The sequence below is a fragment of the Rhinolophus hipposideros genome (assembly GCF_964194185.1).
Source record: "Rhinolophus hipposideros genome assembly, chromosome: 4".
NCBI lineage: Eukaryota > Metazoa > Chordata > Mammalia > Chiroptera > Rhinolophidae > Rhinolophus > Rhinolophus hipposideros.
The window spans coordinates 27,657,590-28,811,022 of record NC_138050.1 but is presented as its reverse complement, the minus strand read 5'-3'; the positions used below and the strand labels follow the sequence as shown (position 1 = coordinate 28,811,022).

Sequence of the window (1,153,433 nt, the reverse complement as noted above, 5' to 3'; positions counted from 1 at the left end):
CATTATATAACTAAACCATAAAAGTTGTTTAATCAGTCCCCTATTGATGGACATTTGGATTGCTGTCAATTTTCAAATTGACAAATTACGCTGCAATGAACTTGCTTGTACATACATGTAAGAGTTTCTCCAGGATATACAAATGGAATCCTGGGCTACAGGAATGCACATGTGTAAACCGACACAGATTGCCAGTTGCTCTCCATAGTGGTAATATTAATTTACACTACTATGAGCAGTGATGAAAATTCCCATTTCCCCACATCCTCTCCACACTTGATGTGATCAGGTTTATTAATTTTAGTAAATCTGATGGAAATGAAATGGTATTTCTTTGGAGTTTTACTCTGCATCCTTCTTATTACTAGCGAAATTGAGACTTTTTCCCTCATACATTCACTGACCATTCTGTTTTCTTCCGAGAATTGGCTATTATTTTTACCCAATTTTCTTCTGTGTTCTCATTTACTATGTCATACAGATACCCAACTACCTATAATTTTCTAAAGGCTTAAAATCTTTTCTTCCATGTTGATTTTCCACAATAATCTACAAATTTTTGTATATGGGACAGCACAGGGATCCAAATTTTGTTTTCTAATATAGAAGGCCTATTGTACCAGCACCATTTACTGAATAATCTATTCTTGCCCCACTGATTTTGTAATTTCACTAATATGTAAATAATGTTTATAAATCAGGAATAAAAATAGCAACTATCCAACCACAAAAAAGTAAAGAATATGAAGACTTAGTTCACAGAAAAGTAAAAATAAATGGCTTTTAAGTAAATGAAAAAAATGTTCCACCTCACTCATAATATGTGGAACACGCTATTTCACTGTCATTTTAATTTACATTTTTTCCTACCAGTAAAAAATACCTAATGTTTTGAAAAACAATGTTTGGCAAAGGTGTGGGATACAAGCACTTATTCACTGGTTGTCAGGAATAGAAATGGGTACCACCTCCATGGAGAGCTAGTTGAAGCAACCTGATTGTAAATGCATATACCTCTAACCCAGCCTTCCACTTCTATGAATCTATCTGCAAAGAGACTAATATATGTTAATGTCAGTAAACCATCGTTTGTAACAGAAAAATAAAAACTGGGAGGAACATAAACGTCGATCAATGAGGAAATGGTTCAAAAAGGGTCGGTACATTCACGAAATACAATAGTAAGAGGCAGATTATATGCAATGGAATGCAACAATCTCTCAAAACATAATAAGGGGGAAAATCAAGATTCGAAATAGTATTACAATTGTATCAAAAAACGAAAAGTTCAGATATATGTAGATACATATATATGCATAAGTATGTTTGTATATGCAGAGAATATCTCTGGAATATACAAGAAACTGGTGATAGCTGTCTCCTTTTGGGGAGGGAATCGAGGCACCAAAAGTGGTAGGAAGGAGACTGACTTTTCACTGAGCCTCTTTTTACTCTTGAATTTTGTAATATGTATATGTTACATCCATTCAAAAACAAAATGAAAATTTTTATAATTTAAAGGGAAAAATTGCTGATTGGTCCTGTCTTTGCTAAAATAATGGGTTACCGTCCACCTTTCAGTAGGATGGGGAAAGGAGACTTCATTTATTTTGCCCCTAAGACTGAGGACACAAAAGGAGTAGAGCTGAAGAGCCCAGGAAAGACAGCAAAGATGGGACAGGTAATAGAATTTTTCATATACAAGTGAATAAACAAGCAAATGAAGTTAGGAGGCTAACGTCAAAGAATATGAACATACCTACTACCTGAAGGTGTTGTAGTAAGAATTAAATGAAGTAATACATGTGGAGTGCCTAGAAGAGTTCCTGGCTTATAGTAAACACTGTAAATGTAAGATTATTATTATATAATCTAGGTCATACATACAGGTATATACCAATTTGTAGTTACCCATCAAGTAACATGCAGTGCTGTTACTTGATTTTTCATTCCAACCTTCAATAAATTTATCATTTAGTAGGAGAGACAGGAAACATGCACATATAATTATATAAACACACACACAGTCACTCATAAAAGTGACACACATTCCACCTTCAAATAGTTCTTGTATTGGATAAGTGCTAATGACCTTTTGATTTCTCAAAAGTGACAAACTACCTTAGCATAGTGGACAAATTTAAAGCCAGGGTCAAATTCTGGATCCCTGACTTCTAGTTAAACCTGTTTCTCATCTATAGGGGTAAGAAAATTGCTATGATATAAAGACAGACAGACCAAGGGAACAGAAAAGTAAGTCCAGAATAAACCCCTGCATAGGTATATGGTCAAATGATCTTTAACAGGGCTACCAAGGCTTCTTGATGGGAAAAGGTAGTCTCGTCAACAAGTGATGATGGGAAAACTGGATATCCACAAGCAAAAGAATGAAGTTAGACCCTTACCTTATACCATATACAAAAATTAACTCAAAAGGGATTCAAAATATAAATGTAAAGCCTGAATCTATAAAACTCCTACAAGAAAAGATAAGAGAAAGATTCATGATATTAGATTTGGCAATTATTTATTGGATATGACACTGAAATCACAGGCAACAAGACAAACATAGACAGACATATGAGACTACCTCAAACTTTAAAACTTTGCACAGCAAAGAAAACAATCAAGAAAGTGAAAAGGCAACCTATGAATTGGGAGAAAATATTTGCAAACCATATATCTGATGCAGGGTTAATATCCAGAATATATGAAGAATTTAATAGCAAGAAAACCTCAAGCAACCCAATTTTAAAATGGTCGAAAGACTTGAAATTTCTCCAAAGAAGATTGATAAATGGCCAACAAGCATATGAACAGATGCTCGATATATCACTGATCATCAGGGAAATGCAAACTAAAACCACTGCGAGGCATCACCTCACACCTGTTAGGACGGCCACTATATTAAAACAAACAAAAAACCAAAATCCCAGAAAAAAACAAGTGCTGGTGAGGATGTGGAGAATATTATTCATCTTTGTGTACTACTGGTGAGAATATACAATGGTGCAACCTCTATGGAAAAGTGTGAGGGTTCCTCAAAACATTAAAATAGAATCACCACATGACTCAGTAATCCTATTCCTGGGTAAATATCCCAAAGCAGGACCTAAAAGAGATATTTGCACACCTATGTTCATAGCAGCATTATTCACAATAGCCAGGAAGTAGAAGCAACCTAAATGTTTATCAACATATGAATGAAAAATACATGGCACTGTATATACACATGCTGGAATATTATATACAGCCTTCAAAAAGGGCCTGTCACATCCAATAACATGGATGAAACTTGAGGACATTACGCTAAGTGAAATACGCCAGTTACAAAAAGATAAACATTACTTGACTCCACTTTTAGATGGTATCTAAGTAAAACTTAGAAACTGTCAGTAGAATGGTATCTAAGTAAAACTCTTAGAAACTGACAGTAGAATGCTGATTGTCAGCGGCAGGGGCGGGAACTGGAGCTGTTCAACTGATATAATCTGTTTTGCAAGATGAAAAAGTTCTAGAAATCTGTTGCACAACAATGTGCATATTATTAATCCTATTGTACAGTTTAAAATAGGATGGTAAATTTGATTGTATGTCTCTGACCACAATAAAAGAAAATGCTCTGATAATTAGATGAAATAATGTATTTAGCACACCTAACATACTTCTAGGCACATAAAAGACCCTCAATAAAAAATTGGGTATTATGATTATCAGTTCTGAAGCTCAGTTAACGATGGCTAATAAAGATACTAAAATAGCAAAATGAAATTTAAATCAAATAAGAAAAAGTAAGCAGAGAAAGAATAAGAAGTAGGTTGGTTTACACACACACACACACACACACACTGCTATAGATATAGTACACATGCTACAGGCAGGCCAAGTTATTAGCTTAAATGATTTATCAAGAAGGCTCAATGTAATCAACAGTTTTCCACAAAGAAATACACTTCTACTTTTTTTCACCATGTTTCCCCGAAAATAAGACCTAACCGTAAAATAAGCCCTAGCATGATTTTTCAGGATGACATCCCCTAATGTGTTTTTTGGAGCAAAAATTAATATAAGACCCGGTCTTATTTTCGGGGAAACACAGTATATTACCTTGAGCAATGCGCAAACTTTTTGTAAAATGGGCCAGATAATAAATATTTTAGCCTTTGTGAGCCATACAGTTTCTGTCTCTCTTTGCCTTTACAGTGTGAAAGCAAAAACAAGTACACAAATGAGAATGGCTATGTTCTAATAAAATTGTACTATGGACAATGAAATTTGAATTTTATATCACGTTATGAAATAAATATTCCTCTTTTGATTTTTTCTTCAACCATTTAGAAACATAAAACCCAAGAGTTCCAGAGTAGGTAAACATTGTGCTCGCCCTCTCTCATGACCCCATCAAAATTACAACTAAATTATAAAACAACCATCACGGAGAATCGCCTGAAATCTTGCTAAACTGAAGCCCTACAACTAAGGACACACAGAAGAAGCCACCTCAAGACTGGTAGGAGGGGCAGAGATGCAGAACAAGCTGGTCCAACACCCGTGTGTGACCATTAAAAACTGGAAGGGACATCTTGGCTGCAGAGGTCCCTCCCACAAGGAGTAAGAGGTCCCAGTGCTCCCCAGCCCAGGGTTCCAGTGCTGGGGAGAGAGGTCCCCAAAATTGCTGGTTGTGGAAACCAGTGGAGGTTGTGGCTGAGTATGATGGGGGGCAGTTGGAGTCCCAGATGCTACTCTTAAAGGGACCATGCCCAGACTTACTCACTGATGGACTCACCGGCTCTGAGCTCCATCGCTGAGGCAGCAGCTGGAGAGGAGATGGGGACGCGCAAGGGTCGGGGGCTGAGTTGTCTGACTTCAGAGCTAGGACTGGAGGGACAGCTTTCTCCCGGACGGAGGAGCTAGTGGAATCCACTGTTTCTTTGTCGAGCCCTCCCCTTCCCAGGCACATACACAGGTGCCTGCCATATTTCAGTCTCCATCAAGCTGGCTAATGCTGTTCACTTGCCACACCCTGGTGATGCTGAGACCCCACCCTGCCCAACTTTCAGGCACACCCAAGCCACTTTCAGTGGCTTTTTCATACAAACTGCCTGCCTTGGCTCATGCTGCAGGCTTTCCTAGGGTCTCTCAAAGGTTCAGGGAATGCAAACAAGCAGCACCTGGCTTAAGCATGTCCCATACCTCTGAATGAGCTGCCCCACGCCCAGCACTAGCAGCAGCCAGCCGTGGTTCACGTGGCTTGGCTTCTGGAGGCATTTCCAAGCACGGCTCAGGCAGTGGCCAGCTGCAGATTACTTTGTGGATCTTCTTTGGTGGGCCCAGGTGGGACATGGGCTGCAGCTGAACTTGACCCGCAGCAGGGCCCCTCCCAGGTGGCCCGGGGCAGGCACCCCCAGTGGCCAGCTTTGAAACAAGCTGGAGCATCACCCAGTTGTCTCCAAAAGCAACATATCCAAGTGGCAGATTGGGCAGGTACCAGAGCACTGCTGAGGCAAATCCTGCTCTGGAGGGTGAGCCCCAGCACCACAGCTCCTCCACGGTAGTCATGGCCAGTCCTCACAAACAGTGAGCCCGAGGGTCAATCCCTCCTATTATGTGCAAACAGCAACCAAGGCTCAACTACAACAGGAGGGCACACACAACCCACACAAGGGACACATCTGGAGTGTGCGGCTCAAGTGACCAGAAAGACTGTGCCACCGAGCCCCACAGCACATCTACTACATAAGGCCACACTAATAAGACTGGGAGACATCGCAGCCCCACCTAAAACATAGAAACAAACACAGGGAGGAAGCCAAAATGGGGAGACAAAGAAACATGTCCCAAATGAAAGAACAGAACAAAGCTCCAGAAAAAGAACTAAACAAAATGAAGACAAGCAATCTACCAGAGGCAGAGTTCCAAACACTGGTTATAAGGATACTCAAGGACCTCAGGGAGAACTTCAACAAAGAGATAGGACACATTAAAATGGAGATAGAAAACATAAAAAAGAACAAGTCAGAAATTAAAAGTACAATAACAGAAATAAAAAATACATTACAGGGAATCACAGTAGATTAGATGAAGCAGAGTACTGAATCAGCGATTTGGAAGACAAGGTAGCAGAAAATACCCAATCAGAACAGCAAAAAGAAAAAGAATCCAAAAAAAAATGAGGACAGTGTTAAGGGGCCTCTGGGACAACATCAAGCATACCAACATTCACATTATAGGGGTACCAGAAAGAGGAGAGAGTACACAGGATTGAAAACCTATTTGAAGAAATACTGACAGAAAACTTCCCTAAGGTGGTGAAGGAAATAGATATACAAGCACAGAGAGTCCCAAACAAGATGAACCCAAAGAGGCCCACACCAAGACACATAATTAAAATGCCAAAGGTTAAAGACAAAATAAAAATCTTAAAAGCAGCAAGAGAAAAGCAGTTAGTTACCTACAAGGGAACTCCCATAAGACTATCAGCTGATTTCTCAACAGAAGCTTTGCAGGCCAGAAGGGACTGGCACAAAATATTCAAAGTGATGAAAAGCAGCAACATGAATGGACCTAGAGTATTGTGCCAAGTGTAGTAAGGCAGACAGCGAAAAACAAATGTCATAAGATTTCACTTGTAAGTGGGCTCTAAAGAACAAAATATAAAAACAAAACAGACTCATAGATACAGAGAACATTTTGATGGTTATTAGATGGGAGGGGGATTGGGTGGGTGAAAAAGCGGAAGGGATTAAGAAGTAAAAATTTGTTGTTACACAGTAGTTGTGGAGATGTAGAGTATAGCATGAGGAATATAGTCAATAATATTGTAATTATGTATGGTGTCAGATTCATACTAGATTTATTGGGGTGGTAGATGGGAGGGGGTTGGGAGCAGGGTGAAAAGGTGGAAGGGATTAAGAAGTACAAATTGGTAGTTACAAAATAGTCACGGGAATGTAAAGTACAGGGAATATACTCAATAATATGGTAATAACTATGTGTAGTGTCAGGTGGATACTAGTCGGGGGATCATTCATAAATTATATGAATGTCTAACCACTATGCTGTACACTTGAAATTAATATAAAATTATATTAAAGGTCAACTGTAATTGAAAAAGGGGGGGAAGATATAGAGGAATAAGAGGTTCAAAATTCCAGGTATAAAACAAACAAGTCATGGGGATGTAATACAAAGCATAGGAAATATAGTCAATAATAATATATAGTGTGGTACAGTGTCAGATGGTTGCTGGATTTACGAGTGATCACCTTTTTAGTATAGAGAATATGAACAATAATGTGGAAATAATTATGTACAGTACCACTGAATAACTATGATGTATACCTGAAACTAATATAATACTGTATGCTAGCTATATTTTAATAAAAATCTTAAAAAAACAAATACAAAATAAAGATGAAAACGTAAAACCCATTGTTAGGTCACAGGCTATAAAAGAAACCAGACAAGGGCAGGATCTGGCCCCCAGGCCAAAGTTTGTCAACAACTGCCTTAGTACAACAGTTCTCACTGAAACAAAAGAGAGATATTTTGTGTTTAGATGTTGTTCATAGCATAAAATGTTTTCCCAAAACTAATTTTGTAACTGAGTCATTGACACTGGATAATGCTTAAACTATTCTACCTGGAAAAACTAAAATATGTAGATATTAAAAATGTTCTCTCCATTGACAACCAACATATCATAGATATTTTCCTACCTCTACATTAGGGTAACAATCATACAAAAAAATCACACATATCAACAATATCATTGTTTTCCTCCACAATGTTAGTTTTTTAACTATGTTGTATTTGTTCTGTCACTCTTATACCAGAGGAATTTAAGAGAATTTCCACTCAAAATACAGACAAGCTAAAGTAAACAATATTAAATGTAAACGGAAATTTGGGAATATCATGATTAACACTTTAGTTATAAATATGAAATATTTGAATTTTTTCTTCTCTGTAAAAGAAACATCAAATTATGCACATAATAATAATTCAAGTGGCCCAAAAGTAATTAGATAAAATCAAATCTTTTCCCCCAACCTGCAGTTCACTCCACAGAAGTAATCACTACTAAAGATTCCTGTTCAAAAGCATTCTAGTTGGGCTGGCCCGGTGGCTCAGGCGGTTGGAGCTCCATGCTCCTAACGCCGAAGGCTGCGGTTCAATTCCCACATGGGCCAGTGCCAGACAGCTCAGTTGGTTGGAGCGCCGGCTCTCAACCACAAGGTTGCCGGTTCAAACTCCCACAAGGGATGGTGGGCTGCATCCCCTGCAACTAAGATTGAACACGGTTCCTTGAGCTGAGCTGCTGCTGAGCTGCTGCTGAGCTCCCGGAAGGCTCGTGTCCTCTAAACCACAAGGTTGCTGGTTCGACTCCCCCAAGGAATGATGGGCTGCGCTCCCTGCAACTAACAATGGCAACTGGACCTGGAGCTGAGCTGCGCCCTCCACAACTAAGATTGAAAGGACAACAACTTAACTTGGAAAAAGTCCTGGAAGTACACAGTTTCCCAATAAAGTCCTGTTCCCCTTCCCCCCCTCCAAATTGACAGATGTCAAATATATGAAAATAAGACTGCATGCATGCATGTGCTAAATTAAGTGAAATCGTAGTACAGGATCTCTGTATCTCAGCACCTATACATCTTTCTTATCGATTCAGAGTATTTCATTCTATCTGCCATGGTTATGTAACATGAAAAAGGTGTTTTTTCAATAAAATTTATATAGTGTATACACACCCTTTTAGGCAGCCGGCCTTCTCACCCTGAAAATTCTAAAATAACTGGTTTTCCTACTAACTGATTTTTCATTTTCCTCTTAAAGACCAGAAAGGAAAATCAGCTTTCCTGTTTTTTTCAACCCCCAAATTATTAATTAACTTAGAAGGATTTAATCTCAAAGTAGTGAAAACATTCTTTCTTTACCGCAAAGGTAACTTTTCATCTCCACAGCTAGGTTATCACTTCTGTTATCTTGATGAAACCAGATGATTTGCATTTCCATTGTGACTTTCTTTAAAACCCATCAACCAACAAATTCAAGTTCTTTGGGTGGACTGCTTAAGAACTATATAATTGTCACCATGGATGAATATCAGAATAAAGAATATGGGTATTAAAGAGGGACCTGGGAACAAGAATTGAGAATACTGGAAAGGAAATGAACTTAGTATATAAGAGGCATGGTCTTTTATGATTTACACATTAAAACCTTTTCCTTAATGAGTTCAATGAATACTCATCTCAAATACGACATGTTCATTTTAAGTTCACACTCTTATCCCAGAATATCTTTTAGAACTAAAAGTACATCTGTATTTTTAAAACAGGTATTTTTAACAAAAAATATAAAAATCTAATTTAAAATTTCAAAATTAAAACCAAGACTTTTGTTTAAAAAAGAAATCGCTGTTCTCCAACAAACAAAATTCACAGCTACACAGAGGCACAAGTGTGAGGAGGGGTCCCACACCCACTCCTGCAGAGGGTTGAGGCCTGCGGGTTCTTCTGAAATCTTCACGGGGAAAGTTGTTTTCTCCCTACAAACTGTGTAAAGGACTGGTGCTTCAGGGTTCTTCTCCGGAGGGAGCTGGGGAAAAGGCGAGAATGCAGGAAGAGCACAAAGGGCATCTTATCACAGTCCTATATTCTCAGAGGAAGAATTAATTACATTATCACTATAAATCCCTAAATAGGCACGTTCCCAGACCTCATACCTCTAACTGGGGAGCTGGCTTCTGTCATCCAACCAAATTCCTAGCACCCTTCTGGAGAGTGAATCCATGGAAATCTATCAAGCAGCACTCCTGCTACAGCAGGGCCAGGGCAGGCGCTCGGTTTTCATTCAAATGGACCAACCTGTGTCCTTTACGACCACCACTAATTTAAGTAAACACTGCTAGTTTAAACAGCACAAAAGAGTATAATCAAAAAATCACACAACAGAATCCAACAGCAAGTCTAAGCAATCACCAGGAATCAGTAAAATGTAGACTGAAGTAGGGTGGAAAGCAATGAAGGAAATGCCATCAGGACAAAAGGAGTCTTTAAGAATAGTGTTGTGTGGGGAGGACCAGAGACAAGGTTTACAGAAAGAAAAACGTTGGGAAGTTTCAGATAAGTCATGGCCTTTCTGTGCAAACCATTACACACTGCTTCTTTTGGGCCACAATAGTAACCCCGTCAGACAACTGGCTAAAAGGACTCAACGCTTGGCTACCCGGCTGCAGCCCCTTAAAGTCTTTCCTCATTTGAATAGTATTTTAGGAATGTTTTGTCAATGTGTCGGATGATTATTCACTTCTACTGCATTCTTCCCTTCACCATGATAATCATAGTCATCGTAACAATTTATTTTATAGGCAGAACATTCACAACCCTAAATGATGACCTTTTTTTAACCTGCTAAAATTCATATATTTGTCCACATTTCTTTAAAAAGGTTAACTTTAACAACTGTTGCTCATAGCAACACGGGAACAAAAGATTTTTCACATGCATAATCTAAGCCTTTAATTAAAATTCACAAACTTGGGTCTCAAACCAAGCCAAAAGTAGAAATGTAAGAATACTAGATTCCCAAATAGAAGCAGATACATACATAACATATTGTTTAGCTATTGCAAAGACAAAATAAGAAGTGCAGCAACTTGTGTCAGGGATAAGGAATGTACAAGTTAAAGGGTTCCTTTATAATGACCGTTTTAGTGACCGCTTCTGTTCTTCCAGGTAAGCTTCATGGCCTAAGTAAATCAAACAAAAGTACACGATCCTCCCTCTTAGTTTCCAAATGGTAAATCACTCCTCATTTATGAAGGTTCTATAGAGCCTGAATCCAAATCTAAGCAGTTTAAAGCAAATTATAACATGGCACTTTATAGAAAGAGATTACTTTCCCCCAAGACTTATACTCAACTAGAAGAGTCAAGGTAAAAAAGAATTCCAATTAAGGTCTGTAACTTACACATTTACGGTGAAACTAAGGCTTTCTCAGACAATAGATTGTCCAAGCAGGGTTTAAATCAATGAAAAAGAAAGAGCTCTAGAAAAGAATCTGTAAGAGTTGGGTGAGACTCAACTTCATCGCTTTGAAAATTCTCCATCCTTAATAATCAGTTCACCTATCCGCAAATGAGAGAGCGGGTGTGAAGGGAACAGAGTGTAGGTGGCACATTTGCGAAAGGGAGGGTTCCACAGAAGCCTGGATGGTGCGAAGGCTGTGGTACAAGGTCAAGCGCTTTTAGAACCAGAAGACAAGGATAAAAAGGAGGTACAGCATATCAGATCTCAGCCTCCGAAAGAATGTAAAGTACTGGAAAATGGCAAAAGTGACAGAATCAAATCAGGCTTTACTTGAGCACCTAATACATACAAGACATGGTGCTAGATGTGCTGTGAGGGGGGTATAAATAAACCATAATGGGCATGATTTGACCAATGGAGCCCAAACAACTTGTTTGAGAAAAGAAAAACTAAATTCTGAAAAATCAGTTCAATTTGGAGAGTCAAAACGTCACATATAATTTAGTTTTAATACAGATGCTAAAAACAAGTACAAGAATTAAGGCACTGGAAAACTGAGTGGGGCTAAGTTGTTAAGAGAAGCTTCAAGTATTGAAACTTTGCTAAGTCGTAAAGGATGGCTATGATTTCCAAACCCCAAACAGGTGGCCAAGAGCCCTTCTGAGCAGTATTTAGAGGAAGAACACAAGTTAAATGCAGATTTGACATCAGGCAGATGTGGCTGAATTCTGCACCACAGTTTAACAACAGTGTGCCCTTAGACAAGTCATTTAACCTTTTAAGCCTCATTTCCTAAAATGGGAGCACTGGCGGTACCTATCAAAGGTTTCATTTAATTAATAAACATGTATTAAGAGTGTGCATGGAGCTAGACGCTGAAATAAAACAGAGAACAAGACAGACACAGTAGTGGCCTCACAGAGCCTGAGATAACATATGTGAAGGGCTCAGCAGACGGTACTTATGTCATCATCATCATCTTCACCATCATCTTTTGCACAATGGTGCAAAGTATAGTATGTTCCAGGGAGAACAAATAAACCATCGTAGCTGGAACAAGGATTCACAAAAACATACTGGCATGCCTCAGGGCTTGGTCCTGGAACCTCTCTCTTCTTTTCCTTCTCTCCCAGGAATCTCATCCCATCCCACAATTTTAAAATACTGTCTGTGTATACCCAAATTAAGTACCTCCAGCTCTGAGCTGTCTCCCAAACTCCAGACTCCTCATCCAGCTGCCTATTACATCCCTCCATGTGGATGTCATCATAAACATCTCAGGTCTAAACCTGAAACAGAACTCGGGCATCCTGATCCAACTGGATATCAACCAACCATATTCTTCCCTGGGTCTTGCCCCATCAATAAATCAGCAAATCCTTGATTTTTCTCTTTTCCTCATGCTTCACATATCCAAAGCATGAGCAAGGTCTTTCACTTTTACCTAAAAAAACGTATCCCCAATCTATTCACTGCTCTCTGTTGCCAAAGCCATCATTCCAGCTCCAGATCTGGTTTCTCACCAGATTATCTCCCTGCAATAGCTTCTATGATGACGCCCCCATAGAGCAGGGAGCTCTTGTTCAAAAATGAGTACGGCTGTCTCACACACACACACGCCCCATTATTCCTCCATTCAACTTAAAACTCTCCAATGGCTCCCAAATACCCTTAAAATGTTGATGGTCTACAAGGCATATATGATTGGACCCCTTTTTACCTCTCTGCCTTATCTCCTAAGACCCTCCTCCCCCTGCAGTCACACTGGTTGCCTTTCAGTTCCTTGAACATACCACCCTCCCTAGTATTTTAGGACAGCGCAGTCCAGCAGAACTGACGGAAATGTTCTATATCTGTGTGGAAGGCTATTGAGCACTTAACATGCGGCTAGTGAGACTGGGGAACTAAATGTTTATTTAATTTTGACGAATTGAAATAGCCACATACTCCTTGAAGCAGGACTAGCCTTTCCTCTGCTGCACTATTCTCCCAGATCTCCACATGGATGGCTCTTTTCTTATCCTCATGTCTTAGCTCACTGTCAGCTCCCCAGAAAAGCCCTTCCTGTCCACCCCACCCAAAGTAGCTCCCACTAAAACTATTATCAGTGCCTTGTTTATTTCGATCAGAACACATTTGCTAACCACCTTTATGATTTGTCTTCCTCAAACTGGAATATAAAATCCATGAGAGTAGGGACCTTACCTATTTCATTCGATGCTATGTCCCCAAGATATATGTGCTTGGCATGTAGTGTTTTCAGTGAATGGCTGATGCATGGCTGCATGAATGAATCAGTGAGTGACTGACTAGGGAATCAAGTCTGTAAAAGCAGGCTGGGGACTGATTACACAGGCTACTGGAAGAAGGCTAGGGTCCTTAAAATACTTACGGGCTCTGCAGTGCTCTTAAGGAGCCCGTGGGGGCAGGCAGGCTGCGCGGAGGGCACTAAGGGAGGAACCAGGTCTCCATCCTCAACTGATTTGATATCAGTTTTAGGAGAACACTAGTGACGCAGACACACAAATACTCCTTACATATGAGACATCAGGAAATCTCTCCAGAAGGTATCTACATACTCTCAAAAGGCATGTCTTTACAGGGGAAAAAGGACCAAAAGGGGCATTAGACAACCAAGTTATCTTTGTAGTGTCTGGATCTGCACTAGCAAACCAGGGCATTAATGTTACGTTGAGCATTCAGCCACGTCACATACCAGCTTATAGTCATACTGTCCTATGAGAAGTGTCATTAGGTGTGTCACTTAGCAGAAATGGGGAAAGGGAAGCAATGAGGAGAGAAAGTAAATAATCTGTTTCTAACAAGTTCAAACACCCTGATAATCAGCAGAAAGGAAAGAACACACAGCATGGACAGAATTACTGACCAGCCAAAATGAACCCAGACCTATAAGCTGACACAACTGATAACCCAGGAATATCGTGTACAATATGGATTCCACACATTCATTCATTGTCACAATTTCAAGGAAAAAGATTGGCATTTTAATTTATCTCTATTAAAAACCGTAACACTACGGAAAACTGCAAAGTTTTGAACTAAATGAAACTGCATGCTCTTCAAATCCTTTGCAGTAAATGTTGTTCTATCATGCTTTAAACTTGACTGATTAATGCCACTTAAAAAATATTACCTTCTCACGAAACGGAGCAATGTCAGTAAAGTACACGACACATTCTATATTCTATACCTAAGTCAGAATTTTAATCAGGAGTTTACAGCACAAATCTCTGTAAGTCAACGTTTACGAGTGCTGTCAGCACTCCCCTTCAGAGCCGGTGACCACTACAACCCAGGCCACGCGGGAGAAAACACGGCACTTGAGAAGCAGCAACAGTCAGCAGGAAGGAAAGTCTCTCTGCCTGCTGAATCCTGACACACTCATTGTACAGAAATGCCAGCGACACTCTTTAACTAAAAGTAAGTCGCTATTCTAGGAATCAAAACACTGTCTATGTTTCTATAAAATTAAATTTCCTACTTCCAGCCCCAGTGAGACCAAGGCAGGTTAAACGTACATCTCTGTTCCAATTTTCTGTTGGGAACCACTGGAACGGCTCGGATGTTGCAGCAGTGAAAAAAACAGTTCCCAAAGCTTAACTTTGTTACTGCACTACTACCCACTTTCCAGCTGGCTCCATTTTCAGTGCTACTCACTCCTGTCTGCACAGAAACATGATTTCTTTACTGACATCAGGGCTAACAGTATAGGAAAAATTATTCACAGAATAACGGTTTTAGCTTTTAGCATCTTTGGAACACTCTTAACTGTGACAGGCACCTGCTTTGTCAAGATAATACGTGGAATTATTTTCCATTTGCTCATCACCACCAACTTTGTGATTTCATAAATACTAGCAACATGTCACAGGAAAGTCAGTTCCCAACTACTAATACAGATTATTGTAATACTTACACTTCCAACAGTAAACCGTAAACAAACAACTATGGTACCTCCAAAGGTCCGTTTTTGCCTGTTTTTCTCATATCCCTATGTACAATTCCAACTATTTCAGAGAAGACCGGGTTTGTAAAACTTTAAGTAACATATTGCATTTCATGAAAAGAAAAGCAATGTGAGAAGCAAGGCAACTCCCCAAGTTCACATCCGTGTCTGATTCACCTTTATACCCACAGGGTCTGGAGTCCACCGTACTTGTGAAATAAATGACTGATCAATGATCACTGATAAACATGCCATTTTGTTATAGAAGATTAATATTTTTTAAATTTGTATATGAAATATTTTAAAGACTTTATCATCCCACTTTATATTAGAGGTTGGCAAAATTTTTCTGTAAAGGGCCAGAGACTAAATATTTTAGGCTTTGTGGGCCACATGCAATCTCTGTCACATATTCTTCTTTGCTTGTATTTATTTGTTTATAACCCTTTAATGATGTAAAACCCATTCTTAGCTGGAGAGTTATACAAAAAGAAGACCGCAGGCTGGGATTTGGCCTTTGGGCCATAGGTTGCCCACCCCTGCTTTTCAAGTATACCAAAAAACCATAATTATATAGTATGCTCACACTTTGACTAAAGAAAAACACTTCCAACTGTTTTGTGTGTTTTTTATAATTTTTTAAAAATAAACTATTTTTTGGAACAGTTTTAGATTTACAGAAAAAAATGCAGTCAGTACAGAGTTTCCATATATCCCACACTCACTTTCCCCTATTAGAAAGGTACATAAAATTAATGAACCAATATTTATACATTATCATTAATGAAGATTCATACTTTTCTTAGATTTCCTTAGCTTTTTACCTAATGTCCTTTTTCTGTTCCAGGACCCTATGTTACATTTACTCATCACGTCTCCTTAGGCTCCTCTTGCCTGTCACATTTTCTCAGACTTCCCTTTTTTTTGTTAATGACAACAGTTTTATAGAACAGTGCTCAGATATTTTGTAGAGCATTCCTCTACTGAGATTTGGTGGGTGTTTTTCTCATGATTAGATGGCGGTTTGGGGGTGGAAGACCACACACACAGAAAAAGGTACCACTGTCATCACATCTTATCAAGGGTACATCAACATGAGTGACTACTGTTAATATTTACCTTGATCACCTGGCTGAGGTAGTGTTTGTCAGGTTTCCTCCAACTTTTTTTAAACACAATATAAATGAATTGAATTCTTAACACTTATAACTAGCTAGAAGGTTTTAAATATCAAATCATTTTGAACAGGCTCACTGTATACACACATCTTATGACTCATTATCTACGTGATCCACATCTATGCCTCATAAAATATATCACATGTGAGATGAAGACAAAAATTAATATGTACTTTGCCAGTATATTTGACTTTTAATTCTTCTCAACTCTTCTTCCCTGGAGTATTAGAAAGGAGGGAGGTAACCATTAGGCTGAATCAAAATGGTATCTAAAAGTGTAATGGACAATACTCGAATTTTCTTTTACTTTTTAAACGATGATTATGTAAACTAGATTGGAAGCAACATGAGCTGGGACAAATCTTATCGGCTTTATCTCTTTCAGAGTCTAGGGTACCTACCTGGCTGACACAATAAAAACTGTTTATTAATTTATATCTACAACTTCAGTGTTAAAATAATTCAAAGCAATCAGATATGGGAGACAGGGTAGAGTGATATAAGACTAAAGAGAACTAATTTATCTTATCTAACTTTTTCTTGGTCAAGTTATAAGTGAGAGGACATGGAAAGATGGGGAGAGTGGCAAGGGCCAAAAGGCTAGAATACAGGGGAAAGCTTGGGTCAAATTAAGGCTATCAAAACACTCTGAAGAGGGAAATGCAAATCAAAACCACAGGAAGAAGCTACCTCCTACCCACTAGAAATGGTTAAAAAAAGACAAAATAACAAGTGTTGGAGAGGATGCAGAGAAACTGAAACCCCGGTATGCCGCTGGTGGGACGTTAAATGGCGCAGTTGCTGCGGCAAATAGTTTGGCAGATCCTCAAAAAGTTAAACATAAAATTATCATATGACCTAGCACTTCTACTTCTAGGTGTATATCCAAGAGAACTGAAAACATATAGTCATACAAAAATTATACACAAATGTTCATGCAGTGTTATTCTTAATAACCCAAAAGTGGAAACAACCCAAATGAGAATCAGCTGAGGAATGGATAAACAATTCCGTTGTATGTCCATACAACGGAACATTATTCAAAGGCATACAAAGGAATGAAGTACTCACACATGCTACAGCATGGATGAACTTTGAATACATTATGCTAAGAGACAGAAGCCAGACACAAAAATCGTATGATTCCATTTACATGAAATTTCCAGAATCGGCAAAGTCATGGAGACAGTAAATACCACAGATTTGTGGTTGGTGAAGGCAGCAGGGGTGAGAAAAGAATGGAGAAGAACTCTTAATGGGTATGAGGCTTCTTTTGGGGGTGATAAAAATATTCAGGAATTACATAATGGTCATGGCTGCACATTGTGAATATAGTAAAAACCACTAAGTTGTACACTCGAAAATAGTTAAAATGGTGAATTTTATGTGTTTTTTTAAACCTCAATAAAAATTAAAATAATTGGACAAAACCACTTAAGACACTGGAAACACTTTGCACTTTTATTTGGTAAATCATTTTTAGGCCACAACTTAGATACATACCGTGCCTTTAAAATCCCTTTCCTATTCTATATTCTTCGGTGGTAATTCTTCAAAAATGGATGAAAGAATTAGTCTAAAATTCTAAATAGAAATCAGTTCAACCAATTGTCAATCAAGTTCATAGGACTGGAGCATGCACAAACTCAGGTCCCAGCTCAAGAAATTTACTTTGTGTTAGGGCTAACGGTTTCCTACCATTTCAGTATCTCCCACATCAGCAAAATGACGCTGGCCACGCCCCTCTACAATGGTGGCATCCTTTTCCCACCGACATTTACTCAAAAAAAGTAAGCAAATGCCATTCCCAAGGCAACAGCTCCAGCTCCCACAGGCAGGCAGCGCAGGACCTGGTCCGGCCACAGGGCAGCTTCCACACTTACCCTGGTGCTTCGGGCTGCTCCGCAGGAAATCTCCACAGTGGCCTGCCTGAAGGCCAGTCACAATACCTGACTATGTAGCTGACAACTTAGTGATATGCAGCTAAAAAACATTACTTATTTATAAATAATAGTTTTTCTTGAAAAAGCAATTATTGCCCTGATTCTTCCAACAAAATTAAACTGCAAATTATGGACTATTAAAGTCACTGAAGAAATCTTAGTCATATACTAGCAACTACTGCTCACTGCAACAATCATTATAGCAAACGGTGTTGAAAACAAGAAATATTTCTTTGGGAATTTTTGGAAGATAGCACAGTTTAGTTTAAGTTAGTGCTTCCCAGAGTGCTTTAAAAAAAAAAAACACAAACAAACAAACTTCTTTTAACAATCTCTCCCTCTCCACATTTCAAATACCATAATCACTCAAATAATTCACAGTAACCACTTGGCACCCAGACCCAGAACCGTTTCCAGCAATCTATGACAATGGCAGTTCTGAATAAGACTATCAGCACTGACTTTGTTTTCTTTGCACTTAGAAGTAATTCACATCTTTATACTATTAGTCAAAATGTACCAGCTTAATTCTCTCATTATTTTTAATCTAACTGGAAAATCAATTGTCTTTGGTTGTTGGTGGTTATGGGCATATTTTTTTGAAAGCCCAACAATAAGAAACTGGAAATTAGTAGCTCCACTAGTGTTCTTTCATTAATTTAACAACCATCTCCATTAACTGAACTAACTGACAGCTAACATCTACCATACATAAAGGATACAGAAAGCAGTAATAAGCAATCGGGCCTCTTGACAAGTTCACACTCTAGCACTAGGTTTAGCAAAATTACTTGCTGTGACTTTGAAAGAGAGACAACAGAGTTCCCCGGCACATCCTAATCATGTGCTCCAGACTGGGCATAGAATGCCACAAGTTAACCCAGTCATCAATGATACCCATCTGACGTCCTCTTCCTCCTCCCTGTCACCCTCCCCGCCCCGCAGGATTTCTTCCCTTCAATGAGAAAGTACAGATTGCTCAACATCTGACACTAGCCATAAACCAAAGAATATGGTCTATCAGCAAGTTTTAATGTAAAGTCACTGCGTGGTGGCAAATCTTTTAAGTTCAACTAGACAAAGTTATTACATCTCTGGGTAACATTCAATCCAGGGACAGAAAATGAGCAGAAGTCTACCGGGAGTCTGTAAAACCACTCACCCGGTCTCTGAGGCCTGCCCAGCTTAGCCCCCTACTGCTCCAAGAGGCAATGAATCCATCCAAACTTTTTCTCCTGTGTGGAATTGCTGAATATAGTCTTTTTTTTGTTTTTCTTTAAAGCACCAGACCATTTGGCTATGATCTATGGCCCACCACAAACATCAGTTGGTGTGGTCAAAGAGTACCCGTAGTGAGCAAAATAAAGGTGAATGATGGAGCAGACCTGCAGAGTAACACTCCTGGGTGAGTGGCCTACTGTGCGGTGGGGGTGGGGGGCAAAAAATCATGGACAGGGATTCATTAGGGGGGATGAGGAGGGCAAAGCCAAGACTGCTATAGTAAAATTGTAATCTATTCAGGGACAAAACAGAGCCCTTAACTCTTCCCCCAAATAGAACTTCTAACGTGCCCAAGAATACACTGAATTTTCAATTATACCTCAACCTGAGCTGTGGTTCAATGGAGTCAAGTTGATGGGTTCCCAATCCACACTCCCAAGGTATTCATGAATTAGACCCTACATGTGGCTAACTCAGGGATCACAGAATCAGACAAAGTCAACAGAAACCTTTGAAGATCAATAAAGAGGGATAAATCAGCCTGAAAAATCAACACTGGGCAAAGAGGTTCTACTCCACCCAGAGACTCCTGAGCCTGTCCAAGTGTCCAGACAGTGTAGAGGAATGACAAGGACGAGGGCAAGGGCTCTAGTACCAGACTATGTGGCTTCAGATCCTGGCTGCACATTTAACAGTAATGGCAATCTCTCTGTAACTCAACTTTCTTATCTGTAACTGCAAGATAATAATAGCACCTACCTCATAGGACTAATGGGAGAATAAAATGAGATCACAGTAAAAAAGTTAGCACTGTGGCTGTCACACAATAAACACTGAGTAAATATGTGCTAATACATCTACTATTTTCAGGGGTAACCTAAACTACCATTCAGTTCCTAAATTAGAATGACAACACTACAACTGCTACTATTTGGCTGCGCCCTAATTATGGGCCCCCCAATGTCCAGATGAGGTAGATGGTATTATCTTCATTTTAGAACTGAAAAATGGTGGTTTACAGGGATTCATAAATTCACATAAGCTTACTCAATTAATAAGTGGTGGAGCAATAAAAACTTTGATCACATCTCAGCAAAATTTTCATTGTCATCTACCTCCAAAAGCTTAGAAGTACTGGAAAATAATACTTCAGTATTCTAAAATGAGTACTTATTGAATAAAATAATATTGGCGTAAAATCACCCAAACTTTCCCCACTAAATCTGCATAATTATTTATACAATCAGAAATATCTTTCAAATTCTAACAGACTATCAAAAACAGTATTCTTTTCCTTAACATAAATATGACTGGATAAATCACCATGATCATTTTAATTAAATGGCTTTAAAAGTTCAAAAGTACTGCAGACCCACAGTTTATCAAGCCACTTTTCTTTCAGGGTTTGTAATTTGATCCTGTAGAAGAATGGGCACACTCCAACCGGCCTGTGTAACATCTCTCTTTCCATATGTTTGGTGAGTGTAGAACAAAATTGACTAGAGTTACCAGTTACTCCAAATACCCTCTCCCAATATCTCTTATGTTATTTAGCAAGACTTACAGACATCTCATTGTCCTAAATGGAAACACAATCAAATATGTCAATGTTCACACTGATCTCATGGAATATTTTTTTAAAACTTGAATACTTAGATCCGGAAATATTTGTAACCAAATTTATAAATACCTAAAGAACCAACAGCTTTAAGAAAAAGTGAAATAATAACAAGTCATCTTAGTCAAAACTGTTTGTCCCCATCAAATGAACTGCTTACCCAGTTTCCTGAAAACAGAGTTCATAATAATTGTTAATCCATTAATAGTTTAAAAGACATGCTTAACTTGCTTAAGAAATAGTGATATGGATAAGCCAAGCCATATAATTTTACTTCACTTTCTATTTGCGTTACCTCGGCATTACACATTCTTATAATCCTGATTGGTAAACACAAATGAAATGACATAATAAAACGTGGAAATAGAAGCAGAAGAGAACCTAAAATGCCTCAATATGTCAAGAATTCCTTGCAATTTCAATGATCTAAAACTCCAAGTATCAGAAAGCAGAAAGAATTACCACACAACTGTAAAAGTCAAATATTTATACAGGTGCCTTAAAAGCCACTGTTGGGTGCACCCCGTCATCACTGACATTTACTATCTGTTAAGTAGTTTCAAAGTGCAATAACTGGCTTGAAGCGTGAAGTTTATGACAACAACTAATATGTCTGGAGAGACTGTGAAGGTGTGATGCTTGTCACAGCTTTCATCAGGCCAGCAACAGGCAGCCAGGCTGTAGCAAGAGGGAACCTCAGCACAGGTGCCTTTTCTCATTTCAGGAGGGAAACCTAAACCGATACCTTCATGGATAATTTAATAAGGATTGTTCCATAAATTTATAATGTCATTTATGACTTTCTCATAATTGCTCTTTAGTAGCTTTCAAAAACAATATTCTTTGGATAAAAGTAACTGGGAATATAAAATATGAAACTATTTCAGCTTCAAACTGAGAAAAGAGGAATGTTTCATGGGAGAAGCACCTACAAAGGTTATAATACCTTTCCATAAAAAGCTGGAAAGAAGTTTCAGAAATGAAGAAAGACCAAATGTTGGAGTTATCCCTAATAATATACATATTATTTAAACTTAAACTTAGTAACACCTCCTTAATGGACAATTTACAAGTTTACAATTAGGAATATTTTCTATTATTCTTATAATAATTCTAACTATAAGAAATTTTCCTTGTAAAGATAAAAAGAAAGATGGGCTAGAGGAACATTTGTGAACAGCTCGACTTCAGCTGCTTAACTTCTTAAAGGATGATTCTGTCATGCTTCTCCTTCACCTCTCAACGGGAATTAAAAAGTTTGTGTTGCAAACTACAAGAAATCATGCTAAACTCAAGTCAGAGTTCTTGAATAACCAAGGTTAGTTTCCGTGTTCATTTCACCACTTCTTCCTTCAAAATAGAAGCTGCCTATTCAAAGTCTGAAAGTCAGTTCAAGTTTTCAAGTGAAGACGAACACTAGGCAGTAACACGCCAAACAAACGTTTCTAAAATCGGAGGGGCAAAGCCCATCACACCCACCACCAGGGCCCAGGGAGGAAGGGCGCCTGGGGCTCCGCTCCGCGCTCAGGACCTGCAGGCCCCGTCAAGAGCTGCCAGTCAAGGCTGAGAGTCAAGGGCGCCCGGGAGATGCCACAGGTGGCCCGGACGGCCGGTTCCCCACCTCGCACTTAGGCCTCCTCCGGGGCCCAGAGCCCGTCCCCGCCTCCCAGACCGAATGTGCCCTCCAGCCTCAACTCAGCCAACCTCAGGCGGGGGCGAGCTCGGAACAGGGCTCAGGTGGCCCCTCTGGATCCGTTAGCCGGACACAGAGCGCCAGCCCGAGGCGCCGAGTCCGCCGATCCCCCCGGGCCCCGAGCGTCTACAGGTCCCGAGGGGCGTCGGGAAGCGGACGGCACCGGGGCCCTGGACGGGGCGGTTCCAGCTGCGCCCCGCAGGGCGCCCGGCCGGCTGACGCAGCCCGGCTCGGGCAGGGCGTCCCGCGCCTCCTTCCCGGGACCCATCCCCGTACCCGGACCGGCGACGCCCCCCGCCCCCCGCCCCCCGCGCCGCGGGCGCCGCCGCTCGGCCGGGTCTCCAGGACAACAGCCACCGCCGCGCCGACGAGGCGGGTCCCCGCGCCCACCGCGGCCCGGCCGCCCACCTGTCCCGGGGGTCGACCCAGCTGGTCCTCCTGGTGTTGTGGTCGATGTAGAAGACCTTGCCGTCGTAGTCCCTGGCCTCCTCCCAGCCCCGGGGTAGCGGCAGCTGCCCGCTCCCGGCCCTCCTAGGCATGGTCGGCGGCCTCGCCGGCGGGCGGCGCCTCCATAAGGACCCGGCGCGAGACGCGGCGGGAACGCGACTGTCCGGCCCGGCCGCCGCACCCGACGCGGGCGCCGGCTAGGGGCTGCCGGGCGCGGGACGCGGCGGGGCCACGCGCAGGGGGCGCCTCGGGAAGCAGTCCAGGAATCCGCCGGGGATCAGTCCACCATGTCTGCGTCGGAGCAGGCGATCGAACCCTCCTCCTCCTCCTCGCGGCCGCCGCCGCTGCCTCCGCCTCTTCCTCCTCCTCCTCCTCCCCGTCCCCCTGTGGACGCCGAGGGTCGCGGCGCCCGGGCTGCCAGAGCCGCCGCCGTCTGGGCTAGGACCGGGGAAGCTCGGCAGAGCGGCGGCCGCGGCGGCAACGGGCCTCCTCATTTGCATGCTATTAGCATGCGCCCCGCCCGGGCCCGCCCCCTCCGCCCCGCCCCTTGCCGGGTTCATCTGCATGCACATTCCTCGCCGCCACATTCCTGGGCTTAACCCTGCCGCTCCCGGGGCGGGCAGCACGGGCCCGAGCGACCGGCCCATCCCGGGCGGGGGAGGGGAGCCGAGGGACCAGGTGGGAGGGTGAGGGCCGAGGAATGCGCTGCTTGCTCCCTCCCCTTGACCCCGAATATCTCCCTGCGGCCAACGTCTCGGGCTTTTAGAGTTTGGGGACGGGGAAGATAGCTAAAGAGAAGTCTCCGCACCCTTCTCCACCTCTTTCCTACTTCTAGGGAAAGCACAGGACTTTCGAGAGGAAAGGGGTGGAGGAGCTTTCTGCGGAAGGAAAAGGCCCAGCAAACACCGAGGGCACAAAGGCTCCCCCAAGCCGCTCCCTGAGCCTCTTCGGGCCGGAGGGCGGTTCCGGGCGGTGGGAAAGTGTGAAAAGCACCGAAAGCATGTCCGTGACGCGTCCTGGCGGCGTCGCCCCCAGGGCCAATGCAGGGCGCCTGGCCCTCCGTGACCTCAGCCCGGAGGCCTCGGGCCTCGCGGCGGAAAGCGAAGGCGGGTCCCTTGGTCCGAGAGCGCAGCGACAGGCCTGCCCCAGTGGCCCGCGGGGGAAATTCCAGCCTGACCCTGGGAAGCGACTGGGCCCCACCCCCCGTCTCCCGTGGCCTTGGTGGCCACCCAAGCCTCCCCCCAGGGCCGCGGCGCTTCACCCGCGGGGCTGGGCCAGCCACCAGAGCCCCTGTGCCGCCAGCCTCCGCTGCAAGGGGTTTAGGACAGTTGGACGGGGACGCACCCCGTATCCAGTCCCTTCCGTCCAAGCCCCTCGGGAAGTCCCCCACCCCGAGCCCGCTGTGGCCAAGAAGGTGTGGGCGACACGCTGGAGGAAGTCCACGGCTGCCCGGAAGCCAGGCTTTCCTGGGCCCTGGATGTGGCTGTGATGAACAGGGGTCTTTTCTCATGCCTCAAGCTTTTATTTATTCAGCAGCTACTAAGTACCGGTCGGCACTGAGGAGGGGCCGGACGTTGGGCTCCGGGGATGACAGTGCCAGGAGCAGCAGCACTGGCAGGGCCTGGACACAGAGCATTCCCTACCCTCAGCCCCACGGTCTGGAAGGGAACCTTTCAGTCCCCAAATTCCCTTCCAGCCGACTCTACTCCCCCGTCGCCTACTCCTATTCTTCCGGGTTACTAAGTGGCGTCTTTTAAAAAATAAAACACCCAAGGAAAGCGCCAGAGCTCAGTCATTCACCTCTTGGTGTGAATTTGCTTAACCCTCCCGGTTAATACGCAATGACTTCCCAACTTGTGCAGGGCACAGGGTTGGGCACGGGCTTTCAGAGGATTTGGAACAAGGTCCTACATTCACAGACCCGTCAGGGAATCAAGTGGATTGAGATTCACTAAGCAGCACCTCGGATCTGACGCTGGATCCCAGGCTGGTCACAGCAACTGCGGTCGACCTTCAAGGTGGAGAAGGGTGGTCCTGGAGAGTAAGGAAGGAGGGCCAAACTTGGAGCAACTTGACAGTGAGAACTGAACCTGCCTTCTCTGGCAAGGGTCTTAAAGGGGCCGTATCTGCCCTTGAAGCTGTCTCAGGGAGCTGAAGAAACTTGGAAACACTAGAAACTCTGGAGAGCTGGGAACACCGGGAAGGGAGCGACCAGAGGGAGCAAGAGGTGGGGAAGACAATCACTCAAGACGAATTCGATCACTTCATCTTTCTGGGGCCGGCCTCTTCTGGGTACACCCAGGAAGCTAGGCTTTACTCTTTGTAAAGAGAGGCCCTCACCACCTGGACGGCGTTCTGCTCACTCCATTCATCAAGAGGTGATTACACAAGGCCAGCTTCCCTAGTTCCTGGTGAGATTGCACATCCTGGTAGGTAATCTTAAGGTTGGACATCTGAATGCTGTGAAAAAAGATGGGAACTGTCTACAATTAATCTCCCACATAGTGAATGAATGTGCTTTATTTTGGACTCTTCTAAATTAGCCCATTTGCGTTGTAAAATTTTCATTAAGGTATATTAATATCACCATTCAGCAACCCAAACAAACCATTCTTATTTAGTCCTTGCTTCTGGGCTCCTCCATCTCCAACAGTTAGAAAACATGTATTATACTAAAACGTCTACTTCCTACTATTTAAAAAAAAAAAGGCAATACACTTTGTTGTTGCTACAATGTAATTTGTTTCACTGGGATGAATTACAGCACCATACTTCTTGGTGTAATTTCAAATTTGATCAGCTTTCAGATAAATATTTTTACTCAACTTCTAAAACCAGCAAAGATTCCAAAATAGCACACAGCGGTAAATGGCATTTATTGTTCCATAAATCTTGAGACTTCAAAAAGGAGGCTAAATAGACAAAGTCTAAAGCAATTAAGAGACAGGCTCACTTCTCTCCCTCTGGTTGGCACGGGAAACATTTGGTCACACAAAAGCAGTTAAGAGGACAGAAAGGAAAGTCTCTGTTTTGCAGGATTCTTCGTCTTGATCCTGTTTGAACTCTGCTGTTCTGAGGTTCACACAACTTCCATTCATCCCTTTGGAGAATTCCGGATGGTTAAGACAATGAAATTTCATTTCATTTATATACATAATAAGTATAAAGATTATCCCTATTTGATAGTTGGATACATTTAGATTTGATTTGGGCTTCAGTTGATCGTTGGCAAAGAAAGACGATGCAATCTGCTGTCCTGGATGCCGGGTGACCCCAGTCTATGGAAGTATACACTAGCCAATGCGTGTCTGTCTCCAAGCCTTCAATTTCCTCTTCTCCTGGCTTCACATTTTCTCCTTTACGAATATTCTATGGGAATGAACCTCCATTAAACATATCTCCCCCTCGTCGACGTCCAAATTCTGGGTAGCAGGAAAAGTAGTGGTATCAAAAATGGGAGTAGTCAGTTAAAATTATTTCAAAAGGTAATTTAGTTATATCTATCCACATTTAAAATATACACATATACTTTTAATCCAGCAATCCCAGGGCTATTAAATTTCCTAAGGATGTTCACTGCAGCATGTTTGATAATGACAAAACTGTAGAAACTACCAGTGTCCTTCAGTAAGAGACTGATTACATGAATTATGGTACGTCCATATTCGGCAGGCATTTAAAAAGCATTAGATAAACATCTGTATGCATATAGGGAAAGATATCAAGGATATAAGTGAAAAAAATCAAGTGCAAAAAGACACTTGTTCACTTCTTTGGACGTAGAGCTAGTCATAAAATATAAAGAACAATGCAGACTACTACATAATTCCTGGTGTCAAAGGAAGAATTCAGATAGCAAAATAAGGGAGTTATTATAGAGAATGGTGGCTGTCAGGGAGGTCCTGTCAAAGAATTATACGTGAGGAAAATGATCCTTAAAGAAAAGGGATGTGGTAGAGATGAGCACTGACATGATACCAAAACAGACAGGTGTGGCAAGGCATGCTTGTAGAAAGAATTGGATATGCAGAGCTCAAAGATGAATCTGGCATGAAAGGGTCCAAGACTGGCTGGAGCCATCTAGTGAGGAGGCTGGCGTATGATAGTGTAGGTATGAAAAAGATAAGGGTCTGGATTAGAAATAAGGCAAGGGGGAGAGGGGATGAAAAGAAATGATCTGGCAAGAATGTGCTACTGATTAGATTAAGAAGGGAGAGGTGAATAGACCAGAAGGAGGAATCTGGCATGATTCCAAGAGTTTAGGCAGTCAAGAGAGACTCAAATAGCTGAAATAAATGAGGAAGTCCAAAGGGGGATCTGATATGGGGTTTGCTTTTAGAAATTAGAGATACCCAGCAGAAAGTTAAAGGTCAGAACTCAAGCTCAAACAAAAGGTCAGGACTGCAAATATGTGATTGGATGTCACCCATATGAAAGTCTGTAGAGGGCTGAGGATTCGGGACTGAATCTTGGAAAGGAAACATCAGTGCAAGTCAAATAGAATTAAGTAACCCATCTATAATTCTATTTTTGGCCTATAATTCTTCAGTAATTTGATATGAGTTAGTTTATTTCTTTGTAAAATGTGGTCTCCATTTTCAGTGATGTGTAAGAATTACACAAGTTACTTGTGCGGAAACCATCTCTGAATGAATTATTATTATAAAGTTTATAGTTAAGTTAGTGAATCAACTCATGTGAAGGACAAGATGAACTGGTTTTTAATATTTTAATACCCCTGTTTCCTCAAGGAAATCGGGGATTATACTGGAACTTCAGAGAACGTTTCTTTTTTCTGAGTCAAACTAGTTGATTTTTTTGTTTTTGTTTTTGCTCTCCTGCAACCAAACTGGTTAAAATAAATAACACCTCTAATTATGGTCAATAGGTAACCCTAATCCACAATTCCTAACTTTTATTGTCTAGACAGACCTTAAGAAGACTGGCATGTGATCTTTAAGATTTCCCAGTTCTGGGCCAAACCTGAAACCTTGATTACCATAACCACTTCCCCTCCAGTTAATTATTATACCAACACCTTAGGCAACAACAATCATTCCAATTCAATAATAGACAACATCCAGCAGATTGGTTTTACCTTTTTCACTGCAAATAGGAGACCCACACTAAGCAAATTCTGTGGTTGCTCAGAAGATATTGAACATTTAAAATCTGTTTTATTAGTGAAAAGGAACAAAAGCTCAAATGCCATGTGTATATGGGTGAGGCTCTCAGATGGCATCTCTTGTATATTTTGTAGTACAGACTCTTAGAGTAAATATTCATTTGCATACTTTCATATATATATATATATATATATATATATATATATATAGTGAAATAATGAAGTTCTATTTTCCTTTTACCATTTTTAATCTGCATTTTCCTCGTTACAATTTTACAGTCTATGAAAAACAGCTTCTGTAAAAAATGGATTGTCGTCCCTCATCCCTACCTTTTACTAAAACAATTTTACCTCTTCTGCTATCCCTCTGGATTTTCCATTAAAACTTTTATTTCTACTTTATTACCCATTAATTTCTCTTCCTTACTTCATCTTCTCTCTTTCCCTCAGTTCTTGATTCCTTGATGTTGACTCAATGCTGTGAATTTGACATTATGAAATTTAGTGAAATTATAATCTCCCAAATTTATGTGATTTGGGGATATTCAAACGAAACGGGGAGAAAAGGTCTATGTAACAAAACATACTCAAAGAAATATATTTTGCCAACATATGGAAAGGTACTCAACATCATTAGTAACCAGCGAAATGAAAACTAAAATCACAATAAGATATATAGCCACCATATTGCAAACATTTTAAAGTTTAAGAATATCAAGCATTGGCAAGAAAGTGGAGCAACAGGAATTCTCATCAATGACAGTGGGAATACAAATTGGTACAGCCACAATATGGCCTTCTCTAGGAAAATTAAGGCTATCCACATCCTATAACCTAGTGATTCCTAGGCATATCCCTAGAAAAACGCACACATACTGCATCAGATTCATGTACAAGAATGTTTCTAGCAGTATTACTTACAGTAGCCCTAAACTGAAGCAAGCAACTGTCCAATGAAGAGTACCGGGGATAAATAAATTGTAGTATATTTAGACAATGGGGTAAAATATAGCAAGGGTAAAAGAATTTACTACACAAAACCTCCTGGGTGACTCTTTATAAACATAATGTTGGGTAAAAGAAGCAAGAAACAAAAGAATGTGTATGGTATGATTTCATTCATACAAAGTTCAGAAAAACAGGTAAAACCAAACCATGCGGATTAGGGATGCAAACATAAGAGGTAAAGGTATAAAGAAAAACAAGGAAATCATTATCACAAAGATCAAGATAGTACTTACTGCCAAAGAGAAAGATGATGTTGAACTTGGGGAACAGAACATGGGGACAGGAATTCTGATAATGTTCTGTTCTTTTACCATTTGTTTTATAGTTATTTGTTAAACTGTATGTGCATATTTTATACACTTTTCTGTATGCTATATTTTCTCTCTCTCTCTCTCTCTCTCTCTCTCTCTCTCTTTCTCTCTCTCTCTCACACACACACACACACACACACACACACACACACACACACACACTATAGTTTTATCTTGAAGTGTGAGGAATACCCAACACCTACCCCAACATCTGGGAAATCTGCTTTAATGAACAGATGAAAAATTTGCTTACAATTGGTACATTTACTGTGTGACTGCACATGCTACACATTCTTTTTAAAATAGACTGAGTCCCCCTGTTTATTTATTTGCAGATTTTGGGAGATACATACAAATCAAATCCAATTACAATAAGTTCTATAACACAAAGCTGTGACCCTCAAATTTTTATTCTGTACCAGAACTTTTTAAAACCATGATAAATTATTCACAACAATAATTCTACATATCAAATGCTTTATCTGGTTATTAAATACTTGCAATTTTAAAACAGCCTGAACGCGGATCCACTGGCACCCTATGGTGTTGGTGGTGGGGGTGGTGGCTGGTAGGCCAGTGGGTTCCCCTGAACTGTGCAGTGCAGACCAGTTTTGGTAGCTCCTACCCTTCAGTTCATCTCATCTCTTTCTACATAAAACATCCAAATCACCTCTTCTAGGAGTTACCCAAACCATCACATCACAAAATAAAACAAATTCCTGACTCATCCATTCAACATTTACTGAGCAGTGATTATGAACAGAATCTGAAAGCTAAAAGGTGAATAAGAACAAGGTCCCTGCCAGATTGCAGTACTATTTCTCAGTATTTGGCTATTCCCAGGTATTGTGCTGTGTCTAAGTCTTTAAATATCTGTAATTTTATTGGTGTAATGCTGTTTTTTGTATTTTTAAAATAAGAAATCTGAACCATTTACTCTTGAGACACACCCAAGAGAGTTAGACTCTACTTTTCATTTTGAAAAATGTGAAAACTACAGAAACATTGAAAGGATAATAAAATGAGTACCTATGTATGTAACTATTTTCCTGATTCACCAGGAGATATTAACATTTGGCACATTGCTTTTATTTCTCTGTCTATACATAGAGACATAGGTGTTTTTACTCAGCCATCTGAAAATAAATTATAGGCTTCATGACATTTGACTCCTAAATACTTCTGTATGTATCTCCTAAAAATAAGAACATTCTCTCACATAACCACAGTATTATTATTAAACTTAACAAACTCTAATTGATATAGTAAATATTATCTAATATACAGTCCATGCTCAAATTTCCCTAATTGCCCCAAGATATCCTCTGTAGCTATTTGTTGTTTGTTTAAAACAAGATGAAGTCAAGGACATCATATCGTATTTAATTGTCCTGTCTCTTTAGTCTCCTTTAATCTTTTTTTCCCCAAACTTTTATTTATTTTAAGTGTGTTTTTCCAGGACCCATCAGCTCCAAGTCAAGTAGTTGTTTCAATCGTGTTGTGGAGGGTGCAGCTCACAGTGGCCCATGTGGGGATCAAACTGGCAACCTTGTTGAGAGCACTGCGCTCTAACCAACTCAGCTAACCAGCCACCCCCTAGTCTCTTTTAATCTTGAACATTCCTCTGCTTCTTAAATCTTTCATGACAATAACAAAGTCTAAGCTAGCAGTTTTGCAAAATATCCCACAATCTAGTTTTAGATGAGATCCTTGTGATTAGATTCATATTAAAATTCTTGTCAAGAAAACGCTATGGTTAGATTGCATGCCTCCCACTTTATTAAGTCAGAAGTCACATAAAGTCACTTTTGTCCCATCATTGGTGATGCTCAATTTGATCACTAAGTTAAAGTGGTGTCTGGTACCATTTTAAAGTTACCGTTTTTCCTTCCAAGTTAATAACGGTCTTTGGGGTGACACTTTGAGACTATATGAATATCCTTTTCCCCGCTAAATCTTTCACCCACTGGATTTGGCATTTAATGAACATCCATGCTGACATATATCAATTATTACATTGATAGTTCCAAAATGGTGTTTTTTTTTCCCTACATTTATCAGCTAGCTTTTTTATTTGAAGAACATTACCTGTTTTTGCCATTAGTATTATTATTTTTTGACATTAGAGACTCATGGATTACTTTATTCAGCGTGTTATAAACAACTACCATCATTTTTATTGTGGTAAAATATACATTGCATAAAATTTACCATTTTAACCAATTTGCGTGTACTGTTCAGTGGCATTAAGTACATTTACATTGTTGTGCAACCATCACCACCATCCATCTCCAGAACTTTTATGTCTTCCCCAAATGAACTGTGTACTCATTCAGCACCAAGTACTCTCCCCCTAATTCCTGGTAACTATAGCAGCTTTTTTTTCAATGCTCAGATTTTTTCAGATTTGGCTGATGGGAGGGAGCTCCCTCAATCCGTTTCCTGTGTCCTCTGACATATACACATCATTCTTTGAGCACTTCCTTGTTTCCTGGCACAAGAAGATATTCTAGGCTCCTCTTATGTTTTCCCCATCCCAGAGCTGGAATTAGCCATTTCTCCAAGGACCCCTGGTCCTTTTAGGAATAAGATTATGAAACTGACATCTGAGCATCTAGGTGAACTTACTGCTCTTGGAAGGTCACCCAGACCCTCTTAGTAGACACCTTTGCATGTATATGTATTTATCTATCAAAACCATGAATTCACATGAATGCCTCCAATTCAAATCCAACACTACAGCATCCATTCTAGTTTGGTTTGCTTTCCATATTTGTAACTCCCTTCTCGAACAGAGAGAAACCTGACCCTCCTTAATGAACTTAAATATTTAATTAATATCCCTGAATGGAATCAACCTCCCAAGGCTGCCACTGTGCCTTCTCCAACGCGGTGCCCTCCTCACCCCGTCTGGCCTGCAGACCTCACTCCTGGCCCACCCTTCCCAGAAGCCTTTCTTACCCTCTGGGGCTCCACACCTGGTGCTGGGCCACCTTGCTGTGCAGGGGGCCCTGCCTCACCCCACTCAAACCCCACCACCCCATGCCAGGGCACCCTAGCCCGTCCAATGATGATCCTCTTACCTGCCGGGGTTCTGACATCCCATTTTAGACATCCCCTCCATGGTGACACTGTTTTCACCCTATTTGTTTTATTCCCCACCCAAGGGCACACTTTTCTTACCCCTCTTGGGCTCCGATATCCCACACCAGGTTGCCCCTCTATGTGGCTTCCCCCTCACCTGGCCAGGGCTCTGACTCTCCATGCTTGTTAGTGCAGCATTTCTTAAACTTTAGTGAACAGAAGAATCTGGAAGACCTCATTAAAAATGCAGATTGCCAGGTCCCACACCCAGAGATTCTGCTTCAGTCCGTTGAAATGAGATGTTGAATTCTACATCCTCAACAGGAACCCAAGGTTGCTTCTGATGCAAATGGTCTGAGTGAAAATTTAAGAAATGCTGTTTTCATCCGGAATTATTGGAGCAAAGGGTAAGCACGTTTCATATTTTGACATGTATTGTGAAACTCTGCCTGAAAGGTTGTACTAGTTTGCAACTCCATCAGCAGCGCCTAGCAATGCACCATCCCAAACCTGTCCGCAATACTGTACTCACGTAGTGCCTTGTAAGTGGTGCTTAACGCATGTTGGGTGGGCAGGTGGAGAGGTGGATCCTCTTCTCTGGGCCTCCGTTTCCTAATATAAAATCAGGATCTTGGAATAAATCAGTGTTGCTGAATCTGCCTGGTGTTGAACATACCCTAGAACTCTTGTTAAGAGTTCAGATTTGCAGGCCCAAGTCTATTGGACCAGATGTTCCAGGGCGGGGGTGTCCACACTTTTTTCAACGTTTTTCACCAAGGGCCATAGGCGGTAAAATACACAAACAGCCGGGCCACTCACTCGAGGTGAAGTACGTATTGCCTCACCTGGTTTAGTTAAGGAAACAAAATATATTTTTGGAATTTGCTGCGGGCCAATTAACAATGGATTGCAGACCGCAGTTGGCCCGAGGGCCGCAGTTTGGACACCCCTGCTCCAGGGGAAGGGAGTGGGAATCTGCGTGTTTACAATAATCTTGAGCTTCTCTTGCATAAATTCCACGTTACTCCTTTTGATTAAGTGAGTTTTGTAAATATTGCCCTGATCAACTCTGAATGTTCTTGCTGGTTCTATATTTTGATTTTGCCGGTCTCTACAACATCTCATGTGATTTCGAGCCAAGGGCCATGAACGTTAAAGGAAAAGTGCAGGAGGTATATAGAGTTGGTGTAACACTCCGATGAGATATGTATGACGATAGATTCATAACGTATCTTTCATATCTTTGTCAAGGCTAAATATTTCAGATATTTTTACATTTTTAAAGAAACTGCCACTGCAAAGATTTAAAATATTCCTAAAATGTCAAGGTTGCATACTGATACTTCCGTGTTGCTTTCTCATTGGGAATATTAAAGTGATGGAATACGGCATAATAAAATAAAAACTTCAGATCTGAAGGAAGGTCAGACTTCAGGGGGAAAAAAGTTTCAATTTTCTCAGTGAAAAGGAAATAAGTTCAATAGAAAACAATAGTGATGCTAAAAAGGATTGAAAGTAGATCCTATGACGCCACACTAAAGGAATGGTGTGTAATTTGGAGAAGTTATGGTTAACGGTTTGCCACAGAGGAATGCGTTGATTCACACAGAGCAAATATTAAACAGCCGAAGATTTTCCATACTGACGTGATTTTTCTTTATGCATTATATTGATTGGTGAATCGTATTTACAGATGCTCTTAAAATTCAAAGTCATTAGGTCACTGTTGGCTGTTAGATACTTGGGTCAAATAAATTTTCTGGTATAGACTTTTTTTTTTTTTTTGAGTTAATTATTGAGCACTTACCATGAGCCAGACACTGCTCTAAGTGCTTTGCTTATATAAACCCATTTACTCTTCTCATCAGTCCTATGGAGTAGGTACTATTATGATTCCTTTTTGAGAGGGGAGCAAAATGGAGGCACAGATCATTTAACTTTTTATCCAGGGCCACACAGCTATTAAATGAGGAAGCTGGGGCTCAAACCCAAGGAGACTGACTCCAGTGCTTATGTTCTTGGCCACGTCATAGCAGAGCAGTGCTTAATGCAGAGTTATTATGAGGAGCACGTTGACTCTTTACATTTTGTCTCCATTCAAAATTGAATCCTTATTATTAGCAAAGGTTTAGGTAGAGCTGAGCCAGTTTCTCACTGCCAAAAAAAAAAAAATGAAATAAAAAAGAAAGTACAAATAAGGAAGGGGGAAGTCTAGAATGAACCTGTGGTACTAGATTAGTGTTGGAAATATCAATATGAACTCGTGTTTAGTTTAATATAGGCAGACATCACTTAAAATAGGGGTGTATCACTAGTTTGTATATATACTGTATTGCTTAGTATGTCTTCTTTCAGGATCTAGAAATAATTATACCTTAGTAGCCAGTACCATACTAGCATCCAGATCTTTGTTTCTAATACTTTTCTCCAATAAAAGGAGGCAGAGATCCTTGTAAAACTGGCTGATTCTAGGGATAGAGCAGGGAAAATACAAGATGAGCCTGGAGCACCTATAGTGCCAGCAAGTAAAGATGTACTCAGAGAACAAAGCAATGGGGGATATCAAAGGGACACAGGAGCCCACTGTTATAAGCGTGTTTTCTTAGGTTCTGTATTCGTCTATTTGGCAGTCAGGAATCAGAGGGCCAAACTAACCACCAAAGTAGTTTGCATGTCCCCTATGATCCAGCTTTTGTGGGTGTGTGAAAATTATATTACAAACCCTCCAATAAATCCCAAATCCATGTCCCCAACCACTTCCTTTATTTAACTCTCACACAACCAGCCAATATTTCCCCGGCCTTATATCAACCCAGCGCCAGACACCAGACAACTAGGAATAGCCCTATGCCCAAAGCCCACACTAGAATTATTCAAACTAGCCAATCCTAAGCTGTTTTCCCTGCTCTGCCTTGCCTTTCCCATGGAAAGCCCAGTAAAGTCTGTGGCTGATGCCTTCCCTCACTCCTGGGTCCACCTCCTGATCAAACCTAGTGCTTCCCCATGTGGCCCTGCCCCCTTCTCTCAGGAACTGTAAGTGACAAATTCTTCTTTCAATGGCAGTCTCTTCATGTCGTCATTCAGTCACCTCTGTAAATTCAAATCCCCCAGGTACATTTTCCCACACCAACCTAACATAGTCTACAATGGCCAAAGCTTGAACAATCCGCGCAGCAAAGTAAATATTACAGTTCTGGGTTATAAACCAAAATAAAATAAATACCCAAGTCCAATAATAAGTAAATGTTTAGATAAATAAATAAATGTGGAGAAGGAACAAATCTTCCTTACAGAAGAATTCTAAATAATTCAGTGGATACTTCTCTCTCCGGGAGATGAAGCGCAATCCCCTTTCTCCTGAGTATGAGCTGAAGTTAGTGATTCATTTTAAAGAACAAAGTAGAGAAAAATAGTGGAGAACTCTGGCAACACTAAGTAATCAAGGTGTATGTTACTAGTAATGGAATGTTGGTAGCGTGTGCTCCTGATGGGATGTGATGAGAAAGCCATTTTGTCCTGTGGTATGTTTCCACAAAGCCCCTAACCCCAGTCTAATCATGAGAAAAACAGCAAACAAACCCAGACTGAGGGACATTCTGAAACACCGCTCATGAAAGACAAGGAAAGACTGAGACACATTTACAGGCCAGAGTAGACGAAGGAGATATGACTAAATGCTATCTGGTTGGATCCTGGAACAGAAAGAACATTGATGCAATCCTAATAAAGTCAGGAATTTAGTGAATAGTGATGTACTGATGTTAATTTCTTAGTTTGGCAAAGGTACAATGGTGTTATAAGATTGTCACATGAGAGCAGATGGGATGAAGGATATGAATGATCCATACTACAACTTTTCCATAAATCGAAAATTATTCCAAAGTAAAGAGTTGACTGAAAGAAAAACAGCTAGGGTAAACATAGGATACCTTTTGTTCTGTAACATCAAATATTGCAGTAGGGCAGGAAATCAAGTGATGTGAAATCTTACTTTGCAGAGACATTAAATGTGCAAAGACCATCACGGCCTTTTATAGCAGGCAGGTTGTTCCACCCCTAGGGCAGGAGGCTGCACCATTTGCTACCTTGAGATTTCTTCCAGATCTATGATTCCAACTTGATAGGAATTTGATTTAGTAAATTCATGCAATGTTGGCTATTAATCTATGAATGCCAAGAAATATGTCATATAGACTATTTTGAAATATTGTATGTAACAATTTTTATTACATTATATAATCAAACCTCATAAAATAAGATTTTTGGTACAAACAAGATAATTATAATTTTTTAAAACACACAGACAAAATCTTTAAGTAGTGCTAATTCTAAATAATTTTGCTTGTTTTTCCATTTTATGTGGACTAAAAATGCCTTTTAAAAATCCAATATTCTTGAATAGCTCTTTTGTGCAAGACACTGTGGTACATTTGCTGAACTGGCAATAGTCACATGTTAAATGCTCAAAAATGATAACTCCAGAGAACAAATATACTACATTATTAAAGATATAAAAATGATGTGCTTATAAAGGTCTAAATATGTAATGCAACACATCTGTACACAATCCTTAGATAAAAGTTTTTGTTCTTAAAAGTTCAGTATAATGTAGAGGAAATACAGCTCAACCCTTTAGACAGCCAAATAGCAGATGAAACAGATGGACTCTGAACTGCTTTAAAGGCCAGAAAATTCTCCTGACTATTTTGGCTCTTACATTGTAATTGGCATGAAAAATCCTTCCTTCTGCCATTGTGGTTGTAAGTTGCATAGCCTTATGCTTTTTCATTCTAACATATTGACCCATCAAAGTCTGTATCACGGATAATAGAATAATGATTTATAAAGCATTCACTTAAAAATAAATATGGGAAATTGAGCACCATAAAAATAATTTGGGCTCAATGCCCAGAGAAATCACATATTGAGATATCCTTGACTTAAATATATTCACTAGAGCTACATAATAGCTAAACCTCTTGGTGGATTTCTGTTTAACTCCATAAAGGCAGAGAAAAGTATCATAGGACCAGTAATGATTTTCATTGAACTGTAGAAAGGTTGTACATACTGCAGTGATTTTGTATGGGAACATACATGTGTGTGCAAACACACAGTTAAAAGCCATGGTCACCTGATCACTGTTGGCTTCTAAAAAATCTGGCTGGTCTTTGGTGTTTGAGTGAAACAGCTACAAAGTTCACTCGTATGCTTTGCTCTGGTTTCTCAATGCAAAAAAAAAAAAAAAAAAGTGTGTTGACAAGTAATGACAAAAAGTATGTTGACAACAGGGGCTTTTCCTGTTAGAAGAGAGAACTCTTGGCCTCTTTTGAAAAGTCCAAGGTGAAAGCTGGAAGACTCTCCCTACAAAGGGATAAAGCAACCTCTTACCTATTGGCCCAGTCCAGCTTTTGGCTCCATTCAAGAAGTTCCTGGAGTGTGAATGCCTTTGCTATCCTAACTTCATTGAGAATTAGTAACTCGCCTGGCTGGAAGTCCCTGCAAATGTCCCTGCGAACGTCCAAGACCAGGACCATACAGGTGCAGGTGTAAAGAGCTGTTGAAAGACTATAAAGAGCAGACCAGTCATAAAAAAAGAATGATTGAATCCCACAACCTTTGTGCATAAAGAGATGCAACTAGAGAGCTTGACTATTGTTTCAGAATCTGCTGAGTTTCTTGCCTTCTTACTTCGTTCTCTTTTCTTGGCCATGGAGATAACAGACATAATATATAAATGTGGAGATAGATACATGTGTGTATTCCTTTCTCTCACTTTTTTTCTGACTGTATTTCTTTCTGTGAACACATGCTCAGCATCTTTTCTTAGGAGCACTAGATGAAGCTGCAGTACCCAGGGCAAAAGCTTGGATTTTGGGGGTCAGAAATATCTTGGCTGGATTCCTGGCTGCAACACATACCAGCTGAGTGATCCTAACAATCTCTTTACTCTGAGCTCCAATTTTCTTAATCGTTACATGTGAACAAAAGCACTTACATCACAGGATTGCAGTGAGCATTAATATAATGTGTCTAAAGGTGCCTAGAGTAGCGTAAGCAGCGCCATTCAGAATGAGTTTACTTTCCCTTCTTCTTCTTCCTCTCCCGCTCTCCAGCTGTCTCATGGCTCTCTGCCATCCCTCTCTGTTAATCTCCTTACCCCAAAAAGTAATTTGCATTATCTTGGAAAGAAACTATATGTTTTAAAATATTTGTCCTTACTGAATATATTTAAAAATTCTAAGATTTTAGAAATCTTTGTGATTTTAAACTTTTCAATGTCTCTTACAATAAATGTTTATAAATTGTAATGGACTTTCCTCCTCTCCCCACGCCTCCCCACCCCAACATCTGGACTCTCTTCCTACGTTTGGTTACAGCCCCATGTGGGAACCTTGATGGAAGGCATGGAATGCCTCCTGCTGGAGAAACCAGAAAGGGAATACAGGTGGTATGTCAGCTTCCCTCAACCCATCAGACACTCCCAATGTGGTACTGAACTGGGCTCAGGCCATCAGATGCTCCCAATGGGTGAAAGATTCAAAGAAGCCAGCAGCCGCCACACCTGTGTGCAGGTACTGCAGAGGTCTGGTGCCCAGGGTCCGTCGTACCTGTGATGGGCCAGGCGTATAACAGTGGCTACAGTTCAGGGTTCTGATCGCAGAAGAGGCCCCTTTCACCCTCAGGCAATTTCATCCAGACTCCTGTGTCTTCTTGTTCTATGCTTCTCTGCAAAGGGATCTAAGAGGTGAAGTGTGTCTGAGACTTTTCTAGAGCCATTTCTGTCTTTTGTGTTATTGCCTTGGGAATCTCCTAGATAAAAGCGACAGGTTACCAAGCTTCTCTTAGGAACCTTCACTGGTGGGTGCTGCTTGAAATGTAATTTTGGTAACCTGACTTTATTTTCTTCCTCTCACGTCTTTATTTCTGTGTGTATGTGTTGACTATATACGTGAGTGTTTTAATGTATTTCTTTCTCCTCAGTCTTCTCATGTGAAAGTCTAACCTGGAGTCAAAAGAGTTCATACAGTTATTTCTGAGTAAAGACCAATAAAGCCCAAACCATAGAAAACCCAGGATTAAAATGAATGTGCTTATACATACTACAATTTTTAATCTTTATTTTAAGCATATAAATGCAGTGTTGAATATTTTCTCACTACATTTTACAGTACTTTCAGGGCAGACAACCCCAAGGTAGGAAGTACCCTTAAATAAATCTACAGTCATAATAGATGTAATACATTTGAAGTCATAATAGGGTTGCTTCCATTGCATTTTTCAATCAGAGGCATTTTAACCATCGATTAGTTACTCTTTCTTTTCTTTTCTCCTCAAGCTGCAGCACCTATCCACCAGAATTCACCTCACACGCCAGAGAAAGCCTGCAATCGGTGTCGGCTCATGGAAAAATGCTTCCATTCCGCTTAGTATTCAGCAACCTTGCTACTTCTTTGCAGCTCTGCTGCTGATAGCAAACTAAGAAATCACTGACCAAAATCCACTGTGTGGAAGCGAAGCTCGTGGAATCTGCCAAGTGGTGTGACCTCAGGCAAGTTATCTCTTGGTGTCTTTGCTTCTTCCTCTGGTAAAAGAGGTAATGATTATAATAGCATCAGCTTCACAGGGTTGTTGTGAATATTAAATGAGTTAATACACGTGAGGTACTTACCACATGGCCCTGCGTATGGGTATGTGCTCAGTGAGGTTTAGCTACGGCCATTATCCCTTATCCCCCAGCTAAGGGATAATCCATATCCCTTAGTTCACCAGAGAGGCCTTTTCAGATCTCGCAGTCTATTATGAGCTGTATTGTGTCCCCCTCAAATTCATATCTTTCTTTTTTAAATTGGGGAAGAGTGTGTTTCTCCAGGGCCCATCAGCTCCAAGTCGTTGTCCTGCAATCTAGTTGTGGAGGGCGCAGCTCAGCTCCAAGTCCAGTCACCGTTTTCAATCTTTAGTTGCAGGGGGCACAGCTCACCATGCCATGAGGGAACTGAACTGGCAACGTTGTTGTTATGAGCTTGTACTCTAACCAACTGAGCCATGCGGCCGCCCCTCAAATTCATATCTTGAAGTCCTAATCTCCAGTACTACAGAATGTGAATGTATTTGGAGAAAGAGCCTTTAAAGAGGTAATTAGGTAAAATGATAGGCCCATATGGATGGGCCCTAATCCAATGTGACTAGTGTCTTTCACAGAGGAGATGAGGACACAGAGGAAGAACCGTGTGAAGACATAGGGAGAAGGTGGCTTTCTATAAGCCAAGGAGAAAGACCTTCAGAAGAAACCAGCCTTGCCCAACACCTGATCTTGGACGCCCAGCTTTCTGAAAATAAATTTCTGTTGTTTAAGCCACGTAGTCTGTGGTCCTGACGTTCTGGTGCTTTGTTATGGCAGCCCTAGCAAATGAATGCAAGCCCAGTCTCAAGCTCTGTCCTCAAAACTGGCTCCGACTTTGGGTTTCCTGTCTTTGAACCCTGCAGATTTCCCCCTCTCTCTGGATCCTCAGTCCTTCCCACTGATTCCTCTGCCACTTTCTTTGTCCTCGAATGTAAACTTTCCTTGGGTTCTCTCTCAGCACTCTTTCTTTCTACATGGTTTCTCAGAAGGTAATTTATCCATTTTCATGGCTCTAACTGTGGTCTTTATGCTGAAGAGTTCCAAATCGGTAGGTCTAGTTTCACTCCCCCTGAGATCTACAACAGCCCTTCCAAATGCCTGTGAAATATCTTCACATAGTAACACCCCAACGAATCTATTGTCTTTTCATCCATACTTTCCCCCCCTGTTTTCCCTCCACCTTTAATTATCTGCCTAGTGACCAAACCTATGAAATCACTCAGCTATCGTTTATTTCCCTCCTTCGTCACACCCTTGTCCCCATCACTAATTTTCTACAAAGTTTCCCTTACTTTTCACCTTCTCCCCATTCTCACTCAGTGTGTGAATCCAGGACTCATCATCATCTGCCCGATATTTTGCATTACTTCCGTACGATTTCCCCTGCCTTCAGTTTCAGATCTTCACCCTGTTCCTTAAGGAGCTTCAGTTTTCTAAACCACGCATGATATTATTTTCCTCTCAACATGTCTTAGCGGCTTTTTGTTGCCTAATTTAACAAATAAAGCCTAAGTTACTTCCATTGGCATTCATGATTTTCTATGATGCTTCCTTAATTACACTCCTTGGAAAGTGTCAGGAGTGCAAGACTCAAGTTCATTGCCATCAAATGCTTTTCCTGTGAAGTGAATGACCCTTGCCTGAATGTTAGAATTCTTTTGAGAAATCTTGCATAGTAATGAACAGGAAGTGTAGTATAACTTCTATCTTGTTCTTGGGGGCTCCAAGATCCCACGGTTTCCCAGTGATAGATGTTCAGCAGACAGAGAGCTGAGTCTTGGTAGAGATGGGGAGATCTGTGTGAGGAATGCAGTTTTGCAGTTTTCCACACATAGGAGATAAACAAGTGTGAGGATGGATGTACTGTTATGTAGCACAAGGAGGGGAGGGGCCTGAACCTTCGTTTGCACGTGGAGAAAGGAGAATTCACACAGAGTGACCCCAATCATGCAGACGTCCTAGACTGGAAAAAGTGATCCCAATCTAGTGATCAGCACTTAGATAAATGGGAGACTAAGATAAAAGAGGCATATCTCTCAGTGATGTCTTCTGTCTTCTTAAGGGCTTCTCCAAATCTTTACCAACACATGCTGAGAACATTTTGTTTTACTCTCTACTTTACTTGCTTTAAACTTTCAAACTATTTTGGTATCATTCTCTAGCATGGGCAGAGAGAAGGTTTTGTAAAAAAGGCTTTCTTTGGGGACCATTAAATATAGTTTTTAATCTGTTTCACCTGATTTTTATTTTAGTAATACCCAGAGGAATAGTCATATATGAATCGGCCTGAAAAAATGGAGCTTGGAATAATTGTATTTTGGGGAAATAGGTCAGTTCACAGCTACCATTAAAAAGGTAACATCTTGTAGCAATAGTTCTTTCTGAATGTTGGTTATCAAGACTGTTGCTATGTTACCCACTCCATGTGTTTTTAATTTGATATTAATGGTTAGAAATGTAGTTTGGGGTGGGTGGTGGTGGCAGTTTTTGAAGAACAATGACTTCACATTAAAATACATGCGGAGTTTGGGGCCAAAATTCCATCAATAAGGTTACTCCAGCCTTACTTCACTGGATTTGAGAAAGTCCATAGAGAGTCTTCCCAAATTATGGATACTTGACTAATGAGCATTCATACTCAAAAATCCCTATTTGAAGACTGGCTCCTTCTCCTGTCCCCTGGATTTTATCTGGGACACCTGAGGGGGGGGTCTTAAGATGATGCTGCCACCTGCTGGTCAAAAGGGTAACTAACACCTACCCCCGAACTGTATATTTGTGGGGCATCCTACATCCAGTTCAGTTGGGTCCTGCTCTGTTTACTAGTAAATATTCATTAGGCTTACCTGCATGCCAGACGTTGTGATAATCACTCAGGGGACAGACCTGCCTCTATCTACTTTTTTTTTGGTTTTTACCATTTACAATTCAGTTTATTTAATCTCATGCCATTGCTTTCTTGGGAACAGACTCATTCTCTTTCACCCTTTCCACAGTCCTTTCCTTTCTCAGTTCTTGCTTCATTCCTTTAGAAGTGGTTATTTCCCTTCCCTTTCTTTCTTAGGTTCCATTTGTGCACCAACAATGACACTAATCGTGACTTAAAGTGAAAATGTTATGCTGTTAGACATTGTTCCAAGGAAAAAGGAAATCATAAATTTTATGATTTTTCCACGAACTTCTAAAGGACTCAGAAGGGCCCAGAATTCCACAAAAGGCTCTTTATTTGTCTTCTCATTTAGTTGTGTCTACACTACTTTTACCCGCTTTTCCTGATGCACCAACATGGAAGGAAAGATTTATAATTCTTTTCATTCATTTTCCATTTTCTAGCAATACTAAATGTTACTTTTTACCACCTTTCATCATACGTATTGACCATTTAAGCTCATTGTGGGTTAAACCTTGAGATTATTTGTAAACATAATCATTTGTATTTACGAAAAATTCATTTTGAGTTCAAACAAGTAGCTAAGAGTTTTTGAAAGGCAGTCCACTTCAACATGAGAATTTCCTGCAATTAAAAACATAAATTAGGGGCTATTTTGTTTATAATATAAAAAGATTTGCTACTTCATAGATCAATCTATCATGGACTCTCTAAATAACATGATCTCCTGGATGCATTTAAATTGTGATTCAATTGTAAAACATTTAGAAATAGAAGTAGTTACAAATCCAGTGGGGGTAAATACAGATAGAACTAGTAAGAATCAAAGAATTTGGTAAAAATTACACAATTTCAGAGTTTTGTTAGTTCCACTAAGTGCGTGCATATCTGAAATATCCTTATTTGCAATCAAACCAATTGGGAAGACTAGTTATGTAAGAAATATGTCACCTTCAAATAAATTTCTAGAATTTCTGGTAGAATTGCTAAATCAAATGGTATGTACGTTTGTAATTTTGATAGATATTGCCAAATTTCGCTCTATAAAGATTACCCCACTTGTGTTTCTATCATTTTTTTTTAATCCAGAAAAGCATCATTATTATTGTTTATTAGATTTATCCAAACACCTAAGGTTTCCTTTGCTCATCATGCCTTCCTCATCTCTGGCCCTCCATATGGGGTCATTTTCCCCTTTAAAACCATATCCTTTAGAATTTCCTACAGTGACTTTCTGCTGGTGGTAAACTCTGTATTGTTTGTCTGAAAATGTCTTTATTTGCCCTCCTTCCTGACATAATTATAGGCTGACAATTATTTTTTCACATCACATTAAAAATCTAATCCATTGTATTCTGGTTTCCTGTGTTGCTGTTGAGGAGTCAGGTTTCAGTCTGACTGTGTTTTCTTCCAAAGTAATTCATTTTTTTCTTCTGGCTGCTTAAAATTTTTTTCTCTTTGGATTTGTAAAATAGTTGTTACTGTTTTAGGGCTTTAAACACAGCTTTGTTTGTTTTATTTTAGTTTCACTTGATGTGTGTACATGTGGATTTTTTTTTTTTTTTTTTGCCTGCCTAGGATCTGATGACTTCTTAACTCTGTGGATTGGTCTCTTTGATCAGCTATTATAATTTTTCTTTATTAATGTAATCTTCACGGTTTCTGCTTCCCTGGAGATATTTTCAAGCTAACTTTTACTTCTTAATACATACGAATAGTTGTTTCATAGTATGTGCCTGAGAATTCCAATATCTGAGGTGTCTGTGCGGAGGCCCTGAAAATGCACCTCTCAGATCTCTGACTGCAGGGAGCATAAATGGTTGATGGCGCCAGCTGCTGTGCTCCGATATTCACGACCACATTCACGCAGAGGACTCATCTCCTCCCATCCAAAGACTGGGCATAGCAAGGACCCTGAGGGAAGCCTCTTTTTGAGACACAGGACGCCTCTGACAGGTGACTTTGCCTGAAGGACCCCCCATCAGCCTTATTGAACGTTCTTAGAACTGCACTGCAGTTTTAGACACTTCCACTTATACTTCCTTCCTTCTCTCCTTCCCAGGGGCCAGATGAGAAATGTGGATTTGAGATTGCCCCATGCACCGCCAGCTGGGCCAAGACACCATTCTCCTGGTTGGTAAGTGGGGCACAAATAGTCCTTGGCACAAGGTGGAGGCACAAGGTGAAGAGGAGACACAGGAGTGTTGATCTGGAAAATGCCCCAGTGGAGGAACTGCAGCAGCGATGCAGACATTCAAGTAATACGGGGGGAGCTCGGCCCACAAAACAGCGAGATGGCACTGATGCCCTGCAGAGGGATGCTGAGAAAGAAGGCCGGTAACAAGCAGTTCATGGCTAAGCCTAGAGCTTCAGTGGTAACTTGCAAAGAGGCCCTTCTCCCCAGTAGAGGAAGAACAAATAGTGAAGCAGCAAGCTGAAGATAGAGCTGGTAGAGATCTTTACATGCTGAACCAACGCAGGTCTGTCACACAAAGCTCATGGCGCTGTTGGAGAAAACCCGGGCTCTAACACAGGGGATGGGGACATCTGAATGAAAGGCCTGTGGAGGTTGGCTCAGTAACCCCACCCCCACCCCATCCTCAGGCTGACAGAGGTGGCCCACCTTCCCTAGTAAGTTAGCACTTCTGTTATATAGGAAGACACTGCAGAGACCTTTCCCCCATGGGCAACAGTTGTTCCCTCTTGAGAGTGCCCCGCTTCCTCTCTTGGCTGCCAGATAAATAGGACATATGAGCATGATAAGGGGGGAAAGAGACCATACACCAAGGGAATGACAAGAATTCGCCAGTATATACTGGCGGGAGTCAGGGGAGTAGCTCTAGTACTGAATTTTAAGACGTGCTCAGTCAAGACTAGTGGAATGTGAGACTGGATAAGCAATTTCTTGGGAGGTAGGATTTAATACCCTGGCAAAAAACCCAGGAGATGGGCCAAACTCCTTGCTCTGGTGGCTCTTGGAAGTGTGGAGAATCGGATGATCAAGATGCACCTAAGGGAAATGCTGAGTGGTAGAATATGTTGTCCCTCGGGGAAAATAGGTGGGCAGGCAACAAGGTTTTGCTTGATAAACTATAACCCAAAACAGAGGCAAGAATGGAGGAGCAGGAGGCTACGGCCAGTCATCCCAAAAAAAGTCACGATCCCTTGCTCAGTTCCCAGACCAGAGCCAAATTCCCGACCCAGAACCCGTTGATTACAAGGTGGCCAGGGCTCTAGGAGGAAGGCCCCGCACCGCGTAAATGTATGTTCTACAGATAACTCCACAGTTCTTCCCCGAAGAGACCTACGGCATGATTTATTTATTCTATTGTCGTGCCACCATATTTTATGACAATAACCTCCTTGAAATACCTGCTATTTACCATTGTGCTCTCTGACTCCCCCACCCCTGGGCTCTCTGACCCCCGCACATCCAGCTCTTTAAATACTTTGGACATACTGTATCTTCCTTTTGTTTTCCATACTCAAGAGAATCTGAAGTTACTTAACACTTCCCTTGAAATTTTTGGAATGCAAAGAGTTGCGTGCTTCCTAATGAATAATATTTTTAGAGTCATTTTCCTCCCTGCAATTCCAGCTGTCATTTAAGATAAGGCACATAGTGAGTGGTCAGCGAGTTCTCCTGGATGATAATAACTGGCAATGGTGCGTCCGTCACCAGGAGCACTTTAAAGTAGGGTTTTGAGTTAGATGTTTAAAAAACACATCTTTCTTTTCCACACTGAACTGAATTATTATTTTAAGATTTTTATTAAAAATATAGCTAACATACAACATTATATCAGTTTCAGGTATACAACATAGTTGTTCAATATTTCTAGACCTAAAGAAGTGATCATCGTAAGTCCAGCAACCATCTGATGTCGTACCACGCTATCACAGTATTATTGACTATATTCCCTATGCTGTACTTTACATCCCCATGACTTGTTTGTTTTATGCCTGGATATTTGGACCACTTATTGCCCTTCACCTTTCCCCCCCTTTTTAAATTTTTAAATTACAGTTGACATTCAATATGATTTTGTATTAATTTCATATGTACAACATAGTGGTTAGACATTTGTATAAATTAAGAAGTGATCCCCCTGACTAGTCTAGTACTTACCTGTTATTACCATATCATTGACTATATTCCCTGTGCTTTGCTTTACATCCCCATGACTATTTTGTAACTACCAATTTGTACTTCTTAATCCTTTCACCTTTCCACCCTGTCCCCCAACTCCCCTCCCATCTATCACCCAGAAACTTGTACCCATCTGACACCATACATAGTTACTACAATATTATCGATTATTCCTTACGCTATACTCTACATCACCATGACTACAGTGTAACAACCAATTTGTACTTCTAAATCCCTTCCCCCTTTCTACCCATCCCCTAGCCCTCCACCACCGACCATCTGGCAACCATCAAAATGTTCTCTGTATCTATGAGTTTTGTGTGTTTATTTTGTTCTTTAGATTTCATATATAAGAAAAATCATATTGCATCTGTCTTTCTCTGTCTGACATATTCCACTCAGGACAGTACCCTCCAGGTCCATCCACACCACCACAGATGGCAAGAACCCATTCCCTTCCTTGCCCATTGTTATATATGTGCCACCTATTCTTTCTTTTTTAAAAAAATTTTTTTAAACTGCAGAATATTGGAGAACAGTGTGTTTTTCCAGGGACCATCAGCTCCCAGTTAAGTCATTGTCCTTCAGTCTAGTTGTGGAGGGCACAGCTCAGCTCCAAGTCCAGACTCCATTTTCAATCTTATTTGCAGGGAGCACAGCCCACCATCCCATGTGGCAATTGAACCGGCAACCTAATTAAGAACTCGTGCTCTAACCAACTGAGCCATCTGGCAGCCACACTGGCAGCTCAGTGGCAGGTTGTTGTCTTCAATCTAATTGTGGAGGGCGCAGCTCACTGGCCCATGTGGGAATCGAACCGGCAACCCTGTTGTCACTCTAACCAACTCACACTCTAACCAACTGAGCCACCCGGCCACCCTGTGCCACCTATTCTTTATCCATTCATCCATCGATGGACACCCAGGCTGCCGCAACATCTTGGCCATTGTAAACAACGCTGCAATGAACTCGTTCTCTTGAAGTAGCATTTTGGGTTTCTTCAGATGAATACCAGGAAGTGGGATTACTGGGTGCTTATTTGTCTCTTGTTATAGCCTTTGTTGTTTGTTTGTTTCCATTTTCATGAAATAACTTTTTCCATCTCTTTTCTTTCAGCCTGTGTGTCTTTCAGTCTGAACAGAGTCTATTGTAGGCAGCATATGTAAAGGTCTTATTTTCTTATCCATTGAGCCACCCTATGTTTTTGATTGAAACATTTAACCCATTTACTTTGAAAGTAATTGTTATTGTCATTTTATTATTCATATTTTTATCTGTCTTAAAGAAGTCGCTCTAACATTTGTTGTAATACTGGTTTGGTGGTGATGAACTCCTTTAGCTTTTTCTTGTCTAAGAAGATCTTTATCTGTCCTTTGATTTTAAATGATAACCTTGCTGGGTAGAGTAATCTTGGTTGTAGGTCCTCACTTTTCATCACATTGAATATTTTGTGCTAATTCCTTTTGGCCTTCAAAGTTTCTGTTGAGAAATCAGCTGACAGTCTTATGGGGGCTTCCTTGTAGGTAACTAACTGCTTTTCTCTTGCTGCTTTTAAGATTCTTTCTTTGTATTTAACCTTTGTCATTTTAATAGTGATGTGTCTTGGTGTGACTCCGTTTTGGTTCATTTTTGGAGGACTCTCTTGTGCTTTCTGGACTTGTATATTTATTTCCTTTGCCAGTTTAGGAATGTTTTCAGTCATTGTTTCTCTAAATAGGTTTTCAATCCCTTTCTTTCTCTCTTCTCCTTCTGGTACCCCTATGATGCAAATGTTGTTACACTTGATGTTGTCCCAGAGGTCTCTTAAACTGTCCTCATATTTTAAAAATTCTTTTCTCTTTTTGCTGTTCCAATTGGGTGTTTTCTGCTACCTTGCCTTCCAAATTGCTGAACCTATCCTTTACTTCATCTAGTCTGCTGGTGATTTCTTTCAGTGCATTCTTTATTTCAGTTATTGTATTCTTCACTTCTGACTAGTTCTTTTTTATGGTTTCTTTGTCCTTTTTTATGCTTGCTATTTCTCTGTTGAAGTTCTCACTGAAGTCCTTGGGCATCCTTATAACCATTGTTTTTAACTCTGCCTCTGGTAGGTTGCTTGCCTCCATTTCGTTTAGTTCTTTTTCTGGAGTTTACTCCTGTTCTATCATTTGGGATGTATTTCTTTGTTTCCTCATTTTGGCTGCCTCTCTGTGTTTTTTTCTATTAGGTAGATCTGCTATGTCTCCCAGTCTTGCTGGGTGGCCTTATGTAGTAGGTGCCCTGTGGGGGCCCAGGGCAAGTCTCCCTGGTCATCTGTTCTGGGTGCCCCAGGAGTGTCCCTTGTGTGTTTGCTCTCCTGTTATAGTTGAGCCTGGATTGCTGTTGGCACATGAGTGGGTGGTATTGACCCTCAGACTGACTGTCTGTTGGATTTGGCCATGTCCACAGCTTATGGGGCTACTGTGTGTGGGGCTTATTCCATGGAGCGGGACTCGCCCCAGTGGGCTCTGGTGCCTAGGATTTCCAAGTGGGAATTCCTGCCCTTTCTCAGGAATTTTTTTCACTTTCCCCTTCCCAAATCCCAAGATATAAACTGTTTTCTCTTCTCCATGATGAATCGTTTCCACAAAGTGATGGCCAATACTACCAAACACCTGGGTTCAAGGAGCCAATTTTTCTGATTTCCTGACCAACTTTTCTCGGTATTTGGGAACAGAAAAGTGAAAAAAATTCCCAAGAATGGGCAGGAATTCCCACTTGGAAACCCTAGCGATAAATAGGAAAAGTGTCTAAGAGATACATTGAGAGTAGTACATTTATTTCCAATTGTGGGCATTATTGGGTTCAAGGAGCCGATTTTTCTGATTTCCCGACCAACTTTTCTTGGGATTTGGGAACAGGAAAGTGGAAAAAATTCACGAGAATGGGCAGAAATTCCTGTCCAGAAACCCTATTGGTGCCTTTTGATATTGCCCTTTGTGTATGTTACTAGTGAGACTAATTTGGCAGTGCTCTGCTGTGATCTGAAGTCAACCTCCAAGAATGTTTGTTCTGGGACCTCTTGGGAGTTGCACTGATGTAGGCCCTGGTCAGCCACTGCCTGTGACTGGCTGGGGAGTACCTGGTAGGAGCTACAAAACGATTCACAATTGGTTGCTGCCTGTGGTGTACGTGGAAGTGCATGGGAGAAACCATGCTATGAGCAGATGACAGCTACCACCAGTACTGGTTCTGAGGTAGCGCTGCAAAAAGCCAGGACACTCTGAGACCTGCTGCCACCTGCCGACTCTTGTAAGGTTCAGCTACCTATAAAGCCTCTTGTATGGAGTTGGATGTGGCGTGGTCTCAGTGAGTCACCTGGGTGGAGTTAATGGAGCTCACCAGACCAATCAGCTTCAGATTTGGCCTGTGGGGGTGAGCTCAATGCAAGAAAGATGGCGCCTGCCTGCTCTCTGCAAGGGAAGAGGACCCCACACAGGGAAAATGGCAACTATCCCTCAGTCCTCGCCCCAAAGTTACAACTCCATTTCTCCCCACATGTCTCTGACACCCCCGAGTCCCCATCCCTCTGTCGGAGCCCAGGGTGAGTGCCTGCGAATGAGTGAGTCTGTGCACAGACTTTTTGAGAGGATGTCTGTTTCCCACAGCCTTCCATCCCACCGGACGGTTAGAATCCCCACTGTTTTTTATAACCTGATGTTGTGGGAGCTCCTCTTTCCAGCACCAGTACTCTGGGCTGGGGAGCCTGGTATGGGGCTGGGGTCCCTTGCTCCTCCGTGGGGAACCTCTGTGGCCAAGCTATCTCTCCCAATTTTCAACTGCCACATGTAAGTGTGGGACTAGCCTGTTTTGTGTCTCCGCCCATCTTACCAATCTCAATGTGTCTTCTTCTTTATATCCTTATATAAGGATATAAAACTTATATATAACAGAAGTTATAAAATTTCTGTTCAGCTAGACTTCCACTGGTTCTCCAAGTTGATTGTTCTATAATTAAATTGTAATTTTGATGTGTTCACGGGACAAGGTAAGCACAGCGGTTGTCTACTCCACCATCTTGGATCTCTGAACTAAATTATTAAGGTTAAAAAAGTTCACCTGATGCTTTCTAATAACCGAAAAATTGTGAATGTAGTGTCATGAAGAGGTATGAAATAAAAATTAAGCCTCAGATCCAGTTCAAAGACCAGTCTGCTGGTGGTCCCTTCAGCTTCTTCAACCTCCTGGCATAGTGTGTAGGCAAGCTTGCGTGATGTTGGTAACTGGAGAGCTGCCAATTGCAAACCCACCAGAGAGAATGGAAAGGAGAAATCCTAAAGCTATTTTGGTGGGAGGCTGTGAGGTTTCCAGCAAACTATTAGTTGCTTTTTCCACATTACTGTCTGATATAATAATCTATAGCAGTAAAGTACTTTACACTTTTTAACTATGGAATACATCAAATAGAAAGAATGCCTAAAATATATGTGCAATTAAGGAGAGTAATAGAACAAACATGCACATAACAACCCAAACCAAGAAAGAGAATATAGCCAGTACCCCAATAGTCCCTCTTCATCCCTTCTCATCCCCAATAGAAACAATCACTATTTATCTTGACTTTTCTAAGTCATTTTCTTGCTTTTCTTTGCAGTTTACCATTTATGAAAGCATAATTTTGCCTGTTTTTGAATTCTATGAAAGTGGAATTTTATTGTATGTATTATTTTGTGATCTGATTTTTTTTAAATTGTGGTAAAATACATTTAGTATAAAATTAACCTTTTTAAAGCATACCGTTCAGTGGCATTAAGTAGTCACATTATTATACTATCATTACCATCATCCATCCACAGACCTCTTTTTGTCTTACATAACTGAAACTCTGTACCTATTACACAATAATTCCTCATTCCTTCCTTCCCCAGGTCCCTAGATACCACAATTCTACTTCTGTCTCTACGAATTTGACTACTCTAGGTGCCTCAAATAAATGGAATCATCTAGTATTTGTTCTTTAGTGTGTAGCTTATTTTACTCAGCACAGTGTCCTGAAGGTTTGACCATATTGTAGCATGTATTAGAATTTTATTACTTTTTATGGCTCACTAATATTTCATTTTGTGTGTGTGTGTGTACTTTTTTTTTACCCGTTGATCCATTGATGGATACTTGGTTGCTTCCACCTTTTGGCTATTGTGAATAATTCTGACATGAATATGGATGTACAAATATCTCTTTGAGTCCCTGATTTTAATTCTGTTTATTATATACCTAGAAGTGGAATTACTGGATTGCCTTGTTGTTCTAGTTTTAATTTTTTAAGGCACTGCCATACTGTTTTCCAAAGCAGCTGTCTAATTTTACATTTCCACCAACAGTGCTCAAGGGTTCCCATTGTTCCACATCCTTGCCAACAGTTGTCAACACTTGTTATTACCTTTTCTTTCTTTCTTTCTTTCTTTCTTTCTTTCTTTCTTTCTTTCTTTCTTTCTTTCTTTCTTTCTTTCTTTCTTTCTTTCTTTCTTTCTTTCCTTCCTTCCTTCCTTCCTTCCTTCCTTCCTTCCTTCCTTCCTTCCTTCCTTCCTTCCTTCCTTCCTTCCTTCCTTCCTTCCTTTCTTTCTTTCATGATAGACATCCTGATGGGAATGAATATCTCACTATGGTTTTGATTTGCGTTTCCCTAGTGATTAGTGATGAACATCTTTTCATGTGCTTATATCTTCCTTGGAGGAATGTCAATTAAGCCTTTGCTCATTTTTTAATTTGCTATTTTGTTGTGTGGTAGGAGTTTTGCATATTCTGCATATTAACCCCTTATCAGATATATGATTTGCAAATATTTCTCTAATTCTGTAGATTGCCTTTTCACTCTGTAATTTGTGTCCTTTGATGGACAGAAGTTTTTAATTTTGACGTAGTCTAGTTTATCTAATTTTTCTTTTTGTATGTGCATTTTAAGTATCATAGCCAAGAAATCATTGCCAAATCCAATGTCAAAAAGCTTTTCCCCTATGTTTTCTTCCAAGAGTTTTATGTCTTATGTTTACGTCTTTGATCCATTTTAAGTTAATTTTTGTGTATGTATAAGGTGAGGGTCCATCCTTATTGTTTTGCCTGCGGATACACAGTTTTCCCAACTATTTGTTGAAAGACTGTCCTTTTCTCATTGAATGATCTTATCCTTGGCAAAATCATTTGACTGTATATGTGTGGGTATATTTCTAGGTTCTCTATTCTATTTCATTAGTCTATATGTCTGTCTGTTGGCCAGCACTGCACTGTTTTGATGACTACAGTTTTGAGTAAAATTTAAAATCAGGATGTGTGAGTCCTCCAACTTCGTTCTTCTTTTTCAAAATTGTTTTAGCTATTCAGGATCCCTTGAGAATCCATATGAATTTTAGGATGTGACCTGATTCTTTTGCTCAAACTTATGCTTGTGAGTTTCTCCCAGGTTACTTGTAGTCATGGTTAATTTGTTTCCATGGCCACATTTATCCAGTCTACTATTGTTGGACATTTGGGTTCTTTCCACTGGGGCTACTAAGAACAGTGCTGCTATATATATTCTTATATGTGTCTCCTGGCACAGGTATGTAACACTTTCTCTAGGATATATGCCTAGGCATGGAATTAGTGAGTTATATGCTATGTTCATTTTTAACTTTATAGGGTGGTGTCAACCTATTTTCCAAAGTGTTTATACCTATACTCCCACTAACAGCATATAAGAAATCCCATTTTTCCAAATCTTTGTGTATTTACCAAATTTTATTTATTAAAGTAAAAAAGATATTAGAAACAACCTAAATATCTATCAGTGGGCAGTTGGCTAAATAAATGATAACATAGCTGTACAGTGGAATATTTTACAACCATTAAAAATGACAATGAGCTAGGTGCCAGGTACCGTTCTAAGTACTTTATAAATATCATCTAATTTGATACTTATAATAGCTCCACGAGGTAAATATTATTATTCTATCCATGTTACAAATGAAGAAACTGAGGCACAAAGATATCAAATTGCTTGCCCACTTTCACACAGCTGATAAATAGAGGAACCAGGATTCAATCCCAGGCAAACTGACTCTGTAGCTATTATTATATGGTCCAAATCAAATTTAAAGCAAATAAAAATAATCAAGAAAACAAAAAAATAAACAAATCCTTTTAGTCTTCAGGCTACCTAACCTTTACATGCAATTTTGTGGATTTCTTCCAACCAAAGCTCTGCAAAAGAAATACAGAATTTCCCCCAGGGCCACTCTTCTGAGGTACAACCAAAAGTGTTAGGTCATTAGAAGAGTTACTAAAAGTTTAAATAATGTCAGAAATATCTTTATTTCTCATGCATAACACAGAACCATTCAAAATCCTTTGTTTGTAGTGTACTCAAAATGTAATACATTTATGCCTTTTCAATCAACGCCAGCATTTAAGTAGTTTTTAGAGATTGAAGAGTCAACTCTTATTTTAGAACATCTTTCTCTACAAACGCCTGTTTCCTCTTACCACACTGTCTCCTCCTCCCAGTTGATTGCTTTGTGTCCTGCTTCATAAAGACAGGTAATAACCACCATGTGGGGACCACTCCAACTTCCTGTCACTTAAACTAAAATCTACCCACATCTGCTGCCCTCTCCCCCTCTTCTCCACCTTTTCACAGCAGAGAACATCTTTCCTTATAGTAAATGTCAGATCTCTCACATCCTCTCAACCCCACCACTTCCTGTTCTCTTAGGTAGCTCAGTGAACTAGTTACCCCCTTCCTCCTTCAAATTCTTTTTCTCAGTTCAGCCTTCCCCATAAGCCTATAACTATGCTATGGTGGCTCTGGCCTTAGCAAACAAACACACAATCAAACATCCACACAATAAACCAGACATCTGGTCAAGATGGTGCAGTGATTTACACTTTGATGCATGCCTCTTCTCAAAACATATAGTAATGAGAGACAAAATACAAAAATGGAAACCAGAAATTCAAACTGAATTCAAAAACGAGAATATATATCTGCGGACCAGAAATAAAACAAAACTACAAAGCAACAGGCCAGTTGGACTCCAGGTCCAGATGAAGGCGATGAGGTATAAGGTTGGGTTCAGCATAGTAAAGGGGCTCAGCCAGGCTCAGGGCTGAAGCTGGGGGTGGGTTTGTGAAAGGAGGTGGAAACAAACTGTTCTTGAATACTGCATCAACCGTGTTTTTTATTTGCTGTGTTCTGATGTTTTTGACATCTGGGGCCTGGCCTCCTGGTTCATAAATGACGATCTTTTCATTGTGTTCTCTCATGGTGGAAGGGGACTTTCTGAGGTCCCTTATAAGGACACTAATTCCATTCACGAGAGAGGTCCTCATATTCCAAAGGCCCCACCACCTGCTACCATTATGTTGTGTATTTAGGTTACAGCATATGAATTCTAGGGAACCTAAACATTCAGTCCATCGCAAATAGTTAGATGATAAATATATAAAGGCCCCCCCAAAATTGGGAAATAGAAAAAAAAAAGGTGGACACTTATAAAAAATAGAAAGAGGAGAAATAATGAGAACAAAATAATCTACATGAAAAATAGAATGAAACAAAATGACAATTTGAATCTGGTAAAATAGCTTTATGGAGACAAGAAGTATTCATTTTAAAAAGAAGAAGAGGGGAAAAAACCCACCAACTCTGATAACATATTAAATAAAATGCTCTTATTGGGGATTAAGGGTTTTTCTCCCTACCTATAGGAGACAGGACTGTCAGCCAGACAATATCTCTAATTGGGGGTGTAGGCAGCCAACTGCTGATTGTGATTTGGGGGCAAAAGAACAGATGCCCTGCCCCAAAATATCACATGCATGGCACAGCACTGAAAATTAATGTTGGTTAAAAATCTGTTGTATGAAAATGCATTTAAAATTTTAACATGTTATATAAGTGGCATTACAATTATTGAAGGTAAGATAACACATATTATAAGGATAAGTGTTAATTTTGCAATAATACCTTATCAGGCATTACTATGTAACAGCCTTTTAAAATTTCTTTATTCCAAAATCTTTCTTGAGTGCCTGTTAGAGATGAATGAAACAGTCTCTATCTCATGGAGTTTGCAGTGTTTTAAGGGTGGTTGGATACTAGTATACAATACCAGATGGAGGTGAGTACCAAGAGAGCAATAATGCCGTGCTATGGGGTAGAATTTGGTCAGCTGTGAGCATCCAGGAAGACTCTGAGGAGGACGTGACGTCCTCCTCCTGGACCTTGAAGGGGAGGGAACACTTGAATAGGCAAAAATGAGAGAGGGCTGTCAGAAGCAGTTCTCTTTCCTTTCACTTGACATTTGGATAATTTTGCCAGTTGTCCATCCCTGCCGTGAGGGAAATGGACACAGGTCAGGCACATTTGGATTAGGAAACAAGAGGTAAAAGTCTGACATGGGGACCTTCTTAGGGATCCTTGAACACTTAGGAGAAGCTGGAGTATAAAGGAGGAGGCAGCTATTCATCTAAGTACTTCCACTTGGCCAGGGGCACTCTTGGAATTTCGTGTCAGATCCCTACAAACTTTTCTTCTCATCTAGCCACTGGAGTGGTATCCATCCAGCCCCTGCCCTCTAGACACTGGGGAATGCTGGTGGGGTGGCATGGATCTCCACACCAGCTCCCCTGTTCACAGGAAGTAATCTAATTATACAAAACGATCTCCATAGCCAAAAGCAAGTTAGTTCACTTCTTTATGAATAATTTGAGAAAGCAAGTAAGTAGAAATCTTTTTACTGGACTACTTTAAAATATTTCAGAATACAGAGGCTGCTTTATTTAAGTCATCAGAGCTATAATACCCTTCCATTTTCACACTTACAATGACCAGTTGGAACAGTTATGTTTCTTAGAGGACCAGGTTGCTGAGGTCTTCCAGGCAGCCCTGAGTGGTCAGTGACAGGCAGGCGTTTCCTGCTCCCAGCTCATAGAGATTTCCATTGGGAAGTTTGCCCTGAAGAACAAATTTCTCTAAAAAAATCAGTGCTAAAGGACTGATAATAAATTAGGAACCTGTCTTACAGTTGCTTATCAATGATTTTACAAGCCAAGGTATATAAAGTATGAAATACGTTAAAGGTCTTCGGTGGCTGATGGTCCAGATCTTGTTACTCAAAGTCCTTGGACTAGCAGTTTAGCATCTCTCTGAGAAATGTAAGCTCAGGCTTACACTTGACCCCGAGCCCTAGGCAATTTGTATGCACATTAAAATTTGAGAAGCCCTGGCTTAGATAACTTTGAGAGGAAGCCATAAATTACCCTTCCCAAAACCCTAGTAAGGTTCTCTATAGAATGAAAGCCAAACATTACTATTATATTTACTTTAATATTAGTGTTGATATCAAAAAGGTCAAACAAGACCCTAATTATTTCCCACCAATATACATGATGCCACTAGTTCCACTGGTTTTCTTCGGTCCTCAGGAAAAAATATTGAGGAATGAGGAAATTTAGTATATTTAAATGAAAATTAAGCTCTGGTTTGCAATATTCACACTATGAAAGTGTATTAAAAGTCAACACAATACTTCTGATTATATGGTTGTTGAAAGTAAAATACTACCTTAAAAAGGCCTCAGCTTACCATTTTATTTTTCTCATATAAGGTCTTATTCATTAAATGGCTGAATGTTTGTGAATAAATATCATTTTTATTTTTAAGATCCAAATACAGATAATTAATGAACTATATGGATAATTATAGAATTTTAATATTTATAGACATCTGTCACTTTATATTTTAAGATAGTCTTACCATATGTGCATTTCGGTAATTAAAGTTTATGAATATATACTGAAAATGTAACTGTAACATTGTCAAATTGATTGTCAGGGGGTTTTCTTACTGATAAGCTGTCTATTTTTAAATGAGGAATTATTACAAAGATTAAACTTTTCCTATAATCTTGTTTCTCTTTTATTAAAAAATTTGTTGTGCACTTTTCAAATCTCTTAAATTCGGCCTAAAAATACACCCTACAGCCCTGGGTATCTGGTTGTATCGGGGTGATATCTGCACTTGGTATCATTATTTACCATGTGAAATGTGTTAGTAATTGGCCAGAATTTCTGCCTAATGAGGAAAACTCTTGTTATTCCTGATCTTCACTAACTTTTCAGTTTCTCCTGAAACCTCTCAGAGGACACACTGCACAGGTTGGGAAATGCTCTTCCAGCTTCTTTCACTCACCACCAAGTAGAGCATTCCCAACTGATTATTGTGTGGTTGATGTGGGTAGGGTTGTTTTTCCCTTTTTGAGCTTGTCTTAAATATCTCCCCAGGCTGGATTGGAGTCTCCAAATCCAGACTGGATTTAAATCAGCCCTGAAGCATTAAAAGCACTAGACACATTTTCACTGAAGTTTTAGCAACAAAGACACCAATTTCTCATTACAATACAGTCTATACAACATTGGTTCTCCTGGTGCTTTGCAAACTATGTGGGTGCCATTTACAGGAAAGAGGAGGATACCTGGATCTTTTCAGGGCTCTTGACTATAGCACTGGAGTTGACACTGATGCCCAGAGAGCCAAATGTCCTTGTGACCTCTCTGTTAGAGCGGGGAACTGTGGGTGTCAGAAAGTCAAGTCCTTGGTAAAATCTGTCTCACATGGGGCCACGTAGCCTGCTCACTCCTCACCCCCACCCCTTCCCCAGTGGTTGTTTCCCTGGTTCCAGGATATAGAGTCAGGTGATCACACGTGGCAGCTGGCAGAATCCTCACATTGATTCCTTGACTATGGAGTAAGAACTATCATCATAGGAAAGGACAAGTAGAAATTCTTAAAACTACCCTCTTTGACCGTAATAGTAAATAATCTCATTTCAGAGGGAGAGCAGAGGTTAGTGCCACCCTCAAAGACTTAAATAATTCAAAGTTTGACCAAATAATTCAAAATGATGGTCCTCGTGAGAGCCCTATTTCAGTCACCAGTCTGGCTCCTTCACAATCCAGATGGCCCATGGCAGACAATGGCAGACTATCACAGATTAACATGCAATAGACCAATTTTGGCTGTTCTGGATATGGTATCTTTACTGGAGCAGATTAACTTGGACTGGATCTATGGTATGCAGCTATTGATCTGGAGAATACCTTCTTTCAATCCCACTAGGAAGGATCCATTCTCATGCCATGGGAACTACAGTATGCTTTCGTTGTCTTGCTCCAGAACTCTGTTATTCTTCCACTCTATTCCTATTACATTTCAGGTTTTCAGGAGTGGCAGCAAGTATCTGATGGTGTGTTAGCTCGTTCTGCGTATTAAGCTAGAACATAAACCTAGAAAATACGATGAGCTTTTTAGCCAACGCCTGTGCTCACTGTTACATGGGTGCTAACCCAGTAAGCCTGTCACAGTCAGGGCTGTAAGACTGAGAGTTCCGACGTGGGAGGTGGTGATAAATATATTTCTGTTAAATGGCTGGCAATGAGTCCCTGGAAATCATAAAATTGTTATGGGTATTAACGACATTGTGAAAACTGTCTAAAGACTTTGAAATCTGGTGTGATCATCTTTCCTTTAAATCAGCAGCGCAGCTCCGTGTAGGAAGGCAGTCTACATTCTGTCATTTTCTTCACACAGTGTACCCCTTGATGATATTTACATGTTTCATTATTTCCTTCAACACTTAGTTAAGATCAAAAGGCACCTTTTTGTCCACCAACTGTTCTCCATGAAGAAGCATGGGACGAATTGGCTGAATTGTCATTTAATTGGTTACATAACCATGAACGAAACAAGAAAACACCTATTTATGTAGTGTGGGTTTTCAGAGTTAAATAGAATCGAAAGCCATAGAGAGTGTCTTCCCCACAAAGAATGTCTTCCTCACATATGCTGGGAGCAGTCCCACGCTGATCCTCAGGGCTCCTGTCCAACAGGAAAGAGAAATATCTGCCAGCCGGAGAACATGGTAACAATTATTCTTTCACTTTGTCATTGATCTGCTATGATCTTCACCAGTGGCCTTTGATAGAGGCTTTTTGCCAAGAATTGTTCTGCTCTCTTTAAGCATAATGTTGGCCATTAACTTCAGGGCTGGTTTTACGTTTCTTAGTGGTTGTTTCTTAATGTTTGTGTCACTGTAACCTGCTCCTGTCATTCCCTCTTCTTTACCTTTAGGGATAAAACTTGGAAAGCAATAGTTTGCTTTTATTCCAGGAAACCTTGTATGGATGCTAGTAAGGTCACTGACTTGTTTGAAAATGATGGAATGTTTTGATGGCTTTGTGTCATTATGTGACAAAATTTCAATATAGCCAGTGCCCTAGGGACAAAGAGTGAATGGATTATTTGTTGAAGGAAATCCAGTTTTCAGATATTCATCATCCTACATCCTAGTCACACTTTTTTTTTCCACTGCTTGTGTGACACTATTGTGAAACCTCCCAGGTTCACCTGTCTCAGTGTGCTCAAATTCATATTCCACATTCGCACTGGAGTCTTGTGCACTATAATGTGTATGATGTCCTGAGTTGTAGCACGTATATTATTATTTCATTATTGTTTTATACTACTTCAGTAAAGCATTTTGAGCCACGAATCCACTTTCATGACATGGAGCTGCAACGCAACATGCAAATGAAGCTAAAAAGGCATGTTTTTTTTTTTTTTAAGATTTAAAAAAATTTTTTATTGGGGCAAGGGAACAGAAGTACACACTGTTCCCCAATAAAAAGGCATGTTTGATGACGGAAGCAGTACCATGGAAATCATTTGGAAATACCTGAGCGAGAAGGTAGCAGATCCTCTTTACTGGATGACGCTCCTTCCAAAATGCTCAGCGCAGTTTGCAGTTATGTGCAATCTCTATGCCATTACAGTTTTAGTACTTCAATGACATTCGTGTGAGAATCATAGTTTATCTTACATTTAAAATTTGTGATGTGCATATGCACAAGAGTGGTTTATAAGCTTTTCTTCTGCAGACATCTGCAGGCTGCTTGGGAGACTGCTAAGGACCACCTGTGCTGGGAGCCACACTGTTTTGTGGCTTCTGCCTTCCCTACCCCAGAGTGTATATAAACATCTGCCTGAATTTTGTAAAAGTTCTTTTTTTTTTTTGAACATCCTTCTTACTGTGGTTGGGGTTAAAAGGTTTTTTTAAAAAATAGTTTTATATTTTGCACTTAATTCTTTAATTCTCTGGACTTTATTTTGGCACATGAAAAAATGTTAGGATCTTCCCTACCTCCCCAAATAGTTTACTGATTATTTTAGCGTTATTTGTTGAATACATTTTAATTCCTCTATTTATTTCCAAGGTCACATTTATCACATATGGTACTCTCTTATGTGCCTTCGGCACAATTTCAGGGGTTCCATTCATATCAGCCCTGCATGTCGATCTTTCTTTACTTTCTGTTCCACTCATTGATCATTCATTCTATTCTTTCACCTGCACCATACAACTTTAGGTAAGCTTAATATGTTTTAATATTTGGTAGTGCACCACTTAATTTCTTTCCTATTTTTAAAAGTTTAATGGCAGATTGTATTCTTTCCCAAGGGATGTGTGCATTGCTTAGTGGTTTTTGGTTTGGGTTTTTATTCACAAGACTTTGGAATAAGTGGGAAACACTCTACCAATATGAGATATCTTCCTGCTTGTAGTCTTATTACTATTAACACAACACACAATTTTAACAAAATAAAAAACTTGATCTCATTTTTGACATCTCAGGTTCTGATAGTGTTAGCAATATGAAACAAATTATAAGTACCTCTTCATATTGTGACTCTTTAAGCTTTCCTAGTCTGCGATGCTGAGAATAATCAACCGATGTGGATATCATCAATTAATGCAACAGGCCAGGGGACTGTGGAAATTCTGCCACAATATACAAACCAAAACAATTATGACTCTGACTACATTTCTGGAACGTTAAAATTGCCAACTGAAAAATGAAAAATTAAGTCAGCCAATCAGTTTGTCTCTGTGATGGTAAGCAATCAATTTCTGACATTCTCCCCTTTCCATGATTGAGTTACCCAACTCAGCAAGTTCAGTTTGGGCCTGGGGAGGCACAACTTTACAGTAGCACCTTGTTGCACACACACACACACACACACACACACACACACACACACACACACACACAACCGGTAGGTCTTACGAAGCATTTGCATACTCTAGAGAGTCAGAGCAGGCATTTTAGAGATCCAGATGGTTCATGAAGCCGCTTGTGATGAAGTGACCTGGTTCAAAGGACCCATCGGTGGCCTTGCATTGTTAGTAGTTAAATATGATTTGGCTTCTGTAATCAGAATTCATGAAATGAAAACAGAGCAGATACCACAGTTTGTACTTGTTATGCCAAGTTAGGTTTCTCTGTGGATTCAAGAGATTTTTTTAATGTTGTTTTGGTGTATTTGTAATTAGCCCTTGTGAAGACAGGCTCTTTTTGATTCTGCAGTGATGCATTGCATCTTTCGTTACAACAAATATCCATGACCCCTGGTGCCCAACTGTAAACAGTGATAGTTACTAGCCTCATTTGGAGACTAGCAGATGGCTTATAAAGTCCTCATTGGAGCTTAAATGCATTTGCAGCTTGCAGTGCACAAATGTTTATCTTTAAACAGTGTAAAATGTGTCAGAATGGATCTGCGTGCTGTTTTCATTAGTATTAATGCATTCTGATCCTAACAAGAAAAATTTCTTTAATTACACTTTTTTGGTTTATTTGTTGACTTGCTTGCTTACACTACGTGAAGTGATTCTCAGAATTTTTTTTCTGGCTTCTTACTTTTTAGAAGAACAAGCAAAGTTTTGTCAACATCTTACTTTTATCTTTTATTCATACTACAAATATTTATTGAATTACTACTATGACCCTGGCCAAAATTTGAGAGATGAAATGATGAACACAATATAGTAGATATACACTTGCTCAATAAATACTTGCTGGAAGAATTAAATTAAAGTTAACAGCTTTATTTTATATAATGATGCTCTTCAGCTAAGTAGTACTTGAACACAATTTCCCGGATATAGAACCATATTATTTTTGTCTATAAACATTTCCTTTAAACTACAAAATGTTAGAAATTGGAGAAAGTGCTTTGTGTTAAAGACTTTTCTTAATCCAACACATGAAATTTTGAGTGCTGAGAATTGCCTGGGTAAAATAATAATAGCGAACATTAATTAGGTACTTACTATGTGTCAGCACTTACCTACGATAAAGCCTTTATATTTATGACCTCACTTAATTCTGTAAAGTCTAACAAATCCATGGGGAAGGTACTATTTTCCCATTTTACAGATGAGACTAAAACTTAAAAATATTAATCAAGTTGCCCATGTTCTCCCAGTGGCACAGCCCAGATTCTTTTTTTTTCCATTGTTGAATAGTATTTTATTGTGATAATTGATCACAATTTATTTATCTAGTTTTCATAGTTCCTTTTTTAAAATTTATTGGGGTGACAACTGTTAGTGAAATTACATAGATTTCAGGTGGACAATTCTGTATTACATCATCTATAAATCCCATTGTGTGTTCACCACCCAGAGTCAGTTCTCCTTCCATCACCATATATTTGATCCCCCTTACCCTCATCTCCCACCTCCCACCCCCTTACCCTCTGGTAACCACTAAACTATTGTCTGTGTCTATGAGTTTTTGTTTCTCATTTGTTTGTCTTATTCTTTTGTTGTTTTGGTTTATATACCACAAATCAGTGAAGTCATAGGGTTCTCTGCTTTTTCTGTCTGACTTATTTTCGCTTAGCATTATAATCTCAAGATTCATCCATGTTGTCACAAATGTTCCTATATCATCTTTTCTTACCGCCGAATAGTATTCCATTGTGTATATATACCACAACTTCTTTATCCATTCATCTATCAAAGAACATTTTTGTTGTTTCCATGTCTTGGCCACCGTAAACAAAGCTGCAATGAACATTGGAGCACAGATGTCTTTATGGATAAATGTTTTCAGACTTTTTGGGTAGATACGCAGGAGAGGGATTGCTGGGTAATATGTTAATTCTGTTCGTAATTTTTTGAGGAACCTCCACACTGCCTTCCATAACGGCTGCACCAGTCTGCATTCCCACCAACAGTGTATGAGGGTTCCTTTTTCTCCACAGCCTCTCCAACACTTGTTACTATTTGTCTTGTTGATGATAGCCATTCTGACTGGGGTGAAGTGATATCTCATTGTGGTTTTTATTTGCATTTCTCTGATGATTAGTGATGTTGAGCATTTTTTCATGTGTCTATTTGCCATTTGTATGTCCTCTTTGGAGAAATGTCTCTTCAGGTCCTCTGCCCATTTTCCAATTGGCTTGTTTGTTTTTTTGTTGTTGAGTTTTATGAGTTCCTTGTATATTTTGGATTTTAGCCCCTTATCAGAGGCACTGTTTGCAAAAATCTTCTCCCATTCAGTCAGTTGCCTCTTTATTTTGTCGATGGTTTCTTTTGCTGTGCAGAAGATTTTAAGTTTCATATAGTCCCATTCGTTTATCTTAGCTTTTACTTCCATTGCCTTTGGAGTCAAATTCATAAAATGCTCTTTGAACCCAAGGTCCATAAGTTTAATACCTATGTTTTCTTCTATGCAGTGTATTGTGTCAGGTCGTATGCTTAAGTCTTTGATCCATTTTGAATTAATTTTGGTACATGGTGACAGATAACAGTCAATTTCATTCTTTTGCACATGGCTATCCAATTCTCCTAGCACCATTTATTGAAGAGGCTGTCTTTCCTCCATTGTATGTTTTTAGCTTCTTTGTCAAAAATTGTCTGTCCATATTTATGTGGTTTTATTTCTGGATTCTCAATTCTATTCCATTGGTCTATGTGTCTGTTTTTCTGCCAATACCATGCTGTTTTGATTATTATAGCCCTATAGTACAAGCTAAAGTCAGGGAGTGTGATATCTCCAGTATTGTTCTTTTTTCTTAAGATTGCTTTGGCTATTCGGGGTCTTTCGTGGTTCCAAACAAATCTGATGATTTTTTGTTCTATTTTTTAAAAAAATGCCATTGGGATTTTGATGGGGATTGCATTAAATCTGTATATTGCTTTGGGTAATATGGCCATTTTAACTATGTTGATTCTTCCAATCTATGAGCACGGAATGTCTTTCCATTTCTTTGTGTCTTCTTCAATTTCTTTCAAAAATGTCTTATAGTTTTCAGCATATAGGTCCTTCACATCCTTGGTTAAGTTTATTCCTAGGTATTTTAATCTCTTTGCTGCAATTGCAAAAGGAATTGTTTTTTGTATTTCTTTTTCTGACATTTCATTGGTAGTATATAGTATATAGGAATGCAATGGACTTTTGTACATTGATTTTGTAGTCAGCAACTTTACTGTATTTGTTGATTGTTTCTAATAGCTTTTTGGTAGAGTCTTTAGGGTTTTCTATATATAGCATCATGTCATCTGCAAAGAGTCATAATTTAACTTCTTCATTCCCAATTTGGATGCCTTTTATTTCTTTCTCTTGCCTGGTGGCTCTGGCAAGGACTTCCAATACTATGTTGAAAAACAGAGGTGATAGGGGACAGCTCTGTCATGTTCCTGAACGTAGAGCAAAGGGCGTCAGTTTTTCACCATTAATTATGAGATTAGCTGAGGGCTTGTCATATATGGCCTTTATTAGTTTAAGGTATTTTCCTTCTATACCTATTTTATTAAGTGTTTTAATCATAAATGGATGTTGTATCTTGTCAAATGCTTTTTCTGCACCAGTTGATAGAATCATATGATTTTTGTCCTTTATTTTGTTTATGTGATGTATCAAGAGCCCAGATTTAAATAGAGGCATCTGATTTCAGACCCCATACTACTTTTAACTTTTAACCCCGTACTACTTTTGTTGTCATTAGTTACAACAGCTTTCACATCTAGACATCCATATGTCTACAATAGTCCATTTCTACCCAGCATCTTTTGGGAGACTACAATTGCTAGTACGTAACCATTCAGACTTTGGAGCCAGACTGCTTGGTTCAGATCTTGGGCTGCCATTTAAAGCTGTGTGACTTTGGACAAGTTACTTAACCTCACTGTGCCTTATTCTCCTCATTTAGAAATTGAAGACAATTATAGTACCCACTTCATAAGGTTGGCATGGATTAAATGTCAATATAGTATGTGTTATTATTATACAATTAGCTAGCACTGCTATTATTATTACCATAGTTAACAAAGAGACAATAACTCTTATTTGAGCTTATGCTCAGTGTTGTTACATCTTCTGATTTTAAAGTGAAGATGAAAAGCTAGATGTTTAAAAATCTGAGGTTTCCCAATTGTTAAATGTCAGCACCTAAATGCAAATTTTCAACATTGCTGAGTGAGGAAAAGAAATTGTGTTTGTGGGCCATGTTCAGTCAACTGTAGCAGGTTTGTGACCTTTTGGTGGGAGAACAGTAGTGAAGACCCACAGAAAAAGGACCAGAGACTGAAGACGTGTGAATGGGGAGGGTCTGAGTCACCTGGAATGGCTCAGTGTCTACACAGGTCTTTGGGAGACTCTTACTCAGCATATAATTGGTCTGACTGGCTTGGTCCACTCCATTATGTTTTTAGCTGGTAAGAATTCTTCTATTAGGTGCCCTATCCTTCATGTATTTTTTTTTTTTTTTAAAGATTTTATTGGGGAAGGGGAACCGGACTTTATTTTCCAAGACTTTTTTTTTCCAAGTCAAGTTTTTATCCTTTCAATCTCAGTTGTGGAGGGTGCTGTTCAGCTTCAAGTTGTCTTTTCAGTCTTAGTTGTGGAGGGCGACTCAGCTCCAGGTCCAGCTGCTGTTGCTCATTGCAGGGGGCGCAGCCCACCATCCCTTGTGGGAGTCGAACCGGCAACCATGTGGTTGAGAGCCCACTGGCCTATGTGGGAATCGAACAGGCAGCCTTTGGAATTAGGAGCACAGAGCTCCAACCGCCTGAGCCACCGGGCCGGCCCCCCATGTATTTTTTTTTTCAAAGATGATTGATTTGAGCCAATTACCTAAAATAAATCAAAAAGGAACTGAATGATAAGTTATAAGATTTCCATTTCTGAAAACTGGAATCCTTAGATTAACCACAGAGAAAGTGTTGTTTGCGTGAATAAACCGGTGTTAAAAGTTACCTTGGAGCTTAAAGTTATCATACAATGATTTCCACTTCTATGATGGTTATACTGGAGTGTGTAGGCTCTACCATAATATATTGTGGTCCATAAGACGACAGGAAACTAAAAAATGTTATCTAAATTGAAGTTAGTGTAGCTTCCGGCTACAGCAGCACGTGAGTCCTTTACGACCTGGTTGTCAGCAGGCACAGCTGAAACCACTCCTGCCCCCAGTGCTATGCTCCAATTGCAGCTGTTTTAGCAGCTGCCCAGGGACGCAGTCCAGTGGATACAACTATCTAAGATAGATACGTGGTTTGAAAACCTCAGCGTGGCTGATGAGTATCCATATTAACGTGAAGAATGAATAAAATAAAAGGATTCATAGGACACTGTGTGCTCAGATGTCATGAAAGGAAGTAAAGGGCTCTGTACGTGCCAACCACACCTTTCCTCCACGGTGTCCAGGATGGGTAAATATACGTACCACTCAACAGGGAAAAACCAGATGTGACGTGTTCCAGCATCTGTCTTCTCTGTTGACGAATACCACGCTCAGCATTGTGTTGTTATGAGGAATACTTGTTCTCTTCATGCCTTATTCATTGACTTATCGTTCCTTGACCTCCTACCATGTCCCAGGCATCCTAGGGGGGCAGTAAGCAAGCTGTGGTTCCTGCCCTTCAGGGGCGCAGGAGCCGGAGGGAGACACAGCCACATTGAAACATGATGCGCAGGAATGACAGCTAGGAGAGGGGCCATCAAGGACACTGTCACAGAGGAAGACACATGTATCTCCTTTACCTTTCAGTGAAGTCTCTACCTTCCAATGCAACTAGCTCCGTGTGCCTGATTAGAAGGCAGAATGGCCAGCCCTGCGGGCAGTGCACTGCGCTTTCTCTCCATCGTTCTCTTCCATCAGTCTGAAGTTCTTTGTACCGATCTCACTGCTAGCCCTTGCTTTTGACTCTCTTTACTCCCCCGCCCCCCTTTTTTCCCCTCTCCATCTCTCATTCACTTTCTTCCTGGGGTAGAGCATTTCCTTTTATTTCCGGATCTGGGTAGGGTGGGGTGAGAAAGGGGCTTGTGGGCCCCCAGTCCCTTTGTGACTGCACTTAGCTGCTCAGACTCTGCCATCTTCAGGAGAGGGACTGCCCTGCAAGGGGATTCAATACGATTTCTTGCTGGTGTCTCAAGAACTGAGCACAGCAGCTAGGTGAGCAGCTCACGTGGAAGAGCAAAGTCTTTCCTCTCAGTTGTGTGTATCAGCCTGTTTCTGTTCTGGGTGTGAAGTTGGGGGATCAGGAATACAAAGCTGTCTAGGCAGCCAAATGTCAAGCAATTACACTGTTCCAAAGGGGGAAAGGCTAAATGAGCACATCACACTCAAAATACAATTGTGCTAAGGGCACTTGGAGAAATGAGTGGCTATTTTAGACTAAACCGCTTCTTAAAATAGGAATGCTCACTTGCCAGGAATTGAAGGAAGACCACGGATTCCCTTCAAGGTACAGTGTTGTGGCTTGCCAGCAACATGCTGTGAGCGGGCAAGGATGGGGCGGGGAGTGCTCAGGGAACTGATGAGTTGGGTTGGAGTGAAAACAAGAATAGAAGACTTGGTATTCAATTTCCACTCCCTTGAAACACACAACCCTGTGGGGGCCATGCATAATTAATGATATTACCACGCAATAGTAGGACTACAGAGATCCACTCACACTGATAAATCTTTTTTCATTTTTATTGCACTTTTCAAGTATGCCAAAAAACATTAAAAGTTCATAAAAGAAAATAACTTGGCTCAATTGTGACTGATCTCATACCTGACAATGAGTTTGTGGTACCACAAGCTTACCAGCCATCTGCGTTTACTGGGACAGTCCCATTTTTCACTATCTGCCATCCCAGGTGTCTGGATGTTCCAGACAAACTCTTGGGTGGGGTACTGGCTTTTAGCAGTAGCAACACAGTCTTGCGAGACTAAATCCTATTTGATTCCAAAAATACTTTGAGGAAGGAAGTAGACATTGGTAAATAAGATGCTGAATGTGTCAGCTGATGAGAATTTATTATATCAAGCGCTACCAATTGACCTCTTCAGCTTAAATTTTATTCCTCAAATTGTAGCTTACATATGGCAGACCACACAATAGCTGAGCCCTTGCTCGCTCAAAGCCCCTACGGCTCTAGCCAACTGTGCTGCATTTTGGCTGCTCAGAAGCAGGCAGGGTGCGAATCTCTCCATGCTATGCATTTGGGAGGGAAATAGGTTTCTAGTTCTTTAATAAATTATTCTAATTAGTCTCCCATCCCCAACACACACAGAAAATCAACAGGGTGCACATGAGGAGGAAGCATCACCTGACAATGTTGAAAGGTAGATTTAAGGAAGTCTACCTGTGTGGCACGGTCATCACTGCTCACCTACACACTCAGCACCTGCACTTCGGCAGAAACGAAGTGGATGATGTCACTGCTGGATGAGGGGTGTAAGAGCCAGTGGCAGAAGAGCCACTCTTCTGCCTCAGCGGTCCTGGAAGCTGCATGTGGAAGAAGGGAAGCCAGCAGTTTGAAGCGACCTGGCACAATGACATGGAGGACATCACACTGAACAGTCACCGGTCCATATGGACCTCGTGGGAGTGGGAAATGAACCTCAATCACTGAGATTCCTATTTGTTCTGACTTCTGTTTTTGACCCAGGCATATCATCACTTACGTACATTAATAGACGGTTTATCTTTTCTAAAGCAAAAACAAAAACACAGATCAGTCAGTATTTGTTGTGTCCCTATTACGTGCAAGGAGACATAATAGTGAACTCCCTCCCTGGGTAGCATTTTCTCCTTGGGAGACTCTGACACACTAGTCACTGTTCCCAAGGGTATCTGTCACCCTAAACTCTGAAGGCTAGTGACAATCCAAATCAGGAATATCTGTCACCTACCATCCACTTCTTGGAGCAAGCATTGGCTCTCATGCCAGAAACTCAAATTAGCTTTTGATGTTTAATGTCATCTAATCTTATCTATTTTTTTATAGTTTTTAAATTAGTTTCAGGTGCACAAGACAAGGTAATACTTAGACGTTCATCATTTATATCCCTCACACTGTGGACCCCTCTTCCCCCATCTACTATCCCTCCTACCTCGCACCGAGCCATCACATTATATATATAAAATTATAGTCGGCATTCATTATTGTTCAGCTTCAGGTGTACATTGCAGTGATCAGGCATCTACATCTTTCCTGAGATGGTCTCCCAAATGGGACACGTGTCCATCGGATACTCTACAAAATCTTTACAACATTATTCATTACATTCCCAAATTAATTTTCAAAACCCCGTGGCCATCTTGTGGTTACTGACTGTTTTCTAATCCCCTCACCTTCCCCCCTTATCCCCACCACCCCACCCATCTAACAACCCTCAATTTTTCCTCTTTGTCTCCAAAACTGTTTCTGATTAGTTCATTCACTTATTTTTTTCTTTAGATATTGACTTATTTAAAACCACTGTGACTTTCTTAGTTTTAAGTATGTATTCAAGCACATGTTGTACTTGCTAGCAGGTTAGTATTTCTTAAAACACATCATTTGAAATAATTTCAGATGCCTCATTTTCTTCCCAATTTATAGGCTTCCACGAAGCCCTACTGTTCCCTCATAAAATTTCCAAAGCACCCCTGGCCCTGCACCTTCACCCGCAATAGGCTAACTTTAAAAACTACCTGTGACTTTTGGGTGTAGAGTAAGAGGTGGGGGTAGGCAGAGCAGAGAAAGTCAGTCATCTTTGAGTTGTGTCAAATTTTTTTGAGTCACGTAACTGATGGAGCTTACCCTCACTCGGAAAGAAGAAACTCTTTGTGTCCTTATCTTGGACCCTTAAGTAAAGAACAGCGAAAGTTGATTGAGGAAAAAGAGTAGGGAGAAGAGAGTGATTAATATACTCAATTTCTCAAGTGCAAAGAGATTTCAGTGAGCTGTAAAGTTTGAGCATGTGTGTAACTTTTTATTTTCCCTTGATGTATGATTAGGTTTACTAGCTCTTGGTAGTTAACATTTACACACCAGCTGTAGCAGCAACACATTTTATATTCATTTGCAAATTAGTTTTCAATCTAGTGTATCTCCAGAAAAGGGAATAAAATCCTACTAAATAACACAAAATAGGTCTCATAAACCAGAATGTTATATTTTCGACAGAAGCTAAAGGGAAGAGGGAGAGATGAAAACTCGAGATTTGCTAAGCGTGTAAAGTGACGGATCCTCACTGCTGCAACACACATGTCATCATTTAATTCTCACTGCAACCCTGGAGGTAGAAATAATCCCCATTTTATACAGGAGGATACTGAGGCTTGAGAGAACATGGAGATTTCCTGTGGTCAGCCGGCTGGTCCCTCTCCGGAAGGGTGGAGCTTGCATGCCGATCCTGGTGTGTTAGCTTGCTTTGCCATTCTGCCAGACTGGCTACAGGAAGATGCCACACCACAGTTCTGTCTTCAGGTCACATCTGGTCCAACTGGCTCTCCAAGGGAGTGAAGACGTACACTTTCAACAGGGACAAAAATGGCTTCTTGGGAAGGGGCAGAAATCTCTTTCAAAGCACGAATATACACATAGTGCGGAATACCTCCAGCATACCTGTGCTATGAAAATTTCACGGAAGGGGGGGTGATTAGGAAAACAATGTCTAAAGAATCTCCTTACGGGGTGATAATGACAAAAAGGTTGACAACAGTGGGCAAGGGGAAGAGTGGAGGCCTGAGCGGTAGGGGTGGCTGTTCAGTGAGCTCTTGGACCTGCTGTGCTGCCCTTGGTGGTCTGGGGCCATCATGGGTGTGATCTGGAGCCCCAGGCTCCTCCTGCTCTTTCTCTCCCTTTCTGAACATGGTAGTCCACACAAGGTACAGGCCACAGCCAGTAACGAGAATCTGTTACCAGATTCAATCTGACCTTTGAGAACTTCACTGGTGGGTTTATCTCCCACACAGCAAGGGCAAAAAGGCTTCAAGGGAATGAACCGTAGCTCCCTTTCTCAAGCAGCTGGGAAGTGGGAACACTCCAAAGGGCAAAGATCCAAAGACTTCACATCTGTCCCATTCACAGAGCCCCAGGTGTGGCAGCGGCCAGCGCCCTGTGTGCAGTTCTCTAGCTGCTCTGCTATAATTGGCAACAGGGTGACGTAGGTGGGAGGCTTTTCAGAAAATGAGACTAATCTTGAGGTGTAGCTAAAGATTCCTCCACCAAAGTAGGATTTGAAGAAGCTTTACTCCTGTGATCTCAGGGGTCTGTCCTCTCCCTCCCACAGGGGACTGTGCCAGTGGCTGCAGTGACTGATTCTTTTGTTACTTCCCTGCCCTTCACAGAGTAGAATTTAAGGCAAGCATCGCCTGGATTATGGTCTTACTCAGTTGTCATTTAAAAAATTACACGAGCTGTATGTAGTCCTAGGTACAATTAAGAAAAAAAAAAAAAAGAAAAAGCAAAAAATGGGAACAAAAGAACAGTTGCTCCAATATCTGTGCCTTCTCTGCCTGGTGACAGGGTACAAGGTGCTTTCACTAACTTGGCTTTGTCTAGAAGAAGGGAAGGACTATTAAAGATTTTTAAATGCGAGATGAAGGAAGAGTTCTGTTAATGGTAGGAGGAAAACTATACATTTAGGTCACTCACTAACACACTTAAAAGAAAATGTCTCCAGTGACCATAAATAATTGGATTTCTTACAGAGGGCACACAATGCTTCAGATAACTCCTTTCCCCTTTATCTGGGTTTTTGATACCTGGTAGGAGGGAGTGGGGGAGAGACACTTCACAGTGGATGGAGGTAGATAAAAGGGAAAGATCTGACAGTTGCCTTTATTACCGTGCCATATCATTTACCTCAGCCAGGAGTCACTAACATGCCAGGTCACCCCTGAGGTCGAGGGCAAGACGAGAAGTTTACACAGCCACACGGAGTAGCTTGCTGGCTGGAGGCGTACATCAAAGTGTGACAACAAACATGAGAAGAAGATTTGTTCAGGTACAGAGATCAAGATAACAGTGCTTTTCTTGCAATATTCTACCACTTTGGTGGAAGGGGTGCTTTACATTTCACCATCAGTTCTTTCTGTGCTTTTGAGACCGAGCAAACACAATTAAGCGTGCAGTGAAATATCCTGTTTCTTTAGAAATGAGCTCTTCCTAAAAATGTATTGTTTCACTAATGTCTTCCTCTGTACAAACTTCAAGTCTGAAATAGAAATCTCCCCGTTTTATTGTGGTAAAATATATAGAACATAAAATTTATCATTTTACCCATGTTTAAGGGTATAGGTCTGTGGCATTAAGTACCTTCACATTGTTGTGTAACCAACACCACCATCGATCTCCAGAACTTTCTCATCATCCTCTACTGAAACCCTGTACCCGTTAAACACTACCTCCCCATTCCACCCATAACCCCATAACCTCCCAGCCTCTAGTCACCACTATTGTACTTTCTGTCTCTATAAATTTGATTAATAAGTACCTCACCTAAGTGAAATCATACACTATTTGTCCTTTTGTGTCTGGCTTATTTCACTTAGCTGAATGTCTTCCAGTTTCATTCATGTTGTTGCATGTGTCAGAATTGCATTCCTTTTTTAAAAATAACAATATTCCATTATGTGCATATAGAACATTTTGTTTCTCCATTCATCCACTGATGGACATTTGGGTTGTTTCCATCTTTTGGCTATTGAGATAGTGCTGCTCTGAACATTGGTGTAAAAGTATCTGTTTGAGACCCTACTTTCAATTCTTTTGGGCATATAATCAGAAGTAGAATTGGTGGATCACACAGTAATTCTATGTTTCATGTTTTGAGGACCAACATGCTGTTCCCCACTTTTTTTGCCCCTTAAACCTACATGGCTTTTTTATTGGGCACTATGTGAAAATATTTTATGAGAGTAAAGTGGTTCTGTAGACTAAATATTTTGAAATGAGGTATACTTTCCACAGTGGCACTGATTACCGTGTTTAGTGTCCAAACGGAGGTATCTGGTCAGACAGATAGCATGTGAGAGATGCCCAGTGAGCGTTGTTTCTCACGAGACACCGCATTTCAGTAAATATCAAGCATATTGTCTTCAATATTAAGCCAAAGGCAGCAATCGAGTAGCTATCACTCACCCAGAGTGGCCACTCTCCACTTGGGACCTGGATTTGCTGCCACCTGAGAAACCCAATGACTTCTGATTTCAGTTCATCAACGCCCAGTTCCCTGAAACTTTAGAGTAGTGGCAGTACAGGGAGACTTAGGAGAGCTGGATGCTAATCCCGATCCCCTCACAAATTAGTGTGTGACCCCGAGAGGGTCCTGTAGCCTCTCAGAGCCATAGTTTCCCTAAGGACATTTGAGTTCAATACTCTCTAAGTGGCCTTAGAGCTTTGTAATTCTGTGATGTAACAGTTACTTTGCTACTATGCTGTTGTCAAACATGAAAGACTCCTAATTCTGGCTCCTTTAACAAATCATATAATTTTTAAAAACCTGTAATAATTCCTCACTTTTTGTTCCTGGTGACTACTAACAACTTCTGGCTCGGTCATGGAGGATTTCTAGTTGCACCAACGTTTCAGCAGCCCACTGGTACTTGTGGGTTTGCCCATTTATGAATACCTAGTAGTTGTGAGTTCTTCTGGTCTCACCTCTCTCAACATTATGAGGTCTGAAGAACACCCTTAGAAAGAAGAAGACACTGGGGACCTCCAGTGGGTGTCTATAATTGACTATATGGAGATACGTACCAATTTCCCTTCAGTTAAAATTCAATTCAGTGCAGAAAGTAAGATTGTACAGGTTTTACCCTCAAAGGCTACTGTGTGATAAAGATGATTTCCCAGTTGTTGTTGTGTTTTTTTTAAATGAAAAAAGTGGTTTGAATATTGGGTCTGGAGTTCCAAGTTCAAACTAGTTGCTTATTGTAGTTCTTGTTATAACAGTGCTTGGAGGCTGGCCAGAATTTCTAGGGGCCATTGGGAAAACCTGCTGATGGGAGTTTTTGATTTGCAAGAAATTAGAACAACACCAAGTGCTGTGCGGGGGACCCTGCTCGCTGCGCCATGTGTCGTGAGGGGCGGCCTGCGGGGTCTCTGGTCCCGCTCCCCACATAAGAACGCAGGACATGGTGAGGCCAAAAATGAACACCCACGGAGCCATAGGTAGGGGCGTCAAACCAATATATTCTCACTGGCGGCTGGGCTGGAGACACAGGAAGCAGGATCTACATAATCTGCAACCCGCCGTCCTAACAGCAGTCCGCGCTTGCCAGCCACCATCTTCTTGCTAGCCCCCATTTTTTCTGCTAGCGTACCCACAGCAGTTATATTAGTGGCCAATGGCTTACGGGTTACAGCTGACGGCCAACTAGTCACAGCTGATGGCCATCTGATCACAGTTGATGGCCATTTACTACCCGAGCCAGCACCTTTCTATGTGAGGCCGAGAGCCTGGAAACTGCTTTTTGGGGCTTTGTCCCCACACGAAGGGTAAAGGGTACTTTCTTTTTTTTTAAAGATTTTTTTTTTAATTGGGGAAGGGGAACAGGACTTTATTGGGGAACAGTGTGTACTTCCAGGCCTTTTTTCCAAGTCAGGTTGTTGTCCTTTCAATCTTAGTTGTGGAGGGTATTGTTCAGCTTCAAGTTGTTGTCCTTTCAGTCTTAGTTGTGGAGGGCGTAGCTCAGCTCCAGGTCCAGTTGCTGTTGCTAGTTGTAGGGGGTACAGCCCACCATTCCTTGTGGGAGTCGAGGAATTGAACTGACAACCTTGTGGTTGAGAGCCCACTGGCCCATGTGGGAATTGAACCAGCAGTCTTCAGAGTTAGGAGCGTGGAGCTCAAACCGCCTGAGCCACCGGGCCAGCCCCCAAAGGGTACTTTCTTATTAGCTAAAATCTTGGCCAGGCTTGTGGAAAAGGTTGATTCTGTGAAATGTGCTATCCGGGTTGTCAGATTCTGTGATGGGTTCATTTGTTCAAGAAGATAGATGCGGATAGTTGTGTTTTGTTTGTGATGTTGCTTAACTTTATATGATGAGTAGTAGGACTTCAAGAAATCTCAAATTTCTGCAGCGATTAACAAAACCATCCAATTAACTTTAGATTAGGGAGGTAATGGTATGATACATAATAAAACTCCTGCACTACCACTATTAAGGGGATATTTAATTGTGTTATACACATATTAAAATTTAAAACACAACAAAGTCTATAAACCATATGTGTATGATTTAAAGAGTAATATTTCAAAGATTCCATCACACAAATGAAAAAATAGAGTATTTCTCGTACCTCGGAAGCCCTGTGTGCTCTTCCTCTCGCACATTCTACTCTCTCCTGCTGGAGGAGTGGTTTGTAACCCTGGCTACACATGAGAATCCCCTGAGGGGCTTTTGAACCATACTGATGCCAATCCTGGTGACACATTAGAATGAGGGAGTACACATATAAAAAGGATGTAATATGATATGGTATGATAGGATATGATCTGATATATGATATGACATAGTATGTGAGTAATAAATTTTTTTTTTAATAAATTTTGATTTTAATAAACAGCATACAGCTAAGGGTAAAGGCCACTGAACTAAAGAGTTCTTCTGAAACTTTAATCTTTTAACCTTGTTAAAATGCAGCCCTTAAAGGGTTGCACATTCTTTGTTAGATCTCTTCCCTGGTACTTTATATTTGTGTTTCTATTATAAATTTATCTTAAATGATTGTTTCCAGTCTATTAAAATATATTGGCTCTTTCAGATTACTGTTATCCAGCAAACTTGCTGTTTACTCTCTACAGCCTCTGTAAATATATCCACATGTTAATTCTTAATTAGTTTAATATCTCCCTCTTGCTTTCTTTCTCTTTTACTAATGTTACTTGTCAAAGACCCAGCTTTTGACTTCGTTGATTCTCTCATTTGCAACTATGTTTTCTATTTCATCCATTTCTGCTTTTATACTTACTATTTCATTCCTTATACTTTTGGGGACTTATTCAGCTATTTTTTTTCTGCTTCATAAATTGGACGCATAGGTCATCAAATTGAGACTTCCTTCTCTTCTAGTCTAAGCATTTGAGGCTATAAATTTCTCTCTCAATATCACTGTATCTCATATATTTTAATATATACTAGTCAATGATTGTTCTCTTCTAAATATTTTATAACTTCCATTATGGTCTCTTCTTTGAAATTGTTTAGAAGTGGGTTTTGTATCTCTAAATGTATCAGGATTTTCTACGTTTTTTGTTATTGATTTCCAATATAATTGTCTAGTGGTGTAAGAATATATTCTGAATAATAACAACCCACTGGAATTTATTAAGGTTTCCTGTAAGCCTAGCATGTTGCCAGTTATTTAAGTGGGTGGATGTATACATGATAAGAATACATATTCTGAGAGAGAGGAGGGGGGAGAGGGCACAATAGCTACTGTTTGTTTACTGTGCTGTTCAAATTTTTCACATTACTACTGATTCCACTGGAATTGGAATTCCAGTCTATTGAGTTATACCTTCTGACACTAACCTCTGTCTCATAACTTATGTTTCATATTTTTAGCTCTTGGTCTGTACTCTGGGTTTTTCTTTGAATCTGTCTTCTGGATATGAAGATATACAGACAGGTCTTATACTCTAACTTTCCATTGAGTTTCTAGTTTCAATCATTAACTTCTATCTCTAAAAGTTCTAGAGAGTTCTTTTCTAAAATCATTGCATACGTGATTTAATATTCCCACCAGCAATGTCTAGTATTCCACATTCTCACCAATACTTGGTATGGTCATATGTTTTATTTTAGCCATTCTAGTTGGTGTTTAGTGCTATGTCATTGAGGTTTTCATTTACATTTCTATGATGCCTAATGATATCAAGCAGCTCTTCTTATGCTTTTTGGCTATTCCTATATCTTATCTTGTGAGTATGAAACACTTTTACCTATTTTAAAAAATTATCTGACATTATTATTACTGAGTAGGAGGAGTTCTTTATATATGCTGTATATAATTTTAGTCATATATATGTATCAAAAATATTTCCTCCTAATCTGTAGTTGTCTTTTAATTTTCTTTTTTTTTCTTTTAATTTTCTTAACAGTGTCTTGTGAAGTATAGAAAACTTTGATTTCATAAAGTCCAATTTGTCAACTGTTCTTTTGTGTTTAGTGCCTTTTGTGTCCTGCCTACAGAAGCTTTGCCTATCCCAAGATTATAACAGTTTTAATGTTTTCTTATGGAAAATCTATAATTTTAGCTTTTACAATTAGATCTATGATTCATTTAGAGCTATTTTTTGTGTGTGATGTGAGGGAAGAATAGGGTTTTATTTTGTGTCCCACATAGATAACTTGTTCCCTCACCATTTATTGTAAAAGCTGTTCTTTCTCTCATTGAGTTACCTTGGCACCTTTATCAAAACTTAGTTGCTCATATATACACGTGGCTCTATTCCTGGACTCTATAACATTGATCTAAATGTTTATCCTTATACTAAAACCACACTGTCTTAATTTCTGTAGCTTTATAGTAAACCTTGAGAGCAGCTAAGGTAAACCCTCTAACTTTGTTGTTTTTCAAAATAGTTTTGGCTCTTCTACATCTTTTCATTTCCATATACAGTTTAGCATCAGCCTATCAGTTTCTACAAAAGAAGAGTCTGCTGAGATTTTTATTGGTGTTGTGTTTAACCTATACATCAATTTGGAGAGAATTAATACTTTAACCATATCCATTCCATGAACAAGGTATATCTCTCCATATATTAAGGTCTCTAATTTTTCCCAATAGTGTTTTATTGGTTTTGAATGTGTAAGATATGTCTTATGTATATCTTATCAAATTTATCCCTAAGTCTTTTATTCTTTTATGCTATTATAAATAGTATCATTTAAAAATCATTTCCAGTTCTTTATTGTAATATAGAAACATAATTGCTTTGGAGGTATTGACATACCCTGTGACCTTGATACATTAACTAATTAGTTGCAGTAGTTTTTTTTTTCTTTTGTAAATTTCTTAGTAGATGATCATGTTACTTACAAATAAAGACAGTTTTACTTTCCCCTTCCAATCTGTATATGCTTCTTTTTTGATTCTTGCTTTATTGCACCGATTAGGACATTGAAAAGAATGTCGAATAGCAGTGGTAAGAAAGCACATCTGAGAGAGGACATATTTTCCTGGTTCCTGATAAGGGAGGAAAAGCCTTCAGTCTTTCACTATTAAGTACGTTAGTACTAATGTTTTTGTAGATGCTGGGCCAATTGAACAGAAAACTCATTCCAGGATTTCAGTGTGGCAGAACTAGCAACTGATAACAGGACTTCTCTGAGCCTTCTGTGTAGTTGTACAGATTGATGCTCAAATTAATAGGAGACGGACAAAGTTCTCACTTCAGAGTGAGGATTATGTCATGCTTATCAAATCTGTTCCCAAACCTCGTTAGTGCTTACATTACAGAACTACTCTAACACCTTGTTCTATATATAAAGGCGTCTGGGCTGAGAGAATCCTGAACATCACGGTGAAAACTATGATGCTTAGAGTAGCTAAAGCTGGTGAGCAGCACCAGTTACAAAACTATTCAGCCTTAACCAGTCATATTTTGCTCTATACGTGCGATACATTTATTATGTTTTCAGTTTTCGCTTCTCAGGGTTAATTGTTAATTCAATAACGGGTTTCTGGTGTGCCTAACTACCGATGAAAAATGCTGTCTTCACAGTTCATGCATGTTCATGGACTTGCCCTTCTCATAGGGCATTTCGGACAAAATCCAGGTTTTAAAAGAAAATTCTTGGTGTTTCTAGAACTTATATAAATTGTTTCTTATACAAATTATCCTAATTAACACAAAAATCTGCAAGATTTTAAGATGCATGACTTTTCCAATTATTCTTCATTTACGGGAGAGGTTAGATTGAGTTTGGTCTTTGGCCAGAATATATGTAAAATACGTCCAGTGGATGCAATATCATTTACCTTTATTGTACTTATAGATCTTGGTTAGAGAAAATAACTGGATTTATTGTGTGTTACACAGAAGAGAAAATTATTAAATTATTGCTTGCCAGGGTTCTTCCTTCAAACCTTTTCTGGAGGAAAATTGTCAACTCAGAATTTCTCTTATGGGTCTCAGAGGCTAGTAACTTATTGAATACAGAAAATGTCTTGTTTTAAACTTATATACATGTGAAAAATCACCTCTTTAATAGTCTCTAGTGTGATATAATGTGCAGCTTAGGCAATAGCTGTCGGTAGATTTAACTATATTTATAGAGAGGCACAGATACATATATTCTTGGACTTCTCCACATGTCTTCAAAAATTTTTCTTCTGAGGCCCATTCCCGGGGCTTTTTGTTTAGATGAAAGGAAGGATGACTATTTGGCCTTCACTGACAGTCCCCATTATTTACGAGTTCCAGTGTAAAATTTAGTCTAAAAAGCAAAATGTGCCTTTTTTTCACCAGAGCATTCGAAAAGGCTCTACAGCATTGAATATTTATAAATTTGGGGAAATTGAGAAACTGCATTTGAAGGTTATTGCCTGAACAAGTAAACTAAGAATTTGGTTTTACCTTCATAATTTGACATAGCTGGTACTACAGATATCTGATGGAATTCTACTGTCTATGACAATAAAATCATGATTCAAGGTTACTGTTTGTTTCGGGCCCACAGGAAGAGGGGGCAAGATGAATCTTTGCTGCGGTTTTGGTTTGCAACCATAAAACTCTGGGGTGAAACCACACAATCAGGCATTCATTTACGTAAAAAAGTGCATCTAGCAGGAACTAATCCAGCTCTGTAAAAAGACGTCAGAGAATACTTTTTACAGAATATTAATATTAGGAAATATGGTTACATGCAGCATTATATTATTGGATTCTGACTCAGCCTTTTTTGTCCATAAACAAATAAAAAGGATTTTAAGGCTGCAATATCATTTTAGCAATCCTGGAAACTTTATAGCAACAAAAGTACAGATTTGAAAGCACCCACCCTTCTTACCTATGCTCAGATATTTTTAAAATAGTTCTTCATGAAAATCCTAGATGGTTTCAAGATGCCTCTGGGCATATGCCTAATGCTAGTGGGAAAACAGCAGGTTCCTTCGCTTTTTTTCTGATAGAAAAAGGAGCATTAGGACTTTGTGTCAATGGGGGGCTTGCCAAGTGTCCAGATGCCAGAGGAATTAGCTCAGCCAGCTTTGTGTATATAGGCCACATCTGCCCCTGGACATACAGAGTTAAACATAACAGTAAAAGAAGAAATACTGAGAACTAGGATCAATATTTACTTACCAAAGTAGATTGGCTTGGAAAAATTAACTTTAGCCTTGTTATGTTATCACAGTAAGAGCGACAGTTTCTAGCTCTTGGTTCTGTGGGAGAACAGATAACAGAGTTGCAAATATGAGGAAAGAATTCTTCCTGATAGGTGTAATTGATGCTAGAATAGGAGATTGAAAGTATGTGGAGTATGGCTGGGTGCCAGCCAGACAGGTCTTTTTTTCTTGTCGAGTAGCTGCTTCAAATCCTCCTGGCTTCTGTGGTGAATTTTCTTGCTGATTGATGAACATTGGGAGCCACAGCTTCAGGTGAGAGATTTATCTCCTTGAACTGTACAATGTCAGAAGGCAGAAGAGCAGCTTTCCGATTCCTTTCTGATTCTAGCGACTACCATATTAGTTGGGGAACTACTATCTGCTGTAACAAAGGACACAAAAAACCTTGGTGACTCAAAAAGATGGCAGTTTATTTTCATTCAAGTGGCATTTCAGGGCATGTGTTCTGTGTCGGCAGGGGGCTCTCCTCTACATGTTTGTCATTCAGAAACTCAGGCTGACAGGAGCTCTACCATCTTTAGTTCCTGACTTCCAAGGTCAGTATAGACTGAGCCATCTTAGCTGACAGGAATGGTGAAGTTCAGGGTTAGAGATTTTCTCTTAGCCGTGTGAGAAGAAAATTGTACTCATTACTCCTGGTCTCATTTCTTCAGCAACAGCCGAGTCACTTGGACACACCAAACTGAAGAGGGCTAAAAATGGCAATCCTCACTTGCACGGTCTTTGAGAAAGTCTACACTACATCTTAGATCTGTGTGTGGAAGATTTTTATAGAACATTGACTCTAAAACTGTGAAGGGTCTGAGATGTTACCCTACCTACAGTTACACACATTCTCTCTCTTCTCTCTCTCTCTCTCTCTCTCTCTCTCTCTCTCTCTCTCTCTCTCTCCCTCCTCTCACTCTCAGAAACACTAGACCTCTGGATCAGAGGGGGGAAAACTGTTTATTTACTCACAGAACATCACAGCCAGATCTTAGAAAATATTCTAAAATATTTAAGGGTAAAAATGTCATGATGTCTGCAATACTTTTGTTTGTAACAGCTTTGTGAGATATAATTCACCCATTAAGGTTTGTAGATTTTTGAAAGTGGTAACAGGTCCATAGGTAACCAACACATAGAGCTTATTTGGTGAATCTTCATCCTCATCATGTCTTCTGGGCAATGGCACCTGGATACAGTAATGACATTTCTTGTTCCTTTGGCCCAAACAGCTTTGTTGAGTCTGGTATCAATGCGCACATCTGGACATCCCATTTCCTTCATGGCAAATTTCCGGATCTCTTTGAGTGCCCAAGGGTCATGGTTCTTGAAACCCACTCCCTGGATGTGCTGGTGACTGTTAATGGTGTATTCTCTGGTCACTACATCAGTGACAGCAGAACAGCTCTTCTTCTCACCACCTGTCTTTGCAGGAGCCATTCAGCCAGGCCCAAGTTGGAAAAGATTGTACATCATTTCTTTTTATTGCCAAATAATATTCCATTGTATGAACATATCACATTTTATTTCTCCATTTATCCATTGATGGACATTGGGGTTGTTTTCATCTTTTGACTATTATGAACAGTGCTGCTGCAATGAATATTCTTATACAACCTTATGGATGGACATGCTTCTATTTCTCCTAGGAGTGGAATTGTACTTGAGTGTTTTTATTGTGAAAGCATGCTGTGTTTTGTCAAAAGCTCTTTCTGCATCTACTGAAATAAGCACATGACATTTATCATAAATTCTATTGATAAGGTGTATTACATTAATTGATTTTCAGATGTCAAACCAACCTTGATTTCCTGGAATAAAACCCAGTTTGCCATGATGTATAATCCTTTTTATGTGTTGCTGAATTGGTTTGCTAGTATTTTGTTGAGGATTTTCATATCTATATTCAGAAGGAATATTGGTCTGGAGTTCTTTCTTCTTGTGATATTTTGTTTAGTTTTGGTAATAGGGTACTTATGGCCTCGTTGAATAAGTTGAGCAGTGTTCCTTCTTCTTCTGTTTTTGGGAAGTGTTTGTAAAGAATTGTTATTAATTCTTCTTTAAATCTTTAGTAGAATTAAGCAGTGAATTCATCTGGATCTGAGTTTTTCTTTGTGGAAAGTTTTATTTCTTTTTATTTTAATTTTGTTATTAATTAAACATCTTTAATGTTATAGATGGATGCAGATTTTCTAATTCTTCTTTAGTCAGTTTCAATACTTTATGTCTTACTAAAAACTTGTCTATTTCATCTAGTTGTCTAATTTATTGACATATAATTGTTCATAGCATTCCCTTATAATTCTCTTTATTTCTTTAAGGCTGATAGTAATATCCTCTCTCATTTCTGACTTTAGTAATTTGAGTCTCCTCTCTGTTTCCAGGTTAATCTAGCTAAAGATTTGTCCATTTTGTTGGTCTTTTTTTCATTAATTTCCACTCTAATCTTTATTATTTTCTTCTTTCTGTTTGCTTCAGGTTTAGGTTGCTCTTCTTTTGCCAGTGCCTTAAAGTGGAAGTTTATATTATTGATTTGAGATGTTTCTTCTTTTTAACGTAGGCATTTACAAGTATAAAATTTCCTTTAAATACTGTTTTAATTGCATTTTATGAGTCTTGGTATGCAATGTCTTCATTTCCATCTCAAAATGCTTTATAATTTCTCTTGTGTTATGAGTTGAATTGTGCCCCCTCCCCTCCCACCCAAGTTCATACATTGAAGTCCTAACCTCCTGTACTTTAGAATGTAACCTTATTTGGAAATAAGGTCATTGCAGATGTAATCAGTTAAGGTAAGGTCATAACGGAGAAGGGTGCCTTCAAAATATCTTAAAAGTTTAAAAATCTATAAAAATATACAAAAAAGTTACAGAATATATATGCAATACATCTAAGAAATTGTTTCCAGAATTCACACAGGATTCCTGCAAATCAATAACAAAAAGATAGACAATGTACTAGAAAAGTGGACAAGAGTTTGGCTCAGGCCATTCACAAAAGGGGGATGTTTAAGGAGCCAATGAACATATGAAAAGCCCTAGCATGATTTTTCAGGGGGATACAATTATAATCCACCGAAATAACCAAAGTTAAAAAGGCTGACACTACCATGGGATGGCAAGGGATACCTGATGGTAGTGTAAATTGGTATAACCACTTTGGAAAACTGGCATTATCTATTAAAATTGAATATGTCTATATGCATCTTATGACCAAACAATTTCCCTTCAAGGTATAGACCCAACAGAAATGCCTACCCATGTGTATCAAAAGATATTAACAATAATGTTCTTACAGCGTTAGTCAGTCCAAACTAGAAACAACCAAAATGTCCATCAACAATAGCATAGATAAATAAATTGTGGTATACCCATATGATGGAATGCTATCAGTGATGAGAATGAACAAACTATTGTTCTGTATAACAAAGTGGAGTAATCGCACAGAAATTGCTGAATGAAAGGAACCAAACACAAAAGAATATATAAGTCTACTTATGAGTCCATTATAGGAGAATACATATCTGTTCATTTATATAAAGTTCAAGCATAGGCAAAACAAATCTGTGGTGTTAGACGTCAGCATGGTCGGTAACTTCAGGCAGAGGGAAGGAATAGTGAGCGAGTGGGGCCAGGGTAAGGGGGTTCTTGGGGGACTGTCATCTTTTATAGACCTGGGTGGAAGTTACATGGGCGTGTTCACTTGGTTAGAGCTCATTAAAGTTTGTGCTGTTTTCGTATCATGCACATTGCTATACTTCATGTATGTATGCTTCATAAGCTATACACCAACATTAAAGTGCTTTTATAAACTGGGACTGAGGAACTAAGCAGAGTGTCAGCTGAAAGATACAATCCATTGTCACTTTCGGTGACTAAAGCCTTTCACCTTACAGCAGTTTAGAAAAATTTAAGTTTTATTTTTCTAGGAGTGAACCAACATCTTAAGGTTGAATCTGCATGCCTAAAGCTATGAAGCTATGACAAATGTCATAGGTCTTCACTTGTGCTTTCTTGTGTGTGTGTGTGTGTGTGTGTGTCCAGATACAAGGACAACTGAGCAACATCCCAGATGAAGTTCCTTATCTTCCTTATTCATTTTTTGAACTCTGAGTTACTTTTCAAATTTGCAAATTGCTGCTAAGCACATACTACCATGTTTCCCTGAAAATAAACCTAACCTGAAAATAAGCCATAGCATGGTTTTTCAGGAGGACACCCTCTGAACATAAACCCTAATACACCTTTTGGAGCAAACCTTAATATAAGACCTGGTCTTATTTTTGGGGAAACACGGTAGCATTAAATACATTAACATTCCTCAGAACAAATGTCAGAGTGAATACAAAACCTGTCCTCTTACCTAGAACATATGGTTTTAACAACAACAGTGGTAATATTTCATGTACCAAATATGAACAGTTTGGCTTGTGCCTTTTTTATGAATTCAATCTGTTCCTGGTCCCAAGCCTGTAGTATGCCTCTTTCTTTCTGAATGGCTCTCAAAAATGACATGACAATCTGTACATATTTCCCTTTACCACCAAGGGTACTAATTTTTTGGAAGACATGGGAACAGACGAGAGTGTTTGGTTCTGGGAATGGAAATTACAGATGGATAGAATCCCATTACAATGAGCTTCACTGGCATTTTCTATTGAGCAATTAGCCCTTGTCTGAGTGGAAAGGCTTCCTGCCATGTCCTGAAGGGAATAAGGCAATATGGGTTTCTATTTTTTCTAGAAAAACAAATATTTTGTATTTCCAGCTTCTTTAAATTTCAGATAGAAGTATTCTTTTGCCAAAGAGGATGATTTTCTATATCAAAGGCTAAGGCTCTGTGTGTGTGTGTGTGTGTGTGTGTGCATGTGCGTGTGTGTGTTTACAAAGTATATATCCTTTATCCTGTGGGTGGTGTATAAATGTGACTGTAAATGAAAGGCGTATTAAGGATACTTATTTTGTCATTAATTTACTTTATAAAATATTTTTAAATCCAATTAATTTAATCTAATATTTAATATAGCAGAACTGACATGCCATCAGATTGCTGTAAGTAATACTGTAAGTAATACTGCTGTAAGTAATGCTGTAAGTAATAACTCACTTAAAGCAAGATTTTGTAAAAGTATCATAGGCACAACAAAAGTCACCAGGTGTCTCCTATTTTGGTAGGTGCTGTCATTAGTCGAAAGTAAGCACATACGCAAGTAAAACTACTAAAAAAGACTTGTCTGTTTTATGAAACTGACCAAAATATTGACGGCATAGCTCCTTTTTGTGGATGCTCTGAGACCTTTTAGAATAAAGGGTATCATGTACTTCTATCACTAGTTTTCTTTAGTCTTTAAAAGGCTGTGTACACTACTCAGACATGCAAAGAACACACAATTTATTTCTATAACTGATATAATCTTGTTCTCAAACCTTTGGTCTAGGTGTGCAATAGGCTTGTGGGAGGGGTAGGAAGAACTTGCCAATTAAAGCTTTCTCTTCTGGTTTAAATAACTCTCTTCCAGGGTGGTCGATTGGCTCAGTTGGTTAGAGCGCAGTGCTCTTAACACTCAGGTAGCTGATTTGATTACCACACAGGCCAGTGAGAAGCACCCTCCACAACTAGATTGAAAAAAATCAACGACTTGACTTGGAGCTGATGGGTCCTGGAAAAACACACTATTCCCCAATATTCCCCAATAAAAATTTTTAAAAAGAAAGAAAGAAAAAAACTCTCTTCCAGGTAAATGGGTGTTCAGAGTCTTTCCCCTTTGCCTTCTCCTGCTCGAGACAATGTTTGGGTACAGAGACAAGCTTCAATGGCCTCATGGTTGCCTGGAGAGGAGGCCTCAGGTCTTCAAGTTTAGCTTTGTGCTGTCCTCTGAGCCTTACCAGTCTCAGTGTTGGTGTTCCCACCGCCTGCTCCCTGTACACTGCTGGCAGTCACTGCTGACTCCGTGGCTGATGAACTTGTGGTATTTTCTTGGTCTGGGCCCCTTTGACGTCCTCACTGCCTCAGTCCTACCTCAGCTCTTGTTACCATTACTGACTATTGTCACTCTCAGTTGTTTTCCCCTTCTGCCCGTGCTTCCACCCTCCTTTTCTTTTTCTCTTCCTGTCTCCCTTTCTCCATTTCTCTCTCTCTCCTTTGTTTTCTCCTCCACTAGTATTTATTCAGTGTCTACTATGTGAAAAGCCCTGTACTAGGCACATGGAATTCATGAATAAAATCCCTGCCTTTTTGGAGCCTCCATTTTAAAGAGGGGAGTTGGACAATTAGCTGAAGTAAATTATATAATAGATTTAAAGGTGAGGAGTGCCATGGGAAAAAGAAAAGAAAAATGAAAGCAGGGTAAGTGAGATCAGGACTGCCAAGAGGGGGAAGGGCAGGTGTAGTGTTAAATAGAGTGGTTGGGAAAGGCAGGGCAGCGAGGTTCTATGAGACCCAAAGCTTGTACAAGTTGGGAGGATGTCCACCTTAAGAAACAAATGTAAAATTGTCAATAACAACTGAGTCTCCAAAGTGAATATTTAGTTAGATTGAGAAAAGATTACAAGCGATTACTGTCACGTTGGCTTTATAGGTCCCTGGTTTGTGAGTAGGTAATTTACCAGAAGCGTTTCCATAGAAAATGCTTCCTAATTATAAATGGGTGTCCCCTTCTCCACACTGCACGGCTACCAGCACCTTCCAGCACATGCAGGGGGTTGTGCGAGTGACGTTTCCGGCAATGTAAGCTTCACACATAAATCTGCCCCTGTTGGGGTCTCTCACTAAGAAGGGGAGATTTTTCCAGGACTTGAAGGAGGGGAGATAGTCCTCCAAGGACACAGATATCTAGAGAAGACTGTTCCAAAAAGAGGGAACAGCTAGAGAAAGCTCCATGACAGTCCTCCGTCTGTGCCACGATGTCTGTTCTGTTCATGAGCACTTTTGCAAGCGCTGGGGTGGCACAGATAGAGGCTGGCTAACACCAACTGTTGAGCCGTACCATCTGCCTAGTTGTTTAATGTCTCTTTTGGAGCAGAAGCTCTGGATAGATTTTACCACGCAACGGAGAGGTCTTCATATTTTGTGTCCCTAAGCTCATTCATCTGTCTCTTCCCTGGATCTCCTTGTCCCCATCCAAACGTATTCCTTCCCTGCCCTTAACAAAACAGCTCAATCCATTCACCACTGCCCAAGAGTCCAAGTACATATGTACCTCGAACCACTTCTCTCTCAATACAAAGGGATCACTAGGTCCAGCACCCATTACTTTGCTCAATGGGAAGATTTCTCCCTCATCACCATCTTTCAGGCCTATCTCTGAGTGGATCTGTAGTGTACAAACAGTCCATTTTTAGTTCACTCCAACTTCCCCTGATGACTTATCTTTGAACCAGGCCACATTTTCTTCTTGGTCAACTGGTCATAGGCGTGAGATAAGGGAGAGGTGATGGTGTATGTATTAGTTTCCTAGTGCTGCTGTAACAAAATACCACAAACCGAATGGCTTAAAACAACAGAAACTGTGCCCTGTACAAGGGTGTCTGGTCAATGGCGTGAATGGAGACTGAAATCCAGTCAGTGATTTTGGGGCTGCATCTACACTAAAAGAGGACCTTTTTCTATTTGCACAAGGGGTAGCAGAGGTTCTGGGGAGAAGTTTAAGCTACACTGTTGTCATGTACTTTAGTTATACTTTATCATGGGTAGAGCCAACGTTAAGGTGATTTGATGGTTACCCAAAGGTTTTGTATCGTAAACATCCACATTACTTTGTGCTTTTGGAGTCACAAGAAACAGAAAGAAACATATCCAAGTTAAAAATCAGAAAGAAATTTGGAGGAAAAGACTTAATGGCAACAAAAAATTGTTTTATTGTGCGTTTTACCAACAAAAAATAAAAACATATTTCAAAGCACATCTTGAAAACAGTTGAAAACAGCAGAGGAAGAACCTGAAATGTTCCCAGTGTATTATAGCTGGCAAATGGAAACTAATTACACATATATGTATATATACATACATATATATATGTATATATACATATATATATACATATTTCTTTAATTGATTGCTGTTTCTTATCTAATATTTATTACTTATTTTGTGGACATAAAACTACTAGAGGAGTGTCAGTATTTATTATTTTATTTCTCTGAACATAAAAATTCATAAGGATTTCACAAGTTTGGGTGCAAATACCTGCTCCCCAATCCTGCTTCTTCCTGTAAAGTTTTAAGTTATTCAACTATGTGTTTTCCACTGTGGGCATATTTAGGATTTTAATTCTCATGTTTAAGAAGATAATACTGTAGATTCTATATCAGGGGTGTCAAAACTGTGGCCCGTGGGCCAACTGCGGTCTGCAATCCATTGTTAATTGGCCTGCAGTAAATTCCAAAAATATATTTAGTTTACTTAAATAAACCAGGTGAGGCAATACGTACTTCACCTCGAGTGAGTGGCCCGGCTGTGTGTGTATTTTACCGCATATGACCCTTGGTGAAAAACGTTGCAAAAAGTTTGGACACCCCTGGTCTATATCATTTGTGGCCCTTTTGTCAGTGGCAATTACAGTGTAGTTTGAGTCCGAAAACTGATGACCCTTGTGTCATGCAGGGACTCATGGCGGGGTCTCAGCTCCCGCTCCCCACATAAGAACGCAGGACATGGTGAGGCCAAAAAGGAACACCCACGGAGCCATAGGTATGGGAGTCATAGCACTATATTCTCGCTGGCAGGTGGGTTGGAGACACAGGCAGCAGGAGCCACACCATCCGCAACCTGCAGTCCACTTGTCTCTGCCAACCCACCTCACTTGCTAGCTGCAATCCGCCGTGCTAACTGCAATCCACGCTTGCCAGCTCAGCCACCATCTTCTTGCTCGCCCCCATTTGCTGCTAGCGTAGCCACGGCAGTTATATTAGTGGCTGATGGCTCACTGGTTACAGCTGACGGCCAACTAGCCACAGCTGATGGCCATCCAATCACAGTTGATGGTCATTTACTACCTGAGCCAGCACCTTTCCACGTGAGGCCGAGAGCCTGGAAACTGCACTCCTGGCTTTGTCCCCACACCTTGTTTTGTTTTTTTTTTATTTCCCAGCCAGCTGAGCTGAGAATTTCCACATAGTCTTTGACATTTTTTCACTCTTAACATTTGAGATTCTTCTTTTACAAGAATAATTGTAAAATCTTTGCAACTCTGGCTTTCTCCAATGCCACCAGCTTAGTTGTAAAATGCCTCCAATGCCACCAATGCCACCAGCTTTCTCCAATGCCACCAGCTTAGTTGTAAAATCTTTGCAACTCTGGCTTTCTCCAGTGCCACCAGCTTAGTTGATATTCAGATTCTTGCAATACCCTCCTAACAAGACTTCCTAATTTCAACATCTACTCTTTGCAGTCTAACCTCTATATTGCTTTTAGATTATTTTTCCTAAAATTTCCTTTTCATCATGTCATTACCTTGGCCAAAATTTTCTGTGGTATCCCATCATCTCTAGTAGCAATCTCAAACCTTATATGATTGTGTATGTATCAGTAAAAGCATATTGAACATGTATCATTAATATATGTATATGTATTTATTTATAATTATACATATATATTCCTGTCTATCCACATATTTAATATTAAGTTTAATTTAAAAAATTTTTAGATACAAATAATTATAAATGTGAGTTTTAATTTTTTATTCTGGCACCCCAAAGGATCATTTAGTATGATTCATTTTGCATAATGGAATGTAGGCAGAATATTTTTTTAAAAATCAGACATGGGGCAGTGCAGGACTGTCCCCCTGTCTGTGGTGCTAAACTATTGTTACTGTCATTGCACACTACCACATAATTGTGTCTCCTGTCCTTTGGATACTGGAGATCCCTGTCTAACTTTCCCCATATTTAAGAAACAAAAGGAAATGTTGACTATAATCTCACTAGGGTTCCTAAAATGGAATTTCATAGCAGTAAATTAAGAATTCTCTGTCCTCCATGCTGAAAGAACAAAGTATCTCTTTCCCTTGGAAAGAAGCAGACTGATAATAAAAAAAAGAAAGAAGGGTTTAAATAAGTCTCCATATTAGCCGAAAAATTTCACTTTTGAAAAGACACAGTCAAGGAAAATGTTAAAAGAAGATTCTAATCCTCATGTTTTCATAATTTTATCATTTCATAACCAAGAATGATTGAAAACAGGAGAAAGAATTGCTGTCAAAGCTTGTACAGTGTAATGGAGTTACATAGTGAGGTTCAGGGATATAAATGCTAGCAGGTACGTGAATACTTCTGTGGCTGCTGGCTATTAGGACAAGACTGTAAATTTCTGCCTTGAGGAAGATTCTGATGATATATAAAATGTCACCTGATGTTGTCACAAATCAGTGGTTCATATGAATCTCATAAAGATTATAGAAACTGCAGCACTTGTTATACAAAGATGAAAGAGTATTACCACTCTAAATCTCCAGCTAGCTACAATTCAACTGAATGCAAATCAGAAAGCTTAAGTGAGACCTGGTGTTGAAAAATAGTTAGGTTTCTCATATAAGTAAAAATGTATTGATAACTTGGAAAAACAGAACAGTGTCTGTTATTAATGGAACTATCATAAGGCCATTGGAGAATTTACAACCATTATAACAGCTTTCTGAAGACCATTTAAAAACTTTTTCCTTTCTATTGCAACAAATCTCTGGTCATCTGAGATACTGAGAAAAATTGATGTTTGATTGTGGGAATCACCACGAATGTTCAAGTTCAATATTAACTATAATTCTTGAATGACTCAGGGCACTGAAACTCTTCTTTGATGCAAGTTGTTAACATAGATTTCCATTTAATAAATGTTTGTTTGCCCATGCAATTTGCCAGGCCATGTGGATATAGAGATAAAAAGACAGAGTCTGACACTTAGGAATTTCACTATCCAGTGAAGGACACAGAAAAGAAGATAAACCAATATCACTACATTGTATTGCCTGATAGACGTGTAAACAGAATAATATGTCAGCACACAGAGAGACAGCTAATCAGAATGAGATAGTCTTGCCAGAAGAGATGATGCTTGACGTCAGTCTTTGAGGACAGCAGAATCATCTAGGCAAGCCAACGGAAGAAAGTCATTCCAGAGAAAGAAAGCAGTGTGTGCAAAGAGGTGAGAGGCAGTGCAGCAGGATCTGGAAATTAAACGCAGTTCACTATCATGGCACAATGGGTGTGAATGGGAAAAGGCAAGCGCAGAAAGAGCTGTGTAGAGTAGTTTAAGGAGTTTAAATATTTCCCTGAGAGTAAAGTGGGCATGTGAAAGGATTCTGGGTAGTGAAGAGACCTGATATTATCTGCATGTTAAGAAAACCCTTCTGACAATAATGTAAGGAGTAGATTCACAGATAGACTTTAAAGGAGGGAGACACTTTTGGAATATTACAGAAATATTAAGTCATCCATCAAGTCATTGAAAGTGAAGATGGAGAATAAGAGAAAGATTTAAAAGATTTCTAGTGTTGGATCACTATATTGTACATCTGAAAGTAATATAATATTGTATGTCAACTGTAATTAAAAATAAATTTAAAAATAAAAAATATAAACTATTTAGGCTATACTTTCAATGGGGCATATTGAACAATTAGTTCTGGGGCAAGGGAGAGAGAGAAGCCTCAGGCAACCCCAAAGTGTCCTGTTGGGAAAGGATACCACTTGCTGAGCAAGGGGATGCAGAAGAAGGAACATATTTGGGGGAAAGATGACATGAGTTTGGACAGGTTGTGCTTGAGATGCCCCTGGATCATATGAGTGGAGATGTCCAGCAGGAAGACACATACTTGATTTTCACATTCTGAAGATCAACGTTGGCTCAAAGAAGATATTTGGAAGTCATCAGCGGTAGGTGAAGTCAACCGTGGGACCCCGAGACAAAAATGTGCGAAATGAAAAGAGAGCCAGGCAAAGTCTCCAGGGAAAGGTAATAGTTAAGCAGTGATTGGAGGAAGAGGACCCATTAAAGGAGAAGAAACTCGAGTAGACAGAGAGGTCAGAAGAAAACAAGAGGATGTGTATCATGGAGGCCAGCGGAAGAGGAGTTTTTAAGAGGGGGAAATAATCAATAGGGAATAGGAAGACCAAAGAAGTCTATACCTTACTGACCCTTATTGTCATTTCTGACCAATTAAAATTTGTATTTACATTCTATTTATATTGTCTTCTAAATATAAAAATATATGTCTAAATAAATTACATAAAATGCACGTAGTCCTATTTTATAGATATTATAGCTAACAAATATGGCCGTATCAGGTGACATCTTCCCTTGCATTCTTAGAGTAATTCCAGAGGCATTCTCTCCTGTTGTACTCAAAAGAAAGCCTAGAAGCATATAAAGCAACTATTTCTGAGATTCCCCAGTGTAAAAATGAAATTTTATGTTATTGAAATGAACTCTAACATATGACTGAATGGATCCTTTTGAGAGATACTTTATAATAACATAATGTAACAACTTTGTACTCACAGGTTCGGTCATTCAGGTTTTTATATTTGTCATAATGTCAGAAATTACCCTGAGATGCCCAGAGAGCAGGAATTGTTTGAATATGTTGGAAACATATTCAGAGTTCTCAACACTGTCACAAACGTTGACCCTAAGTAATTAAATGAGAAAAATACATTTTAGAGGGCTTATTTCGTGAATTAAGGTCACAGCACTTTGTAATAGCCTCCGAAGGAATGCTGAATCTAAATCTGGGATACTGGTCTTTCAGGGCTAGAAGATAAGTTAGTTGAAGATCAGAATATTGTTAGGTGTGGTGCTCCTCTGTGTGTATATTGGTTTTAGGGGATGTCTGCCAATGGCACATCTGGGGTTCAGACTGCCTAAGAGGCAGGGTGGCGTATATGAGCAGTAACTGGTGCCCACTTCCCAAGGGGATCTACATTTTAGTTGATGTTCGGTTCCCTTCTGGTTTTTCAAAGGGGAGGCATTCGGATACCTCTTATATCCATCCTCTTAAACAAGATGTGGACTGAAGAAGACAACCAATTCCATCACCGCTAGTTAATTTGTTAGAAAATAAGCATAGATCTCATATCTGGGGAAAAGTGATGGATGCCATAAACCATCACCTACAAGAAATGTGATAGTTCCCTCAGTTTACTATTTTGAAACATTTAAAAACTGCAGAAAAGCTGAAAGAGTAGTGCATATACCTTTCATCTAGAATCACCAGTTGGTCACATCTGGCCTCATTTGCTTGATCAGTCTGTATGGGTCTATATACTGTATTCTTTGAACCATTTGAAAATAAGTCATAGATCTCATGACCCATCACTTCTAATTACTCTGTACTCCTAAGAATGAGGAAACAGCCCACGTAACCATAGCACTATTCACAGATCCAAGAAGCTTAACCCTGGTATAACATTATCTATGCATATTCAAATTTCCCCAATTGCCCCTTTAATATCCAGGATCTAATTAAGAGTCACACTGCATTTAAGTATTGTATCTCTTTGGTCTCTTTCAATCTAAAATAATACCCCATCCATTTCTTGTGTGGTTGTTTATGGCATTGACATTTTTAAAGAATCAGCCTTGTTGTAGAATATCCCACAGTCTGAATTTGTGTTATTAGTTTCCTAGAACTGCTGTAAAAAAGTACCACAAATTTCGTGGCATAAAAAGTAGAAATCTGTTGATTCACTGTTCTAGAGGCTAGCAATCTAAAATCAAGGCTCTGGGGGAGAATCCTTCCTTGCCTCTTCCAGCTTCTCGTCGCTCCAGGAGTTCCTTGGTTTGGGGAACCATCACTGCAGTCTCTGCCTCTGTCTTCACATGCTCGTCTTCCCTGTGTACCTGTAAGAACAACATTCATTGGATTTAGGATTTACTTCAGTGTGACCTCATCTTCACTAATGACATCGGCAAAGACCTTATTTATTTATTTATTTTATTAGTTTCAGGTTCATAAGACAAAGTAATACTTAGATGTTTATCATTTATATCCCTCACACTGTGGACCCCCCTTCCCCCATCCACTATCTCTCTGACATCGCACCGAGCCATCACATTTCCACTGTCTCCACTCCCAATGCTGTACTCCACCTCTTGTAAGTATATACATACATATATATACATATATATATATATACATACATAAAATTGTAGTTGACATTCATTATTGTTCAGCTTCAGCTTCAGGTGTACAGTGCAGTGATCAGGCATCTACATCATCCCTGAGGTGGTCTCCCAAATGGGACACGTGTCCATCGGATACCCTACAAAATCTTTACAACATTATTGATTACGTTCCCCAAATTAATTTTCAAAACCCTGTGGCCATTTTGTGGTTACCGACTGTTTTCTAATCCCCTCCCCTCATCCCCCTTATCACGCCCCCCCCCGCCCATCTAACAATCCTCAGTTTTTCCTCTTTGTCTCCAAAACTGTTCAAAGACTTTATTTTCAAATAGTTACATTCTGAGGGATTGGGCATTTTTAATATGTGAGTCTGGGGGGAAGACGATTCACTCACAACAGTGTGATAGTTCCCCTATGACTGAAATGAGCTGAAGAGTTTTGTCAAGAGTGCTTCATAGGTGATGCTGTGTACTTCTCGCTGCATCCGTTTGTCCCATTTTTGGCGTTGCTAAGTCTGTTTGCTTGTTAAGGGGGTGTCTGCCAGATTCCTTTTGTTTTTAATAAGTCATCTGTGAGTGTGGGAACAAAGCTGAGACAGGATTCCTGTGCAAGTGTTTGTTTGGAAGCTGCTGTAGGACCAGAGAAAGCCCTCCGGCCTCGGGGGCTGCTGCCTCACAGGTTCCGGCTGAGGGGGATGGCCAGGGAGGTGACAGCATCTGCTACAATGGCCTTTTTTTCTTTTTCTTGTAAAACTAGAGGTTTATTGTTATTTCATGATTAATAAATGGTCAAATTGGTTAGGACACTATCTGCCACTGTACACCACTATTTGCCGTGTGTCTTTGCTTTCTCTGCCTTCTGCCTCAATCTGGTTTGCAATGACCTATTCCAGTCACTTGATGAATAAGTTACAGACGTCAGCTACTTGGTCTTTCGCTACATGTTCAGGAGTGTTCTCGTACAATGTCCTGCCATCTCAATTTCAGTTAATTTTGTATTCATACATTTATGACCTCAGGAACTAGAGTTCATAAAGGGTCTGCTTCTCACACACTACAGATTCTGAGTTATCAATACCATGGCAGGGGAGCCATGATGTAAAGTGAAATTACAGAAGAGCCAAGAATGGATGGTGAGGAAATGCATATGGTGCTGAAGGCAGGCCAGGCGTGTGTCCCTCTCTAGCCAGGCATACCGCATGTCCCTGCCGCTGCCCTGCAGCCCACACTGAGTACCACTCTGAGTAACAGTTGAAGCACAAGTCTTCTCATGGACTGAATTGCATCCTCCCACCAAAATTCATATGTTGAAGCCTTAACTGCCAACATGGCTATATTTGGAAATAGGGCTTTTAAAGAGGTAATTAAGGTTAAATGAAGTCATAAGGGTAGGGTTCTAATCCAATATGACTGGTGTCCACGTAAGAAGAGGAAGAGACACCACCGAAGATGGCCACTTACAGAGGAGACACCACTTACAGAGGAAAGGCCACGTAAGGACACAGCAAGAAGGCAGCCATCGGCCAAAGAGAGAGGTCTCACCAGATGCCAACACTGCTGGCACCTTGATCTTGGACTTCCAGCCTCCAGAACTGGGAGGAAATAGATTTGTGTGGTTTAAGCCATCCAGTCTGTGATATTTTGTTATGGCAGCCCTAGCAAACTAATACAGTACAGTGTGAATTTTTTTATGCTTTGCTCTCTTTTCTCTCATGTCGCTGCATCTACTTTCGTATAACTCTCTTTGAATGTAAAGGAAGAAATACCTCTCTTCCTGGGTCTAAATCCCTCTTCCTGCCTGGGAGGTATTCTACTCCCTTACATATCTCATCTGTTGGCTTTCCCGTCCTTTAGAGAAAAAAGGCAGAATTTAAATAGAAATGGATATTACATAACTTTCTTTTGTTTTCTTTCTATGAACTTCATACTCTCCAAAGACTCTGTTCCTTTCTGGCTTGAGTCATGCAGATGGTTGTCATGTAAGCAAAGCTGCCAGGACAGGAGATCAGGAGGAGGTGCCCTTGTCACCAGAAGGAAAATGCTCTTACCGTGAATTAATGACAAACGTGAATCTAAAGCAATGCTTCTCAAGTAATCCATGAAGAAGGAACCAGAGTTTCCCCACAATGTCTACCAGATCTATGCTTTTGTAAAATATAATAAAAATAAATTTCTAGAAAAAAACAAAAGACATACAATATAGAAGTCTCACGTTTCAAGAGACAGAAAATTACTCTGTCAAATTGCTTAGAAAGTGTCTATTACACTTTGTGAAAGTGTACTTATCACACACACTTAACAAATGGTTCAAAGACAAGCCCAGTAATAAACGAAAGGTTGAAGGACAGTAATCTGTATGTGCTGACACCCTGAGAGTTCATGGCCAAAGCCAAAGGACATGGTAGTACTCACTATTTCCCATCATTACCAGACAACAATCTTTACTGTTCTGTGTCTCTCATTTATCTCATAAACATATATGTGACAATAGGCCCCTAGTGAGGTCAGCTTTATAAGGAGTCCCCTGGAAGTCTTCCAAGTAGTTTAGAATGAGTATACGAGACCACCATGTCACTATGTTGTTTTCCATGCCAGGGGACCCTACCTTATATCCAACCAGAGTACCTGATTTCTGGAAGAGGTGATGCAAGCACCATCCCTGTTCTCTTGGATGACTAACAAGGATACTCCAGGAGCAAAGGGGATCCTTTTGCATAATCAGGATGTAACGGATGTGGGTAAGTCTAGTCTAGGCCTAAAGGACTAACCCTGACAGTAGCTGATTCCAAAGAAACGTGGTCCCATCAATTAACCTACTTCTTGGCCTTGCCTAGAATATGTTAAAGTGTTAAAAGGTGGAAGATTTTGTGTTATTAAGCCATAGGAAATGAGTTAAGGAAAAATTGGCATTGTAAGAAGAGATAACTAAGGAGCAAATTCCTTGAGAGGGGATGAGATCCAGAAAACACACAGAAGGACTGGCCATTGATAAGAAAGGAAGCTGCTTCCTCAGTTGCTAAAAGAAGGGAAAAATAGACAACAGCACGTGTGCAGACAAGTGGGTGAATCTGATGGTGGAAAGGTGAGGGAATAATCATCTGATGGCTCCTATTTCCTCAATCAAGTATAAGGTTCCCCAGATGCAGGAGGTGAGACAGCACTAGGGAGAGTAGGAGGCACGAAAGGAGAGAAGAAATGGTTCTCTTGCAAACAGGACAGTAATCGTACCAGCAAAAAAAGCGCTGGGTTGCTGAGTTGTAACGAGAGCCCACCTGGGGTGTGGAGTCATGAATTTTAAAATGAAGCCAATTTTCCCATGTTGTGTGCATCTTGCAAAGTTCAACTCCTGGGTGCAGATTTGGAGCTGGAGGGTGTCTGGGTCTGTTCAAGCAAGTGTGCTGGAGGCTAGGTGATTAAAACGAAGGGCTATGGAGTCTAATCTGGAGAAGAAATGTGAAGAAAGGAAAAGGAATGGAGATTAAGAAATCAATGGATTTCACGTCATGTTAAAGGTGATATATGGTGGAAGATCTTGATGAAATGTTATAGAAGATAAGAGGTTAGGGTTAGTGTAGGTAATGTGTTTGAGGTGACACAAGTTTTGGTGATGTGTGTTTAATTATGTGAGAGAGTGACAATAGTGGAGTAGAGGAAAAGGTTATTCCTTGGCAATAGGAAGCCAAGGAACTGATTGGCCAGGGTGTTGGATGGGTCATCCACGTAGGTATTGAAGTTGTCAGGAAAGATGATGAAGATGGGGGAAGGACACATGAGGAAGAGAGACCAGCTTTGTGGATGATAGCATTCAGGAGGAGGAGGAAGTGGTACTGACAGATGCTGTGAGTGTCAAGGGAGCTCCACATCAGCCTGGTTGCAGTTATGGTAAAAAAGAAAAAAAAAGGGGTGAGCCTGAGACAAGAGGCTCAGGATAGAAGGAGAGATTTGCTTACCACAGATTGGGGCTTGTAGAAGGCACGGTGGGGCATTATGCACAAGTACAATTTTTTTATATTATTAATAATGTTTTCATTAATTAAAAAGAAATAAATGTTCATTAGAAAAAAATTGGGAAATATGGGAAAATATTAAAAAAGACAATAAAAATCATCTATAATATGACCCTTGGTGATAACCGCTTTTAAATGTTTTATGTATTTCCTTCTAGTCTTTTTTCTTCCTGTGTGTGTGTGTGTGTGTGTGTGTGTGTGCGCGTGTGTGTATTACCCAAATTAACATCATACAGTGTGTATGATTTTGTGTCCTAAGAAACAATATAGCGGGGGCGGCCGGATGGCTCAGTTGGTTAGAGCGTGAGCTCTGAACAACAGGGTTGCCGGTTCAATTCCTACATGGGCCAGTGAGCTGCGCCCTCTACAACTAGATTGAAGACAACGAGCTTGCCGCTGAGCTTCCGGAGGGGCGGCCGGATGGTTCAGATGGTTAGAGCGCGAGCTCCCAACAAGGTTGCTGGCTGTGCCCCCTGCAACTAAAGATTGAAAACTGGCAACTGGACTTGGAGCTGAGCTGCGCCCTCCACAACTGGATTGAATGACAGTGACTTGGAAATGATGGGCTGTGGAGAAACACACCGTTCCCCAATATTACCCAATACAATTTATTTAAAAAATTGAATATATTAAAAAAACAGAAACAATATAGCCTAGTGGTTAAGTACATGGGCTCTGCAGTCAGTTGACCTAAGCTCATATGCTAGCTCTGCTATTTATTAACTGTGTGTTCTTGACCAAGATTCATAAATCTCTGACTCAGTTTCTACATTTTTAAATGGACATAATAGTAGAATTAATTATGCCATCAGTTAATGAGGATTAAATGAGATGATGAATGCATAACAACTTACCACAATGTCTGGCACACAGTAAGTACTCAAGAAACTTTTATCTTTTCTTTAAGATATTACGAGATGTTCTCATATATACTATTAAATATTCTTCAAATACAGGATTCATTCTTAGTATCCCATCATATTTATGTATTCTATATCCATCCATTCTTGATGATGGAAACTAAGGCAACATAGCATGGTGGCCGGCTCCTCAGTCAATATACCTGACTCCTGGCTCCAGCAGTTACTACCTATGTGACTTTGCATGAGTAACTTATCTTCTATACTCTCAATTTCCCAATCTGTGAAATGGGTATAATTATATTTCTCCTGAGTTGTTATGACAATTAACTGATATAATATATGTGAAGTACTCAGTAAATCTTAGTGATGATGTTTTCTAATACTAAATTTGTTTCCAATGTATGTCAATTGAATTGCTGGTTTTATTATTTTTAGAAAGTGAGATTAACTTAAAGTATAGAGTTTACCAGAAAACAGGAAGCTCTGGTTGGCCAATGGTCCAAATATACTTCAAGATTCCGAAAGGTGCAGGTAAAATAAAACTTGTGTAGTAACAACTAATACGTCATATTTTTTTTTAGTAGGACTCTTGAATCAAAGCAAAAGGTCAACCACTTCAAGAGAACATGTGATTTGATTATAAAGTAATGACACAGACTCTACCACAATCAGTCTTATTATTTTTGAGTCACACCTAGAATGTTTACTTTCCTCTAGAAATAGGAAGTTTTGGTAAGCCTAATGATTATATCACTGGATGTCAATTTATGATGAATAAAAATATACATATCGGGTGGACGGGTGGCTCAGTTGGTTGGAGCGGGTGCTCTCAACCACAAGGTTGCTGGTTGGACTCCCACAAGTCCCACAAGTCCCACAAGGGATGGTGGGTTGCGTCCCCTGCAACTAACAACGGCAACTGGACTTGGAGCTGAGCTGCGCCCTCCACAACTAAGACTAAGATTGAAAGGACAACAACTTGACTTGGATGAAGCCGATGGGTCATGGGAAAAACACACTGTTCCCCCCCCCAAAAAAAAAAGTCCTGTTCTCTAATAAAGTCTTGTTAAAAAAAAAAAAAAAAATATATATATATATATATATATATATATATATATATATGTACACATATCTATTAGTATTCTTTTTGGCTTCAAGCCTTGGTACTAAAAATATGATCTAGCATATGTCATACTGGTTTTCATGTGATCACTAAACTCATTATTTTCCCCAGATATAATCTTCTATTTGATGACCCATTACTAATGAATTCAATACAAGTATACTATCTGTTGTTGTCAGAGAAAAATTTTGGTAGAATCTTAGTTATTATATCATTTGATGATATAGGCCTGAATTCAAAAATGTAATTCAAATTCTTTTGAGCTGTGTGAAATCTGTGTGCTTCATTTTCTGCTCCATGCATAAAGCAATTAACTTTGGTTAGATTAATGCAATTCTGTCCCACAACAAAAGAAAAATTATTCCAACATTATTCAAACTTTTTTTTAATGTTAAAATCCTAGACCTTCCAAAAATAGTGGAAGGTAGAACCTGGCCAAACAACTAACATATTCAAAATTGTTGCCTGTCAGCCAAATATTGGTACTAAATTGGAGGTGGGGCGGGCGGAATAGGTTATGCTCCTTTCTCACCCTTCCTTTGATTGGTGTTTCGATGGAAACACTGATAGAAAGCATTTGTGCATAATGATGAAGGCTGTGTCTACATGAAATAAGGGATTGGATTGGATTTTTCACATTCTGTAGACCATGGTTTATAATAATCTAGAGTAGTGAAAACATCGTTTGTAATGATAGGTTACAAAACGACCCTATGATAGCTAAATTGAGTTCAATTACATTAACTGAAATAGAGTACGTTTCCAGATGGCAGGAGTTAGAAAACACAAAGGGAGGAGCGTGACTATGAGAAGAGCAGCTGTTGGCCACAGGATGGACCCTAAAGAGCTTGAAGGTCCAGGACTAGCCCTCATTTCTGTGGGGTGCCTTCTCTGGGGTCTTCTTTATAGAGTCCTTTGGAGAGTTTAAAAGTCCTCATGACAGCGGTTACTGCAGAAGTACATTTCGTTGAGCCTCTGGTCTATGATTATTGTCTGTGAGGTTTTCCCTTTTTTTAGAAAAAAACAAAACTCATTTGTTCCATATTTCTTTGTTTCACTTATTTCTTCTATTGTCACAGCTTGAGACAGGCTTTAATCCCTTGTACATAGATCATGAACAATGCTTTGTATTTGTATACATTTATGGCAAATGTTTGCACATATACCCCATGTCAGGCCTGTACCTGGCTGTATTGTGGGTGTTCAGTGAACATATATGGTGCCTTATGCTTTTCAACGCACAGCACTTTAACTTTATCACATTCCCTAAAATAGCAACTTTTGCTTCCAAGATGGTTTTGAAGCCCAGTACAGAGCATTTGCATAGTCAAGTAGATGGACAAGCTAAATATACTTTGTATTCGATTTAGAAATGCCTTTCACTAATGAACCTTCTAGAAGTGCAGAAGGATTAATTTAAACCTAAGTGCTTACCCATTAATTTGATAAACCTCTAATAGACAGTATAGAAATTACATAGCTGAGGTTAGTAAGTGTTTTATGGGTAGCAACATAATGATTGGAAAAGGCAAATTTGCTCATAAAATTCTCTCACAGATCCAGGAGGTGCCGATTGCACTAGAGAGCACCTCTGCCTTGCCTTTCCAAGTTCTGAATCCTTCTCGCAGCACCTCCGTGCGTGGAGAATTTTATGTTCATCCGGCCACTAGAGAGCACTTTGAGACTAATAAACGTTGGTCTGGGCACGCGGGCCTCCGTTTGAACCCTGGTATCCAGTGACGGAGGGGCTGCGCCGTTCAGTCACGGCGCCATCTAGCTACAGGCGGCGTCTTACAAATGGCCATCAAAGCTGATAGATGCATTTGGTGAAGCTTAGTGACCTGTGGTAGTGATAATGAAGTATTCTGAAGCCCAGATAACATTTTATTCTGTCACTATGGTTTTCTGCCTCTGTTGACATCACCTAATTTGTACTGCTTTACAGCATATTTCTAAAGCAAGCATTTTAGCCAGGGTCCCAGGTCCCTTATTGCTCCTTCTCTTTTCTGTCAGATTGAATTTCTCTCAAAGAGAAAATATTGCTCGATATTGATTCCAGTGCACGAGATAATTTCAGGTTCTCACTCTGCAGTTCATCCAAAGCCCTGTTTAAAATCTTGAAGAGGTTTTCCAAGGCTAAGAGGCACAGTTCAAAAGAACAGTTCTTAAATGTGTTTAAAGGACCCTAGGCTACATTTTCTGATGTTTCTTCAGCAGTTTGCACTGATACACTTTCCATTGTTATTACGACTGAACCATATCATAGGGAGTTGTACCAGCAAAACCATTCAGTTTTCTAAAAAGCTATGAAGTTTTGATGTTTTCAAGCCTATTTCTTACTGTGCTCTTAAAAATGTTTAGCTTCTGCTGAGCCAAACACATACCTCTAAAGACATATGCAGTGAAAAACTCTTCAAGCATCTCAGTTACTGCTGCAGTATGTATATACGGAGAAGGAGGATGAGATTCTGTTTGGATGACATAAGGAGGGAGCGGTGTTCGACGTACAGCTGGGCCTCGGCCCACCAACACCGGGGTCTGGCTGTGTGTATAGAAGAAGAAGTGGTCTGCTTTCCTGACCGCTCTCACAAGCATTTCCCTAAGCCATTCCATTCTGGTATTATTGTTTGCATCAAAGTGAAATCAGAAGTGTCAGTTCTAGCCCTGATTCCTACACTGAATGTGGAGTTTATAAGGTTGGTTTGCAGGGGATTTCTTTGATGTTTTAAGAAATCCTAAATACTTTCTCCCTCTTTTGAATGACACTTGACTTTCAAATAAAGAATATTTCTGCATGTGAGATGTCAGTTCTGTCTAATAATAACCTGCTTAATGTGCCACTAAAATCACTGAAAGAATTTGCCACCATTTTTTTATAAAATGAAGTTCTTTCCTTTCTCTGGGTGCCTGGCTTGTAGAATCTGGTTAGAACAGTGGCAGACTGTTGCAAACAGATTGCTTCATAATGAAATTACACTCTAAAATGTAAACCCGCTATCTCACCTTTCGCCAACACATACCATTTGTGATGTGACACCAGAATAGCAAGGGAGTGAATAGGCTATTAACAAAGACTTTCAAGAAATAGACTCCTTTGGGTTTCACAGGGAGCCATGGATATGAAAACATAAAGGGTGGAAGGCACAGATAAGGAGTGTACATGGGGTATATGCATTATGGTGCAGATATTGTTGCTTTTCAGCAGCCAGACTCCGTTTTTAGCTACCAGTCTCTATGCCAGATCTAGACACAGCCCTTTCCCCTCCTAGAAGGGTACTCCCTGCATGCTTTTATTTATTTATTTATTTATTTATTTATTTATTTATTTATTTAATGTGATGTGGGTGAAAAGATAGTGGAACTCTCTCTACAAGATAATGTTATCCCTGGGATTTCAACAAGGATTGAATTAAATAGTACAAAGCAGAAAAGTCACATAACTGTGTGACTTTATATATATATAGTCTATATATATGTGTGTATATATATATATATATATATATATATATATATATATATATATATATATAGTCTCTCTCTCTATATATGTATATATATATTTGCCTGAAACTCCATGCTTCTTGGGGGCTATGATTATGTTAGGGACATATTATCATTTGATATTTAGTGAATGCAGAGAGATGGCACTCACTCTTCTTTGTCTGGGCTGACCCCCAGATCTAGAGACAAATTTAGATTTCGTCAGATGGGACCTTTTCCCTAAGTTGTGCAGGACTTTAGTTTGGGCAACTTCTTATAGTCAAAGTTGAGATGTGAATGATTCTGTATATCTTTGCAGGCTCTCATTATTTGCGTCTTGTATATCTTGCACTTCTAAAAAAAAAAGCTAAGTTATAAACAGAATATTGTACTAAGTGGAAGTAATCACAAAAGAATCAGGGGGACCTCTGTGCTCTGTGTCCCTAAAATACTTCCTCGGTGGGCAGAAAGAGATTTTTATTTTTAGGTAGAAAATACACACAAAAAATCATGTCGTACTTTGGGACAATTATTGTTGTCTTACACTGCTACTTAGCCATTGACTGTTGGTTAACCTGCTGTGTAGTTTTATCTTCTCTTTGCCAAAGAATCAGAGAAAGCTGATGCAGCTTTCTTTATACTTCTGGAGGGCTTAGCAGAGTGCCTTCCATAGAGGCTTTTAATAAACAGCTGTGGTTTGATTCACAGACTCTAAGACTGGGGATGAGCACTGTGGCAAGGAGGAAACCTCACTCAATCACCTGTGTGAATGGAAGCAAGCTAAGTCATCTTTCTGGGCCACTATTTCCTCATTGGTAAAAAGAAGGGGCCGGACTCAGTGATTACTGAGGTTACTTCCACCTCTGTAAATTCTATGCTTTTAAAAAATACTCCAATCCTGAAAGAAGAAAATCTTGGGTTTCCAGACAAAAGAGCCCAGGGTGTATTGGTGCTTGACCTCCTACCACATCCAGACTTTCTACTCTAATGAATCTAGGTTTATTCTTCAGTTGAATGGCTCAGCTCCAGGAGCCCTTGGTGTGATGCTAACACTGTGTAGGTATTGATTTTTCTTGTAGGATAGTGGTTACTGTAACCACCAATCTGTTAAATTTCTCCCATTCTCATAAGGATGATTTCACGAGATCGTTCCACTCCCTTTGGTTGGTATTTAACTCAATCCAGGGCTTGTTTGAAGACAGCATCACTACCAAAGTATCTCAGAAAGCTTTGTGATTGACAGTGGTCCACTTTTCATCATCTCTGGGTTGTCTATCAGTCATGGCAGCGGACCGAGGTTGGTCGAATTGAGACTTTGGAAAACTCTGACCTTGTCAATGCCATGTTGTTCTCCATCACCTCCTGCATCGAAGCTCAGAATTTCTTACTGTGAACAGTGTCAATAGTTATTCAAATAGAATAGGCTTCCTTCCTTATTTTATTCAGTCGTTCCTGTAAAAGATGACTTTTCACCTCACAGCATTGATTGTTGTTGTCATGGCAGGACCACAAATGTTATCCTCAATACACACATACACAGTGTGTTGTGATACTAAAATATTAATTAGATCCTTGCTTTCTCATTTTAGAAGTTTACCCGCAGTGTGCTCTCCAGTTAGCTGAGGGAAGGCTCAACATGTCGATCACGTTGTGATAGCCGTTAACTTCCAAGTACAATTTAACAAGGGCTTTCATTGCAGTGATTCTTGGGCAATCATCTTGTTACATCTATTAAAATACACACTACAAAATGAGCAGGGACTTTGATGTCAGTAAAGAATTCTATATCCAGAACCATAATACCTTGTTGATTACCTTTCCGTGGGTTCCATGGTGACCCCAGAGTAGAGGGGATAATTTAATGAGATCGTTACTATTTCTATAAAACCAGCAATCTGATAAATTCTCTTTTGGTAGGCACTTTTGCAGCACTAGCATAAGTGACTGTTCCACATGAAGCATTATCTTTTCTTGTACAACACTGAAAGCTTGTACAAAGCTTACATGCCGCTTGACGAATTTGAATTTTAAAAAGTAAGAATGATTGGCACTTGGTAACTTACACAGAAATAATAAAGTGGTACAAGAAAATTGCCCATTTTAGATTTACATTTTACGTTTTTTTCTTTTACGGAGTGATAAGACATGTAATTTCCATCAACTTCAACCAGTTATGTATGAAAAAGGCTACAAGTTCAGCTCCGTAGAGAAAAAGCAAGTCGTGGGGAGAACCGACATACCACAAAAAAGCACACATCCTTGCCAAATGCCTTTCGTTCTGGTAGTAGGGATGCTTATTTGCAGGCCAAGCCCAAAATCCTAAGACTGAGATACCACACATCTTGAAAACAGCTCTGCTTGTTCTTGGTTCCCGACCCACCAACCCCAATGTTTCACTTATTAAATGTCTTTCCAGGTTCATTAAATGCAAGGAGATAAAGGAAGCAGATAGACAGATATAACCAGAGTTTACAAATGAAGACTTCTCTTTACACATTGAATGATCCAAAAAAATTGGTATAAAGCAATTATTGTTTGTTAATTCCTTTATTTAGTCAACATTTATTGATATATAACAGCAAAGAATCCAGCTTTGTTCACATGCCAAATTAACATTTCCTCATTGATCTTCATTATAATTTTGAAAATATGTAATGATAAAGATAATTGGGAGCCTAGACCCATAGCATAAATTCTATTTAGGAATCTTTAATTTTTTTTTTGATAGGAATATTCTGTCATATCAATTTGTAGTCTATATATGTCTTTCACAGAACGTGAACAACTGACCTCATGCTCTAACACACTATAAAAATGTATCTATTGACAAAACCACATACTTAATCTTTTTCTAGAATTTTCATTGACTTCTTTTCTGATTTAGCAGATATCCCAGTCTTCCCCTCACTTACATTTAAACAGTTCTTTCTAGTATAGACTGCTAAATGAAAACATACACAATTGTTTCTTTGAAAAACAGTAAAAGTGATATTTTGCCTCTAAAAATAGCTGTTGGGCTATGAAGTTTTCGGTCCTGACAACCACTGGATTAAGAACAAAGCTATTACAATAGGCAGTTTGTCTTATAATAACACTTATTATAAGGCAATTATCTTGTGTTAACTGAGTCAGCAATGAGGTTCATTTATTCAGCATTTATTTGAGGTAGTGCGGGGAGGGTAAGCCCGGTGAGGGCAAGAACTGGTTTGTCTTGTACATTGTTGGTATTCATAGAGAATTAATAAAAAATGATCGAATGAACGACTGGTGTTGATTCACAGATGAGGAAACAAAGACTCCAAGAATGTGAATACCTTCTGAAAGTCACTTGGGTGGTAAGAAGTTCTAAGTCTGGTTCGACTCCAATGCCTATGCCCTTTCTCTCATGACAAACTTGATGTTCAGGTAACTTTCCAGACTCCCTGCCTCTGTTTCCTGGTTACAAGTCACATCCTTTCCTGGGCAAGCAGAGGCAGTGGGAGAAGTGGTAAGTGGGATCCTGGTAGAGCAGACACCCATAAATGCCCGCAAAATCCTTTCTGAGGTAGTGCCTGAAGAATCTACTTTTACTTCTTTTTAATCTGGATTCCCCCACCTTCGAGGTACTGAAATATATTCCAGGTTATGCTATAGACCAGACATAGATTACCTGCAGGCCTGTAAAAAGAGGAGCCAAGCTAACAACTGAGACAATGGTCCTTACGAATGTTTGATTGTGTTCATCTCATGGGAAACCCCTGCTCGTTGTTTTTGATATGGCTGAAAACATAGTGAATCTCTGTGTCTGTGCTTGGGGGAGAAAGATCTTCGATTATAAACCTAAATACAAGGTATTAAAAAGAGAGACTTAACACCTACAGCCACAATTGGAGTTACAAGATGTTAATGAGCAAGATAAACCAAGAAATGCATTTTTCCCCCTCTGTGGCTGCCTGGGTTTGCTGTTGGTGCAGAATAATTGAAACCTAAAATTTTGAAACTATGTATCAGGAGGATTTCCTGTATTATGAATGATATCATCTTATAAGACTTTCAGTGAAATGCAGGAACATTCAGGGTAATGTGTTTGCAGCAAGCAGGATCCTGAATTTATTGCTGAGGGGAGTGTGTGAGTTGACCAAAATGGAGAACGATGAGAAGTAACTAAATTATGTATGACAGTCTTTACAGAGCAGAGGAAGGAAGAAAGCTTAATGATGTTGTGGTTGAAGGACCAGCAGCAATTGGTGATGTATAGGTTGGAGGTTGGTAAGAAGAGAAATGGATCTATGAAGACTCAAAGAGTATGCATGACTGTGACAAAGACCCACCAGTGGATTTGGGAGGGGGAGGGGAAACAGGAGCTCAGCATATAATAAATTTTAGGGCAACAAGATGGCCAACTAAAGTTAACTTGACATTAAAAATCATCATCTTAATCTATGTAGCTCTTTCAAGCCTGAGTCTTATCAAGGAAAAAAAATCTATACTTAACGATGAAGTATTTTTCCCCTTTGCTTTCCCGGCAGCCACCAAATGCAGTACATAATTTAATTATTGAATCTACAGGCTGGACGATGGAGATGAAGAATGATGTGTCTACTGTAGTGAGAAATTAGATAGAACCAACTGTTTATTCTCATCATTCTTCCTCCGTTAGGCTAAATTAATATAGTTAACAAGCTTTTGTTTGGATTAGTGGCTCAGATCTGGGATGTGCGGATCAGAACTCGTGATTATTACAGTAGCTATTATTTATGGAGTGCTGACAGTATCCTCAAGCCCCATGTGTAAAACAATAAGGGGCTCTTTTGTCATTCTCTGTGCTGGAACCAATGTTACACCAGACTTAGAAGCTAGACGTCTGAATAATGAGGTTCAAGAAAATCAGATTTAGTTCCTTGGGACATATAACTTTAGAAATGTCACTGAAGGCCTTTGCTTTTGACCTGTGACATGTTTTTCTAATTTTTAAAAAAATTGTAACAAAATATGCACAATTTTATAGCCGGCAACCTTAATGGGGAATACCAAAGAGGGGTGTGTGGATTAGTGCTGGGAGTTGGGCAGGGGTAGCAGGCTTTAGCACACTACTCAGGCCCGTCCACAAAATTTGAGTAGAACCAGTAAACTGGCCATGCAAAGCACAAATGCAAATGTAGTTTCCAGGCATTTGTGCCTGGAGGCAGAGAGCGTCCCTATCCGACCCTGTGAAGCTGCCACTGGTCAATATTTCCCTCGAGGACACAGCAGGCCCTTTCCAGAGGACAAAGCCACGTCTCCTCATTTCCTGCCCCTGTCAGTTTCATTGCATTAGATTCTTTCGGGTCGTTTTTTATTCACGTGATATGTGTATAATTGTAGCAAGAGCTGTAAGTAGTTGACGGTAGATTCAGGTGGGGGAAAAAAACCCTCACCATCAACAGGAACCACCCAACCCTCAGGTTCAGAGATCTGAAAAAGGCCAGTTATGAAGTCAGAGGCTTGGAGCGGCCGGCGCCCACACCGGGGTCCACGCACGCGGGCGGAGGCTCCGGGATCTCAGGACCAGGGTGGCGAGGCGGCCTCGGGGAAGGTTCGCGGGTGCCCCTGCGCGAACCAGGGCAAAGTCAGGGGGCAAAACCAGAGGCCGCCGGCCAGATCGCAGGCCGAGCCAGCTCACTGTACGACTGGGGCGAGGAAGCCGGGCAACCCCGCCCGGCCCGGCCCGGCCCGGCCCCGGCCCCAGAGCGCGTGACCCGGGACCCCGGCCCCGGCCCCAGAGCGCGTGACCCGGGGCCCCGGCCCCGTCCCCAGAGCGCGTGACCGCCCGGGCCGGGACTACCTTCCGGCCACGCGGCGGCCCCGCCTCTTCCCCGACTTCCTCCCCTCGGCGCGGCGGGGACCAGCGCCGGCCTGCAGGTCGCGGAGCGGGACCGGACGGTGGGGGGGCCGAGCGTGCGGGTCCGCGGCCGCGCGCCACGTGGAGCGGCCCGAGCGCGGGGTGCGGGGCGCCGGGCTCGCGGCGGGGCTGGGGGCGGGGAAGCCGGAGCCTGGCCCCTCCTCGGTTAAACCCGTTCGGCACGCGAATGCGGGGTCGGAAGTGCTCGGCTAACTCCGTGGCGGGCAGTGCGGCCTCCGAGAGGCTTTCCCCGCTTCGGGAAGCCGGGAAGAGAGAGTAGATGTGCGACTCTGAAAGTGGCAGTCACCTCTTGCCTTCGCGTGTGCGGTGGTAATGCGTGATTTCGTCCCGGGATCGGAATTGAAGGGGGTGGGAGGAGCTCGGGTTCTGTCCCGGCCGGTGACTAGGTGTACCCCCCGATTAGTTGTCCCTCCTCTCTTTCTGCAGCTGGGTTTGGGGCACCAATGAGCGTTGAACCAGACTTGGGAAGGCGCCCGGTGGAGGATAAGTTCCTTTCCTGCTTCTCCTTCCCTTCCCCAGCTCCTGTGTAGTGGGCACGTACCTGGCACCCTACTGCAATCATGATGGTGCGAGCCCTTTAGCCAGGTTCCAATGCTGCATCGCTTGAGTTAAGAGGGTTTACAGGCGTCTCAGGATTTGGGCCACATAATCAGTGGGTGACCCTGGTTTCCAATACCCACCAGTTCACTGCATCCCAGCCTTGAGCAGCGCTGCTCTGCACATTGGCATAAGCTTCCCAACTAGAAGTGCGGGGAAATACTTTAGCTCAAACGTTGAGGCTTTCTGGAGACTTCTCAGTGATACCTACCTACACCTTGTGTCGTCTTCCTTGTCCTTGAAAGGACCCACTTTACTGGAAGTTTTAGGTCCCCTTCAGGGGCCCTCCCTGTTGTAGCAACAGCTTGTGCCTGCCCATGCATAAAGCTCATGTTACTAAAACGTGACACTTTTCATAGCCTCTCTTCATTTGATTCAGTACTCAGCGTTGGTAACGGTCCCATTTGGGGAAACTAAGACGAACTGAAAGGGACTAATTTTCTGGTTAATGTCACAGTTGGGACAGCTCCAAACTGAGTTAGACTGGCATGGATATAATCCTGTGTGATTTAGGGGGAGTTACCTAAGTGTTTGGAGTCTCTGAGATGTTACTATCTACCTTAGCTAGGAATGAGGTTTGAGTACGGTGCTGTGTCTAACCTTTAACAGTATCTGAAATATATTAGGTGATCAATAAATGTTTTCCTTTCCCCTTCCCTCTTGTGCTGGCTCCATTTTATAAGAGAGAGGTGAAGGCTGAGAATTTGTAGGGCAAGCGCTTGTATTAAAAACAACAAAAATCCTATGACAAAGCAGTAAATGGATGTACTATTTGGAAATGTGAAGCTCTATGTGCCAAGCTTAAACTTCTGAAATAGTACCTTAATTTCCTAAATTGTTTCTTAAGGCCCGAAACTGTCTGGGGTCCATGTTCTGTGATTTCTGATTTATAAATGTAACTGAAGGTGTCTGAGTTTGGAGATGCAAAGTTTAAATGTGGTTGGTTTGAACTGGAATGCAGATTTACCAGATTTACCAGCTTTTCTCCACTGCTGTTTTGTCATGTTTTCCTTGTAGATCCATCATGAGTGAAATTCCTTGCAAAAAACGGGAGGACTATTTGGAATGGCCCGAGTATTTCATGGCAGTAGCCTTCTTATCAGCACAGAGAAGCAAAGATCCAAACTCCCAGGTGAGTTTTATAGGAGAGCATTTGGACCCTCACAGACACAGAGATACCTGTAAGTGAGCAAATTACAAAAGGGAGAGACTGGGTTTATACGTGTCAGTTTTCAAAGGCTGAATAAAGCTGCTGTCTTTTGTGCTGCATTCCACATGCTTACATTTTCCTATGAGAGAGTTAAATTGTCATGTGCCATCGTTCACTGCCTCTTGTACCCTCTCTGGGGCCAGGAGTGCTCTTTTCTTTGACTTGTGGGAACTGCCACTGAAAACAAGCAAGGAGACAGAGCTCTTAGCATCTCCAGAAGCTAAGAGTAGAGGCCCATTTTGGAGGTCTGCAGGCCTCTGGTTTCATATGCTGCCTCTCCAGTGGCAGACCAGCTACTCGAAGTCACCAGGCCTTTGGGTATATTTCCCTGTAGGTTGGAGCCTGCATTGTGAATGCAGAGAACAAGATTGTCGGGATTGGATACAATGGAATGCCAAATGGGTGCAGCGATGACCTCTTGCCTTGGAGTAGGACAGCGGAGAGAAAGCTGGATACTAAATACCCGTATGGTAGGTCAGGCTTTGTGTTCCATTCTGCATAGTGGCATAGCCCCGGTGAGTGTTTAAATGTTATAATTGGTCAGAAAGTGCCGTCTCCCTTTTCACTTAGCAGCAGCTGGAAAGAAAATAAATCCTATTGAATTAGGATTTTTCTGTTCCCATCCCTTAAATTCCAAAGAGAGCCAATGAATGGAAACATCGTGGTGGTGGTCACACAGCCTGTCCCTGAGGTCCAGGGCTCTATTGATTGCGATGGGTGACCTGGCAGGCTGTTCAACACCAGCATTGACGGCAGGCTTCCCTGCAGAGGGCCACCTCTCCTGGCTGAGGAATGCGTATGATAGCTGTGCAGGTTGTTTCTTTGCTCCTTGGAGGCAGAGCCAGCTAACCAAGTACTGGCTGGGACTTTGCTCTGATGAGAAGCAGGGTTCATTCAGCCCCTCTATCTACCCAGGAAATCTGGCTCAAGCTCATCTCTGGGAAGCAGGAAACAAACTGTGAGTTAGACATCAGGAAACAGATGATGCAGTAGTCTCTTCCTGTTCCCGCGTGCTCTGCAGTCCCAGAGTCAGTTGTGGTCAGACCATAAGCCAGATGTGTGGGACTGAACACTTTTGGTTGGGTCAGCTCTGGTTTTCATCTTTAAATTAGAGTAGGGTGCCTTTTATAATTTGTTTCCTATCTAAGCCCCAGGAAGAATCACTTCAGAGATAATCTGGGAGGGACAAGCCATAGCTTCACTTTTCCTTTAATGCCCTGGGAGAATTTGTGACTAATGCCATAAAAGAGGCAAATTGGGCTGCATATGCTGGTTGCTAATTTTTCTTAATGTTAGGGCTTGTATTTATGTCTGGAAGTAAATAGACCAGCTCTGGTGGAAGTCAAGTAGATTAAGGCCATCCAAATGGGAGAGATTGTGCCTTCAGGAAACATGGTTCAAGGAGTGATGTAAGATCGTTCTGCTCTGTTGACTCTTTCCTAGTAGGTTTTCCTCTGGGTTTTTCTCATGAAGAATTCCAACTCTACTTTTAGCGTAATTTATATATATATTACTAATGTTCCTGGACCTTAATCATGTTAAATAAACCCTGGAAGTGTTTTTTTGTTTTTTTGGTTTTTAAACTACTCTGGGCAACTGCTCTGTTTTGGAAAGAAAAAGAAAAAAGATGCCTGGAGGTGGAGAAGGAATTGAGGAATGTGGGCGTGGAGAACTACAAAGCACTCAGGATTTTCAGAGAATAAAACAAAGTTTAGTGATTAAGGGAATTTAATAGTCAGATGAGTCCATTTAACTTTACCCCTTATAGGAGCTGGAAGAGTAGGATTCTACCTGGGTGTAAAACTGTCTTCTCAGCCTCTACTTTCTAGCTGATTGGAGTGGGTGAAATGAAAAATGTGCTAACATATTTTAGAAACTTTTTGTCATCCTGACTTTGATTCTCTAAGCTTTTCTATGGTAAGAAAGAAGGGAAATGATTACTTGTTTGTGGGTACATTCAAAGGTAATTTTTCACAGTATAGTTCAGTGTCTCATATAAAAATGGCAGAAGCGAAAGGGTCTACACTGATGTGTTCAGGATCTATACTGAAATATATGATTGCCACAGTCGTTACTCACGGAGTCAAGACAGTGAAATATCAGTCCTTGTGCTGAAATCCCATATGAAGGAATTCGTAGGAGGTGTCAGTCTATGGCACTGAGGCTGGTTGCCAGTGGTTGGACCAGTATAGCGAGGTCCTCATTGGTTAGTGAGTGGCCCACCCAGCGGGACCTGTGAGCCCCAGGCAGATTAGTGGCAGTGACCTAGAAGCTAGAGGCTTTGTAGCACATTTGCAATCTCCCCAACTTCCCAGTGTTTCGGAACCTCTCTAGTAGCTGATTTTGTTTGTTCTGAGACACTGCCTTTTGTCCAAATGAGGGAGAATACCTTTTAAAGCTCCTTTCCAAAAGGAATTAAAAAAAAACACAAAAAACACACACACACCCACTCAGGCATTTGTCCAACTTCACTGATTGTTTTTTATTGAATAGTTGCTGAGTTTCTGGGCACTGGTTGTCTGTCTGCATTATTTTTTACTATCCGTATGATACCTCTAGGTTTTCAAAGCTCTTTGCCCTCATTCATCAATTATTCATTTTACATGTAGCTGTGTTAGAATGTAGACAATTTTCTTTCACGCGAGTAAGCTTGTAATTTGATGTACCGTAAAAGTCGTAGAAGGTATTAAATGATTTTTAAAAGGCACTTAGTATTACTGCCATCATAATACACATACAGATGGGCTTTCAGTCTGAATAACGATGACTGGCGAATAAACTGTGCACTCAGTATTGTCTTTTCAAGGGATTTCGGGCCACAGAGTAATAAATGTGGAGATAGCCTTGGATGAAATAGAAATATTTGGTGATAACCGACTGAAATGCAAATTCTATTTGCTTCATTTTAAGACTTCAAAAATTAATAAAATAAATGCTAGTGTCTGGAATTGGATAGGCTTAACCCTTTCTTTTGTCACTGACATTAACGGTGGCTGAGCTGCTCTATTAGGAAGGATAGATTATGGATTAATCCCTGTAAAGGAGCTTTAGCGATTATCTGACGCTCTAGACCAACGACTCCTCATTCTTTTGAATATACAGGGGACCCTCTTTTAAATGTCAAGAAAACTTCCAGGACCCCTACATAAGGCTAGTTAAACTGTTAGTATCTTTGAGTCAGAAAATTCGTGTGATGACAAAAAGTTACTTGATATCAGTAATGCTTTGCATTAATCTGGACTTGCTCAAACGGCATTTTTGTGTGTTTACAAAAAGTGTGTTATGTGCTGGACATGATGTTGAGACCCTGTCAGTGGCCCATGCTGGGCCGCTTGCCAGAGTCTCAGTAGTGCCCTGGATTCTGTGCCCGCAGGATCCAATTTTACCTATTTCTTTTACGGATGGGGAATCAAAGGCCCCCCCCCCCCTAAACATCAACTAATTTCTGTAATGCTGCATAGGTAGGTGACATCTCCTACGTCCGAGGTCAGTGCTCTTTGGTTCCCCACTCTATCTCATGAGGGCACAGGCATTCAGCTTTTCTGAAACGTTGCCTAGATCCTAGCACGGTGGACCAGCTCTTCTCTTCTCACTGTGCACTGGAGCGAACAGAGGCTTAGATGAAGTCACTCCCCAGTGGGCAAGCGCTGGCCGTGGTGGCCTGCACCTAGCATGAGGCAGAAAGCCATTTACATGGCTGGCTTTCACGTTTCTCCAAGGGGGAGCTCTAAATGGGACTTGTGCAAGTTTGAGTTTACCAACAACATATATAACTTAATTTTCCTTATTAATGCTGTAAGTTTGGAAGTCATTAGTCTTGATTGACACTTTGTGGAAAGGAGGGAGACTGAATACTTGTAACATAATAGGAAGATGGAGCGTTTCCCGGCTGTGTCTCTGGAGAGGCATTTTTAAAGGCTGTTTTTGTTCTTCCAGCCTTAGGATCAAAACTTATGAAACTATTTGATTATAATGTAGTATTAATACGGAAAATGAAAATTCCCCTGCCAAAGGAACTGCTTTTTATCTCATCCCTTTCCTGAAAAATCCAAAAGATAGTGTGATGTCAGTAACATTAATTGGCAGGAAGAAGTCAGAGCTATTAACAGTGACACCTTTTCACATGAACGACAATTAAAAAAACCAGGAAGTAGCAGATTTATCTAATTTACTATAAAAGAAAAAACCTTGGAAGATTTTTATTTTTATGAGGAGGTGGTTGTTAAACCCAGGATGAAGTATTCAGCTGACATTTTTAGTTCCTTCCTCTGTGAAATTCATCACAGTGAAGCACATTTAATCAAAATACCAATTTTATAAAATGGAGGTAAAATACTCCTGGTAATTCAGATATTACTCTTTCCTTGGTTTTTTGTAACCAATTTTGATGATATAGTGTACAGACCAGAGAGTTGGAGTAGAATCAACTTCTTTCATCCTCGAGAGCATTGTTCAACTTCACAATTTTAACAGCGCTTGCTACACTCATCAAGTTGCATGTGTTTTCCTGCTGTGCTGTTCTTGTTGGTGAAGGGATTTGTGGGTAAGCATGCCTCAGCTTGGCCTCCTCTTCTGCCCCAGTCATTCAGGAATCCAGGATTGCTTTGCCTGTTGCATCACACTTCATCATGGAAGGGACTATAGTCTTAATGTCCCAAAAGTGGGTGGTATCCACACGCTGGATGCATCGGGCAGAAATGGAGACATGAGGCTGTTTCCAGAGTCGGTTCATATTTCTGCAGAAATACTCTGAAAAGGATAAAATGCTAGGAAGGAAAGAAAGTGCTGGAATTAATTAAGGCGAGAGTTCAGCATGGCAATTTTAAACAGTTTTGCCAGTGTGTGGCAGTGCTCCTTTAAATTTTATATTTAAATTTAATCTTTATCTTTTAGATTTAGCATATTGTTAAGCATGCATAGATGTCATTTTAGTGATTACTTAGCCATTTACCTTACCCCCTTGAACACTGACATTTTCCTGACTGCCATGCATGTGATGTATTTCTTTGGCATCCAAAAGGTTAGTCTTGAGAAACTAATTTATCAAGAAGTTAGGAGTCTGATCCTTCTTAAGCTGTGACTTCTTTACAACTTGTAAGAGCTTCTTAGTAATTAAGATCAAATTTGTTCCTTCAGCCCGTTGAAATTGAATGCCCTCTGGTTTTGTTAGGCAGATCCATGGATTTGATGACTTACTGTGTCTTTTCCTGCAGAATTCTAATTTCACTTATAGCTTCCCACCACTCCTCCCCTGCCTGGCCATCTCGTAGTTGTGGCCTGACAGTAGGTCTAATGATGGACTTTTGTACAAAACAACTAGTATAATCAATGGAAAACCTTTGAGCGAGTTTACAGGAAAGAAATAAAGTAGATGGTTTTTATAAATCAAGACGCACACTCAGATTTCATTGTGTGATGTTCTAGATAAACGGAAACACAATAGCTTATGTATGAGGCTACCTTCCCCCCCAAAAAAAAAATTCACTTGCAGGTATAATTCTTTATAAAAAGTTTTCAGAAAAGAATAAACAGTGATTTTTTTTTTTGGTTAATTTACTTGATTCTTATCTATGTATTTTAATCTATAGTTTGAGGGTTAATTATTTTTGAAGAGCTAGATATTCTTATTTCACTATGAATATGTACAAAGGATGTATGGTAACACCTCCCTGTTCTGATGAGCAGATGCAGGAAAAGCTGAACTGCTCACGTCTGGGATCAGATCTACCATGAAAAGGCACATGTTTGTCTTCATTTTTTAAAAAGTAAGTTTACCTCATGGAAGTTTGTAATAAAGCTTAAAATAATTCAAGGTTAGCGACCCCCACGTTGATGACCAGAAGTGGCTGAAATTAGTCTCTGTCCTATCTCTCAAAAGAAAAGTTTTTGTTGAAAAATTAATAACCTCAATAACACTTCAGGGACACGCACACCTTATTTTAGATTGTGGTAAATACGTGGGCACATCGATTATCTGAATGCAAAAGGATATTCCTAATGATAAGTATAACTTCTTTCATTCTTTAAGTCTGCTAAGTCTCTGTTTCAATACTCTGGGACACCGTGGAGCTTGGTGCAGGGAGCATGTGACACCGATGACCCTCATGGTCTTTATTCTGATTTTGTCTATGGCCCTTATGCCAATTTTGACTGACCTCTAAAATTGGCCTAAATTCCTAGTTTTATTTTATTTTGAGGTTTTTGTTTGTTTGTTTGTTTGTTTTTTAAAAGAATCTCTCTTTCATAAGCTTTGTTAATATTGGTATTAAAATAAAATATATAATACTATTTGCTCCAGAAATATGAACTAAAACCTGGTTCGTAGGGATTTTTGCAGATAGTATTTATATTGTGTTTTACTTTTACTTCTTAGGACGTTTGTTTTCTATTTGGATGGGAGTATACATGTCTTTAATATGTGTATCAGCTAAGAGAAGCCCCACAATTGTTTCAAACAGCAATTATCAGATTCAAGTGAAACGATCATGCACTGGCCATCCAGAACCTGCGTTCTAGATCTGGCGTTTATATCCAGGGATCGTGGGACTGTTAGGTACATGACTTAACATTTATTTTTCAATAGATTTATGAAATAAATGACCACTGAGGACTCTTCCAGTTCTAGAATGCTAAATAAAAATTAAACAGTATAGCTTTGATTGCGTTGGATGAGGGTACTGTTTCTACTGGTGAAAGTACAGAGCTGTAAAAAGCTGTCGGTGGCAGTGACACAGAGACTATGCACCTGTGCCTGTGAACAAATGAACGGAAACAGGCTTCATTCCCTCCCTCCTTAAAGGTTCAAATCTGCTCCAGTTCTAACATGAATATAAACCAGAGAGACTTATGCACAAGCAGGAGGGGCATTTGAAGAGTGTAAGTTACCCCATAGACACAGAGGTTAGAAGACATTGGATGAAAAAAGTTTGGAGTACAGCGATGAAGAAAAACACCCATGTCTAAGTACAAGAAAATACATGACTAGAGGAGGCGCACTTAGAACTCTTTCGGGATAAAAGGTTATTCTAAAACCAAATGGAAAGGAGTTTTGAGATCCTTTTGTAAACCAGTCAATGTGCCAATGTTTGTTGGAACATGGATGCTTGCCTGATATTAGGAATAAATGGAAATAAGTAAATCCTGTGATAAATGGAAAATATTAGTGAAAGCAAGGGAGTTAGAATGTGTGGGAGCTCACTCTTCTCTCTGTTCAGCAGCCGGGAGGGTAGGTACTAGTCAATTAGTGGAGGTGTAAATTTTATCTCTGTGCTTCTTTCAAATGATAGATGCCATAGTAAATTTAAAATATTGAGTGTGATAACTGAGCATGAATTTTTTAATTCTGCAATTAAAAGACTTTGCTCAAAATGCCATTAATTTTGAATTTAGGTGAAAGAGGGAAGCAGAATTCCTCATTGTCGTTTTTTCCTCAGTGAGTGAGTTATAACTTTTTAGGAATTGAAATAAATACTAATGAGTCATCATCTATTCTTTTATCCATTTGAGTCGTCTGTTGGTAATGGGGGAGTTCTCCGATCATCTTGCTTCCTTTTGAAAAATTATAACTAATTTTATAATGCATCACATTTTCCAGGGTACGTTCACCTGTCGCCATTCATTCACTCAGGAAATCCTTACAGGGTATCTAATATCTGTATTCTGGGCCAGGCACGTGGCAGTGGTAAACTTCCAATGTCCCGCTTTTCAAGGAGTGTGCAGACTGAAGTGGAGGAGGTCGACACTAATGAAATAAACAGATGTTATTGACTACTATTCTGTTCTGAGGAGGTGACTTTTAAGCTGAGCTCTGAAGGCTTAGATGGGTCTCATCAGGTAAAGATGGGGTCATCAATGTTTGGGGATATGAAGAGCATGGGAAAGTACATTCCTTGCAGAGAGAGTGCTTGGGTGAAGGCCCTCAGGCAGGAAGGTATTTGGAATGCGTGGAGGGAAAGAATTTGGCTCAAATTTAGTGGGTGACGTTAGAGTAGTAAGGTGAGGTTGAGGGCCTATAGGGTAAGGAGTTTGGATTTAAAAGATGATGTTGGTTTTGCGTGGGAAATGGGTTGGAGGGAAGAATGGAAACAGAGAGACCATCTATGAGTTGATAGCCACAGACTGGGTCGGGGCGGGGGGTGCGGATTTAGTGGGGTGGGAGTGCTGGAGGTGGAGAGGAAGGGTGAATGTAGGGTATGTTTTGGAGACAGCATCAAGAGGGCTAGGTGATACCGGTTGGAAGAGGGAGACTGGTTTCCCCCGAACAGTTCCAGCTTAAGCACCTAGGTTTGGGGAAAGATGAAGGAAGATTTGGGCTCCTAAAGTTTGAGATGTCAGTAGGAGCTCCCAGGAAAGGTGTCAGGTAGTCAGGTTGGGTATATGAATGCAGGGAGATATTTAGGTTGGAGATATCAGTATCTGCATGCTTGGCATTTGGGTGACATCAGTGCCATGGAAATGGATGAGGTGATCTAAGGAGAAAGGAAAAGGCTGACCCTGGCCTGATCCCTGAGAACTGCAACATTGAGAGAGGTTGGCTGGAGGAGGAAGGGCCTGCAAAGAAGCAGCAGGATATCATGGAACACAGGTCAGTGTTGTAAAAAAAAAAAAGGAAGGAGCAGTCAGCTATGTCAAAGGCTGCTGAGATATCTAAGGGGATTGAAACCCATCCCTGGGGGTTAAGGAGGTCACTTAATGTTTCAAAGAGCAGCTTCCATGGGGTGGCAGGGTTGGAAGGCAAATAGGAGCCGTAGAAGGAGGAACAAAAGGTGAGGAAGTAGGAACGGCATATATAGGATACTGGACAATTAAGTTCACAAACTTGTTGCAACGATACTGCCAACCTATTTTGATTACAGAGGGATCATTCATCATGAATTTGTACCAAGTGGACAGTTAACCGAGTTTACTATTTGGAACTGCTGAAAAGGCTGCGTGAAAAAGTTAGATGACCTGAACTTTTTGCCAACAATTCATGGCTCTTGCATCATGACAATGCACCAGCTCACACGGCACTGTCTGTGAGGGAGTTTTTAGCCAACAAACAAATAACTGTATTGGACACCCTCCCTACTCACCTGATCTGGCACCCAATGACTTGTTTCTTTACCCGAAGAAAAGGAAATATTGAAAGGAAGACATTTTGATGCCATTCAGGACATCAAGGGTAATACGATGACAGCTCTGATGGCCATTCCAGAAAAACAGTTCCAAAATTGCTTTGAAGAGTGGACTAGGCGCTGCCATTGGTGCATAGCTTCCCAAGGGGAGTACTTCAAAGGTGACCATAGTGATATTCAGCAGTGAGGTATGTAGCACTTTTTCTAGGATAAGTGCGTGAACTTAATTGTCATACCTCGTAGTCATGGTTTTGAGATGTTTGTGAAGAGAGCAGAACAATAGGGTCATCGCTAGAATGGGAGATTGGGCTAAGAGCAGGTTTATATTGTCTGTAGGAGGAGAGAATCTTTTTTTGTTTCTTTCTTTCTTTGTTTTTGCAGCACACATTTGCTGATGGGAATAGGGAGAGAGAGACTGATGTACAAAATGGGGAAAAGAGGCACATTGATTAGTAGCCAGAAGAACATGAAGAGGGGGCGATGACAGCAGACACAAAGGTTCATAGCGTCGCAGGTCGGGATACGTATGATCAATTACAGCATTTCAGTGAAGGGTAAGGCAAGGTTGTTGTCAGCTGAAAGAGGAGTGAGGAGCATGAGCAGGTTTGGACACTGGGGAGAAAGGAAGAAAAGATTGTTGTGTGCAGTGGAGAAGGCCTGCTGGAGAAATGTCCCAGGAATGTAGGGCAGTATCAGGAGCTCTATCTCATATCAGAATCCTGAGTTAGGTCAGTTAAGCTCCATTTTCTACCCACTGAATCAGGATTAGTGAGTTGCCTGGGGCGTGCCTCGTAGAGCTGGAATTAATTAGAACACACACATCCTGACTCCTAGTCCAGTGCTCACTGCTCAGTTCCAGTTTACCCTTTAAAAGCTATTAACACAAGAGGGAAGCTTTGAATCTTTATAGTATAGATTTGCATTACAAAGCTGTCAAACCATGATTGGTGTTCTGTTTCTATTCGTGTTCTTTACTACATTTTAGGCATCAAAGGTATTTCACATGAGCAGTAGAAGGGAGTTGGGCACGGCTCACCCATCGATGAAATGCAGCATTTCCATGTCCTCCTCCTTCTGACCTGATTGTTTGCCCTTAGTGCATAGGGAAGCAGTGTAATTAGAGTTCTGGGGGCTTTATTATCAATAATGGAATCTCAGTCAGAAATCTCTTTAGCCCTAAGCACTACCATTGGGGCTAAGTGGCTCCCCTGGGTGCCGTGAGTTGCTGCCAGCCAGCCTGAGCAATAGGCAGCAAGGAAGGGGGCAGGGGGTGGGGACTAGAGCAGGGGAGAGAGAAAAAGAAATGTCTGCTCTCTCCCATCCCCTGAGTTGAGCAGCTCAGGGTTGACTGGTGTCAGGTGGGTGGCCAGCAGGAGAGGTTAGGGAGCACCAGCATTTGTCAGGTCCATCTTCACAGATGTTAGTCTTCACGATGGTTCTCAGACGCATGTCTCAGCAGGTCTCATTCTCCATTTCACGGGCCAGGAGGCTGAGGCTCACAAGATCCTAAGGTCATAGAAGTACCAGGTAGGGGAGGCAGAATGTGTGAGGGGGTGGCCGAGGGGACATATAGCGAGGAAACACAGGGAAAGGCAGAGCCGTGGGATGGCTCCGAGAACTGGGCCCATTCGGACAAGCCCCAGAGGCGTGGTTCCAGGAGTGGAGATGGGATGTTAACCTGCCGTGGTCCATGGGGCCGGGGCTATTAGCAGGTGGGGTGCCCTTGGAGTTGGGGCTGTACTAATTGGAGCCTGGAGGATTTGGCTGCCTTTTGAATAAGCGGCTCATCTTCAGATCCCGGATCCAGCCAGAATTCCTTTCTGCTGTCACTTTCTTCTAGCAAAGACCTCCTCTCTGGGCACAAGGTAGTAACATTCCGGACTCTAGACATTTTCGAGGCACAGGGCTGGCTTCCTCTGCTTTATCACTATTATCTGTTTATATTTTCACACGTAAACTTATCTGTAATAATAAATGTCTGCAATAATAAATGTCTCTCCACTGGAATTGTGTGACCCTAAATGCCCAAAGGTTGTGGGTCCAGTTATGTTCTCTTCTGAACAGAAAGGCCACCGACTGTGCGTGGATTGGGGTAGAGGGGGCACAGTGTCTGTTGCTAAGCACAGTTTGTGGAATGGTTGCGGCTCAGGAGGGGCAGATGTGCTGTCACCTCTGGTCAGGAAGACCCTGTCCCTGGCTGCTGATTCCCCCAGGACCCCCTGGGGTGCGGCTGTTCTTTCTCAGAAAACAAGCCCCGGTCTGACTGTTGGTAACAATGATTCCTGCGCAGAATTCTTTCTAGTTCATAAAGCTTTTCCCTACCACATTCGTTCCTCGTGTGCTCCTCATTGTAACCCCAGGAGATAGGAGGCAGGGAGGATGTTATTTCTCCTATTTGTAGTTGAGTGAGGCTGGGACTTGAACCCTCTTGTGGGCGGGTCCCAGAGTTTAGACCCCCTTTGTTCTGAAAAGCCTTTTGTAATCCAAATACATTTTTTTTTTTTACAGAAACAATATTTACTTGCAGATTCAGTTCAGTTTACCTACAAACAGTGCACTTAACCCCGTTTTTCCTGGATTTTTGCAACACTTTGCCTCTTCCAAGGCCCTTCTTTGGAGGTACTTGTAGCCTTCGCTTAGCACTCTGGTTGTTTCCGTGCATGGGCATCTCCTGCCTGCCTCTGCCATCCGTCCTTTGAGGGATCTGCCTGGGCAGGGTCATATTGCAACCAGGTCTTACCACTGCACATCTATGGGAAACGGCTCTAGTTGTAAACACTCTTCTCTCCCTGCTGCAGCCCAGTACAAAGGGTGCTTCTCTGGCCGAGGAAGGGGCAGGGTATGGGCCGAGCTCTGTCTGGGAAGCCATAACAGTGGAGTAGGCTTTGGTGCACACCAAGAACTTCTCAGGACGGGGAGACTGTGAACAGGGGCTCTGGAGCTGAGGGGTGGGGAACAGAGGCTGAGAACAGGAAGTGCCTGGTCGGGCCTGTTTGGTTGGGGTTTCCTTAGAGAACTGTTATAACCGTTGGAGCAACTGTAGGTGCTTCTGCCTCTCCCCTATGCCACCTTTATCTCAAATCCTTTGAAAACCCTGATAATGAATCCCATTGCTACTTTACAGATATGGACACTTCGCGGAGGGAAGATAAGGTGGAGGAATGATATTGTTTGGGACCAAATTTTAGAAATGTTTGATTTGTATTTTGGGGTAAACATAATAATGAACATTTTATAATCTCTAGGAGGGTTCTAGGGGTGGTGGTAGGTAAGAGGGACTTAAATATAGTGACTACCCTATTGTTAAATTATTGACTTGAAGAATAGGTACTTTGGAGTCTGGCAGTGATATATGAGGCCCTGTCAGGATATCTTTCAATAATTAAGAAATAAGTAGTTGAAATTCCATTTTGGCTTCAGGAACAGTGAAACAGTTCCCTAAATGGATCTTTTAGAGGAATGAATGCATACCCTCCACCACCCACCATTGGAAGCGTCTGTGGGGCATTTGGGGCATCGAGAGCAGGGGAGGGCGTGTCCGTGTCCCAAGGGAGAGATGTGCCCGGATTTAGTGACTCATACTTCTAGGACCCCAGAAGTGAAAACACTTAGACCTATATTTCAAGAAGTAATGACAAAAAGCTTTGTCATCAGAATAGCAGTGGAATATCTTACAAAAATTAACATTGAGTTATTTTTAAAAATGCACAGGTCAACCTTGAACTTGGGTACCCATTTCATGTCAATTGTTAATTGCAGGGTGAAGCTTCCCACCTTTTTATTCCAGAAGGCCGTGAGCAGACGATTCTTGGCTCTTGGGTCCTGACCTCTGTCTTGTCAGTGAGCCGAACTGTCTGTGCTTTGAATGTGGGTGGCTGCACAGCCCGAGAACCTTCACGGTCATCAGTCAGGGGCAAAGGCGCGTTTCCCCAGAGACATTCTGAGGCTTGTACGATACAGCATGGAATATGTTGGCAGAAGGTGGTACAGGTCTGGGCAAAGTGGCAACAGGTGCTCCACGACTGGCCCTCTAACCTGACCGCAACAAAGCTGCCACCCCAGACTCCACACTTTTCAGCTCAGCCTTGGCAGAATACCCTTCAGGCCTCAGGAAGTAATGTTCATCAAGTAAAGTTCTGTACCTCTAAATATGAGGATTTTTGAACAATCTGGAGAGTTTCTTTAACTTGAATAGAAGCTTAGTTTTCCTGACTCCAAATTTTATCCGGTCCCAGTATTTCCCATTATGTGCTGGTAGCACATGAAAATCAGTTGAGGGCAGAGTCATACTATTGCTGCTAAATGATGTGTTCAGCAATTAGCATTTGTTTAGCATTATTGAAGGTTTTTTTTTTAAACCTGTTAAAGTAACCTTAATAATACTACTGTCTAAAATAGATATTGTATTAGTCTTAAAGCAAATGAGATGAAAGTCAAATTTATAAAATGTTGAATGTCTTAAATCTAAATCTAACCAAGGATGGAATATATCCTGTTAATTTGTCAAACTTGGAGAGAACCGCCTACATGAGACAGTAAGGATTAATCAAGCCTGAGTAAGAGGGAATTTGAAAAATACAGTTTTCTAATTATACAGTCTCTTCTCCATGGTCCAAGGTTAATGCAGTTCTGAATTCTGACAGTTAGTAATAGAAAAGAAAAAAAAAAGACCAAAGCATATGAATTGTCTTATAATTACCTGAAACAGAGGTTCTCCTTCTGGCAATGGAGAACTTTTTAAGTGTTAATCTGATATTTTTAGCTTTTGATTCTTTTCTTTTTAAACAATGTTGAAAATAACTGAAGGGTTTTGTGTTACTCTTTGTGCTTATCGAATATACTTGTAGTATTTGGAGAGTTCTTTTGCTTATTGCTTAGCCATAGATGAGTAGGTAAATAGTTGGAAAATTTGTCCTTTTCTGGGACAATTTAGCTATCTTATAAGTACTTCCTAACCACTCTACCTTCGGGATACTTGGTCCTTATTCCTACTAAGAATGTAAAAAGTATGCTCATCTCAAGATCTCGATGAGAACTATCCTCCTTGGTTGGTTTTGCACTCATATGTTTGTGGCTCTTACAGCATTTTTCCTGAGGCAACACAATAAAAATGCTAGCACTGCAAAAAGATAAATTTATTCTTTAACTTCTTGCTGTCAGATAGTGGAATGTTTATTATAGTGAGAAAAGTTACAGAGAAGCCTCAGACCACTAAGCGAAGAGTCCTGAGAAGATGGGACATGGGGATTAGAAATGTAGGTTTAGGGTTTACAACTAGATCTGCTATCTGAGAATCTAGGAATGGATGAGTTGTTTAAGTCAGTGACTGCTGGAGAATAAGAGCAGGATTGAACCTTGGGAAGTGCCCAGGAAGGCAAGAGAAGGAAAAGGACCCACAGAAAACAGGAGACCACAAAGGGGCTGGCGTTCCTGAGACAGTGTAGAATGGGGGGGCAGTCACTAATCGGGCCAGAGGAGCCGGCTGATCCCTGCAGCCACATGAGACTTTGGATTTAGGCCAAGACAAGGCCATCCAGTGGTGTGACGGAACTGGCTCTTACCAGTTCACCCAAACAGATGTGCGCATCTCTCTCCAAATCCGTGTCATGTTGGGAGCTTGAAATAGGCCATGTGGGAGTGTTTTCAGCACAGAAATGGGCAGATGCTACAAATCAGGGCCATTAAAAAAAATGTTTGTAAACATTACTAGCAGATTACAGAGGTCAGCGGGTTTCCATAGAGTAGTGTTTCTTAAATGTTTTAATATGGCAACTCAGCAAACAGCTTCTTTCTGAATTTCTTTCACACACACACACACACACACACACACACACACACACACAGGGAACAGTTTTTAGGAGCAGTATCTCATCTTGCCATGTGGAGTGCATTCTGATCGCATCCCTTCTCTTTTCATCCATGTATTCAAAAAGAAAAAAAAAACATCTGTTTATAACTCACTAAACTGATTTCATGACCCACAGTATTGCTTTAGAGACAACTAGAGGTTTTATATGCATTACAACGTCAAGAGACGGTTATTTAAAAAGTTAGAGTAGCAGTTGTAGACGGTATGATTTCACCTTGAAAGAAAGAAAGAAAGAGATCTAAAATGCTGAAAAGATGGCTTCTTCAGAATGGAGACTAAATATGCATGTGTAAAGGAGAAGAAAAATGGAGTAGAGAGAAGTCAGCGCCATCAGAAATAGCCCGGCCTGCATGAGAGCTGGGCTGAGAGCCGGGCCTTGCTCTTGGCAGTGGGAGAAGAGACTCATGTTTTTCGGTTGGGAGCCTGCCTTGGAGAAGATCAGCTGTTCTAGAGGATAGAGGAAGGAAGGTGGATACATTAGGAAAAAGCTAAAAATTGGATACTTGGTATTTTTAAAATTGCTTTTATTTATTTAGTTGGAAATGCACTTTCTGAGAGCCAGTGTTATTCCTGGAAACCTAAAAGGCACTTAGTACCTTGTTGTGGGTCACACAGCTTTAAGTGGCAGAACTGGACCTTGAACCCCAGGGCTGACTCCTGTTGCAAAGCTCTTCTATACTTGCCCTGCAGGTGGAGAATACAAGGGTGGTGGGTATGCTTAGCCTGTAGTCAGGTCAGCCAGGGCCCAGAGCAAAGCCATTACAGGCCAGGCGTGTTTGCTCCCCAGGGCTCTTTGTGGCCTGAAGCAGATTTGGCAGTTACCTGTTATTTGATCAGTTTAGATGGCCATTCCAGGTAAATTAGTCCCCAAATTCCATTCTGATTGACCTACATTAAATAAATCAAATGGACAGTTGCCAAGTCGTTCTGCCGAGTCTCCTATGTGAGGACAGTGTAGGGTCCTGAGTCCTGAGGCCTGACTGAGGAGTGCCTCCTGATGGATGAGTCCTGAAGAGAAACACATTGTGCTTTTGGAAGGGAAGCTGAGGGTCAGAGGGGAAGCCGAGGGTCAGCGCCACAGTGGCTGTGGATATCGTGGACCTTAGAGGCCAGTGCCAGACCAGAAAGGTGACGCCTTTCAGACTTCAGGATCTGGACAGACAGCACATGGGGAGTTACAAGGTATGCAGGGCCAGAATGAGGTGTCAGGTGCTGCCCTGGGTGGGGTTTCTCCCTACAACCCTGTAGGAGCAGACCAGGGAAGCCAGTGTCGTTGAGACAGGGCTCTCCCTGGGGGAGGCGGGAGTGGATGTTTGTCATGCCTGAAGTTAAAGAGGTTAGGGATGAATCAGAGAAATCAAGTGTGGATGGAACACTTGAGTTCTGTTTTTATCTTGTCTGGTTTTGAGTACGTGGCGTTGTGGATTGTGAATTATTCCCTTTAAAGAGCCTCACGTGTGCTTGACGCTCAGCTATTCATGTTACCTCTAACAAGAAGCTTTGTATTTTTCATCTTGTGACTTTTGTAATTAAGAGAAAGGAAGTCTGTTTATGGTCCTGTGTATTCTTTTTATAAAATGATACACCCTTTATACAGGGGTGTTGGATGCTGTCCAAGAGACTCTGTTTCCTATGGTAATTTTCATTAATGAATCTAGACATACAATGTTAAATTTTGCCCCAACTGCCTAGGATGAGTTAGAGGAAGATAGTTGCAGTCAATGTGACCCTTTTTGGAGATTCGAAAGAGGACAACATAATAGGTATCCTAACAGATTCAGAAACTCTGTAATTCTACATATTAATACCAACACTATCAAAAAATATTTATTAGATGCGAAAGCATAGTTTTGATATTTGAAGATAGGAGGACTTTTTCCTATCGCCATCAATAATTGGAATGTGCATTTCCTCCTTTATTCGTTCGATAAATATTTAACACCTATTATGTTCGTGGCATCGAATTAGACTCTGGGGAAGTTACAAAGAACCTAGAAGACTGGTGTCTGCCCTCAGGGGGGAAATAGAAGAAATAATTACATCTAATTGTTGTTAACACAGAGCTGTGTTAATCCCAGTTTGCGAGCATCCTGGTCATCAGGGAAGGACATGGGGCCAAAGGGTCCTCTGCAAGGCCAGCACCCTCACAGCCACTGAGCATCAGAGTCTTTCTCGCCTCTTTTCTGTCCTCGAACCCCCTCAGGGGTTATAGGCCAGTGGGGCTCAGAGAGCTGGCCCAGGTCCCTCTCGCCCGTGGCATTTGTCCTCTGATGGGCTGTGATCTGATGACGCTTTTTTTCTTTAGATTTTCTTACAAAGCCAGAGACCGTTCATTTCCACACACAACTAAGACGTCCTAAATTGTGGTCTTCATTGACTAAAATGAGCACTCCCCAACATTTCCTGGGAGGGCCCTACGTCAGCTTTCTGCCTGCAGCATTGTCGAGCCGCAGCGGGACACACACACACAGACACACACACACAGACACACACACACACACAGACACACACACACACACACACACACACACACACACACACACACACACACACACACACACGCTCTTCCCCCTGAAAGCGGGAAGCCTCGAGAGGAAGGTGGGCCAGGGTACGTATCCTGTCTGAGCCGCAATTGCACTCCATAAAGGCTCATTGAGGGACGACTTCATGGCCGAAATGTGGGAGGGCCACGAGATTAGGCCTTAACACTCCCAGAGGAAGGTGTTACATGTAGAAGGCTGGTTGGTGGGTTGAAGAGCGTGGGGGAGACCTTTGAAGGCCCCATATTTATAATTCTAGGAGATTGTGTGATTTGGACCATGGCCAGATAGTCATTAATTTGTTCAACAAGCGTGTATTCTAGCACTTGTGTGCATAATGTGTGTTAAGTCACCTAGGGGATACCAGAGGATTTTGTAAGGCACTGTTTCCTAATCGTGTCTACATGTTAGAATCATGTGGGGGAACCTTTTAAAAATTTCCAAGCCCAGGCCACACTCCAGACCATCGCAGCTCCAAATGTGGGACACAGACATTGGTAATTTGGAAGCTGCCCGGGGGATTGCAACATGTAGACAGGTTTGTGAATCACTGCCACAAGGAGATTATAATGACATCGTAATATAAGATAGCAGACAGTGACCTCGCAAAACAGGTGGGGGATTCCAAACTAAGTTGCCGTGGTGAGTATGACTCGTCCCTTGAGAGAAGCCCCCTGTGGGTTAGGTGGTGGGGACATCCAGCCAAATGGCCTGGGAAGATGGGTGGGCTTTGACAGGTGCGGGCGGGTGAGGAGGGTGCTCCCTTTAACCTTGAATGCAGGCAAGTCTCTGGAGGACCTCGAATCACCGTATGGGGATCTGTGGTGGAATAAGCCAGTATAGCGAGAACTTGACTTTCCATTGCCATTAAGTGGATGAATGTTTTTTCCATAAAGACAAACTACTGGTTATCCACTGGCATCTTGCTTGTGTGTATGAGTATGTGGGCTGAGAACCAGGAGGTAAAGCAAATCCCTCGGGGTAGAAATGCTCCGCTTCACTTCTTGTTTCTCTTTCTCTTAAAATTGCTCCCTGCCCTCTTACTAGCTCCAGCAGTGAATATCCCTGCTTGTGCATAGCAACACACAAATGGGCCCTTTTATGTGGGCAGTTCCATACCCCAGGGTCTTGTGGAATGGAGAGCTATTGTTCTGCTTAGGGTGGGTGAACATACTTGACCTTGGCCCCTTCTGGCTGCTCTAGGTGCTTACAGACACAGGGCTGCTGCGGTGAACCATTTTTGCTGCTAATTGCCAACCTGTCAAACCACATGGCCCTCATTTGGTATTCTCAGTACTTTCTATTTCTAATCAGGTTTTTTTTTTTTTTTTAAATCGAGTCTATTATATGTTATTTCAGAGGGAGAATGGAATGCTTCAACACTATTAGTCAATTCTTCATGAGCTGCAATCTAAGTTTTTCCTTTTTTCCGGTTCACACCTGCAGTGTGCCATGCCGAACTGAATGCCATCATGAACAAAAACTCGTCTGACGTGAAAGGCTGTACTATGTACGTGGCCTTGTTCCCATGTAACGAATGTGCTAAGCTCATCATCCAGGCAGGTAGGAACCGGCCGTTTCGTTTGTCTCATTTGCATCGCTGCCTGCTCATCGGTAGCTCATTGCAGATGTGTTTGATCTTAAATTGCCATTGTTTATTTTAGATCTAAATTAATTGCACTATCAACTTTGCAAGATATTTCCCGTGTTTTGTTTTTGAATGGTGCCAGGTATTCTAAGACTAATTGCATCCTCTGTGATTCTTAGCATGTTTTTAATTTAGTTTGCAACTTCTTAAACTGCAAGCTGCCAAAAAACAACACAGGCTTTGCATATAATTACTGTCAGTTTACTGTTCTCTGACATATTGTGCATAGATTAGGGGGGAGGGAGAGAAATGAATTTCTGTCAGAAACAAGGTCACCTGGGACTCTGTATGTGAAATTTTAATTTGTATCTAATATATGGTAGATATGTGAGGACCTAAACATACCTTTGCACAACAGTGTCATAAGACGCCAACGGTACTACTTTAAGTTTTCCTTACCGTAAATCTGTGCCATAGTAATTTGAATATTTCACCTTTTTCAAATTGTCACATCTAAGATTCAGCTGTACTTTATCTCCATAAAACTCTCGGCGTGAGATTTAAAGACTTATCGTGTTAGCCAGATGTGCGATTTAAAAGGGCTGTTTATCACGAGCCCAGGGATCTCTGAGCAGAATAGGACTGGTGGTTATCAGAATCAAAAGTCTCCATTTAGGAGTAGCGTGGGCTCCCTCGCTGGTGGTGCGAGGTCCTTCAGAAATTTTCCTTGGCCGTCCTTAAGCATGGAGGTGGTGGCAGGCATGTGGGAAGAACAGCAGGTGCCCTGTGAGGCCATCTTCCTGCTGTTCCTTCAGAGGCTGGTGGAGAGCAGGATGGTGTATCGAGTGCCCTCCAGTTTCTTGGCCCTCGAGTCAGCACTGCCTGATGAGACAGCCAAAGAAAATGGATCTGCTGTCCACGGTGCTGCCTTGAGTTGGTCTGTGCAGCCATTCTTGGAAGCTCGGGAGCACGTCTGTCTGACTTTGCCAGCCCTCTCCATCCACTCCGTTCGCCTCTTGAGTTAAGAGTAGTTGCCCTGTGAATAAAGAATATTTGATTGCCTGAAGTCAAAAAAATTCGTTAATTGGATCAAGGCTTGACGACTTGACATGTTTTCACTTTGCGTCCGTTAAAAAAAAAAATCCATAAAGACTGGAGGGCAGATTAAATATAATCCATCCACTGCTGTATTCGAGACCAGCAGCGATATAGTTCAGTAACTGGACATTGTGTGCAAACGCACTGGCAAAAAGTGCTGCCAGGGCTCCGGCTGCTTCTGCAGTATTGCTGTGTGTGTATACTAATGGGGCTTCTTCCTTTGTTGCCTTTTAAGGTATCAAAGAAGTTATTTTCATGTCTGATAAGTACCATGATAGTGAGGAGACAACAGCTGCGAGGCTTCTGTTTGATATGGCTGGGGTCACGTTTAGGTAAGTAGGAAGAACTTGGGGGAAAGGTGGAATGAAAGCCTGATGGAGAAACAGATCTGACCTGGTCTGGTCTTTAATTTCTACCTTTGCTGCCTGACTTGCACACTTGGAAGCATCTTTTTCAATGAGATAGGCTAAGAATCAAAGAGTTATTTTAGGCATAGATTTTTAAGAGCAGTGACAGAAGTATTTGAAGACAATCTGTTTAGTGATCACACTTTTTTTTTTTTTTTTTTTTTTTTTTTTTAGTGATCACATTTTAATATTAGTAGCCTTCCAAGGGTTGGACTAATTATGCTAGTAGCGAGACATTTTTAAAAATTCAGAAGTTGTATAATATTAACATTAAACCTTTGTAAATTTTGCAAGTGTAACAACTCCGGCATAGAAAATTTAGGATGAAAGTAACCTGCCATGTTTGAAACACCGGGAATTCTTTTTACAGCAACATTTTAAATTGAAATTTGAAGTCATTTAGATTTTTATGATTATCTTTGCTAGGCAAAATTGGGAAGTATGTTTTACTTGCAAGTAGGCTCAACCACCTTTCATTCATGGTGGAAACTTCTTTTGAGACTCTGAAAGCTTTCAAAACAATTCCTTTACAGTTTCGTGGTCAGCTGTGGGCCCTTATAAATAGTGACATACCTGGCCTCTTGTCATCATTAGGGATATAGGTTATAGGTCTTGATTCTGTTGTGCCTTGTGAGACACGAAATCTAAATTACTTACATAATAATAATTAGATATTTACTCTTTACTGAATTTTAGAAGAATATGTTTAGTATCCAAATAATTTCTTTTTAACTATTTTAGAGGGTACATTAATGAGTAAAAAAAAATAGTGGGTTTATTTTACTTCTGCATTTTTTTAGAACGTGATTTTAAAAATGACTCGTCACTAAACCTAGTTGTTTTTTTGCTATGTACAAGAGGCAGAAGAAAATTTACTCTTTTTTTTTTTTTTTTTTTTTTTGTTTAGAGTGATTCCACACTGGAAACAGAAATTTCCTAGAAAATAAGCTAAATCTGGTGGGAAAACTAGTCATCGGGTGTCATGGTGTGTAGCTAACTTGTTAGAAATTCTTTGACTCCCCGATAACTCATGAACTCAGCTAGCTGAAGAATCTCCAAATCAGACCGCCCCATGCATCTTCTTTGGTCTTAGTCTTTTCTGGGCTGTGTTTCTCTCCGTATGGTGCACTGTAATTGGCTCCTATAGGATAAACTATCAAGTGAATCCTAGGAAAAATTTTCCTCCCCACAGAAAATGTAGGTTGAACCAAAGTAAACAAATTGCTTTAACTACTCACTGAATAATATCATTATATATTTTGTTTCTTACATTTAGGAAATTCACGCCGAAGTGCAGCAAGATTGTCATTGACTTTGATTCAATTAACAGCAGGCCGAGTCAGAAGCTTCAGTGAGTTACATCTCATTAAATCTCCAGAAGACTGAGATTATCCTCTTCTAAGGAGCTGCTAATGCCTTTCATCTTGAAGTTACACATAACTTTTTAATAGCCAGTGCAGCAAAAGTAGACATCTAAAGAATATAAAGCCTCAAATCTTCCTGACTCCCCCTCCTATCACATGGAATCTGCATCTGTTTAAGCTATTGATTTAGGGTTTAAAAGGGCTGGAGTGGGGTCACAAAGGGCTGGAGTGGGGTGCCTTTCCCTTTTGTGTCCCCGTTTGCTGGGATGCTGGTGGCTCTGCAGAAAGGGCGTCAGCTCTACGTCACCCAGTGCATCTCACAGCTGCTCCACGCCGCCACATGTGCTGGAAGGCTGGAAGGACAAATAAATAATTGTTGTGTTCCTAGCAGGATGAGCAGACACACTGATTTGAACATCTGGCCCAAATGAAGCATAACATGTAGTGTCCTTGGGGGGGAGTGGGGGAAAAGACCCACATGACAGTAGTATTTAAGTATTTGCTTTAGAGAGTTGAGGGAAACCCCTACCCACCCACTCTCCCAACAAACCTAGAGAAGATGGCACATCTGTTCTGACCGCCAATGGGTTTAAATGAGCTCTGGATACTTTCTCAGCTTCTGCTGTCCTGCTACCCACAGGGTGGTGGCCTATTGTCCCTTTGGGTGTGGGGACCCCTGTTGGTTTTGCCTCTTACTTTTGGTTTGTGGGTCCTACGGAGCTCTCCCATTCATTTATCTGAATAATGGGTTGTTCCCCAGAGGAGATGGCCCCCAAGACCACGCCCTGCTGTGCGCTGGGAATGGTGGATGGGAGGGTGGGCCAGGCACCACTTCTGGCGCTCGGAAACGTGTTGTCATTCCTCCACGTGCCAACACGGTTTATCTCCGCAGCCACTCCCCAATGGGGGCGTAAATTAGTTCCTACCCTGTAAGTGAAATGTGAGGACATTCAGCCCACCTCGAGGCGGTTTATTCCAGCTGTATTGGTGATGGGAGCTCATCTGTGCTCCTGGTCACGTGCCTTCCTTCACAGGTGTCACCTTCCTGATCGCTGCAACTTGGGGAATGTGTGGCTGTGCACCGTCTCTTTTATGTCGTTTAATTTTTATTAAACATGCTCCGTACATACCTTTGAAAAAATGGTTTCTTTATCCTAAAGATAATTACTGTTTTAAAATGCTCTTATATTTTTATGAGTTTTTATTTTGTCTCTGAGGTTTTGTACTCCATATTCTGGGGCATTTTGTAATTTGGCCGCTTCCCAATATTATTAAAATCTTATTAAAATCTAACCCAGCAAAGTATGTTCATATTTATATTATAATTATATGCTTAACTCTCTGTTTCTGTCATTTCTGTATGGTCTGTGAAGCACATCACATATGTTTTAATGCTCAGAGATCAATTGGAGACACTGATGCTGTGTGCTTTCCCCAGGCCTGATGGATGGCACTTCTTTATGGCCTAGACTGATGATGTTAGGAAAGGTTCTCTTACCTCTCCCTCCTGTGTGCCTGCTCCTGGTCTCAGGGATGGCCATCTGCCAGGTCCTAGGCCTCCTCACTCCTGTGATACTTCAGGCTCCAATTCTGGCTTCTCCTGCTGCTCTCCCGTCTTATTGTCTTCCTAAATCTCTCTTGTCTCCTCAATGTTTTCTCTCTTAACCTTCTCCACACCCTTTGCCCTCCTCTGTTTGCTCCAAAATGCATAAAACAAAAGGTATGTAGAAGAAAGAAATCAATGAAGATACTTATAGATAGAATATACATTTGATTTTTATGTGGCTGCAAATTCTGAGTTGTGAGCCCTGTTAGCAAGGAGTGTGTAATTTTCATTAGGTCACATTTGTAAATATATCCAGGGGCTCATAAGCCAGCAGTGCATCTTAATGTGTTCAATTTGACACTATCTTATATTTTGTCGCATTTTGTGACCCTGAGTTTTAGTGGAGAAAGTCTTGTTCTTTTTCCTTTTGGGAGGAGGTTAGCAGGAAGGATCCTTGCTAAGAAGGAAGTACATCTATTCACAGGCAGTCTGTGGTTGGGTTGTTTATGTGGAGGCAATGCTCTCAGTGCAGGTGTATGAGGCCTCCACGTAGACACTGTGTTGTTGAACTTGATTCTTGGTGACTGGAGTCTAAGTAATTATGTCTCAGTTTCTGGCGTCACTCACTGTAGGAGTAGTGGCATCTTCCTGTCCAGAGACTTCTGCAGATATCAGTGTTCCAGTGTCTAGAGGTTTGCTTTGAGATGTTGCCTTCGGGCAGAGCATTTCAGAAGGAAGGGGTTTTGAGCAGTCTTCTGCATTACAGGCGGCATGAGATCATTGTGGTGAAGGAAGACTATCTGAGAGGAGTATTCCTGCCTGTCACGGCTAATAAATGACAATGAGGAAATCCTTCCATCTTTCACTGAACTGTTGGTAGGAGAACTACATTTAAAAGGCAAAATTTGTGAAATGATAGGAGCTCCATTTCCCTGACACACTTTATGCTTTTCTTATTTTTACAAGTTTGCCCTTCACACACTTCTGAAACCCAAAAAGACCCCACCATGAAAGGGAGGTAATATATTAGCCATCTTAAACTAAAAATGAAGCAAAATAAGGGAACAAGCATAAAAAAAAATTGAGAAGAGCTCGAATAGACTGCTTGTGTGACCAGTGATCTAAACTTCTTGTGTGCCAGACGTAATTTTTGATCTTCTGATGTCCATATTTATCTGCAGATTAAATATATTTAGGATGAATAATAGATTGTTGCAGAAGGGCCCAAGACGGAGGCCAACAAAATAACCCTGGGCCCAGGATCACATTTAGAAGAGAAATCTTATCACATTTAGAGTAAATGAGGGTGCCCCCAAATTCTGAAAAGACCCAGAGCTAGCCTGATTTTCCTTGCAAAACTGTTGGTGGGGTCTAAGGCCATTTCACCACAAGAGCATATGAATCTCCAAATAGTTATTGAGTGCTACTGTGTGCTTCACGATGGATTCTCCACTGGTGCTTCGTTTAGAGTTAGAGAAGATGTAGACGGTTAGATAATAGAACTGTTACATGAAGCCTATGCTATTGATTTATAAGAAATATGTATTTGGTCTTTGTTGCCATTTCTGGCACAGAGCTAAAACCCGTGGCATACCGTAAGTGATGAGAATAAGGAAGGTGTCTCTTGTTAGGTTAGTGAAGTGACTTTGGGATCCCACCTAAGGATGAAGGCTGGTTGGTTCCCAGGAGAACCAACCGGTGTGATTAGAGGGTTGGAGCTTTCTGTTCCACCCTACCCACCTCTGGGGAGGGGAGAGGGGCTAGAGGTTGAATCAACAGCCTGTGGTCAGTGATTCAATCAATCATGTCATGGTAGTGAAGCCTCCATAGAATCCCAAAGGACAGGGTCTGGAGAGCTTACAGGTTGGTGAACACATGGAGATTTGGGGAGAGTGACACTCCTGGAGGGGGCATGGAAGCTCTGTGCCCTTCCCTTGTGCATCTCTTTCACCTGGCGGTTCCTGAGTTCTACTCTTTTACCCTACATTGGTAATCTGGTAAGTAAAATGTTTGTCTGAGTGCTGTGAGCCATGCTAGCACATGAATCAAACTCCAGGAGAGGGTGATAGGAACCTGATTTATAGCCAGTTGGTCAGCAGTCCAGGTGACAACCTGGACTTAGGACGGGCATCTGAAAGTCCGAGGAGGGGGTCATGGGAAACTCTGCTTTATAGTCTTATCAGTCCGAAGCACAGGTGAGTTTGGGCTTGCAATGGGCATCTGAAGTGGGGGGGTGTGGGTTGCAGTTCTGTGGGTCTGAGCCCTGTTGGATCTGATGCTGTCTCCAGGTATTGGCAGGATTGAGTTGGGTTGCAGCACATCCAACTGAGAATTGCCTGGTGGTGTGGGAGAAAGTCTCCCCCTTCCAACATTGAAATTGGGTTCAGGAACCCAAAATAAAGCCTGACTTTGCCAACCTAAAAGTCGAAGAGCTAAATAATGTTCCTCAACTGCCTGTGCTATGCAGACGTGACCGGCACTTTTTTTTCTCTGGGACTGAGTTGTCTACTTTTCGTGTCCACATCTGAGTAACCGGAGGGCAGGCTTGGGTCAGAAGTGTCTGTAGGTGCCCAGCTCTTACTCACTTCCAAGGTCAGAGATTTTAGAATTTAAATGTCTTCATTAAATTAAGTATTTCCAAAGAAAATGGGGGGAGGGGTTCTGTCTACCATTTGCTCACTACTCAGTAGTGGAATTACTAGGTGGAGCCCATGGGTCTCACAGACCTTGATCCTGAAAAAGATATTGTCCTTATGAAAAAATGCTCAACATCGCTAATCATCAGAGAAATGCAAATGAAAACCACAATGAGATATCACCTCACCCCAGTCAGAATGGCTTTCATCAACAAAACAAATAGTAACAAGTGTTGGAGAGGCTGTGGAGAAAAAGGAACTCTCATACACTGTTGGTGGGAATGCAGACTGGTGCAGCCGCTATGGAAGGCAGTGTGGAGGTTCCTCAAGAAATTACGAATAGAATTACTATATGACCCAGCAATCGCTCTCCTGGGTATCTACCCCAAAAATATAAAAGCATTTCTCTATAGAGACACGTGTACTCCAATGTTCATTGCAGCTTTGTTTACGGTGGCCAAGACATGGAAACAACCAAAATGTCCTTCGATAGATGAATGGATAAAGTTGTGGTACATATACACAATGGAATACTATTCGGCGTTAAGGAAAGATGATATAGGAGCATTTGTGACAACATGGATGGATCTTGAGAGTATAATGCTAGGTGAAATAAGTCAGACAGAAAAAGCAGAGAACCCTATGATTTCACTGATATGTGGTATATAAACCAAAAAGAACAAGACAAACAAATGAGAAAGAAAAACTCATAGACACAGACAATAATTTAGTGGTTACCAGAGGGTAAGGGGGTCGGAGGTGGGTGATGAGGGTAAAGGGGATCAAATATATGGTGATGGAAGGAGAACTGACTCTGGGTGGTGAACACACAGTGGGATTTATAGACGATGTAATACAGAATTGTACACCTGAAATCTATGTAATTTTACTAACAATTGTCACCCCAATAAATTTAAAAAAAAAAAAGATATTGTCCTTATTTTTGGCGACCAATTGCCAAATCTCTTCTCTCGAGCCCTGTGCTCCCTCTTGAATCCCAGTCTGTATCTTCGCTTTCTTGCTGCCATTCTCTGTCTCTGTTTTTAAATACAGAGGGTGCCAAAAAATGTACACACATTTTAAGAAAGGAAGAAACTACTAAAATTGTAATATATACTGATAACAAAAGATGAATACAAGTCATGTGTATACATTTTGGCACCCCCAGTATATATATTTTTTCATTTGTTAAAATACGCATAACATAAAATTTACCATCTTAACCATTTTTCAGTGTACAGTTCAGTGATACTAAGTACATTCACATACAACGTTGTGAATCACGACCCTCCATCTCCAGAACTTTTTTGTCTTGCAAAACTGAAACTCTGCCCATTAAATACTAACGCATCCATTCCCCACTCCTCTCAGTACCTGGCAACCGCCATTTTACTTTCTGTCTCTCTGATTTTGATTTCTCTAGGGACCTCATATAAGAAATCATACAGAATTTGGTCCTTGTGACTGACTTATTTCACCTAGCATGGTGTTTTTCAAGGTTTATCCATATTGTAACGTGTCAGAATTTTTTTCCTTTTGAAGGCAGAATAGTAGACCACATTTTGTTTATCCATTCATCTATTGTGGGATTGTCTCTGCCTTTCGGCTGCCATTTTATTCTGAACCTCCATTGTTCCTCTACAATCCAGCATCATCCACCTGCTTCCCTTCCTACACCAGTCACCCAACATCTTGGAGGATTTCTCCACCTGGAAAACCCCCAAAAAAAGTCTTTTCAGGAGGCTGTTAATATGCTCACTCTGCCCACCCACAGGTTTAGACGCATCTTTCAAGATTGAGCAGGGATTCCACTTTCTCTCTAAAGTCTCCCCCAGGCCTTCCTCAGCTCGAAATGATCTTTTTCTTTGAAATCCTGCAGCAGTTATCGTCAGCAAGGGTCTTTTCTGGCAATGAATCATGCACTGTTTTATGACATCTCTTCTACTGTCTAGAACTATTATTGAAACCTTTCATTGAGCTTTTCGCATTGATCTCGTCCTGCTCTAACTAGAGATGAACTCCATAAGGGCATGTGTGTGTCCTGTCTATCTCTGTACCCACCTGCCCCCCCATCTCACCACCATGTTTGCATAGCGTCTCATGTAGACGCATGTAATATACATGTTTTACATTCCCATTTAAAAGTTATAAACATGATTGCACTTTAATTCAGTGAAGTAGCTGATCAGGAGTGAACTTCCTAAATTATTTTTTCCATGATTTCCTCATGAATGACTTGGGGGAAAAAAAGTTCAAATAGAAGGTAAGAGAAAGAAATCTTCCTGTTAGCACCAGGGTTAATGGGCACATTTATCTTTGAGAGGGAAGGGAGATTACTATTTAAAAGTCTTATTTTTAGCTCCTGTGTTTCAGTTAAAGCATTCTTATTATATGGCTTTGAATTAGGAATTTGGCAATAATGTATGCTCTTGGCAGGACACCCAGAGATGATGTTTCCATTTAAACCCATCTGATTAGAGGATGTCTTGACCTTTTCAGGTCTTCAATCACTGTAGAATGCTTACTGTTGCAGGTGTTCTCTATTTTAACTTTTGTTAATGAAAAGTGTTACATCTTTGGTATTGTTAAAAATGCTATTCGTTTAGGTGTGAAATGGGCATTTTGCTACGGAATTGCTTCCTCTGCACAGTGGTGCATTGCGTGCAGCCTTTTGTATTTATTCTCTTGCTTTTCCCCAGGTCTTCCTGAATAAGCAGACAGTAGTAATACATGCAGCTGTAAGTAACAGACACCTGACTCTCAGTGGCTTAAACTATTAGTATATTTTTCTCACATAATAAGTACAGAGGAAAGCATTTGCTGCAGCTTGTTCAGCTGCTCAGTGATGTAAGCAACGATGTAAGCTTTTTTATTATTTTCACTTGGCTATCTTTAGCATTATTTCTTCAAGCTTATTTTGTCAAGCTCCAGGCATCTTCGTTAAATGCATGAAGGAGGAGATGGGGTCTTGTGGTGGGCATGAGATTTCTCCCCTCTAGCCTGTCCTTTCTATGAGGAAGCTTCTAGCAAATATTCTTTTATGTCTCATTGGCCACAGGTGGGTCCCATGGCCACCCTTAGCTGCAAGAGAGGCTGTCAGGGCACCTGGAAGTCCAACTTCTATAGTGGAGGCTACACAGGAGAAGGGGGTTAGTAACACCTGTGGCTACAGCCATGTACCTCATAATGATGATTTGGTCAATGACAGACCACATATACGATGGTGGTATGTGTACCGTATAGCCGAGGTGAGTAGTAGGCTCTACCATCCAGGTTTGTGTCCGTGCAGTCTATGACATTCACACAATGACAAAATCGCCTAACGATGCATTTCTCGGAACAGATCCCCATCATTAAATGGTATATGACTGTCAAGATATTGGTCACAATATATACCTTGCTTGGGAAAGTGTGTAACAGTCTAATTTTGGAGTTTCTGCTCAGCTGCTTTTCACATTCTAGATGTTAACGTATTTGTTGAGTTGAAGAGATTTTATGTATTGACTTTCAAATTCCTATGTAGAAAGTCTTAGTTTCTTAGTTGGGTGGAGCTACACACACACACACACACCATTTGAAGGTAAATTACATGATGGCCTTTGGCCCCTAAATACTGTGTGTATTTCCCAAGAATAGGGCTATTTTCAAATATAACCACAGTATATTTAGTGACTTCAGTAAATATACTTTACTATACTTTACCATAAAATACTTTATCATAAATATTCCAATTTTGTCGATTGACAATAATTTTCTTTATAGAATTTTCAGTATAGGATCAAGTTTAGGGTTTGGTATTATATTTAGTTGTTGTGTCTTTAATCTGGAACATTTCCACAGTGGCAATGCTTCGTAATAGAGCCCCTTTCCCCTGCTGCCTTATGTTAAGATTCCTTAGAAGCAGCAGTTTTCAAAATTTTTGTTCTCAGGGCCCCTTTACACTTTTAAAAATTATTGGGGACCCTAAAGCACTTTTTGTTTATGTGGGTTACTGATATTTACCACATTAGAAATTAAAACAGATACTTAAGAAACATTGTAATTAATTTAAAATAACAATAATCTCTTACATGTTAACATAAGTAGTTATGAAAAATAACTATTTTCCAGAACAGCAAAAATAGAGAAAAGAGTAGCATTGTCTTACATTTTTGCAACTCTTTTTAATGTGTCACTTAACAGAAAACAGTTGGAATCTTATTCCTGTGAGTGCTTTCTATCTGTTGTGAGATGTTATTTTGGTTGAAGTATATGAAGAAAATTCAGCTATACGCAGATATGTAGCTAGAAAAGGGTAGAGTATTTTAATAGTCTTTTCAGAAAATTGTAAATATTCTTCTTTGATACCACACTACAACTTGGTAAGTGGTAGTTTCTTAAAGATTAGTTGCTATGTGAAATCTGAAACCATATTAATGAACATTTCCTGGTATCGTACATTAAGATCCATGGATTTATCTTGTACCTTGAATTGACGTTTGACTCATGCATGATATTATATCGTTTGGAAAATGCTGGTTCACTGAGTTATGTAGGTCTTCCAAATGTTGACACGTTTCATTATACAATATCCAAAACCCACTTCTGTAAATATCACAACTGAGCTCGTTAGAAAAATCTTCTAAGTATTGGGAGGCTGTCAAGCTCACAGCGCCAGATACCAAGTTTTCCAAAGCTAAATGTATCTTGAAAGCTTGAGTTTCATCATTTCATTTTCCTTGAAGTGATAGGCTTACTTTGTTCACTTTCAAACGTGAGTAACCAGTTTGTCAGTCTTTCTTCAGGTAAAAAAATAGTGTTTCATGAACTGAGAAGCTAGTTGAGCTTGCAACTCCAACTATTTGTGCACATGCTTCTCCAGAGGACATTGCAGTATGGACTCCGTGTGCAGCACACGTGGCGTACGCACACTTCTCATCTCTACCCGGGAGTGTTAAAACAAAAGACTTCAGGGTTGAGATTTAATACAAGTCATACTCTTTTCAGGCTTCGCCAAGGACATTCTTAAGTGAATCTGGCCTTTTTTCCTTTCTTTTTTTCTTCTTTCCTGAGTGTGTGGTGGTGGTGACTACTCAACACATGTTGATACCACGGCCCAGATTCATTCACCAGCACTGTAGCCATCTATGCCTTTGTCCACCTGTGCAAATGTCAACACAGTGAAAAGGGCGAATAACATCTCAGCAGTATAATGAAACTAGTTTTGACAATGCAGACCCCCTGAAAGAGTCCGCTGGACCATGCTTTGAGAATCGTTGCCCTAAATGACAGTGAGGTGCCAGCCGGACCTGCACTTGGAACCGTCTGTTCATCATTAGCTCTGCCCCTTTCTATTTTTGCATTTCTTGGCCTGGGTGATATTGCCTGAGATTTTTTTTTTTCAAAGAGTTGATCATTTGTCCCCCACCTGTAATTTTATCTCCTATAATATCATAGTGAGTATGCAAAGTATCATTAATCTCATTGCTTTTAAGAGAAAACAGAGGCGCTCTCCATATATACCAGGCTATCTTGGTTTGCTGCAGCTGAACAAATGTTAACAGTCTGTTAAGATTTTGCAAATTAAAAGACCACAGATGCTCGTCTTATTTATTGCCCCTGTGTTAAAATGTCAAAAAGGGGCAGTAAATTGAGTCAGTTCACAGCAGTACATTTTCAGAGGAGGAATGTTCAACCCAGGCCAGCTGCTGGGAAGCTGGGCTTTGAGTTCCAGTGAAAACTCTGTACACATGTTGGGGCCTCCTTTTCATTGAGTAGGGAGGGACAACAATTTTTCTAACTCCAAATGCGGTTGATTGGCCATCTTCGTGGTAGAGTTAGAGCTTTTAATTATCTGCAGCAGCCCTAGAAGAGGCGATAAGCAACAGAGCCATCAACACTTGAACAACACATGTCGGCGCTGATTAGCGTGGCTGGTTAGAGTGAGGACTAATGAGACCAAGGTCACGGACGAGGCCCTGCAGCCCAGGTAGCCAGGCCACCCTCCAGACTGCCGCCCCGCCCTGTCAGCTGCCTCACAGATGCTCACTGCATTCTGGAAGGGGGCCAGGGAAGCCACAGCCAGCAGTCAGCAAGGGCTCCTTTTGTTTAAAACCAAACAAAATAAAAACAGGTTCTCTAATGTACCACCCCCTGTGATCCCTCTCTAGGAATATCAGACTTAATTATTTAAATTTAATTTGTTAGCCATTTGGTGGTTAATTTTTAAAAAACCGAATGATTTATTAGCATTGTATAATAAGCAACATTTAATATCTATTAATGGGAGTTCAAATGGATCAACTATTTAATTTCTTAATAAAATGAATCAGAAAAGTATTACTTAGAAGAAACTCCATACTGTGAGCATGTTCTCTGCCTGTTTTGTGACCTTGAATCTTTCCTGCTATTAGAGGAGTCAGAATTGGAATGGAGAATGATGCTGATTTGTCCTTCTGCCAGCAGCTCTGACTTCTAAGGGGGGAAGGACGGGATCAGGTAAGGGGCACAGCAGAGTTTTCATTTAGCCCACAAATATCACAAATTAATGACAAGGAAGTTGCTGTGTCCCCTTGTCTCTTTTCATATACATATGTGTGTGTGTGTTTATATATATATATGTGTGTGTGTGTGTGTGTGTGTATATATATATATATGTATATGTATCTATTCAGTGATGGTCATGAGGCAGGCTGGCCCCTTGTCACAGCCAGCATGAGTGGGAGGAAGGTGCAAACTGGCTTAAGAAAAGGACACATATTTATATGTGACAAAAATGAACATATAAATAACTCCATCCCCTCGCTGCCTAACTTGAGCCTCAGTCTTCACTGGCATGTTTTGATTGAACAGCTGCTAATATCTTTAAAAAGGGGTGTCAGATGGGTACTTGTCTTATTAGGGAAACCACTTCATGGACAGTGTAGATGCCTGACCCCTGCCGTGTACACCTGAAGCTGAATAATACTGAATGTCAACTATAATTCAATATATATATAGTCACAGGATGTGGAGGACAGCATAGGGAATAGAGTCAGTGGAACTGGAACAGCTGTATATGATGTCAGATGGGTAGTAGATTGGAGGAGGGGGGTTATCACTTTGTGAGGGGTTTAAATGTCTGTTACATTGTTTTATACACCTGAAACTAATAAAATTAAAAAAGAAAAAAAAGGGAAGGAGACAGAGTTGGCTTCTGCATGCAGTTCCAGGTGGTGAAATTCAGAGGAAACAGGTACCGAGCATCATTATGACTTGGGCCTCCCCTGCGCCCCAAACGATGGTTCCTTACCAAACAGCAGCCCCTGATTTAAAAGCAGCATGGCACACTATCTCCGAGTAATAGGTGCTGGGCACAGAGAGGATTCACCGAGGAGTGGGCCCCTCCTACCACAAAACCCTCTGGTTAAACATTGTCTCTTGGGTTGTAAGTGGGAGGAGCTGAGTGAGATCAGTGCAGGCAGAAGCCCGGCCAGAGCTCTAGGTCCTCTGGGGGTTTGCAGTCTCAAGGCCAGCCTGGGTCTCAAGTACCGTGTTTCCCTGAAAATAAGACCTAGCAGGACAATGAGCTCTAATGCGTTTTTTGGAGCAAAAATTAATATAATACCCGGTCTTATTTTACTAGAATATAAGACCGGGTCTTGTATAATACAATGTAAGACCCGATCTTATATTAATTTTTGCTCCAAAAGATACATTAGAGCTGATTGTCTGGCTAGGTCTTATTTTCAGGGAAACACGGTAGTACCTCGACCCTCCAGGGAGGGGCAACATGCCACCTTGGAAACCTGTTTAATTGATTAAAGGATTAGCTGTTTCAGCCCCAGGTGGTGGTGCCGTTGAACTCCCTGCTTCCGACCATCGATGTGCTTTGGCCCAATTAGGGAGTCAGCTGCAGCCTCGGGCACAGGCAAGCCACGTTGCCTGCTGTCTGATGTTTTGCCAACTTGCTTTAGTGCCATCACTCCGCTGAACTGGGATGATGTTTCAATTTAGACTCCTGCTCAGTCAGGACTCTTTAAGAGCCTCATTGTCTGGGAGTGGGCGTCCTGCCTGTTACTGCTCTCTCCTCCTGCCTGTCCTCTCTTGGACACCACCGTGACACTGCTCACCGGCCAAGTGAGTTGTTAGTGTCCCTGGGCTGCGGTTGGCAGGTTTCCACTCTCCCAGGAACGGCAGCAGGTTTGTATAGGAAGATCCTAGGCTCTTGAAATGCAAGCTTGGCGCCTTGGTACTTGGAGTCCTGGCATTCTTTGTGAGTGCGTTTGTGGATGAGCAGCGTTTGCATAGTTGTCGCTGGAGAATATTAGAGTTTACAATCATCTGGTCTTGCGCTCTTGCTTTGTAGATAAGAAGCATACAGTTGACTTACCCAGGCTTCCGCAGCTCCAGAGGTAGAACTGGGATGAGAATTCAGGCTTCCCAACTCCGAGAGCAGTGCCCTGGGCTGGATACTGGGCTAAGTCACCTGGACAAAGTGGGTAGGTCATCAATGGAGACATTTCAAAGGATAGGACCTCCAGAAGAAAGAGGTCAAGGACAATCCTGATCAGGATGTAGGGAGCGGGGTGCGGAACTTGTAGGAGGAAAAGGCATGCTCAATCTTTTCAGGAGGAGCCAATGGGGTCACAGGGCACATGGTCTGCTCTGAGTGCTGCTATAATGCCTGACATGTCTGCTTTATAAAACAGCCGCCCACGCCCATTGCACGGCAGCACTAGTCACAATAGCCAAGATGTGGAAGCAACCCAGGCGTCCACGGTTGGATAAATGGGTACGCCAAATGTGATGTATATGTGCAATGGGATATTATTCAGCCATAAAAAAGGAAGAAAATCCTGACACATTGTGGGGACAGAGCCAGGAGTGCAGTTTCCAGGCTCTCAGCCTCATGTGGAAAGGTGCTGGTTCAGGTAGTAAATGGCCGTCAGCTGTAACCCGTAAGCCATTGGCCACTAATATAACTGCCGTGGCTATGCTAGTAGCAAAATGGGGGCTAGCAAGAAGATGGTGGCTGAGTTGCAATTGCAGATTGCAGTTAGCACAGCGGATTGCAGCTAGCAAGTGGGGCTGGTTGGCAGAGACAAGTGGACAGCAGGTTGTGGATCTTGTGGCTCCTGCTTCCTATGTCTCCAGCCCAGCTGCCAGTGAGAATATATTGGTTTGACGCCCCTACCTATGGCTCCGTGGGTGTTCCTTTTTGGCCTCACCATGTCCTGCGTTCTTATGTGGGAAGCGGGAGCTGAGACCCCGCAGGCCGCCCCGCACGACACACATGCTACAACATGGATAAAATTGAAAACAGTATGCTAAGTGAAATAGGCCAGCCACAAAAAGACAAATACTGTATGATGGCACTTATACAAGGCATCTAGAGTAGTTAAAATTCGTAGAGACAGAAAGTAGACCGGTGGTTACCAGGGGCTGGGGCTGGGGGTGGGGGAAAGGGGCGTCATTTAATGGATATAGAGTTTCAGGTTTACAAGATGGGAAAGTTCTGGAGGTGGGTTGCACACCAGTGCGAATAGAGGTAACACTACTGAACTGTACACACTTACAAATGGTTAACATGGTACATTTTATGTGTTCTTACCACAATACAAACAAAAACAAACAAACAAAACAGCTGCCCCTGCCCCTAGGGGGCCACCAGGGGCCCCACAGAGGGTGAACTTCCTCACAGTTTGGGTGAAGTTGTGAACTGCATCCCTTATTTCTCCTCCACCCCCCACACCCCTGTCCTGTTCTGTCTCCACCATCACTCCGTCCCCGCCCATCCTTTCCCCCAACTCAAGGATTCAGAGACACACATGTACAGCATCCTGCTTTGGGCTGATTTCTCCCTCCACCACTTGTCTGCCTGAGCGTCTTGGCGTGTCTTGGGAACATCTTTCCTGATTCACCTGATTCCCTAGGACCGGCAGCACATACACTGCTGTGAATGCTGCCCTGGCCCTTCCATGCAGGGCTTGGCCAGCTGTCTTGCTCTCATGGCATAAATGTGATTGTCGTGTGGCTGTGTGTGGAATCAGGGCCTCTCGGCACCCCCCTCCCATCCCACTCCCCACCCCCTGCTGTGCTCCAGAGAATTCCAGGCGGAGCAGCATTTCTATTATCACTTCATAATTGGAGTTTCGCAGGCTTGGGATTACTGCTAATGGAAAGCAAATGGGCTAAGAATCAAGAAATAAGTACTTGAACAGCACCACCACTCAGTAAAGCGAAGAGGCTATTATGCCACTTTACATGGCTAGAGATCATCATTTGTAGAGAGATTGGCAAAAACCTTACCAGCCCATGGAAACGATGCCCTACTAGGCTTCCTACTGGCCCTGCCCTCCCTGCCCAGAGCGCTAAGTGGCTGCCCAGGTAGGAAGCCTCCTATGCAGCGTGCATTGCTGCCTGAGGCCCAATTTTGTCTTTGCTTTTTCTCTGGAGCCCACATTTCAGAGAAGCTCTCAGAACCCAAAGCATGCTCCTTCTTAGACTTTCTTAGCCTTGTCACTAACCACGGCCCAGAGAACAGGCAGTGACAGGCATGGGATGGGGCTACCGTGGGCGAAGAGCCCAGAACAGTGGCTCTTGACTCAAAGAGAGAGAAGTGGCTGTAAAGAGTGACGTTTCCCGGGGTTTGCTGACCCCTGGGCTCCCGGCTAATCTTGCCCTTTCTCCTCAGTAGGGTGGTGTCAGCAGTCATACATTTACATGAGAGGCCTTTTCTCCACAGATCACGCCATCCCCTTCCTAGTTGCTAAAAGGCAATTTAATATGCAGAAGCTCTGCTAGAACAGCATTAGGTTATGACATGAGGAAATGGAAAAAAAAAAAATCTAAACCCAAACTCTGCCCTTCAGTTGTCCTGAGGGAATGTGCTGGCTTTGGCCAAGGACAGAGCAGGTATGCAGTGGTTCTTGGGCCCAGCAAATAGGAGGAAGACTAAGGCAGCTTCAGCTGTTTGCAGATGACTGTCGAGGCTCACGTGAGTTCTCATGTTCTAGATGGGTTGAGGTTCTTGATGGGTTCAGGTTTTCAGCCCCTTGTGCTGGGGGATGCTGGGATATTTTCAGACAGCCTCTTGCAGGTGGGAGAGGAACACTAACTGTGTAACTTAGCCCCTAGGAGAGATGCCTCCACTCACCAGTGACTACCTCACTTAGCCATTAAATGTCACTGCAGCCCGTTCACGCCGGGGAAAGAATCTACATCTCGCAGCAAAAAAGGTGATGAAATGAAAGAAGTTGTGAAATGACATTTTTTTCCAGCAGGTTTGTCATATCTCCTGCATGGAGGAAAATTGCTTTCTGTAAATCTTGGTCCAACAGAACAAAACACCTATTTCTTTCCAGTTGGGGAGACAGCCATTCTCATAGGCATAATGAAGGTATTGTAAGCTGTGACTTTTACAAAGTCTGAGGGAAACCAATCTGCAATCTTGACAGATATGATCTTTCCAGGATGCACTGTTCGTTTACGGCAGCGAGAGACCTCAATTAATTTATGAGCGAGGACAGCAGGATGTGACCCCGTGTGCGCAGTCTAGGTGGAGCTGTCCCTGTCTGAATTTATGTTCTGGTAATTTAAAAAGATTTATATTAAGCTTTTCTTTCATTTTGAGAGTAGATTAAAATTCTAATGGAAACCATTTGTATGCATTTGTTGAATTGAATAGTATTTATGGCCGTGTAAAAAAAATGCTGCAAAATTTTGCCGATAATAAAGTCAGTGAAGCAAGAATAAGTGTAAAAACAGGAAGGAAAGACTCAATAGAAACCATACTGTATTATACAAGTATAATGAGAGAGCGAAGCCGAGCAGAACGAGCTAGGGATTAGACTCCTGAATGGGATAGTTTTCCTTATTTAGTGTAAGGCTTTTATAGCCCTTTTATGACTTAAAACCAAATTTAAATTTCAACATACGCCAGATCGGTCCTCGCAGATCCCATGGCCGTGTCGCCCTTTCCTGTCATTCTTGAACTCCGACCAGTGTCCAGGACACACGGGCAAGAAAGAAAATCTAAGCAGCGTCTCAGAGAAAAGATGCTGCTGATTCCAGGAAAAGACGACACATCGTGCAGGAGGAGGTCAGAGGTGAGCGAGTAAGGCACAGATCTGAGCTCAGGAGTGCAGTGCAGGTGGAGGAGAGCTAGCCCTAGCACCTTCTGGGCAAGACCAGGGACATCTACTGCTTGGATCTGTCAGTGTGCTCCTGGTACCCACATTTATTGCCTCGCCCACTGGACCAGTGCCCGGGCTAGAGCCATCGCTGTCACCTCTACAGTGAAGGGCGAGGCACAGACCACAGCCCTGTCAGTGGCCTTTCGCTGGCCAAGGAAAGAGTGCCAATTCCATGGTGATCTGTGAACACAACCCTCTGAGAGGACAGCATCCGCACAAAGAAAGGGAGAGAAGGCTCTCTCGCTATCACTTTTCCCAAGGTAGAGAAAAGGAGGCATCCTTGAGCCCCTTACCTTGATAGAAGGGCAAAAACATTTGGCATTCTGTCAACATCCATCTCAGAGCTGAGAGCAGGAGTTTCACCAGGAAACATTATCTCCGAAACAGCAGCCGTGAGAGCCTCTTAGAGCCAAAGAACACCAAGCATGATGGTTAACAGCGCTATGGGAGGTGAAAAATGGAAATTTCCTGAGAGCCCGCACTGCTCTGATCCTGGCTTGTCTTTCCCTCCCTGCTGTAAGCATGTTCTTGAACAGAGCTGCACGGATGTCATAAGATGCCTTCTGATGCATTAGAGCAGAATTGTGCATTAGCAAATTCCACAGATACAAAGTGGTACTGCTGTCAATAGAAGCCTGCATGGAAAATCAGGAGGATTTTAAGAAAGTAGTATCTTCTCAAAATTACACCCAAACCGGAAATGCAAGAGTTCTGGCCTAGGCAGAACTGGTGCAAATACCATGCCCATACTGCCCAAAGCAGGCCCCTTCCAGGACTCTTCGGCCTCAGAGTCCAGTCAGCTCTGCTCTATTTAGTTCATGTCATGTCTGTGAGGCCAGAAAATGGGTCTGTGTGGTCAACTGTGTACCTCTGGCATCTAACACAGTTCCTGGCACATGGGAGACAAGACATACTTGTTGAGCTAAACAAATATATCCCAGGCCCCATGGGAGTCTCCAGAAGGAACCAGTCCTGCTGACAGCTTGATTTTATTTCTGTAAGAATCATTTTGGATTTCTGATCTCCAGCACTGTAAGGAAATAAATCTGTGTTGTTTTGAGCTGCTAAGTTTGTGGTCATTTGTTACAATAGCAATGAGAAAACAAATGCACGGCATATCTACGTGTGTGTGTGTGTGTGTGTGTGTGTGTTCATGACCTGTCTCCCTCCTCTGGAATGTGAATTCCACGAGGTGAGGGAGGACTTGGTCTATTAGAGGGACTTGCCTGTTGTATTCCTGGTGCCTAGAAAGAGGCCGGCCCAGGAATGGCTTCCCATAAGTGCTTGTTGAACAAATGAAGGCAGAGAGGCCGTGCAGGAAGAGGGACCTCTGTGTGGGTAAAGGCCCTGAGGTATGAGAGATCATGGTATACTCTGAAATGGCACGTCAACAAGGCTACTTCCTGAGCTGAAATGGGGGAAGTTGCCAGGGCTGGGGGTGGGGGTGTGGGGGTCATTGGAGAGAGCTGATGCTGGAGCATTCACTCTGCACGTGAGGAACAACTAGTGATGGTTTTATGTAAAACAGAGGCATGATCATATATGCTTATTGCTTTTTAAGTAATTTCCCCGTTTATTGTTAAAAATTGGGACAATACAGAAACATGGACAAAAAAATTACTCAATCTCGCTTCTACTGTTAACATTTTGGTGGGTGTACGTGTATTTTTCCTTTCAAAATTGGGATTATACTTTACATACTACTTAGAAACTGGTTTTTCCCCCCTTAGTGTGAATTTCCCCATGTCATTAACTGTTCTTCCAAAAACATATTTAATGAGTAGAGTGTTATATCATAAGACCATAACTAAATTTATTTAACCAATTCCTTCTAATTGGACAGCTCCCTTATTCTCCTGATATTTTGTTATTATAAGTAATAATAATAGTGCCTGGCCTATACTAGGCAACCAATATCTGTTGAATAAATGAATGAATGATTCAGAAAATATTCTCATAATAAATCTTTCTATGTATCTCTGTTTCTTTAGGAAAAAAAAAATTCTCGCAAGTAAAAGTGTTGGGTTAAAGGCTATATTTTTTAAATGGCTCTCAATACATATTTTAAAATTGCCTTTCAAAAAGGTTATAAAAATTATAACCCCCACAGTAATATATGACTGCATAATTCCACTGCATCCATGGTAGTATTGTAATTTTTTAAAACCCTTATTTGCATTTTAGGAAAGTTTCTATGGGGAGAGGGAGGCAGTAGTAAAAGGGTCTTGTGAAGTTGAGACAAATAGTGGTAAGAACCTGAATTGTAGCCATGGGGGACATACTAGAAAGTAGACAGACCTGAGAGGCAGGCAGGACACAGAATCGCTAGGACTTGAATGCAAAAGGCTGAAAGAGATGTTAAAATGATCCTCGGGTTTCTGCCCTGGGGGGAGTATGGGTTAGGATGCTTTGTTGCAAATAACGAGAAAAACTGACTTAACGAACCAGGGAAGGATATGGAGCAGATCACAGAATCAGAGTGAAGGCACCAGGCCCGAGCAACACTAGGAGGCCAGCACCATTCAGGGACCCCGGAGGCACAAAGGAATGCACAATACCTCCTCAGGACCCTGCCTCGGGGTGTGTCCCTTTTTGTGTCAACTGCTTAAGATTCAAATTCTAAGGTGTACAATTCTGTATCACATCATCTATAAATCCCATTGTGTGTTCATCACCCAGAGTCAGTTCTCCTTCCATCACCATATATTTGAATTGTACACCTGAAATCTATGTAATTTCACTAACAATTGTCACCCCAATAAAAAAAAAATTCTAAGGCGAAGCGATAATCTAGTCTACTTTGGGTCCACTGCCCATCCTGTGGACGGAGGCAGGGGGCCCCTTCACAGACAGTCCTACCAAGAAGAGAGAGGGGTGTATATATACTGTTACCAGCAAAAGACCATTTAAATAAATGCCAGACATACAAAAATCCATGGCTGACCTCTTCATATGGGGTGCATTCATGGGAGCAGGGCATGTGGAGGTGGAATATTTGGGACAGTGGGTACACAGAGGTGACCAGATCACGGCTTCCTAAGTTTACAGCTCCTGCTCCCATTGAACACAGGGTAACTCCTTTTTAAGAAGAGGAGATGAGGAGGAGAGTGATAGAAACCCCCTTCTTAACCTTGTTGGGGTTTGGGTTCAACCCCCCCTGCCCTTTGTCCTCTAGCTACCAACAAACAGCCTTTACTGAACCCCAATGTGGCAGTCAGTCAGTGACCACTGATGTTTTATGTTCCCTCTATCATGCCACCATGTCGCTTCTGAGAAGCAGTGCCTACCCAGAGACATTTCTTCCAGCCCCACTTGCATTGGGATGGAGCCATGGGACTAGTTCTTATCAATGGAAAAACCTGGAACAGGGTTTTTAAGAAGCAGATGTGCCTTCTCCATTTTGTTTTCCCCTTTTCATTAGCTTGAAGCAGAGGGGATGTTTGAGCCACAAGGTGCAAGGAGTTGGGGACCCCAAGTTACCACACGGGGAAAGCTACATGGTGACCAGGAACACCCACATTGGACTGTTATGTGAGTGAGAACCAAACTTTGAGTATGTACACCATCAAAATGTTGGGGTTTATGTGTTACCACCACTAATTGGTTAATTAATAACTTCATAAACAACTTTAAGTTCATAAACAAATTAACTTCATAAGTTAATTAATAACTTCATAAACAACTCTGGATACTTGTTTAATAAAGGGCTGAGAGGAATTAAATGAGCAAAGTGTGAAAAGTACCCCATAAGATTCCAGAGTGACATGTTTCTTAAAAACCAGGAAATAATCCAGCAGTTCCACTCCCAGGTATGTACCCAAGAGAAACAAAAACATATGTCCACACAAAAGCTTGTACATAAATGTTCATAGCAACGTTATACATAATAGGCCCAAAGTAGAAACAACCCAAATGTTCATCAGCTGATGAGTGGATAAATAAAATGTGGTATATCCATATAATATTATTCACTAATAAGAACAAAGCAAGTATTGATAAGTGCTCTAATATGGGTAAACGTTGAAAACACTATGCTAAATGAAAGAAGCCAGTTACAAAGACCGCATATTGTAGGAGTTCATTTATATGAAATGTTCACAGTAGGCAAATGTATAGAGAGAAATGGATTAGTGGTGGGCGGGAGTGGGGGGTGGGGAGGGGAGTGAGTTGGGTGGAAATGGGGTGTGACTACTCATATATAGGGAGTTCTTTTTGAAATGATGAAAATATTTGAAAATTAATGGTGGTGAAGTTTGCACAACTCCTTGAGTATACTAAAAAGCATTGAATCCTGCACTTCAAATAGGTGTGTTGTATGGTATGTGAAGTGTATTTCAATAAAGCTTGTTATTTTATTTATTTTAAAAAGGGAGGAATTTTGGGAAGAACAACACAAAGAGATCAGCCTAAGAAGAAACAAGTAAACATGACAGATCACCTCCTCCCATTCTAACAGCCATTCTGTCCTAGGGCAAGGAGAAGCAGTGCTGTGACTTCTAGGCAAAGCAGAGCCATCTTGCAGCTCTAAATAAATAAGCCCCATGCTTGCTTGCTTCCCCTGGTGGAGGGGGGTGTTGGATTCCATAGAATAACAAGGCTGTGTTTCCAAATAAAATATGTATGTGAAAATCAAAGAAGAGCTGACCAAAGACCAGTCCTACAGGAGTTCAAAGAGACCGTAGATCTTTGCTCGTAAAAGTATTAAGAATAAAACAACAAAACCAAAGACGCTTTGCAAGAGACTGAAACATAAAGAGGAATGACTTGAGCTCCTCGGTCTAGCGCGACTTGAGAGGAGATCCATGTTGGTTCATGGACTGTGTAAGCAGGGTAGTACAACTGAGTCAAGATTCACTCAGATGCACATCATAGGCTACCAAATGGAAACACCCTTTTGAAAAGCATAAAGTGCTGTCCGATGGGAGGGATTGTTGGGATGTGTGAAAATTATTTTCATTTGACTAGAAAGAGAAAAACAGACAGACAAATAAAAGGCATAGGGCCTTTTAAATATTTTACCATGAATTTGTACTTTGAAAGGACAATAAAACGGAATTCATAATAACTAATTAAAAACATACCATTTATTTGCCAGCAAAGATCAAAAGTTGGCAAAATTGTAATGCCTAAATTTTGAGGGAACTTTGCTTGCTGCCAGTCAACAAATCTGGGACCTCTTAACCCCTTTACTGTAAAATGCTCATGGAGCTCTGAGGCATCCCTTCTCTCTCAGAGGGTTTGTGGACCCTGATTTCTGGACCTTGGCACACACAAAACAAGGTTTTGTTGAATAGATTTTTCTGCTTTGTGGCATTAGCAAGTCTTTAGGTGCTCACCAAGATCTGCCTGATTCTAGAAAGGACACCTAGAGGATTTCTGGAAGAGGAGAGAGGCTGATACAGCATTGATAGGGAATTTCAAGTTTGAAGAAAGAGAAGGAGAAAGATTTACTTTGTTCCTAACAAGCACGTGGTTTTGTTTGTTTTGTAATCTTTTCTCCTGAGAAGACACCTCTTGTTGCCTTTTTGGGGGAAGAATTCCTCTATTTTATTATGATGGAAGGAAAGCGCAGATGTGTGCTGGGCTTTTCCATCCTGCAATCTGGCAGGTCAGCATTATTTTATAGATGAGGAGATTGGGATGTGGAGATGTTTATTAACTGTCCCTGGGCCCAAATTCAAACCCAGCTCTGACCTCCAAGTCTGTTGTCTTTCTATTGCTCCCCATGGACTCTTGAGAAAAATGGCTTCCCCTTGTCGTCTTTGTCCAAGAAAAATGAGTTTCCCTTGTTTCCTCTGGACCGGGAAATAGTGGGAATAAAATTACTGTGTTTTAGTAGGTAATTCATGGGCTACACTGAATTATTTTTGACAGGTCCAGGCATTCTGAATTCCAGAGACTTTTGTTTATGGTTTATTTTCTGGAGCAAGTTAAGAGTAAAGCTGGTATCCATCCTCGAATTCTCTCAGACACTGAACTCGGCAAAAGCTGAAGGAAGTCTGTGAAATGGGATCCAGATTCACTTTGCCATCTTAAGTCCTTGCTGGGATAGAACACTATGTGGTCCTTGAGATTTTTATAAGAAACCTGGGGTAATGGGATTATTTTTGTTCCATAGCTTTTTCAGGACTTGAGTCTGTGTTAGAAGAATGTAGGTTGTTGTGCACTTCGTCACCAGATTTGAGCTGGTCCATTTGCTAAACAGAGGTGACTAAATGAGCAGAGGTGCTGCTCATTCATCAAGGCCAAGTGTGCCCAGCAAGTCTCTTGGGGTGTTTCTTGTCCTGAGCTCACCTCATGCCATTTCTGTAGTGTGGCTGCTTATGTTTTCCTCTTCTTAGCCTCTGTGGCCTGCTGTCACCCTAAATAAATATACAGTGTTGTTTGGAGTGTGATTTTAAAGCATCCTTACACTTTCTTTTTTTTTTTTCCCTAGGGACCTCTTGGCAGTCTATAGACCCTTTTTCAGAATAATATTTTTACATGCATAAATAGAATACATAAGATTACAATGGAAACCAATTGTAGTGATATATAGTTATCAAAATATTTTAAAAACTCATTTGTGATAGAGTATATGCATGCTTTTTATTGAATTAAATAGTAAGATCTAGCCCAGGCTTAATAACCACCATAATTTTGAAGTAGTGATAAGGGTAAGTAATATTTTGAGATATTTGCAGCAATTGGTAATGGGATATGAAAAGATCTGTGATTTCTATTGGGAACAAACCACAGGAATTGCTAAAAGTACTGTGTCTCAGTGCCCACATTTATCATGAAAGGAAGTGCTAAGTTTCAGCTATAGGTTAGTGAAAATAAAGATGAAATTCTTTCCTTACCCAAGTTGAGGGTGTTCAAGGACCTCTTCAATCCCCTTAAAGGATGAAGGGGTTCAGAGCAGGCCTCCCCAAGGTATGCCACTTTGGCGTGTGGGTTATTTTGAGCTGAAGGCAATGGAGACCCTTTGGGTTCAAGAGAAACTTCTTCCCCCCCTCCCCTTAACTACCTAGAAAAAGTTAAATTAAATGCCTTGCCCATAATAAGAGTTATTACCAGAGGTAACTTGTATAACCTATCAATGCAGGGCAAACTTCTAATTACTTAACATCTGCTCTTCTTATTGTCCTGTGAATTACCTTCTCCCCTCTGAGACCTCAGGGCTCATACCTCATTCCTTAGTGCAGGATGTCATATATACCTCATTTTACCTTTCTGTCGCTGAATCTTTCGGGTATGTAGAATCTCTGACTCTCATGTATGTTGGCTTTCTGTATGTATGCATGTAATTAAATTTGGTCATTTTTCTCTTGTTACTTTGTCTCATGTTTATTTACTTATTAGACCAGCTGAAAGAACCTAGAAAGGTAGAGGAAAATTTCTTCCTCCCTTATAAGGGACAGCCTAGCTTTCTTTCCTCAAGATATTTTTAGGGAATAAAACTAATTTATCATGTTGTTGTTTTCTTGCTCTTAAAAATCTTTTCAACTTCTCAATCTGTTTGATTTCTCTTGTTCATCCACTCTGCAGTCTTAGAATTCCTTCTTCAGTCCTTTGAACACCTTTCCTTTCCCTTTTAAAAAGCCTTTTACTTCTCTCAGTTCTGTAATCACAACAGGAAATCCAAAGAAACACCTTGAAAAGATCTAATTGGCAGAAAATGGGAGAGAGGAAGAGCTAATATGCATGGTAGATAATTTCTCTGTAACATGATGTCATGTTGTATCTGGGTACCTCTCACTAAGTCATCCTCCTGGGCTCCTCAGCTCTGCATATTTCCTTGTCATTGCAGATGGTCTGGGATTCTCCCACCTCCAGGGTCTGGCTTCCCCCCACCTCCAGAGTGTGGGGTCCTCCTGTCTCTGGAATTTTGGATCCTCCCACCTCTGGAGTCTGGGGTCCTTCTTCCCTCTTGTGTCCCTTTCCTGTAAAATCAGGCAGTGGTCCCAACTTTTTTCTTGTATAGCCCCAAAAAGAATTTTGAAACACTACGTATCTCTTCACGTAAAGAGGTCAAATTTTTAATTATAAGTTTAAATCACTTAAAAAGATTTATTTTCTTACGTATTGTATATGATCTACCTGCTTTAAATACATACTTTATTACAGCCTTGGAGTTATAGTATATTTTAGCTCATCTGTTTATGTAACCAATGACAAAGCCAGACCTCACTGTCAAAACAATCACCTAAATCAGACTTATTATTTGGCAGAAGAATTTTGAGTCCCCATGAGGACCCTCTTAGTTCTGAATTTGAATCCTGACATGGCTTGGATGTGGCCTCAGATAGAGAGGTGGCTCTAGTGATAAACATAGAGAGGTCGATGGTAGAGAGATGGATGACAGGTAGAAGGAGCAGGCTGCATCTGGGTTCTGTGCTGGAGTGCACTGCTCCCTTCAAAGATTCTTTCTAAAATTCTGCTTGCCTTATCCTCAGGGTGTCCTTGGGAATAATGCATTCTGGAATTATCCCTTTTTTGATGTCCTAGAGGTATTTACACTCTAGGGCAATTCAGGATTTGTGAGAGGAAGGCCTTACTTTAGTTAACTGACAACACAAATGTGCAATGGGGATGGGGTGATGGAAATACCCTGCATAACACTGGAACATTCTTGAACTGATCAACTGTAGAAGTTGAGAATCTGGAAATGGATTCCCTTAAAGCCACCTATGTCCACTAACGAGCCATTGTGGGCTTTGATTTCACTGAAGACTCGTGAAATAAAGGAAGGGACTTTGTCTTTTCTTGACTCACTTCTTCATATCTGTCGTGATGTAAGCACTTTATACTTCCTCAGTCATTGAGAACCTACTACCGTGTTTCCCCCACAATAAGACAATCAGCTCTAATGCATCCGTTGGAGCAAAAATTAATTAATATAAGACTGGGTCTAATATATCATATCATATCATATCATATCGTATTAGGTATAATATAATATAATACCAGGTCTTATATTAATTTTTGCTCCAAAAGATGCATTAGAGCCGATTGTCTGGCTAGGTCTTATTTTTGAGGAAATATGTGCCAACACCAAGTCACAGTTTCTGCCCTGTCTTCAGAATCCGGGAAAGGACAGATGCAGTGGTGTGGAAGGGACACGGAGCACAAAGGAGAGAAACTCAACTCTGGCTGGCAGCAGGGTGTACTCAGGAGGACAGGGGAAGGTGTGGGGACAGAGCCCCAGAGAGCAGTTTCCAGGCTCTCGGCCTCACATGGAAAGGTGCTGGTTCAAATAGTAGATGGCCGCCATCAGTTGTGGCTGGGTGGCCATCAGCTGTTACTGGTTAGCCATTAGCCACTGATATAACTGCTGTGGCTATGCTACGGCTTGGTTGGTTGGTTGGCAGAGAAGCATACAGTGGATTGTGGATTGTGTGACTCCTGCTTCCTGTATCTCCAACCCAGCCGCCAGCGAGAATATAGTGGAATGAACCCCCTATCCATTGCTCCGTTGTTTCTTTTTGGTCTCACCATATCCTGCGTTCTTGTGCGGGGAACGGGACCAGAGACCCCGCATGACAGAGGGTTTCCTGGGAAAAGGGTATCCACTCTGAGACCTGAAGGGCAGGCACGAGCAAACTAGAAGAGAAAGAGTGGGGATGGGGGATGAGAGTGGGGAAGAGCTCTGCAGGAGTGGGCACAGGCTCATGGCTAGAGAGTGAACTCTAAATTACAATGTGCCGGAATTGGCCCATCCAGACAGAGAGCAGGAAATCATAAGGCAGATTTAGTCAACTGCCTGCGTTGCAGAGAAACAGAAAATCAAATCCATACACTAAAATTAGTGGCTAGTCTTGAATTATGATCCAGACATCTTAGCTGGAAGGCCAGAGCCATGACTTGCCTTTATGAGAGGTGCTATTTTTTTCTAGCATTTTGTTGTTGTTGTTTAATTTCGAAGTATTTAATCACTGTCAGTTAATTAAGCCTCTAAAGGCAGCTGAAAGCAAGGTGGGATTATCTCTAGTTCAGAGAGGGGGAAAGTCAGGGTCAAACAGAATAACACAATCTGTTTCAGATTAGCTTCAATTTGGGGTGTCAGTAAGCCTGGGATTTCTCCTTCTTGGTGGGTGACAACTGTCACACATTTTTGCTCCCCTCTCAAGTCCTGCCTTGCAGGTGCAACCACCTCCTGAGAAGGACGGCCTGGCTGAGGCTCTGCCCTGCCACTGAGAGTCGGCAGCCAACCACCCGCCCATCAGGCCAGGCGGACGCAGCCTGGCACTTTTGTTTCTGCCTTTGCTTTGCTTTTCTGAACTTGGCACAGCAAAGCCGGTCCCAGGAGGAGAATGCTTTCCCAAGAGGAGGTTAAGCTTTTTGGCTTTAGTTTTAAATACGACTCTCTTTACTTTTTTTTTCACTTGACAGAGAGAAGTAAAAATCCCACAGGTGGGAATAGTTCTTCCAAAAGGACAAGCGTGCTCAGGCTTTGCCAGAAGTCAGGGAGAGAGATGACCAAGTGGCTGGTCACAGCCTGAGTCACTGCTCAAGGACACAGAAGCCCGAGGAAAAAGCTGGGGTCAGTGGGAAACGCTGGGGCATACCTGGGAAGTTGTGTGTCGGACAGAGGGTCTCCAGAGTACGAACAGCAGCGGTGACTTCTGCTATTTTGTCTTATAAAGGCTGTCAGCTGGTGCGCAGCGTGGTCTATTTTAATTTCTGGTTTGCTGGAGCAGCTGCCTTTTGGATGAGGGGGAGATGGGGAACTACCCAACTCCTGGTGGCTGTGTTCACCCGAGTGTAGCAGTCAGAGCAACGCTCTGCCAGAACTCAGTTGTCAGCAAGGAGGCCTGGGGAGGCGGCATCCTTTTAGCCAGAGAGATGCATTTTTCTCCATTTGGCTTCTGAGTTGCAGGAGAGCAGGCCTTCCTTGTTGGTATCCTCCTGGCTGAGGTGGGCCGCCTGCAGTGTCCTAATGTGGCTGCAGTGACAGGCCTGTGCAGGTGTGAGCCAGGCGCGGAGAAAAGAGATGGATGGCAGGCTCTCCTGCCTCTTGCTGGCCTTTGGCTAGTCACTGTGATTTGCTTGCAAATGGCCTTTTACCCAGAGCCTCCCCAGGAGACAGGCAGTTCCTGGAATAAAATAGTACGCCGAGATCCCTCATTGGCCATGCTCTTTGCTAATTTTCAAGGCTTTGACAAAACATCTTACAACACATAATGCAGAGTACGGGCTCAGTCATTCTTTGACTGAGTTAGCAAATTAAAATAAATGGCATCGTGGTATCACATGTTGGCCTTGGATTCAATGTCCCAGAAAATAAGAGCCATGGCTTTTTAATGTGCTTTGTGAGCCTCTGGCACACTGGAATAGGAGTTTTCGAATGTTTTTGATGATGATGATGATTAATACTGCAATACTGATCTAAAGAGTAATGGAATAGTGGAGCTTGATAAGTAAGAATTATGTGTATTCATAAGGAAAATTGGGATGGAAAATTTGAAATCAGAGCATCCTAGAAAATTTACTAGCCCGATACAATAGACCCCTCAACGTGGTAGGCCCCTAAGGGGACACGTGATTTTTTCCTGTCCCAATTTAATCCCTCTATAGATAAAAAAAAAAGTGAGTAGAAATGTGTATTAGTTTCCTGGGCTGCCATAACAAAATACTGTGTGGCTTAAACAATAGATATTTATTGTTTCACAGGTGTCAGCAAGTTTGGTTTCTTCTGAGGGCCGTGAGGAAGAAACCATTCTGTCTCTCCCCTGGCTTCTGGTAAACTGCTGACTGTTTTTGGTGTTTCTTGGCATGTAGAAACATCACCCCAGTCTCTGACGTCATCTTCACATGGTGTTATCCCTACGTGTCTGTCTGTGTCCAAATTTCCCCCTTTTATAAGGACGACTGTCATATTGGATTGCGGCCAACCTCCTCCAGGATGACCTTATTTCAGCTTAACTAATTACACCTGTAACGACCCTATTTCCAAATACAGTCAGATTCTGAGGTATTGGGGTTAGGACTTCAACATATGAATTGGTTCAGGGAGGGGGGACACAATTCAGCTCACAACAGAGCATTTCCACAGCTTTGAGAAGGGAAGCGAGAGACAAACATCAAACAGGCAACTCCATGTGAGGGCGATGAGGGAAAGGAGGGAGATGGGAAATGAGGAAAATGAAGAAGAGAGCAAGGCGGGGGGGCAGCCATGGTGGCAGGAGGAAGGAAAATAGAGGCAGCAGCATCAGAGAAGGGGTTCATTCATGCATTTAGTCATTCATTCCCGAGCCCCTGCTCTTTGCTGGGTGATGCACTAGATGGGGAGCATGAGGTCCATTTCCTCAATAGGCTTCTAGTTTAGTTCATTTATGTTGCTATTTAAATTAATTGGAATTAAATAAAATTAAAAACTCAGATCCTCCGTCTCACTAGCCACATTTCAAGTGTGCCTTGTGATTACTATTTTAGACAGTGCAGATATAGAACATTTCCAGCATCACAGAAAGTTCTACTGGACAGGGCTGGTCCAGAGTATTGGACATGGGAAATCTGGGGAGGGACCAGGCCTGGAAGAGAATCCCATCACTTCCACAACTCCAGTGTTTAGGGAGGTAGGACCGTGAGGAGGAAATGTGCCTGGCAGAAAGATGGAAGTGGGTTGGCAGGTGGAGGTAGAGTGTTGTAGTAGGACCATAGCTAGCCTCCAACTCCAGCAGCTAGTGAGCTTGCCGGGTGTAGAGATCAGTGAGGAAACCAACGCACCTGGAGAGCTTGAGGTGGGGAGTAATGGGCTGAAAGACTGGGTGACAGGTCAGGTGATCTTGGAGTTGGCTTTTATCTTACAGCCCTCTTCTGAGAAGCGTTTACTGTATCCTCAATATTGGGGATGCTCTGGAAATGCCCCCAGAACCTCCAGTTTGGGAAACACTGGCCCAGAGCAGAACAGAGCAGGGCTGGTGGACCCTGGCTGTCCTATTACTTCTCTGAGGGCCCGGAGACCTGAAGTCTGGGGCTCCCTGTCAGGCTGGAGGAGGTGGTGACATTCTTTCCTCCTGCAAATGCCTCCGAATTAGCCCAACTCCGAGGACAGGAACAGAAGTCAACATAGCCTAGTTAAAGTAGACAGACTTTTGATGAAAAATAAGGTGTCTTTCAGTAATAACATGGACAACATGCTTTTAAGGACTAGATACAAGCTATTTTATGCACAGCCAGGTGGGAGATAGCGCAGCAGACAAAACCTCGGGGATTATTGGGTCTCGGAAGCAGAATGTGACGGTTAGTGCCACACCAGTATTGACAGAAGGAGTGTGCGTGTGGCCAGGATGAACAGGGGGTGACACAGGATCACCAGGGAGCAGTCGGCGGGCTGTACAGACACAGCGGAGGTCAGGCTCGGTGACAGGACTTCACGCCGTGCTTTGCTCTCTGAATTTTAAGAGCTGCAAATCACAGGCTCTTGATTTAAAGTAAAACTGAGTAAAACTCAGTAAAACTGCTGCAAATCTCAGGCAGAAACCACAGAGCGAAGGTTACAAAGGACTTAAAGTTATTAAACTTGTGTAAGAGAAGTGTAAGGGCTGCATAATACAGTGTCTTATTCGCATGTGTACGAGAAGCTATGACAAGGAGACCGGAGCACGGAAAGGTTGAGAGAAGCTTCACTTCCTGCTTGAGAAGATGGATGTGGGGAAGCACGCTGAGGATGGCTAACATGTTCATTAACAAGCATCTCCTAGGGAAAGTCAGAGCTTGTGAGCTACCCAGGGGCAGGGGCCTGGGCTGCCCATACAGTGTCTGGCAGTGAATATTTTTGCATCCACAAAATAGCATTTTCTTGAGATGCTCTGTATTTTCATGACCAACACCTCGCACTAACCAGCCATCACCTCTCACCTGGGCTGGGCAGAAAGCCTCTCCTCCACAACTGGTATTTCCTTCTATGCTGAGGAAGCTCCTGGCCTCTCCTGGCCCTCAATGCCCTCAGCTGCAGCCCTGGCTGATGGGTAAATTTGGGGAGCATGGATTGGGCCTGTTCAGCTCAGCTTCACCCTGTACTCTCTGCTGAGCCTCCAATGCCTGCCAGCTCTTCCCAGCACGTCCCCCCTTGGACGTGGAAGATGGACTGATGGTGGGGGCCAAATTAAGAAGTCCCTTGGCTCTGACAACTAGCCATATCAACAATAAGGATGATGGTTTAGCCTCCATCTGCCACGCCACTGTTGGTTCTCAAATGATTCAGGACTCAGGCAAGAAAGAGGAGTACTATTTGGAGGGCCCCTTCAAGAGGCCAGCGGCCTGGCTGCAGTAATATCACAATGGGCTCTCCACTTTTCCTCTCATGGAATCCGTTCTCACTGCCCATGGGAGCTTTACAAAAATACAAATCGGATCATGTCGCTTCCTGTGTAAAATCCTGCCCGAGTTTCCCATCGCAGCTGGAATAAAACTAAACTCCTGTCCATGACCCCAGGGTCTGGCCTCCCACTCTCCTGCTCTGACCCAGGTCACTCTCCCCCTTGCAATCAGGGATCCTGCAGCCTGAACACCCAGCTTGATAGGGCCCTGGGGACTTGGCAGTCGCGTTCCCACTGTATGTAATGTTCTTTGTCATCATGCACTCCTCTGCTTACCTCCCCAGAGAGACGTTTTTCATCCCTCGCTCCAAAGGTGTCCCTGCCCCTATTCTTCCTTATGATCCTTTTGTTCTCTTGATAGCACACACATGACTAATGACATTACTGTGTATCCTCTGGCTTTCTCATTTACTATCTGTCTCTCTCACTAAGAGGGAGAACCTGCCCATGAGAGCAGGGATCTGGTCCCTCTCCATTCTCTTTCTATCCTCAGCTACTGGGATGGAATAGTCACTCAATAAACATCTGTGCAATGGACAGAGGAGGGTAATGTCAAGGAGAAGAGCATCCTCGCTAGTACAAACTCTGTACTGGGAAGAAGTGGCTCTTTAGACACCTGCCCACCACTAATAATTGTGTGCCCTTGTCACTTACCTCTGATTCGTCACTTCCTTTATCTCTAAAACAAGGAGGTTTCACTCTCTGCCTCGGGAGAGTCTTGGAAAGGCCAGAGGTCCTCTTTGAGGAGTCTCTTGCTTTTTAGGAAAAACGTGTTTCCCTGGCGGGGAGGCTGGCGCTACCCTTTCCCCTGCCTGCTCCTCTGTACCGTTAATGCGCTGCCTGAACTCTTTCACTGTGAATGTTTGGGGACTGAGTTTGAAGGGCAAATAAGATAACAAATGAAGCAGTGCTGTTACATCTTTCTTTCCACTGCCGGGGATTCGGGAGCTTTGATGTTTCTTGGGCATCGTGACTTTACCAACATAAAGAGTAAACCAAATCACGTACACCGAGCACACCCCTAGCCCTGCCTTAGCTCTGAACAGGAGCGACTTTAAATGAGAAGATTATAGTGGAAGCTAATGGAGCAGGAGCGAGAAACACTTGCACTGGGCTGGCAGATCCAAATGCCCCTTATCACCCTCGAAGAGCATATTATTTTAATGTTAAACACAGAAAATTGCGAACTAGTAATGTCACATTCAGACGCACCTCCCCTCTGGTTGTCCAGCGACAGGGCGCGTGCATTAATAAGTTTCCCCTTATTGTGAGTTTCTTCAGCAGCCCGAGTCCTGTTCTGCTGCCTTTATCTCCTTTGGTACCTTTCGTTGAACCATGGAATAAAGTCTTCTTTTTAAAGTACAATGCAGTTTCCCCAACCCTATTCTTCTGGGGCTTTTATGACTCACAATTGACAAAGGCCTCACTAATGGAAATGCAAATTTCCTACCTGTCAAAGACTGAGAAAGCTTTCTGAAAACACAGGCTGGCGGGGCAGAAAGTACATTAGCATCTGCCTATTAGGGAGAGAAGCTGCTTTCCGTGAATTGGTGGGATAACAATGTTTATTTGATGCTGAGATATCAATAAAATAGCAGTGGTTAGATCTCCCATGCAGGTAGGACAATTCTTTGGGAATTTCAAACTTTTATTATCCCTTTGGTGTCAGCACATGTATTACTCAGATTCAGATACCCTGATACTGCTTTCACATACAGGCTGTGATTTGGGGACCTGGAAGGTGGGTGCCCTGGATCTCCCCTGCTGTTTTGCTGAGTAAAAACTCAGCGGAAGGCCAACCTATGTCTGGTTACCCTGGAACCTATCACTTCTGAAGCAATGCACATCTTTCTTCCTCTTGCTCATCAGTGCCCTTTCTCTTCATCATCATCTTCTATTATTATTATTATTATTATTATTATTAAACTTTGTGTGTGAAGAACAGCAAGTGAAATATAGTCTTTGCCTGGGATTTTAGTGGGGAGCAGGCTGTGCAGATGGTTTCTGAGAAGCAGCGATGGCTGCCTATATTATTGTTGTGCAAGGGCTGCTATAACGAGTACCTGCAGAGGGGTGGCTGAAAGGACAGAAATCCATTGGCTCTCAGTTCTGGAGGCTGGAAGTGAAAAACATCAAGGTGATCAGTGGTGTTGATTCCTTCTGAGGGCTGTGAGGGAAGGGTCTGTTCCAGGCTTTTCTTCTTGGCTTGCACAGGAACTTCTTCTCCTTGTGTCTCTTCATTTCATCTTCCCTCTAGGCCTGTCTCTGTCCAAATCTCCTTTTCTTATCGGGACACAGTTATATTGGATTAGGGCCCACCCTAACGACCTCATTTTAAATTGATTATCTCTGAAGACCGTGTCTCTAACAAAGGTCACACCCAAGGTTCTGGAGGTTAGGACTTCAATATATGAATTTGGGGCAGTGGGGAAACACAATTGAACCCAGTAACACAGCCCATCTGGAGAGGTCCCCTGGGCCCTGGCTAGCAGAGCTCTCCTTCAGGGAGAGTGGGTAGAGAGATAAGAGATCTGCAGGGCCACCCCTGCCCTTGGCCCCTGCTCCTTGTTACTGCAGCCTGCCATGGAAGTGACTAAAGCTTTCCAGACCCAATTATGGGCTTCTCCTCAGGGGCCCAGCAGAAGTCAAATGTTCACTACAACATTTCACTTACTTTTAAAATGCACCCTAATCACAAAGACACTGCCATAGAGAACCTAAGCAAAGTGACTTTCCCAGGAGAGGGCCATTCTCTGTGAAAGGAGGCTGCTCTCAGGGACGGAAGCAGGGGCATAGCTTGGGCATTTCAAGGGAAATGAGGGCAGGAAGCCCTCACACCCTCAGTGAGCAGCAGCACAATTTGGATTTCTTCTCCCTGGTTGAAAGGGTGCGGAAATGTGGAACACGGCTCAATGTCACGCTGCAAACAGATGGGCTGGCTGTGGTGTGCTATCGGTGCATAGGGCAGTCCAAGCTGTCTGACCCAGGCCTCTGCAGCGTCCTCTGAGGCAGAGTGATTTGTCAGAAATTTAGAGCAATGGGATAACCTGATGGAAGAAATTAACTGAATCTCATTTACTTGGATGTGTCCTCATAAATGGGAAAGAAAGAGAAAAGCGGTTGCCCTCCTCTTTCAGTGCTGGAGTATCTCTAGGAAGAGTCAGAGGGTATTATTATTATTGTTGGCGGTGGTGGTGGTGGTGGTGGTGGTGGTGGCGGTGGTGTTTACTTTAACAACAGAAATTTCTTCTCACCGTTCTGCAGCCCAGAAGTCTGAATTCTGTAAGGACTCCTTTCTTGCCTTTTCCCAGCTTCTGGTGGTATGCTAGCACTCTTTGACATTCCTTGGTGTATCACCCCAATCCTCCATCTTCACATGGCATCCTTCCTGCATTTCTGTCTTCACCTGGATGTCTTCTGATAAGGAGCCAAGATGTGATTTTAAAATGTCTGAGGCCAGAAGCTGGAGAAGACATACGGCTTTTATTTTTATGAAGGAAATTCCAATGTGCTTAGATGGGGTGAGTCTGCTCCACTTTACCACAGTCACCTCCACTCCCTATTGTTGCTTTTAGTTGCGATGTGGCCCTGGATTGTGAGATTCTAACTTCCAAACTTTTGGGAGTAGGGACTGCTGCTTGAGGTTGGAGAGAGAGAGAGGAGTGGTTACCTCACAGTGGGAGGACAGTGAGTAGGAGGTCATGGCAATGGCAAGCATCTGTGTTCTGCTCCCACCCAAAGCCTGAGGGCAGCAGGACCTCCCTGGGGAAGGTGACAGAGATCCCTGGGGACTGAGTGCCATGAGTGGCCTTGGGTAGCCTCTGGGAAGCTCTGGTGGGTGACTTGGTCATGGGGAGAGGAGACAGGAGGAAAGGAGCCATGTGCCTTTGGTTTGTCAATTAATCTCTGCAAACCCCAGTGGACTAAGGACCAGCCATCTTTTCCACAGTGCCTCAATTACGTGAGCCATGTAGACAGGCCCTTGGCCTCAGAAAATGACTGAGATGGGGAGAATGGGTGGAGTTTAGTCAGATCTATTTATAGGTATTTTATTAATTTTTATATTATAATATTTACCTTATAATATAGAGTTTATTATATACAATGTATTTATTATATCACAGAGTATGCTTATTGTAACATAACATTGCATTTCCATTTTTAGAATATAATAATGTATTATAAAATAAATATATACACATACAAGGTAAGACAATTGAGTCTGAGAACTCTCACTAGAAAAAATACTATATAACCTCATTGCTGAATATCACTACAGTCACCTTCAAAATACTCCCCTTGGGAAGCTATGCACCGATGCCAGTGCCTAGTCCACCCTTCAAAGCAATTTTGGAACTCTTTTTCTGGAATGGCCATCAGAGCTGTTGTTGTACTATCCTTGATGTCCTGAATGTCATCGATATGTCTTCCTTTCAATATTTCCTTTATCTTCAGGTAAAGAAAGAAGTCATTGGCGGCCAGATCAGGTGGGTAGGGAGGGTGTTCCAGTTATTTGTTGACTGGCTAAAAACTCCCTCACAGACAGTGCCGTGTGAGCTGGTGCATTGTCGTGATGCAAGAGCCATGAATTGTTGGCAAAAGTTCAGGTCGTCTAATGTTTTCACGTAGCCTTTTCAGCACTTCCAAATAGTCAACTTGGTTAACTGTTTGTCCAGTTGGTACAAATTCATTATGAATAATCCCTCTGATATCTAAAAGTTTAGCAACATCGTTGCAACAAATTTGAGAACTTAGTTGTCAGACCTCATAGCTAAATAATACATTTATTTTGATTTTATAATGTTCCCACAGTGTTTTTATTATGCGGAATTTTGAACAAACACAGAAGTAGACAGGACAGTACAAGGATGTGTTCTCAGCACATCATGATGGAAACAGCTCCTTCGTCTCGCTCTCTGAACAATGCAGGACCAAGGCCTCCCTAGACTTCTATATTTGTGGCTGCTAAGTGATGGAGTCACCTCTTCTGGTTTGAAGGAGCTAGATGAAGACCCCATTCCTGAGCCCTGGTGTGGGGAACACAATGCTGATGCCACCGCAGGGCTCCTGGGAAGGGGGGGGGGAGGCTGTCACAGAGCCCCAATGGTCCAGACAGCGTCTACGGGACATGAATGCTGAATGGCTACTAAATTCCTGGCTTGGCTGGCCTTTGGATCTCCAATGAGGTCTCCAAGCAAAAAGCTAGAGCTTTGGCAAAAAGTAAGCATTTTGTTTGAGTCATTATTTCCAGCTCTGCCTCGACTCTAAGGTGTGAGATCAGGAATCTTTCTTGCTTGCTCACCTCTTCACTGTTGAGCAGGTCAGGAGAGACCTAAGCCAATTTGTCCTCACTCTGGAAAATATCACGAATATCCCATCACTGCTGGGAATTACATATCTGCCCTCCTAACCTCCCTACCAGGTGGTGAGTTATAACAAAAGTGCATCTCTAACTGATTGCTGACAACCAGTTATTAGCAAGCCCAAAACAAATATACCCCCTGTACCTGCAAGGCTAGGTAAAGTCCCAGCTCATGCCCTTCAGGAAAGGTTCACTCCAAGACACACAAGAATATTCTGATGGTTGAATAACCATGATGTACACGTGAAACTAATATAATATGGTATATTAGCTGTATTTTAATAAAAATTTTGAAAAAGAGAGAATATTCTGACTGTAGGATCAATAACCTTCTGGATGAATCTGGCAACAGGTTCTCTGTTGACTCTTTGGGGTGGAAAGAAGGCACACCCAGACCAGTCAGAATTCCCGACTTCAGTGTCTCCCCAAAAAGGAGTCTGGGGCTTTAAGACTCCAAAACGCTATTCACACAAGTGCAGAAGACCTGTTTCTAGGCAACCACATAGCCTCAAAACCAGTAATTTCACCAGGGTAAATAATTTCTGAGACGCCAATGCCAACGAATGAACTTTGTGGTACAGATTTAATTACAACATGGAGTCTTCCCCTGAAGGGTGGACCTTAGATCATATTTCTGGGAATGCCAGCCAACCCCTTCTGGAGAGTGGATTAGAGTTAATTCAGACACACACACACACACACACACACACACACCCACACACATACACACCTGCACTGTCCTTACTGAAATGCATTAACATAAATTATGTGAACTCTAACACCAGGCTGTGCCCAATGAATATTTGTTGAATGAATGAATGAGTTTTCCATTTCTTAAAATCAGGAGACCTTGGTCAAAGGGCCACCAAGCCTGCAGAGAAGGAAGGGTGGGCTATGGGGGCACACTGGGCTGTGGGTCAGGTGACGGGGTAGGACAGACCAGCATGATAGTAAATTGTACTTGTTGGCTGGAAGGATGCTAATTCTAATTCTGGACAGGGGAGGAAAGGTTTATCCTCTCTCATGTAGAACATTGCAAGGAAACATGGGGAACTCCCTTTCCACTTCTTATGTTTCCTTTGGGAGGTCTTTCTTCAACTCCTGGAGAAGGTCTTGTCACCTGCTATTTGTAAACACAAACGTGAGGTGTTGAGAGAAAAAGAAGCTGAAGGACTAAGAATAGTTCACATAGCTGGAGTGAGCGGAGTGAGGGAGAGAGGGTTTTGAAAGGAGCTGGAGAGGTAATGGGCAGGGCAGGGGAGGGGCTTGTGGGCTCCTGATGATGATCTGGGAGCTCCCTGTTATGAGTTGAGTTGTGTCCCCTAAAAAAGGATGTTGAGGTCCTCTCTCTCAGTCCATCAGAATGTGAACTTACTTGGAAATAGGGTCTTTGCAGATGTAGACAAAGTAAGATGCGGTTATATTGGTCATCCCATAGGACTGATGTCCTTATAAAAAGGGGTTTGGACACAGATGTACACAGAGGGAGGACGATGTGGAGGGACTTAGGCTGTGCATTAGATCTCCAGAACTTTTTCATCTCCTGGTTGCAAGTTTGTGCCCTTAAACAACATTTCCCCAATTCTCCCATTCCCCAGCCTTTGGTAACCACCTATTCTAGTCTCTGTTTTCACAAGTTGGGCTTTTTTGTTTGTGTGTTTTTAGATGCCACGTGGAAGTGATACCATGCGGTATTTGTCTTTCTCTGTCTCACTTATCTCACTTAGCACAATGCACTCAAGGCCCACCCATGTTGCAAATGGCAGGCTGACCTTCTTCTCTTGACTGAATAGTATTCATTGTAGGGGTACATACCCCATCTTCTTTACCCATTCAATATCTTTTTTATTTTACTTTTTTAAGGAGGGCACAGCTCACAGTGGGCCATGCGGGGATTGCACCAGCAACCTTGGTGTTATGAGCACCACACTCTAACCAACTGAGCTAACCGGTCACCGCCACCGCCACCCCCCACCCGCCTGCCATTCAGCCTCTTTGATTCTTATTTCCCCAGAACAGGAATGGGCATTCCTTGACTTCACTAAGAAGAGGGGTTCTTGTTGTCACTTTTATTTCACCTGTTTCTTTTCTTCTCCCCCTTTTCTATCTTCCTCTCTTCATTTCCCAGTCTTCACTCGATTAAAGAACTGAATGGGGTTGGTCACTGTCTTCCTGGTCAGGTGCAGCCTTTTGAGAGAGGAAAAGTGGGAGATGAGATGGAAAAGGAGCAAGGTGCTGGCATGACCAGTGGGCCAGTGTCCTGGCGGGAGCTGGGTGACCAAACTGGCCTCCAATGTCTATGGTTGTGTGTGGCTATTGATTTGAGTTTGTAACTGTCACTTATGACTAATGGGGCTCTGGCGATGAACACGTTTGGAAAAGAAAACAAACAGGGGACAATTGACTTATTACAGAAAATTAATTAAAACAGGATTTCAGCAGAGGAGAAGAGCAGGAAGATGTCAGAATAATTTAGAAGCAAGGTAAGGGTACGTCGTGGAACACTTGATGTAGCAGCATGTTCAGTAATCGTCATAAAGGAGAACCAACTTGTCCGTGTTCGTTATTTCCAGACAGAGCTGACTTGGGCTTCTAGGGCTTGGCGAGACCAGATTCATCTCTGCTGAAGTTTTAGCCAGAATCCGACTGGCCTGCTTCACCAGGGGCTGTGACTCTTTTCCAAATTGGGAAAAAAAAAAAAAAAAAAAAAAGAGCATGATTATTCTGTGGCACTTCACAGCCTCCTCACCTGGGAGGTAGACTAGTTTCACCCAACTTACTTCTTTATCTGTTAAAAAATGTCTTTCTAGGTAGAGCTGAAATGCAAAGTCATCTGAAACAAGATAAACATTTCTAATTTGGACTTGTCCTCTTTAGGTGATCTTTCAGAAGGCTCTAGGGCCCTTAATAAATTAGTTCTCTAGCTCTGATTTCAGAGGTGATTGGAAGGGAGATAGAGAAAAACTGTTGTGAGGAGAGGAATTTGGAGAAACTTTTGTTTGTCAAGGTCAGGTTTACAACCTGTCGGAGTGAGGTGTTGGCTTGCTCAGCCTGGCCTTTGGGGTATGTCCCTGGTGGCACTCGAGTGGGAAAGGGCAGGGCCAGGGCCCTCGTTGGAAAACATGGGGTTTCTTAAATCACGTGGCCCTGGATTCAACACTTGGCTTTTCCACTTCTGTGACATCTGCCCTCTGGCAGCTGACTTCCCGCCTGAACATTAGTTCATTATAAACTTCATTATAAAACGGGGGATAATCACATCTACTTCACAGGCTTATTCAGAGGTTAAATGATAACGTCCATACAAAGCGTTTAGAATAATGATCTCCTTGCAAGAAGGGCTAAGTTAAAGGTATTTCCATTTACCTCTCACACAGTCCAAATGGACCTTCACCTTTCCATCTTAGAAGGCAGGATTATGCCTTCTATTTATTCTTTTATTCATCTATTTAAACAAAAATTTTGTGTGCCAAGTAGGTGCCAGGCACTGTTTTAGGTGTTGAAGCTGGAGTGGTGACTAGAGGGACGAGGCCTCTTCTACCACGGCGCACACGGGCCAGCTGGGGAGCAGGGCGTGGACAGGCAAACACTGCAACAAACCCATCGGCTTACAGCTTACGTGGGGTTTGTATTAGGGACAAATCACCACAAACTGCGTCGTCTAAAACAATCAGAATTTATTCTCTCACAGTTCTGGAAGAAGTCTGAAATCAAGGTGTTGGCAAAACCATGCTCTCTGCGGGCTCTAAGAAGCAACCCCTAGCAAGAGCCCCACTCTCTAGCTGCCAGCAATCCTCGGCATTCCTCCGCGTGTAGAGGCATCAATCCGACCTCTGTCTCGTTTTCACTTGACATCCTCTCTGGTATGTCTGTGTCCAAATTTCCCTGTCCTAACAAGGCCACCAGCCACTGGATGAGGGCCCACTCTCATCCAGTATGCCATCATCTTCACTTGATTACATCTGCAGTGACCCTATTTCCACATAAGGTCATATTCACAGTTTCTAGGTGAAAACTGGATACAGTGGCAGTGCGTAGGGGTGGGGTTACTATTGCTGGGGAGGAGCCGGGATGGAGATCGGGGAGAGCCCCTCTCAGATGTGACCTTTGAGCTCACACACAAGGACAACAATGTCACAGCTGTGGGTAGAGTGTTCACTTCTTAGGATAAATTTCTTTTCAGACAATAGGTGTTTATTCTAAGCCGCTATATCACCACATAGATGACACAATACAATCAACTGGGGAGCTTCAAAATTTATATGCCAGTTCTTAGAGCATTTAAACAGAATCTTTCCAGACCAATTAAACAGAATCTCTGGGGATTGGGCTCAGGTGGGTGTTTTTAAAAGCTCCCTATTGAGAAGCCAGAATGGAGAACCGTGGTGAAACCCTGGCCACTTGATGGAATCATCGAGATGAGACATGTGGATGTCCTTATTTCATCATATTCTTATTGAAAATGTACATCTGCCTGGGTCCCAGAGGACTTGATGTATGGGCCCGGTGCTGGCTTGCTCAAGCTCCCCAGGTTGTCCTGAAGCCCCTCCACTATGGCTGCCTCCTGAAGGTATCTGGGGCGAGGCGTGGAGAGTAAGGTAAAAATTGGGTTGGAAAAGGGCCCCTATGATTCCAGGAGTGTGACTCTTTGGCAGCTGGAGGGTAGCCTGAGGGTTCCAGCCCCCTGACAGAGGGTTTGCAGAGAAGGGGCTCCCAGAAGTAGAGGTGAACTGCAGGGTGCAGTAGTTCTTGCAGGGAGCCTGGCCTCCCACGGCCTGAATTCAGGAACTCAGCGTTCAGGCCCAGCGTTTCCCACCACCTTGGCAAGCTGCTTAATCCATTTAGCCTTAGTTTCCATCTATGAAAGGAAAATAATAACAGTGCCTGATACACAGCGTGTTGTAAAACGAATACTCAAGCATACTGAGAAAGCACGTCCCACAGGGCCTGCCAGGGGTAAGCCCTTAGTAAACAGCAGCCCGCCTGTTTAACAAGAAGTACCTGTCAGCACTCCACACTCTTGCCGAGGCCCCTGGAGCTGCAGAATCTCAGCGGGGTCTTCGATGACCATCAGCTGGCCACCTCAGCCCAGATTGGTGATCCTCCGGTTTGAGATAACACTGGTGAGGGCATTTCTGACCTTGTCATCAGTGAAGGCCCCAAGGCACCGATGGGTGTAAACTGGCTGAGGCTTGGAGCCTAAAGGGAACATCTTCCTTGTTTTTCGGACGGTGCTTGAATCTGGCTTTGCTGCCCATCTATTGTGGGGGAGTCAAGCCAGGCAGGAGCACCTATCGGCCCCAGCCTGGCCAGTGGAACCAGCAGGATGGATAGTTTGAACGGGTCATCCCCACCCTGTCAGCACAGGAAGTGATAGGATGAGGAGGCCCCCTTTTTAGAGGCTCACAGATGGGGTCCCCACAGTTGGGGGCCCCGAGCCTGCCTGACTCGGGGGCCAGCCTGCATGCTGGTTCCCAGTAAAGTTAATAAAGTCGAGCTGTCTTTTGCCACAGCAGGCCGCATCTGTCTTCATTGAAGCATGCCCTCGGTAATTTCATTGTGGGGTTTTCCATTAAAAAGTTTGATTAATTCCATAAATATTAAAATAAGACAGATAATTAGAATCCAGGTACTCACTGTTACACAAAAGCAGTAAAGTCTGCACTAAATTATTATTATTAATAATAAGCACTCATATAGCACTGGTAATAAGTCCGTAGTAAAAAAATTGCCCACAATCACTGTTATTAATATGGTCCCCTCCAAGACAGCCTGGAGCAGTGGCTGTAAGTGTCTCCGAGTTGTTGCAGGAGTGAGACAAGCCCCCAGATGGGAAGGCACTTGCTGGGACAAGCAGGTCCTCTGGCACGCGGCAGTGGAGGACCGCTGGTTGTGCTTGAGCTGTGCTCACCTCCCTACTAGTCTCCGGCTTCTGGTCCTTCGAGAGTCTCTCCCCTCTCTCTTGACTGGTTTCCTCCCATGTGGGAGGCTGTTTGCACTTCCTTTGCTCCCTGATTCTGCTCCTTCCTTTGCTCTATCACAGGAGAGGGGCAGTGATGGGGAAAGCGGCCCAGGCCCATGACGGTCCCTGGGGTGTTTCTTTGAGAGCCGGGGCTAAATAATAGGTGTCTCTAAGCCTCTCTATAAATCATGCAGACAGGTTTAAACTATGAATCATTAAGGTAGAAGGGAGGGGACACTGAATTGATAAATAGTAAAGGAAGGGGAAAACTCTCTGCACACTTTAGCTGAAGCCCCTATTTTGTTGTGTTCGGTCCCAACTGTAATTGTTTCTCTAATCACTTGATGGTGGATTCCCAAAGTGGCCACCTTGGAGAATGAAAACAAAAAAAGCCTGTTCTTATTTTTAATCAGAGGAACAAGACAACTACCCAGAACATTGTTTCTTTTTTCTTTTTAAGTACTTGTTTACAAAGAAAGAAAAAAAAAGCCTTCTCAGTAGCTACCTGAGGATGTGGCCTGACTTTTCCATATCTAGGGCTTCAATATCTAGGCCTCAGGTGGGCCTGTTTCCCTCGCTGCTGGACATGGATGGGGCATCACTAATACACGGTTTGGACCTGGCACAGGGCCAGCCAACCATAGGAGATGAGGGACTCCATCTGTGCAGACAGCTGCTGTGCCTCTCACTCGGCAGAAGCACAGGCTCTGGCTGATCTGTCCCTTCTCAGAAGGTAGCAGAACAGATAAGGGAACCAATATGCCATCTCTGACAAATACAGAGTGAAGTGGGTGATAGAGAAGGGGAGAGAACTTGCATATGCTCTGAGAGGTCTCGGTAGTCAGGGAGAAGGGTGTGGATTTTGAAACGAGGAGGGGTCCATGACTGGGCTCTGAGAGGGAAGATGGGCAAAAGCAGTGCTGGGGTGATGGTTGCACAACCCCATGAGCATGCATCATGCCGCTCAACTGTATGCTTAATAATGATAAATGGCATGTCTATTTTACCGCAGTTTAGAAAAAAGGTCGTATCAGGCCATCTTGAAGCCTGAGGCAAAAGCAAAAATACCGGTAGGGTGTGATGACATCCAGGGCCCCGAGAAAGCCCAGAAGAACATTCAGCTGCTGGCAAGCCGAAAGGGACTGTGGGTGCCAGAGACAGGTTCTCTCCTGTTATAAGAACAAGAGGAAAGTGAGACAACCGGTGAGTATCATGTGGGGCCAGTCAACTATTAGAACACATCAACCCAGGTGTGTGATCATCAAGACAGGATGTGATAAATGTCAGCATAAGGCTGCCAAGGACGAATCCTGTCCCTGCATATTTCTAGGGGTCATAGCCTGATAGATGGCAGGCATGTGATAGACACTGCCCATCTAAACCAGCACCAGAGCTTCCTCAGTCGTCTCCTATTTCCATACTTATTCCTGCTACAATCCTGGACACTTAATTGTTTTTGAACCACTGTCTGAAATTATCTCATTAAATTATTTACTTGTTTGTTGACTGTTGCCTCTCCCTCTCCCACTTCATGAATTTAAACTCCATAAGAGAAAAAACATCATCCATCTTGCTCAATACAGTATCTCCAGCACTTGGAATAGCACCCAACACATAGTAGAAGCTCAATAAGTATTTGTTGAATGAATAATACATGACTGAGTGAATGAAAAGCTGGATTTCAGCATGGTCTTTGACCGATTCTTATGTACAAGACGGAAAAAGGAAACTGAAAGATGGTGCATTTATGTGGACAGTTAACTGGGTGAATGAATAAGGAGTATTGCCTAACGGATAACAGAGGTCTCTAGTGGAATGCCACAGGGCTCTTGGTATTACCCATCCACTGTCAATGACTTGTGTTTGGGCATCTTAGGATGTACTCTAAGTGCAGTATTCAGAGCTGAAATGGTTCCACCACATTTAGGTTGCTAGGCCAAGTTTAACCAAGACTAGTGACCCCTTTAAATGTGTAGGTATTCGGGAGAGAGTGGCTGGGTGAGGAATAGGAGAAGGTAGGCTTCATGGGGATAGTGACTAGTATGGGTGGTCTTGAGCAGCCAGGATGACCCAGACATTTGTGGAAGGAAGATTAGACTTATTCCATGCTGTCCCATGGAGCCAAATAAAGAACAGAGGTTGGAAGTGACAGATACAGGGTCAGTACAAGCCAGATATTTGTACCATTGGAGCTGGCTATCATGGAACTAGAAGACCTCATGATGTTGAGAGTTCCTTGTCACTGGGGCCATCCAAACGGAGGGCCACCCTGGCCGGTGTGGGTAGAGGGAATCCTTGCATCCAAGCAGGCCTTTCCAGAACCTACAGAGGTTTCTTACAGAATAAGTTTAGCTGGAGCCCACATCGGCTGGCACTGTCCTCAAAGGAGTTCTCCTTGATCCTTGTGTCACAGCCCACACACCTGGTAGGCCAAGTGCCTGGGGGGATGAAGCTGCCTCTTGAGCAACCTGTTTCTGATTGGAGATATGGCTCAGGGCAGAGAGGCAGAGAGGAATGTTTGTGGCCATTCTGTGTACTTTACTTTTTACTTCCTGGCAAACTAGGCAAGTGAGATGGGGAAACAGAAACACTCAGAAATCTCACCTCTCTTTCTCCCCCTCTCCTTCTTTTGTTTTGTTTGCTTGTTCTTATTTTAATGAACAAACTGTTCTAAAAGAACAATCAATCCAGGAACATGAGGCTCCTTCACACACAGGACTCCCCTATCTATGGCTCCATTGTTGTTCCTTTTTGGCCTCACCATATCCTGCGTTCTTGTGCGGGACAGGGGAGCTGCGACCCCACATGACAATAATGTCACTTCTTTGCCAACAAAGCTGAAGGACTCAGGTGATGTGAGAGATGCAGGTGTGGCACTAAAGTCACTGGCGAGGGTAGGACACTCATTATTTCCCCAGGTCAGAACATCCATATGTCTTTATCTAGCCTCTTTCAAGACTCAATGTCTCCATCTGTAAATTGGGAATAAGAGCACCTTTTTAAATAGGGCTGTTGAGAGGATTAAATGAGGTAAGAAAAATAAAGAGCTTAGTACAAACCTTGACAAGGTTAAGTACTGAGTAAATGACTCAGCATTTCTCCAGGAAGGGAGCGGATTTTAGGAGTTTCGTTGACCGCCACTAGGGGGAGCACTGGCCCAGTTTCTACCTCAGCGTCCGGGCTCCCATGCTCCCAAAAAAGGTGTAGAAGGAAGAGTGGGTGGTGGTGATGCTGGGAATAAACGTACATGCGATGCCCCAGGGATCCAGGGCATTTGCAGAACCAGCTGGCAGTGACTGAGGGATTAATGGTACAGACATCTCCGGGAATCACCAGCAGCCCACAGAGGAAGCCTGGTGTCTGGAGACCCGCGAATTTCCTGTCCTTTCCAAGCCTCTGCTGCTCATTCCTCACACCTGAGCAAGTGGGGTGCTTACAGAGGACAGCCATCTGTAGATGTCCTCTACAGACAACAGAATTTTGCAGTGACCCCAAGCTATAGATGTAATTTGAAATGTTTCCTGTGAAATATCTTTTTGTATGATGGTGTTTTGCACACTTCTGGCAGAAGGAAGCACTTGGCTCTCTGGAAGGTGAAGCCAAATATTAGAATCGGGGTCTGTTGGAAACAAAATGGATGTTCCTGGCATTCACCTCCCTGGCCTTCCAAACTCAGTCTCCTGTTCTCAGCTCTGTGCTGCTGGGGCTGGGACTGCCATTGCATTTCTCCTTTGCAGGCTGACTCCTGCTGAGAGTTAAGCCAAAAGGGTCTACTGGGAGCCAGGAGAGGGTCAGGAGGAGGAGAGGGGACTTCCTGGTTCTTACTTGTTTACTATTTCCGTCATTGTTGCTGCACCAGTGGCACCTTGTCCTGTCCTGGTGGCAGCAGCAGTTTGTTCCAGCTGCCAGCTTTTGTCGATGCTCCCAAAAAGAACCAGCCTCATCATGCCTTCTTAGAGGCACAAACCAGCAGTAGCTGGGCATCACCCCCAGTTCTTAGGTCTGTGTCCCGGCTCTGTGGGGCCAGGCCCTTTCCAAGCTTCTAGCTTTTGATAAATCCAGCCCTTCCCTATTATTCTGTTAGCACTCCAGATAGTACCTGCTTCTTCTTCTTACCTTTTGTCCTTTGGTGTCCCTTGCTCCCCCTTTTATTTTCTTCCAGCCCTCTATTATCTATGTGACCAATTCCTTATGTTAAATTCTCATTGTTGAAATAACTGTTTTCCTGATTGGAACCTTCTGGAGGTTTTACTTCTGTAAACGGAAGTAATTAATACCAAGGTTACCCATCTGGAGATCAGAAGGAACTCTTGGGCTTGTGGATGATTACGAAAGTGGTGAGAGGAGGTAAGGGAAGAGGTTCAGAGGGGGATGAAGTGCCCATGGACACACTTAGCTAAGTTTTGTGATTTTGTCCAGAGGTAGTGTGGGCAAGTGGTGCAAATGCCCTGGTCAGGATGCCAGGACCAGTTTTAAAGATCGTAAAAACCTGTTTCCCCAAGGTAGCCATGTCTCATGGCTATCTTGAGAGGAAAAAGACGAGAATAAGAACCACAAAGAAGAGGAAGAAATGGAGATGTATCCTTACAAACCCTTCCTTCATTTCTTTCTTTTTTATGAACACAGAAATGTAAACTATCGGGAGACTACCTAGCTCAGGTTCACCTGTAGGAGAAAGGGAGTTTTAAGAATGGGAGAGAAAGAAAAATTCATTAGAGATTACAGGGCTTTTTGTGGGAGGCAAGGGCCAGATGGGTGCCAGGGAGGGGAGTCTGGACAGAGGGCAACACAGAAGCTTTGGAGTCCTGAGAAGCGGGAGAGAGATCCAAGAACAACTTTACTTTGAAATTTTGCTATGACATTGGACTCTCCATTTTGGATATCATAGGTAAAGAAAGAGAATAGTTTGGTTTTTTTTTAGGCCAGATCTAAACTATATTCCACCACATGTTTTCTGTGGCACACCATCTGGAATTCCTCTACATTTGTACTAACAAATAAGTGGCGCTGAGGAAGGCGGGGGATGGTGGCCATTCAGCCATTCGTGGCTCAGTGTGAGGTGCTAGACAAGCAACCCTATTAAATGGGTTCATTGAAGGCACTGGAGGTTCTGACTGGTGCACAGACGCCTTCCCTTACATGACACTTTCTTTCTTAGTTACTGTTAAGAGACATCCTGAAAAGAAGCAAAGAAAGGTAAGTTAATAGCTTTTAGTTTTAGTCTGGGGGATCTTCTGCCCAAAACCAGGAAGTGCTGGACCTCATGGGTCTGGAGAAGGGTGGCAGCGCTGCTGGACTGGGTTCCATTGAACAGACCCAGAAATGCTCAGTGTGTCGTGGAAAAGGCGTGCTAATTGCAGTCGTTTAGGGAAATTGATTACCATTTAGGCCTAAGTGCCAACAGTACAGTAATGATTCTGCCTATCATTATATATGTGTCAGATGAAGTTGACTGTAAGCTTTATTTGATTACGGCAATAAATTCTCTTCTGTTTCAGGCTTTGTAAACTCTGGCTTCAGCTGCATTTTGCTCACATGACTGACTTGTCACAGATCCTCAGGAAGGCCCCCTGTAGAGGAGGGAAGGAGTTACAGAGCGACTGACACCCTGGAGCTTTCATGTGGCTCCTTCCATAAACCCTCCCCCCTCCATATTTGGCTGTGACAAGGATTCTTTCTGGGCTTCTGTTGTCTGGGGTCTCCCTGTATCACGAGATGCCAGCCTCCTTTGTTGCACTGTCCTTTCTGGCCTGGGGATAGGGAACTGTGGAATCTCAAGAATCCTTTGTTTTCTTTCCAGCAGTTCTCCTAAGTTGCTTCTCTCTTGTGCAAGGGTCTCTCTGTGCTTGGCCCTCCCTCTGGAGAGGCTGAGTTGTCACTTCCCCATCAGAGGAAGGCAGTCTGTCTCTGAACAAAGTATCCTGACTGAAAATACGGCCCCAGTGGAAGTGTGCAAGCAGATTACTCAGAATCGAGTTACTCCTCTTTATATGAAAATACGCCGTTAATTATGTCGGGGTTTATCATGTTCACGTTATGGCACTTGACAAAAGATACACAAATCGTGGCGCAGTAGGCTCTTGCCGCCAGAAGACATGCGAGGCACTGAATACTCAATAGAACCTGGAAAGATCAGAGAATCTTAAGTGCTTCAAAGACCCACCCTTTTGAATCTCTCGATGTGAGATGGAGCCATTAGCAGCCAGCACATAATGGAGGATTCAAGCCTTTGAATCCGTGCTTCTCTGAAGAATCCCACAGATATGAACGGTGACCGTCTCAGGCTGGGAAGAAGGAAAGGAGGGTGTTTTGAGCCTTTACCTGAATAGAAAGAAACTGCCACAGGCCCAGAAAATCAAGTATTCCCATACAGACCTAGCAGATGAGAAGAGAAACCCAGCATGGCAACTCCTAAGGGAGATTGTCAGGGGTCCAGGGCAAGAAGGGTGCCGTCTCCTTCTTGTCCAGAAGGCGAGGGAAGCAGACAAGGCCCCTGAGAAAGAGCTCTCCGCATGTGTGTGTGAATGTGTGTGTAAGCATATGCCTCTGTGTGTGTACGTGCGTGGTGGTTTTAATGCAATAAGTCACAGACTACTCTCCATTCTGTACTAGTTATTATGGTGACCCAGACCATGGGCTCCATGAATGAATTATTCATACTAGGTATCTGAAGTGAGGACTTCTCCACCCAGAAAGGCTCCAAATAATACGTGAAGCCCCTCAGGCCTGTTTGTCAGCTCTGCAGCATTGTGGTTTTTCACAACATAGTCCAGGCCTGAACCACATATATTGGTTGGTGCTAGAGCCCCCATTGTGTTGCGTTGTGTGGGCCAGGGGCCTGGGGCTCTGGGGGCCTCCCAGGGGAGCGGCATCTTCTAACCAATCTGCTCCTCAGAGGGGATAGCCCAGGAGGCTCAGTCCCTTATCTGCACACCCTCCTTTCACCAGCCCACTGGCCAGGCCTCAGGCCCCTGGTCAGAGTAGAACTGGGGCTGAGCCAGGGGTGCAGGTGCTGGGGCCATGTAGCCTTCAATCAGGCCAGATGCAGTGTCTACCTTTGAAGATGTTTCCTTTTCTTCTGCAGGGACTCAGTCTCTCAGTCTCACACAGACCTTGATCAATGGGCATCAGGCACACGTACACGGCGTCCAGGGTTTTCTTGTGGTGCTGTTGGTGACATGAGGCTTGTTTCTGTCACCCAAGTGGGGTGCCCTGAATGATGGGCTCTTTGCAGGAAGAGGAGAGAGGCAGCTCTGGCCTCCTTACTCACGCCGAGGTGTCCCAGAGGGTCAGCACCTGCCGCCCTGGCGTCATGTGAGTTTGGCCTTGTGAACTTTGTGAGCAGATTCTGGGCGTGTTTTTTTTTTTTTTTCCGGTCAAATTTTATCATCTAGATCTGAATGTTTTCGGTGAGGTAGATGTAAGTGAATGCAGAGTGAATTCTCTACTGGGTTGAAGAGTGTCCCCCAAATTCTTGTCCACAAGGAAGCTCAGAATGTGACCTGATGAGGAAAAAAGGTTTTTGCAGAGGTAATCAAGTTAAGATGGGGCCGTATTGGATGAGGGTGTTAGTGGAGAAAACAGACCAGAGCCACACAGGGAGGACGCAGGGAGGCAGAGATTGGAATATGCTGCATGGGCCAAAGGACGCCAAGGATTGGTGGCACCCAGGAGACGCTAGAGAAGACAGGAAGGACCTTCCCTCACAGCCTGCAGAGAGAGTGTGGCTCTGCCAGCACCTTGATTTCCTTGATTTCAGACTTCTAGCTTCCAGAACTGTGCGATGATAAGTTTCTGTTGTTTAAACCACCCTGTTCATGATACTTTGTTCTGGCAGCCCTGGAAAAGTACACATCCTCCCACCCATTTCTCTTTCCCTCCACGGTGCTAGAGGGGCAGGCACGGTGTGAGGAACAGGCCCCCGCAGGGTGTCCAATAGGTGGTGTTGACCTAGGGTTGCCCGATTCAGCACACACACATACCCAAAACAAAACAAGATGCACAGTTAAATCTGAATTTCAGATCAACAAAAAAATACATTTTTTTCAGTGTAAGCATATCCCAAATATTACATGGGACATACTTACATTGGCAAATTCGTTATTTGTTGTGGATCTGAGATTTAGTCTTAACTGGGCATCCTGCATTTTCTCTGGCACTCCAACCCCACCCCCTTCCCGCTGGCTGCCTCCCTACTCCACTATTTCTCTGGGTCCTTGGCTCACAGAAAGGCCTGCAGGGCCTGCTCTCATCTGCACCTGTGGAAGGTTTAAGTGGCAGCCAGTGAGCTCAGTAGGGCTGCTTCTAAACCCATTCCTGCTCCTCCCTCCGGGCTCCCTGAGCCCTGCCAGCCGCCTGTAGTCTGAACATCATCTCTACCAGCTGGATGCAAGTCTGGCAGGATTGGAACATACGGGAGAGGAGAGGAGAGGAGGGGAGCACGCTGCCTGCCTGGGGGAGGCCTTCCAGCAGGAGGGAGCCAGGCCTCCCAGTGATTCCTACTGAGCCACACTTGGCATCGGCCTCTGCTCTTTGATTTGCTTTATTTTAAACTGTCTTCAATTTCCCTCCTGGGGGAGAGGGGGTAGGCTGAGTTGGGGTGTGGAGTGATTCAGGGAATTCGGGAGCGGTTGGGAAATTGGAAGCCAGTTGTGGAGTTGTGTGGAAGGAACAGGAATTCTAAGGCAAAGACAGGGAGAGGAGAAAGCTGGCAGTCAGCTGTGGCTGGAGGACAGGGCTCCTGACAGGGCTCAGAGGGAGAGAGAGCAGAGGAGACACGGAGAGGACCGGGGCCTGCGAGCCCGACCAAGCCATGTGGAAGGAACCTGTAGGACCTGGTAACCGATTTGGACATGGGGCCGAGGTGACGCCGAGAACACACGCCTGCATCGTGAGCAGGACTGTGGTGCCAGTTCCCAAACACAGCTCCCAGGAGGAGGAGGAACACTTTGTAGAGACTCCAACGCAGCAGCACGGTGAAAATGTGTGCAGGTAGAGGGAGAGGCCCACAGCTGGTGACATTCCGAGAGAGCATTGTTAATCAGTGTGTGGCATATTCCAGAGAGCCCCGGGGCCAGTGGGAAGGGCTTCCACCTGCCTTGGGGCTGGGGGAGCCTGCGCCTGCAGCATGGACAGTGTCACGCTGGGCGGCCTGCGGGGTCTCTGGTCCCGCTCCCCACATAAGAACACAGGACATGGTGAGGCCAAAAAGGAACACCCACGGAGCCATAAGTAAGGGAGTCATACCACTATATTCTCACCGGCGGCATCCGCCTCTCTGCAATCCGCTCTTGCTAGCCCCCATTTCTTTTTTTCTACTAGCGTAGCCACAGCAGTTATATTAGTGGCCAATGGCTCACTGGTTACAGCTGACGGCCAACTAGCCACCGCTGATGGCCATCTGATCACAGTTGATGGCCATTTACTACCCGAACCAGCACCTTTCTGTGGGAGGCCGAGAGCCTGGAAACTGCTTTTTGGGGCTTTGTCCCCACAGGCAGGTCCTGGTCTGCAGGGCTGGGGGAGAGCAGAGCCAGCCCCTCGTTCTGTGAGTGAGGGCAGACTCTGTAATGAGAAGGGACTCTGTTATAGGTGAATGTGGAAAGGGGAGTCTGTAGGCTTCCAACCTGGCCCCAAGGACATCAGAGAAAGGGGCTTGGCGAGTAGAGCATCACATTCTAGATAAAGAGCAGTTCTAGAGCTCTTTGGGCGTGGTTTGTGCCCTGGCTTCTGGGCCAGTAGGAACAGAGTTCCAGTGAGGAGGCCTCGACGTGATCCTGGATAGAAGGGCACATGGGTTAATCAGGTGCGGTTCATTCTTCCATTGCTCACTCACTTATTTACCTAACAAACTGAGTCCTGTTACCTGCCTGACACCACGTTGGAGGCTGATGACACAAATGTGAGTGATCTCACCGAATCTAGCTCTGGGGGTCCATTGTGGAAACCAATAAGCAGTTTCATCGCCATGGAGATGGGGAGAAAAGACTCACACACTTGAATTCACATCCTGGACCAGCTTCTCGCTAAAGAGCTGCGGCTGCAGTTTCCTCAGCTGTAAAATAAGGGGAGAATCAAATCTTTTCAGGGTTGTTGTTGTGGGATTAGAGATGCTGTCGAGGGTGGCTGGGTGGCTCGGTTGGTTAGAGCGAGGTGTTGATGACATGAAGGTTGCCAGTTCGATCACCGCATGGGCCACTTTGAGCTGTGCCCTCCTTAAAAGAGAGAGAGAGAGAGAGAGAGAGAGAGAGAGAGAGAGAGAGAGAGAGAGAGGAACAGAGAGAGAGATGCTGTCTATAAATTACCTTGCATAATTCACAATACCGGGTAGGCTCTCAGTGAATTGTAGCTACTGCAGAAATATGTGTAGGGAGCACAGTGAGGCTGAAAGGGTGCCTGGAGGTAATAATATTTGAGCTGAATCTTTTTCCCCACCCTTTTCTTCCGCCGCCCTCCCCCCCCACTCCAGTTCAAGCTGTTGTTTCTTGGTCTAGTTGTGTAGGGCACATCTCCCTGGGCCATGCTGGTATTATGAGCCTTGCACTCCCCCCAACTGAAGCAGTTGGTCGTCAGGGAGCAGCACATAGCAGCCCCGGCAGCACACGCCAACCTCCGGCTGCTCACTGCAGCCCAGCTCCTGGGAGAGCTGTTGTTCACAATCTTAGCTGTAGAGGGCACAGCTTACTGGCCCATGTGGGAATCGAACCAGCGACCTCGGCATTAGGAGCACCGGCACTCCAACCACCTGAGCCACCGGGCCGGCCCTGAGCTGAATCTTGAAATTGGTTTCATGAGGACTTTCTTATTACAATACAGGGCCAGGAGGAGAGGGACTTAGCTCCTTATGTGTGACCTGTTCTCCCGTAACAGACCTTTATTAATTATTTAGTATAGAGCCTTATTTAACTTTCATATCATATCTGGGAGGCAGTTTAGATTTTGGAGTCAGGGCTGTTTGGGTTCAAATTCTAGTTTTGATATCTGTGAGCTGTTTGACCTTGGATAAGTTATTTTACCTTTCTGAGCTTCAGATTCTGCAGCTCAGAGAGGGTGATAATAATAATCTATCCATCGTGTGGGGATTTTTGTGAGCATGAGTTGAATACTGTCCACCCAGCACACACAATAAGCACTGCAGATGTTTGTGATTATGATTATTATCCACAATGTATGATGGGGACATTGGTGTGGCAGGATTCTGGAACATGCCACAGCCCACAGCAGGCAAGTGCAGAGCTGGAATGCCCTCTGGGGCTGTGCTCCCCACAAGCCCACGGTCTCCCTTCTTGGTACCACAGTGGTCTACGGGGAGACCCCTCTCTCTAGAGAGGTCTAGCAGAAACCAAGGCCAACCATGGAAGGGTGAAGTAGAGGGAAATAGGTAAAAGGAACAGTGTCCCCACTATGTACCACCCTTCCCAGCGTGAGAGGTCACAAATGCAGGGAGACCAAGGACAGATTCTGGGAAAGTACACACTGGGGACAGCAGCCAATGGGGGAGGGTCCATAGAGAAGCAGGGGATGGGGAGAAGAGAAGGGCTGGATGCTGGAGCAGAGGAGGACTGAAGGAGGAGTGGTGGAGGGAATCAAGGCGGCAGAGAAGGAGGGGGGCCCAGGGAAGGCAATGGCCTTGATGAGAGGATGTTAAACAGCTGTGGCAGCAGTAGAAGGAAGCGTTCAATTGTGGAAGAATAGAGTTAACCCCATAGAAGCATAGAGGTGATGAGAGCAACCATCTTTAGGGACTGAAGGAACCACAGGCCTGGAGGCAGTACCACAAGGGCCTGGTGCCAATCTGAGGGGAGAGCTGGCCCAGACGGGCTGTGGGCTTGGTGGCTGGTACCCTACTTTCATTAAAATGGGGAGGGTTTTCTTCTTTCAAGGGTTCCAATCCCAGGTGGAACTAAAAAACTGAAGCCCCCTCCCACCCCTCCAAGTAGTTTAGTTTGTCTTCTGCTGTTGGTTGTACCTTTGAATCTGAAGACCAGCCTGGATGGACATGGCTCTCTGGACCTGGGTCTCTGCACCTCCCTCAGCGCTTGCTCCCTGCTGATGAAGGAACTGAATTGGCATAAGATCCACAACTCAAATCCATTACAAACCATGGGATGGGGGTTCTCAAAGGTTCCTCAGGCAACGGATCTCTTCAGGGTTCCTTCTGGCTTCTCCGGAGATGGAGATGGAGTGCCTCATGGTGCCTCTGGGGCCTTTCTCTCCTTGTGGTGGACAGCTCCTGCCTCCCAGTTCCCTCTTGACAGGGATGAAGGAAGATAGGAAGATAGGAAGATAGGAAGGAATAGTGCACGGCCATGCCTGGAGCCATGAGGAAGCCCATTGCTCTTGGGGTGGGAGTCAGTCTTAAGTGAGTCATGCCCTCAAAGCTTCCAGCAGGCAGCACTGTAGACCCTATTGCCCAGTTTTACAGATATATAACATTTCTCATGCGGGTTGTTATGCAGGATCTCTGGTCCCGCTCCCCGCATAAGAACGCAGGATGTGGTGAGGCCAAAAAGGAACACCCACGGAGCCATGGATGGGGGAGTCATGCCACTATAGTCTCACTGGCAGCTGGGTTGGAGACACAGGGAGCAAACATCGCCAGTACCCCAACAAGGGGTCTTCCTGCACCCCAGTCTCCATGGCGGCTGGGCAAGACACACACAGGAAGTAGGATCCACACAATCCGCAATCTGCTGTCCACTTCTCTGCCTGCCAACTAACCTCCCTAGCCTAGCCACAGCCATTGTACCAGTGGCTAATGTGCTAACTGGTTACAGCTGATGGCCAACCAGTCACAGCTGATGGCCATCTACTCGAGCCAGTACTTTTCCACATGAGGCCGAGAGCCTGGGACTCTGTCCCCACAACACTGTTATCTATTAACTTAAAAAAATAAAAAAGAGGGTACCACACTATGCAATTTCTGTGGAAACAACAAAGGCAGTGTTTGCTCCCTTCCTAACAGGGCCAGCCAAAGGAGAGGAGAAGGAGGAGAGGCCAAACTGTTAGCTGCAAGGAGGGGGCAGGACCCCCCAGTCAGAAGGAGCCCACAGACCCCAGCATATCTGCAGATGGAGGCTGATGGCAGCTTCAGGTTCATGTCTCATGCGGAGCTGTGCCCCTCAAGCCCAATGTCTCTCCGCCAGTGGGCACCACAGGAGCCTGTCACCTGCTACAGCTTTCCTTTGAGCTGTTAATTAGCTCTTCAATAATTTAGACTGTTTCTATACTATAGATGGCTGACGCTTTAAAATTTAAAGTTTATTTTTGAAATAAGGGCCAAGTTGCCAGAGGCGTTCTGAATGCTTCGCCGAATGGCAGCTATGTGGGATTTCACAATGCGTTTGGACCACAAATGTAGTGGGGATTTTCTAATCCAGGCAACCTCCAGGCCAGCACTGTCTGCCTGCCTCATGGAGGCCCAGGAGCTGGGCCTGTTCAAGGCTCCGGTAGACCACAGTGCTCCCCCTGAACCTGGACTTGTCCTGGCGGCCCTGCCCCAGGCTGACGTCCCATGCTGCACGCTGCACATAGACAGGTTCTGCCCTGAGCTGCCCTGGGGCCAGGAGGCTGGGGGCCCTTGTGCTTAGGGCAGTTCTGGCCCCTCGGAAGCTTGGCTGAAGGTGGCAGGGGCCACAATGTGGCCGGGACTGCATGCCTGCGTCATACACTTAGCAAACGCTGAATCTAGGTGGGAGCTGTTGCAATCTCTTGACATCTAATTCAGTGAGTCTCACAACATTCCCCATGGAGCCATAATCCTCAATTTACAGAAAGGGAAACTGAGCCACAGAGATGCAAAGTAATTCATTCCAGTGGCAGAGCCAGGAGACCCAGTTGGTCTGGCTCTTCACCCCTGTCGCTGCTCTGCTTTGCACAGCCTCCCCCTGGCCACTGCTGCTGACTCCAGGCCCAGCTGAGCCCCACCTCCTCCAGAAAGCCTGCCTGACTTCCCTGGTTAGGCTGCAGTCTCTTAGTCTGCTCCCAGCAATCTCCGCTCTGTTTAGAAAGAAACTGTCCCCCAGCTAGCTGTGAAATCCTAGAGGACGGGGTGTTTCTTTTCCGGGACCTTCCTTATTGCCTCTCACATATAGGGTGGCCCGACCCCCACTGCTACTTTACTCCCAGCAGCTGGGCCTTTGTCTGTTTTGGTTTCATGTAAGATCTAATTGGCAAAAAAGACCCACACCTAAAGACCGTTGTGAACCATGGAATGAAGGTTCTCAAAGGATCCTTAGGCTCTCGCCCTCTGCAGGGTCTCCTCTGGCTTCCTGTGGAGACACACACTTAAACCCCAGTCAGGAAAGCATCGGGTCTCCCAGGTTGTCCCTGGTTATGGGTGCTCTGCTGTCAGGTTACCGTGACCGTAGCAGAGGGCTTTCCCAGCTGGGCAGACCCCTCAGGACAGCCACTGTCAGCAGGGAGCAGGGAAGAAGGACCTATCCTCCACCAGGATAAGGAGGTTCTCTGGGCTGCTAAGCATTACCGCATTTCCATCCCTGGGCACCTCACCCCAGGAAGCCAGAGGGAATATTCCCTTCCTCTCCAGGGAGTCCTCCTAATGCTGTTTCACTTAGTGACCATTTCCTTGGGCACTGAAATGTTGTTTAAAGAAGTCTGGATGATAACCTTAAAATCAGCATAAGCTCCTTTTCCCCCAGTTTTTTCCTTCTCTCTCTCTCTGTGTGACACACACACACACACACACACACACACACACACACACCTTATGGGCATTGGAGGGTGGGAAGGAGAGGCTCAGGAGAGAGGTTTCGGCTCATGTCAAAAATGGAGAAAACTGAGGTGCAGAGACAGAAGCTGGTCGCCTCACTTGGGTCAGGCTGAGTTGGGAGTAACAAGTAGTTCTCACCGCTCTGGGGCTTCTCCCAGCTCACTGCCTCTCCCGGGAATTGCTAAGTTTGATTAACTAGAGCACTAATTGGCAGAGGCCGCAGAAAGAGCCCTGAGTTGTGGTAAGGCTAGTCCTGTTTCCCTTTGATTTATAAGAGTGAGGTAAGTCTGCATCCCCATCTTAACAAGCGGCAAAGTAATTGGGGAGTAATTGCCTCCAGGAGTCCAGAGGCCCCGTTCTGCTTCCCTTTGCAGAGACTCCAGGTCACTCTGGTGGTGGGGGGGTGATGGGGTTTGGGAACGAGGCTGGGAGCATGTTTATAAAATGGGCCTCCTCATCTGGAGGGCTGGAGTCCGCTTAAGAGATGATACTCATTTTAGGACTGGTTTCCCAGGCAGCCACCAAGCACACCCAGTGATGTCAGAGCAGCAGAGGGGTGCTGGACAGAGGCCCAGAAGGGTGAAGTCACCTGATTGAGGCCAGAAGTCACTGGTGGCAGCATCAGGTAAACTCGAGAATCCTGAATACAATATTCTAGGTCCCACTGCCTCCCTGGTGACTGAGGGGTGTGTGTGCATGCACATGTGTGTGCCTGTGTGACAGAGAGTGTGTGTATGTGTGTGAGTGTGAGTGTGAGACCTCACTCCTGGCCCCTCTCTCCCCAGCACTCCATGCCCAAGGGGTCAGGGGAGGAGCTAACCCTCATTGGTGAGTGGGGAAGAATGAACCAGGCACTTTGGTTCATAAAGACACTGGGGCTTCCATGCCTCACCAAGGAGGCCTGCCTGGGGCCGGTCCTACCAGTAAGGTGGGGGGACATCTCTCTACCGAATTTTGACATGCATTTGGGAGACTGTTTTTATCTAAGGTGAATATTTTGGCTTTAATGTGCCAACTTTGGTTTTCTTTCTCGCTCCCATGAAAAATTGGATAGGGGAAAAGGGGTTCTTTATTGGGTCCCCACAGGCCTTCAAAAATGACAATGGGCTGTAGTCATGGAACATTTCGGAAGGCAGGCCACCAGTTCAGGCTGCCACTGAAAAGTAGCATCCATTCCCTTTTCTTGGTGACAACATGGGATCAAGAGGTTGAATCCCTGATTCTCTCCTCCGGTGGCTAGTGCAGAGCTGGGGAGATGACGGAGACAGATGTCTCCACCACTGGGGGGCCAAGCAGGAGGGCGGTCCTGTCAGGCCTCAGCTGCCCCTCAAATCAGGAGGGAGTTCACTCCAGCACTTACCATGAGCGCCTGGCTCCTTCAGAAATAAAATGCCACTCTGAATTTAAGTGATCTGTCCTTCTGGGAAATTCTTCCAAGCGACAGGATTGTTCAAACATGAAAAGTAAAAGGGAAACAATGTGATAGTTCAGAAATCACTGTTTTTGGGAGCTGCAAAACTCCAATAGCCCGCGGACAATTCCTGGGAGAAAGGGCATTATTTTGATCTGCCAAGCAGGAGGAACACTGTTTGACAAAGTTTCTGCTTAATGTGAAGGGAAATCTTATGGGAGCGATTTTTGCAAGGACCAGGGCCTGAGGTGGTGCATGAAGCAGAAGTGATCGTTTTATGTGTGAAATTCTGTAAGCAGAGCAAAGATGGGGAAATAGAGGATAATTGGAACTGGCCTAGCCAGGGAGAGGGGCAAAAGATGCCTGGAACAGGTGATTTCTTTTTAGTTTCAGATCCCAGGCGCCGCTGCTTCTCCAACGACGCTCATCGCCAGGGGGCGCTGGAACCCTTCCCGAAAGTGCCTGGGACGCGGCAGTAACCTGGAGAGATGTCAGAGGACTGGCCCCTGGCCCCAAGTCCTCCCTGCTCTGGACCCTCCTTGGGATATCAGGAAGAGGAAGTGTCCTAAAGGCCCTGCCCACTGTGCCACCTGATGTTGGGATGGCTTTTCATTCCCGCAGGAGCCAGACCTGTGGAGACTGAAGGGCAAGGCGAGAGGGCAGCCTGACCATGGAGGGCGAACCTAGGGCAAGGCGCTCCTCCCTTTGCTGCCTCCCGTGGCTGCTTCCCTCAGTGCTAGCAACCCTGGCCATTTCTCTTCTGAGTCATCCCTGCATCTCCTTTGTGTTCTGTGGGGGGCACTCATAGTCAATCTGGAGCCTGAAGCATAAAGGCCTTGTTTTCTTTTTGCTACAGAGTCGAACCTGGAAATAATGTCATAGCTGGAGATTTTTCAATTTGCTTGTGTATAACCTTTTGTAAATAAGTTGGTGACGAGGGACTCTAGTTTCCTATGATGTCCTGCGTAATTATTTGAAGTCAATTTGGTCTATCAAGGGAGCCTTATGGTTTTCCTTCTAAGCCCTAGAAAGATACATGTTTAGACACAACCGGAGCAGTTTCAGCCAAGACACAGCTTCCAGGGTAAATCCAGTGAGGGAGGGGGAGGGGAAGGAAAGGGGGAGGGGGAAGGGGAGGGGGAGGGTGAAAAAGAGGAACAGGGGGAGGGAGAGAGAGAGAGAGGGGGGTATCATGGGTATAGAGACAGGAGTCCTGGGGCAGAATCTCCTGGTAATTAATTTTAGAGGAAAATTTGACATAGGGCAATGGCTTCACTTATGTGGTCACAAGTCACTTATGTGAGAAGAACACCAGGTGGAAGTGGGCCTTTGGTGTATTTCCTCACCGGCTTCCACTGAGCGGTTCCATTTTCAGCTTTTCAGTCTCGTTGAAGAACTTGTTACTTCAGTTCTTTGGGTATTTATGCTCCCCTCACACCACCACTGATGAAGTTAACTTGTGAAAATTTTAAAAGAATTCATTTTGACCCATTGGACCACTTGTAAATTTTGTCAGTTCTATGCAGCGACTGCCACTGTACAGAAATCGCCATTGTGGGTGGAATTCAGGAAATCTCTGCACACATGTAACAGAAGGTGATTTCCCTTCCTAAAGGCAGGCTGAATGTCTGTGGCGAGGGCCCGGCTCACAAGTCACCCTACAATCAGGAAGACTAGTCTGTAACCAAGCCACTGTCTTGCCGTAGAAGTCACAATTTATGCCTCTAATTTTAATTTTCCTCAGCTTCGGTCCCAGAAGGATTTATTAAATTTGCTTTGTGGAACCCATTAACTCTAAACTGAATAATGATGTTACTCTAGGCTTAGAATTCGTTTACAATAAATTCTCTATACACAGGGTGCTAGGAATCCTATATTCCTCCATGACAGAATTTTAAGTCAGTTCATAAATGAAAAGGTTTACTCAATTTACCTAACAGTTATTAGTAATTAACTGACATCAAGAGACCATTGCTTACAGAGGTGGTGAGAAGCAAATGAGAACTCTGGCAAGAGAGGATATTTATTATGTGGCTCAAATTAGAAGGTAGAAAATTCAAACGGCTTACCAGTACCTCTTCAGTACTTTGGCTTACCTTTGTGGTGAACATGGGTAATCATGATTTACAGCTAATTTTTATTTTGTCATTGGTTTGGTAAGATGACCAAAACCAGATGAACAGCTTATAGAAAATCTAGATAGTCTGACACATGCACATATGCAAATTAATGGTCTTTGTTTCAGAAGTCTTTTCAGAAATCATGAAGTCATTAACACTACATGGCAGACTTTCTTATCGAAGATGAGGGGGACTGACGAGGTAGAAATATCAGCAGGCAGAGGGGAACTCAAGACTCATGCCCTGTTAGTGAATCTGGGACATTTTTACATCATGGAAACACGTCATGACTCTACATGATGGCAGCTTTGGAAAGACTAAGTGCTCAGAGGGAATGAGGGTGGTAGGGAGTGTCCCCAGTACCTTCCTGGGAAGTGTTCTTAGGAGAGACTATATGATGAAGTGGTAGGTACTTGCTGGTATAGAATCTCTGCTCACCTTGGCTTGAACCACTTCTGTGAACCTGCACAACTGCCCAAAGTTCTGTAAGTCCCTTCTAGTTCCAACTGCGAGACTCTGATACATTTCACAGACTGGGTGCTGGAATCAGCTCACTCCTCTGAAGGAAAGTGGGGCCGATCTGGGTATTTGTGGAAGGGGTAGGAACTATGCTGCCCTTCAAGGCTTCCCAGGGATGGGCTTCTCTGCTCTGCAGTTCAAATGGCACCCAAGGTGGGTGGGGGCAGTTCTGGGTCCCAGGGGACCTCCTCCTCCTCCACTGTGCTATAGCAAGGGAGCTGCTGCCAGGGCTGCGAAGATGGTTTTGCCAGACAGAGCATGGTGAGGATCACTGCCTTCCTGACTCTCTCTCGTTTGGAGTCCTCCATTTCAAAAGCACTTCAGCCGATTTGCTGGTCAGCCCGAGAAACAGCTTCATTTAGGAGCAGGCCAGGATAAAAGAAAAGATGGTGAACAGAGGGAGCAGTGGGCATGGTTTGAGAGTACATCAAAAGCACAAGTCTCTCTTTGAAAGTGTTTGGGGACTGGGGTCGATTTGAGGTGTTTATAGTCGGGTGTTGGACTTACGTTCAGGTCCAGCACTTAAAACCACTTGCAACTAGTAATGTGTGATAAATGTCATCAGATGAATGCAAATCTCACAGGATGTGGCAGCAATATACCCCATACCCAGAAAATTCACTTTTAAGCGACAATTTCTACCTACGTGTACAGTGTTTTTCTTTGCATTTGTTCAGACATTACTTTTAAGGGAAGCAGCATAGAAAATGAAAGTACGGACTTGTATGTTTTTCTGGATTTCCCTGGGTTGAGCTTGTTAAATTCTAATTCGAAGAGAAAAAATAGACCAATTTGCCAAGTAGAGTGACCTGATTCTTGTTGGATCAACATGTTATCAAGTCGAGGTTGTCATTACAAAGCAAGTATGATGAAGCCTGCCTTTTCAGACTGAAATCAAAGCCCTGGCCTGCCAGCTTGGAATTGCTGAACCAAGCACCCCCTAGTCTGCTGGTCTCCATTGTAGATTTAGTCATCTCCAGGAGGCTGGGAGCCTATCAGGCCCGAAATGATTATTCTAATCAAGTGTTTTAATTAAGCACTTATTGCCAGGATCACAGGAATGAGGCCTGCTTTGGAGTAGTAATGGGCAGTATTTATTTTTTTAAATTTTTTACAGTGATAATGCTTGTCTTTGTGGGGGTGTATTTAACGTTTTTCTAAAGTTGGCCTTGGGAGAGTCCCCTGTGAAGTGCACACTGCTGAGCTGGCAGTCTGGCCATTGGACACAGAAATAAAAAAATAAAAGATGTTACCAACTGGGTTGCAGATGAATCAATACCCCAACAACTGTATGTATTTTCATCCTTCACTCTAACATGCAAAAGCAATGCTGGCTAGCCCAAGATTTAAAAAATAAATAAATAAATAAATAAACACACACACATTGGGTTGGCTTTTATTGGAATGCCTAGATGCAATCTATAGTCATCAAGTTATGGAAAATTCAGGTCACATATAAAGTTAAGAAGGCAAATGAAAAGAACAATACAAATCAGACAAAATTTACATCTCAAAATATCATGAAAGCATTTTGACTGGCTTTGCCTAAAATACTTTGAATATCAATTTCTTTTTTTTTGTAAGCTAATTCTTTTCATTATACAGTCCCCTATCCCCCCAACTCTTAGAAAAAGGTCTTTTGTTTACATATTCCCCAAGGTCACTATTTCTTGTAAAAGCATGTCCAGATCACAAGTCTTTTTAGAAAGAAATAGGCTCATTATACCTACTAACAAGACACTAATTGGGTTGATTTGACTTTGTCTAAAATAAGCACCAGGAGATACTCTAGGTCTGTTAGTTATTGGTGCCAGTGTAAAGGACCGGTCCATGTCGAGAAGAGGGTAAACTATGATTTCACTTCTGTCATGTGGTACAAGCTTTTCATGTCAAGACATCAGAAACATTTCTGAGAATTTAGACTCAGAGCCTATTTCAACCAAAAGTACTTACAGCATGCTAAATGCAGTCCTGCAGAAATTCCATCGAACAGAACTGCAAACACCTAAGTTAACAGTTAAAAAATAAAATGTAAAACAGAGCCATGTTTATGTTCTTTGAAATCTCATAGTTTTCTAAATTTGGGCTTCATAATACTTGCCAAAGGATTTCCAGGATAAAAAATATTAATGCTAATCTGTGCTTTCATTCTAATAAAATATCAGCATTCATTAGAAGATTAATTACTTCGGTATGCTCTACCAAATACACAAAGACAGTAATAGCACTGATACTGTAAATTCAGTAGCTATTTTGAAACTTTCCCAGCCAATCTGTTTAATAAACACGCCTACTGTGCAATTTAGAGTATGTGATACATACAAAGCAGTTAGAAAATTATTTTCAATACATCACTTGAACCTTTATATTTACGACATGTTCACTTGCTATATTTTATCACCATTATACATAGAGGAAAACAGTGTGTACTATAGCTCAATGAACTGAGAAATATTTTCTAAAAATATTTTTGTGGCTGCATTTAGTGTTCACGAAAGAGATTTGCGAGAGCTGCGGAGCCGACACAGAAGTACAGATGGCGGCTGTGCTGGGTCCCGCGCACGCGTGCAGGAGGGCACGGCTGTCAATTCACTTCCAACTGGAGCTGCTACCCTCGGCTTCCCCGACAGAGCAGAAGCTGCCATTCAAAACCATCTCCCAAGATGGTTGGGTCGTGTGGGCTTACAGGAGTTTTTGTCTCCCTTTTTTGTCCCTCTTGGTGACCCGAGGTTGCAAACCCAAGACTAGCAGAGTGACCCTGACCTACTCCATCTGGCTCTCTCACCACTGCTGGGTTTCTGCTATCTTCCCTAGATCTTAAGACACATGTTTACGGTCAGGACTACCTCAGATCCTTTCCTTCTCACAGTTTCCGCAAGCATCTGATATGGTCTCCTCCATCAGGAAATGGAGCTTCAAGGAACGGGAATGATAAAAACCCTGTGGTTACTTATATCAACTCCCCATCGAATTTTAGGGCCGACACAGGGCTGGAGAAACCCTCCTGCCCCGTGTTTTGTTTTGTTTTTTTTTCCATACCTTCCAGGTACATTCCACCAGCCTTAGTTTTATACTGTGCCTCTTGGTTGATTTTGGTGAGGACACTGGCCTGATGAGAAAAAGAAGGAAGAGAAAGGAGCCGTTCTCTAATTAGCCACCCACTAGGATTGCACTGTCCTATCCATCTAGTGATAGAAACTTGCACATTTTCAACCTAATACAAAAATATTAACACTTTTGGACATTATAGGCATAAGTCGTTATATCTCTACAATATAATAATTTATACTGTACAGCTATAACAGATAACAAAAGGTGCAGTCCTTTTAAAAAAATCACACAGTTCACATGTTTTTATCATTTTATTTTTAAGTATAAACTTTTTAAACACTTTACATAAATTAACTCCTCTGAGACTAATATTTGATGTACAGTAAATTGTAATTCATATAAAAATCCATAAACAACTTGTCTCACATAATTTACAAAAAAATCAGGGGTTCCTTTGCTTATCAGTGACAAGGATTGTATTTGCCAGTTCCCCCCCCCCCCCCAGGCAAACCACGATGGCATTGTAAAATGCATCATGAAACCCGCACGGAGTAGAAGTCACTTGTGCCAATGTCCTTTTACAAAGCAGCACAGGGAGAGCAGTTGGGTGGTCTAGAAACCGTGATTTCGCCCCACATTTAAAAATTAACAGAGATATCTATCACATCCTATGCAGAGACTACTTCTTGTAAGCAAAGGTCGACCATTCGGTAATATTTGGAAACTCTGTAGGCATTTTCACCGTCGTTAAATACAGTGCCTCACAGGAACAGAGGGCCCAGAGCAAAACGTGTAGGCCTGTTTTCCTTTTTTTTTTTTTTTTTTTTCCTTTTAATACTTTCAGTCCAACGGAGTGCAGCGATATGCATTATGTAAACATATTCTTTAAAGCCGATCACCTTTAAGGTCATTCAGAAAAAGGTTTTTGTGTGTGTGTGTTTATTCGTGGATTTTTTGTGTGTGTTTTTTTTTTTAAACAGCGGCATCATTCTCGCGGAAGGCTCTTCGGCGTCGGAGAGTCCACGTCGGATTGTGCTCCAGACCGTTCTGAGCAAAGTGGGCGTAGGCTTGCGAGACGCGCGGCGCCCCGCCGTCCCCGCCCCCGCGGGGGCGGGGTTACCTCTTGCCAATCTCGCTCTGCCGCAGGAACTGGATGTTGTTGGCGCTGTCGGCCAGCTCCGGGTACTGCTCCACCGACAGCACGTAGTACCCGTCGTAGCCCTGCACCTTGCCCGCGCTCAGCAGCTGCCGCTTCTCGCCCTCCGTCCAGAGGCGCGCGCCCTCCTCGCCGTCGCGCACGCGCTGCTGCTCGCGCGCCCAGGCCCGGGCGAGCGCGCGCTGCCGCGCCTGCTCCAGGATGCGCGCCTTCTCCTCGTCCAGCGTCATGCCGTAGCGCACGTGCAGCGCCAGCGCGCCGAACTGCATCTCCACGTCGGCGAACCTGCGCGTCCTGCCGTTGACCACGGTCGTGGACTGCGACACGGTCACGTTGATGCCGTTCTCCAGGGCCTTGCGGCCGCTGGTGAGCCGCAGCGTGCCCAGGTCGCTCTCGGGCGTGCTGGTCTTGATGAAGTAGTGCGTGTCCTTGCCCTCGATGGTGAAGTGCAGGTTCTCCAGGTAGAAGGCGTTGTTGAGCACGGCCGCCACCTTGATGCAGTCCTCGTTGGCGATGTTGAGCACGTTGGTCTGCACGCGGCCCTGGCTGACGGCCAGCATGACGCCCTTCCCGATCAGCGACTTGACCGTGGCGAACCACAGCCACGACTGCGCGCCGCCGCCCCTGCGCCGGCTCGCCTGCACCTCCGCCATCTTCCCCAGGGACAGGAAGGCGCTGGCCTGCCGCGCCACTTGCTGCTGCACTCCAAAAATGGGCTGGAAAAGCGAAACAGAACAGGGGGGGTGGGTGAGAGCACGAACAGCTGCAGCTCTGGGTCGCCGGGAACCCGGCTGCCTGGCGGCGCTCCCAGGCCTGACCCAAAGAAAACGAAAAAAGAATAAAAAAAAAAAAAAAAAAAAGAAGAAGAAGAAAAGGAGGGTGGGGGGAGGGGGGGGCTTCGTTGCAGAGCTCCAAGGCATTTATTAAAACCTTCATCGGTTCTTTAGAGATGAAAAGGCTTCAAAAACCCTGGGTGGAGGAATGCACCCGGGGATGCCCTCCCCTCCAGCTGATCCAAATGTGTTTGGAAACGGAAGGAACTCCAAGTTCAGAGCTTTTTTAGTTTCTAACGTGTGCAAAATATTCACGTTTGTAGCTTTTCTCTCTCAATTGCTAGATGCCCTTTTCCCGCGTCCACCCCGTTTAGGGACCTCAGCTTATCAAGTCCTCCATGCCAGCGGCTGTCTCCGCGGGAGGCTGAGGGGAAGGCAGCAAACACAGACGGATTTGAAAGGCTCCGGGTGCTCAGGGTGGGATCGCTGCAACCCCCTTCATAGGCTTTGAAGTGCCTGTACTTTAAGTAAACTCTGTGCCCGCTCCTGGTGAACACAGGTTTCAACTGAATTTCGCTAGTATAACTGCAGCACTGAAATGTGCAAGGATGAGTGCACAGCGGGATAGCGGCACATGAGTATTTACTACTTTGGGAAAACATTTATTTTTTTTGGAGACCCAGGGACAGTGCAACCATCTACATTGGCTAATGTTTTAAATTGGGGGCATCGTAACTCAGCCATTTCTTACACTACCAGATGTTTGTCTGGCCAGTGTTTCCCAAATGGAAACATCTGTTTCGTTTGCAGCAGTGAAAGAAACATTTGTTTTTCCGCACTTGGGGCGGCCTCAATGTCTTTGCTGGCGGTTCCCTAAGCTGTCCTTATGGTGTGGGTCTCTTGACAGAGAACGTGAATGGTATTTAAAAAGCTGCCCAGGAACAAAGTTGGCAAGTCCGTTTGTACGGAGAGACTTAAATGTTTTCAGACATGTTGGAAAGTCATACACGATTAGGATGTGCTTGTTCAAATGCATCAGGAAACCAGTATGTCTTCATGGCACTTTATCAGTGTAGATATATTTGCAATTAGAAATGATAAATGGCTCCCAGACTGTGGAAACTTGATGGGTTTTGCATTTTAAATGCAAAGATGACATCTGGAAAAGGAATTTTATGTTATGAAACATGTACCAGAAAACAGGTATTGACACTATACGTGTGTGTGTGTGTGTGTGTGTGTGTGTTTTAGCCATGGTGCCTTTTTGTAGTCATTGAAATTATAGGAAGTTGCTTGAGGGGGGGAAATTAATCTAAGAAACTGCACTCTCTTATTATCACGGGGTAACCCAATTTCTTGATCTTTAATTATTCTTGCTTTAAGCTAGAAATTCTAGTGTTTTGTTGTGCATTTCTTTCTGATCTCTGAAGGGTGGGAATTAAAAAGTACCATTTTCTAAAATGGCAGCTTTGCTTTGCAATTTTCCATTTTTTTCTTGTATTTCTCAGAACAGTTACAGGCCTCATGATCTGTTTTTTTTTTTTTCTGGAAAATTCCATAAACACCTAGTTGTAGCGGCAGCCTCACCAGAGGACATTTTATTTTCATTTTTAATTGTTTTCCATGAAACACTTAATATTTTTAAAAAGGTGAACTTTGTGGCATTGTTTGTGGGCTGCTAATTTGTAACATAGATTCCCTGCCCTCCTGTTTATTGTATCTTTGCCTTCAGGTCCCCAGGGCCATAGGTGTGGGTTCATGGGGTTCTCTGTAGAAACTCTGCACTGAAAAATGAGCTTCTGCGTTTTACTGCCTTTTGATAATGTCTTTCTATGTTTTTATTAGCATCACTAAAAACAGATTTAAGCCTGTTTCATAGGCCCCTGGTTTGCTGAACAGAACTGCAGAAGGAAGTGTTGCTTTTTCCTGAAAAGAGGTTTCAAAACATTAAAAACTCTTTTTGGTACAGTTTTTACAGGGTAGTTTGATTAAATATGGGTAAACAAGACACAAGTAAGCAATTTATCACGTTTTCATAGTTTTGTTTATTGTTTCTTACCGGTATATCATCCCACTGCTGACTCTTCACAAGTTCGTAAGAAGGCTCTGTTAAATCAAATTTGGGAACAGGGAATCCAGGAATAGCATTGTGCAGATGGAAGCCAAATGTCACCAGCCAGCTGTTAACATCTAGGAGAAGAATGTTCCAAATGAAAGGGGTTAGAGTTTGTTCTGTGCTTTCATAAGTTTAAATTCTTACCTTAAAGAAAACCCCAAATTCACAAATATTAACCCAAAACAGAGCACGTGTTTGCCTCTGTCTTACAATTCAAAACCTACTCTCTATTTTTAGACATGAAGACAATAACCTCAATAGCAGAACTATGGCAAAGGCTACAGAAAATGCAGAGTAATAGTCACTTAGACATACTGGATAAACTGTTGTGTGTGCCAAGTTGCAACTTGTGTAATAGTGATTAAAAAAAGGCAATAATAGTGCATAGCAGCAGGAAAGAGCCACAGTGGTTAAAAACAAATGAAATTTGTTTTGTAGTTAGTAAAGGCTGATCTTAAATAGAAGTGTATTACTAGCTTTTAAAAGTGACTGCCAAGGATATGCAGAGTTCCACAACCCATTTTCTATTAAATTGCGTGTATTAAAATAACAGTTGATTCTTAATCAATGATGAATGCTGAAAGCTGGTAAACTGGCCAAGGGCACAGAATTTCTGATTACCATCAGGACTTCAAAGGCTCACTGTGCACAGGTGGAGACAAACTTTTTGGGGAAAGAACCTGGAAACCTTTAAAATGGTATTTTAAAATATTGCCATGTGACTCCAAAAGCCATTAAGCTCAGAATAAGGCTTTCATTCTATTCTGGAGGTTATAATGTTACAGAACTACTCAGCAGGCTTGCAGCTTTATGAGTACAGTTGGGTGTAGATTATTTTATATATTAAGCACATTGCTGGAAAATTTGAAATTGCATTTCACCTAATATATTTTATGCTGTTCCATCTCTCTTTTGATGTTTTTCAGAAAATGCTGCTACGGCATTCCCTGCAGTCCACATAGCTAGGAGAGGATGAATTCAGGAGCTGTGGGCTTTCCCGCCTTTCATTCAGCCCCATCAACACCTCTTAAATAACGAGTGGTAAACTACTTGTCAGAATGATGGAGAGCCACTGTTTCCTATTTCCTTCTCTAGGGCACAAACTCTCACCTTATCGCCAGGCTGGCAGGTCCTTTGTCCAGACACCATATGACTCTAAAATCAGTGGTATTTCTCCCTCTTTTAAATGGAGGGAGGTGGTGGAGGTGGTGGAGGTGGTGGTGGTGGTGGTGGTGGTGGTGGTGGTGGTGGTGAGAGATAAACCCCAAGTTCATCATGTAGGATAGAAAGTGATCTATATCTATATATCTGTGTACCTATGTATGTATCTGTCTTGTGTTTTGGAGAAAATTCTTTCCATGAATGGTGGAGTATTGAGGGCAAGTGTTCTCCTCCTGTGAACAATGTCTGTAACAGTGAAAACCAGAGGGGCTAAGTATTGAAAAGTATTGCCAAAATAATGGAACTTGAATGCAGATGTGTACTGAAAAACCCAGAAGGATACTGCCAGAAGGGTGTTTCTGAATTATGATACTGAAAGAATGGACTTTCAGCTGGTTCACATGGAAGAGAGCTATGAAAAGCTTTAGGAAGTCTAAAAGCAGGAGGCAGATGTGAAATCAACAAAGGGCAGCATTTTGAGAGCTGTATGGACAACTGAGAAAACAGACATCTTGGTATGCCTCAAATATTGAGCAAGAAAAGAGACAGCCTGAAGGAAAATATATCTGACACAAGCCAAAACCAAACAGAACAGAAAATCACCAAACCAAACCAAACCGAAAATAAAAACAAAAAAAACAGGAAGGAACCTTCCTCCAGGAAATAAATGTAGTCAAGAGGTCAATTATGGCAGTGTAATTCAGGAATGAGACGTGGAAACAGAAAGATTCAGAGTCCCTGGAGTAGAGGATGAGTGAAGTCCACTAACTAAAGGGAATGAGAGCAGTGCTTCATAGGACCTTATCTGTTTCACATCCAGGTGGTTCTGTGGTGGCAGAAGTGGGATCTGATGTTTTAAACTGGATCATGCACTAAACTTGGAAAGGTCTTAAATCTGTAACCTGAAAATTACCCCATATTGGCAGGAAAATTAGTGTCTGTTCGTAGTGTCAGAACTGCATTAAATGGCAATGAAGTCGGTAGTAGAAGAGGCTAGAACTGAGGACCCATTAGCTAAGCAATTGATGGGAGAAACTGTTCGTTAATTGTCCTGAGGTGACGGTGGTGAAAGGGAGTTAAACGTCCCCCAGGGATGAGATGGTGAGCCACAGTGTTGTAATGTGTTTCACACTGATTCTGTCCATTAGAACTTTACACATGCATAAAGGAAAAACCAATGTTACACATTTGTAAGGCAGTTATTATTTAAACCAGAACTGCATACATTACTGTATTTTATACCATTAGGGCAACATGATCATCCCCATTTTATGGCAAAGGAAACAGACTGAAAAAAATTAACATGACTTCTACAAAGCTACACAACTTATAGGAGAGGAGTTGAGGTTGTAACTCCAATTTGGGGACTCCCAAGTTCAGCAGTTTTTAAAAAAAGTTATTTTCAGGTGTACAAAACAATGTGATAGACATTTTACCCCTCTCAAAGCGATAACCCCTCCCCCAATCTACTGCCCCTCTGACATCTATATCCAAGTTCAGCAGTTTTTTTGCACTTCCATGTCAGTTCCCTTAAGTGGCTGGATTCCATGTCATTTCAGAAAATTGTGGCCTTGGGCACTGGCAGGCAGAATAGGAAGTTAACAAACTATGTCTCAGTTTCCCTTTGTGGTTTCCATGTGGTTCCACAGAGAAATAACTACATTTAAGAAGTTAGGCATTTGATTTTGCTTGTGGAAAGTGTGAAGTTAAAAAAAAAACAACTCCAGTTGTTTTGTGTATTAACCTAGTGATTAAAGTAATTCAGTACTTGGAAAGGGAAAAAGAATTGTGCTTACCTGTGATATAGTCTTTCACATCATGGATTTTGCTTGCAGGGTTGTTATTCCTAAACATATACAGGTTGAAAGGAGCTGGGTCCTTGCCAATTCTCTTCCAGATTTCTATGTCAGGTGTTGTCCATCGTCCTGCCAAAATGTCATAATCTCTTTCTCCGAAGTGGATTAATTTTGTGAGTGGGTCATACAAGCCACCGTGAAATCCAATTACCAGTTGAAAGTCAATATTGGAGTCAAAATAGATTTCACCATATGCAGTATACTGAATCTGTTTTAGCATAAGCCCATTGCTACTGAAAACAGCCAATGGTGTCCCTGTGTTATCTGATGCAATGTAGAATTCATCCCCACTGCTAATTTCCATGGCAAAAAGATGTCCTTGGAGATCATAATAGAGGGAGGTAATTTCTGAACTTGAATGGTTGTAGACATGAGTAATCCTAGTGGGATAAGTTAGGTCAGCATAAAAAAACTGTAAGTGCTGTCCTAAACTGGTTTTGCTAGAAACACGCCTTCCCAGGCCATCGTAACGATAGATCACTGTCCAGCCACTGCCTTTACTGTAAACTCGAGTTAGAAGCCCCTTGGAACTATACTCAAAGATCTCTGTGCCCCTTTGACGCAGGAAACCATCTTCATCCAACCGATACTGAACATCACCCAGTCGAGTGATTCTATCTCGCAGGTCATAGCGAAGAGGTGTCAAACGTGCACTGTTACTTGGGTTCAGTAAATGGAGGTTTCCATTCAGATCATAGTTGTAACGCCACATGATCTTTTCATTTAGATAAACTGTTTGGAGCTGTCCATCAACATCATATTCATAAGCATATTTGGTAGTGTTGGCAAAGGGCCCTATTTTAATCTCTCTTTTTGTTACCCGACCCATGTTATCGTATTGAATTGTAATCCAGTACATGAGTGACCTGAAGATCTCATACTGAATTTCCTTGATGCGGCCGTGAGCATCAAAGTGCTTCGTGTAAGTCATTACAGCTGTGGAAATGATCTGGTTAATATCATAATATATAACTCCAAATTTTCCAAACTGCTCAACTTTGCCAGAAATGTCATCAAACTGATAGAGATCAATGGGCAATGGAGTTTCATTGATGACACCCTGCATGCTGGTTACTCGAAAGCTGTTGTCATAACTATAGTCAAATCTCGCATTTACCATCCCATCTTCACTAAAGCGGAAAATCTGTCTGTCAATCAAGGGGCCAATTTGCCTGTATCTAATGGTGCAAATAAAACCATCACTCTGGAGGTTTACTGTTTTTAGGACTCCTGCTGTTTCATCATAGGTAAAACTGACTCTTGTGCTATCATATAAAATTTCTGAGAGCCTGGTCTGCCTTCTATACTTGAATAAGACCCTCCGACTTGTACCCAAGAAAGCCGTTTGCAGAAGCAGCCCTTCCTCATTGTAGTCTGTGATGACAGAGGCATTGCTTTCTGGCGGGTTGTATATATTGCGGTAGTAGCCAATGGATCGGATGGTCTGCATGGTGTGGCGAGCCACGCTGGGCATGGTGATGGCAGACAGCCGGTCCCACATATCGTATTCAAAGATGTACTGCCGCTGGCTGTGAAGCAGAAGAACCATGGACTGCAACGAGAGAACATACTGTTATCCGATATCTGTGAATGGGGGAAGCAAGCGCAGAGTTAGTGACCATGGATACATGGAAACAGTCCGCTCAAGAAAATGATTTTCATTTTAATTGCGTTACCCTTAACCTTACATGTTGTTAACGATTCCCTGCCTAATTTGCTTGGATGCTTAATTGTGAGGGGTTCTGCAATTAGTGGCTCAAGATTCATAGCGTGCTACCTGTCAGGACTGTGCCATGCCTTTCCAGGCACTCACAGCCAAGCAGCAGAATGCCAGTGGATTTGGATAAGTCATAATGCAGCACGAGTAAAGCTGTGTTAAAGACAATATTTCAAGGAGACAACAGCATATGGGAAATGCAATGCTACCCATGATTAGCAATTATTTAGTAAGGTGGCTTTTCCCTTCAGTTGATTGAAGAGCCACTCAAATCATGTTTTTCCAGTGGATGTGGGGAGGAGCAAAGCATTCAAAATATTATTTTATGAAGAAGAGAGATAAAATTAGCCAAAATGGATGATGTGTACATAAAGCATCAAAGTCAACAAACATTGCTAAATTAATCACATGGTGAGTGAGCTGTAAATGCCCTTAATAGAAATATGGACCCAGATACGGCTTTTTGTTTGTTTGCAAATTCTTGCATGGCAGAATGTCATTTGTTAATGACAATAAAATCTACATTTTGAAATTTCCTTTTGTGAGTACCAAATCTGACTTGTACTTGAGGAGCTGTAAGAATGGTTTTTGGGCTGCATACTGCTTTGGTGCTACATTGTGACGTGAATAAATACATAAAAATAAACTTTGCTTATTTTGCAAGTAATTGCAGAAAGACAAAAAGACATAAATTAGGCCAACCTGAGAGTTGGTTAAGGGAAGCTCCCAAGGTATACAGAGTATGGGCAGTTCCTCTGAAGTAGCTTCCTCTAAACCCTCTTAGACCAGATGGAAAGATGGCAGAACCGGGAGGACGCTTAGGTCAGCAGCCCTCCTGGGACTTATGCTTTGCTTTCGACATAGAAATGCGTAATCCCTTGTCCAAGGCTGATTCTGTTTGTCTTTACTGTCTACCATCTTTAGAAGCAGTCTGCATGACAGGCTTCTTCTGTGGAGTATCCTCAGTGGGCATATCTTGGGCACTTTTTATATGCAGGCCATATAGTAAATGCCTTGAGTGCTGTTCCTAATGGTTTGCGTTCTTCCAAGGGGGCTTGGACTATTGGCTGAATTCACAGGAACCAGTACCTAGTTTTGCAATCATTTAAAATCACATCTGATGGTAGTTAGTAAAATATTACTTGTTTTGCTCTGATACGTTTTGGCTTAGTGTGTCTATCCTGGCAAGGGAATGGAGATAGTTTGGGTGGATTTCAGGGATTTTGGAGAGATGATAAGAAAGTAATTGTTGACTTTTCTGATTCCCATTGATACATGAGGGTGATCTCAGTTACTGCTGGTGTCATCAGTGCTATGTTTCTTGGAGCCCCTTAAACATTTTTCAGTCACATTATGATCTATCAATTTTGGGGGTCTGGATATTTATATTTCTGTTACTCTGTAATATACTTAATTTAAGCTGGGAAAGGTGTTCTAGAATGAAGCAGTGGTTCACTCCGTTTCTTCAGGGAGAAATTGTCTTGGGGCTGGTTAGGTCCGAGGGTGAAATATTTTCCAGGTGTCAGGATTTGTTCCCAGGAAGGCATGTGTACAAGGGGCTTACTCTGTAGTCTCTCAGCATATAAGCAGTTGACTAACTGTCGAGTGCAATGGTTAGTATGGAGGGAAACTGTCATTTAACAGGCATAGTCCATTGTCTGAGGGGTGAATGTCTTCCATGGAGATCACTTGGCAGGTTTGCAAGAGGAGAGACTGGCCAGTAAGGTCCTCCCTGGAAGCATCGCAAAGTTGGGAGGCTGCCAGAAGACAGGTGGCCTCCTACGGTGAAATGGGAACCGGAAGCTGGTTGTCTGGGAGAGCAGTCAAAATAGGCCATCCACAATAAGACGGCTGGCTCCCAAGCAGGGGTTAGGCTGATACTCGGGGGCTGTGCAGAGCACCTCTGCGGAAGAACAAGTGTGTGAGGTGAGCACAGTGATATGGATGTGAGCTTCTGGTGGCAAAAGTTATTCTGTGTGAAGGAAGTAAGGGTGGAGGCAGTAACCTCAGAGCTGAGTTTGTCACTCGGGCTGTTGTGTGACTGGTGATGAATGCCCTGAGGTTTGAGAGGTATCAGAACTCAAAACCCAGTCATTTTCTAGGGCTGCTGTTCATCTGAAAGGCCTATGAAGCCTTCCATGACTATGCTCTTTGGTGGATTATATTTCATAAGGAAGGAATTACAGATACATGGTCCTTTCTCTTTCCTTCCTTTCTCTTTTACCTTCATTCCTTCTTGGCCCCAGTCACTACCCCAAACCTTGTATTGTATGACTTAGCACTTTGCAAATGTGTAACTTTAAGTCTCTTTTGGTATTGTGCCTAGTTCTTAAGAATGGGGAACAGCCTAAGCTAGGAAGCTTGCCTCTTACATGCAGAAGAAAGACGATATGCCAAAGAGTACCTGAAATGTGGCTTTCTGAAAAGTCACCTCGTTTGGTTAATAACGCATAAATAGGATTTACCTGCTTTTCATGGTGAGGTTGACAGCGCTGCCAGCAACAGCACAAACCTGGCAGCTTTAACTATGCTAACGTAAGGCTCTTGCTTAAATGAAAGAACTAGCATGGAGATTATTTACAAATGATTTACATACCCAAGGTCTAATTTGTGAATGTTATCGATGTATAAGCTTGGCAGGTGGACAGTGTTATTGCTTGTTTGTTTACAGCATCAATCACTTAAAAGGGTCTCAGATAGTAGAACTTAACTCAGGAGAAACTACTTTGCTAATGCAGAAATTCATCACTGCTGTACCAATGTGACTTACATATTGATACTTAGAATAATAAATGGTAGTCAGTCACATGCCACTTTTTTCCCTCCTGTAGTGCTCGGGGAGATTGCTGAAAAGTACTAATCATTGCTTCCCTATTTTTATAGTTAGTGTGCAGACATACCTTTTCTAAGTATGTGTAACTCCATGTTTTACCATCAGCAAAGACCCGAGATACAATCCTCCCCTGTCCGTCATAATCTACTTTCTCGCTGGTAGTTCCTCGCTGGATGCTGGCAATTTGACCTGTGGATGAATAGGTGACATTGACGGCCATCAGCTTACTGCTTGGCAGCCAGAGAGTTGGATGCCCTGACGTGTCATAGGCGATCCTCAGGAGAAATTTACGGTGGTCGTCATAGATCTTTTCTGTCTTTGTTGTTCGATCAAAGTCAACTGAAAGGAGGTTTCTGCCATTAACCTGTTACAACACAAACAAGATGATAAAATAAATCATGCTATTCCAATACCAGTCCCTTATTAGTCTTCAGAGTCCCCACTATTGTTTAAACACCTTTTATGGTAATTGATTCTCTTTGTCAGTAAATTAATTTAGCAACTTCTTGGTTACAAGTGCAAGGCAGTAGATTAACTGCTCTTTTAAAAGGTTTCATTAAGCAGAAAGACAGCCTGGCATTTGTTCAAAACCTTTTCAGTTACATTTTGTAAACTTAAGCAACTGATAAAAAAAATACCAAAATGTATTTACTTGAAAGTTGATTCGGAAGCTCTGAAGGTGGTAAGCATGACATCTCCGTGAAGTCCTCAAAGCCCCTCCCCCCATAAGCACTGGAAAATGATTGCTTCGTGGATTAATCAGGGTTACATGAACTAAAACAGCGGTAAATGTGACTAGCCCTTTGAAGAGCAGTTAAGTATAAGTTGGAACCCACAGTACTGTACATTATTAATGAGTTTAAATAGCAGGAGGTTACAAACACGATCATTGCTTTTGGCCAAGTGCTGGAATATCACAACGTTTTTCGAACGCCTTTTCTTCGGTAACATCTGGTTAACTGGCAGGGACTTGAGATCCTTTACTCCCATGGCTACACAGCCTGACTGTTGTGCTTCATTTACAAATCTAGCACCATGTTGTTGTGATAGGGTCTCTGTGTGGCTCTGTGCCACGTCCAGGAGCTTTGACCACATTTGGCTCTTACTGTCCGAGATCCAAGGCATATGCACACCAGTGTTTGTCACTGTAGTGGGAATGTGGCCCTGGTTAAATTCTACTTGACAAAGGTCCGTGGTGTTGGCACACTGGGGACCCCCTCGGAGTGAGGCCACGGCCTGTCCATCCTCTCGTCTGCTATGGCACGTGTGGCCTGTACATACCAATATCTTGTTAACTATTTGGATTGCTAAAAATTAAATGGGAAAATCTTAATTTTACATGACCATGTCCTAGCTAGAACCTTCAAAATGGACAGCATTACCTGATCAATGATACACACACATACACACCCCCTATATATATGTGTATGTACATATATAATATACATATATTTATGTAAAATGTGGAATAAAACTAATTTGTGCATTCTATCATTGACATTAAACAAGTGCCATGAAAAATACTCCTTAAGTTTAAAGTTTTCCAATTAGATATTCAAGAAGAATATTAGGAATTCCATGGAAAGATAAAAGATATAAGCTATAAACAATTAATGCCTTATAGGCAAAGTGATTTGGGGGAGAAAAAGCACCCAGGGAGATGATTCAGAGAAAATGAGAAAGCAGGACTCTGGATGGAAGTTAGGATATATTACTATTCCAGCTCTATCATTTAAGATCCACTATTGGGGGAGACAAAGTACAAAACCACTGCACCATAGCAGAAGTTGGTAGGTATTGTGCTGTGTGTGTGTGTATGTTTGTGTGTATGTATGTGTGCATGTGTGCATGTGTGTATATGTGTGTGTATGTTTATGTGTATGTATGTGTGTTTATCTGTGTGTATGTGTATGTTTATATGTGTATATGTGTGTATGTGTATATGTGTATATGTATGTTTATATGTGTGTGTGTGTTTATGTGTGTGTTTGTGTGTGTGTGTACACGCACGCACTGGGAGGAGGACCCCAGGAGTCAAAAAGCCTGATCTCCATACCTGACAGAGCCTACCAGCAGCCTGATGGGCTTCTAACCCCTCTGAATCTATAAATAAAGAGGTTCTGTCCATCTATAAATAAAGAGGTTATACTAGAGGCTTTAGACTCCGTCTTTCAATGATTCTGACTAGCCAGCTGAAAGCCTGTGGTCTTCTGTTTTCCCATGTGGAAGCCTCTGCATATTACTTGCTCCCTGCCTCGTGTGAATTCTGTGAAACTTTAATGAGTTTAGGTCTGCAGAATGCTTTGTGTACCTTGGAAAGACGCTACCAGCTAATGTTACACATACGTATTTTAAAGTCTGTAGAAAGATTTGATTTGATATCAAATTAACTCAACACTGAAGCGGCAGAACACAGCTCTTCAGATTATATTTGCACAAAATTTCTGATGCCATAAGAAGAGGTTTTGCACAATTTAAATGGTTTCCCAGGGCTCTTGTGTTTCCCAGATTGTGAGTTAAAAGAAAAAACACACACAAAAAACCCTGAATGTTTAGGTTTGCCCTCTTCCCTTCCTTAGGTTATTCTAGGCTGCAAACTGCCCTGCCAGTCTGACGGCAGTTTCTGTGGACTACCCTGCTCACAGTACCGCTCCATCTGTTTGTATTTTACTTTGTATTCACTTTAAGTTGTATCTCAATTCTTTATTGACACCCTTAGGCCTCCTTTATTTTTATAATATTTCCTGTGGTCAGAGCATAAAAAATCTGGACTGCAGATTTAGTATAATTGTTTGGTTCCTGAAGGGAGAAGGGCAGAAAGACAGTTCTGGAACCCCTTCTTTTTCACTGCCTGCACCCTGCTACTGGGCTTCTGATTTGGTTTTTGGATTGTGAGTATGGCTACACAACCCCAACACGGTCAGGTGACAGTCTTTAATGTTGCTGTTGTGTGAGTGGTCATACTGACCACCACGTGGACACACGTGAGACCAAACATCTGGAGGGAAGTTTACTTTTTTTTTTATTCAAATATTGTATGCATTGCCTTTCTTGTCCCTTCAAACTGAAATAATGAGGAAACCATTAGAATGTGGCTGTATTTCTCCCTATATTCCCAACGGGAGCCAAGGTTTTAACCATTCTTACTGTTTCCAGACACCAGCCACTGTGATTTAATGTGTAAAATTTCAAAAGATACTAACAAATCTTTCTTTGTTTTACTATCCCTCCCAAATATGTGCAAACTTTCTCCTTTGGGTTGTAAACGAAGTGCAGAAGTCAAAGGACATTTCCATTCTACGACATACTACCACGTAACTACATCTTTATGAAATCATGGCAACTTTGCAACAATTTTTTTTTTTACAATCATAAAGCAGCGGCATTGTTCCACACCCCAATGGCCTTTTAATAAATATTTTTTCATATAAAAATATCACATTAAATTGAATAGTTCACCTGCGATGAAAAACCTGACAGATTGTTATGATACCTCCAGGTATCATTCATAAACATGAATCCAAATGTTGGGTCTGGCTAAGAGATGACCATGAATTCCTTTGTGATGTACAGCATTCCTTTTAAGGAAGCACAGAAAATCCCCACTTTCAAAGATCATGTCCAGCATGATTGTAATTAATCACAATGTCCCTTTGATATTGGGGGGGTAGTTCTTGTCCCTGTGGAATCCTTGAAAAACTAAGGCATAAAGACATTAAAACAATGTCTTTATGTTTAAAGATACAAAGCACAATCGGATTATATTCACGTATCTGGGTATCTGGAATGTTGCAGAGGGAAATGAGGAAGGGCTGGCTCATTACCCAGTACACTCGGAAACAGTATCTCGACTCGCTTGTATCCCTATTAGAACATGGACTGGCTGCAGACTGTTTTGTGTGTCTCCACACATCAGCAAGTGCTAACTGCATTGTACAATCCCACTCCAGGCTGTGCTGCTTAGATTAAAGTGAGACATAGGATATCACACAAACGCAACAGGCATAAAAAGGTTTACATATGCTATCACCTTTATGTACGCCTTTAAACACACTTTCAAAGGTTGAGAATTTCTTTTCTTAATAATTCACTAAATTTTCTTTCTTTTAAGCACCTCAACTCTGTGCAAATATAGAAGGTGAATTTTATTATTAGGATGCCATCCGTACAATTTTTTTTTGTAATGGATTAAAGGCTGGTCCCAAAGTCTAACACTTGATAAAAATTAGGAATATTTACTAAATATTGTAAGACAAAGACCAGCGACTAATATGTGTGTGTCTTTTTAAAACAAATTTAGCTACAAATGAGTAAGCTAAGGAATTGTCTAATCTTCATTCTGCTGTGCTTTCCCACATCTGTGTCACGATTTCATTTGCTTGTTATTTCCTACTGCATCCACCCCCTTTTCCCTTAGTGCACCCTTTCACAGAAAATGCTTTCATGTTGCCATTGCCTTATATAATTTTTTCTTTTCTAATCCTTGCCTTTTCTTTTTTACATTTTAAACTCCTCTCTCTAGTGTTATATCTATCACACCTATGCAATCTTATATCTGGTGTTAGGTTTGTTTATAGCAGTCAAACATTTGCAAGGATGTGAGGTTCTATTTACATAGCCCCTCTCTTAGGAAGATGTAGATGCAGTGAAATAAATAACCCATATTATAAGGTTGGCTTGTCCTCATTCTTTCATTCATGAATAAATATTGTAGCGTCCATCCTGTGTCAGGTATCCTGTGCCATCCTGTGTCAGCTACACTGAGGTCAACATCTTAAAAATGAAAAGAACGTTCTGCTAGAAAATAATGAGAGGCAAGAGAGGAGACGTTTCCAGTTTCAGAAAAGGGTAGAATGCAGATGGGTGGCTTTTCATCTGATTCCGGTGCTAGGGTGGCCTCTGTGTCGTCTGCTCTCCTCTCTCCCCTATTTTGGCAGACTCCAGGTCCAGTCCTTAAACCAGATTTTTCTATCACCACTTTTTTCCTAGAATTTCTCTCTTAGAATCCACAGAGGAATGAAATTAGCAGTCAGAGCTGGCACATCCAATCTTATCTTGAAAGTAAGAAACCCTCCCTTGTGATCTTGGCATTGTCTCTATGAGAGCAATCACACATATCAGCTGGAAATCTCCTTTCAGTGTGACTGCACAGGCCATTTTAAATAGTATATTTTCTGCAATGTCTTGCTGAGGCATTGTGGTTTTGCTATTTAGAAGGAAACGAACACCATGCCCGTGTGTACTAGTCCTTCCTCCCCAAGGTGAGGCATTTTCTTCATTTAGAATCAGACAGAGAACCAGGGACTTCAGATTGGATTTCCCCTCCTTTCCTCCACTCTTCCTAATTTCTTTTTATGTCTAGAAAAGCAATGAGCAGTGTTACAAAAAAATAAAAAAATAAAAATAAAAAAGGATACACTTAGATATAGCTTGTCTGAAAGAACAGTGGGCAACATATTTCCCCTACTCTTCCCTCATCTGGACTGACATATTCCTAACCAGCGAGCTAAACAGCTTTCCCATCTACCTGGTGGGTATAAGTGCCCAACATCTGGGTATGTGGCTGAGATTCTCTGGGTTAGGGTTAGGGAATATACAATCATGCCTTTTGTTTTCCAAGTACTTTCACATTGTCTCATGTGATTCTGTAACAGTGGTGTGAAACAGAGGCAGGGTAGGGTTAACTTCATTTATAATATAGCTCTATATATCATGTCTGTGTCATAATGTTAAGATAATATCTAGATAATGTTATATTATTTAGATCATAATGTAGATATCATGACATAGATAAGGAAAATGAGATTTACAGATGTTACAATTTTCCCAGAAGCTTTATTATTAGTATTAAGTGGAGCCTTATGTAGAACCCCTAGTTTTTGAATTCTAGTTCAGAGCTGTGTCTTTGGGGTATTTTTGTGTCTTTTGATGAAGTCAGTGCTGTGCCAGAGACTCTGTGTGTGTGTGTGTGTGTGTGTGTGTGTGTGTGTGTGTGTGTGTGTGTATGTACATTATGCCTGCTTTAAGGATAGTCGAATAAAATAAAGCCTGTGAACGAAATTCTAGTTTGCAATGGCCCAAGGAACCACAGGTCCTGGGGAAAATTAGTAAGTGGTGGCCGCAGACAGGGATGCAGGCAGCTACGAAGTCCTAGTGTCAGTAGAAGAAAAGGCAGCAGCTGGAGTTTACTGTGGCAATAACAGCCTGAGACCCAAGAAAAGTGACACAGAACAAGTCTGAGCTTGTTTTCTTGCCCGTCACTTTACCTTCAACCTTAATCCTATTCCTCCCTCTGGTGTTTTATTGCTTTTTCTTCTCCCTCCTCTCACGGAACTGACCTCCCTCCAGCCTCCCTAGTACCTGCCAGAACTCCTAATCCAGGGGAACTGGAGCTAGGACATCCTGGCGCCCACTACCTGGGAGGTGGTTAGATGGGAGCACATGGCATCGGTTCCAAAAGACCATGTATTTAGAGTCCCAAACACCTGCCTTGCAATTGTATTGGAATCAGAATATAATCCGTAAGTTGGATACAGTATGTATTTGATCCACTGATTCTTTTTTTACATCATTTCTATTTTTTGGAAATACAGACAGTATGTAGTAGCTGTTTCTTACCCTGAAGGATTGTCCAGGTAAATAATGTTGACCTGTTATAATAATTTAACATTTTGATGCAGAAAAAAAGACATAAATAGTATGCTCCGTGTTTTATTCTCTCCCGCCTTCATTTTACGTACTTGTTTTTAATGGCAAGGGAAGCAATTTTAGGAATAGTTATCTGCAATTCTCCGATAAGCTGACATCTGTTTACCAATAGGAAAAGTGAATCAGGTTCAATTTATAGTGGTCTGAACGTGGTTTTCTTGTAACTTGTGTTTTAGTACTTCATGTTGTCTTCACCAAAGAGGTGTCATAAATCACAGCTTCCTTCCTAGATATATTTGGCCCACAATGTGAGAGGGAGAAAAAAACACCTAACAAGGCAATGCAGAGAACATTTTGCAAAGATTAAGTACACTAGCATAATGAGAAATAGTACATTTCTCCTAAAAATAATGTAAATCAATAGTGAGGAGGCAACAGTTAGGTTCTGACGTCGATCCTCTTCTATGTGCCCAAACTGTACTTTAAAAATATTGAGAATGCAAAGAAAAAAATCCATCTTTCAGTGGCCAGCCCATCTCTTTCAATATACATATTTATGAGTTGGAAAACTGTCAATATTTAAGCCAATTCTTTCTTGTCTCCATCCCTCCAGAGTGGGTAAAAGGAAAGTATGAGATATTAAGATAATATTAGTAAACTAAAAATCAGTTGACAGCCAGGCTATCTGAGATTGTGCTACATGCAATTTCCTAATTTCCTAGGGAAGACTTATGTTTCATTATAGATATATTGCGAAAAACCTTTTCTCAAATAGTTGGCTTTCACTATAAATGATCTAAGGGCTTGATGGCTGGATGTAAGTCATGCTGTAAGGTAAGGTGCTACACTGAGTGTGGCCCCGGACAGATGACGGTGGGAGGAGGTGAGTGGAGGCAGGTCATGGACAGCCGATGACACAGCATGGAGGAGAGGCAGCGGTTACCTGCCCTCTGACACTCACCCTAAGCTTCCGACCAAAGACGTTGACTTTTCCTTGGGCTTGCTCTTTTCGGAATCTCCATTCAACCAAATTTTGACCATTTTCACCAGGAAGAGTCATGTTTCTTTTGGCAACTGTTGGATTAGCTGTGCCAGCCAGAACATGTGGCTCTGTTTGGTAGTGTGAATCGAGACCACTGGCATAGATAATTCTCAGGGAGCCATCGTAACCAATCTGGTAGCTATTTCTTAACTGATCTAAAGAACAAGAAGCAGAAAACATGAACTATAGATACGGATTAAACACTTGGTCAGTGAAACACTAGAAGTGACACAAATTTCTAAAATAGTGACTGAACTCTCTTTAGGAGGAACTAAAAAGTACTTAAAGATGTCTTCTTCGAAAATAACAAAACAACTTTGATTTCTGGCATTTCATTCTATAACAAGTTCGGCTGAATATTAAAGGAAAACTTTAGGGGAATTTGAAGTATTTCTCCACTTTAATAGATTTCTTCTTCTTCTTTGCCTGACAAAATAAATGAGGCCCCACCTCCATGGAATGTGCAGTAAATGTTTTGCAAAGAGCCAACCAAGTATGTGCTCTTTGGAGGGTGTGCGTCATCCCTAATGTCTTACAAGACTCCATCCCTGTATCCTTTATCGAAGAACTTTGAAAAGATTTACAATCTATACCTTGTATCCCAAAAATGTAAGGCGACCTTCCCCCTGAAATTGACTTTAAAAAGGGAGTCATCTTACATTTGGTACAAATACCCACTTTCCTATTGTAGGCTATATCTCAATTTAAATTTCTTGCATAATGTAGCACCATTTCGGGAATAAATGAGTTCAAGCAATAGTAATTTCAGATGATTGTAGAGATTACCAGACAGAACTGGTATGAAAATGAGTCAAAGAAGTTTAATTCAGATTTAGTAATTATTCTTAGAGCTATGGCCTCACAATTGCAACTGTCATTTTCCAAGATTACATCAAAAAGGAATACGGCAGAGGTTCCATGATGGAGATATTGGATATACATGTCTATAGAAGGAAGACACTGAAAGGCCAGATGTTACTTAAAAGGGTATTCAGAACTGGGATAAAATTTCCAGTGACCGCAATACATGTGGATTCAGAAAGTGATCGGCCTCAAACCACTGTACTTCCATGGTAGTCAAGATGACATGCTTGGGGAAACTGTGAAAGATGACGCAAAAAGGGTCTGATGATGTACATGAAGGGTTGGAAAAAGACGCTGTTTCCAGGTTAACATATTGTTTCACATTATGTAATTTTATAATACGTATATATAAATAAATAAACATGACATGTAGACATTAGATTATTTCATCAATATTTCTAGAAGTTTATATTTTCACGTTCCCTCTTCTGGTTCATTTTAGAAAATGGGGGTTGTCACATTCTATTTGGGTGCTACTGGTATTTTAAAACTAACAATTTAAAATGATGCTTTCGTGTTTACCTTGAACCATGGTGTAGAAGGAATCAATTGAGGACAAATTTGAAGTGATACTGACATCTTCTTCTCGGCTGGATGACTCAATGTCCACTGTGATAGCTTTGTCCATGTCCCCATGAAGGTTTGTGACCACTCCAGTTGGAAATGTAACGTTTGTCAGACGACCTTCGCTGTCATAGCTAAATAAAAAGGCATTAACTTGGTGTTAAACAGGAAATGGTAAGTTCTTTTCATAAATATAATGCACAGCAGTATTAGCTGCACAAATTTGGGAGAATATTTGTCTTTGTGTAGGAACTATACAGAGTGAGGACTTCAAACATGCTTTGAAGTAATCAAAAGCCTGTTTAACATAGAAAAACCTCACCGGTGAGAGCAAGAGTAAACAGAATAGCTCTCCATCTCAGCATATTATTCTTTGAAGTGTGACCAAAATCCTCCTGCACATCTAATTTGCTGTTTCAAAGGGAACATGTTTGCTGATATTAAATTCCTTAGTATTTCTCCATATTTTCTACAAAGTAGATTTAATTCACCGTTATATCAGTCTTTAAAGTTTTACTAACTTACGCTCTTTATGATAGTGCAGTATGAATATATATACAATATTTTTAAAAAAATATTTTTAAAAAAAGGTATTATCTACATGTATATATTTGCACATGTAAACATATTCTTTTAGTATCTTGAGACATCGTCAACAAATGAATAGTCTTTTAAATACTTTCTTATTTCTCAGTAACATATTTTATAATGGTAAATTGGGGCTTAAATGGTGGTAGATATGGTGGTAATCTATCTTGTTTATGCTGACATTGTAGGAATGGGTGATATTTTGAATGATCATTTATGTTTACTGAAATGAGATGTAATATATCCTGACAATGATACTTTGCTTTTTTATTACACACTTACTTTTTGAGCATATAAATATCAGAGGGACTTATAATTTAAATGTTAGGATACATTTTAAAAAGCTGTCCTATAATTATAAATATGCATTATAGATACAACATTTTACTAGATAATTGATTTTTGTGTGTGTGTGACTTTTCTATTGGTGGCAGCACCAGAAAAAATTTCAAAAATGACAGTATGGCTTGAAGAAAGAAAAACATGCAAATTCTGGACGACAAACCAGGGATTTCCTTGGGACAACAATATACTTAGGCTTGGATTTCAGACTGATACCCAGGCTGAAATTACCCAGGCTGAAAAGGCTGAAATACCTTTTATTCATTAATAAAAGGGCTGAGCAAAATGGAGACAAGAATCATATCCTACCTAAAATAAGCCCAGATGCAGAATTAATAGAACAAGAATCTTAATAGTGAAAAATAAGTTACCAAAAACAAAACAAAACAAACAAACAAACAAACAAACAGAAAAAACAAAACAAAAAAGGGGAAGAAAAAAGTGGAGAAGATAATAATGTTGGGTATAAATATGAGTTGACAAGGGAATAAAGTGTAGAAAAAAGGACTTAAATAATATTTGGTAATAAAAGAATAGAGGGCTTTTAGAGTATAAAAAATCAGCTGTGAAAAATGTGGTTAATAGGAGAAGATTCTAGGTAATAAAAGTAGAGAAGATTCAGCAAGGACAATGGTGGTAGAGATAGGAAGGAAGAAAGGAGGAAGGAGAGACACTGACGTCTGGTCAGGCCCAGGGATTAGTTGGTCCCATTAATTCAGTGAGGACAATATCAGTCAGATCGTGGGTCTGACTGACTTGTTCCAACAATTTGCCACGCTGCTTAGCCAGCGGCAGGAACGGGCACTCAGGAAAGAGACGCTCGACAGAAAAGCAAAGAGAAAGCAAATGTGCCATTAAGTGCAATCATTGTTTGGACCTACAAAAGGCAGAGCTGAAATAGAAAAGCAGACTCCGTCCTCTCCCCACCCGCCCAAATGCCCCTAGCCGATTAAGGCATCAATGCAAGAAGCTCAGCATGGTTTACTGATGTCATTGCTGTTTTGAAGAAATTATTACTCCTGAAGAAATAAACATGCATAGGCCTATTTATACAGAATTATCGACAAAACCAGCCTAAAGTTACATCTTAACCTGGACGTAATTCTTGCTTCACCTAACGTTTCTCATAGTATAATGTGAAGAACACGTTACTGTGTATTAAAGACATTAACATCCTTTTGAAGACGCCTATATAAAAGATAGTTCAGTGCTCCATTATCCCCTTCCCTCATTTGACAGATCGAAAAAAGAAAATATGATGTGGTTAGGTGACTTGGTCAGGCTCTGACTGCATCTCATGACTGGGCTGTGACTGGAACTTTCACGCACTGGACCCCAGGCCCATTAGCCCTGTGTAAATCACAGTGCTTGATTTAAAGTGCAGAACTATATAGCTTTCTATAGATGATGCCACCTGCCAGCACTCTGCTGATTCATTCTTGCTGCTGTCACTCACCTGCCCTTTTTCAACCCCTTTGCTGGTTTATGTTTTGTAGCTCCATTCAATCTAAAGTGGGAAATGTCACCTTTCTCCCGCAGCAAGCATTTCTCCAACCTTTGCCTCTGCTTTCATTGGCTTACCACATGTTCCATGTCCTGCTGGGTAGGCATTTCGCATCACAAGATGCCGAGCTCCCTGCGACAGAGCACAGGGTGCTGCACGTTCAGACTCTAACCTATTAGCCTTTGGTTCTTTGGGAAATAAAAATACAAGTAACCTTTGTAGGTAGTGCAATTAGAATGACATAGGGTTAAGCTGGGATCTTGGTGGCCCAGTTGCACAGCTTAGCCCCTGGAGGTTCTGAATTTTGCTTTCAGAGGAGTGGCTGAATCGAAGTTAAGGCACTAAGAAGGGCTGACGTGCTTGCACAAGGCAGGCCAGGAAAGCTGCCATGGTGGAAGGGCCCTCGGAGCTTCTGCCTGACCAGTCTGAAGAAGCTCTATGTGCAAGTTACAGCGACAGGGTATGATGGATGTAAAAGCGTCTGGTTGGGGAAAGAAGTCAGACATATGAAAATGTAACTACTGAAAACGAGTGCCATGAAAATAGCACAGACCTCCAGGGCACTTGCAGTGCAGGCAGATGTGAACATGCTGGAGTACTGAAGACAGGGCCACATCAAGGTGGGTACCTAAGCGGAGCCTTGGAATAGATGTGGGACTTAGACAGGCAGAGAAGGCATGGGACGACATTCCAGCCAGGAAAACAGCCAGGGTGAGGGTGTGGAGGAGTCAGGATGGAGGGGCTGTGAGGTCAGGGGGTGGAAGAGACCGGCTGAAGTAGAGGGTCCACGTAGGGTCCATTGCGGGCAGAGGGAGGCTGTGGGCAGGATTCATCATAGGCGACTGTGGGAGCTGAAGGACGTTGTAAAGAAAAAAGCAAGGATTTAATCAGACTAGTGAGATGGCAGCACTGTTGGAGCTGAAGGGTGAGGTGATATGTCAAGCAGGGAGGGCTTCTCAGACTTTCCGGTTTTATCAACCAGGAAAAAATAAATCAGGGGCCAACACAGGGGTTTTTAAATAAACAACGATCCTATGTTACCTCCACCACTTCAGAAAGAAAGGACAGGCAAACATATCAAAGACAGAAAGAACCTAACTTCAGGATGAGAGACAGTTCTTTAAAAGGAATAAGGAAAGCTTTATGAAAAAATTCTCTGCATATCATTATTATTTTTTCATTTCAGCGTGGATCAGTGACAACTTGTTTTACAGATTAGCACCTAGGTCAAGAGAAATAAAACAAGATGAGAGACATTAAAATCACCAGGGGACTCTGGAATTAGGGAGTGAGAGAAGAAAAAGTAGTCAAGGATGACTTCAGGTACTTTCAGAAATGTCAGGTGAACCCTTTACTTGGACAAAATTAGAAAAACAACACACCAGCAAATGTCCAACTGTCCTCTGAAATACTGGGGCCCTAGGTACTAAAAGAGGCCTTCCCACAAAAATATGCCTCCGGACATAGTCTCTGCTTATGTGCGACTTGGTGGCTTTACTTAATGTTGCTTGGCCTTGGTGGTGAACTTGCCCTGCCTGCCCAGCTTGTATATTTGAGATGTAGTTTTCTTTCATTAGCTTTTTGAATTTACAATGCATTAGGCTCTAGGGAATCTGGCTAGAACATCAACTTCATGCTCTCCACTCCTCTCATGTGGTCTTAGCCTCCCAGCTTCAAATTCAGAACACAGCACATTCTTTCTGCTCCCGATTAACCCTGCTTCACAAAGGACTCTCACTGGAAAAGACAAACTCCCTCCAGCTCTTACTGACCTTCTGCTCTTTCACTGATGGGATGCCCTTATTTGATGTGTATCTATTTGTTCGTCTTTTAATTTTGATTGTGTTTTTGCCTAGACTTGCTGTTTTAGCCTTTGTGGTATATTTTAAAATCTCTTTTCAAGTTTTCTAAGCAGTGGGATTATTGACAAATGCCCCAGAGACCAGAACTTCAGCCATTCTCAGTTGAAAATGCTGTTCTCATCCTGACATTTTCTCTCTGTCCCCCTCATCGACACGCAGTTCCCAACTCTTCATTTTTCCTTCATAATATCTCTTGGATATTTATCTTCCCATTCTCACAGCTGCCCTAGATTTAAAACTGGTCTTTTTGCTTTTCCTATCTTCACTGATACCAAGTTAATCTTCTGAAACACCATTATGATAATACTTCTCTGCTTACACATCGTTAGTGGTTCCTGAACTGAGAGAAAATTTACTGACTTAGACTGTTACCCACACATGTCAATAGACTATCGATACTGCAAATTGATTCAAGTGGAAACAATGTGCAGTTCTTGAAAATTTTCTTTAAAATTCAACAACAGAATTATCTATTGTCCCCAGTGCTTCCCCACAAAATGGCTTCTTTGATAGAATGTTGTGTTTTTAAAATTATCTTCTGCTTTTGAGAAAAATCTGGGTAAATCAGAGCAGGGCTTTAGAGAAGCAAGGAAACCAGACATGAGAACAAATCATAACTTTGGAGAGGTAGAGTATGTGTTTTACCCCTTGCACTGGTTATAGGCTTATAACGCGCCCGACACTGAATTGGTCTGTCTGAAAGATGAGACGGATTTATGTATTTGCTGATGTACTGTTGGCAGTGCCTCTCTCCCAAACCTTTCTTCTCTTCACCTAAGAAGAGTGAATGAGAGCCAGCTAAACGTATGTTATCACTGACTGTTTTCTCCTGTCAACCTCAGCCTGTTCTGAGAAGGCAAGATGTTGGTTTGGGTGTATTCTGGAGGTCTCTGGATGGAATCATGTTCAAGTTTAGTCACGATTGGCTCTTCTGTGTCTTCCCCAGGGCCATCCCAGAATAATCCTCCCCTGAAAGCTACTTAGTGGGGGTACATCTGTCTGCGTTCACACTTGAATCACAAGAAGGACTCCCATAAAGATGTACCTAACCTGTCTTTTCCCCCACGGTCCCCCATACACAGAGGGAGAATTTTTACTTCCATCTATTGGGGTTCCTTAGATTCAAATTTCCTTTGACAGTTTAACAATCAGCAAACTCCCCCGCCCCCAAATTCCCTCAGTCTTGCCAGCTTTCTGGAAACGCTTTTTTTTCATAATGCTAATGTGCAACAACTTCTCTGTCACTGTGTAAAGCTGAACACAATTCCTAACCCGATCATAACAAAAACACGTGCAATCACTCCTTGATCCTCATTCCTGAGGAAGGACGTGCAGGAACAGCAAAATCAGAACAGAACCTGATTCAAACCTCTAAGGGGGATGGGTTTGGAATCCTAAGAGCAACAATGTGATTTGTAACACTAATAGCAAAAGAATTTACATGTAAGCATTCTAGGGATGAATCTGAGATTTATGTACCTTAATAATTATTTCATAGACAAATTATAATTTCTTTGAATTCAGCAGTGTTGCTATCAGTAGGAAATCCTCAAAAATCAGGTTCTGTGTAGAAAATGCAAAATGCTTTCATCATTAAGGTAAGTAGAGCAATCAAACAACTGCTAAATGATGGGTTCATCTGGTACTCAGCTGACTGCTATCTACCAAAAATGACAGGGAAAATGCAAAATAAGAAAGACAAAAGAAAGAATTATTTTGCATGATTTCTGTCTCAAGTGCTAAAAGGATCTTGATTAGAAAGGGTGAAAATTGCATGGTGGGATGGAGAGTGGGGTGGGAGGTGGTTAACACCTATTTAAATTTCTTTGTTGCATTGCATTTCATTCACAGGTCTTGCTGATGGGGCAAATTCTGACCAGTGCTTTGCTCTATAAAACCAGAAAGGGCAGTAGTCTGCAGTCAAGCCACTATTCCCTTTTTTCCAATGGCCCAGATGACATGAGTTCAGGAACACAGGCAAGGACAGATCCCCACCTCTGGCTCAGCCCTTTCTCTGAACATTGAGCCTAATGATAGATGGTCACAGACATGACATAGTTTTCAAAAACTGAATTCAAGAAAAGTGACCCAGTGCCTTTTTCCTTACACAGTCATTACCACCTCAGGGAGAACTGACAAAGCAATAACGCACAGCTATGAAATTCTGAGGCCTTGAGTTAAAGGCATGCAAATCAGGACATTCCAGAATTAGTTCCCTTTGGGGTTTGAAGGATTCTGCGTTAGCTACCATTATGGGAAGAATCATGTAGAAGTCATTTAAAAATATTGTTTATTGACCAAGGAAAGTTGATGTGAGCAGGACACATCTAATTTGTTTAGATAACAAGTCTTGTGCAGCTCTTGAAATGTAGACTTCCAAGACAGCTGATGTCAAGGGGAATTTTTGTTTCAAACAATCTGTAAAACAGAACTGTGTATTCCCTCATTCGCCTGGATTTATTCCAAGAGACCCTGAAGGGCTAAGAGGACAAACCCATCCTTCTCTTTTGTCTTCCTCTTTGTATTCTGGCACTTGTTCCACCAAACAGAGACCACCACCCAGGAGATGGCTGTGCAGTAAGTGAAGACAAGGAGGGATTTGGGAGGCTTACGGTAAGTTGGAAAGGTTGTTTTTTTTTTTTTTAGAGAGTAGGAAGCCCATTTGGAAAGAGAAATTTAATTTATTATTATAAAGTGCTATTACTAGCACTAGCATAATATAAAAGATAACAGGTTTGATAAAAATGCAATATGCCTAACTATTTTAGCAAAGGAAATTTGGTAATTTGTTAAATGATGTTTCTTTTGAAATAAGCCTTGACAGGGGCTTATGAAAAGTTGGGGAGAAATATTAGCATCGTAGATTTTTCAGAGTAGGAAGGAATTTTAATGATTAAGAAGGCTTTCCTTTTACAGGTAAAGGCACAACATTTTAAAGAGGTGCTGTGATTTGCCCGAAGTCACACCATTAGAAGTGACAAAATCAGTACGTGATCCTAGGTTTGCAAGCCCAAGGCTTTTTCCAGTCAGCCTATGCTGTCTCTCAGAAAAGAGAACAGAAAGAAAGGGGTATCAAGGAACTAATGAAATGTCAATGATTTGGGAAACTGAGGTGAATATGAAAGAATTTCAAGTGAAAACAATTGCAGTAATGGATAGATTCAAAATCCAACTAAAATGTTGTCTATTCATAACAAGCTTGAAGAGAAAATATGAATATTGTGCCAAGTGTGAGGAGTAAGGGAAAGCAGAGGAATAGGCAAACTTGGGTAGTGAAGGAGCAAAAGGGAGTAAAGAAAGGGGAAAAAACTATAGAAAATGATGTAATGTACAAGGGGAGGCACAGATTTGAAGGTTCCAAAAAATTAGGGATATGGTATCCGGTAGTAGAAGGTGGACCCTAAAGTATTAACAAAGATTTAATTACTTTATTACTGAGCCGCAGGAAACTCCAGTGTGCAAATTCATATGTGCACACTTTTCCCCCCTTGTCAACTGGACCTTCCACATTCCTTTTCAATGTGATTTCATTCACACTCATGGCTTTAGTTCTTGCCATCGCTCTCACGTCCACATCTCTGGAATTGGCTTCTATTAAGTTTGAAGCAGCCATGTTGGACCACATGTAAACTGTCCTAATGGTAACCTCGAATTCATAATCTCCAAATCTGAACTCATCATTTGTCTGCCAACCTGCTTCTTGCCCTATTTCCCCACCCACGAAGTCACCTAAGTGAGGTGATCCTCCTTCTCCCTCGCCTCTTACACTCAGTCACTGAGTATTACGTCATCTCCTAAGAATGAAGCTACCTCCTTTCTTGTCATTTTGGTGCTCATCCCAGGTTCAGGCCTGCATGTCTTAACTAGATTTACTGCCTCCTTACTCCCCCTGCCCTTCTGTAGCCCCATACTCTTCTACCTTCAATCCATCCTTGTACTGTCACCGGACAGACCACGTCACTTCCCTGTAAATTCCTTTATAAGAGCCCTGTGTACCCAGGCGGAAAGAGCCACCAGATACGTCAATGGAGCCCCACTTGATCAGAACTGTGATCTCCCTTTCCAGTCTCATTTTCCCTCTTCCCCACTGTCGCGCAGGAGACCCTGCTCGCTGCGCCATTTGTCGTGCGGGGTCTCAGCTCCCACTCCCCGCCCAAGAACGCAGGACACGGTAAGGCCAAAAAGGAACACCCATGGAGCCATAAGTAGGGGAGTCAAACCAATATATTCTCGCTGGCGGCTGGGCTGGAGACACAGGAAGCAGGATCTACATAATCTGCCTAACAGCAGTCCGCGCTTGCCAGCCACCATCTTCTTGCTAGCCCCCATTCCATTCCTGCTAGCGTAGCCACAGCCGTTATATTAGTGGCCAATGGCCTACGGGTTACAGCTGACGGCCAACTAGCCACAGCTGCTGGCATCTGATCACAGTTGATGGCCATTTACTACCCGAGCCAGCACCTTTCTATGTGAGGCCGAGAGCCTGGAAACTGCTTTTTGGGGTTTTGTCCCCACACTCCACCCCTACAGGGTCTCGCCTCACAATCTACGCGACAAGCGTCTTCTGCGAGGGGCCCTGTGCAAGGAGCCTGGAGGTAAATGCACTATCCTGAACACAGCCAGGCTCTCTGGGCACAGCCAGGGTTTCTCAGGGCACCACCACAGTACTTCTGGGCACAGCCAGACATCCTGGGCTTCTTAGGGTACCACCTGTCTCCCCGGGCACAGCCAGGTTTTCTCAGGGGACCACCACAGTACTTCTGGTCACAGCCAGACTTCCTGGGCTTCTTAGGGTACCACCTGTCTCCCCGGGCACAGCCAGAGTTTCTCAGGGCACTGCCACTCTCTCTGGACACAGCCAGACTTCCTGGACTCAGCCAGGGCCTCAGGGCACTGCCACTCTCTCTGGGCACAGCCAGACTTCCTGGACACAGCCAGGGCCTCTCAGGGCACTGCCACTCTCTGGACACAGCCAGACTTCCTGGACACAGCCAGGGCCTCAGGGCACTGCCACTCTCTCTGGACACAGCCAGACTTCCTGGACACAGCCAGGGCTCTCAGGGCACTGCCACTCTCTCTCTGTGCCTCTCGGGGTACCGTGCTGGAACAACAGCGGCTCACATCAAGGTGCTTACATATTATCAATGGCGGCCAGTCAAGACACAAAAGCAAACATCAACCAGTCCCACTACATGATGGTATGTTCCCAAACAGTCAAGCGTCCATTAAATTAGGGATAGAAGGCAATTCCCCATAGTCCATAGTCATTCGCCAGGGCTGTCCTGGGGGTGAGGGATGACCTTGACCTCACCCTCATCTCCCAAGGAGGACTCAGGAAGCGTTTCCTCCTGGGACAAGTCCCGCATCCAGGCTGCGTCAACAAACAGTTCCCAGCCCACAGGGCAGCAACAACCTTCGCTTTCTCCGCTTTCTCCGGCCTCTGCTGGTTGGGGAACCATCCACATCTTTCCACCCCTCCACGGGAATCGAGCTCTCCGGCAGCTGCTCCTCCTGGTCTTCCTCGGACTGAGCTTTCACACGCACAAACTGCTCCACTGCCCTTCGGAAAGCTTTGGCTGGCACCGTATCCTGCCGACTACGCCATGTGTCAGGCAGGGAACCCTGCTCGCTGCGCCATTTGTCGTGCGGGGTCTCAGCTCCCACTCCCCGCCCAAGAACGCAGGACACGGTAAGGCCAAAAAGGAACACCCATGGAGCCATAAGTAGGGGAGTCAAACCAATATATTCTCGCTGGCGGCTGGGCTGGAGACACAGGAAGCAGGATCTACATAATCTGCCTAACAGCAGTCCGCGCTTGCCAGCCACCATCTTCTTGCTAGCCCCCATTCCATTCCTGCTAGCGTAGCCACAGCCGTTATATTAGTGGCCAATGGCCTACGGGTTACAGCTGACGGCCAACTAGCCACAGCTGCTGGCATCTGATCACAGTTGATGGCCATTTACTACCCGAGCCAGCACCTTTCTATGTGAGGCCGAGAGCCTGGAAACTGCTTTTTGGGGTTTTGTCCCCACACCCACACGCATTGTATGCTCTGAGCTAATGTTCATTCCAAAACCAGCCACGCTCTGCCTCCTGTGGAAGTGCTTTCTTCCAGCCTGAAAAACTCTGCTCCTGCTTGCTAACCCTTATTCATACCTTTCAAGACCAAGCTGTTATGTGGGGCAGCTCTGCGACCGCTCCCCACATAAGATCGCAGGATATAGTGAGGCCCCCCAAAAAACCACCCACGGAGCCATAAGTAGGGGAGTCATACCACCACAGTCTCACTGGAGGCTGGGTTCACACGACATGTGACCTACTGTCCGCTTTGCTGCCAACCGACCGACTCTCCTCGACTCTCCTCCCCAGCGTAGCTGCGGCAGTTATGTCAGCGGCCAACGGCTCAAGGGTTACAGCTGACAGCCAACAAGCCACAGCTGACGGCCATCTACTACCTGAGCCAGCACCCTTCCACATGAGGCTGAGAGCCTGGAAACTGCTCTCTGGGGCTCTGTCCCCACACAAGCTTATAATTTTACCTCCTCGGGAAGTTTGCTTGCCTCATGTCTGTCCCTAATCCCCAACCTGATTTAGACGACCCTCCACACAGCACTTTAAAAACTCTATCTTTGCACTTCACACTAGAATTATTTACTTCTCTGTCTCCCTCAGTGGACTCTGAGCTCCTGAAAGAAGGGAATGTGTCTTTTAGCTCTGCCTTCTCCAGTGCCTCACACCAGTACCTGGCACGTAATGAATTCTTACTGAATGAATAAGTATCAGTGAATAAGTGAATGCCAGGAAATTAGTGGATACATGGGAAATGTTTGATGACCAAAGGGCACAGACAAAATTCCCAGCTTATGGGACAAAATGCCTATAAGGCTTGAAATAATTGAATAATTTGCCAGTTGGTGTGCTTTTGCAATGTAACAGTAAAACATTTGCACTTTCTTTAATGACTTTCATGTGCTCAGTCAGCGTACCTGCTTTTGGCAAAAGGGCCTCCCTGGGGGGCTGTTGCCTAGACCAGTCCCAAATGGGACTAATCGTGTCTGTGGGTACACCTTTATGTTAAGGAGAATGAAGTATACTTTAAAAATAAGTTTTAAAAAAGCAGAACTCTTTATTAATTATTAAGGCAGGAATGAACTAATCTTTAATTGAATATGCACAGGTTAACGTACATGAAGCTAAACTGCAGATATAACCTTTCTCACTAGTTCTAGATTATAAATAACCACGGCATAAACTCATTCTTCCAGGTCTTAAAAGTTTAAGATTTAGTCATCCTCTTTCTTGGTTTGTGTAGGAACTGTCTGATGCATTTACGTACTCAGCCATTTTACTTCTTAAGATTGTAACATTTTCGCAATCTTTCTTTTGCTAATATAACTCTAACTGATCGAGTTTAAAAACATCATCTATGGGTAAAGAACTTTCTTCTAATTTCAGAGATTTATGCTTATTAGAACTCAGTTCCTTCCTTCTAGAGTTTGAAATAGAATGAGGTCTTCCTATGTCTAGCTCATGCTTGACATCTATTCATTCAATTTAAGTATTTAGCTATCCCTTTAGATAAACTACAAATTTTTTCAGCGTTTGCTTTTTATACTATTTTTCCTTAAAAGGCTTAGAGATGAAAAACACAAAAAAAATCTTAATCTATATAAGACAAATTCTTAAATAGATTTACAGGGACAAAAATCTAGTTTTCAGCCAGAGTTATAAAGTCGTATTTTTTTACATCACCATTTCTCAGAAGTTTTGGGGGTCTCACTTGAAGAACCACAGATTTACCAAACTTTGGGATGGACTGAGGTCTATGAAATGTGTTTTGAAGTGTGTGAGTGTGTGTTTATGAGATGTGGTAGGGATGATGGATGGGAGGGCTGTTAAGTGAGGAATTGGGGTGACTTGAAAAGTGTGGAGGGTATCCCGAGTCATCTTATCGCCTTCACAGATGGCCTCCCACAACCCTGGAAGAGTTTAGGAAAGAACAGTGTCCACATTAGTTCTGCATTTGCAGTTTCCGGACCTTCTGAAACCACTCCAGGATCCTGGAATGCAGGCAAGGGGCTTTCCCTGGGAGGCTGAGTAGTTGGGGTAGCCAGGAGTGAGGGCTGCTGAAGTTACTTTTATTTTAATATGATTGGAATGAGCCAGAAATGCCAATAGGTCTCTAAAAAATACCCAGCTGTCGATCTTCAGTTCTGTGATTGTAAAATCAATAAATAAAAAGTTCCCTTTTCCGGGTTGTCAATGTGTTAATTTCTTGCCCTGTTTTCAAACAATCCTTTAAAATGGCTGGTGTATAACTCAGTCTTAGGGTAAACCGTTTGATAATCACTGTGCAAGGGAAGCTGCTGATGCACACAGCTACCAGGCTATCAGATCAACTGTCTAATTCACACAGTCACGTAATTAGTTTAAACAGGGAATGCAACACTTTTGGAAGCTGCATTTTCTTACTCCTGAACCATTATGGGGCAATTTCGCACATCTCACACATTAATTTGCTAAATGGAATGCACTGCAAGAGTTAATGTAGCCCCACAACTATTGATACCTTGCAAATTATACTGAGAAATTTTATATTTTATTATGTACTGAGGTATGTAGAAAAAAATCAGATGAATCTGTTTTTATTGGTTTTTTTTCTGGGATTATTTCTGAATAATCTGAATAACATACAATTTCCCCATTTCCCATTCTGCTTTGAAACCTGAAGAGAACTACCTATTTCTCTAAACAAGACTGCAGAAGAAAACTGGATTAAACAGGTATTAATAACAGCATTATCTTAGTCCAGAGTTGATGTTTGAAATGTACGGCAGCTACTTTCATCACATTTTTTTACTGATATGTCGGGAATATACATTCTGGTTAAAAATTTGAAGCAAAATTATTAAACAATTAAACCAAATAGCAAAAATGAAAATCAATCATAGCATTGTCCCATGATTTTAAGTGATCTGCTGATAAAATCTCTTAAAAATCATTCTTAATGTCCAAAATGTTTTCTTCCATGAAGAGAGAAGAAAAAGAAAAAGGGAAATAAAGGGGGGGAGCCGAGCACCATTTTTAGATAAGTATTTATAAAATGGGTGCTTTATTTTTAATTCAGTTTTTGGCAGAGACAACAATGAAATGTAGTTTCAACGTTTGAGTTTTTAGGGTTGGATGTCAGATGCCCATCGAAGGAAAGGTTATTCTCTCAGTTTGGTCCTGTGGAAGATGCCTCTATAATTTTGGTAACATCAGAAGCTATTACAGTAACACATATATAAGGAGAACAACATGGCACCGATGTCAGGCTACTTAGACATGATTCAATGTCACCGAGAATGGACACATCTTTTCTAATGTGGAATAATTGTCACTGAGTTTTCCAAATTATCTGTGCTTTCTGTGCACTGTTTTGAATTTGTAGCAGATACGCCTCACACTGCCTATCTCTCCTCCTCTGAGATCCTTTCTTTGATTCTCTCCCCGAGTATCAGAACTGGTGTCAGTGGGAGTCGTGGGTTTGCCGTGGGCACAGAGTTAAGTTCATTATAAAGAAATGGTTGAGAAGCTCTTTCTGAAATTGCTAAGCTTGAATGAGGGACAATAAAGCACTCAAATGAGAAGCTGGAGACCCATATATACCTACATAAATGTGTAAAAGCTAAAACTCATTTATTTGCTCTGTAAATCTGAATATAGCTCACAAAAGATCACAGAGTCAGTTCCACAAATATAAAAGCTCCACATATTCCAAGTCCCAGGATAGAAAAACTGTCACCAACCTGGAAGTGTGCACATCAGCCAGCACTTGTGGCTTTATTTTTTGTTTTTTCACGTTGTCTTCTTTAACCAGACAGAAGAGCCTCTACTATGCCTAAATGATTTGTATTTTATGGGGGTAAGCAAGCAGGGAACTGTGAAGTGCCATTGACTATTCAATAATTTATCCTGTTGCCCGATTCAATATACTGGATTTGCTTTTGTGTGCATTCAAGTAGAAGAACTGTGGTTTCGCTTTGGGCATGAACTTTTTAAATAATACATTTTTAGCAGGTGAGATCTTTTTGGTCTCCCTGAAATTACTCTAGCTAAAGAATCATAACATGGGATAATTGTTTTTAAATGGTATGAAAAGCAGCATGAGATAGTCCCTAATACTAAGTGAAGGGAATAACTAGACTTATCACAGTGTCATCACACAAAGAGACCCTCTTAGCTAGCTGGACATCCTGTCACTGCCCAGCGTGTCAATGGAAGAGGAACTCTTGGACAAGATGGCTGATTCAATCAGTAACAAATAATTATTTAGTTCATGAAACATATTCGTCTAACTCAGAGATTTCAAAGCTAAGTTATAAACCATCTCGTACTCGCTGTAGTCTTCCTATCATACCATCCAGCAACACGTCTGAGGGTATTGGTCCCTTCTCTAACAAATCACAATAGGGACGTAATAATTACAAGTACATAGAGAGAAACTGCTGCCAAGAAGAAAATGAAAGGAAGGTTTGTGTGCTTTAAAAACTATCTGTGTACCATAAAAAGTCATCCTTGTCAATTTTATAACTGATAATATTCTCAGGTTGGGAATCAGGTTTTCTTTTCCTAGAATCATTCTTTCTGACACCAGGTACAATATTTTAACTGCATTTTGCACAGGAGATGTTTTCTGTTTTTACTCTTTAACGCCTTAACACTGACATTTCAGAGGAAAGTGCTATCAATATGAAGTCATATTTTTTGCTAATTATTTTAATAATAAGACCAACTGAGGAAGTCCTTATTGTACAAAGAAAAAGAAAGTGAATAAACATGTAATGCTGGGTAAATCTATTATAAAAAGATCACCAATAAAAATGGAAGTGTTAGTATTTTCAGCATTAACTATTGCAACAGAGAGGTGTGGACTAGCTCAGAAAGCAAGCGAGCATTTATGTGGGACCCTTTCCATGGAGTCTTGGCCAGACCCAGCTATAGGTTTTATCAGATTCATCTCTACATATAAATATTCATGTGACTACATCTTTGGTTTATGCCTCTATTCCTTCATCCAACAAATAGCTATTGGGAGAGTTCTATAAACATTACAACATTCCAGGAGTTGTGGGAGCCACAAAGATAATTAAATAGTTTGCACTGTATAAAACACTTTCAAATCTCATTCTATACTCACAGCAATACCATGACATGCTAATGGTAAACTAAAATTTGTACTGAGAAAAAAAGTAAAATAAAAACATATAAGTAATTCGAGCTAGTTCTCTTTTTAAATTTCTGTGATAGAAACTACACCAATGATCCCTTTATCAGTAGGCAAATTTATTGATTCCAGGTCTTTTTCCATCTGTTTCTATCCTATAAAGCTTTACTCTCAAGGCTTTTTAGACACTGGACTAGCTAGAAAACTGGGCATGTACAAATGGGAATTTGAGCTGAAAAGTTTAATTTCTCTTGTAAGGTATTTGGGCAGAAAGATGATTATGAGCTAGTATTAGCTCTACGGAATGGGTGTCAGGAGAGCGAGTGAAAACAGGTGTTTTTAACTTGGGAATGGTGCTTCTTTTCACAATCTCCTCATGGTTTTGGCAAAACTCTGACCATTGTGAAACCTTTACATTTCTTCTTTATGAAAATTTCAAGTACCCTTCAAAGGTCTAAATTAGACACGCAGTACTACAAAAATAGGAAGGAAACTTACAGATATGTACTAGCACTTGGGGCATCTGCCAGCCCATTAGTGACTACAAACACCAAGAAAGTCTGACAAAGATTCTGAGTTCCCGTGGGCTCCACTGGGACCTCACATCCACTCAACGTGTCCAAGTTAGGATATAATAAACAGCGACTATTGTTGTCAAGGCCCTGATGAGCAGAGATGGGGGTTGCAGTTATCCATCAACAATCTCAAACCTCCCCAGACAAAATGTGCCACTCTGTCAGAACAGCAAGTACCATGCTTTGGAGGGGCTGCCTGATAATGACACTCCCCTCCCTTCTTTTACGTAGTTACTGAGGAAAGTGTTTTAGAGTTTCTCACTCTTAGAAGAGGTGGGCCCTTGCTCTTTCACAGCCAAATTATAACAATGTATGGAAAAAAAACAAATGATCATTCGTCATTCAGACATGATGATTCAGAATTAGGTTAAGTACTCTCTGTTTAGGTTTAAATTTGCTAAAGTATTAAAGAAAAACTTTATTTTGTAATAGTTGCCTTTACTGTATCTTATCTAGTTATAAGACTTAATAAATATACTTTAAGAATGATATGTCATGAGTTGTATTAGTGAACATATGATTGTGATATATTTAATTAAAAATATTTATTCTTTAAAACAATGCTTGCCCATTATATTCACAAGATTGGCTTGCCAAGTCAGCCTTTACTTTAGCTGCCATGCTGATTCTTGACTAATTCTGAATTTTTTGGAGGGTGTTTGTTACCAGAGAAATGTGTTTTCTTGGTGCACCACAATTTAAAAAAGTAAAAATCTCCAAATTTGTTTATACTAACTCCAGCAGTGGAGCACATCCTTTTCCAGACTTGATGAAAATTCATTTGTAGGTCATAAGTAATCCACTGTGTCTGCTGCAAGAAGTTCATGTATCAGCAGTAACACACATGGTAAATTTTGAGTGGTATCAATTGCAGGGAACAAATAAGAACACACTCAAAAATGGCCCACAGAGCAGAGCTTGGGTCCTAGACTGTACCAAAAACTTATTTCTCTATTTTTCCCCTTGCTTTCAACTAAATTGAAACCCTACCAATGCCACCATCATTTCCTGAAGATCTTATAATCAGAGCAGCTCTCCTGCCCAGTCGCATCTGATGGGAGCACTTTTTCTGTACTCTTTTTTTTTTTTTTTTGCTTCTTTGGCAATATAGCCTGCTATCACTTTGAAAATGGTGCAAAGGAAGTGCTTTCCATTAACTTCCAATTTATTCCTTTCCTATTGCGATCCTAAAATGAGCAAAAGGAATGTTAAGACCAGAATTTTAATGTAATTCAGTTGAAAGGTTTGTTCCCTTGACAAAAATCATGCTGCTGGGTAACATTCATTTTATTAAAAGGAAATCTGTCAAAAAAGAAAAGCAATTCCAGTGACCAGAGAACTAAGCTTTACGTATATGACCCATTCCAGAAAAGTTGTACAAAAATATTTGTATATTAGATCATTTTTTCTACTGACTTTCATAAAAATTTAGAGGTGTGCTCCTATAGGAAATACGTTTGCTTCAGCATATCATTATAAAAATCATACTAAGGAAGTCAATATTCATTTCAAGGACTATTTTGCATTTGTCAACATGCCATCTCTGTATATCTAATTTTCCCTTATGGTTTGTGCAGCGAACAAGTCATCGAAAATGATTTTACACATGCATTCACTGCAAAGTACATATACCATAAACTATACAATGGCTAATTTTCATTTCATTGTGACTGACCTCGCAAAATATGACTGTTCAAACTGCACATTGCCTGGGCCACTACTCCACATATTTAGTAGCATACTCTGGCTGGATGAGCCTCACACTTTGTCATATACTTTCAGAGCGACCAGCAATTCCTGATTTGCATTTAGTGGTAAGGTTCTTTTAAGTGCAATTTAGATTCTCTAGTAACTGATTATAAAAAGTTAAGTCTTTCTATTGGATAAGAATAACGTTTGTGGTTACCAGAGGGTAGTAGATAAGGGTAAAGGGGATCAACTATATGGTGATGGAAGGAGAACTGACTCTGGGTTCTGAACACACAATGTGATGTATAGATGATGTATTACACAAGTGTACACCTGAAATCTATGTAACTTTATTAACAATTGTCACCCCGATAAACTTTAATTAAAAAACAATGTTTGTATGGGCAGAGGACCTGAAGAGACATTTCTCCAAAGAGCACATACAGATGGCCAACAGATAAATGATGCTCAACATCACCAATCTTTAGGGAAATGCAAATTAAAACCACAATTAGATACCACCTCACACCTGTCAGAATGGCCATCATTAATAAATCTGTAGACAACAAGTATTGGTGAGGATGTGGAGAAAAGGGAACCCTTGTGCACTGTTGGTGGGATTGTAAACTGGTGCAGCCACCATGGAAAACAGTACGGAGTTTCCTCAGAAAATTACAAGAAAGTACTACCATATGACCCAGGTATTCTACTCCTGGGTACTTATCTGAAGAAATCCCAAACACTAACTTGAAAAGATATCTGCATCCCTATATTCACTGCGGCAGTATTTACAACAGCCAAGATAAGGAAGCAACCTAGGTGTTCATTGATAGATGACTGGATAAAGAAGTGGGACATTTATACAATGGGATACTACTCAGCCATAAAAAAGAATGAAATCTTACCATTTGCAACAACATGGATGGATCTAGAGGGTATTGTGCTAAACGAAATAAGTCAGACAGAGAAAGACAAATACCATATGATTTAACTTACATGTGGAATCTAAAAAACAAAATAATAAAGCCAACAAAACAGGAACAAACTCATAGATACAGAGAACAAATTGATGGTTGCAAGAAGGGAAGGTAGTTGGGGGGCAGGAGGAAAAGGTGAAGGGATTAAAAAGTACAAAATGGCAGTTATAAAATTGTCAAGGAGATGTAAAGTACCGCATAGGGAATAGTCAGTAATATTGTAATGACTATGTATGGAGTCACATGGGTATTAGACTTATCAGGGTGAACACTTTGTAAGTTGTATACATGTCTAATCACTATGTTGTATACTGTATACTGGGAACTGATACAATATTGTATGTCAACTATAATTGAAACATAAATAAAAAATGAATAACATTTGTAGTACTGACATAATAATTAGCCAAGTTCATTGTAAATATTTTAAAAATTCCTCTTCGGTGGCAGCTCTCAACATAGTCAGCCTTATCACGTGGGCAAATGTAAACCCAAATGGTTTATGCCTAAAAACCAAAGCTGTAGTATATTCTCGAAAGGTTTGCTACTAATATATTAGATCATCATGAAGCAACACGTTAATCCTTAGACAGAGGCAGATTTACCATGATGATAATGAAACTTAAGCTTCAAGGCTTCTCACTTACATGGGTCCTTTCCAAGGCTCTGAGTCTAATTTTGTCTTCTTTTTCAGAGTGGAGCCAAAATTATAGAAGCTCAGGCTCCCTTAAACCTGGATCCCTTTAAGATTACATTATTAGTGTTTCAGATTGCATTATTATATCACGGTATTTTATAATCCAAGTAGAATTCTGATATACTTACTCAAAAAATGTTGTCCATCCCGTTTCATCGCTCTTCGTGGCTAAAAGGCCACTATTGCCATGGTAAGTAAACAAAACTAATTCTAGTCCTTGAGCAGTCATACTTTTCAAACATCCGTTTGTTCCTATGGTCAACCATATCACTTGGTTATCTGGAGACACCACTCGAACTGGCATCCGATTCGGGTCCCGTCTAATTCTGAGGGTATTGCCATTGCTGTCGGTCACAGCAGTGATATCGTTATCATTGCTGTAGCTAAAATTGTACAGGTAGTCACCAGTGACTAAACTGACAGTATACTGGTGGGTACCATTGATGTCAAAGATATAGAGTTCTTGATCAGTTGGAGAGGCAACTTCATAAAAGTTCATTGAGTTAAGTAAAGGCTTATTCTTTGACACAGCACGGATCCGGATGTTTCCTAGATCTGCGATATACAGGGTACCGTCTGGAGAAGCAGCGAGGGAAGACGGAGCGCTAAGTTTGGCGTCTTTGGCATAGCCATCACCACTCTGATAACAGTCACAGTTAGCGTCGTTTTTGCAGTCACATTCTGAAGGTATTCCAGCCACTAGGGAGATCTCCCCATCCGTTGTGACCTGTCTGATTCGGTTAATTTTCTTTTCATCTGTTTCTGTAATGTACAGGACGCCACTGTAGGACACAGCGATGGCAGTGGCTGATTCCAGTGTTGTCTGAACTGCGTGTTTCCCCACAGAATATTCCACTCCTGGAACCTGACAGTGCATGGGCCGTCCAGCAGCAATGCGCACTTGACGGTTTTCAGTGATCTGTAAAACTACATTATTATCCAGGACATAAATGGAGTTATCCATAGGGTTAATGGCTAGGTCAGTGGGCCATTCCAGACGTACCTTAATAAAAAAAAAAAAAAAAAAAAAAGGCCTGCTAAGTCAGTTATTATATTGCAGTTTAATTTGCCAGTAGAGTAAATTAGAACATTTGGCGAAATTAATTTGATAACCTGTTTTAATTTGATAACCCTAATTTGATAACCTGTTTTAAAATTGTTTGTTTTGAATACCTACAGTAAAATAAACTTGAAAATTTTGAATGAAGACAATTGTAGGAAATAACATTTTATTTAAAAATGCAGCTTATCGAAAAGATTTGCAAGTTACAGCCAAACAGCTAATGAAACTCTTAATAGTGATTTACTAAATATCAGTGAGATATGAACACATATGTTCCTTTTAGCAGTAATAACCACCACATGTCAAAGCTTTTTACATTATGCATACATTAGTGTTCTATTGTGTTTTCAATCAGGCCAATAGTAAAGTTCCTAATTTTGAATGTAAGTCCCATTTTGAATGTAAGAATCATAGTGGGTTCTCTCTACTGCCTAAGAAGTTCATGCATTCAAAGGATTAGAGATTTAAGCTGGTTTGTTATTTTTGGAATATTTGCATGCTGCTACTTTACTGGTATTTTATTACAAATGCTTAGCATTTCTTGGTGATAATTGTTCTGTATCTCACTGAATTCATCAAATGCACAAGTATAGAAGAAAATACCTTTTTATTAGCTCCTGAGATACATTTAATGAACAACTTTGTCACAACTACTGCCACACATGATGCATGCGGTTTAATATGGCGCCATCACAGTCTACTGACATAGTAAATCAGGTCACTTAGAGGAAAAACAAACAATTCAGCTTAATATTTTAGCTACCTGGCTGATGTGCATGCTAGTGTCACAAGTTAAAGGTCTGGCTGACGTCAGGTCATTAGAGCCCAGGAGAGTTGATATGATTCCATTTTGATCAACTTTTCTGATCATGGTTCCATCAACAAAGTAGATTAATCCATTCTTATCAATTGCCATTCCTTTATCCAAGAGAAGTAAGTGTTACTAAGTTTTCAGAAATGATTACTTTGATTAAACTTTTAGGCCCATCATTAAACTCAATATTTAACCCCAGTGATAACATGGATGAAAAGTAACAGGTAGGATTGTAGATTACAAACACATTAGTAAAAAACCCAACATAGGCATTTACAATATAAATAAATGTAAAATGTAATTAAGAAATAAACCAAATTTGTAAGAATTTCCACTTTCTGTGTGAATCAAATATATAGTACCTGTGTTTTAAATACAAAATTACAGTGTCTGTATAATGTTGTCTATAAATTATAGAAATAGGTCAAATTCTGTTACACTGAACTTAGAGCAACTATATTCCAACAAAAATAGATCTAAGCCAAGGTTAGTGTTTTGTTGACTTTGTTACAATGAAATTTGCTATTATGAATAATTCAATATAACCAATACCTTTTTCCAGTCCTTGTTCACATAATAGTTGCTAGCTATCATGAAAAAGAAAATAAAGCCCTAAACCAAAACCACTGTAATGAATGGCATAATACATGAGCAAGGAGTCAGTCCTGATTTGTGTAAAAGCTAGAAACCTTTATCACGTAGAATTTTATCCCATGTTACCTCTAGAAATTCCTCACAGCAAGCATTTTTTCCCATGGCATAGAAACAGAAGTTTAATAGCTCCAAACTGGGTGAGGGCTAATAGGGTTGCTTAGTGATGGTTTTTCAAGAGGCTTGGGACTCATTCATGACAAAGAAATTCCAGGACAATGCAAGAATTTGGGTACTTCCTTGAAGTTTAACAGGATGTGACCTGAATAACATAGAGTGGCTATTTTATTCTTCGAAAAGTTGAAAAAAATGGTACGATAATAAAAAAAAGTGCCAAGAACCTAATATTTACTGTAAAATCAACTTAGGATTCTAGCAGTTTCACGCTAAAAGGCTTTTAAAAACACTAGATGTGAACCAGCTTTCCAGAACACAGCTGAGGATAAAATGTTAGACTCAGCATTAAACACAATGAGGCACCAACTGGATTTTCCACCTTTTTTCTTTTTTAATAAAAAGAAACCCCCAAATTGATAAAAATCAGTACCTTTGGGACTCATGAGTGTCGCTTCCACAGCCTTCCCTCCATCCCCACATCTGGCTTCATCGAATGGGAGGCATTGCTCCCCTGTCCCTGCAACCACTTCAGCATTTTTCGTCAAGTCTTTTGCACCCGTAAGTGACTTTGGGCGGTAAATTCTGCGGGTGTTAGTGTCAGAAACATACAAATCTCCTGTGACCGGATCAGTTGCAAGGTAGTATCTATGAGCTGGGTTGCTGCTGTAAAAAACGGATCATACATAAACATCACAAGAGAGTTACTCCTAATATGCAGAGAGAAATTACAAGCAAAATAAAACCGATCTTGAGAAACTGATTATACACTGAAATCCATTATCAAAGATTGGAAAATGAATAGCATATTTAATAATGACCTAAAAGAATGACTGAAAAGAATTGGTAGCCATCTCTGGTATGATTGTTTTCCTTCCTTGCCTGTTGCTAAGGATTTAAATATTTATTAAAACAGCCATCTTAAAAATAATTACCTTTAGTAGGCAAAATGTTTCTAGCCTAAAAGATAGAAGCAAATTCTCTAAATCCTTTTGGTTTGATGCAAAGCCCTTAAATTGCCCTTGAGTGACAGACATAAAGTTAATTCCAGGGGAAGGTTATCTCTGTCTAACTCTTCAGTGAAATCCAATATATTTTTAATTTCACTTGTACCTCATCATAGGGAATTCTTCTGTTTTCTTCCTACAAAACCAAATCAAAATGAACACCTGCCCCTGAAAAAAAGGTAGCAAGTCTGGTTGCTCTATCATAATGCAGAAATGTAACATGTTGTAGTCACAGTATTTGTCCTGCGCTATGGGGTAAATTCTATAAAATGAGGTCATTAAAGTGCAGGAGGTAGGCTCAGTAGGTGGCCTAACACACACAGTGTGTCAGAATGGTAGATCCATCAGCTAGATGGATTGAATAATTGATTGATCGATTGATTGATTGATTGATTGATTGATTTTCGAGTGTATAAAACAATGTAATAGACATTTACATCCCTCACAAAGTGATAACCCCCCTCCTCCAATCTACTACCCTTCTGACATCATATACAGCCATTACAATTCCACTGACTCTATTTCTTATGTTGTACTCCACATCCTGTGTCTCTCTATATATTTTATATATATATAATTATAGTTGACATTCGATATTATTCAGCTTCAGCTTCAGGTATACAGAGCAGTGGTCAGACATCTACACCGTCCATGAAGTGGTCTCCCTAATAAGTGTAGTGCCCATTTGATGCCCTACAAAATATTTACATTATTGATTATATTCTCCAAACTGTATTTCATATCCTTGTGGCTATATTGTGATTACTAATTTGTACTTTCTAATCCCTTTACCTTCTCATCCATCCCAGCCCCTTCCCATCTAGCAACCTTCAGTTTTTCTTCCCTCTATATCTCTGAGTCTATTTCTGTTTTGTTTGTTTGTTTATTCTGTTCTTTAGATTCCACATATAGGTGAGATCATATGGTATTTGTCTTTACATCAGCTTTATTTTTAAAGTTTGTACATTGAGTTGCTCTAAAACCTGTCTATGAATTTGGTGAGATACAGACATATGTTTGTAAAACACAGTGCCTCAGTTGTATAAACTAGTGCAAATATATAATATTTTATGTTCCATTACCTGTAAAAAAAATGGTAAGGCCAACATTATCAAGGAATGGACAAATTCTGACATACAGTTGAAATTAAACAGTTAATCTCCTTACTAACACCTCACACCATAGTCTTAGAATTAATGTAATTTTGTACCATGTACAAGTATTGCCTTCTGAGAAAACAGTTCTAAAAAGAATTTAAATGATTGGCTGTTGCAATAAAGATGTCAACAGATAGGAATTTGCCAGGTTTCACCTATCTTCTGGTGACAAACCCAGTTTTACTGATTCATTCATATTCTCTTTCTCTCTCTCTCACCTGCTTGTTTCCATTTATTTTATATGTGAATATCTAAAATATGTAGTATAAATCTAACTATGTAAAGATATTTAATCTAAATTATGGTGTAGTAGTTTTCTTATTGCTGGTTAGGTTCTAATGAAGCATTCTCACTGTTGAATGCTCTTCCTTTTAAGTGGTGGAATATATGTCCTTTATTACTCCTGTAAGATTCTATTGTTAAAATAACAGATTCTAGTTTCCATAAGTGTTTCTCACATTGGTAGAGGGCATGGCAGACCACCCACGGAGTCCGTAGAGACCCACTGGAGATCTGGAAAGCACCATGGCTGTGATGGTGGTGTCCAGGGAAGCGCTGAGACTCACAAGAGCCTGAACACCTGCAGTTTTGAAGTCTCCCTTCCAGTCTTTAATATCTTTTAGTGAAAAGAGACAGATCAGAGTGAGAGGTCTCGAGTGTGTAAATATGTGCAAAAGGTTGAAAGGGTGAAAAGTGAAAGGAGAAACTCATAAAGAGATGCAAGTCATTTGAAAAAAAAACATTTCCGAACTTCTGGGTTATACCACATGATCAACTTGCCATGCTAAGTGTTATTATATTACGTTTTCTAAGTTGATGCCTAGCATTTTAAATGCAGCAAGACACATTGTGCTCCTTGATGTGGTAGTTTATTACTTTGTAATGAAGTGAAAAGTTATACATCAATATAAACATTCAGAGCAATTTTAGAGAGATTTTTCTCCCCTTATAAACAGTCTGATATTAACAGAACTGGTCTTTCAGGTATGTATAGCTAGTGACAGAATTGCAGCCCAATCAAGCTGACTCTATTTTGAAAGACATGACATTAGAGAGAGTTCTGTAGTCTTTGTCATCTCCCTAATTATATACCAATTATGAATAGTTCTACAGTTTGTTATGAATACACATACACACGCATGTGGTTCTTGTCAGTGTATCTCTGAGCCTGACCTCTGGACCAGATTGCCTGAGTATGCATCCTAGCTTCATTACTAACTGTGTGACCTTGGGCAAGTTATTAACTTATCTGTGCCTCAGATCCCTTATTGGCAAAGGTGATAATAATAATAATGCATATTTCATAGGCTGCTCAGAGGATGGCATGAACTGATAGCTGCGAAATCCTTAGAGCAGTGCCTAGCACATTACATATACTCACTACGCATTAGCTAGTCTTAATATTTGCTTTTGTCCTATCTCCTCTTACATTGCAATATATCTTTTGTCTTGTAACCCTATACAATGTAGGAGTGCAATAATCATTGTTAACTAACTAAAATATTACTTGCCTTCTGAAAATCTTAATACAAAAAATAACGATCTAAACTTGGATAGATTCAAATTAGTTTCCTTAGTCCTGCTGGTTTAGCAGAAAATACAAAAATATGGTAGACCCTTTTTGAAATATCCACTCTGAATTGTTTGCAGTGATGATAAAGGTAAATGAATAATGCACACTTTCTCATGACGTCTCCCATTTTGAGAAAACAACAACAGACTTTTGAGGTGGCTGCTTGAGTAGAAGTGGCACACTCTTTAGCTGCAGGACATTTTTTCTTGGAGCAAAAAATCATGGACAGATATTGAAATCATAAGCTCTGCCTTTCTTGGCATCAGTTTTACTCCAGTGGGATAGTAAAAAGAGAAATCTCCAAGGTGGTATTTCTGCTTGCTCTTTCCTGTCCTGAAGCATTTCCTTCTTTGAAGACACAGACATTTCTAAATCAAGAAACATATGTCAATGGTTTTAAAAATGTCCTCCAATGAAAGCTCCAATTTTGCAAACAACTCTATTGCCCAGAAGAACAAACATGGAGGAGCATGTGACCCTGGAGCAGAGACCTTGTCTCTGGAAATATTCTCCACAGAAGGGTAGTAAATGAACCGAATAATTTCCCTGCAGTGCAGCCTAGCACGGCAACAGAGAGCTGCTTCTCAGAGTCCAGCACCTCTGAAATGGAGATTATGGATCAGTACTGACGTATTAAAAACAAAACAAAATGTGAGCTGGGAAATTTTTCGTTGACAGACTGGTGGCAGAGAAGCTCTGAGCTTATCTGTGAGGGGCCTGGGACTCAAGGACACCTAATTTAAGCACAGAGGTTTCTGATAGGATGAGCTAGTTTCTGCTCTCCACCTGCTTGAAAAGCCAAAGCCCTAGAGAGGCTGGTGTGTTGGTACAAATGGGTGGTGAGGTTTTAGATCAGTAATTTATCTCGTGTGAAAATGTGAGGCTACAATGCCTGAAAACAGTCTGCTGGCAGCTGGAGCGCAGGCACTTACAAAAGGCAGGATTTGGGGGAATCTGTATGATTGATTGAGATTTTCATTTCAGAGAATTTTAAAATAACATTAAGATTTGGACTAAGAGCAGCAAAATCAAAGAAACTGACATCAAGTTTAGACGCTTTGGTATATTGCATCTTGATTCTTAACTCATCCCGCACTGCCTAGATTGTCACAATTATCAAGCCATCTTCTCTACGGTCTTATTTAATTAGACACAGATCCAGTGGTAAATACAGACTGGATTTGATCGTTTGTTTTGTCAACTTTCTTAGACTAGAGAAATATTAGCAAAGAACAAGCTATATAATAGATATTATTAGTCCTTTTATCTTTTTAATTGGAAATTGTGTCATAGCCTTGAGAACACAGAGGATTTGAAGAAGCATAAATTATATTTAGATATAAAAGTAAACTATCTTCTGGCTGCCAAAAGAAGACTGTTTAGATTATTGCAGCAGGGCTTTTGGATGTGATATTTCTGTGCCCGCTTGATTTTTTAAATATTAAGTCAGTAAGAAGTGCTGAATCAAGTTTTTATGATTTTTGTATCTAAACTTTAATTGATTCAAATTCACAGACCTGTGACTGGCACTTCCTTTGATTTTTCAGTTGGTAATATAAAATTCACAAAGTTGATTTTTAGTCCTACATGTTTAAATGCCCTGTGGCTGGTATTAATTAAGTTCCTTTATTTTAGAATTTTTAAGAATTGGAACAGAGATGGACTAAAACTTACTACCTAACATTAGTTAGCTAACTAATACTACAAGCATCACAGGGAGAAATATTTAGTATATCTAAGAGAAACTTATTTTTTAAACATTTCACAACCTTCCACTTATCTAAAAAAATTCATGTGTTGAATAGTATTTATATCTATTCATTAAAGTATAGCTAGGGACTTTAACTTGATATAATATCCTGTTAGTACTTAGTAACTTTGGTATGACACAATACTCTGAATTTTAAAATAATAAGACTATGTGCTTTCATATTTATTTCGTTATTCAGTATTTTTATTTATTATTTCCCCCATTAGTCCAATTAATGAGACTGTTGATAGTATATGAAACATAGTAAGAGGACCAAAAAGCATACATTTTTATATTTGACTTAATCATAAACAACTGACTACAGTATTCATTTTTATAGATATAGACATATTTTTCAATTTCTTTTTCTTCCTATCACCTTTTCCTAAGCCTCTCATTACTTTTATGCTAGGCAGGAAATTGGGGATAAGGAGAAAGCTAGGTAGGATCCCATCAGCCTATAAAAGAAAGATGGTATAGGTAGGTAAATAGAAAAAAGCATCTGAAAAGAATGTTAATTTTTTTAAGCTAAACGAAGAAGCTCCAATAAGCTCAAATATCTTGGTTTTGTCAAGTCAATTTTGATTAATTAGTTATTAGGCAAATGGAATCCCTATTTTTGTCAATGATTTTGTTACCTGTTTGATGACTAGGGCTCAAAAACCTTGGATATTTTCTACATCTTCCTGTTCTTTATCACCCATATACAGTGTATCCATTTTCTGACTTTCTTTATTTTATTGGTTGATTTCCTTCTGCTAGCCATATTATTTTAGGTACCTCGCATCTCATGGTTTCACACACAGCTTTCTAACTGATCTTTAAAAGTCATCGTGAACATTGATAATCAGATTAATCTTCCTAAAAGGCCACTTTGCGTATGCTGCTATCTTGTTCGAGATCAGGAAATCTTTCCCACTGTCTCTGTTATCCTTTAGGATAAAAGAGTAATAATTCTGTGGAGCACTCTGGGCCTTAAGCAATCTGATCCTAACCTGCCTTTCTACCTGTATCTCTTATTAGTACCAACATGAGTCACCTGCTCAGATTTAGGTGGATCTGTTCCTCTCAGAACATGCCTGCAGACCCCAGGAACTTTACTTGCTCTCCATTCTTGCTTCAGCCCTGCCCTCCTTTCTTCTTGTTCTGTTTAAGCAGACTTCGGTTTTAGACTTAGGCCAAGTATCAACACCTCTAGGTTACTTTGCTTACCACACTCCCATCTCCCAGTAGTCTCTTCCTCCACAGAATTACTCCCACAGCATAAACTGTGGGTCTAATTAAAGAATGAGACTGCTAACGTTATTTAGTCTGTTACAATATGTCTTTTCCCCCCTACTAGATTGTGAATTCTGACGGTATGAACATTATCTTCTCCTATTTGTCAAGGGGCTAACACACGGTAAGTGACCAGTTAACATTGATTTAATGACGATGAATATCAATATAAAACCCAAACAGTGTATTTTGCATGCATGGAACATAAAGGAAATGCAGGAGCCAAAATTTAGCCAGGGTAACGTACAGAGGAGAAAGGTTAGGAAGGATCACGAGAGAGGGATTATAATGAGTATCATCACCAAACACCATGAGTTAGTGCATAATGAGTTCATATTATGGTGTTAATAATAATGTAGCTGTAACCCCACAGATTTTTTCCCCAGATACAGATTATAGCTCTAAGTGATTTGTCAAATGATTATGCAATACATCTAGTTTTTGGAACACCCAGGGAATAACCCCATAGAAACCTAGCCATTTGGACACATAAAAACTGGCTGACTGTGGTGCAGTGGAAAGAACACACTTTTTAGAGTGCTTCAAATCACTGCTCCATGTTTCTTAGTTCTGTATCTTGGGGAAGATATATAACCTCCTTGAGCCTTAATTTTCTCGGGTGTAACCCTGAGGACTGTTGTGTGGATCTGCAATAACGTATATAAAATATCTGGCACTGTGCCTGGCATGGAATAGGCCAGCTTGTTAAAAGGTAGCTGTTTTGGTAGTTTTTTTCTGTATTGCCTCCAGCATTTTCACATTTAGTTGGTGCACACGCCTGTTTGTCTTTCCACTTTTCTTCACAGTTACCAAGAAGGCAAGGTCAGAAAAATTGACATTCTGCTGTGATTTTTTTAATTTTCAGAATTTATCTTTATTTATTTTTTAAATTAAATTTATTGGGGTGACATTAGTTAGGAACATTATATAGGTTTCAAGTGTACAATTCTGTAATACATCATCTATATATCACATTGTTTTCACCCCCCAGAGTCAGTTCTCCTTCCATCACCATATATTTGATCCTGTTTACCCTCATCCACCACCCTCCTCCCTCCTTATCCTCTGGTAACCACTAAACTATTGTCTGTGTCTGAGTTTTTGTTTCTTTGTTTGTTTGTCTTGTGATTTCTAATATCAGAAATATTAGAAATGCTTTTTTTCCCAGTAGTCTGGAGAAATTTAGTGTTAATCTTTGCATGTGACTGAGCTGTTAGCTGACAGTACAAGATGAATAGGGGATCTCAAGAAAAGGTCATGGGACCATGCCTGGTAATACTGATATGCAATAGCTACACATTTTTCAGTAGAATGTTGGATTTTATTTCCTAGTTGTTAATCTCTACACAATAGTTTAAATGGGTGATGTTGATTGATTCATCTCAAGGATCTCACAGAAACTACTGTGAGTCTTCCCATCTGGTATCCTTTCATTAGATATTTTAATGGCCAAACTGGATATAGCATTGTCCACTATATCTTGCTTTTTGCTAACTTTATTTTAAAACATAGTTTTCCCCCCTTTTCTGCTGTCCTGAGTGCAGTTTTCAGTCAAATGTGTTCATATACAAGCTGTTACTGTACCTTCTGCAACTAAGTGTACACCATGAACAGAATCTGAGAAACTTTTGAGCGTCTATATTTGCTTCAACTGTATTCATCCTGGCTTTGAAGAAAGCCTTTTCCTCCATAATGATGTTAATAAAAACATTACTACTTCAAACTCAAATCTAGTTACTTTTTTGATTTAGGAAAATATAAACTACAGCAATGATCCATTTGCCAGGCAGTCAATAAACCTAAAGCTTTAGGGAACTTCACTTGTCTGGGATCCTTCCAAGCTTAGTGTGGGCCCATGGCAACACATTCACATGATCTTATGTCTTTCAAAACTTGCCAGAGTAAAATATTTTTAAATTCTTTGTCTTAAACAGAGTCCCCCAAATTAAATAAGCTTTGGGCCCAATAAACCAGGATCTGCTTTGGCTATTGGTCAAATCAACCTCTCCTCAAACTTTCCTAATGTGTTTCAAATTTTGTTTGTTCATTATGGCTTAGATTATGTGAGTCAGTAACTGAAGTTTAGGAATATCTTTTGTTATACAGATATGTTCATTGTCATAATTTTTGGTGGCAAAACCTATTTAATTAATCAACTTGAAAATATTTTTCAAATTACATTCATAATATAATTTGCAACATATTGAATAACAATAGTTCTTTTAATCACTTTTAATTCCTTAGATGTTCTGTGATACTGAGTTTCCTCTCTCATGATGATGTCAGACAGTCACACCGAGATGTAAGAAGACATTTCAAAATATACAATAACCAAGATGCTTGGTTAAGCATGCTTACCTATGTCTAAAATCTTTATTTCTTGGTGGAAGCAGATAAAAAAGGTGAAAAAAAGAGCACAGTTAGAAAAGGTTTCCAAGATATAATGAGTTGAATACTGAAACTTTAATTCTTTGTGTGGAAAATTTCCAACTTAAGCAGAAATAACACTGGAAATAAATTTTGTAGGTCAAGGCTTATCAAATAACTTACAGGACAGAATGATTTTGATAATCACACTTAAATGAACAATGCAACGACAACTGTTTGTTACTTGAACTACTGGTATTATAACTAATTATGAAAATAACCGTAAGAAAATATTTTATGTCTTAATTTCAACCACTGTGAAATAAAAGAGTAATGATATATATCACAAGGTTATTCTAATGACAATTAAAGGTTTTTAAAAATCATAGTTCTATCTGATTGGACCACAGAAAAATGCACTAGAATCAATGAGACATTTTATATATTAGGTGACTTTATACTCTTCTATACATTTATGTCACAACATATATGTGTCATGTTTTTCCTAACTTTAAGAATCTATCGTCTTTCTAGGGAGAATTTTAAACATTGGGAAGGTATGTTTAAATAAATAAATTCACATTAGATTTAATTTTTTCTTTCTTTCTTCTTTTTTTTTTTTTGTAAAGGAAGGTTTAGATTTGATTAAAATCCCAAATTAAGGAAAGACATACCTTAGTTCTAAAACACTTGTTACATTTCCGGAGGGGAATATCCGGCGCACATAGTTGAAATCCCCTACATATAGACTGCCATCGATCCCACAAGCTAATGCCACTGGGGCCAATAGTTTATTTCCATCTGCTTGACCATTGCAACTTGGGCATGAGATGCTGCGTCTTCGTCCATTGCCCATGATACTACTGACAACGGGAGGCTGTTGGGAGATAAACTGGTTTTCCCCATTTCCCTTGTACAGTATACCTAGAAGAAATAAAATGTATTTTTCTTACAATAAAAAGAATAAAGATAAAAAATAAACAGGTTCACTATAGATCTAACTACAATCCAGTGCCACTTAGATTTGACTGGAGAAACTTATTTAAAGCTCTACTAGAAAGAACCCCAATTACCTAGTATAAAATATTACATGGCAAAATACATAGGCAACATATAGGGTATATATATATATATATATATATATATATATATATATGCTGTCTGTTATGAATTTTAAAAATGTCTGTTGAAAAAAAACAAAGGATTAATAAGAAAAATAAAAAACCCAAATTCTCAACATCAGTGATTCTCAAACTTGGCTATACATTGGAACTGACTAGGGAACTATGAAAAATACTGATGCTTGGATCTCACCCCAAGAGATTCTGATTTAATTGGTCTGGGGTTCAGTTTTGGCATTGAGATTTTAGAAAACTCTCTAAATGGTCCTAATGTGCAACCAAGTTTGAGACCAATGCTCTACACAATGTTCTTTAGGGAATAACAAGTTTGCCTAACTGTTAAATGATATTGAAAACATTACATATTAATCCAATTAATGAAAATGTGCACCATAATATGAATTTCTTCCTTATGACTTTGTCATTGGGTTTTAAAAATGCTTTATGGAAAACAAAGTTAGAAATTACATATCAAACCTCCAATATACTGCTATACTGTCAAAGAATATTCTTCTTGCTTATACTCTTGTCTGATATAAGAAGACATATATCTGTACTTATTCAAAATTTTAAATATAACAAAACTGTTGTGGAAGGGAAATTTATTGTTTAAAGTGAATTTTCTTTCATGGCATGAAAGTGTCAATAATTTTAAAGAAGACAAAATGCCAATCTGTTGTTCCATTATGGCCTACAATGAAAATCTGAGAAAAAATTCCAAATGAATAGTAAATATTTTCAGTTAGAAACTAGAGTGGAATTGAGATTCTAATTTTATTCATTTACCATAATTATATATAGATCAATGGTTCCATTTTGGTCTGATGTACACTGGATGATCAGCTGTCATTGTTCCATGCATGTATCATGACCCTTCTCAATGTGTTATCTGTATATACCACTTGTTGCTTTGACTATAGAGCTGTAGATATTACACTTATTGGATGTTCTACATTTCAAAGCACTTCTCCAAGCCGATTCTTACACATTTTTAGCAGGTATACTGTTAAAAGAATCAATCCTATGAAAACAAGAAACTTGAGAAAAAAGTTTTTCCTCCCACTTAAGGATAATTTTAAGGTGAGGAAGAGATCAAAATAATTCTGTTCCCCTTATAGCTCAGCTATTTTAGGTGGATTCTAGGATTACTTTTTTAATGCTTTGCATTTGGGTGATATAACAATCACACCAAATTTACATAAGGAAAGCAGGAGAAATTAAGCAGGTTTATTCAAATTTAAGAAAAAATAATCTAAGGCTGGGTCATAACAACAGATGGAATGTATAACAACAGAAATACTGCCTTAAATATTCAAAGAATACATGGATGACAGCTAAATTCCTTCTTTCTGGGATTATGTTATTTGAAAATTACTGAAGTATAATTTTCTCTAAGAGCCAATTCTGTAATTTTCATCAGAAGAATCCTACAAGCCAGCCTATGCTCTCTTGCGCCCGATTTATTCAGTTATGACTTTGAACAATTGGTCTTTCATGATTCTCTTCTATTATGACAGGATAGAAAGATGAACATTAGAATATTTATTTCCATGTTCCAGGGTGCCTGCACAAATAGCTGTCACTATCTACATTTTTGCCTTCTCTTCTTCCTTAATATGTTTTCATAGCTCATCCACCTTGTCATGATTACAAATCACTTTGTTTATTCAATTAGACACATGTCACTTTGAAAAGTCACTGCTTGTCAAACTGTTCTTGGATAAAATTTGAAATCACAATCAGTTCACTACACAAACAGGTTACTTCACATTTAAAAAATAACATTTTATAATTTATGACATTGTTTTGTGTAGTCCAGTTTTCACATCTGACCTGATATTTTAATAAACGCTAACTATATATTATTCTGGCATAGTGTGTGTGTGTGTGTGTGTGTGTGTTTATCATATATACATACATAGAATATCTGCAAGTTTCTTAATCCACCTGAACACTATACTGAGTGTTGGGTATCATAACTGTTGAATTACACAGGTCTGGGCTTTCCCAGAGCTCTTTGCCTGTACCTACTGGTTCATAGTCTTTTGGATACAGTCTTGGGGTTAACTGGTGATGAACTTTACCCTATAGACTCAATAACTAAGATACATCTAGAGAGATTTCCCCCAGTTTTGTTTGTAAAGCACTTCTGAAGGACTATAGCAATATGTCAAACTGCGTGAAATACAATTTTAAATAATTTAATCAAGAACAGCTACGACTAGTATGGTTGGCACATGGCTTTGCATTTTGAAAGACCACGATTAAGCTTTGTGTTACCAACATAACAGACTAAAGCTACCACTGCTCAGACACTGTGATGATGAGAGATAACACCGCGCATCTTCCATGGTTGAGAGATCCACTTTTCCAAAGTGTGTGCTACATAGGGCACGAGTTATTGGCTCTGCTCCTAACCTTCTGGAGTGCCACCTGAACTAAAACCTGATGTCCTGATGAGGACCCAACGGGAAAGAGAGTAGAGCTCAGTGCTGTCACAAAATGGGAAAGGTGAGAAGGGTTTTTCTGTTTTGTTTTCTTGCTACTGATTTGCTCAGTACTATTTTCTTCTGGAGGTAAGTAAGGTACCGACAGTATTTACAAACACTGGCTGGGAAACTGCTTTAAATTTAAAGCATAATTGGAAACTTAAAATCCTTTCTAACTCAAACTACATATCTATCTATATATATCTAAATCTAAATCTAAATCTAAATCTATATCTATCATCTATATCTATATCTATCTATATCTATTTATTTTAAAAAAGTATGAATACCAAAGCAACACTAATCTGAAAAAACAGTGCCCATTAATTTAGTTCAAACATTTAGTTTTATTGCATGCTCAATTCAACATTCCGAACCATCCAAAAACCTCTAGAAAGTCAAAAGCTAAATTAGTTCTACGAGACTATGAAATCTCCTTCTCTGGCTATTTGTGAAAGGAGAATAGAGTTACTACAGTATTGCCCCGAAAACAAGACGTAACTTGAAAATCAACCCTAGCATGATTTTTCAGGATGACATCCCCTGAACATAAGCCCTAATGCGTCTTTTGGAGCAAAAATTAATATAAGACCCGTTCTTATTTTCAGGGAAACACAGTAGCATGACATGCTATGGGATAGGAGGCTAGAATAAGTTACCTTGAGGTTCTGCTTTTCTAGCAAAGTACTTACAAATTATCTGAGATATAGCCAGCATGTGGGCAAAATGTAAAGACAACAGCATTTATTTAATATAAATAATATTATTTATGAGATTAAGCTGGCCAAATTTTCCAAGTGATTGATTTCTTTGGGTTTGTGATAGCTGAAATATGTTTTTTCAGTGCATATTCACTTATAAAGTCTACTACAAGTTACACTCTGGATTTTTGCTTTTTTTCTCAGATTATTCATTATTTTTTTCCCTAATGTTTGCAAAGTCAAAAAACAGTATATAAGTAACCCACTTTGAGTAGAAGGAAAGTTTTTTCTTAAATACAGTCTAAAAAGAACAGGAAAAATTTTAGATACTCAGACTAATTACATAAGGATAAAGATCTAGTAGAAATGGTAAAGTCACAGAGGTTTTTATTTTTTCTTTTAAGAAAAGAAAACAACCCTCCCTCCATTTTTGGTAAACCTTCTGAAAACACTTTGGCTCAATTCATTGACTTCCTGATTGTAGAATTAGACATGCCTTAGGTGAATCTGTGGTGAAGATACCCACAGAGAGTTCTTTTCAATACAGCACCAAAGTCAGTCAGATTTTAAGGGGAAAACGACTTTGGTGGTGAATATATGAACATTTAAAAATTAGTGAAGAGTATTATGTAGTCCTCACTTCAGGTTTTTGTAGACTTTAAAAATACAGTTGACCCTTGAACACAGGTTTGAATTGCACGGGTTCACTTACATGTGGATTCTTTTCAATAAATACGTATAGTACTATAACTGTATTTTCTCTTCCTTATGATTTTCTTAATAACATTTTTTCTTTACCTTACTTTATTGTAAGAGTACAGTGCATAACACACAAAACATACAAAATATGTGTTAATCGACTATTTATGTTATTGGTAAGGGTCTGGTCAACAGTAGGCTATTAGTTAAGCTTTGGCAGAGTCAAAAGTTATACACAAATTTTCAACTCTTCAGGGGGTTGGCACCCCAACCCACATGTTGTTCAAGGGTCAACTGTATATCTTTATTTTTTACTAATTCTAATCCTACAGCATATCTGAAATAAAATGTTACTGCAATCTAGTCAGTTTGAACGTGAGCAATATTAACTATCTGTGAACAAGATCTTACTTACCATTCTGAACATCCAACACATGATGCTTGTCTAATGTCCAACCACCCATGTTGGAAGCATCTAATTCATAGCCTTGCAAAATAGCCGTTCTCTTTTCCCACAGAGTCAGATCCAAACATGACTCATATTCATACCCAACTGACACTGGAATCAAAACAAATCATAGTTCATTTTGTCAACTACAGGCAGAAATACAACTTGTTTTATTATTTTGATACAACTTCTTTTTTTCACAATTGTGTTCTGAGACTATATTTCATCTTATTTATGAGCAGTTTTTTTTAATATGAGGAGATTTAATCACACAAAAGACATTTTTCTAAAAAAATTGATTTCCAAATATTATTTTTGTACTGATTTAATGGAAAACTAGTATCTTTTTCCCCATGCTAGTCTTTATAAGGGATTCACAGCACAACATGAAATTCAGATTGGGCACTTGGTTAAGTAGTTAGATCAGATAAGTCAGCCCCAAATGCTGGCCAGATTACAACTAAAAATAATATTTGCTATCTGAAAAATTAGAGCTGTTTAGTTTCCAAGAGTATTAAGTTATGGAAAATGTTTACTGTAAGTTCAAGTAAGGTTCAATAGAGCAAAAAAGATAGATAATGACATTATATTTACATGTTATTATCAGGAATGAACAATAAAATTAACAGTAAATTAATATAAATGAATCACAAATGAAAAACCTCAGAATTCACAGTGAAACATGGGTTTTAAAATTTAGAACAAAGTGAAGGAATAAGTGGCAATTTTTAGATTGATTTGAATTTATTCAAGTCCAAATTATATATTAATTTTAGAATAAAAGATCTTAGGTAAAATCCAATGAAACAAAACACATTTTATCCTTTAGTTTTTGACATTCTGAGCCTGAGCTTGAAGCTATATTATATATATATATATATATATATATATATATATATATATATATATATGTATATATATATATATATATATGTATATATATATATATATATCTCAACATGTTAAACTTTGCTTACACTGTCCATTTAGTGAAACTAGTTAGACTGATATTTTAAGAATATTCTTTCATTGAATTGATTGGTCCTTCTAACCAAAAGAGCTAAAATAATTTTTAGGTACAAATGTTGTTTGATACCCTACTCAATATCATTATGAATTGAAGCTATACTAGTTATTAGATACAGAAAACTTAAAAAAGATAAGGGAAGCTAGTGAGATAGTTATAAAGAAAAACAAATGAAAAAAGAGACACAATAAAGGAAATAAAAACATGACAAAATAAAATGACAACCTGAAATCTCATTCAGAACATTTTTCTAAGATATAATTTCAGCCAGAAAAATGGACACTTTCTCCTCATGTGGAATACATTCCTTTTTCCTATGGTAAATCTAAACCAACCAGCGTGGGACTTCCCTGTGGCAACCTTACTGCCTTCCTATCTGTTCATCCATTGTTTTCCATGGGTTACAATTATTTTCATGTTAGTTCTCACTTCAAGATAATTTTTTTTGATGTAGAATATATTTACATGGAACTTACCAACAGCTTCAGACAGGCCATAGACCTTCTGATTATATGCATCTGTTTTATCCCATATAAAAGTATAGGCCAAGTTAGGTGAGGCAGGAAACCACTTTTGAAAGAGTCTTCCTACTACAGCTACCATAAGATGAACCTTCATCAAATTAAATGGTATAACGGACTGGGTCATGGTGATCTTGAGAACTGACTTATATCCTGCCGCTCTGGAACTCAAGTAGGAAAGTTTCAAATCTGTTCCTGGAATTGTGGTTTCTTCATGGAGGACCTAGGTTTGAATAAAACAGAAGCTCCAAACTGTGATCATGTACAACTGTGAGATAAAATGTATTTAAAAGTACCGAGTAGAACTACTAACATGACACCAAAGAGTCACTATTCACAAATATGCATTTGAGCTGTTATTTTATTCAATAATTAAAAACACCTCTGCTGCCAGCCCAATTTTTCTCCTCCTGAAAAGCTTCTTGTCATTTATTCTGAGTTAATTGTATCTCAGGTGCTACTCCTTATCCAAGAGACACTATAACTGCTCCACCAGGCTAACATGCACTAACTTGTTAGTTTATAGTCACAATGGGTTCTCCTAACCCATCTTTCACCCCTGTTGCCCTGGAGAATGGGAGCAGACATTTGTAAGATGGTTGGTTCAGAAGAGAGATGTGGTCTTAGGCCAAAGATCTGGCCTGTGCCAGCCGGTTCAGTTAGGGATTAAACCTGTACTGTGGCCTCATCAGCTGACTGGTCACAGTCTATAAAGACAGGAATAATAAGAGACCAATTTATTTGGGTTAAATTATAGCAAATTTCATATCCATGTTTAAAGGTAATATAGTAATAGCACATTCTTATAATTAGTTAAACATTGAGGTAGGACTGACAACTGATTTTTGATATGATGGTAAATGAACAAATAAACCATCATAGCAGCATTAAAGTTTCCCCAGTGAACAACTAAAGTGTTATTGAATGCACACAGGAGACACTCAATACCTTGTTTCCCCGAAAATAAGACCTAGCCGGACCCTCAGCTCTAATGCGTCTTTTGGAGCAAAAATTAATATAAGACCCGGTCTTATTTTAACATAATATAATACCAGGTCTTTATGATATAATATAATGTAATGTAATGTAATATAAAATAAAATATAATATAATACCGAGTCTTATATTAATTTTTACTCCAAAAGGCGCATTAGAGCTGATGGTCCGGTTATGTCTTATTTTCGGGGAAACACAATATATACTTTTTGAACTGAAACTGGATTGTAAAAAGTTAGTGTAATTACATGCATAAGAATTATCTAGTTTTCAAATTTTTAAAAATCATGTTCTTAACCCCACAATTTACCCATCACTGTGACTGGCTTCATGAGTGCCAACAAATTTATACTGACATATGCAAAATGTATTATGCCAAAACATTATTTAATTATTTTGAAAAATGTATTTCACATAGTAAATAAAATCTTTCTAACCAGTTCAGATTCTCCTTACTAATGCTCCTATTAGTTTGGTTAATAATAATAGCTCTTCATAGGCTTCTACATATATTGTGAAGTGCAAGGCTATCTTTGTTCAAACCAGTGCCAGGAATGCTCCACTTTCTCTACTAAGAATTACATGGCATTTTCAAAGGCTTCCTTACATTGCCCCATCAATATTCATTATTCAGACCTAACGATTGCCTTTTCATGTTAGAAAATCTTAAAATAGTGATTCAGTGTTCAGTAGTGTTTGCTTCCCCCCAACTCCTCTCATGGAAAACAGTTTGGAATGCTGTAGATCGGCCATCTCCAAATTTTAATAATTTAAGTAGAACCCTTGGTACTACAGGTGTAGCTGTCAGTTTCAGTGTAAACAAGCGAACAGTTGGAAGTAGCACAAAAGAATGGACTACACAAACTCTCATTTTGGTGTGTGAGTCAGTGTTGGCATGAAGAAGGGCATGATGGCATATAATAGATTAAGAAGGTATTGCGATGTTACCTTAATATACATCAAGTTATTCCAGTTGGGGTTTTCTTCACTGAACACACTGACTGAGTTCAGCCACAGACCGTCTTAAGCAAAATAGTTTATGAACATATAGAAACTTTTTAGAACTCAGGGAAACCATTACATTTAAGATTGACAGCACTTTGGTAGGACGGTAAGGTATAAGGTGAACGATCTAAACAGAACTTATTGTTCTCTCCTCACCAGAGTGAAATAGCAATGGGTTAGTTTGAAAAACTGATTCTGTGACTCCAGAATGGCCCTGAAAATATAAGGAATTGAAACCTAAAGCATATACTTTATTTCTTCTTAACTTATGTTCAAAATAATTTCTCAACAATTTGATAGGTTTTCTACATGTAAGGCAATCTTTCACTACTATATTTCCTGTATTCCTAGTCCTTAGACAGGAAAGTATAAGGAATACAGGAAAAAGGAATATTTCCTGTATTCCTTTCATTCCTATATATTCCTACCTTCTAGGAATTGTTTGTCTATTTCAAAACATCATCTGTTATCCTACTTTTAATAACTATTATCTTTCTCATCATTAACCTACTTCCATAGAACCAATATCTGCAGTTTAGTTCATCACAACATGCGCTTCTTCTATGTAATTTAACTTGGCCATGTTATTTTGCACTAGTGGGAAAAGTAAATCCAGCCAGAGGGGGAGAATAATCATTAAGCCCCTTTTTGCCAGCTGCGTGATCCATAAGTCCCGTTCTTGACCCCATTAAACATTCAGTTAGAAGCTACATCCTGCCAATTTTACCTTCCAGATCTCTGTCTAATGTATCCCCCTTCTCCATTTTCACTACCATTGTGATTGGTGGGCTCTCTTCATCTGAGAGCTGGATATCTATGGAAATACAGTGAACATTAATTAGCCTGTTCACCGATCTGTCTCCTTCTATCAATCGTGCATTTTGTTACTTGAGCTAGTTTTTGAGAAATGCTGAAAAACTTCATCAGTTCATTGGTTCTATATTGCCTAAACAATTCAAGGTCTCCATTGTATGGTACTTCAGGGCCATTCATAATCTGGCCCCAATCTTTCCCCTTGTACCCTACATTTAAATTATTCACCAGTTTTATACAACACTGTTTTTACCACCACACTGTTGCTCACACATTTTCTTCAGTCTGGAATATCCTTTCCCCCTCTGAAGGCTGACCTCCTCAGGGATGCTTTCTTTGGCTTCCTTAAGAATTGACCTCTCTTTTGAACTTTCACAGTTCTTCATTCAATTCTTTATCACATTTAGAATAGCAGAATACATGTCTTACTATTCTTTTTATCCTAGCAGAGTACCTTGTACATAATAGGCTCTCAGTACATTTTTACTAAATATTTGCTGTCTCTATGATGTCATGGAAAAAAAACTTTCATGTATTCATGGAACTGTTGACTATTCGAAACCTATTTCAATGACCTGGTTTGCTCGAAATCTGCCCCCTATAGACAGATACACCACGTCTAGGTTAAGTCTATTTTAGGACTGGCTAAGGAGTTCACAATTACTGCAAGGTAGACCCTCGGGAGGAAGTAGTAATTTGAATAAGGTTTCAATGAATTTCTTAAAGCTTCAGCTCAAAGTGTGCTTGACTGTTATGCAGTAAATCAATGAGGTGCCTCTTTTGTATCCTATTGTCTGTGAGCTTTCTCCATACTACGTTATCCTAGACCTTCTGGGCTCATCGCTTTTAATCTCTATCTACACTGCCTTCTTAGGGGGGCCCATCCTAAGCTTTAAGTATATCAATAACGCTGATGACTCCCATATTTACATCTTTACTTCCAACCTCTTCCCTGGACTCCACTCTTACATGGCCACTTCTTACCACTTCGACCCCAAGCACCTTTGTCCAGGCCACCATCCTTTCTTCTGTGGACTGCTGGGCCTGCCTCCTGACTGGTCTCCTTATTTCAGCCCTTGCCTGATATAGAAAATTCCCAGCACTGCAACTACAGTGGTCCTTCTAAGAAGGAAATCAGTAACTGTTACTGCTCTGCTTAAAACCTCCAATGACTTCCAATTCCTCAATAAGAAGTTCTTATCCTTGCCATGGTCTTCAATGATTTGTGATATGTGTATCATGAACTTCACTCCAGCTTCACCTGCTGACCTCTGACATTCCTTGAACGAGCACTGCGTGTTCTTCCCTCGGAACATTTGAACTTGGTCTTTGCTCTGCCTGGAATGCCCTTCTGTTTTTAAGATTTGGTCTTTCACTTTCTTAAAGTTCCTGCTGAAATAGCATGCTATCAAGACATCTTCCCAAACTACACTTTATAAAATTGCACTTTCATCCATTTTACCCTGCTTTAGAGAATGATATTCCCAGCTGTGATCTGGGAATATTGTTAAATATTCCCTGGGAATATTCTCTGGGAATATTGTGATCTGGGAATCTGGTTCACAACCTGACACATATTCATACAGTTGATGTTTCTCTCTCCCTATTAGCTGGTAGGCTCCTGGAGAGCAGGTACTTCATCTGACTGGTTTACTGCATTAGTCCGTCATAACTGTCCCTGGTTAAATATCTGAAGGATAAATGTGACAAAGTTGATATGTACTGCTCTATTTTAAAGACCATGTATTTATACTTAGCTATTTATGAATAAAGTCCATTATTATTGTACCTAATGTCCTGCCTTTAAGATCTGAAAGTTACTTCTAATTGGAAACACATAGGAAGGAAAACGATTCCAAGATATTTCAGCAGATAAAAGGAATAGTGAAAGCATGGCTATTTTAAAGAAAATTATAAGGTTTTTTTCCCCTTCAATAAAGCTTTATGAATTACAAATTATTAGAGCTTAAGACATGATACTAAGTTTTAAAAATAATATCTTGAGAAAATTCACGAACATTTTCTGTCAAAAATCATCTTTTCTAAAACATTTTTAACTTATAATAATAATTAAATGGTAAGCTATTGAGAATAATGACTATGCACAATAACATTTGTACAAAGTCAGTCAGGAGGTTAGGTACAAACCGGCACCAAAAAATTTTCCAACGAATGAATAAATGAGCAAAGACATTATTAGCTGTTGAGTTTAAGCTGTTTTTCCGTTTGGCTACAACTAATTAATATATAAAGATGTAGCCTGAAGAAAAAGTATTTTGAATAGATCTTTAAGAAATAACTAGATAACCTACTATAGCAATGCCTGTTCTAGCGCACATAAACACATACACACACACACACACACGCAAACACCCACACAAACACCCACACAAACCCACATTCTATATCTCATTCTATAGAATGATTTAGAATAGCACTGGAATTTTGCAATCTTTTTTAAAGAGTTGTTGGAAACCACATGATCTGAAAATGGTTTATTTGAAGATACTGCCTGCTAAAATATTTTACCTGTGTTTCGGGGATAATGGGACTGTCTTCAGGAGAAGATCTGAAAAAGGTGGATAAAGGTGATGACACAATGATAGGATTTGGCCTCACAAATCCACTCAGATCACAGCTGGGAATATCATTCTCTTCTTTCTTCATCACCAGGGTATCCATCACATAAAAGACATTCCATGGAATCCACACAGTATGATACTGAGTGAGGAATGGGGATCGTTCAAATACCAAAGTTAGAGAAGCCCCACCATTTGCCACCAAGTCAAACCTAAGAAAAACAAGATACACTTAGTGAATTATCTGGATCACATATAACTTCCAAATTAATTTAATTTAACCTCCTTAAATTAACATGCTTTACAAAGAAAATCAACTTTCCCCCCAACTTTTATATGAAATAGATTCAAATGCACAGGAATATTAAAAGAATTATCCAGTGAACACCCATAGACTCTTACATTTACCAATTTATTAATATTTCCCCAAATTTGTTTTATTTATTATCTGCCTATCTAATCCTTTTCCAGAACCATCTGAGCTTAAATTGTAGATATTATAAAATGTCACTCGTAAATATTTCAACAAGAATCTTCTAAGATAAAGAACATTCTCCTACAAAACCATACACTATTATGCTTTAGAAAAATGAAATCAACTTTTAAAGAACTATATGAATATATGACTCTAAGTTTCTGTCACATGTATTGTCACAGATTTCTGGAGTCTAAAAGTTGTTGCATTTCTATAAGGGACATGCTGGGTGATACAAGAATGTCTAGTTTTTATACTTAATATACTTCAAACAGAGACAGTGCATTGGGACTAACTCACATTCCATCCTGGCGGGTAATAGTATATCCATATTCTGGGTAATGGAAAAATGAGACATTTACTCCAATAAGTGGAGTTCCATCAGCAGTTAGGACTTGGCCTCTGATGACAGATGCAAGGCTGTGGGAAAAGTAGAAGAATTAGAACGAACATTTGTCTTCTCAGGCCAACATTATCATGATTTACAGATAATTCAACCTCAGGATAAAATAACAGTATCACAAGCAATCATTATTCACAAAAACCAGACCTGAAATACTCCCAAGACAATGTCCCTTTTAATTCAGTGCAATTCACATTCTCTAAATGCCTAGTGTTTACCCTGGGTTTTAAATCGTTGCAATCTGGTTTTTGGAGAGTTATCCAAACCAATAATTTAGAGATGAATTTTTAAAATTATAAACTGCGCTTTTTTTCCATAAGTCTTATGTCTGGTGCTCACATGAAGAAAAGTATACTTTCCAATTAATTCTGAGGCAATCTGTAAATCTGCAGGGACCAAGAAGTACAGGATTTAAGAGGGCAATAAGGAACATTTGTGCAACAACTTTTAATCAACTGCTGGGTCTAACTGCATTAATGCTGTGAAATTACTGCAGACCCAGGAGTTCTAGTGTAAATCATCTTCTTTGCTCAGTGAGACACAAGACACCGGCTTTCACTTACGGGTTTATTTTCAGGTCATTACTGCTCTGTAAAGCACCAGTCAAACAGCTTATGCAATCTCACTGCCATGCCGTTAGCAGTTCCATTACATTAATTCATAATTTATATTATTTAGTGAGCTCAGCTTAAAAAAAAAGTGCATTTCTGTTTTGCCTTTTGGGCTCTTTTCGCGGCTCCTTTTGAAACATTTCCAACTGTGCTAACTAGTTAAATGAAGATTTACTGACTCCTTAATGGGATGTCCTGTTATGTCGCAGGTACTGAAAAAGACAAAGTATGTGAACTGTGTCAAAAATGCTTGAAATGTGAAGTTTGGTGAAGAATTTGCCATAGGAGGAAAAACTGCATTAAAAAAGGCACTTTCCTCAAATTCACAGTCATCAGCATTTCATGTAAAGTGCATATAACTATTGATACCACCTTTCCCCGAAAATAAGACTGGATCTTCTATTAATTTGTGCTCCAAAAGACCCATTAGGGCTTATGTTCAGGGGATGTCATCCTGAAAAATCATGCTAGAGCTTATTTTTCTGGTTAGGTCTTATTTTCGGGGCAACACGGTATCACTATGAATCTATGTAAGGAAAAGGTGCATTAACCTCTTATTGAAAGGACTTTCTCCAGGTATAACATGGGTGCTATCAGATCCTATAAGAAAGCTGATTCGGTCGTAGAAGGATTTGGCAGCTTGCTGAGATGGTGATTGTAAGCTTTGGCTGATGACATCCTGAGGATCAGGCAATCCGCGGCAGTAGGGCTGGTTTTGGCAGGAACTCTGTAAACAGCAATCGGGATCCATACAGTCAATGAGTCCATCTGTAGAGAGAAACGTAAACCAGTAAGAGAATTCCCCTTTCTATGATGTGATGTGGAATACGTTTTGTTTGTTGATTGGTTTTATTCACATGGAATGATTTGTCCAATCTGAGAGTAATTCCCATGAGGTATACTTCATGAAAACAGATGTATTTGCTGTACCTGCAAATACAATACGTTCAGCAGCTTTTGTATAAAGTACATATTTGAACCGGAGATGGATGCAAAGAATCAGATAATGTTGATTCTGAGTGAGAAATAAAAAATTACCGAATTACAACAGTCTATTAGTAGTATGAAGTAATATGGGTTAGCTGTATGTGTAATTACTCAAGCCTTCCATAGTTTAGAGAAAATGCACAAGGAATCAAAAGAGTATGTGTGTATGGTAAATGGATAGAGACCTGTCTAAAATTTGGGAAAGGGTCAGAAAACAAAAGTCTGTGAAATACAGCAAATAACAATCAAGACAAAATAAGATTAGCCAGCCACCTTTTAAGAAAATCACTCTCCCAAAGAAGGTAAAATGTGTTCCAAAAAATTAAGGCATTTCTCAAATTTTAAACAGAGTCTGAGCCTCCAGTATGCCTCCCTAGAAGGGAGGTGTGAATTTAAAATGTGGCAAATGTAAATAAGCCATACTATTGGAAATTATAAGAAACCTATCACAAAAAATTGATCTACAGTGTTGGTGACATAAAAAGAATAGTGGATAGAAGAGACTTAGCTAGTGTCTTCTCCAAAAACATCGAAAGGAAACCACATTCAATGGCCCATGTTAGTGTTTTGTTTGAAACACAGAAACTAACCCATTAGTGGATAAGAGTGTCAGGTTTGATGCCATTATCCTTTAAAGTCATTTATGACTGACCAGTTGATACATGAGTTTTCCTCTGCTTGCCAACTACATTTCTCAGTGCAGATTAATCAAACCATTGGTTTCTGAGGACTTTAATCACCGTTGGGAGAACTGACAAAATCATTTCAAAATCTTCAAAGCTAAGTATCAGGTCGTAGTGTGACCCTATTATAGCAAACTCAGTTGAAAATATCTGGTTTACCTATATATTTTATTTACACAAGTGTTTATAAATAACTTGTTTTTAAAAAACCACACTAGTCATTTTCTTTTGTTGCTTTACACCACTCTTATTAATAGAATGTAAGCCTGCACAGTTCACTACCTGATAGCAAACTGAGACAAAAGAAAATAGACTCAATCTAGAAGTAGGTCAACAACAAGGTAAGAAAGGTAAGAAACAGACAGGAGAGGAGGGGTCCCGGTTCAGTGTCCTTAAGTTTTAACCACTTAAAGAAGAAGGTAGTGAACACCTATGATTTCTCCTAACACCCATCCCTCCTTCTTTGAGCAACAGCCCTAAATTCTCATTTGGTATCCCTCCCTCCTCAGAAATGTACATGTGACCTAACTTGTCTAACCAGAATGAATTTCAGGAGCTATCTGAATAGAACTCCCCCTAACCCTCAGTTTGTAGCTGTAAGGCTGTGAGGCTGGGGTTGCTGCAACCACCTTGCTGGCACCGCAGGAGAACATGCCTAGAAAGGGGGCTTCTCAGAAGAAGCAGAGCGAAGAGCTGGAGAGAAAAACCACCAAGCCATAGTGACATCTTTGGGGTTTTTGCCATAAGCTGTACCTGACCTCATGGGCTTTTCAGTTTTAGAAGCAAAGGCACTGCCTTCTTCCTTATGCCTGTTTGGGTTGGATTTTCTGTCACTTGAAACTGAAAGAGACTCAGTTCATTAGGAGACGGTAACTAAAAATCTCTTTCCTTGTAGTTGGAAAAAAAAAAAACACCTTAATAAATGAATACTTGAATTAAATTTATGATGTTGCACTCTTTTTATATTAATATCGTAATTTTTTGTTATAATTTCTACAAACATGAAGATAAGTCAGAATTTCTGATAGGCAGCTTTATTACACATTATTTCCTTCTGATAGTTAGATTTTCATGTAGATGTCTGTCATACTTCTAAAAACATGTTTATTATTTGAAACTGCATATTATTCCTTTGATAGAAATTTGAAATCGTGTTTTAAGAAAATCCAATGTAACGGAACTTTGAAATTTCATATGAATTTATCAAAATATTACTTTCTTAGCCAAACAACCAGGGAGATGACAAATATCTAAATATTTCTCAATATTTCTAGTAGAAGGAAGATGAAACTATGCTATAGGCTTATTTTTTCATGAGGATATAATATAATAATGTAACACAGTATATTTTCTCCATTTCTCTCAAAGAAATAGATGCACAGTTATTAAGATTCAGATTTTAAGGTGGCAGACTATTGAACTATTGCCCTAATATCATTTCTGCCTTCAAAAAAAAATTAAAAAAGCAAAAACCTTTAAGTAACAAGTCATGATTATAGATTGAGACTTTGTGAGAAATCTTTAATGTGTGTTTTATGATATATTTAAGAGATCTTACTCCATGGATTCAGAATGGGTGTGCATATGCTTGGGAGAGTAATTTGACATAAATATTTGATATTCTTGCAGGTTTTCCCCTTATATTCACTCTTTAACATAAGTAGAAACTACCCATAGAGAAAGTACTTCCAAATGATGTATTGTATTTAATCTCTATTATCCTGGTAAATTAAGGGTTAAATGCTCCTCACTTTCTTCTCTTCCCCCACAATACTCCCACCTTGTCTTCCTTGAGGCAATATATGGTACAGTTGCCAAAGAGGAATACTCAAATTTAGTCATTCATCTTTGTTAGTTTATAAAAAGCAAATGTGCATCTGGCATGTAGTCTGCAGGTCATAAAACTGCATGAGATTGACACCTTCTGAACTAATCAGCTGGAAATGCATTTTTACAAGCCTCTCTGCTAACATCAATCAGAGAAAGAATCTCATTTTCAACAGCCAAGATGCAGGGACACACTGTTTGTTATTTTTCTGCAGAGTTTATCAGTAACTTGCCCAAGCAAGTGACGGATGGTCATGAATCTGGCTCCCTATAACTTGAGAAAACATTTTTTTATTCTTTGTCTGTACTTATAAGGCTAGGGCTATCTAGTACAACTAAGTTGATTACCCAGTTGCCCATATGTATACTCGTACTGTAGCAAAATTGTCTTCGTGGAATAGCTTCTCAAAATCATCGAGATTCCATTTTAGTCTCAGGAATATTAGGTCGGCTTAAATTTATATTGGCGTAGGAGCCATGTCTAGTAGAATCGATCATAAAAATCTCAAGAAAATAAAAAATATTCAAATCCACTGAATGACGATGTCAATTATCAATTAAGAGCCTTTCTTCAGTGTAAATTTCGCAATGTAAGTAGTATTTTGATGTAGACAATATAGTTTATGTTTCCAGTCAATCCTTAATATTATTGTTCTAGTTCTTCTTTTTAGTCAGAGTAATCTTTACAGAAACCAAGTCTGATTATTTCACTTCTTTAGCTAAAATACTTTCTTTACTTCGTCCGCACTGCCTTCTGAGTAGTTACAACTCACTCCTTAAAATAGCTTATAAGACCTTTCGTGATCTATATTTCCTCTGCCTGGAAACTTCTAACCTGCTTCTACTCCCTACTCTCACCCCCAATTCCTTCCACAATCAGCTCAGACAATGGTTTCATGAAGCTCCATGAGGGCTAATCTAGTTCACTGTTGTATTCCCAGCATCTAGTAAAGTTCCTGTAATCAAGTTGACATACAATATAGTTGCTGAATGAAGAGCAGAATGAATTCAGTTTCTAGGGATTATGAGATTTAAACAGGTCAAAATAATGTCTTAAAAGCATATTAGAGATACCTACTGGTTTTCTCTTATCACCTTTTTCCTACCTTTAGATACTATGCCATTCCTTGGATTCCTGTTTCTTTTTTACTCTAATAGATATTTTAAAATATTCTTGATTACTTGGACATTAAGCAATTCACAAAATTATAAAGAGAATTAGAAGAAATTATATGAAATACTATGTAGAATCTTACATAGAGAAAGTTCCTACTTAATAATAAATACTTACAACTCAGAATTCATGAATGAGAAGATAAACATTATATTTACTTCCCATCAATTGAAAACTTCTGCATGACAAAAGACACCATAAACAAAGTTAAAAGATAAGTGAAAAGCTGGGAGAAAAATACATGCAACACACTTAACAAAGAATTAGTAAGGTCAATAAACACAGAAGTCCTAAACATTAAAAAGGATACGTCAAGTAAGCAACTCAATAGAAAAAAAATGAGTATGAGAAATAAATAAGCAGTTAGCAAAAGAAGAAAAACAAATGGTCAAGAAATGTATATAAAGATCATCAATCTAATTAATAATTAGGGAGATGCAAATTAAAACAATAAAAATGGAGTCATTTTCAGCTGTCAGACAAAATTCATATTTTTCATTTTGTTGGACAATTTTGTTTATGTACAGTGATTATGTGCAGGCTACGAACAGGGGGAAATAAACACTCTCATACTGATGCAGTGTAGAATGTAAAACCTACTTACAAGGCAATTTGGCAGTAGCTATCAAAATTAAAAATTAAAATACCCTTTGAACCAGCAATTTCACTTCTAAAAATCTGTACAAAAGAAGTATTTGTACATTTACACAAAGATTTATATGCAGATATACATACACACAGACACATACAGATTCACTAAATATTTGTCTTCATACTAAGGGCAAAAAAATAAAAAAAACAACTGAAGTATTATTCATTTAGTAGTGGTAAAATTAATTAGTACACTTATGTTTCTGTTATAAAGAATGAGACAGATCTATGTGTAATGGTATGAAAAAAATCTCTAAGATATATTCTTTGGCAGAATCAAATTTATATCAGTACCTATCCCATTTAAGTTTAAAAACATAAATGTGCATACAAATTCACTGAAGAAGTACACATAGGCTCACCCAGTTGTTGACAGTGGTTAACTTTTCTGACAATGAGTATGTAAAGTTTGTGTACTACTCTCATCACTAATGCAGAAGTTCTTACCTCGGAGCTAAATATAACCAGGAGACCTGTTTCTACAGAGACACTCTGCAACGCCCATTCCTACATTCGAAGCTTGAGGTGAAAGCTCATGGTAGTGGGTGTAAAGTATAGGGAAGACATTTAGTTCCAGCTTGTGAGGCTCTGGTTTTCCTCCCCTTCTAAAATTCACTCAAAAAAGTGCTAAAACCCCATATTCCTTGTGTCCTGCTGGGAAGCTAATGGGGTCCTTTGCTTTTCAGGGCACAAGCTGGACTTTTCTTTCATTGAATGGGGTGACTATGCTCTAAAAATTCTGTGAATAGCAAAAGGCTTCAGACAAACTTGATTCTCTTCCTTAAAATAGGATCGAGTAGAGTCTTTCAAAGTCATGGTAATTCCCCACCTGCACCCACCCCCACAAATCTTCTCTACCAGCACAATATATTTTAATGCTCTGAGACTCTGAGTGACATTTTATGTTTTAATATTTGAATTCTTTTTGGGAAGTACGTTTGATCTCTTGTAATTCTCTCTCTCTCTTTCTCTCTCTCTCTCTCTCTCTCTCTCACTCTCTCTCTCTCTCTCTCACCATTTTCCCTTTCTTTTCCCAGTTCTGTTACTCTCATTTAATTTTTAATTTTAAATATGTTTTTGGAGAACACAATACACTCATCCTCCTGCTAGAACTTTTAAAAAATCTATTTTCAAATATTTCCTTAGTTTCACTTGGTAGTCTGCAAACTTAGACCATCTCTACCGATTCATCATACTCATTTTGATACTTACATAACAATTTTATTCATTTTTTTGCTCTTCTGTTTTATTCCTTGCACACCCTTACTTTTTCTTGCAGTTTGAACCTTCCATTTGTACTCTCTCCCTTTCTCATTACTGTTTCTATCTTTCTAATTTCTGAATAACCTCGATTGAATTGTTCTTTCTTCTTTACTAACATCAGCCTCCAAATACTTTTAAAAAGCATGTTATAGGTACATCTTCCTTCCATCCCCATAAACTAATAATTCTGAAGGATAAAGAATAACTCTTATCTACTTATAAGTAAGATGTATCATTCCTGGCAGGATTTGTGTTTTTGCATTCCACCATTCTTACACAAAGTTTAGTATGAAGGTTTGTTTAAGCCTTGTGCCCTCAACAATCTAATCTCCAGGAGAGGGTTGAGTGTCATGTCTCAAGTACCCACAGGGGGCTATCCACTGAAGGACCAATCAGGGAAGCAAGGTATCAAAGGGAAATTTGACTAGATCTTTGTAATGGGAAGAAAGATGGAAACATAGTAACAATTGCAAGAGATAATGTATTTTGGAGAAATCATCTTGTTAATAAATATGTTAAGTTTCTATAAAGATAGAATTGTCTTTGGCAAGCTGTTGCAGTTTTATGCTTGCATAATGGGACCACCATATGGGGAGCTATTTAACATCAAGAAACCCCCTATCGAATGAGATTCTTAGTGAGTAGGTAAGGTAAAAGTAACAATGCATATAAAAGTACATAGGGAGAACTGGATAGCTGCCATGTCAATGGAGAAAGCACTTCAGAGGTTCAGCACTGGTTTTCTTGTTCTCAAGTGAGAAGGCTGTAATTTTGCGGGAAGGGAGGAGATAGAGAATAGAAGATTCCTTCTGAAAGTAATACGGTGTTTCCCCGGAAATAAGACCTAGCCGAACCATCAGCTCTAATGCGTCTTTTGGAGCAAAAATTAATATAAGACCCGGTCTTCGTGTAACCACTGCAAAAAGCATTCACCTTGTACTGGAGTTGTTATATTGATGGAATGTAAACCTAGGGCTGGTGATGGTCATTTTGGGAGAGAAAGAATCAGAAAATGGTGCTAATATACAATAAAGCAGAGCTGACAAATGAATTAACCCAGATTTCCACTATCATTGTTTGAACACCTAGATACACCGATGTCTGAAATTTGCAGTTATACCATATAAGCTAATAATTTTGTTTTAAAGCTTCAGACTGTTGGAGTAGAGTTTCGATCACATGCAAACAAAGAATCGTTCCTAGCTAGAATAACAAATAGAACTTTTGAGATTAGAAAGGATTTCTTTGTTGAGGAGAAGTTAAAGTCTGAAGTAGAGTGTGCTGTGAGACAGACTGGGCCTCAATTCCTATGGCTGACTAAACAAGGTACTTAAGAAACTAAAGAGTTTGCAGCGCAGGGTCACTGTCTTAAACCCTGCTCTAATCACACAGCCTTTAGTAGTGAACAGTTCCCATCCCTTCACCTGTCTTCGTTCTGATCTTGGCAACTTCACCATCAGAGTGAGTTCTGGGATTTGAACAAGAAATGGCTCCATCTGGAGGGAGGTTGACTTTACAGGTGAAAATGGAATTGAAGAAGAAATATTTATAAGCCAATTTAGCCATACACTGTTGATCACTTGTCTGAAAGCTTTCTCAATATGACAGGATATCTTGTAGTTGTTTCCAAAATGTCTACATGCCCCCTGGGAGATGATATCTGCAATTATCTGGTCCAGTGACTATTTGTTTCTGACTTCCATTGTGTGATTTAAAAATCTATTATTGGCCCCAACAGCATCTGTTTAATACCTGGAGCTAGATTTGAGAAGTGGATGGGGGAAGCACCTTGTCAATTCCAGGGCCTTTACTGTCGGTAAAAGCTAGCCCATAGTTTTGAAAAGCTAGAGTGACCCTGCGTACATGACAGTGGTTTATTTGAGACCTAAAGAAACAAGGTCCAACTGGACAGGAGGTTTACTTTTTAGGACTGTGGAGGTGTTAAGACAGTGGCTAAAGGTTAAGTTCCTCCAATCTACTTTATTGTTCCTCTTATTCCTCATAAAGAATTCCCTTCTAGAGAGATCCAAAATGGTGGAGTAGATAAACACTGTGCATGCACCTTCCACGAACATATCAAAATTATAACTAAATTATATTAATAGAACAACCTGAAGAACCATCTGAAGTCTAACTGCACAGAAGTTTTATAACTAAGAATGTAAAGAAGAAGCCATGTTGAGACTGGTAGGAGGGGCAGAGACATGAAACGGACCAACCCCAAACCTGTGTGTGGAGGATAAAAATTGGGAGGGGATATCTCGGTTGCAGACATTCCACCCAGAGGAGCAAGGGACTCTGGCCCCACACCATGCTCCCTAGCCCGGAGTACTGGTGCTGAGAACAAGAGCCACCACATTTGGCTGTGAAAAACAGTGGGGATTTCGACCGGCCGGGTGGGACAGAAGGCTGTGGGAAACCCAGAGGTCCTCTTAAGGGGCCCGCACACAGACTCACTCACAGCAGGTGCTCACCATGGGCTCTGGCAGAGAGACATCAGGGGACATCATAGGCAATACAAGGGGCAGACTGAGGTGTGTGGCTTTGGAGCAAGGGCTGGAGAACAGTTATCATTTTCCCAGTGTGGGATCTTTCTCTTGTGCAGCCGGCAGGTGGGCGCCAGCTTTCCTGTGTTGAGCCCTCCCCACAGGCCAAATCTGAATCTGAATCGGTTTTGGTGAGCTCTGCTGGGACCCCCAACTCCCTCAACACTGGAGGCACTTTCTTGGCAAGCAGCCAGCCCCACCTGCATTGCACTCTTTTTTGGAAAACTGTTGGAGTACAGCTGGCTCAAGGCAGGAAGCAACTGGCCTCAATGTGTTCTGAGACTTTTTTACATTAACCTGGTGACCACAACTTTTACCACTCTAGTGATTTCCTGAGACCCTGCCTCACCCAACTTGCATACTGCACGAGGCTCTAACGTGGCTGAATCTTAAGGGAGCCAGCAGGTGGCAGCAGGACTTGGGGTGTCCTGGAGTTTTGCAGAGCTGCCCCAGGCCCGGTACTACTGGCAGAAGTCCTTGGTTCACAGTGTGGCCTCTCCCATGTGCCTCCAGGTACAGCAAGGCAGCGAACAACTGCGGATTGCTCTGTAGCTCCTACCAGGTAGTCCCTGGCTGGTCACACACAGTGGGTGACCTAGGCCTGCATCAGAGCACCTCCTAAGAGGCTGCAGAACCAACACACTTGTAGGTTGGCTTCAGACCACAGCAGAGCAAAGCCCAATTAGCCCCACAAGCAGCACATACAAAGGGCAACCTCCACAGGCACCAAAGCCCACGGGGGCAAATATCACTAGGTGAAGTAAGCCCCCCACAAGCAGCCCATAAACTGTAGATGTGGCCAAACCCCACAGCCAGTCAGCCAGAGGGTCAATCCCACTCACCGACATTCAAATAGTAATCAAGGCTTAACTATAACAGGAGGGCACACACAACACACACAAGGGACACTCATGGGTCACATGGAACAGGTGACCAGGGAGACTATACCAAGGTCCCACAGGACACCTACTACATAAGGATATCCGGCCAAGACTTGGAGACATAGCAGATCTACTTAATACATAGAAACAAACAGAGGGGCAACCAAAATGAGGAAACAAAGACATATGTCACAAATGAAAGAACAGGAGAAAACTCCAGAAAGAGAGTTGAAATGAAATGAAATGGAATAAAATGGAGGCAAGCAACCTACCAGAGACAGAATTCAAAACAATGGTTATAAGGATACTCAAAGAACTTAATGAAAATTTCAACAAAGAGATATCAAGCAAAAAATAGAACATAAAAACCATAAAAAAAAGTGAAGAATACAATAACTAAAATGAAGAATGCACTAGAAGGAATCACCAGCAGACTAGATGAGCAGAGGGCCGAATCAGCGGTTTGGAAGACTCAGTAGCACAAAATACCCAATTAGAACAGCAAAAAGAATCCAAAAAAGTGGGGACAGTTTAAGAGACCTCTGGAAAAACATTCGTATAACAACATTTGATTCATAGGGGTACCAGAAGGAGAAGAGAGAAAGCAAGGAATTGAAAACTGATTTGAAGAAATAATGACTGAAAAGTTTCCTAACCTGGTAAAGGAAATACACATACAAGTCTAGGAAATACAGAGAGTCCCAAACCACATGAACCCAAACAGGCCCACACCTAGACACATTATAATTAAAATGGCAAAGGTTAAAGACAAAGAGAGAATCCTAAAAGCAGCAAGAGAAAGGCAACTAGTAACTTATAAGGGAGGTCCCATAAGATTGTTAGCTGATTTCTCAACAGAAACTTGGCATGCCAGAAGGATTGGCACAAAACATTCAACGTGATGAAAAGCAAGGATCTACAACCAAGATTACTCTACCAAGCAAGGCTATCATTTAATATCAAAGGACAGATAAAGAGCTTCCCAGACAAGAAAAAGCTAAAGGAGTTCATCACAACCAAACCAGTATTACAAAGAATGTTAGAGGGACTTAAGACAGAAAAGAAAAAAATCAAAATTATAAATAATAAAATGGCAATAGCTACATACCTATCAGTAATTACTTTCAATGTAAATAGATTAAATGCTCCAATCAAAAGACATAGTAGAGCTGAATGGATAAGAAAACAAGACTCTTATATATGCTGCCTACAAAAGAGTCACTTCAGATTGAAAGACAGACTGAAAGCAAAGGGATGGAAAAAATATTTCATGAAAATGAAAATGAAGAAAACAAAAAATCAGCAGTAGCAATACTTATACCAGACAAATAGACTTTAAAACAAAGGTTCTAAGAATAGACAAAGAAGGACCCAGTAATCCCACTTCTGGGTATTTATCTGAAGAAACCTAAAAAGCTACTTCAAGGGGACATGTGCATCTGTATGTTCATTGCAGCCTTGTTTACAATGGCCAAGATGTGGAGGCAGCCTGGGTGTCCATCCATGGATGAATGGATAAAGAAGATGTGGTACATACACACAATGGAATATTTTTCAGCCCTGGAAATGGGATAGGTTCTTGCCATCTGTGGCAGCAGGGATGGGCCTGTTATTCTGTCCTTGTGCTGAGTGGAGTATAAGACAGAGTGGAGTATAAGTGGAGTACAAGTGGAGTATAAGTGCTGAGTGGAGTATAAGACAGAGAAAGACAGATGCAATGTGATTTCACTTATATGTGGAATCTAAAGAACAAAATGAATAAATATAACAGAAACAAACTCATAGATACGGAGAACATTTTGATGGTTGTCAAGTGGAGGGGGTTTGCAGTGGTGCAAAAGGGGAAGGGAATTAAGAAGTACAAATAGGTTTTTACTAAGTAGTCATGGGGATGTAGGCATAGCATAAAAAATGCAGTGAATAATATTGTAATAACTATGGATGGTATCAGATGGTACTAGATTTATCGAGGTGATAGATGCAAGGGTGTTGGGAGGCAGAGTGAAAAAGGTGAAGAGATTAAGAAGTACAAATTGGTAGTTACAAAACAGTCATGGGATGTAAAGTACAGCATAAAGAATATAGTCAATCATATGGTAATAACTATGTATAGTGCCAGGTAAGTACTAGACTAGTCAGGGAGATCACTTCTCAATTTATACAAATGTCTAGCCACTATGTTGTACACATGAAATTAATGCAAAATAATATCAAATGTCAACTGTAATTGAATTATTTGAAAAGGGGAGAAAAGAAGGGGAATAAGAGGTTCAAATGTCTAGGTATAAAACAAATAAGTCATGGGGAGGTAATGTACAGTATAGGGAATATAGTCAATATTGTGATAGCGTGGTACACTGTCAGATGGTTGCTGGACTTATCATTGTGATTACTTCTTTAGGTATCTTGAATAACTGTGGGGTACACCTGAAACTAGTACATCGCATGTTATCTATATTTTTAATTAAAAAATCCTAAAAAAATAAACATTAACTATTAGTAATAGAACATAATAAACCTATGAATGTTTACTATGATACAATGATATAAACATCCCATCTGAGCTTTAAAAAAAAGAAAGAAAAAAAAGGAACAAAGAAAGAAAAAAAGAATGAGAGAGAGAGAGAGAGAGAGAGAGAGAGAGAGAGAGAGAGAGAGAGAGAAAGAGAGAGAGAGAGAGAGAGAAAGGAAGAAAGAAAGAAAGAAAGGAAGGAAGAAAGGAAGGAAGGAAGGAAGGAAGGAAGGAAGGAAGGAAGGAAGGAAGGAAGGAAGGAAGAAAGAAAGAAAGAAAGAAAGAAAGAAAGAAAGAAAGAAAGAAAGAAAGAAAGAAAATTCCTTTCTAAGGCTGCTTGTCCTTAAGTGTTTCAGAGACAAAAAGGGCAGGTGGAAATCTATAGGCAAAGAGGGACACCGAATCAGTGAGATCCAGGTTTTGAGGATCTTTAGGCTTAGATAGTAGAGATGGGGGGAACTGGATTTGGTAAAGGAAAGTATGTTTTGTAGGGGAAGGAAGATGCTTGGTTTAAGTAAAAATATTTACCTATTTCTCCATATGTAGCCTTTCTTTCTAAACAATTTTTATATGTCTTATTCAGTCTGGGAACAGTAAACAACTTTCTTTTTAATTTTTTTTTTTACAAAGATTGTATTTTACAAAGTTGCTCAGACTAGACTAGTAGCTGTTTACATGGCATGTTTAATTTCTGAGTAGGGCCAAATCAAACTCTCAATCCTCTCTTCCTCCTTAGTTATTTAATGTGTTAAATCAAATTACTTAGCTTTCTAGCTAATTTGCTGCGTTGACACCAAACTTAATTTATCCAACACATCTATAACAGTGCAGTTATCATATGCCATAGAATTTCAGGTATTGTCTTTGTTTTAGACATCCTGCTCTACTGTCCTCATATAAAGATAATGATGTTCTTACTTGCCAGATTATGCGTCATTATTTGGGGTTTATGTGAAAAACATCATCTCTGTACTCGTAACCCATGCTGAAGTTCAAGGAAGCCCTCCAGCTCAGGTTATAAGGCACCCAAGGTTACAATATCAGGGTACAACAAAGGTGGCACTGATATTTCTTCTTAGAAGATGAACAAAATTTGGTTAGGGACAGGAATACAAATTACATGAGAGAAGCAGAGAAACCACAGGTCTTCTATCAGCTCAGACTTCCCCTTGGAGAGGGAAGCCTAGAGATAGCATAGTTCAATACTAACAAGAATAAACAAAGGGGAAGGAGGCCAATTCACAGCTGATAAATTTTGAGGAAAAGGAAAATCCTCCTTAGTTGATAACAATACTAAAGAGTTGATTAGCCCCTAAATTACTCTGCAGTGTCTCCCCCCACTTGGCCCTGCAGGTTGCTTCCCTCTGAGATAGCAGTAACCTACCCTGTGTAATCCCCTTCCGGAAGACAAACTCTGAAATCTATGCTCAGGGAAGAAGAGCAGCTCTCCTTCCTCCCTAGGCAACCAGAAACAATGGGGCAAGGGCTCCTTGGGGAACAATGATGAGGCAAGGTGGAATCTGGGTTGTGGCTCAGAGAGGACTAATGCTACCGTTTCTAAGAAGTGTAAGGTTACCAGGAGTTGTGGCAACAAGCTATTAGTAGGTAGGAAAAGTTGCAAGGGCTAAGGACCTCCTAAATCTATCGGGAGCAGAAAGGAAAGGGGGCTTTAGCTCAGAATTTGTGGCTCAAGTTTCTTGATAGTTCAGGTTGAAAGAAAATAGGGAAAACAGTGAAGTGTCTGCTCGAAAACAAAGGGAAGAATTATAGCTTCTTGTTAGGAAGAAGAGACACAAATAACATTGGGTTTGAGAATGACTGTAGGCCTAGTTTAGCACATGTGTATGTGCATGCGTGCGTGCGTGCGTACAGGTGTGTTGAGGGTTGGTTCTGGTCACTGTGTTTCCTAGAGAATAGTAGTTAGGTCGACTCTATGTCGCAAGGAAACGGCTGTTCAACCTTCTCTGACAGCCTTCTATGAACTGCAATCAGTCAAAAGTGACTATTTTTGAAAGCAAAGGGAGGAAAATTGGATAATAATTGCTGTTACATATAACATACTATGTGCCTGGCGTTATGCTAAGTACTTTACATATGTTCTCTCGTTTAATCCTTTCAAAACCTCTTGTGTTCCTATTTTACAGGTGAAGCAACTGAAGTTCAAAGAGATCAGAATCTTGTTGTAAGATCACATAAGCACTGCGAGCTGGAGTGAAAATCTGTCTGACTCTCAAACCTGCACTCTTAACCAACATTCTATTGCCCATGGGGACATTCCCGAAAGAGCAGGTGGAATGAAAGAGGGGGTAGGGAAACACCTCCTAACCCACAGAGCAAGTGACCACAGAGGCCCAGATGGAGACTAAGTCCTTTCTAAAAACTCAGTTCTAAAGGCATCCCAAATGGAAAGCTATCAGGACCAACTCCTCCATCACTGGAGGAGTAGTCGCCAACTGTCACGCTCCATTTTCTGAAATTAAAATACAGCGGCAAGAAGAATGTGCCCAACAGGGAAAATAAGTATTTCCTAACCTAGGGCTTATGTTGGACGGCATATCACAACCTTTTTAATAAAGTGTAAAGTTAAGGATAAAAAGATAGTGAAATTACAGCTTCAAAGGGGACTATTTTTTGTTACTGTTTTATTTTGTCATCTATGCGTTTCATCAGAAGAGCTTGGAAAATACCTTGCATCTTTTGGGTTGTTTAGTTATTAAAATACTGCGTTAGAGCTTCCAACTCACAGGGCCCTAAATACAGTGGTGAGGACAGTCGTCACCTAGAGATTAGGAAAAGGACGGAGAACAATGTACATTATACAGTAGCTTGGTTACCCTGTCTTTTCCCTGAATGATAATAATCTCACATTTGTTTCAGGGAAACTGGGGAGCAAAATCACTCTACCAGTGCTCATACATTTTTCAACCAATCTTATCTATGGGGATCAGATTTTTTGGCAACAGATACCTAAGTACTCATTGTACATTCTAAACCTGTGGTCTGGCACACACTTGTTTTCATGCTCAGCCTTTCCTACCTCCTTCGTTGTCCTTGCTATCTGTGCACAGAGTTTCCATGGCCACATCGCATCCTGCTCCTCTCCACCCTGGCTGGCAAACACAATGCCAGCCATTTTGGTCCAGTGTACATCTTCCATTGCTGTTGCACAGACCGGGACAACCCTCTGTCAAAAGAGACAAAGAAGGAAAACAAGGGATTTGAGTATTGAAAGCTTTCGCAACTAAAACGAACAGATAAGGGACACTGAGTGGGAACAGGCCTTTATAAACAGCACAAATACTGTAATTGCACATGGATAGAACCAGCAACGTTATCCAAGGACTCTAATTCTTATCCAAGTGGCATCTTTGATTGGCCTGACCCTTGAGACACCACTTACCTGGGCAGGACAGAAATATATGCAACAACCCACTAAACAGCTGCAGGCCAGACAAAATTAACTTAAATTTTTTTCTTTAGCAAAGCAACAAGGTCGATTGGTTGATTGCACAGTGTGAAAAAACATCTCAACAAGATAATTTCAGAATCCTTCGTATAGATTTTTAATCTGTGGTAAACATTACTGGTCACTCATTAGGACATACCTTCTTAAAGCACCTTGTTGCTTTAAAAAATTCCCTCTGAGTTCAAAAGCATGAAAGTGAGGATGAGGATATGAAGGATGTTAAAAACAGAACATTAATTTTATCTGGCCTCAGAGTTGCCGTATATTCATGTGAAATTACAGTGCATTAAATAATTGCACAAAGTATAGGCCAGCATTAATGACTATACTTTATGCCAAGAGTACATTCCTTGTCACAGAATAAGCAAAGCCCAGGAAATAGTGAAGCAGCTTAGCATCTATTCTAACAAACATTAGGATTCAGGCTGCATACGGATGGGACAGGACCAACAGGATTTCCAACTAAATGTAATAGCTGTGCATATTTGATTACTTAGGACGGACAAAATGAAATACCATAAGGACCACAATAAAACACTGATAGACTGAACAAAAACACGGTAGTGACGTGCTTCAAGACAGATAGCGAAGAGTGATATTTTGTGACAATCTCCCTAAGGCTTTTATGCTGTTACCTTTATATCCTATCTTGTCTGCTTTTATGGGCAAGGAGGGAAAATTTGGGAAACAATTAAAATAATTTAATATATCCAAAATCTATAATTGTTTCAGTCTAACATGACATTAAAAAAACAAAAAACAATTTTTGTCACTTCCTACTGATGATATCTGGCATGCAGCCAACATGATCTGTTTATGAGAATGACACAAAAGTAGATTCTGGTGTTCTTGTCTATGAGTTTGATATGACATTGACAGAAATAAGGATATAAATGCTCTAAAATTGTACGAGTAATTGGCTATTAATCAGATCTCTTTGGACAGAATGTTTTGTAATTTGGTATGAAATATATATTGGTAAATATACTTGCTACAGCAATTGGGGTTCGTTATACATTTTCTCAGAATGCTACTCTTGTTTTGGTGACAAAATTTAAGGGAACAATCTGTTTAAAGATGGTTATTTTAAGTCTCTATTAATAGAATTATTCACATATTGGCTTCCCCTCCTCCTCCACTGCAAAACTTGAAATGAAAATATCTCAAAGAGACGTTCTGTCTCTTAAGATGAGCGTGAACAGAAAGAAGAATATTTTGACAGTCTCTTGTGGCAGGGTATAATAAAATTATGCTTATGGATACCATCAGGTCAGGATGAGATTAATTTTGCTGCTTCTTTCAGACAATTACTGTCTGCATTTCTAGATTATTCAATATATAAAAGGTGAATTTTCTTTATGGATGTTTTTGTTTTGTTTTTAACGAAAAAGAAAGATTTAAGTGCCCCCCCTGACACAGAGGTGCAGCAGCTGACTGTGTGCACACATGAGTTATTATACGAAAGCCTGGATATTGCCATGAATATTTTCATATTCTAATGAAAAGCACAAACAAAGAATAGAAAATAGGAAATCTGAGGAGAGAGGGAAAGGGAATTTTCTGAAAAAATATTTTTCACCTATTTCTACGATAACTGAAGACATGAGAATCTGCTGTTTTCTGCTGAGCAGTGTTATGGTTTCTGTTTTACAAAATACACAATATTTTGCAGTTTTTTAGAAAATCGCAAAACAAATTATGATAGCACATACATTTTGAAACACTTAGAAAAAGCCAAAGAAGTTTCCATATAAGGATAAATGAGATTTCTCTCAACATGTTAACCAGAATCTTCTTTAGATTGGCAATTTTTTTAGTCTATGATAAGAGAGTGAACAATTGTGATCCTTTAATTTCAAATTTAAAGCTCATTAGCTGAATTGCCAACAATGAAGATCTTAAAACAAAACCAAAAAATAATAAAGAAACAAAAAACAGCAAATGTACTGTTATCTTCAGTTTTTTGGTTCCGGTGAAGCCTTTTTACAAAGGAATGAAATCTGTGATAACCCAAAATTATAAAAATGAGACACAGACATTTAAGTCTCAATACTTTAAATCCAAGGCATTTCACATAATGTAAGCCTGATTTATAATTTACAAAAATATGCATGAAAAACAGTCTATTTTCATACCTAGTACAATTTGATACATGGTTTTATATATATATGTAGATATGTCAACAAAGAGCAAGTATACAGTACCTTTAACTATCTTATCCAAATAGTGAGCTTGAGAGATTAAAAAGGAAAAAAGAACAGACAGACATTTCAGAAGTGTCACAAGGGACAAGAAAATTTTCAGAATTTACATGCAAATCGAGTCGTTGCAGCTGACATAAGACTCACATCACACGACAGAGATGCACTTCATAGCTTCTAAAAATGCAATATACGTTTTAGCAAATGTAGTCATGACTCCAGGAAATACTCAGCATTTTCAAAAACATATGCAAGTCAACTGACACGACCTCTCACAGATTATTTAGAATGCGCCCACTCTGATGCTTCTTAAGATTATACTTTAATAGCTAAGTAGAACAAATGGAATCGATTCTTTATTGCTAAAGAATTTTGGAAATTTACAGCTATGAGATCTACAAATAGTCAAATTTATTTTTGGGGGGGGAGGGTGAAAAAATAATTCTATTTTTCAAAAGTTTGTTTTTAACAACGTCGTTTCATAAGGGTTACACAGTAGAAGGGCAAAAAGGACACCATAGAAGGCCTGGAAGAACCATTTATACATGTTCTGATGCTGTCTTTCTTCAACCTGAGAGAGAAACCCACAGAAGTCCTGCTTTGTTCACCTTCTCTCCTGAGTTACTTGCATATTTACAAATTGTCAAACTTTAATGGTAAACAGGAAAAAAGAAAAAAAGAATGAAATTGAGAATCCTTGAGCAAATGGAGAAAATTTAATATATTATGAAAAAGGCATGTGTAAGTTCTGTAGAAAATGAGTACCCAGTCGCCCTTAACTACCTATCAGATGGACAATAATGTATCATACATGTAGTCCATTAAGAAATATGAGCTGTTCTAAGATCCTGTTTCTTTTCAGGATTCATACGGGAACAGGCTTTTTTTCTCACAAAAGCTTTGTAGGAGCAGACAAGATTAAGACTCAGTCTTTCACTGTATCTGTCCATTTAATCTTTCATGAAGTTACAATTAGGCTATACCTTGCCTCTTGAGCAGGGGCATAAATACCTCTCTCCCTTCACTCAATGTACAGACCTAACATATTCTTAATAAGCCTCAAATCTTCTTGCTTTGTCAAAATTCATACATCTTTAATGATCTAAAATTGCTTTTCAAAGATACTTATGTTGATTTTTTTCATTACTGACATATGCAAGTGATAGCAGAACTCTGAGCAGAATGATTTAAACTACAACTTTCAGTTGAGCCACTCAAGTCTGGTAGTTCTGTCATGTGCATGAACAAAACCATAAATGGTTTTGACACATCTGTAGTATGTACAGAAAAGGATTCTTCACTTTGCCACAGGATTCCATTAGAGGTTTCTGAATTGCATTTAAAAATAAGCGTGTTTATAGCTAATTGACAATATATTACAGGAGAAATTAATGTGAGGAGGGAACAGTGTTAGGCACTAGTCTGAAATTATAATTTAATAAAAATAATTTCATTTTCAAGCATAAAATAAAACTATATTATTTAACATTATCATTCATAGAATTTCTTAATAATTCCTTCTAAACATTATGTCATCTAGTGGAGCCCATCATTAATAATAGCTCATAAGAAATTCTTGAGTTTTTGATTGAGACAGGGTAGTATTTTTACGAAAATTCTTAGTTTACAAAAATTAATAACACTGATCATATCTGGAGTGTGAGACTTTTGTTTTCACATCAGGTCCACTTCAGTTAACACAATCAAAATAGATTAATTCTGATTTGGATTAGTAGTTTTAAAATAGGAATAAATTATGTCTAATCTAGCTAATCCCATTATTTTAGCAAACAGAATTAATTATTGAAAACAGTGGATTGATTACAGGTTAAGGTAGATTTGTCACTGAGTCAAGAGAACATCGAAAGTGAAGCTGAAATTAGAAAATACATTTAAAATATATGGCAGTTCAAAATTTACACAACACTTTAAACATTAAAAATAATTAACACACAAGTTTTGCAAAAAACTAAAACCAACAATAAGAAAAATATTTGTACTGAAAAAGGTTACCAAGGTTTGTCATTTGCATTTTATATCACAGGAGATAATTTTGAGGCTGATAGTTTAAAACTCAGACAGAAAGAGGGAAAAACAACCACCTACATCTTGGCCTTGAAGAGTAAAATTTCTGGCAATACCACAAAAGCCTGGTTCTAAATAACGAAGCAGTTAAAGGGAGATGTTGATATATGAGGTTCAAATAATTACTAAAAATAATAATTGCAAGAATAAAAACATTATATAAGCCACTGTAGGAAATAATCAGAAAAATGCAGACATGTTGTAAGAAGCCTTAGGAACAATAATTGTAAAAATAATACAGAATATTTAAAAATTAATATGCCTAACAAATGCTGAAATGCACATTAAGTTGTAAAAAATTACTTCGAAAACTAACGAGTGTGTTCTGACACTGAAGGAGTTATTCCTATTAGATCTACTAAGAAGTTTTAAATTTGTTTTATAGAAGAAAACTTATAAAAATGAGTACTAGACATATAAAATGGAGCCCTTTAAAAAACTATTTTCCAGTAAAATGTTGTATTCATAAAATACTTTCCCTGGAGTTTCAATTATTTATCTTTTAAAAGACCCATGTGGACCACAGAGTGTGTTACTGTATTTCCTGTAAGATAGTGATGCTTAATCTTTTGGGGGTCTCAGATCTCTGAGAAAAATGATGAGTGATGGAGTCTCCCTCCAGAAACAATGCACGCATGCTCACAAACACAGAATGCTGCCTATGATTTCTGCTCTTCCATGAGCTCTCGTTCCGTAACTTGCAGATTATGAACACCTGGCTGATGTCTTAATGATCCCCAAATTTCTAGCTCTGGCCCAGGTCTCTTTGCCCTGGTTCAGACCAGGTTCAGCATAATCCAGGGAATACTCCTGAAGTACTTGGATCCCAGTCTTGCTCCCTGAAGAGAACAATATAGGCTTACTTTGTGTCAGGTCGTACTGCTCTAAGTGCTTTATATTATTCGTTCATTTAATCTTCACCACAACGCTATGGTGTAAATATAGTTGCTACAGTAAATACAGATAAAGAAACTGAGAAGAGGAGAGCCAGGTAATTTGTGCAAGACCCTTGGCTAGCAATCTAGGCTGTCTGGCTCCAGAGCTTGCTCTTAACCACTACGTCATAATGCCTCTTCTTGGAGATTTAGAAACAAACAAACAAAAATTTTTTTCAGTAGAAGAAATTGATGAAAGGATTGCAGATACTATGCAATCATTCCTGACCTAACATGAATTTAAGCAGCTACTTCTTTCCCCAAAATGACAGGGTTTTACTACCAGCTTTTAGATGTCTTCTATATAGCTTCCTCGGGAAACTATCAGGTGCGTCTACCTTAAAGGGCAGAATGTAGGTGAGTGTCTTTTAAAGGCCAGGGCTAATTCTTGGCCTTAATTGTCTCTCTTTCAAAACACATTCAGAAACACAGTCATCCCTGAAACATAAATGAAACACCTGCTCAGGTATCAAGCCCATGCATTGCGGGTCCTTGGTCTATTTATTGGTACAGGTGGGCAAACAAAGACTCAGAGAAATACTAGGCATGGGAGAAAGGCTTGGCTTATCAAAAATATTTTTATTACATAATTAGCCCATGAATGTCCAATATCACCAAAGCAAATGACAAGTACTATATCCTATTCACATACTCCCCTCTAAGTGCTTCTTTTTCACACGAATTCTTTCTCTTTTCAAGGTCCCTATTTACCACATTTCCCCCTTTGTGTTTTGGGGAAGATGGGTGGAGGTGGACCCTTTAGTAATGGACCGGGGTTTTAAGGCCCCTTAGGCGGAACATTGCACAAACACAGTCTCATCGTACCATTTTAACATGTTATAGGGAGGAAGAGCATCTTTTTGGAAATTTTACCTACATGTTTCTTCGTCTACTTATCTTTTAAAATTATGGGCAGCCCCCTCCCGCTATTTCTTTTCGTTATCTGATTCTCCCTTTCTTCCCCTGAATGCTTCTCATAGGAGTATGAATATCAGGGTAAACGTAAAAGAAGAGAAGAACCAAGAACTAGTTTGGATCATTTCATTTCAGAGATTCCATGAAAATACATGACTTTCATGATGGATAGACATATGGGACCTAATGCATTAATCTTTGCCATTAGATGAGAACTTCACGGCCTTACCAATCACTGTATTTTCATTGCTTGCCTCATAAGAGATTCTTAATATTTGATGAATAGAACGATTAAATGTACTTACTTTGGTGGTCCCAGTATGTCCTACGTGTGTTTACAGCTTTTGAAGACATTCTATGAGTAATAGAGGCTACCTTTCGAGAAAGAAGCAAATGTGAGCAGTACCTCATTTACAATATCCTTCCTCTCTCCTTCATCCATCTGCCCATCTTCCCTCACCCAATGCATCTATCCCAACTATATACAGCAGTATTAACAGTAATACCATTTACTGGCTGTTACTATGTGCTGAAAACTATGCTAAGCATTTTACAGGATCTAGCTGATTAACTTTCACCACTCTAAGGGGTACTTCACAAATGAAGAAATTGAGGCACAAGACATTAAATAACTTTCTCAAGGTCAAAATGATAACAGTGACAAAGCTGAAATTTTAAGCAGGTAGTCTGAGACCAAAGTCCATATGCCTAACAAATAAGTCGTATTTACGACTCAGAAGAACCAGAATTGTGTACCTGGGTAAGGTAGACTAGAAGCATCATCTGTTTTTGGCTTGGTCAGTGAACTTATTTGAATGAAAAAATAAGATGAAAAAATATGGAAATCCTTAATTCAACATTGACAAATAAAGGGAGACGCCAGGAAGTAAGATTAAAATCCAAACTAACTGAAATATTAATCTGTTGACACAGCCTGATAAATGAGAGTACTTTATGTACAGAAAGCTTTATAAGAACTGCTGTAATGGGTTCTAAAGGCTCATAGTTTGGAAAACCAATTGGCTAGATATTAAAACTGGCGATAAACCCAGGAAAAATGAAAACAAATGAGTTTGAAAAATCAAAGAACAGAAGCAATTCAGTGGATGTATAACTGTTGTACAAGAAATATCTGTTGAATAGTAGTCCCCAGAAGGCTGCTCAATTAAAAATGAGGTCAAATGCAGGTATGTGCCTGCTTTGGGGAGGGACTGGGAGATTTGGAGGTATATATGGAGTAGGATTAATTCCAAATTTGCTTTTCTTTTACTGTCAAACTGATGTTTAAAAACACAGAGAAGAAATGATTTGGCAAACCAAGTTGGTGTATATATATTTATGAGGCAGCTCACAAGGAAAAAATACAAATTGTACGACTGTGTACACATAGCTGCTGATGTGTATAGTTATGAACTGTTTCTGCTGTCTTGGACAATGTTTGCTTGGAGCATATTAAGTAGTACAGTATTTTCACTGGGCTACTGAATTGACTCCAGGGTATAGCTCAGACACAGGCAAATAATGCAGAATCCAGAATGGTGAATATACAAAGGGCGCCAAAAAACTGTATACACATTTTAAGAAAGGAAAAAACTGTATTAAAATTATGCTGATGGTAACCACTCTGAGCACCTCTTGTAATTGCAGAAGTGGAACGTGACTTGTAGTCATCTTTTGTTATCAGTATACGAGTATGTTTAGTATTACAATTTTAATACTGTTTTCCCTTTCTTAAAATGTGTATACATTTTTTTTGGCACCCTCTGTATTTTTCAGTGTAATTACAACAATAAAAGCATAGAGGCCCATCTTCAAAAAAGGATAATTCAATCAGATGAGTACATGATATAGATATATTCTTCACTATGGCTATGATTGAAAAGTCCTTGAAGGCGAGGACAAATTTTTGTTTAGCATATCGTGTTTCATGTTCTATAACAGACTTTAAAAAAATGATTCACATTAGTATCTCATTAAAGTTGTAAGTAGGTATCTTCTTAGATTATTCATGTACCGGTTTGTAGGATGACAGAAAAACTACCATCTGCAAATAAGTACGTATTAAATCTATTCATTCCAATCAGCGACTGTCTAAATTAGCATGCAAACTGCATACCCATTGATTTGATGTTCCTTAATTGGTACACACTGCACTGCTTTATTACTGATTACCCTGTCATAAAGGATTATGACAGTGACATAATTTTAAAAACCATAAAACAATTTACTCAGTCCCCTTAAAATGTTCTCCTCACCATAGAATTAGAAGATTAGGATAAAACATCGCAAATATTTTATCCTATTTAGGAGAGTCAATTAAATTGAACTTGAAAAACTAATAGTGAGGCTGTGTCACTAAAGAAAAACAGTTTGTGTTTTTCTTTATGTCACGCACATGCGTGTGTGCACACACACATGTGCTTTAAAGAGTTTCTGCTGCTCTAAAATTGTCAATACTTTTTGAAAACCTGCGTCAAATAAATTTGTTTTTGAAAGTTTGCAGATTTCATTCTTTTTAGAGTTTGGAAATTTGGTGTAAAAATTATCTGTACAAATACATTATTGCTTCTTACATGCACCTACCCCAGCAAAATACCTCAGTTTGGAACATTATTTATAGCAAGACATTCCAAAAGAATGAAAGACTATTTTTCCTGATTTAAGTCATTCCAGAAATATCTGTATTCTACGGAATAGGTGCTTTGAGATAACCAAATTTTTATAAAGTCAGCACTGCTGAAACAGTGTCATTATAAGCTGCAGAGCTTTGAACAGACAACCAGTAGAATAATATTTGGTACTTTCCTTCGGTTTAGAATGTCACGCCTTGCTGTAGACTACATCTACATAATGGGAGTAACAGTGGAACACTCCATGCAGACAGCACACTTGCTGACTCTGCCATGTGCACAGCCTGTGGAAAGAGATGACTATTGTCTGGCATGTGACACATGCGTTTGTGGTAGTCTTTGCACATGGCATGATTTCATCCCCTGGACCACACACATCAACATGTTAGGAACCCAAGTCCCCTTCAGATTTTCACTCCTTGTTTGAGTATACTGAATGACATAAGCAGAAACACATTGTCGTCGGATTTCCTGGATTTGAAAAAATCAGGACTATTTCAGCACCCCGATTTGAGAACTAAATGATTCAATGACTGCTCTTAACATCAACGAGTAAGAGTTATAACATGAATAATTTTTATGCTAAATGAATATTTGGATCTTTGATGTTTCGATACAATGCACTTGATTATCACGCCTATTGAAGTGGTGTCTGTGTAGTGCTAACGAGTCGCATGGCAGGAAACCACAAAAAACGATCTACTGAGGTGGTCCCTATCAACAAGTGTAATTTCTTACCCATCATTGTTACTTTGGTGTGTTCATAAAATTTAATATTGAAGAAAAACGTATAGAATACGACTTATAGATAAGTATGTAAAATATATGAATACTGGGGTTTTTCCCTTATTAGTTTTCTTGGAGATGCCAGGGGAAATAATGAATAAAATTAAACGATCCTTTTAACTCACCTAAGATAAACTGTCATTTGTTTTGGGAAAATCATAGAGAAAAAGACTCTTTTCAAAGGTGATTTACACAGAGAGTAATTTTTTTTTTTTATTTGTGCATGAGAGACAGTATGTAAAGATGTTTACCACTTGTATTTTGGGCACTTCTCTGAGCTTTTTTCACGAGCTGAGAGTGGTTAGCCAAATCATCGACCCACTTTCCGTATTTTTCAGTGGTCAGTGTCTGTACATGGTGTTCGGCCTGCTAATTTCAGCTGACAAAAAAACCAAAGTAAATTTAAAATTTGGAAAGTGCTATGTAGAATTTTCAATAAACAGCTTACAAGTGTCTTAAACACTTCATAGTATAAACTGATTTTCCTCAAACTCTTTTTCTTGGTTGTTGTAACTGTTATTTTTATTTTGGCAAACTATGAGTCCTGTTATTAGCTATAATTCAAATTCTCCTGAAAAAAAAAAGTGCTATTTCATTATTAAGACTTCACTATTACTGGATCCATTTCTATGACAATTCAACCTTTTGTGATAGATACATAGATATTAATTTCTCTTTACTGCTGGAAAAAAGTAACTTTCCTCTGTTCCCCTAGACACACATGCACAAAACAATTTAAAGGTAATTTAGGAGGCAGCATTGCTTCGCGCTTAAGAGTAAGGGCTTGGGGATGGCTCACAAGGGGTTTGGGTTCTGGCTCCATTAGTTACTCGCTGTGCATCCATAAAAAAAGTACGTACCCTCTCGGAGCCTGGGTTCCCGCAATGGCGATCGTAACAGCTGTTACCTGATAAGGCTGTTGTGAGGATTTAATAAACTAATGTGGGTAGAGAACTTTGCACTGTGCCTTAGCACATAGCAAACATTCACAAACATTAGGTCTTATTAATAAAGATAGTTTTAAAAGGACAGACGCATGATATAGCTGGTATCTATTAAGAGATTATAAAGTCAGGAAGAATCTGACTAAGCAAAGGAGCTTGGGACTGCCAGCGATTTGTTTTCATAAACCATGAGTACGGCCTGCCTGGGTAGTGCCAGGAAAGGCTGCCTCATGCTCTGCCTCAGGATACATTCCCTTTAATGGGAATATTCTTTCCATAAACTGTCTAGTTCCCAGAGTGGGGACAACTCTATTTTTGTGTCTGGAAGTTTTCTTATTCCTTGTCTCACATAAACCCTCTGCGAGTGTAGACGCACAATTCCCAATCAAAATGTGATTCTGCTTTTTGGAGTAAAGAACACACAACTTATATATTTTGTGTTCCCTACTTAGTAATTTTATTTGAACCCGGTAAATTAATATTTTCTAAAGTATAAAGATCTGTACATATATTCGCATGATCTGCTTGAAAATTCAGAAATACAAGTCACTTTTATAGTATGTACTTGGAAACTAAGACATTTAAATTATTTTACATGCATATTTTTATCCTTATATTGTGATTTTGCTGAAAAATTTCACTGTATTTTTCATTATGAGATGTGCTAAGCAGACGTGACGGAATATGTATTGCTAACTTTTGGAGCAGAATGATCTAAGTTGGTGTGTCTCCATTCCTAAATGCAGGAGGAAACCCGCTTTTGGCTGAGAAAAGCTTTTCCAGTCACTGGTTGTAGTCACTGGGGGTGACGTGCTGGTATATGCAGTCACAGTGGCACAGCCAGGCTTTTACTATGTAGCTTGCACCTACGCTGGTCACAGTTCACCGGATAATGCTTTTGGGGGCAGGGAAGAGTTAGGGTACGTGCAATAACCACATAGTTTTCTCTTGGCTTTTCATAGAAGCTATATGGTGATTTTTTCCCCTGCATCCGCCAATGTATTTGGAGTGAATCACTCACATGCATAATAATCACTACCGGGACCCATCTCAAAAGCCAAGAGTTGGAGTGTATGTGAAAAGCATTATTTTACACTTCATTGTTCATGTGGGGACTAATTAATGAATACCTAATGCCATTAATTCACAATTAGATCACTTATGTTTAACCACATGCTTTCTATGCATACATATATAAATATTAATTTTGGATAGAATGATATTCATTCTGCTCCATGACAATTAAACAGCTGTAACCTGTCCCATGTGTTAAGTGACGGAGCTGCAGGCCAGCTCCATGAGCAGATGGTCTTACCCACCCAGGCTTAATGTTAAAAGACTTTTTTTTTTTTAAAGAGGTGTTGACAAATCAGAAGAAGTAGGCATAGTTTTAATGCAAATCGGCCCATTTGCAATGTAGATTACCCTGAAAACTAATTTGGTGTATAGGAAAAAATTAGGCTCTGTTGTTAAAGGAAGACATTATATTACATTTGGATATAGTAGATTCCCCACCAACATAATTATTTCCTAATTTCATTCAACCAAAAGAGTTTAATGGAAAAGCAGCTGGCAAAGTATTCATATTTATGGACCTCCTTTGACTGCTCCTTAATTTATCCAAGGCACATGTCTGTTAAATCCCAGAAATAAAAGCCGTATTTCAGACAGCTGTTTCCAAGCTTCTCTAAAGAGGCACTCAAAAAGAAGAGGGTCAACAAACTCATCACGAGCAAGAGCAAAAGAAGAAAGACTGGATCTACTCACACCATAATCTGTGACTACAGTATAGTAAATATGAAAATAGAGAAAGTTATGGCTTTTGCATAAACTAACCCGATAACTAAACTTGTATTTTAAAAACAGGAAGGTGGAAAAGGAACTGTTTTATGATGAAAAGAGGCTATTTTCCACTTGCCATATTTAGGACACAACAGAGATATATTCTGCCATTGAAAGGATACTAATGTACCATTGTGGGAAGGAATAATCATATTCTTTCAAATTGTGGGCTTAATTCTTCCACCCTTACATTAAACTGAGTGCAAAGTTCTGATGTTTTATTTACTCACCTAGTATAGTAAGATTTTCTGCATTTGTGAAAATTACTTATAATTCACATTAACACTTCACTAGCTGGCTGGCTTGAGTTTTAGGAACAATGAGACATATTTATAGCCTGGCATTAGTTATACTCTTTCTCTTCCTAGCTAATATTGTAAAAAAGCTGACAACATATTATTTTGCACCTGGTTTCACTCTCAAGTGCCTTGGACCTAAACTTCTCAATAAAAGGCTCTGATGAACTTGGCAAGAATTGAAAGGAGTGTTTTTCATCTTTATTTCTGTAAATGGTAGATCCAGTCAATTGAGCTTTACAACCTCCTATATACTGGATTTTGGTGGAAATTAAGGTCTTAGATGGTTTTTTAAGAGATGCAAATCTATGAGGTGTTTCAAACTGAAAAAGACGTTGTACAACATATTAGTAGAGGAACACAATGACAGGCTTTTAATAAAACAATATAATATAAAATTGACATACAATTTAACGGGCTTTTATTCAAATATCATGTCTCTCCATAAGTTTTTAAAAAAACAATTTGAATTGACTTAAAATGAGAAATGAGGTTTAAAGAAGTAAATGAGAAATCCTAGGCATGGGTATATTCATATTTTAACAATCTGTCATGGCATATAACATTTTAATTCAAATTAACAGATTCAAAAATTTCCTTGGGATAATGATTATAGTTTCTCTCAGACACAGAGCACCTACACAGTAAATTATTTTTAGAGACGGAAAAAGACTAGCTAGGAAACCACTAAGTTCATAGTGAGAAATAAATACAAGACAGTAAGAAAGGAAAGAATCAGGTTTATCAAGCCTAGAAATCAGGCATATTTGAGTGGCACCTAAGTGATCATAACTGAATACAAATAACCAGCATTTTCTTATACATTGATCACAGTTGATAAAAAATGACAGTGGCTTTAACTCTCCATTTTTTTTTCTGAATACAGCTGCCTCTAAAGCCAGTGGGACTTAACAATAAACTGAGTAGGAATATACTTAATTTATAATAATTACTGGGACCCAAATTATACCACAGGAGGAGACTGTAGGGAGAACTCGTACACAAATAACCATCCTACTATAGAATTCATTATTACGTGACTCTAAAGTACGTAAAACAGATTCTCATCCTCATAGGCTATGTGTCAATCACCTGAAAGGAACGATGTATGTTAAACCCAGATATATTCACCCACAAAACAATTGCCTACATTCAGAATTGATTTTTAGAAGTCCTAAAAAAAAAAATGCCCCTTTTCCAAAGCATAGAACACATGCAACATTTCCCCAAACAATACATCACTGACATTTACCTCTCAGTAATACGGCTACCATGTGATTTTAAGCTCTCATGCAGCTTTAAGCTGTGCTTCTCTTTTTAGAGAGGATAAATAACAGCATGGAGAGGACAGAGCAAAATGGGGACTTAATACCTAATGTCAATAGTGAAAGTTGCTTATGCCTACACTTATTCCCATTCTTAGGGGTAAGGAGAGATGTCCAGGGAAATAAATTATCAATAGGATGAGAGTACATTTATCAAGATGGCCCTGGGGACTCTGATTTTACTGAAGGTCCCACAGCAAATCAGATGCAAAAGTTATGTGAGGATTTGAATCCAAACTTTCTAGAGGATTTGTCTGATCGGAGGTATAATTCTAAGGGGGCTCTTGAGACATGATGTGACTTGTGCAGGCAGGTTAACAAAGATAAGTGAGGATGGGATGCTACAAACTTAAATGTGCAAGGTACTTCACAAAAGTGTCAACATTAAGACACCTCTGAAGCTTTATAGGATAGGGGTGGCCAAGTTAGTAGAAATTAAGAGTAATTCAAAAACTTTAACATGTATCGTTTAAGAATAAAATACGATAGAAACATAGTCAAACTTACTAAAGTTTCAAATTCAGACCACTCTCTCACTCAACAGATTATTAACACTGAGTGAAAGAAAAATTTCGTTTAAAGTTCAGATATGCCATAGCTTGCAATGCTGGCTTCAACTAACATAAAACCATGACTTCATGTCCTGGCGTGCTGAAACTGTTATATGAAAAGAAAAACAAATGAATACAAAAGAACAATTTACTTAGTGAAGAGAAAAACTACTGAAGGGATAAATGAATTAAAACAGCACAGTAGCTACTGTGTTTCCCCGAAAGTAAGACCTAGCCGGACAATCAGCTATAATGTGTCTTTTGGAGCAAAAATTAATATAAGACCCAGTCTTATTTTACTATAATGTAAGACCGGGCCTTATATGATATAATATAATATAATACTGGATCATATAATATAATATAAAATATAATAAATATAATATAATACAATACAATACAATATATAATATAATACAATAAATATACTAAATATAATAAATATAATGAATATAATATAATATAATATAATATAATAATATAATACCTGGTCTTATATTAATTTTTGCTCCAAAAGACTCATTAGAGCTGATTGTTTGGCTAGGTCATATTACAGTAGCTACAATTTCTGTAAACAACATACCACCCACTATCCAAGCACTTCACAAAAATCAAACACCAGCAAATATTCTTAAACTGACAAGCAAAATAGACATTATTTTTGCGATAGCTTAAAAAAATATTGAAATTGAGTAGAGAGAGCATTGACAACTTAACAAAATAGGGCCTCCATCATTCAGAAAGGTCAGAGAAACTAGTTTTGCATTTTTAGAGATTAAGTGACCTCATTTAAAAAAATACCAATTCTGAGGGGATTACAGAGGATAAAGCACTGTATATAAAACTGTTAACTGAATAAATTAGACTAAAATGAACAAGATAATATTGAGAGGCCCCAAATGGATACTTAAGTTATCTGAAAGGAAGAAACAGATGTCTAAAAATCAGCCTGGTTTTCAGAACATGGGTGATACTCTATGACCTCTGAAGGGAGCTGTCCACGGTTCTGGTAGGAATCACCATCTTCTCTGTCATGTCAAATTACTTAGGGTCACTGGGACTGTAGAGCAGGAAGGATCTTAAGAAGTTCTCTTTTTTTTGCACACTTCATGAGAAGTTTTTTTAGCTGGTTTGGATATCCACTGCCGACCAAGTCAGTTTAGCAGAATTTCCTTCCACTCAACACCATGACTGCTGATTCCTGATGACCCACCCTCCATTGCGCATGACAGATGGAAGCATCTGCGTCCACACTGTTAGTATATCAGGAAGAGGAGGGAAGTAGTATGTATCCTGTATGCATTCCTGCTTTTCTTTTGGCTAATTCCTCTCCATATAGACAAGACTCAGTCACAGTCACAGCCAACTTTGTATTAATTTCAGACCAAATCCTCTAGCAACAAAAACAGTAACAATGTGTACTATCAAAATGGTGTTTACTTTGTACCAGATACTGCTCTCAGTGCTCTGCCACGTGTTTCAAGTCATTTAATAGTCTCAGCAACTCTATGAGGTAGGTACTATTTTCATTCCCACTTCATAGGTAAGGACATGGAGGAAGAGGGAGCTTAAATGATTTCTCCAAGATCACACAGCTATCAAGTAACGGAGCTTAGAACAGAGGCAGATCAGGTTTTGTGGGGTCTAAGATTATATAATCTGGGGGAGGGGACTCTTTAAGAAAAACAATACCAAATAATGAATAAGAAATTAGGTACAAAAGTGAGTAATTATTTAGAATGAGAAAAAAATCACAATTATAATTTTTAAGCTGATAAACACCACAGATATCAGAATGATGTATGCATTTTTTAATTAAGTGCCTGACATGTCTTTAAAGAATAATTTCCAATATGTTTGAGGCTGTATTTACTATTTGATTGCCTCCTTTGTTAGACAGTGATTTTGTAATATTTTCTATGGAGGGAATAGAAAAACAATTTGGGCTTTATTCGATGTGACTGTTTAATATGGTTTTCATTATTGACACGTTAGAAAAGTTTCACTTGGCTTCAAAATTTATTAGTAATGTCATGTAATTATTGACATTACTGTTAAATTTGGGAAGACTTTTATTGTGTAATAAACTAATCTTAAATACTCTTTGAATTGATGACATTCATTAACCCTTTTGTTGTGATGTCGTGTGATGAGTTTTATGTTACCCTCGTAAATATCAGTACTTCATGTTGTATAAGAATTCTTTTCTGGGCATGGTCACGTGATTCAGTGATACACTGGGATTCATAACAGCTGTGACTTCACATACTGATGAACTACATTTTGTAATACCACTACAGGTTTGTGCCCGAAAAATACAGGAATCCTGATAAATTCCTCAGAAAATATTCATCAAAAAGAGAAAATCATGGTGTTTATAATTGTGTAAGTCCCATTATCAAGTATCTTCGATAGGAGAAAACTTCTGTTCTGATCATACATTTTATAACACATCTAATTACAAGAAGAATTTTCTACCGATTTACTTCTGTTTCCGTACATTTCAAACCTTATTTCTCCTCCACTATCTATTTACTTCTAATGCAGGGCTCCACAGGACAAATTCAGTTCTTCATATAATCTCTGACCCTGTACTTTCATGTCATTAGGTGAATCAGTGGGTGGTAGGAATATTCCTGGATGGCTAGCAATAACAACCACATACAGCAATGATTTCACACCTCATAAATATATCCAATTAAATCTAAACTAAATGTACCCCCAGCTCAAATTCCCCTTAGCTATTCAGCTAAGGGGAATAGCCACAGTCACTCCAGCTGCCATCCTACACAAGGAAAAGTGTGATGGAGCGGAAAGGAAGAAAGACATTAACTGATTTGCAAATTTTATATTAACATACAACTATATAAACCTATGGTCCCTTTTGGAGATCTTAGAAGGGAACTGTGCAAGTGAGGGGTCCTGATGTTTAAGCTTCACCAGTTTCACAGTAAATATATCAAAAGCCCATCAGGGACCTAGGGATGTGGCACTAGAGACCCCTGTCTTAACTATTACATTACATCAACAGATGTGAAAACAAATTATCTCCCAGAGCAATCATTTGCAGGTGTAAGTGCTACCCTATGTTCACCTGTTAGGAGGGAACTCTAAAGTTTGAATAAAAGGTAAAAAGATAGTTTTGGAACTTCCATAATATATATTATTATATTATGAATATGATTCCCAATTTGGAAACATTACAAAAAATGTTGACTTTGTAATCTAAGTGAAGTTTGTATCAGAGTGGTCATTTTTTCCCTCTAAATTGTCACCTACTTTTTAATTTAACAGCTAACATGTTATTCTTCAACATTATCCTGAGAAAAGAATTAGACTAACAAATCTAAGCATGTCCACTCTGGTATACTTTTGATCTTTCTCTCTTTTACCCCCGTATCATTTAGTAGATAACTCCCCAGCTGTGTGTATTTCATTTTCAGTTTCTAATCTCCAGCATCCCACAGCCCAGAGCAACCATGGTATTTAATAGAGGTATGCTGAGCACTATATGTCTATGTTTTGTCTGAACAAACAAAGCATGTCTTTGTGATCATTAATGATCTTGTTTCCCAATGTACGAAAGAATTAGAATAAAAACAAATAGCTGGTCTTTTGTAGCTTAAAAGAATTAGGATCTCCCCTAGGCCAAATTTCCATTTGAATTGTCTGAAAGTACATGGAAATCAATGTAGCTCAATAAACAACTCTTATGTTTGAGACATTACTTGAAGAAAAATATCACAATAGACTCTACCTTTCTTTCATCACCATGATTTTAAAAAGCAAACCTCTCTAACCCAAACCCAAACATATTAACTTCTTGTTAAGCCATATCCACTCTGAGATTAGGTTACGGTTTTTAAAAATGCAACAGAAATTCCATTAACTCTTTAAGGTAAATTTGTTGGACAGAAATTTTGTGTTAGTTTTTTTTTTTTTTAATTTCAGCATCCAAAATATTGTCTGGGTTGATGTTTGTCTCTTTGATACTTAACAGCAAATTAGAAACTCTATTTGCTAGGCACTTTAATAAATGATTTACATTCTAGTATTTCATTTGATTTTAACAGCCCTATGAGGTACATAATATTCATACGTGAGGAAACACACGCAGAGAGGTTAAATGACTTACCAAGGTCACGTACTATATAAATGACTCAAATTCTAAAAGCTCTTAAATAGTAGAATATTCTGCTTTGAAATCTCATGGTAAGTATTAAAACCATTTTACATTAAAAAAAAAACAACAACTGAGGTTAAGAACAGTTAATACATGTTATAGTGAATAAATCAAAGAATTGATCTGAAAACATAAATTTTTAAAAAATTTCAAAGCCCATGTATTTTTTCCATTGTTATGCTATCAAAAGAAATAGTATTCAAACATCACAGATGAGACAATAATTGCTTAATGGATAAAGAAATGATTAAATGAAATGAAAAGTAACTGAGGGGGGCCGGCCCGGTGGCTCAGGCCGTTAGAGCTCCAGGCTCCTAACTCCGAAGGCTGCCGGTTGGATTCCCACATGGGCCAGCGGGCTCTCAACCACAGGGTTGCTAGTTCAATTTTTCGAGTCCCGAAAGGGATGGTTGGCTCTGCCCCCTGCAACTAGCAACAGCAACTGGACCTGGAGCTGAGTCCACAACTAAGATTGAAAGGACAACAACTTGACTTGGAAAAAAGTCCTGGAAGTACACAGTGTTCCCCAATAAAGTCCTGTTCCCCTTTCCCAATAAAGTCTTAAAAAAAAGAAAAAGAAAAAAAGAAAAGTAACTGAGGCATGCAAGGAAACATAAAAATAAAAGCTGAATGAACTTGAGAATAAAAAGGGAGCTCCATGCTTAAATCTAACATTTTTCCAAATAAAGCAGAAATGATCAACAAATTCCATAATTGCAAGAGACCTTAAGGGGTAGAGAGGAACACTACCTAAGAAACTTAAGTGATGGAAAGAAGTTAAAAAGGATGCCCTTCCCAAAAACACTCCTCAAACTAACACACACACACACACACACACACACACACACACACACAAAACTCCACAATGTTTCACACTTAAATAATGATGGTATTGCTAAAGCTTATCGGAACGGAGATTCAAAAATTTCTTGGGTTCTTGGGATTTAAATATGTTTTTCCACCTGAGGTTCTTCATTATATTTAACCAACATTTAAACACTTAAGCCCATTTTCTCCATTTCTGTTTGTGAGGAAATGGGAAATGCCAATCAGCCTTCAGAAGACCCTTTTTCCCTCTACGGAGCTGTGAGCCTTTTTTACGTTCATAATCACCCTCCATGGTAAGTAACAATCAAGAGTGTTATTCAAAATCAGCGCCTCCCTCCCTTCAGTTCACAATCTCACCTACAGCCTCCAATATTCTCAGAAACAAACGGATGGCTGTTGGGACAAATGTATTCAGCAATTGCTACAAAGACTAGTTCTCGGGGAAGCTACAGGTTAGTCATATTCAAAATTTGGAACTTAGGATTTATCATTGCCCAGGATGTTCAGTTAGCATTCAACTTAAAGCTACGGATTCTGCCTACAAACATCTGTTCAAACATCTGATTGGCCTCTACAGCCAATCAGCTCCAGCCACAGGCCAATCAGCAGTTTTCCCCTCTCTTCCTAAGCAAGAAGAAAAGAGACAAACCAACCGAGTTGCCTTTAAATGATTTTAGATTCTAGTTACAGTTAAATTCATTAATGGTGAAGTTACGGAATTAGGCCAAGACAAGTATCATCTAATTTGCATATTTGACCTTGATCCATGTCAACTCTCACAATATACAGAACTGTTTAAGTTAGTGCTAGTACTATTAAAATATGTTAGTAATAATTGCTGGTCCTTATTTGATGTGGGGTCAATCATATAATTTCTCTTCCTGAAAGGGTCCAACCATCATCAATGCTTTTTTGGGGAGGAAGGGAGAAATATTTATTTTAATCATAATATTGTTAAAAGTAGACTTCCCTGTATTTTCTCCTGAAAGGGTCCAACCATCATAAATGTTTTTTTGGGGAGAAAGGGAGAAATATTTGTTTTAATCATAATATTGTTAAAAGTAGATTTCCCTGTATTTTCTATCTAAAAATGAAATACTAGTCAAAGTCTAACCCAGGAAACAGGAAGAACTTGGGACACGTGATTCATAAGGACAGGAAAATATGAACACACTAATATCAGGATGAAATCTTTTCAGGTAGATAAGGGTGTTCATTGAATACTCTAAATTCATAACCTATTTTACTACCACAATGCCTATGGTTTTATGCAAGCATGAACAGTTATGAAGACAGTAAGATGACTAATGAAGAATATTCTTTGCTTTCTATTGGGAACTTCTGTTTGCTTCTAACTGTTTAATTTCTCCTCCATCTCTCTTTCAATTAACCTCCCTGTTTGTATTCAATGAGATGGCACATAATATGCAAAAAGAAAAAAATCTTGCTGATTTATGAGTATTCCTTCATAAAGTGGCAGCTTTTTTCAGCCAGATGCCTAAGTGCTGAAACTGAGGGGAAACGCACGCACAGTAACTATCCTGAATGAGAAAACATACTCTAGTTTCCTAGGTTGTTTAATCAGTGGCTCACAAAGGCCTCTGTTAAAATGGCCCTGAGGCATCACTGTGGACATATTACATATACAAGTAGTGAGTAGACACAGGAAAAGCAATGGGATCTTTGCATACCAAAATTTGGAATAACAGCACTAATAGTGTACAAAAGCAAAACAATGATTTAAAGGTTCTCTACATCTTTTAAAAGGCTCACTTCTAGGATTTATTTTTAAACAAAGCAGGTCCTTTATTTCCATGTTGTTAATCATATGCAGTACAAAAACAACAAAATAAAATGAAACAACAGAAATGGAATTGTTAACAACCACAGCACGATATGTTACATTATGGCAAAAATCCTGTTTGTTGTCAGACAACTGAAAAGTTGCTCCAGAAACTCTCAACTGTGAGAAACTAACTTCGTAATATTGCCAAGGCTAGTGAGGGCAACAATACAATGATTTGTTTAGTAACTGTTAGTTGGCAAGTTAAATCTGCCCATGGATAATTTTATAGTATACTTCCTGGTTTTCCAAGCTCTATATCCATGTGTTTGTTGTACTTCCGAGGAGACATGTAGCCAAACTTTCTCTCCAGCTGGAATCAATTCACTTCTTCTGACTGGATATGGGGATGGTAGGGTCATAAAACATGAGGGAGCATGGTCAGAGCCATATTTTTCCTGCCTTCCTTTGGTATATGGGCATTCTGGGATTTGGGCATGCAGCTGTTTGGTCACAGGGGTATTGCACTGTTTTCTGTATGTCCACAGAAAGATACACAAACTGTGGTTGTCAACTTTTTTCTGCTTTAATGTATTTCGCATGCACAACAGGCAGCCATTGCCCTAGGAAGCCTCTCTTAGAGAGAAAGGGGGGGTGAACCCTATCGGGATGGTGGGGACGAGCGCTCTGCAAGTGCTGTGACTATGTGCACTTGCACTTGCCCTCATGAGAACCACACGTTTCCCCAGGTGTAGGCAGTAAGTTCACATTCAATAAGTGAGAATCTAAGTATGTTTCACACCTTGAAAGTTAACATCTTTAGGAGTTTGCAGGGCTGGCCCTTTGCTGACATCTGGAAAGTTGGATGTCCCCTACACTGATAAGGTTATGTTGCCCACTTGAGGCACCAAATACCTTCTTTTCTTCTCAGAGCGGGGGATTTTGGCTGACAGAGGCTGCCACCTCTTTGAGTAGTTCCAATAAAAACCTTTAACCCCGAGTCTCCAATGGGCTTCCCGGGGCAGAAACACTGTACACATGTTGACGCATTTCACTGCTAGAGAAAGGAGCAAACTCCATCTGACCTTTCCTGGTGGGAGAGAAAGAAGATAGGAAGCCTGTATGTGGGTTTCTCCAGACAGCACCTGATGGATCTTTCCCCTTCCTGACTCCTACTACAGCCGTGAGCACAATGACCCCGAGCCCTGTGAACCCTTCTAGTGGTCATCAGTAGGCGCGGTAGTGGGATCCTTGAAACAAATATCAGGAATGTCAGTAAGATTAGAAAGAAGTTTTGTAAAGATATAATTGTGACAATTTACAAGATGTATGTCATCTCAATTTCCCCAGGATAAAATTCCTGGCGAACCAATTCCTGTAAGCAAAAAAGTGAAGTACGTAATGCAGATGCATTGCAAGAAGCAAACTTTTAAGGTATTGAGACTCCCCCGAACACCTGTATCTCATTTTACACTACGAGTAAACAAGGTGGAGAAACGTAGTACCTCAACTTATGAAATTTTTGTAGGACTGTGCCATGTATAATTAATATGGTACGCTTTCACTGAAGAGAGGTAGAAATTGATTACAGTTGACCCTTGCACAATGCATGTCTTACGGGTACTGATTTCTGCACAACTGAAAATCTGCACATGCAGATTCCCTCAAAACTTAAGTTGCTCCTCGGTATCCTCGGAGGATTGACTCCAGGACCCTCCACAGATAGCAAAATCTGTGGATGTTCAAGTCCCCTATATAAAAGGGGGGGCTATTGCCTATGTAAAAGGCATAGAGCAATATACACCACAGATTGAAAAGAGTACAGGTATTTACTGAAAAAAATCCACATATAAATTACCTGCACAGTTCAAATCTGTGTTGTTCAAGAGTCAACTGTACTTACTTTCATTGTATTTTAATTAAATGTTTTATTTTTAGTGATGCAAATGATGAAAACAAAGGCACTGAATACCTTGAAAATATGGTCCTATGTATGTTCTGGATACTTCTGTATCCATGCTAAAAACCACTTATGTACGAACACTTCGATCTTAAACACCTATTTGATTGTTTTATGTAACCTACAGACATTCATGAACATCATATTTTTAAGAATTGCTAGGCATATAAATTTGTTTCAGAATAGCGAGGCTTGTGCATTTTATTCTGCTTTATTTCTTGTGGTACTACAAAATAAATTATCAAAAGTTAAACCTCTTTTTTAGAGACCCAACCATATCGACATATGATTCTGGAATCTACAGAGGCCCAAAGGCCATATATTGGAATCTGTCTTTTTTTAAGTAAAAAAATATGGCTGTTATGCAATGGCTCTATGAAATACTAAAAAGCAATACTCAATGGAAGCTTCTATAGAAGCAAGAAATGAAATCATCTTCACGTATGTCAGTTTTTGTGGCCATCGCCAAAAAGAAATGAATAAAAAGCTCTTGTATCTTGGACTTATTACAATGGTTCTAAAAATAACTAAATTGCCATTGTAAAATAACCTTACTTAAAAAGTAATTCCTGCTTAAGAAAAATGAGTTAAAGTTAATGACAAGAAATCAGCTTTTCCAAGTAGAAAAATAGCAAACACTTTGAGCTCTTTTATTGTGTTTGGAGGATAGATACAGAAGGGCCGGTCGCCTACCTATAGTACAGTGCTCTCCATTCCATCCCTGGCTGCATTCACACTTGCCATCCTTGCAGGTCCCGTGTTCAGCACAGCGAGGGTGGCAGGCTCTCTGGTTACATGCTGGGCCCGTCCAGCCTTCTTCACAGCGACAAGTACCCCCCATGCAAACACCATGTGAGCCACAGTCCACGGAACATATTTCTATATTGAAAAAAGAGAAAGTGGAAAAGGAGAGAAGAGTGGTGGGGAGTGAGAAGGGAAATTAATAAGCACTGTTACATCTGAAACTCAGATTTGTGAAGGTGAAAAACCCAATCACTGAAAATCAATCATAAGTATTCATATGCTAAATACATTTCAGGACTGACTACTAGGAATATAAATGGTGGAAGTTTACTTTTTTTCCCCATTTACTTTTATATGCTCTCATAATTGTGCATAAAATACACGTGACAATTTTGTTATAATTTCCTGTGTCATATGTATGTGTGTATACACATACATACACTGGTTACTAACAAAACAGAACACATGATTCATAATGAGAGGAAAATATATATATACACACACATACATATATGTATCTGACAGTATCTTTGGGCAGCCAAGAGCACATGCACACATACACACCCTACGTCAAATTAATACAAAATAATGCAATATTTCAGTGCTTAAGACATCTAAGAGGAGTTGGGTTTCACCCATAAAGCAAGAATTGAAAAGGGATTACTTATAATCCTACAGTTTCAATTTTTAAAATATTCAGAAACTTTCTTTAGAAAGAATCTATTATATACATTAGCTTGCTTCTGAAATACGTACATGGTGGTTAAATAAAAGAAATTGTGTTTTTTCTATTCAGTAAATTTGTCTTGTTGACAGATACAAGTTGCTCAGCAAAACCTTAGTGGAAAACCAGTTTAATCATATAATTATTGACACTGTCATTTGAAAAACAAGGTTTTATTCAATTACTAGAATTACGGAAAGGAGCACACGTGATTACAGGACTTCAAAAGGTATAACAAAAGGTTAGGTCTTTAAAAAGAATTCAGGTGTCAGCAGTAATTGTTTTTTTTTTTTCCTTAAAAGCTTTATTTAACTAGGTTCACTTGAGAGAGAGAGAGGCAGAGAGAGAAAGAACTTTGAAGGTTATTTTATTTTTTACGCTGTACATATAAAGTTAAATAAAATTAACTATCTCCTTTTTCTAAGATTGTAAGACTACTGTTTAGTTTTGGTTTTCTTGCAATACAAATGCCTAACATTAAAACCCTGAGGTCATTTCTAACACACAGAAAATGGACTACAGAGTTATTTTTAAATTAAAAAATAGTAACTGTTTATGTAGTCACATGTCCCTATTTTCCCTATTCATTGCCCAAATAGCATTTCTTAGACACCATAATTCTCTGTCTCACATTGCTGCAGAATTTTAAACACCCTATCAAGGCACTATGAGAGTTATAACATTTCTTATAAACAACAGGCAGGACTATTAACTGGAAGAGAGTGGTGTGTGTTTTTCATGCCACATTTTCTATCTCGTTTGAATTAAATTTTTGATTAAGAGATCTAAGATGGTGTGATTAACTTCAGAGGAATAGAACATCAACTCTGCTCCAGAACAGAGATTTCTTTCTGAGGTACCCTTTTTATTCAAGCTAATCAATTTTTCATTAGGGTGAAGGTGTTTATCAGCGTTTAGCACACTAGCTTTGAGCAAGGTGCGTCGATCTTTGTAATGAACTTATTAATTAGAGTTAATTTAATTGAAGTGGAATTGAAGGGCTAATTAATGGACAAACTGCTGATGAAGATAGAGGGAAATCCTGTTACTTTCAAACCTACAAACTTTCTGATGGAAAGAATTCATTTCTTTTCTTTTAGCATCTTAACCAAATGTTTCTTCAGGTGTAAAATCTACTTTTATTGAATTTAGATATCTGAAGGTCATTTCCACAACAACAGGAGAGGTAGCTGGTGTATTGCTTTAAAATTCAGTTAGTTAGAAATTCAGCATTATACTGCTGGTAAACTTTTAGTCACAGATGTAAATTAACAACGTTTGTGTAAACTTTAAATGAGAACTGCGCAACATGCAGATAAATTTGAAGCATATAAATCCAGATATGTTCACAGGATGTATATGAGTATTTGAGATTGTTAGTAATGATTTTAAGTAACTTTTCTTTTTTGCAGCTATAAGCAAAGTTTATTCAGTGCTTACTTTCTTCCAAAAAAGCATACTATACTCATTATTCAACTCTCTCTATACCGTGTTTCCCCGAAAATAAGACCTAGCTGGACCATCAGCTCTAATGAGTATTTTGGAGCAAAATTTAATATAAGACCTGATATTATATTATATTAATTATATTATTTATATTATAAATTATAAAAATTATAATATATAATTTTTGCTCCAAAAGATGTATCAGAGCTGATGGTCTGGTTAGGTCTTATTTTCTGGGAAACACGGTACATAAGAATTTAGTTTAGAGGTTGCAGTGGGTAAAAGTGAGGGTGCGGGTAGTAAATTTTCAAGAGGGTAAAGTGGGCCAAATATATGGTGATGGAAGAATTAATTTTGAGTGGTAAACACAATGTGATATATAGATGATGTATTACACAATTGTACACTTGAAACATATGTAATTTTACTAACCAGTGTCATTCCAATCAATTTAATTAAAAAAAATGAATAGGATGAAGATCTTCACTATTTCTAAAAAGTCATTTTGTATACAGGTATAACTAGATTTTCCAATAGCAAAATAATTACATCAGCATAAAAAATTAGTATAAATATGTAAAATAATGATAGTGATTTTGGCAGCCAATTTAATCTTTTGATTAACATTTATATCTTTTTTGCTATTCAGAGCACTATCATTTTATGAAGAAGACTGAATTATGTTTTAAGTTATATAATATAAATTACAAATTATCCTTTATAAAACAATTCAGGTAATATTAAATAACTTTATATGAAACAAAAAAGGGGCTATTTTGCTATTCCTTTCCTACTTGGATAGTTGTGGGAAACAGATTAGAATGCCAATATTTCAACAACTATTACTTTACAGCTAGCATTATTACGCCTATTTTAATGACGGAGACATAAGAAACCTTAGACATAAGAACTAAGAACTACTTAGACATAAGAACTAAGTAGCTTTACTATACACATAATTATATCTATAAACTTTAAGTGGATATTTTTTTGGGATCCATTTTTTGGGGTAAAAGCTGGAAATGTAAATAAAATAAAAACTCAACAGAAATAACTGAACACCTATTTTGATTCTTGTAATTACAAAATATATATTTGAAAACAGAGGATAAAACAAGTTAATGTGTTATTTAAAATGATGCCATAAACCCAGGCTTGATAAATGGTTGGTGATGATTTCCTAAAAGTCTTTAGTGAGATATTCAAGGCCCTCTACAACCCAGCCGCCAATTCATGTTTTTACCCGTATTTATCTTACAAGTGTTATTTGCTCTAGCAGTCATGCATTTTCTAACCAGAGTTTTGGTTTGTTCAAGTTATCTGAATCAACTAATATTTCTATGAAGAATTAAAAAACATACTATCAACCTTTTCTGTCTCCAAAAATGTATAGCCAAAAGATGAGGGAGGTAGAGGAAAAGGAAGAGAGGGAGAGAGGCAGAAAGGGAGGGGGAAGGAGAGAAGAAAGAAAGGAAAAAAAAATGAGAGAGGGAAGGAAAGCAAGGAAAAAAACCTCAAAAGTTGTTTGTTCAACTGGGACACTTAAGGGTTCAACAGAGGTTTTTCAATATTACCAATCAGCCTATACAAAACTTTCTTTAGCTTAGGTTTTCAGGATTCAATGTGAAGTAGGTGAAGAAGTGTGGCACAGAAATCTTTCACGCTGTTATTGATCCACAGGGTAGCAGACATGTCACCCAAGTTTCTCAAGATGCCAGGAAAAAATGATTTGTAAAAATTACTAGTCTTTCTTTTTTCTTCTGAAAATAAGCATGTTTATTTAGATACCTAGCAAGATTTCATTTAGGTTGATGCCATTAGGTTATAATAATAGATGAAATAATTTGCATTTCATAAATTTCCTATCTGTAGAACTACATCATTTCCATACTTGTATGTGGAAACTCCCCTTGAACTGATAAGGAATTAAGTTTGACAAACTACAGTTATCCTTTAGAATTCTATTATCATAACTATTTAACTATTACCATCACCATCACTACTACGTCTATTACTGGTTAATATTTGCTGAGTATTCACTATGTGTAAGGCACTATTTTAAGTGCTTTTTACATTATTAACTCATTTACTTCTTACGGCAATTGTATAAGGTAGTACTACGTATTATTATCCCCATTTTACAGATAAAGAAACAGAGGCACAGAGAAGTTATATAACTTGACCAACATCAAAACGGCTAGTGAATGGCCAACGCAGGCAGTTCAACCTCAAAATCACTGTTCCTAACCACTTGACATTTAACAATAGAGGTTCAGAGAAGAGGGCAGTCAGCTGGGTAGGATTAGGAGTAGTCAGACTCCTTTACTAAAACTAAATTCTGTAGAATGCTTTTATTTACCCAACACTGCTAAAAAATATGTCCTTTGGCTTTCTCCTCCTTCCTGTCTTTCTTCTTCTGTTTCTCCTCCTCTTCCTCTACTTTTCCTTTTCGTCTAATCGTTCTTCCTATTCTTTGTTTGTAACATTTAATTTGGTTCAGATAGTTTGAGAATCCAGGCAGAAGCCATCATTTTCTCTATTTCTCACTTATCTTCCCAGCACCTCCATGACATCTTGCCTGCTCGGTGAGCCTCACCCCTTCCCAACTTTCTTGCCTCATTTAGAGACATGGACATTAACTCCCATCTCCTTTGTTTCAGACTTTCAGCTCTTCTCACCAACTTCTATATTCTGTTTTTTTTTTTTTCCCAGCAAGTCCTGTCTATTTTTCCTTTAAAATGTCCCTCAGATCTATCCTTTTCATTCCTATGAACTCCAAATGAATTCATGCTCTCCTCACTTCACTCTTCTGGGAAAGCTCTCTGACTTGTCTTCCGGTTGTCAAGGTATCACCATTCACACCCCGACATGTAATCTACATGTTAGTTCTTACATACGATTCTCATCATAGTAGTGGGCACACATCTTCACTATCAGTGAATTCTCCATTGTCTAAACCATTGTTTCTAAATGGTGTCCCTCATAATTGGGCCCAGCCCCATTTTTACCTCCTCATACTTTGTCTTCACTGTCCCATATAGATAGATATTCTCACTGTTGTATCTTTGCTAATAATAGTAGTGGTGGTGGTAGCTATATTTAGAATTTATTTTGGGCTAAGCACTATACTAAGTTCTTTATATACATTAATTCAAGTAATTCTCACAGCATCTCTGTGAAGAATGGCTTATGAGTAAATTCATTTTATAGATGAGTAAATTGATGCATGTAGTAATTTGCCTAAGGTTACACAGCTAAGTAGTGGAAACTGGACATGAACCCAAGCATCTGATTTCAGAGTCCCTACTCTCAAGTATTTTCTAATACTGTTCCTGTGTCAAAAAGTATTCCTCCCCATCCCCACACTGACTCCAATCTTTAAAGAAAGGCAAGAAATGTTAATAAAAGTCTCCTGGAAAACTTTCAGTAAGAGTCAAGACAGAATCACTCCTCTACATGCTGTTTGAATTCAACATATTATTCAATCTAACACTATAAATAAAATAGTAAACTGGAATGCATTGGTTTCTAGGTATTTCATGTGTGTTCGTCTTATCTTCCCAGTAGGTAATTTAGGTCAAGGTCAAAAAATTTGAAACCCACTCTCCTAGAGTACAGGAATGATTCATTATTCTTTTATCCCTACAGAGCCTATCGCAACGCCGTGCAAGTTAGTGCTCAATAACAACCGATTGAATAAAACCACTACGTGCGATTTCTATCACAGTCATATTATAAGCATACCTCGTTTTATTGCGCTTCACAGATGTTGCATTTTTTTTACAAATTGATCATCCACCAGCAGAAAGATTCCAACTTGCTTTATTGCAATATGCACTTGGTTGCTGTGGTCTAAAACCGAACCCGCAATATCTCCAAGATATGCCTGCATTATAACTAAACACTCAGTGTTGAACCATTATATACATTATAATACTTATATACAGAGGGTGCCCAAAAAATGGATACATATTTTAAGAAAGGAAAAAAAACTGTATTAAAATTGTAATACTCAATATACTCGTATACCGACAACAAAAAAAGAACACCAGTCATGTGTATACATTTGTTTTGGCACCCCTGGTATGTATATTCTTTATTTGATGGTTAACCTCATGTGGTCAAATAATTTTTAATTGAGGCTTCTCTGTTAGGAGACAATGTGCTTAAATCCCCAAGCTGTACACAGGCCTTGCAGTTAAGAAGCCAGAGTACTTTACACAAATGAAAGATTCTCCTTTACCATAATATTAAAGGAGAAGTTTTAACGCCAAGTTGACTAAGCCTGTTTCTTTCCTTTTGATAAGACAACAAATGCCATTTAAAAAAAATATTTACTTCTCTACTCACTTTAATAAAATCTGTATTCCATTTAATAATACAAATTACAAGAGCTTCATCTCTAGCTGGACAATATGAAGCGCTCAATTGTACGGCATTTGTGAACCTCACCATTTGAGCAGTCTGGGCCAGTCCAATTAGGATCGCAAGTGCAGGAGCCACTCTCTTGAAGATACGTTCCATGGCCTGAGCACTGGTCTGGACACATGGTTTTGAGTATTTCACAATTGCTACCACCCCATCCTGGATTGCAGTGACATTCCCCGTGGATACACACACCATGATTAGAACACCCAGGGTCTAGACAGTCAGCTAGTGTAAAGAACAGAGAACAATTTCATGATTAAATCTAGATGATATGCATACTACATGCAGAATAAAGACTTAAATCCCAATGTAAGTTATATAAACATTTTGGATACTCAAATATTTACCTACCACGTGCAAGAACTTGTTTCTGAAAATGCAGAGCACCATACGATAAAGCATTAAGAATCATGCCATTTAGGTAACTGAGACATTTATTTGCAAGGATCTGTAGTTTCCATGAATTACATACATATGCACGTGAGATTTCAGACTATTGCTCTTGGTTCTGCCTAATCAGGGAGTAATAAGTATTGGCTTCTCTCTAACAAAATTGTATCGGCTGACCTAACCCTCAACTATTAAGTGCTGACAGCTATACGGGACCCTCAAACTGTTTGAGAAATAAATGAGTTGCATACTCTCTATCCTTCTTAATTCACGTTAATGTGCTTTAGATGACGAGATTTAATTTAGCAATTTGACTCAATAAAACTTTACACTTGTAGGGTCAATGGCCTGAAAATTTAATTCCAGAGACTTAATTGTGTTACTTTGTGTGTGCAGATCAATAAAATCAATTTGATTGAAGAACGGAAATGGTGCTTTTCTGCTTTTTGAAAAAACAATTCAACTGCACTTCATAGTATAGCATCTTCACTGTCATCATTATATACACTTTGGAACAAACCCATGATATCATACTTTTTTTACTAGTACATTATGTTCAATATTCTGTCTTTCTAGAGATGCCAAAAGGCTTGATTTAAAAGCTGCCATCAATATGAAAAACTGTTAAAAAAACCCCAAACGAACCCAAACCAGTCCATTGTTGGTTTCAAGACTCAAATGTCTGCTTACTTTCTCAGAGTAAAAAAAAAAAAAAACAAATTATTCACACTACTGAAAAAGAGCAAAGGAGCTTTTGGTATTTGTTCTTTTTATCAGTTCAAATATTAAGAAAGCAAGACATCCATAAATATGGAAATCAAAATTACTTTCCTAAGAAGGCATATAGAAAGATTTCATCTGCCAAACTATAGAGTACGATGATAATCTGTTTCTTTTTTACGAAGGTAACAATAGACTTCTGTAAATATTGACATGTTTACCTTCTTCACAATTTTCTCCTTTGTATCCTGAGTTGCAGGCACAAGAGCCCATGATGCAAATCCCACGACCCCCACACTGTGGGTCAATACACTGGGTCGTCGGCACATCACACTCGGTGCCCTTCCAGCCACTGAAACAGAGGCAGCGGCCCTTTGAATACTGCCCATTGCCACTGCACAACACCGGACAGGCTGCTGTGAAACAAAACACGACAGAAGAATGAACAGCCACATTTTCAATCAAGATTCTGAAAGAAAAGACATCGTTGAAACAAGTAGCATGCCAGGCTTTCCCCTTTCTTTCCTGTCTTGGTAGTTTTCTGAATTACTCATGTTTCCATGGCTTATTTATATTGGCTTAAGGAAAAAAAATCTAACTCACATACCTCTTGAACAATCCGGACCCAGAAATCCTGGAAAACAATGGCAAGTTCCAGAAACACACTCTCCATTTCCATGGCAATTTCGGGGGCATTCCACCACAGACTCTGAAGAAAAGAGAAAGAAGAAATGCTTATTGTACAGTCTGCTTCTCACACTCGGCACACTGTGTCACTTTGATCATTTTAGCTGCACACTGAAGGAAGTATGGATGGCTTGCTTCATAACCAAAAAGGATTCATTTATACTAGATTATTCAAAGAGTAAAGCAAAGCATTGCCATTTCACATGCAGACGTTTTTTAAGGGTTTTCATGATGCACTGTTCTCCTACAAGATATTTCTGAATAATGTTTTCTTTTGGTGCTTCATGGTTTGTCACATATTCATAAACGAAAAATTTGAAAATATTTCTCACAGTTAATGTCAGGCTTTCACACCCTAGGAATCACTCAAAATTGGTGAAGACAATTTAGTTTTTGTTCAACACAGTCTTTAGGCTGTAGCCTGGAAAAAGATGCTCAGAAGACTTTCTTACCTATAACAATGGTATTAAAAGACACCTGCTCCGCATTTTTCCCATCATTATAAAAAGCGAGATGCCATATTCCAGAATCCAAATACTGGATAAAGCCAGCCTCGTGAAGACTGATGGACCGCGCCTGGCGCCCTGCTCTTTCAGACTCAAGCAGGTTCCGCTGTTCTCGTGCGATCAACCTGCTGCCATCCAGGAGCTCGACAAAGTCATACTGAGGATGAGGACAAGTAAAACGGTTTAGTAGTCAGAAATATTACGGTTGTGGCTGCTTCTCTCTTTTCTTCTTTACTTCAAACTTTTCTCCTTTGCTCCAGTAAATACAATATTTGACAAATGTTCTGATTGACAGGTTGTCTGTGCATAGCATTTACAGGGACGATGAAAACTGCAGTGTTGTTGTCTTTAAACATCACAGGTCACGTTTTCCCTTCTGGGGCAATATGGTTTCCAAATTTATATTTAATTCTTCTGACTGATTAAAAGTTTGATGAGTTTAGGCAGTTTGGAGATACACATATAAATCTGTAACATTCCAAACCCAGCAGCCTTGTTTTCGTTAGACCACTAGATACTCTCTTAAGGTTTTCCTCCTAGCTAATACTCATGTAGTAACAACTACCAGTGAATACTTACTCTGTGCCAGGATTATTTTTAATCCTCCTAGCAACGCTTCTGGGAAGGCATTAATATTTACACTTTAAATATGAAGGAAACTGAAACTTGAGGAGCTTAGGTGAGGTCAGATACCTAGTAAACAGTGGAGTTGGGATGTGAACTCAAGTGAACTTTGCTCAAAGCCTGGGCTGTTTCCTCCATACCTTTCTCTCCCTTTCTGTGACCTGATGTAACCATCCCACACACTGTGGACAAACCCATGAGTTTTGACTTAGTTACAGTTAGATTAAAAACATATAACAAGATGCCTTTACAGCTCTGATCAAAAGTCTAAAAAATTAAACAATGGAGGGTTTCTGAAGAGATGACAATAACAGTAAGCATGCCCAATTATTATTATGATAGTCATCATTACACTCAAGTTTTGCTTTAGTAAGATGAATCATGAACATTGGGTAGCTAGAAGAATTTAACTGGCAAATTTAAAGATAATTATAAGTATGGAATGCAATTGATTAGAGTCGGGTAAAATTTTGTAACCGGAGATGATGCAGTGCATTTGGAAGACACTGCAAAGACTTTCCAATATAGTTTTAATGAAATTGTTATATAATAGCTTCTTAAAAAGTAGAATGATTCCATTTCTATAGACTCTTACCAGTTTCATTTTATTCCCGAGGCATGTGCTTATGGTATAAGTATACTACAGTACTATATATTAGTCATTAATATTAAGGTACTATGCATGTGACTTATCAATATTCTACTTTCTGATAGATTCCTCAAATAGAATTTCATCAGGATTCTATTTAAAGAAAAGTATACTATATGAATCCCTTAATACAATCAGATTGGAATAAAATACATTGTTGGGATTCTGGGAATTACAGTTAAATATGTTGCCGCAGTATTGATGACAGACCTCTACTGCCATGTTTCCCGGAAAATAAGGCCTAGCTGGACAGTCATCTCTAATGCGTCTTTTGGAGAAAAAATTAATATAAGATCCAGTCTTATTTTACTATAAGACCTGGTATAATATAATATAATATAATATAATATAATATAATACCGGGTCTTATATTAATTTTTGCTCCAATAGATGCATTAGAGCTGATTGTCCGGCTAGGTCTTATTTTTGGGGAAACAAGGTGTTACTAATGGCCAGAATTTAGAATATCTAATTCAGCTTCTGACTTATTAAAATTTTTATTTCAACATAAAAGCATTTTTGTGTGTAGTAAAACTGCATTATATCATTATTCAACTGTGAGAAATATATGAAAAAGCTACAACTTAATTGGTATTCAAAAAAATTTTTGCATTTATATCTTGACAAAGATGAAAAGAATAACTGGTGTGGCTACTTGACCTGCAAAAATTTCACTGGAATTATATCCCAAAATTACCAGAGGAAAATTAATTCAGTGCCTCTTGAAAGCTGCCTGTATCTCAAACCTTTCATTTTTTCATCAGATTTAAATATGTGTATTAGCATAGCAGAGACAGGAAAGAATTTCTTTTTGTATGCAAGTTCCCATTGCATATAAATATTTTTCTTCTTTAACATTAAGCACTATAAATGAAAAACTGAAAGGGAGGAAATGTTGAGTTCGAACTGGTCTTTCCAGATCATCCTCATCATCGCCACTTTCATCATAGAAACCACCATTGCATCACACTATGAACAATAAAATAAGGGTGGAGTAGCGGGCGTGAAGGTGGAAGTGGGAGTCCCTGACAGTTCTGAGTATCTACCCAGTTGTAGGCTGCTCTGTAGGGGCGTTTCACACGACTTCAGGAGGGTTATTCAAATACCTAAAGACAAATTCCCCACTCAATGCTAAAACCATCACTACAAGAAATAAACAAATTATATGGAATTTAATATATTTAAATAATCTTTATTCTTAGGGTGTAAAATAATCACTTATGGGCAAACTTGAGTGTCATGAGGTTTGGTTTGTAGTACCTATTCAAAAGGTAGAGACAAGGATTTTATTGTGGGGGCAAGTCTTAGGATCTTATGAAATTTTTAGGGCAAATTTCAGCTTCCCCACTTTGGGGAGCGATCATGAGACAATACCTATACTTGATAAAGGAATCTTCGTGGTTCATTTTTGAACAGTTAGGCTAATCTGTATGCTTAACTCAATTCAGTTACTAAAATGATGAGAACTCAGAATCTATGAATACTTAACTATGTTCTTGAATAACTTTTTGGTAGTGGCATAGTCTTGTTGTAAATCTTGGAAATACAAAGCAGGAAGAGATTTTGCAGATCATCTGACCCAATTCTTTCATTTTACAGCCAGACACTAAGGTGCAGAGAAGTTAAGTGATATGCTCAAGGTCACAAGGTCAAAAAGTGGGAAGGGTGTATGCTTAGAACCCAGGTTTCCAACTCCCATTCTAAAATAGCCTTCATGCAAATGCACTTAAATGATACAGTCCACTATTAATGATAAAGCGTTAAATTGCTCCTTAGACTTCTAACTGGCCAGGAGAATAAATTGGGCATCAGGGAGAAGAAAGTCAATTGATTCCTTGGCAAGAATCAAGCGGTCATTTTTTTAAAGGGTCACAAAGACTTTAAAAACTCAAGTGACTATTCTGAATGGTTGGCCAATTTTAATTATTTCAGGTTGATGTATTTAATGTTCCCCATAAACAGAGAAATGTTCAATTTGGGCTGCTTTATAGCATATTTCATGTTTAAACACTGAACTCAGAAACAGTTGTTTGCTCTGCTGATCTTGAATACACCAGAAAAAGGAACTCTAAGAACTGTGAAGCTTAAGAAAATGTGATAGAAAAGAAAAGTGGATAACACACACATTTTGTTTAAATATCAGAAGAATTATGAAAAAACCTTCAAACTGCACCTTTTATTTCCCTAATCTTATATGGTATATATAACTTGCAAAGAATCTATCATAAATCTTTAAATAAACCTATAAAGTGCATGATACATTACTTTTTTCCTGAAATTATTTTTGCAATTTACTTTTATAGGTTACATGTTCACTGTTGTGTTATCTATTAGCTTACAGTTATGTGTCTTGAGTTATATGAAAATAACTTAATCACATGCGTGGTTTCAATGGACAATATCTATTTTTTCTATTTCATTGGAATATTGCTATAAATGCAATCTAGCTCTTATCATTGAAGTTACAGGGGTCCACTTACATTTAAGAAAATCTGATTACTACAGCCTTGTTAGTATTGCCTATAACATAAAGGGGAGACAAATGTAACTGTAATCTAAAATGTAAAATTGGACACTAGTACACAATAAGAAGTATTTGATGTGTAAGATGTGTAAGATTAAAGGCATTTACTTTAATAATCTAGATTTGAAAAACGTTAAATAAAAAAATGAATACAGCAAAGCATGATAGTCAAAAATTTTACAACTGTATACTTCATGTATATATATGACACTTTCCCTTATTCACAATGACATTAGTGAAGTCATGTTCAAATTTTCTTACTTATCTTTCTTTAAATATAGAATTTTTATGCATATGTGATTCATTTTTCTTTATAATTTCCTATTTTATATTCCTATGTTATAGAAAAAGCATTTCTCACAAAATTACATAACATAAAGCATACATGAAAATCTCCAAGTCCTCTCTTTAGAAATCAAATTAAAATCACCATGAAATTCCATGGGTTAAAAAAACTGTTTATTAAGTATAACTTGAAGCTCATCCAATCGTCAGTTTAAATTAACCATCTATTTCAGTTTTTGAAGTCTTGTATTTACTAACATCATTGTTGATCTTGGGAGAAGTCTGAGCTCCAATTTTACGGTAGGTAATTTAAATAATTTCTCTTATACATAATTGGACCTCCTTTAAACCACAATTTCCAATTTATACACCATGACCATATTAGATTATGAAAAAGCCTGTGAAATCATTGACAGTACCTCTCTATCTATTATTGTGAAGTGATCTTCATGAAAGGAATTGACTTTTATGTTTGAGTCTAGTCTATGATATAGGAATGTTTGAATTGTTTTGAGTACCACACTAATGTGATTATCCTTGGTTATCTATGAAAGCTCTTTTGCCTCTTTATTTCACTGTTCCTCATTTGTAGATGAGCAATTGTGGCTTGAGTTGATGAAGTTCATATCATATTTATATTTATGTTCCAATCATTCTTTACTAAGAGCAAATCTGGCATTAAGGAAAAATATATACAGAGGGTGCCAAAAAATGTATACACATTTTAAGAAAGGAAAACTGTATTAAAATTGTAATACTTAATATATACCGATAACAAAAGATGAATACAAGTCACATTTGACTTCTGCAATTACAAGAGGTGCTCAGAGTGGTTACCATCAGCGTCCAGACACTTCTGATTATGGCGAACTACTGCTTGAGCAACGCTGACCAAAGTGTCCACTTGTATACATTTTTTTGACACCCCCAGTATATATAAAATATATTTTTAACAGAATGAATATATGTTTGAGATGAAATGTTAATGCATCTATAACATGAAAGGAATAAGATCATCTGAAATAACCATAGGATCTTTGTAAAATACTGGAAAAATCCCTGGTGCTCAGATGATGTTCCATATTCATTATGTTACAAATTTTAGCACATTTTAATCAATCAATGGTTAAAGCAAGTCAGGAAGAAAATGCTGTTCTTCCTACTAATTCAAAAACCTCAAGATAAGTGTAATCTACATTCAAAATTCTTCTCACTGTAAAAGATCAATACAAAAGTGGTCAAACAGTTAAACAGCTGAACTTAAGAGACAGACTAACTTTAAAAATGCAAACTAGCCGTTTTCATTTTATTGACAACAAAGTCTACTTTTACCTGTGTATGGGAAGGTGGTAAGCCTTTTCGGCCATACACTCCAATCAATGCATCCTTCTGAAGAGAGATATTGAATTTAAGAAACTGTGGCTGATCAATAAAGAGCTGTGATCTCCAGAAGACCCCGGGAGGAACCTCTTGGTTTGCTCTTCGGCCAATATCAAGTTCTCCGGAATCTATGGTGTTATTTTCTTGCATAAATCCACCTAATTTTCCTGAATGTAAGAGATCCATTGAAGAATAACCCCAAATTAAAACAATAACAAACAGAGATACCCCAAACAACCTTCCTTTCAAAAAAGTTATTTCTCTAGATGCTCAGACATTTCACATTCCTCTGATAAATGAAATGCTCTCACGTACTTTTCACTTTAAAAGCTTTTTGTTAGATATTGTTCAACTAACACATTTTTGAAGACATTTAAGTCAAAATCCTTCGACTTCCTGCAAGGTATGCCTATTATTGAAACTGTTTTCACACCTACAGTTTTTCTTGATCACTTGAAACACAATTATCCCGCAAATTATATGTCTTGTTATTTCTTAGGAGAGATTAAGTCTGGTACTTACCAGTCATTCTAAACATACTGAAGTGTAAAGTAAGGCAGGATGGATTATGGAGATTTTCAAATCAATCCTTAAACAAACAACAGAACCAATCAATGGCCCTGATTCAAGTAGTTGCCTCTACACTATTTATCAGAATGAATGAAAAATCAGATGCTGGAAGGGAAATAGAGAAGGGGTAGTGGGAACATCCTGAGGGGACGGGAAGAAGAGGTAAGTTTAAATTCTTACAAAGTTTTTGATGTAGGCTGCTACAACTTTTCCTTTTTCTTTTGACCCTCATCTCAAATTCACTTTCAGCCTTAGCAGGCACACTTGAATGGTCTCTCTCAATGACCTTCAACCTGTAGGAACAAAGACTCTGCTGCCTGAATTTCTGTAACCTCATAGAGACCATCTCCTTTCTTTCTGCATGACCTGGTTTTAGGAAACAGATCCAAGACTCCTTTTTCTTTGGTCTGCTGTTGCCCTCTGTCCCTCTTTGCTAAGTTTCTTTCTCAGTTATTCTGAGGGGATTAGTGATAGAGGAGGTTTTATAACTTGCCTTAAGAGAAATAAACACAAATAACTTGCCTTAAGATAAATAAACAGAAATAAAAACACAAGCCTAAGGAACAGAATGAAACTGGACAAATCATTCTCTATCAGGTCAATCGTTTTAAAGTCATAAGACTGACTTACTACTAAGTTTGTCTCTTTTAAACATTAACCTGAAAATTAATTGAGATAGTATATAATATTATACAACATCTATTATATAATAGCCTCCAGAGAAAATGTTAATTCCACACTTAGAGGACTAAATTTCAAATCAGAGACTTGTGAATGATCTTAATTTAATGACAAAAGAGTGTCTTCTGACTGTCTATGAAGAGTTCTCTCCTTAACATTGAGTTCATTTTTGAGTGTCTACTAGGGTCATAGAACTGTAGGTGATAGGAAGAAATATAACCCAACAGGTAGAACCTTCGAGATTGTCGACTCTGGTTTCCATGACTTCTCCCATCAAGCAACTAATTACCTGGCTGAGAAGACATCTACAAACTGATAAATTAAAGGACAATCTAAAGTAATAGATGATTAAAGGTCAGAGGGAGGTGATAGCACTGTAGCTGGAGGTTGAAATATTTCACAGAAGAGTTAATTAAGTTCTGAGGTAAACTTTAAAGAACATGACATGTAGGACAAGGTTTCTGAGTTGGGGTGAACATCACGATTAAAAACATGGCATGTGTTAGGGTGATGATGAGCGGAGAGATCCATTTGGCTAGAAAAGCAGTTGAGAAACTGGTTTTGGGGTCAGACAAACCTGGGTTTGAATCCTTGCTCTGTCACTAATTAGCTGTGTGACCTAAAGGAAGATACTAATCCTCATTGGTAAAATGGGGATAGAAATAATGCAAATCACAGGTCTATTGTGAGGCTTGCATTATACAAAGTGTTTGGCTCTCAGTTGGTATTGAATGAATGGAAGTCAGTAATGGCTTTGTCCTGGGAGTAATGGGCGATAAGCTGGAAAGGGAAAATGACCTTAGTTTGTGGAGGGCCTTGAATGACAGGTTAAAGAATCTAGTTTTTATATTGCATGTTAGTGATGTTTTGTATATTTTCAACTCTATCAAAGAGCATTCTTTTACTCTTTTCCCTGAAGATATATATATTTACTAGCATTATGTTACTATGCATATAATGTATGGCATGTTTTAAAAATAGATACTTGAAGTAGACTTAGTATGGGTAAATTGTATTTCAGTGTCACAAAGGCAATTACTTGTTTGTTCCTGTGTTGTGTATATGCGTGTGTGTGTGTGTGTGTGTGTGTGTGTCTGTGTATATGTGTGTGTTGGGGAGGGCACCCCTTGATCTAATTTATAGCCATAAGGGTCTATAGATAAGTGTGATAGATAAATGTGAAGTATGAGGGAGAGTCTATTAATTGTAAATGTTGGGACTGTTTTCTACCTGGACTAGTGTATCCTGCAATGAAACATGTACCGTCAGGTGCAAAGGACACCTACAGTGAAATGGAGGCCCATTTAAAGTTCTGATCAGGCTAAAGGTGAAATGAAGTCATTGTTTCAATGACATTCAAGTGCAGTAGTGTGGGAAGCATGGGAGTGGAGAGATGAGTTAGGATACAGTGCAGATAAGGTAGATATGAGTCAGGAGAAAGCTTAGTTAAAAGACAGCTTAGTTAAAATCCATTATTTACAATTTCACTTCTCTGTTTTCCTGATGTGCATAATCATAACTGCTAACAACTCATCAGCTCTCATATCTATTTTTCTTGAACTAATTTAGTAATATAAAATGCTCTAGGGAAGAAAAGTTAGAAATTGGGTTACAGTAATTATTGTAACTTTTCATGTATCAACACAAAGATAAAAAAATATAATCTTACCACCCAGAAATTATTTTTGCTTCCTATCTATCCAGACATCTTTCTTTATTTTGTAGAAAGTTTCAAATACCTGTGACCAATTTCTAGTTTTCATTTTGGATGCTTCTGCATAGGTACCTACCTACATTTGTCACAAATTATCTTTTATTGAAAAGATTGAAGAGGGGGAAAAGAGAAATGGAGCTAACCTTTACTGAAAACCTACAACATGTCAGATGGTTTCACCTGTATTATCTGTTTTAAAATTCAAATAAACTCTCTGAAGTGGATCTTATTTTGAGATGAAGAAACTAAGGCTCAGAAAAGTAATTTATGTGGCCAAAGTGATTGGAAGAGTCAAGATTAAAATTGAGGTCTGCATAATTCCAAAACTATGTGTTTTGTACCGGGGGTGCCAAAAAAATGTATACAAGTGGACACTTTGGTCAACGTTGCTCACGCAGTAGTTCGCTGTAATCAGAAGCACTGGACACTGATGGTAACCACTTCAAGCACCTCTTGTAATCGCAGAAGTCAAACGTGACTTGTATGTATCTGTTGTTATCGGAATATATTGAATATTAAAATTTTAATAGTTTTTTTTTCTTTCTTAAAATGTGTATACATTTTTTTTGGCACCCTCTGTATAATCAGTTGTATAATCTTTGTTTTTTATTAAAACAAAAATATTATTTTAAATTACTAAGTTTTAAATTTATCTATTTCATGTAAAATCAGACATATTAACTGACTGAACCACACTAGAAAATCTGCTTCGGTTTCAATTTTAAGACATAAAGTTATAGTTATTTTTATTAGGAAGAAATGACCAATTCTTGTGTAATAAAAACTACCATGGATAATATGACATCATATTCTTTGTGTTATAATTTATAACAGGTTGCTAATTTTTGTCTTTTGGTTGACTTCCACATGAAACTATTTTTATATACTGAATAGAGTAGTCTTTATTTCCCCACTAAGATCTATTAGTACATATGTCATATTTAAATATGGAAATGGTTCATATTTGGACACATTCATCAAGTTCATACATTTGTAAGGCTATCATTATACTTTATTATTATTAACAAGCTCTATTGTTATTATCTGAAGCTAATGTGGTTTAGATTTAATCTACAGTCTGGTGGTGATCTTATCTACTGTTGCTATAAATGGTTTTTAGTGGCTTTAATAGCACACCTGTGCTTTGAAAGCTGGTAAGCATAAACTGGCTCCAACCACAGGTTTCTTTTTTCCCCCAAACATCATTTTTGCCCAAGAGAGTTAGCTTTGGAAATAATAGTCAAGTTCTGACTTGTAGGATTTCAGAGGTTGTGTTTTGCTGCTTTCTCTCCCTACTGATATGGAGGGGTTAAAATCTTTTTCACTGAACTATGTGTGCCCACTGTTGTGTCAGTAAGCGTATCTACTTATCCAATTAGTCCCATGGCTAATTTAACAGGTGGCTCTTTTTCAGAAAGATGGTTCTTTCATTTGTAAAACACAAGAACCAAGGTTGACTGAATGTGCTTGAATGAGTAGTAGTTACTATCACTGGTATTTTTCTCCCTATAATGAAAAAGCCGAAGTAACCATAACATCATAGAATCTCAGAGTTCAAGTGCCCATGGAGGTGACTGGTCCAGGAATCTTCAGACAAGAGTAGTGACACCCTGAGGTATGATGACTGCATGAAGACTTTTCAATGAGGAGAGGGGCAAACTGTTTTAAGGGAATAATTTCTAGAACTGCATCAACTTCCACACGTAGACTCTCGTTACAACAGAAAGGCATACATCCAGAATCTTACTATAGCACCCTGTCTTGAAGCATAAATCTTCTAGGGTGTCCAACAAAGGCACATTTTAAAGTATTACTCTAGACGAAGCCCCCTTTATTCAAGACACCATGAATCCAAGGTAAGGCTTCAGTGTCTTTCCCTGTTTTATACACATTTCTATTAATGACAAACTGTGGCGTTAAGAAATGAAGTATTTAAGGCTGCTGGTAGGTTTTGAAATCTGATATATCACGGGGGAGGTAAACATTTTTGTTTAATGCCCTCATCGCCCACCCCAACCATTGTCAAACAACGCTTTTCAACTGCTGAAGAGTTTCGTGATTGCAAAGAGAGCATCAATAAGGTAAAAATTAAAGGCAGTGATGACTTTTTAAATCAAACTCATGGCAAGGATTTGTGCTTTATCTCTCTACTACCATGTTTCCCCGAAAATAAGACTTAGCCGGACAATCAGCTTGAATGCGTCTTTTGGAGCAAAAATTAATATAAGACCTGGTATTATATTATATTATAAGACTTGGTCTTATAGTAAAACAATATAAGATTAATAATGATATAAGACTAAAAAAAGATGCATTAGAGCTGATTGTTCGGCTGTGTCTTATTTTCGGGGGAAACACGGTATCTCCCTAGAGTAGGAATCCAGAACTGAGATGGCTGTGACAAAATGTATATTAATTTATTTGAACTGAAAAAAAAAATAAGTCAGACTTTTTCTGACAGGAAGTTTGGTTTTAATGAGTACTAACTCTGCCAGTAAATTAGATAGTAGGCATTTCCCATAAATTAAATGAGCCAATTAAATAGAGATATTTGAAGCATATAATATGATAGAAGCCTTCAAAAAGAATTATAATAACAAAAGTGAATGGAAATGAACAATAGTTCCATTTTTCACCAAATTCTGCACATACCAGATTAAACAAGGTGCCGCTAAGTAAAAGAATACAGGTATAATTAACAGTATTTTGCTAAACCTTGGTACAGCCTTTTTTAGTACACTCCACAGAAACAGAATATAGATTGATTCAGAAGACGGTAACAAATCCTTTTGAAAGTAGGTAGTTGCCAATTCTTTGTTTTTAATAAAACTGAAGAAGATATGTGGTGGAATTGACAGCTTGTAGACCACTACACATTCTTTTTGAAAATAGATCACAATGTGATTTTTGACATATAACTAAGAAGGATTTTACATAATTGAACAGCATCACTCTAAAAAAAAAAAATCCTTCCATTCCCATGTGCTTATTTTGTAGCAAGATTTTTCATGCTTATATTTATAAAACAGGAAAACAGGAATAGAATTCCTATCGAATTGTGTTTTGCTCTTATAATAAACAATATTCATACATGAATACATAAACTTTGAAAAACTCCCCATTTTTCTCATTCAGAGTGGTATTTTCAAGTTTTATATTAATAATTATCAAAATGTTTAACATGTTTATGTAATAATTAGGTTGATTTCAGTCAAATGTGTACAACTAATACTTATAAGCATGATTCAATACAGAAAAAAACAGCTTTTTTTAAAAACAGGTTTTTAAAAACACTTAAGAGTAGTATGGTCACAAGAAATGAAATTTAATTTAAATTTGTATACACATTTTGTTTTAGGGGTACAAGAACAAAATAGTTGGAAGATCCAAGATCCAGTCTAGCTTTTGTTATGAAATACAATTGTCATTTTTTTTCCTTTAATTTATTGGGGTGACAATTGTTAATGAAATTACATAATTTCAGGTGTACAATTCTGTATTACATCATCTATAAATCCCATTGTGTGTTCACCAGCCAGAGTCAGTTCTCCTTCCATCACCATATATTTGATCCCCCTTACCCTCATCTCCCTCCCCCTACCCCCCTTACAATTGTCATTTTTAAGTGCCTATCGAATTTTATTTGCTTGAAATGATTACACTATTTAGAATGAATTTCTTTTGAATTGAAGTCCTAGAACATGTCTTTTCTAAAAGGTAGGTGCAGGCTTGATTTCTCATTATAATCAGTGATGTAGCTAGAAGGACATCACTGCTTTTTCTCTACTGAAATTCACTGAACCGACTGCTTAGATTAGTATTAATATAATGTTCCTACTAAAGCCTGTAGTTTGACTGTCAGGGGACTAGAGTTCTATGAAGGGGCTTTGTCTTTTTTAAATCATGCAGTGTGGGTTTTGAAGTCATGGCCATTCTCTCATTTGGCCAACTGTGGTCACTCCCATTAGTATTTTCAAATGCTGTGGACTGATTGTCAACACACCTGGCTGTCTGTGTGCCATTGACACAGTTTGATAAACTTGTAAATACTTGCACAACCTTTTCCTCTGAAGCTCCTCAGTCCTCTTAGATAAAAGCCTGGACACAGATGTCTTTCATCATGTCCTGAATTCCAGAAAACTTTGGCTTCAGAGGAAATTAAAGGAGGGCTGGTTGTAGTGCTTTCTCCTCCCTCACTGAGATCACTCCATCCTTCAATCCCCAGAGTCTGAACCTGGGAATGATCATAGGAAACGCTAAGGTTGTCTGTAGGTTTCACTAAGAGAAAAAGGAGGAAAGATGGAGTGAAAAATAGACAGGGCAACAGAGTGCCCCTTGGTTATTCTAAACTCAAAGCTTGTAGGTTAGGAATCAAACCAATTAAAGCCATCACAGTAAGAGTGAGATGTACCATGTCTTCAAACACAATAGGGTATCATCTTGAAGATTTTTTTCAATGTGTCCTGTTGTGCCTGAATGTGGGAGCCACCAGCAGTCTTTTCACCTACTAACTGTGATGTTTTCTTTTCATCAGCAAGCATGTGTCACAACAGTCTTAGTGTCTTAAAATATAGTTGTCAGAGGCCACATACGCAAAGCTATTGTTAGTCGGCTCCTGCTTATTTATGTGATACCCAGTTTGTATGAAAACACATTAGTAAAGTGGCATTTTTCAGACAATGCCTTAAAAAAAGTACTCTGCATCCTGAGATATTTTTACAAATAATAGTTTACCAATGCTCAATGTCCTAAGGGCAAAACACCGTATTTGAAATCATACCGATAATTAGTAGGTTTGGTATCTATCTGAACATTATCTTGTGACATCAGAAAAATACTGAAAGTTCAAAAACACTAAATGTTTTGCCATATATATCATGCATTTGCTGCCTGCATATGATGTCAGTAAACAAGCCTATAATGACTAAAATGGAAAGGCAGAGAAGAAATCCAACTACAAAAGTCTAACTCAATTGTTGATGGGATAAATGATAATATCATCTTAAGTCCCACAGAGGTACAAATAATTAAGATGGCAGGAAGCAAGGTTAGGCATTTATAGACAATCAATAGCCCACCCTCCAATTCTATCACCTAACCTTGGATTCATACCTTGACTTTGAGATCTCTGATAAAACAACACATGTTTTTATAAACCACCGCATGCCATAACTTAACATTGCAGATAGAGAGGGTTACATCACAAGCTAAATGAAATAAAACATTACCTTGCAAAAAATAGCTTAATGGACAAAATCAATACTGCACCTAATTAAGGAACTATTATACATTGTAACAACTCAAATACTATAAATAATATTGAATAAAGCTCAATGCTCCAGCAACCCTGTTAATCCCATCACTTCAATTCACAGGCAATCTTTTAACTTGCTCAAAATCTAATTCTCGTGTAGATGCTCAAAATCTAATTCTCGTGTAAAATCTACTCTCGGGTAGATGAGGGTAAAGGGGTTCAAATATATGGTGATGGAAAGAGAATTGAATCTGGGTGGTGAACACACAATGTGATATATAGATGACATATTACAGGATTGTACACCTGAAATCTATGTAACACTACTAACAATTGTCACCCCAATAAACTTTAATTAAAAAAATCCAATTCACTGAAATTGTCTAGTATTTGATTAAAATGATACATGATGAACAATAATGAAAATTTAAAAACAATTTGAATTATTTTGTTTAAATAGGATGAACCAAATGTACACACACACACACACACACACACACACACACACACCTTTTCTAAAAGGTAGGTGCTAAAAAAATATATATACACATTTTAAGAAAGGGAAAAATTATTAAAATTGTAATACTCAATATATACTGATAACAAAAGATGAATACAAGTCTTGTGTACATTTTTTTGGCACCCCCGGAATATAGACATAGACACACACCTAGTTTACTACTCATACAAAAGAGTTTTCTTTTTCTTTTTTGGATTGGAGAACTCATTTGTCAGAGTTATACTAACCAAAATTTATGGCCTTTCATTTTGTTTTATATTATCCCAAATTGTACTATGCTAAATTTTGGCATGTGTCTTATTCCTCCTTTCAAATAAATCTAGTACTGAAATGTCCTTGGTTGATTTCTGTCTTGCCTAGAAATTCACATGCTCTGGGAACAACAACTGTGACTGTCTTGTTTTTCAATGCTGTGTTCTAAGAACTTAGCTCTGTGCATGGCACGTAATATATGCTCAATAAATAAATAGAATGAATGAATACTATGCATTCAAAGGAAGATTAAGGATAAGATTCCTTTCATAAAATCCCAATAACTAAAAATATAAATAACAAATGATAGGGATTCTATTATTGCTTTAGAAGATATTATTGATGCTGATTTAAGTATCTATCATCTTAAGAAATTTGCTACAAAAATACAAGCATATATTCTTGAACTGCAGAAAAAAGAGTGAACGAGTAATTACTGACATGTATCAAATACTTGTCATGTTCGAATCACTGCTTGGCAGCCTACATGTATTATCTGATTTAAATCTCACTATTATCTTATGAAGAAACTGGAGGTTAGAGAAGGCAATTTGCTTAAAGCCATCTAGTGAGTAGCAGAGCTTCAATTCTTAGCCACTGTACTGAACCAACATTTGCTTCGTGTATACTTTATACAAGACCTCTGTTGGACCCTTTATATACTTTACGTCATTTAGTCCTACTGTTTTCATTTACTCATTCAACAAATACTTACTGAGTACCTATTACATGCCAATGATTGCGTTAAAAGCTTGGGACAGAGCAGTGGAAAAATAATGATGTTTGTCTTATACTTTAGCAAAGAAGGTAATTAAATAGTAACCGCGATAATCACCAACATTGGTCAAGCATTTACTATGTGCTGTACACCATTTTAAGTATTTACACTGACTACTCAAGACCACTCTAATGGATGAGATAACTCAGGCACAGAGAAGCTATATGACTTGTCACAAATAATAAAGGCACTAAAAATCAGAACAAAGATAAGAAACAGGTGGTTTAGTTCAAGAGCCTATACACTATCTCCCTGCTATATTGTTTTTACATTATAACATGGGGTGATGAGCATCTAGATTGTGGAGAGCTCCGTAAGTCTTTTAAAGGCGTCTGGCCAGAATCTAGGTTACCGAAAGGGGTCAGGCAGGGTATTGACACCTCAGATTTATGTTTAAAGAATGGATGAGCAAGACTAGAGACATACATCCCAGACAGAAAAGAGTCTGTAATCCAGGTGAGAGACAATGGGGTCCAAGAGATAGCTTGGACTTAGAACTGACAGAATTTGGTGACTAATTGAATGTGGGAGTCACGCGAGTAGAGAGTAGGAGTAGTCAGGTGCGACTCCTAAACTTCTGGCCCACGTCACTAGGTGAATGGTGATGCCATTTGCTGATATAGAAAGCCCTGAAAGAGAGGAAAATTGGGAAAGAAAGATGATATGCCAATAGTGTTTTCCAAAGATGGCCACATCTTCCATCTCTCTTGGCCTAATGCAACATGTCCCTGCCATTTCCCCAGTCAATAGAGAAGCTCCATGTTTCTTTCCATGAATCTGGGCTGATCTTAATGACTTTCTTGACCAACAGGATGTGATGGTAGTGACACCCTAGAGTGTCCAATATCCTAGAAGCCTTGTCTCTTGGAATGCTCCCTCTTGAGACAGTCCTCTTCAGAACTAGCTGCTATGTTCTGAGAAGCATGAGCCATATAAAGGCCATGGTTAGATGTTACAGTCAGCAGCCACAACTGGGCTCCAGCCAACAGGTAGCATCTACTGCCAGCCATGTGAGTGAGCCACCTTACAGCTCATACAGCTCAGGGGGGTGTTCACACAAACCCGGCTGGCATCTGAGAGCAACTGCATGCGAGACCCACACAAAAACACAAGAATTGCCTAGTCCATCTATAGAACCCTGAGAGATAACAGATTGTTCTTTTAAGCTACTGAGTTTTGACATGGCTTGTTATGCAGTAACAGATAACCTAAGTAGTTGATGGGTTCAGTTTGAGACACGTGGAGTTTGAGATGCTTGGAAGACAGCCAGATGGACATGTTCCAGAGCTACTTGGATAGATTTTATGTAGTTGATGTCTGGAGCTCGAGGAGGGAGATCTAAGCAGCACTTATTGATCTGGTAGCACACAGAATGTAACACAGCACATGGAATGCAACAGAAGCCAGAAGAGTGGATGAGAGAACGCAGCGTGATAATATTCTGAAAAGAGGAGAGTCCTGAGCAACAGCAATGTTTAAGGATCAGGTGGAGGAAGGTGAGTCAACTAAATAAAGTGTCGCTGTCAAAACATCAGGAAGAAAGCTCAGGTGAATGTGGTATCACAGAAGCTAAGGGAAAAGGATATTTCAGTGAGGAGAGACAGGCTAACTATTAAAGGCTATCAAGAACTCAAATGTGATAAAGACGACAGGGTATTCATCGATGCTATTGACATAGCAATACCGATTACTCTGGAAGCTATCCGTTGTAATGAGTGGTAGTGGCAGAGGTCGGTTATGAGAAAGGAGTACTGCAGAAGCCAGACTGTGCAGCAGGAGTAAGGGGAAGGTAAAGACAGGAAAATAGTGAATGCGCATCTTCTGTGCAGAAGCCTGGTGGTCAGGGGAGAAGGAAAGGAAGGGTGGAGATGGAATAGGTGGTGGACTCAGGATTTATTTATGTATTTTTAAAAGACACTGAGAAGCTTCAGCATGTTCAAATGTTGACTGGAAGGTGCCAGCAGAGTGGGGTAATTTTGAAGATATAGGATGGATCAAGAGTACTCATGAAAAGATTAGCCTTGAATGTGATGAGAAAAGGGTGGAAGGGTAAATCCATACATATAGGGACCGAGATTTGTTTACAGGAAATTAAGAGAACTCCCTCTGAAGGTTTCTGGGTTTGTTGTTGTTGTTATTGTCGTTGTTGAATAGAATGCAAGGTCATCTGCTGAGCGAGCTGAGGGATTGGAGTTTTGCGTACAGTAGGAAGATTTGAAATAACTGTTGAGTGGTGTGGAAGAGCGTTTGCAAGTGAAATGTAGTAGGGTTGCCAGACTGTTGAAGTTGGTGAGCCAAGAGATAGGTATGATTATTCCCTCTTTACTTGTGAGGAAATTGAGGCTCAAAGAAATTAAGTAACTCGCTCAAGGTTACAAAGTAAATAAAAGCAGGAGCTAGGACTTGCATATAGGCCTGTGTGATTCTTTCCAGTACATTAGGCTAAATGAATTCCTTGGTCCAGGGGAATAATTTTAGTTTCTGGAAAGGGACTGGTGTTGGAGCTAAAGACTTTGTTCTCTTTAGTTGTCCATGTCCATCGGTTTTGGCTGAGACCCCATACTTCTCACATGTCATCTCTAAACTTTGTAGTCAAAGCTCTCAGGAATCATCATTAAAGGATCATGGCACTTAATAGAAATTCTTTTAAACAGTAGATATCATTTAGAAGCTTCGGTTCAGTCTTCACTTAAAAGCAAAGTAGGCAGTTTACTGAACCCTTAGCACCATGATCATTCCCTACAATTATATTTATAAAAAAGAATAAAATAGGACGGCATGCTAAGAGTTTTGCGTTTAGAAGCCATGAAGCAATTTTCTCATTATGCTTAGCACAGTTAATCCTTCTAGTGAGCTTCGTTCAGAATTCTAAGGCTTTCTTAAGGGTTGTCATCTAGAATTTCTAAAGAGACGATGTGATCTGCTTCTTTGGACAGATTATGAACCTGAAGTAGTGGGTGATAGTACATATTTCAGAGATACATAAAGAATCTTTACCTGGAAAAACGGAAATAAGAATTCCTTACAATTTAAGGTTTTTTGGGTGGCTATTTGAGAAATAATAAACAAGACACCGAGTGACTGCTATTGAGGTCACACTGTGATCAAGGTCTGAGCCCAGAGACAGAAATTCCTACAAATCCCCTAGTCTAGTTGGCAGGCTGGAGGGTGAGTTCTTCCGCGGTGTACTTACGGTAACTCATCCTGGGGCACCTGCTATCTATTCCTTATATGGGAGGCCAGGAAAAAGGTACTTTATTCTCACGTATCACAGTTGTGCTACCAGCACCCATTAACTGTATGCAGAGCTTTCTATGGTCACGTGGGGGAACTTCAGTCCCTCTGGGAGAAGGGGACTTCCACAGCAGTGTTTTTGAAATGGTGGGCTCCAATCCTTTGTACATCGTGAAATTATCTGACTGAGTTTCAACTAGCATTTGTATAAATGGGGAATGCAATAAAAAATAGAATAGAAAATACCAGGGCACACTTCATAAAATGAGGATTTGTACTATTCTGGAAAACATTTCAGATGTAAGTGTATATGCATATGTGGGTTTTGATGTACCATGTATTTCTTACTGCAGTAATGGAGAATAGTTTAAAAGTCTATTAGCTCCATTGAGGTTTATGAACCCATAATTTATATGACTTTATTCCAATGTCTGGGCTGATACTGTTCTAGACAGTCTATTCCAGGGTTGTCCTAAAATTTTCTGCAGATCTGAACTGCTAAGCAGCTTGACCAAGGTTACAAAGTCAGTTGGTAAAGGAGCTAGGATTTGCGTATAGGCTTATGTGAGCTAAGGAATACTGACTGGAGCAGAGGTAGTACCTGGCAAAATACCAGGAACCTGCACCCAGCTGTGGGGGTAACGGAATCCACAGCTTTCTCTTTGTCATGCTTTCCAGCACTGTGAAATTTTCATTTTAATCATTAACAAAAGGTCAGGATGTTGTATAATAAATAAAACGTCTACAATAAGCATTTTTCTCTTTACTATAATTTATTCAGTCTGCAAAAACATTCCCTACATGTGTGGTTAATAAGTGCTACTGGACCATTTTCAGAGGAACCATCCACTTTAAGAGACGGTCTAAATTTTAATCTACGCAAACCAAAAATAAATACTCTTAATTTCTGTGTAGTTACTTTATCTGTTAATATGTATATTATCACTTATTAAAAAACAATCGTTTAACGTAATTGCATTTTATTTAATTGACATTTCCCACCTACAGTTTTAATTAGGGAAGTTTTTCTTTTCCCCCCACTTCTCTTTAATCCATGGTGTAGTGACTACCACTGTTGACTCCCGGTGTGGTGACATATCATAGTTACCATATTCTAGTTTTGGGGAACATGTAGAATTTTGTACCAAAAGGCCCCATACAGGATTGGGGATGGGGTATTTATTATTATTAATACTATGAAAATCTAACGCTTTATAAAATTCCTCAGGCTCCCTAAGAAGGAAAAGAAGTGTCACAAAGTATTATTGTTAAAGTAAAACAGAAGATGGGAAAGCAAAGAACAAAAAAATAGTAAAAGCATTAGTCACAGTCAATGGGTACATGTAACACAGCAGCATATATATAAATAAAATCAATATATTATATATAAATATATAATAGCTTCTTTCTAATCTTACAGAAAAACTAGCCACATGAGGATAAGCATAATTGATGCCAAAGAAGAATACAAGGACACTAGATAAGAAAACATGAAAAACAAAACCTAGGGAAATACTTTAAGGCAAAAATATATTTATCATGTGACAGAAAAAGGTGTTTTGATCTGTTTGCTTTGAGATATAAAGCATTAGGATATTTTGCAAAACTTCAGAGGATGTCAAATACCAAGACATATACACGCACACAAACATATCAAATAATAGACAGGAATATATAATATAAATATACATACACATCAATACATTTTCCTAGGTGTTCATACTGAAAAAATGAAATACCGTATTCTAGGAGTTTATGTTAGAAAAATGAAATACATCTTCTTAAAGTCCATTTTTAATTCAGAGCCAATTGATTAGAAAGCCTGTTAGTTCAAAGTGCAAACTTTTGTAGGTTTAGAGAAAAGCAGAGGAAAGGTCAATAAGTTAACCCTTTAGTGTGTTTTGTACTTTAAAGCTTCTATAACAAAATTAATATAGTATTCCAACTCCACATACGAGTCGAGTGAAGCAAGCTTAATATACCCAAGGTAATATAAGAGATGATACACTGAATTATAATCTATTCACAGACTAACAAGAAAACAAAATACACACTTGCAGGAGGAAAAGAAGGAAAGGCCTAGTCATCAAATCAGAAGGCAAAATATAGTATTATTCCTATAATAAAAATGTAAATTTTCAATCTTTCAAGTAAACAAATAAAAACTATGCATTAAAAAATGACATCTGTGATTTCAAAACATTTTCTTGCTCCCATGTAAAACTGGATGTAACATGGGTAAAAATAAATTTATGGAAAGAGATGTCAAAAGAAAAACACAGGACACATAATTCTTCCTCTTACCATTGTCGCCAGAAGGTAATGACACAGTGTTTGTTGGCATGGTATCAGAATTCACTTTTCCATTTTCAAACGTGTCATTTTCAGTCTGCTGTAACTGCCAGTTGAGGCCAAAAAGATGCATTGCTGGGGGTAAAGAATACAAGTTGTTTAAAGGTCTGCTGCTTTTAGCTACAAAGCAAATGGTAAACACATCTATAACGAGAGTCATACATAAAGCTGAAATGTCCATGTTCTGAAACACCAAGGATAAGTGTAGAATAAAAATTAGAAAACAAACAGTTCCTTACACAAATACAATTGAGGTAGCAGCTCAATGCAATAAAGAAGTCACTTTAATAATGATTTGATAGTATTCAATTAATTGGTACCAGAAAACTCTTAGGGATGAATCATTATTTGCTCTGCTTTGTCTGAGTTCCACTCTTCATCATTTAACAAGTGGCGCAATGCTCTATAGTGGAATTTGCCAAACTTACTTGACCACGGGCCACTCGAACATGTGTAATACTTTGTTGCGACACCTATAGGTCCACAAGAGACATGATGCTATTCATTGGATTAAGGTGAAAAGTAAAGATTGGTTTCACAGATGAACTTGTTGGCATATGAAACAATCAGAATGGATTCAGATGCACAAAATATAATACTATAATACTGTTTGAATATTCTAAATTTAGGATGAATTGTTCTGATTTTATACATACGATTCAGCAATGACACAGCTCAAGCAACACTCATGTGTCAGATAATTTCATGTAGAGTTTCTGATATGGGTACGAAAATCTTATAAATTTATAAAAGCTTTGGAAATATGTTTACTTATTTTCTGTATTTAAAATATTTAGAAAAAAGACCACTAGAAGACTACATAGTCATAAATTTATATATGTAATGTAATTTTACATTTCTATATATTATTTTTCTTAATTAAAGTATTTAGAATAATAATCAGTCATATTACCCATTACAACTTACTAAACATTCATCTGTGTTCCACAGAACGTAGTTTAGGAATTAATCATAAGGAAAGATAAATAGGGAAACTTAGTGATGGTCCTATAACCTATCACGAAAGATAATTTTTTTTTAACATTATTTGACATTCTTTGCTCACCATACATATTGGAATTTACCTGAGAGGTGGAGAAAGACATGCATGTTTAAAAAGCATTGTTAGAAACAGTGTGATCAGTACCCGTGTCAAAAAGCCTTTATTATATATTCAATATATGTAGTAACAAAATTAAATTGGCCCAGTGTATCGAGCAGGAGCTTTAGATGTTCGATTTTGGCTCAGTCCTCAATTGAGGGTTTAACCTTGGACAAATGATGTAATATTGTTAAACATTAGGTTTCCTTAAAAAATAAGTCTGGTTAAACCTACCTTATTTAACAGATGGCAACTTTCTAGGCAGTACATATGAAGGAGCGCTGGCACAGAAACAGGACAGTTCTTAGTATGTAGGTATTTTATGTGTTCTGTATTCCAGATTACTGAACTATTTGAAGTCACCTGACCAGACCATGGCACCTCTCAGTAAATAGTGTCTCTGTCTGTAATGCTCTCCACTCACTGTAAAATACCCATTCCTCACTCAGATGTTAGGTGTCGACATCTTGGGGAAGCCTTCCCTAACTGAATTAAGCATCTCTCCCAAGACTTTAAGTTCACTTGAGTATCTCATTTACCTTACTCAATGCTTGATACCTACCGTAGTAGGTCTTGATAAGTATTTACCAAACAAATGAATTCCATTTTCTGAAATTTTAAAATCTAAGAAAACAGTGTTGTGGATAATAATAGTTATTTAAAGGAAAAGTTAGTAAGTAGAAAACAAATACATACATGGCTAGGAATAGTGTTATATTATGAATATTTAATTGATTGTCTTAGTGTAATGCGATATGAAAAGTAGTGGAGTGAAAGTCCACTAGTACTATATATAAGTGATTCATTTTTTTTTTTCTTTTTAAGATTCAACATTTTGGGGACCTTCTATTATCAGTCTCACATTCTTTCGTTAAAAATACCTGATGTAAAGTCACGCTATAGTAAGAAACATACCAAATACAGATACAAACACAACTACATCTACCCTGTATATTTGTAACTAATGTTTATACTCATACTCCCTGCTTGAATTATAGTCTGCCAGTAATTCCATTTAAACTCTGATTTTTCAAGGATTAAGATATAGGTTATGGAATTCTTGAATTTATAAATCATCAACTTGTATAACTTCATATGTCATTTTGAGTTAAATTATGTCATGTTTTGAGTGGCAAAATGTCAAGAACTTTCTAAACATTTATCACTTCATACATTTTTCAAGCTTCAGATATTTCAGCAATTTTTGAATAAAATGGAAGCTACTTCTGCATACAGGAAAAGGTCTGACAGACATACTTGGGCATAGCAATGATAAATATTTCCAAAGGGTAAAAGTTCCTATACAAATAATGTGTCATCATTGTGAGCTTTTATGTAACATGAAAAGTCTTCTTGAATCATAGATTTGCTCATTTTATTGGTTTTTATTGACTTTGAAGAGGAGAGAAAATCCATGAGATCACAGAGATGTCAAATGTTAGAAAGTAGCATAGTGTTTTGAAAGCTATTTTATTTTTTTGCCAGATGAGCAACATCTCTAACATATGTTTTTACTACAGAAAATCTCAATAAAATGGGATTGTGGTTCTATAATACTTAAGACATCATATAATGAGAACTACACCCAGTAATATATCTTGTTTAACACTGCATTAAAAATAGAGACCAACAAGTCGTTTGGTCTCAGAATATCATGTACTTTAAAAATATTGCTGTTCGGTATTTAGTGAAGCTCTTGACCCTCATGAATAACTTAAGATATTTATGCAAATACAGGGTGTTAGTCAGATTGACTCCATTGTGAGAGAGAGAAAGGGTGGGGGTGGGGGAAAGAGAGAGAGAGAGAGAGAGAGAGAGAGAGAGAGGCAGCATCCAAATAAAAGTCAAAATGCTACAGACATTTCTGAGCACTGGTGTAATAAAAGTACGTGTGATGTCTTGGCAGACAAACAAAGGAAAAATCAGTGAAATAAAATACTTCTGTAAATAAAGAAGGATGAGCCCAATTCTTCAGTGCTTGAGCTGGAAAGCAGATTTGAACCCTTGGGAAGTCATGCGCTGCCACTCTTCATGAATGGTACAATGATCCTTGGCTTTACACATGACTGAATAGAGGAGGTGGGAAAAGTGTCCAGAAATGGTTGGGAGCTCTGTGCTCTTCTGAGTCCCTTAGCCCTCTGGGTGGATAGCTTACGTGAGGAGGTACAGGCTGGCAGAAATCCCAGGCCTTCTCTCAGCCAGTGTTCTCTGTGCTGGTGGTAGAACATTGTGATGCAATGTTTTTAAAAAACAATAACACATTCACTGAACACTTACTCTGGGTCAAGTGTTGTGATAGTGCATCACCTGTATTATCTCATTTAATCGTCACAAAGACTCCACTGAATAGTTGCTATTACTTTTTTTCCCTTCATTTTAAAACTGAGAAGACTAAGGTTTTTTGAGAGTTTAAGGTTCCAAGTAAGTAAGCAGTGGACCTAACCTTAAATCCCGACCTAATAACAAAGGATATACCACGACACTCCTCTCTGTTTTACCATAGGGCTATGGAGTGTGAAAATCCATACAGAAGGAAGTGCACTGGGACTTCTGCGAGTGCCACAGGCTATAGAGAATGCTTCTTACCAAATATAGAAACTGAAGGCAGAGACAGCATTTGCTGGTGGAGTGTGGGCAAAGATATTAATAGGCAAGATTTGTGTATTCCAGGCACTGTCCTTCCACACAAGTACTTTCCCACTATACTTACACTGTCTTCAAAGATTTTTTTACAGTAATGTGATGGTGATGAAATTCAGAACAGGCTATTTTGGTTAACTCTAAGAGTCTTAAAAATAACAATTTAAAAATTACATAAACACTATACTTGTGTATTTTAAAGAAACAGAAACAGTATTCATGTAGATTTAACCTTTACAAATTGTTTATGATGTAGTGTTTCATAGTTTTATATTGTTATTGTCACATATTTTTAGGTGTTATTGTCACATATTTTTTGTGTTATTGTCACATATTTTAATGTGGGGAGGCTGGATTCATATTCAAAATGTTATCCAAGGAAAAATGGAATTTGTGAATGACAGCGATAATATCATATGTCTGTTCAGTGTGTTTTTCACATTTTAAAATATCTTGATGTCTGTTATCTTCTACCAATGTAGTATGGGAAAAGGAGTATTATTCCTGGTGGATGAGACAGAAGCAGAGGGAAATGGTGAGTTACCCAATATCTTTTAAAAAGTTACAATATGAAGAATACTCGTGGTACCAGATCTCCTAACCCTGTTTCAGGATTCCTTTTCCTACACTGTGCTATTTTTCTACCTACCTGGATTGCTATGTATTAAAATGAAGCATTCATATTAAAGACATTTAACAATTTTTATCAGAAATTGTTAATTGATATCTTTTTTGACAGTAGCAAATATAATCACAAGTTTGTCCATTTGTGAAAATTGGCTTCTAAATACAAGATGTTTACCAAATATAAATGGTTGTATTTTGCGAGATCATTCGTAAGTTTCTTCGGAATTGAAACGTATTTTCTCCATGTTAAAAATCTTAGAAATGGTGGTTAAGTCCCCAGTTGGCTACAAAAGTCTGTCTATCCAGTAGGAATATGTATAAACATAGCATCCAAAGGCATGAACAAGAATGTTCACAGAAGCATTATTTGTAATAGCCCCAAACTGGAAACAATCCAGATGTCTGCCAGCAGTAAAATGGATAAACAAAGTAGAGTACAGTCCTACAATGGACTTCTATACAGCAATGTAAATGAAGGAACCACTGCCAAATGCAACAATATGAATAAATCGCATAAACATGATACTGAGCAAGAGAACCCCGTGAAGACTGTGTGAGTCTGTGTGTGTAAAGTTCAAACGCAGTTAATACCAACTGGTAGGAACAAATATAATCAGAGTGATTACCTTTAGGGAGGAGGGGGCAGGTTAATAACTGACAAGAGTCCGTAGGGGGCTTCCGGAATGCTTAGTCATATTCTATTTTTCTATCTGGGAGGTGGTTCCACTGAAGTGTTCACTTATGATATGTATAATTTTTAAATGTATATTATACTTACATTAAAAATTCTATTTAACTGTAGTACATATAGCACAACTAAAAAATGTATATTTTCACCTTCCCTAAACCCTCCCTGTAGGTGCTTTTCTCTTGAAGGTTCCCAGGTATTACTTCCCATAAGGTTGCAGGTGAGGCAGTTATGACAGCCTATGTTACAGCCCCCTGAAATCACAACAATAAATGCATATAAAGTAAAGACACAGTGCAGAGGGATGGTAACTGACTCCATCAGGTAGGAGGAAAAGAGAAGAGTGAAGAGAAGTTTCTTCAATGCAAATCTCAGGTGTTAGAAGGAAAAGCCACGTGGCCTTCCCAAAATGATCTGTAGTTTAAAAACTATGACTTGTCTTGGTGAGGAAGTGGAGAAATTGTGCGCTATTGGCGAGACTGTAAACGGTGCAACTGCTATGGAAAACAGTAAGGCAGTTTCTCAAGAAATTAAAAATAGAAACTACCATTTGATCCGGAATCCCATATCTGGGTATATATTCAAAAGAATGGAAAGCAGGTTTTCAAAGAAATACTTGCACTCTCATATTCATAGCAGCACTGTTCACAATGGTCAAGAGGTGGAAGCAAACTAAATGTCCACTGACAGAAGAATGGATAAAAAAATTGTGGTATTAATATATCCAATGGAATACATACATTAGTTTCCTATATATCCATGGGGGATATGTTCCAAGAACCCCAGTACATGCATGAAACCTAGGATAGCACTGAACTCTATATATACTAGTTTTTTCCCCTATGCATTCACACATACCTATGGTAAAGTTTAATTTATAAATTAAGCCCAGTAAAAGATTAACGACAATAAGTGATAATAAATAGAACACTTATAATAATATACTGTAATAAAAGTTATGTGAATGTGGTCTCTCTCACAATCTTATTGTACTGTACTCACCCTTCTTTACAATTTTTTTTCTTTCACACACTTTCACAGATGGAAGATTCATTCTGACCGTAGATCTTAGCAACCCCAGCATATGATTTTTTTTTTCTTTCCTCAATAAGCAGAGAACTTGCCCTCTTTCACCGAAAGGAAGCACTTTATGGTTTCACTTTGGCATATCCAAATTGCCAGCATCACTTCTCTTTATGTTTTGGGGTCATTACTAAGTAAAATAATGGTTACTTGAACACAATCACTGCAATACTGAGACAATTGATCTGATCACTGAGATGGCTACTCAGTGACTAACGGGCAGGGAGCATCTACAGCATGGAGACACTGGACAGAGGGAAGACTCATGCTCCGGAAGGGATGGAGCAGGATGTCACAAGATTTCATCACGCTGCTCAGAATGGTGCACAATTTAAAACTTAGGAATTTTTTATTTCCGGAATTTTTCCATTTAATATTTTCAGACTGCAGTTGACCGTGCGTAACTGAAACCTCAGAAAGTGAAACCGTGGATAAGGGGGTACTACAGCATAATTCCTCCCTTTTTCTCTGGGCAGAAGAACAACGATTTCCAGCTCTAATATCTGACATTTGCCATCTACAAAATTAATAAGCGTACTTTTTATACTATCACCTAAGTCAGTAATAAAAAATTGTAATGATAAGAGTAGGAGAGACTCACATGAATGTTAAGCCATCAATTACTATTGCAACCTATGTTACTAATAGCTCAATGGTCTGCTCTAGACAACATCTTTTTAAGTTGCTTGTGGTAGTCTTAGATTTTAACCCATTTTAACATGCTTAAAATTAAAATATTTCCTATATGCTTCAAAAGCCTTTATTCTATAATCTCTTAAGTCTTTTTTCTGTAGGCTTTCCCAGTAAATGTTAAGAAACAAACGTCATTAATTGAAATAATTTTGAGACAATATACTAGTAAAGATTTATCAGTGAAATTTCATGAAGAAATTTTCTTTCAGGCTCAAAGACCATTCGAGTAAGAGAAAATTACAGCATACATTCCTCTTATTTTTTATGGTTGATGGAGATGAAAAGAACGCATCGTATTATAGTTATTTCACCTCTTCCCCATAGAAAAAAAGGGCATGCCATTGTTTTTAACCAATATATATTGGTTTGATACTTAAAAGCCAGCATGTGGAACACTTGAAACCAAAATGTGTAATTAAAGAAAATGATATACCACCAAGTAGCTAAATTCAGTGCCATTTTTAGGTCCATGTTGAGAGAAAAGGTGCCAAAATTTGATCTTGTCCCTGGGGACCATGCCATTGAAGTTGTTATCACAGCTACTATTATTTTTACTGGCATGCCTTGTGTTCTCAGATGCTGCCAAATATGGATGGGAAGGAGGGGTGGTGACAGCTGGTGACATGGTCCAGCAATCTGCCAGAACCTTGGAGCAAATTACAGGGGATGTTGTGAAGTGAACACAGAAGAAAGCCCCCTTGCCATCAGAAACCCAAATGTAGCTTCTGCCACCAGAACCCTGAAGAGTACACTTTCAGGTTTTGGCATTTGAGTATAGTTCTTAGCATGCCTGCCATTATTGGCTAAATGCTGTTTAATATTACAAGATCAAGCAAACATTCTCACAAAGATAGAAAAAAACAACATACAAGGTAATATGAGAACCAGAATCTGGTAAGAAAAACTGACTTAAAAAAATCTCAATCTGAAAATGTCTGCAATTCAGCTTTGTTTAGCCTCCAAAATCTTGGAAGTTCATCTAAGCAAGAGTAAGTCTAAAGTTTCTCTTTCTTATAATTCACCTCACATCCACCATGGTACACTTTCCCCAAAATAATCTTGGAGAAAGATTCATGAAGAACACGTTATCAGATGCTGCAAGAAAAGAAAATCAGAACCTGACCTTTTATAGTTAAGAGCACAAATTTTAACACAGATTATTGGTGGCGTCTTGTGGAGCCTTTTGTTTATATTAAAAGAGACCTGGATCCCAGTCTCAACTCTGGCTCTAAATAGTTGTGGAACCTTGGCAAGTCACCGGGACTCTCTGAGGCTAATATTTCTCATTTACATAAAAATGTGAAGAGTTTGCACTAGAAGGTCTTTAATGTGTCTTCCAGATTTATATTCTAGGATATGTCAATGTATTTAAAAAATATAAATGTTTAACCTAAATCATTGAGCAGAGGAAAAAACATCTGGCATCAATAAGGCATCAACATATTAGAATATCAATGTTGTTGTTCCTTTGTTTTTATTTTAAAATAAAATATAATTACATGAGGTCAACCTATCATTGTATGCATATGATACCTTGGGTATCTTGGGTTTTGAAAGCCAAATTTCTTCATTTTATGTTTTAGTTTCAGGAATACATAAATATATAATATGCACATGTACAATGATTAGATTTTACAGAAAAAATAAGAAAAATACTTTTACATATAGGGCAATGATTCAATGATTTGATTTGATATATGCACTTAGACGCAACGAAGTTTTCCATGTAAAATGAAAGCATCTCATGTAAAGATTGCAGTTTGTAGCTTGGACCCCTACTAGTCTAAAGTGTCATTAGGAATACATAGTTTTCCATAAATTAGCTTTTGTTTTGGATTCCCTGCTTTGTGCACATACATGTTGACATTATGTGTTAGGCAATATGCTATTCCATTATTATTTGTTATTATTTTAAGGCTAACATATCAACAGTCCAGACCTTGGTGACCCAAATACAGTGATTTAAAAATCAATATTTCTTTTGAAAGCTTTCATGTTAACATGTACTCAAGCTGTCATTAAGAAAAAAGGGAATTATTCCAACTAAAAGAGACTTCCATATTCAAAGGAACTAACATTTGATGTAGCAAGTTCCTCTGAGTATTATAACACATTGAAATCATTAAGGTTTATGAACTATGGTATTTTTTGCAGGGGGTAGGGAGCAAGAAAGTAAGAAATGGTTGTGAATACTTTATATTTCTATGCTGTGTATTTTTCCTTTCTATCCTTTTAGCATTTTGTCTTCAATGGGAAAGTAAAATCAGATTGACTATCACAATGTCTTCATGAACTAAACAGTGATTTAGCTATGTACCTTTGTTTCTGCTAGAATATTTGACTCATCTTTTTTTTATAAAGATATTAATCACTATACTTTTAAATTTAATTGATTTTTTTCTTCCTTAACTATGTGGATTCGGTGTAATATGTTTAAAGATGCTGCTTAGGAAATAGTAATTCCAGCTGCCCACTGACAGCCAGTGCTGAAGCCGACAGAGGCTTATGAAAATCAAGCTGTTATTTGTCACCTACAGAATTAAGTCAGGATTTCTAAAACAGACTGTTTTCCTAATGTGTCATTAGTTTTCTATTGTTTCCAGGTTCTGTTCTCTGAATGAAAGAAGCATTCATTCTCCAATCTCATGGAAAGAACAAAGTGTTCACCATCATGATTAGCTGCCCAAAGGGGCCAATCATTATCAATAAGCTGGAGAATCTTTGAGGTAACAGTTGTCAACATTAAAGAATATGGTAAGAGGATGTTTGTCAAAAACATTCAAAATGCAAAGTGAGATAATTTACATGACTTATAGACTATTCCCTGCTTGTCAAAATACTGGGTTTGTTGTTATCATGAAACGTATGTAACAGAGGATTCATTAGTGACAGTTATTAGCAGGCTTTAATATTGAAATGCTATGAATGTACTTATTCAAAGGCGTGTTGTACTGACTAAATTTTCATCTGGATTCCTCTCTTCTGTAACAGCGTTAAGAGCTACGTCCTACATTCATGTAACAAATGTGTATGTATGTTAATAAGCTATTTAAGCATAAATTTTTTTCGTGGCTTGTTTTGACTTTTGGAACAAAGTAGTAAAATAGATCTGAAAATTACAATTCTTTGAAAATTTAATCATCATTATTCAAAGATCTATTAGTGATATGGAGATTCTTAAAGGAAGTTTGTTATATTCAAATATGGCAAAATCCAGAAAAATATCCCCTTCATATTAGTCCAGTTCTCCTCCAAAAGGTTACATTTGAGAGAGATAATAGGATTTGTGAGTGTGTGTATGTGAGTGTGTGTGTGTGTTCACATGTGTGGTTGTCAAGTGGCAACTTTAAACAAAATCAATGGCCTTTTAGGAATCCAGGCACAACTGATTTGTGTGGGTTGTTGTTCACTATCCATTCATCAGCAGACACTTAGTGTGCACCTTATCAAGTTCTGCTTCAGGAGAGAAGCAGTGAGGGTGGTACCCACTTGACCCCGCTCCAGCAGATAATGGTAACTTTGACAGATCATGTAAGTCTCCTTGACCATCTCAACTTACCAGTCAGGGTAGGACTGGTATTCCAGTATTCCAGCTGCCTCATTAATCTGGGATCACTTGGAAAGGCCTTTCCTTAGCTATAAACTTATCTTAACTATTATGAATGGATATTAATGGAGCATTACTAGAAATGTATTTCAAAGCACAATACAAAGGAAAAGTGTCCTTTCTGATCCCCGGGAGACTTGCTCACACTGTCAAAGTACTTCTGTATCTGATGATCTCAGTCTCCTTTCCTAAAAATAAATGGCCAAGTTTCCCACTTTAAACATGCATTGCTGCTCTCTCTGTGATTCTTTTCTAAGATTACAAAGCATTTCTTTGAAGAAGTAAGAAGTGCATAAAGACATTTTTACTCTAAAAATAGAAAATGATGGTTAACATTTGTGATTATTTGAAATGATTGAATAATATGGATAGTTTTTATGTTCAAATTCTATGCAATTCACATAGGCTAACTAACCACATCATGCAGTTAGTTAAATCTACAAATATATTAATGAAAAGATTAAGGATCTAGAATGAAATTAAATGACCCAATGGAAAAGACCTATAGCATTTTCAGTTACCTCAGCAGTGAGTGATTCCAATACTTTTTTCTAAAAAATGTGCTTACCACCTTTATGATATAATTATGAACCTGGTATTATTATTTTATAAATATTTTTATATGTATATTTTTTCCAGGAGATAATTGACTTAAAAATTCAAATACTCTTATTTTAAAAGGAAATTTTACAGCATTACTTTAAATGAAAAATCAGTATCTCCTAATACAAATAGAAGACAACAATAAGAATAAATGAAAGAAACTGTAAACAAAGTTATTAAAATCTACATAGAATTTATTGTCAGTCAAATTGTTATTTGTGAAAGAAGTGTGAAAGACGTGTCATGACATGCTAACATCGACTGAGACCTTCCTCATGACATAATTAGATACAACAGAATAAGCATTCAAAAAAATAATAAATTTCTCATTTTCTCATTCAATCTTATTTATTCTCCTGTCCACGTACCACCTGTAAATTCTTAAATTTTATGAGAAACAATGCCCTATGATATAGTGGGGAAAACTTCCAGGCTCAAAATAAGGACACCTAGATTATGGTCCGTGTTTTAATATTTATTGGCTGTAACATTGAATAAGTCACTCATTGTCTGGGCCTAAGACTTTTCTTCCTAAGACCTGTGGATAATAATATTTGGTTCACTAGGTTCTTATAAGGAATCATAGCAGTTAACATCAATTGAGCACTTACATTTTATCAGGCACATTAATTATTTTGTTAAATATTCCCAAGAGCTGTATTATTTCTAATCTTGTTTATATAGACGAGGACACTCAGGTTTATGGAGATTAAGCACTTTGCTCAAAATTACACAGGTAGTAAGTGACAGAGGAGGGATACCAACTCAAATCTTACTGCTTTGAGGGCCTGTGCTTATACACAGTACTTCTAAAAATATATGGCAATGTCATATAAAAATTTAACATTCTATTTTCTCTTATAAGATTGTGAGATCATTGTGGTAAAGACTGCGTCTTACGCATCTCTGTGAATTCAGTGTGTGGGAGGGATATTCAGTAATTGCTAAATTTAATAGACTTAAATTGACGATGTGATTGGAAACAATCAAAAGGAAATACCTGTGAAAAACAGATAAAAATCTGCAAGAGACAAAACTACTTGTGTCCTTTTTGTTCTCAGCACGAAGGGTCCCATAACCTACACTCAGGTGCAGTGGGTAATCTTGGCTTTCCTTCTATTACCCTGGGAAATGTAGCACAATCTGTGAAAGGCTTCCTCTTCTATAGTGGCACAGGAGGACTACTGAAAGTGATACAGGGGAGAACGAGCTCACTCACGGAGGAAGGAGCAGAAAGGATCAGCCTGTGGCTAAAGTCATACGAAGAAAAGACAACCCCCAGGTTAGAGCCAGCCAATGTCATGCCAGGCTGGATGATGGAGAAAGCTACCAGGAGAGGAGAGCAGTTCCCTCTTAGGAAACCTTCATAAGTCACCAGGGATAAAATCTAATGGGTAAAGATGGTTTTGAAGGTCTTATCTTTAAAAACACTGGATATTTTTTCAGAAAACATCTTAGCACTACACAAAAGTCAAAAAAATACATTTGTTCTTTGATTCGCTGTTGGATGTGTGCCTAAAATGCACAATGGGAGGGTCTCAAAGTAATATTCTTTTCACGTTTAGGCCCAATTCAATAATGGCAAGTGCATATGCTGCCCGCTTTGATTATCAAATGCAGGCAAGAAGAACTGTATCTCCCAAAAACTTTTGAAATACAGAAACACATGGATTTTAAAATTTCCTCGAAATATATTAATAGAGTACTCATAAATGATTGGAAAGAAACAAGAGATATCATTTCTTTTCACAGTTTTAAAGCTATTTACTGGGTATACTTTATAAATAAAATTCTTAAAGCACGTATGTAATATTATCTAAAATTAAAGGAAAGGAACAAACAGAAACATGACTATAAGTTCTCATGGGAATTTTAAATCTAGTTAGCCAATAATCCCAAAGTAACATTTCTTTTCACTTCTAGATGTGAACTACAAAAAGAATTCTAGCTAGACAAACTCAAAAAAAAAAAAACCCAATGAATATCATAACTTGTTTCCCTCAGACACATCTAGATGATATTCTATCACAATATATTGATTTTAATATACCTGAGAATTGATTTTCCTGGCCACATTTAGTTTCATGTGGTAATACTTAAAATTTGTCCTTATGTCAGCTTTTGTCAAAACACATAATCCTAGTTATAATTCTGGTTTTAGCAGGAAAATCTTACTCTAATGCTCAAACTGCCTTTTATGCACTCTCCTAGTCTCATACCGTTCTCCTTTCTAAATAGTCATCAGGAATATAATGAAATGTTCAGTGTTTGTATTCTCTGAAATATAACCTCAAAGAGAGCAAGAACTGTGTTGTTCACTGCTGGGTCTATCATAGTGTCTCAATAAATAAATGTTGTCGCTCAATAAACAAATTTTGAATGAATGATGGAAGGATGGATGAATGGTCACTTCCTTTTCTGGTGTTACATTCCTAAGTCGCCGAAGAAGAAACTGTGGAATCTTATTTTTAAGGAAGAGAGACAAAGCATATAGACATTCCAACTCTGTAGACATTCTAAGATTATGTAGAAACAATAAATAAACTAAAAGAGTACATGCATTTGAATTTTATTTTATCTCTTGTATTCTAGGATGAGAACTTTGTTTGAATATAGATTGAATGGAACTTAAAGGTATTATGCTGAATTCATTCCTAAAATTCCTAGCAATCTATTTTTTAACCTTATTTATGCCAGTTACTTTTCCTTTCACTTCTCTTTATGTAGCTATTTTTCTCAGACTATACTGCTCTCAGTACCATGAATGTAAAAGCAAATGACATATGCAACACCAATTAAATATTTATGCAATGTAACACTGACACGGTAAATATTGTATTATGCTTTCCACTTGTCATTAGTCAGGACATGTTGCTACATTCTGCAAAAATGATAGCCTAAAACAGAGAAAACAGCGCTGTATTTCACACACAAGATAAATTTGTCTGGCACAAACTGAAGTTTAGCTGATTTTAAAGGTAGTTCTTATTTTTGCTGTCCTTGAATGCTTCTCAAGTCAGGGAGATCCTTATATTTGAATGGTAAAAACGGTCTGTTTTATAGTACTTCCCATATATTATTTATTCAGCTGACTTCATATTGAGCTAAGAGTAAAATAAATTATTTTGGGTGAGGGGAGGAGGAGCATACTTCCTACATTCATATCATTTCTCGAATTTGGTAGGGATTTCTTTTTTATATACAGCAATAAATATTCGGATAAACTTAAAACTATACATTTTTACGCTGTGCTAATAAAAAACAACAATTTATAATGTCAAAAGAATCAATTGTGCAATATGTAGCTTTTCCCCACTTTAGGTTTAATTCTGAAGGCACTGATAGGATTATACAGAGTTGGTTACAGAATGAACTGAATTTTAAGTGACCTCTCAATCTTTTGATATGCTAGACAGAGAAAACTAATACTGTGTACGAATTAATAGAGTTCATTTTGAAAGTTACAACAGACTGCAAACATGACAAGATAGCCAAAATTTCTATAGGGGTGTGTGTGTGTGTGTGTGTGTGTGTGTGTGTGTTGCACAACTTCATCCTTACGAAGTGCTGTCCTTAATATGGAAAAAAAAAATACAACCATCTAGAGTGGGTTTTTATTGGTTTTCTCCTTTTTGAATTTGCAGAATCAGAGTACTGCAGTAGTATGCTTTATCATATTACTATTATCCTCCTTTCCTCGAGGTAAACTGTTTTATTTGGAGTTGTCAATCACCACCGAATCAGGTTTAAATATGTCTTTAATTTCATGTATGCAAGGATAACATACAATATTGATTTAAAATTTTTAGTTTACAATTTTCAATCCTCCAAAAATAGGCAATATATTTTTTCCATAATGTGATGAAATCACATTAGTATTAAAATGCTACCATTCCATCTCAAAATGCATTTTCTGAATGTAATGCAACTAGGAGTTAAGAGAAGAAGCTGTAGTGAAAAATGGTATGTAATTCATTGCTCAGTTGTGTTCTATTACCTAATAAAATAGCACTTTTATTACAAAGAAATGTCCAAAAAAAAAAGGAATGTCACATTTTATTTTGCTACATATATTTAAATGGTTGATTTTTCATGAAGCATAAAGGAATGGCGTATTTTTCTTTCTGACCCTGAGTTGCATATATATAGCTAGTACCATAATCAATTTCAAGGTACACAGAGAGGTAAAAATGTTCATAAAATGCAAATAGACACAGAAGTAGGACAGATAACCGCTACTGAATCATACTGCAGTGAACCTGGATTCGACAGGTTATGTTTTGCTAGATGTAGGGAACGCTTATGTTGTTAAACAGCCTTTTTAGCAGACATGACAACATCTATTTTAGGAATCAGTTGGTAGCAGCTGTTCAGAGGAGATAAATAACTACATATGTATTTTTTTTTCAATGAAATAGAACATTGAAAATGTAAGTATTTCTTTAGTTAGCAGCATGTCAGGAGTTCCTAAGAAAAACAATGTTGCCTTATTTCTTGTCATTGGGAAATGAGCTAATCAACCAGTCCCTTAAAAGTTCAGATTTTTGTGGGGGAAAGAAAAAAAAAAAACAACTACGAAGGGTTTAGTGGGAAATGTGAAGTGACTGTTAAAGAATACAAAGAATACAGGGTTTCTTTTTGGGGATGATGGAAATGTTCTAAAATTGATTGTAAAACTGTGTGAATATACTAAACAGTGTTAATTTGAATTGTACATTTTAAATGAGTGAACTGTAGGGTGTGTGAATTATATCTTAATAAACCTGTTATAAAAATTGTTGTCAAATAAATTATTGGCTGGGATAAACTAAGCTAAAAATTGAGAAAATATGCTAGCATAATATAACTTGATACAATTTTTGTTCGCTCTAGTTTTCTTTAAATTTAAAGAAAGTGTTCAAACTTTTGATGCTACTTTATATGGGAAATTATCTGAATTTTCAGACTCTACCTGGCAGTGTCTGGAAATGTTAATGAGGTGAACTGCCCATAAATGGAGTTATTTGAACTTTGATTTGACTTTGTTGCAGTTTTAACTGGCGTTAACCTAATAATCCAAACATTTATTTTGATTTGTATTTAATATTTCAATAATGTTTTATGCTTTATAAGATGTCTGGGCATTTTTCTATGTGTACAGCATCACAGTTTCAGGTTTTCCTCCATCTTCTGTAAGTAAAGAACAATCATCAAAACTCCTACTCATTCCATAACTGAGAACAGAGGCAGAAGCAACAGTAATCTACAGACTTTCTTTTTAATCTATTCTTTGATGAGCAATTGCTAGCTATTGCCCATCTTTACAATTTCCTAATTATTAGAACAGAAAAAAAAAAAAAGAAGACGGATGAGTAAGTTAGGGACGCAGAAAATGTGGAACAAGTATTTTATCGATAGGTCTCTATCACTAACTATTATTATTGAACTTAACATTTGTGTTCAGGAATCAGTAGAATTTTCATTGTGCACCTTAAAATTAACTTAAAGATTAAATTTAATCATAACTTAAAGATTAACGTATTAGGGAAGGATTTTAATTGGGAGCTCAGCAATGTAAAGAAAATCATAACGTGACTGCCGAAAAGAAGTCTGCCATATGTCCAAGCTTGGACATTTGATTTTTAAGACTTAGGATATGATAAACCACGGCTCATCTATTATGTGTCAGCTATAATTCTCAATTCTGCTCACTCCTCTATCCCAACAGGGCCTCGTCATCTCCCAGGTAGGTTGTCTAACAGGTTGTCTGTACTGTCCAAATGATAGTCATTAGCCACACGTAGGGTTTCCCGGCGGGAATTCCCGCCCATTCTCAGGAATTTTTTTTGCTTCCCTGTTCCCGAATCCCAAGAAAAGGTGGTCGGGAAATTGGGAAAATTAGCTCCTTGAACCCCTAATACTCACAATGGGAAATAAACATACTATTCACAATGTATCTCTTAGACATTTTTCCTATTTATTGTTAGGGTCTCCAGGCGGGAATTCCCGCCCATTCTCGGGAATTATTTTTCTTTTTTCTGTTTCCGAATCCCAAGAAAAGTTGGTCGGGAAATCGGGAAAATTGGCTCCTTGATCCCAGGTGTTTGTAGTATCAGCCGTCACTTTGTGGAAACGATTCATCATGGAGAACAGAAAACAGTTTATATCTCAGGATTTGGGAACGGGAAAGTGAAAAACATTGCTGAGAACGGGTGGGAACTCCCGCCTGGGAACCCTAGCCACACGTGGCTGTTTGAGTTTAAGTTACTTAATGACAGTAAAATTTAAACTCCAGTCCCTCAGTTGCATTAGCCACATTCCAAGTCCTCAATAGCCACGTGTCTAGTAGTTACTGAATTAGTGAAGACACAGGATGTTCCCACTATTAAATGTGACATTTGACAGGGCTGCTGGCCTAGAGCCTTGCTAATCCCACTGCGGTCTACAGCTGCACCACCTGGGAGCCCATCTGAAACGAAGACTCTTGCTTCTCACTTCAGATCTGCTGCATCAGAATACGCATCTTAACAAGATTCCCAGGTGATTCCTTGGCACATTAAAATTTGAACAGTACACGTCTGGACTTCCTTCCTTCACATGCCACGTTCTGGCATGCCATAAAGCAATCTTTTACAAACAAATGGGATTCTTTTTCATTGCTATGCTTGAATTTCTTCAGTTGCTTCCCTATTTTCAATTCTTCCAAAAACTCATGGGAAACAGTCGAGTGTAAAGGGGTCCTCGGTAGTTCCCAGTCCAGTCCCATCATTTACCGGCTGTGTGACTTCAGGTGAGGTGCCTCTCACAGTGACAGATTCCTATGTGTTAAATGGGGATAACAACTCATAGGGTGGTGGTGAAAATTAAATGAGGTGATTCATACACAGCTTCACACACAATGCCTGGCACACTGTGCGCTCCCCACATGCACCACTGGAGATATTTCATGGTTCTTCCTTTCCTTGCCTTGGATGACCTCTTCCCAAGATGATCTCCCACTAACCATTTTGACAGTAAACCCAGTGAACTGAATTTCTCTTCATCTTTTAAGTATCACCTGCTAGATCAAGTCTTTCCCCAATATCTTCACCAGAGATAGGTATTTTCCCTTTTCTTTTGTTTTTTGCTATGAACCAAGCTGCTATGAAGTCATGTACTGTTAAGTGTGTTTAACAGTGTTTAGAACGAAGAGCTAATTTGAACCTCTAACATCCAGCAGAGTGCCCAGAAAATGTTGACCTAGAAATGCTTATTGAACAAACATAAAAGTACCGAAAGAATATTTAAATGAATTTTTTAAAAATAATGGAGTAAATAAGGACCTACAACATAAAAATCAGAAATTATAAAAAAAAAAAAAATTGAAAAATTTGACTACTTAAAAATTCTGTATGGTATATGGCATAACAATTATGAACAAAGCTAGTAAAAAATTGGAAAAAAAATATAACATATTTGACAAGTGATTCATATCCTTTATAAATAAATACTTGCAAGTCACCAAAAGGAGAAAATTTACAACAGAAAAAGGGGGGGAAACTTGGCTCTTCACACACACAAAAATAAATACAAATGGTCAATAAGTACATGAAAAGATATTCAGCACTACTAGTAATAAATGAAAAGAACAATAAGATGTTTTGACTTAAGAGATTGGCAACAGTTAAAAATACTGATAATAAGTAGCTTTGGTAATTGTGTCAATTGAGGGTACTTTGGCCATGGTGTGGAGAATTTAAAACATGCTTACCCTTTGGCACAGCCAATTTCTATCAAAGAATTTATTCTGATCAAATATTTGATCAACTGAACACACATGCACACACAACACACACTTACATGCATAAGAAAATAGTAACTGCATTTTGGGGAACTGATTCATTTGACAGTCACTAAATAAAATTATACACATAGGATGTTTAATGAATGATGAGTGAGAAAGCCTGGTACAAAATGCGTTCAAATTATGGAACTCTAGATGAATAGGAAAGTATCTGGAAGGGCATACACCAAATAGTTAACAGTGATTACCCATGCAAAACACAACTTATGGGAATTTTCACTTTCTTTTTTTGTTCTTCCTTTAATCTCTGAAATTTTTATGGAAATAGGAAAAACAAACGAAGAACAAAGCCTGTCCCCCTCCATCCTCCATTTCGTAAGTTATTTACCTTTACTGTCTTGAGAAAACTTTATCTTAGAGAAGAGACATGTTAATGCTACATCCTTATAACTTCTCATGACCTTACTGGAAGGTGAGAAAGAAAATTCTGGGATTTTTGCAGAAATACTTCCTCAAGCTTCTAATTTTACTTATTTATCAAGTCTTTGACGTTATATTGACAGTCAATATGAGAGAAGGGGACACCTAAGGGGATGGGGAAAAATGTAAGGATGATTGCACTTGTGTGAAAGGTTGTGAGGTCAACTTAATGATGACATTGGTTTCCCCAATGATTCTGGAGTTTATCAGAGTCATCTAGCTGGACAGGCAGTGTCCCTTTCTTTCGCTGCTTTACATGCACACTCAATAGAAAGGACAACCTTCCCTGAGAGAAGTGCCCTATTCTTTTTTTTCAAGGGTAAAGGTGGTATCTTCAGTCTGAAAAGATTCGTCATGCTAACCGAGGAAGAAGTGAAATTCGGCCCTTGATTTAAACAAAAAACACTGAGTTAGTGTGCTAGTCATTTAAGCACAGGAAGACTAGTAAAAATTCTAAGTATATTTGTGCTTAATCAAAGCAAAAGTATGAGATAATTCTTTGATGGTAACTTTTGCCTGGTAACACTTGGATTGTATCACCTTAATTTCTAGCACAATAACTGGATCATAACACAAGCTCAACAAATATCTCTACATGAGTAGACTAACTACAAAATTTGTATGTTTCCATGTTGGGAAAGAAAAATCAAAGGAGACTTTTTTGGGAGTGGCACTAGTAGGAAAACAAGGAGGACGCTATCTACTAAATTGTAAAAACAGGCAATTTGAAAAATAAACACATTTGAGTTTTTACTTAGAAGTCTAATACTCAATTATATCCACTAATGGATCCTTGAAAAGAGTACAAGTCTCACAAATAATACTGATCTAATCTCACAGCAAAATGCTGTTTTTTTCATGTTAGTCACAGAGTGTAAAACTATTCAATGGTATCAGAGCTGATTTTCAAAATATTTAACTACTGGTAGGACACGGGCACTTAACAATCAGAAATGATGGCCGAGAACACATCAACAGCACAGACACTGAATTCCAGCCCTGCACAATATTTATCTGTTAGACATGTACTACTGTTAGAAAATCCCCTACAAATATATCTGCTTAATTTATTCCATGCCATTTATGACTGATGCATTTCAGGACCATTAAAAATTCTTTAGCAGCACACAGCTGACAAAAATAAATAATTTATACAGCTAACTAGGAGAGATTCTCTTAATGGCTGGATACTTTCTAGCTGAATCCTAGAAATCCGCCTCTGAACACCGATTTTTTTGTTGTCATATTCCTCATTTACCTTGAGTGTTATGAAATAACACAGCATTGTTTCATTACTGTGTGATCTCGGCCATGTACCTGGTTTGACCAATTTTATAAGAGGGAGTTAACTTAGACTGAAAAAAAACAAAAAAGTTCCATCTTGCTTTTATCACTGATGGACAGTGACTCCAGGAGGTGCTGCGTGAAGCACTGCGTTAAGGATAATGAGGCTGGATCCCAGGTCAGTGGGAAAGAGGGCCCTGATTCATTAGTGACGTCGGCCAAGGCAGACGAATTGGAAGTAATAGTACGTAACAGGCCTCGTTGCCGTTCCTGACTCAGTTATCTCTAAAGTTCTTTCACGCTCTAAAATTCTGCATTTCTCTTAAATGTTGTGCCTCAAAATGGTTATTTCACTTTCCAAAGTACATAATTTATAACTAAGGAGTATTGCAGTTAATGATAGAAACTGGTTCACTACACAAGCATCATTCTATTCTACATGCAGCTCTGTAATAAATACTCTGATTCAGTTATAGAATTTCATGGGGCATCACAAATAGCTTTGTAAACTTGAAAATGCATCACTGACTGTTGTTCTTGTCGGATAAACCACACAGCCTGAGATTTATCTCCGGGGACACCATTAGCATTTTGATGATGTAGGACTTTCCCTACACTTAGAAGTAGATGAAACATCTGATGTGGTCATTTTTGACACTTTAAAAAGCGACTTCCAATAGTTTGAATGCTCGTATATGTTATAAAACAGTTAAACAAAAGGAATATTTATAACTTCGATTAGAGGCTTCTATCATTCGGGTTACCATTAAGTGAAAAACATGATCAACACTACATCAGAAAAGCTGAAAAATCCACAAATATGAACTAGCAGATAATGCTGTCACTGTTTTACAGATGTACAGTTCTCAGGAGATGGTTTCTGAGTGCAAGATGACGGTCCTGAGTGATGAGATTTACACTTAGAGAGCTGAGGTAGCGGAATGGCAGTGATACCACAAGCAGCAGAGTTCCCTATTAACTATGCATTGTGGGGGATTCCTGCATTGTGCTCCTTCCTGCAACTGCGTGAATTATTTTATGTGCATGAAATGACACAGAGCTACCCATGTTTCATGAGGGATAAGTCAAGCACAATTGTACACTATAGTCTATGTCCAAGAATATAACTTCTTCTTCAGGCAAGTGCAGCTTTCCTACTTATCTAAATTTGTGGAAGATAACTTCAAATACCCTGTGATTTATCATGTATTATTATGAACCCTTTCCCCAGGAAATATAGCCTCCTAATATACTTCTTGACCAAATACATAGATAAAACCCACCAAACAATATAACATCCCGAGTTACAGACAAAATAATTCCAAAAATTGGTTCTTACCTATAAAATACGATAGAAGTATTGCCAGGAGCACGGAGACCCCTACGGCACACAGTGCGGTACACTTCCAACTACAGTACTTGGAGGACTTCTTGAATTTGAAAGCACTTCTTGATAGGGTGTTTCTAGGTAGTGGCCGGGTAGGCGGTGAATAAACAGAACCAGATGCCATTGTGTATCCTGGGGTTGCAGTACTGAACAGTGGCGTTGTCCCTGTTCCTGTTTTGAATAGGAAATGCCTGTGGGACAGGAGAATATCATTATACAGTATCAATAGAAAAGTATGTGTATTTGATACAACTATGTTAAAATGTGGAGAGAGAGACAGCTATGTATTAGCTCTCCTGTCTTTTAATCCTGCCTGCAGATAATTAAAAAAAAAACACAATTAGAAATTAAGTAAATGTTTTAACGAAAACAAACCCAACTCACAAAAATGACTCGGATGAAAGAGACTGATTTGTAATGTATACAGCAGTATTTACGCACACAAGTGATGAGTGTCCCTTCAAGCAGATATCTTGAGAATCTATAGAGTTACTCTGATTTTATCATTTCCTGCACAAAACTATTTCGGAACTTCCCTTTATGAAGTGCCTGAAGAACATCTTCACATTTCGTTTAAGAAAACCCATCTTATTATTTTATAGCTACATGTGTAATTATTATTATTTGAGAATACATACTCATATAAACACAAGAATGCATGACCACACTGATGCTCTGCAGATTGATGTATTCTCTGGATATCCACCGAAACATTCTAACCCCAACCTGCTCCCCCACTAACGGGTGCTATCAAGTTTGGGCACAGCCCGCTGATCAGTTCTCAAGGGATGGACACCAATTTTATTTTTCCCTTATGTCATACATAACCAGGAAGGTAAATATGCTGGGGGGAATAGAAAGGAAGGAACGCTTTCCAAAACCAACCTAAATAAATGAAGAGGCTGGTGAAGCAGGTTTCAGATCAAACTTAGAACAACTGAGCCATAAACAGTGGAGCAAACTGCCTCTAAAAGTTGTATGCTCTCTGCTGCTGAAAATGTTCAAGCAGAAATTGAATGATCACATGACAAGAGTGCTGTATAAGGAATTCTTTAGGAAAGATGACTAATTTTAAGATACCTATTAACAATAGAAGTCCCCTGATTTAAAAAAGAAAGCACCATGTTTTCCATGGTTTCCATTTCGTATTATGCTGGTAATTTATAGTGTATTCAGTTTGTGTCTTAACAGTTATTATTACGTTCCCTAATAACACATTCAATGAAGTTAACACACTGTGCTCTTTCTTCCATATTCAGGGTTATAGGTTTTCTGGAATATTTTACCATGGTACAGTACAGTCTTTATACGAGATGATTTTAGGTGGTACACAGCTGAATATTTTCAAATTTAATACTTATGTACTCATTTTAATGTGCATTAGAAAATAGACTGAATATATTAAACAAGTTAAGGGCTAAAAGGACTGAACTTGGAAGTTACACTGCTAAGGTTCAAATCCTGCTTTACTGCTTACTAGGTACGTGTCCTTGGGCCATTTGCTTTACTTCTTTCTGAGTTTTGTTTTTGAATTCGTAAAATGGGGACAGTAATACTACCTTTCTCTCAGAGGTTGTTATCAGGTTTAAATAAGTTAACATTTACTGTAAAGTGCTTAGAATATATTATAGTAAGCACAATATAAGTGTTTGATAAATTAAAGAAGAATCAAACTCATGATTTTATGTATATTATTGCTTAGGAAAGGCAAACCAGGTATTTAAGTAACAGAGTCCATTTCCAGAAAATTACAAAGTGTAGCTGGTGTACAGATATGGAGAAAGTCATGAAAGTTTGTCTAACACAGGTATAGAGAAAATAATTCAGGATTAGAAATCAGATGATTGGGTTTTAAGTTCTTGGTCTTTCATTTCCTAGTTATATGTATCTTAACAAGCTTAATTTTTTTTTTTTTAATTTGTAAAACCGAGCGAATTATTTACTTATCTCGTAGGGCTGTAAATCAGTTAATGCATCTAAAAATGTTTTATCAACTACAAAATTAGAACAGATGCAAATGATAAGTTACTATTTCTGTACTATGAATCCATTTTCCCCATGGAACTCCTTTCTAAACAAATGTAAAAGTTTATAGCCTGAATTAAATAGTATGTTGGAAGCAGCATTTTTAGCACCTACTATCATACTCATATTCAGCTTGGTTATTGAGAATGTGGGTTCTGGAATGAGACTGCCTGGGTTCAAATCCAGACTTCATCTATAATTAGCTGGATGATGTTTGGTAAGTTAGTTAAACTTTCTGTGTCTTGGTTTTATCATCTGTAAAATGGCAATACTAATAGTACCTCCTATTATAGGCATTTTATGAGGATTAAATGAAATAACATAGATGACATATTTACATGCATTACCGCTCAGTATCCAGCACAAGATAAATGCTCAATAGGCATTAACTCTTTTTCTTCCTGAATTCTCTTATGTAATATATATTCCAAAAGACCAAAAATGACCATTTGAAGACTTCAGAGAAATCCCAATTCAAAATGTAACACCCTCAAAACCAATGCATATGATTGGTTTTGAATGAAATTCCCTGACTTTCCCATGTCATGAAATAGTCTTTTTATTTTTTTCAGTCACTTAAAGTTGTAAAAACCATTCTTAGCTCATGATCAAAACAGAAACAGGTGACAGGCTGATTTGGCCTGTGAGCTGCAGTTGACCCCCAATCTAGATTCCCACTTTTTTGAGGATTGTACGTCAAGAATGAGCAAGACCCATAGCAACAGACTTTCTCCTCAGTGCCATTGGAACTGATTTTTAAAAAGCATTCCAAAGGATGCATATCCACTCCTCTTGGAGCAGGAGAACGTAAGGCTGGACGGATAAGTGTAAGTGGATAAAGATCTCACCAAAGCCCTGTTCCCTTTACTCGCGTATTTTCTTCAAAGCGTTTATTACAATCAGGTATTCTCTTGTTTATTTGTTTACTAGTGTGGTGGGTTACATGTTTAAAATACTATTTAAAGTGTGTTTTTTCCTCCTGAAATATTCCCCTTGCTGTCCTTACTCTGCCTCACCTCTCTGAATTCCAAGAGCTGCTATATTGCATTGCCTCCAGGAGAGTTGAGACAGGGTGAGAAGGAGCACTAGATTGAGTGTCTTCCTGATTTCCTAAGGCTCAGTCTGCTGAGGGAGGTGGAGTGGACTGGAGTATAACCATAATGTTTGGAGGAAACAGGGTAGGAGATAAAAAGAGGTTTCCCACCAGACAAGGAGAGTATCTTCAGGCTGGGAGCAGGAAGAGAACCAGGGCAGGGGGCAGCTGATGAGAGCAGAGGACTCCACAGGGCCCAGGGAGAGAAGCTTGCTCTCTGCTTTGTGGCAAGTCTAGGGACGTAGCAAGACTCAGAGAAGCTTGAGGCTCTCTCTACCACTCCTATGCCACGCTGTGCAGACAAAAATGGCAGACAGAGCTACCTGATGATGCTATGCACAAAGAAACAAGGAGCATTGGAATAGCAACCAGTGTGTAGGTCCGCGGCCAAAGACACATTGCCTTGCTTTAGTCTTTGGTACCAGGAAGAACCTCTAGGGGAAAGTAGAATTAGAGATGATTTGGATTAGAACCATAATGTTTGAAAGAAATAGGATTTAGGAGATAAAGATTCCCCTTAGACTAGGAAATATCATGAAGGGTTAGGAAGAGGGAAAAGGGGGGGAATAGATGAAGGCAGAAGGTTCACTGTGCCTCAGAGACAGAGGCCCTCCTCCTGGCTCCATTGGCTGAGTCCTGGCGAAGCAGACACCATGTAGTGTATTGGGAGACCAGAGGAAACCTGCCGGGTAACAGGACCCCACAGTCCAAACTGATGTGTGGAGTGTCTAGGTGGTGCGGTTAAAGAGAACCTCCCTGAGATTCCTGTTTCTCAGAATGATTTGTAAGAAGGACAATTACCTCCATAGTTTCCAGAATAGCATAGAAGTGGTAGAGTTGCCACAGGACCTGAGGAGGCCAGATAGGAATGTAGACTAGCTCTGTAAGGTGACCAATAATGAAGGAACACATTGCATGAAAACTCAATGTGTTGGTGAAGAAGACTCACGCACCAGTTACTCCTGCTGTGCTCGTGGTAGCACATACGGGAGTAGGGTAGGAGGGAGACACCCAAATCATTTGACTAAAGTTTTTAGGAATGAGGGCCTCAAATTAAATATAAGAAGCAGTTAAAAAAAGAAGTTGTTTAGCATAAAGATTGTTAAGAATAATATATCCACTGCACAAATGTATTGTCTGTCTTTCCTCATTAGAATATAAACTCTATGAAGTCTTATTCACCTCTTAGTATTTTTAGGACTTAGAAAGTTCCTGGCATATAGTAGTAGTTGCTCAATAAATATTGTAAAATAAATGAAATGGTGACCATTGTACTATATCAAACTAAAAACCTTCTGCACAGCAAAATAAACCATCCATAAAACAGAGAGGTAACCAACTGGATGGGAGAGATATTTGCAAATAACACCTGTGATAAGGGGTTAATATCCAAAATATATAAAGGACTCACACAACTCAACAACAAAACAACAAACAATTCAATTAAAAAAATGGGCAGCGGACCTCAACGGACACTTCTCCCAAGAAGACAAACTAATGGCCAACAGATATATGAAAAAATGCTCAACTTCACTGGCTATTAGGATGATACAAATGAAAACCACAATGAGATACCCCACACCTGTTAGAATGGCTATTATCAACAATACAAGTAATAACAAGTGTTGAAGAGGTTGTAGAGAACACGGAACTATTATACAGTGCTGGTGGGAATGTAAATTGGTACAGACACTAAGGAAAACAGTATGCAGGTTCCTCAAAAAATTAAGAATAGATAAGAATAGATATACCATAAGAATAGATATACCATAAGAATAGATAAGAATAGGTATACCATAAGACCTAGCAATCCTTCTTCTGGGTATCTACCCCCAAAATCTGAAATCGTTAAAGAAATATGCACTCTTATGTTCACTGCAGAATTATTCATGGTGGCCAAATAATGGAAACAACCAAAGTGTCCTTCGATAGATGATTGGATAAAGATGTGGTACATATACATAATGGAATATTACTCAGCCATAGGAAAAGATGAAATATTGCCATTTACAACGACGTGGATGGAGCTTGAGATTATCATGCTAAGCAAAATAAGTCAGACAGAAAAAGTTGAGAACCATATGACTTCACTCATATGTGGATATAAAACTGAAAGCAACAAACAAACAAGACAAACAAACAAACAAAAATCATAGACACAGAGAACAGTTTAGTGATTACCGGAAGGTAACAGGGTGTGGGGAGGTAGAAGATGGTAAAGGGAGTTAAATATATGGTGATGAAAGAACTGATTTTGGGTAGTGAACACACAATGCAATACATAGATGAAATATTATAGAATTATACACTTGAAACCTATATAATTTTACTAACCAATGTCACTCCAATAAATTTAATGAAAATTTAAAAAAAAAAAAAAAGGTTCCCATTGTGCAGATGTGGAATGTGAGCCTCAGAGAAATGAAGTACCTTGGACAAGGACCCACTGCTAATAAATAAATTTTAAAAAAAGAAGAGAAAAGATAAATAAACGTTGGAAATTACAGGAACCAAAGTGAAAAGCATTCCTAGAAAATGTGTTATAGCTTTATTCACAATAGTATGGGTCATTTCTTCATGAGAAACGGGATTTGAACTTGAGCCTATGAACTCTACATTATGATCTTAGCTTTGACACTAAAAACATGTACCTACCGTGTGCAAGACAATGAGTTAGACGCATGCTGACTTCAAATTAGACATCTGTTTCAATTTCCAAAACTGCGATAGCAATACATGATGTCCATCTGCTTTGGTGATACTGGCAAAGAACTCTTTCAAGAACAAGGCTTGAACTGCTATGAAATTATTTTCCTTAGAGCAAAATGCAACTTTGAAATACTGTTGAAAAGAAAGATGTGATGCTCAAAAATACACTATTCATGAATATTAGTAGAACTGAAGACCACTTTACCTTAGAAGAGTTTGTAACTTACTTAATACATAAATTTGCTTTTGTTGTTGCAAGAGAAAATAGAATTCAATTGTATTTTTTTTGGCCTTTAAATCTCAGAAGTACATTTCCCCTTCCGCTGTCTTAATGACTACCCATATCAGGGGGCCTCACATTGGTGCTTTGGAAATATATGTATGTAATAAATACAGAAACATTATAAAACTTCGAAAGAAAAGACAAATCACCAGTGCATTATACTTTACAATCACTGGTCTTTGATATTTTCAAATGGCTTTCTACTATGTAAGTATAGAAAGAATTTGTAAAGTGTTTAAGCTGATGCATTTTGAAACCAATTATAAACAAATGGTGTCATTTACGTGAGGACAATTCCTTTAGGTAAATTAGGCCTCAAAATAGGTATACTAAAATACACATGTAAAGACCTCTTAGACATAAACTAGAAAAGTAGAAAAGGTCTATGTCAACATATTTTCTATAGAGGAGAACATTTGGTTTCATATTTGGTAGGAATCTTGTTATTTTTTAGGTTCAGACAGGAAACCTTCTTTTCCAAAGTCAACAATGTCCTTTCTACTGCAATGTAGAAGATATAAAACACTGACAAATGTATATTGTGACTAACGTTATGTCTTTAAGCCTAGAACTTTTTTTTAAAAAACTGTTTCAAGGTCCAACAGACTGCTTAGTTTATGTCCAGAATTTCACAAATATTTAATGAGCGAACAGATAAATGAATACGGAAATTTGGCTATGTGAAAATTATACAATGAGTTCATGAGAAAATGATTTTCTCACCTAATTTTCTATAAGGCACATGTATCTGTGGGTCATTACAGTCTTTCCCTGGTTCTGTGACTTTTGCCAGGCCCTACAACCTTGGGAACGTGCTTCTCATGTTTTAAAAAAAAATTCTGCAAATTTACTCTCAAAAACATATGGTTCTGACCTGGCATCCACATGAGGTGTGTAGAATAAAGGCAGAAATTTTCTTTACTTCTCAGACCATATTTGGGAATGAAAAACATGAATCCTGTGAGAATATTCCCCATTGTATCCAGCAATAAAGCAGCAACAGCAGCAGCTTCTTTTTAACAGAGCACACCAGAGCAGGCTGATTTGGTTCTGATGTTTCTAATGAAGCCCTGCATGACGCCTGCCTCCAGTTCCTCAGCTATTTGCGCCACCGTTTTCACTCTGGTGGTGAACTAGAGAGGGACACTTGAAGAGAGACTATCAGAGACTGAGATGAGGAAAATCAATTTCAAAGCCCCAAAGACAGCGGGTGCAGAAGGTCACCAAACACTAACAGCTGCTTTGTGGCTTTGGGATCTGGAGGGGGATTCTCTTTAACAACAATAACAACCAGCCACGAACTGTGGAACTGGGTGGCATCATTAACTGGAATGCCATGTCACGACGAAAATGTAAATGGCAAGGATGGCACTCACATGGAGCACAATTAATAGCGGCTTGTTTTTCTTCTTAGGCTGAAAGATCTGTTTTCTCTATTGATCTGCCTTCAGACCAACCTTTTCCTTTCAGCTCCCACCTTCTGTTCTAGCTCATGTTTCTAACAGATTCTCTGATGTATCTTTCTATGGGTCATGTCACAAATTGAAAATTAGAAGGGACAAAGGCTGAATTTCCTCATCTTGCTTGCTGCCCCCATTTCCACCTTTGGGTCCCTGCAAGTAACTCTGTCCTTTAGGTCTCTCTCTCGACGGACATAGGGATAATTTTCAATTACTCCTCTATCCTGCCTGACTCCCTCCTCCTACCCAGTATTCAACCTGTCAGCGAATCTTGTATTCTTTCCTTTACAGCATTTCTTTCTTTTCTTTTGTCCTTTGTCTTGTCTTTGTGTCAGGGTGGAGAAGTTCTTCTGAGTTCTTATATCTCAACTTCCTCTTTTTAATTGATTTGGCAGAGGCAGAGAAGAGGCAAAAGTAACATTTTCATTTCACATTTTCATCTACTCTCAAATGAAATGTCATGTTTTAAAAACTGGACCTGCATGGGACACTGAATTACTTCTGTACGTCTCTTAACATCTATCTATTCTTATGTCAGTCCACTTACAATCACTTCTTATAATTTATTTTGCTTTTCTACATCATTTCCCAGCAGATATGCTTTGCTCTTTAGTAACTCTTCACTTTGGATTGATTGTGTTTTTCAAAGTAACCACTACAAAACTTACTATCATATTTAGTGGAAAAAGAATCAGATCTTTTTGGGTAAATTTAAAGGGGCCTTCCTATAGTATATCATATATAATATCACCATATCAATGCTCATTTAAATAGATCCAAACATCAACTACAATATTAAATAAATCATAATATATAATTAAATTGTAAGCTTAACAGAGTCACCAGGAAGCAAATGGGTTAACAGCAATTTTTTTTTTGTTCAGGAGGTTAATATAATCATGGTATTCCTCTAATATCAAGAACATGATTTAAAAAGTTGGAAATTTTACACACCAAAATGAAAAGCATCCCTGTAAAAGGTGTTATAGCAGCATTCAAAGTGGTTTGAGTAATTTCCTCAGTGGGACATCAGGATAGAAAATAAAAGTCAAAAGGAAAGTGTATAAGTACTGAATGAAATTTTAACTAGATTAACTTCATAATTGGTTAGCTTCATAGAAGCACTTTTTCCTTCAATGTTTTATACCGTGTTAAAAACCTTTCCAAAAACTAACAAACAAAGGAAATGATTAGAATAAAAAAGAGTGTAGTCGGTCAGTTTCTTTCCATAAGGCACACTTGAAATCTTTATTAATGACATACAGACATCTGGAAAAATATTTCTATTGTATATAATCCATTATATCTTATGGGGAGAAAGGGTCTACAGAAAATGTTGATGCTTTCTTCCTCTTTCCTATATTCCTTGTGAACAAAGAGTAATTTACACCAAACTACATGTGAAATGTTTAAATACAATGTCTTAATGTCCTGCCTTCTACTTGTGTGTCTATGCAAATCAATAAAAAATTTACTTAGAATATAGATTGCTTGCTTCAAATTGATGCTCTGATTTCAAAGACAATATGCTAGTGAGAAGAAAGATGGGCTATATTTGGTCAAAGTTGCAAGCTTTTCAGAATCCAAAGTTCTCACTTAAGAGCTAAGGAAATTTTAAGGTATAGGTTCCTTTTCCTTCAGGCAAAATATAACTTTCTGGATTTAAGAGGCTTATTAAAGGTCTCACAAGATTTCCTCAACATCAAATGACTCTACCAAAATGACATTTTCAGATCTAAAGCAAATGAATCCCACACTTGCGGATTAAATTTACCTGGAAATACATGAAGGCTAAAATTAACTACTGAGTTCAAAACAGTTTTACTCACTTTATAATGCCAAAACAATGGACGGTTTGCCTCCAAATTCACTTTAAGATAAAATACCTTTTACAAATTGTCTAAATATAGAAAATTTAATGATTGTGTATTGTCTTCCCTTGATATTGCCCAGTATCACTCATTTAATTACCAGTGGTCTATAACTGAGAGTGTATTTATTAAATACTGCAGAACTTATAACAGCCCCAAATATTTGTGAGTATATATTTGAAAGAAATAATATATCTGAAAGGTGATATTAAGCATTATCCAAGCCTTTGAACACCTGTGTTTCATTATCTGTCTAGGATTTTCACTATCACATTCTGAATTTCAAATTCCATAGCCACCTGGATTATCTGTTAAACGTGTATTTAGCAATGTGTTTATAACCAATTGAAAGGCTGAACAAGCAGTTTATTTAAAGGATGTGCTTTAGATAATAATGCAAGAAAATACAGAATTTCTGGCAGCTATGACACAGAAAACTAAGCAAAGCAAGCCCATACAGAAAATTATCTGTTCGTATTCATGGCTGGGTTCTTGTTTGTTTTCCTTACCTTTTAGCAACTGATTCTCAATAGCTGCCCAGAGACATCTAGTACAATTACTTATTGTGCTTAAATACCTAGCTATTGGAAAGACATCTCCATCAGTCCAGGATGATGGCCCTCAGAAGCTCTGCAAGTTTCCCCAACTAAGAGATTGCCGAGGCTGCTATGAGTTTTCAGGGTGAAAATTCTAGCCCCTGCATTAAGAGTGCAAAAGGTATTCCACAGTCACCCATCTCTCACATGAAAACAGTTCAACCAGCCTGATTATTGAATCACAGGTTCTGCTAAGACCTTGTGGACTTATGTAGTCAAGACTTAGGTCATGAATATGAGCAGAAATGGAGTTGGAGACCATTCGATACATTAATGCAGCGATTCTCAAACTTGGCGCACACCAGAATCCCTTGAAAAGGTTTGTTAGAACAGATGGTCTGGGGTGGAAGCCCAGCAGCTGAGTTGCTGGTCCAGGGACCACACTTTGAGAACTGCTGCAGTAAGCTCTTGGCATTATTAGTTTCTAAGCTTCTGTATAACTTCAAGACTCGCATCAAGACTGTATAACAAATCAGATCAGTTCAAAAGACTCCTGCTTAGAAACCCACTGCTGGCAGCTCACTTCAAGCAGTCAAATTAGAACCAATGGAATTTGTACAACACAAGGCTCAATCCATCTGATCTCAGGATCAAGTAGCTTAAACATTTTTCATTGTTTGCTGTCATCTCACTCTTAATTTTTACGTCCAATATTCCCCTTTATTGTTCTTCCCTTTCAATTGTACCTATTTGTTAAGAAGATTTCCTCATCCTTTCTAATCTCATTGTTACTTTTAATTATCTCCCCTGTTTACTGGCATTTATCTCTAAATAAGACACCAGGATATGTTCTCTTTTGGTTCTTTGTCTTCTGTATTTGTATCTATATTTCCATGTGCTTATAAAACATTCACCACCATATTATCTTACTCCACAAGTACCTTCCTTAGGTGGTTCTCTTCCTTTTCACTTTGAACTTAATACTTGGATTTGTGAGCCATGAGGAAGTCTAGCTGATAATTCACCTTGTCTTTGTTACAACTTCCCATAAGGTTTCACTACTTTCTTCATAAAGATCACGCAATTCCTCTACTCATCACCTTTTCCAGCTGGACTAGTTTTTATATATCGTTTTGTCCACTAAAAGCTTTGCTTCAGTTTATTACCTGTATTAAAATCTATATAGGACAGAAAGCTGCCCCTACTCATTCCCTTTGTCTATTAGCAGAGACTTCGGGAAAACTCAATTCTAAGTATTTTAAAAACACTGCACACACACACACACACACACACACACACACACACACAAAACCTCTTTACCCCTTTACACATCTGCTATTTTGAAGAGAAGAAAAAGAAATAAAAGTATTTTTCTGCACAGCATGCCTTTTTCCTAACTTTTCTTCTTCTGTCAGCTGCTGAGGACAAAGTAGTGACAATCAAGGTTATGTTCCTAGTACTGGTTACAATGGATGCGGCACTACCCTACCCAGACACAGTTGTAGAGTTGGTAGCTTCTGATCTACAAAACAACATTAAAAAAAAAAATTTCTCTTACTAAGGTTCAGAGGGAGCAGAATTCCAGCATCACTGAAGAAAAAAAAAATCCCACTGTATCTTCATTATTACAGTTAAAGTTTTCTTTCTTTCATCCTTTACATATTATTTTAAAACATGCTTTCGAGGGTGGGGCGCAGGAGAACCTAGAAGAGTACTTAACTGGTATGAGGAAAGTAAAAAGTATTTGAAGGATCAGTTTTTAATTAACTTCTTTAGTAACCACTATGGTGTCAGTAGTCCTTGACAAAAGCTATAACTAAGAATCAAAATAAGCAAATGGAATCTAAAAACCGAAAAGCCTTGTCTCAAGGGCTGATAAAAAGATGAAACAGTTAAGAGATAATACAATTTGACTAGAGCGAGTAATAATAAACTATTAAACTTCAATATTCTTCTCTTCACATTTGGTAATTTAATCTCTGCTAATTTTTAAATAGGATGAGTCTAGAAAAGGTGCATGTGCACATATGTGTGTGTACGTTTTCTAACAATTGGCCAAGCTTGCACAAAATGGATTATTTTCCTTCTAATATAATCTAAAGGTCTCGTTATTCTAAATTTAATTGAAAATACTTTACAGTAAGTGATATACTATATACCCCTGAATTGTAAAAATACAAAACTTTAGGCTCCTAATTAGAATGATGTTTTTATAACCTTGAAGTTCATTGTAGTATACAGTTTAAAGAAAAAATATGTTAAATAAAGAAATTAAACATCCTCCATGTAAGTAACCAACATTAGAATGTAAATTATATATTTTGACTGAAAACAAAAGAACAGAGATGTAATGATTCTAGCTGTGACATAGTGAGTTTAGTGAGACTGATAAACTACTTCTTTGTGCTGATAGCATGTTGTGATCTCAAATCTAGTACACTTTTGAATTGATGTGCTATTATCTTTGGACAACTTTCACGCCGGGTGATCCCAGCAAGAAAAATGTCTTAAATGAAAAGCTTATAAACAAGATACATTTCACTGCTGTTACCTGAATTAATATGAGCTATTAGTAGTTGTAAAAAAGCGGTTTGAAACAAAATTGTTTTTAATATTTTACCAAAAATTTGCAATAAGAATGTATTAAATTATATATCTTAGCAATTGTTTCAGTATAGGTTCGTAATTATATTAAATATATGTTCATGGTAAGTACAGCAATATGTGTTAATTGATCTCTGAAAAATAGGAGGCAAAATTCTAGAGAGTATTAAGGTGATTTGTGGGAAATATATTTTAGTGAATTCTTTACTATCTATTTTTTTTAATTAAAGTTTATTGAGGTGATAATAATCAACAAAACTATATAGGATTACAGTGTACAATTCTATAATATATCATCTTTACTATCTTTTACATTTACTTTTCAGTCTTACGTGAGAGACATATATAAAATTTGAACATAACTACAGCTATATAAAATATATAGGGATATAATAGGAAGCAAAATATTTTTATTATGATTTATTTTAATTTAGGTGTGTCTATAATCAAGATCCAAATCAAGTTACAGAGTTTGTTTGGAAGCATTAAGAACTGAAAAACAACTGAACAACATTAATTCTGAAAATATGCAGATTTTTTTTACCATTATCAAGAAGGCTAAAATAGCTTAACAGTATTTGCTTCACATTTTAGTTATTTTAATAGTGCAGCCATGGTATCAAATGCATGAGTCTATATTAGATATTTTCTTACATGCTTTAAGATATCAATTACATCTACTTTTGGCAGTTATTACATACTAAATATATTAAAATTAAAGTGGAAATGAAAAAGAACATCTTAAAATTCCTATATGCTATTTGAACAAGACTTACCCTATTTAATCATTAATTCATTTAATTATTGATGGCCATCTATACTTAAAATTGTTCAGCAAAGTTCTTTCTATAAATTTGAGAAGAAAGCGTGATCTAGATAAAGAATTTCAGGTGTAGATGTAATTTTTTGGAGAATAAAAGAATTTCGGGGTTGTAAGAGATGCTAAAGATATCTGAGTCAATCAGATATGTGATAGATAGTAAACAAGAAATAGTTAACAAACAGAAAACAATCAGTCCAAAGAATAGAAAATGGTTTAAGTGAAGCTGATTGAGCACCTATTACTGTGTGCAAATAAAATGTTATCTAATTTAAACTTCACAAAATTCCCACTGTCTGTATACGTGAGTGTGTGTAAAAGCTACTTTTTTTAAGATGAGGAAACTGAGCCTTAATATATCAGTTTATACAGAGACAAAGCCAGGTCTTTTTTTGTCCTAAAACTTATATTGTTAACCAGTTACATAACATTGTAGTAGTCTCTGTGTGAGATGTGTGCCTTGACTCTTGTGTGAAGCACACATCTATTTGTATTTATCACTTATCTAAAAGCTAAGAAAGATATTAAGCTTTTATAATAGTTAATACACTGATGATAGTGGAGCCTGTACTCAACCCTTTTGTTGCAAAGTCCCTAATGGCTATGAGGGGACTGAGAGAAGAGTAAGAGCTTACCTACTAGAGAAGTTGACAGTAGTGTCCTCACCTCATAGTTTCTGCGTCTTGTTGTGATTAGTTAAATAAAAGATTCCTCATAATACTTGGGGATGAATTGTGGAGTGATCTCGAAAATCTTTTCTAACCACATAAAGGTTAGCCACTTAGCTCACGGCAAAATACCCAAAAGAGTTATAAACCTTAAAAAATGAATGAAATATACAGAAAGGAGAAGGTTCCAAATTTGCTGACCTTTTCTGTGATGACAAGTAGCTGTCACTAGTCGGCTACCAAAAATATATTTTTGAAACAATTATTAATCTATCTCTTCAGGGTAAAGGTAGTATTCAAGAACGAGTACGAAAGCATCGCTTCTCTAAAAACACTCAGTCCAGAGAGAATCTTTTTTAAACTTACATTTGGGAACAGTCCATTGATATATGATTTTGTTGCCAAGAACAATGATAGTTATCCACAACAATTTTCAATTTTCCTAAACTGCTTGCAAGTCCACAGAACATGGTATTTTAGTGAGTTTTGTCCTTATTTATTTCAAACTGTAAAAATGTAACAACTGCCAATTAATTGGCTAGCATGTTAGAGAAATTCGCCAGATTTCAACAGATACTGTATGATCTCACATATATGTGGAATCTGAAAAAGTCAAACTCATAGAACCAGAGAGCAGAACGGTGGTTGCCAGGGCCCGGGGCTGAGGGGGATGAAGGGGTGGGAGTGGGGTTGGGTGGGGGCATGGGTAGATGTTGGTTGAAGGGTACAAACTTTCAGTTATAAGATGAATAAGTTCTGGGGATCGAAAGTACAGCCTGATGATTAGAGTTGGTAACACTGAATTTATACTTGAAACTGCTAACAGAGATCTTGAATGTTCTCAACACACACATACACACAAAAGGTAACTATATGAGATGATGGATGTGTTAATTAATTTCATTGTGGTAGTTTCACACTGTATATGTACGCATACATTAAATCATCATATTGTATACCTTAAAAAAAATGACATTATAGAACCTAAATACATATAACTGTCCAAAGAAAGTTTACATAATTGTTACACAGGATTGAAAAATGTTTAAAGTCTGATTAATATTTGATAAATAATTATCTTATAAATTTATATTTAATAAATAAATGATTCATTAAATGAACAAAATTAATATTGAAGTTAAATTATTTTTAAATATTTATTTCATTTTTATCCTTTCAGTTTTTAGTTTTCTATATGTATGATAATGTGCATAAGATTAATACCTTGCTACATCTATATACTTTATAATTTAATAAATGCATTTTGGGATTAGATAATTTGTTTTCCTTTTAGATATAACAGAAATAAATCTGGAGACACTACAAGAAGAAAAAGCAATGAATTTAGAATTTGGGACCTGAGATCTAGCTAAATGCTGCCACTAACTAGTCATGTGACCTCTGGCAGCTTATTAAATCTCAATTGGCCTTAAAGAGAATTAAAAAGATTAATTTCTAAGATTAATTCAAATTATGAAATTTATTCTGGAATAGAGTCCATCTTTGTTAAAAGCAGTCGCAACTTCTACAGGTCCTCTATAACAAACTTGAATTTTTCACACTGGTACATCGTATGAGTTTCATAAATATCTGCCAAATGAATGAATAAATGGATTCAGGCTTTATTTTATGAAATATCACCATGCCATCTCATATAGTTCCCTCCCCATGCTATCACTGTTACCTTTTTTTCTAAAACAAATCCTATCTTTGAAAACGTACTTCATAGTTTATTTCCTTTAGGAAGTCAGTTAAATTGAGAATACAGCAATTATTCTCATAATACAAAACTACTTATCTCCAAAGCAGAAAAAGTTATTGTTCACAAAAATCAGTCAACACGTTAAGTTTTGGTAGTTGTCATTTAGTTTCATAAATACTAAATCAATTATCTTACTTTTAAATGTGTAGCGTAAGAAAGGAATAAAGAAAAGCAAAGAAATTAAAGTGCCAGCTACTTTACATATGACATTTCAATGAATCCTTATGAAAATTTTGTGAAGAATTATCAAATCCATTTCATGAAAAGAACAAGATAAAAATGTATGAGTAATCTGCCCAAGATTACATAGCTAGTAGGACGTTGAGATTTTTTAACCCAGATCTATCTTCCCCAAACCAATGCTTTTTCTAGTATTATGGAGTACCAGAAAGAGGCAATACTATTATATTAGTACAGGATGTAATTGGAACAAGGTGACTTCTGGTAGTAGTATTTTAAGTGGTTCAGAATGAGGTGAGATGCTAAGAAATCATAAAGAGGGTCAGAGCAGAATCAGAGGGGTTTTCAAATAGAATTTATTAAGCTTAGTTGTTAACTGCATGTCCAAGAATTTAATCTTATGGGGTAAGAAGAAAGGGTTCTGAGAATGGTGTGATAGAAAACAGGCTGTACCTCAGGCTTGAAATTAAAGGAAAAAGAAACTAGGCAAAAGTATGTCATGGCAAAATGAAGAAATGCAGGAAAAGAAGCAATTATCTTTGACAAGGTATTTATTAATTGCTAATGAAACCAGAGGTTGGAATTTTAGAGAAAAACACACAGTTTTAAAATTGGAAAGAAATTAATTCTAGGGAAAGTTAAAATCACCATGTATTAGGTTGGTGCAAAAGTAATTGTGGTTTCTGCAATGATTTTTAACCTGTTAAACTGCAATTACTTTTGCACCAACCTAATAGTAATGATGGTAAGTAAAGATGAAATATATATGGAAGGAGGACTAAAACATATTTCCACAGACAACGTTTGTGAAGAGTAAAACAAAACAAAACAAAACAAAACAAAACAAAACAAAACACACACACACACACAATAGTTGCTGAGGAAAACGAAGACAGGTGCCTAAAAATGAACAGATCGTATTCAGAAAACGATTATGATTAAATCACAGTCATCAGCTATGACCGGAGTAACGGCACAGATGACCTACCTTGATCATGTTCACAGAAGTGACTAGAAATGTGTCAGAAGTAATTAAGAATTCACTTCCCAGGGTACTATGAAAATTAAGGTTATCATATATGAATATGTTATATAGATTGCTGGTTATCGAAAGCCAAACGTTATCAGAGTATACAGTATTTGTCATTTGTTAAAATTATGATTTCAAAAATCATTTAGAACTGTAGTAAATGATTAATGCTTATATCCTTGGTGTCTTAAGTGCTATTACAAAGAAAGTGTGGTTCACTGAAACAAAATAACACTCCTCCTCTATTGTATAGTATCTTCATCATGCTCAAAAGACACGTAAAGCTTTAAATACCTTAAAGAAAACGGGGGTCTAACTTCTGACTGATGTGGAGACAATACATCTATCAAGGTTTTTACTGATTCATTCCAAACATTTACTACTTTAGTTAATTAAATGTTTCAAGGATATGAATAGTTGCCTTTCATTATAATTTGAAGATTATTTTTTCTTCTCAAGAACAAAATCTTCAGACTTGGGGTTTCTACCTACAAAAATTCACCTACTTTTTGAGTGACAGGAGCATTTAAAAAAAATTTTATTCTGGTAAGATCATGGTTTAGGCTTGGTTTACCTAACATAAAGGTAAATTTGTTATTTATTACTGTAAATATTCCAGTTAAGCCAAGTACTTTCCTTATCCGTTGGAGAGAAGAGAGCTATTTAAGAATAAAAGATATTTGTTCAAACTGAACTGTTAACCAATTAGGCTACCTTATCTTATGCAATGGCTATTATTATTATTATTATTATTATTATTATTATTATGTCAAACTTTTAAAACATTTATGGAGTACTAATCATGTGCCAGGGGCTTTATTTACATTATTTCACTTAATATAACACTATTTTGAGTAGATATTATTGCATTGAAATTGACCTAAGATTTCAATAATTTGTAGATGATTATATAGATAGTTTAAGTGATACTTCTAGGATTAAAAACCAAATCTATCTGACTATAAAGCCCACACTCTTCTCATGATGCTAAACTGTGTTTGTATTTCTACGACATCTTCTAGGTTTTATTCAGGAATAGCTATCAATATTGAATGCTGGGAATGACTCATTTTAATTATCGGCCTGATGCCTGCTAAACAACCAAGTTGAGGCTGTAGCATTACATCTGGTTAATAAAATCTCATATTTAAAAATCATGCTTTTGCTTTCACTTATCTTAGTAATCATCTTTGACTCTATCTCATACTTTATTTTAGAATGAGGTCTGTATTTCAATATAAGAGAATGGTTTTGGAAACCAAATTGTAATGCTGCTAGAGATATATGGATGTTCATTCTTTGAACAAATTCAGGACCAAATTTTAACTCTGTTTTACGCTTTAGTGAATATATGATTTACCTTCAAATCTAACATTTTACATTGAAAAAATTAAATTTGAACTTTTTGAAAAAAATTTCATTCATTATGCTGACTTCAATATATGCTCCTTCTTATTCTCTTGATATTGTGAGAAGAAAATAAAGACAAATATTTTTGTATTATTTCAGGAGTTACAAATTTTGGTGGCCAACAGAAGCTTTTTCTGTGAAGGAGATGACGAAGGGTTAAGTATTTGCTATGAGTTGGCAATAGAAACTAGAAAAGTTCAAGTTGGGACTTACACCTATATTCAACTAATGGCTGCTTTTCTACTGCCTCTCTCACTTGATCTGTATCTTATTATTTCTTTAGGTATAAGATAATACGGGCTTCAAAGCAACTTTACTCTTGGGAATAAAACTTAGTAGGGCAACCATATTTAATAAACCATATGTCCCTCTTTGCCCAGGGCAGTCTCAGTTTATGCCTGTAGTTCCAGTGCAATTATTCTTATTCCCCTTTCATTCGCAAATTGTCCTGATTTGAGATAAATTATAAGGTCACCATAGAGCATAGTTATCAAATTAGGACTACGATAGCTTCCTGAATTATCCTCCTGACAAGAATTTGTAAGCCTCAAGTTGAAATGAACCTTAAATATAAACACCTCTTAGCAAATCTTTATATATCATATGTCCCTCTTCCTCTTTGTTCCTATTACTCTTACTAATGCACACACATCCCTTTACTGGCCTTTTAAGAAATACCATAAGTTATGAAAGGTGAAATATTTCAAAAGATCAAGGGTCCCATTGATTTTACCATTTACAAGTATGTAATTTTAAATGAGTTTTCAGGGGTTTTTATTTTGCTGTTGCTTGTTTTCTACAAATGGAGATGGTGAGACTCTCAAAGATCAATTAAAAATTTCTTAGCTTGCCCAGGTCCAATTTTGAAGTTTGTGTCCCATAACCTTAACTTCTTCATTTTTGCATCGCTTTTCCATATTCTGTGATATTCTCTTTCCTCATCAGTGCCTTTGAGCGTACTTTTAATCAAATAGTATGACATTAGTCAGTAATCATTATGTGTACTTCCCAGCGATATTTTACTTAATATTTCCAATTATGGAGGATCTTACTACTTAGTATCTTGCTAAAGGTAGTTGGTTATCAGCATGTAGGTGGAGGTACAATTTTTCAATTGCCAAGTTTTGCCCTGGTGCTGTTAATGCCACGATGTGGCATTAGACCTCTAATTGGCAAGGCTGGCTCAGACCTGATGCTTGTAGGATTGTCTTGCCTTTCTGTAGCACTGTTTAGAGCGAAGATAAAAGAGGAGAAAAGACTATCTTAGTTTAGTAAATTACACCACTGTTTAGGTATTTTATGTTTTTAAAGATGTAGCAATTGATTTCACATTAAAGCAGCCTAGGACATGGTGATAGTTAAATTAAACATGCAATAATAAAAAGGTAATTTACTATGCAATTTCATACATTAATAATTAGCAAAGCATTACCGAATAATAGGTAAAAAGCTATGGGAACATAACTAATGAACTATCAATGCCAAAGTAGACTTCATAATAAAACAAGACTTTAATAAATGTTTTATTAAATGGCTACAAATGAACCATTTTGTTAACATCTAATAGGTAACTACAAGGCTACTTAATTCACATGTATAAATGAGGAACTCGCAGGCAATTAACTTTACAATTGCTGAAGGTCAGCAATCCTCAGTGAGAGTTACTGTACTATACCTTTAAGTGTTGTGCTTTACTGGGTCAAGTCCAAGCTTTTTCTCAGCTGCTCTACAGTCTAGCAGCAGCTATTATTATGCACTGCAACAGCTGAAGTATATAATATACAAAGGGGAAACTATAGGCTATCCAGTGACCTAACGGTGAAGTATAGAAAGCATAAGAAACAGTGAGCTCAAAGAAAAGAAATTTTAAGGAAAATTCTAAGCAAGTGTTGGTATTATATCTAGGCACTGATTGTTATATATAGGCTATGATGAGATAATAAAAATATGTTTATAAATTGCAAATGCTTATTTGGATCTTGATATGACTCTAGGAGATCTGAAACTCACTGGAGATGATAGATGAGAACTACTCTATTTACTGAGTAGAAATGTACAGTACACAACAATATTGTTTCCAAGCAGCAACAAATGTTAAATTCATTAGAGAAAGGAAATAAACATTTTTATGGAAGCAAGAAACTGCTGGTGAAAGAAATGCTTTTTAATAAATCAAAATGAAAGCTACACTGAAACAGACAGGACAAGGTAGAAAATCTTTTATGTCTTCTGTATCAATTTACATAAACCATAAGTCTACAAATTACTGAGGTTTTCATGGGTTTCTAGATACCAATTTGTAACCAACTACTATCAATATACATGCTGAAAGGAAAAAAGGGGAGGAGACAAAGAGAAAGAATAGAGATTCTTATCGCCACATAACTGAATTTCACACTTTAAAGTTTATATCCTTTAAAGGAAAGTTTCAGAACAGTGAGAATCAGTAAAATGAGTATATGTATAAATAGAAATAACTGTCAAAGATGAAACTATACACTAGATTAAAAACTCGTTAAAGGCAGACAAAGTCTAGATAAAGTTGTTAATATAGCTGAAACTGAGCCTGAGAATTATACTCAATAGGGAACCTTAACTAAAAAAGGAAAAATCAATGATAAATAAGACTGGTTCTTCACCTCAAGAGTTCCAACCAAGTGATACTATTAAAGAAACCACAGAAGCACTGTATAAGTGTGGTGTGCGATTTTCACATCACTGCTTAGGTTGATTCACTGAGTACTGGCAAGGTGAAATGCCATGTCTTCTGATTAGCAGTCTTATAATATGTGAACATTGAAAAATGAGAAAATAACAAAACTGTACCACAGATTAAAATTTAAAAAAATTTTAAAAGTGATGTACAGTTTTTTAGATTCATTATTCTTTATATCTATATGAGATAATATCAACTGGTAGATTTTCTTCCTATGTCAACTCATAAAACTCTAAAATGTAATTCCATTGATAGTTCAACAACGGTATTGCTTTGAAATGGAATTTCAAATGGTATTGCTTGGATAGCACTCTGAGAGTGATTTCTTACATGGTCTGAATATAGAGAAATCAGCTACAATTTCACATACAGCTACAATGGGTTATTCTCTAAATAGCTACTTTCTTTCCTAATTTCCCATCAACCAAAATTCTTCAGTGCAATAGGAGGAATAACAAGAACACATTTTATTTTTCATCAAAATTATTCCAAATATCTTCACTAGAAGACATGGCTTCAAGGAATAACAGCAATTCTCCTTGCAATTGACACTCACAGTTTTTGAGGCTTGGTGCTATATACAACTTCCCTAAAATTAAACACATTTCGGATGACTTAACTTGACATATTTCATAAATATTTGTCAAAACAATTATTGTCAACTACAATGCAATTATCCATATTCAATTTGATGACTCAACTATAAAATTACTTTTTTTCCTAACACATTTTTTTGCAAATGACAATAATGAATCAATGTTGATTAGTTGTTCAGTGTGTGCTAATTAATTATACTGGATAAATTTAGCTCTGTGCTAAAAACCATAGAGGGAAAATCTGTATAAAAGATTCTGTCTTATGTGAAGAAATTTGCTGTTTGTCTACTTTTCCTGTATTTCCTCTTTTTAATTTCTTTCAGAAGGGTGCTCAGTAATACAAAATAAACAATAAAACTCAATTACTCTTGGCCAACACTGCAGAGAAAAAGACAAGAATACTTTGGAACCTTGTTTTTAGGTAAAGAGTAAAAAGAAAAGACAGAAAGATTTTTACTGTTGACAACTAACTATGAGGACCTCCTGCTGGCTCCTCCTCAGGGCAAACTGGGTTTAGATCATGCATTTAATGGCCAAAAAATAAATAGCAATGTATTCACTGTGAGACCCGTTTCTTCATCCAGAAGCTAGTTTACATGTTGACATTGCCCGGGGGGTGTACAGGACAGGGCATTTTAGGGGATATTCTCCAATGAGTCCAGAGCCCTTATTTTTTGGCTTTTTGGGGATGACGATCCTTCTCTGAGCCTAATAGAAGCGTAAGGCAGGGTAGAAATAATTACTAATGAGTATGGTCAGGGAATGTTGCTGCAAAGGGGCCAAGAAGAGAGCAGTGAGATAGGACACTACACTCTTTTCTTGTGTAACACATGATATGAAGGAGACACTAATCGTTGAGGTCTGTCCAAAGAAAGAAGATACAACTTTTTGTACCCAGAGATATTTAATAATGAAATGGATTAGCTTACAACAGCTCTTACTGATCTCTCAGTATGAGCAGGTTGTCACCTGTGGGCCAACCTTTGCCAGAGTCCTATTTTAAGAAGCTCAGGGAAACACCAGTATGTGTATAGCAAAAGAGCATTAAGCTGGTGAAGCCTCCTGAAGACGGAGAGAAGCCACCATATAGAAATGGGAAAAAATTATTTTGAAAGTTGTAGATTACTAGTTACATGGTTACAACCAGAGGATGGAAGTTTCAGAAAGGAAGATTTTAGTTCATCATAAGGAAGATTCCTAACAGAATTATCTAAGAATGAGTGGAATGAATGCTGATAAGGAACTAAATTCTTTTTCCTTAAAGGAAAGAATGCTAAAAGGAACTTCAGAGAGTAGGTCCATCCCCCTCATCCTGTAAGAAACTGAAATATGCTTAAGGAACAGTCACCGGACTTGTGCTAAAGTATCATCCCTGGGAGTCCACTATGATTTTATAATGGCACAGTGCTGTCTGTGGCAGTGGGATATTTAGCACCAAGTATATGCTAGACATGTTCCTAGAACGGTGGGACTGAGAATCATGTTTTACACCTCTATCCTTTCTCTACATGTCTAAGAAAAAACTAGCAGTAAGGGAAAGTTCATTGGTCCAGCAATCAAAGAATTACCAGTAACCTGGAATTGTTCTTTGACAAGACAAAACACAGAATATATAAGTGTGATAAATTTCTCTTAGTAGGAAAAGTGTTGGACGAGCTTATCTTTAAATTGTATTGACTACTGTAGGGTATGCAGGTACGTTGTGCGATCCTAATAATGAAGGGATCTGAAAGTCTCACATCTAGGAGTTACCTGCTTTCCAGTGGTACATTACTGCCAAGGACCCAGCTGTCCTGCAGCTGGACGGACTCGGGTGTGGTTTGCAGCTCGGCGGGCAAAGCAGCCGGCGGGGCCGGACTCTGGTTCCTTCTATTCGTCAGGGAGTTTCTATTGAGAGAAGTGATGGATGGATGATGCTGTGCAGAGTGTTGCTTTTGGGAAGGTGGCAGAGGCTGCAGGGTGGACTGGCCTTGGTTGTTTGCAGGTTGCTCTGAAAAAAGAAAGAAAAATCATTACATATTTATGGATGTGTACATACACACCTATACGTACTACCAATTTCATGGGGATCTGCTGTAGGTGAATTAGAATTAAAAACTGCATATAAATCCGTAATCTAATAAATTTGCATATTATTCTATTAAGCGGGTGTTCAGTGACATTCTCTAAGAGCAAGTTTACCCTTGATACACAAAGTTCTAATTAATATACAACAGATGGTAAAATTGCTTTTGGTTTTAATTTGTTTCAGATTTTTTTTTTTTCATCTGGTTTTATTAACACCTACAGAAAACAGCATCTGACAGCTCCCCTAACGTGCCTGTAGAGTTCAGCTTTTTTTGACAAACCAACCCTGAAATTAAATGGGTAATTTCAGTAGAACAGAAAGGTTTTTGAAATGCATATAATCCCTATAATTATTTAATGGAATTTTTGTAAGCTTTATTTAACTGCAATAAATTATTACAAGCTAGTTGCTAAACAGCAGTAGGCTACTCTATTTAGTGCATTCCAAATAAGGCAGATCTGCACTGTGATCCACTAATAGACACTAAGTATTCTTTAGCAGAAGGTCACTCTGTGAAGCAGATGTTGTTTCATGGATATTTAACAGACTGAATCACATCTGATTACAACGTCAGAAGACTCATATACTTAATGACCGTTACATCCATTAGAACACACACAGAACAGATTTTCCAATTTCACAGTATGCAGTAGAAGTACATTTTGGAGTAAGTCATAGGTGACCAGAGCGACTCATGCCACTATGTCAGTCGTCCAAAAGTTCTGTTTTAAACCAGACTCATAAAGGATCCAGCAACTTCAAAATATAAACACAGTGCTAGATGGTAACCATGAAAAAAAATTCCCTAAAGCTAAGAAGTCATGAGGTAAAGTTCATAAGTTATTGTAATATCGGAGACCTACTTTTCAATCTCTACTTTTACCTAGTTTTGGACGTACTACAATTCACAAATACTACATTTTAGCAAACAGATGATTTCTTAAGTCAATGCCAAACTTATTATAGTTCCATACACAAAACATGTCAATTTTGACTAAACGCAGTTCAAAGTGCAATATAATTTTTAAAGTGATGTATTAAATCACGCTATTAATGTAAATGAACCTATTAAAAGAGACTAGGAAACACAGGGACTATCTTTCATCTACAATGTGAACTCCAGCAGTGATTGTTAAGCCAAATAATACAGTCTAACCTTGTAATTCTAGTTACATTAAATGAATACAGGATATGTAATAGTTCGAATACGTATTATCAAATCTCTTTACAGAGTACAACAATTAACTTCTCTCATAGCATATAATATCAGTAATTACTGCATGTTTCTAGTGGTCTCTAATTATCCGTATCATACCGTTTAACAACTGATAATTTCTTACTCTTGCAATGAAGGACAGATCTATCACCTAAATATATGAAATATAAGCTGTTTCCTTGCACAGTCCTTATTCTTGAAGATTCCCATGCTAGAAAATACAGATATCTTGCTCTGTCCATTGCTTTGGTGCTCATGAATGTGATGTGTCTAAATCTCAGTTAAATTGAAATTAGCTTTTGAGGGAACGGCAGGGTTAACACAGCACATAGTTTTAATGGTGCAAGAAAAAAAAATGCAACTAACAGTTTAAAATTCAGGGGAGGTTTATGCTTCAGGTACATAAAATCATTATTTAGCTTTGTCCTCCCCACCATCAGTGCATATGATTAGAATCTCTATGGATATCTTCAAGGAACATTTCAAGAAGGTGCTTATAGGACCATATAATAAGCTACAGTTATGAGGGCCTAGACTAGATTGGTGTTGATGGAAAATAAATAAAGAGAGAAACATTTCAAAGGGAAAAGTATTAAGATTGTGCCTGAGAAAAAAGTAGAGGCATGGGTCAGATGGCTGTTTTTAAGCACGGCACCGGGAAAGAGTGGTATTATATTATATATGTCACATAGAATAATTATACATTAGATATTATACTAGGTAGAGGAAAGTACTGAATGACAGAAGTCAGAAAACCAAATTTAATTCCTAACTCTGGCAGACATCACGACAATGATCCTCAGTTTTTTCATCTGTAATATGGAAATATAATTGCCCCATCTATGTAGATATTAGTGCAATCTAAGGATTTGATGAATTGCGCTCATTCATTCATTTATTCATGCACTTAAGTCTTTCATCCTACAAACATTTATCAAACCTCTAGATTCCAAGGGTATGCTATCAGTAGGTAAAAGCACTATGTAAATTATAAAATGTTATGGATATTAAGATTGCTATTGAAAATTAAATGATTTTAAGATCTATTATCATCACACATTGCAATATGTTAAATTTAAGATTCTTAATCTTAAAACAAATCAAACATAAACAGTGGGAAGAGGCTTCCATTTAAGGTTTCAAAAATAAGTAGTGCTGCTGTGGCTTTCTCTAGGTTCACTCATCCATTCAGCAAACATTTATTGAAAATTCACAATGTACAAGACATCATGCAAAGATCCATGCTCTTTCCAGCTGTCTGCCAAGGATATTTCAGTATAGTGTGTTCCGTCTGCTGGACCTCATTTGATTTGACTATGTAATCAGGAGATCTACCAATAGGACAAATCCAGATAATAACAACTAAGGTCAATCTAAAAGTTGATGGAACAAATAAATGTGATGGAACAGAGTCTGAGTGAGATGAGTTGGATGGCCAGAAATTTAAATTCTGCAGTAGATCACAAACAGAAGCGAAATCTGAGGATTCAGCAAGCGGTCAAGAAAATGCTAGTTCTAGAATATTGGGCTTATAAGATATAAAAGTAGTTGGAATATGTATTTACCTATATCAACTTATTCAAGATAGAATAAGTTTACAAGGATAAAAAGATAAAATAAAATGAAAAATAATCAGAAAGGAAGATAGAGTAACAGAAAAGCTGAAAGTGGGAAAGGTAAGATAAAGCCAGATATGACATTAGTGGACAAAATGCCTACTGCGTCATTGTATATATATATTTTAAAGTAGGATGCAAATCTGGTTCTAAATTATCTCGTTGCCAACACAAAGAGAAAACATGATCAGTTCCATGATTTGGAGTCTTTTCAAGATCAAAAAGTTTGCTTAGAAAAGTATAGCTATCACGGTACTGAGAACACAGAGAAGATTCTCTTTGAAGTCCTCATAGGAAGCACAACTGGATACCCAGCGAAAGTTTCATGACTAATTTTCATGAAACAGAGAACAGGGTCTTGGAGACAAGCACTGAGAATCTAACACAGGGGGACAGATCCATACCACAGCCACCAGCACATCAACCAGAGCCTTTGCTCTATGCTAACCCATGGAATAAGGTTTTGTACAGACTTGAGAAAAAGTTTTGGATATAATGACTCTGAGATACAGATGGGACAATTAGACTTTACAGAGTCACGAGGTTTAATGCTCCTGAAACACAGCTCTGAACATGTTAATTTATTCCTGGAAACTTCCAAATGGCTTCCCAGTGCCTATAAAACATACAATGAACTCCAAAGGTGAACGTTATACTTGCTCAAAGATAGCCCCCCAAATATTTTTGCAAAAGTTTCCCCATGAATCCTCTTCATGTATCTTTGTGCCAGTCAAGCCTGTCCCCACTATATCCCTCTCACCTTTCCACTTATGCATAGTAGCTTCTATCCAGAAAGAAACTTTTCTCCATCTTTCTATATCCAAATCCTACAGATTTCAAGCTCTAAAAAAGACTATTTCTATTTCACCAAGTAGAAATTACCGTGTTTCCCTGAAAATAAGACTTAGCCAGACAATCAGCTCTAATGCATCTTTTGGAGCAAAAATTAATATAAGACCCGGTCTTATAGTAAAATAAGACCGGTAGTATCATATATCATATATCATATCATATCATATCATATCATCTATCATATTATATCATATCATATCACTATTATAGTAAAATAAGACCAGGTCTTAATTTTTGCTTCAAAAGATGCATTGGAGCTGATTGTCTGGCTCGGTCTTATTTTCGGGGAAACACAGTAGTTATTTCTTCTGAGTCTTCTTGTTTCACCTGTTCCTTTTTTCACAGTTCTTTTTACTTTCCCCTCTGTATTACAACTATTGTATAGGTGGGTCTCTTGTGCCTTGTTAGAGTCTCTATGGGTAAGATTCACGTCTAATTCACTTTTGAACCCCTAAGGACGGCACACGGATGGATACTCAATAAGTATTTGTTGAATGAATGATGATTTGTGAAGAAGTTAATGTAGAGAATGTTGAAGTGATCAAAAATGGAGTCTGCCTACACCGCTTTTAATTGTAAGGTAATTTACAAACATGTCTTATTTCTCCAACTAAACAGATACTGAAAGGCAGGGACTCTAACTTAAATTTCTTTGGAGTTTTCAGTACCTTTACTGCAGTGTTTCCCCGAAAATAAGATGTAGATGGACCATCAGCTCTAATGCATCTTTTGGACCAAAAATTAATATAAGACCCGGTCTTATTTTAAGTATAATTATATAAATATAATTATATTATACTGGGTCTTACATAAGACCCGGTCTTATATTAAAATAAGACTCCACTCCAGAAATAAGATACTCACTCCAGAAACTGGTCTTGGGAATATTTCATTGGAATCATGGCAGATGTTCCAATATTTAAAATCTGCCTTTGAAGATGTATAAATAATGGAAAGATTATATAACATATATACAATACATAAAATGTAATTATATAAGATATGAGATAACATATGAAATATATATTGTAGTTTACTAAATACAGTATGTTTTCCTTGTATTTTAAAGCTTATGACTATAAATGCTCAAAATTAGATATTTTAGAGAAGGTATAGGTTATTTTGTCAAAATATCCTTCCCCACCTTTAAAAAAACATTGGGGGCACTGCATTTACTGGAAATTATATATTATACTTAACCAGCGCCTTTACTCAGGTCACTGCCTTTTTTCAAGTTTCTACTGCTCATATAACTTTCATGACAGCCTAACTGTTGCTGGTTTGGTTTCATAAACTGAACTGAAATTATAGCAGATATTTTAAAAAACTCACATTTTATTATTAAATATTAGATGGATAAGACTTTGGTCATTTTGCTCAGCCCTTTACCATCACACAATGTAGCTCTTCACCAGTGTCACTGACAGCTGTCACCTTACCTGTCAGCATGGGGTAGTAGCTTGAGGATGGTACAGACTGAATAAAGTGTGCTGACCATTAGATCACGAAAGTGGGAGGAGCCACAGAAGCTACTTGACAGTGGGGTAGATGTCAGTTTAAGCAACTTATAAAACCCCAATTCCAAGAAAACGTAGGGCATATTAACTAACTCTGCAGCAAGGAAGAAAAGAAACTTTTAATAACTTTTCCTGGATAGCGACTCTCTGCTGTTATGAATCAGTGAGGTGAAAGGTGCCCCAGAGACAAATGACAGTAAAATGGGGTATTTGTGTCTCAAGGGATATTTTCCTGAATGAGTTAGACAACTCTCCGAGCTTCATTTATTTTATTGTGCTTATTTAAAGGACCTAAAAGATACAGTGCTTGACATACAGTAAGTGCTAAATGGTAACTTATTAATGGTTAGGAAACAAACAACTCCCTTCAGGGCAGAACATCATGAGTAAAAGAGCCATGTCAGCAACTAATACCATTATCACAAGAAGTAAGAGCACACAATCAAATATGTCTGAAGAGAAAATGTTTTTCCTTTAACAGGTGAGAAAACAAGAATCAGAAATGTCATAGGAATCGAAAACAAACAAATGTCGTGCCATTCCCACAGAAAAGGGAATTTGCTTTCATAGTTGTGAGGTTAGTCTGAGTTTCTTTTCCCCATTTAGTATGACCACTGAATCATTTCAAGAATTAAAAAAAAAAAAAAAGAACACCTGGTTTTTGAACATATCTGGGCCTATTTTCTTGTTTGAATTTTTTAAATTAAAAGCCTAGACTACTGGCAGCTTCCAGAATGCTATCAGCTCCTGCCCCTGTCTGGTCACAGCTCTGGGCTGCGGTCTTCCGGGAGCAGAGTGGAAATGGACTTTCAAACAGGAAAGCTGGGAGAGAAAATAATCCCTGCTGGGAGATGAAAATACCTTTGTGTGAGTGTATGTCTGCATTTGTCTGCGTGGGCCTCTGTTCACCAGGGAGAAACTGACAGGTGAGTGTGAGATGAGAGGTGAGGAGGAAAATGGGGCTGGAAACTGCTTTGAGCAGGGTGTCCCAAGGCTACTCCAACTGCTTTGTCCCACCCACTTCCTTCACTATTCTGTCCTACTCTTCCTTGCCTAGATCTCAGTTGTGGGCTGGCTGCAAATGTCCCCAGGGAAGAAGTACTCTAATTTAGCAGGCAGACAGAAGGTAGAGGCTGATACCTGTGCCGCTTTAAAACAATGGTTTGCAGTTTGAGTCAAGTCTGCTAACAAAAGACGAATGGGGGATGGGGCGATAGAGCGAGGGAGTTGGAGGGAGGGTAGGAAGGGGAGAGGTAAGGGGGTGGTGGAGAGAGAAACACAAAAGAACAAAACCGCTTTTTAACTTGACCAAACTGAGAAGTGTAACACAAAACACCTATTAGGCATTCATCTGCCTGTAGCTTGCTTACTGTTGGATGCTAACAGCAGCAAGTTGAACAAACGAATAAACTCAGGTTCCTGCCCTCTAAGTCTACAATATGATACTAGACCCTGTAGGACTAGACAAACATTTAGGAGCCAAGCCCATTTACCGGTGATTAGCAAAGGTGGGTTAAAGCCTTTGTTGCTGCGTCATAAAACCGATTCATTCTCACTTCCTTCCTGGCTATGTCTTTACCTCCTCTTACCTGTCTCAAACAAAATGTAAGATTTTTTTTTCCCCCAAAACTTAAAAAGAAAAATCTTTCTTAAAACAGGTCACCAAAACAAAACATATACAACTCTTTTTGTTGTATATTTTAATATTAGTTCTAACTATAGTGACCAGAATTTGGAGAGAATGTTCCCAGTGTACAAGTACAAAATCATTGTTAGCTTTTGATTTTGAAAATCACAATCTAATTCTTGGATTTAGCTTAATCTTTTGTTCCATTATCAACTAGCTTGGTGACCTTACTAAGGAAACTGCTTTCAAGGAAAACTGCTTTCCCTTGATTTTTTAATGGTAAATTTAGGTAACAACATCTCCATCTGGCTACCTTTCAGAACCTATTAGGAAAGATGCATAATACATTCAACACTGTTTATGACATTGAAAATAGTAAATTATATATAAAAGTGTCTCTTTTGCCCAGAAAAATCACATATATATATAGTAGACATTTAGTTGTCATTAACTCCCTATGAAGAAAAAAATTAAGCGGTGAGAATTTTCCTTATAAATGGGGAAATGAGTTAAGGAAAGATGTGATTTTCATAAGACCATAACTCAGTGAAACTCATATTAGAACAAAAAAAAATTTAGATATTCAGGATGCTTTCTCCTCCTCTCCTTCCCTACCTGACCTCTCATATACAATATTAATGAGGTAACCACGTAAAATGATATAATGGAAATTGGAAAAGAAAGACTTCACCTCATTCAGAAAATCACGTTCACACAAACTTACTCCTCTGGTTCATTATTTTATCTAGTGAAGTATTTGAAAGCACATATCTCTGCAAGCCTTTGGTTAAAATATGGTGCTGTGTAAAAACTTACACCACAAATTAGCTGTCACTTAAGCATTTCAAATAGTACATGCAAATGAAATGAAAATTTCAAAAATGTGCTTTAAAAACCATAAAATCCTATATAAGTAAACAATATTGTTCCTATCACCTTCACCATCAGACAACTGATCGTAAGGCTATTTATATAAAGACATTAGGGTATGAAAACCCTTGAGATAAATAAGATGTAAAAGGAAGATTTGTACCGACCAGAGGACCAGACGGTAGTATTTAAGTGAGCACAGATGAATTGATTTATTGTACTTATTGAGTTAATGAGAATTTGGTTTAGTTTCTTTAGGGTCATTCTTTGAAATGAGGATTAGAAGAAATCATCAAAGTATGAATCTTTAAATCTTTGCATTCTCTTGTTTCTTTGAGAGCCCACTATACTCTATATTTCAAGCCATGTGGCAACCTAGATAACCTGTCAACGCCACTGGTATAAAATACCCAGAATCGCTGGGTGAAATATAATACATATCTTTTGGATTAATTCATTTAGTGTAGCTATTGATTGTCTAATACTTGCCCTCCTCTGTTCCAGGCATTGAGAATACAGCAGTGAACAAAACAGCCAACAATCGCAGTGCACCATTGGAACTTATATTTTAGGGTACTATAACTGAATTGGGAAGAAAGGATGGGCCAGTAATAGAGGGGGGATAAAAATGTTGAGAGCATCAGGGCTGGCAAGATCTGCCAGTCTCTGTAGCTATTTTAATACACAAGGAAGAATTAAGAGAGAATGCCTCAATTGTTACTGAGATCGTACATAAGGTCTAGCTCTTTGAAGTGCTACACCCCCAGTGTAAGAGTAGACTTAAAAAAAATCTCCTCATTGCAAATGGAACAATAAGGAATGTTACTGTGTTGTCTTAAGCTCTGGATGGGGAACAAAACAACTCCTGCAAATTTAACCACTGGCCTGGGCTTCTCTGGAGAGTATGAGGTTGAAACTTACACTATCAACAGAGTTCTGGAAGACCAGGCCAAGAAATTAATATAAAAAGTGGTCCTGGGGCACCTGGCAGAAGCAAATGCAAAACTTCTTTAAAAGAATATGCTCTCAACCAAGTCAAATAGAATTTCCACAGATAAAACTCTGTTTTCAATAAATTTACAGTATAAAATTACAAAGTTTAAGAGGAAACAATCCACAGTGAGCCAAATGCTACACACAAAATAAACAGCAGGGATTTTTATCTTCCCCCAAACTTCAGATGATCAGATAAAACTATAGTAAGTTTAGAACGATTAAGTACTTAAGAAAATTAAAAACATAATAAGACATCATGCAAAAATAAGCGGCAGTTTTAAAAAAGAAAAATGTGTGCAAATATGAAAAATGCAGCCACCGAAGTTAGAAACTTACTGGATCATTTAAACAGTGTATTAGACACAACAGTAGAGAGTACTGGTGAATTGGAAAAGAAACCTGGGAAAATCATTCAGGTGGCATCAGAAAAATCAAGCATGCTTAAATATGAAGGAGTAAAGACAAGAGAGATATAATGGGAAAGCTCACTATTCCCCCAATAAGAGTTCCAGAAAGCAAGAATAGCATTTTCTTTAGAGCTATTTAAACAGCTTTTTTTCAAAGTTCCTAATACCACACTTATGGCTATGAAATGAAATGATATAGAACATAAACTTACTCATCTCTTTCTCATTTCGTATAAATTATCACTGCTTTTCTTTTTTGTTATTACATGACAGCTTTTTTTTTTTTAACTTGTTTTATTTAAAAGGAAATTTCTTTAAAATGGCAATAACCTTTCTTTGAAGATATTCTGGCTTCTATGGCTGCTGCACAAAAGTGCGTAATCTATACTGTCAAGCACCTTAACCTATTTTAGTAGGTCGAAAGAAATGTAATTGGCTATCTTTTGCTTATTAAAATACCTCACCTTTTAATGTGCTTAATGCTATTAATGCCACAAACAAATTACTCTCTCTCTATTGACGCTTTTAGTTTTGCATAATTATTTCTTACAGAAACATACATAAAACTTACCTATTATACACGAATAAAAATACCTTTAAAATGTTTCAGTGTATTTTTCAGGATATTCTACCCATTAAAAATATTTTTACCTGAGTAAGCAAAAGGGGAGAAGCTATCTCAATCTTGACAATAAAATTGTTGGCAATCAATAAACACTTTTCTCTCCTCTCACATTACCTAATGAGCATTAGATTTTTGCACAATTTTTGTTAATTTTAAATAGATATATGATATGATATAAATGAAACACATATTTGAATATAGATAAGGACAGGCAAGAGGCAACTAAAAACTCTTACAATGTGACAATTGCCTTATAAAGAATAAGAAAAGCAAACAATATTCCAAATAATAATTTCCAATTTTTCATATTCTTTATCAGAAAGTAAATGTCTGGTATAGAATACAGAACCAGGAAAGGACACAGAAGACAGGATTGAGCATTTGCTTTGATTAACTAAATGTAATCACATATAAATCAAGTAACTTTTTTGGGTCTTGGTTTTTCTGTTCTGTAAAAAATAGTGGTTGGGGGTGGGGTGTACGGTAGGGTCATGCAATGAATTTTAAAGTTTTTTAGCTTTAAAATTCTCTTGATTTCTTGTTATACATAATATTTTCTGAAACAAATTAGCTGTGCTATAAATATTAAAAATTTAAGGTAATTTAAAAAACTCATCATATTATCTGAAGTTACACATATAAAACATTTAAGGGATAAGGAGTAAAAAAATAGTTTATTTTCAATGTAAATAGTATGAAAACTCCACCATATTAATTCATGCCATAAATACCCTACCATATTATTTTGTTATAACTATTAAAATATTTTATTTTTAAAATAAACCACACTATATTATCTTATGTTGTAGACAGTAAACTCTTAAGGTACATAGAGTGAAAATCATTTTATATCAATTTTAAATTTACTTCCAATTTCAATATTAAAATTGCTTATGAAACTAAGTATGTAAAAAGATAAGACGAAACTTTTAAATGTAAAATAAAATTAACCTGTTTTTAAAAAAGTTTTGATGACAATTGATACATTTTAAAAATTACAATGAATCAATTTTAGGAAAAGAGATTTTGCCTACTTTCCCTGAACCTTTTTGTAATTCTTATTTTTAAATATTTCAGCAACTATAGAAGAAATAAATGATCTGAGAACACACAAAAATTACCCAGCAACCCTGCTGATCTTGTTTCCCCCCCAAAATATAAACTTTGCCATTGATTTTTTTCCCCTAACATATAATTTGATACCATATTTGTCTGTAAATGTCGTACATTTAAATATAATCAGATTTTTTTAAGTTTCCTTCCAATCATATTATGGCCTCTTGCAGAGATGTGTGTTGTCACAAACATGAAATATTATGTAGATGCAACAGACTTCAATGGAACCCATGCATCTTTTCCACTCTTGCCATGTGCAGTGAGGGTGATCTGTTGAGTGGAAACCATGTAATGATGCTCTTGGATTAAAAGGGAAATAGGGTCATAGTTGAAGCTGACACATGCACACTGCTGAATTCCCTTCTCTATCATTAGTAATTTTGGGGTAAGTGTTTCTGTGTGTATAACTCTAAAAGCCTCTTCCAAATATATATATGCTCCTTTAGAGTCCGTTTCTGGTGAGGGCTCTCTTACTGGCTTGTAGACAGCTGCCTTCTCCCTGTGTCCTCACATGGTGCAGAGAGAGAGCAAGGGAGTTCTTTGGTGCCTTATATAATAAGAATTAATTCTATCAAATCAAGGTCTACTCTTAGGATCTCATTAAAACTTAATTATGTCTTTAGAGATTTCATTTCCAGACACAGTCACACGGGGAGTTAGGGCTTCAACAGATGAATTTTAGGGGAAACAAAGATTCAGTCCATAACACCTGTGTTTAAACTCTCTGAAATTTAATAACTGTGTAACTTTCAGCAAATCAACTTCATATTCTAAATTCTCCAATTCTTCCTCTGTAAAATGGGGATAATAATCACTCCTCTACATACGTGTTGTGAGTATTAAAAGAGATAATATATATTAAAGTGTTTTTATAAATTGTGAAGTGCTACTTTAACATAAGGTCTTATTTTCCAGACTTTTCCCATTTATTCAAATAAAGCATTAAAATTCTTTTACCATATAGTTTTTTTTTAGGGCCAAAGACATTTATGTGTGAGTATACCCACAAAATAATTTTTTTCTATGGGAAGTCTTTAAAAACATACTATATTAATTTCTAAATTTATAAAGGTAAATATACACTCAATTCTCAAAAACGTCTCTTAATATCATTTAGAGTGTTTACTTAGGATAATATATTACTAGCACAAAAGATGGAAAGAATGTACATTTTTATAGAAATAATTCCCTGTGCATGTAGGGTGGCTGGCTGAAATTTGCTTCAGTCCTGTACACTGAACTCACATGTTTTAGGTATTGAAAGTGTATCTTTGCATTTAAAGCAACACACTAGAAAATGATGCTCCCACCGAAACACATGAAAATGTAAAGATGAATGAAACAACTTTATGTTTTATGGCATTTACTTTGAAAATCTGATTAAGATAGATGTCTTTAGCGCATAATTCTTCAATGTCACGTTGTCATAGTTCCCATCAGCAAGATGTTTTAAAGGCTTTCGATTAATATTGCATGCCAGAACTGAAATTACATCCTTTGTCGTTTAGTTCTTAATGGTGCAAGTGATATCTATCAAGTAGTGTTTTATGAAGCGTGTGTGATTTTTATTGCAGGCTGTTTTCACAAATCTTTTTCAGGTTTCAGAAAGACTGCTCAGGGTTTACAATAAATATGCCCTTCCATTGCAAATCATGATGCTTCTTAAAACTAAGGTGAAACTTGTATTATTAGAATTTACTTATCAATAAAAACATTTTCCACTTGAATCCATTGCATTCTCATTTGCACAGTCTTAATACATTTGCCTTTACCCAAATATTTTAGTAAATTACTTTATTATAATATAATCAAACTATGTGCCAAATACAAATAGCTCACAAAACTTTCATCAGTTACCATGTATATTATCTTCCTAGTAAGAAAAATATGTTGTATATGGATATAGTGTATCCTAACTATTGAATGCTGACTGGGTTTATGCTGCAAAAATATATGACTTATTTTAAAAATATAATTACTAATTTATGCTTATTTTTAAGAGGACTCTAGTATCCTGACATTAATTTCAAAATTTCTGAATCTCAAACACAAATATAAATCATTTTCATTTATTAATCACCCAGAATCATAATAGAGTCTTACTTATATATAAATTAAGAGGATAAAAGTGAAAAAAAAGAAAATTCTTATGTCTGATAGTTTTTCTTTGCTTTGAACATAAATCAACTTATTCAGGTCCTGGCTCTATCACTAATGTATTCTACTCTTTCAGTTTTGGTTCCTTTTATCTGTAAAATGAGGTGATAGATTATAATTTCTACAGTCTTTTTTCAGTTTATAGAGAAAAATCCATTAATTCTATAGAGTTTTTTAAGAGAGAGAGTGCGTGCGTGCGTGCGTGCGTACGTACGTACATACACACAGTTTAAAGCCCTGGCTGCTAATTTTAAGTCTCAAGTGTTGTTACACTTTATCACTTTTCATTTTATAAAATATAAATCTACCTAAGATAAAACAGCTGACCAAAATCATAAAAGACAAAAGCCAGGGTCTTATTCTGGGATGTGTCTCCATAGTTGATGTAAGATAAAGCTGACTACATCTCTCTTGAGTTAGCTGTGATCTGTAGGGATCTCACAGACATGTGGCTTTGGCCAAGTATATGTCTATTATAAGGGAGAATAAAAATATTAACATTAAGATCGACATTCTTATCCAGCATTGCCCTGCACATTCATCTTGTTTGGATAATTGCACATTAAAAATTAGAGTCTACTTATCTGGTTCTACACATTAGGGAATAATGCACATGGAAAAGGTTTTTCAAATTCTAATTCCCCGTGGCAGATCACTGCAATTCTCATTAATTTTATAAGGAAGAGCTTGCCTCTCCTTCAATGTTTACTTGAATTTTTTCTGCTGTGTGTGGTTCACTGAAGGAATGGCAACAGTTCACTTTAAAAACATTCTCTCCATTAGCTAGAATCGATTTTTTAAAGCATTCCAACACGTCCATATCCAGTCTATAACAATTCCTTTAACCCCTGACACTCAAAAATACTGTGTGCTTAAATATGATGCTCTTCTCTAAAACAAAACAACAAAAAAGGAAAATTAAAGAAAGGAAAAAAGGAACTACTGTACATGTTTTCCTCTTTTTTTTTTTTTTTGCTAGCTATAATTAAATACCAAGTAATTCCACAAAGAAATTACTAAAAATCTAAAAAGAAATTACTAAAAGTCTAATTTCAATATAACTTCGTTGATTCCAAGTGTAAGATGGGGAGGGCTGTGTAATAGAGGGAGGAATCCACACAATAAATTTACACTCATTAAAGCTTTCAAAACTCATTATGCTCTGTGCTCAACACACATTATTTTATATACTCTCACAGCCACCTTAAGTTTTCAGTATTTATTCCTATTTCACAAGCAGGGGGAAAAAAGTTCACAGAAATTGAGAACTCTGGCATTGGCCACAGAATACGACTCCAAAACCTTCCATACTAATTTCTATGGAAATAATAATTATAATTTTTGTTAGTTTTGATTCAGGCATGTTGCCAAAAAGAAAATGAAGAGGATATGTTATCTTTAAGACAGTACTACAGAAATTTCATTTTAAATTGAAGACAGGCTCGTGTTCTACTGAGTCTGGGGTCAGCGTGGCATTAGTAAAGGCCAGAGTAGAGAGGACAACACAGCAGGCATAACAGAACTCATTGATTATAGGGAAATTGTTGCACTTTAGATGGGGAATACAGATGAAAAATAATTTGGATGTTATCTTCCAGTTTTATGTGTTTAATATTATTTAATATATGGGCAGGGTTTTGTTCTCACTTTTTAATTTTCTGAAGCCAGTTCATCTCTTTCGTATGCTAAGAAACAAAAATATATTTTAGGTTAAAAAAATCTCTAAAAATAATAATTTTAAAAAATACAAGGTCCTAGACATTATTCCTTTTCTTCTTGTTCTTATAATACATCTTAGGGTTGGCAAGTTATTTTACAAACTCACAATAGTTGTTAATGTAAGCATAAAATATTTTCCCTAGTGTTCTTGAGGGATTACTAGTTATCAAATCAAACAATACTACAAAGCACAATCCCATAGGCTCATCTTTGATTATCACCAGAAATTTAAAGACAAATATTTGAGACAGCATTATTAAAAGTTAATGGCCTCTGGCTTAGAAAACACTATTAACTCTTTATTTTCTTACTTTGATCATGTACTGCTCTGTTGATATTTTTGTGCAGGCATCAAAATAAGGTCAACTGCACATATTATATTCAAAACAAAATAATATCTGCTTTCGTAATAATTTCTTACATCTTATCTTATGTTAAAACACTGGGTACTTTTAATTTTTTAAAATCTACACGTTATAGAGTATTAGAAAAGCATGAAAGTATAATTTATAATAACATGTTTAGTAATTGGCTCTTTGCATGTCAATACAATTAAATGTAGCACCCTTTAAATACATAAATTGACTTAAAAAATATTCACCAAAATCAAGTGACAAAGACAGAGGCAATTAAATGATTACTCAAGCAAAGTAGAACGTATTCTAACAAAGAGTGCTAATTAACTTTCAAACAACGAATATGGTGAAATCCAAGTTATACACAACACATTACTGCACGCATAAAAATGAAAAGTGACCTCAGAAACACTCTTTACATTGAAAAACGTATCACATAATTAGCAATCAAAGCTGAATCATCACGTTTAGCAATAAACATTTTGCCCTGGCACTGAGTTAAAGCAGGCAAGCTCCTCGAAGAAGATGTGATGTCTGCCAGCACTTCATTCATGCTAGTTGCTCACCAAGACTAGCCTAATGAAAACACTTTCTGATTTCAAGGCAGGTCAGAAATATGAAGATTTATAACTGGGCACATCTAATGGAGCTGTCAAAAAGGGAAGTTACACTCACAATGAAACGGTCACATCATGATCTAATTTTCATCCTGATTGAAAAAAAAAATCTTTGTGAAGAACCCTGGAAATGTTGTTGCAAGAAGCGACTCACAATAAAAAAGGAAGGGAAAGGAAAAAACAGAGCTCAGGAAGGGTTCTTTCTACAAAGAATTACAGCTGAGGTCAGAGACAACGCGGTGCACAAAGAGATCGTGAGTTTAGTATAGTACCTTCCGTTAAGTGCTTTATTCCCCTTTCATTTAGAATGTAGAGGAGTCAGAACAAGACAAAAGACAAGGAAAGAACCAAACTTCCAAAATAGCATTGCACTACATTATTAATAGTGTCACACTAAGAGAAATGACAGCTCTCAAAAGAGTACTTTTGTCTCTACTTACTTTAATTAAACTCTCTAAGTTTTAAAGTGAACTTGAACCTCTTTAAGGAAAAAAAATCAAGACTGATTATAAGATTTGATATCTGCCTTCTAATGGTCCCCAACCATAGTTATGTCCTATTTAAGGAAACAGCAGCAGTTAAAACAAACCTCAACATCATGCAATTTTATCAGAAGAACCAAGATTTCATCTGCTGCCCCTCTGCCTTCTCACAGGTAAATTAGTTCCCAGTGTGTCTCATCCTTTGCAGCAGATACCGATTTATTAAATTTAAATAGAGAATTACTACAACAAAATTATACTACTATGAACGTTTCAATGAACTTTCTTTATACCAGAGTACCATAAAAACTGTTCTTTAAAATAAACTAATGGGATTTTAAAAAATCACTGTAAAGTATGATCTCTGAAAATTAATGTAGATAAAACATCTGTATTGGAGGGAAAATACAAGTTTTTCAAATCTGTGGATACAATTCTAAAAATCCATTGTAGCCCACGTAATGCCACTATTCTTCTAAAACACCTCAAAGGAACACCTCTTTGTCTTCTCTATATAAACTGTCAATCTGCCCAAAACGAAGTTTATCATCCTCCTTCTATACACTCTGCCTAACCCATCTCCTCTATCTTAACCCTTTCCCTTTTCCAATGAAATCACCATTTTCTATTCAAAAGTTTTTTTTTTTCATAAATTTATTTATTAGTTTCAGGTGTACAAAACAAGGTAATACTTAGACGTTCATCATCCATATCCCTCACACTGTGAACCCCCCTCCCCCCATCCACCATCCCTCCGACCCCACACCGAACAAAAGTTTGATGATGCTTCTGACTTTCACTCTCTTTGATCCTTTATATTTGATCACAAAGTTTGTTGTTAGTTTATTCAAAATATCCCTGGTTATGTCCCTTCCCCCAGATTACCATGGCATCACCCGATATATAGTTCCTTATTAGCCCTTCTTCTCTTTCTCTCATTTATTAAATAAAATCCTTGTCTGTTGACTAGGGAGAAGCCCTGCAGAAAAAACAGTATGCTGACATCTTTGCCTATTGACTCCATTCTATCCTGCATACAAATGACAACTTTGTTTTCATAAATTTATTCTCCTTCTTGAACCAACAATGGTTCACTGCTGCCAAGCCACAGTCCACATTTTATTTACCCAATAATGTTCAAGTACTGTGGAAAGTCAGAAGAAGACAGGTTTATTGGCTTCCAGGAGCTTATGCTCTTTTTGGAGACAGGACTTACATCCCTGAAGCAGCTAGAACACATATTCCATGCAAGTACAAAAAAAAAAGCAAAGCATTCAAACTGTATGAAGAAAGTGCACAAGGAAACATTTGCTTTGTGCAGGGATAGACTGGAAGGCTAACCTTTAGCTCAACTTTGGAGAGAGAATTTAGGGCAGTCAAGCAGCAATCATAAAGAAGTCTGGGCGTGAGCAGCTACAGTTGTTTGGAAAGCAAGCTGAGAGAGAGTTCTGGATGGACAAAGTGGGGCCAACTGATGGCTTTAGACTCCAAGTGGAAGACTTTGTACTTGACTCGGTAAGCCACAAAGGTTCCTTGGAAGGGATTTATTATGAGAACAGAAGTCGGAGGAAGATTGACCTGGCTGTTCTTCCAGGTTACAAGGATCTTGTGACTGCAATTTGCCTGGGAATTGATGACCAACATTTGAAGCGTGGAAGCTGAGCAGGCTCATTTGGTAATAGTTCATTCATTCATTCCACAAATATGTACGGAATACCAACCATAGCATGAGAGCTATATTAGTTTAAACAATAGTAAATTAGCTTTTACTTATGGCTTAGAAATGTTTCCATATTAGGATATTTTCGTGAGATATCTTGTAAATGTAAAGATAATTGAAGCTGGAAAAAGGACGTGCTATTATTTATGTGCATGATAACCACTGTTATAGATTTTAAAGCAAAATAAATAACTCAAATTTATATGTTTTCTTCCAGGTTCATTAAGTTTTCTATATTGTTAATACAGTAGATCTACTTGATTGTTGATGACTCCATTGCTATTTCTGAAACTAACTATTACAGCTTCCTAAGTAACCTACTGAAGGGGTAAAAATTCCCTTTAGATATTCATTCCAAACTTCATTATAACACTACTGCAGAAGGGAGTCAGCATTTAATATCTTTAGAAATACCTCCTGGGCTGATATCACACCCAATTCTAAAGTGTAAGACACAATTATCTCCTTCAGATATTTATGAATTGTTTCATTCATACAACACATAAACACTGAACTCCTAAAGTATTTTAGGTACTCACCAGGTACTAGTAATTCAATGATGAGTTAAACAGATACTTTTGTCTGACTCCAAAGCTTTTTTCCTACTACACTATATTGCCCTCCCACTCTTGGGTATACAAACACACAAACAGATTAAACATTATCTTATAAAAAAATCTAAGACATAAAGTATGCTCACATAAGGCTTTTCTGATAAAATAATGCTTGTTGTCTTGAGGAATGCATATTTCAGGCAGAGAAGCAAGCCTTCAGGACAACTGGGAAAGAGGCAAAAGCATGGAGGTGAGATGGAGTACCATGAAGTAATCGTTCAGACAGGCTGGAGCATAAAGAGTGTGGGTAGATGTTGGGATATGGCAGAAAAAAGGCAAATGGGATAGGAAATGAAGTTGGAAAGATAGGGAGGAAAATATTTTGACGGTGTTGTATTTAGACTGCAGAATTCAAATATTACTGTAATAGCAACAGGGAGCTAGTGAATGGTTTTAAGGAAATGAAGGTCAGAGATGCATTTTATGAAGATTACTCAGGCAGCAGCATAGAGGATGGATTGTGTGTGTGTGTGTGTGTGTGTGTGTGTATCTGTGTGTGTGTGTATATATACGGTATTTGGGTGAGTGGTGGGTGATGAAAGTTAGTAGGTATTTGCAGTATTGTATTGAGCACATAATTGAAAGCCCTGGCAATGGGGATGAAGATGGAAGCTCAGATTCAAAAGTAATTAAGAGATAAACTGATTACTTTTAACAACAGATTAAATGAAGGGCAGGGTAAAAGAGAGGGATGTACATAGAGTTTTCAAAATATTTTCAGAAATATCTTTCATCTTTTAAAATTACTTAAAAATCATGAGATTTCATCATATTAACCTTAATCCTATTTAGCTCTAATCACAATAATCATTCTGGAAATCCATATAGGATTGCTTAATATTTCTATTCCATTGTAGTTACTGAAAATTTTCCTTTTTTCTCACCAGTGCATTGCAGTGTTTGTATTGCATCTTCCTTTAAATTGCAAAGTCTATCTTTGAAACACTCCACGGGACAGATCAAAAACTAAATGCATATGTCTCTTTAATGCAAATTCTTTTCTTTTGTATGCCATATCCAGGGTGCTTTTCCACACAAGTCACTCACATGAAAAACAGATGAAGAGGACGGAAAAAGAAACAGACTGGGAGAAAGAAACTTGGTATTGATGCGGAACTGAATTGACTTCTTAAAACTATGCTCATGATGTGGCCTAGTGGAGAGGAAACAAAAGATAACCCAAAAAGCTACTGAATACATACCTCATATAGTAGACTTTCTTAACGCTGTCTGAAACATAAGCCTGAGTGCACTCTAATATAAAGCTGAATTCTGCTGATGGTGATGCTTTATCATACCCTAAAAATGAGACTATTTAAGCACAGCCTAAATTCTTCCAGAGGATGCTCAACTCTCAGATATAATGAACAAAATGAACAGAAAGCACAGAATGTTTATTTTTCAACTTAGAACCTTACTCTTTAACTGGTTACTATTCATGTTTACAAATGAGATTTTTAGGAGAAATTCCATATTATTTCTTCCTTGAACAACACAGTGCTTGGTCTAAAAAGATTTGTTATTTTTGTAAGAGAGAAACCTGAACTCAAGTAGTGCTTTGTAGAATATTTAAAATATATACATATATTTTAAATATATCTATCTATATTATATATATATACATCTATAGATATATCTCTATATATAAACTTTATGTATAAATACACAATTAAAAAAATTTTGAAGACAGAGATAAGCTATAAATGGAATTATAAATCTATAATTAGCTTTTGTTACCATTTTTTTTTCCTCTGGGAGGGAGTAGAAGATAGAATATTCAAAGCTATCGTCTCTTTTCAAACCAGATGTCTACAAACTACAAGTCCATTGCCACCTGTTTTTGTAAATAAAGTTTCAAAAGGACACATACATCCATGCCCATTCATTTGACTGCTTCTGCTTTTGCACTGTAGCAATGGAGATGAGCCATTGCCATCTCATGTCCCTTAAAGCCTAAAATATTTACCCCTGGCCCTCTAAGAAAGAGTTTGCTAACCAGTTTTTTAACTGAAAATTTTGAGACAATTTTAGATTCACATGTAGTTTTAGGAAATAATAGAGAAATCAGTGTCCCCTTTAGTTGGTTCCCTCAAAGGTAACATATTGCAAAACAAATACCAGGATATTAACATTGATACCATCCACCTTTCTTTTTCAGATTTATTTGTATTCCTGGTGTGTGTGTGTGTGTGTGTGTGTGTGTGTGTGTGTGTGTGTTTTGTTCTACAGAATTTTACTATATGTCTACGTTGATCAGTTTCAAACATAAGGTTGTAATTGCTTCCTCAATGACTTTTCTTACCCTTTGTTTAGAAGGTAAAAATTGTGCTTATAAAACCGAAAATTGTAAAGTTCACGCTAGCTTCAAGTTTAGCAGAAGTTGGGTAAAGATTTAAGGCCTATCTGTACAGTCCTTAAAAAATCAGGAAACATATGCTCTGTCTGTGAGCAGAATAAAATGTTTTACCATCTGAAATTGCATTGCAAAGAGTTTCCTTTTTGAAATAAGTTTTATTGAGAAGCTTACCTCCTTACTTCCAAACCTTGTGGGGAGGGAAGGTTTGCAGGGTAGTGGCAGGGTAGGGGAAAGAAAAAGAGCAAAACTGTAACCAAATTTAAGTGTATTAATAGGTTATCTGTTACCTAACATTACAACTTTATCTACATGTACCATTTGAAATTATTATCACAAAGGCAAAAATAGTATATATATACTAGTGCTTAATTTGAATTAAAATATATAATGGCACCAATAAATGGCTCAATGAAATGCTTCAACATTTTAAATAATTCTTTCTATAGTGGCTCAGGAGAATTCATTTGCTTAAAGATGTTTTCTTCATTTCTAAAGCAAGGAACTAATAAAGCAGAAGCTTCATAAATATAATTTAGTAGTAATGGCAATAAATAAATGCATGAAGTAATGCATACCAAATGAAAACAATCCATAAGTAAATTCTTTCATTGACTTCCCTTTCTAGAATAGAGAATAAATTAATGAGTAAATAAATAATAAATAATAAAACTGTGGTTAATTGCAATTCTGATAGGAGTAGAAACCACATATTATGGGAATCAAGTGGACATGACTAGTCATTTTAAAAGACTGAAAAGAGACATTGGAAAGAATATAAATTTCTAGCCTCACATAAACAAACTAAATTGTTGTTTGTTGTAATAAAAATTTATGGGACATAAGTTGTGAGAAAGCATTTTGAGTCACAAATGGAGAAGTCAGCATCTTGAAGAACTAAGTCTTTTGTGAATTAAAATACTCTTCCTTGCTTGAAATGAAATGGAAAATACCTTGAACTAAAGGCCTTTAAGAAGATTTCATTTTAGTTGTTCGTATTTTATTGTAGTTAATCTATTTATTTTTATTCCTGAACAACAAAATATATGTTTTTAGCTCTAAAAAATGAGCAGTAGTAAATAACGATGAATGTGAAAAAAATTTGCTGGTATTTTATTGTTCGTATTTTAATGTATTTATTTTTATTCCTGAACAACAAAATACACGTTTTCAGCTCTAAAAAATGAGTTGTAGTAAATAGTGATGAATTTGAAAAGAATTCCTGCTTAAGTACAATCATTTCAATGATGTTGTGAAAAATATAAATCTTAATATTTGTCCTCATTAATAAATAAAACATTATAACATGGGAATATCTGGAAGTAAACTATAACAATTATATTAGATCACAAACAAAAATAAAAAACAAAAAAATCACAAACAAAAAATTCAATTCTGACACAAAGCTTCAGTGTTCCCTTTTCTATATCTGTTTTTCTAGTAGTCATCTTAAATCCTTGAGAAAATCTTCAGAAGTTTAATGGATATATGTCATTGAAGTCATAAATATTTGTGGTGTTCATTCGGTGTAGGAAACTAGGCTAAAACATAAATATTTCAGTATTTCTTTTCACTTTTATTATATCACTCTTTCTTTTATAAGTTGTTTCTGATGGTGTCACAGAGAATTTCATTATTTTATTGTGATACTCTCCTAAACATATGAAGGGAAAAAAAAGTGTGAACAAAGATTAAAAGCAACTTTTATAAATGGTACAAAGTATGACTGAGAGACTTGATTCCCATTTTAAAAAGCATACTTAAATGTTTACTCTGAGGAGTATACTTGAAAACTTGTCAAAACACTTTACAGAAATTTCTTCAAAATTAATATTTTAAATTTATTTGACAAATTTATGTTGTCACTATCAGAAACGTGTTTAGTTCATATGAATATATACACATATACACACATTATTGGCTAGATTTCCCCAAAGTGTCATTATTCAGGTGAGCCCTGCTACTCAAATCTCAACAATACTGAGATATAAAAACTAAGCAATGTCTTTAGAGTCTGGTCACCATCAAATCTCTGAGTCACATTTTTTCTAATGTAGAAAATGTAGATTAACAGCTCCTACCTCTGGAGATTCAAGGAGAATGAAATTCAGTGAAATCATATCTGGCATAATTTGTAATTAATAGATGATACATAAATGATAGTTTTTTGAAATTACTGTTTGACCTAAACAGAATCAGCAAAACAATTTCCTAGAACAGAGTTGGACAATGGGAAACCCTCATTACTTTCCCTGCCATTACCTCATTCCTACCCTAGGTCTGCGTACTCTTGGCCCCCAATATGGCCCTAAAAGTTTCTCAAAACCCTGAATCACATAGGTATCAACAATGAATCTGAGTTAGTATGTGACTTTAAGCCTCTTTATCAAACCTAGGGGCAACTATGTCTACTGTTTTTTAAGGCCACTAAAAGAAGTTTCTTTAACTTGAATACCTCTAATTTTGTTTTTTCTACTTAGGTCTAAATAGAAGTAATTGAGATATCAGTTTGGTAAAAGTTAGGAAGAATCACAGGTACTTCCATCTGCACATAAGCAAGTTTATGGACACTGACTTATGTCATTAAGACCAACTATGCTGTTGGAAATTATTCAAGGGCATTGCGCTTCTGAAGGTACTACTAATTAAATGCACACCTGTGCCTGAGATAGCCACAGTGGTGCTGTAATAAGTAACTCAGTGCACTGGAGTATTATATTGCTATCTTTGGCACTTACAGACATGCTCCGTCAGAGTGACAGCTACTTATGTGTGGCTGAAAAGACCAATGTGATAGATAAGCAACTGTCTTTACAACAATGTTCTCATTTTAACACTTCTCTGGTTTGTGGCTGTTTATAAAATATGCTGTTGTGTGCAAACCTGCCACTCACTCTAGTTTTGGTTCAAAGTCCTTGTTTTAAAATGGGCCATATCATTCCTAATTGCTGTGTGCCAGAATGGTGCTTGGTTTTGGTTTCATAGCAATTTATATATCACACTGTTTGAAATTTTGCAGTCTTGTGTGTTAATTATACAGAAGGTGCCAAAAAAATGTATACACATTTTAAGAAAGGAAAAAGAACATTCAATATATACCGATAACAGAAGATGACTATGAGTCACATTTGACTTCTGCAATTACAGAAGGTGCTCAAAGTGGTTACCATCACATCCAGACACTTCTGATTACGGCAGACTACTGCTTGAGCAATGTTGACCAAAGTGTCCATCTGTATACGTTTTTCATTTTTTTGGCACCCCCGCTATATATCGGGGAAAATATATTTGTACATTCTTAAAATGCTCATACCAATGGTTTCTTATATAGGTAGTTACTTTTTTTTATATTACCGAAATGTATTACCAGGAAAATCTAATGCAGGTAACTAGAATTCTCAGTTAACTGGAATTTTTCCTATCCTTCAAATTTTAAAAGAGGAGGAATTGCAAAGTATGATTTATAAATATTAAAGAAATATGAATCAGGCCTGTCTTTGTGATAATAGATTCATGTTCATAACCTGTGTCTTTATACCTCAAAGATAGTAAAGCATTACAGTTATTGTCTATGGAATGTTTAATAGGCACTGTCCTTTACTCATAATTGTTTGAGCTGTTTTTATAAAACAGTACAGATTTGGTAATCTTGCACTGAGTTAAGAATCATCCTTCCCCAAATGAATCTTGCCATTTCTGATTATTTATTCCAGGTTCATCTGTCAGTTCTTACAACAAACTATAACTACGGCACACAGCATTCATGCAATGCGATTCAGGGTAAGTACACTCGTCACTACTTATAGAACCGGAACTATCATTTGTTCATTGACCCCTCCCAAGTTTTCAAATCATTTAGAACCACTACTGGTGTGGGTTTGAATCCACTTTTCAGCTGACTGATTTTTGACAAAGTGAATAACTTCTCTGTGTCTTCATTCCTTACGTGTTTGCAGACATTAAATTGATTTAATATGTGACAAGTGGGCAAGTGGTTGCAATTCAGTATGTGGTATTTATTTATTCTTTCTTCCTAAATGCATTACGAAACTGCTTCTTTTTCCCTGTTTTCTCTAATGTGGTATATGACATCCCATCCCAACCAAGATTATCCAAGTTATAAATCTTAGAGCAATCTTTGACTCATCCCACTTTATAACCCTTGACCCACCAAACATAATCATGAAACAAGGCCAGTCAATTTTGTCTTAAGAAATATCTCTTGAATTTTATTGCTCCTCTTTTCCCCTACTGCCATTATCCTACTCCAGCCATTCATCATCTTTTGATGGATGACAATAATTTAACTAATCTGTATGCCTCAAGGCCAGCCATATCCAAAGAAATATAATGTTAGTTATATATATAATTTAAATTCTTCTAGTAATCAAATTAAAACAAAAAGAAACAACTGGAGTTAATTTTAATAACACAGTTTAATACAATACAGAGGGTTCCAAAAAATGTATACACATTTTAAGAAAGGGAAAAAGTGTATTAAAATTGTAATACAATGAATGACGCTAGCATTCATTTGATTAATGCCATCTTTTGAGTGAACGTCATACTACACATTGCTACCGTAATTCAATTCAGCTTCGGAAAGTAATACATAAATAACACCTCTTAAGATGTGTACATTTTTTTGGCACCCTCTGGTATATGTTACTGCATTTTACCCAGTAAAATTCAACTTATTTTTTTCAGGCAAAGTCAAACCTCACCTCTCCTTAGGAGACTTCCAGAAAGACACAAATACCCAATCGAGGCTCCAATTGTCTCTCTGACTTCCTCACTAGCTCTTATCTAATTTATTCACCCCTAGTCACAAAATTATGCTGACTGGTTCCACAGTGGCATAGTCATACAGTCTGCTTCAGCCAGGCCCTCAGTTCTGCTCATTAATACTTTTATTTTCTCTTGACTTCTTGTCACATGCCTTAAAGTAGCTGGTCTAAGCTTTCTCTAATCTTCCAATCTAATCACTCATGCATCAAGCTCAGGAAATGACTTTGGCATCTGACTTTTCTAAAATTTGAGATCTCACATTTTCCTTCCTGTTAATCTCAGAATCTCACAATATATGCTCATTTTTATTATATATGCTTTTATTGAGGTATAATTTACATAGAGGGCACAGATTGTACCAGATTGTAAGTGTTCAGTTTGATGAGTCTTGCAATTGTGTGCACCCATCTAAACACCATCCAAAGCAAGATATTAAACATACCTTCACCCAGAAAATTCCCTTGTGCCCCTTTCCAGACAATTTCCTTCTTCCTCCCTACTCGCCTCCCCACTCTAGGCAATAATTCTCTGATTTCTGAATATATATATATATATAAATATATATATATATACATATATATACACATATATATGTATATATATATATATATATTCCTGTGTGTGTGTGTGTTTGGGTGTGTGTGTGTGTGTGTATTCTTGGGTTTTATGTATTCACGTAATTGGAATCATATAGAATGTATTCTTTCATGTCTGGCTTCTTTCACTTAATACAATGTTTTCAAGTTGCATTTATAGTATTGTGAATAGCAGTGGTTTGTCCTTTTTATTGTTTAATAGTATTCCATTGTAAGACTATACCACACTAGAGTTGTTTCCAATTTTAGGTTATTATGAATGAGGTTGCTATATAAATTTTTGTACAAGTCTTTTTAAACATGTTTTTCTATCTTTTTGGTAAATTTCTAACAGCGCAATTACTGGATCATAGAGTGGATGTTTAACTTTACATACAGCTGTGAAACAGTTCTCCAAGGGTTTGAACCATAGTAACTCGTCATCAGCAGTGATGGAGGAGATGACGTTGCTTTACTCTCTTCTTGATGTTTGGTGTTATTAACTAGTTTCTTTGATTTTTGTGGGGGTAAGATTACTCAGACTTTCTTGGTCTACTTAAGCCAGTCCCCAACAGTTCCAAAGAAAAGGCAGCCCTGCTCTTTCTCACTCTGCTTTTAATCTTGATCCAAGCTTCTCCCACCTCCTTTCAGACATCTCTCTCTTAATTATTCTGTCTCTTCTGCAGCTACTGGTTTTCCTTTTCCCTGGATCCTTGCCTTCCAACTCACTGTGTTGAGTTTAAAATATGGTGAGGGGTAAGGTCCAAATCAAGGTGATTGCTTATGGATCCTCCTGAAAAAATCAGGGTGAGAAATGATGGTGGCTTGTATGAGTGCCATAGTCATAGAGAAGGTAAAAAGTGCTAAATTGTGAACATAGGTTGAAGGTAGAGCTGACAGGATTTGCTGGTGAATTGGATGCACATGACTCCTATAACTAAATCTATAGCCCTACCGTCTTTCCAATGCTCTACTGCTCACTTCTAAAACTTAAAAGAACAACATTAAATTTATATCCTTCCCTTTAAACCAACCCTTCAACTTTACTAGTTGCTGTAATTCAATTCATTCTCTCAAAAAAACCCATCGGTAGATGACTGGATTAAGAAGCTGTGGTACATTTATACAATGGAGTATTACGCAGCCATAAAGAAGAAAGAAATCTTATCATTTGCAACAACATGGATGGATCTAGAGAACATTATGTTAAGTGAAATAAGTCAGAAAGAGAAAGACAAGTACCATATGATCTCACTTATATGCGGAATCTAAAGAAAAGAATATGTGAATGAACTACTCAGAAACAGTTTTGGGGACACAAAGAAAAAACCGAGTTGTTAGATGGGTGGGGGGGAATAGGGGAAAGGTGAAGGGATTAGGAAGCAGCTGGTGACCACAAGATGGCCTCAGGGTTTTTTGAAAATTAATTTGGGGAAGGTATTCAATAATGTTGTAAAGATTTTGTTGGGTATCCGATGGACATGTGTCCTATTTGGGAGACCACCTCAGGGATACTGTGGATGCCTGATCATGGCATTGTACACCAGAAGCTAAACATTAATGAATGCCAACTATAATTTTATATATATAATGTGATGGCTCGGTGTGAGGTCAGAGGGATAGTGGATGGGGGAGGGGGGTTCACAGTGTGAGGGATATAAATGATGAACGTCTAAGTATTACCTTGTCTTGTACACCTGAAACTAATACATTAAATTTTTTTTTTTTTGAGTACTGTCTTTGTATGTCCCAGGCACTTTTCTAGACATTTGGGTTACTTCTTTGAATACAGAGTAAATCTCTGTCTTTTTGAGGATCACATTATTTGGGGGGAAGACAGTAAATAATACATATAACTACAAAGTAAATTATGTGATAACTTAGTAGGCAATAGTGCTTTAGAAAAAACAGAGTCGGGTAGGGGGACTCCAGAGTGTGTGGTAGGGGAATGGGTTGCAATTTTAAACAGAGACATCAGGGTAAGCCTTCATGAACAAAGAATAAATGAAGGAGACGTGAGAATTAAACAGGAGGAAACCTGGTTTCAGAGTGTCTCAGGTAAGGGACTAGTACAGTGCCATGCAAAGGCCTAAGCAGGATCACGCCTGGTATATTCCAGGAACAGGAAGGAGGCCAACCTGCCTATAGTTGGCATAACCGTTGGGGAGGAAGGGTAGGAGAGGAGGTTCAGAGACAACAGGAGCCAGATCACGTGGGAACTTGCAAGCCCTTATAAAGAAGAGCTTTCAATTTCAGTGAAATGGGAACTGTGGAGAGCTCTGATGAAGTAAGTGACATAATCTAACACATAAGGTCGGACAATTAAGTTAGAGAACTCATCCTAGAAAATGTGCTACATACCTCATTGCTTAATATCACTACAGTCACCTTCAAAGTACTCCCCTTGGGAAGCTATGCACCGACGCCAGTGCCTAGTCCACCCTTCCAAGCAATTGTGGAACTATTTTTCTGGAATGGCCATCAGAGCTGTTGTCCTACTATCCTTGATGTCCTAAGTATCATCAAAATGTCTTCCTTTCAATATTTCCTTTATCTCCGTAAGTCACTAGGGGCCAGGTGCGTGGGGAGGGTATTCCAATACAGTTGTCTGTTTACTGGCTAAAAACTCCCTCACAGACAGTGCCGTGTGAGCTGGTGCCTTGTCGTGATGCCAGAGCCATGAATTGTTGGCAAAAATTTCAGGTCGTATAACTTTTTCATGCAAACTTTTTAGCACTTCCAAATAGTAACTTGGTTAACGGTTTGGCCACTTTGTACAAATTCATAATGAATAATCCGTTTGACATCAAAAAAGGTTAGCAACATCATTGCAACAAGTTTGAGAACTTAATTGTCACACCTCATATTTTAAAAGAATAGTTCTGGCCACTGTTTTGAGAACAGATGGGGAGAGAGTGACAAAGATGAAAGAATACCAGATGGGAATCTTCTGCAATCCAGGTGAGAAATAATAGTGACTAAGGCTAACATGCTAGCAGTAGCACTCACAGGAAATTGTTGGATTCTTAACATATTTTGACAATACAGTGAATTTACACAAAATTTTCATACACAAGTCATTCCATTACACACACACAAAAGAAAACGGATCTTTAAAAGCAAAATCCCTTTTGAGATTTACTATCTATATTCAGCCTTCAAATATATAGCCTAGATTATGTCTCATACATTTACCTTCTTATTTAAAAGTTATTATTTTATTTCCCTTTCCAGATACCCTTTGTGGTATGAAGTAATAAAATATATGCTTCATTTCTTTTATACATCTTTAGGGAAGAAAACCTTCATCACAGTAAAGAAGAATATGGCCTTTCTAAGTCTTAAAATACGTCATTGTAGATACCTATAAATTTAATCTTGAAAGCAGTGAAATACTATAAAAAAGAACAGTATTCAGTTAAGCAGTTTATTGTACATCTTCTATAAAAAGATTTCAAAGAAATTTTGACATCCAGTATTTGAAAAAAATAGCTTTAGATCTAAAATTTGTTAATTGTGCAGACATGAGAGCAGATTCCAAGAAAACATATCTTTGTAAATCCATACTGACACTCATTTGGGAGACTCACTTCAAAGGGAGAGCACCCATTTTGCAAATGTAAGAGCTCTCGGGCTAGCTGCACAGTTGCCAATTTGACACAGTGCATTATATTCCGGGAGAAAGAAAAAACAAACATAACACCAGCATGATAATTCAGCACTGTGATCTATTTGGAAGTAGACAGATTTAATTTTCATATTCAGTCATTCAGCTGGTGTTTTCCATGGAAGGGCGAAAGTTGTATGTCTTGGTTTTCCTTTGTTCATTTCCTGAGCTGCATGTGATGCCAGGTTAAGACTTTATTCCATAGTTACAAAAGGTCATGAAGCCAATGATGCAGAAACTATCAACAGAATTAAAGCCATTGATTAGGATGCACAATTCGTGGCAAATGTGTGTCTGGTAACACTACCAAATCACATGAGAAAATCTGCTCACTTTTCTGAATTTGTGTTTTACTCACACCAAATAGCATATTGACATTGAAACGTCTTTTACTCAGCAATATAAGTCACAAAAGCAAACATGTGCTAAGGCCAAGGGAAAAAAGCCCTGGGGTATCTTAGCACCCATCCAAGTAACACACAATTGGTAGCAGAGATTATTCTCAGAGGTGTAATGAAATCAGAGAAAGACACTCTATCTGACCTTTTATAGACCATTTCAGAAGCAAAATAATCAAATAAGGAATGCTTTCAAAAACAATGGTGTACAAAGTACATGAGTTCCTTTGATCAGGGTGGTGGAACGAGGTAACTAAATCCTCTACAAGCTACTGAAATATGCAATAATTAAGGGGCCCTTCAAGTTTACTTCAACAGCTGGTCTTAAGTTGGAAAAAAAAGACAGCAATTCAATCCTACATGCTAATGATTATTTAACAGATGTGAAAATCCCACTCCTGTCTCTCCCCTTCTTCTTAAGGAATGCCAAGAAGAATTTTCTTTAAAGCAGGTTACTCTGGATGTCTAACCCATCTATGTATGCAAGCAGGAAATGTGTTTTCAAAGTCTTTTACTTAATAGATTAATCTGGATGCTTAAAAGGGCACTATAAAATTAGACACTGTGATTTAAGACAGAAAGTTTGAAAACATACTGATAAATGACAATTGGTATGAGAGACACCGATTTCAAAGATGCATAATAATTTAAAATCATTTCTTGAGATATTTGGCTTTATATTTTTCTTTTAAAATTTTGTTGTTGAATAACCAACATAGTTGCAACACTACATTATAACCTCAGAGAGGACCTAAATAGCTGCTCCAGAATGATAATTGTAAGAAATCCAACTACAGAAAATTTTGATTAATTGAAATAACTGGGTATGGATACGATTAAAAGTCACATATAATTCAGTGTGTAGTATCAGTCTTCACAGCCAATACATCTGTTATTAGAAAATAATTAACTGATTTAATACTTTCTCAGTTTTTTTGGTTTTATTATCATGGAGGTAAAAAAAAAAGTCTGGACAGTAGAAAAAAATAAGTAAAGGTAGGTGGTATAATTTCACCAGGAATATCTCTCATAATTCAGTCCTATTATTTTAGGATGTGAACTTTATAAACTGTATGATATGGCGTTTTTACTAATAATGTATTAACCTTATTTTACTAATGATATAATTAACATATATTTTGCTAACGAACATATTAACAAAGCCTTCATTTTAAGTGATGGCCTAATTATACATGACTACTAACAAAAATTGGAAATTTTCACACACTATGCGTAAAAACTCAAATCAAACAGGAAATGTTTCAAATGTAGCAGACAAGTACGATTGCATATATTCATTTAAGCAATTTATACTGTTATGCTGGAATGTGCTGTTCAAAAACAACAGATATAAAAGCGAAGAGAGGAAATAAACTTATAGATTTAAAATTTACCCTGGCATAGATATATCTGACATTTCTGTGAAGCTAAAAGAAGAGACAGAAACAGATGTTATATCATTGCAGGAGATACTACAGATCACCTACCAGATGGAGAATATGTACTGATGCTTTCCTTTACAGATTATAAAACTGGAACCAAAGCAATACTGTAATGATAGGGTAGTTTAACCATTCACGAAACAAATTGGTATTGTAAACACTATATGTCATGAACTGTGGTCCTCTCAGAGGCACAGAAACAAATAAAACAAAGAGGAACTGGGGATGCCAAGCCTGGCTGAAGAGAAGAACTGAGGTGGGAAGACAGAGATTCTTATTTTTTGTTGAAAGACTGTCATTCACAAGAAAGACCTGATTCATTTTGCATAGACGTTAAAGGGAAACATTCAGTAGGGCAGTAAGAAGGGACTTTCTAACACTTGAAGCTCTCTAAAAATAGGATAAGCAGCCTCATAAAATAGCTCATCCCTATCCAACTGTTCAAGAAACGGTTGGAAAATCACAGGCCAGGGACCCTCTAGAAAAGGTCCCTGAGCTGTGCGAGGGGCTGTGTGTGAGAATCTTTCAGTTCTAAGCCTTGAGGATTACATGATCCAAGCAATGTTTCAGTGGCATCTACTGGTATGAAGAATGTGTTAGAGCAGGAATGAATGAACAGCAGCAGGAAAGTATAGGGCAGTAGTTGAAACATGAAGCCATGAAGACCAGAATGAAGGCGGTACCTCTGGGAATGAAAGGATAGTGCAGGTTTGTAGCTGAAGAGCTCTATGATTCAGTTCTATTCTGTCCCCTTCAGTTGAAACTACCAGTGTCTTGCTGGTACAATCCCATCTCTATTTTTGGCTTTGGTCGAAATGGCTGATGAAATCTATGAATCACACCCATGATTTTCTTATCAAATGTTTGTTCAGCCACACACCCTTAGTGTTTTCCTCATAGCAAGCTTTCTCATTCTTTGCAATGTGGATAGGCTGAGAATTTTCCCAATCTTCCAGTTCTGGTTGCTTTTTGCTTAACAATTCCTTCTTCAATTCATCTCTCTCCTTTAGCATTTTTCTATAAGCACTGAGAAGGAACCAAGCTGATCCTTCCACACTTTGCTTAGAAGTCTCCTTAGCTAAATATACAATTTCATCATGCAGAAGTGTTACCTTCCACAAAACACAAGAACACAGTTCAGCCAAGCTCTTTGTTACCTTATAACAAGATCACCTTCCCTTCAGTTTCCAGTAACATTGTTCCTCATTTCCGTGTGAGACCTCACGACAATCACTTTTCCAACTCAAAACGCTTCTAGCTTCTACCCAATACCCAGTTCCAAAGCTGCTTCCACATGTTTAGGTATTTGTAATAGCAGCACCCTGTCTCTTGAGATTAAAATATATACTGGGCTGCTACAACAAAATACCATAGACTGGGTGGCTTAAAACACAGACATTTATTTCTCACAGTGCTGGAGGCCGAGACACCCAAGATCAAAGTGCCAGCCAGTTGGGTTCTTGGTGAGGGCTCTCTCCTTGGCCCCTTGCCATGCAGACAGCTGCATTCTTGCTGTGTCCTCACATGACAGAGAGAGCTCTGGTGTCTGTTTTTGTTATAAGGGTAGTAATTCCATTATGAGAGCTTCACCGTCATGACCCCATCTAAACCTAAATATCTCCCAAAAGCCTCATTTCCAAATCCCATGACACAGGAAGTTAGAACTTCAACATATGAATTTGGGGGTACACAAACGCTCCCACAGTACCCACCGTCATGTGACATTACTATAATCCTATTCCTAGGATGGGAATATGAAATTTGTAAGAAATCTTTATTTGACTGTATGTTTAAAGAAATAATTTCTATCACTTGGTGGAATGGCAGCTCAAAATTGAAACTTACTTTATTTAAAACAATAAAGACAGCTATATTTCTTATATAGCCTAAGTTTTCTTAGACACATACACATTTATTTATTGAAAATACAATTAATCTTATTTAGATTGGCAAATTGCTTTTTTAACCGTTCCACAACCGAACATAGGTTTCTTCTCAGGTGCGTATACACACACACACACACACATTTATATACACACACACATATTCTTATATATACTTTTTAAAGTTCTTTTCATATAACAACTATCATTATATAGCATGAAATACCTTTTGATAGGCATCTAGGTTGCTTCTAATGTCCACCTAGTACTTAAACTTTTAATCACTTATACAACTATTTCTATAGGACACATCCAGAGACATGAGAAATGAGATACCAAGTCATAGCTTCTACACATAAACAATTTTGATAGGTACTGACAAAAAGCTTTCTCATTAATTTTTTTCATCATAAAAATATTACATGTTCAGTATAAAAACTGAAAAAAAAACAAAACTAGAGAGAAATAACAACAACAACAATAACCACAACCAACTAGGAAAAGAAGAAAACAAAAACCATCCATGCACCCAGAGACAGTTTGGTTTATTTCTTTTCTGTCTTCTTTTTCTTTTTCTTACAAATACAGTCACAATTCAGATCATATAGTTCTGTTCTGCTGTTTTCTATGTATCATTAAATCATGAGCATTTTCCAATGTCATTAACTATTTGGAATAATTCTTTTAAACTCTAAGGAACAATGAAGATATAAGCTAATTAAAAAAAACACCTTAATTTAGGTATCATTTATATACTATCAACTTTGTAATTTCGAAATTTGAATTCATTAATTCAACAATTTTTAACAAATATGTAGAATTTTATGTCAGCCAATTCAGTTTTAGAATATTTCCCATCAATGTTATTTTGAGCCAACTTCCTGATATTCCATTTGTTCAATATTAATTATAATTGTTCAATCCTCTTTGACTCTTAAATTTGGCCTACCAGGTCTCTTCTCGTTTATAGATAGTGAGAGCAAAATCAGAAGTGACCATCAGTTGGAAGTGGTCCACAAATTAAACCATGCTTTCTTTACATAGGACTAAATCTTTGCACATATATGGAGAGATAGATACACCCGATACTACTTTTTAAAAAATATAATATAAACACTCAGATTTTATACCATGGGGATACGAACTCTAAAACTCGGCCTTCTCTGACAAGTTAGATTTTTGCTCATTTACTTTTCCTTTGTAATCTTTTTTATTTTTTAATGTGATTGTTGTTTAATATTTTCTTTTCCTTTCCTCCTTCTCTCGAGCTGGTTTTCTGATGCCCTCCTGCCTTGTTTCCCTTGTGGTAGGTACCATCAGAACTGCTGTTATATATGTGGTGCTAGCCCTTGGGAATTAGAGAAGCAGCATGAAACAGATGTGATGCTTGTCAGTTTTATTCCTGCTGCTTCTGAGAAGAAAGTCTTTTGTTCAAGAACAGAGCAGGCATGACCACCCACTGATGGCATTAACCAGTAGGAAAGAACTAGTGGAACTGCCTTTGCTTCCCTTGAAAATCTCTTCCCTGGCAGAGTGACTGCATTATCTTCACTCTGTTGCTTCTGCTGACATGACTAGGAAATCAGTGTTTGCAGGAGAAGCAGCAAAGGAAGTGGGCTCTCAGGAATAACCCAAGTTTTGAAATATTAAGTGGCTGAATAACCTTCCAATAGAATCCCTTCTCAATTCAATATGTAAAAAAAATTGAGGAAAAATTGTGGAATATGTATTATTATTCCAATTGTCCCTTACATTTTTTCAGTTTCTTAGCTTTTGTCTTTTGATTTTTCGTGACTAGAAGTGTGTACTAAGCATATGCAATTGTGTATGTTTGCATTAAAATACTTTTGAAATTTTAATTCTAAGAACTTACTCCTGTGCACTGCAATGTTGTCAGGATTCAGGTGTGTGTGAGTGTGTATGTGTGTGTGTGTGTGAGAGTGTATGTGTGAGTGTGTGTGTGCACGCGTGTGTGTGTGAATGTGTTACATTACACTGTATTGTGTTATAATGTGGGGAAAGTTACTCTTGATAGAATGTATGAGGATTCCAAATTCTCTATTTCTCAAATTGAATTTTAATAAAAGCATGTGCTTTAAAGTAATGGTGAATGAAATAAAGCTTAAAGTGACCAGTAGAGTGAAAACACTTCATGAATAGAATACAGCGAAAGCTTGGGCATTAAAGAAATCAATAGAAAATCTTCAAGTTTATTATAGGGTATTTGCATAAGGTGCACATTTTTCTTCTCAATTCAAGCTATCACATTGCCATTTTCTGGCTTTGCTATTAGAAAGTAATCCTAGAAAGGCAGGTAGATATGTTCAGAAGAACAAAAGTTTGAATTCTAAATAGCACAAAGAACCTTTTGATTAGTGGTTACTATTTTATTGTAATTAAACAAAAGTAGCATGATCTGAGTAAAGGCCAAAGAACAAGGCGCTCCTCATTTCTATGGCAACTAGGAAAATACCTCCTTTCAGCAGTTTTAGGAAACCCTTTGCATTATACCACCTCTGACAATTTTAATTATATAATTCAATCCTAAGCACTATTAGTTTCATGATTAATTAATATATATGTAAATATGAAGTGCTTTTAAGATATAAGTTAATGTAAGCACCACAAAAATCTTTTCCCTGGATTGACACAGGAGGGTTGACTTTCAAAAATCAAAAGTTAGATATAAAGAAAAAAAGGAAAAGAAATGAAAGGGAAAGAACAAAATAGAAAATGCAGAGAGTAATGTTAAATAAAGAATAATCTAATTTGACTGGAGACTCAGTGGTCACAGCTGCCACCCTGGAGAATTACGATGCCAACTGAATTGCATTAAGTTCCAAGCCTCATTGATTATGCCTTAAATAACCATCAGGGTGGAGTAGTGTGGATACTGGATTATTCTTACACATTATAATTTTGGGTATGATACTTTTCTCTAGCAAAATTATCAATTTTACCCTTTTTAGAATTATAACGCCTCAAATAAAAAAATAGGCTTCTCTGCAAGAAGCATAAAAACTGATTTATATCTAATGACAAATCAGGACAAGGGGCGTGAGAGCTGAAACTACAGAAATACAGAATTTGTTTACAAGAGGACAAATACTTTAACGTGTGCCATTTTGTATCATATCATAGGAAGATTAAAACTGTTATCTTTTTTGTTTTGTTGCATTGATGAGATTAACATCAAGTGTCTTGACTAAAGAACAGCGTGTTATGTATTCCCCAATCTACTTCTCTTACTCAACTGATGTACAGTATGCTTTATGAAACATCTTTCAGCTTTGCCATCTTTATCACCTTCATCTCGAGTGCCTGCTGGCTAATCAGCAGCCCGTCAGAAATGGGTGAGGAACATGAAGACATACAAGTGTAAATTTCATGAAGCCCGATGTTCCTACTATGCCATATACTTTTGGCCACTAAAACACTACAAGTACTTAGCTTCAGCACCCCATGTTGTGTATCTCATCCCAGCAGCAATTACAGCCAGAGTCCAGCTGTAAAACCCTGATAGACACGCTGTGCAGACTCAAAGAACCAAAAGCGCAATTCATCAGGAGTGCTTCACTTGTTTTCTGAAGCGTTTTCACTACAGGCATGTACTGACAGGGCAGGGTTACTCTCATTCTTTCGTCTTCTACATTCCAAGGAAGGCAAAGTACTGAAAAGTAACTGAAAAACTCAAGACTACCTCACATGCCATTTAAGCCCTTCCTTAATACATTAAAGGGAAATCAGACTGTGTAATAGCTACAGATGAAAGCACGGCCAGGTAAAGAGGCCAAGCCTGCCAAGCCTATCTACAAGTTTTCTCTCTTTCTACTTACTCTGAAAAAACAGAATATATTTGATCAAGCCAGAAGTAACCCAGGATTGCAACTCAGCAACGGGCAGATAACTCTAGTGGAAACTTGGATGGGTAAATATGTCCGAATGGTGCAGACAGCTAGGGAAAAGTATTCTGATGCACAGAAAAGCATTGTTATGCCCGAGCAGAGCCGAGGAACACCATCAATTCAGAAGTGATTCTGATTCTCAGCTGGGGTGGTGAGAGTGCAGCAGCTGGAAGTTGGTGGGGAGAGCATAGGTGGGTGCAGGAGTGGGGAGAAGGGTGAGGATGTCTGCCCTGGGGTGTGATTAGAATATGTAGGGTGAGAAAAGGGAGACTGTGTAGTTTGAACTCCAATTCCCATAACTTTGTGCCCTGTGGCTTCTCTTTCTGAGTATCACCGGATAGGGATCATATGCAGATTAAACAGAGCAGGGACAGATTCATCACTAAGAAACTATTAACACAGGGACTAATAAGGTCTTGCTTAGGGTTCTCTGGGATTGATGGCTCATTTGATAGCTGGAACAAGACACGAGTGCTTTATTAAAAGAAATGAGTGAAGATATTGCTTAAGAGTTGAGCCCTAGCTTATTTAACAAAATGTGAAAAATAAACATAATTGGGGAAACTCAAATATATTATCATTTACTTATAAACAATAACTTTAATGACATTCAGCATGTTTAGTGCACACAAAGAAGTGATTCGGGTTGGCATATGAACAGTAAATAGGGTCCCAGTTAAATGTCATAATCATTTTGTACAGTTTCAATAATATTCTTGGAAATGTGCAGTTTAATCTGACTGGTGTAAACAGGATTGATTTATAAACAGATAATCATTAGAGATAATGTTGAGTGCAAATGAGAAGTCATTCCATTTTACATTTTACATGAGATTTTATAATTTTGTTTTACGGTCATCTTCCCCAGTAATATTTCCCTTCCCCCCAAAAAAACAGATACAAAATGTAGGAATCTTGTAAAAATAATAATGTCTGGTAACCATATTTAGCCATTCATTCTTAGCACATAATAGATGTACGATAAAATTTGGCTGCAGGAATGCATAAAGTCACCTACAAAACGAATACTTCTAAACTACCCTGATGTGCAACCTTTGCTTTTCCTGCCTATCTTCTAGGGTCTCTGATGAAGTAAAGGAACACAATGTGTGTGCAGTTTACCTAGCTCAGCATGAGTCAGGATATTTAATTGTTTCTGTATGTCTACCAGTTATGTCTTTCTCTGCCTGTATTGTACTCTTTATTTAATAACATGGGGTTGGTATGGTCAACACTTTCTCCCATAGGAGTGGGTCAACCTCATTTCAATGTCTGCCTTGCAATCTGAAGTGCATGCTTATGACTCCCCCAATTAATTCAACAGAGTGTGGGCTACAGCAGAGTGGGAAGGAAAAGGAGACATTTGTACATGGAGGACCTTAAACTTCAATACTTAAATAAGGAAAACCATTTAAGAGATAAGTTGTCATTCTCTAAATGGAAATCTTTTAGTGATTCTTTAGAAAAATTTTACTTTTGAAATAGGACGATTCATGCTTCTGAATTCTAACAACCAAATTATTTCTCTAATTACTTTGTTGCATTCAATTTGGAATAATTTGCATAGTTGAGTGTGTAATGCAATAAACTATGCCTGAATGGTCTGTTTACGCCACTGCAAGTTACAAGAATTCTTTTTCCTTAAAGGACTGGTCTCTTTGAAATGCACAAAGTGGCAAAAAGCCAAGGGAAGCTGGTGCTTAAGCAACCAAGACTGAGCAGTGCCAGTGTGCATTTCAATCTCAGCCAACCGAAGTAATGTTATTGCAGCTTTTGTGCCGTAAAATTGCTGCTTTCATGCCCACTGCATCCCTGCATCGTACAATAGGAATCCTTGGTCTAGTAGGAACCAGGGAGGTTTTTGTGCCTTCCAGCCAGATTTCTGCATTCCTAAGAAAAGGGTGGAGAAGTAAAACTTCTGCGGCTCTTAATAGGCTTGGGACAGCGAGACTCAAGTCAGCAGTGCATCCGGACAGACAAAGAGACCAAACAGAAAAAAAGTAGTGCTGTTATTTTTTGCATCAAGCAAAAAATTGTGACCTGGAAAGTTACTCTTTTATAATATCTTTTCAGCCTTAGTAAAAAAAAATTAATTTGGGAGAGTACTGAATTAATGAATTAAATTTTTAAATTCAATTTTCAGAAAATTATTAGATATCATACTTTAGAAGTCATAAAATCAAGATTAATAAATACACTATTGAATTTTGAAGGGTAACAATTTAAAACTCATATAATGCAGTTAATATCTGCATTTGTTTGTTTGCGAGATTAAATTTCCTTGACATATTATTTACTTGATTTTTTAGTTTATATTAATATTTTGACTATTCATTCAATGCTCGCTTATTGAGCACCTACTATGAATCAGGCACCAAATTTCTGTTATAATGTTGCAGTTTTAAATGTATTTTAAGCCCTAAATCTATGTTTAAGCCCCAAGCCATACAGATATTTTCCCTTAAAAGTACTAAAAAATAATTTTTTAAAAGCACCCACTGCTACTATTAGGCAACTAATTTTTTTCCCAAATTATACTAACATAATGTCTACCACACAAGCATGATATTTTAAATAAGACTTAAATAGCATTATAGTTACTAGGGACTAACAGTATATGCATTCATTAAAAACAACAAAAAAAGTTTATGATAAGTTGTCAGTGGTTCCAACACACAGTTAAATTTATACCTGATATCAAAAAAAGAATTGTATTAAACAATAAAGAATAATTTGGAATTGCTTGCTTCATTTAGTCATAGACCAATTCTATCAGAATGGTTTGTTATGTTTATTATGCCATTACTTTGAATTTACCATACGTTTTCAGCATGTACTCACGTGGACATGAATGTGAGCTAAATAAGTAACCATGTTCACTGCTTTTTTTGGAAGACTGGGGATAGCATGGCATTGTACGCTTGAGGAATAAAAACTAAAGAGACCACAATAGTTCCACCTCCCCGTTCTCTCTTTTGCTTAACCTTTTAAGCTGTTCACTACTTTGTCTTTAGAAAGAGCAAAGCAGAAGAGAAATGCAAATCACAAAAAAAGAAAACCGGAGCTTGAAAGAAAAAGGAGAGAAGTGGAAACAGAATTAAAGCTGCAAAAAGACAAATCAGACACTGTTCATTGTCTCCCAAGTACTCGTGATATGATAAAGTGGGCTTCTTATCAGAAATCTTTTGATTATTTTTTCTCTATGGAGTTTAGATAGATCTGCATTTTAACTGCACCTAATAATCCTATGACCTTGGGCAAGTTATTTAACCTCTCCATGCCACAGACTCTTCATCTACAAAAGCGGGTAGTGATACTAACTCCTCAGGTCTATGAACGTTAAATCACACACATACACACACACACACACTGCCTGGCATACTGACTGGTTCATAGTAGTCATGCAATAAATCACACACACACACATCTTACATTTCTCACTGTATTAAAAATAATTTTTATTTGAAAGAGTAAGGAAACATTAAAATTAATCATTTTGAATGTTTAAAAGGTAGATTAAGAATTAAGTTGGTCTTCCTAATTACCCCTCTAATTATGGAGGTTTCTGATTTTTATTTTTGTATTTTTCACTGTACATTTCAGAGTAGTTTAAATAAAACATGAATGTATAGCAAGAGTAGTACAGATATTCATATAGCTTCAATTATCTGTGTAGAGCTATCTGCAACCAAGTTTCTGAATCCTATCCTAGTTGATATTTGAGATAATTTTGTCCTTTAGTTTAAGTTATTTTTTAGAAATTTGAGTACACATCACTTCCATTATAGAACCAATTACTCCCTTTCAAGATTCTTTGGATCTTATCTTTTCTTATTCCATATCAACATGCCTTTATCTTTGGATATTATCATGTCTCTAGAATGTTACACTTCTGGCAGGTTAGCCCATCTGGGAGGTAGTCTCTTTGTGAAAGGAATCATTTGTCATTCCAAACTTCTTGATCTGTGAATAGGTTTGAATCATTCTTAGAGAAAGATATACAGTTAATGATAGAAGTATAGAGGACACTTTTCTCTTAAAGCTGAGAAGCCCACATTTAGAGGGGACATAATTGGTATAGTTTCTATCAGTAAGAAAAAAAGGAGAAAACTACAATTCTCCCAAAATATGAATTACAAGAATAATGTAGTTCAAGTAATTGTTCAACCACAACTACAAAAGTTTTTGCAAGTCAATGGTCTGATGTGATGAGGACAGTAATTACCTTTTGGCAAAAGCTGGAATACTAAACTAAGCAAATATATATTTTTCATACATTACAAGAACAATATACTGGCTTTCGCATTGAAACTAAGGAATAAAAACATAAAAGAAAAGATTAATCAGACCAGAGATCAAGAAGGAATTTTGAGAAATCGGCTAGTCATCAGAAAATCTTTGTTATGTTTAAAATGTTTCTCTCCTCTCCCAAAGCAAAAAGAGAAGAAAAATGAACAGCTTCTTACCTAAGGGATAGTCACCTTCGCAGGCTAGTTTTTTTGTCAGGTATCACAGAGGTGCATATATTAGAGCCCACGATTAACCATAAATAAAATGATATAGAAGGTTTTTACAAGGAAGAATTCAGACCCCTTCCTAAGCATATCACTGAATATTATAGTTCAGTGGCTGTAGGTAAGGGAGCAGACACAAAGTTGTTCGTTTGGCAAAGGGGAAAGATTGAGTTAAGGGGTTTTGTGCTCTGAGGAAATTTTGCACCTGAAGTGAAAGGGTTTAAAAATCAGAGGCTTTGAAATAAGTTAACTCACAAAGCAGATGGACTCTAACTCTCCATTTTCTCTGAAGACTGAGATACTACCCCAACTTATCAAGTTGTTGTAATTTGAAAAAAATGCTACAAAAGCCAACAGCAAGAATTCCTTTCGATTCTACAGGACAGACAATAATTCTCCCTTACATGTTTTCCCTAGCAACACGCAACTGAGCAAAGGAATGAGAAACCGATTAAAATAAACTGGAATCATTAAAAGATCAAAATCTTGCCCTGAAGTTTATCTACAGTATATTTCACTTTTCTAAATGATTCATTAAGATTATAAACGTGAATTAGGATGTATTTCTTTTAACAGGGCTGCCCTTGCTGTGACCATTTTTTATTGATTCAATGTCATGTATCTCCTGGAACTAAGTGTTAGCTTTCTCCCTATTCAAGCTCTATAATTTTCTGAAGGACTACAGAGAACTTTGAACATTCTTCTGTTAGCTGAACTCTAAATTCAGTCCGGATTCAACTCGGGAAACAAAAGATATTTTACAATTTAAAAATGTTCTTTAAAAATGTAATGTATGGAGTATATTCATTCATAGGAGCCATATTAAAATAATTTACTTGGTCTTAAATCTTCGTTTAATTACATATCTGATTCTATGATTTAATCCACTTTTTCCTTTTCCCATCTTTGGCCAAACACTAGGACCAGATGGTCACCATCCACAACATCTTCAAAACCACTAATACATCTCGCTTTAGCTTTCTCTCCTAACTACTAAATAATTCTTCAGTTTATTTTTTTCCCCACAGAAGTCTCATTTTCTATTTCTCTAATTAGCTTGGTGGGCCTCAGAATACTTTTCAAGTTTCAGAATGGTGCAGCAAAACTGAATTCTGATATAGATTCAACCAATGCAAAATAACAGTTTAAATATCACATAGTTAGACTGGGAGATCCCTGAAATTAGGGACCAACTTCTGTGCATCTTTGCAGTATCTGAAACATAGCAGATGTTCAATAAATGATGAATTAATGCGTCAGCAATCACTGGAACTCAGAATGTCACCCAGTACTGGAAAGCAATTCAAGAGTTATTTTGTTGTTGTTATTTTTTAAGTCATAGTGGGGGAAAGAAAAAATGCTAACACTGAAAAAAATTACAACCAAGGCAGAAGCTGATGAACAGTCTTCTCACCCTGCAAATATCACAGGGCATTAACTTTAAATAGAGCAAAATATTCAACCGTAGAATACTTCTACATGATAATCTAATTTTACTAGCCTGCATAATGGACGGGGGGGGGGTCATATTAAATCAGATAAAACAGTAATGACATTTTCAGTGGGTCTTATTAAATTATATTTACATTATTAATTTTATCCTTATATTAATTTTCCTCTCCTTTTCCATACTTTATAATGGATTCAATGCACTTTATCAGTACCATTTCTAATCATTAGAATTTGAAAAGTTACTTCTTTATGCAAATGTACTTAGTTGAGCATTCATCTGTACAGTTTATATAGTTGTCCTGCAAACTCCTGTTCTTATATTTTTATAAAAGTGATTGTTAGCATGAACAGAATATTGTCAGTCAGAAAAGTGAGCCTAAAAGCTTAGTTGAAAAGAAGGGGTAACTTCGTCATCTTACTGACGGGGGCAGGAGGTACAATTACATAAAGATTTTTTTTTTTTTAACAGAAACTACTTAATCCCATTCTCAACTGGCTTACTCCCTGAAGGTCAGCCCCTATAGTAGAAGTTGAAATGAACATCTGTCTTTCCCATCCCAGCACCTCAGGACACATTTTCATTCAACACTCAGGAACTACTCTAGGTTAAACACTGTATTAGGTATTGGGGTTACAAAAATAGACACCTTGTATTTTAACCTCAAACAGTTCACATTACAGGAGGGCAGATTTATAGTAACAGAAGATCCTCCATATACCTCTAGTGCGAGAGGTATTAATATCCTGTCTCTAGTGATGAAAACCAAGGAAATCTGAAATAAACATTTTTAAGCAAGCATCAGAGGCTAACAGTTAAAGCCAGAATAAGATTTCACAGAGCAAAGTCAAGAACAAGTCCACCAGATGTTGAAGTTATTCACATCTGCAAAAGATGTTACCACCTGAGAGAAAAGACACAGATTTATTTACAGCAGGAAAGAGAAGAAGGAAATAGGAGTTATTTCAGGAACTGTGACCCCAGTGTTTAGTTTTAGTAAATAGAGAGAAGCTATAGTTTAGCTATATATGATATTATTCTGTGGATTAGCCCTCAACAAACGGCCTGCAAATACAGCTACTTTTCATATATTTGTGAATGCAAGTATACTAAAATTCTCAAGCTCTGTATTTAAATGATAAACTTATTTATATATATACATACATAGGACCACAGGAGCTATTCTATGGATTGCTATTTTTCTGTTCTAAAACCTGCATTAACAATTTATGCTGACCTTTTTTAACTTAAAATTGCTAAAAAATTTTACGGTCATCTTGGATAATTTTTAAAGTTACTCTTCATAAAACAATAGGTGTTGGATTTGAGTAGAATTTGTATTACACCTTCAACTATTTTCTTATACAAGATTCCAATACATACTCACAACCCCAAGGAAGGACTCCCGGTTTGATTTCTCACTACATACAAAAAAAAAAAAAAATTCAATTTCTCAATGAGCCCCCAAATTCTCATTTTCTTTGCCTAAATTAAAAAGATTTTAAAAAAAGCGCAGGTTTATAATTAGACTACAAAGATTATTCTTCCAGAACCCTCATTCTCACTGTCCTTAATGCCCCAACGTTTTTAGCCATACTTGACAGTTACAAGAATTCTGTTTCTTTATACTATTTGAAAGACTAATTCTTTTAAAGAAGAATGCATGATATTTTAAAACAAAAATATTTCTGAAAGGATTTCAAAGGTGGAGAAAATTAAGCAAAGAAAATACTTCAAAAGCAGACTCATCAGTGAAAAGTGCTGAGCCCTGAAAGCCTGTTTCAAACAATGGGTGGATTGCGTCTGTGCTTCTCAGATGCTAAGAAACCTAACATTTGCCTTCCAATTCTCTACAAGAACTCACCTAACACATTTTCCTAATCTGAAAAAACACTAGAAGCTAAACACTTAAAGAGTTTTGAAATCCCACAAGATGAGCTGGAAAACTCAAACAGCACGCTCCTTCTTATCCAGAAGGATTTTATGCTATTATAGACTTCATTGTAGAACGGTAACTACTCCACCCATCTTTCACTGGAAAGGAACTAAAAGAAAATGCTTTATTTTAAAATAGGAGTTTCCAAATCATGAATTTGCCTCTGAACTGAATTCATTCTTTAAAGTGAACTTTTTTGGTCTACAATTACTGTCCTGACATTTTACTTGATTGTAACAGCCAGCACATGCACACACATATAAACACACACACCACAGTAATACATAGCTCTGGAGAATTAAAATTTTCTGCAGTGTCACTAGATATAATTGGTATTATATCTGGTATTATAATTGGTATTATATACTTTCTAAACGTCTGTCTTACTTCACCTACTTTTCTGCTTATTTAGGTAAGCTATTGCTGGGTTGCAAAGTAGAAGAGAGAAAAAAGACATCATCTCTGTTTTTCATTTTGTAAAAGCAAATGACAGGTTGTTTAGAAAATATCATAAAGCAATCATGAAAATAAGAATCTAGTTGCTGTCATGGGGGCACGGGTGGGGTGAGGAGAAACAGACATAAAAACAGAATAAGAATTTCTCAGAGTTAGAAGAATTCAGGGAGTGCAGATGCTTCTTTCTCAAAACAAGGTTGGCAGTCGATACTGACTGTTGTGTTTGATTCCAAGGCTGCCTAGGACTGCCGTGAGCCATCACTGATTCCTGTTATAAGCATCTGAGTTGGGAGTGGCAGCATACGTGCCATAAATCCATCATCTCTGGAGTATAACATCTAAATCAGGTGACTAACCAAAGAGTGACAGAACCGACAGCCCCCCACCCACTGGGGGCATGGATGTGCCCCTTTCCCCAGCAGAGTTGCAGAAGCCTGAAGGTCAATGAGAGTCCTGGTTTTCCCTCCAAAATATCTGCAACTTGTGTTGGAGTTGTTAGAGTCTGTGTTCTAAATATGGACAGTCTTCAAGTTTCTAAAACTCCTATGTTACTGTGAATACTGTGCAACTGAAGGCATCCCATCTTTTCCTAAAACAAGACGACAACCTGGGTTTGGACTGGAGGAATTCTAAATAGTAGACATGGTGGGTCTCTTCTCTATTCTAGTCAGATGTGGGAAGCAACTTTTTGAGGGAGATGGCAAGGAAAATTGCTAACGTATCTACTATAAAGCATTTATTTCTTCTCAGTCCCTTAATAGCTGTAATTACAAAATATTCCTAGGATATTTTGCATAAAGAGATATCAAGGAAGAAGTTTAGAACAAAAATTTGGTTTCTTATATAATATGAAAAATAGAGAATTAGTAAAAGTATGAACAAGTATGAAAAGTATGAACATCTACTTGCAATGGAATGGAACTCCAGCAGGAATATACCAATCCGTATTAGACAGGGTGGGTAGTATACTGAGCAGTGGCATCTTAACAGCCTGGATGAAACCAGCACTTAGCAACCTCCTCTGGTTGTCATGGAGATTAGACAATGGAGAAGGGGAAAGTGTATGTTCAATAACTGATGGACCAGAAAAGTAGATGATATAGAAGGAACTAGGGGGAAGAAAACTAAAAAGCTAAAATATGGGTTAGGGTATTATACAAGAGAAAGTATGTGGGTTCACCATTTTATTTTGAAGTAGTCCTATTCACATTTAATAATAATGAATTCACACTCATGGTAAAATATAAACAATTTATCAAATAGTTAAAAAAGTACAATGAGAAAAAGTAGCTAAAATGTAGTTTAGAACTAAATTTATAAAAGATTGTACGCCGTTTTCTATCATCAGCAAACCCAAGAAAATCTAAAATTAAGAGCTCACAGCATGTTCTAGGCTGAGAAAGGAGAGGTGTTTGCAAAGCAAACACAATACACTTGCACCATTCCTCAGCTTTACCATAATTCTCTGTTCTATTAAACAAATAGGCAGATGTAAGGTCAAGAGCACTGCTTGTTCATGAAAATTAATCACATGAGGTAGATCATAAAATGGCAGAGGATATATTTATTTTGTAAAAACATGTATATTCAATATTTGAAAAACTAACACATAGAATTAATTCAGCAGGGATCATACAGATCAGGTATTACAAATCTAAACATGTTGCAAACCTACAGTTAAAAACTTTCAGTCATATGTATTCAGATTCCAATATGCATACATTTTGAAGTGATCTCTGCTAACTAAAGGGGCATGGGTAGAACATTTTCAAACACAGATACTTCTAGGTCATTCTTTGGACTGTCCATATGTAACTCATCCATTTTCTGGATGAGCTGTGATCAAATTAAATCTCTGGTTGGCTTCTCTATTTCTTTGCACATTTCCAGACTCTAATTCAGTTGCCGGGATAGTGTGGGTTTTCAGAGACTAAAAACTTATGTTAATTAACTGAAGCTCAAACACAAATAAGAAGTTAAATGTTCAATTTGTTCAAGGATTCAACAAATAGTTGTAGGGCACCCACTGTGTTCCTGGCATGGTATCAGGTGCTTGGTGTACAGTAATGAACAAAGCAGACATGAACACTGCTATCGGGAGATTTCCATCTTTCTAGAAAAAAAAAAACGGAAAGGAAACAAATAACAAGTTAATATAACTGCTATGAAAAGATGCTAAGAAGACAAAAAATGGAATAAACATGGTCCCCACTTAGATAAGGTCGTGCGGGATCTCTACTGTGGAGTTGACATTTAGCTGGAATCTAAACAAAGAGAAAGAAGCTCACTACCAAGCCAGGTGGGCAGAGTCTTCCTGGAAGAGGAAAACAATTGTGCAAGAGCGTTGGCGAGGGAGACCTTGGTAAGTTTTAAAACCACAAGGAGGTCAGAAGGCATGGGCAAAAGGAGAACAAGACAAGACTGGAAAGGAAGGCAAAAGCCAGGTCAGGCAGGGTTGTGTAGGCCACAGGTAGTTTTGAGCAGGATAGAACTAAGAAGTGGTTTTGATTGAAAAGATATTCTGCCTGCTAGAAACCAAGCCAGGAGGCAACGGAAGAGGTCCACGCAAGAGATGATAGTGATTATATTCCCCAAACTATCTTTCGTATCCCTGTGGCAATCTTGTAGCTACCAATTTTTGCTTTCTAATGCCCTCACCTTCTCCCTCATCCCCACCACCCTCCCATGTAGCAACTCTCAGTTTTTTCTCCGTGTCTCTGAGACTATAATGAATAACGTTGTAAAGATTTTGTGGGGTACCGATGGACACTTGTCTTATTAGGGAGACCACTTCATGGATGGTGTAGGTTCCTGACCACTGCAGTGTACACCTGAAACTGAATTATAATGAATGTCAACTATAATTTAATATATATATATATGGTCACAGGATGTGGAGTACAGCATAGGGAATAGAGTCAATGGAATCGTAACATCTATATACGATGTCAGAGGGGTAGTAGATTGGGAGTGAGAGGTTATCACTTTGTGAGGTGTGTAAATGTCTAATTATTACATTGTTTTGTACACCTGAAACTAATAAAAAGAAAAAAGCGAGAGATGATACTGAGTGGCTCAGACCTGGGTGCCTATAGTGGGGCTGAAGATGAGTTGGTACATTTGGGATATTATAGAGACGCTAACAACAGTTTCTTGATATCCTATCTATCACAAAATATGCCTCCATGAATGAATTCTTACCACCCAAAAGGAGGTATTTCCATGCAAACCACAGGCACACCCAATAAATCAACTGATTTTTTTATTGGTGTCTTAACGTTTTCTTTCTCAATTTTACTTGAATCATATGAGAGAATCACAGCTCTGTAATTATAAAACTGGATGGCATCTTAGGAAACATCCTAGCTAAAAACGACACCTATTTTATGAGGAACAACAACTTTCCATCACTTTTTATTTCTTCAGAGATGTGGAGTAAAAATGTAAATCCCTGAGGGAAACTTAGTCAAAAGAGGTTTGGCATGTTGGCTTTCTGGTAGCTACTATTAGATTCTGGTGTACTGGTTGAGAGCTCCTGATCTACTCCAACTCTTGTTCAGGTAAGAAAATTGATGCTAAGAAGTATTTAGAGACATCCATCCACATAAGAACTAATCATGTATTAAGTGAAAGCAATCTCATCTACACCCACAGTTTCAATTATCATCCATATAATGATCATTTCAAAATTTATATTTATAGCTCCAACATTTCCTTTGAGCTACTCACTTATATATCTAACTGCTTACTTGATATCTCCATTTGGAGGCTGCAAAATGCTTTGTACTCAATATGCTCAAAACAATACTAATACGTCACCCAGCCCCCAAGCTTTGTTCTTTTCTAGAACAATCCATATCAGAAAGTGGCACCACCACTGTTCATCCTTTCATGCAAATCACAAACGTAGGTGTCAGCTTGGAAACCTCCTTTTTCCTCACTCTTATATTCAGTCTATATTGATATCGTCTCATGAATATCTTCCAAAGTCCACCTACGGATTTTCATCCCCACTTCTACCTCACTTCTACCTCTTTACCGTCTCCAATTTGCTTTTCTATATTATAGTCAAAATACGAACCTAGTCACATCCCTCCAAGCCCCAACATCTTTGTTGCTTTTTGGTTAAAGATCCAAGTCCTTATATATAGCTTCCCATTGTATTACACTCCCCTTGGCTCCTGCCACAATTATATATCTCTGAATTCCTCAGAGGTACACTCCCTCCTAGTACCTTTGCATATACACTGCCCCTTACCTACAATTCCCTTCTTTTGCCTCCTCCTCTGTCTCTGTCTCACCCTTCAAATCTCTGTGTAGGTAACAGTTCCTGGAGCAAGCCCTATCTCGGTGGTGACTTTACATTTGTTTGTGTGATCACTCATTGAGATGTCTTGTTAGATTGTGAGTTCCTCGAGGTATGGGGACCTTATCTAGATTTGCTTATTGTATCTTCAGCATTTAGCAAGCAAAATGCTTCATGCCTCTAGGCACTCCACAAATGCTTGTAAATAAAACTGTTTCATCAAACTTTTCCTGGGTAGACCTTTGGCAACATAGCTGCATTTCTGCCCATTACCATCCATTGCTCTAATCTGCCAAATAAGGGCTATGCACCTACCTGTCTGACACATGAATTTTAAAAAATACTATAGAAGTTGATATTGGACCAATTAATTTCTATATATTAATATTCAAACGTTAGGCAATAATAGCACTGTCTACAAAGAACAGTTCAAAGCAAATGGAAAGTGCTTAAGAAGACTCACTTAATAAAAACATGTTAAGCCACTGGGAAGATTACAAACAATGCACTCCCTAAAATAGTGGTCAATGAGCCGCAAGATGAGTCAGCTGTCTTCCACAGACAAATACATGTCAGTGTGCTTCTGTTCACATTCAGAGAGCGCTCTGGGGTGCTGTGAAACTTAAGACACCACAGCGTACAACATCAGCAGAGACAGGTACACAAATGGATACACAGGCTGTCAATACAAAATCAACAATAACTAACCAGTCATAGCTACATAATTCAACAGAAGCGGACATTTTAGAATTACTAGACGCCATGAGATCATGCAGAGACAGGATCGCAGAGACGAGAAATTTTGAACAAAGGCAAAAAAAAAAAAAAAGGTCCCATATTGAAGAGAAAGGAAGCCATTCTGCATGTGAGTGGAAAGGCTCTGCAAGAGCTGAGGTCAAGACATAGGAGAAAGTAAGGTACCTGAGTCGGGAATGGTACTTAAGTTTACTTGACTGAAGTTGTGAATTTGGTTTAGGAAGTACTGGACCATGAAAGCAGAAGCATAAAGTAGCTGGTGCAAACATCTGGTAAAAGCCTTCCACGTACATCGTTAGAAGAGAAAGAAACCAGGGATATTTATATAGTGAGACTTTATGTACTGCAATTACAGATTTTGGTTCATGGTGAACTGTATGAGGTAGTCCTGACAACTGACTTAGGAAACCACCATGGACACACTTTGGATTTATTTAAGAGTTTCACTGAGAGAATGGAAGAAGGATGAGACAGGGAAAGTCTACAAAGGAAACCTGGTATTCTTAGAGTCAAGAAATGGTAGATTTATATTGGAGCTTCTATAAAACTTTACCCATACTGCACTTCCTTATAATCTTATTCCTTTCTTAGGAAACATATAATTAACTGTATTTATGTCTTCCATTCTTCTGTACACTCCTTCTCAGTATCTAGTATATATGTATCTTGCCAACTATCAGGCTTTTAGTGAACAATCACTGAATACATAAAAAGTAAACAAGAAGGGAAAAAAAGAGGTTCCCTGACAGACAGCTACCATACAAACAAACAAAATATCTAATAGTTATGTAAGTTAAACCTAAGCTTTCTGAGACCTGGAAAGCCAAGAGTTGAAATTTTCACGCATATGAGATAAATAGTGACTTCACAGAAACTTTCACCGTGAACTGGGAGACAAAGGCTCTGTGCTAAGGAGTGAAACCTAAAATAACATGAAATGTTCCTGTGTGCACAGGGTTCTTCTAAGTCATCAGAGCAGGAAACATGGGAGCCTAATCTGAACATGAGCAGCAGGCACTTCTGCTTATTTCAGCAGCAAGTCGGTGGTTTTTTTTTTTTTTTTTCTTGGCAGAGGAAAGGGGAAAAAAACGTGTATACTTTCCCTGGCAGCCAGGAGTTGATCCTCTGACCCACTTGTGACTGTCATCAGCCACTAAGAGACCTCACAGGATTTGTTACTGGAGTTTCACTGAAGCTAAAAAGCATGGCATGCATATTGGCAGCTATTTTGCTCAGATGCCCAGTAGAGGCATTAGCTGTGACATCCCCATTCAATGGTCTTGTAGCCCTACTGTTAGAACATGGTCACACTGATAGAAGAAAGACTTAAGAAGCTATTTGGATGTTAATTTTATAAGAATGGCTTATAAAACTCAACCAAGGTTTCCCTGGCCAGTGCTGCTTGACACTGGTTCCCTAACGTAATTACAAGTTACAAACGTAATCTAGCCAGCAGAAAAGCTTCTGTACAGAGGAACTAAAAGTCATAGTAATAATAGTAACAATAATAGAAATTGTTAATAAAATAGTAATAATAATAATAGAAACAGTTAATGTGTGCAAATCTAATGTGAATAAAATACAGCATATTCACAGCATTTACCTACATATTGGACAGAATTCTTCACTGTTATGAAGTCAACATGCTGTTTAAAAATTGATTATAAATACTTGTACAGTGTTCAGCCAATGATTCTTTGATGTGTTTTACATATATTAACATATTTTAAGTCATTTAATGCTCACATTATTTCTGAGAGGAAGGTGCTATTATTAACATGTAACAATATGTAATACATAATTCATTATGGAGCAAATGCCATTACAGTAAAAATCCTTTATAAAAAGTGTAAAGATTCATAACCATAAATATTTGATCTATATATTTGAAGAAATATTTGCTAAAACTAAACAACAATAACAACAAACAACAGTCACTTGAGAGAGTGCGGAAATGCGATTCTCTTCTCTGCTCAAATCCTGGCCTAAGATGTATTCTGTCTTTGCTATAGAATCTATTAGCAGTATACAATAATCATAATAGTTCTTTTTAAAAACAGAAATACCAGTAAGAATTTCAGGAGAAATATCAAAATTCACCCAAATACATACTAGGGCATAGTTAGAAAATAAGTACCGGATCCCACTGAGAATTTGTTTTCCATAGGAAAGGTGAAAGATTTTCTATCTGAAATTCTCTACAGGAGTTCCTGAGGCAGGGCTACTCATCTAAGAAGAATTTACAACCTGGATGCTGTTTTCCTGTAACACTCCACGCTACCTTTTCCAGATACATATATTAAAAGGCTTACGGGCTAATTTGAGGAGGAGGGAACAAATTACAATGCCAGAGCAATCCTGACTGTTACTATATCAAAGAAATGTGTTATAAAACAAAAATCATCCACCCACTTTCCACTTGCTTGGGCAGATGAATAAATGGTTATCCCAGAGACTACACAGCGTATGAGGGAAAAAGATCCATTTTGTTCTCTGGGACATCTCTAAGACTACCACTGTGAAACCAATGATTGCCCCTATTTCCACCTCTAATTAATTCAATTACAATTAGAAAACATAATCTGGTCTTACTCTGCAAACCAACATTTCTAAGTACTCCCCTAGTCACATTCTCTGTTGCAGTTGGTACAAAACCTGACTTGTGTTTGTATAATGTACTATAACTAGAGTGGTCATATAATTTCTCACCCAAACTGGAAAATTTCTAAGAGTGAAAGATGGTGTTATTAGTAATTATGCCAGGGCAACAGGTGACAATGGGCACTGTCCAGGGAAAACTCGCATGCCTGCTCATGCCATCTTTCCCCAAGGTGCTTACACGATTGTCCTTCTTCAATAGCCCGTGTTTACTGAGCTTTTACTGTTCCCTCCCAGCCTTCCATGTAAATAGAATCCATTTTCAACACTGCCCTCATGCATGTAAAAGAGCATTTAACTTGAATACCTGCTCAGCCACTTATTATGCAATGCTGGGCAAATTATTCAATCTCTTTGAGAATCTGTGTTCTGGAATCCTGTAGAATTGAATTCCATATTCATCTTTATTCTCTCTGCATCCTTGAGTAATTTATTTAATATTTCTAAACAATAGGATCTTCATTTATAAAATTGGAGAAACAAAGTACCCCGCTCATGGGTTTTGGGGAAGAATGTATACAATAATGGACGCTAGTGACTTAGTGTTCACTATACATAATACTGTGCACATCGTGCACAGACATTAGTTTTCTCTCTCCAATTAGGTTTAGAAACTCTAGCAGATTTAATCCATAGCATCACACTGATCTGACGTCTCCCTTCTTATCCAGCCTTGCTTTCTGTTTTGCAAGTGGCATTCAGCAACAAACCATCATAGTACCACCAGTCCTCTGCCCCTCATTTTTCTCAACTTTGCACCTTTATATTGTCCCCCCTGTAGAAATACCCGTGGTCCTTAGATGACTCCTACTCATGCTGTAAGAGTCAGCTCAGCTTTATCTCCTGCAGGTTAATTTTCCCTGACTCCTTCTAAGCTGGGTTAGGTCCCCTCTCTGACCTTCCTAAGTAGCTAAACATATTCCTGATATTTCACTTCTACAGGTACAGGAAACATAGTATGATGTCATCATTAATCGTCGTCCAAACCAAACTTCAAGTTCTTTGATGCTTTTTGTTGATCTTTGTATTCTCAGAGTACGTAGCAATGGCTGGCTCAGTATCTACTGAATGAATGACTGAGTAAGCCAGTCAGACATTTCTTCTGTATCACTCAAACCACTTAACATAATACTACTCATACAGTGAAGACTCAGTAAATACTTAGTAGCTCATAGATTATGAGACTATAACCTATTAACGAAAAGACAATCTTTTACAAAAAAAAAAAAAAATTAGTTTTTCAGCAGTCAAGTATTCTTTCCAAGTGTGTGGTAATGATTTTCCCAGTCTACCTGGAAAAAAATATTCGAGTAAGAGATGTAATTTTAAGAACTGACTACAGGTCCCTATTCACAATAAAGAAAGGGCCACTCTTGAATAATTAAAAGCTGTATGAGAATTAGTAGTAAAAACACATCCACAGGGGGACTGATCATGCATACATTATAAAAGGGCAGGATTCCTGCCACACGAAAGTTTACTATGAGACATAATTCTCTGCAGTGCTCAAACACTTAGGGAGGCACATTAATATGGCATCTTGGTACTCAGACCATAATCAGGGAACCCCCTGTGCCCTTGGAAAATAATGCTCTTTTTTAGTGCACTGTGAACGATGCATTTATTATCCCCTTCAGATTATTTTCTATGTCATATAGTAAACATCGATACAGTAAATCCCCTTAGAAGGCTTGTGAATGAACTCACCATACTTTTCATTGAGCTTAGAAAGTCTATTAAAAATAAATAACTGTATCCAATATTTCATTTTTAAAGAAAATGACAATTACAGGAAGAGAAACATTTAATATAAAGAGACAGATTTGATAGTAAGAAGGTAGTAAACTGTTTAGTCTGTTGGTGCATTATTAACTCTTTCTGGTCACTTGGGTAACATTTTGAGTACTGTACTAAAAGAGGTAATTTACTAAATGGTACCCCAATGGCCAGAAAGAGTTAATGTGGTAATCAAAAATGAGCAATTTACTTCTCATCAACTAATCAAGCTCAGTAAAAATTTTATTAAAATGCCTCTGATACTGTTCAAGTGAAGTTTTAATTGAAAAACTGAAAACCATTTAGCTGAAAATACGGTAGGGCAGATATTACAACCGATTAATCCAAGAAAAGTAATGGCACATCTAACCGAAGAAAGACAATAATAAAAACGACTATTACTGCAATTATTAACACTGATACCAATGCCTCCACGATTTCTGAATGCCTATTATGTGCTAGTCACTATTCTAAACATTGTATGTATCTCACTGGATCTTCAAAATGGTAGGTTTTCGTACCAGAAATGGAGGTACAGAGAGGTAATAAGTTGCTGAGCCATGACTAAAAGCTAGGTTTGTCCGATATCACAGTCTATGATTATTTTATTATATACTAGACCGCTTCCCAAAAGAGAGACACTTTTTTTTTTTTAGCTTACTAGCTATCCAAATGACCTAGAATATGTTAAAAATAGTGTATTAATCCAATGTTTATTCCAGAGACATTTCGATTAGGGTCAGTGCCAGAAATGCTTATATTTTTCCTGGGCTTTAGCCTGTGTACGAAAAAAAGTTAACACAGCTGTCCTCAGTAAGGCCTGCCTGCATGGTTGGACCTTTGCTGGCATCTGGAAACTCAGATTTTGGGAGAGTTCCCACCATTCCCGGACTGATAAGAGAGGCTCACTGTGCTTAACACTTATAATTAGTGTGGTTTATGTTGAATACCTGCTTTCCTTCTATGAGTCTGAGATTTTGGTACATGCTAGGGAGAGGCTGCCTTTATGACCAGCCCCCAGGAAAAATCCTGGGCTCTGAGTCTCTAATGAACTTCCTTGGTTGCCAGCATTTCACACGGTTTGTCATAACTCATTACTATAGGAATTGAAGTGGGTCCTGTGTGACTCCATCAGCAGAGGACTCTTGAAAGGTTGTCCCCTCTGGACTTCTCCCTAAGTGCCTTTTCCTTTCCCGATTTTGCTTTGGATCGTTTCACTGTAAGAAATCTTAGTTGTGAGTATGTCTATACACTGAGTCTTGTGAGTTCTCCTAGCAAATCATCTAACCCAGGGTGGTCTTCTGGACCCCTGTCATAGTCTGTTTGTACTTTATGGTCATCATGACCACAAATAACTAACAGTGTAAAGTCTAAAGGCTTTTAGAATGTGGAGAGCCGAGATTTGTAGCACAGCCAGAGCAAGGGTGTAGGTCTTTCTAATTGGTACATTTTAGCATTTTAATTTTATTTCATTTCATAGCCCATTTATGTCTCTATTCCTGTCTTTATATTTTCTTATTGGACCTAATTTCTTAACAGCTAAAAATAATTTTACTTATTTGTAATAATCAAATAATAGCTGACATATCACATTGAATGTCTCAGACACCTTTCACACAGGTGAACACACCTCGCTGACATACATTCCTCCTTTGGTTTTCCTGATAGCATGGTGTCCTATTTTCTTCTTGACCCTATCTCCTTCACTGGGCAGTTCTTCTAATTCTCTAACCACTCTTAGAGCTTGTTTCCGAGATCACTTTTTTTTTCTCCTCCATCGATACTCTCCCAATAGGTGTTCTCATCTAGTCCAACTGCTTTAGAAAATTCTCCCTTGAGGCTCCAGACTGAAATTCCATTTGACATGTCTTTTGGATTTCTAACACAAATCTTAAACCTGGTATGTCCAAATCAATCAAAACTCATTGTATGCAACAGCCAAGATATGGAAGACAACTAAGTGTCCTAAGTATCCTCAGTAAATGATTAGAAAAAAAAGAGATGGTATGTATATAAAACAGAATATTATTCAACCATAAAAAAGAATGAAATCTTACCATTTATGACTACATGGATGGACCTAGAGAACATCATGTTAAGTGAAATGTTAGAGAAAGACAAATACTGTATAATTTCACTTATATGTGGAATCTAAAAAAAATAAATAAATGAACACACAAAAGGGAAACCCATAGATACAGAAAACAAATTGATGGTCGCCAGATGAAAGAGGAGTTGGTGGGATGGGTGAAAAAAGTGAAAGGGATTAAGTGTACAAATTGCCAGTTATAAAAATAATCACCAGGATGTAAAGTACAGCATAGGGAATATAGTCAATAATATTGTAATGACTATATGTTGTGTCAGATGGGTACTAGACTTATTGGGATGATCATTTCCTAAGGTACATAAATGTCTGTTCACTATGTTGAACACCTGAAACTAATACAATATAGCATGTCAACTGTAACTGAAAAATAAACAACTCTCTGATTCCCACTAGCCCATCTCCATACCACTTTGTACTCCCAGAGTCTTCCCTATCCATCTCTGTCTAGTAAATGGCATCAAAATCCACTGAGTACTCAAGCCCAAATTCTTTTTTTTTTTTTAATATATATATAGTGTTTATTTATATTTTTAAATTGTGGTAAAATACACATAACACAAAATTTGCCATCTTAGCCATTTTTAAGTGCAGTTAAGCAGTGTTAAGTATATTCACATGATTGTGCAATCAATCTTCAGAACTCTTTCATCTTACAAAAATGAAATCCAGTCTCCATTAAACACTAACTCCTGATTCCCCACTCCCCCTGCCCCTGGCAGCCACCATTCCACTTCCTGTCTCTATGAATCTGACTGCTCTAGGGACGTCACAGAAGTGGAATCATACAGTATGTGTCTGGCTTATTTCACTGAGTATCATGTCCTCAAGGTTCACCCATGCTGCAGCAGGTGACAAAACGTCTTTCCTTTTTAAGGCTGAGCAATATTCCATTGTATGGATGGACCACATTGTATTTTTCCATTCATCATCCATTGATGGACACTTGGGTTGCTTCCACCTTTTGGCTACTGTGAATAACGCTGCTATGAACATTGGTGTGCAAATATCTTTAATTTTTTATTTATTAGTTTCAGGTGTACAAGACAAGGTAATACTTAGACGTTCATCATTTATATCCCTCACACTGTGAACCCCCCTCCCCCCATCCACTATCCCTCCGACCTCACACTGAACCATCACATTATATATATAAAATTATAGTTGGCATTCATTAATGTTTAGCTTCTGGTGTACAATGCCATGATCAGGTATCCACAGTATCCCTGAGGTGGTCTCCCAAATAGGACGCATGTCCATCGGATACCCAACAAAATCTTTACAACATTATTGAATACCTTCCCCAAATTAATTTTCAAAAAAACCCTGAGGCCATCTTGTGGTTACCAGCTGCTTCCAAATCCCTTCACCTTTCCCCTTAATCCCAACCCCCCCACACACACACCCATCTAACAACTCTCGGTTTTTTCTTTGTGTCCCCAAAACTGTTTCTGATTAGTTCATTCACATAGTCTTTTCTTTAGATTCCATATATAAGTGAGATCATATGGTACTTGTCTTTCTCTTTCTGACTTATTTCACTTAACATAATGTTCTCTAGATCCATCCATGTTGCTGCAAATGATAAGATTTCTTTCTTCTTTATGGCTGCGTAATACTCCATTGTATAAATGTACCACAGCTTCTTAACCCAGTCATCTACCGATGGTCAAGCCCAAATTCTGGGACTCATTTCTGACACTTTCCTTTTCCTCAACCTCCACAAAGAATTTATAAGTATGCAAATTCTACCTCAAAACAGATCCACTTCTCTATATCTAAATTCTAGACTAGTAGTTCTCAATTGGGGGCAGTTTTGCTCCACAGAGGATATGTGACAATGTCTGGAGACATTTTTGGTTGTCATGACTAAGAGGGTACTACTGACATCTAGTAAGTAGAGGTCAAAGATGCTGCTAAACATCCTGCAACGTATGGACGACACCCATAATAAATACTTGAGTGGCCCAAAATGTCAGTAATACTAAGATTGATTAACCCTGCTTGGGACCAGGCAACACACACTACTGCAACACTTAACTGCTTCTGCTTTTCATTTATACATTCTGTGTCTATTTTACATATCCTTCTAAACTACCATCAATCCTGTCTGGAACAAGATGGAATATAAGTAAAATTGAATATTATAAACAGGGAAGGGAAAGTTCAACTACAATCTACAGTGTTTTTAAAAGCAATACATTGGAGAGGTGTATACATTGGAGAGGTATATATAGTCTGTTGAAAAAGTGTGACATGCGTAAACTTTATAGTTTATATGGCAGAAAGAAAATATGAGACTGCTATACTAGTTCCTTTGGGTAGTATTTTTTTCCACATGGATCAAAAAAAAAGTAAAAGGAAAAAAAATCACTGAATCTGATATGAACATGTTTGTGAACAAGTTGAGATATAGGCTGCATCTGTAATGTAACTTTAAAATAGAGGAAATTTCTCACTGAGCAGTCTGAAACTCCTAGTTATCTCAAAAATTAATTTTCCTTTGTGGGTTGATGTAGGATATCTTGCTTATATATATACCAACTAAATACATAAAACCAACTAAACACATAAAAATGTACTGATACATGGGATAGGGCAAAGGCTGAAAACCATGTTTGTCTCTCCCTCACTGCAGTCTAATTTAGACCATGGGCACCTGGACATACTGTATTTATCACATCATATGGTACCTGCTAGCTTACTTTTCTCCCCAACTATACTATAAGCCATGAGTGTGGGGTCAGTGGCCAATGTAAATTTATATTCAGAATACCAGGCCCATAAGGTAGTGCTGAACAAATATTTATTAAATGAACATGTCAGTGAATGAATGAATGAATGAATGAATGAATGAACGAACGAACGAACGAACGAACAGATGGATAGGAAAGAGGGACTGTTCACTGGTGATGGCCGGGGAAGGTTTCTGGTTTGCCTCCAGTACTATCTCTAGCTAGGCTCCTGAAGCAAATGGAGTGGAGTGGGAAAAATTTATACAACTCCCGCAGAAAGGAAGAAGAATGAAATGGGACCTTAAAACTCATTTTGGATCCACAACTCTAGATAAACATTAGAAGTTAGTGGAGCAGAGCAGAGAGAAGAGCCCTGTCTTTTCAAAATGATTGTATCTATTATGTCCTCACAAACTCCTAAGTGATAAGAAAACTCGTACTTAATAACAGGAGAAAAACAGATATATATACTTTAAATTTTGGTTCATTTTAGGGTTCCTCCCTAGAATACCAACTTTCCTAGTGTTCCTCTCCATCCCTCCCAACTCCTTTCAAGTTCAATTATTGCACTGACCCCAATATGTCATGTGCTTCCCCCTTCCATGTAAAAATACTGGAAACTACCATCTACCCTGAAATCACTTCAAAATTATAGGACTAGAAATCAGCAAGCTCAGGAGCCTACGGGAGTTTTAGTTGCAAGCACAGCAATTACAAAAATTTGTCACTAAAGCTAAACACTGATGCATTTAAACAGTGCACAATAATGTACTAAGTATTCAGGGTACAGAGTAAATGTGAGTACTGGATGTCTAAAATCAAAAAAGAATTGTTTAAGTAATTTACACTCACAGTCTGAGTGATTCATGTTGCTACAAAATGGGTTTGTTTTAGAACTAAAACATAAATTACCAGAATAAATTGTTGTAATAAAAGAAACATTCTGGTATGAATAAATGCCACCCTCATTTGTCCTTAACTTCTAGGTTAATGTACTTGCTCATAAATAGTCCTTTCCTTTTTCCCAAAATACATAAATATAAATAGATCAGGGAAGAAGTCTATTTTTTTCCATTTTGTGATTTCATTAAAAGACAATATTTCTATAATTTCCTTTGTTGAAACAATTCTTTGAGCAAGTACTGAGAAACCCTTGCAGGCTATAGAGAATGTGATATTACTAGATGGCAAATAGGAGTTTTTAAATCTTGCTAAGTTTTGAAGACTCATTTTCAACATAAGAAAAGAGGAATATTAGGGTTAGAAAGGAGCTTGAAATCTCCTTGGCATAACGCCTTATATATAGGTAAAGACATCATGCTTCGAAAGGTTAAATGACCTACCCAAATTCACACCACTACCATATTTCCTCTATGTGTGACATCTTGGATTGCAGCACCAATTACATCTTGCATGGTGTAAAATGCTCCATTAAATGTACACAGTTGTGTTTTTTTTTTCTTTTAAATATCAACAGGTAATAGTCCCCCTTAATCTATATAATTAAATACCATTTTTGCTTTGCTAACACAATCACATGCCTTCTCCTCATTTAAAATCAAATGATTCTTCTGAATTACTTTTGATCATCTGTAAATAGGCACAGCACCATGGTGACAATGATGTCACAATTAACTCTGGCTACAGGTAAGTTTGTTTTTTAAATGTCAATTTAAAAAAAAAATTCCAATTTCAGAAAGCTAAAACAACACAACAAGGAAGTATGTTTTAAAATTGAGGGAAATAAGGTGAGTAATGGCAAAAATATGGCAAGGACACGTTTCCTAACTTTCTACTCCACTGTAACCCTCCTTTGGCTATTAACTACTTTTGACTCTAATTGAAATATTTGTTTCTATATCTAACACTGCAGACACACATTCTATCTCTAGAAAAATACAATAGAATTATCCAAATTTCATTTGTCAGAATGTCTAATACACAACCACCAGATTTCACACATTAGTAGGAGCTCAGAAAAGGTCAAAGAACACAGGAAGGAGAAAACAGGGCTAGTCTTAAGAAGATAAAAAATAGACTAGTGGCCATGTCAACAATGTCACATATAGTAGTGACGATAAAGTCAGGACTATCATTAGATAGGCTCACACTCCAAATGTGAATCAAATGCAGTTCAACAAGGAAGCCCAAGAACGACAACTACAGGTATGTTATATGAATAAATATTTGTTGCCATGTTGAATCTGCTAGAAAGCAAAAAAGAAATGAGCACCTATTGTAGCTTCCTGGTATATTAGTGCAATTCATTCATTCATTCATTCATTCATTCATTCATTCATTCATTCATTCATTCAAATGTGTTACTTGTTCAAAGAGAGTAAATTATAGCTCTACCTCATAGAGTTTATGTTCTAGTGAAGGGGCAGACATTAAACAAAATGATATTCATCCTTCCCACCATTTCCTTTATCTATTTCACTTGCTGTAAGTTGAATGCCTTAACAATCATATCAGGTGTGCACTCCCATTCAAGGAAGAAGACAGTCGTGTTTGATTTGGGCAAACAGAAAAGTGAAAAGAGAAGGGGGAAATGCCAAGCAACTGGCCTAAATGTACAGAGCTACTGAGAGGACTATAAACCACAATGTAGTAGTGAAAGGGGATGTCCACTTTAAAAGGGATGGTCAGATCCTGCCTCTAGCCAAGTGTAGAGACGCATGAGAAGGTGGGAGATGCAACAGGAAAAGGTGTGTCAGGCATTGAAAATGGTGGAAAATAAGCCAAGTTAATCACAAGTCATTCAGTGCTTTTCCTGATTATGTCCTCTCACTCGGCTTCAACATTTCCCATATTCCTTATCAAAATGTCTTTGATTTATTTGGAACTCTTGCTGGGTTCATTTTGATTACGGCATGCCACCCAAGGAAACAATTAATGTCATTAATTGACAAAAAGTCAGTAATTTTAGACCTATCAACTTTTGCAGGATGATGAGAAAGACACAGCAAATAATAAGCACGGAGATTGGCATGATGTGGAACTTTTACGGGTACCAGAAATTCCTCAATATAACTGATACAAGGCAGATGTTAGTGAGATGGGTGGACATACATTTCTATCTACCTTATAGTAGTAGTGCATTCTTTATACATGCGCTTTGCTTCATAAGAAACTAATTTTTTAAAAAGTATAAAGTACAGAGGAGACAAAGCAGTGTGTAATGGAAAATGGATGGCCTTTGAAGTCAGGCAGGATATAAATTCTATGTTTTGGCAGCTTTTATTGTATGACCTTGAGCAAATCATCTAACTCCCATCTCTAAGCCTCTATATTCTAATCTGTAAAACTGGAGATAATAATGTATTAGACCATGGTGCTAATGATTAATTTTATGTCCGGAACTGGTAGCGACTATAGTTTCTGTTTTTGTTTTCAATTTTAAAGTTACATCTTTAATACACTACAGAAGTCTGTTTTGTAAAGTAACCCTATGGTCAATTCTTTTGTGAATTTTATGACCACCATATTTGTTCTCTACTCAAGTCCAGAGGCCCAAGCAAGTTGTGGAAAGCAGAATTAGGCTCCCAGAGCAGTGTGACTATATACATTACTGGGCCTTTCTTGGGACTTTGGCTTTGTTATTATTGTTGACGATGCTTCTACATGTAATTTGATTCCCTCTTATATTAAAAAGCTATGACTCTAGGTCTGGATTTACAAATACCGATTTGGTTTTAAAAGAGATTCATCAGCATGGAGGTGTATTAAACTATTATTCTGAATGAACTGAAAGATGTTACTCTGGTTCTCAATGCAAGATTTCAGATGTCACTTGAAATGATAACATATTCAAGTATTTAGCAAAACAATCAGTTGCATAATTTGACTTTTGCTTCCCTGTTGTAAGAATGCTCTTTTTTTGCCCTTGTCCAAATAAACCTAAGTAACTACTGCCTCTTAACCAACTGGACCTGTAAGCACAAAAGGATGATGGCTTCATCCAAGTTATAGGAAAATGACTGATAACAGAAGTAGTAGGAAAACAGAATATGAAAGGCACTACAGGAACCCTTCGATTTTTAGGTTTTCTAGCTCCTTTTTATGGCAAGTTAGTCCCTGTAAATTGGTTATCTTCCCTTGTAGTATGTTATGATACATAGGAGGAAAGTAAATACCCCACCTACATGATGTCATACAAGAAAGTAATAAAGCAAAATGCCTGGTTTCTACTCTCCACAATTATCCAATTTGTCTCCCACTATAAGAATTATTTTTAAATGAGAAAGTAGGGAGGCTTGGCTCAAAACCTACCCTGTCCAATCTGGGTGTGCTAAGATATATACAGAAAGTTTCAACCTCAAACCAAAGTCAATCATAAAAGACATCAGAAAATATACTGTTATTAATATAAACATTTTCAAATTCTCTAATACTTCCTTTTGAGGAAGAAAATTTGCCATAATTTTTAATTCTTCGATCAAGAAATAGATTATAGATAGATTACGTTAAATTTAAGTTGTTACCTTATGGAATGGCATGGCAATTATTTTCTCTTCTTAGTACCCACTCATTTACTACGAGAATAGAGAATGGGAGGTTGTCCCACCCATCATATTGTGTATAATGGAACCTTACCTGTTCCAAAATGCTTATAATTGGTTACGATAATTGAGGACAAAGTAGAAATAATTACTTGGTTGACAGGGTGAAAGCAGAAAGAAGAAATAGTGAGCCTTAGAAGACTAACAGCCGTGAGGCGAGAGCATTCTTCCTTTGATCTATGTGTGTGTAGTGTGAATTTAGATTGGAAATCTCAATTAAGTCGTATTCGAAATGCACCTAAAATGGGTAATAGGCTCAATGAATAAATAATACAGAATTATTTAAACTTCATTTTCCCTCCTTATGTATAAAATATTCCTAGCCACTAGTTCTTGATAGCTAATCTGAGTTAGAACTTCATCTGAGTCTCTTTTCTGAGTGATTTTTGTAGAGAGTAAATTAAGACTATCTTCTCTTTGATCTAAGTCACTTTAAAATTCTTTTGTGAACGTGGAAGGACAATCCTGACTCTAATGAATCAGAGAAAAATGAGAAACAGATTAAATATACTTGGATCATAACTTTCATGGTTAAGATTTATTATCCGGTTTAGAAATGTGCCGAAATTAAAAAGAAAGAAAGAAAGAAAAAAAAAAAGCCCTACGGGGCAGCAACATTCAGAACACTTTTAAAAGGCATTAAAAGGAATGAGGGATTATTTAAAAAATAAGTGAGTGCATTTACATATTTTTATATTATTCATTAAGTTAGAAAGAAGTGACTATTATGCTTTTAATTACAAGCCTATTTTATGTTATCTACCCCCCATTTGCTACCCAACCTGTAGGACTTGGCACTGGCGTCTCTCTCTCTGCTGGAGATTGTAGCCTTCTGCAGCCAACCTGTGGTGACAGTTATCTCTTAATTAAAACCCTACATGCAAATATAGCAGTATTAAAAAGTGTTGTTGCAAAAGCACCTACAAAGCACGATAATTTATAACTGTACAATCCTATTCATCTAATATTTGAATACCGATGAGAACTACTAGAGTCAGTGTGAAACTTGCCCTGAGGAAAAATCTGCATAGCCTGTTCTTTCTACATATATTAAAGGGTACGACAGTATAGATCTTCCTATTGTCATGTCACTTCTGGGAAGAAGAATGGTTAGTTGTGTTTCCCCGCAAGAGATAACACTTTGAAATATGTGAAACATTGTACAGAGGGCATAATCCTTCTTATCATAACTAATGATGACCCATTTAACCTTGAATTGTGAAATATATTTTCTAAGTTTTGGATACTTCAAGTGTTAATGAACTGTCATTACCTATCCGATGCAAATCTGAAATAAAAAATGAAAACCACCTTTAATGGGCTTCTGTACAGTTATTATTTATGTACAGAAGAAGTACATCACTTTGACATATATTTGAACTTGGAGATTTTCAATTATTCCCAAGAAAGCTAAGAGCAAAAAAATTCTATAAAGCTGCCATAGCAAGGGAATTCACCTGGTTATCAATTACCATTAGAAAAAATAATTAGAACTATGGCTCAGGAGAGAAGGAAAGAGCTAATGTATGAATTTCATGGTACTATAATTATTTTTCTTTTAAGCCATTTCGTTATAAAAATAATAAATCACATACGATCTAGAAGACATAAGCCTATACTAACTTGTCCAAAACTGATTCATAAAGAAGGAAATTCAATTCTAGGGGGAAAAGTTTGTGTTTATTTTGAAATGCCAACATCTGTTGTGCAATAAAAATCAGCCGTAAACTGTCATGCCAGCTCCTACATTTAGCAGAAATAATTAATGCTTAACTTTTTTGTTTGCGTTTACAAAAGCTAGCACGAGAAACAAGTTACTCCCAGCTAAATTCAGAAATGAATACTCAAACTTAGTAATTTTTATTCTGAACTCAAAGCAATATGAAACATTTTAATTTGAGGGTAAAACACCGTAAACCCACCTCTGAGATGTTGTGTACACACCAAGGAATTGTACCTGCCTGTGGCAGAAATGAACCTGATTTACTGCTATGATTGATTGTTTTCTTAATTTCATTTTCAGATGGTTTATTGCCAGAATATAGAAATACAATTGATTTCTGTATATTGGTTTTATGTCTTGTGACCTTGCTAAATTCTTGTTAGTTCTATAAAAATTTTAAAGACTTCTTAAGATTTTCTATACATAAGGTGATGTAGTCTGCACATAAAGCTTTAGTTCTTCCTTTCCTATCTGGACGACTGTAATTTCTTTTTCCCCCCCCACAAACTTTGTCTTAAAAGAACTATCTCTAAAGCCATTATTTACTCAATTCTCTACATACCTTGTAATAACTGCTGGTATTAACAAACAAAATCGATTCTAGCCAGCATCCCCTGCCCAACTATACCTCTTGAATGTATTCTAGAAAAAAATTTTATAGTCAACACCGTCAACATTGGTGACTACTTAGAAATTTCATAAAAATATAAACCTTCAGGCCCTGTTTTCTTTCTGTGTTTAATACTTTCTATAATGTAGTACAGTGCGAGTCAACTTTTAATTTTTCCTGTAAAGATTTTTCAGGAGAGGTATTGTGGTATAGTAGAAAGAACATAGATTTTTGGAGGCAAATGGATTTGGTGTAACAAAGACAATGGATTGGATTTCAGCTCCTTCATTTAACAAATGTAATATCTCAGGCAAACATTTTAAACTCTCCTGGGGTTTCCTTCTCTTGCCCTACAAACGTTTCTTGATATATTGAAATAAACTGTGGAAGCAGAGAAAAATTTATGCCTTAAAAATAACAGAAGGGTAGTACATAAAAATATTAACAATGGTTATTTCTGGGTAGTAGAAGGGGAGTTTTGTTTTCTTGTTTTCAAATCTCCTCTGTCTAACAGAAATATATGTGAGACATGCACATAATTTTAGTTTTTTTATGACCACATTAAAAAAGTAAAAAGAAACAGGTGACATTAATTTTAATAATATAATTTATGTTAATTTATCATAACTATTTCAGCATGGAATGAATTTACAAAAATGACTGATATATTTTACATTCCTTTTTGGGCACTAAAGCTTCAAAATCCAGTGTTTATTTCACTTACAGTTCATCTCATTTTGGCCTGGCTACATTTCAAGCGCTCAACTGTGAAACATGGTCTAGAGAATGCCACACTAGACAGTGCAATAGATAAAGTGAAGAAAGTTGGGCAAGTTTGGAACTGTTACTGTGTCTTAGTTTTCTCAAAAAACCTGCAATGTAATTAGAGAAAACTTCCAGTATGATGCCCCGTATACAGCAGGAACTAAATAAATGGTAGTTATCATTAGATATTTTTCTGAATAGGTTTGGGATTCTCATGTAGGCTGATTTTGTTCTGTGTTACTTTATTAGTTTTCTGCTGCTGAGCAACAATTTGCCACTTAATTAATTTTAAATTTATTATCACAGTTTCTGTGGATCAAGATGGTCCAGGCATGTGTCAACTGGGTTCTCTATTCAGCATCTCCCCAGGTTGAAACTGAGCTGTCAGCCAAGCTGTTGTTCTCATCTGGAGTTCAAGGTCCCCGTCCAAGATCATCTAGGTCATTGACAGATGCCCTCAGGCCTAGAGGTCACCTTTTTCCATAGGCAGTTCACAACATGGCCAGTCTGCTATTTTTTTTTCCTTGAGGCTTACTGGAGAGTACCTGCTGCATGTTTTCTTTTTTAAGGGCTCTCCTAATTCGGTCAGGGCCACCCAAGATAGTAAACTGATTAAGGACCTGAATTACATCTTTAAAATCCATTTGCCACATCATGTAAGATAATAATATTCATAGATCCCACTCACGCTCACGGGGAGGAAGTGACACAGTGTATACACACCACAGGGTGGGAATAGGGAGGGTCATCTGAGAATTCTGCCCCACACGGTCACTTCTTAGTACGCTGCCTTATGTTTCCTGATAATTCCTGGTTCAAATCATATTTCCAAAGATTTTTGTTGTTTGTTTCTCCACCCCACCCCCCTTTTCTTCTGGACCTAAGTCTATGCATCTGAATTGGAAGGTTCCAAAGCTTCAGAATCAAAAAGAACAAGAAAAGGTAAGGAAAGAATATCAAGGGAAAGAGAATCTGGGGCCTTTTTATCAAGCCATGGTATGGTGAACTCAGTAGGGGCAGAAGTAAGGGATAACCTGTATTTCTTCCCATGTAGATTAACACGTAGTTTCTGTCATGAATTGGTCCTATAAGCATTCATAACATTTCAAGTTTTCAGGGAACTATGGCTATTTGCAACACATAGTTTGAAATCATTGAAGACCAATGTTAAGTTTAGGTAAACATAAAAACTGGCTGAACATTAATCTCTTCTCCTAAACCTGCATTTTGTTTACTATCAGTCTATCACATTACGATGAACTTCATTTTTTTTTTTTTTAAACAGAGTAACAGGCTACAGAAAAGAGGAAAAAGACTCCATTGGATTTCAATGCTGCAGTGAAGCTCTGAGATTTCCAGCAATGATTTCCAACAACTTTGGAAGCTATTCCCTTACTTTTAAATTATGCTTTTGGCAGCTACCCGAACTTTGTCCGACTTACGTTTTTTTTCATACTGTTCTTGGCTGGGTTTGGACATATCTTTGCTTCTGGCTGCATGTTAAAGTGATGAAAGAAGTTCTTTAAAAATGCAGATTTTTTTTTATTCCCTTCTCTTTTTTCTTTTAAAAAACCTAGGAATCATTTCACCTGCATCATAATTTAAAATCCACTAGGAATTACCTATCTTGAAATCCTTCTTTTCCTGACATAAAATGCACTCATTCATCTAACTCCGTGAGGAAGAACCCAGAGAAAACATGAACCAATCGCTTCTCAGGTTTTTCCGTTATATACATAAATCCTACCTAATATTTTTCATCTGCTCACATATCACTGACTTTAATGAAGTAATGCTCGAAGAGCTCACAAAACTTTCCTATCACTAATACATATTAAGGAAAGCACAGCCGCCTCTAAAAAAGTTTATGGTAACTTTGGAAAATAACCCTAATGAAAAGTCTACTTGGCTACCTGGGGATTTTGGCAGAGGATGAGCCAAAAAATTTTAGAACTTGCTGTTTTAAGCAAATCGGACAGAACTATTTAGGTGGATCTATCATGATACAATACCACTGCCATTTATTTCTCTATTTATTAACTTACTAAAGTATTTCCACACTCATCACAATCCTATGAGATAGGAAGTATTTTCAGCCCCATTTAAAGATGAGATTGACATGCTTGAGGCCATACAGAACTGTAGCTCCTAACTTGTCATCCAGTGCTGTTTCTCTGACTGCCAGGACTTCCCCATTCCATTCTCCCACAGCAGATCAGGTGGGGAAGTATAAGCCACTCTAAGCCTAGTGTCCCAGCTGACCAGCGGTATATTTAAATTCGTGGTGAATGAACAGCATCATGTTAAAGTTTTGCTTCGACATGCTTTTCTCTGTAAGTCAACAATAAGCTGTTTGCTCTAGCACGGCCACGGTAAGCCTTTAAATTGGAAATTAATGCAGGGTGCAAGTGTGGTCACGATAGAGCTGCTTCTAAAAGCTGTGAGAGAAATCAAAAGCATTTCTTTTTTATTTAAAACGCAGAAAAATGTGTATAGCAGGTTTTACTTAAACCTTTTTAATCAGTATTAGATTAGACTTTTACTGTAACACAGATAAAATCACAAACGCATAGGAGTGTAAATAACTTACAGTAGTAATTTACCATTTCTTCGCAGTAACTGATTGTAAATCATCCAAAATGTGTATGAAAATAAGTATTTCAGAAAGCTTACTCAATCTCCACTAACCACATTCCTATGCTTAACAAAGCTTATATTCATTAGGTCTCTTCAAACCAATTTACATCAAAGGAATTATATATGCATTAAAAAATAAAATATATAAATGTGTGTACTGAAAAATACATTATACATGTATATTCAAATATATATTAATTTAACCAGACTGTATTTTCACTTTCTTAATCTGGGGCCATAACTATTATATGATTCTTGCTTCTAGTTTCTAGGTTGTCCATTTCTAAGCTAAATAATTGAATGGTTGCAATAATGGTTGCAATCTTATTTTAATTTTTCCTATTATTTTTCCAGCTGGTGGTCACTTTTACCTGTTTCCTCTTAGACTTTTTAAATCCCCTTTTCAAACAAATTTAGCAAACATTTATTCAGCCTTTAACATGTATCCCTGGCAAAGCAACCAGCCTGCTTCAAGGATTTCAAATGAAAAGGTAATCCTTTTTTCTGCCCCTCCTAGTTACTGTCATTCATATATATATATTCCTATATATATCCCTCTCCCTGGAACACTCCACTGAAATCACTCTCATTTACCACCAGTGATGTCTTTGATTAGAAATTCAGTTTTGTTATTCTTCATATTATTTGGTATCATCAGCATTTGTTGCTGCTGATTACTCCCTCCTTGAAATGCTCTCCTTTCTTACTTTCCTCACATGACTGACTCTACTATTAGGATTTACTCTTCTTTATGACTTTCTTTTGCTGCCCCCCTTTCCTTTATAAGCTCTAAAATGCTTAAATGTTTGGTATTCTACAAAGCTATAATCTGGGAAATTCTCTGTCTTACCACCTTGGCCCTTAGAAAATGTTCCACAACTTCAAGTACGATCAGTATATTTATGACTTCCCAATCTCTTCAAGTCTAAGTTTCTTTTATGTTCCAAACTAGTGTTTTCTGAAGAATGAGTTGTGATCTTTTAGTAGTTCATGAATTTAATGGCTTAAAACACACATTTTAAAATGAAACAAAATGGATGGCACAGATACAAACTATCAGAGAGCATCACACAAAGAAAGGGCCACTGCTTTGTGAAATATGAAGTCATATCTTTGTATAGGGTCAGATGTAAAAATGTACATTATTTTGTGTCATTGTTATAAAAGATTCAAAAACCATTGCACAGGACATCTCTTTATTACTGCCTAGCAGATATTTCTTCATGGATGTTTTTCAGGCACCTGAACTCTACAAGTTCCAAATCAAATTCATTCTCTTTCCCCATCAAAACCTCTTCTAGCTTATCACTACTCACAGTTAATATCAAGCTAGAAACCTGTTAGTCATCATTTGTTCCTCCCATTTCCTTAGTCCTCACATCCTATCACCATCAAAACCTGTAATTCTGACTCCTAAACATCTCCCAACCTTGTTCACTATCCCCATTTTCACTCCTTTAATTTATGCCTACACATCTAGTTTTAAAATATAGGGTCCTCATAGAAAATTCAAGGACTAGCAAGGCCTACAGGTGAGGAGATGATTATAATTGAAAGGATAGCCTGTTACAGTTCCCAAGAGGAGGGGTCACTCGGGGAAGCACCAAGGTCAGCCAGGAGGCAGAGGGAAGTGGGCACTCTGAGGCAGAGCCTTTACTTTGGTTTCCACAGGAAGAAATGGACAAAGGAGGTCAACAGGTTTAAGATTGTCTAGTCTGAATCATTTAAGCAGGCCATGGAGCACAGGGGCTGTCCCTACCTGTCTGGTACCCGATCTGGGGGTGATTAGGGCAGGTGGATAATGGTCCAGTGTGTGAGATCCTGCTAAAGATGGCAGTTATGTGAAGGCTCTGGATTGGTTGGTTTGCATCTGAAAAAGGTTCTCCTTTTTCAGGCCAGTATTTATTATCTTTAAGAAGTGGCCAACTCTGGGAGGGACACTCCCTCCAGGGAAAACAAGACCCCAGACGTCAAAGCATCAGAATACAGAAAACAAAAGACATGATTAATTCATGTTTGCCACCATCTCCTGAATTACTGCAATAATGTTTGAATATGTCTCCCTATTACTACACGCCCTCACGATAAATTGTCTTTTAAAAAGCCAGCTCCTACGTATCACAGATCTATATAAAAATCTTAATATGCTAGTGATAGAATTATCTACCTACAGAATGCTATCCAAAGTTTTCTTTTTTCACTCAAGATCCTTAAATAGTAGCCCCTACATTCTTTTCCAGCCTCTTTTCCCATGTTGCCCTGCAAATCAATTGAAAGGGAAAAAAATTCTATCACTAACTTATTAAACTGTTTTCAATGTCCCATGTATGTTCCCTTCTAATTCTTTGCTAAGTATCAATTTAATTTTCCACACTTTTAATGAAGACATAGCTCCAATTTTGTGCTTCAGGTAGTTATTCATGACACTCATATCATTTATCTTATTTGCATTTATTTATTTCTGAGGTATAACTGAAATAACATTATATTAGTTTTAGGTGTACAATACAATAATTTGCTATTTGTCTATATTGCAAAATGATCACCACAGTAACACCCACTAGCCCACATAATTTTGACTTGCAATAAGAATTCTCAAGATCCTCTCTCCCAGCTACTTTAAAAGTGCAATACAGTATTTAACTATAGTCACTGTGAGTTATTTACCTTTTAAGAGGAAAACTTTGAAGCGAAGCAACTGAGTCTACCATACTTTACCAAATCACTCCTTCACATTTAGATACTTAGACTGTTTCCAAAGGCTCAGCTAAGGTTTCTGTTACCCTATCGTAACTCATTCCCTCCTTTCCTTAGATTATTCATAAACGAGGCTAAATGTTAGTACTGGACCAACTGGAATAGGTACATTTCTAGTGTTTGACTCAAAATGTCAAAATGCTTTCTAAAAGGATATGATGTTCTATTCCATCAGAAATTCACTCATTATGCATTGACACATCCTCTGTGCTCACACAGTGCTATACAGATACACAGATAAACTTGACACTATTTCTCAAGAAGCACACGCACCACTGTGTTTCAGTACACTATTACTCTAGCAATTTGACTGTTCTCTTAAAGAAGCTAGATTGTTTCATTTTACAGGTTTGGAAACTTAGGCTCACAGAAATTCAATCATTTGCTCAACTAATCAGGCAGTTCATGGACCGGGTGACAACTATCTTGACATCACACCCAATATGCTCATATTTCCATAGTTTTTTACTTTTTATAAAGGTCATAACAATATGTGTTCTTTCACATATGCAAGATAACAATCTAATCTTGTTAAGTCTCAAAAGAAGTCTCAAAAATCAGTAATGCCATCATGATTTCATCAAACATTTAAATATCTTCTAATGCTCCTAAAGGTGATATTTGATCACTTCCATTTGTCTTAGTAAGGTAACGTGAACTCCTGTACCAGATAAACTCTGAATAATAGTGATATAACATCATAAAAGTTTTTCTATCTCATTCTAATATTAGTCCGCTGCTGGTGTTCAGGGGGGCGTGGGCTTCCCCAGGCACCTCAGAGACCTGGGCTCCTTCCAACTTATGACTGGGTTATCTTCTACGATCCTTGAAATCCTTTGCTTTTAGCAAGCAGATGGGAAAAGAGACCAGGGGGAAGGCCAACATCTGCCCTGGTATATCACTTCTGCTCACTTTCCATGTAGAGAACTAGCCATGTGTCCCTATCCAGATGCAGGAGAAGGGCTGGGAAATGTAGTCTTGCCTAGGACGATAGAATAAGATCTGGTGCATGTGAAACAGGTTCTGCCACATCTTCCTCCACTTTAACTGTTACAGGAGATGAGCCTTCATGGTTAAGTGCCTTTGGTGGTGACGGCTGATCTACCTGGGTGAGAATCATGTGTTGCTACAACATAAACTTGGGCTGGTTACCTAACTCCACTTACTTTCATTTTCTAGTAGTTTAGCTTCTTTGTCTAATAATACATAACTGTAAGATGACAGGGAGATTTGATGGTATGATGCATGTGAAGCCCTTTAAAGGGACCTGGCACTTGCTAACTGATCCATAGACACAAATGGTTTTCTACTCCAGTTCATCGGAGGCCATATGTGATTTATTTCTATGCTCATAATTTCCTTTCTTCTTTTAAGGGCTGAAGTTTTAAAAAATATCTAAACAATTTAGAAACTTATGTTACTGCTTTCTATCCACATAGAAGTGCTATATTCTCAAAATTGCAGTGAGAATGGACATTAAAAAAAGTATAAAAGGAATAAGAACATAGATTTAGGTAGATAAATAAATAAAACTCTTAATTCTATACTGAAGGGCTCTTCAGAAACCTTCCCAGGAAAAAGCTGAAATTAAATGTCTTCTCTATTCATCTTTTGAGTTGAAGCAGAAAAGTCTGAGCCATTTTAATAGCTTGAGTATTCTCAATGTAATTCTAAGAAATGACCAATTTAATTCTGTAACTGCTGCTACGATTCTATGCAATATAAGCTCTGCAAAGCATAGTAAGTCTATGCTTACATCTCATTACATGTCGAGCATGTGTAGGACAGTGCTGTGCACAGTGGCTTGGTTTCAAACGCTTAAACACATTTATTTACATTAATTTATGGAGTAACTTCTATCTTTCCATAAGGCACTGTTTGGTGTAGGATTTCATTTTATTTGAATCACAACCTAATAAATTAAGCCTGCTACTGTCCTGAGTGCTGACAGAAGACATGAGGCTCCTGGGTGAGAGGCAGAGGACTTTATCACATACTGACGTTTTAGTAAGTAAGCAGCGTGCACATCAGTATATGTGCTGGTTCCTTTGGCCCCCAGTCACATGGGTCCAAATGGATGCTGTGTGCACAGTGGTTTGTATCACAGCTGAGGAGCACTGAGTTTGGGGAATCCGTTGTTTTATAGTAAGCAGTACGCAAGCCTGCTTTTGCTGATTACCATCCCTCAAGATTTCTGGCGCATCAACAACCCTGAGAAATGGTCTGGGGAAAGGGGACATTTTTTGCCATATCCATCAAGAATGTGCAGAGCCACTGAGGGCCCAGGGAAGACTCCCTCTCTTAACAAGGATTTGATGTGGCTCACAAAAAGACAGCTATAGAAGAAGATTTAAAAAGGAGAAAAATGGTTACAAAAGAGAAGCATTATAATTAAGTTAGTGCTGTAGGGAAAGTTAATACATAGAAATAAATATCAAAGATTTTCTTCAATTAGTAAAGCTCAGCCAGTAGCTCAGCCCTTTTAAGAACAAACAGAGAAATGTCATTGATTTCAAAACTCACATTAACTCCATAAGTTAAATATAATTAAATGCTAAATGCTAAATTGATCCTACAAACAATATGTGCAAGAAGATTTAAGAGCATAGGATTACCAAGGAGAAATGGAATAATCAGAAAACTAATCAATCCTGAGGTTGATCCTTAAAGGATAAGGAGGATTTCAAAATTGAGGATTATATAGAAAGGTCTTTTAGGCAAGTGGGACATGACATAATCATATTGAGAAAGGGACTAGCCGAAGCAAAGAGGTATGTCTCAGAGTAAAAATATAGGGTGGGAGAGCTAGAGAAGAAGTAGATCAAGAAAGGCTTGGGCCAAAAGAAATACTTAGAATTGATAAAGAAGAAAAAAGGCCATTTTGTAATTTTCTAAACAAGACAGTGATTGATAAAGCAATATTTAAGCTAGATTAAGATGACCTCTTTATTAGAAAAAAAAAAATAAATCAATTAGAGGGATTGGAGTGTGGTGGTAATGAACTAGAGCTTAATCTGAAGAACATCTGATAGGATTTAGTAAAAACACAACTAAAATCTTAACTGGCCCATTTGTATTTTTGTGTCAAATGTTTTTCTCTTCTGGTTCAGGTTTAGAAATGATCTTAGATCTGATGTACAAACTATGTACCTCGCTGTTAAGTATTTTATTTTTCACCCCCTCACTGATTTAATTCTATCCTAGTTTTTAGAAATGGCATTTGTTCAAAAGAGATATTCTGTAATCTGACTGCAGTTATTAAAATGAATTATATATGTGAAAATCAAATTCTATGTAGTATTTTCCTTGAGATATTTTAGAAAACAGGAATAATTATTTACAACTTTGGTGTGCATATTATTACTGGAACATTAAAAAAGAGTACAAGAAGGACAGTTAATGAAGAAATATCAATGCTTATTATATTATTCTTATATTAGATAGTGTTACATATTATTGTAGTGCTTATTATATTATCCTTGTTAAGGAAGGCGAAGCATCTTAAAACAGACCTTGGACCTCCCACAAGAATCTGTAACTAGAAATTATAAACACAAAAGGTGCAACCACTGAAACGGAGTGAAACACATCTAAAGATACAGTGATTGTTGCTTGAATCGAGTGTCTGGCTCACTGTCAGAAAAGGTAATTTGCATTAAATTCAGTGAGAGGTAACACTTGTACTGAACTGCAGGATGGGTACCTACATGCTTCACTAAAACGCGAAGAATCCCTGCTAGATTATCACAGTCATTTCCATCCATGTGCACTAGAGTGAATATGTTAAATAACGGATAATTCTGTCCAATTTAGTCCCATAACAATTTACATGTGCATCAGAAGCCAACATTAGGGAATTAACAATAAATAATTATTGACTCTTACTTCATACGGCCACAGTTTTACAAGCAAAAGAAAATTTACTAGATGTTAATGTCTCATTATAGCAGGCATGTAATTTATTTCTCTGTTGGAGCTGAGTTTATCAACTGTTTCTGTCCATGCAGAGAAAATGTTCCTACCTAAGAAACCAATACAAGAACACAGGTAGGAAGCCGAAAAGCTTAATTGAAAGTCTAAGTTAGGTTGTCACTTTGACGCAAAGAAAAGAAGAAAGAACCCTGTTTCACCATCTCTTACTCACCTGCATGAAATCTGACAGTCAATTGTATAATGATTAGTACACAGTATATCAATATAGAGTATTTCAGAACACACTAATATACAATATATTAAAGAAAGGGATCCTATTTTATAATTTATTATTCAACTTTGTGATACCTGAAAGTAAACTAGACTGATTAGCTATAAAGAAAGAGAAATAATACATGAATTTCATGAAGTTCAAATAATAATAGTGATCATTTTTAAAAAATGGTCTGTCAATAGTTGTTGACAACAGATCAGAATTTAGGTAACTGTGCCTAATCTATGACCATCATATTATTGTTGTTTATTATTGCCAAATGAGATTTATACTACCAAAATCACAATAGAGCATACTCTTAGAGGAATAGATATTTTAATGAAAGCTACATATATGCATACTACTTGGAAAATATCAAGCAAAAGAAATCATTCCTCATGGGGGATCTGAAACCAAGATCCATAGAATATACCCTAAAAATATGTTTAACGGAAAAAATACAAGCTAGCCCTTCAAAGTCCATCAACAACAACATCAGCAATAATGACGACGACTAACATTTATTATACATTTACTGTGAGCCAGGTACTGTCACTACCACATGTGGGTCCTCATCACCTTCATAATAATTCAGTGAGGTAAGCAGTATTCATCCACATTTTATATACAGAAAACTGAGGCTTAGTGAAGTTAGATAAGCAGTTAGAACTTCACTAAGCCTCAGTTTTCTCTGTGTAAAATTATCACCCAGGTATTTAATCACAGAACTAGGATTCCAACACAAGAAACCTGATGCCAGAGCCTGTAGAATTAACCACTCAGTGGGTAGGAGCCATCTGCTCCAGGACACATGCAAGCACAAGACTCTATGACCAAATGGGAATGGAAGATATAAAATATATTCAGAATTTAACTATGTGAAATAATAAGTGGACAATTTAAAAGAAGTTACCATAGAGGTATTGATGTTAAAGCATTATGCTTCCAAGACATATTTCTTACATTTCTATCTGCCATAATCTGCCAAAGGAAAAGAACATAACTATACAGAAGGCATTTAAAGAAGGGGCTTGGAAGCACTGTATTTCAAAAGCACTGTATTTCAAAACTTCCACATACCTGATTAAATGTTTTGCAAAGAGTCTCCTTCCCCAAATTGAAAATTTATAAACCTCTGCCTTCCAAAACTTTTCCCATAAAAAGAGTACATACTGGTAATATACCATGTTCTCCCCTCTATGGAAAAATATTCTCTTTCAACATCATGCTCTAACAGCTTTCTGGACAAGACTGCATTAAGAAAGCCAATGCTTACACACTGATTTATAGAAAAAGCTAATGCCATTGCCTATATGGAAGAATGACCCCTGAAAAATCAAAATGAGGAGGTGATTCCATTCTGAAATATTTAAGTCCCAGGAACTGATTTTAAAAGACAACTGGCAACAAGTTTCTGAAATAGGAAAAAAGGCACAAGGGCAAACTTGGACTAGAAAGAAAAAAGAAACAGCAAAGCTGATTAATTCTCAAAGATCCTGAGACCTGATGTTATATCAACTAACTTCAATTTTTAGACATAATGATAGGAGAAAAAAAGGACAAAAGAAAAAAATTTAGCATTAATTCTATAGTCTTTACATTTTGAACAAGTCAGTCTTCCTTTATTTAATCTAATTTTAGTGTGCTTTTTTTCCTTAGCGATAACCTAAAAACTTAATACGAATGGAGAATAGCTTTTCAATTTCAGATGTTGATTCCAGCATGTCTCTTAGGACTGTGACCTACTTTAGAGCTCTACTTTTTGCAATATGCAACCTGACTTCAAAAGAGGTTTTATGGATCATGAGTATGACTGATAAAGATGTTCCATAGTATTTCCCTCTGAAGATTAAACACAGATAACCTTAATCAGTCCGTGTTCACTACTATCAGAATAATAAAAGCTAGCCATCTTTAAGGTACGAGGAACCGTAGAGCTGATTAACTGCTGTCAAACAGTTAAGCAATTGAAAAGGATGTGTTGGAGCTTTTCGTGGAAGGTTTGGTACCAAGCTTCAAACTCACCTCCTCCATACTCCTTAATCTGTGATCGTACTTTCACTTGACTCTTTTATGTACAGACTTATTAGTTCATTCAAGAGAACCTACTTTGTAAATATACTTGGAGTACATGTACCTATGTTATATCCCAACCAGAATTTATAATGTTTCAGATCAGGTATTCAGCTTTTGATTCTTTTTCATTTTGGTATATCATATAAGACAGAGCTGCATAAACACACACACACACACACACACACACACACACACACACACACACACGGCAATCCTTATTAAATAATAACGAAGACAGGGAGAAATAGCCTAATATTTTTAAAGTACCCACCAGGTACCAGGTTAGTGCTTAAATCTTTTGAATCTTTACATACATTGTTTCTACTTATTAATATTTAACTCTGTTATTTAGATGTTATTATACCCATTTTGCAGATGGGGAAATTCAGCTTACGAGGAAAACAAGATGAAATCTCAAGTTTTCTGGTTCCCAGACATGCACTTTCTAACCACGCCATACCATCTCTAAATACTAAAAACATTTTGAATGTAACAGGTATCTAAGAATCAAACCTGGAGCACCTTAACGATTATCAACACAGTTTCAGGATCCGAGGCATCCACTTCAGGCGAACGTGGAGCTAATGTTAACCGTTAAACAATGTGTTGATAATTCTCAATCAGGATTTTTCCTTGACTCTGTCTTCTGAGGTCTTAGGAATTTCTGTCCTTTTTCTAGACCAGAGCTGTTGCATTTATCTTCATTAGCAATCATCTTAAGTCCCTTCTATTTATAAAATTCTGGGATTTTACTATGTGACGCATCATCACTGAAGTTCAGTTCTTATTCAACATCTGTCTTTCCTGAGAGAAACTTAAGGCTTTGGTTTAAGAAGAAGAAACCTGAAATCTGTCTCCTCCTACCCAGTTTCCCCGAAAATAAGACCTAGCTGGACCATCAGCTCTAATGCGTCTTTTGGAGCAAATATTAATGTAAGAACTGGTATTTTATTTTATTTATTTTATTTTATTATTTTATTTTATAAGAGCTGATATTATATTATGATATGTTATGTTATGTTGTATTATATATTATATTATATTATATTATATTATATTATATTATATTATATTATATTACATTACACTATACTATACTATATCCAATCCAGGTCTTATATTAATTTTTGCTCCAAAAGACGCAGTAGAGCTGATTGTCTGGCGAGGTCTGATTTTCAGGGAAACAGTACCTTGCGAGGTAAGGCACGTTTCAGTAAGCACATGATAGCAAGGCCAACAAAGGAGTGCTTTATGTAGCGTCAGTGATAATGTCATGAGGAAATGGAAGGTAAGATTTGGAGCATAAAAATAAAAGCAGAAGGGGCAATAAGAGGGACAGCAGTTAAGGTAAGGAGCCTAAAAAAACAAACAAGCATGGAATAATGTGGACATTTTAAAAAGTATTTTCCTTTCAAAGTAAGCACTTTGGAATGCTATCAGGCAGTTTTGAGACGTACATCACACAATTTTAGGTGTGATACAGGTTTTCATCTTTGCAGAATGGGTTTTATTTTTGGAAATCAACACACATTATTTGGAAGAAACAAAATGGTAGAGAATGTAGAGGTTCATACAGAGTTAACATTGTTTAATTAGGGATAAGAGGCTGGTACATAACAACAAGCTCTTCAAAAATGTGGTCTATAAGCCGACTCTAAAAGTAATTCTACAGGGGAAGTTTCAAAATATTTTGATCAATACTGAAGACATTGATATCAGTTATGGCTCCCTTGACAGTCAACAAATAAGTATTATGATATAAAAAAATTGAAAACAAGTTTCGTCAACCTCACATATGAATAACAGGAATAGGATCACCATCACACCATCACCATGCTGAATTGGAAAAGAATATGTAACAGCATGACACCCAAATATCTCTTGTACAGTGACCCAGGCTTGGGAAATGACAAAGGCAGAAAACAATGCATAAATAACCCACAGAAACACAGGCTAACGCAATGAGGAATAGTTGATGGGAAATAACTGGAGCTGACAGGCAGGCTGGCATACAGCTACAAGGAAGGGAGTTGCTTTTTGCATTTATAAGGTTAGAAGCCATATCAAAAATTGCAAACAAGTCCTTTTTGAATACAAATTACCAACGTCCTGTGTATTCGGGATAAAGATCGTCTTGATGGCACACAGGCCTCGTCATTCACACCTGCACAAGAACTCATTCACTGTCTAGTAGGTTGACTGTTACGTTACTTTTTCAAATGAAGAACAAAAAACAATCAACTGTTCTCAGGAGATGGCATTAGCAACCGATACATATCATGTAATACTTATTATGATAGGCATTTCATTTACTCTGCATGTCCTTTACTTTAAAAAATAAATCCCAACCAAATCTGTAGTTGGTAGTGTGTATGAAAGCCAGCAATTCAATAGAGTCTTTTCTTTCTTTAATAAATATTTAAAAAGTCAATTTTTTTGTCAAGGATGGCCAGTCTGACAAAAAAGTATTTATCTCCTCTCACTTTGCAGGCACTTTAAAATACTAGTGGAAGTATAAGTCACAAAGTCTAAGACAATGGAAGCAGATTCACTCGTGGATGAGAAATTTCAACAAATTGTTGAACAACGGCAATCAGCCTGGTATCTGGTGAAAGACTGAGAAGGATGGCAGAGCTCCAAGGAGAAGAGGGGATCTCCAGATAGTTATAATATTTTTGAGCATTTCTTGTGTATCAGGTGCTGTTTCAGGCAAACAGCAATGAAGAAAAGAGAAAATTTTTGCCCTCATGGAGCTTAGAGATATTCTAGTTGGGGAAGATAGTCAATTGAAAAAATAAATATGTAAATTATATAATATGTCAGGTGATATGAAACACTATGGAGAAAAGTAAATCAGGAAAGGGGACTAGAAAGTGGGAAAGTAATGAAACTTTAGATAGGGTAGAGGTAGAGAAAGCACCACAAAGATGATGATATTTGACTGAAGACATGAAGGATGTGAGAAAGTAAGTAATGTGATATCTGGGACATAGAGGATTGAATTATTTGTTCACAATTATTTCTTCCCCACCTCATCACATTCCCTGATAAATTGATTTTGGGTTTGGCTGTGTGACTTGTTTTGCACCTATGGAATATGAACTTATGTGATGCGTGTCACATATAACTAGAAGCTTTAAGTGCACCTGTCAAGTTTGGCTCTGTCTCCCCTTAAGTTTTTGCCGTCTACCAGGAAGCATTACCCAAGACAGATAATCTGGATCTTAAAATGAGCCCAGCCAACCCCAGGAGAGCCACTGCCTACCTGCAACCTTCAAGTAATTTAAGTTCTTGAGATTCTGGGATTGTTTGTTGGGGAAGAGTAACTGTAGTGAAGTGCATTCTAGGCAGAGGGAACAGGAAATGCTAAGGACCTGGGGCAGGAGTATGCCTGTCCTATATCAGACAGCAAAGAGCCAGTGGAATTGGAGAGGAATGAAGTGAGGGACAGAGTCTGACACTGAATCCACATAGGCAATGAAAAGAAAGGTGATTCAGTCCTTACCACCTTGGTTGGAGAAGCTAAAGTTTGGCAGGTCCAAGGTAAGACAAATGGCAGGGAACATGTTTGGGACAGATTAGTAAAGAACAGGCTGACAGTCTAAATGTAGAACTAGTTGATTCCCACCCCATCCCATGTAAAAAAATCCCAGCAGCCATTCTCTACAACCACACCCTACACAGGAAACTAGAGCCACATTCTCTGGAGCAAGGGAAGGGGAAGACTTTGGGACTTGAGGGCAGTAGAAATGATGGAAGGCAGAGGTGAGACAGAGAGTTCAAACACAAACGGATGGCAGCCATAAAGAACTGTTGGACCAATAATGTTCTTCCTCAACCTTTACACAGAAACATTAGCAGCTGGGTTGTGTAGCCTTAGGATAAGAGAGCAGATTCTTTTAAGGAGAAATAAATCAGCTTTAGATAAAAGATGTTCACATACAGACATCTGCCAAAAAAAAAGAAAAAAGAAAGTTGATTTTCACCCAATCATAAAACAGTGAAGTCCATCAGTTAAAACCTCCAACCCATGTATCTTAGTCAGCTTGGGCTGCTGTATCAAAAATGCCATAGACCAGAGGGCATAAACAAGAGCCACTTATTTTCACAATCATGGAAAATGCAAGTCCGAGAGAGAGGTGCTGGCAGATCTAGTGTCTGCTGAGATCGCGCTTCCTGGTTTGTACTTTCACACGGAGAGAACGGAGAGACAGTTGCCATGGCTCCTCCTCATTTTATATGGGCACTAACCCCATTGTGAAGGCCCCAAACCTCAAGCTCTAATATAACACTAATTCCCTCCCAGAGGATCCACCTCCGAAAACCATCAGATTAGGGGTTAGGATTTTGACATACGAATTTTGAGGGGACACAAACATTCATTCGATAACACCAGGCCCACAGAGCTTCCCATTAGCCTTTTAGCTCACATTTTAACACATTTAAATAGCTAAAGATCACCACAGACAAAATCCTAGCATGAACGAAACAGACTAAAATAAAAGGATAATGCAGAGCACAGAAACTATTACAATGAATAACCAAAAATTTAAACATTCAGAGAGTTAAAAGGAGATGCGACATTTAAATATAAAACCAGTATGCTATGAAAAATAAATAATCAAAAATATGAAAGAGCTCTTGGAAATTAAAAACATGGTATCAAAATAAAACAAAATTCAATAGAAGGATTAGAAAGAAAATCTGAGAAATCCCTGAGAACGCACAACAAAAACCTTGACAGGGAGAAACTGTGAGAAAGAAGAAAACTAAAGAATGAACAAAGGGGGTTCAATAGCCATTGACCAGGAGGTTTAGGAAGAGAAAACTGAGAAATGGAAGGTAGGAAATCATCAAAGAAGTACCCTAAGAAAATTTACCATAACAGGGAACATGAGTCTCGGAATTTAAAGGACCCGTGGAGGACAATGAACGAATGAAACACACACACACACACACACACCACACACACACATCATCCAAGGCAAATCATAAAATGCCATAACTCCTGGAACAAAGTTATCATCCTAAAAGCTTCCATGGGGTACAGGGTAGGGTATGAACTGAATATAATAAAAAAATGAGAATGGCATGGAGGTCTCAACAGCCATAGTGAACGGTAGAAGACAATGGAACAATGCCTTCACAATTCTGAGAGCAAATAATTTTCAATCGCGAATTCTAGACAATGAAACAAATGTGAAGACAGAAAAAAGGGCATATTTAGACACATAAGGACTCAAAATTTGCTTCCCTGTACTGAATATTAGAACATTGAGAACACGCTTGAGCACAAGAAGAAAAAACTAAGAGCTGTACAGGAGGATAATAAAATCAGCATACAGTCTATGTTTCCAAAGTTAACAGTATATATTATATACGTAATGACTAAATTTAAAATAGTCCTATAACTATACTGAAAGAATGGAGAAAAGAACAAGTAGACAGACTGAAAGAGAGATGTATTCTCATGATATAAGCTCTCAACAGATAATACCTAAAATTGATAAATTAAGAAATAATAGTATAATATCTAGTAACATGGATTTAACCACCAAACAAATAGCCAGAAGTGTTAGGAATAGCTGCGTCTGGATATTGAAATGTGGTAGCGTGAGGGATTACTATTCTTTAGGATGGGTCGTTCAGTACTATTGAATTTTTAACTATGACTATATATGTACCTACATTACTTTAATTTAAAACTTAATTTATGAAAGAACAAACACTCTAAAATATGACTCAATTCACTCTGGCAAAAGCCCCACTAATAATAATATTAAACATTGGATATTTACAAAATCTGGGTAAAGCATCCTGTTAAAATACCAGGTAACAAGATAAATTGCAAAGGTAATTGTAAGTGATTGTGTTCAAAAAAATCCTTTACTTTTAGACATAACTTAAACTATTTTTTAATCTCAATATCTATTTCAAATGTAATTTTTCTCTCATCATTTTTCCGTTTTTTGAATTGCTTATTTACTGATTGAATTAATGTTTATTATCAGTTCGGCAGTAGTTGTCACTTCACTAAACATAGCACGTACCACTCTTGAACTAAAGAAATCTATATTATTTGGCTTTTACTACCCAAGCAAGACAAATATTTGCTTGGCGTAACCTTTGGAGATGAGAAGAGTGGATTAAATCATCTGATGACCAGAGGTACATGGCTTTCTCTTCACTATATACATATAAAAATATGTATATAAAATATGTATATATAAAAATAAAAAATATATATATTTTTATAAAATAAAAATATGTATATATTTTTATATGTACACATAAAAATGTACATACTTGCCTACGTGCCTTTCATGGTTAGCAAGTGAAGCAAACGGTTGAGTATGGCTGCTGTGATAACTTAGGTCTGCTGACGTGTCTGTACTAAGATAACAATCAGTCCTCTATCATTTGCTGTCCGTTTTTTCCCTAGTCAAACAAACCTACTTAGCATAAGATTTTCAGCATAAACCATAATTCAGGGACCAGAAAAGGAACAAAGAAGTAGACTCTAAATCTAACTTCAAGAGTAAAACTCAAAATAATTGCTAGGACTGGCACAAAGAATTATTTAAAGTTGTGCTAGCTTACTTCTTGGCTTTTAGGTAAAAAAAGCAAACCAAAAAAAACCAAAAACCCGAAAGATGCAATTGAGGGGACGAATGGATGGATTGTGGAAAAGAAAGGGTCAATATAACGAATATAAAATTTATAGTAGGTAAGGGGAGTGGGGTAGGGAGATGAGGGTAAGGGGGATCAAATATATGGTGATGGAAGGAGAACTGACTCTGGGTGGTGAACACACAATGGGATTTATAGATGATGTAATACAGAATTGTACACCTGAAATTATGTAATTTCACTAACAATTGTCACCCCAATAAATTAAAAAAAGAAAATAAAAATAAAATAAATAAAATAAAAAAATAAAAGTCAACAGTTCAAAAAAATTTATATTATGAATAAGACAAAAAGTAAGTTATAATCATAGCTTCTAACTTTTAATGCACTTGGTAAGATACACTTTTTAAGACAATCTTTTGAACATGATGCCTTCTCAATATTTATAATAATTCAATAATTCACTGATAAACTACAGATATTACTCAGACTCAATTTATTAAGTCTCAGCTACTTGACTATTTACTTCCTGGATTCTATGCTTCTTGTAGCAGCTTCAAACATAGACCAGAACTACTTCTGACAGTCAGGAACAATAGTTTGATAGTTATGTAAACCAGAAGTCATATAAGTGCCTTATTTAAAAAAAAAAAAATGTTTTTCACTCTTATGGATTGTGGCCCTGTTGCTGTTTCAAGAGGTACATGCTGGAAAAGCTTTTCTAAGAATCCTTTTAAAAACACATAAATACTTTATGATGACATTTGTTACCCAAGGTCTATGTATCCAACATGATTATAGTGGGTAAAAGTTTAAAAGAAGAAAATAATACATCTTGGGAGAATGGCGGTAGAGGCTTTAGTTGGGAATCTGGCTTGTGGTTGGGTTTATACAACTTCCAGTTAGTCAGTACACACTCTATCAAACCACATATCCTGTCATCGGCTGTCATTTCTTTTAGTTCCAAGGTGCTGTAAGCAATCAGAGTTCTAGAACTTAATAGCAGAAGTTTAAGGAGTTGTCTTGAACATGCATTTGTAGTGCAAGCACACTTTACTTAGACTTATCTGTAATGACTTTGGGGCAAGGAATGACTTGTGGGAGAAGAATATGGTGATGAGCTGTGATGAAAAGAATTTACAAAGAGGACACAGGAAAAGAGATAGGCGTGGAAAGGTTTCCCTTTCTTAATATTTCTTCTGACCGTTTACACTGACAGCCAAATCCATGGGCCATAAAGTACGGTAGGCAGCTTTTTACTGAAAGTCTTTGGAGTGACGTAGACTTGAATTCAAATACCAGACTGTCTCCTTATTAGTTCTGTAATGGTGGGAAAACAGTTTCACTCCTGTGAGACTGAGTTGTGCCATCTGAAAAGTGGGACCAATACCTCAGAGGGTAATTGTGAAAATTAAATGTCAAGACATCTTTTTCAATGGAGGCTCTAATTTATGTTCTTCTTTATGTCCCTACACATTAGGATTGAATTCTTTAACCATCAACTGTAAATGGCATTCTTCAGAGCATCCTGGTTTAAATAACCTCAGCCCTCCATATACTTCTTCTATATTACGAGACGAACGGCTTTATTACCAAGTCAACTTGTTTCAGTTCTATCACTGTTTATGCACACTGAGTGACCACAACCTGCAAAGTAAAAATGCTATACTTTTATTTTCAAGCTTCCACAATAATTACACTACAAAACATCTCTAAGTTCTGGTAAGTACTTAATATCACTTAAGACAAGACTACTTTGTTCTTTTAGGAAACTTGCCTATGGCAAAATGTATCCAGATTGCTGCTTTAAAAATCATCCTGTGCCTTGTATTGAAATCTAGAATTTTTTTTAAAAAGTCTTAATAAAGTTTTGAGAAAATAATTTTTAATAGAATTTGAGGGTACATAGGAAGCTACTAAAAAAAAAAATAATGGGACAAAAGTTGCAGCAAGATTTTGCCCCATTTGGTACCATCTCAGTGAAACAGAGTGATCAGACACTATTAACTGAGCACGCAGAACAGCATGAATATTGCACAATGTATAAAAATTTCTCAAGAAGTGGGGGTAAATGATGAGGAGCAGTTTTCCTAATAGCCTTTAATTTCTAAGGTAAACATAATGTGTGTTAATTATCATCAGCATATTCAAAATCACTTGCATCCCATGCTTTAGTTATTACAGAAAGGGATTACATGAGTCAGCACCTTTCTTCTAAGAAGCCTAAGTCTTAGATATATTTTGGTCCCATAAACTCTGGAATGAGAACCTCATCTCTTATGACTATAATTTCTCATGTACTAATAAAGATAAAACACACAAAGATACAACCCTCTGTTTAATTTCGAACAGGAAAAGCACTATGTGCGTTGATGACAAAAATCAGCTTCAAAGCAGCCCTTCTTTACTTTTCATGATCCTGAGTTTCCATTACTGATCAATCGATCGATTGATTGACCCACCTACCTATCTAAGTATCTATATAAACTATTGATATATAGCCTCTTTACCAAGAATCATTTCCGGAAGAGTTATATGTTCAGGACTCTTTAAAATTCTTACCTTATCTAGACTCATCTATGTTTTAATGTCTATCTCTGCTTCTTATGAAGAATAAAACCTGCCTGCTAATGGAGTGATACAACTGGTAACTGTACGTAGTTATATTAGAAGCATAAAATTGCTGCCTGCTTTTTTTTCTTTTAAAGTTAGGTGGCCTATAGTTAGTTCTCTAACATTAAAATTGTAATTCCAGAGTTCAGTGCTTGTTTGAAATGATTAGGAAAATTGCCACTTGTACGAACATTCAATGTCATACCTTCAACCACTAAACTGCTATGTGAGACTCCATATTTTTAAAAATCTAGTTTTAAAAAGGTATTAAAAGACATACTTAAATTCAAGTAATTTTCACGTTGTAATCTAGTATCCTGTCAAAAGTAAATTTCTGGAATTTAGTATGGTTGAAAATATTCTGAAATAGCTGTGAATACACCACTCTCAGTAGACTTTAGTATAACATGGAACTGCTTAAAAACACTTGTTAAGCAGTGTTTTTATTTGTTTTTATTATTCTCTTGTATTCTACAACATACCTCATTAGAAAATTCAGAAAACATTCAGGATGCGTTTTGATCCAAATCTCAAAACTGATCATTACATATTAATGATTTTAACTGCTTGTTTGCATAATAAAAATCTCTTCTACTTATTCTAGGAATTGCTTCAGATCCTAACACGTCTAGCCTTGATCTGTTCTATCTTACAAGTTTTTATGACAAATCATAAAGCACATTCAGCAGGAGCTGTTCTGTGAAAATAAGTAGTCATGCTTACATTTTTAAGAGTTTTAACTGTATTAGACACATTTTCAATGAAGGTACAATGGAGAAAGGAAACAAGTAAATAAAAGCAAGCAGCTGTGCATGCACTAAAATTTGCAATGACTATAACAAGCAGAAATCAATCAAATCTCTCACTAGAACAATTTCTGTTTTCTTACAAAGCACAAAAATCACTTGAGCTGAACAGACAACAAATACTAACCCAAGCTACGGGCATCAGCTAATTAAAGTCTGATTTTCCACAACAGGAAAAACAATTCCTGTTTATAGGTGTCTAAAAGCATTTTTATTTTCCTCTGAGAAAAATGTACTCTTTCTGTGGCTTGAATAAATTCTTGTGTATCATTTGTGTAAAACGGGGTACAGCGAGAGCAGGCAAAATAGCATTCCTAGTCCCTAAATAAATTAGCTCTGTTTAAAAGGGCAAGACTAATTCACTACTTTTATGTTGGCTTCCATTAAGCTGGGATAGTAATATTAAACCACTTCAAACTCCTGGCAGAATATGAGTAAACCAAGAACTCATGGTTTACTGTGACTGGCCCCTTTAAAAAAAAAAGGGGGGGGGGTCTGGACATACATACAAACTTTAATTCCATCATGCAATAAGAAAATGCTGAATAAATTAACTTTTTCAAAGGACCATTATACCTTAGTTCCTCATTACAGATCTCATTACAGACTGTCTTTATAATGCTCACCTGACAATATCATGTAAAATGCTTAGCTTCTAAGGTCAGTCTAAATAAGAGAACAATTCTCCTATTTATAGCAAAGGGTGAACTTTTCTCATTTAGATGTTTAAGCAGCTAACCCCTGAGTTTAATGTAATTAGGGAAGGGATATTCAATTTACAGTATCCACAAGTAATGATAATTAAATTGATCCAAAAAAGCTGTTGGTAAGCATAAGATACCTTTGTAATTACATTCCGTTTTCAAAATGACTCTAGTACTGTGAACTTGAAGCATTTCAGCAAATGAAGGCCAATACACATAAAACGAAAACTACAGTAGCTTAAAAGCTAGGCTGTTTAACATAATAAGCAGCACTACCAGAAGGAAAGCTCAGAAACATTCTATAACTCACCACGACAGCCTATGCTTTCTCCTTGCCTTTCACAAACATCCATTAAAAATATGCAAGATAGTCTTCATTTTTCACCACATTCTTCATTAACAGTCATTTGTTTTTCACTTTTAAAGGAAACTAAAGAACCAGTTCTCCTTATTTCTCTAATATTAAAGTGGCTAGTCATAAGCTTCAGTTTTGTGTTTGTTTGAAAGAACAGACGAGAGCTATGAATATGAAACCATTTTCTTTGGGAGTCCTGAAGATTAGCTAGGTCAGCAATCCACCAGGACCAAGGTGAAAAATAAACAAATAACCATGTTCACAGCAGCTGCAGCGATCAGTCTCTGGAAAATTATTCAGGCATTATGAGAAAGACGATATTAAACGCTGCCACTTGCAGCTTCACGGCTCTCTGAATATTCACATCAGAAAAGGGATGAGCACTTAAGGGGTATCATCAGAGAGCTTGCCCATCTGAGTATCTTCCATTAAGTTTTTGTCTTAAAGAAGGAAGGCGGGAACCTCTGCCTGACAGGCAAAAGGCTTGTCATAATTCATTAATATCACAGCTTTGCTCAGGTTTCTTTCAGTGAGCCAGGCAAGAAGCCTACGAAAAAATGCTGAGCTTACAAATTCTCCAAAGATGCTGCTGTAATAAACTTGGTACCACTTGGTCCAATTGCACTAGAGGCCAAAGTACTTCAAAGAAAGAAAGGTGATCTAATAAATATCATCTCACTATTGTATAAACCAATAATTTCTATATGAAATTCCAAAAGGCTAGGTAAGAGAAATATTTAAAACACTGACAAAATATGAGAGTTTAAAAGTTCCTAGCACTATTAAAGTATGACTTTAAAAATATGCCTTTATGCGAGTAAAACACAAATATAATGTATTAAGGAAAAAATTACTGGTTTTAAAAACAACTATAGGAATTGGAAAGAACAAAATTCTCTACATTGCCATTTCTCTTAACAAATAAAATTATTTCAAGGGAGTGTAAAGAAATGTCAGTTCTATATCATTTGAATTAAACGAACAATTTATTATAACATAAGATGAATTCTATAACAAAAACCATGTAGTATTATCCATCTGTTTCCAGAATAGAACAGTGTATACTGGTGTCATCATTTTCCTCCCTGGTTTTCCTGCTTCACACACAGAAGAACCAGGAACCTGGTTAAGTATTTACTCCCTTTTCATTTACATGGCAGAAAGTAGGAAATTAGACAATGAAAGAATAACAGACCCATTTGCATATCAGTAGATAGTAGTATAACTAGTTATAAAATTGGCAGCAGTAAATGAGGAATATTATAAAGATCCACTTTACAGTTTTATTAATTTGTCTATATTACTTAGCAAACAATATACTCAAGATGGGTGGTCATAAATTTTTAAACATCAGTATCATTTTTATAATTCTAGTAAACATGATCTTGGTTAGTAAACCCATTATAGAAGTTCTTTTTCATAATTGTTACGATTTTAACTTTATTTTAAACTCTAACTTTAAATATGATAATATCTATTATTTAAAATGCATTAAACCAAGACTTAGCATTAATGTATATAATGATCATAAAATGAAGGTACAATCTAACTGACTGAACGGAAATCAATAATGGTATTTAATGACTTCACGAGGAAAATAAATGACCCTCGCACTCTTAATGGATTAATGTCAGTTATGAGCAACGCAACATCACATAATGCTGACAGAGTCTCACTCAAAGTGGTATCACTTTTCATATGAGTGCCTTAAAGCCTTATCAAAGGAAATTGTGTTTTAATGCTATTTCAGATGTCATTTTTGAGAGGATTTTTACAATCCCATTTCATAAAGCATAAAGCATGCTCTGAATGGTTACAAGAAGCTTTTGTCATTGGCACATGTACTAGGTCACTCCCTGAAAGCTTTCCGACAAAACGAAATCCTAAATATATAGAAAGGGTAACAACTTATGTTATTCAAACAACTCGTTGTAGCTTATCTTCTTTGAATATATATATTCCCTTAATGTGACTTCAGAATTTTCTTTTTCTTTTTTTCCACCCGAGATTAGGAAAGAAGCCTGTGCTACATATATGTATGATGGCTGATTCCACAATGTAACACACATACGCTTCACTTATGCTTATAAACTACTGGGTGATCAAAGCATACACAAAAGAAGGCCTCCCCAATAACTTGATATGTAGATATTAACTTCTACAGCCATTACATTTTCTAGAAAGTTTATAAAAGGATGAATATTTCTTTTCTTCTCTAAAAAGGAAGAATGTCATCTCTTCTCCTTATGACATAAAATCATAGGAAAAACATAAACTCTTTTTCACTCTTTAAAAGATGCTAAAATACCCAGTCTTATCATATCATTTACAGACTTGTCTTTTACATGTTTCAACAAAATGCTGACCATTGTGAAATAAAGATTTAATAAAAAAATGTAATTATTTTGGATTTTTAATTTCTACTGAGTATTTGAAACCAATATCAAAAGGAATAACAACATTATTTTGATGCTGTAACTCAGGTTAGTATTTTCTCTAGCATCACTTCAAATTCATTTTTGACTGCTTCAGCAGTCATCGAGCAAAACTTCCAGTAACCTCTCTGAAGATTTGGCACAGATAAGAAGTTCAGAATAGGAACAAATGTGCAATGATGTACAGAAGCTACTACAGTTATTTCTAAAAATAGCAGGGTTTCAGGCTCTCAGTGGCTTAGGATTCTCACAAAATGAAACTGAAAAATTCTTAAGATAGAACCAGGAAACGGCAGCTGAAGATTCCTGACTGACATGAATATTACTTCCTTTATCCCAAAGGATAGAATAACTTCTCAAGCAAATGTAGCATCATAATTAGTTATAATTGACTTTGCCTTTTAATTTTTAAGACAATCTATAAATTACGGATTGTTGTGTCAACTGGAAGACAGTTTTTGACACCGTACCGTATATCTCATTATTGTAATCAAAACCAACTTTCTTATCAGGATCACTTCACTGTCTACTAGATTTTAAAATCATTTCAGGAACTGTTAGCTTTATATTACTGAACCACACCGCATAATTTTAACATATGCTGTCATAATTCCAATGTGGCTTCCAATACTATCAAAATTTGTAATACCATTAGGAATTCCAGGAGATTTACTAGAAAGATAAGCTTATAAGGAGATAGTCTACTCTATTGTCCCTTATTTTGAGACCCACACTATCTGGGTTACCTCTGTTCCGCTCTGTACTCTGCCCCCAGTCCATCTTTTCCTTCAGCTCATCACACCTGCTGGGTGGATGCAGTCCACTGACATTCCTCTGAAATTAATGGGATGCTAGCATGTACCTGTTGTCAGCCACTCAGCAGGTGCACTTTACCTGGAACATTGGGAATCAGTGAAGCAACAGAAAGGGAAGGATTTATTTTTCTCTTTCCAATTACTGTTCTCCATCCCAATCCCTTCCTTCTTACTTGACACCAACATCCATGGCAGCACCTGCTCACGGTGTAATGCAATAGTATCGCGACCTTCCGCATGTTCAAAGTGCATTCTGTAGGTGTCTCACGTTAAAATCTACACTATACAATTTAAAGCTACTAAAAAGTACTCCCATGAGACTTCATATAACTAATGGAACACACGTATCACTTGTAAAAGAAAAGATTAGGAAAAAAATGTTTCAATAACGGGTTTCAAACATTTCAATGTCATCCTTGAACAGCTTGAAAACACTATTTCTTTAACATTAACACAATACACTGATGAAAATATAAACATTAAGTCTACATACCAAAAACTAAAAAAAAACCACGTTACATGAGTTAATTTAAAAAATATCAGAATTTGAGATTAGATTACAGGCATGTTCCAGGATAGCAAAAATGATACAGAATAACAGGTTATCAAAATGCTAATGGCTAATTAGTTTGATTATAAGTTGTAACTACTTCATATATATGGAAAATGTGTATGTATGTGGACTATATATTGACATATAAATTTCACTGCATATTTTAATATAATTAAGCAGATAGAGTGTGTTAAAAATATCCAACGGCATGCATGTAGTGAAATTCATTCATTCATCTGGCAAACAGTCTGTGTTCCAAACTGAATTATGATAAACAAACATCTCCCAACATTTATATAAAAATAACGGTCCTCTAATCCTTTTGAAGGTAGTTTTTTTTTTTTCTTTTTTGTCTTAAAGTGTTTTGGTTAATTAAAAAAAAGTACTGAACACATTGAACTCAAAGAAAAAACATCATTACAAATCTTTTTTTGAAAAACCAAGAGCAGGCTTAAGAGTTCAGTAAATGTATAAAGTTCCTGTTGATTCGTTAGAGTGTTCTTAAGTAGTAGATAGGAAGTGCTATATATACATCTACATATGTTAAATTCTTCCACTTTTTACTCAGAATTGTTCCTGTGTCTTTTATGTGTGCACTATATGGGGAAGTCAAGAAGAAAGATGAGAACACAAATAAGCATAATGCTGAAACGGGTGGGTAGAAAAGTTTCAGGAAACTAAGTTTGCAGGTCAGCGTCAATTTTGAGTGTCAGTGCTCCAAGGCCAAGAGTTACCAAGTTGAAGCTTAGTATGACACTAAAGATAACCCGTAGAGTTGTTGAGTTCTTTCATTTTTGTATTAAAGGTGCCTAGGAACAATCTCAGAAACCCAATCATTCACAAAATAATTTTAAATGTATTTTTGAGCATTGTTTGAGACAACTAAAATAAATAGTGAAGATAGTGAACCTCAGACAACACTCTGAGCTCCGTCCATCCCATTTTCCTTTCAATGAAATAAAAAATTATAACCTCTTAGAGGACACCAGATTCTTCCCTGTAATCTGATATCTTTGTACACCAACTACATTGCCAACTTATTGCGTGGTGTATACCAACTTATTGGGTGGTGAGCTCCTGACTCACAAAGGCCAGTAGAGGAGAGCAATGGGGATGCTGGTACGTTCACCGATACAAAGAAAGGCAAGGACAGCATGTTAAAGATAATCCGAAGCACCGCATATGACTAAAGATGCACAAATTAATCACAAAGTAACCTAAGTAACTCCTATCAAGATCAGATGGTTATCATGGTGGTTTCATCAAAATGAAAATTGCTGTATCTTTGATAAACACTCATGTGCTAATGAAATATTTGAATATTTATAATTACTCAAAATTCTAAGTACTTTACATGTCGATATAATAATTGTAAAGATATTGTCCCTCCAAATTTATTAACCATTTATAATACTGCATTGACAGTCCGGTGGTCAGAAATTTCTAATGGACTACGGTGAGAATTAAAAAAATTGTATTTGGAGTAGATGGTGGCTTCTTGCTGCTCACCATCAGTTCACAGTGTATTGTATAAGAATGGAAGTGGGGGAATGGTTTACTAATTTCCAAATAGGATAGAGAGCCACGGTGAGTGGCCTTCAAATAATAGCGTGAGAACCAATAGCAAAACCAAACCACCACAGAATTCTAGGCTCTGAATGAGGGCTTGAGTTAACTAGCATCTTATCTACCCGTCTCTTTGGTAATATACACAGGGAAAAAAAAAAAAAGAAATGTTATTGTAGAGAAAAACTGGGTTCAGTATTGTCTATTTAGAAGTGGGGAAAAATATATTTGTAATCTTTGACCAGCTAGTAATCGCGGGTTTGCTGTTTGAAAGTAGACCAACAGATGAGGACATACAAATCTAGTAATGAGGTCGGCAGACTTCCTATATAAACTAATAGGTTAAAATGATGAATGAATTTAAATATCTCACACTTTTGAGATATTTTTGGTGTTCATTATATTGAAAACACAGTGTTTTAAAAATAATAGGGACCAAATAAAAATGTATTTTAAAAAAATACATCAAGTCGTACACCTTAACGACATACAATTTTTATCTGTCAATTATGTCTCAGTAAAGCTGGGGGGGGGAGGGTGGAAAAGCAGCAATAAAAAAAAGAATAAAAATAACAGGGACCGTAGAGAACACCAGGTTTAACCTCATATCACAGATGTTAAAGACAAAACAAAACAAACCTGGCCCTGGCCCAAGACTGCACAGCTAGTTAGTGACAACGTTAAACGGAAAGCCCCCACAGTATATTTTACACAGATTCCAAATTAACTAATGTTTGTGATACCCTGCTACAATTAATTTCTTCAATGGCATCCCACCGCTTATAGGAATGTTCAAATTCTGAGTTTAAGGTCCTCCATGATCAGTTCCCAAACTTACTTTCCACTAAGTTCAAATCAAACGGATGTACTCCCTCGGTCCCCGAACCTTTCTGCTACGTGCTGTGTCTCATTTTTGGAATAATGTTCCCCTTTTCCAGATGTCTAAATCACTCACATCTTTGAAACAAGTCTCCACTCAAGCTTTTCCTGATCTGCCCAGCCGAGACTTACACTCTCTCTCTAACAATATTTGGTCTTGACCTCTCTTATACAATCTATCATTTTCTACCTTATATTATATTACATACATGTTTTGAGCCTACCTATTACACTGTAACTTCTGGCATACACAACAGAAGCATACAATCTCTACACTTCAGTCAGTCAATCTTTTAAAAAGATATGTATCAGACCATATCATTCCCTGTTTAAAACCAAACCACTCACCAAACCCTTCAATATCCTATGTAACTTATGCCCTGCATACTTCTCCCACCTCACTCCGTACCCTTCTCTGTCTTGCTCACTATTCTGCAACCACACGGGCCTCCTTTCTGATCTTTAACAGTTCCAAGTCCTTTCCTCATTCCAGGCTTTTCCATATGCTACTGCTCATGCTCTGAACGCCCCCTTTCGCAGATCTTTGCTTGGCTGGCGCATTTTTCCTTCAGGTAGAACATCACATTCTCACAGAGGCATTCCCTGGCCACCATCTGGGTTGTATCATTTGTTCAACTACTTCTTTGTCTCATGCTCCTCCAATTACCATGGTTTATTACTTCGTCTATAATTACTGCTTTATTATCTGATTGCAGAACTGGAATCTGAGTTCCATTATGGCAGAAATATACCGTTTTGTTCAATGACAAATTGCCAATAACTAGCAAAGCAGGCACTCAAAGACTGTGTTGAATTAATGAATTTTTCTCAATATCTCTCACCACTCCTGGCATTGTATTTCATAGATATCAGTGCTGAAAATAGTATTTGTGAAGTCAATTGCTTTAGTTTCCTACCATCCATTATAATGCACCTTCCATTATGTATAGTTTATTTTCTATGAAATACTGAATGACTAAACACATGCAACAAATTGTAGTCTTAAAGATATTTTTATAAAAACAAAAATATAAAATAATTTCTTTATAAACTCCAAAATCAGGAAGGAAGGAAGGAAGGGAGGAAGGCTGGTTTTGCTTAGGGAGCACATACTGTTATTTTTACTGCAAAAGAATTTTGGATAATTTGTAAGTAGTAAGCAACGGTTCTGTGATATTATGTTAGTCTGTTATAGGTGATGAGAAAACCATCAGTTATTCCAACAGCATGGTGTTTATACTTATACTTAATAGAGGCTAGTTTTTCTTTCTATTAAAGTCTAAATATTTCATACATACCCACTATGTGACTTGGCATATTCTCCCCCTCCCTGCAAATCCACACAAACCCTGAATGCTTAAGTTATTACTAAAATAACCAATGGTTATTTCAGAATTCATGAAAAGACACAATATTGGTTTGGAAATTTCTACTATACACTACTTTAAGTCATAGTAATATTTATCTGGTAAAAATAACTGCAAATGTAGTCTTGGAGATCATGAAAACACAAAAATTTTAAAGAACAAATTAAATTGTTTTTCAAGGATACTTTTTCCCTTTGTTTATCGGAGCATATTATATAATAGTATCTTTTATAAGGCTTTGCTCTTTCAAAATAAAATTATGGCTCCAAAAGTCAATTTAGTAATGTTTACCTACCAATTTTAGACTCTCCCTTTACCTTAAACATGAACAATGTACAAAACAAAAACTGTCAAGAATTCCAAACACATTATGTCCACATTATGTCCATGAAAGTATATATGCTTTCAGGACTACAAAGCCACTTTCTATTCATTTAAACTGAAGTGTACAAAATGATCTTTTAACTGTTGGAAAAGATTTATGCAATTAGTCATTTAAAAGTGAAAATGAAATGAAAAAAAATTTTTCAGCAGTTGCAAAGTATTCTTTCAATTCACTGCTTGTTACCTTTCCCCACTTCTCATCCCCGACCCTCTTCCCCGCGTTCCCCCACCTCCACCCCGCCCCCCTGCCCCAGACTGGCTTCTATCCCTAACATTCCTCAATAACTTTTAAATTATTAATGCTTTCTGGTTTCATATACACATATAATTACACACATATTACATATCTTTATATAGTTTCTGTTCAGATCCCTCAATTAAAATGAAAACTTTCTTTTTGAAACATTTTCTACCTTAGTATTCTATACCACTGGCTCGTTCGAGGTATTCTCTCTCATCTCTGAATTCTTTCCCTGGTATTTTCTCACTTCCCCTTGAATAGATTTTCTCCTTTGTTTTCTTGATTTGATTCCTCATATGACTTCCTAGACACAACATAAGAATAAGAATGATATACAATTGACAGCCCCAGACTTGGCCATGATTTCTAGCATTGTATATAATATCTCCATATGTATATAGAATAAATTTATTTAGATAACTCACCAATTCATAAAATTGAAGCTCTTTATAAAGTTCTTGCTGGAATTAGTCACTCCACCTTCTTGAGTGACATTATCAAAAAAACACCTCCCTTTTTCATTATGGAAATTAAATATATCACTACATCATGACACTTCATTTTCTCTTGTCACTGTTTTTTTAGAACCCTCTTTTGATTTGGAAAGTTACTACTCTGATAACTTGAAGCCAAGACTCTTTTGTCTACCTAGCTCTGGTCCCCTGAACCAAACTTTTTCAACAATGACCCCCACTAAGTCATAAACCCCATTTCTTTGTACTTGTCAACATATTCTCTCCCATCATTATCCATATGTGTTTCAGATGTTTGCCATCACCTGGAAACAATTCGTCATTATTATTTTTATGTCTCTGCTTTTGCCATCACTTCCCTATGATCTGCATAAATCAGTATCTTCACTCCTTTCAAGGCCTAGCTTAAAACTCATCACTCCCATACGTAATTTCCAATTTCAATCCGCTGTATTCTAGAAACCCTGTTATATTTTGCCCAACAATTTAAGGGCTCTCGTTGTACTACAATAAATTATACCACTGCATTAAACAAATATTTATGGAACACCTACTACATGTACCTACTAGAAACTGAGAATAAATGTTTAAAGAAAGCCCTTGAATCTCATTTAGGTCTCCTTTAAAAAAAATATCTCCAGCCTTTACTATATGAGTATGTTACCTATATTGACTCCTTGAGAGCAGAGGAAAATCTTTTTAACATTTGTATCTGAACAACATGTATGCCCAGCCGCCATGCTTAATGTAACAGGAGCACTTACTAAGCTGCATTGGTAATCATATTTTTTCCAGTGGTATATTTAATGAGTATCCTGCCAGTCCAACTAATAAGACCAGAATTTTTATGTTGCCACACCTCATGTACATTATTCTGCATCATGAAAGTGAAATTCCATACATTCTTTCTCAAAAATTGTAGTTTTTAAACTGCACAACCTTGATACGTGATAGTTAAATACAATGAATTCATTATCCAAGGCAATTCAAAGTAAAAAGAGAGATAAGTATACCAAGTAATAATAATAACCACCACTTAGTATTAAAAGGCAATTTACATTTTATCAGGGTCTTTGGGTACAGCTGCTCTGGCATCAGATGATAGGAACACAGAATTATATTATGACACTGGTTTGCAGCAGCCATGAAAGAGGCTTTCTACAGCTATTTCACTTCTGCATCATGTCTCACACCCCACTGACTCTTCAAATTCTACAAATCATGTGCAGGAAACAGGAAGTTAAAGGAAATGTCCACTGTGCTTTTCCTTGAACAACTGCTAACATTCAGAAGAAAGTTATGATACAGGGTGTGGTGTGGCACCAGATGAATTACACAGAGGTAGAGAAGAGGCTCTAGAGGGCATGCGCCTGATCGTGCAGTACAGTTTTTCCTTTGTTTTGCTCTACCTGGAACTGGATCTCTTCCTAGGTTAGTTAACTAACACCATCCGGAAGACCTCAAGGGATGAGATTTGTCATGAAACCACGTTGGGAATTTTAGTTCTTGAGGACAAGGCAGTGTACACCGCAGGCCATCTCTATGAAGGTAGCCCTTTTAAAGCCAGGCAAGCCTGGAAGTCAGCTGGACCACCCTGCTGCTCTTAGCTGAGAAGGGAAGACACAGTCCAGGCTGAAGCTCGTCAGGCTCTCCTAAAACAAAAGGGCAGCAGATGGGAGTTCTTCTCGCCCCATATTTTTTTTCAGTGGCTTCTGTGATCCCGGCTCCTTAATAAAAGTTTTATTATCAAGATTGCTGTTGATTTCCTTTGATCAGCACAATTCTTTGTGAGAATAGCTGTTCACTGTATGAGAACGGCATTAACTATTTTATTTTAGGTCACATGTATCAGCGATGGGTAGCTGAGAATCAAAAGTATCTTGTTCCCCCTTCCAAGACCGGAGGTATCTCAGGGATACAACCATCTAGCCAGTTAATATAGTTCCTTGCTCCCCTGTAATTTGGGAGTTTATTTATTACAACAGCTAATGTTTCTTATAGGGATATCCCACAAAAAATAAATAAATTTTTAAAAATGAAACGTAACAATGAAAAACATTGTTCTTTCTTAATTTTATTTTTGAAGTTTATTATTTAAAAGTTTTAAAAAGCCTTAAATGGCTGCATTAAAATAATCAACAGCTTTTCATCAGCCTCAAGATAAAGTCGAAAAATCTCAATTTGGCTTACAAGGGCCTTTAGGACCAACCTTGCTACCTCTCTGGCCTCATCTCTGGCCATTCTCCTTTCATACCCTGTACTCTGACAATTGTAATCTATGTGTGCAGTTCACCCGTGCTCTCTCCAGGCTGCACATGTTCTTTCTTTTGGGAAACCAACACCACACATGCACCTCCAACCCTGCCTATCTTCTCCCAATTGCTTAGTCTTGGCTTAAATGTGATTTCCTCTCGCGAGTCTCTGTGCCCACCTCTGTGTCCCAAAGAATCCTGTATTTAAACACTGTCATAACTCATGTCACTCTCCAAAATTCCTGTTTTCTTTACTATATTTATGAACAGACATAAAGACCTTGAGAGCAGAGATTCTGTCTTCCTCTGCAACATACAGCATCTCAGTGTGTCACACAGTACAAAACACCAGTAGTTACTCAATAAATATTTAATAAATGAAAACGTTGCTAAATTTACTTCCAGAACACCAACAAAGTAAGTCACATCACATGAAATCTCACGTTTTGGCCTCTATGTTCACTGTTTACCTCTAGTGCCAATTATCAAATATGAAAACCTTTAGTGAAATTCTAATGAAACATTATTTATAGTTAACTTGATTAAACTTATTGATTGCTTGGTCAGGATCAATTGTTTGAAATTGGGTATGATTGCATATGTTAGTGGATTGATTTCCCGGATTTATGATACAATACTCTTCTTGTTTGGGAGTATGAAGAAATATAATCTATGAAATCATCTGAAATGTTCATTTTCATAGAGTTCTCATTAGGCAAAGGGTCCGCTATTACTCTCATTTTTAAAATTAACCAGCTAATACTGTTTAGGACGCGATGAAGCATAAAGAAATATCTCTCACAAGTCTAATATCGGCAATTTTAGTGATACACTTATAATTAAGGAAAAAAATGTGATATACACTTATGTTGCTCCTGAAAATATAATGCAGACACTGTGGTAAAATCCATTTGCATATCCATTACCAGAAGAGACTGATTTGCATACTATACCAAATTTTTCTGAGTCTGAAAGGAACATATTTATAGCACATGTAAAATAAAATAAGTTCTTGAAAGTATTTTAATTATTAATGTAGAAAACTATGAAGAAACAGAGTATTTAAGATAAAAGTATTACTTATCTTTGTAAATTAAAAGAAAAATGAAACTTCTTGTTTATGGCTTAAAACATGAGGAACTTATGGCAGTTAGATAACTTAATTTATCAACATGTATGAAATGATAATAATTGCATTATCAACTATATTGCATAAAACTGTTCTGTCTTGTAATATTTTCAATAAATAATTCAAAGATAATACAAACTCTAATAGCTTTTGCATCATTAGTGGTAAACCACATAATCATATATAACTTTAAAAAGGAACAATTTGTGAAATTATTTAATATATTTTAAAATGGCTAACAAATACAGAAAAAATACATGACAGATATTAATTTATCATTAGTATTTCTTTTAAAATTGATATTTTCTAATCTCAATCCTATCATAATAAATCTTTATAACCTATCATATTGTAACATGTAGATACACAATCATTTAAAATGAATCCTATTCAAAAGGCAATTTATATAAACTAACTTTTAAAACTTTATACTCTCTAATAATGAAAAATAACCATGTAGAAAAAAATAAAGTAAAATATTATCACTATTTTATCAGTTGTGAAAGGGAAAACAAGTAAATAGAGCCTTTAAACTTCTGTGGAAATGGTTCATTCCCATCAATATAAGACATAATAGGGTAATGACTAAGAGCATAAACCCTTAAATCACTCTGAGTTCAAATTCCAGCTCCATGGCTGACAAGTCATGTGACCTTAAGCCAGTTACTTAACTTCCTTGTACCTTAGTATCCTGTAAAATGGATGATGAAAAAAGTACCCCTTGTATAGGGTTGATATAAGGATTAAATATCTTAATCTATGCAAAGTACTTAGAACTGTGCATGGCACATAAAATATTTCCTGTTATCATGATTTATTTAGCATAGGCCAGGATTGTGCTAAATGCAAGAAATAAATTGTTAGGAAGACAAGCATGGCCCTTGCTATCATGAAGTTCTTAACAGGCATACTAATGTCTATATTGACAATCTTTTTACATGATTATGCTGTTCTAGGCACACCGCTTTGTGGAGGCATGTGGGATGTTACTGAGTATGGCATATGACACACTGATCTTTCTTTTATTGGCAATTCCATCTGTAATTTCTAAAAACAACAGTTAGATCACTTCCAGGAGAATTAGGGTTTAAATAGCTCTAATATCAAGAAACTGAGCAGCTTGATCACATAGGCTTATTACATTTATATAAATATATGGCTTTAAGTAGCATAGTAGGTAGTTTGCAACTGCTCTTCTAAATGGCACGAAGTCCTGGTATTAATTAAGGGCTCTGGAAAATTGTACTATTACACACACACACACACACACACACACACACACATTCTACAGTCTATATCTACTATTTCTACTGCAAGAACATAGCAGAAAGTGCTGCATGAAGATAACCTACGATGCTATCATTCTACTTCAAAGAGTCATTACTAGATAAACAATTTTGTTTGGAGGAATATATATATGTATAGTGTTAATGAGTCCTGCTTTAAAGCTAGTATATGAAACTATGGTGATGCACTCATTCATAAAAAAAAAAAATTACCTGAAGAATAAAACAAGTAACTTTTTTCTATATGTGTTCCTAAAATAATATAAAAATTGGAATAATATTCTTAGTGTAAATTAAAACTTTAAGTGTATGACACATAGAAAGCCAAAACAAATAAAAAGTATTGCCCTAAAAGATGAAGCTAAAATCCTAATACTGAAGATCTGCACCAGTATCTGCTTCCTTGGATCATTTTTATTTCAATACGAAATCTTTGAAGTACATTGTACTATATTACGAAGAAAGGCATCCTGTGGGAGAAGACTATTAAAATAGATCCTATTCCTGCGTAATATCTTCTTGTGGTGACTGAAAGGAGCTGACATGGATGTACACTTCTCACATAACGCGGATCTCTCAGAGGCAATGCTGTTCTGTTGTGTACCAGATAAAGACCTACATGTAGATACTTTCATAGGCTAGCAATGAAAATCATGCTAAAATTGCAAGAGTAAGAAATACAGACCCTTTAGTGTCTCTCATTCTAATATAAAATGCAGTGAAGATTCTGTTCTGTAGCACCAAAACTTAATCATATTAATACTGCAACAATATTTGTAAGATAAGTCTCAAGGTAATATATTTTTTATAAATCACAGTTAGTGGTGGCATTCTGTCCATGTCATTGGAAGAAAAATAAAATCAGTGTATATTATTATGTTCATAAGACTATACAATAAATCTACAATATGGATTTGAGCATAGTAATAACTGAGTTTTCACTTATTATTTTGAAAAAAAGGAGCCATGAACTCAAAAGCACTATTCTAACAACAAAAAATGTGTGTTTATAGTAAAACAATAATTATTCTCCCAAACTTATTTTTCAATGAGTGCTTCTAGTTCAGTCTGTCCAAATGAAAACTAATTTATATTATTTTTGATAATATAATTTTATATATCCTATATATAATATTATATTATATAATCCTATATATAATATAATTTTTATATATCCTATAAAGGTATTACTGTTAAAGTGCAATAAATTTAATACAATTCAGTTTATAATTGATGGCTTTTGTTTTTAGGTTAATAGAGAAATACTAAACTATAAATTTCATTCACATTGCACTTTAAAATTATTCCATTAAGTTACAGTATCTGCATTTACTAAAATGTTATGCATTGTGCAAGAGAAATTCGCTTCTTTGGTATATCGTCTTTTCCCTCTGATCAAAATAACCAGGGAGGGGAGAGAATGAAAAACAAAAACAAATATCACCTCTTAAATTATGATATCAAGTAAAAAAAACACTGAATTATTGTTGGAAGTAAATTATAATTACATTTTAGATAGGAAAAAAGCATTTGAAAAACATTCAATATATGTACAAAGTTGAGCATTTACCTAGTATAACGAATCCTTAACACAAAAATTTACCTAAAGACTACAAAAAGCAAACCTCAAAAACACTTATTGTATATAAGAAGTCAAAGTAAAGGAAAAGAGAAATTAAAGTCTTTTTGTATTGTTAAAAAGTGCAAGATAAATAAAAGCTACTTAAATTTTAGTTCTTTATCCAGATTTTCTTGTCTCCTTGTTTATTGTTACATTGAAAACTTAATTTAGAAAATCTTAGCCTCCCTCTGAAAAAAATCTTTTCAGTGTCTTTATTTAAAATTAATTTAAATCTTGATTTAGAAAATATTAGCCTCTTTCTGAATTATTTTTCAGATTTTGTATTAAAAATACTCAGTGATTCACTTTGACAAAATGAAACTCTTAACTCAAAGTGCCAGGAAATAAATAATTCTTAAAGGTAATTGCATTAAAATAAACAAAAACTACTCTTCACCAAAACTAATATTTAATAGAAAGAAAAGGAAGTCAACTACTAGGTCTCTCAAAATCAATACAGTGACTCAGTGTGCATCTCAAAATCATTCCCTTCACACCCGATTCTCCTTTCTTTGATAGTTACTTAAAAAGATATCAGTTGAGATTTGATATATTAAAATCAGAATTTAGCCATTGATTAAGAACTCATTTTGCATCTGGATATCTACCACACAAATCCAGTTAAAATAAGAAGCTTAAGAAAATTTCACTAAACATTTCAGTGTGATTTTTCAAAAATGTAAAAGAAAATTAACATGACACAACTAATTGTTCATAAGTTTACTAATATTTTCAAAGATAGAAATTTCTAAACAATTAGAATCCAAATTTGAACTTTTCATCTTTACTAATACAGCCTTTTAAATTAAAAATATTTTTATTTTTAAGGGAAGTTTGTTACCATATTAGCTACCTAAGGCCAGCAAACAAACTCAAAAACTGTATTTTAAAAATGCTTCTTTCCTACTTTGGCAGAAAAGAAATTGTGATTTAAAAAAATAGTTAGAAAACTGGCGTGCTTTATTTCCAGGAAATTTTAGTGAACAATGAATTGTGCCTGCCGCTTCCAGGAGCTTCCCTTGTGAAAAGCTTTAATTTGAGACACTGGGAAAGTTTTGTCAAATTACTGAAAAACTCTGGATTCCACCTAAGATTTTATTTGTTAAATTATTACTGGCTTTTGTATTATTTTTAGTACCAATTTCACAAAAAATCTTAGCATGGCCAAATTAAGTGAATCTTCTACACAGCATAGAGAGAATAAAAATGTGTTGGCTTCAAAACCACTTTAAAAATTCTTCAGTAATATAGAGTGTAACTTCTGAAAACAGAATAATTGCTGATACATTTGAAAATATATTGAAGTACTTCTTATTATCAATCACATCCAAAAAAGAGTACAATATACATTCCATTAAAAAAAAAATCACGATTCCTTGCTTTTATCTTCTCTCTTCATATTTATTTTTCTAAATGTGCAGGCAAAATTTCATGGGAAAAGACTTTTTATAATTTTATGCATTTACTTATCTTTAAAGAATTAATATCAATAGCATCATAAACAGTTCCTTATGTATTGGAAATCCTAAATGAATATATTGGCATTTCCATCAGGAGAAAATGATACCCCATTTAGAGATCAAAACATTTACTTCTAATTTTGAAGTTATGTAGAATTCTCCATAGAATGAAAAATGACATAAAGCAATTTATCAGTAGAAAGATAAAGTAAACCTATTTCTTTCAACCATGGACTCTTATATTAATTTATAAAGAATGAGAGTACTGTAAAAATAATATTTTCAACCCTACGTACGTGAGGATTATTACCTCAATTTCTAAAGAAATGCCTCCCTCAATGCTTTCTTCCAACATTCAAATCCCAGCTTAATAAAAACAAATGGCATTCCTCATTTCTTCAAAATTGCACATTCAATATCATAAGCTTTGCTTTTTTAACAAGACACTAACACTTTGAAATTTAGTAATTAAGTATTCATAAGCCTGAGTTTAAGCTGTAGTGTTCTGGGGATTACGGGCTGACTATGATAAATATATTTATAACTTTCATACTAATGAATTTAAATACATAAAAACAAAATAAATAAGAAGGTAAGTTGAAATGATATAAAATCACACGCTGACTCATCTCTAAAAGTGGTCTTCAGTATTTCATCACAGGACTAACTAAATAAATCATAAACGTGTGTAGTACCATTAACGAATGTTAGCATTTCTATCGCTCAGTGATTGTATCCACTTCTGAATTAGAAAGCAGTAATAGCCAAAATTACAGACTTGTCAAGCTAAAAGAGTACATTTTCCTGTCTAACAGGAAACTAAGCTGAACACTGAATGTGTTGAGTTATTGAAAAATGTGGATAAGTACTGGGCTCCAAATTATTTTACTTACTGAACTTTCTACTTTCTACCTTCAATTTCCAATAAAATGAGACAAAAGTTCCTTCCAATAAAATATGCTAGTAAATAAAATGTGCCAAATAAGAATCTATCCTATAAAATTTGGTCAACAACCATCAACCATAAAGGCTTTCAATTCCTAAACCCAACATTAATAAAACAAAAAGAGTATTTTAAATCATGTATTTCTAGAAACTCTGCTTTATTAAATAACATGATGTTTAGAATCTTAACTAATTTAAGGAAAGATTTTAAATTACAGTCTATGAAGATACACAGATGAATTTTACTCAGGTTTGGGTATTTTATTTCCGAATGAAAAGCAGACATCTAGATAAACTTTCCAGGGTTGATAATCTAGAATAATGGTACAAAAGCATTTAAAAAAATGCTACAACTGATGTTTATTAACATCAATTTTTTTACTGCCCTCTAGTGGCAAAGAGTCAAGTCACGGTATGAGGATGAAAGCCTGTGATTAGAAGACACATGATGGGGGCTATAAAAAGATCTTGAAAAATAGAACAGCACAATTTTACACCATATGTCATACTTCTTTTCAGGAGATTATTAAACAAAAGAAACTCTATACATGAAAGTCTAATTTTATTTGCTAAAAAAATGATAAGACTTACATGAGCAGCATGAGCAACAGCACTGCGTTGTACATCAACCAACCACTGAATACAGTCAGTGTTTAAATGGCACTAAAATAGCTAGTGAAAGAAATGAAAAATTCAGTAGTTTTTTTCTACATTACACTATTGAATATTTGACTAATTCTTTAATTTTACTGGACCAGTTATTTTTAGGCCATAGAGGCAAGATTACAAAAATTGTTTTTAATGTTCTTTATAATTCTAACCAAATAAACATGTAAAGGTATTTAAATTCCACAGCACCACCTAAATTAATATTCAAGTGTGTTCATGAAAGACATTTTACAGAGTAACGTTTTAGAAACCGTTATCACCATGTATAAAATTTATAATTGGGATGACATAAAAGCACATATAATTTCAAACTATATTAACTTTTGTTCTGTTTTTTTTAACCAAATTTGTCCTCTCCGAGTTTTTTCCCAAGCATCTGCATAATTTTATTCATTATGTTTCACTTCATTTTTCAATATTCATTTTCCATAATCAGAAATGATTTTACGAGGACTTAAAACACTTTATTTATGATGATCAAAAACAGGTATTGAGACATAAAATAGTTGATGAACTGTGACCTATTGTGTCTCTGATATAAAATGTATTAAATAGCTTTGCTGTATTAAAAAAGTATAATTTTGTAAATGTATGTAGTTTATTCACATAACTTATTCTATAGGAAAATCATAGAATGCTATGGAGAAGTGACCAGAAAAAGGAAAAAAAAAAAAAAAAGAAACTACAAACCTTGACAGAAAGCTACTAGAGAAGAGATACTAGAGGCAGGTAGGAAAGACCCTATGCAGATTCCTTCTTTACCGTTTCTAATTTTTAAGAAAAGAGTTCTTAAAAAAGAGTTCTAATTTTTAAAAAAAGACCATAGGAAATAAACTGTGGGCTTGGTTATTGTATTTATTTGTTTTTACACAGTGCCTGCAAAGCATGGCTACCAGGCTACCAGGATCACCTTTATAGGGATCTGAATAAAAAGTGGAAGGCAGTGAAGAAACTGGTAAAAAAAAAAAGACAGCGAGGATGATCTCTGGCTTTTTCTACACACAAAGTTGCACAATCCTTCTACAGCTATCAAGTCATGTCAAAGGTTCAACAGTGTAGAGTGCTTAGAAGTTTTCATTACCTGTAAGATTTGCATGAAAAAGGACATTTCAAAAGCACTGCCTTTAACTATTCTACTGATAAACACAGCAAGGACACTACGACATTTTTTTAAAAGAATATTAACGATGGCATAATGCTTAAAATTAACATTAAAATAAAAATTTCTCAAATATTTCTGTCTCATCTCCATTTTGCTAAAGACAGCATCTCCTCTGGTTTGAAACACTTTCTGAACAGTTTAACAGTCATTCTAATTGAGTTTGGATACATGTTCAGAAGTGGAACAAGACTGTTTTCAAAAAACAGATTATTTTTTATGGTTGCAAATTTTCTAAGAAGTTTGCCAGAATTAAGAAATTAAGATAAACACCTCTATACCTAACTTATTTAAAATTACTCGTTGAGAAGAAACATTAGAAATCAGTTGTGAATCAAACCCTGACAGCAAATAAAGACTACTGAAAGGAAACGAAAGTAAGAATGAGTAGCCGATAGAGCAGACACATAAAGACAATTTTGAAATCTCTACCCAAATTACAGCAAAATAATTGAATTTCAACCTTAAGTTCACCTTCTAAGATATAGTACATATGAATTTTAAAGTGAATTTAAGAGTGAAGAAGATAGATCAAACCTTCATGTAGATAATTTTATTGACCTAACATTGTGTACCTCATAATCTGAACATTAAAAAATTAAAATATATATAATACATTGTGCTAATCTAGTTCCTCTAAATTTACACTGATTAAATACATAAAATCACAAAATGTGATATATGAAGAAACGTGGTTTTAGGAATAGTGTCTCGCTGAAACAGCTTAAACTTTAAGAAGTGGACAATAGTAACCTTTCTGAAGATTCAAGTAAGTATCAGAGCCAGTGTCAGTAATGACCTAATGGGCGACAATAGGAGAGTTGGTATACTTGTTACTTCAACTTTTCCTATCATAATATATTCTGGTAACATTTTCAAGATCTGTTCTTTAAGACCACATACTCCATTCTGGGAAGTGATGTTCAACTCACTGTTGGACCTCAAAGTTCATTTCTGCAGTTGAGATAGAGATACTGAAGGAAAGCATGAGTAAATTTAGAGCATTAAATCAGCACAATTAAAATTTTGGAGCATTAAATCAGCACAGTTAAAATTAAATAGACATATATGTACATACGTGTATATACACGTGTGTGGTTATTTATAAATCTTGAAAGAACACAATAGCTACTGAAATTTTATACTCTTTAGACAACTCTTCACTTCACCTTAAACATGAACATTTTTTAACTCTTAAAAAATTTAACATTAAAACCATGCACTCTTCCAGCATTAAAGAAATCAGAAGCCAGTCTTAAAAATTTCATTTCTTCACCAGATTTTTCTTCTCTCCAAGACCAAAGATGGTCTTAAACTCATACACATGAACCACTGCCATGTCATCGATTTGTTTTTACTGACAGGAGACAAAAAAAAAAGAAATAAACTCATGCTCTAAATCTGAAAATAGGAGGAAAAATAAAGATTTGGTAGAGACTAAAATGGTTTTAGATAAAAGCATTCATTTTAAATACCTACTAAAGATCTCTGAGGAGTTTCAGCTATTAGACGAGACTTCACTTAATCAAGTGTAGGTCACTTTGAAATGAGACCAGTGATACTAGGCGACTTATGTTGACATGGTAAATGCCATTTTTAGAAAGCAAAAAAGTTAAACTGAGGGCTTCACCACAAAATCTACTCTAAGTAATTTACACCAAAGAGTACCATCCTATATATTCCACTTAAGGTAGAATATATTCAAAATACAAGAGAGACAAAAACACTAAGTGCAAATTTTGAATAGCACAGTACCTACGAAGCTTGAATTCTCTTTTGGAATCCAATTATCATAGTCCCTTGAGAAATACTGAATTCTTATTTATCTAATAAAGATGGAGATGGACACATGTGAGTGACTGTTCAATAGAGATAGATATTCAAACCATCTGTGACTAAAGAAAGGTAAAATGTCTGATGAATTTTCAGTGAAGTGGAAATCCCCGAGTGTGGGCCTGTTACTCTTGTCATTTTTACAAATTAAATTTATGAACAGAATAAAGAAATATGCATATGTATGTTGGGGAGATGATAAGGTTTCTAGCTCCTAAAGTATCAATCTTTTAAGAACTGCAAAATACTTTTAAATATATCTGGTACTATGGCATTTTAGTATAATGTTAAACTATAAAAACATATCCTCTATCATAAATGTGATTTGTTCTCTACAACTTCCATCAAGTAATTGTATGGAGTATTTAAACTTTCATAAAACCAGAGCACAAAAAAAGGGGCCAGTTTTTATATAAGTAATATACATAAATAGTAAACTCACTGATATATTTTTTAAAGTATATAATCTTTTACATAATTAACTTTCCAATAAGATGGTAACTTAAGCACAGGCATTGAAGAGTCAGCACCTCCTCTTCCTCTCGCAATAACAACTGAAATGACTAAAGCATTTAAAACCAGGAGTTAACCTAGCACTAAAGGAGCCCATCACATTACAAAAACAGTGTAGAAATTTCAATTAGATCCACTGTACCTGTGACTAGTTAGAAGGAAAATTCTTTCAATGAATTTGCACTGCCCATCCTGCAAAAGCTCTGCAGAGTGACCAGGGTTATACAGGAGAAATCCTGGTGAACTATGACTAATATCACCTGTCATGAAGAGCTGAGGTGTGTGGATGGGGGTAGGTCTCAGAAAAATGAAACAGTGTGACTTGCATCCGTTCTGTACAGGAGGACCAACAGCATTAGGAAGCAGATACACTGGCAAGGTTACAGGCAAAGCTACAGGCACAGATAAACCAGGAAAGTTCAATTACAAAGAAAGCAGAGGATACAATATTAATATCAGAGAAGTATTTATGTATTTATATGATATTTATATCAGTATTTATGATATAAAAAAGCACAAAGTTGCATAAAAAAGGATCTATTAATGTTGCAATCTACAATGAAGATATAATAGGCATGAACTCCTATGTATCAAATAAAGCAAAATGGCAAAAACTCATTAAAAATGAACAGAAACAAAACAATAGAGGAAGACAGAAATCTTTAAAGGTCTTTCAAATATATGAAAATATCAACAGGCTTAAAAAGAATATTGGGGATTTCAATCAGTGATTCTCAATCAGGAACAGTCCTATTTGCTTGAGAACATTTGGAAATGGGGAATGGAGAGGGAGAGGTGTTTGCATTGCCACAAAGTCTGTTTAGTGTCTAAGGACAAGAGTCAGGTACACTAGGTATCCTAAAACATAAGGGACAGCTCCTCAGAAAGAACTGCAGCCTCCACGATGCTCAATAATTCCCCAGTTGAATCCTACTCAGTCATCTAAATAATTAATAAAATTGAATTTGGCTTAATATACAGAGCAAATGCTGATACCTACAAATAAAGAATATAAGTTTTAATAAATACTACTGATCATTCATAAATATATGTCATATATTATTAGGCAGATGGTCTTCAAGTTGTGGTATCTGTAATCCTGAGAGTAGGGAAAAACTTTCTAAGGGTTATGCAAGCCTTAGTTGCAAAGGAGTCAATTTCAGGCCTGATACCGATTTGCCTGAAAAGGTACCTGCAGAATATATGAGGTATGGCCACAAAATACGGCAAATATTTAAATTTAAAAAAAATGATTACAGTAAAAGACACATTGCCATTAATCACCCTTAAGATACTCCCCCTTGCTTCGAACACACTTATCCCATTATCTTTGCCACTTTCTGAAGCAGTTCTGGAAGTCCCCTTTCATGAGTGTCTTTAGTTGTGCTGTCGTAGCTGCCTCGGTATCCTGAAATCAATTCAAAACTTTTACCTTTCATGGTCTTTTTGAGTTTGGTGCCAGATGTCTTATGGTGCTAGATCCTGTGAATAAGGTGGACCAGGACACAACGTAAGGTTTTTATTTGACAGAAATTGCCATAACAGAAGTGATGTGTGACATGCAGCCTTTCCGCTGTGATCACAAAATACAGTGAAGGCTGCTGCCAAGTGCCATCCAATGGAAAGGCAGGGATCTTCAATACAGGAAGCTGCGTGTGACAGCTTTCAACTTGTTTGCTGCAGTCGCTGTGTGAGCTATGGTTGAGAGAAGGTATGTTTTACAGTGTGCCGCAAATCATCCTCAATCAGGACAGTGCTCCATGTCACACATCGCTTCTGGTATACAGCAATTCTTGTCAAATAAAAACATTACGGTGTGTCCTCATCCACCTTATTCACTGGATCTGGCACCATAAGACTTCTGGCTCTTCCCCAAAGTTAAAATGACTCAGGACGTGGCGGCAGTCACGACAGCACAACTCAGGAAAGAGGACTTCCAGAACTGCTTCAAAAGTGGCAAGTACGATGGCATGTGTTCAAAGCAATGGGGAGTATTTTGAGGGAGATTAATGGTAATGTGTCTTTTACTGTAATCATTTTTTTTTTTAAATTTAAACATTCACTGTATTGTTTGATCACACCTTGTAATTCCACTAAAATAAAATACTTTAGGGAAAGTGGAATAAAAATACAAGTTTCAAAGAGAGCATAAAATAATGTAAAATATCCTATTATCAGTGTTTTACTTGTAAATAAATGATGGTGAGCATAAAATTACTAGAACATTTATTACTTATTATTATTAATAGACATTAAAATTTTGATATAGCAGCTTTATTCAAAATGTCATAAATTGAAAATTAACCTTTTCTATTTTTTACTTGTGATGAAAAACATTAGATTTCAACTAAAAAATACATGAGGGGGATTTTGTTTATCAAAATTATTTTTATGAGAACATAAGCAAAACACTTGAAAAGCCACGTGAAAAATGCGAAATTTCAAATCCTTAAAAAATAACATTCAAGTCACATTCACTAATTTAAATGAATTAAGCCTGGAAAAATAAAATCTGCAGTCACACTGTACACAGAATACTGATCTAAAAATACCCACACATGCAATAGGGATAAAACTGTATTTGAAAAAAATACAACACAGAGACTTACTTTCAGTCTAATCAAGAAAAAATATAGAAAACCCCAAATATAGAAACTTCAGGATAAGAAAAAGGCAGTTACATTTAGGCAGAATAATATAAAAAGTTCAAGATGCTAGAAAGAATGGAAAACTAGGTTATAGCCTCTACTCTATAATTTACCCACAAAGCAAAAATCTCTTGATATTTCTAAAATTAAAAAGTCCATTCAAGAAATCCACACCTCCTTCCACTTGGGTGTCTAGTGTTGAAATGAACTACTCTTAACTTTTGGAGAAAGTTTAATTGGAAATAGTGATAGAGAAGGAGAGTCCAGAGAAATGGATTTCATTAAAATGAAAATGAAATGACTATCTTAATCATGTCTGGTTACAATAATGATTTAATGAGGTTTTAAAATAAAAATGGACTTTGGAATATAATTTTTAAGAAAATGAGCAAATAAGATATGATACACTGTGATATCACAAAAAATGATCTATTCCTCTATGATTACCTCAATTATACTTTTCTTTATTAGGAAGTAATTATATTTATAAATAATCTTCTAATTTATAATAATAGACATGTGTAAGTAATAATATACTTATTTTATATATATTTGTAAAAAAATCATCATATAGATACGATATACAGTGGCATATTTACTCTGCTAACAGTGGAAGGCCATTTTAATATATTTTTCAATAAGCTGACTATTACAGTCAAGTTTTTATTTTACTGAGGATAATTAAGCATACTTTAGATCATCTTTATTTTCCTCCCCCCTGGCTGTCCAGCAGTTGGTCATTTCATCACTCATTAAAATTTCCACAAGAAAATGGTCAAGGAAACAAATGCACATAAAATTTAGGTCAATATAATTTTATTCTTATTGAAAGATATGGTAAATTCTGTTACCAGAGGATTTCTACATGATAAAAACAATTCCAATCTTCATTTAAATCTATTAAAATATTGTTCCATACCTAACCCTGCAATCATCTTAATCAAATGAAAAAGTTTCAGTGCCGAATAACTCAATGTATTTCAATTTACCTGGGGAGTTTTGCTTTGAGGCTACTTCCCTAATGACTTGCAAGCTCCAAAAAGTCTCAGAGCTGACACATTCCAATGGCCAAGTGTTTTGAGAGCCTCCTGCGTAATATTAATAGATATATACACACCAGTGCAAATTCCTAAGGGGAAACTCTAGCCGGTGATTGCAGAAGCTCCAAAGCATGGTCCTTACCAATGCATTTTATTTGCACTTCTGGCCAGGATTAACCAAGGGTCCTTTCAATTCTTAGGACCCCTTTTCCTCTTCTTAGGAGCCATTGAAGTTTGTGCACCCTTTCCTTTCCCCATTTTGAAATTATATAAATCGTATTCCATCGTCTAGTGTAGGAAGTGATAGGTTGCAGTCCAGATATTTAACGAAAGGAGCTGTGTTTACTGGCTTCAGACCTGAGAATGACTATTATGCTATTGTTCTTATTATTATTCTATGGGTGAAACAGGATTTTGTGGATTACGCTGGCAAACTATGGTATTGTGAGTAAACACTTTCTGAGTTCTAAGCTAACTTTAAAAATATACATAATTGGGGTTTCCTTTATTTGTTAGCTTTAAATAGTTTTTGATCGAATTTACAACACAGCATTTACATATTATCCTTACTATTTAATAAACAAGTCACCTAGGAGGTGAGTATAGCCAGATAAATGACTTTAGGGGCCCAGCATGAAACTTGTTCCTATAGTATATAAAAAAACCCTCCGTACTTTTTAATGACGACCTTACCCAAGGGGTAAATCAGTATTCATGGCCACTTGAGATTCTTTCCAACTCTACGATTCTATTACTTATTTCTAAAAATGGCCCAGTCCCAGCTGGATATTTTGTAATTAAAAAATTCAAATTTATAGGAACTCTTCCAAATGTCTTGGGATATCTGACACAACAGAAGGAAAAACATTATTAAAATCACTCCTTTATATTTATGTTATAAAGCAGGACTTTACACATATTACACAGACTAGAAAGAGAGCGATTTTATTTTCTCTAAGGCAGATGCCATGATTTTAACAAAATATTGGTCCAATAGAGAGACTTAAGGGTAGGAATCCAGAACTGACTTCTAGTTCTCTTTCTAATACCTACCTATGTCTACAAATCTCTTAAATTCTCTAGGTCTTAATTCCTAATGATCTTGATTAAGTCCTTCACTTAATCAAGATATATCTATATACATATAGATATATAGATATATAATATCTATATAGATATATATATATAGTCTATATATATCTATATATATATATATAGATATATATAGATATATAATTCTCTAGGTCTTAATTCCTAATGATCTTGATTAAGTCCTTCACTTAATCAAGATATATATAAAGTTATATAACTCTTTTGAACTTTACCATGTGAAATTTGAATTATGTAAACTGAAAATGTGACAATTAAGGCTTTACTTTTATTTTAATATTGTAAAATATTGAAATTGGGGCATATGGTAGCAGAACTTAATACTAAACAAAACAGAGATATAAATTGGCTTTTATAAAGATTTTATTTATACAGAAACTCAGATGTTTATCATCAGTATTCAAGAACAAAAATTACTTATTAGAAGTATGCTTCCATTGGAGATTTGCACAAATAAACATAAGCTTTTAAAAATTAGCTGTTGACCCTTCTGGCTAACTACCTACGGAAAAAAAATCCTCAACTCATCTCATTATCACTGATTCGCTGATCTTAGTTTTAAATTACTTATTTTAGACATCAATATTGAGGTGTGTGTTTTGTTTTGTTTTACCTCAAAGTAATTGGCCAGTAGTTCAAAACATAGATAAATTAGTGACAATTATTACCAGAAACAAAGAAGATAAAATGTTAATAGGCTAATTAAAACACACACACACACACACACACACACACACACACACAATTTTTTTGTATGTTTGTTTTCAATTTACTTCAAGGCTCCTGGGAAATAATTACAAAACTTGTGGGTACAAAGCCTAATGGAATACTAAAGGGGGACCTACTAAAATTAATATGTCAAGTTGGGTTATTTATTCCTAAACAAATCAACATAACTGAAAAAGTAGTTCGTAAAAAAGGAATGTTTTATTTTCACCATCAGGAAAAGTTCCGTGCGGGTGTAGACAAAGAACATAGCTCTCTGGTCCGTCACAATGTGCACTTGAAAAGAGGGATGCTTTGTTTCAGTTTAAATAAAAGAACAACAGAAGAATTTCAGAGCTAAAAAAACTCTGAGCTCTTCTATGCCAAACCAATCATTTTTAAAGGTCTTTTCAGTCATTATTTAAGATTTTGCTATCCAACTCAAGTTCGCTAGTTGGCAGCAGAGAACAGATTAGAACCCATATCTCGCACGTCCAGCGCAGTATATCTTATCCTTACACCACACTGCCCCATGGAAAGCAGAAATTTGAACCATTGTCAGATATACCGGGAATCCAAATTCTATATGAAAACAAGTTAACAAAGTAACTTTTTCAAAACTTATTAAATTTATTGGGGTGGCATTCGTTAATTACATAGATTTCAAGTGCACGATTCTATAATACATCATCTGTGTATTGCTTTGAGTGTTCACCACCCAAAGTCAAGTCTCCTTCCATCACCATATATTTGACTTCCTTTTCCTTTTTTCTATCTCCTTTTCACCCCCGTTTCCCTCTGGTAACCACCATACTGCTGTCTGTATGTATGAGGTTTTGTCTTGTTTGTTCGCTTATTGCTTTCAGTTTTATATCTCAAATGAATGAAATCACATGGTTCTTGATGTTTTTTCTGCTGGCTTATTTCACTTAGCATGATATTCTTAAGATCCATCTATGTTGTTCAAATGACAGTTTCATCTTTTCTGATGGCTGAATAATATTCCATTGTATATGTGTACCATATGTTTAACCAGTCATCTATCCAAGAGCACTTCAGTTGTTTCCATATTTTGGGCACAGTATATAATGCTGTAATGAACATTGATGTACATATGTCTTTACAGATAAATGCTTTCAGATTTTAGGGTCGATACGCAGAAGAGGGTCTGCTGGGTCATAGAATAATTTTATTCTTAATTTTTTCAGGAAACTCCACGTGGCTGTTCCAATTTACATTCCTACTAGCAGTTTATGAGGGTTCCTTTTTCTCCACAACCTCTCCAACACTTGTTATTTCTTGATAATAGCCATTGTAACAGTTGAACAAAGTAACATTTGTTTGTAAAGGAAGTGTGAGAAACTAGGTATTTAATGAATGGTGGTGAAACATTTTTATGTCTTATATTTGTTGCCACTGAGCTTAAAACATTTTTGAACTGGCGAACATTGTTTTTAATAAATGTACTATTAATATTATCAGGAATTTAAGTTTTATAGGTCAGATCATCACCCCTACTCTTCCTCCTGTGCAACCTAAGGAATCACAGAGAGATAAGACTTGGGTATCACTGCCTTCCTTAGAGAGCAGTGCACTTCAAGTTCACTTCAAATGAAAACAATAAAAATTTGCACAACACAGGAAGTAAACTGAGGAACAGAGATGAGGACATAGCACCCAACTCAAATTCTCTCAGGCCATTCATTTTTAAAATATTCTGTACAGAAAAATATTCTGCAGTGAGCTTCAGATATATCTTTTCATACAATAATAAAATATACCTGGTTTAGAAGATCTGTCAAATATTTGTTTGAAATTCATATCCGTTAATTAAAATCAATTATAATTGTGAATTGTATATAAACTAGACAGGAAAAGGTTTGTAATTTAAAATATATCTCCCTCTCCCAACCAGCTCCTGGACTGACGTGAAGATGTGAGCAAGTCATACCCTGGGACAAACGAACCCCAGAAACATGGAGGTTGAGATGCCCACTTTCTTCACATAGTAAAAATAGTCACCAGTTGAAGAAAAAGCTGACTGATTATTGAAGGACATAAGTGGGTATTCTCTTAGTCTGAACGTGAAATCTCAGTAAATGACCTTCACCTATAAAGACTGCAAAATATCTGACTGGTACAATTAAATTTTGTTTATGTACTCTCCTTCTAAAAGGGCTGACCCAAAACAGAATTATAAGCCAGGTACTGTCCACTACTCTGAAAGTCTTTCCTATATCTGATTAACCCATAACTGCCCTCAGGAGAGGATCTCATCCATTGCTCCTTGGGAATGTAACACTTTAGACTTCAGTGTATCATTTATTGTCTTGAAAGATGATGACCTCTTAAAATTCTTGACCTATTCAGTCCAACGGAGAAATATTTCATGTGTTTATTAAAATACAGTTGTGCTTAAAAAACCTATTTTCTAGTATGTATGAATATTTCAATTTGGAAACTTAAATTGGAAGCCAAGGGTAATTTTTTGAATAAACTATAAATAAGCTTTGTTGATAATCATAAAATTTACTTATCATATTACTTACTTTCTTCATTAAAAAATAGTTTATACGTTTAAGACTTATGAGGAAATTGAGAGGCAGCAGACCATACGCATATAAAGTCTAATAACTTCTGACTACGGTGTACTCTATGGTGCTCAATACCTGTAGTATGGCAGTCTCAATAGTTTGTTTCTGTTTAGTTTTTCAAATTTTAAACATAAAAAAGAAGTATAAAAACTAAATTTTAATTTCCCCTATGACTGAATAGCAAACACTCAAAATTCTATGGCTCTTTCTGGAATTTGCCACAATGTGAGACTCAGGAGAAAAAACAGCATACTTCAGTTGTGGCAGATAAAATGTCTTTAAAAGAATAGAAGTATGAAGGTGTAAAGACTCAATTCTAACTTATTTAAACCCACTAAGGAATTGGAAAACAAAAAACACGACAGCAAAGAAAATCGTTTTTTTACCTTCTTTTTCCATGCTACTTCCTTTTCCTCTGTATTCGGTTGAATAGTGTCTCTCCAAAATTCCTGTCTACCTAGAACCTCAGAATGTGACCTGATTTGGAAATGAGGGCTTTGGAGGTGTAATTATGGGCAGTAAGTTAAGATGAGGGCAGACTGGATTAAGATGGGCCCTGAATCCAATGACTGGTATCCTTATAGGATGAATAAATAATTAGACGAGAAGAGGATGTACAGAGACAGAGAGGGAAGACCGCCATGTGCAGACGAAGGTACAGACTGGAGTGATGCCAAGTACAAACCAAAGAATGCCTGGACCACCAGAAGCTGGAAGAGGCAAAGAAAGACGCTTCTCTTGAGCCTTCAGAGGAAGCATGGTCCTGCTAATGCCCTGATTTTGGACTTGTAGCCTCCGAAATTGTGGGAGAATAGATTCCTGTTGTTTTAAGCCACCCAATTAGTAGTAATTTGTCATAGTAGTCCTAGGGAAGTATACATGCTCAAACGCCTAAGAAAACAGGCAATGAAGAACTACATAATTCTTGGGCCAGTATAGTGTTTTGTTTCGTTTTGTTTTCATCTATTCTTTGGTGATTTACATTAAAATTTGAACTAAGCTATCAGCCTAACAGCCTGATACTATTACTCAAAATGGTATTGCATTTTGGTTTCAACCTTCAATAATGATTTAGGTTTCTCTATGTGTAGTAAAATTTGATATAGAAATGAGACCTGGATCTACCTTTGGCCTCTAAGAAATAGGACAAAACATTCTCAATAAAAATGCAAACATCAAAAAGTAATTATTTCTATTAGAACTGGTTGATCTTTATTAAATTGTTGTAAGCACTATAGTGTTATAAGAACTATTGTTTTACTTACTTTCTTACTATACTATATACTTATTAGTGAACATACATTAATAAAGCACTGATGTCAAATACATAGTAGGATTCTATAAATATTCATTAAATAGAATATTCTAGCAGTGTATTATTTTTATAAACAGCTGGGGAGAATGATTTTATTTATTTATTTAATAAATAAATCCTTAAAATTTTGACAAAAGTACTTTAGTGTTTTATTTTAGCAATTTGTATAAAATCACTACAAACATTTATTTTACTACACTTAATCTCTTTCCTTAAGAAAGGTTTAATTTAAAGTTATTAGAAAATAACTATAATGGGTTATGTAAATATTTTCCTCAACTCTCCTAAGAGTTGCCCTTCTCTGACGCACCCCCCCAAAAAAACTGCAATGGCATTATCACAGAAATTCTGTCTCTAAAATATGCCAAAAGACTAAAACCTAGTTAATTCAGGGAGAAAACATTAAAAGAATAAACACACTTAGGCAGGTAATATTGAGCACTGGGGGGAGGAGGGGAAGCACATTCAAACGCTTCAAATTCAACAAACAAAAACCACAAATATATTCATGTCATGTACTTGGATATAAAATGATATTAAATGGTTTTGAGGTAGTATGGTTATAAGGTCAAAACATGTACAATACATGATTATGATTCTTATAGAATCTATCTGAAAGCATATATTTCCCTGAAATCATCTTTCTGTGGCATGAAAAGCCTTAAAACTTTTTATTCTGTAATTTTATAACATTTTTTATTAGTTTCAGGTGTACAAAACAATATAATAGTTAGAGATGTATCATTTATATCCCTCACAAAGTGATAGTCCCCCACCCCCATTTACTACCCCTCTGACATTGCATACGTCCGTTACATTTCCATAGCCTTTACTCCTAATGCTGTACTCCACTTCTTGTAACTATATATATATATATATATATATATATATATATATATATATATAGTTTATACATAAACTATATATACATAAACTATATATATAAACTATATGTATAGTTTATATGTAAACTATATATATAAACTACACATAGTTTATATATAAACATATAAAGTTTATATATATATATATACATATAGTTTATATATATATAGTTTATATATATACATATAAAATTATAGTTGACATTCATTATTGTTAGCTTCAGCTTCAGGTGTACACTGCAGTGATCAGATATCTACACCATCCCTGAAGTTAATTTTATAACTTTTAAAGTTCTAAAGCAACACCATGTAAAATTACATACTATTGGCATGCTCAGCAGAAGCCTGGTTCATATTTTAGTATTTTTAATTCATTCTGAGATTAAATGAATTGGAAAATTTTCTCTAAAAAGTTTTAAATCACGAAAGTTACAGTGATATCAGGATTACTTTGAATGATAGATGAATATTTTAAATTTTTAGGAAACTCATTATCTCATGAATACAGTATTTCCAGCTTGAAAATGTGAGGGAAACTTCTGTAAATTTAAAGGTTAATGATTCACTGACAATTATACATGTTTATAAAATGTGGCAATTTCTTGGTCTATTTAAGAACATTTATTCTTTAATATTTTATTAATCATAGTAAGAGCTTCTGTTACACTTAATGAATACCACTTTTTTTCTGGGAAAGAAACTATAACAAAATACACAAATAAGAGATACTTGGACTAAAGTATTCCACCACTTGCACTCTTCTACTAAAATAAAGCAAATATATTGACAACAGATGCAATGACTAATAGTCTTACAGAGTCAAATTCAGACAATTACTAGTGGGCCATCTATAGTTTTTGTAATAGATTCATGCACTAATTCTCTTTATGTGGCATTATATTTCAAGGTGGTTTCACAGAGACAGACAAAAAATACTGAATTTAAAAAAAAATTTTGCTTTTAAATTGCAAAATGATAATCTACTTATTTAAATTCACAAGACTATTAAGTAGAGAGCTAGAAAACCTTAAAAATTTTCATTTCACTATTTGTTTCAACTATTACAAAAATATCAAATAAATGTTACATGATCCTTTTCCAACACAAGTTCAACTGTATGTTTGTAACATCTCAAGAACTTGAACTAGAAGACAGACCTGAAGGTTAGGCAGTCAGTCAATAAACTTCTCTGCTGAGATAAAAATGTCCTGAATACAGGTGTCCTAGGAGAAGAGGGTAGCTAAAAAATAAAACAAGCAAACAAAACACTAAACAGAAGACATAGTTTCTGATTTTGGGTTTGCCATTCAAAAAAAGTGATGGAATAAATAATTTAACCAATTATATCCGTATGTGAAAGCAAAACACTAAGAGCTCAGAGAAGGCTGTAATGAGTATGTGAGGTAGTTTGCAACCATTTGCTGGAAGAAATGAGTTAAGAATTGACAAGGAAAGAAGCTATGCTAACAGAAATGACCTATATCACAGCTGAGCAGGTCGTAGTCAAAAGAACACCACATGATCTCACTTATATGTGGAACCTAAAGAACAGAAGAAATGAGCAAACAAAACAGAAATTGACTCAGAGATACAGAGAAAAAACTGATGGCTGCTAGCTGGGAGCGGGCTTAGAGATAGGGGAGAAGTCGAAGGGATTAGAAAGTACAAATTGGTAGTCACAACAGTCATGGGGATATGAAATACAGCATGGGGAATATGATCAATAATGTTACATACATTATATAGGGTGCCAGAGGGGTACTGGATTTACCTAGGGGATCACTTCATGGACTGTGTAGATGCCTGACCACTGCACTGTACACCTGAAGCTGATGTAGAATATTGAAATGTCAAATACACACACACACACACACACACACACACATACACACAGGGTGCCAAAAAATGTATGCACATTTTAAGAAAAGAAAAAGAACTGTATTAAAATTGTAATACTCAATATATACTGATAACAAAAGATGAATACAGGGCAGCCAGATGGCTCAGCTGGTTAGAGCGCGAGCTCTCAACAACAAGGTTGTCAGTTCATTTCCTACATGGGATGGTGGGCTGTGCCCCCTACAACTAAAGACTGAAAACGGCGACTGGACTTGGAGCTGAGCTGTGCCCTCCACAACTAGATTGAAAAACAACAACTTGGAGCTGATGGGCCCTGGAGAAACACTGTTCCCCAATTTTCCCCAATTAAAAAAAAAGATGAATACAAATCATGTTTGACTTCTGCAATTATAAGAGGTGCTCAAAGTGGTTACCATCAGTGTCCAGACACTTCTGAATATGGTGAACTACTGTTTGAGCAACGTTGACCAAAGTGTCCACTTGTATACATTTTTTTTGGAACGCCTGGTATCTCTCTCTCTCTCTCTCTCTCTCTCTCTCTCTATATATATATATATATATATATATATATATATATGTATATATATACATATATATACGTATATATATGTATATATATATGTATATATATGTATATATATACATATATATATTTACAGGACGTAAAGTACAGCATGGGGAATAGAGTTAATGGTATAGTACCAGCTGTATACAATGTCAGAAGGGTAGTAGACTGGGAAGGGGGTTATCACTTTGTGCGGGGTGTAACTGTCTAATCATTATTGTTTTGTACACCTGAAACTAATACCCACCCACACACACACACACACACCCCAAACTGGGGCTCAGCTGCAATGTTTAGTCCTGTATCTGTCAATATTAGCTTTGTAAACTCAAAAAAGTCACTTAGTCTTTTTGGATCTTGGGTGCCCTTATTCATTCAACTCAACAAGTATTAATTGGGCACCAATTGCTAGGCAGTATTCTAAACTATAAAGACACTAAAGTGTAGTGAAGTTCCAGCTTCCGTGAAACTTACATTGATAAACTGCAAAATATAAGAAACTTAAGAGGAAGCCATGAACAGAAAATAATAGTAGGAAAAGTTGGTTTCTCTACTTCTACTATCTCCCTTTAATAATTCATCTACCAGAGAGAGATTTTCCCCAAACACATCCTATATCACTGTGTGCTATGCTAAATCCCCAGTGGATCCCAAATGAAAACCTCAACCCCTTCATCTGAGAGGTTCAAGGTCCTCCATGCCCTGGCTTCAACCAACTTCTCTAGCCTTATCTCCCAAAATTCTCTTTCATGAACTTCATGCTCCAAGTCAGTTATTTGATTCTCAGACATACTGCACACATACCAACTTTTAAAACTTCACTCAGGTGCCTCCCTCAGACTGGAATGACTTTTTTTTGTCACTTGTCCATAATCCTACCCTTTCTTCTATCAGGCTCAAATATTTTCTTGATATGCATTTCTGAGCAGGACAGAGAGAAAGGTGGAAGTGATTCCCAAGAAAGAAAATTTGCTTTTTTTGATTGAAGAGGAAAGTTAAAGGCAGGGAAGGTAGTGAGGAACATATAAAATATAATTGTGATTGCATTACAATAGGGAGATGCCAAACACATTTGGTTTGTAGAATTAGTACTGTGTGATTACTGATTGAGTATATCCATAAATTGGAAGAATCTAGTATAAATGGACTCAAAATTATATGATTATGAGTAGGATGATAAAGAGCATTCCAGGTGGTACATAGGAGGTTATCAACAAATGCTTAGTAAATTTACTTTTTTTAATTTATAAAATGATTTTTCTTAAGAAATTAGTACATTCCTAAATTATGCTAGAGATAAATATTATATATTGCATTCTAATTTTATAGACAGATAAAAAATGTGCTATAGTAATCATGACTAGGTATAACTCATTGATTACTGGGTTAAAAATATCATCTAAAAAAAAATCAGGTTCAACACTAACAATTTCACGGAAATATATAAAATGGGTTTTATTTAAGGGAAGTAGGGGTTATGTGATAAATAGCATGTATACAACAATATTATAGCATAAGGGTTTGTTAATTTTAGATCTCTTGCTTCATTTAAGAGAAATAAAATATTACAGGGATAGCTAAACACCGTTACCACTCCTCCCATCTCTCCCTCCTCTTTTTCCTTTCCTCCTGCCCTTTCACAGACAACCATTAATGTGTAATTGGTGTACATCTTTTTCAGGCATAGAATTTTAGTATTTTACTGTGTACTTCAGCTTACCACCTCAAATATTTTAGCCCACAGTAAAAGCAGGCTTATTTTCATGGCTGATGCATATTCTGGCAATGTGAATCACTCTCAGACACTGACATTTCATTAGATTATGACTGAGCAAATCCTAAAAAAAAAAACCAAAAAAACGTATAACAAAATAATTCTCTTACAGAGAGCAGTCTTATATAGAATTTTATTCTTGGTGAACTTAAGAAATAGAGAAATAATTTGATGTACTGTCTCAAATTTACCTTTATTCAATTCTAAGGTCCTCTCTCCTATGGTCACGATGGTCATCCATTGTTTTATCAGAGACTAGAACTAGTTCTCTCTGTTTCAGAGTGTTTTCATTTCCACACTGCAGAGATTAATGAAATCTTCGAGTTCTCTCCATCCAATAAGATACCTCATTAGAGGTTAAAGTACACCCTAGGCATTTAGAGGTAGCCTTATTATTGCTAATTGAGATATTCCTGAAAACAGGAGTTGGACAAAAATTTTATAAAATAAACACAAGGAGATGTTTTTAAATGAAAAGAAACTATCAACTTTCTCCACCAATGTACTTTTAAAATCTGTAATATTTAATTCTACCCGTGTTCTGCCTCCACCAAGGTGGAAAGACATTAAGTTTACAAGTCTAATGTCTAGCTCTTGAGAAACTGAGGCACTAGTGAAACCAATAGTATTAATAAGCATTTTAATAAACCAGGTGTTCATACTGATAGCTGAGCATGAAAGTAAATAATTTGTTTCAATTTATGAAAAACCTGGCACCTTGAATCTCTATTCCTAACTGGAAGCATGAAAGTAAAGACTGAGTTTAGCTTTCTGTAAGAAATGCAATATGCATGACATTTAAATACACTTTAAGGAAATCAAACATATTATCATACACTCACAATCCTTACTAGTTATCAAAAGGCTAAGAATCATTTAAAATAAACAACTGCATATTAAAAACAACTATACAGTTTTAGTTTCTACATTTCTAAATTTCATTGTTCTGCCCATTGGGGACACCGTTTGGGTTCAGTCCTTAATCTTGACATGTGAAAGGGGCTATAATGTAATGTCACTCAACTCTTAAAAATACAAGAATTCGCCCAAATGAATATCACTGACTTAAGAGTGGCCATCTCAGGAATTACTGTCTTTTACAGATGATGCAGCCATTTCTCAATATAACATGGACATTTCTCTTTTGAAAAAGCCTCACAGAATATATTTCACTGTGGTCAATTCTCTCTGAGGACAGATCTAATTTTCTGAAATAGCCAAATGTTGGTTAGTCAAGCCTGTGAAGGAAGGTAAACAATCAAACTAGCTAAATTGGTATTGAATCACGTATGAGACATGCCTATAGAACAAGAACTACTTTTATCTGTCTTGCAAACAAACTCGATTTCAAAGAGTGGTTTTAAAAAAAATTTGGTTAAGTTACTAAGATGGCACATGTGAATAGCAAGTAGTAATCTATTCATGATGAGTACAACCACCTTCAATTTCAGAATCTTTATTACAACCAAAGACCAACATAGCAAGCATACATAGTCTGGAGTACATTAACCATTTCCCTGGATGCTGGTGAGTAATGGTAATCCATTCCTCGAGTTCCTCTGGAGGAAATGCTCTCTCCTCTTATTCCTTAGGCAAGTTGAATTAACCAAAAAGCCGGCATAGAGCCCAATTCCCCCAATCGTCACCTTCATTGGCAAAAAAATGCACAGAAGAAGCAGGACGCGTATGTAAAAATAAGCTAACCCAGTAGCTCAAAATGTAAAATTTTGTGCACTTTACTGTGTAGGCTTATTTTATTACCATTTTCAGCTTGATTGTTTTTTCAAGAATTTTGCGTCCACTGAAGAAATTTTATAGAACCTCTACAAAAATCTTTATTGTTTTAATCCATTGAGCTGGTTTACTTCCCTCCCCTCGGTCCTACAACTAAAAGTCAAGGGACTTTTCCAAAGTCACACCAGCAAATAATAGTTTAGATGCTAATTTACTTGACTTCCTAAGCAGCAGTTCTTAGCAGACCAAAACTATGGAAAAATAAGACCACCAATAGATTTGCCTTGGGCACAAAGAAATAAACACAAACATAACTTATCATTTTGCCAAGTTCAATAAATACCATTTTGATGTGTTAATAGCCTTTAATAGTGAAGGCACTAGCCATCAATTAAATAAACAAACCATTAAATAGGGAATAGAAGTGTCAATGAAGGCATAATCTACTAATCTTCTAATCATTGATGCTAATCATTGCTGGATATTAATCAGGGAATGGACATTAGGCATACCATTGATGATGATTTATTATCATGGTTCATTAAAAAAAAATCTAAAGAAGGTTAAAAACAAAAACAGAGTATAATACTAAACACATATTCCTTCAAAAAGTAATGTTGATAAATTGAATAATTTACCTTGAACAAATATGGAAATAGCTGTAATATTCAATGGTTACAATTTTTATGAAAGGTTGTATACTAGCATATTTCAATTCTACAATAGTAAACAGAAGTTACTTTTAAAGCAAAATTAGGGCTAAAGTTAAAACAAAACCCAATTTGACAGTTCAACTGGAGGCAGAATTCAATAATGAAGGATATAAATTTGAGATTAGAATCAACATCCCTCTGTATTTCAGTAGCTGAATAACCTCATGCAAAATATTTAATATCTTTAAACCTCAATTTTCTCATCTATAAAATAGGGTGTAAAGATATTTACTTCAAAAACCACCTGCTACATATTAAGTGATTGAACATGTCATAATCATTGTTTTTAATGCAAAAAGTGGGCTGGAAATCAGGGGCTCTGAGGCCCAGATACTTCTTAAGAGAGGGCTGTGGTGCTCTCCTGTCATTTCCAAGGGAGATGGGAGCATGTTTTAACTGTGTGCTTTACCTCTAACTAGCAACTGACTTAACTCTTCTATGTCTCAGTTTCCCCATCTTTAAAATAGACATTATAAGAGCATTTAAATCCATGAGTTGTTCTGAATACAAGATGAAATGATATCTACATAAAGGGCTTAGCACAGAGACTAGCATTTCCTAAATACTGGATAAATGTTAGTTATCATTAGCCTTGCTTCTCCACTTACAAAATGTGTATGGAATCTGGATTAGGTGATCTTAAAGACTCTCGTCAGTTCTGAAAATATCTAATTCTATTCACTTTCATAGAAAAAATTAAGAAAATTGGTTTTTAAAATTTGGTGAGTTTTTTTTCTCAGTGAAGATGAGCAATCTTCTAGCACTCATCACCTGTAAATCTTTTGGTACCTAAAACACTGAAAAGTGTACTAGTTCTTGCTCAAAATTATCACCTTAGAAAACATATCTTCCCTACTTCAGTCACGGATGTTTACCAGTTAAAGAGATTTAGAATCACAACTATCTTGTCAATGTGTTTAAGTTTCAAGTGTGTCTCTGCATGCAGTTGTAGCATATTTTCTCTTACTTAAATTTAGTGTCATGATTCCTTGAACTACTGGCTTCTTTTAAAAGCTCTTAATTGTGGAAATTAACATTTTCTTCACCTAAATACCTAACATCTAATTGGAACTCAGCTACTCGAAAATCTCACCTGACCAGAAATGCAAAGAAATGGAGGTATTAGGTCAAAAAGACGTTCGAGAGACCAAAACTAATATAGCTAATAAAATTAGCTCAGAGAATAGTCTTTGCTCAGAACCTTTCTCTTCTTACCGAAATTACAGTAATAACAAAATAACCTGAGCTGTTTGATGCGAAACAGTAATAAGAAGTAAAAGTTAACAGCATAACAAGGATGGAAAATGAAAAACTTATCTTAAAAGTTATACCTGTACTTGAACTGCTCATGTAATTCAACATGCTTATCAGTGCTACATTCAGATCACTTTCTTACCATTTAATACTTGCGTAATCTTGAATTTACTTAACATCTCTCAGTAAAAATGTTTCTATCAGTAAAATAGAGAAATCTCTTCTGAAAGAAATGTTGTGAAAATAAAATAAAATGATATGTACAAAACATCTTGCATAGTTTAGGGCTGAAAAACGATAAATAATAATAGTAATATTAAGCATTGTCCTGTCCAGCCTTAGATTGGGGTTACTTAGCCCTCAACAGCTCCTGAATAAATTATTACATTGTAACACAGAACAAAGTAACCGATGCTCCTGATGATCTTCTATTACCAAGAAATTAAATTTAATATACTCATTCAATAAGCTTTCAATAAACATTTATTGAATAACTATTATTTTTTCACCATTTTTAACCATTTTTTAACCATTTTTGTGGTTAGTTGTGGTAAATAAGGATGAATAAGAAGACACAGTTGTGAGCTGATAGAACTTGTCCCCCTAGGGAGGGAGAGAGAACTGTAAACAAATGATTATAGTGGAATACAGCAAGTACTGTAACAGAAACGTGTACCAGGTACTATGGAAGTGTACAAGAAGCAGCCAGCTCTGGAGTAGCCAGCTCTGCCTGAGACAATCAGTTAAGCCTTCAGAGAAGAAATGCCATGCATGGGGGCTCATGAAATATTTGTGAGAGGCTAAGAAGCATAAGTAGTACCAACTAAATGAAAATGTTTGCGCATAGGTACGCAGTTGGAAAGGTATAAGTGGAAAAGAGAAATAGAGTAGAGACGGGATCATGAAGGGTCTGGTAAAAACATACTATGGAAATCGGACTCTCCCCCAAAGAACAAGATGAAGATTTCATGCAGGGATGTGCCATGCTCAGAATTATGATTCAGAATGACAACTGTGATGATAGTGTGAAGGTAAGACAGAAGGCAGGTTATAAGGTTGATGAAACTCTCTAGGTGCGAGATGAAAAGAGTCTGAACTTAGGAACAGAGGAAGGGGAGGTGAGGGAGTGGATAATTCATTTTAAACCTATTTCAATTATATTTGTGTTTTTTTTTAATTAAAAGTTCTTAAAAGACTAAATTCTTTGCGATCAAGAAAATCTGACTCTCCTGATGGAACTATTTTTGGTGATTTTGAGTTCCTCAGGTTTTAGTGTTATGTAATTCATGGCACGATGATAGGGTAATTATCTCTGATAAAGTTTGAAATAATATTTTAGGTATTTTGATAACGGACCAACTTTTTTCTTTCTTATGATAAATTTGTACTTAGTTCTGATTAATGTGTAATAAAAAAGAATTCAGTAAAAAATAAAGTGTAAGCTACACTCTACTCAGTAATGTTTGACAGCTTTGCCTAGGACAACAAAACTCTTGTATGCAGCCCTTCACTGCTTTAACTGGGCTTTCAAAAAGGTTAGCTCTTGTACTGTGTTTAATAAAATTCTTCCTATTATTAAACAATACTTGTTCAAATATTTAAGCAAAAATTCCATTTTAATGGAGTTGATATAAAATACATCACAAGGAAAATATTGGCCATAAAGTTAAGAAATATAAACTATAAATCTTTGGGTTTTGTTTTAACATTTTAGGGGAAGTGATTAGTCTAAACCAGCAGCAACAGAACTAGGAAAACTTGAATAACCTTCAAGTAAACATACTTAGGCACTTGTTAAAACAAACATCATTCCCACTGTAAAAACTGAGGTTGGCAAGTCTCTCCTCTTAATAGCTTAAAAACAATTTGAAAAGTAGCAGAATAGTAGCTTCTTTACAAAGAGACTAATCATCATCATTAAAAGATCCTTAAAAGCAAATACAGAATGGTGAGCCAGCCAGCCTGATTGCCTTAATTTTTAATGAAGGAATAGCTCCATAGATATCAACGTATGAAACAAATTTATGAAGGGACATCTACTATCATTAAAAAGTAAATAATTTTAAATTTCATCTTCATTTTGATGACCTACAGAGGAAATAATATTTGAAAACAAAAAGAAGTAAATATGATAAAGTGATATATAAAAATCTGTCAGTAATAAAACAAGCAGGGATGGCTGTCAGAAAATAGCCAAATGGCTTTTTCCACCTCCATCAAGGTCATTTTACTGATGATGGGCTCAATAAGATGATAATGCATTTAACCACTTTCCTTGCATCTGACTTCCACCTCACAAATGGCCTTGTTTAACTACCCTGGCCTTTCAGCATTTCCCTGAACAAAGATAATTAAGGAGATGTACTGCCCCCTACTATCACAGGAATTGAAAGACAAACTTTTAAGAGCACAGCCAGGTGTCTACTTCACTAATGTACAACTTTTAAGTAGGAGATAAAACTAAATAATTATAAAAGGTTAACAATGTCAAATTTGTCATATGTGGTAATTTTGTTTTATTTACAAGAAAAAGCATAAAAAGACTTCCAGAGTACATTTTACAGGTCTCTCTCTCTCTCTCTCTCTCTCTCTCTCTCTCTCTCTCTCTCTCTCTCTCTCTCTCTAGACAGCAGATCCTCTCTGCCTGCTGGAAATAGTTTACAACTATGGGGGGACAAAGTGCTCTGCAGAAACTAATATGAAAAAAAAATCACTGAAACTCCCACATACCATTTTAACTTGAAAAAAATTTAGGTTGATATATATAAATAGAAATACTGAAGTGTTTTCTCTACATTAGTTCTATTAGTCATTTTGATATGCTCTATAATCCATTCTGCCTTCTAAATGAATAAAACAAAATGTTTATGTGAAACAGTATTTAATATCAAGAGAGGGGAATAACAATACGAGAAAAACTCTCTTTCTTTTAAATACTATAGTAGGTGGTTTCCCAAATCTATTATTTAGATGTCATGTGCCCTGAAATATCTATACTTTTCAATTATTATCCTTCCCTTGTGAAATGAATTTACCATCAGTAACATCTATACCATAAATTGTTTCTGGGATTATCAAATAGGTAGCTGTTTTCACCCTACTGTAATAAAAATTAAGAGTAGGTATTTCAAAACTTAAACATGGAATTTGTTACTTAGGTAGGTTTGTAACTAAAATCAACATATAAACATCAATTTTAAAATGACTTGTTTCTTAAATATGAAATGCATACACCATTTCAAACCTGCTAAAAATAAATCAAATAATTTTTTCACATCCAATTGGGACACGTCAAAAAAACAAACAATACATTCCTAATATCTAATATGTAAACTGAGACTTCAATTCAGGTTAAAAGGGCTGAGACATAAATGAATAAAACAGTAACTTTTCATTTTAGACAAGACTACAATAAGAGTTATACAAATTTCACTCATTTTATATTGCCCATTATTAGAGAAATGTGTAATGCCAAACAACCCGATAAATATAATGGGTAAATATAATGAATTTCTAATGTAAAATCTCTCTCAGAAGAATTTTTGCTTTAATATGTGCAACGTTTGAGGGTATGGAATCACTTCTTAGCCAAAATCGCATTTTGGATTGATAACTTAATATCCATAAATCTGTGCCTTTAGACTTGTCCAGATCAATGTAACATAGCAAAAATCTTGCTAATAATCCTAATCTAAACCTTTGGGAACCCTCTTGCTCCTCTCTCCTATTCCTCTAACAGGATGATTCCCCTTATCCTTTCATTCCTTTCTTTCTGCGGGTAAGTTCCACAATCTGTATTTGTGACTGCTGTTGGATTAGCCAAGAACTAGGTCACTGTAAGATCTAAGTCATAAACATCTAATAGTTGTGACTTAGGTTTTTAGCCATAACTATTTAAAAGGTCTGGTCTAATTCAGAAGGGTACAGCTTACTTTAGGGTCAAAAACCAAACCAAACCAAAAAAAAAAAAAAAAAAAAAAACCCACTACTGCCCCTAATTTACTTATTTTTCTCACTGTGATATATCAACCTGTATCCTTCATAATACCAAATTCACAATATCCAAACATCTGTAAGGAAAAATATCCTATTTTTTCAAGTGTGTAGTGCTAAAGCACTCATATCTAAGATAAGACAGAGTAATTACAGCCATACTTTAAACTATATATGCATGTATGTTACATGTAAATATACTTGCACAAAGACGGAGTAAGAAATCCATAGTAAAGCAGTAACACACCACGTTAGTGGAGAATCTAAACTTTTCTAAAATGAGGGGAAAGTTAATAAAAATGACTCATTTAGTTAAAAATTTCAAACAAATAACTGCCACTTAGCATTTACATTTGGATTACTAGAAAGGTCGTTTGTTCAAAATCTTTATTCACAATTGTTTAAAGTCTAGAAAACAAAGTAAATTATAAACATAAAGAGACTGGTGTTCCAAATCCCAATCTCTTAATTGCTGATCAGAGCTGAAAATAGATCTTTGTTTCTCCACTAATTGAATGAGTCTTGTTAAACCTTTTGAAATGCACTTTAGAAAATGTGAGAATACAGCTTAGAACAGGTTCTTTAATTTGGGTCATTTTCTGTTACTTGCAGTAGTGACGGGTGCTTAGCAACGCTGTTCTGGTGGCCCTTTTAAGGAAATGAATACCTGGAATACAGCATTTTAATCTATTTTATGGCATTAATTATCAAGATCACTGTATTTAGACAGTGCCTCCTTTGCCACTCTCCTTTTTATGAAAGAAAGGCATCCCGTAATAAATTGAATGTATTATTTCAGATGACAGAAGATCCAGTACACCTCCTTACCAAGTTAAAAAAAAAATGCAAGGACATTAAAAAGTAACTGTAAATAGAGGGCACAGAAAGGGTTAGTTTAAATGTTTAGACAAGGATCTTACACTGAAAATCAGTGTTCAGACATCTGTAAGAGTCCATGTTAACTCGCTTTTCTTTCACTAAATCTTTGAGGAGAATTAAATTCTATTATGCCACACACAAGGCCACTGATATCTAAGAAATGTGATGTGACACAGCCGGAATGTGGTAAGATTTTATTTGGTTAAAATTTGCTGAATATTTTAAATATTGATTCTATGAAAGAGGACTTGCACGTGAGAAATGTTAACAAGACTATCACTGATACAATGACCAAGTTATTCACTTCATATTTATTTTAATGTGCTCAAATGATTAACTACCAGGAAGACAAGGAAACAAGGTAAAATATGGAGCTACTGAGCATTTTTTTAAAAGAAAATCAGAGTATACTCTGTAAATATGCCCCGTCACATGTTATTAATAATCAGTACAACAGGTTTAGGAAACTGGTAATTAAAACTATTTGGGATAGTTGCTATATTTTTCTGATCTCAATTATTATTGTTAAAAGTACAACTAAGTTTTTCTTCATAATCACATAATTCATTTTAGATTGCACTTCCTAAAGAAGGAAAGTTATGCTCTTACCATATCACCATTCTTCTCTATCTTCACAGCTAATAGAGATCAAGTGACTCCCTCTTTGTCTAGAACGTATCCTAACTTCAGTCTTTAATGGCCCATTTTTTAAAGCTTTTAAGACTTAGCCTCCAAAGATGAGAAAGGAACCAGTTAACCACCTGCAACCATATATTTTTTTAAAGTTTCAGTGTACTGATTAATGTATAATTGACATCTCTTTAAATATATTTTATACTTGATTTTAAATGTCATCTAATTGTGTAAATCACAGTATAAAATGGGATAACACCAAAATTTCTCAAGTGTTTTAACCTCTTAAAACAGATGGACTCTACTTGGGATTTTGGAGTTTTGAATACTTGAGTTGTATTTTAATGCCTGGAAATCGCTGAAAAAAACAAAATGTGTGGCACAGACTGTGTATGCGGCACTAAAATATTCTCCTCATGAGAGGGAGGGCTTAATAAGTTAGCTGTATTTCTAAAATGCCTCCTCTGGATAGTTTCAATCTTTTCTTAAGGACTACTTTAACAATTAGCACACAGAGGTCACTGGATGGCTCTCTGAAACATTTTAAACCAGAGAACAAAAGGTTTATTTAAAAAATGAAAACCTTGGCTTGTCCAACTCCAGACGTGAATCTGCTTTCAATTACTGAAAGTATTTCCACTTCAGTGGAAGGGGATCAAATCTTCAACTACACCATCTTAAGGCACTGAAGTTGATTATATTAGGCTTTCAGAAGACAGAATGACTTTGTGACACAGGCACATATATTTTGTACATATCATTTATGAGATATTCCAGAAAGATAGAGACGCCAGCAGAGGAGAGGGAGGAAATGGGACTTCTCATTCTGACATTGCCACAGATCTTTGTTTTATTTTATTAAAACGCACATAAATGGTAAAATTATTTTTGCTTTAACAGATCGTGTACAAGTTTTTCCAAATCGTTCCCAACTATTTTCCACAGGACTAACCTGCATGGATGCACGCGGCAAAGTTGGATTTCTTTTACAGACTGCTCAGTAAAACCTGACAAAAATCACACACTAAGTATTTCGCAGGAGAAAAAACTCATTTAATTAGCAAGATTATTTTGTAACTTTTCCCCCATTAAGCAATTAGTAGGATACATTTTAATGAATGGCACCGAAGAGCTGATTAATTTCAGCTCCATGCAGGTTTTTAAACGTAGCAGATACGTAGCAGATACAAAGTATCGAAAATCACGACCGCTAAGATTTGCTCCCAACGAATTCAACAAGACGCATCGCAAAAGTCACAGAATGCAGGAAAAGACGGCTTTACCTCCTGGATTAGGGCTGTATACTACTACTACTAAAAATAAAAAATAAAAAATAAAAAAAATACACTGATTAAAAATCCCGGGAACAAAAGACTCCATTCAGCCCGCGGCTCCCTGCAGCACTCCGAGTGACCAAGAAAGTTCAGCCAGTCTCGCTTCTAAATCCTTAAATCTGGCCCCTCAGGGGTTAAGACGCCACCTCATTTCAGATGCTAATGTGGCCGCGGCACCGTTTCTAACCGGCGCGGAGCCTCCTCCCAGTCCGACCGCACCGGGGAGACGCGCCGGGCGCCCACCGCCGCCACCACCGCCGCCACCACCGCCACCACCGCCACCACCGCCACCGCCGTCCCGACGGCGAGCGAGCCACCCGGCCTCCGCGAGGAGCCGCGCTCCGCCCGCCCAGGCCGCGGCGCCCTCCCGCCCGCCCGCCCGCTCACCCACCTGGCCGCGGCGCGCCCTCGCGGTGGCCGTGCGGAGCCGAGCCCGGCGCTGCCAAGTTGCCTGGCTCTGCAGCGTCTCGTGTTACAGCGCCGGGCTCGGGGCTCGGGCTGCGGGCGGCAGCCAGACATGATAGGCTGAGGCTCGTCTGTTTACACCCGGCCGCGGAGGGGGCGGCGGCGGCGCTTAACCCCTTCGCGCCCGGCCGCCGCCGCCCCGCGCGCCCTGCGCCCCGCGGCCCCCGCTCCAGGCCCCGGCATGGGACCCGTCCTTACACACACCCACCCCTCCACACACACACACGCGCGCGCGCGCGCATTGTGACCCCTCCACACACACACACACACACACACACAGCCCACGCGCGCGCGCGCCACGGCGTGTATTTTAACAGCTATGCCCCAAACGAAGAGTGTGAAAACTGCACCAGAAACTGGTTCCGGACAGGCTTTTTCAGACCCTGATCGGAGGTATTACACACAGACACACACGCGCGCGCACACACACACACACACACACACGCAGGCACACACACCGTAAAACATCAATATCCTCTAATGTGGTTTTTTTCAGGTTGCTGTCGGTTTTCAAAACAGATGTTCTCGGTGTAAGCACTCCTTTCCTGTGCTCACAAAAGGACCTCTTTCCCCCGCACGTGAATGAAGTCGACCCCCGGATCTGCCACCATTCCTGCACCGCACAGCTGAGATGTTGACTTAAACCAAACCAGAGAGGTGGCCATACCCCCTGCTTTGAGCCAGACCAAGTCCGCGAGCTCGCGGGACACGCTGCTTGGGAAGCGTGCGGAGGGAGGGGTCGCTGACCCCAGACCTGAAATCCCGCGCGGCGGGAAGTGCGTGTGTGTGTGTGTGTGTGTGTGTGTGTGTGTGTGTGTGTGTGTGTCTCGCTTGTGCACACATCTGGGATCGGCGCAGCCCCGCTCGCCCTCCGCCTGGGCTGCAAGGCTCCCCACTTTAGTCGGGCCCGGGGCCGACCAGACCGTGGCGGGGTCAGCTCTGCGTCCCCCTTGGTCTCGCTGCAGTTGCAAACCTTCGTCAACTCTAAGGAGAGAGCCAGGCCCGCACTCCGCCATCCCGCTGGAGGCAAGAAGGTCCCTGGGGTTGAGGCACGTGGTCAAGTGGTCTGAGCTAAGTCGAAATGATGTGTGCCAAGGCTTGGACAACTCCGATATGCAAGAATTAATGTGGTGTTCTTTACTTTGAAACACGAGTAAAAAAGTAGAAGCTTTGCTTTTAAATAATAGATACTTCAAGATCGCGACACTTAAATTATTATATAAAAATTGTCATTTTTGTCCCCTCTAGATCCACTTTTATCATTATTTTGCATTGCCTCCAGGCCAACGTCCCTTCTTGCTTTAATTTCTCTTCTTTTCTGGGACATTTGATCCCCTTCAGCTTCTTCCTCCATTAATTGAATGTTCGCAAATCTTTAGCTTTCACCAGTGTTTTCTTCCAATTCCTAGAAACCCCTCAAGTATTTTTATAAATAAATAAACAAGAAACACTGTACATCACAATACTGATATTCATCAGCATATCTTTATGTCATTAGCTGTCATTCCACATTTGAACTATCATCTAAATATAGGCTTAGAACAAACCAAAAATTTAATACTTTAAAAAAGGATTAGTGTTTTCCCTTTATCAATAAGATCAACTGAAGACTATGTACTTTCCTCATTCCCAATTCAAAACAGTAATTTCCTTTTCCTCTTCACCATACTACCTTTACGTTGAATTTTGTCTCTTTTTACATCTAATGCTACAGTTACATGAATATAGCTCATCTACCTCTTGGTAGATACTTTACCTTCTCAGTTTTCATTACCATCTAACACGTCCATCATCAAACATGGAAACACCTGATATTACTACTCAGTGTTTAAGCAAAGTCTCTACACCTTAGTGTTTTTTGTTTTTATTTTTTTGTTTTAGTTAATAACAATGGCTCTTTGAAAATTGTAACTCACAAACACATTCTATTATAATATGATTATCATAACCTTAGTGTCTACTCTTCCCCAAATGATCAATATATTCCTTCGTTAATTAGGGTATTATTAAGATATCATAGAAATTATTTAAACATTCCTTTGACACAGACTAAATTTCAAAGTTATTTCAGGGTTTTGAAATTCTCTTTAGTAAAACTGGGTCAAAAAAATAGAACAACAGATAATTTGTGAGGCACCAAAAGACTTCTAAGTTCTTAAGCAAATAATCTTCCTAAATAATAATAGTTTGAAAAGGATCATTTAACGGATCATTGCGATGTGTGTGACTCTTGTAGGGACAGGGGTTGCCTAAAGTAGTTGTAAATAAACACTATGTAACTATTCCGTCCAGATTATGAAGAAGATATTTAACTGGAATTTTAGAAGAATTAAATAGGTAAAACATTGCAGTTAGAAGTTGCCAGGACCTGGGGGCTCGTCTATACTTCAGATACGTACCCCTGATTTTTGTTGACACAGTTAGTACATCTAAATTTGGACTAAAACATTAAAAGACAGAAAGATGAACACTCTAATGGAAGAATGAAAGGCTTCAAAATCTTAAATCACTGTTTGGGTCAAGACGAACGTCTCAGCAAGACTGGTATTTGGCGTGCTCATTTCCCTAGACAAATGCTATGTAAATTGGTCACTGATGGATAGCATTTATTAAAATGCCAATTTAAAATGCTAATTAAGCAATGCCCATCTATAAATATCAGATACAGGTTAGGTAAATTTTTATACTAGATTATATTGGAATATTCCACATGTCTATCTAGTTCTTTCCTGAATACAAGACTAATTATTTTCAAATTGGACAAAGACAGTATCCCTTGAGAATAATCAAGGGCTTACTTTGAACACAGCTGAGTAGCGGCAGCAGCCATGGGGAGGAAGAAAGAGAGACCGCCAAATAGTAAAGGATGGTTTCCACATATATTTGCCCAAGAAAAGACACCAGGTTTTGTGGCCAATCCCATCCATACATTAAATCACTGCCATCTTTTAAATATAGGAATCCACTAAAGAGTTCTATAAAGACATATATATATAATATATATATATATATATATATATATATATATATATATATATATATATAAATATATATAGTAAGGCACAATTTAAACTTCTATTGTTGTATACTATAGTTTGCCATACTGATGATGTAAAGAATAATTAGCTTCATGGATAATGCCTTCTATAACTTAAGCATTTGTTGTCTAAGATATGCATTATTCCCCGCAGTTCTGTGAGCAGACACCATCAAATATGTTGAAGTATGTGGCTATTTTATGTTGTGAATAAATAACCACATGACATCATACTTGTGCTATTAAATGAATTTTACTTATAACTGAATTCAGTCCTTTAGGCATAAAAGCCTAACAACTGTACACCACAACGAAGATTTTTAAAAATGCATGAACCAAACCAAATCAAAGCAAATTGTATTTTTAAAAAAAGGATGTTCACGAATAAGCTGTTACTTCAAACTGGTACCAACTTAGCTTTAATATTAACAGCTCCTCTGACCTTTTGCTTAGGCCAAAACCTTGAAGAATACTCAGAGTTTAATTAAATCTAGGATGATCATCTTTCCTGCTAATGATTAAGTACCAACTCCATATTGGCAGAGATGCTATTACAAAATCGAAATCAAACGCATTTATCTGTACGAAATGTATAACACAAACACTGAGCACTTCATATGACTGTCACTATCCCAAGCAGTTGACACATACCATTTTCATTATTTCTCTAACTACTTCGCTTCGTCTCGGTAGTTAAAACTGGTATGAGGAGTGTAGTTTACTTTCTAAATCAAATATATCAGGATAAGCCACCCCAAAGATTTGAAAACATAATATTCTGTTTTTAAAATTGGTAATTTGTTGACTTGGGAGGGGAAATAAAAGAGGCACAGCACGTGATTTCTCCTGTGTTTTGAAGTTACCATACAAATTAAGGTAATAAGTAGTACACATATTAGTCTTCTCTGTAAGCTAGAATCTCATAGAGCAATGAAATAGTTAACATTCCTGAACACCTAATTTAGGGATTAGGTTATGTGTGTGTGTATGTGCGTACCTAGGGTGCCAAAAAAATGTATACACATGACTTACATTCATCTTTTGTTATCGGTATATATTGAATATTACAATTTTAACACAGTTTTTTCCTTTCTTAAAATAGGTATACATTTTTTGGCACCCTCTGTACACACATACACACACACATACATGTGTCACTCTATAATTTAGTTGATCTAAATGAACTTTGTTAAAAATTATACATTTATTTAGAAACATTTTTTCATTTTCAAATAACAAATATGTCAAAAAAAACTGTTTATGTCACCAAAATTACAGTGCACTCACACCAATTGGTACATATTAATTGTACAATTAGTATAGTTACATGCTGTTAATAAAATTTTAGATTTTACCTTCTGTTTCGCAGTGTTATTTTGTCAGCAGCATGAAAGTCTCTAACAGCTACATGGACTCTGTTATAAGCTGACATAAAACTGTATTTAAAAATCACATTTCTGGGCCCTTTTTCCAATAAAGTTCAATTATCATTTACACTGGTACAGAAGTAAAGGTTTGAAAAAAATACAAGGCTTGTAATAAAGACCAATTCATAATTTTTCACAGATGTCTACAGTAAATCTAAAAGGCTAGTATGATATCTAGGTGATTCTTTGATTTAACCCACTGAAAAATCCACCCACAATATAGCTATTTATTTCACAAGTCTCTGAAATCATTTCTAAAAGATAAGGTCTCTTTATTTTTGAAGGTGTTAAATTATTTCACCAAAAACTCAAACGCCTTCTGAAACCTGATACTTGATGAAGACCTAAGACTTTCTTTAGAGCTCTAACCATGTTTGTTATGTGTCAAAAGAACTGCTTCTTATTTTTGTCCTAATTCGGATGACCTTGGGCACTAGCATGCTGGGTCCTCCACAGCCCGGGAAGGCAGGGAGGAGGAAGCAGGATCTTGGATGTGTGATAAGGTCTGGACTCCTTGTAGGGGGCAATCAAGCAATGCACTGCATCCAAAAGGCTTAGTGAGCTTCAGCTCTATGCTGGAGAGTATCCAAGTGGGAGGGAAGGGGGTAAGGAAGGGAGTCCATTCTTCCCTGGTGGTGAGACCAAGGCAGGGGCAGGAGGGCGGAGCTTCAAGAGAAATCCAGATGGCTAGCAAGCATTAACTGGAGGTAGACATGCCAGGAACTGGGTACACACTAAGAACTGAGGACCCAAGTCAAGCCACCAGGTATCCAACGGCATGTTAGAAGGGAGTCAGCAGTAGAATGGCGCATTGAACCATTGAAGCCTTGTTCTTTGAATAGACCTCCATGACTGGGAAGCCTGGGGTGGGGCGGGCAAGATAGAGCCAGCAATCATCTCTGGCAGGTTGAATGCAAGGTCTGCAAGCAGTAAGATCAATTCCCACTCCCACCCAGGGATGGCAGTGTTTGTCCATGCTTGGCAACTTATTGGGGTTCAACTTAATTTAGGTTTTGAAAATAAGAATACATTTTGGGGTTGGGGGTGTCCTTTGAATGGATTCCTTGACAGTCCATGTTTAATGTGATACATAAAAATGATTGAATTGTTTTAATTATGGAGCAATTTCTTCAGTCTGAACTAATTGCTTCCAACTATCATTCTACTTACCTACCCCCAAAGCATATTTTAGTGTTAGTTCTCAAAAACAACCCTCAGTTAAATGTCAAAAAGTTAGGCAATATAGCTTTGAAATAAACATATTACTATAAATGTTTTTTTGTTTGTTTTTTGTTTTTAATTTGTTCAGACACCAAGAATTAGTTATCCACTGATGGCTAGTGATAAAGTGAGGTTGTCAGGTGGGTAGCTGTCTAAAGAAGCAATAGCTATCCACAGGTCAAATCCTATATGCAGTAGACAGAACACAGAAATCACACAAACTTGTGTAATCACCCTTTAAAATGTATAATATCAAATTTGCAAAAAAAAATCCACATGTATTAAGATTATCTTTTTTTTTTTTAACAAATAGTTTATTTAGCAAGTCTTCACTGACAAAAGAATCTGGATAATCAATAATGTATTAATTCCAGGTGTTTTCATGACATAGTCACATGGTATGAGTTTTAAATTTTTTTTCTATTTTGTGAGCATATTTTTATATGTCATTTTGGATGTAAGTTATGCTTGATACCTCTGCTTTCTACCTGGCCAATTTCTGCTTGCTCATGACTTGGCTTGGAAGCCTGTTCCTCCATTGGTCTTTCCTGATCCATTAAGAATAGTTTAAGGGTTCCTCTTTTGTGTTCCCACTGAACTCTGTGTATCTCCTTTTCTAACATTCATGACACTATATTGTGTTGCCCAATTACTTGTCTGTAACTCCTTCCAGATCATGAACACATGAGATCAGGGAGCATTTCTTTACTCATTTCCTAGCACATAGCATACTATCTTACTAAAAAGATAATGACTAGTTACAGGTTTGGGGATGGGTAGATGGCTGGATCGTTGGAAATGAAAAGTCCGTAGTGAAGAAACAATTCAAGCATTTCTATTTAGCACACTATTCTGTAATTATTTCTCTCTCTCACCCCAACCTAAACAACTTTTTTTATGGCAGAGATTGTGACTTTATGGCACCTACCACTATTGATAGTTTGAGGTCACTATTTTTTAAAACTATAAACGTATATTTTTTCATTATAAAATCATAGGATTGATTATAAAACTGAACATAAACTTAAAACATGATCTAATTTGGTCATAACCTTCTGGATCTCCAGACAGATGAATCTATTTGTTAAAAAAAAAAAAAAAAAGTCATACCATGCGATGTCCTTTTCAAGTAATACAGTACAATATTTTATGTTGTTTACTGAAGCCAATTCTATTAATATATTGACAGTCTCTAACTTAAATCTCTAAAGCCACAATTTACACCCAAATACTCTTGTTCAGTCTTTACTAGAAAGAAGGAGCAGCTGGTCACCATTTTCTCAACAAGGACTCTACATATCTCAAAGATGATTATTCTTAAATCTTCCCTTAAGATCCACACTGTTGTGCCAAATAATCTCAATTATGAGTATTTTATTTAATTTTAGCATTTCCTCATGGGTCTATTTTCATCTCTTTCATTATCTTAATGGCATTTCTCCGAACCTCTTTTGTAGCATACTGGGGAGAGGTGAAGCTGAGAACCACAGCCTCTGGGTTATTAGGTTATAAATGTAGAGATTTAGGCCCAGGAATGGAAGAAAGTTCTATAAGAATACAAAGAGAGGGAATAAATGGGCCAGCGAGGAGCTTAGAAATGGAAAGAAGGGATTTAATTCTGTAATAGTGTGCATTTACTAACCCATTCGATACAGTGACATGTATGAAAGTAGATGAGTGAATATTAAGAGACGAGAGGCGAGGAGTAAATCAAGAGTGCAAAGGATCAAGCCTGAATCTTGGGGGGTGCTTGCATACAGGGGTCACAGAAGAAGTTTAGGCACCAAAGGGGGCAGAAGGCGAACACTAGGAAATTGAAAAGAACCCACAGCCTAGCCAACAAGAGATCCCCAGGGGAAAAGTTTTAAGAACTGAGGGAGGGACTAAGGTGGGTGGTGGTTAACAAAGCTACATGCCACAGACTAATACTTATGATGATTGAAGAAAAGTTCTTGAAATTGGCAGATGAAGCAATTTGTGACCGAAAGGAGAATAATTTCTAGCAGGGTAATGGGGTGAAAGTCAGATTTAATGGGGGTGGAAAAGCAAGTGGATGGTGGGGAAATGGAGACAGCTGGTCTACAAATCAGTGTTTCCCTTCCAAATTTTTAGATTTGAATTTGACTCATTTATTGAATGCCTATTATGTGTCTGAAACACCTTAGGTACTTTCACAGGAAATGCCTTCTTTAAATCTCATGGGGTAAGACTAGTTTAAAACTTCTACAGAAAATGATATTTTTCCATTTTTTAAAATACTCTGCAGGGAAAAAAATATATATATACTGGTTCTTTTAGGTGAATTTCTACCTAGGGTCTGTCTCAGTTTGTAAAAAACTACGTGTGCGTAGGTCTTGCTAGGGGCAACTTCAGCAGCTTATGGGAAATTGTGAGATACACGTTAAGTAGTATATGAGAGGAAATGAGTTCTCTAAAAAATGGATGTGGGGGATAAGGTAAGAAAACAGGCAGAGAGAGACAATTTGGTAAGGAAAGTTCCAACTGTAGTGTATTTATCTAGTCTAGGGGGCTTTCAGCTTCTGAGTTCTAGTCAAGTATCGGGGACCCTTATAGGAGAACCAGTGCAGAGGGAGTTAGGTCTTTCCAAAGATCTAGAATAATTGAAGGCAAAATAAGGACATCTATTTAATTGATGCTAAGCAAGGTGAATATAACTCCCGAGGCCATGGCAAACAGAAGATCCTGGCCACTAAGGCAAGTGTGGGGTGAAGATTTTGACACCACGCTATCTAGCTGTTTCAGAACTTACCATCTCTGTGGCAACTGGACTTCGAAATGGAAATCACTGTGAAAATATGTAGAACTATATATTATTTTTGGCCCAATGCCTTTGCAAGATTTTCAACAAAAGATTTGTACAATGTGATCATTCAAATGAATTTTAAAGATTAAGGCAGAACAAGTTGGAGTATTTTAGAATTAATTTCATAATATTACTCATTAGATCAATATATCACAGTGTCACTTTAACTACAGAATCTAAGATAGCTTTAGTCCAGATGACATAAGCAGCCGGTATAAGTAGAAAGGTTCTCATAGGTACAGGTTTGCATTAAATAACTGTACCTTTTTTGGTTGTACTCTAGAATACCTGTTGGGTAAATTTATCTTCAAGGAATTTCTGGCAGGGTTTCAGAAGGATGGTTAGAATGAGGAGTTTTCTGACTGAAAAAGAGCAGTTAGATTAGGTTGTGATTAACAGCAGTGTATGATTAGTGAGAAAGGTTCTAAATTATAGCTAAGCGTCTATTCCATAAAAAGTTTATTCTACTGCTTGGTGATTATTTCGAGCAATTTTAATACAAACAAGTAGTGTCATAATCAGTGTCAGGAAAATTCATGGCTGTAATTCAGATAAGCAGATATCTTTTTGTCCTTGCCTTGGATTACTTGAATCAGCATCACCGAAACTAATGATAAAATGGGCTCACTGCAAAACTAAAGAATCTGAAAGGTATGAAGTAGCTTCAGAGAATTCTCCACTTTTCTACAAATTCTCTAGGAATCAGGAAACCTGGGCTCTGGATAAGGCTCTTCTGATTGGCTGTATGGCTTTGCCAAATCTGAACTTATCTGGGCCTCGACTTCCCCCACCCACCCCCATGAAAAAGAAATCTTTCAGGTCCTTTGAAATCTTTAAATAGCCAGGCAGGAGTTTCTCCCAGTTTCTTTAATGTCCTAGGATACTAGTTTTTAGTTACTGGTTATTTAAATCCACTCATTTTCTTAACATTTTTCCTTTTATACCTTGGTTTTCCACTGTCCTGAATGCTTTGTTGCTGGTCCATCCACTATCAGCGTACAGATAAAGCTTTTGTTTATTTTCAAGAATGAGTCATTTCCAAATGTTACCCACCTAATGAGGATGTGATTAAAAAAACACACACAAAAAACAGTTATTTTCCTCTTTATTCTACTCCATCTATTATTACCATTCTGAGTGTTAAGATACTAGCCACATTCCAATGCATATATGAGGAGAGAGGGTCTTCCCTTTATGAGAATAGCATTGGTGGTTTTTCAGGAGTCACGAGAGGTGGCAAGGTGTGTGTGAGGTATATTATTTTGTGTGGCATCATATGTGTTGATCTTCCTAGATAAGTTTTATGTGTCTTATAGAGCCTGTCTCTTCTAATGTCTCTGTATCCCATCAACACATTCAAATAAGGTGTTCTACCAATTGGAGGCTCTTGGTAAGTGTACTCAGAACACACCGCCAGTTTCCTGCCGGAAGAGATCACATCACCAAATGTTAGGACCTAAAGGAACTCAGAGGTCACTGCTCAACCCGCTTGTCTTCTTGCAGGGCAGCTGATGAATAGGACCCTAAAGACAGGCATCTCCCCCCATTTTTCAGTGATCCTAAATATTGTTAACATGACCCCCACCCCATACTCCCTTAAGCAAAGTAGAGAGAGGTGTTTTATGATTTGCCTAAAGGCATCTGTCCGAGCAAAAGAACCACTGTTGATAGAAAATTAAAATCCCTGTGACCTTCCCAGTCAAACATGAAACTGCCCAGCCCTCTCTGCTTAGTGTGAAATTAAATATCAGTGTAATTAACAGGAGGGGGGAAATATCTACTTTTCCTGAGCTTAGAATTAAAATGTTTATAATTTTCGCTTCTTTTTTCATTTCTAAAGGATTCGAGAAGACTTCCCAAAGAGCAAAATACAAATTCACATCCCTTTTGTCTCCAGTTATGAAGAAAATAAAGCAACTTCAGGTCTTGCTTATATCTGCACTGACTGTGAATTTTCTGCCTTTTTCCTCTGTGAGAGAATAACGAAAGATCATCTTCCTCTGCAGAGATGGCAACTACATATGCCTAACAAGGGAATATTTGAAAATTCTTAAATTCATTCTTCTGCCTTTTTCCCTATCCTATTTCAAATCAATTTCCTATTTTCTCACATTCCTCCCGGCTGGCAGCTGTTCCTTCTGGGCCTTTATCTGGCCGGAGGAAGACAGGCAGGCAAGCAGTTGCCTGTTCAGCGGATGCCAGTCCTGTCCCCATGCTGGAGACACAATGTCTAATCTCCATATTACAAGCAGCTTCCAATGTCTCCCATCTTAAAAAGCATCTTCACACTTGGGTCCACAGGCTGGGGTCCCCTGTCTTTCTTTTCAATTGGAATCAAAAGCTTTTTTTTTTTCTTGGAATAAAGGCTCTTACAGAAAAAGGGAAACAATAACAACAACCAACTCACAAGTCAAGTCACTAAAGAAAAATTCACCTGCAGTGTAAACACTGAAGATGGAAGAAGTCATGTAATAAATACTGTGTTTGTAGACTGTCTGAAGCAATACAATTGAAGTGAAATAGCTTTCTGTGGTAGTCTGACAGGGAGAATTGACTCTCCTGAACAAAACAGCCACTTCCATAAAATAATGGAAGTGGCGAAGACCACCAGCCAAGACCATGAAAAGACTTCCCCTCACCCTGCAGAATGGACAAGTGCTTAAGTGGAAATGGCATCTACTAGCATCCTTGATGTGTTTGACTTTGTGTAAGACTCTTTTTGGGCGTATATCCAGAATTTTATTTTTATAGACGCCAAAGATGCCAGCAAAAGAACCACTTGTGTCCTAGCGTTTCCCCTAGAAATGCCCAATGCTTTTCCGTATCCACTGTTTTATTAATCCCTGTGAAAGGGATGTACTCAGACAGTAAAGCAGCTATGGGGGCTGCTCTTCACCCCTTCCAGCTCAGCAAAGATGACTGACCATCTCTCTTGGTAAGGACCACTGAGGCCTCTCAATCAAGTTTCTTTCTAAACGGGTTTCTGAATCTTTTTTTTTCTCTTGTAGTCTATAGCAAAAGAAACATATCATTTGTCTAATCACTGGGATATAGTGTTTAAAGCTCAAGGAAACAGGAGAAAAAAAGCAACTTTAAAAGTAAAATATACTATTTTTTATTGTAATTCTATGAAGTATAATCATCAAGTTCTATACAGAGTGTAAGCTACGTATTTCCTGAAACCAGATCCCTCTTCTGATTTTCCCTTTTTTCCTCACAATAATCACCATTCTCATAGTCATCTCCATTCCCTGTTTTTACCATGATTAGTCAGAAGTAACTGTAACACTTTTATGTTCACAAGTACCTCTTTTTTAGAAAATTAATTTATTTTCCCATTACAGTTGACCTACAATATTATATTAGTTTCAGGTGTTCAACATTAGTGATTTAGAAACCATACGACATGATCACCCTGATGAGTCTAGTACCCATCTGACACCACACATGGTTATTATAATATCAGTAACTAGATTCCCTATGCTGTACTTTACATCCCCATGATTATTTTTATAACTGGCAATTTGTACTTCTTAATCCCTTTAGCACTTCTATTTTCACAAGTACCTCTTGCATCCGTGGTTTCTTTGTGTTTCCTCTTAAACGACCTCCTTCTAAATCTCATTACATCTATCCCACATATGTCCAGAGCCTTCTACATGGTCTCTGCATCCCCACTCCAACCCATGTTCCAGTCAGATCGTCCTAATGACCTAATGCAAATGCTCCTCCCATGCTCACATCCTCACTGGCTTCCTACTGACTACAGAATAAACCACTACTCAACCTATTATCTAGGAGGACCATTTTAGTCTTATTTTACCCTTGACAATAGGATTTTTCGGAAGCATGCCCCTACCCTTTTTTTGCCACTTTTAGTGTCCCATTGCTCACACTACGTAGATGCCCTTCTCTCACTCCTTTATTTTGCTCTCTGTCTCTCCTTCCTTCCTGTCTGTCTGTCTGTCTATCTATCTATCTATCTATCTATCTATCTATCTATCTATCTATCTATCATGGCTCATCTCTGACTTCCATAATCACTGCCATCTCTTAAGGGCTAATTCACAAATTACACTGTTCTATGATTTCAATTCCCAGACAGGCTTCTATCCAACCAGTTCACATCTGCAATATGATGTCTTACAGGCATCTTCAATGCAATGTGTTCAAAAGTAAAATAATCATCCTCTACAAACTTACACCTTTTCCTGCATTCCTTGTGTCAGTAAACAAAACCTCTCTATCCGTCTAAATGCTCAAGAAAGAACCCTGCATGTCATTCTTGAGCCCCTTCTCTTTCGTCAGCACTTCCTTCCTTATTCCCCACATCAAATCAACCCATAAGCCCCTCCATTATTTCACTAATTTCCACCGCTATAGTCAATAGCTTCATTAATGCAAGCATCTTCACTTGGATGCAATATTATACCTGCCTCTATTCTTGTCCTTCTCCAACACATTCTTGACACTGCACTCAGAAAAATATTTCAGAAAGACAAATACGTATAATCATATCAATTTCCTTGTTGAAAAATGTTAAAAGGCTCCCATTGCCATTAAGGTGACATCCAAACTCCTTCGTGGGGCTTACATGATCCTTTGAGACCCAGCCTCTCCTTGCAGTTTTTACTTTAGCTCCGGTTTCTGCCACGTTGTACAAGATATTCCTTCTCTTTGAAATAAAGAAGAAGACAATCCTCCTTGGCCAAACTCTATTTTGCCTTCATATCTCAGCTCAGATGTTTTGTCTTCCTCCTGAAAGCATGCCTGTCCCCTTGTAACTAGAGGCCACATGATTATTACACATATTTAATATATTAAGAAAACACTTATTACATTGTATGTATTACCTTAAATATACTTCATGTTATTAAACATGATTAGTTTAATAGTGGTTGAATGAATACATGAATGAATGACTGTATAATGCATTTAACCTGACTACAACACAACGCAAAGCCTCTCTGACATATTGGAGAAAAACATAACAAAAATATATCAAATTGTGTGCACGTCTAAGTGGATGTCCAACAAAACAGTGAACATAAAACACATTTTCAGTTCAAATCTACCTTAAATGCCCTCTTACTCAATTTTTACATGCAGAAATTTTATCTATCCTTTGGCGTTTAATACCATCTTCTCCTCAAAGCCTTCCCTGCCAATTAGTTGACGTTAATCTCTTCCTTTTTGTATTCTCCTGGCTCTTTGCTTCTGATTATATTACAACATAATTCCCAGTGCTTCCTGTGGCTGTCTCATAGGCAAGTCTAATGCAACATGTCCCAAATCAAATATATCCCATGTCACCGTCACTCTCAAAGCCATTCCTCCCTCTTGTCTTTTCTAGCTCAGTTCATACAACTCTTCACCTAGTTGACCCTGGTAGAAGCCTCCATCATCTTTCCTTCCACTCCAACATAAATTCATTGCATGTCCTGTTTCTTCTCCTCCTTCAATAGTTCTTGAATCTCAGTACTCCTTTTGTATCCATAGAACCACTGTCCAGATCTACAGTCTCATCGTCTTGTGACTGGGTTTCATAATAGCACCCTAAATATTATCTTTCTCGATTTTCCCTCACCTCATCAGCACTCCTTTTCCACTGCTACCAAAATTATCTGTTGAAAACACAAACCTGTGCACATCTCTGCTTTGTTTTCTACAAAGCCAGATAAACCTCCTTAGAAGGAGACCTTGGTACTCTTACATTAGACCCTGGCCTTTCTTTTTCATCTTCACCTTCTGCCCTTCCTCAACTCACCCTAAAATCTCTCTGTATAAAATGGGCCACCTACTGCTCCTTACATGCTTTGCCTCTTGGCAGAAGAAGTGAGTGGGATACTAACATTCTTCTATACATTAACTAGAAAATCAAATAAACACAATGTTTCTTCTATCTACTACCTTTTTTTACCCTCCAGACCAAAAATCATAGCTGCATCTTATACCTCTATGATGGCAGCGCATTGAGGCATGATAAAAACTAAAGACCTTGGGTTTAAGAGTCAGACCGGAATTCAAATTCCTCCTCTTAAATGTATTAGATACAAGATCTTGCAGAATTCATGTTTTGAGCCTCAGGTATGTTTGTAAAATAGGAATAACATAATACCTATATTATTGGATTGTTGCAAAAATTACATGAGACAGTTTATGACATGTATCTATCATAGTGCTGAAATGCATAGAACCCCAAAGGCACGGTTCACATCTAATACATCATCTAGTTCCCCCCAGCACTTGGTATGTGAGGGACTGAGTAAATGGTGGGTTACCTAACTGAATTTGTGGCAAAGTTTGAATTACCATAGTTAATACAACTGTAGCTGTTAGATGATCGTTTGATTCTGTAGTAATAAAGACTTAGAAATGTTCCAAATATCAAAACTAATCATTTGAATTAGATTTGAATTGTTAAGGCAAAATAGTTTTACTCCTTGGCACTAATGAAAATGTTAAATTCAATTTAGCACTTTAAGCAATAAATGGTTAAAAACCTAATATTGTATCTAAAGAATTTAAAATATAAGGATGATGTAAGTATAAACAAGTATGTAAACAGATTTTTATTTTTAATATTTATCTATATCACATATAGAAAAATTGCTTATGTAATTTATATATGTGCATGTAAATTTCACAATCAAATATAGTACAACTAAGCATTAATTTAAAAGTAATAAAAATGAAACAATTTTGATGAACACAAATCCAAATTAAAGTTAGTTTTTAATACTCAATCAAATAATGCTTAATATACTATGATATTATGGAATTGGGGAAGTGTTTAGGGACTGAGTAGTATCCTTATTTCTGCCACCAATTAGTTGTGTGTGATTTGGCAATTACTCTTAGAGTCCCAAAGATTGTTCTCCCGTTTTTGGAATATTGACAGCTATAAAATTTCCAAATACATTTCACCAAAGAAAATAATAGAATTGCATAGAATCCTTGGAAAGAAGTTGCCTCGGGATCTGTTGGGTCAAAGTTATAATATACGAGTATTTCCTAACACTGGAAAATACTGGGCCTTGCTCCCTCTATGTCACACATATTTGCATACAGATAAAATAATAATTATAGATTATGCCTACTGGAACAGGAAAATGTTTATATCAACACAATTCCATTAATAAGAATCAGTTACCATCAGAGACTGGAAAAATAACAATCCAAATATTCCCCTTATTATTTTGTTTGATATTATTTACTTCTTGGAAAATTTAAAATACTGTGCCAGGAAATTTAGCAAAATAAAATAGTTCTTAAATGAATCATATACTAAAAATCTTTTATTATGTGAATGCATTCATTTATGATAAAATGTATGGACTGCACAAGTGACACAAAGTCTTCCAAAGGCAGCTTTTTTGGGATTCCCTGCTTGGTTTCATGTCATCACTGCTGTAACTGTGGCTCTAATTGATGGAATCAGTAGCTGACCGAAAGAAAGCCAAATATTGGCCGGCCCCACGTCCATCACATGGTCTGTTACGATAGCTCTGCACAAAATGGCTGTGCTCTGTACTGGATGGAGGCTAGACTCTAGTGATCAGATCCTGTCTTTGGGAAGCAGGATCTGGAGATAAAAATGGAAGAACATCAATTAGCAGTGGAGGGAAAAGCAGAAGCACAGAACATGAGACTTAGCCAGGTACCTATAACTCGGTAGCTGTGGGTATCTTTCAATGTTCATTCAACTTACTTGAAACCTGACTGAACAGTTGCTGATGTGTCATGCTTGACATTTGTCTTTTTCCAGGCATATTGAAATAGGTTTCTCTTTTACTCTTTCGTTGCCAAGTGTCTTTATAACAATTCCGTGTCTCTGAGTCTCCGACATAACCTGAGTACCTCTACATTCTTGCATTCCAAAAGCACCAAATGCAGTATCTGTCAGCATTCTGAATCCAAGTTGGTTTTCTCCATACCTTTGGTTAGTTGATATTTACTCACAAAAACTGAGTTTATAAGAAATGTCTCTTTAAAGATGTGTTCTATTTACACATTAGCATGCATTTTTAATTGCCAAAATGTTTTGAATAATCATCTGTCAATCACATTTTCCTTTGTGGAAACAGAAAGGTCAGCGAGTTGGCAAAAAAAAAAAAAAGGAAAAAAATGTGACAGCTCTGGATAGGGTCTTGGTAGGTGGGATAAAAAGTCACTTCTCATGTACACAGCTGTGTGTAATGAATGCAACATGTTTGAGGCCTATTCTTGGATCGGTTCCCCTACATTTTAAACTCAACTTTTCTTGGCAAGATTTTTGGGGCCATACTGGGTATGTGTCTGAATTCCTTCAGCCAAAACCTCTTAATATGAAAATTCAGCAGTATTGCATTTTGTGTAGATGTCATGAGTCAAAATCCAGTCTGTTTTATGTACCATATGACTCAGGACTGACCTCTGTATTACTATAGGCTTATTTTTAGCACACAGTGATATTTATCTGTGTCATTTTCTATAGCCATAGATAAAGATGGGCACATATATTATCCTGTAAATGATGGTTCACAAGGAATATATATGGAGGGAAAGAATTTCTAAGTGAATTAACAGAAAATACATATATCCTAAACCACAGCCTGACTTCTACCTTAATGAGGAACAATTCTGTTGCAGAAAAGGGAGCCAAGAAGTTCCATCCTGGGGAATCTAGCTTCCTCTCTTTCCCAAAGGAGAAGTTCCCCTCAGAATATGACCATTCCTCCCTAAAACAAACAAAAGCTCCCTGTTGCTTGGGTAAAGTTTTCCCTCTATATTCTGGAATTAAAGCTGTATTTTGAAAAACAAACGTTCAGAAAGATTGCAAATGTGCTCTCAATTATTTATATATTTGAAGGTCCAAGTGTAAAAACAAAAGTAACAACGCACACTTTATTTAATGGGTACAAGTAAAATGTTGGACTTTCCCAAGTGGAAAAAAAACCCAAACACAATAATGTTTTAAGTTAAAATTTATGAATCTGTAAAGTATTATTGATTGAATCTCCAGAAGTCACTCAGCACATAAAGAATCTGAATATCAAATCCAAACATTACACAAAAAGATTTTGAAAATAAGCTAGAAATCATGAACAGATGACTTCAGTGGAAGAAAATTAGAAATATAAATATGCAAAACTGAAAGGCAAATATTTTGGAAATGTGTTTGGAAATTCAATATTTCCAACAGATAATGAACCTAAATGTATTATATTTTCTATCTCAAAGATTGGGAATTATTTCATCATTTCATTAATTAATCATATTATTTTAGATTATACATGTCAAAGTGTTAACTCTACATTCAGAATCATGTAAAGTTTTAAAATACTTAGATCAGATAGTGGGGTTAGAACATGTTTTTATACAATATTAGTTAAGAAAAATGATCTGGGCCCTAAATATACTAAGACATTAAAAAAAGGGCTAAATAAAAAAAATAATTAAAAAAAAGGAAAAAGGGCTAATTATTCTAAAATGCAATTACCTTACCACAAAATACATTAATAACTAAATTAATCCCTATTTGGTTTTAACTTCTGATAAAATTATAGTTCTAATTGTCCAGCCTCATTTAATAACACAATCAAGATGATTAAAAAATCATTCACCCATATTTTTCTTTATATTTCTGCAGTGATTTGCCTAAGTGTCAATGATGGAATGATAGCCCTCACTCATTATCTTTGGTAGCTGTCTTAACTGTCTTCAGGTTTTTTCTTTGACTTCATAATTTTTCTAGGGTATAGTATCTGTTCCTCATTAGTTTTTCGGAGTCAAAGATTCAAAACTAGATAGAACACTACATTCTTAGTGGTTCTCCAACATGGAATATTGGCTCCAATACCCACACAACCAATTACTTTCTCAAGTAAACCAACTATTTGTCACTGTAGAATACTGCAAAATATCCACGAGAACTGAACTTATGGTCTATGTATAAATATTGGTACTGCCTAAAATCCAAAGAGACATTTACTCTGAAACCAAATTATGTTTAGAACATTTTGGAAAGAAATGTATAATAAACCATTGTAGAAATTCTTATATGTTAAATTTCCACTTTGAATGTTTTGATTCAACTTACAGTTGCAAATTCAGTTGAGTTCATTCGGCAAAAGAAGGCTATATATTTTGATAGAAAGAATGGAAGCACAAGGTTTCAGAGATTAACCAGGGATCGATCTGATCATGACTAACCATCCTTGTGGGCACACTGAAACATCTGTGTTTCATCAGAAACTCCAGAAAACGCAGTGCATACCCCAATGGAAAAATTTCCTCCAACCTCTCTCTCTTTTAATGGCATGTTTTACCAAGATTTGTTTTATATGTTTGACAGAAAATAAATTACTAAAATATAGGATATTATCTGAAGATTTGCGATCCTTACAAAAAAGGTTAATATGAGTTAGGAAAGATTAGCATTTAGGATATGTAAAAACACAACTGCTTCCAGTAGTTGTGTTAAGCAAGCAGAATAATAATTTGGGTTGTTTCACCTTTTCTTCTTCTTCTCCTTCTTCTTCTTCTTCTTCTTTTTTTTTGAGAAATAAAAACAACAACCTCTTTCTTGACTGCTCCAGAATTTAGAATTGAGTTCAACATAACCATCAAAATTAAATAAGATGTTATTTATTTTCTAAAGCCATTATTTTAAAAGCACAACAACTAGTTTGTTGTGAAAAATAAAGAGTTAATGAGTAATATTGTTATTTCTTTGGAAAACTTTATTAATAAAAGTCAAATAATGTAAAAAAAGGATGTTCTCAAAAATCTGTAAATAAGGATCAATGAGCAAGAGATAAATTTTGATGAGACGTCTCAGAAATCTTTCTTATCTGTATTATGCCACACTGTCAAAGAGAATAGTCAATTTTTACATAATATTTCTATATTCATTTGGGGGCATACCTAGTGGGGTTACATACAATTTTAAGAGATAATGTCAGCAAAAATTTAATTAGCTCACAAAAATAGCACTTTTCTCTACATGACTACTTTTTCCCCCTTTTAATTCCTCTCAACCTCAATTGTTTAAAAACCACGATAAAACTGGATGGGGGGGAGAAGGATGGTGATGTTTTGTCCCTAGCAAACATACTTTTCTGTGAAATTAACTTAAAAGAGGATGACTTAGTCTATTTTAGGCAGATTATATGATTTTGTCCATGCATTATTTCTTTTAAGGGTAGTGACATGGCAAGATTTGTGAAAAATTCCCAGATTAAACATGTGCTTTGATCATTCTTACATTAAATGTTTTGGTCATGTACATGAAAAAACACAAAAAACAAACAAACAAAAAACAAACAAACAAAAAAAACTAGGCCAAATCAGAGATAATAGCAATTAAACAGTTAAAATGAAAAACAGAGAAAAGTTTAAAAGAATGAAAATCGACAAGGAAACTCATTTCCTTCAATAATGAACAAATTAACCGAAAGCCTCAACTTGGAGAAAGATGCAAATGCAGAATGCCATTAAAGATTTATTGAAATAGTCTTACGCAAAAATTTACAAGAAACAGTCCATATATATATTTGCTTTTTCACTTTTTCGAAAAGAGCTCCTACTTGAACTACCACATTTATGTGTTTTTTAAAACTTTAGTGAGCTTTTGCTATTTAATTGTAGACAATCATCACACTGTAAGCAAAGAAAATATAGGAAACATTGGTCCAGTCAACCATGTGAAATAGAATGGGATGACTATAAGCTTATTTCCCTACAGGGTTTCTTTCCTTCTCATGGGTTTTATTTTAACACTCATATACTTTTACAAATAAAAAATGCTTTTTCAAAAATATATTGTATTTGTGGGTCACTTATAATCCTGCCTTTTTTCCTTGAGTAACAGAACATAATACGATACAGTGATAGAGCTGTTCGATTTTTTTCATCAATTACAACCTTGTAAAATAACGATTCAAGTTAATGTTAGTATACATTTAATACTTACTGAATGTAAGTGAAAGCTAAGTAACATCTGAATATATTTCCACGTTGTAAATAGCCCATTAGAATACATTAAAACTATTTTAAATCTTAAAATATGGCTTATTAGCGATTGCCAAAAATATTCTCTCAAAATTAAACATACTGTTATGGTTGATAATAAACAGGTGTTTCTTATTTCTTGTTTTAAAAATAAATTGGCCATCATGGAGTGTGGAGTATTAACATATAAAGCTTTGCATATATTTAGGAAACAAGTGCATTTTGTAGTATTATTGTTCTCTCATGTATTGCTGACCACTAGGTTTCAGTTCACCATTTCACTGGGCTTTGTTGACTCCACTTTTAAAGTCTATGGAGCACACACAATTTTTCAATACACTACATCCTTAGTACAGGACATTGACAAACTGAAAGAATAAAGCAGCCAAATTGACTGCAGCTGTGAAAACTTTTATATTATGAATTTCATATATCCAGAGCTATTTGGGACTAAAGTTTAACTTCTGCAAATATAAGGTGATCTGAGAGAAAGAGTTTTAAAGATGTGTTGGAGTTACTAATATTTTCTTATCTGCTCCTCCTCCCCACCTCTCTTCCCAAAGTTCTGTAGAAAAAATACCTCATGCAACCTGCGAACTCTGAAAACACAATGACAGTAACGAAAAATTTTCAAAATTCATACATACACACACACACACACACAAGAACAAAGGTGAGGAAACGAGATGACAACAGATAAGACACGTCAACAAATTAGGAAGGTGGAAAACAAATGAACAGGTGACAGTGAGGCAGGGTGATTAAGTTCAAGACCAAGGACCAGCAGAAAGGAAAACCAACTAAAGGCAAGCTGATTCCTGCTCCAGAACCCGAGAAGCCATGGGAAACAGACACCTGGTGACCAGAAGTTTGATGTATGAAAAATTAATTTTTGAAGTGATTTTATTGATCACACCTTAGAAACTATCTACAATTTGTTTTGTAGATATAATAAAGGAGAGTTCAGAAACTGAGTCAAATTGTTGAGGCAGTATCATTTTGAGGTTAGGAAGAGAGACTATGGAGCAAGACTGCTACTTACTAGCTCTGTGACCTCCACAACTTAAACTGTCTGTGCCTCAATTGCATCATGTGTAAAATGGGAGTGATAATAATTCCCACTCCACAGAGTTGCTCTAAGTATTAAATGGGTTTATATATGTGGCATGCTTTCAATAGTGCATGGAAATTGTTAGTGATTATTTTTGATAAAGCTGTGAGAATTGTACGACGAGAGATCAAATTACAAAAAGAAACAAAACCAACATTTTTTTGGTTCACATACATTTAGCACGTTCTTTCCCAAGAAAGTCAATTCCAATACGCAGTGAAACTGAATGACAAGTATTAGGTTGGTGCAAAAGTCATTGTGGTATAAAAGGTGAAAAATAATTGCAAAACCCGCAATGACTTTTGCACCAACCTAATAGATTCTAATTTCAAGTTCTTCCTCCAGAAGGGACAATTTCCAGGTCTCCACTAATTCTGGAGAGAATTCTTAAATTGGTTTCTTGGGACCTCTCCTGCTCAGCGATGCCCTAATTTACACTTCATAATTTGCAGCCTGAACGTGAGGCATTCTTGAACAGTCTGAACTGAAAAGAAATTCTTATAATTAATTTTTAAGGCAGCAGGGACTTGGTTGTGAGGTTACCCGAAGCCAACAACAGAAGCAGCAATGTTAACGTTACAATAGGTCAAAAGAACGCCAGTTATGCCTTCCATGTCACCGATGAATTAACGTGTTTGGTTTCAAAAGAGGCAACTTCATTTTACGATGTCATTTTCAAAGGACTACAGCCCACTGCTTGCTTGGCTTTACTAGCTTCTACACTTTTAAAAGGAATTTTTTTTTTTAAGTATAGCTATCCATTGATAAATAAGCACCTTTACTGCATTGTAAATATATGCATGGCTTCAGAAGTATTTTATGACAGAGGGACACATTTGCATTACAAATCATTTTTACACAGACCAAAAGGAAGACTGAGCTTGGAGATGAGGAATATTTTGCCAGAAACATTTAAGAAGTTGTCTTAAAACAGTTTCTTCCTAACCACTGTGGGATTCATTTCCCAGGGCCATTGCCTAACAGAGCAGCAGAGTTGCAAAGCTGGCATTTAAATTTGACCTTCAACCACTGGTAATCCAGAAGGATGAGCTCCAGAAAGATCCTGGGAGTTCTGAAGAGCCATTATGCCCCTGTGGTAAAGGTTGGGAGGACTTTCACCGGCTGGTTTAGACGAAGCTAAGATGCAAATCAAGAATTGAACATTCCCTTGCTGATTACAAAGAGCTTTCAAATTGTATGATCTTCCTTTTTTTTCATAGTTCATTTCATTTTATTTTATTTTGTATTAAAAGAATCCTAATACGCATAAAAATAGAAGTGATTCTTATGAATGTGAGAGCTGAAATCTGAGTTTTCTTTGATTCTTACATTTTGTTTTCTTGCTTGCCCTCATTGCATTGAACAGGAAGATAGAATTGGCCTGAGGCTAAACGTTTGGGAATAGAAGTCCTCTCTTCTGGATGCTTTTGGAAATGCTCAGAGTATACAGCAACACATGGGGATTAAAGAGTATACACCTCTTATTTATTTTATCTTTCAAAGTCATCCATAAAGCATGAAATGAGGAGGAAAACTTAGATCTTTAGGGAAAAGTTTATTGTGCCAGGGCTTGAGTTTTTTCCTCGTTTGGCCACTAGTTTAGGTGACACTTTATAATCATGAATCTCTCTGCTGTCATTCACTTTGGTGGTAATATCTTCTCTACTTTTTCTCCGTGAGGTTGGCAGTGAAGAGACATGAAATAATAAAGGGTAATAATAATGGATAATGATATTGAAGGTAAAGATGAAGATGGGTGAGAATAATGGCGATAGATACAATGACTCCCAGAAATTTGGCTTTTAACTGGTCTAACAGTGAAACATATTCAGAAATGTCACTTCTCTGGTGACACTGTATACATTTCAAAATTATGTTCTGAAAGCTGCTGTGCAAGCTGTCCAGTGATGAAACGTCTCCAATCTCTGGAATAACTAGATTTACTTCTATGGCACTCAACTTTTTTCTTTTCTAGCACAATCCTTGGCTATGAAGACAACGTATGGGCTAAGATTCCCAAATGGAGTAATGTATAGGACATAAGAAAACTCCTCACCCTTCCACATGGAGATGTGTCTTCTACGTGGGTCAAAAAAACCCAAAACAAAACAAAAAAACAACAGAATTTCAAACTATTGATTTATTATTGGTTTGTTATTATTACTCTAACCAGGCGTGCCTTTATAACAGCCATTACCTTGGACATACAAATAGTTTCGTATATATCCAATTTATCAATCCCCAGATGAATGCTAATGGGGCACGATCCTATCCAGAAGATTCTGCCCCCAAAGCAGCCATGGTTAAACTAAAATTTTCCTTTAATTGCTCTGAGCCTAATCTCTTTCAACTGACTTATCTCAGTAAGTCTTACCATGGAATAATTGTACCTACGCTCCATTTATTCATTTTATAAAGATTCTAGACACTTTTACACAAAACTCTCATTTTACAGAAAAGTCCTAGAGGCTATGTCTCTCAAATTAGTGGCCATACGTGGCAATAATAAATCTTTACTAGTATAATACACCTGCGGGTGTGTGGGGAGTGGGGGTATGTGTGAATGGATTATTCTGCATGGATGATTGGGGTCGATCATTCTGTAATCCAAGTGACACTGCCTGAACAATGCCAACTGCAGTTGAGTATTAATTTATTTCAGGGCCACACATATGTTAAATTGAATCAAGATTTCATACTTCTTAGAGCTGCAGAATACCTGCCTCTCAAAACACTAAATTCGTATTTTTGAGAATTAGAAATCCACTGAAAATAGGAGACCTTGTACGAAATTGGGCAATATTATAATAGACAGATTCAAATTCCATTTCTGCCACTTACTAGATGGATACAGTTTGTACACTTTTCCTAACCTTTTAAAACCTCAGTTTTCTCATCTGCAAAATTGTATTTACTTCCTAGGGTTTATGTCAAATTTAAGTAAGATCATGGAAACCATACATTTAGCATAGAGCCAGCACAATGTGCTCAGGAAGTATTTATTTGCTGTGATTATTACTACTAACAATGAAATTTTAAAAAGCTCATGGATTGGAAGCATTATATTGTTAAAATATCCTTAAGCCTAAAGCAATATACAGATTCAATACAATTCCTAGTAAAATACCAGTGGCATTCTTCTCAGAACTACAATAACTCATCCTAAAATGTATATGGAACCACAAAAGAGCCCTCATAGCCAAAGAAACCTTGAGAAAGAATAGTGAGATGTATCATACTCCCTGATCGCAAACTATACTACAAAGCTACAATAATCAAAACAGTATTGTCCTGGCAATAAAAACAGATCAGTGGAATAGAATAGAGAGCCCAGAAATAAATCCTCGCTATACGGTCAATTAATCTACAACAAGGGAGGCAAGGATATACAATGGGGTAAAGATGGTCTCTTCAATAAGTGGTGCTGGGCACACTGGACAGATACATGTAAAAAAACAAAATTGGGTCACCTTCTCACACCATACACAAAAATAAACTCAAAATGGTTTAGAGACTTAAGTGTAAGATCTGAAACCATAAAACTTCTAGAAGAAAACACAGGCAGTAAGCTCTTTGACATCAGTCTTAGCAATATCATTTTGGATATGTCTCCTTGGGCAAGGACAATCAAAGCAAAAATGGGTTTACATCAAACTAAAGTTTCTGCACAGTGAAGGAAACCATGAACAACAACAAAGACAACCTCTTGAATGGTAGAAGATATTCGCAAATAATACACCTGATAAGGTGTTAATATAAAACTACATAAGGAACTCATACACCTTAACACCAAAAACAAACAAACAAAAAACAATTTAAAAATGGGCAGAAGACATGAATAGGCATTTCTCCCAGGAGGATATACAGATGGGCAACAAGTGTTTGAAAAGATGTTCAACATCACCAATCATCAGGAAAATGCACATCAAAATCAGAATGAGACATTACCTCGCACCTATCAGAATGGCTATCATCAAAAATCAGTAAGTAGCAAGTGCTGGTGAAGATGTTGAGGAAAAGGAATCTTGTACACTGTTGGATGGATTGTAAATTGGTGCAGCCATTATGGAAAACAGTATGAACGTTCCTCAGAAAACTAAAAACAGAGCTGCCATTTGACCCAGTAAAACCACTTCTGGGTATTTACCTAAAGAAAAAAAAAACACTAATTCAAAAAGATATATGCACTCCTATATGTTCACTGCAGCATTACTTATAGTTGCTAAGACACAGATGCAATGTAGGTGTCCACTGACAAATGAACAAAGATGTGGCATATATAGATACAATGGAATATTACTCAGCCATACAAAAGAATGACATTTTGCTATTTGCGAAAACATGGATGGACCTAGAGGGTATACACTAAGTGAAATAAGTCACACAGAGAAAGACAAATACTCTATGATTTCACTTATATGGGGAATCTAAAAAGCAAAACAAAAGAGAAACAGACTCATAGATACAGAAAACAAACTGATCGTTGCCACAAGAGACAGGGATTAGGGGACGGGTGGGGGAAAAGAGAAGAAGAAATAAAATAACGCTGCCCACAAAAAATACCACTACCCGAATCCCTGAATTTTGAGATTATTTGGGTCACAGTAAAAGAATTCTTTAAATAAATAAATAAATGAATAAATGAATAAATTCATATATAGAAGATCACTTTAACTCAGAATTGTTGGCATTCATTTAAAGACTAATTTTCCAAACCAGTTTTTAAAAATCATCGTCTGTTTATAATCCCCTTGGGACTTCCATCCCCTAAGGACAGAATGTGAGACAACGTGAGGTGACAGGTGAGGCATTGCTTTTTGCAGGACAGGTCGTCCTGTTCTCAGGACTTGTCTCAGATTTCCAATCTTTCAGTTTTTAGTTCCTGTCCTCAACACCAGAAGGTTACAGAATCCTATCACTACACCCAACAATCATTCAGGTTTGATTACTTCTGTCAACCCCTAGCAAATTTCAGAAACCCTCTTTGCCAAATCAGTGAACAAATTATGAATTCTATGGTTAAACAGCTGACACGGAAGAACCAGTTAGGTGCAGCTGTTTTCTATCTTCCTGACTTATGATCCTGTCTTGTTATTTGAAAATAAAAGTGAAACTGCACCTAAAAGAACTGCCTCTCTGTCTCCAGCAGCTTCCCTGTTTACAGCAATCCCAATATACTATACATTTGGATTGAAATGTTTTCCCACTATTTTGGCCTGCCTTTGCTCACCAATACTTTCAAAAACATCTGTTCCCAAGGCAAATCTTACAGCATGCTTTTATTTTTATGCTAGCACCTGCACAGATAAATGTTTCAGAAATAATATCATAATTCATTTTTATGATAATTTAGGCCCAAATTATGGATTTTTTCACAATTAGGAATATTAAAGAAAACAACAACAAAGAAACATACAAACACATCTTCAAGCAGAAATTCAACTTTCGAAACGTAAATCATTTTGGAGAGAGGTACAGATATCAAACATTTAGGTAAAACATGAAAAATGTCCTCAATCATCTACATTTCCAAAGAGCTATGTTAAAAACATAAACAAAACCTCAAAATGATTGACTCTTCTTGGCTTTTCCTTTGGCTCTGTCCTGGAGCATGGATTATAACACTTCACTAAGCTTATGTGAAAATATAACTATATTATACGGGTGAAAAAAAATCTCTTCTTTTTTTGTTCTGATAACTATTTTTATCTTTTTTTCTTCATTCTTGAAGATGCCAGTGTGACAATATTTTTTCCCTCAAAATGATTTTTAGGCCTTTATTGGATAATAAGTCATTTCTGGAATTGATTATTTTTAGCTACAGGAGACTATGTTTTATGAATACTTTTTTTTTTTTGTCGTTGTCTTATACATCGATGTTAGCAACCTACAAAAAAATGAACACTCAAATACAGAGGATGCCAAAAAATGTATACACATTTTAAGACAGGAAAAGAAAAACTTGTGTTAAAATTGTAATACTCAATATATACCAATAACAAAGATGAATACAAGTCATGTGTATACATTTTATGGCACCCTCGGTATAAACAAAAATATGCAATATAAAAATATACTGTTCACGGTAGTAAAAAGGTCGGATAACTTTTTGTATTGGTGATAGCAGTTTTGGTATTTGATTACTGAGAAACAATAATCAAATAATAAGCATTAAAATACTACACATGATAGATCAATGAGAAACGAAATCAGATTTATTCACGATTATTGTTTCCTTTTCTTCGTACAATATTGGCTATGTACGTTCACTACCTTGGAATGAAGCACTGTGTCATTCATATTAACAATATGTTGAGTGACAGAATTTTGATTAAAACACAATATTGATGCAGACAATGTATTACTGTAAGATTAAAATAAACTGTATTGCAGGTTTAGGTGTTTCTTGATCAATAAAATCATTTCCAAGTTATTAGTACGTAAGAACAGGATTAGATCATGCTTTGCGTAACTGTATAGACAGATTTATTAGTTTACAACAAACTCTACTAGAAATAATTTTGTTACAGTTATTTTGGAAAATGAGTTGTGACCCTAGGAATCGTACTGACTTGGTCACATGTATCTATTCAATGATCTGATTTAAATCGTGAGTTATTAACCTCAACTGAACTCAGGAGTAAAATCTCATAAATACCTTGAAAAATGTAGTGAATCAGAAGAAATGTTAAACTGAAATAAAAACAATAATGAGACAGCCAGATCATGAAAAATTGCTTGATTTGGAGAACTTTTAAAGGTTAGAGCTGCATTAGAGGTTTAAAAAAAAGAAAGCAATATGAGAGGGAAAATACAAGGAAGAAGAAAGATTAATATATTCACTGCCTACTTTTTGTTTTATTATGCTCTTTTTCTTTTTTCTAAGAGGTTACCACTTTTGCAGCTGGTCAGAAATATCACATTCCTTGATGTCTCAAAAGGTTTTATATGACTAAGCTTAACCATACTTTAACTTGAATAATACATTAAGCAGCTGTTGAAAATAAAAATGCATTATAGATATTTAAACAGAGACACCAATGGGAGAAAGAATGCAACTTCTCTTGGGGTGTGAATTAAGACTATACATTTTCTATAATATTCAAATTTTCACAAATATTATAGCAACCAACCATATGTATTCTAAAACACAGGCTCTGGGTGATTTTTAGTTGAGACAGTTTCTTGGTACTTTTACAAGTATGGTTAAAAATTTTATTTTTAATTAATTTAACATACGGTATGTTGGAAAAGTATGGGGATTGGATTTATTATAAAGTGTTTCAGGATATGCATGCAAACAACTTTTAAATGACTATAAGCAGCTTAGTATAAGTGCACTATATAATGTGAAAAGAAGCATATCAGATATGACTGAAAAATAGTATCTAAATCACATGTCAATTTTTACCTTGAAATAATTTTTAAAAATTTCAATAAGCAATAATTTATTTTATCTTTATGTATTTTATGTTTTTCTGATTTTTGACATATTGTCAACTTAGTATACTTAAAACACTTTTACATGATTGTTGGTTCACTGTCATACATGAAAACAGGTAAATGATACCTCTATGCTAATGAAACTTACTTTACATTAGTTTAAAATTTTTATATGCAATTTTTTGTTTCCATCTTGGTCTGTTTTACTTTTCTCACCAAGGGAATAAATAAATACATGAAAGTTGATTTCTAGTAAAAAGAAATGTTCAAACCTGGCTGCCAGTCAAAGGATTCATGTATAACATAATAGATGTGTATTAGTTCTTTTCAACTTCAGAGTAAAATAATTTCAGAGTACTAATTTTGGTCATAACATTATATATTTCTTAAAGGCATGAAAGTCAAACTGACTTCCTTCCTCCTGCCAAAAAATCTATAGCACATTTCCGACATTTGAAATGCTACATTCTCTTTCGGAATCAAACACAACAGTGCCAGAATGCTGAGGCCACCACGCATTCAAATGTGCCTTGAGGATTGAAAATTGCTGTGGTCAGAAAGCAGTTAAGAAGCAAGGAAAAGTTGACCTTTCTTCTTCTTCCTGTTAAAGATCCATCTGAAATCCATAGCTTTTGGAAAAAATAGACTTAATGGGCATTAAAATATTTTGAAATGGTATGCTGATTAATGGTGTGTCACCAATTAGTGTTCAAGGCAGGAAATTCACCCGCTAGTTTAAACAATGACAAAGGTTGAAAACTAGTGAAGTGGCACAAATGAAATCACTGAAAAGCTGAAAATTGTTTTAATCTTTCAGTAGCAGTAATAAAAGATTTTAAAAAATTAGATGTAAAGCTGATATCTACTTTGTATCTTTTTTTCCTCTACCTGAGTTTGGTCTCTACACTTCTGTGTGTGTGTGTGTGTGTGTGTGTGTGTGTGTGTATGCGTGTGTACACGCAAGCGCAAGTGTGTATTTGAACAATTATTCATATTTCATACACTATGTAAACAGCAAAGCTTTTACATATAAAAGCTCTACTATAGATCTCTAAGAAATTTTACAAGGATTTATTTCACACACATTTCTTCAGATTAGTTCAATATTAATATGTTCTAAATGAACTACACTTCTATTCAAGTGAAGAATCAGACAGAATTCCTATTTAAAAGAATTACCATTTCAAACCATTGCTTCCAACTCAAACTGTTCTGGTAGTTTTTGACAATGCAGTTGCCTGCTTTTTAGAAATAAAGTTCATGTTTCTTTTCTCATGCACACATGAAGTGAATAGATTATTAAAAATTAATTTTTCTGTAAAGCATAGTATTTTTTCCATACTGATTATAAAAATAGTATAAAGGGCTTCACCTAACTCTCCTTTTAAAAGAAATTTATCTCAGTATCTATTTCCAAATAGATTTTAAGTATTTTGCAAAATTAAACTATATATAAACAACTAAGAACAAATTTTGACAGAACTCCTGGGAACAAGGAGCATGGACTGTTAGCAAAAGAAATCCTGATTTGGTCTGGTCTGATATCAAAAATGTCCAATCACCACAATTACGCACAAAATTTGACTAGGAGTTTCTTAGCAATTACAGGAAAACCGAAAATGTTTAGCTACACAGTTTCCACCTTATGAAGGAATAAATCAAATTTGCAAGGATACATTTTTCCAGGAACTAAACTGAGGAAGGAATATATTGAGAGCTCCGTGTGTATAAGATAATGAACAGAATCTTTAACTATTGTCTTGTAACTTCTGTGATTGTCTCACTGTGCTGTATTTGAACCTTAGCACACTTGTGCTGATGGAGTAAACCACATTCTCATTGACGTCATTATCTACTTGATTTAAGGCATTTGTTGTAATTACTGTTTACAGGACTGAGTCCCCGACTTGATTGAAAGCTCCTCTATGATAGGAACTGCCTCAGATGCACACCCCTTGCCGTGTTTACTAAATGAGAGATTATTTATCCCCTTCCATTGGTAGCTTGAATTAAGTACCTTGAATGGCAGTTTCGCTGGAATACAAATCACTTATTTTTCTCTCTGCATTTCAAAAGCATTTTGTAAAATCTCCTGTTTTCTATTACTACTCATGAGAAGATTTCTGTTTGACAGTTGTCCCTTTGGAGATCAGCTATCTTTTCTCTCAATTTACGTTAATATTATTCTCTCTAATCTTAACATTCTATATTTTCTTACCAAAGGTGTTTTTTCTTTTTTCACCTGCTCTGCGCATGGTTTGTACATTCAGTCTGAGGATTCATGTCATCCTTCAGTTCCAGAAAATGTTTAGCCATTATCTCTTTGAATGCTGCTTCTCTTCTATTTTATTCATTTTCTTTCTTATATTCCTATAACTTGTATTTTGTAGCTTATCATTTTATCCTCCATATTTCTTATTTGATCTCTCATATTTCTTTCAATCTTCTCATTTCTCTATGCTATATTCTAGTTGAATACCTTAACATTACCATTCCCATTCACTAACTGTTTCCCCAAGTATGTTGAATCTAGGGTTTATCTTATCTATTCAAGTTTCTAATTTTAAAGGCCATATTTTTCAGGATTTTTAATGGTACTTTTTCATATACTCTGCTCTTGTTTCATTTCTTACTATTTTGTTTCATAGTTTCTTGCTCTTTATAGATGCTATTCCTTCCCTACCACTTTGAGAATAAGAAGCGTATTTACTTAAAATTATTTTCATAGGCGGTAAACTCAACTCCAAAACTGATTTCACTGCCTTTCTTAGCATTAATTTGACTTTTATATTTTGGAATTTTGTTTTGCATATTCATTTTGAATAGTAGTTTTATATATTCTCTGCGTCTGTCTTTTCTTCATTCATCTCTTCCTATCTGGTGATATTTGGGTTACCTTCACCCATCCCCCTGCGTCCCCAGTCCAGAACCAGATTAATACCTTGATCTGTCATGAAACTGGAGATGTTACACATCCAGACTCTGATTCAGGTAGTATCTTGACTCAAGTCTTGGCTAGCAGGCGGTATCTGCTCTACCCAACCACCCCCAGAAACGCCGCTTCCTAGGGAGCAGTTTACAAAACTTGTTTTCCAGCTTCCTTTCACTACATTTCAGTTCCAGCTCAGTCGCTGGTTTCAAGCACAGAGGCTGGCTCAGGTTGCGGCCATTGATGAAGCACTTTAGGCCTCAGTCATCCTGAAGGAGTCAATCTCCTGCCTGCTCTGACTGCTTCTCTACCTAAGCTTCGGTAAGCCTTCACTTCAGCTTCACTTACTGGTATGTTTCTGTTTTTATTCTTTTTGTCCAGCCATTGCGATATTTATCTTGTTTATGGTTGCAGCTATGTCTTCAGTGTTTTCTCCTCTTAATATTTGATCAGCTTTAGTGTTTAGAACCAAGGAGGCGGTAAGGAGTAGATGAGGTTGGGGATGGTGGAAAGCAAAGTCCGAACATACAACCCCAGCCATCTTCACAGGATATCTCCATTGTCGTTTAAGATACAATGCCAACCTATTAATTTATAATGCATTCCAGGTACAATATCTCCTCTTCTAGTATAAATAAATATAAGAGAAGAAACAGCTCCATGCCCCTCCCTTTTTCCATCAGTTAAACCAAGCGGCCCAGAGCACTTGCATTAGAATCATCCAAAACACTCATTTAAAATGCACATTCTTGGGCCTCTCTCCAGATCTACCAGATGGGAATATCTGAGGGTAGGAGCCTAGGAGTTTGCATTTTTAACTGCACTTTAGCTGTTTCTTTGGCAAACTAAAGTTTTGAGAATCAATGCATATCTAGCAACCACTTCACTGTAAAATCCTGTTTCAAAGAATCTCCCAAGTATTCTCTCATTTGATTCCAAGAGGGACAGTCAGGGCATCGAACACAAAAATCAACAAGCAACTACACTTTTGACTCTATACAAAACAACAAAAGAACAAGACAAACAAATGAGAAACAAAAACTCACAGACACAGACAATAGTTTAGTGGTTACCAGAGGGTAAGGGGGTGGGGAGAGGGAGATAAGGGTAAGGGGGATCAAATATATGGTGATGGAAGGAGAACTGACTCTGGGTGGTGAACACACAATGGGATTTATAGATGATGTAATACAGAATTGTACACCTGAAATCTATGTAACTTTACTAACAATTGTCACCCCAATAAACTTTAATTAAAAAAAAATAGAAAGCAAACACTTCTAGTCAAAAACCTTCCATGAAGTAGCTTCAAAGCAAGACAGTGTGCTAAAATAGTTATTTTGTTAGTTACTATCAAAAAATTACTTCCTGTGTAATAACCACGGTGTCCACCTGGTGACTGAGAAGCCATTGCATAACTGGAGAATGAAGAAAGCTATCAGGGACAGGCTTTCGATGACGGCTCTTGACCACTGGCTTTTAGTCATTTCTGGTGCCTCCAATTCGGAAGCACCAGAAATGACTAAATGGCTTAGGGATAAGTCTACGTATCAAGTCACCACAGCTGAGGGAGACTCACAGCAGGTTAGTGCCAGAGTTTAACTCCCTCTTTTTCACCTGCCTCTGAGCACACTGAACCAATGACAAGAGAAGAAATGTGCGTCAAATGATAAAAATGATGACAAAAGCTTGTCCCACGCACATTAATATCCAATTAGAATGCATTGTAAGAAAGAAAGGATAAAATATTAAAAATACACTTTAGTTCAAATAGAGTGAATGAAAAAAGCATGTTTTCATCTCTCCCACTAGTAATGCAGTACGCTATATCAAAAATAAACAGTGACACTTATGCCAAAATATTTCCATAACCTGGGGAAACTTCTCTTTTTCATTTTTGTTCATGTGCTTTTCATGTGCAGTCCTCATTTTAAAGACAATTTCTCATTATTGTCCTTGCTCTGCGGTGAGCCCCAACTTACTTCTTCTTCATTTTCATGTGGCACTGAGGCTGTCAAGCTTCCAAGTTGAAAGTAAGTCCCATTAATTATAGCAATGTGTAGTAACCGGAAAGTCAAAAAATTATCTTACTTGAGGAAAAAAACAAAACAAAACAACAACAAAAAACGCCCTTTAAAAAAATTTGTGTGGCAACAAGCTAGTTGAGAGCTAATCATGAGCAAAGCCCAGCAAAGAGGAATATAACAACAGAGAGAAAGCTGACTGCTGCCTCTCGAGTTTCTGTTGCCCTCATTCATAGCTGCCATGGTATATTATTGACATGTGAAGAATGAAAGAAAATGTCCACTTTTTGGCAGCTCATAATATTCTCATCATGGTATTGTCCTCAGGCTGGAAGTAAATATAGAAGACAAATAGGCCCTCCTCTGGTTACCTTATATCTGACTAATTACCACGTAAGTGGACAGCTGGGACATCATCCTCATCCTCTCATTCGGAAGCACCAGAAATGACTAAGAGCCGACGCTGACACATACGTGGGAAGGGATGCGGTTATTTGTGTTGTGCTACTGCACAGGACTGGATCTGTGCCCAAGAGGGAACAAGACTGCCGCCAAAGCTCCTAGGGCTATTTCAGTTGAAATGAGACCAGGAGGCCTCTGTTTTGGCTGCTGGGATGAAAGGAAATATGCTCCTTGTAACTCAAACTGGAACAGGAACTGTATTTTCTCTTAGAATTGTGTTATGACAGAAGTATTACATTTTTCATTTTTTTCGAGGACCCTGGACGTCTTCTGAGAGATGGTCCCAGAGGGATGTCAGATGCCCCAATCAGAGAAAAGCTTTGTGACTGGAAGGCAAGAGCAAAAATGTCCTGATGGGGCCATGTGGTATGTTGCGTACGTGGACAGAAAGGGTCGCTAGGAAAGCCCCTACCGTGTTGAAAGTGGACGTTGCTAGGAGTCACATTTATTTGCCGTGGCTCCTAACTTTTTCTCCTTCTCATTTGGTGTGTTTACCTCATTTGTCAGAGTGTAACGGCATAGACGAAGCAAGTTGCAGTTATCTGAAACCTCTGCCTGCCATGTTTATCTGAATCCTTGACTCGCCTGTTATCTGGAACCTACCTCTTTATTGCTTTGTTGACTTAGGACAACCAAGCCTGAGGTTTCACTTCTTTAAATAATGCCCACACTGCTAACTTAATGGGAAAGAGGCTGCGAAAAGGCATACAGATCACCTCCTGTGATACTTTGAGCACTTCATCATGAATAACACTGGCCAGGAGACATGCGTTTTGAGGAAGAATGCTCCTTGGATAAGAACGGATAAATTCTATTTCATCTGCACTGAACCTGCTGAATTTTAATGAGAAAATAGTGTAATATAAAAGATGACTCTTTATTTTAAACTTTTCAATTGGGAAAGTTCAAATGGGCTTTCTGAAAAGAGCCGAAGTGTTATGGGAGGTTAACCAAGCATAGCTAGCAGCCTTCTCGTTAATCCCCTGCTCTTCCACCTTTACAAGTTTTCAAGTCAAGAATTCATTGGTTTTCTCCTTTTCAAGGATGGGGCCCTTTTAGATCATAGAAGATAAATATTTCCACTTGGTCCTAAGGTTTTTCTCTAGAACATAATCTTTCTAGTCAATGAGCTTTCAAAACTTTACCCCAAATTTCTAGCAATATGGTATATATTTCTGCCTGATTTTATTTATGTTTTATTGTCACAAAAGCAAGTGTCTACTAAGGAATTTGGATAAAAAGGCCTCTGGGAGGAATGGTTGATAAACGGGTGTCTTTTTAGTGTGGCACTTGGGGAAAAAAGTTTAAATACAACTAAGTTAACATTTACCTGTATTCCTGCAATGATTTACTAACAAAAGGACCTGAAAAGGAAAACTCCCTGGTCAATATCCTATCTCCTACTGCACACTGGGTGTTAGGTTACATACAGCCCTGTTTGCCTTTTTCCCATGGTGAATTTATGATTATACTTCTAGATAGCTCTTACTAAGATAGCCAGTCAGGATTAAAGATGAATTAATCTCTGAAGAAACAAATGGCAGGTACATTTGAATTCTGTAGTTTAGGTTTATAAATATTGGCAGGAGTTTGCTATAAACACTTGAAGAAATCTCAAGGTTATTTATATCTGCATATATTGGTATGGCCATTCTAGTACTTGTCAATATGTTTTGACAAAATAGAAGGAAGAACTGGGAATGAAGAATGAATTTCTTAAGATAGCTTAAAGCAGCAAAAGTATTATGGAAAACCAAGTCATTCGCTAACAATCTATTGAGATGTCTTTTTTAAACGATGCCATATATTTTGAACAAATGTCAATTTCATTATTGAAACTTTTAAAATTCAGAGTCATTCTTTATAGTTTTAATATCTGCAGTTCCCAAGTCCTCCCTTTTATTGAAGGTCAGTGTATAACAAACTCCATTCATTCATTCACTCAGCAAATGCTTGAGGTCCCAGGTCCAACACCAGTGTCATTCAGGTTACAATGTTACAAAAAGTAACAAACAATGTGACATTTTCTTTCTTGTTGCAATGACATTATTTAAAAGATCTGAACTATTTACTACTAGCTTTTTCTTCATAGAGGTTTCCAGGGTCACACTTCCCTATATTATTTTGATAAATTTAGTTGCTGTGAAATGAAGCAGCTGACCCTGAGAATCTCTATCCATCTTTAAATGAATGTATCTTGGTTGTATTAAAATTCAACCGAAAAGGGTAAGAGTCAACCTAGAAGTAAAAAATTAGTTTTCTAAATTGATCAGCAAAAGTTTATTTATTCCTTGTCATATTATTGAATTTATTTTATGTGAGATTGGCTTTTATAGGAGAATGCTGTCCAGCAGGACTGTATTGAAATATTCATGGAAAGAGTATAAAGCAGTAAAACTGATTTCCAGAGGCCACACATGAAAAATCAATCTTCACACCATGGCTAGAAGGTTCCTCAAATCACCTCCTTATAATTCTAATCAGTACAAATGGAATGAAAGCATTCTGGATGTAAAGAATATCATTCTTTCTTCCCTACCATACATCTAAGTCTTTCATTGCCTTCCTTTGTCCTGAAATTTGAAGATGGCAAATCTGCTTGTCATGAACAGGACAAGAATTAAACGACCGAAATGTAATAATAAAACATTTCAGTCTATTTTTGTTAGTGGAAATACAGGCAAAAATTAAAACATGCTTTTGCAAATTTACTTTTCAACATTAAAACGCTGTCTCTGACTTTTCTATCTCCATAGGCTCTCGAGGAAGACTGTGAACCTGATGTTCAGATAACAATAACAAGTAACCTCTAAAGCATCACATTATTTTAAGAGTAAGAATGGTCCTTAGTAATCATCTGACAAAGTTTACAGGTGAAGAAACTGAGGAAATGTAATTATGCCTCAGGGCAGCTTCAGCCACCAGTATAAGTTAAGTCCTTAAGGAGGGGCGCTCTTTCTTATCCCTCTAGCATCTCCTTAAGTGTCTATCATAGTTCCATGGACCCAGCATGCATTTTCTGTGTTCTAGTTTAACGCACAACCTCCAGATAAACTCTCATCCATTTACAAAGGGAAAGGACAGGAGAGAGCTGAGGATGATGTCAGCCTTTGGGTTGACTATCACTCCCTCACCAAAGTTATGCAGCATCCACTAGGAGTGCCATAGAAGTCCCACAGGAAAGATGACTGATGTGTGGGAGGGAGAGCAGGGCACATTCCATGGAGCCTGAGAGCTGATTTTACCTTGTGGGAGACCATGTGGAAATTAGAGAAGAATGGAGGTCGAAGAAGCTTTTTGGTGGGGACCAGTGAGCAAACACACCTCTCACTGTTTTCAGGTCTGGGTGCTGGGTTTGACTTCTCATACACTTACCAAACGGCCAGGTCAGAAGTTAGTGAAAATAGTGCCACGTTACAATAAGCTTCATGAACAGCAACTCTGGGCTGCCTTCCTGATGCTCTCTGTTCTGTTGATGAAGAGAACCTCCTTCCATGGGAAAGTGTCAGCTGTCACTGGTGATGAAGAGCGTTTAAGGAGAGTCCAATGATTTTGTGCCTCCACCCTGACCTTGTTCTCAGCTCACAGCACCGTGGTAACATTTCTCAGGCTCCTTTGATGAGAAGCTGTATATTCTAATTACCAGTAAGTTTACATTGATGGGATTTCCTAAGTGTCATCCTGTTTGAATACAATATAATAGGACGCATTAATGAATAAACGTGCTTTATTTACATACTGTGGTTTTGGGCCTGCTGAACCCAGAATTCGGATCTAGGAAGCATGCCCTTTACATTAGCAAAGCTCTGACATTTTTAATCAGCCTGGCTGAACGGGCTGCACACAAAGTGTCAACATGAGAAAGTGGAAATACCGCCTTTGCAGCTTCCAGTTCTCAGCGCTTCGATTAGACATACGCTGTCAACTTCATTTGTACTTGATCCATAAAAAGAGTTGCATCGTGATATTCTCTTCAAATTCTGGCAAGATTTATTGATGGCTGAGATGTCTGAGTTAGTTTTGCTTCTATTAAAAACCCAAATTTGTTTTTTTTTTAAAGTGATGAATTACTTCACTTTGCAGATGTAGTTTTTCATATTCCAAAATAATATTTCTGACCTTGGGAAAGACTTAGATTGAACACTCTCCGTTAACCATTCACAGATATTTCATGTGTAGGTTACACATTGAAAAACTGTTAAGAACTTTATATTTAATAATGTTCATGACATCTTGCTACACTGAATAATGTAAGGGTTTTGGTTATTCTGTGGAAGACAAGGGGAAGCAAAATTTCAGGAAAGTTTTTTTATCAGATTGTATTGATGATGTTTGAAAAAATGAATTAGTAAATTTTGAGGCACAATGATAAGTCCCGGTTTTTATTACTAATGCAGAAAATAATCTTTATACAAAAAGAACCTGCTCTTAACCTGTATCCTGTTTTGCAAAGGTATCCTAATGTCCCATGGGAGTAAGAATATGCCTGGCTTAGCCAAGACCCACCACCACTCGAGACAAAAGCTAATCTTCTACTCTGAAGAATAGATAATACTTCATATAATTTAGTCTGATGTTCCAACTCCATTTCACTCTCCCAATTATCAGATAGTATGGCCCTTAACCATCTAAAATTCTTCAGGACAAAACATCATATGGGGTGTATACTATTCTTGCACGTGTACATACAGTTAAGACGTAGTACATGATGCCTGTGGCAAGTTACAAGGAAAGGCAGTCAGAGCTCTTCTAAACAGATGCACGATCTTTTATTTATTATAGACCTTTTTATTGTTACAGCTGTACCGTCATTATATTTCAAAATCATTCCTTATGCTCTGTTTGTTTGAACTATGAAAGGATAGTCATTGTGCCTTTGTAAAAATGTCTTACTGGAGAAATCTTATTCTTGACCGATCAACCTTAGGACTTAAAGTACATTTCACTTGACTGAACTGCCATCTTTGCCAACATGTGCCTGAATGACAGGAATATTGACTAGTCCAGCTTCCAAAACAGTCACAATCCCACTTGCGTCATAGCTTTGGAGCAAAATATATGTGTGACCAAAGCAAGAATCTAAAAATAATTTTGAAATAATTGAACTCAAAGATATCCAAGAGACAAAAGGGTTTTGGGACATAAATACAGTTCCATCATGGTTACATGTTTCCTTTTATCCTCAAATTACATTTGTCAGAGAAAGGACAAAAAAATCCTTTTACTAAGGAAAAGCTACGTTTTAAGTAAATTTCGTATTTGAGGGCTTGTCTTAAAGTATATGCCAATATCACATAGCTTACAAAAATTTGAGTTGTCTCATGAAACACTCATTTGGCCCACCAAAATTTATGAAAATAATTTCTCTCTTACCTCTTAGTTCACACCATAATTATGGGATAAGAAAATTTTAGACATGCGCCACAAACAGGAAGCCTTACCCACAAAAAAATTCTGATGAAAACCAAACGAACTCTCTCACCCATCCCCAAAAAGAGGTGGAGTATATTAAATTTTTCTTTTAAGCTCACTGGAAAACTTTCATTATGTCCACTTTGATTTATTTGGGGACATGGATGTGCACATGTTTATTTTTATGGTGGGCTTTGTCTACAGTGGCCCACAAAATGGACTACTGTACTAACGTCAGAGCAAAAGCACAGTGCTTTGAAGAGCTGCACTAACGTTGTTTTTACTGTAATAGCAGCCAGTTAGTAGATAATGTTTTGAGGCATGTGGAATGCCTGCATAAACAAAATGGTACACTGAGGGAGCACGCACTTTTTGTAAAGATGGTATTTTGCCCATTAAGCTAGCAACACTTTAAATAAAGGGTTTTCCCCCTATTGTTTTGAATGAAAAATTCAGGAATAGCAAAGAAAAGGACCTGTGCATTTGACATTGCAATAAAGTGAGTGAAGTGAGCTGCCACTGAGCTGAGAGTTAGAGACCTGCCCATTACCTGACCTAAGAGCAGCTGTCAAACAGCCATTCGTGCAGTGAGGGGGAGATGCTAACAGGTGCCTGAGAATGAGTGTGTTACACTGTCACATGGTTCTGGATTGTTAATTAATATCTGTAAAATTAGTTTAGTCCAGATAAGAAAAGTTAAAGGGAAGTGAGCTGGTAAATAGATAAAGTGGTCCTAAAGTGGGTGTGGTAATAGTGGACCACATGATCTCCTTCCCATCTACTTCCTTATCCATTCTTTAGGTTTTCATCTGTATTTGGAACTACAATGGGTAACAGAATAAAGAAAACAACAAATGTAAATGTTAAATGAATGCCTCTAAAATTTTAACTCCAAAATACCAGAGACACAAACTCTGTTATGCTCAGTCATTTAAGGAAATCTGTAGGTCTGTGGCAATTTATAATCAAAAAATGCACGAGAAATTCCCATTATACAATAATAACATATGTGACTTGGTGTCTCACTTCATATTCTTACTCATCTGTGGCCCTGAAGACAAAAACAAAAACTGAAAAGCATTTTGATAAAAACAGATGTTGAATGGTCTCAGTGGAAAATGATTGAAGGCTTGCACCATGTAATTATTATAAAATATTACACATCTGGTACAAAGTTTGGCCTTATATCAAAAGTCATTTAGGACAAAATGAGCAAGGAGACTTCTGGTCTCATGAAAGTCTGAGCTTGTAGTTTACAGAACGATTTCAACTTTAAGTTCTCTCTTTATGAAATATAATTTATTGTATGACAGAACAGTAAGTTTTTCCAAACCACCGAACAAATAATTAGGATATTAAAACTGAACAACTGTGAGCTATTATTTCAAAGAAAATATAGCAATGTAAAATTGTACAAAGCAATCTGGTTCCATGGGAAAAATAATGAAAGAATGCAGAACATTTACAAATGACCTTTTCATTCATGAAAAGCTAAGGTCTCCAAGGAACTCTGGAATAACTTGCATATGAGTTTATCACTAATCCATCATCAGAAAAAAAACTGTGAGCTGAGCGAGGACTCTGCTAATATATTCTGAGTCCACTGGAGCAGAAGCTGGAATGTTCTGGCTGTAATATTTCTCCCCATCACTACAGCTATCTGCCCGTCATGGGTCATGTCCACTACACACCATCAGCAGAGTTGCTCCGCATTTCTATTTATCAAAAGTCAAATCTCAAAGCTGGTAATGCCTTACTTTCTTTCTACCCTCAAAGTGCAATGGAAGTCCTAAATTAAACTGACAAATAAAAATAACAGGATATTACTATATAATCCCTTCTAAGTAACATCTCTAAAAAGAAGCAGTGATTTTATAGTGGAAAAACGAAACAACTTTCAGTAATGAAATAACACTAGTAAGAATAAATCAGAAAAACACTTGGAGCTCCCTTAATTAGAAAAACAGAGCTTAAGAAACATGTTTGCATTGTGAATTTTTGAGATTCATTTCAAATATACGATTTTGCTATTTATTATACTTTGTTAGACTGCTAAATTGTTACAAGTTTACCCATCTTCTCAATTTTATTTTTCTCATCCACAAAGATGGTATATCTTAAAAATAACTTTAATGTTATATGTAATATGCTAACTTTACAATATCAACAGTACTTGGAAATAAATGAAATGTGCCTTATTTAGCCAACATATAGTTGTTTTATCGATATACAAACAGACAAATGTCATGTAATGAGATGATTAAGAAAAACATGAGCTTTGTGTCTTAAAGGTTATCCATTTTAGGTTACAGTAATTGATCCCAGTCACTTCAAATGTTTAAAACATTCCAAACCCTCAGCCAAATGTTGAAGAAATAACTCTGCCAGAATTTCAGTAGAGAAAAATTTAGAAGGCTGTTCAAACCCAAAGGAAAAAATATATATATTATTGCTGAAAGTTGTACGTGTGTTCTGCTTTCCAATGAAAACCATAGCCAAATAAGCTTTCATTAAATTGGAACAAGATGACAAATACTAAAGTTGAAAATGCATACAGTAAATTGAAACATTAAACATTACATAAGGTTTCTAATGTGTAACAAAAAAAAATTTGAGATAGAAAAATAAAAGAAAATATTTTCAATATCTTAACAGCTGTCTACTCTTTCCCCCAAGACATACAAGTAAAATAGGTAATGACCTTTGAAACCAAACTTCAATTTGTCAAACAGCAAAGAAGGAATACTGGTTAATTCATAAATTTCGCTACCAAGATGCTACAAATGTAGGAATACTTACAGCCGTTGCAAACACAGCCTATCTGGAGAAGCTTTTACCATAGTCAGGTGAAGTGACAGACTGTCAGAGGCTCACTTGCCATAAACTTCACCTTCACAACAATAACACGTTGTATATAAATCTTCAAACTGGCAGGCCAGCAATGATCTTATGGCATAGCAGTTTGGGGTACATTTTCCATCTTCTATGAAGGTTACAACAAAAACTGAACAAGTAGTGCATTGTACAGCTCAAATGGGCCATGGCATGATACAGAGATTGCAGTGGAAAACTTGTTTTGTTTTAGTCTGTAGGTGCAAGCAGATTTCAAAATGTTCTTCTGACCAGGTAGTTGAAATATCACCAACTGCTGATGCAAAGAAAACTCTGGCTAACTTCTGCATGCAAAGACATATACTTGTAAACAAATTGTTCCAGTTATGGAGCACACTGCTGACTGTCATAGCATAATGCAAAGGAACCAGCGTTACTAGCTTCTGCCTGGTTGCTTTCACTCTAAGGAAATGCTGAACGTATTTAGAATTCAGTTAACAGGTTCTATAAAAAAATAAGTCTTGACTATTTTAAAGAAGAAAAAATTTACCAGCTTTAGTATTCTAAAACAGTGTCTGTACTCACATTCGTATCCAAAATATTTTACCAAAAACATTTACTCGTATTTTAACCAAGGTGAGAATTTGTCAGTTGAGGTCTACTAATTCCTTTAGGCATCACTTAGCTATTACAGGTTGTATGCAGTGATTTATAAGGTTATTAGTCAATACATCTGAAAGCCGAAACGGTCTTCTGAAAGTGCATAGGATAGCTCACTAACCTGACAGGGCACGTATATATCCATCATCAAACCAAGTCCAGGACTGTGCATAGTGTAAACATAAGAAGGCGATCAATATTTGCTTGCTAGATTATGCCGAATGAATTGAACCGAACTGAAGAGCTGGCAACTATCCATTGAACTCCCAAACGAGAGGCCACGTCTTTGGACTTATTCTGTTAGGACCCAAGGTGTTGGCACATTCAAAGCGGAAATTACCAAATGCTTTCTGATATTAATGTAATGACTTCTTTTGACCCTAAAGAAACCTAGCTGTAGCCACAAATATGTCTGGTTGAATTGGCTATTCACTGAATAAAAACCCAAAATGTAACAATTTATATTTCCTCTAACTTTCATTTCAAGTCTTCACCCATCACATATATAGACACATTTTATACAACTCTTCTTTGCATGTGGTTCTTAGGAACTCAGCATAGTGAGCTAGACACAACTAGGAGACACTTTCATGTTTCTTTGATCCTCCCATCTCACAATCAAGTTTCAGTTAGCAAGTATGAACTGGACAGTTAGTCAACAATCACTAAAATTCTATTACTTGCAGTTGATTTAATGGCACCACTGAGAGAGAGTAATATATGGAGGAAAGTTGTGATATTTGTCCAATAATGACGGTGACCCCAGGAGAGGTGGTGTGTGTGTGTGTGTGTGTGTGTGTGTGTGTGTGTGTGTGTGTGTTCGCGTGCGTGTCCCTGTCCCTACATTCCCTTTCTCCTCAGAGCCATAGAATATGATCCATAGCTAATGCCTGTCCAGGATTTGAAATCAATCCCACACTTTGTGAAAAGGAACTCAACGTGCTCTAGTTTAAGACATAAAGGGTTCAGTGACAAGTGACCTCCATGCAACCCATGGGTCCAACCTTGTGTTTCACTTTATAGTGAATGGGTGTCTGCCTTGCTGCTGAGACAAAGGGTCCATGTAACTGGAGTCACCTTATTTCAATTCCTATACTCACAGGCTGTCCAAGGCACCAATTTCTCCAGGATTGAACATTCTTCTTGAGTGCTGAATGCCCCACACTTCCTCAAAACAGAGAACTAAAGCCTACTCACATGGATTGCCACATGTCAGAACCTAAAGGAAATCTCAGCTGGGCCTGGCATATAGTTTCACATGATAATTATTAACCCACAGAAGTAGAGCACATATTTGGAGCAGTGGTTCTCAAAGTGTGGTCCCTAATTAGCACCAGGAGCAGATTCTCTCTCAGGCTGCACCCCAGACGTGCTGAATCAGAGACCTAGGGGTGGGCTCAGCTTTAACATCCCTCCAGGGGAGTCACATGCTCACGGAAGGTTGAGAACATTGATTCAAGATAAGATTTTGTGAGGAACGCCTGTGTATGAACTCCAGCTCTACTGCTTGCTACTGTAGGTCCTTGGTCAAGTGCTATTCTGACCTTTCTCAGCCTCAGAGAACTCATCTACACAGTGGAGGACACAGCGTACACCCTGGGGCTAGGCCACACTCTCCATGTGGTCTCTGGCACACAGTAGGTGCTCAGTTATTCAGTCTACTCCCAAACTTTGCATTCGCTGCCTTGTTCTACTGGCTTCCCATTAACTCTTGTTTGATGTTCTTTATGTCAAAGCTACTCGTTATCTGTCTTCATGTTCTGCTCACATTTTTTTTTCTGGGATTGAGACAGGGTCTCAGTGGTCTCATTTCCAGCCCAGATCCATGTAGGTTTCCCCTTCCTTACTCTTCCATTCTTAATTCATAACACATAATGATGTGCGCAGTTGTAGCTGACTATAGATGTGATTTCGAGATTCATTTATTAGTCATCTCATGTTTTTTTCATGTGTATAATGACTGGAAGGATTTGTTTCTTTTTATGAAATCCAACCTAAGCTAGGTTAGATTCAAAAGAAGTCGCAAATACAAAATCTTTTACTTAAAAAATCCAAATGAAAGATTTTACAAGAAACTCAATCAATCTGAAACAATTTACACCAATTAAAAAATGATCAATCATTAAAATAACTTTTTATTTAGCTACTTTTCTTTGCTTACTTTGTGCCAACACCAGTCACCTAACTGAAGAATCACAACTATCCCATGAAGTATGAGTAGATATTGTTAGCCCCAATTTAGATATAAAAAAACTGAAGCACAGGTGATTTTAATAACTAGACGACAGTCCCACTGCCATAAGAGGCAAAGATAGAATTCAAACTCAGAGCTGTCTGAAGCCAAAGACTGGACAGTAGTTCTCCCTTGTCCACAGGGATACATACGTTCTAAGACCCCTTGTGGATACCTAAAACCACAGATAGCTCCAAATCCTACATATATGATTTTTTCCCCTATATATACATACTACGATAAGGTTTTATTTATAATTAGGCACAGTAAGAAATTAAAACAGTGTCTGAAAAATAGAACAGTTATAACAATATACTGTAATAAAAGTTATGTGAATGTGGTCTCTCTCTGTCTCTCTCTGTCTCTCTGTCTCTCTCTCTCTCTCTCTGATAATTGATCCGATAACCAAGCTGGTTACTAAGTGACTAACGAGCAGGTACATAGGAATGATTCACATCACAGGCAGGATGGCAAGAGATTTCATCATGCTATTTAGAACAGCATGCAATGTAAAACTCACACATTGTTTATTTCTGGAATTTTCCATTTAATATTTTCAAATGGAGGTTGCCTGTGGGTGAGTGAAATCACGGAGAGCAAAACCGTGGACAAGTGGGGGACTAGCGGGTTCTTATACCACCTCTAGAAATACCAGGCTTCATCATAATAGTGAACGTTTCCTTAGACCCACACACTCCACACAGACGCGGATAAATTGGAAAGAAGCCAGAGATAACTCCAGGTGATGAAAGGACTAGAATGAATGGCTTATGAGAAAATGAGAAAAATCCAAATGTGCTTAGATTGAGGAAAAAAATGAAAAATGACATAACTGTTTATGGAGCACAAAGGAATTATTATAACGATTTAAAACAGTGTAATCTAAGAGAATGAATGGACTGGTTCTAAGAAAAGAAAATTTGGGGCACAATCTTCCCCTTCCCTAACCACCCCAAAACAATTTTAAAGAACTTCTGGATTTTAGCAACCTCAGAAAGGAATGAAAAATTATCAGCTGGGGCATTTCAGACAATCCAGACAAATGTGAATAAAAAAAAATAGTTGTGCACAGGCAGAGAGAAAGTGAATGATCTCTTGCTTCTTGTCAAACTTTAATTTTTATGTTTTATAAAAAAAACATTTTTATTTTTAAAAAGTATATGCATTTATCCTTCAAGCCTCTTGGGTCTTTTAGCTAAACAATATTTTTAACCTTTAACGTATTCATTTCCCTTTTAGTGGGCTTGGTATGTAAACTACATCCAAAATGCATAAAGCGATCAGCAACTAAACTAAATATTTTAAGCATAATATCTCAAGCTAAAAGGTAGCTTGAATATTCTTGATTTAATTAGACTTATTAGACAGTATTAATTTAGTACTTTAATTCTACATATTTAGCAGTGAGGGAAAATTTTTACTCAAAGTGATTTTTAAAAATTCTCGATTAATACTTCTCCAAAGCATTTTGAAACTTTTAAAATTAACTTTTTATTTGTGTGGTAACAAACATTGATTGTGATAACGTGTTAGAAGTTTGCAGTCAAATCCACTAATGGGTTAATTTTCTGAAAGAACTAGCCTCTATAGAAGGCTCAGTGTTATTCCTAAAACACTTAGTGTATCTATTTGTTTCAGAAGTGTCATATCAGGGACAAATGAATGTGTTAAGAATTGTCTGATAATGTTGTTGAAGGATTAATCTCACAGACTAGATCATCAGCGCGATTATCTTTGGCATTCTGTGTGCACACCATTCCATTTTAAGCATGAAAAGCCTTCTAATGCCAAACTACGAGAGCCTATATATATTGAATGATCTGCCACCATTCAATATTTAATCCTGCAATTGAAGCCACTAAAGGGATATAGCAAAGTAACAAGATGAATGAGTCATGACCTCCAACTTGCAAAAAGACAACCCAAACAATTCATCTTTTTGGTCTGTAGGGCATTTTTTTTATCCAACATTCCTATCACTTCTCCTCAGTCTGGGAATTGTAGCTTGAGCAATGCCACATCAGCAGATACTGGAAATGAGAGCTGGGAATGGAGGCCACCCATTGTTTAGATTTTAAGAATACTTGCGTTCAATTTAGTTTTTCTAAAGTCTAAAATCAAGGACTCATAATTTTAAACAATCAAAGTGATTCTCAAGGATATGTATTTTTCAAGCAACTGTAGAGAGGACAACAAAATAATCCCGTGTCTACGAGAAATGAAATATATAAACACAAATAAAACACAAAACTACAACTTCATTCTGCAGAGCTTACGTAGAATTCTTTGACATGTACAGCTCTCAAATGCAACCAAGCCACACTTCAATTATTAAGGGTATAAATTCCACCCCAATTCACTGGTTAATTGCTAATGCCAGCACATCACTTCAACGTGTGAGCTTATGTTTTCCACAAGCTAAGTGGGGTCAAGCTGATGTATATGTGGTCAATGCTAATTCATATTACTTTTTGCTCCTGTACACACGTAGGTTTCAAGTGAGCAAGGTCAGTTTTGTTTTTATAGGGAAGTGGGTGGAGAGGGGTGATGGTGGCAAATGTGCTCTTCCCTTCTACTACGAAAGTCTCCACAATAAAAAAACAAATTCTCAGATTTCTTCTCTAGATATAAACATAAAACAGGCAGCAAGAGAAACCAGTGGGTTGTTCTCCAAGAAGTTACAGGCCCAGCACAGCTCACCTTAGACGCATGGGTGACCTTCCTAATAAAACTACACTGTAGGTTTTGAAATAGCCCAAAGGTGGTGTTTCTTTTATTCTATCACTAAATTGTGTTTGGAATCACCATGTGCTACCTATTCTTCGCTGGGATTACAACTATAAAACTGTAATTATTCTTTCTGCCCTCGTGTGTGGTTTCTGGTCAGTGAGTAAGAACTCTAACTGACTCGTGTGTCATAATGCCAAGCTGGCCACATTTCAGTTGGTATCTATTATATCCAACAGTTTGGAGATACGGAAGGAAACTGTTAATGCATATTAGAGGTATCATTATTATTATGAACATGCCAGCAATCCTCTGTGATAGAGTGTCATTGACTTTCTGCCAACTCCCATGGATTGGTGACATTTTGTTAACCAGTCTACTAAAAAAAAATCTATAACAGGATATTAGATGGTATTTAAAAATAATATCACAGCATGGGATCAAGTTAAAGAAATCTTGTATCTTAAGAAATGATTGCTGCAAAGTCCATTAACTAAGTTTGTCAGTGTTTACTCTATGTAATTTATTATTATGTTTACTATGAAATTCTAAGATAAAAAATTATCTTTTGGGCAGCACATGTGTTATATAAATTACACTTACGGAACGATCGTTTCTGTAATTTGATTAGATAATATTTACACACATTTCTAACCATCTAATTTTTTTAATTCTCTAGTTTTCTATATGTTATTCTTCTCCATTTTCTTACTTTACTTTTGTGTATATCTCAAGACACATATGACTTGTGAATAGAGGCAGGGCCATTCCCACTACGCTTTTTGTTTTTAAAATAGTATTAATTCATCACGTTTTCATTTAAGCAATACAACGCTCTTAGATGACAGATAATATTGAACTAAACACTCTTTTTCCTAATGACTTGCAACAAGTGCAGGAAAATAAGTAGGAACAGGATTCAGATGTAAAGATGTAAGTAAACTAATCTGTCACTTAAAAAGACATTTTCTGTTAGTTATTTTTAATGATGTGCTACATGGATACCGTGATGGAAGTGGATCTCATTAAGAAGCAGCAGTCTGATAGAATCTTTTATCCCACTAAGACAAACTGCCATTTATTATTCTTTACGCTTTTTTTCCCCATCGCATCTTTAACCTCAGCCTACACAGACACTCACAAATCTCACTGATCCTTAAAAAAAAAATAAATTCAAATGGCTCTTCTCATTCACTACTGAACTTTAGTTAAAAATAGCCAGGACAGTTTCTTCTCGTTTCTCATTGCTTCTTCACTCACATTCTGCGTTCTGAAGACTCACTTCCTCGAGAAATTAATTTCTCTCTTACTCTGTGTAACATTGGACTCTCTGTAGTCTGTCCCTATTTCTCTACTGTCTCTCACCTGTTTCTTTTCTATTTCCACCACTACTCCCAAATAATTTGGTGGCTTTACCCTCTGTCTCCTTCCTTCTACTCTCAGCACTCCCCCAACTAGAGCCATAATTCATAGCCCCACAGTTCCATGTCATTCCAATTTTACATTTCCAATCCCCATCTCATCTCTCCACTGAGCATCAGCTATGCTTTCCCAAAAATGCTGGTTATGAATCGGTGGCTGGATGTAACATGGAGCCAAACACATATTTCAAGTTACACGTAATTAAATCCATCAGTGTTACATTGGAGTAGGAGTTTACCATTTATTTCATCCTGCAGAACTGATCTCAAGTTCAGTGCTAAAGTGAATCAACATTACTATTTCCCAGTTAAAGCTATTCAACTGATTTCAGTTTTTCCCTCTCCCTGGTGATAGCAGACGTGTTAATGCTTCTTATTAATTACCTCAATCTGTATAGAAAAGCAGGTAGCTATAATGACATAAAGCAGCCTTGAGGAAGAATTACCCTTAACTATTTAAATCCCATAGCCCTTATACTGGAAATGTGATTTTTTAAAAAAACCTTGAGATTAAAGACCGTAACGGATAAAATAGCCATCCAGTCTGGTATATCAGTAACTTGAGAATACTTGCAGCTGAATTACAAGTAAAGTTCACTAAAAGCAGGGAAAACCCTTGTCAGATCCTATTCTCTGGAGCATCCATCTTAAAATTAAAGAGTAAAACATTTGAGCAACGTGTTCAGCTTATGCCTGAAATTGCTTTAAATTAAATATTATTCCATATCCCCCTAATTATACTATAAAAGTCAGTTTTTTGTCCATTTTGTAGAGGAAGAACACAATTATAAAAATGACACATTCAAAAACATAGAGGAAATTTCTATTGTGTGGTCAATAAAGTGCCAACTGTATGCAGGGCAGTGCCAATTATTTCTTCAATGTAGATAATCTCCTTCCTATTCTTTTAACCCTCTTACTTATAAACAGATTAAACGGTATATACGAGTATAGTACATTGGAATTGACCTTTGAATAAGAAATGCTCCAGGCTGAATAATCATTAAATGCCATTATATTTATTGAATCTGCCCAGTTACTGAAAATAAATGTTGTCTTTTAATTGTGCATTAGTCTGGGTAGTGAGGCAACGTGACTGCACTTTTCTAACAGCTCTGCAACTGTGTTTTGATGATGTAGGTCTCCTAAGAGCAGAGGCCAGTGTCTTATTTGACTGTGTCTATTCAGGGCCTAATAATGTCCACTCAGTAACTATTTGATGAAAAAATATGTAACTGGAGTTAGTCCTACTGGAATCTTTAGGGTATGTGGGTTGATTTTAACCTCTGAGATCTATTAAATATGCATCTTTGTGCAAGTTAATTATCTCCTCTAGGTCTCAGCTTCCTGATCTGTGAAAGGATATTCCTCCTCCCCCTTTGTCATGGGCATGGTCATAAGCTTTATGTGATGGCCAAATTAAATATATAATATAATGTAATGTAATGTAATGTAATATAATATAATATATTCTGTAAACTGAAGAACAAAAAGGCGGATATTATCATTTTTATTATTAGTCTAACATACAAGTCTCTAAAAGGAATTTATTTTCCATGCTAAAATAAGTTTCATGAAATTCCCAAATTTGTGAAATTTTAAATCATGAAAGAATGATACACAATTAGGAACAGGACAAGAACATGGAAAAGAAGGATTGGGACCTAGAATTATGTTAACGTAATCATCATACAAAGTAGGGTACGTATGCGTCAAAAGTCAAAGAAGGCTGAAACGATATCCATTTTGGAGAGGATAAATGTGTGTGATAAAAAGTCACTTTTGAGATTAGTCTTTAAAAAAAAGGACAAGATTGTGACGATGTGGAGGCATGGGGACAGTAGTGGGCTTCAGGCTGAAGGGAAGGCGTGGAGGTGGGAAAGTGTAAGTCGTCCAATGGCACTACAGCACACAGACAATCCAGGAATGTCTCAAAGTATGCTTCAACCACATTTTACGTGTCATTACACTGCAGCTACCTTGTAGATCAGGACATAATGTTAGCAACCTCAAAACTGATATGGCAGTCCCACTTTACAAAGTTGATCATTTTTTGCTGCTTTCCAACCAGGTGAACCAACAAGAGCTCTTAGAGAAGTCCTTGGCAACAACAAGTCTACAGCTCTCTTCAAAAATGTGCTTTTGCTAAGTTCTTCCTATTTAAAATGTCCTGTGACTCAACAGCATCACACAGATAAAGCTCAGAGGAAATGTAGCAGTTAATAAATTATTAAGCTGCTTTCCTTTAAAACATCAGGACTGGGCAGTACAAAGACTTGCCATGGTCTGTCAAATGCAAACGGATCTGTAAATCTCAAAAAGAAGAATTATCTGAGCCAAGGAACAGCTGGCCCTACAGATCCCAAAGCCCACCTGGGATCCCCTTACTGCAGTCTGTCACTTTTAAAGAGTTTAATGCTAATACAGTCAATGAAACATAAAACTAGACAGAGGGAGGTGGGCTATAGGCACCCTCAAAGGATTTATCTTATGCTACATAAAATGACCTTTAAAGAGTCATCTATTGAAATGCAGCTTGGAAACGACAGCATTGTGCTTGCACAGAAGTAATTTGATGTCGGTGTCTTGTTTATAATATGATGTATAGTTAAACACATTTCTATTTTGTCATATTCCTTGTTAGATAGTTAAAGTTCAGATTTCTTTGCTTGTGTCACAACCACTCAGTGAAATCACTAATTCTTAAAATGGTTACATTTTAAGAATTGCTGTTTCCGACAGGTAAAATGGCTTCATATTACTTTAGCTCCATTTTGAAGTCTAATTTCTATTGCCTAGGCATAGTTCCTTAACCTCTTTATTCCATCCACCAAACCCAAATTGGCTCACTTTGCAGAAATGGCTACAACAGGGGTCTGGCTTTGATAAGTTGTTTGAATGTGGAGTTTCTGAGCAGAGTTTGTAGGGTCGGTGGGAAGGCCAGCTGGTTGTGGGGATCAGATTAGTTGAAACACAAAACTAGTACTTTCATCTACGCCTCTCTCCCTTCCAGACACAGGCAACTACGCTTAGAGTCAAGATGAAAAGTTGGAGAACATCCTACTTTCATTGAAATGGGAAAAGAAATTTGACATATTAATGATGTGGGATGTATTGAGAACATCCTTCCTTCTTCATTTATGACTTTAGACATTTCTACAGGGACGTTACAATATAATTTACGTTTGAAATTTCAGTCATGAAAGGGACCAGATTTAATAATGCTGAGTAGGGACTGCAGCACAAAGCAGTCTTAAAGCAACCACGGCCTAGAGTATCATCTTCATGTGTCTTGTGCTGGTTATCAGTCTGCTCTTGCTGCAGGGTCAACTCCTTTTGGTCAGAGATTCCTAACCCTTTCAGAATGGTTCTTCGGTTTGTAATACAGATAACTATTTCCGAGAAATTGCGGTGGCTAGAGAGCTTCACATTCAATTTCATTTAAGATTCAAACGTGAGATTCAAACGCACAATAATACAACAAAGTAACAGCAAATTTCCAGATGTTCTATGAAGTTAATTTCATATGTCCCAGAGAAAATTACATTTACAACAACAAGTGTGTTGCTAAGTTAGTAGGATGGGTGTGGATTCTGTAGAGGTTTGAAAGTGAGGTAGAGCATTTTACACTTAACAGTGTGAAGGAACAAGGGATCGTTAAAAGTTGCTGTGTAACTTCCTGCAAAGTACCTCACCGGCTTAAGCCTCAACTCTTTATTTAATAAATGTGGCGAATACTCAAACATACTTTGTAAGATTGTTTTGAGGATTAAATGAGATAACATAGCAAAAGATTCAACATAGCTTAGTGCATAGAACTGCTCAATAAATATTTCTTACATTATTATTGTCATTATAATCATCACCAGAAAATTGTTTTTCAGGAAAATAACAATGGAAATAGCTTTCAGGAAGCTTGATTTGGCCATGGCAGAGGATTGAGAGGGAAGATCTTTAAATTAGGTAAGAAGTGCTTCCCAGATTCCAGAGAAGTGGTGATGGATCTCTAAGCGGCAGGAGAGGGGACAATTGGAATGGAAGGCAAGAGACAGCCATGGAGGAAAAATAAACCCATCCAGGATGTCCAGATGGTTACAAACACCATGACTCCCAAGAGTTACTAAGCTCCTCATATTTTGTGAAATCCCATTCTCCACTTGGGCAAACAGATAAATGTTTACATATTTGCTTAATCACGTGGAGGAGAAAATCCAAAACAAAACTGAATTATTATTTTAAAAATTTTCAATTATTAATATTACCCCTTAGAAATCAGAGTTCTATTTTATATATCAGTCTTTCTCTTCAAAACACAAAGACTTCCAACAACATTGTAAGGTATAATTTCTATCCCTTTTGTGTTAACAGTACGTAGACTTTCTCGTGAGATTTGCTTTTGTGAGAACCTATTCTTGGGATCCGTTGTTGTTGACTATTCACAATTATTAGGGTTCCAAATCATACTGTGCTATGTTTACTAAAAATTTTAAGCCAAAGGCACAAAGATACTTTTGTGAATTCTGATTGATTGCATGATTGATTTTTTTCCAAAGAGCAACTCACTGTTGTGTTCAGTATTCACCTTCTGTTTCCTACATTCTAATTCAATAAACAGTGAGGTTTTGCCACTTAGGGCATAATAAATGTATTCTAAAATACATTTATTATATTCTTCATAGATTTTTTATTTTTTTGAGGTAAATATACTTTTCCTAGGTATAGGACCAAAGGTGACACAATTTTTAAAATGCAGTTTGGATATCAGTTTACTTTATAAGAATGCCATTAAAAACATAATAATATGAAAGGTAATTTGTTCTTTCAAGAGAAAAAAACTAGTTCATGAAATAACTGAAAAACATACACCTGTCATCTACTAACAGTTTTAAGAAACTCTCCATTTATATCAGTTTCTTGATGAAATAACTTACCTTAGAGGTAGAGAAAACGATAAACAGATTAATTCATAAAAATTTCAATTTTTTTACATTTCACTTCCCACTCATTTTATTTTTTTATTTAAAATATAAATTTTAACAAAAACCCCTACCAAATATTGTACCAAGTAATGTAATGGATTTTTGTTGAACAGAGCAATACTGATGTGTTATTTTTATAAGATGCACAAGAAAACTTTCATGCACCAGATTAACCTGATAAGATTTCTTGCCTGTACAGTTACATTTTCTCAACTCAGCATTCTCTTGGTTTAATGTTTGGATGAATTCTGAATATAACGTTGAAAAGCTGACGGATTATTCTTTCCAGGAAGTTTGGTGATGTGTTTGTTTCTACAACAATGGGGCCAGCTAAATAATTTCATATATGTAAAAATGAGTGTAAAGTTGAAGAAAAGTTTGCTCCATTTATTCTGAAGCTCTTCCTCTGGGGTTGTCAATCTACCTTTTAAATTCCTTCGCACTGAGGCTGGAATGCTAACTGTTTCAATAGAAAATCCTTAAAACTGTTTTGTAGGAGATGGGGCTTACTTAGCTTTGAGACTGAATACTAGTCTTAAGAACTTGTACCCAAATAAGGCTGGGTGGGGGGTGGAAAAGAAATGTGGAATGCAGGCAAGAGGGAATAAAGGGGAATAAGAAAAAAGAGTCATGAAAAGAGTCTGAAAAAAAGGAAGAGTAATTAGAGGAGGGAGAAAGCAGGAAATCGCAGAGACAAGGGAAGGCTGCAGTGTGAAGGCTCAAGTTGCAGGAAGAGGATAAGTTGTATTTTTGGAGAACAGTGACTATCCACTCTCATCTCATCTATTATGTTGCTGGCACTACGGCAAAGAAAACACAAATATTTCAATATCGGTGATGTTTTTAAAATCCAATTGAAAGGAGCTAAAAAGGCACATTTATTCTACTTACTTTCTAGCTTGTTCAAGGGCTACTAAAGGGCAAATTGTTTTGGGGACAATAAATATAAGAGATTCATCTCTTTGTTTACATGATTTGTTTGTAAACAAGCACAACAATAAAATTCTTTTACAATACCTCCCTGAATTTACTCTGAGATCTTCTGTTCAAGTAATGGTACTAAATGAAGAACAGTTTATAGTTTCAAGAAAGGAAAAAAAAAATCAATGGCACAAGGCATTTTTAAAGAAAACGTTGCCAATTTTTCCCAGTATAAACACATTAACTCCCTTCCCTTATAATTTTGGCTCTGAATAAAATGTCATATGTGAGTAGTGTATGTTTCCTCATTTGACAAAATCTACTTCACAGGGTGAGTGTGAAAGACATGAGCATCATTACTGAGCCTTTTTCCAAGGCTCTTGTCAGATCCTTTCCCCTACATATATCCATCTTCAGTGAAACCTGAAGGCCAGACTTGCCAGGCCTAATGAGGACAGTGGAGGGAGCATGCAAAAATGATGCTGGTGGGTGGGCGAGCTGGAAATGAGCTTAAAAGCACGTAACATCTATGTACAGAAACAGTCCTGCCAAGGGTAGCGCCTTAATAGGTTAATTTTACATACAAATTCTTAGAACAAAACTGTAATGGATTTTTCTGAGCTTTCCACCCCCTCCTGCTACGCCAGTTTGGAGAGACTCTCTCACCCTCCACATCTGATGAAAGTTTTCATCTCCACATTCAATGTCTAAGTGGTTCGTCTGCCTTCAGCAAGAGTCCTGTTAAGTCAGTTTAGCAAGAATCTCCCTGCCGTTAATGTCCCTTCTCAGTAATTTTCCATTTACTGACCCCCTTAACCTGCTCCTTGGCTATAAGTCTCTACTTCTTTTTGTTGCATTTGGAGCTGAACTCAAATACGACATTGTGATCATTTGACACCTCAGCAATAGTCTTGAATAAAGCCTTCTATACTATTTTAACTAGTTTCAGAATAATTTTCCCTTTAACATCCATTGGATGTGGTCCCAGACCATGGATTCCAGATAAGAAACTGGAATGGTAAGAACTAAGGTTTCCGGACAGGAATTCCCACCCGTTCTGGGGAATTCTCTTTGCTTTTCCGTTCCCGAATCCTGAGAAAAGTTGGTCAGGAAATCGGGAAAAACGGCTCCTTGAACCCAGGTGGTTGGGAGTATCGGCCGTCACTTTGTGGAAACGATTCATCGTGGAGAACAGAAAACAGTTTATATCTTGGGATTTGGGAACAGGAAAGTGAAGAAAATTCCTGAGAACGGGTGGGAATTCCCTCCCAGAAACCCTAGTAAGAACCATAGCAAGGGTGATAGACATGGGAGAGGGCAAGGTCATGTACCAGAAGTCTGATGAAGGCAATGGGCTCATGAAAAGAGGTTATTAAAAATCAGATGAATTTGGGGCTTATGGCTTCACCCTCTGCTTGCTTTTGATGCTCAGAATTGACCTGGTAGAGGGATCAGGTCACTATCTTGGATCACAGGGGTCTGGACTCTGAGGGGCAGCACTAGCACCAAAGACCTGAAACCTTAGGAGACAGCATCAGGATTTAGCACCCTGAGGATGAGTTTGGGAAATGAATAAGCCTCTAATAGAGGAAGAAAGTCCTTCCAAATGTTTCTTGCATAAGTCCTTCTCCCCCAACATGAATGAAAAAGGGCTCAGAATGACATTGCTCAGCTGAGCTATTGCAATAAAATGACTGGGTGCAATTTGAAAATATCCCAAAATCATGAGAAAAATATCAGAGAATTGAAGTCAGTTCAACTAATCAGCCATTTAGTTTAATGTGATTAATACCAAGATAAATTACTACTGCACGGTTTCTTTTAGAATTAGCTCCATTTTTCTTCTTATAAATGATGAGGTCTAAGCAAATAAGCACCAATTCAGATTTCATTCTCTATCTATGTGCATCTAAAAATGATCTTATTTTCAGCAACAAAATTCTTGGGCTCTCTTAACTGGCTGTAGAGTCAATCAAAACCACATTTTTTAACAAACTATCACCCAGTTTCCTCTTCAATAAATTCTGACAAAGCCCTCTCCTATGAGGTTTCTCTGCTATCATTATTCAAAAAGCAAACTACATATTCTAATTCTTATCTTGCAATGTCAAAGATATTCCCTCACACCTTTACTGTGGCAAAAAAAATGAGCAAATTCTGAGCAAGAACACCTCTTCCCTTTTCTGTGGCAAAAAAATGAGCAAATTCTGAGCAAGAACACCTCTTCCCTTTGGATAAATGATACTCAGCTTTTCATTCAGAAAACAATAACTACAGAACTTTGCGTGGAGTTTTCCATCTCTCTTCAAATCTTCAATCCTAAAAAAAGCGAAAAAAGTCAACTGGGCTTATTCTTCCTCCAAGTCATTACTTTTCCTTTAATGGTTACAGATCTTTTTTCATCCCAGGCCTCACTTATCCTTTTGCCCTGAGTCTTTTGTCTTCATCCCCACGGTCCCTCAGACTTACACGTTGACTGAGATATCACTGCAGTGGCCAGGGAGCTAGGGGTACACACTAGGGATCAATTTATCTCGGGCAAAGGAATTGACTAATAGGTTTTTTTCTGTCTCTAATTTCTATGATTTCCCTTTTTCAGTGGGATTCCCAGACCAATTCTTTCCTAGCTGTCAAGAACACCTGCTCTTACTCTTCGGCTCAGCACCAGTCAGCCCCCTTCCAGCTGTCTAATCTCGTCCCAGGTCAGAGCGCACACCTCCCTCCAGAGACCATGTCAGTGGGAAGGCTCCAGCATAAAGACACTTCTGGGCAACACTGGCCTTTGCTGTACACAGAGGTGGTAAGAACGGCGGCTCAGTCCACAAGCTCGGGCCGTCCTGTCATCAACTTCCTCCCTACTCAGAGGGCTAAACAAGAGGAGGTTCAATATGAGGTCAGGGAGGCAGAGAGGGGCATGCGGCAGAGACTTTCAAGAAGATTTTACTAAATTAATCTGGGATGTCAGCCAAAGCTTGGGTTAACCTCAGTTGCGTCACTGGTAAACTAATCACCCTCCTGCTGAAATGGGAAAGCAAGATGTGGCCATAGTTAAATATCGGGAAATTGGTGAGTTTTGTGAGCTGCATAAATTCTCACAGTCGGAGATATTTTAAATAATTTTGAATGTCTTTTCCTCTGCTAGTTTATTTTTTTCTATGTAGTTCAAGGTGTTTGTCTTGATGTGATCAAAACTGATCAATAGGATCCTTTGCATGTGTGTGTGTGTTATACATAGGCATAATTTATACATAACAGAACACGTGTGTAATTATGGTATATCATTTATGAGCTCCATCCAATCCACACATATTTACTGTGTGATTACTCGATGCCAGATGCTGTACCAGCCATTGGGGTGGGACAAGAAGCAACATGGATGTGGTACTTGGTCTCATGCAGTTTCTGGTCTCATGTAATTCTCTCACACAATTCATTCCATCCTTTCCCTTGCCTCTACTCTAGGTGAACGCTACCTAGCTCTTGGGGGAATTACTGCACTAGCTCTTTTTCTGAAGTAGCTAACGTGCATGGAGTACTGACTGTATGCCAAGCACCCTAGTAACACTGAGCAAGGATCATCATCTCATTTACTCTGCTCAATTACCTTATGTAGTAGGTGCTGTTATTAACACCACTTATAGATGAGGAAGTAGACACCCAGAGGGAAAGAAAACTGTCTAAGGCCACAGAACTAGGCAGTCAGTGGTGGGACTGGATCATGGAGCCAAGCAGTCAGGCTCCAGGGCTAGACTAACCACTATACTCTCCAGCTCTCTCTGTCATTCAGATTTTCCTTCCTCTCAGATTATCCGAGTATATGTATAGATTTTAAAGCATAGCTCCAATCACATCTGATCATATCTGCCTTGGACACCTTCAGTGACTCTTCTCTCATTACTGAATTATACACAAAGGCCCTGTTCAGAGTTTCTTCAATCTACCTTTGCAGTTTTCTGCCTACCTCAATGGGCAGCATATGCTCTAGGGTCTTGGGCTATTCACTTTTCCCCTAAAAGAGCCCACATGCCCCAATTTTGCTCCATTTTCATGCTCTTCCCTTTTCTTGAATTGCCCTCTAGCCTCCGGACACGTGTCACCTCCTCCCTTAAATTTTCAAAGAAAGTCCAAACACACTGGGTGCTTAGACTCACCCAGTGCCTTGTGGGTGCCTAGTAATGCATGTGCCAGTCTACTGTGTACTCAGCTATTTGTTGGGTCTCAGGGAGACTATGTGAGAATGTGGAGCTGGGTGCTGAAATCAGACTGGTCTGTGCTCCATTCCAACTCTTGGAATGTTGGCTCTGTGAGGGTAGGCAAGTTGGATCGTGTCTCTCCCTACTCAAAATGCTTTCACAGCTTCCCACTGCAATGTGGGGGATAAAAGACTTCTGGAATCCAATAGAATGTTTTTCATCAATTTTAAAAAATCCTAACTCTACAAAGACCAACATTCCGCTCCAACCTTATTTTATAAGTCAAACCAGTCTTCTTGACTGTTACATTACTCTTCACCAGCCTGCTTTCAGTTTGCAGATGCTCCAGCAGGCTCTTGCATCGCTCAGGTTTCCACACTGCTGTCCTGCCTGTAACTTCTCCCACTGTGTCATCTGACTGACTCATTCAGGTCCCTCAAGTCTCAGCTTTAAACTTGTCACTTTTTCAGAGGAGACTTCCTTGACCATCTGATCTCTCCCTTTTCCTGGGATACTCCCTCTCACCAAAGCCAGTTCCTTCCTTGTATGTGGTGTGATCGTGTGTTTGTGGTTTACTTGTGTAAGGTCTGTGTGTCCCACGAGACTTGTAAGCTCCCGTAAGGACAGGAACATATCTGTTTGCGTCATCACAACAGCGCCTGTGCTCTGCACGACGGCACACGTGGACACTCAGGGCAGACAAACAAAGATAAATCTCTCTGTACCTCAGTTTCCTCATTTATAAAATAGGGATAACAATAAACTAAGCTCATTGCTTTTAAGAAGCTGAGCAGAGTCTGCACAGATAGGATGGCTGATAACTGTTAGCTACCTAACGCCTAACTTTGAACCACAATCCCCCGCCCCAGGGAACTGCCTTCTGGCTGAATCCTCCACACAGCCTAGCATATCGCTGTGGCTATCACGGGCATCCATTCATGTTGGCTTTAACCGAATTAAGCTGTGCCATCTGAAACCATATGTGCTTATATATGATTTGCTTATATATATATATATATATATATATATACATATATATATATATATATATACAGTATCACAAACAAGCAAACAATTAAAATATTTACATTAAAAAATCAACTGTGCTCATAGCCAAATTCCACATTTAATAGTTGAAAAATATTCTTGTGTTGAACACTGAGAATTAGAGAATTTTTGCAGAGTAGGTTAAGTGTAGGATTCCCGAACAGAAACACAATTGTTTTCATCTTACTGCATGGGTCATTAGCAAGCCGTCTAAAAAAACAGGTACTAAACCAAAAATGTGTTATAGTGTGGTTGACCATTTAACTTAATGATCAGATCATAACCTTTTTAAGAGTGAAAGGAGGCAGTATTGCTTATATTGGGACAATAGACATAAACCTAGATTGTTCCAGGGCTGGTATCTAAGCTTCCTGGATTTCTGAAAAGCTCAATTCTAACCATAGGGCATCAACAAAAACAAAGATTTTTGTTTTTCCCCATTGATCCATTAGCATCTAGCATTTTCAACTGTAAGTGTCTTCATTGATTCTTGATAATAATATTAGGATATCATTCAGCATAATAAGTAACAATATCAGCATAATATCTGACTCACCCCAGATGAGGCTCACAGAAAAACAAAAAAAGAAGTAACTGGACCAAAACACAACTAGAACACGGTGAGGGGAGCGTCTGGTGTGCACCGCTGCCCTGAGTCTGGGGCAGCCCGCTCCCTGCTCCACTGTATTGCTGCTCCAAAGCTGCGGGCTCCCAAGATGACTGTTGTTTCATCTACCCTAACAAATCTTAGCTGAGGTCTGAATTTGTATTTTCAAAACAGGTAGGCTCATTACATTTATTGCATTTTAAGTGATATTTAAAATTGAGGTAAATAATTTAAAGAGAAAACATCAAGGGTTTGAAATAAATATGTTTAAATATAATGCAATCAGGTAGGTATTTTTGCAATGTTTGGTGACATTAATGCAATGATACTGAATAACTGCTGATGATTAGTCAGAAGATGGAGCAGAGGTCTTGTAAGAAAATTACTCCCAGATGACAAAATATTGAAAATTCAATTATACACTGCTTATTATAGCCATACACTACCAACTATATTCCTAATAAAGACCTTGATAACACACAAATTAATGGGAACACAGGGGAGTACTTTTAGAAATATTTTTTCTCCTTATAGTATTCCACAATATTGATTTCTAAAGTACATCAAATGACAATATAAAGCTTGCTAAAAAAATTTTTTTAACATTGATTATATGTATAAGAACATGTGATATATTGAAGTGCTCAAGATTATGCAAATAATTTTAATGTATGATGACAATACAATACATCTAATATTTAAAATTTCAAGTTATGCAGGTATACAAATCATTTAGGAAAGAAAATCTAGTGAATGCAAATAAGAAGAAAACATATCAAGGGATGAACAAATGGTCTCAATTCTAATTAAAACAGTATGTCATGGAAGTCAAGGCAGTCATTCTCCTTTTTACAAATGTGGTTTAAAAAACATCCACAAGATCAAAACTCCTTATATTTTCACACATCAGAGTATACAAATATCTACTTTCCCCCCCAAAATATCAAGATGTATGTCTGCATAGAGCTTTTCTGGAAATCTTTCTTTCCTCCAATTCTCTTGATTTCTGGTTCCATAAAATGTCTGTTCACCAGGGGAGACAGGACAGATGTTGAACCAACTTTCTTAGAAAGCTTAAATTCTCCAAGCTTATCTTTCCTGTTGTTTAAACACCAAATAATCCTATCTTCCTCTTCTTTGGTTGAGATTCCTTATGAAGACATAATAATGGACTCTTCTGTATTATTTGCCATCCTGTGAAGAAGCCTCCTACGATTTTCTGACATTACGTCTAGTTCAATGGATCCTTCAGTTACTCATTCAGTTGTTGAAAAAAATTTAACTGGGCACCTACTTTGGGTGTAGCTCTACTGCTATACAATCCATGGAATAGATGAAGAGACCTAGTTCCTCTTCTCTAGACATTTATGATCGAGCGTAGGAAAGTGAGACAGACACATAGATAACTACAAAATAATGTAGTAAATGCTAAATGTCATAGAAGAGCTAGGGTAAATAGACACTGTGGAAATTTAGACACAGGTCACCTCAGTTATGCTTTGGGTTTGAAGGATGACTAAAAGGACCAGGTATTTAAGTGGAATCTTGAAGATTGGCAGAATTGTGACACATATGGGGTAGCTGGGTGTTGCAGATTTTCAGCATTGCACCATCAAGGCAGAAACAAGAAAACACATCGTTTCTTCACAGGATAGCAAATAATACAGAGGAGTCCATTATCATGTCTTCATAAGGAATCTCAACCAAAGAAGAGGAAGATAGGATTATTTGGTGTTTAAACAACAGGAAAGATAAGCTTAGACAATTTAAGCTTCTAAGAAGGTTGATTCAACTTCTGTCCTGTCTTCTCTGGTGAACAGACATTTTATAGAGCCAGAAATTAAGAGAATTGGAGGAAAGATAAATTTCTAGATGCAAGGAAAGGACAAAAGAAGGACAGAAATTTGAATTAAGTAATACAAGTTCTGACAATTAACTTTGTGAACTCATCCTAGAAAAAGTGCTACACACCTCATTGCTGAATATCACTATGGTCACCTTTGAAGTACTCCCCTTGGGAAGCTATGCACTGAAACCAGAGCCTAGTCCACCCTTCAAAGCAATTTTGGAACTCTTTTTCTGGAATGGCCATCAGAGTTGTCATCATATTACCCTTGATGTCCTGAATGTCATCAAAATGTCTTCCTTTCAATATTTCCTTTATCTTCAGATAAAGAAAGAAATCGGGGGCCAGATCAGGCGAGTAGTGAGCGTGTTTCAATACAGTTATTTGTTTATTGGCTAAAAATTCCCTCACAGACAGTCCTGAGTGAGCTGGTGCATTGTCGTGATGCAAGAGCCATTAATTGTTGGCGGAAAGTTCAGGTCATACCTTTTTCACGCAGCCTTTTCAGCACTTCCAAAGAGAAAACTTGGTTAACTGTCCAGTAAGTACAAATTCATAATATAATCCCTCTGATATCAAAGAAAGGTTAGCAACATCGTTGCAACAAGTTCGTGAACTTAATTGTCAGACCTTGTATATGTATGCTTCCTATATACCGGCGACTCAGAATAGCTTTGAAATACATAGTTTGAATCTCATGAAAGTACGTGGCAATGGAAAGATTTCAAGCATGGAAGTAAGACAAAGCATAAAGCTTGAAATTTTGGAAGTGATTTGGAAATGGTAAGTGGGAATAAAAAATAGCAAATCGAGCACCACTTTGGCAAATCATTTTGATTTGAAAAATATATAATGCAAGTCATGTGAGTTCATGTTAAAAAGAACTTATAGCAGTTTATGTTTAGAAAACGTCTTTTAAAAGGTTCCATTGTGAAAGAGAGAGTTGTTTAGTTCACAATTCATATTTTCAGTTTCAGATGGCAATATGATTTTAAGTAGGTAAAGGAATATAAAGGACATCAAAGAAGCATCGGAAGGCCAACAAAGAAAAAGCAGCATTCAAAATCAAATATAATTCAGATTCAGTCTGTGAAACAAAAAAGAATTGCTGACTCTCTTAGCAAAAACAACAAACTACCACAATAACAAAACACCCGGTTCGCTAAAGGGCTAACCTTTAGAGGACCAAAAGGGGCATAGGTGAGGTATCGTCCAAAATAATGAGAAATTATTCAGGAATATTAAAAGGGACAAATATGTCCCTAAAGAGGTCTGAAATGTACAGTGATTCTAGCTTCTACTAGAGTTATTTCTAAAATACTACATTATACACCCTGGTAGGGTCTTATTTTTCAGCTTTGTATGTCGCCCCTGAAGAATCAGAAACAAATGCTTTGGCTGTGTTTGTTGACTGTATAAATAAAACACAAAGTAAAGATAACAAAGTTTTCACATAGTGGAGGAATCTGAGATAAACTTCAAAAATGTAGTATAGCTGGAAAGAGAGAATTAATGACAGAAGCTTAGTAGATATCCTCTCAAGGGGGAAGTCATGATGCCAAGAGTTCCCCAAAATGTTTCCAGTGAGCTGGCAGAAGCAACGCCCTTTAAGTCTTACTCCAGCGACTTCCAGGGAAAAGCTAATAAAATTGTCCAGGAAGATAAGGCTCAAATAAAAGTTGGAGCGGGCTTGCCTGTTTGGCCTTCCCCATAACCCAGCAGGGGCTTTTCTGTCTTAGTGTTGAAGAGGCAAATTGAAATAAAAGGTCCTCACCAGGAAGCAATGGAAGCTACTGAAAGTGAGAGATGTGATCTCCCTTTATGAGGGGTGGTGGTCAAAGATGTGGCAGATATGTAACATTGCCAGGACACCCAAATTGGAAAGTGATATACGGATATAATATCAATGAAGCAAGTAATTACGAGGTTTGGTCCACATTAATGTAGAATTACTTGTTCCTTCAGTAAGGAACCAATCACCACTATTTATTATATAAGCAAAATTTGAGGACCTTCTAGTTATAGCTACTCTTATAACGTGAGCTATGTTAAAATGCATCACAGTGCTTACAGTTTTTTGCATGTCTCTTGTATGTTTTACCACTAAAAAAAAAAAAAATCCCTATCTGCTTTTTATTGATTAAATATGTTTCCAAACAAAATATTCTTGGAAAGATGTATTTTCCAAGTGAACTATAAAAGAAATAGAAATAATTAAAATGCATTTAAAGCATAATAAAACAATCTGAAGTTGTTAATGAAGAAATTGCTCCGTTAAGTATTCCTTAAACATTTGTGAAGATGTCACTGTCATACTTAATATAGAAAAAACGCAAAGTACAGTTAAAAGAAACGGATTCTTGGTTTATGTTTTTCATACCATAATGAATCTGTTGGCAGTATGTTTATTGCTGTTATTTATAATCTCATACTGACAAGAAAATGTCACCAATTACTGGCTACAATGACAGAACACAATTTATTCCTAATCATGTATACTTGTTAGAAAAAAAAAAAGTAGGCTACTAAAAAACAGCTACCATTCTATTCCCCAATAGCAGTTTTCTAACTGAAAGTAAATTTTTGCAAAGGCTTGTGTGATATTTTTGTTAATGAGAGTTTGCATATTTTACCCATATAGGTAGCACCTTAAACTGCAAACTAAAATAAGATACTCTAAGGTGTATTTTTAAAACAGATACAACTGAAATACCATGTTTGTGGAGCAGGCTTTCATCAACTCACATACTGTATTCCCTTTTAAACCTAGAGCTCTTTAAAGCTGCATTAACTTTTAGAGTGTGAGAAATGAGATTTGCAAAGGTACTGAGTCAGTCCTTCAAATAGATATTTACTGCTCTTCTTGGCTTATTTAAGAACTACAGGTGGAACATGTATTTGAATACCTCAGTTACAAAGAAATTTAAAGTGATGACACAAAAGAGGAGAAAGTGGAGAGAAGTTCTGATAATTACAAGTGGGATAGTAAACTAGGCATTTTAGTACAATTTTACTAGATTAGTAAGATTAGGGAAGAAAGTTATAAGAAAATTCTTATCTAGGAAATTAGAGTTTTTATGAAAAATTCTCAAGAAATCCAGGAGCAGAAGGAAGGGGAAAGTAACAAGCAATGGACTTTTCAAATGTTACAGTAACATAACAGTAAGACTTAGTTCAGAATTGAATAAAAAGGGTAACAGTCTTGTTTCTCAAGTATGAGAAAGATTATGACATAAAGCTGAGGTCCAAAATTTCTCCACTTCATACCAAGAACCTAGTATTAAAAATCAGGAAACATTTCTAATTAAACACAGATACAGGTAAATTCATAAAAACCATACAATCTAGCCCAGTGGTGTCTCTCTAGATGTCCTTACAGAGAACACAACTAATGTCTCACAAAGTCTCTGTCAGACTTACGATGATGATATTCAGTTATGTGGCAGGTCCTTTAGCAACATAAAGCAGAATTGATTTGCAGAGATCATTTCCCCTAGGAACAAGCTGATAATCACATGAACATTCTTCCAGTGAAATAATAACTTAAACCAGATTGTGTTTTGAGAGCCTGTAGTATCTCAAGAAAGACACAGATAATAATACAGTACATGGGGAAATTTGGGGTAGGAATGATTCATGTATGGAAATCAAGTATGACTATGCTTAAAACAGAACAGTATGTTCCAAATCAAATCTTCCTCTACGAAAAGTGCATGAAAGAGGAAGAGAAAATGTTATTGATTATTTTTTGCTTGTTAAAACTGGCTTGATTATCTTTTTCAAAAAGACTGATGGAAATATTTAGGTAATGTCAGTTATTTTTTTATATTCATCTGTTAAACATTTAGGACCTACTTGCTAGGTAGGGTATTCACCAAAAAATGTCTTCCAGAGTATCACTACTAAGCAAATTTTCTAAATTTATAAAATAAAATACCATAGAATTCTCAATGTTTACTTGGATAAAACTCTTAGCACTGAAACAAATTTATTTTAGGAGTCTGTAATAACTGAGTAATATAGATGGAATGTCAGTCAAAACAAAAGATAACCTTTGTAGGCAATAGTGTGTATATTGTACTAGTTCAAGGGTCATAGTTCCATTCTTTGTAGATGTAACGCTTAGGAGACGTACACAGAGCAAAAGAAACTTGGATTTTGTTGGATTAATACAGATGATGAATATAATTTTTCTTGCCACTTTAGGTGGTTTATTAGATTTTTATGCTTCATACCGTCACTTTACTGGATCTATCTTAACCCAATATGACTTCCTTCCCTTGAGGGAAATCCTCAACAGAAAACTTTGCAATATTGGCTTTGTAATGTTTACCAAAGATAAAATAGCGCATAGTAAAAATTATTTATAAGAAGGCACAGTTTTGAAAAACTCAGAGCCAGATATACTGAGTGAATTATCCAAGATAAAATAATGAGTTAATGATAGAACCAGAATAAGAAACCAGATCTCTTAACTTCTAATCAAATGTTCTAACCACTATGCCTATGAAACACTTTTGTTAATATGGTAGGATTACATCTTAAATTAAGAAGCATGAAACTAACCTAACTACACAGAAGCTCATAGTGACATGGAAGACAGTTAAATTTATAAGGCTCTTTCCTTCTTACTGAGAAGTCATCGAGCGGACCTATACCCTTTTATTATCTGGACACCAATAGATTTTACACAAGAATAAGCAGGATATTATAGTGGGTCTTGGAATTAAACCATGACTTTAAATCCTCCTGGCTTTGTCATTTAGTATCTGTGTGACCTTAGCAAGATATTTAGATTCCCTAAGCCTTAGTTTTCATTTCTTGGTAAAATAAAGAAATAGCACTAACCCAAGAGGTTGGTATATTGAATATAATTGGTGCTCAATAAAATTCAGACATCTCTCCTGGTCTCTGCCTCTATCTGTATCAACTTCTACTCTGCCATTGGGATCCTCTATCATGATTTTTCTAAAGAACAATAACAACATTCACATTCAGAATCCTTAGCAATTATCACTGGAAAGTTCACTGTTATAAAAGGACTGCTTTCAAAATGCTTCTGTACTTTATGCACTTTCTATGGGAGTTAAAGGACTTTGGAAAGAATACAAACTCTTCCACAAAGGAACGGTGCCTTAACAGCAGAACCAGAATTGGCTGGAGTACGAGGATTTTTGTGGGTGAAACTTTCTAATTAAAATAGGATAAGAAACGTGTCTCATGGAAGGGTGTCAACCTAAGCTCTCACGCTTTCCGATGTTTCTTCAGGAAAAGAAATCTTGCCTGACAGCTGTCAACTATCAAAGAGCTACACATTCAATGCAAACTGCTTGCAATATGGGAGAAGTCACCAGGACTCATGGATATACATGGGCGACATTCTTCTCCCTTGAAATACAAACTCGCACCTCCAAATAGACTCCTCTCATCAATTTATGTCCTTTAGAGATCAATCTTGGAATCAGCAGGTAAAAATAGGACAACACTTTAAAGAAACGTTGTAGCCTATATTCCCCTTCTGACCATCTGGGCTAATCTCTTAATATTTTGAGATAAAAAAAACTGTACTCAGTGTGCTAATGGTAAAACCAGAAAGTTTGACATCTAGACCCTCAAAGATGCAAATGCTGACATTAAGAGCAACTGGAATTGAAGTCCTTTGCCTTTCCAGTATTAAAGGGCCAAATTTATCAAACCGTCTATGGAACTCAAGAGTCTCAATGTAAAATCTCAATCAAGATTGAGACCCACAGGTGGAAGGGGAATATGATTTACTATTAATAATTTTGCTGCCTCCTTCCTTGCCCCTTCCTGATTCAGATTCTGGTGCTCTCTGGCAGTTCCTCTAGAAAGTGTATCAGTCGCAAAACACTCATTAAGGCCGTGGTGAAGAGAAACACAAAGTCAAGAGTACAAGAAATCTATTTTATGCAATGATTGTTTTCAGATTTGGCAGGAAGCAACTAAAAAGTATGGGGATAAAATATTCTGAGGCTCTGCTCTTCAATTGCTGAGGCTCTCACTCTAGTAACAAATTAGTACACCTGAAGGTACTAGAGCATGTGGGAGTTAACTGGAATGTCATTTTGTAGGTAGTATTCTTGCCTAATGAATGATAACTGAATGTCCTGTTCTAAGGGATGACTCAGGAAACACGGAGAAATAAATTTGTTTCTTTTGAGTCTGACCCAGGTCTGTTATTATTCACTGTCCATTTTATTCTCTAATAAAACCATTACATATTCCTTTAAACTCACATCTATTTTTAGTTTTTTACAACATCATTTATACAGTTTACTGTTTCACAGACTGCAGTGTGAACTTCTGCACTATGGCTTTATGCAATTGTGCAGAAGACAGTCTATTTTAACTGCCTTTCTATGGCCTTTCCATTTTACCTATTGCTGCAACATTTTTTCCAGGTTCTACACTCAAGAGCTTAGCATCATCGTTAGCTCCTTTCTCTCTCTATCTCACACCACCACAACTTGTGCCTTTTTTCTCTATTCACAATAACATCTTCCTGGTTCGTATGAAACCTTGGCTCATCCAATCCCAGTTTGCCCAGATATAGTCCATTCATCATGTCACAACCCTGCTCTAAGACATGGACTGGACAGATACCGTCCAGAGACAGGCTGAGACTTTTCAGCACGACATTTACAGTTCTTTGTAAGTGGATTCCTTCTAACTGTCAGCTTTAACTTCCACTGCTTCCCAGAGATTCTTCCAGATTGGGTGGCCTCCTTACAGCTACCAATGTTTCCCCTTGTTGCTTTCTTCAAGTTTTTCCAACTGTAAGCATGTACCACATTTCTCTACACTTATACATATTCTACCATCTTCAAAGTCCTGCTGAAATTCTATAAATCCTGAAAAATGTTTCCATTTCTAAATCGTTATTGCTGTTCTCACTTGTGTGCCATTTAGCAGTGTATTGCATCTAATTGTTTTGTCTTCTAATTGGTCTCTTTTTGTAAACCCCTGGATCTCTCTAGATCTCCAAGTCTACAAGCTTGACAGCAAAGGGTACATTTTATTTCCTAAAATTATCCCTCAAAACATTTAACATAAGGATGTTCACAAAATATGTGCATAAAACATCCTGACTTTTTGCAGGATTAATGCTTTAGTTTTTAATGAAAACAGACCTCAATAACTGCTTCTGACATTATCTGTAACTTCCACAAGCCTATTGAAGTCATTCTTTTTACTAGTATATGTTTTGCAATGGCTACCGTTCACATAATGCACTTCTTGTGACTAATCGCATATTCCTGAAAAACCTTTATTTTCAGTTAGCATTCTAGATCTCTCAGAAACCGTCAAATCTAAATTTCATATCTAAAAATTAATATTTGTATAAGATATTTCACAAATCTTATCCTACTTCTTTGCAAAGATTTAACAGCACAAATTTTTATTAATGTCTCATTGATGAAATTTAAGTAGATTGGTATACATTTATTAGTATAATTAAATTAAATGTTATTTGCAAAAGTGACTTGTGTGAAGAAAATCAATTTAAATTCCTAAACCACAGATGACATTTAAAAAAATTTCAGATAGATTAAAATAAAAAAGAAAAGAAAAGAAACATAAAACTAAGAGAATATAAATAATTATTTGCTCTGGGTGTAAAGTCAGCATTTCTAAGCATAAAAAAGCCACATGTAAATAATATAATTGATTTTGTTATATTTTAAAGTTTCTAAAAAATTATTTATAGCAAGAACATCTTAAACGAAATCAAATTGAGGAAAATATTTGCAAAAGATTTATACATCTTTTAAAAGACAAAGCATAATTAAGTTTCTAATTATATGAAACCACTAGCAATTCAATAACAGAAAAAGTATATGTCTGTGTATATGTATGTGCATGTGTATGTATATTTGTATAACCCCTGGATCTTTTCTAACAGGCTATGGATTAATGGAAAGAGATTTACTTCCCACTGCTGTTATCACTTGCTTAAAATTTTTAATTTATTTCACAAAGCTACAGAAACTTTGTGGAAATGAATTTAGTACTCTGAGCTGGAGTAAACACAGATTTTCTTGGGATCTAGAATCTTTAATAAGAGTGTTCCTAGAGACCCATTTCTTCATATACCCCCAAGAGAATAACGCACAAAGGGTATGAATTCGAAATTCTCAAAAGAAGAAATATAAACAGTACACACACTTATATGATAATATATTCAATTCATTAATAAAATTAATATAAATTATAACAGTAAGCTACTGTGTTTCATCCAGCAAGTGGGCAAAATACTAAAGCATGGTAACATTCGTTGTCTATGGTTTGTGGAAAGAAAGACACTTTTTAATACTGCTGGTGAGGGTGTAAATTGATGCAAGTTTTTTTGCAGGGCATTTTGACAGTGCATCAAAAGCGTTCAATTGCACACACCCTTTGACTCTTAGAATTTATTTATGACTTCAAGAATTTATCCTGAGGTAGTAACAGAATTAGTGGCAAAGATTTAGCCACTAGGATAGGTAGTACAACATCATTTATAATAGTGAAATAACAATTTATCATTTATCAACCAAATGTCCAAAAGTAGTAGATATGTTAAATAAATTCTGATAAACCGTAACATGGAAAAGGATTACATTGTAGAAGAGTATCTAATAACATGGGGAAATTTAGGTCAAAACAAAATTTGCCAATTTAATTTAAAAATATACACACAGATAAAAATTAAAAGTGTAAATACCGAAATGGAAACCAGATAATATTATGCATTTGTTTCTCTGTATTGCCCAAAAGACATACAATGCTAAGTAATTAAAATAGATAAATTAAGGACATGTGTTTAAACATTCATAATGTTTTATACTTAAATTTGTTTAATCTAAAGTTCCATTGTTATCATTCTCTTGTAACCTATTATTTTACTTGGGTGTTTGAGGCAGTACAATGCAAATAATGATTAAATGCTTACACGATTCTTGTGATTATCTGAAGCTTTAAGTTCTTTAAATAGGTTCATTTAAACTATTTGGTTCATCTATAACCACATTTTGTACCGTACAATCTATAGAATGCTACTCCAGTCACAGTAAATGAGACACAGTCTATTACAAGGGAATGTTTCATACTTGTTTTCTGCAGCAACTGACATTTCATTCAAGCACTTTCAAATCCCCTAGGAATCTCCATCTGCTATATGTCAAAATTTTAAGATCTCTCTTTGTGAACTTTAATGCCCCTATAAAAACCAGTTGGAAGGGCAAGCCTACTTCCTACTGGTTACTTTGATATTAACCAATTCAAGACAAACCAATTATGCAGTTTAGTCTGAATCATTGTTTCACAAAGACACAACTTTCCAAATTCCAATAGGCAAATAATAACTACCACTCTGCCTGTTTATAGCCTGTTTCTATTTCTCATAGACATATCAGTTGAGATACGATTTTTTGCTCCCCTTTTGTGTATTTTTTTTAAAAAAAAACAATGTTTGGCAATACCTCAAAGAGTGGTTATATAATTTTATGTTTGTAGACATGCATCTTGTTTGTAAGGAAAACCATGTGGCAGTTATTAAGATGGAAACATTTATTTTCTAGCTATTAATTTCATATATATTTATATCTACCTATTTATTTATTATAGCTACATCTTTATTATATATCTATATACTTATATATAGATATCTTTCACACACACACACACACACACACACACACACACACACACACACACGAGTCCAGGATCAAGGAAAAGAAATCAGTTACCTGTGTAACTGGAGTAGTACTGAGAGCACCCATGTTAGTTCAGGCTCCAAAGCCAATAACTACATGCTTTCCAATAGACTCTGTATCGGTTTTTTTCTTTTTTAACAGTTTTATAGAATTATTTCAAATAAAGTATTAATTTTGAATAAGAATGCACTTTCCCCAGTACATTCTGATGCCCTGATGACATGGACTCTCACACCCATCAAAAACAATTTATACTACACTGACTTTATATTTGCTATACTTTTAATTGATATAGATAGAAATGCACCTTTTTTAAGTATACCTTTTTTATAGCCAACACTAAACTAATTAGGTACACAAAGTTGTAAGATAAAAAAATACCTTAAAAGATAAAAAGTTTTGAGGAATTCACAGTTACATAAATTTATATACCAAGGATATCTCTGCTCCTGATACCTGAGGCCAGAGGTCAGAGGTCAGAGTCTATGAATTTTCCCCTTAATCACCTCTACTTTCCTCTTCTCGTTATTGTATCATTCCTCCCCTTTCCTTGTAAAGATGCTGAAATGTCCTCCAATATAAAAATATCCCTGCCCCTGGAGTCCCCAGGACTTACCAGCCTAGCTCCCTCCTTTCTTAGTCGAGCTTTGCAAAGAATAATTTACATTTGCTGGTGCCGTATTTTAGGTTTCTGTTCATCTCTCTACCTCCTACAATTTGAATGCCACACTGCTTCCCAGAAATTAATATCCTCCTATGCAATCCAAAGGATATACTTAGCACTGAACTTACTACACTTTTGGAAGTTTGTGACCCTGTCTCTCTTGTCTACTGTGAACTGATCTTGTTTGGTTTTCTTTTTGTCTCTATGGAAGATCCCTCGCTCTTTCCTTCATTGGTGTTTCTTCCAAACCCTATGTTAAATATTAGTAGACTCAGGATTTTATCTTCAGTCCTCTTCTCACTCTGTTTGCTTTGGAGGAGAGGTTTAATTCTACCCCATTGCTTTAACTGCAATCGTACAGATCATAAAGTATATATTTCAAAACAAAATCTAATATATAAATCGATATATAATATGTAGATTGCTTAATAGATTCTGAACTTTGATGTTCTCAGACACCTCAAATACAACCTGTCCATGTCTGAATTACTCACTTTATCACAAACAATATACTTGAACCTCCAACTTGGATTATACCATCACTCACCCACTCTTGCGTGTTAGAGGGTCTTTTAAAATGCCTTCCTCCTCCCTAAGCCCAATGCAATGAATTAATCATCAAATTTTGATTCTATATCTATTTGAATTGGTCTTCCTTTTTTTTCCTCTGGTTCTTGGTTCAAACTTGTAGATCGTCTCATTTTGATAATTATAATATTACCTAACTGACCAATTTGCTTTCAAGTGTAACTTCCAAGTTCATTATGCACCCGCTCAGCAAAAACTTTAGTTCTAGGTTCAGGCACTGGATGAGGCGAGCACAGAGACAGTAGTGAGCAGGGCCATGCTGCTAGGGAGATTATTCTCTGTGGGAAAGATCCTCAGCTTTCTATACTGTTTTCAGAGTACTTTGTAAAATGTAAATGTGACCATAATAGTCCTCGGCATGAAAATCCTTCAGAGATTCCCCATTACCTAGAGGAAATAGTACCAATTCCTTAGTATCATCATAAAGGTCCTTTGTTATCTGGTCTGGGGCTACTTGCACAGCATCACCTCTCATTACTCATCCACATACCCTGTTCCAGGCACCAGACAGTCTGTGGCTCTCGGGAAGGTGCTCAGCGATTTTACACTCTCTCCTTCACTGCTTTGAATTTCTACATATCCTTTAAGCCTGTGTGTCCATGTCACTTCCTTCCTGCTTAATGAAACATTCTCTCCTCTCCTGCCCCCAATCTCCGTTGGCAACAATCTGCTCTGTGCTGGCACTGACTGCATATTGTGTTGTAATGCCACTTACCACATTAAAATACGAATAGAATGTCCACTCACCTGTTTGCCCAACCAGCCTATGAATTTCTGGAAGCCATATCTTACTCATTTTTGTTTTTCCACCACCTGGTACAATACCCAGCATTAATCATTCATTGAATGAAGATGAAGAAATTAATTCAAAAAATCTCATCTAACTTTATTTAGTTGCTGTGTGACTTGAAATAATATTTAAAGTCAAGGTAATATTCTTAAGACATTTTAATTGCCTTTTCTCAAGTTTATGTGCCTTTGTATTCCTTTTAATAAGTATTCAAAAAGCTCTTACATGTAGTTCATGTGCAGTCTATTCATTATGGAAGACTATCTTGTCAACTGATAAATATAACAAAATTCTAATACAGAGAAACCACTGTTCAAACTACTCAGTAAATAATGTGTAAGATTTTCACATTTAAATCTTTATGTGTATATACTATTAATTAACAGAATTATTGTGACTTGTGAAGAATATTCTGTAAATAGCACAAAAGAATCAGTTAGTTGCTCTTCAAACACTTGAATACCTTTGGAATGACAAATAAACTAAGGTTCTATGGCTCTAACATTTTCTTTTTCTATTTCAGTGATAATTGCATCAATAAACCTGATGCAGCATTCACTGCTGTTCAATTCATTAATAAAAACAATTTTACTGCTACCACTGTGATTTTTTCAAGGATATCAAAAATGCATTCAAAAATCAAAATGATATACATCACCAGTCTTGATATGTGCATAGTATGCTTTACTTTGATTTCAACTCTACAATTAAAAGAAAATTTAGAATTTAAACAGAGATGGCATATATTCTATATATTTTGAACAAAAATACTTAGAACAAAAGTTGAGTTTTGTAGAAATGGAAGTACTCATGTGAAGAGCAACAAACTGCCAAGAGGTTCTGAAAATTCTCTTAGAATGGAAGATATGAATGCATATAAATACCTAAGTGATAACAACAATGGTAGTGGACTTTACAGTATTCTTAATTCTAGTTTCATAATACTAAATTAAAAAAAAATCATTGAAATCATAACTTACTGTGCTCAAGTAACTTACTCACATAGTAACATATCCATGAAGTAAATATATACCATCCTTAAATGAAATATAGAAGTTTTTGCTAAAAGAGCGACAAGTCACTATTTGAACTATAAATATATACAAATCAAGGCAACATAATTATTTTCATGTATTAGAAACTATTTGACTGTATTTTGCAAAGCAACCCTTTAATTCTGAGCTTGATTTAATAATCATGCAACATATTACTTTGGCTATTTTTGACATCCCAGAGCACTTAGAACATAAAATACAATTTACAACAGTAGAACATGCCAGAATTGACCATTACATGCCAGAAGAGGGCCCATAATGGAATTTATATTTAAGTTATAGTTTAGTATGTGTAATAGAATCTCATAAAATTAGAATAACACTGAAATACCATTTATCTCTTGCAGCAACGGAACTCTATCATAATTCTTACAATCGATTTCCAAAGTAGGCGGAAAGATTCTTGGGTAACGTTTGAAGGAATGGAATTAGGTGAGTTAGGCAAAAATAATACACTTCAAATAATCTTCAAAAAAACTCAAATGTTATCCCCTCTGTGAAAAAAGCCAGAAGAGAAATGACATCGGTGTCCTTGTTGGAAGGATCGCCAGGATGTGACAGAAAGGGGGACACCAATTCCAGTAGCAATTTCTCCCAACTATTCTAGAATTTAATTGGTAACAGAATTATCAATTAAATAAATAAATGACCAAGAAAGAAATGGGATTTCAGCTACAAGTCCTGCCATTTTCCCTTTCTCACCTATATACTCTTGCTCAGGAAGAGAAGAAATCGCTACCGACTCTTGTAGAGAACATATTCTGCCTGACGTGGTAATTTGGATTGCAAAATAGCTCAAGTTCTCCATTGAGAGACTGAGGTAAATGTTATCACTACGATAATTTATCAAACTGGGTTAAGGGGTATGCCTTTTTCCTTTTAAAGCACAATAATTCAACTTTTTGACTTCATCCAAAGAGTAGACTTTTCAAATATTATTTCAAAAGACAAGTGAATTGGTTCCTTGAAGTTTTAGCTGTGCAAAGCAAGTATCTTTTACACCTAAAAATATTGCACTTTAATATTAGACCCTCTATGAGCCAAGTTAGCCCCTAATATTTCAGTATTATGCACAATTAGTGTGGCACTAGTGGGGTCTTATCATAAGTCTATTGCTAACACCCCAGGTGAGAAATAGTCTTCCAGGAAAGATTTATATTATTATGTGAACTGATGAGCATCAGTTAAATGGCCTCTTCACTGACTGACTGTCTAAGTCACATGCCTTTGATGGAAACACTACTTTTGAAATTTCCTTTGGCCAGGCAAGGAAGGAGCATGCTAAAGTCTTTGAAGTCTACAGCTATCAGACTAATAATCAGCACCATTCAATGTACATTCATTTCATTACAGTAAATTCCAAAGGATGTGGGGTTGTGGACAAAAATAAGAGAGTCAATAGATGGTGACAGAAATTCCAGACTGTAAATTTTCAGTGCCTTTCCCGGAGGAGACCACTAGTTCTACCTCATCTTGCCAAATGTACAAACACTTCACAAATGCAGACAGAGGGAGAATGGTGCGGGGAGGGGGACATTTGCTATAGGCCCAAACTATGTAGGTACTTGATACTGTTTATCTAACTTAATCTTCATAACCATTGAAGAAGGACATATTATTTATAAATAGTAGGAATACATACTTACTTGGAATTCACTAGATGCCGGGCACTGTTCTAAGCACATTACATAACTGAACTCAGTACATCCTCACAATACCCTATAGGGACTGTATACTGTTTACAGTTTTCTCTGTTTCACCGCTGTGGAAACTGTAGCCCAGGAAGGTTAAGCAACTTGCCCCAGGTTACATAGCTGGGAGACAGGAAGTCTATTCAAACCCAAGTGGTCTGCCGGCTACAACATCTTCTCAACAATTGCCCTCAGTGGAGGCTCTCAAGGTCCCAAAGCATGATGGAATAGAAGAGAAGTACCAACTCCTCCTGGTCTAACATCAAAGGTCATTGCTTTGCAAGAGGTGTAGGAGATTGTGGAGCGTGGGAGAAGGAAGAAGATGAGGATCTGCAGCAGGGGAGCACCACATCTCTGGAAGTAGAACAACTACAACTGAGGAAGGGTAGGCAGAGACAGAAAAGTTGGGAACTCAGGGCGATTCAGGAACAAACAGTCTTAGGGATCGAATGAAAGGATCCGACCCCTCACTGGCATGATCCAAGTCCAGGCATCGTTCATGACACCACACTGCTGGGTGACAAAGGACAATATATGCTCAGGTTCTTCTGGGAAAAGATGCACACACTAACATTCGTAAAGCTTAAAGGTCGATGTTTTGAAAAAAACGTTCATTGTCCCTGACATTTAAATAAATATTTGGAATTGAGATCAGATTACTTGCAAAGCTGAATGGTGGGAAATCATTCAGGGGTCTTTTGACAATGCATCAGAGACAGGAAAGATGTCTAAAACAATCCAGAGCACAAACTGGTAATTTTACCTTTAGTTAGAGCATTCCATCACATTTATCTTGTAACCTCTCAACAGCTTCCGGGAACTGCTGCTAATAGGTGGTCCAACAAACCACTGATCCCCCCACTATTTGACCTGGTGCATGGCAGGTGACTAAGAACAATGAAAACAACTAAAGCAATCAATATGTGTCAAGAAACAACTATTTCATATCCTTAATTTGGAGCAAAATTAATATTTGGAATTCCATATAAAACTCAATATACTATAAAAAATTTGTTTCCCTCAAAATGCTTTTTAATTTCAAATCCCTGTGGTTGGTGAAGAGTTAGTTTTGCAAAATACTAAATTTTATCACTTGTTTTGAATCTCTGCTAACACGGAAACGTGTGACATGGTCTGAATGTTCTTTTAGTCTCGTGGGATGCTCAGACCATCAAAATTTCATTAGCCTCACAGCAGTTCTAGCGCCTTCTTAACTTGAACTATTGGCCTCTTTATCAATAAATAAATGAAATTGAATCCCTTTTAGTTACTAAACTCTTCTTTGAAGTTATAACTAGAACATCAGGCACTCAGCTTGCATAATTTTACAAAGGTTGAATAATATTTTTTTTTCTGGGAAAAAAGCCTTATTCGCAGTTATTTCAAATGATGGAAACAGTCAATGAAAGTGCCCACGAGAAACAGGATGAAAATAAGTCAGTGTCTGTTTTCTAAATTTATTTCATTTTGGTGGGTTACTTTATGCATGTCCTTCTTGCTTTGACCTATGGTGATATAACAGAACTTCCATCAACACAACTCAAGCCAGGACAAAAAATGAATAAAATTCGACAATTAAAATAACTGAAAGTCCAAAGAAAATATAACTGAAAAATCAAAAGTATTTCAAAGTTAGAGCAATTAAAAATACCTGAGAAGGAGAGAATTGAATTATTTTAGCAACTTTATGTTAGAAATATTTGACTAGTAGTACTAAAAATGTGTAATAGTTTTGAGGATATTGTTTACAAAGTTGTTAGAACGAGTATGACTGAAAACTTTAGTTTTTACTATGACCCGATTTAAAGGGAAAAAAACACATGGGTTTTTTTTATATCAGAAAAGACAATAAGCTTGTTTAATTCCACAGTTCAAAATTATAAAATCTGCTAACTATTTCAGAAAATTATGCTTCCCCAGATTAATGTAATTAATTACTTTAAATGGAATCTGACTAATCACTGAAAACTCAGAACAAATAAATTAACCTGAAGTATCCCTATGGACATACATATACAAATCTATGAAATAGCCAGTATTCAGTAAGGGGTCATATCTATTTTATTTCCTCTTTGGTTTTCTTCTTTAAGCTGACCTCATTGGGAAATTAGACCATCAAAGTGTTTAAAAAAAAACAACCACAGCCAAACCTTGGGAAAAGAGTAAACACAAGTGTAAGTCATCACTTGCCCAGCTCAACAAACATTGTTTTTGACACTTTATACTCTTAACTTAGCTGACCTGTTTACTCTCAACAAATGCTACCAAATGTTCTGAATTTCAAGGCAAGGTCCTTGACACCCGTCCTGTCTGTCTTCATTCTGCTTCATAACAACTTGGAGAAATGAAAGAGTGCAACTTTTCTTGCTTTTACATCACTCTAGAAACAAGGTCTACGAGATCCTGGGGAAACAAGTTCCTCTTCTAGTTAATAAAAACCCCAGGAAATGTGGGGGGAGAGGGGCAGTGGTGTGAGAAACTCCTGACTCCCTCTACTCTTCCCAATCATGTGGATATGACATACTATTAACTAAAGGTTGCACAGTTTGTAGTTTTATATTTTCTGAAAAGAAAAACAAAATATGACATGTGTTTGGGAATTCACTGTGAGACAGTTTTAGCAGATGCATAGTTTAAAAAAATAAAACTAATTCATATTGTACTAACACAGATACAGTAAGAAGACGTACTGGTTATTAGCGAAAGAGATAATATAGCGAAAGGTTGTGGGTAGAAAGCGCAAGCTGACCCAAAGTGAAAAAATAATAAGGGATATGGACAGTTATGACGCAGATAGTCAGCACTGAAAACATTAACCTGCTGCATTCTATTTTTCTCCTTTCTAGAACCATACATTTTATCGTGCATTTTAGAAAAATCAAAAGCCAAATGCTATATTTGAATATAACCATTGTGCCTGCCATCGTGCAGAGTGTTGCGCGAATACGCAGGTGGACAGGAAGCACAGTTTATGCCAAATCTTACGTTTTTAAGGTTAGTAACTTCTGAATCAAGAAGGCAAATTGATATACACACAGGTTTTTCTGAAGTGTTGGTAGTGGGGTTCGAAGACTCATTTTGTCAAAAAGCACTGGCCTTTTTTTTTCTGTTTTGGGTTGGAATAAAGCCAACCTTCACCAAAATCTGACATTTCCAAATGGAATATATTGAGTGCATATTATTAATTGATTTTGACTTTGGTTTAATGCACTGAAGTAGTCTATGTAAGTTGAGATTAGCTGGTTTAAATTAGACGTTTTTCATGACTAGGAAGGAGAGGAGTCCTAAGCAGTGGGAAGCCTTAGGCACTGCTTCCTTCATGCTGTGAGTTAGCTGAAATTGAAAGCTGACAATAGACCTGCTTTGCTATTACAAAACAAAGCTGACAAAGTTGCTCAGTAAATAATAAAAATGAAATCTCACTGGTAGAGTGACCGTCTTTCTTTCCAAATGTCATACGATTCTTCCATTTTTTATTTTCTCTTTGCTTTTGGATACATCATATACACAGAGCATTCATAACTAATTGAAGTAGCAAGTGCACTGTTAATATTGAATACTGAAGGAGAATGTCTTTTTGTTAGCTGGTACATTGGTGCTGATGCTCCAATTCTTCCTAGAAGCAGCACTGACTGAAAATTAACTTTTCTTTTAAATCTATTATTGCATATAAATTAACTGGTTTTATTATCCTGCACTAGCAATAAGAAAAAAAGTCCCAATATATAGACATTTTTCTTACAACATGTAAAGCTGCTATTTGGATTTCCTAAAATCCAATTTTTTTGCGTGTGGATTTAATGGCACAGTAATCCAGTCCCCAAAGTACATCAAAGGCCACATTCCCCCTCTTGACCAAGATTTCAATTGCTCTCATCAACTAGTAAGTTTAAAGCATGATCAAATTTGTTCTTCAATCACTTGAGCCCTGTTAATAAACTATTCTGTGTGCTCACTCATCCATTCTAAGATTCTGCAACTTCTTTGAGATATCTTCAAGAGGAATCTACAAAGACATCTTTGATTGCAAGCTGGCTCTGGGGTAAACTTTATCGCCACTTGCTTTGCTGCTCCATAGAGGAAAACAGGTGACATGGTCCAAGACAAGTCAAAGCTAATCTCTTTTTTTTCCCTCTATACACGATGAAACTGTTTTTCAAAACTATAGCTAACACATCCTAAGCCGCTTGCATAATTTAACAATCTCATGTTGAATATTGATTTTTTTTCCCCAGGAAAAAAAATGCATTATTCAAGGATATTTCTTGAGTTTTACGGTGCTAAACAAAATGGAAGAAGAAAGAGAAGAAAGAATGGGAGGAAAGAAGAAAGAAAAACAAGCCCCCATAGTCTACCAAAACAGACAGAAGCACTGAACGCCGACTTCATAAAGCAAAAAAATGAAACTTACCGTTTTCACTGTCCGACTTGTTTTCATGCTCTGTGTCTGTCAGGGTGAGGGCTGAGTTGGACCGGCTTGACAGGCAGGAGCTGCGGCCTGACTTGACACCCCTGCCCCAAAGTCTCATGGCATGCTCTGGGGACATCACTGCTTCATTTTCAGTATCAGCATCTGACCCTGCACTGAGAGAGTAACCTCTGTGGGGGAGCCCCATTTCCGCACAAAATGTCAGTCCTCTTCGAGTTGCTGGTTCACAAACTCCTAACTGCCTTAGGGTAAAATTCTGTCCTAATTAGGGGGAAAAAAAGACAACAACTAGTGAGTATATGTTTAGCTTTAGTTTTAGTGTTATTTTTTTTCTTTTTTTAAAAAAAAGAAACTGTATAAAGTATACACTCAAGCATTCAGGTTTTTCAGTGATCAGCACCAGGTGTTTCCATTAGCATTGCACGGCATATGGTCAAGTGGGTGCAATTATGGGGGTGGGGGTGGGGTTCCACCGCGGACTCCTCACACACCTCAGCTTAGAGCTCCTTTGTCAACCTTTTAACCCATAAGCACCTCCGGAAAGATGGGCAAGTAAAGCCGCACAGACCATGAAAACTGAACCCAGAGAAAGGATTAGTAATCAACGGTATAATTTAGTTTAGCAGACTTATGAAGCAATAGAAATTGTCAGAATTATTTCCTGTGTCCTGTCTCTAGTCCTAAATGATAGGATTTTCCAACCCAGATGTCATTACTTTGGAAGAAAAAAGATTTTCCTCAAGAATAAGTTTCTTGTTAAGTAGAAAAATGAGCTTGGTCTTCCTTTATTCTATCTTCCCACTTTAACTTAACCAATATAAACACATATCTCCTGTGTGTGTGTGTGTGTGTGTGTGTGTGTGTATGTATACACACACTACATTCTGGGAGCACAACATCTTGAAAATTTACAGACATCTGACTTTCTAGACTTTTTGCTTTAATAAACACCTGGAAACATCTGTATTGATTAGCATAAACCGATTTTTGCAAATAAAGTGCATTCTAAAAATGTAGTGGTGAACACAATGCAATATATAGATGATGTGTTATAGAAGTGTACACTTGAAACCTAATAAAATAACCATAAATAAAAGCCATAAATAAAAATAAATAAATGAAAAAAATATAGTGGGAGTATTATGCATTTAAAAATTAATGGTAAAATCAAGTCCTCTGCAAAATAAATGTCTGTGAACCCTGCAGGCCTTTACAAATAAATTCAGCATAACAAAACTCATGACACTGCAATAATTTAAAGCAAAAGTGTTTAAATTAAGTGGCACTTTAAAATGACTGCTGTTATTAATGTTTCTAATCCCATATTTATTTTTGAAATTTCACATGTTCATATATATATATATATATATATATATATATATATATATATATATATATATTCCATTTCTTTTATTGGCATGGTAGAGTGAGATTTGGTACCTAGCAGAATTTAAATACATATAAAGAATAAGAGTATACACAGACTGATTTAGATGCTACCACCTAATATAAACCTTTTAAGAATATTAAGCATTTGTATTACTCATAGTTTTCATTTTCCTACCTGTGTCTTTCAAGTCAATGAACATATTAAAGTAAATTGGCTGGTGTGAGAAATAACAGACTGTATTTTTAAAATGAAGGTGTTAACATATTATTTGTGATAAAATAATAACATGTTGAATCTTCTAGGAAATGAATCAAATGTAATGCACAATGTAGTGAATATTTGGTTATAAAGATATTAGGATCCTCCAGGCCTCTGCACATTTTCCCAGACTTGTGTGGTTAATTGCTTTATTGCTGTGGACATATCAAAAGCTGGAATCAAAAACTTAATCTCGGCCAGATTTCCAAATGGATTCTGACAATGACACTCATAAATAATGAAAATCTGTGGCTACAATTAGCTACAAATCAAACTGTGCTTATCAGAGTGATGTGAATAAGTAGCTGAACCAAGAGTATGTAAAAGGAATAAAAAAAGGAAGTAGCAAAAAAATAAAAATAAAAAAGGTGAAAAAGAGCCTATTGAACAGTGAGAAAGTAGGCAAGTTTGATGTGGTAAAACACAGTATTGTCAGAATTTGTAAAATAATTAGTGTGGATGTACTTATAAAAGCACACCCCAAAAAGTCAACATCATGGACAGTTAATGGAATAGTTGTGGAAGAGCTTACCTATTGTTATTTATATATCAAATTTAAAATGGGAGAGGGGAAAAGGGTGTGTGTGTCTAAAACAGTTAACTATTACCATCAAACTTGATGAGTTTTCAAATAAAAATACAGTTAATTATCAAATAAAAATACAATTTTTAAAGGGTGGCAATGAATGATAGGACCCTCTGCATCTTTATTTTCAGAGGTGCCCACATTGTAGAATAAAAATAAGAGAGAAGTTAAAGACAGTAAAAACTCCCTTTCTGATCTCGGAAATGTAATTTGAAACCTTTTCCACATTATTGACTTTTCACACTGTTGCCATCTTGATGCAAAAATCTATGAGGAGAAGGAAAGCAGAAAACTGCAATCTTTATTATTGGTTATCTAGGTATGTAAATACAGTTCACTTTGCAAATAAATATCCAACAGATCACCCTGTGAATTGACACAAGTACCTCAAACTCCTTAAAACTTTTTTAAAATTTATTTATTTATTAGTTTCAGGTGTACAAGACAAGGTAATACTTAGACGTTGACCCTCTGAAATCAATGTCTCACCATGATTCAAAACTCTTAAGGGTTGTTTCTGAAATGCAAGCTAGCAAGCAAGCTGTTGGATTTCCTCACTGAATTAAAGTTTGGTTTTCTTTCCACTAGGAACAAACACTAAACTTGACCTCCAAAGGACCTAAGGTAAAGCCACTTAATAGCTATGCTCAAGCCACTTTACCACCCTATATTTTTTATCTTTTAGGGCTGCTATGACTTGGTTTAAGGGAGTCTTTACATAAATGTGACTAGTATTAGAGAAAGGCTAAACAAGGAATGGTTTAAAAATAAACACTTGGATAAATGTAAGTAATAATCATAGAGAAATGTACAACTTGAATGTGGGGAGAGGATCATTTTCAAATAATTTTAGAAATAGCCATACCACCACCACAGGTGACTCAATATTACTTTCCCTTCATTCAAAAATTGTCTCCTCCAGACCTGCCTCACTGTTTCCTAGCCAGTTGTTGTCAATTCCCCTCTTTGGTTAAGGAGTCTTGCTTGTAGGATCCCTTATTTTAATGCAAACATCCATAAGGAGATTTAACTATTAAACCAGAATAAATTTGTCTATGAGATTATTTCTCACACTCTAGCAGTATTTAGCAAGATGGGCTATATTTATGGAAAACGCATGTAGTTTTGACAGACGGAAGATGCAGAGAAGAGTGGTTCCTGACCGGGAGCAGAGACAGCTGGCTGAGGTATCACGGAGGTGGGAAGGTTGGGGGTTGGGCCGAGTGGGCTTTTTGAGGGAGGCCTGTAAGGCTATGCAGAGTGGAAAGAGAAAGGCAGAAAAAGGCAGCAAAGATGCTTCTGGAACCAGGCTAAAAACTTGACCATCTTGCTCCAAATCAGCTTTGACTTCAAATAACATGAAAGAGATGAGGATCCATTTATCTTATTTTCCCTGGTTTCTTCAGACTGTGTTCTTTGCAATGATTCTGACACCATTACCTTAATTTCTTTCTTTGCCCTTTAGAGTCTTTATATGAAGTCTGTTTGGCTGAGACTGCTGAAATAAGTATTTATCTCCTGCACATTGAATTTTGGTAACCTTGATCAGCAGGGCCAACCGCAGAGTTTCCCATTACAATTTGAAACAGTACCAAAACAATAAATTGCAGCAAGAATAAAGTATACCTGAGAATGAAATTCATTGCGATTAAAAGGCAAGGTTTGCTTGGATAAGATTAGACATTTTTGTTTGACGACACTCATAAATTTGAAAATATATAAAAGAAAAACGGAATTAACACAAACTAGGCAGGTTGTATCATTAAGAAAAAGTTCACATTTTAAAAAAAATGAGTGAGGGTGTGTGACAAAGTGGAAAGGACCGTATAAGAACAAATACTCCAAGGGAAGTTGGCACATAGCCCAACTACCCCTTTAATAAAAGAAGGGGATTGGAAAAATGGGTTAGCTATTTGGCCTTTTTCTCACATAGTGTCTGTAACCTAGTCAGACCAGGGAGCGATGTTTCAAAGCTGCAATGCGGAGTGATGTTCACTAATAGGCAAGACATCTACTATCTCTATGTGAGTTCAAAAGAAAAAGATTGTACAGGAAGGACTAGCCTCAGAGGTACAGTCACAACAGCACCAGGTGGAAGGAGTCCAGAACTCAGACTCATGCTATTCTTTCTCTTCCTCCCTATGTCTAGATTTCTGTAAATGCCTAGATTTTGTGCTCTCTCTCACTTGTTATTTTTTTAAAACACCTCTATTGAAATATCACTCACAAAGCATACTATACACTCATTTAAAGTGTACAATTCAAAGGTTCTTAGTACATTCACTGTAGTGTGTAATTATCACCACAATCAATTTTAGAACATTTTTATCACTCCAAAAAGAAAGCTCGTACCAATTATCATTTCTCCTCTTATTCTCCCTTTCTCCCTAGCCCCAGGCAACAACTAATCTACTTTCTGTCTCTATAGACTTACCTATGCTGGACATTTCAAATAAAAGAGATCCTACAATATGTGGACTTCTGTATCAGGCTTCTTCTACTTAGCATAAAGTTTCCAAGGTTCATCCGTATTGTAGCATGTATCAGTACTTCATTCCTTTTAATGGTTGAATAATATTCAATTGTATGGATACACCACATTTCATTTATCTGTTCTTCAATCAATGGACATTTGAGTTGGTACCACTTTGGGGCTGTTATGAACATTTGTGTACAAGGTTTTACATAGACATATGCTTTCATTTCTCTTTAGTATGTACCTATGAGAGGCATTGCTGGGTCATATAGTAGCTCTATGTTCAATCTTTTGAGAAAATGCCAGACTGTTTTTTCCACAGTGAATGTACAATTTTATATTTCCACCAACAGTGTTGGAGGGTTTTAATTTTTGCATATCCTCACCACCACTTGTTATTATTGTTACTGTTGATTATCTTCTATGTCATGCTGCAGCTCTGCAGTGAGGAGTTGGAATATAGGTCACTGGTACTGAAATCGGGGGCAGGGAGAAACCAAGAGTCATTGTCTCCATAAAAGCAGTTGATTCTGTGGGCCTGCTCTGTGAACTCATTACCAATTTATCCTATCATGTTTTTCTTTGCCTTATGCTGCTTTTGCATTGGAAATATTTTTCTATTAAAATTAAAAATATCCTTTAGTTCAAAAAATCTACTTTGCTTTGAGACTATATCTTATAGATGTAAAATTACCTGATCTTGAATATACATGTATAAATAATGTTTACGATGGCGTTGTTACAAAAAATTAAATTAACTGGAATATTTACGGGAAAGGAAATGGATGAATAAGGTATAAATCCCGTGCATGGAACACTATGTGGAAACCATAAAGAGTGAGTTTAGACCTATACCTTAGGATCTGGAGGGAAGCTCATTATATATGTTTTAAGTAAAAAATGCAAGTTGCAGAGTAGTGTGTACAATATGATCACATTTTGGGGAACTAAGGAAGAGAGCCAACAAATTATATAAGTGCTTATGGATTAGAGCATGAATAAAAGTGAGGAAGGCTAAAGAACCATTATGATGGCTCATTTAGAAGGAGTTGAAAGTGCAGGAAATTTGAAATGTTCTCTTTAACAGTTCTGCATTTTTACTTCTTGTAATTTGACTAATTTAAAAACTTATGAAAAAAGTCTATCTTCTTTTTAAAAAATTATTTTCTTGACTTGCTGTTTAATAGCTCCTATTCAATAATTAGAGGTAATTAACTTATTACATTCTCTTGGAGAAGGTGGGCTTTAAAAATCCTTCCTCATATATTGTAAGAAATGAAGTCGTGTAAGAAATGTAAGAGCAGTATTTTGTTCTTTCAATGTTCTTTTTTGAAATACAGTTGACTTTTTAAAGAGATTTTTATTAAAACATAGCTAACATACTATATTATATTAGTTTCAGGTGTACACAACAGTTATTCAGCATTTATATACCTAAAGAAGTGATCACCATTAGCCCAGTAACCATCTGACACCATACTATGCTATTACAATATTATTGACTATATTCCCTATGCTGTGCATTACATCCCCATGACTTGTTTCATACTTGGAAATCTGAACCTCTTAATCCCCATCACCTCCCCCCCCCTTTTATAATTTTTCAATTACATTTGACATTCAATATTGTTTTATATTAATTTCAGGTGTTCAGCTTAGTGGTTAGACATTTATATAATTTAAGAAGTGATCCCCTGACTAGTTTAGTATCCACCTGGCACTATACATAGTTATTACCATATTATTGACTATATTTCCTATGCTTTACTTTCTATCCCCATGACTGATTTGGTAACTACCAATTTGTACTTCTTAATCCCTTCGCCTTTTTCACCCTGCCCCCCAATACCCTTCCCATAAATCACCTCAATAAATCTAGTACCCAGCTGACACCATAGATAGTTATTACAATATTATTGACTATATTGCTTATGCTATACCCTACATCCCCATGACTACTGTGTAACAACCAATTTGCGCTTAATACTTTCCTTTTATTCACCTACCCCCAAACCTCCTCCCATCTGGCAACTATCAAAATGTTCTCTGTATCTGTGAATTTGTTTCTGTTTTGTTTGTTAACTTTGTTATTTGGATTCCACATATAAGCGGAATCACTTCGCATCTGTCTTTCTCTGTCTGACACTCCACTCAGCACAATACCCTCCAGGTCCAACCATGCCGCCACAGATGGCAAGAACCCATTCCCTTACATGACGGAGCAACGTTTTATTGTATATATGTACCACCTCCTCTTTATCCATTCATCCATTGATGGACAGCCAGGCTGCCTCTATATCTTGGCCATTGTAAACAATGCTGCAATGAACATAAGAATGCATGCATCTCCTCCAAGTAGTGTTTTGCGTTTCTTTGGATAAATACCCAGAAATGGGATTACTCTGTCCCTTGTTATAGCCTTTGTTTTAAAGTCTATTTTGTTTGGTATTAGTATTGCTACCCAGCTTTGTTTTCTTTCATTTCTATTTTCATGAAATATCTTTTTCCATTCCTTTACTTTCAGTCTGTGTGTCTTTTGATCTGAAGTGAGTCTCTTTGTAGGAAGCATATGTAAGGGTCTTCTTTTCGTATCCAGTCAGTCACCCTATCTTTTGATTGGAGCATTTAATCCATTTACATTGAAAGTAACTGTTGCTATATATGTAGTTATTGGTATTTTATTATTCATATTTTTATCTTTTTTTCATCTTAAAGAAGTCCCTCTAACATTTCTTATAATAATGGTTTGGTGGTGATAAACTCCTTCAGTTTTTGTTGTTGTTACTGTTTATTTGTTCATTTGTTTTTTTTTGTCTGGGAAGCTCTTTATCTGTCCTTTAATTCTAAATGGTAACTTTGCTGGGCAGAGTAATCTTGGTTCTATGTCCTTGCTTTTTTCATCATTTTGATATTTCGTGCCAATTCCCTCTGGCCTGCAAAGTTTCTGTTGAGAAATCAGCTGACAGTCTTAAGATGCTCCCTTGTAGATAACTAATTGCTTTTCTTTTGCTGTTTTTAAAATTCTTTGTCTTTAACCTTTGGCATTTTAATTATGATGTGTCTTGGTGTGGGTCTCTTTGGGTTCATCTTGTTTAGGACTCTCTGCACTTTCTGGGCTTGTATGTCTATTTTCTCCACTAGGTTAGGGAAGTTTTCCATCATTATTTCGTGAAATAGGTTCACAATTCCTTGCTCTCTCTCTTTACCTTCTGGTACCCTGATGATGCAAACGTTGTTAGGCTTGATATTTTCTCAGAGCCCTCTTAAAGTACCTGTTTTGAGGAGGGGATTTTTTTTTTCTTTTTGCTTTTCTGATTAGGTGTTTTCTGCTACCTTATCTTCTAAATCACTGATTCAACCCTCTGCTTCATCTAACCTATTGTTGATTCCTTCTAATGTATTCTTCATTTCAATTATTAGATTCCTTATTTCTGACTGGTTCTTTTTCATGTTTTCTACCTCCATTTTTATGTTTCCTATCTCTTTGTTAACGTTCTCTCTGAAATCATCGAGCATCCTTAAAACTAGTGTTTGAACTCTGCATCTGGTAGATTGCTTGTCTCCATTTCGTTTAGTTCTTTTTCTGGATCTTTTTTCTGTTCTTCTATTTGGGAAATGTTTCTTTGTCTCCCCATTTTGGCTGCCTCCCTGTGTTGGTTTCTATATATTAGGTAGGGCTGCTAAGCCTCCCAGTCTCAGTATAGTGCCCTTACATAGTAGGTGTCCTGTATGGCCCAGTGATGCAGTCTCCCTGGTCACCAGAGGCAGGTGCCCCAGGTGTGTTGCTTGGGTAGGTTGTGTGTGCTCCCCTATTGTAGTTGAGCCTGGGTTGCTGTGTGCAGGGCAATGGGAGAGACTGACCCTCGGGCTGACTGATTGTGAGGACTGGCCTAGGCTACAGTGGAGGAGCTGTTGTGCGTGGGCTGACCCTATGCAGCAGGGTTTGCTTTAGCAGGGCTCTGGTGCTGTCCCAGTCTGTCTTTTGGGTGTGTCATCCTAGAGATTGTGAGGTGATGCTCTGGCTCAGTCTGAAGAAGGGCACCAGCCATGCCAACACCAGGGCTTCCTGGGAGAGGCTTCACTGCAGGATAAGTTCAGCTGCAATCTGTGCTCCACCTGAGCCACGTAGCATGTGCCAGAAAGCAATCCACAGTTGGCTGCCCACTGTGCTGGGCTTGAAGGTACCTCAATAGGCCAAGCCGAAAAACAGGTTGACCTTCATTAGTGCTAGACTTAAGGTTACTCACCTACACGTACAGGACATGCCAAAACCAAAAGTTCCTTGTTTGGGTTTTGTGAACCACTGAGAGATTTTAGAAAAGTCTACAGCATAAACCAAGGCAGGCTGTTTATATGCAAAAGCCACTAGAAGCTGCTTGGGTAGGTCTGCAATTTGGGTGGGTAGGGTGGGGTCTCAGGTGTCAGCCAGGTTGATGAGAACTCAGATATGGTGCCCCCCTACATCTGCATGCTGGGAGTGGGGAGGGCTCAACAAAGAAACAATGGCTTCCATCAGTTTCTACATCCTGAAGAAAGCTGTCCCTCTAGCACCCACCCTGAGTCAGACAACTCAGTTCCTCCCCATCTGTCCCTGGTACCTTTGGAGCTGCTGCCATAGTGCTGGACCTCAGAGTGAGTGAGTCCATTAGAAAGTCTGTGAGCAGGCCCTTTAAGAGGAGCACCTGGAACTCCAGCTGCCCTCTGTTTCACTCAGTCACAATCTCCACTGTTTTTCACAGCCAGCAGTTATGGGGACATCTCTCCCCGACACTGAAACCCTTGGCTGGGAGCCTGGTGTGGGGCTGGGCCCCCTCGCTCCTCCAAGGGGTGGCTCTACAGCTAAGATATCCCTTCTGATTTTTAACGGTCACATGCAATTGTTGGGCCAGCCCAGTCCGTGGCTCTGCCCTTCCTACCAGTCTCGAGTTGCTTCTTCTGTACGTTCTTAGTTGTAAGACTTCATTTCAGCAAGACTTCAGGTGATTCTCAATGATGGTTTCTCTGTTGTTGTGATGGTTGCTCTGTTTAGTTGTAATTTTGATGTGGTTGTGAGACGAGCCAAGCATAATATTTACCTACTCCGCCATCTTGACCGGATATCTCACTTCTTGAATTATTTCATTTTTCTTCCTTTTCCCATCATCACATATGGATTTTTTAAATGAGAATAATCATCCATTTATTATATAGTACAACCCCCAAAACTGAGAATGGGAAACAGATAGAAGAATCTATAAAAATTTAATACACAGAAATAAAATAAATTATAATTGTTTTAAAGTATTTTCCACAGTTATTTAAGCTTGGATGGAATTATCTATTCTCAGACATGGAATAACATTACTCCAAGGGTGGAGTGTAACACAAAACTACAAATTGGGCAAACATTTTTTATTGATGCTTGTGGAATGTGTCACCACCATCTTATCCGGAGTTTGTTTTTTTGCTGTGTTTGCAAAATGATAAGAAGATCACACAGTAATAGAAATGTATGTAACTTTTTTTCTTTTTGAATCCTAATGCATATTTTATGGGACACCAAACACTTTAACCTTCTTAAGCTATATTTGTCAACTGTTTGAACAGAATATCCATCCTTGAACATGCAATAGAAATTTCAATGAGGGCATAAATCGTTACTTATATGGCTCTACACAAAATTACATTTTAAAAATTAACTAAAATCTCACTAAATATCTTAACTCCTCCCACCCCATTTTATGTAAAATGCAAGTACTTTCAACTGCTTGCTCAATTTATCTATGAATATGATATTAACATCCATATACACATATTGATAATCTCAGATTCCTAGAGGACAGAGCAAGTGGCTACTGCACACCATACTTACAATCTAATTTATTACTCAAAACACAGTCTAATGAAAGCCACTGCAGGTTGTCCCCTCAGCATTCATCTTGAACTCAGCTGTGACAGGAACCTCTGTCAGGGGAAATGTAAGGCTGAGGCTGTATGGCGAACTTGAAGAGAAGGGTGAGAAAGGAAAACCCCAGCATGTTTGCAAGCAGAGAAAGCAGGATTAGAATGAATGGCCCCAGAGAATATGTCTTTTCTTCAAGATAAGATTTGTGAAGCCTCCAGGGGAAGACAAACATATGGACAAAAGGTTTGGTGGCTCAAATGAGAAAAATTATGTTGTGAGTCTGCTGACTGATAAAGAAAGAGCATCTTCTTAAGCGTGGCTCATGAAGGATTTATATACCTATCCACAAAGATCATGCCGTTTTGATACTGGAAACCATTTGTAATTAGAGAAACGACTTTCAAACTGATTTTATGAAAAGCATTCTGAAAATAAACTTGCATCTTATTAATATTTTTACTTAGTAATTATCGCTTTAGAACAATCCAAGACCCAGTGGTAATAATATGCCTATGATATATCTGCTAGTATCTGACAGTCAAACTGCAGTAGGTATTGGTATAAATATGCGTATGGTTTGGCACGAAGCAGCAGGTCTTTAATAATTGTGACTGAAGCGGCTCCACAGTGATTCACAATGTGGATCCAAAACTGGCCACGTGGCAAGGAACTGGATACAAACTTAGCAGTAAGCCAGGGGGCTCAAGACATCAGACCAATAAAGGCCAAAGCAGGGGGAAAGGATTACCCCCACTGTGTCCGGAGGAGGGCTATAAGCTGTATCTATCTACTCACACCTTCTGCTTGGTAATCTACAAAGTGGGTTGGCCTCCAAGCCTTAAAGAAGCACTTGCTGTACTTAACAGCCAAAATTAGTTAACAATCAGTTAGGCAGGGGAGCTAAAAGAGGGAGCTAAGAGGAAAACATTAACATGAAACAATGATAAACTGGAGCTATTTAACTTGTGTCTTTAAGTACAGAAATTTAAGGTTGGGTAAACATGACCATCTAAATCCTTTAATCCTGCCGCTGACATTTATAGTGACTGAGAAGGATTAATCATTTTGATCTCTAAATGAATCATTTTAAGTAGTTAATATTTAAAAGTCATAAACTTTGGAGTTGCGGTAATTAGCCCAGTGGGTCTGATTAATGCTTCAGGTTTCTGTAGTTCTTTATACCGCCCTATGCTCACAAAGAAAAAGTTTTCTCTGCACCAGTAAGTATGTATCTCACAAAACATGAAAAAGGGTTTTAGATTCCTTTCGTTTTTGTAGGATGACAGAGGTGAGGGGGAACACAAGGGAAATGAAAAGTTTGGGGTATAACTGGGAATTCAGAGCAGCATTAAGTGCGGAATGGTAAGACCATATGGTCATATTTCTTTTGAAGTCTAGGATCAGTTCCCATTATTCACTATAATGGCATCCAAGACTAAACTAAATTGCAGTCTTTCAAATTAAAAGCATTTTGCTCTTGGATCTCAAATTTTCCTCTTTTACAATTTCCAACATGCCTGAATGTTTAATATATTTTCATAATACAAGAAAATACAAATAAATACAACAAAAAAAAGAAGAGTAAGAAAACAAAATAATAATGTATTTCCCTTTCACTTCCAAAGCAGAATGAAATGGTACAGAAAGACACACGATTAGTATCCTAAAGCAGTTATTTTGTCAGCTGCCCAATGCTTCTGGTGACATTTTAAAATGATATGTATTAGTTTCATGTTCTACACTTAACAATTCTTTTGACCTATATGGAACATGCAGCATGTAGAAAGATTTAAAAATTATCATTTTAGTAAGAGTCTAGCAATAAAATTGCCAAAAAAAGTAATCTATATCTAAGAGCTAAAAATGAGCTTTTTTTTTTTTTTCAGTTTGGAAATTGACGAAAATATTTGAAAGGTCCCGTCCCATCTGTATGCCCCCAACTCTTCATTGTCTCCCTCAGCACAATCTTGGATAAGTTGTGGATGCTATTATCTTAATGGGCGTAATGTCTTTATTCAGCAAAACATTAGAGTGCAATGGCAGCAGAGGTTGTTTTTAAGAGGCCTGGTTATGGTTCAGTGGGGACAAAGTGACTCTGCCCCAGCAACCAAATGAAATCTCACTCTGCTGCAGTTGAATGAAAGGGAAAACACAAACCTAACACTTTCCATATTCAACTATACTTGCTTGAACATGCCTGCTTTGTGTTTTCCTTTTCTAATGTATTACTGTTAGGTAAATTTTATATGCAGTGAAATACACAAATCATAACTGGACATTTCTGTGAGTTTTAACATGTATCCACCAGGAACCCAAACAAAATATGGCACATCTCTTCCACATCTCCCAAGTTCTCCCATCTCCTGCAGTCAATCCCTTCCCCCACAGGCAACCACTGCACGACTTCTTTTACTATAAATTCATGTTGTCTGTTCTTGAACTTTGTATAAATGGAGTCAGAGAGTATAGACTCTGGATCTTTTCACTTAATGGAATGTTTTCGAGATTCTTTCCTGTTGTTGCATGTATCAATAGTTCATTCTTTTTTATTGCCAAGTTGTATACTATTGTGTGAATATACTCCAATTTGTTATATCCGTTCACGTGGTGATTCTAGGTGGGGTGGATTATGAATAAAGCTGCTACGAAGATACGTTTTAATTTGTTTTGGGTAAATACTTAGGACACAAATTGTGGGTCCAAGGGGAGATGTTATTTTTAACTTCATACAAGAAATCGCCAGTTTCTAAAGAAACTGTGCCATATTTTATACTCCCAACAGCAGTGTATGAGAATTCAGTTGTTCCACATTCTCACCAATATTTGGTGCTTTGTATCTTTTTTTAATTTTAGTCATTCCAGCGAGTGAGTGGTATTATCTCATTGTGGTTTTAATTTTCATTTCCCTGATGACTAATGACGTAGAACATTTTTTCATGTGCTTATTAAACACTTGTCTTTTCTGTGTAGTTCCTACACATTTTAAAATTGCGTTTTTAAAATCTTTTTCTTATTGACTTATAGGAGCTCTTTATATATTCTGGACAAGTCCTGTGTAATATAAGTATGTGTATGTAAAACTTCCTCTCCGACTATGGCTTGCCTTTTTATTTTCTCGAGGATATCTTCTGACAGGTGGAAGTTTTAAGTTTGATGAACTCTAATTTATCAATATTTTTCTTTTTATGTTTGTCCTTTCTATAACCTCTCTAAGCTATCTATGCCTAACCCAAGGTTGCAAGCATATCCAACAGCATGTTTGGTTTTTACTGTGGCTTTCAAAAAGGTTTGGGTTTTCTGTAGAAATTAGGAAGAAAATGATTGGTATTGACTCTGGTTATTTCTGGCTCTGGAACTCAGCAGCTGCTCACCAATTGAGGACGTTAACAAGTTTTGGTCTCTGTTTTTTTCATCTATAATATGGATTTAGAGTACCTCAAAGATCTTCCCACCATGTAAGTGTACGCAGATGCAGGAAGAAAGTAGCACAATGGAGCATGAAACAAAGCTGAGAACAATATCGTCAAGAGTGTAAGGAGGCGGAAATAGAAGAGAACAGGCATTAGTTGAAAAGTATGAGACACAAGGGTTAAAATTTCCTTTTGCACCAGGAACTTTGGTTTATATTTCATCCCTAAACTAAATCAGAAACACTTTGCCATCTCCTGCCTTAACTACCATGCCTGGAGTTCATCCTGAATTGAAAACTAACTGTCACATCCAAGACAATGGGGGCATTAACAAGCTGTATTTGCCTGTCTTGAAAGGGGCTTTGCCTCCCCATTCACAAAGTGTAGAACCAACCTGCTGCAGTTCCAAGTAGGAATTATTTTTGGCCTTTGACCTTTGGTGATTTCAAATTGGCAACTTTCCCCTCATAGCCCTACTCTCCAAATACAACCTGTTAATGTTTTGCTATTCTCTGTCTCTTTCTCTCCTCTCCTCTCCTCTCCTCTCCTCTCCTCTCCTCTCCTCTCCTCTCCTCTCCTCTCCTCTCCTCTCTCTTCCTTTCTTTCTTTCTTCTTTCTGTAATTCTATGACTAGATTTTTATTGTGTTTACTTCACACACTTTTATAAGAGTTTTTGACTAAAGTTTTGAGTAAAACAATTCATAAGTTTCTCTTCATTTACTGGCTTCTTCCTAAGCCAAAACTCACAATTGTACAGAAAGTCCTCAGTTCAGGAATCTACTTTTTAGAAGTTGATAGAGATCAGTATATATTTTGCCATGAAAACAACATACAGGAAGCCAGGATGGAACAGGTAAGCCTTTTATCTGTATCCCAGAACCCGGGTTCACAGCATTATAGCGCATGACTTCCACCTTATGAGGCTGTCTGAAAAAAATTCATTCAGAATTCCAACCAGGGAAACGTCCCACCACAGTAGCCTCTTCCATTAATTTTCTGTTTTCCAGGCTGAGCAGAATTTCCTAAGTAAACCACTGGTACAGACAAGAGGGGAGTCAGGATAGTAGCTGTGCCCTGGGGATCTAGGAACTGGATTAGCTACTGCGTTTCTCAGACTAATTGGAAAACCAATTACCTTTTTATATGTTTACCGACCACTTTAATTTGCTCTTCTGTGAACTGTCTAGTCATGCCATTTTCCCATTGGATTGCCTGTCTTTCTGTTTTCAATTTGTATGCTACTCTTAGTATATTATATACATATATAAACCTGTATCTTTCATATGGAATATAAACATATTTCCCAGTATAATCATTTTGTTTATGGTATTTTTATTTACACATAAAAGGCTTGAATGAAAAAAAAATCTTTGAAGCCTCTTCTTAGGGACCGTCTATTTCTATAAGAATGGTCTCCCCCATTCTTGGGGTGTACATATCGTCCCCGGGGCGGGCTGTCAGAATTCACAATCACTTCTTCCTTGCCTTCCTCTGTTATAAAACTGGAAAGTAAAAATAGTAAATGTTCCCTCCTCTCACGCAGCTAAGCGTAGCCAAGTATAACAGTTCTGAAAAAAGAGATGTAGGAAGAAGTCGCTGGGGAGTAATACGAAATAGTCCACTGTAAGAGAAAGCCTTCTCACCTTTGCTTTTATTCTACTTCAACCAGGAATATGAAAATGTAGCAAACATCTGGGGATTCCCCAGGACAAGGACACATGCTAAGGATGGCAGAGCAAAAACAAAAAAAAACAAAAAAAAAAAAGAAAGGAAACACACAGAAGGAACCCGGGTCCTTGACAGCGTCTACCTCTGGACTTTCCTTGTTTTGTAACAAAATAATTTTGTTAGGTGTTGAAGCCGTTGTTTTTGGAGCTTCCTGCTGCTCATGGATTAAGTCACTCCTACTTTATTTACCCTCTCAAATTAACTTCTAAAATTCTTATTGCTTTATATTTTTATATTTGTCTTTAATCCATCCTAATTTATTTTTGAATATGCTGAGCGATATGGGTCCAATTTTACATTCTTCCAGATGGATAACCAGTTGTGCCAGCAGCATTTATCAAATCCCACTGAAAACACCATTTTTTTGTTGTTGTTTCATGCTAAATTTCCCTATATATTGGGATCTATTTCTGAAATTTTAGTGTATTCTATTGATTGATTTCTTTATATATGCAATATCGTGTAGATGTGATCACAGAGGGTTCATAGCATTTAAAAATATATATATATTATAAAATTAATATATATAATAAAATTATGTATATTATATATAAAGGCCATTTTATCGTGAGTATTCGCCTCTTAAATATGTTTTTCACTATTTTCAGATATTCATTATTCCATCTGAATTTAAGATCACTTTCTTCAATTAACAGTTAGCCTTGACTTCTATGTACCTATTTTGGGAGAATTGATATTTTTACATCATTCTTCCTATCAAAAAACATTGACTATCTTTATATTTATTTACATCTTATTTTACTTCTTTCAATCATATTTTATAGATTGCTTCATATCAGTTTCCATATCTTTCTTGTAAAATTGATTCCAAAGAATTTTATAGTGTTTGTTGCCATTATGATAGACTATGGTTTTTTCACTTCCAAATTTAGGCAATTATTCATTATTATTTTAAAATAGTATGTAACATGCATCAAATATTGTTCTAAGCAGCTGACATATATTGATTCATTTTATTCTCAAAAAATTACAGATTAAAAACTAAATCACAATCTACATAGAAGAAAATTAAAGCACATAGAAATTAAGTAATTTGTCCAAGCAAGTTACTTGGCCAAGAATGTCACTTGCCACTAAGGGAAGGAATGGCAGATCTAGGACTCAATCACAGATCATTTTTTAAATATTATGTTACATTACCTCTGATGTCTATATATTTATCATGTATTCAAGTACCAATTTGCTTAACTTTTATTTTCTTACTAGAGACACATGATTTTCGTATGTATACAATCAATCATATATTTAACAAAAGTCCTAAATTAACTTTTCCCAAATAATAAACTTATTTAATTTTCTCCTCTCACAGCAATTGCTGAAATGTCTAAAATAATTTCGAACAGTTAATTGTGAGAGTAGATGAGTCTTTCTTATGTTCCCGATTTCAACTGAAATGGTCCCAGGATTCTCACCATTGAAAATGCTGTTTTTAATGTTTTCAATCGATCATCTTACATATTTGTTTTTTTTTTCTTGTTTTACTTAGTGAGTTTATTTTAATAAGGCCTGGTTGCTAAGTTTTATCCCATACCTTTTCATCATCTACTGATAAGATCATGTTTTTCTACTTTGATTTATTAATCTAATTATTTTAATAGATTTCCTAACATTGAAAAATCCTGGCATTATCACCAACGATTAGTACCAGTTTGATATTAATTTGATCTAACCTATTGTTCTTTTTGCACATTGCTAGATACTTATATGCAAATAGTTACTTAGAATATTTATACATATATTGAAAAGTGATTTTGGTCCCAACAGCTTCTTTTTTGTACTATTTTAATAAGTTTATAATTAAGGTTATGTCAATTTCATAATGTGAATTTTAGTGCTTCCCATCTTTCTCTCTCTGTGTGTGTGTGTGTGTGTGTGTGTGTGTGTGGTATTGAATAACTTTGAACATTGGAGTTAGTAGTACTTTGAAGGTTATGCAAAATTCACCTAGGAACCTATTTTTAACTTTTCAGTGGTGCCACTTTTAATCACCTTCCTAATTTCTTCTGAGATAATTGATTTGAGACATTTTCTCTATATTTTATAATAATAGCATTATGGAGTTAATCATATTTTGGAGTTAATCATATTTCTCTAAAAGAAAAAATAAATTCCTCTAGATTTTTAAAATTTGTTGTTAGGAACAGTACCTTTTAGTTGTTACAATGCCTCCAGTATCTCTCCTTATTTTTCTTCTCATTATTCTTTAATAGGAATCATGAGGGGCCTTTCATTTTCTTAGTCTTTTAAAAGAATCAGCTCTTTTGTTTTTTTTTAATTTCCATTGTGGTTATCTACTTCTTCCCTTTTAATTTGGTTTATTTTTCTGATATTTTACTCACTTCTTTTTTTTATGGTAAAACCTTTAATTTTTTTTTTTAATTTATTAGTTTCAGGTGTACAAGACAAGGTAATACTTAGACATTCATCATTTATATCCCTCACACTGTGCCTTCTTAAGATGTATAGCAAATTAGGTTCAATCTTTAAACAAATTATTTGACAATATATTTATGGCTTTCACTGTCTCCCATAAATTTTGGAAGCAGACTTTTATTTATTTCATTGCTTTCTATTGCTCCTTATCATGATCTATGGGTGTCATAATCCATGGGGGAAAAGGAGTTTTGTTTGTTTATATTTTATTATTTATTTCTAATTTTACTAAATTGTATGATCAAATGTTTTGAATTATAAAGTCTCTTCTGATTTTTTAAATGTTTCTTTTTGTAGCTAAATGCACATTTGGTTTCTGTAACTATTCCATAGAAATATGAAAAACTGTATCACTTCTATCTGAAAGTTATTAATGTCCGTGTATACATACATATTAAAGATATATATACATAATATATATCATATATATTATGTATATATATCTTTGCTGAATTTTTATTGATATTATGTAATTGCTGTTTTATTTTTGTTGTTTAGATCTGTCTGATTTTGAAGGAGGTGAACCAAAGTATCCCACAATAAAGGTATTTTAACAACCATTTTTTTCTAATAGTTTTTGCTTTATAAATTTAGTTATTATTTTGTTTAATGTACACAATTTAAGAGCTGTCATCTTTCTTTTATCGTTTATTGTCCTCTATCCTGTTTTGTATTTTTAATTGTAAATTCCACCTTTCCTAATTTTAATACGGCCATCCCTGCTTTCTTTTTGTTTTTATTTACCTGATATATTTTTATCCATCTAGTTATTCTCAACCATTTTTTAAAATCATTTTTGGTTTGATGGTATTTCTTACAAATGCCAATAACTTTTATAACTGACTGAATAGCTTTTGTTTGTGTTAAAATTCAGTGAATTTATATTTCATATAGTATGTAATACAGTAGATTTGATTTCTTCCACCTTGTTTTATGGTTATTAATGATGTTACTTGTTTCCTCTTTTCTTTGGATCTGTTTTTGCTAAATTGATCAGATTGCTATTCATTCCCCTTTTCCTCCTGCTAATTAGGTAGGTCTATTGTGCTTTTTTGATTCTACTAATGATTACCTTCCTTTTCCTGACATTCATATTCAAATACATGTTCTTCATTATTATATGAATGCAAGATAGCAATTATTTCCCTTCACTAAAGCTCTGTTTTATAACTGTTTCCCCTTCTCCCTCTTCAGATTTGATTTTGGAACACCTTCCCTACCTCTTTCCTCCAACTGCTGGATTTAGAGGTAGGTAAGTAGTAGGTAAGTAGTGTTAGTACTAGCCTTTTTTTTTTTCCTTCTAGCTGCTCTGTCATCATCATTTGAGATTTAATAGCACATACACTGCAAAGCTGGTTGTTCATCACTGTTTCTTCTCTTCACAGGAGTGATTCTGATTCAATTGGTATGACTTCTTGAGTACTTCCTTACATAGTGTACATTGGTGATACATTCTCTGAATCTTTGCATGTCCTTAAATATCTTGCATTTACTCAGAGAGCAACGATATCTTCTCTGTGTATAATATCCCTGAGTTGTAAGATTTTCTCTCAGTAGATGTTATTCCATTGTCTTCTGGCTTTTACTGTTGTAGATGAGAAATTCATTAGTCTTATTTTTGTTTCTTTTGTAAGTAACAATAAAAGTAACTTGTTTTTTTTCTCTCTAGAATCTTGTAAAATATGTTTATCTATAAAGTTTAAGAATGTTTCTAGGATGTGCTTAGAGGTAGGGAAGTGTGAGAAAGTGTGTGTGTGTGTGTGTGTGTGTGTGTGTGTGTGTGTGTGTGTATTGTTTTCTTCTTAATTTTACCTGGAACTTTGTTTTCCATTTTGAGTTATTTCTTCTATTTGGTCTTTGATACTATTGATTTGAATTTCATCAATGACCACCCTCTCTTCTTTAGTGAATTCAACAAATCTATCACATATATTTTTTCAGTTTGTAAATTATGCCCCACCCCAGCATTGAGTTGTTTTTGTTGGTTTTGTTGTTGTTGCTTTTTTTTTCTTTTCAGTATGTAGATTTCTGTAAGTGCTCTTATAAAATTTTTTTATTTTGGTTCAAATTTCCCTCTCTCGTCTCCCTTGCTCCTTTTCACGATGAGCTTCCTGATCTGTTTGCTTTGCATCCTATCCCCCTTCCTACATGTTGGGTACCAGGAAGCAGGGTGTTGCTTTCCTGGGGTGCCTTAAGAAACAGTAGGAAGTCCTGTCACACTCCAGGAACAAGCCTTTTCACTCCCTGGCTTCCTTAGTTGGCACTCGCATAATATCAGAGTGGAGAAAATGCATCTGTTTAGGTTCCCCCAGCTTGTGAGGGGTCCAGGAAACCAGCTGTTCTTGCAAGGCAACATTCACTCCAGCAAGGCCCATGAGAGAAGCAGGCCAGTCCCTCTGGCACCACAAAGCCACAGCGTTCTTTCTGATATTCACCGTAGGGCATCACCCCATTCAGAGTCTCATCTGGCTCAATGGGGGGAAGTACCTCACCGTGTTTGTCCTGCCAGAAGCCTAAGAGAATTCTGTATCTCATTTGCAGCTCTGATCACTGCTCAGCTGGGAGGAGATAAGGAGTTGGCTGGGAGCTGGGTGGGTGAGGCATCATTCAAGTCACCAGCATGCCAGAATCCTGGATACATATTTACAGGAGCATGCAGACTGCTTTTCTGCATTGGTGAAACCCTATCCTTGGTAAGGGGAAGGTCTAGCATCTGAAATATTTGTATGAAAGATGGACTGGGGCTAGCATGCAGCCCACTGGAGAGGTACAGTAGCAAAAAATTAAGACTTGCAAATCTACTTCCCCACAAACTACACTTCAACTGGCCTGGAACCAGCAATAACATGAGGTGAGAAGAAGCAGCCATGTTTGTAGGAACTGGGGGCAGCTGGGCATTGATGATGACAAGCAGAAAGAGAAGGCAAATCCCAAAGCAATGGAGAGGAGAGGACAGAGCTTTTGGGATGAGAAGCACACTCCCAGGGAAGACCCGAGGAGGTGAGTCACACTTAGAAGTCAGCCAGTGCCTGTCTTTGTCAATCTGCCTTCCTTCTTCCCTTCCCTACTTGGCAAATTTATTTGCTATTTTGATTTCAGGTATGTATAAACATAGACATAATGCTATCTGTTTTTTTTTTTTTAATTTAAAAACAGATGACCTTCCTCCCCATGGCCATTCTATACATGGTGGTCTTTTCTTATTAAAATTCTGAAATTCATAAGCCCAACCCCAATTATTGACTATTTGGCCAACATTTTCAGTTGAGACTGTCCCAGAGATGTTCTTTTCAGGCTCGCAGTTCTGTAGAACCAAAGTATTCTTATTTTCAGACATCACTTCATTTTAAAATTCACCCTCATGGCCAAAATTCCTTGTTGGAGTTGATAAGTCATGAGTTTGGTCATGAACAGTACAGGCAGTGTACACTGTACAGAGGAAAAAGATCTTTTATTTAATCATTTCTCTAAAACTGTGGGATGATTTTATGCAGCTGTTTTATAAGCAATGTGTCTCAGACCTGACAGAATAAATTCTCTTCAAAGATGAATCAAAGAAAATAGTATCCAAGAATGCAAAACAAGCCATTGTCACCCTAACCCTATCACACCTACAGAGCGCTTTGCAGCTGCTAAAAGAGAAACTATTTCCAACACGTAATAAACCGCATGAAGCGATTCGAAAAGAGAGAGAGAGAAAGACATCTGTGTGAGATCCAGTCAAATTACACATTACTGTGGAAATGAATTCATCCCCAGCTTCAAGGTATCTAATAATAACATGTACTAAACAATAGTCACCTGCCAGTCAGTAAAGCCATAAAAATGATTAAAATGAAGTTTGATAACAGGCCATAAAATTGGTCAATAAAAATTAAAACATTACAATTTTAGGTTCAAATTCATGTAATTGCGTTAATGGGGCCTCTTCTTATCACTTCCTCCAGCTGAAGGTGCATTTTCCTGTGTCACTCAAAGGATAAGTGGATGTAGGACTGACAAGTTGTTTTAAAAGTCCATGGACTAACTAAATTAGCATGATTCTTTGGAATTGTTTCAAAGATCTTTGGCTACTATTAACATTTTTAACCTTTCATTTTTATTATGTGTATGATGTCATGAGCTGTGGCAGGAAGCACATTTTGTCAATTAAATAATTAATCCCACAGCATAACAGTCAGTGATGAAAAATTGACATTTGTCAGGTTCAAAGAAAATGAAAGCCTAGGAGGATTTTTCATTATGCTCGCTGGAGAAAAACATCATGTGATAGCAGACTTCCCTTCTACTGCTCCTGCTACAAACAGTCCCCATATCAAACCGTAGGAAAGCACAAGTATTGCAATGCCTCCTTCTCCCTCATTCTCATCAATCCAATCACAAAATCCTATCAATTTTATTTCCCAAATACGTCTCCAGGTTCCTCACTTCTCTCTATCTTCCCCATCAGAATTGGCTGAAATTGACTCTGATAAACGAAAGGGCAACTATTATAGTGAGTAACCTGTTTTCTGCTGTGGCAATTGTACAGAGGTAAAAAGCCCGAGTGCCAGGGGCTTGGGTTCAAGTCCCAGCTCTTCCATGGGACTTCAGGCCTCTCCAAGCCTGGAAAAGTTTCAATCTGTGAAAGGAGGACATTCCTGGGATCTCCCTCAGATGGTAACTGCGAGGGTTAAATGATAGTGCACATGACATGCTTATTAGCACACTAACAGGAGTGCAGTGAGGAATGAGTGCTTGTTAGCTATACACAGCAGTACGTTCCATTTATGTTTTGAATACTTTCTGATCTATGAACATCAGTGAATTGTAGCACTGTCACACACTGCACCTTTGCTTTCCCTTCACCTCTGTTCTTAAACATCTTCTCATGACTCCATTCAGGGGCCTCTGACAAGAGGCCTCCAATGGCTGCCTCGCTCACTCTTTTTCCTGCGCTCCTTCTCCTCCTCCTGTCCTTGCTTGGCAAGGAGCTGAGTGATAGTACTCTTTGGCCCCCTAAGAACTTCAGTTCCGGGGTTTCCACAGATGGTATCGCCATGTCATCAACAACAGTCTGCACTGGATTAATGCTGCCTAGGAGGTGAAAATTTCAGCTTGCTATTTTTAACCTGTTTGAACATCCTCCGCTCTGCCAAAACTGAATGCTTGCTTAGGGTGGAGATGAGCCTCCTCAACGTGTCATGCCACATACGCTGCCTTTTTTTTTTTTTTCTAATAGTATTTCACAACGTGTTTTTATCCAATAGGGTATTAAACAGTTATGTTTGTTACAAAAAGCAAGATTTTACATTGGTTTCAGATTGCATGCATTTCTACAAATACCTACTATGTTTTAAATTGTTGAAAAATGTACCCTGAAAATCAATGTCAGCTGCGTATACAATATGAAAGAAAAAAATTGGGTTTAGAATTATAATACGTTGCGCAGTGAACTAAAATCCCGTGATTTAACAAGAGTACATCAAATTTGTATTCTACATCTTCTCTTAAAAAAAGGATTAAAAATCTTAAGCTATTTTGTCCCCTTTCAACAAATTTGATAACCTGTAATTAGTAAGACATGTTTTAGGGGATGAAAAAAATCTCGCTTTCGTAAATCAAATGAGTCTTCTTTGATGTTAACTCGTTTGGGTGAGTGAACGCTATTTCATTCTAGTTGGTATGGCTCTTTCCACAGTGCAAGGAAGAAAAGAACCATGGAAAATTTTCAAACTTTTGAATGATTTATTGCATTATTACTTTTTCTTAAATTTGTTCCTACCCAATATCAAACTGTTAGTCACACTGTCTGTAAGGTGATTGGAAAAGAATGGATATGTTCTTTATTTTTGAAGTTTAATTTACTTTTCTTCATTTCCTGATTAAATTAGCTAAGGGATGCTAAGATCTATGTAAATTGACTGTGTAATAAGAATGTAAGAGGATTTAATTTTTATTAGTAGTAATCTTGCCCTCATCTCAAGACTGCATTAGAAGAAGCAAAATATAACTATATCTGCCTAATTTAAAATAAGCTACTGTCTCAAAGCATATAAATTAGTAGGTTTAGGTTTATGAAGTAAAGTTACAGAAGTCATTATTTCACTGGTAGAAAATGCAGGCAGAAAACACAGTGTAAAAATGTTCAACGAATATATGTGACTCACCAAACCATAATGGATTATATGATGGGAAACAAGGATGGTTGAAGGTACAATCTCAGTGTCCTGGATTGCCTGTGAGAGAGCATTCGGAAGGTCTCCACAGCAGGCTCTTGAATAAACAGATAGATACCAACAGCTGGGATGGATGGATCACAAGATGATACAGAATAAGAATCCTTCCTTTCTTATGACGGAAAGATGAGGTTCCTTACCAACAGTTCCTGTTCTCCTTGCACCAGTTCTAACTATAAAAACAATGTTCTTGAGCACCTTCATGAGATTGTATGAAAGCCCTGGAGACTTGGGTTTCAAGTTTATGTCCAAATGCTGTGGCCATGTGCAGTCACAAACCTCACATATACTATGCATAATATGTATTGAGATAATATAATATCTCAAATTTTGATTCAGAGGATAGGACAAGGAACTGAAAAAATCATCATGTCACCTTGAAGGTAAAAAAGTGACACGGACAAGTTTGAGCAAGCTTGTTTTCCTAGAACAGTGACCTACCTTGTCTGGTGTACTCATCCGCTTCTCTGTGAACCAAATCCTTTACTCTGTTTCCATAAAGCAGCCGTGAGGAATCATGATCGAAAGCTTTCAAGGTTTCACTGGAACTGTAAGACTTCTGTGTTGGGACCCTACACTCCTCATTGTCTGCAGAGGAATTTGTATGCCGCCGTTCTTTCTCTCGTCTGCTCTTGGTCAGGGAGCAGTAAGGCCTCCGTTCTTTCACATCCATACTTCATTCCTTCTGGGTGCACATCAGTCCTCGTTGTTACAAATTATACTCAGGGTTCTATTCTCATTGGCCTCTCTGTAAAGATACAAGGTTTGCATGACGTCAGCACCACAGCACCCTAAAGACAACTGACTACATCCTTCTCAATCTGGAGGATGGTGGAAAGTAATAGTATTCCTAGCTAAGAAAATTGCTTTCAACAGGAAGCGAAAATTAGCTTGTATTACTAGCAGTCGAGGCACATTTTCTGTTAATGAGAGTTATACGTCTTGTTTGAACTACTATACCTGATTTTTCACATTAATACGAAAAACAAACTTCAGCTCAAGCTTAAATTTGACTCCAGAAACTAGCTAAAAATTGGCTTCGATATGTGGGTTAAATTTTGCACAATGGAAAAGTTTTCTCTCGCAGTATTTTTACTTTTCTTAAATTTGTTCTTATAAGTTTTTGTAAGAAAAAAGTTCCCTTTTTTCTTACAAAAACTTATACTATTTTTATTTCTTTCTCATTTGTTTTAAAGAGCAGGAACAAATTGGGAGTCTCTTAGAGCAGAGACTTCGTCAAATGCACTGAACATTTTATTATTTTTTACAAAGACTTGTCTTTCAGAGGGCACAATTTTCATGTTTCAAGGACTTAAATGTCTTGAATTGTGGAAAAAGCTGATTCTTCTTTTCTAATCTCCTTAAAATGCATTTTCCTTTCTAGAAAATGAATTTAATCAGCACTGTCCTGATATGTAAGTCAGTTCAAGTGGCTAATTTGATGGGGTAATTTCTTGCAACTGCCAGTAGCGAGAAATAGTTAGAAATAGCAAGACAAATTGTGTTTGTTTGCTTAGGAAGGCTCTTTTCCCCCCAAATTTACTGATCTGACAGGGATGGGGAAATGCAAGTAGAAAGTCTATCATACCTAACACATGGGGCATAGCAGACAGGTAGTTGCCCAGGGCTGGTAGCTTTTTAAATGGTCCTCCTTTATCTTTATTCTTTCCTATTTTGTCTTTCCTTTTAATCTGAAGGTCCCTAAAGGCCTTGTCTTCAGCCCTGTGGCATTTCCCCTCAAGGCACTCCTTCTTTCCTAAATTCACTTTTTTTTTTTTAAACTTCTTATGTTAATGATTTCACAATCTACTCAACACAAATGATTCCTAGGGGCCTCTGGTCTTCTCTTTGGTTCCACATCCTCATTCTATGCATTTTTCTTCCACATAGAGTCCCTCTCCTGAAGAGTCTCTCTCCCTCTTCTTCAACCTCGACTGTCATCCCACACATCTTGCCACTCTACAATGTGCTTCCAGCATGGAGTCTTGTAGCTGATTCTGATTCTTTCAACATTGGCTAAGTTTACATCTATGCTGTCACAAGTCTTGATTCTTTCTGAGTGACATTACAAGTCCTACACCTTTCGTGTGCAAATGTTTGCCTTCCATCCTGCAGTCACAAAACTCTGCGAGCTGGAATGACCACAGCATTCCCCTGTGCTTGTAAATGTTGGACTGCTCCCCTTGCTACCTCTTCAACCAATCTGGACTCTTCCCTACTCATATTGCCGGTAAAGAGTTACCTCACATGGGGATCCATAGTTCTCTGCTATTAAATTGAGCTGGGCCGTTAAAAGTAGTTTCTAATATTTTAGCTTAGCTGTTGAAATGTATCTTGACTTCCCTACCTTTTTCTTCTATTCCATGAATCTGATAACAAAAAGCTAATATTATTTACTGATCCTTCTGATTCATTATCCCATTATTCTCTCTATAAATTCTTCCAATAACTCTTAATAGAAATTGGATTTTTCTTATTGTAGCATTCCATTTACTTTCAGAGACAATAAATAATTTCCAGGTATGGTGGCACAGACTATTTTTATACAACAGTATTAAAACAAAAACACATCAATTCACTCTTTTTATTACAACATACAAAAGTTACATTAGATCAATATTTATTGAATGACTATAACGTATTAGAGTCTCTTCTATTATGCTGAGGACAAACCATTGAATAAAAAAACTGTCCCTTCCCTCGTGGAGTGTACATTTAGTGAGGTCAATAGGTACAATCTTTCTAATAGAGTGAATACATATGTCTGAGTTCAAGAAAAATCTTATTTCTAAAATAGTCTCAATCGCATTGGCTGACAGTCCATGTAGACCCCCATAACTAAATGATCATCTAAAAAGCTTTTAATTGCCAGAAAAATATTATGATTCAATCATTTTTAGGAATAGAGCTTTGAGATTTGAAATCATTATAAAAGTTCCTTTTTTTTTTGCCCTAGGTTGACATCTATTTTAAAATAACTATAGCTATATATACACTTATGTATGTATTTTTATACTTTAAAAATGGACGGACTGAAACAAGGGAAAATTGTTTTTTTTTTCTTTGCTGCAGTTTTTGCTTCAATTAGTTTGACCAGGCACTGGTAAATTGTAGTCCACCGGCCAAATCTAAACCACCACCTGTTTTTGTAAATACGGTTTTACTGGAACACAGCACATGTATCTGTTTACGTATTATTCTTGGCTGCGTCCACGCTACAAAGACAGAGTTGAGTGCTTGCAACAGCAACTGTAGTAAATTGTATCTCCCAAAAAGGTTGAAGTCTTAATCCCTAGGACCTGTAAATGTGACTTTATCTGGATATAAGGTCTTTGTAGTTACAATCAAATCAAGATAAGGTCATACTGAATTAGGGTGGGTACTAAATCCAATGACTGGTACCTTTATAAGAAACAGAAGGGGGAGATTGGGATGCAGAGACACACAGACAAAAGTAGGCCATGTGAAGACAGAGGCAGAGATGGGAGTGATGTAGCTACAAGCCAGGGAACACCAAGAGTTGCCAGCAACCACCAGAAGCTAGGAGAGAGTCGTAGAGTAGATTCTTCTCTAGAACTTCAGAGGGACCATGGCCCTGCGAACACCTTGATTTCATACTTCCTACCTTCAGAATTGAAGTATAAATTTCTGTTGTTTTAAGCCGCCAAGTTTGTGGTGATTTGTTACTGCATCCCTAGGAAACTAAAACAGAGACCTGATGGCCTGCAAAGTCTAAACTTACTGTCTGGCTTTTGATAGAAAAAAAATTGCCAATGTCTGAATTAGACCACGCATTTTTCCATTTGTCTTGACTTGTCCCTTTGGATCTCTGAATGTAAAGGGTACTCTCTTTTCTATATAGCCCATGATACAATTTTACAATCTTGCAAATTAGATAATCAATAAGTTTTTTAACGTAGTAATATGAACATATATCATCACTAGTAAAGATGTGTCCTTGTGGTAATGTTATGAACGTTTATAAATCAATACCAATTAAATGTTAATAAATTAGTAATGAAAAGATAATTTTAGGTATTCTAGAGCTTTACAGAACATTTCTAGCACCAAATATCTGAGTTTTCTTTATTTGTGAAGCAATTCTACAGTGGCACAATAAATTAAGATATAACATTCAAATATACCATCAAAGACAAAGATATTTTGATGTTAGAGATTTCAAACAATAAAAAAATCCTTTGTATCTGTCTTTTCATTTTTGTACATTGTTCAAACTCTTCGAGGATTTAATCTACCCTGTAACGTGTTGCCAGTACTGATAGGCTTCTGATGGAAGTCAATCATTTCAATATGACTTCAAAAGGCAGTTTTCTGCCTACTCCCCTGTACTCAAGGCTGAAGATGAGAAGGTTAAAAAACACAGCTGCCTAACTGTGCTAAATTGTTTTAGAGCACTTTGATGGTGAATGCAGTCCTACAGAAGGAAAAAGGTCACTGCATGAATGTTTAGCATAAAGCATTTAATGAACAGAACCCTAGCTGCATCGGTAGGCAGGGGCCTTGCTAAAATAAGGAAAACTATTAGAAAGAAAGTTGACCAAATACTTTTGGTTGAACTGGCTACCACAAGTATACTTGTATGACAACATCAAACTGATTGGGTTAATTTTTATTAGCTCCTTGAAAAACCATATTACTAACCATGGTAGTCCTCTGGAAAATACTGCTGGGTCTTAAAGCAAATTCCATTATATGGTCTTTTTTATTTTTTTTTTATCTCAATCTCTTGCAATATATTTGATTGACTAAGTGAATGGGCAGGCAGTCCCTGACTTAGGGACACTACATTTGTGGTGATCACATCCTCTACTTTAAATATATTATTTAACCATGTTTGAAACTTGACCAGAGAACCTAACAACATTATTGTATTGATTCATAACATGTTCCTAGTTCCAAATAACCATTTTTAAATTGTACTTTAGGAAGTAATCTGATTTATTTGGATGTTGTGTATCTTTAAAAACCTTTGAGGCCAATGATTTCAGTTTATCAGGCCTATAACAAACATCCATAAAGTCATCTGTACTTTTAAAATTCCATGAGCTTATGTGTCTATCTAGCAACTGAAATACAAAGAAATATCCAAACCTAAAGGATTGATTAAGTAACCTTTTGGTCAATATCACTCATGCTTCCCTTGCTATTTATTGTAAGAATTACAAATTCCTGATTGTCATCTTGAATATCTTCTGTGTACACTGTCCTCCTATCTTTATAATAGTTTGGAAAAGCTCACTCAAAAGAATAAGCAGACATCAGAGAAAAACTAGTTTACCACAACTTATTTAGATTAAAGATCTAAATTAAGTTCTTTATACACAATACTAAAAAAAAAAAAAGAAAGAAAATGGAAGAAAATAGTTTTTTCTTATTCACAATTCACATTGTCCCTAGTAAGTTAGTATTTATGATTTAGTATCAATTATGTTAATCAAACTGTAAATACAACTTTGCACATCATAAAATTTTCAAAGTGTTTCCTTTATTGAACAGCTCTATTGAACACAAGAGGAAATCAATTGCTATTGTTCATTTTAGAGGAAATTTTGTTTCCTGAGGAAATCTACAAATCAAAGAATCGAAATAATTAACTACAAAAATGAAATCATATTTTGGTGATTTTTTTTTTGGTATTGCTAAATTCAAGCATAACTGCAAATTGAGCTTACAGCTTTACACAGAAGAATGCAAGTAAATTTAGCTATCATGTTTGAGGCACAAGGTTAAAACACAAAACTGAAAAGAAATGCAGGGTAAGACAAATCTACTGTGAGTAACAAAAGCAATGCTTGTTAAGAAGACACAGGTACAGATAAAAATAAATATAGCAAATAATTAGTGGTTGAGAAGGTTAAAACGAGGCAGGTTGCTTTCTTTAAACATGACAGGAAATAAAGAGATCATTTGATAGCAATTATACATAAAACGTCAACTTCTGCTTCCAGGCAAGATGGAGTAACAGAAACTGGATGTGCAATCCTGTCTAAATAGCAACAACAAAATAGACAACATACATGAAACAGAACTTTTAAGACACTGACATGAAATAATGCAGGATAGTGAACCTTGAACAATGGGAAACATCCAAGATGAGCCCTGATTACCTTTGCTCATTGAGAGAATTTCCAGGCTGTAGCAGAGGGAGGAGGAAACCAGGAAGACCCCAGGAGACTTCCTAAGCTAAAGAGACAGAGCTGAAGTTCTGGTAGAACTCGTGGTAAGAATTTTCAGGGCAAAGTGTTGCAGAAAAGAGAGCTATGTGGAGGAAGAACTCTGCAAGTCTTCAGAGGGTCCTTCTTGAGAATTCAGCAAACACTGATCATCACATGCACCTAATGACACTACTGGAGGCCAGAGAAAGAGTGGTTTGAAAGGATTATAATGGAATTTCTCAACCTCAGCATTATTGACATTTTAGATGAAAAAAATCCCTTTTGTTGGGGGCTGTTCCACAGTAGGATGGTTAGTAGCATTCCTAGACTCTACCCTCTAGAAACCAGTAGCACTCCAGTCAGGACAATAAAAAAATATCTTTAGACATTACAAACTGTCCTTTAGGTGGCAAAATTTTTCCCTAAAAGATCTCTGAATTATAGCAAACAGCATCCAGAGTTTACCCAAGGCCAAGAATAGTGCATATTCCCACCAACCGGATTGGAAAACTTTATCATGTATTAGGTAATATACTCAGTAAGGTCTTGCCTCAGTTGTGGGGAATGATTAGGACTAGACTAAATATTGTTCTGATCCCATCTAAATATCTTAAATGCAAGACCAGAAAGGAGCAAAACATTTCAAAGTAGTTTAGCTGTGTAACGTAAAGTTCAAAAATATAATAAGAATACAAAAATACTCAGCACTAAACATGGTAAAACTCACAATGTCTGTCATCCAATCAAAGATTACTGGGCATGCCAAGCAGCAGAAAAATAATGAGGAGAAAATCAATGACTTGAAACTGACTCAGAACTGAAATGGGTGTTAGAATTAATAGACAAGGACATGAAAACAGTTATTATAAATGTACTTCATATATTCAAAAAATTAAATGGAGATATGGAAGATATAAAAAGAAGATGTAAATCAAACTTCTAAATATGAAACTACACATCTGAGATGAAAAATGCACTAAAGAGACTGAATGGCAGATTAGACATTGCAGAAGAAATGGTTAATGAATTATAGTAATAGAAACTACACAAAATTAGCACAGAGAAAGAGAATAAATGGTATATAAATGAGAGGTGGCACTACTTTGAGAGGCTAGTATAGATGTAATTGGAGTCTATTACGGAGAAAACAGGAGTGAACATTAAAAAATTGAAAAAGATTATAACTGAAAAATTCTCAAATTTGATGAACACTACAAACCCACAGATCTCAGAACCTCAACAAACTCCAAACACAGGAAGTGTAAAGAAAATTACACCAAGCCATTGATTATGATTAAAATTGTTCAAACCAGTGATAAAGAGAGTCTCAAAGGCAGACGGGCAAAAGGCTCATTATATAAAAACGTTTGCCATTGGAAATAATGTAAACAAGATGACAATAGGGAAACATCTTTAAAGTACTAAAAGAAAAACAAAAACTGTCACTCTAGATACCTATACCTAGTGAAACTATCTCTAAAAAATGTAGATATAACAACTATTTTTTCAGACATACTAAAGTTGATCACCAGTTCTCTCATCACAAGACATGTAATGGAAGCCCTTTAGGCAGAAGGAAAATGACATCAGATAGACATATGGATCTACACAAAGGAATTAACATGCCTGGTAGGTACATAGTTAAATGTAGAAGATACTTTACTTATTATATAAATCTCTTTAAAAGATAGATGACCATTTAAAGAAAAAATCATAATTATGGTGGATTTTGTAACATGCATGATTAAAATGTATTGCAACAGTGGCATAAAGGAAGGAAGGGAAGAAATAAAAGTATACTATTGTAAGGTTTTTATACTATATGCGAAGTGGCATAATATCACCTCAAGGTATACTGTGTTATATTTTAAACCCTAAAGCAACCACTAAAAGAAATGGAATCATAAAATATGGAAGCATAAAAAAATTCAACTAATCCAAAGAAAGTAGGAAAAAGAGGAACAAACAATATATGGGGAAAATCGAATACAAATAGTAGGATTATATTATTAACTAGGTCAATGTCAATAACCACCTTAACTGTAAATGGTCTAAATACAACAATACAGAGATTTGCAGATTGAATAAAAAAACATATATGCTGCTTCCAAGAAACATACTTAAATATAAAGACACAAACAGGTTAAACGTAAACGGATGGAAAAAGGGAAACCTAACCTTGATGGACAAATGCCAGTAGGGCTGGGGCAGAGTGTGTGAGGAAAGATGAAGCTAGAGAAAACTGAAGAGCCACATGCAATGTTTCACAGGGCAGGCCAGCCATTTCATTCATATTCCACTGATAATGGGTAATCATTGGATAGTTTTAAATGAGGCACTGACATGATCAATTGGATTTACAGTTTGGAAATCACCCTCCGGCTCAAGTGTGGAGAAAAGGGAACAGGGAAGTCTCGAGTGGAAGCAGGAAAACTTGGCAGATTTTTGCAGATATCAAGGCAAAAGGATGATAGCTTGGGCTAGGGAGGCGGCAACGGCAGTGGGGATTTAGAGAAGTGTTATGGACATGAGGTGGGTGGGGAGTCAGCCGCAAGACTGGTGATGGGTGGAAATGAGAGTGAGGAAGAGGAGATTGAGAATGCCTACCAGGCTTGAGCAGATGGGTGAAGAGGGCCATCTACTGAGACAGAAAGAATACGAGGCTGTTCCTATACACTGTTTAATATGTACTCAATTCTTGCTTTTGTTTAATTTCAAACATGTATTAAGTAGTAATATTTGTCCTTTGCGGAAACTAGAAAATACAGATAAGTGCCCCACCCCACCCCCAATCATTAAAATTATTTCTCTCCTAACATTTTAGTGTTCACCTTTTCAGGTTTTTTTCTATTCTTATGTGTGTATATAAATATATATACATTTCATGTATATATATATATATATATATATATATATATATATGTGATTATGTAACCCATTTTTACTTAACATATTATGAACATTTTCATATGAGTAAAGATATATTTATGTCTTTACTTAATAAATAATACACAGGAAGCTTATTGTTTTAAAACTCCTTTTCATGCTTTGTCATGGATAGCAAATAGGCAAACTTAGATAATGAAACAGATAGAAGCAATATACTAAAATAGCTGCTGAGTAAGTGAATGCTGGAAAATTTTTAATTGGAAAATATATAGAACAGTGCCTTAGGCTATAAGAAAAGTGGCTTAAATCTGATCAAATCATTAAAAATTCTTTCAAAATTATTTATATGTAGAAGGAAAAGAAACTGGAAATGAACAAAAAAGAAAAAATACGGATAATGAGGAGAATTTACCCAGTAAAGTGGGATTACATTCTATTATTAAAAAAATAAATAAAGCAATTTACTTGCATAGTTTCAAATTAAAACTGATTCTGTTTTTCCTGAAAAAATTTATGGACAATAGTAATATAATACATAATGGTAACATATATTAATACAGCTACGTAGCCTATGGTTACAATGGCATAAAGAAATGCAGGGAGAAGGCCATAATCTCCATACTTAGAATAGATGGGAAAGGGTACCCCTGTGCTCTTCCATTCATTTCTTTGAAAAGTTGCCAAACTATAAGATCTGTGTAGCATCAATTCAACATACAAACCCTCCGTCATAATGAGAGAAAAACAAGCAAGCCTTCTAGATGGCTTAAAAACAACTACAGCTTGCTAGATCATAAAATGACTCAATGAGACGTATTACTGACCTGGTGAGTTAGGAATACTGTGTTCAATTGGAGGAGGTTCTTAAATGAAGAGCTAATATTATTTCCCTAAGTGCTGGGTATAGTCCTCTCTTTAAGAGTGGATATAAAAGCTCCTGGATGAATTATTAATTTCAATCTTGATTATTTATTGAGTGCTTAAAATAAGCCAGATGGTTTACATATATGACCTCACTTAATCCTCACAGCAACCTTGCTAGGTAAGAATTATAAACCCCATTTTCACATGAGAGAACTAAGGCTCAGAGAGATTAATTGACCTCTCCAAGGACACAGTCTGGAAGTAGTTAAGTGGAATCTGAACACATTTCAGTTTCATTCTAAATCTGTATTTTTCACCACTAGACTCTACTTCCAAACTTTAGAACAAAAAGGGGATTTAAGCAATGAAAAAAGAATGTTTTTAAAGTTAAAAAACAGAGAGCGAGAGAGAGAGATGACAACAAAGAGTCTGACAAACTGTGTCAGGATGTCAACAGATCCAATATTAACAAAGTCAATGAAGGTTGTAATATTGAAAATAGCACGATATTAAATTTGCAGAGATCACTGCACTGAGAAGGGACAAGTAAAAAGGCAAGTGAGATTGAAGTGAGGAGTAAGAAAGGTAGAAAATTCAAGACAAAGTTAAAAAGATAAAATACATTGGAAACGCTTTCAACCTTCTTCTTCAGGGAAACGACAATTGAGAAATACATGATACCTCATGGTGATGTTATGTGTTTCAGAAGAGGATGCAGTCACAATTCTCTTGTCTCCTGTCCCATGTGATTTAGTTACCAAAGGAGAGCTGCTCCCCTACATCACTGCCATCTTGGTCATATGAATTTTTTGGTATGCCCCATAGTTCCCTGAACAAACGCTCCTCTCTTATATTGGTGGAGCAGACCCCAATCCTGGGGTTGTGGAACTGCCTGCACAGAATCTTAGTGATTGGTTCAGGAATAGACATGTGACCTAATTCAGACCAGGACATGTGACAAAAGTAGTGGGAATGTGCCTCCTCAAAACCATTGAATGTGGAGTTGCTAATCTGGGAAGATAAAGAGGAGGAGCCTGTTTACATTTTTGTCACCTTGTGGAGAAAGCCAACCTGCCACTGAAGTGTACATTAAAGAAAACAACCTCAGAGAGACAGAAATATGATTTTAACTAACATGTTCTTAGCCTGATTTCTCAACTAAAAAAGCCTATACTACTACCACTGGAGAGGAAATACAGAACAGGATTTTGATCACACAGATCTATGTCTAAAGTCAAGCTCTATAATTTATAATTTATGTGACTTATGACCTTGGACAGGTAATTAAATTCCCTGAGATTTGCTTTCCTACATTTCATTCTCTAAAACGCATATGACAACATCTTTTTTTATGGAGATATTTTGACCATTAAACGAAATACAGTTGAAAAAGCACAGCAATGGGCATATAACATACTCTGTATTTGATAAGAACCCGTTATTATAATTAAATTCAAAAACATTGTCCAGTGTCCAAAAATAATGTCCAATGTCATTAGGCTTATCTGAGGAAGCTGGGATGGAGGAAAATGTGTAAAAGCTCAGTCCTTTAAGACTGAGAGCAAGGGATTATAGGTCTATAGTGAAATTGGTATTTGGCTAAAATGTTTGAATAGAATTTGGGTTTTGAGTTTTTATGAGCTTATTCAGAAATCCTATGTCATTAAATTAGAAAAAAAATAGTTCTCACACCAATAACATCAAAATGAGTTCATCTATAATGGTATCCAAATATTTATGTCTTGGTAGTAGGCAGCAGTAGGCAAATACAGGAAGGACTTTGAAGAGGGGCAATAAAACTGATTAAGAGTCTCTAGATTGAACGATCTAAGTGGGGTTTATTTTAGTAACAACTAGGTGGAGACCTGATCACTACCCACAAGTATTTGGAGAATAAAGGATAAGTGCAGTTATTCATGCCTCTGCAACCCACAGGCGAAATTACTATAATAAACATATCCTCTGTCTACTGCCCACCAGACAGTTTTCATCTCAGTCTGAAAAGCACCAAACCAGCCAAATGGCACTTTCTTCGCAGACTCCTGGAAAGCAGGAAATTCTGGTTCAGTGCTGGAGGTTAGGGTCTCGCTCAACAGGTATCCCCCTGTGGAGTGAAGAGGGAGATGGGGACAGAGAGAGTCCCAAACCCCACTTCCTCCTTGAAGTGATGCTCCAAGGGGCTAGGTCCCAGCCAGAGTTGCTTCAGGGTTTCAAAATGCCTTTGCATTCAGTCCTAGTGTTTTATTTACCCAAAGAACTATGGAAACCCTCTTGGCTTGCTGTGGATACTGCGGGGGCTGGGTCAGGTCTGGACTCAGTCTCGAAGGATGTGAGGAAAAAGACCAACATTTTCAAAGGCAGTCTGGCAAGCAGTCGGCACACTTCCTCTAGAGGATTCAATTCTCTTTAATATTTTTCTTCTTTGGTGCTTATTGTTTGTTTTTAAACGCATTTTAATGCAACACTATCAGGATATACAAACATGCTTGACTAGTATAGACTCACAGAGAAATATAATGTTTTGACATCTCAAGTTTAGTCACACACCTTAAAGTGCATATGTAAAATACACTCAAATATTATGACTGTATAAGTGCTGCCAGAGAGTCAGGTAAAAATAGAAAAAGTCTATCCAATTAGTCAGCTGTTCCTGAATGTTTTATATCATAAAGACAAATATGTGCATAATTTATAATGTTCATAAAAATTTTTATGAGTTAGGTACACATGGCCCAACTCAGATCCGCCTTGTCATGGACACCTGCTGAGGGGCGAGTGCCCAACACAGCATCCCAATGAGGGGGTGTGTTTGCTTAAAGGAGGCCCCTTTCAATAATTAGCACAAAGCCTTGGGAGTAAGTGGCCCAATCAAAAACATTTGTTTTTCAATCTGTTACCAACAGTAGTTATAAACGGAGGCACAGGATTAAAATGGACCTACGCAGCAGATAAAATTGTTGCCTACTGAAGTCTACTGAAGTAGAATTCTTTCAGCACTCTTCCTGACTACAAAAGGGCAGTGCAAGCAAGAGTGTTCTGACAGGTTTCCTTGGTTTCCCATTGACCGCCTGCCAAGTAGAGAAGCTGGACTTTTGCCACTGTATTTCATACCTTGATGGTGCAGTCTAGACAATTGTTAAAAACCACACTTTCAAGGTAAGCTAGTAAATTGCGGCTACTCAATAAATATTAAACCGCAGCAACAATTTGGTGTTAAGTCAATTTGGTCTATATTTCTTGAAAGTAAGGCACTACTAAAATGCAGTAGTCACTGTTGAGAAAATATGATCTAATTTTGGCTACTGTGGCTTTGCTTTAAAATAATTTAACTCACTATTCATCTCATTACAAAATAGTTATGATATCCATTAATAGTTATAGTTATAATCCGTGTGCCAGGAGGATTTTAAAATTAATATGAATGGAGCACTAAGGAAAGGACTCTAATTTACAAAAAAAAACCTGCCTCGGGTGACTGCCACTCTCCTTTCCCATCACCTCCCCAACTGGGCATCGGCATTTCTTTTCTAGTCTAGGGGCAGCACTTCTGCAACCGGGAGGTGTATCATTTTAATACTCATTTAATTTTTGGTCCCTCTACTTCTAACTACCAGTAGGGGGCCAATTAGCACTGATTACAATAATTATTTTGCATAATGGACACCTGTCACCTATGAACCGGATTGAGATTACTAACCTAATTCCATGTGGGTCAGCAGGTCATAATGACTACTAGTTATAATTAGCCTAGACTGCATTCCTCTTCCCCTGCCCCACCCTTTTCCACCTTCACAATCATCATTATCCTCTGTGTATATGTATGTAATGGTGATACCACTTTGGAAAGAAGAAATCGTGAACATAAAGATTTCCATGATTATTTTTGGAAAATAGCCGCATTTCATTGGATTATTTCTACAGCATATAGTAAACACAGAATGTGTAATATATTTTAATTGCTGTGATGTAAATGAGACTTTGGGGTCATGTTACAGAGTGTTAACTGAAAGATCCAGCTATGACTTTAGCATGCCTGCAGGCCTTTTAAATTGTTATGGGAAATTGCAGCATTCAATTGAGTAGTTTCAACACTGAGCTCCCCTAAGGCTTATTACAGATTGGCAACATGATGCCAATTTCAACTAATGTACATAATGCTTTTTTCCTCTCATACTTTATCTAGAGAACGTTTCTAGTACGTACAACTTGAAAACCATGAAACACTAAGCAGATGAAGAGCCACGTAATGGAGGCAATTTACCACTATGTTATTGGCAGAAGTCCTCAGGTACTATATAACTTCCTTCAGATGGGGTTCAGAAAAGCTTGAGCATCAAAATATTCGTCCAATAATAATAATTAGAAATGTGTAAAAATGCCCAAATTATGACAACTTAATTTCCCATTAAAATATTTTGCTATAAACTCTCCATGAAAAATGCATCCAGATAACTCAATTCAAGAAAGATTCAAGTAGCAAATATCTAGAACATTAACTTATGATAAGATACTTATAAAATGTATTATAATTTATACACATTTTCATATATGCTATGATAGTGAGATGGCTGTGAAAATCTGGTTTCTTAAGCATGAGTCAGTAACAACAGAAAAACATATCTCCAGTGTAAGTATGGCTTACTGTCCTAGCAGGGGTGAATGAAGGAACCTTTTTTCTTCTCCTTGGGTATGCAAAGTATGGGTCTATGTAACTTGTGGTGCCAAAGGGAATAAGATAAGCCCGCGTCCCCACTGCCTGACTAGATTGAGCCTGACACAGCCAGACCATCGTCGTAAGACATATCTGAGCAGACAGTGCAGAATCTTTCACAGAAAGAGCAAGAGAGATGCCCAACATTGTTGTTGGTTCTGCCTTAGCCACCCCCCACCATCGCCTGGATCAGACCCACTATGGTCAGATCTGCAGAACCTGGGGAGTTAATAACTGTCATCGGAGAGCCTTTCCTTCCTCCTGTTCCTAAATTGCAGACCTTCTGGGACAGCAACCACTTGCTTCAAAGCCTTCCAACAAAAAGCATGGAACAGGCTCCTGCCAAGTAAGCACCACTCATTAAACTGGCGTTGGGTATTTCTACCAGGCCACATACAAAGAACTTGGTTTGGACATTTACTACTCTGATGAGCATTATCCTTCCATCTGAGACCAAGGCAGAAAGGCAGAAAAAAGCAGCTTTGCAGAAGCAAAGGTGTGTAACCAGAGAACAGAACTGGTGCACAGATCTGAAGTACCTAGTTAAAAAAAATGTAGTAAAAGAGGATGAATTATGGCTACCACGTCTGTAAACTGAATGCCATCAAAATATAGATTCTGAATAACAAAACTCTCCTATCTCTGTGGTGACTCATTGAAAGAATGTTTTATCGGTCTGATCACACCTAATTTTCTAGTTCAGAAAATTCTCCACCATAGTTCATGACAGCCTTCGAAATACTAAACATTTTGGTGGCACATTAGGAGAAATAAAAGACTCAAAACAACACTGAAAAGTCATCCACAATTGTAATGTCATTGTTTCTGCTCTAAGTCAATGCCTTACAGTGTCACTAAAGGAATAAGAGCAGTTTGGTTAATCAGTCTTCACTCCCTGGCCCTTCAGGACTTGGTATGTAAACAATCTGTTGCTTTTTCAGTAGAGCTGTTTATGGCCCTGACCATTTCCTCTTCAAACTTTCAGGGCAGCATGCTCACATCGTTCAGTAAAAATGTAATAATTCCTGGAACTGGCCTGACAATGTGATACTCAGGGCTACCATGTTCACAACCAGCACAGGTAAGCTTTCTGGATGCCAGATCCAATCAACCTGCGTTTTCTTGGTGCACAACCCACTCCCTCCATTCCCCCTCCCCGAAAAAAAGCCTTGACAACTTGAACTCAATTTGCCAGCAGCCCTTATTCATGGGCAGCACGAAATAAGCCAAGGCATAGTGGCTGAAAACTACTGCAGGGTGATAATAGGTCCATACAACCTCACAAGTTCACTAGTCTGTGTCCATGCAAACCAATTCTAAGCTATTGCACCTGTTCCAGATTGAACAGTTTTGGTTACATCAGTTGAGAAGTAGGAAGTGCACGAACAATGACTGAAGCTTTCCTGTGCCATCATTTTTATTCAACTACTCACATGTTATTTACTTCAAAATTCACAATCAACCCACCCGAAAACCCTCTCTGATGTTACTTACCTTTGTGTCTTGCACATAGTAGGTCTTCAATAATCAATAATGTTTCCTGATTTACGTGAACTTTGATGTCCCAAAAAACCCAAATGAGACAATAGAGCTGATTTTAATAGAAAAATAAATTATCTTAAAAAAGAAGAGATAATATAATATTGTCTTCAGGGCATCTCTCATTTGCTACTACTAGATTTAGTTCATTTGCTTTTGCGTTTTCCTTTTTTTTTCCAGTATCCCCTATAGAGTCTTCATACTCTATTTCAAATTTTCCTCTTGAATAATAGGAATGTGATGATCTAGCAAGGAAGCTATTATAACAAAGTCATGCTATAATATTCATATGTCTCCATGACTCTTTTAATGGTAAATTTTGTATCTGGAAAAATAATGGTGGTGCAGAATATTCTCATTATAATCATGTAGTATAAAAACAAAAGGAGAAAACTTCCAAAATTCGGCCACTAAAGATTACAATGTACAATTAACCTGAGGATTCTACAGCCCGGGGATGCCTCAAAAGTTGCCAAATAGAAACTAAAGACATTTAACGTACACGCTAAAATGTATAGAGCACTCATGAAATGTTCACTTTTCATGCATTATCTCATTTAATTTCCACAGCAGACCTATGAAGTGAGGCATTTATTAACCCTCTTTTATACAGAATGAAACCTAGACTCAGAGAAATTGAATAACTCACTCAAGGTCACACAACTGCTAAGTAGCACATCTAGGGCTCAAACCCCGATATAATCTGCATGACATAAAAAAAATCTGTGCTTTGGACCATGACACTATGAAGACTGTCAGGGCAGGTACATGCAGTGACATTAGGGAAAATAAAATGGTGGATAATATCAATTCTCGTTTTACTGTGAAAGCTTTTAGGGCAAAGACAATCATCTGCAGAAGTAATGGAAATATTACTCTTATGTCATAATATTGTTCAGTGGGGTTTTGGTAAAATCCTGACATCTGATCGTGCCCAGTGGAGCAGTCAGTGTTGTGTCCCAGCACAGTAACCAATGTGTGAAATCATGGAGTTGGAAAGGCCAGTGCTCAAACATTAGAGCTAGTGCAAATAATTTCAGCTATTAATTGTCACACTAAGTAGTGATGAAAAGTACATATACTAATTGTAAAAAGTGTGTTTGAATGAAAAACAAATTCTACCCCTGGTTTATGGGAAAGTTGATGAGAGAAACAGGTTTCATGAGTGAAATTAAGATAGGTTCCCATCCTTGAGAATGCCGCAATTCACATAACTAATCACCCATAAAACCTATTACAAACAAACACTAAGAAAAACTCAAAAAGCATACAAGAGTGATGAAATTTCCACCTCACTGACTGATAAAGTGAGATATATCAAAAATCAACTGAGCTGGAAAAATGACACACTGTGAAGAGGTGCTTAGGATGATATGTGGTCAGGATCTTCCATTAGTCAAAGTGATGACTCTCAATACATGGATATTTCAGGTCCTTGTACCTGGAAGCTTAGTTCTTAATGACAGAAGTCTGTCTTCTCACATAGAAATTAGAAAGAATGCTTCCAAAGCTGGCATTCTCAAGGAAAGATGACATCAGATGAACAGCTCTCCATACTAACCTTAAGAAAGCCATTTTAGAATTTGATGAAATACAAATTTATCACATGCTCTTTAAATATTGTTTTTAGAACCAGTTTCTTTGCTTCAATTTTTATATTTTGTTCTACCATTACTTTGGTTCAACCATACTTAATGATGTTTCTATTTAACTTTTTAAGGAAAAGGCATTATGTTTTGTTAATGGGAGAATATGCAGGAAGTTGGGGAAACCTAGCTGTCGGAGATTACCAAATATCGTGTGCTATATATCTTACTTTTAAAGTAGTTACAACGTGAACTCTCAGCAAAGCAGAGCTGCCTTCTGAATAGTGGTGAATGCTTGATAAAAGTTTGTTGCATAAATATGTGACTGAGAGAATGACCTCACAAAGAATGACTCACAGGGAACAACACTTTCATGTCCAGATCTTAGAAACATCTTTTACATGACCTTCACCTTCCATAGGCATCAACATAAAACTAAAATGCTAACTCTCCTTTTACAAAAGAAAGAATATTCAAATCACACACATGAATGAAAAAAAAGGAGGGTGGGCAGGGCATTAAATTGGGAAAAGATCAAGGGAACCAGTCTGTGGAAGAATTCTAAGGAAGATTCCTTTTTATTTTTTCCTTTAGATGGATTGTCTGCTTTCCTAAATTATTGGCAAAATAATCGTTTTTCTAGTAAAATAATCCAGACAGTCTAAGATACTGGGCTAGTAGGGTTGATAAAAACAACGTATTGGCCTTTCAAAGAAAATATACCATTTAAGTGAGTTTTCTTTAGGCCAGCCTTCTTTTTCTGTATAGTCTAGGCCAAAAGCACATTAATGGGCACTGAGGAAGCACAGTGATTTGAAGCTAACCCTGATACAGAACTGTACCGAATGCTTGTTTATCCTTCTCAGTAGAGACCCAACCACACCTGTCTTTGGAGTTGTACGCTACACTTACTCCCCTTGCTGTAGTGCAGCCATGTTGTCACTGAAAAGGCACACTGCATTTTATGGCTGTATAGGCTCCACTTCTTCCCAGTGTATCCATTCTGTCACTTCAAAAGAAGCATCATTTTTAAAAAAAACAACTATGTCATCTGCAAAAGATCAGTAGTATGTTCTATTGTCGGTAGTGTCACAAGAGGCTCCTGTCTGATGCTTTCAGGAGTGGGAATTTCCAAAGTGTTCTAAAATGTACATTTCGTTTTAATTTAATTGATTATTCATGAGTTAAAAATAATTAAAGGAAAAAAACCTGAAATTGACAGGAATATTTTTCTTGCTAACCTCAATTAACTTTAGCCTCTCTTCTAAATCTCATCATGCTACCTGTCAAAATTAAATGGGGGGATATGAAAGCTAGTTATAATATAGGGAGAAATATATTATTTTTACAGATATTACTGAAAAAATACAAACATTTCACACAGACAAAGCTCAAATAAATTCAATATTTGGTTGTAACATTAAGCACAGGAAGGAAGAAACTGGGAGGGGTGCATAGAGAGGTGATGGAATGGTACAAGCCTTAGTTATACATAATAGACTCTACCCGATTGAAAAGGCTCTGTGAATGTGAAGGTGTTTTTTTTTTTTTTTTTTTTTTTTTTTTTTTTTTTATGAAAGCCAAAGGAAATACGAGAAATAGTGAAGGAAACATGTATGTGGCTTATTAATCATCCTCAATACTGAGGTTTAATACACACAAGATGCAGTCCTCTTCATTTTTCTTTTAAATGTATATTTTATTTTTCTTCGTAAGGGATAGCTTTATAATTCAAAAGCAGCAGAGGACTAATATATAAAAGGAATACTTTTTTTTTCTAAAAACATAGGCTGGAAATGCCAGGCTGAGAGAGATCAAAGGTCATTTCAGCACAAACTGAAGTCAATTATTTTGGAATCCATCATTAAATTGAATTGTTCATGAAATGGAGAGTCTGTCATCATGTTTATATCCTTTTTTAAATTTCACTGTTTTGCAAAAGTCTAGGGAGAGCTTGCGGATTGCAGACAAGCCTCGGCTTTCCAACTGTCATATTTGCAAAATGGAAGCTCTAGAAATCATGCTTGGCAAATACACCACGCCAGTAACAGAATTCTATAGCTGAGAAAGTAAAATATAAAGACTCCCTTTTGGTATGTACACACGGCACCTCAATTAAAAGTATAAAATTAATACGATCTACCTATGTATATAGTAGCAAATATAAGGCAAGAGAAAATTTATCTCAACTTAATTAGAGTTCATCCTCAGCTCCCATCTCTAAGACCAAAGGTAGGCATAAGCCATCATTATTGAGTCCATTTCACTGTCGATATCAAAATTCTCAAGGTGTGTAATTATATTGTCAGATCTGTGACCTGGTAATAAGTACCCAACATCTCAATGTCTTTATTTGTTAAAATGTGGGTCACCAGATCCATAATTCAAAATACAGGAATGATCAAGTCAAGCTAATTTCTCTCTGCTTTTCAACCTTATGGGCCTGGAAATCACTTGTCACTGATTTCTTCTCTCCCTCCATTACCTCCTCTCTCCCTCCCTCCCTTATTTCAGAAAGGAAAGAAACTATTTTGGTAAACAATGGCCTACTCAAATACAGCATGTCTTCTACTGGGTCCATATCAAAATAGGAAAAAATCACCCTGCTTGTAGTGTAATAAGAGGCATACCCTAATAACACACTGGAACCTGGCTTTTTATAACCCTCCCTGCCACCCACTATCCTTTGCATTCTCAGTCATCAGTCATTTTTCAGTCATGTGACCACAGCAGGTAACTTAATTTACTTGTCTCTTCCCTAAAATGGGGGATAATAACATCTTGCCTTTCTGGAAGTAAAGGGTCGGTTTAAATTATCCCGAGGTTCCTGCTAACTCTAACATCTGTAATTTAGAGATCTCTCAAAGGCAGTGAATGTTTGTTCCTAATTTCTATGACCTTGATACACAGTAAAATGTCAACCTTCCTGTGTAACACGAGCAAAGATAAGCAGCATTATGTGTCATCATCAGTTTTCCCTTTAAAAGTTTTGTTATTGGTTCTTTATCTCACACTCCAAAATAAATTAATTTCAAACCTGTATTCTTTATATTTCAAGCCTGTATACATTTTCTTGCTTGTTCCACATCGATTCAACGTAGCTGTACAAGGTAAATCTTTAGTTTAACATTTCAAATAGAGTCATTAAAGAAGACTCTGGATTCAAATCCAGTTTTACAATGAGATGTACAAACTCCCTTGCTTGAATCCCTTTTTTCATTTTTCAACAAATGGATGTTAATAAGTAGGAGAAACTGATTCAATTAAAAATTTGCCAGATTATTAGATAATCTGAATTTTTAATGCCTCATTATTCTTTCAGTCCTGACTGAGCCGCAGCTAGTGGTTTCCAACTACTCTTATCTGTTAGCTTCCTTTCTCAGTCTCCAAAATTCTACTCTGTAGCCAGCCAGTCCATCATTTCTTTCTTTAATATGCTCAAATTATTGGAGCTTCATTTTTCCCATCTTCAGTATGATATTTCTTCCTTTCAATTCTTTGATTCCTATATATGCCTTTCCACCTTGTTATTGAATTCCAAGATGCATTTTCCTGAATAATCATCAAATCTCTCACTCTGAGGTCCACTTTCATTTAATGTTTTACTTAAAACTTCCGTTTCTGTGCACTATCGTCTTCCTCGTAACAACAGAGTAAAAGCTGACATGTGAAAATGCACATCCTCGCTTAATGGAAAGAAGTGCCTCAATAGAAAAACACATGATTTGGCAAAATGAGCTCCACTTTAGGTGAGGTATCCAAACTAACAGTAGTTCAAATATTTGCATTTGAATAGAGAATTTACTGGACAGTTCCTCTCCCAGAGAAGTCTTGGAATGTCTCCCATGATGTTATGGACACTTCTGAGGACTTTCTTGCTTGTTCATGTATTTATTCATTCAACAACTATTTTTCAAGGACCTACTATAGGCCAGACACTGTGCTAGGTACTAGGCCTAGAATGGTGGATAAAAGAGATACCCTGTCCTCATGGAGCTTTTAGTTCAGTGGGGGAAACAGACAAGCGAGTAAATAATTACAAATTGTGATAGTCGCTATGAAAACATCAGGTTACCAAAATGGAGACTAATGAGGTGAGTATGTATGACAGAGGGGGAGGAGTCTCTGAAGGAGGTGATGGTTTATTAGAGACAGACAGGATGAGCTACACCCTGTACACAGGTTGAGAGGAGGTGCACCGAGTGATATAGAGGGAACTGGGTAGGAGCCATGGCTCGGGCCCCACATGGGAGCTCCATGGGCCATGGAGCAGGAGGAGGCCAGAGAAAGTCCTGCTATGAGAGTGGGAAAAAGCAATAGCTGGAGAGAGAGGAGCTGAGTCCCTCCAACTGCCATTGAGTCCCAGGCCTGGGACAGAGTAACTAAAGTTATGCTGGAATCTTGGATACTCACAAATGACCTCTAGCTTTCTCTGAGGCCCTGCTGCCCTGAGTCTTATTTTCTATACTCCCCTTGCATCACAGAATAAACCTCAATACATGAGGCAATCTGACCCTATCTGGATTTGCCACCTAAAAGAGCTCAAATGACACAAATAGGGAGCTTCAACAGTATGAGGAGCTATTATTGGTATGCGGTTAATACATGGTCTTGAGAATTCACCCTGAACAAAGCAGCTTGGTGGGGCTGGGGGACACTGAGGGTCAAGGGATACTTTTAGTCTTTTTATCTAGGAGGTAATGAGATCAGAATCCATAGGATGGTGAGCTACTAGTTTCATCGTGTATTGTGGAAAAGATGTCCAGGAATAAAATAATCCATTCATTTAGAAGCACCATCTTTATTCCAAAGATCAAGATAATTGAGAGAAAAAAATTACTCATCTATATCATGTATTACCTGAATACTTGTGTAAATTCTTTGTATCATTATTGGGTCAAACCATATGAAACTGCCATATTCTACTGTTATTGATCTATGAAAATGGCAACGTCACATGGTTTGAGAAATAGTTATTCAATCGATGTAAGAGTCAAGCCCTGATAAACATGACTCGTTTTTTGTTCTGACCCCAATTAAATTCTCTGAATTTGAGTTCTTCACCAGGAGAGAAGAGTACAGAAAGGAATGTAGCATGTACTCACTGCCACCACACGCCATGCGTGGTGCTAGGTGATCTCCATATGCTATCTTATTTATGCCTCCTAATATTACTGGAGTTTTATAGCTAGGAAACTGAGATTCAAAAAGATAAACTATACAATGTTGTATAAAATGAAAATGACAAGTGATCCATCCTCCTTTACTTATATGTGTCCCTGATTTCTTCCCTCTCCTCCATCTTCTCTCCCTTCCAAATAAGTGGAAGTTTTCATTTCTCAGGAGACTATTCTATCAAAGTCAGGGAAAAAAAACCAAAAAAAAAAAACACCAAAAACACAAAACAAACAAACAAAAAAAAAACAAAGAAATATAGCACAGAAAATTAAGAACAAATTAGCACAAGCAATTTGTTTCTAAAAAAAAAAAAAAAGATATTTTGTTTTAATCACAATTTTTTCAAGAAGTGTTTTTGGTAAAGAGTAAGATATCATAATTGAAGGCAGAAATGTAAATAAATAGAGATTTCTTGGCCATACAGTGGTGCCAAAAACATTAACTGATCTAAAACAGAAGGTGCAGACTTGAACTCTAAGTCTATGTGAACTGAACCCTCTTGTCTCCTTCTCATCCGGCAAACTCTACTACTTCCAGACAGTCGGCATCTAGTAGATCAAGGATTTGGTAGATCAAGGATTGCTCTGCTTATAAACGTCTCTGGTTCAGAAATTCCTTGCATGATGTGTAGCTTGCAGATAAGCCAAAATAATCTATAAGCTTCAAGTACAATTGGAAAACAAAAATCCCTTAATTTATTTTGCATCTTTACCAAGAAAAATCAGCTTTAATCAAGATACCGTAGAAGAGCTTATATATATTTAAGAGTAAAACAAATATTTGCAGTAAAATAAAACATAATATCGATAATTTCTGAATAATTAAAAAAATTGGTGTATGCATGCATGAACCTAAATAGCTCAAGAAGTATAGTCCTATTTTGTTTTTTCCCAGCTGGTCAGGTCTCCTACTTTAATTTTCAGGCCCTGACAACTAAAATATCCATGGTAAACAGTTATATCCTCCCTTGAGAATGCCTTGTCCAGATGTCATACTTATTTCTTCCACGAAACAAAACATAAAGATAAGAACTCAAATAGCATATGAAATAAAAAATAATCGGATGAAAGATTTAATCACAATTTTTACTGCTTCCCATTGCAATATTTGTTTTGCTTTGGCATGTAAGCTCTGCTTCTTGAAGCCTTACTGTATTAATATTGCTGTGTTGCTATAAGAGAGATGATCTTAAAATATAAGGGCTGAAAAAATACACACCTCACTTGTTTCCATTTGTATTCCTGAATGAACATAATACGATGTCTTATATTATCAATAATATACATTACTTTTTCTTATCATTCCAGGAAATTTAATTAATTTAAATATTACAGGAATGTATATAAAATTAGTTAGCATTCACATAAAATAATTCCCTTAATCCATCACTCAAAATAGAATGGAAAATGCCAATTTTTTGTTAATAATATCAAACTGTAGCCTCTGCCCCCATCTCACCTTAACATGTTAAGAATATGGGACCATTAAACGCATTAAAAAAAAATCCAAAAAGAATGAATAAGCACAGCAAAATTACTGCAGAAATAATTGTTGCATCAAGAAGGACTTTAACAAAATTATCAATAATGGACATATAAATTATGCTTGTCCATATTCTTATTTTCAGGAACTCTGAGTCATATCTTTAAAAAAGAAGAGCCCATATATTTTTAGGTTGTGTCTTACATGGGAATCCAGTGTTTGATGGGAAATGATAATAATATTTGGCAGCCTTGGTAAATGCAGGGCAGTGGTCCGTAAGAGAGCAAGCTTTTGGGTTGGATTTCCAGAGCATTTCCTTAATTTGGATCTTGCTGGAATGTACTACTTTACTTCTAGCTTGTGGGCATCGGGGAACAGAATGGCCTTTATATCTCTACAGAGAGAGGGTCACAGTAAGACCACAAGGACTTTCAAAGCTGCCTCTAACCCAGACCCTTCTGCTTGGGTCGACTTCTGCCCCATGTCAATTCACAGCTGGAATACAAATGCTTCTATCTTTCCCGTGTAAAAAACAGAATCTGTTTAGGGGTCAAAACTGAGGGAGAATAAAAAACCAGAGTGAATGTGGAATGTTTCAGGAAAGCCACTGTGGCTGCTGTGGGGGTGGGTCTAGAAATTCTATAATTTTGCTTCTAGGAATCCTTAGACCTTCTCCATTTTAGGAGTCAAATTCTGATTCTAAGAAAAGAAAGCACTTCGCAACCACGACCGAAGTTTCACAGCATAGAAGAAATCCTCTTAAGTGATGACATTTTTTTTTTTTAAACTCTCTTAACTGTCAAAGGCAGAGGGGGTGGTATGTAGATGGTAGGTATCTGACTCCAATGCTTTTAACTCCTTGGTGGAGGAAATCCTTAGTTTAACCCAGGCCTGTGATGACCTAGGGAACATGGAACATAGGAAAATTCCAAGTCCCCCCAAATCTCCTCACACATTCTACTAATTGTTGAGGCATTTGGGTTAACAAGCTCCTCTTTTAAAATGTAAATGCTCCTGGGAGGGTTAAGCCTCATTCATACCTCAGTGCGAATTAGTTTAATTAGATAATCAGATCTAATTAATTGAGGGCTCAGGGAAAGAGAGTTTTGATTGAGGTGGGCCAAAGGGAGGAAAAATTTGGAAGGGACTCAGAGTGGGGGGCCTCTGAAGAACGAGAAGGTGGCATAAGTACAGTGGGTTACAGGGTGTTGGGTTCAGAAAGGGAAGTGCAGGGGGGCAATGCCAACTTTGTCTACTGTTCTGTTTTGCCCAGGGTGTTAGGGCACCAGAATACCACTGCAAAGCACCTCTACTCTTGCCTCTTGGTTGAAGGCCTCGGGAGTCATTTGAAGCCTACAAACCTCATCTTTCCCTAGTTCGAACTCATTAGTTTTGGCCAACTTCCATGTCTCGAGAAGGGAAGAAAGAGTAGGAGAAAGAGAAAGGAACAGAGAAGTATCCTTCCACCATCTTTACTCTGAGTGGGTCCCACACTGTGGTCTCCAGATATTCCCGGCTAGAAGATACATTCTGCCCACTCAGCTCCTAAGTCACGTGTACTCTGGTAACGGACCATTTTCCTTGCTGCTGCCGTTGTTTACCAAGTCTGGTTTGGCTGAAGATTGCTGCAGAATGACCTCTGTGGATACCCCCTTAAAGACAGTCATGGGGCAGTACATATAATGGTTAGCAGACCAGGCTCTTGGCCCCACCATGGACTTAACTTGCTGTGAGAGCCTAAGAAAATGACATAAGTTTAATGAATCCAGTTTCCTGATTGCACAGTGCCCTGTCCCACCTTTGGGTGGGTCTCTGAACATGTTGTGCCCTGAGTTTGGAGCACTTCATCTCACCTTTCCCCTTAGTGAACTCCTCTTCATCCCTTAGTGCTCAGCTGCAATGCCCCTTCTATGGGAAACCTGGGAGCAATACCCCATACCCATCTGGGCCTCCAATACGCCCTTAGCATGAGTTGCACCATGTCATATGAGTTGTTTATCCATCTGTATCCTCAAGTCCCCCTGTAAGATCTTTCAGGGCTGATATAATCACCTGTCACTATAGCTCCCAAACCTAGCACATAGCAAGTGCTCGATGCCTATTTTCCGACAAAGAAAGAAAAGATCAAAGTATAAGCATTTACCCACAGGGCACATCTGTGATCTTAACGGAACTGGGACAAAAACTCGACTGCTTGAAATCAATGGCTGATGTAGACATAATCCTTTTCTAATAATACAGATAACGGCCACAGAACGCTAACTTTTTGTAATACTGGAATAATATAACAAAAAATATTTTAGGAAAACATCTCCACTAACTTGGCTGAATCCTAAGGGACTAAAATCTAACTCTGTGGAACACACACTTCTAATACCAAGATGTGCATTTTATATTTCTTGAAGGTGAATTTCACAAAGCAAATATTCCTGAGTGTGTGTAAGGATGGAATACTATGGACGAGGCTTCGACAACCACATGGAACCACTGTGCCTCTTGGAAACGGCTCCATGTTTTCATTTTTCTATAAGCTTCATTTCAGGTATCAATATGCACACCTTCTAATAGCCTTACATGAAAGTTTCTTACAAAAAATCTTTATAGCCTTCTATTTTTCTCATTAAAAGAAACACGACAGTGCCAAATTATTCTTTAGCATTGTAGTTTGCTCCATAAACAACAGAAGGTACTTGTATGGCAAAAACAGCTTTTCATGGGCTGAAAAAGGAAAAGACAAGCAACAAAAGTGTTTTGGGGAAAACTTCTTTATAGGCCCTTATCTGAGATGTCCACGTTTTAATAAGATTACTAAGAAAATCATTCTAGAGAAGAATAATATAAACATGACTCACAGAATATAATTAGAGTCTCCCCACCTCTTCCGAGCCCTATATAAACAGCCGAGTTTGCTACCAAAGAGCTCCTGGAGACAATATTGCATGTGAACCTGGCCTTTCTGGGCTGTCTCTGTGGGAGTGGCATCTCAGTGTCCTGCGCTCAGCTCCTCCGTCACTGGGTCTGTGTTTACCCATCTCCCAGAAGACACCATGATGAAGGAAGGATGTAAGTTCTGAAGTCTGACAGGCCTGGCTTTCAATCATGGTTCTGATCTGGGCAGGTTACATAACATCTTTGAGGTTGCTTCCCCAACTGTAAAATGGGGGTGGTGGTGGTGGTGACAATGTTACTAAGTCGTGCAGTGGGCTGTGAAGAGTAAATGAGGTAACAGCTACAAGCATCCAGCACTGGGTCTGACATGCAGTAGACACTCTCACAACTCAAATCCATGTTTACTTCTAATTCTCATCCCTTATTTCCTATGATCTCCTGGCATGTAAGCTCTGTGCTGTTCTTTGTTCTTTCACAATGTTTTGATAACCCAATATAAGCAGGCTCTTTCATGCTTTGACTCCTGGCCTCAAAGTCACCTTTTAAGAGGCTCTAAAAAATAACTTGGAGTTAGCGACAAATGATGTTCAGGTACATGAATGCTCATGTACACTGGTAGGGAGCCTATCAGAGAGTTAGCCAGCATATGGGGACATTCCTCAGAAGTCAGTGACCAAGTATTAACCTTTATATTACTTATTGGTCCGTTTAAGATTCTGTGAAATGAAACTCTTCATTAAAAAGCTTTTTTGGGACAGGATCCATTTTCTGGTCATGAAGATAAAATAGCTAAACACTGTGCTTACCTCCTCTCACAACCGCATCAAACTTACAACTAAACTACATAACAACTATCACTGAGAATCACTTGAAATCTAGCTGAACCAAACCCCTACAGCTAAGGATACAAAGAGAAACCACCTCAAGACTGTAGGAGGGGCAGAGACATGGAATGGACTGGTCCCACACCTGCATGTGACCATTAAAAATCAGGACGGATATCTTGGTTGCAGAAGTCCCTCTGGAGGAGTGATGGGTCCCAGAACCATACCTGGCTCCCTAGCCCAGGGTTCCAGTGCTGGGGAGAGAAGTTCCCATAATTTCTGGCTGTAAAAACCAGCAGACGTTGTGGCTGAGTGAGCTGGAAGATGTCTGGAGTCCTAGTCATTACTCTTAAAAGGGCCATGAATGAACTTACTCAGTGATGGACTCACTCAATCTGAGCTCCAGCGCTGGGGAAGAAGTTCAAAATGTACGAAGGTCATATGGGAAGGAAGTGAATTATCTGGCCTCATGGCAAGGACTGGAAGGGCATCTTTTTCCCAGATAGAAGTACTGGCAGAATCCATTGTTTCTTTGTTGAGTCCTCCACTCTCCTGGCATGCAGACGCAGGCAACTGCCGTATTCGAGTCTTCATTAACCTGGCTAACACCATTCCTCCCTCATGGTAATTCACCCAGACCCTGTCTTACCGAACTTTTGGGCACACCCAAGCCACTTCCAGTAGCTTTTCCATATAAGCAGCCCATCTTGGCTCATGCTGTGAACTTTCCTACTATCACTCAAAGGTTCACAAAACCCAAACAAGCATCATCTGGCTTCCATACATCCTGTACCACTGGCTGAGTGGCCCTGAGTCCAGCACTAGTGACAGGCAGCTTTGGTTCATGGCTTGACCTCTTGAGGCATATCTAAGCCCAGTGCTGATGGAGACCATCTGCGATTGCTTTGTGGGTCATGTCAGGTGGTCCCATGAAGGGTGCAGGCTGCAGCTGAACAATGCCTGCAGTAACTCACCTCCCAGGAGGTCCCAGGGTCAGCATGCCTGGTGGCCAGATTCAAATTGAGTGGAGCATCACTTGGCTGCCTTCAAGTACAACACACCCAAAGGGCAGACTGGGACAACACCAAAGCCCCACTAAAGTAAATTCTGCTCTGTAGGGTCAGCCCCTATACAACAGCTCCTCCACTGTAGTCAAGGACAGTTGCTCACAACCAATCAGCCTGAGGGTCAGTCCCTCCTACTGATTTGCAAAACAGCAACCAAGACTCAACTAAAACAGGAGGGCACACACAGCCCACACAAGGGACACACCTGGAGCACTTGACTCTGGTGACCAGGGAGATTGCACCACTGGGTCCCACAGGACACCCACTACATAAGGCCACTCTACTAAGACTGGGAGGCATAGCAGCCTTTCACAGAAACAAACACAGGGAGGTGGCCAAAATGGGGAGACAAAGAAACATGCTAGATAAAAACAGAATAAAGTCCCAGAAAAAGAACTAAATGAAATGGAGACAAGCAATCTACTAGACGTAGAGTTCCAAACACTGGTTATAAGGATGCTCAACGATCTCAGGGAGAATTTCAACAAAGAGATTGGAAACATAAAAATGGAGATAGAGCACATAAAAGAGAACCAGTCAGAAATAAAGACTACAATAACTGAAATGAAGAATACATTAGAGGGAATAGATAGCAGATTAGATGAAGCAAAGATTGAACCAGCAATTTAGAAGATAAGGTAGTAGAAAACACCCAAACAGAACAGCAAAAAGAAAAAAGAATCCAAAAAAAAAAAAATGAGGAGAGTGTAGGGGGCCTCTGGGACAACATCAAGTGTAACAAAATTTGGATTATAGGAGTACGAGAAGGAGAATACAGAGAGCAAGGAATTGAAAACCTGTTTGAAGAAATAATGCTGGAAAACTTCCCTAACCTGGAAAAGGAAATAGACATAAAAGCCCAGGAAGTGTAGAAAGTCCAAAATAGATGAACCCAAAGAGACACACAGCAAAACACATTATAATTAAAATGCCAAAGGTTAAAGACAAAGAAAGAATCTTAAAAGCAGCAAGAGAAAAGCAGTCAGTTAACTACAAGGGAGCTCCCTTAAGACTGTCAGCTGATTTCTCAACTGAAACTTTGCAGGCCAGAAAGGATTTGCACAAAATAGTCAAATGATGAAAAGCAAGGACCTATAGTCAAGATTACTCGATCTAGCAAAGCTATTATTTAGAATCAAAGGACATATAAAGAGCTTCCCAAACAAGAAAAAGCTAAAGGAGTTCATCATCACCAAGCTAGCAGTACAATAAATGTTAAAGAGACTTCTTTAAGAAGAAAAACAAAAAGGAAAATAATAAAATGGCAATAACTACACACCTATCAACAATTACTTTAAATGTGAATGATTAAATGCTCCAATGAAAAAAAATAGGTGGCTAAATGGGTAATAAAACATGACCCTTATGCTGTCTATAAGAGACTCACATCAGATCAAAAGATACAGAGTGAAGTAAAGGGATGGGAAAAGATATTACATGAAAATGGAAACTAAAAAAATATTGGGGTAATATGTATATCAGACAAAATAGACTTTAAAACAAAAGCTATAACAAGAGACAAAGAAGGACCCAGTAACCCCACTTCTGGGTATTTTTCCAAAGAAATCCCAAACACTATTTCAAGAGGACATGTATATCCATATGTTCATTGCAGCATTAGTTACAATGGCCAAGATGTGGAGGCAGCCTTGGTATCCGCTGGTGAAAGAATGGATAAAGAGAAAGCAGTACATACGTACATACAATGGAAAATTGCTCAGCCATGGAAAAGAATGGGTTCTTGCCATCTGCAGCAGCTTGGATCAACCTGGAGGGTACTATGCTGAGTGGAATGTAAGGTAGAAAAAGACAGATGCAATGTGACTTTGCTTATATGTGGAATCTAAAGAACAAAATAAACAAAAGAACAGAAACAAACTCATAGATATAGAGAACATTTTAATGTTTGCCAGATGGGAGGGAGTTTTTTTGCGGGATGTGAAGAACAAGAGCAGATTAAGAAGTACAAATTGGTTGCTACAAAGGAGTCACCTGGATGTAGGGTATAGCATAAGGAATATAGTTAATATTGCAATAACTATGTATGGTGTCAGATGGATACTAGATTTATCTGGTAATAGGTGTGGGGGTTTTGAGGGGCAGAGTCAAAAAGGTGAAGGGATTAAGAAGTACAAATTGGTAGTTACAAAATAGTCATGGGGATGTAAAGTAAAGCATCGGGAATACAGTCAATAATATGGGAATAACTATATATATTGACAGGTTGGTACCAGACTAGTCATGGGGATCATAATGATATAAATGTGTAACTACTATGCTTTACACCTGAAATTAATTTTAAAAATATTGAATGTCAACAGCAATTGAAAAATTTAAAAGTGGGGGGAGGTGAAGGGGAATAAGAGGTTCAAATTTCCAGGTATAAAACAAATGTCATGGGGGTGTAATGTACAGCATGGGAAATATAGTCAATATTATGATAGTGTGGTACAGTGTTAGATGGTTGCTGGACTTATCATGGTGATCGCTTCTTTAGGTATATAAATGTTGAACAACTATGGTTTACCCTGAAACTAATATAATATTGTATGTTAGCTGTATTTTAATAAAAATATTTCTAGAAACTCTTTTGGAATAAAAACTAGTAAAGAAATCCCCAATGTTTAGTTTGGTTTGATGACCATATTGCTTCTCATAGTGGTTCTGGGAATTCTAGAGAAAAATTAGTGGCAGAGTTGTCCTAAAGATGTGAAATATTTAAGCAATTGCCTAAAGTTTCTGGATTCAGAAATTGGGTTCTGCTGTTGGAAACAGGTTTCTGGAGCAGCCATGGAAAGCAGCAGTAGAGGAGGAAGTAGGTAATGCACCAGCATTCATTCATTCATTCATTCATTCATTCATTCAGTTAACAAGCACTCATTGCACACTTACTAGATGCCAGGCCCTGTGTTTAGAGCTGGGGATACACAGGTGAATAAGACACTGTACCTACTGTTTAGTTTAGAGTCAATTCAGGGAGATAAGGAAGTAACCAGTCAGTTAATATACAGAGTGAGTAGCTACAATGAAGAGTAACACCTGCACTTCAGATCAGAGATCCCAGAGACAAGAGTCTGTTAGGCCAGCTGGCAGCAGAAGAGCTGGGATGAGGTACTCGGGAATAGTTCAAGCCAGAATGGGTCTCCCATTTCAGGAGGCCACGTTGTGGGAGGCCCAGCAAACCCCAGGGAAGTGTCCCCCAAAGACACATCAGCCACAGATTCTCAACTGTCACATGCTATTATCAAGAGAAACAAAACCCACCCAAAATAATTGGAATTTTATCCATTACAGGAAAAGTCAGGAGAGTAAAATCGGAATTTTCTAAATTCTAATCCCTACAGTTTGGTATCTAAAGCCGTTAAGAAAAAGTGTTTGGTGGCTTTGGTCCAGCCTTGATCTATCTCTGAAAACATCAATTTCTCTGAGAACAGAAGTTGGGCTGCTCTGGTGGCTCCAAGAAACACCCCGTCACGATTTCCTGCTTCTGCACAGCCTGCACGGGTCACTTGACTTTACCTACCCAAATCTTCCCATTTCCCAAAACAACTCCATTACTACCCCCTTCATTCAGCCTTCCCCAACATGTTTGACTTAAAATGATCAGTTCCCTCATTAACCTCATATAGTACTTACAGTCTACAAATCATAGACTTTTCATCACATGTTGCTTTCAAATGTACCTGATAATTTCTTATGAGCAAGAACATGGGCTTATACTGTCACTTAAGTACCCCATAGTACCATACACATAGCAGACATATACATATATATGGGATATAAATGCTGAACATTTGTGTCACTGAAAAGAAAGCTAAATAAGAAAAAATATGGTGAAAATTGATACAAGGGTTAATTCCTTGGATCAAATTCTATCATGAATAGGCATGTTCACCAAACTTCCCAAATATTGACAAAATATTAGTCTAGCTATAATGAATTTTCCTCTGTTGGAGATCAAATATTATCTATGTTTAACCCAAAGTCTGTATTTAAAACACAAAGAAGAGGCACAGCAATATCAAAGATTTGGGAATTAAGAAGTCAAGACTCACCCTTCACACTAACATGGACTATAACAGGATGCCTGTATTTCCTTAGAAGTCTCTCAGAGAAAGGAAGGAAGGAAGGAAGGAAGGAAGGAAGGAAGGAAGGAAGGAAGAAAGGAAGAAGGAAGGAGGGAGAGAAGGAAGGAAGGAAGGAAGGAAGGAAGGAAGGAAGGAAGGAAGGAAGGAAGGAGGGAGAGAAGGAAAGAAGGAAGGAAGGAAGGAAGGAAGGAAGGAAGGAAGGAGGGAGAGAAGGAAGGAAGGAAGGAAGGAAGGAAGGAAGGAAGGAAGGAGGGAGAGAAGGAAAGAAGGAAGGAAGGAAGGAAGGAGGAAGAGGAGGAAAGAAGGAAAGAAGGAGGGAGAGAAGGAAGGAAGGAAGGAAGGAAGGAAGGAAGGAAGGAAGGAAGGAAGGAGGGAGAGAAGGAAAGAAGGAAGGAAGGAAGGAAGGAAGGAAGGAAGGAAGGAGGGAGAGAAGGAAGGAAGGAAGGAAGGAAGGAAGGAAGGAAGGAAGGAAGGAGGGAGAGAAGGAAAGAAGGAAGGAAGGAAGGAAGGAGGAAGAGGAGGAAAGAAGGAAAGAAGGAGGGAGAGAAGGAAGGAAGGAAGGAAGGAAGGAAGGAAGGAAGGAGAGAAGGAAGGAAGGAAGGGAGGAAGGAAGAAAGGAAGGAGAGAAAGAAGGAAGGAAGGAAGGAGGGAGAGAAGGAAGGAAGGAAGGAAGGAAGGAAGGAAGGAAGGAAGGAAGGAAGGAAGGAGGGAGAGAGAGAAGGAAGGAAGGAAGGAAGGAAGGAAGGAAGGAAGGAAGGAAGGAGGGAGAGAAGGAAGGAAGGAAGGAAGGAAGGAAGGAAGGAAGGAAGGAAGGAAGGAGGGAGAGAAGGAAGGAAGGAAGGAAGGAAGGAAGGAAGGACGGAAGGAAGGAAGGAAGGAAGGAGGGAGAGAAGGAAGGAAGGAAGGAAGGAAGGAAGGAAGGAAGGAAGGAAGGAAGGAGGGAGAGAAGGAAAGAAGGAAGGAAGGAAGGAAGGAGGAAGAGAAGGAAAGAAGGAAAGAAGGAGGGAGAGAAGGAAGGAAGGAAGGAAGGAAGGAGGGAAGGAAGGAAGGAAGGAAGGAAGGAAGGAAGGAGAGAAGGAAGGAAGGAAGGGAGGAAGGAAGAAAGGAAGGAGAGAAAGAAGGAAGGAAGGAAGGAGGGAGAGAAGGAAGGAAGGAAGGAAAGAAGGAAGGAAGGAGGGAGAGAAGGAACGAAGGAAGGAAGGAAGGAGGGAGGGAGAGAAGGAAGGAAGGAAGGAAGGAAGGAAGAAAAAGAATATATATGTTACAAAAATATCTGACAAACAAAAGACTTGAGATTTAAGATGAGGAAAATACTTATCATTTCTTGAGTAGTTCCTTCCTTAAAAATAAATTATTACATTCAAATCTTTACAAGTCATTCAGTTTAAAGACTGGGTGTCTGATTTGGATCAGGTAAGTGTGTAGTCCACTGAAGTCCACTGAAGCTCCAACATACCTGGAAGTCAGAGCACAGGGACATACAGAACAAACTATTTTCTACAGAAAACTATTATGTATATATTCTGACTATTTAATTAAATGGATTAATAAAATACTTTTTTGTTGTTGTTAGAAAGTTTTCTCTACACAAACAAATGGTAGCCATTTTTTGGAAACTACATTTACTAACTGAAAGTTAATATATATAACAATAAAGACTGCATGGTGGGTCCAGTGAAAGAGGAGATAACTGTTCCCAGAAATGGATGAACACAGGATCGAGAGCATTTTGTAAGGGAAGGTTGGATCTGTTCTCCAGAGAAACACTGTCATTTTGAACCTCTTCTATTCATTCTAATACCAGGACTCTATAGAGAGAAGAATGCATAGTTTAAAATAGTCTGTGCACCAAAAAAATAAGTGCTAATTCTAAATTTAGAAGAGAATCTGGAACACAGGGGCATGATATGTTTTATTGAAATGCTTATTCTAATTATTATTGGTAGAGATACAAGATTCGGGGCCTAAGCAAGAGATAATTTTTCAGGTGTATGGAGGCAGTACATAAATATTTTAGACCTTTATTCCATAAGTAAAATTGTTTTGACAATATAAATCAAATTTTATGAAATGCATTAAAATAGGAAAAAGTGGCATATTATAATATGCAGTAAATATTATTAAAATGTATATTTTCAAGTCTTGACATTTAAAAGTAATTCTGATGTTAAATTTTAATTCTATAAACAGGCACCGCACAGTTCTTTAGATGTGTCATGGAGATTTCAATATGCCATCAATATTATTATGATTTTTTGAGAGAGAAATATAAATATTTTTCAGTTTGGAAAAAAAAAATCCAAAATGTACTACAAAGGAACTTCTAAAAAAATATTACTTAAATTCATAAAGTTAAGAATCCACAGTAACCTTTAAAATAATCAAAACTTAACATAACAACTAGTTTTAAATTAAGGCTATCTCTATAAATTCCATAAAAGTGAGTGAAAAAGATTATCAAAGCAAACCAGTTTTTATCTGAAATTGTTAAAAATATAAAATGCTACATAACTGTTATTTTACAAATTTCATTTAAGAAGTTGCAATTAATAACTATGTGGAGAATACTTTCTTTTAGGCCTAAAATCTTTTTTAACCTGTTATTAATAAAATCATTTACATAAAATGCATAACCCCCCCAGAATTCAGAGGTTCTGAGATGTCACATGGGGAATTGACTCCCCCGACAATTACCTGCTGAAACAGCAAATCCTCTCTCTAGAATGTCTTTGTTCCTTTACTCTGCATTTCCAAAAATCTACGCTAAATATTAACTTGTGCCCTGTTGACCCAGATTTTCAAAAAGGTATCAAACAGAGAAAAGGATTCTTCATGGGGTCCACACCACCCAAATTCCCAAAGATGGTTTTAAAAAGAGATTCCTTTGATGTTTAATAGAATCAGACATTTGGACTAAAACAGTGCTGTCTCTCTCTTCTATTGCCGCCATCACTGCTAACAATTATAAGCTTTCAGTGCTCTGAATAATTCACAATCTCATCTGTTCTACTCAGTGTAAATACAATGTTGAGAGTACAAGGTCACTTTTTTTCCCTTCCCAACTACTGACTTTTCCAACCCGACACCAGTCTGATTGCATGATCCACCTAGTGTTTGACACGCTTCCCCTGACAGCTACTTAACAGCCGTTAGTCTATTTAGCTTAGGGTATGAAAAATAATAAGGGTGCAATGGAGTGTCAGATTTCTTCCACAGTCATAAACACAGGTTCAGCGTTTTCCTCTTCATTTTACGTCAATATGCTTAAAACACCATAGCATAACCTTTTATTGTAATGTTGACCGATACCAATCTGCAAATACATGTAAAATAGCAGGCTGCCTACACAATAATGGTATTTTACATGTAACACACATTTTTAAAAAATCAAAATTATAATAAGCTGTTTATAAGAGATTAACACCTGTGAATGTGTCCCTCTGGGGTCATCTGGAAAATCTTGCAAACATAGAGTCATGCAATGTATGATCTTGGAGTAGAAAGGAAAGTGGCAAGCTGGCAATGCTCAAATTTCATTCATTCATTTTCATCTGAAAGTGATACCGGTCAGAGGAGAGAGGCATGTTCTTGTAACCCTGAAATAAAACTCTAGCTTTAAGTGTTTAATTATATTTTTTACTTTAACTGTCTCATGTCTTATAAATTCAGACTCTGTAAAGAGAAAATATTTTTAAAGTTCTTAAAGAGTAAAAATAATATAATAAACACTTTAGGCAGAGAAACTATGCAACAAAGTATGTTGAGGTAATGCACATAACTCACTTCAAGATTGCAGTTCCACCAACTCAAAAGATCTGCATTCTGAGAAGTCTTTGGGTTAATATTTCTTATACTTCTTAAAAATAATTCATCAGTCTTCTTTTTTATTATGAAAATTTTCCATCATACTCAAAAATAGAAAAAATATGACAATAAACCCCATATTCCCATCACCTATATTCAAATGTTATCTTCCCATTTTCTTATTTTCTGAAGTACTTTTTTGCCTTTAATTATTTTTGCTTTGTATTTTTTTTTATTTTCAATTACAGTTGCCATTCAATATTATTTTATATTAGTTTCAGGTGTCAGCATAGTGGTTAGATATTTATATAATTTATGAAGTGATCCCACCGATAAGCGTAGTACAAACCTGGCACCATACATATTTATTACAATATTACTGACTATATTCCTTATGCTGAACTTTATGTCCCTGTGACTATTTTGTAACTACCAATTTGTACTTCTTAATCCCTTCCCCTTTTTCACCCTGACCCCCAAACCCTCCCATCTGGCAACCATCAGTTTGTTCTCTGTATCTATGAGTCTTAAAAGCAAACCTCAGATATCTTTTCATTTCACCACATACATTTCAGTATCAAAGCATTCATTTGTTTTTCTTCATTCTTGTTTTAATTTAGGAGATTCCAAATTGGTGAACGCAATTCCTTATTCTAAATCCTCCTAGACACAGGAGAATATTCTCCAGGTGAATTGTAATATTCCATCTTTACATCTATATCTTTATCTTGGAAATTCTACCGAGAATTAAGGATGACCTGATAAAAGCTTATCATCTAAATTACATCTAAATTAATCCAGAAAAGTATGTTCATACTGCACAAACTTCACTGTTTTAATGTCATCTGACTTGAGACCATGCAGTATGAACAAAATGTGTCACTCATAACAACATAACAATGACAAATAATTGCAGCAAGCAAGGTACATATGATATGGGGGGAAAGCTCCCCTTTTAAACCACCATCTTAAATTCTATTTAATATGAAAAGTGCAGATTAAATAGATGTGCTTTATTTATATTATTTATATTTTTTACAAGAATGGATGCATGAAATCACTACACAATTAAAAATAAACTTTTAAAAAAAGAAAAAGAAAAGAAAATTTTCTCTTGCTATTTAATTCTTTAAATTGCAATAAATATTCAAACCTATCAAAATAGGAAAACCAAAGCTTTTTCCCAAACTTCCCAAACCCAAACCCAAATACCAGGCAGTATTTTCATCGTTATAAATTGTCAGTACATTGTCAACGTGAAGGCAATTTTATTTTATTCTTTGTTAAAATAATAGTTTATGAAATATATTAGACTTAAGCATATACGAGAGATGTTTGACTATGAATTTTTTATTCAGTTTCTTTTGTAGTTTTATGACAACAATTTCAAGTTCCAGACAAACAAAAGAACGTTGGTACTCCACACTTACTTTCACTTCCTGATGACAGATAAGCACTTTCGATTGTCATATTTACATGTTATTAACACACTGAAACTACTCTTGAAAATAATAATGGAAACCTCAGGATAAAAAGGTAATGAAAACTTTACCTTTGCTTTTTAACACAGCACATTAAGACAAAGAACACACTAATATAATAGAGAAATCAGAGAATTCAAAATAAAAGCATAAATCCTTACTGCTCTCCTCACAATAACTTAGCAGTGACCTTGAAGAGCTTGTACCTCTTAAACAGACCAGGAATGGCTATGGCCATAGGAAGAGGGGTGTACTGCAAGACCCCTTGGCTTCTCACCTAAGTCTATTGGTATTTGAATTATACAGCAACTTATAAATGTTACTTAAAAATCCATATTTTTCTTGTCAATTAAAAAAAACTGGCAACAATAAAAACTTGGTTGTTGGGTAATAATTAACACACTCCCAGTAAAAATTAAGTTAAAAATAACAATGTATTATTATAACATCTTGGAAACTTGGGACATCAGAGTTGTATTTCAGTATGTTGATTTCTATTTCTCTGCAGGAAAATATTTCAGGTCAAAGGAGAATCTAGTAGTATTGTTTTCTTTTCAATGTCAGGCTATATTCAATCTAATACTGAAAGAGTTTATAATGGCCAAAATATCTTCAGGGAGAAAAAGGAGGTATTATTTTTTGTTCATGTCCAATCTATGGGAATCTCTTTAAATATATCTGTTATTAAAGTGACAATTACATCGACATATGGTGACAAAACACATGCTATTATAGTATTAAATATTTCTAAATTGCAGGAAACCCTACCAAAATTGTCCCACTTAATTATTAAAGACAGGACGACCATATGTGCCTGTTTGCCTGGGATGGTCCCCATTAAAGAAAAAAAATGATAGTTTTATAACTTAAAGATATGAAAACTTCACTTTCTTACTCAATAAGCTTTCTACTTGATCAAAAAGGAATAGGAGGGCTATGCAAGATGAGTGGCTGACAATCGTTGGACAGCACCGCACAACACTGCTTTCTCCCAGAACCATGTAAGTTTAGACATAAAAGAGGTATCTGGTCTAGTGGTTTACAAAATCTGCTCCTTGGGGCTCCCTGGAGGATTTCCAGGAGGTGCCTTTTCAGCTACTAGGCAGAGGCAGGGCCTTCACTCCCATTTAAGAAAGCCCCTCCACTTGTTTCTGTTTTACATCAAGTTTCCAAAGGTTCTGTGGCTAAAAATGTTTGAAGAGCTCCCTTTTACAGATGATGCCCAGCCATGTCAAGTTACAAGTCCATTCAACCCACCGTATTTGGGGCTCAGCGGGAGACTACACAGAGGTGTCTGGACAGGCTCGTTTGTGCAAACCATGTAGACTCACAGCCTGATGTGGCTACTGAAATAAGGCTTCTGATGCACAACATGAAAGTGAGAGAAATAAATGTTTATATCTATGCAATGAATCAGGTTCATACTTGATAAAAATATTTTCCATAAAAATAGAAATTATTATAAAGTTTTTGTCGAAAACTCCATTCTACATAAGAAAAAAAGTTGACGGTGTTCTTCTTTCCTCCTTTTTCAAGACTAAAAAAAGTCACTTTATTCAGTGACTAAGCTACAACTTTTAGTGGCTATGATGGACCATTTTAGAAGCAGCATCCCTCCCCCCGAAAAGTTTAAACACATAGAAATGATGAGTAAAATACAAATTGTATAATAAATGCAACACACACACACACACACAAAACCTTGAAAACACAACAGGAAAACCTCCAGGGGTAGCTACACAGAGGAAACTCAGAGCCCAAACGAGGAGCCAGTGGTCAGCTTGAACTGCCTCAGGAGTCTCTGACTGGATGTCTTGAAGGCCCTGTCAGGTTTTAATACTTGAAGGGGGACAGGGGCAGGGACCTGGGGCAGCTAGATTTGCTCTCCTCATGAACCTAGGTGGTGAAAAGGACTTTCCCATCTCTGAAAAGGTGACGAAAAATTTCTGCCCTAGACCCATGGTCTGGGTATAGAGGTGCTCAGGTCACAGGTGGAATGAAAGGGTCTTCTGGAAAGAGAAGGACCTGAAGTGTCTGCAATGTGTGGGTGTCAAGGCTACACTTTTACAACCTTGTGAACCCTTTTCTGAGATATTAAATAAAATCACATATGAATGCCCCAGGGCCCAGCAGAGCCAAAGGCAAAAGGCTTCCACAGGGACACTGCAGGCAGCACAGAGCGCTCTGAGCTCCGGCTGAAGATGAGCTCATGGGGAAAAATCATAAAGCATGTGGGGGAAATGACTGCTATGACGATCCACGATGGGCAGAAATCACACTTTGGGAACTACAGAAAAATCAAGCATCCAAAGGAATTAAAAAGAAAATAGAGACTACATAAGTTGTCATCAACATTACATACATTCTTATTTTCTGCTCTCATCTTCTTATATATTTAATATTCATGTAAACATGAGGATCTGTCTTTTTAGATTGCTAGCTTTTTGAAGCAAGGCTTCAATGATGGCTTATTAATTTATCTAGTCTCATGGCACAGTACCCTGCACTGCACACGGGAAAACAGGCAATGCTATCAAAATATCATATACACGTAATAGATTTCACTGCATTTCTAGGCTACGGAGAGTACTGATCCATATTTTATCCTGAACATAATACTAATAATAATTCCAAGCAATCATAAGCAATCTCTCTTTCAGAGAGATGCGTATGTATGTGTAGAAATATTTATATATATACATATATATATATACATATATATATATATACATATATATATATATGTGTATATATATATATATATATATATATATATATATATATACACCCATAGAAATATTTTTAAAACCCACCCAGAAAAAAGGAAGAAACAAATATATGGCTTTGACAAAAGAGCTAAAACAAGTAAGAGAACCGTAGATCATTAGAGACAAGGCAGTCGTTTTTGGAACTGATGTGGGTTTTCTTAGCCCCGCTGAGCAGCTTTCCATTGTTGGTGTGTGCAATGTGGTGAGTGGCCCTTCCTTGTTCTTAGGCCTCACAACACATCCCTGCGCGGGGCCCCTCTGCCCCCACCTGGTGCGCTCTCGCCTCCCCTCTTTTCAACCGTGGTCCTCCGCACTTGGCAGCGCTCAGGGCTTGTTCAGCACCTCCCACTCTGGGGCATTTACTGACTGTGCTGCTCGTTTTAGCACAAAACGAAGCACACAGGGCTTGACACAGGGTTTGTCTTAAATCTCTTTTTATCTCCCAAACCTACACAAGCACCATGCCGCACACAGTTGGTGCTCAACCAGTTTTCATCTCTATTGATCATACGCCAGCTCCACAGTACGAGCTTGTTGCCTTAATCAAATCATGAAATGTCACAGAGGGATGGAGTTTATTCCAGCTCCTTCATGTTGCACACTAGGGGCTTCTGGCATTGGGATGGGTCACACAATAATCCATCCAGGGGCAGAGTAGGTCCAGAACAAGGGGCTCTCAGGTATGTTTTACTTTCTTTACAACAGCCACCTTCATCATCATCATCATCATCATCATCATCATCATCATCATCATCACAGAAGCTCGTGCGTATTGGGGTTCCTCAAGGCCACCCTACATACATCAACAGATAGTTCTTACTATTATCCCCAGTTTACCAATCAGGAAACAGAAACTCAAAGGTTAAGTGGCACAGGTCACCCAGCTAGGTTGAGTTTCTCATTGGTCGTTAATTACGCCTCAGTTCTGGTCTGCATGGAACAATATAAATGGCAAAGGAGAAGGAACAATAATGAGGCCAGGCAAAGGAGAACCACAGTAACAGGCAGGGAGATGGGGGTGGGGTGGGGGGTGGGGCGTGTTCCCCAGCTACATAGTGTTCCCTCCCTAAGTTGTAATGTTATTTAATTTTGCACTACTGTTTAAACAGAGGGCTTCTTCTAAAAACTTCCTAAGGTGCTGAGAATTTAAAATTGCCTGCCGAGCAGCATTTATTGATAGAGCTGGACCACTTGGTAAAATAAAGAAAAAAATAGTGGTTTTACTGACAACTAAAGCAGTTTTGCCTTCAGTAGTTGGACATGTCAAAGAACTGGGACTCTGTCCTGTTTTGTCATCCCTCCACAAGGCAACACTGCCGTGCTTAGATAACTCATTTGTCCCCTGGAGACATCTAGCCCAACGACTCAGCCAAAAGGGTCTGTACTATTTTGGTAAAGAGTAGCTATAAAAATAAACAATAAAAACAACACTACTTTTTCTCAACAGGAAGCATATTATTCTGTCTACCTTCTTTCCAGCAACCCACAGCCAAAATGTAATGTATAATTTTGCTTTTTAACAGTTGTCATATTAAAGAGTGCTTGAAAATACTCAAGTTCCATGCAACAGATGGAAGAGAAACCAACAAAAATAAAAATAAAAATAACAAAAAGCCCTCTACCTCTAAGAACATACTTGCCTAACATAAGGTTTCTCTGAAATGAGATATTTTCACCCCAGGAAAATCTGTGGATTTGATTAACAATGCTCTGAATATTCAACATAAACTGAGTCCATTGGACTTGATCTTATTCTGACCACGTTGCAGAATTTCTAAATCTATTATTGCCTGGTTTATGCTTTCTCTTTAAACATTCCCAAGTGATAGGACCTGACCTCACAGAAAAGCTATGTTTTAATATTACCATTTTATTTTCAAGTCAAGACATTTTGTTCAGACATCGAAATAAAAAGCCACTGCCAAATAGGTCTTTTATAAATGTTTCTTGCTCTTTCCATACTATGTTCCATAATAATGAAAATCAAATTAACACAACTCTTTGTATTTAACAAGGTGGTGCTATAAACAACACAGAATTTAGTTCATTTTATTTAGGAGACTTTATGCATAACAGAGAGATATCAAAAATTGTCATGTGGGAAGGTCTATATAGATCATACAGACTAAATACACTAAATATGTCACTTTGAAAGATAGTAAGCATAAGATAAACAATGGAAAATCAGATAACCTAAACAAATTTATCCGATAGTTTTCATTAAAATGTTATTTTCTATAGGTAAATAACAGTTAAGTGCTGTACATTATTTTAAATAATTGGACAGCAGCATTAAAAAAATATGGCAATGATTAATTCACTTTCAATGGGAAAATACATTTGATTTTATTGAAAATTTGTTTATAATATTTACTGATTCTTGGAATTTAAAACAAGTGGAATTTAAACTCGTCCTCTCCAGAGAGGGTAACATCTAGTCAAAGTATTGCCGAAACCTTATGCCCCTTTTGGTATACTTATCACAAATGTTTATCTCAGAGAGAGCTAGAGGGGCGAACACCCTGAAGAATAATCTACCCTTTTTAAGGCTAAAACATGATATCACATATGGTGACCTGATAACTAAGTTTACTTGAATTCTACTTATTTTCACTTGATAAAAGGTCAGTGAGGGACATCTCGTTTTGACCATGAAGGGCAAAACACCCTCATGACCTCTGCTTACATGGGAAATGATGTGTCCACCAGGTGACACTGGCTGTTCTGTTCCAGGAACACACCAAAGACCGTTCCTCCTGGGGTCTGTGGGCTATCGAGTGCCTCTGCTTCGAAGGCCCCCTCCCTAAGTCCCTGCATGGCTGGAGGCTTCTTGTTATTCTGGCCTCAGTGTATACATTCCCCTCCTCAGAGAGGCCTGGCTTCATCCCAATTTAAGGAGTTTCCTTGTAACTCAAACACATAATACCTTTTTAAAACTAGCTCCTACTAACCTCTAAAATTAACTGCTTCTCTTATCTATTTATTTCTTTATTACTCCAGTAAATAACATAAGTTTCAAGAGAACAAAGACCTTACATTCACTGGATGCCCTGGGCCTAGAACAGTGCTTTCCACACTGTAGATGTGCAGTCAAAAATCTGTGAATGCATGCATGTGTCATGTTGAAAAAGTCTAGTAATATTTCCGCAGATCATGGGGCGGGGTGGGGGTAGGGGGTGACGTTAATTACAACGCAGCAGGTGCTGGAAACAAAATGAATAAGACACAGTCTTTGTCCCTGAAAAGCTTCTGGGTTGCATGTGAGGTATCTAACACATGCCCAGTATCATTTCCTGCAACTGTACCTCTTAAGTCTTCCCTGCTCAGGTGGGAGAATGTCCAAGGATGGTTCTCACACAGGTGCCGGGCAGGGGGCATACAGGAGGGAACGCTTTGCCATTACACAAGATAACAATGAAAATAAACCAGCTGATCAACAGTCAAATAAAAAAATACTGAACAAACAAATAATGGGCCACCTTGACTTCAACTGTCATGCAGGGACTCAGCTCCTGCTCCCCGCACAAGAATGCATGATATGGTGAGGCCAAAACGGAACAACAACGGAGCCATGGATAGGGAAGTCATACCATTATATTCTCGCTGGCAGCTGGGTTGGAGATACAGGAAGCAGGAGCCACACCATCCGCCATCCGCTGACTGCTTCTCTACCAATCAAGCCCCCTTGCTAGCCGTAATCCACGCCTCTCTGCCAACCAACCAACCAATCCTCTAGCATAGCCACGGCAGTTATATTAGTGGCTAATGGCTAACTGGTAACAGCTGAGGGCCAACTAGTCACAGCTGATGGCCATCTACTACCTGAGCCAGCACTTTTCCAGGTGAGGTCGAGAGCTTGGAAACTGCTCTCTGGGACTCTGTCCCTACCTCAACTCTGACACAGTCCTGTAATCTCAAGATATCCTTCAGATTATATGTACTCCGAAAGCAGTCCTTATCTTGCAAGTTTCAGAACCCAAGTACAAAATCAAAAACTTCCACCTTTAATTTCATAGCATTTCTAAGTGTCAAAACTTACATTTCAAAAATTAAAAAAAGGTCCCATGCACAGGACGCTTCAGTTAAGCAGGCCTGCTTTAGGTGACAGAGGAAGTAGGAGAGGGAGAAGAAATGACCCCAGTAGACCTCAAGTTCCTAACTTGCCTTCTTTCTCTCTCAAAACAGATCCTCTCTCCACTTTGCCTCTCCATAATCATCACTGAAGTCGGCAGATGTATCAAGATCATCTGCCTGGTTGCTATGTCAAGCAGTATATCACTTCTTAGTATTTAGGGATCAGCAAAAGTAAGGATTCCTTTTGTTTCAGGACTGGCGTCTTTCTCCTTTCTGAGGTCTTGTTTACAAATTATGCTTCTTGGTCCTTGCTCTTATTAGAAGTGTTTTTTTATGCCACTAAATAAAAATTAGTAGATGGCTACAATTTAAACACCGAGTCTAGCTTGTGTGAATTATATACCCACCAACTCAAAACATTTTCTTAGTCCAGATTTCCCCAGAAGTTTCTTCTCATGCTATTAACATCATTATGTTAGCATTTTCTACTTCCTTTCCATATTCTTCCATATCTTCAGTTTATCCTTCTCACTAATTCTGGCTTCTAACAAGACTGTCCTCTACATGTTTCTTTCACGTTGTTGTTGACTCTTTCACTTGCTCTAACAGGCCCATCCTGGGAGGAAAGAACACCTGTATGTGTATACCCGAGAAGATGCTATTCTTATTTAAAGCATTAATAGGAGAAACATCCTTCCTTGAAAGAAAACTATTTTGATGCTTTCATCTTCAGAATAGAAAGCTCCTTAATTAAATTTAAACCAAAATATTTTTGTAAAGCTCAAATTTCCGAATTGGCATTCCTTCACATTTCTCAATTTACACAGTCCCTTTGTAAGTGGAAAACAGGGTATTCACTGCTGTAAATTGCCTTCTGTTGAATGTGGCCTCTTTCTCAAGTCTGAATAGTGTAAGTCAAGCTGTTGGAGTGTTTTTGTCTGGATTTTTCTTTAATTGTTTTGCACCTGCCTTCTAACAGAATGTACACACTTTTCCCCCTTACAATCAACATGTACTATTGAAATACGTTACAATCAATAACAGCTTCCTGAAAGATGTTTAAGAGAATAAAGATATTTAGTTTAAAAGAAACAAAGCAGGGGCTTGTACCCATATCATGTTATTGATTCACTCACAAGAGTAAAGAATACAGTGAATGCTCTGGTCGAATTTCTTGGGGCTACTTCTCTTGCCTAAATTACCTATCTTTTAAAAATCGGCCAGGTAGAGTTGGGAAATGGGAAATGCTTATTTTCTGGAAATGATCGCAATTCTAAAAACGTGGACTCTAGAGCCCAATCACCTAGGTTCAAACTCCCGGCTCTACCATTTATTAGCAGTGAAACCATAGGTGAGAGTCTGCCCCTCTCTCAGCTACGCTTTCCCTGGCTGCACAATAGCATCATGAGAGCACTTTTCTCTCTCAGGGCTGCTGTGGCATCAAGCAAGAGAGCACAGCACCTACCTAGCATGTGGTCTATGCTCAGGAAGTGTTAGTTATTTTATTATCACGTCTGAAAAGTTGTCCTGTATTCATCAGAGAATAGTGAGCCACACATTTTTCTCCGTCTCCATCCTGGTTAAATCCACCTGTATTTCTCACCTGATCACAGCCCACCTCAATTCTCCCCACTCACAATGAATCATCTTTTACACATTTAAATCAGACCTTGTCACTCTTCTATTTAAAACACTTTCTGGCCCCTTGGCGCTGGCTGATGTTTCTGACATCTGTTCCTATCACCCTCCCATTGCTGAGTGGGAACCAGCCTCCCTGCGCTTCTCTCCAAGTGAGGAAGGCTCTGCCGCTGTTTCCTGGCATGGCTGGCTCCTTGTCACCCTTCAAACCTCCTACAAGTCTCCGACATGTTCAACCTCTGCAGCGGAAGGAGCTTACTCCCTCAGTTACTCTCTCTCGTAGTGCTCTGTTTATCTCACTCACAGCGCTTGTCACAAGCTGAAATTTTTTGATAATGCATGTTCTTGCCTATTGACTTTTCTCCTCTCTGGACTATAAACCCTATGAGGGCAGGGGCAACATTTGTCTCATTCACTGTCAGAGTCCCAGGAGTTCAACACATATTCACCAAGTAAATAAATATGCTGGTTTAATATTATGGACAGTTATCACTGAAGCAGCTATCATGTAGTGTTGACCTTACAGACTACCTACGAAGCTTAAACAGCTTGCCTGTACAGGAGAACACTGGGCTAAGACAGACAAGATTTTCGAGTTTAGTTATTTGTTATAGTCTTGTTTCTGCCCTTACTCTGAGGGTCAGCTTTGGGTTTCTGTGTGCTGGCTTCTAGCACACTGGCCCGAGTCTCATTTTATTTGGTTCTTTACCTGTAAATCTGGTTCAAGGCTATTATCACCATGTCTAAGCCTGTGGTAAATCAGCTCTGCACACTGGCACTGCATTATTCGTTTACAGAATTCGGAGAAACATTTTTAGACTGCTGGGTCATTTCTTTTGCTTATTTCTTGATTCTTGGCTGAATTACAGTGTGGAGTCTTGAGATTAATGACCTACAGATAAATGAGTTTCTATTATGGGAAAGAATGTGAACTAAATATCTTAGTCTACTCAATCTTTGCAAAAATATGACTATTCAATAAATAAGAAGCCCTACACCTTGACTGGGTATATGTGGAAATACATAGACCAAAATTTTTGGTTATGTTCACTGTACAACAAGTCGTTGTATATTTTTATATCTTTATTGATAAGACTCTGTAAACAAATTACATTTAATCAGCTTAAACTGATCTAATGGTGAAAGAGACTCAGCAAGGGCAGAGCTGTCTGCCATGCTCACACACCCTAAGTGAATTTACCTCATAAATCCCCACTGCATCTGTTCCTACAGAAAAAGAAATAATAATAATTAAAAATAAAAAAGCATCTCAGAGCTGAGATTAGACTTTTAGACCCTCCTGAGCGATAATCCTTTCTCCAACATTGACTTTCTTTGTGGGGCTTGGCAAATCAGTTTTCTCCTCTATAATACAGGGATAATAATGCTTTAGTCAAATGGATGCTGTGAGAATTAATTACTGTTATACAATTTATTGAAGATGGGAAGTCCTGTAAAAATATTGCTACTGCTTATAGGATTGAGGTCCAAAGACAAAAGCATCACACATAGCGAAGAAATCAAAACACCTCAAAATCCCTACTGTTTTCGCTGTCTCACAGTGTTCTCCTTAACTCAGGTGAAAAGTAGGCAAACAGTTTTCAAGGACATGTCCTCTTGTTCTGTGACAAGAATTGAAATGCACCACTGGACCCACCTGTGCATTATGTGCTGTGCCTCCTCCAATGCACGATGGGAGGATGGAAAGACCTTTTTTACAAGAATTGCAAGAGAGAGAGGAGAGCTTCGGTTTCCTATGCAGCTCTTTTGACCCTGAACCAGGGTCTTTCTGAATCATTGGATGCCCTAAAGACTAAATTTCAGGGAAAGGTCTTTTCAACAGCACTTAGGACAGTGGTGGTTAGACTTTGAGCTGTCAGGAAAGAAGAAGGAGTCCTGCTGTAAGGTGATAACTAACTGGTTATAAAGATTGAGCTCTGTTTTAAGGAAATATGATCGGTTATAATAAACACTAAGAGCCCACAAGATGCTCGCTGTCTTAGCGTGAGGAATTTCTATATTCTGAACTATCGTTTTTAAATGACCCGAGATAAGAGAACACAGGCCCTGTGGGGATTAAGGAAGGTAAAGCCTTGAATTGGTCTCCAAACCAAAATAAAACAATAGAACGAAAAAAAAACCTACTTATTATCTCTGTTTGTATGAACTTATTTTTATACTGATACAAATCCACCCAGGATCCACTACTCAGGTCACATGGAGGGCTAATACAGTTTTCAGAGAGGTTTCACAGTAATGCCACAAGGTTGGAATTTGGAAGTGGCCTCTAAGAATATGAAAAATGAAGAATATTCTGACTATAAATCTCTCTTTTAGAGGGTCCAGATCATAAGAAAAGCTGAATTCATACTTGACAGGACTCTACATGAACTTTTTCTAAATGTGGGATTATGAGTGCAAAGCTCTCATAAATGTCCTTCTATCCTGGTCCCCCAGGTTTTCATTCATTCATTCATTCATTCAAACTTTATTAAGACAATATGAGTATGTTTTTTTTAGAGAAAGGATTAGATGTCTATGAGATTCCCTTCAATTTTACATTTCAAGGATCAGTTCCCCTTAGTTTTAAACCTTAGATGTGGAGGGAGAGGACGCAAACAGGAGACAGCAGTCAAAGTCTGTCTGATTATTTATACACCTAACGGGGAAGAGGGCCTGGACTGTGATGATCTTGTTCCCTGGCACCTCGGCTGATACGTCCTTTTAGTGAATCTGCTTCATTCGCTCGCTCATCCAGCATTTCCAGAGTAACTGCCATGCACCAGTCTTCAATTTTCCCTTTATCAACTGTCCCAGTGCTTTCACATTTATACTTTGTTAAAATAAATTGGTTTCCTTGAACTTTTCCTCTACATTATTTTCTGTTCTTGCCCCTGCAGGTGTCTGAACCCTCTTCAGGATTTAGTGGTAGGGCTGTGACATGCCCTCAGTGCTCTGATTCATTATTCACAGAGAAATGGCTGCAGATCAACACAGAAACTGTCACATATTTACACACACACGAAGGTAATGATGATCTCTCAAACCTGTAAAGCATTACCAAACTTTCTCCATTCCAAGATCACTGCATTAATATTGTGAGTTCTTTGAATTAAAAATAAATAAAGGATTGTAAAATTTGAGTATGTTCACCGTCTCTGTAGAGTAAGTAAATAGCTTGTGACATTTTAATAAAATTTCCTAATTAAACCCTTTACATTCATTTAGTTGTGTCATTTAGTTATCACAAATGCCATGTAGCTGTGAGATTATCAGGTATGGCACTTAATTGCTGTAAAGAATGCAGTTCTTCATGATTTATCTTCATGCACATCAATCGCCTGGAAGCAGAGTGTTCACGCTTCCCCCCTTTCCTTCTCTTACAAAGGAGGCACTGATTCCAGAATAATGTCAGGTGGTTGGCTTGTGATCTTGGCAAGTTTTATTCAGAAAAGGATTAAGTGATTATAGCCATTTGGGGATCCTCAAAATTAACGGTGGAGGTTCTCAAATGGGCCTTCTCTCTGGCCTTAGGGGAGGGCTAGCTCACACAACCCACCGTGATCCAGAAGAGTTGTAATGTGTGATGCGATGGCACCTAGGTGTACCACGAAATTACACATGTAAGACAATGGTAGGATATCTACACCAGCACTTTAGGATGGGGTGAGTGGGAACACTACCAAAGCAGTGCTATGAGGACTGCGCCCAACTCTGACAGTTCTGCTCCTGACATGGTTTTCTTTGGCACAAATCTTTACAAGTAGTCTTCAAGGCTAATACTATACTCTCTTACTTTTCCTACTCTCTTTGATAAAAACCCATCATTCTTTAGAAGTAAATTTGAAAAATCTAAAAGTTTAGAGTTAAGTCCCATGAATAAATTTGTAACTAAAAACACTGAGGTATACACACTAGGTAATTATATTCAATAGATGGAGCTCTTGCATGTCACCTGACTTGTTTGTGACAGAAAAGACTATCACCATCAAAATGCTGGAACGTTGTAATCTTCCAAAGGTGGTAATTTTTTGAAAGGCAATGTTCGTTTTAGTGCTGAAGTTATGGAAACTTTTGTTTAAAGAATACTCAGATTTTTACAATTGTAACTTATTAGCTTACACTACTGCATGTACAGATCAATGCCCAGAACTTTAGTGCATACTCAACACACATATACTGAATAAATTAGTGACTACTTTAAAAATACATGCAATAAGCTCTAGATAACACATTTTATTTACTATTGCCTGGTATCAGGATAACCATTATGATCCAGTAATTGATGTTTTTTTAGAGTTATCAATATTATATTATGTGTTCAGCATTTTGTTTTCTTTTCTATGTTGTAAATAATATCTAAGAATAATTTACTCATTTGTCCGTGAAAGCTACACGTAAAGAGTAACCCCACGGATAAGAAAAAACCTTCATTTGAAAAGTATGATTTTTTTTTTTTTTTTTTTTTTTAGCAGAACCATTTCAGCATTGGGGATGAATTGTCCAAAGCAAACAAAGGTATGTTTTAAAAGCTGGTATTACATTCCCCTCAAGTATGTAATTCCTATAATATCTTAACACTATTTAGTACACAATATATTTATTATATTAGGTTATCAAGTTGGCTCTCTGAGGCTGCTTGTTTTAATACCACGTGCCTGCTCTTTCTCATATTACCAACCAGCCTAGTAGAAAAAAGGAACTCTAAAAAATAACTTTCTTAAAATAGTCAGAAAAATAACTTTCAAAATTTCAAAATGGCTTCCTGAAGTGTTCCATAAATTACCTATGGAAAGCAAACATCAAGGTCTGACCTGATGACCTTATCCTACAGCCAGGATCCCCAGAATCAGAACACATACACCCACTCATAGTCAGCCCCACTCTATTACTCAGCTTTATTCCTCTCAAATATTTCTTTGCCATCTTCTTGCCTGAGATACCACTGAATTGTGAAAAATATAACTAGCTTTATAGACAAAAGTTTCTGCCTTATCTAATTACTAAGACATTTAAAAACTCTTTGTTATACTCCAAAACAAATTCAAAGCCAACCAAACAAAAAGCACCACATGGCAAAAATAGACTTTTCAATACAAGCATGAGGTGAGTCAGTGTTTCAACGCTGAGTTTCTGGAGCCATTTCCAAACAACCAAAGCTTTGTCTTCTGCAGATTGATGTTTATGTAGCAAACGCTTGCTGAGAAGAGGGGTGGGTTTCTTTGTTAGAACTACCTCTCTAAAATCCTGACATCAGTTTAATAGGTAGTCACTGCATGGTCTTTTACAAAAAAGGATTTTTAAAATGGCTGTAAAACTTGAAGATTTCCTTTTTTACACAGTAGGACCTGTCTATGACACGCGCACAGATACAAGCAACAAGCTGAAACTCAGAAAGTAATGGAAATATCTTATTCTGACTTCTTACATACAATACTTTTTTCCTTTGAATTGCAAATTAGCCCTTGGCCAGTTTTCCTGTTCTTTTTGCAGTATTTCTGAGGGGGAAAATGGCTTTTTTGCACTCACTAAGCAATTGAAAGTATGTGGTCACTGGGTACCTAAATGAAAAATGCAGTAAGCATTTGTACGGACATTGTTCTTTTTTGCAGTTGCAAGACACAAAAATTGAATCTGTTTTCCCCATAAGCATTCCTTTTGGATAAGAGGATATAAGACATTAATTATCTAATGAAGGCATTATAAATCACTTCAAATATTTCATATAAAATACTTGGCAAGGTTTAGCAAACAACATATTTACTATTAAATTTAGTAATAAGGTCAGAAACTGGAATAATACATGCAATAGTATTTCATTTAGATTAAAAAATAAACACATGTACACACATGTTTGTAAATGTACAGAAAGGACTGGAAGCATACATTCCACACTATGTACACTATTCTATATACTTCATACATTTATTTATAGATTATATATCATATAGTATACATATAACTATATGTGTGTACATTTATTTTTTTATATATTTATAATATGTACCCCTGAATTCTGCAAATATTTTACAATTAGGACGTATTAATTTGTTGCTCATGTAGGGAAAACAAAACACAGTTGGCAATGAAATGTATTGGTGGGCGAAGGAATGAAGTACAACATAAATGGCAAGGTCTTGTTCCTTTTCTACTAGATGCAGGGTTGCAGTTTGTGTCAAGGGTAGCAGTTTGGGGACCAGATGAACAGGTTTGATACTCAAGTCTATCATATAATAGTGGTGTGACCTTATGCAATTATGTATTTTTTCTGAATCTAAATTTCTCCTCAGTAAAACGATGGTAGAAATACCTATCTCCAAGGGCTGTAATTAAACAAGATAGTATCCAAAGGAAATCCAGTGTTCCTGCTGGTCTTGTGTTTGCAGTCCTTTTCTTTCCCTTCGCCAATCACAAGCTAACCCATGTTTCTGCATGTTAGTTAACACCATAGAAAAGCACCCTTGGGCAGTGTTAATGTGTAGTATAACTTGTCCTCTAGACACTCACACTGCTGTCACCGCCAATACTGCATTCTCCAAATTCACTTTTGTTAGTTTGCTTTTTCCCAACAGACTAATCATTTTAAAGATGATACAGGCTTGGCCCCTTCCAGTTACTATTCAGTGTCCTCATAAGTTTGGAGGACATTCACAGTCAGATTCATATGTGATCCTTACATTGCACCATTGTATAACCTGCAAATATATAGAGGTATATATGGAGGTATATAATACACATGCACGGTACATTTGAATGCAGACATTATGTACATTTAACAGAGATTCTCAAAGCGTGGTCCCAGATCAGGGGCCTCCACATTGCCTGGGAACTTGTTAGAAATGCAAATTCTTGAGCCCAACTCCAGACAGACTAAATCAGTCTGATATGTGACACAACACCCTTAACCAGCCTTTTCAGTGACTGTGCCGCATGCTGAAGTGTGAGAATGCTGCCAAATGGAACAACCATTACATCCCACAGTAACTACAAACTGCAAGTAACCCTGAATATATTCAGAACCTTTTTTGGACACCGTTTCTTCCCTAAGGGAGCTTAGTGTGAAGCTGAGAGAAGAAAATGGCACTGCGGGGAGTGGGCACACACACACTTAAAGCAGTGTTTGAAAGAAGAAATGAGTAAGTTAAAAATAATAATCCAACAATTTGGCCTAAAACTATTTCCATTTAATTTGATTTAATTTGGCTTTATATTGGGCTATATTACAAATGGAAATGCTCCAACTACATCTAAAATCTTGTTCTATATGGAAATAGGAATATCAAAATTCATAAGAATTTAAAAATAAACACCTGAAATAAAATCTATAATTGCAGTGCTATAGCTTTTCTTCAGACAAGTGAATCAAAGACCAAAGGCTACTTTACAAGCGAAAATATAAAAGCAAAATTGCAGGGTATTACACATTACCAAGTCTTAAAAACTGGTGTTGAGATTCTTCCTGGGCAATATATTAAAATTTTGAGAGGTGAAGAATCTTAAGGAAGAGATGGATACATTTTCAGTTTAAAGTTTTATCTGCAGGATATAGCAACAAATATACAGTCAAAAAATTTAACTGCTAATATATGTAGTTTGCAATGTGGACATCAGCTTCAATATACTCGTACGATTGGGCACTTTTGTTAGTTCAGAAGAAAGTCTTTAAATTATTAAACAGTTTCTGAATAGTACATCATCTGCCACTCACACCTTATGTGGAAATAGCCCTACCCCTAAGACAGGCTGACACGAAATCTATAATATATTCTAATTTGATCCATTCTTCTTTATAACTATAGCCAAAGGGGAAAAAGGCAAACATCTCATGCATTTTATTCTTATAACTTTTGAGTTGTGATAACTTAGAACTATCAGAGTAACTTCAAGAAGCCCTAGAAGGGAAGAAGCATTGGTTTCTCCCTCATGCGTGGACAACAGGATGCTACGTGAATGTCCAAGTGACAGGGCAGAGTGGCCAGAGGGCCCTGTGGCAGTGTCCCAGAGCGTTCAGTATGCCTTTGATGGGTACTGCCGAACACCAAAACTCAGACTTCCTAATGGAATAAATTAAGTAACAGAATGGCCAGTAGTGCCCCTTATTTTCCAGGAATACATCTTAAACCCCAAGGGGATGCCTGAAAACATAGATAGTATGGAACCTTATAAATACTGTTTTTATCCTATACATACGTACGCTTCATGGCTTCTCTTTGGTACATCCCAATTGCCAGCATCACTACTCTTGTGTTTTGGGTCCACTATTAAGAAACATAGGGTGACTTGAACACAAGCACTATGGTATTACAACAGTTGACCTGATAACTTAGACAGCTATGCAGTGACTAACCAATAGGGAATGTCTACAGCATGGATACACTGGACAAAGGGAGGAATTATATTCTGAGGGAGACAGAGTGGTTTGGCGCCAGATCTCATCACCCTACGCAGAATGGCATACAATTTAAAATTGAGGAATTGTTTATTTCTGAAATTATCCATTTCATATTTTTGGATCACAGTTAACCGTGGAAATTGTAGAAAGTGAAATCTCACATAAGGGGGACTACTGTACAAAGAACAGAGAAGATGGAATGCATGGAGGATTTAAGGGGATGGGAGAGTCGAGACATGGTATAGTGAAGGTTAAATATACCTAATACTTTTAGAATACAACCTTTCAGTATTTTAATCTTATCATGTAGGGAGGCAATGGTCACAACGAAAAATCCAGATTTTAGAACTGGCTGTTCAAGAACTAATCTGATCAGTCTGATTCTCTGGTCCCATCCTCTCTTACCAACACATAAGCCCAATTCTGATAGGTAAGCCTTGTAACCGCCAAAGGGCATATCCCTCTAGCTGCTGCCTCTTGTCCTAGGGCCACACTCAGTGTTCTCCCTTGGAAGACTTGCTGCCTCCCCAGGAGTCAGAGCAGCTCCACACTAATCCCGGAATCAGATCCAGAACTGATGACTGTTAAGCACTTGCTAAAGACACTTGCAAGAGATACAGGCAATTCTGGAGTCTCAGAAGCTCTGTGGAAAAGGAAAAAATGTAAAATTCTCTTGAAAGTTTTCATTTAATTTCTTTTCCAATACAATGCTGCTTCAGTAAACAAGAAAGTGCAGTAGGCCCTTGTGCAGGTCCGAGGTTAATTACCCTATAATAATGAGCTCTTTTTTTCCACTGTGGATCAGCTCTCTTTAAACACAGTAAATGATCTCTTCTATTAAATATTTGAAAATATTTATGATGTATATGCTTTGAAGGTACATTATGATGATGGGCTTACAGAGCTCCTATGGATCAAACTGTCTAAGGAGATCTCCCCAATAAAAGAGACAGATTTGGCTAATAGGCAAAGGAGATCCCTGAGGGCTGCCATCCCTGCCAACTTATACAAAAATAAAGCTGTAAAATTAAATTGTATACAACTCCTGAAGTTTAGGGTACAAACTGGTTCCTTCGTGCTGCATTAAAAGTTGAGATTGTTTACAAATTTCAGAAAGTATTCAGTCTTTCGTTAAACACATACTGATTGAATTGCCTTAGAGACAAACTATGTCCTTGCATATATTTAAATATACACATACAATTTGTTAACACAACACCAAAACCCAGAGTGTTTAGTTCACTATTCTGCTGACCGTGTAAGAGCCACAATCTTATTTCATCAGAGCAATGGGTACTGACAGATTTGCATATTGTCTTCACTACTGGTTGGATTGTTTCGGTTACTATTTCTGGAAATCTAAAAATGAGGACACAAACACAATATGACACCTGAAATCCAAAAGGTAAAGAAAATAATAGGTTGTGACCAAAGAAATAAAAGGCTTTATACACATGTCTGAATTCATCCAGCTTAATATGTTTAAATGAAGAAATTTGCACTTCAGAAGGATTACTGCTTTCTGTGTAATATCTAACTAAGTAAGGGTGGTTCTTCTCTGTTAACCAAAGCCTTCTGCTGCTTATAAAGACCTAAAATAATTAGAAATATTCCAGCCTTCCTCAACGCATCCATACCAGAACGGTGCTAAATACCAGAAGAATGACTTTCCAACTCATTTTTTAAGCTGACTGATATTCTTATCTTAAAAATATTTTAAATGATAATTTCTTTTATATCATATTTTAATGCTTCAATACCTCTAAAAAATAAAAAATAAATAAATAAAACAGGTGTTCAAAAAAGGGAGAATACAAGAAAGGGGGTTGATGGTGACATAGCTAATAGGGTCATCTGAGAGCAGTAAGAAGCCATCCAAAATCTATCATTGTCTTTTTATTTTTATTTTTACTTATTTAAGTATGTTTTTCCAGGACTCATCAGCTCCAAGTCAAGTACGTAGTTATTTTCAATCTAGTTGTGGAGGGTGCAGCTTATAGTGGCCCACGCAGAGACCAAACCAGCAACTTTGTTGCAAAGAGCACAGCACTCCAATCAACTGAGCTAACAGGCCTTCCCTCTATCATTGTCTTTATCCAGCCTGCACATGCATGTGATTTCAAGCATTTCACACAACACTTTGTTTTATGACATACATGGAAACTTCACATAAAGGTATTAAGCCTTGAAATTTTCCCTCCTGAGAAAACATGCTCCACCAGACAGAACATACTTCGTACCAAGAAACTGATGTCCACTACCATCCAATAACTCAAACCTCCTTTTCCATATAGGATTAGACTAAGAGAAAATGGTTCAAAGGAGAGTGACTGGAAGCCCTAGTAAAAAGATCGATAGCAGGTTGACACAAAGAAACAGAAATGGACTAAAAGCAAACATAAAAATGTACCAAATTTACACATCAATTTGAAAGTTAGCCAAGTGAACTATCATGACAATAAAAGTGTTTTCTCTCAAAAAATTTCCATTTCGCTCTAAACTGCTTTCTTTTTAGTGCTACTTACTCGGTTTGTGACTTCTACTATCTATATTTCGATGCAAATATCATGTCATTTTCAATCCTTATAAATATTAACTTTGTTTAAACAAAATTGATTAGGTAATGGTGATTAATCTTAAATTAAAAGTTTGCTTCAATTTAAGAAATAATATCATTACTTTTCAGAGAGCCTGAAGATTGTGGGAAGGAGAGGAGGGAAAGCAACTTAAGAAAATAAATGTTATAAAGAGAATTTAAATGTTTTTATTATCAAAGAAAATGTTTGTCTAAGATATGGAATTATGCATTCAATATAAAGTGGTCTCTTTAGCCTTAAGCCTGAGAAATTTTGAATATATATAACTTCTTATATAATTCTTACTAGAGAAAAATGGATCAATAAGAAAGCAGTGGTTTTGGAAGTCCAGAGGCCATATTAAAATCTAAAACAAAAGACGTGACACAAAAAAGATCAAAGTCTTATTTCAAAAATCACCTTGAGATGTCATCAAAATGGCGGTGTGAGGTGAACCTCTGTAAATTTCCTTGGGATTTACAACAAATCTAACAACTATAACTCCACAAAGGACTCCCTGCACAGCAAACAGGCAAGACAAAGAGGCCCACTACAGAATTCACCTAAAGGTGGGCGAATCACGTGAGTGGGGGAGGGGGGAAGGGAGAAGTGCGGTGATGGAGCCACGCAGGCGCAGTACGCAGACCTAGCTCAGTGCTCCGAGCTCCCTACATCCCGGAACTACCGCAGCTGTGGGAGAGGGAAGAACTCGGACTGCTAGGGCTCCGCTTACAGCCCACAGGGCTGAGGGGGCAGCATATAACACGGCTGAACCCAACACTCATGGCAGAGACCTCGGAGAAAAGACTGAAGGAAGAAGGCTGAAAATGGTGGTTTCAGCCCTCACTGCCAAGCAGAGAACGGAAGCCTTAGGCACTGAGATTAGCCGCCCCCTCCCTACTCTCCCAGAGCTCACCCTGCCCCCACCTGCCTGGTGCTAGAAGTGGAACAGTAGCAATGTCAGATCAAAAGAACAGCATATTTGCTGTTTTGAGAACTGTGGACCGCAGACACAGATTCGCAGCCCAACTAGTTCCGGCAAAGGGGAGGGTGCTGTGGAAGCAGGACCAGCTGTGGTGGTGGTCGCCGCCATTGCTCTGGGCCACCTCTCACAACACAGATGGTGGCGCCCCTGACCCCACCATCTGGGTGGATCCCTGTAGGAGTAAACAGAACTGCTGAAACACACGGGCTCTGAATCTGGTGCAGGAAGAGCTTTGGAACTTTGAAAGCTCTCCGCATACCCACATGGACATTGCACCTTGTGACCCAGGCAAACTATTAACAGAGGAGAAGCCCATCTCTCAGGGAATCCCCCATTGTGTGAGAAGCTGGAATAGTGCAGAGAAAACATAGCACTACTGTGTGAGAGAGAAAAAAAGGCTGCAGTTGGAGAGAAAATAAAACATTCTACCAACAAGTACTGGAAAACAAAAAGACCTCTTCCTATCACCTGTTGCAGAAGCCAGACCTGTATATGTCTAGGAAGAGAAATAATAAATCAGTAATTGCCATGAATAACCAAGGCAACAAGACAGCTCAGAAAGAAAGTGAAAAGTCTCCAGAAAAGGAACTTAAAGATATGGAGATATGTGACTTAAATGACAGAGAATTCAAGATTGCAGTTCTGAAAAAACTCAAGAGATGCAAGAAAACACTGGAAGGCAGTTTAATGAACTCAGAAACACAATCAAAGAACAACATGAACATTTTACAAAAGAGATTGGAATTTTAAAAAAGAAGCAAAGAGAATTTCTGTAGATTAAGAACTCCATAGAATAAATTAAGAATGAAATAGCCAGCTTAGGTAGTAGAGTTGACCAGATGGAGGAAAAAATCAGTGATATCAAAGATAGAAACCTGGAAATGACATGTATGGAAGAAGAAAGAGACTTGAGACTTAAAAGGAATGAAAGAACTCGACAAGAACTTTCTGACTCCATCAGAAAGAGCAATATAAGAATAATGGGTATACCAGAATGAGAAGAAAGAGAGAAGGGAACAGAGAATATATTCAAACAAATTGTTGATGAGAACTTCCCAAACTTGTGGACAGAACTGGATCCTCGAATCCAAGAAGCAAATAGAACACCTAATTACCTCAATCCCAACAGGCCTTCTCCAAGGCACATTGTATTGAAGCTGTCTAAAAACAATGACAAAGAAAGAATCCTCAAGGCAGCCAAGGAAAAGAAGATGGTAACCTACAAAGAAGAGCTCATTAGATTATCATCAGATTTTTCAGCAGAAACTCTACAAGCCAGGAGGGAGTGGAACCAAATATTCAAACTATTGAAAGAGAGAAATTATGAGCCAAGAATAATATATCCAGCAAAGATATACTTTAGATATGAAGGAGCAATAAAGACCTTTCCAGACATACAGAAGCTGAGGGAATTTTCTATTACACGACTTGCATTACAAGAAATACTAAAGGAGGCTATTCGACCACCATCAACAGGGACGATTTGTGGCAACCAAAACATAAAAAGAGGGAGAGTAAAGGCCTGAACTGGAATATCGGAATGAAGAAAGTAAGCGTGCTGAAGAAAATGGAATACTCTAAATATCAAACTTTCTTTTACATAAACTTAAGGGTAACCACTCAAAAAAAATCCAGAACTGCAATATATACTGTAATAAAAGAAGAAACAGAGGGAAACATCATAGAATACCACCACACAGAAATAACAGACAACAACAAAAAGGCAAAGAAACAATGGAGACACAGCCTAACCAGAAAACTAAAGACAGAATGACAGGAAATCCTCACATATCAATAATCACCCTAAATGTAAATGGACTGAACTCACCAATAAAGAGACACAGAGTAGCAGATTGGATCAAAAAACTAAACCCAACCATATGCTGTCTCCAAGAGACACATCTCAGCTACAAGAACAACCATAGATTCAAAGTGAAAGGGTGGAAATTGACACTTCAAGCAAATGGTACCCAGAGAAAATCAGGTGTAATCATACTGATATCAGATGAAACAGACTTCAGCGTGAAAAAGGTAACAAGAGACAAAGATGGACACTTCATTATGGTAAAGGGGATTATACAACAAGAAGACATAACAGTCATCAATATTTATGCCCCAATCAGGGAGCACCGAAATATAACAAGCAACTACTAACAGAACTAAAGGGAGAAATTGACCAAAACACAATTATACTAGGGGACTTAAATACATCATCGACAACTATGGATATATCATCCAAACAGAAAATAAATAACGAAATAGCACATTAGATGACACATTAGATGAAATGGACATAATTGACACATATAGAGCACTTCATCCTAAAACATCAGACTATACATTCTTTTCTAGTGTACATGTTACATTCTCAAGGATAGACCATATATTGGGACATAAAATCAGCCTCAGCAAATTTAAGAAGATTGAAATCATTCATACCAAGCATATTCTCTGATCACAAGGCTTTGAAATTGGATATCAACTGCAGAAAAAAACACAAATACATGGAAATTAAACAACATACTTTTAAAGAACGACCGGGTCAAAGAAGAAATTAGAGGAGAGATCAAAAGATACATAGAAACAAATGATAATGAAAATACATCCTACCAAAATTTTTGGGATGCAACGAAAGCAGTTTTAAGAGGGAAATTTATATCATTATAGGCCTATCTCAAGAAACAAGAAAAATCCCAAATAAATAACCTTATGTTACACCTTAAAGAACTAGAAAAAGAAGAACAAGTGAAACCCAAGGTCAGCAGAAGAAAGGAAATAACAAAAATCAGAGCAGAAGTAAATGAAATAGAGAAGATAAAGACAATAGAAAAAATTAATGTGACAAAGAGCTGGTTCTTTGAAAAGATTAACAAAATTGACAAACCCTTGGCTAGACTCACTAAGATAAAAAGAGAGAAGACACTAATTAACAAAATCAGAAATGATAAAGGGGAAGTTATCACGGACACCACAGAAATAGAAAGGATCATCCAAGAATACTATGAAGGACTATATGCTACCAAATTCAATAACCTAGAAGAAATGGACAAGTTCTTAGAAACATATAGCCTTCCAAGGCTGAGCCATGAAGAACTGGAAAATCTAAACAGACCGATCACCAGTTACAAAATTGAATCAGTCACCCAACACCTTCCCTAAAGCAAAAGTCTGGGACCAGATGGCTTCACTAGTGAATTCTACCAAACCTTCAAAGAGGATCTAATACAAATCCTGCTCAAACTCTTCCAAAAAATTGAAGAAGAAACAGTACTCCCTAACTCATTTTATGAGGTGAACATTACCCTGATACCAAAACCTGGTAAGGACAACACAAAAAAAGAAAACTATAGAACAATATCTCTGATGACACAGATCCAAAAATCCTAAATAAAATTCTAGCAAATCGAATACAACAATGCATTAAAAAGATTATTCATCACGACCAACTGGGGTTCATCTGCAGGGCACAAGAATGGTTCAACATCCACAAATCCATCAATGTGATACATCACATAAACAAAATAAAGGACAAAAATCATATGATTATATCAATTGATGCAGAAAAAGCATTTGACAAGATACAACATTCATTTATGATTAAAACACTTAATAAAATAGGTATAGAAGGAAAATACCTTAACATAATAAAGGCCACATATGACAAACCCTAAGCTAATCTCATAATTAATGGTGAAAAACTGAAGCCCTTTGCTCTACATTCAGGAACACGACAGGGCTGTCCCCTATCACCTTTGCTTTTCAACATAGTGTTCGAAGTTCTTGCCAGAGCAATCAGGCAAGAGAAAGAAATAAAAGGCATCCAAATTGGGAAGAAGTTAAATTGTCACTCTTTGCAGATGACATGATGCTATATATAGAAAACCCTAAAGACTCCACCAAAAAGCGACTAGAAACAATCAACGAATACAATAAAGTTGCTGGCTACAAAATCAACGTACAAAAGTCCATTGCATTTCTATATACTCACAATGAAATCTCAGAAAAAGAAATACAAAAAAAAAAAAACAAAAAAACAATTCCTTTTGCAATTGCAGCAAAAAGAATAAAATACCTAGGAATAAACTTAACCATGGATGTGAAAGACCTATATGCGGAAAACTATGAGACATTTTTAAAAGAAATTGAAGAAGACACAAGGAAATGGAAAGACATTCTGTGTTCATGGATTGGAAGAATCAACATAGTCAAAATGGCCATATTACCCAAAGAAATATACAGATTTAATGCAATGCCCATCAAAATCCCAATGGCATTTTTTAAAGAAATAGAACAAAAAATCATCAGATTTGTTTGGAACCACAAAAGACCTCAAATAGTCAAAGTAATCTTAAGAAAAAAGAACAATACTGGAGGTATCACACTCCCTGACTTTAGCTTGTACTACAGGGCTACAATAATCAAAACAGCATGGTATTGGCAGAAAAACAGACACGTAGAACAATGGAATAAAACTGAGAACCCAGAAATAAAACCACATAAATATAGACAGATAATTTTTGACAAAGTACCAAAAAACATAAAATGGAGAAAAGAAAGCCTCTTCTATAAATGGTGCTGGGAGAATTGGATAGCCACGTGCAATAGAATGAAACTGGACTGCTATCTGTCACCATGTACCAAAATTAATTCAAAATGGATCAAAGACTTAAGCATAAGACCTGACACAATACATTGCATACAAGAAAATATAGGTACTAAACTTATGGACCTTGGGTTTAAAGTGAATTTTATGAATTTGACTCCAAAGGCAAGGGAAGTAAAAGCTAAAATAAATGAATGAGACTATGTGAAACTTAAAAGCTTCTGCACAGCAAAAGAAACCATCGACAAAATAAAGAGGAAACTAACTGAATGGAGAAGATTTTTGCAAACAGTGCCTCCGATAAGGGGCTAATATCCAAAATATACAAGGAACTCATAAAACTCAACAACAAAAAACCAAACAACCCAGTTGAAAAATGGGCAGAGGACCTGAAGAGACATTTCTCCAAACAGGATATAGAAATGGCAAATAGACATATGAAAAAATGCTCAACTTCACTAATCATCAGAGAAATGCAAATAAAAACCACAATGAGATATCATCTCACCCCAGTCAGCATGGCTATCATCAACAAGACAAATAGTAACAAGTGTTGAAGAGGCTGTGGAGAAAAAAGAACCCTCATCCACTGTTGGTGGGAATGCCGACTGTTGCAGCCATTATGGAAGGCAGTGTGGAGGTTCCTCAAAAAATCAAGAACAAAATTACCATATGACCCAGCAATTCCTATCCTGGGTATCTACCAAATAATATGAAATCATTTATACATAAAGACACGTGTGCTCCAATGTTCATTGCAGCTTTATTTATGGCGGCCAAGACATGGAAACAACCAAAACGTCCTTTGATAGATGAATGAATAAAGAAGTTGTGGTATATATACACAATGGAATACTATTCGGTGGTAAGAAAAGATGATATAGGAACATTTGTGTGGGGCAGAACCCCAAAAAGCAGTTTCCAGGCTCTCGGCCTCACATAGAAAGGTGCTGGCTCGAGTAGTAAATGGCCATCAACTGTGATCAGATGGCCGTCAGCTGTGGCTAGTTGGCCGTCAGTTGTAACCCGTAAGCCATTGGCCACTAATATAACTGCTGTGGCTACGCTAGCAGAAAAGAAATGGGGGCTAGCAAGAGCGAATTGCAGAGAGGCGGATGCCACCGGTGAGACTATAGTGCTATGACTCCCCTACCTATGGCTCCGTGGGTGTTTCTTTTTGGCCTCACCATGTCCTGCATTCTTGTGTGGGGAGTGGGAGCTGAGACCCTGCCGATCCCTCGCACGACAAATGGCACAGCGAGCAGGCTGCATCGCACGACAATTTGTGACTACATAGATGGATCTTGAGGATATAATGCTAAGTGAAATAAGTCAGACAGAAAAAGCAGAGAACCCTATGATTTCACTGATATGTGGTATATAAACCAAAAACAACAAAAGAACAAGACAAACAAATGAGAAACAAAAACTCATAGACACAGACAATAGTTTAGTGGTTATCAGAGGGTAAGGGGGTGGAGGGTAGGAGATGAGGGTAAGGGGGATCAAATATATGGTGATGGAAGGAAAACTGACTCTGGGTGGTGAACACACAATGTGATTTATAGATGATGAATTACAGAATTATACACCTGAAATCTATGTAATTTTATTAACAATTGTCACCCCAATAAACTTAAAAAAAAATCACTTTTTATTTACTAATGTGGTATCTGAAAGCAGTGTTGATGATGAAGTATAGCCAGGATCTGAGTCCAAATTCTTGCTCTAAAAATTATGTGACTTTGGGCAGAAATCTCATCTACAAGAACCTGGGTTTCCAAATCTGCCAAACAAAGGGTAACTATTGTTCTAAAATGAAAGGTAATGTGATTATATGAGGCACACTAAAGGAATGCCATTTTGCTTCCTTTTTTAGCCAGCTGTCATTTTATGTACACAATGTCTCAACAAAAGTACTGAGCCCAAAGGTATCCCAGAGCCTTTTTATAGTGATTATGTCAATTTAAATATGCAGGTGAATTCTATGAGTAGAATAAACCTCAACCTAACAGTGATCTTGAGAAAAATAATAGAAGGAACTCTAAAGGTCTATGAAGAAAAATTTTAGTGGAAAAATATCTTATTTAAAAGTCAATTACTCAATAAATAGAAAGTCAGTAGTTATGTTTATTGAATTCTTTATTCTAATACTCATGCATTTTAAGTATGGTGATTTGCCAACTGCACACTAAATCACATCGTTATTTAAATTTTTTCTCTTCCAAATCTCCATGAAAGCAATTTCTACTTTCACAGCAGTATACATCTGATGGAGAGATTTTAGAGGTCTTAAAAGCTTTGCACTTCATATTTGTTTGACTGATCAGGAGTACAATAAGAGAAAGTTCTGTCTATACTTAAATAATTAAGTGTGATTGACGACTTTGTGCATGTGACATTATCAGTAATCACATATTTTAATTCAAATGCAGATATTCAAATTAATGTACTAAAACGAATAAAATAAGTCACTATAGTTATGTATCTCATTCACAGTGACCAAGACTTATTTTTTATACAAGTTTTAACTCCAAGTTTGAGGGAGTATCTTTACGTGTAAGATACAAACAATGTTAGCATATATCAGACAAAAACATATGAACATAAACAGATTTTTCCCATTAAAAAAGATAAAATTTATGCCTTGGGCAAAAAACAGAGTTCTAATGCTTAGCAAACAACCAGCTGTCTCCTTTTGTATCTTAAATTCAGAGTTCTAAAAAGATGGCTCTAATTATACTGGAAAAGAAGGTCCACCTAGTATGGGGAAAGCATAGCAATGATTTCAGTTTCTCTCCCATTTTAACAGTAAAAGATAACTTCCTAGGATGACTTTCTCAGTGGAAGAACTTTTTGACTCCCAAACTAATACTCTGGGAGAAGACTCACCTGGAAAACCAGACCCCCAAATGCAGCCATTTAATTAAGGTCACAGATCCCTTCAGGTGAAAATATCTTTGTGACTATGGAAACCAAGAAGAAACATTGTTGGTTTGAGGGAAAAAGTCCTCATCACCCTGAGCTCTGTTTTAGGGACCTTTGGATATTTGAGACAATCAAATTTAAACAAATCTTTGTTTGCATAACAGACTATTACAGCCACCTGAAAATGTTGTACCATTAAATTTTCTACTGGAATTAATGGGAGTTGATGTAGGAAACATTACCAATTAACTGTTCCATGTTTAATATTCTGCAGACGACATGAGATTTCTACAAGTGTGAATGTATTTTGAGGCAATAAAAATATGAAAGTTCTAATTTTAAAAGATGAAATCTTCAATAATCTGGAAAATTCAGCCACAATGACTAAATGCCTTAAAGGTTATAGACAGTTACTAACTCGCAATCATTCACATACAAGAATTTTTCATCTGGGGGCTCTCTGGTCAAGATGACAGAGTAGGTAGTTTCAGTGCTCACCTCCTCTAAGGACCTAATCAATTACAATTAAACCACAGAACAACCATTATTGAGAATCACCTGCAGTCTAGCTGAACCAAATCCCTACAGTACAGACATACAGAAGAAGCCACCTCAAGACTGGTAGGAGGAGCAGAGACACAGAACAGGCTGGACTGGTCCCACATCTGGGTGTGACCATTAAAAAGCGAAGGGATATCTCGGCTGCAGAGGTCCTCCCCACCAGAGGAGTGAGGGGTCCCAGCCCCTCCCCAGCCCAGGGTTTCAGTGCCAGGGAGAAAAGTCCCCATAACTTCTGGGTTTGAAAACCAGCAGAGATTGTGATTGAGTGAGCACCGGAATCCCCAGGTGCTTCTCCTATAGGGTCCACATACAGACTTACTCATTGATGGATTCACTTGCTCTGAGCTCCAGCACTGGGGCAGCAGCTCAAAAGGTCCCAGGGATTTACGTGGAGGAACTGAATTGTTTAGCTTCAGGGTGGGGCTGGAGGGGCAGCTTTCTCCCAGATGTAGGAGCAGATGGAAGCCATTGTTTCTTTGATGAGCCCACCCCCCTCCCTGTGTGCAGACCCATGCAGATGTCACGTCTGGGTCTCCATATAACTGGCTATCACGCTTCATCTGCCCCACCCTAGTGATTTCCTGAAACCCTGCCCCACCCAAATTTCAGGCATACCCAAGCCGCTTCCAGTAGATTTTCCCTATAAATGGCCTGCCTTGACTCATGCTGCAGACTTTCATAAAATCTCTCAAAGGTTCACAAAACACAAACAAGCACTATCTGGCTTCCTTTCACTTGTCCCATACCTCTGGCTGAGCAGCCCTATGCCGGGCACTAGCAACAGCCAGCCTTGGTTCGTGGCATCTCAAGGCACCTCCAAGCACAGCACAGGAAGTGGTGTTTTAGGCTCATGCCACGTGGCCCCAGCAGGGCACTGACTGCAGCTGAACATGGCCTGCAAACAGCAATCAAGTCTCAATTACAACAGAGGGCACACACAATCCACACAAGGGACACACCTGGAGCACCCAGCTCTGGTGACCAGGGAGACTGCACACTGGTGTCCATAGCATACCTACTATATAAGGCCACTCTACTAAGACAGGGAGGCATAGCATCCCTAATTAATACATAGAAACAAACACAGGGAGGCAGCCAAAATGGGGAGAAAAAGAAACATTTCCCAAATAAAAGAACAAAACAAATCACCAGAAAAAGAATGAAACAAAATGGAGACAAGCAATCTACCAGATTCAGAGTTCAAAACACTGGTTGTAAGCATGCTCAATGATCTCAAAGAGAACTTTAACAAAGAGAAAACATAAAAATGGAGTGAGGAAAGACAAAACAGAAGCAGACAGAAAGAAAGACTACAATAACTGAAAGAGAAAGTACATTACAGGGAATCAACAGTAGATTAGATGAAGGAGAGGACTGAATCAGTGATTTAGAAGATAAAGTAGCAGAAAACACTCAATTGGAAAAGCAAAATGAAAATGAAAAAAATTCCAAGACAGTGAAGAGAGTTTAAGGGGCCTCTTGGACAACATCGAGGGTACAAACATTCACATCATAGGGGTACAAGAGGGAAAAGAGAAAGAGCAAGGAATTGAAAATATATTTGAGGAAATAATGATGGAAAACTTTCCTAACGTAGCAAAGGAAATAGACATACAAGCCCGGGAAGTGCAGAGAGTTCAAAATGAGATGAACCTAAAGAGGCCCACACCAAGAAACATCATATTTAAGATGCCAAAGGTTAAAGACAAAGATAGAATCTTAAACACAGTGAGAGAAATGCAATTAGTTACCTACAAGGGAGCTTCCATAACACTATCAGCTGATTTCTCAACAGACACTTTGCAGCCTAGAAGGAATTAGCAGGAAATATTCAAAGTGATAAAAAGCAAGGACCTACGACCAAGATTACTCTACCCAGCAAAGCTGTCATTTAGAATTGAAGGACAAAGTGCTTCCCAGACAAGAAAAGCTAAAGGAGTTCATCACCACCACACCGGTATTAAAAAGAATGGTAGAGAGACTTCTTTAAGACCAAAAAAAAAAAAAAAAAAAAAAAAAAAATCTAAAATATGAATAATACAATGGCAATACTACATATCTACCAACAATTACTTTAAATGTAAATGGATGAAATGCTCCAGTCAAAAGATAGGGTGGCAGAATGGATAAGAAAACAAGACCCTTACAAATGTACCCACAAGAGACTCACTTCAGATCAAAAGAAACGCAAACTGAAAGTAAAGGAAGGGAAAAAGATATTTCACGAAAATGGATATGAAAACAAAAAGCTGTGGTAGCAGTGCTTATACCAGACAGAATAGACTTTAAAACAAAGGCTATAACAAAGGACAAAGAAGGACCCAGGTATCCCACTTCTGAGTAATTATCCAAAGAAACCCAAACACTACTTCAAGGGGACTTGTGCATCCGTATGTCCATTGCAGCCTTGTTTACAATGGCCAAGATGTGGGGGCAGCCTGGGTGTCCATCGATGGATAAATGGATAAAGACAAGGTGGTACATATATACAATGGAATATTGCTCGGCCATGGAAGGGAATGGGTTCTTGCCATCGGTGGCAACATGGATGGACCTGGAGGGTATTAGGCTGAGTGAAGTACATGTATATCAGACAGCAAAATACAGCTGCAATGTGATTTCACTTATATGTGGAATCTAAAGTACAAAACAAACAAATAAAACAGAAACAAACTGATAGATACAAAGAACATTTTGATGGTTGTCAGATTGGAGGGTAGTTGGTAATGGGTGAAAAAGGGGAAGGGATTAAGAAGTACAAATTGGTTGTTACAAAGTAGTTATGGGGATGTAAGTTCTAGCAGAAGGAATATAGTCAATAATATTTTAATAACTATGTATGGTGTCAGGTGGGTACTAGATTTATGGGGGTGATAGTTGGGAGAGGGATTGGGGTGAACTAAGTGAAGGCATTAAGAAGTACAAATTGGAAGTTACAAAATAGTCATAGGGATGTAAAGCACAGGGAATATAGTCAATAATATGGTAATAACTATGTATAGTGCCAGGTGGGGACTAGACTAGTCAGGGGGATCACTTCTTAAATCACATAAATATCTAACCACTATGCTGCACACCTGAAATTAATATAAAATAATATTGAATGTCAACTGCAAATAAAAAATTTAAAAAGGGCAGAAAAGAGTGAAGGGGAATAAGATGTTCTAAGAATTTCAAAGTATAAAACCAATAAGTCATGGGGATGTATCGTACAGCATGGGGAATGTAGTCAATAATATTGTGATAGCGTGGTACGGTGTCAGATGGTTGCTAGACTTACAGTGATCACTTCTTTAGGTAGATAAATGTTGAATAACTATGGTGTACTCCTGAAACTAATATAATATTGTATGCTAGCTATATTTTAATAAAAATCTCTTTGTTGTACAAGTTGCCTACAGTGACATAATACTTAAAGTATAGAATCAAATTTTGAACGCATATTTTCCTTTCTCAAACCCAACATTTCATTTCAATATACCGCCGATTGTCAGGGAACTTGCTAATAAATTTGGTTTAGGTTTGTTGTACGTCAAAAGAGTTTGTTCTTTGCTATCATAGCAAAACTCAGCAAAAGCTCACTAATTAATGCAATGACTTTATTGCTTGGTGCTAGGCAGCTCTGGTGCATTAAGAAAAGCACTGGCTTTGAAGTTGGAAAACCTAAATTTAACTTCCATCTGGCTGTGTGACGTGCGTCACCATATAGCCTCATCTTGCCCATTCTACAGCCATGGTGTAGTGGGTTAGACAGAGTCTGTTTTCTACCAATTACCCACTATATACTAATGGGCCAGTATTTTGACCTCTGTGCATCTCAATTTCTTCATCTGCAAAATGGGGATACTAATACCTACATCACAGGTTGTTGTGAAAATTAAAGGAGTTAATACATGTAAAGTTTTAAGAGGAAAATGTTAATTATATTATTGTTTATTATTAGTTATTATTATTGCTGTTATATCTTTTTCATAAGTTTGGGGGCTTCAAGGTAATAGTGTTTGTGAAAGTACTTTGCTAACTATGAAGTGATATGTAGGTATGTATGAGCGTAACGAACCATTCATTATCTCATTTGCAACCTTTGGTTGTTATAAGGAAGTCTATAAGAACAGAGATCTTTATTTGCTGTGTTCACTGTTGTAATGCAAGCCCTCAAACACTACCTGGCACAGGGCAGGTTAGAAAACATTTGTTGAATTAGTGAAGGGAAATCATGGTCTCCTTCATAATCCATTCAATATCCATGCTATTTTTAAGTTTTATATTCTTACAGATTGAGTTTCAGCCAGTTCCATAAATCAAAGCTTTATACATGCAAGCTTATTTCAGGTACTGGGTACATTTAACTATCTACTTAAATTATCCAACTTACTAGATCTATGTTAAATAAAAATACTGCATGTCATCACTTCTCAGCAGAGATTAGAATAATTGGTGCTGCACGTGAAAAGAATCACCTTAAATTAAAGAATGTACTGTATTAGTGTCTTTGATCAATGTACAATAGAGTACATGTCAACATTTTTATACTCTGAATTATGAAACTTGTCTAACAATTTCAATGTTTTTTTTTTTCTTTGACATTAAGGCTACTATTTAAATTATACTTTTTTTTTTAAAAAAGAGGGTGACAGTATACTTTAAAAGCAAATGTTAACTGAAATATAATGAATAAAATAGTGGATTTGTTTCATATGTGCTTGGTTAAAAGGCTAAAGGTACATTTCAGATCAAGTTTCAAACTCTACATTTGAAGGTCAAATTATCAGAAAAATTCCCTATAAATTAAATAGTATTTTCTATGTTATTACTAAATAAGAATGATGTTATTGTACTTCAGGGTTTAGGTTTGCCTTAGATAGCTTTGAGTGCATTTGCTATAGATTGAAAAGCTGTTTCTAAGACGTCCCACCAAAGTCAACAATTTATTTTCCCTAATTAAAAAAAAGTAGTATTAAAAATAATTCTGATTTTACTCATCATTGAATTACAAAATCCTAGAATTAGGTATACTCTTAAGGTCACCTAGTTCGATCCTTGGACCAATTGCTGTTGCTTTTTTTTTTTCTTTTTTATTGTTCACTCTTTCAGCAAATATTTACTAAGCGTTCACCTGCCAGATACTGTGCTAGAGTGATAACACACATACATGAAACATAGGTCTTAAAAGTCTCACATCCAGCCTTACCTGATAGTACTTTGTTACTAGACACTAACAACCTTGTGACGCTGCTGTTTCATTTTTGGAGGAGGCTAATGGTTAAAGTTCTCCCCTCTAAAAAGTGTGACTCCTGCCTTAGGATGACCATCAGCCAATGGCCTGAGGGCTACTCCATTGAACCACCACCTCTTAGCGTTTCCAGTGGAACCCTTCTCAAACGCTCATCCGTTTTTTCATGGTTCTCTTCCTCAGAGTCTTCAATTGTTAAGGTAAGTGTCACCAGTTCCATTTGCTATTTCAAATATCACTTAAAAAACAAAACAAAACTTCTCACCATTTTTGTGTTCACCTTGAGGTGTCAATTTTTGCTACAGTAATTCGGGCCTGATCAGCACACTGTCCTTCCTTTCCAACAGCATGTCTAATCACGGGATCCTTGCTCACTACAGCCCAGCTGATGTTTTCTGTTCTCCAAAAACACCATTTTTGTTTCCAGCATTTGAGTCCTTACATTTGCCCATCTCTGTGTCTTCCCATAGATTATCACGTGGCAGTTCCTTCTCATCCTTCCATCTTCAATGTACAAATCAACACCTCAGAGAGGTATCATTCATGCACCTAACTACATTAACTGCTCCTCTATCCCAGTCACTATTTTAGGTGTCTGTTTTAATTTCAACTTAACTTGAAATTATCCAAATTACCGTGTTTATTTGTTTACTTCTTTATTGGCAGTTTCCTTCCCAGGAAGTAAGTTCATCCCTACACAGCCAGAGCATAGAATAGTGTGTGGCAAATGGAAGGAAGAAAGGGCAGGGGGAGCTGTTCCTGTTCTGGGCCCCGTATGACTCCGTGTCACTATATTTTAAGAATACAGTCAAGATTGCACAAGCTTTTCTGACAGTTAGATCACATTTGCCTATTCTAACTGTCTAAGGTCCGTAGAACCATGTTCTTTTCATATATGGATGAAACACATTCTTACATGTTCTGACTGTTCTGTTGAATTTTAGAAGAAAGATAGGGATTGTTGGATTCACCCTACAAGAGATTCTAGCTCTATTCTGGTTTTCTCGTCCAATACTGTTCTCTTTACCTATTTACTGTCAACAGTGACTTTGATAACCACACCATATGCGTCCTGGAAAACAAATACATTTCCACCCCATGTACTCTTTCACGAGCTAGACGTGTACTGTGTCTTCTGCTGACACATTCATAGACTAACCATATCTGGAATGTTATTCTAGGGTTTAAAGTGGGCTACAACATGAGTCTGATCCATAAGCATTATTTTCTCTCTCTTTTGTTCCCTCCTCCTTATCCTCCTCTTATTCCTATTCTTAGTCTTATTTCTATTCTTATTTTTATTCTTATTTTGTTCTTCCTCTTCCTAGGCTTTGGAGCTGCTGGTGGTGGTAGTGAACGCTGCTGGTTATCCTAGAGTTCAATAATTCACTGACACCTAGATTTCTGTGCATTGTGTCAATGAGACAATTTCTGGGATCTTCACTGCAGGCCATTTATGAAAAACACATTTAACCCATAGGTGCTGACCTCTGCTATAAATGTTACTGCCTCTGTTTGTTCAACATACAAGACAAGTTAGCTAATATGATGTCTGCTGTTCTTTGTAGAACCAGGGAGTTCACACGAGGCAAGGAGTCACTGGTTAATACAGAGTGAGTATCCTCTAGTAGTTCCCTCTGGTGAAATGTTATATTGGTACTGAATAGAAATTAGGAGTTGCTTCCCAAAATTCTTGGATTTATTAACTACCACAAATCTATAAAATTCATGAGGACATTTATCATTCTATTGGTTTCATTGATGAGTGACGGAAAAGTTAAGAAAGCAGCTCAGAGTCTTAAAGCAAATCCAGTGTTCACATAACAACAGCAGCCTGGCCTCAGAATGAGGGAAGTTTTCTGTCCTATGCCGGTGCCATATCCCAACATCCTGGGATACCTATTTCTAACAGATTCTAGCAGGAAGACCACGGTTGTCACATTAATCTAAAGAGTCTAATAACATCTAGATTGCCACAGTTCAAGAAGGCCATTGTCACGAAACAGAAAAATAAAATGGGCCACTGCACTGCCTTCATTTAGGAGAGGTGACAGAATTTCAAGAAAAGTACTGCATGCTGGAAAAGCAAAGGAAAAATCAAAACAAAATTTGCAACCTCAATAGAAATGTGTGATTTACGCTTGGGACCACCTAAAAAGCAATATGTGCCACAAATAAACAATAACGACAAAGAAAGGAAGATCAGATAAATTGCTGTGCACTGCTCTTACACTTTTTTGAATGAAGCTGAAGGACGCTACATCACATGAGAGGGAGCAAAGTGGCTAGGGCTTACTCTCTCAAGAGATCTCTGCTGCTGGAAACAATTATGTCTGTTCCTTGAAACCATTTTTAGGAACAAAGGCCACAGATTAAGTAATTCATCCAATGACCTATTTCTGGGTAAAAGGAGAATGATTTCAGCATGTCACAGACTGTCAATATCCCCACAGCAATTGACCTCTGCTCATTAAACAAACAGCAGCATAAAAGTCCCTGCCTGTTTTTAAAAAAATGGTTCTGAAGTCTCTGAGTCATTCCCCAAACACTTCGAAAATATCATATCATTTAAGGGGATTAAAGGCATTCATTGATTGTAGAAGGTAGACATTAAAGTAGAAAGAGATTCTGGAAATTGAATTTTGTGAAGAAATGCAAGATGCTCATTAATTTAATTAGAACAGAAATAACATTGAGCATAGTTAATAAAGTTCAATATGATTTGATTTGCAAGAGGATATATTCTTGTGAGAAGTAAAGTGATATTTGCAACCTCTCAGAAAATTGTGAAGAAGTAATGGTTTCCTAAACATTTTCTATACTGTTAGGCTGCACAAAAATTGTTCTCTCTGCATTTGTGACCTACCAAGGGAGTCACACAAATCCATGACAGGCACAGTGGACATCCTGGAGGAAGGACCTTGTGAATAGAGGACTCCAGAAGACCATACTTTCCTCTTCATGGTCTACTTTTCTCCATCAGTCTATGAGCCAGGCCAATAGCCAAAGTTTACGTATTTTACAGTCACAGACTGGAAAGCAAATATAGTATTAGCTAATCTGGAGGCTATGTAAATGAATGCATCTGAATATAAGGAGCAGTGGCTTGCATGCTGCCCAAGTTCTAATAAAACCCTTATAATGAGTAGCTGTGAATTGTTCTGGCATATATAGCTGGTTCAAACAATTCCATGTATCAAGATAATACAATTTTAAAAAGTTTAGTCAGCCCAAAGCAAACCAGTTAAAATTATTTTTTGATTGTCTTGACCACCACAATGCTTTAATATCTTTGGTTATATATTATAATAGAAAAGACAAATGATTTCATTTGTGAAATGGTCTTCGAGTTTGGACATGGAGAAGACACTCAACCATATATAGCCTGCCTTTCTTTGATTTCCTTATCAAAGTTCTGAATCCTCTGTAATAAAAATGAAAACAACATTTAAAGTCAACAGTCATATATTTTAAATTATTTGCTGATGTGAATAACAACTTTACATCTTACATAAGGAACTACAACCCACTGAATTAGTTAACAATGATTTTGATGTGTAATCCACTTGAAACATCTTAAACCACTCCTTTCTTTGGCTGCCAGGCCCCAGTACTAGCCATGTTTACTCCTTGTATCTTGATTCTTTGTCAGTCTCTTTTTTAGATGTATCTTGCCCTCCCCAGCATTGCAACTTTTCAAGACTCCATCCTCTACTCTTCTCATCCTCTCCTCTTACTCTAGACACCTCATCTGTGCCCTCAATTCCCATCTATTCACAGACGACTCAGCAATATAGCCTAGGCATATCCTTAGTTCGGACTTCTCCTCCAAGCTCCAGACCTATCTAAAGGCCTACTTTACTTATATTCTAGGGCATTTCAAAGACATCTCAAAGTCAGCCTATGTAAAGTTGAATTTATGGTAGCCTCCCACCAAATGGTATAAGTGGAGTATTTCCTTTCTCAGGGAATGACACCACCATCCAGTTATGCAAGTCAGAAACCTTGGGGTTATCTCTTACTCTTACTCTTCTCTTTTAATACATTATCAACTCTTATCAGTTTTATTACCTAAATATTTCTTCAGCTGCATTTCTCCACCTTTGAGGGCCGCTACCTAAATACAAGCCACCATCATCTCTCACCTGAATGGCTGGGGTGGGAAGATTCAGGGTAGCGTTCAGAGAAGGTAGCCAGGCAGGAGAATCAAGAAAGTCTTAAGAAGGCAAACTGATGGAGAGGGTTATAAGCTATTCTTTGTAGAATGTTGCCATGAAGGGGATGAGAGTTGTTTTGGGAGGAGGCAGTGTTGAAGGTATGTTTTTAAAAGGATGGTTGAATCTTGTACATTTTATAACCATAACCCAACTGGGGAAAGAAAGCTACTGAAGGTATGAATGAATAGAGCAGGGATCCTGAGAAAGCAGAAGGAATCACATGCAGGGCACAGGGGGATAGAATAAACTACAGAGAGGAAAAATAGGTGAAGAGATAGTTTTTTGGTTTTTTTGTTTGTTGGTTGGTAAAGAAGTGAAAAACAGATATAGTCAATGTGTAATGACCTCTCATTTCTTAGTGAATTAGAAGGAAGCATTATCAGATATGGAAAAGAAATCTGTTAAAAGACATCCAAGCGTTTCGACAATTGTTTGATCCAACAAATATTTGAGTTTCTAACTATGAGCTGAGCATTGGGCAGTATATCTTCTCGTGAAGGTTCCAACTGTCCAGGGGATGTAGTTTCAGCATACACACAAATTCAATCACCAAGACGGGGGCAGATTAAGGGAACTGTGTGGAAAGAAAATCTTCAAACCAGATGTCAAAAGCCTCAAAGGACACCAGGGAGTGATCTTGACATTGGTAGATGATGATAGAAAGTGGCCTCCATAGGAGGAAATACTGAACGAAGCCAGAAGAATAACTGTGTGAAAGAGGCAGTGGCAACGCATTACTGTTCACAGGACTTGGAGGCCAAATCTGAGGGGATATAAATGGGTCTGCTTTCAAAACCATGTAATATGGTATTCATACAATAAACAGGCAAACTAGGAGGTTCTTGAGTTGCATTTTGCATGAGGTACTTATTGTACCTCTACTCAAGGCTCCGTGAGTGCAGAGGGAAACCCAGGAAGCTGCCCCCACGGGGAATGTCAGGAAGGGGAAGAACCCCTGCTATGCCTGCCTTTCCCGGCTCTCACAGCCTGTGAGGCCAGGCCTCGCAGGGAGAGTTGCTAGCATCTGATGGTATCACCCACGTGTTCAAAGTTCACATAAGATAACTTGAAGAAAAGCGGAGGCATTTTCACTCTGAGATCAGTATGCCGATGACACATGGTCTACACCTCCCCTTTTATCTCTAATCCTGACACCACAATTTCACAATTTATTCAGCATCTGAGGGGCCCACAGGGGACTAGGATCAAAGTGAGTCAGAATAGGATTAATCCAGATAAGACAGAGGTTATGATGATAGTCGGGAGAAAATATTTAAAGAATGTGGCACACGTGCTTCTGTGTTTCTCATATGAACATATCTTTCTCCTACTTCCACGGCTACTTCTGGCATCTCAGTTGATCTCAGCTGATGTCTACAACATGACAAGCCTGACACAAGCAGGCCTATTTACTGAGCTAAACTTAGCGTCAGTGATGGACTATATATGAAGTGACTCTTGCTTTGGAATTTCTTGGTAGCTGTGGCTGACCAGGGTCTTGGTACATGATAAGTTTAAGGCAAGGGCCAATAACCTTTTTCGTTGTTTTTTTTTTTCCCCCCTCAGCAACGATCCCTCACCAAAGTTATCAGCAAAGCAAGATATACTACTCTACTTTTCTTCATTTTCATACTCTGCAACTGTTATTACACTATTGGTTTTTCCAACCACTTTAATTAATGTTGTTTTGTGAAATTTCTTCTGAATCTATTACTCTGAAAAGTTTAATTTTAGAAAGCCAAAATGTGCCGAGCAATCTGAAATTAATTACCCTATTTTTACACTTTGAAAATAGCAAACTATGCATCAATTTTTGGTTTTCCTTTATCATCAGAATGTGTAATGATTTTTTCCATTAAAGCCTTTTCATGATTATTTGGGATATGATATTACTATAAGCAACAAACATTAGATATTGTTTTCCTTTCTCCTTATTTCATTTGAAGTGTCAGCAATGCTGTTTACTTCTTCCTCGTCTCTGTCTCTATTTGGTTTTAAATCTTTTCAATCTAATTTTCAACTACATCTATTCAAGGAGCAACTCCATGAAGTAAATCATTTTTTTCCTTTAAGATAAACATAACTGTTAAGGAAGTCACTTAGTCATAAGATACAAATATCAAAGTTTTTGCAGCATACTAAATATTAAATTACAGCATTGTAATAAACATTTGCCAATTTTTAGATATTAAAATGTAATTTACATTTACATTTACAATTTACAATTTACAATTACAATTTACATTTACATTAATTTAATAATGGAAAGAATTCAACAAATTGAACCTCTAAAGGAGCAACAGTTGTAATATTACACAGGACTATAATCAAGATGTTTTCGTCTTAGAATATGCTAAGATTTTTTTTTTTTTCACACACAGAACATTTATCTAGAAAAAGAGTTGTTCAAAAATTACGATTTCAGCCTTTTATCTCTATCTCTCTTTTTTCTTGTTTGTTTCTGGCATAAAAAGACATTAGTATGAGTCACTAGAGTAGGTAGGAGAATAAAAAAGAGGAGAAAAATGTATTTGTGTTTTCATTTAATAAAAAAACTTTTCATAACTTTTATAATATGTCATCATCATTGTCTAACACGATTAATTGTTTAAAGTTACAAATGAAGAGATAATTCAGTCCTTACACACAGGTTCCTATTCTACACCAACAATGGAAACATCCATTCATTTATTTATTCACTTAATACACTGTGATTGAGAGCTACTGTCGACCAGTCACTGTCCTAGGCCTTAAGAAATTCAGCAGAGAACAGAAGTTCATAATGGAATGCACATGCTACTGAGAGATTCAGATCAGCGCGAGTGAACACATCCAAGAATTTCAGAGAGTGATAAGGAAATAAAGCAAGGTAAGGAGACAGTGGGTGGTAGCATAGGGAAGGACTCTGAGGACAGCATCTTAGCTGAGACCTGAAAGATGATAAGGAGCCAGCCATGGGAAACTGGGTGAAGACGGTCTAGTCGGAGGGAAGAGTAATTACAAAGGTTTTGAGGAAGGAATTGGCTTGACTTCTTCTAGTTCTTAAAATTCCTCCTCTGGTACTCTGTTGTTGGGAAACTTGGAGGAAATCGTCTTGATACAGAATGCTGTGTGGCTGGGGAGAATCCAGGATTCACATGATCCCAGATTCCCATTCTGAGGGTAAAGAAGCTAAAGAACAAAGAAGGGAAGGGCGTTTTTTATAATTTAGGACCTTGTGACTGTTACTTCATTACACATTCATTCACTCATTCGCTTACTCATCTATCCAATTCATTTAAAAGTGATACTATTAACCAAGCAACCTATAGTCTTATTGTATGGAAAACAAAGAAACCTATCGATTCCAATAGTGGTATCTAGTATTTCCAGACATATTTGCCATTTCTTAGGCTTAATGCTATAGGCTAGATTTGAAAATTTTCCAAAATTCCTTTCCGAGTCACCTACAGGTCCATAATCTCTTATCAGTATTCTAAAACCTGGAAAAGCTCAGAAAACAGAATGAAGGAAACTCATCGAATGACACAACAACCTGTACTGCCTTATACTCTTTATCTCACTAAGTCTGAATATTCATGAGTTTTCTAGAAGAAATATTACCTTGTTTAATTGTCAGACATGGTCCTAGAGTTCATTTATTGTATTAGATCATAGGCAATACATGCATCATATTACTTTTTTAAAATCCCCCAACTCCTGAGTTCTAAATGAGTTTTGGCTAAAGGACTCTAAAATGAGCCAGCGGGGCTTATTAAGCATCCAGAACGCACAGCAAGGTCAGTGAGCACTGCCATCACTTTATACATGACTATTCAAATTATACTGCTTCATGTTTAGATGCCTATGTTTATCTGTTACAATTTGAAACTCTTCTGGACTCCATGCTTTACTTCATCAAAAAGCTTTCTTACTTCATACCAAAACAACCTTGTTAAAATATTTTCACATATAAATGATTTAACACAAACGTTTTACATGTAAATTTCACGTAAAATTATTTAAAGTCTACCATAGGGGAAAACGTTTGTATGGTCCATTATAAAATCACATGAAAGAGAAGTAATTGCCTATGGATAAACATATCATGAAAGGAAAGCAGGCATTTCACATAGCTGATGTAAGTGTTTATGAGAATTAATGTCCATATTATGAATAGGCAGATGGTATATTTAACCAAACATATTATAGTTTGTCATTTCTTATCAACCACACTGATTTGGGAGTAATGAGAGTAACTGCAGGCAGATTTGCAGGCAACTGCCCATCAGGAAGCATTCTTTAACATGTTTTTCCAGAAGTGTTAATTTTAGAAATATGACGTCTTATTCGGTGTAAAGCATGAAGGTTCAAATAATTCTACATCACTTGTATGGTATCTTTAAACGACAGCTACAAAATCTCAGGAAATTTTTGTTCATGGCGAAAACAATAGATAACACTGAAGTTTATGGGTTGCCTAAAGCATTGAGTCAAAAGGGATTCTGCTATGGTTTCTTCCTTCACTATACTCACAAATAGTCCCTCCATAAGATTTATTAATATAATGAGCCAAGGAAAATACAAATATGATCATGTCACTTGCATGTATCAGAAGTCTCTTTGCCCGTGGGATCAAGAGCCCCTAAAAAGCAAGCTCCATGAGGTTAGGAAACGTTTGAGACTGTTTTGTTCATTGCTCTATCCTCTGTGACTGGAGCAGTGCTGACACATAATAGGTGCTCAACAATTCTCCCTTGAATGGTACATGAGTTAGCCCTCACCACCTTTTCTCCTGCCTTGTGGTGGGCCCTATGTCCCACTGCCTAAAACATCTCTCTCCCAATCCATATTGCTCTTCATTCATCAGATTTTGCCCCATGCCAGTCACTGAGGTCTGCTTTCAAACCCCAAGCAAGGTTAACTTCTTGTGTTACCATTTCCTGCTTTTTTCTTTATCTTCCCTTCAGAAATAGTCATGACGTTGGCAATTATTCATTCAACATCTGATTTCCCCACAAAACTGTAAGCTTAATGAGGATGGGGACCAGGCCATCTCTCAGCACGTAATAGGAGCTCAATAAACATGTGCCGAATGAATGAAAGCATGACTACATCCTTGTTCTCCTTGCTAGCTTGGTTACCTCGCTGGGTTAACCGCTCTGTGTGTTTGAGAGATGGCTGCACTGTGTGTGCTTAGTTCCAGGGCAGACACTGGCTCTGTGCAAGTTTACTCTCTGTTACTGTTAGCCCAAACCCTGGAGTACACTGAGGCCAGTTCTTTCTCTCATCAGAAACTGCAAAATCTCAGCATTCAGAATTTGTGTCTGAGTCACTAGGCAATATCTCTCTTCATTAACGCTGGCAATTTTGCATGTTACAGTCTTCCTGCAGAACCACCAGGAAGGCAGATTAAAAAAAAAAAAAATTGCTGCAAGGTCCATATAAACAACATGCCTAACGTGTATATTACAGATATTTGAAATCACAGATATGGAGATCATTTTTAACCTATTAATATCGTTTCCCTATAAATGCCCATATGCTTTCAATCCAGAAATACTACTATGCCCCCAAGGCATTTTAGAGCTATAATAAACACAGCTGTTTGGTGTACCAATGAGTATGGTACTCGTCCCCGGGAATATTCAGAAAATGAGGACCACTGGCATCCAGTGAGGTCATAAGATGGCGATGGGGGTGGGGGTGAGGACGGGGTAACTGAAGAAAGGTGTTTGTGTGAGCAGGTGCAGTGTTTCTCATTGCCCTCCACGGCAGCTTTCTGATTGATTCTCTCCTTCACCCACAGTGACCTCTGTGCTGAGAATGTCCTTCTCCTGCCTGTTCTCTATACATCCTTTAGAACTCAGCCCAGGCTAATTTTACCTCCACCCATTTTCCTGCAAGTTAATAATGGCTCCGACTCAGCTCCCACAACACTGCATAGTCTCTTTGTTAGTCCACTTATGAGACTCTAAGTACCTCTCTGTGCCTCATTCACTGACACTTTCTTAAGGATACAGACCGTGTCCTATTTATATTTCTAACTCCAACATTTAACATGGTATGTGACACACAGTAGGCTTGTTGGTGGGAAGAATAAATGAATATTCTCGCTGAATTGACTTCCCTTGAAAATAATTGCTAGCTGTGAGGCATGGGGCAGCAGGCAGTGCTGTGGCTAAGGAGGGAACTGTGCTCAGCAGGGCTGTTCCTTCACAAAACGTGGGCCACTAGCTCTGAGTGGGTGGATAAGGCTTGTGGACAGGGGTTGGAGAGAAAGCCTGACTTGGGAAATCCAAGGGTTATTAATGCACAAAGAACTGACAGGTCCTGTGAACAAAGAGGCAGGCTTCTGTCCGAAACCTTAAACCAGATCTGTGCCTGTGGCTACTCAGACTAATAAAAGGAATCAACCACCCATGTCACAACTCCCCAGGTTAAAAGGGAAATAGAGATAACAAAATCAGAGGCCTGGAAAACTGGAGAAGCTGAAAAGTGGACAGAGCGACTTAACCAAGATGAAACAATCCAGATAGTTAAAGCAAAGCCTGTGCTTACATCCAAGAAAATATGAGAAATTTCCACCAGACACTGCATACCTACAGATTCTTCGGAAGTGGATGATACTGGTCCCTCTGAAAGTGATTCTTTGTTTGCTGAATGGGAGAAGATGGGGATATCGTGTCACCTAAGATACTGTCCTTTGGTAAAAGAATCTACCCAAGTACATCTTGGTAAGTTGGGAAGATAGTAGTGCTGAGATATCTGTTGAGTATAAATTGTGACGGTGGCCTGATCATGTATCAAATATGCAGCCAAAGAATAAAATATATGCTAAAGGAAGAATCCCAAACGTTGAGAATTTTAAACAGTTTCTAGAATGTCCTCTTCCGTAAGAAGCATATAACGCACTGCCAAAAAAGTATTAAATACAGGCAGTCCACAGCTTACGAACAGGTTGCATTTCAGAAGTTTGTTTTTGAGGCAGTCCTGTGAGACTGTGGAATGTGCATTTCCCACTGAAATTGTAACATCCATTGTGGTCAGTTTCCCGAGTCAAATTAACCCAGAATGCACATAGCATGTGGTGTAACCGACAAACCAGGAACTCACCATGGCAGAACAATGCCACTGTGAGAACATGTGTGTGGGGTTCACCCAGAACGCTCACGTTTTCTCTTCCTGAAAAACTAGTGGGAGGCATCAGGGAATTTTCCTCACTGCTGCTTGGGGTTCTCCTACTTCTGTTTTGATAAGCAGTAAAGGGAGGGATGCCTCAGGCCTCGGGTCACCCAGCAGTTTCTGGGTGCTGGTGCCTTAAGTGGGTGTTTTGGAGGAGCTGTTATGTGGTGTATGGTGGTCCTCTACCCTCTGGAGAGCCCTCTTCTACATACTTCTGAGATTATAATGTCTACACATGTTATAAACAACAGACCAACAACAGTTTAATAGATGTACACAATAGGTACACAGTAGGCAGTTTGTTCAAGTTCCATAAATCTGGTCTGAGAAGAGTGGTGGCAGATGCTGGCATACTTTTTCCCTTTCCTCTTTGATTTTCTCAGCCTGCCATGAAACCTCTCTTGGACCACCACTGGCACCAGGTGAGAAGCGAGAGCTAGGGTTCTGAATACAAATGGAAGTCTAAGGTCTTAGTAGAGCAGGAGGGTCACGTAGCCAGTTGCCTGAATGGACATGTGTATGTAAGCTACTGATAATTAATTTCCCTACGACTACAAAACAACAATAACAACAACAATAAAACTCTAGAGATACCTGTACTGTGGGGAATGAGAACTCGGAATACTCCTGAAGAGTTAGTGGGGAGTTTAGGCAATGATTTTAAATGCATGTCACAGACACATACAAACAATATGCAAACCAGGCCGGAACCTGGCCAGTTTCATCTCTAATGTGTTTTCCAGCTTTTTTCTCCTGCAGATTCTTCCCACCCAGAGCTTAGAAATTGTTGGGAGAGGGTGTGGATCAGTCAGTAATTCCCTGGGAGTGTGGTGGTGCCCCAGCCCCAGCGCAGCCAGGCGGCTTGGAATGCTGGTGACATACAGCACGGCAGCTGTTCCAGGGGGGCGGCCCTGTTACAAAGACCACGATGTTTTTGGCAACCTCCAGCTGCATGTTACAGATATTCTAGGAGAAGAGCCACTCCTGAAACAGCTGAGACATCCTCAGGGGGCGAGGGCAGGAACAGGCCGTCTCTGGGCATCACCCTTTGGCCACTGCTCGCCAGAACATTCTCTCCACTTTTTAAGGTTGTAAACAGCTGCCCATGAAACAGAAACCTGAGCAACGGGACACAGGGGTACAGAGTTGAAAGTACTCAAGGAAAAGCTTATCACAAAACTGGTAAAATATGGGCTGACCAGTATTTAATAATAGACATAATTGTGAATGCCAGAAGAGGTTGTGGGCCCAAAGACTCCCCCTTGCTTTCTATCCCTGCCCCCCAAGTCATCTGAGTTGATGATCAAAGCTCACATTGAGTCCAAGTCCAGCTTCCAAGGCCAACACCTTGTGGTTCAGTAAGGGCTAGACCAGAATAGGTCAGGCCCTCCCCTTGGGCAATAGTCTGGAGAACTGCATAGGCATGGAGTGGAAATAATACTGAGGATAACAAAGAAAGAGGCTGGAGCTTGGGGAAGTAAAATCAGAAAAACATTTGTGGAATGTTCTGGGAAGAAAGAAGGATAATGAGAAAATAGGAGGTGGTTCAGGGGCTCTTCTGACCCTGTAACACTGGGGACTCCCTGGTAGCCAACTCGCTCCTTCCTGCACCAAAGAAGAGCCTGGGTGCTGGGAGCCATTGAGTATTAGAGCCCTGCCCCCAACCAGGTCTGATCCAGGAAAGACACTGATCATTCTGCATAATTGTAAGGCAGGACCGCACCCTATACTTATGATAGAGCAGGAGGTAGAAGGTAGGATGTATAGCTTCAAATAGCTGTTGTTTTCATGACACAAACTTTTAAAATTAAAAGAATACAAACTACAGAAAATCAGCCTAAAAAATAGTTCCTTCTCCGATGGGGATATGTTAAAGCTTCTGTAGAAGGAAGCCCAGCACAGAGCAGCTTTCGTTCCTGCAAAGCCAGCTCCACCACAGCACTGACTGTCTGCTTGGGTCACTGCTGTGTTGCAAGCATCTAGAAAAGAGTTGGCCACAGAGTGGGTATTCCAATAAATATTTTCCTAATCGAAAGGTCAGTCAGGGTTCAGAAGGACGTCCTATGAAAGGTGAAAGAAATGTTATTACCTCCCTATGCTTGGTTCCTCTGCTGCATAGCCACAGGTAGCAGCTCAGGATTCAGAAGAATGATTACTGAGGTCTCTTCTGACTAGGTTTTGCTAGAATGCTTTGCCAGGCTAGGTGTAAGGAGCGTGGTGGAAGATGTATGCAGCGGCCTTTTGCCCTTTAGGGGGCTATACCTCGTGCTAGAACGGGGTCCCTCAACAGTAGTAGTTACTTCGAGATCAAGTACACTGCCATCTTTCTTGCCAGTTTCTGGGAAGAATTCTTTTAGTAGCTCTAAGTAGGCAGGGACATGAAGTTATTCTGTCTGCTTATATCTAATTAACGTTCAGTGAGTCTCTGGCTATTTAAAATAGGGAAATAATACATATTTATTCACACATGCTTTGAGATCTGTGGCTAAAAATGCTATATTACTGCTAACCACAATGAATGCACAGACTTTAAATATAATCATCAATTACCAGCTACCACCTGTTGAGATAACTAACTACAGTGCCTTCAAACACCATCCTTCTAAATTTTAGAATTGGAAACATTCTTGTGTTACATGCACTATATTCAAGCAATTCATTAAGGAAATTCTTTGTTATTCTTATTATGACACGTATCAGCAAGAGGAATGGAAATCGAGCTACATGAATGACTAAAATGCCCGAGGACCTATAGTGGGATTCTTTTACAAAGTAATCTTTCCAAACACTTTTAAGAGGCACTTAGCAGTATCTAGATAGTCTAAGGTGGTATTGCTGCATTTTAAAAACAGAATTTGCCTTCCTGGCAAATCAAATATTAAATGGTTAAGACGCATATAAAGTAAGATCCATTTTTATAAATAAAAAGCCCCATGTGCAAATCAGTTCACAAACCATGCATAAATAGAAGGTATTATGTTACTCTTTCACCACTCGGGACCATAGATTGTAGCTAAAACCATAAGACTCTGCTTATAGATGGGCAATTATTACAGAGTTTTTATTCTCCAAAAGCTATTAACATTTTTATAGCATAAGCAAAGTTATTACAAACAACCTCTAAAGTGTAAAGAATGATTTTCCTGAAACTCCTCCCAAATCTTTGCCTCAACATAAGTTACTATATTTGTTTACTAAAAAGAAAATAAAAAGAGTAAGTAGGTTAAAGCTGAAATAAAAATGCTGCTGGCGTAAAGTTAAGTCTCAATGAAACTCCACTGAGGTGCTCTCCACAGCAAATTTTTTCAAGTGCAAGAAAATAGAATATAAAGCAAACATACTTGGGTGTTTAAGTCATCATCAACATTATTACACCCTTATTTACACAGCCTGACCCACGGCATTGCAGGTCTCCAAACTGGTAGGCGGTCAGCACAGGTGGTCGCGTCCACCAGCACACCTGAGAGTAATTTGGGAGTGACCTCTGGAATACACATCACTGCCCCATGCCTCTCCAACAGAACTTGAAGCTTCTAAATGGCAAAGGAAAAGATATCAGTGCCTTCATGCGCTAACTTCTACAAAGGCATTTCATCTTACAGAATCAGGCAAAGGTAGAAATCTGAGCCTAGTGCTAGGAGTGAAAGATGAGTTTCTGAAATCTGCTCCTGTGCCTCAAAAGCTTGAGAGGTCATTCTAAAAAGAAAAAAAAAAATCTGTGAGTATAAGAATACATTCTCTGTGCATTCTTAACGAAGTTTCTTGACGCTATGTTGTCACAAAGTGAAGAGACACCTGATAACTAGATAATTTATCTATGTAAGACACCAATTAGCAGTGACAAAGCTGACCTCCTTTCTCATGCTCATCTCTGAACTGGTAGGCTCTGGCACGTAGCTGCAGAGGCACCAGGCACCAGGAGAGAAATCAATAGAGTGGGATGTGAAGGGACATATCTATTCTCCAAGATTCAGTTGTCCAATTTCCAGCATGCAACCTCTGTGTCATAGATTTCAGAACTGCAGTGGATCTTAAATAACATCAAGTCCACCTTCATTTCATACGTAAGGAAACTGAAATGCAGTGCTGAAAAGTAAAGTGAATGGCTGTTCAAAGTTAGAAGGTGTCTTTTTGCTACTCCGCCCAGTCTCACAGGACACAGAGATATTCACCTTACCCTTAATACACTTTCCTTTAAACAAAATTTCAAAGGCCCTGCACCTCAAGGCTAACGTAACAAGAAAAAGTAGCTTTCAAAAGACTGAAAAGGAATATTCTATTGGGACAAAAGTGTTTTGGATGTGTGGTTATTATTTTCCTTACCCGGAAGCCATGCAAAAAGGAATATTTTGAAAGGACAACAGAACTAAAAGAAACAAAACAAAAAATGGCACACATACATAAAGAAAAAATTGGCTACTTAGTAACTAGTTTCACAGAAACCACTGCTTCTCACTCAAAGATCAGGTTGAAAGTAGAAAGTGGAGAGATTACTGACAACAAGTTCAGGAAAGACCATGGAGCTCTAAGTGTTTGGTTAACAATGGCCATGATACCATTCCAGTGAGAGTGAAGCCAATTGTCATCAGGGAGGGGCCTGAGGCCTTGAAAGCCCAGGTATTGGGACCATGAAGTCCTAGGGACTCTGTGGTCATGTCACTACAAGTGGGTCTCCAAGGTGACAGGACAATGCAGACCTACACTCACAAACTGAGAAAGCGGAGCTCTGTGAAATAATAGAGAACCCAGACAAAGAAAATTGCATTGCCCACTCTTGGAGGTCACACGAGAGAAATCGACCTCATCAGATGTAAAGTGGGAAAGTTTAAATAAAAAGGCATTATGCCCCATTCCACGGGAAGACGTATCTACCCTTTGAGCCCTCTTCTGCAATAACTGAATTTACAAATTCAAAGAGGTAGAGAGATTGACAGAAGATAGAAAAACAGCAGCAACAGGAGGAGTTATGGCAGAAAAGATGAGTAAGACAGAAAGGTTTAAACTCCGTGAAGTAACTGCAGGAAGACCCTAGTAACTTCTGCAGAGATGCGTTATGACCAGACAGTATAGCCATCTAGTATGGAACCGAGGCTGAGGGGGGCTCTACTCCGCAGAAAAGGCTTAAGACTCAGCCTCTCCATCCTTCAGTCACCAAATAGGGCTTGATGATTTTCAAGATTCACAGCTGTATTTTATATAATGCAGTTAGTTACACATATATATCTAAGCTTGCACGTGATTGGTTCAATTCGTTTATTTTAGTGATATTTTCAGTTTCCTTAATTAATATTTTGACTCTTGATGAACCAGTTAAAGAAAAGTATTTGGGCACTGTTGAAATAGAAACTCATTAAATTCCATTAGTCATCTTTCCTGTACAACTTGATGCCTAGATAGTGGGAATCAAGAATAATATCGGTCCCTTGCCCTTGGACGCATGCCTCCTTTCAAAGGCTGGCTCTCCATGCAGTCTTTTTCTCCTTAGCAAAGTCACCCAGGAATTCAGCCCTATTATTAGCTTTTTCCTTTAATGGGTTGCTACCTTCTCTATTTTTCCAATTTCCTTTCTCTTGGCCCGGCTATGGAGTAAGACACCATATTTACTGTCTCTGTCTTTGCTATCTCTGAATATGCACCCAGGCCGTTTTCATGTAAGGATTGTACTTGCCAACAGGGAAACGGACGTGATAACAAAATGCACAAACACAAGGACATTATAAAGATTCCAGCTATATTGCCAACTACTCAGGGTAATTGTCCCTAGTCTCTATTTCCTGATGGTTCTTTTCTTAGATGATATTTCAAGGTCTCTATGAAATGGTGCCTAGTGCTGAGCTGAGCTGCTTAAATCTGTGATGGTGGATTTAAAGTCTGCCACTGCTGTAATCCAGCAAATTCTGAGCCCTGTGGGACCCTGTGTTCTAACCTTCATTCCAGGTAAACTTACCCTTTTCTTGGACTCAAAGATGACTTAGGTAAGAAAGCCATACTCTTTCCTGATCTCTAACACTTTTCCCTTGAGCTGCAAGCAGCTCTTCATTCACTTTGGAGACATCTCACATCTCCCTAGTTGGCCCTTCTAAATTCCACAATTATCCATAATCCCTGTTTGCGGAAGGAAAATCTTTCCTTCAAAGGACCCCAAGATTCTTCCCCTGGGAGTCATCTTGTATTAATCTACATTTAACTTCTCATTTACTTCTCTGTGGTTCCAGCCTTAGGAGATCTTAATCACTCCATACATCATGGCCCCAGCTCCCCACGCACCACATAATTTATTTTTGAAAATTCAGGTGCCAGTCATTGGGGTAGGTTCTATCTCTCAGTGAAGTATGACTAGTTCGTCTCTGGTCCTCTGCAAACATTGTGACCCCTACTCCATTTTGGAAACAAACCTGCAAGGACCTTCTGCTCATGCCTCTGGCTACCATTCTGGCTTCCCGAAACAAGGCTCTATTTCAATTTCTCCAGTGTATCCATCTTTTCCATGTTTAGAAGCCCCTATCTCTGTGATGAGTCCCAGTAAGATATCTTCTCAGGGGCCATTTCAAAACTTAAGTGCTACATCTATCTTGAGACCAAAAACAATAATAATTGCAGTCATGTACTAAATATGTAAACAGCTTCTACTGGGCACTGAGCTGCATGATTTCCAGTGTTGCATGTAATCCACAAAATGAACCTACAAGATAGCATTGTCAGCCCCATCGTCAGGTGAAGAAAGTCAGGATAGAGAGGCGACATAACTTGTACAAGGTCTCAAAACCATTACGGATGCCTGGTTCTAAAGCTAATGTTCTGAAATTTTATGCTCCACTGCCTTCCTGAAGAAATAAACAAACCCAGCAGGATGTGGGTTATTGTGAGCTGTGCACATCTCTCCTAACATCTCCCCATCTCACCTGGGGCCAGGAAGAGGTTTGTTTATATGTCCAATTTCACAATATAAAATTTTAAATGTTATAATATTTATTTATTTAATATATAATATATAATATTTAACTATATATGTAAAAATGTCAAAATTTAAATATAAAAATGTAAAAATTGATATACACAGTTTTCACTATTGAAGGCAGAGAAATATTTCATTGGGAAGACTACCTTTGATAGAGTCTTCTAGGCTACAAGGTACATAAACAACTGTTATACATGTACAATTCACGCCAGGAAAAGAATTTTCTCCCATTTGAGAATTCCAGCCAGAAATAAAGGGTCTGGATCTTCTCCCTGGTAAAACTAGCAAGACAGAAGTTTCTTCTCCATGCATTGTCTAATTTTGCCGCTTTTGTTCTTATTCAGGAGAATATACAGCAGGAAAAATAACAGATAGACTGCTTGAAGACCTCATCGGCCTATTAGAAATAAACATTGTTAGAAGTGGTTGCCCTATATTTCAATTAAAGTATTAAAGAAATTTATCCAAAGGTACTTAAAATCTTTTAGAAAGCAGCTTGATTTGTGAGTCGATAATATATATTGTGGAGTACATAAAATAAGTCATGCTGTAATCATTTTTCAGAAAAATTCTCTCAAGTTTTGGATTCGAAAAGAAGGTAATCTTGGAAGGACGTTTTACCTATCTTTCTTCCATTACCTCCAGTCAAATACAGTCACAACAGATCACTTTAATTGGATAGAAACGATCTGCTGGACATTCTACTGCTTATATTAGCACACTGAGGGCAATCCCTGGCTGCCAAGTGGTATATATAAGTACTAATAATTTACCAGTCAATTCAATTTCTTTTTTTTTTCTTATCAATCTATCTCCATTTGTGGCAGTGTTCTATGATTACATTCAAATACACATATCCAAATACATGCACTGCATATTATAGAAACACCTGGTGCAAAGGGCAACTATGAAGATTTATTCACGGCACTTAACCCCTCTGAGCCCCAGTTTTCTAATTTATATAAGGAAGATAATACTTGCTGACTTCTTAAAAGGTTTTATTGTTTTTAGGATCAAAGGAGGTCATGTCAGGTGTGTTAAAGCATATTGAAAACTATAGCATGTAAGCATATATTAAGGCATATACATTTACTACTGCTACTATTACATTATTATTATTACTATTATTATTATTTTCTATGCCAACGTAAGCCAAGCAAGAAAGTTTCTCTACAAGCAGTACTCTATAATTTAAAAATCTACGACATATTTTTATTATATTCTAAATCTCATACTAATTTTACATATGCATTTCCTTTCTTGCAGTATATTTCTCTTTTCAAAATCGGTTTTGAGGAGAAAAGGTATGATTCACGGTGGGAGATGAGATAGGAGTGAAACTGTATACTGGCAGTGAAACTGTATATTAACAGTGATTAATTTGTTTTTATCAAAACAAGGCAGGCATTATACTGTTTCCATCTCATTTCCCCTCCTATCCTCTTATAAGTATTTTCCCCATTGTTGTCTCTTTCTTTCTCTCTTTTTTTCTTTTTCCTATTGATTGGCAAGGTGCTGAATGCATAGAAACACTGCTTAGATCGTCAAAATCCCCTTCTAATTTCTGGAGACCAAGCGGTTTTGAGTCAACCAGTGTGTGAAATCCAGAAGATACACAACGTTTGAGCCTCTCCAAAGGATGGCTTGGTCCAGGAGATCTCTCCTTGGGTGGTGGGCTTGTCACTATCGGCTAGAACAAGAGCAGACCCCTTAATTATGACTCTCAGTAAACACACATTCATGCTTGCATTTCAGGAAATTTCTCCAGAGCATACATAGTATTGTGGACGACACCCTCCCATCCCACTGCAAATTAAAATGTACTAAGAAGAAAGTAAAGAGCTCAAAGTTAGAAAAATGGGAAAAAAAACTTAGAGAGAAGTTCCTAATAAATGAAAAATATGTAACTTGACCCTCAGTATGCAAACTCATCATGATTTGTGATTTCTTTTCTCTTTAGAGGAAACAAACCCACTTTACAATGATAAAATACTACCCAAGGTGCAATATTGGCTTCCTTTACTCATTCTTTGGAGAATATGTCTGTGCTCATGACATGTGTAAACACATTTCCCCCATACTTCCAAATATATATGACTTGGAAGAGGAAAAACAAACCAACAAAATAAACACACACACACACACACACACACACACACACACACACACACACTGACCAATTCCCTGGATATGAATGTTTTGTCTGTTTGAAATGTGGGGAGGAAGGAGTTAAGGGAGGTTTGTTGACAGCATATGTGCAGATAATTTTGTACATTTCAATGAGTTTTACAGCTCTCCATGCTTCACTGAGTATTGTTAAAAACACACTGAATTGGTTATGACACTCTATGGGTTAGTTTACACCACAGCCTAAAAATTGGGAAATTCAGTTTAGAAATCTGATCAATATTCATGCCATCTCACATCATAATTCAATTGGCAAAAATGCAGTAGAAAACTCCCCACGGCAATCCTGAAGAACGACTTCCATGCCGGTGGTTCAACATGTGTAAACCTCCTGCTTGGAATCTCTGATGGGGGTTGATGGAAGCCTTGAACTTTAACAAGGGCTTCCAGGTGATCTGAGGGAGAGGTGAACTGGGACAGAAGAGAAATGAGCAAATGAAAAATGAATATGCCAAAGCAAAAACTCAAGATGCTTTTTTAAATTTCTCCACAAGAACTCTACCCCCAAAACATAAAGAACTGTCAAAATAGGATCTTGCTTAAAATGAAAAAGGTATTTTCAAAGCAAGGATGACATTTGCATACAATATGTGCTGAAGACTGACGCTTCCCTGAAAATGTCTTACTTATACATTGAATGTATATGACATCAAATGCCAGGATTTAAAAAAAATGACTCAAAATTATTTAAAACAATATTTCTGGATGTCTCTCTCTAATTAATTTAAACATTCACATATTAGCAAATACCTGAATTTTAAACTGATATATAACATCATGACCTCTGAAAATGGATAGAGTATGTATTGAATGATAGCTGAACACGTATTAATTCTACAAGACTACATCTGAAAGATAGCAACTAATGTAATTTCAAGCGTTAGGTTGCCAGCATCATCGTGATTTTAGCTCTGCTATTTTTATTCTAAAACGTTCTTCCAGGTGGCCCACCACCAGATTTTGGGTTGTGGCTTCTTTACATCAATTCTCAGAAGAGCTCTTCATTTTGGGACAGCAACACAGTGCCTAAGGCCACTTTTCTAAGATTCAATTTCAATGAAGTTTCTGGTCTTTCAAAAATAAATGTCAGGGCAATCCTTAAAAAGATCCCATATTATAATCGTATTCACCTGATTCTCTGAGCATAAAGTGTCTAACATTTAGCAGGGGGCCTTTAAAGAGAAAATTGCTTGTTTACCACATGTAACAAAGGCACAGTGTCCTTCCCACCGCCCCTCCTTATTTTGATAAAATCAGTGCAATTGAAATCAAGAACTGTTTTAAGATGTTAACATTTTTCTGCAGCAGTGTAACTGGATTTGAGCTAAGGTACTTAAGTGCAGACAGAACAATCATGGCTTTCATCAAGCATTCTCAGTAACCTGACATACATAAATCTTCATTATTTTTGATTAAGTGAAGGGGTAAAACAAAACTCATGCTAACAGATACGCAAGAGGCTCAAGCACTCTGAAGCACTATCGTTTTGATAGTTCTGGTGGAATCAAAACCACTGACATTTTTCTGCTCAGCAAAGAGCGGTCTTTTGTAGTCTCTTACGCTTGAGTTCAAGACTTGGTCTGAATGACACTTACAACATATAATAACAATCTCCCAAAGATAAAAAGAAGAAAAATATTTTTATATGATGACCTTCATATAGCTGTGCCTTATTGTTTAATACCACACGCTATTCATGACCAGTTGCTAAAGGAAAACTAAACGAGGGAAAAATTATGATCTCAGGAAACACATAAAATGTGCACGGTACTGTCTGCCAGCTCTTAGGTAATACCAAAAAAAAAAAAATCATAAAAAACTACTACTTTTTATCTAACCTTTTAACTTGCAAGTAAATATTTCTACCTGTCAAGGGATCTGTCTAGCTGGTAGTGAGAACCTTCCCCAGTGCAGTTTACTATCAATCTATGATAAAACTGGCTCCAGTACAGTCCTCCCACATTTGGACACTGCTTGGAATGGATGGCAGCATGCTACATGATCCCAGGAGAGATTGTAGGAAGAAGAGAGGGAAGAGGAAAAGATCCAGCTGTCAGGGCCCTGAAGAGTTCAACACTGGAGAGCCTTTTTTTTTTTTTTAAATCAAGTAGACTTTTTACAAGCCACCAAAATGGAAGACATTCCAAAGGGCCAAAGGACTTGTATTCTGAGTCCTTGTTTTCATTGAACATGGCCAAATTTAAAGTTGAACTGTGCAAAGTGTTTCTGAGGAAATAGAAAACCCAGTACATACAGAGGCATAGTAAATATTCCATCTAAAACACAAAAAATCTTGACAAATAGTGTAAAAAAGATTTTCCAAATCAGAGGTCCCTTCCTTCCTTCTTACCTTCCGTCCCCTTCCCTCTCCTCACCTTCCCTCCCCTCCCCTTCTAGTCCTTTTCCTTCCTTCTTCCCTTCCTTCCTTCCTTCTTTTTTTAGGAGAGTGAGCAGACTTCACCGTTAGACTTACTGACAGCAAAACTTGATAAATGTCAATTTGCAAGAGTTTGCAATGTAAACTGAAACAATTATTTTAAACTATCATTTGGATGTTTTAAAATTGGATTTTAAAGAGACACGATCACATGTGTTTTCTTAGGTTGGGTTTTAACTGCCACCATTGGAAGTTTTCAGATTTTAACTCTTGTGTGGTTTTGAACAAATGTATTTGTTGACAATATTCAAACTAATAGAAATGAATTATTTTTCTTCATTTTCAATTAGTTCCTATTCAAAACACATTATAGTTTTAAAAATAAAGTATCAGATATTACATATGTGTAAACAAAGTGAATTTTAACATAATTTTTGGGTATCTTCCTATTAATAGCAATACAATTTTCACGCTAATAAAGGCACTGTTCTGTCAAATTTTCATGATTTTTTTCTTCTTACGTATTATGTTTGCAAATGTATTAGGTGTTCTCTCAACGCATTTAACAATTAAAAGTAGTGAAGGGTTACATCAATTTTCATTAATGAATTATTTTGTGTAACATGAAATTGCCAATAATTGACCATTTTTTTGTCCTACCAAAATGGCAATCTCAAATGGCTTAATCTAACTTAGTAGAACGTTATGTATGGAGCAGTAAAGGTCATGGACTTTCAAGTCACTTATTGCACGACTTGAAGCTATTTTTTTTTTTATCCTCTCTAAGTCTCAATTCCTTGTTTATAGAATAGGGATAATGCTACCTACTCATCACAGTCATCAATCTGTTTAAATGAGATATTATATGAATTTGCACAACGTTATCCAATGCACCCAAAAAGCTATCATCAATTATGCAAAAACTAGAAGCCTAAATAAGGCATTCAATCATGATTACAGTTAAAATATCTTTAAAAGACTATGAGGTTCACCCAAACACCAAACACATCTTCCTTCACATGCCTAAGATGATGGCTGTGATATGAATGTGAAATCCTCAGCTGTATTCTCTCACGGCTGCATGGAATTAGTATAGAATGGTGGTTGAAAACTCAGACTTTGGGGTCAGATATATTTATATTGGGGACTCGGCTCTGTTGCTTACAACCAATGGAACTTTGAGTAATTAACTTGATCGTCCATAAAATAAGACTTATTAAACATAAGAAAATATACCTAAAGCGCTTAGAACAATGCTTGTCATATAGAAAGCACTAAATAAATGTTACCTGTTACTTAAGTTTTTATTATCATTATCACAATCACTGTCTTTATTTGTGGATAAGTCCTTTATTTGTGGATGAACTCCAAGGAAACAAGTTTACCTCCACTGACATTCTTTCCACATTTAATTAAAGTGTTTATTTTTCTTAGGCAGAATACCTTTCTATTTATCGGGCTTTAATACCTATAACAGCATTATTCAATTTTTTTCTGCCTCAAAGATATAAAGACTAATTTTAAAGGGAATCTCAAATAATGTCACAAAATAGAAGTAGTTATATTGTGCATAGATTAAAAGTACAAAAATCAGTCCAGATTGTCTGGCTCCAAGTGTCTGTTCTGCACTATACTGGGAGAGTGCAGAACAGTAGCCTTGGGTAAATTATTTAATATCTCTGGACCTCAGGTTGCTCATCTATAAAAGGGGTATAATAATGTCACCCATCTCATTAGGAAGGTTAAAAGAACTAACATGGGGTGGTCAGTTAACTCTGTTGGTTAGAACGTGGTGCTAATAACACCAAGGTTGCCAGTTTGATCCCCGCATGGGCCACTGTGAGTTGTGCTCTCCTTAAAAAAAACAAAACAAACAAACAAACAAACAAACAAAAAACTTGCCTTCTTTAAAATGTTATAATGAGACAATAAAATGGTTTAAATATATATATTAAATATATTTACATATAAATATATTTAATACATATAATATATATAAAATATAAATACACATATTACATATAATATATATCTATATATTATAATATATATATTTATATATTATATATACATTTATATATTATATATACATTTATATTATATATATATATATATATATATAAAATAAAAGAGCTAACACGTGTAAAGTGCTTAAAACAAGTACCTGACATACAGTAAGCACTCAATGCAGGGCAGTTATTCTTATTATAGTTACTAGTTAGGCAAGTCTTCATTAAATAGTGTTCTTTAAAAATCCTGAGATAGATGGCAGAATCATGAAATACATACTTGAGGTACTTTGATCTTAAATTGGTGAATCGCACACAGACTGATAATTTGGTTATGGATGAACTATTCATTTAACTACTCTGCATGAAAGTTATGTATACAAATGATGGTGAAATTAAAAAAACGTACTTATACATTGATTATGGCACTTGACGAGAAATGATTTGAACCACACCCCTTCTCATTCTGTAAACACTTTGTCTACAAAGATGGTCAGTGGAGTTCTTTAATGGGATGCAGGCCTGCCATTGCTTTAGAAAAGACCTGAATCATTTACAGGAGTTTAAGTATGTCAGCATTGTCTGAACACAGTGGCTAAATGCAATTAACAGGAATCATCACTCAGTTCAACATTTATTGCACACCAACCAAGTACCAAACACATGGAAATGCAAGGAGCTGGGAATTCAATTGTAATTAAGAAAGATATGGTCTACTCTCAGAAAGCTTTGAGTAAATAGTATCTAAAATACTACAGTATTCCTATCAATGTATATCCCCTTGTTTCAAAAGACATGAGGTCATTATCTACATAATGTTTATTTTTCCTATTCAGGTAGGGTAGATGACAGAGGGGTAGTAAACAAATGGAGAGGGAAATGATATGTACCAGACAAAAAATGATACTGGGATGACTTATGCTTTTAAGGAATGGCCACGGGTACCAAAGGATACATAGCACATCAGACCATGAATGTGTTGACCTAATGCAGTGGAAATGCTAAGTAGGTGGGCAGGGTCATGCGGAAACTAACAAGCTAGAATGAGGCCACACCACTGTGAAGGTAACTGTGCATTCACCTAGTAACCCTTAGGTAACTTTTACACATGTGCAGTAATTTGAACCCAAAAGGAAACTGCCAGGAAGCCTGGTGTCAGGAATATTTTCATCTCTTTTGTGGATAGAGTTTGACTTAGCTGGAGACCACAACTTTTGAGATCTATACACAGGCAATCATTTCTAGCTGGTAAACCCAAGGACAAACACATATTCAGCAGAATTTCCATTGTTTTGTAATGATTACATGCTGATTGTTCACTGGCCTTTGGAGAAATCAATGGGGGGGGGGGGCAAAGAAGGAATTTTCAACAGGGAATAAGGAATTCTGTCTGCATAGAGTGTGAGACCACCTACCCAGCACCCTCCCCAGAGGTGGGATGAAGCAGCATTTTTTTCTCCGCTCTAGCTTTCCTCCTTCATTCACAATTAGGCATTTATTTCTGATTAATGTTTTATTACTTACTAATGTGAGTTTTCATACGGGATTCCCGGAGACAGTAGAGCCCTAATCTTAAAAAGATATCTAGAGATCAATGGAATTTGAAACCAGATTGCAAGTCAGAAGAGAAAATAAGTGAAATAGTGTCCTTTGCAGTCAAAGATTATGTGGTTGACATGCTTGGGGTATGACTAAAAAAACCTGTGTGTGAAAAACAATCTTCCCAGGAATTCAAGGAAAAGCCTGTTGCCGCTTTTGTGCCTTATAAGCCGATAGAATATACAGATTTCTGTGACCCTACAGTCTACTGATCACTTGATTCAAATGTTCTATTCCATGACTGATATTATTATCAAAAGAATACATAAAAATATAGAAAGATCTTTTCAGTACATTTTGATTGGCTCTAGGTAGCTAGGTAACTTTTTTTTTCCCCCTAAATCACGTAGGTTGAAAAATAGTATCCTTTTTAAAAAACAAAACAACAACACATGGTAGACTCAACAGAACACCTCCATCTGACCTCAACTGCATCTTTTTTAAAAAAAAAAAAAAAATGTGAAGTGGTCATTTAGTCAGTGAAGATAGCGTTTGCCAGAATTCAACTATAACTACCTCATTTTGGAGGCATCATATTTTCTTCTTTTCATTAATAAAGATTGAGTCAGTCACTTGCAACAATGACACTTTTCCTTTAATGACATTTGTTCTAAGGCGGCAACTAGACTAACTGCTTGTCCTTGTCCACTATGAAAGCTCTTGAAAATACCATTTACAACCCTGCTGGCCCAGTGATGGGCTGGCTCTTGGCACTTCATTTGCACTCTAGTTTAGAGCCATTTCTTCTAAAGATTCTGATGTGTTCTTTTACTGCAGTTTCATGCCTGTAATGATTAATGATTATGTTCTGGCAGACCCCTTCCTTATCTCTAGATGCAATTTCATTTGTGTACCATGATTTAGTTAAAGGGTGATATAATAGAAAATTAATGTGTTTGTTTTGATCGCAAAAATGTAGACAAATTAGGAAAATCTACAGAGCATTCTATGTACCGATAACATCTATAACCCTAGTTGACACTAATTCTACAGAGGAATCTCATTGTAAGACTGCCCTTTAGTCATAAGCATTATTATATTAACAATGTAATCACTGTCAAAATGGAAGTACTTTGTTTACATAATTTCTGCTAAACCTTATAAAAATTTAGAGAATTCTTCAGATTTCATAAGAGGCGTTTTCATTTTTTTAAAATAAAAATAAACAGCATATAAGCTCCTGAAATGAAGATTAATCATGAACATCCACAAACAGTTCTAAATAGGTGTCTTTGATCAAGAAGAGAAAGTAATTTAGTCTTTATATCTTAAGCTATAATATGCATTCAACTTTTCCGATTTTCAAAGGATATAGTTAAACTACAGATCAGATGTCAGGTCAACAAAATCAACTGGTTATGTTCCAGTTAAATTTATTTTACTTTCTTGAAGATCACAAAGTAAGTACGCATTTAAGAAACACTAGGGGTCAAGAAACTACAATTATATCTCATTTCCAACAAATGATGCTTCCCTAATACATTAAAATTGCCTTGTAGATTTAAACCCTAGTTACCTAAACTGCATGCATTTCTTCCTTTCATTTAAGAAAAGCTTAGTTTCTTATCTCTAGACAACAGCCAAAAAGTATAGACTAATTTTTTAATTCCATTATCGTAGTGGGGCTTGTTTGTTGCTTCGAATTTCTGGCGTGCAAATAGAGCTTAAGAAGCAGTGTCTCTATTACTGAGATGACATTAAATATGCCTTCATATGGATTGTACTGCATCGTTTAGTAACTCTTCCTAATGAGACATTCACAAGCAGCTCTCAAAAGGCAATAAATCATCATTGTATTGAATTGAATTGAGATAATAATTAAGCACATTCAAAACAACCATGTTTGTTATGAATTATGGAAAGCCTATTTTAATTTCTCTACACCTTTTGGGATACAATAGCTTTATTCTGAGGACAAAAATATTTCTAACCAAATCTTTAACAGTATAATTAGGAAAAAGGATGACTAAATCGCTATGGAATGTATTAGTGGGTGGCTGTAGTATATGGTAACTCACATAACTTTTTTTCTGTATTCTTTTTATGCCATGTTTTGTCACTTATATATATAACAGTTGAACTGACTCATAGGTTATACGATATTCTGAAGTATGGTGCAACTATAACTCTAAATGCACTGTGCTTATTCAATTACTTAATAAGTTCTTAGAAGTTCTTTAGAGGCTTAAACAGAATATCTACTTATAATAGGACTGCCAATTACAGGGAGGATCTGGTTTTCCTGAAGTAAGAAACAGTCATCCAGCTAAACTTACAGACAAATAAATGCTTTTAACTGCTAATGAACTTGCAAATCCTCTGGTGGAACGCTGATGTGTTTAAATCTGTAGCATCAAGCAAAAATACAGGGAATAGTAGAATCGACAGGGTGTGGATGTTCATGATGTGGTCTCAATATCAGACAATTTCTTCTATTCTTCGGTAAAGAAAAAAAAATGTCTCCTATTGTCCGCAGCGCATTGGGCCTCTTCGGCATTTTTCAGTCCCCAAGACAAGGATAAAGACCATCTATTTGTGACTGGTGATCTTTTGCACCACTTGTTCTATCTTTGGGAAGTCAAAATTGATTTTCTTCCACTTGTCACACTAAAATCTCAACCCTATCCTTTCTGCTACACTCTCAAAGAGTTCAGTGGTATAGGGATCAAAGGATTAGGAAGCTGCAGCCTTAAGAGAAGCAAGCAGCATGAGAAGACTTTGTGGGCAGTGCTGAGCATTTTATGTAAGCAATCTATTTCTGCTTCAGAGGAAGCACTGGCTAAGTGGGTGAACAACATGTAAAGTGCTCACTTGACATAAGTTTTTTTTTTTTTTAAATAGTTGAGATAAAGAGAGCCTCCAATGGCTGATCTTTTATTATTAGAGCCCTGAGTACTTCAGCAGAGGTGGCTAACAGGCGCCTGCTGAGACTCCAGGCGTTCTTAGCTGTTGGTGCAATGTTTGCAGCTGTGGCACTCTCCTTCAAGTTGTTTGTTCCACTGGCTGCCTGATGCTCTGGGTATCTGATTTCTATCTCTGGAAACAGAGCAGAAGCCATGTGGTGGCCAAGTCTGGACTTTAACTGCAAAGGAGCACATCGCTGTGTGCTTCTAGGGAGCCAGGGACAACTCAGTGTCGGTCTTGGTTTTGCTTGAAAAAATGTACAAACCTCTTATAAATTTTATGAAAGAGATAAGGGCATCCCTACACATTCATGTCTCCCTTTCCATGTCTTCAAAGTACCCTAATAATGAGAAAAAAAATTATTCAAAGCAGCTGAGAGAAATGGATAGGATTTAGCTAATTGTACATATTTTCATTTAATACATATATAAGAGCTGCCATTGGCTGTATTTCATATGTGCTAAGCTTTATGCTACATGCTTTGTATACAATAACCCATTTAATCCCAGTAACAGATCTTTCAGTAATTGTTCTGTCTCCAATTTACCGATGAATAAACGGAGGCCCTGGAAGGATTAAGGAATTTGTGCAAAGTCACATGGTAAGTAACAGTTCAATTTTCAAAGAATTAAAAACCACAACTAAATGTATTTAAAATAATTTTTCTTTTGCAAATCAGAAAGCCCTTCAGTCTTGTAGGTTGCTTCTGACTCATCATTATGAAATCAATGTTTTCAGCATTGCAAAAAAATAATTTTAATATACTTTCTTGATGCAAAGCTTCTGTATCTTTAAAAAATTAGTAAGCTAAATGATTTGATGACTTTTATAGGTGGCAGTCGACATGATTTCTGAATAATCTACTGACTTAAGTAGTTAACGTTGGGAGTTTATTTTCATGTACAGATCAAATTTCTTTTCAAATTCAGTATCAGAATATAGCCTACATTTTAGACATATTTCTGTACATAATTAAGAATTTTCAAATAGAAAAGGAAGACACTGCATAAATATAAGACATACTGTAGTGGTTAATATTTAATTATGGAATAATTAATCATAGAAGCTCATGTGAATTTAATTTAGTAGTGTTCTCCCTAAAAACGCCATCTTTGATTGCTACCAAAAAAAAAAAAAAGACAAAAGTATGAAAAACAATGCACACACTATTTTTATACTTCTTGTAAACAAGAGCCACATCTTTTGTTCATGAGTTCAAAGAATTTTACTCTTAAAAAGAGTCCACGTTCTTGTCCTCATTCCAGGGAAAAGAAACTCACTTCTGGACGAGTAATAATGCTGCTGCATCTTGTGCCCTGTTTTGATGACATCTCCTCTGAGGATGGGATTATAAACCCAGGAATAGTGATAGAGGCAGGCTCTGTGCTGACTATGGTTTGTGCTGTCTGATTTGCCCCACATCACCCCACTTATCGGAGGTCACTTGCAGAGGAAGGGGGTGGCTCACAGACAAGGAGTGAGGAGGATCCTATCGTCCTGTAAACAAATGTGCGATTAAGGTCAGATGGGACATCCTAGGCAAACTCTGTTCTTCTCTACCTCGGAAGGTCATCCTTTTTACTGGGAACCACATTCGATGGAGGGAGGGTATCTAGACTGAAGAAAGAGCATGAAGGAAATCAGAAGCAGGAAGAGCATGGGTGTACTGACGGAATAGGGAGAGTAGAAAGAGTGAGAAGATCTGCTTGGCAGAATTGAGTGCAGTCCGGTATCAGTGGGAAAGCAGTTTAGAAACACAGGTGTTGTTACCAATCTGGTGATAGGAAGCCTTAGTAGGTATCGGAGTGTGATGAACAAAAAGTTTTGAGAAGATTAGTATGACGATACATAACATAAAATTGGGAGGGTGCAAATGGAGGCAGTAACACTTTAAAAATTGTGTACAAATCCATGACATCGTAGACATTAGATGAAGCTCAGTGAATATAATTACAAAATAAACAGAATCATAATATTACATAAGGAAATAAATATAAAATAATTAAAATAATCAAATAAAATACTTGAAGAACTGGAATACCAGACATGAACTAAGAGATGAGACTCTTAGGAAAACACCTGAATAAACTGGGGTAGGTGGGAAGAAAAGCATAATTGGAAGGGACTTTTTTTTTTTCTTTCAGTTTCGATAAACAGAATTAGAAATACCTGCTCAGGACCCAAGTGAAGTTAATTTTTTAGCATACAGGCCATTGAAATGAGACTATGTTGAGGGTGAGAGGTCAGAGCTAAAGTTGTAGCTGTAGCTGTCAATCCAAAAGGTGGTAACTGAAGGCATGAGGGTAGATGGGTTTGCACAGGTAGGGAAAGTGAGAAGAGGGAAGGGGGTGGGCAGGAGCAGCACACAGCGTGTTAGTTAACACCTGCAGTTTAAGGCTGGGGGACGGAGAGAAAGCTGAAGAAAGCAGAAGGATTTGTGATGGAAGATGGAGAAGGAATGAAGTTAGAGTGTTGGGGGGATGACAGCAGCTGAACCTCCTCACATTCTGTGTGTCTCTGGGGAGGGGGGGGCATGGAGGAGTCTCAGCTTGAGACATGAATGAATGAATTCTGCTCCGCTTGCTCCCCAGGTGACTTCACTCACCCAGATCTCATCAACTGAGAAACAGAGATCTGGTCTGAGATCTCACATTCTTTTTTGAGTACTTAATCCACATTAGTACAACCAGGGGCTGGCTGATGTGTTCATATGCCCAAATCCTTCAGATTTCATCTACCTCTCAGAGCCCTAGACTCTTGCCCAGTGCAAGGGCTTATATATCTCCTGTGGTCCTGAGCCCAGTCAATACTCCCTTCAAAAAACTGACAGTGCCTGAAGAAATCATCTACGGCACAGGTAATATTTCTTTCAAGGACGTTACCCAGAGACACCATGAAAGGTATTAACGAAGGGGAGCTGTTGGGGCAGGGGATAGTTTCCAGCAGTGTCAAATGACAGGTGGATGTTTAGGGTAACAGTAAGTGAGGTCTGGAAGAGGAGTCTTGGCAAGTTGGGGGTACAGTTTTGATAGAATGGCGAGGACAAGGACGATATTGCAATGGATATGAAAAGCACACGATGAGGAAGCAACAAGCATGCGAGGCACATTTGACGTGTCTAGCTATGAATGGGGATAAAGGGATGGTAGCTGGAATACAGTGGAATCAAAATAATGTTTCATTTTAAATGGGGGTAGCTGAGCCTATCTGGGGGGCTGAAAGGGAAAAGTCCATGGAAAGTACAAACTGAATTCCCTAAAAATAGGGGCTACACCTTGCCAATTAAACCAAGGTTGCAAGAGCAGCAGGGAATGGCTAAATCAGATGAGCTAGAGAATCTTCAGTGAGGCCCAAGGACCTTCATGCTTCATACACCAACTCATCGGATGGTCGCAAGACCTCACTTTGAGAAAAAGCACCTTCTAGAAGGGGTCAACACGCTACTATCTGTGGCCAAATCCAACCTGCGCCTGCTTTTCTGTGGTCCTTGGGCTCACAGTGATTTTGCCAGCCAGACATTGCAATAGTTTTACTCTACTATTATTGCTTTATTTTGGATTTTTTCAAAAAAGCATTTATAGAAATTTGTTTTTTCCCCTGTTGAGTATCTACAGATGCTCCTTGATGTGGATTGTTCTCCCACCAACCCTCAAGTATTGACTATTTGGCTCTTTACAGAAATAGCTTGTTGACTCCTGCCTTAGAGTAACTTGCACTCCCTAGACCAGAGAACTACAGGCAGATTAACAGAAAATGAGCCATGTGCAGATTCATAGAAAATGATTTGTTAGGTCCATACAGATGTGGCATCTGACTTCTTACTGATGTGATTGCTGCAAAATTATCCAATGCTTTTTATTTTGAAAAGGCATTACTGCTTCTGAAAAAGCCCTTACTTCTCACAAATATTTAACATCATAAAGTATTCATAAAGTACAAGACTGCTACTACAAAAAGGTATGTTAGACATTAACTCTGTGCTTAAGTAGCTTGCATTATTAAAAATAATACCTACAGTAGCCAGGTTTCAACACTCGTGAAACCCACTGAAATGTTTTGGGGAAACAATGAAATCCCACTACCAGAGTATTCTCTTCCAAATCATGGTGGCATCAGAACTTGATCCAGATGAACATTTAGAAATAGCTTAAGAGCCACCACTTAAACTGTCCTGGAGGGATTTCATGCACGGCTGTGATGCCTCTTCCATGGAAAGGAGGCGCTAACAGCAAAGCATTGAGTAGGATACCATATAATACCAAAGATGGCGTTTCAAAATGACCACAATGACATGTTTCTGTTTCGTAGAAAACCAGCATATTCAGGGACTTTACAGTTAAGACACAAATTACTTCTGATCATGTTTTCCCCATGTTTAACATATTGGGAAGTTTTTGAGACACCCCAAATGTGCTTTAATAATGGTTCATAGAAAGGCTAAAGGAACTTTAAAGGAAAAAAATAAATTATAGCTAATGTTCCTGGTGCTTTTTTTGGACATACATACTATAAATTGAAGCTGCCATATAAGTAACTTTGACATCATATTGGGTATGTGTTTTATTTCCCCCGGCATCGTACAGGGTATGTTCTTCTTCAACATATCCTATATGATGTGTAAGTTATTTATATGTCAGCTTCGATGTGTAATATGTACGTCCAAGAAAAGCACCAGGAACATCAGCTATAATTTTAGTAACAGCTTTTGCACTCCACGGATCTTTTTCTATGGCTTTGGCGGGGATCCTCACCTTGGGCTGAGCACGTAAAGGTTGTAGTAGTGTGTATACAACGTACTTAAGTAAAAATAAAGTACATAACTTAATTTGTAAATATAAAAATCTCCTAGTTTAGTTATAAAATATGACATACCAAGTGAACCTCGTGCTGCTTAAATGAGTGTTTTACATTTTCCAGCAGGCTGAGCTATGAAAAGCAACAAGAGGACATTCTCCCCCTGGAAGATAATCAGTTTTATTGTTGCCAGGTCAAAGATTCAGATTGCACACAGCAACCTCTGACTAAAGAACAGCAAGTTCTTTCAGGTCAGAAGGTCCAACGTGGAGCCCCCTCTGAAGCACAGCATAAAAGTCCTAAAATAACAAGCAAACATGTAGCTTTCTTAATTTGCCCGGCTGGATTCCTGTAATAAGTACTTAACAACAGTAGGCTCGGAGCAGCTCAGCAGACATCAACAAGACCATTTGCCAGATGATTTAGCAAACAAATTTCTGAGAGTCTCACACTTAGGTTGAGTGCAAAACATAAGAAAACATGAAGGGTCTTAGAGATGATAATGGTAGAAAGGAGTTTTACAAATTAAAAAGAGAGAGAGAAAGAGATTGAGAATATTAAAGTCTAGAGAACTTAGGCAGACATGTCAAATTCTCCATCTAGAAAGAAGTTCCCCAAATGAATACTCAGTAACTCCTGCTATTTATTTTATTCCTCCAGCAAATAACCTGAAATTGACTTCCTGGGAAGGGAGAAAGGACAAAAGAATCTGGAATTGACTTCTCGGAAAGGAAATCACTAGACTTTTTGAACACCAGTGACTGACAGTCAGCGAGTACAGAACATGAAAGGTTCTCAACAAATATTTGTTGAATGAATGAATCCAAGTCTATGACACATACAGGAAATGGACCCATCATAAAGAATGCTGGCAGAATTCTCAATAAATAATAGGGGTTAGGAACAGGGGAAGGCATTCATAAAAGAATCACTCTCCACTGTCAGGAATTCGAGGCTTAAACATAAGCAGAGGGAAACATTTTCTTGAATCACAACAAGTAAGTAGCCCCTTGGCTTTTTTTCTCACAGGACTGAGCCATGACAGAGTCTGATGCTAAGTGGGGACAATCAGGGCTGCAGTAGCACTCATATTAAGAGTGAGAGCAATCCCAAGGCTCTGTGAGGAAAGCAATCCAGGAAAACAACTTACCCTGGAGCACAGCTGGCCTTCCTGTCTGTACAATCATGGGCATTATGGGCCCAGAAAACCTGTTCTGAGCAAGGAGGTAATTACCCCACCATGTTAGGTTATAGTTAAATTGTACTCTCTGTTTTCTGAGTTAACATTTTTAAACACAAATGTGGATATTTTAAATGTGAAAAATTCAAGGAACCATTTTTATTAGATCCCATGTTAGTTTAGGCGATTACATTTTTCCCCCATTTTATGTATTCCTTCTTTCCTTCCGTGAATTGTCTAAATTAATGAGTTGCTTTTATGTCTTTTGGCCAACCAGAGAAGACTAAAGTGCCCGATGGTTGATGAGACACAGGCCGCATTTCGAATGTGAAGCGTGACTTCTCAGTATTAATTGTCAGTTCGTTTAACTTTTTAATATTCTGCCTAACGGACTTTAACTTTGTGCAAGTGTACAAAGGGAGCTTCTGAACCTGATGTGAGTCGATACATCCACATCTACTCCACAGAGACGCCCCTGAGCTTCCAGGATAAAAAATTTACACAGGGGGAAGATAGCAGTCAAATGGGAGAAGAAGAATTTGCAAATAAATAAATACACAAATAAATAAAACTGCTCATGGTGTTGTCTACATGATAACAATGTGCCAAGGGCACAATGAACAAAAGTGAAGCTTTAGAATGAGTTAGGTCGCCAGATGTAGCATGGTGATGTGGGGAGGCCCAGGGGAGCAGCCATGAGGAAAAAGGCTGGGTGTAAATCAGTCATAGAAATGCTCCATTGCACCTGGGTGGCCCTGAGGAAATATATTTATGGTGAATCAAGCAGGGTGCCGAGACTCTGGGACCAGCCGCCCCAAGAGCGGGGCCTGTCATATGCACACGTCAGAGGTGGGCCTGAAGAGAGAGAAGCACGAGAGTCATGCAGAGGTTCAAATTTCTATAAGTGATAGAAAATAGCTGAGGTTAGTGGATTCAATTATTTATGAATTAAACGTAAAGAACCATTTCGCTGATGGGAACTGTTTTAGTTAGGAGAGCACTATTCACAGAGGAAGGAACAGTTGTGAAATGTATATGGTTGGGAAGAGGATGTGAGCAGAAAAGGGATGGGAGAATTTAAATTTGTTTTTTTAAGCCACGGCCAATGTGTGCTTTCAGAGCTCCAGCTTAAGCAGCAATTAAATTATCCAATGAGCATTAGAGAATTATTTGCAAACTGTATTTTATTGTAGATGGGGTTATTTTAAATTCAGAAAAGCCAAAGAGAATAAATAAGAGTGTGAATCTTACAGCACTATGAATCATCTGATCCACAGCTGCTGAATCTGAAAAGTCACCAAGCTTGCTGGAAAATGGGGAACAGCACAGACTTAACTTTCATGAATAGCTCATGTGAATTTACTTTCTAGAGAGAGCTCTTACCAGATCACTTAACGCAAACATATATGTTTGCATAACAAAAAATAAAGCTGTAATTTAAACTTAACAGAGAGATTTGCTTCTTTTTGTTTTTGTTTTTTTTTAATCCTTTCAATTTGCCTTTAGTTATTATTTTCCATGAAAGTGAATTTAACACTTGACTCCTGAGTAAGTATTGTAGGAAAAGGTTTCCAGGAATCTGCAACAGCCATTTAATGTGTCCCTTATTAAAATAATGGCCAGGAAAGTAAATGTGTGAATAGAAAGACAGTAATGTGCTGATTATGTTGAGTCATTGACATAATGAGCTGATTATGTTGTGACACAATGATTGAGATAACCTGAGTTGAAATGAAATATTGAACTGAAGACACAGATGTGTGCGTAGTGTCTAATACAATTCTGAAAGGAAGCTCAAAAGTGATCACATATTTATTTTAAGTGTTTTTTTCAAGATAAACTCCCTTTGAATTATTCACTCTGTCTAAAAAAATGTGTATTAGTTTGGAATAAATGTTTTCACAGGTTTTCAACTTACACCATACCCACTTAAAATAATGCTCTTAAACATTCTGAAAATGTTTTAACTCTTACATGAGCCTACAGACAATATCCTGTCAGTCAGCATTATAATAACAGTTTGAAATCTGTGTCAGACTGAACCCATTACCCCTCTCATATTATATCCAGCTGTCTCTGTATTCCTTATTTTTTGTTATCATAATGAGGCTCCAATCCTCATCAGACTCTGACTCTTTTCTTTCTATTGTTCACCACAGCTAACTAATTACTAAGTCCCGATGATTTTATTCCTTTAATATCTATGTCCTCTTTCCATTACTATGAGCGCTATGATGCTTCATTCGTGTTTAACCTTGATAGCAACCGTTTCTGACACGCCTCCCTCCTTGAATCCACTTTGCACCTTGGATAAAATTAATTTTCTTGAAATCTTGCACCTTTTTTCTGTCATTCCCCTGCTCAAAAATTTTTAATGACCCCAGGAGGTCTGGGCTGCCACCATAGTCAGGAGGGAGGCCGAAGGCCATATGCTTGGGCAATGGTGAAATTTCGCAGCAGAGGTCCTTACAGAGGGGCTGTGAGGCTGTACGCATGACGAGAGTCCATCTGCTGAAGACACTTGACTGGAGCAAGAGCTGTGCATCAAATTCCTCCAGTGCAGCCACTGAAGCCCCGCGCTTAGCCTAGTGAGGGAGAGAGTCCAGAAAGAGGGAGGAGAAAGGCATAACAAAGCTGGGGAATGTGAGCTCTGAAGAGCAACCTCTGCTCAGAGCCAAGTCTGTTGGCTAAAACTCCTGGCCCCAGACACAGGAGCTCGAGTCTCCCATCTGGCTTTGTCATTTATTGAAGACCATAAGGCAGCTCTCAAGGCTCCAGAAACCATGAGACATTCTGTGCCCTCTGCCCTTTAGGAAGTTCCTTCCACTCTCTTCCCTTCTACCACTTTGCGAGACTGGGATGGTGGTGGTGGGAAAAGCCAACACTCAATTTCTTTCTCTCAGATACTTTAAACACTAACCATGCTTAGACAAGCCGACCTGCTGTCTTGAGTTGGGGGTGTGAGTTTGTTTTATCATGGTTAAGTGGAGGGCGGTGGAGAAGGGACAAAACACTATATTTGGATCCATTTTAATAATAATGCCCCTATCTTCCAAGGCTTAGGGAAGTCATGCAGGCTTTCCACCCATGCTTTTCAAACCCTCTTGATCTTTCACCTCCTTGGCTGGGCCCTATGTGCCCAGTCTCTTCGGATCTGCCACCTGCACTTCCTGTCAGCCTGCCTGGCTTTGCTTTTGGTTTAGTCCATCAGCTTTCTCTTTCAGGTACCTTCAGCCCCCGTGCCCTACTCCCAGGCAGAGTCCACGGCCACAAGTGAGAAGGCAGAATTGTTCACTTAGAGTAAAAGAAGTCAAGTCTACACACCTAAGTGGTGAATTCAGATTGCACCAGGAACTTCAAACCACTTTAAAAAACCGTCAGTTCCCTCTTTGCCCCCTGAAGTACCCAAGTGTCTTTCAGATAGAGCTATAAATGTCTTATATTTTCAAATTCAGCTGGATCCTTTAGCTGGAATAGGCTGTGGGTCTGATTTCAATTTTACTCTACCACATTTAGCACAGAGACAAGCGTAGACAATTGCTTAATTTGATGAATGAATGAATGAGTTTCCCACAAACCAAGTGTTTTTGTTTATATATTACCAGGAATGGTACAACTTTTTTCTATGATTATAAAAGAACTTTGGAAAGCATGTAGATAGAGCATTCCAGGCTGTCATTTTCACCAAAATGTCTTTAAACGCATAGTTAGTATCCTCTTTCCTAATTTTCCTAAAAGACCTCTAACTACTTTCACGGAATTTCAGTACTAAAATGAATAAGACAGAATGCCTAATGCTGCCCTGTTTGGTTTTCCAGAGGCAGCGCTTCGGATATAAACCCATTATAAAAGAGCCCTTTGAGAAGTTGGTGTCTTTGTTTCTGACATAGGGAAGTGTTTCCAGAGTCCCTGCTCTCTTGTCCAGATGTCCAACCCCTACCGTAGAATGATTTCAGTCCATTCTCCTGCTGCTCCCAGTAATCAGCTGCTGCCCCTCACTCCTGGATCACCTTGGGCCTTTCTTTGACCGCCACTTGGCCCCACTTGGCCCCCCTTGGTTCCTCTCTGAAGCACTTGCTCACAGCCTCCACCCCTTCATCCTCCTTTGGGTAAGCTTCTGGAGTCGACCTCAGCCTTTTCCCCTTGTCCACGGTCCTGGAATGCTTACCCTCCTCTCATAGGTCCTGTTCTGTCAGACAGCATCAGTCATGCCTATGGCTCAGGAATGTCAATCTTAGTTGAAAATGTGTCCGTTTTACTAACACAAGCACTGAGATAACTTAATTCAGCTCCAGTGTTATCAGCTGTTTGCTTTTCCTTAGACATCAAAGATAGCTTTTACTCAAAATAAAGAAAAAAATGTTGCAGTGAGTACAGATTTCTGATGTTCCTGGATGAGACACCATAATGTCTTTCAGTGAGAGCCTGTGAGACCTTTTCTAATGTACTAGTGGGTTATTGAAAGGTGTGGCGGTCTTTTCTTTAATTATAAAAGAAACTCCAGTTTCGAGTTATTCTTGGCTGGTTCTGTTTGAATGGACTGCTCATTACAATTAACATTACTGTATGGGATTCTGGATGCTGGAAGAAACAGTCTGCATTTCTAATTTGTCTCTATCAGTCTGTCTATATCCATCTAATCTTTCATGCCAGGAGCAACTTTTCTATAATATGTGTTCTTCCTTATAGGCTTAAACGGGAGTACAAACAAAGAGCATCCTTCTGCAGAGAATAACGAAGCCAAGGACACTGCGCTCCATGAAGATGAAATACATATTTCCCATTAAAAGGCAAATCTGTCATTTTAAAAGGTTGAATTGGATGTACTTTAAAAATAATTCCAGCTGGTTAAAATGAGAGCTTGGAAAAAAAGCTCAATGAGAATGTTCTCTTGGTCTGTAGTATTTTCATTTTCCTGAAGTGTGAATTGGATATATTTTCTTTTACTTTCAACTCTTTATTCTCCGTGTTTGATTCTGAGTTAGTGAAATAAGTTTTAAAGATGAAGTGGGCTCAATAACACTATTTCTAATACTTAAAGTTTCTATTGCTGTACTATTATTTCTAGCCAAAAAATTTTTTTGAGGCTCATTTGAACTGATCCTTTTTTCTATGATTATACAAGAAATGTTGATAGTTTCCTACATTGTTCTGTTCAATATGCATCATTGCTAGATCTTTTAGAGAACGCCCTTTGAAACCTTTGTCTAATATAATTATTTTCCATAAACTAAATGACTAATTACATCCTGGAAAAACACATGCAAAGGACACCTTACGATATGCAATAGTATTGTACAAAAGCCATCGATGTACAATATACGTACACGCTAGTACTACACATCCAGTGATTTGAGATCTGGGCCTGGATTTTCATATCTATAGTAAACTTGGATGCTGAGCTATTATTTTTTTCCAATAATGCAAACAGAAACACACACACACACACACACACACACATACACACACACAATTTTCTACCAATTTTCAACTCATTTAAAATTTTGGCTATGCAAGTTTAATATTCTCACTAACCACGAATGATTTTTGCATCTAAGATATTGAAAAATGAAATGTGTCACAATTCTTCATATATAGTCCTGAGCAACCACCATTAACCACACAGGGACTTACCCAGTTTGTGGCAATGTTTCTGCTGGCTAGTTCTCTCTATTGTGTCCCAACACTACCTAAGCTACACTTAAATGTTTGGTTCAAATCTTACTAGCACACACTGTCATATACTTTGGCAAATGAGATAAAAGCAGAAGTAGGTGAAGGACCATCATCTTCCTTTACATATTAAGAACATTTGATGGTTATGATTTGACATTGGCTTTTTCCTGTGTGTTCATAGTGCCACTCTTCCCTTCCATCTAGCTCCTTCCCCATGTCCATTTGTGCCTTTACAGTGTATCTCAGACCGTGGTTTTATACCTCTCTCAATGACATTTTTACACTACTCCTTTTCTTGCCCTTTCTCTGTCCTGTGCCATCGGGTCACCAGGCTCTGTGCGGCCTGGGACGGACTCAGCAGCTGAGACATCCCACATCTGATTCTTCGCTGCCTGACACTCGCCTACCTGTCCTGTTTCATCCACTCCAACTGGCATTGCCTTTGCTCACTAGCTTCATGCTAACTGTCCGTCAGCCATGGCGATAAGCCATTTCAGTTTTATGCTATTTGTCCTTTCTCCTCTCACCAAAGTGACAGGTTGTCGGCAACACTCCTTCACAGTTCACACCAATACCTGAAAGGGTTGGTTGAGTCTTAAGGCCAACCAGCGCCCACCTACTGGATGCTCTGGCTTTGACAAGCCACCTATCTGCATTTCCTTCTCACTGCCCCGAGTTTACATATGGCCTTACTTTACCTTACTCTCAATCAATATGCCTCTTCTCTCAGTATAAGTAATGATTACCTGACTAAAATAATACACAGTAAGGTGTAAATGTCTGCTAACTAATCCACCTCTACAGAAACTCCTTGTGGGAGTTGATTGATGCAAAATGAATCTCTAATCTATAGAATATACTGTGGAATAGGGTAAGCCTTTTGGGATCAGGAATCTATTGTAGGCCTTCCCATTGATTCTTTACCTCCTTGCCAAAAAGGAAAACTGGTTTAACAAGCCAACACTGCATTTCTGAGAAGCTATGAAACCCTACTGAAAGGCCATTCCAGATTATATACAAGTAGGTAGCTGCTCTAAATCTGTTGATGAAATTATTTAACTAAAGTTACTGTTACTATTTCAACCATTTAAATGCAAAAGATACTCTTAACCACAGTACCCATTTACTGCCCTTCACACTTTTTCTTTCTTTCTTTCTTTCTTTCTTTCTTTCTTTCTTTCTTTCTTTCTTTCTTTCTTTCTTTCTTTCTTTCTTTCTCTTTCTTTCTCTCTCTCTCTCTCTCTCTCTCTCTCTCTTTCTTTCTTTCTTCCCTCCCTTTCTTCCTTCCTTCCTTTCCTTCCTTCCTTCCTTCCTTCCTTTCCTTCCTTCCTTCCTTCCTTCCTTCCTTCCTTTTCTCTCTCTCTCTCTCCCTCCCTCCCTCCCTTTCTTTTTCTTTCTTTCTCTTTCTTTCTTTCTTTCTTTCTTTCTTTCTTTCTTTCTTTCTTTCTTTCTTTCTTTCTTTCTTTCTTTCTTTCTTTCTTTCTTTCTTTCCCTCCCTCCCTCCCTCCCTCCCTCCCTCCCTCCCTCCCTCCCTCCCTCCCTCTCTCTCTTTCTTTCTTTCTTTCTTCCTGCCTTCCTTCTTTACTTTTTTTATTACTGAACTGAAATTTATTACTTCTCTATGCCATACTATTGTGGGATAATTGTTTACTGAATATTTATTAAGTAAGAAAAGCAGTGGTTTGGAAACTTTTCTTTGTCCTCTGAACAATATCTTCTGTGGTGAAATGAATACTTGGGGGCAGGGCAGGGAGGGGAAGGAAAGCAGAACAGCAGAACTGCTCTTACTAAACTGGGAATGCACCCCCCAGAACACAGCTGGCTGCTCCCTATTCCAGACTTTCTGTGGCTGGAGAGGGTCAGGATGGCATAGCTCATAACCCACTGTTATAGGAGATACTAAGTATTAATAGTAAGAGTGTTAAGCATAGGCCTGGACTTCAGATGTGAACAATTCTCTCCGGGAATCAAGCTAACAAAGGTTAAATATTCTTCAATGTAACTCTAAAAGAATCTTGTAGAAAACAAAAATGTCAAAAATGGGTTTGCTATTTGTATAGGAAATAGATTCAGAACTACAGTAATAAGGAGATAGAATCAGAAAATTGCAAAAATCAGGAATTTAAATTGTTGAATTTTAACATGTTGATTGCAATAGGGGTTCTGAGGATAGAAAAAAGTGAGTGAAGGTGGAAAAGATATAAAAGGACTTCTTGGGGAGTCCGGTGTTGAGTTCCTTGGTCCCTATAAAGATGACCAGAACTGGTCTGTAGCATTTCATGAGGAGAGAAACAGAAATAAAAAGTCCCAAGCCGAGTATAATATTTGGTTTCAAAGGAGTAATGCCCTACAGGTTTTTGGTTTTGGTACAAAGATGTGAGGTTAACAATGTATGACTGTCTTAAAAACATCCTGGTATGTTCCTCTGAAACGTGTAGGAAATAATATAAAAAATAAAGATAAAAATAAAATGTTCTCAATGACTAGAATTTTCCTTATAAAGTAATGGTACAGCTAAAGGAACTCCTAGAAATCTTTAGTAGAAGCAGAGACAGGCCCGCTATTCTTTTTCTACCATCAGCCCTTGTCACTTTAGTACACCTGAGGACTCAAGTCCAGATGGAACTTTCCAACCAGAGAGTACGACGACAATGACAACAGAAATGGAGAAGGTGAAAAGCCAAGTGTGAAGGACCAGGCTTATTTCCTGCCACTCTGGACCTTGCTCATCTTGACCCTTGAGAATCTGCTTGTCCTTTCTTCTTTGGCTTATTTCCTGCCTCCCAGATCAGATCTGGCAATGGTGAATTACTCACCATCTGAATTGGTAATCACACACTGATTTTTCTGGATGCTATACTGCCAATCTGTCCTGTGCCTGGACACATTACAGTTCCTCCTGAACCATCTGAACCCCTAGTAAATAGATGATCTTCAGCAACTCTGCAAAAAGCTCTTACTTTGGCTCTGTTCCCCAAGCAGAAGAGACTTGGGGAAATAGTGGTGTGGTGCCTACCACAGCCCAAGTCAATTCACTCCTATGGATGGCATGGGAACAAAAGCACCGTTCTCCAGTGGTGTCTTTCAGAAAGAATTCTGAGGAGACTCTAAACAGAGAGACAGCACAGAAGTGGGAGCCCAACAAGGACTGCTAGCTCTTGTCTGAAGTTCAATCCAAGATAAGCTCTCTTTCTAGGGCAGTTAATCTTGGCCCTGAAAAGAAGTTGCCAGAAGAGTTATTGATTTCAAAGCTACAAGCTGCTTGCAGGAGTTGAGGTTTAGCCAGGGCCTTGGGTAGGTTTTCAAGGTTAGAGATTTTTCTAAGAATGTAATAGAGAACACTGATTTCCTTCATAAATAGTAATAATTAGTGTTTGAAGTTAAAGGAGTTAATGCTTATAAGAAATGAAAATCTTTTATATTTTTGGCATTTGCATTTCTTTTTAAATGTCTTTACACAGCACAGTGACAAATTAATTAAGGGGTATGATTAGCAATTAATATTCAGAATGTAGTAAAGCTGTATGTATACTGTTATTTCAAGAATTTGAAAAATGCTTTGAAAGCCATGCTGTAGGTTGCATTGTACTTTAAAACATCCTTCCTTATCCACTTCAAAAGGACAGATTGACCAACAGACCCTCACCAGGGTCAAGACCTCACCATTTAGTCGAGAGCCATCATAGACATGGTAGTATGGAAGAAAAGGCACTTTGCGTGGAGCTTTCCCTGCAAATCAAAGCCCTCTGAGAGATGGCAAACGCCATAAAAAGGGACGCATGATAGATTGTTCATCGTATACTGACCCCCTCAAAAGGGACAAAATTTCTCCTAAGTGGCTCGTTTGAATTGTACTATTATAAAGAAGTCTTTCTAAATATATACATGCACATGCACGTGTGTGTATGTCAGTGTAAATGTGTATGTGTGATTTTATTGGTTACGTTTTATAGCATATGCCTTTCAGTTATCACCACAGTCTGAAGTGACCCTATCTATTATGTCTGAATACTTCCAAGGTAAAAAATAAATTTCATCACAACAGAAAACTTTTAGAAAAAAACATGCATAACCATTCTAACCTTTAAAGGTCACTCAGAAACTAAAATCTTTATTTGAATTCATTATGAAATCAATGGAACCTTTGGTTAAGATTCGTGTAATTATAAATAACACAGAAGACCGCAAGGAGAAAAAGAATGTTTAAGTCATAAATCTTTCATAACTTCTGGAACTTTACTTTTCACTATCACATGGTTCCATTTTCCACACCCGAGAAAGACTATTGTACCATTGTGGATTATTTAGTCTGGCTAGCTGGCATTCTGCCTAAGCTTTTATGAGTTTAAAAAAAAAGAAAAAAGAAAAAAGAGAAAGAAAAGATCATATAATCTGTCTTTTGATATTTTGGTTCACGTTTTTCAGCATGCTTGTATCTTTGCCAAGGAATGCATATTGGGTCCAAATCCTCTTTTTAACACATACCATAAAAGAAGTTATAGGTAAACTAAAATCATGGTGGAAAAGACACTTACTTCTCTTTCTTAAAAGATACACCAAGTCTGAGTTTCAGAACATATTCTGATAACTCCACAAATTCCATTAGTGTAAATACCGATGGTGTGGCAATGTCATGCATCGATATACATCAGCAGGAATGCCACCGTGATTTTCAGCAGCGTTCAGTGGAGTTACCAACGAGAAGGATCGCTTAACAATTCTGCTCAGAAACAACGAGGACAAAAAGCAGCTAGGATCAAGGATACCGTTTGATTTGCCTGCACTAATAAGTGCCATAAATTATTTACGGAACTTCAAAGTCTTGAAACTGGTGAAGTACAGCAGGGCAAAAGTAGAATTTGTTTGTTTATTATCAATTATTTACACAGTATGTTTTACAGCATCAGAAGTGTAGAAAAGGCATAATCCTGAGGAATGGTGTACAATAAAAAGAATATTATGTTAATTCCATAGAAGTTTAACATAGGCTCTCAGACTGTGGAGGCCATTTGATGCAGTATTTATCAATAACAATCTCAATAATACTAAACTCTAAAAAGCATTCATATATATATATACATATATGTGTATATATGTATATATATATATATATACATATATACACATACACACAAACATACACATGCGTATGCATTTATAATATCTAGGTAAGTGAGAATCCATGCACACACAACTCCTTGTCTAAATATAATAAGGGGATTTTCAACTATGATAAAATGGTGACTTCAAAATGACACAGGATTCACGCTCCACTAAAAAAATGTTTGTAACACAGGGTCACACACAATAGATGAATCAAATCCACATCTACCAAATAGGTCAGCCAAAAAACAAACATGTCAATCTTTTTAATCAGGCCGGCCCTTCAAATCTAATGTAGTAATTATAGATGAAAATGTTGCTCAGATTAAGAGCTACACCCCTGGGATGTATGGAATGTGTGCCAGGATGCTATTGTTTTTTAATGTGCCTCCGGTCAAATGTGGTAAACTTCACACTTTTAACCAGTGCTGTTTGTAATAGATTGAATGAAACAGGTCTACAAAAGAATCAATAAATGTAAAGACTGGAAAGAATTAGAGAGGCTCGCAGACTTGTACCTATTGTCTGGGGGAATTAGATGTCAGTTTGAGTATTATAACTCTGACAAAGGTTTCCGAGCTTTAATTTACTAGAACATATAATGGGCAAAGAAGAGGCTGGGAAACATAGTCAGTCTGAATACATTATTTAACAAACACTTTAATGAATGTTACACACTTTTTTTTTTATACTCCTGACATATTCTCCCCGTTCATTTTCAAAACCTTGTTTATGAACGAAACTCACTTCTCTAACACAGTCTTCTCCTAGCTTCCTTAAATTCCAAACCTGTGATGGTAGACTTAATGCCGGATAATACACTCATGGGAACATAAAATGCTTACCTTAGTGTCATGATGAAAGAAGTACTGGAAACCCTATTGCTTAAGTTCAGCAAGCAAACAAAAACCTGATAATGATAGGAGGATTAGGTGAGTAATTCCTGGTTCAGTGTATATCCCTAACTAGAACAAGATTTCACAGGAATTCTCGTCTCGTCTTTATTTTTCTAGCGACAGAAAAAAGTTGAGCAAAGCTCTGTGGCTGGCATACAGAAGAAAGATCCAGTGCCTTTTTATGTATTTACTTATTTTTTTTTTTTTACCTCAATCTGTGGACTTAACTGTGCTTAGCTCACACAGCAGTTGTTCGGTCCTTATACACACACCAGATGCAATTTAGATAGGTTGCATACCCCTTGCTTATCTTGGGAAAGGAGAAAACATTCCATTAATCAAAAACTGATGCATAAACACCCTTTGGAATAAATGGAAACCACATTGCAAAGTGAGAATTAGTGTTTCCTGTAAAACATGAAAGAATGACATGTCAGAAAACTAGCCAAAGTACCCAAATAATAATCGACATGTTGCAGGCCCAAAATGACTCGAGTCTCTGCTGACTTTCTGTATGCCAGTTAGTAATAAAAGGCCCAAATCTTACTGCAGTAAATAGCCCTGTCTACTGTTCCACCGTGCTCTAACCTGACTGCCAGCAAACATCAACAAACTAATCAATAAATATTTAAAGAAGAGTCAAAGAGCCATACATTTGAAAGGGTGACAGAGACACAGAAATGGCCCTTGTCTTCAAAGAGTTTACAATCTAATAAAATATTTTTAGCAACTCTAAAACAGGGTTGAAAAAACTTTTTTACGTAAACAGCCACATAGTAATTAGGATCTGTGGGCCACACAGGCTCTGTCACAACTCTCCGACTCTGCCACTGTAACACAAAGGCAGCCACCGACACGATGCGAACCAACATAGGCGGCTTTGTTCCAATAAAACAATTTACGGACACTAAAATTTGAATTCCATACAATTTTCCCATGTCATGAAATAGTATTATTCTCATAATTCGTTTTCATCTATTTAAAAATGGAAAACAACATTCTCAGCACACAGGCCATACAAAACAGGCGGTGAGCCTGATTTGAACTGTGAGCCATCGTTGGCTGAAACTTTTCTGAACAATTAATTATAAAATTCAAACTATAACCAATCAGGGATACAAAAGTATATTCGATATAGTCTCTAATCTAAAACGCAGTTACAGTCTATTTGGAGACAACGCAATTATCCCAGTGATAACATGGAGATGAAACCCCAGTACAAAAAGGGCTTTGACTCTTTGACGTACGGCAAAGTCCCTGGCGTGTGGTGGGCATCTTCAGGACAAAATGCAGACAGGAGACTGGACATTCCTATTGGTTTCTACTGAAATGGTGAAGCATTTATGGGTAAATAGGATGTAAAGATAAACCAGTATGTCCTGTTGTTAATATCTAGGTTCTAACCATTCTAAACGGATAAACAAATACAGATTTCAATAGTTCCAGATAAAACCAACTGTATTAAGTTTAGCAACTGAGATACAAAGTGCTGGGAAAGGAGAATTTCCAGTGGGATGATCTGTCATGACATTTTAAGGGAGGCAGCCTCTGAGATCCTCTCGTAATCACAGGCATGCACTTGAGCAGAAATGGCAGAAAGGGCCATTCTGAGCAGAGAGTTTGAGGAAATGAAAAGGAGGACACAGTTTCCAGGGGCCAAGGAGAAGTTGCTACCTCAAGGGATGAGTTTGTAGTAGACAGACAGGAAGGATGGATTCATATTAAAGAAGGCTTTGAACGCTCCCCTGAAAAATTTGGACTCAATTTTTATGCGAGTGAATGCCACGAATTTCAAACTCTTATTACACAAATGAAATTTCCATAAAGCTGAAATCTTCTGATAACCCAATTTCAATAATATTCTAATTACTAGTGAACATGTTCGTAAAATAAGACATATGTTTATTTCTAAAATCCTTCTGCCACTGCTCCGAAGAAAAATCAACATGACTTTTATAACGCAGGGTTTAAATGGTTGAGCAGGATATCTGTGGATGTTAGAATAGGGCACGTGCTCATTAAATAGGTAAATAACTTTCTATTACCTTTGGGATCTATGCCAATGTCAAGCAAATGAAACAAAGTATAATTTTGAAGTTTTAAAACACTCAGTTTTTTCTTCAACATGATATGAAAATTTGGGAACCTCAAATATATCCCCCCAGCCCAGTTTTCAACATATTATTTGTGTAGGCAATATGTGAATTATGCCGAGGATATTTCATTAATGATAAATCACCCTTACTTTTTTTTTTCCAATGAAAAATTTCATTTAGTAAGACAGGCACATGAAAAAAAAGTTAGAGCTTAGAAACAATCCTGACATTTAAACGTGACATCTCCAGGTAAATTTCAGTTCTCCAATATCCACTGGTCTGTAATTGTCATCAGAGTATAGTTGTAAGTGGATTATGGCTTCAGTCGCCCTGTGAACCTTGTTAGAGCACTGTGCTAGAATGAACCATGTGAAACGAGGTGTTTAGAGGATGTCCAATTATAACCCCACTGAATGACGGGCCAGAAACTCTACTTGTGTGCAGGTGCTAGAGCAAGCTTTCAGAGGTCAGGTGCACATAAAGAACAGTAAATATGTGCTCAAATATTTATGGCTGATTTTTGATACTGTTTTTTTTTTTTGTAATTATCTGAGTTTACGGATATACGCAGAGCCATACTAAAAATACTTAAGAATGACTGTCCTGCCAGAGAATATTAATTTAGGAAGGATTTGTTGAGCTAGAATTAATGTTTAGTGGAAAATTTAAGGACCGAAAATGAGGAAATAATTTCTTTTTCTTTAAATTTGCAACTATATTTAATTTTCATTAAGCATACATGCATACAATGATATATTTATAGAAAACAAGAAAAATATGATACAGAACTCAAAGTGTTATATTTCTTAATCTTCTCATGTCATTAGTCATGTTTAGTGATTTTTTTCACAGGAAACCACAAAACAGTTTCTAAGGATAATTAAAGTTCTTTAAAAAAAAAAAAGAAAGAAAGAAAGAAAGAAAACAGCCTAAGGGTAAAACTCACAAAATTTTATTTGCAAAGACCCAGATGCCCGCCTTACCCACTCATAAATTTGGCTCGAAGTAGGTGAGATAATTCTGGATAGACAGAACTTTAGTACTATTCAATTCTCAGTACAACCCCTCTTGTGGGCCAGCCCATGTACAGGCATCATGAGCACACTCATGCAGGCTGGTTCGTGTGCACATGCACACGCACACACACACACACACACACACGCACATACGTGCTTACTGATTTATAGGCATGACTCCTTATGCTTCTTCAAAAACTGCAGTTCACACCGTTTGGAAGCATTCCAGACCACCAAATGCTCCAACTTTTGAGATGTGTGGGGGGCAAACTGAAACCAGAGATATGCCTGGAAAATCCTCAGCAGTGAGCTTGGGATGAGCTTGAGATGGTGCCACATACAAAATCAGTATTTTCATCTCAAGGTCACATGCTGCACCGTTTCCGGGTCTGGTTTCCTCATGGGTCTTTTCCTTCAACTTTTGACTTTTTTGTATACATACATCTAAAAATATACACCTTCATGTGTCTGGTTGTGCTGTACTGTTGTGGGTGTAGTATTTAGAGCTAAAATCTCCCACTCATTATCAAGTCTATGCACTGTAGAATGTTTCTGTAGGAGACAAAAGTGTAAAGCATTGTTGTACTGCTGACATTTGAGCAATCATACCCACTTAATCCAGAAAAATCTCACTGAGTTAGAGTTACATAGTCTTCCAGCACAAGGAGAAGAGGGCCACCAAGAATCACATATCAAAGTCACCTGTTACACTCAGTCATGGGAAAAACAAGATGAGCAACACTGGTATCTCATAATAAGTCTTAGTGGGTGTAAATCATTCATAACAGAACTGTATTAATTTTAATACTGTGGTGCCTTCTGTTAAAAAACTCTCGTTTTACTTTCAGCCAAAGTCTTACAGCTTTTACTTAAATGTTTTACTGTATAATATTTAACATAATTCTCTCTTAATTATACTACATGTTTGTTATTTAAAAAGATGCACATAAGCATTTAAGGTGAAGTTTCACCTTGACATGACAAATAGACATGTGACAAGCAAAGCGGACATGAGTCAATCAGCGAATATTCATTGCACATCTAGACCACTCAGCAGGGCCTATGCTTTAAAGAAGAGTACTAGCCTTGTCCCAAGGAGCTCTAATTGTCAGAAGACTCATGTTGTACCATGTCACGCTTCCCTCTTTGCAATTACTTTGAGTTTTGACACTCTGAACATTTGATACTGTCAATTTACTACCCTTCATTTCTTGTCGCTTTTATTTTTAGTCACTCATTTAATGATATGCAAAAGCACAGCAGCGCACAAAGTCATACTCAATCCAAATCAAAATGCGTATGTCTAGCCATTTCTTGCAACAGATGAGACCCCCCTCCGGTAGATTACATACCTCTAGGGGACATGCACAAGATTTTATTAGGGCATTAATTGTCCTGAGAAATACTGAGACACTTTTAGGCATTTCACTTAATGCTAGAAGGTGTCCGGAATACTAATAAGAATTTTTTAGGCATCCATACAAATATGGAAACTGAGTCCCAGTGAGTTTAACTGATTTAGTTAAGGTCACACATTTAGTGACATATTCTGAGTTAGAATACAATTTTCCTGACTTTCAAAAAGTACTAATTTTATTTATCTAAGTTTTAAAATACCTGTAACAAATAATGTAAGACAAAAATAACAAATACATGTATATGTGCACATGTATATATTATCCATAATATACAACACACTATATAACAATATATTTGGTTGAATCTCACTTTACTTCCCCTAAATTATTAAGACTTTCACAATTGTATTTTGAAACAAATTTCCAGAGTTAAACATTTAAATATTGAATTACAGTACAAAAAAGTCTTGGAAACACAAGCTTAATTTCTGGTGCCGTTTCACATAGATTGTTGTTAACATGCCACAAGCTGTAGACACTTAAAAATACTGTTTAATTTTCTTTAATCCATTTCGTTTTATGGATCTAAAATGGCCATCAGACAATAATACAGCAGTTTCCATAAGGAATAAATTGTTACTGCTTGACAAAAAACTCTTTTTATGCTAGAAGAGGGAAATATAAAAATGTCTTTTTCATATAATTATATTAAAAAATGTGTTAGTATGTTCTCTCATATTACAGCTGTTAGAACGTTTTTTTAAGCCACTGACTTAAGAGCTTTCGTTTTCTTCCTCATTTTTTCCTAATTAATTTCTGTTCAACCAAAGAATTCTTTCCTTTTATGGCTTCTGCTATCACAGCAGTGCCTTCAGAAAATGTGCAAGCCCATTTCTGAGCTCTTACTCTTCAAAACCAGGGGTAGGAAAGGTCAAAAGGTTTCTAAGAAGGGTACTTTCCCATTTAGGTGTTATTTTTCATTTGAGGAGAGTTGACAAATAATTATCATCCTCTACAAAAATTTAAATCTTATGCTCCTCAAAGAGGGACAGTGTTCATACACAGAAATATAACCTTTTTTAGATATTAACAGACTTGGTCCTATAGGGAAGCTTCTGCTTATTAATACATTTACTACATGAGTTCTGGTAATAGTTGTGCTTTATGTTTGGAATTATAGTGCTCAAAAAAAGAATTAAAATGAATTCAGGATGGTTTTTTTTTTTCCAAAAGATATCTGTTCTTGTATTTTCTCATATTTATTTTAGATTTGCTTATACTTTAAATATGCAGAATTAATGAGGTTCCCTTATGTACTTTGCAAAGTTTACAGAGCATTATTTTTAACCTCCTTTTTCTTATCATGCTCTGAATAACAGCTTTTCTTTTTAAAGAATAAGGGAGGAAAGTCTGTTTAATTAAATAATAGTCAAACAACTGCTCTTTTTTACACTGCAATTGCTTCACTATTTAAAATTTTTTTTAAAAGGCAAGGCATAAAACTCAACTAATTACATTTATTAAAGATCTGAAGAAGCACTGCTATCTCTGCCAATACCTCCTACCTCCACCCTCACACCAGCTGCCTTAATATTAGAAAATCTGGAGAAATGAGATGCCTAACACCAATTGTTCAACAGGGTAGAATTCTATATAAATGTATATAATATTTATGAGATGCATTAGTGTATTTATTACCCAAGCTACTTGAGCTCAAATAAACAGAAGTTTTAGAAAACCATGTCACTGACATGAATTGGCACTCAATTAAGACAAATCTAGTGATGAAGGAATCGGTAAATTTGCTGTTTGGGGATCTAATCATTCTGTGCATGTAGATGTGGTTTAGCTTTGCTTCCCAGTAAATAATATGTAATAAATGTAACAAGTTTCAGTGAAATAAGTAATCCGTTATTAAAAAAAAGCAAGTAATCTTCTATTATTAAAAACATAAGCCCATGTTTCTTCAGTGCAAACTCAATGGCATTGATCAATAAATATTAAAAATTATTTGAAACAGACAAATTTTGTAAAAGAAGTATTTTAAACAATTAAACATTTAAAAAGTGATTACATATCAATTTCATCCAAATATTACCTCTTAAACTCATAAACCTACTAACTTTCCATACCTCTTAACAGATACTGATAAAAAGTGAATATGAGTGTTTCACCTCCTATGGATTGTCCACACACACACACACAAACACACACACACACACACGTATGGCAAGTATGGGCATGCATACATGCAGGACATTGAACATCATAATTCTTGAGGTCAAAAACATCATTTAACAAAGAGAGTTTTTCTTTTTCTTTAATTAATTACGCCATGTTCCCATTTCAGCTTCAAATATAAAGGAAGCCTAACTCTGTGCTTACAATGATAGTTCAGGCTAGAATCCATTACTTTAATTATCTTACAATGAGCAGAAAAACCTAATGTATGGTAAATGTAGTTCTCTTAATAGAAAAGCAGATTTTAAAGGCATTTTCATTTTTAAAATAAGGTGGACACATTATCGTCAGGTTTTATTTTCTATATACAACTGCTTTTTCATTTTGAATTACTTGAGCACAATGCAAAGTGTATGGACTATAACAAGAGGTCAAGTTTCACTCAGTGAATCGATTCAATATGAGAAGCAGAAATTTCCAGAGGGAAGGAAATTGCCTTAAAGTCAGTTGGCATCATTTTGTCTCAGCTTCTTGCTCTGAGTGGTGGGACCAAATGCATGCAGGGCTCTGTGCTGCTCGGAAGAGCTCAGGGCTTGAAGGGCTGTGAGAAAGAGTAATGATGGAATTATAACTGGTGAGCTCCTGTCTAGTGACATTACTCAGAAAAGACTAACAAGATAGTAATGGCTAACAGGCCTTTGTTGTCTAGGTAAGAATAAAAGTTTATTGTTTTGTTTTTTTCCTTTTTGAGTTTTTTCACTCAAATGCTGACCTCAAATTCAGAAAAGCCAAAGATGCAATGTGACTCACACTGCCTTTGATCAGCTTTCCAATAGAGTCTAAATAACAGATCACTGTAAGGAATATGTAAAACAGTTTCTGTTCAAACACTGATAAGTGTTTGAAAAGAACTGTTTATGCTAAGGTGCCATTAACTGAAAACTTTGTTCAGTTGCTGATCAGAAGCAAAAGATGGCATTAAAGTTAATGGTAGTGAGAATATAGGTTATATTGCGTAGATGACTAGGTAGATTAAAGAAAAAAAGTAAATGAAATGATTTTAAAACTGATGGAAGATACCCAAGCCATATTTGTGATCCTTCCTTTGACAGCTTCTGTCCTCCTTCCAAAAATCTGAATAAAATAGGTAGTTTTCACATGATTATAACAAAAGTATTTTAGATCAAGAAAAAAAAGAGACTAATCTTTTCATTCATCAAGACCATATCATTTCTTCTCTGTGATGATTAGCCAGGTAGTTCAAACTATGCTTTCCTCAAAATAAGACAAAGGCTACTGGATTATATATGACAAATAACAGAAAAAGGCAGGCTCTGTTGAGTTTGAAAATGTTTGTTTAAATTTGAAAACAGACTTTAATTTTTTCAGACACTAAAAATTTGCAGTAAGGCCATAAGAAATCCATTCCTTTTCTAAAAAATACTCAATCACTTATCTCTGTATAGCTGTAATTATATTTTCAGCACAATCAAATATACTTTATTAAGTGAATAAGTCTGTCATACAATGGTCATTTTTAGAGAATTTGGGGGCTTTCGTATGATTTTTATCTTGCTTGTACTTCAAACTGTAAACTCTTTAGGGAGAGAAACATCCCATGTAACTCCCCAGAGACCCAGCAGAATGATTTGCATATGCAATAAAAAGGATTTGATTAACTTCTATCCCAGATATTTCAGTCTTAGAAACCTCGAGATCTACTGGGAATGAACTTGTAATAACCTTCTAGTACAGCCTGTTTAAAATCTTTGTTGAACAAAAATATTCTGCTTGTCTAACCTAAAGCATTCTTGCTGTAATTTCAAACCATATCTTATAATATTGAACTTTCTGAAGTTGAGGAATCAAACTGCTGGTCAGCATTTTACAAAATTTATAAAACATTTATTTTGGAATAATAAACTAGAACTACCACTCTCTATATCTAGATGAAAACTTATAATGTTGGTTTTTTTATATAAATGTAGCAAACTGCATTTTTAGTTTTAATGTAGAATCTATTTTCAACTTGAGTAAACTCAGATATCGGAGGATATTTATATGTTTGGTATTTATTCTCCACTAAAGATCAAGTAAACTAAAACACATGAATGAAAAAAAAAACAAATATGTAAAATAAATGCATGCTATATTAATGTAATATCATCTAGACAAGGTTTGCTGCTTTTTCAGAAATAACTCCTACAATCTTGGCATGTTTCTACTGTAAATATGCACATGGTTCAAGACATGGTAAAAATGAAAATGCTGATAAAATGGACATATGTTATCTGGTCTTTCAGTATGTTAAATTTCAGCTGAAATAACTAGAAAAGAAGGAAAGGAAATTATCCTTCCCCAATCCATTCCTTACCATTCTTGGAGACTTCCCTTGAGTTCATGGGAATATAAATGATTTCTACTAAAGTAGTCCTTGGTTGTGCAACTTCATATTAATGAATTAAAATAAAGGTCCTTTCCTCGAGCAAGAAATATGACCAAGGACCTCTATCTCCATCCTTTTTAAGCACGAGAATACCGAATCCTTAAATAATTGGTTAGAAACAGTACAGCATCATCTAGATGGGTTTTGTAGTGATTAGGGTAGCTTTCAATATTTCCCAGGAAATTCTGGTTTCCTTTGAAACACAGTGCTAATCTTAGAAAACCCTAATTTCACTCTTGATTTTCTACAACTCCATAGTTTTTCTGTAGTTAATGGTTCAACTTTCATCTAATACTCTCATCAAATTGATGGATATTCCTCTTTTTTTAATTTATTTTTTATTTTTATTTTTTTATTTTTTGGATATTCCTCTTAATTGGAATATTCAATCCCATAAATATGTTTTATTCATTTTATCTTATTTTTTTGATTTTTACAAAAATTAAGCAACCAAGTGTTTAATTCAAATGCCATGTTTTTGGGGTTTTTTTGTGTGTGTTTTTTCCGCCATTTCCTATAGTGATTACTATTATTTCTTTTTTAGTCTGTGGAAGTGAAAATGTTTTGGAGAAAACAATATGTCACACATCATGAGGTAAATTGCTTCTAGTTGGGTTTAAGTTCAACATGTCAATTGAGTTTAGAAATCTGATTGTTTACTTTAAGCTAGTCATTTAACCCTTCACAATGTTAATGATACAGATGAAAAGTCTTGAAAGAAAATATTTAGATAGATTATAATTAATAAAATAGCAAAATATAGAGGCTGTGTTTGCAATGAATCCTGGTGTGCATGGGAGTAAGAGAACTGCTACAAAGCCAAACGAAGTTAACTAAATGTGCTAGGCTAACCTCTGGTTAGAAACTCCCAGATGACTGAAACCAAACAGCTAGTTTGCCCATTGAGGTACTATGAAACCGAATATTTTAGCATAACGAATCACAATATATGTAGTTTTAAGTTATCCCATTCTGAATCACACTTATATGAATACCTTTTGAGTTCGACCTTTTTTTTTTCTAATTAGAATAATTTAATTAAAAAGGAAGATGCCTGCAAGGGTGAAGAGGGTTTGTCTTGAGTCTTCCTTAGCTAATCATAGTAGATTAGTGGTAGGTTGGGTTTAAATTAGATTACACGTTTGTTTGTAATATCCCAATAACTTTAAAAATCAGTGATTTAAAAATAACTAACCATGTGCCTGGTAGGTTCTTTTAACACCTATACTCTTCACCCTCCCAACAATCCTAGCAAGGAGGCATTTTACACAGGTTGAGATGGGGCTCACAGAAGTTCCCTGCCCTAGAATAATAGTACGCATAGATACCTGGGAGCCTAGTCAGAGTCATGCTCTCTTGAACCTCCCTGCTTTAGGAGGTAAATTCATATTGCTGTCATCTGTTAGAATTAGATAGATCACCAAGAGCTGTGTATAATCTGACACATAATCCTGTGTAGGAATGCACTGTGCCTGTACTTGAACCATTCCAAGGACCTCCCACGACATTTCCTATTTGTAGTGACCAACCATTTTTCCAGTTAGCATCCTTATCCAAACTCCTGGAACTTCTCCACTGACACCAAAATCATCTGTGCCTTCATGTTTTCTACACTTTGTCACCCTGAATTTATTCTCTCCTTCATACAGGACAAAATTGGATATTTAAAAAAAGTTCAAGCTTAGAAATAAGTGACCAGAAGATATTAGATATAAGTGACCAAGAGATATTAACATTTTAATAGGGAGTAGTTCATTCATGCAAAATAGGACTGAAATTCTATTGGGATAATTTAGGCACCACAGAATAATATAAGTGATTTTTGAAGGAAAGGGTTGCCCTTCAAATGATATATCCCCCCAAAAACCTGCCTTTTGTTAGAACCACGTCTGAAATATCCCCACCCTTTCCCATTGCTCACCTAAGAGAGCACAACTGTCCTCTTAGTGCCCACATACGGCAATATTTTCCTACGGCAATAATTTCTCAAAGGGAGAAAATTTTATGAACATATGTTAGGATTTCCTATATCAGTCTGATAACTATTTACATCTGAGCATATACACGTGCCCACTGACTTATGTTTTAAGGCCAAATGATCTGTTACCTATTACAATCGTAAATTATTTTTTCACAACGAAATTAAAACAAATAAGCAAAACATCAGCCAAAATCATAATGGGACATTTACAACTGATTTATTTTAATGAAATATTATTGGTGATTAGTTATGCATTATAATATGTTTTTACACTTGCCCATGTAATATAAAAATAAAGCAACAGTGAACATAAATAATACAACATAAATAATATGAAAAATGACATAATCTGACAATGATACACAGTTGTCTTAAATTTACAAACAGATCTACACCTAAATGAAGTCACTCTTTCAACTCAACTGACCAATTGGCTCTGTGGATAATCAGTTAACCTTTTCTTTTCTTTTTTTTCTTTTCTTTTTTCTTTAAGTAAACACCTACCACAGGGTCAAACTGTTGGAATATTACATTATATTATGGAATTTCCTTCCAGAATATTACATTGTGCTACTTTACGTTTTTCGTAACAGGTTTGATTAACTTTATGAAAAGATGGTCAAATACTGGCCATATTAGAGGTTTGTTTTTGATCTCCTCACTAATACTGGTTTTGTTAAAAAGCTGGGCTCTGTCGCTCCCGCAGAGAAAAAAGAGGAAAACAATTAAAGACTCCCATAGGAGGCCACATCTTTCAGCAGAAGATTTGGGGAACATTCTCATTCATATCCAGTCACAGTCAAATGCCTTTTAAGGGTGTTAGTTTAGTGAGCCATAGCAGAGCTTTGGTTTTCTATTATTTCCTATTGTTAGGTTCAAGGTTCAAGGGGAATAGTAAAGGAAGAAATGAAACAGCCCTGATTAGTTTATGTATACAGGAAACTTGGTTGCAATTCCTGAGAAAGTTGTTTCATTCTTTCAAAATCTTAATAGTTGCTTTATTTAGTGGCTGGATTTAGATTTGTTTTAAGGTCACAAAACTGGCTCATTCATATCTCCATGTAGATAAGAAAAATGAGCTTATCTCCACTAAAATCCAAAAAAAAATCAATAACCAAGAAGTCTTTTGAGGCAAGATGATAGCCAGGAAGTTAAAAAATAAGATAAAATAAAATAAAATAAAAATCGATGAATTGATATGATTTGTGAAGGGGTAGAAGAACAATGAGAATTTACTAAACTGAATGAAATCTAAAGTAAGTGTTATTTAACAAATGCAGTTCCTAATAAAAATACTTCTGGAAAAAGTGACCGTTATCAAGAGGTACAACAAAAAATAATTTGTACATTACATGAATACTGAGTAATACTGAATTAAAAAACGCTGGACATTTATTCACATAGAACGACTTTCTGAGACTTATCTGACTTAAAGAAGTATGCAAACCGCTCTCTTTACTATAGCATCTGAAGGTGTTATAAAGGAAGATGAGCCGATTTAGTCATCGCCTAAATGTTCGCTCAAGAAAGATGTTGAATACGATTTCAAAAAGAGAACTAACGTGTAACAGCAGGTTAACATCACATTAACTCCACTATTGGGGAAAAACACAAAGACCAGTAAGGTTGATGATACATGGGTGAGTTTATCACCTTCCATAAAAATGTAACTAAATATCAACATTTTCAAGTTCAAGTCATTTTGTAAAAGCTAAAAAGAAAAAAAATAGCATTAAAATGTCATGAATGAAAATAAACTTTTCAAAGCAGCATTTTCCTAATTCAAAGTTCACATTCTTTTAAGAAAACTCTTGAATACTTTTCTTTGTTATCTTGAAAGCAGATTTTATTGAAATTTCTGATGTGCGTGCAACTGCAACTATTAAGGACTTCAGTCCCACAAATACTTAAGTAAATACTTAAAACAAGCTGTAATTTAGTGAAGTGGATTCCCATACTACAAAGCTGATACTATTAGGTTGGTGCAAAAAGTAATTGCGGTTTAAAAGGTTAAAAATAATTGCAAAAACCACAATTACTTTTGCACCAACCTAATATCTACCTTTCTTGGGGAAGAACACAGAAGTGGATTTGAAAGTGAGGTTTGAAAAACTGACCAAGGTGAGAGTTTCTTGACTAGCCACAAATATATTCAAAATTCATGTGAAAGTCTGAAAATTAAAGAAGCATCTTATTCTGTAATATTAAATTTGACTTGTATTTTTAAAATTAACAATATTTAGAAGACAAAGACCACATTTTAAAAAAAACCTTGTATTTCACGCATACACTGAAAGATGCTTGTAGAACTTGAAAGTTGAATGAAAGGATTAGGTAAATGTATTTTGTAAGAAGGAAGTGATGGTTTCAGAGCAGAGCTTACTTGGAGGCTTCCAATACATTTTTTTGTTCTGTTATATAAATTATCATAATATATTTTACAGTACTGAAATGTTTAACAATAGACATTGATTTTTTTAAAATTCCTGTTGTGATATATATGGTTACAAAGTATGCAATATTTATTCTGAAATTGGGATACAGCATTAGAATCAGGAAATGCCTGTGCAGTACTTTTTCTTTTTCTCCCCCCGCCCCCACACCCCCATTCCAGCTGTGGGAGAGAGGGATGTTTTAAAATTAAAGCAATGAAAAAACAAGACCATGCACTGCTGACCCACTCTGGCTTGAGTTCATCTTGGCCATACATTCCGAGTGAGTTTAAATGAACAGGCATTATGTAAATAGGCATTGCTAAATAAAAGGCAGTGCTCATGGTGTTAATCCAAAGCCTGGGGTGCTTTTAGAGAAGGCTGGAGACAATCCCGGACACCTGGCTTTTGAAAGACCACCAAGAGAATAAAAGGGGTCCTTAAAAGCATTTTGAAATTAATTCTAACTTAAATACAAGATTTAGATATGTTTATGCTGAGCAATTTTTAAAAATTTATTTTACTTATTTAGTATAAAATTCTCACCTTGAAGACACTAACCTGTTCTATAGTCAGTAAATATTTAAAAATTGGAAACATAAAGGACTCGAGTGAAAACAAATGACTTCACTTATTGCATAAAATATACACCCTGGTACATTTTCTTCATTCCAATAGTGACTTTTGCTTTTAAATATTTGGAATAGAAAATTTACAAGTATGCAGAGATGAAATATTATAACCACATCACCTATAAGAACCTGATATAGAGAAATTAACTAGAGAAAAATTTAGAATGCCTAATTGGTCCCAACATAAAATACAGTCATAATTGTTTGAGAAAAGTTGGAAGTCTCACAGAAAATGGTTATGGATTTTTTTCCCTAAAAAACAAGTAATGAGTTCAACTGTTAATTTTAAAAAAAACATTTAACTAAAATATTCCATCCCTATCAAAATCACTGTCATTAAATTTAGAAGGGAAACGCACGTATCATGAGAAATTATAAATCCTAAAAAAAAAAAAAAAAAAAAGCATTCCTGAACCCGCAAGACATGGATTTTATGCAGAGCTGGTATGTATATTTGTAGATCCATATTTCTTAAATCCTATTAAATGTTTCCTTGGGGGATGGCTACTGTCACATTGTTTGAATCACTACAAAAGCCACAGAAAAGATCAACAATGTTGTGAAGGTAATGATCTTTCACTGGCCTCTTAGGAGCTGGTTGTAAAATTTATAAGGAACGTTCTAACCCTGGCCTACATAATTTTTTAGGGAGGCAGTAGAAATTGATGCCATCTATCTGAAAGGATAAAAGTGGGCAATGCAGTTATCTGAATGTTCTCGGCCCACATACATCTTGAAGACATTCGGAGTTATTAAAGGTGCAGAAGTTTAAGTCATGGATACGTGATTCGATCATCTGGTGAATAGCTAGTATTCACTAAATATGATGCTCAGTTTTGGAGGCTGGAACAAAATTACAAAAGTCCATTCCTGCTCGTGGGATGCTTACACTCTATTAGAAAGATACATACATTCTACATACACGAAACACTTAAAGAGTGTTTTAACAGGTGCTAACTCTTATCAGAGTAAAGAAACCGTACTGCAATATATAAAATATTGTACATAAGTCTATGTCTTTTGTCCAAAAACTAAATCCTACAATTTACTTGTTGTTTCATCTGACCCTCAAAATTTTCAACAAGCAACATCAACTCAAGCAGTTTTGAGAGTAGAGCAAAAGAAAACCTATATGTCGACTATTTTATAATTTTAAATAAAAGACAATTCCTTTTTTTATTTCAATCCTGATTCAAAGATTATTTTATAATCACCTAATTTAGATATGTTCAGGGTGGGGTCATAGCAGAAATTTGTCCCCAATACAGGGAATCAGGACCATGGCTCAGCGGAAGCCAAAGAACAGTGGGTGGAGACAGGGTCTGGAGACATGATTCTCTGAGTGGCTCTGTGTGGAATGCTGAGTGGGAACTCCGGATACAGCTGGGCAGAAGAATTTGCAAGATAATTTTTAGGGAGAGAAAATGAAAGTGTTTGGGACTCTTTCTTCCGGCTCAATTTTGGATCATCCTCCACGCCCATTAAAAAACGTGAAACTTATCAGTGGGCCTCAGCATCTTAATCTGATGATGGGATGGTAACACCTCATTCAAGCCAAAGGGAAACGATGAGCACCACTTGACCACCAACACTGGCCACGCTGGATTAACAGGATAGAGGCCTCTGCTCCCAGCTTGACCCTAACAGGCTTCTCACAGGCCTCGTCTCACTCATGATGGGCACTTTTCTTCAAAGTTCCTTTAATCGTGTCCAAAATTCTACCATCTCTCCTGCCCATCTCCTAAGGCTTGGATAGTATATCAAACTTAATATGTATATATATATATATATATATATATATATATATATATATATATATACACACACACATACATATATATATATATGAAGAGTTGTGCCAATTATAAACTTTATTTAAACATTAGTGATTGTTTCAACAAATAATTATTGCGATTTTAGAATTTATGATGCTAAAAGAATATTCACTTTCAAACCAAAGAACAGTCTATGTATTTGCTTATATGATATTACCAATACTTAACAGTTACTCAGCGTTAATTATGAGCCAGCCATGATTCTAATGTCTTTACAAGTATAAACTCTTTTAGTCTCACTACTAACCCATGACGGAAGTAAGTACTATTAGTATCTCCACTTTGAAGAAGACGACACTGAACCACAGAGACTAAGTGATTTGTTCCAAGTCACACAGGCAACAAGTGGCGGAGCTATAATTCAGACACAGGTAATTTCATCTGGGATTCTACACTCTTAGCCACTGTGCTCTACGGCCTCTTCAGTGTGTCATTTATATCATCCTTGTCTTAACATCATCTATTCCATGCCTGCCGGAAATCCTATGCTGAGCATCATGCCTTTTGAGGAAGCAGATGCTGGTCTAACTTACACATGTCATAAGACCTAACTCATTAACAATGTAAATTGCTTAAGGTATAGGTAATTTTGATTAAATAAGTTGTTCACCGTGCAACACAAAATGGTTGAAGCTACCATATCGTAATTCATTAAGTGTTGGACAGGGAGTCTTTACTTCCACAGTGTAGACAAACTCTACTATCAGCACCACTCAGGCACTCTCAGTGTTCCACAAGCACCCCAGTGCACCGATTTGCATGAGACCTATAAAGGCATGTGGACTTTATCTGGAAGATGCTTCACTGGATTTTCAAATTTAGGGGCTCTGCAGACCAACTACACTGGCTCTTCCTACGAGTACACTGCCTTCATAAAAACAAACAGGGCTAAGCCTTATAATCATTGTCAATGGATGTATCATTCTAGCACCATCTGTCCTTATTATCAGGAGTCAAATCGACAACAATTTGGCTATAAGCTTTCCTGTGCTGTCAATATCTCTTTGGCAGAGGAAAAAAGTAGGAGGGTCTTCTCTCAAGTTATTTTCAGATGTTTTAAATAGGCCATACTCCTGTGGGCCTCTTTATTCTGGTGGCAATTCTGTGCAAGCACTCTGAGGGATATGTCTTGATTTTAGAATTAAGCACTGGAGAGAATGAAAGAATAGCATTAAAAAAAGGGGGGGTATGAAATATTTCTGTGTGTTCACTAGCATAAAGACGTTTTGTGGTTTGTAAATATGCATATAATTATTTTATATTAATTAATCATATGTATTTTTATATAATTACATATATCTATATATTATTAAATACAGAGGGTGCCAAAAAATGTATACACATTTTTAACAACAACAACAAAAAAACTGTTCAAATTGTAATACTCAATATGTATTGATAACAAAAGATGAATACAAGGCACGTCTGACTTCTGCAATTATAAGAGGTGCTCAAAGTGGTTACCATCAGCGTAATTTTAATACAGTTTTTTCCTTTCTTAAATGTATATACATTTTTTGGCACCCTCTGTATTTATATTATTAATTTAGGCAGAACACATATTTTTGTGCACACTAGAATATATAATTATATATTTATATTAATTAATTTATATATATTTAAATTAGGCAGACCTGAAACCTGAGGTAATAGAGGTAAAAAGGAAATGTGCTTAAAGTGAGCATTAGTAACTCAATACAGCATCAAGGCTTGGCCTGCTGCCAATGACAGTCTAAAAAAAATAAATACCATAGTTGGCTGTGAGGAGTCGCTAACAAAATTAATTTCTAACATGGTGAAAAAATAATATACACATGATCACGTTATCTGCCTTAAAATGCATTTTCGGAAATACTGACATGTGCTAGGTCCTTCCTAGACAAATTTAATCGTGGCACCTTGCAAACACAGAGCATAGGTGGCAAGTTCATTAAACTGTTTTCTGTCTTTGAAGAGCATTTTTTTCCTACTTACAGATAGTATGTAACAAATTAAATACCCAATTGAAGAAATGAAAATGTCAATACTTGTAATAAAACTTTTCAAAAAAAAATTAAAAAATGAAAATGAGTGGAATAAAAATGTTTTTCTTTTTTTCTTTCTCCCTTTAGACATTCTTTCAATTAGAAAGGAGACCGACCAAACTTAAATTATAGCTACCAATTAATTTTTCTGCTCTGGAAAGTAAAATAAGCATCTTTCATTAAATTGGATATTAAAGCTCACTGGTTATACAAGGAACCTCCAAATTAATGGACTGGAGTTCTCCAGTTTCAATTATTTTCTCTACCTCCTAATATCAGTTCAACTAACCCTTTCTCCCTGGTGGTGCTCTATCTGACTCCTACTGCCCTGAAGTATTTAACTGACTCTTTCCACTATTGTGGGTCACTCAGGTAATCTGAGTGGGAGGAGCACAACCTCCGTGTTAAAGTGTGTGTGTGTGTGTGTGTGTGTGTGTGCACGCGTGCGTGTAAGAATTATTATCTAAGAAGGCTTTCTGTAGATGAATTCAGGAGAAGGAATAAAAAATAACACAAAAAGAACGCCAGCTATGAAATGAAAGTAGGCAGTTATCCAGCACTTTTGCTTTGCAGCCATATTACACGTACTCTTGTATGTTTCAAAGATCCCAGAAGAATAGGAGGAAAAATAAGGAGTCCGTACTAATTTTACACTGTATATAGATTAAATTTCTAACTGATGATCTATAAATGTGCTTTTATTTTCATGAACATATTAATTTGGGAAACAACTCTCACTCTTACTGATACTATCCCTTGGATTAAAATGTATTTAGTTAATGGTTAAAGAGAAATTTCCTGACACAACATAATTTCCTTATCAAGATAAATTATATAGATAGACCACAGTCCTTGAGTAAATTAAACTTAATTTCTGGGAAAGATAATTTTTAGTTATCAATTTGCAGGAAGCTGGGTTTTCGAATGATGCTTTATGATTTACAAAAAAAATGTAACTATAACATAGTCTTAATAAAAAATAGCATTTTTTTTTCTGTTTAGGACCACCAAAGAAGCAACCCAAAAGTCAATATTTATAAGACATAACATTCAAAAATTTTTATCAGTATTCCTGACACAGCTGAGGAGAATTTACATAAAAGAGGAATTGGTCTAAATATCTATCCACACATTATTTTCAGACCTTCTGTAGCTATTGCACTTGGTAAGTTGTCACCTTCTTTCCACTGTTGGGTTTATGTAACAAGCTATATGTATGATTTTTCACATATTCCATGTATCCCACCTCTCCTTTTCCCCAACTGTGTCCTTAAGTCAGAAGATAACCATTTCTTCCTAATCATGTATAAAGGCTCTCATCCTAACTTCATTCTTCAGAGCCTTTCAATATTATCTGTCAATAGTTCTATTCTGAAACTTCTGGTCACACAGACCAATGTCTGTGCACATGACGTTGATTGCTTTTCCAAACTCCATAAACATGACTTCCATTCCCATGACTGATTCCTCATCTTTCCATTGCTCCCTCATTGAAAGTTGTACTCAACTTTTAGTCCTTAGGCCCTCACTCTTTTATCTCTTTCCAGAGACACATTGACTCCCTGGGTTTAACTACTTCTAAACGCAAATCACCAAAATATTCTGATGTGTTTCCCCTGAACTCTTGTCATGAATCCCCAAATCCTGAGTTTTACTCTGATGTCCCATTGTCACTTCTAATGCATAATGGCAGGAAGCAGGTCTGTCTTGACACGTCAGAGCTAGAGAGGCTAAGTAATGTTTCTTAGGTGCTGAATCCTTTTGTGCATAGCACATAATAAACAGTTGTTGACTAAATGAATATTTTACAAATGGCTTGTCATTCTCCACTCTCACTGGACAGAACCATGGGAGTCAGATAGGGAATAGAATTTTTTTTTTTTTTAAACACATTCATTCTTATGACCCAGGATAAAATCTAAGAATCTTCTTAGGGTTCTTCCTTTCCATTCATATTCATGTGTCAAAAAGTCCAGTCAATTGTTCACGTTTATTCACGTTGGTATGCAGGACAGATTTTTAAATTTACTCCACATCAGGCATATCCACTACATAATATCATAGTAAGAATTCTCCAGGTTCTAACATGGTTTAGGTAAAAAAGTAACCAAAGCATTATAGTTATTACTTTGAGTCTAGACTCTGCTTACGTATTTTAAACACGAGATCTTTACCAGCCTGTATGTTTCTGGCTGGCAGTATCCACCAGTATATTCTACTTATCATTGTTCCTAACATGGGTCTTTGAATATAGTAGGACTTGATCATAAACTTAACTGAATTTATAAATAATTTTAAATTTACCCAATACATTTATGATTACGTTTTATCAGTTTTGTGGGTGCCTTGATGTCCAGCACCCAAAGAAATCGATAAAACTATTTTGGACCCAGGGTTATTTCCCAGTGTAAATCAGTAAGGTGATCATTGATTTATTGAACAGTATCTTGGGTATTTGATTCCACAGACAGGGAACCAAGGAAATCAAATGTCTGTAAGATTGATTACCAAACTAAGAATGGATGGTAACTACTCAGCCTAAAGCAACAATCCAACCTCATCTTTTATTAAATTTCTCTCATTTGCTACCTAATTTGATATTGTATTGCTAACTTTAATGGGCCTATCTCATCTCTCTTTGAAGACTGTCCACTGATTGAGGCTTCCCCTCTTAGCATTCTCTCCATCCTCCCTCAGTTCTATACTGTGTACCTATTAGGTCTGCAGTAAACACTTCTTGAATAAATATTCAGCATTAATGCCAGATCAACACATGTTAATATAAAGTCATCATAAATATATATAAATTCAAATTTATAAAAACCAAAATGATAACCTGTGTAAAACGTTTACATTGTGACAGACATTTCATAAAGATCTAAATAAATATTTATAATGGCATACTATAAAAGCCAATTTAGATGTCTCGGATAATATTTTTAATTATGTCAGTTCATGAATATTTTATTTCAAATCACTTCTTTCTCCTTGCCAAATGGAAATGATCATAAGACCTCTTTTGAAGTCAAAATAGACCCTTTACTGATAAAGTAGGATGAAGAAAAAATATTATCAAGGAAATAGAACATTTAAACATTTTTTCTAAATTTGTAATAAACCTAAGTTCTGTTTATACAAATCAGTAAGCTATGAAAATTCATTTAAAACTACTTAATAGACTTGTGATACCAATTAACCCACTTTTACTAAGACTGTATTATTTACAATACAATTTATTAAAATTTTCATTTTTTATCTAAATATTTCAAAGTCAAAAAGACAAACGATGAGAAATATGATCTTTTTTACACTTCTTGCAACATCTTATTGTGAAAATTTATAATGTTAAAAAAGTTGGAAAAATTTTATAGTTAACATCCATACAGAGAAACATGATCTTCAATGTGGAAAATATATTTGGTACTTAACTGTTTTATGAATTACAACAGATATTCACAATTTACCTGGGTCATACATTTAAAGTTAAAAGTAACAATAAATTTAAGGAAAATAAAAAAGCTGCTAAACATATTTTAAAAATAGAAAGGACGCGGCACTTGGATCATTAAAAAAAAAAAAATAAATGAGGGTTCCTATCAGAGAAAGGGATTGAAAGAAATAGGGAAATGCCAAAAGGAAATATCACTGGCCCCAACTTAGTCTTGAATTCTCATAGACTAGTTAAATAGTAGTATGTAACTCACAGAGACATTACATTTTTAAATTTATTAAATTTACTAATTTAAAAAGTATGGGTAGATTTACTTATATAGTATATTTTTGTATAAATTGTTTTGTTGACTGAAAATTACTTTGTATCCTTTTGCAAGTAGGCAATATTTATATGTAGAATTTTTAAACACTTGTCAAAAGTCAATGAATTAAAACTAATTTTCATATTTATTAATAAAATTTCCTTGATTTATGTGTTCACTCTGATAATCATTCTATTATACCTTTCACATGAATAACATTGTTTTGTGATGCAGTTACAGATAGTACATTTTTAAAAGTGTGCAACATCATCAGCCCCTTAGATTACTTGAAATTTAGTAAGTAAAAGTCACACATTAAAAATTTTATGTATTAACTCATCATGAGACGTGTGCATCATCACTGAAATTTTACTTTGCCACTTAACATTTTCCATAATTTGTCTAATGAAACTAGCTAATGTAATTTTATTATTGCTATTTCTGTTATAAATCTTACAGAGGTTGTTTTTTTTCTTTAACTTGGAAAAAGATCAAAATGCTTGCAGATTTCAGATTGCTATTAGATGTAATAGTTATACACTAAACTAATTACCACTAAACCAAAACTTGACTTACAACTAATTAAATTTTATTACATCAACATAGAGCATAGACTTTCAATTTAACACAGGGCACAACTATAAACACAAGAGTCAATCAGACTGTATATTTATTTCAAGTAAAATGTCCAGGTCAGATTTATAAAGTTTGAACTTGGCAGGGTTTGTAGACTAATTTGTCAGGTTCACAAATCTACTAATTTGCCAGCTTCTAAGGAAAGGGAAAGGTGTTACTAGCAAAGTGAACACGCAGGAGTATGCCAAATAATTCACATAATAGCTAAATGCCTATTATATAAAGATTACTATTTTATGAAGAAGTTATGAAATGCAAAGAAGAAATTATTTATTTTCAGTTCAGGCATTTATTTGTGGTATCACTTATTCTGAGATTAGTGACATTTAACATTGATGAGCCTTGGTTTCTTTTGTCTAAAATAGCAATAAAACTATGCATCTTATCTTAGAGGAATGCAAGAAGCATGGAATGCAGGAATCTTTAGCTGAGATGAAAGTATCCACTTGTTTACATTTTAACTGAACCAGCGGTAGATTAAACTGTAACATCCATTGCAATCCAGTATTCATCTCAAAATAGTGGATACAGAATCTCCATTTATTTTTCATGAAACTACATTTCAATTTGTCATTTGCAACAATTGGAAAGTATAAGAGATTCACTTTATAAACTTTAATTTTATAAAAATGTTTACTTTCTACCAGATGGTAAGATTAAATTACATAAACACTGTCAGCAAGTTGAATCCTCAGATGTATTCATTCCCACCACAGAAGCTTCAAAACCTGTCTATAATTTTGTTACTGATGTTTAGAAACAGCTGTAGCTGACATAGCTACATGTTATATATATGTCAGCTTTAAAGGATTAAATATTCTTAATCCCCAACAGAGAGGTCTTTTGCTATTAACAAATGCTGGTATAAATTACACCAGAAATTATTCTAGTAGAGATATCTCACACTAGATACTTGGTAAATAAAACGGTCAAGAATCATATGTTTTTCATTATTACTGGAAATTCTGTTTGGGGCAAAAGAAAGATTTTAATTGCACAATATTTTCTGATAATAAATATAAGATGAATTCTCCCCTAAAAAGCCCCTTGCACATATGTTCATTAATATTTTAGATGTTAGTAAATTATACTTCTCTTCAGAAGAATTCAGTGTGTCTCAAGAGACTGTTTTCTTCCCCCCAGGTGCAGAATTTTGGGGAGAATCCTGGAGTCTCTTCCATTAGAGAGAATTCAAAATTATCTTCACAATAAATGTTCAAAACTGATGGTAGAATCGGCAGGGTCTTCTGAAATGTGACACTGAATTTTGAACTCAGTTTATCTACCTAAGAGAACAGAATTAACCAACCTAACTAGCTAGATTGCAGGCTTCAAAATCATTTGATTTATGAATTAATCTAATCTAATTAATTTTCAAGAAGCATTGATTAATGGCAGTAAATGTACAGATCTTCGGAAATGATATTCATTAACTCAAGCACACACACACACACACACACACACACACACACACATTTTTTCCTCATATTAGTCTTATTTTTGAGTCCGTAAATATAAGCAAATGTTCTGAACAAATTGGGCAAATACGAGCAATAATTATACACAGCATGCTTTTTTCAGAACATATAATAAATGAAAAACGGCCCACATAAATGCAAAGATAAAATGGGCTGATTAATGACACTAAAAGAGGTGTCAGCTCAGAGAAGAAAACTCAATACAAATTACCAAAATTAGAGCAACCTTTGATGTTACATTTAAACACAATTCATGTTACATTTAAAGTTACATTTTAAATTTTTATATACAGCATAATGACTTCATAAAGATTACTTTCTTTTTTTTTTTTGGTTGGTCACAACAAAATACTAACAACAGAGACATTTATAGATACTGAAAGAGTAAAGTAAGGTGATATGGTTAATTTCATGTGTGGCTTCTGAATCTAGTCTCTTTAATTTATCATTATATGTGACTTATCTAGCTCTAACTAAGAGGTGTAACAGTATGAATGGAATTTCAACCTTGTCCTTTGTACTAAATAATATTATAATAATTCCACATTTAATTCAGAGACTGATATCCTGTATCACAAAACAAGCATGCATCTACAGGACAGTAGCAAGGTATTTCTTTGAAAGATATAGTAAGCACAGGAATTCTTTTTTCCTCCATCTGTCACTCCCATTCTTTCTCAAATACTACCACTGTGATATACATGGATCACATAGATCTGTGATAGATACTTCCTGAATTTAATTATACACTTAGATCATTAATTAGCATAATCGATGTATTGAGGCAAGACATTTCACAGAGAAATGAAGGCAAGCTATTATTTAATACAAGAGAAAATATTTGTTTCAACTTGTTATTCATTCAACTTTCTAATTATGTGAAATGTATAGTTTAAAGCATAATTGGATATAACAAGCTTTTAGTAGTTTTTAAAAGGAAAAAGGCATCCTTTCTTATAAATGTCTTCATTTTGTACTACCAGATGTCTTTCTGAATCCTCTCATGCTTTCTGATTTTATTTTTGTAAGTGTGAGAACAGTGAAAATGCCAGCCATTGTCGTCAGTCAGCTTGAGCCCCAGAAATGATTACACAGTGAGATGTTACGTTAGCAGTTCAGCATAAATACTGAACTTGAAGTACACTTAGCTTCCTGGGAACCACAGTTCACCATATAGCACACCAAAACCCACCTTTGATTAGCTCCATTTGATAGGTAGCTCAATTTAATAATCCCGTTTTAAGTCTAACTCATACTATCACCCACAAAACAAACTTGGCTGAAGTTCCAAATATAGCTTGCTTTTCTTTTTACCTTTATGATGTTCTAAATCTTAAAAGAAAAACAACTGGAATCTAACAGTTATAATAAATAACTACACATGAGTAAATGTCTGGATTTTCTAAATTGGCAGCAGGAATTTGGTTAGAAATAAATTTCAAAGTTCATCCTGTATTATTTCCATGCTATGGGCATTCTTGATAAATGTTTTATGGTTTGGGGTGAACTGCTGCAAAGGTTCCCCTGGTAACTGCAAAACGATGGCAAAATCTGCCCACGACACCACTACAAATGATATTTCAGGTTCATCCATACTGAATGGCCATGACTCTGAAATGTCATGGCAGAAGCACTGGGGTGGAGTGGGGCGTCTCGTTTCCCTCTTCCCTCAGTTATATTATCAGCATGGAAGCCCATAAGAATGACTTTAGAAAAATGTGCTGGGAAGTTATCTGCCTTTTTAGCTTCCCATGGAAAGTTGCAACCATGCCTCAAGAAACTGTGTTTTAAAACCTTCCATTTTATGAGGCCTGTGGGAAATACCCTTACAAAACAACTACACTAAATTTGGTGATCTTTACTAATGAGACAGTGGAGTAACTGGGTCAATAAACATATGCATACATTTACAAAATTGGTTTTACTCCTGCTGCTGCTCTAACCCCCAAGAAGGAGTCAAAGGGGAGCTACACAGTGTGCAGTGTAGGTTTCTGTCCAGTTTGCTACATGTTACAACAATGGAACAAAAACGTACGGGAATACATGGCAGCTGTATAAATATTTCCTAAAAGTCTCAGAGATCCTGATGGAAAGTTGGTTTTCCAAGTAGTATGAGGGAGCATCTGTTTAGCCAGCCCCTCCTAGGTGAAGACTGAGCATGTGTAGCCAGGCCTCAGGTGACCACATGACTCAAGACAGCTCACTAGAGGATCAGGAGTCAGATGAAATAGGTAACAGAAATTTGGTGGTATATCCAACCCTAGAGGCAGCCACAAATCAACAGTCAGTTTTGATAAAGACTGGTCTTGCTTATTAACCCTAAGTCTTTGCAAAGTGACAAGTGGACACTGGTTAAGTAAAAGGGAATTATATAGTAACATTTCAGGCATCAGTAATTTCCTAAATATAATGCAAAATCTCAGCCCTAATGGATCTTGGAAAACAGGAATGGAAATCCCAAATAACGAAATAAGTCTTGACCATGTAAGTGCTCCATGACTTGCTACTAAGTCCTGTGAAAAAGTGAGGGACCCATGAGTTTCCCTGGAGGAGACAGAGTCTGAGATCGGACTTGAAGGAAGATGAGATTTAAATTAATGGTGTCTCAACCCCGACTGTGTGTTGCAAACACCTGGGTGTCTTTTTAAAGTTACTGATTATGACCAGGTCTTAACTTCAGCAATTCTGAATTAATTATTCTGGGGTAAAATTCAGGGTTCAGTGTTTTTTGAGAGCTCCCCAGGTGATTCTAAGGTGTAGCTATGGTTGAAAAATACTGAACAAAGGGTAGATGGAAATACCCTATTTTCCAAAATGAGAAAGAATAGAGTAATAGTAATAGAATGACACAGCCTCCAACCTTCAAGGTGGTTAAACTCTTTTGGAGAAAAAGGAATACAGAGACTCTAGAACTAGTAGTCTGAAGGCAGGTTTTAGGATCCTGGGTCTTTCATTCATTTGTTCGTTCAACAACCGGTGTTTATCACAGAGTATGTATGAGGTGGTATGTCATGTTATTGATAAAACAATGGGGAGAGAAACCAGCAAGATCCCAAGCTTTATGGGCTTTACTCTCAATTGGAAAAGAAAGACATAATAAGGGGTTTTGTGTTACGTATTGATTTACAAAAGGGATGATATGATCCTTTCTGCATACTTAAAAGACTACTCTGGCTGTGATGTGGAGAATGAGTTGGAGAAGGGTCCAGACCAAATGCCAACCTATCAGTGAAGAAGCTGCTGTGGGAGTCCAGTCCAGATATCCGGAGAACTGGGGTTAGCACGGCAGTGGTGCCGATGGAAGTACGATGGTCTGACAATTAGGTTTGTAAACTTTGTTGCAATGATGTTGCTAGCCTTTTTTTGGTATCAGAGGGATTATTCATTATGAATTTGTACCAACTGGACAAACAGTTAACCAAGTTTACTACTTGGAATTGTTGAAAAGGCTGCATGAAAAGTTAGACGACCTGAACTTTTTGCCAACAATTCATGGTTTTGCCATCATGACAATGTACCAACTCACATGACACTGTCTGTGAGGGAGTTTTGAGCCTGTAGACAAATAACTGTAGGACACTTTCCCTACTCACCCGATCTGGTCCCCAATGACTTCTATTTTTACTTGAAGATAAAGGAAACATTGAAAGGAAGACATTTTGATGACATTCAGGACATCAAGGGTAATACAACAGCTCTGATGTCCATTCCAGAAAAAGAGTTCCAAAATTGCTTTGAAGGGTGGACTAGGCACTGGAGTTGATGTATAGCTTCCCAACGTGATTACTTCGAAGGTGACCACAGTGATATTCGGCAATGAGGTATGTAGCAATTTTTCTAGGATGAGTTTGCGAACTTAATTATCTGATTTTCGTATATGGTTTTGTGAGGTATTTAGGAAGTAAAATAAAAATAAACTAGACATTGTGAGGACCTGGATTTAGGTTTGCAGGAAAAGATCACAAGTTCAGAATACACGTTAGTTTTAGGACCATGTGAGAAATCCAAAGACATAGTCAAATGGTTCCATTACCTATGATGATCGTAGGGATCCAGATTATGCCAGTTTATGCTGGCTGGCATTTTACCATTTAGTGCCTACTTTCACTCTCAAGTTATCATCATTTGGATGAAGAGTTGTAAGGTCCCCCGAGATAAACAGATCTTCAGCTAAGAGGAAAAGTTTTGGGTGGAATATGTGTGAACTGTCTGCGTGTGGGTGAACATTGAAGTCATGGGAATCTATGATATCGCAGGGGTTGGAAGAGTAGACACAATGAGAAGGTAGAAAGTCTAAGGGCTAGTTTCTGAGGAACTCCAGTATTTGCAGGCCAACCAGAAGAGGACGAGACACTAATACAGTAGAGAGAGAATTGCTAAGATGTCACAGAGTAGAGGGAAGCAAGTACTTCTCAAGTGCTGCTGAGATCAAATGCAAGGACGACTGAAAAGCTGACAGGGTGTATAGCTACATATTTATCCCAGCCTCAGTTTTGTCCCATTTTTTTAAAAAGGTGCTTCACCTGTATGATCTTTAAATTCCTTCCTATCTTAGAACGCTTTAATTCTAGTAAACTAAAAGACAGTGTAGAATGAGGTAAATGACAACTAGATCTACCAATACTGTAGTATGGGGGGGAGGCAGAGAGAGAGAGAGAGAGAGAGAGAAAGACAGGAGAGAGAGAGAGAGAGAGAGAGAGAGAGAGAGAGAGAGAGAGAGAGAGAGAGAATTAATCCTACTGACACAATCAAGAACAATTTCACAGAGAATGTTTACCGTGACACGGAAGGGGGAAGACTTGTCCTGTGCTTGGGGAAATTGTAAGGAAACCTACCTGTGTGACTCAGGCTGTCCATGAGAGGCCCACTGGGAGGTGGGGCTAGTGGGGTCTTGGCCAGACTCTGAAAAATATACCCCAACCACTAGATGAAGGAGTTTGGGAACCATGCTATAGATAAAGGGGGGCCACTCTGAATTCATGAAGAGAGTGATAAGATCAGATCAGGACATTAGAAAGAATACTCTCTAGGAACAATCTAGAAAAAGGACTGGAGAGAGGAGCAGCTGGTGGCAAGAGTTAGAAGACTTCTGCAGTAATCAAGATGAGGTATGATGAGAGTCCAAATGAAGGAACGGGTGGTGAGAATGAGAAGGAGAGGTGGGTTCAGCAACTTGGCAAAGAGAGAAGCAGTAGAACCGGATGACTGATTAGACACAAGTAGTGAGGAATGGGGATGACTTGAAGATGGCTCATACTCTTCTATAACATGTGTGACCACAGAGGATGATGGTGCAAATACAGAAGGGGAAGCTTTGCTCCTCAAGCCTGAAAGAAAAGCAATTCCCAAGAGCTCTGTCTTGGGAATAACGAGGTTGAGATAATATTGAATTAATCCTACCCTACACATTCCTCTCTCTTCCTTGAGTTCCTAGAGTACATAGTCTGTGTTGCACATTTTCCGATTTAATTCTAGCTCTTCGTTAGTGCTGCTCTCTAATTATTGCGTGTTTCTTTGGGGCTTCTAAAATATACATCTTTACTTTTTGCACCTCTGTCTAAGAGAACTACAATGTTGGACTCGTAATAGATGCTTAATAAACAATAACTTCATAAAGACATTCGAGCTGAAAAAGAACACAAGAGGCTCTCTTCATTTGGAGCCAACTAGCATTTCACAGACAAATGTTTAAAATATGCTTTTCAGCAAAACATTAAATAATCCCGTGGGCTAACTAATATGTTAATGGCTATGTTTTGTCTCACACATTGTTTAAAGAAACGAGTACGATATGTCCATAAGCTAAGGAATTCTGTGAAACAGACATTTTGTTTACTATATTCAAATTTGTTTTGTAATTATTTCTACTTAGTATGTCAATGCATTTTACATATACAGTTGACCTTTGAACATCATGGGTGTGAATTGCACAGGCCCACTTATACAGGAATTTTTTTAAAAGACATACAGAGTTGACCCTGCACCTCCCTGGGTTTCCATCCACAGATTCAACCAACTGCAGGTCAAAAACAGTATTTCCACCGGTGGCTAGGAATCTGCCGATGTGGAAGGCTGACTGCATGCATTGTTTACACAATTTTAAATAAAGGACTTGAGCCTCTGTGGATTTTGGTATCTGCAGGAGTTCCTGGAACCAATCCCCCAAGGATACTGACGGACCACTGCACTCACATTTTTTTGCGGGGTGGGGTCAAAAGTTATATGCAGATTTTCAACTGTGCAGGGCTTGTGAACTGTATATTATAAATTTGGGCATAAAATATCCATGAAAATTTCCCTGGAACTTTGAATATTGTGATTTAAATAGTATATACTTAGGTCAATCCAACAGTCATGTGGAAAAAAGCGACCGTATTTTCATTTCTTAAAAAAATGAATCGGAATGTACTTCACATTCTGACCATCAAGACAGTTTTTTTTTTCTTCTAGAAAATATCCCAATTATCTGACATCATCAGGGAGTGTCATGTTTAAGTAAATTTTAAAGATAAATCTTATACCTCTTGAAATGTCAAAAATATTTTACTAACAATTGTCGCCCTAATAAACTTGAGTTAAAAAAAATATCTTTTCATCTTTTTTCATATACATATGTGTAGAATGTATCACACACAATGTCTTCTACTTTCAATGACTCTGAACCGTCATTCTGAGCATTCACGGACGCAGTCAGTGCTAGGTGGATGTTGCTCCCTAGATAAGGCACCACACACTGTCACTTTTGTGGCCATCCACAGGCCAAACCTGAACAGCCTATCCCAGTCTTCCTCTCTTTGAACTGAGCACAACTCATTCGTAACTTGGCAAGTCAGACAGTCTCTGTTGATAAAAATTATTCACTAGCTAAAAGTAAAATTCTAAGTGACTGCCCAAGTGAGGAGAAGAAGCTCTGGGACTGCCCTTTAGTTATTCTCACCGAGTGTAGAGAGTTACTGTCGCAGAGGTCTGCCTTCTGGAAAAGCAGGTGGTACTCTCCCAATACACACACAGAGGCATGCACACACATTACGCATCACTCTCTACATGCCTGTCACTACCTAAGCCTTCTCCATGCCTCAGCTCCTTTCATCTTCACAACCAGCCCGCCAGTGGGTATATTAGCATCTCAAGTTTATGAAAGTTAAAGTAATCAATTGACACAGTTGGAACTTGAATTTCAGTCTCCAAATAAGACTCCAAAACTTGCATGAATCATTACTAGTGAGCATGGCATTCCCTGTTAGGTGCCACTGACAACAGGTCCAATGACGGAAGCCATCACAACCATGGTGTCGACAGTGCACAGGATGTGACCACGCCAGGCCCCTGACAATAGCAACGTCCGGACATGATCGTGAATCCCATTGTTCAGATTAGCAATGAAGCTCAGAGTGACTTAACCCAAGGTCCTACATACAGCAAACAAACCCCAGAAATGGGATTTCAGCAGACTTCTTCATTTCCAGAACCCCAAGCAGTCACCACAATACAATGAAAATGTGTGCCAAGGGAATTTAGTGTTCTTTTTACTGAATGAATGCAATGAAGATGACCTAATGCAATATGTCAGTTTACCTTTGGGTTTTACTGTCTTACAGAATTTAGTCTCTGGATTCAGATAATATTCAAATGTGAGCGGAAACATATATTAGCTATAGCACGACGCTGGAGTTCCCCCCCAAACTATAGGTGTATGAAGGGTTTCAAGAGCCTAGGATATTCAGTCCGTGGGTGGGAAGCAGATGGAGATAAGGAGAGAGGGATCCGAAGTAATTGGGTGAAAGGGCCAAAGTGTAGGCCAAAACTGCCACTGTCACTTAACCCTTTCCTTTCTTGGTATGAAAATGCTTGCAGAAGAGTTGCTGGCAGCCTGGGTTTCTGTTGCAAAGCAGGAGAAAGTGTACTGCAAACTGAAAACATTTACTTCTCCAAAATGGGTAGGAGAGGATGACATTTAAGATAATCTACAATCTGGACTCAAGCTCTCTGTCCAAACTTACAGCAGATTTCTCCAAAGAGGATCCTGTGCTCCAACTCTACTGCTCACCTACCAGCTCCCAAATACAGAATGCAGATCTGTGCCTCCACATCGCAGGTTGCAAACTGGTGGCCCAACTGCCAAACCCAACCTGCAGACAAGTTTTGTTTTATCTGTGTGTAGTGTGGGGTGTGTGTGTGTGTGTGTGTGTGTGTGTGTGTGTTTGAATGAGCCAACATTTTAAAATCTAGACATTTCACAAAATTACTATTCTGGCATTTCTTGAAAAATCTCACAAACTGGCAACATTGGTTACAACTAGTCTGGAGGTGTGAGGTGGTATCTCCTTTCAAATGAAGTGTGTGCCCATCCATTCACAGTCTCCATTACCCCGTTTCTCAAACTCTGAGGCTATGACAACACCATTTATTATCAAATTGCTCCACTGTTTTTCTCATAGTGAAGAAACATTTCTCAGTATCCATGTCTCTTTCTAAAGTGGAAAAATGAAAAGAGAACTACGTACTTTAAGAAATATAAGAGAACACATATCTGCAAATAACTTGACCAATTTCTTTCACCTATGTTACCTGCCGGTACCTATTCATAAATTAGGGTTTGTTGGTGCTGATCTCTCATTCTGTTTCCCTCTCCTGGAATCCCCTTACCTCTCCACAATCAACGCCTGTCCTTTTCCAGAGATCGATATAGTCTACAGCGATATCTTACGCTCTCCTCTGAGTGCTGACAACTGTTTGTTGGTACTACATGTTTAACATGAGTCATAGGAAATCTCAATATAATCGAATCATATACTTTTAGAACTTGAGTGGTCGCGGGTAATGACCTGAGTCTAGAGTCCACAAATCCTTTGTAGGAAGGACCAATTCTCTAGGACACTGGACTCTGATGTAGCGTGAGGGATGATTTCATTCTCACATCAATGATTTACTGATGGATTCTTTGGGGTCAGGCTGGGCTGTGCTAGAATCTAAGGCTGTAGTAAGAACAGGAGAGAAGGGTCTCTGCCTTCACAGGGTTTTGTGGGCAAGTGTGCAACAAACACTGTGCTAAGCCAATCCACAGGGAAGGAGGAAAGTGATCAACTTCTGTCATTCCCAAGTCATTGGCTTCCAACGCCCCATATCCTTGGGCGTCTATGGCCATGCATGTGTGGAGTGGATAAGTATAAAGACATATGTTCAAATTCACTCAGCTATCCATCCTCTTAAACATTTGTGAGCCCCAGTGCTCCTGTATTATTTTGTTAGTGGTTACTGCTTCGGGTCCTTTCCAGGGTTCTACAGAGTTTCAAGGCACTGCTAAGGTCTGTATGCAATAGGAAGGCTGCATGCCAGAAGCCTTAGGTTTTTTATTTCCTTCAGTTCTCTGTCATTCCAAAGATCTATGGGCTATTAGAGTACAATTTGACCAAAGTTGTAATTCTTCCATGACCTCTTTGGCTTTCTTAATAACCTTAATTACTGTCAGTTATCTTTTATATCATGCCTCAACTAGAAGTGAAAACTTCCTAGGGGTCTAAGATCATTTCTTATTTCTTCTAATTGTCCCCAGGGCACAGTCACTTGGACACAGAACACTCACAAAACATGTGGGGTTTGATTGAAATTATTGGAAGAGGAAAATTACCGGTGTAAACAAGGAACACGTTAAAAAAATCTTTACTGCATTTATACAGCCTCCTAATTTTTATTGGTATATTAACAGTGGTTCATTATTAATTTCTGATATATTAAGCTTAAAAGGGGAAATTTTCAAGTTTTAACTGGGAAGCAATATATTTTTGCTCCTGAACAATTCTCAACAGTTTCCCTGAAACTAAAGCATTTTTCAAATTGTGGTCTTACATTTTGATTACCTGTTTCCACAGTCAATGTGAACAGAAGTACCAGAAAAAATGATGTACTATGTATAAGTCTCCAAAAGAAGTTTAATTTATCCCACCCATCACCCTGCCTTCCTTGTGCTCCAAATAATTTTCATCGGGCATCAGATATTCTGTGGCATCTCAAATAAGAAGAAAACAAAATAATTGCATTTATATACAACATGTTTGGTAGGTATTGAGCATATTAATTTTTTACACTTTTCTAATCTCAGAAAGTATATTTATTCCTAGAGGTATCCAGTCCAACAATACATGGACATAGAAAAAAAATTTCTGATATTACAAAAGAGAGAGATTGCAAATAAAGACAGGTTGTTCTTAAAAGTTGACAAATTTAACATTTCTTAAGGTTTACATATAGCCAGAGTTTCCAGTTTTGTTCTTTAAATAATATTAATGGAAGTAAATATGTTGACTATTCTCCAAAAAAAAAGAACCTCTCTAATTTCTACCGGGTTAAATCACTGTACATTTTAAATGGTCTATGTCCCATCAACCATTCTCCAACTTGGTACATCAAAATAAATGAAAAGGATTAATAAATTTCTCTCTAAAATGTTGTAGTTTAACGGGTCTTTAAAAAGTGTAAAAAAATATCATATTTTGTTTAGAGTTTAAATTATGACCATCCGTTTAGAAAAATGACCCATACAAACATGTAGCCACTTGATTCAGTCGCGTTTAATTCCATACAAATGTACTTGTTCTGGAGAAATTATCAAATTTTTCAGTGATTTTTATTGCTAGTATCAGTAAAGCCAGAGTTGTTGTTTTTCAGTCTTTGCAATTCTTCCTAATAAGCACTGACATAATTTGAAAACTAATAGAACCTTCCATGTATAGACATAGCACAGTCCAGCTCTCCTTTAACCTTCCTTCATCATTATTTATAAGAAGCAAGATGCATAAAACACATATATTTGCAATTACATTTGCAAAAAAAAAATCCTCAAACAGCTGTGGAGACAGCGAAGATTAGAATCTGATAGTAGCTTAGAATAATGAAGAAAGGGATTGCAAGGAAGGATTCAGCTACAGAACTGATGAAAGATAGAAGGAAAACCTGCTCTTCAAAATACTTAATCTGTATTACTTTTATACGCAAATTAAAACACATATATTCTAAGAATTAGAAAGCGTAAACATGACTGTTTCTCAACCAATTATTTTAAAATGTATTAAACCTTGTGTTTTACTAATAATAAATTGGAAATCTGGACAATATTCACCTAAAATCGTTTAAGGTCTAATTCAATTCTTCTAAAACTCTTACAAAGTAATTGAAATTTGGTTATATCTAGCTAGTTTCTAGGTAGTATTGTTTACTTTCTCATCTCATATTTATATCAATTATAAAAGTCTAGATCCTTTATGAGGCTTGACTATTCAATTGTCATATTAAAGTGATCATAAAAATAATCTTTTAAATTATTTTCCTTTTTTATTTTCAATTTAATATTTAAGAATAGAAAACATTTTTAGATTTGTTTATCTTTCACAGTAGATATAAAATCTTATATATAAAATCTATATATAAAATCTTAAGAGGATAAGAACTCAGAAAGGAATATGAACATTATCATAAAGAGCCATCTTTTGAAATTTATAGTATGCTTTAGGGAATATGTATAGCAAAACCCGAATTATTTAAATTGTTAAAATATTTACTTCTCGCTTTGCAATTTTTATAATAAACTTTGCTACTCTTTTTGAACTTGAAGAATAGGCTCAGAAATGAAACTCCATTTATTAAGGCAAATTAATTGTCTATAATAAATTATGCATTTTTTATGTGGTATCACTAATGTTTTATAATTAAAATGTATTGATTAACCAATATCTGATATTTTTAATAGGATGAATTTTGTTCTATTTGAATGACACTGACTAAATAAAAACTGATAGAGATGTAAGCACAATTAATTGTTTAGTCTGACTGCTTAATTTTTAATATATTTATTTTACTAAAAAAAGGTTTCCTTAGAACATGACATACACTTTTATCACTCTTAATGCTTTGCAAGAAATTGCTCATTCTAAATGGGAATATAATCACGTAACAGAATATCATATTTCTTTCTTTTTCATCCATGACCAAACCATGCTATAATATCCTTACTGTTTTACATACATATTCAGTGAAAATTAACTAACCTCTAACCTTCATAATATGTGAGGGCTTAATTTTATATGTTGTTATTTCTCAAGTTGCTTTCAATATTATTAACACAGGAAAGGCTGACATAGAACTTCAATCAGGCCACAGACCCTGCAGACTTTACTGACTAGGCAAACCAAGAAAATGACTGAGTACCCGGAAATAATCAATTCACTGTCATCTGGTATAAATGTGAAAGCATCCTTCAAAACTTTTCTGGCTTCACTATCTTGCATCAAGTAATTAACCTCTGGATTTTAGGAGCTGAATCTATTAATGCCTAAAATATATATATTTAGACTAAAATGCTACATAATATTAGATTTCAGAAAGGGACAAATTAACTTTTTAAAGGAAATGAAAATGATGGCCAAGCTAGTCTAGTGCTACTTGATAAAACTATTGTGCAACAGATTCTGGGATCACAGATTTAGGGGAAAATATATAATCCTTCATCAAAGAGTGGCAGCTTATCCACCACAAAGCTTCCTATTCCCAATGGGATATTCTTTTAAAAGTAATAATGAGGACTTAAAAACTATGTAACACTCTTCCACCAAAATTAGCCATTTATACCAATGGTTCTTAATCTTAAAAGAACCAAAACCTCACCCACAAAGCTATGAGATACTTTTCTTTGGGGAGAAAAATATAAAAGCATAATGTGTGATAATAATTTACATCTACTCCTAAATCAAATTGCTATATTCCAGACTTAAAATTAAATGATAAAATATACCCTAAAAGGTAAGATTTTTTTAAAAGTTAAAAACGAAATAGTTAAAAATAAATCAGTCCCTAGAAGGCTTACATGAATACCAATTTCTAAGCCTGAGAACTATTAATACTTTGCTTTCTTTAACATTTAAGATTTTTAACGTGAATTACAGCCTTTTCAAGGCTCAAATGGTAATTAAACAACCACGTCATATAACTTATAGCACATTTAAATGAAATATATGGTACATTAATGATTTGTTTTAAGTAACTCATATTATTCTTCACTAATGGATAAATATAAAATTCACTAAACTTGATATGTTAAAATTCCTATCTGAAGTACAATACACATTTTAAAAGCTACCTTCATCAGATGACGTGAGGGGAACTAACTTGATGGCATCTCATAAAATAAGCACCCGGCCCTCTCTTTCAGAACTCTCCTTTGTCAAAGACATCACACATCTGCACAGTAGAGTTTAACACTTTTATTGGAAGGTGCAGATCGTATATAAAACTTGAAGAAAAAAGATTAGACTTATGTCATGTCTATCCTGACTGAGCGTTGACCTAACATGTTAACAACATACTTAAATGAAATGCAGTATTATATGAATTTTATTGAGACTACTTTAAACTAGATATCAATAAATGATATATCTTAAAATGTAACATTTATCTTTCAAATGCATTAATGCTGTGTGACTTAAGGATAATAATACAACTACACCACTCATCTCTCATTTTTATAATTTCTTTTTGGTTATCTCTATGGATATTGCATACATACGTATTAATGATATTTTCCAAGTGTCAAGATTATGTAAAATGGAATATATTCGTTGTATTATTTTTATGATTTCATCTTCATTCCTCTTAGGTTTCTTTAAAAACTTAGATTGGCTTTAATGTACGTTTTGATTAGTAGTATTTTTAAATTTCTTAATGATGGACTATAGAGCATATTGTCTATACAAACAAAAATCTGAAGTTCTCATCAGTGGAAAAATATAAAAGCTATAAGTGTAAATAATTTAAATTACTAAGGTTTATCTATATACATCATTAGTAAAACAATACTTGAATTTGAAAAAGTATAAACTGAGGACTTTTCTGTGTGACTGCATTTTTAGATACAACACATTGTGCTTCAGAACATTCCATGACAAATGTAAAAAATAAATTTAATTTTAAAATTGTATCCTCTGCAATGATTTATTTTCTTTTATAGTTATCACACTATAACTCTATCACCTAGCATAATACAGATTAAAATAATATAGAAAATTATATCACAATCAAAACACCGCATAGAAAACATTAAAGAAGTATTTTATCTTTAATAAAGTATTGATTTTATACTTTACATACTTTACATGTGTCTCTGCCACGTATGTAATTTTTTAAATTAGTAACAAAGAAAAAAGTCTTATTGGAAAATCAAATTAACAACCCAACATTGTTTATAAATTGTTTTGTAATGCCAGAATCTTATTATTCAAAGATTGTATATTCCAGGACAAAAGTAACCACTTAAGGAAGAATTTTGTTTTATTTAATTTTTCAATCACAGGAAACAGAATGGGGTATTTTATTCACATTGACAAGAAAAACTATATGGAAGCATAAGTGAGGATTCAATTCTGATTTGACAGGTACAATTTACCTACAAGTAATAACTTTAATTTTTGTTTAAATTGAAATTTATTTTACATGCTAAATATGCTAGCACTTTCACGAGAGAAAGACAAGTCGAAATTAACTTAGAGTAGAAATATCAAGTTAGAAATATATTAGAGATGGAAAATGTCTGCTTTTGTTCTAATTTGAAGAAAACCAACCTGGTAGAAGTTCTCATCAGCCTCCACCCCTTTCTGAACCCAAATTCATCAACAGCACTGTAAGGCAACAAACATATTCTTTTTTTTCTAGAAGGTATGATTATTTTCAAAAGCTTTCCAATTCTTTTGGAATATTTCTTAATGTATTAGTGAACATGAAGAGGATTAATATTTCAGTTATTTTGATTGTGTCAAGTTATTCTCCAACTATTATTGATGCTATAATAAAATTCAGCAGTATCACTAAGAAGAACACTCTATTTTTGTGACAATCAAAAGACAAAATATGGTTGTTTATAGTGTTTAATCCTTTATGATATTATGGTGAGTCACATTTCTATATTTGTTTAAATTAGATTAGTTATTATTTGCAATATTTTGCCTATATTTATTATTCTCATCATTACACTAAAATGCAAGTGAAAAGAGTTTACATTTTCGAATAGTCAATTCATTTTTGCTTATTCATATAGAAAAATGTAATAACACTGTTTGAGATGGTTTTTTGTTGTTGTTCTTCAGAGGAAAAGTCACAGATTTATTCTTTAAGAGCTATAGGACTGACAGCTTTCTGTAGCTGGAAGTTATTATAAATTCTGAAAGAAATAACATGTACAGCTGTCTTCTCCTGGTTTCATAATTATTTTAAATGACAAGACCTGTGCCAGCTTTCTTTTTTTTTTTAAAGAAGAGTTATTTAAAAGAATCGCCCTTGCCAATTTTTTCCACCTACATGTTGACAAATTTCAAATTCTCTGATAAAAGTATTAGTATAGATGTTACACTTTAAAAGAGCATTTGGTAGACTAAGAATAAACAATAAGTATACTTTTCAATAGGTTTGCTTTTATAATTACGTAAAGAGACATATCCCAATAGTAACATATTTGCATGTGCTTCGTGCAAACCCATTAAAATACCTCATGCATTTCTCGTAAATGAAATTAATTTCAATCCTGTCTTATCACTCTCTGTATAACATACCGTTCCGTGTGCAGTCCAAGAACAGTAGCTCTCCTGAGATGCCATTCCCATTCTAGTACAGAAGCCAGTGCTGGATATAATGGGGTGCTGGAGCTGTTCTTGAGGAAGAAGGACCTTTTCTTTGGAAATGTCCCTGTTATCAAAAAGATGACTCACCTCCTCACACTGATAGGGGGTCCACCATTCCAATCAGAAAATATTAGTTGAACTTAACTCAAGATGAAACAATCCATTCCAATGACAAAAATAGCTTTTCTCCCCTACTCTCCCCTGGGGAAAAGAAAGGACCACAAATTCACGTCACCCTACCATTTAGAAGTGCTTCAGAATCAGACTGAAGGAAGATAGTCATTATCAAGCTGTTATTTCTTTCTACGTTGTGACAACGTGAAGAGGGATCATCACAAGAATTCTGGCAAGTGTAATTAATAATCGAAGAAATGACAGAATGACTACACTATATCGATTATGAGCCTTATCTTCAAAGATAAGTAACCTTGTAAGTTACTTCCTAAGTGATCTTTTAAAATAATTGCAGTGTTTTTCAAAAAGTCTCTATATAAAATTTACGATAACATTTGGAATTAAGTTTTGGAATTTCTTGGATGAATTTTTAAAAAATCTGATGATGTTTATACTCACATGCAGGGGTCTAAAATGCATATACTTAAAAATGAAAAAAATTAGAAGTTAATTTTCTTCTGCACTTATCCAATTAACTTAAATGACCAAAACTGCCCTTTATACACTGCTTTTCCTATCAAACACACTGCTATACACAGAAAATGCGCAGAAAATCTTTTTGTAAAAGATTCATACTCATATTCTCTCTTCTTTCTCTCTTCCATTTCTTTATCTATCTTCTTTTAATTTTGAGGCAGAGACCCCATAGACCCAGTTATAAAATAGCTGATTATTCTGAAATAATACGATCCTGCCCTGGGGCGAACTAAATCATATCATCCCCACTCCTCCCCAACTTCTCTAATAGAAGTCAAAAGTATTCCATGACATTTGAAAATACTTTATGAACAAATGGCATCCCAGCATCCCACAGTAACTTCCACATAATTGAGCATGAAAATACAAGTGTGAATATACACACACTAGTTTTGTTTCAAAACACTTCATTTCCAAAAGGGATAATCTCTTTTTTGCATGCTCCAGAATAAGCCAGAGGACTATAAACGTGGGGAAAATGATTGTTAAAACTGCCACATCTTCATATGTGATTACCAACTCCTTAACTTGCAAAAAAGAATATAACCATAGTTTGGGAATATGACACTGTACTCGACATCTCACTTTAACACATTAGACCCAGTTACTTGGATTTCTCATTGAGGTTGTAGAACTCAGTTAAGACTGCCACCTATCACAAACTTGTTTGAAAAGTCAGTACTACCCCAGTCCTTATTCCTCTAAGGTTTCAAGAGTATCAACAGGACAGCCAAGTTTCCTTTTTATTATCACTATATGATATGGTTTCAAACATTTCCTCATATGACTTATGAGCATGTTCGATGATACTGACATTAATTTGCACAGTGACTTATTTAAAGTAGAAAGAAGCAGATTTGAGTAGATTACTATCTTTTACTAGAATTCTAGGTAGCTATTTAATGACCCAATCTCCTGAGTTACTTAATCGAAACCATTAAAAATTATCAAAATTATTTCAAATGAATGAATCTTACTGTACTTTTGGTGTACAGAATATATGTATATATAAAAAAATCTTAAAGCATACTTGTATATTCTAATCATTGACTAAATTAATGATTTGAAAAATGGCATTTTAAGTGCATTATTTTAGCATTTAAACCTGTTTTCAACAAATGTTTCTAACTGGAAAAACACTAATTCAATGTAAATAATCTATCATTACAGAGAAGAAAATTAAAATATAATAAACATAAAGCCTACCAAGTTTTTTTTTTTTTTTTCCCTCCCGAAAGCAAAGAACAATGTCACTGTGGGGACTTTATATGTTCTATAAAGCAGTTACATCTTTATTTAAAAATCCTATGCACTGTGGCTGGATTACAATATTTATCTATATTAATCTTATATTCTATGCTTTTAATGTTTTGTTTTATTTTACTGAGTCTACAAACATGTATCACAGGAAGCAATGTGATATGGACCAAAGCCAAAGGAAATTTTAATGTCCATGGTCTTTCAGAAGAGAATAAAAAGCTGATGAAGCTGAGGCCGACTAAACATAACTAAGAAACACGGGCAAATATCACAGGGACGATAACATTTACCTTCTTTCCAGGTTTCCAAAGAGGATAAAGAATTACCCCCTCATGCATTATCTTTCATTATAAGGATTATACCTACCATCTTGTGAAATAAAGTTATAACACGTGCATAACATGTAGAGTTATAAGTCTAAGAAATCCTTGAAAACCTCAACTAAAATGTTTCTTATATCCAAAAAGGGGGGGGGGGGCACCGAGATGTATGTTTATGGTTTTATAGCTTAAAGATCATAAAACCCTTTGAAGAGCAAGAAAATATACCTTGAGGCATATAGTATTTGGGGGAAAAAGGCTATTTTAGTTGAAAATGTATTAACGAATTGTTTCCTCATGTTTTACATAATTCTTAGAGAAAGTTCAAATGAAGTCCCAAAAAGATGTTTTACCTATGAGAAGCAATATTTTGAAACTCATACAAGCCATCACACTTGTTTGAAAACAAATGACTTTTTAAGATGTAGAAGTATTACTATCAATCACCAACAAGTTAATTCTACATAATAAGGCAGGTTTGGATGCAAACTGATCCATTGTGGAATGCTGTATCTAAAATTGATTATAACAGCACTCAAAATGAATGCAGCCCTCCAAACCACTTCTTTGCTCAGAAACATTAATCTCAATTAGAAAGAGAGCTTCATAATGGTAATGCTTGGTATAAAAAAGTATGAAATAAATCAGTTTTTATAAGACACAACAATTAATCAGTTTTGAAACTAAGAAGTTTTTTTTGGTTGGTTTTTTTGCACAAAATTTCCATCAGGACTCTTAGAACAGCTGATATCTCCAAAATCAGGTTTTAAATATGTCCTAAAAGAAGCTTGTATCACATACTTTTTAAGACTTAGTTGTTGAAACTTTTAAGTAGTCTTGCATTATTGTACTACCTTTTCAGTACACTTCTTTACTCTGAATACATGTTAAATGGTTATCTGGAACTATCATTCCACTTAATAAAACAAATATGAACACTGACTTTCACTGAAGATTCAAAGGGATGTATAATTTGTTGTGAGTCAGAGTAAAAGTTTGATAGCAAATCACTGTATTATTTCCTGATACAATCTAAGTAAAGAAAATATGGATATTTGACTATCAAATGAAATACGGAGTAGAGAAGTAACAAGCTATTGAACATACTTAACAGGTTTCTACAGCACATCTTCAAGAAAACGGCAGACAATTCATTAATGGTGCTGAATACATTGGTTCACATAAGTATAATACCTTGCTGACATTCCTCAGCCACCTAGAAATCAAATTTTTAAAGGATGAAATAAAGTTTAATAGAAAGGAGGTAATGCATTTATTAAAATAATCAACATTAATAAAGTAATTAAGTTGTCTTTACTGTGGTTTTATAATAGTCTATGACCGCTTTTGACTTATTTCCCAGGACCATTCTAGGTAGGATAAACTTCAGCATTTCGAAACACACTTTCACAGCTATTGCAAAAACATCGTTTTTTTGGTTTTTTTTTTGTATATCAAGTTCAAAGTTGATCAAGTATGTCTGATGGGTGACTCTACTCACAACAACATCCATACTCTTTCACCTGGTTTTTTATTGCCTGACTCTTTACAAAGAGAATAATTACTCTTGGCTCACAGAAGCAAAGCTAAGAAAGGCTAGCTTTAACTTGATAACTGGATTATTATTGTTTAGCTAGGTTTTCTTTCCGAATAAATTTAAAACTTTTCACTCTATTTAGGTGCTTTCTTCTATTCAAAGATAAGCATCCTCATCTTTCTTTGTCTTCACCCTAATAAGCAGGTTCCCTTTTCTAACCAAAGACTCGTGACACGCCTACAAGATCAGAGTAAGAAAACCTCTATAATTTACCTAAACCATTTCTTTCAAGAAAATAAACACAGCCATGCAAAATGATTCAATTTGGAAAAATAACTAGTCACAATTCTACTATAAACTTATCTTCTTTATTTTAAATAATCAAGCACTCCTCATTAGGGTCGATGTTCTCTGCTAACATTAATGTGACTGGCATAAGATACTAATATGTTTTCCAAATTTATAAGCACTGGCACAGTTATCAGTATATACATACATTTTCAATACAAATTGTACAGTATATGTAAAACATATCTGTCTTACTCAAAGGAACTACTTTTTCTTATAATGTGTATTCTTTAAAAAAATATCTAAAATCAAATGTATTTTCTATTCAGACAAAAAAACATACCTTTGAGTAGGACGAATATTAAAATTCATATAAGGAAAAAAAAGGCAAGATTTTTAAGAAAACGCAACAGGAAGAGAAATACAATCCTGAAACATACGATAGAATAACTAAACTCATCATGAACCCCTATTTTTGAAGAATTTAGGAATGATTTGTGAATGGCATGACATTTTAAAGTGGGATTAGCAAGTCTTATTACTGAACTAACCTCTCACTCGCAGAGCAAGAATTAAATATTTGCTCTGCATTTAGAATCACAAATCGAAAGTTTCTAGGCTCTTACAAGAATTTCATATTTTAGGAAATACCAGCTAGAAATTTTAGATAATTAAAAATGTATGAAGGAATGTACAGAGCAAGGCTGTTGGTGTATTTGTAAAATCTTTTTGTTTCAACCATAAAATACATAATGAACTGTATACAGTTACTCTCAGTTCTAAATTTTGTTTCTAATATGCTAGAAAGACTACAAATACTTGTCCAGATAGGTAGTTGGGAGGCAAGGGTGGAGATGTGTGCATCGTATTTTAAACAAATTCACTAAAAGAATCAAATCAGCAAGTTCTGTTCAGCTGCAATACCACCTTTACCGGGGTGCTCTTCTAAGTTTTCCAAAGGTGCCAGCCCTGTCTTTTTTTTTTCTTATGACAACAGAAAGGAAAGCTATGCCTGAACATATTTCTATTTCTAGTGAAAAGACCACCCAGTGGATGATGCCAGAGCCTACAAATGTTTGACAAATACATTGTCAGAAGATAAGAAATAGAGTATTATACAGAGACAGTCCCACTGTCTTGTATCCCAGCTGTCTGGGGCCATGTAAAAAGTGCTTGGACAGTTCTCACACTTGAAGTTTCATTGCTGTTACCCCAAAGTACATGGAAACTTTTCTCTGCCTTTGGATTATAATGCCTTCAAAAAAAAAAAAAAAAAAAAAAAAAAACAAATGAATTTGCTGTATTGCACAGTAGAATTACTTGGAACCCTTTCTCTGCAAAAAGAATTAGTAGCAGGTTACCATTACAACTAAGGTGAGTGTTCAGCAGAGATCAGACCTAGCCCATTTCGATGTAAAATGTTGGAAGCTCCTTCTAATCCGTTGTAAAACACGATACAGATTTCTAATGAGTTGCGACTCTTAAATCTGTAATTTTTTAAATGCCCACCCAGTTCAGAATATTTGTTTGTTTCAGCCCCATCCCGAGTTTCCAGATCAAGTTTCAGTCGAGATCCACCGGTCCACAAACCACCCCAAGCCCTCGTTCTCTTTCCTTCACTCCTTCCCAACTTGGCTCCCCGGTAGTTAGAGAAGCCTCGTTTCCACTTCCCCGGGAAAGTGGTGACGTCCCAGGGCTTCCCGCTCGCTGGACGCCCCACAGGATCTTGTCAGACACCTTCTCAGAGTCCGTGGTTCCCCACCGCAGCACCGGGGATCACTCGGATCCGAGCAAGAGAGGCTGGGCTCCCTGCCCCCACTGAGCGCCCAGCTTCGGAGCTGCCTTTCTCGGGGAACCGGGAGCCGGGTGGGGAGCAGGGCACGGTGCCCAGCTCCTCGGGAGAAAGGCCCCGGAGAACTTCCCACCTGAGCAGGCAGCCAGAAGTGTCAGACGCGTGGGAGGGGCGGGGACACAGAGGCCGCGAGCGGGGAGGCCAGACCCCGGGCGGCTGCGCGCTGAAGAGATGCTCCCGGGCCACCAGGGCTGGCCAACTTGCTGCTGCCTCTCAGGACGGCGGAGAGAAACGCGCCGCCATCCGAGGCTCGTCCGGCCCGCCCACCCTCCGGCTCCGGGGCCGCAGCCGGGGCACTAGGACCACAGAAAGGAAGGAGGGCGCGCCGGCGGCGGCCCCGCACTTACCGCGCTCTGCTCGCCCGCGCCGCCCGCCTGCTACCCGGCCGGCCGCCTCCGCCGCCGCGTCCACCCGAGCAGCGCGCGCACACACACCACTTGGCCAAATTCAAAGGAGCCGGGCGCGCGGGGGGAGGGGGCCCAGCGCCAGGCGCGGAGGGGGGGAGGCTGGGGGAGGGTCCGGGCCGGGGGAGAGAACAGCAAGTGTTACAACTTCCTTCCCTGCCCACCGCCGGGCCTCGGGGAGGGCAGCGCGCGCCGAGCGCCAATGAGTTCACTTTCTTTTTCTCCCCCCGCGCTCTCCCCCTTCTCTGTTCTCGCCGGCCCCTCAAGTCTCCTCCTGGGCTGCGGAGGCCCGGCTGGAGTTTTCGGTTCTCGGCCTCGGAGCGGGAGGATGGAGGCGGGGAGGGAGGAGGAAGAGGGGAAGGTGAGGAGGCGAGCGGGGCGCTGTGCCAGGGAGCAGCATCCAGGACCTGAATTGTGTGACTGGGGGACGCGCCGGGCCGAGTGTGCCCGAGACCAGGCGCGTACACGTGTCCGTGTGTGTGAGTGTGGGAGAGAGGAGCGGAGCCTACCATGCGCTTCCCCCAGCGCGGGTCGCGGGAGAGCCCAATCCCCGGGCGAGCCGGACCGCGCGGTGATCATTTATAATCCTGTCTCCTCCACTCTACCGCTCGTCAAGATGACAGGTACTTTATTTCTTCTTCTTTATTCAAAAAAAAAAAAAAAAGGAGATTCCGCGTTTGCTGCCGTTTTCTGTCAGATGGGATTTGCCGGACTGAACCACGTTCGCTGCCCCTCCCTCCCTTCCCCCTTCGGGCCGCGTCGGTACCGGGAAGGCACCGAGGCTCCCATGCTGTGACCAATCAGTGCATCTACTACTCTTGCCGTGATTTAGGGGTCATCCAGGAATGACACTTCACGCTGATGAATGGCTCTTGCCGGCTTTGGGCTCTGATGAGGGGTCTGCCCGCCGCTGATTGCAAACACTAATGAACTTACAGCGCCATTGGAAATTCACACGCACCCACAAAGTGCGCGGGTACGTGCAAGGGGGTCTGTCCTTTTCTTCTCCCGGTGGCAGGCAGGCGGAGTAGGGGGAGGGGGCGGGTAATTGCTTTGGACCTTAGAGGAAACGCTTGTATGTGTAATCAAGCCTCTAACCTTCTTAGAAAACTACTTTTCTTGATCTTCCATAGGGTGGGCATTCCAGGTCAGCTGAGTCACCCGAGGAGGTGGGAGTGCAAGACACTGCCGGGAAGATGGATTCTGAGGCAGAAGGGTGTAATTAAGGATTTCCAACCCCAGTAGGAGGCCCGTCCTTTACACAACCTCTGAAAATGACCTGTGCCTTCCCTTCTAGAGTGTCCTCTCCTCCGAGACTGAAAAGCGCAAATGACCTTCGAAAGGGGAAGGGGACTCTAAACACTCAGACTTTCTTACAAGCCCACTCGGCACTGTCGTAGAACAAGTGTCCGCTCTCGGGTTCAAGCACCAGGACCTCCTACAAGCACGCACTGGCCAGAGGACGGAATCTGGAGTCCTCTAAAGTGTCCACACCTTTCTTTCTCTTCCCACCCCCCTCAGCCCCTTCTCTCCCTCCCTCCCGTTTCCTTCAGCTTAGCAGTGGAACAGCTGCCTTGACTTTGCTTGGGAGGAAATAAAAGTTTACCGCTCTGCACAAGACACTGTCACTTTCTGCACATTTAAGTTCCCTCCGAAACTCTGGCTCCCGGCTCCGCAGCCCCCGGCCCCTTGACGTGAGGTATGCCCGCAAGGGGTAGCTAAAAGTCCGCGGCTCCCCCATTTTGGAACACTCAACCCCGTGACCTTTGCGGAGCTGCTCTCTGTCTCTTCGACCCTCTGGAATCTGCAGGCACCTTTCAGTTCCAGGAGTGGGCGGAGGCTGGGCTGGGTGGGGCGTGCGTGCGCGCTTGGGAAGGACTAGCGCAGGTGGTTTCTTTAGGGGCGAAGGAGCTTATACCACCCCCCAACCCCCCAACCCCCGGGTAGCTGATAATCAGGGCAACCCGCGGCCAGGGCTGCCGCAGATCTGTCCTTGGAAGCGTAGCAGAAGGGCTAGTGGGCTCTGAGCCTTTCTATTCCACCTCCCACCCTCAACTTCAGAGCAGGAGATTCCACCAACCTACACCGAACCTCTCTCGGGCCGGAAGGAAATACGCTTGCGTTTGTAACTAAGTGCAGAACAAGAAAGAGATGAAGCGCTCGGAAAACAAAAACAATGCCTTCTAGGAACGCCTGAGCCTTCCTGATAGACTTTCTCCAAAGTTTGGGGTAGAATGGACCCGGAGAATCCCTGAACTTGAATTAGTGTGCCCCGTTCCACAATCTGAGTTCCCGAAGTTGCTTCAGTGACCCCACGCACTGGGAAGGAAGCTTTAAGTATCGCTGAGATGTGAGCAATACGACCCGCTCGGGATTGACAGTGACACCAAGCACCACACACACGCACAGCCTTGCTGGAGGAAGCTAGAGTCACCCTGGGGTGGATCCCTCTCCTTCCTGCCAGGTGTTTTTCACACTTGAAAAAATAAAGCGGTGGAGGCAGATTGATTATTATGTTTCCCTCCTAGCCATTCTCATTTTAAGAAAACTTGTCCATTATGAAGGTATTCCTCTGATTACACGACAAGCACACAAACTACTTAAAATTAGCATCTCTGACATGATCATAAGTAAATTTGAAGGACGTTTTATAAACCACGTTTGTGGCCCAGTTTCCACACAACACACATTTGAAAACATTTAAACACTTTAAAACTTTTCTAAGTGTCAAAGTAACACTCTTCCTTGCTCTTCTGTTCCTTGCAATCTGGGAATACACGGAAAAAGAGAAAACAACTCTGCCCCATCCTAGAGTCCACACAGAAGAGCTAAATTGCTGGTAGAACAGGTGGGAGTTGGGGTGAGGCAGGTGGCATGTTTCTTCTTTTCAGCTCTTTTTTTCCCCTAGAACTCTCATTATAGCTAACGCTGGTAATATGCTTAGGAAACAATAGGACTCATAAAATTTAAAAATGGTAATAAATCTTGGAGGCTGTCTGTAGCCCAGCCCGTTGTTACATGATATTCAAAGTTTTTCAGTATGTGATGCTGAACATTCACACTAATTGGACGCGATGCAGACAAAATACTGCAGAACTCCTCTTTATTTCGGCTCTGTGCACTCTACGCAAAGCATCGCCAGTGGACAAGGTGCGCAGGTGACCTCCTCACCGACTGCATGCGAAGACACAGACTGCAATCCAGTATATGTGCGTTAAATTTGGGTCTTTGCGGGTATATTATTATTTTTTTCTCTCTCGAACAAAGAAGTTCCATCATTTGAGGCCATTAGGAAAAGCTGATGTTGTACAGTGCCAAACTATAGCATACCCTTTCTCCAAATGCATCCCTGGAAAGCAGAGAGGCAGCTTGCTAAGTGACCATCAAGCTTTTTGCCTTGCTGAGCCGTTGTCATGGGAGGGCAGAGATGGTGGGTTGCTCACGCTGGTGCCCTTGGCAGGAGAAGAAATGCAAGACGTAGCTATCTGTTCCCCAAAGCTCTGGCTGTTCACTGCAAACTGCCGGGCTCTGCGGGTGCCTTTGCCATGTTAACGCAGCTGGTTGTGAATGGGATAATGGGGCCGAGCTGGCGGCATCGTGTTCCCGTAGGGACCCCCTTGTCACACTGATATGCAGTTCTCAAAAAAAAAAAAAAAGTGTTGCAGAGCTCCCTTCGCAGCCCCCACCCCTACTCCGGGAAATGCATGCCTGCAGCCTTTGCAAGAAGCCTCTAAAAAGTGCTGGGAAGGAAGAAGAGAATGGGCTGAACCACTGGACTCACTTTGGGGTTGGGAAGGATCTGACAGTGCCATCAGGACTGGGGTGGGGTGAGAGAGAGAGGGGCTCTTCTGCTGCTGAGGCAAGGCCAACAGCACCTGTTTGGCTGGTCTATTAACATCAGCGTCACTCCCCCTCCTGAAGGTGATGCTAGTCCATTTCAGTCATCATTGCGTAGGCTATCCCTGGACGCTGTTGTTCTGGGGGCTGTTCGTTTTCTCTTCCAGTCCAAGATCCAGCTGAAAGGGCTGGGTGGCAGCTGCACTGGCCTCCCTCCTGTGGGGAGCAGCGGTCCCACAGCGCCTTCCTCTTTTGACACACGGGGCTTTCACGTGTGCAGAAGGGGAGTCCCAGGGTCAGGCAGGTAGGAGGCTCTCCAAGGGGGCTCTTGGACACCGCTGGACTTCATAGATATTCTTCCGACTTATTACATCTACTCTAGCAAACAGGAAAGTGTAGCCTGACTGCGAAGGGGTGGGGGTCGTTCGGGGGTGGGGTGGCGGTGGCTAAACAACAGCTACAAACCCTTCCACAAATGAGGCTTTAAGGGCTAATGAAGAAGGGAGAAATGACTGGGGGTGAATGGGAGGGGTGTGTGTGTGTGTGTTTGAAGCTCAGGCACTCAAACCTTCCAGCTCAGCCCTTGAAACAATGAGGAAAGCCAGTATCTGTGTATGTCCAAAAGGAGGTTACCTCTCAACTGCTAACAAATGATGGGCAGCTTAAAACAGAGGCTCAAGTCACAGAGGAAAACCCCAGTTCTAGGCCCCTGGAGTGTGGAGGTTAATCACATCACTTTGCACGTAGCGAACAATTCACTGGGACACTCTACAGCACTAGAACTTAACTTTTCCATAAAAGTCTCTCAAGTAGCTCTATCATGATTATCAGTATTTGGGGTGTTTTGCTTCCCCTGTGCAAAAAATATTCTAATTTCATCATTGACAAAGTCATAAAATTAAATGACTGTGTGTAGTGGAAAATGTGCTTTACCTGAATTAAAGCAAGAGAGCCCTCTCTCAATGAACAGGCATTTTGGAGCCACCAAGTGAACTGGTGATCAGACAAACCAACCTCTAAATGGGACCATGCTTTTCCAGTACATTAGTTTGTGTTTCACTGTGTAAACCGAGCCTCCACGTGGCTCTGACCTTTAGTGAAAACGCAGTTGTGGGGCACAATCCAACTGCTGACTTGGTTTTGCTTAAACCTCATAAAAGAGCCGCTTCCCTGAAGGATTTTAAACAGAGGCATCTTTTCCACATGTGGCACTTTCAATTGTGGTTTAACTCCATATATGTGTTTCAAACTTGCCGTACTCTTATTCCACACTAATAGACACAACTTTCATCATAGCCATCATGGAGCGCCTTTCCAAATCTCATATTTTCTATAAACAACTTTTAGTAAGTCATTAAGGTATATAGTATATAATGTTTGTAAGATAGAAGTATATAGTATATTTAAGGTAAGCACTAGCTGTTGGCAAAGTTTATCAGAAATTAGTGAAACAGGACAATTTTGTTAAAAACACAATGTCCTTTAGATATTTTAGGACCCAGTCTATAAGTTAACTTGTAAACAGAGGTTAAAAAAATAGTCACTAGGTGACTATAATTCAGTGTCTGACCCATGGAATATGTCCTAATTTTCCAGAAGTGCGCTACTCCTTTTGCCTACTCCTTCATCTGGGATGTCCTGTACTTTCAGTTTCTGGAACGCCTACTTATTAAAACACCTATTAATAAGCACTCCCTTAGAAGTGCTTCCACCATTATTTTCTATATGTCATAAATGATGGCACTGGTTCTTTGTTTTGTGTGGGCCTTTTCCAATAGCTGGGAGCTACTGGAGTGCTGTCGCTTGCCCTTATTCCTCCTTGAACCCCCCCCCTTCCCGGGGTCTGGCAGAAAGGGCTGCCACACAGAAGATGCTCAATAAATAGTTGTTGAGTGAATGAATAAATACATGAATAAATATTTTCAATGAAATCAGTCATTCTTATTTTCTATTAAAAAAGGATATGTCACAGATAAAATTGATTTTGAAGATACTATACTTATTAATTTCTGCCTATCAGTTTTATAATGGCACATAGTTTAAAAATTCTAGTCATGACACCAAGCCACATCAATTTACCCCTGAACTTGGTTGACTTTTCTTTGAACCATAATTTGAAGTAACGACAAAAATAACGGGAAAAGGCAAAGAGATAAAATTTTGTTTTCCCCCTTTTCAGTAAGATGTAGCACTTACTGAAATACGGAAAAATTTGTAGTTAAGCACCTATTAAATGCCGATCCTCTAAGTATTTTCTATGAAGTATGACATTATTTATGAAACCTTTATTGTTTTCCGAATTTCCTTTGGATTTTTAATGGTAGGAAGTGTAGAGTCTAAGATGACTGCTTTTCATTTTTTCAAGACAAGGGTTCAGCTGGTATTGGGGAAACAATCCCTGTTTGTTCCTGTCTGCTCAGGAGGACTGTTTCTAATTGATCTGGCATGGAATTTAGTCGGAGATGTGTATGTTGCAATCGAAGCACAGAGCCTGTATGCTTTGTAAAGTGATAACCATATGGGCCTTATTTGAAACATTTGAGGATTTTCGACATTAACCTGGGTGAAACTGAGCTATAAATTCAACTCAAATGTATACGTCCTGACAAATTCATCATCACTTTGGATAGATCAACCCGTATTCCCCACAGATTAATAAAGATGATGACCGCTTATCACAAATGCAAAGGTTCGTCATGATAAAAATACCATAATGTTGTACTTTGCACTGTTTAAATGCAAATTGTCGACATTAAGCAGACATTTTCTACTGTTATCACTTTCAGGAGAATGGAAATGTTTAAAAATGATCTCTGGGTAAAGAAAAGCATATATAGTTAAATCTATTTCCTCTTACACTATTTTCAAGTGCATTTCACTATCATCATGAAGATTTAATTAAGCAAGCTCAGCTAAGCTAAACAGCAAAGTGGCTGGAAGTTACTACTTATGGAAATGTCTTCAGGACTTCTACAAAATAATTTATTTACTATTCGTCATTTAGTGACCTGAGCCCTCACTGAAGGTCAAAAATACAACAGAATTCGAGACCTCCCTTCCCTGATTTCTGAATTTTGAACCTAGAGTTTACACTTTATTACAGATAATAGTAGTAAGTTATGGATGTTGATGGTCCTTCCCTTGCAGCTTTAAATTGCCTTGAAAAAGATACAGTTTCTTTAATTAAAAAAGCTGCACAGAACTAATCCCTCTAGCTGTAAAAAGAAAAGTTTTAAGCAATCTCTTTCTGCTCTGAGAGAGAAAGGCAGACAATACCATAACAGATCAGAAACATAAGCTATAGTGTGCAGCCAGGAGCACAGCAGGGAAGTGAATACTGCTCCGACTGTGTCATTTTTTAATCCCCCATCCCAGTTTTCCCCGTCTGACCTCATGCTGAGATGAAGTTATCACAGAAGACAGCTTTACTCTCACCAATGAATCCAACCCTGGGTCTGTATTATCCTTAGCAGATCAAAACACCGCTTTCATCAAATAGCATTATCTGCATAAAAGGCATGCAATTGCCCGATAATTTCACCCAAACTATGCTATTCATTTAAAGGACAAGAAGAGAAATGTAATTCATTCCTTTTGGGGGGTGGTAGAGAAGAGTGAGACTTGGGGAGAGTCAGAGGCTAGAGAAGCTAATGTACCCCCTTCCCTCATGGGAACTTTTCTGTTTTTAACACAAAATCCCAAGAAAGGGTCCATTTAAAAGTTCCCCTATGCCTGCGCTTTAAGATTAATCGTTGGAGCAATTTGGTGCAGTTTGAGTGACAAAAGTGTAAGTTGTGTAGAAAACTGGCAGTGAGAAATTACAAAGCTTGCTGATGTCATTAGCCATGCTTCCCTGAACCCCAATAAAAACATCGAGTCCACTAAAATTGGAAAAGCATAAGAATTAGCTGAACAATTGGATGAAGTTTAACACAACGCTCTATGGCGGGGGGTGTTCTTACTGGAAGATCTTTCTATGCATTTTGAGAAGTTTGAATCCTTAGATTGGGAAGACAAAGACTATTCACAATTTGGGGTTGATATTTTGAAGAATATTTCAGAAATCTTAGGAGTAAAGACTAGCTTTAGTCTCCTTCAGATTTCTCCCCCCATTTTATGTTTAAACCATGTTCTCACTTGCATTGTAGACTGTATAAAATGTTATAATGGGCTTCTCTTTAATGGACCTAACTCCTTACTGAGTGACATCAGTTGTTTTGCTCAAGGTATCATGATAGTTTAGAGCAATGAGATGAAGTCATTTGTGTCAAGTAAATGGAATTACTAAGAAGTACTAAAATCTCCATGTGGGTGTGGGAGACCTATTAGGTATATGTTAATATCCTTCTAATATGGATTACTCACCATAATTGTAATGATTAAGTTTAAAAATGTAAATCATCTGCTCAGTCCTTTCAGAATTTACTTTGTAAACTGACACTGTACAGAATCCAGATTAATCTCTACCCTTCCATCACCCAGACAACATCTATGCCCAAAAATGTGTAGGACAAACAATCAGAACTGTTTGAAAAAGAACAACATTAAAATGCTTCAAATCGGAGGTGAGAATTCTCCTGGAAATTCATGAAACAGGTAAAAGGGCGATAATTTTTCCCCTGAAAGACACTGGTTCTACAAAAAATTAATCACAGCACTACTATTTGTCATCATTGGCATTTTAATTACATGAGTGTGTTTTCCAAAGCATTTAAGTGTAATTAATAGGTATTTTTTCATAATAAATTCCTGAACCTACAACTCAACACTAAAGTGCTCTCAGAGTAAAAGTCTATATAGATATAGGGTCTGCTCAGTAGTAAATTGGAAATTCATGTTTCCAAAATATAGCTTCATGACATACAAATTATCTTAAATGTAATATGATTAAGCATTAAACTATGGTATTTCCCTGACTTTAATGACAGTACTATTTTCATGTCAAACTTGATTACAAGAACCAGCTTTCAGAGTGAACTTTTTAAAATCCCAAATCATTAACAGATCATTGAAGGTTCAGTCTCACAAAACTTCTTGTCTGTGAACTATCAACTAAAGACATATAAGTAGAGAGGTGTTTCACATTTTGCTCTGTGTGTGTGTGTGTGTGTGTGTGTGTGTGTGTTGTGCGCGTGTGACTGACTTTAGAAGTCACCTTTCTATCTGAAAGTGCTGGAAGATATAAGCTATTTACGTCATCCATACAACTGCTACTCTCATCACATGCACATATGACACTATTCATCCTCATACATTATTTTTCAAAAGAGTAAAGCATACCATGGACCACTATACTCATTTGAAATGGAGATAGTGAGACAAACAACCATCTTAAGACTTTAGAAAATTTAAATCCAACACTGGAGTTGGTTATTTTATTTCTTCTTTACTTCCACTCCAAGTCTAGGTTTGACTCAGAACTGATTTCTCTAAGAGACTGAAACTGGATCATTCATAAATCCAGACTTCAGAAGTAAATTAGATCACAGTCATATGAGTTGGTGTCTGGAAGTCTAAGCAATCATCTTCACAGGGCATGGCGTCGTTTGTTTTAAAAATGACACTAAACACAGCCCTACTATCATAGTAAAAGCTTCCCATTTAAATGCAGCAGGAAAAGGTATTTTTTAACAATATTTTAGGTCTTCTCTTGACTGAAACTTTGGTGTACTTTGCTTACACTCCATTAAGAAGGCAAAGCCTGGTTTGCTTGCAGTGTGAAGAATTCCTAAGAGAGGAGAGTTGTAGATTAAGGTCATGAAATGGCTAAAGGACTCAGACTGGAATAAAGCAAGTTCTGGCAGGCTGTATGAGTCTGATTTTTAGTCTCTCTGATGAAGATGTAGCTCTGGGTTTGATATGTTTTAGGGAAAAAACCGCAAGAAGCCAGGCATTTCTCAAGCAGACTGGGAGAAGGCAGGGTCTGGGCCGGGCAGAGTGAGCGTCCAAATCTCTCTTTCTGTTAACACTTCTTTCCCAGCCCAAATCCAGTGCTTTTAATCCACAAAATCTATGAAAGACCAGGAGGCACCATCCCCTCTTTTATCCTTGGATAAGATAGCTAAGGGAAAAAAAAAGTAGGCCATGAGAAGATTATGAGCTAAGAGTCTATAAAGAGGGAGGAAATTGGCAGAGAGAGAATCTGAGTTAGGCGAAAGAGAAGGGAGAACAAGCTTAAAATGAAGACAAACTGTGAAGATGCTAGAAGGAAAAGAGAGTGCATGTGAGGTTCCAAGGTTAGAATCCTGGCTTAATGGAGCTCTGCATCCATCTCTAGTCTTTCTATTTACACGGACGAGTGACAACTGGAAATTTGCCTCAGGATTTTACAGTGTTATTTAGAAACTAGAGTTAAATCAGGCCATTGTACAAGTCACATTATTTTCAAACTTATTAGAAATCAATGTTTCTTATATGTTGAAGAAGATATTGATAATAAAGAGGTTCCCTATTGAAGATTATCTTGATAATAAACAGGCTGACAAAATCTGTAGTAGTCCTAGACCAATATTATTCTAATTGTGACCTTTAGACCACCTATATCAGGTTCACCTGGGGGTCCTTAACAAAATATACATTCTTGGGCCTACCTCAGCTCTATGGAATCAGAATCTCCAAGGTTAGAACCAATAAATTAGCATTTTTAACAAGCCTTCCAGAGCATCCTTTGCATAGGGAAGTATTGCCCTGAGCTAAATATTTTGCATAAAGTAAATAGATATTTCAGTGTTTATTATTAGCCTATTAAAAAGAAGTTGTTTCAAATAAATCTAGTTGAATTATTTTCAAAAGTGACACATTCTCATTTAAGAAAGAAACCAAAATTCGCAAAATGAAGAGGGTGAAAATATCTGTCTGAAGAAATTCCAGCTGAAAGTTCAGTGACACCTAAAAATTAGACTTGAATCATCCTTTCTAAGGGTAATAAAATCAATAAGGTATACATTGAGGTTGTATTTTCTATGTATCTTAATAGTTGGATCATTGGGTACAAATTTTTGCTAACGATATTGTTCAATCTTATATGTATGATTCTAAAATTATATAGATTTTAAATGAATCTTTAAATATGGATTGGTTCTGTTTATAATCAGAAATTAAAGAATTCTTTGTGTGAGATGGAATAGGAACTAACTGATCATGTTACAGCTTTTGACAGAAATCAAGAATAAATACATCCAAAAAATTAAAAGCTTCATTTGGAAGCTAGGCATTTACAGGTCAGCACCCTACGCTATTTCTAGGATGGTTTTCAGAAGTACTGCTCATGCTTAAAGCCCTTACATTTTTAACAAAGCATTACCTACCCTGTCATCATCACTATCACTTCCTTCTTTTGCAATTACTTGTCTCTATTATTATATGTAAGAATGTCATCCTGTTTTCTCTTACATTACCCATTTAAAGTTCTTATGAAGACTGGGAAAAACATTCAAATAAGCCTTGCTTTTTATATTTTCTCAACTACCTCGGTTACGAGTATACCTGGTGCTCATTCTTCTCTCCCTTCTCCTCCTGACTCACCTTGCCTGCTCGTGGTGTTTCTTGCAGACAATGTGCTAAGCATATTAACATTCGTTATCTCCTGGAATTTCAAAAATAGTTACTATTACTTCCCCCATTTTAAAGATGAGTCAATTGAAAAACAAGTAATTTGTCCAACGTAAGTGGAAGAGGCAGGATTAATGACAGATTCCAGAGCCCAAACATTTATCAATAACACCTATTTTCTCCTTATTGGAAAGAGGAGGAATAGAACCAGCTGTAATCATAAGTTAATTGATATTTTATACACACATATAACATCATGTACACACAGAAATACAAAATTCAATCTTAATGAAAGAAATGCCTCTTAAAACATACACACACACACACACACACACCTAAGAAAATTCCACAAAGAAAACACCCATTTTGTTGCGTGAGTCTGTTTTTGAGAAGTTGTTTTATAATGTTGAAAATCTTGAACTTGACAAAACTTTCGGTCTTCTTCTACAGCGACATTATTCATCTTTCTTTATTTTATGTGGTATACAATAAAATTGACCCCAATCTAACATATTTTATAATTCCTTTGTATATTTCTTTAAGCAAAATTACTGCAACCATCAGCACATATTTTAAAGTGTTGCTTTAAGGCTAAACTTGCAGATCTCTTCAGAATGATGGCGCTCTTCAATACAGGGTAGAGTTAAATCACTGTGGACTGAATGTAGTTTGGGGATGATAAACCTTTGTGACTCTGACAAAACATTTCCAGGAAGACTACAGCTGCTCCACTGGCCTCTAGCGTGTAGAAATTGATAATCTCCTTTAAAGGACCAGGAAAGATAAAGAGAGTGAATTGTAAGCTTGCTGTTACTTGAAATTACAAATCATTGAAAAACTGTCCATGAAAACACCTTAGGGAGTAAATGTGGATAATAATGGTTTATATGTGGTTGCAAAACAATAATGAACCTGTCTAGTCAATTGTTCTCAATAGCAATAGATCACACTAGAAGGAAAAATACACATTCCTATTGACCCCTTATGCATTCTGTTACTTTTCATTCTTGTGACTTTTGAATGGTTTCCTTTTATATTTAATCATGCAGTGGTGGATTAACCCTAAAATTATTACCCATAACTCTTCCTAAAAGCAGAATTAATATAAATAACTGAAATTGGAGTAGAAAATAATCCCATTATCTTTGCTTCTTTATGGATATGATATATTATGATGGGAGAATTTTTCTAGAAAGGACTTAGTGAAAAAAACAGACTCATATTCATAAATCAGAAGAGAAGTGAACTATGGCCTGATCTCACTTTATTAATTTCGGTCATCATCATAATGGATGCATATTAGTACGGATAAACATATTTTATCCTGATCTGTAAAGACTGGTAAACTATTATATGACTGATTGTACTGGGCACATTAATTTTACATGTATGGACATGCCATATGTTCAGGTTAAACCGTAGAAAACAATTCCTTTTTCTTCTCTTCAGTCCTCCAAGCCCCACCATCTTTAGATATTATATTTATAGCAACACAGTTCATGTAGTAGAGAGCTAAGTAAAGGATCATGCTAGTTTATGAAGACAACTATAGCCAAAAATCCACTTGCTGCACCAATGATCACTATCATCACCAACAAACTGAACTATTTGTCAAATAACAATTTCATTTCATCCTGGGGTTAATTCTACCACACGAGAAATAATAGAAAGTCCTCTCTACGTGTGTTTATGTCATAAGAGGTTGTGGGAATTAAACGAGATAGCATTTTTAAATTTTAAAGGGTTATGGAGAATTTTTTATCTTTCATTTATGTAACCAATTATTCAATTATTGTTCTTCCAGTCTAACTCATGTAATAAAAACCAAAATACAGTATTTTAGTCACAGGCTTAATGTAATCATTAATGTGAAGTGATGCTCCACCCTTTTAGCTTCGTCTTAACTTTAAACATTTATTTAATACTGTCTACATGGAGCTAAAGATGCAAATAAAATCATACAGGATTGACCAACTGGTTCTCTCTTCCTGTAGTGATATGTCATCCATGATCATCCATCTACTACTTCTTTTAACTAGTAAGGACAACGTGCAAGCTGACTGAGTTTAGTGTCTCTGACTAGGGAAGCCAACTTCTCCAAAAGGGGCCTACATGGCATTTGATATGAAGCTGTAATTTATTACACTGTTAATGCAAATACATGGTACATTTTGATGACTATTAACACTGTATGACTGAGTATCAGTTATAAAAATAAACGTGACTTCTAAGTGTGTGAGTTTGATCCAGTTAATCTTGCTAGTGTTGATCTGCTATGAATTATCTTTTTTGATATCAAATTTTGGTGAGAATACTACTAATGGAATTTTTTTTCATGTTTAGCTAGGAAAACTGCTTCTCAGTTTACTATTTTAATGCAATTAAGCCCTTATATGGAAGTGCCAAAATTTCTTTAACTTTCATAACTAACTAAGTTGTCTCCAAATATGAAATTCTAGATTTCAATTAAATCATATATTATTTTTGTAATTATGATTTCTCAGACCACTTTCTCTGTCAAGTACATTTAAGAAACTAGTGTATTTTGCCTAAATTTAGAAAAATAATACAATATAATTTCTAGTTGTGAACTATTCTGATTATGAATTTATTTCTTTGAAATATTATAATTAGATTAGAAACTTTACAGTAGAGACAGTACTAGCTGACTCAATATACATTTGTATATGTGGATATATATATGTGTATTTATTTGTGTATATGAATAGATGATAGATAGACATATGTGTCTATATTTATATCTATATTTCCTATTGTAGCTTTATAACTTGCCTTTGTTTCAAAATAAACTAAGCTAATCCAGTCTCTTGGATGCTTTAAAAATACTACAATTAAGAATCCACCTTTCTTTCTTAATTTACTATTTTCCTAATACATATCTATACCTATAAAAGAATCAATGTGACATAGAAAACATTCAATTTGATTTCTTTATATATCTCACTTGTCAAAAGGCTTATTTGAGCAATATAAAGTACAGTACTAACCTTTATATGGGATTTACTCTTTCATTACCCATATTCAGTTTTCTACCCTTTTCTACCTAGAGTTTTTTATTTCTGGGTTTTTCTTGATTGCTAATATATTACACTCTTTTAAACAAGGTGGTTCTGCTGATGTGTTTGATCGTTTCAGCTAAATTTTTTATTCCTCTTCGTTTAGAATTTTGAATAGTGAATTCTGGTTAATATTTGATGATACAGATTTGGGGAACTCTAAAAATCCTTATAGCTATGTTTTCCTTTTCTTTTTTATACTACAAATATTAGCAAATTTCCATACCTGTTACATAACTATTCTAAGCTAGACATATTCAGGTGCTAACTCAAATTATTTATGCTTAACCCAATTTATACATTGCTTACTGCTTTTTTTTGTGTGTGTGACTATTTGCCTTAGCAACATTTTTTTCCCATGGCATTTATTATGTAAGTTCAAAATGACTTGAGAGTTATATACTCTTTGGAATGCTAGTTGTCTGTCACCTGGGAATATAACCCGTATCCTCATTTCTTCCACATGCTTTGTTGCCATAGATCTTTCTGGGCAAACTTAAATTAAAGCATTTTCCTCCCTCATGACCTGTAGTAATTTTTTTTAATGTGAATAATTGTAATGACAGAATTAATTTGAGTATGAAAATATGGGGGAAAAAGTCATATTTAACTCAAATTAATTGTTAATTCTGTGAAACTGGATATTGAGAGCAAACCAAATTTTATAATGTCAAATCAGAGCTAATTTCTTGAGTTCATTTTTTTAAAAGTTTTTTTAAGAGTTTAATATAGTGCAAGGGATGACTTGAAAAGTCATAATTGTTATTTGATGGTAAATTTAAAACAATACAATATTAAATTCAAGGCATATACATATATATGTATATGCCTTGAACAAATGTATATTGAGTCAGCTAGTATATATATATTATATATGTATATATAAATTAGTATGTATATATAAATTATATTTATTTAAATCTATAAATTAGTATCTATAAGCTATAAATTAGTATCTATTTAGTGCAAATATATATAAAATATATATTTATATATAATATATATTATATAAGACATTTATGACATATGTACTATATATATAATATATACCATATATATGTATAATAATATATGTGGTATATGTATTTTTTCAAATGAAGATTTCCAAAATTCACATATACAAGGTCAGACAATTAAGTTCACGAACTTTCCACTGTGTAAGTGTACTAAATAGATACTAAATAGATTGTTATCTAAGAATCTTATATACTAAATAGATTCTTATTGTTATACCACAAAGTGATGTATCATTTTGGATACAAAGAAAGAAAAATATTGAGTTGCTCTTCATAAAGAAAACTTGAATCCCAATAGAGAAAAAGAAATAAAGGGATGTTTTAAATTTTTGTAAAAAAAATATCAAAACTTAAATTGTATTAATAGGTCTTCTGCTAACAGTATAAGGACAGAGGATACTAAAATTGCCCACATAGAGAGAAACGGATATAAAGATAACATAGATTACAATAAGAAAATGAATTATAAGATAAAATAGTTTTTTTGAGAGTTTTCCTACAGGTTTTATTCAATGGTTCTTTTGACCAAAATTAAAATATAAGTAAAGCATTATTAGTAATACTATTTGGTAATGTGGACTGATGAACTATATTATAAAATATTACTATAATTTAAACAAACCTATAATTCTTCATACTATATATCATTGGTTTCAAATCACTATAATATATATAAACTAATTTTATGCCTAAAACTACTTAAATTCTCTGAAAATAAATTAAGTTTTTCAATTAAAGCAAATATTCATTTAATAAATTATTTAGTTGATTTATTTATTATACATGTCCTATCTAATTTATATTCAATTTCCTTAATACAGTAAAATATACTTTGGCAAAAAAAAAAAAAAAAAAAGAACATTGACAGAAAAACGAAAGCATTGAAAAAATTTTCCATTCCAAGTTAATATCCATTTCTGAATATCCTAGTTTGCATAGCAGTTTGCTATGCAGACTACATAATATTTAAAACAAAATTTCAAAAGCATTGCTTACTTGATGACTTTGTTTTTGAAAAAGAGTATTTCAGTAAACTTTGTCCTGCTTCAAGAGAACAGAGCTCCTTTTAAAAATGCAGCAAATAGTTTCAGCATGATCTTTTCCTTTATGTTTTATTTAAAATGTTAATGGAGTAAATCCACAATTCACATAATTTATTTGGAAACACTTTTGTTCAGAATAATGCACTGTAAGAACAGTGATATACAGGCAAGTTCCCTTAAAGAACATGCATCAATTCAGTTCCCTTTTGAAGCATATTGCAAATGCCCTCTAACAGGGCACAGCAACATTACATAAATCATCTTATATGAAAAATTAACATGACATCAAATATTTATAAATATTAATGTGTATGTTAATATAACCAAAGCTGTAACAAACAATCATAACCTTGCCAAGTTTCCTAGGACAGGCGCTGCTGATAATGATATCCATTATCTCTGGAGGAACGCACAATTATGAAAGTTATACACAGGATGCTATGTTCTTAGCTGCTTTTAAATTTATCCATTAAATGTCTACCTTATATATAACATTAACCCTTTACACACACATTCTTAAGAAATAGACAGGCAGTTCACTAGGGTATATATTTTAAAACCCATTTCATTTATTCACTCACATGGAAAGTCCCTGATTTTTCATATGACTTAATGAACAATTGGAGTATATGGTATGCTACATATAAATTCAATTACATTCATTATCACATTAACATAAGTTAAATACCACATATACATTTAAACATAAATATGCTGCACCTTGTTTAAGAAAGCCACACTTTGCAAAGATGGATTGGTGGTTTGGGCCTCTGAAATGTAATATGCTGTGCTACCTCTGTCCAGGAACGCTCTCTTTCAAAGTGTCCGTGTTGAGAATGGGGTAGAAGTGGGTAATTCTTGGGCTTGCCTGCCCTCAGGGGAGTCAAGTCTATAGGTAGATATTTGATCACATCCTATGGAACCCACATGTCAAAGGTATGGTCAGCCAGGCAAAGTTTTGTTTGGTCTTCTTTTTCAGATTTAGCACTGTTGGCAGGTATAGTTTAGTCAGCAGACATTAAAACACTGTGCTTTCAGATGAGAGGGAAAAAAGGACATTTTATAGATGTCCATACAGTGCAGCCTCAGCCAAATTCAATTCAGAATCCAACAGGTTTGTATGGACAAAGCAAGAAGATTACATTTTTGAGGACGTACTTTTGAATTGAAGATGTTTTGCTTCCCAGAAAGTAAGAAGCCTCCTGAATCCACCCGTCTAAATCTGCTCCCAAGCTAGTTCATTCTTCATTTTAAAGCACCCAGCTTCTATTTCTAGTCTGACCCCTTGGAGTTACAAATAGACTCTGCTTTCGCAGTGTTAGCTATAGAGAGAATCTGTTTTATGTCACTTGTGGTGGGGATGGGTTTAGCCGTGGGTGTTGCGGTCAAGTCAGAACTGTGTTTCTACTTCAAAAGTTTTGGCTTTCTGATGGATCTAGGGTTGAATTTGGGACATTTTGACTCCTGATAACAATGCTAGTTATTTTACTCTGAACAAATTTTACTCTCTGAAAAACTAAATATGGGGTGAGTAATGTCTCAAGTGTTCAGAAAACGGCACTTCAAAATATTTTCCAATTAGAAATTCATTTTACTGCATATCTTCCAAAACATAATTGATTTGAGATGGGATGGTAAGCCTAAAACATACTTCAGTAGAAATTATTTTAATCAGATAAGAGAGCAATACTTAACTGATGTCATTCTTAAATGGGTCAGAATTTTGAATGAGATACAGAGAAAAAAGGTGAATTTGAAGATTAGACATTACTTACATTACTTTGTTACTTGTTAATTTCACTGTGTATTTAGACATAGTCTGTCAAATTCCATATCATATTTTGTTATTAGCAATTTTACTCTCTCATCCACATTATCGTATTATTTATTTTGGGCCATTCTCCCCAACATGTTTTTATTTCTTCCATGTTTTTTTAAAGCCTTATCTTGATTACCTGCTAGCTGCAGTTATTTATTTATTTATTCATTATTTATTTATTTATTCATTCCCTTTTTGTAAGAAACTCTTTAAAGGATTACCTACACTTCCTGTCTCCAAATGGTCTACTCCATCTTCCTTAAATCCAATCAAACTTCCACTACTGCCATTCCACAGAAACCACTCCCCTCAAGGTAGCCAAAGATTTCACCAAAACACTGAGACTTAATCACAGGGCTACAGAATGCTTAACCAGTACATCATGCCCACCTTTCAATAACATACCCCCAAAATTATAATGCATACCAAAAGGCAAAAATGATGATAATGACAAGTATCAGAAGCAGAGTCAGAGTGTCAGAAACGTTGGAATTATCAGACAAGGACTTTAAAAGAAATTATGATAATATGCAAAGGTCTTTAATGGAAAAAATAGACACCATGCAGGAACAGATGGATAATGTAAATTGAGAGATGGAAATCCTAAGAAACAATAAAAACTAAATGCTAGAGATCAAAACACTGTAACAGAAATGAAGAACGCCTTTGATGGTGTAATTAATAGACTGGACATGGGTGTGGAAAAAAAAAATCTGAGCCTGAGCATATGACAATGGGAACATCTAAAACTACAAAGCCAAAAAACAAACAAACAAACAAACAAACAAACAAAACAGGGGAAAACAAAACAGAATATCAAAGACCTGTGGAATCAATACAAAACATGTAACATGTGTAATTGGGAATACTAGGAGAAGAAAAAAAGAAAAAGAAACATAAGCAATATTTGAAGCAATAATGACTGAGAGTTTCCTGAAATTCATCTCAGCCACCAGATAACTCAGAGAACGCCAATTAGGATAAATTACATAAACAAACAAACAAATAAACAAACAAACAAATAAATAAATAAAATAAAAATCTACACCTAGGCATATATCATATTGAAACCTCAGAAAATCAGAGATAAAGAAAAAGCCAGAGGAAAAAATACCATACCTACAGCGGACCAACAATAAGAATTACATCCAACTTCTCCTCAGAAACTATGGTACCAAAGTGAAATATTTAAAGTCTTGAGAGAAAAAAAAACACCAACTTATAATTCTATATCCTGTAAAATTATCCTTCAAAAGTGAAGAAGAAATACAAATTTTCTCAGGCAAACAAAAACTTAAGGGATTTGTTACCCAAAAACTTAAGGGATTTGTTGCCGTTTAGAAATGTTAAGAGAAGTTTTTCAGGGAAAAGGAAAAGAAGTCAGAAAGTCAAATCAACATAAAGAAAGGTAGACCAATAGAGAAGGAATAAATGAAGGTAAAATAAAAATTTTTACTTTTCTTATTCTTAATTGATATAATACATAATAGTTTAAAAATTAACAGCAACAATGTGTCCAAGTATTATGCATATAATATATTTATATTATATGAATACATAATATATTTATATATTATTATTAACATATAGAGTGTATTATGCATTATTATTTATAATATATATCTACATATGCATCTGTATAAGTGAAATGAATGACAACACTATATATGGGATAAGACAGAAGAGAAAATTAGGAATACTTTCTTATTATAATGTATTAATGCTACCAGTGAAATGCTATACTGTTATTAAAATTGTACTTGAATTAGTTGTAAATGTATTTTGCAAACTCTAGGACAACCATTAAAAAAATAATTGAAAAAAGAAATATAAGTGATATGCTAAAAAAGGAGAAAATGACATCATGTAGAATGCTCAATTAAAACCAGAAAAGGTAGAAAAAGTATGGAAGACAAAAGTAGTAACAAAGAACAAGGGTAACAAATAGAAAATGGTAACAAATATGTTATTATTAATCCAACTACATCAATAATCACCTTAGCCTCAATAAATTGTATAAGTAAATACACCAATTAAGAGAAAGGGGTCATTATAATGTATCAAAAAAAGGACCCACATATATGTTACATGCAAGGAATGCACTTTAAATATAAATACAAATATAGATTAAAAGTAGATGAAAAATATACCATATTAACACTAAATAAAAGAAAGCAGTAGCTATATTAATTGTATACAGAGAAAATTTCAGAGCAAAGAAAGTTATCAGGAATAAAGATGAGCATTACATAATGATAAAGTTGTCAATACTTCCAAAACAGGACCATATGGGTTCACCAGTAATTTCTGTCAAACATTTAAAAAAGAAATTATACTAATGTTCTACAACCTCCTCCAGAAGATAATCCATGAAAGAAATAATTGATAAGCTGGACTTCATTACAATTAAAAACTTCTGCTCTGTGAAAGACAATGTCAAAAGAAGGAGAAGTCAAGCGACAGACTTGAAGAAAATATCTGCAAAAGACAAATCTGATAAAAGACTGTTGTCTAAAATATACAAAGAACTCTTAAAATCTAAAATAAGAAAATGAACAACCAGAGTAAAAAATGGGTACAAACCTGAATGGACAACTCACCAAAGATACACAGATGGCAAGTAAGCACATGAAAACACATTCCACACCAAATGTCATTAAGGAATTGAAAATTACAACAAGGAGATTCACACCTATTAGCATGGCTAAAATCCAGAACACTGACGATGTGGAATAACAAGTTGTTGTTGTCTCATTAGTTGTTGGTGGGAATGCAAAATGGTCCAGCCACTTTGGAAGACAGTTTGCTGTTTTTTTTTTTGCAAAATTATACCTACTCTTAACTATATGATTCAGCAAATCTATTGTACTTCTCTTGAATTATCAGTCTATCAAGTATGTTCTTAGCCTAGAATTCTCTTTCTCATTCCACTGCTTTGTAAAGCCTATTTTTCACTGAAACCAAAATCAAGATATCTCTATAGCACTTAGCTAATATCTCAATTAATACGCTTGTCATATTGAGCCTAGTACATAAAGGATACTCGAAGAACAATTATTGAATGAATGATTGAATTGCAATTATTTTATATATTTAACTTTCTACTATAGGTTGTCAGTTTTTCAAGTGCAGGGACCCCTCGAGTCTTAAAATCTTATTTCCAGCACCCAGGACAGAGTTTAAAATAACAAGTACCCAATGATTGCTTCTTGAATGATCGGAATATAAATATAGAGAAAACTGGTAACGACGATCTTCTCTGAGGGAAGAATAAGACACTTGTGGATTCTGTTCATGAATTACCTATTTAAAAGTTGTGTATATATATATATTTAAAATTTTATACATATATATTTATTTAAAAGTTTTGTATATATACTTTATATACACTTTATATATACACTTCCAGTTTTATATATATGTATATATATAAAACTTTTAAATAAATATATATGTATAAAATTTTAAATATATATAACTTTTAAATAGGCAATTCATGAACAGAATATATATATATACTGTATGTATATACAGTATATATGTATACATATACAGAATACATATATACATATATACATATATATACATATACATACACATATATACACACACACATACACACACTATATATAAGTATATGTGAGGTGTGGTTGAAAAATATGGTGAATGTTTAAATTTTTAAAAATTATTACAGTAAAAGACACATAGCCATTAATCCCTTTCAAGATACCCCCCCTCACTTTGAACACACTTATCCCATCATTCTTGCCACTTTCTGAAGCAGTTCTGGAAGTCCTCTTTCATCAGTGTCTTTAGTTGTGCTGTCGTGGCTGCCTTGATGTCCTGAATCAATTCAAAACACTTTCTTTTCATGGTCATTTTGACTTTGGGGAAGAGCCAGAAGTCACATAGTGCCAGATCCGATTAATAAGGTGGATGAAGGCACATTGTAATGTTTTTATTTGACAGAAATTGCCATACCAGAAGCGATGTGTGACATGGAGTGCTGTCATGATGGAGGATGAAATAAGGACACTCAAGAAAGGATTTCAAGAACTGTTTCAGAAAGTGGCAGGAATGCTGGGATAAGTGTGTTTGAAGCAATTGGCATATTTTGAGGGGGATTAATGGCAATGTGTTTTATACTGTAATAAATTTTTCTAAATTTAAACATTCACTGTATTTTTGATCACGACACACACACACACACACACACACACACACACACACGAAGTTATGACAATTTAGTTCGTGAACTCATCCTAGAAAAATTGCTACATACCTCACTACTGAATATCACTGTGGTCACCTTGGAAGTCCTCCCCTTGGGAGCACTGATGCCAGTGCCTAGTCCACCCTTCAAAGCAATTTTGGAACTCTTTTTCTGGAATGACCATCAGAGCTGTCATCATATTATACTTGGTGTCCTGAATGTCATCAAAATGTCTTCCTTTCAATATTTCTATTATCTTTGGATAAAGAAAGAAGTCATTGGGGGCCAGATCAGGTGAGTAGGGAGGGTGTTCTAATACAGTTATTTGTTTACTGGCTAAAAACTCCCTCATAGACAGTGCCCTGTGAGCTGGTGCATTGTCGTGATGCAAGAGCCATGAATTGTTGGTGAAAAGTTAAGGTCATCTAACTTTTTCACGCAGCCTTTTCAGCACTTCCAAATAGTAAACTTGGTTAACTGTTTGTACAGTCGGTACAGATCCACAATGAATAATCCCTCTGATATCAAAAAAGTTAAGCAACAGCGGTGCAACAAGTTCGCGAACTTAATTGTCAGACCTCGTATACATATACAAACACTAAGCCTAATTTCATTTGTATACATTGCATATATTTTATGGAAATATTTGTTATATATAAGTATAATTTGTTTTTTTAAAAAAACTAGTTGTTATCAGTAAAATGAGGATTTAGCCCAGTAAGTGCCCATCTACTAAACACATGCTCATATAAATTTCACTTAACAGAAAATAGGGGGAAGAGGAAGAGGGGAGGAGAGGAGAAGGAGGAAGAGATGAAGGAGGAGGAGAGGGAGGAGGAATTATATTGAGTGGTTTAAACAGATACATAAAACTCTTCAGGCTAAATTCTATGCATTTCACTCATAGGAACTTCTATATAAAATTCTTTCTCACGACTGCTTTGTATATAATTCCAACAAACTTGATTATATGGCTTTGAAATGTGTAGTGGTTTAGATATAGAAAATCAGAGAGTCTACCCATAGGCAATGAAAAGATCACTAATGAAAAAAACCTCCAAAACTTAAAAGTAGACAGTTACTCAAAAAAGCTGGGATGTCTGACTTCAGTTACTATAAAGGGGAAATATCTTGACATTCTTCAGTATCTTCCAAGACAATCATTGTGCATTATTTCTAATAACGGTCCTGCATCATTAGGAGAATTATGTGTATATTTCAGCATATTCTGGGTTAGAAATTAGGAAATGATTCATTTACATAAAGCCCCATCAAAATGGTTAAAAGTAGCAAGACTGAATCACTTTCTGATGTTTCCAGAGTACAAATATTTAACTTTCATTCAATCTCTTTTCCATCTCTCTCCCTCCCTCTTCTTCCTTACACACACACACACACACACACACACACACATACACACACACACACACATTTGACTTTATTTATAATACTTATTTGGCATTTGATTTGTTTTAGACTAACTTTACTAACAATTTTGACTTATATTTTAAGAAAACATAGATATTATAAGGTATTAGAGTCTTGAAAGTAATCTAACATTTTTCATTTATATATTAAAGGGTGCATTGGTGTATATTCATTATTCATTTAAATCCAGTCAACACTCAATTTTCTCTGGTAATAGAGAGTGAGGACAGAATGAACAGATGAAATCTATTCCTAGTCCCAAAACACAACCTTCAATCTTTACAAGACAGCAATGCTTCCTTTCCCCTTCTTTGTAGATGCATTTCAATTGTGGAATGACCTTAAGAAAAACAACCCAAGAGAGAAAGAGAAGCAAAGCACAGGATGATATTAAATCCTCTCCTAAAATTAAGATAACAAATGAAATCTTTGACCACATCAAAGAAAACAAACTGGGTTGATATTTTTCAATATTGTCTATAGTACCGTGAGTTATTTCCAGATAAAACAGTTGATTGCTCTTTATTAAACTACACCAAATATTTTGCAAACCATTTAATCATTTTAAAAGTCAGCTTCTTATAAGATAAGCATAAATATGCCTTACCTTTCAGAATAGCAGTTAGATTTTAATGAGGAGGACAAGTAAGTCTTTACTTGATAACACTGCTAAATAACAGAATTAACAAAGTCTTACAAACATGTCATCCAGACTTAGAACAGACTTCCTTAACCAGCAATAATATTGACTTTTTTTTATTGTGAACAGCATTTATCCAACATGAATCAATATTGAACTGAAATTCCAAGGTCTTAACAGCTAATCCTAAAGAACATCACTCAGTAGAGATTCTGGGATTACAATTAGCATAAATGCAAAAATGAAAAGATCATGTAAACAAATGTGCTCAAGTTTGTACAGAGTTTTTATATTTGATATTTATTGAACACTGAGGAAGGTGGGAACCAGAACGTGAAGACTGCTTTCCCCTCCTAGAAAAGCTACATTAAATAAAGTGTAAAATAAAATCCTTTCGGACACATAAAAGTTCTCTATAATTTAACACCTATTGTGATGTGGGAAGTCAATAGCCATTGATTAGATTCTTTGTGAAGACCCAATGGAATCCTATAAACTAGCATTAACTTTGATGCTACACAGGGTCAGAATATTTTAAAACCCTATTATTGCTGCTGCTTGTTTTTTCTTTTATTCATCTGAAGACCCCAGTCAGAGTAGTACTGTGCACAAAAATCTGTGTTCCCCACAAGATGATGGGGGGAGGAAAGAGAGGCTAGTCTGTGAATATGACTCTGAGAAACTGCTCCATAAGACAGGACAAAGCAGTTTGTCTGCGAGGGATTCAAACTTGATCTGTAGTTATCTTAAAAGGAAGTGAAATATTTGGAAGAAAGGAGAAAACTGTAGAAATTTTGTGGATGTAAAAAGAGAAGAAAGAAAAAGAGATATAGCCTTGCATAGAATGGATAGAACTTCCCTAGCTTTACAAACAGAACTTTGAGAACTAAGAAAATGTGTTATTTGTAGTACAGCCAAGGGTCTATAGGCTTTGGGATATAAACGGAATTAAATGTTAATTTTATTTACAATAGATTGCTAAGTGGACCTTCACTTATTACTCCACCACCCTGAGGCTGTCACAGCAAACAGAACTTGGATCGTCTGGCCTGTCATGAGCTATGCCAAGACATCTTCAATTGAGATCACTTTCAAACTCATTTTACAAGGCTAGCTTTGTCCTTATACCAAAGCCAGATAAGGACAATACAAAAACACTACAGGCCAATAGTTTTGATGAATATAAAGGAAAAAACAAAACAAAAACCCCTAAAACCCCAACAAAATACTAGCAAACCAAATTAAATAGTACATTGAAAAGATCATATACCTAGGATACAAGGAAGAGTTAACCTACACAAATCAATTAATGTGATATATCACATTGATATAATGAAAGATTAAAATTGTATGATGATTATCTTGATAGATGCAAAAAAAAAGCATTGGAGAAAATTCAGCATATATTCATGATAAAAACTCCCAACAAATTGGGTATACCATAAATGTACCTCAATATGACAAAGGCCATATATGACAAGCCCACTGTTAACATCATACTCCATAGTGAAAGGCTGATAGCTTTTCTTCTAAGATCAGGAACAAAACAAGGGTATCTACTCTCACCACTCCTGTTCAATATACTACAGGAATTTGTGGCCAAAGAAATCAGCCAGTAAAAGGATATAAAAGGCATCCAAATCAGAAAGGAAGTAGTAAGGTTGTCTCTATTTGCAGATGAGATAAAATTACATATAAAAAACCCTAAAGACTATAGCAAAAAAAGTTAGAACTAATAAAGCAATTTAAATTGAAAGATACAAAACCATCATACAAAAATCAGTTGTGTTTCTATATACTAACAATGAACTACCTGAAAAAGAAAGAAGAAAACAGTCCCTATTCCAATAGCACCAAAAACAATAAAATCTTTCGGAATAAATTTAACAAGGAGGTTAAATTCTGTACACTGAAAACTATAACATTGATGAAAGAAGTTTAAGATGACACAAATGGAAAGATATTCCATGTGAATGGATTGGAAGGATTAATATTTTTACAATATACCATCTAAAGCCATCTATACATTGAATGCAAGTCTTATCAAAATTCCAATGGTATTCTTTATAGAAGTAAAAAAAAAAAAAAAAAAAAAAAAAAATCCTAAAATTTGTAGGGAACCACAAAAAAACCCTGAATAGCGAAAGCAACCTTGAAAAAGAAGGAAAACGCTGGAGGCATCACACTTCCTTATTTGAAACTATACTACAAAGAGATAGTACCAGCATAGAACAGAAACATAGACCAATGGAACAGGATCAAAAGCCCAGAAATAAACATATATAGTCAATCGATACTTAACAAAGGAGCCAAAAACACTCAATGAGGAAAAGATAGACTTTTCAATAAACGATGTTGTGGAACCGGAAATCCACAGGCAAAATAATGAAACTGGACCTCTATCTTGCATCACTCACAAAAATTAACTCAAAATGGATTAAATATTCAAGTGTAAAACCTGAAACTGTAAAATTCCTAGAAGATAACATAGGAAAAAGTTCCTTGACATTGGTATTGGCAATGATATTTTAGATATGATACCAAAAGTACAAGCAACAAAAAGAAAAATAAGTGGATTACATCAAACTAAAAAGCATCCGCACAGCACAAAAAACAGTTATGAGAATGAAAAGGTAACCCATAAATGGGAAAATATATTTGTAAATCATATATATGATAAGTGGTTAATATCAACAATACATAAGAAATTCATACAACTTAATAGAAAAGAAACAAATTATTTGACTATAAAATTGGCAAAAGACTTGAATACATATTTTTCCAAAGAAGATAACAGGAATGGCTAACAGGTCCATGAAAAGGTGCTCAACATCACTAATCATCTGGGAAATGCAAATCAAAACCACAATGAGATATACTAACACCTGCTAGAATGTCTGTTATCAAAAGGAAAAACAAAACAAAACAAAACAAAACAAGAAATAACAAAAGCTAATGAGGATATGGAGAAAAGGGTACCTACCCTTGGGCACTATTGGTGGGAACATGATACAGCCACTATGGAAAACAGAACGGAGGTTTCTCGAAAAGTTAACAATAGAACTACCATATAATTCAGTAATTTCACTTCTAGGTATTTATCTGAAAAACTTAAAACACTAACTCAAAAACATGTCTGCACCCCCATGTTCACTGCATTATTTACAATAGCCAAGATATGGGAATAAGTTAAGTGTCTGTCAATGTAAAAATGGTCAAAGAAAATGTGGGGTTAACATCATACTCGATAACTAGTGTGTGTGTGTTTGATTTTATATATATATATATATATATATATATATATATATATATATATATATATATATATATATAAAGTATACACAATTTAAGAAAGAAAAAACTATTAAAATTGTAATACTCAATATATACCATTAACAAAAGATGACTACAAGTCATGTTTGACTTCTGTAATTACAAGAGGTGCTCAAAGTGGTTACCATCAGCATATTTTAATACAGTTTTTTCCTTTCTTAAAAGGTGTATACATTTTTTTTGGTATCCTCTGTGTGTGTGTGTATGTGTTTGTGTGTGTGTGTGTGTGTGTGTGTGTGTGTGTGTGTATGGTGTTCTTATTTATACATATATATTCAATAGAGTATTATTCAGCCATAATAAAAGAAGATAACCTTGCCATTTGCAAATACAGAGATGGACCTTGAGGCCATTATGCTAAGTGAAATGCTGTAGGATTTCATTTACATGTGGAATCTAAAAAAAAACACTGAACTCATAGAAACAGAGAATAGATTGGTGGTAGGGTTTCTCGGGAATATTTTTTTTGCTTTCCCTTTCCCAAATCCCAAGAAAAGTCGGTGGGGATATCGGGAAAATCGGCTCCTTGAACCCTGGTGTTTGGTAGTATGGGCCGTCACTTTGTGGAAACAATTCATCATGGAGAACAGAAAACAGTTTATATCTCGGGATTCGGGAATGAGAAAGCGAAAAAAATTCCTGAGAACAGATGGGAATTCGTGCCCAGAAACCCTAACTGGTGGTAGCCAGAGGCTGGGTTGGGAGAATGTGTAAAGGTGATCTAAGGATATAAACTTCTACTTATAAGGTGAGTAAGTTCTGCGGATGTAATGTATAGCATGGTGATTATAGCTAAAAATACTGTACATTGTATATTTGAAAGTTACTAAGAGAGTTGATCTTAAAAGTTCTCAACATACACACACAAAAACGGTAAGTATGTGAGGTGATGGATGTATTTATTCATCTCATTGTGGTAATCATCCTGCAAATACACATATACCAAATCATCATGTATACACCATAAAATTACACAGTGCTATATATATCATGTATATCTCAATAAATCTGGGGGGGGGGAACAAAAAGTGACATGTTCCATCAAAAGAAGAAAATAAATCCCTTGTAATTGCCTTCTTGAAATGGGAAAACTAGCTTTAGGAGATGGTTAAAGCTATGTTAGGATAAAGATATGTTAGAATAAAGCTCCTTTGTCATCTATCCATAGAAGCATAGCTATTTGGGGGTCAACATTTGTCTCAAAGTGTATTATGTTTCTATTACATGTGTATCCATAAATACTTAGTCTCTGTTTTTGAATGTGAACATCCTTACTCAACTGAGTAGATGCCTTTTAAAAAGGTGTTCTGCGTTTGACTTTCAAGAATCTGGCCATTCTAGAAAAAAGGGCACCAGTGGAGTTTTTATGATTTATCATGTCTACGAACCATGAATTAAAAGGCCTCAGTGAGTGAGGCCATTATGGTTTATTGCCTCTGGGAGCCAAGTCCTACACACGGAGTGTGTGAAGAGAAGCTGGCATGAGTGCTTGAACAATAAAAGTCCCTAACTGCTGATTTACCTGTCATACTAAATTGGCTGTGAAAGAATGCTAATTAAAAAAAGAAAACTTGTAAATACAGATTTAGAGTCCTTTTATTCCAAAAATTTAAATAGAAATCTATATAATTTTCCCATGAAACTATGAGGAAAGTTATCCATAGCCATTTGTATTCCATTATTGGTTGACGTGTTTTAATTTAGAGTACAAAAAAGTGAGAATGCCTACAAAAAATTACATGGAAGCTTCCAATATGCTAACAGTATCTCTTTTGCTTCTTGGTTAGTTAAAGGACTCTGAAATGGTATGTTTTCACGAAATCACAGTCTAAAAGTTACTTACTATAAATAAGGTATAATGGTCTTAGAATAGCTCTAGTTTGGATCACCTATGTGGTCCTTGGATTGATTCATCCACGTTGATCACGCAAGCCTAAATCTAAATCACACCATATTGCTCAGAGTCTTTTCACTATTTTCACATCTTTAAAGGATTCCACTGTTTTTGTTTGTAAGCACATTAGGTGTCATAGTAACATCACATATGGGAAGGTTTCTGTTATCAACCCTCCCTGGCCAAACTGAAAACCCCAATCCTTCATTCTTTCCAGATCCTGAAAAGAGTTGCTCACATACCTGTTGTCTTCAACAGGGATCAGCAAACTTTTTTCTCTAAAGGGCCAGGTAATAAATATTTTTGGGTTTGCAGGACATAGCATCTCTATAGTAACCATTTAATTCTGCCATGTAGCATGAAAGCTGTTACAGTTGATATAAATGAGTGAACAATAGCGGTATTCCAACAAGATTTTATTTATGGACAATGAAATTTGAATTTCATATAATGTTTACATGTCATAAAATATTCTTCTCCCTTCTCCCCCACTATTTAAAAATGTAAAATTCATTCTTATCTCATGGGCTGTACAAAACAGGTGGCAAGCTGGATTTGCCACACAGGCCATAGTTTTCCAAACCCTGTTCTTGACGTTGCAGTTACAATGTTTTCTAAGCCTTATCCACTCATGTTATTTTCGGGGTGAGGGTCATTAATTTTAATTCACTTTCTTTTGTAAATCAACAACACATTTCATAGGGCACTTTCTGTAACAAGGTCTGGAAGACAGGGGGCAAAGTTAAAATCAGATCTCAATATGTCCCAACTTCAGTGACATAACCAACGCAGCTGAGACGGAGGATGTGGACCTGTTCTGGGCTGCCTTACTCTACACACGCCTGGGGGTCACAGTGTATCTCTCCTCACTTTGTCTTTATGCTGAAATGCACTGACTTTTTTTATCGGTTCTTTTTTCCCAACATTTTGCTTAAGTCGGTTGCTTTCATAGTGTGAGAAGCTCAGTGTAATATTTCCTCTCTGTCATAGGTGAGAATGAGTCAGCATCTGAAACTTTTCTCCATTGTCCAAATTTGAATGGTTCTATATAAATTATAACAGAATCACAGTATCTACATCCACCTGATATGAAATGCTTCTTTTTTTGTTTTTATTAGTTTCAGGTGTACAAAACAATGTAATAGACATTTATACCCCTCACAAAGTGGTAATGCCTCCCCCAAAATACTTCTTTATCAAAATGTTGGTGTAATAATCCAAAATGTTATTGTCTAAATAGGAATTTTGTACATTGGGATGTGATATGCTGGCTATGCAAATTAACCTCAGATTCTGAAGCTAGTATAATTACCATGCTAATGATTTAGAAATATTAGTAGACAGTAAGATATGCTAGGTATAAGAAGTCGAGTCACTGTGATAATTAACATGTTTTTTTTGGATGATAGATTTTCCAATTTGTCATGCTAATATAAAAACAAAGTAAGACTAGTCCTTAGTTAAAACAATTAATAATAAAATTCTCCAAGTGGCTTAATAAAGGAAACATAAACGGAGACCTGAGAGATCATCTTTTGAGCCTTGTGAGCAGTTAGACAGCTGTGTGCTTCCTGTATTTTCTCTTTCACCCATTTTGTACAGAAATTGTCCAACATATTTGAAATTATTTGCTTCCATGATCCATCCAACCCTTCCCATATTAACCTACAAGCTCTTGGAAGGGAAGGAATATGTCTTATTCATTTCTTACTCCTAGGTCTGAGCAAAATGCCTAGAGCAGTGTAAACAGTGCATTTTTGCAGAATGAGTGAATTGCATTATCTTGTGAATCAACTTGTTTGGATTAATTGCAAGACAATCATCTCATATTTCTCTATTCTACCTTTTGACAGAAGAAATAGTGATCCTGATTCATTTGGCTTAGTGAAAATCATCCTTGAAACAAAGGAAAAGTCCCAAGTATTTGAGTTCTCTTATTGAACCTTACTACTGAAACTTTACAACATAGACGTTTTAAAGATCTAAATGTGAATTGCCATAAACTTAGATATTTTAGCAGCAGATAAAGAGTTTTCTGTAACTTCTTATGAACCTGTGGGTAAGAGCAAGCGAGATGTGCATGTCTGAGGGCTTGGGCAGTGGTAGGGGAGCCATGCAGGCTGGGCATCTGCTGGTGCTACAAACTGGGCTATAAGCTGGCAGGTCTAAATAGTCATTTGTTTTCCTTGTACTATATATGAGGTGCTTCTCTGATTATGACAAAGTACAGAAAATGTCAACATAAATTTAAAGTGACTTTAAGAACCTTGATTTATGCTCCTTGAAAGCACTAAGCATTTTATTACATTGCATTTACCTATCAAAAAAATGGGTAAAGTAACAATTTCAATATTCTAAGGGCTGTGAAACTATTTGGAAATAAGTCCTTTAGTTATATAGTGGCTTTGACTGAACCTGTCTCTTGAACTTAAGCATCATAAGGAAAATCTCTAAGCCTACTCAGTAAATCAAGAAACTTCCTATCAGATTTTCTTCAACTCACTCAGAAAATGTCATTAACAGAAAAAAAAAAGAAAATCTTTTGAAGTGCCTGCGCTTCTTTAACAGGCTGTGAATTTGCTGACTTCATGGACGGATTTTATCCTTCATCGGAGCAACAAGCTGTGTTACTCCAAACGAGCAATGCCACTATTATTAGTAAAATAAGGAAACATCCATACAGTAGAATATGTTTCAGAGAACAACAAACTACGTGAAGTGAGGTGAGAGAGAGTTTGAGGTGAGCTAAGATGGGCAGTCCAAATTCCTGCTCTACGTGGGCAAATCGCGGCTTAATCCTTGCCCTTCTATTGTAGGAGGGTCTCTTGTATCCCTTCTTCCCTGCTCCCATCTTTTCCCCCTTGGTGTCCCATGAGCTGGATTAGGTTCTGGTTTCGTTCTGCACATAGTAGGCCAACTCTGGCAGTTTTCCACAGCTCATACTAATGCTAGTGAACTTTTACATAGCACGTATTTTGTTTCTATCTTCAAGGGTGCTCAAATTTGGAATCTATAATTTGATATATTTATTAAAGAATCCTGAAAACTCTCAGAGGCCTATTTTAGGGCTTTGCTCATGGATTGGCACCACACTGAAGAAACAAAATCTGAGCAAACCTCGCACTCACCTCAATCAAAAGACTCGGCTCCAGGAAATTTGTTGTAGATGGCCAAGGTAGCTTTTCCAAAGGCAAAAATCTGACTCCTATAATGTCAACTACAGGGAAGGAGGAAATTACCTTTTGGGAGTGTTTTTCAAATGGTGGGTAGCAGTAAAGAGTGAAACCTTGCTCTAGAAAAGGTTTGGCCTTTGCCTGGGAAGTAATCTTTGTTTGCCTAGGGCTTTAGTCTAGCCAGGTAGTGACAATGTGGTTTAGGTTGAGAGCTTTGGATCTAGAGACCTATACATTGAGACCAACCATGTGGGTGATCAATCAATCATACCTATACAATGGAAACTTTGAATACTGAGGCCAGGATGACCTGCCTGTTTGGCAATACCCCATGTGTACTGTCCCACTTCAATACTGGGAAAGTAATGCATCCTGACTCCACAGGAAGGGGACCACAAAAGCTCTGTGCATGGTTCTTCCCCAGCCTCTGTGAGTATAACAGTTTTCAGTGACTTCTCTGAGTCCTTCTATTGAATGATCAAAACTAATGGTTTTTGGGAACCCCACTGAATGGGCAATTGGTGTCAGAAGTAAGGGTGTTCTTGTGTGGATGGATTGTTTCCTCTAAACTTTGTAATTGGCCAAAACTCTTTGCAATGTGCCCAGATTCAATCTCCAGTATTGGAAGTCCCTGAGTGATTTATTTAAAATGTAGCTTCCCAGTGCCACTCAAATCTACTGACTCAAGAGGTGGGGGGTGTGGTTGGGAAGCTGCATTACTTACAAATTACCCAGGTGACTCTTATGCTCTCTGAAGGTAAGTACCAGTGTCTTAGAGAATGAGGATCCAATCTTAGCAGAAATGAACATGAGCTATACAAAAAATATGGCAGAGGATCCTCAAAACAAATAATCTCTGTATCTTTACCTGTTCAGTTTTCCAGATTATGTTAAGTGCTTGAAAAATAATCCAAAGTGTAAAAAAAGAGCCAAAAGTGAGGCTCCCAGATGGTCTGTTAGGAAGGCTCCAGTGAAGTTTTTCCTTTCTCAGTTCTCTGGCTTTTCACAGAAAAGGGTGACAGTCACTTTCCAGGTTCCAGGAAAGTGGTGACTTACAAGGTGTGGTGGTGGAATTCAGTGAAGTAAAGCAGAAGCAACTGGACCCTCTTTAAAGGGGTCATGTTGAAATAGTTAGCACCTGGTCTTACTTGCCTTTCTGGTTGTCCATCCTGAACTCACGTTCCCACTGGAACACTGGTTAAGGAAAGAATTTGGGTTCAAGCCAGTGCTGTGCTTGTGCTGGGTCACAACATGCTTGGGAGCTGATTGTGCGTATCTTTTCCCAATCTCATGGTCAGCTACATCATATGACAAGCTGACATTGATCATGGTGTATTTATACCACAGAAATAGGCAAACTGTACAAATCAGTTCCCAATCCCACTGGCTGTTAAATATTTACCAGCACTTCACTGGTGCAAGCCCAGACTGGCGCCAAAGAAAAGCATTGACATTTTCTCATCCTTTTACCTGCAGTACATAAGAGAGCTGTGATTTACATTCAAACACCTGGATCTGTCATTGGAAGAATGCAGAGTACAGTACCTGCAAACAAAAAGGACAACTGATACAATAAAGGTCATTTGCGTATCTATGGCAATCTGTGAAATACAGGATTCGTCTTAATTTTATGAGTGACATTACAGAAAACTCCAAAGAGGACATTTGGATATCAAGTATTATTTGTCACTCAGTATTGTTACAACCGTTATTAAAAGGGATAGCCATAATGGTTTAAAAAGAGCCGTAAGAGTCAGGCTTTGATTTCAAAGGAGGAATTTTTCTAAAGTTGATTGAAGGAGATTCCTTTCCTTTGGCTTTGCTGTCAGCAGAAAAAAGGGACAACTGTAAGAATGTGATGGGGACCTTTGGATGGCAGGTCTTTGAGAGCTGAGCTTTGTCTACCAGTGAACATGTGAATGAACCATGAGTTGTATGTTCACAGGTATTCCATTCTACTTTCTCTCTCATTGGAATTAAAAAAAAATGAGTTAGGATATTTCATTATCGGGGCCATTGATTGAATTCAAAGCTAAAATTTTTTTCTTTCCTTTTTTGCACTTAATTAAGATCTTTTAGGTGAAATAAAATAAAAATTTATTTCTGCCTTTATTTTTACCAGATTTTAAAATATTTATCCAACGCCTTGTGCAATGTTAAAAGTGTATCTTACCGTGTTTTCTCCAAAATAAGACTGGCTCTTATATTAATTTTTGCTCCAAAAGACGCATTAGGGCTTATGTTCAGGGGATGTCATCCTGAAAAATCATGCTACGGCTTATTTTCCGGTTAGGTCTTATTTTCGGGGAAACACGGTAGTTGTGTTTACATTTTACTTCTCTAGAAAGAACTCACTAGGCATATTTATATGTCCAGAGGCTTCTTAGACGGTGAGCCTACTTCTTAAAACTGTATAGATTAACATGTATTTTTATGGAGATGTACATATCAGTTGAGCATAATTATATACTAGCCTCTTGTCTCTCATGAAACACTTTATTTTGGAAAGGGTCAACTTTTATACTTATAAAAAGGAGATTAATTTTAGAAATTCTTTATTTTTTAACTGAAGGAACAAAAATGGTCAAGATATCTCATAAAGCTAATTCACCTTAATACTGTCTCCTTAACTTGCCACTCCTAATAGGGTTTTCTGTGTAAAAGATAACGCAACTGAGAGGATAGGGAACATTTATTGAGCACTTACTGAGTGCCAGATGCTTTCCTAAGTACTTGATGTATTTTATCTCATTTAATCCTCCCACTAAATTTAGGAGATAAGCACAATCCTGATCCCTGTTTACAGATAAAGAGACTGCAGCTTAAAGAGGCTAAGAAACTGGCCAAGGTCAAACAGATTCTGAGAAGCAGAGGCAGGGCCAGCCTTGATAATCTGACATCCAAGGTTGTGCTCCTAACTCTCTTCCCTTTAGGTCTTAGATTCCACACAGTGCACAGTGAGGGAGGGAGGAAAGATCCCAGAATTTATTCACAAAAATGTGATTCTGAAACAATTTTAGCATAATGTGAGGAGTTCATAGGAAAGAGTTCTTCTGTATCATTTGATAACATGCGATTAAATAACTAAAAAGAGCATTTTGAGCCTTGGCTATCGTATTAGACAGGACGTAGGAAATCCTCAAATATCAAGCTTTGTCTCTGAATTATTGCTAGTAATTGATTGAATGATGAATCAATAGAACTAGTCTAACAGATCAACTGCATCATTCTCACAGAGTTTCCAATCTTGTGAGGACACATGGAAGGAAAACTTCCAAGACAGGATAGTCTGATTACATGGCTAGTTTCACCTCTCCAGAGCACCATGGACCACGTCTCTTTCACTTTTGAAATAAACTGCTGAAGCCTCCGATGCTTTTACTACCTGGAGGTTCAAAGTCTCCTTCTGCAGCGCACTCTCTAGTGTTCCCTTAAAGGTCTGGGCACTTGGGCCAGCCCAGTGGCTCAGGCGGTTAGAGCTCCATGCTCCTAACTCTGAAGGCTGCCGGTTCGATTCCCACATGGGCCAGTGGGCTCTCAACCACAAGGTTGCTGGTTCAACTCCTTGAGTCCCACAAGGGATGGTGGGTTGTGTCCCCTGCAACTAAGATTGAACACAGCACCTTTAGCTGAGCTGCCGCTGAGCTCCTGGATGGCTCAGTTGGTTGGAGCGCATTCTCTCAACGACAAGGTTGCCAGTTTGCTTCCTCGACTCCCGCAGGGGATGGTGGGCCGTGCCCCCTGCAACTAGCAACGGCAACTGGACCTGGAGCTGAGCTGCGCCCTCCACAACTAAGACCAAAAGGACAACAACTTGACTTGGAAAAAAGTCCTGGAAGTACACTCTGTTCCCCAAATAAGTCCTGTTCCCCTTCCCCAATAAAATCTTTAAAAAAAACAAAACAAAACAAAAGGTCTGGGCACTTGCATAGGCCTCAGTTATCTCCCAGTTATCTCCCACTGAGCTGCAGTCATCTTAGCTCATATTTCCCTATTCCTGACGGTATGGCACGATACCAGGATGGCTGGACCCCAAGAGACTTTTAGCCTCAGCCCCAGGCTCTGTGACAGCTAGCTCTCTCCCAGGAATGCTGAGGCCCCAGAGTCGAGCTCTGAATAGCTGCCAAGATGTTTCTACTTTTGGGTTTTCCTTTTGGCTGCAGTTTATAAAACTGCGGCAGATCTGCGAACTGACCCCCAACTGCCAGACCCCAACCTTGACAGTCTTAACTAGTTTGATGTCTGGTTCCCAGAAGAAACGTCTGGAGGGCCGGACTCATGGCAGATAGTGGGAGGGTGAGATGCTATGGAAAGAGCTTGGAGTTTGGGCTTCATTCTATAAGCAGTGGGTGTGGCCAGTGAAGATTCTGAGTTGGGGAGATATGTGAAGAAATCCATGTTTTGATAATTTAAGTCAAAATGAAAAGATTGCATCTCAGGTGGGAGCACTGGAATGGAAAGAAAGAGATGGCTTATGATCCTTACAATTCAGAGAATGTGTATGCTTTTCACTAAGCTCTACAACCATGAACTCAAATCAGATGTCATTGCCAGTGCTCATAACAGATTCAGGCGAATCAGGGTCCAAAAAGGGAATTAAAGCCAAACTGTGTGTTAGAGTTTTTCAGGTTACTGGAAACAGAGCTGTGTTTAACTCATCTCCCTTTGACTTGAAGTTTATTACATGGAAACGTAAAGAAATAAGGCAGAACACTAACAGTCTGCCACCGTTAACCACTGTAGAACAAGTCTCATGGGACAAGTATTAGAAGTGGTGTGTGCTCCTCTAAAATTCTGGTCACTCAGCTACTCTTGCTTTCTCTTCTACTGTCTATACTGCTCCCAGGCAACCCTGCCTCTCTGTTCTCTTTAACTCATAGCTTCTGTTTGCTCGAGGATTCCACTGCCTTAGGGCTTCTGATTACTGTATTTTCCTTCCTTCTCTCTTCAAACTCCCCATCTACTGTCTAACCCAGCAGTCACTAAACTTTTTCTCTTAAAGGACAGATAGTATTTACTTTAAGATTTTCAGGCCGTAAGGTCTCTGTTGCAATTACTGAACTCTTCCATTTGTAGCACAAAAACAGCCATAGACAACATGTAAACAAATGGGCATAGCTGTGTTCCAATAAATCTTTATTTATGAATATTGAAATATGAATTTTATGTAAGTTTACCATATCGCACAATATTACCCTTTTTAGATCTTTTTTAAATTATTTAAAAATGTGAAAAATACTCTAAGCTCAGGGGCCATATAAAAATAGATGGTGTGGCTGGAGTTTGTCTGTAGGACTGTAGTTTGTCTATCCTTGGTCTACAACCTTCTCTTTCACATTCAGATTTTCCAACAGAGAAGATATTTATTGGTTTAACCAGTGATTATGTTTAAGGTCTTTAGCTTGGAAGTTGAATTGCTTGAATTTGGAATCCACATTCTAGCATTTATTGGCTGTATAAACTAAAATACGTTATTTACATTTTTTTCTTATGTAAAATGAGGATAGTGTTAATACCTAATTATGTGGGTTGGTGCCAGAATGAAACAAGACACAGTGGTGTGAAAGTGCCTGGCTCAGTACTTGGAACATGGTAAGCACTGCGTAGTGTGAGCTATGACAGAGATGATGAACCTCAGAGCTCTCAAACAGGGCCAAGCTGTGTATAGCAGCCCCAAGAGAGAAGGACCTTGGTCTGTATTGTCCATCACCACAATATGTGATCTTAGGAACTTATCAGTATATGTTGAATGAATCTACACATGCTTAGCAGTTAGGGCAAGAGAGAGACCCATGGGACAAAGCATAATGATTTAGATATAAGGAATTCTGGGTTCTTTATTGCTCTCTCAGCAGGGGTCTGTGGGCAGGGCAAGGACTCAAGCCACCATATTTGGGCCGACAATCATGACTAATATTCATTCATCATTTAATATAATGAAGAACAAAGAAGAAGCCCTTCAGAGGATGGAGCCTAAAGTGGTACAGAAAAGGTAGAATTGTTGGCCATGAGATGAAGAAGTTGTTTTAAGAAGAGGAAAATTATCAGGAAAACAGAAAGCTGCTCTAAGGGCTTTGCAGTTCTAAAATCTTTTCATTGGAAAGTAAAACAGAGACACAGAAAAGACACAGATCAAATGCATGGCTCCATAAATTTGTATAAGGTGAACACCACCCAGGTAAAAACAAACTGAACACGGTCAGCCACCTAGAAGCCTCTTCCATTGACCTGTGCCAATCATAACCCCTGCCTCTGGCCATAAGTAATTTTTATAGTAATCTCTTCCTTGATTTTCACTTTTCATAGTTTTATCATCCTAACATTCATTCCTAGATATTAGTCTTCCCCATCAAAAAATTTTGGTATGTCTTTTAAGTCTCTTTTAATCTATAAGTTTCTCCTATTTTCTTTTCATTTTCTCACATTTTATTAAAGAACTGGGACTGTTTAACCTGTAGAGTTTCCCATAGTCTGCATTTTGCTGATTTGATAGTCTTGTTGCAGTTCAACAGATTCCTCTGTTCTTCTTCTTCTTTTTTTTTTTTTTTTTTAATGTCCTGCAAATTGGCAGCTGAATCCAGAGACTGGATCAGACCCAGGTTCGATCCTTTTGGCAAGACTAAAGGTGTCTTTATATACTTAAATGTTCCTTCTAGTTTAGTCATCATTTCCATAATGGTTTTTGGCAAGCCTACGAGGCACACAATGCCTGGTTCTCTCATTTTTTGTGATCTTAGTAGCCATTGATACTAAATGTCCATATATATTCATTCACGAAGGCTGCAAAAATAATGGTAAAGGTTCTGTCATCTCCTTTTCACTTATTTGTTGAAACAGTTATATAAATAGGCACTCCCCTTCATCTACTACTTGGCTTCTCAGGAGATCCTTTCCCTTTACCGTTTTTCAAGTTAATGAACTAATTTCTTATCTTCTGAGTATAATCAATAGTTAGTTAAAAAAACCCAACAAAAACAAAATACAACCTTATGCTATTTAAAGGAATTCAAATTGTATGGTCTTAAATCTATGATAATGATATCATTATTGAAGTTTGATTTGTCTAGACTTTAGCAGGTCTTTTTGATGGCCTGGGAATCCTTCTGACATGATCTTAGTCATCTTTGATAGCTTTTTTGCTATCTCCTATTAAAAGATATTCCAATTTCATCTTGTATATTTCTTGGTCCAACTTGAAATTAGTCATTTCCCCCCCAAATCCTAGTTTCTTTTAGTGAGAAACGATATTCAAGGCCACAAACTGCTAAGAGATGCTCATTGCTACTAGACTGATTATTGTCATTATAAATGCACAGAGTTAGAAAATGTATACATATATATGTACATATATATACACGTATATACATCTAATGTTTATGTTTTAATTCAAAATTAATTCAAAGTTTATATTTTAATTCAAACTTCAAACTTGTACTTTTCTATTACCTCAATATCTCTTTTTTTCTTTCATAGCTGCCTTTCTATTATACTATATGCTTCTTTTCTAATAGCTTTTAATTTTAATTCTTAAGGACATAGGCAATAATGAAATTAGAAAAATCCCATTATTATGCATCTGTTTTTATCTCTTATCACAGACACAAAAGTCTCAAAATAGCAATACAAATATGACCACCAGTACAGTTACTGAAAAATTAAGGTTTTTGATATGTTCTTCCCATCTGCTCCCCATTTCTTAATAGCCATATTATATAAACGTCAGAGCATATAACATTACATAGTATACTGTCTGCTTTTTAGCCCTCATTTCCTCTGTTACAGGTAAATATATATTTAATGCTAACCACCAGCCCTTATGTTAATGTCTCTCAAGGCATAAACTCACTCTTTCCACTAGATTCTTCAGGAAGGGTTCATGGGAACAATGTTCCTTGAGTTCTTGCATGCTGATACCAGTTTAACTGTGCCTTTTATACTTGAAAGTCAGTTTTGCTAGATATCAAATCCTTGGCTCACACTTTCTTTCCTTGACTATTTTAAATATGTTATTCTATTTTCTTCGGGCATAAATGTCTGATGACAATCTATTTTTTTTCCTTATAAGCCATCAGTTTTTTGTTTGTTGTTTTTTCTAAGATGCTGAAAGAATTTTATACTTACTGTCCAGTTATTTTACTGAACTATGGCTTGATGTTGGTCATTCTGGACCCTCAGGAATGCAGTGTGCACTTCAATATGTGGTTTTAAATCACTATTTCAGGGACGTTTTCTTGAGTTACCACTTTTAGTATTTATTCTGTTTTCTTGTTTGGATTTTTTTTTTCTTGAGAAACTCCTATTAAACATTCATTTGATTTTCTTTTCTTTCCTTCTATATTGATTATTTTCTCTTGAATCCCTTTTGTCTATTTCTTTGTTTATTTTTGATGTTTAAAAATTCTTCTTTTTCACTTTCTCTTTCTTGTGAGACATTATTTATTGTGTTTGTAAACTCTGGTGTTCCTTCTGGTTTAGTCTTCATTTATGAAATGACATTTATCTTAATTTATAGTTCTTTCCTGAAGTCTGTCACTTCATTTATGAGATTTCCTAATTCTGATTCTTCTTGCACTTCCATGTATTGCATTGTTTTCTTAATGTCTTTTAGCTTGTTTTGAAATAGCAGGTTGCTATTTTGATCTTTTTTGAGGACACATCTTTCTAGTGTGCCTTCATCGTCTACAGGGGTGTTATACTACTTGTTCTGTTCTTTTCCTCATCATGATATTGTCTGGGATTTGACCTCAATACTTTTCTGTAGTTCATTTCTATATGAAATGAGTTTTCTTGAACTTTAAGAATGAGGCTGGATTCAGGGTAGCTTTTCTAATTTCCCAGAGCCCCCTCTTCTGTTGTTTTTCTGTAGTGTTCAAAAGTATGGTGGCTTGCTTTCTGAGATTTCCTGGCTTTCTTCCCCTTTTATCTTTCGTCTGGAGTTTTCCTTTTCTTCATCTCTGTTGCCTATATTCTGCTCACTGTTGATTTTGCTCCCAGCTCTTTCTACTCTGTAGGGGTCCCTGGGCTATATTATGACTTCTGTGGGCTCTAGGGCTTTGGGTGTCATATTCTCCATTAAAAAAATGTAAAAATATATATATATATATATTTTATGATTGTGTTGATCATAAGATGAATATATTAAAACATTGTCTTTGAACTAAATGTTTACTTTTTCTTCTGATTTTAAAATAAATTTAAATATGCCATGGGTCTAAAATGACAGTGGGCCCCAGGCACTGTGGAAACTGTGACTGATGGATAACTTGGCCCTGGGGACCCCTGTCCTGGAAGAGTACCTAGTGGGTCATTTTTCATGATTGTTACTGGCTAGACCACCCAATCCCTCCCTGCCGTTGTGAGTCCCTTGCACTCAGTTGGTGCTGGATTGTGCAAAACTCTACCAGTTTCAGCTACTCTTAAGTTGGCCCATCATGCTTTCTAGTGAATACAAGCTGGCTCCCATTCTCAGGTTCCTCGGAGGCCACCCCAACACTTCACTCTGCATTCTCCTATACAGACGTGGCTACCATGCATCTGCTTGTGTTTGGTGTGTGTGGAGAAACTTATCATCCAGCTTTGTTGTACATGTTGTCTGGGTGTGTTTGGTTTTGCTAGCTAGTTGTTTTCTGTTTTTATGTATGCATTTAGAGAGACTGAAACTTGCACTGCTGCTGCTGCCCCTTTCCATTTTTAGAGATTTTAATAAACTTCTAATTTCAGGAATTCAGAACAATCTCCTCCCACTTGCCCAATAAATCCAAAGTGAGATCCTATCGCTCCCAAATACATTCTCCTTTCTAAAATTCTAACAATAAAGGACTGATTTGGTGGTAACTAGCATACTTTAAGATCCAAGCACCTTTGAAAGGATTATGGAAGAGTAAGCAGTTAATCGTACATTGGAGTGAATTGTTTCTGAGAACTTGACTTTCCTAATCCATACGGTAGCATTAAGAGATGAAGGTGAGATGGAGATGAGAGATAATTTTGAAGTTGAGATATGTTGGCAGAGATCCAGCTTCTGGGTACACAGTGGACACGGGGTGGGGATGCTTAGGCATGGAGGAACCAGATACACTTAATATACTTTGAATTTTGCCTATCATCAGCCATTCTTCTATGCTCTCCTTTGCGATGCTGCTTCTGGGAGTCTGCAAATTGTATTTCCCACACTCCCATGCACTTGGCTTGCTGTAAAGGTCTGCAAATAGTGGACCATTGGCAGGAAGAAAGAAGGGAAAAATTAAAAAAAAAACAAAAACAAATTTCTGTTTTCAGTTCCTATTAGTATCACACCAGTAAAAGAAGAAAGCTAGGGCAACAGCCTCCAGCTTCCTTTGGCACTACCAGCACCAGCTATGCCTTGCCCCTCAGAGGTACCATTATCATCCATGCTGCTCTTTGCTCGTCAAACCATCACTGCACTAGTTTACCTCAGAGGTTTGAGTATCAGGTATGCAGGGGCCCTCCTTTCAGATCCTAGAATGTAGAAATCTCCTCTCCTTACGGTTGCAAGCTAGTTACTTCAAGTTTCTGTAACTTGGGTGCCCTTAGACCTAGGAACTGTAGTTCTTTCTAGTGATGACTGATATGCAGGTTACCTCAGCATTCTCTTCTGTGCTCTTTCACCCTTCCAACTAACCCCTACTCTGAAATTTTTTCAGTTCTAAATGCAGGCATACCTCATTTATTGTGCTTTGCTTTATTGTGCTTCACAGATGTTGTGTTTTTTTTATAAATCGAAGGCAAAACCCTCCACCACCTAAAAGATTAAGACTCACTTTATTTGATACTTGCTTTATTGAGGTGGCCTAGAACCTAACCTGCAATATCTCTGAGGTATGCCTGTACCTACTGTGTTTCCCCGAAAATAAGTCCTAGCTGGACGATCAGCTCTAATGTGTCTTTTGGAGCAAAAATTAATGTAAGGCCCGGTGTTATGTTATGTTTTGTTACGTTATGTTATGCTATGTTATGTTATGTTATGTTATATTATACCTGGTATTATATTGTATTATGTTACATTACATTATATTATAGTCAGTCTTATAGTAAAATAAGACTGGGTCTTATGTGAATTTTTGTTCCAAAAGATACATTAGAGCTGATTGTCTGGGTAAGTCTTATTTTTGGGGAAACACCATACTATAGTTTCTGTTTTCCTGATTGGTTATTTGAACTTGTTTTGCAAGATCTACTGCTTTTACAACTGCTTTTCTCAAATTGGTTAGCCACACTTTCTAGTGAATACATGCTGGGATGTTGGCTGCAAAAAGAGGCTCATGCTTTTCTTTTTATTGAGAGGGAATTATATTTTTCAGAAATTTGGTATACTGATGTATGCTTAATGAGATCTTTGAATACACATATGTGAATACTAAATTTATTATTACAAGGGGAAATTACAATTTTATAACTTGATATTGGTAAAACATCTAATATACTCAAACCATTATGCCAAGCAAATTAGATTTAGGATAAAATATTATTTTAGAAGTAGGACAAAGGAATTAGAAGATAAAAACCTAAGTAAAAAGATTAAATAAACTGTTATTTCCCTACAGAAAGGAAGTTTAATACTAAAATTATGAATGGTTTTATGGAAGATCATAAATAGGTGTTCTATATACCCATCTTGGAATGGCACATGACTCCACTTCCATCACTGAATATGGAATAGAGGCTGAATAATAATGGATTCCTTGTAGTGAAGGTTGCTAGTAAAACCAGCTAATAAGAAACAATGGGGAATCTCATTCTCTGAATACATACATACACACTAAATATATGTATATATATGTGTTATATATATATATACACCAAATTTATATATATTATACATCTATTATATATTATATATACCAAATTTTATGTATATATATATATATCTTCTTTGCCTGGAATGAGTTACTGGAATTCTGCCAAGGGCATGGCATGACCTGCTAACCTCTATAGAGCATTCTCAGGTTTTAGGACTGTACTTCCAAGAATTTATGATCTCTTTAGTTTTGTTCACTACTAGCTCTTGTTTTGTTGGTGAAAAGCATACCCAGGGATCTTTATTCAGTTGGAGAGGCTGCTAATTGATTTAAAAAAATACATTTTGTCCCTGGTCACTAATTGACTGATGGAACAGCTGTTGGTCTGACAAAAACCAGGCTGAAAAGCAGTTCCCACTATGGGGTGGTCTGTTGCTAAACATGATTTCTTCTGCTGTCCATCACAAAAGCACACTCTTACATATTCCCAGAGAATGGGGTAGTGTGTTATTTAAAAGAACTTCTTCGTTGTCTTCAAATAATGTCACCTTGACATTAGGCAAAGGTATTCATTAGGTAAAGGTATATTATTCACCTTAGATACCACTAAGGAATTTAAAGTTTGTTATCATTGAACAGATCCAAGAGTTTAAAAGCATGAGCCTGATCATCAAGTAAATAATTTTTCAAAGACTGAAAATCTTAGTCAAATGAGATTTTAGTTGGTTAATAATAAAAATGATTTTTTTTGGTTTTAGCACAAAATCAGATGGACTGAGTCAATATTACCTTTACAAATATGACGGAATATTAAAAGTATTAGATTATTAGAAGTAATACGTTTTTTCTTTTCCTCAAAATACTTATAGCTAATACTATATAGTATTGATTTATATTTGGTAGCATTGGCAAAAAACTCTTAATAATTAGTGTGACACTAGATGAATAAACACAATACTGATTTATGACAATAAAACCTCATGTAGAGTACTATCAAATTGAAGGGTACAATTATAAATTAATCAAATATTGTTTGTATTTTGGACATCGTGGAATGAACTAAAGCCAGGATGATTAAGTATATTTTTTCAGTAGCCCTAGGGGTAAGGAGCAGAAAAATTTTGTCTTCTATAGTATGAGAGAGAGTCTGATAGTTTTTAAGAGGTCCATAAAGCCTTAATTGCATTAGGCTCTTGCAATTTATTGTGATTAGCAGGGAGCATAGGTCAATGTTAGTGTCTTAGCTGATTGTTAGCTGATTTTCAGTATCTTTTCAGTTCCTGTGGTTGCAGCTGTAGAGATTCATGCTGGGGTAACCCAGAGTAATCTATGACGGTCTATTCTCTTACCTTTTTTCTGCGACCTTGGTAAGCTATGACCGGACTGGGAGTCAGGAGACATGATTTCTGGTTATGACTCATGTACTGTGTAGCTATGTGATATAACCTTAAAAAAGTTATCTAATATCTTTGAGCCTAAGGTTATCTGTTTGCAAAAGAGTTCTTCTCTCTCTCTCTCCATATATATATATATATATATATATATATATATATATATATATAAATAAACATATATATATATATAAACATATATATATACACACATACAGACATACATATAAATAATATAAATATAAAATTGGTGGCTTTAATTATTTTTCAATACTGGTATTCAAATGTATTCTTACAGAGAAACCCAATGTATAACTATATCAAACACATTGAAATGGACTTTCTTTGTGGAAGGGGTGGAGGTGCCTAAGTGCCATAAACACTTCCTGTATCCCTTTACTGCCTTCCTGCCCTTGGTAGCTCTTGGGGTACTTGAATAAACCCTTTTGAAGGCCATAAGGCCAAATGATCTACATACTCCCTTGAAACTATAAAACACTATTTTAACCTAAATTTTTATGATCCAGAAAACCCTATGGTTATTTTCATACACATAACAAAAGCCATCTGTAAATATAAGGTTTAAAGTATTCAGTATCACCTCATTGTAGAAAAAGTCATTACATGTTTTGTCTGGATTACCTGGAGTACGGTTATTTTTAGCAATGTATATATACACATGTATCTTCAGGTATGTATCTTTAACTATAGGGGAATAGGAAAGTGATAATAAGATCATATAAAACAGTTTAGAGTCTGACAATGCTATTCACTTCAGTTCCATTCAATGAGCATTTATGGAGCACCTACTGTGCAGAAGCCACTGTGCAAAACTTAGAAGGCTCTCAAGGGTTACAAAGATGAATGATGGATTCTCTTCCCAATTTATTTTTGAAGCATTCCCTGTCAGAGATTTTAACTTTTTAATATATTTTGAGTATAAAAAGTGTAACGTACCTGGGGAAAAACAGACTTGAAGCACACACACTAAATAAATCAAAAAAATAAATGTCATCGAATAGGTCAAACATCTTTTGGCCATGTATGGGCAATGTGTGCCAATGGTCAAATAAAACTGTCCCTGAATGGAGAGCTATTTTCCTTTCTTGTTTATTAATGTCAATCCATCTAAACTAATGGATTTAGCATGAAAGGAAGTAAGGTGGAGGTCTGGAAATGAGAGTCACTAAATCTCAGACTTTCATCCTTCATTAATATTAATGCTGTCTTCAACCAGTGCATGTTGGCACAACACAGCCTAAAAGCTTAATACACAAAAAAAGAAATTCTGATGCTTCTTTATCACATATTAATTGACGTCAAGCACCAAATGGCCTCATTACATCATGTGCCTTCATTTTTATCCAATAAAGAGGAATTTCCCCTCAGAACGAGTCGGTCACAGTCATGATTTGTTTTCCCCCCAAGATGTGTTATTTTAATTTTTAAACAATTTTATCATTTATTGACCCAAAATAATCCTGAGGGAAAACAGACTTAACTTGTAGGAATCAACTTATTGTGTAAAGAAGGCTAAATACGCATTTCTTTTAATTAGTATATTTTCATTTGGACTCCTTGAATTCCATCATGGGAGCCATAATCCTGGAGCCCATGTGCACTGGACAGCCCATGGCTGTGAGGAAATTTCGAATGTGTCTCACTGATCAGCTGAGAAAGTTTGTAACTACACGATGGAGTAGCAATTGTGTTCTGAATTTCTTTGTGAAACACAACTTAAATAAAAAAATGCATTATTTTTCTTCCTTGGACCAAATACACTTTGGTAGAACTCAAAATATTCACTTACAATGTTAGGATAATCTTAGAAGTAAAGAATCTAGGCCCATAGAGGTCATATGGCTTGTTCAAAAATAGTGAGTAATTGGCCAAGTTGGCACCTTTCAAGACCTCTGCCTCCCAGTGTAGTATTCTTTATAGTCAGAACGTTTTTTAAATTCCCCAGAGTCATAAGGTGTGATTTAGAGACCCATTTTATCTCTGAAAGTGCTCAAACCAAAAACAAACAAAAAAGTAAGAAGGGTTTTGTAGCTATAATCTAATTCTACGGCAGTTTATTGCTGCATTTTACCTTTAATCTTACTCATGCAAAAGCAAGCTAAAACATGGTTGATGCCAGAATAAAGCAAAACACTAAGAGAAAACGTCTTCCTATAAAAAGCCCATAAAATAAATTTGAAAGAAAACTAATGAATATATTTCAGACTTTTCTCCACTTCTCTTCCTCAGCCATAGCGTGCTTTCCCACTTTCTCATGCAATATTAAAGGGCCTGTGCTGATGATGGCAGGTAGACATATTCGTCAAGAAGAGGCATGGAAAGCAGCAAATTTCTCTTTTCCTTTTCGTTTTAATATTAAGAGATTTTTAGAATGTGCAAATGTTACTTCTTGGGTAATGGTATCTTTACTGGCTTCCTGCAGGGCTGGGGCTATGAGGGTGGTGTGCTAATTTGTGCGGGTGTCTGGGAGATGCCCTGTCTGGGTCTGTCACACAGTCTGTATGTGATTCTAGAATGGGCTTCTCCGGGAGGCCCGAGCCAGGGTCAGGCCAGTAGCTGGGAGGCAAAAGACAATTTTTACTCTAAGTACCATTTTAATAATCCAATATTTACATCTAAATGTTTCCTGAAAAATAAACAAAATCCCCTAATTTTTAATGCCAACCTGCTTCAAAGGAAGAACAACTACTTATGTTCTATCATTGCTATTAAAATTTACAAGCTATTATTTAGATTACACATTTCAACTTAGAGTAATTCCTCAGAGTTAAAGAGAAAAGTTTGCTAAATATGACAGAGGTTAGAAAGGGTTGGTGGACGATTTTCAACATTCATGTTTCTTTTTTACTTTTAGGGAATAAAAGCAAGCAAAGCATAAAAAGAAAAATGGTTTTTAATACCGAGTAGGAAAAGGCAATATATATGTACAAAATAGATGCTTCATTTGAATTAGTAGTTACATGCTTTGTAAGCTCAAATAATATATGTTTTTCATTATTTTAGTAAAATGAAGGAATGGGCAGTCAGCTAGCTTTAAAGTTTCAGATTGCTCATGCTCGTTTAGACATGCCAGGTCATTTTGGTATAATAAATTCCTATACAAGTGTTACATGGATACTAAAAGATGTTGTGATATTTGTCTTTTAGATGTGAATTAAAGAAAAATAGTAATAGATAGTTACATTTTATGTTGGTCATGATAGGACTTAACTAATGAAAATTCTGACATGCTATTTCCTATTGCTTTAAAACGTTATATATTATAAAATGTTTTTCCACATTATAGGCATTAATTGCATAATGTGAAAAAAATTCTTTGCAGTTTTGTGTGATTTATGAGCCTGCCACTGGTGACTAGGTGTGGGAGAACTTTGGCTTTTGTGGACTTGTGGGGGGAAAGGATGTGTGAAAAGTCCAGAAAGCCCAATTAGAGAAAGGCACTGAGAAAATTTTTTAAAAATCTGTCCTGCTGAGAGGCAGGCATTTTTTCTGGATGACAAATGTCTGGAGTTTTCAGTTTTACAAAAAAAAGAGTGCTCACCCCTGGCCTCTTCTCCTTTTGTCATGTAGGTAATCTAAGCTGTGGAAAAAAAGTCCATCTGGAAAGAATGCTGTGGTTTCACAGAGCCGATATTATTCTCTACCCCTCCTCTTCCTCTCTCTTTGTGGATGGCAAACCGTGTTGTTCAGATGACAGATTTTGGAAAATTGTCTTAGGAGATAAATCCTCAGGCAGTTACAGTATACTGGAATTTTGGACGTTTCTGTGCATTTTGTCATATGGTTAAGGAGGCTGATAGGCTTTTTGTGAACTGCTGAACTTCAAGAAGGTTTTTAATTGAGGAATTTATGGGATTTTGCCACCGTGCGAGGTAAGTTAGACGTAAATGCCTTGTGATTTATATGTGAACGATTTTTCATTGACGTAAATTATTGACATAAATTATTGACATAAGCTATTGACATAAATCTTATTAGTACAGTACAGTTTTCAGATGCCATGGTCAAGAGAAGAAATTCTTCACCAGTTTTCCTTGTAAGTGAGAAATTAAGTATGTTCTTCACGTTATTAATGATAATATATACTTATACTTTATCATAATATCACTTTACTAGAGTTGTCGCCTTAATAGTATTAATTGAATTTCAGGTGAAAAAAACAAGGTTCAAAGGAAAAATGAAGAAAATTCGCAGCTTTCATTATCCTAAAAGAGATATAATATTTTAGCCCATTAATAGGAGCGGAAAAACCATCTTGAGAAATACATTTGTGAGTGAATGCTACTGATTTTGGCAGGCATCTTCTTGACAAGAACCAAATGAACATTATCTCTAAAAATCTAATCTGAAGGCAAAACAGGTTTGTTAGTGTGGTTATTAAAACAATTGCCACCTTCTGGTGTAAAGTGATGTCAACAGTGAACAATCAAGTAATGCCCTTTGCTTTGGTACAGTCAAGCACTCAAAGCTACCGTGAAATAGGATTGGACAGGACCTTTCATTTCATATGAGAATTAATTCTCTAAATGCAGTGGAGAGGAGGCAGCTTATTTTTTTTTTCCCCAGCAAGTAGCTAGAAACAAGTCTGTGGGAAGCCATATTTTTTCTTATTCATTTCTTAGTGCGTCCGTGTATATGTTACCGAGTATTACGGCAATTCATTTATTCTTTACATACAGTTCCGTCAGAAAAGAAAAAAAGGGGCAGAATTTTCCCAAAGGCTTTATGACTTAAAAAATTACAGTTCTACATCTAAATTGTTTATGAAGGATTGAATTAAAGGTCACACTTCTTTAATTCAAGCTTTGAATTCAAGCACACAAGCTTCCCAGATGCTTTGGCATTCTCTACAAGGGAGCAGAACTCCATTCTGGGCTTACTGCGAGTAGCCCCAAAAAGAGACATATACATGTAATCTGTAGCTAATCTCAGTTATGAAGATTTTCTTCTCTTCTCAACAAAGTTAAGTTAGTAGTTGTACAAGAAAGAAATGCCACATATATTCAACTATTGAATACCCTGCACTTCACGTTAAAGGTATTTTAAAAGGAAAAACTCTATAGTATAGTACCTTGGATTTAAGAATTTACTGAACTTAAATGAATTTAAAGTAGAGAAATAAATATTAATTATGTGATTTTATATATAAATTTCTGTCTTTTGCATCTCACAAAATTATGCTTTGTGTCTAATCTACTAATAATGCCTTTAATTTTTAAAATTCCACCCATTTACCACTTTTTGAGCTACAGTTGATAACACAAATACAAGGTTCAAAAAAATAATCAGAGGTTAGGTGATCAATAACACATTTCTTCTCCATAAGATTATTTCTTCCATATACAACATTCCCATTTGATTTTTCTATTATTCAAAATGCCAGAATGATAGACATAAAAGAGTAACCAACTAACTAAGGAAATCTCTGTCCATAATATTCAATATAAAGATTCAGAATGATGCTTCATGATGGATTAACCGTTCCCCTATTCTGCTTCATTAGGGTTCTCCCAATTTGATCCAATCCAAACCTATTATTTAATATACATCTAATAGTAAAATTGCATAAATGTTCACCAGTACAATAGATGCTAAATGAGCAGTTTCAGATAATTTAATTAAGTTGTAGGTCTTCTAATATAATTCCATAAGTATGTGAACTTTTAACTTATGTTAACTCAATTTCCTTATGCTTTCATTTACCATTTGTTCGGGACATTACAGTGATTAGCGAAAGTCCTTCCAGCTCCTAATGTTCTCCATAAATTTTGATTTAAATTGACTGTCACGTTCTCACTATAATAGATATTTGACATCTCAAAAAAAGAGAACTGGTTTAGTATATTACGTTGTCAAGAAACGGAACTTTTTTTTTCTCTGTCACACAAAATCCACATAAAATTCACCTTAGTAAAGGCCATTAAGATCAGTCCAAATGAAGTGGGATGAGCATTACGTATTCACAGACATGTTTATACTTTAGAATTGTTTTGAAGAAAAAGTGGACTCCTATGTACTCTTGGTATTGAAAACACACATGATATCATGTTCCCATTTAATTGTGTATTTGGTGACTCTCAATCCCTAGTTGAGTTTGTTGGCATTCAGGAACCCTGGGTAGTAAGACAGAAAACTAACTGCTATCATTCTGCTTCAGTTGAGGTCAAAGACAAGAATTGGCCAAATGGCTGAAGCTCAGAGATATCTCCCACACTTTCTCAGTTCAGATAACTAAAGGGGCAAATTGTGAAACTGTGCTCCGAAAATTATCAATGAGTATATTTATTTTGAACACAGCCCTTTAAAAAGTAAACTTATATTCTCACAACTATATATTTCTTGCAAACTCTCAATTAGTAAGGTTCTGTTATTGCCAAATACTGTCCTTAAAGTTATCTATACATTCCAAAAATAGAGGCCTCAATTCAGTATCTGGAGCGACCTAAAAAATTCTGCAGTAGGAACAGATATGTTTTCCAGGTTCAGTGCTGCACTTTCTGCACTGGATGGATCAAGAGTCCTTGGGGCAGCTACTTAAAAGTATCAGGGAGGCTGTGAGATAATTGCATGCAAGGGGCAGGGAATGTCAGTCCCTCTGGCTAATGGTTTCACATAAACAACTGCTTTTACAGTGTGTTTGACGTTAGTCCTCACTAGAGACGGCCTGTTATGATCTTTTTAAAAGCACTCTTTGTCCACAAAATGTAACACTCCACTGGAGAACTTTCTTCGCACCTATTGCTTTCGATGAATATTACTTTAATAGTAAGATTAACTAAAGTTTGTTGGGCTCTTACTATATGCTAAGCAATTTATAAGCATGTTTTTCATCTATTTATATGACTCAAGAGTTAGCAATTATTAGGATCCCTGTTTTATAAATGGGATGCCTGAGGCACAATAAGATTAATTAAATTAACAAAGGTGACCAACAAGGCAGCCCAATTTTGGAATCAATGTTCTTAGCCAGTACACTAAACTGTCCTTTTACACCCATGTTTCACCACCTACTGGATGGCATTATAGGGAGGTCCATGCATATTTACGAATATTGAATGAATATTTCTATTCATGCATGTTGAATGCTATAACTTAAGATACATGTTTTCTTCTAATATAAATAGTACATGATTGTAAAAAATTTAGACGACGTAGATAATTCAAAAGAAGAAAATAAAAATTGTTAGTAATTTCACCAGCTAGAGATGACTACTTTTAGGAATTTTCTTTATATTCTTGAAGTCCTTCTCTACACCTGTTTTAAAAATAAGAATTTAATTATCCTGAACATGTTCTTTATAGTTTAATATTTGATTTGATAATTTATCATACACATCTTCCCCTGTCTTGAAATATATTTCTATAACATCTTTTAAAATGTGTACTTGAACATTTTGATTTTGAGAGAAGTCAAGGTGTTACATTTCACAGCACCAAATTTCAACCTGAACTTCACGTGTGATCTCAGCTGGAACTATCACCACATTTTTATTTCTAGAGTTTTAAGTGCAGCTATGCAGAGGTGAGAGGTGGTCAGGATATTGTTAAGAACACGTGCCACGTGTGTGCACACATGGAGACTCACTATTCAGCTATATATATTTTTCTTCTTCAATACCTGTGAATGGTAGAGACGAACAAATATTTTATATGTAACAGTTTTATAAATGAGTACTCCTAGGTAAAAGAGAAAAATAATTGGCTAACAATGAAGTTGTGTGAAGCACTGGGAAGAGGGGAAACGATTCCTCACCTTTAGTTGCAAGCCTTGGTCACTCAGGTTTCTCTTGCTTTCCTCCCTGACTGTGCCTGAGGGTAAAAGGTGGAAGTGACATCTTTACCGAGGCCTCCCTGGTCAAATGCAATCAGATTGACTGAAAGCTCTCCGAGAACTAAACATGATTCGCCTACCTGGGCAGCACGCACTGGCCAGAGAAATGACTGATGAAGAGCCACTCTGAACTATTATTGGGCAACCATTTCAACATCTCATTTAAAACTGCAGTGAGTTAAGGTGGCTTTTGAATTATGTATTACATTCAGCTTCCAAATATAGCTTTTGTTGAGTATTTCAGTGAAATGTCTCTGAAACATCAATATGCACAAACCACAGCTCTCATTCTCTTATTTGCTGGTCTGGTTGTCATTTCCTATTACGATTTACTCTTGACTTTGGCATTCTAGCACCTGATATTGAACCTTCAGTATTAAACCACCCTCTACCTCTTTGCTCTTCATTCTTTGTCCTGAGCCATGAAAGCTGCCAAGATCTGCTATTTTCTTCAAAGTATCTGAACTGGGTATGATTCTGATGAAAGCACAAATTGGTACTCACCATCCAGGGGGGAATATTTAGCTCTATCAGTCTTCTCCAGGGTCAAAGGCTCAGTTTATATTCTAAGAATTACGAATGGAAGTCGTGCTTGCTGCAATCTTCAGATTCATCAAGGTTAGTGTTCCCAATACTCCCTGGGGACTTAGCTGCCAGTGCCAATGGTAGGTCTTGGCACCTGAATCTCTTTTTAAATTCTAGCCTTCCTTCAGCAACAACCTCCCCATTCTTTCCTGCCCCTACTCTTTCTTCCATTCATTTCCACAACAAATAATTAATACCAACCAAATCTCATTAAAGGTACCTCCTAAATACTTACAAAACGTATTTCTCTCTCTCCATTTCTACTCTTACTCACCACCAGCTCAGGCCACACTCATCTATTGCTTTGATATCTGTCATAGCACGGCAACTTCTCTCCTCCACTGATATAATTCCTCTGCAAATCAGTTATCCATGACAATCAGAGTGATCTTTTTTAAAAATGTAAATGTGGTCATGTTGAAATCTTTATGTGACCTATGAGCAGGGTATCCATATATCCCAGTTTGCTGGAACTGCCTGTTACATGATTAATAATGCCTCTTTCGCTCCCCAGAGCATTCTGCTATGGAGAATAAACTATATGGTCATATTACCTATGAGGCCTTCCTTCACTGGCCACTATCTACCTCTGCAGTGGATCTTTCTGAATCAGAGCTACACTGCCCTTCAGGCCCTGGGATGTGCCATGTTTCCTTCCAACCAGGATCTTTGCTTATGCTTTTTCCTCTTTCTGGAATATTTTTCAAATCCCCTTTCCCTTTTCATTTCTTCTCATTCTTTAGATCCCACTAGAAAATAAGCTCTTTGGAGACAGGAACTTCTGTCTGTTTAGATCATGATCACATTCTAAGCGCTTAGAATAGTTCTTGACATATAATGAGCCCTGAATAAATGTTGGCTGAATAAGTGAATCTTGACTCAAGCTTCACCTCCTCAAGGAAAACTCCCCTTCTCTCCTCTCCCCCAGAATTTGTTTGACTTCTTTATGAAATATTATAAAACCATGCACTTTCTTTCAGAGAATTTATCACAGTTTAGGATCATATAATCATTATTTCACTAGACTTTGACTTTGATGGGAGCAAGGATCCTTTCCATTCTGCTTATTTTTCTGTCTGCATCATATACCATACTAATCTAAAAACATGTGTTGAATGATCTTTATGACAACAGTATCATAGTAGGTATTTTAGCAATTTTTTCAAAAATTAAATATGGTCTTATTCTCTAAAAGCTTATAATTTTGCTGAGTGTAAAGACAAAAGTACACAAGTAGGTGGCAGTACAATATGACGGATTGACTCAGAATTTTAGAACAAAGGACCCTAGAAATTATACTGATCGACCCTAACTTGTCATAGCAGCACTAGGTGACTATCCCCTCGTGATCATGGCAGTCGCTTGAGGTGTCTGGAGAACAAGTACTTGTAGAGGTTCAGAGGTGAAAAATACTACTGTGTCCTTCAATGTCAAGTAAAGGTTATGGAAGAAGTAAACTTGAATTGAGTTTTGAAGAAGTCACTCTCTAACAAACATTAATCAAGTATCTATTATATAACAAGAAGAATAAGACACAGCCCTTGCCCATGTAGATTAGGGGTTGGCCAACTGTGGCCCTTGGTCCAAAGCTGGTCACCGGTTTTGGTAGTCATACCTATTTATTTACATTTTGTTTGTGGCTATTTTTGCACTTTAACAGCAGAGCTGTTATAGAGTACGTAGTTGCAACAAAGATCACATGGAAAATACTTATGATTTGGCCCTTTACAGAAAAGGTTTGCTAACTGCTAAGTTAAACTCTCAGGGTTGAGTGGGGGGAGATTGTGGTAAACCCCACAAAATGTATGAAGTATGGGCTGACAAGAGACATGTCAGAAGCCTCATAGATTAGTTGAAGAGAAAGGACTTAATTAGTCAGGAAAGGGAGCCCCGAAGTTTGAGTGATATCTTGAAGGATCAGATGAGGGGTATGATTTGATTATAAAGAAATATGAAGGAAAAAGAGGATACACTAAGAAATAAGGTGAAAATACAAGAATAGCCAAAATCTTCTTTGGAAGGAGATACACAGAACTTCTAGTTGGACCCTGGGTGAAAACTGCACTGAATGAGGCACCAGGAAGTATACAGAGAGCCTTAAGTATAAGGCAGAAATATTCCACATTCAGCAGAAAGACAAAGGGAAGACTCTGAGGGTTCCTGTCCAGGGCAATACGAAAAAGAAAGGGAATTGATTTTTAGAGTCTGAGTCTGATGACATGGAATGAGAAAGAATCTGGGAGACCAAGGATGTAGCATATTGAAGAGGATAGAAGAAATTGGAGACCTGAGAGCAAAGTTAGCTCACAGACAGGTCTTTCTCTGTCCACGTGATGTTTGAATACACAAAAAATTTAACATTATCCACACTTATGAAAAGATATTTTCCATAAAAATCTGGATTTCTACAATTTCCTTAAAAAACAGAGTATCAACACGGACCTGCATTCTTGCGTGGGAACAATAGATTGCAACTGATTTGTGTTGTGTGGCATTGGCCAGTGGAGGCACTATTTAATCATGTAACAGAACCCCTGTGGGCGCTGGCATTTGTGGCCTATTATACCATAATCTGGACAGGAAGTTTGAAAAAGTCTTTAATTAGAATGGAGCCAACTCATTCACCTTTCTTTTCCTGCCCTGAACTCTTACCTACTGACTGACTATTTTTTTTTTAAGCTTTCTGAAGATTTACCCCTTCAGTTTTAAACACTGAGGATTTGTGTGTGATTGTGTGTGTGTGTGTGTGTGTGTGTGTTGGGGTGTGTGTGTGTGGTGTGTGTGTGTGTGTGTGTGTGTGTTTTAGGCTTTTAATTGGGTTATGATAGATTTTGTACATGAACATTTGCCTTGAGGTTAAGACCTCTATTTAATTCCATTGTAGAATATCTTTCTCTTTTCTTCCTCATTACTTTCTCACAGACCACAACTTACCTGCAAACCAAACATTCGGACCCCTTCCCATTTCCTAATATTGAAGTTTCCATCTATTCCTTCTTGCTGAAAGGACTACAACAGCTTTTGTTTATGCTTTTTAGTAGAGTTTTATTTTTATTTCTTCCTCAAACAAAAACTGTTTCTCCCAAGAAAGTTTTTTAAATGGGTAGCTTGCGTTACATCCCCAAGAGGATTCTTTAAATTCCTTCATACAATGTTTTTCTCCCTTTGCTTGGCTGTTAAAAATAAGCTAAAATGCACTTCAATATAACTCTTGATAATATGTGATTCCAAGGGAAGGAAATGCTATAAATGGCAGCTAATCTGTTTGCACTCCTACTGAGCTGGGAAGCTTCCCCATTACCCCTCCGTGGGACATTGATCTTACTGTTGATATGCTATTTCATAAGTAGGGAGCAGACCCCAGGATGGATTCTGCTGAGCAAGCATTAGAGACACACTTCCATGTGGAAAGCCTGGTTGTGATCTGGTTACATGTGTTTTATGCTTTGAGAAAAATAATTTGGCCCTTGAAAAGCAATTTAGGTCAGAATTCTATGTCAAAAGCAGGCTGTAGCAGGGCTGCGGTCCTGCCAGAAGACTTGATAACTAATTTTTAGCATTCTATTAAAAAATGCATATTATAGCATTTCTGCTCTATTAAGTACCAAACACTTAGGGCAAGGTCTTATCATAGTTGGAAAAGGCCAGCTACAAATCTAATTTGGTGACTTCAACTTTTCTCTGCCATATCTGCAAAGTGAGGGAGTTGAAATAGATAATCCTAAGGTGTTTTTGTGGCAGCTCTGTGAGTTAAGAGATGCATGGCGGAGCTGTGTCAGTCCATAGGGAATCTAGACTTTCATGATGCCTGACCCAAATCACATGGACCAAGAAGCCGCTGAAAGGCCCAGTTTCTCCCTGGGGTAAGCACTGAGATGGGGCAAGGCTAAGTGGTTATATGGAAAGCCTGTGTGATGAAGTGAAAAGTGTGGGCTTTGATTTCAGACAGACTAAGGTCCACATTCGAGTTCTGCAACCTCATGGCTGCTAACTCAATTTCTCTGCCTTTGGCTTCCTCTTGTACAAAGGAGGCTGATACCTATTAGTGAGCTTGGGCTGCAAAAACAAAAAGCCACAGATGGGTATGGCTTTAACAACAGAATTTTACTTCCTTTAACAGTTCTGGAGACTAGATGTCCAATATCAAGGTGCCATCAGGGGTGGTTTCTGGTGAGGCCTGTCTTCCGGGCTTGCCAACGGTCACTTTCTCCCTGTGTCCTTGTGTGGCCTTTCCTCTGTGCAAGCTCAGAGAAAGCTCCCTGGTGGCTCTTCCTCTTTTGATAAGGACACCAGTTCTATGGGATTAGGCTCCACCCACACGACCTCATTTAACCTTAATTACCTCCCTAAAGGCCCTATCTTCAAAATACAGTCATGTTTACACAGCTTCAACATATGGATTTTGGGGGATGGGACACAACTCTGTCTATCACACCTCTCTTTGAGGGTGGTCGTGGAGATGAGACAGTAAAATGAGATGACAAAACACCTGACATAGTTTGTGTTTCACAGTTACTATAATCTCTGAAACCACACATGCAACCCAAGAATGTATTTCCTTAAAAGAGTTCTGACCTCATTATATGCTTACGATAAGAAAACAGGTAACAATTGATACATCTGAAGTTGGCTCTGTAAAATACTGATTGTGTCTACAGTAGGATGTATATTTCTTTAACTATTGTTTCAAATAATTTATTTCTTTATTATCAATAGTTAGAAATTTATTTGGTTTCTAGATTAGTTCATTTTCCTAGATCAAACAAAACTGATTGGGTAGAGGCACGCTGCCCAGTACCTACCCCTTCACAATAGGCTTCCCGTCCTTCTACAGCTAATACTTCATAAGCAGGCACTGACTGACAGCTGTCCACGCCACTGAAAAGTGGAGCCAGATCATTAGCTTGTCGAAGGCCTGCTGTTTGATTTTAGGAACAATGTCTGTGCTGTTGTTTCCCAGGAGAAATAATGGGATGCCAGTGTGAATGTGTGTGTGTGTGTGTGTGTGTGTGTGTGTGTGTGTGTGTGTGAGATGCCAGCATACATCTATCTCTATATAAAGAGAGACAGACAGATGCAGAGATACAAGACAGAGATAGAGAAAAACAGAGAAAGAGAGATCCTAGATGGACTTAATAGGAGAAAATTACCCGAAAGGCCGTTAAGTGGTAAGGGATATCTTGCCAGAAAGTAGAACTTCACAAGACAACTGGGTAGCCAGAAATGCCTTCATGCTGTGTGTGTGGACAATCAGACATTGATAACATTATCTGTTTTTTTTTTTTTTTTAGCTGAAATGAGCTCCTCATGTATAAGAAAAAATCCTGCAATGTATTGACACAGGCTTAAACATTAGTATTCTTTTGGCTTCTAAATAATTTAAAAAATCGTTTGAATATGATTTTAGGTTTCTGTAGCCATAAAACCACATTTAAAAAGCCCTGAAGTATGACAGTTGGCCAAAAGAGAAATAACTGAGAAGAAATATCAAGGGTATTCACTACTTACGTCGAGAATGATGGGACTAGACAGAGAGAACATCCGGGCATACTTTGAGTCTGCAATTAATATGCATGATTAGGCCGATCCAGGAGGTAGCTGAGCAGGTATTAGAATGATTACAATTATTGACATGGAGATGCCTTAGTCTTTCCTGATATAACTCAGAGACTCCAATCCTCAGTGTAGATTTAGTAGTACCAAACAATGTTTCAGGCACTGCCTAAAATGAGAACATGTTTTGAAAGTAAAACAGCCATCTACGTGAATATGTGGATATTCTTTGAATAGTATGCTCTTCTTGAATTTATATTTGTACAGTATTTTTTCTCTTGGGGAAAAAGGGACCAATGCTTTGCCCGATTCAAGTTTCCATGGCTGGCTTTCAAAATGGAACCTCAGGTTTCTGGGGTCACTGGTCAAGGGGAAAGCTCGAGCAATGGCTGGAATTAAAGCAAAAGGAGGTCCTAGGTTCAAGTACTCAGGAGAAACAGAAAGCAAATGATTTCAACAACAGCAATGGATGGGGAATTGTCTCTAAGGAACCAAGAAGGGATTTAGGGGGTAGTGAATAGAAATAGTGGAAAGCGACCCCCAAAAAAGTCATAGAATGGGAGTATATTGTGAGATATCTGTACTTGAGCTTGTGACCAGAGCCAATCTTTCAGATGGTACATTCCACAGTTATCAAAGTTCAGAGAAATAAGCATCATTTCCCAGAAATTGAATAGTAATTACATTTGATTAACCTGGATTCTTCTCCATTTTTGGACCTTAGATTTGTGTGTGACCGACTCATCTTTCACTGCTTTAGAGTACTTTCCTCATTCTATATTTTTATTCTGTGTGTATGTGTATTTTTAATCTCCAGTTCAATACTTTCCATTTGTAAGGCATTACCTGAGACTGTGGAGCTATGCAAAAACAAGTAAGATGCTTTGTCTATGTATAAAGCCTGGAGTCAAAGGGGCAATGCATAGGAACACAACAAATAATAGTGTATTGTCCCTGTCTGCCACTCCTGCCTGCACTCTGTAATTCAGCCATACAGAATTCCTTGTAGTTCCATGGTACATGTCACATATCATGATATGTCATACATGTCATCATACGGATCATGCCTCTGTATCTCCACATAGTCTGAATCCTCTGCCTAGAAACATGCTGAGCTTCCTTCTTGCCTTAACAAACTCTTATTGAACACTCACCTTGAGTATGACCTCTTGGCAGCTTTCTCTGACGTCCCAGTTTGATGGCATTGATCTTAAATATTATGCCATATGATTATAATTCCTTAAATTTTAATGGTCTATGTAACTGGCTGTCTTTACCATAAAGAAGAAGGGGCAGAAACTCCTCCTTTATCTGTAGTCCTTATGTCTGGTATGTAGGGAGTTGGAGCCCTTTCAAGATTTCTGAACTGAGGCAGGGTGGTCATGAGCTGATTCTCTGATCTCTTATGTGTGTGTGTGTGTGTGTGTGTGTGTGTGTTGTGTATATGCATGCATGCATGTATTTTCCTTAGGACATCCCAGGTTTTGGAAATAGAAAGAAACAACTACATTTACTTGATATACAACACACCTGGCAAACCTTTAATATAAAGGGTTTGTACCCCAGACTAAGTCTGGTAAAGGGACAAATAAACAAATATGGGGTACATATTCAAGTTGAGGACCCAAAAAAGGAAGCATTGATGATATATGGCAGAAAAGGACTGGGAGGAATTCCTAGAAATTTGGTTCTAATCATGTCCTTCCTGCTAGTTTTCTCCTACTACGGTGAGCAAGATAAAGGCCTGAGAAAGAGTATACTAAAATGGTTCATTCATTTTATGATGTGACGATACAAAACAGTGTACTATAACATTAAAATACTGAACAATGGATTGCTGATACTTAAGTGCAATAAATGAAATTGGAATATCCAGCTCGCTATGAAACAAATTATATTTTTGCTGCCTTCTTTCTTATCCTCTTTTTTTTCAAACTTACTTCTGAAAATTCTTTGTCTCTTTTTCACTTTGCTATTACTGGGTCTATTACTGACATGGAACTAGTTACTTTGCTTTATCATCTTTAAATCCATTCATGAAACTTTTTTTTCTTCCTCTTGTGTGGAATTACAAGTTGAGAAAATTTTCTAATTCTGTATTTTACTGCATGTTGTATTACCCTTTTTTCTATCATATTTGTCTAATTTTTAAATCCATTTCCAAGGGGAGGCTTATATAAAATCTAACACCTACTAATTTGTATCAATTTACAACTTTTATTTCAGTATACTATAAAATGTTCATTCTTGTATGTACTCAGAGATAATGCATATCATCAAGTATAATCTAATTATTAATGCATTTATCCGTTTTTAACTACCAAAGTTCTTCATGTATATAAATTACTTAGAATTTTTGTAGAATTCACTAAAATGCAGCACCAGAAATGTGTTTTTATTTATAACATCTTTGTGCAAATGTGTGGGTAAAAAAATTACTATCACTGAAATATTGTAGGAATACTTAGAATAAAAAGGGAAGTGAGGTTCATACTCTTATTCGAAACTTAATTAAATATTCTTTTGAGAATGTAACACTGGAAGCTGTTTTCATCAAATAGGAACAAATAACACATTTCTTGATTTATTTTTCATTTATCAGTTGCATTTAGACAGTTTAATTGCTATAATGAAAATTTCCTTTAATTCTCATATTTGGGACCAAAAACACATTTACTGCTTAGTAGAAGCTATCTAGGATTTTTTTAAAAATGTGATTCACAGTGAAACTTCACATGGAGGTAGTATTTATTTTTTAACTTTGAAAGATAGAGATTTGTTATTCTCATTATTCTTCAAATATGAGAAGCTTTTACAAAGTCCCACCACCATCCTCAAACCCTTAATTTTGTAGCCAGTACAAAAAGGGCCTTCACATGAAAACAAATACGGATGTGGTTGCCCAACTCACACTCCCAGCTCCAAGTCCTCTTAGAAATGTGTTTTTCATCTACTGGCATAGAGTTTGGTGGAACGAACAAACATAGGCTTTGGGGTTAGAAAGAGACACACTCAAATCACCACTTTACCCTGTAACTACAGAACTCTAGGAACTCTGAGCCTCAACTTTTGTGCAAAGCGGAAATGGCGTCACTGCCAGTCTCAACAAATTATCTCAAGAATGATATACTTCACGTGATGCTTGATCCAAAAGGTGCTCCAGAAATTGCTAGTTTTCCTTCCTGGCAAATAGCACAGCCCACTAATACAATGTAGTTAATGATAGCTAAAATCATGGCAATGTAATTGAACAGAAAAAAAAAAATGACCCTGAAAAGCAGTCCTTGATAGAGAAATCAGACTGTCAGTTAACGGAAGCACAAACTTTTAAAACATAATTAAAACATGTTTAAAAGTAAGTAGATTAAAATCATCCTATACTGCAGAGACCAGGAATGGTTAGTCCCTAAGCAGAGTAGGGAAGTCTCACCACATCTAAAGGGCCTTGGAGAAATCACCAATACTCCAGCCACAGAGAGGCAGCTCCATCTCAGGAGGCAGAACTAGGTTTCTCCAGGTAACTTAGAGCTCTTAAATGAAACTCACTAGGGGTTGACTCTATCCTTTGCAAGTCCTGGGATTTAATATATCTGGGAAGATTCTTTTTTAATTATTGCTTTGGGTTGTATCTTCCAAAGCTTTGGTCAGGTACATTATAAGTTAATGATAATATTATATAGTGCCTTTTTATTTTGGCCTCAAACTCACCGTAAATACATGCAATAATGTCCTTGTAGCCTTTACTGAGATGCACTGAACCCTGAGTGGGGGTTGGGGGAGAACTGCTGCAGAGGTCTGACGCAGCCCAGCCTCAGCAGGCCCTTTAATGAATACTCCATTCATGTAAGATGGGTCCTTGCACCACATGTCATATCTAGCTTTTGCAGTTGTATTTCAGCATCACTCAGCAACGAAAAGATAAGGTAATATCTCTGAAAGTTCCCAGATGGAAAGCTGCCAGACTCTCATCACTGAAATCTTACTCTCCTCCTTTCAGGTCTGAAGGGCTGCAAATGTGAAGGGAGGATGGAGGACAGAGGAAGAAAAACAGAAAGGACACTTGGATGGATTGGAGATAAGGAGGCTCCTGGAGTAGAAATACCCACAGGAGATCCCAGCAGAGCCTTTGGTCAGTGAAAGGAGATGTTAAAGTGCCACTGGGAAATGTGGCTGGCTCTTCTAGTGTGTCCTTTGTATTCAAGCTTATATTTTTACTACAATCCTTATTTTAACATGTACAAAAAATAAACAAAGTGTAAAAGAGCACTAGACAAGGAGTCAGGACTTTCTCAGTCCCTATTCTTAAACAGACTTAGCTAAATATATAAATTTTGGCTGTGGTGGAACCCAGACAAGAATCCCAATCTCCTTATTATTACTGTTGTTACTATTATTGATCTTGTTATTGCTAGTTACTACTTATAGACTGATTATTATTATTATACTTTATTCTATTATTATTTCATTATTGTACTTTAATATTCTAAACAAGAACATTCTAATGTCTAGATTATTATTATTATTATTATTATTATTATTATTATTATTTGCAGTATGCTAAGAACTTTATATACATAAAATTATTTGCATTGACTTGAATGGGCATTTATCCAAAGAAGACATAGAAATGACCAAAAATCACATGGAAAAATACTCAACATCATTAGTTACTAGGGAAATGAAAGCCACAATGAGAAATCATTTTGCACTCATTACGATGGCTATCATACAAAAAAATGGGAAAAGAAACAAAGTGCTGGCATGGATGTGGAGAAATTGAAACCACTGTGCATTGCTAGTGGGAATATAAAATGGTGTAAGCCACTGAGGGAAACTGTTTGGCTGTTCCTCAAAAAGTTAAACATATAATTACCACATGACCCAGCAATTCCACTCTGAATTACACACCCCCAAAATTGAAAACAGGTACTCACACAAATACTTGAACAGAAATATTCACAGCAGCCTTATTCACAATATCTAAAAAGTAGAAATAATCTAAATATCCATTAACAGATGAATGGGTAAACAAAATGTGGTTTATACATTCAATGGACTATTACTTACTCATCAAAAGGAATGAAATATTGTTTCATGCTGCAACGTGGATGAGCTTCAAAAACATTATGCTCAGTAAAAGAAACCAGACACAAAGCTAACATAACATTGATTTCATTTATATGAAATATCCAGAACAGCTAAATCTATAGAGACAGGAAACAGATTAGTGGTTGTCAGGGGTTAGGGGGAAGGGGAATAATGCTTGATGGGTACCAAATTTTCTTTTGGGGTGATGAAAATGTTTTGGCGTGAAATAGAAGTGGTTGTTACACAGCAATGTCGATGTCCTAAATGACATTGAGTTGTTCACGTTAAATGGTTCATTTTATGTAAATGTGAATTTTGTCTCAATTAAAAAATATTTGTCATATCATCCTTATGATTAACCTGTGATGTGGGCATTATTTCTCCAAGTTTTCAGATGATTCAACTATTCTTTCCATTGTCATGTTTATCAGAGGAAATGTGGCATTATATTCAGGATGGGACTTTATAAATGATAAAAAATATAGGCATAGGCCTTTTGAGGGAGGCATAAAATGACCAAGACATTCTGGTTTCGTTGTTGCTCACTGCCCAGTCCCATTTGCCATTAGCATGTACATTAGAATCATAGTCTTAACCAACAGAGTTAAAGACCACTAACCCTCTCAGTCTGTAGTGAGTTAGCTAGTAAGAAAAATGGCTTGGTAACAGTGCAGGGACAAAGGCTAAGATGTCCTCCTCCAGCTATAGAATCTCCCTGTCAGTGTCTATTGTCAGAGGGATGTTGGATGGGTGTGATGAGGGGAGAAACCCAGCGAATGAAGTTGGAGGAAAATTTCTGAACAAACAGGGTTGAGGAGCTTAGTTCCAGCTTAGCTTTCCTCACCCTCCACTCCTCACTTGCGAACATGTATCTCACAAAAGACACATCATGGAGGTTCTGTGTCATTTTTCTGGAGGGACTGTTATATATATAATATGTAGAAAAAGCCTTTAGTGAGTAGAAGGCTTTTTTTTTTTTTTTTTTTTTTGGTAGGGAGATAGCGCTAAGCAAATCAACAAAGCACTGTTTTCCTTTCCAAACACTGCTGTTCTATCCCCAGGTTTACGCCCTATGGCAGACCCACTTCACTTTACATCTTGTCAGTTATAATACCTCTTTTCCTATTTCTCCCTGAGGCAAGCAACGTCACCCTGCCACAGTCACTAGGTTTTCTAAGCACTGCTTTCATGACATTTCCTCACTCTTTATGATTACTCAATGAAGTCAAATTTCCTAGGCTAGCTTTCAGGGTTGTCCACTGCTTTTTAGATTCATTTTGCAAGACTGAAGCCAAATTGGATCTTTTCTACTTTCTCTTTCTAAAATTATATATTAGCTAATAGCTGACATTTACTGAAGGTTTGTTATATGCCAGGTGCAATGCTAAACATACTTCATTACATACCTTACTTCATTGAAGTTGTACAGGGCCTAACAAACTAGGTATTGTCCAAGTGAGACAACTGAGTCTAGTGAGAGTAAATAAACATCTAACAGGTGAAGGACGAACAAGGATTTGAACCCTATTTGTTTGGTGTCCAAACCCATGGTTTTAGCTACTGGTCTTGATCTTACCTTTTACTTTCCTGTTTTTATAACTTCTGTTCCTACATCCTATTCCTAATGTCGAGTCCAAGAATAGTTTCCTTTACTCTCTTCTGCTTTTTCCTAACTAATATCCACGACTCTGGGGGCTAGAAGTGTCTTTTCTTCATTTGGACTTACACAGAAGAACAAATGTTTTCTGGTTATTGCTGGCATTTATCTTTTTATAGTTCTAATGATCACACTACTAATTTGATGATGGTACAAAGGAGGGTGGGGACCATGTCTAATATTTGTATCTCTAACCTCATCTAGAATGTTCACAATAGGCGTTCAATAATTATTTGTTCAAAAATTCTTATACATTACCTGCCAGGAAATATATTTTTAATACAGAGTTTTTGTTCAAAGTTCTTCATAGAAAATGGATTTTATCTCTTCAACATTTTACTAAATGTTATTTTTTGATATTTTGGGAGTATTAAATAAATAGGGTGAACATTAGTAAAATATTCCTAATTTCAACGTATGACTAAAGTACTTAAAATATTAAGTGCTAAAACTTATTTTTCTCCAAGTGCTTACTTGAACCGACATTGAGACTAAAGGGAAAAGACATTACTCTTTGTAAATCTGTTACTTTAAACCTCTTATTCTCATGAGTTTCATGATAGGTCCATATAGAGAAATTAATTTACGGAAGTAGTCAGCCTAATTGCTAAAAAATGCAAGCATCAACTACTATGCAATTTTTCCTTTGTATGACTTCTGCATATTCCAATATTCAGTTCATCACATTTAAGGTGTTGGAATTCACCAGCTGTAAGAACACCTATCAGATTATAGTGCGGCACTAAAAATAAACTGATGTTATTGAAAATAAATGAATCAGCACATTCTTGGCTGAATTGTTTTCTCATGTGACTTACGCTACTTAACTAACTTTTTCTTTGTGATTGTTCATTTATCATATCAAAAGTTTCTTTGGACATCTGCTTCTTCAAGTACAAAAGCATAGGTTTGTTGTAAATGTTCAGTAGAAAAATGTAATAACTCCCTGGTTTGTATTTATAAGAGCAAAACATTAATGGGGACAGTTATCTTTCTTCATGTTTTAAGATACAAAGAAAGCCATGTAATTTTCAATGTCAGTGTCGCCTGTGTACCAATAAAGTTTCATTTACACAGAGCTCATAATACCAAACTTTACAAAGCCCTTCTGCTTAATTTGGACCAGAGAATATTCTTGATGGAGCTCATCTCAAGAGCCCTTGGAGTCCAAAGTGTCTATGCAAAACCATTGATCTCGGAATGTGTCTAAACACCAACCTTGAGACAGGCTGCAATTTACTGTTCTCCATGACAGACAAATAGCTAGGGGAGTGCTGTCATTTAACCCCAGTGCTTTCTTTGGTAGTCATGGAAAGAAAGGTTATTTTATATTGCCTTGTCATAAAAAGACTACAAAATCCATCAATGCGGTATAACTTTACATATAAAAGTAATGCAATGCATAGATATTTCAGTCATCATGTGCAAAATAAACAAGACAGTCTTTAAATCAATGTCATTCCCAAGGAACCAGCATGGACATGTATTGACTGATTTTATAACTAAAATAGAAAATATATGTAAATGGGAATGCTCCATTTTTATATACTGTTGGCTCTATCTTTAACCTGTATATACAAATACCAAATTGTGAAGGAGTCTCATTTACAAAAGCTTGGTGTGTCCTCTTCATAGGTGCTCAGATATCCTTATGTTAGATTAAGTGCCTGATTATGTGATATGCATTTCGCAAAATGCAAGTTGTCCTGAGAGTCTGGCATATATTAGGATGCAATCAAATACATGCCGATAGTCCCAGTGAAGTGGATTGAAAAGGTAACCCCTGAAATGTGTACCCAGGAGTGTGTATAGTTTGTAGAGATGAGCTCAAAATTAAAAGCTCCAATAATGCAAATATTTATTTTTTAAAATTTTATTTTATTGTGGTAAGAACACTTACCATGAGATCTACCTTCTTAACACATTTTTAAGTGTAGAGTTCAGTATTATGGACTATGGGTACAATCAAATATTTAATTTTTCATTTTATTTTGTACTTGAAAAGCACACACGAATGGAATTAAAGTAAGAGAGGTTGTCATTGATTTTGCATAATTACTAAATAAATCCAAATGTGGATACTTATGGGAAGATTTCAGAAAGTAATTGGAGGAGGGTAGAATGACATTAGTCTCTCATCATATATTTGCAATAGCACCTATTTGTATAGTACTGAGGGTAATCAAAACTGATATGTGAAAATCACACAAGGTCTAAAAGTGACAGCCCAGAAAAAAAATTGGAAGTCTTTGAAATAACATTGCTATTTAAAAAAAAAAAATAATTGAAGGCAGAAGTGCAGCAATATGGAAAAGTAAGCAGCTAGGTGAGGTGAGTGCCACCTGACCTGAGCTGCTCCTGCGCCAGCTGAAGTCCTGCACATGACCTGAAATGCCTGTCTTCTGCCCTAGGTTATTGTTTTTCACTGGGAGCCCAGTTATCCACCAGTAGCAATTTGAAAGCTGTATAGGAACCAGAGGTGGACAAGATAAATCAAAGGACAAAAATCAGCTCCAAAACCATCTCAAACTGCTTCCCTGCCTTTTTCTTGCAAGAGTTCTGGTAAACATCTCAGAGCAATCCAAACGTAGGCATTCTGTAGAAAATGACAATTTTATCGAATCATGTAAGTGAAACCTGATTTGAACTACATCCTACACTTTCAGAGACAGGTAACGTAATGAGGTATGTAACACATTTATTTGACTCTCAAATAGCAAGTTAACATATATTTCAATGTCATATATTGCAAGTGCCACATATCTGAGCAAATACACATACCTGTCTAGGCAACATATGCTTTTTCATTTCTAGGTATACATGATCTATTAATATTTCAGATCATTGTTTGGAGAGTTTAATTTCCTAGCAAGTGAGCACCAGAAACATTCATCTTCAGTTTGTGTACACTTATGTGTGTATGAATGTATGAGTGAGAGTGTGTGTGTGTGTAGCAAGTTCAGCTTTTAAAACTTGAGATTTCCTATAGAAAATGCATGTAGGTGATGGTTCTAGGTAACCCATAGACTAAGGAAATACCATAGTACTTGGATTGGGGATATTTTCCTCAGAAGGAATGGGTGCATTTGTATGCAGTACCTTATACTTGTAGTTGAGCTTCCCTCCCAATAGAATACCAAAATATTTGTTTCTATTTTATATAAAATTACCTTAACATTTGTTTTAGAAATGCTATTGAAATCAAGAAGCACCATCGGTAAAAATAATTTGTAATTCCCTTTGTGCATTTCTGGTAAAACTGGTTAAGAATTTTGATATTGATTTCCTTTAGGTGATAGTGTTCTTTTCAAATACTGTCATAATTCAAACCTTTTTGATAAGGGCAAGGCAAAGCTTAAAGAAATCAATATGATAATGAGTGTATTAGAGTTTATTGTTTTTGAAAATCAAGGGGATGATAAATTGAAGATATATAGGTTAAAATTATATCTGTAGTATACAGATTGCATTTAACTGCTTATAAAATGGACCAACTTTTCAGTTTTCATCCTTTGCCACTGTTGCTGATGTTTGATATACATCTGGGCCTCACTGCCTATCTCTTCAACCCCTTTTCGCCTTAATCCTGCCTCAGACACTCAGCACCTGATTCTGGATACTGTTTCTGATCTGTTTTCACTTAGCCAACTCTAGCTTCCCAGGAAAAAAAAGCACAGAAGGGCTATGATTTCTTCTTCAAAATTTTTGTTTTAGCTCCTTCAAAAATTGAAAACAACCTATTTCAAATTTCTATCATTTGCATTTGTTATACTCCAGAGCATCAGAACCATCATTTTACTTCTTCAAAGATTAAAATGCTGTCCTTCATAAATGGAAGGGAAATTTTTAATAATCACAGATTAGGAGCTTTCAATAGTTGCTTAAGGAATGAAAAACTAAAAATCAGTTTGGGGAAAAGATTGATTTATTTCCAGTGTAGATACAATTGTAGAGTTGAATCACAAATACAAAGATATTAGAATTAAGATATATTTCTTATTTTTACTACAGCTCTCTCTTCTTTATTAAAAAATGTGCAAGAACACAATTTGCTAGTGACTAATTTACCTTGATATTCAAGGTAAAAGGACTTTTTTCTTCATCGGGGGCCAGTTTTTACAGTCTTCTTGGCAAGAATCTAAAAACCAAAATTGAATGGTATTCAACGTATTTAATAAGTTGCTGAATTGGGTAAAATAAAGTAGGGTCAATATAGGACCTAAAATCTTATTAGCTTTTTGACACTCTTCTAAATTTTGCATTTCAAAAAAATGTTCTTTGTATGGCACCAAAGACAGAAGCTAGCCCCAGGATGGAAACAAACCATTCCTCTTGATTTTCACATAATTAACGGGTAGCCATATAACTATTTATAACCCTAGAATTTGCCCTATTCTGTGGATAAAAATCAAACGTATTCCAGTAGAACTGTGTTCTTACTGAAAAATAAAACAAAAACACCCATCTTATTATGTGATTTAAAAGACCTATGGAGGTTATTTTTGAGAGGTATTACTTTTCCACTAAATTAAGAATTAGCAAAGCCTGAAGGCCATATAACCTGTTCTATGACTTTATTATGCATGCAATCCAATCCTGTGCTTTAGTTAAGATAGCTCTTTTAAATATTTTATATAGTCAGTGACATACATATCTTTAAAAATGGATTTTTAAAAATGATTAATCTGTACTATCCCTTAAAACTGGAGGCCTTTATCTGAGATACAAAGATGCTAAATTTCTTGGCAGAATTCCTGCAAGGGGATTTCCAGCTTGTCTTGAACTTCTGGGAGGTGAAGAGTCCTCAATATCCTGCACTTCATTCCAAGCTGTCTGATTACCTAATGAGGTCAGTTGGGGTGCAGGTAGGAAGAGAACATGATCAAGCAGAGGTCAAACGTGAGATTTCGTTCCAGAGAGATAGAACCTGTTTATTTTCTTTCTTTCTGCAGCTCTGCTCAATCTCTCCCTGCTCCCTCTCTGAAATTTCTCTAATCTAACCTAAAAATATTTGATTCCTCTAGTGTCCATTCACAGCTTCTGAGGTTCCTGCTTTATTCTCCTTCAGGATCCATTCCTCCTCTAAACACTTATCATCCAATACATTGTATAAAGAGAATTCCCAGCAGTGGGTTTTCAAATGAAAGATAAAGTGCTAAGCATTTGAGTGTTTTCAGGTGCTGGTGTCAGTGCGCGGAATGCCTCCTGTTGACAAGGATGGCTATCACTGGGGGCATCCGCGATGTCTCTATTCTGAACGGTTTTCAGAAATCAGCTGTATCTGATTGTTCTTGCAGATCAAACGAAGTGGGAAGACAAAGTACGCTGAGCACATTTTTTCACTCTGCACTTTGTTGTTCCTTTGTTGTTAAAAGGGGGAGGAATCTCACTAGGACCCCTAACCCATTTTTAGATATTCCCAAACTTTGACAAGAGTTCCTATTTTTCCTACCCAGTGCCTCCTTCCTGCCCCTCCCCTCACTGTCAGTTCCCTGGTTGGGTTGAATAAATGTGTCTTTGTGCCTCTAGGTTTGTTCCGTGGTGCTAAGAATGAACTGTGGATCACACCAAAGCAGACCACAGATAAACCTAGAAGACATGTGCTGTTTTTAGAGAATGTGGCAAGCAGCTACCTGCATTTAGCTCACAAAAGGATAATTTCCCTTTCTTAAGAAGAATATTTGCAAACTTTCCAGTATCATTCCTGGAGCTCATGTTTTGGAGTCTTTTTAAGGATTGTTCATATAGTACAAACTGTGCAACACTTCACTTTGCTCTCAGAGGTGGGCCAGGTGAGAAGGACCGCAGCCTACGCCCGCTTGTGTTACCAGGAGCTAACTCTGTTCTTCATAAATGATGTGAAGAAAGAAGGTGAGGCGAAGTACCTACCATTGAAAACAGCAAGGAAAATAACAGTGTAGTCAGTGTGCTTTTAAAAATGTATTTCTTGTTGGACACAGGAAATCATTTCCCATCAAATTGGAACGTGCGATAATGTGTCACAGGCATTGTTAAAAAACAGATTGGAATTGAGCTGCATACAGTTAGTCTTAGATCTTTCAGTCAGTTTCACACATTAAGACGGTCGAACACGCAAAGCTTATAAATTCCCCCGTTGAAGAGGTTTTTGGAGAAATTCACAAAACTCAGTGGGATCTTGGTGGGGATACTGACATTTACCACTGAGTTCTTTAATGACAGCTAAACAAGAGAACACCACTCCTAATTTACTCAAGTAGAATTCAATATCCTAACAAGGCAATTGCAGAACACTGTTCTTTTATGAAACCAATTTTCATGCTATGATTTTTAACTTTTATTTATCAGTAACTTTAATTTGCTTCCCACAGCCAACATTTGTATCCTGTACATGAGTTTTCTTACATAATTATTCTATTTTCCTTCTTCTAACACTTTCTGCTTCAATCATATATATATATATATATATATATATATATATATATATATATATATGGTAACACATGTCCAGTTCAGCCTTCCAGCTGAAATTACATGGATTTATAGCCCCTGCCCACTCACCCCTATGTCCTTGTGATTACCAGAGTGTCAAACAGCTTATCACTTCTCAGTCCTACAAGACATCCCAGTATCATGACATTTTTTCTGGCATGATACTGGGATAGTGAATAAAGCAAAGATAGTGGGATAGTGAATAAAGCAAAGATAGCAAAGATGTGAATAAAGGATCAGGCCATTAGCATTGTTGACTGTGGGGGGATGACACACAGAGCATGTTATCTGTCAGTCCCATTTGGAAAGTCCCCTGCCTCTGCTGGGTTTTGAGAGTTCACTCTGCTAGACCACTGTCGTGCGGGGTGTCAGGCGGGCTCCCGCTCCCCACATAAGAACGCAGGACATGGTGAGGCCAAAAAGGAACACCCACGGAGCCGTAAGTAAGAGAGTCATATCACTATATTCTCGCCGGAGGCATCCGCCTCTCTGCAGTCCACTCTTGCTTGCCCCCATCTTCTTTTTTGCTAGCGTAGCCACAGCAGTTATATTAATGGCCAATGGCTTACGGGTAACAGCTGACAGCCAACTAGCCACAGCTGCTGGCCATCTGATCACAGTTGATGGCCATTTACTACCCGAGCCAGCACCTTTCTATGTGAGGCCGAGAGCCTGGAAACTGCTTTTTGAGGCTTTGTCCCCACAACTACTTTTCAGAATATTGACAGGTGTGGAAAAGTGGACAGAGATGGGAGAGAGTCAGCTCTGCTCTGCTGTGAGGGACTTCAAACATGAGTTGGGCGTGCATTCTACCATCCAGGAAGGTGAGAGAAATGACCACAGTGTGGCAGAGAGACCTAACATGAGAGAGGAACAGATAGGCTACACGAGAACTCAAGACAGTAAGTGCTCTTTCCACATGAGGCTCAGAGTGGGTAAGTTGGTGGTGAGAGAAAGCATCATGGCAACGATTTGAAGGTGGAGTTTTCCTGCCTGAGCCATGTTTACTGCCCTTACCTTGGGAGGCTCTTCCTCCCCCTCTCATGCAGTTTTAGTTCTCAGCTTGAATGGCACCTTCCACAAGAGGTGCCCAGGACTTCTCCTCCTGAGATTCTCCCATTACTCTCTGTCATAACATCGCATGAATGTCCCTCTTAACAAGACATCACACTTCGTAAGCATTTAATTACATTATTTGTTTTATATGTGACATTGCTGGAGAATTTGAATTCCTCAGGTGACCTTGATTGTCTTGGTAACCTCCATTCCCAGCACTCAGCATGCTGCCTGACATGTAGTAAACACATAATAAATATTTGTTGAACAAGAGAGTGAATAAATCAGATGGACTGAGTCATATAGAGATGGGTTGAGGTGGGCGCTGGAGAACAGAGGGAGAGGCCATTCTAGGCAGAGTAAATAGCAAGAGTTTGTTACGCAGAGTTAATAATAAAATGGTTCGGCTTGTCTGAAGGATATGGAAGATAAAAAGGAATAATGAGAACAAAAATTGGAAAGGTAAATTAGGATCAGAATGCTGGGTTATAAACATTGCACTTTACTCTTTGGGTAACTAGTAGTTTTTTGAGCGGGAGACTGATATTATTGCCCCTAGATTATCTTATGTCTTCAACCTACAGGCTTTGAAGGAAGCACATGTCTTTGCTTTAACTGCCTCTTGTATCAAACCTATGATCTTTTGACCAGACCCATGGACCTTAGAGACAGTTGGTTGGAGCTGTCAGAGGCCTTGGATTTAGACTAAAATGAGTTCTAATGACCTGCTGAATCCTACAGTGTGAAGTTTCACATTAGGCCAAGCCCAGCATCTGAGATCAATTCAAGTCAATAGATGAAATGCATCTAGGTTGTGTTTAACCCTGTGATGAAATACAAAATAAATCAAAAGCAGGGTTCCCCTGCCTTAAAGAATAGGGGAGAGCTATCTCTGATGGAATTGCTCTAAGTGACCTCCCCACTTGTAGGTGTGAAAAGGAATGAGGCACACAGGACCTCTTCCTAAAGAGTGCTCTGGATGACTCTGGGACCAACCACTCGGGACCCCAGGAAATGGTTTCATCCCACTGTAGACCCTTTTGGCTGAGTGTCTGCCCTGGTCCAGACAAACCCAGAGAGACAGCATGAAAGAGTCCTGGATGAGGATTCATCGGCCCAGGACTACCGATCAGTCATCAAGAAACCATGTTTCATGGTGCAAGTCATTTTAATAATCAGAATGTTTTATCATTTTAAAAAGTTAGGCATTTGTTAATTTATCAATTATTCATTATGCATCCACCACATGCCAAGCTCTGTGCTGAGGGAGCGCCAACATTGCTGAGCTCATATGAGAAACAAATGAGATAATGGACAGGAAATGTGTTCTCCAGCCTTAAGTTCCTATACGGTGTGAATCATTTTAAGAGGTTGGTAGGGAAGCCTACAAAGCTGCCTGCAGCAATCTGGGAGTATTATGTATCATTGGTCGGAGAAAAAACTGCTAAAATGCCAGATTTAAATCATATCATGAGACCTAAAATATAATGAAATATATAAATAAAACGTTCATTAGATTTTCAGAACATTTGATAAAAATCCATTTGTATTATAATGTCCTAATGGAACCAGAGTCTGAACACTATGTATTAGGGAAAGTGAATTCATATTCCCATTTTGGGTTTCCAGAAGCATATTGTTCCCAATGCACCCCTGGCAATAAGAGCATGTCCCTCTGTCCCCATTTCCCATCTGGTGTGGCTATGCAGTGAGTCATTGACCCAGAGTAGAGAGCCAGCAGGGGGAAGGCTGAGCAGGGTGGGGAAGCATGGCGCCATGAGGTCTTCGATAAGGGTGATTGGGAGGGCTGAAGAAGAGGAGCTTTAGGTGAAGATCTGAATGAAAGCACTGAAGGGCAAAAAAGCACATTGGCAGCTCTGCAAAATACAAAGAAAAAGTAAATCCTTGCTGCCACTAAACAGGCAGCAATGGGGGGCTGAGCCATCAACAGCACAGCTGGCCCTTGAGAAATAATACCTCTTATGTTAGCTTTAATGCTGGCTGCTATTGTCTGGGAGCCCGTTTTCAGCCTGTTGATTGGGACCTCAGGTGGCCCACTTCTCCAGCCCTGCAGAGTTCGCATTCCATTCCGTGTTGATCTCTTCCTTCTCTCCTCCCTCTCTTTGACAATCTGCTCTTGCTTCTGATGACGTGATAGACACACAGCTGTGTTCTCTGACTATCTAGCTGGGGCGCCTATTCTTCAGAAGGGGTATGTGAATATCAGGCCTCTCCACATAGACCTTCATTGTTTTGGGGGCTTGTAATTAGTGATTTAAGGAGGAATGTAAACCTAAGCCAGGGTTTCTCACCCTCAGTAGTATTGATATTTTGGGTTGGATAATTCTTTGTTGTGGGGTGCTGTCCTGTGGACTGTACGATGTTTAGCAGCATCCTTAGTTTCTATCCACCACTGGATGTGGGTAGCAACCCCTCTCCAAGTTGTAACAAGCAAAAATGTCTCCTGATAGTCCCCTGAAGGACAAAAATGTGCTCAGTTGAGAATACTGACCTAAGCAAATAAATGGAAACAATACTTTAGAGTAACCCTTAGTGCTTTATCCCTGACATGACTTTTTGATCTGGTAACAAAATTATTCCAATGAGTTTAAGTACTCAAAGTATTTAAACTTTAAAATCTCAAACTATCCAATTGTGTGAAATAGGGTGACAGTGATTATAACTATACATTTTTTGTTCAGACAATACCACATTTGTTCCTCAGAGGGAGGCACTGATGAAATATTTGTTAAGTGAGTAAATGATGCTGTTTAAGAATCATTTGCTTTTAACTCTGGTCCAATGAGGCTTCAAAAATACCTCTTTCTACTATGTTAATTGGCATACCAAGAGCAAACATGAATGAAGGACACAACAGAAGGTGATAATTTCATGTCCCTCTACCAGCCACGGATCTCTCTAGTGGCTGAAACTGATCTCTGGAGGCCATTTGAACATCCCTGTGACAAATGCTTTAAACAACAGAATTTTCTTTAAGAAATCCAGCACTACTCTTCTTCCTTCTCTTAATTCCCACGCATACCACATGGACCTCTACTGTATCACTAATCACTTTATTTGATTTTGCTTATGACTTATTTTGACTTTATTGTTTTGCTTATAACTTATTTCCGTTACTAGAATAAGAGCTCTTTGCTGGTTGGATGCATATTTGATTCATATTTTTTTTTTTAGATCCCCTCCCCAAGGGCTGAGCACCGTGCCACACAGAAATAAATAAATACACATTTAAGGGTTTGCCCTTGTCTTTAAGGACTCATTTTCTCCTCCAAGCTAATTTTTCAATACAGGCCAGAAAAACACCTATATTTTCCAATGTCTGAGTTTTTAACGTTTTTAGTCTGAAAGGCATGACAGCAAATTCTTCGTTGTTTCCTGATCTGCACACAATACTGCCTAAAAGATATGTATGTATAATCACAGACCTCACACACATATTAAGGATAAACAAACACCATTTAAACTAAGATGTGATCTTTTATTACTCACACCGAAATCCTTCTTAGATTTTCCTTTTTACTCCTAAGTAGCAATCAGATCTCTCTTTGAGTGCCACTTTACCTTGATATTGAAATCTGGCATTTAATATAATTGTGATCTTATAAACCCATCAACAGCTAGAACGTGGCTCACATAAGCGAGAGATATTATATGACAGGGCTTTGCACACTGAACTTCCCAGCTGAATTGAATGGGTGGTGTTTGAAGGGGAGTGGAGGACATTTTTAGGTGATTCCAAGAGACACCGGGTTGCTGACCACTCTAAAGAGAAGAAGAGCTGAAGTGCTTTCTCCGCCCACCTCCCACTGTCCCTTCCAGGATAGAGGAAAGGAACTCTTCAAACTGGCTACAAACTGAACTAAGGTAGGTCCTGAGGTCAAAGTCTGATACAGAAGAGGGAGTACTGATCCAGGGTTTTCTTTGCACACCTCATTCTTTGGATGAAGGCCTATTGCACTTTGTATAAATCTACTCTAAGATCACGCTCACACCAAAGACCTTTTGTTCATGAAGTGTATGAATGGTAAGTACTTGAACAGAGAGAAAGGATGATAGGTAGATCTGTAGCCGGACATATAAATAGGCACACGTAGAAGCCAGCACACACATTGCCAGTCTGTACAATAGAAACTCTCCTTGAGTAACTCTGAGAAATACCAGCTGATGGCTGACTCCCCCATGCTATGTAGGTCAGAAGGATATGAGAACCCAAACATAAAAAAAAAAAAAAAGAAAAAAAAATCACAGCAAAATGTATCCTCAGTTGGTCCTAAGGTGTTTTATAAAGTTCCCCTAATTGGCCACATCAGAGGGCAGTTTGAACTTCGTGCGTGAAAACAACTTACCATTCCTGGTGATAACACCGCTTACAATGAGGTTTTACTCTAAGTGTTCAAGAATAATAGAAACGGTAGTTTTAAATACATGTGTTGCAACATGCAGGCAGTATTTTCAAAAGCATCACTTGCTCCCCATTTAGAAAGGTAGGTTGCTGCTCTGCTGGAAAAGTGAGATTGGCTCCCGTGAAATTTTTTTCAATAACAATGTCTGAGAGGCATTTTTTTTTTTTTTTTTGGCACTTGAATGATATATGTGTAAAAAGAAAAAAAAGTTTCATTTTTCGAGGTACATAAAAATATCTTTTACCCTGAACATGCTATTGAATGGAAGTCACCGTTGTTAATTCAACTAAGTTTTATTATGTTTGCAAAGTGATTTTTTTTTTGACATCAGGCTCTTCTAAAAATTTGCTGTAGTGAAACAATTTATCACTATTAATTTCTTCTAGATGTTACAAACCAACAAGGAGGGAGATAATCTGGTAATATCTATGTATTTGAATAAAGCAAACCCACAAAGTCTGAGATCTAAGGAGGTATCATTCTCAGAAAAATAAATGAGCAAAGAGAAAAGAAGGAACAAAAGTAGGTAGAAATCTATAAAATTGATATTTTACTTTGATATTCACCTGTACTTGTAATACTAATTAAAAATACTTTGTTATTAGGAAGCGATCTGTTTCTGAACAATCATATTTTATCATAGTTTAGTACCCATCATCATTTAAACTCCATAATATTTAAATCCGTACAATAAGGAACTTTGCTACTATTGGGGCATGGGATCCATGAAAAATTACATTTAGTTTTTAACATTCAAAATGATTAAATGAATTTTTATATAAGTAACCGTTTGGTGAATTATCAACAAATGTCGAAGACATTTATTCAGGTAATATCTAGATGGCAACCGTAATCTCAGAATAGTCCTTGGGGCCACTGCTGGCTGCAGGGATCACTGGGCTCACTTGACATTGTCAGGCTCGCGAAGCAAGAAATAAATTAGCTAGGGACAACTATACCTTACGGATAACTTTATAATTGTAAGGGACGTATATTAAAAGACCTCAAAGCACCTTTCTTATAATCAGGCTCAGACTGAAGATACACAAAGATGGAGAATGGGAGGAAAATACACCAATGCAATGTTGAAATCTCAAATAATCAAGGTCAAAGAATAATGAGTTGCTGCTTCCACACAAGGTTAAGAATACCTAAGTCATTCATTTCCAAGGCCCTTGTTATTTTCATTACATCAAACAGCATCCCATGTGACATGATACATATTTGTATTTTTTACTGATTGGAAACAATGCAAAGAGGTATCGCGTATAAGAAAAAACCTTTCAGGGATACACTTGAGCCAGACGGTGTCCCAGGGCCCTCCTGCTAGCTGTCACCGCTATATCCCTGATCATGATTCCTGCCCGGACACCCTCGACTTCCCTGGCAGCTGCCAGCTGCAGCCTGTGTGCGCAGTGCCCCTGGGCAGGCTCCTGGGGAACATCTGACTGCTCACTCTGCTGCCACCAGAACCCACGGATGGGCTCACCCCTTGGCTGCACGTGTTTCCCCAGCTGTGCACTCACTTTGTAATTCACCTGGGATTTACAACATCTTCATCCCCACCCATGCCTATTTGGGGGAAAAAAAGATGCTTGCATACACCACCCAGCTGTTCCAGCTTTTCATGATGCATTAAAGGGTTGGTCTTGCTGTAAGAGAACAACTGATTTTTCTGATTTTTCAAGCACTATAGGCTGTATAAATGGTAGACATAATAGTGAAAAGCCACGTGAGCCACTCAAACCTGACGTCTAGACTATTGAGAGGAAACTATCTGAATTGAAACCCAAATTTCAGGAGCCCATCATTCTAGCCCCTAAACCAGTAGAAGCAATAAAGAGGCCAAGCCCAGATGAACCAATAACAAACCTGGAATTAAAAGTATCTGCCTCCCTAAAACAAGCGCTTGATAAATGATCATCTGGTAATGAAGAAAATAAGAAGACAGTGATGAAGTTAAGATCGGGACCACATGTAAAAATGGAGGCTATTTGAAGATACACCAGGGTCTACAATCTAGAAGAAGTCTGTGTATGTCATTCTGGAGCTCCTATTTTCCATGAAGAGATGAAATACTGGAGCTGTTGTAGAAGAAAAACTTCTGATTTTAATACATTCTTAGCCCAAGAGAGCTGCACACCAGGAAAACACATGTGGACTGCAAAGGATGCTGGGAGAAATGTTGTTCCATATGGTCACGACTGGCATCAAACTGACAGTGAAGTCATCATTGCCGTAGATGCTAAGAATTCACTTCCAGAACTTAGTCAAGTCATAGCAAATAGCACATTGCTAAATGTGCCCATTGTATTCAAAGGAGAGAAGGAATTTCATCAAAATATGAAATTATGGGATATGATTGATGTAAAGCAAAGTTATGTAACTATGACTGCAGCGAAGACCGAGATCACCATGAGAAAAGCTGAACCTAAGCAATGGGCAAGGCTAGAATTGCCTGCAACCAAAAACCAGGGTAAACAAAAAGAAGATACAACAGAATGAGCTGAGAGGGAATAAAAAGTTATTGCCTTTTTCAGAATTCTTAATATGTGGTGGCTTGCTGCCGTAATCTTTTATTTTGTTGATATTGTTATTGTTATCTGGCATTTCAGAGCAACAGCAGCTTCTTAAAAGCCAAAGTCATTTTATCTTTTTGTGCCCCCCATTTTCCTTTTGAGTTACCTAAGACTGGTTATTCATTTCTCCTCACTAATAGAACTGTAGCTGTGTCCTATACTTAAAGAAGCTAGAAATTGCTCATAAAGTTACAGTATTTCTTAGTGTAATATTATGACAAGCCAAGAAATATAAAGTAACATTTGTTTTTTTAAAAAATAGAAACAGAAAATAAACAAAACTGTCCATATAATCTGCAAGACCATATTTTCTCTAATTCCTGAGTTAATAAACAGAAGACTTGTTCTGTCTTTAATCATCTTGCTTTGCCCCTCACCTAATTATTCTCTGTTGATGGCATTTTAAAGGATACTTTCTTAAATGGTTACCAGTGAGTTGGGTCACAGGCTGTGAAGTGAGTGGTTTGGTCTCAGACACCAATGGGAAATTTTAGAGGGGCACCCCTTTGTTTAGGCTGTGAATTTCTCAGCCTTGGCTCTTTAACAATACAGAGAACACTCACAATCCCTCAGGGCCAGGACTTTGGTGCAGAGGATACTGGGACATGAATAAACCCTTAGGGATGCAGGATGTATCTCAGCTCAGGCACAGCCCTTCCGTGGTGTTCTGCAAAGATCTTGCCTTCCATCTGTGCAAACGTGGCTTCATGGGAGCTCATGACCAAGCACCAGGCCACGTGCCTGTGTAGAAAGCTATTTGTTGTATCACTTTACAGTATGGTCCCTATCTAGTTCCAAGAATAATTACATTTTTTTAAAAGCCTTGAAATATCTACAGACTTTAACTCTGTGAGGGCAATGCTTTATATCTGATATCAGATTAAACTGAAATAATAAACTCTACAAGGTGTTTTTAAACATGTTTTAAAGTGAGTTTGCCAATGACCTCTCTGCATTAAACAGTTTTTTCTACCATTTCTTCATTATCCCTGGGACAGCTCCAACAAATCCATTTTGCTCACTCTCTAACTTCCTAATATAGAGTAAATTGCTATTCAATTTTAATTCACAATTAAACAACTACAACAACAATAACAACAAGCAGTGACCTAAAAAATGAAAATTTTTCTAAAGTTCTTGTTTTTTGTTCCTATTCCTCCATAGGTTATACACTTTTGCAAGAAAATCTGTTTACGGCCCTTAGAATTTTTTTTTAATAGAGGCAAATTGTCACCTTGGCTATATGACAAAAGACAGACATGAACATCATACTTAGAAGTCCACCCTCATCAAATTAGATGCAAATGTGGAACAGTCAGGGCACCCAGTCAACCTGAATACTTCTGTGGGTACAGGTTTCCCCATTCTGAAACCAGACTGGCAGCTTCAGAAAGCTAAGCCATTCTTTGCTACATCTCAGGCCAAACAGAAGGCATTGACCCATATTACTTATGTCCAGGCTCAGAGATAACCCTGCTTATTCAGGTGGAACTAAGACACAGAGTGTACACCTACCATAGTACCTCGCAAATTTTAACCTCTTTGACTTTTCGGTTGTACCAAACGCTGTATCTGTGAAATACCATATCATCCAGATGAAAAGTCAGATCTACAGTCAACCACTCTGATTTTTGTTCCACAAGACAACAAACATAGAGCTACTTATAATCCTGAGTGGTTTATGATGTTTTGTGACATTGTTAATTTATGCTATTTCTTTCATTTCATCTATTTCTTTATTTGACAAAGAGTGATATGATCAGTTTCTAATCTCAGTTGAGACTGGGAGGGAATATTCAGTCTGAGTATTCTGTGGGTTCTTTGCTCTTCCCTTTCCCTTTTGGTCAATGTTGATCCAGAAGGAAGAAAATAAAATAAAATAAAAATTTTATACAAGTTAAAGGCTTTGCAGTTCTGAGTTCAATTTTACAAAGGCCTGGACGAGAGTGGGGCTTACTGACTAAAAATGACAGCCTTGGCTTATCTGTAGATTTCAATTATATATGATACTCCTTTTCTCCACTTCTAAAACAGACCACACATTTCACGTGTTTTCCATTCTTTCTACTATCTCTTTTAAACAATAGCAGGATTCTGTGCCATGGAAACTGTGTGATATTTCGTTTAGTTCGAGGTGCCACTTATTTGCAACACATCATTTTGTAATTTTTTTAAATTTAGGAACTGTTCCTGAGTATTTGTTAGGCTTAGTTAAAACATCTGGGTAACCTTAATAAATATAAAGTACATTTACAATCACACTGAAAATATCAGCGGAAGCATATGCCCTAAAATGATACTCACTAGAACTAAATTAGAACAGTAAGACTCTAGACAGTTTTTCAGAAAATACAGTTTGGAGAAACTCTTTTAGAGTTGTTTTGTTTTGTTTTTGCCTGAGTTTTCTTCCTATGTTAGAAAAATGTGTAGTTGTTTTGCCTGATTTAGATAGGGTTTGGGGTAAGAGGATGATCACTTTTGTTTCTTCATTAAGATATATGCTTATATGTGTGTTTTTAAGGCAGCAGCATATCTACATAGCAGCAACTGCCTCATTAGAAAAGTTGTCATTCAAGCAAACAACAACTCGTAGACACAGACAACAGTTTAGTGGTTACCAGAGGGTAAGGGGGGAAGGAAGATGGTAGAGGAAGGTAAAGGGGGTCAAATACATGGTGACAGGAGGAAATTTGACTCTGGGTGGTGAACACACAACGTGATATACAGATGATGTATTATAGAAATGTACACTTGAAACCTATATAATTTTACCAAATCATTGTCACACCTATAAATTTAATAAATAAAAAGTTATCATTCAATGTGTATCTCAGAGAAATACTAAAACATTCAAATTTATCTATTAGCTATTAAAGACTAAATGGTTGTTCTAGAGAACTTACTGGTATGGAAGAGTGCTTTGTGTAAGCTTACAAGAGAAAGGTTTGAAGAGAGGGTCCTTAAAAGACAAGAGGATATCATGATAATATTGGCCTCATAAAATGAATTAGGAAGTATTGCTTCTTCTTCAATTTTTTTGAAGAGTTTGAGGAGGACAGGTATTTGATCCTCTTTGAGTGTTTGGTAGAATTCACTAATGAAGCCATCTGGTTCTGGACTTTTGCTTTTGGGAAGATTTTGGATGACTGATTCAACTTCCTCACTGTTGATCAGTCTATTTAGATTTTCCAGTTCTTCAGATTCAGTCCAGGAAGGTTAATATATTTCTAAGAACCTGTCTATTTCTTCTAGGTTACTGAATTTGGTGGCATATAGTCCTTCATAGTATTCTTAGATGATACTTTGTATTTCTGTAGTATCTGTCATAACTTCTCCTCCTTTATTTCTGATTTTGTTTATTTGCGTCTTTTCTCTTTTTTTCTTAGTGAGTCTAGCCAGGGTCTGTCAAATGTACTAATTTTTTCAAAGAACCCTCTCTCCGTTGCATTAATTTTTTTCTATTGTCTTTTTGTTTTCTATTTCATTTAGTTCTGCTCTGATTTTTGTTATTTCCTTCCTTCTGCTGACTTTTGGTTTCATTTGTTATGCTCTTTTTATTTCTTTAAGATATACTGTTAGGTTGTTTATTTGGTATTTTCCTTGTTTCTGTAATGATATAAATTTCCCTTTAAATACTGCTTTCACAGCATCCCAATAATTGTGATACAATGTCTTTTTCATTCTCATTTGTTTTTATGTATCTGTTGATCTCCCTTCTATTTCTTCTTTGACTCATTTATTCTTTACTAGCATGTTGGTTAATATCCAAGTATTTGTGTTTTTTCCTGCTTCCTTTTTGGAATTGATCACTAATATCAAAGCAATGTGGTTGGAATAATTTCAGTCTTCTTAAATTTGCTTAGGCTGGTTTTCTGTCCCAACATATGGTCTATGCTTGAGAATATTCCATGTGCACTGGAAAAGAATGTATAGTCTGGTGTTCTGGGATAGCCAAAGCAATACTAAGAAGAAAAAAAAAAACAAGGGTGGAAGTATCACACACCCTGACTTCAATTTTTACTACAAAGTAACAATGATCAGAACAACATGGTATTGGCAGAAAAACAGACACACAAACCAACGGAATAGCATTGAGAACCCAGACATAAACCCACATATATGTGGGCACATCATTTTTGACAAAGGAGCCAAAAGCATACAATGAAGAAAAGAAAGTCTCTTCAATAAATGCTGCTGGGAAAATTGGAAAGCTACATGCAAGAGAATGAAACTAAATTGCTATCTGTCACCATGTACCAAAATTAACTCACAATGGATCAAAGACCTAAGCATAAGACCTGAAATAACAAATTGCATAGAAGCATAGGCACTAAACTTCTGGACCTTGGGTTCAGAGAAGATTTTATGAATTTGACCTCAAAGGCAAGAGAGGTAAAATCAAAATGAATGGAACTATATCAAACTAAACAGCTTCTGCACAGCAAAATAAACCATCAACAAAACAAAGAGCAACCAACTAAATGGGACAAGATACTTGCAAACAATACCTCTGATAAAGGGCTAATATACAAAATATATAAAGAACTCATACAACTCAACAACAACAAAACAATCCAATCAGAAAATGGGCAGAGGACCTGAACACACACTTCTTCTAAGAAGACAAACAAATGGCCAACAGATATATGAAAACATGTTCAGAAGCTAGTAGCTAGTTAGTAGGGAAATGCAAAGCCAAATCACAATGAGATACCACTTTACACCTGTTAGATTGGCTATTATCAACAAGAAAAGTAATAACAAGTGTTGGAGAGGCTGTGGAGAAAAAAGAACCCTCATGCACTGCTGGTGGGAATACAAATTGGAATACAGCCACTGTGGGAAACAGTATGGAATTTCCTCAAAAATTAAGAATAGAATTATCAGACGACCCAGCAATTCATCTTCTGGGTATCTAACCCCAAAATGTGAAAACATTTATCTGTAAACATATATGTACCCCTAGGTTCATTGTGGCATTAATCACAGTGACCAAGACATGGAAACAACCAAACTGTTCTTCTATAGATGACTGGATAAAGAAGATGTGGTACATACATACAATGGACTATTAGTCATCAATAAGAAAAGATGAAACATTGCCATTTGCGACAACATGGATGGATCTTGAGATTATCATGCTAAGTGAAGTAAGTCAGACAAAAAATGTCAAGAACCATATAACTTCACTCATATGTGGGATATAAAACTGAAAGCAACAAACAAGACAAACAAACAAAAACTCATAGATACAGACAACAGTTTGGTGGTTATCAGAGGGTAAGGAGGGAGGTGGGATAGTAGGAGAGAGTAAAGGGGGTGAAATACCTGGTGATGGAAGGAGAACTGACTCTGGGTGGAGAACACACAATGTGATACACAGATGATATATTACAGAACGGTACACTTGGAACCTATATAATTTTACTAACCAAAATTTATTTACCCCAATAAATTTAATAAGACATTAAAAAAAGAATAAAAAAAGAAATATGGAAGTAAATATTAGAAGAAACAGTTCAAACAAGTGAATGTGGCCACTTGTGAAGAAATGATGTAAGTTAGGAGTGGGGTGGTGGGGAGGGTAGTGTTGGAGCCCTTTTCTTCCTTACCTTTGCACCACTATTTGATTTTTAAAACTATATATTATTTTAATAAAAATAAAAATTAACTTCAAAAAGAAAAGTCAAGGGGAGGTTGACATGTTTTATTATAATAACACTCATAGAAAGAGCTTTTTCTGAGGTGAAATGCTAGAGATCTGAAGGAATCTCATCAACAGTGGGTTTTAGAGAACTGAGGATTGCTTTTGCACTGAGTATTGTTATATTTTTATAGGAGAAAACACATAGGTGATTACATTTCCGCTTAGAGTGCCTGAATTAGGTGCACGGCTCCCATTAGTAATAAGAGGAGCTGTGCACCTAATTCTTGATATACTTCAGTGATAATTTATCCTAATAATTTAATTTATTTGAAGTCTATTATAAAACTATACAGATAGGTTCTTCACAGTAGGTGCCTTTGTTGTGATTCACACTTGAATGAAAAGAAAAGCCAGGAGGAGGATTTGAGGAAAATATCAGTAAAGCACCTTAAATAAATCACTTCTTATCTAGGTTATATCTATTGCATTTCCTGGATCTTTGTTTCCATAGCCTGTGTGCTAAATATAATGCTACTGTTAGAGAGGATCTTAAAAGAACAGTTACTGAGCAAATACATGATGTTAAATAATAAATCTATTTTGTATTAACTGTTTTATCTTAATGGAGAAATCTCACCATCACCTAAATTGAAATCAAGGAAAGAACTATACCTTGCATGCAGGAGATGGCATATAACACAGCCATTCATTCTAGAGTTTCATTTTAGTTTTGATTAATTACTCACTGAGTCTGTACGCATGTGTGCCTCTGCATGCTAGAACTTTTATTAAAGGACTCTCATATTACTTTTCTCTGAGACACCCTTAGGGGAAAAGTAAAACATCAGTGCCTGAGAGGGATGTTAAAAGAAAACAACAGTAGTTGCTGTTATTTTATGTAACAATTAAACCACAATTTTAGTCCTAAAATAAAATCCTTCTGTCTTATCTTTGCCCTTCTGTGTGCTGAAAAGCAAAACACTTCTGCAAGTCCTGGATTTGTGTCAACTTCAATGTGTGTGTGGGGGGAGATTACTTGTTTTGGATATAAAATTAATTCAGATCTAGTAACTTGGATATAATGCTATATCGGTGACAAAATCAGCTATTGTCATAGTCTCTCCAGATGTAGGCACTGAAGGTCTAAACTCCTGTCATTATTTTTTTCATCTTAAAAAAAAGAACAATATATTGACTACGAATGAAGGACATCCAACAGAAATATACTCAAGTAACTCAATTTTTCTGATATAAAAATGTTATCATTCCTACATATGTGTATTTCATAATTATTTCATAATTTGGAAAAGCCTTTTCTTCATGGAAAATTTTTACTGAATTTTGTATTAAAAGAAGAAACAGACCATCATTCAGGAGAAGGCCACAAATCTCACAGAATTCCATCTATTAAAGAACTCCACCTATTAAACCCAAAGAGTCAGATACTTTTTGAATGGTTGGCTCTAGGAAACCAGAACTTCCAGGCATACTACTGTATACAATCCTGAGCAGGACACATCAGATTTTATTTTGTAAATTCTATTACAGTGTCCTGGTAGAAGACACTTTTCATTTTGTGGAAACCTCTCAGATTATGGTTTCAAATGAATCTGTTCACAAGGTTCAACAGCTTTAAATTACTAGACCAAGGCTACCATTGAGAAAACGCACTGAGCTAGATCGAGGAGAAGACAAAAATAACCAGGTACAAGTTTAATTCTCTAAGATTGCCATGTAAGTGCTGCTCAGAAAGGATTAAGACTTCCTGAGAACAAGAGAGCTCTAAACAAATCACTTCCAAAGTGGGAGAGACACACACACAAGCTCTGTAACCCATTGTGTTTGTTTGCCTTTCTACTAGTAGAAAATTCTCTTTAGTTAAAAAGCAGAGAGATTCTATGTTTTAAAATGCCCTTATTCATTTAATTTTTCAGAACAAAATGTCTGTAGAAATACCACTGCTTTCATAGTTATCAAAAAGAGCACGAAAATCAGAATAATTACCCTTTTTGGAATCATTTACCTTCATCTAATTCACAGAGGTTAATGGCGTAAGTAATAGGCCACAAAGTAGACTGCAACTTAGCGAAAGGGTCTAATTTTGTCAAAACAAACAAGTTGTATATCTTAAGAAGTTTTTGGTTTTTTTTGTTTGGTAGGTTTGGACACATTTGAGTGCCTGGGGGCTTACCTTGTCTTCTTTAGAGAAGTCTTTAGTTCTCTTGCTTGCACAGAAATTCTATATCACTGTCATAGAAGAGCAGGAACTCTAGAATAAAATAAACAAAATATATGAACTGGAAGAAAACTCGATCTGATGTTTTATATGGATGATTTCAGTTCTGAAACTCTTTAAAATTTAAGAGATACATTATAACATAGGATTGATGTTGATTTATAACAATCAAACAGAAAACACTTATTAACAGTCATAAAAAGGGTTTGTGGCTACCCTAGCAGTGTGTTAAGCAAACTTTATTTCATGTGTCCATGTCATTTTGAGCCTTCTGTTCTTTTCTAGTAATAAAAGCAAAGAATTTATATGGCTTATTTATCTTTACAAAGAGTAAAACGTGAATTTATCTAAGACCCTCCACATTTCATCTTGTTGAAAGCCTCAGTCATCTCTGTCCCCATTGTTAATTCCAATTACACATTATGATAATGAGATTAGAGTGAGATATATTTTAAGTCACATTGTGTTCCCAGAACTCAGGATTATGCGTACATACTACTGTGCGAATTTACAAAGATTTGTTTCTGGTTCTGTTGAAGCAAACAATGCATGAATTCCTTCTTTTTGCATTTTACTTAGTCATTTTAAACAGCAATCACATCTAAAATGAATCCATTCCTTGAGTTTCTCATTTTAGCCTAATAGTCCTTTAGCCGTTTCCAAGCATCGAACAATCAGTCCAATTCTCTCTGTTCCATTTCTTTACCTTTTCTCACCCTATATAAAGATAATAAACAAACAAAAAAAAACCCCAAAAAACATACATGGAGGGTGTAAGATAGGCAAATATAAATCAGAAATTACTTTGAGCTTTTGAATGTATTGACTAAGATAATTGATATCATTATCAGAAAAAGAGAAGCAAAGAGAAATAACTGGTGTTTCAGAAAGCTAGTGTGTTTGTTTTTTAAGATATGGAGGGACTGGATCAACGTCTGGTTAATATACTAGCTGAAAATGTTGAGTTATAGGGTTGGGAGTTACAGAATGGATGTGACTTCAAGAGATGGGGAGAAGCTGGTCTACACTTGAGGAAATATCTATATGCAGGGTGTTGCGGGGTGAAGAGACAGGAGCCCTAGGGGAAAGAGGAAGGGATCGAGGAGTCACATTGGATAGAGGCCATGGAAAGAGAGTGTTGAGAAAAAAAATAACTGGTCAATAATATTAAATGCTATCAGTAAGCTTGAAAGAATGAGAACTGTGTGAAGATCATAGGATATGATTTTGAAAAACACTTGTGAGTTCTGAGACACATATTTTGATTAGAGAGAGGGTACAAAAGTCAGCTAACAGGAGGAGGAAAGCTAGATGATGATGAGAAGAGGGGGGAAAAAAAAGCGTGGTAGAGTTGATGGAAATGTTTTCTGGTAGTTACTTTACTTTGGTTGCTTAAGGAAGAATCATCCCGAGCATGCTAATAAATTGGAAGGAAAGACCAATGACAAAGGAAAGGCTGCAGATGGTAGCGAAAGGTGAAATGGGGGGTTGAAGCGGGTGTATGTGCATGAGAGAAATTAAGACCAAGGGTAGATGGGAAATTTGGCTGTAAAAGGAGGAGAGGTGCAATTCCATTTGAGGCAGGAAGGAGAAAGTCATTTGTTAAGATGGCCATGGGTGGATGTGATGACTTGAGAAACCGTAAAATGTGGAAAAGAAAACTGAAAAGCTGTTTGGGCATATGATTACGTATTAAAAATAAATTAACACAAAAGGTCATGTACGGATCCAGTGAAGTTGAATAGGCTAGTTTTACCCTGGACCTAGTGGGAAGATTTTCATCATTTTCCCAAGAAAGCCTGCATGAGCCACCAGCTGAGAAAAGAAAAGGTGAAGCTCACTCAAGATTGGGAATTATGCTAGGCAACAAACTGGAAAGTCAAGGAGGCAAACAAGATGTGGAAAGGGTAAAGAACTGGATGATTTCGGAGACTGGGCTCGATGTTTCAACTGGTTGACTAAGACCTTTCTTCTTTCCCCCCTTCTCTCTCTTCCTTCGTCTGTCTGTCTATCTATCTATCTATCTATCTATCTATCTATCTATCTATCTATCTATCTATCATCTATCTAATCTGGCAGATATTTACTGAGTGTTTACTTTCCTTTAGGCTTTGGCTAGGCAGCAGCCAGGAAAAGACAGTGGCTCTTAGATCACAATTTTGTAGAGGGGTGAGGTTGCTTTCTAATACATTTTTATCCATAATCATGTGAGCACCATCATCTCTCCCAGGTTTTCTCTCTCTATATATAGATATATAAAATGATCTGCACACATTATACCATACATATATGACACACACATAGATATACACACATCCATGGTGTTTGTGCATGCATGCGTGTATAAAATTATATATATATTATTCTGTATATAAAATATGTATTATATCTGTAATATACTTCATATATGTACATATGTCTGTCTCTCACACACATATATATACAATGGCATCATTCATATGTGTCATCTCTCACATTCATCATCTGATCTTTTCACACAGGGGATACCTGACATAGGATACCATATACATGTCCTCCGTATTTTCACCTTACAACCTTCCTATTTCTTCAGACTGCTGCTGTGTATGTGTCTGAAAATGCTGTTTGGCAGCAGTGTTCCTCTCGTATAGGAAATCACTGCTACCGATGAACCCAAATGAAGGGACCTTTCTACAAAATATCACAGGATAGGTGAAGAATGAGGAGGCATCCTGGAATTGGAAACGGTTTCTTGAGCAGAGAATAGTAATTCAACTCTGGTATGGGGTAATCTGTGCCCACTGATCACTATTCCTTTATTAAAAAAAAACAAAACACATCATCTTTTAATCAAGAAAATAGAATTCAAACATCTCATGGAATTTGTGTTTGAGCTGCTATGCACTGGAAGAAAATGAGCTGGAGGAAATGTTTTAGCTCTCTGTAGCATATATAGGACACGTTGGATAGCTCCTGAAAACTCGAGATTTTCAGGAGGTGTTCCAGAATTTCTAAAAAGTTGGATTTGAATTTTATCTTCTAAAACGTATATTTCAGTTTTTTGCAGATACTCCAGAAGTTTATAACTCTGCATTGGTCTTGAACTCAAGTCCGTGTGGGTCTTTTCACATGTAATTGTTAATGTGTGAGCCCTAATACATAGCTCACATGTAACACGTTCAATGAAACACAGGATGGGCTCAGGCCTCCAGTTCTGACACTAACATTCAGTGTTTTCACAGCACCTGCTGCTTTCAGGCTATTGTTATTTTTGTTGCTACTTGTCTAACTCATGTTGATAAGACTGCAAGTAAAGGTTCTGAAACCAAACTGCCTGTGAATGAACCGCAGCTCTGCCACTTACTGGCTATGCTTGCATAACTTTGAGCAAGACCTAAATCTCTCTGCCTTGATTACTTTACCTTTAAAATGAGTATAAGATAAAACTTTCCCATGGGTTTGTTATGAAGATGAGTGGATATTTGTAAAGCACTTGAGTGCTAGCTACTATTTAAAATACTTTTTAATTCTAAGTTACAGTTATTTATATTCATATATTAAAACAGTTTTGTCTTAGTCAGCTGAAATCATTGCTTTTAAGACCAGGAACAGATTCTTCATTGGTAATAGAAAATTTTAAATAGATGTTTTTAAAGGGATGTTTAGACTGATTGGATTCAAAATAAAACTAGTCATATTCTACTAGAACCAACTAACTTCTCAATTAGTATAGACTATCCCGAAACAAACAATATAGGATGGAACAACTGTTCTGAAAATGTTCATGCAAAATCAGGAAGAGAAAGTATAACGATAATTTTTTGTCATTAGGTTTCATCTTTTAGGGTGATTAAAATTCTCTGAAATCCTCAGTGTCTTTATATAATGAATATACTCCTATTCCCCACCAATTTTCAATTTTATCTTGAAACAAAGCACAGTGAGCAAGACAATAAGATGCAGATTCTTTCCATGTAAACTGATTAGATTAACACCATAGGAAAAATGTATGCAAACAAAATGTAAATATGCCAATGAAAATAGACAAATAACATCATTCCAAGAAAGCTGCTGCCTTGCTCTTAAGGTTCTTAATTTTCTGCTCACTTCTGCAGAAAATTATTAGATCCTATTCTGCTGATACCAGACAATTAACTACTATGAAAATACAATTGGTGTAAAAGTTTGGTATTCTAGTCCAGAGAAGAATCTAAAACTGTGCTTACATTATATTTGATAAAGAAGTTTAGAGATGAAGACAGTTTGAATTATATACAACTCAGCAGAATGAGTATAGACATGTAGAACCCTCTTATTCTTATTTTTCTATCCTATTATTATAGATAAATATGAGGAAGATTCTTTATGAAAATACAAAACAAGTAAGATTTAGATTAGAGGAGTTTTTCACACAATATGAAATAAACTGTAGCAACAATACAGTGAGGTCTGTTGACGGTCAAAATCATTTCAAAAAGCAAATTGAGCTTGTTACAAGAAATATCAGCAAGATCAACAAATTACTTCAGTAAGTTGTGGCTGAGAATTACTTCAGGAATTTTTTTCTAATCAGCTAAATTAATGGCATTTTTGGGGGTCTCACTTGCCATTCTAACATTAGAAACACATGAAAGCAAGTGTGGTGGCTCCTATGCAAAGTACTTCATTCAAGGTGTCTTGGCATGCTGGAAAGTTAAGAGGAGCTAATTGAAACGCTAGCCTTTTATTTATATACTCATTTGTTCTGCAAATATGATTGTGTGCATATTATGTGTTAGGCACGATATTAGGTTTTGGGGATATAAAGATGAGCAGAGGCAGACACATTGTCCCCATTTTGCTGAGATATACATTAATCAAATTATCAAACAAATAATGCTGTATACATACAACAATTGTAAGTGCTATAACACCACAGAGCAGGAAGACCTGAGAGGCTCAGAGAAGGCTCTTTGAAGAAGTTAGTAGGATTTCCCTGGGCTCCGTGGAGCTAGAGTGAGAAATGGGAGTGGAGAACCTTCTAGAAAGAGGGAAGAGCTTGAACAAAGGCCTTGCGATTGAAGGGAGAATGGAGAGTTTGAAGAACTGAGAGAAGGCCAGTGTGGGGTCTCCGGGCCATGGGCTCGGGCTCAGGTGATGCACAAGGGGTTGGGACATCAAGAAAGGGCCAGACCAGGCAGTATGTGTGTCAGGCACATTAAGCATTTAAATTTTTATCCTGAGACCAATGGGAAGTTTCAAAGGGATTAAAACAGGAGACATTCTGTTTTGAGACTACTATGCCGACAGCTTGTGGACTCTGCAATAGCTATTGCAGAAGCAAGAGAAACAGGAAAATGAGAGATGCTCAATGTGGATGAAGAATATTGGAAGGATTCAGGGGAAATTTAGGGGGAAAGATTAACACTAGTCAATAGATAATGTCACACGCATGTTAAATGTGCAGAATTTTCAGAGTTCTGTGCATTCTACTGGTGGTGAATTCCAGAATTTATGTTCTCATAAATTCTGAAGTTTCTAAACTGAAAGTCTGTTACCTGTCTTGAGGATAAATGCTAGCATTAAAATGACAAGTGAGACCAAAATATGTTAATTGATTTTGTTGATAAAAATAACATTAGCTACTTCTCAGTCATAACATCATTGAACTAATTTATCTTGCTGATATTTTTTGTAAGAGGCTCAATCTGCTAATTTGGGGTGTATTACCATGCTTCCAATTTCATGTAAAAAAGCAGTAATGAAATTTAAACTTTGGACTAAACATGCAATACAAAATAATTTAAATAAATCAAACTGAGTTATTTCTAACAGAAACAAATCTTCAGATTTCATGATATCTGAGACTTTGAAAAATGTCATTGTAGAATCTCTCATGATTTATAAGATGTAGTTGGAAGGTGTTTTCTGCCAAACATTGAAGTTAAAATTTAAACTTTGTGTGAAACCTGTTAACCAACTCCCCTCAACTTGAATATTTATCCAGTATAAAGAACATGAGTAGTTGTATATTATAAATGATCCAACAAAACCTCAATTTTCTACTACTTATCTTTGAAACTTCTGTTAGTTTATTTGAATATTAAAAAGTTAAAAATATTCAATTTCAATACATTTTCTTTTTACAGCTCTCATTTTTATACAAATGTAAGGATTATCTGAGCACATTTTAAATATTCCATGTAAATCTCATGGTTTTACTAATAAAAATTACAGTTCATTTTATAAATTAGTTCTGTCAAGATTTAGCTACCTTAAATTATTTCTGAAAGAAGGTTGAGTATAAATATCACATACATAAATATATAACAAATAACCATCAAGACCCACCCCCTCACACAGAAGGTAGTAAATATTTCATACTTTCACAATTTACTTTAATTGTGTTTTACTGTCCTCTCTTCCACCCCCATTATTAAACTCTTGCTGGATGGATGTATTTAATATAAACATTTAAAAAACTCACTTTATTATAAGCAAAACAAATACAAATTACAATGTCTGCCTTATTTACTTATCTTTGTAAAGAAGTATTTTTGATTTTTAAGGAGAAATATTTCTCTTAGTATCCTGATTCTGCATTTTTTTCCTGACCAATAGTTAATTTTTTTAATGCTGCCTTTCCCCCATATTTACAGTTTACATTCAATGTTTTTTTCATTATTAACAACACCTTTCAAAAAGGAAATGTATAATCATGAGTGCATTATTGTAATGTTCTCTTACAGTGGAGTAAAATAACTTGACAGTACAATAGCAATAAAGAATTGCCCCCCTCTATAGAAAGTGCCTGTATTGTAGACCCATGTGGCTCCATGACCTTCATGGAGCCTGGAATGCTTCTAAATGGTTTTATTATCAATATACCATGTTCATGACAGTATGACAACCGAGGATTACAATCACAATGATTGTTGGAACAGATGATATTGTATACCACTATAAATTATATAAATGAGAAAAACATTTCTTTGCTCTTTAAAAATAAGCTTTCTTTGTGGCATATTGTCCACAAAATACTCCCGTCACAAAATATTTAAAACAAATACACAAATGAACAAGGCTTTTCACCAGGTTTGAGGTAGTACCTGCTGAGACACAATTTTCTGTGCACAGCGGGCCAATGATCGGTTGCAAACACTTAAGCCCACTGGTGCCATAAACCAAAAAGGGTCAGTCAGAAATTCCTCCCTGTGATATAATCTATGTTCAAGATTTGTCTGACAATTAGGGTAGCTCGATGTCTTTCTTGATAAAAAAACAAAAACAAAAAAAAAAAACCCACAAAAATTGAAAAAACAAAAAACACAGATGTGTCTGTATCCAAATGGGGGTGGGAGAAACCTGTCATAATTCTTTTGAGACAAACTTTAAAGCAAATGGTCTCCAGTCAGTATTTACCCTCCACACATATTCTCTGATCCAAGATTTTACAAATATAAGAGATTTGAAAATAAATAGCAGCAACCCCAAATCCCAAATTCTTTAAATAACAAAGCTGTTCAGTATCTTTAAATGCCTTCATGATGTGTGGAGTGCATCACTGTTACTAAGTGAAAAATGGGGGAAAAAGTTTAAAAGAGGAACGTTGTCTTAAATAAATGGAAGTAAAGAACAACATTCATGCCATGCTTTCAGTGCCATTTCAAAGCTCCAAATAAGCTAAAACAAATAAACCACCCTCTCATTTTGACCTAGATTACTGTGTAAACAAAGGTACATATTCTTAATTTACATGAAAAGCAATTAGGCCTGCTGCTGACAGCACTGTGAAAAACCCATCTGTGTAGGGCAAGCTTTTTAGACTTGAAAGAAATAAGCTGGTAGAGTTTTTTTTTTTTTTTTTTTTTTTTTTTTTTTCATTCTCAGCCACTATTCACTTTGGGCCACAAATGCTATTAAAATTTTTAAACTGGTTTGAATGAACATTATTATTACTGTTATACATGCTTAAAATATGTTTTTTTTCATGTTTAAAATTATTTTCTGATGCATACTTTGAGCCCAAATTTTGACATTTCATGATGGTGTTTTAGATTTAAGAAATGACTAGAAAGTGCTATAATTTGTTTTTCTTCTTTGGAATGCTTTGTGAACAAGCTAGACTTCTCAATACAAAGGGGAAAATGAACTGGGAAAACCGTGGTAGGGATTACATTCATATTCATACTTATTCATATGTATTAAAATATGAATTTGTTAGCCTGAACATATTTTTAGAGTATGTTTATTTCTCTGTAAAGTTTTTAGCAATTCAGTAAGTGGCTCTTTTCTTTTGGAAACTTTTTTTCTGGTTAGAAAGATGGCACATGTTCTTTTCAATAAGTACACATTTAAGGGAGAAAGTAAGAGATTGACTACTCTCAACACTTTGATATTACATTTTCCTACGTAGATTTATTCATTCACCAAATATTCACTGTTCACCTATCATCTGCCAGAATATTCCTAAGTGATAGGGACACAGTGGTTAACCAGGCCAACTCCACCGTTGCCCTCGTAGGTTGAGAAGTCTAAATGACCATTTAAACAAATGAATGCATTATAATGATAATTTTTGACAAGTTCTTTCAGGGACAAGTGTGATGTTCTATGGAAGGATATAATAGTGGGCCTATTGTAACTTTGGGTGTATTTTCAAGTTTTCCTGTAAAAGCTTGGGTGAGACACGACTGAAAAGAAGTACTCAGGTGAAGTGGGAAAGAGCAAAAGAGGAAAGGCATGTGAAAAGCTTTGAAATGGCCAAGAACTGAAAGGACTGATAGGCAAGGAGGACACGGTACCGGGTGAGGTTGGAGAGCTGAGCAGAAGCCTGATTTCGTACAGCCTCGAAACCCACTGTGAAATTTAGTTTTGTTTGTTATCCTGGGAGTGATCAGAAAATCACGGGAGGATTTTTAAGTTGGGAAGTAACATGATTCAATTCAAATGATCACTATGAATGATTACTTTCAAAACACAGCTAAACATGTTTAATATATTCCCAAAGCTTCACAAGACACAAGTTTCATGGCAAGCAGAAGCTATGTAGATTTCCGTAATGGAGCTGGTCAGAGATTCTTGGCTCTGTGCAACAGTTAAGTTTCTTGGCTCCTTTCAGGACTGATTTAACGAAGTAGAAAAACCCAACTACATCTTTTTTCTACTATCACATTTCCAAGAATAATGAGGTCAAGACTCCAGGTCAATTTCGGTTTGGAAGTAAAATGTCTAGTCCATTTAATTTTTAAGTCTTTGGTTTGATCCTTTCATAACAGAGCTGGTACATACAAGCAGGACAGTTCAGTGAAGAACATTGTGGGAACTGGTCTAAGTAATTGAGTTGGGGGTGTAGGTAATAAAATTTAGTGAGGACACTATATGTACAGAAGAGGGGTAATGTCCACAGGGTGAAGAGTAGCTAGTCCACAACCTCTCATCTCATTCCCTTGTGTAGGACATGAGAAGCGGAGGACAAGAGACAGCTTTTGCCAGAGGCACTGGAACCAAACAACCAGCCCATGTGACACTGGCAAAATAGGGCTAATATTACAAAGAGAATTTGTGATTTTTGTGTTCAGTTCCACAGGAATTTGGAGAGAGGGAGGGCAGATCACCTAATTGGGGGTGAGGTTGCCACAGTGGGGCTATGCAGCCAAAGAAACACCAACTATCCATGACAGCGATTACCTGGGAGAGAAGTTTGAGAAGGGCCAGGGGAAAATTCGTCATCATTATCATTAACCAGGTAATCAGCTGAGGAACTAGGACAACTAAATCTGAGTTAGGCAGTTGAATAGCTTGTTTCATGTAGACCTCGCTGAGGTACAACTTTGATAATTTGCTTTTGGTAATCCTGGGAGGTCGTAGATGTTTATATGATGGTCTGGACACTGCTCCCTACTCACTGGATGATTGCAGGAAAGTTTCTCAGTCTTTTACAATGAAAATTGGAATAAAATCCTCACAGAATTGCTGTAGAATTAAATGGGATGACGTACAATGTCTGGTACAAGGTGGCCACTTAGCAAATATTAACTATTGTTACATCTCAAAACTTCGTGACAAAATGTGACTTCTCTGTTTTTTCGTTTATATATCTACGCGATAGGAAGCACCAAACTGTTAAATCAATCTTATTTGTAAAGCATGTAGTCTTAAAGAAAATATGACTTTTTCAACATGAAGTATTCTGAAAAATACAATGGATGATTTCATCTAAGCTAGGTAAATATTATTATCCTCATTATATAAAGGTCAGAGCAAATCAAAGAAATAAAGTAACTTGTCAAAGAATGTCAGAGCTTGAGATTAGAGTGCTGGCTTTTCTAGCTCCTATGACTAATGTTAGACAAAAGCTTTCTGAAGCAAAAAAAATCCCTATCCATTCAAATCACTTCAAACATTTGAAATGATGACAACTCAGCCAATTCTTTATTATTATTTTTTTCATTCAGCTCATGACTTTGAATTAAACATGGTTAAGAAAAAAATAATACTACAAGCTTGTGTGATTCTGGCATTGGCTAATTAGGGTAGACAATTGCCGAGAATGGAAAGATCAGGATTCTCTACATAGATTTGCAAGATTACCAGGAGAAAGTTAGCAGTTCAGTCTCATGCCACATACAGTAATTAATATTGAAAACCCAAAGAATCATCACTATTAGAATAGAAATGAACAGTACTTTATCTAGGTATTCAAACCAAATAACTACACATTCAGAATTAGATGTTCCCTAACTCCAAATGTTCACAACATTATTTCCAGCTCTTGGCAAGTATGCAATGTATTTTCCTGCCTCACCATAAATTTCTTGTAGTTTGCATTATCACTTGACATAATATCATAAGCTCCTTACCTTGTTCAGAAGCTTTTAGACCTTTGTTCTGTTTTCTCTTCCTCTAAAGACACACAAATAAATCATAAAGTGTACCTTTAGTTTGTAAAAGAGCAAGAGAAAATCATCTTAGGCAATCTCTCTGAAAATGTTCATAGGCTCATAAGAAGTTTCAGTTGGGGCCAATGTAAGTTTGTCACACAAATGATAATTTATAGGATTCTGTCACTCACTTTACATGGTCTTCATGCAAAACTTGTACTAACTAGAAGAAAAATTCGTTTAAAAGCGTGCATCTTTATTTTATCACACGAGAATACATTTCTTAGGTCCTTATCTAAATAAATTATGTGAGTATATCTGGATTTGATAATGTTGACGTAAACTTATTAATAAAGAGTTTATAGTGAAGAAATGATTCTTGGAGAGTATATTCTTTTGAAACACGACAGGCTAAATATTGCATGCAAGTATAAACAGTGCCACTTCTTTCACTACAATACTAACCTTAATTACTACGTAAAACTCAATCCAAAAAATAGTTCATTTTATTATATGTACCAGCAAAATAATTTTCACTAGGTGTGGTAGAAGATTACAGACAAACAAATCTCTCAATCAACCTATGTTTGTAATGCGCGAAGCTTCCTGCTTTTCTCATACCTATGTGTCGGCAGGAAGAGTGAAGCAGACCAGAGGTTGATCAGCAGTGATCTCCATAGCTCGAGGTTAGGGGACTGGATGTGGATGGGAACCTTGGAGAGGGAAAGAGAAACTGGGGGAGCAGGACTGGCTATGAGGGAAATTGGCTAAAGGCAGCTAAATCCAAAACCAGCTTTGTGGTCTGCATCTAAAATCCACAGATGGCCTACATTTACATATCATCTTGTCTGTGATGGGAGTATATATTAATTATAAGGAAAATGATGAGGGGAAATTTGGAGGATTTTATGACTTTTGGTAAATGAATTCCTGATAGAATCCAGAAAAAATATGAAATGGCCCAAATTACAAACGCTTTGTTTTACATTTTAAATTGTTTGAAATTGTAGGTAATTCATATGACATTAAAAATGATTGTTACTTTATTTTTTTTGAACATAAAACCTATCAATGCTAGAAAAACAATCTAATATGAATACTAAAAACAAATTTCAAGATAATTTAAAAAAAGAAAGAAAGCATCTAAATTTTACATGCTAATGGATTATGTTAATTGGCAAAGAAATGATTTTTGGTTTATGATGTAATTATTTAATGATATTATGGGTATACATTGGACCCAAAAACATATTTCTAATTCTCTGTTAAGCAAATAAAAGTTGTCTACTGAGAATATTAGAGACATAAGTTTGGCTAGCGGATCTTACCACAATCTCTAGTTAAACCTCAATCCCGTAATTGCTTTGCTCTCAAAAGTCCCACTAAAGCTGAGGGTTTCCCATATACCACACAGATCAGACTCAAAGACTTTTATGGGGGACATCAGTGGGGATGAGTACAAGCAGTTATGAAAGCTGCCTGTATAAATATGGTGTTAGGTAAAAATTAAACACAAAAACACGCCATGCTACAAGCAAATGAAAGCAACTACTGTGTTCCTATGAGAAAATGTAGAATTAAGTATATTTTTCTACATAGGGCAAAAACATTTTGAAACTTGTTTGTAAAACTTCTGTGGATCAGCTAACTTCAAGTGCCTTGAGTGTAGCACTAAAAACTTGAGAAATTCAAAGTTACCAAGAGAATAGAAAAATGGATACAATAATGTTTTGTTTTATATAGCACATTTCTACACAGTACTTTATCTCAGTCACCTATAAAATACCACGTTGAAGGATAAATTTTTGTAAAACGGGAAAAAAAACCTCACATTAAATTGAGTTATTAGAGAGGGATCTTTAACCACTCAGGTATTTAAGTGGCTGAAAATATCAGGTTCCCAAAATAAACAATAAAGACAAACTGATTTATGAAAGTGTTTACTGATACAAGCCTAAGAATACCCAAGATTTTAAAAGAACAAACAGTACGTTTCTAAGATAATGAAGATTTTCTCTAAAATACTAGAAAGTATGATTAAAATGGTATCTTAAAATTTGAAAATGATGCATTAAAAATGTAAAACAATGAAATTACTGGGGTTTTTGAACACCTGCACAAGAAACGACTGTGTTTGGTGATAGCTGCCATTTTATGAAATCTAGTAGGAAGTCCAAATGGAAAAAAACAAAGATGTTCAAGATGCTATTTTTAAGTGTGACTTTTCATTTTTCTCATGCTATTAACATTCTAACAAGAGGGAAGGCGATTTAAAGACTATAAAACCACCTGTCTGCCATTATGTAGCACTGAGTTCTCATTGTTGACAACGAAAGGGCCTTTGCAGGAGGGTGGGGGCAACTGGGGGTGGTCCCAGAAGAGGCCTATCTCACACATAAGCCCTGAGATAGCTCCTGGCATCAGCTAACACTGCAAAGGTTGCCCTGCAATACAGCTTGTAGTGACAAAGTAGAAAGGAAAAGTAGAGTGGAATTTAACTCCCTTAAATTCCCTTTTAAAAATGGGGTGTGTGTTGTGTCCCTTCATTTAACATCCTAAGTCTCACTTTGATTATTTGTAAGTACACTTCCTGTAATACTACTGAACCCTGCTTTTAAGAGCAAACACAGCTGGGACTGGCTTGTTTGGCTTGATGAACTTTACCATTAATTAAACATTTTGATAATTTCTCTGTGTGTCAGTTGGAGAGGCTGACACCTCAGGATGGGTCTTTGGTCTCAGGGCCTGTTCTCAAAGCGCAGACTTCTGTACACACTGTTCTCCCCGCCTCCCTCGTACCTCATTAGGACAGGCTGCCTGGAGTTTAGAGAAGCTAAACACTTCCCTCGTGCCCCTTCCAGACTGTGGCAACCTATTTGTTTTGTGTCTCATCTCAGGATCAGCTTGCCTATGCCTTCCAACACGACAATTAGCTAATTTAATAAATCTAATTTAGTCTAATGTGCTGCTGTGAGAGTACCATAGAAGAGGCCCTATCATCACCTCGAGGTTCTTTCTTTCCCTGCAAGCATCCTTTCTTCCCCCTCATAAAATCTCAATTTTCATAATACATTTCTGGGAAATAATGGGCACACTCCCATTTCCAAAATGCAAATAAATTCCATTTTCTGAACTAGTTTAGAGTCACTGGTGGTACCTGCCTAGCTGGCTCTAGTGAAGATGGTGATGTCTAGTTTAGGCTTCTGGGAAAGGGTTTCATGATTGATTCGTAATGTCCCCATAGGTTGAGAATGGAGACCATATTTTCGCTGAACTTGCTGTGTTTAATAGAGCAGGAGGTTAATCGTAGGTAGCTGCCTAGATTGTCAGCATATTAGCTCACAATTTTATTAACTTTAGGGTAACCATATTTTTCAAAATTATATATAGAACACTCACAGAGAAAGGTTAGGTCTTTTATTAAAATGAAAATAAAATTTTAGAGAAAAGTTGACTTGTACTGGTCAAATTCAGAGTGCTCAGTTAATTGTATCCATGTCACGCTTAGATGCTGATCCAACAGATTATCCCTGAGCCTCATAGTTTTTCTTCCCAGAGGAATTTCTCTCAGTTCCAGATTGGTCCCTACCAGTCATTGACCTGCTGACTTTAGCATCAGAGGAGATGAGGAGGCCAGGAGTAAAGTGGACCAGAGGGAAAAAGGGACGAGAGTAGAAAAGAAAAATATGCTGGAATAAGGAAAAGTTTTCAATGAATTCAAAGTAATGAAACTGATATTCTTCTGTGACTGGATGCCTTTCTTTGATGGCAATTATTACGTGCATTGAACAAGGGTAATACAGAGTGATAAGACAAAAGCCACCGAAGGGAGCAAGTTTAGAGGACAGTACTTATTTGATTGTATGAGCTCTAGCATAACTATTAGGGGACAAAAAAAATCAATGCCGTTCTTTCAGTTATACCTTATATCAAAAAGAAATGAAAATTTGCAAATCATATATCTGATAAAGGGTTAATATACAAAATACATAAGGAACTCATACAACTTAATAGAAAAAAATGTATTTAAAGATGGGCAGGGGATCTGAACAGGCATTTTTCTAAAGAATACATACAGATAACCAACAGGTACATGAAAAAATGCTCAACATCATTAATCATCAGACTGATGCAAATCAAAACGATAGTGAGATATCACCTTACACTTGTTAGAATGACAATTATCAAAAAGATAAGAGATAACAAGTGTTGGTGAAGGGGTGGAGGAAAGGGAACCTTGTGTGCTGTTGGTGAGTATTTAAATTGGTGCAGCCACCGTGAAAACCAGTAGGGGCTTTTTCAAAAATTAAAGAGAACTACCATATGATCTAGCAATTTCATTTCTGGGCATTTATCGGAAGAAAACAAAACTACCTCAAAAAGATATATGCACCCCCATGTTCATCGCAACATTATTTACAATAACCAAGAAGATATGGAAACAACCTAAGTGTCCACTGACGGATGAATGGATAAAGACAAGTGTACTCATAGTATATATGTATACAATGGAATATTATTCAGCCACACACACACGCACGCATACACGCGCGCACGCGCGCACACACCCACACACAATTTTGCCACTTGTGACAACACAGATGGACCTTAAAGACATTATGCTAAGTGAAACAAGTCAAAGAAAGACAGCTATCATACGATGTCTTTATATGTGGAATCTAAACACACATACACACACATACCACACACACAAACATTAAAACCAAGCTCAGTGATACAGAAAACAGACTGGTGCTTGCCAGAGGAAAGAGTGTGTGTGTGGGAGGGTGGGCGTGGAGGGGGCAAAATGGGTAAAGGGGGTCAAAAGGTATAAACTTCCGTGTGTATATAATAAAAATAAGTAAATCACAGGGATGTAATGTACAGCATAGTGACTATAGTTAATAATACTCTATTGCATATTTAAAAGTAGCTAAGAGAGTACATTTTAAAAGTTCTCATCAAGTGAAAAACATTTGCAACTATGTATGGTGAAGAATCTTAACTAGACTTACTGCGGTGACCATTTTGCAATATATGCAAATATCAAATCACTATGTCATACAAAAGAAAGTAATATGTCAATTATACCTCAAAAAACAAACAAACAAAAAACAAAACCACACCAAACCCCAAAGCTTCATTTTAGTAAGAGCAGCAATCTGGTATAAGGCAATGTCCTGGGTGAAAGGCTGAAATAAAGTCTTTGGATGCAGTTTTAGAATCAAACATACCCATTTATCTCTTTCCATGCCTACCAATCATTCAAAGTGAAAAGTGGGCCATTTTGATATGCTGAACCAGTAAGTTGGTGGGAAGGATATTTGAGAGGCTAGAATGCCCCAAATACTATAAAGGTGCAAGGTGAAATTGCTCTGGTGATATACTGGCTCTAGAAGAGACTGTTTTTGATTGCTATGGCAAAACTTACGAAAACAAAACACAAACAAGAATGAAAGATTGTTTGGATCTGTGATAAAAAAATTACTGAAGTGGTTCTCTATCTTTTTATAATTATTCCCAGTACTCCATAAATCTAATAAAGCTCTTCCATATTCCATTATCCTTGTAAAAACATTTCCCAGACTATGATGAGAGAACCACAGTTGTAGCCATTGTTTTGGCAGTAGTTATTCTAACAATGGCTAAAGTGAGCAAGAATGTTTTGCAGGGGATAAGAAGTTACTAAAAATATAAGAATGATCCAAAAGTAGTTACCCAGTGCATATTCTTGGGCATGGGTTTATTTCCCTCTTTTTTTCCCTTAGATATTAGTAAAGTTGTTAGCTTCCAGGACGCCTTGAGGCCATGGCACGTCATATAATTCCACCATTCTTTGTGTCCTTTCACTTGGTACAGGATGCATGGTTTTTGGTAATGTGTTCTTTCTATGCCTCATAGCTGCACTGCCATTTGCTAAAATATGAGCTGACTTCTGAAGGATAAGGACGTATTGATTATTGAGTTGTTAGTGAAGATTTGTGTAGAAAAGTCGAAAGTGCTAAAGCAAGAAACAGCATTCTAAGAGCAAAGGGCTGAAAACGGCCAGGGTGATTGCTCTGGTGATCTAATGCTGCGTAACAAATCACTCCACAAATTAATGGCATAAAACAACCATTTGTTCTGCTTCAAGATGCTCATGGTCAAGAATTTGGACAGGACATAGTGGGGATGATTTGTCTTTGTTCCATGTTCTCTGGGACCTTCCTTGATAAGACCTGAAGGCTGGAGACTAGAATAATCTGAAGGCCTGTCATTCATATGTTTGATGGCCAGAGGCCTTGGTTCCTCTCTATCAAGACGTCTCTATGAGTTCTCTTTGGAGGGGCTAGGATTGGGCTTCCTCAAAATTTTGTCCTTTATTTCCCAAAGCACACAACTGAACCGAGAAACCAGGTAGGAGTGATATTGCTTAAAACGACCTAGCCTTTCCAGTCACAGAAAATCACCGCTGCCTTGATCTACTGTTTGCAGCACTCACGTGCCTGCTTATTTTCAAAGGAAAGGTGAATAGACTCTACCTCTTGGTGGAGAATGGTGAGGTTCTGTGACAGTGTGAATATAGAGATCATATTGTGGGTATTTTTGGAAATTACCATGTCGCAGTGAATGAAGGGCAGGGGCCAGTGGGAAAGTGACTCAAAATGAAGCTGGTGAGGTAGGTAGGGATCAGATTATGCAGAATGTTGTGTATTATGTTAAGAATGTTGGTCTTTTTTTCTAAAGCACACGGAAAGTCATTAAGAAGTTTTAAGCCTGAGAATATCAAACTATGGTTTGGCACAGAGAATGGATTGGAAAAGGAGTCCAGTTAGGAAACCAAGGTGATAAACAATGCTAGATATGGGAAACTTTGAACTGGGGTTATGGCACCATAGAGGGAGAAGTTAATGGATTTAAGAAATTTATGAGGTAAAATCAAATGGATCTGGATATGGGGAACGAGAGAGGAGGTGGTATCGAAAATGACTCTCAAAGTCTGGGCTGTGCCACTATGAGTACAGTAGTGTCTGTCACCACGGTAGGGAAAACTGGAAGAACCTCAGGGTTTAAAGGGGAAGCTCCTGAGCTCAGTTTCGAGGTTCAGAGAGATATGAATGGACATGTTCAAGTGAAGACTTGGACGAATGGGGCTGGGTACAAGGAGAGGTCAGGGCTGGAGATATGCGTTTGAGTCATCCAAGTATATGCGGTGATTCACTAATATGAATAAGATTTTCTTGGGAGAGTATAAACATGAAATAGAGAATGGTGGTTGAATATAAAAGGATAATTCTGCATATTGTGGCTAGAAAAAGATGTAGCAGAGAAATGAGAGGAAAACTGAACAGAATGGTCTCATGGAAGCCAAGCGAAGGAGTGCTGGAGGTAGTGCTGATTGCATAGAAAGCGTCTAAGTTCACATCAGATGACATCTAAATATGTTCATTGGATTTAATGACCTGTGGGATAAAGACTCCAGTTCTTGGCATGAGATCCAGGAACTTGCTTAATGAACTACAAAATTTCTGAGGCTGTTTTTAATTTTCTAATAATTAACGTTAAAAATAAAATAGGACTTATAAAAAGGTCTGACTTTCATAAATCATGATATAAGACTGTGTTATATGAAACACAATATTATTTATTCCACTACAGACATTCCGCAAATAAGAGAGAATATTTCAATATAGAAGTAAATACCAGGCTTTTCCTTAGGAACATAATCCATACTAATACATTTTTTTCTTTGAAAAGTCAGATCTTAATTACTTTTTAAATCTACAATACTTTTTATAACCAATCAGTTGATAATTGTTTATTTTTAACTAGAAAGGGATATATATGTATATATATTAGAAATTCCTGCATACTCATGTATGTAATATGTAAATATGTATTGTTCAATAATATGAGTATTCTGATAATTTCTGTAAAGCACATTTCTATTTTCAATTTGTTAATTTTTAATATGTTTACATGTATGTGTGTATTTTTATGTGTATGCAGAGGGACTATTAAGCATAATGCAAATATTTTATTTTTCTGAATAAAATCCAATTCAGTGATCCTAAATTAAAGAGAGGAACAAAATAATACTTCATTATACTTTTATAAAGAGCTATATTTTATCAAGACTAGAATATTTTTAACATAAGCCAACACAATATGGTTACAGATCCAATATTCCTCATAGTTCCTTACTTGTAAAAATGAATGTTCTTTTTCCACTGGCATTAAAATAATGAGAATAAGAAAACAGGATAAGTCTTAAAAGATCTGATTTCTTTTTCTGGAATTCATGAATGGATTAACTAAATAAAACCATATGTTAAGTTTAAAATGCTTATTGGAACAGCAAAGATATGCATTGGGAAATATTTTTCAAATTCAAAGACCTATTAGGATAAAAATAGTTTTGAGATAATTGGATAAAGAAGATGTGGTACATATATAAAATGGAATACTACTCAGCCATAAGAAGATGAAACACTGTCATTTGCAACAATATAGATGGGTCTGAAATATCATGCAAAGTGAAATAAGTCAGATGGAAAAAATGGAGAACCATATGACTTCACCCACACTCAGATTTGGGATATAAAACTGAAAACAACAAATGAACAACAAAACAAACAAACAAACAAAAACTCATAGATACAGACAACAGTATGATGGTTACCAGAGGGAAAAGTGATGGAGGGAAAGTAGAAAAGTGCAAAGGGAGTCAAATATATGGTGATGAAAGAAGGTTTGACTTTGGGTGATGAAAATGCAATACACAGATGATGTATTCTAGAATTGTACACTTGAAACTTATATGATTTTACTAACCAGTGTCACCCCAGTAAATATAATAAATTAAAAAAAATAAAAATTAGTTTCAATAGTATTGCACATAAAAGTAAAAGGGATTGTAAATCTAATTATTGCTTTATAAAAAGTTGGAGTAGTTGGCATATATAGTGATTGATAAACAATAGTGGGATATAATTGCCCTTGTAGACCTCAAGTACACAATGACTAAATAAAAAGAAAACAAAGTCAGCATGTCAATTGTGCATGTAACAGTAATGTGTCTACTCCCCCCAAAAATCAAAAATTAAATCATTATCAGAAAACCTGCAATCATGTCTAAATTTTACTTACTTTTAAATATATTCTTACAATTAACTAGGAGATGTTGTGTCAAAACAATTAACATGTATTTATGTTTAGTTAATTTTAAGCTGGTGCCTGATGGGCATGATATGTTAGGTCTAATTGTATTTTCAGACCTTCATACTCAGTTACCTAACTTCAGGAGAATTGGAAGGCAGCACTGGTTGCATGCTTAAATCACAGTATTCTAAAGTATAGGACAGTGTTGACAGCCCACCTGCTTACACTAATTTATATACAGTATTCTCTTCTAAGAACCCTGATAAGATGGACGTGAAATATAATTGTAATTAGAGAGATGCTGAACTACCGGAAAGTAAATACGGTTACTTTGTCATCAAGAATACCTGCTGATTCCCAGGTAGAATTGGTACTTAACTTACCTACATGCTGTGCACGTACTATTTGTATTTCCGGAAATACCCATTATTCAATCACTAGTGGCCATCCAATTAAAAAAAAACAAAACAATGTATCTTACTTGAACTATATGTCAATTGATCCAGTGACAAAGTTTATGTAATATAAATAAATGAAAATATAGGACTCTTGACATTGGTGTCAGATTCAATATAATGGGCTGTGATATAAGAAAGGAAAAGTCAACTGAAAACAACAAAAGAACAAGACAAACAAATGAAGAAACAAAAACTCATAGACACAGACAATAGTTTAATGGTTACCAGAGGGTAGGAGGGGAGAGGGTTTGTAGACGAGGGTAAAAGGGGTCAAATACATGGTGATGGAAAGAGAACTGACTCTGGGTGGTGAACACACAATGTGATACATATATGATAGCTTACAGAATTGTACACCTGAAACCTATATAACTTTACTAACAATTGGCAGCCCAATAAACTTTAATTAAAACAAAAAAAAAGAGTCAAGGTCAATATGAGCTTTGGTAAGAAGGCTGAGTATTAGGAGATGACAGTAAAGCCAGTTCCTTTAGGGAAAAGCGGGCAAGAGCAGGGATGTGAAGCTATGTCTTCAGGAAGGACAGGTGGCCTGTGGACCTACAGGTATAAAGAGCCAAAAGGTCCAATTCAAAAATCATTACTGATCGTCAGTGATGAGTCTATACCTCACAGGAGAAGGCTTTTTCCCTCTAACTCCAGTGGTTATCTGAACCCCTGACCTTCATCAACTCAGACTGACTTCATGTGTAGCTTCCTACATCTCAGCATTAGTGAAATACCGGTAAATGAGCTGAAGTAAACACGCTTGCCCTCTCAGTGAAAAACTTGTGTCTGTTTTGAAAGTTTGTTTCTGGCAGATCTAACATCATCGGTGTCGAGGTTGCTTTTCAAGACATTTATGTGCGTATATTTTTCCTCATATAAAAGAAATGTGAGTAACTTTTCTCCTCAATAAGCCCCAAACCAAGCCAGGCAAAACAACAAGCTCAGCTGGAATTTGAGAAAAAACATTAATGACACTTGTAGCTTTTTCAAAAAGTTCCTTCATTGGTCTATGAAGTTTGTACTATTATAAATTTAGCTCAGATTCCTGTGCTCAACGACCTATGGAATTTATAGAGATAATCACGGACCTATGGAATTTATAGAGATAATCACGGAGCCAGTTAGCTTGATATAACTAGCTTCTTTTTTTTCTTCATTTCAGAAATACTGTAGGTCTTTCATATGGAATAAAATCCACCTAAATAGCCTTAGAAAAGGCTGTTGGTCTCTTTTTATATGTTGCTTATTTTTCTGAAATTTTAACAAGCGTAAAACATATATACTAACATTCTTTTAAGGAACTTAATGCGCTTTAGAGACAGACAACTGAATTCTCTATGAAGTTATTTCTCAGGTACGTGTCATGATGATTATGGTTTGTTTTGTTTGTTTGTTTGTTTTTTCTTTTCACAAGAGGCAAGTAGCAAAAGTAGTAGCTGATGGAGCTCTAATTCACTAAGTGGCACTTCATTGGTCCAAAAGGGTCCTTACAGCTTCTAGAAGAAACAACCTTCACATAGGAAGTTTGGGTTTCCTATCTTTTTTAGTTATAAGGTTGGTGCAAAAGTAATTGTGGCTTAAAAGGTTAAAGATTATTGCAAAAACCACAATTACTTTTGCATCAACCTAATAGTTTCTGCACAGTAAATTTGTGTGATACACTACATTCAAGCCGAGGCCGGTTCTGAGTAACAGATGCAGAAACTGAAGCCCAGAGAAGTTCACTCACGTTCAGCATCTACACGTGTACAGAGAGCAAGAAACAGAGACCACTTCTTTTTATGCCAAGACAAATGATAGCTTCAAAAGACCACCCACATTTGATGTTATTTTGTTTCTTCTATGTGCAGCCAATTTAATAGTTTGAGAAAATATATACTTAAAAACACCAAGACCCATTAAGCTAGAGAAAATATTTTATATTTGAACTACCTAATGCTGAACTGGTTGACTATAAACAGGTTATATAACCAGATGAAACTGAGACATTTCAGATAGGGGTTTAAATACAAATACCTTGGTGGATGGTGATGGTGGTGGTGGTAGTTCGGAAGCTTTAGAACAAATATGATTTTCTGGTTTGTTCCACGGCATGATTGATTAAAAAAAAAAAAAAGAAAAGATAGAAAGGAAGAAAGCTGCCTTCCTCTGCTTTGGTCACTCTTCAGACCACTTTAATTTATTTTTCAAAACATTTCTGACATTGCTCTTGTTTTTAACTTTCATGTTCAAATTACACATCATTCTTACTATACAATCAGTCACCCTTCAATTTATTCTCCCTAGTCAAGTCAAGATAACGGTCTTTTGGACTTAACAGATAGCTTTAACAAAGTCTAACTTATCACTGATTTTCCTTCATGCTTTTCTCCAATCCAACGAATAATAACCCTTTCTGCCCTTCCCAAATTGGCTGTAGACTTTTGTTTCCATAGATGAAGCAAGACATATTTTGGACGTTTAACTTATATTGTTTCTTATGTATCTATTCTAAAGTCACATTTGTACTTTTTAAGCATTTTAAGAGTGATCTATGACCAAGCACTAACATCTGGAACTTGTGGATTCACAATAAATAACCCATTGAACCAAATATCCAACAGCAAAATCACCTCAAAGAAAGAGCCAACGCTTGACAATGGGAAAGAGATAAGTGGAGATCACCTTATAAATATCAGACCAAGTCATAGAAAGGAGAATGCTCTCCTGGAAGGTGATTTTACTGCATGAGAAGAGTTTCCTTTCTTAGTACAGGTTCTCAATTCTTAGGGAGAACTGAATTTCGGCCAGAGAAGGGCTGTAGTGATCAAGGAAGTCCCGGTGGTATAATTTTAGCTTTTGCAGAATTTTCCATTGCTTATTTTCAGAGCTACTGCTATTTCATCATTTCAATGATTGCTCCCCCAACACTGACTGACGATTTTATTGGATGCAGAAGGGGCTGAGTTGGATTATATTTCACTGAACAGCTACACAGCCTGTGTAAAAACAGTCTTTGGAAATGAAATAATCCCATGTAATTGACCACAGTGAAAGAGAAACAATAAAATCGTTGGTGTGAGGTAGACAAACCAAAGCTAAAACACAGACTATATTTTTATCAAATTAAAATCTGTGAAGTCTATGTAGATGATAATTTCCATCAAATGGATTAAAACAATTATGGATTAAACATTCTGCAGGGTTGGAAGGTATGGAGTTTCTTATTATCTTATATTTAACATAAAGGTTAAACTCATTAAATACTTAATAAGCATAAATTTTCAAGGAGTTAGTGAACTGCTGCTCTTTTTCATAATGAATTTACATCAAAATTGGAGAATCTAGTTTGAGGTTGAAAATTCCTCATTATGTCCTCTTCTGAATAAAGAATTGTTCTCTTGAAATTTCCATAATAACAGCACATCTTTATTAGACTTTGTGGTCATCTGAAGAAGGATATAAGCTATTTTTATATTGAAGAATACTGGAGATGTTTTCCTTATTGGACTTCTCATGTTTTGTATGAGAATACAAACATGCTAATAATACAAACTCATATTATTTCAGGAATGTTATGTCCCTGACTCTATTCTATGGAAGCACCGTATCCTCATCACTTCACAAGTTTTGTTTCCATGGAACATTTTTTCTCATCTCCACAAAGTCATCTAAAGAGTCAATGGCAAAGCAGGCTCTCCTGCAATGTCCAAGAAGATATGGTGCAAATGAATCAGAGCAGATAATACCTTAGGCCAATCTCAGAACTTGGTCTGTTTGTCCCAGTTACTTCGTACCATCTATTTATTAGACTTTCCAGGACAACTTGTCATGCCCTGAGAACCTGTCTAGTCTTTAAGTCCTGAATTTCTCTTTTCAAGCTCATCTTGTCATCCACAAAGTCTCTTTTTAGTAGAAGGGAAATATATGACAGTAAATAAAAGCAAGCATATCTCATAACAGTTCTAGGTACTTTGGGTGTAGTACCTTTGCAGCAAACATTTCTGCTGCATAACTAATTGGCCTGCATAACTAAGGCAGTTTTGTATAAAAAAGATAAAATAACTGGTTGACAGTTTTGTTTGTTTGTTTTTTGTTTGTTTGTTTTTTATGGTCAGTTTTGTTTCATTTCCCCATTGATGAAGTGGTGGAGAAAATAGTTAAATAGTAGTGGTGGTCTTAAAATAGCATTTCTTCCAGGTGATGATGATTTTTCTCCCAAGTGTTAGTTGGTTTCTTATTTTAAAATATACTACATTGGGAGGAGAACAAGGGGAACTGAGGGACCTCTGTAAGGGCACAGAGTTGAACCCACATTTCCCATAAAATGAAGACAAGTGTTTAGGTACAATCAACAAAATAAAATAAGTTATTTGTGCAGTATTGTCATTAATCTACACAGTTAAAATGTATTCAAATATATTGTATTTCACAAAAAATACTTTTAAATTTTGTTATTCATTTTTAAGGTCCCTCTTTTGTTTTTCATGATTTTATCTTTTTTTATGGCAAAATTGTCTTGCGGCCAATTAGTTATGTGGCAAAAAACATTTGTGGCAAAAATACTTGCAGCCAAGATGCTACAGCAAAAATACCAGACATGTCCTGGGACAGAAGGATGAGAAACAAGATTGTTGATGCTAGGAAAATCTAGCAATTGTTACAGGGGCTCAAAATCTGGGATTAAAGAGAAGGACTAGAACATCAAAACCACATCCACAGAGACCAGAATATCGACAAACTGGCACTTAACTAGGAGCCAAGAGTTCTGCTAGCTGCTTTCCATATAGCATTTCTAATTCTTCCAGAATTGGATAAAAAGATATTCTATTAAGACCATCTTACATTTAGGGGGGAAAAACACACACACAAAACAAAACAAAAAAACCTAAAGTTCAGAGAGGTTAAAGAACTTTCCCAAACTCACAGAACTAATAATAATTGTTGGCATTGGGAATCTAACCAGGTCAATCTGATACAAAAACTGGACATTCTAAGAAGTATGTTATGCCACTTCAAGGTACCTTTAGAAGACCCAAGGCTTTTTCACAATAAAGCAAAAATAGAGTTATTGGAACTAGGGTGGGAAGTCCTAACATGAATGGGTTAATGATGATTGAGTGCCTAGTGAGTTCTGAGCTATTCCACTGGGATCATGTGGGGGAATTGATGTCAATATTTGGGATGGAGTTATCTTGGCAGGTGGGGCTTAAATAGTCTCCCAGAGCCTTGGCAGTTGAGAAATTACTGAGTAGGGAACGAGGCAGTGAATCACGCATCATAAAGAGGAGAAAGATTATCCAGTTAGGCTATTTGGGCACTGTTTGGTCTTGACGCCTGGCTAGGGTCTCAGGGAAACAATGACTCTCTCTTAGGGTATTTTGGGGTCAAGGATGGATTTAGGTACAGGAGAGAACAAAGCCTAATAGCTCAGCTTTTTTGAGTTTCCTACTCTTAATCTTCCAATTTATTCAATATTGGCCTCTGCAGATGATGTTCATCTAAATACTATTTGTAGGAGTGATTCCTCTTAGGTTGGCAATGTCATCACCCATAGAGCGTAAATCACTCCCAATTAACACATGGGTCAGTAGGCAATTATCAGGTAAAAACTTTTACATTCTGTGCATGATTTTAAAAAGGGCCATAAAGTTTGGAAATGATAATAACTCTCATCGGATGTTCATGAGAAAAGAAAACCCACGGTATATTCCACAATTCTTCAGTGATATAAAGAATTCTAGTGACAAACAGCAATGCTGCTTAAAGAAATTGTTGTAGATACCGGTTGTCTATTACTTTGGCTACCAATTCATTTAGCTATGAGATTCTTTGTAAGGATAGCCTTGCCCTGATGAGATTGTGAAATCTTGCATAACTTTTCAATTAAGCAGAGACTCTCTCTTTGTCTCTCTCTCTCTCTCTCCCTCTCTCTCTCTATACACACACACACACACACACACATATATATATAATTATTTAAACAAGATTATAAACATTCTTTTTTTTTACACAAAAGAACTTTAATTGATAAACTTATTCTTGAAGCAATAAAAGTGGTTTGTCTTACATCTTTTTTTGTGTACAGGTAACCCCTGTATAATACGGCACTTCTATAACATGGTTTTGCTCTAATATGGTTCGAGAATTTGGGAAAACCCTCGTATAACATGGCATTCTAGAACACAGTTTGACTCTAACACGGTTTCAGAATTTGAGAAATCTCTGAACAACACAGAGCATAATAAGAGCTTTTAAGAGCAAAAAATATCTCATTCAAAATTAGGGAAATCCCCGAATAACACGGAACTTAATAAAAGATTAGTAGTGATGATGAAGAAAACATTATTTAATACATATTCATATGTTATACTTTTGGTGAAAATTGCTTTAATAAAGATATTTCTCTTAATTATAAAAATACAATAGTAAGTTTTTCTAATTTTTGGAAACTAACCCCCTTTTTTGTTCTACTTCTTTTTTTCATATAACATGGATTTGCATAACACCGCATTAAGGAATCTTATAACCATGTTATACGGGGGTTACCTGTACTCGAAATACCTTAGTCCCTTTCTATTAGTCTTAAAAATAAATTCCTATGGAGTAGGTGAGTGTTACTGTCTCATTTACATACAAACAAACTAAGGAACACAGAGCTCTTGACTTATGTTGTATCAATAATACATGTCCATCACAGCTTATACTAAAATTCCCAGCAAGGCATCCTGCGGGCTGTGGGTCATCTCAGGAAGATGCTCTGTCACTGACTTTGCTTTCACACCCATCAATCCTCTTTCTCTCCTGCCTGGCAATTTGATAGGGTTTTTCATGAAATGGAACAGATCTTCAACAGAGAGCGTGACAATTAGGCATCTGTGTTCTTATTGAGAGAATATGAGGCCAGGGATAATCTCAGGATATCAAACATAAACCTTCCTCTTGACAGTACTTCAGGAACATGAAGCAAGTATATGTATGCACACACTCACATCATTTAGGTGGTCCATATTTTTCTTCTCACTTGAAAGGTATCCCATTTACACAGCCTCCAACTTACTTACTAAGGACTGAATTGAAAAATAACTCATCCACATAAAATGACCCCAATACCTTTGCTCTGCCTGACACCAATAAGGACCAGCTAGATAGAAAGCGCTGGAGATGGTAGACAACGTATGATGTTTGAAGAGTGAAATAACTGAAAACAATTTGAAAAGTACAGAAAGCTGATGTACATTATAAGTGTTACTTATCGCTAACATTATCTTCAGCCTCTCCCAAAATCTATCCAACCCTATCCTATATTTTTTACTTCATTATCATAATGGCTAAAATTCCATCATATAATGTCTTTGTATCAAAACATACTGATTACAAAGGAGACTTACAGAACCATCAGTCATCCATTTGTTGTATGCTACCCATTGTAATTCAGTCCTCAGAAGAGCCCGTCCAAACCAGCACTTTCTCAATTCTTCTTTCCATCAACACCACCTCCATAAACCCATGTCTGTGGCCATAAACCTAGTGGTCATTCCTGATCCCACATTCAGTGCATCATCAAGTCCTTCAGATTCCTGTTTATTCTTCTCCAAAATACATCCAAACCACCACAGTTCTCTTAGGTGCCTCTGTAATAATCTTGATCTAAATTACAGTTGCCTCTCAGCTTGACTTTTCTACCAGCTTCTGAACTGTGCCCCTATAGCCCATTCTTCACTCAGCAGACATAATGATGGGGGTAAAAAACAAATTAAGTCAGCACCTCTTCCTAAAGCTGCCCCTATGACAACCAGTGTCCGTCTCTCTACTCTGTTTCCTCCACTCTCCTCCTTTCACTCTCTGCTTCAGCTACAGTGGCTTTCTTTTTGTTTCTTAAAAGTGAGTAGGGTCCTTCTCCTACCTCTCAGATGCTGTGCTTGGTAATTTCAGCTTTTAAGAACCCTTCCCCCAAGATCTTAGAATGGCTGCCACTCTCCATCATTCAGTCTCAGCTCAAATCCATCTTTTTGGGAGGTTTTTGATAATTCTACAAGCTAATTTAGATTCCATTCTTTTCCTACTACTCTCCCTATCCTCACCAGTCACCTCACCCTTCTATTATTTGCATAACTCTTACCACTCACTGTCTGCTTATTTACTTCTATGCTTATCTTTATTGCCACAGGGGAAGGTAAATGTGAAGGCAACACTTTTGTGTTTGTACTCTGGTTTTTCTAGTGAAGCATATTGTAGGTGCTCAATAAACCATTACAATGCTATGATAAGGTACTCTGGGTTATTGATTTTGCTTGCAGGAGAAAGGAGTCCATTTTTTGGTCTGGAGCTCTTTAGAGAGTAAAGGAAAGCCTAATGAGGTATCACTGTGAAGACCAAACACTGTCTTAGTCTAAAGAGACATTTGGGACCTAAAAGAAGAGATAGCAACTTTCTCCTATAAATTCCACTCACTTATTTTGAAATTTGGGCCACATCTGAGTTAAGGACAAAGGATCTGGTTTTGGATACTGAAATAGATGACTATCTTACCATCTATAAAGTAGACATAATTATGCTATCTGTCTCATAGGATTGCAAATGAGTATAAAATACTGAACACAAAGACTAATCTATAGAAAGTGCTCAATTAAAAAAAAACAAAAACAAACAAAAATAAACTTTCTCCTACACTCCCCTTCTCACAGTCTATTGCATTTAGAATTCAATTATAGTTAATTAAGCTTAGGGCCACCATTTAAAATAGTTACTATGGAAAATTATACACGGAAACAATCAACTCCCATATAAATGCCATTTGAAATACAACCTGGCTGCAATTTGAGAATTACTTGTAATGAGAAATATTTGTGCTTACGTTTTGTTACTGGGCTGCTTCCAGGTATACATTTTTTCACAGTCCTATTTTTCCAGCACGCATCCTATTGTTACTGAACAATTGAATAAGAGTGTATGATCACTCTACCACTGGGACAAAAGTAGATGTGTAATTCATTCTATTTTTCTTAGAAACAAGAAACTAAATATAAACAAGAGTAATTCAATTCCAATGACTAGTAATCACTATGCTTTATAATACAACTGAGACAAAAAGAATACAGAAAAACTTGTTACATTCAAATTGTATCTGAAAGGCTTATGTGATAGGCTTGAAGGACCATTACATCCTAATTTATTCTACTTTCTGTTACTTACTTTGTTTTTTGTTGCTAAACAGTCTTGCTTGTGAGAGCCGCTTTAATCTTGGAGACTAACTGTTAAATAGGATGAAGCATGCAATTGAGTTTTTGCTTCTTTCAATTTTGTTGATTTCTTAATTATTTCTTTTAGTTACATGAAAATATTCAATTTATAGATCTTATCAATACAACTATTGGCTGCCCCAAGAAAACAACTTAAGCCTTATAAAGTATAAATTGAGTTTACCAGAAAACAAAGTAAAAACAAAACAACAAAAGCTGGTTTTCGGAAGCTACTATTCTGTAATACTATCCAAAGAGTACGTCTTTTTATTGACAGACAGATAAAGAAATACATTTATTTATGTTTAGAATAAAATATGTATACCACATGGTATTTAAAACAATTATGTATTGTAACATTTTTATTGTTTTTTCCCCTTCCTATTCAAAGACATCTGAATAATTTAATTTTTCACTCTCTTGATTATTCTCTCCACCATCATCCAATTTGCATTTTTTAAAAAGATTTTATTGGGGAATATTGGGGAACAGTGTGTTTTTCCAAGATCTATCAGCTCCAAGTCAAGAAGTTGTCCTTCAATCTAGTTGTGGAGGGCGCAGCTCAGCTCCAAGTCCAGTTGTTTTCAATCTTTATTTGCAGGCGGCACAGCCCACCATTCCATGAGGAATTGAACTGGCAACCTTGTTATTAAGAACTCACACTCTAACTAACTGGGCTAACCGGCCTCCCCTCCTGCAGCTCATTGTCTTCAATCTAGTTGTGAAGGGCGCAGCCCACCATCCCATGTGGGAATCAATAGGCAGCTTCGTTGTTAAGAGCTCATGCTCTAACCAACTGAGCCATTCGGCCGCCCCCCAACTTGCATTCTTTACAGGAAAAAGTTTCTGAAAGAAACTAATCTGAACTAACCTGATAATTATTTTATTGCTTATTGTAAAACAATACACTTTCAAATAAATCCTATGATTTTTACAACCTTACAATTGTAAAATTGCATTGTTTTACATAGTTTATTTCCTGATGACAGCATAAATATATCAAAAAATCAAAAAAACTAATCTAAGAACAGAAAAGATTATATGACTATAATAAATATCTTTCATGATATAAAGACATATATACAAAGTTGGAGCTGAGTATATTTATCAAATAGAGAAAAAGCAAACACGCTCTTAATGTTTCTCCCTAAGTTCTCTAAGTTTCACCGGAGAACTCTGCTGAACTTTCTAAATTACTGTATAAAAAAAATTCTGTCCTCAGAGAGCCAAAATTTTTAATTATGTTTTGCTCTTTACATATATGCAGTTATTTTTATATTATAATAAACTTCATAGGAGTTCAGTGTTAGAAAATTTTATAAATAAGATAATCAATATAATAATAAAATTATTTTAATAGATCAGCTTTAAATAAATATTTTTAAAGTTTGAGGTACGAGACACCACTGGGTACAAGATATAAGAGAGTTTCTTATTTTGTATGCCTCTTGGCTATAAAGCAAAACACTGGTATACATTCTTGGTAATTCTTATGATTGCTTTGAGGAGTCACAAATGACTGTGTTTCTGGAATTAGTTCATTAGTTTATCTAATTTATTATGTCTATACAGAAATGCCTTGCCACAGCAGAAATAGCAAAACTGTTCTTTCATATTTAACAATTAATTAGCAAGATTTCAAGATGCTCCCTATTACTATAACAGCAGTACAGTTTTTATGTTCAATAAGCTATATTATCTAATATTTCGAAGAAAGATGCTATTTAAGTGGGTAAGTCCAGCCTATCACCAAGTATACTGACCCCTTAATAGGAACATAATGAGTCAAGTTAGCATCTGTACCTCCGAAATAAAAACTTAACGTCAACATGCCTATTAACAAAATGAGAAAAAAACTAATTAAAGCAAATTAGCCTAATGTGCACATGCTGGATAAGACAGATTACTTCTAAAAATCCGAGGAGATAATGGTACCCATATGGGATATGTTTTTGGCATTTTTCATATAAATTGGACAGTTTTAGAGGATAAATATGGTACAAAAGTCCTTACAGGCAATTATGTCTTTACAATGCTGGTGGCTGACATCATAAAAGTATAATTTTAATTGCTATTAATTGCATTAAGTCTACTCTTATTGAATACTTAATGCCATCTCTGACAGTAGTACTAATTTATATACTTTAATGAAGCTTCATGGTAGAAGTTTGGAATTATAAAGCTACTTAAACTATGTCTTAAATAGTACATTTTATCTGTTAAGAAGTTCTAGATATAAAGGCATTTCCTTGGACATTTTTCTTTAACTACAATTTTTGTATTTCCCTTGCTTTTTTGTGATAAAGTGATCTTGCCATTTTTTTGTAAGATCAATTTTGAAAAAAATGCTTCTAGTAATGTTAACTACACATTTGAAACAGCTGCTGGCTCTCCAATGCATCACATATTTAAATATACCTGATTAAAAAAAAACAGAATTATTAACTTGCAAAATTTAGTTGCCATAATCCCAGGCATCTGATCTTCTTCAGAAGAAAGGAGTTCATTTATAACGTATAAATGGTAAAGAGACACAGAGTAAATAATAACTACCATAAAAGGCAAAAAATATTTTGAATAAAATAACAAGATAAATAGCTCTATCAACGTTGTATCTATCAGTTGGCATCCATAGTAATTCTTCTAGTGCCACTAGTTACCGGAGGTCTCTGCTGTTAGCGTGATCTGCATTATTAAATTATAAGAATTTCATTCATCTCAATCAGTGCTAGTTCCAATATTTGTGAATTAGTAATTTGCCTGGTTGCACTAATAAGAGAATGCATCCATAATTCCCTTTTCAATTTGTTTTCATGTTTGTTTGCTGAAAACTTGCTATTTGAAATGGTAAAGATGCCATACATGAGATAGACTGAGTGCAAAAGAAATCTTTGCTCTCAGATGCTCGGACTTTTGGTGAATCCTAGCCTGTTATTTCTGCTCAGAAAGGCATGCTTAATAAAGTGAACAAGCACAAGTATCTGGTAAAATATGCCATGTACTTTTATATGCCCTATCGATTTTTCCTATAATTAAAGTGATGAGCACACACTGTTTGGTGATAATGAAACTAGATCTCCTTTTAAGAATTTTTTTAAAGGTTTAGCAAAATCAGCTTCAGCCTGCTACCTTTTGGTCAAATAGCTTTGCTCAATTTCCTCAGGGACATCTGAGTCAAAGGCAGGAGTGTGAGGGCACAAGGCTGAGGATTTTGGAAGTCTGCAGAAGCTTCAGTTTCCTTAGGTTCAGCTCCCACTGCCTAGGAATGTAGGGTTTACACTAAGATCTCTGGGATTGGTCTTCTGTCTCTATACTACAGCACCACGGATGGCAACAGAACTAAGTCCTTCCATCCTGCATGGCCCATTTTCATCCGCAACCTAATGTTGAAGGCTATTTTAGATTTCCATCTTTTTATTCACCCTTTCATGCTGAGAATGTCAGCCAATTAGTACTACTTTACGAAATGCTTTTCATGAGGCTGACACTAGTCCATAAGGAATTAGACTGAGACCACCAACCAATTTCACATGGGCCAATGAGTAGTCATTGGACGGTGACAACTTTTGATCATAACCTGTGTTTGGGTTCAAACCAATTACTTAACGGCGACAGGTTCCATACCACCCGATTAAGCCTGTGTGTCATTCAGGGACTGAGATTAATTAAAACCACAACCAGGCGGAAACCTTTCACATAACTTATTTCCACTGCTACGCCCACCATGATCACTGAGATGGAAAAGACAAGCTAGAGCATATCAATACTGAAGCAGAGGTGGGGCCTGGCTGCATCAGTTGCTCCTGTGTACTAGCAGGACAGAAAATATCTTCTAATTAAATATTAAGAAGAAACTAGAGGAGGGGTTTTTCTTCTTTTGTAAAAAAAAAATATATATATATATTTTGTAGACTAATTCATTTAATTTGTATGTACTTTTGCCTTGAAATTATTTCTCAATCATATACGCAACTCACGGTTCCTGCTGCATTTTTAGGAAATACAGAAGAGTGCCCCCTCCAAAATATAATACCACTACAGAGATAACAAATTATTGTCAACAATTAGCAGAATGTCCTTTTAGTGTATTTTATTCATATATACTTTTGCCACAAGGCATTTTTCATTTTCTGCTGCTCCATTGCCTGCTTCTGTCCATTAGTAAATATTTTGTGAACTTATTCAATGATACTATTCAATGACACAGGTATTTTGCTTTTTTTTCCCCCTTCTTTCAAATTGTTTGGCTTTCTAAGGCAAGGAGGCAAGGAGTGCCATGGTGTTTATTTATTATTAGTTTTTCATTTTCAGGTTCATTTAGTTGTAAACTTCAGGGAGTGGGCTGTAGGTGGGCGTCTGTTGGCAGTAGCGGTCTGTTGATAAAGCCGCCTTGCATGCTGCTTATGACGATACAACATTAATCCAAAGCGAAAAGCCAGGTAAGCGGGATTTTATGTACAATTCTCCCCTGTGCTTTTGAGTGGCTCTACATCACTTCTGCAAAATCAAGTACCTGGACTCGAGGAGAGTCAATTTTTTCAGGTTCAAAGTCAGTTAGCTCTGGTTTCTGTTTTTGGCTGGATTGTGGTATTCATATGCTAGACCTGATTGAGGACACTGGATCGGTATTTAAGGAAAAAAAGAAGAAACTTTTATCGAGGGGAACTCAGAATGAGGTGCAAATTCCAGAATCGTATATGAGGTTATATGCATGGAGTCTATTCACAGTCACTCTGAAATAGCTTACTTCAGAAAAGTAGACATTTCCGGTGATATTTGTATTGTTTCAGTTGTTCCTTGGCTGTAAATCCAAGAATACCTAAATTACTTTGTTAATTATAATGTATAATTAGGCTGGATGAAACTTAACTAGCATACTGTAAAGGCATAGTTAATAGAACACGTATTTTATAAAGAAAAAAATGTAGATGCTTAAAAGAACTCACCTTTCTGTAGCTGTTTGAATTACATACCCCATACTAAATAAGGTATTTGCCATGTCTAATCAGCATAGTTTAGCCCTGATTAGACTGAAAATATGGATAATTTGATAATAAATCATTGTTACATGTACAATGAAACAACTACTACTATGTACGATTCCGTTCACCTAGTCTTAGTAAGTGCATTACTGTATCTGAAACTAATAATACCAAATTTCCTGTAAAAATATTTATCTGTGTATCACATTATATCTAATTAAGGTCAACCTGCTCCTCAATTGTTCTGATCACTTATTTGTTGATTTTTCAAATGCAAGCATCACAAACTTGGAGGGATGGATCTATTTATTCAGAGCATTCCAGCAGGTTAATACCAATAGCTGCATGCAAGTTTGGCTTAACATTAATCTTTTTACCTCAACAATCCTGTCACACTTAGGAAACATTAAAAGAAAAGAACCTGATTAAACTGAAAGGTGATTTCAAATTCAAGGGTATCACTGGGATATTGGAATCAGCATTTTAAAAACTTTGCATTTAAGTAACTTTACAGATCTGCTAAAGAAGATTTCTAAAGGTTTTTCAGCATCGTGTCAACAGGTAGTCAATCCATAGTTGCTAATAGGTACTTTATCCTTTCTACCTCCCTCTTGATCCCTAGGCAGAGAGCTACGCCTTTTTGCCAACAGCTGCAGACAGCTCTCCTCAAAACAGTCTCCATGAAAACACCACCCTCCTTCCATCCCTCTTTGTGCCCCAGGACACAGAGTTGCTCCCTGTGGGTCCCAGGACAGTTGCTTTTCCTTAGAAACTCTTACTTCTTTGTGCAGTGTCCCACCCCCTGCCTCCACTCTGATCTCCTTGAGGCCACAGCTGTATCCTATTCAAGTCACTACAGTGACTAGAGCAGAACTGGCTCTCAGTAAGTGGTTATTAAATTAATAAACAAATAAATGGAATTGGGGCAGGGGGGATTCGGGGCATCTTAGAGGCAGGGCCTAGTGCAATAGCATTTAAAATCTCAAAAAGAGAAAAAAAGAAAAAAAAAGGGAAAGGTATCCTAATCACTAAAGGGGGGCTCCATTGGAGGGAAACACCCTCAATTCAGAAAACTGGATGCACACAGTCCCAGGATATTGCCATGTTTTTGGCAGGGACTGTTGTCTCTGGTACTTCAATTCAGTACTGATAAACTTGTCCCAATATCCTCAAGAGAGGGTACTATAAAATAAGAACAGACTGCCTTTTGGGTGTCTAATAAACAATTATACCCATGGCAATAAGAGCAGAGATGTGTGACCTTGGGGACAAGTTACTTAACTTATCTGTATTTCAGTTACTTCCTTCATAAACTGGAAGAATTTCATGCACGGTGTCAAGATCAGTGCCTAGTACACAGTCTGCCTTCAATAAACATTAGATAATAACATTATTATTATTATTATATCATCCTCATCCGTAACCTTAGCCTCCCATCATCAGAATCTTCCAAAAGAAAAATGGTGGCAATAAATCCAACAGCATTGTCCCTGGATTTGGCTTTGAACTGGTGTTTGCCGACTGCATTAGACAAAGCACAGGCAGTGGAAGGAACTGTTGCTGAATTAAGGCCCCAAATGGGTGAATAACCACAGCTTAGTGGAGGATTCGCAAAAGTGATAGGTAAGGGGTTGCTAGGAGCAGATGATGATTGCAAATGGAAGGATTTAAGATGATATATTATATTATGTGGTGAGAACTAGGCTATAATAATGATGGCACAGCAGGAAATATGATACAGGCAAAATAAAATAAAGCGAAAGGAATTAGAGAGCATTAGGAAGTTCAAGAAGTAAAAAGATATGATAGTGAAGGAAGGAGTTTGATGAAATGAGATAGAGAGGCTGCAGAAATACCCGGGGCATGAGGACAAGAAGCAAGGGAGAGATCCTATTTCTTTTGGAAATTGGGCTGGGAGTTTTAATTTCTTTGACTTTAATTTTTTTAGAAATCCATTTCCTTGTTTAACCCCCACACCACTTAATTACTAACCTACCCGTTTCCATTTCTAGCTTGCCCCTTTGTCTTCCTCAGCACCCTTCTCTACCTCACGCCAACCATATCATTCTATGCTCCTCCCGTGTTTGTTTATCTATTCCTTACCCCATGAGCGTCTCCTTCTGCCCTTATTACATTTACGTGAACATTGTTACTCGTCCAGAGAAAACAAATATTTCTTTTGTGCTCGGTGCTGGTAAGCCAGGGAAACTAGACATGTGTACTTCAGCTATGACATTTTCCTTATGCTGTTGTCTGACAGAAATTTAGAAAAATAGCTAAACCAAAAGGTGATTCTGCCAGAGTTCTGCTTTCTAAATGGCAAGCTGAAGGACAGTGCTGTGTGCATATTTAGAGAGGGAGTTTCGAGTTAGTCAGGTTTCCATTGTAAATTGTGGCCAAGTGATTCAAGGGAATAACGGCCAGGGCTTGTAAAAGGATGGTCAACCAGAGACACTGGGACGCACAGTTCCTTTGAATTTGTATCAAACTGAGAAAAAGATTGTTTAGTCCTACAGTCAGCTGTAGTGTAGGATAAAGAGGGGGGGGGTAGCCTTTCATCCTTCTCTCAGGGGCTCCTTTGGTTTTTCTCTTTATCAAATTCCCTTACACAATGGCAAGGGAACTTTTGTTCACGTTTCCTGATTGCCAGCAGTGTGGGATTGTGGAAAGAGCAGGACATTTGGAATCAGGAGCTTAGATTCAAATCCCATCTTTGCCAGTAACTAACTCTATGACCTTGGTAACAGAATGGACGGTGACATGGCCAGAAGAGTAGATTGAGGTCAAGGACAGAACAGGAAACACTAGAACAGAGACAGGTTTAGTCCAGAATTTGATAAGTTTTCGCTTGGGGATGAATTGGTTTTAAAATTCTGTTTGGATTTTAAGGAAGATATGTTATAATCAGAGATATAGATTTAGGGGTCATGAGCATTGTAAAAGCTTTAGACAAAAATAAAAAATACCCATTCTCCCATCATTGCACCATAACTGCTATTCATATTTTGATGAATTTCCTTATAGCATTTATTCCATTTTTCCCACTAAATACTACGCAATAAACACCTTTCTGTGTCTGCAGATGTATATCTGTGCCATCACTTAAGGGTTGCATATAATTTCCTATGTTCCCTACTAATCATATGGGGATTTTGAAATTTTATATATTACTCCCAAGAAAACGTACAGAGGGAGGACATAGGTGATAGGAGAAATGAGAGAGGGCTTGTGATGGAGGGTGGAAAGAAGAAAACATGCTTGGAGCAAGATAGAGGATAAACATCCCATAATGCTGTACGTTGGAGCAATGAAAGTTTGGAGAATTCTGAAGAAGAGTCATGGAGACTAACAACAGGAAAAACTACCTAGATTTGGAGACGAGGTTGTTATTAATGGTCACGAGGAAACAGATGAGGTTGCGTTTAGAAATAAGCTCTTGAAAACGTTGGCAGTCACTGAACAGAGCTGGAACATATGGCAGAGACCAAACATGCTGGAGAAGGTGGGATATACATAAAGCAAAATGGGAAATGCAGGATGGAGTGAGGTCCAGGACACAAAGAGAAAAGCTGGCCTCTGAAAGCAGTGGAAACATTTTGTTCTTCCTGAGATAAAGGAAGGAGAAGTAAGCTGAAATGAACATCTTTGAAGTGCAGAAGAGAAAAAAAAATGAGGAAAATCTGCTGGCTACGTCTTGTCCGTGCAATGGGAAGTGCACAGAGAGGCTGGCAGTGAATAGATGAGTGAAATAACCACTTTGAAAAATGCTTTAGGTTGTCAACAGAAATCAAAAGCAGTGGTCATTCAACCAGTCAGAGTCCTAATAGGAGAGTGTGAATTTGTAGCCTATTCAATCAGTGCATTTGGACTTTGGCTGGTGGGTCTTGTCAAGTATTTGGACAGAGACAGAACTATCGGCTCAGTCCTAGACTGAGGTGCGTGTATGTGAAACGTTTGTAAAAGAGGAAAGCACGTAATTAAAGGTAAGTGAAGAAAGAAAAGGAGAACTTAACCAGAAGAACAATGGGAAAATGACTGAATTACAGGCTTCACTTGCTTTAAAAACAACCGTTATGTCACTTTCAAAAGTTGTAAAATAGATAAATGATGAAGCATTATTCACATTATAGAAGGATTTTTGTTATGAAAAAAAACAACCCCTGGTTTCTTTCTGTTGCTTATTGTTTATTTAAAATACCATTTGCCTGACAAAAATTCAATTTGCAAGCATTTTTCTGGGACACACCTATTATCCAAAGGAGCTTTACTTCCATTTTCCTGCTTATGCAGAAACTGAAGCAAGGGTGGGTGTTACATAGATTTAGGACTCAGTAGGTCATCAGTTTCTTTGCAGCTCTGCGGATGTGGTCATTGGTGAGCCATTTTAACTGTGATCCATTTCCCTCATTCATAAAACCAACAGCGTAATCTCTGCCTATTGCAGAGATGGGGATTAGTTTACCTAGTGACAATTCATGACCTGATATCAGTAAAGCAGTCTCAGCTTCTTGCGGATAAAAAGGATGTGTCCTGAGATTCTGATATTAGTTCATTGTTTTTCCTCCATGGGAACCTTAGCTGATTTCCTCCAACAAAGGCTTGGCATGTGATGTTCTGGGGGCGTGAAATTTTAAAATATGCTTGTTACCATGTGAAATGCTGCAATTCTAGAATTTCCTTTTCTATAAAGACATTTTTCAAAGCAGCAAAGTATGTATTTCATGTAGTAAGATATTGCCACATTTGAGAAAGAAATGAGCTATAATTCAGATGAAGAACCAGGACATACAGGAAGGAGTGAGCATTTCCCTTTTCTCTTTTCTTAGAGGGTGTTATCTGATGTATTCCCATTAGCAGCAGTCACTACTGGCCAGGGCAACAGTGGTGTAGTGATGATTTTTACCCCAGTATAATTCTATTTCTCTGTTCTTCTGTTTATAAGGTTTCTCCCTAATCATCTCTCTAGTAAATTGTTTTTACTTTCACATAGCAGTGTACACATTTCAAGTAAAAATAACTTCTTTCTTTTAAAGGCATGCACAAATGATTACTTTTTAGACAGAAAGCAAGCCATAAAGAGCCTATGAGATTTTGGTATTCCTTTGAAAATTCATGCCTTATGCATTAATGTCACAGTAATCCCAAATATTGGTATTCCATAATTTACTAGACATAACTTGGCTTTAGAACATGCAACTCTGCCCCTTTTGGCTTTAGGTTAATGGGCGAATAACACATGGTTTACAATCCTTTGCAAAAGTTTTTGTTTTCAAATACGTCATGAAATAAAACACACAAAATGTGAGTAAATAGCGCTGAATGCATGATTCAAAGCGAGCTAGAACAATCCTCAAGAATTCTAGAGAGAAAAGTGAAAGTCACTTTTTCATTCTTCACACAAATTTCTAAAGAAAATCCATAAAACAAAATAATACCATGTCTGCCCTTATTTATTTTACAGGACTATGACAGGCATACATTTTCTGTAAACTGCTTTGGATTTCATGGTTAAAGGAACATGCAGATATGATATATGCTCCAATAATTTTGGTGCATACATTCATTTACTTGTATTTGTATTAAATACAATATGTGAGCAATAGAATGAGTCAAAGAAGAGAATGGTGGCCCAAGGGCTGCCAGGAAGGAAGTGGTCTGTTTAACTGTTCTGAGATCAGAGGAAAATGCAAAGAACTGAGGAGGATTAAAGAAACTCCAGGAAGCTTTAGGAGACCTATAGAAAAAAGGGACAGAGAGAGAAGTGGGGGTGGGAAGAATGAGTGTAGAAACAGGGAGCATTATACTAAAACAGCAGAATCACACTTAAAAATATATGTAATAATTTATATTCATAAATACTATGATAATTAGTGAAAAAATTACTTTTTTTTCAAGAAGTAGAGGTCAAGGTTTTATCTTACCTCACGTTTTAAAAACACTTCTTTGTTTTGTCTTGTTTGTTTTATTTTGACTGCACAGATGTAGAGCACAAAGATTTATGATTTTGAGGAGAGTTCCTTATATTAAAACTGAATTCAGGTGTGTTCTGTATTTCTGTACAACACTTTTTAAAGTAGATATAAAGAATAAACATCATTTTAACTGAAAAAATCAATCCCAGTAAATATAAACTAGTAAATGTTAAATATTATATAGGAAATATAGTTGATAAACAACAGCAAATTGTTTAAAAATTGAATCCTCTCACAACCTCTGCTTATATTCATAACTGTACATAAATCTGTTGGAAAGGTAAATTAAACTTTAACCTAAATAAGTAACCAAAGTTTATATGACTTATAAGAACTATAAGACTTAGCAACCCCAGAGGTTCTAAGCAAATACATAAAATATTAATAAAAATGATCACACGTTTCTGTCACTGAGATAGAAGATGTTGATTGCAAACTTGAGATGTGTAAGTAATAATATATTAAGCCTTGGATTTCAGTCATCCTGGGAAAGAATATGATTATTTTGGAAGCTAAAAGCTATCTGGAAAGTGTACCCTATAAAATCTTGAAATTAACATGTACGTGTTTGTTTCTTGGTATCCCTTCGCTTAGGTCACAAGTTCTTGTCATGCGAGAGTTTCCTCTCTTCCTATAACATACTGTCCATGGTACTGAGCAGAATGTGCAGCAGGAATTAAACACACACACACACACACACACACACACACACACACACACACACACACACAAGAAAACAATAATACCTATTCAGATGCTTCCGAATATTTGACATTTGAATGTTTCTGAACATGTGTACTGATGCGCTCTGGGTGAGAATAAGTTGGCGTTGATTCATGGGTAAATGTCTTCCTATTTTTCTATTTATTAAACAGTATTGTGTCAAAGTGTTCTGGCATGCTGAGAGGTAAAATAAAAAAAAACATTTGCACAAATCTACACAATGACCTCTTCCAGAGCGGAAATTAAGACTGTTCCCAAATCTACCAGTTTCTCAGTATCACTTCAACCCTAAAAACCCCCCAAACATTCAGGTAACAAGGTAAAATCAAATAAAGTGGTTTGCTTTGGCAAATCAGAGAATCTAAGTTTATGTCTTGGAACATCTTTTTTTTTTTTTTTTTTTTTTAGCACTATGAAAACAGATTACCAAAGGAAAATGTGGCAGTAGGTGCATATTTTTTTAAATGAAAAAAAATCGTTCCCCAGAACTTTTCAATAAGAGGTAGCATGTGACCTCATTTCTGTGAGACCCACAGTACAGTAAACAATTGAATCCATATTCAGCCAGATGCTTCCAGTGTGTAAATTACTCCCTGGGTAAATGTTAGGCACTTTTGGAGGCGCGTTAACTCTTTCAGGCTTCGAGTATGCAATTTAGTAAATTACGGCTGCCTGTACTTAATGGTGCTCCAGGGACCAAAAAAGATTAATGTAGCTCCAGAAGTGCCTAAGTTACTCTCAGGGAGAGCATCTGACTGAATGGAAGGAGCTTGTGTCTAATCATTCTTTGTAGAAAAAGGAATTCTTTAAAATTCTTTAAAATAAAGTTACCTTCATTTTCAATATTGCTCATTCCCTCCCAAAAGTACACATACTAAGAACCTGAATTATTTTTTTCCTATTGGAGACAAGGTCTATTTTTGGAAAGGTGTTTATTGACCCCTTTCTCTGTAAAAATAAAATCATTGTAGCTATTAGTTCAACGTGGTCTTTTTGTCATTTTGGTGCTGGTGATTTCATTCTGCTTAATTGCTTGCCTGAAATTCTCTCCTCTGATATCATCCCTTACTGCTTTTCCTATTACTTTGGTGACAGACATTGTCTTCCTTTCATATTGTTTTCTCTTCTATTCCCACTGATATTTATTATGGACCCCATTTTGGTTCCCTGCTGGTATGTACACCCACAGCGCTTTACTGATCACTCACATAAGGTTTAGGGTCTTATATGGGTGTGATCTACTCTTCCAGGCAATCTACTCCCCACTTTGTACCACCACCTCAAATTCTATTTGAGTCTATCGGTTATCTTAAATGGGACATCCCATCACCAGTTCAGTACATAATGAAAACAACTCATGGATCAACTCATCACATCTCATCTTCTCCAGCCACAGGGCATCTGTCAGAAGCCTAGAGAGTTACCACCCTGATAATAACACTAAACCTCTCCTTCCTTATAAAGCCATCTGGTCAAACACCAGCTAACTTTTCTGTTTTTTTCTTTGCCTACCTTTGTGATAATCTCTGGAGAATTCTTCTTTATTCAGTGTCACTTTGGACTATTTTTATTGATTCCCCTTTTATGCCTGTTGATACATTTTTATTTTGCCTATACATTTGTCCAAAATGTTACCAAAGTCCAACTTCTACCTAATTTAGTTCGTATCTATTTTGATGAAAAACTTGTTTTTCTGCACATAATTATACACACACACACACACATATATATATACACACACACATATATATGTATGTATATATATATCATATTTAGGTAATTGCTCTATGATCTTTTGTCTTTAATATCTCTGTGGTTTGGTGTCAATAGATTTTAATATGCATGTTGACTTGTATTATGTAAATTTTTAAAGTACAGAGATTGTACCTGTTGCATTTCAATAACAGTTATTCATTAGAGATTGTACCTGTTGCATTTCAATAACAGTTATTCATTATATAGGTCCTCAAGTCTCTCTACTGAGCCTAACACCATTTTAGGTGTCCAGAAGCAAATAGAAGAATCAAAATTGGCATGAGGTATCACAAGTAATAAAATGCATACGTTAGTTCACCTAATGAAGAAATTGGTATTAAACTGTACATACAGACTTTGAGGAAAGAAAGACTGCACATCAGCTATAGTGAAAGGATACCTTATGAAAAAATTTGGGACGTGATGAGTGAGAGTTGGACAGGCTGAATAGAGGAGAGAGATAATTAAAGATGACAGGAACAGTGCGAGGAGGGAAGGCATAGGAGTGGAATTAGGATGGCCACACTGGGGCACTGGAGCCAGGGGACGCCCCTTGTACAACAGCATGATAGATATATTCAATTTCCATACATTTTTATCTTGTTTTTCTTTAAACACCATCTAATGTTTAGTTCAGTGGATGTCTCTTCAGCATATTTAATTTATTAGAGTGAAAATGATTTTGAAAGAAGAAAATAGACGTCAGTTTTAAGAATTTACAAAGATGAGAACCAAACACAAATTCTGCCGTATATAACAGTATAAGAATTACTATACCTAATTTATGTAAATGTTTTTGTTTATGTTCTAGTTATTGTTAAATAGGTAGTGGATATTTTGGATTTAAAAACTAGAAATTAGGTATATGGAAAAAGAGCTGTGATTGTTTAAGATCAGAAGACTTATGTAAGTAAGCAGATTTGGTCCAACATTACCATTTAATAATCATCCCAAGTGGAATTATTATGGCACATGAAATTATCATGTTGAACATATACAATTGTTGTAATTCAACCTTTTTTTAAAAAAAGAAAAAGCAATTAGCAATTGCATGTGGTCAACACAGACATTTTAAATAAACATGTTTGGATATGAAATTTATTTTATAGGTGTAATTCTGTTCCAGCCCTGACCTGGGTTCTCCTTCCAGACCCCAATTTCCCAAGAGATATAGGACCTGGAAGAGGAAGTCTCCAAGGTGAGTTATCTGGAAGACAGCCTTTACATTTGGGAGGCATGTGAATCCCCAGAGAAGACGAGAAGACCACCATCACCATGAGAGTTAACTTTACCAACACACACAGATGCCAAGTTTTCCTGGGGACAAAAAATAATGCCTTTGACATTGGGAAACTGACACTCCTTTCTCCCTCATTTTTAAACACAAGACTTGGTCCTTTAAGCCAAAAAAATTGCCATCTTTGAGGTGAATCTGGCAAGACAGACCTGGGACCTCCAGGATAAAAAATACTTTCCAGTTTCTGTTTGTGGTCAAGGCAACTTCTAAAAAAAGTTTTCGATCTGCCTGGCTTTTGAAATCCATTCTGGAGCACAGGTGTAACTAGTGGACCTGCTCCCTACTCCCCACCTCTCCCCTCACACACACACACTCCAGCCATAAATATAATCAGTAAAGTCATCATTTGGCCTGGGTTAGAAAGGCGGGGATATATGGGTGAAGGAAAAGAGAGAGAGAGACAGAGAGAGAGAGAGAGACAGAGAGAGAGAGAGAGAGAGAGAGGAAAAATCAAAACAAAAAACAAACAGTTTGAATTCTGGGTCCGTTGTGTTTAACTGTGTGACACTGAACAAGTTATCTGACTTCTCTAAGCTTCAGTTTTCTCAGAAGGGACCATTTGCCAGGTCTATTTCAGAGACTGTAGTGCTGAGTGAGAGGGAGGGTGTGAAAGCACTCTGCCCACTGTCCACTGTTCTGGGGCCAAGCTAATCCTGAACATCATTATTTGGTCAAAGTCTGACAAACAACACTGGTCCCCAATACTTTCCCCACATAGGAAATTCTGGTCCCCCCTAATCCATGACTAACCCAGATGTTCTTCTTGTCTCAAGTCCTCTGTACACCAGAGGACTGCATGGCTAGGATAAGGTTTTACCCCCTCTTTCAGATTTTCACTTTATATATACTTTATTTTTCCTCTCTACAAAGTGTTTTACTTCAGCCATAATTTTTTTCTACTTTAGAAAGCCAATAAGAATTAATCAGTCAATAATTGCATTGATGGTGAAAAAACTAATAAAAGTGGGAGACCATAACAGGACTTGAACTTAATAACTTTGAAATATAAAGGGAAGGTTTTATCCATGGGAATTTACAGATATTATTTGGCCACTAGACGGCTTCCATATTTCTTCATTACTGCAATACAAACATAAGAAATACAGAGGAAAAAACTCTATATAAGTGCTATAAATTTTGAGCTGAATTCCCTAGTCCATAGCATGGTAGTCATTCAAGGACTTTTTTTTTTTTTTTAAATAAAATCAGGCTTAATTTAGTGTATATTTTGCTTCTTCAACAAAAATGGGGAATAGTTAAGTTTAAAAAATACAAATATTTGCACTACTTCTTTCACAAATAAGAGAACTATCAAACTTTTTTTTTTTTTACTTGATAAAATACTCCACAGTTTTCAAAGTCTCCCTATTCCCAAGTATTACATTTTGTAACCCTTCACACATTGTGTCAGTTCTCAAAGGTCTTCTTACATCCTTTTAAACAGCAAAAGGGACCACAATTCACGCTTCTCTCTGTTTCTGGTCCTTTATTTCACACTTTCCTGTTTCAGATAGTGAAGTGCCCTTTTGCTGTTTAATTCCCACCTGTACCTTCCATATGGCTTTATAATTCTTTCTTCCCTTTTGAAAAGAAAGAACAGTCAGTAAATTCCCTTTCCCTCTTTAAGAAAACCTGTCAACATTGATCCTTCGTTTATAATCTAGACTTTCTATCTCCTGGTTCTGCCAGTAACTAGCGGTGAGAACCTGGGCAAGTCGCTGGATTTCCCTCCATGTAGAAAACAATTCAAGTGGATGATGCCACAGGTCCCTCCTAGCCCAACAACTTTATGAGTCTATTTTCATTGGTTTAATTTTCTCTTTCAGCTACTTTAAAATGATTCATTCCATTCATTTCCACGCTCCGTGAGTATTCTTCCTGCCTTCATCTTCTGTCATCTGTGCTTATAGATCTCGTTAAAACTACTTTATTCTCTTTGCTTTTCTGAAACTTTTCTTGGAATAATCTGTCCTCTTCACAATCCCAGTGGAAAGCCTCGCCCTCACAGTCACTCTGCTGGACTTTCCTGTCATCTTTGACATAGACGGTTCTTAGTGTCAATCCTCTTCAACCAGGGGCTTGTGAACATTATTATCCTATTTTGATTCGTCTTGATTACTATTTTCAGCACGAACCTTAAACAGATACTCACGATCATCCCACTCCCGATGGTGAGGGTCCAGAAGAAACGAATCAGCTCTAGGTGAGGCAGGAGAGAGGAAAAATCCTTTATCTTCTTAGTTCCCACTGGAAAACCTACACCAGGCGCTCTCTTTTTTCTGAGAAAGAGATTCTCTGCAAGCTGGTTTTTCCGGTCTTAGATCCAGATGCCTTGGGCTCTTTATGGTTCTCTCTTTTATTGCGTTCACATTTACTTGACAAGTTATCCTCTCAGAACTTCATTTCCTATTTAGTAAAACATCTTTAATGCAGCCTTTCAAAACTGTCTCTCCATTTTTCCAAGTGATCAATTCCCCTAATTAGATTAATTAATCTATACTAATGCTCAGAAAAGAGTCACATTCACTGTGATATAATACAAACAGGATGGGCTTTGAATGCAGTAAATTTAAGGTTCAAGTCCTGTATCTGCCCCTTGGAACAGAGTGACTTTTAGCATGTTACTTAATTAACTGGCAGGGATCCGGTGCTTGGGATGTGCCAGGACTGCTCAAAAATCTTTAAAAATAATTCATTCATTTTTTAAAGAGGTTTAATTATATCTTTATAACAATACTATGAGGTAGATCCTATCACCATTTATCAGTTGGGGAAACTAAGGAACACAGTGGTAAAGAGCTTTGCACACGATGGCAGAGCTACTGAGAGAGCAGAATGGGGCTTGGATGCCAGGCCGTCCAGTTCATGCTCTTAAGCACAATTCTATTCTGCCTCTGAGGAAACGTCATATCTGATGGTCATTCTTCTGGAGAATTTTTCTTTTTTTTTTTTTCAGTAGGGGTAAGTGGGAGGGCCTAATCCCCAAATACCTTTTATTTCTGGTTTTAAATTGGGGAGGCCTGCTAGGCAGGGTACTGCAGGAGGTTCTCTTCCTAATGTGTACCTCTAGGACACCTCTCTGTGCCTTTCACAGTAGAATTTTACAGCTAAGTTCCACTGAGTCACTTCTTCCTTCTGCGTTTAAGGATTTCTCCACTGGGCCTTGGCCTAGTAGTGGACAAGGTGAGGGTACGTTGATACATAGGCTGGAAATAGTATTGCATATAACACAATAGGTGGACATGGGATGAAGCAACTATTAATTATATTAAAAACACCCCTCTCTTGCAGTTTTTGCTGACCTTTGCTAACTCTATCAGATTGGAGTTTATTGACCTTTGCTAACTGCGCGCAAATCACCATGATTTTTTCCAGATTGGCTGTATCATGGTTTTGGATGAGGATGATATTTTCTGGTTTCTTGTGCTCCCTCATTTTCTCCTCCTCTACCCTCCTTCCTTGTTTGTTTATTTTTTCAATAAATACTTTTTGAGTGTCTACTACATGCCAGGCACTGTGCTAGGTGAAGGGAATAAAGCAGCAAACAGAACAGATCTAATCCCTGTCCTCACAGAGCTTGTTCTCTTCTTTCCAATTCCATGCCTGATCTAAAAATATAAGCGGTTGTCCTGGATAATAAATGCTAATTCGATGAGAATCATTTTTAGCTCCTGAATATCATTTAAAAATCACCAATAATGAAACTGTAGCAAAAACAAAACAAACAAACAAACAAACAAATAAAAAACGACCTTTAAGCCCCCCCCACCACCAATTTTGGGGTATTTATTGTAGGACATGCATTTGCAACTCACAAACAAACAAAAAAAACAGTGTTTATTTTCACTTGTTTTAAATTCTCCAAATACATGATATGGAGCAAACTGAGAATTATTCTTTTGGTCAAAGGCATGATGGCAAACCTTGGTTTGAGTGGCCAGCAGGAGACCAGGTCAAGGAATGCTGAGACAAAATTCAAGTGGGGAGGAGATAAAGGAGAGATGGCAAGGCCTCTGAAACTCTGATTAACTGGGTCCCTGAAACAACTTTAAAATGTAGACTTTAAAAGCTGTATCATACGATCACATAAAGGGTTATGAATCACTGATGGTAGAAAAATTCTCAAGGAGAGTTCTGAAAACTGCTTGATGTTAAGCAGATGCATTATCTTTCAGGTTGAACCATAGGAAGTGAAAGTTTTAAGATGAGAGACAAAAGAGTATTTTTTTTTTCTTTTATCTTGATAGTTGGGATAAAGTTTCTGTCAAAAAATGTTAAGGTCAGCAATGATGAAAATAATTTTAGGTAGTTTCAAAAACTTAATTATACTGCTGGGTAACCTTTTAATAATAGTCACCTAATTTATCAGAAACTGACAGTGAATTCCCATTAATTATAATTCGGTTTTACATATATCAGAAATTGCACATATAGCAATTATTTATTTAGATATTTAAACACTCATTCTTATTTAAACGACTACTGGTAATTAAGTTTTATGAATCAATAAAAGTCAGAATTTATGCTTAGAAGAATACAATTTAGCTTTTATAATAGCAAGTATTTCAGATGAAGGTGTGATCTGAAAGCTATCAATTATGGCTCAGAGATTTGCTTTCTGAATTATTCTAAGTGGAACAAATGAGGAGCTGTCTTGAAAGTTATTTCATAATTAAAATCAGGCACAAAGAAACTCAATTCTGTTTATGGCTCTAAACCTTGTTTATTTGAATCTTACTAATAAATAAAGAACACGGCTTAATTTATCTTTAATTTAACTTAGGTAACAAATTAACAAATTAAATACTGAGTTTCTTAATTGTTTCTTGTCAGGTGGTATTCAAACTTGCAAAATGTTTACCCACCTGGGTGAGATTTCTGCAAAGTGAGAGACAAACCTTCCACTTTAATATAATTACTGAAATAATAGCACCTTGTTTGGTTTGTTGCACACCGATTTATTAAGTATTTTAACACCATTGATCTCAACATCTTTGTTGTGAAATACTGATAGATTTAATTTAGAAAATGTTACTTTTCTATGTCTTTACCTATTCTGAACTCATTCGCATTCATTTGCATTCTAACATCTTTCCTTATGTTAAAGAGACAAGACGGGTATTACAGTCTGCTCATATGTGTTGTAATGAAGATATCATGTGTCAATGCATGTGACAAAAAGTTGGGAAAGACTGATGAAACATACAGTACCATAATTTATGGTCAGTATATATCAATATTCCAAATTTAATGAGGAAGGCTCAGAAATTCAGACATTAAATGACTTAACTCATGTCATGTAATAGGAAAAGGGGTTAAACTAGAGTTTTCTGATTAGTTTACTACAATATCTTTGAAAGACTCAAAATATTTGTCAGAATTGCTATAAAACATGTATGACTTTAATAATTGTTCATGATTATGGTGAAGTTTCCAAGTGATTATCAATAAACATCAATTTCAGTCAACACTTATAATACTTTTAGTACTAAAACAATAAATTAGATTTTCTGGATCCTGTAACTTTTCTTTCCTTGTTTTAAGTGAAGAAAATTATAAACTAATGCCAATTTTTAAAAATATATACATATATGTGTATGTGCGTATGTGTCTGTATGTGTATGCAATGATTCCAATTTTTTTTTTTAATCGCAGTAAGAACACTTAAAGGAGATTTACCATCCTGACACATTTTTAACTGTATAATACAGTATTATTAATTATAGATACAAAACTACACAGCAGATCTTTAGAACATAATCATTTTACAGATATAAAATTTTATACCGAGAGAATTAAAAAAAGATACTCTGATGTAGTAGCAATGATTACCTGTGGGTGGTGTAATTATTGGCTATTTTTCTTTTAATTCCAAAAATAAAATAAAATTCTGTATTCTCTGTGGGTTTTTTTTGTTGTCTTTAATTGTAGTATTAACATTCTAGAAGTTTTTCATCAATGAGTTTTTGTTTTATGAGCCAAGCCACGGTAAAAATGCTTGAAGAAAACCAAAGAAGACAGGAAAGAGATAGGTTCTGTTTTTGCTTTTTGCTGTTGGCGGAGGAGCCATCATGGAGCTTCCTAACACAGAGCTCTCCACCATGCCTCATGTTGGGAAGATGACCCTCACTTGGCAATACCCGGTGACACACAAGTTCCAGATATCAGTTCTAAATTCAGATGTCCTATCTTAAGGTTTACCCAGGTAGGGTGGCCAGGACCTACTGGGGAAGGTCATGCCTGGAACTCACCATCCAAGGAGGGTACCAGTTCTGGGCAACCATTTGCACCTACAGATACTGAAGGAAGCTTTAGTCTAGGAGAGATCCCCATAAAGTATGGCACCAAGAGGTCTCAGTGCAAGCAAACAGACATCTTGGGTGAGTGAAGTGCTTGGATACCCTCCATCCATCCATGTGGATTGAGAGATAGAGGAATGAAAGTGGTCCTCTGGTACCCAGAATACCAGGACCTGAAGCAAGGTTCAAACCGATGGACTAGAATTGAGGAGTATAGAGCCAATCCTTGGGAAGGGACTGGCGAGCATAAGGCACAGTTCCTGTCTATGGAGAGGACGAGTTTGGGCCTTACAACAAGGCAAAAGCCCAGTTGTGTCAAGTGAGGTGCTGGTTAAATCTTGCACTAAGCAGCCCAAACTGGTTAAACCTTATTGGCCTTCGCCCTGAATTAAGCTTGGAAGTAGAACTGAGCAAGTCCAGCCTTATCGGCAGCTCTCAGTAGGAAGAATCTTACCTTACCTTGTATACTGAACAGCAATTAAAAATCTCTTAGGTTTGAGTTTGTGCTGTATCCCAGGGAAATATTGTAGAGATGTTAAACTGGCTGCCTTATTCCTCCTGGGAGAAATCATCAGCATGTGGCAAGGTTCAAATTTGTAATGAAAAGTGATGATGTGCAGGCAAACGCTCTCTATCTCATGGAAAGAGCTTTACAAAAGGCAAAAAAAAAACTTGTTTAAAGACTAGGTTTGCTTTATGGGAAACAGAAACTTAATAGGTTTTAAACTGCTTCTAGGAATTGGAGATTCTCTAAAAATAAGAGTAGGAACTAACAATTATTGAGTCGTTGATTGGGTATTTATCGAGTGTCCTCTATATTCTAGGCACAACTGCTCTAGGTATGCTATGTACGTAACACATAGACTGGGCATGATCCTGAAAAGTAAATATTATAATCTCAATTTTTTAGAAAAGGAGACCGGTTGATACTACAGGCAGGTAGCTGGCTGGACCTAGATTGAAACCTCATTGTCCCTGTGTCCAAAGCCTGTGCTATCTGTTATGCTGCTTTTAGCATAAGTGTAAGTGTAGGGGTGGGGAGCAAGGCAAAAGGAGATGGAGGGAGAAGAGAGAGAAACCCAGTCTTTACAGCAAGTTCTGCGGGCGCCAGAGAACTGGTATGGTGTTCCTGCGTTACTCTGATAGGTGGCACAGGTGGGTCAAAGAAGAGCCTTCATCAATCAAGTAAACATAATGTTTTGCTACTTTTGCATCTAGGGGTACAGTAGAGTTGGGAGTCAATTTACTAGCTATTGTGGAAAGGGCCTTGCGCTTTTAAAAGATGGACTTGTTTTGATTTTCTCAGAGAATAAGCTGGTGTTAGTCCACAATGGTTTCAAATTACATTTGAAACAAGCATTTATTTCATTCTCTGAGCCTTTACTAATTCTTTGCCAGAACCTTACATTTGCCCTTGGGCCTTCTGGGAGATAAGCTTATTTCAGTGCACATTTTATTCTCCTGGGTTGGCTTTATTGGGAGAAGACAGAAGACAACAAGTAAAACGTTGAATGGATTTTTCAGACTTCGGCCTACTTGACTTTTATATAAAGTGAGAAATAGGCTCAACATTAGCTGTGGCCTTCTGAGATAATCAAATAGAGAAAATCTGTCGAGAGCTTGGAGGACAACTTCATAATATTAAGTAAAGAAAGATACGCAACCGTATGGCTTTCTACCAAATATCTAGAGGATATACTCATGACCGGGGCACGATTTGTTGTTTTTCTTTTATCCCCACCATCCAACATTGAACGACACAGAGATTGCTTTGATATTTGTTGAAGAAATCTCCTTGTGTAACTCACTTGCTTCAACATCTAGTCTCCACCCTTCGGAGCCATGAGGCCAGAACACTTCACAAGGCCTGTGGATTCATTTAGTGACAAAATTAACTGTAACCTTCGTTGTTGTCTTTGGAAAGACTGACACAACTACTGGTTCACAGTCAAATTAATAGGCAGACATTTTCAAGCACTGATAAATGAATAATAGATTAAAAAAATCACTATTTAGTAACCCCCAAAGGAATAATGATCTAGGCAATAATCACACAAGTGCAAGGATACTAAGACTTAGGTGCAAGGACAGGACCTTTATAATGGGTGGGTCACAATGCACCTGAACCCACGGGTCAATCTTAGTAGCCCTCTAGTGGGACAACTGATGAGATGCCATGGGAAATATTCAGCACCACCTGTATGAAATTTCCTGCCTTAAAAAAAGTCTCACCAATAAATGGCATTAAAAAGGGAAGGAGATTATTATAGAATACAAAAGATACGGAGAAAAAAATTCACTGTGTGACTCTTATTCGGATCCTGACTTAAACTGTAAAAATAATTTTGAGATAATCAGAGAAATTTTAATATGGACTGAATGTTAGCAGATATTAGGGTCTTGATATCATAGTAGCATTGGGGTATTATAAAAGCACACAAACAAAAATAATAATGAAGTGTCCTTATCGACATTAAAATGTTTATAGATAAAATGATTTGCTTTAAAGTACTTCAGCAATAAATACATAATAAATACATAATGTGGAGGGAATACATAAAACAAGATTGGCAAAATATACTCTCTGCTTTTACATATAGTTGAGAATGTCCATAATAAAAGTGAAAACATTCATGGCTTTTATTGTCTTGTTCAAAGTACCCACTTCTCTAAGAAGTCTTGTGGTCTCATCCCTAAAAGGAAGTAGGAAGATGAAGGACCAAGTGCTGAGAGTGTGACTTCTCATGATTGTTCATTATTTTAGTAAGAAGTCACATTTCATTTTCTTCTAAATGCAAGCACTGATTGTGGACAGTTTACCTATGTAAATGAATTTATTCTCCTAGTTTTGTAATTAAGTTTTTATAACAGCAAACTTCTATCAGGAAATATTTAAAACATTTAACTGAAAATGTAAGGTTTTTAAGTTTGAGAATTTTATTTTTAACTTTTATGTTCTGACTGTAACTCTCCTAAGCAGCACCCTTGGTGTTTCATTGGCTTTAGAGATTTCAGATTAAGAAAAAGCCTGGAGGTCATTTCTGTGGATACCATGTGGACTTTTTAATGAAAGGGGTCTGGCTTTTCAAATAGAGAATCCTTAAGCTCAACGTAAATCTTATTCTACACGCTCCCTTTCCATTTTAATTTTCATGTTTGTTTTTCTCAATATTTGTCCCTGCATCTATGTTTACTCTCTCACCTGTGACAAATGTATGTTTTATAGCTGAGTTCCTGTTGGTACTAGTCATATGTTGGCTGACAACATTTAGCAGTGCATGCAGTATACAAATAACATCATATATAGATGAGAAGAAAAAAATAAATAACTCCACCAACATATTCATAATTTGATATCAGAATGGCTATTTTTCTCTAGTTCCATGCAGTAGCTTAGTGTGTTGAGGGATGATGAAAGGAAGAACAGAATTGAGGAGGGATGGCCGGGTTGGGACAAAGCAATGCTACTGGACTGTACAGACACATGGATGACAAAAGAAAAGAACACAGCAATACTTTTTTTCAAACAGAATGTGTGAGAAAAAGCTCATTCAAGCTAGAGTCAGATGACACACCCAAACAAAAGTACCTGCCACTAGACAGATATAGTAGCTTACTGGAGATTGAAGTTCTGAAAGCTTTGTAAAATTATCCCTCATCTTTCTGACACCCTGAGTCCTTATCTTACTTTGTTGGTGGACTGCCCATTTCCTGAGAGACTGTGGCTGGGTGCAATTGGAGCAAATGCTTCTGTGGCCACCACCTAAGGCAAGAGACACTTCTGTTTTCTGAAACCATCTGGTCAAAGTCCCAATCAGTATATATATTTCCCAAGGTCCATCTCATGTCCTTTAATCTTTGGAGGCCTATTAGGAGAGACCTCATAAAATCCAAGGTCATTGCTTTAATCTGAATCAATTCAATAGAAAGTTTCAGAAAAAGTCAGCTTTTTTCCAGTTTTTTTTTTTTTTTTTTTTGGATTGAGCATCTTTTTCTCACATTGAGTATAAAAGACCCATAAAACATAACAGAAGAGAGAGTTGGGCACTTAGCCTTGACCTCCATCGTTTAGGGGTCATCTTCCCAGTGTTAACTATCCAAAATTTAATTACTCATAACACATAGAACTCTTTATAAATTCCTTGTGAATACCTGAAGTGATCATTTTTCTTTGCACTTACTCATACAACAAGCATCCATTAAGTTTTAATTATCTCTTCTCACCAAGCCTTTCATCTTTGTGTTCTATCCACTGCTAGTGGCCTTTGAAGATAGAGACTTGGATTTAATATATACAGTTCACTTTGGGCCATACAGGTTCAGAGCTTGTTGATTGAAGCTATGAGGCCAACACACTCCTCGTACAGGCAAAAATTCCAATTCTGTCTGAATTCAAATTACTATATTTTCTTAGGGAATCAGGACCAAATTGGCCTGCAGTGTCTATATCCCTTCTAGAGTGGAAACATGATGATGAGATCAAAGTTTAAAAAAGAGCTTTCTTTGTTCTTCTGGGCAAATTCAGCTTTGAAATTTAAGAAAACATTTTGCTGTGTGCAGGCACTGGTTCTAAGGAATCATACAACAGACTGAAAGAAAGAACGAACGAGAGAGAGAAGGAAGTTTAGAAAACAAAATACGCAATTTAGAATCCTCTTTATATTCATCTAGTCATTGAATTATTTTAATATATTTCTTGTCTTCCTGAAATATAGTATTGTTTTGAATTTTATTTGTTTATAGCTACTGAAGGATTGGACTCCCCATCTGTTTGAGACAGCTCTAGTACAAGTGGTGTGGCCAAATCTAATTTCTTTTCCTACAGTGGTAATATGCAGTATCTTCAGAAGAAATCGATTTTAAAATATATTCAAAGAAACCAACTTACAATCTATGTCAAAGCATTCAATAAAATAAACTTTGCCTGGGAAGTCGTGAGATACTTTAAAAATCGAGAGTTGGAATAAAAGGGTAGAACTGCTCCCCTTTGAGTGGCCTGAATAATTCAATACCAAAGAAAATCACTAATCACTCAACATATAGATGTAGATTCATTTAAAAAAATCTTTATGTGCCAATTATTTAGTTTTATTTCATTTCCTTTAGTCGACATGTTGATAAGGAAATTGGTATTATAGTACTGGCATTTGAATTTTGAGATATAAAAACCTGGCAAGTACAAAGTGCCTCTTATTTTAGGCATCACTCAAGTGTCTTACATACCGTGAGCTGTGACTGTAAGCTGTACTATGGAAGTGGAGTGCAAGCAGCTAGTGTGTGTGTGTGTGTGTGTGTGTGTGTGTGTGTGTGTGTGTGAGAGAGAGAGAGAGAGAGAGAGAGAGAGAGAGAGAGAGAGAGAGAGAGAGACAGAGAGAGAGAGAGAGAGAGAGAGAATGTGTTTAAAGGTGATTATCACACCATATAACTTAGGCTGCTCGGTTTTATCACATGGAAGATAATAGGCTCCTAAGCTATACAGGTGGATATAGTTTGGCATAGCTATAACCTGCTTGATCCAGACCAAATACCTTTCCTTAATCCATTCAGCGGGGAAGCAAACTTTCCTGCGTAGTATCCACTATAAGTAACAGATACAACAATCCTCAAACTGCTACCACCAGCACATTGACACCTACTGTACCTGGTTGCATGAAGCAGAGAAGATGGATGGCAAGTCACAGAACAAAAAACAGGGATCACATCTGCTCACCCACATTACAAGGACCTTACTTATTTACTCCTAATAAAATTCTGGAATTTGAAAGTTGGCTGACATTTTCAAACTTCGTTTATATGATAAAAATCATTTGGATGCATTAAAATTGGAGTGGTAGAGGCAATTAGAATAACTTAAAATACAGTGTGAGTATTTTAAGTGCCTTGGATATGTCTAATTTATGTTAGGTATATATACATATAGACTGGAGTACTACCTCGATATAGTTTAACCTGCCTCTAAACTGTCGTTTTTCTAAGTTATAATACAGTTATTGTAAAAATTGTAATCTAGCTGTATCAGTAGGCTAGTGATTTTTTTTTCCCCTTTACGCCTTCCTTCATTTTCCCCTCCCTTCATCTTTCCCTCACGTAACCTGTTCTGGGTTTTAGTTTAATATTTGCACTTACACTGAATAGGAATTTTGGATTAAAATTTAAATTTTAGCTTTCTTTTCAAGACCAATATTATAGGTCACTATTATAAGAGGAAAGTGAAATTTAGCAACAGGAGGCCAATAGTAGAGCAAGCAAGATTTTCACCATTTCAAAGCGATTTTCTAAAAATATTAATGAACCAACCTTTTGAAATATCCCAAATAATAGATTGTCGTGTGGGGCGGCCTGCGGGGTCTCAGCTCCCGCTCCCCACATAAGAACACAGGATGTGGCTAGGCCAAACAGGAACACCCACGGAGCCATAGACAGGGGAGTCATACCTCTATATTCTCGCTGGCGGCTGAGTTGGAGACACAGGAGGCTGGAGCCACACTATCCTCAACCCGCCACCCACTTGTCTCTGCCAAATAATCTCATTGCTAGCAATCTGCTTCTCTGCAATCTGCAATCCACACTCTGCCACTTGCGAGCTCAGCCACCATCTTCTTGCTAGCCCCCATTTGCTGCTAGTGTAGCCGCGGCAGTTATATTAGTGGCCAATGGCTCACTGGTTACAGCTGATGGCCAACTAGCCACAGCTGATGGCTATCCAATCACAGTTGATGGCCATTTACTACCTGAGCCAGAACTTTTCCACGTGAGGCCTAGAGCCTGGAAACTGCACTCCTGGCTCTGTCCCCACGTAGATATAGAAAATTGTATAGAGAAAATATAGTTTCATTGTTAAGATGTCTTGAAGAACATTTAAAAATACATGTATTTTTAAATCACGTAACTTGGAAAATAAGTTTGTTTTCCTCCACCCAAATTTCTGAGTGTAATGATTCAAAGACATTCTAAATGACAGAGTAATAAAATGCACCATATAATGCAATTGAATATAGATGCATATTCCCACTGAAGTCTGGCTTACATCCACGGTGCTTTACGTTTTTCCCTTTATGTATCTCAGTGTCAGCACAGGAGTGAGAATACAAGTCGATAGCAAGAATCAGGCAGCTTTAAGCAATGTGCACAGTGGTTCCAATTATTTTAAGGTAGTATGTGCCCATGGATAATTGCTTACACATTTACTATTCCTAATTTGGGTCTCACTGTTTCTAAGTAGCTTCATCATACCCTCTCTGAGCAGGCCCTTTGCACCCCTGGGCTAAATCAGACATCCAAAGTCATCTATTCATGAATGCAGTGTTACCATTAGCAAGCTGCAGTGGCTGTCACAGAGCTCTGTGATCAGCAGGTGGTATTCTGCATGACCAGGGTTGCTGGAGAGATAATGCAAAAATAGTCTTTTGGGAGAAATAAAAGAAAATATGTAACAAAATCAGTACTCTAAAAAAAAATATGCGTTGGAGTAAGCTTAAAAGCCTATTTATTATACTTCTGTTCTAAAAGTATATATAATTATTTTATGAGCAGTTGATGACTAGCAACCAAGACTGTGTGTTACAGTGGTAGTACGTATATACAAACTTATAGATGTTGGGAGATTTCACCGTTGTTCTACCAGAGAATATCTACCCTCTTTATTTAAAGGTCAGTATATCCCCAGGCAAATTGAGTTTCCATGCTCAGTTGATTAAGAGCCTAGTTCAAGCAAAGGCTGTCAACTTTGTCAAAATGTTTACTGATTTTGTGATATACATAGCTTTCCAAAGGACAAAGTGAGATCACCTGTCTCAACCTATTTGCGACTTGACTTAGATTTAAAGTTTCCCTTAAGAAATAGCTAGCTGGCATATAAGTGAACAGAAATATTTTACATTAAGATAGCTTTCTCCTTCTCCTTCAGTTTCTGATCAAAAGTCACTAAAATTATCTTGAAAAATTGGGAAAAAAATGTCCTATTATTAAGAGAATTCATTACATTAATATAAGGCAAAACAGCTTACTTACAATCAATAGTACCATTTTGAGCAATTTGTTCTTTTTGACATTTTCTAAAAGAATAGCTCTCCCTACATTAATGCTAAATAGATAAAGTATGAAGTACACGAAAATACACAAATTGCATTTTAATTCCTCTTTTTTTTTTTAAATGTCAAACATAAATCTAAATGTGGTTTAAATATATACTTTGCTTCAAATGTTTAGGAAATGATGCCTAACACAGAGAAAAATAAAGCCATTAATTTTCCATTTGCATAACTTGCCCTTGAACTTTATTTGACATTTCTCATTTGATCTTGCAATGTAAAGTCCAAGATTTCAGTTTAAAGGATGTAAGCGTTAGGCTTTGGTTTTGTTTTTACATTTTTAGTTGATAGGCATTTATTTTCTTAATGTTCACTTTATATGGACAATTTAAGTACCAATTTAAGTTGTATGTGACTCACATCTGTTACCTACCCAAATTGCATATATTTCTACTTCTGAATCCCTTAAAAAAAATCTGATTGGACTATTTTACATGAGACATTATCACCAACAATGTAATTTTTGTAATCTGGAAAAGAACTTTTTTCTTTCAACTTTTTGTTTGTATGTAAGTCTCCCATTCCCATGTATAAAGAGAGAAAACAATGAAAGCATACAGCGTAAGATGCTGTTATACAGGTGATGGACTAACCTGGATACTCTTTGCTGCCTTAATGGGACCCTCGGTTTTATGAAATTTACTAACTGATTTTAAATTTAAGCATATCATTTTATTCCTTACTCGCTCCCTTCCAGCTTCCTTCCTTATTCTCTCCTTTCCTTCTTTTATTGAACAACTCCTATTGCAACAGGGATGGTCTTAGGTGCTGGAGCCACAGGGTTATCAAAACAAAGACTGCTCCCACATTCCAGGAACTGACCTTTGAGTGAGAGCAATGGACAGTCAATAGATACGGATTCCTGTGATTACAAAGTGTGTTAAGACCCAGGACAAAATCACTGGCATTAGGAGTAAGTACGTTAGGACACCCAATTTCGATGAAGATTTGCAGAAAGTCTTCTTTGTGGAAGTGACCTTGAGTTTAGTGTATTATTAATAAATAAAAACAACAACATTTTTAGAGGATATATTTATCATTCTATGCTCAATTCTGAAGTTAAAATTGATAGCAACAACCACAACCAAAATTCAAAACAAAACACACACACGCACACACAAAAAAAAACAAAAAAAAAAAAACATCCAAAGCTTTGATTCTTACCCTCAAGAATCATTAAGGCTAAACATATGTGTGTGTGTGTGTGTGTGTGTGTGTGTGTGTGTGTGTGTGTGTAATGTTAATGATAAATTAATGCATTATTCCTATAAGCACAGTTTTCCAAAGCACCTTCATATACATTCTCCCACTTAATTGTTCATTAACTTTGTGCACTGAATTGGCAATTACCTGGTTTAAGAAACATTGATTGATTTTTCTACTCTGTGTCATAACATGTATTCTGCTAGATTCCTCAAATATGATATTGAAGGACTGTCTGTTACTGACTTCTATAATGTACATAGTAGACACGCAAAAGGGATATATAGCCTGTGTGCTAAATTTTGTCAGGGAATGAACTTGGAGCACATGGGAGGTCCGTGCATTCCTGACTTGAAATCAGGGAGACGTCCTATGAGATAGTTACCAGCACCCCAATTCTATATGAGCAGAAACTGAAGCCCATAAATATTAGAGGACTTGCCTAACTTCTAACATCTCAAGAATGGTACAGAATTATTTAAAAATCCTAACTGAGACAAAAGAGAACAAGTATTGTTTACTCAGATCATTACTATATTATTGACATAGTAAATCTGATCTAATCTAATATTTAGAACAATATTTACATTCCAGAGTACATAGTTTTATAAACTACCAGGCAGCTAGAAAAGCTAATTCTTATTGTTTGATGATAGAGTTCTAAAAATCAAAAACAAATAAAGAGACTTATAAACCTGTCATTTAATTTATCTTTGAACTTTTCTGCACTCTAACTATCTCTGCAGGGGTATTTAATCATCCCTGCAGCTATCCATGTTGGGAAAGTGGAATCAGAATAGCAAAGATTATGGAACCATATTCAGGAATGAAGGGAGACAATTTTCATTAATAATCTTATTTTCAGTATAGTCTTTAAGTATAACTTACTTTCTTTAACAGCATGAGAGAAAGCCTGCAATGTACAAAGGACTTTAGCTCATGGAGCTTACTTATGAGTTCCAACAAAGAGAGTCAATTTCTTCTAAAGGACTTCATAATACGATAGGAAAAATTATCAAGAGATAATTAGGAGCAAATGGCATTATCATCCTGGAAGAAAAACACATTTTATAAGAGATTCGGAAATTCAGCACAATCTTATCTTGAGTTAGAATCCCCATTGGGATTGGCATTTTTGCAATGCATTAAAACAAGAATTATTAGCGTACTGAGCCACAAGACTGGCTTTGTTGATCATTCGCCATCAAAATCCACATTTTTACATAACAGTAGACCACTGGACCCAAATTCAATGATTTCCCAGAGACCAATTTTGACTGTCAGATGTTAACAAACCAGCGTCAGCATATTGGGTAATTTAGAAGTGCTTGGACTGTTTGGATGTTCAGAGTGGTTCATCACCACTGTGAATGACAGTAGTTCACAGCAGTGATAAATGTTTCCCGTCTGCTGATACACTGGCACATTTAAATTATGTTGCATTACTATTCTGTCTCTTTAAACAAAAAGGAAATTAAGCTTCAAGTTTAATTAAACATTATTTTAAAAATTGGGTTTTGGTATATAAAATTCACCCTGTGATTCTTCCAAGTTCTTTCCTTGAGAAAATAGATTGCACGTTTCACTGGGATTTGACCTTAATTAATCCTGTACTGTGTGATCCACCCTCTTGCTGAAAGAGTCTTATCAAACGGAATGCAAGCTATTGGCTAAGATAACAATCGGTCATTAACTTCTGTGTGTGATGCTGGCTGTGGTCCATGGGCCTGGAATTCAAAACCCATTGTACACAGTGATGTCCAGGGCTTAGTGCTCTATGATCGAGAGACAAAATAAACTATGCAGAACAGCATCTTTATATAGTCTACATGGATTTACATTATAGCGAACGGTCTAAAACATTCATCAAGCAGCTGTGTGTCGGCATCCAGTCCTGCTGTGTCGGATTACACAGGAGGTAGGTCATTCCAGTGATGCCAACTGAAGTAAATAAGCAAAAAGTATCACTTTCCAAATACCATTATTATAGTAAGAATAATTTACAAAGTTATGCTATAAGAAACTGACCATTTCTTTTGGCTGTTTCAGACATTATCCCAGAGCAGTAGCTCCCCTCACTGACATAACTTGACTGCCTTCTAAATAAAAGTTTGAATTAATAAATATTTGTGGCCTACTGATCTGAAATGTATGTTGCCCAGATAAATATTATACATCTGCAGGACTATTTACAAAGCATAGGCCTATAGCATATGAAACCTATGATGTAGTGTAGCTTTTACAGTTTTAAAGTTTTCTCTGGGAATCTGAGGAATGCCCGGTGATGATTTCTTTACATTTGTGCAATCAACCAAAGTAATATCCTATAATACCCTGGCAGAGCGATGATGATTCAACATTTGTCAGTACCCTTTTCAGGTTAAAAATGACTTTTCTGATATTTGAATACTTTTCTGTCATCTAAAATTTACTGGATGTGCTAGATACTCTGCTAGATACTTGGAATACAGCAGTGAACCAAATAGAAAAAACACCTGCCCTCCAGGAACATACAAGGTGTGATCAAACACTATGGTGAATGTTTAAATAATAAAAAAAATATATATGTATAAAACAGTAAAAAACACATTGCCATTAATCCCCTTTAAAACACTCTCCCTCATTTCGAACATACTTATCCCTTCATTCTTGCTACTTTCTGAAGCAATTCTGAAAGTCCTCTTTCATGAGTGTCTTTAGTTGTACTGTCGTGGCTGCCTTGATGTCCTGAATCATTTTGACTTTGGGGAAGAGACAGAAGTCAGATGGTGCCAGATCCAGTGAATAAAATGGATTGAGGGCACACCGTAATATTTTTATTTGACAGAAACTGCTGTACCAAAAGCAATATGTGACACGGAGCATTGTCATGATGGAGGCAAAATGATTTACAGCACACTTTCAAAGACACCTTGTCTCAACCGTAGCTCACACCCGACTGCCTGCTGCCAACAAGTTGAAACTTGTCACACATTGTTAATAACATTAACAATACCACTTCCTGTATTGAATATCCCTACCTTTTTGTTGGATGGCACTCAGCTGTATCATTCACCATATTTTGTGATCACAATGGAAAGGCTCCATGTCACACATCATTTCTGGTACATCAATTTCTGTCAAATAAAAACATTACGGTGTGTCCTCATCCATCTTACTCACCGAATCTGGCACCATGTGACTTCTGGCTCTTCCCCAAAGTCAGAATGACCATGAAACGAAAACGTTTTGAATTGATTCAGAACATCGAGGCAGGCATGACAGTGCAACTAAAGACACTCACGAAGAGAACTTCTAGAAATGTTTCAGAAAGTGGCAAGAATGGTGGGATAAGTGTGTTCAAAGCGAGGGGGGATATTTTAAAGGGGATTAACGGTAATGTGTTGTTTACTGTAATAATTTTTTATTTATTTAAACATTTACCGTATTTGTTGATCACACCTTATACATTACAATGGTGTAGATATACTATGAGAGATAAGCATATAATGTTTGTGGTGGGTGTGCATTGAAAATTGAAGCTACTTATATGATATTATGATAATATGAATTGTTCTTATATTTTAGTTACTAAGTGACATTGATACTTAATATATAATACCACCTTTTTTGGTCCTTTCATTCTAGACTCCATGGAAATTATTTTACCATACATTACTGCAATAGACTTCTGATCTGGTACCACTTCACCCTTTCCTAACTCAAACTGATTTTGAAAATCAATTTAATTAGGGAGTCCATTATTCAATGTTCACTGTATATAAGATAGATTTGAATTAATCTTTTAAAATATCCTTTCTTTCATGGCAACCCTTAGTTAAGTGGTTCCCTAGTACCTACTAATTCAAGCTAATCTGCTAAATCTAGTATTCAAGTCCTTTCATAATCTGTACCCCTGTGGCCTTTCCAAACACTTGTACTTCCACTCCTCACACCATATTCTACATTACAGTTAGACTCTCCTTTATATTATCAGCCCCCTTCCTCCATATTTAATCCCACCTCTATTAAATCTACCACAGAAGCCTTCTCAGGCTGATAAGTAGACTTCGAATCTTTGCACTTGCTATCTTTCTGCCAGATATTTTCCTGGATCATTCTCTCTTGTTGGCCCAAATGTCAGTTGTTCAGAGAGGCCTTGGTGTCAAGTTCACATCAATTCGAATACCTATGTGATAGGAAAGGGCAAGGAAGGAGGTAAGGACAGAAACTAGAAATGTTCAGGTGTCAAGGTAATTCAATGGGAAAGTTTCTTTCTTTCTTTCTTTCTTTCTTTCTTTCTTTCTTTCTTTCTTTCTTTCTTTCTTTCTTTCTTTCTTCTCTCTCTCTCTCTCTCTCTCTCTCTCTCTCTCTCTCTCTCTCTCTCTCCCTCCCTCCCTCCCTCCCTCCCTCCCTCCCTCCCTCCCTCCCTCCCTCTCTCTCTCTCTCTCTCTCTCTTTCTCTCCCTCCCTCCCTCCCTCCCTCCCTTTCTTTCTTTCATTAAAATTTATTGGGTAACAATGGTTAGTCAAGTTATATAGGTTTCAAGTGTACAACTCTGTAATACATCAACTATATAGCACACTGTGTGTTCACCACTCAGAGTCAGTTCTTCTTCCATCATCATATATTTGATCCTGTTTACCCTCATCTACCACCCTCCTCCCTCCTTACCCTCTGGTAACCACTAAACTATTGTCTATGTCTATCAGTTTTTGTTTCTTTGTTTGTTTGTCTTGTTCCTTTGTTGCTTTCCATTTTATATCCCACATATCAGTGAAATATTATGGTTCTCAAGTTTTTCTGTGTGGCTTACTTTGCTTAGCATAATAATCTCCAGATCTATCCATGTTGTTGCAAATGGTACTATTTCATCTTTTCTTATGGCAGAATAGTGGAAAAACTGTATACCCACATGGAAACAAAAAGGTATCTAGCTGGACAAACTTTATACCTACATAGAACAAAAATAGACCCTACTCATGAACTATAAACAAAAAATAACTCATGTATATTATATAAATAAAGATAAAAATTCAAATTATAAAACTTCAGGAAGGAAATATTAAACTTCATAATTTTCAGATAGGTAGATAGTTCTTAGGACAGAAAACGAAGAAAGCATAAAAGAAAATAAATTGAATTTTATTAAAATCAACATTCTTTAAAATGAACCATTAATTAAATGAAAAGTCAAGCCAATGACCAAGGAATAGTATCCAGAATATATAACACATTTTTTCAACTCACTAATAAAGGACAGACAATAAAAAAGGGCAAAAACTGAACGGACACTTAAAATAAGAATATACAAATAGTCAATAAGGACATAAAAAGAAAGCTCAATATCATTAGTCATCACAGAAAGCAAATTAAAGCTATTAGGAGATATCACTGCTCATGTGTTAGAATGCCTAAAATTAAAAAAAGACTAACCATACCAAGTGTTGGTGAAGATGTAGAATTGGAGTTCTCCTAGACTGCTGGTGGGAATGTAAAGTGGTACAATCAATCAAAAATCGGCTTTCCAGTTTCTTATGAAATTAACATATTCTTACTATATGACTCAATAATTCCATCTCTAGATATTTACCCAAGAGAAACAAAAGCATATATCCTTAAAAAGACTTGTGCACAAATATTCATAGCAATTCTATTCACAATAATTTAAACTGGAAACAACTTAAATATCCATCAAGTAAAAGGATAAACAAATGATGTTACATGTAGTCACTAGAATAATACTCAGCAATAAACAGGAATGAGCTACTGACACATGCAAGTACATGGACACAAAAGTGTATATACAGTGATATACAGTGTAAGTCCATTTAAATGATATTCCAGGAAAGAATACTCTGTCATGAAAGAAGGCCAATCAGTGGTTGTCTGGGAAGACAGTGGGGTAGAGTTGACTGGGAAGGGTTAAAAGAAAACTATTTGGAGTGATAAAAATGTTATCGATCTAGATTGTGGTCATGATTACATAGTTTATAAGTGTGTTAAAACTCATCGAAATACAGAGTTAAATGAGTGAATTTTACTGTGTGCAAATTATACTCTGACAAAGCTGAATAAAGAGTTTAAAACAAATACAAACTTGAGTTTATATTGCCATTCCTAGTTTAAAAACCTTAACATACATTGTTTTCTACCTCAGATATTTAGAGTTAAGAATGAATAGATATTATTTTGTTGGCATTTTGCTGTATCCATCAACCTGGGAGGACAACCTGGGTGATAAGATATGCTGGTAGTGGGGAAGGTGTATATTTGTGTGTGCAGGTGCATGTTAGCTCACATGTGCATATAAGGGAGCATGGGCACAAAATGTCTCTCCTCTGTGTTTAAGTGCTTAAGTATAATGCCTTGATCTTTGCAAAGGTCATCATCTTTATCATCACCTAAACCACACATAATGATAAGAGCATCCACCACATGAGGTTATATTGAGGATAAAATTTGATAGCATAGATAATGTACTTAGTGCAGTGCCTAGCAATTACTAGACAGATGTACAATAAGTGGTAACTACCATCATTAATCCAATGTCACCCATTATACTTCAGTATTTTCATATGTAGAGACAAAAACAAAATCTACCTTTCAGGGTCATTGTGTGAGTCAAATGAGTTTAAAAGAGTTATTTATGTGAAATCACTAGCTTTAGTAGCCCCCACTGGGCCATGGCCAGTAGGACTGCTGAACGTATGTAATTGTAGCCCAGGACAAAAGGCCTTTTTGGGTAGTAGGGAGACTAAGGTGCTGATGACGTCCTTTCTATAGCTGAGCCATCTAAGTTAAGACAGTAAGAGCTCTGCTATGGACCCTCCCCTGCCTGGCTGATTTTCCCTTGGTGCAAGCTCAGTTGATTCCCAAACTTGAGATCCTTCTCCAGAAAAACGAGGAGGACTTGCTCACACACTTAGATCTTGATCTCAAATATCCTTGCACTGTTTGTTGGCTAAGTTTCAAGTAACCCAAAGTAGAAACAACTTAAGCCAAGTGTGAGTCATTATTTCTTTTTAGTCCTTTTTGGATGGTCCAGCTCGAGGCCTAGTGAACTGTCATCTTTCTCCCCTTCCTGGTATCAGTATCTATCATTTTACACTATTTTGTCTCCTCATTCTCTGAATGTGAAGAACCTACTCTCTGGAACATGAGAACATAATTTAATTGCTGCTGCTCGGAATTTTCTTTGCTTAATGTTTTGTACAGTAATTCAATTATCAGACAGGGAGAAGACTTTCCCAGTCTATTCATTAACATAGAAGAAAAAGAAGAAACTGAATTTCCAAGTCTACCTAAAATGGAGTGTGCCTATGCAACAGTTTCTAGATAAGGCTCTTATTCATTATACAAACAAAGAAAGCACAACCTCTATGATTCAGAAAAAAGAAGAGGAAAAAAGCCTCAATTTAGAAACACATAGCAATTCAGCTCCAAAAGAAAGGCAGCACAAATAGCTTTAAACAATATGAAAGTATTTCCACAGATCACATCCTTTATTACTTTTATGAGTTTAAAAGCTTGCTTTACTCATGATAGGCATTATGACAAGGGTAGAATAAACCAGTGCTTTATAAAGTCTAATTCTCTGAATATAATACCACACAATATAAAATGGTAATAGTGTAGACTTTCAAGTGTTTTTTAAAACCAAAATATATCCTACTAGACACACAGTGAGCATTAAAAACCCTACAAAATATAGAAAATTTCTCACCCCTTGAACACTTTCACCGTAGGTTTACAGCTTTCTATTACGTTTCTCTGAACTACTAAAACCATAATGGGGATCTTCTCTTCTTGTAACATACTTTCTCTCCCTGATTTTCTCTCTTGCTTATTTTCTATTATCTATGAATATAATTAATTTAAGAAAACTACATAAAAGTTTGATGATAAAAATGTACACTTTATTACCACAATGAACAAAATGCACTTAGATGTGAACAGTTAATAGATATCCTGTTTAAATTTAAGTGTATCCATCTCTGTCCTGGACAAAGCACAGGGCCACTGGGTACTCTGGAGCAATCAGAAATGCTTTAGGCTGCCACGGTGCTGGAATTGTAGATTTCAAATATGGATTTTGTCATTCCTCCTTTATTTTGACTGCAGAATGAACTGCAAGTCTTAATGCCAGTTGACAACAACATGGTACTCACCCACTAAGTGTCAACCTCTGTCAACATGTCACACACAAAAACTGGTAGGTTGCATAATTCAGGTCCACACACTCATGCTAAAGCTCTTGTTTCTAGCACTTCTGATTTTTCTACATTAGATATTGGTTCTTTTCTCTCTGTATCTCTGATATTGAGACATGCAAGTTTTTGTTCAGTGATCTTGGAATGGAAAAAAAAACATTGTATGTGCATTTCAAGTAAGCTATTTAAAAATAAAAGGCATTGAGTGCAAATGATATTTTTAAGCATCCAATGTGGGAACTAATAAAGAAATCTGGAAAAGTAATATTATCCAAATTTGGAAATGCAAAGTTAACCTATGGCTATATTTTCTTACATAATCTCTTAATGTAGCATGGAAACATTTTCAGATGCTTGAGAAAACGAGTTAACTGTCTCTTAATAACTGAGAATGAATACAGTGTATTCTTAATTACCACAACAATATTTTACTTCATTCCTTCAAGAAATTTTTTGAGTGTCCACTATGTTTAGGCACTATCCATGGCGTTGGGTCAAAAGTAAAAACCCACACAAAGTGCCCTCATGGAGCTTACATTAAACTGGGGGCAGAGAGTTGCAGACAGATGCATTAATAAATGTATAATTATTGTGATGATATGTCCCATGGAGCACAGTAAAACAGAGAAAGGCAGAGGGAGTATAGGAGATGGGGAGGCAGGTTGCTATTTCATATACGATGATCAAGGAAACAGCTAATGGAAAGGACTTGAGGCCAGAGATAACTTGACATGTTTATAGAACCCCAAGGAAGCAGTGTGGCTTGAAAGAAGTGACTGAGAAGGAATAAAGAAGAATGTGAGTTCATAGAGAGTATGGGTGAGGGTAGCTCCACCTTGAGAACCACTGTGAGGATTTCACTCTGAGATAGTCAGCCATTAAATGGAATGGTAGAGAATGATAGGCTTTGACTTTCATATTAAAAGGGATTGTCTGACCTTTATGTGGTGGTACAGGGTCCAAGATATAGCTATCACAATAACCAGGTTGAGATATATGATGAGACATATGTTGATTTGGACCAGGGTAGTAGAGGTGCAAATGAAGGAAAGTGGTCTGACTTTAAATTTATTCTAAAGAAAATAATAGGATTTGCTGATGGATTGGAAATGGGCTAAGTGACAAAGAGAGAAGACAAGGAAGACCCTAGGATTTTGGTTTTATTCGTAAGGCAAATGTTCAACAGCAGTTCTTTTCTTCTTCCTTTTTTTTTTTTTGTGTATCCCTCGTCTTCTACCTTAAAGGCAAGCGTGAATAAAAGGACTATAAAAGCTAAAACTCTTGCAGTTGTTCTATTAAGAAGATGATGGACAGAGTACATCTATTGCCTTGAAATAAATCCAGTTTGTATTTAATTCATTTGAGAAATTGTTCATGAACAGTTACCCTTGTGTACATTCTGCATGTAATGCTGACAAGTTCAATTTCTGCTTGGGTTAATGGCCACATAAATGTCTTTTACACAAGTTAAGGTTGCTTGGAGGCAGGAATGATTTCTAATTTTTTTCCCTACATTTTGCATTACTACATAGCTTTTTCCCCCCGACTTGCTGTTTAAGTTCTAGCCTCCTCTTAGTACTGGCAAGTAAATCTAATTAACATTAATGAGAGTTATCTCCACATATCCATGGGATAATAGACCTTTTAGGATGGTTCCTCCCCTCTTGCACTGCCACTCCCCTACTGCATACTAGTTGATTATTTCATTAGGCAGCAATATAAATCCATGCAGGAGAATACACACTGTGTGGAAATTAAATGGAAAAATCTGCATTCATTCTCATTTTCACTTGCATTAGGGTGAGGAGAGTGGGGGAGTATATCATAGCCACTAGAGAATCTAGTTTTCTATAAAGGAAAGCTTTTATGGTTTTCCCAGTCCATTCAGAGATATGGACTTACCTATGGTTGTTTAGAAAATTGATGGTGTCCATTACGTCTAATTCTAATTTTCATTGTATACAAATGGTAGAGAATCCAGGGAACATCAATAAGGCTTGGATGACTTCCTAGGTTTTACACTTATAATTAACACAGGGGTGAGATGTATTACAAATCTATGGAACAATTATTGGAATTCATTTTGTACCTGTTTATCCTATTAAAATGTTTTGCATATGATTAGTGGAAACATTGTAGTCTCTAATTTTTTCTTTCCCCTGTGAATTAAATTTGGCAAATGAAGAACTTCATAGTCTCTTTATGAGGTAAGTGTATTTTGGAGCATTCATAGATCTTGGAATACAGTATTGTATTGTTGAAGGCAGATTAGGGGTACTGGTTATATTTTTCAAGCTTCAGTTACCAAATAAAATTATACTTCCATGAACTGTTAGGTATTAGGAGAATGAGTGCTCACTTCTCTTTAATCAGCCTGACTCAGAAAATAAGTAGGAAGTGTGATCTTTTTTTTTCTTTCTAAAACTTGAAAGGTTGTGAGTTTCATGGAAAAAGTGTAATGCGTTAGAAATATTGAAAGCTGTCAGGTTTGTCTGAATCCAAACTTTTCATCTTTTGGATGGCATTGGTTAATCCATCACTTAAGAGAGATTGACCCATTTAGCCATGCAACAGCTAGACCCTAAATCCTTACAGATTCATTTTACAGTTCAGATTTTGCCTCTGATAATACACTAATTCAGATTCAAAGGTTAGAGTGAAAAGGGTATTTTTCCCCCTATCAAAGTGTTTCCTATCAAAATGGGTTCAAATATCTCAAATAACTCAATACTTTCCATGTATTTATTGACTTAATATTGCTGTAACTTTATAGAGAACATTTTCCAAATACACAATGAGATGTTTAATATGTAAAGAAGGAAATGGTAATACCTCTCAGCATTTTCATCACTGTTTTAAATCAACAGTCTTTAAAAATATGAATGAGCTAATAAAAAATAAATGAAGTACCATTGTTCACATAGGTCTCTGAACCAAAAATACTTGTGGGAATATCTAGTTTGTGGATCATAAAAGCTGGCTTCTAAAACAATAAAAGTTTGTCTTTTCTAATGGAATAGCATTTTTCAATAAAATACATGTATGCGATAAAAAAATAAGGTGGAACAGACTCCATCACAAGTGTATGACAATATTTCCCTATGCAATATTAATTTATTATTCTAAAAGTGTGCACATAATCTGTGTCACGTGATTCCAATAATTTATTCATATTTATTGTCTCTGTACCTGACTCTCAGTAGACACCTACTAAACAACTCTTGTGAGAATAAATAATCATTCTGCAGGTAGGACAGTTATTATTAAGTCCATTTCATAGACAAGAAAATTGAAGCTTAGAGCATCTTGGTGAATTTTTCAAATTCACAATATAGTAAGTGATTTACATAGGATTTGAAATCAGTGTTTCTGATGCCAACCATGGTACTTATTACACTTATTATACAATAAAAGAATTGTGAGAGTCGAACATTTTCTTTGACGTAAATGAACACATGGATATAGTTAGACATATTAAACATGGGATGAATTTTATATGAGATTTCTTTTGACTGGATGATCCATTTTTATAGCCACCATTTCCTCAGAGTCTTTTCAGAATAAATCATAATTGTATGTAACAACACTTCCTTATAAAACCTTATTCATTTAGAATGGAACTCCACTCATTTCTTTTATCTTCTTGTATTCAGGTACTTAATTTTTTATGTTTTTTACCTCCCAACTATATACAAACTGCTAAAAGAAGGGCCTAACAGCGATAAAGATAAATTGAACATATTCTTTGGCCTTGCTTTCAACCCAGAAGCAGAGTTAAGAATAGACACTGATAATGACCACAATATTCAACTGAATGTGATATATAATGACAAACATTTCGGTAAATAGCTATTTATCTTCAGTAATTCAGAGACGTATGGAACCAGTTTCATGTGGTGAGGGATGGTGTTAAGAAAGGAGATGGCCTTCAAGTCAGGTCATCAAAGATGAATAAATTTTGAAAAATGAATATGTGGGGAATATTCCTCTATCAGACTGTCAAAAGGTAAAGAGATAATATTCAGTTTTGGTGAGGATGTACTTTTCTGCGGAAATTTTTATGCACAGTTGATGTGAGTATAAATTGACATAGACTTTTGGAGGAAAATTTAGCAGTAGCTGATAAAAATTAAAATACTTATAACATTTGGCTTAGCAATTTATTTCTTGGAATATATTCTAGAGGTATGCTTGTACCTATGTATGACGGTGTTTAGTATCTCTCATAATTGTGTAAAATAAAGATAACTTAATTTTCCCTCAGTAAGTGACAGTCTAGTAAACCAAATTATTATAATGAATGAATCTGTACAACTTGGAATTATCTTTAAAAAAATAAGGAAAATCCCAAGTTATAGATCAATAGGGACCCATTCGTATATATAAAATAAAAAGCTATCATACATAGTACAAAACAATAACAAAATATGTATATATAATCTTCTAGACTATATGGATGTGTGTACATGCCTGTATGAATATGTGAACGTGTACCTAAGAATAGGAAAAATGTCTTGATGTTTATCAACCAAAATGATTACATTGGTTACATTTGAAAAACATCAAGAACTTCTATTTTGACTGTATTGGGATATTTTGTTTGTTTGTTTTGCAGATATTATGCATGTATTTTGCAGGTAATTAAAGATATATAAAATAAAAAAAGTCAGTGCTCTGTCAACGAGAGTGGAATTTTAACTGCTTTGTGTCATTGACCTGCTTGATTCCATCTTGGCCCTCTCCCTGCTCTTACCACCTCAGATATAAACTGTTCTCACTAAGTTACCTGATTGCAGAACTTACATAGGAAAAGTCAGTCAGGCAATCTGAACTAAAATTGAGGACAGCACGACCAGACTATGGACAGATGATTTGGTTAAATTTGTAGTTTAGGCTCTTAGCCTTTAAGTATTTTTATGCCAATTCACAGTGTGAATGAGGAAACAAATCTTTCCTACTATAGTACGATTCCTATGTCCCAAATGTTCTAAACTGACATCTTGCTCTTCGGATAAAAACAGAAACCTTTCTGGATTATTTACTGTTCTCCATGCTAATCTGAATTATTTTAATTATCTTCTTTTCATGATTCTCAGGTAGTTTTGCCCATTTATCTAGGAATATTTACTGCCTCTACAGGTTAATTAGCCCACTCTTAACCCCTATTTCATTGAAATTTAGTTGTGTTCTCTATACTTAAACATCTCACCAAAGTACTAAGTTGCTAATCTTTCATTTTTCAAACAAGTCTATCAATTTCCCTTTCTCAAAATTATTCCCGGAAGACGCCATCAAATTGGCGGCCTGAGGTGAGCCTCTGTAAAGCCCCCTGGAATTTACAACTAATCAAACAACAATAACTCCACAAAGGACTCCCTGCACAGCAGACAGACAAGACGAATAGACCCACTACCGAATTCACCTAAAAGTGGATTAATTGCGGGAGCGGGGGAGGAGGGAGAGGAGAAGTGCAGAGACGGAGCCGCGGAGGCACAGGACGCAGACCTAGCTCAGTGCTCTGAGCTCCCTGCATCCCGGAACTAACACAGCTGCGGGAGAGGGAAGGACTCGGACTACTAGGGCTCCGCTTACGGCCCACAGGGCTGAGGGGGCAGCATATAACACGGCTGAACCCAATGCTCACGGCAGAGACCTCAGAGAAAAGACTGAGGGAAGAAGGCTGAAAACGGTGGTTTAAGCCCTTACTGCCAAGCAGAGAACAGAAGCCTTAGGCACTGAGACTAGCCGCCCCCTCCCTACGCTCCCAGAGCTTGCCCTGCCCCCACCTGCCCTTTGCTAGATGCGGAACAGTAGTGGTGTCAGAGCAAAAGAACAGAATATTTGCTGAGCTGAGAACTGTGGATCGCAGACACAGATTCGCAGCCAAACTGGTTCCGGCAGAGGGGAAGGAGCTGTGGAAGTAGGACCGGCTGCGGTGGTGGTCGCTGCTATTGTTCTGGGCCACCTCTCACAACTCACCCTGCCCCTGACCCCACCTATCTGGGCGGATCCCTGCAGGAGTAAACAGAACTGCTGAAACATATGGGCTCTGAATCTGGTGCAGGAAGAGCTTTGGAACTTCAAAAGCTCTCCGCATACCCACACGAATACTGCGCCCTGTGACCCAGGCGAACTATTAACAGAGGAAAAGCCCGTCGCCCAGGGAATCTCCCCATTGTGTGAGAAGCTAGAATAGTGGAGAGAAAACATAGCACTACCGTGTGAGAGAGAAAAAAAAAGGCTGCAGTCGGAGAGAAAATAAAACATTCTACCAACAAGTACTGAAAAACAAAAGAAAGACCTCTTCCTATCAACCTGTTGCGGAAGCCACTCCTGTAGATGTCTAGGAAGAGAAATAATAAATCAGTAATTGCCATGAATAACCAAGGCAACAAGACAGCTCAGAAAGAAAGTGAAAGTCTCCAGAAAAGGAACTTAAAGATATGGAGATATGTGACTTAAATGACAGAGAATTCAAGATTGCAGTTCTGAAAAAACTCAAGAGATGCAAGGAAACACAGAAAAGCAGTTTAATGAACTCAGAAATGCAATCAAAGAACGACATGAGCATTTTACGAAAGAGATTGAAATTTTAAAAAAGAACCAAATAGAATTTCTGGAGATTAAGAACTCCATAGAATAAATTAAGAATGAAATAACCAACTTAGGTAGTAGAGTTGACCAGATGGAGGAAAGAATCAGTGACATCGAAGATAGAAACCTGGAAATTACACAGATGGAAGAAGAAAGAGACTTGAGAATTAAAGGAAATGAAAGAACTCCACAAGAACTTTCTGACTCCATCAGAAAGAGCAACATAAGAATAATGGACATACCAGAAGGAAAAAAAAAGAGAGAAGGGAACAGAGAATATATTCAAACAAATTGTTGATGAGAACTTCCCAAACTTGTGGACAGAACTGGATCCTCGAATCCAAGAAGCAAATAGAACACCTAATTACCTCAATCCCAACAGGCCTTCTCCAAGGCACATTGTATTGAAGCTGTCTAAAGTCAACGACAAAGAAGGAGTCCTTAAGGCAGCCAGGGAAAAGAAGACGGTAACTTACAAAGGAAAGCCTATTAGATCATCATCAGATTTTTCAGCAGAAACTCTACAAGTCAGGAGGGAGTGGAACCAAATATTCAAACTATTGAAAGAGAGAAATCATGAGCCAAGAATAATATATCCAGCAAAGATATCCTTTAGATATGAAGGAGGAATGAAAACCTTTTCAGACATACAGAAGCTGAGGGAATTTTCTAATACACGACCTGCAGCTGCTATGGAAGGCAGTGTGGAGGTTCTTCAAGAAATTACGAATAGAATTACCATACGACCCAGCAATCGCTCTCCTGGGTATCTACCCCAAAAATATAAAAGCATTTCTCTATAGAGACACGTGTACTCCAATGTTCATTGCAGCTTTGTTTACGGTGGCCAAGACATGGAAACAACCAAAATTTCCTTCGATAGGTGAATGGATAAAGAAGTTGTGGTATATATACACAATGGAATACTATTCGGCAGTAAGAACAGATGATATAGGAACATTTGCGACAACATGGATGGATCTTGAGAATATAATGCTAAGTGAAATAAGTCAGACAGAAAAAGCTGAGAACCATATGATTTCACTGATATGTGGTATATAAACCAAAAACAACAAAAGAACACGACAAACAAATGAGAAACAAAAACACATAGACACAGACAATAGTTTAGTGGTTACCAGAGGGTAAGGGGGTGGGGGGTGGGAGATGAAGGTAAAGGGATCAAATCTATGGTGATGGAAGGAGAACTGACTCTGGGTGGTGAACACACAATGGGATTTATAGATGATGTAATACAGAATTGTACACCTGAAATCTATGTAATTTCATTAACAATTGTCACACCAATAAATTAAAAAAAAATTCTCTTACAGAACTGGAATTGAAATGGTAATTTCTCTTGGATTTAATCACATTAAGGTTGTTATCACTAAGGGAATACATGTGAAAACTATCTTAACAATATGTTACATCAAATCAATGACAATGTCTTTCCTGAGATGTAAATGTTTCAGTTATCTGACAAATAAACAGGTGGTTTAAATAGAGGGTTTCCTGAAGTATTTTGCAATAAGGTTTCTGTTTTGGATGAAAGCAGAAGGAGAGAAGCCAACGTCTGTCAGTAGACATTGGAAAGGGATGGCAGCAATGCCTGTCCTGGGGCTGAGGCTGTGTCTTCAAAACCTTAGAAGGATAAACTTTTCTCATTAAGTCAAATGTCTGTGACTGTGAATGCAAACATCACCAAGAGCCATGGGCACCAAAGACATAGTGTGGCACAGAGTGGGGAGCCGGGCATTGCCCTCACTTCAGAGGAACATGATGGCTCTAGTATGTCATTAACCATCAGTCTGGCCAGTCATAGGGCTGATGATGATGCCTACAGATAAATGGGTCATGGCTAATGGACAGGACTGGACAAAGTTCTGTGAGATGGAGTTTATTAGTGAGCATAAGAGAGACAGAGCTTAGGACTCTTAAAACGTGAGGAGCGTTTTATAGGAGGTTGAGGATCTGTATGATGAGATAGAGGAAAGCTATAATTTGAGTCATTATGGTTGCTGTTATCCTATCCATAGCCACGGGCTGTGGCGCTGGAGAAACTTGTTATACTAAGTAATTGAATAATTGGGGTGATGGCTTTTGCAGGGTGTCAGCTGATTAGGCTATGATGAAGTTGAACCAAAGCTGAATATCAATTATAAAGCCTTGACATATTGTTCAGTTCTTTCTACTGTTTGTGAAACAGTGTTTTTCAACATTTAACTCCAGATTCTGCCAGGCAAAGAGTTATTGGAAGGAATCTCCAGAATCTATTTATGCACCAAGAAATAAATTAAATGGGTTTAATTAATTATGGCTTGTATACACCACTATTTTTCAAATTTATGTTGAATTCTACACTGAAATGAATATTCACCTACCATGATTACTGAGTTCATAGGAACTTTTTGCCCCTAAGCATCTTTCATAACCAATTAATGCTAGAAGAATAATTTCTGGAGTCAGAAGCAATTTTTGACAACATTTTGGAAATCTCTGAATGAACCCAATCTCCTGGGCTTATCTTTGCTTGAAGTCTGATTGGCTAAAGGCTGGAAATAATTGACAACTAAGGACAACCCAAGACAGATTTTTTTTTTTTATTTCCCAACTCTATTGAGATATAATTGACAAATAAAGTTGTAATCTATTTAAAGTATATAAAATGATAATTTGATATACATATTGTAAAATGATTTTCACAATCACGTTAATTAATACATCCATCACCTCACTTAGTTACTTTGTGTGTGTGTGAATTCTTAATATCTACTTAATATCTACTCTTGGCAAATTTCAAGTATACAATACACTATTAATTATAGTCACCATGCTATTCATTAGATCCTCAAAACTTATAACTGAAAATTTGTACAGGACAAATCTTTTAAAATTGTTTCTAAGGCAAAGAAAACACAATGTCCACCTCTAGGTATCATTGAAAACCTTGACATTAATCTTCAAATATTCTGTGGTTAAATACACAGGGTTTTATAATTTTACTCAGGTAGCAGCGACCACACCACTTTTATTTATTTATTTATTTATTTATTTATTTATTTATTTATTTATTTATTTATTTTTAGAATCGTACTATGCACAGCACAGTCTGTATAGCTTTTATTTTATTTTATTTTATTTTATTTAATTAATTAATTTATTTATTAGTTTCAGGTGTACAAAACAAGGTAATACTTAGACGTTCATCATTTATATCCCTCATACTGTGAACCCCGCTCCCCCCATCCACTATCCCTCCGACCTCACACTGAACCATCACATTATATATATAAAATTATAGTTGGCATTCATTAATGTTTAGCTTCTGGGACCACACCACTTTTAGTATGTAGAAGAGACTGCACACCGAAACCCTTACTTTGGTCTACCAATTATATGTGTTGACTTCAAACAAACATTCATTCAAAAGTATTTTATCTCGTACGATGGGGTAAAGATAGTCTGTTCAATAAGTGGTGTTGGGAAACCTGGACGGACACATGCAAGAAAATGAAGCTGGACCACCTCCTTACACCATATACAAAAACAAATTCAAAATGGCTTAAAGACTTAAATGTAAGATCTGAAACCATAAAATATCTAGAAGAAAATATAGGAAGAAACTTCATGGACATTACCCGGAGTAAGATTTTCACTGATATATCCCCTCGCGCGAGCGAAGTAAGAGAAAAAATAAACATGTGGGATTACATCAAACTAAAAAGTTTTTTCACAGCAAAGGAAACCATCAATAAAACAAAAAGGGATCCTACTGTATGGGAAAAGATATTTGCCAATGATATATCTGATAAGGGATTAATATCACAAATCTATAAAAAACTTACTCAACTCAACTCCAAAAAAACAAACAACCCAATTAAAAAATGGGCAGAGGACTTGGGGAGACATTTCTCTAAGAAGGACATACAGAAGGCAAGAAGACATATGAAGAAATGCTCAACCTCACTAACCATCAGAGAAATGCAAATAAAAACCACAATGAGATACCACCTCACTCCAGTCAAAATGGCTATTATCAATAAATCAACAAACAACAAATGCTGGCGCGGATGTGGAGAAAAGGGAACGCTAGTGCACTGTTGGTGGGACTGCAGATTAGTGCAGCCACTATGGAAAACAGTATGGAGGTATCTCAGGAATCTGAAAATGGAACTACCCTATGATCCAGTAATTCCACTCCTAGGCATCTACCCGGAGAAATCCAAAACTCCAATTCAAAAATCTGTATGCACTCCTATGTTTATTGCAGCACTTTACACAATAGCCAAGATATGGAAACAACCAAAATGCCCATCGGTAGATGACTGGATTAAGAAGCTGTGGTACATTTATACAATGGAGTATTACGCAGCCATAAAGAAGAAAGAAATCTTATCATTTGCAGCAACATGGATGGATCTAGAGAACATTATGTTAAGTGAAATAAGTCAGAAAGAGAAAGACAAGTACCATATGATCTCACTTATATATGGAATCTAAAGAAAAGACTATGTGAATGAACTAATCAGAGTCAGTTTTGGGGACGCAGAGAAAAAACCGAGAGTGGTTAGATGGGTGTGTGGAAGGGGGTTGGGGATAAGGGGAAAGGTGAAGGGATTTGGAAGCAGCTGGTAACCACAAGATGGCCTCAGGGTTTTTCTTTTGAAAATTAATTTGGGGAAGGTATTCTATAATGTTGTAAAGATTTTGTTGGGTATCCGATGGACATGCGTCCTATTTGGGAGACCACCTCAGGGATACTGTGGATACCTGATCATGGCATTGTACACCAGAAGCTAAACATTAATGAATGCCAACTATAATTTTATATATATAATGTGATGGTTCAGTGTGAGGTCGGAGGGATAGTGGATGGGGGGAGGGGGGTTCACAGTATGAGGGATATAAATGATGAACGTCTAAGTATTACCTTGTTTTGTACACCTGAAACTAATAAATAAATTAATTAATAAAAAAAAAAGTATTTTATGTCTAAAATAGTTGAATGAAAATTCTTACAGATATAACCTATATGACTCTCTGAAGATGTCAAGAATGTCTTCATAATTTCTAGAAAATAAATATCAATATCAACCTTATTACCTATTTTCAAAGGTATGGACTTAATGACTTTTTTATTGTGAATAAATTTGGGAAGTGCCTGGAACTAATTAAAAGGTAAGCAACTATTATCCTAAATACCTTTACAATGTATATTTTGTTTTGCATCTGGGTGAGTTCTTAAAATTTACTTTCAGGCTTCTATCTTGTTTCAATGATAGAATGGATTCTATCTCATTTCAGAAAACAAAGCAATCTAAATAGACTTTAACATAGTACCATGTATTTTTGAATAACTTTATAAACAAATATTTTTCCAAGTCTTTTATCCTCTGGGGTAGTGTTTTTCCTTTGGGTTCCTTATCTAATTACAATAAATGACAATATGAATTATGTGCAGAGAACAAGAAAACTCATTTTATGCTATCTGATGTTTAGCTTATATACATCCATATAGTGGTTAAAATATTGAAACACTTGGATATTGGTTGCTAAATAGTCACAACCCTGGTCCCTTCCCCAGGATCCCAGACATCCGTATAATCTAGAAACTAAGAGGTGCGTTATGCACTAATGTTTTATGGACTCAGGGTGCCTGAGTTCCTTATACTCGTATGTCATATAGACTGCTAAACATTTAGCAACTTCTAACTCCAAACAGATAGGACTTTTGGACAAAAGCTAACCAAAAATTTAAAACACTCACATGTGATATATAGACGATGTATTACAGAATTGTACACCTGAAACCTATGTAACTTTACTAACCATTACTAACCAATAAAGTTTAATAAAAAAAAATTAAAACCTAACTCAAAAGAAAAATGGAAAATCTGTAGATAAAATAAACCAAAAACAACCTTAACCTAACACCAAATATCTCTGGGGAATATCAAACACATATTGGCACATATAAACTAAGACGTGACTGTGCGTTCAAGGACATGTCTTCTACGTTGCCTGCATTTTCACACAGTAAGGAAAAGGGAACCAAGGTCACTGCCTAAAGCAGTGGAAGGACTGCCCCTTGGGAAAAAACAGTCTACAAGAATTTTGCACATTCTCCAGGGAGGTGGCAAGGAAGTCTGTTTTCTTTCTGGTGTTGTGACGGAAAAGTCTCCTGTGAGAAATTTTAACTTTGGGCCCCCTCAAAGTGCAGGTGTCAAGTTCAGATTAAAATGTTTACGTAAGGTATAGAAATTCAAATTCTAGCTATGAGACATAAACTAAAAAACTCATCTCAGACCTAGGAAGCTACTGGAGCCAGAAGTGAAACAAAGACGAATCCAAATCAGGAGACTCGTTTGCACAGACCAGACACAAGGGACAGTACACTCTTGGTAACCTTACAACAACAAGAAAAAATATATAAATAATTAAAGGGAATTGTTCACAATGACAGTTAGTGATTACATATAAGTAAAAGGAGAATTAGCATCTCAAGTAATTGAGAAAATAGAATGGTAAGAAAAAAACTAGAAAATAATTTCGGTTAAAATAACTACGGTAACAAAAGAAATAATAGAAAATACAACACACCAATCTACAAAAAGAATAGGTGGATCTAAAACCCCAAATAAAACCTTTATAAGTGAAAATTAAAGTCATTGAAATAAAAAGTGGATGAGTTTAATAGCAGATTAGATAACAGGCAGAGAGAACTGTAATTTGTAAGACATGTTAAAGAAATCATCCAGAATGCAACATAGAGAAACTGAAAAAAAATTAGAAAATATGACATATATATATATATATATATATATATATATATATATATATATATATTATAAATATGGTCCTCTTTTGTAAGTATCTTTAGTTGCACTTTCGTGGCTGCCTCAATTTCCTGAATCATTTTGACTGTGGGGAAGAGCCAGAAGTAGTAGGGTGCCAGATCTGCTGAATCAGATGGATGAGGACACACTGTAGTGCTTTTATTTGACAGAAATTGCTGTATACCAGAAGAAATGTGTGACACGGAGCATTGTCATGATGGAGGATGATTTATGGCACACTTTCAAACAACCCTAGCTCTCAACCCTAATTCACACTGGATTGACTTCACTGAACAAATTGAAACTTGTTACACACTTGTTACTAAGGTTTGATGCACTGCTTCCTGTACTAAAGATCCCTGCCCTTCTATTGGATGGCAGTGTCATTCACCATATTTTGTGATCACAATGGAAAGGCTCTGTCGTGTCACACATCACTTCTGGTACAGCAATTTCTGTCAAATAGAATCATTATGGTGTGTCCTCATCCACCTTATTCACTGGATCTGGCACCGTGCGACTTCTGGCTCTTCCCCAAAGTCAAAATGACCATAAAAGGTAAATGTTTTGACTGATTCAGGACATCGAGGCAGGTATGACAGTGCAATGAAAGACTCTCATGAAAGAGGACTTCCAGAACTGCTTCAGAAAGTGGCAAGAACAATGGGATAAGTGTATTTGAAGTGAGAGGGAGTATTTTGAAGGGGATTAATGGCAATGTGTCTTTTACTGTAATAATTTTTTTAATTTAAACATTCACCATATTGTTTGATCACACCTCCTAGATATCTCTATCTCTATCTCTATACTTATATATCTACATATCTATATCTATCTATATCTATCTATAGATATAAATTTTCGATAAAAGTTCTCGAAAGAGAGAATGGGGAAGAGGTGCTATTTGAGTGATAATGGTTATGGATATTCTGGAATTTAAAGATATGAGTTCTCATATTACAGAAGTTAATGCTGATGTAGGGATATGTATACTGCATAGTCTCATACATGCTAGTGAGAGTAAGAGTGTAAACTTTTTCAGAATCCTTTGAGAGGTTATCTACAAGGTCTAAACTTCTGATTCTACCTCCTACTGCCGATCTTGCAGTCTTTTGAAGCTTGGGTAATGGTAACTTCATCCTTCTAGTAACTTAGGCCAATAATCATGAGTTCATACTTGATTTTTCCTCTTTTTCACATCTCCTATCCAATTGATATGAAAATTCAGATGGGTCTATCTTCAAAATATAACCAGATTGTGACCACTTCCCAACACCAACACAGCTACCTTCTCTGTTTAGAAACCCCATCAAATCTTGCCTTGTTACTCGAATGCCCTCCTCATAGATTATTTTCTAATTCTACCTTATTTTCAACACAAGCAGCTCAGGTGACTTTTTAAAAATGAGTTATACCCTGTCACTCCCCTGCTCAAAACTGTCCAGTGACTCCCAATTTCACTCAGACTAAATGCAAAGCCCTACGGTGACCTATCAGACAGCCATCTCTCTGACGTGCTCTTTGATATGCTCTCACTTCCTGTTTACACCATATAGACTGGCTTTGGAGGCTGGCTGCTACAGGGCCTTTGCACACTTTCCTCTGATATACGCATGGTTCTTGCCTTCCCTCTTTCAAATTTGTGCGTGCATGTCACTTTTTCAATGCAGTCACCCTAACTAATAGTGCAGCCTTATCCCCATGTCCTACAGTGGCATTCTCAATTCCCTATACACTGCTTTATTTTTTTATAGCACTTACCATTTTCTAAAATACTACATAATTTATTTATTATGATTATTATTCATAATCTGTATTCCCCTATAAGAATGCGTGCTGTACTAGATAGGAAAATTTTGATCAGTGGAACAGTACTCAACGTAGTGAAACACTCAGTAGACAATTGACTGAATCAGTAATTCTAGAGAAGCTAAATATATACACAACCATATAACCCAGTTCAGAGGACATCCGTATTTTCCCTTCTGTTTGAGAAATTTCATTAGTAAAACTAATTTAAATTTCATAAATTAAATATTAATATTCAGATCATGGGTGAAAGTAGAACTGGCACTTTTTAATATTCCTACAAAAAACACACCAACTCCATATTATTAAAAAAAACAAAAAAACAAAAAACAAAACAAAACAAACAAACAAACAAACAAAAACAAAAACAAAAGCTTGTGTATCCAGGGACAATATATTTGAACTGAGTGAATTTCAAAATTATTGTTATTACTTTTTATTGATGGCTTCCTTTCAAACAGTACAAAACAAAAATCTCTTAAGAAATCTAAGCTAGAATACAAAGAACATCTAAACACTGTGTTTCCTCGAAAATAAGACCTAGCCGGACAATCAGCTCTAATGTGTCTTTTGGAGCAAAAATTAATATAAGACCCGGTCTTATAATAAAATAAGACCGGGTCTTATATAATATCATATAATACCCAGTCTTATTTCACTGTAAGACCGGGTCTTATATAATATAATATAAAATAATGTAATGTAATGTAATATAATACAATATAATAAGACCAGGCCTTATATTAATTTGTGCTCCAAAAGATGCATTAGAGCTGATTGTCCAGCTAGTCCTTATTTTCGGGGAAACATGGTAAAATGTGCAACTCTGCTTAAGTTTCTGTGGTTATCAATGCTTCTCCACTTAGTTCATTGCTTGCCACAGTATTTGGAAACTTTTTATTATTGAAGTCAGGGCAAAAGGAATTAGTATTTATTTAGAACGTAACTTAAAGCATTAAGATGAAATATTGGTCATTGAAGAACACTAGCTTTAATAAATTAATAAAGTAAAACCAAGTCCCTTGAAGATTCACCATGGAGGAAGCAGCTGGTGCCTCTTTGTCTTAGGGTTCTATAAGTAATATAAGATCCCCATTCACCGTAGATCTAGCCATGTGCCATGTTCCCTCTCTCTTCCCTTATACGAGTATATATAATATCCCTTTGCTCTTAGGTCAGTTGAGAAGGCTGGAGCTCTTAAACACTAAGGAAAAAAATGGAGAAATAAACAGATCATGCAATAAGTACAAAACCATTTTGCTTTCAGAGTGTAAGTTTCCAATCTTACCATTTTTACTCTCTCTTTGGTTTCTAACCATACTAAAACATTAAAAGATTAACCATGGTTTCAGCTCTTTCCCTGGGGTTCTTATTTATATCTTTCTGGTCTGTTCCCCATGAAATATATCAGTTCAAAACCTCCATGAGCTTTGCCCAGGAATTCTGCCACCTTTTTGGTGACCAGGCAAGTTAAATGCCTACTCCAGAGCACACTCAAGTGGCTGATACCAGAAATGAGCTAGCTCAACTCCAACCCAGGGGAGTATGACTTCCCTCCTGCATATCTTGGTGTAATAAAACAGCTATAATTTAAAAAAAAAAAAAAATATATATATATAATTGTCAGGTAGGATAAAAAATATATATATGTGTGTATATATATGTGTATATATATACACACACACACACACACACACACACACACAGTCACGGGAATTTATTACTTTGTGAGGGGTGTAAGTGTCTAACTATTATGTGGCTTTGTACACCTGAAAATAATAATAATAATAATATAATAATAATAATAAAGCACCATAAAGTGCGTAAATAACCATAATAATAAGAGGGTTTTTCTTTGATGGGCAGAAACGTAGCTTTTTTAAATACTTTAAGTGTGGAGATATATAATATTATAATTATTACTTTTACCTGCATTTACTCCATACCATCTTTTTATCATATATTGTTTATTAACCCTTAGAAAATAGAGTTGTCTGCATAGCATATTTTAAAATGCAAGCTGAGGCAAAAGAAATTCTGTTCTTTAGTGCTAACACAAAATTTCTAGCAAGAAACTAGGACAATGTACCATTTATGTTTTATATTGCAGTAAGACTTCGAGCCTTTTCCAACAGGCTTTTCACAAAATTGATAGATTATTCTTCCTATTAAAAGAGTCTTTTATTCTGGGTGCCAGACCTTGTTCTTGGGGTTGAAATATTACTTTAGCTTTTTGTGCTGCCACAGTGGCATTTCACTGCTGAATAAAATTACAAATTGTGTACCTGATTCTCCGGGGCACAGAAAAGGTTCAAAGGGCTTATAATGGGCAGGAGAGGAGATATGTTTGTTATTCCTAAATAGATCCGATGAGAATCCATGAACCATAAAAATTTCTATCAGGTTTTACGTTGTGTGGAGGGAGATGCATAAGGTTGGGAAATGTGGGTTCTAGGCTTATACTGACGACTAAGTGGCCCTGTCACTTTAGGAATGGACAAGGGAAAGTGAACATAAGATAATAGTTACCATTTATTGAGTGTTTATAAGGGTTTGAGGTACACTGGTTCTAACCTCCTTAACTAGTCTGCAAAGCAGGAATTATTATCCCCATTTTAAAATGAAGAAATTAAAGGAGGGTGCAGAGATTCATTGATTTCCCCAGTTAAGAGATGGGGTTAGAATTAGAATCCAGATTTTTCTGATTCCAAAGATTATGACTTTCTGGAGTAGCATAACGTGGCCCGAATCACTTTAACTTTCTACGTCTTAGTTTTCCTATCTGTACAATGAAAGCATTAAAAAACACAATATCTAAGGCTCCTTCTAGGTCTAAAAGGTTAGGAAGTGTAGAATGTAAGGATAGCCTTGTGCCACAGCAAACACCATCAATTAAAGCTAGCACAGTTCCACATCAGAGTTCACTTAGATTTTCTTATTGATACAACTAGAGCCCAAATATAGTAGCAACGGGACTTTCAAACAAAGATGATACTGTGCGGTATGTGGCCCAGCGGTTATCCTCAGAGGCTTTGCAACACAGGAAGGGCTTGCAGCACCTTGGATGGAACATGGGGATGATTCAAAGGCATCCCTTCAAGCTCACCTGAGAACCACATCTTAAGTGGTCATGATCTTTTCACTGGGCATGGGGGCAGCTTGAAAAGACACCTTCAAATTTCCAATTTGGCAGAAAGGTCACTGGGACAACTGAGGAGCCAGTTTCAAGATTGAAGTTTCACCTGACCTTTATCAGAGCTCACGATCTTTTTCCTCCAAGCTTGTTTTAAGGTCTTAAGAGTTAAATTTATAATAGGGACTCCAAGACAGTTCACTGCTCTTAGAGTAGGGCTAGAGAATGGAAGAAACAACTCCAGGACCAAAGAAACAGGCCCAAAAGGACGTCGTTAATAAAAAGGCCTCCCCGTAGTAATAATTACTTCTGTCCTTATGCTCTTTATTCCTTTTTAAGTCACCCCCCCAACATCTAATCCATATACCCTATTCAATACATTTCTAACCCATTTGTGGAATTCTCCACTTCTGTCTCTACTGTTCCCTTGCAGATCTAAACCACCACCATCCTGGATATCTTGCTTCTATACTTCCTCTCCTAGGAAGCCTCCTTCTGTAGAAGCAAAGGAAGTCTTTAACATATAAATTGGGTCATGCCACTCTCTTGCTTAAAGACTATTAATGGTTTCCCAATACACTTAGGATAACAAGCACATCCTTTCTCTTGGCTTATGAGGCCCTCTATGGTTTGGGAAGTCCACCTTGCTAACATCATCAGGACACTGCAGCTTTTTAGCTACACTGGCCTTCTTTTTGTTCTTTGGATAATCCAGGTTCTTTCCACCTCCAGATCTTGGCATAGGATATTCCTTCTGCTTAGAACACTCTTATGTCTGCTTTCCCCAGGGCTGTGTCCTGCTCATCCTACAGATCTCAGGTTAAATGGCACCTCTTCAGAAAGGCATACAAGGTCTGACAATTAAGTTCGTGAACTGGTTGCAACGCTGTTGCTAACATTGTTTTACATCAGAAGGATTATAAATTAAGAATTTGTACCAACTGGACAAACTGTTAACCAAGTTTACTATTTGGAAGTGCTGAAAAGGCTGCATGAAAAAAGACAACCTGAATTTTTCACCAACAATTTGTAGTTCTTGCATCATGACAATGCACCAGCTCACACGGCACTGTCTGTGAGGGAGTTTTTAGACAGTAAACAAATAACTGTATTGGAACACCCTCCCTACTCACCTGATCTGGCCCCCATGACTTCTTTCTTTACCCGAAGACTAAGGAAATATTGACAGGAAGACATTTTGATGACATTTAGGACATCAAGGGTAATGCAATGACAGCTCTGATGGCCATTCCTGACAAAGAGTTCCAAAATTGCTTTGAAGGGTGGACTAGATGATGGCATTGGTGCATAGCTTCCCAAGGGGAGTACTTCGAAGGTGACCATAGTGATATTCAGCAATGAGGTGTGTAGTGCTTTTTCTAGGATGAGTTTGCAAATTTAATTGTCTGACCTTGTACTCTGTCCACCCTATATAATTAGGTGTCATTCTCCCACATGTTATCTCTTTATGACAACAAATTGCTTGGTTTCTTCATAGCACTTTTGTAAATTGTTTTATTATTTAGGAGCTCTGTGGGGACAGGAACTTTTTTTTCCTTTTTTTTTTTTTTTTTGTCTTTTTGACTTTTATGCGTGGAGCCTAGCATGGAGCCCTGTAATTATATTGTTCCAACACCCTCCCTTTCTACTAGGCTCATCCTGTGTTTTCTTTGGATCCTGGCTTAAAAGTCACATCTTTAGGGAGCTCTTCCCTGCACCCAAATCAAGTCAGATTCTCCCATTCTTTGTTTGCATAGTTCTCTGGACAACCTCTGCCATAGTGCTTATCATATGTCACTGTCACAACTGCTTGGCCTTCCTGATATTCTCTAAAACTATCATTGGTAGTGACCATCACTGTCTTGTTCACCCCCAGATCACTGGTACTAACAAGCATGACACATAGTAAGAAGTCAGGAAATGAATAATAGAAAGAAGTGGTCACTGAGACAGAGTGTGAGGGTGGGTGAAAGAGATAAAGCATTCACCATTTTATAAAGTAATTGATTGAGTTAGTAATTAATTAATTCAAATATTACCTGTTGGCCACTTTCATACCCTGATTCTTAGTCATGTAAGATATAGCACTCAATAATTGACTGAGCAATATTCATTTAGTTATGCAACACATATTCATTTATACATATTTATTGAGTACCAACTATGTGTGAGGCTTGAGTTACATGCTACGGATAGGAATAAGGACAGGATATAGTAGAGACATGTTTATGAATATTTATGCTAAAAGGCAAGTAGGATAAGTGGCATGTGAACGATACAAAAGTAATGTATTGAGAACCCAAATGTAGGCTGATGTGCAAAGGGACTGTCCTGGAAATGGTGTTTGTTTCAGTCTTGAAAAATGGGGAAGATTTATATAGGCCAGATTTAGGGGGGTACACATTCCAAAAAAATATAAAGGTACCAGTGCGGAGGAGGGAGACCCTGAGCTGGGCCACTTTGCAGACTATGGGAGATAAGAGTAGAAGGGAAGGTGATGGCATGGGTGCTGCAATGCCTTGCATGCTGAGGTGAGCACCTGAGGCTGTATCATTAGACAGAGGAAGATTCTAGCAGGTTTGAGATTGAGGGGTGCCTGATCGTGGGTATTTTAGGAGACAAATGCAATAATGGAGACCTAAAGCTGGGCAGGGAGAGAGACTAGACTACATTTGAGTGGCTTAATAGTTAGACATGAGGTATCAAGGGCACGGTCTAGAGAGAAGCAACCAGAATGGAAAGCAAAAGAAGAATGAGATATTCTGCAAAGAAAGAACTGGCTGACTTACAGCTCTTATGCTGAGGGTTATAGTTCTTGGGACAGAGCTCACAGTTAGAGGGAGAGGTGAAAGAAACACCGTAGTAATAGCTAACATTTATATAAAAGCACTGTTCTATGTGCTTTCATAGATCACTCAATTTAACTCTCATGCTAACTTTATAAGACAGGTGCTATTATTATCCTTACTTTTACTGGTAGGGAAGTCAAAGTACAAAGAGGTTTAGTGACTTCCCCAAGGTCACATTGCTTTCTAATTAAATATTTGTTAGTGAGAAAGCATGGTATAAAATCTTGTTCTGCTTTTTTACTTGCTAGAGAGAGTCATACTATTTCTGCCACTGCTTCCTTACTTATAAAATGACACCGATAATCTACACAAGTTTCTTTTCTGGGAATATTATTGCATTGTAAAAACAACTTCAATTCTTGCAGTTCCATAGAGATACAGGTGTTATTATTAATAAATTGTCTTTTGATTTATACTTCATTTTGCATATCTTGAAAATGTCAGTAAACTAAATAGGAAATGAAATGTCAATAAAATGACTGTGAATCTCTTAATTCGCTGAGTAACACTCATGTGCAGTTCCGAAGTTTTCCCCAGAGATAAAGAAAGTCCTTTCACAGATTTCTCAGAAAGGAAGCAGAAGCCAACAAAGTCTGTTCTGATTAATCTAAATATAGAATTTAAGCAAATTAAATTGACTTAAGCTAGCATTACATCAACCTAAAACAGATGAGTTTTTAACATTTAAAAAAATTTACCTATTATTTCTGATGTTTATTTTTCTTCAAAGTAAAATGAATGTTAATCAAAATGTAAAATTTTGTCCCTTCTCTTCTGATACGTGAACATCAAGATATTAATATTTTTTTAAAAGCAAAACTCCCACCAACCTCACACTGTTAGAGAGTACCTTTCCACCATACTTTATAGTACAAAAAAAAAAGGGAAAGAAAGAATACACCTTATGTAACTCTTTCTGATAAATTATTTTAAAATTTGAAGTTATGCTAAAAATTGTTTTTTTTTAACTGTGGTCTATCTTTTACTTACTGTGTTTTATAGTAGAAAAATCATCTAGTTTCTCATTCAACTGCCATCCATAACAATAATTTAAAACCAGCTAATAAACATTATGGTTTGTTAGAACTGCTGCCGATTAAATCTTAAGTGTCTAATACATACAAATATAAACAGAATGTAATTAGAGCTATTTAAAGAACCCATTTTTAACTTAGATTAACCATACTTTCCATTTGGAGAGGATAAACACTCATAAATGAAACCCATTGCTGAGCAAGAAGCAATTACTTCAGTTTAAAATATTAATATGCACCGCCTTTTAGAAAGCCATGGAAAATCATTTATGTACTGCACTGTACAGGCTCAAGTCAGACCCAGAAGGAAGAATGGGATAGCATTCTGGGTCCTAATTGAGAAGCAATCAACTGAGGTATGGTATGTCCTTACCCTTTATGAGGCCCATTAAACTCTTTGCTTCGATTAGCGCAGATTTCCAACATAATATTCCCATATATGCTTAGTGTGATTTAAAAGCGCATATACTAGCACTCAGAAAGAAAGGGGAATTTTACCGTTGAAAAATCAACTTAATCAACCTGTTTCTAGGAATAACTGAGACACATTTATAATCTAAACTAATAACTAATTCGAGCATATTGAATACAGGCAGTTTGGAAGAGGAGGAAACACAGACAGCCCACACATCTTAATTGCACCTTTCTTGCCTAAAAATACACAGAACAATAGACTGAGTGTCATTAAATGCAACTGATAAATCAATTCCACAATATTTTTGTGACATCAGTGGGCTTACTACAAAGCTTTGTTTCGGCTAGAATGATATTCTGCGTGGTTAAATATGTGCATTTTTAGCTGCTGCTATGAGTTAATCACAGGTCAAATCCAGTTACAATGAACACCATTATCACAAAATGCTTCCAAGTTGGTCCTGAAAGTCCTCAAAACAGGGCTTTGTTGATTCCATCACAGTGACACCACTAATGAAAGAGCCTCAATAGACCTATTAACCCTTGAGTACTTAAAATGGACACAATCTTTGGAATCTTTGGTTAAGTCCCTGGATATAAAATGATGCTGGTGGGGGGAGGTGGGCATTTTCAATATCAGAAGACAAATATCCATAGAATAGACCATTAACAGTTCATACCAGCTGATGGCTGAGTGTAATTGGAGTCCTATTTTAAACTGGGACCCATTTTATTCATTATAACCAAATTTCAGTACTGATGGATTTAATGGAATGATGGACAGTTATAGTGATATGGCTTGAACAGTAAATAAAATTTGTGATTTTAGGACTTATTGTTTGATTTAGTTTACAATGTTATAATTAATCATTTTTATTCTGGATTATGGAAAGCTCCATTTTCATTAAAGGTATGGAAGTGCAACAGCTTCAAGGGCTGGGATAAAAAAAAAAAAATCTTAGCAGAGTTATTTTATGGTTGGCCTTAGGCAATATAACCAAGCAAGGGACACTTGTCTTTGATGCAGTTCCAGCTCTCTTCAATGATCTTCTATTCAGTTGTGATACACAGACACTTCATAGGGCCATTTAGGTTTTGGAGTGCATCTCCATCCCCACCAGACATACTTATTTCATGTTACTTTGCCTAGGCTCCTATCCTCAACAGAACTCCCTGCTGTTATCCTTCCCTTCTTTATTTTCTGACTTAGTATTTTCTCTGTCCTATTTACCTTGTCTGCCTGATGCGATCTCATTTAAAAGAGAAATTCCTATTAATTCAATAATAAGAACCAATGATTAATGTTTCATCCATGGTACACAGTATAGGTGAATTTACAGAAATTGTCTGGATAAATGCCAAATCCAAACACTTTTTCTAATCATAGAAATTTCAGGTTGGTTTAGAGGAGATAGGGAGATTGACGACCTTTCAAAACAAACTGCATAGGTGGCTGCATATTCTATGGAACATTGAGAGACATTCATGCATCTTTCATTAATTACCTTTAACTAAAAGGGCCAGGTCATGTGACTTTGACTTATAGGTACTTCATGCCAAAACAAGGATCTTAAAAATTTTCAACAAAAATCCAAAACAGGGAAACAACCACATAATCTTTCCCAATTCCCAGTAACACAGAAGATTCAACTGATTGGATATGTCATTGTTTAAGTTACTGAGTCAGGTAACTTGGAAACTGTAACAAGAGAAAAGCGTGTCTAGGAATATTGTGATAGGCAGGTATCCCTGACCTCCCTTTCCAGTGCTATTCACAGCAACACAAAAGGAGATAGCTTCCCTACACATAATGTGGTCCAGAGTGCTACCAACGAGTCATTTGAAACAGAAACTTATGAATGTTAGCACCTCAAGGAGTAAGTTGTGCTTCAAAACTTTATAAAATTTTATAACTCATCAACTCAATAGCCTGGATTTGTTGACTTTATTGTGTGGTAAATGCTTGATAGCCAATAGATTTAATACCTTGTTAATTATCCTATTCTCCTTAAAATAGTATTTTCATTTTTATAACCAAGAATATTTAGAGGCTAATTAGAAATCCAGTACTGTGAATTGTAAATTATGTGTAATTACAATAAAACTACTGAAGAATAACACACATTACTTATAAATTGTAACACTGTGATAAATTAAAGCAATTACAGGTAAACCAATAATGTTCTTTAATTAAGTAGTTATGAATGAGGATTTGTGCTTTGCATTTACAATAACCTATAAGGTTGGGGATTGCATTTACAGCTTGTGTAGAAATCGATTGCACTCTGCTGTGATACTCTGCTAAGAATAACTTCTAAGTTCATTACTGTCATTATGCCATTATCATGTAAAAACACCCAGGACTGTTAAATGTAAAGTGTGCTGACAACCAATCAACCGTGCTTCTTAATATAATTATAATTATGTCACTATCTCTTCTTATGCCTTTATGAATCTGAGAAAAATCTCATGTTTCTGCAAGTCTTCAATATTGGTTGCAAAGGAATAGAAGATGCTTTGTCACAAGTTTATTGAAAATACTATTGTATTTGACATTAATAAGGCTATCCATCCTCATAATTATCTTACCGCAGCCTGCCATTTAAAACATTATAACAATAGTTTTTATGTTGCCACATCTGTTTGTTTTATTATATATTATTATGATCTTGAGGTAATTCTTTGACATGTCCAAGTTGCAATCAATGTCACAGGATGAGTAGAGAAGAGACTAACAGACCATTTTCCTGCCCTTAACTGAAGTCATGTGTATTTGTGTGGATACATGAAAACAGATCTCTGGAGTAGAAAGAAAACTAACATAAGTTGGTGAAAGAGAAAGAGTTGGAAGTTTCAGATGATGATAACTTCCTGCCCTGAATTTAAAATATCTTGAAGCTTATTTTAAAGGTGAATATTTAAAGATGAGTAGTAAACAAAGTAAGAAGATTCTGACTCACACAGGCATATATATGATTTGTTTTGAAGCATTAACAGTTTTCCACAAATTAAGGAATGTTTAGACTAGTGACAGAAGAGCATTCTGAATACAGTATTGTGAATACCCTTGAATGATAGACCCAACCAGAGAAAGCCATGTACATGGTGCCATGTGCATGGTATACATATCAGGGATGATTGTTGGGTCAGAAATTTTACCCTACTTGCAAACTAATAAGTTCACCTGTTACTGTTTCATGGAAGGTGGAAGAAGACATAAGACTCCTGGGTCAGAGACAAAGGACTTTGTCATTCAAAGCACAAGTAGTATGAATATCATCATGTCTGTGTTGGTGTTCCCTGTCCTTGCACGAAGGTAGAATATGGAAGGGCCCACATATGCTACAGACACAAGGGGGATTGCACTGCCCTCCCTGTCACTGAAAAACAGTGAACTTGGGAAATCCATCATTTTTACAGCAAGCAGTAAGCAAATTTGCTCTTTGTTCCAGAAGCAGACTCTTAAGGTTGCTTTCTGTAAATATGACCCTGAGATGTGGCCCCAGTAAAGAGCAGACAGGGCTTTGCATTCTTGACAAACTAAGCACCACACATAGGAACCCAAGTGACCTATGAGGGACTAGCTTTTCCAACAATCAGTATAAACATATCCAAGAATTTGATGTACAACTAGGTAGAGAAGACGTCCACTGGTTTGAAGTCCCAAACTCTGTTCCCAGGACCATGGTTACTTCTATGTGTTTAGTTAAATAACATTTAAATTGATACAAGGAACTTCTAGAGAGAACTATCCTCTGATGTACCTCATCTCTGTATTGTTCTTAACACAATCTGCTTCCAGTTTGTCATTTCTCTAGAATTATCCACTCATGTCTTTTCCTTCCCTGGCTTCACTTCATTTCTCCTTATTTATTTACCTTTATAATCCTACTCTTACTGAAGTTTGATATGTTTCTTCACATCTTGATTTACTTGATATACCTAATTGTAGAGGCTGATAACGGGGCTCGACAGACTGTTTTATGTCCAATTTCTTAAAGAGAAAGCTAACCATATGAGGCCATAATGTATTTTTATTCTTAAGTCCAAAGCCAAATTCCAGCTTTTAGTTTGTTGTGCAGAATGATCCATTGAAACATTTAGGCAATGGGCCACGATATGATGTGCCCACTAGCTTTAAAATGTGCATAGTCTAAGGTCCTCTGTAATCAGTAGCCAATTCTTTTCCAATCCTTTCTCCTCTTCCATGAAAATGGTGCTGTCCTTCTGAAATGCACACTCATCTCTTTTTGTTTGTTTGTTTGAACTAATTGTCTATACTCCATTATGTGCAGCCTTGGTGGTCGCACGTGCCAAATCTCACATTGTGTAACTTCACTGAATGAGCAGGACTAGGAAGGGTATCAAAAGAACACAATTTTATTATTTTCCTCTCTTCCCAACTTTCAACCTACTTCCAGCAAACTGTATTTACAGCCTTCGGGTGAAAGCTCATACCTTTTATGATTAATCTCAGGTAAAAAAATGAACAGTCACTTAGGTATGAGTATAAAAGTTTGAATCTGGTGTATAATGAAAACCTCAAATCTATCTAATTTATTCTTCCCAACACACACACACGGCTGTTTTAAATTGAAAAACCTAAAGTGGAGAAGAAGGATTTCAAGGCTCCTTTCCGATTCCTCACTATATCGCTCCCTAGTTTCCACCTGGCTCCCTTTTGCTGGGAAGGTCCCATAATGGGTATGAAACTCACTCCCTATTCAGCTCCTTCTGCTTGGCTTGGCCATAGGGTTGGTCACTCCCACAGCTATTAGCCTTTAGATTTCTCCTGGTAAAAGTCCGGCAGCAGTCTCTGGGATCCTCAAACACCAGGAGATACACACTAATCTTTGTTAGGGGCTGTCTTTAAGTTCCTCTCTGGACTGAGTTTATGGGATACACTCCCCTCTCTCCTGTCCAGTAGGACAGTACCACAACTTGCCAACTTCCAAAGGAATTCCTATGCTCTCTGATCTGATCAATCTTCAATTTCTCTTATACCTTTGCGGTGGTGGGGTACCTATCTCATTGGTTTCAGGTTTTTTTTGGGGGGGGAGGCGAAGTAGGGGCATGTCTCATTTAAACCTTCAACACAAGCAGGAGAAACACATTTATGATCATATTACAATTGTTGCCTTGTATTTAATTACTTATTTAAAAAATATTATTTCTTATTATGTTGCATGCTTTTTGAGAAACTAGGGATAACCTCATCTTGGTTTTGATCAATGGGTTGGAGTTGTCTATTTGTATGTCCTCGGGAGAGAGGGCTGATATTAATATAGAAAAGAAAAGAGCAGCTAAATAAGAGGTGATGAGGAATATTGATGTTCCTTTCTTATTTTTCAGAGAGAATCCAGAAATCTAGAATTTTAATCAGCTAATTGATTTATTAACTAAAGCACATAGACATATTAAAATCATATCTGCACAAATCCAAAATAATTAATACATTTAAATTAATATGAGAATAATCACTCCATCATTGGGAATAAGGAAAATAATAATTAAATGTTTTACTTTTAAACTCCTCGTGGTTAAGCTTTATTTGATTTAAATAATTGGAATCTACTTAACAAACTATTTTTTTTTTCAGCTGAAAAAAATAGTTTTCTTGTGGACTATGATAATGAAAGGGCTAATTCTTTTCCTACTATTTAAGTTATGAAGAAAATTTAAAAACATATTTACCTTCTGTTTCAAGAAAGTCAGTTTTTAAGTAAACAGTGTCTCCACAGTTTGAATTGTTCCAACTGTTCTCCAAAAGTTGAGGAAAAGCTATTAAATATTTATCATCTTATATTGTGTTATTCACTGTTATGATGAATATGCTAATTTCATTAATGTTATTCAGAAATCCATGAAAAATTATAATTCACCAATGAAAAACTGAATGTAAAAAGCAATATTTGAAAAAAAAATATTCTACAAATAAAATCAATCGTTCAGTGCTTTCACATAACTAAATAAGGCTACGGAAGATTTTAGAGAAGAAACTGATGAAAGCAAGACATAGAAAAGTAGCCTAAGAAAATACTTAATATTTTCAGAGAATCGAAATCAAAGCATCACCCAGAAGTCTGAGGAAAGATGCTGAGATGCTGAGTAGGGGAGGTGCTAAGAGCCCTCCCTTTACTATTGGCAGGGGAGGGACATTCAGTGGTCTTACAGGACTCCCCTCCAACCTGACAAGGAAGCTTTCTTCCTACTGCCATGACTAGGGTTTCCAGGCGGGAATTCCCACCTATTCTCAGGAAGTTTTTTCGCTTTCTGGTTCCCAAATCCTAAGACAGAAACTGTTTTCTGTTCTCCACGATGAATCATTTCCACAAAGTGACGGCCGATAATACCAACCACCTGGGTTTAAGGAGCTGATTTTCCCAATTTCCCGACAAACTTTTCTCAGGATTCTGGAACAGGAAAGCAAAAAAAATTCCTGAGAATGGGTGGGAATTCCCATCTGGAAACCCTACATGACATCTTGCTCCCTTACTGTATCTGAGGACTCCATCTCCAGGATACAGATGAGAAAAAGAGCAATTGTATTTTATTAAATACTTACAATTGGAAAGTTTGTGGGTTTCATCCAAAATAAAACAAAGAAAGATGTTTTTAAAATTAATACGTTCTGTGTGCTACCGATAACTGATGTCGTGCCACTGGGCCATTTTGATTGATTGTCCATTACCCTGCTTTATTTTTCCTTTTCTCATACACATAACCTTCAAATATATGACATACTATACTTAGATATACTGTTTACTCTTTATTTTGCAAAATAATGTAAGCTCCATAAAATGTAGGATCTTTGCTTTGTTCACTGATGTTTACTAAGCACCCAAAAGCGTGCCTGGCACATAGTATGTTCTCAATAAATATTTGTAGAATATTCTATGAAGAACATGTAGGAGGAAAAACAAAAACAAAAACAAACAAACAAACAAAAAACCTGCAATATTCGGAGATATTATAGAAGCCTTGAGAAAGGATTTCTTCAAAATCAGGAAACATGGGAAACTAACGGAATGTGTTAATTTTTTTTGAGTCCTCTAAAATTATTTAGAAATAATCCATCCAATAAATCTCTAAAACCTGTTGCTTCTATTCTTAAATATGTCTTAAACATACCTCTCCTTTTCTATTTGTATCACATCTCCAATAACTCTTTTTCTGGACATGTCAGAAACATTTGTCTTTTCACCTCTAGTCCTTATATTAGATAAGTCATCTCCAACAACCCATAGTCTTGAACATATATATATATATATATATATATATATATATATATATATATATATATGTTACTTTCCTGTGTTAGATCTGGGGGTTTTACATGTTCCTGCTTTCACAGAATTTATCATTTAATTTTGGATACTGGGGTTATACAAACACTGATCCAAACATCGATAGAATTACAGTGGTAATTTGGTGTTGGAAAGAAGGATACCTTGTCATGAGTGATTACTATGGGAACTAACTAATCTAGCCTAGAATCTCAAAGCAGAATCTGTTTCAGAGAAAGCATTGTGTAAGATGAGAGAGAGAGAGAGAGAGAGAGAGAGAGAGAGAGAGAGAGAGAGAGAGAGAGAGAGAGAGAGAAACATTTGCCAAGGGCAAGGTAGAGTTTTTCAGAAGGAACAAAACATGAGAAAACCCTGAGGTGGGAAGGGTAGAGCATCATGGGTTATAACTGGAGTGTGCTAGATGGAAACCAGATGATGTATAACTATGAAGGTCCTTGTCGTGCAGGGTCTCAGCTCCCACTCCCCGCCCAAGAACGCAGGACACGGTAAGGCCAAAAAGGAACACCCACGGAGCCACAGATAGGGGAATCAAACCAATATATTCTCGCTGGCGGCTGGGCTGGAGACACAGGAAGCAGGATCTACATAATCTGCCTAACAGCAGTCCGCGCTTGCCAGCCACCATCTTCTTGCTAGCCCCCATTCCCTTTCTGCTAGCGTAGCCACAGCCGTTATATTAGTGGCCAATGGCCTACGGGTTACAGCTGACGGCCAACTAGCCACAGCTGCTGGCATCTGATCACAGTTGATGGCCATTTACTACCCGAGCCAGCACCTTTCTATGTGAGGCCGAGAGCCTGGAAACTGTTTTTTGGGGTTTTGTCCACACACTCCACCCCTACAGGGTCTCGCCTCACAATCTACGCAACAAGCGTCTTCTGCGAGGGGCCCTGTGCAAGGAGCCTGGAGGTGAATGCACTATCCTGAACACAGCCAGGCTCTCTGGGCACAGCCAGGGTTTCTCAGGGCACCACCACAGTACTTCTGGGCACAGCCAGACATCCTGGGCTTCTTAGGGTACCACCTGTCTCCCCGGGCACAGCCAGGTTTTCTCAGGGGACCACCACAGTACTTCTGGTCACAGCCAGACTTCCTGGGCTTCTTAGGGTACCACCTGTCTCCCCGGGCACAGCCAGCTTTTCTCAGGGCACCACCACAGTACTTCTGGTCACAGCCAGACTTCCTGGGCTTCTTAGGGTACCACCTGTCTCCCCGGGCACAGCCAGCTTTTCTCAGGGCACCACCACAGTACTTCTGGTCACAGCCAGACTTCCTGGGCTTCTTAGGGTACCACCTGTCTCCCCGGGCACAGCCAGAGTTTCTCAGGGCACTGCCACTCTCTCTGGACACAGCCAGACTTCCTGGACACAGCCAGGGCCTCTCAGGACACTGCCACTCTCTGGACACAGCCAGACTTCCTGGACACAGCCAGGACTCTCAGGGCACTGCCACTCTCTCTCTGTGCCTCTCGGGGTACCGTGCTGGAACAACAGCGGCTCACATCAAGGTGCTTACATATTATCAATGGCGGACAGTCAAGACACAAAAGCAAACATCAACCAGTCCCACTACATGATGGTATGTTCCCAAACAGTCAAGCGTCCATTAAATTAGGGATAGAAGGCAATTCCCCATAGTCCATAGTTATTCGCCAGGGCTGTCCTGGGGGTGAGGGATGACCTTGACCTCACCCTCATCTCCCACGGAGGACTCAGCAAGCGTTTCCTCCTGGGACTAAAAGTCCTGCATCCGGGCTGCCTCAGCAAGCAGTTCCCAGCCCACAGGGCGGCAACAACCTTCGCTTTCTCCGCTTTCTCCGGCCTCTGCTGGTTGGGGAACCATCCACGTCTTTCCACCCCTCCACGGGGATCGAGCTCTCCGGCAGCTGCTCCTCCTGGTCTTCCTCAGACTGAGCTTTCATACGTACAAACTGCTCCACTGCCCTTCGGAAAGCTTTGGCCAGCACCGTATCCTGCCGACTACGCCAAGTGTCACGCAGGGGACCCTGCTCGCTGCGCCATTTGTCGTGCAGGGTCTCAGCTCCCACTCCCCGCCCAAGAACGCAGGACACGGTAAGGCCAAAAAGGAACACCCACGGAGCCACAGATAGGGGAATCAAACCAATATATTCTCGCTGGCGGCTGGGCTGGAGACACAGGAAGCAGGATCTACATAATCTGCCTAACAGCAGTCCGCGCTTGCCAGCCACCATCTTCTTGCTAGCCCCCATTCCCTTTCTGCTAGCGTAGCCACAGCCGTTATATTAGTGGCCAATGGCCTACGGGTTACAGCTGACGGCCAACTAGCCACAGCTGCTGGCATCTGATCACAGTTGATGGCCATTTACTACCCGAGCCAGCACCTTTCTATGTGAGGCCGAGAGCCTGGAAACTGTTTTTTGGGGTTTTGTCCACACAGTCCTGATATAGATTTTATACTTTATTCTAACACCAAAGAGAGACTACTGAAGGATTTTAATTAGCAGACACTTGAATTAATCTGTGAAATCACACTGGCTGCATTGCAGTTTCTTCAACACTGAATGGACTCCCTACTGCCTGCTGAGTACAGATCTTAGTAATGTCTTAGCCTATAATTCAAAACTGTACACTATAGTCCTTGTTTTTTAATCCTAGCCATTTGTGACACATGCTGGACTAGCTCTCGCTCCCAGAACCAGCTGTCTGTCCCTCACAGTCTTTTTTTCATGTTTCCTTTCCTTTCCTTTCCTTTCATTTCTACTTCTTACTGCTCTTTCTCTCCTTTCCTTCTCTGCTTTCCTTCCCCTCTCTCCCTTTCTTCCCCTTCCCTCCCCTCCACTCTCCTCTCCTTCCCATTCTTGCTTTCTTATGGACTGCCTATTATACCTACCTGATTTTTAATAGAATATGTCCCACATACATTTTTAGGTTCTGATCACTTATTGCCTCATCCTTCTTTTTGTTTGAATCACAGCATGTATATTTTACCTTATGGCATAATGATTTTGTTTATATCTAAGCTCCTTTAAACGTCTTTTTCCTAAGGTCTATGCCTGATTCCATTTTGATACTTCATATGAAATTCACAAGATGAAGCACTAATAGCATGTGCTTTATGAATAGCTGTAAATTAACTAATATATTCTTCCAGAATTCAAGGAAAAGTGCTGGAATCATTCAGAAACGTACTGCAAACCTCAAAACAAAATAGAGGTCTTTTCTTTCGTAGCCCAAATTTGTGAATGCAGTAGAATAAAACATGATTCTATTCATATAAGCAACATTTTGACTTCACTTGTTTTCGAACCCATCCCGGACTCATTACAGATTATTTTAATTCAGCCTCCTAACAATCTAAAATGCCTTGTTCTCATAATATCCTGTTATGCCAATTGTTTTGTATTTCCATGGAAAGAGCATGAGCCTTTGAGGGAATAGCCCCAGGTTGAAATTTTTAGCTTTGTGACTACAACCAGGTTCTAAAACCTTGAGGGTTGGTTCCATCTGCAAACATACAGGTTATAAGGCTGTACTGATAAATAAGAACAAAAGTACATAAAGTACCTATCCCAGTACCTGATACTTAAAAGGGGTTCAATCGTCATTTCGCTCATGGTTTCCTGTTTTTGGTCCCTGGTTTTGTTGAAAAGGTGTCTTCTTTTCCAAGATGCCAGCATTTATGTTATTTATATCATGCATCCTGATTTCTTTAGGATATGGCTCCATGAATTATCTCCTCCTTTCTCTCTCTTAGCGTTAGTGGTCTCTTCCCTTTACTTATTCCACTGCTCTGCTCAAGTAGAGCTCTCCTTGTTCCCAAACATCCTGCATTTTAGTAGCTATTTATGTATTCCTCCATTCCTTCATTCAAAAGCAATAGAAAATAACATATGTGGACAACACTAGGTGCTGGGAATGTAAGGATGAATATAACACTCTATCCCTGTGGTACAATTTTGTACCACAGTAGGGGAGACAAGATGTATAAACAAATCATTATTTAGGGATACAATCATGTGATAGCATCCCCTGACAAGGTCTCGTAGGGAAGCACTGAAGTGAGGAATCAGTTCTGCCCGGAGTATTAGGGAGGCTCACTCAGGAAGAGACAACTGAGGTAGGTCATAAGGCTGTTTGTAGGCTTTGGAAGGTATTCTGTTCTGAAGACTCTGCATTAGCAAAGGTCAAAAAGTATAAATTTAGGACCGGTTAAAGAAGGGCAAAAAACATCATGTTGATTTTAGCAAATGATGTTAGTTGAGTGTGGCCCCAGTTGGAAGAGCCTTGAAATCTGCAGGCAATGGGAGCCATTGAAAAACTTGAACCAAAGAAGTGATTTCACGAAATTTGAATTTTATAAAGATAACTTAGGGTAGAAAGAAGGATGGTTGAAAAGCGAAAGGTTAGAAGTAGGAAGCCCAGTTGAGAAGTTATTGCAATGGACCATGTTAAGATGCTATCAGGCTTTTGTTACCATCATTCTCTTACACTGCTCCATTGAATAACACCAATCTCAAAGCCTACAGACCAAATTCAGTGGTTCTTTCTCAGTCCTTGATCTGCCCTGTGTGCATGATCGAGTTTGTACCTTTAAACATCCAGTTCTCCTTACCTCTCCTTTTTGTCTTGCCTACATGAGCTCATAATTCTTGCAGCTTTATTTCTTGATTTCTTGCCTAGTTCTTCTTGTTCTTGCTCCAATGACATGGCTGCTCATTCTGATCTATTTCTTATACTCTCTGTGTGATCCTGCATATACTCCTACCCTCCTGCATGTATTCAAGTATCATTTCTAAGGAGAGTAAAATCAATACCAAACATGCAATTTCAGCCGTTACTGCTTTTGAGCTCCATTTGTACATTCCAAAGGTCTGTTGGATATTTCTACAAAGAAGTCCCACCAACTTATTGACTTCAACATGTAAATCTCCTTCAAACTCACATTTTCTTGTGTCTTCTCTAATACCACATTTCTGCTTATCTATGAAGTCTAGTTTCAAAATCATATTTTGGATTGTACCTCTTATTTTTCTTCTCTCTCTCTCTCTGTCTCTCTCTGTCTCTCTCTGTCTCTCTCTCTCTCTCTCTCTCTCTCTCTGTCTCTCTCTCTGTCTCTGTCTCTCTCTGTCTCTCTGTCTCTCTCTCTCTCTCTCTCTCTCTCTCTCACTCAATCTCACCAATGTTAAACTCCCATATTGCTTTTGCTGAGCAATAGTTCTTCAATAATTCCTCCTCTTTCCATCCCCACTGCTACTGTTCTAGTTCAGACTTTTATTACCTCGATTACTGTTATAGGCTTGGTTCAGAACTCCCTCTTTCCAAAGCACTTTATAATGATTCTAAGAATAATCTCCCAAAAGTGCCATTATAATCACACTGTTTCCCTGAACATATTGGGTGACTCTCAGTCTTCTAACGAATAAGTAAACTCCTTAGCCTGACAGCCCCCAAACCCTTTTCAGCCTGATCTCTTACTATATTTCTTACACTTCAGTCATCTGGACTGCTTCCTATTTCTTGAATATGTCCTGTACTTTTTTAATTCTACAGCTTTACTCACATTATTTCCTTTATCTTTCCTTTCAAACATTATTAATACACTCTTTCCCCAAAAATAAGACCTAGCTGGACAATAAGCTCTAAGGCGTCATTTGGAGCAAAAATTAATGTAAGACCCGGTATTATACTATATTATATTATACCCAGTATTATATTATATTAATTATATCATATCGTATCATATCATCATATCATATCATATCATATCATATCATATCATATCATATCATACCCGGTCTTATATTAAAATAAGACCGGGTCTTATATTAATTTTTGCTCCAAAAGAAGCATTAGAGCTGATTGTCCGGCTAGGTCTTATTTTGGGGGAAACACGGTATCTGTCAAAAACCTTAGTGCTCTTCAGGGCTCAATTTGAGTGTCTTTTCAAATTGATAACCTCAGTTGAAAATTCTATTCCCCTCATCGTGATACGCAGAGCAGTTGGGTATTCAATTGAATCGCATGGCATTTATTACATACTGCTTCATATTAATTTGTGTATGCACATCATATTCTTATCTAGATTTGAAGCATCATAAGGAAAGTCCATAGCAGGCCCCACGATGCAAATTTTCACGAAGCTTGGAGGCTCATCATAGTAGAATCCTATCATGTGAGTTTATCCAGCTGAGTGTTCTCTTCCCACTAAATTTTCCTTTTTGTGTGCATTTCTGGAAGCTCTGAGGTAGGACTTGAGCTGATATCTTTGTTGCTCAAAATAACCATCGGGTATGCCATAGTTTTCCAAAAGACAGGTTTTATGACTAATTGACCTTGGTGCTTGGCTTTGGCCCTGGCCCACCCCATTTCTGTTCTCATTATAGTACTAAACTGCTTCATTTGGTAAACAGTACCGCTGGTGTGTGATCCTGAAATATAGTTGAAGTAAAAAGACTCTGTGCCACTTTTGGGTTTCAGCAAAATGCCTTATTCGGGGTAGGGCATATATATTTGCTGAATGACTAACACTTTATGTAATCTAATTGATTTCTATGCCACTGATATTTGTATGTTATTTGTGTATTTTAATATACATAATTATTGAACCATTAGCAAGTCTTTTCTGCCCATTTTAATGGCTCATTACGTGCCATAGCATGTTATATCCTGGTTTATATAAAAACAGCTGTGTCTAATATATTCCTGTAAATCATCCCTGTTCATTTTCATAAGTATATTAGACTCAGCAAATATGTGTCATGTGGATTTTTATGTGCCTGCCTACGAACATCACAAAAACTTCCCAGAGCCAGAGATAACTGCACTGAATCAGCTGTTCCCAAGTTTACTTTTAACCATTGCTCAAATTAGATATCTATGAGCTCCCCTTAGAGTCCAATCCCAGGCTGCCAGCTGCTCCAGATGTAAGAAGCTTTTATAGCCTTCAAACACATTTTATCTGTCATCATTTTCATCAACAGAATATCTTTCTCTTTATTCTCTTTCATAGAACCTGGTAAACAAGGAGAGAGAAAAGCTTGGCTTTATTGTAAATCCAAAGAGGTCAGCCTGTGGGGATAAAAAAGCCCAGTGTGCCTTTCTTTGCATCTCTTTCTATGTAGTTCATCAAAGGCTTATCAACCACCACCTTAATCCATTTGTTGAAGATGCCCAATTTTCCAAATGACCTTTTCTTTGGAATTCATTGAATATTCAACTTGCAGTGACAGAAAGAGATGAAGAATGTAGGAAGGTCTACGCTGTAATTGTATCTTTCTACTCTTACTAATCAAGTGTTCTCACTAAATTCCACACTTTTTCTTATCTGTAAAATGGGCAGTGATTTTGAGAGGGTTAGAGATTAAAAACAATTATAATAATTAAAAATATAATTTTAAAATCAAATAAACTGTAAATGAATTCCTTCACCTTTTGAACCCAAATCAGACAGCTAGGATATACTCAGTGAAGTTTGCTAAGCTGTAAGTAAAACAATATGAATTGCAGTATTGTACATAATAACAAACAACTGGAAATGACTAAGGGCCCTTTACAAGAGTGCTGGATGTAAATTGAGGAATATCCGTATAATGGAATACTATAAAGTCACTCTTTAAAATTCATGTGGTTTTGCGTGGCTTATAAAGATATATTTCCAAGAAGTAGTATTAAGAGTAAAACGTAAGGTAGAGAACTCTATGCAGTATGTTATACAGTGTAAATAAAACAAACAAAAAAGAATATGTGTATACATATGCTGGTATATGCATAGAATTTTGGACTAAAATGTAAAACTGATAAAATGAGCAATTTGGGGTATAATAATTGAGGATAGGGAGGTGTCATCTCTATATGTTACATATTTCTACCCCTGTCCATGTTTTATTTTCTTCATAAAATAGCAGCAAGTGTTATGTGAATAATATAATAATGGGACTTTTTTATTTTCCTTTGTATGTTTGTTAAAGAAATTAATACCTATTATATAAAAATAAAGGTAAGAAATTTTAATAATATTTCTGTGTGTATATTAACATAAAGAACTGTTTTATCATACAAAGTACCAAAATTCAGTAGCAGATTAAAAAAAAATTAAGTCAAGAAGATGTGTTGCTTTTAGAAACGTGGCACTGGGCAGGTTAATGCGATTAGCTCTAATGGGGAGAGTATTCATGCGAAAGACTTTTATTGGGTATCTATTTTCCCCCCTCTGCCCTCACATACCTAGTCTTTAGGCACAACAGGATTAGACAGCATCACTTGTTCACTATACTACTATTAAAATCTAAAAACTTACTAGGTGATGTACAAAGAAAAACAGCATAATAGAGGAACAGTCTCTCCAGCTGGTCTAAAATGTGCATGCACAGCTGGAATACTTGGAGCTGAGTCACAGAACTTTGGGACCTAAAGGAGCCCTCAAAGTCTACCCCCTGAGTTGTCTGATAAGGTGTCTGGCCCTAGAGAATTTTGATGGTTTGCCCAAGGTGAACTAGATGGGCTGAGCAGGGACGACGTCTTTGATCGTCCCATTTTTGTATAATGCTTTGTCCATGGTACCATATGTTCTGCAGTCAAGTTGAGTCACTAACAGGTTTTTAAGCTGCTTCATTAAAGAAGGAGAGAGTCACACTTAATGAGCCATAATAGGAAATATATGTCTGGCACTGTGATCAGCTACTGCCTGATTGAGTCCCTAGAATAACAGTATGCAGTATTTATTTTATGACTAGGGAAACTCAGAGATTAAATAATTTCTACAAAGACACACTTTATAGAAATGGAATTTAAACTCATGTCTGACTCATCCCCTCATTTATTATCTCAATAATATCTGCAAAGATACGTAAATAGTACTGAATGAAGTGTATAGAGAAAAGAGGCAGTTGAAAGCTTGTTAAGGTAGTAGAAATACATTCTTTTAGATACCAGTAGTAAGATAGTAAGAAATGAACTCAGAAAGGAAAGGCAGAAGTCAAGTTGGAAAACCAATGAAATAAAAATTTCCCACACACCTCACTGAGCTAACCTTTGAACATTATGTTTGAACATTCTAATACAGATACCAAACTGTGGGAGTATTACTAATAATCTCCATGCCTTGCTTGCATATCTCTTCCTACTTATTAAATATGCAATCTGCTTTCAGGTGAATAGCTTTGTCTTCAGGATGTATTTAGTGTGTGCACCTTTTAAGGGTCACTCACATACTGTGATAACCTAATTTATCATCTATGCTGTGAACACTATCTTTCACACTAAACTGAAAATCAAACTCTCTTCAAACCTCATAAAATGCTTATTAAAATATCACGTGCAGGGTTAAAAAAAACATTTTTGCATGATGACAGGTTTCATTGTGTTTATCCTGTTAGCATCTACTCTTGAAAACCAGGCCCTGAACTTCCCTGTTTATGCTCCTAAATTCAGAATAGTCTAAAATGTCAGTTTTATTATTCCTCATATTAGAGTCTGTAAAATTAAAAACATTCATCAGAAAATGGCTGTCTTCAAAATATATTGTCCAATATAGAATGTAAATATTAACTTTAAATATTTTAAAATCAAATTATCACTTAATTTATAACTACGGGAGCGTAGTTAGGCCATGTGGGTGGACAGATCTGTTCATGGGCAGAAAGATGTGCCCTCACATTGTTTTAAAAGCCACACACCAAACTCCTTCAGCTTTCAGACTGAGGACAAGATGTTTACCGAAAGCCAGGGAGAACATCTCATGCTGATAATTTCAAATCAGTCCCCAACCTTTGAATATAACTTTCAAAAATATGGTCACATTGAATTTTGGAAGTTGCCTCCATGTCACCAAAACCTGTGAATCAACTGATTATTTTCAGCATAAAACTTGTAATTACATCAAAGGAAGGAAGGAAAGAATAAGGCAAACACAGTTATCTGCACACTGGGGCATGAAATATCAACACACAAACAAAGGTTTTATTTCAAAATAGAACTTGTATGGCTTCACACCTTCATCCTAATACAGAGCTAAAATGAAGGACTTGAAAACAGACATTCTTAATGAGATGGTAACAGAACCATTCCGGGCAAGAATTTAATTTCACATAAATTTTAAATTTTTTATATACCAGTACTAGTTTGTAATTAGGAAAAACTTATTGAAATGTGTAGAGTGCCTCATGTTTTCCGGATGATCACATGTCATTCATTATTTTATCTGAACCTGGCAACACTGAGATGTAAGTACCCTTCTACCTTTGTGTACAAGGATGTTTCTTCACAAAGCATCGTTCAGGATCTGCTCACATTCTACTTGTTCTGTGATTACTTCTCTGGGGCCCCAGATGGAAGCAATTCCCTTTCCTCTGAAAGCTTCTGGCATTGATAATCTCATATGGCAATGGCATTGTCTTTTGTTAGCTTTTCCTTCCTTTCAACATATCTCTGAGTTGTCTCCTACTTTAGCCTCTTTCCCCCTCTCACCCCTTAACTGTAATATCTGGCACAGAACTTTGGCCACGATTTACAACCTTTTTTTTCGCCCCTGGGGTAAACATGGTTTACAGATATGCTTTCTATGGTCTCTAGTGCTTAACGATGTTTAGTTAACATTTAAGACTTTGGCAAATTTCATTTAAAAATCTGCATTGCTAGTTTCTTTTGAGGAAGTAGTTCTGACAACCGTAGATCACATTCCTTCACATCAACAATTGGCTGGGGCCAAGTGGTGGCTTCAGGTTGGAAATAAGTTCTCCAACTGGTGCTGTCTTCCCTGCTCTCAAACCCCACTTCAAAGCATCATTATGAATTCAGGACTGCCTTGTTTTTATGGCAGAACGAGATTTACCTGTGCCCAGATCTCTGTCAAAAATGAGTTCACAAAAGAAAGCAAGAGGCCACTGGATGGTTTCCAGCCGGTGGCCTTTGGTTCTCAACATGCATTGGGCTTGGTAGGCCTTTGGATTCGGGCTTTGTCTTCAAGTATGAAACTTAAGAGCCCATAGTCTATGCCGCCTCAGCGTTATTTCTGTGCTTCCTCACTTCTTAATTGTAAAGCCTATACTTCTGGTCTCTTATCTAAAAAGTGGAAATAATCCTCGAGAGTGTTCTTTTGAGGATTAAGTAAGGAAAATACATAAGTACTTCACATACTATGTGTAATACAGTACACACTTGGTAAATGATAAATATTATTACTTTCCTCACCATGCTCAAAGTTACTAAATTCTTTCAAACCCAGTTCTCACACAAGATCACCTCAGCAGCACAAGCGACATTCGCCCAGCTGGCTGGGACTCGTGAATTGATACTGAGTCTTTCCATTAATATGTGCTTATTAGACAACTACTATGTGTCTGTACTATTCTAGATATTGGGTATTTAGATTGGACACAAAGCAGACCTATTCCCTGCTCTAACGGAGCGTACATACTGGGGAGGAGACAACAAATACCAAAAACTAAATTTATCATATTATGACAAGAACAGTATGTGTTACAAGAAGTAAGGCAAGGCAAAAGGAGTGAGAGAAAAATGGGGCATGTACTATTTTATATAGGGTGGACCAATGAGGGGGTGCTGGAGCACTGACGTGGAGTGAGGGAGAGAGCCATAGAAGCAGTGGGGGGAGAGCACTGCTGGCAGCAGGGCCAGGGTCCCTGAGGGGAGTGTGCTGCTTGTTGTGTCAGTGCTGAGGAGGTCAAGGAATGAGAGGTGGAGAGCAGGGGACTTATCCAGGAGCCACATCACGCTGGGCCTTGTAGGCTCTATGTGGACACTTAGGTTCTAAGTGATGATTAGAACACCTGGAAGATTTTAATTGCATAATTTACATGACCTGCTCTGTCCTAAAAGGCTGCTATGGGGATCATAAACTGTGGGGAAGCGTGAGATCTGTAGGTTTGGTGTTGCCGTTGACCTTGTTGAGGGATGACGATGGCTTGGACCAGAGGTGGTGGCAGTGGAGGGTGGGAAACGATCAGATTATTAGAGCTAGTGAATGTGGGACATATGCAAAAGAAAAGAACAAAGGATGACTTTTAGCTTTTTGCCTAAGAAACTGGCTAGATAATGGTAAGATTTATTAAGATTTAGAACACTGGAAGTGTCAGGTATTTGGAGTGAGGGTGGGAGTGAATATCAGGAGTTCAGTTTTAGACTTGTGAAGTTTTAGAGGCCCAAAATCATAATATCCAAGAGGATATGTTGAATAGAGGCGCACGCGTGCGCACGCGCGCGCGCGCACATACACACACACACACACACACACAAACACATATTAGTCTGGAGTTCAGGGGAGATATTGGGACTGGAGATATAAATTTGGAAATCATCTTATAGAGATGGCATTCAAAACCATGGAATCGGTTGAAATCATCAAGGACTTGAGTACAGAATGAAAAAGAAGAGGTATAAGGCTTGAGCTTTGAGTTACCCAAACACTTAGTGATTAGGCCTCAAGTGTGGGTCTACCCAATGAGATGAGAATGAGTGGCCGGTGCAGTAGGAGGAAAACAAGGAGTGTAACCATCAGCTGGGACACAGATTGTATTTGTATCCTGATTTGTGAGGAAGGCACTTTGCTCTCCAAGGTTATGCAATTTTAGGTCAACTGCATATTCGGTATGGAAGGGCCTTAGCAGTAATATTTTGCAAGTCCTGCACTTTGCAGAAGTTGTGGCTAAGACATAACTACCCAACACAGTAATTGGTTTTAGTTGATTGGAGATGATGCCTTCAGTTGGAGAGATTGCAGCCTGGGCCAGAGGCCATCATCAAGTTGGAATTGTTATCAGCCACTGCCATCGTTAGGTAGGAAAGGAAGGTATGGGGAACAGTCACAGCCATGTACTGTTCACTCTTTTCCTTGGAAGTGCTTCTGTCCAATGATCAACCCTTGCAAACTTTTCTGAAGCCCTCCCAGTATGTGTGATACAGTTGCAGATACCGGCAAGCTGCCGAGTGAGAAGATAAATGTTCTCTGCTTCAAGATTTTTATCCTTTTAATTGGTCAAAGAGTTGAACAATCTATAGCAAACATCTTTTCACATAAAGACAAATTCAGAAATTAGGTTTTTTTAAAGAATCAAAAATTTTTTCTACCCTAAAGCAACATAAATGCTTCCTTAAGAGAGTGCAGTGAATGGGACCACTACCATAGGGTTTAGCATCCAATTATTATTTGCTTCATAAATTAATGCCTTTGCTTGTTCTCAGTAAGATACCACTAACAGGATAAAGCAATCAAACTCAAAAGACATAACATTTTTTCCAAAAATTTCAAATTCAGAAGTTATATTCATGCCGGTGGTGCTGAAATTAATACCTATACTAAAATAGAAAGTTCTAAAATATCTACGATGAATGACTACTTTCAGTTAATTTTTATTCGATCACATCATATCATGTGAAAATGCCTATGTCCTTCTAGAGCATATAATTTAAATATCTAAATGTTTAGCAGGGGTGTTGGGCTCAGAAGCCAATGACACTGACAGAAACTGAGTATGACTACATTTGGAATCATTGTAATAGTTTCATGCTTTTTCTCCTTTATCATTTTTTTTGGCCATAGTTGATCTTTACATTAAAATCCATTCAATTTTTAGTTATGCCACATAGGAGGATGACTTTAAATATGTGGCCATAAAATCTATGTTAGTCTCTGAACATGAAGCAGATCTAAACTGTCAAAAATTTATTTGAAATAAAACATCTGGGACTTTAAAAAAAAAACAACAAAAAACGATGGCACATCCAAATTATATATTGATGTGTGTACACACACACACACACACACGCACACACACACATACACACACATACACACACTTACCTCTTTATCTAGAACATATGGACTTACGCATTTTTATGCCAAGCCATACGTTTCTGTCTGGCATCATATGGCTTAAATATGATTAAAACTGTCCAATCCTGTGGTGTGCTTCTTTGTTAAATATTATCTGAATCATATGAGTGAGAACTCCCATTAGAGCAGGGGAAAAAAAAAGGTCTGCTATAATGATCCTTTTACAGTTTGTTTTGGAAGAGTGAATGATGTGAAAACTTGATGGAAGCATAATAATTCTCTTTATAATAATAATTGGAGGACTCTGATGTAACCAGTATTTTTGGTGGCATTTTATATTTTATTTCATGATTTTACAGTAAACAAGTGGGGAAACATTGTGGTAAAATTCTATGGTTTTAAATATAGCGGGCAGCTGGAAAGAGTGTAAATGTGTGTGCTGATGTGAGGGGTGTGTAAGGAGCTTTCAGCTGTGAGTATTTTGGGTAAATATCTGCAAATCATATAGAGCACATACCATGGAAGAAAGATCATAAAGCTTGTAGACTCTCACCACGTATTGGGTGAATTCCATGGGAAATCTCTAAAATAATTCTTGTAGACAGGATAGAGGCTCATCTAAAGAACTGTTTGGGCTGACACTGATTCCCTTTCCTTTTATTTAGAAGATCAAATATTGAATTTAGCTTCAAAAGTGGATCACATTCTGGGTGGCTCCAGGGGAAAGGCTGAAGAGTTGTTTTTCTTTCTTTTTTTCTTTTTTTTTTCCTGGCAGCAGCAAAACTTTAAAATTTGTTTCCAGATTTTGTCTAGTGTGGTGTGGATAGCAGACGTGGTCCCTCAGTGAATAATCTTACTGGGTCACTTTAGCCATCCACCCTACAATTTATATTTATCATCACAGACAGAGGTATATAGTTTTGGCCTACATGTAGAACATGTATGTGATCACTTAAAACAGTACACGTTTCTTGGTTATAGAAGGGCTGTGATTTTTTTTTTGGGGGGGGGGTTAATGTCAAATTCTTCCTGTCTCTTGTCACGACTGTAAAGGTTTGCTGCAAGTTAGCATCCCTGGTCTTCTCTGTGTGCTTCAAAACTGGGGTCCAGTCTGAATTGTGCATTCAGATGAGATTTGTTGACCAGTTCCACTGGAAGAATATCCCTTTCTGAACCAGTATGAGTGCATGCCAGGCAATGCACTTATCGTGAGCTACTTGTCTGCCATTCGGAAATATTATTAGAGGCAAACACTATTTATATCTTGAATGAATGTCCACGAAGTTGCACTCTACTAAATGAAGTAGATACTACTCTGATGGCAGTATGCATTTGTATACACTACATAAAAATGTGGGCAAATATTGTCATTGCAAATTTTATTCAAATTGGTTTTCTAATACTCTAGAAATAACAATACATAGAAAATGTCTCAATTATCAGACTGTAAAAATGACCACTCTGGTGTTGCTTTGAGGGCATCTGATACCTCTAATTTTTACCCTCTCTCTTCCAACTTATCATCACATACAGAGGGTTTGCTGGTTATTTTTCCCAATTAGTGAAAGCGACTTTTCACTGTGGCTTATGACACAGGTGAGTGTGGCCTTTCTGAAGGGAACTATTTGAAAGAAAATTTGAAAATAAAAGCCTACTTGCCTTGGAGAATCTGATGGAGATGAGTGTGTGTGTATACGTGCAGGTGCACAAAAACTCGGGCAGATATAGATACACATTCGGTGAGGTGATTTGCCACTTGAGAGAGAATAAAGAAGCTAGCAACATCCAGGTGTTATATTTCTGTTCCCAATGACACTACTGGTAGCTTTGGTTCTTCGGGGAACAGGAAGGGAGCACACCTCTCCCGTGCTGAAATCACAGAGGAGAAAGACTGAAGCTTATTCTTTATTGCACTTCACACTGAGTGCTTTACACAGAGCAGAAGCCCAATTAATGCTTGTGGAACTGAATTTATTGAATTGCACTGAAGGGAAAAGAGGGCTCAAGAGAATTGGAGACTTCATGAGTATATTGCAAGAGGGTCAATTTCAAGTAGAGACTGAAATTTTAAATCACTGGATTTGTCTGTTGGGAACTGGAGATATATATCTTGCATGGGAAACAAATATCAAATATACACATTGGAACTGCTGAACATTTGGTATTACCGTTCTGTGGACCATTTATATATAACGTTGAAAGAGTATACTAATTTCTAAGTGGAACATTATTGTAATACACCTTAAGCCAAAACTTACCTACTTTCCTTTAGATTTCTATAAATTTTTCAGATAAAAAACAGGTAAAGTGATAGAAAAATGGCATATTTTCAGTTAGTTAATTAAGATTCTTAATGGAAAAAGTTTATCCACTAACTTTGAAATCTAAACTGTATTTAAATTTCAATTAATTTTAAAAGCCAAATATTTTAGGTATTGGCAATGGAGGTTTGTTTAAAATGTTCTCATAAATCCATGAAGATTTAAGATCTCTCTCAAATTTTGAGGATCAACTTGCATTTGGGTTGTGATAAATTGTGAAAAATTTCAGCACAGAGTTGTCATTTTCATGAAATTATGAGTGTGTGAGAATCTTTTTGCTAAATTAATTACAGGAATAAATGCTACAACCAACAGAAAATTAAATGGTAGAAAATTTGTTCTAAAATTTAAAAAAAAGTGGTCAGTGGGGTAACAATGAGATTTTACGTCTACAATAAAATATGCAGGGAAGTTGATGAGATACTATTAGAATCCTATGTAAAAAAATAAAGAATTGGATAAAGTTTGTTTAAAAAGTTTTATTGGTTTCTTTTCTTTTTTGTATATACCGTACCAAGTATTTTTCTTTGTGTTTCTTTAATTCCTGTATGTATTTCTTTATATAAGCAAATAACTACAAAGACAAAATAGAGTTACTTTACCTGAATCTTAAGGACATAAAAATAAGGTTTCTCAATATATTATTTTTTACTTCTCAAATATCATGCAGACCTAGAAATTACTAGTTCTAGACCTAGACTGAGAACTCCAATAAATCTTGTAATTTTAGTTTAAAGAATCAAAAGTTATTGTGAAATGAAAAGGGATTGTATAAAAAGTAACTTACTAAAACTTCACAAGTTTTCTAATGATTTTCTTGGGAAAAAAAAAAAAACTAGCCTAATAACTTATATTATTTTTATATCAAATCTTTGAAAATGTTCAACATAATTATTTAAACATGTAGCAAACCAAAATATTATTAAAATGAATAATATGATGAAGTAAAAATGTTACTACAGCTTCTTTCTTTTTAAATTGTCACTGGAGAAGAGATTTCTTTACAATTAATAAAAATAAAAGTTTAATGATACATTAAAGATTATCTGACAATTTTGTGACTGTGTCTTTTTAGCTAAATGTTCTTTCCTTTGATCAGTGAACAAGATAAGTAACTGCAATATATTCAAAACACTACTTATATTGAAAGAAATGTGAAATGTATTTAGTGGTGACTAGTTTGAAATATTATTACAAGCTGGAAGTTTGGACACTTAGATCCGAATACAGATGAAAAATATTAAAGGAGGATTACCACAAAATATTTCCCAACAGAAATTTAGGAAGGGATCTGGTCTAAATGTCATTTGGGTTATGTGAAAATATCTTTATTAAGAAAGAAGAATGCCAGGAAACTTTATGAGTTAGAAGAGTTTGAGATTGCTGATTAGAATATGTAGCAACATATTTTAGTGGGACTAAAAAGTAATTTATGGATTATAAAAATTTGCATAAGCAAAGATGATAGCCCTTAGACCTTCCTTTCTTTCAAGTTAATAAGAGGAAGTTTAATCAATGTAAAAAATAAACTATTAACAGACTTTATACACACACACACACACACACACACACATATATAAATAGAGATGAGTAATAATGTAGAACAAAACAGTAAAACATCTAGAATGAAACATTATAATTGGGTAACTACTGTATCACCCATTGATACAACTACCACAAAGGGGTGTGTGTGTATGTGTACATACTTGTGTGTGTATGTGCGTGTATGTGTGCACATACATGTGTGTGTGTGTGTTTAACCATAGACATTGGCTTATCTAGTACTGCTTTTTCAAAGATTATATTTAAAAACAAGTGATGAAGTATCACTAAATTGTTTTTAGTATGAACTGTTCCTTTTCCATTTTCTCTTTTCAATGAAGTCAGATTACATGAAGTGAATAAAGCTGCTTTACTTGATCTTATCCTATAGCAGATGAAGGAAGAATTTCTAATGTCACTATGTCATTGATTGCTGTTGTTAGAGAAATAAAATTGTTGATGAGACATATGGCTGATAAGTTGCTCTAATACAATGACAGTTTTGGTGAGTGTTTTGACAGTAAAAGAGTGTATAATGGCAGGGCAAGTTTTTAAGCCAATTTTTGAGGGAAGCGTAGCCATATATTATTGAATAAAGTAAAGTTTGAACGAAGAGGGGGAGAAAAAGAATGAATAAATTTCATGATCAGAATAATGCTGAAAGCATTAGAAGATGCCAACATCAAAACAGTGATTATGTTTTTTTACATAAATATATCAATCAGCATTTTTGGCCAGCATAGAAGTTTCCTTGCCCAATAGTTCTTCAAACACTTGAAAGAAGATAGTGACCTCCAATATTTCCAGAATTAGATTTAGATGATAAACTTTTTGAATGAAAGTCCTTGATCAATGTTTCAAATTTTGTTCTTAAAGCAACAAGCAAAGCTATGAGAAAATTAAGATGTGTCTAAACTTGAACTTAGAATCAATATCATAGGAATGCCAGTTTTAAAAATGGAGGTGTTCCACCTTTGGATAATATGAGATTAGTTCAGAAGAGACTGATTGGATATAGTTGCTTATAAATGTGTCCCTGGATACATTTAGTCAAGAAAGATGATGGAGGAGCACTTCTTTTGACTAATATCACATTTCTTGCTCTTGGTGTGTCTTCATATCTTTGTCAAAGCTGAAATAAAAGAGCTATAGATAAAAAATGGGGTGAATATTGGAAGATGCCAGGAAGAACCATTCCACTTATACATCTCATTTGTGCCAAAATTATTTGTTTGAAATGCTGAATTCTGTACATTGAAATTCTAGGCTACAGATTTGGGGGCAGAACTAGTAAAAAAGATAAAACACACACACACAACAGTTAGCCAGCTTTGCAATTGACAGGCTAAAAGAAAGAAGAATCTATGAGTCTAAAGTGAAACCCAATGAAGGAACTGGGACTTTCCAGGAACGGAAAAGCAGGGTGAAAAGAAGGGAACTTTTTTTAGGGCTGTGAAGACAAACAAAAGCTCTTCGAGGTGAATAACATGAATTTGCATTTCTGAAAGATTACTTCCAGGAAGAGGGTCTCTCCCCAGTGTGGTGATGTACCTGGGGTTTTCTTATACTGGTGTTTAACAGTTGGAACTCATCCCGTTACATGTCTGTGACTCCTCAAATTATTACCACCAGGCAGGGCCTGTTGGGATTAATCAAAACCCAGCTGCATGGAGAATAGATGTACCATTCAGGCTGAGGCCAGCAAAGGGCCTGATGCGCTTGTGTCTATTTAGAGACAGCACTCCAGAAAAATGAACCCAGCTGCTGTGGCAACCAAAAAAAAATAAATAAATAAAAATAAAAAAGGAGCTGGAAACCATAAGCCCTTGTCCTCTACTCTCATGAAACACATCCCGGTGCCCAGACCCAGTACCTTTGCCCCTTTGTATGAATCTTTACTCTTCATGTGTGTGTACTTACTGTATTCCAGAACGTTCACACTTAATATTTTCCCATTTGGCTTTGAGATACATCTGGGAAAACGTTAGAGCTGCCATTTTCCAAGATGAAAAGCAGACACTAAGTTTTAATTATCAGAAATATCAGTGTTTTTGAGAACATTGTTCTCCACTTCAGTAAAGCTTTTCAGTTCTTTGTGTGGTATCTCAGAAATGTGAATTTTAATTTTAAAAAGGATCATGATGAGCTTATTCAACATTCATTTTATAGGCAATGAAATGGATGTCTACAGGGATTAAGTGACTTGCCTTACATCATTTTCATAAAAACTATTTTAAAAAATCTTGAACTAATTCTCTAGATTTTAGATTGGGTGTTAAAAAAAAAAAAGACCAATGGTTTATTCATTTTCTAACAAATGACTCACTGCATCTCCCAAGTTCAAAGCTTGCTCTCTTCCAATGCTGAGCATCCCCTTTATCCAGAACTTGACTGTAAGTGGCGGGGGAAGCGAAATCTAATGAGAGTATACTCTTCAAACATAGTACTTACATGTTAAACACAGTAGGATAATAGTAGAAAAAGGGACTTGTGGGGAGAAAGTCAAGGAATGAGTTTATGAAGAAAAACAACTACCTTTGAACAAGCCAAAGAAAGCATGAGTATGTAACAGACTTTTGCTAAAGGGGACATAATTAAATAAAATAAATGACAGTTTGAATGTGTGTGCCTGTGTGTGTGCGCGCACAGAGACAGAGACAGAGAGGGGAGGAGAAGAGAGGAGAGGAGAGAAGGGAAGAGAGGAGTATATAATAATAGTCAGAGAACATTGCCTAGATAGGAAAACAATATTGGGTGGCTGGGAAGGTGAATGTACAGTAAATGAAGGTATTTAGACTTTGCTATGTGACCGTGCTGAGTCAATAAATGGAATAGCTAATAACACATTAATTAATTGGGATCCTGTTTATGGTTTGATTCAGAAGGAAATTTATTATTTTGCTATGAAATGACCTAAGCCTTTTCAAATGTTTAAAGTTGTAAAAATGCTAATTTTGTTTCAGCCGTCACTAAAAAGACACAAAATAGCCAATTGACACATACTTCTAAGAGGCAACCACATTATTTCTACTGACAGGGAATGAAATCTAACACAGTTAATAAGCATTTATTAATGTAACAGTTTATGTTAATGTGTTAAACCTAACCTCCTGCTTATTAAGAATGAAATGAATGCGTTATTAGAAATTACACTCTAGGTCAAGCAGGACACAATATTCTCGCTGAATAAATAAATAACTACTTGTGGATTGATTTTCTAAAGGAGACATCAGTTGAAAAAAGTGATTGAACTTGACAATGGAATTGTACAAATGGTTCTAATTAATATATTTTCTAATCTTTCCCATGTTTATGAACATTAGTCCCTCTTTGCACACTGTGTGCACAGATATGCATGCTTTCCTAGAGACACCATAATAGGGTGCAAATGACTCAGAAATCTATTCTGTGGAATCTGTGTATTCTGACATATCATTATATCTTAAGCTGGGGAAAATTCTAACTTTTCTTTTCTTTTTTTTTGAATTCACACTGACTTGGCGACTCTTGACTTGACAAAGCCCCTAACCAGATCCCAGATAAAATCAACCATTTTCAAAACATCCAATCCTCTTCTGCAGCTTTGGATTAATGATTCTAACCTTAAAAAAATTCCTACTTCTAAATACCTCTTCTCTTTGTAAATATGATGAACCAATGGCTATTTTGCTCATACTCCCTGACAGTAGTAAAATATGCCACTCTTCACATAAGTTCTTATGTATTGGTTATCTTTGGATGGGTTTATCAACTGCCTGTAATAATGGAAAACTATTTTGGTGAAGCTGGTCATGCAGGGCCTATAAGTGAGAATACCTTGTGTGAAGTTTGAGAATGACAGGTAGGTCTCCATGACATGAACATTTAACAGAATTAGAACTATCCTAATGCCCTTTGTTTGTCTCCTCAGCCCTCACAGATTTAGGATATACAGTGCTACTTCTCAATATGATGACTATTCCATATATAGGCTTAGATTAAAGGTCGATGCTACTATACCATTAGGAAATTTGAAATTGGTAATAACACCATTGTCTCATATCCGATTAACTAAGATCAGCTCATGAGCAAAAATTTTAGAAATTCTTAGTGATATTTTATTTGCAGGTTTCTCAGCTTAAAAATTGTCCCTTTTTCAGATGTGCCAGATGCCATTTTTTTTTTTAACTTCTCCAAAATATGTACAGGATTAATGAGCCTGTTTTTTCTCCTACGTATAAAACATAACATGCTGTTTATTTGTATTTTTCTGAGCAATCAAAATGCTTTGCTCTACCTGCAGTACTCTACCACATATTTTTAAAATGTGTGGAAAAATTATAAATTATTTCAAAGGTTTTAGTGAAAAATCTGTAGGGTTATATATTGTGTGGGACTGTCTTGTGTTGCTAAAACAGTTTAAACTATAAGAAAGCTGTGCTTTCTTATTCTGATTAAACATTTATCAAGCCTTGTACAAACCAAATGCAGAAATAGGCGTGAATATCAACAGAAGTATTTTCCTTTTGTGTTTCCAAAACCACTTCATTTGGGATTAATCATCTCATAAAACCACAAATAATAAATGTCAATGAATTTTACATTATATAGACAAAAATTACAGATGCAAACATTTTTGTAGTCATTGATACCTAATTTGGAACACGCAAAATACCTGACAGGTCCTAAGAGAAACAGAGAGATAAATAATGTCTGTCTTCATATTTTTCCAAATGTGACCTAATGTCTATAATTCATTAGCTGTGTGATTGTGGAATAGTGTTGTACAGGTGTGCGATTTTTATGGGCAGAAAAACACAAAAAGAGTGCAGAGTGCAGAGTGGTTTAATGAATAGTATCACAGTTCTATATATTTGTTTAGTTACATGAGAATGTAGCTATTAAATCTAACATTTATAGAATATCTTTTCTGCCATTTAAAATTCATTTTTATTCAGTCTTTTTCATTTAAGCATGTTTCAATGTATTTATAATAAATGAGAGTACATATAAACCTTCCAGAATATCTCTGGGAATACGGAATTATATTAATAACACTCTTAATGGCATTTATTTGACATGGGATCCGATTATGCCATTAAAGACCTAGTTCTCTGATACTCACACAGGGATTAGAAATAACTGAATTGGGGAAACATCCCAGAAACTAGGAATCATTACTTTTAAATTCAATGGTAGAATTAGCACTTTTAAAATGGAACAATTTACAGTTCCTCTTCTTCAGGAATGTTAGATCTTGTTTGAGGGGAAATATATATATTCATGATAAATGAGAAAACAATTTGGAAGCAATCTATAAAATTGATAGAGTTTCAGTCTGTATGTGTCACGATTCAGCCCCTAAGGAAAATCACTGTGGGCTGGTGTTAGTTCAGGCAGACGCCATGGAGAAGGCAAATCTTGTGAGTGTTAAAGGTGTGTAGGATTATTATTAGTAGAGAAAGGGAACAGAAGCAAAGGTAATTGTGAGAATGTCAGGGAGCAAAATTGGTTATGAGTCGGGGAAAGAGGCAGAGAGCTCTAGGTTTCTCTAGGTTGCACATTGTGAGATTGGAAACATAGATTGGAGTAAGTTCATACAGGCCCTTACTGCTGGATGGAAGGTTTTTAATTTGTTCTAGATGCAAAAAGAAGCCAATGCAGGTTGTTAACAAAGAGAATACATAGTAAAAGTGACTGTATTACTCGCCTGGCTGGATAACCAGAATGAAATAAAGTGGTGATACTCAGAAATTAGATCGTCAACTATTAAAAAATGAGAAATGAAGTGATGATGGTCAAAATTAGAGTAGTAGTAGTATGACATGGGAAGAAAGAAACAAACTAATGGGTGTAGGATGAGACAGAAAGAGAGACGGGGAGGGGAGAGAGAGAGACAGAGAGAGAGAGAGACAGAGAGAGAGAGAGACAGAGAGAGAGAGGGAGGGAGAGAAGCAGAGATGCAACAAAGGTGACTTATAATTATGCAGCTGAGGAAAGCAGGGTAACATGAAAGCCATGAACAGAAATGGAAGTTAGACTAGGGATTCATTTTTGATAAATACATATACTCAATCTTGACTTCAAAAACATGACCACCTGATTGGACACGTTCTGTGAACAACTGAAAATAGATTGAGAATAAAGATTTGAGTAGAAACTGCAGGTTTAATACTGAGCACATAGGCAGCCATTGAGATAGCAAGAATAGATGAAATGTCAAAAGCAGCAGAGATGGAGGGAAATGAGTACAAGGCTAGGCCATCTGATTTAAAATTTCTTATTTGTTCCACAGGGGTTGTAAAACATAAAGGGTTGATTAAGGAGGGAATCATTTAGCACAAATTTTAGTTTCTTAAGATGGCAAGGTTTCAATTTATATTTTAGATGCATTTTCCTCCTAGTAGGAAATGAGTAACCAACCCACTTCTCAGTTTGTTTCTTACTGGAATTTAGCAGTTCAACTGAAGGAATTGAAGTTTTTGAGCTTATGAACAGCTGCAAATTTGTATTTAAATGTTGTCTGCTCTCTGTCCTACTTAATGTTCCAGTAACAATCCATCTCACTTTCAAGTCTGACAGTTTCATAAGGGTATTGACCACCCACCGAGCGTGTGCCTTCAAAAGGGAAAGCCCTTTAAGAGCTGTGTTGAATGAAGCAAAAATGCTTAGATTGTTAGAACTGAACTGGGATAAGAGTGTAGTGATTCAGAAGAATTCATTTCATTCCTTTTTACTGATGCTTCAGGAAAGCAATCTCGTCTAGGAAAACAATGGAATTTAGAGCATTGTGATAGTCATTGGGATACTATGCTCTATATTCGAGCATTCCACATTGCAATTTCAGTAAAAGTGCAGTTAAAGACATAGAACTGAAAACTCTTCAGATACTGAAGATTTTACAGATAAATGGTTCAGGTTCCTTTAAGTAAGAGTAATGGGCAGGACTATATTATACTTGTTTTAAAACAGAGACTTCTGATAAGAACTGATTTTATATTCTAATGATAGAATGGGACATGTGTTCATCTAATATTAGAATAAATGTCTTGAGTTTAATAATCTTAAGTGCAAAAATGCAAAAAAAAACCCCACAGAAAACAAACAAACCCACAATGACTACTGACATTTAGAAACCTCTTAGTATCAACATAAGTCCTATGTTTAAGAGACAGATTATAACTTTTTTTTCTTATTCCCACTGAACAACTTTGTATTCAAGTTGTCTTCCTTTTTTCTTTGAAAATCTGATTCCTATCCATAAATATTTCTAAATCAGGAGAGTGCTCTTTTAAATTAAGTCTGTCCCTGATGTGACCCATATCTGGCCATCGGGTAACCTGTATCAGGTAGTACCACATGTTCACAATCAACCCCAGCATGCCCCCCTTGGGCTGATAACTAAAATGTGACAATTCTGATAATTAAACCACCTAAAGCCAGCGGCTGATGTCTTGCATTAATTCAAAACAGCTTAAGGTGAAACTCAGCACACTCTCCAATTACCGGAGACACAGTTATATACGCTCTCAACCATGTTGACATGGCTTTCCTCAGATACACTAAAGTTGGTATCTGACAAAAATTGTCCCTTAAACAAATAAAGGGCTAGGTATGGATGGATTGTAGCCTGTTTAGCTATGAATCTCTCCGAAGAATTCTCTTGATTAGCAAGGCTGAGTAGGTCAGAGGATGACATTTTCCAATCAACCTCACATTCATGGAGAGATTATATTTTCCTGTATCATTCATTAAGAGCTAGGGGAGTTCAGATTTTTGTTTTATATGGAAAAATCCCAATTAATTAAAATAATGAAGAAGGAAAATAAAAGCAAAGTACTGTACTTTTATACTGGGGTATAATTTTAACACTTATATGCACAGATTCCATTAGCAGTGAAGGCAGGTAAAAATTTCATCACTCTTCCAAAATGCAGCTAGGAAATACTAAAATGGGAAGCACAGTTACAAAGATGATAGCTTTGTGTATTCTTGTTTTTTAAAAGTGAGCACAGTCAAGAGAAACATCATTAATTTTAGGATAAATTTCTAATGATGACCTATTCAATTAAGTTGTTCATACCTGTTCTCTATCATCAATCACTACCATCATGATTAAATGGCATTGACTGTATGCCAACAAATGCCCCAAATGTCTACTGTACAAAGGCAATACATTTTATTTGATTTGAATTTGTACTTTTCAAGGGCTTTCTATCTAAAAATTTATACATATCTAAGCTCTATCAGAAGGCGAGGCTGGGAAACCACAAACTAAAGTTAAGCCTTATCTGGGAAGCTCTTTAGGATTATTGTGTGATTTTACTAGCTTGACTTTTTCTCATATGTACCAGTACAATGTATATATCATAGGCATTGGATAACTAAAAGTCAAATCTCTAAGGTCCTCCCATCAACAGAGGATGCTTGATAGTTTAAAAGAGAAAGAATGGTTTGAATTCAAGATTTCGGTACCATACAGTAGCCTATTTTCGGTTGTTTCTAAATTTGAACCTGCACCACAAAGTGAAGGGGTATAAAATCAAGTGCATCCTGGAGTCTGAGAGGCTGCACATCAGAGAGTGTGCAGAGCACTGTTTTGGGGCATTAAGCACTGGATATGGTATTTTGTAGTGAATTATACTGGAGGAAAGCAAATGCTCTTAGAAATACTTTAAGCATTTACAGGCATGATTGAAGGCATGATTCAAAGCAACATCCATTCCAGTACAGACTGAAGGGCAGTTAACAAGGACAAAGAAGAAAAGTAAAATAATAAAACGAACCCGTAGGAGAGATCTGTAGTTATTTAGATTAAAGGGTATCATAAATTTCCTAATGAAGATAAATTGGAAATATTCATTGGAAACACAATGTTTTGTTGGGTACACCATTATGCTGATGAGAACAACCTAGTAAACAATATTTAGCTATTAATTCATCCTGTATATTTTAAGTTCTTTTTCTGGCTATAAACTGCCCTGTTTATTTTTGTATTTTTTTTAATCATTTATGTACTCCTTAATGTTACCGACAGAATGTTATACATCAATTATATCTCAATAAAGCTAGAAAACGAATCACTCAAATACATGTAACGATTGCTATTTAAATTCGGCAAACCCAACCAGCAACCAAAGCTTAGAATCAGGCATCCACAATAGTCAGTCTAGTGTCACAGTGTCCATTACATTTTAGCCTATTAAACTGGCACCTAGGATAAACAAGGTCGGCAGGAAGAAAATCTTTTTAAGGTGTACTATATAAGAACTCATGAAATACAACAGGAAAGTATTTAAAGTATTTGCTGGATTCTTATGTGCCAAATTTCTTCAAGGTAGCTATTTTTTCTAGCTTCCAGATTTTATTTATGTTGGCTCAATGGAAAACTTTCCTCATGGTAAAGGACATTCAAGCAGGTGTCAGGCACTAAGAATAATGTCAGATATTAATTACCCAATTTAGAAATATCACTGAATTAAAATGGAGCTAAATTGAATTAAAACTGATCATTAACCAAAGGCTTATTAGTAAGGTGTAATATAAAAATTAAACTGGTAACAATATGAGATTTTTAAGCCAGATTTTTTGATTACTTTGAGGTTTTAATTTGAATACGAAATGAAGACACGAGAAATAAAAAAAAAAAAAATAGCTGAGATTTTCCTTAATAGTAGTGAGATGTAGCTGAATGTTTAAGTTCTTGTTCACAATGTACTTGATTTGTACCATACATTAGTCATATATATATATATATATATATATATATATATATATATATATATATAAATTGTAAGTTATTAAGTAGTAATGTAAATTCAAGAATCCAAGAAAAATGCAAGAATCTAAAAATTTAATTTAATTAATACATTTTCATGTACTGAACTAAGATTTCTTTCATAAGTTTGTTTCAAAGTTAGAATGCATTTGTATTTAACTTACTATCTAGCTAATTTGAAATTATTAGCAAAAAACAATGAGCAAAAATTGAAGGAGAAAATACTGTAAGATATTTTCTCAGCCAGTTGCTATAGGTATTGGAAGTGTTCACATAAATAGACTTCACCCACAAATACATGTAAAGGAGTATACTTTCAAATCCATACTTAGAACAATAACAATTTTCATTAATGTTTATTCGTTAAATATTTTATTTCTAAGAAGGGCCCAGTAAAAATATATTGTTACTGTCAGCAGAAAGAATAGGGCCACAGGGAGAGAGTGGGAGGAAGGAAAGGAGGAAATGCAACAAAACAAAGGAGAGAGGAGAAGAGGTCATTCTTAAGAAAAGGAGCACCTACCAGACTGGCCAGAACTAGATTGAGGTGGCCAAGAGTAGACCCAAGACGCCCCTCAAGGAGAACTTCAGCTAATTATAATGGATATAATTAATATTATTAGCATTACAGGTAGGAAAAATCTCCACCCCTGTATCGCATGACAGTTCCAACAGGGCCAAATAAGGACAAGAGAATCCCACCTACAAACTGGAAGGAGCGGTCAGTGAGGACCCTACTAGGAACACCTATAACACCACCTCTAAGTCTTGAACATTTCCTGCCTTCATTTTCTGTGAAATTCCCAGGGCCCACCTCATTTCAATGTAGTTGTTCTTCTCCTGGCCTGAATGCGCCCACAATCTTGGGAGTGTGCTATCCTATTTCTTTTAATAAATCTACTGCTTGCTTCACTTATTTGGTGTGCTCTTATATTCTTTCCTGTGTTGAACATCAGGAACCCATTTTCCAGCAATGGTATTACTATGTTAGTACGTTATAAAATATTAGCACTCTATACCTAACAAGAAAAATATTTCATAAGTAATATTTAATTTTTGAATTAGGATTCAATTGTACATTTTATGCTTGCAACTTGATTAAAACATTAGTTGACATAAGCCTTGGTCCCTATGCACTATTTTTAAAGAATTCAAATAAAAGGGAGGCATAGGCAGGATTTTTTATTTTTATTTTTTATTCATGCCCAAGTAGAGGCTATGTTGCTTAAATTCTCATCAATGGGTTACATTTTTTGAACCTCCATGTTCTTTGTACTTTGTGGAATTTCTTCATAGACTGTAGGAAGGAGATAAAAGCTTTCAATGTTCAAAGCTAGTGGACATTCGCAGGAAGTAAGTAGCCATTCAGATCAAGGAAAAGAGAAATACACCTTGCAATGCTATAAATTATACAAAGGGCAGCACGAAAATATTTAACACATATTGATCAAGGAGAAGTACTAAGAAAAATGTCACAACTAACACCTTTGATACCAAAATCTAGAGAGTTTGGAATTTAAAAAAATAAACAAACAAAATATTATTATTATTATTATTATTATTATTATTATATTATTATTATTATTACTATTTTCATAAAGTGTCATAAGGAGACTTGCTTGCAATGGAACTTCCAAGTCTGTGATATTGGGATATAACAAGAACTGTGTATTTGGTCTTCCTGGTTCTGGTAAACAGCTCCTAAGACCCCTTTAATTTCCTGATAGGGGTGAAAGGGGCATCATTTGTGATTCATAATAAGCCCTTTTGCTATCTAAGTTTATGTTAATGAGATAGCTAGTTGCCAAAAACCCCAGATAGCTTCAGGATGGGGGCTGGTTGCCAGAGGAACCAACCATGTGATTTAGATGGTTAGAATATTCAGCCCCAACCCTGACCTCTGGGGAGAGGAGAGAGACTGGAGATTAAGCTAATCACCAACAACCAATGATTTAATCAATCATGCCTATGTAACTGAACTTCCCTTAAATTTCTAAACAATGGGGTTCAGAGGGCTGCCAGGTTGGGGAATGCATCCATGTGCAGGGAGGGTGGCACAGCCCAATTCTATGGGGACAGAAGCTCCTGCACTTTTGATCCTTTAACATCTCATCAGATAGACCTCTGCATCTGGCTGTTCATTTGTATTCTTTGTAATAACCTTTATAATAAACCAGTAATGGTAAGTAAACTATGTCCCTGAATTCTGTGAGCCATTATTGCAAATTATCGAATCTGAGGAGAGGGTCATGGGAAACCCTTATATGCAATCAAATTGAACAGAATTGGGGGTAACCTGGGGACCTATTACCTGTGATTGGCATCTGAAGTGGGGGAAGTCTTATCAGACTGAGCCCTTAACCTGTGTGGTCTGCACTGATTCAAGGTAGTTAGTGTCGATTGAATTAAATTGTGGGACACCCAGTTGGTATCCACAGAGAAATGGAGAATTATTTGGTGTGGAAAACCCACACGTTTGGTGTCAGAAGTATTACGAGTAGAAAAACAGTGTTTTCTTTTAAAGTCAATTTATAATAGAAAAGGAAATAGGAAATAATATCAAAGTAAAACCTAGAGGTAAATAAAGTCATTGAGACAATGATTTGCACTGTGGGGTACTTAAGAGATTGGCAGATGTCGTTTTAGAACGTTTTGTTAATATTTTGACAATACTTGAAGAACATAAAAAATACTGTAAGACTGTAAGACTGAAAAGGAAAATTATATTTTTAAAAAGAAATGATACCATAGACTATTATTCAGCCATAAAAAGACATGAAATTATGATACATGCTATAACATGGATGAGTCCTTGAAAAAATATGTTAAATTAAATAGGCCAGACACAAAAGGACAAATATTGCATGACACCATTTATATGAGGTACATAGAATAGGGAAATTCATAGAGACAGAAAGTAGAATATAGATCACTAGGGGCTAGAGAGAGGGGGCATGGGAAGTTATTGTTTAATGGGTACAGTTTCTGTTTGGGATGATGAGAAAGTTCTGGAAATAGATAGTGATGATGGTAACACAACATTGTGAGTATACTTAAGTCCACTGAATTGCACAGTTAAAAATTGTTAAACTGGTAAATTTCATATTATGCATGTTTTACCACAATGAAAAATAAAATTTTAAAAAGAAAAAAAAAACTCTTAGTAATTATAGTCAGTTACTTTAGCTTTATTAGTCCTATATTCAAGACAGGAGACCTTGAACTAACTAGGCTAGCCAAATAATTAGTCGGTTATCTGGGAAGCAAAATTCCATATGATGTCCAATTGGTAGATGAACCTGTCAGTATGCCATGAAAAAATAATCAATTCATCTAGCATTCAGTGTCAATAATGAGAATAGTTCCACAGGATTTTGTCTGGAGAACACAACTATTTAATGTGTTTATCAAAATGTGTTATTTCTCCTAAGGGACCAGTAGGCTTCCTCCTATCCATTAACGAGAACCTTATAATTGAATATGCCTCCATTTATTTCCTCTGGCTACCAGAAAGCTCAAACAAAATATCATGCTCAGTAACTAGATTCTTCTTATGATTGGCATATTTATGTTTTCCTTGTCTCAGGTACTAATCTTCTCTCTCTATTTATAGTTTATTATTTCACTATAGGTTTTTAAAAAATTGGATATTGTCTCAAATTCTATGTGAAAAGAGGTGGCTGTAACATATAACATTGTAAAAATAATTTGATCCATGGCATTGAATCTAATATTATGAGTGTGCTCATTAAGTTTGCAGCATGCCTCACATGGATGATTTGAATGAGTTGATGAACCTCTCTTCAACCCAACTACACACACACACACACAAACACACACACACACACACATGCGCGCATGCACATTCTTAGTACAAAATACTGTGCTGGTTTTCTTGGCTCTAACCTTGGAAAGCTTACAATTTTGTGAGAGAAACAGGCTTTTCACCCATCATTTGAAATGATAGATGAACGAAACCTATTATTAAACAATCAAAAAGATTAGTTGCAAATAGTAATATTCAATGAACACAATTGCTTATAAATACAAAACGAAACACAAAACAAGCCATAGCCTTGAATAAGGACAAAATCCCCAGGAACATGTATATTTTTTAAAAAAGACCTGAGATCACAATTTAAAAATTGTGATTACCAATGTGTAAGGTAGATCCCTGTTTATTTGACTTTGGTTGTTGTTTGAAATCATCCCTTAGCCTGGTTCTCTGTTTCTCTGAACCATACTTTTAAGGAATTCATTCAATCCTATATTTTAAGTAATTACCTCTATGATCACTATTCCAAGCTACATCTGCCATTTTCAACTTTTACCCACCTACTGGCCAATTTGGAAGAAAATGTTGGACCAGGTGAATTAATTGTTAAATTATCACTGAAGCTTTTTCCAACAACAGAACTCTGTAATGATATGGACATAACATTTTAGAATTAGAGAAGAACTTAGAAATAATTGATTCTAATCCTCTAATTTTACAAATGAAGTCTTTGATGCTAAGTGTCCAAGGTAATACAACAAGCTAGGGGTAAATTCAGGATTATAACCTAATTCTTTTCTCCTCGCTTTTGTTTTCCTGATAGACTATGATGTACTTGACAATGGGCACCATAGCTTATGATTCTTCCAACTCTAGCTCCAAGAAGAGGGCATAGGTGACGAACTGTATACAGATCCCACTGTTAGGAAGCTTTCTCTATCCTGGAACACTTAAATTATAATTCCAAGATAGAAAATAAAGGTTCACCTTTTTCAATTCTCATTTAACACTTCTTTTCTGTAGAGCCCAACAGTACACAAAGTGATGAGGAACAAACATAATGAATTAATTCCCAGGTCCCATGTAGAGGAATAATTAATCCACTTGCTTCTCATTTTGATTCTGTACCTCCCTTAAAATGCATTATTAGAATTGAGCAGATGCCCTCTACAAAGGGTTTTCCTGATAATGAAGTCAGAGCCTGGAGAGTCAGAGTATCACAGCCTAACTGCCGGCAAACAGGAAGACTGTGGAAGTCCTTGAAAACATATGTTCTTTCAGCTAAAAACCTTGAACTTGCAAAATTAACTCAAAATTACACTGGAGTATTTTCACCCTGCAATTTTTGATTTTCTGAACTGTGGGCATTGTTTTCCCCTCAATCCAAAGTGTACAAAATCACAAAAGTTACATGAATGTGAGGCCTAATTTAAAAGATAATAATTCTAATGGGGAAAAATAATATGAAGAGTCTGAAACTAAAAATGAGGTTAATTTTATGGTCTACATGCCCAGCAAGGAGATGAATATATTAACCATTTAGCTTATATGTTACATTTTGTGTCCTCACTCCATTTGGATGCCAAAGTTAGAAAACCCAGAGAGTCCAAGGGTTAACATCTGAGTACGTTTTCGGAACTGTCTCCGTCATAGGTCTACAAGTCTCCAGGAAACATACTCAGTCCCCGTTTTGATTCATTGACTTGTCACAGTTTTAATATGTACTACCAATGCTAATGCAAGTAAAACAAAATAAGGGGGTCAAAAATTAAGACCTGGTGAATATATGTTAGGACCTAGAATAATGTTTCATAATCATGTGGTCAATAACTATTATCCCTCTCTGGCATCAAATATCACTTTTCCCTGGTATAATTTATTTATTCATGTTCACCTTGTCTGTCTTGTAAACAGATGTGTTTAAATTTATTCTTTTTGAATTTCTCTTCCTAAACATTTTATTTTGTTGTTAATTACTTCCACGGACTTCCCTTCCTCTTATTGGTGTCAGGTTCAGAAAACTAGTGAGAAGTAACATAACTGATTGAATCATTATACCTCCTCCATAGATGATTTTAAAAATTCCATATCCCAAAATCGTATCCTAAATTGTGCCACCCTTTTAAATAGATGACAGGGAATACATTCTGGGAATGTGGAGCAGAAGTAGAGCCAAGTTATCCCTAAGTGGGCAGAGTAGGGAGGATGATTTTCCCTTACAATTCTAGCTTCTAGTACAAGACTATTTTACCATATACTAGCTCAATGAGTTATTCCCATTACATACTCAAATCATCTTGGGTAAAGTAGCAGAATAATAAGATGAAGTAGACAAACCGTGCCTCTTATGTTTCAGGGACAGAAAAATTGATCTGACCCTGGCCTTTATCAGACCCATTTGGGCTGGCTCTGGAAGTTTGCCATTGGATGAGCCGCACTCAATGCTTTATAAATTGTATTGATTTTGTTAAAGATGAGGGGCTTGTCACTTGCCAGGCAAAGGGAAACTCCTTTGTGAGTTTATATGAATCTTTACTTAAGCAAGAGCGCATATTATTTTTTTTTTCCTAATCTGCTTTCAAAGTCTGGGAGATAGATCTCATTAAATAATTTTTTATTCAGCATCTACTAAGTACCAGGTACTGTTCTAGATGCTGACAATTTTCCTGACATTCTGTGACCTCGTATTGCTCGTTTTCCTTTTGGTAGCTTACTAAAAATAGGGTAATAAACTTGAATACAGTAAGTTATCACCATTTATTTTAATGATAAACTAATTGTTATCCATAAAATTATAACCACATTTTAAGTCCCCAGTGTTCTGCTGTTCTGAAACATTTTTCAGTAACAATTCTTAATATTTGCATCATATTTGTAATTTTAAATAATTTTTAATCAGTTAATCTGCCATATATTTCTAAGAATCCGGGAATTTAATTTCCATTTTATAAATAAATAAGACTGGAATCATCTATATAGGTTATCACTGGATAGTAAAGTTGCTAACTTCCTTAGTTGGAAAGGAGAGAAGGAGTACAAGAAGGTGCCTTTGGCTGACATAGGTCAGGAATCAACATGAGGCAGCGTTTAACAACGTTTCAATTATGAAGTGAATGAATAATATTATGAAATCTCATGAAAATTATAATAAATTATTTCAGAGAACAGGAAGGGCAATGCAAATGAAAATCCCATAATATTTACCCCATCCCCGTTGACTATGCAAGAGTTGAATTTTCAAAAATTAACTTGGACACACTAAAAAGTAGTTTACCTATTTTATTTTAAAATCCAATCTGAACATGTTAAAAAAAAACACATTTTTTTCTTAACTTCAGTATGTGCATGAAGGCATGTTGGCAGGTGCTGAGATTTGACAAATCATTTTGCAATGTGCAATCATCTCAGTGCCGCAAGTATGTCTACTCATTTTTTAGGAGGGAATAAAACTAAGAGACTTCTGCTAAATATCACAGGAATCACATGTGGGGTTCCTACACAGTGATTGCTAACGCCAAAGGAGTTAGATGAGTATAGGATATTCTAAAGAAAAAGAAAAATATATCTCATTAACTACCGCTGTACACTAAATCTTAAAAACTGTATCTTCACACTTAGCACATAAGTCAGATGGAGAAAGACAAATACCATATGATCTTACTTATATGTGGAATCGAAAGAACAGTAAACGAACAAACAAAACAGAAATAGACTCAGAGATACAGGGGAAGAAAAAAATACAAAACTGATGTTTGCTAGGGGGTGCGGATGGGGGAGAAAGTAAAGGGATTAGAAAGTTCAAATTAGTAGTCACAATATTACCATGAGGCCATGAAATACAGTTTGGAATATAATCAATAATGTTGTAAATATTTTGTAGGGTGCCACGTGGGTACTGGACTTATTAGGGAGACCGCTTCATAGACTGTGTAGATGCCTGACCACTGTGCTGTACACCTAAAGCTGAAGTACAATAATATTGAGTATCAACTATAATTAAAAACATATACATATATATTTATACATATATACGTATATGTGTATATACGTATATATATATGTATATGGTCATATAGTCACAGGATGTAGAGTACAGCACAGGGAATAAAGTCAATGGAATTGTAACAGCTATATACAATGTCAGAGAGGTAGTAGATTGGGGGAGGTTATCACTTTGTGAGGGATGTAAATGTATAACTATTACATTGTTTTGTACACCTGAAACTAATAAAAAATTCAATAAATGATGTCTTCACAAATTTAAATGGTACTACAGATATGAATTGCATTCCCATGAGAATAGATTATGACCAGTGTCAGTAACTTGGCACCTTATTTTCTAAGTTGGCAGCAATTTCCCTTCACTGCAGTTCTACCTTCTTTTAATTACATCTAATTTCTAGTAGACTGAACATATTGCTGGAGAAATGGGCATTTACATTCCTCAAAATCAGTTAACAGGGTCATTGAAAACATTTTTAATGTGGTTGGGGTAATCTCTTTCATTGAAAATTCCTCAGATAAATATATATATCTATATGGTGTCAAAAAATGTATACACATTTTAAGAAAGGAAAAAACTATTAATTGTAATACTCAATGTATACCGATAACAAAAAATGAATACAAGTCACGTTTGACTTCTGCAATTACAAGAGGTGCTCAAAGTGGTTACCATCAGCATCCAGACACTTCTGATTACAGCGAATTACTGCTTGAACATACATAACATCACTTAAAGTATGTATACATTTTTTGGCACCCCCGATATATCTATCTATCTATCTATCTATCATCTATCTATCTATCTATCTATACACACACATATACATATATATACACACACACACACACACACACACACACACACACACACATATATATATTTGCCTGTGATGTACAAAGACAGTATGTAGTTCATTGCACAAATTGTACTGAATATTGTTCTTTGGAATTTTGGTCACTAGACAATGTTGATTTCTATAGCCTGAGCCACATATTTCTGCCTATATGATAGTTAAACAGCAACAGTCTTGTTCTTCCGTGCTAGAGAGATGTTTAATGGGATAATACACAGAGTATCATGGAGCTGCCCAAGACAGGAGTCCTGTTTTCATCCGAGCCTAAGTGAGGAGCTGATTCTTAGCTGTTAAAAGGGAGATGACCTTCCTTGTAGGTCAAGGGAAATGCAGCCTGCACATGACAGAGGCAACACTGATGGTGCCAGAAGAGGGCAGGCCCATAGACAAAGAGCACTCAGAAGACATCGATGGCTAGAGCTATTCTCTTGTTAAGAAATAATTGAGGAAGTGAACATATAACGAAATACTAGAAGAAAAGAAAAAGCTTCTTCAGGACTATATTGGAGGGACACTCTTAACATTTACAAACTTAGAAGTAAAGAATCATCCACAAATAATAATAAGGTTCTTAATTAAACAAAACAGCATTCCAGAGCAAAATGATGATGTAAATTTTGATTGGACCACTCTATCCTTAATATACTGCTAAGAATTCTCCAATTCCTTAGTTTAGTTTTCTTTCTCTCCTTTCCTCCACTTTGTCCCCTCTCTTCTCATCTTCTATCCCCTTTCTTTCTATTTTCCAATTAACCCAACTATACAATCGTTTCATATATATATATATATATATATATATATATATATATATATATATATATATATATATATATATATATGTATATATATATATATGTATATATATGGATCTATGTACCCATCTAGACAAAAATAACCACGCACACCCTTGCCTAAGTCAAACATGCAAACTGATACCTACCATTCTCATTCTAAGTTTAGTCATTTTCAATGAATTTATTCATGATCTTCCTATAATCTGATAATTAGAATGGGTGGATCCTACCTAAGCATTGATTAACATTTTCAGCGCCTAGAGAATACGTCAGCCCAGTAAGTGGTATCCCTTATATAAGGATACAATGTCAGCCAGGCTCATTACAACTTAGCAGCACCACAGTGTGCACCACGGACATGAACAATATTTAGCAGAAATGACAAAAACTGCTCCATCCCTACCTTAGCCTCCAGTATCTCTTTCATCTCCATAACAACACCAAACCCTAACCTTTGTCTAGGCAGTCATGTGCCCATCTAGAAGACTGTATTTTCTATTCTCTTTGCAGTAGATTTGCTTATGTGACTGTATTTTGGCCATTGATATATAAGCAAAGTACAGTACTTCCTTGAAGCCTCCTTAAAGGAAGGGCTGATATCCTTCTTTGTCCCCTCCACTGGTTGTAGGCCTGGAAGAGAGATGTGATGACCGGAGCTCCAGCTGCTGTGTTGGACCTGATTCAATACCACAGGTGTGGAGGGGTGAAGGGCTAGAAAAAACCCTAATGACATCATGGAGCTACCATAACCTGGGATTTACTTTAAGTGAGAAAATAAATCCCTGCATGTGTAACTCACAATGTTTTGGCAATCTCTTACTTATGGATGAACATAAATAGTACCTGATAGAGTAGGTAAAAATAAACAGAAAAAAAAGAAATAAAATACTAACAAACACAGTTTTAGTTGTTTTTTTTTCCAGTTAGTATGGAACCAAATATGGCTATAAAAAAATTATCTGTTCTAATTAGTTTATTTCATATTTTCTCTATTTGTATATCTAATGTAGGTTGCTTAGATTTAATAAAAATATATTATTTAAATTTGGTACTATTAAACAGTATTTTCATCATGAGTCATTATTATGAATTACTTCCATTCTTTAACTCAAATCCCACTTCATATGTGAAAGTCTTAGAGAAAAAGAAAAATGTTTTGCTCCTCTAAATCCCACTAGCACTTAAGTATACCACTCTATTGGCAAATATATTTTTATTTGTTTAACTATATTACAAACTCATGGAAAACAAGATCTTTGTATTTTACACAGCTAACAGGCAAATGATTTATAAACAATGGGTTTTAAATGTTTTTAGTAGTAGTTATGGTTATTTTTATATCCTATGTAAAATACATTCTTAAAATTAAATCTTAGAAAGTATAGCATTATTATTAACACTGTAATTATTTCTTTTTCTTTTACCAGTGTCCATGACAGTTCCAATTATTTCCAAAAGGAGAAATATAAAAGCCTAAGGTATATGTGACCTTGTAAATCAAGGAGAATAAAATCTATGAATGTCTGAAATACTAAAGCTTTTAAATGCTATTAATAAAGACATCAAAATTCTGTTTAAGATACTTTGCATATTTAATGTTCTTAACCAAACATGCATCTCAAGCAGAAGTTTTAAGGGTTTTAAATCACAGATTTTCACAGCTTTTCCTTCCGGCAGCTGATGAAAATTGGATAATATACAATCAGAACATTTTTTTTTACATATTTTAAATTGATTGAAAAAATAGAAACAGATTTAACATTCAAGAAAACACATTTGCAACTGTTATATAAAAATGATCTGATCTGATTTAGTAGATACTAGGTATAGAAACTTAGCTGACAGCAATCTTTGGGATGTTTTAAAACAGAGGAACCATATTACAGCACCCAAGCTGCTACTCTCTCAAAAGAAGTGCCTCTAACATTTTGAATCTTCTATAAGGACTATCATAAAAGAAAAGCTTCCATTTAATGAAAGGTGTTTTCTGTATTTCATTGTAGGTAAAAGTCTGACATTAAATAGATTATGAATAGTTTTTAATATAAAAATAATAAATTGCTGAACAGGAGATATATGGAAATACAACATATTTGCTTAAGATTTGAAAGTTCAACATTTATTACTGCCCTTCATATAATATACTTATATATTTTCTTTGAATATACACCGAGTTGCTGACTACTTGAATAGTTTCCTAGTTATTTCTCAATCATATATCATATATGTATATACATATATATGCATATATATGTATTATATATGATAAATGATTGAGAAATAACTAGGTAAGTATTCAAGTTATTTCTCAATTATATCTATCTATCATCTATCATCTATCTGTCTATCTATCTATCTATCTATCTATCTATCTATCTATCTATCTATCTATCATCTATCTATCTATCATATATGATTGAGAAGTAACTAGGTAACTATTCAAGTTGTCAGTTTGCATCAACTCGGTGTATATTCAAAGAAAATATATAATAAGAAAGAGTATTTGCCTTATATCATGTTTACTAAGTTATCAAGACATTGACTACATGGCCAGAAATGCAGTCCAGAGAACATGATACCTTTAAATAAGAGAAGTAATATTTACAGCCAGAGATACTACCTTTACTCGCAAATGCTTTTATACCTAGGATTCATTCTTTTCTAAATGTAAGGAAATATAGGATATTTTTCTCTGCACAAATTTATTTTTTCCATAGGGCATTTGGGCATATTCGAATTTCTAGATGTTTTGCAGAAGGTCAGGTCACAATAGCTAAAATGTAAATGACTGTTCCTCAGAGAAACTGAGAAGAGAAATTAGAGAGGAACAAATCTTAACTCCTCCTCCCAATAATATTTCAATACCTCTGTCCATTGTTATATTTGTACCAAGCCAGGGATGTAGATACAGAATTCATGGAGTTAATCCCACCCACCATGGCTAGTTAGAGCAGTTTGATGTCTTTTAACAATAAAAACATGTTCTAAAATGGGACAAATTTGTGAGTAAATAGGATATATTTTTCCTGTGTAAAAATGTCCTAATAAAAGTATGGTTTGTGTTGTGCATCTTATTTCTCAAAACACATTTTTTACGACACTGAACCTATTTTAAAGCACTAGCAGATGGAGAGGTAGGTTGGCTGCAAACTTACAAATTGTCAACAAAAAAAAAATTTTAAAAAGAAATAATGTTAACTATTGAAAAGGTAAACTGAATGCTATATATGATTGTATAATGAAGACAAAGTTGGATAATGTACGATTTTCACATTAAAATCACTATTAATATTTATAAATAGAGTACCCAGGCAATTTATTGCCAAAATGAGAATATTTTTGAGAGTGAAATGGGGAGCTATTAATAATAGGCATTAACTGAGACTATGTTAGGAAAACCAAGAAATATGTTCACTCTATTTACAACATACTTTATTTGGCTTGATTTGAAGATGATGAGATTTTTTTTAACTTGACCAAAATGAAAATGATGATTCATTGCAATTATTTTGTCTATCATTAAAAAATAATTAGAACTTCCACATATGGCCTTGATGGAATAACTGGCACTGGACATGCTCTCCCACCCTTAACAAAAATGGAGCTAAACAAATATATGAGGCAACTGTTTTGAGGCAATGGAGACTAGGCAATGGAGAGCTGTGATCTTTCAGAGAGGGAAACACATGAAGGGAACTTTGTATTTGTCCTGGCTTCCTGCCTCGTAGCAGCGGCCTGAAGGAATACAGGGAAGCAGAGCCAGAGCAGAGCACTGTGTTATCAGGAAACAGGAGGCAGAGTTCAGAGTTCAGGTATGTGGAAACATCTGAGATTTGCATGGTAGGGTATCAATAAGGAGTATCCTGTAGCGTAGGGATAGGAGCAGGGAGGAGCATAGTCTGCATGGAGATGGAGATTTTCTGTGGATCCTTGGCTAAACCTTGCATTGTACATATGGAGGGCAAGACTCCATGTGACTGAGCTGAGAGTGGCTATTTGTTGTAAGGCTGAGAACTAATATTTCTGTTTATTTATTTTATCTATGACCATGCAGGATAGAGAGATGCTGAAGCCAACTGAGTTTGAATGGTAAGAATTTGTTGAACATCTCAAAGCACTGAGTTGAGATTAAAGACAGGCTACAAATTGGAAATAAAGTCCAAGGCAAGGGATCTACCCCAAGCCATAGGACAGAAGAGAAATATATCCATCAAAATAAATAAATAAATAACATCAGTCTGACAGTTTTACAACGATCCATCTTAATGTAACTGCCTGGCAGAACAAAACCCAACACCTTTTAAAGAAGAGAAAATAAACCATATTCCATAACTCCCCAGAGCAAATCATCACAAAAGTCCAATATACAATTAAAAATTACTAGAAATATGAAAAAGCATAAAATTGTGATTCAAGAGAAAAAACAATCATTCAAAACAAATACTAAATATTTTAGATGGTGGAATTATCAGGCAGGAACCTTTAAAAAGTTATTATAAATATGATCAAGGACTTAAAGGAAAATAGAAATACAGTGGTTGAACAGATGGGGGACTATCACTAGTGAACAAAATATTTAGAATGGAAAAATAAAATGTCTGCAGTACAAATTTACTGGGTGGGTTTAACAAACTATGGAGACTAAAGAAGAAAAGGTCAATAAACTTGAAAAGAGTTAAAGGATATTACCTAATCTCAAGAACAATGAGAAAAAAAAGATTAAAAATAAATTAACGGATATCCACAAGCAATAATAATAATAATAATAATAATAATAATAATAATAATAATAATAATAATAAAACAGCTTTAACCTAAAGCTCACAACTTATACAAAATTCAACTCAAAATGAATCAGAGGCATAAATGTAAAATGTTTTTAGAAAAGTAAACAGAGAAGAAAAATATTTGAAACCTAAAACTAAGTGAAAAATTCTCAAACTGATCCACAAAGCATTATGCATGAAAAGGAAAGTTAATAAATTTGACCTCATAAAAATTAAAAAAAAATTTGCTTTGTGAAAGAGTCTTTTAAGATGATTACAGAAATATGTGAAAATCACATATCCAGCAAAAGACCTTTATTTAGAATATGGTGAGTACACTCAGAACTTAGCATTTAAAAACCAAACAATCTAACAGCGATATGAATGATGGGCAAAAGACACGAACAAACTTTTCACCAAAGAGGAATATGTCTGGAAGATAAACACATGAAAAGATGTTCAATATCACCAGCTATTTGAGAATTGCAAATTAAAATCACAATGAGATACCACCACACTTATCAGAATAGTTAAAATTAAAAAAAAAATGTTGATAACAGCTAATCCTGGGAAAAATGTAAAAAAAAAGAAATCATTTATACATTGCTAGTGTATGACTGTAAAGTAGTACAGCCACTCTGGAAAGTAGTTTGACTATTTCTTTTAAACTGAATATGCATGTACCAGACAACCTCAGTTATACTCTTAGACTTTTATCCCAGAGAAATAAAATTATATTTTCATGAGAAATATGTACACAGCTATTCATAGCATCTTTGGTGGTTTTCAAACTGGAAACTACCCGTCAATGGGTGAAGGGATAAATAAATGTGATACATTCATAACATGGAATAAAACTCAGTGAGAAAAAAATGGACTTTTGGTATCAATAACTTGGAGGAATCTCAGAGAAATTATGATAATTAAAAAAATCTGCAATCTTAACAGATTGCAAACTATAAGGTTCCACTTATATAATAATCTTTAGATAATAAATTTATAGATTCCAAGTATAGATTAGTTGTTGCCAGGGATTATGGATAGGGGAGAATGAGTGTGGCTTCCAACGGGTAGAACGAGGGATCCTTGTCTTGATGACACAATTCCATATATTGGTTGTAGTGACAGTTGCATAAAGCTGTATGCGTGATAAAGTGGTCCTTAACTGGGGACAATTTTGTCCCTGGAGAAATGTGGCAATTTCTGGAGATAGATTTTATTTTCACAACCACGGATAGAGGTGAAGTGCTAATGGGTGAAGTGCTAGTTGCTGGGGGCCATAGAAGCTCCTAAACATCCTACAGTGCACAGAAAAGCCACATACAACAAAGAAGTATGTGATTTAAAGTATTAAAAGTGCTGAGCTTAAAAATCTTGACAAGAGAATAGCAACAGGAAGCTGGCCAACTTCTCATCAGAAACAATGGAAGGCAGAAGACGATTAAATGACACCTTTAAATAATCCTATCAATCCAGGATACTGTGTTCAGTGAAAATATCCTTTGACTAGATTAAAATAAAGAGTTTCAGATACATAAACATGAGAAAATTTGTCACTAGCAAACCTGTACTGCCAGAAATGCTACAAAAATATCTTCAGGCTGAACGGAAATGATACCAGATGGAAACTTGATCTATGGGAATAAATGAAGAATGTGGGAAATAGTAAATATAAAGGGACACACACACACACACACACACACACACATATAAACATATCTATATCGTCTATATCTATATCTATTATATCTATATCTATACATATATCTATTTTTTTCTTGTCTTAGTGTTATGGATTGAATTGTAGCTCCCCAAATTCATACATTAATACATTGTCCTAACCTAGAACATTCCTAACCTAGGACATTGATACATTGTCCTAACCTCTAGTGCTTTTGAAGGTAACCTTATTTGAAAATAAGGTCTTTGCAGATGTAGGCATGCTAAAATGAGATCTTTAGGGTGGACCTTAATCCAATAAGCCTAATGACCTTCTAAAAAGGGGAAATGTGGACCCAGAGACATGTATATCTACACAGGAAGAATGCTGTATAACAAGAGTTGTGCTGCCACAAGCCAAGGGAACTACCAGATGTGAGGAGACAGGCCTAGCACACAGCCTTCCTTAGCACCTACACAGTGAGCATGATTTGATGACATCTTAGTCTAGGACTTCCAGCCTCTAGAACTGTGAGACAGTACATTTCTGTTGCTTAAGCCATTCAGTTGGTACTTGATTACAGCAACCCTAGGAAACTGATGTATTTAGTTTTTATTTAAAACAATAACTGACTGTTTAAAGCAAAACTAATAATGTGTTTAGAATTAAAATATATGTTAAAAATGAGGGTACAATTGTAATTATATTGTTACAAGGTTTGCAAACATTATGAGAACATACTAAGTAAACTGTGATAAGTAAAGAATGAATATTATAACAATTACATTAGGTACAATTAAAGAATCTGCATAAAGAAATTAAAATATATATTGAAAAAAATTGATTAACCCCAAACAAAACAGGAAAGGAGGAAATAGAGGTTTCAAAAACAAATGCAATAAATATCAAGATAGCAGATTTAAACTGCATAATTAATTACATTAAATACAATGAGCTAAGCACTCCAATTATAAAGCTGGCCAGACAAAACGTAAGAAGCAAGTGCACATTGTCTCAAGAAATTCACCTTCATTATGAGATTCAGATAGAATAAAAGCAAAAGGCTGAAAAAAGAGATAGCATGAAAACAACAGATGAAAGTCAAATAATTGACTCTATTAATATCAGACAAAGCAGATGTGAAGATACAGAGTGTTGCTAGGTGAAAAAAGGGATATCTCATGATGATAAAAGAGTTAATTCATTAGGAACTTAAAACAGCCCTAACACAGGTATATGTGTACACACCTAATAATAGAGCTCCAAATTGTGTGAAGCAAATGCTGACAGAATAAAAGAAAGTGATAAATCCACATTTACAGTTAAAGATTTTTAATACCTCTCTCTCAGTATCTTATAGAGAGATTAAAAAAAATATTAGGATGAAAAAGATTTCAACCACATGATCAACTAAATTGAATAAACTGATATTCATATTCATGTAACTACACTCAACAACTTCAAAGTATGCATTTCTTTCAAATGCACTTGGACCATTCACCAAGATAGACCTCATGCTGATGATGGGCTACAAAATAAAATGTCTCAATTAATTTGAAAAGACAGAAATACCACAAAACATGTTTTTAATAAGAGTGGAATTAAATAAGAAATCCATACGAATAAAAATCTAGAAAAGCATTTGGAATTAAAACAATATACCTCTAAATAATGCATAGTGAAGGAATAAGGCATAAGGGAAACTAGAAAATATATATATATTTTTTCACAATCTTAAGCCATTTTATTTTATTTTTTTATTTTTTTATTAGTTTCAGGTGTACAAGATAAGGTAATACATAGACGTTCATCATTTATATACCTCACACTGTGAATCCCCCGCCCCCCATCCATTATCCCTCTGACCTCACACCGAGCCATCACATTATATATATAAAATTATAGTTGGCATTCATTAATGTTTAGCTTCTGGTGTACAATATTTTCAACTAAATGACAGTGAACATATTATGTATAAAAACTTGTGGGATACAGTTAAAGCAGTGATTCAAGGGAAATTTGTAGCATTGAAAAGAAGAAAGATTTAAAGCTACTAATTTAAATTATTATCTTAAGTGTCTGGAAAAAGAAGATCAAATTAAATTCAAAATAAGAAGAGGAAAGGAAATACTAAAAATGAGAGCAAAATCAAATAAATTAAAAATACACAAAAATAAAGAGAATTAACAAATCCAAAAGTTAGTAATTTGAAAAGACTATTAAAATTAATGGACCTCAGCAAAACTTAAAAAGAAAAAAATGTTTAAAACACAAATTGGCAATATCAGGAATGACAAAGGGAATATGGCAGTTTATACAGAAATTTAAAGGATAATAAAGTAATATGCACTTTTGTGGAAATATACTTGACAACTTAGATTAAATAAATATATGGAAAAACACCATTTACCAAAATTAACAGAAAAAAATGAAAAAAATGTAAATAACTCTATATCTTTTAAAGAATTGAATTTGTAATTAAAAACCTCCCTACTAAGAAAACTCCATGCCAAAATGAATTTTCTGGTGAATTCTATAAAAAATTTATGGATAAACACACAAGTTATTTAAGAAAAGACAAGAGGAGGAAATATTTAAATACTTTCCAGCTCATTTAATGAGGCCAACAGAACTCTGATAATAAAACCTGACAAGAATATTTCAAAAAAAGAAAATCAGAGACCAATGTTCTCCAGAATATAGGCTTAAGTAAGTTTTACTAAAAATATATGATTAAGTCAAATGCAGGATTACATAAAATGGCCATACATTACAACCAAATGGGAGTTTACTCCAGGAATGCAAGATGGGTTTCGCACTTAAAAGATTAATCAACCAAATTAGCAGAAAAGGAAAAAAAGACAATATAATCATTTCAATATGTGCAGGAAGAAAAGCCTTTGACAAAATTCAACACTTATTCATTATAAAAAACAGTTAACAAACTAGGTGTAGTCAAAACTTCCTTAGTCTGAAATGGCATCTACAAAAAGCCTAAAGTTAACATTATACTTAACGATAAAACATTGAATACTTTCCTCCTGAGATCAGGAACAAGGGAAAGATATCTGTTCCCACCACTTATAATCAGCATTGTTCAGTCCAAGTTAGCAAAATAGGAAAGCGAGAGGTATAAGAGGCATAAAGATTGGAAAGAATGAAGCAAAATTCTTAATGCATAGACAAAATGACTAATACATAAAAACCCAAAGGAACCTATGGGGAAAAAATCTATTAGAATATGTAAATTTGAATGATTGCAGGATACAAGATGAACGTGTAAAAATTAATTATATTTCTACATACTGGCAGCAAACAATGAAATGAGAAATGGGAATTTTTAAATTCAGTTTATAATAGCATAAAAGACGAAATATTTAAGAATAAGCTTAACAGATGTGTGAAAGCTCTACACAGAAAAGCACAACATATGAAAAAAAGATCTAATATAAAGGCGAGAGTTACCATGTGCATGAATTGGAAGACTTAATATTGTTAAAATAGTCATTTCTCTTTAAATTGAGAGATGAACTCTGCAACCTCAATGAAAATCCCAGCAGGCTTTTTTTTTTTTTTTTTTTTTTTAAGAAATTGACCACTTTATTCTAATATATATATAAAATTGTAAAAGATCTAAAGTAGCTAAAACAACCATGAAAAAGGAGGACTTACATTATCCAGTTTCAAGACTATGATATTCAAGATCGTGTGGTTTTGGTATAGGGATAATTGAACACATCAATGAAACAGAATAAAGAGTTTATAAATTAGACATATATGATTATTGGTTTTCACTAAAGTGCCAAAGCAATTCAGTTTGGAATTGAATTATTTTTCAGTAAATTGTGCTCAAATAATGGCATAAAAATGTGAAAAAATGCATCTCAACCCCTACTTCAAACCATCCAGAAAAATTAATTCAAGATCATCATAGACTCAAATGTAAGAACCAAAACTGTAAAGATTTTCAAACCTGCTGTTAGCAAACATTTCTTAGAGAAGACAGAGAAAGCACTAATCATAAAAGAAAAGAAAAACCGACCAATTAAACTTCATCAAAATAAAAACACCTATTTTCAAAACACATATTTTTGAAAATAGGTGTTTTTATTTTGATGGTTTTGATTAAAAAACACGTAGTTTTGAAAATAGACAAGATACAAAGTGAAAATATTTATAACACGGTAAGTCTGACAAAGGTCTTATATCCAAAATATATTTTTAAAACTCTGACAAATCAGCAAACACACCTAATGGGCAAACAATTCAACTAGACACTACACAAAAAGGAGATATGTGAATGACTAATAAGCACATGAAATTATGCTTACATCATTAATCATAAGGGTAATGCAAATTAAACCACAGTGAGATCATAAGAAAAGCTAAACCCCAGCAAACTAATAACATCAAATGTTGGTAAAGATTTGGAACAAATGGAATCCTCATACATTTCTGGTGGTAGTGTCAAATGGGACAAAGATGCTGAAGCACTGCTACCGTGTTTCCCCGAAAATAAGACCTAGCTGGATAATCAGTTCTAAGGCATCTTTTGGAGCAAAAATTAATATAAGACCCGATTTTATTTTACTATAAGACTCGGTCTTATATAACATAGGACTGGGTCTGATATGATATGATATGATATGATATGATATGATATGATATGATATGATATGATACAGGGTCTTATATTAATTAATTGTAGGTGGTTAGTTATAAGGTTAAACACACACCTGTCCTATGACCCAGAGATTCTACTCCTTAGTATTATCTCAAGAGAAGTGAATACATATGGCCACAAAAGACTTTGACAAAAATGTTTGTAATGGCTTTATTCATAATATGTAAAACTCGGAAACAACCCAAATGACCAATAGGAAAATGATTTTTTAAAAATTGCAACATATTAATTCGATGAAATACCACTTACCAATTAAAAAATACATGTAAGGACTACTATTATACTCAACAGCAGGGATGAAACTCAAAAACATTATATTGAATGAAAAAGGCAGAAGCAAAAAATCACATATTATATGATTACACTTAAATGAAGTTCAACGTTAGGAAACTCTAGTCTCCATGAGAGATATCAGAACAGTGGTTGGGTGAGGGAGCGGTAGTTAGGGATTGATCCTATCTTTATTACAGAGAGAATGTATTGTTTTTCACACTTATGTATGCTAATAACTGAATGGACTATATTCCAAGAAACTATTTTTGTAATTCCCAATATTTTAAAGAATTGAAATATTGTCAAATTGTATCTTTTAATACCAATTTATTAAATGCTTTAGAACATACATATTATTTAAGATAACTGGAAACCCACTGAATAGTTTAAAATAAGACTTGATTAGGAAATACACTTTAAATGTTTTTCTTGGATGCAAAATTCATATAAAGATGATTAAATACACGCTCAAGAACATGTTAAAGTGATATAGGTATACAGAAGAATATATTCTCATCAAAATCAAATATATCCTAACATTTAGGATCAAAATCAAGAACTTTCTCTGGGTAACAGATGAATAACCTCTAACAGACAAGGTTAGATAAAATATTACACTGTGATTTGCAGACCATTAATGTCACTAAATGTAAAGAAATGATTTGGATGACAGAGATGATTTTCAAGAAAGGCACCAGTTGCCCTAAAGTAAAAATTAATAAAGTAGGATGAAAAATCATAACATTTAATAACAGTATAAAAGAAATTGGGCAACAAGAATTTTGTTGTTGTTGTTGGAAATTTAGTATAAGTAGTAACTCTAAGCCTTTTTCTCCAGGATCTCAATCAATAAGATACTATCTGAATCATTAAGTGGAACAGTTGAAGTGTTAACGTTTAATTGCTATACCTTGGGAAGACGCCTAAAAATTAACAGAGATTAGGAGGCCTTCTTACTAAGGCCTTCTCTAGAATAGATAACTGGAAAGGCTGTTATCTCTTTTGAAGTAAATAAATGTGATCCCATTTCTTATTTATTATGCTAAATAAAATAAAACCTTTAACAAATGTGTTATTAAGCCTTTAGCTGATGTAAGCGTGCCTCCGTTTTCTTGGTTCCTCTGAGAAACCATGCAAAATCTTCATCCTATGTTAATTACCAATTTAATCAGTCAATGCTAAAAGAAATCTTTTGCTCTAATTATGAAAGACAGTTGCTGTAAACATTTGACATAATGAATACATTTCCTGATCTTGAGCAGGCTATAATTTATTAGGCACAAATACGAGAAAAAAAACCTGAGTGAAAATACCTGAGCACTGAAACTCCGTTGAAACAGGTGATATTTGCTGGGTTTAAGAATCAAAGCAATACGACTCCAATTAGCTGTCGAATCATCTGGCAAAACAGCTGTTACACAAATACAAAAGCACTTGGCCTTTCTGCTCACTTTTTCAATTTTGTTTTTATTTTTCAGTCTTTTCAAAAGAAACTCACTCCATTCACATAACATTTAAAAAACAGGGGAAACAAATTTGCTATGTTAGAAATCACAACTGTAATGAACTTTGATGGGGTTGGGGAGAGGATGGCAGTAAGGATGTGTGTTAGAGGGGCACAAAAGTTGTGGGGACCTACTGGGATGCTGGAGGTATTGTTTCTTAATTGGGTCCTGGTAACACCTATATGTCTACACAGTGAAAATTCATCCAGCTGTACACTTATAACTCATACGTTTTTCTGAATTTTATAATGCTATAAAATTTACACAAATATAAATTCCTTCCAGAAATATACAGAATCACCTCAGCATTGTCAAAATTAAAAAAGGTATTATGCTAATGTCTTTAAAAAAATGACAATTTTCTTTTAAACTTTTCCTTATCAATTCCCTCTGATCTCAAGAAAACATACCAGAATATTTAAACATTTCATGAAACAGGGCTTTAAACAAAATGAAGGTATAAATATTAGTTTTGTTATTTCAATCAGATTAAAAAATTTACATTCTACTTACCAGAAAGGTGTGTTCTTCAATTTTGTGGCAGTTTGATCATTAAAGTTGTCAGGCAAAGATAAAGTTGTGGTACAAGCCTGGAGAAAGAGTACAAATAGAAAAAAAAAATTGCTATAAGGTATTTATTTTACTATAACTGCATATAAGTATACTATAATGTATTTATTTGCATAACTATAATATAATAACCCATTCACGTAATCACTCATGTAACAAGCAATTGCTAAGAATTTCTGCACGTACCAGGTAGTACCAGACTTCTGTAGCTGTACGCGTTCAATACATAACCTGTTCCTCAAGGAAATTATGGAAATAAAGAAGTAAAATTAGCATACAAAACTAGTGAGTATCATAAAAGAGGTGTGGATCAACTGTTATGGGAATCAGGAGGTGGAAGATGTTACTTCCAATAGGAAGACAGGGTAAAGCTTTATGGAGGTGGTGGGTCTTAAGCTGAGACTGAAGAGAGAGCATGATTTCCTAAAGATGGTGGTCAGGAGCTGGAAAAGGAAAGAATCCAGGTCCATGGGACAAAATGATCAAGGTACAGAATTTGAACATAATGGAAGAGGGCTGAATGAATTTCAGTTCCTTCAAAGAACATTTTCAAAGGATTTGGAATGCGGCTGAAATTTTAGGGCCAGAGGTTGAGTCACCTGGCAATGTTCTAGCATTATGGCAGATCCTGGGAATAGAAAATGGAATACAAAAGACATGAGCCGTGCCCTCATAAAGTTCCCAGTTTATCAGGACAAACCAGTACAAAGGATTAGAATAATTCATGACAAGGAGCAGAGGTTACTTTGAGAGTCTGTAGCAGAGAAACCAATCTGGTCCAAGGGTGAGAAATAAAAAAATTGTGAGTCTCAGAGAAGTGATTATTAAAGCAATGAAGTTTGAGGAGATCACCAAGGGAGAGAGTGTAGAATATAAAGAGAGAGGGGTATGGACAGACTCACTTGCATTTAGGGGAAAGCAAGAAGCAAGCAAAGAAACAATTAGAGAGGAGGAAGGAGGCTCAGAGGAGTATGGAATTATGATTCAAGTCTGTTATGGTGATTTCTTGGTGCAGGCTGGAGCATTCCAAGCTGAAGAAAGTGGGAAGTGGATTCCTGTTACATTTGTTCACGGTTTCTAACTTGACAAAAAATTTGGAAATTTTATATTGTTGTGGAGCACACAGACCAATGGCTTATAATTTACAGTTTAAATAGCTGATACCTGTTTCTTCAATTCCTTTATCAAATGTCCTACTGAGACCCTGGGGTGGGTGGCACATAGTGCCATGGCAGAAGGTGGGGGTGGGGAAAGCCAATGCCAAAAGTTAGGTTTAGGAACTCAGTGGTCATTTGTGATTCTAGAGACTACAGTTACAGAATTGTGATTACACAAACTGATGCTTAGCTTTCTGTAGTCAATCCCTTGTGTTTGGCAAATCAGCACACGTAGCTTGTTGCTGGAGAATTTTGGTCTCCTTGTCACTTGACTATTGGAAATGGTTCTGAGAGGAAGCTGTTGGTTTCACTTTATTTGGAAGGTGCTGTGGGCTCCTCAGTTTAGCATTCCAAATTGAAAACAACTTAAATGTGTTTCCACATGGAAATGTGTGGACCTAGTTCTATAGTAATACTGATAAAATTTATCTTATTGGTTCTGTAGACTTTTGTAATCTGGCCCAGGAATCCAGTCACCTCATCTAATATTGTTTCTATGAGAATATATATTCCATGTTTTGCCATGTATTTATTCATCTAGAAATAGTTACTGAACTTCAGCTATGTGCCTGTGACTGTATTAGATAGACACTGTTTATCCAACAGTCAGAAAAAAAATAAAATAAATTGTGGCGACTAACCTAAGCAAACTTCTAAACAACCAAGTTGCAAACACACTTTAAAAATACAACTAATATTCTAGCTGAAGATTGCCTATCTTTCCCTAAAACTGACCCTCTGTTACCTAAGAACAATCACACAGAGAGGACTGGGTAGCCAGAAGGAAATAAACTCCCGTGAACTTGGCACATGTTTCATGTGAGGCACTGGTAGATGTCAGGCACTTCCTCCCCACAGCAATCCTGTGACATACGTGATGCTTTCCGTGACTCTAAGCTTTGAGGAGCATGATTTCTCCTCTAGACTATACTGTCTCTCCAGAGACAAGAATTCTTCTCTGAAACTCTGCATATCACTGGTTGTATCCTTGAGTAGTACTCTGAGTTACTTCTTCGTAGAGGTTCCTTTATTATGTCTAAAGGGAATCACCGGCTCTTTATAATTAGTGGCCAGCAGGCCAGCATAGTCAGAGAGGCAGATATGTTGATCAGCCATGTTTGAAGGAGACTTTACTGTTTGTAGCTGCCATAACTTCTGGGAAATACAAATATATATATATGTATATATATGTGTGTATATATATATATATATATATATATATATATATACACACACACATATATATGTATATAATGATTGCCATTAAAATTTTCAACATGTTATTTTTATTTGCTCAAACACCATAATAAAGCATTATCAGGTGATAACACAATAGCTTTTGATTGTGATTGTTTAACCTTGATATAATGATCATATCTATACTCCATTGCTTATAAATACATAATTTTAGAGAATATACTAATTATTTAAATAGTCATATCACTTAATAAGAATTATGAACCATAGTTCATTTTCCTGAAAAGCAGCCTTTCTTTAAGAGGGATATTGATTTAGGACATAACCTTCCTGGGGTTCACTGATTAGAATAAATCATTTTAAAAAATCATTCCTAAAGTTACCAATTGTAAACACGTAGTTTTAGTGACTTCTCCTTCTTTTAAAATTATAGGATTTTTATTAAGTGTAATTCTATGCCAACAAAACAACCCAAGGCAGCAACCCAAATGGCTCAATGGTAGAGAAAATGGTTTGATACATCAGTCTGTCCTAATTATGAATTAGACAGACACACCGCTGACCACCACACAGTTAATCAGGAGTGTGTCAAAGACTTCTAGATTGACGGTGACTTGGGCGATTTAACCATAGTTTATAGTTATCATTAACTATAGTTTATAGATAACATTACTGTCAGGGTGTCAGCTTCGATTTCTTGAAAATTACAGAAGATAGAAATAGCATGTTAATTTATGGAGTGTAATTACTTAAGGGTGCTACTGAGTTTAGCCATGCAATCAAGATTACAGTTTCCAAATATTGTGTAAATTAAAATAATCATGTACTGTTAACTTTACTCCTGCAGCAACTATTTTCAGCTGTCAGTAATTTGATACCCTTCACAAATATTTAGAAACTAACGAAGATCTAGAGATTTAAATGAATATAGTATACAACAGAGCAATTCATATTCTGTGCAGGTTTATTAACAGCGGTAACCAAACTGATTATTTAAAATAGCCTTAAACTAACCAAGTTCTATGTTTATAGCTATCTATTTTTCTACATTCTGAGGTTTTTCCAATCAAGCCTCCTTAAATATATATTTGGGAGGCTCTAACAAGGATTATAATACAAATGGAAGAAGAGGGAAGTGACCAGGTTTCTAAAGCTCTACAAAACTAGGGACATGCATAATATCTGAAGATCAGAGGGAAAAAATGACTATGGTGAAAATAGAGTGGAAAAAATAGGTATTTCTGTCAGTGTTGAACAGCTCAGAGAGTCACTGCCAAACGTATCAAGGAGGAAAGTGCTATAGCCAGGCTTCAACCACTCATTTTTAACATCCTCTGGGCAGGCAAGTGGATGACATTACCTTCAGGGTATCCAGGGTCCAACACAGAGAGGTTCAGGGTCAACTAGACTAGAATTTTTTAGCAGAAAACCTAGAGTGTCTACGCCCCACTCTGAGTAATGTGTTTTATGTTTTGCTGTCCCCTTGTCTCCTTCAGTGCCACCATCGACAGCAACAACAAAAGAGAGGAAAAAAAGGAAAGAAAAAATAACCAATAACCGCACTAACATTTGTCCTTAGCTTCCCTGAACATGCAATCTAAAAATGTGAAGATTTATTCATAGAATAACAAGAGTGACCAACACTAAAAACCAGATCTAAATCTCGTGCTCCAAGCTGATGTCTAAACAACATATTGCTAGCAAACATCCAGTTCAGGTGAGGTTTATGAAATCATTTTCCTATCTGTAAGTTCCACACAAGGGTGGAAGCTATGTTTAAATGGACTCTGGTAGTAGTTGAATAATGGAATAATTAGTAATTGTAATAGGACAAAGAATAGTGATTTCACATTAGAACACATTATAAATTACTTTATACAGATTGCTTGACATGTCCAGACAAATAGATGTCATCAGAACTGAGTCATAAAATTGACTCACTGTACAGCAAGTGGAGAACAATAAATGGTAGATGTAGCCCACTGATTTGGCATTGCTAATTCAACGTCTTGGGGAAAGGAGAATGTCCTCTGAAAAACGCTGACTTAAATGGTAAGAGCAATTTAACTGGCAAAAGTTCCAGTTATGGCATCTCTGAACACTGAGGTTCTGAAATATTAAGACTCTAGCATCTCAGTCTTCAAACCTATAAGGGCAGTTTACCCATGATCTGGAATCATCCCTGATATGTCCTCATCCTACCTGACCTCCTCTAATTTTATTTGACTCTGATCCATATCTCGACCGCTTTGACCACTGACTACATTGCTGCTAAGTTTAATCCTTCCCTACACTGATTCCCCAGTTTGTGGCCTAATAAGGACCTGATTATAAGATGTTCTAGGGTCAGACAGATCTCTGTGGCTTACTGAGGTACAGCTTTGCCCCTGTTGTTCTTTCTTCTCTCTCTCTCTCTCTCTCTCTCTCTCTCTCTCTCCCTCTCTCTCTCGCTCTCTCTCTCTGTCTTTTTGGGTAGCCTGGGGTTTTCAATTTATAATCATTAGCACCCAAGAGAACAAGGGGGGGAAATGTAATCTCTGTCTGGGAACAGCCTTAGACCCATGTACTCATTATCGGTGAGCTGATGCTGGGACCCTAAAGCTCAAAGCCACCCTAAACAAAGCTGCAATGAACATTGGAGTACACGTGTCTCTATAGAGAAATGCTTTCAGATTTTTTGGGTAGATACCCAGGAGAGCGATTGCTGGGTCATATGGTAATTCTATTCGTAATTTCTTGAGAAACCTCCACACTGCCTTCCATAACGGCTGCACCAGTCTGCATTCCCACCAACAGTGTATGAGGGTTCCTTTTTCTCCACAGCCTCTCCAACACTTGTTACTATTTGTCTTATTGATGAAAGCCATCTGACTGGGGTGAGGTGATATCTCATTGTGGTTTTCATTTGCATTTCTCTGATGATTAGTGATGTTGAGCATTTTTTCATATGTCTATTTGCCATTTGTATATCCTCTTTGGAGAAATGTCTCTTCAGATCCTCTGTCCATTTTTCAATTGGGTTGTTAGTTTTTTTGTTGTTGAGTTTCATGAGTTCCTTGTATATTTTGGATATTAGCCCCTTATCAGAGGCACTGTTTGCAAAAATCTTCTCCCATTCAGTTGGTTGCCTCATTATTTTGTCAATTGCAGCTTTGTTTACGGTGGCCAAGACATGGAAACAACCAAAATGTCCTTCAATAGATGAATGGATAAAGAAGTTGTGGTATATATACACAATGGAATACTATTCCGTGTTAAGGAACGATGATATAGGAGCATTTGTGACAACATGGATGGATCTTGAGAGTATAATGCTAAGTGAAATAAGTCAGACAGACAAAGCAGAGAACCCTATGATTTCACTGATATGTGGTATATAAACCAAAAAGAACAAGACAAACAAATGAGAAAGAAAAACTCATAGACACAGACAATAATTTAGTGGTTACCAGAGGGTAAGGGGGTGGGGGGTGGGTGATGAGGGTAAAGGGGATCAAATATATGGTGATGGAAGGAGAACTGACTCTGGGTGGTGAACACACAATGGGATTTATAGACGATGTAATACAGAATTGTACACCTGAAATCTATGTAAATTTACTAACAATTGTCACCCCAATAAATTTAATAAAAAAAATAAATAAATAAAGCTCAAAGCATGGCGTATGGATTTTTGTGGAACTTGAAAGTTCTGCCTGATGGACAGAAAACTCATCTTTGGATTTTGTAGTTGAATAACATGCAATTTCGCAGAGGTTAATGGATACTCAGTAGTGTTTGCTGAGTTGCTAGAAGGTACTATTCATAAACAAATATTTGTATGTTACCAGAATTACCTCAGAACTCTAAATCAGTATTCCACAAAGACATCTGACTGCAAGTCAGTGTTTGGGAGGCTCGCAATGCTCCTGCTACTCATGTTCATATAAAAATTATAAGACTTTCTGAAATTGGGAGACGGACATGTGATGATGACGGCTGTGTTGAATTGGTCTTGGTTGCAGACAAATATATATGAATTAACATATTTGTAACATTACTGTTAGATTTTATGTTTGTTCATCAGTTGGTTTTGTTGTGTAATTGCTGTGTTGGTAATATGTTGTTATTTTGCTCCTCCCCACATATTTTTTACTTATTTATTTTTTATTACGGGGTCTTTTTCCTATGGAAAGTAGAAATAGGTTGGGATATACAAATCCCTAAGTGATCTACATTCAAATGGCTTGAGAACCATTGCCATAAAAGAATGGAAGTCAGCATAGAAAGAAGTTTCTGTGTAGGGGCCTAAAAATCAAATCTGGTCTGCAGCCAGATTTTGAAGAAGTCTAGATCTGGGAGAAAGGCTTAGGGGGCTGGGTACCTGAGGAGCAAATGCCAAGAGAAGCACTCACTTGGCAGTCTTGTCCAGGCTCATTCTTGTTTGTACATTACAGAGAGCCCAAATTTGTTTCAATTTTGCCTTCTCATCCAGGTACCATGAGAATCATTAGCTTTTTTGCCCATAATTTGTTTTTGCCTAATGTTACTAGAAATTCATTTTCTACTCAGAATGTAAATTGCATTTCCTATTTGTCCTCAAACCACTGCAGCATTTTTTAATGCTTTTTATGCATGATATTTACTGTTTTTTTGACATTTTTATTTTTATTTAGTAGTCAATATTAATAAATCTTCATGAAAGTAACAGAGTCATTGTGATTTTGTTAAAAGTGCATTGCTTACAGTGCTTTGAAGCAGAATGAATGTTCAGCTAAAAAGACAATCAAAGGAACAGACTATCATAGATGCAATAAAATACATCTTTGCATTTGTGAAGTTAATATATTTAGCTGAAGTGTTAATTTTCTTCTGACCTCCATTCTCTTCAGTTTTTTAAAGTATGAAAACAGCGCCAAAAATTGTTTTTTTAAAAAAAAGTTATGTAGGTAAGAATACATATAAATCAACTCACAAATACTATTGTATAGTTTTACATAAAAATATCAATGTACCAACATTTTTCATGACAGAATTCTGAAATACATTATTCACATGATCATTCTTTCTGGTTTCTGAACTTTCTTTTGTTTGTACTTGTACTTATCCCCACTGATAACTTCAGGGGGAACCGAGATATTCGTTACTTCTTAAGGGATACACTACTTTATAAACCATATAAATCCATTTGATTTCCTTTTCATGTGTCATATATTTTATTTCTCTGGAAACAGAGCTCTATTGCTCCAAACTGTATATGGTAGTTAAATCATGAAAATAATCAAGTAACAATAATAAAAGAAATATAATTCTGCTTTAGATACAGTTAACCCTTGAACAACACGAATTTGAACTGCATGGGTCCACTTATATGCAGACTTTTTTCAATAAATGCCTGTACTGTTTTCAACATGGTTGGAAGTCTGCAGATGCAGAGGGTCAACTGTATGCACTGACCTACTGTTTTACATGAGACTTGAGCATCCACAGATTTCAGGATCCATGGGGGTGTCTGAAACCAATTTTCATGGTTTCTGAGGAACAACAATTTTTGAAGGGAGTCAACAGTTATGCATGGATTTTCTACTGAGGGGGCTGGTGCCCCTACCCCTTGCATTGTTCAAGCGTCAGCTGTATAATATAATGAAGCAACAATTTGAAAAAAAAAAAGTACATCTTTTTAATTGTATTTTAAATGAGAAAACATGTAAAAAGATATCTGCTATAGTGCCTGACCCACAATAAGGCCTGAAAAAAATATTTTGTTTTGACTTGCTTCTCATTGCAGTTTGGTCTGTGACAGAGCTTGGCACTTTTTTTCTTTTGGCAGGGAGGCAGTTGTGTCTATGAAGTTTAAAAGAAGCTCGGATTGGGTTGAGAAAAAGAAAACAGTGATATTGGTAAAAAGAAATGAAAAAGGGAAATTTAAAATATGTTTTACTGAATTTCGTAAGAAATATAGTGACATATGGCAAAATGGTATTAGTCTGTAGTCTTCTATGATCCTAAGCTCTTCTTCATGCAGTTCTTCCTAGTCTAATATTTGTACGTGTGTGTGTGTGTGTAAGAGAGTTTGTATAATTAGAAGACATTGTCCTGCTCTTTTAAAAGCTGAGTTAAATATGTACTTTCTCTCTAAAGAAACCTTTTAAAGTTCTCTGCTTTTTAACACCTTATCAAATCACATCACTTTTCATGAAAAATGCCTTAAACATTTAACACAAAATGTGATAGCTTTCACCCAAAACAAAAATAAATCAATATTGAAGAAGAGAACATGCATGAGAAGAGTGGGTCACAGATTCAATTTGTGGGCATATTTTTCATAGAGGCTTAAAGCAAAGTATACAGAAGTCACATTAGTAAAATTCTACAAATTAGTCTTCTTTCTGACAGTAAAATTTCTCTATACTAGTCAGATGTTGCAAAGAAACTCAACAAAAGATAATTTCACAACAAAGTTATTATTTTATTTAACTAATAGGGGCTAGTAGGTCAAAGACAAAAGAGGAGAAAGAAAATAAAAGAAAATGATTCATGGTACAAAAGAATATAGTTTTCCATTAAACCATGGTTAAGCTAACCTAATTAAATTGTTTGTGATATTAAATACTGTCAATAAATTTACTTACATAGGTATAATATAAAGACATTCTGACAAATCACAGACCTAGAAAGTATTAGGGACATGGGAAAAAAAGAAAGGAAAATCAGAAAAAAGTAAGTAGTGACTGAAGCACTCAGCAATTTCAGCCCTGCTTGTAATATTGTCCACATAATGAATATTTCAGGTGCATTGCAAGATCCTTATATTTTTCAAAGACAAGTAGACAAAATGCATTTTACATCTGTTAAAGGTTTCTGATTGGCATATATGTTGAAAGACTGCCTCAAGATTGAAAGGCAGAATGTTCCTCAAAAGCCACAGCTATGAAATATTTATTCCACCTTCTTTCATGGAAAAGAATGAGTTGACTCTGTGGCATAAATCTCTACCAATAATACCAACAAAATTACATGCTTTCTGTTAAATGATTATTCTTAGAAGGTGAACCAGGTCTTGTTTGTCATAGATGATCAGAGTAGAATAATGCAAGTACTGTTTACAGTGTTCTTGTGAAAGATAATATATTTTCAAGCATTATAGCACAGGGGATGATATAAGGTTTGCGAAAGATTTCTTTTAAAATGATGATGTTGGATGATTTTTTTGTGGGATCGTTTAGCTTCTTTATTTTTCATTTTAAAATTACATCTTTTGTCGATATCAACCTCTCTTTGTGAGAACCTTTTGTATCTAAATATGCTGTAGCTATACCTTTGAGTATACTTTTTAATAAGCAAGGAGAAAACTCATGTGTCTACAAAAATTGCTCAAATCTCCAAAGCCAGCTGAATAAATAAACATTATGTGATCTGTAGCCCAAAAGTCTGCAAATGACTCCATATGATGTAAAAAAGAAAGAAAAAAAAAAGAAAAGAAGAAAAAAAACGACTATAATTCCTTCTAAGTATTTCTTGGAGCCAATGATCAGCAGTTTTGTTTAAGTTCTGAGACCCCTGAGTCTCCATAAAAATAACTTTGAAATATTATATTATGTGTGAAAATTTTACACACATGCACATTTATAATCAGCAGGCAGGCCCTCTGCCCTTCCTCAACCTGATAATCAACCATAGTGCCTACTCAAACATGGAAAAAATAAAAGATTCAGAGCTCTAAAGCACATAATCTTAGTGCCATTTAGAACCATGTGTATTTCTGAAATCTTCTATTACTGCAAATCTCTTGGTTGTATTTTCTGTGGAATTGTCTGTTTCTCATTATCAAAGTCTAAAGAAATTTGATACAGTCATGTAACACTTGGCCAAGGAGTGTTAGAAAAATGCATTCCAGAGTGCTCAGCTTATCTTTTCTTTCCAAAAGCAGTAACTACTGTCTGACTTTCCTCCTCGGGAGAAGCCAATTGGGAGGGCGAATTAAAAAAAAAATCACACTAAAGTAAATGAAGCAGTGGCCCCATGACTGAATCGATCACAGACATCGTCTTTTAAACAGTGAATTGTAGTTAACAGGCGCAGGGGCGACGTGAACGTGGAGAATGCTTCCTCTGGAAAATCATCTTTTGTAAAACGTGAACCATGCCATTCTTTAAACAAAGTTTGCCAGAATAAGATGGTCTGGGCAATGTTTGAGGTTTGCAGGGCCTGTGACTGTCATCGTCAGATGTCTGCTGGCCTCAGTAAATCAGATTATGAACTCCCAGAGATGATCTATGGCACATTTGATCCTTTAATATGGCCAGAACTCAGGGACTCCTCAAGAGTGAAGATATCGGGGAAGAGGAAGTCTGTGGGGAAACTGTAAATATTAACTTGGAAGGAAGTATGTCTTATTCCAACAGGTGTTTTTCCTGCTCAGCTAAGTCAGTTTGGTTATTCAGTTATTGCACAAATTGTGTTCAGACAGCTCTAGATGCACATCTGATCAATTAAGACAGAACTCTGTTTTTGCAATTCAAGCTTTTAAAAAGCATTATAGTTAAAACACACGGCAAAGACATGCTGGGATAATTGGCTGTCAAAGTACACTGGTACCACTGAGTAGTCTTAAAATAGCAGGAAATGCAACTGAAAACCGAAAAGGAAATCACTATTTCACTTTTTCAAATAAAACATATTGCACCTCTGAGTTCACTATGGGATATTTGCCGAGAGCCTGTAATTAACTTATAATGATGAGAACCACAGTCATAAACATTTCCTTAGCAAAACATTCACTTGTTTTCATAATTTCCTAGTCTTTTGCTATTTCCATGGCAGTTTTTAGTGAGCTTGTCATGATTAATCAACCAAAGAATGGAAAAGAGGGCAAATTATGTCTCTAGAAAGGAAACATTCATTTTAATTATATAAAGACCATTTCTCGATAAAAGCTAGCACATCATCAGAGAGTTCATACAACCGATGCACAAATAAAGGGAGATTTTTGACGTTTTTGTAAAATTACTCTACTTTGAAAAGCCAGAGCCAACAATATCAAACTGCCCCTCAACTTCAGATCACCTACAGCAGCTGCTTCCTGATTCGTCTCCCTCCTGTCTTCCTGCACACAGCTGTCGGATTAATCTTCCCAAATACCTTTTCATCATGTCACTCCTTTGCTCGAAATCCTTCAATAGCTGCTCAATACCAACAGCACAACGTCCACATTCCTTGGCCAGGCATTAAGCCCCCTCTACAATCTGGTTCCAATTTTCTTTTCTTGCCTCATTTCCCACTATTCCCTTGTAATGTAGCGGCCTACGTGAATATTCTGCTGCAGTCTACTCAGTTGCCTTTGAAAAGACTATATGCTTTCTTCTTTTCCTGTTATTTTCCCAAGCTGTTCATTGCCTGGGGTGTTCCCCTCCTCTGTTCCTTGACTTTACTCAGACACATTCTTTATTGCTGCTTTGGATCATGGCATACATTGTCAGGTAGGATTACATGCTCTACAAATGCATCCTAGCCCTGAGTGAAACTGCAAGCTCCATGAGAGCAGGCATATATTTCATAGTTCTTTGTATCTCCCCCCATTTTTAGCACAGTGTCTTGCACAATATAGAGGTACCCAGTATACAACTACTGATTAATAGGGAATTGTTACTATAATACAAAAGCATTAGCATAGCAACTGATTTGTCTCATCACTGTCACACAGAAATAGCCCAACTAAAGATCTCTGCCACCATCACCACAATTATTTCTAACCGTCCGCAAGTTAAGAGTAAAGCAGAGAGTAAAACACATAAATCTTCCAAAGTATTTGGGCCAACTTTGTGAAAAATCTAAATCTAACTTACTGTATATTAAAATGCATGCCAAAATGAAATGACTCTAATGAATGTAACGAATAATAAAAATCTCAGATATAATGTAGATATTTAAAAGTATCTGGATGTACAATGCAATCAGAATCACGGGGTCCAGTTTGACTCTTGGTATGCTGTTTGGGCATGAGGAGAGAACTCTGGTTACAACTGCTTGTCTAGGTATATTGCTTCCACTTTTGTCCTTCTGCCTCCACGCTTCTCAAAGCAGACAGAACCATATGTCTCTAATGAAAATCAGATCATGTCACTCCTCTGCTTCAACTCTGCCAATGGCTTCTCCATCTCACCTGAATAAAAGCCAATCCCTTTCTGTGACTTATAAGACTTATTGCTCAATCTCATCCTCCACTATCCCTCCAGGTGCCCACCACCCTCCAGGTACCCTGACTTGCTTTCTCTTCCACTGGCATCTTTGCGTTTACTGTTCCCCACACCAAACACTGTCCTGATCATTTCTAGGCAGGGTTCCTACGACCATTCTCCAACATTTATCCTCAATAGGACCTTTCTTACCACCAATTCTAAATTCAGTGGCTCCTAGTGCACTTTTTATTACACCACTTTGTCAGAACAAAACAAACCAAAACACAAGAAAAAAACTCTACTACTATAGGGAAATAATCTTATGTATTTAGTTATTTATTTGCCTATGTCTATTTCTTGCCACTAGACATACACACTATTGAGCCAGGGATCTTGTCTGTTTTGATCACTGTTGTAAGCTCCCCCTGCCCTTACACCACCCCCCACCCCCCGAAATCGCTTGGTACAGAACATGTGGTCAATATCTGACCAATGAATAAATTTGCCTAAAATTAGTAAATGACAGTAAATGACTAGTAAATGACAGACTAGCCCTGCAACTCAAGTTTGCCTGTCTCTATGACCAATATGGTACTGCCTTCCACTCTGTCCAGGGCTGACCATGTTGCAAATATCTTCTTTACTATCCTTGTTGCTGCGTGCTGTCTTTCTATCCAGAAACAACAGCCTGACATAGACAATCTGACAGAACTGTAATGCAGGCTTTATCCCACAGTGGGACAGTTAGTACAGATGTCAGCTAGATGGGCAATGGTATCTTATTTATGGAATCACTTATAAAGGTGTAAGAAACAACTCATCTTTTATTCCCCATGTATAAGGCAGGGGGCATGGATAGAATGGGTGAAAAGGAGAACATCTGTGGGAGTACACTGTGGAAGTTACATCAACAACATGCACTCACTAATTTAATATTGGCGAGAGTAGGCAAAGGCAATGATGAAGTCACAAAAAAGGTAGATGTGGAGACAGTGCTCCTAACAAAGCTCAGGAACTCAGAACGGAGAAGAGGCTTAGCAGAGGAAGCCAGGGGTGATACTCAGTCTTGTTTAAGATTTATAGACCTTGGCATATTGTTGGTGCTCATAAAAGATTTGTCCAAGGTCCCCATTTCCCAAGGGAAATGCATGTTCTTCAGGAAGAAGAAAAAAACTGAGGTAGGGATAACTGTAAATTCGTTAAGGTTTGGGACCTTTCTTCCTTTCCTTCTTTCCTCTCCTCCCTCCCTATCTCTTCCTTCTTTCCTTTCTCCTTTCTCTTCCTCTTTTTCTTTCTTTCTCTGTAGCAATCGATATATAACTATTTACCGTATTTTGCTGTGCAGAATCTGCACTTTTTGGCCCAAATTTGTCAGGGAAAAGTAAGGATGCATATTATACATGGGTAGTACTAATTCCGTTTTCCTGAAAGTTTTGGGCCAAAAAAGTGGGTGCGCATTATACACGGGACCATATTATACCTGGCAAAATATGGTATATAGTAAACACTCTGGAAATGCTAGTCACATAAAAATTTCTAAAAGAAAATCTAGCTAGATTCTATATCTTAAACACTATTCATGTTCCAAGGAGTTTTGTCTAACATGAATGATAACCTTAAAATGAAATATATCTGCCTCCTACACTTCATGACTGATCTCAGGCAATTGTGATTTACTTTCCTCATTTGAAATTAGAGAACAAACAAACCTCTGTAGGGTTCTTGTGAGAGTTACAAAAAGTAATGTACTTGGAACATATAGCTAGATGCTTGAATCATAACTGATATTTACTAAGTAGTAAATCATTAATATTATTCATTTTAAATTTCACCTTTCTGTTGGATTTTTGAGAATGACTATGTAAGTTTAGAGAAGTACATGTCATTCTTAAGCTTGAACTACTGATTTTACTTTATCTTTATCAGAAAAATTCTCTTAAGTGTTTGAGTCTATGTAACATTTTGAAAGTAAAACTATAAAGTTAAGGAGTAATAGTATTACTCCCAAACTATCTAAAACACAAAGAAAGCACACAGTGCATAATAATACAATGACAACTGAAACATTAAATTTTTCTTCAATCTACTGCCATTGGCCAATTTATGCAACTATTATTTTTTTTTCTCTCCAAAAAAAATGTTGCACCAATGTTATCTCACAAAACCAAACCAATTTCAGTGTTCATACTTTTATTTTCTGTTGTATTTCTCTATAATTAGCTTGTCTATCCCAACCAAAGTATATATGCAACACACTTCAGTTCCCTAGTAAAGATGCAAATGTAGAAAATATAGTCTTTAAAAAAACAAACTTTAAAAAATCCAGTCTTGCCTATATTGAAATTGAATCTCTATTCTAGCTAAAGTGTAATCTACTGTCTATAATGTTAATCTGAGAATGCAGCCTTTTGGGACCAAAGTTTTACTTACATAATTTCATCATTAGCTAGTACTGACATTGGCCATCCCATGAGCCTTAATAAATGAGGACTAACAAAAATTAGAGAAATATTATGCAATAATACCACAGGGATTGACTTGTTGGGCCCTACTGACCTAAAATTACTTGTAATGTTAAATGTATTGGCAAAAAGAATAATGAAACACTACCATCTCAAACAAAGGCATGCCAATTATGCTTCCTGCTACAAATGTTTTAAAGATGTAAACGTCTATTACGTCATGATTCTGCAACAATTTATTTGCAATTTAACAGCATAGTAAAGTCAAACATTACCATTTATTGCCAATTGGGAAGGGAAAAACAATGGGAAACTCTGTGTCTAGGGAGGGGTTCTGTAGTTTGGCACATTTGCTGGTTCTTAAACTGCTTTTCTGAATGAGCTTGTCTGTGAGTGTGTGGTGGCTCAATGTTCTTCTGACTAATTCGGATTGCTTGTGGCCATGGAATCATTGAGGGGTTCCATTCATGAACAGAAGATGATGCATGACAAAGCTGTAATGCTCTTTGGAGGAAGTTAGCTAGGAAAAGCCGTACTATACCAGAGGGGTTTTGATAAAACTTCCATCCAGGCTACAAATTGTAGACATTGATTTGAAATAAATTGTGACTGATGATCAGTCGATGACAATTTCCATAATCATTATGCCGTCAGTGATTTATCAAGGTAATGATATTTGTGTCCCTGATGTCACATTGGTCCTGTACCGAGGTACTAAAAAACATGCTGTGATTTTTAAAAGCCCTTATTAAGAACTGACTGTGTTATACTTCCCACCGTAATCAGGTGGATGGCTAAAAGTGAATAAAACATTTTAAAAAATCCTGCTAGGTTTGTAATAAAATTCTTTTGACAAAATTTTCTATAGCATGAAGGCAGAGATCTTATGCTTATAGCATTTTAATTAAATCTCCCTTAACAAGATTGTTCAGTACAGTTTGCCAATATGCTTTGGAAAGGGATATTATTGCATGCTGGGCAAAGCAATCTGCCACAGAACCTCCTCTTAACCCTCCTGGACCACTTTTTCCAGGATGCGTTCGTTTCCTTTCAGATTGCAACCATTTCTTCACAACCATGATTTTCAGTGTATGTAGAGTCAACAGGTACATCTATATTCTGCATTTACGCCTGTCACACACAAAATTGATTAACAATATTTCCATCCTTAGGAAACAAGCGACTGACATTAAACACTAAATGTCATAAGTATCTCTTCACCAAAAGTGAAAGTGAGCTGAGAAAGTCAACGACAGTGATGTAATTAACAAAATTAACAAATGTGTTTTAAGATTGCCATTATAAAATGAATTATGATTAGATTGCAAATGTTATAGAAGCATTTATATTTTCATAGAACATGGCTTAAATACGTATAACCTAGTGTAGTTTCAAGAATTTCACAAATCATTCTAGTTTGGCATCTGAAAAATTTAACTAACCTAATAGAAAGCAAAGGACTTTCATTGGAATCGGAAAACAGAGTATTTTAGATATCGTTTCAAAAACTCTATTTACTTCATTCTTGCAGCTAGGTTCCTAATACCTCATGCATAAAATACGTGTCCATGAAATCTGTATTTAAAGACGAAGTAGAAAATAAATTACCTGACATTAGGCATATATACTTCAATTACTCTAAATGCTAAGGAGTGTACAGATAAAACTATAGGTGCTTTCTAGAAACTTCCATTGGTTTTTGAAATATTCCCATCTTCACTGGTCTGAAATAAATGCTGTGGCTCTGTGATCTCAACCCTTGATGTACTGCATACTGCCTGGCTTGGTATCCTGGCTACATGACCTTATATTTATATAGTTTTATTGTGGTAAAATATACATAATATAAAATTTACTATTAATCATTTTTAAGTGTTAGTTTAGTAGCATCAAGTACATACACAATGTTCTGTAACCATCACCACTATCCCCAACTTCATTACTTTTAAGCTGTTACTTATCTTTAGTTTGTCACTTGCAAAATAGGAGTGACGATTACAGTACGTACTTTATATTGTTTTGTGATAAATAAATAAGATGACACAATATGTGTAAAGCTTGCCTGGTACCTAGGAAGTGCTGATATATACTCCATACTTAAGCTGTTTTCTTCTAATGTTGGCATTAACTAATCTTTTAAGAGCAAATCTAATTATTGGGACATCACAATGTAATAACTTGCATTTATTTTATGGAAAATGCTATGTGTTACAAATATATATATCACTAGAACATCACCATGAACCCCCCCATGTAACAAACAAGACTAGGTTTGTTTTCTGATTTTACAAATGAGGAAAGTAAACCTCTGAAAGCTTATATCATTTACCCATGGTCCCACAGTCAATTAGTGGTGGAGTCAGAAACCAAACCAGTGCTTAGCACTTATGACATATATGCAATTATTACTGTTTGTTGAATAAGTTAATGAATTAAAAGAACCTAGGGTTCCTGACCTCAAGTTCTCTACTCCTTCTACCACACGACACTGACTGATTTGTCGTCTGATTTGTTTATCTCCAGCCTTAATTCTGCACTACTATTTGCCAAGACCCTTTCTTGTAAGGTCTCGAGGAGTAACTTTCAAAAGACTGAGGGCTAACAGTGGGCTTTTACTTCTTTTCATTCTTTGAAGTTGACTTTTCTCTTGGTTCGATTGGAAAGGAGTGCTCTGGGTAATTAAATAAAACTAGGGTTCTGAGTTTGATAGTCTGCTGAACAGGCAGGCTAGCGACCTTAGAGATCATTTTAAATCTTTGGCCCAGGCTTTCATCATGTATGTAGAAGGAGTCTGTCAAGGGACATACAGCTTTATAGACTTCAAAAGCTCCCTAATGGATGTTACATTTCAGGTACTTACAGGCCTCTGAGCAAGGTTTAGAATTCAGAGGATGATGAAAGGCTACTGACCCTACACTGCACTGATGTTTTCCTAAGTACATCTTGTTTAGTTACGTAAATATTTCTTTACAGATCTGCTATTCTTTTTGAAAATTATTGTTTGTCCTTGAGTGATGTGTGTGTGTGTGTGTGTGTGTGTGTGTGTTACTTAATTCTTATATGTTGGGATACCATAAAAAAGGACGGGGCATATATGTCCTACAGAGTAGCAGAGAGATATTAAATTTGAAGGCAAAGGAAATGACAAAACCCTTTCTACACTGTTTCATGGCAGTTAGAGTACTAACACTCACCTTGGGCTAGTCTAATGAAGTCACCCATCCCACCCTCTCAAAGTACATTTCTAGACTGAATAACTTGGACCTTGGGACCTGAACTCTACAGTTAATTGTGTTCTATGGGTTGCACTGTAAGGAAGGTGCGAGGATGTAAAGCATGAATCCTAATGTGAGTTTGACCCTGTGCACAATAGGTGAATTTGCCCTAAAAGGAGTTAGAATGTCACATTGTGGTCGTTTGTAAAAGTAAGTACTCTCTGAAAGGAGAGTGGACCTCAGACAGGGACACAGGCCAGGAACTAAGGGTGCCCTTGTAGAGGGGAAGGAGGCTGGCATTTGGGTCTCACCTATAAAATTGTATCTCTTAGGAAGGGTCTGAGATCACCTCAGTGGTCCATAGGTCATTTTCACTAGCATGACCTGGGATTGAAAACGCAGCCCTATACCTATTAATCGTTCTAATTCTGAGCTCATCTGGTCTGCCTGCTTCTGCGACAGCTAACCAGGCCATGTGAGATAAAACCACCTCACTTCCTGTGGCAATGTAATTTGGAAATAAAGTAACTTTGGATGTGTGAGAGAAAATGAAGGAGGGAATTGGAAATAAGGCAATATACTTAAGAACTATTTCAAAAGAAAGGTAACTTGGACTATGTCTTAAAAACATTTAAAAAATAAAAGATGTTTTATTAAACTAATAGGGAGATTGCTAAGAAAAAAATGTTTACCTGTTATATTTTGAAAATTTTGATATTAAAATGTAGAACATATGATGCATATCACAAAAGCAGCCATAGCTCACCTATTTAAAAACATTTAAGGAGAATGTATGTAGTCATGAAAGTAATATTTTTTTAGTACATTAACATGGTTTGCAGGTTTATAAACATTTTAATTTTTTAGAAGTCTCTCAATATAACAAGTATTAGTATAATATAGAAATGGGGATTTTTATTAAACTTTGAAACAAATTTTGAGAAATATAAGCTTTCTATGTAACTTTTTCAAACGCTACTTAAAAGTATTTTACATGTCATTTGAAAAAAGGAAATACCAAAATTTATTTCTAGACATATTCAATACTAAAATGTACCAACTTTCTATTAAAAGCATATAAGATGATTAATTCTATGCTATTAAAGTTTTGTCTCTTGTTAATCAAGCCATATTGACGAGACAGTACAATTAAAGCTGTGAGGAAAAAAATTGTAATGTTTACATAAATGAAGAAAAGGTTATTGAGAATTAAGAAAAGATGAGAATCAGGACTCAGAGGAGAATGGAAAGAAGTAAAAATAAAAATAATGATAAGAGATTATTAAGGAAGAAATGATGAGTTAACAAACTGGATAGAGACAGGAAGGAGAAAGGGGAGCAATGGAGGGAAGGAAGGGGAGAGGGAAAGGGAAACAAGAAAAAGTCAAGAAAGGAGAAAGAGGAATGCAATTTGAGAGTGTATATTTCATTCAAGAAATGGTGAGTGAGAGAGAGAGAGATGGATATCTTTAATCCTCAAATGGAGTCAATCCAAAAGTAGCAGCTATGCCTTGCCAATCCACCTTCCTCTTAAAGAGAACTAACTTTTCTTTCAGTGTTTCATGCAAGTCATGACAAAACTACAGAGATTATCTTTGTGTCTGTCAACAGATCATAATGAGTATTTCAGAATTTCCAAAGATAATTCAGAAAAATTCCAACAATGTCTGTGTAATGTCATACAAAAGGACCTGGGGAAACTCAACATACATCAACTTGAAGGATGACACCATATTCCATTAGCTTGCTTTTGCTTTGACTTTTTAAGTGGCTTTTAAAAACATTTTTGAATTTTTAAACACATTAAAGAAACACTATAATGCTTTTTAGTGTGTGAGTATGTAAAGTACATTTTTTTCTACAGCATAACTGAAATCTAATTAATCATTTTCTCTTCAGAGTTTTTTTTTTTTTAAGACAACTATTGTAATAACAATAGAAAACTGACTTTGCTCATCACCTCTGAAAATGTTTCAGTTGGGACAATAATATCATTTTGTGAAAGCTTATACACACTGTTAGTAGTTAAGATCATGCAATTCAAAAAAGAAATTAACAGTCTAACTGAGTTGCGTGTGAACTCTTACATCTTTCTCAGGATAGGAATTGTTTCTTTATCTTTTAAAACAAGAAGTTGATTTATCAGCTATTTTAATTATATTAATTTCTTTTCCATTTATGAATTCGGGCAATAATGCTCCCCTCTAGTTATAAGACTCAAATATTAAACTTTTTTTTTCATAATTGATTTAGTGCTGATTTTATTATCTAGCAGAGCCTCTTCTCTGTAGCTGAAATGTAAATGCTTGGTCATACTGTTTATGAACGAACTGTAAATTTTACTGCAAAATGGTTATTTTCTGTTTATCCATCTGGAGTTCAGAAAAACAAATAGACGTGTGGGTTGTTCTATGTGTTCAAGCCAGTTGACTCATAAAGAGATCTGCAGTTCGCTTGGAATTGTGTCAGCAGCTCAGACAATCCCTAACAGTAGCCTGTACTCTCTACCAGCATTTCTGTATCTAAGGGGTTCAGAGCTCCTAGTGTTATTCCAGGTCCTCAAAACCATGTTTTGCATTTGAAAATTGGCCTTCCAGACTCAGGGCTGATACTAATGCTTCATGGCATTGTTTTCCTTTGTAAATATATTCTTATGTCCCTCAAAGTTTTCCTCCTTAAAAAGAATAATGTTTTGGATTTGAGTAATTCAAATATTTATTATATAAATTACTCCCAACTGTCACCAAGAATCCTGGGAAAAAATAAATCTAAAAAGCTTTGGTATTTGTTTTACTAGGAATATCAACCAAATATTGGAATTGATTTGACGATTGACATATAATACAGTAAGATACTCAGCTTGTCTCCTATGTATAGTGTTGGGGCAGACAGATGGAACACTGTTTTTGAATAAATGACTGAGTCTACATTGAATACACACTCCTGCCAATATTGTACTACAATAAGGCAATTAGTGAAAATATTAACGTGTGAAATTTTCCATAAAATCTCACTTATGTCATGTTCCTTGATAGGGTTTTAAAAACTTTGACTGCTGCTACTCCTGGATTCACCACCAACAATCTTAGACCAAGCTCTTCCATGTCTCTGTTTCTTTATTTGTAAAATAAGAGTCTCTAGATGGTCTATAAATCTTCTAGCTTAAACATTCATACTATATGGTCCCTGTACACTGGGATGTGGATTTAGGGCCGCGTAGGAAGACACTATGGACATCGCCAACTCTTGTTTTTTCTTAATTCACTTCAACTTGAAGATGAGATTCTAAACCATGTGATTTTTTAAAAATGGGAATGTATTGACATTTCTGTTGGCAACAAAGGCTACATACTGCACAATTTTCAAGCACTCATATGTTCCAATAGTTTTGTGTACCTAATTAACAACAACACTTGAAAAATAACTAAAACAACTAAGTCCAGTCCAAACTAACATTTATTTTATAAATGAGGACTGACATTATGAATTTTGGTCTTTCAAGTCATAAAAAGAAAAAAAAAATCTCCAATTATACATACACTGGAATACAACTTTCTGGCTCAAATATTTTAGTCCAATAAAGAGTTTCTTTTGACTTATTGATGAATACTATTGGAAAGAAATCCTATATTGGGCTCTAATTTGATTTTTTTTATTCCTCAATAATAGTTTTATTTTTAAATTTTACTTTGCTGTAGTAAGAACATGTGATATGAGATCTACCCTCTTAAAAATATTTTAAGTGCACAAAACAGTATTGATAACTATTGGCACCATGTTGCACAGCAGATCTCTAGAAATTATCTTGCTTAACTGAAATTGTATGCCCATTGATTAGAGACTCCTCATTTCCCCCTCCCCTAGTTCCTGGTACTGTCATTCCACTCTTTGATTCTATGAATTGGGCTATTTTAGATACCATATGTAATATGGAATTATGCAGTATTCATTTTCCTGTGACTGTCTTAACTAGCATTACTTTACATAATTCCTCAAGGATCATCCATGTTGTCACATATTACAAAATTTCTGGACTCTAATTTTTAACCTTGAGAAGTTAATAGTTCTAGATAATACTACATATAATATATACATATATATATATATATACATACATATATATGTATGTATAGTACAAATATAATATATGCATACATATAATGTATAATATATATCTGTATGTAATGCATACATCATACATGTAATGTATATATCAGTATATCTATCAAAATACATATCCTGTTCATATATTATATATTGTATAATCAGTATACCTATAAATATACATAATATTTACATATATATCTTCTACATAATATATGCAATTTATTAATATATATGTCATAATCAACACAAATGATTAATTCACCAAATAAAGGGAGAGGGAAGATGAGTAAATGCAAAGATTTGGGTTATTAAATGGATTTAGCATTTTCTTTAAAATAAATATGGGTCATATAAGCCCATGAGTTGGTAGAGTTAGGGACAGATTGAAGAGAACCAATGCAAATGTACCTACTCAACTCAAATTAAAGTTATACCTTAACCTTTTATTTGATTATGGCATGATGTCTATATTTGCTTAAAAGGAGTTATTAAACCTCAATAGCAAGGCAGATTTACTCTTTTCTAAATTTAACCAGTCAAAATTACCTTAATGCTAAAGGTTTAGGTATGTAAAGCTGTGAAATTACTAATTTGCTTGTATTCCCTGTTATAATGCCTTCCAGATGGATAGGAGTTTTGTCTCTAACATACACATCCATATAGAAATTCTGGAGCCATGACTTTCTTCCTGATGGACCAACTACACTTCCAGCAGCTGCTGTTCTCAAAGCAGTACTGTTCTACCACAGCACAGCAAGGACACTGCAAACCTCAGCGTTGCTTGGGATGCAGGATCCAGGGGAAGGGAGGGCAGCTCCTTTTGCGTCAGTGAACACAACTCATTTTTGGTTTTAGCTGTCATTTTGCTTAATATAATGACTATTTCTTAAAGGAACAATTACACAGCCTCCAATTTACCAGTTATATAATAGATGCACTTGTGCACTATAATGTTGTTTGTTAACGTGTGGTCCATGTTCCAGAAGCATCAGAGTCACTGCTAGTGGTGGCTGAAATATGTACTCCTGGGTTCCTAACCCAGGATCCAGAAATCCTGTGGATGATTTCTCCTCCTCATGTCCCAGCACCTAGTCCCGACTCTAATACACAGGGGTCAGGCAATAAATATTTGTTCAGAGAATGAATTAATGAATGCTAAAGAATAAGAACCATTACTCTATCATGGAGAGAAAAACAAATTGATCAAATGCTAGCTGAGTCAAAATGGTCCTGCCATTATTAATAATTTTTAAAAAATGGGACTAAACTAATTCACAGGAAATTTCTACTAAATCTTTTAGCTGAGTCAATGGGAAAATTAAATGTATTTTACAATATTCTTCCCTGGAGATAGTCTTACAAAAACATAAAGCAGCCTATTAAACAATCAAGAAGTTTTCTCTACAGCACTCCCACAGAGAAGTTCAAATCCTTAGCAATATTTTATAATTTCCCAAACCTAGATTTTAGGGAAAAAAAAGGTAAGATAAAATTTTAAAATTTCAAAATATTTGGATTATGCTTTTTTAAAATTATTTATAGGCAATCTCCAAGTGACTCAGGTATTTTGGACAATACATAGTTCTAACATTTAAAATTATTTACATAAAACATAGTCAGGGAAACAGTAAGAACAGCAGGAAAGAAAATTTGAATGTAGGAAAAATTGAATGTAGGAAAAAGACTACCAATGTCAAGACATGAACAATTTAGTGGAGAAAGAGAGCATGCATGTGAGCTAGTTCATTAGGATTTTTCAGAAATGACAGAAAATTTTATATAAATAGGAATAACCAGACACTGAAAGTTTATAAGAAAATGAAGTAAGGTGTAATACGCCAGTACGACATATCAAGAAGCTTGAGCTACTAAATAATCCTCCCCTGAGGAAAGCAGATTTGACATCTTCCAGTTTGAATAGGGATTAAGAACATGGGGTGAAACCTATAGTAATGATTCATATATCTTTGTAGTAAATCAGGGAATAGTTTATCATTGGTGTGGGACCAACTCAAATTTCTTGCTGACACAAGTCCTGTTTTTAAGGACAGCCCATTAATAAATGTATGAATCAAGGCAGGCCTTGCCAATCATTTGGTCACAAGACCAAAGTAGGTATAGATTCTATAGCTTAATCTATGTACCCATTCATACACTTGAGAGAAGCATGGCAAAGTAAGTGTACTAGATAGGGAGGATGCTCAAACATTTAATTTTATGTTGAAACATTATACAGACACACACACGTGTATGTGTATATATATATATATATATATATATATATATATACATATATATATATATATATATATATATATATATATATATATATAACAGGTATATGATATATGATACATATTTCCTCTCCAAACCACTATCATTTTAGTCTAAAAAATACAGAGATTTATCTAGCAGATTTTACCCTCTAACATTTAAAACAAGCACTACAGTGACGACTCAATGTAAAAAATTCAGTATATGTGTTCTGTAGATTTCCTGGTTGATGGCAAAATTTGCACCAAATTATCTCTCCTTACTAGCATTTCATAATTCAAATGATATATTTTATTCCTATATAGCTTCAATACAGCCATTCAAATGCTCATGTTAAAATATTTTAAAATTCTGCTTACCAAAAAAATAGTCCCAAGTTTTGAAAAGGAGAGGATGAATTTCTTAGAAAGTAACTCCCAAAATAAATTCAATGTAGTAATATATTTAATTGATTTACTCTTTAATCATACAAATTTATAAACAATGTAGAAGACTTATTAATCCCTAATACTTAAATATAACATTAAATGAGTAACAAATGATATAAAATATGCAAAATAATAGCACATTAACCTAAATAACACTAATAAATTGCAAAGCTTAGCATGAAATTGAAAATCACTAATGGAACACTGTGCAGTTTGTTCATGCAACAAGCAAAGACTCATACATAATGTAAGAATACAATTGTTAGCAGCAGGTTCAGGGAGGACAATTTAACAAGTTTTTATGGACAGACTGGATTAATCTGGGGAGTGGTTCCTGAGGAGATTCCACTTACCCCAAAGAGAATCTTGGGAGGTTGTCATAATTTTTCCATCTGTATCTGAAACCCATAGCATGTAGATAACTTGTATTTTTTACACCAAGTTTAATGAGTTAAGAAAAATAAAATTAATTTGAAGAACTTATAAGAAATCACTAGGAACAATGGTCATTTGATCTAGGTTTTACTTCTATGACATATTTCCATCTGGTATTCAAGTTCTATGTGCTATAATTAAAAAAAAAAATAAAAGGATCATCTCCTTCATTCCGCAGACAGCACCTAATGTGATGAAGGCTAAAAATAGGCCTAAAAGATAAGATTCAGCTTCTTAGTATCTTGGATCCTCACCCTTGACAAGATTCAATATCTCACAGAAGTTAGTATACGACAGGGGCTAACTTGAACCCCATTCAAGGGAAATGAGTTATTGAACATATTAGAAGGAGCTCGTAGGACTATGTTTCAACTGTAAGTTGGTCCCCAGACATGGAGATTGATGATAACATTATTAAGTAAGACTCTAGTGTTTTCTACTTTCATTTTTACCTTAATATCACCTCTAAATTTAATTGGTATTTCAAAAGAGAATATAGTTTGAATTTGAACATTTTGTATCTAAAGGTGAGTATAAGGATGAGAGTTTGAAGGTGATATGAAGTTGTCAAAAGTCATAAAGCTGCTACTAATTTCAAGATAAAAATAAACTGCATTACTGAAGGAAAGGCTTAGCTAATACAACAGGGAATATAATAACGAGTTCACCTAATATAGTCCCTAAAAGTGAAGAGAAGATTTTAGTCAAAGGAACTTCGAGAAGATGGAATCTGTTTATAACTGAACACTCTGGAGATGTAGAGTAAGTAAAAATAGAGTTTTGTCCTTCAGTCATTTCTATCCTCAATGGTTCATTTACGAGCTGCCTTTTGAATTATGATCTTACAGACTCACTTAGGAATCAGGAAAGATGCAAATGGTATGCCATATGCATCGTTCAGATTACCTATGATACATTAGTGATCGATAACATCAACACAAACAATTTCAACGTTAACATTTCCTCAAAAAAGGGAATTTGAAGCATACTTATTACTGTGCTATGCACCTCACCTTAGCGATATCTGGACTTGATCTACCATAAAACAATGTTGATTATGCTCAGGTGACCTCTTAATATCTTAAGCTAATTGACCCAGCTATGGAATGCTCAGTCAGATAACACCTGCTTCGTGCATATAATTTGCTACTACAGAACATTAAATAGTAAGTGGATGAGCCAAAAGGGAGCTGCAGAGAAATATTTATGATGTGGTGCAAATACTGAGTTTTAAAAGACTGTTGTAAAACTCATATTTGTGGGGAATTGGCTAGTTATGTGCTTAAGTCATACTGATCACAAAGCTTATTATAAAAAGAAAATGAGAATGAACTAAAATACTATTGCTTTAAATTATATTTAATAATTCTATTTCAAATGAATTATTTGAGAATTAAGAATTAATTATTTAAGTATTAAGAATATTTGAAGACCCAAAAATAAGAAAATAATTGAAACACAAAAAATATATCATAAAGAATATAAGGGCTAGAAAAATAAATACAAGAAACCAAATCTATATTTCTTAAACTATATCATGTGATTATCCAACTTTTGATGTATGGGGGAAAAAGAGCACTATTTATTTAAAAGTGGAGATTATAGGCATCACTAAAGGATTTCTGATCTAGCAGGTATAAGGAGAGGCCTAGAAATATGCATTTTAAATTACTTCCCCATGATCCTCTAATTACACCCAACCCTTGGACACACTTTGAGAAATGTGATTTTAAAATTTGAATATTTATAAAGTTAAATAGAAGGTTTTGCAAATTGCTGTCCTCTGAATTTTAACTTGTTTTTAAGATATACAATATTCTTTTTTTTTTTTTTTTTTTTTTTTTTTTTTTTTTAATTTATTTATTGGGGTGACAATTGTTAATGAAATTACATAATTTCAGGTGTACAATTCCGTATTACATCATCAATAATTCCCATTGTGTGTTCACCACCCAGAGTCAGTTCTCCTTCCATCACCATATATTTGATCCCCCTTACCCTCATCTCCCTCCCCCCACCCCCCTTACCCTCTGGTAACCACTAAACTATGTCTGTGTCTATGAGTTCTTGTTTCTCATTTGTTTCTCTTGTTTTTGGTTTATATACCACATATCAGTGAAATCATAGGGTTCTCTGCTTTTTCTGTCTGACTTATTTCGCTTAGCATTATATTCTCAAGATCCATCCATGTTGTCAGAAATGTTCCTATATCATCTTTCCTTAACGCTGAATAGTATTCCATTGTGTATATGTACCACAACTTCTTTATCCATTCATCTATCGAAGGACATTTTGGTTGTTTCCATGTCTTGGCCACCGTAAACAAAGCTGCAATGAACATTGGAGTACACGTGTCTCTATAGAGAAATGCTTTTATATTTTTGGGGTAGATACCCAGGAGAGCGATTGCTGGGTCATATGGTAATTCTATTCGTAATTTCTTGAGGAACCTCCACACTGCCTTCCATAGCGGCTGCACCAGTCTGCATTCCCACCAACAGTGTATGAGGGTTCCTTTTTCTCCACAGCCTCTCCAACACTTGTTGCTATTTGTCTTGTTGATGATAGCCATTCTGACTGGGGTGAGGTGATATCTCATTGTGGTTTTTATTTGCATTTCTCTGATGATTAGTGATGTTGAGCATTTTTTCATATGTCTATTTGCCATTTGGAAGTCCTCTTTAGAGAAATGTCTCTTTAGGTCCTCTGCCCATTTTTCAATTGGGTTGTTCGTTTTTTTGTTGTTGAGTTTCATGAGTTCCTTGTATATTTTGGATATTAGACCCTTATCGGAGGAACTATTTGCAAAAATCTTCTCCCATTCAGTCGGTACCCTCTTTATTTTGTCGATGGTTTCTTTTGCTGTGCAGAAACTTTTAAGTTTCATATAGTCCCATTTGTTTATTTTATCTTTTACTTCTATTGCCTTTGGAGTCAAATTCATAAAATGCTCTTTGAACCCAAGGTCCATAAGTTTAGTACCTATGTTTTCTTCAATGCAGTTTATTGTGTCAGGTCTTATGCTTAAGTCTTTGATCCATTTTGAATTAATTTTGGTACATGGTGACAGATAGCAGTCCAGTTTCATTCTTTTGCACGTGGCTATCCAATTCTGCCAGCACCATTTATTGAAGAGGCTGTCATTCCTCCATTGTATGTTTTTAGCTTCTTTGTCAAAAATTATCTGTCCATATTTATGTGGTTTTATTTCTGGGTTCTCAATTCTATTCCATTGGTCTACGTGTCTGTTTTTCCGCCAATACCATGCTGTTTTGATTATTGTAGCCCTGTAGTATAAGCTAAAGTCAGGCAGTGTGATACCTCCAGCACTGTTCTTTTTTCTTAAGATTGCTTTGGCTATTCGGGGTCTTTTGTGGTTCCAAACAAATCTGATGATTTTTTGTTCTATTTCTTTAAAAAATGCCATTGGGATTTTGATGGGGATTGCATTAAATCTGTATATTGCTTTGGGTAATATGGCCATTTTAACTATGTTGATTCTTCCAAGCCATGAGCACGGAATGTCCTTCCATTTCTTTGTGTCATCTTCAATTTCTTTCAAAAATGTCTTATAGTTTTCAGCATATAAATCCTTCACATCCTTGGTTAAATTTATTCCTAGGTATTTTATTCTTTTTGCTGCAATTGCAAAGGGAATTGTTTTTTGTATTTCTTTTTCTGAGATTTCATTGTTAGTATATAGGAATGCAATGGACTTTTGTACGTTGATTTTGTAGCCAGCAACTTTACTGTATTCATTGATTGTTTCTAACAGCTTTTTGGTGGAGTCTTTAGGGTTTTCTATATATAGCATCATATCATCTGCAAAGAGTGATATTTTAACTTCTTCATTCCCAATTTGGATGCCTTTTATTTCTTTCTCTTGCCTGATGGCTCTGGCAAGGACTTCCAACACTATGTTGAAAAGCAGAGGTGATAGGGGACAGCCCTGTCGTGTTCCTGAACGTAGAGCAAAGGGCTTCAGTTTTTCACCATTAATTATGAGATTAGCTGAGGGCTTGTCATAGATGGCCTTTATTATGTTGAGGTATCTTCCTTCTATACCTATTTTATTAAGTGTTTTAATCATAAATGGATGTTGTATCTTGTCAAATGCTTTTTCTGCATCAATTGATATAATCATATGATTTTTGTCCTTTATTTTGTTTATGTGATGTATCACATTGATGGATTTGCGGACGTTGAACCATCCTGGTGCCCCGGGGATGAACCCCACTTGGTCATGATGAATAATCTTTTTAATGCATTGTTGTATTCGATTTGCTAAAATTTTGTTTAGGATTTTTGCATCAGTATTCATCAGAGATATAGGTCTGTAGTTTTCTTTTTTTGTGTTGTCCTTACCAGGTTTTGGTATCAGGGTAATGTTGGCCTCATAAAATGAGTTAGGGAGTACTGACTCTTCTTCAATTTTTTGGAAGAGTTTGAGCATGATTGGTATTAGATCCTGTTTGAAGGTTTGGTAGAATTCACTAGTGAAGCCATCTGGTCCCGGACTTTTGCTTTTGGGAAGGTTTTGGATGACTGATTCAATGTCTTTACTGGTGATCGGTCTGTTTAGGTTTTCCAGTTCTTCATGGTTCAGCCTTGGAAGGCTATATGTTTCTAAGAACTTGTCCATTTCTTCTAGGTTATTAAATTTGGTGGCATATAGTCCTTCATAGTATTCTTGGATGATCCTTTGTATTTCTGTGGTGTCCGTGATAACTTCCCCTTTCTCATTTCTGATTTTGTTAATTAGTGTCTTCTCTCTTTTTATCTTAGTGAGTCTAGCCAAGGGTTTGTCGATTTTATTAATTTTTTCAAAGAACCAGCTCTTTGTCACATTAATTTTTTCTATTGTCTTTTTGTTCTCTATTTCATTTAGCTCTGCTCTGATTTTTGTTATTTCCTTTCTTCTGCTGACTTTGGGTTTCACTTGTTCTTCTTTTTCTAGTTCTTTGAGGTGTAACATGAGGTTGTTTATTTGGGATTTTTCTTGTTTCTTGAGATAGGCCTGTAATGATATAAATTTCCCTCTTATAACTGCTTTCGCCGCATCCCAAAAATTTTGGTAGGATATATTTTCATTGTCATTTGTTTCTATATATCTTTTGATCTCTCCTCTAATTTCTTCTTTGACCCAGTCGTTCTTTAAAAGTATGTTGTTTAATCTCCATGTATTTGTGTTTCTTTTTGCTTTCTTTTCGCAGTTGATATCCAATTTCAAAGCCTTGTGATCAGAGAATATGCTTGGTATGATTTCAATCTTCTTAAATTTGCTGAGGCTGCTTTTATGTCCCAATATATGGTCTATCCTTGAGAATGTTCCATGTACACTCGAAAAGAATGTATAATCTGATGTTTTAGGATGAAGTGCTCTATATATGTCAATGATGTCCATTTCATTTAATGTGTCATTTAGGGCTGCAATTTCGTTATTTATTTTCTGTTTGGATGATCTATCCATAGCTGTCAATGATGTATTTAAGTCCCCTAGTATAATTGTGTTTTGGTCAATTTCTCCCTTTAGTTCTGTTAGTAGTTGCTTGGTGTATTTTGGTGCTCCCTGATTGGGGGCATAAATATTGATGACTGTTATGTCTTCTTGTTGTATAGTCCCCTTTACCATTATGAAATGTCCATCTTTGTCTCTTGTTATCTTTTTCACCCTGAAGTCTGTTTCATCTGATATCATTATGGCTACACCTGATTTTCTCTGGGTACCATTTGCTTGGAGTGCCAGTTTCCACCCTTTCACTTTGAGTCTATGCTTGTCCTTGTAGCTGAGATGTGTCTCTTGGAGACAGCATATGGTTGGGTTTAGTTTTTTGATCCAATCTGCTACTCTGTGCCTTTTTATTGGTGAGTTCAGTCCATTTACATTTAGGGTGATTATTGATACGTGAGGATTTCCTGTCATTCTAGCTTTAGTTTTCTGGTAAGGCTGTGTCTCCATTGTTTCTTTGCCTTTTTGTTGTTGTCGATTATTTCTGTGTGGTGGTATTCTATGATGTTTCCCTCTGTTTCTTCTTTTATTACAATATATATTTCAGTTCTGGAATTTTTTTGAGTGGTTACCCTTAAGATTATGTAAAAGTAAGTTTGATATTTAGAGTATTCCATTTTCTTCAGCACGCTTACTTTCTCCATTCCCATATTCCGGTTCAGGCCTTTACGCTCCCCCTTTTTATGTTTCGGTTGCCACAAATTGTCCCTGTTGATGGTGGTCTAATAGCCTCCTTTAGTATTTCTTGTAGTGCAGGTCGTGTATTAGAAAATTCCCTCAGCTTCTGTATGTCTGGAAAGGTCTTTATTCCTCCTTCATATCTAAAGGATATCTTCGCTGGATATATTATTCTTGGCTCATGATTTCTCTCTTTCAATAGTTTGAATATTTGGTTCCACTCCCTCCTGGCTTGTAGAGTTTCTGCTGAAAAATCGGATGATAATCTAATGGGCTTTCCTTTGTAGGTTACCGTCTTCTTTTCCCTGGCTGCCTTGAGGATTCTTTCTTTGGAGTTAATTTTAGACAGCTTGAATACAATGTGTCTTGGAGAAGGCCTGTTGGGATTGAGGTAATTAGGTGTTCTATTTGCTTCTTGGATTCGAGGATCCAGTTCTGTCCACAAATTTGGGAAGTTCTCATTGACAATTTCTTTGAGTATATTCTCTGTTCCCTTCTCTCTTTCTTCTCCTTCTGGTATGCCCATTATTCTTATATTGCTCTTTCTGATGGAGTCAGAAAGTTCTTGTAGAGTTCTTTCGTTTCTTTTAAGTCTCAAGTCTCTTTCTTCTTCCATCTGTGTAATTTCCAGGTTTCTATCTTCGATGTCACTGATTCTTTCTTCCATCTGGTCAACTCTACTACCTAAGCTGGTTATTTCATTCTTAATTTCTTCTATTGAGTTCTTAATCTCCAGAAATTCCATTTGGTTCTTTTTTAAAATTTCAATCTCTTTCGTAAAATGCTCATGTTGTTCTTTGATTGCGTTTCTCAGTTCATTAAATTGCCTTTCTGTGTTTTCTTGCATCTCTTTGAGGTTTTTCAGAACTGCAATCTTGAATTCTCTATCATTTAAGTCACATATTTCCATATCTCTAAGTTCCTTTTCTGGAGACTTTTCACTTTCTTTTTGAGCTGTCTTGTTGCCTTGGTTATTCATGGCAATTACTGATTTATTATTTCTCTTCCTAGACATCTACAGGAGTGGTTTATTCAACAGGTTGATAGGAAGAGGTCTCTCTGACACAGTAGTGCTATATTTTCTCTGCACTTTTCCAGCTTCTCACACGATGGGGGGATTCCCTGGGAGACGGGCCTCTCCTCTGTTAACAGTTCACCTGGGTCATAGGGCGTCACGTCCCTGTGGGGGTGCGGAGAGCTTTTGAAGTTCCGAAGCTCTTTCTGCACCCGATTCAGAGCCCGTATGTTTCAGCAGTTCTGTTTACTCCTGCAGGGACCCGCCCAGATAGGTGGGGCCAGGGGCGGGGTGAGTTGTGAGAGGTGGCCCAGAGCAATGGCGGCGACCACCACCACAGCCGGTCCTGCTTCCACAGCTCCCTCCCCTTTGCCGTAACTAGTTGGGCTGCGAATCTGTTTCTGCAGTCCACAGTTCTCAGAACAGCAAAGATCCTGTCCTTGTGATCTGACACTGCTAGTTTATCGCTTCTAGCACCGGGCAGGTGGGGGTGGGGCGAGCTCTGGGAGGGTAGGGAGGGGCGGCTAGTCTCAGTGCCTAAGGCTTCCGTTCTCCGCTCGGCAGTGAGGGCTTAATCACAGTTTTCAGCCTTCTTCCCTCAGTCTTTTCTCCGAGGTCTGCCGTGAACGTTGGGTTCAGCTGTGCTATATGCTGCCCCCTCAGCCCTGTGGGCCGTAAGCGGAGCCCTAGCAGTCCGAGTCCTTCCCTTTCCCGCAGCTGCGGTAGTTCCGGGATGCAGCGAGCTCGGAGCACTGAGCTAGGTCTTTGTCCTGCGCCCGCGGGGCTCCGTCCCGCACTTCTCCCTTCCCTCCTCCCCTGCTCGCGCGATTCACCCACCTGGAGGTGAATTCAGTAGTGGACCTCTTCGTCTTGCCTGTCTGCTGTGCAGGGAGTGTTTTGTGGAGTTATTGTTGTCCAATTAGTTGTAAATTCCAGGAGAGCTTTACAGAGGCTCACCTCACGCCGCCATTTTGATCCGGATTGAGATATACAATATTCTTGATCATTAATAGGACCTAGAAGAGCCTCTTTATAAAAGACATAAAGTGTCAAATAGTATACGGTAATAATTATAGAAACAAAGATACTCAACTGAAAATACACAGACTTCAACCCTTAGATAAATATATCTACATACCATAAGAAAAATCTATTTCAGTGCTAAAGTTTTAGAGGTTGTCCAAATTTAGAGTAGAAACTGATTGAACTAAAACATCAATTAAACTACAAATTATTGACATTGTCTAAAACATCAATTAAAAAAAAAAGTAACAATAGCAAACAGAGAAACAAACCTACTTTTCAATTATAGTAATTCCAGAAAATAATCAGGCTAGGGATTAAGTGAAGATAACCAGAAAAGTAAGCAAAGATTTAGAGCATGCTTTTACCTTGGGGACCTTATGCCTAAATTGAGAACTTGATATTTGTGCTCTCACAGACTATGGAAGCAGAAGGGCTCAAAGCCTAAGGCCCATCTCAAGTGCAGATTCTAAACAGAAAACTTCCCCCTTCTATGAATCTGAACCAAAATGTCTAGATCCTTTGTAGATGGGGAAATGAAAAATAATCCCCTGCCTGGGAGCCTGCAAGAATAATTGTGTATATCATAACCTGGAATTAAGCAGGAGTAGGGTTGGAAGTCTATCCTGATAATTCATAACTGCAAATCTATATATCTTCAAATATAAAGACAGACCATTAGAGTTAATAAGGTTGCCAGAAAGTGAATTATTATATAAACTCATTTGCATTTTTATACTCCAGTAAACAGAACATAAATTTAAAGTATGCCATTCATAATAGCACCAAAAACCTAAGTTATTAAGAATAAGTACAAAATATGCACAAGACTGTTATGGAAAAATTATAAAACTTTACTGAAAGATATTGCAAATGTCCTAAATGAATGCACAGATAGACCACATTCATGGATTAGTAAAAATGAGTGTCTTAAAGATGTCAATTTTTCTTCAGATTGAGCTATAGATTTAGTTTAAACTCCCCTCTCCCAAGGAATGTATATTTTTTATAATTTTTTTTTAGTTTCAGATGCAGAAAACAATGTAATAGTTAGACATTCATCATTTATATCCTTCATGCAGTGATAACCCCTTCCCCTAGCCACTGTCCCTCTGACATCACACACAGCTGTAATACATTTATACAATTGAGTATTAAGCAGCCATAAAAAAGAAAGAAATCTTACCATTTGCAATAACATGGATGGACCTAGAGAATATTATGTTAAGTGAAATAAGTCAGACAGAGAAAGATAAATACTATATGGTCTCATTTATATGTGGAATCTAAAGAAAACATTACTGTAATGGTGTTGGAAAAGATTCTGGGAAGAGAAAGATGAACAAGAATCAGTTTTGTCCTCATGAAATCCACAGTCCATATAATACTCATGGGACTTTGGCTGTTTTCTCCATGGTTGCCTTCTCCCATCCTCCCTACTCTCAAAAGTTGTATAAAAGAGGAGACAGTCAAATGTAGTTACAAAAGTCAGAAAGACCAAAGATGTAGGATCATCTAGAATAGATTGTTGAAAATATAACACCACACAGAACCCTTTCTAGAGGGAAAAAAAAATAGAAAAAAAAATATATATCCATTGTTTTGAATTCTTAATCAGACAATTAACCAAGTGTAATTACTGGCTACTGAATAAGATAGCTTGTAGTATTTATATCAATTACATGCACATCCTTTTAATTATTTTAATTATGTACTTTAATGGTCTTACTACTGATAACTAGAAAACAACAAGGTTTAGTAATCATGCAAGCCTCATCACATTCTTCATTAAATAACTGGCGTATTAGGTCATTAGATCTGTCAAATTGTAGCTGACTATACTATATACTTTATTGAATCACAGGAAAACATTTTTAAACTCATACTAAGCAACCTGGAACTGATTACATTGGTCACCAACTTTGCCCATCACTTACAATAAGACATCTTTCTTTGATAACTTGAGCCTCATTATTCATATAATTACTGCACTCATTATGACGCTAATGACTGTTGAAGTCTAAATGTGTGAAATTAATTCACTAACAAGTGTAAATATGTATTCATGAAAGGACAGTATAATACATGGAAAATGAAACTTTGGTATTCTGTTAAAAATGAGAAATTAGTACCCTGATTAGAAATATCAGTAGGGTATAGGCATGATCGGTGAATATAAGCAGAGCATGACTGTAGTTAGAGAAATTTAGTTATAATTAATCCATATGGGAGTAAATACTCAGAGTACATATACAAGTATACTATTCTCCAATGGACTAAATTGGAAAATCTAGTTCAGTTTATGAGTTTAAAATTAATTAATATATACAGGTGACCTAATGTTTGACACTTTTTAGACTCTGAGGGTGACCTGGTTGTGACAAGCTACCCCACTAATCACCAGTGATTTTGCAACTGATCTTACTGGATAGGTGGGTCCCCCTTTCTCCTCCATAACTTTGTGTCCCTCCTTCCTGAAGCAGAATGCTTGGTCCAAAAAATAATACTTTTTTTTTTAATGTTAAAGAACTTTCTATGTTGACTTCAATTTAGGTAAGTACAAATTTCTGGTTTATTTGAACTTCATAGAATTGAAATATGGCACTTGAAAATTAATAGTAAGACCTAAGAAATCCTTTAATTCAGAGTTTTTATGTAAAAAACAAATTTTTTCTTCTAGACCAACCCCCAAAATCCGTCCCTAACAGGCTAGCTGAGGGATGGTGTGTAGCCCTTGTTGTCTGACAAAAGGATAACCACCTACCTAACTCTTTAGGCCACCTCAGAGCCGCTGGTGCACAAATGCTTGACAGGATCATTTACAGCATGGCTAAGAGGCCAACTCGTGCTCCCACCCCTATCCCATGCCAAAGCTGAGGGCAGGAACTTGAGCTTGTTCTGGGGAGGTGGGATCCCACGTGCAGGTGCATGCCAGCTGGAGGCTGCTTGCACGCCAGTTGGTGCCTATGAGTCCAGATACACGCTTGCTGTGATTCTGAGCCTGCCTGCATCCCAACTGCCTTACGTGGCAAGCCCCCTGGAATACTGGTGATTAGGCTCATATTTAAAATGGTTTGTGACTGACAGGACAGGAAAATAATGCATTTGAAATAACAGCACAACTCTTCTTTACAGATTTAGTCGAACAAGTTGGGGGCATCTCTCTTTAACCTGAAACAACCATGACATGGGAATATGTTATTGAAATAGCCATATGTCTGAGTTGGAGAATAAAAGTTTGATTCAATAAGAATTTGTCAATCAATGAGTGAGGCAATAGGGGCAAATGCTATGAGCAATAAAAATCCCTTTCCATTCTGCCTTCATTTGTTTTAGCAATTTTTTTTTCTTATAAGTTTAGTTTTCATCCTCCTGCATACATGAATCTAAAATACATGTTTAAAATCCTGTACTTTAACATTCTCCAAGTTGGAACTGCCCTAATTAATTAGTTACCTTTTTAAACTAAGATTTAGTAAGTTCTCAACCAGGTGCCAGGTGCTGTGTTAGAAGTCAGGTAGATAAAGACAAGAAGATGACCCCCCTTGTCCTTGAGAATTAAATGGCCTACAGAGAAGACAGACATATAACCAAGTAAATCCAATCTAATTCAATACACGGGTCAGTGCAAATTGTTAAGAATGTCACTAATTGTGTCAGGGAAAGTATGAAAAGTTTCCGAAAGGAGTAGATAAGCATAGAAAAACAGAAAGAAGAGTGCAATAAAATGCGGGGAAGTGTGAAAGCAGAGATTTTCCCTTCATGCTTCAATGCAAAAAAAAAAAAAAAATGACGGAGCTAGAAAACTTGAGACCATATTTGAAGGATCTGAAAGCTTATAAATGAGCTTGAATTTTATCCTGAAGACAGCTAGGAATTGATCACAGGTTTTAATCCTGGGAGTAACATGATCAGATTTTTTTCTCTTTTAGTAAGATAACTCAGCATGTTTTTCAACTTCTTAAAGTTTTGTCGGTTATAGTTGACATTTAATGTTATTTTATAGTAGTTTCAGGCATATAGCATAGTGGTTTAGACATTTATGTAATTTATGAAGTTATCCCCCTAATTATAGTACCTACCTGGCACTATACAGTTATTACAATGTTATTGACTATGTTCCCTATGCTGTATTTTACATTCTCATGATTATTTTGTAAATACCAATTTGTACTTTTTAATCCGTTCCCCTTTCCATCCATCCCCCCAACCCCACTCCCATCTGGTAACTGTCAGTTTTGTTTTTTGTATCTGTGAGTCTGTTTTTTGTTGTTGTTGATTTTGTTTTTTAGATTCCATACACTAATGAGATCATATGGTATCTGTCTTTCCCCGAATCACTTATTTCACTTAGCATAATACCCTCTAGGTCCACCCATGTTGTCACAAATGGTAAGATGTCATTATTTTTTTTAACAGCTGGGTAATATTCCATTATATCCATGTACCACATCATCGTTATCCAGTTGTCTATTGATGGACACTTAGGTTGCTTCCATATCTGGCTATTGTAAATAGTGCTGCAATGAACAGAGGGGTGTGTATATCGTTTCAAATAGATGTTTTGGATTTCTTCTGATAAATACCCAGAGGTAGAATTGCTGGGTCATAAGGTAATTTTATGCTTTTCAAAAAACACTTTTATTAAATTTTGTGGTGATATTGGTTAGAAAAATTATATAGGTTTCAAGTGTACATTTCTATAATGCATCATCTGTATATTGCATTGTCTGTTTACCACCTAGAGTCACTTCTCCTTCTATCACCATATATTTGACCCCTTTTTAAAAAAAAATTTGGAGGAACCTATATACTGTTTTCCATAGTGGCTGAGCCAGTTTGTAATCCCACCAACAGTGCATGAAGGTTCCCTTTGCTGTACATACTTTCCAACACTTGTTTTTGATTTATTGATGATGGCCATTCTGACAGGTATGAGGAAATATCTCATTGTGGTTTTAATTTTCATTTATCTGATGATTAGTGACATTGATCATTTTTTTATACGTCTATTGGCCATCTGTGTGTCCTCTCTGGAGAAATGTCTATTCAGGTCCTTTGCTCATTTTTAATAGGATTGTGATTAGCCCAGGGCTTCCTAACAAAGCTATCCATAGTGTGCTGGACCTGGAGGTACGTGGAAGATGCCATGCTGAGAACCAAGGCTGACTGGCACTTGTCCCAGGCCTGGGGCAGCACAGCAAAAGGCCCAGAACGCCCCCGAAACTTGACCCTACCTGTCAGTTGCCAGTAAGACTCAGCCACTGAAGGAACCTTGGTTGCATGTGTAACTCAGCATTTTTATGGTAATGTGGAGAGAATGGAGGCAGAGTGTAGTCAGGAAGCCACCATAATAGCCCAGGTGAGCAATAAGTGGATACCTGAGTTAGCAGTGGTTATAGTCATGAAGAGGACATGCAGATGGAAAGGAAAGGGATTTAGTAACTAGAATGGAGAGGCCCAGGTGGCAATTGTCTTGAGGCATGAGGGACAATGGAGAGAGACTGACACCAGCTCTAATAATCTCTGATAGCTTCTTCTGGAGTTATCACCTCTTTGGTCAGGAAATATATTCTTATACCAACTGCACTCTCTTTTGATCTTGTTTAAGTCTTATTTGGGTTCCCTGGGAAAACGGAAAAACATTAGTCAGCATTCTCATAAAGACCTGTTGAATAATTAAAGACATTTATTGCATTTGTTTTTAACTTTCTCTTGTCTGGATTATACAATCTTGATTCTTTTGAAACTAGAGTATTTGATTGAGCTTGTTTTACTCTTTGTCTATGTTTTGTGCTAATGCACATCTGTTTTTCAGATGTCCAAGTCAACTTGGGAATGACTGTCTCTCCTACTGGTTTGGAAAAGATTCTTCATTTTTTGGAACACCAATCCTTACACAGATTTGATATTTTAGTGAATGCTGTTGATTGCCCACAGAGTATCTTTTCCTCCCTTCAGGCACTTGCTCTCCCCTTACACAACCCATGTGCCTCCAGTGATGCCAGACTGTTCCCTCTACCCCTACGCCTGTCCCAGGGGTTGTGCCATTGATCTAAGAGTAATCTCATCCCAATGGCTGCTGGTTGGTCAGGGTCCAAGAGCATGAAATGAAGTTTTCTAGGAGCAGCTGGGGAAGTTCTTCCCTGCTCCTCAGCGAAATAGATGAAGCAGGCCCTTGGTGTTCCCATGAATGATACTTTACAGTCATGGAGGTAGGTATATCATAGATAGGAAGTCCAGAACTTAGCCAGCTCACTCCCAGCCTGAGGAAAAGGCTGGTTTATGGAGGTGGGGTGAACTGAGAGGAATACAGAAAAAAACGTATCCAGAGCTACTAGGCTAAGAGAACACTGAAACCCCACGCTTACTTCTGTGTTGCCATTTGGGTGAACCAATCAGTTTTCATATACTTTAGCTGGTTAGAGTTAAATTCTCTAATAGACAAGTGGAAGAAACACATTCTGGCATATTATATTCTCATTAATACACTCTGGTATCAGATATTCTCTGCCTCACTCCTTCCCTCCCTTTCTCCTTCTCTCCTTCCCTCCCTCCCTTCCTTCTTTCTTTCCTTCCTTCCTTAGATGACACTGTAAGCCTCCTTGCTTCAGGTCGTTTACAGGTATATTTCAATCCACCACATACTCAGTACTCTGGCACCTACTGTAGAGAACAAAAAGTAGAAAAGCTATGGTATCTCCTCTGAGTTCATAATGTATGTAGTTTGGAAAACAAAAAGTACAAACATTCCATGCTATACAGTTTGCAAACTCTGTAGGACAGTTCATGGCTGTTCAGAGATGGGAGAGGTTAGTGCTGTCGACCAGCTTTGGAACGTGGGGCAGATCTCGGACAGGGGGAACACTGGAGGGCATTTTGATGAAGGAATAACTAGGAACAAAGGCATGTGATGTTTTTGATGCAGTTAGGAGGTAGACTTTTCTGGACCACAATCTATCTCCTGGGAGCCATGGAAAATAAGGTTGAGGGTCCTGAAAGCCAGGCAGAGAAGTTAAGGTGCCATATATTCAGAGAGTATACAGAGGTACAAATGTCCTCCATATCATGGCCCATTGTTCTCTTTTGTTTCTCCAAATTCCTCCATACCATGAATAACATGAGAGCAGGAGCTGGGTCAAAACCACCTTTATGTATACGTAAATATTTACACATGCCATGCCTGCTTCATGCAGTGGCAGCACTGAGTGCTCTGGATTAACTTTGGGATAATTTTGGCCTTTTAGTTTATCACTCCCGGTAAATAACTTCTCAACCACTGTCATATATCATCTTAGTAGCCCCTATTTTATCCTTTGTGTAACCGATTAATTATTGGCTGGTTTCAGAACAAGTGATACTACTTGTAAGTTTAACCAAGTACAGAATCTTTTCTCCATCTTTGTTTTCCTTACCCAGTGTCCTATGACATTTTTATGACGTTTCTCCATACTTTTCAAAATATGGACATTAAGATCAGTTATCTTAGAAAAACGACTGGGATGTTTTATTTTATTTTTTTTTTTACAGTAAAAACTATATTCCTTTATGTCTAATGTTTTATAACTCTTAAAAATCAGCTTTATTGGCAGAAGTCAATTAAAATGATGGGTTAATGATTTTAAGGGTCAAAGAAATGATGGCAACAATATTAAATAATAAAATTATTTGGCTTTTCTAAGGTCTATGGCAGAAAACCAAACTGGAGTAATAAAAATTCTATGACTATTAAAGATGGACTTATTTGGGTTATACCCGCAGATGACAAAGTCGCCTCTTAATTTCTGCAATCCTTAAACCTAAGCTGGAAAAAAAGTAGAGAACTTAACCATAACTTATTATAATTTATGGAGTGCAGGGAATAAGAATGAGAATGATCTCTCAGCCATAATAAATCTATTTTTAAACAAGTGATAGGAAAAATGTTATTTCCTTTTCATCTTTGTGTCATTTATATTTACTCAGAAAAACAAATGTTTTCATAGATTACAAAAAGACAGTTTTTGAGGGGAGAAAGGGGAAGATTTTTAAGATGATTTTTAAGAGTAGTTTTTATTCCCATTAGGCTACTGTCTAATTGAGGCTGTATACAAACAAGAATTTATGGGGTAAAGTCCCCCAGAATTTAGGCACAAAGTTAAGGAAATGTCATTCTGAAACTGAAAGTGGTAAGAATTCCAATCAGTGGAGATAAAAGCAATATCTATGGGAGTGGCCTTCCCACCGGGCACTGATGCATGGTTGCTTTTGTGTGGCCAGAAATGCAGGTGTTGGTACTTGGAAGTAAGAAGACAGAAAAACCAGTGTGCACAGAAAATGTAAGGGTGAAAGGACAGGGTGGGGCCAATAGCATCCACTACAAAATCCTTCACAACTAGCATGGGACCCACTGCATTGTTGGTATGCAATACACATTTGTTGAGTGAAATTGGTACTCTGATTTATCAATCAATATTTTGTGCGTCCAGCTCGAGTGAGTCAGTTCTCAGAAACCTGATCGCCTTGAGGCCAATTGACAACATTGAATATCTAGACATTTAAATTTTGGCACAAAACCCTAGACAATTGTGATTTTGCCATGAGATCTGAAACCAACAGTTGGTTTTCTCCTTTAACACATATTTATGCCCATCAATATATCTCTTCAATATATCCATATATCAGTACCTACCAAATACAAAACTTTGAACAAAAACATCGGTATACTTGCTGTACCTCCTGAGATACTATCAACTCTAGACGACAGTTCCATTCAGAAGCTCTGTAAGTAGCTGAGAAGAATTCTATGTAGCTGTTGTGACTAATAGCTTCAGAAGCAAATACAGAAATAATTCACTCTTTAATGAACTAATTATAGTGAGCAACCTAAGGGGAAACAAGAATTCACCATATGAATTAGAAAGACCACATGGAAGGTGAGGTGGTTGTTTTGTGTGTTTTTGCGTGCATGTATGTGATTTAAGCTGTTATCTCACCTAATAATCTATGAGATGAATTAGGAAGGAGAAATAGGTTTAAATAACCTTGGCTGCAGAGAGAGATCTCACCTTGCTGCAGGCACAGAGACCAGGTGGTGTCACCATATGGTGGCCTCTTGAGGGACAGGGTAAAATAATGGGAGGACAATGAGATATGGAATTAGAAGTCTCAGGTGCAAACCCTGTTTTCAGTTACTAAATGGGTAATCCTGGGCAAAAAACATGAACTGTTTGACCTTCAATTTCTGCATTGATCCAGTAGGATACTAATGGTTACTTTATTGTATGAATTTTGGAAGATTCATGCTAATACTGGGCTTTGTAAACTATAAAGTGCTACAAATGTCATTGGTATTGAAGGAAATAAGAAAGCATGCCATTTAGTATCTTCCACATTCCAAAGAAAATCAAAAGTGCTTTCCTGATGGGGAGTCTTTAGCCTGGACCCACCAGAGAGTGCATTCATCAGGATGAGTAGACTGGATTGTGACCTTGGTGGTTACTGCAGGAGCACGTCAAAGACCTTATAATGGCAGGAGCAGCTTTGCTTTAGCTTTCTGTCTTGCAACCAAGGCATTGATCAGGAGACGGCAAAAGTTTTGTTTAGAGAAAACAGCTCTGCCTTTTTCCTCCATTAAAAAAAAAAAAAAGGGGAGGAAACGCGCGGTCGCGCGGTGGAATCAAGCCGGCGGCGGCGGCTGGCGGTAAACTGCAGCTCTAAAGACACAGGGAGATATAGAACACGCAGAACAGCGGGGAGACTCGTGGAGGAATTTGCCTGAAGGTGTGCGCGGATTACAAGCAGGGGAGGAGGCGGGACAGCGAAGTGGAAGCGCGCCCCCCCACCCCCACCCACGCGGAGCCGAGGCCGGCGGCGCCGGGACTACGGAACGCAGACTCCTGGAAGCGGAGCACAGGCCGTGCAGCGTTGTTGCGCGGCTCCCAGGTCGGACGGAGGCTCGTGGAAGGTTTGCTTTGAGGTGCACTAGGTGGGCGAGCGGGGGGGGGGGGGGGGGGGGAGGAGCGTGCTCACAGAAAAAGTGGAGGGCAGCACCCGGGGCTCTAGAGTCCCACGGGAGCCCAGGGTGTGGCTGAGAGCGTAGGGTCCAGGAGGTGAGCTCTTTCCCTGCGTCCCACAGTTGATCGCTCCCGCCGGGGCGGGCAGCTCGTGGGCCCTAGGGCAGACAAAGAACTGAGACGCCACACCTGGGCCCCTCACCGCACTTTTCGAATCCTCCCCCCGCCCTTCCAGAGACTCAAACTACCCCTAACTGAGAAACAGTGTCAGATTACAGAGGGGCGTCTGCGCTCAGGCGCTGGGAAGATTGGCAGCCGGCTCTGACCATCGGAAGAGGCTGGGAGGAGGGGATTTTCGCTGGACGAGGAGAGAGGAGACTCCCACACCCCCAGCCACCAGCTTTTCAGGCCTGCGGGAGGAGTGTGAGTGGCTGGCCTGGGAGGGAGGAGACCCCTCCATCCCCAGGCCCCACCCTTTCTGGCTGGCCTGCGGCGGGGCAAGGGCAACCGCGGAAGCAATCCCTGAGTTCAGCAGTAAGCGGCAGTCGCAGCTCCCGGCTTTCAGCAGCTTAGAGATCTCCCGCCCGCCCCCTCCCACTCATCCTTGGAAGGAGGGCCCTAAGACTCAGGAGTACTGGGCACAGGGCTGTTGGAGCTACTCTCAGCGTGCATTTGTGCAGGAAAGGACAGAAACTGCATGGTCTCTCTGAAAACTGTCATCCAGACCCCTCAGCCCCTCGCATTTAAATCTACACTCCCAAATTCACTCTGGGCACCAGGTGACTAGCGATGCCTGCGCACTAGGCAGGGAACTCTTTGGCACAGCGGAGGACAACCTGGAGATCACCTGGTGGGCTTAAGCCAAGACTGGTGCTGCTTTCTGTTTTGCTTTGCTTGGTGGTCTTTATTTTTATTTATTTTTTTATTTTTATTTTTTATTTTTTATTTTTTTATTTTATTTTATTTTTTTTTCTTTCTTTCTCTTCTTTTTTTTTTTCTTTTTTCTGCTTGTTGTGATTTGCTTTGTTCTGTCTTTATTTCTTTGATATCTTTGCCTATGTAGAGTGGGGATTGTCGGTTGTATTTTATTTGTGAATGTACTTGATTTGTTTTCTTTGTTGTTGTTGTTGTTGTTGTACTTGCTAACTTTATTTGTGCTGAAACTGCCCTACCAGGGCCCAGCTTAAGAGGCACAAGATTCAACATACCCAGAAGCCAACTCTGGACCAAACCAGAGTACTTCCGGGTTTGACCTACAAGTCACCCACGGAAGGAGGGCCCTAAGACTCAGGAGTACTGGGCACAGGGCTGGTGGAGCTACTCTCAGTGTGCATTTGTGCAGGAAAGAACAGAAACTGCATGGTCTCTCTGAAAACTGTCATCCAGATCCCTCAGCCCCTCGCATTTAAATCTACACTCCCAAATTCACTCTGGGCACCAGGTGACTAGCGCTGCCTGTGCACTAGGCAGGGAACTCTTTGGCACAGCGGAGGACAACCCGGAGATTACCTGGTGGGCTTAAGCCAAGACTGGTGCTGCTTTCTGTTTTGCTTTGCTTGGTGATTTTTTTTTTTTGTTTGTTTGTTTGTTTGTTTTGTTTTGCTTTTTTGTTTTTTTGCTTTTGTTTTTGTTTTGTTTTGTGTTGTTTTGCTTTGTTCTTCTCTTTTTTCCTTTCTTTTCTTTTTCTTTTTTTTCTTTCTTTCTCTTCTTTTTTTTTTCTTTTCCTTGCTTGTTGTGATTTGCTTTGTTCTGTCTTTATTTCTTTGATATCTTTGCCTATGTTGAGTGGGGATTGTCGGTTGTATTTTACATGCGAATGTACTTGATTTGTTTTCCTTGTTGTTGTTGTTGTTGTTGTTGTACTTGGTAACTTTATTTGTGCTGAAACTGCCCTACCAGGGCCCAGATTAAGAGGCACAAGATTCAACATATCCAGAAGCCAACTCTGGACCAAACCAGAGTACTACCGGGTTTGACCTACAAGTCACCCATGGAAGGAGGGCCCTAAGACTCAGGAATACTGACCACAGGGCTGGTGGAGCTACTCTCAGCGTGCATTTGTGCAGGAAAGGACAGAAACTGCATGGTCTCTCTGAAAACTGTCATCCAGACCCCTCAGCCCCTCGCATTTAAATCTACACTCCCAAATTCACTCTGGGCACCAGGTGACCAGCGCTGCCTGCGCAATAGGCAGGGAACTCTTTGGCACAGCAGAGGACAACCTGGAGATTACCTGGTGGGCTTAAGCCAAGACTGGTTCTGCTTTCTGTTTTGCTTTGCTTGGTACTTCCTTTTTTTTTTTTTTTTTTTTTTTTGCTTGTAGTGATTTGCTTTGTTCTGTCATTATTGCTTTGATATCTTTGCCTATGTTGAGGGGGGATTGTCGGTTGTATTTTATTTGTGAATGTACTTGATTTGTTTTCTTTGTTGTTGTTGTTGTTGTACTTGGTAACTTGATTTGTGCTGAAACTGCCCTACCAGGGCCCAGCTTAAGAGGCACAAGATTAAACATTTTCCAGAAGCCAACTCTGGACCAAACCAGAGTACTACCGAGTTTGACCTACAAGTCACACACCCAGAGGGAATTCTCTGAAGGCACAAGAGCCCATAGAGGCCAAACCTCATTTAAGTGGCCAACCCTCACCCAGCAGAACACCCTGTGGTGAGCAGAGCCAAGTTTCACAACTAGACGGCCTAGGAGTTAAGCCCACCTACTCACAAGCAAAAAGCAATCAAAGTTCTTCTTGAACAGGACGATATACTAAACACACGAGCCTCCTGTGGAGCACATGCAGAGAAGAACGAAGTAGTCCAAGTCAAATATAAAAGACACATACTACATAAGATAACCCAGCAAGAACTAAGAGCTCTAGGGGATCTTCCTAATACATCAAAGCAAACACAGAGAGTCAGTCAGAATGGGGAGACAAAGAAACATGTCCCAAATAAAAGAACAGAAGAAACCTCCACAACTGGAACCAAATGAAGCAGAGGTAACCAACATGTCAGAGACAGAGTTCAGAACACTGGTGATAAGAATGTTTAAGGAGCTTAGAGAAGACATAAAGAAGGATATAGAAATCATAAAGAACAACCAGTTAGAGCTAAAAAAGGATGTAGAAATCTTAACGAACAACCAGCTAGAACTAAAAAACACAATTACCGAAATTAAGAACTCACTTGAAGGAATGACCAGCAGGTTAGATGAAGCAGAGGATCGAATCAGCGACTTAGAAGACAAGTTAGCAGAGATCACTCAAACTGAACAACAGAAAGAAAAAAGAATAAAAAACAATGAAGATGGGTTAAGAGACCTCTGGGATAACATCAAGCGCAACAACATGCGCATCATAGGAATACCAGAAGGCGAAGAGAAGAAGCAAGGGATTGAGAACATATTTGAGGTAATAATGTCCGAAAACTTCCCTAACCTGATGAAGGAAACCAACATACAAGCCCAGGAAGTGCAGAGAGTTCCAACCAGGATAAACCCAAACAGGCCCACACCAAGACACATTATAGTTAAAATGGCAAAGCTTAAAGACAAAGAGAGAATCTTGAAAGCAGCAAGAGAAAGGCAGAAGGTTACATACAAGGGAACTCCCATAAGACTATCAAATGACTTTTCTACAGAAACATTGAAGGCAAGGAGGGAGTGGCAGGAGATACTCAAAGTGATGGAACACAAAGGCCTACAACCTAGATTGCTTTATCCAGCAAGGCTATCATTTAAAGTTGATGGAGAGATAAAGAGCTTCCCAGAAAAGAACAAACTGAAAGAATTTATGACAACCAAGCCAGCATTGCAAGAAATACTAAAAGGACTTCTGTAAATAGAAGAAAGATGAAAACAATTTACTACAAATCTAAAAATGGCAATAACTATGTACCTATCAATAATCACTTTAAATGTAAATGGATTAAACGCTCCAATCAAGAGACATAGGGTGGCTGAGTGGATAAGGAAACAAGACCCTTGTATATGCTGTATACAAGAGACTCATTTCAGATCAAAAGACACACACAGGCTGAAAGTGAAGGGTTGGAGTAACATATTTCATGCAAATGGAAGCAAAAAAAAAGCTGGAGTTGCAATACTTATATCTGACAAAATAGACTTTAAAATGAAAAAATATTAAAAGACAAAGATGGGCACTATATAATAATAAAGGGATCAATCCGACAAGAGGACATAACCCTAGTAAACATCTATGCACCTAACATAGGAGCACCTAAATATATAAAACAGGTACTGATGGACATAAAGACAGAGATCAACAGCAACACTATCATAGTAGGGGACTTCAACACACCTCTGACAACAAGGGACAGGTCCTCCAGACAGAAAATCAATATGGAAACAACAGCCTTAAATGATACTTTGGAGCAGTTGGACTTAATTGATATTTTCAGAGCATTTCACCCCAATGCTGCAGAATACACGTTCTTCTCAAGTGCTCATGGAACATTTTCTAAAATAGATCATATGTTAGGACACAAGACAAGCCTCGATAAATTTAAGAAAATTGAAATCATACCAATTGTCTTCTCTGACCACAGTGCTATGAAATTAGAAATGAACTACAGGGGAAAAAAACCAGGAAGATACACCAATTCATGGAGGCTGAATAACATGTTGCTAAATAATGAATGGGTCAAGCAGCAGATCAAAGAAGAAATCAAAAGATATCTTGAGACAAATGAGAATGAGAACACGACGACCCAAAATCTATGGGATGCTGCGAAAGCAGTCCTAAGAGGGAAGTTCATAGCACTGCAGGCCTACCTAAAGAAACAAGAAACATCACTAATTGACAGTTTATCTTCACACTTAAGGGATCTGGAAAAAGAGCAGCAAAATAAACCCAAAGGGAGCACAAGGAAGGAGATAATAAGGATCAGAGCAGAAATAAATGAAATAGAAACCAGAAAAACAATACAAAAGATCAATGAATCCAAGAGTTGGTTCTTAGAGAAGATAAACAAAATTGACAAACCTTTAGCCAGACTCATTAAAAAAAGGAGAGAGAAGACCCAAATTAATAAAATCAGAAATGAAAGAGGAGAAGTGACAACAGACACCACAGAAATACAAAAAATTGTAAGAAATTACTATGAGCAACTATATGCCAACAAATTTGACAACCTTGAAGAAATGGACAATTTTCTAGAGGCGCACAACCTTCCAAAGCTAACTCAAGAAGAAACAGAAAGCCTGAACAGTCTGATTACCACCAGGGAAATTGAATCAGTAATCAATAATCTCCCAACAAACAAAAGCCCTGGACCAGATGGCTTTACAGGTGAATTTTTCAAAACGTTCAAAAAAGAATTATCACCTATTCTCCTCAAGCTCTTCCAAAAAATCCAGAAGGAAGGAAGACTCCCAAACACTTTTTACGAAGCCACTATCACCCTGATCCCAAAAGCAGACAAAGACACCACAAAGAAAGAAAACTACAGGCCGATATCTCTAATGAACATAGATGCAAAAATTCTCAACAAATTATTAGCAAACAGAATTCAGCAATACATTAAAAAGATCATACACCATGATCAAGTGGGATTCATCCCTGGTATGCAGGGGTGGTTCAACATCCGCAAATCAATTAATGTGATACACCACATTAACAAAATGAAAAATAAAAATCACATGATCATATCAATAGATGCAGAAAAAGCATTTGATAAAATACAGCAACCTTTTATGATAAAAACCCTTAAGAAAGTGGGAATAGAGGGATCATATCTTAACATAATAAAGGCCATATATGACAAACCCACAGCTAACATCATACTCAATGGGGAAAAGCTAAAACCATTCCCCCTAAGATCAGGAACAAGACAAGGTTGCCCACTTTCTCCACTTCTATTCAACATAGTGCTGGAAGTTCTAGCCACAGCAATCAGACAAGAGAAAGAAATAAAAGGCATCCAAATTGGTAAGGAGGAAGTAAAATTATCATTATATGCAGATGATATGATACTATATATAGAGAACCCTAAAGACTCCACCAAGAAACTATTAGAACTGATAGATGAATTTAGTAAAGTAGCAGGATATAAAATTAATATTCGGAAATCAGTTGCATTTGTATATACCAATGATAAAATAGCAGAAGGAGAAATTAAAAAAACAATTCCATTTACAATTGCTCCAAAGACTATAAAATATCTGGGAATAAATCTAACCAAAGATGTAAAGGATCTGTACTCAGAAAATTATACAACACTGAAGAAAGAAATGAAAGAAGACATAAATAGATGGAAACACATTCCATGTTCATGGATAGGAAGAATTAATATAATTAAAATGTCCATACTGCCTAAGGCAATATACATATTCAACGCAATTCCTATCAAACTACCAACGACGTTTTTCACAGAAATAGAACATATAATCCTAAAATTTATATGGGACCATAAAAGACCCCGGATAGCCTCAGCAATCTTGAGAAATAAGAACAAAGTGGGAGGTATAACGATACCTGATTTCAAACTATACTACAAGGCTACAGTAATCAAAACAACATGGTACTGGCATAAAAATAGATACATAGATCAATGGAACAGAATAGAGAGTCCAGACATAAATCCATGCCTATATGCCCATCTAATCTACGACAATGGAAGCAAGAATGTACGATGGGGTAAAGATAGTCTGTTCAATAAGTGGTGTTGGGAAACCTGGACGGACACATGCAAGAAAATGAAGCTGGACCACCTCCTTACACCATATACAAAAACAAATTCAAAATGGCTTAAAGACTTAAATGTAAGATCTGAAACCATAAAATATCTAGAAGAAAATATAGGAAGAAACTTCATGGACATTACCCGGAGTAAGATTTTCACTGATATATCCCCTCGCGCGAGCGAAGTAAGAGAAAAAATAAACATGTGGGATTACATCAAACTAAAAAGTTTTTTCACAGCAAAGGAAACCATCAATAAAACAAAAAGGGATCCTACTGTATGGGAAAAGATATTTGCCAATGATATATCTGATAAGGGATTAATATCACAAATCTATAAAAAACTTACTCAACTCAACTCCAAAAAAACAAACAACCCAATTAAAAAATGGGCAGAGGACTTGGGGAGACATTTCTCTAAGAAGGACATACAGAAGGCAAGAAGACATATGAAGAAATGCTCAACCTCACTAACCATCAGAGAAATGCAAATAAAAACCACAATGAGATACCACCTCACTCCAGTCAAAATGGCTATTATCAATAAATCAACAAACAACAAATGCTGGCGCGGATGTGGAGAAAAGGGAACGCTAGTGCACTGTTGGTGGGACTGCAGATTAGTGCAGCCACTATGGAAAACAGTATGGAGGTATCTCAGGAATCTGAAAATGGAACTACCCTATGATCCAGTAATTCCACTCCTAGGCATCTACCCGGAGAAATCCAAAACTCCAATTCAAAAATCTGTATGCACTCCTATGTTTATTGCAGCACTTTACACAATAGCCAAGATATGGAAACAACCAAAATGCCCATCGGTAGATGACTGGATTAAGAAGCTGTGGTACATTTATACAATGGAGTATTACGCAGCCATAAAGAAGAAAGAAATCTTATCATTTGCAGCAACATGGATGGATCTAGAGAACATTATGTTAAGTGAAATAAGTCAGAAAGAGAAAGACAAGTACCATATGATCTCACTTATATATGGAATCTAAAGAAAAGACTATGTGAATGAACTAATCAGAGTCAGTTTTGGGGACGCAGAGAAAAAACCGAGAGTGGTTAGATGGGTGTGTGGGAGGGGGTTGGGGATAAGGGGAAAGGTGAAGGGATTTGGAAGCAGCTGGTAACCACAAGATGGCCTCAGGGTTTTTCTTTTGAAAATTAATTTGGGGAAGGTATTCTATAATGTTGTAAAGATTTTGTTGGGTATCCGATGGACATGCGTCCTATTTGGGAGACCACCTCAGGGATACTGTGGATACCTGATCATGGCATTGTACATCAGAAGCTAAACATTAATGAATGCCAACTATAATTTTATATATATAATGTGATGGTTCAGTGTGAGGTCGGAGGGATAGTGGATGGGGGGAGGGGGGTTCACAGTATGAGGGATATAAATGATGAACGTCTAAGTATTACCTTGTTTTGTACACCTGAAACTAATAAATAAATTAATTAATAAAAAAAAAAAAAAAAAAAAGAAAAATCCAATTAAAAAAAAAGATGCTCACTTCTATGTCTGCAAGGTGGGCACACAAGAATTGTTAGAAGGGATGGATACTGGTGATGTGGTCTGACTTGGTCTTAGAGGAGAGGGAAGCCCACTTTTTTTATGTCCTTCTGTACTCTTTGGAATTTTAAACTGTATGCTTGAATTTATTTGTCAATTATCAGAAAAGAAGAAGTAGGAAAAGCTAAAAAAAAAAAAAAAAAAAAAAAAGGTTGAAGGCAGAGATCTAAGTTCCTAGAAACGAGTTTCTAAGGAAGCAGCCATTTCTTTCCTTCTGGAAGCCTGACTGGGTGTATCAATACTCAAGTTGATGATGTTTAAAGAGAAGGAAGAGGAAGAGATCACTTTGTTTTTTAAATGAATCAGCTTTTCTTACTGTTCCAAACATAACTACTGTCTTGTCTTCTCTTGTTTCCATGCATGAAAATAACATGCAAACAGCCGTTTTGGTTTGCAATTGCGACTCTCACATTTGCTCTTTCTACAAAAGACTTCATTGCCTTGCTAGGCCTTGTCTTGTTCTCTAATGATTTCATTGGGGTTGTTCTCATTGCCTGGTTAAGAGTCCCCTGTTCCTAGGGGGGGGTCTTCTGCCATGGGGGTTCCTCCATCAGCCACCGAGCCTGGTGAGGTATGGTGGCTCACCCAGTTTGTCCTCCCTGAACAGCTGATGGTTGAAGTGACATTCTGTTTGCTGGTAACTTACGCAAAAACAGCCTGGGAGATGACTAACAGCACTGTGGTTTCCACCAACTATCTTTTTCCTACAGATGAGCTTGTTTGTCCTGTTTAATTCTGCCCTAAATCTTGGAAGGTTAGGGAGGAGGCATTATTGTGATTCCTGTTTTACAGGACTCATCTTTCCATTGTTACCTTGCTAGGAAACAGCAGAAACAGGATCAGAGCCAGGCCTCTGGATTCCAAAAATCATATCACACTTCTATTCTGGGAAAGAAGGGGAACATCTATGAGTGGCTGAAATCCTCCATTTCCAGTGAGGATGAATGATGGAATCTGTGAATTTTATCTTCCTTTAGAACAGTGTTCTTAACCCTGGTTGCACATTAAAAGCCAATGGGAAGCTTCTAAACAACACCTTTGTGGGGACTTCACCCCCATTCACTTCTCAGGGTGTGCCTGAGTATCTGTATTTTTCAGAACTCCCTGGGTGATTAATGTGTAGCCAGGGTTAAGATTTGCTGCTTTCGAGTAATGATCAACAAGACACTGATGGCATTTTTCCACTTTTAAACCCCTTTGGGAGTGTAGTAATGAAAAATCCTAATAGCAACTTTTCTGGCAGCCTCAGAAGATAGGCCGTGGCCTTGGTCCTTAGTAGGGATTTGGATTTATCTAGAGATTGACAGAAAGATGAGATGATAAAGAAACACTTTCACTGCCTAGATCGGTAACAGCAGAGCTGTCAATCCAGAGACTTGGGGAGATAAATAAATTACATTCTGATCTCTTCATACTTTTTAATTATGTTACCCTAATAGTTTTACTACTGATGACCAGAAAATTAACTCATAGCATGGATAGTGCTATCAACATGTAACCATTGATTTTCTTTATTAAAAAACTTAAAAACTTCTGGTTGTTTTTTCCTGTTTCCTTCCTTCCTTCCTCCCTTCCTTCCTTCCTTCCTTCCTTCCTTCCTTCCTTCCTTCCTTCCTTCCTTCCTTCCTTCCTTCCTTCCTCATTATGGATAACTTTACTCATTTCAAGGTTAACTTTGTCATTAGCTTTTGCATACACCCCATTTTGGGGTAGTGTTCCTAAGAGTTAAAGCTTCATAGGAGTAAGTATATATAACTGAAATGATTTTATATTTCTTTAAACAATTTTATATTTCTTTATATAACTGGAATGATATTATATTTCTTTAAAAATTAACCTATTACTGACCCATTTGTGCTGGGTATTTACATGAAAAACTCCCTTTGCAATATTTTAACTGTTTCACTTGTATGGAATGCTTTAAAATATGCATTAATTGGGATGTTTACTTCTCCTGTGTTAATCTGTGTTAGGTTTTGAGGTCACAAATAGGCATGTGCTACTGATCTTCCCTCATGAAAAACACTATGATATGGATATCAAAAAACAGGAGTAAAGAAGACAGAGAGACTTCAGGGAGAAACTGATTTTTCATTGAGTCTGTGAAAGCCACTTCTTAAAAAATACTTTTTGGTTTAAATTTCCAAATCACCATATTCCTTCAGTTCTAAGGCATATGTTTTCCACATTTTATGTAAAAAGTAGGAAGTTTATGAATATTTTTGTTTTTTTGAAAGCACTTATGAGTGGTGTGTTCTGTAATTTTGCTATAAAAAATGGTATTAACATCTGTTGAATTGGATTTCTGAAGTTTACCAAATACCTAAACACCAAGTTAATAATACCTTTTCCCATCTCCTTCACTTGATACTACAACTCAGAATGCCTTTCCAAATCTTGTACATCAATTTTTATACCAATAAAATGGATAAATAGCTAATACAGTTTACTCATAATATTTTTGGAGAAAAGATATTACCAACTAATCTGACTTAAAAAAAATAGCTTCCTAGTGCTAGTAGAAACACTACAAACTCTTATGCTAATGACACATAGGAATACACATTATTAAGGCATCAAGTCATTTCTGAGAATTGAATTAAAGAGTGACAGGTAGCCTGTAACTTTACATAACTATCAATTAAATGGACTCTATATGCCCAGTGACTCAGCCTGTTATGAAATGCCAGTTAGTACCCTGTAGTCTTAATGCCTGGTAACCTAGTGGCCTGAAATAATTGAGGTACCTCTCTGAGCAATCTATTTTTGAACAGAGCATGCCGAGGGCACCGAGCGAAATAGAGTCCAGTGAGTTAGAGGATCGTTTTCATTAGTTTTGATATTTTTCCCATTGTTACAGGCGTTGAATATTAAGTCTCAGCCTGATCCACATGCCATGATGATTTAGCCATATTTCAGTTTTCCCCCTCATGACATATAAAGATGGAGAGATAGGACATTTAAGTGTATGTACTTCACTGGTTTCAGAATCAGACAGGATTGTTGGTTTATGTTGTGCTAGATCACATTTAAAAAAAAACGTTTACTGAGAAAACTCTATGAGCAATGTGCATATTCAGCTAATATACTTTTCAGCACTATTAGAAAAATACGAGAAGCCTCAGACAGAAGTCCTTTGTAAGACTAAGCAGTACACTCAGCCAACGCTTTGTCTTTAAATATCTTCGTGTATCTGTAGCTTTTCAAGATACAACGATCTTTAAAATGATGTTGCTGTACTCTGCGCACAAAAGCCATCACTTCAAAAGCCTCTGATTAATTCGCGCACAATTAAGGGCCTATGAGATAGCTGCCATTTAGCGAGCCAAAGCAATCCAATGCCAACTGCAATGAATCTATCAAGCTGTCATCGAGTCAAGCTGTGAGAACAGCAATGATGATTACAAGCCACAGTTTCCTTCAGTGATTTCATAATTTCAATTTTGTTGTTGTTGTTGCATTTCCAGATTTCCAATAGTTGTAGTAAGAATACTTGAGTAGAGAACTATTTTCCCCAGGGGTACCTATCAACAACTTAGTGTATTGGTTTCTTTCCCCATCATTGAGTCAAGTATAGAAGCTCATCAGGCAAGAAATATTGTGATTACAAGTCATATCTAAATTATTTAAAGGGGTTCACCCAATCCAAACAGAGATCTAAGTGACTATTTTTTCCTGTTGGTGCCTTTTAACTCCTACTCAAAAAGCAAACTTCTGATTGATGGAATAGTTCTGAAGTTACTTCAAAAAGGCCATTCTTTTGGATGGGAGGAGTTTCTAACTATGAAGAGTTCACATACTGCAACAGTAACTCTTTCATGGCAACTTTACAAAGGAGAGAGAGAGAAAGACACCAAGATAACACCAAGCAGAAGAGTAAGGAAGCAGAGACAGAGGCAATGCCGGTAATTAAGGTCTATCCAGGAAGAAAGATGGTCACGCATTTGGGGCTTCTGGGCTCACTTATTCTAGCTCTTGCTAAAGAAAGTAATCCCTGTTGAGCAATCTGTTACTCAAACACTCTCATTCAATCGCCAGTTTTTACTCTTGCCTTGCAGTTGAAATATTTTGCTCTCTGTAAACAAAGTCACTATCTTGCTTGACTTCATATTTTGAATAACCCCTGTAAGAAACAAAATGCCAATCAATCACTTCTAACTTGTCTCAGCTAATCCTTCCACTGCATTTTGAGTTTTTTCCCCCTTTTCTTAAACAGTATACATTTTGCCTCACTATTTATATAGAATATGTAAATTCTCTAATTAAACTAATAATTGTAGAATAATTCACTCTAGACAGAGTTTGGGAAAATATATTTTCTTGAATCATATAGGAGAGCTAGGACTCCTCCTTTCATTTCCTAAAATTGAACCTGAAAACCTAGAACTTCTAAAGAATTAGCCAAGTTATCCTCTACAATTGCCCACAGTAGATTACTTAAATTTAAAAATACATTTAAAAAATTAATACCTTCCCCCCAAAGGATATTCTGCAATTGTCAAACATACTTCTCATATGTTAAGCACCATGTTCAAGACAGGAAGATGGATCTCCTGACTTATAGTATTAGTGGAAAAGTGAAAAATATTAAACCACCGTTCTGAATAATATGGAGAACGGACAGACTAGTTTGATAGATAAAGCTTTTATTTACACCTTAGTTAAGAGGCCAATTCAACAAATACATTGAGTTTTGAAATAACAAAAAGTAGGGATTACAAATATTAATGACCCTCAATTTCTTCTTTTAAATAAATCCTTTCCCTTTAAATACTTACAAACGAGAATAAAATCACCCATTTTTTGGTGACTTCAAATACTTCACACACACACAAAAGAAGCCCAATCAATTATGCAGTCTCCATTGCAAAGTTTGAGGATTTTAAAGTATCAAAAAAGAAATAAGAGGTAATAAACTCACTATTAAAGCATTTAGCTTGGCAAGTGATTTATCTCTTTTCCTTTATCTGCTTAGGGTTTTTATTTCACTGTGTGAGCAAATTTCCACTGACATGTAATTTTTGGAGAACAGCCAGAGTGAGGGATGGGGGGTGGGAGAAAGATCTAAGATATCAAAGACTTGAAGTTAAAAAAAAAAAAAGAGAGAGAAAGAAAGGAAGGAAGGAAGGAAGGAAGGAAGGAAGGAAGGAAGGAAGGAAGGAAGGAAGGAAGGAAGGAAGGAAGGAAGAAAGTGATGGAGTGACATTTGTGGTTTCAAAAATAATACACCTTCTCTAGTTTCCTATTCATTTATCAAAGAAAATCTCTTTTGGTTTTCAGCTCTCATTATATAATGAGATGTATAGAATAATTCTGACTAAAATAATTTTCTGTATGGGATGTATAAAAATAATTCTGGCTAACAAATACACTTCAATGATAAAAAACATTACCTATCATTGTCTTTTGTTTCCAAAGATTTTCGGGACGATACTGCTCCTGTGTAACTGAGTATGAATAGAGACAAAAGAGATTTGCATGCCAGAGTAGCCTATGTAGAAACTGAAGTACTATACCTGCATGAGTTACTACCATTATTCACTGGTGTTTGGGCAAATCTTCTGTGCAATTTACACATAGTATACGTCCTCAAGAGGTCAATTTCACTAAAGTGATTTATTATTGCAGTCTCCGATAGTTCAACATGCTTCTGTCATTCCATTTAAGCTCTCTGCACAACGGCTGTACCAATATCTCTCATGTGGAAACCCCTTTTTGGCAAATAGAACCAGGCTGCTGCAAACAGGTAAATTGTGCCACAAGTTCATTCATTCATTCACTTTATAAATATTTACTCAGTGTTCACTATTACTAGGCACTCTGCTAGGTGCTGTGGTATTTTAAAGAATAATTAAGACAGAGTTGTGCCTTATATATCAGGGAGGATATAAAATGAGAGCAGTGACAAGATGCCAAAGAGAACTCAAAAGGAGACGAGATTATTTCTTTCTAGCGGAATCTTGGAGGGCTCTAAAAAGCAAGTGGCATTTCAGCCAGGCCCAGAGGAGAAAGGGAATTCTTGGATACTAGAGAGTTGAGATATGGACAGTAAAGAGGGACATGCAGCACGGAATTTGTTCCAAGAGCAGAAGGATGTCCAGGTTGGCCAGCGTGTGAGATGAGAGAAGGGACGTTACAGGAGACAATGCTATTTATTATCGGTGACCAAAACACTGCCATCTGTAGATGGCTAGAGTGGATCTATCTGAACATCTCAGGGAATATTCTATAGGATTAATAAAACCGTCAGCCTGAAAGCCTGAAAAGACAACACTATGGCTATTTATTTTTATTTAAAGTTTTAAATATACACGCATATCTGACAGTCTTTGCAACTTAGGTTGCATTGAATAAGGTATAAAATTCTACAGATGGGAAGAGTCAAAACAAACAACGACAATGATATAAAGTACGTAAGGGAAAAACACAATCTTCTGAACCACATATGCTGACACTGGCATCAAGAAAAAGCCAAACCAATAAAAAAAAGAAAAAAGGCCGCAGTCCCCTGTTCTCTATCTCTGGCACATAAGAAAGAAACATTGTTTCGTAGAACAACACCCCAAGGTCCCCATCAGAACATGAACATATTTACAGCAGTGGTCCTTTTGCTGTGGGATTGTGTGTTTTCCATGCAAATATTTAACTTATGCTTTTGTGAGCGATGGCACATGGTGTAAAGAAAACAGTATGATCAAGGCTGATGTTGAAGGGTAAATGCATGTTGTACCAAATTACTGTTTTTAGAACATTTCTAATTAAAAGTACTATTACCACTAATCATTGAGACCAAAGAAATACGAATTTTTTTATACTTAAGCTATCGTGAAAGTATATTCTGAAATAATAATAGCCAAATTTATTGGAGTTCTTTACTTCTTAATTTAGTAAGATTAAATCTGTTTACTCCTGTTTGTCAAATATTAAGCCAAGTTGTTCTAGGACATAAATCTCTTGACCAGAGACTCTGCCTTAACTACTCCATCTGGAAATCACAGCCAAGGGCACCGGTCTCGGAGTTATGAGCTGTTCCCAACCTTCTTCCCTGCATGCCTCACACTTCTGCTGGACAACTTCCAAGCATCACAATTCTGGATAGTCCCACATCTACAGGACACAAATTCAAATACTGGTAAAACCCATTTTAACAAACGTGTTTTATATAAAAAATAATTTGCTGAAGAATTGCATTCATCAATGGATATTTTTTCAACATTACTATTTTTTTCAAGAGTACATTGGTACTTCATTTATTTCAAACACCACAAAACATCTATAGATTTTTTTCTTTCTTCCTTTCTTTCTTTTCTTTTCTTTCTTTTTTTTTTTTATTTTATTAGTTTCAGGTGCACAAGACAGAGGCTGGGACTCTTAAGGAAAAAAAAAAAAAACAACAACACACTCAGTATTACTCCAAATCCTGTTTTTGTTGATAAAAATTCCAGGAACCATAGTTATTTCTAGATGGCATATATGATTCTCCAGGGAAAATTACAATCTTAACAGAGTATCAATGAGATTATAGTGTATCTTTTCTCAAGTGCATTGGTGAAAAACTACTTCCTCTTTGCCCGTGTTCTTTTTCCCTTTCTAGAGCTGAAATATATTGAGTAAGAAATGGGACTTCCATCGTTTCTATGGAACCGTCAATCAACTTGTTTTAATGATTTATGCAGCATTAGTCATTGGAGCTTGTTTTGGGTGGAATTAGATTTTGAGTGGAAGAAAACTGAGGATGGATAGACCCATTATTTAGAGGTGGTGATTTGGGTAGAGCTGGAAGGTAGGATCCAGGAGGCAATGCCACTGGGTGTGTAATTAGATGCGAGAAGGGATAGTGTGGTAGGTGAAAACAAGAGGTACAGCCAGGAGGGAGGTAACTGGGGTTGGAGAGGTTTGACAGTGGCTACCTCCACGGGTAAGTGGAACTCCAGAGGCAGGTGGATGGCAATAAAGGGAAATTGTGGCAACAGGTATCTGAAGCCTAACCATGGACTTGGAAGTTTAAGGGGCAAAACACACATACCAGTCAGGGTACAATCAGAGAAAAAGGAACTGGCTTACGTGACTGCGGCTAAGTAAGTCAGAAATTGGTAGGGTTGGCCATCAGGTAAAGAATTCCCAGGTACAAGCTGAAGCAGCAGTTTACTGGTAGAATTTCTCCTTGAGGGAATTCTCAATTCTACTTTTAGGGGCTTTCAACTGATTGAATAAGGCCCACCCAGATTATCCATGAAAATCTCCCTTATTTAAAATAGAGGATTATGGACTTTAATCACATCGACAAAACACCTTCTCAGTAATACCTAGATTAGTGGGGACTATAGTCCAGTCAAAACTGATCACCAGAAATTATAGCTGGAGGACTGAGAAAAGCAAGGTGAAAATCCCAATCCTGGAGGAACAGTGCAACTAAAGTAAATGAGGAAACACTTCAGGACTTTTAGTATGTCTGTTGAGTCATGGCCAAAGTTATTGGAGCTAGAAAAGGGGAAAGATAATTTGGTAGAAGGTAAGTAAAAAACCAGATGTTGGGACCAAAGAGAACAGCAACAGTCCACGACAAAGCCACTGGACTACAGGGAGATTTTATCCATCAGTCTTCAGTTCTAGATGTGGTTTTAAAAGTGCAGTCTCTGTGGGCCAGGAGAGCTTTAGGAGTGGAACAGTAGTTCTGCACCAGGGGCAATTTTGCACACCTCCCACCACTCCCATAAAAAAAAAGCATTTGGTAATGTCTGGAGACATTTTTGCTTATCCCAAATTGAGGTAGGTGGGTGCTATTGGCATTTAATAGGTAGAAACCAGGGATGCTGATGAAACTTCCTACTCTGCACAGTATAACCCCGACAGTAATTATCCAGCCTCATAGTACCAAGACTGAGAAACTCTGGAATAGAGTGATGAATGTAAGCAGAATATACTTGATATTAAGTCTAAGTTAATTCCTAAATCTTATATAACTACTGACTCTCTGCAGAGCTTGTGTGGAACAAAGAAGATGAGGAGGAAAGAAGTCCTGTTTTTTCTGGAGACAGTAAGGCATAATGGACGGTGCATGACTTTAGAGTGAGAGAGTCCTAAGTTCAAAGTCAGTTCTGACATATAACTCCCATGTGCTCCTTGGGAGGTATAAGCATCTTAAGATGCTTAACCTCTTGTAGCCTTACCTTACTTGTCTATAAAATGAGAAAAACACCTATCTCATATAGTTATTAAGAGTATTGGCGGTATTACCAGATAAATGTTTCTTTTATCTTACCAGTTTCTTTTACCCCAAGAAAACAGTTGGGCAACAACAACAAAAATCCAGAGGATAAGACCATACATTAAACAGTGCCACTACTAATGTGTAAAAGGAGTTAGATTTTAGAAATATTTCTTAGAATCTACACAAGGCTTGTTGGCCCAGAGGATATAACAGAAAGGACAAGAGGAACAAAGGATGATTGCCGTGAGTGGATGGTGTTTCCATAAACTGAGATATGAAATCCACAAATGAGGACCCAGTTTGTGGGGGAAGATAATGAATTCAGTTTCAGATATGTTAATGTCTTTGGTGCTTGCTAGATCAGCTGGATGGAGATACAGAGGGAGAATTTATGGTTTACAAGCCACTTCTACATATATTGTTCCATTTAAACTTTGATCCTTATAACAATCTGGTGAAAGGCAGGCTTATTATCTATATTCTTTGGGTATGAAAACTGAGGATACGAGAGGCTAAGTGAATTATTGAAGACCATCAAGACTGTAGGGGGTTGACTTTTAACTTGACTCCAATTCTGAATTTTAAAAAGAAAAGTGCCAAGTCTGATAAGTGGCCAATGAGTGGAGGGATAAGGATTAGTTTTTGTTGGTTTGTCTATGAGGGGTTGTCCCTGCTCCTCAGAGGTTTGGGGGTTTGAGAAAATTGTAGTATTCCAGTAAGGGCTCTGAGGATGGAACCAGCTGCACTGAGAAGTCAGGACATACACTACTGTATGAATTGGTGAGGCCACTGTGAGTGGAAATATTTTATAGATCATTAACTACATGAACAAAGGGGCTGAGAGAAACTTGAAACAAAAATATTAACAGGCATTTCCAATTCAAAAAAAATCTGCAATGAAGATAAGTCATCTGTGAAACGATAATGCAAATCAATGGAAAGTTATGAATGAACAAATTTTGATTTACCCATAACTTTTTAGGAACACGTTTACTGAGACACATTTTAATCTCGGAACATTGATGTTTTTCATTCCAATAGCAATGTAAAGCATGCTGCTCTGAGGAAGAGCTCTGAAAAGGCTGGGTTTTCACGGGTTTGTTTTTCACAGTTGTAGTGTTGCTGAAGACTTAATTTTGGCCGTGAGACACATATTCAAAAGTACACTAAAGAGACACATTTCATTTTTAATTTAGATTTTCTGAATCTGAATCTCTGAAATTTCTGAGTAAGCAACGCCCAGTTCTGTCTGGTTCTTGGGAGAATGACAGCCTTTGGTATCCCAGGTGTACGGTCAGAGGACCTCTTCCTACTGGACAGAACAACACTTCAAGACCACAAGTCCCTCTTCAGAGAATAGATGGACTATATTTCTAATAGTCTTCCATATTCTTACATCTTCCAATATTCAAGTTCACTGCATTTGGGGGTTCAGTGGTGATTTTCATTTTACTTGTGTATCAGTTATTTCCTCTATGCTTTCATATTATTGCCATAGTTGAATGCTGCATTCCTTTAAAAGTATTCTAATCCAATCTCTTCTGCATGTCTGGTAATGCCTGTTTACTTTCTAGCCTTAAATAGATGTGTTTCTCTCCTTCTCTTTTTTTATTTTCCCTAATCAAGCTCTTGAGAGGTTTTTCTATTTTATAGCATTTTTAAGATTTAATTATACTTTCCACTCTTTTTATTTTTCATTTCATTAGTGCCTCTTTTTTTTTTTTTTTTTTTTTTTTTTAATTAAGAGTCAATTTTATTGGGCTCAGACCAGGAGTCCACGGGTCTTGAGGACCTCTGTGTATCTGTCAATTTTCTTCTCCACATTCTTTTCGGCCTGTTTCCGTAGCCTCATGAGCTGTTTTTTCTTCCGGTAATGGATCTTGGCCTTCTCCTTCCTCTTCTCTTCCAGAGTGGCTGTAACTGCCTGGTACTTCCAGCCAACCTCATGAGCCAGGCACCCGAGGTAAGCAAACTTCCGTGTAGGCTTCAGACGCTCATTAGTGCCTTTTTTTATCTTTATTTTTTCCTTAGGTTCATTTGTTTTGTTACTTCTGTTGTTTCTAAATTTTTGTACTTTGTCTTAATTCTTAATTTCTTCCTCCCTTCTCATCCTACCGTCCTATCTTCCTACCTACCTTAGGAAAGTGATTCCCCATACTCTTTCCCTTCTTTCTTCCTTCCATTCTTTTTTTTTTTTTTTTTGGTCCTGATTCTCTTCTAACAGAGATTGCTAGTTCCGAAATGCTTCAAATGGAGCCAAGTTTCCTTTTAGGGGTCATTTCTTTGTAAATTATTCTACATTTCTATTTGGTGATGAAAGCAAAGAAAGTTGCCTATAAATTCTCACCTTAAAAAAATCTATTAAGGCGTTCTTTTAACTAAGCAAACTATGGATTGTTGTAATTGTTTCATGCATACATTCACAAACATACACATTTGGAAAAAATCTATTTTCCATTTGAGGGGTTACGCATATAGCTATTAAACGAAGTTTAATGATTGTTTAACTCTTCAGGGTCCTTATCTTTTTGTCTACTTGATCTTTCATTTCAGAAGATGACATATTAAAAATGCCCATGAAATTGATGATTTTACTAAGTTCCCCTTCATTTAATTTTTTTAAATTACTTTATTAGCTAAGTGTTTTAGTTCATACTGATTTATGGCTAGTATTTTTTCTTTGTGAGTTTTGTCCTTTATCATTGCTTAATGTATTGTATCTTTTCATAATGCTCTCCATCTTCAAGACCACCATTCCCCATACATCGTTAGTATTGCCATCCATGTTCTCCTTAATTTCACAGATAGTATGCATTTCCTTTTCTTTATTTTCAAATTCCTTCATCATTCTTTCAAATGTGCTCCTGAATTTTAATTCTCAAAAAGCCTCTGCCTTTTAATGGGAGATATTAAAATATGCACGTTTAGTGTAATAATTGGAATACTTAACTTTGTTCTTTCCGTTTTCCTTTATGCTATTATATATTTTACTTTCTTTTTCTTCTTCCTTAGTTTTTCAAGTTTCTGCAAGCTTTTTCTTTTCTAATTGTTTCCATATTAAAAAAGTTCTACTCTAATTTTCTTTCCTTAAAGTTTGTGTTCCCTTTTCCAACATTTATTCAGACTCATATTTATCTGCTATTATTTGAAAACATGCCTCCCTCCCTCCATAAGATGAAATTTGTGGAATACGTTCCCTTTCTTCCCTTCTTTGCATGACTCTCCTCCGAGGGAGACACTGGAAATCATTGATTCCACCCCTAAATTTTAGATTTTATTGAAATGTTTTTCATATTTCTTTCTTACATTGTTTCCCTTTGTCTTTTCTGAAATACCACCTACTAGAATTTTGGTATTCTAGATCTCACTTCCTGTCCTTATCTTCCTCCTCATGTTTTCATTTGTGTATGTTGCATCTGAATTTAAGATAAAAACACTTTTAAGTCCACTGACTTATATTTCAATGCTGCCTTTCTCTTCTTCAATCAACTTGAGAATTTTGAAGTCATAATATTTACATATTGTTTTGTTTTGTCAGTTTGCTTTGTTGTTTTTGGTACTGTGCTTGATTCTTAATTGATAATATTATGATACCCAAGTGTCCATAAACCCAGCATCTGCTGCATTCAGGAAAGACAGAGAAATTGATTGACATTCAGAGTGGAAAGAAAGTGCAATGTAAGGTTCTCACCACTATCTCCCAGAGTCCTCTTTATGTGATGCTTTGAAAACATACACAAAAGTGATCTTTCAAAAAGACATTTTTGTTTGCATTGATGTCTGTGAATATAAATTACCAGCACAATTAATTTTCAACATATAAGTGCTGAAGTAGCATCAGGCAGATACAAATTATGAGTTAAAAATTTCCTAGCGTTAAAAGCAGCAGCAATTGAAAAATAAGGTAATATTTTATTCATGTTAGCCTCTCATCCTTAGAACAATGATCTGAAATTTGCTATAAATATTCTAGGATATGGGGAAAAAACAAAGTTAGTGTTTTCTACAGTTTTTATATCTCAAAGCTTAATAAAATTCACTAGCTTAATAGAGAATTTTTCAGGTTACTTTAATTTAGCCAAATTGTTTGGTTTGATTTGTATTATTTTGACCTAGGCCTTTTAGTTTCTAGGGGCTAGAATGAATAGAAACAAAACAAAGCCAAACTAAACAAAACAAAAAATATGTTCACTCCAGTGAGACACATTATTTTTAAGGAAAGAGAAATCAACCATCATCCAAAGGCAATATTTGTCCTAAACATTAAACATTCATGTCTAACCACGCTAAATCTAGTTTTCTGAGGACCTACAAGAAATTCACAGTCCAGATATTTACAACAATGAAATCCACGGTACTCCAAAGACCTACTTAACTCATAACTCATTTTCTTGACTTTGAAAGTACTTTCAGAACTCTTGCATAAGTTTATTTCTAAAGAACTTTTTGGCCAAAATGTTGGAACTAGTGTACCTACAAAGATGCAGCCTTAACTATCACTTCTGTGGAACATAATTGAGAAAAACTCTACGATGAATTTTTAAATGCTATCTGAAACAGGTATATATATAACAAATGTAACAGTAAATGTGCATGAAATATTCACAACATACATAAATAAGAATAATTAGAAAGAAAGGTATTCAACTCTTAGGGTAGAAAAATAGCCTGTCAAGTGATTCTTTCAATTTTGAAGGCTGTTATCTCTAAAATATTCTGTAGTGCATATTCATATAGTTATAGGAAGGACATTTGGTTTGGCATAAAAATCACTTGAGTCAAAATAATTCAACCTACTCCAAATTCTGAACTGCTTGCTGCATATTCCCATATGGTGCTTCTGCCAGCCTCTGAAATTCAAACTTGGACACATTTTCTTCTATCCCCTTTCCTCGTAACTCAGTCTTCCTCTCGCAGTCTTTCTCTATATTACTATTGCTATCTAGTCACTCAAGCTGGACAAGTTGGAAACACACTTCATCTTTCTGTATTCCTTTATTTCATTCACACAGGGATCATTTGCTTGTCTCTGAGCATCCTAGCTTCCTGTCTTTGCATATACTGTTCTTTAACCCAAGACTTCCCCAAGCGAAATTTACTTCAAGAAGTACTGCTCCATCTTCAAGGTTTACTCGGATGCCACTGCCCCTGGGTATAGTAGGGGAGCAAAATGTGCCACCCCAAAATGTGTGTCTTTGGCATGAGAACTATTCCAGGCTGATTATTTTTAACAAACTAAAGACTCAGGAAGTTTTAATTTTTACCTCCCCTTTAACTGCCTCAAAGAATTTAGATAGTACCAGGAAGAGAGTTAGTACCAAAGATAATTTCTTTTTTTTTTCAGAAAGACTTCTCTGCAGGAAATGGCATGGCAAACATTTGTTTTCCAAACATTTGCTCTTCCCATCACCTTGGGAATTTTCTTCCTTCCCTTTGAAGTGCCAGACCCGTACTTGTCTCCCCTTAACTCAAGATAACATATAAGCCCAAACACCTGACTCTCTGGGAGCCTAATATCTTTGGGGTTTTTGTAAACGAAATGAAATTTGTTTTTCTCCTGTTAATCTGCCTTATATTCACTTGATTTTTAGAACATTCAACAAATATAGAAGGGTAGAAGGAAATTTTTTCTTCTACAGTATCTTTGAGTATCCTAATAGGTTTAATGATTCTGTTTCCTATGCATTCATAGATCTTTGTTTACATATGATATCACCTTCTTTCTGTCTACATATTGTTCATTTTACATAGGCTTATCTGTCACCTATGGAATCATAAGCTGTAGTGTCTACGAGTTGGGTCTTAATGATGTTTTGATTCCCAGCATCTAAGTGCTGGGCCTTATATGAATAATATAATAATTAACAAAACATTTGTGGATTCTAAACCTATTATAGCGCAAACATATGTTTTTTTCTGAAATCCAGAATCTGTGAATGAGACATCTAATAATTTGAGATTTTTAAAACAGAGGGGGAAGGAGACTTAGATTTGTTCATTATTCACTAAATGCCAGTTGTGCCAGAGACCTGCATCTTTGTTTCCTCTGCAACAGTCTTGGATAGTTGTCATTGTTATTCCCACTTCCTAACGACAGACACTGAGGCTCAGAGGTTAAGTAACTTGCCAAAGACACATAACTAATAAGCAAAGTGATTTTGAACTTGCTGCTGTTTGACTTGAAAGAGCAATGTTTTCCTACCACACGCCAGAACCGTGGATACTGTGCTTGTTTCCTTGTATATTAATTAGCCTCCCTTTTGGTTTTCCCAAGAAAGGTGATGGAGTCCCTGTGATTTATTTACCTTTTCTTGATACCCCGTTTGTAGTAGTTTCCTGTTGTTGCTGTAATAAATTACCACCATTTACTGGCTTAAAACAACGAAGATGTACTCTCCTACAGTTCTAGAGGTAAGAAGTCCGAAGTGAATTTTAAAAAGCTAACATTAGATGTCAGCGAAGCAGATTCCTTTTGGAGGCTCCAGGGGCCACTGTGCTCCTTGCTTCATCTAGCTTCTAGAGGGTCGTGGCCCCATCCCTGTGATCGCTGCTCTGTGATCACGTAGCCTTCTGCTCACTGGGACGTTTTTTCCTCCTTCTTATAAGAGTCGTCATGATTCCATTGGGCCTACCTAGGCAATCCAGGAAAATCTCTCTATTTCAAGATTCTTAATTAATCACATCTGCAAAGTATCTTTTACCATATAAGGTAACATTTACAGATTCCAGATATTAGAATATGGACACCTTTGGGGGTCATTAATCAACCAAGCACACCTTATAATTTAAATATGTAATATTAATAGTAAAATAAGACCTTTCTTCAGTGTAGCAGCACAGGAAGCTAATTGGTCAATAAAAAATGGGGTTGAACCAGAGATTTCCAATTCCCTAAGTAACATGGTGTAACACACAATTGTACCAACTGGCGACACACACACTTGTTTAAGCAGACACTTGAACCCGGCCAATTGTGAAATATATACCTAAGTATCAACCTGACACTACTCATGATATATAAGTCACCCAAAAACTCCATGGCCATTATGCTTTAGAAAATAAAATGTATGTTATTTAATCTACTTTGCTATGTACTGGGCTTTTTGGATTTAAATAAATATCCTATAGTCAAAATTCCCTACATAAATGCTTACCTTTCCTCTAAGTACATGTATTGTGTTTCTAACTTTGTCTCCTACCCATTTGAATGATAATATGGTTCTCTTTGACTTCTTTGTTAGCTTCTTCAAGTGAACTAATCTTTGGAGCCACTCAAGTGATAGACTGGCAGTTAAAAGATTCAAATGTCAAGATGTTTTTATCAGTCACATTAACAGTAACTTTCAGATTGAATAGTTCTCTGGTTTATGTCAAATCTTTGGCATGGATTTTTTTTTCCTTCATAAAACAGAAATTGCCTACATGCTAACACAAACTACCCTGTCCAATTGTTCACCCATCTTATCTAGAATATCCTTCACCTGTTAGTGAGAAAAGGTGATGAGGTATACTATCCTGTCGCTGATGAACGTCCATTAGCCTTGAGAAGCAAACGGACCCCTTGTGTGCATCTAGCACGTGACTGTAATAGAATTCCATTTTGTGGTTTCTGGAAAAAGAAGTGTTTTAGAGCCAATCTATGTGCGTTTTCAAATTTCCTACCGATACACATTTAGCTTCTGAGCTGCTCACTTACTTGCTGGCATGTATCCCATTTTCACATGCAATGAATTTATGAATAGAAGGGAATATGTAGACAGGCATCTAGCTATTTAGGAAGATAAATTTATATTTTTTGAGCGTGTGCTTTGCTGTCAATGGAGGACCAAATATACATGTAGATATCTCAAACCTCCAGTGAGCTTTACTTTTAAAAACAGATTATAGAAAGTAATATTCTTCTCCATACCTTCCAATCTGAATGCTTCTATCATTATTATTATTTTTTACTATTAGAATACTGCTCTACTCCATTATCAGTAATACAGTGATTTATCTAAAATGCCATATGTCATCAAATTATTTGTCAGCACAAACCTTTTTGACCCATTATTTAGTGACAGCAGAATATACTTAAGTAAACTTCATTATCTGTATGTTCAAATCCATGAACATCTGTGAATGAAGAGCTATAGCATATTGATTTTGCTGTGGTCCTTCACTGCAATGCAGGTGACATGACATCAGCTTACAATTTCAATGGCTGACTGCAGTTTAGGAAAACAAAAAAAGAACTGTTATCTGGAAACCTCTCAAACTAACAGAAATGTAATCCATTTTTCATCTGTGGTCAGGCACTGGAAATCAGTGGTGGATTTTCTGTCCTCAATGCTCTTGTCCTCTTGTTAAAATATTTAGGGAGCTCCCATGGGAAATACTATACCTAGATTGAACCTGTTTACATTAGGACGTCAAAAAAATCTGTTCTTTGTACACACAATATGATATATAGATGATGTATTACAGAATTGTACACTTGAAACCTATGTAATTTTACTAACTATTGTCACCCCAATAAATTTAAATTTTAAAAAAGTGCAAATAAAATAAATCCGTCCTTTGTATCCTGTTAGCCACAGCACATCCTAGTCTCATAGAGTCACGTTCCCTGAGGGATTATGGGACATAAGTGTCCTCTAGTCTCTGAACACCCTTCTACCGCATGAGAGAACTTACTTTTCAACCTTGCTTATTATTTTAATTCAGAATGCATTTTACCTCATGTCATTTTAACTCCCCATTCAGTTTGGGACATACTAATTTGACATCAAGCAGTATTCCCAGTAATGTTCTTTTAATGATTACAAAAGGAAAACAATTCTATACTGGTAAACATGATAGAAGTATTCCCAGGATTGATGATATGTCTTAGGTAAATGACTTGTACATTTCAGAAATTATTCCTTTTAATTTTGTTACTTGCTCATCCATATTTATTGAGGATATGCTATTGTTTAAACATAATCAAAGTGATATAAAGGTGAAGGAGTGATTTTCTTTCCTGTTGAGGAGTTTACAATTTATCTAGAAAGAAGAAAGAGACATGCGAACAAGTAACTATAATGCAGAGGGGGGAAAAAGTCACAAAAAACCATAGCAGAATTCTAAATTCTAAAAGCCATCAGTTTTCTGGGATAATGTCAGAGTAAGAAAGGGAGTCAGAGAAGGCTTCAGGAAGGAGGGACAGTAGTGATTAAATAAGTACACATTGCATAATCATTTACTGAGTACCTACACTGTGTGTCTGGCAGTGGTAGACAAGAGAGAGAATCTAGCAGGGGAGAAAGACCTTAGATAAGACTTTACACAAAAATGAATGAATGACAAATACGATAATTCTATAAGGAAGCACAGGGGTCAATGAGCATATAGAACCAACCAGAGGCCCTAATTTAAGGCTTCTCTGAGTTTGTGGTATTTAAGTTGGGTGTAGGAACAGCTAGAAGTAGAAGAGATTGGTAGAGGAGAGGGGAAGGAATTAAGATCCAGTTTGTCCCAAGACACGTGTAGATGGATGACTGCTTTGCTCATCATAAACACAGCTCTCTGGGTGACCGAATCCTGGGATTCACAACAAGACATAAGAATTTATGGGTCTGGAAAGCTGGACTGAAAAGAGGAAAAATGGCATAAGGATAACTTACTATCACTTACCAGCTATAGGCCAGGCATTATATCTTGACATGCATTCCCTCATTTAATGTATTACTACAATGTTTTATTTTACAGATGATGGAAATAAGGATTTAAGAAGTTGAATGATTTCTCTAAAATAATACTGTGGGTAAAATAATTTCCCGAAAATAATACTCCACTGGAAAATTTAGAGGATATTGGGCTGGGTTATAGGAGAGAATCTGGATGTGGGTGGAGGCATCCTTATTTAACTGAAAAAGTGATGTAAAATTAGGCTATTTTTCTAAAGATGAAAAGCTGGATAGGCATAGAGTCAGAATTACAAACTTTATTTGGATAATTTTATGTCAGTGTAAATGTCATTGATGAAAATTGGAGAGAAGAAGCCAGATGTGACAAAATGTTTAAAAATGAAAACTTCTGACGATGTATTGCTTCAGAATTAAGCCTCAATTCCATCAAACTCCATAGCAGAGTTTCCCCAAAGGTCTGCTTTGAATGGATTACATATGCACAATAAGATATTTAGATATTTATCCTGTCAGCCCTTAGTGTGGAGGGAGCTAGATGGATATTAACACACACACACACACACACACAGTGTGTTTGTCAGGATCAACTGAACAATGAGAACACAGAACCTCTGAACAGAACCTCAGACCAAGAGCTGAATTAGGTAGGTTCACTCTGAGGATCAGGAACATTTTCCCTGAGGACATGACATTCCAGTGATGGCAGCAGAATTAGAGAGAAGCACATGTTTTTGAAGGGGTGAGAAAAGTTTTCCAGAGGCTTTGTTACAGGCTCCCCTGCATATAGCCTGACCTCCATCTTTGACTTCTCTTACCCCAAAGCGCAGATAAAGTGGCCTTAATTTGTGGCAACGATACTCAATCCTCTCCATGTAGCTGTCGCTCCTATATTTGTTTGAACCTCTCTGGAATTGCCTTTCCCTCAGAATCTGCACTTGGAAATTTTGTTTATTTTGTAAGTCCCAGATCCAATGTCACTTCCTCCTTGAGACTTTACCTAGTTTGAAATAATTTCTCCCTTCCTCTGTTCATTATATATACCTCAACTTTAATGATTCACATGTCTCTATTTCTATATTTATCACATTTCCCCTTCTATTTATTATTTTCATGTCTATTCACCCCCTCTATTGTGCTGGATAGAGTAGACCTTATATTTTATCCATCTACATCAAAGCTTGCAAGCAGTTGGAGTTGGATTGCAGCAGTAATTTATTTTGGCTCTGTTACAACTTTTGTTTTATTTAACTATTACTTCCACATAAAAATCCAGATTTCCAGTTTTTCTGGGGAAACCAAGTCTCAGCTATCGGCTGGAGTAGGGATTTGCCCTCTGACTTCCTATCTCACCAGTTCTTATTGTCTATTAATTTACATTACTAGCCTGGCTCCTGGAGGCATTTAAGTTTGGGACACTGGCTATGACACTCCTACTGAGTTTAACAATGTTACTGAATTACTTAATTCAGGACTGATTGGTTAGGTGACCTGAAGTAAAAATTGTCAAATACACTTTGAGGTCATTATCCCAGGTAAATGTGGTGCCTTTAACTAGTAGAGGGAGGGAAGCATTTGGCATAAATCTAATAGAACCTCTTTGTCCTTAGCCTAAATCTCAATTTCTAATACAAAGAAATATATATGTAAATGTATGTGAGGAAGGAACAAAGGCTGGCAAATTATTAATTGAATTAGCATTTTTGCTTGTAACTTTTTGGATGTATGTAGGAAACAGGGAGGGAGTTGGATTCTGCCTGATGGAAACTCTGTTATAGGCAATTTGGTCTAGTAGTGTTCTCATGGCTTTATAAACCTGGCATTGTTTAAGAGATAGAATCTCTTACAAATGGATATAATAACTGGTTTTAGTGATGGAAACCTGACAGTGTGGAAATCATCCTAACACATATTGGTAATGATAAGGATACATCATCCTTAATTCCTTGGTGCTCTAATGTTATTAAAAGGACCTCTATTCTTATGATATGCTCATCCAAATGACTGTAATTTAACACCATCCATTGGTGGATGAGAAAAAAAATTAAAAATAAAACTCCTTAAATGGAGTAAAATAATAGAAGGGATTAAAACATTTTTTGACATGACTATACTAAGAATGCTTTACTCTGTTAAAAATAATAATCTAAGGCATATTAAATTTTTAAGAGTTTTAGCAAAAATTGATTCAAATAGGGTAGCACAGAACTGGAAGTTAGGAGCGTTCCACTGACAGGAAGTAGAGGAAAGAATTTTACAGAGAAAATGCATAAGTAAAGCAAGGAAATTATGATTGGCTGTAGCTTAAGCGTTTGCTGTATTTGGAAAAGACTAGTTGGCTGTTTGTGATTGGTCATCCTTAGGTTTTACTTAACCTTGTGGTCTTTGCAGGCTTAGGTTTTCATTTGGCTTATGTAGGCTTCTTAGGTGTTAGACTATTTTACTCTAATGACCTCTTTGTTTAATTAACAAGGCAATTCCTTGTTTAACACCTCCCAGTACAAAATGGAATTTAACGCTTATAACTTTTTGAATCTTTGGGAATCTTGGTGTTTATTCAAAACAGAACTATTACGAAATAAATCATAAAATACGTAGCTAACAAAGGCATAAACAGACAATAAAATTTGAGAGATAAAAGATATCAAACACAGTGTGAGTACCTACCTCATGGACAATGCAGAGCCCAAGGGAAAAATCCGTCAAGGCAGTATCTCAAGAAATGTCAAAAGTTAAAACTCTTGAGTTTGTGATCATGGAAAATTTGAAATGTACTTTCAAACTCAAATCAAGTTACTAAAAAATATGCCATTGTAACTTCAGATATAAAGACGTCACATTCTCCTTTTATCAGACTTTATATTTTGGCTCCAAAAGCTATGATCATAGTAAGTTTTTTCTTATAGTCTTCTTCAACACAACAGGTTTTATGGGCTAGAGAGGATTCCAGTGAGTGCAAAGTTATGGCAAAATCTTTATGTCCTGTGAAGTTATATAATTATCTCCATAACTTCCTAGCTGCAGACATTTATATAACTTGTCCAGCACTGTCTCAGAGTTCATCTAGAAGAAACACAATGGGCATAATAGTACCCATTATAGCCACTATTCTTCTCAATTGCAAAGCCACTGTGAAATCATGGAGACGAAGCTGTGCCTTGACTAGCTGTTAAATTGCAATCAATAAAAAGTATTTGTGCCATAACTTTACAACCAGGCAAGAACTGGCCATCCCAGTGGTAAGTCAGCATGTACCAACCATCAAAACTAAAGTGTCTCACTTGGATAAGCGAACTGAATTTTCTTTAAGACAACAGGGTACAATAGGAGTTACATTAAAAAAAAAAAGGAAGAAAAGATAGCATGTTTCTCTACCTGGTTAAAAATAAATAACATATGAACAAAGACAAAGTTCAAATAAAAATGGTGACTTGTCTCTAAATTTTAACTGAGTTGCACTGCATTATAAAGAAAAACCAACACACTTCTTCCCTTTCAATCTAATAATAGGTGAAATTAATAAAGGGCCAGATAGTAATGTTTTAGGCTTTATTGGCCATATATGGTCACCGTTACACATTCTCTCTCTCTCTCTCTCTCTCTCTCTTCCTCATTCCCTCTCTCTCCTTTTTCCCCCCCACAACACTTTAAAAAGGTAAAAAGCAGGTATACAAAAACAGGCAGACAGACCCCTAATTTATATGAATGCTTAAATTGTGAATTTTAATAAAAGTTTCTTTGATCTCCTGTATACCACCTGCCACCATCCACCTGGAGCAACGGTCAGGAGAGAATCACTAATTTTTAGACCGATGCTTGAAAACAGTAGCCATGGCTATCTCTGCGAAGCATGGCTAGAAATTAAATGCAGCTAATGTAACTTCCCCTATTGAGCCTATCTGCAGACTTTCTTGGCTTTGTAGAACGTGTCACCGTTTATCTCTGTCTCTCAGTCTTGTAAAGGATCTCAGAGAAAACAAAAAGATAGAAAAACAGATCTTTTCCTAAAAGCCCACAAAAAAACAACAGAGAACAGTTCCTTCCAGATACTCACATACACAATACATGATCACTCCTAATGACTGCATGCCAAAACAGCCTGTCTACTATGATAATTACCTCATGTCCAAAGAGCACTATTGGAATCTCTGTTTCAAATGGTAACCTTAAACTATTTCTTCTATGCTCTCAGATACTTCCCAACTTACCATGACGCAATTCTTTGGGTGGACATCTTGCTGTTATTTTCTCTTTAGCAGCAATAATATTGCAAGAGGCATCTTTTCAATGAGTTGCTACATTCTGGAAAAGCCATCGTGCATTTCACATTTAAGGGACACACTCACATTTTCTTCATAATGATAAGAGCAATACTAGATAACATCTATTGAACACCTACTGTATAGGTACCATTCTAAATGCTTTATATAAATAACTCATTTAATCCCTACAACAACCCTCAAATAACCCTAAATAGTAGATACTACTATTATTCCTTTTGTACAGAGAAAAAAAGAAAGGAGCAGAGAGTAACCAGTCACCTTAATGGTTCTCTCTATGCCACAGTGAGGGTAAGTTATTCTAAGTTCAAAGGAATTTCTTATTTCCCCTAAGTCCAAAGGATACTCTGATTGGGCTGGTGTTCTTAGTATGATTGCTTCCGAAATGGTTTTGGCCATAACTTTTTCAATGTGTAATCATGGCACAGTCTACATAGAACATAGAGAGAACCTATTTATGGTCCTGGGGTGGCAAACAGGTGGCTCCTGTCTGAATCCAGTCCACGCTGATGTAATTGTTGTTGTTTTTAATAACTTAGTTGTCGACACTGAAAAAATATGTGTCTTTCATGGGAAACTCTTACTTTTTGGCTTTTCTTAAAGCCTCTGAAAATCTGGCAACCCTGGGCTTGCGTCCTAGCAGAGCAGTGATGGACTCCATCAGATACCTTTATCCTGGGTAAGTGCTCTCCAGTTTGCCTGTCTCCACAGACCACTCCACTAACTGGCAGTATCTGCCTAGCTCCTAAGAGCTTCTCAATTTGCAACTTCTAGTAGACATACTGCTTCTGACTTATTCACCCAAATAGAGCATGTCATATTGTGATTCTTCTGGAAAATCTATAGACCTAGTCAAAGCATGCCATGCTAGAGACTTATATCCTAGTAGCATAATTTAATAACTTCCCTGTGCTTTCCTTTGACTCATCTATTATTATCCCAGGCATTTACCATCTAAGGAAGCATTTGGCAGTGTCTTAATGTGCTAGATTCTTTATGTTCCTTTGCTGTTTTGAATAGCTGTGTCAGCTTTCTTACTGCTTACATGACTGAGGTAATACACGTCTGCAGATATTTTCTGGTGTACTTTATGAAAGTCTATAAAAGTAATTGTCAGAAATGATCATGCTTTGATTAGATAAATATTCCATTGAGGAGTTAGGTACACAATTTAAATATGGTATGAATAATTTGTTAGCATATCTGTCAACCTATTTCAATAGCTTTAAATTGTAGATACATTTGTGGAAGCACCATCCCCATTTTGCAAATTTGACAGCAATAGCTGTTTCCTGAATATATTTGACATTATTTTCTACATTATTTTATGCCAATCACATTTATTGAAAACTGCTTATTATTTTATTGCTGAAAATAGCAACATGTATTTATTTAGCTTTTTATTTTGGAATCAGCAGGCTATCACTTGCTTTATTAATCAGACCCAACCTTGAGGATTAGAGTCACTAATTTCAAGTTCATCTAATTGCTGCTACTCAGAACTGAGACATCAGTAATGCACTTACACCATCTCCCTTGAGGAATTATTGTTCCTAAGCATGTTATATTTGCTATTGGAAAAGATTGCTATTGGAAAAAGAGCATGTATGAAAATACTGTGTAAGTAGCTTTCTGAATTTTGTTTTAGTGGTTACTCCTACGAAAAGAATCAGGCTGACCTTTCTTTACGTATCGTATTTTCTGCCTGTGGTTCTTATTATTTATAAAGGTTTTCTTTTCTTGTATTTCCAGGGATCTCTCTGGCAGGCACTGTTACATTTGTTATAAAATTAAAACTACATTTGTTAACTCACACACCATTGTTTTTATTAGCCCAGCAGAAAAGTCGATATTTCTAATTTGTTGCCTCTGGATTTATGCCAGTTGTGATGTATAAAATCAGCCCAACAAGGTAACATAATGTACAGTGACCCAAATCTATAAAGAAGGAAAATGAAAGTCAAAATATTACAAATAATTACTTGGGAACCCGAATGTGAAACAATCTGAGCTATATCACCCTGAAATGGTTCTTCACTTTTGAAAAGTAATGCACCTTTAAAACTTTTCAAGTTCAGAAGAAAAGGTGAATTTGATTCTTCTTTTCCTATGTATCTCACAAGGGTCTTTCCTCAAACACCGAAATGCTATCCCAGTTGTGCTGCGGGGAAGCACAATATAAAGTCAGGACAGTTGAGTCCCAACTCAACTTCAGCTCTTATGTGACTCAAGTTGCTTCTTGTTGCTGTGCCTCAGTTTCCTCACTTGTAAAATGAGGGGTTGGTTAAAACTTAGCTCTTGTATTATCAGCTCTTAAGTTCTATAATTCTGATTCCTAAGAGTAAAAAGAAACAAAAATATATACACACTCCTATTTTAATATATACTTTCAAATATTCTTTTCAAGAGAGGGAAGAAAATGGAAAAGAAAGAGAATCATAGTAAAAAGATTTAACAGTGAGACTTGCTGAAAAATGTAGATCCTATCAGCCATTTTCCCTACTTCCTTTGTGAACCATAAATATCTCCAAGGGAAAGCTGGTTCCAAATTTATCCCCATAGTCAAAAAACATAGGTGGGGTTATTGTCTTGTAGTTCTGCCTCTTATCAAAATATTATCAAGGCTCTCCTATGCTTATGACACAGAGAAGCTTCCGTGTTAGAAAACAACGTATGGCAATAACAAACAGTCACTTACATTCTAGCTCTTACTAGTGTTACTTCATTAAAAATAAATGATCACTGCAAAGCCTATGGCAATGAGTTGAAAACTCATATTTAGACACTTCAGATGCAGTGTGTCTTCTTTCTTGTTCCCAGTTTCTTCTGCAAATTGTACTTGCTAATGCCGTGAACTAAATAGAAGTTTACAATTTGTATATACTACGATGGGAGTTAAATGTGTGTGTGTGTGTGTGTGTGTGTGTGTGTGTACGTGTGTGGATATGTTTTGCTGAAGGACTGAATTACACAAACAGAGTCTAACATATTCAATCAGAAGTCAAAAACAAAACAACCAGAAAGACAATAAAGAAAGGAGAAGGTAAGTCAGCTTGGATCAAAGGACCAGAAGACAGCAGACTCAGGAGCCCTAACTGGAGACCAAGACCCCTCTCTCTTCCCTGGGATGTCCCTTTTGCCATTATGTTTCTGCCCTTTTCTCCTTCCTACAGTTCCAATACTGAAAGGAGTTTTCACCACGGTGAGTGACGGGGACACATCATCGGTAGTCAGGTGAGCTTCACAGAATTCTTTGAGGATTGGGAGAAAGGGAACAGAAAAAAAGGGGAGGGGAGATGAAAACAGAATCTTACAAAGAGAAGGAAGCATATTTTGAGATAGTCAAAGCCAGATAAACTGGGTATGATGTGGGCCATCGATGGGAAGGGGCTCATTCCCAGGCTTAGGCAGCAGAGGCGGCAGTGCCTCCAACTACACCTAGGCTGAAGAAGTGGCTTGCAGGCCATGTGCTTCCAAAGTCATCTAAAATACACTAACCCCAACACTAAAACAGCATAAATTCCAAAAATTATGCAATGTGTATACGAAGTACAGTCTCCACACTTGCCCTTATATGATGTAAAAATTCCCTAGGATTTAAAAGTGAATTAATAACTGGTTAAGACGAAATGGAAGTGGTTCTGCAATGGTGGACCTCTAGGATGAAGGATCAATCTCTGAGTTGTGGTTGTCAATTTACACCCAACAGCATTGGTCTAGGTAGCTTCCAAACTGCTCATATCCTGTCTTACCAACTTGCTCCTACGGTGTGTCCCGGCTGCATCCTATATGAAGCCCTTTCTTGTGCCCATGTCAAGTAATTAGGCAATCCTGTTGATTTAATTCTACTCCTGTCATCCCACTCTTTTAGTACAGGAGTCATTTCCTTTCTTGGCGCCCATTACAATAGCATCTGTATTGTGTCCTCTTTCCAGAAGCTCTTCAGGCCAGTGTTCACATGCCTAAGTCCTAAGCACTTCCCAAGGTCCTCCTCAGACACTATCTCATCCCTTATTCCTGCTGAACCTCCAGCTGAAAGTAACCATTACCCTCAGAACACTACAAATTTTCATTGGTGCTTTTCCTGCAGTGTTTATTCCTTCTACCTTGCATTCTGGTGTATATAAATGTGCCCGGTAGCGAGAGGACAGCACTTGTCTTATTCATTTGTTGGATCTGCTTTGCCTAGGTCCTTGATCTCATGACTGTCTAATACATTTCTGAAGCCTTCAGAAATATACGCATTTCTATAAGGAATACATTATAGAAATGACTGGCTACAAGGAACACACATGACAGTAAGTAATTGGAACTTCCTGAATCTTTCTGTTGTTGGCATCTGCATCTCTGTTGCCCGTTATGACGTTAACCCATGTCTGACACCTCCATTTCTTTTATAGCCCATGTCCAGTCAATCTCTAGTACTCTCAATTAACTCCATCCGCTTGCCTTCCCATACTTAAGCCTTCGTTGTCTCTTGTCTGGGTAGAAGGACCTCTCACTGGCTGTCCTGGCTTCTATGCTTTGCTTGCTGGGTACAAAAGTGATCTCTCTAAAACACAAATCAAACCCAGGTCACATCCAGGTTATATTTTCCCATGGTTTCCCATCATCTAAAGTAGTCTTACATGGCATATAATACCCTCTTTGACTGGTACCTTGTCTACCTCTCCAGGTTCATCTCTAAATTCTACTATTTTCCCATGAGCTATGCCATTTATGACCTTGACAGTTTTCTTACACTTTCCTCTCTGTTTTGAATGCCTGACAACAAATAGTCTACATGTGACCAACCTGTATTGCTTCTTTAAGAACATTACCTTCTACAAAAATATTTGTGCACATTTTCACTTCATTCCTCAAGACTTTAGACTTCCATGTGGTGCTCTCATAATGACTTTCCTGTACACACTTCCATCACGGCATATACCTCGTTTATTATAACTACCTGCTTAGAAGGCTGTTTCTGAGCTCATGAGGATATGCTTATGTCTTTGAGTACTTGAGTCTTAGCACAGTGCCTATTACATAATAGAGCTCAGTAAAGGTTCACTGAATGAATGTTAACACGACACGTATGTATACAAGCTATCTAAACCATAGCAGTAAAATGAAACCCTTATTGTTGGGAACCAGTAGAAACGAATACGATTAACCTAAAATAATTAACGAGCAGATTAAATTAATCTGGGTCAAGCCAGTGTCATGAAGGTTGTTGGAATTTAAAGTATGCGTGCTAGTGGCAGGTGAACAGGGAGAGCTGAGACAGAAAAGGTAGACAGGACCCAGGTAGTAGCCACCAAAATATTTTAAAAAGGAAGGTTTGTAATTTATTCAGATTGCTCTGGTACCTGCTTGGAACATGAATCTAAAGAGGAAAGACTAAAAGCAGAAAGATCCATTCGGAGATGCAAGCAGCACTGAGGTACGAAATGATGAATGTCTTGATTAGAGTAGTTGTGGTAAGAGATGAAGGGGACACATCCTGAAAAATAGTTAGAAGTAAAATTGATAGGAATTGTGGATTTGGGAAATGAGCTATTGATTTATTTATCTTTTGAGTTATCACTTCAGAAAATATTTGTTTTTACCACTGACATGACCAAGTTGCATCAACCACTTGGTGATGGCTCAGTAACTGAGAAACTGTCACCAGTCATCCCCCTAAAAACTGACTAAATACAACACATCACACAACTCTTCATTTAGGCCAAAGCAAATATTGAAAGACAAAGAAATAACCAATATCAGGTATGCAAGAGTAGCAGTGACTCTTCGCCTAAATAAACTACCAGAATAACCAACTGTCCAATGAATTGCAGGTTATTGTTGCTATCAGTTGTTAACTGTCAAAGAGTCTGCCAACCCCAATTACCTTGCAGACTGGTAAATGAGTATCTTCTGTGAATCCCTGGACAGATGTAGTTGAGATTTGAGGTGAGAATAAGAAGCACAGCCTGTGAAAAGTTGTCCTGAAGTACCTTGAAACACCACTTGCAAATCACTGGGGATGATTTTAGGTTTCAGTTCCTAAATGTGATTTTCTTATATCAACTAAATGTCCTTTATCCAATTCAAGCTAAACAGAACTAGAAATTCTTCAGAGTCCCATATAAATAAAGAAAGAAGCTCCCATTTTGGCCTTATTTTGAGGGTAACTAAAAACACTTACTCAAGATATGTAATACATAAGGGCAAGGGGCATTGAAGTGTGCCGAGATTGTTGCTAAGTTTATTTTTGATGCTGCTTTTGTACTTACATTAAAATAAATCAAAATGCTTTTGGATGTTGCTAGGTGTTATTAATGTGGAAACACTAAAACAATGGGAGGTATATAAAGTAATAAAAAAGGACTATGGGACCAGCTCTAATCATAATCTAAATAATGGGAAATACAATAAAACAAATGAACTGAAAACACTGAAAATACTCAACAGCATCTCCGTTGAAGACACAAGTGTTACATTTTCTAAAATGATGTGAGCTTTTCCTGATTCAGATACTAATGCAAGCACAGCATTTTGTTCTTTGTATGTATGGGAAAGCCAGCCCTTTTGAGAGTTAGAATAGCTTTCAAGACTCCTGATTTAAATTTCAAACTCTTGATCATAGCTGGGGAGCAAAGGTTTTTATCTTGGAATTGGAAATTGAGTTCTTTAGCTCTATACCAAGTGATAATATTAAGCATTTTGTTGTATCCACCATGCAAGCCAAGTTCCCCACTGCGCCTTCAAAGCCACAGTGAATGAACCATATTTGGATTTGCTTATCAGGAAGAGACATTTAGAAAGACAATGCCCTTGTCCTGCAAGACTGAGACTCCTGATGCTTTTAGATAGGCCTGTGGAGAGCTGCAAAATGGGCCCTAAAATCAGACTGACATGGTCGCTTAACAAGCTTCAGTATGCTCTGTGGGCTCAGAGAGTTTGTGGTGTCCCCCACAGGGCTGCCGATGGCAGCCATCATAATTAGAACACATGAATCAAAAACACCAGGTGAAGGTTTTGCCTTAGAAGAAAGAAAAGGCAGATGGAGGGAATTACCATGCCCTTTGACTATTAAGCTCTTTCATGCAGCTGGATTGCTGGCTAGCTAGGCCTGGCTGCATGAATGAGTCTGTGGGACAGTGGACAGAAGTCTCGCCCTTCCTACAACCAAGCTTCAAAGTGGCAAAGGGAGCAGAAAATCTCTGCCTTGTCAATTCACTGGAAGAAGTAAAACCTCAGCTTCTTTCCCAACATTTGGTAAAACAGGTAACAGTGTTTGTCTAAGTGTTGTTTTTTAATGCGGAAAATGACTCGGCGATCTTTTTATAGGAAGAAAACCTCTGTAAATTAAAGGGATGTGACCTTGAAAGAGATTTGGTGAACTTTAATAGGACTGGATTTTTTCCAATCTTTATGGGCTCTTGATTTTAAAATCTGCCAAACAAAAGCTCTGCCAGGAAAGCTGTTATTATAAAGATGCTTCTCAATAGGGAGAAGTGGGTTAATTGCAAGCTCTTTAGTAAAATAAAGGGGGGTTTTGAAAACAAGTGCAAAATTGACAAAATGTACCACGCTGTTCTTATGGAAAAAAACTATGAGGGAGGAATATTTGAAATGGCAAATGTCTAACATAAATAGATGCTATAAAACTTATTTGAAGAGGCTATAAGAGACTGCAGATTACTCATAAACAATTACCCATCTGACCTTGATATGAGTACAGAAACCCATTAGCAATCAAATGTTCAAACATAATTGTATACTAAGAAATATGTATTTTTCCCTATCAATTTATGTTGACAGGATCTAGTTTAATACCACAATCTAGACTTATTTATGTTTTTATCTTCTTTTCCACTATATTACTTCTGAGGTTTAGTAAACATAATTCACAATGAAGAACTGAAGAGTAAATTGTGAATTTGTTGGGAGGATTTCCTTTTGGCATTCTAGGACTTTTATGGAAATTTAAGTTCCACTTTTGAGCCCAAATAAAAGCTCTGAAAACACACAAGAACTTTTATGTTTCCGTATTTACAAGGAGTTGAAAAAAAAATTTTTTTAAGAGAGTTAATCGTAAGGGTATTCCCCTGACCTTAACAAATGTAAGAGAAAAATCACATTCTATTGCTGTATCTATGACTTAAGATGATAACATCATTTGATATGTGAATGATTTCTGATTATTGTGAAGGTAAGATTTTCTATTTGAAAGTGTTTAATATCTGTAAGCCAGAATGCAGAAGGCAATACTGCCCAGAAGCACCATTGTCATATAGACAAATAGAGCCTTTTACTGAATCCATCAAAGAAATTACAGAGAAAATTGCATTTCTATCCTAATGTCCTAAGAGTGGCAGTCTCCGGAGGACACATGCCTTAATTTTGCCTATTAAGTTAATGAATATGCTTGAGAATACCATGGAGTCAAGCAAAAACACAACAGTACCCATTGCCTACTTTTATTTTTATACTAGCCAGACTAGACAGTTCTCTGTCTGACTTGAGCCTCATTTGGAAGCAATTAACTATTTTATATTAGATAGAATAACGGTCTCTAGTGCATGGACCACATTTGTCTGCAGCAGTTGTTTACGGCTTAATGGAATAAAATTGCATTCATACTCAACATAGCTCCAAAGAATAACCAGTTCCTTATCGCACAGTGTTGTTTCCTCTCTCATTTCTTAAAGTGTATCAGGAAGACGGTGACAGGTAAAAGGTAGGCCAAAACTGCTAACTAATTTATTTTTATTTTGCTTTCCTGAGATTTATATTTGAGCATAAACGATGAGAAGTCACATTAAGTAAAATACTTTAAACATTGTTTACAAACACCACACCAGATGCCCAACTTTATCACGTTTCATTTTTCAAAAATCATGATTTTTATTTACTGTTTGTAATTAAATGTTTGCTATTATGAGTAAAATCAAAGGAGGGTAGCGATTTTTAAAAAATATTTTAAGTTTCCATTATTTTATTAAGTGGGAAAAACATGAAGCATTTAAAAGCATGTGTAAAAGGTATCTTGTAAATATGGCAATAAAAACAGCAAAACCCCTAAAATACAGAGATCAGAAACTTGATTAGCTGACAGAGGCCCCTATTTCTTGCAAACAACTATGCAGAAGACATGATTCTTTCATTCAAGATGATATGGCCACTGTGTGGCATATCTAGCTTACCTAACTTCTGAGCTTTAAAAATTGGTCATTCTAGGTTGACTCTTATTGGGGAAACTGGTTCACTCCCTTCTCACTTAGGGTTTCCAGTGTGTTCACGGAATACATTTAGCATGTGGCCATGCAATCATCTTTTACACAGTGGTGCCCACACTAGATTCTTAGTTGTTGGAGGGAAGGAGCCAAGTTTTATTTATATTTGAAGCTCAGGATCGAGTAGAGGTTCCAACACAGAGTAAACAGGGAAAGGTAACTAGCCTTTAAATATCACTAGAGATTTCCACTGAGGAATATCCTCAGTGAGAGCCAAAGATGGCTTTCAATTTCCCACTCCATTAACATAAGTTAAAAAGAGTATAGTCCAGTCTAGAACAATTTCTTAATACTGGAAGTCTTTGAATGTTTAATTGTTCTTGCCTAAAAAATGTTAAGAATGAATTGAGAAAGCCTCAGTCTCCTGAACCTAGATTGAAATGTCTACGAACTTCCTTTTATTAGACTCACTTCTCTGATAAGACATTTCTTGTTTGTTTATACTCACAAGCAGTCAATTTTCTCTTTATATTTCCTTTCCTGTGTCCTTAATGGCAGAAGTCATACATTCCTAACTTCTACTTCTTGACTCTACCCAGGGGAGAAAGTTAACAAATAACAATAACTGAAAATATGTACAGTATAAGTTTGCTTCTGAAAAGCACCATATTGCAGACACAGTCTTGAAAATGTTCTGAGGAGGAACTTTCCATTTAATGTTTTAGCAGATCAAATTGTTTTCCCTGAGTGGAGAAAAGTGAGTCACTTTTTGTGCCACACTGCTGGCATTCCAACAGCGTTCAGGCCCTGCCTGTACAGACTGTACACACACAAAAATTGAGTAACAGTTGGGGTTTGCTGGAAGTGGAGCTGGTGGCTTTCATTCTATGTGCCAAGCAAATATGAGATGGTCAAAATTAGAAGGGCAAAGGCTTTTTCTGCATTGTACCAAGAAAGTACAGTGAGGCAGCGTTGGTAATCGAGCCAGATAGCATTCGTTCTGATCCTGGCTCCTCTCCTTACTGTGTTTCTTGGGACAAATTTCCCATTCAGAAAATTGGGGTATTAATAGTGACCTATCTCATTGGGTTATTGTGATGATTAAATACGGAGACATGTATAAAATACTTGGATAAGTGCTTGACATCTAGCAAGTAACTACCATTCATTAAGATCTTCTTCTCCAACAGAGTGCTAAGTATTTAACGCATATCATTTATAATAATCACCCCTAATCAGAAGAGAATAAAAGAACAATAAAGATTCAGATTTGGATCTACATAACTCCCTCTTAGGTATTTCTTCTACTTAAAGGGGAAATGAGAGCTTTCCATATGGTAAAGCTAATTCTTATTTGTTACAACATACCTCAATATCTAGAAAGACCTTTTTGGTCCATGGGCAGCTGAAAGCAGCTTAATCTCTGTGCACTTTTATGATGTATTGTGGTTGTCACAAAGTTCTGTGGCTATTACTACCACGTGACTGTACAAGGTAGGGTGTATTTGGGTAGGTAACTGTTTAAAATTTGTAAGTACCAAAGTTAATAATTGTAACAGTTTGTTTTTTCTTTCTTTTAGATAGGGGATATATCTGAGAATTCACCTGGTGTACCATTTCCCCCCTCATATTTCTCATGGTTTGGCACAACTGTGGAACCACAAAAATGATGTGATAATATCAGATACAGTTTTCTTCTTCTTTCTTTGTAATTACCATTTCTTATGGTTTGACATAAGTATGGAGTTACACAGGTGATGTAACATCAGATAGTTTTTCCCTTATACTGAGGAGTGCTTCATAACACTTATGGCATTAGTTTGTATTCAGGCATTATTTCATTTACATATGGATTCATTTATAAAAGTATACTTAAGTCATACTTTTTAAGACAAATTCTTCCCGCACTCCCACGATAAGACTGTAAGACTATTTACTGTATTCAGAAACAGAATGTGTGTGTATGTGTGTGTGAGAAATGTGCATATGTTTGCACATATTCATTATAATAATAAATGTTAATTCCAGACCAAATTTGAGCCAAGTTTTGTAGGTATGCCACAGTTGGCTTACCTGTGGATCCTGTACAAAGTCCAGTGGAACAAAGGAGACAGTCTGAAAGTACCTACTGGGGCAGGCAGGGCCTGACCTCCACCATTGGCTATAGGATTGCTATACCGTGCTTTCTAATTTAATTTATTAAGCTTTCTAAAATTTCTCTTTTATCTTCAGATATACTAACTTCTGTTTTATCATCTACCCATGGATCTGCTTATTACTGTTTTCCTGCGTTTTCACATACCATTAAAAATACTATCTCATGGCTCCCAATTCATGTGTATCCATTCCCTAATTCAATATTCAGCTCAGAACTCTCTTCTCCTCTTAAGCATTCTTACTAATTCCTCTTAACTTTTGTCACTCAGCACTTGGGCACATCCTTTCTGAATTTCCATACTCATTTTATGCTTTATCATGAAGTATGGTGAATACATTTATTTGTATTTTTATGAAATTATTTCAGGAGTGTATGTCATTACTCCAAACACACTTTAAGTTTCCAAAAGCTAGAGGATGTCTTTCAAGTGTAGCTTAAAACAATTTATTTCCCACACCTTAGTTCTTATCATGATACTCCTTATACACTCAGCAATAGATGTTAGGTGAATAAACTTAAAAATGGTTGTAGGGCAATGGAGTAGCATATTTGTATTTTATAATCATGGATTACCATATTGTGGTGATTGTCTCTTGGACTGAAATGATATAGCCCTCATGAGAAACTGGCAGGAAATGTTTACTCAGAATAAGGAAAGAGAAAAAAATCCTCCACATAAAAATATTTTTTGACAGATTGAAAATTCAAAGAACAATTAATTTGATGCCCAGGAATTCACAGGAGAAAATAATGGGAAAGGACAAAAACATAAATAATTGGAAAGCTTTCCAGTTCATTTGACAAGGCTAGAATAAGTATAAAAGAAAAACACAACAGAGAGAAAAAGAATCCTAAAAATTATATACTAATGTCACTTGTGAATATGCTATGGAGAAACTATAAATAAAATATTAACAAATCGAATTCAACAATATACTGAAAAAATGTTATAATCAAATATGTTTTATGGTGGGAATGCAGGAAGAATGCAAATTAAGGTATTTTATTAACATAACATATTAAGGAGTGTAGACACTACAGTAACATGATTATTTTCATTCATACTGAAAAAGCCTTTGATAAAGCTCATCACTCATTTCTGATTAAAATAAAAACAAAAACTCTGTAAACATGTAGAAGGAATCTCTCTTAAATATTGAATGGCATGTTTCAGAAAACAACAGTTTACTTAGTGGTAGAGTAATAGTACTGTGCCTATTCGAGCACCAAATAAGACCTGGCCGGCCTTTACTGCTGTCATTATTCTTTACTGTCTGTGTATTCTGGCCAGATCAACAGAATAAGTACAGTAAATTTGAAGGACAATTATTGAAACATAATATGTAAAATTATGTTTTGAAAATGCTATGATTTGATACTTTAAAAAATCACCAGAAAAAAAATGAGAAAAGTAAGAGTTCAGTGAGCTAGCCAAGTTTAGTTTTAATATGCTAATCATATTCAATTATTAAAAAGTAATAATTGGTTAGAAAATAAATTGGAAAAAGGAGACTCACTCATAGCAACAATAACCACCCCGACCACCAGAAATCTAATAATCTAGTAATAAACTTAAAAAATTATTCCATATAGAACTATGCACATGTTTTTGGTTCTGAATATTTAATACCTTAAAAACATAAATTCTTTTCCAATTAATCTAACAACAACACAATTCTGATACAATTTTAATAGAACACTTGCAGGGTGTGAATAAAAATAAAATGATTCTGAAATTCATCTGGAAATGTAGGCACAAGACAATAGCCATGGAAAGGAAGCATGATGTAATCTTTAGGGAAGAAATTCCTTTACTAGATTCTAAAAGGTGTTATAGAAACATGGTAAATAGAACAGTGTGGTATTGTCACAGAAATTAATAGCTAAAGTACAAAAGAAAACAGAGTAGTCAGAGGCAGATATGAGACAGGCATTTGGCATATGATTCAGAGTATATTTTAAATTAGACAGGTAGAATTCTTCCTTTCATAATTTATAAAGTTATATAAATGACTGTTGACAGTTTAAATGTACAATAAAATAAAAATTATCATGTAAAATTGAAAATTGATGCCACAGATCCAGAATTGATAGGAGGGAAAGCATAGAACTCTATATTCAGAAGATGGAGCCCAGTATGGTGGTTTTATACTGTGTGAACTTGGCAAAATTGGAAATGCACTGACCAGAATTGACTTCCCTCTAGGGTTGTGGTTTAGAATTATTGAGAAGGGAAAATTGATCAAGATTTGCAAGGTAATAGTGAAGCAGCCTCCTTTACTGTCTCAAGTACATCACGATTAGAGGCAGTGAGAACAGACGCAAAGCTGCCAGTGCATTCCAGCTTGTCCTTATTCTCCCCAGCTCCGTTTCCAGTTTTCTCAACTTCTGGTGCTGCTCATCACCAGGAAGCCCAGGCCCACCACCAGATGCATAAACAAAGTGTCCAGAGATGTGTGCAGTACTCTCTGTGGACCCTCTCCAGCAAAGGATATGCCTGGCTTCAGGGCTAGCTAATTCTCCAACTGCCCCCTGTTTGCCCCTCAATTCTGAATGACCTAATGCCTATCATAATCCCACATTCCATAATACTTAAGGTAGTTCCACTTCCCTGACTGAACCCTGACTCATATCCACAGTAAAAAATATCTTCCAATCTAACGATGGAATTTCTGTGAGCAGCTCTTAGATGAAAAAGTTTACAGAAACAGAGGTAATTTTATTCAAAGAAATCGATGCTGCTTACATCAACTGGACTTAGTTTTATATTTTTTCTACAGTCAGAATAGTGAGCTAAACCTCACGATCCAGCTCAAAGCCAAGGTTCTGATGATGCATTTCTTCTTTGCTAACGATGTCAGAGCAGAGGAAGAAAACAGTTTCTGGATCAAATTCTGACTTTCATGTCAAAACTGACTAATGAAGTGAAAGCAATGACTATATGAGAACATGGCCATCCTATCATAAAGCCTCTGAGTCAAGTCAGAAAATGGAACAGGATCATATGTGTAACCTGAATGGCAGACAACTTTTTATTCTGAATCAGATAAAAAGTTGATTATCTTTCCTGTTCTGAGTGTCTGAAAGGGCAGACAGATCAAAGAAGAGAAAACTTTCAAAAATGGAAAACATAATAAAATGACCAACACTATACATTTCTTAAAATAAAAATATTTACACTCATATTTACACTCATTAAGTACCTACACATTCGTGAATATTGATTTAAACTAAGAATAAGAAAAACATTTTAGGTAGGTGGCTGTAATTTTGTGAAGAGAGCATTAGATTTGAGGCCATCCCATTCCTGCCTTTGAGGTAACTATGGTATTTTCAGTAATTCACCTAATTTCATGGAAACTCAAATTCTATTATCTGCAAATATGGAGAATAATGTCTATGTAGTAGAAATTTTGTCAGCATTGAGTTAGGTAATATATGTGAAAATACCTTAAAATTGTACCTAAGCTTTGTAAACAAGTGCTATTAAAGGAAGCATTATGCTAAATAGGGAACGTAGTTGTAAGAAGAGATTGTTTTCATGGATTTAGTATTAGTTTTAATGAAAAAAATACATTTCTTCAAATAGTACCCAAAATATAATAAAAAGTATAATATATATTGTTGAGTGAATGTTTTCTTTTTGTCTTTGGTTAGGTTCTTGTATAGTAAGTAATTGCTTTAGAGAGAGCTGAGTTCCAACATAAGTGAAGAGAAAGTAAAAGGAAGTTTAACTGTTTTTATAAGCCAAGTCACCTGTCCCAAACAAGTTATGTGTTAGGGTATGAAGATAATTGGCCCCGGAGGTTAGTTATCAGCTACTGGTGGTTGCTGAGGAACCATGTGGGACCAGACAGACACTTGGATGAGGGAGAATGAAGAAACTGTCATGAATTTCAAAGTGGGACGAAGAAGGATTTCACTCATGCTAGACATTAGTTTGACATAAATCATTCAGGAATATCTATATGGTATTAAAATATAGTCACCGATTTCTAAGAAATCAAAGTAATTAATAATAGGAATCAGCATATGTTTAACCAACGAAATCATGGAACTACTAAGGGTAGAAACCAGTCAATTTTTAAAGATCAAGGTATCTGACAAAGCCTTGCAAAAAAAAACTTGGTGACAACGCAGAGGAAATGTAGGATGGGCAACAAAGTGAAGAAGGTGAACGTGCAGTTGTGGAAATGACCACATTCCTAACCAGGATTTAGTGATGGCTTAGTGTCTATTTGTGGAGAAGAAGCCACAGCTTATGGATGGCTTTTGTCTTCAGCCCTTCCTGTTTGATGGTTTATCAAAAACTTGGTAGAAAACGTAGTTGGTATGCTTATTAAATTACCCAAGATCACTAAATTAGATGAGGTAATTAATATACTACATGACCAATCCAGAATCCAAAAAGATATCAACCAGCTGAGATTTTGGGCTGCAACCAATAAGATGAAATTTAATTGTAATACATATAAAATCCTCTGCTTGAATACAAGAAACCCACCCCAATACAAAAACTAGAACCACCATTTACAAAGCAACGGTAATCAACCACAGAAACAAATGTATATAGTATATAAACTGAGAATTCAGTAAGACTTCTTGTGGAGACAAAAATCAGAGGTTAAGCTGATAACATCGTCAATATAATCAGGGTAATGTGCCTGCCACAGAAGTTTCTATGACCTTGACTACCCTGATGGAAGATCAGTGTCAACAATGAGGTGAGCCATGGCCCTACGCTGGTAAGGTCCATTCTCTGCCCAGTCATTCACCACAGTTTACAGCACAGTCCAGAGAATGGATGGGTTAATTTGGAGATTGTGACCTCAGCTGAAGATCTTGCAGTTTTAGCACATAATACCGTGTTTCCCCGAAAATGAGACCTAGCCAGACAATCAGCTCTAAGGCGTCTTTTGAAGCAAAAGTCAATATAAGACCCAGTCTTATTTTACAATAAGACCCAGTCATAATATAATATAATATAATAAATATAATATAATATAATATGTAATATAAGACCAGGTCTTATTTTACTATAACATAAGACCAGGTCTTATTTTACTATAAGACCCAGTCATAATATAATATAATGTAATATAATAGTATAATATAACATAATATAATATAATATAATATAATATAATATAATATAATATAATATAATGTAATATAATAAATACCTGGTCTTATTTTACTATAATATAAGACCCGGTCTTATATAATATATATTATAAGACGCATTTGCTCCAAAAGACGCCTTAGAGCTGATTGTCTGGCTAGGTCTTATTTTCAGGAAAACACGTTACTAGATGCTTATAAACACAGTCACAAGCATCCTTTGACACTAAAATTAATAAGTTATAATTAAGTGGATGTGGATTTGATATTAACTTAGGGAACATTCTAAGAATTGGAAAATGGAATAGACTACTAACTCATGACCCATTGAGATTCACTCCAAGAAACGAGAGGCTCAATGACAATTTATTTGTTGAGGACACTGCAGAGGAGATTCAAGTTGGCAGTTGGATAGGACACACTCCAAAAGGCTATTAAAATTGAACATTAAAGTTGTCATCCAGTGCAATGGTTGTCATCCAGTGTCACGGTGATTCAAAGTACTTTGAAAGTTAAAGAGGTAGCAGTTGTAACCAAGATTTATATGATAGAAATAAAATCTACTAGAAAACATATACATTAATGAGCAAAATAGATTTCACTTTACCAATGTATAAAAGCCTTTGTTTCAGGGTCACAACTAAGTATACAATACTAATTGAGTACTAGTAGAGCAAAGAGTTAAATAATTCAAAGTTAAGAATTTTAACCTTAATATTCTAAAACCTTGTGATGTACAGTAGAAGGTAATATAAATTAGTGGGGGGCCTCCTGTATAGCATTCACGTATGAGAAGGGTGGACCAAATGGCCTTTAAGTTAGATTTCAACTCTCAGATCAATAAATTTATAAATTTATTAATAGGTCTGTCCTGAATTGCAGCTAAACTCCTTGATATGGACTGTAGCAAATATTGATAGGATTCTTGAATATAGAAATAAGAGCATATTCTACAAAGCTATGACTCTCACTGTACTGTTATTGTTTATGTTCTAAGATTTCCATCATTAATTTGGGATTCCACTCAGTAATGTGAAATGGATAATTTCAAGTCTATCTGATTGAAGCAAAATAATATATATATATATATATGTATATATATAAATATATATACTAAATTTATATTTATATATGTGTACATAATTTATACATGTATATGTATATATATACACACACACATACATATATATGTATATATTCACTCCTTCGGCTAAGGAGTTTTTGAAGCCTAATGAGCTGAGATTTAACCTGAAGAAGCAAAGTTGGGGTGAGTGCTTAACAACAATAATCAGGTACTCAGGAAATCGTGTGGGTGCTGGTGAGCAGATGTTTCTGTGTTGGATGAGAGCAGAACAAGAGAAATGGACTTAGAGTAAAGTGGAAGTGATTTTTATTTATTTATTTATTTTATTTATTTTTATTTTTTTTATTTTTTTGGATGTCCTATGTTCCTAAGTGTCTTTCAGATAATGAAATATGTTACCAGAGAATGATGACTAATCTATTTATCTGAAGATTTTAAGAAAAATTGCAGGGCATTCTCCACCAGACGTAAGTGCGGTCTTAGATGACCTCGTGACATTTTCTACTATATTAACATATAATAAGATGAAAATTCAGGTAACATACAGAATCCAAAGTAGGTCCATCTTGAAAAATAAGCAAGGCTTGTGGTACTCTGGTGATACAGTGACTTCTTATGGTTTTTCAAAATGCATTCTTTAGGACACTGATTGTCTAATTCTGCCATCTGAGAAATGGTTTGCTCACCTCAAAGTCAGAACTGGGTATTTTTTTGCTTAAATTGAAAAAACAGGAATTACAGTTATAAAAGTTGTATATTCCTCAATTAAGTTATACTACATGAAATTGCTTCTATATTTTAACTTTTATAATACATATATTTAAAAAAATCATAATATTAGTTCAGTCACTTTCCTCACATATTTAGGAAAGGAGCGAAAGTGAAACCGTTTAATTTTTTCCTATTAGCTTCTACAGCTTAAAAATATTTTCTATTTTTAAAATTATTATTTGGTACATTTATATCATGAATTACCTTCTTTGCATAAAACCTATTTGTTATACAGCAGGTGTTATGTTATTTACTAAATGAATGTGATCTTAAAAAAGAAAAAGAAAATGAAAACAAATGCTATTTCAGAACATTAACCCAGATGTGTTGGGCAGGAATAGGTTTTGACAAGGGCAATGGAAGTGTCTTCACAATTTGTGAGAATGTTGGGTGATTATTCCTGCTATACACCAAAGCATTGCTTTGCCAAATGGAGTTCTTGGGGATGGCAGCATGGGCATTACCAGGAGCTTGTTAGAAATGTAGAAGCTCAGACTTATTGAAACAGGACAACCAGTTGAAAGGGCAATGTGTGAAAAGGACAACCAGTTGATTGGTACGCATATTTAAATTTTAGAAGCAATATGATAAAGGACGCTTGGGAGCAGAGGAGAGGTGGTTCCCAAAGGAGGAAAGAGATACAGAGTGCCTGCTGGGCATCCCTGAGGAAAAGGCTGTGTTTTTCCATATGAGGGACTGATTCATTCCCATCATTAACACTGGCCCCTCTGATGGTGAATCTGACTAGACAGTCTCTCCAATACTTACGATTATCAAGCTCACTTATCTTCACCCCTTGGAAAACACTGGCCTAGAGAATATAATCCAAGTTACATATAACACATATTGTAAAATGTAATATTTAATGGTTACATTTCCAGTTGCATCACCTATTGCATTTTTCCTGACATGTCTTCCTGCCCCTCCCACCCTCCATTTTCTCAAGATCACTCAACATATGTACTCTGCATCTCTCATCCGCCTTGCTCATGGCTTTTCACATTACAGAGTTCCTTTCTTCCTCTCTATCACTGTGGAAATTCTTCATATCTTCAAAGCCACACACTAAAGTTTATTGCCACCCAAAACCTTTCCTAAGCAGTATTAGTTACAGCCTACCAGGCATTCCCATAACATACTGATCTCTACATGCTCACTGTCTGTGCACTTTGACGTTCCAGGCATCTGGATTGAGCCCTTACTCCTTACTGGAACTGTGATGTTGGCGCACTTTCTTAATCAACTGGATCCTTAGTTTTATCATCTGTTTAAAACTGGATAACAAGGGATACCTTTTTCATGGACTCACCATGAGGATTAACAGAGATAATGCTTATAAACTTAACAGCATGTGGCACATGGTTAGTTCTCAATAGATAATTGCTATTCATTATGAGAATTGTCTCAGCTTTGATGCACTGATATATCAGAGAGAGTGTTAGTAGAGATATGTGTGTGTATTTTCCATCACACTAGATTATAAATTTCTTGAGTGCAAAGATAAAACATGTAACTATCTTTGAAATTCCTCACTTTTAAAATAATCCTGGCAAGTGTTAGTCTACCACAGTTAGTTGCAGATAATCACAATATTTTTCAATTGTAATGTAAGCCAATTTGCTATTTTGTTTTAAAAACATTATAAAGAGTCACCACTCTGTAAATTATTATTTCATATATGTAACCCCTCAATCTCTTATACATGGTAACTTTTAAAGACTTTCATCAAAGGTCTTTTCTCCAAATATCACTCTCATGTTTATAGATCTTCCCTCCCAGATCTCCATGACCCCGCCTCCCAGTTGCATATTCAAGAATTAGACTTTATTAAATTCTATAGTTTCCCACTGTGATTGGGCACTAGAACTAAAGAGCTCCAATGTGTCTCATACCTAACTAATGAAAATGCATTTTATTTTTACAAAATTGCACCATGTTGCTGCTGCACAAATTCTTACATATCAAACACAGCTGACATGTTTTCCCTAAAGTTTTGTTTTGTAAATTAATAAACTCAATAATTATGATTATACTCCACCAGAATGGGGTATAGTAGATAATTAGGCAAATAATAGTAATATGCAACTCCTCCCGTAAATTATGTCTGTGAAAATAGCATATTTTGACTATATTACACTCCCAAATCAAATGATCGGTAATGGAAAAAAATCCAATGAATTAGATATTAGAGACCATACAGAAATTACTTGAGCCAATTCATTTGTACCTGAGGATGAATACAGAGTGCACCAAAAAAAAAAAAAAGTATAAACATTTTAAGAAAGGAAAAACTATATTAAAAGTGTAATACTCAATATATACCAATAACAAATGATGAATACAACTCATGCGCATAAATTTTTTTGGCACCCCCAGTATACCTGGTAGATTTATATAAGAGGTCTGACAATTAAGTTCCAGAACTTGTTGCAACAACGTTGCTAACCTTTTTTTTATATCAGAGAGATTATTCATTATGAATTTGTACCAACTGGACAAACAGTTAACCTAGTTTACTGTTTGGAAGTGCTGAAAAGGCTGCTCTGAACAAGTTAGACGACCTGAACTTTTAGCCAACAATTCATGGCTCTTGCATCACGACAATGCACCAGCTCACATGGCACTGTCTGTGAGGGAGTTTTTAGCTAGTAAACAAATCACTGTATTGAAACAGCCTCCCTACTTACCTGATCTGGCCCCCAATGATTTCTTTCTTTACCTAAATGTAAAGGAAATATTGAAAGGAAGACATTTTGAGGATATTCAAGACATCAAGGGGAATTCTGATGACAGCTCTGATGGCCAGTCCAGAAAGAGTTCCAAAACTGCTTTGAAGGGTGGACTAGGCGATGGCATTGTACATAGCTTCCCCAGGGGAGTACTTGGAAGGTGACCACAATGATATTCAGCAAGAGGTATGTGGTATATTTTCTAGGATGAGTTCGTAAACCTAACTGTCAGACCTCATAGATATTTAATATTTTAATCCATTAATGAATTAGCAGATTTTAGACTTCAGAAATGTTTTAATAATAATTACAAACAATTTTTGTTAAATGCTAACTGTAGCCTAAATGTCTAAAAGGTTTGTATTATTTAACCCTATAAGGGAGAAGCTATTATTTCCATTTCTCTGATGATGAAACTAGTTTTAGAGAGGTAAAGTGCCCAAGGTCACAAACCTAGTAAGATGCTTTAGCCAGGATAAAACCTAGACCTTGTGATTCTATATTTTAAGTTTTAAACACAGGAATCTCTCCTTTTTATGTGAAAGCTGAAACCTAGAGTGTTTAACACTCAGGGTAATATAATTTGTTAGTGATGGACTAAAGCTTAACTTAAGGCATATGTTTACTTGCCCTATGCTTTGTCCAGGAGATTCCTCACAAGAATTTAGTTAGACTCTTTGCATTAACATCTTTTAAAGATAATGAATAAAGATAACTGAAATGAACTCCTTAAAATGGTGGCTACTGTATAAAATCCAATCAAACTATTATCAATTTCATAATGAAATTCACATATCAAAAAGCTTAGATAAGCACACTCTCTAAAAGAGGAAAAAGCAGTTGAAAACATGAACTAAGTTACAATTAAGGTCATTTTCTTGAAAGCTTTCAAACCTTCACAACAAAACAAAACTTCTAAGTCGTGATTTAAAAAAACAAGGAAATAGAAATAAAGTAAATGAGAGAAATGGCAAGATAGGTCTCATTTTCTTTAGATATTTTATGTTTTTGCATTGTTCTTATATTTTAATTGCCCATAAGATTGTGAAAACATCTATGCCCATAAATATTTTATGTCTCCTGCTATCACATCATAATAAATCATTTGATACTTACGTCTTTGATAGGATTGTTGCTAATGTAATAAAAGCATACTTATGAATAATTTTTGATTTGATGGGGAAAAGGCATGGTATTTTAAAAATATGAATCACTAGTGATGTTGTAACATAAAACAATGCTAATGAGATAACATAAATAAATAAACTAAAACTTCTATGGTAAATATGGCATTTAATTTATCTAGAGTTTTAGTTCATCCAGAAAGTCCTTCTTTACGCTAAATATTTACAAATTTTCCTTTAAAAGTGTCAAATATTTTTCTACTGAAATAAAGGAGTAAAGAATCTGAATGTTTTAGACAGGATTGTTTTTACACACAATATTATAAAATAAAACTGTAAAGCAGAATATCTTAACTTTGGCACTACTGGTATTTTAGATAATTTGGCACTATTGATATTTTAGGCTGGATAATTTATTGTTGTGAGGACTATTTGTGAATTGTAGGATATTTAGCATCCTTTCTGCCTCTACTCACTAGAATCAGTAGCATACAGAATATCTTTCCTCCACTTGTGACAACCTAAAATGTCTCCAGGCATTAGGAATGTCTCCTGGGGCACAAAATGGTCCCTTGTTGAGAACTACTGTTTTAAAGTAATAGCCTAAACGTCAAACAATTTTGCTTTGTGCTCTCTATCCAGAACTCAGTTAAATGATCTTCAAATGGACTAGTTTTTTATTTTTAAGTCTGCGTGTCAATAGGCAAAATTTAAATGACCTTTTCCAGGGTTTCCCTTTGAATGAACATTTGTCAGTTGCATTTAGGTTGAAACTTTAATTGCCAATATGCCCTGATTTAAATTATAATCTGTTACACATATAGAGTTTTCTTCAATCTGAGGATGCCTAACCATCTCATGGATTCCTTCATATGTACTTATTTCTCTGAATCTTTTAAATTATATCAATATGATTTCCTCTGTTCATTTAAATCAAAACACTATATAAAAATATGCCATGAAGAGAAGCAGCTTTGGAATTATCCAAAAATCACAATTTCCTTAAAAACGAACGCCTAGCCCAGTGGTTCTCCAAAATGTCGTCAGTCCATGGACCATGTACCTCAGAATTTCCTGAGATGATGTTGATAGCATAGATCATGTTTCCCACCCAAACCTACTGAGGGATACTCTGGAATGGGATCCAGTGTTCCACAGCTTAATAAGCCCTACACATTCAACAGTCGTGAATACAGGCCATTGACACAAGAAAAGCAATTTATATCTGAAATTACTCATTTAACGGAAATTATAATGTAGCTATTCTTTTTGGACCCAACTTAATTCTAACTTATATCTTATTATACATTAATTCTTACTTGTATTCTTTATTATACATTGATGGAAAATAAGCACCAGAGACCATTCACTAGAATTTATAAAATTTTAAGATAGCTATCTCTTAGTAAGGCTGCTCCTTTGTCAGGTAACATTTGAAATAAAACGCTTCACTGATCTGCTTAAGCTCACCAATAAACAATAACTTAGTGGTTTGTCTATAAAAAAATAATGCAATTCATTTACATTAAATCAATAATTACCTTTTATTTAAAAATACTCATTTTGAACATTAAAAAAACAAAACAAAATCTAAGATATAACACCTTAGTTACTCTTTCCTTGTCAGTCTTCTAATTTTAAGGCATTTCAGATAATCACTCACCAATCCTGATTTTGCTAACTGTTAATTATTAATATTTATATAAAAAACTTAATATACATATTATTTTAATACATGAATGTTTCCATTCATCTTTCTTAAGTAAAAGCACTAGAGAATGATTACTGCCTCACACTGAAACCTGAGAACTTCTAGGTGGCTCTGTGGAAGAGTAAAAGAAGATCTTCCATGTTTTTCTTCTGTAGTCTAATTAAAAAAAAATGTACTCGTAACTACCACAGTAATTTGGAAAAATTCCATGGAGCTACAAAGTCTGTTCTCTAATACTAGAGAAAATAATAAAGGGAAGACAGTAAATTTAATCCAGGTAGGGCAGCCACAAAATTAAAGTCAAAAATATGTATAAACTATGTAATACGTCAGAATATACAATGCTTTAATATATTGTCTGCCTATGTTGCCATATGCATTTTAGTCTTAATTCTACAATATATTAAATGTCCCCCATTAATTTTTTGTTTACATTTCTTCACTTATTTTTCAAGGTTGTAAAATACTGATTTAATAAATTAGTAAGGTAAGGTTTGTGAGCAGAGTCTCTCCGAGTTGTTACATATTTAAGACCATTTTTCTATGATACTTGAATTTTTGTCTAGATAAAAAATCCTTTTCCATACTTTTTTTCTTTGAGTTACTTGAAAATATTGCCTTGAGAAATATGGTATTGTCTGAATATTTGTTATTTGCATCACTATAAATAATTTGTTCTTTGCGCCTAGAGGCTCTGGGAATCTTTTTTTTTTTTTTTTTTTCCTGTACAGTCTAGAATACCAGACTATGTCTTGGAGTTAATTGCTTCATGGCAATTTTCTTGGCATACAGTGAGCCCTTTCAATATAGTGGCGTTCAGGTTTCTTTAATTCTAGAAAAAAAGATTTTTTTCTTTTTATTATATTTTAAATATCAATTTTGTTTCACTTTTATTTTTCTTATTCAGGTCCTCCAATTATATGTATATAGGACTTCTTTGCCTATCTCCATTTCAAACACTTTCTCCCAGATTCTTTTCTGTCTCTTATTTCACCTTTGTTCTGTTGGTTTCCACCCTACTTATCTTTATGTCCTTTATTAAATTTTCATTTGAATATGCTCTACTTTAGGACCTAGTAATTTATTCCTTATTTCTAAGATGGTACCATTGTATTTTCAAAATACAATGGTACCTCGGTTTTCGATTGTAATCCACGAGCTCTGAAATGTTCGAAAACAGCCGATAGCTAGGCCTCAGGATCTTACACTCAGCAGAAGCTGTGTGACATGTTTGACTTCTGAGTTGTATTCGAAAACAGAAGCATTTACTTTCAGGTTTATGTCATTCGTAAACTGAAATGTTCGTAAACAAGACATTCAAAAACCGAGGTAGTACTGTATTTCCTGAATTTAATCAACTTTCATCAAACGTTTTTCCATTTCTGGTTTTAATTTTAGAATTTCCAATTACACTTTTAAAAAAATGTCTCCAGATTCTTGTTTGACAATTCTAAATTCAAATGGGAGTTTTGTGATAACAATTTTCTTCTGCTTTGTGGTTGCTTTTCATCAGCTGACATATTTTGAATCACATTATCTATTTTCTGAAGGGAAAAGTTTTGTATGGAATCTCACTTTTTTTTTTTTTTTTTTGTATACTTAGATACCTCAGCGCAGGATTCCTAGTTCAAGGGAACCCTCTTCTGTAAGTTTAATGTTTGTTTGGTTTTTCTTTTAATGTATGATTCTGAGGAATAATGTTCCCTCTAACTTTCTTTTTTCCCTTCACTTCCATTTTTCTGAGGGGGCACTAAACATATTTCTATCTCCTTTTTTTTTTTTTTTTTCCCTCAGGAGAAATACATCTTCAAGGTTGTCACCTCTGCTCATTCTCAAGCCTCTTCTCTATAACTGTTGCTGTGAACTACCAAGTTCCAGACCTGTGTTTGCAATTTTGACAACTAGTATTGCGATCTCTGGAGGACGATTTTTGTCTGTGATGTTTCTCCTTTCAATGAAGTCACTTCAGTCTTCCCACCCCCATTCTTTGCACCCATGAGTTTATAAAAAGGCAGGAGCTCTACTGGAATCTGGTATTTACTTCTGCCTGTCACCCAGTAACGGAAAAGGCATGGGTAGAATGTGGTTATATTTACGCTTCTTTATGCTTTTTTTTTTAAAGAGTATTTATAAAATTCCAGGCAGCTGCTCATATTCTTTAGTGGGTCAGAGTTTTATTACGAGGAAGTAGTACATCCTTGAAGTCGAGGCAAGGTGGGTCATCTTGTAGTCAAAATAAGGTCCCTAACATGCAGAGAAACTTAGAGAGTACAAATTTATATGCAATGGCCCTTTCCATCAGGATTATATTTCCCAAACTTCTTTGTCATACACACTAGATGGATCACTGTTCTTATTTGGAAGGGCCACTACCCTTTAACAAAGTCTTCCTGTCCTTTTCCTCTTCCTGAAGATCCACTTTTTTTTCCAGTTATCCATAAAATTTAACATTTTATAAATCCCAAACCCAGATACGAATACTAATTAGTTCCTGTTCTACACTGTAACATTTCTTTAAATCATGACAAATAATAACAGAACTGATACCATATATTTTCCTTTCTAAATTTTTTTCCTCCCAAGATTGCAGCTGTATTTCATTTTGGCAGTAATGTTTGTGGGTTTAATCTGAACATACTTTCACAACCTCTGCAACATATGTATATATCCATTGTGTCTCATTATTTATTTGTTTTTCAATTCTTATTGATGAGTGAAGGAAAGCTTTACAGTATATTACGATGACTTGAGGGTAGCTACCATTTTTTCCAAAAGTTATTGAAAACAGTTTACTTCGTCTTGGATCAACATTTGTTATCTTAAATAATATTATTTTTTATTTAATTAAATCCATGGGGGTGACAATGATTAATAAAATTATATAGGTTTCAAGTATACAATTTTATAATATGTTATCTGTATATTGTATTGTTTGTTCACCATCCAATGCAACATACAGTATGTGGCAACCTATTAAGGTTTTCTCGTTCCATTCTTCATTCATGAATTCAGAGATTCATAAAAGATTGTTTTAGTAATCATTAACATAATTTTATGAATGTTTATTTCCTTTCAAATGAGCAAGCAAGAGAAGATTTTTGTAAAATAAGAAATAATCCAATTTTTTTGTTATTATTATTAAAGGATTTCATATCACAGATCCTGATACTTATCTTCACATGTGTCACATTTACATGCGTATAATGCATAATAAACATTTCCTAATAGATCACCCTTACAATCAAATTAAAAAGATCTGTGCAAAGCAAATAGCAGTGTTACATAATAAAATAAAACTTTATTGGAAAAAACAAGGCTCAGGCACATCTTTCTGAACCAATAGTATAGAAAAAATTAAAAAATCGCTCATTCTGTTTTTCCTTAAAAGAATAACCTAAGTAAATTAAAATTGGCAAATCATTTTTAAGAAACATGATGATTCTGGATCAAGTCCAAAGTCACATATTTACACTCATTCTCTAAACTTCATAATGATTTTTAATAAACAAATATAAAATAAACATCTGCTAATAGAATAGTTGCTATTGTAATTGTAAGTAATTCTTAACAATTATATAGAGGATGTGAATAAATTATGGCAGATTTACCAACCATGTTACCCATAAGATGACCAGATAAATTATCAATTCTATAATAATTCCTGAAACCTTGGACATTCTGAAATTAATGGTCTTTTTTTATTGTTTTTAAATGAAAACATTGAACGCAAATTGCTATTGCTTTTAATTTCATGATAAGATATTCTGTGTTACAAAAATCATACTTTTAAAAAAGATGTAACATGAAATTAAGTGTAAGGAGGTAAATTAAGAGAAAATATAAAAGGCTTCAGAAATTTCTCATTTTACGATGTTTGCCAACCATTAAGGAACAAATGTCTCTCTTCTCATGTTTCTCTTTCTTAGTATATGTCTTATAATTATTATGACATCTTAAATTTGTTAATATAACATGAAAATTTTCCTTTTGTAAAAAAGAATGACAAATATAACCTTAATTTGAATGTTCCACTTGAAAAATCTTTCTTTTAGAGGAGCGGAATGTTATAATATAGCCTTGAGTCAAATTAAAATTGTTCCACTACTTGTGCACTGTTCTATAAGCAAGGAAAAAGAATAATAACAATTATTCATTTATATTTTTCATTTGGACAAATCAGCTCTAGGCAAAAATTGCTAGCTCTGTAGAAAGTCACAATCAAAATGATCTATAATAGTTCTGCCAATGTGTATGTCAACATACTCTCTGTGTTCATAAAAGTTTCCACAATTTATAAAAACCAAAATTAAAGATATCAAATTAAACAATACTAGAATAGAGAATAACCTGATTTTGTCAAAAAATTTTGGCTCTGGTTTTAAATTAACTTGAGTCAATTTTAAAGGGATATTAATCATGTAGGACAGGGTTGCCAAACTTCTGTAAAAGACCAGATTGTAAATATTTTGGGCTTTGCAGATCATACAGTATCTATTGTAACTACTGTACTCCACTCTGAAAGTTCAGCACACTAAACAGCCATAGACAATGTGAGCAATAGGTGGGCTGTGTTGCAGTACTTTATTTAGGGTCAACGAAATTTAAATGTCATATAATTTTCATGTTACAAGGTAGTATTATTCTTTTGTGTTTTTTTCCATTCATATCAAAATGCACAAACAATTCATAGCTCATGGACTATGTAAAACCTGGCAATGGGCCAGATTTGACCCAAGGGTTATACTTTGCTGATCCCTTACCTAGGAAATTATACTAATTATTTTATGGGCATTTGGTAAATATTATGTTGATGATTATGGAATGAAGATGATTAACATGATGATAATGATAATGACTAAGAAAATACTTGAAGTGAACAGTAAACAATCTAATGCAGTTACCACTTACAATACAAAGTTCAAGTATTTTGACTTCATGCTATTGTACAATTTCTGTAATAGACTTTTCTCATTTTTTGTTATGGTATTTCAATTCTCCACAGTAGTCCACCTTTTTCCTTAGGTGAAAAAGGACATTTCTCTTTTGATATCAAATACAAATAGTTGTCATAATCATCATCATCCATTTGCCAAGCTATTGCAACAGAAGTATTTTATATTTGTCATCTCTGCTCCACAAGTTTTCAATTATATTTTTTTCATTTCATGATTTGTTTTTCACTGAAAGTTGAATACAAATTGCTAATAAGTATGATTAATTCCATTTTCTAAGCTACTACTGACTCTCTCTCTCTCTAAATACACACATACACACACACTCACACACACACACACACACACACACACACACATAAAGGCAGAGCTATCTACCGTGTTTCCCCGAAAATAAGACCTAGCCAGACAATCAGCTCTAATGCATCTTTTGGAGCAAAAATTAATATAAGACCTGGTCTTATTTTACTATACTATAAGACCAGGTCATATAACATAACGTAACGTAATGTAACGTAATGTAATGTAACATAACATAATAATATAATATTGGGTGTTATATTAATTTTATGTTACAAAAGATGTTTAGATCTGATTGTCCTACTAGGTCGTATTTTCAGGGAAACACGGTATTACCTGAAATTTCCCCCAAAAATGGTAATACCTTCCCTACTTTAATTTAACTACAACCAGAGAATTAAAAACTAACCAAGAGTTTGGCAGCAAATCCAGCCATGTCCACTCTCCAGCTGCCATACTCTATTGGCAGTTGATTCAAGTTGCAAAAGTCACTGAAAAGGAAGAGGTCTTGATAATGGAGTGAAAACTTACATCATTTTGCAGCAGTGACCTGCTAGTTTTGATGCTATAGAAAAAGACACAGTGCTTTTTGTCCTTCTGTGCTTCTCACCACAGAAATGGGGAAGCTGGATTTCAGCTGAAGTTAAATTCTTAGCAATGTCATTAGTTGGGCCAGAAATAAAGCTGACCTGTTTGCCCAAGGCAAAATAGTCATCCCAATGTAACTGCCACTGTGATGGAGTCTGCAAACCATGGCAGTTCTGACTCCTGATGACCTTTTCTAATGGAGAGAATGAGGCATAAACATTAACACCCCCAAAACAGTTTGCCGTGTGGAGGGGTAGGGAGGGTGGTGAAGTCAGGAGATATTTAAATGAATACATTTACTATAGACCCTTTACATCATTCATTCATTCCATATTTATCCTGTGCTCTTATATGCTTGGCAGTGAAGAAGGGATTGTCTAGGTTCCTGAAGTCTAGTTCTGCTGCTAACCACCTGAACCCTATCCTTAGGAAAGTCAACCCAATAGACCAAAAGAAATTTCACTATTCGGGTCACTTCAAAATGGCACTGGAGGCATTTTTAAACTGTGCCAACACCTTGCATCCCTGTGAGAAAACCTTTATAGTGAGCTATAATACTAACTGGAGGGGCCTGCATTCCTCAGGTGAGCTGGTAAACAAGAATTTTTGATGGGAATTTATCACCCAATGATCCCAACCACACCAAAAAAAAAAAAAAAAAAAGGCCACTATGACCTGCCAACTAATAATGGAAAAGAAAGGTACTATTGTGAAGAATTACAATATCCTGGAAGGATTTTCTTGAATTGATATTTAAGATGACGGATGATTTATATTCCAAATATCACAAATGTATTGGACAGTTAGATTCAAGCTTTACATTTAAACCCTGTGTGCCAGAGAATATACTAGGCATTTTAAAAGAGATTAACTCTACTTTTCCCCGAAGCCTAGAAATATAACATACATATCCAGTGCTTAAGAATACTTGGCATGAAGCAGCATGTAATTGAAAACATTTTTGTAAATCATATATAGACAGTGAGAATTTTCTGAAACATAATTGTGAGAGAGTAGTATAATAAAATCATTATAATGTGGTTTTGGTATTTAAATAAAGGTTGTAGATGTTATCTTAGAATTACATATACATTTTTAGATATATGAATTTAGTCAAATATGGTTATGGGAAGAAGAAGGACATTTTAAAATCAGCTTCAAAATGGTCATTGCTTTCTAGTAATCCATTATTAATGATAAAGACTTCAGAAAATACGAGATATTTCTCCATTTTGTTTCAATAGTGAACTGTGGCACACAGACTGCCAGTGATTATCTCATTGTGCACAAAGAAGTGACCTAGCAGCTCATGCAATGCCGCACATTTGTTGATGTTGGACATTCTTAAATGTCACCGCTCCAACTTGCTATTTACTTTACATGGCAGTTATGAGAAATGACTCATCTCCCTGTATGGACACATTTTTTATTTTAGCCATCAATAACTAGGAAAATGATAATATACTCTAAGACTGATAATAATAATGACATTTTTTTTCCAACCAGCTTAGTATAATTGATAGTAAAAATAAAAAGATCAATAAAACTGAACTCTTGCCTTGACTAAACAACTGATAACATAGAGATGTTTAGAGTGATTGGGTTAAAATATGAACTAAATCAATTATGAATGACACTTTATAGATCAGACTCACCAGAATAAGTATTTAGTAGGTGTGTGCCTGTGTGAACATATGGATCTCTCTCTCTGTCTTTCTCTCTTTTGCTCAATGTAACGAAAGAAAAAAAATCAAAGAACATATAATAATCCACATGGGTCAAAACCTCAGGTAAAGAAGGCAGTGAAATGTCAGAAATGATAATCGCCAACCACAATTATGGGCTGCAAATCATAAGAAATAACAACCGATTGGGCATATTTGCTATATCCTACTTATCATAAACTTCTTGGTTGTGACTAGGAAGCCACACCCTCTCCCTTGAAGCTAGAAAATTAGTTCGGGAATTGAACTCATTAAATTTTTTCGGTCAAACATCTCACTATCATAACCATAATGGATCCAACTTAGGAGAAATTAAACTACAAATAATATATACTTAAAAAGGTATAAAATTAATTCTGTGTTAACAGTGGAAAATTATCCAATTGCGGTCAATTAAATTCAACATAGATATACCTAAGTGACTAGATTAGTACAAATAAAGGGAATTAGGGAGAATATTTAGAAGTTTTATTAGCAATTTAAAAACAATAGAATGGTAAGTGAAAAGTGTCATGTATTAGGAGGAATATTATGGCAGATTTAATTGCTAAATTATCTTTAATTTTAGTTGTGGGATACTTTTCTGATCTAGGAATTAATTACAATGGGTTTTTAAATCTACAGGTGGACTTTTTTTTGGAGAAAGGGGAGATCTTTTGGTAGTGAGTTTTGGTTTTATTGGATTATGGTTAGAAAATACTGTCTATAAATATGCTTTAGAATGTGTTAAAGTTTATTTTGACCAATACATGAGTAGTTCTACATTTTTCCCCTATGAGACAAGAGAAAAACATACATTCTCTGTTGGCAGTATGATGTACAAGAGTCTTAAAACCATAGGTTCTAGAGCCAGACCAGCTGGGTTAAATGCTGCTCTGCTATTCTCTGTCATGTCACCCTCAGCAAGTTTCTTGTCCAGGTAGTGTCTCAGTTTCCTCATCTTTAAAAGACTATTATGAGGATTACATGAACTAATATGTCAAATCCTGGAACACTACTCAGCCCATATTAAGCACGATCTAATTGTTTATTAAACATCTGTCATTTTATCCATCCACTGTCTACACACACACAGACCTGCTGATTTTATTTTTCAGATCATTGCTGTTTTCAGTCTACTTAATTACAACTCTTTAGAATTTTGCAAACTGAGTCTCCATTATTATTTGGTTTTATCCCACTGCATTTCTGGGAGTTTTTGAATTACGTATTCCATGGCTATATTGCTTGCTATAAAACGTTTATAATTCTTTACCTTCTTGTGAATAAAAAGTTTTCTACTTCCATCATACCCCTTTTGTTCTGTTTAATGGTTACTGCCTTGAATACTGTTTTAGATAATATTGATAAGGAACTCCAACATTATTTTTGTTTTACATTTACCATATAATGTTTTTTATGATTATATTTTCAAACATTTAAAAATTTTAGTTTAGACTTGCTCTCTATAAGCAGTTGGATTTTGTCTTTCATTCCAATTTAACACATGTCTTTGTCTCTTTGTTGGAACATTAACACACATTTATTGTTACATGACTGATTTGAATCCCTTCCTTCCTTAAACTATTAACTAGCATTATGCACTGCTTGGTTTTCTCATTTTCCCTATTTTTACTTTATCTGGGTTCATCAACATTCTTTTAATTCATTTTGTATTCACCTCCCTCAAGAAATGGAAATTCTGCCAGGCAACTCTACTAGCAGTGAATTTTAAATGGTTAAACCATATTTTGGATATTTATGAGCTGTTATTAGAAGATTAATACCAAGAAGAAGATACCAAAGAATGATAAAACTTGTAATAATTTTTGCAAGTTATGAATTTTTTAACCTATGGATAGAGTTGGTATCGATTTTTTAAATATGTTTCCCAAAGTAGAAATTTGGTAAAAACATAGGTTTTGGGTTTTTTAAAAATTACTTCTTTAAGAGTGGAATTCCAGAGAGTGGTGATTTTATTTTTCTTTTACAAACCACTAAAAACAAGGGGAAACAGAACCTCATGTGCCTAAATGCAATTTCTCTGTGAGACCAGAGCTACTGCTGGCTTTTAGTAATCTTTTCTGACTAATGACATTAGAAGAAAGCAGGCTGGCTGTCAAATATTTACAAGCCTGCACTTAGCTCAAAGTTGGGCATACAAAAATTGTAGTGACTTTTATTTATTAATCTACTCTGCTCTGTAAGGTGCAATTATCCGGTAAGTATGTCATCTTAACACAGCTTAAAAAGCTAATTAGTATAGGCCCTTTGGAAAGCCTTAAACATTTTTGTCCTTCCAATCATTCTGTGTAACTGTTGCTCTGCTAAAAGTTCCCAGGCTGAGGAAATAGAAATCTTTCCAAAAATTCATAAATGACTCTGTCTGCATTCCCTCTTTACATGATCTGTAGACTGTATAATTTTAAAATTAGACGCATTTAAAAAGTTAAGTGCATTAGTGGTTAGAGATCCTTGTTAAGCTAAGAAGACTCTCCCTGCCTCTCAAAGATGTATAAAATCTTTCAAATGTCCTCATACTGCTGGGCCTTCTGTTCTTTATCCAATATATGTCTCCAAATAAGCTCATTGGGAGGTAAATGAATGCAACAGATTCTTACTAGGCATTTTTATTCATGTCCATCTATTGTCACATTCTGGAGAACACTTGAGAAGTAAGCTGGGGAGCAGTAGTAAAAACAGTAGCAAGCTGTCAGTTGATAGTTTGTCATTGTTCCAGAGACAAAAGGCAGACTGTCACAATAAACAGCATTTATTCCTTTCATATTTGTGACTTAGGGCTGGAGAAGGGGAGGTGTCACTGGTCGTAATTGTAGAAGACATAAATAATAATAGTAGCTTGCAAATCATAGATCAAAGAAAACAGAAGAAGTTGGCAGTGATGAAGGCAAGAAAATAGATGTTTCCAGCGCAAGCTAATTTACTGCCCTTTAAAAAAAATATGTTCTCTTTCCTCACCGTAAAAGTGGAATGATTTTGTTTGCCTCTTCAGCTGCAGGTAAGGAAAATAAAACTTCAAATTCATAGGTCTTATGAATTATTTTAGGCAAATACGTATGTGTAGATTATTTTTCCATTTGAGAGAAGTTTTTCAATTTAGTCATTCCTTTTACGAAGTAGATGTAAATGGCGACCCTTTGCTTACTCTAACCATATTGTGCTGAGAGTTTGTTGAAGCCTATAGTAATGGACACGTGAAGCCTTTCAGATCACGTTTCTTAGAGAGAAAAATTGATTTTAGGATCTGAGAATTCCTAGTTTACAACTGGACAGTCTGACCTCATCAGAGGTTACACACCTAGCACCCTCAAGATTGCAGACTTGAATTACACCTCTACTTGACTCCTCCAAACATAAATAATATGACAGAGTGCAATGCTAAAACTGAGCCTGTGTGTGATAGACTGTGGGCCACCTTCTCATTTTCTTCAACCCACGGAAACTCAATGGGAGAATTCCCGTAGGATGACAGAGGCTGAGAAACTCTCCCCGTGCAATTACAATGTTGAAAGGTTTCTCATTTACTGCCGGCAAAAAGTGTCTATTGTGGCTTCTAATAAAAACCTGTGAAACCACATGGGTGTAAAGTAATTTTTTTTCAACTTTTCAAGGAACTGGTGACAATGCTAAGTTCACTGTTTTAGCGTTGGGTGTGAAGTATTTCACCCTATTTGTGATGGCAGGTTTACATCTGTGCTGTAACCTATTCTTACAGCAACATCATTGGAACTAGATTTCACAGGTGGCCAGGCTTTCTCTTTGTGGAATGCATATAATTGCTCCAAACACAAAGCATGATAAACCACACATGGATTACGTGTTAGCATGTGAGTATTAGCCCTCCATGTGGGTTGTGTGACGACTGGTTTGTGTTTCTCCAAAGAAGGTAGGCTTTGTTATAACATGGAAAGCTGACGATATTCAGAGCACAGAAGAGGTGGGAAGTCCTGCTAAGAACAGCAGAATGCCCCAGATGGGGCCAATAACCTACAGTTTACTGTGAAGAAATCTTGGGCATCAGTGTTTGAGTAGTCAGGTTGCAAACTTTGCTGCTTGTTATCCCCGACATTTGCTTTTGTACAGCAGTTTTGACAGTTGCACTGCACACAGCAAACTGCCACCGTAGTTTGTTCTGCTTCAGTGCCACTTGACTGTCACAGCCTGTCATGAGGCAAGAAAGCTCTAAACCTAACCCCATCGGACAGGGTTTAATCATTCCTATTACTCCTGTTGCCTGCCCAGGCTACCTTGACACACGCAGCATGCAATGTGACCCTTCCAATAGCACTCATTTCATAGCCTTTCATTTATTTATTTTTTTAATAGAGTGATAAGCTACCCTGTGTGATTAAAAAAACAATCAGAGAAACGTATGTGACTACTAAAGAAATAATACTGAAAAGCATCAATTATGAACCAAACCCAAATGAAACTGCATTGCCATTCATTCTTCCAGTTGGGGCTGCTTTTCACCTTACTTAACAAGAGGGGTGGTAACACTTTTGTTTCACTAGGAGAACTAAGCAGAAGAGAGAGTTGGTTGTTTCTAGATTGGAGAAAGCAGATGGGAAAAGACATTAGTGACTTTCCCCTCAGTCTCCTTTTGTGTTGGGGATAGCTTTATATCTACTTACTTGCTTTTGCTGATCTGTGAAACCAGGAGGGTCCCACCCCTTAGTCGGAACCAACTCCTTTGGCATGGAGGCACTTGTGAGGAGTATGTAGATATTTGGTGTGTCATCACCTATTTCCCAAGAAAGGTCTCTCAACTGCAGCTGAAGAGGTGACAGACACCAACGACTACAAACAGTCTGATTTCTGCTCATTAAAATAAGAGGCTGCAATCAGACCATATTCCTCCACCTCGAAAGAGAAATCCAGGCAGTCCTGTGACTACTACTAGTATTGGACCCATGAAGACCCAACAAACTTTGATTGACCATTTACTGCCACACAGATTAGTCTATTCGCAGGACACTGCTCAAACAATGGGAAGGGCAGGGAGCAACATCACTAAAGATAAAGCCACAGAATTTTAGGCATTAATGTCACTTTGCCACACATGTGGTTGGAATATATGTTTGGGTTAAAGTTGCTCCATTTTGGCCAAATACACTGCTTTTAGATAATGCATGTAAATAATTGGTCTGGTTTCTGATTGGCCACTACAACTTATGTTTAGATTCAAACCACCTAGCACAGAAAACATACTCAAATGTTTTCATTAGCTGATTCAAACATCTTTGTATTCAAAGATACGATTGATTTATGACTAGAGCAATCTGAGTTCTTTTCCTAAAATCATGTTATACTGGGAAAATAATTTCATTTTTATTTTATTGAGCAAAAAAAGGCTATAAAAAAGCAAAGACTATTAATGAAACAGATACTTTCAAGAGTTTTAAAAGGTCACAATAAAAAAATGTAACGATTTGAATACTCTGCACACAACTAAACTGTGAACTAGGTATAGGACTAGGACTCCACACCCCCTCTTAAATATAATAGCATCAGAATAAAAAGCAATAAACAAAACCTGGTGTCTGGGATTTGTAATAGGGCCAAGGACATCATTATTCTAATTTACTGGCGTGTTAACTATAGAATTGCCTAAGCAACTGTCGCTGAGCTCAACCTGAAGCTTGAGGCAGGAGACCTGGCAGCCAGAGGATGCCCTGGTTTGTACCTGTGACCTGACTTTGTAAAAACCTACAAAACACATGACATTTGATAATGCCTTTGGAAAGGTAACAAAAATCAACTACAGAGGACCCCTTGGCCTATATAATAACATTTTAGTTTTCTTGGAGTTGCAGGTTATATTAATTAAGGGACTTGGCTACTAATGGAATAGAAATGTCAGACATGGATTGCAATGGGTTCATTAGCAACTCCATAAAATTCTCCAATTCTGAAACAAAAATCATGATGGTAGTCATGTTTGCCGTCCCTCCCATGGGCTTCCAGAATACAAATCTGCCTACCTTTCCAGCTTTCCTCTAACCACCTCCCAATCACAACCCTCATGTTCCATCCAAATTGGCTTAGTAATTAGTTATCTAACATGTTGCTGTTTTTTAGGGTCTTTGACTTAAGAGCAGCAGCCTGGACACAGATTTCTAATCTGTCTCCTGTGTAAGCAGTTGTTTTTGATATTCACAATCTCATGTTGTACCCAACTATGATTCACTCCATCATAGTTGCTCAGCAAAAGGACACAAGTCTTCATTTTTGACAAGGTCACTCGTCATATAAGTTGTTGAGATTCCTTGTTGATACATTTGTATTTAAAGTAGAATATAGATATCAATCAAGACCAAAATAGTAATACTCATTATCTCATACTCCAGTGGTATCATTTTATTTTTGTAGAGAATTATCAACAACATACCCCAGTTTTATTGTCTCAACCCCTGCTGCAGAGACAGCACAGGTCAGAGAGTAAAATTATGAAAAAGTAAACAGTTTTTAGAAATTTCTATTTTTGCTTCCAAAATAGAAAAAATCATATCTTTAAAAATCATGGCATAGAATGTAACAAAGGAAAAAAGAGTACTGAAAAAAATAAGAAACCAAAAATAGCTCAGTGGCAATTTAATAACTGACAAGACTTATTCCATCTGCTGGAAAGAATTTAAAACCTTTACCTGCTGCCACTCACACGATGGAGATTTAGAGTTCAGAGCTGAACGCTAACATCTGATACGGAAGTATGTGATCACGATTCATCTGCAAATGAATTCCTCTGCTTAATAAGTGTTATGCTGTTTGTTTCAAGGAAATAAGATTCCCCAAGTTTTGAAGTGTAAATAAAACGGCACAATGGACAGGAAAGAACTAAAATACTTGTGTACGGATAGCATTAGGACACCTGAAGGTAATCAGATCCACACCTGGTACTCAGAGAACTGTAGGTCAGGTGTTCTTCACACAGACATACTTTGAAAGTGAGGAGGTTGGTTGGAATCCTATATAATCAGCCACTGTCAAAGCATAAAAGAGAAAAATATCTCCCCTATGAAAGGGAGAGCAGAGGCAACCTATGCCACTGAATCCTTATCTCTTGGATTCCCCTCCCAGCTCTCCATAATTCAAAACAGGCAGGCAGCAGGCTGTACAGATGGAGATGCAACAGCCAGAGTCCGCGTGGAGCATTATAGATCTGGCTAGTTGTCTAGTTAACAGTCAGCTATTTTTGGATAATACCCACAGCTGTTTTACAAAAATCAAAAAAAAGAAAAGGGAATTATCCTGAGTTCAGTATGTAAAAATATTTGCACAGGTTGGGGCTTAGGCTTAAGCTATTTTTCTTACATTTAACCTGCTTGTTGGTTACTCAAACTGACTTCTTTTGCAATCAACAACAAAGAGATTATGTTGATAAGATACTGTGGGTCATATTAGGGGCATATTACACAATTCTAGCTCCCAAAAGAAATGTTTTAGGCACTGATTATGATTTTCATGTAGTTTTGTTTGTTTTCGACTTTGAACAGGCAGATGGCAGAGAGGCTTCAAGACTTCCTTTCATGTCATACCAACACACAGTACTAGGTGCAGAGGAGGCGCTATGTTAGGTATGTGTCCATCAAAGTGACTGACTGGGATTCCTTCCTCAGCCAGCAGGCAATACTTTGGACAGCTCTTCAGTTAATGGAATTTGGGGGTTTAATGTGGCATGATTCATTTATGTAGTGAAACAATGTGAGGAAAGGAAGCAACCACATAAAATTGACAAGTATGTTCCCTATAAAAGACTCTTTATCGATATAGTCATGTTCGTAGATACATAAGTTATCTTTTAAGCTATAAATCAGTTTACTACTCACAAATCTTCAATTTAGTAACCAGACCAACAATTACAATAACGTATGTGACAAAAAGAAGTTATCTATAGTGGTTTTAACAAACTAAAAGAGACAACAACAATTTATCATCTATTGACTGCATACTTTCCAGTACTGTATTCTATATTCCCAGTGATGTGTGTGTGTGTGTGTGTGTGTGTGTGTATGTGTGTGTGTGTATAAAACAATCACACAGTCTTGTTTTCAAGTTAATTAGTATGTAATAGAGAGAAGACCAAAGCAAAATAACATATTTTTGTAAAAAAAGTACAAATAACGTGCTTTAGAAGTTCAATAGAGAGAGAATATATTTGGGTGGAGAAATGAGAAAATATTTCATGGATAAGAAAGATTATGAAATCTGCCTTCCAAAGATGAGTAACATTTCAAATGGTAAAGAAGGGAAGGACAGTCTAATAGGAAGTGGCATTAACAAAGGCATAACTCTGGTGAAGAAAACAGAAAGAAAAAGCAGAAAAGTGATGATAGGAAAAGAGACAGAAATCAAGTTGAGAATTATAAAACTCATATAGGTATACCTAGTCTACAGAGGTGCTGAGGCACACACAAAACAATTTTAGTACTCGCTCTGTGCCTTCTTTTCTATCTGTCCTTAATTTTCAGGTCAGTATGTCTTTATTTTTCCCCCACAAGATGCAGTACTCGTTCAAAACTCTCAACCCCACTCCATGCACAAACAATGCATGGCACCAATTTACATGGAGAAAAAGTGAACTTGGGGTGAAGGAAAGGGATGGCTATGATCACAGGGTCCTTTCTGTAGAATTGATTGTTGGTTCTTGGTATCATGAGGCCGGTGCTCATGCCTCTTACTCTAGGGCTCACTTCTGAAAATGTGAAATGGGTTCTGGAGCAGAACAGAGGTGTATAGGTGTCTAACAACATGTAAGTAGAAAGTTCCTAGAATGGACAGTGGAAGAAATTTAATAATCCTGAGTTGCAGATTGGAACAATGTCAGTTTCTTTTTTCTTTTTTTTTTTGTTTTTTAAAAATGACTAAATTCAATGTTTAAAATATTCTAACTTCAGCAGGGGACAATATGATTACTGGAATGAATTTTGCCTTTCCTTTAATTAATTAATTAATGTAATGTTTCTAATTTAGTAAATTTATTGGAGGGGCAATGGCAATGGAATACTGCTCTGCCATAAGAAAAGATGAAACACTGCCATTTGCGACAACATAGATGGATCTTGAGATTATTATGGTAAGTGAAATAAGTCAGACAGAATAAGTCAAGAACCATATGACTTCACTCATATGTGAGATAATTTTGCCTTTCGAAGCATAACCTTTGGTTATAAAATTGGACCCAATTCTTACTTACCGAGGATCTCTATGAACCTTGTGTTCTTGATCTCTAAATTATCACAATCCTCCAATGTTATTGCAAATATTAATGCAATAATGATGTCAAATCCTTAGCATCGAGCTTCTCACAAAATAAATACAAATAATTGTTCCTAACAAATATAAACCTATTGAAAGTAATTTTGATCATCGTACTGAATGGTATGACCAGCTGAAAACTGAAGGTGTGGCCTGTTTGAACAAGCTTGTAGACCAAAGCATCAACCGAGTGGTGAAATGATTATTTTCACAAGTTATTATATTTTAAAAATATTTAAAAATTGTTGCATCTCTGTAGAAGTAGATACAGCCTAAGTCAGTGGCATGCTAGTAGAAAAATTAAAAAAAGTAATTGCCTACCCTTTTCTACAAATACATAGGTGTTTTTCATTTGCCCTTGTCACATATTGACCCTTGTTGCCAGCTAAGAGCATAATTTTACATCATGGTTCTCTAAAGATAATTCTATTGGTTGCTGTTCACTTTTTAAAAACCATCTGTTACAGTGGGTTGCCCAAAACCAACCCAATAAATCTTGGAGAAGGACTGTGAGAAACTCGTGGACTCCCACACTTAGAATTTGGGAATACAATCCTATTGAAATGTAACTCTAGAAAAGGATAAATTGGAGCCACTGAGTAGAAAAGACAACCCTGCCTAATTCAGTGAAAAAGAAACAAGAAAAAAGTACTAAAATGGTATTTAATAGCTGTGATAGACCTATTACAAGAGACAGAGTTGGTAAAACTGTTAGTGTTGAAGATAAATTTTCTTTAGTTTTCCCCATCTTTTTCTTCACTTGAGACGCATACTAGATACAATGTAAGACATGACCCATCCTTGCCTGAAAAACTCATAATTTGACTCCCTTTTCTTAGGGTTCTTTTACCTCCTGACCATGAAAAAAAAAAGTGTGGTTTCAAGCCACCTTTCAGTAGTTAGGGACCTGTCACAGTAACACCTTGCCCAAGTTTCATAGATGGAAAATTTCTCTTCTTATGTCCATTAAAACACTCCTTTCTTGTGTCTTATTTCCTCTCTGCTTTCTGTTAGGGAGTACAACAAACAGATAAACTAAGACTGTTCATTTAGCAAATAGATAAACTAAGAGAATTCTAATTGATAACTGGGCTCTGTGTCATTAACTTTGGAGATATTTTACTTTAATAAGGGACGATTCAAGACACAAACATTAACTCAGAGGAGCAAATAACTAATGGTGCTGTGATAAGACATTAAGGGGTATATTTTGGGCAGGAAGGTGTTTCTGGAGCTCCTTCAAAAATATTTTGCATTTGATCTGTGTATTAAGCTCTCTCTGGTTATCACACTCATTGAAAGAGGTCAAATTTGATGATAAAGTACATTAATTTAAAGGAGAACCTGAGAAAAAATTAATCGTCAGAGGTTGTAATATGTACCTTTCATCTTTCAATATTCACAAAAAAAGCCAAACTTGTTAATACATCAACCATCTTAAAAGTATGTAATATTGGCAATAAAAGCACAAAACTATAATAACTTTAAAAGGAAGTAGTCTTTTGAAACACTGAAAGCCAGAGTGCCCTGCAGATAAAAAGCAAGTACACTTTTCTTTATTACAATCACATACTCACACTCAAACATTTTTCTTTTGAATGGACAGAAAAGAGTTTTCTTTTTTTCAAAAAAGCAGTATTTCAAACAATGTGTTTTCTTGTGATAAGAGATCTGTTTTAATGTATTTATAAAAGAGGACCTTCAAATGGTATGTTACAGAGGAAGTGTTAGGATTACAAATCACACTGATTTTTTAAAAGGACCCAAAATTCTGTAAAATGCATCACCCCTTGCCAAGTTCTTTTAGGAAGATGCAATTTTTTTTTCTTCTGGAAGATTTATGTTAGAGTTATTTGTTAGTTAGCACTGCTTTGTGAACAAAAAAAATAAGCCAAAAAGGGGCTCTCTTAAAATTTCTCAGAATTTAGCTCCCACCATTTTTTTCTTCTTTTTTCCTAATCATAGGGGGGACATCAAACTGACATGTCATCTTCCTAGGAATCTCCTTTATAAAAATATTATTTGGAGAGGTATCAATTATGAAGCCAACTTTACTATATTTTCTTGCTATATTTTTCTTCCAAAAGAAATGCTTTTTTTAGCCTCTCAACCTTACAGCATTAGAGTAGATATCCTCTAACAAAGAATTCAAAAAACATATTCAGCCTGTATCTTGTTTTTCAAAATTATTTGAATAGTATTTGAGAATTGTTCTATAATATTCTAGATTTAAATTACAGAATAATAATTTATGCACAGTGTATGCAATGACACCTGGCCCTCGGCCTCCTGTCTTAACAATACACTAGACAAGAATTATTACGCCATAATTCTCACTCTGTCATGTCTTATTGCTTAATTAAAGCACAACCTTCCTCGACATGACAAGCAATTGGACTGTTAACATTATAGATGATTATCCAACCTAGCATATTTTATTTTTACAACTTACTCTTTTTATGTACAAAGGATGCTCATTTTGAGTACACCTATCTTTGAGAACAGGAAAAACTATGTTTCTTTACTATTGTTTCTGGCTATTGAACAAATTTCAATTCGCAAAAACATGGGCAAAATATTAGATGTTAGGAATTAGTAATTTAGATATTGAAATAACAGTCCAATAACTATAAAGCAAATTAATATATTTATTTGAAAGACTGACTGCAATATTTTACTTTCTCTGTTCTTTTATTATTAAGGAAACACTCAGGATGATGCATATATGCATGCCCTTGTCAACTAAGTGCAAATAAATAAATGTTTTGGGCCTATATAAGAAAATCTTAAACCTCTAGTAAAGAACTCAGAAGAGAGTAAGTAAATGATAAAACCTACCATGTACTTGGATAAGAATATCATATTGCACAAAGGTATTGATTTTCCTCATATTTATTCATGAATTTAACAGTAATTCAATTCAAATAACAAAATCAACAGGATTGTTTTAACTTGACAAAGTGATACTAAAATACTTAGGTTAAAAAATAACTATTCAAAAATTGCTAGAAGAATGCATGGGAAGGAGAGAAAAAAAGCAATGAGCAATACCTAGTCCTATCAAATAGTAAAATATATTACATTACAATACTACAATAATTAAAATAGTTTGATACTGGAGAACACATCATAAGAGAGATGTATGCAAATCTGGAAATAAACATATTCATATAGAAATTTGAATAGTAACATAAGTAATATTTTAAATAAACAGAATAGAAGCAACTGGGTAACTATTAAAAACATAAATTTGGATTACTACCTAATTCTTTACCACAACATAAATTCAAATGGATCAAAATTTCAATGTGAAAGATGGAACCATATAAGTTCTAGAAGGTAAATTTATATATAAAGATGTGAAGACTTTTCTAAGTAGGATGAGAAACGCAAAAGACATAAAGAAAAGATTGGAAAAAAATTAGACAATAATGCTAAAAATCAAATCAAATGACAAATGTAAATCCCAGGGGAAAAATATTTCATATGTATGAGATTATTCTCAAATAAATCACAAGAAGGATGATCACCAGAATAGTAAATGGTTGAAAATTTGGAAAGCTATATCTTGAGTATATCAAAGTCAATATCCTAGCTGTGATATTAGTACCACAATTTCACAATATGTTACTATTAGGGGAAGTTCTGCAGAAGGTACACAAGATCTCTCTGTATTATTTTATAACTGCATGCGAACATCATAGAGTATGGTTATACAAACCTAGGTGATATAGAATATTACTATTATATATGCTATACTTTTATATGAGTAGCAGTGTAGTAGGTTTGCTTACACCAGCATCATCACAAACACATGAGTAACGCATTGCGCTAAGACACTACTATGGCTAAGACATCATTAGATGATAGGAATTTTTCAGTTCCATTATAATCATATGGTACCACCATCAAATACAAGGTCAGTCATTTACCAAAACATCATTATGTGGCACATGACATATATATGTGGCACCATGATATATATATGACAAAATATATATATATATGACAAAAAATGCATACACATTTTAAGAAAGGAAAACTACTGCAAATATATATATATATATACTGATAACAAAAGATGAATACAAGTCATGTATATACATTTTTTGGCACCCTCAGTGTGTGTATATATATATATATATATATAGATAGATAGATAGATAGATAGATAGATAGATATAGATATATAGATATATAGATATATATAGACATATATATATCTATATATATGTGTGTGTGTGTATATATATATACACACACACATATATATAAATATATATAAACAAATTTATATATATAACAAATTTATATATATAAACAAATTTGTTTATATATATATCTATATCTATCTATCTATCTATCTATATATATATATATATATATATATATATATATATAAACAAATTTCAAATGCATATGCTCTTTGATCCACTGATGGTAATTTATGTAACGAATACATCAGCAACATTTCTCAAACATATATATATGCAGAAATATATTACAGGATTGTTTTAATAGTGAAAATTGGAAACAACTAAAGAGTATATCAATGGAACAAAGCACTAACTAAAGGAATTTTGGCACATCCACAAGGAAGCAGTCGAAAACAATTAGGCAAATATCTCTGAGCCAATACATATCAAAATTAAGGGTGAAAATGCAATGTGTGAAACAATGGGTGTAAATATCTCTTTTGCATAATTAAAACAAAAAAAATCAGCCAATCAGTAGAGAAGTCAACGAAGATAGGTATGACTGTTGGTAGAGAGAGAGGCAAATAGATAGGTTGATTGTGTAGAGAAAGGCTTATGTGAGATTCATCTTCCAAACCTCTTGGACTTTGAGGGGAGACAGTCATGACCCCAGCTTCACCTGGCAGTTCCCCGCTATGCTACCTATTCTCAATGCAGGTTTTTTCTACCCTGGCAGCACAGGAACTGGCCAATGAGCCTAATACCTCAAAACTGTCCAGTTAGGGAATGGCACATCGGATACCCACAATCCCATGAGCAGTTCTTTTGAAAGCTCCCTCCCTTGGCTTTGAGGATGGGAGGCAACCGAGTTGCAGTAGTACCCTAAGTAAGTAGAGGTGTAGGTGTATATAGGTACCAAGATAGGTATATACATAGCTATACATAGGGAGCAAAAGAAAAAGTGTTCCTCTTTCCTTATTAATATTTACAGACAATGGTGTATTCCCCCTCCTTAATTACCCCATCTTTAAATCACACATCTCTAGGTTATATCACTCTTTATAGATATTCCTTGTAAATCTACTAAGGGAGGGCACAAGAAATGGGTGGCTTCCAGGAAACCACCCTTCTCTGGTTTCCTGTCTCATCATTGGCTACTCCTCAGAATCCTGGTTCCTAAACATTATGGTGCCCGTATCTAAGCCCTTGATGCTTCTTTTCAATACCCTTCAGTGATTTCACCCAGACTTTAAATACCATCTATATGCTGAGAATTCCTAAATTCCTGTCTCTAACCAAGACCTAAACTACAGATTCTTGTGTAATGCTATTTACCTGACATTTCCAACTGGACATCTAATAGGCATCTCAACCTGAATGGGTATCTCAAACCTAACAACTTTTTCGTACTAATCTTCCCAATTTACTACCACTCCATCCTTCTAGTTGCTCAGATATCAACCTTGGAGTCATCCTTGGTTCTTCTTGGTATCTCCTCAGACTCAATTCATCAGCAAATTCTGTCAATACTACCTTCTGAATAGATTTGGAATGTAAACTCACATGTCACCACTGCTTGCTCTACCATACTGGTCCACGTCACCATCACCTCTAACCCAGATTATTACAATAGTCTCCCAACTAGAAGCCTAGCTTTTGGCTTTTTTCCTCTTTAGTCTATTCTGAACATAGCAATCAGGGATGTCTATTTAAAACATGTCAGATTACATCATCTTCTCAAAATCCTCCAGTATTCCACATCCAGGAAAAAAATATTTTAAAAACTTCCCAACTTACATAGATTAAGAGCTAAAATGTAATAGTCACTCGTAACTGTCCATCTCTGTGATTCTCCTATGATGTTTCCTTGCTATTAGCACTCCTGCCCATTCAAACGCTTTTCGTCCCTTTGTGATAAAAATATAGGGTTTTTGTTATTTAAAGTTATAACAAAAAAAGAACATTTGCCTTGGTATTACCGGATGTTATAGGACATTTTTTTCATACTGCTGTTTTTTAAAAAAGGTAACAAATTTTGCTTTAAATCCGCACAATCTTAAAAGTTGTTATCAATGTTATAAGTGAGAAATTAATGCAGAGATCAAACAGTAGTGGGATAATGAAATGCCCAGCCTACTGAACAGTTTCCAATCTAAAGAATTATGTGAATTCTAAATAAAAATATATTGTAAGAAGCCTATCAAATGACCAAAGTAATAAGCATATAACTGTTCTCTTTCAAAGACCAGAGAAGAGTTTAGTAAGGTTTTACTCTCTGTATGTAGTACAATAGTAAAGGGTGACAACCAACATATCTCTTGCTACTGTGTTTCCCCTAAAATAAGACTTAGCTGGACAGTCAGCTCTAATGCGTCTTTTGGAGCAGAAATTAATATACGACCCAGTTTTATTTTGCTATACTATAAGACCTGGTCTTATATTAATTTTTGCTCTAAAAGACGCATTAGAGCTGATTGTCCAGCTAAGTCTTATTTTAGGGGAAACACGGTACATTCGTTCCAGCATCAACCAATTATAGTATGGTTGTGATGCAATGTAGCAATTGAAAACTTGGATCTGATAATCCATGTTCAGCAACAGAATACAGTAAGAGCTGATTTTATTAGCCTGAGTGATAGGCTATTATATTAATGGTTCCATTTGAGGCAGGGTGGCCCTGGCTCATCGCAGTGCTGACTATGCTGACTATGGTCCATTTCCTAATAACTTACGGTCTTCTGTCAAGCATGAGCATTTTGATTACCCAACAGATATGAAGACAAAAGCTGATACTAATTCAGGTACAATGTACCACTGTCAATCCAAAGGTATCATCGATGTAGTAGTCTTGCTAAAGTATGTGGAGTTTTCTGTTCACTGCATTAATGATATGTGAATCCAAGTAGAATTATCTTCAAATTTATGAACATATGGTTACTGTTTCTACTAATAAGTATTTCTACAGATATGAGACCTATGAAGCACAAAGTTATATACTTGCATTTTCACGATTATTAAATACATATATTCTCAAGACACATAAATAAATTTAGGTCATTTCAAATGTAATTTCATAGGAAACCACTTCAAGTACCATACCTTGCTTAGCACATTGTACATGACAAAGGAATGCAGTATGAACCCGTAAGTACAGAAAATCAAAATAAAAACTTAGTTTTTTTTGAGGTACATGTTTCATGCTTGTTACCCCTAAGTCATTTTTTAAACAGAAAATATTATATTACTTATACTTCAATGATTTTGATACATTATATTTGGGTACTGTTAGCCACCAAATTATAAAAGGATCTCACAGTAAAGCAGCTGTTTTCATTTTTATTTCGTTTCAGTCGTAGTGAGATTGTCTTAATGTTAAACCCTTTTATATTTTTTTACGAGATTATCATCTCAGGATTTTCTAATCTCTCTCAATTTTTTCCACTTCAGGTTTTCTCACAGGTAACAATAAAGCTATTCAGATAGAAATGTAGCCATATCATGATTTTCTTTTTAAGTGGGGCTCCCCATTTTTCACAAATTGAAACAGTAGGCAAATCAAAGTAGGAGCCACGTGTTCTCCTGTATGTTTCAGGAATCCAAAGTCTAAAAAAAAATATTTTTGATTTTTGTTATTAGGACATGGTGGTTCTCCTAAATATTTTGTAAATCTAGCTCTGTTTACTTCTTTTACTTTTTTCTCTACTTTTACCAGGACCAATTTATGGGAGTGTTTATGTTTGGTACTTTATTTATTTCTAAAACTTACTGCAGTATTTCTACTGTTTGGCATTTTTCCCTTTAGTTCTCACTATTTGCTTTCCCAATTCTATTCATTTTGACATGTCACCTTTATACTTAATAATTTCTTGATCTAGTTGTCTTTGTGGTTTTCATTCTTTTACTCTTGCCTTTTAAAATTTTACGTAGTAAATCCAAAGCCCTATTTATATTGTCCTTGAGTAATACATATATTTTAGTTTTATAGTTTAAGTAACTAATTCAATATTTGGAAATTCCCGTATTATTAATATTTCCTTGAAAATAATCGAAACTGGGTTTTTCATAATTGTTAACGCATTATAAAAAAAATCTGTGAATAAAAATTTTAAGATATAAATGAGGAAATTTAATATAGTATAATTGTCTTCATTTTTAGCAAGTAGCCCTGTCCCTGAATTTTGTTTTAGATTAATAAACCACCTAAATTATACCAAATGATTTATTACATTTCATGAAAGTCAGAGCCTCAGAATACCTATACACTTTTTTTAGAATGAAATATATATACAAAAATATTTCAGTATGCTCTTTGGTGAGGCTGGGGATTAGGTTGTATTTACAATTAGGTAAGTTTCTGAAAACTAAACTCAAGGACTATGACTGGATTTGATTTCAAACAATCCCTCCATAGCATATGCATTGGTTGCTATGCAACACAATTTAATATCAACACATGATGCCAAGTGATTTTTGCATACTGTAATTGGCTCGCAGTATTTGCTGCTCAAAAATTGTGAAGAGAATGTGGTTACTTAAATTGAAATGGCTATGTTAAAAATGCTAATTTTTACAATTAAAAAAACTGTAACACAAAACCTACACCTTAAAACTAAAGGAAAAAACTGCCTTCTGTGATGATAAATGTACAACAGTCTGGAAAGTTTTTCTTCCACCCTTTGGGACAGCATTGAACATATTGAAATAACTTTTTATGCTGGTCTACTCACCTAGCTTCTCTGATGAGTTGCCTGTGGAAAGCCTAGATAGAGGCTGAGCTCAATTAGTGTAATTTATGTATCCTTGGACGTCAATCATTCCTGTTGAGAGGTGGGACTTGTAAGCTCTCAGTGCATTAATTAAGAGCTCATCTCAGCAGAGCCATCTTTCTACCTAAGGACCAAAAAGAAAGTTTTAATTAGATTTTTAAAAGCGTATGTCATATATAAAAGCAAGTATAGTTCTTCAGTTGGTATGTGAGGCAACAACTGGAAGGGAATATTTCAAACAATACTAAGGGCACCAGTTTTCAATCATCTGTGACCTTCTAAGGGGAGAGCATCAATCTCCAGTGTTGGTTTCAGTCCTTGGACCATCACTTCATGGAAATAACTAAAGTTTTGACTATGTTTTTTCATTGCCAACATAATTATTGAACCCCTGTCTAATTATTGATACAGAACTGATGCTGATCAAGTGCAATTATAACACTGAAGACAGACAGTATTTTCCTCTGATGACTGGCTTTTTGTTCCAGGCTAGCTCCTGACTGAATATGCAATGGGTATACAATGCAAGTTCAGCAAAAGGGAGTGAGAGAACTTGCACAACACATCAATTTCATTGGTTCAGTGATGGAATGAGTGTGCTCTTGCTGGCTAACCTGAAAATATAGGGACTCGAGTGAGGCCAAAACTAGCTAGGCTCACTCGTATCAGCTGCTTGAAAGGGGTTGTTCTCCTGGAATGGCTTGTGTGAGGCCATCAAACATACTTCTTAGGGCTCACTTGGGAAATAATAGATACATTATTGATTAAAATATTTATAAATTAAGGGAGGGAAGCAAATTTTAAAAGCTAGTTCGAATTCTAGAAGGGAAATATATCCCCTAATAGCTATTAACCCCTCCCCCTCCATAATTAAGGAGGAAGCGTCAGAACTCATGACTGGGAGAAAAAAAATGAGTTTACCATTGTATAGAAAAAAGCAAAGAGTGAAATCAAAAGAAAAAAAATACTGAACAGTTGAAACACTGCAATAAGTCCTAGAAATAATACGTAAATCACCAAACCTAAACATTCCAAAAGAATTAGGCCTGGAAAATGTAGAGATATAAAATTTCTGCTTTCAGAAAGATTATATACAATGAGGAAATATAAACC

At 37.2% G+C, this 1,153,433-nt stretch overlaps 4 protein-coding genes and 2 pseudogenes across 24 annotated transcripts in view; 3 read left to right on the top strand and 3 right to left on the bottom strand.

The window, feature by feature from the left end:
- WWC2 (WW and C2 domain containing 2) overlaps nucleotides 1–23,631 on the bottom strand; it is a 163,753-nt gene extending 140,122 nt beyond the window's left edge. For both annotated transcript variants that reach the window (XM_081046341.1, XM_081046342.1), the window contains exon 1: nucleotides 23,065–23,631. In XM_081046341.1, the coding sequence (XP_080902467.1) occupies nucleotides 23,065–23,195 (131 nt within the window). In that variant the 5' untranslated portion in view covers nucleotides 23,196–23,631. The remainder of the gene's footprint in view (nucleotides 1–23,064) is intronic.
- Nucleotides 23,632–82,768: 59,137 nt separating this feature from the next.
- Nucleotides 82,769–83,181, bottom strand: LOC308496865 (large ribosomal subunit protein eL31-like; annotated as a pseudogene). The gene has a single exon. The product of its transcript is annotated as a large ribosomal subunit protein eL31-like (transcript).
- A 27,583-nt stretch (nucleotides 83,182–110,764) lies between these two features.
- Nucleotides 110,765–136,346, top strand: DCTD (dCMP deaminase). 8 transcript variants are annotated; one of them, XM_081045742.1, is made up of 7 exons: nucleotides 111,107–111,214; nucleotides 112,830–112,944; nucleotides 113,357–113,492; nucleotides 124,647–124,757; nucleotides 131,994–132,110; nucleotides 133,469–133,565; nucleotides 134,917–136,346. In XM_081045742.1, the coding sequence occupies exons 2-7, from the start codon at nucleotides 112,837–112,839 to the stop codon at nucleotides 134,993–134,995; spliced, it is 648 nt and encodes a 215-aa protein (XP_080901868.1). In that variant the 5' UTR covers nucleotides 111,107–111,214; nucleotides 112,830–112,836; the 3' UTR covers nucleotides 134,996–136,346. The 8 variants fall into 8 exon arrangements, with proteins under 8 accessions (XP_080901874.1, XP_080901868.1, XP_080901870.1 ...); XM_081045748.1 differs by lacking the exons at nucleotides 111,107–111,214; nucleotides 124,647–124,757 and adding an exon at nucleotides 110,765–110,888 and having other exon boundaries at nucleotides 134,917–136,339; XM_081045744.1 differs by lacking the exon at nucleotides 124,647–124,757.
- A 60,792-nt stretch (nucleotides 136,347–197,138) lies between these two features.
- Nucleotides 197,139–1,152,397, bottom strand: TENM3 (teneurin transmembrane protein 3). Of its 11 annotated transcripts, none has more exons than XM_081046184.1 (33): nucleotides 1,152,282–1,152,397; nucleotides 1,027,488–1,027,564; nucleotides 879,065–879,142; nucleotides 624,988–625,294; nucleotides 600,124–600,402; nucleotides 379,827–380,064; nucleotides 356,264–356,502; nucleotides 334,308–334,430; nucleotides 318,953–319,167; nucleotides 313,485–313,695; nucleotides 312,953–313,054; nucleotides 312,567–312,761; nucleotides 311,260–311,460; nucleotides 304,587–304,772; nucleotides 282,834–282,860; nucleotides 281,265–281,285; nucleotides 280,201–280,347; nucleotides 265,191–265,407; nucleotides 263,926–264,045; nucleotides 263,101–263,362; nucleotides 257,713–257,980; nucleotides 256,177–256,320; nucleotides 251,426–251,675; nucleotides 250,743–250,763; nucleotides 242,053–242,285; nucleotides 240,804–240,958; nucleotides 239,106–239,980; nucleotides 219,492–219,667; nucleotides 218,025–218,260; nucleotides 210,483–210,779; nucleotides 205,806–207,417; nucleotides 202,792–202,922; nucleotides 197,139–200,675 (listed from the first exon to the last, which is right to left on the bottom strand). In XM_081046184.1, exons 4-33 carry the CDS (start codon nucleotides 625,217–625,219, stop codon nucleotides 199,920–199,922), a joined length of 8,169 nt encoding a protein of 2,722 aa, XP_080902310.1. In that variant the 5' UTR covers nucleotides 625,220–625,294; nucleotides 879,065–879,142; nucleotides 1,027,488–1,027,564; nucleotides 1,152,282–1,152,397; the 3' UTR covers nucleotides 197,139–199,919. The 11 variants fall into 11 exon arrangements, with proteins under 11 accessions (XP_080902310.1, XP_080902315.1, XP_080902314.1 ...); XM_081046189.1 differs by having other exon boundaries at nucleotides 242,053–242,282; XM_081046188.1 differs by having other exon boundaries at nucleotides 281,265–281,282.
- Nucleotides 790,050–791,331, top strand: LOC308496657 (uncharacterized protein). The gene is made up of 3 exons (XM_081046195.1): nucleotides 790,050–790,410; nucleotides 790,620–790,763; nucleotides 790,921–791,331. Exons 1-2 carry the CDS (start codon nucleotides 790,116–790,118, stop codon nucleotides 790,634–790,636), a joined length of 312 nt encoding a protein of 103 aa, XP_080902321.1. The 5' UTR covers nucleotides 790,050–790,115; the 3' UTR covers nucleotides 790,637–790,763; nucleotides 790,921–791,331.
- LOC308496864 (cysteine and histidine-rich domain-containing protein 1-like) lies at nucleotides 863,916–871,152 on the top strand (annotated as a pseudogene). The gene is made up of 2 exons: nucleotides 863,916–864,069; nucleotides 870,239–871,152. The product of its transcript is annotated as a cysteine and histidine-rich domain-containing protein 1-like (transcript).
- Nucleotides 1,152,398–1,153,433: the final 1,036 nt, after the last annotated feature.

Coding starts and splice junctions, on each gene's coding strand:
- DCTD (XM_081045741.1), top strand. CDS start 112,768: ATGCAGATTTACCAGATTTACCAGCTTTTCTCCACTGCTGTTTTGTCA. Junction 112,945..113,356: donor GCAAAGATCCAAACTCCCAG/GTGAGTTTTATA, acceptor ATTTCCCTGTAG/GTTGGAGCCTGCATTGTGAA. Junction 124,758..131,993: donor TCCAAGGCCCTTCTTTGGAG/GTACTTGTAGCC, acceptor TCACACCTGCAG/TGTGCCATGCCGAACTGAAT.
- TENM3 (XM_081046184.1), bottom strand. CDS start 625,219: ATGGATGTGAAAGAACGGAGGCCTTACTGCTCCCTGACCAAGAGCAGA. Junction 319,168..334,307: donor ATTACCTTCTGGCGACAATG/GTAAGAGGAAGA, acceptor TCTTACATTCAG/GAAAATTAGGTGGATTTATG. Junction 240,959..242,052: donor GACACTCATGAGTCCCAAAG/GTACTGATTTTT, acceptor TCTTGGATAAAG/GAATGGCAATTGATAAGAAT.
- LOC308496657 (XM_081046195.1), top strand. CDS start 790,116: ATGGAGGCGGGGAGGGAGGAGGAAGAGGGGAAGGTGAGGAGGCGAGCG.